This window comes from Sus scrofa, chromosome 1 (genome assembly GCF_054392235.1).
Source record: "Sus scrofa isolate SSC_HxYL_T2T_F1_AM1 chromosome 1, Sscrofa_HxYL_maternal_Yorkshire_Landrace_v2.0, whole genome shotgun sequence".
In the NCBI taxonomy this organism is placed as follows: Eukaryota; Metazoa; Chordata; class Mammalia; order Artiodactyla; family Suidae; genus Sus; species Sus scrofa.
In genome coordinates this window covers 257,891,284-259,044,716 of record NC_139383.1, presented here as the reverse complement: position 1 = coordinate 259,044,716, position 1,153,433 = coordinate 257,891,284, and the positions used below count along the sequence as shown (strand labels likewise).

The following is a 1,153,433-nucleotide window of genomic DNA, read 5'->3' as shown; positions in this document are numbered from 1 at the left end:
TGGTTGGGAATTGCATCCCCTCCTATAAGCTAGATTATATGTCCTTGATTTGGGGCTGCCAGTTCATCGGCGTGTGCTCAGGCTGCCCCAGGCTGCTTTTCTCTCCAAAGGGGCAGTGGGTAGAAAGGAGGACCTGTACATCCCCCCAAGTAAGGTCATAGGACAGTGTCAGCTAGGTGAATTCCTCTCTGAAATGACTAGGGTTCTCAGGAAAAATGTCCAAATTTCTCTTTGCAAGTAGCCAGGTCAGCCATAGGAAAAGGGACATGGACTCTTGTTGCTCCTTGGTCACCAGACAGCACTTCCCTTTAGGAACAGAGTTTGGGATCAGGGAGCTGGTAGGTAGCCCCACTCAGTGTAGTACTGGCAGGACTCACCACAGGTAACAGAGGATTCAGGACAGGGCTGGAGGGATGAGGTGGTGGGATTTTTCAGCAGCCCAGATGGGGCACTGGGGGCAGACAATCCCTAAGACTGCTCCCTCTTAGAATTGAGCATGGTAGGAGTTCATAGTTGTGGCTCAAGGAGGTGGACTCATAACAGGTTTTCTAAAACATTGGGTTCCTGTGGGGGAAGAAGGCACTTTAAAGGGGTGTGAGCCAAGCACCCCCAGCAAGACTGTTTTAGATCTGAATCTTGGAATATGGTCAAGAACATTTGGATGTTTGGGACTTTCCCCCATTTGACGTCCCTTTTACTTTTAAAATAGGTCCAGAGGTAAGATGGTACTGTAATTCAATAACCCATTTTCTGGCCAGAGTTCTTTTTTTTTTTTTTTTTTTTGGTCTTTTTGCCTTTTCTAAGGCCGCTCCCGTGGCATATAGAGATTCCCAGGCCAGGGGTCTAATCGGAGCCGTAGCCACTGGCCTACACCAGAGCCACAGTAACGCAGGATCCGAGCCGCGTCTGTGACCTACACCACAGCTCACGGCAACTCGGGATCCTCAACCCGCTGAACAAGGCCAGGGATTGAACCCGAAGCCTCATGGTTCCTAGTCAGATTCATTAACCACTGCGCCACGACGGGAACTCCTCTGGCCAGAGTTCTTGGTCGCCTAATTTGTATTGGAGCCAAGAAGTATTGCAAAAGAAAATTAATTTCTTTTTTCTTAAGCCATCCTGCCTAAATTTATCCCAGTTAGCTAATAAGCATCCTAATGGGGCATCCTTCAGGGTGCTTGTAGCCACCCCTATTTTTGATTAGGATGATGAATTGGGTCTGATGGATCCTGACCAAATGGTAAGGATAGAAAAGCGCCTGCCCTGGTACTGTCCCAGTGTCCCTGATATCCCAAAACATAAGAAGGGGGTTCACAGGTAAAGACTTCAGTGGATGGAGGCCCTCAAGGGGATGTTGCAAAATTAAATACTGATGGCCATTAAAGAGATAATATAATTGGCCTGATCCTTGATGACCCCTGACTCCAGTGTAGGGAATTCAGTAGAAGAGGTGTTTAATTAAGCAGGGAGGCCTGGGCTTGTTCATCTTGCAAAGGTAACATTGAGATCCATGTGCGCACCTGATGTCTGCCTGTTTGCTGAGCTGAGGAGACCCCCCCAGGTTCGTTAAGAAGAGGAGTAAAAGCCAGCAGGAGAAAGCGACTTGAGTCCCAAGGCCTAAATCCTTCAGCTAGGGAGGGAAGCAACTGAGGCCCTGAGTCAGCTAAGCAAATAATTTATATTATCCTGCAAAAGAAGAAAAGCATCGACAGAGCCTAAGGGTAGGGCTGGAGCAGCACAGGGTGATGTGATGATAGCAATGCAAGGAAAAAGTTCTCTTTCGGATGCGACCCAGATGATGTTTATCATAACAACGTTGGATCATACATCCTATGGGCTGAAAATCAGCTGAGAACTCAGGGTAATCGTAGGTCTTGACCTAAAGAGGGATACCTCTCTACAGCGCTGAGACAGAGGCAACACAACCTGTTGGCAGAGTTGGCAAGGGGGCTTGAGGACTAGAAGACAGTCTGGGAGGTTAGGAGGACTTGGGAGAAGGAGGAGGAGGGGAAAATCCAGGGTGACAGATTTTGTGAATTTGAAGTGGGCTAGGAAATATAACCCCACAAACCCTGCAAGGGACGTGCCCACTTGTGACTTCCAAACAAGGGTGCAATGAGGCCATGGGCCCCGAGACGTACTCAGGGAAGACTGGGCCACCAACCTCCTAGAGGACTACTGCCTTGCCCCCCTATTTGCCATTCGGGGTCCCGGAATTGGACTGAGACTAGGAACGAGTAGGGAGGCGGAATCGGGGCTTGAGGAACCACGGAGGGGAAATGCACCCAATCAAGCTGCCAAATATTTGCCAGAGTCTTAATTTGGAAGTTCAGGTGGTTGTCTCACGGATCTTCTTGGGTCCAAAGAGATAGAGTGATATAATCAGAAAGTAGGAAAGACGGAGAGAGAGCCAGTGGAGAAAAGCCTCAGGCGTGGTGGGCTCCTTCACTGCCAGAGGGCTAGTTTTTGCCAGGTCCTGCGGGTGGCATCAGCCACCACCTAAGGGGCTACTTGGATGTTCACAGCTTGGGACAAGTCCCAGCCACCCTCCGTGGAAGAGGGGAGCCACAGCCCAACAGGTGGATGCAGATGATGCCCTTTGATGATGTCCCTTCATGGTCGCCACAGAAGATGTTGTAGGAGAGGGAAATGTCACGTCCTGGGACCCACAGGAGTCCTTAGGACAGACTGCCAAGCAAAGGTCCTTGGCTTTGCATGGGAAAGAATTCAAGAGTAAGCCAAAGGAAGGCGAAAGCGAGTATATTTGGAGAGATACACACTCCATAGGCAGAATGCAGACCAATCTCAGAAAGTGACAGTGGCTCCGTGGCATGGTGTTGCTGGTTTTGATGGGCTGAGTAATTTCATACACTAACTCATGGGAGGGCTATTCTTGCTATTTCAGGGAAGGGTGGGATTTCCCAGGAATTGGGTCACTGCCTACTTTTTACCTTGGTCCTGTCATGGCATAAGGGGTGGGAGTGGGGAGGATTTTTAGTGTTACAATGAAGGTATTAGGAACTAAACATCAATGACCAGTTCTCGAAGCTCCTTTGGTTCCAGCTGGTTCCAGCTGGTTTTCATTGCTTCCTAACAGCTGCACCCCTTCTGTTTAGTGGTTGTGTCCTGGCCCTTGCCTTCCTGTCTCGTGACTAGGCACTTTTACTCCCGATTACACAGGTGGGGAAATTGAGGCATAGCGAGGTGTAAGGCCACACAGTAAGTCAAAGAGTCAGGATTTGAACCAAGGCAGCCTGGCTACAGAGACTCTGCTCTCAGCCAGCTGTGCTATATTTATCCACCATCTTCAGTCACAAAATTCTGTGAATTTTCATTTCACAGGATGAAAATTTAGGCATGTTAATCAAATTCCAAGTTCTATGCCTAATGCCCTGCCCCGTGATGCCTTGAACATTTTGGCACCTGAGTGAGTCTCTTCCTTGACCTGAATCTGAAGACCTGGACCCACACAATTTAGATAAGGTTTCCCTCTTTTCTCTCTTTGCCCTTTGATGATCCCACTCCCCTTCTGGCATCCATGACCATTCCTTAAGCAGCGTCTGCTCTCCCAAAAGGCCCAGCAGCCTTCAGGCTGATGCCCTACTGGGAACAGAGGACACAGAGGCAGGGCTTCCCAGCTGGACAGGCCCCTGGGAGCCAGAGGCTGGGGAGTCTCGGATGCGCCCAGGCCTGCAGCTGCAGTCTTCCAGACAGCCCCCTGGAGTAGGTTCTTTCAGCTTCAGAGAAAGGTCAGCATTTCAATCTCATGTTTTCACACATCTTAAATGGATTTCAGAGGCAGTGGCGCTGCCCCTGCTCAGCTCTTTAAACAATGTGGTGAAGCCACTGTAGCTTGCTAGAGGCTGCATTCCTCCTGCATTGTGATGTGGTTTTTGGAAGTCATGCATGCAGTTAGGGAAACCAAACTAAGCCGCTTCATTAATTGGGAGCAAACTCAAGAGAGAAACTGTGAATAGAAACAAGGCAAGTTTGCTTTCCACCCCGAATTCAAAAAGCCAGATCATTAAGTAGGCGGGGAAAGGAAGTGCCCCCTTCTGATTCCAAAAGCTGACTCTTTCCATTTCCTTTCTTTACTAGGCGGTGGTGGTGGTGGCAGTGGTTTGTGTGTGTGTCTTGGGGGCAGGGGGTGGGGCCTTATAAGGGACGTCCTAGTAAACGATCTATGACCCTCAGATCCTCTGAGCAAGCTTTTCCTGGCATATGAAGAACACAATAACTGTTTTCAGTTCTGTCCAGCTTCTCTGCACTCAGGCAGGTCTCTCCTCTCAGGCCTTAAGAGCAGCACCGCATCTTAACCTGTCTGCTGACGCGCCCCCACCTCTCCCTTTGGATTCCACCTCCCAGACTAGGTTTATTGGTGTGAACTCAGTGACCCCTGCACCTCCCTGCAAATGCCTATAGAGCACATTCCCTTTCTTCTTACTTCCCCTCTCAGGGGAAAAAGAGCACCCCTTCTTTGCAAAGCCAATTGCTTTCCTGTGCTCTGGATCCCAGGAGAGTAGCTTGTCAGTTGCCCTGCAGCTGCCACAACGCCTTCCCTCCAGTGTGACAAAGGTGTCCAGATCTCTCAAGTTCCAAAAAAAGTCTTCCCTCAGACCTGCCTCTTGAGCTCCCATCCCCACCCTTGCCTGCCTGCTTCCGCCAGTATGCATCTGACATAGTCATCTACCCCATTTGCCACGCACGCATCCCCACCACCACCGCCACCACCACCGCCGCCAAATCTGGCTTCTGCTCCCCCACTCCATGGCTGGCCACCACTGATGTCTAATCTTCAGACCCAGTGGACCTCCCCATCCGTTTGCTATTCACCTGTGGACGAGCGAGGAGGACGGCCAGAGGGAGCTCTTGAGGGGGACATGCTGGTGTCAGTTCTCTGACGTTTTCTCAGAGAGCCTAGAGTTTTAGACAAAGACGTTTTTCATCTAAGCTGCATATTTTTACTTAGATATTTAAAAAAGCAATCTCAAGCTCTGAAAGAAAATGGAACATTGATGCCAAATCAGATGAGAACTAACACTTGGTATCAACAGGAATATATTTGAATTTAAAAAGGCTAGCTGCATCTGACAGCAATGTGTCTCAGAGACTTAAGACTGAGTCGGAGTGGGGTGGTGGGGAAGAGAAGCAAAGACTTTTCAATAAATGTTTATTAAGAGGGGTGATAAGCAGGGTGACCATCTAGATCCTGTGACTTGTAGGAAGTCAGGGAAGGCATCGTGTCAGAAGTTACATTTAGGCTGAGTCTTAAAGGGACAGGTAATTCCCAGTCAAGAAAAGGAGTTCAATACTGAAGGCAGAGGGGATTGCAGGTACAGGGCAGAGTGTTTGGGGCCGGGGTGTGTGTCGGGGGGCACTGCTATTTCCAGGAAATGATGAATACAATACTTTGAAGCATCTTATGGTCTCTGTGATAGTGCTTTCCCTTATCATGCCCTTGGCCCTGAAATGTGTATAGTTGCAAGGAAAGAGCACATCCTCTAGTAAATTTTGTTATGTTTAGGGCCCAAAACTCAGCAAATGTATATAAGTAGCCAGTTGCTCATACGCCTCCCTAAATCAAAAGCGTGCTTTTAGGCACAGAGAAAACACATTCACAGTCAAGACTCTCTCTTCCCAGAGATGCCAGCATCAACAGAGGTGGGGGCAGAGCCTTCAGAACAGGAGGCTAACAGTTGAGCAAGCCCAGCATCCCACGTCACGTCTCTGTCCTGTTCGGGAGCTCTCGGAACACAAGTGCCATGTCTGCTTTTGTTAGTTACCTAGTGGTTGGCAACAAATGTTTGCTCAAAAATATTGGTTAAGTGCATGGCGGAATGGGACCAGAATCCAGCGTTTTCCAAATAGAGGGTTCCTACCTCCCCTTCTGTTTGTAAAGCGACACTTCTGTGCATTCCTGATTGTGGTAGAGGCTGCCAGCTCATGAGTCCTTCCTGAGCACACTGGTGTACAAGACCATACACTTTCCAGCACCCTTGTGGGTGGGTAGGGTTGTATAACCAGGTCTCACCCATGAAGCAAGACTGAAAGTGCTGTGTGCTACTTCCTGGAGGAGACATTTGGGTGGGTAGACCATGTCTAAGCTCTCAGCAGTGACCCCAGGGTTCACGTGTTGGCATGGCAGCAACATCCAGTGAGAAACTTGGATTCCTGAGCCACTAGATAAAAGGGCATCCACAGTGACCATCACTGGGAGTTTGTATAAGGATGAAACCTCTATTGTGCCTCCAGTATTGCCTTGTTAAAGTCTGTATCATGACTAGTTTATCGGTATATTCCACCTTCTCTACATAAAACCAAGGGGGAGTATGGATTAGATATGAACTCAATAAACACATTGTTCATGAAATATTTGATGGAGGCCATAAGAGAGGAATAGCTGTTTCACAATGGAGAAGTCCATTATGTCACTTTCTCTTTTATATATATATTATTACATAACTTTTTAAAAAGAATGTGTACATATACACATTCTATCATGATTTATCATAGGCACTTACTTTCCTTTAGGAAAACATACAGAAGAAACTTCTTAACGTGCAGTTCTAGAAAAGGTTGAATGTCTCTTGAGCATTCGATGATAAAGTTACTATGAATGTGATTTTTGATTAAGCCTTTTTGCCATGCCTCCCAGGAAGCTCAGAGCCAAATATGCAGCTTATGTATGGTCTCATGGCATGCATTTTTGCCAGTTCTCTAATACAATTTTGCTATTCAGTCATTTTCCACTTTGGGTCTTGATTTATCTTTGTTTTCTCTAGTTGTGTTTTATACACTTTTATAAGCCTCTTAAAATCTTTCTTTTATAAAGAAGATTAAAAAAGACAAAGAAGAGTGAGAACCAAGTTTTTAGAGTGGGCTCTGGATGTGAGCCCTTCTTCTCTAAACACTGGTGAAGGCAGACAGTATAAATCAGCTCTTGAGTTTAAAAATCAGCAGTGTTGATATTTCTCTTCTAGGTTTCATGACTATTAATTTTTTCTTTGATTTATAACAAGGTAGCTCAAAGAATACATGATGATAATTACTGATGCAGGATGCACAGTAAGATAGTTTGTAGCAGTGGTTGTGCCTTGTGACTTGCAGTTACTGTAAGTTAACTGTGCTCATGAATTTAGGGTCCCCAGACGATGTTTATTCACTGGCATTTCCTCCGTCTGAAGCTTCATACACTACTTTGATTCCCATTTTTGACAGAAAACATTCCCTCCATGAAATTCCCCCAGTTGGTGATAAATATCTGATGCAGAAATATTAACATTTTCAAATCCCAGCTCATACCTCACCTTAATGTTACCTTTGCTTTCCATTACGGTGCAGATTCAATGGCTTGAAATCGCTCTCCTGTGCATGCATTGAAAGACAAGGGTATGTATTTTCTATAGTTCATATCCGTAGTCATATCTATAAATGATTTACAACAGATGCACAGAGACACATGTGAAAAAATTCTTTATTAATTTCTCACATTTCATTACAAAATGTATGTTGCAAACAACTTGAATAACCTACTTGTGTGTTTTTTTTGTTGTTTTTTTAAACCCTTGGCTTCAAGAACTCAGGATCTCCCTATCTTTTATCAAGTACTGGGAAACACTGATTATTGGAGTCAATAGGTTATCATTTGCTATTTATTTTCTTCTCTCAAGCTCTGAAAAAAAAATGTCCTCTGTATAAATTAAACAAACAAAAAAAGATGTTGTAAATTCTATGTCATTACAGTCAACAGAATTATAATAATGCATCCAAAATGTGCGGCCACAAAATATCAGGTATATGTTTGAAAAAAGAAAAAAAAATGACATTCTAGCCTTGTTAAAAGGATAATGGTCCCATATTTTTATTAACAGGTTAGCAAAACAAAATCCAATGGATTACAATATTTACATGTTATTTGAAAAATAAAGTAGTGATAAAAGCATGTCACAATTATTTTCTTTTTTTTTTCTTTTTTCTTTCTTTCCTTTTTTTTTTTTTTTTTTCTTCCTTTTTTGGTAACCATTACAAACACCCAATCCAGGTATGGAACTGTTTAGTACATTTGAAATGAGGCCAATCAAAAACAAATATGGACACAAAATGAATCTTTGTCTAGATAGTTCACACTTTCCCCATTTTCTGGTTTCCACATGATGGCCCCCATCCCTAAAAAAAAAAAATTTAAATTAAAACAAACGCCCAACAAATAAAAATTCTAAACAGCAAGAAAATAAAAGAAGAACATGCTTTTCAAGTAAGCACTTATTCCACAAATGCAATATCTTTCCATGGATTTTATTTGAAGCTGTGTGGGACACTGTCATCTCAGCAATTCCCCTTCCCTTTCGCCCCCCCCCCCGCCCCCAACCCTTCCAAGTTAAAAGAAAAACAAAAAAACATGAAAACCAAAGGACACACACACACACACACACACACACACACGCACGCGCGCACTCACTGCCCAGCACACATGCACACAGGCTTCTAAAACCTAGGCTTCAAGGAAAGTTCTACTTTTTGGAACGAAACCCTTTGTTCACAATCAGAACGTATTATAAATGTAGACTTAGATTTAGTCTAAGCTGCTCCCTCCTGAAAAAGCTAATATGGGGAAACAGAGCAGCTGGCAGCTAGATTTAAAAAAAAAAAAAAAAAAAAAAAAAGTAGTTCTCCAGGCTCCTTGTAGGATATAAGTATTTCTCGAACACTCTCACCAAAGGGATGGGATTTGAGCACATCCCCTTGTCCTGCAAAATAAATGAGAACCCTCCCCTCCCCCACCTCTGGAAAAAAAAAAAAAAAAAACCCACAAGGCAAACAAAAACAACACAGATTTTAAAAATCACACACAAAAGCCCAGCCCATCCTAACAGAAATTATTCATGTGAGACAGAGAATGTGTACATTTGACAGCAACAAAAGGGTGAAGAGGACTTCCTCGTCTGGCCCACAAGCTGCATAGCTGTGCCGAAAAGTTTGGTTCTTTAGTTAAATTAAAAAAAAAAAAAAAAAAGGTTAACGTCTTTGCTATTTCCGTGTTTAAAATAAAAACGTTCCTATTCACAAAAAACAAAATCTCCCTTGCCCCCAAATCAAAACAACAATAACAACACACACACAAAAATGTATATGAAAAACTGAATTGTGCTGTGTTTGTAACACTCAAATTGATAGAAAATAAACATGTGGCAAACAAAACTCCACAGTCACCTTAAAATTAGTTCACATGAAAACTATCAAATTCTAAATTATAGTTGAACACTAATAAACAGCTTACCTGGAATAAAGGATGACAATTCACAAACATTTATCTAATAATTAAAGTCTGTTTCTTTTTTTTGTTTTGTTTTTTACTAAAATAATTAAAAAAATCACAGTATTTTAAGAAATAAAACCCACGTGGGGATTTTAAGCACAATTTGTGTTCCTTTCTTTAAAACTCTTTTTTTTTTTTTTTTTTTTTCTCCATTCACCATCTTGCCCAGCAGTTCTCTCTACATTTAACCACAATGACGACAGGTAGTACTGACAAATGCAGAGAATTCCCTTGGTTAAGTTTGAGGTACTAGGAAACAGGTGACTGTTTTATGCAAAGCAGTTTTTTTCATTTTCTGTTTTTGTTTTTTTTTTGTTTTTTTGTTTTTTTCTGTTTGTTTTTTCCCAAAGCGGCTGCAGTTAGGTCTTGAAAAAGCTTAAGGTATTAAAACTAGAAAAACGCACCGAAAGTTGTGCGTCAAAAAGTTGTTCCCCTAAGAGAAGTCTTCTACTGTCACGGAGCTTGTTTCCACACACTGTCCAAGACCACCGTAGCGCACACGTGTGCAGGGGAGGTGCTTCCGTCTTCCACAACACAACGAAACTTCCAAGATGCAGATCCGGAAGGAAAGATGTAGTGATGGAAAAGGAGCCACATGTTCCAACCATTTAAATAACTTTAATTTACATACTCACTCACACAGGTACCAGTGCTTTGAAAATAGATTGTTCAGTCCTAAAAAGCAGCTTTGTTCTGTCTTCTCTTTTCTGTCCCCACCTTCACAGCCCAAGCTGGCCCTCCCACTTTTTTTTCAATCACGGTTCAAGTAAGGGGTGATGAAGAATTTCACCAAACACTTATTCTTTTTTGGCCTCTGCGTTCTCCAGGAGAGATCTGTCAGCAGCTACGACACAGATGGCTACTGTTTCGTTCTTTAAGGAAAAGTCTATCCCGATTGCTTCATCAGCTTCCTTTTCCTCTATAGAGGGCATCTTAATACTGTCCTCCATGCTATCTTTCAGGTGGATTTCTTCTCTGCTCACCTGCTTGGTGTCATTCAACGCCCTAGAAAAACAGTGATGGCAGAGACAGATGAGTATAGATACATACATATTTTTAAATTAAACAAAAACACTCCTATCCTTATTTTCCTGATCCTAAAGAGGCCTTGGGGGTCTCCCTTGAACAAATGTCACAGACCTATGACTAAATTGTGAGAGATTTATGCTTGCTACCTGTAAATGCTTAGGTCATATGTTTCTGGTATCTTATTAAAGAGCTGAACCTATAAAAATATGCATTAGCAATACTGTATTTGGACTACACCACGCTTCCTTTCCAGATTGACATCATTATTTTACATTCCTTCTTCTACTGGGAACAGGATAAGTCCTAAATGGTAACGGCAGGGATGATCTCATGCTCAAATTCATCAGAGGAACCTAGAAGCTTGGAGATGTGCTATATTTATTAGGACTAAAAGAGCAACTTGGGATTGAATGGCAGGTCCAAAAGTAAATCACAGAAACAAACAAAAAGCAAAAAACTGACAGTGGGACCCATGTTTGGGGAGGCTTATTTATAGCCTCTGAAGTTCAGATGCTTCTTGTCTCTGGGCATGTTCTGCTGAAAGAACCACCTCCTAGGCTGTCCCAGTGTCTGCGGGGCTCTAAATGCCTTGTCTAGGGGACAATTTTATATTCAAGGATTTTATAAGAGTTTGACAGGTATGCTCCCACCTACCTGGGAGGCAGGCAGAAGCGGGCTCTGTCCCCGAGGCAGAGCATTGAAGGCACCGAGAGGTGCGTGGGAAGGTTCAAGGCCACTCGGGGAATGAATCATCACAGAGGCAGGAACAGAAGCCAGATCTTTGGACTCCGGTCCACGCTCTATCAGAGAATGTCATGCTAATGAAAGCTGATGGGGCCCGGGCTGGAGAAAGCGCTAAACTTCTACACGAGGGCTTGATCGGGATCTGTCATTCGTAAAGATGATCTTTTCCTCCTTTGCCTTGTGTCTGGGTGGACCGTTTTACAAAACCAGCGGAAAGAGAGAAACCCAGTTCGTTACAACTGCCTCTCCTCCCATGCCCGGAAACGGGACACAGAGTGGGGGTCTACAGATTGTTGGGGAAACTGCCACCTTGCACGCTGGGCAAAGGCCTTCGAGGGACTTACATGCCGTGTCTCAGCACGTGCCTTTCCCACTCAGAGCCCTGGGAAAACGCCCGACCACAAAATTCACATGGAAAACGCTTCTCAGTGTTGATGGCCGCCCCATGGTCAGAAAATCTCATCAGATCTGCGAGGAGAGAGCAGAAGCGTTACCTGTGTGCTGGGGGAGTGGGCAGAAGCGGAGTCAGTATTCATTAGGAAAATCTCCCCTACCCACCCTCGAAAAGCCATTTGGTGACAGCAGTTTCCAGATTCCTTATTCTTTCTTCTACTGGCTTTTCACCAAAGAGTATTTTTTAAAACTCCCTTAAGAACTGTTCCTGGCTCCCGGACCCCAGGTGGCCCCATTTCTCCTCACCTCTCAGCTGCTTCCATCACAAATAATCTGGGTCTGTCTTGCCTGAAGAACCCCTTCTGTTCCTTCCAACAGCATCTGAGCATTTTTTTTTTTCCTATCAAACCTCTCCCTTCTGTGATGCTCTGTATCAGTGCCTCACAGTTTAGCACCTATTCATTTTCTATTTGACACAAGTTTATCTCTGCTCACTAAAGAGAACACAGGCTACCGCAAGCACCGGACCAGGTTGCGTGTAGGAAGACCTCAGGGTTGCGACATGTTCCAGGTAAGGCTGAGGGCTCACGACGTGGGGTCGCCTGCCATGGATGGCATAATCAACGCCTCCCGGGGTGGCTGTGGGCACGGAAGGAGATCTGCCAGCAGCGAACCTAGCAGGAGTGAATCCCGGACACGGGGAGGGGGGAGGCCGGAATGTGAAAGCATGTCCTCAGCCGGCAAGGGGTCCTGGCCGGCTGCCCGGCATCCACGCCTCAGTTGGTGTATTCATGACTGCGGGGCTATGCAGGCGTTTCTGGACAGGTCTGTTGTCAACATCAAATATTGACTGTCGTTTTCTGTCCTTCACGGCCCTGGGCCCATGTGAGGGTGTCTGATAAATGAGGATTGGCTGGCTAATTGTTTACAGGCCACTCCTCCTGGCAGACACACAGACAGCGCTTCTATGGCCTTTGTGTTATCCTGAGTCCCAAGCCCATATGTCTTTCATTATCCCACAGAGGGCCAGACCTTCACGTGGCTAATAAACGGCAGGACCTAGACGGTTCTGCAGCCACGCTGCAAAGTGAGGGCTCTGCATGGGGAAACGTTGATCATCTCTGCGTATCTGATCGCTTCACTCCTGTACCCACGAGACGGGACAGGGAGACGTCTCCGGGTTGAAAGACTCCATCTAACACAAATCCTCAGGCTGACGCTCATGGGCTAGGTGTCTCTGTGCTGCCTTCAGCACAAAACGCGACGTGAATGGGGCCAGTTTGAACAAAAGATGAAACATTTTCTCACAAATTAAGAAGATCACCACACAAGCCATTAAAAATAATTGCACAGACTATCTTCCTTGATTCTTTTCATTGGAAATGAGACAGCACCATCTGCTCTGCGCATTAATTCCTTAGCAGGGATTATCTTGGGCAAGAAATCAACAGAATGCCTTCCTGACTCCTCCCAACTGCATAATGAGAGGGGGTGGGGAGGATTCGTCTGGGGTTAATTTTGATTTCTTCATGCCTGGTTTCTTCTCTTGCAAATTCCCTCTGAGCTGCCTTCTGAGGCAGGACCTGCCCTGTGGCCACAGTAGGCCCTCTCCCCAGTTCTCGTGTTGGGCAAGGATGGTGGGTAGCTCCAAGGACGCAAGGCCCCCGAATCGAGTGCCTGACGAGTGTCTGCAATGCCAACGAGAGCCCAGCTCCTGGCACGCTCCCTTGCTTACCCTTAGGAAACATGAAACCAGCCATCTATTCTTTCCAAGAGCTCCTGCTGTTTCACCCTCAAAGGAGGAGGCCAATCATTACCTGTCACACATCAAATGGCTCTCCATTAGCTCCAAGAGCTGTGCTAAAGCCACCTCCCGCTCTCTACTCCTGGAAGACAGAACGGCTGGCAAAAACACCCTGAGGCTATTGTGTGCCGTTCCTTCTTGTTGGCAAGAATACACCTCGATGGTGGAAAATGGATTCAAAGGCGATGAGACAAAGGAGGCTGTTCTTTCAAGGATCGGTGAGGGAGGACAAGAAGGTTCAGGCTTGTAATTGCATTAACATGACTAGAAGTTACTCATGTAAATCCCCCACCCTCTGAGAGAGGGATACAGGCTCCTTCACCCCAGGACTTTTTTTCTCCAGGTGGTTAAGGCTCATGAATGGGGATGCTACCTACACTTGCCAGGGAGAAGCAAGCAGACACCATGAGGTTCTCTCCAGGCAAACTGAGCTGGTCTGAGGCCACAGTGCAGTGCGAGGGGGTGGCCAAGCCAGGCAAGCAGGGAAAAGAGCCTGGCGCCCCCCACCTCTGACTGCCGGCTTTCTTCTAATTGTCTATGCTTTTATTTTGGAGGTGTCATGGGGAGGGGAGGACTAAAAGGTATTCTTGCTCCTGCAATGCTTATAACTTGTAAAATCATGTCTGCCCGGCTCTAGAGGTTAAATGGTCATGGTAGCGTGTTGAATAATTTCTTTCCCGCCGAGGGACGGTAGGGCACAGAGTACCAGGACGAAAAGGAGTCTGTGCACCCTCTGTCAAAAGCATCCCCTTCCAGAGAACTCTGGTAACAGGGCACGAATGTTCAAGAACTCATCACTAAGAGCATATCTGTGAAATGCTTTAAAAAAAAAAAAAAAGAAAGAAAATAAAAAAAACATGCTTCTCAGACCACAGCCATTTTCCTTGTAAGAAATGGATTTCTGTTGCCCCTCTTATATAAAATAAAAGCTGTCACTTTACAAGGGCAACCAGTTTTGATGGTGTGGATGTTTTATTTATCCATCCACCACAGATGCACCTTGACTGCCGGTCCCTGCTCTCCTCTTGGCCAGGGGTTCAGGGGCCAAACTGGACCTCCACTTGGCAAAAAACAAACAAACAAACAAACAAAAAAAACCCAATCCTGGGCCTGGCACGTGATGATGCTGAATAATTGCAATTAATACCATTCTTCTCATCACTGGGATGATAGCTATCCTATTTATCTCTCATGGCTATTCATGTGCTTTTGATACATCTGCAATAACTAAGATATCCCAACATATATTCTTTTTTGCTTTTTTAGAGCCACACCTGCAGCATATGCAAGTTCCCAGGCTAGGTAGGGGTAAAATTGGAGCTGCAGCACAGCCACAGCAATTCAGGATTTGAGCCATGTCTGCGACCTATATGACAGCTCACAGCAACGCCGGATCCTTAACCCACTGAGTGAGGCCAGGGATCAAACCCGCATCCTCATGGCTCCTAGTCAGGTTGGTTAACCGATGAGCTATGAAGGGAACTCCCCTAGTCTATATTCTTATGCGCAGAGGCTTAGATTTCCCACAATATTCTATGTTGAATGATGGAGCAAACCAACTCTAGATCATGTAAATGTATGTCCACAGCCAAATAGACTTTGAAAAACTTCACTCTGAATCTAATTATAAACTCACAGGAAGTTGGAAAAATAGAGCACAGAGCCTTTCCCAGTGTCCCCCTGATAAACACACCGTCAAATCAAAAGCCCTGGGTCTCTCTCTCTCTCTCCTGACAAAGCAAAAGTGGCAGCTTAAGGGTTAAGAGGAGGCCAGGCAGAGGGACACAAGGAGAGGGCTCAGGGCTCAAGCCCTTTGCAGCCTCCCCCACAACCCCAGCAGCGCACACCCCGGGAGCAGCAGCTTGAAATACGGGTTCGATTGGAAGCGCATTTACACTCAATAGCTTTCACAGCATCATCCATCTTGCTGTCTGTCTGTCCTTATTCTGAAGATTCCCCAGATACCAGTTATCCTGATTCAAAACAAATGATCACCATGTATCTTTTAACAAACGCAGAGCATATATAGTTAAAGAGAAAAACGTCGGTTTCCCTTGGAGTTTCTAGGGCTGGCGACAGCTTACTGAGACATGGCTCCTGACGTGTTGCTTAAGTCGCTCTGTTCTGCTACTTAACTAAGAAGGATCATTCCTTCTGTTCCTCCTCCAACAACCTTCTGCCTCCCTTCTGTCTCACCACGGACACGCTGGATGCCATCTGGGGCTCAGAGGGCAGGGAGGAGACTAACCTCTGTCATCAGCCTTGCTGCTCATTTCTTCTTCCTTGTCCTCATCATCACTGCTGGAGCTCTCCATCTTCTCCTTCATCTGTTCCAGCTGATCCAAGTTAACCCGTCCGACCAGCTCGAAGTTCCGGCTTACCTGAAAAAGACCCAAACCGACCGTGGAGTCATGAACCACAACCGAATGGGGTTCTCGCTGAGGGGGAAGAGCTTTCTGACATCATTTTCCCACGGACCAGGGCCAAGAACACCAGTGCCTAAGAGGTCCTGTTCTTCACGTGGACTCTCCCAGAGCTGCATCTGCCTTCTGCTCCCACGTTCATTTTTCACCTGTCAACAGGGGACCTTCCTTACCCAATTCAGTCAGAAAATTTGGCCAAGATTTTCAACAGTTAGCAGAAAATCAGAAGTATCATGAAGCACAGGTGTCCAATAAATATTTTTTGAGTTGAAATCAAGGGGGTCAACTACCCAAATCTGAAATACTTGTTGGAAGTAAAGAGGCTCTGAACGTAGCCTGAAAGTTAGCAGTGAGAGTCACAACCCTTTCCACCTCAAGCCTATCACCCTGGAGGACTGTGGGCTATCCCAGCTTCTTCTTTCTTTCATTCTTTTTTTTAGCCACATCTATGGCATGCAGAAGTTCCTGGGCCAGGGACTGAACCCACACCACAGCAGTGACCCCAGCCGCTACAGCAATGATGCCAGATCCTTAACCTGCTGTGCCATAGCGGGAACGCCAGGCCCAGGCATTGACAAAACCTAACTCTAGTTGAAGTGTAAGACAACAGTAGTGTTACTCTTTAGTGTTACAACTGTTTTTGAAGCTGGCCACAGACTATTCATCTCAGCTGGGGTTATCTGAGAAAAATCTGGATCACTGATCCCTAAAATCCTTTTGAAGTGTGAACTATGGCTGATTTTTGTTGATAGAAAATAAAGTTAGAGAAGTTCCCACCCATGGGGAAGTGGGTTAAGACGCTAACTGCAGTGGCTCGGGTGGTTATGGAGGTGCAGGTTTGATCCCTGGCCCAGCGCAGTGGGTTAAAGGATATGGCATTGCTGCAGCTATGGTGGAGGTCACAGCTGTGGCTCAAATTCAACCCTTGGCCCCGGGAACTTCCATATGTTCCCATAAAAAAAAAAATGTGGTTAGGATAATATGGGAATCCAAGCTTTCTTCAAAATACCATCCAAGATAAATGAAAATGCACCCTGAGAAAAGTCTGTAAAGGGTGTTCTGTTTGGGGTTCTCACATCAATAGTAGCACAAAATGTAACTTCTTCATTCATCGGTTTTCAGAACTGCTTCAGGTGCATCATCAGGAATTATGAGGAATGACTAGCCAACAAACTGACTCAAACCAATACAGTGATAGCTGCCATGCCTCCCCGTTGGGGGCCAAGGGAGGGGCCCACAGGGATGAAAGAGATCCAGCTCTGGCCTCCAGAGGCTCACAGTTGAGTGGAGGAGGGAAGACAGACTTCGCTAATTAGATTCCAAGGCAGACTTCCATAGCTGCTACAGCAGAGGAAGCCTATAACGAGGGCACAGGAAAGGATGGGGAGAATTTACAAGACACTTCCAAAATCTTCCCTGGGACCAGACTGGAACAAAGATTCGCCGAGCACCACCAATTCCATATGCCTGGCAGATGGCAACACCATCATCAACTGTGACAAATGGGAGAAAGAGACTCAGTAGCAGGGCCAACAGACCGTCCTGTGAAAAAGAATACGGTCCTGACGACATCCTGGTGGGTGTAGGTGGCCCTGAAAAGGAGGAAGAAAACGCAGAACAAAAGCTCCTTTAAAACAAGAGAAACAATCCATTGATCTGACTATACGAATGAAATTCGTAAGACCAGTTGATTTTGAAAACAACTCAGCACGAGGGTGGAAAAGACATCTTTGTCAGTCTCGGCACAAACCTGCAGGGAAGGAGTTCCTGTCATGGCTCAGAGGTAACAAACCTAACTAGTATCCATGAGGACGAAGGTTCGATCCTTGGTTCCACTCAGGGGATTAAGGATCTGGCCTTGCTGTGAGTGGTAGTGTAGGCTGGCAGCTGCAGCTCCGATTCAACCCTTTGTCTGGGAACTTCCATAGGCCACAGGTGTGGCCCTAAAAAGACAAAAATTAATTAATTAATAAACAAACAAACCCTCAGGGAAGGCAAATTCGTGATTTGCTCCTTGAAAAAATTTTCAAAAGGGAACAGACTTAGGTGAGGAGGAGGAAGTCAAGTTGGAATTTTTCTTTTTCCTCCCATGAGTTCACAGTAACAGCCTCCAAAGGACTTTTGCTTCAAGTACTTTCCTTTATCTCCATGCCTATAGACCTAGAGAGATTTTTATTCATTTATTTTTATGCCATAGGAGTAAGGAGGGGGGCATGCAGTCAGGCAGATGGAGGTCAAGTTCTGGGTTTACCATAAACCACGAGACTCTGGGCAAATTACTGAACATAAATGTTCAAAAGGGGGTTAGCCCAGTACCTGAAACACAATAGTTCACCAAACTGTAGTTTCTTTCCCCTTTCTGGCAATGTGGCCTTTTCCAATTTTGGCTCTTGGAAACGTGTATATGAGGCATCATAAATGCATATTTATGAAGTTATGTTTCTCCACAAAGCCTACATTTTAATCAAATAGCATTTATGACAAATATTTAAATAAAACTTTTCTGGGTTGCCCATTTTATTATTATTATTATTATTATTTTTAGGAAAAGGAGGCAACATTTCAACTGGTCTAATTTTGAAATATTCAAAGAAACAATATTTTGAAATGACTGGTACTTAAAAGGCAGCCTTTTTGGATTACTTTCTGCCCCCACCTTCCGTCAGGGCAACTGTAGGTATGTACAAGGGGCAGGGTGGGCTGGGCATTGCCAGGGAGCAAAAAGAATGAAACCAAGAAAGGCCAAAAGAAAATCCTTAAACGTCTTCTTTAATCCAGCAGTTTTCATTCATTCCCTTCATACATTCCTTCATTCATTCAGGATTCTTGGAGGGCCTGCTGTGTGCCAGGCCCTGTGCTTACCAAGGAACTCACGGTGACAGAAGGAGATCTGTCACCAAACCAAATGTTATTTTTTCTTTCCTCCTTCCTCTTTCTTTTCCTTTTACTGAAAAACTGTTAGCATTTTGGATTCTGCACAATTTTAAGAGCACATGACATTTTCACAGTATAACGTTCACCCGGGGCTCACCGAGGATTTATTTGTCCTAAAGATTTCTAAAATCTTTGTTTAAAAATAAAAATGAAAATTTCTGCTATGTAATTAGAAGATTTTAAAATAAAAACTCTTTATAGGGTTGCAGTTCTTACTATACTTTAAATCCCCAAATCAGCAACCCCTGGATTAAGCCTCATATAAAAGGAAGACTCCTTGCTGCATTTTTGAGCCACCATCTCTTCCCTAGATTCTTGCAAAGCCCCCTCCCTCTCTCCTTGCTGGTTTCCCAGTGTCCATTCTCACCACCTCTTGTATCTATGCTCTAGTACGGTCTCAGCAATTTAAATATAAAATTAAATCTGCTTATGTCAGTCTCTGCTTGCCCATAGGATGAAATCCCAATTTCTTTCTTTCTTTCTTCTTTTTAGGGCTGCACCCGAGGCATATGGAAGTTTCCAGGCTAGGACGAATTTGAGCTACGGCTGCCAGCCTATGCCACAGCCACAGCAATACGGGATCCCAGCCACATCTGTGAACCACAGCATAGCTCATGGCAACGCCAGATCCCTGACCCACTGAGCGAGGCCAAGGATTGAACCTGCATCCTCATGGTTACTAGTTGGATTTGTTTCCGCTGTGTCACAACAGGAACGCCCTCTTTATTATTACTGTTTTTCTTTCCATACGCATGGCATATGGAAGTTCCCAGGCAAGAGAATGGATCGGAGCTGCAGCTGCTGGCCTCTGCCACAGCCACGCAGCATCTGATCTACCATCTGCGACCTACGCCACAGCTCATGGCAATAGCAGGTCCTTAACCCACTGAACAAGGCCAGGGATCAAACCCACATCCTCATAGATACTAGTTGGGCTCTTAACCTGCTGAGCCACAATGGGAACTCCTGGAGTCCCTATTTCTGATGGGTTTCCACGTCCAACTGTCATCCTGTCAGGATCCACCCCCTCCCTTAGACTGACTCCTCTTTGTTCCCATCACTCTGAACTTGAGGTTCCTGGAACAGGCCAAGGTCTTGACTTTGTGCCTCTCTCTGCACATGCTATGTCCTCTGTCTGAAATTCTCTCAAGCTGCTGCCCTCCTGCGGTACCTCCTTAGCTTCCAGCCTTGCTTAACATCACTGCATCCGTGGCACCAACCACCCCTCAGCAACTCCTTGGTTAAATGTCCTTGCTCTAGGCTTCCGCAGCAGCCTCCCCTCCCCTTTTTATAACTCAGTGACTGCACAGCACAGGAACTATAGTCAATATCTTGTAATAACCTACAAGAGAAAAGACTCTGAAAAAGAAGAGATGTATGATAGGTATCACCGAATCACTCTGCTGTACTCCTGAAAGTAACACAACATTATAAATCAACTATATTTCAATTTACAAAAAAATGCAGTAATGAACTGTTTCTGCCCGGCCTTCACTGCAAACCCACAAACTCCATGAGGACAGACGCCCTGCAGCTTCATTCACAACCAGATCTGCACTGGCCAGCGCAGGATCTAGATGAGAGCAGGCACGGTTCTCACCTCCTGGCTGCTAGGTATTTGCATTTTCAGTTATTTTTCTTTCTTGTAAATATTTAGGAAAATCGAAAAAAAAAAAAACAAAAAACAAAAAAAAACCTCATTTAAAATCCAGGCACCTGGCGTTCCTGCTGTGGCGCAGTGGGTTAAGAATCCAACTGCAGTGGCTTGGGTCACTGCAGAGGTGCAGGTTCGATCCCTAGCCTGGTACAATGGGTTAAAGGATCTGGTGTTGCCACAGCTACAGCTCGGATTCAATCCCTGGCCCAGGGGTTCCATGGGTGCAGCCATGTAAATACATACATACATACATACGTAAAGTCCAACCACCTATATACGTAATACCTGTGAACAAGTTGTACTTCCGTATTCTTGTTCTCCATTCACAGATGATTTACAGGGCTGCTTTTGTATGCCTGGTATGGTATAAATATAATCTCTGTATACATCTATTTTAATACTTCGTCAAGTGCACATATTATAGTTTACTTGACTCTTCTCATGTGCGTTTACCTTTGGTTATCCAGATTTTCACTATTCAAAATGTAGTCATAAGCCTTACTGTACATAAACCTTTCTTTCATGTTTAGTTTTAATTTTACAGGCTAAATTCTCAGATGTGAAATTACAAGGTCAAAGTAAAAAGTTACACAGACTTTGGATTAAAAGTTCCAACATATTTCTGAGTTGGTACTGAAATGACATACCAGTACTGATCATTACTTTCTGGACCTAGAATCTAGCAGGTATCTGACTAATTTCTTCATGGGACATAGGACACATGGAGGGACGATCACTTTTTTCTTTGGAGATAAGATGCAGTTTATCACCCTGTTTCCCCAAAGGCCCACGACAGAGGGAGAAAGAGGAAGGCTGAGTCTGAGTTCTAGGACCTGGCTCCTCGGAGCCTTTCGAAAGCAACAGAAGCTCTCCTTGGCTAGGGGTCCAACTGGAGCTACAACTGCTGGCCTATGCCACAGCCACAGCCACATCAGATCCAAGCTGAGTCTGCAACCTACACCACAGCTCATGGCAAGGCCATATCCTTAACACACTGTGCGAGGCCAGGGATCGAACCGGCAAACTCATGATTCCTAGTCGGTTTTGTTTCCACTGTGCCACAATAGGAACTCCACGCTATTCTTGTTTTTAAAGGGTAGGTTTTTCAAATACATAATCATTCAGACTGTAAAACACTACGCAGACCTTTATACCCCATGAAGGTTACTTGTAAAAGCCCACAAGTCCCCTGTGGAGGCCACTAACTGAGAGTCGTGGTCAAGTCTGCTGTCCAGTAGGAATGTGAGATGAAGCGCCAACAACCAGCAAATCTTTACCCCTTAACACTGAAGTGAGGACATGGCAAACCCTTCCACACGCAAGCTTAACATTCAAGCTTTACCACTATGTTTGTCTTTTTGTTTGTTGCTTTGTAACGATTCAGCAAAATGGTTTCGATCTGTCCCTAGCATAGGAAAGAATTTCCCTACTCGAGTCTTATTCTAAGGGGAGAAGTGTTATGTGATTTACAAATATGACCAAGCTGCCCTCTTCTAGGGGCAGCAAGCCCAGTCTTACAGGAAAGACTGATTATTGCTTGTTAAGGAAAGAATGAAATTGATAACTTGCTTGTTAAGAAAAGAATGAAATTGGACACCCTCGTCTTCAGATTACTTAGCAAGACATTGCTGGGGCCGGGGGTGCGGTGGGGCGGTGGGGGGGGGCTGTGATGAAGAAAAATCCACTTAATGTTTCCAGAGTCCCCCTCCTACGGACTTAACACATGTACCTTCAAAAAGAGACACCCGTCAGGATGTTCACATCACCTAATAGTGCATGTTCCTGTTAAAAAGAAAGGCCAAGTGAACTTCTTATTTCTAGAAGTGACAGCAGAGAACACGGAAAAACTGCCTCTTACATCAGAAATGCCCATCTCAGTCACAAAATGAGAATGTGAAGTGCTGCAAAGATTTTAAAGGACTTAGGGCCCAGGCTGGCAAACCTTCCCTGTGAAGGGCCAGGTATGTGAGTGTTTGAGGCTCTCTGGACCATAGAGTTTGTCACAGCTACTCAGTTATTGCGAAAACTGCTGCAGACAATACAGAAATGGGTGAGAGTCACTGTGTTCCAAAACCACTGTATTTATGGACACTGAAATGTGAATTTCATATCATTTCACGTCATGAAATATTTCTCTTTTTTTTTTTTTTTTTTTCAGGGCTGCACCCACAGCATATGGAGGTTCCCAGGCTAGGGGTTGAATTGGAGCTGTAGCTGCTGGCCTATGCCACAGCCAGAGCAACGCCAGATCCTTAACCCACTGAGCAAGGCCAGGTATCGAACCCGCATCCTCATGGATACTAGTTGGGTTCATTAACCACTGAACCTCGACAGGAACTCTGAAATATTACTCTTCAGACTTTTTTTTTCAACCATTTAAAAATGTCAAAACCATTTTTAGCTAACGGGCCATATAAAACTAGGCAATGGGGAGTTCCTGCTGTGGCTCAGTGGTAATGAACTCAACTAGGATCCATGAAGATGCCGCTTCAATCCCTGGCCTCGCTCAGTGGGTTAAGGAACCGGCGTTGCTGTGAGCTGCGGTGTAGGCCAGCAGCTACATCTCCAATTTGACCCCTATCCTGGGAACTTGCATAAGCCTTGGATGTGGCCCTAAAAATAAATAAATTAATTAAATAATAAAAAAAATAAAACTAGGTAATGGGCCAGAGTCGGTCCACAAGCCAATGTTTGCCAACCCCTGACTCACGATATTACGTGGTTTGCCCAGCAAATCTCTTTGCCTGTTTCTGAAAAGCTGGAATGGAACTGAGGGAAAGGAATTAGTGGGAGACTACAAAGGATTTTAATCTCTATGGTTTCTTCTAGTAAGATGGTTAAAGACACAAGTGAAAGTCTTGAATTCTCAAATAAGAGCGTTTCAATCAGAACTCTTGTAAAAGTGTCTAGAAAAGCTATTCATATATTCAGTGTATTAAGGTTTTATGGAAGATGAGCTGTGACACCATACTTGCTATGCACTAGGCACCCTCCTATTTTATAGATACCTTTATCCAGCACTTATGCTGGGTTGTGATTCTTTGTTTAAGCTTCTCTCTCGCTTGCTCGCTTATAAACTTTTCCAGGGTAGTAACCATTTCTTACTTAGCTTAACAGACTCAGTGCAGAATGTAAGATCCATTGCCTAGTTGACACACAATACATGCTACTTGAATTTGCCAGTAACATAAAAACCCATGGGAGATCATGAAGTATAAAGAACTTCATTACACGGCATGCCATGGTAAAAATTTGCTTACTAGGAAGAGAATAAAATTGGACGTTTTCCTAAAAGATTTTGTTTCAATGTTTGCCATGTATCCCTTATGACCATTCTGCAAGATATGTGTTCTCTTCCATATTTGTAGATGAGGAAAACAGAGCACAAAACAAAAAAAGTGATAAAGCCAGGATTAGAACTCACATCTTCAGATGACAGAGCTCTGGCTTTTCCCACTAGAATGCAAATCATCTGTTGAAATGCAAAACTGCTTACAAAACATGTTAAAATTATCCACAGAATACTGGCTGAACACAAGAAGGAAGAACGTTTTGTGACAATAATGTTCGTTCAAAATTGGATGGAGGAGTTCCCTTTGTGGCTCAGCAGTAACAAATCCCAGTTAGTATCTATGAGGATGTGGGTTCAATCCCTGGCCTCGCTCAGTGGGTTAAGGATCCAGTATTTCTGTGAGCTGCAGGATAGGTTGCACATGCAGCTTGGATCCTGCATTGCTGCGGCTGTGGTGTAGGCTGGCAGCTGTAGCTCCCAATTAGACCCCTAGCCTGGGAACTTCTATATGCTTCGAGTGAGGCCCTAAGATGCAAAAAAGAAAACTGGGATAAAGCAGTAGAATTTTTTCTTCAAAATCACACCCTTTCTAGGGAAAGCGAGCATAAAGGATGGTTAGGGACTAGAAGGGTGTGGGGCACAGAAGTCAAGGAGAGTTATCTGTTTTCTTTCGCAATCACTGAGTTAGAGCGGAAATCATGCTTCTGCCAGGCCTGACTTAGCAAAGCCCAGACAAAATCAATCATTCTGAGAACCTCACCATCTCTCCAGTCACAAGTACGCAAGAAAGCCAAGTGAAAGGCCTCATTAAAGTCAAAGAACTTTGTTATCAGCCAGCTGAGCGGTTGCCAATCTCCTGAACTCAAAACCCAGAGGCGAAGATTCTGATGCTGCCACCGCCGCATTTTGCCTATTTGAACAAAGACGAGACTTAAAAATATCCTATTCAAAAAACTGATTTCATGTATTGACTTATTTAGCTAATGAAGCCTTTAGCGTAGGCAGGGCACTGTGGCTGGATCTGGGAAGAAAAGAGAGGTAAACAATGAGGTTTCCGTTCTGAGAACATTGCATTCAACAGCGAGTCAGAACCTTCTTAAGCGTCGGGTGCAAGCTGAGGCAACACGAAACGTGTGTCTTAATAGAAGAAGCAGGAAAGATCTGTGGACGCTTGGAAGCAGGGGCCATTCATTTTGGCTAGAGACTTCGGTGGATGGTTTAGAAGGTTATAGGCAAAGAATGTCTTCAAATGTCTACTTAGGAAATACTATCTAAGATTCTGCCAGGCACATTCCCTCTGAAAAATGACCACACCTCTTGTTCTGAGTTCTTTATCTTCCAAAACACATGAAAGAAGCAGGTCGATGGCTGACAAACCAAGAAGCTGCTAACATGAGGGAAAGCAGAGATGAAATGACAATCTTGTGGAAAAACCTTCAGCTTGCAGGAATCCACAGAGTTGATAAAGCCAGCGCTGCTAGGACTTCGTTCAGAAATTAAACTTGGTCCAAAAAAACATGGCCAAAGGTACACTTTATGCTTTGGAGTTAAGGAAGGTTCTTCTTTTGTTTTATTTCTTTTCATTTCCTTTGCTGGAAACAAATATTCTATGACTTTTTGTTTTTTGGTTTTTTTTTTTTTTTTGCTCACTGCAGATTTCCCAAGTCCAGAAAGTGGAAAAATTTTATTGGATTAAGTAAAATGTTTGGCGATCCCTTCTGAGCTGACTGTTCTTGCTGCTTCCCTTAAACTGACAAAAAGTAAGAGATACGAGTTCCTTAGAGTTCAGCCCCCTGAGGCTCCATTTGTATAAAAAATTAAAAACATTCCAAAGTAAATTCAATTAGCAAATGTGCATTGCCTGAATAGACTATCCCTCTAAATTTAATATAGCGAACATGACAATTTTACGAGCAAACTGAGTTAGAGATAATATATTTTTATGTTCCTTAAACTAGCAAAGAGACTTTAGAACCATAAAGAACACTAACAAGGTATTGCATATACTTAAACTTTCTTCAAAGAAAAATATATGTGTGTGTTTTTCAAATGTGAGAGGTGTTAAGGACTGGTTTTTGCCATGACTTCAAGGTTCCTAGAAATGTTAAGTCTTCATCTTACACCAGCATTGCTAATAAATGGCACTACTGACATGACTTCATTGTGTGTGTGAGTGTGTGTGTGAAAGAGAGAAAAAGGGAGGGATTGAAGAAAAAGGGAGGGATTGAAAGAGTCTGCTTCTAGAAGAACTAGTAAGATTGGGAAAAAAAAAAAATAGGGAGTTGAAGGATGAAAAAGTGAAATAGTCTGTACTGTTTACTTTAGATTCCAAGAGGTTACAAGTGATTCCTTGTTCACTGGTGCAAAGATAAAGGTCTAGAAAGGCAAGATTCTCTGTCACCTAAAAAATGAAGGTGCTGATTGTCACTTCTTTTCTACTTCACCGTGGCTTCTGAGGGTAAACACAGGAGTGTAAATCCAAGGCACTTGAGAATTTAGCTTTTAAATGGAATGGTTTACTTGATTTCAAGGATCTGTCCTGCTGAACCCATATTCTGGCCAGTCCATGAAGGATACATCTGACATCTTTGGAGACATTCCTGAGGTTTACAAGCTTTACAGGTAGAATGTAGGAGTTCAGTTTTGAATGTCCAGTTCTGTTTAATGAAATCCTTTGACCAAAAACACATCCTACAGTGTCTTTCAGTTTCTTGCATAGATTCTCTCCACCACACAAAATCACCTAGAGCCATTTGTGGAAGGAAGTAATGAGCAATGCACTCAACACATCGTTTTATAAGAAATAAGTAACCTTAGTTTAGAACCAACTGCTAAGTCTATTGCTCATTTTATTTTTGGCGGTTTACACATTCATCTGGATCTCGAGCATCTTTATAGATCTATTTGTTCCCGGGGTCAGCTTCATAAGAAAAGAGTGCAGAAAATGAGCATTTATTGAGGACCTACCGTGAGTTAGGTCCTGGGGAACTTGCATCTTTTAGGTACTGAGGTTTAATTTACTTACCATAAAATTAATCTTTTTTAAAAACGAGTATTTCAATGAGTTTTAGTAAATGGGTGCATTTCTAACAATCCTCGCCATGATCTCCTATTCCTCTAACGAGTACCTTCATGCCCTCTGCCATCAGTGGGTGCTCTCAAGTTCCAGCCCCAAGCAACTTCTGATCTGCTTTGTCTTCTTAGTTCTCCCTTTCCTAGCAATTTCATATAAATGAAATTGTACAACATGTCATCTTTGGTATCTGGCTTCTGTCCATTTCACATGTCGTTTTGGAGATTTAACCATATTGTTACATATACCAGTAGCTGATTTCTTGTATTGATAAGTAGTATCCCATTGTAAGGCTACGTCATATTTTGTTTATCCAACCACTCTGTGTGCAAATGAACATGCTGGATCAGATGGTAAGTGCATGTATAACTTTTAAACACATCACCAGAAATGCTCCCAAGTAGATGTGCATTGTACATTCCAATTAGCCCTGGACGAGAGTTCCAGTTTCTCCACAATCTTGCCAACACTTTGTTGCTATCGGTCTTCTTAATTTTAGCATTTCTAGTAGATGGGTAGGGATATCTTACTGTTGTTTTAATTTATACTTCCTTAAGGATGAGCCCCATTAAGCATCTTTTCATGTCATCATTTGCCGTTTGCAATCCTCATGGGAAAGAGGCTATCCAGATCTTTGTCTCACTTTTAATTGAACTGTTTACCTTCTTACAACTGAGTTGTAAAAGTTCTTTAAATATTTCAGTTAAGTCCTTTGTTATTCTGCAAATAATTGCTTCCACTCTGTTGCCTGCCTTTTCATTTTATGAATGGTGTCTTCTTAAGAGCAAAAAATTTAATTTTGATGACATCGAAATTCCTTTTTCTTTTAATGTTCACAGCTTTTGTATCATAACTAAGGTTTTTTCCCTAACCCGAGGGAACTCTTCTACTGTTTTTCTAGTTTATAGTTTTAGCCCATACACTGAGGTTTATAACCCATTTTAATTTGTGTGTTGGGGGTGACGTAAGGGTCAGTGATCACTCTCTTCCATATGGAAATCCAATTGGAACAGCACTATTTGTTGAAAAACTATCTTTTCCTTAGTATCTTGGCACCTCTGATGAACATCAAACTGACCACAAATATTAGGGTTTGTTTTCTGGACTTTTTCTTTCTTTTTTTTTTTTTTTGGTCTTTTTGCTATTTCTTGGGCTGCTCCCGCGGCATATGGAGGTTCCCAGGCTAGGGGTCGAATTGGAGATGCAGCCGCAGGCCTATGCCAGGGCCACAGCAACGTGGGATCCGAGCCATATCTGCGACCCACAACCACTGCTCACGGCAATGCCTGATCCTTAACCCACTGAGTAAGGCCAGGGATCGAACCTGCAATCTCATGGATGCCAGTTAGGTTTGTTAACTGCTGAGCTCATGACGGGAACTCCGCAATTTTTTTCTTTTTTCATACCGTTAAAGTCATTATAGGTCCTCTGCATTTCCATACACATTTCAGTGTCGATTTTTCAATTTCTACCAAAGAAAAAAGCATACTGAGATTTCGATAGATTGATTACATTGAGTCTGTCACTCTGGGAATATGGTATATACTACACTAACTTAGTTCTTTTATTTTTCTCAACAATATTGTAGTTTTCAGCATACAGCTTTCACAGTTATGAATTATTAGCATTTTATCTGTTTTGCTTTTATTATAAATGAGCTGATCTTCGTAAAATTTCACTTTTGGATTGCCCATTACTAGTATATAAAAATAAAATTGATGTTTGTATATTGATCTTATATCCTGCAACTCTGCTAAACTCACTAATATTCTAGTAGTTCTTTAAACAGATTAAGATTTTCTACCTACCAAGAGCACATCCTTTATGAACAAAAAGTTTTATTTCTTCCTTTCTAATTCTTATGGCTTTAATTTTTTGTTCTTGCCTTATGGTTCTTGACTGTTGTATTTTAACCATTAACAAACCTCTCTGTAATACACTGCATATTGCTTCTCCCATATCCTTTTCATGAACACTGAAATTAGACTTGCATATCCTTCACCCCAACAAATGACTTTTTTTTTCTTTTATATATATATATATATATACATATATTTTTTTTTTTTTTTCTGGCCCCTTCTCTGGTTATTCTCTCCCCTTAGCCTCCACAAGATCAACTCCCCCAGGCTATTTGGGAACAGTGAATTTCTTTTTCTTTTTCTTTTGGCTTTTTAGGGCCACACGCACGGCACATGGAAGTTCCCAGGCCAAGAGTCAAATTGGAGCTTGCAGTCGCCCGCCTACACCACAGCCACAGCCACGCCGGACCCCCAACCCACTGAGCTATGCCAAGGATCGAACCCACATCCTAATGGATCCCAGTCAGGTTCGTTAATGGCTAAGTCACAAAGGGAACTCCACCCCAACAAATGATTATTTTTAATTCGTGCAAAATGTCACTGCCTGTCAGTTTCAACAGTACTGCTATCTTTGTTTATAAAGTAGTATTTGAATAATTATTTCAAAAATTCAAACTGCATTTTATATGCATCGTTTAGAAGAGAAGGAACTTTTAATAAGTCTCATAAACTTAACAACAGTTGAGACAAAGATGAAAGTCATTAGGCATGCTGAGAGTGGGGGTTCTTAGCCTTAGTTAGGTGTTCACTGGACTTAATAAGCTGTTCAATCACGAAGAGTAAAATTAAAGAACCTAACAAGGCATTGTGAAAGTATAACATATCAAAGACTGTGCCTAAAATACAAACTATAGTCGGTGATTTTATACGACATTGTAATGATTTTAAAGTGTTTGTATAGAGTATATTTTAGTGATTTTATATTTACAGTATATGTGGTATATAGATATTATATATAGTGTATACACAGTATAGCATGTGTAGTACATTACAGTATATTTTCCATGTTTAGGAACTTAGCTGTCTTTCTGATAGGCTGTTGTTAGACTTGAACACAGTTCAATTCACAAAGAGACTTAGACATGGGCCTCAAAGTATGGGAAATACCAGGACTTCATTTAATCTTACCAAACTTCTGTGAAAGGTTCTCCAATTCCCACTCAGAAATCAGAAACAGATACAGAAAGTTAAGTAACTTGCTGAAACTGTAGAGTAAATGGTGGAGACAAAATTCAAACCCAGTTCTTTTTGGCTCCCAAAGTTCTAAACAGGGCCGGGGGGTGGGGTGGGGGCCAGGGGGTGGTGTCTAAGTTTCCTGAGTAACCCATTTGCCTGATGCACATTCCAAAGCCACAGGGGTCCACGCCTGCTCGGAAAGCCTCTGCTTTCACATCTGGTATGGTTTCTAGACTTCTCTGGGGCTCCCCAGTGACTCACGGCTACTGTGCAACCACTGTGGAAGGATTTATCTTCCTGGTTTGCTGTCCCAAAATACCAGCCTGATGGCTTCAACACTATAATAAAAAGACCCGAGGTGGTTACGTAAACAAGACACATGTGCCTAAATGTAGAAAACTGAGCTCGAAATGGATGAGCACTTTTCCTTTCACTTTGGGGGCAGAAATGCCCAGGAAGTTTGAATTAAAAAAAAAAAGAGCATGAAAGTTCTTAAGTGAGATAATTAGGGCTTTTCTTTCTGCTTTCATTTTTGGACAGATCCGTTAGAAAATGAATGCACTCCGAAGCAGAAAAGTTAGCATAAAACCACTAAACTGTAGATGGGTGATAAAGCACAGCCTTCTCTCTCAACACCCCGCAGAAAAATTCTAACCCTTGGGTGCAGATGATTCACCCAGCAATCTTTGTAACTTGGCTTTGCACAGCCAGAAAAGCAGAGCTGTATTTCCACTGACAGGACACAGAAAAAGCAAAGAGGAAACAGTATCACAAGTGCTTCTCCTTGTGCCTTAAGTAAACACTCACTACATGTTTTGGATTTGTTGGTTAATTAGAAAACATTTCAACAGGCTCATGAACCGAATACAAATCATAACCACACACACCCTCCCCTACCCCCAACTCCCTGCACTCTGGACAACAGCCAAACCAGCAACTGTCTCAATTCCTGATATGCCAAGTAAGTCCTAAGAGAAGTGAGGAAGCCATCCTCTCAGATTTACCCTCTGCTCAGCAGGCTTCCGGAAGAGAATTCTTTTCATAAATAAGGATTCTATGTTGTGTACTAATCTGTTCCCTCCCCATATAAAACACTTATTTTACAGTCCTTACAATGTTCAGGTGTCTCACAGCAATGCCTTGGAAAACTTTGGTAGTCAGCAACAACTCACATGACCGAAGGCCACAGTGGCAGAGCCATCAGATAGAATAGGGACCAGCAACTGCGGGTCCACAGCCTGTCGCCTAATTTTATAAATAAAGTTTTATTGGAACACAGCCATGCTCATGCATTTGTCTTGTCTAGGGCTGCTCTCTTGCTGTAAGGGCAGAGTTGAGCAGTTGCCTCTGAGACCATCTAAGCCAGGAAAACCTAAAGTATTTACTATCTGGTGTTTTTTCTTTTCTTTTCTTTCTTTCTTTCTTTCTTTTTTTTTGGGCTGCCCTTGTGGCATATGGAAGTTCCCAAGCTAGGGACTGAATTGGAGCTGCAGCTGCCAGCCTACACTACAGCCACAGCAGGATCCTTAATCCACTGACCAAGGCCAGGGACAGAACCTGCATCCTCATGGATACTAGATGGGTTCTTAACCCCTGAGCCACAACGAGAACTCCCAATTATCTGGTCCTTTACCGAAAAAGTTTATCTACCCTTGAGATAGATAATATAAGATTATGGAAAAATACTCCAGTTGGGATAAGTTAAAAAAAAAAGGGGGGGAAGGCATGCTATTTCATGTAAGGTATAATCACAGTGAAAAAAGGAAAGTGGGCATGGAAGAGACCAAAAACATTAAGCAGTTAGATTTGGGGGGTAGCATTATGGGTGGTGTCCTTTCCCTCATCTAGGTCTCCAATGGTCTGAAATGACCTTACAGATCTTTTGTAACGGAGTAAACGCGACCTCACTGTAAGCATTATCATAGCTCTCGTCTCCGTCTTGCGTACAGTGGAGGTGGCTAAATTGAGTCCAGCCCCTCCCCCAGGGGTGGGGGCAGAGGGCGGCAGCAAGGCCGGGCACGCACCTTATGCTCGTCCCGAAGGTGGCTGTCCAGTTCCTCTGTGTGCTTGGTCTCGTAGTAGCAGAGCTGGCACTTGTAAGGTTTCAGTTCATTGTGCTTTTCTATGTGTTGCTGGAGGCTCTCGTCACTGGAGCAGGTGAAGGTACACTTATCACAGCGGAAAACTACTCCCTGCAAGTATTTTGACAGTTTGGATCGGCACACTTCAATGGGGACAACGCGCTCTTCTGTGGAAACAAATTGAATATAAAGATGGGAGTGTTTACTGAGGGAAAGCAGACGGCCCGTTCTTGGGAGTATAGAGGAGAAACTCGCCCGTCCAGGGTTGTTACTCCTCATGCCTCTGGGTCTGTGAACTGCACGCATACAACGTCCCCCCCTCCGCAACTCCTCAGATCCAGAGTCTGCTGGGACCCATGGGTGTTGTTAAGGCCAAAAGCTCAATACCCAGAATGACCCCATGAAGAGACGGCAGGCTGAATGGTGGTGGCCAGTTCCTGAATGGAGGTGATCAAAGGAAGAGAGAAGAATGGCATTTCTACTAACGTGAAATGATTATCAACAGCAACCATCGGCACGTCCTACTTCCTCAGCAAGTGGCCTTCACAGATGTCACAGAGGAAGGAAACTGACACTCACTGAGCGCTTACGTGCCACCACTGTGTACCTCCCTAGCTACTCCGTCAGGCTGGAGTTATTCCCGTTTTTACAAATTGGTAAAGGAACTGCGCTTTTAATAACTCTCCAAAGGTCCCAAACTCAGTCACTGCCCAGGCGGAGATCCATACACCAGTCTATCGAACTGCAAATGTGTTATTTCCTATCATTTCCAATTCCATTCCTGGTTCCCCTTCCGAGATGTTCTCAAGGAGGCTGTTTTCCTTTCCTTGAAACCAAGGGGATCTCTAAGATCAAATCTGTAAACAAAGAAACCTGGACACTTTCATTCACTGAAAACTCCGACCAACTCGGAGGAGCTCTTGCAGATGAAACGGCTGCAGGCAACATTCTGGGGGGAGGAGGGGGTGGCGTGGGAGATGCGGAGGATTTGAGCCTTTTCAGACAATCTGTAATCTGATTGTCACAAGGGAGAAAATAAAAGACAGAGAGGATTTGGGTGCTTTTCCCGTTAACATACCAAATGCTGGAGGGCTGGAAGTGCGTGTGCTTGTTTATTTTGTACGCCCTCACCCTTGTGTTTAACTGCTCAAATTAAATTTCACACCAGTCTGCCCAGAGTATCGGCACCCGCGCCAGATATCCATAACTGGGATAAAATTAAAATCTGTGCTATTTATGCAAGGATCAAATATAGCGTGTGTTTTCATGCTGTGTCTGGATTTCAGAAGACTCAAAGTTTACAAATGGACGCACACAACATATACTTATATTATTTAGAAACAGCAATGTGTTATTAAGTCAGGAAAGCGTGATGGATCCTCAGAGTCACTGGGTAGACACATTTCCAGAGCATCCGAACGGTGCGCGCTGAAGCCGCTCACTCGGGGAGCGCTCCCTTTGTTGTTGGCCTGCCTCTGGCCCCTGGGGAATGTTCCCACCCAACGGCTCAAGCCCTGGTCTCAACCAGCAGGTTCTCACTGCAGGGCAGTCCCTGCCTTGCGAGTCCCTGAATGCAGTGATTAATTGGCCAGCAGAAAGCTGGGCAGAGGAAGCGTGGAAGGTGGTGTCTGTACCATACTCCCCAGAGCTCTAATGCATATGTTATTTTCCCTATACAAAGAGTCAGTTGCTTATTTAGAAATATAAATATTTTTAAACCAAAGTGGAGCAGACAGCTAAGGAACACATGATTATAATGGAATCCACACATTTTCTTAGAATAGCAAATGTTTTAACAGTCTTCTAACCATTCAGTTCCATGGTTTGGTGTAAATGGAGGAAAAAAAATGCTTTGGCGGAAACTAATGAGCCTTAAGAAAGCCCGGGCTACGTGGCTCTACTCCTCTAAGCCCGGTTTCTCAGTAGTAGCACTACTGATGTTTTGGCAACAGAGAGTTCTTGGCTGGGGGTGGGGCTTTTGTGAGCATTGTGGGTGTTATCAGCATCCCTGGCCCCCCCCCCACCAATGCCAGCAGCACCCCCTCCTCCCCAGGTGGGATAATCAAAAATGCCGCCTGACAGCTGCACCCTGAGGGGGCAAGATGGACCCCGGCTGGAACCCTGCCCCAAGCCAAGTGCCAGGCATTCAAACCTACTGCTCCTGGTCAGATGCACGTGGACATCAGCCACGAGCAAGCTGGCGCCCATGGCAAGAGATGGGGGTGCAGGCTGAACCGAGGGGACCTGCCCCAACACACTACACCTCAGGAGTTCATGGGGAGTGTTGACCTGAACTTTTCTGGCACCTTCCTTGAGACCTGCCACCCACCCCACCCCCCTGCTCTGGCTCCCTCAGTTGGTTCCTAATTTATATGTTGTAGTTCCTACTGCTTCCACTTTCATTCTTTGGCGCTGGCCTGTCCCGTCTGCCCCAGTTCTGTCGACCTCGGTGGAGATGGAGAACAGCTGGCCATCATTTTCCGTATAAAATGCCTCCCACACCTGGACGACAGGCATTCGGTCGTCCTCCACGCATTCCCTTCTCCCCCGGAAATAATCGGTTCTTTCAAACTTGGTTTTTTATTAATAAGTCTCCCTTTCAATTCCTCTACCACTCTGGTTAGTTTTCTTTGCCATTTCCATTTTCAGTATGTGTGTCGAAGTGCATTTTGCACAAAGTCTAGGAGCGCTCAGAATAATGCCTTAGAGTTGGAAGAATAACAGTTACTGTGATTGGCTGCTCCCACTTAGGAAGCACACACTACGTTTCAAATAGGGTTATGTGGCCCACTCTCTCGGCAAATCTTCATTCTCACAATGCCCTGCAGAGTCAGTTTGATCATCTTCAGTGGAAACGGAAGGAATCTGCTAAACTGGTTCCTCAAAGTCGCTCCCTAGTTCAGTACAAAGTTGTGACCTCCGAGGCTGGGTCCCCTGACCTTGGCAAGCACCCTCCTCCATCACTCCTGAAAAGAACAATCAGGGTACATCCAATCTGTATGCTGTGCACTTATAAACCTTTTACCCCTAATAGTTCAAAATTGCAAAAGCTATCAGTGTCTAAGGCAACCATTTCTATCTGAATTTCCTTCCAGGATCTTCTAGATTTTATAAAAGGTCATTTCTCTGCTGACTTATTCTGCAGTATAAGACTTCCCATGTCCAAACTAAGAATTACCAACATCCCAATTCTCTTTGTTACATGGATGTTAATTTTAGAAGAAAAGTTACCTATTTTTCCTTTCTACAAACCTGGCTAACTAACATGACCAAGATAAAAAACAAGACAGACTGAAAGGCGGGCAAGGGAGCGACAGCGTTTTCTGAATGAGGTTATTCACGGCTCAGGCAAGGAAAGGACATAAAGTGAGAGATTGGAACATTTCCAGGTATAGCCTGAGCCCTGTCTTGGCTCCAGAAGCTCAGCGCTCAGGGCTTTTGCTTTGGGGGCAGCAACAACTGTGGGTCTTTCTTGATTTCACACCTCTCAAAATTACCCTGAGTAAGAAATCAAGGCCTGAATCACACTCATGGTGACTCAGCTTCCAGGACTGGCTGGAAAAATATTATGACTTAACCAGTTCGACTCTAAGATAGATGGTGTCTCTCACCTCCTCAGACTCAAGAATGATTGGCCCTGCAGCTGGAGAGAAAGCACAAGAGGCTGGAAGCCACACTGAAACACATGGGGGCTACGGCTCACCAAGAGCCCATAAGTGTGTGCCGTCCAACACCCGTGGTGCTTGGAGGAGAAATCTGCAGAATCGCAACTACCAAGTGTGGGGAAGTCACTTCTGTTCAAAACAGTGAAAAAAACCACATCACTGTGGAGCCCAGAATCACCAAGTAAAAATCCTTCCTGAAAGGCAGACCACAATACACACAGCTTTCCTCCGCACAACGTGCCAGGCCTAAATGCAGCAGGGTGAGATCCGGAGGTCATTCCCTCTGACAAACTCTGAATGCAGATTACCAAGAGAGAAGCCCGAGACCCTCTTTGGGCCAAACCAAAGGCCCACCAAACAAGCAACACAGCAGTAGAAAGCCACCATCCCAAAATATCATGTAAACAAAAACACATAAACATAAGCACAACAGCTCCTATGTGAAGTTACGACCTTGTGATGTTAGCCAGGCTACCACCCTCAAGCTAGAGAGAGCTGGGAATTGCACCTCTGATCCTTTTTTTTTTTTTTTTTTAAAGGCCACAGGTGCAGCACATGGAGGTTCCTGGCCACAGGAGGTTCCCAGGCTAGGGGTCAAATCAGAGCTGCACCTGCCGACCTATGCCATAGCCACAGCCACAGCCATGTGGGATCTGAGCCATGTCAGTGACCTATACCAGAGCTCACAGCAATGCCAGATCCTTAACCCACTGAGCAAGACCAGGAATCGAATCTGCATCCTCATGGACACTAGTTGGGCTCATTTCCACTGAGCCGCAATGGGAACTCTTGCACCTCTAATTCTAATAGGCACGTGTGTGAGTGGGGATGAAGGGAACATGTAATTTCACTGAATAAACTGAAAGACTGTCAATCTCAATGTAGAGTTTTTTTTTTTCCCTCTCAGGGAAAATGATACTGATCAGACAAATTAGGGCAGATTAGTTCCGTTCCAAAAAGATACCACCTGCAGGGTTCAGTTATATTCAGCATTTGTGTACATACTGAGGTTACAGGCTGGGAACCAGAAACTTGAAGTTAATATGCCAACTGGAGACCGGTCTCCATCATTACATAGCTCCGTAATTATAATGTAAATATTTGGCAAAACTGTGTTTCATGCCTATAATTCAATCTGTACCCAATTTTTCAGGTTTGAGTAGGCATCCAAGGTACATCTAGGCAAAGCTAGGCACGAGACATTGTGCTGCCAAAGCTGATAAACTCAACGCAGAGGTACTTCTGAAACCATTTACTTGCTCGCCCACCATCTCCCCTCCTTCTAAAGTTCAAGCTCCTTCAGTGCACGAACCTCGCCTGATTCTTCTTGGCTGTATCCCTTGAGCTAGCACACAGGGGGTGTTCAATATTTATAGCACGAATGAAAACCCACCAAACGTCCTACCACCACCTTTGCTCCTTGAAACAGAAGTCTCAGGGTTTACCTTTCTCCCTGGTTAAACTGGTCCAATCATGGCCATCCTCACCTAATGTTGATCTGACCTCCATTCATTCTTCCTCACAGAGATGGGTCTATAATCCTTGGCTTCAATTGTAGCTGAATTAGAACTCACCGGGCGTCCCACCAGTATCCCGGCTTCCCCTCTGTCTACTGGGTATCGTTCTGCTTTGAGGCTGGTACTCAAGTCCTCCTTCGTTTGGCTGGAGCAGACTTTTCCAAGCCTTGCCTCCTATTCCCTTCAGAACAGTAAAGACATCTTGCTTCCACTCACCTGAGTGGCTTGTGAAATTTTTCCTTCCCTTCTGTAGTGGGTCAAATGGTCATCCCCATAAATTTATGTCCACCTGACATCCTCAGAATGTGACCTCCTCGGTTTTTCAGACATGAGGTCTTTGCAAGTTAGTGGAGATGAAGTCATACCAGATTAGGCTGGGCCCTAAACCTGATGTTCTTCTACGAAGAGAGGGCACACAGGCACACACCCAGAAGAAGGCCACGTGCAGGCGGAGGCAGAGATGGGAGGATGCAGCTACAAGGCAAAGGATGCCAAGGAAAGTTGGGGGCCACCAGAAGCCGGCGAGAGCCAAGGAAGGATGCTCTCCTCGTGCTCACAGAGGGAGTGGAGCCCCAAACACCTGGATGTCAGACCTCTAACCTCCCAAACAGTAAGAAAATGTATCTATGCTGTTTTAAAGTCCCCCAGAAAACAAACACTTCCCACTTTAAATCTCTGTCTGCAGAAACACTACCAGGGCTCAATTTGAAAGCCACCCCCCTGCACCCCCCAACAGGAATCTGTCTGACACCAGGACTTTCCTGGATTCTAGTCACTCAGGATTGGATAAACACTTAAGCACATGCTGCACCTTGAGGAGGGTGGACTGGGTCTCACACATGCCATCTTAACCCAAAGGAGCCAGCGTGGCATGCCCGGAACGAGCAAATGATGAACGCCTACGGAATGCCTGGACAAACAATATGCTCTCCTTTTGCCACAGCCAACATGATCCCATGGTCATTTGCCATTCAGATGTTCCCGGAGTGAAATGGATTCTCTTTCCCTTCTACTCTACCTAACATTTTTGTCTGGACAAAAAGCTAAGGAAACTCTATTCCTGCAAACAGTAGTGCAGTCTCAGGGCCAGTTCAGAAGTTGTTTTTCTTGCCTTTCATTCCAAGTCTTGTAATTAACGAAGGTCTCAGAAAGCTCTCTTACTGCAGGCCCTAGAGACCAAAGATGTTTATTCATCCACAGGGTAAGGAGAGCACAGGTGCAGAAAGAGCCACATCTTGTTACTTTGAGCACAGTCCCAACCTGAAATTGCCAGGCAGACACCCAACCCTGTTTCTTGACTTGTCAAGACCAGCTTCCCACTGAGCTGCCATTTTTAAGTCGAGACAGACACCAAAGCCAGGCCAGGATGCGGATGGCAGACATGGCTGTTTTGAAGCGCCCTGCCACCTGTAGCACCGTGGCCTTCTTCTCTGACCTCTGGCCTCATGATCGCTCCATCCTCCTACCCTGATGCTGTGGCTACTAGAATGCTCAACAGAGTGCCACTAAGCACCTTCCCAGGAGTGCAACGTGATGGCTGGAGGGTGAAGGCATGGAGGGGGGGGTCAGACAAGCCTGGGTCCAGGTTCCAGCTGGGTCACTTATTAGTCATTCCACCTGAGGTAAGATGTTCCATCTTTCTGATCCTGTTTCCTCCCTTGTTATCAGGGATAAGGGTAATACCCACCACACCGGGTTTTGTGAAAATTTCATAAAATGACTTACTGGAAAGCACTTAGTACAACGGCTTCCTCATAAGCACTGAGTAACAGTAACCACTGCTGCCGAATCAATGTCATCATCACTGCTATCAGCCCTCAGGTGCTCGTGTTCAATCTGGACTGCACACTTTCTGAGCCTGATGAGGATAATATCTATACACTCCCATGCTTCTTTTAAAATAAATTATCTCTAGGAGTTCCCATAGTGGCTCAGCAGTTAATAAATCTGACTAGCATTCATGAGGACACAGGTTCGAGCCCTGGCCTTGCTCAGTGGGTTAAGGATCCAGTGTTGCCACGAGCTGTGGTGTAGGCTGGCAGCTACAGCTCCGATTCGACCCCTAGCCTGGGAACCTCCATATGCTGCAGGTACCCTAAAAAGCAAAAATAAAATTAAAATAAAATAAAATACATTATCTCTATAAAGAAAGAGACGAGACAGTAAGGAACCAGTGACAAACCCTCTGATGGATGGGTGATGGGGTCAGAGGACAGGGGTGGACCCAGAGCTTCCCTGCTGACAGGTTGGGTGACTTTGGTTAAACTACATCAGCTCTCGTGGGCCCGTGGGACTCAGCACTGTATTTACATGGGGACAGTACACACTGTATCATACACTACAGCTCCTGCAGGAGAACCCACTGGAGAAACTCCTTCAGCAACTCCGATTCCTGAACAAAGACTCAAAAGTCTAACACGCATTCTAAGTCCAATTGATTTTGGTTTTGTTTTTCTCTCTCCCATAGCAGGCAGGGGTCCCCAGCCCACTTCTGACAAATGCACAGCACCTCATGGTGGACCCCGAGCATCCAAACTCTAGGGGAGCTTTGTCACACTTTCAGGTGAACGTTGAGCTGCTTTCTCCTTACTCTGCATGTGCTCCAGTCTCCTCACCTGTTTTTAATCGCATGGTTCTGCATACCTATCCTTTAAGATACCTTTCAGAAATGACCACAAGTAAGTACACTGAATCAAAGAAAAGCTCGTCTTCTCCAGCTTTAAGCTGCGCAGACGTAAAACAGGACTATAGGTCACGGTGTTGTCCCTCCCAGTGTGGCCAGAGGAAGTGACCAGTGTGTGAGAAGCTCTAGGGCACGCTCCAGGCATTAGCGCTGCTCTCTCCGCCTCCCCCTTTCTCAAATTCTCAGCTCGGAGAAGGAAAATCACGGAGCTCATGAGGTATCAAGGCTTGGACCCCAGCAGGCAGCAACATGGAGGAGAGAGGAAGTCCGCTGAGAAGTGAGATCTCCTGGCTTCTGTCTGCTGTGCGGCAGTGCTGGTGTGGCCTCACCCCAAGCAGTGAGGAACTTGGAGCCACCAATACACATGTGGGCGGGGAACTAGAAGCCAGGTGACTGAGGCGGCACCAGGAGGGGCCACTCAGCCAAGAATCCCTGCCTAAACACTCCTCCACTGCTTCCCCCAGCTGCCAGCGGCGTCCTAGCCGGTGGGCATCTCTGGAGCCTGCCAGGAGGGGGGCTGGATGTAGCACATGGGGCTGACAGGTCACAAAATGCGCTGGCCCAAGGCAGTGGCTCTAGGGAAGTGGCTGGGCAACTCGGAAAATGCTCCCCAAACATCTGGCATTTTAGAGTGACATCTCAGCAGGAAAGCTGAAGACACTTGGTACTTTTGAGATGCATGTGGCAAATACTGAAAAGCTTTCCCAGGTTAGAAGCAAAGGAAGGAAGCAGGCAGGAAGAGAAAGAAGAGAAGGGAGGGAAGAAGGAAAAGATGGAAAGGTCAGTGGGTGGAAATAGCAAGAGAGACTGGCAATGGGTACTCTGGTCATCTTTTTCCATCCACCTTTGGCTTCCATCTCTTCTGGACAGTGTAGTGTTTAAAAAACATACTGTGCCTTCCAATGCAGAGGAGGCCTGCTGTTTAACAGTGTTTTAATTGGCCAGCAGTAAACGCAACTCAAAGAAAAAACAAAGAGGACCTACAAGAAGCATCCTAGTGGATGAAAGGAGCCAACATGTAGGGAACACCCAGATGCATCCATCTGAAACACTCTGGACACTTAACACGGCATCTCAGAGGCAGAACTGCCACCTCTGGTTGGGATGCAAGAGAGGTTAAACACAGAAGACTTTAAAACCAGAATTCAAAGCCACAGCCTATGGCTTTTCTAATAGATATCAGGCCACGGTTAGGTTTAAGAATTTTCTCTCTTGGAGTTCCCGTCGTGGTGCAGTGGTTAAAGAATCCGACTAGGAACCATGAGGTTGTGGGTTCGATCATTGCCCTTGCTCAGTGGGTTAACGATCTGGCGTTGCCGTGAACTGTGGTGTAGGTTGCAGATGTGGCTCAGATCCCACGTTGCTGTGGCTCTGGCATAGGCCAGTGGCTACAGCTCTGATTAGACCCCTAGCCTGGGAACCTCCATATGCGGAGGGAGCAGCCCAAGAAATGGCAAAAAAGACCAAAAAAAAAAAAAAAAAAAAAGGAATTTTCTCTCTTCATCCATTTCAAAGGAGATTCCACATTCTGCTTAGGAGATCATCATTGTGGTTTTCCTGCAAAGAACTGCCTACAATGATGGAGCTCCCCTCACCTTTTAGGAGTCTTCACCCACCCACTGTTTCTCATTCACTCCTTTCTTAGCAAGGCCATGAGAGCAGAGGATTCAGAATCGAAAAGTCCCTGGCGCTGGACAGCCCCGCAGAAGTGTTCTCTGCAGAGTCCATCGCCTTTGCCTCCCTCCGGGTGGAGAAAATCCTCCCCGTGGGAGGATGCTGTGACCCTGTGGGCTCACCAGGGTGATCACTGTGGTTTCTTGCCAGGAGATGAAGTGAGGAACAAGGGACTAGGGCAAAAGTGCCGCTGCCACCTTGCGACTTGGCTTCCCTCTAATGCTACCCGAGCCACCCTTCCGTCCCCACCCCTGCCCCCGAGAAAAGCAAGCCCGGAAGATTACCTCGGTGCAGCACGATGTGGTCAATCATGTTGCGTTTGTATTTGGTGTGATAGAGGCAGAGAGGACAGCGAAGATCTTTGGGGCCCTCCTCGGGGACCGCTGAATGCCCGGCTTCCACGTGCATAGTAAAAGCAGATCTGGAAGAGAGGTGGGGGAAGCCCATGAGTGTGACAAAGGATCATTTCCCCGCAACAACCCTGACCTGCAACCCTGCTACAGAGACACCCCGCCAGAGGGGCCAAAACCTTGGTCGTTTGTCATATTTGCTGACCACAAGCTCCCTGGTCACTCATGCGACAACTAAGCACTGTCATGCAGGTGTCACGTCCTTTTTTCGTTTTTTGGTCTTTTCTTTTTAGGTGCACAGCTGCAGAATATGGAAGTTCCTGGACTAGCGGTCAAATCAGGGCTTCAGCTGAGGCCTGCACCACAGCCACAACACCACCAGATCCAAGCCACATCGGCAACCTACAATGCAGCTTGCAGCAATGCTGGCTCCTTAACCCACTGAGCGAGGACAGGGATTGAACCCTAATCCTCATGGACACTATGTCAGGTTCTCAACCCACTGAGCCACAACGGGAACACCAGGTAACTTCCTTTTGGGAATGTTGCTATGTGGCTGGGCTCAGGGCCGAGTTTAAAGAGAAAGAAATAGATTCCCTACTTAATGGTTGCAAATTCCAGGTTGCCTCTTTAAAATGTAAAACAGAATCCCACGAGAATATATGTCTCCTCCAGCTCAGAAGGAGAGGGACTGTTTTAAAGCTGGGATTGTGTGTCAGCTGCCTCTGCAACTCTTCACAGGTAAGAAGGAAGGCTAGGTTGGTTAGGAAGTCAGGATGGTTGATGACCAAGTAAAAGAAACTCAGAGCTGGTGCAGCAGCTCGAAGGCAGAGGATCCATGGCCTCCCCTCCTCCATCCTTTTCAAAACTTCAACATTTACAAAGCCTTAAATGTCTCATAAAAATGGATGAAACCAAGAGTTTAATGGGCAAGGTCCCCTTCTTATTAACCCAAGTGCTCCTCTCTGAGGAAACATGTACACCTGTCAGTGGGCCCTTGTTATCTGGGTCCTTTTAGCCTTCTCTCAGTTCTAAGGTCACATACATATTTATCTCAAAAACAACTGAAACACATTAATAGTCAGAGATGTAGCACACTTCCCATCAAATCCCAGCAACGAAGATGTTGGTGGAAAAGAGACTTATTTTTCTATCAGTTCATGTTTTTCTTTGGGCGTGAAGCCTACTCCAGCCTCTCTGGGTGGAGTGTGTGCTGAAATACTGGAGTGACCTAGGGCTGACAGCAACAGGAGCAGATAATAATAGCTTTATATCCGTAATATAGCACCAAAATCTTACAGCATTACTATAGCTTTCTATTATTAGTGCTTCTTTTGGGCCAAACACTATGCTGAGCACTTTATGGTTTCATTTATGGCTCATTTACTCCGCACAAGAGCCCTATGAGGTAAATACTATTATTACTTATATTTTACAAGTGAGGAACCAGAGACACAGAGAGGCTGAGTAACTTGTCCCAAGTCACACAGCCAGTAAGTGGCAAAGTTGGGATTCAAAACTAGGCTGTCAGGCTCTACATTCCGTACTTGGAACCACGCATCTAAATGGTCTCTCATAGGATGAGAGGAAATCACAGGAGTTTAGATTAAATGATAGGAAACACTCCATTCTTTGAGTTCACTGAGTCTGTCATATGCAGGAGCAAAAGTGACTTGGATTATCTTTTTCGAGTTTAGTCTTCCCAGTGTGGAGTCTTGGTTCTCCGGGCAGCTTTCAAGTATATGATCTTAAGAAATAAGAATTCTCTACTAGGGTGCAGGGGCATCACTATTGCTTTATATCCGTAATATAGCGCCAAAATGGTGCAGGCCTCAGCTGAAGCCCTGAGCCCTGATGTTGTCTTGACTTTGATTTCGCTTTCAAGAAGGTATTTTTTTTCTCAAAGACAAATAAAATAAAAGGCAGGGACAGGGCAGGGGTAACTTCTAAAAGAAAAACGGTCATGACCTCAAGCAATGGGGTCAGAGAAATCCTCTGTGTAATCTCACGCTCCTTGGGTACCCATTTGCTCTAATATAGCTCTTCATTCCTTAACCAAACCTTCCAACCCCCCCCACCCCCGTCAAAGGGGTCTTCTGGAACTAACCTACTTTTGTGAAGGCTGGACCCAACCGCTGCCTTATCCCATGGGCTGGGCCCTCCCCTGAGCTCCAGTTGGATAAGGTATGGAAAGAGTGTGGTGAGGGGCGGAGCAGGCGCAGCCACTTTGTTTTTCGAGGCTGCTCTTTACGCCACTTACTTAAAGCCTGTGTAAAAGGAGCAGTCTTTGCACTTGAAGAGTTTCTTCCCTCCATGCTTGTCCCTGTAATGGCGCCTGATGCTCTGGATGTAGCCAGAGGAGAATTCACAGAATTCGCAGTGAAGAACAGCTTCCGTTTTCTGCTCAGCGCCCCCTGAAGCCCCAGAAAGAGGCACAGGGCTAACACGGCTGTTGTTTCTTGCCAGAGCCGCGGACTGATAGTGGTTCAACTGCTGCTGAACATCTGGAGGCTCGGAGTAGGATGAGTCTGTGGACAGATGGGGGGAAAATGACACCAGACACAGAGAACACAGTGGAGGTTTGAGGCTTGAAAACCCCGGCATTAGCTTTGAGTACTTTTTGAAAGGGGTTGACTATGATCCCGGCTTTCATCTTCATTTACATTCTACAACACATCTCTGGGGAAAGGCAGGTAGGGAGGAAGTGCCACTTCTTTTCATCTGACTTTGAGGGTTCACGGTATGTATAAATAAAATTCTGAGGTTAAAGGTTTCAAAGTGAAGGAAGAAAGTAAACTGTTTTTTAAAGGAAATTGCAGTGTGGCAACAGGCTGCCACAGAATACCCGTCCTTGTAGGTGAGATAAATAAACCCGCATAATGTACACAGGCATCTACACGAGAAAGGAAAGTAGAAGATGCAATATCTCCTTCTTGGCAGCCCAGAATTATTCAAGCCAACCGGGTGGGGGGCTGGAGGGGGGGGGTCTTGAACAGAAATGCTCAAGCACATGGTGCTCACAAATATAAAAATGTTTTATGCCTTCACTGTCAAGTGATTTAAATTTTAAAATATAAAAATCCAATCGTGTTCTCCAGGAATGGATGTTTAAAGCTTAGTCAGCATTAAGATGGAGATTTATTCATAAATCCCATTAAAATGAAATTCCAAACAAGTTTCCCTGAAAGGTATTTGAAAGTTGGCAATTTGGAGGCAAACGTCGGAAGTGACAGGCACAAATCTTAAAGCTGCAAAGCTCCAATGGCGAGTGATGGGGAAATCTGATGCAGATGGGTGGTGGGAAAAAATTCAGTTTCTTCTTTTAAGTAATACATATTTTTCAAGTTAAAAAAAAAAGGGGGGAGAGAGAGAAAGGAAAAGAAAGGTCTTGAACCTTTTCCCAACATGTTGCTCTGCGTGCTGGGGTCAGGCATCCCCTGACATGGTCCTGTGTAACCTGCTGGAGAATGACACAAATGAAATCTGTGAATCCCACACAGATGAATTTCAGCGTAACTTTCCTTGGAAAGAAAACAAAGGACTCTTTTCTGAAAGCTTTCAAAAAGCAGAGGGGGGAATGGGACTGAAACTGTACCAGCCTCCTCCTAGTTTGATGGACACTTAATTTTCCAAAGCGCGATCCCCCCAGGCAGGACATGGAGGAGCGCTGTAAAACCCGTATTTGATGAAACTAGTACCATCCATCCCATCAGCCTCTTTGAAAAGAAAAACAAAAACAGAGCAGCTTCCCTTAGTGTGGGGCCACCTCTTGTCTTCAAAATACTCAAATACGTTCCCTTCTTGTTTTCCTCCTCCCCCTCCTCAATTCGTATTCCTCAGGATTGAGGAAAAACCCCTTTGGAAATTGTAAACAAACCCGCCACACAAGCATACACAAATAAAACAAAAGGAAACTTGAACAATATCTCTAAGCCTCCATGGGTTCATTACCAGGTGTAAACTGAAGACAAAGGAAGAAAGAAATGACACAACTGCATTCATTTCGCCTGATTCTTTTTATCTCCTTTTTCTTTATTCCTCGACCCTAGCGGATGAACCCACCCAGGATCACAATAATGCAATTGTCAACTTCTCATTCTTTCCTTCAATGGCAGGTTTGTTTACCATTTCATGGATTGTTCGAGATGTTTTCTGTTTAAGCTCTCAAGACTGGTTTTTGCTTGAAACACAGGCACACTGAAACACAAAGCACACTCTGCCCGCCCCTTGTTCACAGCGACTTGAGCTGCTGGGTAAGCACTGCCCCACCAGGCGCCCGACCAGCCCGGTCCTCTCAGCAGTGTTGGTCCTGGTTTGCTCTGAGCTCTGCAGACTAGAAATTCCGAGACCAGCAAGGCCAAAGTCAGGTCTGACTGCCCATGAGCTGTCCGCTATCCATTAGTCTACCCAAAGACTGAAACAAAGGAATAGTCCATTTCTCAATAAGCAGCCACAACTGCCTGCAGAACTCAGCACCCGCCTGAGTGAGGTGCACAGTTTAGCATGATGCTGCTGTCACCTCAGTCTCAAGATACACGATACCTCAATCCCTTTACAACAAAATCACAAAGTGGCTCCTACTCAGATGATAAACCAGGTCAATCGGTCTTCCCCTACCTTCCACCCCAACCCAGCCCATGGCTACATCTCAGGTAAACTCCCCCAGGGAAGAGAGTCTTTGACCCCATACATTCTTCTTGTTTCTAGAGTCAATGGCATATTATTCCCTCCATCTCAAGAAATGTCTTCTCAATTTTTTGTCTTTTTGAGGCTGCACCTGAGGCATATGGAAGTTCCCAGGGTAGGGGTTGAATCAGAGCTGCAGCTGCCAGCCCATGCCACAGCCACAGCAACTTGACCTACATGGCAGCTTGCGGCAATGCTGGATCCTTAACCCACTGAGCGAACCCATATCCTCAAGGATACTAGTCGGGTTTGTTACCACTGAGACACAACGGGAACTCTGAATTCTCAATTTTAACACCGGTACTGGTATGTGATCAGAAACTTGAAGGAATAAAAATGCAAGTCATGGAGAAAACATTCCAAGGAAGGAACACTCACCACCCATCTCCCATGGCAGTGGGAAAAAAAGAACAGCTGTATGTGGAGTTCCCATTGTGACTCAGTGGGTTAGGAACCTGACTAGTATCCATGAGGACACAGGTTCAATTCCTGGCCTCGCTCAGTGGGTTAAGGATCAGCGTTGCCATGAGCTTCGGTGTAGGTGGTAGATGTGGCTCTGATCCTCCATTGCTGTGGCTGTGGTGTAGGCCAGCAGCCACAGCTCTGATTCAACCCCTAGCCCCTATGCACATCTCCATATGCTGCAGATGTAGCCCTAAAAAGCACCCCCCCAAACAAAAACAAAAACAAAACCCCGAAAAACAGCTATATGTATCCATGTCATAAAATCCTTTCTTCCCGGTTAAAACCAGATGGACAGGTTTACTGATAAAAATAAGCAAATCTTACCACTTAGGATACATTTGTCATAATGCCCAGGATCCAACTTTCGGGGTCCTCTTAGAGCTTTATTTTCCTCTCTGGTGCCAAGACCCATTCTTCCTCACTCATGCTTGGAGTTTGTGAATAATGTACAATTTTAGCACTTCAGGCACTAAAGTGACAAAGACGCAAGTGAGTATGATTCTACCGATCCTAAAAAAGCCCACTTGCTGAGCTACATAAAATTCCAGTTTGTTCACGAGGCACAGCCAGAAGAGCAAAAGAGGGTGATTTTGTGCCCAGGTTAGAAAGACAAACAGATTGTTAGCAGTGAAGGGCATGTCACATAAGTTAAAAATCATCATTAAGATGATTTTCTTTCATTCTGAGCTCAAGAAAAGGAAAGGAAAAACACTCTGTGCTTGGAAAGTCTGACTTGTGGTCATGGGAACACAGCTAAATCACAGGAACGTGAATCCAGAGGGAAACTCTAGACCCAAGTACAGGCCACCCAAGTTCCATCTTTCCCACCTGTATGTATCCACAATGGCCTCCACAGCAAAGAGGGCGGTGGGCCATCCATTCCTCAGCCATCCCCAAGACAGGAAGTCTCAGAAGAGTGCCATTCCCTGACTTGTCACTTTACTGATGTGCAAAGTTTTGGAAATTAAATTATGATTTATGGGAGTTCCCGCTGTGGCCCCACAGGTTAAGAACCTGACTAGTATCCATGAGGATGTGGGTTTGATCCCTGGCCTCATCAGTGGGTTAAGGATCTGGTGCTGCCGTGAGCTGTGGTGTAGGTCACAGACACAACTTGGAACTGGCGTGGCTATGGCATAGGCCGGCAGCTGCAGCTCCAATTCGACCCCTAGCCTGGGACCTTTGATATGCCCTGAGGGTGCACCCCCCCCCCCAGCAGAAAAAAAAAGAAAAGAAAAAATAAATTATGATTTATGACTGCGGCTATAAACTTAATTGAGTTCCATGGAGCTATCCATTTTGTAAATCATCTATAATAGGAAAGTGATTTTGTAAAACAGGATCACCCTAGGACTTTAGCATAGATGGCGACAGCATGCAGAGGTGTGGGTTTGGAAGTCACTAAACTGGCAGCAGTGAATTCCCATGGACTATGGTGTATGGCTGAGGTTCTCCTCCTGACTTTACCCATCAAGTGGCTGAGGCTAGGAAAGGTTGGTCACACAGAGAGGCAGAGGCAGGGTTTGAACAAAGATCTGTCTGACTCTAAAATCAGAGTCCTGTCTATTAGGGGTCTCTACTCAATAGGCTGACCTCTGGGTTCCTGTGATGCGAGTCAGAAGCACAAGAAAGAACATCTGAGTGTTCCACCAGCAACAAACACGTGGCAGGGAGGAGAGAGAGAGAAGGTGGCGGGAAGGCTGAGCTAGTTGAGAAAGTAACATCAGAATGGATAGAAATGAGAACAGAGAGAAAATACCACTCAACTGAATATGAAAGGAAACACTAAAATGAGCATTTCAGAGTACATGGGAAAAAAATATTCAACAAAGATTCCGAGGAAAGAAAAAATAGCCAAAATTTCAAAATGTTGTATAAAAACAAAAGAGGGGGCGGGGACCACCCAGGAGACATGTCTATAAGCATGCAGCACAGGTAAGCACTGCAAATACCCAGACCTGGAATTGTGCCTGCCCAAATGGCATGCTGTGCTTAGAGATGTGATATCTTGCCCTCAAATGACAATGTTCTAACATTCCTCAGGGGGGATTTGGCTGGGAAAAGGAAGGCACAGGAATACAAAAGGGAGATGGCTGCTTTTTGGTGGCTCCTGGACTGCTCAGGATTTCAAACCGGAGATAAGGGCTGAATTCCCAGAGAAGACCTCCTCGCCTTCTAAGTCAGGCATGTTCCTGGAGAAACGGGACATTTCTGGCTCTCATTCCAGCTCCCCAGAACACCAGCCAAACCCAGGTAAGCATCTGTTCAAAGAACTGTTTTTTCTTTTTTCTCCAGAAATCAACCAGCACAGAAACAATCACAGGAAATCTGATTTTACAGCAAATGACAAATAAGTGAATTCTAGGAAAATGGTAATCATGACAGAATCAAGCCCTCTTAAATACTACAATTCTGTACTTAGTCTACACCCTCTCAGTGCCAGGCTGCAGGGCAGGCTCCAGGGACTCAAAGGCAAAGAAGGAGTAAGGGGTGCCTTCTAGGAGCCCAGACTGAGACAGCAGAGGAGCCCACTGTTAGGAGAATACAGGCCCGCTCCATATCTAACAAACTCACTCCACTGAGTAAAGGAATAGAAGAGGCAAAGAGAATGAATGAACTGTGCCAGGAGGGTTTAACTATGCCCAGACTGAGGAAGATACAAGGAAGAGTAAGAATCAACTGGGCAGTAAAATGTGGGAGCCACAGAGGACAGCCTCCTTAAGCACTGAGTGATCCAAAAAGGAAGCTGTGCCGGTGGATCAATGCTCACTTCTCTGCAGCTCCGCAGAGAGGGTGTGAGTGAAGGTGAAAAAGTAGCTGAAGCACATTGGTGCCAGCAACCACCTTTAATTCTATTTGAGCTAGATTTTTGTGCAGACTTGGGAGAAAGGCTCTTTGGTCAGGATGAATCAAGTACCAGGAGAAAAGAAAAGACAAAAGGATTTGATTTGATTTGATTTTTTGCTTTTTAGGGTTGCACCTGAGGCATATGGAAGTTCCCAGGATAGGGGTCAAATCCGAGCTGTAGCTGCTGGCCTACACCATGGTCACAGCAATGCGGGATCCAAGCTGTGTTTGCCACCTGCACCACAGCTCACGGCAATATCATATGATGTAGCTTATACGTGGAATCTAAAATATGACACACATGAACTTATCTATGGAGCAGAAACAGACTTACAGATGTAGAAAACAGACTTGTGGTTGCCAAGAGGGGAGGGAAGGAGAGGAGGGGAGGGGAGGGATGGATGGGGAGTTTGGGATTAACAGATGCAAACTATTATATACAGGATGGATAAACAATAAGGCCCTACTGTATAGCACAGGGCACTATATTTGACATGCTGTGATAAACCATAATGGAAAAGATTATGAAATAAGAATATATATAAACTGAATCACATTGCTGTATAACAGAAATCACCAACATTGTCTGTTTATTTGTTTTATTTTTAGGACCACACTTTCGGCACATGGAAGTTCCCAGGCTAGGGGTCTTGAATTGGAGCTGTGGCTGCTGCCCTATGCCATAGACACAGCAATGCGGGATCCGAGCCACATCTTCGACCTATGCCACAGCTCATGGCAACTCCAGACCCTTAACTCACTGAGCTAGGCCAGGGATCGAACCCTCATCGGTCCGGTTAGTTAACTGCTGAGCCATGAAGGGAACTCCCAGAAATCACCAACATTGTAAATCAACTATATTTCAATAAAATAAGTTTTTAAAAAACTGACTGTGATGCACTGGCCCCCAAAAAAGGCTTAATGGAAGCACCTCTCTCTAAAGACCTGGTAGAGAAGAAGACAAAGCCAGCAGCACTTGGTGACGGATGGAAGCTAGCGCGAGAGGGATGGAGGAAGGATGTTAAGAGCTTGAGTTCCATGAATAAACAAAACTAGTACCAGCTAGCGTGTTCACGAATAAGATCACACCAAACATGAAGATACCTCAATGTTCAATTCACCACACCTTCACCTTAAGTCATAAGCAGAAGTTAAACAACTACTTTCTTATCACAACGAAAAAAAGGGACTCAATTCCTACCAGGAAAAGTAATGAAGATCAGAGGATGCATCTGAGCAGAAAAATATGTTCATCAGAGGGTGAGGAGATCACACAGGGCAGATTTAAAATCTTCAAGTCCTAAAATTGCATGGAGTGTTCAAAATGATGCATGGATTGTGATTTTCTTCAGAAAAACAGATGACTTAGCAACTGAAAGTTGGTGGTCTAAGAAACCAGAAATAGATAATACCTGTAGATAATTTAACAACAAATATTGTAAAGTCTCAAAGTATGGGGCTTGGGGTGGGACCCAAATATGCTGGAAATGTGGCCCACTATTTCTAGAAAAATTGAGAAAGGCACACCAACAATGACAAGAGAGCAGCTAAAGACATACTTCAGGCAAACAGGCAGGGAGCTTTTGAAAGCATCTATCATACAATGGCTAATAAACATAGGCAAGGGACAAAAAGAGTCCCAGTATTTCTATGTAGGTGACAGTGACCAAGGTATCTATGGTGACAAGACAGAGAATCCTCCTGCTTATCAGTGAGCTTGGACATGATCTGAGTGAGTCTTCATCTAAAGCTGGAAAACTATTTCTGACGGACTCTAAGTCAACATGCTGCAAACGGCCACCACCTCTGCACCCAATTTCCTTGTGTATCCTCAATGTGAGTGAATGGCTCGCCACTCTGTTCAAGCTCAGACCTGAAGCTTTCTCCTTCAGATGGTCCGACGTTTCCTGTGGCTGCACTTTTCACCAGGTACCACATCTCAGAGATGCATGTCATGACTCACCTCTCATCGTCTTCCTCTCCAGGCCCCTGCCTTCCTTTCCTGCTGTTCATTCAGGTCCTCAAATCCTTCACAGGCAACTCTCACAGCCTCCTAGCTGGTCCTCCTTCCTCCAAGATCTGTTCCACTTGGGCCAGCATACATGTTCTAGACATAACATCTAATGCTTCCAGGACTATGAAAGGATTATGCCCAGGGTTTGAGGATAAAGTCTATTCCTTGGCTCCTCTAAGCCTCAGCCTGCGTTTGCAGCCTCACTTTTAGCTAATTCCCAATTCCTTGCACAGTCAATGTTTCATCATTGGGAGTTGTCAATCAAGAGCTACCTGGTGCTCCTCCTTTTCGCCTGGCAAATCCCTACCCATCCTTCAAAACCCAGCTGCAATGTCACCTACTCAGTGAGGACTTCCCCCACTGACCCAGACAGAACCCTGCTCTCCTCTGTGTTTTGACAACACACATATACATGAGATTCTCACCCGGATCTCATTCTACCCTCACACCTTATAAGTTCTCTTCCACCAGCAAAATTGGCCAGATCCAGGCCTCTGACCTTAAAGCATCCCACAGCAACAGGATCTGGGCTGGTGGTATGAGGCATGCTCCAGCTGAGTTAATGCTGACAAAAATCAATTTTATTTGCTCCCAAACTTCTTTGTACCTGTTATATTTGTATTTGTTCCTGAGCTTATTCAATTTAACTAATAGTATCTCAAATGATGAGAGATGGGTATAAAAAAACACCATTTCTATGAAAGCTATGTTAAATGCTTTGAAAAGATTTGATAAAGTCAAGTTGCTAAAAAAAAAAAAAAAAAATTACTGTCAAATTACGTTTTGGCAAGACCAACTACGAAAGACTGAGGAGAACATAAAAATCTAGGACTCTGCTCTAAGACTGTTCCACAAATGTCTAAATTATCATTCCACTAAAAAGAAATTGAAATTCAGAGTAGCATGCAAAGCAATATAGGGGGCTATGGTTTATACAAGAGAAAAAATGGGTAATTCCAATCAAAGCACCCAGACGCAAATACATAAGCTTGACCCTACAGCACATTACTGGTGAATAAATGCACTTTTAAGTGAAAATAAAATGCATAAGGCATTTGAAATTTTCAAATATCCAGGATAATGTGGAGAAAAAGAATTTATATATATATATATATATGTATGACTGGGTCACTTTGCTGTACAGTAGAAATTGACAGAACATGGTAAATCAACTATAATGGAAAAAATAAAAATCATAAATCATTATTTTAAAAAGAAAATGCAAAGATTTGTATTTTAATGTTAATAGAAGCCTTATTTATAACAGCCTCACATGAGAAAAACCAAAATGTCCATCAACAAATGAACTGCTAAATGAATTAAACAGAATACAATTAAATACTACTCAGAAAAAAAAAGAACCTATTGCTGTAAGCACAACAGACAACTCATAATTATTTTTCTTAGTGAAAGGTACTAGACCCCTCCTGCCTAAAAAAAAAAAACCCACCTAACATAACATATAATTTCCATAAAATGAAGACTAGGAACTTTTGGGGGTGATGGATATGTTTTTTACTTTGACTGTGGTGATGGTTCCATGGGTGTATACATATGGCAAAACTCCGTAAACTATATACTTTAAATAGATGTAGTTTAGAGTAGTTAATTGTGCTTTAATAAAATTGTAAAAAGAAAGAAAAAGAAGAAATTTTCAAATATCACTGAGAAACTAGGTCTTGATTATATCATATGAGTTTCTGGAGTTCCCCTGTGGCCTAGCAGTTTAGGATCCAGTTCTCACTGCTGTGGCTCGGGTCACTGCTGTGTCTTGGGTTCAATCTCTGGCCAAGGAACTTCCAATTCTGCGGGTGCAGTCAAAATACAAATAGTTTGTACAGTATCTATGTTTGACCCTATTTTATACTAATTCAAAAAATATTTATTGAGGGAGTTCCCATTGTGACTCAGCAGTAATGGGTTTGTTGTTGACGGTTGGATGTGGAAACCCCAGTCAGAAATTGGGATTTCAGGAGTTCCCATTGTGGCTCAGTGGGTTAAGAACCCAACTAGTATCCATGAGGACGCAGATTCGCTCTCCGGCCTTGCTCAGTAGGTTGGGGATCCTGCATTGCTATGAGCTGAGGTGTAGGTTGCAGACAAGGCTCAGACATCACGTTGCTGTGGCTGTGGTGTAGGCCAGCAGCTGTAGCTCTGATTCAACTCCTAGCCTGGAATTTCCATATGTCACAGGTGTAGCCCTAAAAAGACAAAAATATTGAGAGGTTTCTATGTGCTAGGCACTTCCAAGCACTAGGGATACATCAGTGAAAAAAACCAGCAAGGATCCTTACATTTTCGATTGACTGGAATAGTATCATGTGTGTTTTTATAGCCAGAGACTCATGGTCCTTTCGTGAAGAAAAATACTTTTAAGGAAAAGTCTGCTGACTTGAATTGGGGGACAACTTTCTTAAATTCAATCCTGTAATCGTTGTCTGTCTGTCTACCTAGCGTTTTGGGTTACAAAGACTACCAAGCTGCAAAAACTATATGTAGCACAGAGTTATATATAAAGAGGATTCACACATTCAAGAGATTTACTTATGTTAAAAGGTTTCTCAGGTTCTGATTTCCTTTGACATTCAACTTAACGCTCTTTCTCAAGATTGCCTGTTGTTCACTTCATGTTATTAATAGGCAGCAAAATTTGGCATCTAGAACATCATCAACTACAGATCACAAATGCAACTGCCCAAGTATTTCCTTTGAAGACTCTCAGAAAGGCTCTCTAGATAGAACACCAGGCCATTCCAAAGGGAAGCGGTATTAGAAATTTAGCTTTGGAACACAAGTCTTTTCAACTCCTCCTGGACAGTGTCTAAAGGGGAACATAAATCTCTAGAGGCAGCCACGTTGTTTTATTTCCTTCTTTTGATTATGCCTTGAAAATCTCCAGGCCAAGGACTCCGGCCCCTCCTTGTCTTCTCTCATCTGTAGAGTTCTCTGGCCTGGATGCACACGATTATGATACAATGGCCAGGGGGACAATGGATGCTGGATGACTATATATAGGAATTCAGAGCTCCGTTGTCATGGAGGCCAGCGGAAAAACAAACGCCTAATCCTGAAAATAAGGTTGAGGCCAAACTTGAAGGAAACACACACTGAAAACTTCCTGTCATTCTGATGAGCGAAAACAAAACCTTGAAATATGATCAGGGAAAACAAAACAAAACAAAACAAAAAGTTAAGTCTTCAACATGACAAAAACACAGCAAAAAAAAAAAAAAAAAGAGGGGGCCCACCTTCTCTCTTTGAGACTTGGTGTCCCATCCTCCTCAAGTTCACTGGAAGTGTCTCGAAAGGCCTTATTTGGCATGAAGTTTCCTATTCTCATTCGCTCTGTATTTTGGGGGGAATCCAGGCAAGTTTGAGGACTCATGGACTTGCAATTCACTAGGTCCCATAACGGGGACAAGCCCATTTGTTTCTCTGTTTTCTTCCAATGGCATCACCATCTACCCAGTCAATAAACTCGGAACGAATCCTTGGTTCATTTCTCTGTTTTGTTCTATATGTTTAATTAACAAAAAAGCCCTATTTGTTCAACCTCCTGAAAAGCCAGACTCAGTGATCCAGTGTTGTTTGTTTGTTTTATGTGTTTTGTTTTTTTTTTTTTTTTGGTTTTTAGGGCCGCACCCACGGCATATGGAAGTTCCCAAGCTAGGAGTCAAATCGGAGCTGTAGCTGCTGCCAGATCTGAGCCACACCACAACTCACAGCAATACCCGATACTGAACCTACTAAGCGAGGCCAGGGATCAAACCTGTGCCCTCATGAATCCTAGTTGGGTTCCTTAACCGCTGCGCCATGAAGGGAACTCCAGTGATCTAGTGTTTTCTCAGGCCCCTGTGGTTGCTTGCTTGGGTGAACACCCATTGCACAATGTTCCTAACTGGCTTTCTATCTGCAAGTTTCTCCTCCCCCTAAGATCTTTTTCTTTTCTAAAAGCAAATTTGGTCAAGGTACTCACTCGTACTTTCAAGAAAAACGTCCAAACTCTGAACACTGCCCTGGGCACCTTCATCTTCCCAGACCTACCCCATCCCCCACCCCCACTGTTTCTACTCAGTGCTTCTTCCCAGCCCCCTGGAAGGTTCCCAAGAGTCGCTCTGTGTGCTTCTTTTCACTGCTTCTTTTGCACATTCTCGCAATATCCTTCTTCTATTTCTCAGCCTGGCAAAGTCGTATCATCTTTCGAAACTGAACTCTGTTCAAATGTACCATCACTATGACGATCTTCCTGCATCTTTCTAGATACAGTTATTCAATTCGTCCTTTAAGGCTCTCCTGCCAGTACTCATGCTTCATTGCAAGGAGAATATCCATCCATCTACCCATCCATAACTTTTTAATTTTTCATTTATTTATTTTTTTTGGCCGCTCCCACAGCACGTGGAAGTTCCTGGGCCAGGGACTGAATGTGCAGCATAGCAGTGACAATGCCGGATCCTTAAAGAACTCTTCCATAACTTTTTTAAAATTCACTATCTCCCAGAACTTAGTTCAGGGCCTGGCCCAAAAGAGGTGCTCAATCGATATACTACTGAGATCCAAAAAGAGTTCAAACTGAAAAAGTGCTCTGGAAAATCCAGATTTAAAAAGGAAAATCCAATTAACTTAATGTCACTCTCTCTTTGAACACTGAGGTTAACAGAGCATCCCATTGAAACACTGACCCATTTTTCTGGAAACAAGCCTGGGTCTTTTCTAATTGCCTGGAGAATGGCTTCTAGAACATTTGAGAATCTGAATGGCAGGAAATTCATAATCCCTGGCCATCCCAAGAAGCCACAGGCATAATTTCTGGTTTTCACCCTACATCAGCAATAGGTCTAAACACTGAAACAGATGATTTCAGGATGTCCAGGAGCCACTTGGAGGATTCTGTGTGCAACTCTCCTTTTTTGCACCCACTGGTAGGCATGGAGGTTTCTGAAGTGCACAGGTGTAACGGGGACCATCGATCTAACTGCACCACGACTTTGCTATAGTCAGCTCTAAAGCCATGGAAATGGAGGACTCTGCAATCCAGGAGAAGGTATTTAATGGATTACCTGATGTAAACTATGTAAACTGTTTCACCAATGGACTCCCTCTCCTCCCAGATACGTACCGCAAGGCTATTCATTTTGCAGGAGGACTTGTGGCGACTCAGAAAAGCAGAGATGGCTTTATGTCACCCAGCCAGGCAATGGAGGAAGAGGAATAACCTGGGGCTTCGGCATGACCCAGTTTCAAAAACATGTTCTTTTTCTGCCACAGCCGTTCGCAGACATCGTAGGTATTCCTTCTGTACTAAATGATATTTGTAACTCCAAGTGTGTGTTCTTGAACACCCTCCTTGAAACCGGCTGGAAACTTGCAGGGAAACAAATGAATGTGTGGTGAAGGAGGCTTTTTCTCATGTTTTTTGGGAGGAAACGCTGGGTGGCATCTGCCATTGTTAATTGAGACGCGCTCACAATACCAAATGCATAATTCACCTGCGACTCTTTTGAATTGTGTGATGAGGAAGTAATGCTTCCTGCTGTTCGTTTAGATTGTATAGATGTCTTTACCACGCTGAAAATCCAATGAACAACGACGAGGACAAAAGCCTCTTTATATCAGGGACTTGGCCTCAACCACTGAGAGCTTGCTCACAACTTCAGATGGCATTTAGTGCTCACGGGGCCGTGGGCAAGGCCACCAAGCTTCCTCCTCCAGGCCCTGACTGGAGGGAAGATACCTACAGGCTTCAAGGAGGCGGTCACAATATACAGCTTGTTAAGGACAGCGCAGGGAGTTAAGGAACGAGAGCAGAGATTTCTCAAAAGCTTAGCAAATCAAGAGGAAAGAACACATCGGAGGATAAGCATATATATTTAGATACATGTGGAGCTCGAAGTGATGAGATGGAAATCAGGTGAGAAGACCGATGGCAGATCAAGAACAGGAACAAGCAGCCAGACTTCAAAGTGCACGGGTTTTCGAAAATTGCCCCCCTCCCCCAGCAGCGGGAGTCTCTGAACCAACACACCCAGTGGGCTTCGTACCCCCCTTTTCTTTTTCTCTTCTTTTCACCTATTCCCATGAAGTAGAAGAAAATCCTGGCTCCAGGTTAAGCTATATATTTTTAATCACCATCAAGCAGTAGGTCCTTCTCTTAGGATAGAACCTCTTCCCCCCACTCCACAGGAATTCTGCTAGGGGTGCTGGGCTCAGGTGTAGGGCATAAGCTTCCAAGAAGCAAAGGGATCAAGCAATGAGGTCCGTGTCCATCGTGGCTTAGCGGCTTTAGGTCTAGACGCTGTGTCAGGTGCTTTTTCACAAAGTCCCTCACTGATCTTCACCATGACCTTGTGAAAGGGGACCTCTTACTTCCCATTCTACAGACAGGGAAAGCAAGGGAGCACCCAGAAAACAGGTCATGTCTCAGATACCCAGAGCATGCACGAGAGCCTCCCCATAACCCTGTGACTCTCAATGAATCAGACCTCTGGTTCCTCACCCGTGAAATGGAGGTGGTGAGTCCCCAGCAACCCCACCGGGTGCAGGGGAGGACAGAAGAGAGCTTGTGTGACACACAGTGCCTGGCATGGGGGAAGGGTTCTAAGGGTCTCAGTTCCAGGCCAAGTCAAGTCTACATCGTGTAATTCTGTACTTTTGGTGTTTAGGGACTATTTTCTATAGATGAAAGGATTTGATCTCCTTAACTGACTGAGGGATGGAGGGGAATGGGCACCCCTTACATAGCTCTAAATGGATGTAACTGACATTCATCCCAGCTCCAGGCACGTGGTAGGTGTTTGGCAGCTACTTGGTGGCTGATGATGGGCAGAGTCAACCGCACTGCCCCTTCTGGCAACAACCCGCAGGCTTGTTCTGGAGGTGAGGATGACTGCCATGGGAGGGGACGGATCGTGGGGCTTGGACTCAGCTCAAAGCAGGGCTTGACCCGAATAATACACCCATGCACCTCTATTCTGTTAGATAACAAGACACACAAATCAACTTGCTACGAAAAGGCATGTCAGAGCAAATTTCATTCCCAAACTTTAGAGGCTTTTCTGGCAACCATTCTGGGGTCTAAATTTTTTTTTTTTTTTTTTTTTTTTTTCTACACCACCTCCAGCTTTGAGCAAGGCCCTGGGGTATCCAGACGGTCATTCCCATCACCAATGACGCTCTCCCGAGCTCCCTTACCCACCACCACCGCCCCATCCTCTGTGCCCTTTTACTTTGCTGTCTTTGTCTCTCTCTTTTTTTAGGGCTGTACCTACAACATATGGAGGTTCCAGGCCAGGAGTCAAATTGAAGCTGCAGCTGTCAGCCTTTACCACAGCTCACTGCAATGCCGGATCCTTAACCCACTGGGCAAGGCTAGGGATCAAACCTGCGTCTGAGTGGATACTAGTCAGATTCACTTCCGTTGAGCCACGACGGGAACTCCCGTTGTTGTCTTTCTCTTGATAGCACTTCTTACCTCCCAATCTACAGTATGTATGGATTGATTGGTTGGTTCTCCCTACTTTCTATCAGAGGGTTTGTCTCAAACTTTCTTAACTTGCATAGATTTTATTTCATAACCAGTGAGGGCATCTAAGCTTTCTTGGAAATGTCTGGCTCAGCTGAGCGTGGACAATCTGCCCAAGACCGAATATGAGAAATACTGAGGTTCTGCGTCAAGAGGCAGGCCTGCCAGCATATCTCTATGCGTCACAGCCTTTTGAGGGTTGCACCATGAACATCAACACTTCAGACTAGATTCATTCACTTAAACAGCTCGTTTGAGTGCCCATGTGGGCAAGGCAATCTGCCACGCTCTGGGGACTCAAAAATCAAATGACAGCCTCTACCTTCAAAATGCTGGTGGTCTGGGGGGGAGATGGAAAGTCAGTCACAACAGAGTATGATCCCCTCTGATACTAAAGAGCACTTAAAGATGCTCAGGAACAGAGAGAAGGTCCCTCCGCCAGACAGAAAGAGTCAGGAAGGCTTCCAGAGAAGGGCGGGATGCAAGTTTTCAAGGATGAGCAGGTATTAGTCAAGTGAATGGGGTAATGAGGAGGTCGGGTGAAAATGAGTGGCAAAGGACATTCCAGGACGGAGTATGAGAGCAGGACTCTGCAGACGGGGCATTCAGCCCAGCCAGCTGCAACACAGGATGCAGGCAGGACAAATGGGTAGAGCGTGACCCCAGAGAGAAAAGGGGTCCCAAATATCAGCTTTGCATGCTGAACTTGGAATCTATTCTGAAGGCAAAGCAGGGTTTTAGGCTGGATCCAGACGAGATAGAGGCTTCACATTTTTACCTTTTCTGTGTCTATAAATTGTACCCAGAGCCCTGACCAGCGATGTTTCCAATGCAGAAGGCATAAATGCAGTCCCACTGCGACGGAAAACCAACCAGCAGCACATCCTGTATTGACAACGGAGTATCAGCAGCAGCCTGTGGCTCCACGCTTTGTGTGGTTAGGTAGAAAACGCCGACGTAGGAGCTCTCCCCCCTCCGGTTTTTACTAGCAGGTTGGAACTGTTCGTTTGAAACTCAGTTCCTACTGTTTCTACTGAACACATTACACTTACATCTGGAATAGATTATGGCCCTACCTATGGGAAGGAAAAAATGGAATCCCAGTAGGCTACCTTTTCTGCGCCCTACCAACCCTTCACGTGCAAGAAAACAACAGGGAAGCACAGGAGACCACGTGCTATGTCCACACACTGGCAGACACCAAGAATGTGCAGGCGTCAGCCAAGATCCTGTGGTCTGTTTCCCAAATACAGCATTTCAGCAACATCCAAAACACTTCTCTAGCTGTATTTGTCTCAATTTTAACACTCATGTGTCAACTTAAGGACACTTATTCCATAATTCTTGGACTCATGTAGACACAACTCCATGATCAGAATGCTACTTTGTAAAGCGATTCAGTATTCTTCTAGATTCATTAGCTTTTTATAAATGGTTTGTTCAGTCATAATAAATATTATATCTACTCTGTTAGATATTTGATACCAAGACCATCAGGGCTCATATTTCAAGAGCTCCCTGGTTATGAGGGGAGTTACTAAAACACACACTCAAATGAATGCTCAAAGACCAGAGCCAGAGCCCTGGGCCTTTCCACCTGTGTGAGCAGAGAGGCCAGAAAATAATGGGGCTCTGAAGTCCAAAAAAAAAAAATTCCAATCTTGATTTACTACTTTAAAGTGTTGTCACAGCTAGTTATAGGACACAACAACTTGCATTTTACATCTATGGGACATCAACTCTAGAAAGCAGACTGTAATATGCCAGTTGTTTAGAACAGAAAGATGAGCAGGACAAAGACGCAGTTTCTAACGAGCTCCCTTTCTGGTACTAACAGGAAAGTGGCAGAACGGACCACGTGTCCCCAGGGGAGGTTGGCCCTGCACCGTGGGGTTTCAGAGGAGGGAGAAGTGACTCACACCAGGCATCCCGGGAAACACCATGGTAGTGGAGGAATGTGCACCTGGCTTTGAAGGACAAGTAGGGTCTGGACACGTGGAAGCAGAGGAAAGGGGAAGCAGCTAGGAGACAGGCATGGGGAATGCTGGGAATTTTGTCTGCGCCCATCGGCACACAGATGTTCCCAGGCCAGGGATCAAACCTGCGCCACGGCAGTGACAATGCCAAATCCTTAACCACCAGGGAACCAGAGAACTCCTGGAATTTTTTTTTTAATGGGCCAGGTAGTGCTGTTAAGAGTTTCTTGAACGGCAGAAGCATATGACTCTTCTCCTGGCATAGTGTAGAATGAAGGGAGGGGTCTGTCTGCAGGTGGGGTGGGTGTGGCCATGGCTGAGATAAGAGATGGGAGGGAGGGAAGGAGGGATGTGAAAGGGAGTAAGCAGAGGGCAGCAACAGGACTGAGTGGGCAACTGATGGGACATGGGTCCAAGGAGACCTGGAGATGCAGTGGACTCTAGCTGGGAACCAAGAGCCCTGGCAGGGGGGCAGGTTGGGGAGGAGGTCAGGGAGGTCCACTTTAGAACCTCTGAAGTGGAGGCTGTGGGAGACCTCCAGATGGAGAAGGTGAGGAGCAGATGGAAAAGACAGTCTAGGACTGAACCTGAGAGGTCAGATGCCGGGGGCAGCATCGGAAAAGCGAGAGTTGACGCCATATGTTTGCGAAGGGGGAGAAGACTGAGGACCAGACTGGGGTCACTGTGATGGCAGCGGGAGGAAAAAGCAGTGACAAGAGGCTCAAGGGAAGGTGTCATCAGAGAGGCCAGTGGAGAGCCCAAGACATACAGCATGACCCAAACCACAGAAGGGAGAATTTCCCCGGGAGGAAGGTCAGCAGTTTTAAATGCCATGGACAAAAAAAGAAGGATGAGGCAGGAGCAGAGGCCACAGGCTTGTTTGTCTGGAGTCGCTGTCCACCCTTGTAAAAGCCACATTGCAAAGGAGTCCAGAGCAGGCGGAGGAGGGGAGGCAGCAGTGGCAGGTGTAAACAAGGGGGTAATGAGTCTTTCCCTGAGAGCCTGTCTCTGGAGTCAGCTGGTAAGAGGTCACTTCCTGAGCAGCTTCACTAAAATGCTGAAGACAGAAGACAGATTCTAGCGGTTTGGGAAAGGAATGAGTGGGGAGGAAGAACACGTTGGGAGTATCCGAGGCTAAGACAGAAAGTGCGGGAGTCAAACTGCAGAAAGGCTTATCCAAGAATGGTTTTCATATTCAAAACACAGAGCACTTTCCTGGGGCTCAGATTCTCCGAGGAAAAAAATAACACATCTGAGAACTGAGATTTAGAGAGACACTGTGACACAGCAGACAGAGCCCTGGAGTCAGGCTGACTCCACCCAAACCCCCCGACTCTGCCAGGTAGTAACTGTGACCTTTCTTAAGCCTGTTTTCCTACTTGTGAAACCAGCAGGAAGCTGATTATAGAAGTTCCTGTTTCATGGAATTGCTGTGTGGATCAAATGAAATGAGACAATGTTCATAAAAGACTTAATACACATGCAACAAATGATTGTTATCATTCATTAAAATGTATATTGGTTAATTACAATAATTATTTTCATGTCCAACTTTGGGACTTGTCAATGCATTACAGCTACCAACAGGACCTCAAGTGCTAAGGAGTTTCTTGTATGGCTGGTTTCAATTAAGCCCCAAAGTTCAAATAAATTTAAATCAACAGGAGTCCAGATTCAACACCACTTTCCAAACACTGAATTATTTTTGGCTCCCAAGAAACAGTCAAGAGATTTCATTCAGTTTCCAAGGGAAGATGTGAAAGTTTTTTCCTTTTCTATTAAAAAAAAAAAAAATCCTCATCAATCTCTGGTTCATGACAAATCATCATAAATTGATGAGGAATTCGCTTCTACTATACTATTTATTTTGTTTTTTTGGCCTCGCCCACAGCATATGGAAGTTTCCAAGCCAGGGACTGAACCTGCACCACAACAGTGACGACTCCAGATCCTTAACCCACTAGGCCACCAGGGAACTCCAGTACTACTTTAAAAATGTCTAAGATTTTCTAGTAATTTAGAATATGAAAGCATTTTCATATCTCACCTCATTTGTACCACAAAATAACTGCATAAAGTAGCCATCATCATTATTTTACGAACAAGACATCAAGTCTCAGAAAAGGTCAGTGATTTATCTCAGCATACCTGCGGGTGATACAGGGCGGTCAGGCTCTCTGCCTGAGACTGCACAGGGTGAGAGGTCCCCGGCCTACAAGGCGGGTGGTACTTCCTGGATTTGGACCTCACATGCAGGGATCCAACTTTCCAGTGCAAACTATTAGGGAGAGATGATCTATACAGAGACCTGGTTTCAAACCATCTGTCCCTCACTTTCAGGAGCTCCATTTGAGTCAAAATGGGTCCTCCTTGGCATCTGCTCAGTCAAAACGACAACACCCAGTGATACACAGAAGACATGACCCACACCAGTACTGCAGCACAATTGCAAAGTTGCTGGGTTCCACGGAACCCTCAGATATGTTCCCCGAGTGGGAGTGCCTGATGGGTGCCGCGGCCACCAGATGCCTGGAGCAGGACCTCTAGTGGCCCATCTGTGGCTGCCAGTCACCTCTTACCCCTCCCAGAGACAGGAGGCCCACAGGCCTGAGAAGAGCTGCCCACCCTCCGCCCTGGTCCACAAGGGGAGGCTGGGGCTGTGGGCGGGGCTGGTCTCAGCACTGCCTAACTTTACGCGGCTTCACGTCACCGACTCAAGTACAGTCATCTCCTTTTATCGGGATTATGATGATTAGTATAAAAATCCACCAATTTACTCAGTATATTTATTATGAAAGCTGCTTTCTCACACATTGTTTTTGCTTTCTCTCCATGTATAAAAGGGTAAATAAATGAAATCTTAAACCAAGACTTACAAAGAACCACCATCACTCCATCCTGTGGTTCTCAAAACTCTTTTCTGCTCTGGTAACTCACAAGGGGTGGACATATAGGTCCCCAACATTTTTCCCCAGGGATACTATGGAAATGGCCTAGAAAATGAGAAGAGGGAGAAATATAGTGAAAAGTACATAAAACCTTCTTGTTGAATTACAGGGATAGAGGCACATAATAATGAAGCCACTGAAAAACAAGAAAGAGAACAAAATAAATCTATCTTGCATTTTAACATTGAACTTAATCATTTTTAGAAAGTTATCTTTTTCAGAGGTAACATAATCAAGGTGCAAAAGTGTACTGTAGATGTATTTGCGGAAATGGTTTTATTGTTAAAAATACATGGAATGTACTGATTTTAACGTGTTAGCTGGGAAGTTTACTAATACTTTACTGCCTGCCTTTAATGGAATTATTCCCATTGTTCCTTCTAACAGACATGTCAGTGGCACTATCCTTGCGTGCACGCAAGGTAGATGTGGATTTCTTCATCTTCTCTGTATTCCTAATTAAAAACGTACCCATGGGGAAAATTGTAAAATACTATAAAAATCGGAGTCATAGGAAAACCACCTCTCCCAAGTACAACCTAATAATTTGTGATACCCCAGCTGTGAACTCTCTTGCTGCTCATTCCATTTGTTCACTGTTAGCTTTGGGGCAGGCAAGGTAAACACTGCAGCTATTTGCAACTTCTGCCACCTTGGCTGTGACTCCACGCCTGTCTCTTTCACTCAAGAAAGTAAACCGATGTCACAGAGGGATAAATCTGAATCAGCTCCAATTTACTTTTAAAAGGAAATTGGATTTGTGGTTAACAAAGAGAACCTTGAAAACAGACTGGGGAAGCTTGAGATTAGAGCCAGAAAGACTGGCAAAAATCAGAGGAAGTGGAGCTCTCGTTGTGGTGTAACGGGATCAGCGGTGTCTTGGGAGTGCTGGGACGTGGGTTCAATCCCCAGCCCGGCGCAGTCGGTTAAGGATCTGGTGTTGCCGCACCTTAGGTCATGACTCTGACTCGGATCTGATCCCTGGTTCAGGAACTCCACATGCTGTGAGATGGCCAAAATCAACAACAACAGAGGGAGCAGAGGGTGAGGGTTATTCAGGGATGGGGTCTGACAAGTTGAAAACCACAGAAGGACAATGGAGGGAGAGACACAAGGATGCTGGGAAAATCCCTTCTGAAATGGCTAAACGTAGAGTCTGGGTTGAGTAGACAAGGGTCGTTGGGTGGTGGTCAGAGAGAATTGAAGAGTTTGGGATGCTGAAGGCAGAGTGGTTATGGTGAGTCCAGCCTCAAAAGAAGGGTGGTGGAACACAGTCAGCGAAGAGGCAAATATCTCCAGCTGAAGAGACCAAATATTTGTTGCGTCATTATCACCGGGTCCAGTACGGCAAAATTCCAGAGCACGATGGTCATGACTGGCGTGAAAAGGCAGGCTGTGAGCCTGGCACTGAGTTCACTGAGGAAGGTGAAAGAACATTCCAGAAGATATGGAGACGGAAGTAAGCTGAGAGCAGGCATTCGAAATGTGATGGAAGCAAAAAATACTGTTCAACAGGTGGCAGAAAGTAAGGCCTGCACTCACTCCTCTTCTTGGCTGCTTGAAGGAAAGGGATGAGTCACTTTAGGTGCAGAGTTGACAGGGTAAGCGGCGTTGCCGTTGCAGGGAAGGCCAACATTAGGTAAGTGGAGGAGGGAGGGGTGACCTGAGACAACGTACGCTCTTATGGTTCACGCGCAGCCCCGTTCTGCTGGCCTTTCCCAGCTATCTTTTGCAGTCACTCAAATTCCCAGGCTTTTTGACACATAAACTATTGTTTTGTCCCTTCTCCTTGTGCGTGGTTGATTTTGCTGCCCTCCTTCATATCAAGAAGTCATTACTGAATGGCCTGCCAAGGGCTAAGACTCTGGAACAGTCCTTGACCTCAGAGAGCACACAGTTTAGTTGGGGAGACAGATCTGATAACTGACAATTACAAGAATATTTGGCAAGTCTAGTAATGGAAGTGAATACAAAGGTCAGAAGCTACCCAAGTTTTATATTTATCCCCCAGCAAAATCTCACTTTCAGCTCATTACTCTGAACAGTCTAGACAGTCTGTAATCTGGATTCTGTCATTTAACTTATGGAGCATTTGCCAATATTTCAAATGTATTAAGACTGAAGCAAGAGAAAAAGAGACTTAAGTCATTTTTTAGAAGACGAGAGAGCCTGAACGTGAAATAAACGAGGGAATTTTTGATTGGCAAAACCTCAAAGGCCTTATACAAACCTGAGACCCCCCCATCTTAAATACATATATCACATACACACAAAAATACTGAGGCCTTTACATCCTTAATATTTATGATTTAAAGGGGAATCCTCTTTGGTGCTTTGTTTCACTATTTCAAAATGGTGAGAGAAGATTTTAAGTGAAGATGAAAAGATGCAAGAAAGTAGTTTGTATATTATGGTTCCAATTTTGAAAAAAAATTAAAATAAAACAGAACCCTTTTTGTATATGCAAGGAACAAAGAGCTAGATGATTCTACAGCAGACTGTTATTAGGGTTATTTGGGGTACAGACAGGCTAGCATGATGGGTGACCCTCATAATTTATGGCACGTGTTGCCATTAAGCTGTTCTATAATCATAATTAGGCATGATTTTTGTAATCAGAAGGGAGATCTATGGAGACATCTTAAAAGGGGAGAACTACCTCCCATAATTAATTTTTTTTTTCAATTTTATGGTGGCATCCGTGGCATATGGAAGCTCCCGGCCAGGGACTGAATCCGAGCCAAAGCTATGACCCATGCTGGACCCTTTAACCCACCATGTTAGGCTGGGGATCGAACCCTTGCCTCCAAAGTGGCCCAAGCCGCTGCAGTTGAACTCCTAACCCACTGTGCCACAGCAGGAACTCCTCCCCTGACTACTCTGAATGCACATTCATTGCTGAAGACCCACAGGGATCAGCATCGCACACTCCTATTTCCGAAGTCCCCTCCCACTTCCAAAAGGGATGGGGACCTTGCTGCTGGTCTTCTTTGTTTAGCCTGTTTCTTAACAATATAAAGACCTCTTCCTGGTATTAATTACCCCTACATTTTGGTCCTGCCTCTCCCCACCCTGCCAACTGCCCTCCCACTAACTTCCCTACACACCCTCCACTCTAGCTGACTGGTCTCCTTGCTGTCTCATCATTACGTCTTCTGTACACCTGTTCACTTCTCATACTCGTCCCACCTGGGGCACTTCTACCAGTCTATAAAAATCCTGCTCATCCTCAAGGCCCCGCCTGAACCCCACCTTTTCAAAGAAGCCTCCCAGGACTCATCAATTCCATCTCTTCTCCTTGGCTACAGCCAACAAAATCCAAATGCGTAATTTCTCATTCCTCATATAGTGCTCTTTTAACTGAACACTGTGTCTCTATTAACTTAGGCTCTAAATATCAACCAATGATAAAATTTGACTTTAGTGTCCTTTGGAAGATTCCAGAGCACCCAAACATGTAAGAAGAGGTTGTGTCTCCACCACTGTGTCTCATTTATGCATGTGTGTTTCTGCTGAGAACCAATCTTTGATGAAATTGGCATAAACCCAAGGCATAAGCTTTGGGTTCAGACGAAGTCCACCACATATGTGTGTTTTGTGACTTTTGGACTCATCATTTCAATCCTCAGGTCTCCATTTCCTTCTCTATAAAATGAGACTAATAATTTGTTCCTTTGATTCATTAGACATATTAAATCCGATGGTAAATTTAAGGCAATCAGCAGAATTAAATAAAAATCACAATTAATTTGATCACTTTGGAGTTAAAGAGACAGGCAGAATCCTAATAATAAACCAGAATGGATGGCTTTCAAACTGGTCATGGGGGAAGAAAAACACTAGCAGTGCTAAAAATCAAGGACTATAGTAAAGATTTAAGGCCCTGGGTTGCTCCATGTGGCTCTCATGGCAGCATTGGTAGAGGGCTCACAGCTCATGAACATCAAAGAGGACATCAGGAAGCGGCTCGCATGAGGCTCGTGAGAATATTTTCATCCCCGAGGAAGCCGAAGATCCCAGCCCTGGAATGACTCTCCGAGAGCGGGTACAGGTAAATAAAACCTTAGCTGGACCCTGCACTCTAAGCCACACACCTCCTTTGGGTTGCTCTCGATGACTCTGACATTACAAAGCAGAGGAGCCCAAGGGCAGGCTCATGTCCCTTCCTGGGCATAAACAGCAAGGAGCTGACTCCAGTAAAAAGCAAGCAGATCTTCCTTACCTGAACCTCTCATATCACCTTGGCAGTTCTTTCCCTCGTCATTTCTGTTTAAGCACCACTGCTAGGATTTTCCAAAAGGGTATTATTTAGGATTATGAATGAATGAAGAAACTATGTACATTATTTGGACGGTCTGGGCCATACCATCAAAATGCATCATTTATGTATTCATTTTGGCTGTGCCCACAGTACATGGAAGTTACTGGACTGGGCATGGAACCTGTGCTGAGGCAGCAACCTGAGCCACAGCAGTGAAAACGCTGGATCCTTAACCTGCTACACCATCAGAAAAATCCTATCATTTATTTTTTAAAATAAATGTTTACTTGTTTCAAAAAGGTTATATTTGGCACCTTCTTCTCATGTTGGCACTTAAAAAATTCTTTTTCAGGTACCCATCTTGCCCAGGACATCTCCTCTGCTCCAGCAAAGCTATCCCAAGACCTCCACCTCCAAGTTATGGCTCACACACACCAGTCTACCCAAACCTAATATGCTTCCTTCTGCTCGTGGAAAATCCTCTAGTGTAGAATAGTAATTGGAAAAGAGGGAAGGATCTATAAATCCTAAGAAGTCTCAAGAGAGTTTGAAGGGTTTTTTTTTTTTTCTTTCTTTTCTCTTTTCCTTTTTTACGGACACACCCACAGCATATGCGAGTTCTCAAGCTGTGGGTCCAGTTGGAACCGCTACTGCTGGCCTCTGCCGCAGCCACAGCAATGCCAGATCCAAGCCACATCTGCAATCTACCCCACAGCTTGTGGCAATGCGGGATCCTAAACCCCCTGAGCAAGACCAGGGATGCAACTCCGCATCTTCGTGGATACTAGTCGGATTCATAACCTGCTGAGCCACGACAGGAATTCCTTGAGGGGTTCTTATGTTCCATATAGCTGCACTAAAATATCCAGCTCCACTTTCAGGGGGAAAAATTTTTCAAGGTGGGCAATGATAAGGCAAAAAAAAATTCTTTCTTTCAAAATAGAACTAAGGTGAATCATTTTGGATGATTTGACTAACCACTCAATATATTTTCTGCCAAAGAATAAAGTAAATTTCTTCTTCCTTTCTGATATGTCCCAGCACTGAGGTTCTGGAGGACTTAAGGTAATCTCCATCCAAGAGATGCAAGAGTCAACTGTGGAATTATGAAGAAAATTCTGGTGTTGCTAGGAACTAGCTCTGAATGAGTTTGAGAGTATATGCTTGTATTTCTGATGAACAAATGTTTTTCTTGGCATGGGAAGAGGGAGATGGGCGAGTTGACTGAGTTCCCAGGACACAGAAAGCTTACACTTGAAATGTTTTTCAATCCTTGGCACATGAAACTGTGGCTAATTCAAAGAAGTCACAGAAATCTAAGACAGGTGGGTTTCTTGGGAAGGGTCTATCACAAGATATTCAGCTTCGGGGTGGTGATAATTTTGGAGGCTTCCTATTCGCTGAAGAGGGCAAAGGTCTAATAACGTAATCATGGGTGACTTCTGCATGTGTAATAGAGGATGCAGAATCATCTATACCATTTTGCACCACTAAAGTTACAGGCTTCTTAAGTCTTTATAGCAGAAATGCCACTCTTCATAATAAGCATTTAAATAAACTCCAGAAGACCATGTTTTAATGTAGAAATTCTGAAGTCAAAAAGGGAAGGCTGGTATTCTCTGGCCAGATAATCTGGAGACCAGCAGAACCTATTAAAAATTATGGCCAAGCCATTAAAATGATGCTTTCTATCTCATGTGCTATAAACGATGTAAATCTTTGTACTTCATGATTATTCACTCAAGAGTCTCCGTTTCATTATTGCCATTTTTTTAAAGAAACCACCTTGTCTTTCTTTCACCCCAAGAGAAATCTGATTGCAATTGGAACCTGTGTGAAAGGTCTGATGCCCTAGCAACTAATTGGATCCTCTTAAAGGTTGAATTTTATGTCTGACCTATTTAGAAATCTGAAAAGCTTCTCTTCAAAAAGCAGGCATCTCAGATCTTAATTTTTAAGTGTCAAGGATTGCTGCAGTCAAGGTTAAATGCATTGATAGTTTGGCACTAGACTCAATACAAATTCTCAGAGAAGATTTTCTTTTAAGCTTAAATGTAATTCATGCACTAGTATTTTAAAGGCTCTATTTAATACATTTCATATATGGAACAAAGAATATATTTAGGTCAAGTTTTATTTTAAGTGACATCTAGGAAGTTGCTAAATATACTTATACATATTAAGTATACAGGTGTATAAAGATATTATTAAAGACAGGATTAATTTAATGGATATTGCTATGATTTTTTCCACAAGCTGTGGGTCAATGACATGCTGCCTATGGGTCAAATCCAACCTTCTCTGCTTTTGCATATAAAGTCTTATTGCAAACACAGCCCTGTCCATTTGTTTACATGTTGTCTATGGCCACTTTCACATTACAATGGAACTGTTGAGTGGGTTGTAAGCTGAAAATATTTTCTATCTGGCCCTTTACAGTAAAAGTTCTTGCCAATCCTTGATCTGTATACTAGTCTCCTCTAAACTATATCTTATGTTAAAAGCCTGGTGGGTGTATTTTCAGGGAGAATAAATTTTTTTTTTTTACTAATCTTTGAGTTCTGCTGGTCAATTCACTCTATAGGGCCTCTGAATTAGATTTAACAACAAACACTGTATATTTTTTGACAAAGACACAGAGAACAAGCTAGTCCATTCCAGGGTCAAGGATGATGTGCGCTTGCTCCAAGAGGGGCTCTGCTACAAGGTGACCACTCTGTAACGCCCTTCTCCCCAGCACCCCCACACTTCCTGTCTCCTCCATCTCAACCTTCAGTTTCTCACTTCTACAGAAGATCTTGTTATCCAGGAACAATGACAAAGGGGAAAACACTCTTTGCCAAGGAAGGTGCTTTCCTCTTGCAGAATGATATGTCAGGAGTTCCTGTTGTGGCGCAGAGGAAACAAATTCAGCTAGGATCCATGAAGTCGTGGGTTCGATCCCTGACCTCACTTAGTGGGTTAAGGATCCGGCGTTGCTGTGAGCTGCAGTGTAGGTTGCAGATGCGGCTTGGATCCTGCGTGGCTGTGGCTGTGGTTGGCAGCTACAGCTCTGATTAGACCCCTAGCCTGGGAATCTGCATATGCCACGGGTGCAGTCCTAAAAAGCAAAAAAAAAAGGAAATGATGTGTCAGAAAGTTTTTGCTAGAGCAATCCTGAAGGTTTCATCTTTGAAAGTTTGTCTTTTGAACTTGCTTCTCAAAGGGAAATGAAACCAACTTACCCCCAAACCACTTGGTTGTATGGAGTTAGTCAGGCCTGTTAGGAGACTCAGGACAATTAACTGAATTCATACCTCCAAGAAATCACTGGTTAGTTAAAAGAAGCTGGTATGGGATAAGAAATGAGATAGATATATATATATCACAGGGAACTACATCTAGTCACGTGTGATGGAACATGATGGAGAATAATGACTAGGTCACTTAGCTGTACAGTAGAAATAGAACACTATAAATCAACTATAATGCAAAAAATAAAAAAAATATATACATATATATGTAGGTATATATATAAAGAATTCTGTATGTAATAAGTATCTACCTGATGACTTTCACTGGAAGATTAGGGGAAAGAACCAAGAGCATAGCCACCAATACCAAGGAGCATGAAGATGATCATCAATAGAGGAGGAATCACCGTAGCGATGGAGCCGTAAATGTCAATCTTTAGAAGAAATTAAATCAGAGACCCTTAGAAAGAAGCAGACCAAGAGGAAATCCTCGCCAGTTCCCAGCAGAACATCTTCATATGGATGAAGGTGGAAATGAAGAAGTTAGATGCCGGGGTTGGAAACATTAAGTATCCGTGGGCGAGGCCACTCGGGATGGAGAAGGTGTGACTAAGTGGTAAGCTCTGAATGCAATGCACAGCACCTGGATTTTGCTACAACAATAAGAAGTGTCCAAGGTTCTTTGATGAGAGATGTCTTGATAAAAATAGTGCGTATCAAATATTATTCTAGAGTTTAGAACTGAAAAGCCAACTGCAAATAGAAAGACCTTTGCTTAAGAAAAAAAACAAAACACACACACAACAACAAAAACCACAAAGCCTTCTTCACCCTTTTTCTACCAATTCATATTAGCAAAAACTTCTCTGTTGGATGGATTATGTTGAGATCTACTGTGTAAAGGGAAGGATTTCACAACCAAATGTTCTTGGTGTTTTCCCTAGATTGCCATCAGGGCATAGACTGAAAAACTCTCTTATTCTCATACACCTTACTTATTTTTCACCTGGTCTTAGTATCTCACTTTTGTTTTAATTGCACCACAATAGCAATTTCCTAAAGCAGGCAACTCTGTACAGTATACCTGGCTAGAAGAAGAAATAAAATCATCTCTTCTTTGGGAAAATTCAAGGGAAGAAAAAGAAGGAATGTCACCACTGACCTGACTTCTTACAAAGGATGTCGATGAATTTTAAATTACACATCCGCTGCTCATGCACTGTAGAGCTTCTCAGATCTAAACAAAACTCATAATTATGTGACACTGTTCTAGTTTCTTTCTTGCTTTACAGATGTGCATGTATGTGTGTTTTTCTGTGCTGAAAGCAGAGACTTGGAACAAGCCTGATAAAACCCAGTCCTCTATTTTATACGGCAGAAGGAACCCAGTAAACACAAACACAGCAGAGCACTTCCATGTGCTGACAACCTTATGATTCCCCTTAATGCATTGTTTAGAACAGCAATTGCACACCATTTCCCATTATCTTATACACAGAATCAGTGCTGCTTTTCTTTCCAACCACTGATCCTGAAGAACATATCAAGGATTCACATGCTGGTAAAACATGTCAAGAGACTGACAGCCTAGGGTCCAAGAGCTCTGTTTGTGTCCAGAACAGGTGCGCGGCCAGGCAGCGGGGGTGAAATGGCTCCTCCGCCTCCCCACATCCACCTTCCCAGCTTCCCTCCTTGGTAGCACTCCCCTCTGGGTAGGGGGGAGGGAGAGCAGCTTGGGAAGAATCCTCTAATTCAGAAGACTAGCTTGCTCTCAAGACTGCAAGCATCTGACCACTGCAAACAGCAGTGAGCATGTCAGGTCATTTTATCCACCTTCCTCACTAGGCACTGAGAAAACCAAGGACGCGCTGGTGATTTTCCTGCTTTTATGGGTCTCTACTCCCCCCAGGCCTGCAACATATTTTTATTTCTTGTGTTCAGAGCCTCCTGGCATCCACAGTGTGGGAAAGCTTTACTGAGAGCCAACAGCCCCACAGCTTCTCCCTCTTAAAATGTGCAACTGGATTTCACATGCGTGTTTCAAACACCATTCAAGGCATGATTTACAGGCTACTGTCTAGCCCCACAGCTGTTTTTCCATCCCCCAGATGTAGCTGTTTCTAGGAATCCACCACTCGGCTCCCTAGCCAACAGCCTTTCCCATTTTCAACCTCTTCTGTCATTCTTGGGCCTCCAAAACTCTGCAACACCTACACCGGAAGGATTCAAGGAAGCATCTATTGAATGGATAAACGATTAATTTTTCTTTCTGCAGAATTATTCATTCATGAGAACAGCCCATTTGATGCCTTCTGTTTATCCCACCTTAAACCTTTCGGGTTTACCCTACCCCAATTAAACAAATCACTGCTGATCCATTGATCCAGGTTATTTATATACATTAAAAACAGCAAGGTTCTGTGGAGGCCTCATGAAAGCATCACTGCCTCCCGCCTCCCCTCCACCGCCTCCCCCCACGCCCCCACCCCCAGGGCTTTCACAGGCAGTATGTTCTTGCTTCAGAAGGAGAAAGAAAAACACTTTTATATTTTGCAAATTATCTTGCCAGGGCCGAATAAAAACTATCCGTGTTATGTGAAGAGTTAGTTACATCAGCATGTTTCGGCAAACACTCTCCCCTCTAGGTCTGGCTTCCAAGAATTCTGAAATCACCCCCAGAAAGGTTCAGGCTTAGGATTGTGCTTAGTTCAATAGCATGCTAATAATATCTTCTAAACTTCTGGTTTTTAGCAGCTCAATGGCCAAAATGGCACTGCATTCATTCATGATCCTTCTGTACACAGCACAGTTCGTTGCAAAGGGTATGGACTCGGAAAGTAGACTGAGCTCAACTCTTCTTGAGCTCATGCAGAAGGCGGCGAGCCATGCAGTGAGTGGCCTGTGGGATTCTCGTGTCCTAAGACCGAGACCCACCTTTCCAGGGCGGAGGACAAAGGGAAAAGAAGGTACAACATTTAGAGAAATGTCCCAGGAAAAACCTTTGTTGGGAATGGTGTTGGGACGGATCAGTTTCACCAAAATGGCCCCACAGGTGTATAGCTTCCATTTCAGATGAAAGCAAATTCACTGATGATCATGTGACTCAAGACCTTACAATTTACATGAAAATTCCATTTTGCCCTTTGTTGCAATAGACCAATCTCTTCCAACAGACAGAATCTCAATGTGCAAAAGGGACATTTTCTGTAGCCTTTCACCTGTGCCCGCCCTTGGCTTTGAGACCTGGAAAACAACAAACACAGGCTAAACTGCCACACAACAGTTGAGGAGGCCGTGTACTTACTGCATGACAAGCCACCGTCCTAACAACAAGCCCTCTTTGTTGAACAGAAGCCCTTGAAGACAGGAATCCGAGTGAGGAGCTACTGTGTTCACTAGTGTTTACTGATTTGCAAAGGAAAGGCCACCAAGTTCTACAGCTCCACAAAGGCAGCTTTGAGTCCAGGACTTACCTTTCCTTTTCCTCCCATTTGTCTTCGTGAATAAAGATGACTCATTGCCTCGTTTGCTAACTGGATAACCTGACCACACTGACATGCTGGGCTGTCAGATCTTCAGGTTCCCTGAAGTCAATCTCTTCAAACCTTGACCTTAAAAGTAATCCAATTCCTACTTGTTATAAATGGTCCCAAAGGCCAAAATTACAATCAAAGGATGTAAATTGCTGAATAAAAGGACCACTTATTAAGCACCTACTCTGTGTCAGGTGTTGTATTAGGCATGTGACATGTGTGCCTTTTCTCATTCTCTCTCAAGTCCATCATGGGATAGGTACCATTATTCAGTTTTACATGTGAGTAGAGGAAGCTAAGATGGCCCAGGAAAACACAACTGGCATTGAGAGAAGCAAGATTCGGAGCCAAGTCTTTGTTCCAAAGAGTCCACGAACTCTCTTCCAGCCCTCCATGCTCTTCCAAGGACACAACAGTAGACCTCCAGAAGAATTCAAGCTCGTGGTCAATAAACTGATTACCAGAGATGCTGCCAAAGAGATTCAAGGACGAGAGGGCCACAGAAGAGAGAAGCTCTCGGTCCTCTACATCCACTGATTCCCTCCTCGCCTAAGCACGTGCTTCTGCAGTCACCTGAGGTGAGCTGAGTAATCAACACCCTTCTCTTCCTTGGTCTGATCAAGACAACAAACCAGCCTTTGCTCGCCTGCCATCTCTCACTCTCATGCTCCCTCTCCTACAGTTTTGGTCACAAAGCCAGTGAGGAGACCCCCTCCGGGGCTTCTCAGTTTAGTCTGAAGCTCCAAAGTGGGCAGTGACACCCTCCTTGCTAATGAGGCTCCTACAACACTCTTCAGCTCTCTCAGAAATCACTACATTACTCTCTCTCTCTCTCTTTTTTTTTTTTTTTTTTTTTTTTGCTTTTCAGGGCCCCACCCTCGGCACAAGGAGGTTCCCAGACTAGGAGTCGAATGGGAGCTGTAGCTGCCAGCCTATACCACAGACACAACGATGTGGGATCTAAGCCTCGTCTGCAGCCTACACCACAGCTCACAGTAATGCCAGATTCTTTTCTTTTTTTTTTTTTGTCTTTTTGCCATTTCTGGGGCTGCTCCTGCGGCATATGGAGGTTCCCAGGCTAGGGGTCGAATTGGAGCTGTAGCCACTGGCCTATGCCAGAGCCACAGCAATGCAGGATCCGAGCCACGTCTGCAACCTACACCACAGCTCACGGCAACACAGGATCCTTAACCCATTGAGCAAGGCCAGGGATCGAACCCGCCACCTCATGGTTCCTAGTCAGATTCGTTAACCACTGCGCCACGACGGGAACTCCAGTAATGCCAGATTCTTAATCCACTGAGTGAGGCCAGGGATCGAACCCGAATCCTCATGGATACTAGGCAGATTCATTTCCACTATACCACAACAGGAACTCTTACCCCTAAATATTCCCATGAGCCAATCCGACCCACGGTCCCATCCACTCACCCTCTCATTCCTAGTCAGAATTCTGGGTCATTAAACGACCCAACTGACAAACCTCATAGCACACATACACTTCACAGCACATTCACATGTTTGTTAGAACAAGACAGGGTATCAGTAAGTACATAAGCAAACAGAGACATAAATTTGCCTGGTACCTTCATCCACTTTCTTGCTCACAACCACAGCGGGAGCAGCCCAATGAACCCACCCCACACAACAGGCTCCTTCCAAGAGCAGTGCATTTTGCCACGGCCCCAAAGAGACGCTCACCAACTTCACTGCACCCTCCAACTCCAACTTCTATACAGCTGCAACCCTTTCACGTTTCTTCCTTCACTTGAACCATCATGTTGGCATTTAGATTTTCCTCCAGAAAGAAGGACTGGCCAGCCACTCCAGCCCACCTCCACCCCAAGTGGCCGATTTGGCTTGGAAGCCCGATTTTACCATTGGAGTCTTCCACTTCTTCAGACGGGGTGGCTTTTTGGGAGGAGTGGTGGGCGTGTGAGGAGAGTAGACTGACAATCCGTGGCCTGGGGAGGGTCAGGGCTTTTCCGTGGACCTTGAGGGAGTGTTCCTTCAGCTGGCTGATCGTCATGGTGGAAAAGGAGCACCAGGAACACTTGTAGGCATGCTCACCTGGAGGAGGGTGGTGGGGGCAGCAGAGGAGAAGGAGGGGAGAGGGGACAAGGCGGTGGGGGGGGGGCAGACACGACAACAGGATTAGTGCACAGCACACAGCGTGTCTCAAGCTGCATGATCTGAGGTAGACCAGCCCCTCCCCCACACCGCCCCCCAACCCCCTGCAACCTCCGGGCTCCTTGGGGACTGGAACTCTTACATGAGCTCCAGAGTCAAGCAACCCTTTTCATCTCATGCTCTGCGTACAGGGATGGGCCTACAGTGGATTCCAATGTAGCTTCCTTGGAAAGACTTCCCATCTCGCCCCCTCCCTCTGGATACTCGAAATGACCGTGTCAGTTTTCATTTCAGCCTTTACATCACCCATAGACAATATTGTGCTTCTTTATAAGTCCAAGGGTCTAGAAGTGGCTTTCTGAGCACAGTGCAAACAACTGTGCTACCCTCCTGCGTCCTGGCCGAGTCCACGCCGTCTTGATCCCATACATCCTATATATGGGGTTTGGGGGACCAGTTCAAAACCTCAACATAAAACTCCTTTTCCCTACCTGATCAACAGTGCAGAAACAGGCAAAACTAAGTCCTTTCTTTAACTGAGAGAGGTGTGTGTGTCTGTGTCTGTGTGTATCTGCAATATATATATATATATATTTTTTTTTTTTGGTCTTTTAGGGCCACACCTGAGGCATATATTCAGGTTCCCAGGCTAGGGGTCGAATTGGAGCTGCAGTGGCTGGCCTATGCCACAACCACAGCAATGCCAGATACTTAAACCCACTGGTGAGGCCAGGGATCGAACCTGCATTCTCATGGATACCAGTCAGATTTGTTTCAGCTGAGCCACGGCAGGAAATCTGAATATTTTTCAATAAAAAGGAAACCTAAGTAGAAATTAGTGTTTTTCCTTTAATTATTTTTATACCACTAAAATACAGCACAGATTGCCACAACCAAATTAAATGACAGTGTGATTTACCTTTGTCTTAAGTCAGCTTTTCAATGAATTGCACTGGAAGCAGCAAGGGAGTAAAATGGCTGTGCTTACATTGTTGGCCAGACACACTGGTATGATCAACTCAGAAAGCAAACTTGCTTTTATTTTTTTATAACAATAAGCTTAGAATGCTCATACCTGCATTCCACTTCTGAGAGTTTATATTAAAGAAATATCCTTTAATACTTAGAAATCTCTATTTAGAAATAGACATTATTTATGCCTGAAAAGGGTATAAAACAACCTAAATTTCCAACCACCGGGAAATAATTAAACATGGGCATATTTTCTTGATGAATTACCATTCATTAAAATAAATTCCTGAAGAGTTTGTAATAACATAGAAAAATAAAATACTGACACTCGGAAAAATAAATCAAAAGGCATAAGATATCTTCAATTAAATTACAATCACAACTGTGAAAAATAATTACAGAGGAAATGGTTGAAAGGAAATATTACCAAATATTAACAATAGTGGTCCTTAGATAATAAGATTATGGGTGGCCAACTTATTTTTTTTCATTTTCAAATTTTCTTTAATGAACATGTATGTTTTTTAAATTTTAAAATACTTAAAAATTTTTTTTTTAATTTTTTTGGCTGTACCCACAGCATGTTGAAGTTTCCAGGCCAGGGACTGAACCTGAGCCACTGTAGTGACAACACCTAATCCTTAACCACTAGGCCACCAGGGAACTCCTTAAAATTTATTTTTAGGACTTCGGTTAAGAATCCAACTGCAGCAGTTCAGGTCACTGTAGAGGCGCAGGTTTGATCCCCAGCCTGGCAGAGTGGGTTAAAACGATCCAGTGTTGCTACAGTTGCAACACAGGTCAAAGCTGTGGCTCAGATTCAATCCCTATGCCACGGGTGCAGCCATAAGATAAATTTTTTTTTTTAAGTTTTTTTAAATTTATTTTTAAGGTGAAATTTAAAAACCAGAGGAGAGGAAAGGGAAGGAAGGAAAGGAAGAAGAGGACAAGAGAGGATCGTTAATAATGAAAGTTTAACTACGGGCAGCACAGGTGCTCCCCAGCTGAACACTTACTAACGCAAAGCAAGAATGAGCAGGGAAACCTCCAACCTTGTCTTTACCCTGCTGAGACGGCTTCTTCCATGCCACCCTGAAAAATCACTATGTGGTTTGTTTCACCTGCTGTGAGCCCAACATCCAAAGTTCTGCCTTCAGACTACTTTTTACCACTGATCCCTCCCCTCCCACCACCCAGAGCGTACATTTCCAAGAAAGCCTTGAAGAGACCCACAGAAAACCTTGAATGATGCAACATGCTATAGCCCAGGGCAGAGGAGAAGCTCCAAGTCAGGGGACCCAGACAAGAACATCAGTCAGTCAACTCCGCACCCTTCAAACCATCACCTAGTAGCTACAGGACAATGCCGGCAACAATGGCGTTTATAAAATATTAAACATATATGTCATATTGTATAGCACATGACTGCTCTCCTTATTCCATCACTCAATTTTTCGGTGCACACCTGGCTGGATGAACCTTGGTGGGTGGTTTTAAGTGGCACAACATGAGAAAGAATTCAAATCCAGCTATCTGGTTTGTACACACACTAGGTTTTATCCTTTAAAATAAAGCACTCCATCCAGAACAGACGAGGCAAGAGTCTTTCGGACAATATTTAGCTTCCTCCAAGCCAAGCCACTCTCTGCAGCTAGGACCAGGTCATGGACACTAACTCTCCAAGAAGAGCCGAGAACTGGACTGTGCTGCTCCCTCTCTCCGGATGCTTCCTTCTGAGCACAGAAGGCCAGTCCGCTTGGTCAGCTCAAAGCCCTGGAGTCAGCATGCAGCCTGGAGCACTTTTTAAAAGTCCCTCCCACAGGCCAAATCACTTACCCAACTCCCACTGGTAAAGTGTTTTTGACAAGGCTGAGATCTATGGGAAAAAACTCACCAGGATGGTGTCCCAGCTGAATAACTTACAATACACACAAGTCAGAAAAGAGTGGTTAGAACCCCCGAAGCCTCTTACTCCACGGACTTCAGTAAAATGTCCTGGGAGATAGAAACACACTAACAGATAGAGAAAAGCTCATCTGCCGTCCCCACCCCCAACCCCCAGTGGGCGGAAGGCATCCAGGAGGCTTCAGTAGTTCTACTGCATTGAGCCAGTTCAACAGGACCCAGCACTCAAAGCAAAGAGACCTGGTTGTTTTTCCGCAGGGTATAAGAAGGCAACAAAAGCACAGACTTGGGTTCTGGGCAGTTTTTATAACCACACAAGAGAAGCTAATGAGACAGAATTCTAGTTGACTGGGGAAAAAAATTTTTTTAAGGGTTTAAGGGCCATAGCTGTGGCATACGGAAGGTTCTGGCCTGGGGATTGAATCAGAGCTGCAGCTGCCAGCCTATGCCACAGCCTCCGCAACACAGAATCCAAGCCACAGCTATGACCTATGCCAAAGCTTGGGGCAACGCAGGATCCTTAACCCACAGAGCAAGGCCAGGGATCGAACCCACATCCTCATGAATACTAGTTGGGTTCTAACGCTAGTAAACCACAACGACAACTCCACTGACTAAAAAATTTAGAACTAGAATTCTAAATACTAGCTGAGGAAACTCAGGGAGGAGATTGGATCTCTAGAAGAATCTCTGATAGTATCACCAGGTATTCTGAAGCTTTCATTCCCCCAATTTCCCTTTGCCATCAACACCTCTGAGCAGGCCACACGCTACTGTGGAGTTGGGCTTCTGAGAAAACTATGGATATCATGGGAGGAGACCCCCAGACCCCTCCCACTGACTTTCTATTTTATTTTATTTTATTTTTGTCTTTTTGCTATTTCTTGGGCCGCTCCGGCGGCATATGGAGGTTCCCAGGCTAGGGGTCTTATCGGAGCTGTGGCCGCCAGCCTACACCAGAGCCACAGCAACGCAGGATCCGAGCCGCATCTGCGACCTACACCACAGGTCACGGCAACGCCGGATCGTTAACCCACTGAGCAAGGGCAGGGACCGAACCCGCAACCTCATGGTTCCTAGTCGGATTCGTTAACCACTGCGCCACGATGGGAACTCCCCCACTGACTTTCTAGCTTCACAATTCTCTCCTCTCTTGATGGAGTTCTGATTAGCTACATGTGGGCATCCTCCACCATATGCAAAAAAGAGGGGAGCAGAAAAGAGAGAGGCAGCATCCCATTAGTGACAAGGATGGAGGTTTTGGTCCTGGAGTCAAATTCTTAGTGAATGGGCTCTGTGGCCTTGAGCAGGACACTGAATTTTGAGTCTCTGTAGCTTCATCTGACACATAGGGTGGCAACAACATCTACCCTTTAGGATAGAGGATGAAATGAGGTGAAAACATGCTTATTAGTGCAAAGCCCGGTAGGTAAGAGATGTGCATGAGACCAGCACCATTAGATAGAATAATAAAGCAATGGAGACCAGCTCAGCTCCTGGACACTCATGACCCAAGGTCACTTCTTTTTTTTTTTTTTTTTTCCCTTTTAGGGCCACACCTGCAGCATGTGAAAGTTCCCAGGCTTGGGGTCACATTGGAGGTTCAGCTGCAGGTCTAAACCACAGCCACGGCAACACTAGATCCAAGCTGCATCTGCGACCTATGTCACAGGTAGCGGAAATGTGGGATCCTTAACCCACTGTGCAAGGCCAGGGATCAAACCCACATCCTCACGGAGACTATGTCGGGTTCTCCACATCCTGAGCCACAAAGGGAACTCCTGAGGTCACTTCTTATGGCTGGAGTGGTGGTAATGAAAATGCCTCTGAGCGTATCTGATGGGAAATCTCACACCTCTTGAGTATTCTGTCCCTTTGAATGTCACCAAGATTATAATTTTATTTAGGTTGGAAACTAGCTGTAGTAGATATAACAATTCTTGCTTTTCCATGGCAAGAAAGGCTAGGTAATTTAGAAACTTCTCTAAAAAAAACAAAACCTGTGAGTAGCACAAATCTGTCAGTAGGTACATGTTAGCTATATGAATCAACTACAACATGGGTAGCCTGGGGACCTAGTATTATTTTGCTTTTCAGCCGTTCTTTGATTTTTCATTATTAGATAAAAATAAAACTGCATACACAACCATCTCAAGAAAAGCTTATTCTCACATGTATGGAGCAAGAGACCTTTAAACTTTCACTCAGTAAAAACCATGGGATTTCAAACCCACAGAACATGTACACTGAGACCACCAACTCACCAGCATGAGCTTTGAGGATGTGAGTCTTCAGCCGGCTGTTGTAGGAGGACTTGAAGGAGCAGAGTTTGCATCGGAATGGTTTATGGTGTCCATGGTGGGTTTGCATGTGGCGATCCAAACTTGATGTAGAAGGAAGAAAAAAGGAAAGGACAAGATTAAAAATTGCATCCAACATCTTCTCAGGGCTGTTTTCTAGAAATCCCATTTCTAAACTGTTTCAAAGTCATTTTGTTACTTTCCAACAATGGTGCTTAAAAAGAACTGGGGAAGCTAAAGGAAGGAATAGATCAAAATTTCTTTTGTCAAAACTACTGTGAGGTACCACCTCACGCCAGTCAGAATGGCCATCATTAATAAGTCCACAAATAACAAATACTGGAGGGGGTGTGGAGAAAAGGGAACCCTGCCGCACTATTGTTGGGAATGTAGGCTGGTACAACCACTATGGAGAATGGTATGGAGGTACCTTAGAAAGCTATACAAAGAACTACCATATGACCCAGCAATCCCACTCTTGGGCATACATCCAGACAAAACTTTCCTTGAAAAAGACACATGCACCCACATGTTCACTGCAGCACTATTTCACAATAGCCAAGACATGGAAACAACCCAAATGTCCCTTGACAGATGATTGGATTAGGAAGATGTATAGTATACATACACAATGGAATACTACTCAGCCATTAAAAAAGAACAACATAATGCCATTTGCAGCAACATGGATGGAACTAGAGACTCTCTTACTAAGTGAAGTAACTCAGAAAGAGAAAGACAAAATACCAAATGACATCATTTATATCTAGAATCTAATATACGACACAAATGAACCTTTCCACAGAAAAGAAAATCATAGACATGGAGAACAGACTTGTGGTTGCCAAGGGGGCGGCAGAGGGAATGGGATGGACTGGGAATCTGGGGTTAATAGATGCAAACTATATCTAGTCACTTATGATGGAGCATGATAATGTGAGAAAAAGAGTGTATATATGTATGTGTGACTGGGTCATCTTGCTGTACAGTAAAAAATTGACAGAACACTATAAACTGGCTATAATGGAAAAAAGAATCATTATTAAAATAAAAATATTGATAAATTAAAAAAAAATCCTTTTGGATTGAGAGACACGGCAGTCATAACAGGTCCTGACAGATGACGCCTCTAAATTATTATCCCTTCTCTAGAGCACTGAGATGTGGCAGACGGCATCCCAAAAGAAAAGGTAAAATACAAGCAAATTTAAGTTTACTGTAAAGGCAGTGTGGAATGCCTATCAAATAGTCCTTGAAGGTATTTCCCTAAAAAGGTGACAATTAAAGAAATTTTGTATGTACAAACAGGTGATTTAAATTTTTTATTTTTCTTTTTTGGCCACCTAGTGGCATATGGAATTCCCAGGCCTGGGATCAGATCCAGATCCTTTAACCCACTGTGCTGGGCTGGGGATCGAACTTACATTCTAGGGCTGCAGAGGACCAATCCCATTGCACCACAGCAGGAACTCCTTCTTAAATCTTAATTCCACCACAAACACTTGAGCAGGGTAGGGAGATTTCAAAGCGGCTAAAGTATGTGGCACAAGCCATCTCTCTCCAAAGTTGTTGTAAATATGGAGGCCATGTGCAGGTGTGTTTAAAGGAAGTCATGTGATCCCAAGGCTGGCCATGCCTTCTGATAAACACAACTACATCTGCTGTCTATCAGTCTTCCAGAAGCAACTTATAAAAAAATTATAATTATCATGGACTCCCACTATTTTCGTAATAATTATGACTCAAAAAAATAATAAATCTACCAAACAAGGTGTGGGAAGACCTTCTAATTTGTATTAGTGCCCCAGAGAACTAGATTCCATTCTCAATGACTCATACGGGAACGGTACTGCTTACCATTTAAACATATAATGTTCTCCGGAGCACCACAGCAGCACTTTCCACTGCCTGGGACACCTCTCTCTGGAGGTCCCACTGTCTTCAACTCAACCAGCCCAAAACAACCACACAATTTTTTTTTTTTTAATCCAAAACAAATTCTCTTCCTCATTTCCCTGTTTCTAGAAATGGCACGACCAAGCTGTCAGTCAACCTGACTGGAGATCTCCTTGCCATTTGTACTGTACTTTGTCCCTCAGCCCCTCTAGTAAGTCCAATCTTTCCAGGTCAGGAAGATCTTCCTTCTCTCAACTGCTCCCAAAGTTCCAGTCTAACTTCCTGGATCAGCTACCCCACTGCCTAATTGGTTTTCCCCATCTTTTTTCCAACTCAAGAGTCAGATTGCCTGCCATCAAATGCCACCGATTACTCACAAGCCATGTGGCCTTGGGCAAGCTATATACCGCCTCTATACTGAAAGGCCTCCCTTCCTTTATCTGTAAAATGGAGATAATATGGGACCATACCTCATTAGGCTCTTTGGAGAATAAAAGGAGATAATGCTGGAAGGTATTTAGTGCAGTGGCTGACACATGGTGAGGCTCCATACATGCTAGTGATTAGGATGCTCCCCCCGCCAAGTCTTCCTTTTGCTAGTAATGTCAATTACAAAGCACTGACTTCTGCATTCAAAGACCCCAAATACGGCCTCTACTCAAATATTCAGACTTTACCTTCCACCATTCCTTCACATATCACTTATCCCTTACATATCAAGATCACGATTTACATACCACAATCCCTTTACATATCACTTAAAGATCAGCAACCAAACCACCAGCTGGGCTCCCCTAAGCCTCCCATTCTTCCTCAGGCCCCTATTCCCTCATCTTTCACTCTGCATAGTATGTTCTTCCCAAACTAGTCAAGTGCCATCTTCCTACTTTAAGATCTGACGCAAATGCTCCCTATTCCATCAAACTTCCCTGATTCTTCCAAAGTGGATGTACCTCTTCCCTACTTTGCAGCTTCCTAGTGTTTGGATTTATTTTTTTAAAAGACACGGATGGGCCTTATTTTGCCAAGCCATTGGTATGCTTGCCTGACGTACAACCCAATGAGACCCTCAGTTCCCTGAGATCGCTAACCATGTCTTCCTCATCTTTACATTCCCACAAAGCCTCCAGCACGGTGCCTGTCAGGGTGCATATTCGTTTATTCACAACGATTTAACTGAGGTTCTGTGTGTCAGCAAATGTGAGAGTTGCTGTCCAACAAATACTTATAGGACTGATGAAAATTACATGAGTTTTAGGCCAGGGCATGAATCTGATGACAAAGATTAGAAATTAGGCTCTAGATAATCATAAAAGAGTTTGCAACCCACCCTAACCTCTGTAGAAGCATCGCCTCTTCCTGCCTTTCAACAACCACTAACTAGCACTTTTATCTTTTTAAAGAAGCAAACAGCCATCATTTATTTTCAATTACGATAAAAATAAACAGCATGTCAGTCTCACAATCAGTCACCTTCATCCAAGACTGTAGACCACACTACTGAATATTTCTCTGTCATATAGTTGTGACAGACAGGCAACAAAAGGTAGTTTTTTCTCAGGCCACCTCTCTTCCTTTCACCCCAAAAAGCCTCACACGAAAATCCAAATTTGTAACTCCAAAGCTGTGCCAGCTAGTGGGAAGCTCTCTCTCCTCAAATAACCACCCCCACCCCACCCCACGCCTTGTCCTTCAAGCGTCTCTCTGGCATTGATAAACTTCTTAATCATTCCAGGTCTTTTTAAAAATATCAAGCAATAGGAGTTCCCGTTGTGGCTCAGTGGTTAACGAATCCGACTAGGAACCATGAGGTTGCGGGTTTGATCCCTGGCCTTGCTCCGTGGGTTAAGGATCCGGCATTGCCATGAGCTGTGGTGTAGGTCACAGACACGGCTAGGATCCTGAGTTGCTATGGCTGTGGTGTAGACCCGCAGCTACAGTTCCGATTAGATCCCTAGCCTGGGAACCTCCATATGCCGCAGGAGCGGCCCTAGAAAAGGCAAAAAGACCAAAAAAAAAAAAAAAAAAAAAAAAAAAAATCAAGCAACAATTCTTTGATTACATGGCTTAATAGTCCTAATTTCACTTTCTTAGCCACTCAAGTTCCCAAATGGAACTTTACTTCCTCAGATGATGGTTAGGTTCTAGATGAATGTTTGACAGATGCACCAGTAAACTCATTTCCACTCTGGTCATAGCAATGCTTCTAAAATTGTCATTTAAAAAAATGCCTATTTGGCATTGCTGTGGCTGTGGCGTAGGCTGGGAACCTCCATATGCCACCAGTACAGCCCTAAAAAGACAAAGAAAAAAAAAAGCCTATTTGGGGTTAGTAGATAGAAACGATTACACACAGAATAGATAGGAGTTCCCATTGTGGTGCAGTGGAAACAAATCCGAGTAGTATCCAGGAGGCTGCGGGTTCCATCCTTGGCTTTGCTCAGTGGGTCGGGGATCTGCCAAAGCTGTGAGCTGTGTTACAGGTCCCAGACAAGGCTCAGAGCCCATGTTTCTGTGGCTATGGTGTAGGCCATCGGCCGCAACTCCAATTTGACCCCAGCCTGGGAACTTCCAATATGCCTCAATATGCCCTAAAAAAAATGGAAGAAAAAAAAAGGATAGCACAGGGAACTATATCTAGTCTCTTGGGATAGACCATAATGGAAAATAATATAAGAAAGGGAACATGTATGTGTGTATACATATATATACATACACGCACACACACTGGATCACTCTGCTATACAACTGAAATTGGCACCACATTGTAACTCAATTATAATAAATATTTTCTTAAATAAAATTGAATTGTATACACATGTGTGTATACATATATATACATACACACACACTGGATCACTCTGCTATACAACTGAAATTGGCACCACATTGTAAATCAATTATAATAAATATTTTCTTAAATAAAATTGAATTGTATACACATGTGTGTATACATATATATACATACACACACACACACACACACACACTGGATCACTCTGCTATACAACTGAAATTGGCACCACATTGTAAATCAATTATAATAAATATTTTCTTAAATAAAATTGAAGTAAAAAAAATTTTTAATGCCTGAATTTGCCAAACTGATGTCAAGCGAACAATCTGTTCCTGGACCCATTTGACAGATGTGGTAACTGTGGCTCAAGGTTACTTAGCCAACTAAACAGCAGGCATGAACCTCTGACTCCTCCCAGTAATCCTGCTCTAGCTTAGCTGCCTCCCAGGCTGCCACCCACTCCCAGGTACCACTTGCGGCCACTTGATGAGCACTTACTTGTGCCTGAAGGCAGAAACAAAGGAGCAATACTGGCAGCTGTACTTGTCCTCGCGGGTAAACATGGCCAGGGCCAGATGGCTCCTCTCATGAGAACGCAGCCCCTGCATGGACATCAGGACTCTGTCACATTGACTACAATGGTATCCCCCCGGCCGGGTTTCATCCTCCAACATTCCATCAAGCAAGCAGTGTTCACCATCCACCCGGTCCACCAGGGCGCCACTGGCATCTTTGGCTGCTTCCAATCCATCCAGGAACAAGTGGGAAGGGTCTTCCGCCTCCTGCTAAGAGAACCACACACACACACATGCCCCACCAACAAAATAAATATCCATCATCATTTCCCCAGCTCTCCTCCTCTCCCTTCATTCTCCCAAACTCATCAGCATTTCCTGTTAAAGCTTCCTCCCCTGCCTCTCTGGCTCCCCCTAGAGGGGGGGCAAACCCGAGTGCCATCCTTCGTTCTTTCATGCACTGATGGTGATGGGAGCACAACGTATCCGGCCATAGGCTGCTACTGTCTGGGAAACGTGACGGAGGGGCTCTCCCACGCTGGAGACAGTTCACTCACTTATTTCCCTTCTTTAAAAGAAATTGCAGTTCTACCTAAACTGACATAAAGCAGGTTAGGGTTATGGCTCAGAGACCTAAAGAGGAAGGAAGAGGAAAAAGCAGAACAGCTTGGGCACTTAGGAACCGTGGAACATCTTCAGGAAATGAGGAGCCTGAAAGATCCAGCTCTTTGCCACCATGCTCATCCCCACCCTAAGCCGGTAAAGCCATTCCTTGATTGGAGATTGGCATGCAGTTAATTCAAAAAATTAAGGAGCAGCCTGATTTTAAGTCGCTCATGTTTCGAGGTTGTTCCTTGGATTACTGATCTGTCTCCCTTGAGTGATTCCAGGACACAAGCCTGGAACACACCATGGGGGCGTGCAAGCTGACCACTGCTGCCCAGGTGCCGCTCACTGCTCTGCCGCTGGCTGGAAGGCTTCAGTCTTCGATGAGAAGAGCAGAAGCTTTCCCTCCATGCCACATTGGCAAGACAGGCCAGAAGATCAAGAAGAGCAGATGACAAAAATACATTCCCGTATCCAGAGAGAGCAAGCAAGAGCCCTGAAATAACTTCTCTGCTCAAAACCGCTGATTAGCAATATTCTGGAAGGCAGGGATGGTGGCTTGGTTTTTGAAACTGTGGCTGATCTTAGGATTATGATGTTCAAAACAGGTGGCCTACTACAGGTCGAGGGAAGAGGCAAGACGTTCGTCGGCAACAGGGGGAGAGGGGATGGAGGAGACAAAAGGGATCTCGGGGCCAAGTGTGACTTGGAGACTTTTGGTTTTAGATTTCCTGTTTCTTACACTCCTCCGGGGACCTGGGATAAGAAGTGAAAGAGATTCTGCCGGGCTGTCTGCACCCATCAGCCAGAAGAAAACGACAAGAAGTCAGGCAGCGGGGGGAGCAGAAGAGGATGGAAACAGAACCCTCTGGACTCCTCTCAAGAGCTCAGGCCACTCGGAAGGGCAAACACCCAGCGGCACTAAATTCAGCACAGAAAGGCGACCCAAAGCCTCCTGGACCCAGAGGCCCCGATCTTCTGTTTCCACCAAACTAGCCACGTGGAAGGGGAACCAGATCGAAACGCAACCGGGTCGAGACACGGAAGGCGAGGAGGATCCAACCTGTAAAGAAATCAAAACAAGCCAGAGCGATCCCAGCACAACTCAGGAATGCCCACGTTCCGGGATGCCCTTTCCCAGGTGGCTCTGAGCAATGGCGTGAACCAGCAATTCCAACGGCTCCCACACAAGAATCCTCATCCAGACCTTCCCAGTTCTCACCTTCACGGCGGCTGACACGGCTGGGACGCTGCCGTACTGGACGTGCTTGCGCAGGTGGTTGCAGATGGCACGGAGCGTCGGATGCACTTCCACACAGAATTTACATTTGTAGCCCACCACCTTCCTCTCCTTGATCTTTGGCACCTCTTCTAAGTGACCAAAAGGCTGGTAAAATACAGTGGTAGCCGTCAGTACTCCGAGCCCTCCCTCAATTGCCGGCATTTATTCTTGCAGCTTACTAGCAGGTTTTACGTTAAAGCGGATTAGCAGGTTAAAAACCAAGGGAGATATATGCGAGCACTTTTACATAACGAATTCGTCGGAGTCGAGGCGCGCTGCCGACTACGCAAAGTCTCCAGAACCCACATAGGTTACGACTTGTGAGGAGAGAAGATCTCGGTGCAGAAGCCTCATCGTCACTGCCACCCAGTTATCTGGTTTTCAAACCAATGTTTCAACTACGCAGGTGAAACGTTGCTTAGCTACGCCATTAGCGAACTTCTTGACCAAAAAAAAGGAGGAAAAAAAAAATCTACTCCTGGAGATGTTAGGTTCGTGGAGCGGACACTGCAAACCAAGGCACGGCTGAGAAGCACTAACGGCCCACAACTGCCGTGGGAAAGAGAGCGAGCGTTGTCTGTGTAACTAGGCCTCGGATAAGGCTACTTGGCAGAAAAGAAATACAGAAAAACCACCCGACCCTCCCCTGGGGAGCCTTGGGAGGGGTGGGAGGGAGGGGGACGGGCTGTGGAGCAGGGTGAGCATAGAATGGGGGATAATCAAGCTCGAAATGTTTAATTGACTTATTGAGCTCTCTGGCAAGCTAAGTCACTAGGAAGCCCGTAGCGGTTTGGCTGGCAGCAGAAGAAGTGCATGTGGGCACCAGTGATGAGAGGCCTCCTGGGGGAAGGGAAATCAAAACATATCCTTACCCTCTCTTGTTTGAAATCTGCAAAAGCACCATCTGCATATTTCTGCTTGCTCAAAAGCTGTTTCCTCCTCTCCTGACGTTTGGCACGCTTCTGGAATTCCTCATTGTGAATGTTCAAGTGCGAGGTCAGCTCCGCTGTGCTTTGCAGTTTGCTATCGCAGTGCTTGCACTGGTAGGCGGAGCTCTGCGGGCGGGGGCCGCCGCCCAGGATGACGAAGTCCCTCTTGAGGTCCCGACTGTGGTGGTCAGTGTAATGCATGCACAGCAGCTCGGCCGTGCTGAAGGACAGCTTGAAGCACTTGATGCAGCGGAACGGGAGCCACTCGATTTCCTGCCCTTCGCTCCCTTCCACCTCGGCTTTCTCGAAGCCGCCTCTCTCCTCCTCTTCCATCAGCACCGGCTTCTCGTGCTCGTCGGCATAGACGGCGGTGAAGTAGCCGCCCAGCTTGCTGGCGTGCTGCTTCTTGGGGAACACGCCCGGGTGGCGCTTCATGTAATGGGACACGATGCCTTTCTTGCTGAAGGACTGGAAGGAGCACAGGGAGCACTTCTTCTTCTCCACGGCCCGCCGGAGCTCCTCACTGAGCTGCGGCGAGTCGTCCTTGGGTGGCGACGGGATGATCACCTTGTTGGGCTTGTCGCTGATGGTCCTGGAGGCCGCCAGGCAGTGGGTGTAGTAGGCGTCGATGTCATGGCGCTTCTGGTAGTGGGCAGCCAGCCCTTTGCGGATGGGGTTGGTGTAGGCACACAGGGCACACTTGAAGAGGTTGTTCTTGCCCTCGGGCTGGGCGCGCACGTTGTTGTGTTTGATGCGGTAGTGCCGGGCTATGCCTTTCCGCGTGGAGCAGAAGTACTTGCAGAGCTGGCACCGGAACACAGTGTGGGAGACCAGGTGCGAGGTAGCGAAGTGAGACGTGGACACGGGCTCTTCTCCCACCTCGTCCTCGGTCACAGAGACTTGGGAGGGGCTCACTTCAGTGGTTATCTCGGGCTCGAGGGACACTGGCAGCTTCGGGGGCGACTGGGAAAAGACATCAAACTCGGGCTGGTTGTGATACTTCTCATAGTGGATCTTGAGCTTCTCCAAAGTGCCGTGCGTGTAGGGACACAGTTTGCAGCGGTAGGCTCCGTACCCTTGCTTGAAGATCCGGCTGGTCTCCTCCACATCGTTCTGGGTCATGTCGGCCGACTGCTCCACGTCGTGCACAAAGTCCTCGGCGGTCACCTTGATGGACGGGTGTCGCTTCTGGTAGTGGGTCAGGACGCCGTGGATGCGGGTGTTGATGTAAGGGCAGTGCCTGCATTTGTAGACGGCGCCGGGGTTGATGTCGATGTCCTGGGCAAAGTCGGCAGCCTTCACTTTCATGCCTGGGTGCTTCTTTCCGTAATGGGTCAGAAGGCCGTGCAGGTTGTTATACTCAGACTGGCACACCGTGCACTGGTACGGGGTGGAGGAGATGGCGGGGTTGGCGGACGCCAGCTGGATGCTCTTCTCTGGAGAAAGTCTTGCGTCCTCTGGGCACTCGGCTTCCTGTTCCATGAGGGGGGCCGACATACTGTTTTCACAATTCATAGGGCCCACCAGCTCTTCGGAGGGCAGGATGGGGTTCTCGACAGCATCTTTCTCCTTAATGATATCCAGCAGCACTGACTGGTCCCCGTTCATGGCCCAGGGGTGGAATGCCTGGTAGTGATTGGTGATGTCCCAGATGGAGACGGCTTCAAAAACACAGTCTCTGCACCTGTACGTTTTGGCTTCAGCAGGCATCGTGAGGGAGGGAGGGGACGGGTCTGGCCCAGCCCAGAGCTTGGTAGCCATATATGTGTAGTCGACGTAATGCTCAGGATGCCTCCTTTGGTAATGGAGGAGCAAACCACTGGGCTCCGTGTGGGAATAGATGCACCACTCGCAGTGGTAGCCAGCTTCTATCAAGCCATCAAGAAATGCCCACCGCATGATGGACGTAACTGTGGCCTTCAGGGCAGGGTGATCCTTCTTGATGTGCTTCCTCAGTGCATAGAAGTAGGGGGAGGTGTACGAGCACTGCCTGCACTTGAGCGCTCGCAGTTTTGTCTTGTCTCGCTCCATGCTCGAGGAGGGCACCAGCATGCAACTGGTGGGCTTCTTCTGGTTCCGGTCACAGAGGCTTCGGATGGTGGCTGTGTGCTGCCGGATCACATCCGCGTTGGCCTTGAAGTCTCGGTGCTTCTTCTGATAATGAATGAGGACACCCTTGACCGTCCGGTTCCCGTAATCACAGTGCTGGCAAAAGAACATCTCATTCTCTACGGGAAGGCCATCTCGCTCGGCGCTGCTTCGGTTGAGCTGTTGCATGGGGGCAGGTGGCCGGGGGGAGCCTTGGGGCCCCTCGGCCCCTCTCATCATTGCAGCTGTGGGAGGAGCCTGTCTGATATATTTGGCAGTAACCTTTATCTCTGGGTGTCTTTTCTGGTAGTGGACAAGGACTCCCACAACTGACCGATTGCTGTAGGAACAGTGTTTGCAGTAGTAAAGCTCAGTACTGAGGTCTGGTGGCGGGGGTTGTGGGGGGGGTGGGGAACCCATGGTGGACATTTTGGGAGACATTGGAGCACCCACCTCAAATGATAACTGAGAAAGGGCAGAGCCCCTGTCCACAGACACCATTCGCATGGTTTTCTGGATCCTAAAGTAGGAAGCCTTTTCTTCTGGGTGTTTCTTCTGATAATGAACCAACACAGAGTGCATGTTAGGGCTCGCGAAAGAGCACACGTCACAATCATACACGACAACCGTGTTGACCGAGGGGTCCTTCTGGTTTTCACATTCTGGAGGAAAGGTCTTGGAAGGAGTGTTTTTCGCGAAGGGAGCTGGCATGCCGCCACCGCGGGCCACAGGCGTGGACGTGGCCATGTTCTTGGGAGCTGAGTTCAGGATCTCCCTCAGCGTCTGGGATTCCGTGTTCAGCCCCTCCTGCTGCTCCACCACGTAGCTCGAAAAGATCATGGCGTTGTTAATCTTAACGGTGGGATGCATTCTTTGGTAATGCGGCATCAGGCTTCGGACGTTCGGGCTCGTGTAGGAGCAAAATCGACATCGGTAGATCAGGTCCGAGTGGTCAAAGTTGAGTACATTCATGGCTTCCGGGTGATGCTCGCCATAATGCTGCTGCAGGTCTTCAAAGTTGGTGTAATCGATGTAGCATTCCAGGCACCTGTACACGGCACTGTGATCATTGGGGTCCAAGATGTACCTGAAGCTGAATTTAATGTACGGGTGCATGCGTTGGTAGTGGGTGCTGACGCTCCGGGCAGATTTGTTGTTAAAGTCACAGTGTTTGCAATAATAAAGCCTTCCCGAGTCACTAAAGTCCGTACTTTCATTATTGTGCTCAGTTCCGTAGATCGGCGTCTGGGTGTTGAGCAGAGCGGTATTAGAAACCTGGTGGTCTTTCATGTTCGTGGAGGAGCCGTAATAATCCTCTTCGTCTTCAGAGAGGGTGAGCTCTATCTCGGCCCCGTTGGTGGCGTTGTAATCGTGGGTGACAGTTCTGAAGGTGGGCTCCTTCTGGGGCTCAGGGGCATCTCTCGCCCAGATCTGTTGGGCTGCGAAGGACGTGGGCACCTCCAGGACGGGCTCCGTCGGCTCTTCTTCCCTGTCCAACTCCACCTCTATCTCTACTTCGTTGTCTTCCTCTTCCTCCTCGTCATCCTCCACGTTGATCACCGCGTCTTCCTGCTGCTTGGTTTGGTTAATTTTGCTCTGCAGGTTGCTTGCTATTTCGTCGATCCTGGTCCTCTTCTTCACGGGCGAGAGGTCGAGAGGAAAGTCATTAGTGAGTTTCCGAGAGGCCTTGGCTACAAAGTTGTTCTTGGAGGACAACCCAAGAATTGAGGTCTGACTTTTCTTCACAGTGTTGCTGGAAGAGGGGTGGCTGTCTGTCTCGCTCTCCAACGGCAGGCTTGCGGGCTGCCCCTCGAATTTTGGCAAGTTGTCACAGAACGAGTGTTTGTGCTGCTGATGAACCCTCAGCCCTTTCAGAGTCGTGGTGGAGTAACTACACATGGTGCACTTGTAGGGGTGCAGAGGTGGGACTTGAGTGGGGGGAGGTGGCGGTGGCGGCTGGGGCTGGGGCGGCACCTGATGGGGTGGCTGTAGCTGCGGGGGCTGCGGCTGTGAAGGAGGTGGTGGCGGTGGGGGTGGCGGGGGTGGCGGTGGCTGTTGCTGCTGCAAGGGATCCAGCAGGACCCCTGACTTTCTCCCATTGATGCTCGAGCTTTCGTAAGACACGACACCTTCATTCAGTGAGGAAGAAATGCTTTCGCTCTGGGAATTCACAGCATCCCAATCTGACGTTGTACCCGTGTGACACTGTTTGTGAGCCCCAAGTTTTAACGAGCTCTTGCAAGTAAACGGACATTCGTCACATTTGTAGACAGCTGTCTTTCCAGATAAGTGGATGTTTTCTATGTGACGGGAGATGCTACGTCGATGCATGGTGAGGAAAGGACAAAAGGGGCACTGGAACCTATTCATGAATCTTCTAAATGGAATCCCCTTCGTCTCCAATAATTTGTTGCCATCTGAGCCCATCAGCTGCTCTGCAGACATGCCTGCTGTCTGGTGATCCATAGCATTTAAACCATTCTCACTGTCTATTTCATTTAACTCTTCATCGGAACTAGAGTCATTTAGCATGCTATTGGTTTCCAGGTCGGCCGAAGAATTGGTCATGTCAGCCATTCCATAACGGGATCTCTCTGCCAAGTTAACGAGGCCAGAGTTGTGAGGTGACTTCGGCTTCATCTGAGGGTAAGACATGGGTGAAAACTTGGAAGCGGAAGAAGAATTGGGTCTCATGATGGAGTTGCCCATGGAGCCCCTGAAGTTGGAGACGTTAGTGTTGGGAATCTCCCGGCTGGCCACATTCATGGACAGATAGGTGGAGTTGGAAGTGGGGCTGGGGGCGCTCTTGTTCTGCACATCGGGCAGATTAGTCCCTTCTTGCTGCTGCCTGAGACTGGAAAGGATCTTGACCATGCTACGGTGTTTCTTCATCATGTGGTCACACCAGCGTTCCCGGCGGGGGGTCTGATAGCTGCACCACTCACAGCAGAAGTTGCCTCGAGACTTGGTCAGGGGCTTGACCATGGATTCCAAGATGCTGCGCTCCACAACCTCCGCTGGCAGTTCCTTGCAGGGGTCCTGCAGAGACACAGGCGGCACCACCGGGTCTGGCATCGGACTTGGGGCAGGGGGGGGAGCAGTGGTCTCCTTCAAATTGTTTTTGTGATACATCTTCTGATGCTTAATTATTCTTGCCCTCCTTGGTGACTTGTATGTGCAAAACTGGCAAGAGAAGACCTTTCCAAATCCCTCGTGCATCATGATGTTATAATTTAAGGATCCTGGAAGAGGGGGTCCCACCGAACTCCCTTCGGCTTGAGCTCCATGGACCTTCCTAGTGTGTTCAATGAGGAGGTTTTTTGACCTGAAGTAGCGTACGCAGAACTTGCATTGAAAAAACTTGTTTGTTGGTTTGGGATTAGGGGCGATATGCTGACCGTAATATCCTGGACTATGGCCATAATAACTTCCGGTCCCCAATGCAGTTGCATTTTGACCTAAAGAGAAAGCAAAAAGGTAAGTGGGAAAAGAAAAGTGAAGCAAAAGAGAATCAAGAAACACAATCATGCAAATGCCTTTTTCTTTTCATTCTTCATTAATAAACATCACCTTCAAAAGGCCGAACATCTCAAGATGAGGCCCAGAAGAGTATTAACGAAATGTTAACGAACACGTACGGGTGGTTTCTCACCAACGGAGACACAGGGCTGGGCTTCGGCTGCAATATTCCCCTCTCATCTCTATTCAGGTGCCACGGAGCTATGAAAATGCAAGTTTCACCACCTGCAATATGCATTCTAGAACTTACCAAGATACAACCCTCTTCTCCAAATTGAAAGGAAGCTAAGGGACAGAAGGAAGCTGAAAGGACAGTAACCCAAGCTACTCAAGAACAGAACCACGCTGCCCAGACCACAAAGATGGCTCACCAAGAGCAAGAAACTCTGTAGGAGTCGTGCATGTCAAGAACCACAGCTACAGGCTCAACAGAGATAAGGGCAGTGAAATGCATCAGATATGATGAGCCTAGGCCAGATTTACCTGATAAGTCCTCTGCGATTGCAAATTCATCCTTTATGGACGAAAACTCCACCTCTGTCTGGTTACTGGCATTCATGGACCCAGATCGTGGCTCGTTCACATTGTCTTCAGCAACGTCCGTCGGCTGCAGAAATGCCGTGTGGACATCCTGGATGTGGGCCTTGAGATCTTCATAAGACGGGGCTCTGAAGTCACAGCCATCGCACTGAAGCACCTCCATGATCTGGGTCTACTCTCTCACATTAGGAACCTGCAGCAGGAGGCAGAAGGAGACATCATAAGGACCGTGCTCCTTGCCTACCCTGAGTTGATGGGGCTACGAGTCCATTAACGGGAAAAATTCCAGTATCAGCAGATCGCCCTCTCTCACTGAACTTTGCCAGACGGAACACTGGCCAAAGAAAGGAAGTCAGACATAATAGGTCTGGTGTCCTTGACTTCCTAACTTCAAAGAAGGGGGGGAAAACAGATAAACTTTTTCTAGCTAGAGATATCTTCAAATGCCGTTTGTCAAGGAAACCTTAATACTTCGGAAATTGTAGTGGCTTCTGAATTTCTTGACTGCATTCACATTTCCTGGTAGGTTAATACTGACTTTGATTCTGGCTGAGACCCATTTTCTGTTTGAACCAGAACCTTCCCAGAAGTCAAGAGGATGCCTTTACAGAAGAAAGGACCTACTTCAATCTTCATTTTAATATTACTATTCTACCTTTGATGTTTGATCACCAAATGGTGAGATGTATTGAATCTCAGAGTGGCAGGAGAAAAAGCTTCTATTGTACCTTTTTTTCTTCTATTATCTTAACTGATAGTGGGATACACCTCCTTTCTCCCTTCCCCAAACAGTTTAGTTTTTTGGTTTTTTTTTTTCCATGAGCTAAATGGTTATTTGCTTTTTACTACCTCCCAATTATAACCTAACAGCTTCTCCAATCTAATTAGGTCGTAAAATATTTCTCATGAGATTCTCAAACAACCAACTTTAGATGACAATCCAGTTTCTGGTTCCAAGTTGTGCTTTTTGGTACCTTGATTTACACGAAGGCAACAGGAACGCACGGAGGGGAAGAATGGCTTTTAAGGCGGGACTTGCTTTTTTCCCACTTCTTCCCTTTGCAAACGTGACGTGCACACTTGGCCATAAAAAGCAGTGAACGTGATTTAGGATAAAGCAAAACTTGCCCAGCTACCTTTGTGCTGTTGTTTACTGTGTGATTGAAAGATACAGATAGCTTCACATGAACTCAAGGGGAGAGGCCCCCCATGAAGAAGTTAAAAATGTATTAGAAGGCATAGCCCTTCCTATGTTAATCTATATCCTGAGTTGAGATACCCAGTGATTATCTTAATGAGTGAGTTACTTCACTGAGCTCATGGCAAATTCTGTGGAGTCACTGTAATCTAGAACCAGGCGTCCAAGAACGAAAGCCGTAAGCCAGATCTTTCTATACGTAGATGGGGGAGGAACCTTCTCTATGTTTATGGTACAAGGTCAATGATTTCTGCAGGAGGAAGAAAGTCTAGAAACATCCATGTCTCGAAAGGAGCTATGGCAGGGGGATCTTCCCTGAAGGAATGCTCCTGCCGAGAGCCTGCTAAAATAACTCCTGGCAAGGCCAGCTCTGGACAGCCCAAGCTTGCAGAGTGAGACGCAGCTATCTGCACCTCCTCTTCTTTCACCCAGCAATTCCTCCTTTGTCAATAAACATTGAACTGTGCACCAGAGTCCTTTCAGCTCACTAAAGCCTCCATCTTCCCAGCCCCACCAGCTTTTCTGTCTCAGCACCAACCCAAATTGTGTGGAAGAGGTTGCTATCAGCTCTGGATCAAATTACAGCAGTCACGGAGGCCCCACCCCACTTCTCCTTTCGCACAGCCCATTAGACCTGAAAACAAATTTTTCCATCGTGCAGACGACTCCTGCATTTAGAACACTTCACAGCAAAAAAGCAGATCATCCCGTGTGCGCTCCCCATCCCCCCACGCTCCGTCCTTTCATCTCTGCCAAACAAGCCACAGCTCTGCTGAACGTGTTTATCACACTTTCAAGAGATAGGAGCTCCTGCGTCACTGAAGCTCTAAGACTCTCGGAGCTGCCCTCGTCCTCTGAGCGTTGGGAGCGGCCATTTTAGCTCAGAGCTTCCCCTCCGAGCGCGACATGGCTTCTCTGGGATGCTGCTGGGCTGACAGCATCCCAGGGGGGACAGGGCACAGGAGCAGCCAGGCCCCTCCTCGGCACTTCTGCTCCCAACAAAGGAGGAACTGTCTGCCTTCCTCTCCGAAAAAGCAGCACCTTTCTCCTCCTCACATGTCATTCACCAAGACCTCCGAAGGTTCTTTTATCCCATGATTGATAGGCTGGTCCGTTCGCCCCAGCACAGCCCTGGGGACGGCAGGACACTCCTGGACCAGACCCTGTCCTACAGCAGCAGCCTTTGGGGGTGGGCTGGAGGGGGGGAACCTCCAGAATGCCTTGGCTTTCTTGGGAGTCGTCCTTCCGCACACAGAAGACATACCATCCGACTCTGCTTGCCAGATTCCAAAGTCTAATGACCTTTGTTAATCACCAGCCAGTCTGTCTGCATCAGCAGACCCTGCCAACAGGCACACCCTTCAACACAAAGGCTGTAGCTATTCCTTTTAAAAGAGGTTCTCTGAAAGCTCCATTGTGTAGCCGAGAGGAAAACAAAATCTCTTCCCTTCAAAACTTCAAGCCTTTAGAAATAATGCAACAAAAGGCTCTCTGCGATGTGTCTTTTGGAAAGTTTGAGCCTAGTTTGCACAACATCAACAACAAAAAAATGACGGTTCTGCCCAAGGAAAGCAGGGCACCTTCAGCATGAAGTCACCCACCCAGAGATGAAATTCATCTCTCTGCCCAGTTCTCTATTATCTTGGTGGTATCTTCCGAAGCTGTTATCAAGGATTCAGACTTCACTGGATGCAAACACCAACCAACAGTCTCCTTGTCCTGCTACAAAGGAGATTAAAGGGTTATGAGATCTGGGGCGGTGGGGAGGGGGGAAAAGCCACTGATTTGGAAAAAGAAGAGATGATGAAAGTGATTTCCTAATGGGTTCTAGCTTTAATGTTGTTGCAGACTCTACCTCAAAAATAGCTCAGAGCCTTAGAAGAGGTTAATCTCCAGGCTGCTGAGAGAACCAGCGTCACATACCGCTGAATGGCCTTCAGTTTGATGTCTGCAACCGAGTTCTGAAATGAGGACGTAGCCTCCACTGAAAGCCATTTTGTCTTTGTGCACACACTTCTCCTGGAGACGCTGACAAGAAGGAGAAAGCAGAAATCGCCAGCATGGCCCAAACAAGCAAAGACACAGACACTGGATGTGTTTATGAGAACAAGGATATGTACACGGGCAAGACGAGAGAAGACACTGAACAGGGGAGGAGAGAGACAAAGAACACTGGACCTGAGGATGACCCGTCCATCAACCCCAGGATGTTTGTTTACCCGGCAGATGGTAATCCTCCGAGAAACCAACAACAAAGATGGGAATGAGGATGAGAAATACGCTTGTGCATATTTTACTGTTTCATCAACCGAGAAAGAACAGCAACCCTAAAAGGCTAAACCAGACACTGATGTGCTACCCCATTATGACTTCAAGTTAAAAGCCATCATCTCATATCTACTTTCTTTAGTTAAAAATACTACTGTGATAATGAGATTAGCAATATTTTTCCCCCACTGACCAAAAGCAGAAGAGGAAGCATCTGAACTAACCAGAAAGAAATGCTGTTTCCAAAGGTCATGAGATCGATCTGCAAATCAAACAAGCACCCCCATCACCTACGCCCCATGCAGTATCTCCAGGCCCCTCAAGGTCAAACAGGCATGGATGACGGGACCCTCAACGCCCCCCAGGATGATAGGATGCCAGTGCAGGTGGATGAATATGGATGTGATCTCAAAGAACCCAGCACCTGGTGTGACTAGTTAGACCATTCCAGCTTTTCACTGCTCTTCAGTGGGACTGATTGCCACTTCTGGGTTGCTTCGATTTACATTTAGAATTGAGAGTCTGGGGTTTTGAAGAGGTGGGATTTTGAAGAGAAACCCCAAACCCAACTTTCTATATTGGAGAAAGTCTGGAAGACTTATTTAAAGAAAATCCAGGGATCTTGCTAAGGATTTGGAATAGTCACAGGAGAATGGGGAAAGGGGAATCATGGCACCAGGGTGCTCCTTCTCAAAATTATCTTATTTATTTATTTTTGTCTTTTTAGGGCTACACCCATGGCACATGGAGGTTCCCGGGCTTGGGGCCTCATCGGAGCCACAGCTGCCAGCCTACGCCACAGCCACAGCCACACAGGATCTGAGCCACATCTGTGACCTACTCTACAGCTCACGGCAACACCAGATCCTTAACCCAATGAGCGAGGCCAGGGATGGAAGCCCCAACCTCATGGTTCCTTGTCAAATTTGTTTCTGCTGTGCCACAACGGGAATTCTCTCAATCTTAAGAACACCAGTTTTGCACTTATCTACAAAACGGAAACAGACTCACATACACAGTATACAAAACTTACCAAGGGGGCAGGGTGTGGGAGGGATGAATTAGGAATTTGGGATTAGCAGGTGTATACTGTTATATATAAAATAGATAAACGACAAGGACCTGCTGCATAGCACGGGGAACTATGTTCAATATTTTGTAATAAACCATAATGGAAAAGATGAAAAAGGAAATATGTATCTCCAAATTACACATGTGCTGTACACTTGAAACTAACATGACATTGTTAATCAATGACCACTTAAAAAACCCACCACCAGTTTTAATTTATACCACCTGCCCGCCCACTATGTTCAGAATTTTGGGGCCCCATTATGTATGTCCTGTTTTTCTCCTGTGAAGGTGAAAGCGGACGATCCAAGGTTCCACCGAGTGTTCTTCCCCTTCACCGCCCGGACCCGACTGGAAAAGGGAGGCACCCTGGGTGTTTGAGGGCACTCCTACCATCCCACCACCACCACCCCAGTCACCACCCCCATCAGCACGGCGAGCGCCATTCTCCAAGCTTGCGTGCCCAGGAGCATAAACAGGGTCTTCAAGTCAAAAATCCCAACTGTCCCCAAGAAGTGTCCAAATGAAACCGTGCAGGCCTTGCCTGGACCTAAGCTGTTCTCCGAAGGAAGGATTGCAGAAATAAAGCTGAGAAGCACCCCAGTCACAGGGATTCAGAAGAAATTAATTATAAGCATCAAAGCCTTTGAGAACTAGAACCAGGAATACCATAAGGTGCTTTTCCTCTGTCCACTCCAGAAACCTAGTTTCAGTTGTAAGGCAGTGAACTCCCCAGTTCTCCTGAATCACAATTCTAATAAAAGGTTTTAGGGAGCACTTGTTGTCTATGCTTTTCTTCCTCTCCTTGCCTATGCGTGGAAAAACCAATTATCCAAGGACAGGTAGTGGAATGCGTAAACTTCGGGAGAGTATGGCCAGAAAGACAGAAAAGGAGGAACTTGAAGACCATCCTACAAATGTATTTACAGATTGGAAACCGTTGCTAGGGTGAGGTCAAAGAGTTGTAGGCTGTGTTGGGAGGTTAACGTCTCTAATGGCAAGCCCGGCACTAGCCCTGTGGCCTACAGCATCACTACGCGGCGTGGTCTCTAAGGGCAAGCCCCAGGAATATAACTGGGAGGAAGGAGGAATTTTTAAGCTCAGGATGAAAAAGGAAGAGAAAAAAAAAATCACAAATCCATTTGTGAGTGCAGGTTGCTGCTACTCTTAGCAACAACTATTTACCATTTACTCCTGCCAGTGGTCGACATGGGGGGTTCTAATTTTTTTTTTTTTTTCTTTTTTAGGGTCGCACCTGCGGCATATGGAAGTTCCTAGGCTAGGGGTCTAATCGGAGCTACAGCTGCCGGCCTACACCACAGCCACACCAACGCCAGATCCCAGCCATGTCTGCGACCTACACCACAGCTCACGGCAACGCCGGATCGTCAACCCACTGAGCAAGGGCAGGGACCGAACCCGCAACCTCATGGTTCCTAGTCGGATTCGTTTCCTCGGCTCCACGACGGGAACTCCCAAGTTCTAATAATTTAAAAATCATTTAAAAACCATCTTTCCAAACAGGACTGAATCAAGAAATTTAAAAAATCTTCCTTCCAGAAGACAGTACTTATGGAATCAAACTTACAAATGCAAATATAGACTATATACACACACATACATTCACACACACATACACACACACACACACACGGGTGCATGCACGCACACCTATGCACACACACATCTCATAGGGTGTTTGTCCTCTGCACTTACATATATACATACATATACATATGTATATATGAAATAATTAATTTTCCTGATTTAATTTGAACTCAGACGTGGGCATGTGCCCTCCAAATTTAACAGGAGGGTCAGAACCCTTCCGAATAGGTGCAAATGACATAAATACTCTTCCCACATTATAGTGATTAAAAAAAATAATAAGCCAGCAAAATAAACCAACAAAGAACTTCCAACGAGCTACCTCCATCGATCCCACAACATTTGGTGCAACTATAGATCCTGGCTCACCATGTGGTGTCTTCAAATGTCCTATCCAATGTTTACGCTATTTGCTACATGATCTAAGCAGTTCTGTGTTCTCTTGGCAATTCACCACACTAATGAAAGGTTTAACATATCAGGGAGGATAAATAATTAAGGAATTCAGAAGGGAGACACAGCTGTTCTTCAAAACCAAATTTTTAGAAGAGAAAGGATTAATTTGCAATCACATATGCAACCCCCAAGATGAAACTGAATTTAAATAGGGGTAGAGACATACCACTAGACCCTGAGTCCTGCCAATGCCCACGTGTGGCCTCTGTTCCATGTGGTCGGCCTGGTCCATCCCTGGGACCTGGGATGTAAACATAGGTTCTGAAAGTAGGCAACCTGCAGATTCATAACCTCGTCACCTTCCAGCCAAGGATGCTAGTCTTCAGATTCTCTCACTGTAGCTTTGTTCTCTTGAATCAAGTTTGAGTTTTCCAGAGCATGCTGGACTAGTATTTCCTAACAGATACCTTGTGGATCGTTATTAAAATCAGATAATCTAATCCAAATGACCCCCCCCCAAAAAAATCAAATAGGGAAATAAGAAGTCATTCTGGCTGAGTGACGTGTTACGAAAGCAGGTAGTCAGTGTCTAGTTCAGAAAGAGATAGTCCATACCTTCTGGAGAATTCATGCATTCCTTTGCCATGATGTAAGGCTAGTTGAGGCCAGCAAGCCAATAGGCAGCCTGCCAGCTCTCCTCCTGTCCTTAGAAAAGGAAGCGTGTGATTTGAACAGGGAGATAAAAGAGAAGAGAAGGCCCTAGAAAAGAAAGGGAGGAAGCGGGATGGTATCTGAAGAGCTTGAGACTTCATTGTCTGTGGAGGGGAACCTGCAGTTCACCAGATAAGTCTGATTCTGAGAAGCGTCCTGACAACGTTCTCCTTGAGGAACAAAACAAAACAAAACAAAGACGCCTCCTCACCCCGAAATTCTCAAAATGCAACCATGACAAAGGAGATCCCAGCGCATCGGGTTCTTTCCAAATGACGGAAAACCATTCTCAGGGTTGAACGAATTCTCTGAAATGTCATGGGTCCGTCAGGAAGTTCCGTGGAAACTTGGAGGCCGGTCTTGCCTGAGCCTGGAGAACAAGAGAGAACCGATTTGCCTCCTCTAAGGCCAAACCTCACCCAAACGGCAGAGACAGAAAACCGAGATGTTCCTTTACAGACTCTTGAGCACGCTGGCTGGGTTTCCACAGACACTTTTCACATGACCAGAACGCTCATTATGAAAATTGTAAAATTAAAGGGAAGTTGCAGATACGCTGCTGGGTCTTCATTACAGAACTCATTGAGACGCAGAGTAAGCAGAAGCTGCAGAAAAGTCATCTTCCACCTCGTGAAAGACCAAACTGTGCAGAGTAGCTCCTCTGTGGGGTTGAAGGCTTTCCTAACGGCAGGCCTTGGGCATGTCTTCATGGCCCCAACATGGCACAGAAGGTCTGGTCAACGCCACCAAGTCTAAATTCTACCATTTGTGATAACCCATATGTAGGGATTTGTATAACTGAACCAATTTGCTGTCCAACAGAAATGAATACAACACTGGAAATCAACTCTACTTCAATAAAATTTAAAAAACAAAAAAGAAAAGTGAGAACAAGGGTCAGCCTCATCCACTACTGGACCATATAAAAGCGAATACAATCAAATACATAGGAATAAAATGGAATAAAAATTCAAACAAAAGGAGTTCCCTGGTGGCCCGGTGGTTAAGGATCTGCCATTGTCACTGGCATAGGTTCCAACCCTGGCCTGGGAACTTTCACATACCATGGGCGCAGCCAAAAATTTAAAAATATATATATATATATAATAAAATTTTTGCCAAAGTTTATTTAAAAAAAATTTTTTTTAAATGCTACAGTTTCAATGAATGAATCCAGAAACCATGTGAATCACTTACCTGGCTCTCTTACCTTCAGAGGAAACAAACAAAACAAAACAAGGAGGTATGGTTGTTGAGCATATAAGCAAGTTCTGCCAGAAGAACCTTTTTTATTCAGGAAAAGCCCACAAAAATCCCCATCGAATCCCGCTGAGACTTGTCCATTGCCTTATGCTCATGGTTTGCTCAGAAAAGTCAGACAAGTCACTTCCTTTCGATGCGAACCGTCCTGAGTCTGCCTACACCTGTGGCCCCCCAAGGCCCCAAGCCACGCAATGCAATGACCTTTCCCGTCTAATTTCTTATATTTGATGAAACCCATTACACATGCCTGTCTCTCTCTCTCCACACCATGGTTCCTGATCTGACCACCCCATCAGGATGAAAGCCCTAAGAAGACTGCTTTCTGGAAAGGTCAACAAGGGCTTGGCTTGTGTGAGTCATGAACACTTTCAAGTTCTCCAACCCAAGTAGATTACGATTTTTTTCCTTCTCTTGGTCTTCCACTACAGCAGAAGCCATGAGAAGGCTGTCCTTACCCTTTATTAAACTAACCACTGGCCCATTCAGATCCATTAGTTTCCCACCCTTGTTCCAAGAAAATAGGAAAAACACCCTATGTATTTATGTATGGAACTAACAGATACCCAAGAATTGGGATTTTTTTTTTTTTAATGATAGCTAAGGAATTTCTTTTCTCTTGCAATCTTCCATCTACTTTCAGCAAGTAAGTTAACTCCTAAATTAAACAAACAAACAAATAAAAATTGCTGCACCTCAAGAACGTCTAAGCAGAAAATTAAGACATTTGTCTGCCAACAAAACAGGAGAATTTCCCACCATGTGAAAACACTTCAGTGGCTCAGGTACATGGACACACACACACATCTCACATTCCATACATCCTTAATGATAAGTCTCACTCTGCCCAACAGACTTAGGTTTTTCAGCTTATTCACTACTGGGCTGCTCCAACGACAAGGATCCAGAAATGCCTCTCTAGCAAGTAAAAGAATTTGTTCCCGGCAGATGCAATGACTCTGCCTACTCCCTTCACCTTGAGAAAGCCTTTCGAAGCCTTGACTTGGATTGTTTTGCTAAATGGAGAGATCAGGTTATGACATTTGACCTTTTTGTACAAAGGGAGTGTTTTACAAAATTTTCTTCTCTCTTTTTTTTAATTTTTACAGCTGCACCTGCAGCATATGGAAGTCCCCGGGCTAGAGGTTGAACTGGAGCCACAGCTGCTGACCTACAAGTTACAGCAACACCAGATCCAAGCTTCATCTGCTACCTACACTGCAGCTTGTAGCAATGCCAGATCCTTAACCCACTGAGGGAGGCCAGGAATCAAACCTGCATCCACAGAGAGGCAATATCGGGTCCTTAACCCAGTAAGCCACAACAGGAACTCCACTTCTCATATTCTGAAAGGATTTTTTTTCCAACTTCATTCATCCCTCACTTTTCATTATTATTCAGAAACAAATAAAGGCCCAGTTTTGTATGGCTGACTCCACCACATGCAATTCCAGGCTCAAAGCTTCTATCCTCCAAGAGCTTCCTCACAACTCCATCTAATGTTAGCATTAGCCTACTCTCCCCACTCCCTGCAATCGAGCCCCTGTCCACAAACTCTGACCATACTTACTCTCTACCATGTTACACTGCCTTCTAAGTTCCTTCATTGTTGGTATGATGCCTGTTTGTGTATGGTCTGTGTGTCGCTGCTAGAACATAAGCACTCTGAGAGCTGGTCCTCGCCTGTCTATTTACATTGGAATTTTCAGCACCAGGGACAATTCACGCAATGGGTACTCAAGCAAATGTGAGGAATGAATGAACAAATGAATAAGTGACGGGATTCCAAGCAAACAGTAGGATTGGTCATGAGAGTTAGATTCCTCTACCAACACTATGTTTCCACAGAACACTGGTCCCAATCAGGAGAGGTATCTTGTCCCCACGGACCCCAGCCCAGGGATATCTGGAGACATGTTTTTGGTCTCATGACTGGAGGTGGGGGGGTTCTATTGGCATCTAATAGGTAGAGGCCAAAGATGCTGCTAAACATCCTCCACAATGATGAATGACAGCTCCAGACAGCTCCACAATGATGAATGACTTGGTCTAAAATGACAATAGTTTGGAGGTTGGAAACCCTGTCACGAGTGGTATCTAGGTATTTTTAGACTCTGCATAAAAGCCACCTGCCTTTATAAGCATTTCATGTGGTCCTGGCTAGGGAATCTCTGGACAAGATGACCAGCAAGTTCTCTTCCAGCTCAAAGATTCTATGATGCAAAACCATCTTAGAGGCCTTCCTGTCATATAATACCATGAGTTTTTAGTTTGATTTTTTTCTGATTTGGGTATTTCATCAGAAACATTTCAAGAAAAATCCAAGATTAAGGCATGAACTGATCCATCTTTCTTTAGTGATAAGCCCCTTGCACTGATGATGATCCTGTGGGCTTTGTGGGTAAAAGGTCAATGTCATTAAAAATGGTCAAGTCTCGGAGTTCCCATCATGGCTCAGCATCCATGAGGTCGCAGGTTTGATCCCTGGCCTCGCTCGGTGGGTTAAGGATCTGGCGTTGCCGTGAGCTGTGGTGTAGGTCACAGACATGGCTCAGATCTGGCCTTGCTGTGCCTGTGGTGTAGGCTGGCAGCTGTAGCTTCGATTGGACCACTAGCCTGGGGACCTCCATATGCCTTTATAATAAGAATGAGTGCATGCATGCCTGCTTTCCAGGAGAAAATTAACCAGTGGTACCAACTCAAGCTAAACCTCTAGGAGCCAGGCTTATCTAGAATCAGCAATTCCAGATAAGCATCTGTGACCCGAAAAACAAAACAAAACTTAGTGCTCTAGGACACTGCCCCCTCTCTCCATCCAATGAAGCTTCACGAAGATACATCAAAGTGACTGGCTGACTACTAGGATACCAGGAATTCTGAGGAAGTGGCCAACGCCCTTTTCCTCATCACCCTCACCATCCAGGGAGAAGGTATTCTCTGCATCACTCCACCCACATACTCCTGACACCGCTAAGCAGCCCTGAACTGATGTGAAACTTGGAATCATCACCTGGGGCTACACTTGAGACTCTGATCGCTTTCCTGCCGCAAAAAAACACTTTCCAATTCTTGTTTGCCAAGATTCTGAGAAGCCTGAGGAACAGTTCTCCCCTATAGCTCAAAACCACATAAACCTTTTCAACAGACGGAAAGTGTAAGGAAATTAGGTAGGAGCAGTGCTTCTCTTTCCCTGGCTTCCCTCAAAAATACTGAAACAATAAATTATGTGTGCCTTCCCTAAATCAAATGGAAGAAGTCAGTCCTAAAAGTCAATAATCAGTAGACTCATACTGTCCACAGAGAAAAGATCTGGAAGGCCATGTAATCCAATGTGGCTCAGTATCTTCATTTCCCAGACAGCGAAACTGAAGGTCTCAGGAAAAATAACCTGCCTAAGGCTTCTGGAACACTCTCTGAAGCGGGGGGGGGGGGGGGGGTAGTCTGTGGAATTCCATCATTTGAGAAAGGAAATCAGCAGTAAAAACACTCTATAAATGTTATTCAGTTCATTAAGAGCTATTCACACTTCGGGTCCATGCCCCATACATTCTCACTAACAAGAGTTTTTCTTCACGGAGGAGGCAGATTCCAGAATAACCTCCAGTGTCTCCTCTGCTCTGAATTCTACACTCAGGAGATTAACTGAAAAGGTGGAAAACCCATCGTTTGCAGTTTGACTGTTCAAAGATCTTCTGAGGCATGCAGACTGTGTGCCCCCGCTTTGGAAACACGTTCGGAAGACTGAAAGTTGCCGACAAAGGTATACACAGAAGAACAAGAGCTATAACACTGAATTATCTTTCTTCAGAATCCAACCTCATGGAATCAGAACAGGGTTAGGCAGTAGCTTTATGCTCCCCCAAATCTACCCCATGAGAAACATCGTCTGGTTTCTTATGGAAAATGTGCTCTGCCAAAGTCGCCGAAGAGGCTGGCTTGAATGAGCCTTAGGAGTATCTGGAAATATCAGGGCCAGTTCATTTAAAATGGAAGGGGACGAGCGGTCGGCCCTGCAAACACCTGGCAAGGAAGCCGTCTCCTTGTGGCACAGCTAGTCTGTGGCTCCGACCAACATTTCCAGAATACTGTTGACAACAGATTTCACTTCAAATTACATACCGTGCTCTGAAAGCAACTTAGAACATTTCCCAATACACTTATTTATATATGTTTATTTAGCCCTTATTTCTTTATATCCCTAGTAGATTTCTATACCCATTCGTTAGGTATGAAAAGCTAAATGTATCCAAACAGCCTGTGATCACCGTTAACTTTTTCAATATTCCCCAGGAGGGTCTCTTAGTAATGAAAATGTCTCAGAAGTCAGGAAGATGCTGAGATCTCCTATGTCTGTCCCTGTTTTCCTACCTGTAGAACACCTTGACCTACATTTCGAAGACCCAGGTAATTCCCATCCTTTAAGAAAATGAGTCTTGAAGAGGGGTCCCTAGACCCGCAGCATCAGTAGCACCTGAGAATTCACTGGGAAAACAATCAACCACGTTCCACTGCAGACATAGTGAATCAGAACCCCTGAGGAGAGGGCCCAGCAATCTATATTCTAACATCAGCGTGACCCTGATGCCCACTCCAGTTCTAAGATCAAGTTCGAATCTCCTTTCCAGGCCCTGAGACCACCAGCTAGAATGCTGAGTTCTCTTCTCCATCGCAATAGGAACCCTACTTATAAGCACTTGTTGATTGAATGAATACGATAATAGCTATGCAGCCGTCAAAGAGCCTAAGAGAGGACTAATGTTTGCAAATATCTCAGTTCTTATTTAGCAATTAATGGGAAAACATGAAGTTGCAGAATCCGGCATGAGAAGCTAGTAAGAGCACACTCATAAAAGAGTTAGCATCTGTGAAAGAGAAAATATTGTGGCCGATACAATGCTGGTACTGATATTCATCTCCTTTCATCATTTCGGAACCGTTGGTGACATGGTGCCGTTGATATTTCTACTGTAGGATGTGGCAATCCACAAGGGAAAGAATTGGAATATTTCATCCAGAAAATACTAAAAGAGTTGGAAAATTCTCAGGACCTGGACTCTTCCATGGCAGGATGCTTTTCTGATTAACGAAATCTTATTAGAAAACACCACCCAACTTGCAGTGGTTATTTTATGATCACACTAAAGCTGCAATGCAGAGTCGAATCCACTGTAAGAATCAACATCTGAAAACACAGATGTGTTTGGAAATCCCTCAAAAAGCAGAATATGTGTTTTAAGCTAACCAAGGGACTTGCAGGGGGAAAAAAATGATGGCTAATTGTCTCAAAACTGCAAACAAAGACTTGGCTAAAGGAAAAGAAAGAGAAAAACATAAACAAAGACAAGAAAAACTGGCCACACCAAACCAGCAGATCCATGGGTCCCTCAAATCAAAAGCAGACCTAAAACACAAAATCACAGAATTCAGAAATAAAACGCATTAACTGTGTCCCATGTAGGCACCAAACAGGACCATTATAAATTGCTGAAGGCTACAGAAGAAAGACAAACCATCAAGCCCCAAACAAAAAAGACAAACTATCAAGTTCTGAGACCAGAATTAAGCAGCATTTGAGATTTAAAGATATGACCCTTGTTACTTGGGGGCCAAGAGAAAGTTCTGAGAGAAACCAAGAGCAAATTGTGTCATTGAATATAAGTTAGGGGAAAAAAAATGAACTGAGGACCCAAAAAAGTGACAGAAAGAAACATGGCATGGGAAAGACCAATAAACAATCTATTTTGAAAGAAGGGGGGCACAGAAGAGTATTATATACAACAATTAACAGAGATACTATAAAAGAGATCAAAGATGAGCTGATAAGACATCAGACTGAGATAAAAGAGAAGCTGGCAGTTGAAGAAAGAAACTGACAACAAAAATAGTATCACTGCAAAACCAATAAATATATTAAAGTAATAAGAGGTAAAATCCCCAAACCAAAAACAAAGTTGATGATGTGGAGATCAGTCTTCAAAAACACTGCATAAAATGCAGAGGAAAAGGACAAGTAGATGAAAGCCAAGTGGAGAAGATGACAGACAAGAAGGTTTGAAAACAAGATCCGACATACAGATAAAAGGTATTCTAGAAGTCGACAGCAAACAAAACAGGCAAAACAAAATACGCTCAAATCCGTGATGGAAAATAACCTCCTTGCAATAAAGGAATATATGATGCTCCAGGAAAAAGTAACATAGAATCATCAAAATTGAGACATCTCAGTGAAGTTATAGAATTTCTAAGATAAACACTGAATTCTATCGAATCAAGGTATTAACAAATTAGTCAGTTGCAAGGGGAAAAATCAGATGGCCTCAGACTTCCTCCCAGTAACATTCAAAGCAGTTAAAGGATGTCTACAGAGGCTTCAGAGCAAGATCATTTCCCAACTGAATTTGCAACCATGTATAAAAGGTAATAAAAATACACTTTCTAGGCAGCATAGTCAGGGAACGCAGTACTTACTGACTGACTCTTCTTCAGAATCCATTCAGTGATGTAGTATTATCCAACTAAGAGAAAGTTCAAAATCGTGAGACTGGAGACTTTAGAGGTAAACTGGGAATGTGAACACTAAATCCACTTGCATTTAGATAGACAATTGATCAATTTATGATAATTGCAAAACAAAATTACAATCGCTTGCAATGAGGTCCTACTGTATAACAGAGGGAAATATACTCGATCTCTTGTGATAAAGATAATATTAGAAAAAGAATGTATACAGATAAGTGTGCCTGGGTCGTTCTGCGTACAAGACACAACACTGTAAATCAACTATACGTTTATAAAAAATTTAAAAAATAAAAACCAATCCCTTAAAGGGAATAATTATAATAATAGATTATTCCATATAATAATAACAATAAGGTCATACAGAATTGGGAAAAATCCTCAGGCACAATAACAAAAAGAAAGTGAAGAGGCATTAGAGGATAAATGTAAATGGGGGAATCGTCTCAACTCTCATAGAAGGACATAGATAAATACTCAGTATTTCTTCTTTCTGAAGTTACTAAGTAGAGGCACATTAATTAAAATTAAAAATAATTAGTAATAAAAAATTAGGACCTAGTTTTTAATTTTTTTGATCAAAGAAAATAGATCATGTAGTAAAAGGCAGAAGACAAAAGAAAATACACAGAAATATCCAAGTATCTGCAAAAAAATTAATTAGGGGAGTTCCCGTCGTGGTGCAGTGGTTAACGAATCTGACTAGGAACCATGAGGTTGCGGGTTCGGTCCCTGCCCTTGCTCAGTGGGTTGACGATCCGGCGTTGCGGTGAGCTGTGGTGTAGGTTGCAGACGCGGCTCGGATCCCGCGTTGCTGTGGCTCTGGCGTAGGCTGGTGGCTACAGCTCCGATTGGACCCCTAGCCTGGGAACCTCCATATGCCACGGAGCGGCCCAAAGAAATAGCAAAAAGACAAAAAAAAAAAAAAAATTAATTAGAATCAAGTATCTATGTTAAATCAATAAATGTGAATTGGGAGTTCCTTTGTAGCACAGTGGGTTAAGAATCCAGCATTGTGGAGTTCCCATCATGGCTCAGTGGTTAAAGAATCCAACTAGGAACCATGAGGTTGCAGGTTTGATCCCTGGCCTTGCTCAGTGAGTTAAGGATCCAGCATTGCCATGAGCTGTGGTATGGGTCGAAGTTGTGGCTGGGATCCCGAGTTGCTGTGGCTCTGGCGTAGGCCGGCGGCTACAGCTCCAATTGGACCCCTAGCCTGGGAACCTCCATATGCCACGGGAGTGGCCCAAGAAATCAAAATAAATAAATAAATAAATAATCCAGCATTGTCACTGTTACAGCTCTGGTTACTACTGTGACACAGGTTCAGTCCCTGGCCTGGGAACTGCCACAGGCTGTGAGTAGGCTTCCCTGGCCCCCAGCCAAAAAAAAAGAAAGTGAATTAGACAACTACTATGGAAAATATTCAGAAACAAACTTTAAAGTGGGATCTACAAAAGATACACATGCAGCAAAATGACACAAAAACTTGAAAGTAGTAATATGGTAAAGGTGTATCAAGAAAAGTAGAGATCTTGAGAAATACTATTAATGGTTAAATTCAAGATTTAAAAAAAGATGGTAACTTATCCATAAGTTTTCCTAAAAGCAGAAACAGAAATATCCACAAACGTAAAGGAAAATAAAATTATAATGTTAAAAGTTTAAAGATAAATACTTAACAATGTAAAAAAGTACAGTCCACAATGACGATTGATTATGAATATTTATGTCCCCACAACAGCACTAAATAGAGAAGGAAAAAAAAATGGAGGCTTACAAGAGTCTATAATGCTGGAATTAAGAGACAATACATTACAAATAGAAAAAAATAGCCTATTATCTCAACCTACACTGCAGCAAAACTATGAGGGAAAAGCAAACAAAAATTCCCAATGCTTGAAAGTTTTTTTTTGTTTTTTTTTGTTTTTTTTTTTTGTCTTTTTGCTATTCCTTGGGCCGCTCCCACGGCATATGGAGGTTCCCAGGCTAGGGGTCGAATTGGAGCTGTAGCCATCGGCCTATGCCAGAGCCACAGCAACTCGGGATCCGAGCCGCGTCTGCAACCTACACCACAGCTCACGGCAATGCCGGATCACGAACCCACCGAGCAAGTGCAGGGATCGAACCGGCAACCTCATGGTTCCTAGTCGGACTCGTTAACCACTGCGCCACGAGGGGAACTCCAAAAGTTTTTTTTAATCAATCTTCTCAGCAAGTTCTAGGATAACCAAAACAAAAAACTCAACCACAGCAGGTGAGGTTTTAAATGTTATATATATATATAATGTTGAATTTGGTAAAAGCTATATACTTGGGAGGAAATTTCATAGCTCTTTGAAAAATATGTCAAGAAATAATCATACAAAATATATTAAACATCTAACTCAAGTAAGAAGAAAAAGGAAGAAAAGTGGAAGAAAGGATCCAGTTAAGATAAAGATTGAAAATCAGGCATCAAAAAACTAAAAAACAATAAATCTCACCAAGTAACCACTTTTTAAAATATAATTCTATATAAAATTAAATAAAAATCACTATCCAGTCTAATAAGAAAAAAGAGGATGGAAAGGCAAAACACATATAAAAAAAAGTAAGAATAAAACAGAAACACCCACAAATGTAAAAGAAAATATAGTTTAAAAATTACTATGTACAACTCATAGTAACACTTGTAAACACAAATGTCAAAGACTACTGTCTAGAAACACATATATTAACAAAATTAATCTGAGAAAAGAACTAATCCAAGTAGAGACGGGCCTTCAAAAATTCAGTATATCAGATGCTTCCTAAATTGGTGCAAAGTCTTTTTTTTTTTTTTTTTTTTTTTTTGTTATTTCTTTGGGCCGCTCCTGCGGCATATGGAGGTTCCCAGGCTAGGGGTCCAATCGGAGCTGTAGCCACCGGCCTACGCCAGAGCCACAGCAACACGGGATCCGAGCCGCGTCTGCAACCTACACAGCTCACCGCAACGCCGGATCGTCAACCCACTGAGCAAGGGCAGGGACCGAACCCGCAACCTCATGGTTCCTAGTCGGATTCATTAACCACTGCGCCACGACGGGAACTCCGGTGCAAAGTCTTAAGGATGAGAGTTTCACCACATATTTCTAAATACATTGTAGTATAACATAGATAGCAAAGCTTACCCCAAAACAATAAATAATACTATAAGAATAATAAAAGCAGTCCAATGCCAATGCACTAATAAATACTGAGGCAAAAATTCACCATAAAATCCAAGTGCACCTTAAAGGAATATCACTCCATGATTAAGTGGGGTTCACTTCCGGAAGGCAGTATTTGCATATAAGAAAAAAAATCTATATTCTACTATATTAGGAAGTCAAAGGAGAAAAAAATAATTTGATCAACACAGAGAGGCTGGAACAGCATTTGGTGAAATTCCAGATCCATTTCCAATAAAAATGTTTTAATGATACATATAAAAACTCAGCAGCATGTTTGATGATAGCACATTACAAAAATTCAACTCAAAAACCAGACAAGGATCATCACTATTACTTGGCATTGTGGAAATCCTAGCCAATGCATTTGTACAAGAAAATAAAGAAATAGCAACTGGAGAGTTCCTGTCATGGCTCAGCAGAAACGAATCTGAATAGCATCCATGAGGACGCAGGTTCGATCCCTGGGTTAAGGATCTGGCGCTGCCGTGAGCTGTTGGTGTAGGTCACAGACATGGCTCGGATCCTGCATTGCTGTGGCTGTGGCTAGGCCAGCAGCTATAGCTCCAATTCGACCCCTAGCCTAGGAACCTCCATATGCCATGGGTGAAGCCCTTAAGAAAAAAAGAAAGAAAGAACAATTGCAAAGGAGATCAAGTCTCTAAAATTAACAAGGTAATTCACCTGGGTGTGGTCCCTTGTGAACAAAACCTAAATTACTTCAAGATTTAAAACAACAGAGAAATGGTGGGGGATGATATGAGAAAAAGAATATGTATATATTTTATATACATATGACCAGGTCACTTTGCTCTAAGCAGAAATTGGCACAACACTGTAAATCAACTCTAATAAAAACTTTTTTAAATAAAAATAAAACCACCATCATATGCAAAGCACCACAGTGATCTGGCAAGATAGTGTTAGTTATAAACAGTTTGTACCTCAGTTTACTAAGTATGTTCACTCATCCGCCAACCCTGGCATTCCATTTTCTACCAACTTAAGACTCCTTAATGACTCTTTAAATCAAATCAGATGATCCCTATCCAGTTATTTTATGAACTCCAACCTTAAGGTCACGAAGATAATTTTTAATTGATTTACATCTGCATATAATCAATTCTCAAACAACAAGTTATTCCACCCCTGTACTGAAAAGTTTTTTTAGTTCTGTGAAAAGAAAAGCTATTTCCTCCTTAAAGGAATTTAAGCAAGTGGAAGGAAAGTTGTGCAAATGACCTGAAATCAAATGAAGAAGCCTGACCCAAGGTATATTTATGTATAACTGAATCACTTTGCCGTACAGCAGAAATTAACACAAAATTGTAAATCAACTCTACTTCCGAAAAATAAATTAAAAGAAAAACAAGCCCAGCCCATAGCCATCTGGAAAAAACTCAGCCTTGGATCTGTCTCAATCTGTGTTCTCTCCCTTCTCTTAGACTGGTATCCCTGCAAATTCCAGGTCTCCAATCTACTCAACAGTCTGATGCTTACCTGCCTCCTATGCTTCAGTGTGTCTGACTGAGAAGAGAAGAGGTTTCCATCTCCTGTCGGCCTTTCCCTTCCTCATCCCCATAGGTACCCATCCTGTCCTTCTCTTGCCACGATCAAAGGCGTGCTCCACTTCCTTTTATCTAAGATGTGGATTCCTGACCAATCCTCTCCTGACTTCTCTGGTAGCCCACGCATTTTCAATTTCTCGCTGATTCCTAGCTAAGTCATTCCCCTTTTAAACTCTCCCATCAGGGAGGAACCCCCGCCCTTAGAGACACACACACACTCACTCACTCACTCCCTCCATGTCCCTCTGTCCTTCTCTCTGTCCCATCTTCTTCCCTGGGAAAACAATCCAGGTACCAACAACTAGGGTTGAATCCCAACCCTGTGCCTTATGAGCTGTATGAACTCTTGACAAACAGTAAATTCTCCAAGCCTCTATTTCCTCATCCATATAAAGAAGTCCGCATTCCACAGGGTTGTTGTGTGGACTCATCTAAAAAAAAATGATAATAAAGCATTCGGCATAGTATCTGGTGTATAGGAAGACGTAACTATAATTGTCCTCATTACCATTAATCCCCCTTTTTCACAGACAAGGGGCATGTCATCCACACCTGGCATTTGTAACTACTACAAATGTTTGTTGAGTCTGCTACAACAAACCATGGTCAAGAAGAACCGTCTTAGGGCCAATGAAAGAACACTTTTAACTCCTTAGTTAACCCAGCCATCACTTCTGCACCATTTTCCACATAGCCCATTTCCTCTTTTTTTTTGTTGTTGTTTGTTTTTTGTGGTCTTTTTGGGGCCACACCTGAAGCATATGGAAGTTCCCAGGCTAGAATCAGAGGTCGAATCAGAGCTGCAGCTGCTGGCCTACATCACAGCCACGCCAGATCTGAGCCATGTCTATGACCTATACCACAGCTCAGGGCAACGCCAGATCCTTAACCCACTAAGTGAGGCCAGGGATCAAACCCACATCCTCATGGATACTATTTGGGGTTCTTAATTCTCCGAGCCACAACAGGAACTCCCATTTCCTCTTTAAATAACTCTCTTCCCTGGATATCTATGACTCTCTCCACTAGACCCCCTCCCCCAGAACCACCAATCTGCATTCAACCTTCAATCTAACTTAAGCTAAGGTTTCTCAACCTCAGCACCATGGATGTCTAGGGCCAAATAACTTTTGTGGTGGGAGGCTGCCCTGGGCACTGTAGGATACTTGGCAGCACTGCTGCCCTGTACCCAATAGTTTCCAATAGCATCTCCCTCCCTCACCCCATTACCTACCCAGTGGTGACAACCAAAGTGTTTCCACTGGTCTCACTGGAGACATTGGGGGAACAACAACAACAATCAACCCCAGTTAAAAACCACTTTCTCCAGAAAAGCCTGCCTGGGACTCCAGGGCTCAGTTGAAACCTGCTAGATGTTCCTGAATCCTGGAAGCATTTTTCACACAGCACTGTCTCCCACCTGCCTGTCTGGTGAGGACCTTGCAGAGTGAGTTCCTTGACAGGAGGCACTGAGTTTGACTCAATCTCAGCCCAGGCCAATGTCTGAAGCCTACATACTCTTCTTCCTCCACCAAAAACAAATGTATTAGAAGACATACTTTAACACAGTTTTTCAAGGTTAAAAGAAAACAATGAAACACCTCCATGCATACTAAGTATAAACTTTGATGGTAACACCCATCCCTTATGAGAAATGTACAAACTACATTTGTACATCAGCTACCATGCACCAACACTGTGCATTCACTGAGCACTGGGGTTGCTACTCAAGTGGGGGAAAGTGTGTCTCAGTAGCTGGAAAATAAGGAATCAGGCTGAACTGATGGGCTGAGTGTGTGTGTGTGTGTGGTGGGGATGGTGGGGCGGATGTTGGTGGGGAAGCCTAGGATCAGAATTAGAGTAAGGCTTCAGCCTCAGTCCCACATGGCCATGAGTTACGCTGGAGGCCATCCTAAGGAGATCAGCAGGACCTTTCAGCTGGCCTATTTCCCCCTGTATTCTCGAGCATAAGCCATCTCCTTCCGCATCTCAATGCTGTCCTTGTCTTAAGACTTCCTGGATGATTTGGAATTTCAGAACTGAATGATATGCTTCTACCTTCAGCCTCCTTTTCCCATCTCCTTGTGCACATTACCATGCTCCTTATACGGTGCCTGCCGCTGGCAATGAAATTTCAGACAAAGGAGAGTGTCCCTACAAAATACCATTTTCATAAAGCTTTGCTGTCTTCCAGAAGGCTGGTGTATTGTGGGGAGGAGAAATGTCAGGATTGAAAAGAATGAACTGGTCTCCAAACAGTTTATTTCTATGGGATTACTTAAGTCTTTGAAGACCCACCTATTAAAGAGGAATGAGGTCCCCGATGGCCAAGTTCAGCACAGCATAGGCCAAGCTCTCTAGCATCTAAAGCTGAGAACCCCAGGTATCCAGCTCCTTCGGCGGCATTACAAAACCTGTGCTTCTCCTCAGGGAATTCTTGGGAGAAGGCATAGATGAGTGAGAAAAAAAAAGTAAGCTGCACAAAAGAATGCATAGTCTGTTACTAGTTAAATAATAATGGTAATAATAAAATGTAGGAAAACAATCAGAAGACATATTCCTCAAACCCTTCTCGAGGAAGTTTGCTCTTAGGGTAGGGTTTAAAAAGGACTTTCACTTTCCCTGAATTCCAACTCCTATCACGTTTGTGTATTTTTTATTAGTATGTTGGTTTGACGAGCTGGAAATTATTTTTAAACATTTGAGTGTTTTCAGAGAAATAAGTAAACAAGCTAAACAGTTTCCCTTAAAAAAAAAAAAAAAAAAAAACAGAAACGCAGGTCCAACAAGTCAGCCCACATTTTAGGGAACGTGTGGGTGTGAGATCATGCCAGTGTTTAAAGACTTAATATGTGTCCACATAATAATGTGGGCATGTTAACAAAAGCGGTCCAGCCAAGACTGACCACAGAACACTAACTGCCTATTAGCAAATGGACCAAATGTCAATGCTTTGCTAGCTCTCTCCATGAACTTCAGAGAGGAGCAGGTGCATCCCATATGAGTTTGAAAGCAAGCTTCAGCTGGAATACATATTTGAATGCAAACTTGAATCAACCAGTTGACCCCATGGACTGACCTTTCCACCTGACATTCAGCAGTGTTCCAGGAAGCCCAAGGAGGACAAAGACTGTCCTCCAGGCACTGCACACTTTAGCATATACCTCAAAACAGATACATCTTAAATGTCCCTCCTGGAAATATTAGAAGCAACATAATCCACTACCCCCTGGAGATTCGTGGCACACCACGCATGACCACCTCATCCCAATCTGAGATAAGGTGGGGAATCTGAGACTCAATGAGGTAAAGTCTGGCTTAGAAGTATCCTGTCATTGCCAAGGCCATTACATCACACATTTAGATGGATGAAGAGGGAGTTGTTGACCTGGAGCTCTCTGCCCTCATTTAAAAGAAAAAGCATTTTCAATCATGTCCCAAACACATATTTATTGATCATCTACCATGCACCAACACCATGTATTTATTGAACACTTGAGTCCCTACTAGGGACCAAGACCTGACCAAAAAAAAAAAAAAAAGAAAGAAAGAAAAAGAAATATGGGGGAACAAATGCAAGGATCAGGCATGCTCTTTCTCATGGAAATTAAAACAGAGTTGAGACAAGACTAATAGCAAAAAAAAAAAAAAAAAAATTAGAGAATGAAGAACTCTAAGCACTTTGTAATGACGCATGGATTGTTACGGTACAGTTTCCAAGCACATAGCTGATGAGAACAGCTGGGAAAGGAAAGGACATGGCAAGTCTGCGGGTTTGATGGTGAAAGTTCCTGAAAGCTAGGCAGCCAGCTGGGTCGGCAGCATGAGCTTAGGTTTGAGCAAGAAAGATGACAGGATCTCACCCTAGTAGTTAGGATCTAGCTTTATCATCTACCACCTGACCTCAGACAAGATAGAGAACTGCTTCCTCACCTGTATAATGGGACTAAAAATATCCCCATCTCTTAGGGATGAAATAAGATAACATCTATGAAGTCTCAAATATCAGGTCCCTCCCTCCCTTCACTGCGAGAGCAACAGGGAACTCTTATCATCCTTAATCAGGGGAATGTGACCTAATGCAAGCTGTGTCCTCTCAAGATTATTTTGGCAGCACTAGGAAGGACTTCTGGGGGAGGAAGGGAGGGTGGTGAGATACAAGCTGCTCAGGCAGCTGCTGAGATGGTCCAGGGATGAGACAAAGTAGGTCTGGACCACAAAGATGTCCTGGAGGTGAGGAGAACGTGGTCAAACCTACACAGTATTTAGAAAGGAGAAATGAGGAGTTCCCGTCGTGGCGCAGTGGTTAACGAATCTGACTAGGAACCATGAGGTTGCAGGTTCAATCTCTGCCCTTGCTCAGTGGGTTAACGATCCAGCGTTGCTGTGAGCTGTGGTGTAGTTTGCAGACGCGGCTCGGATCCCGCGTTGCTGTGGCTCTGGCATAGGCCGATGGCTACAGCTCCAATTCGACCCCTAGCCTGGGAACCTCCATATGCCACGGGAGCGGCTCAAGAAAAGGCAAAAAGACCAAAAAAAAAAAAAAAAAGAAAGAAAGAAAGGAGAAATGACAAAAGTTGACGTGTTGTGACTCACATTACCAGGTCACTACCTTCTGACCCATTTAGACCGACTAATGAGAAGTGGTCCAAACTCACTTTTTTTTTTCTTTAAACATCTGTGAAGAACAGTTAGTTCTTCAATGACAGACAAAAAAAATTATACTTTTAACTACATTTTTAAAAAAGAATAGTGCCAATGAAGGCGTAGAATATCCCCCATGAACTTTAAGAAGCAATGGTCTTTAGGGTGGAATTCCTTAATGGGATGGTAGTCAAAGATAATCCATCAGCCTATGATAACAGCATTCTTTATATAGTTTCTATTGAATGAGATAGCAAGGAAATTACCTAGCCCAGCACCGCCAGAAAGAAATCTAAGGCAAGTCAGGTATGCAGGAATTTTTAATTTTCTAGCAGCCAGAAACAAGTGTAATTAATTTCCATGTTTATTTAGCCTAATATATCCCAAAGTATTACTTCAACAGATACCAAATACAAAGACATATTCACGAGATAGTTCACACTTTCCTTCTATAAGCCTCAAACTTCAGTCTATTTGAGATTTACAGCAACATCTTCATCCGGACCTGGCACATTTCAAATGCACAAAATGGCTCAGGGCTGCTGTTCTGGGCAGTGTAAACTTAGACAACCTTCGAGGATCCCTCTGAACAAAGTACTTGTTCAATGGAGTTTTCACTGGAACTCACCTTGAGGTGGTGTCCTACTGCAGCCGAACATCTGGAGTGGGAGAGTTTTCAATGCTCATCTAATCACATCAGTTCCCTGGCTTACAGCCCTGCAACAGCTTTACATTTTCCTTAGGACTAACCAGTTAGGGATCTCTTGTTCAAGGAGAGTCCATTGCATTAAGTTTTATGGATTTCTGAAACAATATCTTGATATCTTCTATAATAATTGAGATACAAAGGTCTTCCTTAAAGCAAAATCTCTCTCCCTACACTGTCAAGCTGGCTTTCTAATGCAGCAACCCCAGAGCAGATCCAGCTGAAGAACACCTTTGGCCAACAGGGGCTATTTTGAACATGGCACTTGGCCTACCTAGCAGAACCCAGCACCGTAGTTAAAAGCATGGGCTCAGAGCCCACTTGCCAGAGTTGGTATCCACTTACTATTTGGTCTTGGTAAACTGCATAACCTCTCTATGCCTCCATTTCCTCACCTGTAAAAAGTGGTTAAAAAACCAAACTGGTAGTACTATTTCATAAGATTACAGTAAGGATTAAATGAGGTAATATACAAAGATCCTTCGGGCACGTAGTCTGTGGCCAATAATTCTTAGCTACTGTTTTCATGGACTTCTCTGTCCTCCAGAAATGCCAGTATCATGTTTCTGGACCATCCCAGAGAGGTGTGTAGGCAGCATTGCACAATGGAAAGCCAGCTCCCTGACAGGCATTCACATCCCTGTATGAACACCTAACACAGATGTGACCACATGCCAGTTACTTAACCTGTCTGAGCCTCCACTGTCTCATCTGCTAATTAGGAACAACAATGAAATGGGATCCACGGAACAATAATGGTGAAGATGACATGAGAGAATAGGTCATCTGGCCCTTAGAGAATACAGTGCCTGGTTTCCCTGGAGTACCATTTGTATTTCCTCTTCCCCTCTCCCATCAGCACACATTAGCTGGGGGGTAAGCTGGAGTCCGTGCCTTCTAAGTGAAGCAGAGGCAAAGGGAAACTAGCATGACAGGACTGTTGACTATTTTAGGAGACATCTGTTTTCTTACCAAATCTTAACCACGTCTTTAATCATCACTAAAATCCATTCTCCATAAGCCATAGCAAGCCATCTGGGCCAGTGGCTCTGAGAGGGATTATTCCATGAAGAACATAGTGGTTTCCTTCCACAATGATACATCCTCACAAGGTTAGAGGACATTGCCCGAATATCCTCAACTTCCTTTAAAAGCCTACAATGCATTTGTCATTCATGGGTGAGTCATCCATGGTGTCCTGGAAAGGGCTGGTCAGAAGACAAGGTTTGGGACTTTGTCCTGGCTTTCAACCAGCTGGGACTTTGGGGAAGTCACCTGATCTCTGTGGGTCAGAGAGAGCATTTCTGCTCCAGGGAGTTGTGATAGAGAACAAATTTACATAATGTATACTGAAAGCCCTTGGTCTAAAAAAGTTTTGCAAATCAGTGAAAGGCAGAGATTTATCTCAACTTGACTTGCACGCTTTTGTGCCTTGGTAGTGTATTTTGGAAGTCTGCTCTGAGATAAGCGGACTCTGGCTTTAGGTTAGCTTTGTCATCTCATCTCCTACCTTTTTCTCCAGTTCCAGAGTTAGGAACAGGAGATCGAGACCTCTGACTTTGAGAGCAGGAATAGGATGAGGCAAAATGGCAAGAAGCCTGGGGCCAGGGTGACTCATGACTGTGGAATTCATGAACGGGTGGAATGCTCTCTGCATTTCTCTTCCATGTCAAGTCCCTGGGTGAGCAAGGCACAGATGACACATGGAGGAAACAGGCATACTGCTTTGCAGACCAAATTTTTATGTGTGCATAATACATACACTCACATAAACATACACACACGTACATGTGGGTGGTGTGTGTGCTCACACCTGCGCACCTGCAGCCAGATAGGAAGGCCAAATCGAAGCAAATTATTCCTCTATTAAGTTATGTAAAACCAGAAGCCTATGTTGAAGAAAAGGGGTGTTTTAGAAAGTACAGCACTTCTTCAGTTGTCTTTTTCTTCACTGCCTCAGAGTCTGGCAAATTAAACCCCATAAATCCTTTGATATGATTAAAATTTTTGAGAAAAAAAAGGTGAGGTGAAAAGGAAGAGAACTCCTTTGACAAGCCATTAAAATTCTCAAACACTGTGAGCCTTTTACAGGGTGGGACGTGGGGATGTGCGGGTCGGGTGAGAAGCTTAATAATGCCAGAATGTTTTTTTAATAAAAAAAGTACAAAGATGGTCTAAACGCTACAGCAAATAAAGCCTGTATGACACACTCACGTATCAAGCTAACAAATCTTTTGTCCAAATCACTTTTGCTAAATAGACGCCAGGATTCTTCTAGAACAACAGAAAAGGACCTCCAAGGGGACATTCCAAATACCTTGTGTGTAGATTTTCTCACACAGCTGTAGTTATTACAACTCTATTAAACCAGCTGCTAATAATTTTCCAACGGTCCATTCGTTCTACCAATGACCTTGGGCCACCACCAATTTCAGACCTCATCTTCATGTCTTAATCAACAGCCTCAAGTGGAATCCCCTCCTCTCTCAACAGAGAAACACATTTTGAAGAAAGATTGTTGATCGCATAGCTTCCTCGTCATCAGGGAATTTGTATAATGTGGAATTTAACCTACAAACCCCAATCTTCCTGAAAGGAAAATGATGCCTCTGAGATTTCCTTCTCTACAGCAAGGTGAAAACTTAACTTTTTTTTTTTTTTTTAATCTCCATTTTTTCCTTGTTTAACAGAACAGAATGCATGGGTGAGTCTGTCAGGGCTCTGGAAAACTCTCCTGAAGTGCTTGATCAACAATGGGAACTCATCCAGGGCAAAAAAAAAAAAAAAGCCATGAAAATACATCCTAAGCCACTTCAGATTTGTGTACGAAAACATCACCTTCCCTATAATCAAGGGCGTGGCGAGGAAAAGAACTTACACAAGGGATTTCATTTTCAGATGTGATATATTAATGAGACTGAAGATGATTCTCAGAGAAATCAACACCATGAAAACAAGAGTGCCAAGACGGAAAGGAATGTCCTTTTCTTAGGCTTGGAACCGAAAATATTTTTCTCTCTCGTGACCATCTTAACTTCAAAAGCAGAAGCAAGGAATGTCAATCCGTATGGAGCTCCGCTGGCTGCTTACTCTGTTTCCATTCTTTCCACAGAGAAGGGGAAAGGCAGCCCATTGTGTGACTCCGCCAAGAGAGATGAGAAGAAAAAAAAAAAAATCACTTGTTTTTCAACTTTCTGAGGACACAGATAACTCGAGGAGAATGAAAACACAAAGATGAATAAAGATGATTGGGGAAATAAATGTTAAGATTTTAAAAATCAAGAAAGTTGGGAGAATGCAAGAAACGTCAGAATTTCCAGTAACAAAGAGCATGGGCTTCAGCATTTGTGCGCTAAGAAAATGCCTTTTTTTTTTTCTTCTTCTTCTTCTTTTTTTTTTTTTTTTTTCTGGCTTCTTTTTGTTACTTCTTCAGTACTTTTATTCCAGGAAGAACTTTTGTTCATTACTGTAAATATCTCAATCTCCCACTTCCTAGAAATCCATCATCTCCATTTCCAGCTGGTGTATTCTCTGTTCCACCTTTTGGCTTTTTACTCATTCTCATCAAAGTAGCTTAAAAAAATCTTGATGTCCGGTCCTAGCCACATTCTTTGTCCAAAAATAAAAAAATAAGTAAAAGCCTGACTTATCCATTTACTCAATCAGAAAGGTACAGAGGGTACTGGGAATGCCATTTAGTCTTGAGGAATAAAGCTGAGAAAGTGGCTTGGGGCATCTCTTTGTTCACTCTTGCTGGCAAGTTTCCAGGCAAAAGTATTCGGTAATCTCATGATAATTGGACAACACAGCCCATTATGCACACTCCCTCCGATGCAATATTGTTTCAAGTCAAAGCATGATGCAAGTGACATGAGCTTTGGTGGAGGAGACAAAGGCAGGGAGTGACCTCTGGAATTCCACAGCTAAGCACATGCCCTCTGACCTGGACCCACTGGGCCAACCTGAGACATTCACTCACACGATGAAGGTAAGCCGGAGCGTGTCCACGTGAGAGGGGACAAGCCTCAACTCTTTATCATCACAAATGGCGCTGAGCCTAACTGCATAATAAAACCCATGTATAAACTGTGGTTATGGACACAGAAGGAGAACTGCAGAAGGTAGGATAGTTGAGAGAGCCGTTTCACGTATTGTGCAGTATGCTAACTTTTTATATACCCAAAAGGGGACGGAGAAGTAGATGAAAGAATTTTCCTAAAGATGTTTGGGATACTTCCAAACCCGGAGACTAGAGGACTGAGTCTTCCTGGAAGAGGTACTTCAGGCGTTGCTGTTTGATGACTGGAATTTCTAGGGTATGTATGTGTGAATGACGGCCGAACACAGGCTGACAGCAGATGTGAAGAGCGAGGCCACCCATAGTCTAGTCAAAGCCAGTAAAGTCTTAAATATGGTTTTTACTGCCTAAAGAGCTACATGCTATCACCAGATTTTCATCAACTTTTAGCAGAATGTCAATCCAGGAGGGGTGTGTGTGTGTGTGTGTGTGTGTGTGTGTGTGTGTGTGTAGCCACTGCATACAAAGCAGAGTCAGAATCCTGTAGGCATAGAAGGAATGTGGTCAATGTGGAATCCAGTCTCAAGCATAAAGCATTCAAGGAAATGCTGGTCTGAATATACACCAATTGCCACTGGTGGCCTCTTAATCTGTGCAGCTGGGTCCCCTGAGGTGTCCGAAAGAATGGATGACAAGAAAGACAGCCAACAGCTTTATTTGGGGGAGCTGATCTTCAGCAAGTAGGAGAGAGCACGGAAGCCAAAGAAAATGCATGACTGTGCACCATGTGAGGTGTGGCCATGCGTCACACCTGCCAACCACTGGAGATAAAAACACAAGATTATGAGCTTCTGGAAGACAGGATCTGGTCTTTCTGTAAATCTCCAATGTTTAGCACAAATGTTTAGCACAAACAATGTCTGAACGAACCACTGAATGAATAAGAGTGAAAGACCAGTAGGTCTGGTGTCCAGCCTTCAAAATCAGGGAACCAGGCGGTCTCTTCAACTAAGAAGTGTCTGAACGGGAAAGGTTGTGCAAACACCCAGGGCAGCCACAAATCAAAGAGCCGGGCAGGGGGTGCTGCACAGCCTAACAAAGAGTCTGCCAGCCCTGTGCCCTTTTAACCAGACTCCCCTGTCCATGTCCCACATCTCATCACTGGCATGACTTTCAAATCCAAAAGAAGGCAGCAGGGACATCAACAACCTGAGCCTGTTAACGATCACATCAGGGGTGCAAAGAGACAGGCAAGTTTTAAGAGATAAATGGAGAGGCAGCAATTTCTGAGGGTTCCCTTTTAAAAGGGGTGCGGAGGAAGGGTGTGTACGTGGGGAGTGGAAGTACTGACTTTCACCTAGGTGTCCCATTAGGCCAATATTTTGCAAAGCCAGGTGTGTGCAATTTGCTTATTAAAGTTCTCACCCTGGGGCAACTGACAAGACTCATCAGTCCTGGAAGACATGTGCTATGACCCCAAGGCAAGTTAAAGCACATCCGGAATATTTTAAGCTAGAAAGAGAATCTTTTTGTTAAAGTGAAATGGAATCATTTTGCTGAAACAACGGACTGGGAGGGAAAGAAAGTAAGAGTGGTGTGTTCCTGGTTTTATGCAGAAAGTATACTATTATCTTCCAAAACAAAGGATCAAGGTTAGATACGGGTTCCAAAAGGAGCAAAGGAAATGTTGGGGTTTTTTGTTTGCTTGTTTGTTTTAGGCTGCATCCAAGGCATGCAGAGGTTCCCAGGCCAGGGATTGAACTTGCACCACAGCAGAGACCTGAACTTGACAGTGACAACACCAGATCCTTAACCTGCTGCACCACAAGGGAACTCCAAAGGAAATGGTTTTTTATTGAAGATCCTAAAAGAGGTGGTATTTTAAAAGGAAGTGTGCCAGCAAAAGGCAAAAGCACCAAGGTGGGCTACTGTGCCTACTTGCTAAGAGATTCAACACCTTTTTTGGGGGGGCCACAGTTGTGGCATATGCAAGTTCCTGGGGTAGGGGTCTAACTGGAGCTGCAGCTGCAGGCCTACACCACAGCCATAGCAATGCCGGATCCAAGCTGCATCTGCAATTTATGTCACAGCTCATGGCAACACTGGATTCTTAACCCACTGAGTGAGGCTAGGGATCCAACCAGCATCCTCATGGATATCAGTCGAGTTTTCAACCCACAAAGCCACAAGAGGAATTCCCAGAAATTCAACACTCTTTTGAATATCAAGATCTCTTAGAAATCTAAGTAAATCAACTGTAATTAAAAAACATGTTTTTAAAGCTCTCTTAGAGATCTAGATGACCCTCCCTCCTCATTGGCTAACCAGGTGGGACAGACGCGGAACGGCCAGTGGAAACAGACTGGCATTGCTTAAGAGGAGCTATTGGCGGACGAAGATGCAAAAATACAGGAGAGCCTCAATTCTGTTCCCCAGACCGGCCAAGAGGGGCCAATGGATGAACCTGCATGGGAAATCACAGAGCCTTTGCTATGCTGTTAGCAACAGCATTCATCTCAAATTACACGTTAACAGATTGCTCTGCCTGAGAAACAGAGCTCCCCATCGAAACACTGACCCCATTCTGGCAAAGTAGTATCACACACGCTTTGTTCATAGGATAACCATGACAGAGTTCTGGTGGTGGGTGCCCCCCCAGCCTACAGATTAACAAACTTGCACTTACAGAACACCATTCCCTGCCTACCTAGTGCTAGGCTTGACAATCACAAATTCACAGTGCCCTTTAAACTGCCAGGGACATGCAGACCCAGCACTGGTCCTTACAACAGTTTTTCTTTAGAAGCAGAAAGGGTTCTAAAATTATATTGAAAACCTTGTGAGGGTCACATCACAAGAAACTTTACTTACCCAGTTTTTCCTCCTAATTTTACTATGTAAACTACATAAGGATAACTCCTTAAAGTCCTCTTTTATCAAAGTTTCATCATTCTAACTATACGCCATCTATAGAATCTACTACATGATAAGGCAATCATGGCCCCTGTGGATTCTGTGACAAACAGTTCATTTTTTTCTCATTAAAATAAAGAAGAGAGAGAAGGTACAGAATTTTTAAAAAAGCACACTATGGATTGGCTTTGTTCCTCAAAACCTAGAGGGTTTTTGTGCTACTTAACAACTTAGTTACCTTGGGCAAGTCCTTGATCTCAGATTCACTCTCTCTGGCCCTAAATGGCATTAAGGAGTTCCTGTTGTGGCGCAACGGAAATGAACCCGACTAGTATCCAAGAGGACAAGGGTTCCATCCCTGGCCTTACTCAGTGGGTGGGGGATCTGGCATTGCTGTGAGCTGCAGTGTAGGTCGAAGATGCGTCTGGGATCCCACGTTGCTGTGGCTGTAGCTCTGATGAGACCCCTAGTCTGGGGACTTCCCATATGCTGCGGGTGCGGCTCTAAAAAGCAAAAAAATAAATAAATAAAATTCGTTTAAATAAATGACCTCAGAGTTCCCATCATGGCTCAGTGGTTAACGAATCCAACTAGGAACCATGAGATTTCGGGTCTGATCCCTGGCCTCGCTCAGTGGGTTAAGGATCCAGCGTTGCCATGAGCTGTGGTATAAGTCACAGACAAGGCTCGGATCTCGAGTTGCTGTGGCTCTAGCATAGGCCAGCAGCTACAGCTCTGGTTCAACCCCAAGCCCAGGAACCTCCATATGCTGCGGGTACAGCTCTAGAAAAGACCAAAAAAATAAAATAAGATAAAATAAAATAAATGACCTCCAAGTTTCCTTTTAGTTTAAAAATTACATGTAACAAATACCTTGGAGCAATGACGGTCAAGATACCATGGACCTCCCTTGGCTGTCTTCTACAACTTAGCTGTATGACCCTGGGCAAGTTTACAACCTCTCTGAACCATCTACAGAGAGAAGGGATTTAATATAGATGTTCTGAGAGGTGCCTTTGAGCAGGTCAGCAATGAAAGACAAACTGTGGATAACACATAAGAACAGGTAAGACGCTGAGTGACCCTCACCACTATCAGGGTTAGACTATATGAAAGCAGAAAGAGAGCTCTTCATTTTAGTTGATAAAAACCACAGTGAAAACCCTATCACATGGATGGACCTAGAAGCTATCACACTAAGTGAAGTTAGACAGTGAAAAACAAATATCATATAATATCACTTAGATGTGGAATCCAAAAACAAGGATACAAATGAACTTATTTGCAGAACAGAGACTCACAGGCTTGAAATGACTTATGGTTACCAAAGGGGGCAGTTGGGGGCTGGGGAATGGACTGGAGGTTTAGGATTGGCATATACACACCAGGGTATATGGAATGATTGGCCAAGGGGGGACCTGCTATAGAGCACAGGAAACTCTATCTAATATTCTGTGATAATCTATGTGGGAGAAGAATTTGAAAGAGAATGAATATGTGTATATGTATGAGTGGGTCACTTTGTTGTACAGAAGAAATGATCACATCCTTATAAATTAACTCCATCCACTTGCATTAAAAAAAATTTTTTTTTTTTTTGTCTTTTTGATATTTCTTGGGCCGCTCCTGTGGCATATGGAGGTTCCCAGGCTAGGGGTCAAATAGGAGCTGCAGCCACCAGCCTACGCCAGAGCCACAGCAACGCAGAATCCGAGCTGCATCTGCAACCTATACCACAGCTCACGGCAACGCCGGATCGTCAATCCACTGAGCAAGGGCAGGGACCGAACCGGAAACCTCATGGTTCCTAGTCGGATTCGTCAACCACTGCGCCACGACGGGAACTCCTTTTTTTTAATTTTTAAAAAACCCTATCATTGCTTCAAAGTGCTACTTAACAACCTTGTCACCTTGGATAAGTCTCTTGATTAAGCCTCTCCATGAGCAAGTGTCTTTCTGATTGAATGGCCTCTCCTTTGGTTTATAACATCTGGAAATAGGAAGTTTTCATGAACACCAAGTGAGAAGGCGCTCAGGAGAGAGGAAGTCTGTGGTCTTAAAACACATAATTGTAAGGGACAGCAGCTATGGGAAGTGCCAGCCCTAGGACCTCCCACCTCCCACGGCCTTTTCCTTCTCCATCTGATCTCCTTGCTGTCTTCCAATAAGCTTAGACAAGACAGAGACCCCTCAAAGCAGGGCTCCAGGCAGTCTCCACCAATCAATCAAAATTGGCACAAGAACTAGAAGCTATTTGCCAGCGCCGTGGTGGCGGAATAAGCACAGGGGGCCAAGACAGGAAACTGAAATTCCATTTCGGGCTTCCTTAACTAACTTCATACATTGTGGACTTGGGACAAATCACTGGAGCCTTTTAGAGATGCAAAACCAAGGGCTTGAACAGGCTGATTTCAAATCTCTAGCCTGAGATTTTGTTTCTCTGAGTCTAACCAGTGACGTGATATTCACGGAGGATGACAGGAAGTCCTTTCCTCTTGGACCCTATCTCCTTCTGTTTTTTGGAGTTGACACCTGCTGTGTACCCATGGGTCAAGATTTAGAATGTGCTCACAAACTATGTCTGGAGCCTACAGGCGGCACCCTGGCATTTTATTTATAAAACTGAGATCCAGTATCATTGCCAACATGCAGTGGCTTGAATCCTAAGAGCTGGATACCCTTGAGTCATTATCAACTTTCGAAACAGGCAGGCATTCCCTCAGCTGAACAGAAAGACATTTCAAGCTTTAAAATAATTCCAGGTTTACATAAACACACTGGCGTCATGAAGAGACAAAGATTCAAGAGTGGTCTGGTGAGATAACAACCTCAGCCACCTTCTGGCCACCCTACCCCCTTCATCTTTTGTACAAAATCAGTGATGTTCCACAGGTCAAGACGGGGCTACCTCCTCTCCTGCTATGGCCATATGGCCAACACACCAACTCCTTGGCTAGGAGTGACCTCTTGATTATTATTTAGTAAAAGCCAAACGGTTCAGGTCTGTTATTTTCCTTCCAAACAGGCATCACACATTTGTTAGGAGACCTCAAACACACTTTACCTTCTCCTGGGGCAAAAGAAAAGCCTCCGTCTATCTAGATGAGGAGACACTCAAAGAGCAGAGCAGCATGAGAACGCATGACTTTCTCTGGCATCTTCCCCTTCTCTTCAGGTGCTTTAGGTGAGGGGAGGGGGGAGGGGATGGAGGTAAGACCTGGAAACGCTTAGGAATCAGATGGGCACCAAGCGGTCTTCACCATCCGTCCCATCTGCAGGAGAGCCAATTCAAGTTGTCCTGGTTCTGACGTCTGGATGGTGGCATGAGCTCAGCACCATAGACCTAAAGGATGACCTCATGCGGATTTCTGCTGGGGCAGCTGGAACAGGACGGGATCACTTGCCACAGTGATCTGAGTCACTGCTCAACTACATCTCAGGGTTAACAAGATCACATGTTCAGCTGCTACTTAAAGCCTTGGAGGCACTTCAACCTCTTAACTTGGGTAAGCATTAGAAGCCTGGTAGGTAGTGTCCAACTCCTCAAAATAACTTTGAAGAGACGATCTTCCATTCTTGGAGCTTCTAAGCAGGCCAAGGACATGACCATGAGTTCTGAGGCCACGACCACTGTTTTCGGTTACTAACAAATGACTGTCATGAAGAGAAATGTCCTCAACTTTCTTCTTTCTAACACAATTGTTTCTTCTCTGCTGCTTCTAAAACAACATCCTTCCCACTCCCTGTGAGACCTTTAAAGTTGGGAGGAAGAATGGAGAAAGAACATCAAACATCCTTAACAATATTTGTTCTGTAGTCTCTCTTTTATGTGTGGAGGGTTTTTTGTGGCAGGAGTGGTGATGGTTATTTGGGGGACAAACAACATAGAAAGAAAAGGGTAATTTCACTGCTTTTTCTCAGGGAGCCAGAGCATCCAATTGGTCAAATTTTGCAACAGGGTCATTTTCCTTTCTGTTGAGATTAATGCAGAAAACATCCTAAGAAGGTTACGTTGACCACACACATCGCTTTGAAGCAGAATCTTCTTCTCTCCAAGCTTCACCTTATCTCTCGGGGGCAATGTTTATTTAGCTGATTCATTCATTCATTCATCTCCTAACCACACATGGAAGATCTATTACTTATCAGGCACATTATTAGACCCCAGATCAGGGTGATTCTGTAGTCAAGGTCGTTCTGATTCACAAATGGGTCAGTGAGCTGTGGCCCAATATCAGAGGCAACAGCTTCAAACCAGGACAGGCAGGCAGCCATATGGAGCAAGTCCTTGGTCAACAAGTGCATCTCTTTATTGTTAACAGAAAAAAAAAACAAAAAACAAAAAACCCAGACACTAAATGGGTGGATCAGGAGGAATCTCTTAGTATAAGGCAATCAACATAACATCACCTCCCTTTGTGTCTGCCAAAGGTACTCATATAAAAAAACTGCATGTAATTCGATTGATGAAGGCCAGATATTCTGCTACCATGGCCTCAGAGTGGGAGGGAGGGGGCGGGGGAGTGGGGGATGGTAATGGTGATGGAGCGCAGTCAGGAGCCTGCCACTGGGATGACATTTCCCAAACCTAAATCACTTGGTATACTGTACCCTTAAGGTGCCCTGGAGGGACTGGATTCCTAGGGAAGAAAAGATGCAAGTCTATTCCATAGCTTAGATTATTAGCAGCTACAAATATCAAGTTCTGACAGCATCTCTTTCCTCTTCCTACTTTCTGCATGTGAGACATGAAAGCACCAGTGGGTGCTTCCTTCTCCCTTGCCAGCCTAATGATCCTGAATTTCCAAGGCCAGAGGTTCCTAAATCCAGTTTCCAAGAACATACATTCCAGGGTCCCAACCCAGACCTACTAAATCTCTCTCCTGTGAAAAATCTATTTTTAATAGCCTCCTTTTTGTTTCCAGTTCTCACAATGATTCTGAAGATCAGCCTGATTTAGGAAGCACTGCCCCACAGCACAATTATGGTGACTACAATAAAACTTTTTCTAAGGAAATGTCCACCCTATCCCACCTGAGTCCCCACACATGTGGTTCTTCAAACATTTTCTTTCTGAGCAATGAAGAGGAGAGCTTCTTCCACTGCCACTCAAATATCCAGCAATCAGCACACGAGACCCACAGATTCTTCACATTCTGAAGCTGTTAAAACAAACACGAATGTGTCTGGTGCAAAGCAGCCCCCATGATTGTGCAGGCTCCCTTATTCATCTCTGTGAACAAGCCAAGGTTGCTGATTCCAGGTAAAAGGATAAATAAGTCAAAGGAGTCTCAGACTTAGACTGTGGATTCCATCCAAATTTCAGACAAAAAGATCCACTAATCCCTTGTTGGCAACACGAAAATAATAAGACCAAAATAATAATACAAAACAAAATCATGTGTCGTCAGCCACATCAAATCGCATCTTTCCTTGAAGTAATAACTTTACTCAGGGCACTTCGACATCAAACCTAGCCAGGCATGCACAAGAAAAAAAACTAACAATGCAGATGCAAGGCTTCTATACGACATTCTTTGGGGAAAACGCAACTCCCAAGAAGAGGCTGGGATGCAATGTGAGGATTAAAATCAGATTAGTAAACAGGACCATGAAGAGAAAAGTCTTTTCATTCGCTGTCCGCACAGCCTTCTGCCCTCAACTTGGCCAACGTTAGCAGGGGCTCTGCTTCAGAAAGGCTCTGACTTTCCTGCCATTATCCTAGTCTTGCTTTAACACATACTTTATATTAGAATGCGTTCCAGGAAGCATATGGCAATAGAACTAGGTCAACCATTAACCAAATAACAGGAAACTGCTCTGCAGCGCACACCCTTCAAAAGCTTGCTTAATGAGCTGGCTCTTCAGAATATGTCCTTCACTGAGGTTGGAACTAACAGGATCCATGGGTTTCGTTAACACTGCAAGGTCACCTCATACCTAGAAGGCTTCTGCACACGCTAGACTTTCGACGGTCTAAATCACTTCACTGAAATGTTCAAGAACCAAAGTCAAAGGTGAGGAAACATGTTTTCGGAACCTGCTTGTCCACCTTCAAAGTACACGACTACTGTCCTGGTTCCATTGCTTCATTTTTCCAATTTTGTAAAACTGATAAGAAACATTACACACTCATTTTTTCCTCCTTTAACTTTTTTCCCTCTATATTCCTTGAGCTTCCACACCACCAGTTTACCCCATGAAATACATGCCATGATCCATTTAGACTTGCTAAGCCAAATAAAGTCTTGGGGAAAGACATGTCTCCTTTTTTCATTTAAAACTAATGAGTTTCCTCTGGAACCACCAGCCTTGACTGGCTGTGCATTCCTGAGTTTGCATGCTTCCTCTCCAATGGTTTAGGTTCAAGTCTATGAAATCTAACTTTATAATGGCCTGAAGAGTCATTCAGAGTCCTACTAGTAAACAGTTGTGCTCAAATCAGTATCCCTCAGAAACTACCAAAAATCACATTCTCCTTCTTGGCTACTTTAACCTAGATTCACTCTAGACATTGTTACATACATTTTCTTTCTCTTTCTTTTTATGGCCATACCCGAAGCATATGGGAAGTTCCCAGGCTAGGGGTCGAATTAGAGCTGCAGCTGCCAGCCACACCACAGCCATAGTGACGCAGGATCCAAGCCACACCTGCAAGACGACCTATTTGACAGCTCAAGGCAATGCCAGATCCTTAATTCACTAAGCGAGGCCACTGCATCCTCATGGATATGAGTCGGGTTCTTAACCCACTGAGCCACAATGGGAACTCCCTCAAACATATTTAATCTAGTTTATAGAGTGAGGCAGTTTCCCCTTGATTAAGAATTTATATTACTTGTTAGTGGGATTTTTTTTGCTTTGTTTTGTTTGTCTTTTTGTCTTTTCTAGGGCCACACCCACAGCATATGGAGGTTCCCAGGCCAGGGGTCCAATCAGAGCTGTAGCCGCTGGCCTATGCCACAGCCACACAGCCATGCCAGATCGGAGCCGCGTCTGTGACCTACACCACAGCTCACGGCAACACTGGATCCCTAACCTACTGAGCAAGGTCAGGGATCAAACCGGCAACCCCATGGTTCCTAGTCGGACTCGTTAAACACTGAGCCACAAAGGGAACTCCCACTTCTTAGTTTTAAATTAAAATGTCAGTGCCCTATCTCTACTCACTAAAGTTGAGTGATGGATGTCTAGGGAGGTGTGCTGTAGCCATCACTGCTTAAAGAAACTTAGAGACAGTGGTTGCAGAAATCTAGTTGTGTTTGGGGAACAGATATTTAGGAGGAATGACCTTTTAAAAAGTGCTAGAATTGGGAGTTCCCGTCGTGGCTCAGTGGTTAACGAATCCGACTAGGAACCATGAGGTTGCAGGTTCAATCCCTGGCCTTGCTCAGTGGGTTAAGGATCCTGCGTTGCCGTGAGCTGTGGTGTAGGTCGCAGACTCGGCTTGGATCCCGCGTTGCTGTGGCTCTGGTGTAGGCTGGTGGCTACAGCTCCAATTCAACCCCTAACCTAGGAACCTCATATGCCGTGGGAGCGGCCCAAGAAATGGCAAAAAAAAAAAAAAAAAAAAAAGACATAAATAAATAAATAAATAGTGCTAGAACTGGTTAACTAATCCAACCTACACTGACTATGTACATCTACCCTAGTCACTAAGCAAGGCACTGACCGATAGAAATGAGCAAGGGAAACCCCACACCTGCCTTTCTGTTGCTTCTGGTCCACTTCCATTCAGTAACTGACCAAGAGACAAACCAGTGATTGGCCTTCAAAGTTGACTGGGCTAAATGTTAACCAAGTGAGGTCTTTCTCCCTGAGGGCAGTCAACAAGGCTTCCTTGAGCACCAACAGAAGGAATGGCCCCCTGGACTAGAGGTCCAGGAAAAGAGGCTTGTTAAGAACCCTCCATGTTGTAGAGTCTTCTGGATTCTGGTTACCCAACTATCTCTCCTCAGGGCTCGGCTTGGGAAATGCTAGGTTTCTCTTTTCCGGCAGTTAGTTGTATAACCATAGTCAAAACAAAAACACCAGAACCTCATCTAAGGAATTTAATAAATAATCTATTACAGAATGTTCAAGATAGTGCAAACAGAGGTTAAGGTACTTTTCTTCCCCTTCGCCAGATTTTGGAATCGTGTTTCATACAGGAGCACATTGGCTCTTAAAAGTCATCCTCTAACAAAAGATGCTGCTCAGCCTCCAAAGCCAAGAAGTTAGATGTTTATCTATCCCACCAGGACAAGCTTCAAGGAGCCCCCTTAGAGGGACTTCACATGGACCCAAGTGTACTCTGACCCCTAATCACATAGTCACTGTTTAACAGTGCCCTGCCCAATATAAGTATTTTATAAAAACTTAAGGACAGAAGAAAAGGGAATTAGTATTTTTGATGTGCCCACAATAGATTATGCTCTGCACCAGAGATTTACATTTGTGATCTTATTGATTCCCCTCAAGAAGCTTACGAAGTGGATTTTTTTTTTTTTTTTTTTTCCAGATCAGGAAGTTGAGGATCAGAGATTAAGTCGCTGAAGGTCACACGACTACGCAATGGCTCTGAGGTCTATGTTCTTTCCACGACATACCATGGCCCTCACTGCCAAGGTCTTCAGAGGCCTCCCAACACTGAGAGCAAAGGGTTCCCTCCTGTGTGCTCTCTGCAATAAAGCAGGTGTTCCTTCCCAGTAGGAGAGCATGCTGCTTCCAACACAATCTCCAGGACCCTTGAGAGATGGTCCGGTGTTTCTCAGAATGCCCAAACACTGATGATGGAACGAGGTCAGGCCAGTTCCTGAGATATGAAGCAAGATGAACTCAGCGGGTCCTCCTGCCAATTGCCCTCGTCCTTACTCATCTGCTGGAGCCTGCCAAGGCCTGCCTGGAATGACGCAGGCAAGGGTCACCATGGGTGATCCTATATCCCTCCAGATTGCTCCAAAATAAAAGCTTGGTGCTGAATCAGGTTGGCTCCTTGAAAACCCACCAGTCCTCTTTCATAGGAATCAAGCTTCCTAAACAAACTCTTATCTTCTATCTACCTCAGCATTAGGCCCAGGAATACAGAGGAAAGCAGACGTCTAAAGGTAAAAGGTCTAGGAATCTGTGGACCTAATCCATTTTGGAAGTCCGAGTCCTAATACTGCCTGCTGGATGCTCCTTTTTTTTTTGGCGAGGGAGCTGCAGCATGTGGATGTTCCCACGCCAGGGACTGAACCCACGCCACACAAGTAACCAGAGCCACAGCAGTGACAACAGCAGGTCCTTAACCCACAAGGCCACCAGGGAACTCCTGGGGACTCCCTTTTAATTCACAAAGGAGCCACAAGGTAGAATTTTCCCTTAGGCTGAAGTTCTGAGTACAAACACATTTAAATAGAAAAAAACAGATGAATATCATAGTTATGAAAGGTCCAACTTAGGCCATTAATAAAAATTACCCCAACAACCACTCTTTCTACTCTACCAGCTCCACAAAACTGTGCCCAGAAAGGTAGGATTGCTGAAATTTAGAGCTACTTAACATAAACAAACATAAAACCCTCACTTGGGTTAGGAGGTGTGGCTAATTTTAGGTGACTGCTTCGGTAGGTATCTGATGAGACTTGGAGCCCGAGGCTCTCGCTGGTTTAATGCAACCCTTGCGCCTACATCTAACCAACTCCACCTCAAAATTTTCTCCACCAGGGAAAACAAGCGGTAAGGTAGCTGAAAGAAGGAATTCATTCCTTCGCTGTGAGGTCTTCCCAGACAAACTGTCCAGTCTGCTCCAGCCCCCAGGCTGCCCAGGCACTGCACCAGGGTCTGAAGCCCAGGGAGCCAGCGCATTTAGAAAGGCCTGAGGGGTAGGGTAGGCCTCACCCTCCTTCCACTCATCTGCATCTAAGAGCTTTCAGAGAGGCTGCGAGGAGTTCCCATCATGGCTCAGCAGTAACGAAGTCAACTAGTACTCATGAGGATGCGGGTTCGATCCCAGGCCTCATTCAGTAGGTGAAGGATCCAGCGTTGCAGTGAGGTGAGGTGTAGGTCGCAGACAAGGCTCAGATCCCACATTGCTGTGGCTGTGGTGTAGGCTGGCAGCTGTAGCTCTGATTCGACCCCTAGCCTGGGAACTTCCCTATGTTGCAGGGGCAGTCCTAAAAAGCAAAAAATAAAAAATTGAAAAGAGAGAGAGAGACTGTGAAATCCTTCTGAGCAGGCAGCAGAAACTGAGAGGGCTCTTGGTGGTCAAGTGCAACTCTGCTAGTCCCATTCCTGGGAGCAGGAGACTGGAATCCTCTATGCTTTGAATGCATACAGAACAGAGTCCCAAATACTAGAGGCAAGTCCAATATCATGTTTGGCTGATATAAGAATCCACTTTTCCAAGAGTCAGTGACTTGCTCTCGCCCTCTCTCTCCCTTTAACACAGCTGTGAAGTCCACTGAGTGTTCAGCCAAGTGTACTTGTGAATTTTGTGCCCTCTCAGGCCCCTGAGAGGCCCCGGTTCCAGCCTGGTGGCTTGATGTACTTGCTCATCAGCCTTCAGGTTTAACAAGGGAAAACAATCTAGCCCTCAAATTGTAGGAGCTTTCTCTCCAGGAGAACTAGACAATCCTGATGGCTCTCTCCAGTTACATAGCAATTATGTAATTGCCGAGCTTCTGCAGAATCACTGGAACCATTCTGCAGCCTTCTCCCAACTACAGCTGCAGCACAATGTGCCGAGATGATTGCAGCCTTTGAACGGATGGCCAGTCTCAGAGCTGAGCACAAAGGGACGTACAATGGGATTCCATCTCCAAGCGCAAAGATGCTCCTGCCTAACAAAACTCTGGCTCCTCCTCCCAGGCGGTGCCACTAACTCCTGCCTCTGCCCGCCCTACATGTGTGTGGAATGTGGTTCACTAGGTTTATGCTGACAGGTTCCAAAAGAGGCAGGAAATCAGCTGAAGTTTTGCCATGGACCATGCACAAGGTAATCATTTAACACATCATGGGAAAGCTCCAGAAGAGGACAAGATGCAAAGGGGGTGTGGGGGCGGGATGCATCTTTAGGCTTCCTGCACTGGCATGAAATGAGTGCTTCCCTTCCTTCTGCCAGCTCCAATCCTTCATGTTGACATTACACATCCTGTACTGTAGATCCACCCCCACGCTGCCGCTTGCCCAGCTGAATTATCTCCTGCGTCACAGCGGTGGTAACAGAACTGCTGGCTCTGCAGACTTGAAAGCACCATTTCCATGCTTAATGCATGCAGCCACTGGACATATTACCAGGACATCGGGGCTGGTCTGTGGCCCTCTCAGCAGCCATGCAATACTCGACCTAACCCTTCTGCTAACCAGATGGTTGGTTGGCCTCTTGGGACCAAACCATTCAACTTTACTTTATTAAATTCGATCAAAATGTGGGGACAGTTTACAGCAGTGTGTCTGGTTCATCTCCAACAGGGTTGCTAAGATGAAAATGACCTAAAAATAACTGGAAACTCTACTTCACACCAACAGAGAACAAGATATTTCGGTGTAAATATTTAAATGATCTGCCAGATTATGCACCCCAGTAGCCTTAACTACACAGTTAGCAAATTATATTGTAAACATATACACACAAAGACGCAGAAATACATGCATCTAAATAGGAATCCAGGTCTCACTGCCTCGGGCCAGGGTTCGCCACCCTCTGGTTCATTGGAGTGTGATTAAGGACCGCCATCTCCATCATAATCACTCCCAATTACCAAGACAAAGAACCTAACACAACTGGTAGAGAGATTCCCACCTCCACTGGGTTCGACCACCTAGGCACACTGCAGGCGTGCCAAGTACTCAAAGGGCCCTCAATAAATGTTTGATGAATGAATAAAGATGAATGAGCACATATTTCTTAAATATAACAGCATCTATAAAACATTTTACGAGAGAGTGAAGACACTCAATTCTTTCCAACTCTATCATCATCCCACAACTACAAACTAGGAAGGCAAAGCCAGGCGGCAGAAAAAAATGGCAAGGAGCAAGCCATCTGCACCACAGGCACTAGATGGCCACTAATCGATCATTGCAAATGAACTGCAGAGGTGGCCGTTCACTGAGTACCTGGCAGCGTGCTGGGTGTTTTACATACATTATGTCTCTAAGCCTTCGCCAAAGAGGGAATTCCATTTTGAAGATAAACTGGAGGCCAGGAGCAAATGAGGAACTTGACCCAAGTGAAGCCAATCACTTTCCTACTACTACTAGGCTGCCACAAATAAGTAAGGATCTTACAGCTTGGAAAGAACTGAACACGTGGCAAAGTGGCACCCCCAAATCTACCTTTCCCTCCCTAGGGCTTGGGGAAAATGGAAAGAGCTTTCCACTCCCAGAGCTTTTCTGGCATCCCAGGAAGTCCTAGTTTCAGTCCCTCCTGTTTCTCTCGACCTTTCTTACTTGACTGAGGGCATTCCACATTCTTTTAACCACACCATAGCCAGGGCTTCACTTCCACTCCTTTCATTTTGGGGTCCACCTTCTGAGACCAAAAATCTCTCACTTGAGATCATCCTAGAGATCTGAACACTGGTAAATAAATAAAATATATGGTCTCTTTTTTCTCTCCTCCTCCAATATCTCTGGCCACAATTTTAAAGTAGCAACATGAAGGTTTCTTTTCAATAATTAAAAAAAAAAAAAAATTCTGGGAGTTCTCTTGTGGCACAGGGGGTTAGGGATCAGGCATTGTCACTGCAGCGGCTTAGGTCACTGCTGTGGTTCAGGTTTGATCCCTGGCCTGGTAAGTTCTATAGGCCACAGACACAGCCCCCCCCCCCAAAAAAAAAGAATTTCCACCAACACCCTTGCCTTTCCGGAAACCTTCAAAATGTAAAAATAACTAAGTCTTCATGACTAATCTGCTTTGAAAGGTGAAAAAAAATCACTATACTTTGTTACCTAAGAACTAGTGACTCGTTTTTTATTGCTGCCACCAAGGAGCCACCAAAGAAGGTTCTACTGACATGGAGCAGTCCAGGTTAGGTAAGTCCTGGTAAGCCCTACCAACACCCTTCCACATTTTGAAATATCATCTATCCTGAAGGCACTCTAAAATTAGCCTCCCTACCCCTGAGATCTCCAAGCATCTGATATTACAGTACATTAGTAAGACCAAGTGGACATGGACTACTAAAATAAACGTTTGCACAGAGAAGACCATGCAATTCAAAGCAAGGCCAGAGGACAGCCCTCAAACTGGCTCAGAGAGAGCTATCTGAGCAAAGCCAGAAAGGGGCATAGCTCCTATTTTCACTGAGTGAATACAGTGCTCTTAGACACATCATTTTTGCCAGAACGATGCCAGACAAGAGGCATGGTAATAACACCATTTTTCCAAAAAGCTCTTGAAGTTCACCTTGATTCAGAATCATTCCCACAACACCCCAGGGAATATCTATCTCTGCAAAGTGGAGGGTCAGTGCACTTTCCCAAGGAGACCTGGGATCATCTTCAGGTGGTTTATAAATCCCAACTACGGAGAGCTTCAGGACCACAGCCAGCCAGACCGGAGGCTCACAACCCAGAAAAGTAAATGGATACAAGCAACAAGGACTTCCCATCACTTAAGTCAGACATGGCATAACATGAATCTTAACATTGAGTCTAAGACAGAGGACAAAACAGTTCATAGCCAGTCTAGACCTCCCCACCTCATTTTCTCTATTCCCAAGGAAGAAGGGCCCTTATACACGTTTCGGTCCTTACGTCAGTTCTCCAGATTCATATTATTATCCCCATTTTATTGGGTAGGCAATCATGGGAACAGAGAAGTTAAGTGACTTATTCAAGATCACACAGCTGGGCAAGAACAAAGGTGCAATTTAACTTTTGCTTGTGCAAGACCCAAAGAGTATGCTCCACCAACTACACACCACTTTCTTAAGGAAAACCCCAGCACAGAGAACTACATGTTCACACAGAAATTCTGAGAAATTTGCACTCCTGATCCGTCAGCAAAAAAATAAGCCTTCTCCCAGCAAGAAGATATATCTATCAATCAACCAATCGATAGATCAATCTATTGATTGATTGGTCCATCTACCTAAAATATATTCACAATATATTTTATATTCACATACTTATACATATGTATACATAAATACATACACACACACACCCATATATCGGTAGACATGGTAGCCTCGTTCCTTGCTGTTCTCAAACCGTTCAGCTGCAATGAAGTTCAGCCATGGTTTGCAGATTTTAATTGCATTACTTTCCCATATAACTAACTGCACGTCAGAAAGGGAAGGCTGCCAAGTGACAATCTGGCCCAGTGATTCACAGTGTCACACTGACATACCCACTTCTGATACAGGTTGTTGTTTATATTTCCTAGAAATCAATGACTTCGTTTAAGAGATAACAGTAAAGAATGTCCCTGGCAATGACATTTTCTTTTTCTACTAAAATACACTGAAGGCAAATGCCATGAATTTGGGAAGACATGGAGGGTGGTCACATAAAGTTAAAAGCCCTCATTCTGTACCCCTCAGACCTTGATGATCACATTGACAAGGCATTATCTTGAACACAGATGACTCTCTTATTCATTTTAAGACCATGCCTTATAAAGTAAAAGATCTATTCAAATGAATCCCATTAAATCTACTGAACAGGTGTCATGAGCTGAGAAAAAAAATCTAGCCAAAAATTTTAGATGTTTAGGCTTCAAGATTCCTATTTGCTGATTTATTAATTTTTTCAGCCATATTTGAGTCTGAAAATCTTAAAACTTTATATTTTTTTAGACACCAATACCAGCTATATAACATGTGCATGGTCAGAGACAAGATGATGTTGCGCCTGACCTTTCTATTAAAATGGGGAAAAAGATGATGGGAAGGTGGCAAGAAAGGATAAAGGACCAGGAGGAATGTACCAGGAACATCAGAAATTCACCCTTCAGAAGCTGCTTCAAATAAGATTGCTAACACTTACCTGTGCTGGGGTCAATTTTGATAATTGTAGTTGACGTCTAGAAACGGGGTTATGAATATAATTATCATGAAGCAGCAACTGGGCAATCACAACCTAATTAAGTCCACTGACTAGGTTATCTTGTTTTTCACCTAATAATCACATAACATTTAACACTTGCTAATTTCAGGACCTATGGGTGATGTTCATTCATTATTAACAAACTACAACCACTGGTCAGAGAAAGACTGGGCGAGGGATTCACACACTTGAGTCAATCTGGGGGTTGGGATGAATTTCAGAAATAGCTACCATGTGCTCTTCAATCCCACTTAACTGCTCAGCACCCCAAAACTACTAATGACAGGCAAAGCCATGCTCCCCTGAGCAGGGAAAGAATGATGAGAACTTCCACACAAGTGGAAGGATTCAAGTCAACTTTCTGAAACACGTGCTATTTTATGTAATCTATACAATAAGCTTTTTTTTTTTTTTTTTTAAAGGGCTGCACCTGTAGCATATGGAAGTTCCCAGGATAGGGGTCGAATCAGAGCTACAGCTGCCAGCCTACACCACAGCCACAGCAATGTGGGATCCGAGCCTAGTCTGCAACCTACACCATAGTTCATGGCAACGCTGGATCCGTAACCCACTGAACAAGACCAGGGATCAAATCTGTGCCCTCATGGACACTAGTCGGATTCATTACTGCTGAGCCACAGTGGGAATTCCATACAGTAAGCTTTTTCACAGAACCATAAATCTGTCTTGGAGGAAGTGATTTTCTTTTTCTTTTGGGTAAGACAGAGGATTCCCGCTCCAGTCCTAAATACATCAACTTTATACATTTACCTCCTCAGACATGCTCTAAGGCTCCCTCACCTGCCCAGCTCCCATGCTAAGTGTATTCTCAAATTTAATGTCCTGGTCCCTAGTGGACGTCACTGTACGCACCCACCAAGAGAAAATGACCCAAATCACCTTCACTCTCTGCAGCTCCTGAGGATGAGCTGAGGAGTAAGATTAAAGAAACATGTTAAGGACTGGTCTTTGGGACAGCCTGGTCTGAAGGAGCATCTTAGATGGTTAGGCACTATAGCCAAAAGAGTCCCTGCAGCTCTTACGTTAGAAATTCTAGGAGTTCCCGTTGTGGTGCAACGGAAACAAATCTAAGAACCATGAGGTTTGCAGGTTCGATCCCTGGCCTTGCTCAGTGGGTTAAAGATCTGGTGTTGCTGTGAGCTGTGGTGTAGGTTGCAGACCCGGCTTGGATCCTGTTGTTGTGGCTGTGACATAGGCCAGCAGCTGTAGCTCTGATTTGACCCCAGCCTAGGAAATTCCATATGCCATGAATGTGGCCCTAAAAAGCAAAAAAAAAAAAAAAAAAAAAAAAGAACCTGCAGAACCTTATGCTTTGGTATAGTTCAATTTTACTCTCTTCAACTATATGGGTATTTTCTGAGCCTTTTTCCCATAAATGACTTTACCTCAGAAAACAATGGTTCTGATAAGTTTGGTAGACTTGGAGGATAGGTAAAAAATGGGTGACCTGGTGACCTTCTCTAAAACACTTTACCAGAGTTCCCTGGTGGTTCAGCAGGTTAAAGATCAGGCATTGCCACTGCTGCAGCTCTTGTTACTGCTGTGGTATGGATTCGATCCTTGGCCCGGGAACTTCCATATGCCATGGCAAAGCCAAAAAATAAATGAAAAAAAATTTAAAATGAAGTTCTCGGAGTTCCCATGGTGGCACAGTGGTAACAAACCCAACTAGTATTCATGAGGATGTGGGTTCAATCCCAGGTCTCGCTCAGTGGGTTGGGGATCCTGCACTGCCCTGAGTGAGCTGTGGTGTAGGTCGCAGGCACAGCTCACATTCCGCTTTGCTGTGGTGTAGGCCAGTGGCTACAACTCCTATTCGAACCCTAGCCTGGGAACTTCCGTACGAAGTGAGTGAGGCCCTAAGAAAAAAACAAAAAGAAGTTCTCCTGTGGCGCAGCAGGTTAAGGATCCAGCATTGTCACTGCAGATGTTTGGGTCGCTGCTGTGGCTCGGGTTCAGTCCCTGGCCTGGGAACTTCTACATGTCACAGGCGTGGCCAAATAAATAAATAAATAAATAAAATTTTATAACACTTTATAAATGGGACACAGGCTTATCCTTCTACCCAGGTTTGAGATATGAGTCTGCCTAGGGACAGATGGTGACCAGAACAGATCCACAGGCAAGTTAAGATTTTAGAAAACCATCAAGTTGCATGAAGATTAAAACATCTACTCGGCAATTAATGCCCAACCGCCTGTCTTACAGAAAAGCTACTGTCCTGGGTATCTTAGGGATATTTGGACCTGCTCCATTTCCCTTAGTACAGCTTGTTACTCTACTAAGGGCATCTGTGGTCATCCCTGAACAACAGCTTCCTTACTGTACTGCAATGTTTCAGGGAGAGGCAAACAAGACCAAAACATTCATCACGTCTCCATGATCTAAACAGAGCACGCCATGATCACTAGGGGTGTGGGGGGCACTTGCACCCAGGCTGGGGAGAGTATCTGCACCATTTTCCACAAAGGACCATTAGACAGTGGAACCAACTTTCAAATGTCATATGGCTTTTGAAAACATTTCTCGTGCTTGTGGTAACCAGAGCCAATATAGGCAGCTGAGACTTACAAAAGGGACCCTAAGAAGTAAAAAGACACCTTCTCTACCTAAAAAGAAATCATACAGCATCATCTTTCTGCTTGTTAACACATAGGTGCTCTTTTAAATATCCACATGTATGAGTACTTTACACTACTAAGCTCAATACAGTACAATTTTTAAATATTTATTCTCTAAATTTCCCTCTACATGGTCTCTTGGGCTTTTTTTTTTTTTTTTTCCCACCATCTCCTCTGTAACTCAGAATAGAGAGAGGGCACTCTGGTTAAACACACTCTGTCAAGCTATCACAGTAAGTTATATCTCTCATATCAACTAATATATTACAATTAATTCTCCATTAAGCTCAGATTTCCTTCCAGAACACCAGGATATACTCCTGGCATAAGCAACTGGAAGAGATAAACCATCAGGAACATAAGCTATTAGCATACTAAGTAATAACCGAGGCCAGTTCCCAGCAGCTGAGAGCCAGGGGGTGGTCCTCCTGTGTGTGCAAACTGGCTCCTCCATTTATTTTATTTTTATTTTTTGCCCAAGTCCACGGCATGCAGAAGTTCCCAGGCCAGGCATCGAACCCACACTCCCGAGCCACAGCAGTGACAATGCTGAATCCTTAACCCACCTAGTCACAAGGGAACTCCCTGGATTCCCCCATTTCATAGCTCCATAAATTTAGGTATATTACCTCCCCAAACCTCAATTTTTTCTTTTTTTCTGTGAACAGTCCTGGTTCATATTAAATGCTAAGCAAATGTTACCTAGTATTAATATTACCTATGAGTCACTCCAAGAGGGGAAACAGCATTTTGTTAAAAGGCTTCTGTGGTATTCCCACTCTTTAGAGGAGCTGGCAGAATTTTCTGATGAAGCAATCATATTTAATCTCCTTACGGAAGGTTTTCTTACCCAACATCAGAAAGGACAATACTCAGTTGACAGCAGAAAAGGGGGAGTTCTTGCAGCTGAACATTCAAATGAAAATGGTCTCTTCCATACAGATCCCCTCCCCAGTTATCATCATGAAATACTCATTAGCAGTCTTCAGAGAAGACCACCGAAAAAAGAAACCACTGAAGAGAAAAATTCCTGGGTGATAAGTACTTGTTATTGAAATCTTTAATCTTTAATCTCTAGCTGGTATCTACTTTTTTGACCATCTTCAGTTTATAACCCAGTGTTCAAATGTTATCCCACATGTAAGACCCCCAGATCAGGTCCAATCTGGGTTGAGTGACTGATGCTCAATTGCTGACTAACTGATCACAACACAGAGGGATGATGTCATTAGGGATTAGAATGGCTAAACATTCTGGACCACAGTGGCCTTAATTAGGATTTTAAAATGCCAGGATTGGATGGCCAGACCAGCCTGTGAAGCCTGGCTGCAGAAAATGGCTTAACCCCAAACTGGAAACAGGTAGATACCATGTTCCATGCCTTTCATCTCTGAAATAAGCACATCTTTGTTCCTCACGTCTTCTAACACCCCCAGCACAAGCAGACAAGTAAGTTCTATGGATAACCTTAGAGAGGACTATCACATGTTCTGCCCATTAATAATGCAGCTATTTTCTGCTGTGCTCTATTCTCTACTTCGTTCATTTTCCAGGAAAATCTCCACCTAGGCCTAACCAGTTCCTTCAAGTTTCCATCTGCCCTTGATCAGCAATGCCTTATCTGTAAACACATAAACTGTGACTTCATGAGCTGTCTTCCAAGCTCAATTCACTTTTTACAATAAGAACCGACCAAAGAATGTGGGTCTGAGCACCCGGTCTTCCTATTTCACATGCACTAGGTACCAAATTACAAGGTCTTTTTCCACTTGCTTTATTGTTTTGTTACAAGCAAGGCCTTTCTTCCTGTAGGCTCTTCCCAGTGGACAGACCTCTTCTATGTTGACCTGTCAGTCACTGCCCTGCCTTCTCTTCTCCTTCTTTTCCTTCTCTCATCCCAGCAGTCTCTCCTTCCCAGCAAATTTCCACCACGTAATTATGGCAATGCTTTAGCCTACTTCTCTGTTAGCTTAACAACCCTATTTTCTACTTGTGCTGATGCTACTGTTTGCTTTTCTGACGGGCTAATCCGTGTATCCTTTCAAGGCCTAACTTCCCCTACCATGAGAGCAGCTGGAGCTCTGATTCACAGGTGCCTTCCAAAGCTTTTCGTTAGCAATAGAAATGAGATGGCTTAGAAACCCATTTCTTCATCTGCAGGTGAGTACTGGAACCTTTGTGCAGCAAGCATCTTTCAAGTATCCCACATTGTGCCACTGCACAATTATTTTCTGACTAATACGGACAATGTTATAGGCACATTTGTCATGTTAAAAGAGAGAATGTTCCTTCACAGGTGATCACCTCCCCCCCCACGGCATTTCCCAAGAAATGGGCTCAAGAGAAAAGCACTCAGCTGACATGAGCAAAACTGAAGGATAATGACTTTGCCTTCTTCAATCTGAACAAGGAAGAGAAGAATTCCAAAATTTGAAGGCCTCAGCTCGTGTTCTGGTTCAACTGGCCAGACGAGGGCTTAGGGAGCAAGTCTGGCCTTCCCCAGCTGGGCTCTGTGGCAGCTAAGCCTCTCCACAAATCCTGGGCTTAATTACTTCTGACACAGTTGTCTCGCCTGGGCCTTCAGCTCCTTTTGTGCTCAAACCAATCTGAATCCAAAGGTAAGTCTTTGCCTACTCATCTTGGGCAATGCTTAATTTCCTACTAGGTGATCCTGAATTTTCATCAGGACCCACTGGTTCCTAGTGGAATTTTCCCCCTCTTTCCTTGAGTGGTCTTTGTTAAAAGTCCATTCAAAAGCCCGGCAAGAACTTTCTGCATTAAGCAGTTTCATCTTCAAGTATTTATTTTTTTGAACAAATAAGTACCTCCCCACCTTCCTTCACCCTCCAGAGCAGGCTCTGCTCTCTGAATGAAGTTAGGGGTAAGCGGTGGACCAACTCAGCAGAAGTGTTTTATTAATATCCAGAAGCAACATGCAGTGAACTAAACAAGCAAACACATGAAAGCAAGGAAATCAATACCAAAATACCCATGACCTGGCACAAAAAGAAACCTTCCCTCCAAGAATAACTCAAGGAAAAAAAATGTCTCCAGCTAGGAATTAGGCAAGAATGCTTTGAAGACATCAAGTAATCTGCTTACCAGAATTAAAAGACAATGCATCTGCAGGTGAACCATCCTGGTAAACTCTCACCCCTCACTACTCTGCCTCTGGTCCTTCCAAGCCCCCAAAAATCCAATCCTGTGTTGGAGCCAGACATCTCAAGACTAAAAATCCTATGTAGGCATCAACTGGTCAAGACAGAATCCCTCAGAAAGTAGACACATTTTATAATAGCATTTCCAAGCAGAAGAGGTAAATCCAAAGTGCTTCCAATGGACTTTCTATTTCTCAGTGTGGGCAGTTCTCTAGATACAAAGTTCAAGGGGACAAAAGATTCAAAAGGGCTTCCTAATAAACCACAAATGCAGCCTAAATTCATAAAAATCCATTTTCCCTTACTTGGAAACTTCTTCTCCTGGATTTTATAAATCCCAGAGACAGTTCCATTTAGGATTATCTTTTCTCCAGTGGCCCCCTCACCCCACCCCACACTTTTTTTTTTTTTTTTTTCTTTCTCCCTTCAGTACTGGCATGCAAACCATGCTGTTTTAACTTCTTTCCTGTTCTCCCAGTTCTTCTGGAACATTTTATTTTCGACAGTCAACTCATCTGGAGGAGTGCCACACTGAGGTCCAACTGTTTATAGCGTTAACTGTGTTTCTGCCAGAAGTCCACATCCAGCCCTACCTTCTCCAGACTGTCTCCTGGATTAAGAATTTATGCTTTTGTTTGGAAGAAGCTTAGAAAATGTGGAAACTTCCAAACATCACTCTTCTTCTTTACAAAGTTACTTTCACTTGCCCAAGACGAATCAGCAATGGGAAGCCACTGTCACCTTTCTTCAAGTACTGCCCCAGCCCCTCCCCCACCCCCCACAGTTAAAAATGTTGCTTGTGCTGTTCAAAAATCATTCTGAAGCTGACTTCATGTATACTGGCACCTGGGAAATAGCTAGCCATTGGCTCTGCAAGACACAATTGGGCCTTAAGAGGATACATAGAGGGCACACTCTCAAGATGAGCCAGTAACACTGGGAAATCACCAGTCATCATTTTAGACTGGATTTCACTCTTTTGGCCATTCATCAGTATTACAAAATGGTCTCTCTGAAAGAAACCAGTTTAAATCTGTACCAAGTTGCAAAATAGATCCTCAGAGTTCAATTGTGGGCAAGTTGCAATAGACCCAGACAAACTTCCAAGGAAGGGCATTTGAAAAGGACTCTCCAGCCCTGAAGGACAGAACTACAGAGAAAGAGGAGGACAATGTGAAGACGAGCACAGCTACAAACCCAAGAGTTAAAACTTGCCCCCAAGTCCCACCAACAAAACTGACTTCTGGGGGGGGGGGGTCACATCTATCAACAACCATGCTCAGCCCCGGGCTGCCCCACATGCCACTCCCAACAATAAAAGTCAATACTCCTGCCCTACTAGCATATTATTTCAGTTTCTCTGACAGCCTTGCACTCTGGAGAGGCAAGCTGATGTTTCACTAACAGCTACAATCATGGGCAGTACGGTGGTGGAAAGGCCACTGGGTTGGGAGTCAGCCGACCTGAGTTCGAGGCCTGGCTTTGTTACAAATGAACTTTCTGACCAAGTCACTTCACCTCCTCTCTGTGCCAGTTTCCTCCTCAGTTCAATGCAGTGGAGAGCAGAGGGGAGATGTGAAGGAGATGATCTCTCTAAGGCACAGAACTAGCTTTTTGAGTTCTGACAGGTGACTATGAAACACTGAATGTCATCATTTAAGATGTTACCAAGCAGTCAACTTTTAAATGATTTTTTTAATGTTAATTTCTACTTGGGAAATAATATTTTTGTCCATCATCCCAAAATCTCAGCTTAATCCTGATGTTCCCCAGAGTTCCTTATATTACAATAAATGCCTCTTTTCCTCTTCTTATTTTTTTAAGCAACCTTCCCCAAACTAAGACTTGTGCTATTAAAAGAGCTTAGAACTTCCCATTTCCTTGCTAGGGCTAAAATTAAACTGTCCATTCCTTAGGGCCCAACATAACATCTGCCAGATGTCTTGGCATATCGCACAAGAATAGGAATTTTCTTCTAGCATTATCTACTTTCCTATTTTCTCATAATCAATTAATAGGTCACCAACACCTGACTAATGTTCCTTTCAAAGCCACCACCTTCCTAAGTATGGGAACTTCATGAGATATTTGCTTTCACACTCTTTCTCTCTCTCTCTCTCTCTCTCTCACACACACACACACACACACTCACACACACACACTCGTGGACACGGTGGTTTTTTGTTTTTTTGTTTTTTCGGTTCATTTGATTTTAGTGGACACTGGAGATAATTTCCCCCACTTCTTCTGAATTTCCTTAGTTTCCATATATCAATCATCTAATCATACACCCATGTCAGACCCTTTGCAATCTGAGTTCATTATTTATATATTTCCTAATTTGTGACTGTGGCATTGTGAAATAGCCTCTCTGTTCCCCAGCCCTCAACTTGAAACATTCAATACAGCTTTGTCAATGTTCTGTCCCATGAGGCAGTGAACTATAAGTCTGATAAAGGCACATACCACAAAGAAGATAAGTAAGGTTACCTTAACCAAGAAAGCTCAACACCAGGAAAGTATCCAAGGTAGACTAGACCCTATTAAACTCCCTGACACAGAGAACAGATCTCTTTCCCAAGACACCTTTACCATTCTTTCAGGAAAACTGACCACAAGTACTCTAAAGTCCATTAGTAAAGTTGGATTTCTTTTTCCCCTACAGTCTTCTGGAATATTCAAGAGAAAAATATATGTGTATATATTTTTATATGCATATAAATTTATATATATATATATAATTTTTTCATCTAAAAGTTGTCTCCAACTCCAAAGAGTAAGGGAAAAAATAATTCTTCAGGGACTGTGATCAGTGAATTAGAGGGACATAAGTCTGAAAACTATTATGGAATACAAAGATTCAACAAGAAATCTTTTTATGGGAGTGTGCATCACAGCTCACATATACTTCTCCGGAATGATTTCTCTTTGTGACGTATTAGAGAAAATTATGTAAAAATTGGCCTAACGAGCCTTAGTGACTTGACGTCTCAAAAACAAAAAGGATCTCTAAGCCTTGGCATCAAATGAGAAGTTTTCATTAGACACTTTCTACTTCTCTCAGAGTGGTTTATCCAAAATACTTGCCCTATTTCAAAAGTTTATATCTAGAAAAATGCAAGAAACCATGTCTTAAATATAGTGGTACTTCTCAGCATTGAAGAGCATCAGATATGGATGTGTCTCTTAGGTAACCAGTTAGAACATATTCTCAAACTCCAAAATGCCTCTCAGATACCTAGTTTCTTTCCTCCAGAAAAGCTTAGCTCTAAGGCTGTTTATCTATAAAGACACCAAAACATTTGGTTGCAAGTAAAAAATGTGAGGCAAACTGCTGGACTGGCAATCAGATTGTCAGATTTTTTTCCTCCATCATCAAAATAAGTAATTAACCAGTTGTTCTGCTATCAGCAACAACAAAAATATCATGGAAGTTTGCTTCAAGATCAACGTATAATGTATTTATGTTTACAAAAACATATATGGTTGATTAGACGCAAAATTATCTGGTAATTACTTTCCCAAATAACTCTTTTTATCTCACTGCATTTGAAGAACTTCCTAGTTTGAACATGTAGCATATATATATATATATATATATATATATATATATATATATATACACACACACATTAGCAAATTTAAATATAACACTGTCATTCTACTTAGGAGCAAAAGTAATGGTATCAAAAAATAACATTCAAAAAATGAATAATGAAAGGTATGATTCCAAGTAAGGTTTTTTTAAAGTGCTGTTGGAGAGCCCTAGGTTTTTAATAAAGAAGCAGAGCTCTGAAGAGAAGTATTTTTAAATAAGCATACACATCAACTGAAAATCTTGAAAACCATACATCTTCGTCTGCAAAAACAGGGTTTTACTTCATTGACCATGGACAATTATCAGCTAAAGAACCATGTATTTCTCCTCTCCTTTCACACCCCTCAGAAGAACAATAACCCTCAATTAATGACACAACAGTTTGGTTTGAAAAATGTGATGTTGTCATATACAGCACTGTGCATTTACTGAATGACACTGCTCCCAGTTACTCTACAGAATATAATTACATTTGGAATCTAAAGCCACCTCAATATGCACAAAAATACTGTAGACATAAAGAACTTTACACACACTCAAATCAGACACATAATGAGAAAGCAAAGCAAGAAAAAAGCTGGTGTAAGTCGCTCACCAATGTGTTCCTTATTTCTGTTGAAGCTGGTACCTTTCTATATCTCTCCTTAGATGAAAACAAGGTCCAATTAGCCTCCTTACAATATATTAATTGGTTCTGAATCTCCTCCAAGTTTTCATTCCACTGTGGAGCCTTCCTCATCTATCTTCAAGAGTCCATCTAAAATTCTTCCAACATCTTCCCTCATCCTCAAGATGGCTACCTCACCTAATGGAAAAGCATCATCTCCATGGTTGGCTTTTATAAATTCCTCAAGCATTTCAGAATTTAGTTCTTTACTTGGATCAATTACATACATTCTCTAAAACTAATCTGTGCAGAACTCCAGTCAGTGTGTGGGGGACTGGGGTAGGTTTAGGTCCTTTCTTCAAATCATCCTCACAAAATGTCTTCCTCTGAGACTCATAAATTCCTCCCAATTAGAAAGGTGAAGCTACCTGGACAGAAGGTTTTCTCAACTGACATAATATTTTAAAATTTTGTTTCCATAGTGATATTGTTAAGAAGACATCTGATATTTCTGAAGACTTACAGTACTGGAGAACACAGAAAAACAGCAGAATGTAAGGGAAGAGGGAAAACAAAGGAACTAAAAGAAGGCCTAATACACAAATGGAGCATCCTGAAGAGAAATGTAGACCCTGAAGAAACTGGTGTCAGCCAGACTTAAGAGTTCCTCTGAGATCTTGCAGGATTTGTTGTTGTGGCTGTGGTTTTTCAGAAATCAACCCAAACCAGACAATGAAGTCTTGCTATGCATCAAAACATGATGATAACCAAGCCCCAGAACTCCAAAATCTCAGCTCAGGGCCACCACCATCTTCACAATGAGGAAATTCACATTTCCTGGTGACTTTCAGGAGACCTGGAGCAGCTTAAAGTTGTTTGAAGACCTTACTGGATAAATGTTTAAGGTTTTGCCTTGCCTTTCCTGAAGGAGGTCAAAACCCTTCAGGTCCACTCAAAAGGAGAGAGAAAAATTCCAAAAGTTTACTTTAAAATGGAAACAAATGTCTCCATAACTTGCCAGAGCACTCCTTGGGTGGGAGCAAAATCTGAGCAGCCCTTCCAAGCCCCTCACCTCCTTGCATAATGAGCAGAGAGTGAAGAACCACCACAAGATTCACCCCCTGGAAAGGGAGAAGGAGTAGGCAGGCAAGCCTCCTCCTCCAGCCATCACCAACAGAGCTTCAAAATGGAGACATCCATAATTTTATAAACACTTCTCAGCTTTGTCTCCTGGAAACCCGCTCTCCTCCATTTTCTGGTGGAGTTACAACATGACAGGGCTTACCTGACTCAGTTCCCAGCTCTCAAACTAGTCACTTTCTCCAAAAACCTGCAAGCCACCTCCAGAAACAAAACCAAAGCAAACCAAACAGCCAACACAGACACTCAGACACAGCCCCCGGGAGCCCTGGGAGAAAGCCCCAACTGGTTGGTCTTTTCCCATCCTAGACGCGTGCTTAAAAATGAAACTTTTTTTTTTTTTTTTTTTAGTAGGGGAGGGATATAAAAGGAACTCCAGGCAGCCTCCCTCCCTCTCTGTAGGTTAGAAGCTACAATGAAAAGAAAATGAGGGTTCCTCCAGGAATGGTGAAAAGCCTGGAGAATGAACGTGAGAAGAAGCTTTGTGTTTTGGAGTCTGGACTGGAACCAAAGCAGACAGCTTGCAAATGGAGGACAGGGAGATAAAGAAAGGGAAAGAGAGGGGCTGCTCCAATGGGGGGCGGCTGCGGCTTCCCCTCGTGCCTGGAAGGAGGGCAGACCCCTGGGAACTGCACAGGAGTCAGGCGACCCCCAGGCCCCCGCCTGGGGTCTTTTCTCCTTCCTCAGAGAAGAGCCAAGCGTGTGTAATGGCTTCTCCTCTTCAGAAACCGTTGTCCTCCTCCACCAGACGCTTCTGAACCCCCAGCCTGGAGACAGCTCCTCAGCTGCTCTTGAACCTGCGGCCCCCCCCTCCCCCGGCCGGCGCCCCCCGCTCCTCGCCTCTCAGCTCACCAGCAGCACCGGCAGCCGCCGCCGCCGCCACCCCCCGACACATCCCGACCCCGCATCCCAACTTCGGGGAGAGAGAGAGAGAGAGAGAGCCAAATACCTGAGGAAGAGGGGGATGCCAATCCGCACGGCTTTGCCATCGGGCTGGGGACAGGCAGAGAGAGGGGGAAAGGAAGGAGAGGGACAGAGAAAGAAAGAGGTCAACCCACTCAGGTCGGGGCGGCTGGGAGCGCTCCCTCCTCTGCCCCTCGCTCGCTCCCTCTGGCTCTCGGCTCAGGTCTCCTCGCCTCCCGCCCTCCGCCCCCCTCTGTCCCTACTCCTGTCCCCACACTCGGAGCATCCGTCCTAAGCCTCCAGCTCTCTTCTCACTCATCTTTCATTTTCTCTTCTCTCCACAGAACTACACGAAATTAATTAAGCCACAGCGCTCCGCTCCCCCCAGCAGAAGGAGCAGCCAGCAGGAAAAGCACAGCCACCTCCACTGCCACCACCACCACCTTCTCCTCCTCTTCCTCCTCCTCTTCCTCCCTCGCTTCTCCTCCTCCTCCTCTTCCTCCTCCCCTTCCAGCTCTCTCTCCCTCCTCCCCCCCCCCCCCCGCCTTCTCTCCTGCTTCTTCTCCTTGCTTCTTCCAACAGCCAGTCCATGCAGGGGACTTCCTCTCCTCCCCGCTCCACCAACCCTCCTTGACCGAATGAATGAGCGCGTTTGTGCCTCCACCACCCCGCGCTCTCCTCCCCGGAGCTCTCGGACCACCCCGAGGTGCTTGTTAATTGCAGTAACTTACAGAAGAAGCGTCCCGGCGCCGGGAGGTGTTTCGGGTTCTCCAGCCCCACCGCCTCCTTATCCTCTTTCTCTTTCTCCTCTTCCTGCTCGGGTTATTGTTGTGGAAGTTGTTTGGGAGTCTCATGTGCTTCTGCCGGGTCTCAGCAATGGAGGATCGCCATCTTCCCTGCCTTCCTCGGCTCCTCAGACTCGCTGCAGCTGCAGATGACCTGAGATATCCGTCTCTCTCTCCCTCTCCCTCTCTCTCCCTCCCTCCCTCTCCCTCTCACTCTCTCTCCCTCTCTCTCTCCTCTTCTCTCTCCTCTCCCTTTCCCTCGCGCTCTCTCTCTCTCCTCTCTCCCTCCCTCTGTGTCTCTCTCTGAATAATGAGCAACCAGAGGGAGAGAGAAAGCAAGACAGAAAGAGAGAAGGCAGACAATCTTCTCCTGCCACACAAAACGCCGGAGCACCAGGGGGTGCGCGAAGCCTTTCTAATAACAACAACAACGTGCAGGAGAGAGGAAGAAAAAAGAAAGAAAGAAAGAAATGAGGAAAGGGCTGGAGGGGAGAAGGGGAAGAATTATCCAAGAGCTGGAGAAGAGCAGAAGGAGAAGGTGGAGGAGATGCTGAGGCTGCTGTCCCCCCTCCCCCCCCGCTGAACCCCAGAAGGAGGCAAGGTGGTTGCAAAGTTAAGGCTGGGACATTGTCTTTGTCACTCAGAGCAACACAGAGCCAGACCAGTGAGATGCAAGAGGAGGCGGTGGCGGCGGCGGAGGAGGAGGAGGTGGTGGTGGTGGTGGTGGTGGTGGTGGTGGTGGTGATGGTGGTGGTGAAGGAGGAGGAGGAAGAGGAGGAGAAGGAGGCAAAGGAGGAGGAGAAGGGGAAGAGGCAGATGAGATGAATAAAGACCTGCGGAGAAGGCGGTGCGAGGAGCGCGGCGGCCGGGCTGAGGCGTGCGCGCTCGCGTCCCGGAGGCGCCCGGCTGCCCCGGCCGGCAGAGGAAGCCCCCTGTGAGGACCCTGCCCGGCCGCTCATAGCGCTTCCACCATCAGCCCTGCCCGAGGCGCAGAGCCCCGGCCCCAGAGAGTCCCTCACGCGCATCCATCTAGAGGCCAATCTTGCAAAGAACATACATGGGGAACTAGAGGTTGCAAGTCTAAACCCAGATCAACCACGTGGGGCTTTTTAATCCCTTTCCAGCTTGCGGTGTGAGTATCTCTAGTGAAAAGCTCAAATTGTCCATTTCTGGCACGTATTTTGAAGTCTTCTCCTCCGAAATAAAGGCTCATTGTACATTTCATTTCTTTTCTGATATGTAAAGGGGGTAGGGGAGGGAAAGAACCCATCATTCGAACCTCGGAACCACCACTTTCTTTTCCTAACTTGTTAAGTGTTTTGACGGCGCACCAAAAGGGAAAAAAAAAATTTTTAAAGCCTACTTAAATAACTTTACACCCTCCAGCCCCGCGTTGTTTGCACTTTCTGGCTGATCATCTAAAGGTTCGGAAAGTAACAATCAAAGTTCCTAATGATAAGGTGTCATGGTACTGAAGACAAGAGAGCCAAGATGAAGCTTTCACACCTTGAATTTTTATTTAGTGTAATTTCCCTCAAATCGTTCTGAACTACTTATTTTGCAAAGGAGTGGGTTTTACCCTCCTCTCTCACCAGGTCTAATGTCTCCTAAGGCTTTAATCTGATATGGGGGGGTTGCCTACAGTATAAAAAAAAATCAATACAGCAAGTCGGAAGCAATTGAAGTTCAAGGGCATGGGCTGGTTGTACCATTTCTATTTCTCGCATCCTCCAGTTGAACATCAACAGCCTCGGAGAGAGAAACACGCAGCGCGCGGAGCAGAGACCTTAATTAAAGTTTCTTTTGTCCGCGTCCGAATTGGGGGATGTTGCTGGATTCCTTTGCATTGGGGAGCGCGCATCCGGTGGAGAAAGCGCGGTGTGGAGATTCTGGGCAAGATTGTCCCCTAATGCTCACCACCTCCCCCGACCCCCAACCACAGTTCAGGAAGATACCTCCAAAAACCCACACAATAAAGGGGAGGAGGAGACGCACGAGGAGTTGGTTCCCACCAGATAGCGGGGTTTTATAAACAGATCTGAATTCTCATTTTCCAAGCGTTTCCTAATCGTTTATTCCAGGGTAGAATCTCTCACCCAGAGGCACGATTTCACCCTCTTCCAGTCAACACTTCCTGCCCTTTTCTCCTCCCACTCACATTGAAAAGCTTGGGAGCCCTAAAAGGGTGTTGATGGCGGGGGTGATAAATAAATAAATAAATGACACTCTACGCGTGCGGTGGAGAAGAAAGGAGGGGGAGGGAGAGGAGAGGCGAGGAGTGCGAAGAGAAAAAGTAAGGAGAGGAGACCAAGGAGGAGAAAGCTCATAGGCAAAAGGGAAACGGGAGTCAAAGAACGGAGAGCAGAAGAAAGGAGAGAGGAAGACGGTGAGGTTGTTCAGGACTGAAATGACCCTGGCTTTGTACAGACTTGGGAGGACTCCGGCTTCCAGGTGCCTGGAGGGACCTGGGGAAGCCCTTCTGCCCCGAGCTCCTCCCCCGGGACCCCAGGGGTGTCTGAGCACCGGTCGCGGCTCCCCCATAAATTCCTCGTGGCAACCAGAAGAAGCGCGCTCGGTCTCCGCCGTCCCTTCAGTGCCCCAGCTGATAATTTACCTCTTTGTCTTTAATAAATAGCTGACTTTTTCTGTCAAGCTCTGCACCGGGAAAATAACAATCGTATTTCAGGTTGAAAGCTCCTATTACTGCTGGGTTTGGGAGGTTGTGATAAAAATCTTCATCGACGTGAAGGTGCCTTCAGGGTTGGCTCGGGTCGGAAGTCCTAAGATGGGGGCCGCCCTTCCCCGGGGGCGGGGGCGGGGGGCAGGGACACAGGGAACCCGGCGGTGCAGAGGGAGGAGGAAGAGACGAGGTCAGAGGAAACTCAAGGCTCCTGGGGCACCAAAGGGCTTCCCGCAGTCGGGGAATGAGCCCTGGGGAGGAGCCTTTCGCGAGAACGTGAGCGCGCCCCAACACGCCTCAGACCTCATAAACCCACTTGGCAAAGACCGGGCGAGCGGCTGGCTGACCGACTGCGGTGAACTCGAGAAATTAACCTGCGCAGCAATTAAACGGGCTGCCGCCCTTTCAGACTCACCTCGAGCGACCGAGATGGAGAGCTCCCGAACCGGCCGCGGGGGGACCTGGCTCCTCCCTCCCGTCCCAGGAGAAGAGGACAAAAAGGGGAGATGGACTTGGAGATGGCCCCGCCCTTCAAACGCTCCAATCCTTGGAAACTAAACCTCCTCTCCAAGCCTCCACGTCTAGAAGGGACAAAGGCAGCGAGGAGATCCGGAGACCGATGGGGAGATAGATGGCTTTCGGGCTTCTCAAGTGGGTGTTTGGGGCAGAAGGTATAATGGCTAAGTTTCCATTCCAAACACAGGATCGTCTGCAGAAGACCATCTTATGATTTAGAAGCAGAGCGACTTCCCAAAGCCGTGAAGCAAAACTACTGCAAAACTCCCGCATAGCCCTGCCTTTTGAGTGGGGGGAAAGCTAAGATTTCCATTAATGATGCCAGACACAAATTTTTCGATTTTTTTGGAGTCACAAGTGCTTTAACTGCCCCTCTAAAATAATTGAAAGTAATTAAACATGGTAGGGGAGTGGACTTTTTGTTTGCTTGTTTTTATGGGGGATAAGTTTTCTTTCAAATGATAGGAAAGCATTTTGATAAATAAAAGCTGGGTCCGTCAAGGAAAGGTTTTAGGGAAAACCTTGACAAACTTGGCCCATAAGTAACTGTAATTATGCTTTGCCATTAGCGGACCATTAAGATAAGCAGGAGAAAGTTCACACCTCCTGCTAGTTAATTCCCTAAGAATATGCGAAAGATAATACAAGCCTAGTTGATGGGTTATCTTCTCCACCAGGAGGGTTAATTTCTAAATTTTTTAATTAAAATGGAAAAGCTTAGGTTTTGTACACAGGCAACAATGTGAGGGAAGTCTCATAGGGACAGGTTGACTCCCGTGAAATGTGCCTTTTGTTACTATACCCTATGCCATTATCCCCTGGAGTCATATGGGATTTCAAGACTTTATTAATGTTCCAGGAAATATGAATATGTGGGAAGTCTAGACTTTCTTCTCCCTTATCATGGTGACTGGCATACAGACTCCTCATAAAAGGAAATTATGGCTCATCAAAAGAGTGACTTTATGAGCATTAATAGAATAATAAATCTTGCAATTTTAGTTCAAGAAACAGTGGAGTCCTACAATCAGAGTGACCCATGCAAATATGATCCTCTTACTTGCCCAACTCTAGCAGGATAGGGATAGTCTATAAATCATTTTGGTTTTTAAAGGTTGGGATATAGCGCAGGGAACTACAGTCAATATCCTATGATACCATAATGGAAAAGAATATTTTTTAAAAAGAATATGTGTGTATACGTATATAACTGAATCACTGCTGTGTAGCAGAAATTAACGCAATATTCTAAATCAACTATACTTCAATAAAAAATTAATAAATTTTTTAAAAGATTAGAAAAGGAAAGCACCCAAACCTCTCAAAGAAAAGTGTTTATGGGAGAAAAGAGGACTTCTATCCCCTGCAGGAAGGAATTATGAAAAGACAGAAGAGTTGGTCCAGAGGCTACATTAAAAAGATAGAATTTCAACTGAAACAAGCGTGAATAGATGTTTTAATGTCATTGTTAGGTTATAGCATATAAAAAAGGAAAAGTCCTACTTCCTGAAAACTATGTTAAAAATATTCTAGTTTATAACCCCACTTTCTAAATTCCAGCTGGAAAACTGTTCAAGCTGATGATTTTAGCAAAACAAAGAGTAGATGAAAAGAGTGTATGGCTTTTTCAGAAGTCTTAATTATCCCATCTTCAAACAATTGACTGCATTGTGACACACTTCTTGAACTTGGTGGTATTTTCCTTCCTATGTAAAACACCTTTTCCAAGAAATTCAATATAGTCTTTTTACTATTTGAGTTTGTTATTGTCAACAGGTTATTTACTTTGGATTTTACAAATCTTTTAACTCTTGTTGGAAATTAATCTTTATAAAGTTCTTTTAAAGACCTCAAATTGGATAATTTTAGACTCTCCAGATATCAAAAATGTGAAGTCACTAACATACCTTCTTTCTGATCCCTTACAGAAAAATCAACATATTCTCATAAACCCAAATCTAAACATATGTAACTGGTTGACTAGTGTCCATATCTAGGGAGATGTGACTAAACGAAGACAAACATGGATAATTCATGATTCTGAAAAGCTCTCAAAGGAAAAGAAATTGCAATAACTTATGTTAAACTTCCCCTGTGTGAATCTTTGCATATATATACCTTTGGATATCAAGGAAGAGGTTTCAAGAGCAATTGTTCTAAAATTAAAAAAAAAAAACAAAACTCTTTTTCCCATAAGTAAAAGCTAACTTGACAGTTCTATCAAACTAGTTACTGTAATATAGAACATTCGTGTGGAATATCAGTCAGCTATTGAATATTTGTTTAGCATCTAATACATGGCATACTCAGAGCTGAAACCTAGTGGGGATACAAAGATGAAAAGGGAAGATGAGTCAAAGTCTAAACTCATGATCTACTTGAGGAACCACTAGCTTTAAAATCCCATTAGTTTTGTTGTTGTTGTTGTTGTTGTTGTTGTTATGGCTGCACCCGCAGGTAAGAGAAGTTTCCTGGCCAGGGATAGAACCCAAGCCACAGCAACAATCCAAGCTGCTGCAGTGATAGCGTTGGATCCTTAATTTACTGCACCACAAGATAACTTTCAGGAATCACTTTTATGATTTAAAAAATAGGAAAAATATTGTGTGGTCTAGTGGTGGCTAGTATACCTCCAAATTAGGCCTTTTCATTATATATTCTCAGAGGAATTAAAAATTAGCCCAAGTCTTTTCGTACAACTATATATTTAAAGTCTTAAAATGTTCACATTTTTTATACTTTAATTCCTTCTATTAGAATCAACCCTGAGGAAACAGTCAAAAACATGGAAAAGATTTATACAAGAAAATGATACAAGCAGAGTAAATAATTGAAAATAACTTGTGGAGTTCCCGCTGTGGCACCGTGAATTAATGATCTAGCTTGTCTCTATGGCATTTTAGTTCAATCCCTGGCTCAGGCCAGTGGGTTAAGGATCCGTTGTTGCCTAAGCTCTGGCATAGGTAGCAAATGCAGTTCAAGTTTGATCCCTGGCCTGGGAACTTCCATATGCCATGGGTGTGGCCAAAAATGGGAAAAACAAAAGACAAAACAAATCTTGCGATTAAAAGAAGAGGATGGTTATATCAATATATCCCCATTATGGGATATTAGGCAGCTTAAAATTATGTATGATTTTGTAATTAAATAGAGAAATGGCCTCATGCTAGGTAAAAGATCTAGATATAAAATTATGATCACTAATTATTTTTTCATAATGCATACATTCAGAAATCACTGTGAAAAGAAATATACCAATATAGCAATAGTAAGTTAATTTTGCATTATAAAAATTTTAGAAAATGTAGAACTTATAAATGTTCTATATGTTATATAAATGTCATATATGCACATGTGAGTGTATATATATACACACACACACACACACACACACATATATATACACCCATACACATATACTGTGGAGTTGACTGCTTTTTTTGAACTGAATTGTCAATTATCTGTTTAATTATTTCAAACATTTTAAAGTTAAATGATAAAACCCACTTTTGATGTGTCTGGTAATTATAAATGTCTCGAATATCTTAATATTGCTAATAAAACAATTTTCCACAAAGACAATTTGTTTTTTACAAGGACAGTAGGAAGATTTGAGTATTTTAGTACATTTTATATACAACAAGTTATTTAGAACCAATGAGACCGAATGATTTTTTTTTTTCTTTTGTCTTATTAGGGCGGCACCTGCAGCATATGGAGGTTCCCAGGCTAGGGGTCTAATCAGAGCTACAGCTGCCTGCTTACACCACAGCCACAGCAACGCAGGATCCTCAACCCACTGAGCGAGGCCAGGGATCAAACCCGTAACCTCATGGTTCCTAGTCAGATGCGTTTCCGCTGCACCACAACGGGAACTCCCAAAATTTCTCTTCTAAAGACTGACAAAACCAAATGTTTGTCTAATTTGTACAAAAAAATTTTTTTAACTGTACAGTTTTACTAATCACTATTTAAAACACATACACATTTGATTTCCAAAATAGTCTTTACAGAGAGTTCACTGCTCCTAGAACAGATTTGGGGTAATAACTGCCAGCTCCAAGGTGATTTGACCCTGCATCCACCAACCACCAACCCTTGACTGACCCCTTGTAGATTTCATGTTAGTTGCCCTTTTCAGGTAGCCTGGAGCTCCACATACTCTAGATTGGGATTTCCCAGCAAGCTGCTCAAAACAGTGTTTCACAAAGTTACTCATTGGAAACATGTTTTTTTAAGTGTCCAGAATACAAAACAAGTGTATTTTTTAATATCTTTCTGATGTATTTCAAGGGGCAGATTTTAAACCAGTATTTATTGACTTAATGTTTATAACAAAAACAAATCCAGATCTAACAACTAACATCTATTTACTAGTTTCCAGCTCCTGCTCTAGGAGTGATGACCTTGGGCTCCATACATCAGTTTCCACATGGGTAAAAGAAGTATAATTAAGTATTTATAGCAGTTCCTGCTGTGGTGCAGTGGGTTAAGAATCTGCTGTGGAATTGCAGGTTCAATCCCCCACCTGGTGCAGTGGGTTAAAAGGATCTGACTTTGTTCACAGCTGCAGCTCAGATTCAATCTCTGGTCCAGGAACTTCCATATGCTTTGGGTGAGGCTATAAAAAAAAAGATTATAGGATTTTTATGAGGATTTTTTAAATGCATATAAAGAATGTGGAAATCTGTAACTGCAAGCTAATATGATCTTTGTACTTAAAACTTTAGTGTGAATAGGCATAGATAAAAAAGGACTCTAAATTTGGAGTCAAGAGTCAGGTACCTAGTCCAGAAAAATCAAAACCATAGTATGTACACATGACAGAAGAAATTCATTGCTTGAAGTTCCCATCGTGGCGCAGCAGAAACGAATCTGACTAGGAACCATGAGGTTGTGGATTTGATCTCTGGCCTCGCTCAGTGGGTTAAGGATCCAGCGTTGCTGTGAGCTGTGGTGTAGGTCACAGATGTGGCTCAGATCCGGTGTTGCTGTGGTTGTGGCATAGGCCAGCAGCTGTACCTCCGATTAGACACCTATCCTGGGAACTTCTACATGCTGCAGGTTCGGCCCTAAAAGACAAAAACAGGAAAAAAAAAAAAAAAGAAATTCATTGCTATATAACCAAAGCTTCGAAATCAACAATGATAATTTAAAATAAAACACCTAAGTACGATTATCTGTATATAAGTTCTCCTATTACCATTATTTCTCTTTGTTAGTTCACTTTATTATTTGCTAAAACTCAGACACCAGACATGTGGCAGCAGGACCAAAGCTGTTGTTTTTGGGTTTTGGTTTTTGTTTTTTTAGTGGAAGATAAAATCTTAAAATAAAGAAAATTTGATTTATTAATATATCAAATCCAAGAAACGGTTGTATATGCTTAGAAAAGTCCATGTAATGCAGGGGTTGTTATAATAAGTGCAAATAAGTAAACTATAGGAAATGTGGAACATGTTTTTTTGTTTTTTTCCTTTTTGGCCGCCCTGCACCCTATGGAGTTCCCAGGCCAGGGATCAGATCCAAGCAGCAGTTAGACCTAAGCCGCAGCTGCAGCAGTGCCGGATTCTTAACCCACAGTCCCATAGTGCCAGCTGGGGATGGAACCTGCGACCCAGCACTCCCAAAACCCACAGATACCACTGCACTATAGCTCGAACTTTTCTTCATTTTTCTGTGAACTGTATAGACGCTACCATCTACCATTGGTCATTGGTCTTGCTTCTGGATCAGCAGTCTTCTTTTGGAGCACAATTTGAAAACCACTGATCTACTGCAGGTGAGAAAATAGTCTCAAGGAAAAGTGATTTGCCCAGAATTACAGACCAAGTTATTAAAGAGCTGGACCTACTCGGTTTCTCTTTAGGGCAATTTCCACTACATCCAATTTGCCTTTCCTAGCAAAAGAGATTTCCTTGAGCTGGTATTGAACCAAAAACTCAGTTATTTTCTTTTCTCCCTCCCTCCTCCTCCTCTCCCTCCCTTTCTAAGATTTCCCAGAAATAAGAAACTGTACTTTATATGGCCAACGATAATTAGCAGCTTAGTCGATCAATAAAAATTTTTATGCTTTCTCTAAATTATTTTGATGACTTTCAGTTCATCTTTTTCTCTAACCTCAGTGGATAAGCAGAACAGCTAATTGTATTCTTCATATATCAATGTCTTCTGTACCATGGGAATGATTAGGGTTTTCCTCTACCTTTTTCTTCTCATTTTTCACTCTAAAGGAGTATTTATAGGCTTAGGATCAGGAAAAAAAAAGATGGAGGTGACATAAGGTTTTTCACCTGGATAATTATAATTCTGCTTTGATTTCACATACAGATATAAATGGAGAAACACTAGTCTGCCTATCAGGGATCGTGTGAAAGAAGAAAAGTTGATTGTTCTGGCCCTTTTGTGTTCACTCTATATCATGCAGCATTCACTAAGGAATTATTCCTATTATCTGCTCTCATTTGACTTACAACAGAGCCCTGAATTTGAAATTAGTAGGAACTTCTTAAATGTCATGGATGTGGAATTATAGTATTGGTTATCAAAGTAATTCTGTGAATACTAGAACTGAATGATAAAGCATATAATGTGGAAGAAGAAAAACAATAGTCATTATTCCTATGGCTTCATCTGACTGCAGCCAGGATGGAGTAGATGCTCATGTCCCATCCACTGAGGTGACTGCAAAATCTAAGACATGTCCGGTGAACTGTCACCTGAACAGCAACTCAGGAACGTTAACCCTCCTCAGGCAAAGGCATATGGCATTTGTCAAAGAAGATGCACAGATCTGGTCTGGAGGCTGAGGAAAGCCCTAATGCACTGGACCAGGAATCTCTGACATCTGTAAATAGTCTCACAAATCATCTCCCTCATACATTTTAAAAATCTCTTCTTCAGGAATTCCTGCTGTGGTTCAATGATAATGAACCCAACTAGTATCCATGAGGATGTGGGTTCCATCCCTGGCCCCACTCAGTGGGTTAAGGATCATCTGCCATGAGCTGTGGTGTAAGGTCGCAGATGTGGCTCGGATCTGACCTTGCTGTAGCTGTGGTATAGGCTGGCACAGATGTGACTGGACCCCTAGTCTAGGAAATTCCATGTGCCAAAGATGCAACCCTAAAAAGACCAAAAACAACAACAAAACCCCCCCCCAAAAACAAACACTCTTCTTCACAACAATTTATGACAAGTTTATTTCTTCTATTTTATATTTGAAGAAACCAAGACTCAAAGCAGTTCAGTGACTTTGCCCAAGATCATTCAATGAGCACTGGTAATTGAACTCAGGATTTCTTTTTTCTTTTTTTTGTCTTTTTGCCTTTTCTAGGGCTGCTCCTTCGGCATTTGGAGGTTCCCAGACTAGGGGTCTAATGGGAGCTGTAGCCACTGGCCTACGCCAAAGCCACAGCAACTTGGGATCCAAGCCGGGTCTGCGACCTACAGTCATGTCAATGCCGGATCTTTAACCCACTGAGCAAGGCCAGGGATCAAATCCACGTCCTCATGGATACTAGTTTGCTTCATTACCACTGAGACATAACGGGAACTTCTTTGCTTACTTTTTTTGATTCTGTGTGTCCTTACTTTGACTTTTGATGTCACTTTATAGATTAAGAATATCAGGAAGTTCCTGTGGTGGCTCAGTGGTTAACGAATCTGACTAGGAACCATGAGGTTTCGGGTTCGATCCCTGGCCTTGCTCAGTGGGTCAAGGATCGGCATTGCCGTGAGCTGTGGTGTAGGTCGCAGATGTGGCTCGGATCCCGAGTTGCTGTGGCTCTGGCATAGGCCAGCAGCTATAGCTCTGATTACACCCTGTGGGAAGCGGCCCTAGAAAAGGCAAAAAGACAAAAAAAAAAAGAATATTAACCTCTTCTATTATATAATAAAATATTTTTCTAAGCTTTTCATTTCCTTTTACTTTCATAATAATGCTTTTGTTAAGTGAGTTAAATCTTTTTTGTTTTAATTTATTGATTACTTTCTCTATGCTTTCAATCATAGGTATACTATAAGAAAACTTTCAACCCCCTTAATAGGACAGCTATTCATTTACATGTTTAGTTGTGTTTTTTCACTAATTCCAAGATTTTTATTTTCACATTTAACTCTACAATCTATGTAGAATTTATTTATTTATTTATTTTTTGTCTTTTGTCTTTTGTCTTTTTGTTGTTGTTGCTATTTCTTGGGCCGCTTCCGCGGCATATGCAGGTTCCCAGGCTAGGGGTTGAATCGGAGCTGTAGCCACCGGCCTACGCCAGAGCCACAGCAACGCGGGATCCGAGCCGTGTCTGCAACCTACACCACAGCTCACGGCAACGCCGGATCGTTAACCCACTGAGCAAGGGCAGGGACCGAACCCGCAACCTCATGGTTCCTAGTCGGATATCATTAACCACTGCGCCACGACGGGAACTCCTAGAATTTATTTTTTAATCTGTGATATAAGGTCAGGATCAAAACCCACATCACAGCAGTGACAACAGCAAATCCTTAACCACTAGACCACCAGAGTTAAGGATCCAGCATTGCCAGAAGTGCTGTGGCATTGCTGTGGCTGTGGCATAGGCCAGCGGCTGCAGCTCCAATTCATCCCCTAACCTGGGAACCTCCATATGCTATGGGTGCAGCCCTAAAAAGACAATAAATAAATAAGCAAAATATGTGAAGTAATATCTGTTATTTTGACAAAAAGATTGCAAAATTATAATGGTAATTGTGGATTTTTGACATGCCTCAACAAAAATGACAAATTAAGCAGACCCCAAGTATGAGAGGATATAGAGGAAGTGAATAACATACTCATTAAACATATATCTGTGACCAAAATAAAATAAAAATAAAAGTTCTAAAAACTCAATAAATATTGAAAATAGGGAGTTCCTGTTGTGGAGCCGGGGAACCGAATCCGACTAGTGTTCATGAGCATGCAGGTTCAATCCCTGGCCTCAATCAGTCGGTTAAGAATCCTGCATTGCTGCTAGCTCTGGTGTAGGTCGCAGATGTGGGTGGGCTCCTGCATTGCTCTGGTTGTGGTTTAGGCCAGCAATTACAGCTCTGATTCAACCTGCAGCCTGGGAACTTCCATGTGCCGTGAGTGCGGCCCTAAAAAGAAAAGAAAAAAAAAAAAAAATTGAAAGCAGAATACAGATCCAAGTGCAATAAAACTATAATTTAACTGCCAAAGGACAGAAACATACACATACAGAAACTATATACTAAAAAACTTTCATAGTAACCTTTGGTTAAAAAGAAAACCAAACTGAAATTACAGACTATTAATATAAACAATAGTGAGAATACTAGATATCAAAACTGATGTGATGTGACCCAGTTACAGTCAAATAAAAATTAATATTCTCCAACATGTTAGAAGAAAAATATTTAAAATACACAAACATCTTCAATTTAAGGAGCTAAAAAAATTTTAAGTAGAAAGCACTGAGTGTTAAAATAGAATTCTATGAAAATTTACACATAAATTTTATCAGTTAAACTATCAACCAAAAAATCAGGTAAGTCCCGTGAAAAAGAAAACACTAATATATACCATTAAGATAAGGAAAGAGACATAACTACAGTCACAGAGGAGATTTTAAAGTTATAAGAAAATTATAGCAATACAGTTAAAATTCTTAGGTGAAAAGAATAATTTTCCAAAAATCTGTGTAATAATGAAGGTTGACTGAAGAGGGAGAAGAAAAGAAAAATGAACCAAAATCAAATATCACAGGAAAAGAGAAAATATAGCTAAATCCCCAAATTCCACACCAGAATACTAGGTAAAGTCTAGGGCACCTTATAGAAACTGATAATTCATGTTTGTGAAATATATGTATGTATTTATGTATTTACCTTTACACACTTCTTATAAAGTATTAGATATTCACAGAAAAATTCTAAAATTAAAAAATTTAAAATACCGAATATTTTTAACATATAAGTCCTATGCTATTTAAAGATTTTATTTTATTAATTAATTATTTATTTGTCTTTTTATCTTTTCCAGAGACCCACCTGCAGCATATGGAAGTTCCCAGGCTAGGGGTCTAATCAGAGCTGTAGTCGCCAGCCTATGCCACAGTCACAGCAACTCAGGATCTGAGCCATGTCTGCGACCTATACCACAGCTTACGGCGATGCTGGATCCTTAACTCACTAAGTGAGGCCAGGGATCGAACCTGCAACCTCATGGTTCCTAGTCGTATTGGTTAACCACTGAGCCATGACGGGAACTCCTATTTAAAGATTTTATAGTCATCACTTGTGTCTCATGTTACCCTGTCATCCCACAATCCAACAAAGAAAACGAAATACATCAAAATTTATAAGCATATGACTTGTAAATACAGATGCAAAACTCTTGTATAAAATATCTTATATAAAAATCCAACAGTGTATGAAGGAAATGATTCACCATGGGTAAATAAGTTTATCCCAGAAAACCAAGGATGCTCAAAAACCAGGATATCTATCGATATAGCTCATTACATTGACTCAGTACAGTAGAATTACCATGTGATCATCCAGATAGATGCCAAACAGGTAGTTGATAGAATTTAATACCTATCTCTGATTTAAAAAAAAAAACAAAATAAGAAGAGCCCATGAGATGCAGTGGTTGAGGATCTGGTCTTGTTGCAGGTGTGGCACAGTTCCGAACTACAACATGGGTTCCATCCCTGGCCTGGGAATTTCCACACACCACGGATGCAGCCAGAAAATAAATAAAACAAAATTGAATTTTTAGTAATCCATGACCAGAAGGATATTTTTAAAAATTAATATCAGCACATCTATCAGAAAATTGTAGCAAAATCCTACTACTGATATATGAGAACCATTCCCAGTAAGGCCAGGAATTGAAAAGGAAAATACCTGTTATTTACTTATAAGTTCGATATTTCACTAAGGTCTCAGCCTTTGAAATAATTTAAGAAATAATGAGAATAAATATTAGAAAGAGTGTGACCCAACTGTTGTCATTTGCAAATGCAAATTAGAAACTCTCAAATACACCTCTTAAAAATTAGTAGAGTTCTCTTTCGGTGCAACCGCTTAAGGATCCCATATTGTCACTACAGTGGCTGGAATCACTGCTGTGGTACAGGTTCGATCCGTGGCTAGGGAAGTTCCATAAGCTACAGGCGCAGCAAAAAAAAAATATATATGTGTGTGTGTATATATATATATATAAATATAAAATATACACACACAAGGAAAACATTAATACTTTTCCCATATTCCAGTAATAGCTAAATGGATTTGGATGCATTCAGCTTCAGTTAGAGGATGCAGAATTAATTCAGGTTTAAACCTTGTTTACTGAAAAGGGAATATGGAAAAAGGAAGTTCACTGTACATTCAGTGTCTCAATAACGTCTGCAAGGACCTAGGCACTTTTCATCTTTCTGCCCCCATCTCAAGTTGTTGCTTTTTTGTCTTTATATTGATGGCCTCGTGGCCACATTATAAATATTCCATTCAGGCATCATGCCTTCTCATCAACGATGAAAGTGGGAAGAGAGAAGGAGGGCAGGAGCAAAAGGGCATTACTTATATCAAGGAATAAAAATGACCATAATTTCTCTTATCACACATTGTGTAATATTAGGTGATATGGCCAGCCATGGTGGCAATGGTGCCAGGGAATGTGAGTGTGTTGCAAAAGTTATGATCAGGAGTTCCCACTGTGGTGCAATGGGATTGGGGATGTCTCTGGAATACTGGTAGGCAGGTTCGATCCCCTGCCCAGTGCAGTGGGTTAACAATCCTGCATTGCTACAGCTGTAGCATAGATTCAACTGCGGCTCAGATCTGATCCCTGGCTTGGGAATCCCATATGCCACTGGATAGTGAAAAAAGGGAAAAAAAAGTCACAATCATTTGGATTGCCATGACTGGCTTAGACCAAAGATGGTTGATCCCTCCTCTAGGAATTAGCATGTTGCCATCCCCTCCACCCCCAAATAAGAATTCTCTTAGCAAGGGAGAAGTGATCAGAGAGCTACTTGGTAAATGACTCACAGTGTATGTCACTATACCAAATGGAAAATATAATGAGGCTAGATCTCAATCACTCAGATGAAAAGTTTAAAAGAGATATCGATTACATACCCAGAATAAGTAATGTATTTAGACATTTCACTGAAATGCTTTGTAAGATGTGAAGAAAATAGAGATTTGTTTTTTTTTTTTTTCCTTCTGCATTTTAGGGCAGTACCCGCATCATATGGAAGTTCCCAGGCTAGAGGTCTAATCGGAGCTGCAGCTGTCGGTCACAGCCACAGCCACAGCAACACAGGATCCAAGCCACATCTGTGACCTACACCACAGCTCACGGCAACTCCAGATCCTTAACCCACTGAGCAAGGCCAGGGATCGAACCCACAACCTCATGATTTCCATGGCACCATGATGGGAACTCCCTAGATTTGTTCTTAAATGGAAAGCCTCAATATAGTAAAAGATGATTATATAATAATCTACAAATTCATAGTAGTCCAAATCAAAATGGCCTTTTCTTTTTCAACTGAATAACTGATTCTAAAGTTTATCTCTAAGAGGAAATTATTATTAAAAAAATAAGATTGGTATGAAGCCTAACTTTTCATCACATATCATAACTATTAGAGACATACAGTGACAAAAGCAGCATGGCATTTGCACAGGATTAAAATAAAATAGCAGAATATAGGTTGGAACACAAGAACACCAAGTCCAAAACACCTATGCACACATGAGGATAGGGATATAATAAATTCAGTATTTCAAGTCGGTTGGAAATAATTGATTATTTTAGATTTAATTTTGGAAAAATGTCTCCACTTGGGAAGAATAATTATATTCCTTTCTCACACCATGTACAAAAATAAATTCCAGATGGATTAAAATTATAAGAACAGAAAAACAAAATTGTAACATACTGGAGTCAAGGGGGAATATTTTTATAATCTTGGGTGTGAAAAGATTGTCTAAAATGACATAGATTGACCAGATAATCTACATAGTAAATTCTATAGGTGAAGAAAGTTAAAAGACAAATGACAGGAGTTCCCATTGTGACACAGTGGAAACAAATCTGACTAGGAACCATGAGGTTGTGGATTCGATCCCTGGCCTCGCTCAGTGAGTTAAGGATCCTGTGTTACCATGAGCTGTGGTGTAAGTGCAGACTCAGCTCAGATCCTGCATTGCTGTGGCTGTGGCATAGGCCAGCAGCTGCAGCTCCAATTCGCCCCCTAGCCTGAGAACCTCCATGTGCCACAGGTGCGGCCCTAAAAACCAAAATAAAAACCAAAACCAAAACAAATGACAAACATGGAGAAGATATTTACTACATATATAACAAAGGATACATATTATTCGCAAAGATTTCCAACAATTCAATAAGAAAAAGACAATCTTCATTTTTTAAAGAAACATAGGATATCATCAAGCTATTCACATAAGGCTACAAAAAGGGCAAAATTCATATTAAAAAGATATCTTACCTCTAATTATGAAAGTGAAAATCATAATAATGTTAAAATATGATAAAAGGATTTTAAAATTATATAGTAAAATAATATGAAAGTGAATAAAATCATTGATCAGACTGTCAAATAGGTCTTGAAAATTAATACTATTCAGTATTGATGTGGATATACAAATACTGAGTTTGTGAAAGCACAAATCTGTACAGTGGTTTGGTGGACAGTAGGGTGATAGCTATCAAAATTTAAAATATTCAGGAGTTCTCTGGTAGCTTAGTGGTTAAGGATCTGGCATTGTCATTGTTATGTCTCGGGTTTAATCCTTGGCCTGCAAAATTCCACATGCCTCAGGCACATCCAAAAAAGAAAAAAACAAACAAAAAACCAAAACAAAAAAATTTAAAGTATTTATAGCGTTCTGACCTCAAATCCAAGAATCCAAGAAATATTTGCATATGTGAACAGTTATTTATTGTAGTTTTTTTTTTTTTTTTTTTTTTTTGTCTTTTTGCTATTTCTTTGGGCCGCTCCCGCGGCATATGGAGGTTCCCAGGCTAGGGGTCGAATAGGAGCTGTAGCTGCCAGCCTATGCCAGAGCCATAGCAACGCAGGACCCGAGCCGCGTCTGCAACCTACACCACAGCTCACGGCAATGCCGGATCCTTAACCCACTGAGCAAGGGCAGAGATTGAACCTGCAACCTCATAGTTCCTAGTTGGATTCATTAACCACTGCGCCACGACAGGAACTCCATAGTATTGTTTCTAATTGAAGAGAATCTGAAGCTACTTAAATGCTCCAAAATAATAGAATTATTTCATGAATTATAGTATGTAAATTTACACTATTAAAAATTTGTATGATTTCATTACAATTAAGATAGATCTATTTGCAATGACATGGCAAAAATTTCAAGATATATCATTAATGAAAAATAGTCATATTTGTTTTTTAAAGCTACATTTTCATACTACATTATACATTAAATTTATCTCGTAAATGTTACATTTATACTTTACAACCTATAAGCATGCAGATGCATAGAGCTGTATCTAACAGGATATTTTCAAAGATGATTTTTTTATAGACTGGAGGATATTAAGGCAGGGGATGGGGGAGAGAAATATCTATAGGGGGATTTAATATTTTAGTTTGTGTATTTCTGACTATTCGACAGTTTCAAAATAAACACGTATCATGTTTTGAAATTAAAAATATTTTTGAAGGGACAGCTTAGTATTTCAATTAAACAGACTGAGGTTCAAATCATGTGTTTATTACCTAAGAGCTGTGTAACTTGAATATTTTTAAGTTCTCAGAGACTCCATTTCTTTATCTACCAATTAAGTAAAATAACACTTAACTTGATAGCAGCATGAACAGTCAAACGGCATTATGTATGAAAAACACCTGGCTCATAGCCGGTGCTGAACAAGCGAGGGTTGGTTTCTTGAATGGCTGACGTTAGAGATAAGTAAATATAATCTTTATCATTTCCTTTTTTAAGTTAGGTTACAGGAAGCATAGTTTGATCAAGTAGATACAATCAAGCATTTGTACTTGAAATTTTCATTGAAAGATGGCAGAGATGGTCTACGTTTCGAGATAAATTAAATATTTGCTTGAGCACTTATTCATTTACACAATGAATATAGTGTTATTGACCACACAGCAGCCAACGCGTGAGGCACTTGGTGTGAAAGTGAACAAGAGACAGTCCTTTCTATGGAAGAGCTTAAAGTTTGTTAAATTTAATGCTTTCAGTTTAGTGAGACAAGTGCAATTCCAGAGACATTTGTAAAACACTAAGGATATAAAAAAGAAGAGTCCTGAGAAATCACAGAATCAGAACATCGTCAAAGTGAACAAGGCCAAGAGATCATTTATTCAACTTCCCATCCAATGCAAGAATCCCTTGCACCACATTCTCGGAAGACTGTAAAATACTTTCTGCCAGCATAATAATTATGATTCGTTAAATGTTTCCTACGGTTCCAGTCACTATCCTAACTCTCCACAAACATTCTCTCAACTTACACAACACAACAAAACTGAAAGCTAGTTACCATCATGCAAAATTTACTGGCAGAAACCAAGACCCTGAAAGATTAATTTGTCTGAGGTCACAGGGCTGAAATTTGAATCCAGGTCAGCCTCATCCCAGAGCCCATGTTCTTTTTTTTTTTTTTTTTCAGCTGCCCCCGTAGCACATGGGCATTCCTGGCCAGGGATTGAGTCTGAGCTTCAGCTGCAGCAAACCAGATCCCTAACCCACTGTGCCACCTGGGGAAATCCCCAGAGACCATATTCTTAAACTGAACCACTACACCGTGCTGTCTTCACAGCTGGGAACTTTCCAATGATAATAAACTCAATATATTGAAAGGTTGTTGTCGTAAGTCTTATAGAGCTCTTCCCTGTGTAGAGCTGGAACAGCCTTCTTAGAGCATCGGTTCCATTCCTCAGTGAGCATCAGATAACACCTCCAGTGTATTGGACTTACCAGGAATTCACAAATGTTTAAGATATGGTTTCCACTCTGAGTTTATAATCTTGCTTTTTCTCTTTGGAGGAGCACAGAATGTCACCTGTTCTTCTACCAGAGAGCCCCTCAAAGTCTGAAAACAATCCATCCTCAACCCCTTCCAAAAAACACTCCAACTCTGAATTTTTTGTTATTGTTCCATATTAATTTTCAACTGTTGCTTATTTCCAGAGCCTCTCTATCTCAATTTTCTTTCTCCAGATGTGTACGTGATATTGTCCTTAAAAGACAGAGTTTTGAACCAAAACAATGGGTTTTGGTTTTTTGGGGGTTTTTTGGTTTGTTTTTTGCTTTTTAGTGCCGTACCCTCAGCATATGGAAGTTGACCTGCAGCTGCCAGCCTACGCTACAGCCACAGCAATGCAGGATCTGAACTGTGTCTGCAACCTACGCTACAGCTCACAGCAATGCCAGATCCCCAACCCACTGAGTGAGGCCAGGGATCGAACCTGCGTCTTCATGGATATTAGTCAGATTTGTTTCTGCTGTGTCACAAAGGGAACTCATGAAGTCAATGTTATGGGAGTACAGAGGAGGACTTTTATATAAATATCATCTTCAATTAATATTTGCACTTTTGGGAGTTCCCATCACGGCTCATTGATGAACCCCACTGGCATCCATTAGGACGCAGGTTCATTCCTGGCCTCACTCAGTGGGTTAAAGATCCAGCGTTGCTGTGAGCTGTGGTGTAGGTCGTAGACGTGGCTTGGATCTGATGTTACTGTGGCTGTGGCGTAGGCAGGCAGCTGCAGCTCTGATCCGACCCCTAGCCTGGGAAACTCCACGTGCCGAGGGTGCAGCCCTGAAAAGACAAAAAGACAAAAAAAAAAATTGCACTTTTGATTGCAATCATGTTATTTACTTACTTACATTAAGTCAAATTAATACTATTCAGTACCTCTTTACTTTTTTCTTTTTTAAAAAACCAGCATTAGTCTATCCATGTCTTAGTTTTCTCCTTCATTTGTGATACAGAATTTTTTTTTTTTTTTTTTTTTGGTCTTTTTGCCTTTTCTAGGGCCGCATTCATGGCATATGGAGGTTCCCAGGCTAGGGGTCTAATTGGAGCTGTAGCTGCCGGCCTACGCCATAGCCACAGCAACTCGGGATACGAGCCACATCTGCAACCTACACTACAGCTCATCGCATTGCCGGATCCTTAACCCACTGAGCAAGGCCAGGGATTGAACCCGCAACCTCATGGTTCCTAGTGGGATTCATTAACCACCGAGCCACAATGGGAACTCCGTGATACAGAATTTTTAATCCTTTTTTTTTCTTTTTCTTGTTCAGCTGCACTCATGGCATATGGAAGTTCCCAGGCCAGGAATTAAGTCCAAACTGCAGCTGTGACCTATGTCACAGCTGTGGCAAAGCTGGATCCTTAACCTGATATTCCAGGCTGGGGATTGAACCTGTGCCTCCACAGAAGCAATGCCAGATCCTTAGCCTGTTGTACCAGAGTGGGAACTCCCAGAATTTTAAATTCTTAAATTTAAACTTTCTTACTATCCCTGTTAAGAACAATCTTTTTTTTTTTTTTTTTTTTTTCCCACTGTACAGCAAGGGGGTCAGGTTATCCTTACATGTATACATTGCAATTACAGTTTTTTCCCCCACCCTTTCTTCTGTTGCAACATGAGTATCTAGACATAGTTCTCAATGCTATTCAGCAGGATCTCCTTGTAAATCTATTCTAGGTTGTGTCTGATAAGCCCAAGCTCCCGATCCCTCCCACTCCCTCCCCCTCCCATCAGGCAACCACAAGTCTCTTCTCCAAGTCCATGATTTTCTTTTCTGAGGAGATAGAACAATCTTTTTAATTGGTTTATCATTTCAGACTTTTTCTCCGTCTTGATCTTGTTTTCCAACTTATTCGATACCTCTCCCAGCTTTACAGAATTCTTGATCCTCAAAGCCCAAAGTTTTTTTTTGTAATTTCTTTGAAAGATCAAGGCAAAGGAGGGAGTTTTGAACTGTGTTTCTAATGACCTCTTCCAAGTGGGAATAGATTCATTAATCAATCCTCCTTTGTTATTATTGTTCAATCAGGGATGAGGTCACCTAGCTACCTAAATTAGTATCTGACCTACTATAGTACAAGAAACAGATCATTATGTATGCTCAGATAGCATACAGACAAGCAGGATCTAGGCTCCTACCTGTGTTTAGGGAAGGTCAAAATAGGTAAGACAAATGATTAGTGACTTGGTGTTCAGCAGATAAAGGCAAAACAAGTTTGTCCGTTTTTATTTCCTAAACACTTAAGAAACGCATTACTTCTGCAGATTCATTGGCAGCCTCTAGTGGAAACAACACAAATCCTGATTGGCTGAGAGTAGTTCTAGAAAAGCCAAAGTAATGTTTATGTAGACATTTTTTCATTGTCTGACCTCCTCCAGGACAACCCAGGGAACCTAAAGAAAGTAATGTACTGCTTTTGTTTCATTCCGGTTCCTTATTCTTTTTTCTGGTATGCAAAAGTTCATGGTCCAGGGATTGACCCAAGCCACAGCAGAGACAATACCAAATCCTTAACCACTAGGCCACCAGGGAACTCCTCAATTCCTAGCTGATATCACTGCTTTCCACCATGGTTTTTATTTGTTTGGAATAGCTGAGCTCCTAAGTAAGAACCTGAACTTAAGATGGTCTGTATTACCAAATACAGGCATATTTTTGTGAATAAGCTCTCTGTAGAAATTTAAGAAATCTCATTAAGGATTTCCTATTTTGGCTCAGCGGTAGCAAACTTGACTAGTATCCTTGGAGAGACAGGTTCAATCCCTGGCCTCTCTCAGTGGATTAAAGATCTGGCTGTGATGTAGGTCACAGTTGTGGCTTGGATCCCAAGTTGCTGTGGCTGTGGTGTTGGCCGGCAGCTGCAGCTCTGACTTGAACCCTAGCCTGGGAAACTGCTGGTGTGGCTAAAAAGAAAAAAAAAGAAAAAAAAAAGAAAAAAAAATGTGAGCAGAATGTTATGCCTTCTTATATTCATCAAACCATATTTTACTACTCAAATGACATGATAGATATTGCTTAAAAGGTAGTCTCTCATCCAGTGTATATTTTCCCCTAATCTACCAAGTGCTTAAAAAACCACTTGATCATTTGCCCAGGACTTAGTTCATAGTCTAAGAAGAAGAAAGTCCAGACAATATGCTACCAGGTGAACCGACGCAACCACAATCATATTTGCATTGTCCTCAATAACAGGGGCCCCTAGTCACTCAGCCCACCTTGGGGCTTTACCTACATCTGTGATGGACATTTCCTGGGCACTCAGGCAGCTTCCCACTTCAACTTCCTATGCTTCTCTATTTCCCTCTAGGGACTCTTGCTAGCACCACAGGACATGCACAGGGCAACCTGAGAAGTGCAATTCTCAACCAGTGAGTCTATGAATAACTACCCCAGCTTGACCCTCCTGACAATGCTGAAGAATATCCTGCCTGCTTCCGCAGAGGGTCTCCATTCAACTGAGCCACCTGCCCATAGCAGTAACATGCTCATCAATACATCTTCTATTATCTTCTCTCAAATCCTTGTCTCTGGGCTACTGTTGGGGAAACACAACCTCCTTCACGATCTCCATTGAAATTTCAGTGAACTTGATTATAAATGAGTCCCACTTGGTGTGAGAAAGCCAGTCCCACTGGTAGTTTAGGCAAGATAACAATGTAGTAGAGGGAAGGCGATGTTATGGAAAAGGCATGGAAGTTAGAAGGAAATCTGACCATGATCTCTAGTCACATAGCAGTCCGCAGCCATCTCAATCTTTATGTTAGCAATTGTTTGTCCTTGAACATGCTCGTCAATTGGCCACCGAGACTGCCGTCCTGATTCTCCTCTAATCTTACAAGCCGAACTCTCTTAGTCTCCTTTGCTGGACCCTCCTCATTTTCCTATCTCTCTTTGTTGGCGAGACCTCAGCTCAGACCCCAGACTCTCTTGCTTGGACATTTAAACCCACTCCCAATGTGATTCCATCCAGTTGTGTATTTTAAGTACCATAAATACATGGTGACTCCAAGATTTACATCTTTGCCTCAACCCCTCATCTGCATTCCAGAACGCTCAGGTTCAAGTGCATGTTGGACCTGTTTGCATGGACGTCTGATAGGTCTCAAACGTAACGCTTCCAGAACCGAATCTTGATTTCCACTTCCCCCAGTCCTCTCTGACAGTAAATGACAGTTCCATTTCCTCTCTAAATCCTAGCGTCACATTTAACTCATTACTGTCTCACACTCAATATTGAACCCATCATCATATCCTAGCCTTCTGTTTCAAAAATATATCCTTCTATATCATCTATCCACTCCTTACCTCCTCTATTGCCAGTCTGGGCCAAGGCACTATCTTCTCTGGACTAGATGATTTCAACAGCTTTCTGACCAATCTCTCTGCTTCTACCCTTGACCTTTTCAAGTTTCTTTTGAGCGGCCCTTTTAAAACAGTCAGATCTCGTGATATGGTATCCCAGCTCATATGGAATGAAATCCAAAGAATACTGGGGAAGTTCCCATTGTGGCTAAGCGGTAACAAACCTGACTAGTAAGCCTTGAGGACTGGGGTTCGATCCCCGGTCTCGCTCAATGGGTTAAGTAAGGATCCGGTGTCGCTGTGAGCTATGGTATAGTTCACACACACGACTTGGATCTGACGTTGCTTTGGCTGTGGTTGTGGCTGTGATGAAGATTGCAGCTACAGCTCCCCTTCAACCCGCAGCCTGGGAAATTCCATATGCATGGGTGTGGTCTAAAAAGACAAATAATAATAATAATAATAAAGTATATTGGGTTATCTTGGACTCTAGAGTCTGATAGTATCTTATCTCCACTTATGCTTTGGGCTATAATTCCTCCTACCCTCTTTCTTGGTCAGGCTGCTTCAGCCACACTGGCCTCTTTTCTTTTACTTGATTCTTGGCACTTGCTCTTCCCTTCCCAGGGACTTCTCCGCAATCATGTATCCTCAGGGACACACTCTCTTCACCAAGATCTTTACTCAGATGCCACTTCGTAGAGGTGCTTTCCCTCACCTCTCTATCCCATCCATTTTACACACAAACACATACCTGCACATGCCAGCACACACATATACACACAGCCCATCTCTGTTAGCACCATCTGACCGATTGCATCTTCCTTCCTTCCTTCCGTCTTTTTAGGGTCTCACCTGTGGCATATGGAAGTTCCCAAGTTAGGGGTCAAATGGGAGCTGTAGCTGCCAGCCTACCCCACAGCCACAGCAACGCCAGATCCAAGCCTCATCTGCAACCTATACCACAGCTCATGGCAACACCGGATCCTTAACCACTGAGCAAGGCCAGGGATCGAACCTGCAACCTCATGGTTCTTAGTTGGATTCCTTTCCACTGTGCCACAATGGGAACTGCTCCCCTTTTCTTTATTTGGACATTATCCTTCTCCTTCAAGTAGAACATAAGTTCTTTGAGATCAGGGATTTTGCATTGTTCCCTGCTGTATCTCCAGCACCACCATAGTTTCTCGGCACAAAACTTGCACCTAAAACATATACATGTGTGCTTATTACATGTGAATGATGTAATAAGCCAGCTATAAATCAGGGAAGATTAGGCTACCAAATCTCTCATTTCCCTCTTACTCAAATACTACGTAATCTTAGTTGATGGTTAAAGTAAAAAAATGTGCTGTAACTTGTTTAATCAGGTAAAAGACTTATTTTTCACTCTCGTTTTTTCTCTCCCAAAATTTCCTGTTACATTTCTCAGTTCATTGGGGAATATCTATTAGAATGTGTATGTTAAATTGATTTTATTAGTTTATGTACATACTTAAAAGCACTGTAGGCCAACACAGTGGGTTTTTTCCCCTTTCTACCTTGACTACATTTTCTGTAAGCATTCCAGTTTTCTTGCTGTGGCAGCAACAGGATCAGCAGCATCTCTGCAGTGCCAGGATGCAGATTTGATCCCCTGTCCTGCAGAGTGGATTAAAGGACCTGGCGTTGCCACAGCTGTGGCACAGGTTGCAACTGTGGCTCTGATCTCTGGCCTGGGACCTCCTTATGCTGCCCCGCCCCCCAAAAAGAGTCAGAATTCCCCTTCCAACCCTAAACTGGCCCTTTGTCCTAAACATGTCCATTCACCAATAGGCTCCTTTTAGAGAATCAAGAGAAAAAGAGGAAAGGACAATTATAGCAATTTTGCATCTGTCCAATTAGCCCAAGAAATGGAGTCTCATTTTTTCTTCTCTGCATAAACTGATATGTGCTCATTGCCTTATATTTTCTCCACCTATCTTAACTGATTGTTGTTCCATTTCTAGCCTAATAAATTATTTAGAAAATTAAAAAATATCTAAGGATTATAGGCATACAGTTGTCTTTGAATTCTCTACTTAAAGCTGAAATTCAGGTTTTTTTTCATCATTACCAAAGCAATGAAGTCTGAAACCTGCCAGGATTAAGACTGGATTTCAGATTTCTACAAACCTTTGTCAATCTTGACTACAATCTTGAGTATAGACTTGGGATGAACTGCTAAACTTTATGTTTTAGGCCCTTCCTTTCCTTACCAGGATTGTGACTCTTCTGTAAATTGTTCTCGTCCCTTTTTTGACAGTCCAGAAATGTTTTACAATTATTTGCCAAGCCGGGCTGAGGTGTTTTTGATCCTTATATTTTCTAAATAGCCCACTCTTATTTACACATTTAAAATGCAGAAAGTAACACAAATTAAATACATGTTAAAGATGAAGAAACTATGAATTATGATAACAAATTGGCCAGCTCTTTTGGGAAAATGGTGGTTCCCTCCTTTTTTTTTTTTTTTGAGGCTCTCGAGTTATTCCCATTCCTGGTGTCATTTTAGTGTAAAAATTCACCTGTGGGGACTTCTTGATAGGTTTCAATGGTTTTTCTGTATGGATTATCAATAGGGCGGAAGTGGAAAGCATTTGAGGAAAGAATAATAACAATGACAAAAAGGAAGATTAGATTCATTCATTGATTTGTAAATATCTATTAAGTGCTTGTTCTGTGCCAGGTAATGTGTGAGACAATGGGAATACAATGGTAAGCAAATTCGGGACCGCATTACGGTCCCTCTGGAGCTTACATTCTAGGGGGTAGAGGTGGAGAGGCTGGAGGAGGAGAAGGGAAAATGACTGCATGTGAAAACTGTTAAATTCCAGCTGTGATACAGGTTAAGGAGACCAGGACCACTGCAGGTGTTCAGGTTGGGTCTCACCTCAAAGCACCAGGCCGAGGGGTGAATGAATGATGCCGGAACATCAGCCGGAGCTCCCTCCCCTAGGTCCTGCCTGCGTTTGGAAGAGGGACACACTTCTCTAATTCCCACAAAAGTGGGTCAGCAGGGGCCCTGAAGGAAAGGTCAGGAGAGTCTCAAATATTTGGAGGGATCAAGGAAGGTTTCTCTGAGGAAAAAAACAACAATGGAGTGAGATCTGAAAAAAGACTTTAAAGAAAAGAATTATGAGGAATAGAGATGAGAGTGGGTGGGGAGCGCAGTGAGAAGCCCATTCGCTTCCCCCTGGGAGAAGCATCTGCAGAAAGCCTGTGCATCGTGCCCTGGAGAAGCTGAAGGAAGGATGCTGGACTGGAGTGAGAGATGGAGAAAGTTGGAGAGGGGGCCAACCATGTAAACTTGAACATGTAGATTGTATTCAGGACTGAGTAAGGAGGAGGGAGGGATAAATTAGGAGTTTCGGATTAGCATATAGACACTACTATATATAAAATAACCAATAAGGACCTACTGTGTAGCACAGGGAACTCTACCGAGTGTTCTTTAATAACCTATATGGGGAAAGAATCTGAGAAAGAATGACTGTACGTGTGTGTGCAACCGAATCACTTTGCTGTACACCTGACACTAACACAACATTGTAAAGCAACTACATTCTAATAAAATTAAAACAAAAATGTAAATGATGGAGTAGGAGTGGTGAGTGTCTGGTGCTGCAGTGTGGAGGGCAAGGGAGATGGAGGCAAATTAAAAGGTTATTGAAGTGATGGGCAGGAATGGTGGTAAGCGCAGTCTGGGGTCATGGCAATAGCTTTAAAAACTTTTTTTTTTTTCTTTTTAGGGCTGCGCCTGCGGCATATGGAAGTTCTCAGGCTAAGGTTTTAATCAGAGCTGCAACTGCCAGCCTACGCCGCTGCTAAGGTTTTAATCAGAGCTGCAACTGCCAGCCTACGCTGCAGCCACAGCCACAGCCACACGGGATCTGAGTGGCATCTGCAACCTACACCACAGCTTGGGGCCGCAATGCTGGATCCTTAACCCACTGAGCAAGGCCAGGGATCAAACCCTGCATCCTCATGGATACTAGTTGGGTTCTTAACCTGCTGAGCCACAGCAGGAACTCCTATAAAAACGCTTAATAAAACATGTTAAAAGGGTGACGAACCTACTCTTGATTGGAAACCTTGTAGAAGGGAAGACGGCATATAGTGTGAAGAACAGAATTCAGAACCCTTAAGACCCAGCACATGGTTTCCGGCCTTAAAAACGGAGCAACACTCTTATAATTTGTTTTGTTTCTGATAATGAAGGTTCTCAGTCGTAAGGTCAGACCACACAAGATGGTGTTCTCTTGCTCTCTGTACATGCCCTGCCTGATCCGTGCCTGCTTCACCTCCACCCTGTGTACATACCTGACTTTCCTAAGGACTTGCCCCAGGCCCCAGCCAGTGATTGTTCTTATCAAAAGGGGCTGTGAGGGGCGTGCCCCTCGCTGGTTTCCCTGGTAACCAATGAGCCAACCTGACTTCAATTCCCCCAGAACTGGCCACCTTCCCTTCTCCTCAGGGAGCGAATGCTGTGCCCTTGTTCTGCCCACTGTCTGCTGCACAAGATTGGGTGCTGCTGCAGAGCCTTGCTTCAGACATGTAAGCTCCCCTTATCCACTAAACCACTGATGTCTCTGATGCTGACCCCAGACCCTTTCTTTGGTCTTAAAGCTGGACAAATGCAGGCCTTGGAGGCCTGTGGGGTGCAAGACACCATTAGTTAAGGGGAATCCATATTAACTTTTGACTCTACGTTGGTCTCAGATGTGCCCCGAACTTAGTTCCCTAAAATTGTTGCCATCAGATTTATTATTTGACCTTTACCTTGTTTGCATAAACGTGAAATGTTGTATGAGTTAGTGCAACACAGCTGCTTTATTTTTTTTTATTTTTATTTTTTATTTTTTTTTTGTCTTTTTGCTATTTCTTGGGCTGCTCCCGCGGCATATGGAGGTTCCCAGGCTAGGGGTCCAATCGGAGCTGTAGCCACCGGCCTACACCAGAGCCACAGCAACGCGGGATCCGAGCCGCGTCTACAACCTACACTACGGCTCACGGCAACACCGGATCGTTAACCCACTGAGCAAGGGCAGGGACCGAACCCGAAACCTCATGGTTTCTAGTCGGATGCGTTAACCACTGCGCCACGACGGGAACTCCTGCTTTATTTTTTTATTTATTTTTTGTTTGTTTTTTTTTTTCTAGGGCCGAACCTGCAGCATATGGAGGTTTCCAGACTAGGGGTTCAATCAGAGCTGTAGCTGCTGGCTTACACCACAGCCACAGCATCACAGGATCCAAGCCGTGTCTGTGACCTACACCACAGCTCACAGCAATGCCGGATCCTCAACCCACTGAGCAAGGTCAGGGATCCAACCTGGGTCCTCATGGATGCTAGTCAGATTTGTTTTTGCTGAGCCACGATGGGAACTACACAACATAGCTACTTTAATGGAAAATTAATAATCTGATTTACTTTAGCAATCTAATATTGTTGAATAATTAGGCGTCTCAAAACTCTGGCTGTTTTATTAGGATAAAGTACTGGAGAGAAGATTTCTAGGTTGTAGAGAATACATATTACTAAGGCTTTTGATATACATGGCTAACTTCTCCGGAAAAATGCTGATATTTTGTGGTCTCACTAGCAGTGTAGGAATGTTTGTTTCTCTATACTTTCACACACATTGGATCTTTTTATTAAGAAATTAATTAATTGACCCTTAGCCTGGGAACTTTCATATGCTGAGGGTGCAACCTTAAAAGAAGCGTAAGAGAAGATTGGCAAAGCTTAGTATTTTTTAGATAACATAGAGTCTTCTTTTTTTAAAAATCGTTTTTCCATTACAATACGTAAATTTTATTTTTAAAAATTTTTAATCATTATTTTTTTGCTCTTTAGGGTAGAAACTGTGGCATGAGGAAGTTCCCAGGCTAGAGGTTGAGTTGGAGCCGCAGCTGCCAGCCTATGCTACAGTCACAGCAATGTGGTATCTGAGCCATGTATGTGACCTACACCACAGCTCACAGCAGTGACATATCTTTAACCCACTGAACAAGGCCAGGGATGGAACCCGCGACCTCATGGATACTAGTCAGGTTTGTTACCACTGAGCCACAATAGGAACTCCACAATATATAAATTTTAAAAAATTAGTATCAATTTGTTTTACTATGTGAAATTTTCATACTGATATTCAAGGATACTTTACATAGTAAAGCTCTTTTAACCTTTTTAATAGGTTTTAAAACATCATTTATGCATGTATAACCGGATGGCTCATGTTTAACTTAATGAGGAAACTTTTTGTTTTAAAATTTTAGAAAATAGGAGTTTCCATTGTGGCTCAGTGGGTTACAAACCCAACTAAGATCCATGAGGATGCAGATTCAATCACTAGTCTCTCTCAGTGAATTAATATCCGGCATTGCCCCCAGCTGCAGTGTAGGTCACAGATGTGGCTCTGATCTGGCATTGCTGTGGCTGTGGCATAGGCCAGCAGCTGCAGCCGTGATTCGACCCCTAGCCTGGGAACTGCCATATGCCATGGGAAGTGTCCCTAGAAAAGGCAAAAAGACAAAACAAACAAACAAAAAAACCCAAAGTATTTTCTAATGGATTAAGTAAGATCCATGGTGGGGGGCGGGGGGGGGTGTAAAAGCCATAAGAATATGGATGAATTCATATAAAAAAAAAAGCGGTTAAGAACTGTATGAATAATTATCCTAAATGCCTGAGTGATAACGGTTAAATGCAAATGCCCCCCCTTCCCTATGTACAGAGTTGAGAACACAGAAATTAAACACTAAAAGAGGAGGGGTTTAGCTTGAAGAATGAAGACTTACCTACTTGCAAAGATTATTAAGAATGCCCTAGTTTTGTATTCTTTTTTTTATATATCTGTTGAAATAATGTAATTTTGTCTCTCAGATTGTTTTGATGTGATTTTATAATAGCTCTAATGAATTTTATATGTTGAATACACTACTTTTGTTTTTTAAGTAAGAAAAGGGAATGTTTTAAGTAAAAGCAACTTAGAATGTTGAGTGACATGAAGCTCTCAAAATCCAAAAGTTTCAAGTGACACGGAACAGTGAATGATCACCCTTGGGTCGGGGGAGAATGCTGTGATTCAGGGAGGAAAGCTTCAAGGTGGGGGTTGGGGAGGATAGTGACTGGAAAATTCATTCGGTTCCTTTAAAAGATCAGCTCAACTCTGGCTCAAGATTCACATTTCCCACTTGTGTCTTGTCTTCAAAAATAAAAAAGAGGAAACCACCAGTGAAAACATGTGGTATTATAAATCATCTGAGCTGTTGTTAGAAAAATGAGTAAGGGTTCTAACCAGTTTGAAAAAGTCCTGACTAGCCCTTTTCACTCACCTTGAGAAGCACCATAAAAGTAAGAAAACAAAAGGCATTCTTTTTCTTTCCATGCACCAGTCATCAGCAGCATTCTCTTTGGGCTCCTGGCATCTGGGTCCAGTTGCTGGGTTACAGGCAAATATAATCAAAACAAACACTAAAAGGTACTCTTTTGGCTCTTAATGTGTTGGAAAGATCTCGTCTGCCTTCCATCCTCTAGGCTAGCCATTTCTCCATGCAAGTGACTTTCCTATTTGCTGCTGTCTTTTCCCTTTCTTCCAGCCGGACAGCTCCTGAGGATAAACTTCTTGCGGATCTGAAGCCCTTAGTTAGGAGGCCATTAGACCTTTAGACCTTTTTTCCAACTTCCTGTTGCACAGCGCCAGGAATTCCAGTCCCTGACACCCTTCCTAGTCTTCTGGGAGCTGGTAGGCTGAAGAACCTCCTCCATGGTCACGTTAACCCTTTGCTCCCACTCTTTCCAGTTACCAAGGATAGATTTTCAAGGAAACCAATGGTATTTTCCACTCAGGACGGCAGTGCCAGATCCAGTGATGGACTTCCTGCTTCTTAGCACTTGTGATGTGTTATACTATATTTGAACTTGGACAGGAAAGCTACAAGCATGTTTAGAGGTTTGGGAAAGAAAATCTATGGCAAAAGTCAACCCGTTAGCTGGTTTGTCCAGAGTATTTTGTTAATACTTTCAGTGGGGTGCCAAGCACTTGAATAGCATCAGGACATTCCAGCCTGCTCTGCAGAGGTTAAAGGCACTAGGATGGCTTGTCCTGGAGAAGAGTGAGAGGAAGCTGTTATAAATCTTCCGGTATTTAAAGAAATATTCAGAAGGTGGCAGCCAATTGTACTTCATCACTGCTAAGGCTAGAGTGTGAGAAGATAGACTTGAAACAGACATTCCATTTATTTAATTTCAGTGTACAGCAAGTTTTATTTACACCCTCAGAGAGGGCCGTCCTGGGTAGGGACTGGTCCTATTTATTTTTAGGGAAAAATTTCCCAACATATAAATTGATAAACACCTTAATGGATTCCCTAGAAATATGGCCACATTTTCTTTCTGAAAACCTAGACCAAAAAATTTTACCTTTTATCTGCCTGAAGTGGTTTGGTTTTAAAGTGTGATTATGAGTCTATATGTATTTATCTGAAGACAAGAGCTGGGCTGACTTCTGTTATAGGGAGCTTCTAACCATGTCTGATCTTTGAAAAGCAAATATTCACTATATTTCTGGAAAGGTCAAAAATAAGTGCTTTAAAATTTTTATTTTTTTCATTTTTTTTAGAAGTAAATGTTCTTCTCCTAGTGTTTTGCTCAATCTGAGCCAAAGAAGGTGACTTTTTCAGGCTTACCCCAAATTTAAGTGTTAGAACCAAACATGTTTTGCAAGTATAGATTGTGTTTTATTAAAAGATTGAAAGATCCAGAAAGAATTTTACCCTAGTGACCTAAAAAATTACTACATCTTCTCAAAGCTGACATAGAGTTTTTTTTTTTTTTTTTTTTTCCATTCTTTTTCATCATGTTGGTGACTAGTCTTTGAGCTTCTGATAAGTTAGACTTTGGACTCAAGGTTTTATGTACATTTTTATCTCTTTTAATCCTTACCATTTTGTAAGGTGGATATTGTTATTTTTCTTTACCAGGTGATGAAACTGAGGCTCAGATAAATTCTGCTACAACATTTCTAACTCCAGTCATCAGACTCGTAGGTAGTAGAACCAGAATTAAATTCCAAAGTTCTTTCTCCACAGCACTGGTCTATCAGGGTAACTCTGACTCAGCTGTTTTTCTTCTAAAAGATTAAACTAATTGTTAATAAAAACATCATTCATACATACTAACCTTCCTGAAATTGCTAAAACATAGATCACTCACGTCAGTTAACGTGCTTCAAAAATGGTTGAAAACTTTTTCTGCCTAAAAAAATACAAAAGGGTGTTCAGAGCAAACAACAGCAACAAAAACACATTCTAATTCCCCTACTATTCTTTTTCTTTTTCTTTTTTTCGTTTTGCTGCTTAGGGCTGCAGCATATGGAAGTTGCCAGGCTGGGGGGTCGAGTCAGAGCTACAGCTACTGGCCTACATCACAGCCACAGCAATGCAGGATCTGAGCTATATTTGCAAACTACACCACAGCTCACGGCAACGCCGGATCCTTAACCCACTGAGCAAGGCCAGGGATCAAACCCGCATCCTCATGGGTACTAGCTGTGTTTGCTACCACTGAGCCACGACGGAAACTCCTCTTTTTCTGAAATGATTTTTTGAGTGACTGTAAAGCTGTAAGACTGATTTCATTGGGGCTGTATTTCAGAACATCACTAGCATCAAATTATGGACATGTTTTTTAATGGCCTAGATTTTATGTTCAGCAATTTTATTCTATCTTACAACCTGAGTAAGGTGTGTCTATTACTCCCGACTTCTGGAATATTCCAAATTCCTTTGAGAGATGACTCTTCCACTTGGGCCTCTTCAGCTGGCACTTTCCACTCTTTTCTCATTTCAAATTTACAGACTCACTGTTTAATAAGAGGGGCTGCGGGGCAGAGGAGGCAGTGGTAAAAAGTGCCAAAACTAAATATGATTTCAGGCAAGCCTCTGAAAATCTTTGTGCCTAGGCGTTTCACCTACCACCTGCAAGTTTTATTTTATTTAATTAATTTATTTATTTATATTTTTTGTCTTTTTGCCATTTTCTTGGGCCGCTCCTGCGGCATATGGAGGTTCCCAGGCTAGGGGTCCATTCGGAGCTGTAGCCACCGGCCTACACCAGAGACACAGCAACACAGGACCTGAGCTGTGTCTGCAACATACACCATAGCTCATGGCCATGCCGGATCCTCAACCCACTGAGCAAGGGCAGGGACCGAACCTGCAACCTCATGATTCCTAGTCGGATTCGTTAACCACTGAGCCATGACAGGAACTCCCTGCAAGTTTTAGATTTATGTAATAATAATAATAATAATAATAATAATAATAATAATAATAATAATAATATAATATATCTAATATAGATCATATATGTATTAGATATAACCGCTGTAATTCCCAGCTGTTTGGACCTTTGTTATAAGAAAGTAAATGAACAGGTAGCAAGAAATCCCTGTTAAGGGTCTAAGTATTGCTGTTTGCATTTCACATGTGAAGTGGGAGATAGCTTACCCTAAATCCAGAAATGTGTCATAATGAATTAATTTATTATCTTCTTCCTTCCATTAAAAATAGGAGCCCTTCAAGGGAGGAGAATACCTTTGTCCTGTTGAATTTTCTCTGACATGAACTTCTATCAAAACCCAACTCATTACTTTCTCTCTAAGATCTGCTCTTTCTTTTTTTCTTTTAGGGCTGCACCCACGGCATACGGAAGTTCCCAGGCTAGGGGTCTAACCAGAGCTACAACTGCCAGCCTACGCCACAGCCATAGCAACGCCAGATCCAAGCCTCGTCTGAGACCTACACCACAGCTCACGGCAATGCTGGATCCTTAACTCACTGAGTGAGGCCAGGGATTGAACCCAAAATCTCATGGTTCTTAGTCGGATTCATTTCTGTCGAGCCACAATGGGAACTCCTCTAAGATCTGCTCTTTCCTCTTCCCATATTTCTATCCTCATTAATGTCAGAATACACTCAGTTTCAATCCTAATCTTCCAAATTGAAAATCCTGGCGCTCTTCTCTGCCAAATCTACTCCCCACCAAACCACTGCCCACTTGCTCTTTCTCTCTCTGTCTCTTTCTGTCACTCCTCCCCTCCCCAGTCCAATGGTGTTTCAAATCCAGCTGATTCTATCCCAGAGATGTTTACCGGAAATACCTTCCACTCGTCATCCCACAGCCTCTGTTCCTGGGTAAGGCCTGAGTCATCTCTTACTAGGACATTTGAATCCTCTGTCAGGATGGTTGAAAACACAAGATCCATCCACAGTCACTGCCAATGAATTAAGTGTCCAAAGAAAGGTTATACCAACAGCAGCCTGCTGGTTTACTATATTTTTCTGTTGGCTGGGGCTTTTGTTCCAAATTCCTCTGCTAGGAATGAGGTTGGATGACATGCCAGCTGGCAGGGTTTCTTGTGTCTGGGTTGCATGCTCATCTGCTCAGGCTCCTTTCTTCTGGCCTAACCTTGGTCTTCTGTGGGTGGAGTAAATTGGCCGAAGGTGAGGACAAGGCCCACGCCTTCTTATCTCACTGGCTTTATGGGAAGTGCTTTATAGACAGAGAGGAGTTCCAAGGAAGCTGGGGAGGCCAAAAGAGCAAGATGTCCCCCTAGATATTTCTCAACCTGGGGTCAAAAGCTGTGTCCTCTTTGCTCCGTCTCCAGATATCTCCAGCTCCTTGTATTATGGCCCAGGGATGGGTTCTTGGTCTTAAGCCATTATTGGAGCTTGGTGTACTACCCAGGAGTGAGGCTTGGGAGAGGAGAGTGAGACTCCCAGGCTAGTGTTGTCACTTTATAAGTCATGAAATCTTTTTTGTGGGTTGCGACCAGTATCTAAAAAAATAAAGTGTAGCATTATGGAGTGAGAAAGGAAGAGGCCCCAACAGAATAGAAAGTAGTAGATTTCACAAGATAAGGATATGACTTTTTCATCAAACTTTTGTTTTGGTCATATTCAAGGATAAGTGTGTGTGTGTGTGTGTGTGTGTGAGTATGAGTGTGAGTGTGCCGGGTCACAGTATGGAATTCTTACTGTGTGATCCATGGTCTAAAAATTTGGGAAGCCACTGCTATATTAAAATAGATAGATAATTATCTCTGCTTCTGGTTTTCCACCTTTAATCCATCCTCCATCCCCTAATTTGCCTTATTTAAATAGCTTTCTTACAGGAGTTCCTGCTGTGGCTCAGCAGATTAAGAACCTGACATAGTGACCACGAGGATGTGGGTTTAACCCTTGGCCTTGCTCAGTGGGTTCAGAATCCGACATCACCACAAGCTGCACTGTAGCTCACAGATGCTGCTCGGATCCAATGTTGCTGTGGCTGTGTTTGACCCCCGGCCTGAGAACTTTGATATGCTGCAGGTGTGGGTTTAAAAAGAAAAAAAGTTTAATAAAATATTAAAATGCAAATAGCCTTCCTACAAACCAGTGTAATCACACAATCACTCTATTTAAGGAACTTCACCACCTACTAGACTAATTCATAATGAGCATGGCAGTCAAGCCTCCAGTAATCCAATTCCAACTACTTTTTGAGTCTCACTTACTGTATACGCCTTCTTATTTGTCTACTCTATCTTTTCCAAAAGTACCTTTCACATTTGTCTTTTTGTCTTCACTCACATTATTCTTTGCTCTAAAATGTCTTTTTTTACTTCTCTGCTTGTCTAAATACAACTCATTAAAAAATTGTTTTTAAGAGTTCCCTTGTGGTGCAGCAGATTAATAATCCAGAGTTGTTACTGCTGTGGCTTGAATCACTGCTGTGGCTCAGATTCAATCTCTGGCCTGGGAACTTCCACATGCCATAGAGTGGCCAAAAAAAAAAAAAAAAAGATTGTTTCGGAGTTCCCATTGTGGTGCAGTGGAAAGGAATCTGACAAGTATCCATGAGGATTCGGGTTTGATCCCTGCCCTGGCTCAGTGGGTCTGGGATCTGGCATTGCCGTGAGCTGTGGTATAGGTCACACACAGAGGAGGCTTGGATCCCAAGTTGCTGTGGCTGTGGTGTAGGCCAGCAGCTGTAGCAGAATTGACCTGTAGCCTGGGACCTTCCATATTCTGCTAGTGTGGCCTGAAAAGCAAAAAAAAAAAATCGGTTCGAAATAACTATTTTTCTGATTAAAAATTTGGATTATTACAGAAGTTAGTATGAAATCAAATTACATAATTCTGTAATCCTGAAATAGAATTATATATTTATATATCTTCTAGTCTTAAAAGCACATACATACATTTTACATGTATGTACATACATATTTAGAATCCTGTGGTTTTTTTTTTTTTTTTTGTCTTTTTAGGGCTGCACCTATGGCACATGGAGGTTCCCAGCCTAGGGGTTGAATTGGAGCTGTAGCCGCTGGCCTACATCACAGCCACAGCAATGCCAGATCCGAGCCACATCTGTGACCTACACCACAGCTCATGGAAACGCTGGATCCTTAACCCAGTGAGCAAGGCCAGGGATCAAACATGCGTTCTCATGGATACTAGTCAGATTCGTTTCCACTGAGCCATGAGGGGGGTACTCCTAGAATCCTTTTTTACTTAACATGTATGGGAAAATTTCCAATGTCATTAAATATTCTTCTGAAATATACTTAGTGGATGCTTCATATTTTATTATATAGCTACTATTGAACATTTAAGTGGTTTCTAATATTTTTATGAATAATGCCTTGATGTAGGTCTTTATGTGTCTCTGATTTTTCCCCCCTTTGAATAGAATATTAGATTTGGATATACTGGGTAAAATTGTATTTATACTTTTAAGGATCTTGATACACATTGCTTGAGTTCTCATAAAAACTATACACACACTACCCCTATTTGTGCCATTACTGGATATTATCATTTATGAAATGTGTGCCAATCTTATAGATAAAAAATAATTTTGCATAACTTTCATGTGATATATATATACATTATATATATATATATATGTATGTATATAAATCTAATGGTCTTTTTAGGCCTGCACCTGCTGCATATGGAGTTTCCCAAGCTAGAGTTCTGATTGGAGTTGTAGCCTCTGGCCTACGCCACAGCCACAGCAAAGCCATTTCCGAGCTGCCTCTGTGAGCTACACCGCAGCTCACAGCAACGCCAGATCCTTAACCCGCTGAGTGAGGCCAGGAATCGAAACTGCATCCTCATGGATGCTGGTCAGATTCATTTCTGCTGAGCTATGACTGGAATTCCTCATGTGTATTTTTGAGGACTGGTGAAGTCAATCTTTCTTTTTTTTTTTTTTTAAATATTTATTGGTCATTTACATTGCATTTTTGAGGAAATTGCTTGTCTCTGGCCTCTGTCCATTTTTTTTTTTCTCTTAGGGAGGTTATTTTTTTGTGCGTTTCTTCCTTATTATAAATCCTGCTTATTCTTCAGATCTCAATTTAAAACACACTTTCTCGGAGTTCCCGTCATGGCTCAGTGGTTAACGAATCCGACTAGGAACCATGAGGTTGTGGGTTCGATCCCTGGCCTTGCTCAGTGAGTTAAGGATCTGGCGTTGCCAGTGAGCTGGCATGTAGGTTGCAGACGTGGTTCGGATCCCACGTTGCTGTGGCTCTGGCGTAGGCAGGGGGCTACAGCTCCAATTCCACTCCTAGCCTGGGAACCTCCAAATGCCTCGGGAGTGGCCCTAGAAATCGAAAAGAGACCAAAAAAAAAAAAAAAAAAAAAAGCCCAACAAACAAACAAACAAAAAAACCTGCACTTTCTCCATGGAACTTTCCTCTCCTTTCTTAGTTTGTTTTCCCATAGCACATTATAGGTACCTCTGTTGAGTGATCAGTTTGCTCTGCCATGTTGGCTGCTGTCGTCCTTAACTTAGTTACAAAATATATGGGGATAGAAACCTTTTCTTACTTCTTTCTGTATCTCTCTCCAGTAAAAGGCGCAGATCAGATGTTCAGTATACTGTTGATGTTCTCTGCCAAGCTAGAGAGCAGAGCTGCCTCTTTTCAATGTGAAATTTGATAGGTTATTTTTTCAGGATGCTTTTAGAATATTCTTTTCACATATATTTGGGAAGATTCAATGAGTACAGATGCCTTCTTAGGGTGCTGGGGAGACGGAGAGAGCAGGGCCCTTTCTGAAGTTCTATTTAAAATGATTTCACCAGCATTAGAGCTTTTGCACTCTGGGTGGTGTGACTTTCCTGTTTCCTTCCTTCCTTCCTTCCTTCCTTCCTTCCTTTGCTTTTTGGGAAGTTCCCAAGCTAGGGGTCTAATCAGAGGTGCAGCTGCCAGCCTATGCCACAGACACGCAGGATCTGAGTCTCCTCTGTGACCAACCCACAGCTCACAGCAATGCTGGATCCTTAGTCCACTGAGCGAGGCCAGGGATTGAACCTGCATCCTCATGGATACTAGTTGGATTCGTTACTGCTGAGGTACAATGGGAACTCTCTGAAGTTCTTCTTCCCCCCACCCCCTTCCCTTGATATCATGCTTTTCTGCCTTAATGTTCTCACAGGCCACTTGCGATCATTTAAATTACTTTTGTAAATTGGTCAGAGGTTAGAGTCATAGTATGTAATTGCTGAATTGAATCCCAGGGCTCGCCTTGTCCCACCCCTTAGACCCTCTGCCAGCTTGTCCTCCAGAGACTCTTCCCCTACCTGAGATGACATTGACCTTCAAGCATAGTAAAGCTGGGGCTCAGTGTAAAGGGGCAGTTCTCTCTTCCCACACTTCATCCCGAGGGACCACCCCTCTGAGCATCTTTCCTAAAGCAGAGGATGCATTTGATCCATCAATAAACCAGGGCCAGTGGCAGGGGCCACTCCAGAGTTTCCCAGGCTAAGTGTCCTGTCTGCCTCCTTTCCAGAAGGGACATAACTGCTGCACACCGGTGTCTTCTTCTGCTTCTGGTTGTTCCAATTTGCATCCCCCCTCACGCCCCCCCCCCCCTTTTCTATTTTGAGGCTGTACTTGCAGCATATGGAAGTTCCTGGGCTGGGAATCGAATCACAGTTGCAGCCACAACAGCGCTGGATCCTTAACCCAATGAGTGAAGCCAAGGATCAAACCTACAACCTCATGGATACTACACCAGGTTCTTCACCCACTGAGCCACAATGGGAACTCCGTTTGCATCCTTTTAACATGTTCTCTGAAGGAATCTGATCTTTACTGAGCCTCTCACATGTCTCACTGTACTAGGAACTTTGCAAACATCCTATCATGATTTCCTCCAATTGTCCCCATTTTGCATTTGAAGAGTTGAGGCTTAGAGTTCCCTCTGGCTCAGTGGGTTAAGGATCCAGTGTTGTCACTGCAATGGCTCGGGTTCACTCCTTGGCCCAGGAACTTCCACATGCTGGGGGTGGGGGGAAAAAGAGTTGAGGTTTGCATGGTCAAACTGGGAAGTTCATGCAGCTGGTAAAGTAGTGGGGTGAGGAGGACTTGAGTGCAGGCTGGCCTCACCCAGTGCTTTCACTATGTGGGGTTTCACCCCAAAGAAGAGTGCTTTGGATTACTGAAACCATATGTGCATCGCTGGGAGACTCTCCCCCATTGGGTAATGCCAACACTGAATTTAGGAGGTGGGAGGGAGAAGGCTTTTTTTAAAGATACATTTGTTTTGAACGTTAATTATAGGTGTTTGGAATAAAGTCTGAATTAGTGTTTATAGAAGGATGGTATGAAAAATGAGAAACATAGAAGGTGATCAAAACGACTTATCAAATGAAAGAGAATTATATGCTTATTTTAATCAAGAGTGTGTTTAATTTAATGAGAAAGTAAGACTTAGGACCCACAAGACCAGGAGACATTCTGAAGAGTAGTTGTAACCACAGACCTTAGGGTGACTCAGAACGGGATTTAGATCCTATATTTGCCACGCATATGGCTTGTTTCTTTTGAGTACCTACGTTTACTCAAGTCTGTAAAGATAAGTAATAATAATACCTATCACTCAGGCATTTAATGAGATAATAGAGTCATTCATCCATCTATTCACTCCTTCAACAAAAGTACTTTTTGAATATTTGAATGACAGTGGAAGTTTAGCCATCAACAAAACATATGCGTGGTTCCTGCCCTAAGAGAACTGACTGTCTAGATGGTTTTTTTTTTTTTTTTTTGTCTTTTTTTGCTATTTCTTTGGGCCGCTCCTGCGGCATATGGAGGTTCCCAGGCTAGGAGTGGAATTGGAGCTGTAGCCCCCTGCCAGGGCCACAGCAACGCGGGATCCGAGCTGGGTCTGCAACCTACACCACAGCTCATGGCAACGCTGGATCATTAACCCACTGAGCAAGGGCAGGGACCGAACCCGCAACCTCATGGTTCCTAGTCGGATTCGTTAACCACTGCGCCACGATGGGAACTCCAACTGTCTAGCTGTTAAATGTAGAGTATTTGTCATGGTGTCAAGCACATGCTAAGCACTAATAAATGGTAGATGTTACTATTACTATATTATTATTATTCTGAGCGTGCATTTCAACAACAACTTCCTATGATTTTGACATATCTTACATTTGATAATAGGTGCGAGACCTAGTTAACATTTTCTTGCATTGGCATTTCTAATTAAAGGATAGTGTTGTAAGGTAACAAGCAATTATTGCTAACAAAGAAAGTACTGTATAATCAGAGCCTTGCTTCAAGAATGAAGGATTTCTTCTCTGTTCCTTACTTGACTGTTACTCTGTCTTCAGCCACATGAAACACTCAGAACAGTGTCTGGCACAATGAATAACTACTAGTTGAAAAAAGAATGTACGAATGAATGAGGGCTGTACAAACTCTAAACACAGCATCTGGCTGGTACCTACAGAAGAAGATGCTATCTGGTTATTAATTGTACAAGAAGAGTCTCCACATAATAGGGCCCTAGGATTTTTTGTAAGCTCAAAGCATCTTGGGGGAAAATCTAAGGTTGGAGACTCTAAGCAAGAAATTTGTTTTCTGGAGCTCTTGTGCTTCAGTGGAAACAAATCTGACTAGCATCCAAGAGGACGCAGGTTTGATCCCTGGTCTTGCTCACTTGGTTGAGGATCTGGCGTTGCCATGACCTATGGTGGAGTTGCAGACGTGGCTCAGATCCTTTGTGGCTGTGGCTGTGGTGTAGGCTGGCAGCTACAGCTCCAATGTGACCCCTAGCCTGGGAACCTCCATATGCTATGGGTGTGGCCCTAAAAAAAAAAAAGAAATTTATTCTTTTTATTGAAATATAGTCCATTTAAAATGTGTTAATTTCTGCTGTACAGCAAAGTGATTCATATATATGTGTATATAGATATATGTGTGTGTATATATATATATATATATTTATTTATTCATTATTATTATTTTTTGTCTTTTCTAGGACCTCACCCGCGGCATATGGAGGTTCCCAGGCTAGGAGTCTAATCGGAGCTGTAGCCGCCAGCCTGCACCACAGCCACAGCAATGCCAGATCCGAGCCTCGTCTCTGACCTACACCACAGCTCACGGCAACACTGGATCCTTAACCCACTGAGCAAGGCCAGGGATCAAACCCGCAACCTCATGGTTCCTAGTCAGATTCGTTAACCACTGCGCCACAACGGAAACTCTGATATATGTTCTTTCTAAAAATATTCTTTCCCATTATGGTTTATCATAGGATATTGAATATACTTCCTTGTGCTATACTATAGGACCTTTTGTTTTATCCATTCTGTATGTAATAGCTTACATCTGCTAACCCCAAACTCCCATTCTATTCTTCCTCTAACCCTCTCTCCCTTGGCAACTGCAAATCTGTTCTTTATGTCCATGAATTTATTTCTGTTTCATAGGTTCATTTATGTTATATTTTAGATTCCACATATAAGTGATATCATATGGTGCCTGTCTTTCTGACTTAACTACGCTGGGTATGATAATCTCTAGGTCCATACGTTTTGCTGCAAGTGACATTATTTCACTCCTTTTTATGGCTGAGTAGTATTCCATTTTTATTTATGTACCATGTTTTCTTTACCATTCATCTGTCAATGGACATTTAGGGTGTTTCCATGTCTTGGCTACTGTGAATAGTGCTGCTATAAACATAGGGGTGCATATATCTTTTTGAATTGATTTTGTTTGGATATATGTGCAGGAGTAGGCTGCTGGATCATATGGTAGTTCTAGTTTCAGTTTTTGAGGACCCTCCATACTATTTTCCATAGTGGCTGCACCAACTTACATTCGCATTAACAGTGTAGGAGGATTCCCTTTTCTCCACATCCTCTCCAGCATTTGTTATTTGTAGACTTTTTTTTTTTGTTGTTGTTGTTGTTGTTGTTGTTGTTGTTGCTATTTCTTGGGCCGCTCCCGTGGCATATGGAGGTTCCCAGGCTAGGGGTTGAATCGGAGCTGTAGCCACCGGCCTACGCCAGAGCCACAGCAACGCCAGATCCGAGCCGCGTCTGCAACCTACACCACAGCTCACGGCAACGCCGGATCGTTAACCCACTGAGCAAGGGCAGGGACTGAACCCGCAACCTCATGGTTCCTAGTCAGATTCGTTAACCACTGCGCCACGACGGGAACTCCCTGTAGACTTTTTAATGATGGCCATTCTAACTGATATGAGATGGGACCTCATTGCAGTTTTGATTTGCATTTCTCTAATAATTAGTGTTGATGAGCATCTTCTCATGCGCCTGTTGGCCATCTGTATTTCTTCTTTGGAGAAATTTCTGTTCAGGCCTGCCCATTTTTCAACTGAGTTGTTTATTTTTTTGTTGTTGTTGAGTTGTATGAGCTGTTTGTATATTTTGGAAATTAAGCCTTTGTTGGTCACATCATTTTCAAAGAAAGTTACTTTTAATGTCCCTGGACTATAATGGGAGAAGGAAAATTGGAAAGGCTGAAAATGTAAAAATCATCTTCTACACTGAAGGATTCTCATCTGAGGGAGTTAAATGTTGACCCAGTTTTTAGGTATTTTTCCATGCACCCATATATTCTACAGCGAGTGTCTTTATTTTTTAATTTTTTGTCTTTTTGCCATTTCTTTGGGCCGCTCCTGTGGCATATGGAGGTTCCCAGGCTAGGGGTCGAATCGGAGCTGTAGCTGCCAGCCTATGCCAGAGCCACAGCAATGCGGGATCCGAGCCGTGTCTGCGACCTACACCACAGCTCACGGCAACCCCAGATCCTTAACCCACTGAGCGAGGGCAGGGTTCGAACCCACAACCTCATGGTTCCTAGTCAGATTCGTTAACCACTGCGCCACAACGGGAACTCCTCGCGAGTGTCTTTAAATGTAATAGTTTGAGTTAGTATTTTATAATGTTACCACATTTTGAGATTCATATCAAATTTAATGTCTTATTCAATGGAAATAACTTTTACATGCACTTAGAGTATATCCTTGAAAGTGTTTATTAATGGAAAGAATATGTGACATAGAACTTTGAAAGGGTTTCTTCCATATCAAATTCACATCCATAAAGATAAATTTGTTTCTTTGGGTCAGATTCCATTTCAACACATATCTGTTTGCAAAAGATAAGAAAGCTCCAGGTAATAATCTATTCGTTTGATATCATAAGATCTTTTCATTTAATATTATATTTACTCTATTCATTAATATCATAAAAAGTAGTATGAAAAATACTTTTATTGAATTTAAGATCATGGAATTTGACCCATATGTTATTTAACTGTGATTTAATGGGCATAATTTCTAGACCATCTGGAAAAATCTTCTGTTCCTAATAACCTTTGCAAGAGCATTAGTGGTTATTTAGTTTCAATATTTTTACACTGTAATTCAAACTCATTACCACCATAAGAAAATTAATGAGCAGATTTCTACCTTTAAAAGACATAATCTTAATAATTTTAATAGGTAGGACAAGTGATGTTGATAATCAAATCTGAAGGAAGTTACAGCTTTCCCTCCCCATCAGGCCACTTTTCCCCAACATACACTATCATTTTTGATAAACATTGCAAATTACAAGTATAATATTCCTTTATTGAAATATTCAGGGGATTAATATTTGACCCATAAATTCCACACTACATCGACTATGGTTTTTTTCCCTTCTCAAAGAAATATGCTTTCATTCTCTACATTGAATATAAAACAGAGAACCAGTGCATCAGGGATGAACGTTACCATTCAAAATCTATCCATGCACAAATGCTCATGTATCTGGAGCTATAATTGTATGCGTGTGTGCATGACGCTTGCACACAGTGTGTAAAAACACTGTTATGGTGGGTGATCATTAAGAAAGCAGGAATCCGTCAGCACGAGTTTAAACCAGACATTGTGTGGGTAGGTAATATAGAAGCGTCTTTCTGCAGACCTCCTAAGTTGGCTGTAGCGTCCCAATTCTGAGCTAAAACCTTCATTGCTATTCCAGTCATAGAATTCAAAGATGGAAAACACCTATTAGGTTACTTGGTTTATCCCCCTCGGGCCAGCAGGGAAGATTACTCTGATCGCATATTTTATTCCTTCCTCTCCTCCTTCAGCATTTGGTCCACTCTCTCTCCAAAATGTCTGTGCTGACAGACATTCAGCTTGTTTCCTTGGGTGAGTATATTCTCCTGGATTTCCTTACATTTCTTCAACACTTAGAACACATTTTCTGCTTTGCAAATCTGGTTGTGTACTTATCACCAGATCCAGGCAAATGCTTTTTCCCTCTTCACAGCATCAGTCATCTGCTCATGGATCATAGCCTCCAAAGCCATGTGGGGGTAATAATAACAATAGCTGTGATGCATTTTTTGTGTATGCTTCTATGCATATATGTATGTATGTACCTCATCGGCTACCAATTTCTTTCTCAGATTGCTCATCAACAGAGGCTGAGGAAAAGACAAGCAGATCATCTGAGTTATGTAAAACTGTGCATGCTGAATGAGCCACAAAATAGGATTGCTCCAAATCTCATTATTGGAGCAAATAGGGTGTGCAGAGAGACCTTGATTCAGTTCAACTGAAGATAGCTGGACCTTGAGAGCATGTCTAAGTTGCTGGTACTTCTCAAGCCCAGGATTCCAATTGGATACACCAAAAGGAATGGGATGGAATTTAAGATTCATTAGGAATTTCTCTAAGCACTTCATGTATTTAAGTGCTTAAACCTTTTAACAGCTTTTTTTTTTTTTTGGAATAGCTTCTAAATAACTCTCATTTGTCTGAGGAACCTGAGCTACAGGTTTACTTGCCCCCCATCCTAAGACTGGTCAAGGATGGATGGAGCTGGGTAGGAATTCAGTAGTCTCCTTCCAGAGTCCGTATCCAGAACCACTACACTAATTCGAGTGAGGGAGAGAAATGAGCGAACGTGTCCTTTAAAGTCAGATGGACTCTGTTTGGAGTATTGCTTCTATCACAAGTTTTGTGAATTTTGCAACTTGGTTGTCCTTATCAGTTCCTTTGTCCTTTGCCTGGATAGTAGGATTAATAGCTTTTTCCTCTTAGGATTTTATGAGATTAAATAAAAAAAATGCCCTGGATACCGATTTCTGGCCTATGAATGACATCACACAAAGATGCGTTTCCTTCTTTTGAAGTTCTCACTAATGTCTTGGAGGAAGGCTGGCCATCTTACCTTTTCAGCCTCTCATCTGTCATTCTCTAAGAGGGAGTTCTTTTCTCAGTGATTGGTCTTTGTTCTCCACGTAAAAGCAGAGGTTTCTGCTCAAGAGTGTCAGATTTCATGGTATGAAGGAATGTCCTTGTGGAATCACGTTGAGACACCGTCTGACCAGTGCTTCCTTTTCTTTTCTTTAATTTTCTTTTCTTTTCTTTTTTTTTGCCTTTTTAGGGCTGTATCACAGCATATGGAGGTTGCCAGGCTAGGGGTCGAATTGGAGCTGCAGCTGCTGGCCTATACCACAGCCACAGCAACGTGGGATCTGAGCCGCATCTTCAACTTACACCACAGCTCATGGCAACGCTGGGTCATTAACCCACCAAGCAAGGCAAGGGATTGAACCTATGTCCTCATCGATGCTGGTCAGATTTGTTTCTGCTGAGCCACTGTGGGAACTCCAGTGCTTCCATTTCATACTCCATGTTTAGTTGGTAGACATTGTATGGAGACAGCCCCTGACTTAAAAATAAATTATTCTCAAAAGGTTTGTGAGGATTTGGAAGTCGAAGCATATTATGAAAAATTATGTTACATCGTTTAGAAGATAGGTAATTAGGCTAATTCACACAATCTTTTTTTAACCCAGAAGTTGTCTAAGTTATAATAATAGCTGATAGCAAAGACAGTAAATAATTTGCTTGCCCTAGCTAAATTCTCCTCCTGGCTTAACTTTCTCCACTTAAGCCCTGGAAGAGCCAGAATTGAGAGCTCCAAGTTCTACTGACCTCAGATAAGTAGGGGAGTTCAAAAACTTAGGAATCTATCTGCTGGCTAGTGTTCAGTCAGATGCTCTCCTTAAGTTTTGAAATGAGTCCCCAAAGCTGTGGCCTAATTGTGTTGGACACTGAAATGGTATACTCACGACGAGTGAGAGACAGAATCCAGGCTATGGTTATTATGGATGGAGCAAGAATGACCATGGGAGTGTGGAAAGAGGAGAGTGAAGTAGATGCACACCAGAGAAAGAAACCGTACGGCCCAGAGAATGAGGTGGAATGAGGTGCCTGATGACGTTCTAGATAGTGTGATGTCTGACTGTTATGTTCTAAAGTTTGATCCTATCCCATGGTATCCTCTGGGTTATTTCAATAAATCCTTCTCTACTTTGACTCACTTGAATGGGTTTCTGTTGTAAGTCTCAAAATGATTCCTGACACAGCTGAAGTACTTAGAACAGAGCCCTTCTGAACTCTACCTTTTGCCTGTCTGGATGGTTGTTTGGGTATGGCTGGGTTCTGATATCTGGATCTGCTGCTATTAAGGGAGGGCACTGGGTTGGGAGAGGAGAACAAATGGGAGCCCTGGCCTGACAATAGTCTACTTTTGTTAACTCTCAATCCAGAAGACATTACTGTCATTGCCTTAGGGTCTTCCCTGCCATACACAATCCACTGCTCTCCTGGTTCACATTGTTCCTATCTTGAATGCCCTTTTGTTCCTGTCTACTTATACAATGTTTATTTCACCTTCATTGCAACTCAAGATGGGTCACGCAGAGTTACAGAGTTTTATGGCAGGATGAGGTACAAAGCCATCTAGTTCAAAGCCTCAACCAGGTTGCCCAAGGTCACTCAACTAGAAAGTAGAGCTGCCAGGACTTGAACTTAGGTTGACTTCAGTATGTTTTCCGCTAGATGGCTCTGCCTATAGCCCACAGCGTCATATCTTCCTTTAGTAGATCAGGGTGGTCACTTCACCATGTAGTATTTATATATTCCCTGGACTTACATATCTGGCTCTTGTCCTATTCATGTTTATTTTATTTTTATTTTTTGGCTGTGCCTGTGGCATGCAGAATTTCCTGCACCACAGCAGTAACCTGAGCTACAGCAGTGACAAGGCCAGATCCTTAACTCACTGAGCCACCAGGGAACTCCCTGTTCATGTTTATCTTAACAGGCTACAAGCTTGTTGAGAGCAGAAAGAGGAAACTTTCTTTTAGTTTGTCACTCTTTCTAGCACCTTGCACAAAGCTTCACTTGTATATGATCAATGCATTTCTGCGTATTCCTTAAGTGATGGAAAACATGGAGAGCTGATACCTGAGAGTCAAAGCTGAAGTCTACAAGAGATGAAGGACCTTCCCAACACAGGCAAATCCTATGAAAATAGTTTGACTTTATAACCACTGGTGGGAGCGAATTTTAGCTGTGAAGTACAAGGATTTACGTTTTAACTCATTATGAATGGAAGCCAGATCCTAAGGCTAGAAGCTTTATTAACCACATAAATGATGTCTAATGTTGCCACAGGCATGGAGGTGGGGAATATGTAGCAGTCCTTTCCATCTAGGCACCTGGTTGGGGCCATGGTATTTCCAGATGAGGTGGCCAAGTTGATTCAAGGATTAACTTGTTTATTTCAAGTGGTGATTATGTACTTTTCAATACATCATCTGGGATGATCCTCTTCTAAGGTTTTATCCTTCATAGGAAGCATGGACGAGAAGGCAAGTTAGCCTTTTCTCTTTTCAGATCCTAAGAGTGTCCTCCTGGTCCCTGACTTCCCTGCTGACCACTATCTTAGTGCTGACAACCATCTTCGTGATTCTAGAGCTCATCATTCACACTTAATCTTTTTTTTTTTTTGGCCATGCACATGGCATCCTGAAATTCCTGGGCCGGAGATTGAACCTATGCCACAGCAGTGATAATGCCTCATCCTTAACCTGGTAGGCCACCAGGGAACTCCCAACATTTGTATCTTAACATATGCTGATCATATGCTTTTGGCAATGTAGACATAATATTCAGATTAGGTAATGGAGACCAAGTGGTAGCAATGCCTTTTGGGTCTTAGATTTTTTTTTTTTTTTTTTTTTTGTCCTTTTGCTATTTCTTTGGGCCGCTCCAGCGACATATGGAGGTTCCCAGGCTAGGGGTCGAATCAGAGCTGTAGCCACCAGCCTCCGCCAGAGCCACAGCAACTCGGGATCCGAGCCGCGTCTGCAACCTACACCACAGCTCACTGCAACGCCGGATCGTCAACCCACTGAGCAAGGGCAGGGACCGAACCCGCAACCTCATGGTTCCTAGTCGGATTCGTTAACCACTGCGCCACAACGGGAACTCCAAGGGTCTTAGATTTTTGAATTAGGTCTATCCTTGCTGGACCACAAAGCTGTGACTTCCTATGAAAATATACCTCAGGAGTTCCCTTGTGGTGCAGCAGGTTAAGAATCTGGCATTGTCACTGTAGCATCTTTGTGCGAGTTACTGCTATGGTGCAGGTTCAATCCCTGGCCCAGGAAATTCCATATGCTTTGGGAGTGGCCAAAAAATAACATGTCAAAGTGACATCTGGTTCAGTTGGGATTTCTGGGTTTGAGAAGTATCAACCACTTAGATATGCTCTCAAAATTCAGATATCTTTAGTTGAATTGGGTCAACATCTCCTTGCTACATTCTGTTCACTCCAATATTGAGATTTAGAGAAATCCTAGAAATCCTGTTTTGTGGTTTGTTTAGCCTGAAGAGGCTTACATAATTCAGATAATCTGCTTGTCTTCTCTTTCATCTCTATGGATGAGCACTCTGAGAAGAAATTGGTGGCCCATGAAGTATATATACACATACATTCACACATAGAAACAAAAGATGAGGAGTGCCCTGGTAGTCTCGTGGTTATGACTTGATGCTTTCATGCCTGTGGCCCAAGTTCAATTCCTGGGAACAGAGATCCCACATCAAGCTAGTGCATGCCATGACTAAATAAAAAAAAAAAAAGAAGATGCATTAAAATATTAACAGGTGATTGGATTAAAGAGTGCTTTTCTTCCTCAAATTTTATAAAAGAGTATAAATTACTTTAGAATCAAGAAAGCAGCTCTCTTCTCTTCTCCGCCATCCTATGTGCTGTTGAATTAGTTCCTCACCATGTCTTCTCACAAGACTTTCAGAATGAAGTGATTCCTGGCCAAGAAGCAAAAGCAGAATCGTCCCATCCCCCAATGGATTCGAACGAAAACTGGTAGGGAAATCAGGTACAACTAGAAGAGAAGACATTGGAGAAGAACCAAGCTGGGTCTATAAGGAGCCTCTGCACATGAGGTGGCACATGTAATTATGCTGTGTGATGGTCACTTACTCGCATCTTACTGTATCACACTGAAAATAGCACAGCCACAGTTGGATATATCAGGAAATGGCTCCCCTTTTTGTTGGTGTTTCTACATTGGGCTTTGCCTCAGTAATAAATATGTGAAGCCCTATAAATAAATAAATAAATAAGTAAATAAATAAATAAATAAATAAAGCAATACTCAAATATAAAATGGCCAATTTTGAAATCTCACTCTTTCCACCTTAGCTATACTCACAATGTTTTCTTTTTCTTTCTTTCTTTCTCTCTCTTTCTCTCTTTCTTCCTTCCTTCCTTTCTTTTTTCTTTCTTTCTCTTTCTTTTTTTTTTAATTAGGAGAGCACAATTTTGGAGAACTTAAACAGAAAGAAAAAAAATGTACTATCTTTGCAGTTTCTTTTTCTTTTTTTTTTTTTTTTTTTTTTTTTTTTGTCTTTTTGCTATTTATTTGGGCCGCTCCCGCAGCATATGGAGGTTCCCAGGCTAGGGGTTGAATTGGAGCTGTAGCCCCCGGCCTACACCAGAGCCACAGCAACGCGGGATCCGAGCCGCGTCTGCAACCTACACCACAGCTCACGGCAACGCCGGATCGTTAACCCACTGAGCAAGGGCAGGGACCGAACCTGCAACCTCATGGTTCCTAGTCGGATTCGTTAACCACTGCACCACGACGGGAACTCCTGCAAGTTTCTTGATTTATTCAGTAATTTTCCTGTGCTCATTGGCATCAATGTAAATATGCATGTTAATTTCCCCATCACCATTCATTTACTGGAGATGCTCAAGGGAAGATGCTCTTGGTTTTGCTCAAAGGGAGATGGAGAGAGCATTTTAATTAAAGTTTAAGCTTGGGAGTTCCCTCGTGGTCTTGTGGTTGGGACTCAGACCTTTCACCTCTGTGGCCTGGGTTCAATCCCTGGTCAGGGAACTGAGATCCCATATCAAGCCAGTGCACACAGCTGCAGGAAAAAAATTTTCAACTGAGTATTTGCTGTGTGACAATCTGCAAGACATCCAACCTTTCTGAAATATATTGTGTAAATGATAATATGTCACTGTAAACGCCAACTTAGTTAATTTATGCAAAATATAAAGTGTGGGGTGTATTATATATCTAGAGATAATTATTATTTCTATCTTTAAGTTCATAGATATCCTTACAAGGTTCTCTTTATGGTTGGGCATGGATTGACATTCTCTTCTGGTACAAGTAGTGCTCAGCCTCACTGGTCTACCCTTTCTTCCATGACTACAACAGGAAAGATCGGGCCACCAATGACTTTGCTCAGCTTTTTCCCTCTACCTGGTGTCCTTTACCTCCACATTCCTCCCCACTGGCCTTTTCCAGGTAGGCATAACTCTACACATCTTTCAAGGTCCAGCTCAAAATTTCACATCTCTGTGAAGCCTTTCCTGGTAACCCATTAGGAAGAATGAATTGTTCCCATTCTCTACATTGACCTCTCTTTCTAGAATTCCCTTTGACTATGTTGAAATTAGTTTACAAACCTGTCTCTTTAAACAGATCAGTGATTTTTTGACTGTAGTGTCAAGGTTGACAGATACATCATGAATCTTCCCCTGATACACTACGAACATTGGGTCCAAGTGTGAGACGTATTTTTGTTACACCTGAGTACATAACTTTATTGCAGTGACTTCTGTCAGAAGATATGATGAGCTGAGCAAATTGTGCAATGTGGTATAAAGCAGGGTATAATTTGCTACGGGGAAAGGTAAGAATTGTCAACGGAAGGCTAGGAACGAATAGAGATCAGAAATTTATGTGATGAGAGCCTGCAGTTCTACCCCAACTGTGCTTTTTGATGGATGAGGGAAAATTAAACCCTTCAAGCACAAACCCACATTTCTAGTATTTAAAAGCGTATCACAAATTTGAAAGGAACTGGGTACAACTGTACTCAATATTGAGTTCCTTGAGGGTGTGCATCTGTATTTGAATGGAAAAAAGGAGTAATACATAAGAAACAGGACTGGTAGATCTAAAAAGTAATTAGTCAAGTAAATGATTGTTGAGTATGTCACTTTTTTTAATGTGAAATAGATTTTTGGTAAAGTGATTGTCAGTGACCGAAAATTTTTGGATACTTAAGAACACGAGTCCACTTTGTTTTGTGGTTAAGATCTTGAGCTTTGAGATCAGATGAATAAATCCCAACTTTGCTACTTAATGTCTACGGGGTTTGCTTGCCTAAGGTCTCCAAATCTTAGTTTTCTTTTCTAAATGAGGCTGATAGACTATATCAGTTGAGATAATTTTGGCTATGACTAAGAGACATTCTGACAGTAAGATAATTGGCTATTTCACATTGCAAGAAGTTCAAAAGCACAGTGGATTCCAGGGTTGTGAGATTCAATGACGTGATAATGGTTTTTAAATCTTTCAGCATTATCATCTTCAGGGTTCGCTACTTTCTGAAGGGAAATAGAGACAATATTCCAATGTTTCTGACTGAGGAGCGAGGAAAATTTTATCAGAAGACCAATCCTTGCTATCAGTTAGCAGCTTTTTCCCAAAGTAATGACTGGTAGCAAGGATGGGATTATTGTGATAGGCACAAGACCAGTCATTTCAGGATAAATGAATGCTGGTGAGTCAATTGCAGTCACTACAAAATTGCCTTTTTGCTTACCTGCCAGTGATTTTTAGGTATTGTAATCTGGAGACTCTTTTGGTCTGAGGACTATGGATTTTGTTGTGTATGTATTCTTGAGGAAGGCAGGAAGCAATTCTTAGGACCAAGAGTCAGGCCTTGGATTATGTGCTTTCTTGTAGAATTTAGCTGAAGGAAACTTGGGTTACCTTGTCTCTCTCAATCACCAGCTGGGTAACCTTGTGCAGTCCACCCTCTCTTGCGAACCTCACTTGTCTCTTCTGCATAATAACAATGATCTGGTGATCAAGGAGATAGGGTTTAGAAAGTTTTCCTAAACAGTTGAGCTCTATGAAGATACCAGTTAATTTTCTTCAACTTGGTAGCTTTTTTTGTGTGTAACATACTAACATGATAGTTAGATGGGCATAGCCTACTTAAGAGGAAGGTTTAAAAAAAAAAACAATGCAAATGACTTGATCTGGGAGCAGCTTCCTATGTTTAAAGAAAAAAGTGAGCATGTTTCTTCTTGTTCTGCAGGAAATTCCACACCCTTGATATTTTTAGTAACCTTGAGGACTCCACTGGGAGACTGTCCCAGTGTTCAGAAAATGTCTCTAATTCAACAGGAACAAGGTGGGTTGGTTTGTTTCATCTGTGTTTGGAACTACCACCTCTGTGGAGAGTTTCTCATTTCACCAAAGAGTACCAAAGTCATCCGTTTTTCTGGATTAATGGACAAAGTACTACAAACATGTACACATTTGGTAAATCCATGAAATTCATTCAAGGGTGAGTGTCATTTTCAAAGTGTTCTTTTCTGGAGTTTAATACTGAACTGGTTGGAGCGGTCCTTCAAGAAATGAGAACTATCATTTCTTGAGAAGTAGCATCAAATTAAGTGACTTGGAGGGATAGTCCTTGGCCTGATCTAAACTGAAACAGACATTACACATGGATTTATTTAGGAGCCTGAAAGTTGAACATGGAAGGAGTTCTTAGCTCCACATTCTTCCAGATTGTAGAAACTGGTTGATATTTCCTGACAAGGCCTCTTGCCAATCTAACCTCTCCTAGCTAAGCTATTTTAACTCTGGTCTTAGGCTGATAGATCTCCTAGCAACACATCTTCTCCTAAATAAAAACAGATCACCCAGATGGTCGTGTTCACTCTTTCCTTCTATTGACCAACTTTGTTACCCATTCACATCGCTTTCTCAACATTTGTCATTATTTTTCTTTTTTATTCTCTTCTTTCCACCTTATGGTTTTGATGTTTTCTCTTCATCCTTCTAAGATGATGATCCAGGTTAGCAGGGTCCAATGTGGGAGCAATCAGCCACATGTGCCTATTTTAGTTTAATTAGAATTAAAGATTTAAAAATTAAAAAATTCAGGAGTTCCCGTCGTGGTGCAGTGGTTAACGAATCCGACTAGCAACCATGAGGTTGCGGGTTCGGTCCCTGCCCTTGCTCGGTGGGTTGACGATCCGGCATTGCCGTGAGCTGGGGTGTAGGTGGCAGACGCGGCTCGGATCCGGCGTTGCTGTGGCTCTCGCGTAGCCAGGCGGCTACAGCTCTGATTCGACCCCTAGCCTGGGAACCTCCATATGCTGCGGGAGCGGCCCAAGAAATGGCAAAAAGACAAAAAAAAAAAAAAAAAAAAAATTTAAAAATTCAGTTTCTCCTTAGTAGCATTGGCCACATTCATGTGCTTAATAAACCATGTGTGGCTAGTGTTCACCCTATTGATTGGACAGTACCTGTATAGAAGATACTCATCATCACAGAAAATCCTACAAATAATACGAGGAATTCAATATTTCTCCTTCCTTATATGCTTCCCCCCCGCCCCCCCCGCTTTCAGCTAATTTCTACCAGTTTTTCTCCTTACGCCTATCAAAAAGTCAAATATGCTCATTTGAAACAAAAGAAATGTCTTGATAACTTGTTCACATACCTGGCATGCATATTCTTTTTCTTGGGCATAGCCATTTTATAGTTTCTATAATCTTTTCAGCAGATTAAACGGAAGGTCAGACAGTTGCTGTCCAAGATTTTTATTTACAAAAATGGCATTTCATGTAAGCTATTGAAAACATGTAATTCCTCATTCTTTGAGGTAGTCATCAACACAATTCAATGGTGATTACTGAGTGGACACTTTGTTATCAAAAAAGGACAATAGCTTCCTTCGCACATGTTAGGCTGGCTTTTTTCACAAAAACAAAATGCAGCAAATGTTAGGGTGAGAATGTGGAGAAATGTACACTGTTGATGGGAATGTAGGTTGGTGCAGCTCCTGTAGAAAACAGTATGGAAGTTCCTCAAAAACTAAAAATAGATCTACCATTGCTTCTCAGTCTTTTGGCTAAGATCAAGTGTAAAAATAGATCTACCATATGATCTAGCAATCCCACTTCTGAGTATATATCCGAAAGAAGTGAGATCAGGATCTTGAAGAGGTATCTGTACTTCCATATCCACTGTAGCACTATTCACAATAGCCAAGACATGGAAGCAACCTAAATGTCTATTGATGGATGCATATATAAAGAAAATGTGAGATTTTATGTATATATACATACACATAGTGGAATATTTTTCAGCCTTAAAGAATAGGGAAATCCTGTCACTTGCAATAGTGTGGAGAAATTTGTAGGATATTTTGCTAAGTGAAAAAGTCAGACACAGAAGGACAAACACTGTGCGATACCACTTAACACAAAAACCCTAAAAGTAGTCAAAGTCATAGGAGCAGAGAGTGAAATATGGTTGCCAGGGACTGGGAAAAGGGGGAAACTAGGAGGTGTTAGTCAAAGGGTACATTTGATTATATAAGATGAGTAAGTCCTAGATCCCTACTGTGCAGCATTGCATTAACAATACTGTATCGTGCACTTAAACTTTTGCAAAAAGGGGGGGGGGTCTTATGTTAAGTGTTCTTACCACAAAATAATAATAAACATAATAATTACAAACATAGTAATGGTAAACAGAAACATCATCATCAATAAGAGAATAGGAGGGAATTTGGGAGTGATGGATAGGTTATAACATAGATTGTGGTGATATTGTCACCAAACCAATCTTATCTCCAAATTCATCAAATTGTATACACTAATTATCTACAGCTTCTTGTATGTAAAAAAATTTTTTTTAAAGAGGCCAATCTCAGGAGTTCCCTTTGTGGCTTAGTGGTTAATGAACTCAACTAGGCTCCATGAGGATATGGGTTGGATCCCTGACCTCGCTCAGTTTGTTAAGGATCCAGCCGTGAGCTGTGGTATAGGTGAAGATGCAGCTCGGATCCCGTGTTGCTGTGGATGTGGTGTAGGCTGGCAGCTGTAGGTCCAATTTGACCCCCAGCCTGGGAATTACTGTATGCTGCTAATGAGGCCCTAGAAAAAAAAAAAAAAAAAAAAAAAAAAAAGGCCAATCTCAGCAGAGAGTTATCTATACAACATGGCTCAGATCTTTCAAATTTTATTCTCTAACTTCTTGCCTTTCAGCTCCTACCATCTCTGATCTTGACTTATTCCTCAGATTGATTTTTAGCCTTTGCTTTTTGGCAACCCTTTGATTAGGGTTGTCTTCTTTTTCACTCGAATCTGATCCCAATCTCACCCTGATCTCTGTTTTTGTTCCTATGCTAACCTTGCTAAGACTGATGACTCGTCTGCATTGTCGTCAATGGGTAATTACTCCCGGCACCCAGATTTTGCTTTGTCCTTCAGAACTTGAGGCATCCTTGGAATCTGTGGACCCATTGCCTAGTCCTCCATGAACAAGCATGAGTTTTGACTTCTTTGATTTGCCTTGCACTCAGCTTGGAGAGATTGAATAGAAGAGTAAGAATTGTTTGCCTTCAAGGAGTTTACGTACTGGCTGGGGATACGAGTCCATTAATAAATAAGACCTGATTAGCAAAGAGCTCGATGAATGGTGTAGACACAAGAATGATTAGAATTCAGAGAAACGTTTAGATTATTTCATTGAAGAAGTAGAACCTGTCTGTCTGAGGAAGGTTGGGCAAGATGTGGGTTGGGCAAGATGTGGGTTGGCCAAGAGAGGGCATCACAGCTGGTGGACCAGGGCAGAGGACATTAGCCAAGACTCACTTAGGACTTGATTTGCTTCTGCATTATTTGCTTTCCTTCTTCATTTTCTGTTGATAGTTACGTTCACATCTGGGCCCTGAGTGTCACCATCCTTCATTCTGACACTTTCTTATATGTGGTTTTGCTTGACTGCCTGTGGTAGTGACTTCCCAGGGAGCTTAAAATTCATTTACATTTTATGTTTATTTGTTGGCCATATATTAAGACATTTTAGAGATTTCACTGGGGATAATGGTCACTCATTCTAAGAGATGAGATTAAGTCTGTGGCAAACTGTGCCCACATCTGCAAAGAGGAGAGAAAGGAAAATTTCTTCTTGGTTTCTTTTCTGGGGGTTTCTGAGATCTTAATTATTTGAAGCCCTTCCATTGGGCTCATATTTTTCTTGTATCATTTTGGGGAAGAGACAGGTATCAAGGGTTTATAGACCTTATTTTTCAGATGGGTAATCTAAATTTCCACAATAGGAAATGATGAACTCAGGACATGAGCTCCTCTAGGGGTTGGGGCTGTTCTCTTTGTTTCCCCAGTGCCTATGGTTGTTGCTGGAACATAGCAAGTTCTCAGTAAATGTTTTCTGGGTAAATATTTAATGAATGTCTCAGAAAAAAAACCCCAACAATAATGGGGGGTGTAATCAATCTTTCACAATGACTTCGAGTTCTTCTACTTACTCGAAGGTATCTGATGTTTAAAATTACATCCTTGGATTTCGCGTCAGGGCGCAGCAGAAACAAATCCCACTAGGAACCATGAGATTTTGGGTTCGATCCCTGACCTTGCTCAGTGGGTTAAGGATCCGGCGTTGCTGTGAGCTGTGGTGTAGATTGAAAACACAGCTTGAATCTGGTGTTTCTGTGGCTATGGTGTAGGTTGGCAGCTGCAGCTCAGATTCCACCCTTTAGCCTGGGAATTTCCATATGCCAACGGCGCAGCCCTCAAAAGACCAAAAAAAAAAAAAAGTCCTCTCTGAAGTTTTGCATGACATCCTCTTCTGACTGTTATGCACTTATTCATTATGATTTCATAGCACTTTTATCCTTTTTTTAAATAAAATTTTATTATAGTTGATTTACAGTTTCTACTGTACCAAAGTGATCCAGTCATACGTAGTTCCCTGTGCTATGCAGCAGGACATCATTGCTTATTCTAAATGTAAATGCTTATTCTAAATGTAACAATTTGTATTTATTAACCCCAAACTCCTAGTTCATTCCCCACCCTTCCCCACCACCTTGGAAACCACAAGTCTGCTCTCCATGTCTCAGTCTGTTTCTGTTCTGTAGATAGTTTCATCTGTGCCATACTTTATTTTATTATTTTATTTTATTTTTTGCTTTTTTTAGGGCTGTACCTGTGGCATATGCAGGTTCCCAATAGGGGTCAAATTGGGGCTGTAGCTACTGGCCTATGCCACAGCAATGTGGGATCTGAGCTGCGTCTGCGACCTACAAGTCTGTTGACCTCACGGCAATGCCAGATCTTTAACCCACTGAGCGAGGCCAGGGATCGAACCTGTGTTCTCATGGATGCTAGTCAGATTCATTAACCGCTGAGCCAAGATGGGAACTCCTGTGCCATGTTTTAGATTCCATACATAAGTGATATCATATTGTATTTGTTTTTCTCTTTCTGACTTACTTCACTTAGTATGAGAAACTCTAGTTGCATCCATGTGGCTGCAAATGGCATTATTTTGTTCTTTTTTAATGGCTTTTTTATATCACATCTTCTTAATCCATTCATCTGTTGATGGACACTTAGGTTGTTTCCATGTCTTGGCTATTGTGAATAGTGCTGTGATGAACATAGCACATGTGCATGTATCTTTTTGAATGAAAGTTTTGTCCAGATATATGCTCAGGAGTGGGATTGCTGGATCATACAGTAATTCTATATTTAGTTTTCTGAGTAGCACTTTTATCCTTGAAATCACCAAACACATTATACTGTGTGACCTCATCCCCTGTCCCTTCCCCTAGTTGTTGCACTTTTTCAGGAAATTGTTTCTTGTTGGTTTGTTATAAGTCTAGCACTTAGCCCATTACCTGGTACATAGTGGGTACGAAATGATTGCTTTGAGAATAAATGACCCCATGGTCACAAGTCATGGTGGATGCAGTTGGTGCTCTACACAGATGCCTTCGGATACCATCCCCTAGCTCTTGTAGGTTTTGCTCCCAACCGTTCATCCCATCAATCTTCTTGAGAGGACTATCCTTGGGCCACTGGACACTCTGTGCCCAGACCTTCCAGGAGCCAAAAGTACTTGGTAGTTTACATTCCTCAAGTGGCATCCTGGAGCTACTGGTTTGTTGGATCAAGAGTATGACATTCCAGTTCCTTTGCCTCAAAGTGGAAAAAACTCTGCAGCATTATTTATCCTCTGGAGCAGATTCAGATTGAGGCAGGAACTGCATCTGAGCTCACACCATGCTTGGCTTCTTTCCCTGTCCTGCCCTGAGTTGCCTGCCCTTACCAGTTTCTCCTGAGAATACTTCTTCACTAAGTCTGCCCTGTGAGAATCCTCATCTCAAGTTTTGCTTTGGGGAAACCCAAAATAAGACGTCTGTTGATTCTGAATGGTGGGATTATCCTTGCAAGTTTCTTTGTAATTTACACTTAAATAATAAAACTCTTTCAAATGTTCAGGTAACTTTAAGAAATATTAGATAAAGATCTCCTGGAGTAATTCCCACTACCAGTTTTATGGTGTACAGTGTCTTTTATGGGGAAACATATCCATGGAGAAACTGATTGCTAGAGAGGACTGGCTTTCTTCCTCACACAAAAGTGTATGTTTCTCAAGAAGGAAAAAAAAAAAAAAAAACCCCAAAAAACCAGGAAGCCAGCATTGATGTTAAATCAGATCACTCATGTATTGGAGCTGAAGAGATGAGACCCTAATGTATGAGTCACAGAGAAAACACAGCTGGAATGAAGCAAGGCATTCCAGCATACTCAGGAATGTCACTAATTCATTTCTGAATACTAGGGGAAATGTAGTCAACTGTGTAACACATACCTCTCTCTTTGCTATTTCCCATTTCACTTCTTCATGTCTCCTTTTCTACAGCTCTCCAGATCTCTTTCTCTCCCTGTCTCCAAAGCGCTGGTCAGATTTCCTTCCATCTTCTGGTGAGTCTCTGCAGTAGGACCCTAGGTGCCAATGGAAAGAACAATGGCTGAAAACTGGCTTTCTTACTGATGGTGTGTCTATTTCCAAGACAAGTAGATCAGTGGCATTTTCAAGGGATCATAAATAGACCATTAATGAAATTGGAAGCCATCACTCCAGTAGCCAGATTAGTGGCAAGAATTGACACTATTCATAGAGGAGGGGAAAACACTGAAATAAAATTTCCTAGGTCCAAATATCTCCCGCATTGCACAGGCATTGGGTGAATGACACTTAAAGACACATATGCATCAATATCTTTTAAGCGCAAGCTGTCTCTTCTTAAACCCTTGGGCTGATGACAGCTTGACATAAAGAAGGCAAAGCTCCACATTGGCTATTTAACCAAGGAAAGATGGTTTCCAGTTTTCTCCAGCGTTCTTTTGTTAATACTCTGTAAACACGGATGTCCCTATCAGGTAGAGTTCTTTTTCTTTATTTGAAATCACCATTAAATTACTCTCGTAAAATATGATAGCACAGCCAGAAACCTCACTGAACATAAACTTTATAAGCCCGCCTTCTCCCTCGAGCTTTCTCCTGCCTCACTGCCCATCCTCCGGCTTGAGTGTGTCATCAGCCCCACTCTCCTTCGAGCATCGTCAGGAAAATGGCAGTTCTCACGGAGAGGCAGCAGAGCCATCCAGAGCCACGGAGCTATGGAAACATTGACAGACATGACAGACGTTTCCAAGGCTGTGCGAAGCATTAATTTTAATGTATGCTGTGTGTCCTTACTTAGTAAATATTTATTTGACTGTGAAAGATAGGAGTGATAATCACTGCTTTCCTTCAAATACAGTTCCTGTAGGAGTTCCAGCCCCTGCCCCCACCTTTTTCCTGAGGGAGCTCTGGACTCAATGGTGGAGTTTTGAAACAGAACATGGGGGAGGAAAAGATGCACGAGACAAGATCTCCATTCTGGAGTCAGACATGAACCGTCTTCCATGTTTTCTCTGAAGTGTTTCCTCTGGTCGCTTGGAAGGAGCCTAACCATGTTGGTTTAGCATCCAAGAAGAATCTTTTAGGAGGTCTGGATTGCCAAGGAGATCTTATCTGAAGACATGTAAACTACCTGACACTTTCTTGCACTCCACTTTTCCCACCTGAATCTTCTATGCTAGATGTTTGAGTTCACCTCTGTAGTCATCAGCTGTCAAATCTACATGGAGGTCTTCCTGGAGTCCATCTCTTCAAATGGACAGCAGACCATTTAAGTTAAATGGATGGAGAAGATGGGAAGCAGTAGATTGGGTTATAACAATCATTACTGAACACCTGCAAAGGCATGTTTGTTTTCACATGTACTAGCTCACTTAATTCCAACAATTCCCTCCCATGCAGGCATTTCACAGAGAAGATAACTAAGACATGAAGAGGACACAGTACTTTTCCAAATGTCACCTGATGGCAGAGATGGAATTTAGACTTGAGACTTCGCACCCAAGCTCTGCTGCTCTGTCAACTGTACTGCAACAGAGAGCATTGCCTACATAAAAGCATTTGGTAAACCTTACATCTTTATGAAAATGTTACTTACTGCCATTGTGGATGGTTCAGAAAATGTGCTTGTTAGTTTTGTCTGACTGGTCAGCCATCCAGGGCTTTTCTAATGAGGCAATGAACCCAACAGGGGTGAGGGGATGAGCTGCCAAGCCTTTCACATCAACTTTGTGTGCACTAATTAAACATCATGCCTGGATAAATGGCCCAGGATGACAAAGTCCACAGCTTCTCACAGATGGTTCCAGAAAGTCGCATGGTTGGCTGGAGAGAATTTGGTCATGAATAAGACGCAACCTCATACCTCCTCCACTGGCTCTGTGTGAACAGGTACATTAATCTTTCTTTGTATCAGTAGCAAGCTGTGGGGTGAATGGCAAGTGGGCCCCAGAAGTCAACTTCCCATTGGTGAGAATCTGCTAAATATGTGCTGATTTCATTGTAATGCATAAGGAGAGTGACATCTACCAGTCTATGAGATCGAGCTCTAAAATACTAATTCATTATAAGGGTTTTTTTTTTTTTTTTTCCTTTGAACCTGTACTGTTTATCTTGGCAACCTCCCTTAAATGTCCTTTGACCTTTTATAAGCTGGCTTATTTGCCAAGTTTGCTCTCTTCATTTCTTTGTGTTCAGTGGAACTTTGGAATTTTCCTTCAACAAAATTTCATACTGGTGAGGGAACTGTAGTTTGTCTAATTCCCTAGGGAATAGAAACAGGTTTCCAACTTATGCAAGATATTGGTCATGTATACTACATTATAATAAATATTAAGACAACGGTGGAGTCTTGGGGCAGGTAGTTGTCTACACAAAACTTTACTGAATCTGGGGTGTGTTCTATCTTTTCTGTCTCAAGTTCTGCAAGTATAGAAAAATAAAAAAAATTTTTTTCTGCTTCAGTAATGGTGTAACCGACTGATTACAGATGGTTTTGTGTGAGAGATACATTTTCTTTCTTTCTTTTTTTTTTTTTTTTGTCTTTTTGCTATTTCTTGGGCCGCTCCCACGGCATATGGAGGTTCCCAGGCTAGGGGTCCAATCGGAGCTGTAGCCACCGGCCCAGGTCAGAGCCACAGCAACTCGGGACCCGAGCCTCATCTGCAACCTACACCACAGCTCACGGCAATGCCGGATCCTTAACCCACTGAGAAAGGGCAGGGACCGAACCTGCAACCTCATGGTTCCTAGTCGGATTCGTTAACCACTGCGCCACGACGGGAACTCCAAGAGAGATACATTTTCTTGCAGAGTACCTGAAAAATCAGTCGGAGGACAAATTACTTAAAAGTCTTGAATTTCCAGTCACCCGAATGGGAATGTATATGCTGACGGTTAATATGAAGATGCTTCATCTATACCGTCCATCTAATGTTACCCAAGATCTGTGACTTCAATAGTTCCGTCCCACTAAGTCCTTGGAGCAAATACTCAGCACTGGGTGTAAGCAGCCCGTAATCTTATGTAGATCCCAGACTCTTAGCCAGATCCAGTCTTGATATTTGGGGTAAGTCGTTATTTACTTGACACCATGTTGGGTGTTTTCATATTTATTATCCTGTCAATGCTTAAAAAAACTCTGAAGGTAGAACAATTTCCAGTGTTTTACCAGTAGAGACACCTCCTACAAAATTTAAATTGATTTGTTCAGGATAGGAGCTGAGATGTGAACCCAAGGTTTCTAAACTTTAATTCTATGTTCTTTCATTGGTGTCTTGGTATAACTGGTTCCTCTTCTTAACAATATACGGTCTGTTGAGCAATAAGGAAACCACCAAACCATTCTGGTTAATTTTGTCTATCAGTCAGCTTGCGGGCATCCTTGGTAGTCTGCACCCTATTTTTTGCCCAACATTTCGCTTGAGGGTGAAGAGGCATGATGATTCTCTAATTATGCGCCTGCCTGTGAATTCTTTAAACTCAGCCAAAGCTAATGGTGAACTATTAAAAAAATCTGAGTGTTTGGTCATTCATGTGCTTCAAATAACTGGCCTTAGGGCTGATGGCTAAGGTGGAACTAGGATCACTGAGGGCTCTTAGGGACATCTTCTACAATCAGATTTTCTTTTCCTAGAAGAGTCATGCAAAGTCATATGGATGTGGGACACAATAAACCATTTTGACGTAGCTGTAGAGAAGAGCCTCCCCTCAAAATCCCAAGAGGAAGACAAACTTAGGGGGGTTAGTGGGCCTTTGAATTTTGACCTCTGTAATAAAAAGATGGGCTCTTTGGTCAATGAGTATGCAGCTAATGTCCGAAGATGAGTTTATTTTTGCCTTGTTAAAAAAAATAATAGGTCATTTGTTTCCCCACAACTTTGTGGCTGAGCAAAGTAGGAGTGAGTTATTTGTAGTAAGAAGCCCCGGTTTCTCACCATCATCAAGAGGGAACAAAGCCTCAAAAGTCCAAGGTGCATGTTTCTTTTGATTAACTCAATGCCATTGAACACTTCTTCTGCTTTAGAAAGTGAGGAGACCTCACCATGGTTGCATTTTTGTGGACTAAAAATGTGGTGAAAGTTGAATGGCTCTAGGATGACTTGAAGACCTTGTTTTTGGAGACCATGTGACATAGATTATTCTCACTTCATTTCAGGAGAGTGAATGCCAGGGAAAGTAACACAATAGACTAAAAAGATAGCATGTTGAACTCCTCTTCCTGGAATCATTCCCAGAGCTTTCACTGCTTACTATTCTCTGATGACTCCCAAATTTATATCTTTAGCTCAGGGCTTTGCAATGAACTCCAGACCCAATTGTCAACTGCCTGTTTCAACAGTTCCACTAGCATGTCTTGAATACACATATTACTTCTCTGACCAACACAATCACTGTGCCTCTGTTTTCTTGTTTTTCTTAATTCTAGCTAGAGGCATTCTAAGCTCTTTTCTCTTATTCTCTACGTTGGATCAATTATTATGTTATGTTAATGCTCCCTTAGAAATGTCCCTCAAATTTAATGCTACTTCATTTACCACTCATTCCCACTACCCTGGATTTTTCTTGCCAGGATTATTGCAAACACTTCCCAATGATAGCCCTGCCTCATCTCTCCTCTCTCCAATCTCTTATATGCTCTGCTGCCAGAGATTTCATCCTAAAAAAAATTGCCATAAGTTTGCTTCCTTGCTTAAAGATCTCCATTGTCTCCTCCTTGGCAGCAGGATAAAGTTCAAGCTTGTTCATATGGTTTACAAGGTCTTTCACAATCTGGACTCAACTTATCTTTCCAATCTCATCACTTGCCACTCCCCTCAATCACACATGCTACACAATCACCAAACTGAACTGTCTCTTTCCCTTAATACACTTATGCTTCCTTCATTGTGTTTGTTACATAAGCTTTTACCTTGGCTTAGAACCCCCTCTACTTTTTCCCAGAGAGGCCCTGGTTGTCTTTAAAAACAGTGCAGTCACGGAGTTCCCATCGTGGCTCAGCGGTTAACGAATCTGACTAGGAACTATGAAGTTGTGGGTTCAATCCCTGGCCTCGCTCAGTGGGTTAAGGATCCAGCGTTGCTGTGAGCTGTGGTGTAGGTCACAGATGTGGCTCGGATCTGCTGTTGCTGTGGCTGTGGCGTAGGCCCGGCGGCTACAAGTCCAATTGATCCCCTAGCCTGAGAATTTCCATATGCCGTGGGAGTGGCCCTAGAAAAGGCAAAAAGACAAACAAAACAAAACAAAACAAAAAAAACCCAAAAACACAAGGAATGGTGCAGTCACTGATAACAGGCGTATTCATTGGCCTGATTACAGGCGTATTCATTTATTCTGATTTAGGCGTTATGTTAAGGACTTTGCATGTATCATCTCAATTAATTAAAAAAAATTCCCAAGACAGGAGTTCTATTCATATTTTAAAGAGGAGGTAATGAGTTTTAGAGAGCTTGGATAATTGCCAAATTTATGCAGCATATCTGGGCTGATGGGCTCCAGAGCCCATACTCTAATCTCTCAGCATAGTCCTTGAAAAACTAAGTGATTGAATGGATGAAAAGATGAACAAACAGTACGAGAACGATTGTGAGGTTTGTTTTTGGAGAAAACATGGCATCCATTATGTAGTCTTCACCTTTAGAATAGGAGCTACAGCCCCTCTTTTGCACTGAGAATTGTAAGCTTATCATCAACGAGCCTCTTCTCTGAAGCTTCTGTGATGACCACAACCCTTTCCAGGAAAGTTCAAAGCCTCCCATTGTACTCCTACAAATTTATACTTTTCATCAGAATTGATAAATGATAAGTCCTGATAACAATTGATCAATGGGTCAGTGATCAATATTGGCTCAAATGTCTGCTTCTCTCACCAGATGACGAGCTTTTAGAGAATCAAGAAAATATCTTATTCCTAGATTAACTGTTGTAGTATCCAATATGAATACGATATTCATATGATGTGTTTCTGGAATGAATGGGTGAATGAAGGAATGAATCAATATTCCAATATTCCCAGAAGGCTTAAAACCCTTGATTTAGTCTAGGAGTAGATATGACATAACTATACTGATGCATAGATATTTCTGCTTATATCTTCACTTGGTGAGATTATACCTCAGAGTGACTGTGAATTGGAAGCTCTGATACTGGTATTCCTACGTCTCTCCCCATTGCCATGTGCTTCTTCCAGTGGGAGCATCTTGCCATGCTGATTCTAGGTCAAGAGTTTAAGACAGTTTATATTTTGTAATATAATCTGGCCTCTAAACACATGGTGCTCAACTGAAATATTGGTCATCCATTCCAATTCTAGAAGAACTGGTATTTTTGGTTTTTATAATTGTTGAAGTGTTACATGATGTAAAACTTTACGGATAATTTGAGGAATTTTTCAGAGTGGTATTTGATTTTTCATTCTATACGGAATTTTTACCTAAAGCTAAGAATGGAAACTAACCTTCAAACAAGATATAATTGTACTCTACTCCTATCGAGTGGTGGATAGAGTATTAACAGAACAACTTAAGATGTTGACGTTCCAACATGAGTTCTAGATTTCTCCTTCTGATTTATTTATTTATTTAAGATTTTAAATTTTTTTTTTTTTTGACACTTCTTGGGCCGCTCCCGCGGCATATGGGGGGTTCCCAGGCTAGGGGTCGAATCGGAGCTGTAGCCACGGGCCTACGCCAGAGCCACAGCAACGCGGGATCCAAGCCGCGTCTGCAACTTACACCACAGCTCACGGCAACGCCGGATCCTTAACCCACTGAGCAAGGGCAGGGATCGAACCTGCAATCTCATGGTTCCTAGTCGGATTCGTTAACCACTGCGCCACGACGGGAACTCCCTTTTTTTTTTTTTTTTAATTTTTAAAAAAAATTAAGAAAATTTTTTTATTATAGCTGATTTACTATTTTTTATTTAAGATTTTAATTTTTTTCTATTATAGTTGATTCACAATATTATGTCAATTTCTGCCATACAGCAAAGTCACCCCAAAAGAATATATATACATTCTTTTTCTCATGTTATCCTCCATCATGTTCCATCACAAGTGACTAGATATCATTCCTTGTGCTACACAGCAAGATCTCACTGCTTATCCACCCCAAATGCAATAGTTTGCATCTACTAACCCCAAACTCCTGGTCCATTCCCCTCCCTTTCCCTCCCGCTTGGCAACCACAGATCTGTTCTCCATGTCCGTGAGTTTCTTTTCTGTAGAGAGGTTCATTTGTGCCAGATATGTGATATCATATGGTATTTGTCCCTCTGATTTATAATTTGTCAAAATGATGTGTGTATGGCAACCTAAGTCTCTTCATGAGTTTCTCATCCCTTGTTTATGGAATTGGTACTGTATCTCTGCCATGTAGACTGTTGCTAGCTGCCTAGGCCAACTAAAACTATGGAGCCAAACACTAGCAACCAAGTAGGGGAGACAGTGGACATGTGTGTAGGGTAAGGGGGGGGATAGCAAAGCCTATACTAGGAAGAAGAGTGAAAATGGGGGTGATAGCTGGAGCTGTGGTCAGGACTTGAGTCAATATTAGGAGAGCAAAAGAGATTGTAGCTTTCACAAATGAAATTCTTAATCTGGGGTTTGGCGATAGCATGAGAGATGTGAACGCTGACAGGAACATATCAGCATATAAAGCATATGAACTTTGGTGAAGGCCCAGCTCATTCCGAGTGGTTTCCTTGAGAAATGGTTGTATAATTTTAATATAAGATGAGTCACCTGGAGACTTGCTCCTGCCAGGTGACATATAAAATAGCCCAATGGGTATAACTCACTGCCATCACCCCCACTCCAAAACACTACAGATTTAACTCCAAATACTGGAAAATGGGATTTCCTTTGTGGCACTGTGGGTTAAGGATCTGGTGTTGTCACTGCAGCATCTTGGGTTGCTGCTAATACATGGGTTCAATCTCTGGCCCAGGAACTTCCATATGTCACAGGTACAGCCAAAAAACAGAAACAAACAAACAAACACCCCCCCCCCAAAAAATCAAAACCAAAAAAGACTGGAAAATGAAAAATGATGTGGATTTTTACTATCTTTTCTTGAAAAACTATGGGTTTACACTTTATAGAATTCAGCAAAATATATTAAAATTTTCTTCATTCATCCATCTGTTGAAAGCTATGAAAAAAATTCCCTTTTCATTTCCAATTCAATCTCTGATTCTCAACCTTTCTTCCTCACCCTGTGTTCCTTGGCCCTCCATCTTCCTTTTCCTGGTCAAGACGATGCTCATCTTTTTCTTTTCTGTGAATAGTCTTCCATTTCCTTAGCCCAGAGCAGGATTCTGGTGAATAAATTTCCCTATCTCCTTGCATACATCTGCATCAGCCCTCCTTTTTGAAGACTCTGTGAAGCTCTAACTTCATCTCTTTTAAGGTATATTTCTTCAAAGGGATCCTGACATTGGAAAATTTTATGGGAAAAGAATTTCCAAAGGGAAGGTTGGAACCTGAAATGACCTTTCCCAAATGTTGGACACTTCATAGAAGATCAGCTGTTGACCAGCTTGGATGAGGCTAGGCTTTGCGAAGTTCCCACCACCGGCAAGAACATCCAGAACCACATTGTCCAAAGGGACTGTATATGGGTATTGCTTAAGAGTCTCTGGTGGCAGCTGCATTCTTCAAAGTGCCCAGCAACCGGGCAATAATGAAGGGCAAGGCTGGTTTGAGGATATTGATTATCTGTTGAAAAGTCTTCAGTTTTTTGTTTTTTTGTTTGGAGCCAGAGATGATTTTGAACATGAGAATTAACTGGTGCAATGAATAAAATTCAGAATGAATGACAGGCTCATAAGTTTCAGGGAGAATACTTTGAGAAATTGAAATTGGGATATTGAAATGATAGTAATGATATTACAAATGGGAAATCCATACATTTAGAAAATACTGTGACGATATTTCCCAGGAGTCTTAATTCTGATCATAAGTTCCATTTCTGAGTATCTTTCAAATGACATAAGCCTAAAAATTGAAAAATAAAAACTTTATGCATAAAGGTGCCCATTTCAATGTTCTTTCTAATAGAGATCAATTGGGAAAAACTAAAAGTTCTGTTCTAGGGAGGAAAATATTATGCAAATCTTGATAACCATGTTATAGTCAAGCAGCCCTTAACCTGGTATTGATTATGCCCATGTTACGATGTTTGATAGAAGATATAAAGTTAATGTATCTAGTATAATGACATGTTTATAAAAATATATTAAACTGAATATAATGCATATATGTATTAAAAAGCAAAAAACCCCCACAAACCCTGAACTGATAGTTGTGGCTGACTTGGGAGGCTAGAATTATAAAATTTCTCCATCTTTCTCCTTTTTACATTTAATATTTCTTTCTATAAAGACCATATACTTCTTTACTGCGGCTGCTGCTACTGATAATAGCAAAGGTTGGTAAAAAATATTTAAATACAATTCCAGTGAACAGTGGTCTTGGGAATTAAAGCTTATTGCTATAAACCAAATTTGCTTTTTCTCCCTCTCTCACTCTCTTTTTTTCTTTCATTTCACTTCTCTTGTAATGACACCTCACAACGCAATTTCCAGCATTGTCAGCTGTGAGATTGTTGTAATCTCAAGGAATGCATGCTGGTCTTAACAACCATGGCAACAGACTTTGAAAAAAGTTAAATGGAATGTGTCTGATTAAGGATCTACCACCACTCAGTTCAAGCTGAAGCTTACTCTTATGGTTGGTGATTGGGGTTCTTGGCTAATTCTAGCTCAGGTGTGCTGGGCCATTGGAAGAGGATTGCCACTTCCTCCATGCATGATATTTAGCTGCTATTTTCTTGAACCTCCGTTTCCCTAACTTTGAAACAAGGATGGAAATACCTTCATCAGAGAACTCTTGGCCTAAGCTAAGGAGGCAATTACTATACAGAAAGGCACCATGCAAACACTGGGGAAGCAGTTCAGTATTAGGGAACTGAGCATAGCTTGGTGGGGAGCACACCTGAGTTCTCCTGGTTCTGCCAGTTGCTGTGTGTTAGGCCTTTAGAGTTAACTCAACAGCCTTGACCCTTACTTGTTCTATTTATAGAATGGGGATAATGGCACTTATGCTGCGAAGTTATTGTGAGGGTTGGAAATAATATTTGTTAGAAAAATGCCTGATAGGAAGCCTTTAGAATAAGTAACCACTATTTTTAAGTATTTATCAAAAGCAACTTGACCTATATTCCCTGAATATGTTACAATCCTTGGCATTCACTGTATTTGAATAATCAAGAACTCTTGATGACAGGTTATGGGCACTGCTAACCATGTTCCTGGATTCCAGTCTAATGGATTCTGAAGAGCATGCCTGGCTAACATTATCCTTTCTTTTGGAGAACTTGCACTTCACATTGCTAAATTTGTAAGTGGAGTTTTAGTTCTTATTTTTTCTTTTTCAGCTGCACCCATGGCATATGGAAGTTTCTGGGCCAGGGACTGAATCTGAGCCTCAGCTGCAACGCCAGATCCTTAACCTACTGTGCCGGGCCGGAGATCAAACCGGCACTTCCAAAGGACAAGCCAGATCATTAACCCACTGTGCCGCAGTAGGAACTCTGTAAATGGAGTTTTAATATGACTCTCTGCAGCTTGGTTGCCATATCTGAAATTAACTATGGAGATTCTGGGTCCAGTACTTTTCTTGATCTGGTAAGCCAATTATTTAAAGGTTTTTGTCTATGTTTTGTAGAAAGTGCTTCCTATGGAAGTTATGCCCTTGATTTCTGAGATACTTAATCTTGCAGCCTTGTTGATATTGTAGATATTTTCCCTGGACCATTAAAAACCACCTCTGTTTCAATTCAGTGAGAACTTAAACGATTTGGTTCATTGTGGTCTTTTCAACAATAGCCTTGAAATATACTTTTTTTTTTTTTTTTTTTTTTTGGTCTTTTGTCTTTTTAGGGCCACACCCATGGCATATGTAGGTTCCCAGGCTAGGGGTCTAATCAAAGCTGCAGCTGCTGGCCTGCACCACAGCCACAGTAATGCCATATCTGAGCTGCGTCTTTGATCTACACCAAAGCTCATGGCAATGCTGGATCCTCAACCCACTGAGCAAGGCCAGGAATCGAACCTGCAATCTCATGGTTCCTAGTCAGATAATTTCCACTGTGCCATGATGGGAACTCCGAAATATATACATTAATGAACAAAATTTAAAAATTTGTATGGAAACACGAAAGACCCTGAATAGCCCAAGCAATCCTGAGAAAGAAAAATAGAGCTGGAGGAATCAGGCTCCCTGGCTTCAGAATATGCTACAAAGCTACACTCATTAAAATAGGATGGCACTGGTACACACAAAATATATTTATTTATTTTTAAACATATTTTTAATTTTTGTTTTTTTAAGTTTTAATATAATTCTTTTTATTTTGTTAATTAAAAAAAATTTTATTTCTTTATATTTTTTCTACTGCACAGCATGGTGACCCAGTTACACATACAGGTACACATTCTTTTTCTCATATTACAACAAAAACAAATATAGATCAATGGAACAAAATTGAAAGTTCAGAAATAAACCCATGTCAAATAATGTACTAAAAAGGAGGCAAGAATATATAATGGAGAAAAGAGAGTCTCTTCAATTAATTAGTGTTGGGGAGTTCCTGTCATGGCTCAGCAGTAGCAAACTCAACTAGTATCGATGAAGATGTGGGTTCAATCCCTGGCCTTGCTCAGTGGGTTAAGAATCTGGTGTTGCCATGAGTTGTGGTGTAGCTCACAGATGTGTCTTGGATCCCATGTTGTTGTTGCTGTGGCATAGGCCAGCAACTAGAGCTGATTTGACCCCTAGCCTGGGAAATTCCATATGCTATGGGGTGTGGCCCTAAAAAGCAGAAAAAAAAAAAATTAGAGCACCCTCTAACAGTACACACAAAAATAAACTCCAAATGGCTTAAAGACCTAAACATAAGACCAGATACTCTAAACTCTTAGAGGAAAACCTAGGTAGAACATGCTCTGACAGATTATATCCTTTCAGATCCACCTCCTAATGAAAATTAAAAAAAAAATAAACAAATGGGACCTAATTAAACTTAAAAGCTTTTGCACAGCAAAGGAAACCACAAACAAAATGAAAAAGACAACCCATAGAATGGGAAAAAGTATTTGCAAATGAAGTGACTCACAAGGGATTAATCACCAAAATATGCAAATAACTCACTCATACAGCTTGATATCAAAAAAACCCAAACAGCCCAATCAAAAAATGGGCAGAAGATCTAAATAGATATTTCTCCAAAGAAGGCAGACAGATGCCCAAAGAACACACGAAAAGATGCTCAACGTTGCTAATTATTAGAGAAATGCAAATCAAAACTACTGTGAGGTACCACCTTACACCAGCCAGAATGACTATCATCAAAAAGTCTGCAAACACTGGGAAACAGTATGGAGATTCCTCAGAAACCTAAATTTAGAACTACCATATGACCTAGCAAACCCACTCCTGGTATCTGGACAAAACTACAATTTAGAAAGATATATGAACCTGTATGTTCATAGCAGCACTATTCACAGTAGCCTAGATATGGAAACAACCTAAATGTCCATTCATAGAGGAATGGATTAAGAATATATATAATGGGATACTACTCAGCCACAAAAGAAAGAAAAAAAGAAAAAAAAAAGAAAAAAAAAAGAAAAAAAAAAAAGAAAAAAAAGAAAGAAAGAAATAATGACATTTGCAGCAACATGGGTGGAACTAGAGATTATCATACTAAGTGAAGTTGGTGAAAGACATATCATTCATATGTGGAATCTAAAAAAATAATTAAAATGAATTTATTTGCAGAACAGAAACAGATTAAGAGTTTGAAAGCAAACTCATGGTTATAAAAGGATGTAGAATGGGGGAGGGGTGGCCTGGGAGTTTGGGATTGGCATATGCCCACTGTGGTATATGGAATGACTAGCCAACAGGGACCTGTTGTATAGCATGGGGACTCTACCCAATAGTCTGATGGTTTACATGGAAAAAGAATCTGAAAAAAATGGATCTGTGTATATGTATAACCGAATCAAATTGTTGTGCAGCAGAAACTGTCACAACATTATAAATCAACTATATTTTAATAAAATTAAAAAAAATCCCCCCCAATCCAAAATCTGCAGTTTTGAGGCAGAGGAGATACCTCTGTGATGCAAGCAGCTATGCCCTCACAGAGTGTTGACCAGACTTGTAATATGTCACTTTCAGAACAATGACTAAGGATTAGCCGAGAAGGCCTGCTATAATAATTTGGTCATTTAATTTCATATCCTTGTAAAGGAGAATTTGTGAGAATTCTTACCATCTGGTTGATGGAGGATTGAATGAAAGCATCCTAGCACAAGAGTTCTGTGAAGAAGCAAGATCCATAAGAACCCTTCAGTATCATCCAGACTAACCATTTAAGCATGGAATGTACTCAGTTTCAGGGTGATGTCAGGATTAATTTGCTTATTGAGAGAATCTTAAGATGGAATTGTAATACATCTTGTTCAATTTTCTCCATTTTAATAAGGACTCATCTTATTAGAAGTGGCAGGATTTGAAGCCATAGGAAAGAGCTCTGACCATGATTCCAAGCCTGAAATATATTACATTTGAGAACTACATAACTACATAATTGCACCACTGTCTGTAACATATGTACAAAGAAACCCCCAAACAGCAACAATAGTAGAAATTTTTCCTCTAGGGCTTTTCCCCCTTATCTAACATGCGCCAGAACAGTCAATGAGTTCTGGATGCTTTGTTGGCTTCAGAACAGGGATTTTCATCCAACTAGAAGCAAATGTTCTATTTTGAAACGTGGATGAAAAGTTATTGGTATGAAAGCATATGTGAAGGAAAGATGACATCAACCTCTTGGTCAGACAAAGTAGGGCTTCTTAAATGTTTTTCAGGTGGCAGAGAACATGACAGTCATGGAGATCATTTCAGAACACTAGGAATAATGTTTCTTTTCTTTCCATCATACACTTCAGGAACAACTCCGTGACATCATCATAATGGATGACATTTATTGATAAATTAATTAGTGCCTGGTAATGCCTGACACATACTAAGTTCTCAATAAATGTTAGCTATTATTGGTATTAATATTTTGTTGTCATAAATGTTCCTGAGGGTAGAGCTGCTCCAAATGGTTGTTATGTATATGTATATTTATTTGTGTGTGTGTATATATATACACAGACTGATTGACTTCTCACATAAACCCTGTGAAATCATGTTACAAACATCCCAAGTTCACTGATGAGAAAACAGAGGTACCAAGAGGTTAAATACCCTTTCCCAGGGGAAGAATGCACAGTTCATAACTGTCAAAGAGAGGTGAACCCAGGCAGAGTGGCTCCAAAGCCTGGAGTTCCTACCTCCACCAGTACTTTTTCATAAAAGAACAAGCAAATCGACAAAGAAATACAGTGCAGACTATTGCTCATTTCCCCCAGTAACATTGACTTGAAACTCGGGGTACCCATCATGACTCAGACTAACATCCATGAGTACACAGGTTCAATCCCTGGCCTCTCTCAGTGGGTTAAGATCTGGTGTTGCTGTGAGCTGTGGTGTAGGTTGCAGATGGGGCTCGGATCTGGCATTGCTGTGGCATATTAATATTTTATTGTCATAAATGTTCCTGATTGTAGAGCTGCTCCAAATGGTTATTAGGTAGCCTAGGAACTTCCATATCCCTAAACAACCAAACAAAAAAACCCCATTTACTTGAAACATGTTATTTTTTGTTGTTAATGAGCGGAAACGAGCAAAAGGATTAAAAAATGTGGAGAAGAAAAACTCAAAATTGAATAAATGTTATCCATTAATAATTTTCCTCAACAACTGAAAAAAGACCAGATTTTAGGTGCGGAATCCATCAGTTCCACTCATGATAAACAATTGTTTTGTGGGATCACCACTTGAGGAGTACTGGAGGGTGGGGATGAAAGAGAATCTGGGGCCTGAGGTAAGAACACTGGGTCTGATTCAGTGTTTTTGGATCTGATCCAGTTCTTTTGCCTTGCTCTGTGGTTCTAGACATGGGGCACTAGAAAGAGGTTAGAGAATCAGATGAAATGTCCCTAGCACACACCAAGCTGTCCCAAACCAGCTTGCCTCAACTTAAATCCATCACTTATGCTCTATCCATTGCCTGATTGAAGCTTCCCAGCTTGCGTATCTTTCAAACTCTGCATACCCCTTCATCCTTTCTCAAATTCCAACTTCTCATGGGACCTTGCTGGACCGCATCTGCTCCTCACTGAATTCATGCTGCCTTCACAAAAGTTGTCATGCTGGTAACAACCTGGGAGGTTTTCAAGGTGTTTTACGTGTAATTACTGGGGGTCTTCAACTCGAAGGTAAACATCCTGAGGTCAGGGGCTGGGTCTTTTTCATCTCTTCTTTTGTCTGGCACAGATTTCAAGACATATCTGAGGCTGGATGGTATTGAGTGAGGGAGTTGAATAGGCATTGCCTTAGAGCTATTCTACACTGGTGTCTAACAGGTGTTATTCATAACACCAAGGAAGATAGAAAAGAAACATTTTTAAAGTTTGTATAACAGAAAAAGTGCTTTTAAAAAAATAACCACAGTGGACTGCTGGAGAGGGGAGATTCTGTCAAACAGAGAATCTTGCTGAATTTGTCCATGCAAGTTGGGACATGGGAGCTAGAACAGACTTGTTCTGAATGGCAGAGGGAGGAATCTGGATTTCCAGGGAAAATCCGGCAAGAAAGTAGGAGGAGTGAGAGGAAACAGGAATCAGGAGCAGGTGGGAATTTAGGTGTCCTTGGGGGACATAGGTCACAAAAGGAACTCTCCTAGAGGTGAGGTGGCCTGAGAGGACTTTCAAAGACTAGAAATGTCTACTAGGAGACACTCAGTTGTCTGATCTAAGTATGCTGTCAGATCCTTTTACCCAGGTTCCAGGGTGTGTGTGTGTGTGTGTGTGTGCGTGCGTGCGCATGCATGCACACGTGTGCACATGTGCAGTGAGGTTTTTTTTTGTTGGTTGCTTTTTTTTTTTTTTTTTTTTTTCCAAATTGGCGAAGGAGCTCAGTTTCACCTCAGGTTTCACATTTTGTAAATGTAGAATAAGGAATCAGGATTCCAGGAAAGGAGACAGAGGCCTGGGCTCAGAAACCCTCTGGGAATTTGCAAAATCTTGGAGAAAGATTTTACTTTTTACAAAGCATTGAGAGAGGATTCAAGCTAAGTGTCTAGATCGTGAGGGCCGAGCCTCAGGTGACAGCTGAGTTGTGTTTGGCAAGACTACATCTTGCCCTAGAAATAAAGGAAGTGATGAAATATAGTGAAAGGGAGGCCAAACTTGGGACAGGAGGATTGGGTTTGTATTTTGACTCTGAGACTTACTGTTTGGAGCCTCAGTTTCAGCATTTACAAAATATACCTACCTATCCAGCGGGTATGAAAAAAGATAAAGATTTTATTTTAAGATAAAATATGGAGCACATACTAGCATATGGTGTCTGCTAGATGCATAAATAGTTGGTCCTGCTTTAAAACAGAGTTGATTCAACTTTCAAATCTGTGAAACTCATGCATTTGTAAGGCTAGATTATACCTAGTAACAAACAATCCCCAATTTTCATTGGTTTTAAACAACAAGTTTTATTTCTTACTTCTCTATGCACATCCCAAAGCGGCTAGATATTTGCTTCTGGAAGTCCAGGCCGATGAAGTAGCTATTATCATTGGCAATCACAAGAGAAAGGAAAAATGCTTTGGAAAATCTACAATAACCTCTTGAAGGAAATGTCACATTCCCCTGTGCCTGGAAAGCAGAAAGTGGCAATTATGTGGCAAATAGCACTAAGGCTGACAAAACAGTATGTTTATGGTTTACTGTTTCCCTGATCTTTTCATGAAGGCTGAGCAGGGGTTTGCTGTGCAGCAACTTTCTGGTTGAGTGGTAGAAAGTTTCTTTAGGAGTTCCCGTCGTGGCGCAGTGGTTAACGAATCTGACTAGGAACCATGAGGTTGCGGGTTCGATCCCTGCCCTTGCTCAGTGGGTTAAGGATCTGGCGTTGCCGTGAGCTGTGGTGTAGGTTGCAGACGCGGCTTGGATCTTGCGTTGCTGTGGCTCTGGCATAGGCCGGCGGCTACAGCTCCGATTAGACCCCTAGCCTGGGAACCTCCATATGCCGCGGAAGCGGCCCAAAGAAATAGCAAAAAAAAGAAAGTTTCTTTAGAGTACTGTACCCTCTCAGGATCAATTACCCTCTGGTTAACAGCAGAGGATTGCTTTCAATCTATCATAATGCTTTTGAAGCGATAGATTTTAGGCATCATTTAATTGAGTCAAAGATTCTGACAGGTGCAAGTGCAGGATTTCCTGATGCAAGTTCTGATGTGCTCAGTTTCATGGCATTTGAGGCTAATTCTTCTGTTTCAATAGCAGGTAAAAATACTTTATATTTTAAGTCAAATTTGAATAAAGCTATAGGTAAAATCAAATCATCAAAATGTTGAGTAAGAGAGTTCGCATTGTGGCTCAGCTGTAATGAACTCAACTAGTATCCACGAGGATGTGGGTTTGATCCCTGGCCTCTCTCACTGGGTTAAGGATCTGGCATTGTGGAGTTCCCGTTGTGGCTCAGTGGTTAATGAACCCGACTAGAATCCGTGAGGATGAGGGTTTGATCCCTGGCCTCATTCAGTGGGTTAAGGATCTGGCATTGCCATGAGCTGTGGTGTAGGTGGCAGACATGGCTCAGATCCTGTGTTGCTGTGGCTGTGGTGTAGGCTGGCACCCTGTGGTGTAGGCTGGTAGCTGTAGCTCCAATTCTACCCCTAGCCTGGGAACTTCCATATGCTGTGAGTGCAGCCCTAAAAAGAAAAAAAAAAAAGTTGAGTAGGAAGCATCTCAGTACACTCATATCTCATTATGATATGTTTATAGTCTAAAAAATATAATCTGTGTATATGTTTTCCTGCATGTACACTCTGAGGATAGAAGCTTTGGTAGAGGTAGATTTTATTTATGGTTCTCTCGTTGTGCCATTAAAATACGAGACTGAGTGAGCTGTGGTAAATGTCACAGATGTGGCTTGGATCTGGCGTGGCTGTGGCTATGGCTGGCAGCTGCAGCTGTGATTCAAGCCCTAGCCTGGGAACTTCCATATACCTCAGCTGCTGCCCTAAAAAGAAAAAGAAAAAAAAAATTTGAGACTGTGGTAACTATGAGAGTTTGGGTTTCTGAAATAATCCTAGAAATGGAGACGCATTTCTGGCAAATCTGTGGCCAGATCATCATAAGCCATGCTGATTTTTTCCCCCCGTTTTCTCCAAGTACTGTATACTTTTATGCATATCGAGGCATAGATCAGCCTTAATTTCTTTACCTAGAATATCCTTGCCCTTTAATTACTTAGTTCAAATTTAATTTCTTCTATGAAGAGGTCTCTAGGGTTTCGAGTTGTGGCTCAGTGGTTAATGAACCCAATTAGCATCCATGAGGCCGAAGGTTCGATCCCTGGCCTCACTCAGTGGCTTAAGGATCTGGCGTTGCCGTGAGCTGTGGTATAGGTTGCAGACGTGGCTCCCATCCTGTGTTGCTCTGGCTGTGGTGGAAGCCAGCAGCTACAGCTCCCATTCGACCCTAGCCTGGGAGCCTCCATGTCCTGTGGGTGCAGCCCTGAAAAGACCAAAAAAAAAAGTCTCTATTTTTCTCTGAGGGATGAAACTGCTCCCTCCTCTGTAATTCAAAGGACTTTGATGGTGATTCTTTCCTAGCATTTAGCACATTGCATTGTAATAGTCTGTCTCTCCCCCCTGGTCTTTTCTGTATCACTAGCACCAAGCATAATTCCTGTTACCTAGTGGATGTTACACCAATAAATAAAAGACACAAAGCTAGGGCTTGAAACTGCATCTTCTAATCATGACTGCAAATCATGTTTGATTTTTTTTCATACTGCTCGTGACTGGCTTAGCTGTAGAGATGTTTTCTTTAAGATAAAGGTTAAAATCCACATAGTAATAGAGGTTCCTTACTAGAATGTGTGTGCTTTGAGGACAAGGATCTTTTCTGATTTATTCATTCTTATGTTTCCGGTGTCTAGAATAGTATCTGATCTTTAATAGGGAGGCAGCAATCATTGTTGAATGAGTAAGTGAAATACATTTTAGTCATTATGATTGCTGGGCAGTTTTTATTTTTATTTTTAAATTTTTGTCTTTTTAGGGCCGAACCTTCAGCATATGGAAGTTCCTAAGCCAGGGATGGAATAAGAGCTGAAGCTGCTGGCCTACGCCACAGCCACAGCCACACCTGATCTGAGCCATGTCTGTGACCTACACCATAGCTCATGGCAACACCAGATCCTTAAACCACTGAGCAAGGCCAGAGATTGAACCCGCAATCTCATGGTTCCTAGTTGGATTTGCTTCCACTGTGCCACAACGGGAACTCCTAGTTCAATTCTTAACTCACTGAACCACAATGGGAACTCCCAACTGGGCAGTTTTTAAATTATTGTTTTCCCTTTACATACCAGGCAGAGGGAGGAGGATGCTGGGCAAAAACACTTGAAATGTTAGTGGGAAAGAGGAAAGGTCGGGAGAATTGGTCACCCAGCATGGGCAGATCTGTTTGCTGGACTAATAAGGAACTCTATGATCCCTGAGGCTTCCCTGGTATTTCTCTGTGTTGAAAGGAAGAGGGTGACTTTGAACCCCAGGCTCTCCTCTTCGCCACTGGACACATCAAACTCTTGGGGATTCCAATGTCTGGGTTATAAGGGTTCTTCTTCTTTTTTTAATTTTCTAAGGTTTTAATGAAATCTCAGTAAACAGAACGTACAAAGATAAATTGATACTTCGCTTATCTATACATACTCAGCCGACAGTGCAAATGTAAATTTCTGAAATCCCATTTAGTCCATAAACTTCTTACCAAAGAAACTGAAATAATTTTGCCTACTAAATGCCTGCATGCCTCATGTACAATGCTCTTAAAATTTACCTGTGATACTGAGGTTTTCATGATGCAAGTGTTTGGTCTCTGTTTGGTTTTCTCAGGTTTCTTCTTTATCAGAATCATATAGGTGAAACTATCATCTCTCTTACTAAACCGCAGACCTAGAACCTCCAAGTTTGGCAACAGAGGGTGAAGCTCGGGTGGGGAGAGCTGGATGCTTTGACCCCAGCCTGGCTAAGATTTCCCTTCCCCTGTAGATTTCTCTGCCACCACCCAGCCTGTTGGCCAGTGTGTCCATACACATTCATTCACTACAGTCGCAGATAAAGGTGTGTTTCTCCCACTGGACGTCCTGGGTTCAGGCTTTTCAGTATGACACATCTGCTTCCATTCTCTAAGCCACAGTTTTCTCATGTGTAAAATGGGAAAACTAGTAGTGTTCAGCACTGAATTGTGTTCCTACTTAAATCCCTGTGTTGATGTCCGAATCCTAACTGTATTTGGAGATAAGGCCTTTAGGGATGTAATTAAGGTTAAATAAGATTGTAATTATGGGGCCTTAATTTCATAGGCTTGGTGTCCTTATAAGAAGAAGAGACACTAAAGCTCTCTCTCTTTCCCTCCCTCCATCCCTCCCTTCTCCTCCCTCTGCACAGAGGAAAGGCCACACAAGGCCACATGAGAAGGCAAGCATCTATAAAGCAGGCAGAAACCCATCACCAGATATGGAACTTGCCCAAACCTCGACCATGGACCTCTCATCTCCAGAAGTGTGGACAAACAAATGCCTGATGTTGAAGCCATCCAGCCCCTGGTATTTTGTTATGGGAGCCTGAGCAGACTAGTACAAATAGTGTCTCATAAAGCTCTTGTGGGGAACAGGTTGGGGCTTAGTAAATGAGACTTACATTTGTTGTAGCAGTGATTCAACCAGCTGAGAAGTGGATGCTTCACAAAGAAGGCTTTACTAGAGGCTCAGGGACAACCAAAGGAACACAGTCACATGCAAGTGGGTACTTAGGCCATGCGATGTTGTTTGCTCATTGAGAACTGGGGGCCTTGGAAGGGATGTGTCTCTTATTTGTGTGCTCCAGGTGTGCTCACCAACGTGTCTTAATTCCAGGATACCCAGAACAGAGAGAGTGAGACAGGCCGAGAGAAGTGTCCTCCCTGGTTTAAAGGTCCAGTTTTCTGTTTCTGTTTGTTTTTTATAGGGATAATTGGCTGGCAGGGATGTGGTAGGTGTGTCATTTGCTTGATGAGAAACTCTTCCCCCACTTTTAAGACCTCGTCCTATGGCTCTTACCAAAGTCATTAAAATAAGCCCATGAATCAAGAAGAAATAAATAGCATAGAAGTGGGGCAGGAATGTTCTTTGTTACTTCCTTTTTAAGCTACACAAATAAAAGACGGCTTTTTCGTGTTTATAAATAGCTTTATGGAGGAGTTCCCTGGTAGCCTAGAAGTTGAGGATCTGGCATTATCCTGTCTGTGGCTCAGGTCACTGCTGTGGTGTGCATTTGATCCCTGGCCTGGGCTTTGGGAGTGGCCAAAAAAAAAAAAAAAAACTTCATTGAGATATAATCAACATATTATACAATTTACCCATCCAAAATATACCATTCAATGGTTTTTAGTGTATTTATAGATACAGACAGCTATCACCAAACTCTTTCATTTGTTCCATTCATTTTTATTGAAATATAATTGACATACAGCACTGTAGAAATTTAAGGTGTAGAGCATAGTGATTTGACTTACATCCATCATGAAACGATTATCACAATAGATTTAGTGGTGAACATTTATCATCTGATAATGACATAAAATTAAAGAAAGAGGAAGTTCCCATTGTGGCTCAGCGGTAAGGAACCCGACTAGTATCCATGGGAATATGGGTTCGAACCCTGTCCTTGTTCAGTGGGTTAAGGATCTGGCGTTGCCATGAGCTATGGTGTAGGTTGCACACGCGGCTCAGATCCCATGTGGCTGTGGTGTAGGCTGCCAGCTGTAGCTCCTATTTGACCCCTAGCCTGGGAACTTCCATATGCCATAGGTATACCCGAAAATAAAAGAAAGGAGGGAAAGAAGAAAGGGCAAAAATATATTCATTTTTAATGATTATCATTAAAGTTAATGCATTTATGATTATCGTTACATAGAACCATGTATAGGACATCAAAACATCCATTGGGGGAAGTTTAACTCTTTTTTTATTTTATTTTATTTTTTTTTAAGGCTACACCTGAGGCATATGGAGGTTCCCAGGCTAGGGTCACATTGGAGCTGCAGCCGCCAGCCTACACCACAGCCACAGCCATGCTGGGAGCCGAGCTGCATCTATGACTTACATCCCAGCTCATGCCAACGCCAGATCCTTAACCCACTGATTCAGGCCAGGGCTTAAACCTTGTAGGTGCTTGTGGGGTTTGTTACCACTGAGCCACGATGGAGAGTCCAGTTCATCGGGATAGTTCTTTTTCCAGTCTAAGCGAAAGATCTTCCAGCTGCTCTTGTATTCCTCTGCTGTTGGCTCTTGTTCCTGCGACAAGCATAGCTCCCACAAGAACAAATACATCCCTGTGGGGACAAGCGATAGTTTGTCAAAAGCTGCTTGAACTGTATACAATCATTTCCTCAGAGGAAGCATGCTCTGCCCTTCCGGCAGACGCCATGGTCCACACCTGCCAGAAATTCAGGAATCCTTTAGAGAACCAGTTTGTCTCAGATCTTACCGAGAATTCTTTTGTGTTTTGAAGATTCTGTCTTCAGTTTGATAGTTTCTCTATTTTTGCAGCTGGAACTACCCCAGCCCTAGTGTCAGTACCTAGTTCCAGAGGAGAACCTTGTAAAAAAACAGCAGAAAGACTGCAGAAACAGCTCAGCTGAAAAATACCCCCAAATATGTCATTGCACAAAACAGGATAGAGTTCAGGAAACAGTTTCCTCTCTTTTTCTTCTGACTGCCCTGAGGCATATGGAGTTCTTGGGCCAGAGATCAGATCTGAGCTGCAGTAGTGGCCTACAACAGATCCTTTAACCCACTGAGCTGGCCAGGGATCCAACCTGCATCCTTGGTACTGCAGAGATGCAGCCGATCCTATTGCGCTGCAGTGGGAACTCCCAATTTCACTTGTTAAACCTGGAATTCTCAAGCGTGTTCATTTTATTTATTTTTTCATTATTATTAAAATATAGTTGATTTACAATGTTTTGTCAAGTTCTGTTGTACAACAAAGTGATCTAATCACACACATTTCCCTGTGCTGTACAGTAGAATCCCATAGTCCATCCATTCCAAATATAACAGTTTGCATCCCCCAAACCCCCAAAATGCCTATCCATCCCACTGCCTTCCCTTCCCCCTAAACCCCAAGTTTGCTCTTCTTGTCCATGCTCTGTTTCTGTTTTTTGTTTGTTATTTTTATTTATTTTTTTGTCTTTTTAGGGCTGCACCCACGGCATATGGAAGTTCCCAGCCAGAGGTCTAATCAGCTGTAGCTGCTGGGCTACACCACAGACACAGCAACGTCAGATCCAAGATGAGTCTGCAACCTACACCACAGCTTTCGGCAATGTTGGATCATTAATCCACTGAGTGAGGCCAGGGATCAAACCCGCATCCTCATGGAGGCTAGTCAGATTCATTCCCGCTTAGCCACGGTGGGAACTCCTGTTTGTTATTTTTAGATAGAATCATCTGTTCCATATTTTAGATTCCAGAAATAAGTGATATCATAAAGCATGTTCATTTTAGAGGCTGGTGAATGAAGCCACGCCCAAGTGGGTTTCCAAGACAGGGCCCGAGTGCTTGTATTACACGTGCCTAACCAGGCAGTTTTTGTGGGCTGCTCTTCCAGAAGAAAACACTGAAGTTGGCGTTCAAACTATCACTTCTTACAGGACAAATGCAATTGCTTGGTCTTTGGTCCTTCCAGTACCTGTCATTCTCTCCAGGACTTTGCCGTCTTAGTGTCCATTCTCAGCCAGGCCTACCTTTAACGTTCCTGGGGCTTTCTCTCATTTCAGCAGGGCTATTGAGATGTCATCAAGCTGATGGGTGTGGAATGGGCTGGAAAAAAATAGAGGCCACCTGAGCTTTCTGCAGCTCTTTTTCCTTTTATTCCACATTTTGCATTTTGCTCTAAAAAGCAGCAATAGGAGTTCCCATCGTGGCTCAGTGGTTAACAAACCCAGCTACCATCCATGAGGACGCTGGTTCAATCTCTGGCCTCACTCGGTGGGTTAAGGATCTGGTGTTGCCATGAGCTGTGGTGTAGGTCACAGACACGGCTTGGATCCTGCGTTGCTGTGGCTGTGGTGTGAGCAGAGAGCTGCAGCTCCGATTGGATCTCTGGCCTGGGAACCTCCATATGCCATGGGTACAGCACTAAAAAGACCAAAAAAAAAAAAAGCAGTAGACTTTAACTCTCAATAAAAGAGGCTTTAACTACACATTGAGATTCAGTTAATATTTCCTGAATTCCAGCTGTATGCTAGGTGTTCTCATGCATTGTTTCTTAGGGACTCTCTAAGAACAACAAAACTTAAGAGGAGGACTAATATTTATTAAAAAAAATTTTTTTATGGCCCTACCCACAGCAGATGGAAATTCTTGGGCCAGGGGTTAAATCTGACCTGCATGCAACCTATGTATGGATTGCTGGATCCTTTTAACCCATTGTCAGGCTGGGGATCAAACCCACACTTCTGTAGCAACCGGAAACACTGCAGCTGGATTCTTAACCCACTGTACCACAGTGAGAACACCAATTTCTTTATTTTCAAAAATTTATTTATTTTATTGAGGTATAGATGATTTACAATGTTGTGTTAATTTCTTCTGTACAGTATTATGACTCAGTTATACATATGCATATATATATATATATTTCTTTTTCATATTCTTTTTCCATTATTATCTTATTATTGAAAGTAGTTCCCCATGCTATACAGTAGGGCCTCATTGTTATCCATTCTATATGTACTAGTTTGCATTTTCTAATCCCAAACTTCTACTCTATCTCTCCCCCACCCCCCTGGGCAACCACAAGTCTTTTTTCTATGTCTCTGAGTCAGTTTCTATTTCATAGATAAGTTCATTTGCGTCATATTTTAGATACTGCGTGTAAGTGATATCATATGGTATTTGTCTTTCTCTTTCTGACTAACTTCATTTAGTGTGAGAATCTCTAGTTCCATCCATGTTTCTGCAAATGGCATTATTTCATTCTTTTTTATGGCTTAGTTGTATTTCATTGTTTACATGTACCACATCTTTATCTATTCACCTGTCAATGAACATTCGTTTCCATATATTGGCTATTATGAATAGTGCTTCTATGAACATTGGGGTGTATGTATCTTTTTGAATTAGAAATTTTGGAGGTAGAGCTAACATTATTATCTTCTTTTAACAACTGACAAAATACATTAGGTAATTTCTATAGCTACCAAGTATCAGCAACTTTCTGAGTCAACCCCAAGGGTTCCAACCATGTCAGGGTCAATGCCATCCTGTTTCTTAGAACATTAAGATTTCATTTGGTCTTATTTGCACTACAAACAGATCAGAGCTGAAGGTGGTAAATACACAGTCAATAAATGGGAAATGAGAAAATGAAATTAATGCAACAATGAATAAATGAATGAAAAACTTTTGGAGAGCTCAGTACTTGCTCCAGTAGTTTTGCAGCTCAACTCCTCAATGCCGGGTAGTTTTGGATTTCATTTCATTGTCATTTTCAAAGGCACTTGGTCAAGGTCGCTTTTTCCCACCACTACTCTTGGCCACTCAAGGGAGTCAGCAGTCACATTTCCCTATTGCCTACCCTTTCGAGGACTAAATGCATCCTGGAAGTTTTCTGAAACCCTGGGGCACAGGGCTAATCTTATTTCCAGTTGCCTTAACACTCACCCAGGGGAATTACTGCTCTTCTCATTTTTCCTTTGGAGGCAGATTGGACGGAATGGGATGAAGGACACTAGACACAGAATGGGTGGAACATATGGGTGGTAATTTTTTCCAATGTTGCTACCACAGGCTGGGCAGTATGGGAGAAAAAAAAAATCAACTTTCTGAGGCTTATTTAAGTACTTACACAATGGGAGTATAACACCTATGTGATAGAATGATTGTGAGCTTTAAGTTAGTAAAAATGGTGTCAAAAGCATGACACAGTCCAGTACCATACAGCAAAATTTGGGTCCCGTTGTATAGCTTTGTGTAGAAGGACTGCATGGTGGAAGGTGGTATCTTGTTTTGAAGATTTGAAGAGAGACATTTATGGCAGTATTACCAAGAGTCAAAAATAAATTGTGTTGACATTGTCACTTGTCTCCTGTCTAGAGCTTTGTGGGGGAGATGTCTAAAGGTCTTTTTTTGGGTGAAAAGTTTTGTTATTGTGGTAGTGGTGGTTTTTTTCATTTTATGACACAGCCATGAGACGACGCATTACCCATTTTCACGTGGGAAGCAATAGATCGGGACGTCAGTAAACCTTTAATGCCAGTCCCCTGGCTGTCTTGCACCTCCCTGACTGTGCAGACCACTCCTGTGACTGATTCCTCTGTTTGCAACATTCTTTGCAGGTCTCTGGTCAGGCATCACTGAGGCTTCCCTGGCCACCTTGTGCCTTTCCTCTCCTGACACTCCCTCACTCCTCTGCTGTGTTAGAGATTTACTTCCTTGCGTTGTCTCCCTTCATCCATGAAAGCAGGGATTTTGTTCTGTCACTGCTGTAACACTCAGAACCCTGTCTGGAACATTGTTGAGACTCAAGACACAAGCATGAAAGGAGTTAGTGAATATTCTTATTGCTTAGTATCATAGTACCATGATAATGGGAGTTTTCTGGAGGAAGGTTGGACTATTTCTAGTCCTTTTTTTAAAATTTATTTTTTTTTATGGCTGCACCTGTGGCATACAGAAGTTCCCAGCCAGGGATCAAATCCAAGCTGCAGCTGCTACTGCAGCTGTGGCAATGCCAGATCCTTTTAACCTACTTGGCCAGATTGTGGATTGAACCCATGCCTCCAAAGCAACCTGAGCTGCTGCTATTGGATTCTTAACCCAGTGCACCACAGTGGGAACTCCTATTTGTACTCGTTTTAAGCTCACCTTGAACTTGGTCATTTCTGGTTTACATAATCAACTCTGCCCCCTGGGAAGACCTTGGCCTGGTCCCATTTCTCCATGGCCTCCCTCCCCCACCCCCACCATCCTTCTCTAGTTGGAGTCAGCTTTACAACCCAGTGAACTACTTGATGACTTAGTGCTCCTTGCTGTAAACAGAGGGCAGAGGTGCCCTGGGAAAGAGGAAGTGCGAAGTTTTAGGCAGCAATTCATTCTTTTTTAACTTAACACACATTTATGAAGTGCCCAGGGTGTCTGTTAGAATCAGACAGACACATTTAAGAGAGGCATCCAGAGACACATTCAGAGAAGACACATTCAAGAGAGATAATGGGTTGAGTTAGTGGATAGTCTCAACCCAGGATGGGTGATCCACTCTCGGGGGTGAGTTCAAGGGTCTCAGGGAGTAGAGGAAAAGTCCCCATCTCACATGTGTCCCAGTCTGTTTCTTAGAACGTGGCTGATCATCCAGCCTGTGGTTATAGAGGTTCAGCATCCATGTAGCTGAAATAGACAGATGACACCAAAGATGCTGGATCCAGATAACTGCAATGGATTTTTCATTAGACATGTTGGAGGTGTACCACAGGGTGGCTTCCAATGGTTTCCAGGGGTTATTCAAGGTTTCTTCATGTCTTGAAGAAGCAACAAAAGTCATTTTCTTTTTTCTCATGGCTGCATGGCCCTTTGAAACCCACATTCCGGCATGTGATCAGACTTGCCTTTTGTATGTTATTTTCAGCATTGTGTTGGGGGACGGTGCTGCCTTGCTGAACCTGGTGATCGTCTTCACACAGCCTGTACCAGGACACGTGCTGTGTCCAGAGAGACCAAGTCATGCGAGTGTCCTCAGAAGGCCAAGGAGTGAAATAGTCATCCTGATTCTAGTGCCAAAGCCTAAAAATAATCCAAGCCCAGAGCCCAGCACATCAACGAGGTCTCCTCAGCTGCCAGACTCTTACCTTCATTCTCTTGCCAGTGCTTTCCATGTGCTTCCTTCACTGGAGCTTGTGGGGTTATACTTCATGGAGGCAAGATCTGATGCTAGGTTTCTCAGGGGAAATTACTGGACAACTCCCCCACCTTCACATAAGGACAGTGCACATTCTTGGAAAACTTTATGTTATTTTTTAAGATTTGTATTTTTTCCATTATAGTTGATTTACAATGTTCTGTCAATTTCTGCTGTTCAGCAAAGTGACCAGCCATACACACACACATATATATACATATACACATACATATATATTCATTCTTTTTCTCACATTATCCTCCATTATGTTTCATCACAAGTGACTCGATAGAGTTTCCTGTGCTACACAGCAGGATCTCATTGCTTATCCACCCCAGATGCAATAGTCTGCATCCACTAACCCCAAACTCCTGGTCCATCCCAGTCCATCCCCCTCCCCCCTGGCAATCACAAGTCTGTTCTCCTTCTTGGAAAACTTTAACTTTGGGAGTTAATAAACAGGTTTTGATGTCACGCCTGAGAGGAAACTTGGGTTTAGATTGTTCCTCATCACATTTCGGAGGCTGTTGGGGACTGAGAGATTGGAGGGGACCGCCGGGAGCTTCCTGCACCGTGTCGGGTCTTACATATGGTTCTAACTATAACCATGTTCTCCAGGGCCTAGGAGAGAGAATGCTCCAGGAACGCATCTTATGTCCGGGTTGGAAATTGGCTGTGGCTATCTTGGCTTGAGGACACACTCAATGCTTTGAAAGTTTTCCTCCCAAACCTCTCTGCTTCTCTTCCCTGTTCTTTCTGGCATTCTCTTCCAGCACAGGATTCGGAGCTGGGTATGAATTCATTTGAAGGGCGTATCTTGCTGCTTCATCTCTGCCAGTGACATCATGCTGTTATGCGTTGCCTACCTATTACCAAGTTTATGAACAACCCCCAACATGGTGACCCTCTGCCCTTCAAGGCCTCACTCAGCCTTGCCCAGTGCAGGTCCAGAAGTTCATGGCTCAGCCTGACTCCGTCGCAGAGCCAGCCCTGTGCAGGCTTGATCCTTTGTCAGGAGTGTTTCTCCACCAGGAGGTGGGTCTGATGAGTGCGTCTTGCTGCCATCGTCATCATCTCTGTTTTCAGGGGGCCTAGGCCTGGCCTGTGTATTAGCTCGGAACCCTACCTATCTTGGTTTCCTGACTCTGCTTTATTTCCTCACACCGGATTTGGGGCTCTGAGTCCAACCCACTGACTGGAACTTGTGTCGACCTAGAAAGCTAATGTGAGCCATGCATTCAAGCCACAGGCGTAATTTAACATTTTCTTTCTCTTTTTTCTTTCGTTATTGCTTTTGGCCATGCCTGAGGCAAGCAGAAGTTCCTGGGCCAGGGATTGAACCTGTGCCACAGAAGTGACTTGAGCCACAGCAGTGACATTGCTGGATTCTACACCTGCTGAGCCACCAGGGAACTCCATTTTAACATTTTTTTATAGCCACATTGAAAAAGGTAAAAACAAACAGGTGAAATTAACCTTAATGACATATTTTATTTAACCCAGTATAACCAAGGTTTTATCATGTCAATATACAGGAAATATAAGAGTATTAATGAGCTATTTTACTATTTTTTTCATACTAAGCCTTTCAAAGCCACTGTGGATTTTACACTTAGGGCACATCTCAATGGACTAGCCACACCTCATATGCTCAATAGCCATGAGTAGCTGTGGTTACCATATTGGACAATTCACGCCCTGACCCCTAACTGGTGAATTGCTGCAGCCTGGAAGGAGAAACTGGAGAGGGGGACCTGCCATTCTCTGTGAGGGCATTTCTGATGGGAGATCCCTGTCCATCAGCCCAGTCCCCACCTTCCCTGGAAGACTGAAATCTGCCTGTCAGGGAATAAATTATAGTTTACCCTGGGCCAGGCCATGTGCTAAGAAATTTGCAAGCATTATCTCATTCCATTCTCAGAGCAACCTGGAGGTTCTTTTTCTTAACTCTGGTGCATGAGAGGTTATGTAAGTTGCTGAGGATCAGATAGTTGCTAAGTGGCAGTGCCAGGACTCAAAAGCAGTTCTAACTCTGGAGTTTGAGAGCTTCCCTCCTTTGCTGTGTCCCCTTTCCCTCTTTCTCCCTTGGACATTGGGACTCGGGTGGCTGCCCCCTCTCTCAGAACCTGTCCTGCCACCCAGGGAACCCTGCTCCCTCCATGACCGGTCCTGCTTTCTCACCTGGCCAGGCTGACTCAGCTGGGACATCCCAGCACACTCTGAAGCTACGTCTGCCAGCTTGTGGGGGTAACAAGCCGCTCTGGCATGGGGTCCCAGGAAAGACAGATCTATAAGGGCTATCCATGTGACACATTTCTCTCTCCTCTATTCGGAAAAGCTGGGGAGCCCTGAGTTCCTGGCAGGGTTTCTTGTAGCTAATGAATACAGGAACATGGAATTAGAAAACACCCCCCAAGCCGGCTGCCTGGCTAATGGAGACATATTGCACGTCTCGGGAGCTTGTCTCAGGTCTCTGGGGACAAGGAGCCTCTTGTGTTAAACAGCTGCTTTAGCACATTGTCTGCCCTGGGAGCGGGTGCTGTGGAGAGCTCTTAGGAGGATTCCTTGGGGACTGGAGGAATGTTTGCTATGAGATGGATTTTTCTTGGTGCAAACACTCCCAAACCGGTCTGGTTTTCTCCTGGGAGGAAGGAGGGATTGGACCGAGTGCAATGAGGATGCAGAGAGCGATGAGTGGGCTCATGGACCTTCGTGACCTCTGTGGGTATTCAACGTGACGGGACCTTCTGCTGTATCCTAGTGGCATTCCCTCCACACCACGGATGTAAAATACTCTCTCTGTTCTGAGCTCGCTCACTCAGCCCTGGGCAAGCAGAAGAGTCCTAGGAAAGTACTGAGCCCCTGAATCCAGGAAACAGGGGCATGGAAACCTCAGGCATGACCTTTGGGGTCAGACCGACAGGAAGCTGTGTGTTCTGAGTCGTGGTTTTTCCACCACTAAAATCGGAATTCCACATCAGGGGGATGGCTGGGTGTGTGGAAATGACTAGCACATTCCTGTTTCTTAGCTAACTGTCATTCCTCTCAGTAAGGTCACAGGTGACAAGCCGTGACAGTGTAGAGACAGGATGGATTCATTCTGATAGAGAGAAGTCAGAGGCTTTCATGGAGGGGTAGTTTGGGGGCTTGAGTTTGACAAATGAGTTAGAGCAGAAAGAGTTAGGGGTTACTGGTGGGCATTTGGGGAGAAATGGTTAAGTTGTCCCCATACAAGGGAACTCTGGGTTTGCTTGAGTCTTCCTGACCTCTGATCTTCTCTTGAGTCTGAATTAGGTCTCAGTGTGTGTGCTCCCATTAACCCTCTGTACTTTCCTGCCTGGCACTTGTTGAGTTTTACTGGGCATGGGAGTACCGCATTGAATAATATCTTTTCAAAATTCATGTCCCCTTGGCTCCTCAGACTAGGACTTTATTTTGAAATAGGGTTTTGCAGATGTGATTAAGGTCCATCTTGAATTAGGGTGGGCCCTAAATCCAAGGACTGCTGTCCTTATAAGAAAGCTGGATGAAAACACAGAGAGAAGATGATGTGAAGACACACAGGAAAGAAGGCCAGGTGAGGACAGAGGCAGAGACTGAAGTGATACAGCTACAAGGAATGATAAGGATTACAGGCAGCTGCTGAAAGCCAGGAAAAAGCAAGGAAGGATTCTTTCTTTAGAGCCTTAAGACAGAGCAAGCCCCTGCCAACACCTTGATTTTGGATGTCTAGCCCCAAGAACTATGAGAGAATACATTTCTGTTGTTTTAAGGCATCCAGTTTGTGATAATTTGTTGTGGCAACTCTAGGAAATTAATAACACAGTGTAAATATGTAATTCTTTCTCTATTAGACTGTGAGCTTCCTTATATGGTTGTGATTTCAGTGCCCAGTGCAGTTCCTAGCCCAGAGTAGATAGTCAATTTCTGCTGGTTGAGTCAATGAATGAAGATGACTTGGCTATTTAGACCATGGCCACTTTTGTGTAGCAGGATTTCCATTCCTCTACCCCTGGCATATCTGCAGCACTCTGTGTATCTATTTTGTGACATTTTAATAGAGTGATTTATCTCTAGGTTGCATTTCTCTTTCTCCAGTCGTAATTTCTTGAGGGTATGTTTGGATCCTGCCATATGGCCTAACATAGCATCCAGCACTGGGTTGGCAGAGGTCCTATACAACCTAGACCTTCATAACCTCATAGAGAAGATCATGAATGGATAAGCTTCAGTTCTTACCTTCAAAGTAAGGAAATAATAGTCCACTGCCAGGATTCTTGTAAGTATTAAATGAGGGAAGCAGCACAAGTGCATGTTGGTGCCGGTTAAGCGGTGGATGCTATTATGACAGCTTGAGTCAAATCTCTGTTTTTCCCCCTAAGATCCAGACATGGCTGGGTTTGTTAGGAAGTTGGATGGGATGGGCTCACCTGTGTTCTTTTTGTGTGCGGAGGAGCCTCTGTTCTATGCTCAGTGTTTCCTGTAAATTATCCATCTTTGCCTCCAGTTTATTTCCAATGTCTTGCATCATCTTCAGCATCAACAGTCTAAAGTCTTTTTCCTGGAGGCTGAGAATCTCCTGATCACTTAGCTGATTTTCTGGGGTTTTTTCTTTCTCCCTCATCTGAGTTATAGTTCTCTGTCTTTTTGTTTTTATAGGTTTTTGGTGTGGTGACCTTTTTTACAGATGGTAGAGTTGTAGCCTCTTACTTTTGGTGGCTGCCCTCCTTGTGGCTGAAGTTGGTACAGGGGGGTGGGGGAGGGTCGGGGGGTGGGGTTGGGCTTGCTGTAGGCTTCCTGTTGGGAGGGACTGGTGCCTTCCACTGGTAGGTGGAGCTGATTCCTCTCCCTCTGGTGGGTGGGGCTTTGTCTCTGGGTGAGATTAGGGGCGGTTGTGTGCCTGGGGGGTCTTTAGGCAGCCTGTTTACTGATGGGCGGGGCTGTGATCCCACCTGGATTGTTGTCTGGCTTGGGGCTTCTAAGACCTGATGGGTGGGGCAGATTTTCCCAAAATGGCCACCTCCAGAAAAAGGCAGCTGATGAATATTCCCAAGAGCTTTGCTTCCATTGTTCTTCCCTCACAACAAGCCACATTCCCCCCCTGTTTTCCCAGGAGGTCCTCTAAGAACTGCAGTCAGGTTTGACCCAGATTCCTATGGAGACTTTGCTTTGCCCCGGGACCCAGTGACATGAAAATCTGTGTGCACCTTTTAAGAATGGGGTCTCCGTTTCCCCGAGTCCTGTGGAGCTCCTGTGCCAGATATGCCAGGGGCTCTTTCTCCCCATGCCAGATCCCCACGTGTGGGAGTTTGATGTAGGGCTCAGAACTCTCACTTCTGTGAGTCTCTGTGGGGCTTCCCACCCGGGAGGTATGGGGTTGCTTATATCATGTAATCGCCCCTCCTACCTTGTGATGTGGCCTCCTCTTTGTCTTCTGGAGTAGGATATCTTTTTTAAGGTTTCCAGTCCATTTGGTTGAAGATTGCTCAGTATTTGGTTGTAAATTTTGTCATTTTTAGGAGAGAAGTTGAGCTCCAGTCCTTCTATTCTGCTATCAGAGGAGCCTCTGTTCTAAATGTAGACATGGTTATTCCCTTACCAAAGCCCTGGATTTTACAGGAAGGAATGTGTTCACCCTCTTTCACCCATGGTGTCTGCCATTCAGAATTCTTCCCTGGCCCAGCCCTCTGTAGATTCCTATTTGAAATCCAGAGAATGGGGGAGCTGCAAATAAGCATAAATACATCACTACATTGCTGAAATACTTCTAGCTTTTTTTTTTTTTTTTTTTCTCCTTTTTTGACTATCCCAAGTCCTATGGAGTTCCCTAGCCAGGTATCAGATCCAAGCCATAGTTGCCACCTATGTTATAGTTTGTGGCAATGCTGGATTCTTTGCCCACTGTGTTGGGCCAGGGATTGAACCTGTGTCCTGGTGCTGCAGAGATACTGCCGATCCCATTGCACCACAGTGGGAACTCCATTATACTTCCAGGTTTAATGGAATTTATAAGACTTTTCCTTCACTTTGCCGAAAGATAGGTTGACTTAAGCACATTAAAGACTTAAGAGAACAGGAGTTCCCATTGGAGTTCAACTGGTTAGAAATCCAACATGGTCTCTGTGAGGACATAGGTTCAATCCCTGCCCTTGCCTGGTGGGTTGAGGATCTGGCCTTGCCATGAGGTACTGTATAGGTTGGCAGATGCAGCTCCGATTTGACCCCTAGTTTGGGAACTTATGTATACCACGGGCGTGGCCCTAAAAAAGACAGGAAAAAAAGACAGAGTTATGGGAACAAAGTGCTGCTTTGGTAACTACAGAACTATAGCACATTAACTGCCTTTTCGGTGGGGTCATGGGAGGTGTTTCAGTGGTGCCCCTAGTAAGTGTTGGGATGCCTCTACATGGTTATGAAAGTGATGGACATCAGGAAGCTGTTCTGTACCAGGAAGGGAAGACACGGTGTGTAGGGAGAGCACACAGAAGGAGGAAGTGAGCAAGTGTGAGACAACCCTTAGGGGCCTCCTGGGAATCAGTACGAAAGGATCAAGAGGATGTCCTCCAAGTGTTAGAAGACCGAGCAGAGTCAGATATACTGAAATACTGTTTTAATGAGAATCCATTCCTATCCCCCAGGCTGGTTTGTGCTGGAAACTCACAGGCTATTGATAATAGTAGCCAGATAATCCCTTTGAGCCTGAATTTGCAGACATGAGTGGCATGAAGGAAAGTGTACCTATGAGGCGGAAGTTTTGAGTGGATGGTTCACTGGGTATTGTCATCAATGGGTCCATGTGTACCAGGTCTGGACTCCATAAGAGGGGTCTGTTTTTACCTTTCATGCATAGAACGCAGCAGGGTCTTCATGCGTTAAAGACTGAAGCACTCTTGGCACATCAGAGGATGACACTTGCGGTGTCATCCCTTGGTGTCAGCACCCTGGAATGCAGTTGTTGACTCAAAGGACAGCAGGAGAGTACTGGAGGGACCTGGTACCCAGGGACAGCTCCAGAGTTTTCTTCTTTTGCAAGAAGAGCAACAGCCCTGGTGCTGTGGCCCAGTGACATGTCACAGCATTTGGACCACTCTTCTTGAGACACAAATGGAGGTGGCTAGAGGAAGAGGCATTTTGCACATCTCTCATCTAGAGCCAACATTTATCAGATAAGATGGCTTTTTTTTATCATGGATAATTGCTACTAAGAGAAAGAATAGCTGCCAATCAATCCTTCCAAAACCAATGTCACTTTTTTTGGATAGATAAATCAATTTAAAACTTCTATAGTAGATAAACCTATTTATTTATTTTTAAATTAAAAAAATTTTTTTTTGGCTGCACACGTAGCATGTGGAAGTTCCTGGGCCAAGGATCAAACCTACACCACAGCAGCTACCCAAGCTACTGTGCCACTAGAGAACTCCCAGCTAATCCTATTTAAAAGGTGACCTAAATCATTAAATTGTGTACATTTTGCACTTAGTTTCTCTTCTGAGTGCACCAGGAAATTATTTCAAAAGTCTTTCTAGATTTCATCTATACATATATGTATATGCATATATGTATTCATGGCTAATGTGGACATTATACCTACTTCGAATTTTTTCTTATACTTAGATCTCATTATTTTATTTTTTTTGGCCACATCACTGCGTGTGGAAAATCCCAGGCCAGGGATAAAACCCGTGCCACAGCAGTGACATAAGGCTTTACAATGATTAACACTGGGTCCTTAACCTGCTGTGCCACAAGGGAACTCCTTAAGTCTCATTATTTGACTTCCCTCCTCTTGCCCCTGTTATTTAATTAATAATTTTTATTTAAAAATTTTTAAAATTCATTTTATTGCTGTATAGTTGACTTATAATATTATGTTAGTTTCAGGTATACAGTGGAGTGAATCAGTTATGCATACACATATATCCATTCTATTTTCCTATATAGATTATTACAGAATATGGAGTAGATTTCCCTGGGCTATATAGTAGATCTTTGTTAGTTGTCTGTTTTATGCATAGCAGTGTGTATGTGTTAATACTACTCTCTTCATTTTCCCTTTCCTTCCATGATTTCCCCTTTGGTAACCCTAAGTTTTTTTTTGAAATCTGTGAGTTTGTTTCTGTTTTACAAGTAAGTTCTTTTGTATCATTTTTATCATATATTTATCTTTGACTTACTTCACTTAGTGTGATCATCTCTAGGTCCATCCACGTTGCTGCAAATGGCATTATTTTGTTCTTTTTTATGGCTGAGTAATTTTCCATTGTATATGTACTTGTTAACTTATTTTTATGCAAATTGTTTTTGATGTGAAATTGATCTACACTGAGAAAAGAGAGTCTACTTATTGCTGACCTATTTAAGGATATTCTTGAGGCTATTGCTTATTACATTATGTAGTTTCTTCTTCTTCTTCCTTTTTTTTTTTTTTTTTTTTTTGTCTTTTTGCCATTTCTTGGGCCGCTCCCATGGCATATGGAGGTTCCCAGGCTAGGGGTCGAATCGGAGTTGTAGCTGCCAGCCTACGCCAGAGCCACAGCAAAGTGGGATCCGAGCCACGTCTGCAACCTACACCACAGCTCACGGCAACACCAGATCGTTAACCCAATGAGCAAGGGCAGGGACCGAACCCGCAACCTCATGGTTCCTAGTCGGATTCGTTAACCACTGCGCCACGACGGGAACTCCATATGTAGTTTCTTTTTTATGAAGATTAGTCAGTGAAAATTCTCCTTGGTAATAATAGATGAAGTTCCATATTTATTTATTTATGGATATATCTGATTTGATCTATTTTGTGGACAAAATGAATCTTCTAATTTGTTAATTTAGGAAGCTCAGAGCCAAATTTTGGTTCTATTTCTCTTGTGATATGTAGGAGTTACTGGCTTGCATTCGACAAACCAGCTTTACCCTTGAGCCTACTATCCTTATTTCTTCTATGTGCTTCTCAAATGATTTTTTTTTTTTTTTTAGGGCCACATCTGCTGCATATGGGAATTCCCAGGCTAGAGGTCTAATTGGAGCTGCAGTTGCCGGCCTAAGCCACAGCCACAGCCACGCCAGATCCAAGCTGCAAGTGCGACTTACATCACAGCTTGAGGCAACACTGGATCCCCAACCCACTGAGATCAAACCCTTATCCTCAATGGACACTATGTTGGGTTCTTAACCTGCTGAGCCACAGTGGGAACTGCTCAGATGATTTATTTTTAGTTTAATTTATCTGACAATGCTATATTCATTTTTATGAGTTTCCTTGAGTACCTTTTTGGAGTCAGGCTGAACTATAAATACAAACCCTTACAGTATTGTTCTTTGACTTTTGGATGGAGGAAAAGGTAAGGATTTAGAGTCAGTAGATTTGTCACAACTCACCTCATTTCTTTGAGTCTCACTTTCCTCATCTATAAAATATGGTGAACATATTTAGATTCTATCACAGTGGACTCTTGTGAAAACCAAAGGAGAAAGTGGATGCAAAAGGCCTTTGTAATGTTATTTGTAATAGGAAAGATATGAGACCGCTTTTCTTTTCCAGTTAAAATTGTATGTGATATACATGGTTTGAACATATCGTAATAATTAAAGCTTATATAAAATATAATAATTCCTTGCTCCCATCTTTTTCTATCTGTTCTACATTTCAGAGGGAGCTACTTTAAACCATTTAACTGTTTCTTTGGGTATTTATCTTCAAATATCTAAATAATATACTTATAAATTTCTTGATATTATGTATTAGATTCCTATTATGTTACTTCATAAAGTATCTCCTTTATGAACCCATTTCTCCCCTTTCTAATTCTTTAGCTTCCCAATGTTATTATATGGCATTTTTGGGAGTTCCTGTCATGGCTCAGCAGAGATGAATCTAACTAGCATCCATGAGGACGCAGGTTCAATCCCTGGCCTCGCTCCATGGGTTAAGGATCCAGCGTTGCTCTGGCTGTGGTGTAGTCCTGTGGCTACAGCTCCAATTCAACCCCAGCCTGGGAACCTCCATATGCCACAGGTACAGCCCTAAAAAAACAAAAAAAATTTTTTTGACTTAACTTACAGATAGAACAATAACTGTCACAAATACGTAAATAGTTTACTCCCTAGCTAAATAGCATCTTTAGGATTCTTTATCATAGGATTTTTGTTTTTCTTGTGTTTAATAATTACCTCAACTTTCCCATTTATTGAATTATCATACTATTTTTTTCTAAACACAATAACAGATATGGTAAACCCCCATTAGTAACGTTTCCAAATACAAAATGCATAAGGTAAAATTTATCGATTTTATATCTTTTTCCTGAGAAGTTCTTTCCTATAGTTCTCAATATACCTTAACTAAAGTGGATAGGTTTTTCTCTAGGCTTGGCACCCATCATAAAATTCTATTTGTGACTCTCCTTTATTCCTAAATCTTTCAACTTCCATTTTCTCAACTCAGTCCTTCTTCTGCTGACATACATCTTTTAGCAGCTTCTGAGAAAAGTTCTAAGTAAACATTTTTTGAGGTTTGGCATATATAAACACTGCTCTGTTTTTCCTTCTAACCTGAATGATAGCTTAGCTTGATATAAAAGTCTAGGTTAAAAAATGTCTCACAAACTTAAAGGCCATGCTTCAATGACTAAAAATCAATGTTGTTGTTGAGAAGTCTAATACCTTCATATGTGTTTTCCTTGTCTATGATCTGCATTTTGTTTCTGGAAGCTTTGGGGATTTTCTATTTATCTCTGGCATCTTAAAATTTCATGATGCTTTGCATTATGTGAGTATGCTCCTTTTTGTGTGCATACACAAGGGCTCCTTTAATTAAAGATTTGTATCCTTTATTTCTTTGATAACTTCTTCGCCTTTTTCTTGCTTCTATTTTTCTTTAATTTTTATTATTGGGATGTAATTCTTCCTGGTTGATCTTCTTGCTTACTCTGCATCTTTTTGTTCTGCTTTATATAAGATTTTCTCTACTTCAATACATCTGATGAACTTTTACATAGATTAAATTTTAAATATCTGAAATATCTCAATATGTTCTTGTTATAGCACCCATTTCTTGTTTTATGGATGTGACATGGTCTCTTATCACTTTAAAGATGATATGCTTCTTTCCCCAAAGCTTCTTAAACTATCTATGTGGTGTCTGTTTCCTCTAAGTTTCTTTTTAAAAAATGCTTTTTTCCAATTCTTTAAAAAAAATCATGTGATGGCATTTCTTTTTTTTTGTTTGTTTTGTTTTGTTTTGTTTTTGGCTGTATTTGTGGCCAGTGGTAGTTTCTGGGCCAGGGGTTGAACCCAAGCCTCAGTTGTAGCAACACTGGATCCTTAGTCCACCGTGCCACATGGGAACTTCCTATTTTGTTTTGTTTTCAATGGTATTTCTTAAATACCTAATTATGCTCCACACTCTGTTCTTTTTTTTTTTTTTTTTAATCTTATTGGAATACAGTTGACTTACAATGTTGTATTCATTTCAGGTGTACAGCGAAGTGAAAATATACATTTTTTTTCCCACATAGGTTATTACAATCTATTGAGTAGATTTTCCTGTGCTATACAGTAGGTTCTCCTTACTCATTTATTTTATTTCAAAATCATCTTTTATTTTTTTATTTTTTATTTTTTTGTCTTTTTTTGTCATTTCTGGTGCCGCTCCCTCGGCATATGGAGGTTCCCAGGTTAGGGGTCTAATCGGAGCTGTAGCTGCCAGCCTACACCAGAGCCACAGCAAGGCAGGATCCGAGCCGCGTCTGCGACCCACACCACAGCTCACGGCAGCGCCGGATCGTCAACCCACTGAGCAAGGCCAGGGATCGAACCCGCAATCTCATGGTTCCTAGTCGGATTCGTTAACCACTGTGCCACGATGGGAACTCCTGTTTTTTTTTTTTTAAATAAAACTGTTTTAAAGTATAGTTGATTTACAATGTTCTGTCAATTTCTGCTGTGTAGCAAAGTGACCCAGTCATACATATATGTGTTCTTTTTCTCATATTATCTTCCATCATGTTCTATCACAAGTGACTAGATATAGTTCCCTGTGTTATACAGCAGGACCTCATTGCTTATCCATTCTAAATGTAATAGTTTGCCTCTACTAATCCCAAACTCCCAGTCCATCCCACTGTCTTCTCCTCCATGTCTGTGAATTACATCATCCATCTATTTTATACAGAGGTGTGTATGTTATTCCCACCCTCCCAATTCTTCCCTCTCTCCAATAGTTTCACCTGTGGTAACCATAAGATTGTTTTTTAAATCTGTGGGTTTGTTTCTGTTTTATAAATAAGTTCTTTTGTGTAATTTTTTTGTTAGATTCCACATATAAGTGATATCATATGATATTTGTCTTTGACTTACTTGACTCAAAGTAATGATAATCTCAAGGTCATCCATGTTGCTACATATTGTATTATTTCATTTTTTTTGGCTGAATAATATTCCATTGTATATATGTCATATACTCTATTTTTTTTTTTTTTTTTTTTTTTGGTCTCTTTAGGGCTGCACTGGAGCATATGGCAGTTCCCAGGCTAGAGGCTGAATTGGAGTTGTGGCTGGTGGCCTACACCACAGCCACAGCAATGCCAGATCCAAGCACCATGTGCGACCTACATCGCAGCTCAGGGCAATGCCGGATCATTAAACCCCTGAGTGAGGCAGGGAGTGAACACACGTCCTCATGGATACTAGTTGGGTTCATTACTGCTCAGCCACAACAGGAACTCTCTCATACTCTATTCTTATTTGAAACTGTGCCATTATGCTGAAGCTGTGTGTGTGTGTGTGTGTGGGTGCTGATAGAATGTTTATGAACTGGGAGTTTTCATTCTAGGCAGATCAAGGACTGAGATGGTCTCGCCATAGGTGAAATCCTGGTCATTTCTCTAGAACTGTTTAATTTTTCCACAGATCTTCTAAATCTCTCCTTTGAACTTTTTAGATGACTGACCTCTGTGGTAGCTGCAGTTTGTAGGTCAATTTAATTGTAAACGGCCTGTTTCAGTCTTGTCCCCTTCCCTGCTTTCCGCTGGGGCTGGGGCCTCTGAATCTGGGGTCTCTGCAATATACCCCCATGTTACCACCGTGGAGGGTAAGGAGGGGGTAGTTATCTGGCTGCTTAGAGTGAAGAAAGAGTTGGGGGGGCTCCCAATCTTCTCCACACAGACCTTCAGCTAATCCCTCTTTTATTTTTATATTTCATCCCCATCCCTCAAGTTCTAAGCTTCCCTCACTTTCCCTCCAGGGCTCCTGCAGGGAGAACTGCCCACTAACAGCCTCTGATTTTATTCATCCATCTGTAGGCACTGAGTTTGTAACTTAACTCTGCTCAACTAAGTTCTGAAATCTGTTGAATTTTCATCTTCTGAAGACCCTTTTCCACTGTTCTCCTTGTCCTTGGATGTCTTATACGCATTCCTTTTTTACCATTTTAGTGAGGCTATGAGAAAGGGAAAAGTAAAATATGTCTGGCTTATTGAACTGGGAGTCTTATTTGAATTTATAATGAATATGTCACGATTTAAACTTTATTGTGGTATAATTTACATACAATAAAATGTACCCAGTGTAAATGTACAAGGCAATGACTTTGGATGAAAGAATATAGCAGTGTAACCACCACGATCAAGATATACTTTTGTTGAAAGAAGTACTACCATTTGCAAAAATATGAATACAACTTGAGGGCATTGTGCTAAATGAAATAAGTCAGATAAACATAAATATTGTGTGAACTTAGTCATAGGTAGAATCTTAAAAAATCCTCATTCATAGACACAGAGGGTAGATGGGTGGTTTCCAGGGGTGAGACTGTGGGGAGAGTGGGTAAAAATGGTCAAAGGGTACAAACTTCCAGTTATTAGATAAATAAGTACTGGGATGTAACGTGCAGCATGGTGACTGCAGTCAAGAAGCCTGCACAGTATCCTTGAAATTTGCCAAGAGCATAGACGTTAAATGTTCTACCCACACCCATGCAAAGTGATAACTCTATTAGTGATGACTATGTCAACTACACTTGCTGTGGTAATTAATTCACAATATACACACATGTATCACATTGTACACATTAAACACACACAATGTTATATGTCAATTACACCACAATAAAGCTGGAAAAAATATGCTTTCATTACCCTAGAAGATTCCTTCTTGCCCCTGACAGTCAATCCCCCTACTCCCAGCACCACACAACCACAGGTCTGCTTTCTGTCACAATGGATTCTAAATGTTATTATTTTTGTTTAAGAAATGATAAGATGGGTTATGTGGTTTGTGAGATTGTGAAGAATTTAAAAAATTGTCTTTGCATTGAAAAAGCTAGTGCATTTTAGACAAACATGAAGCACAAATATAAATTCTAAAAGTGTGCTGTAAAATGTAATGTACTTGCCAAATATTCCTTTATAAATATGTAAATATATATAATTTATATCTGTAAATACATGCAATGTATGTATTTTATTTTATTATTTTTCTTTTTTCTTTTTACAGCTGTGGCATATGGAAGTTCCCAGGCTAGGGGTCAAATCAGAGCTACAGCTGCTGGCCTGTGCCACAGAAACAGCAATGCGGGATCTGAGCCACGTTTGCAAACTACACCACAGCTCTTGGCAATGCCGGATTCTTAACCCACTGAGTGAGGCCAGGGATCAACCCACATCCTCAGGGAGACTAGCCGGGTTCTTAACCCACTGAGTCTGTCTGTCTGTCTGTCTGTCTGTCTGTCTATCTATCTATCTAACTATCTAACTACATATATATTAAAATCAACCTACCCCTTACTGGAAATTGATGGGAGGAGAGGTATTTTGCTAGAGGAAGGTGATTAGAGACTGGGCCAGGGTGAAGGGGCTGAAAGTGACAAGAGGCCCAGCTGGAATCCCACGTGGAAAATTATTTTAAATTTTTATGACTGCACTCATGGCATCTGGAAGTTCTCAGGCCAGGAATTCAATCTGAGCCTCAGCTGTGACCTACACTGGAGCTGCGGCAATATTGGATGCTTTAATCCACATCTCTGCAGCAACCTGAGCCACTGCAGTTGGATTTTAAAAAATTACAAAAAAATTAAAGTATATTTGATATACAACATCGTACCAATCCCCACTGTACAGCAAAGTGACACAGTCTTACATATATATGCATTCTTTTTCTCACATCATCCCCCATTACTTTCTATCCCAAGAGATTAACACAGTTCCCTGTGCTGTACAGTAGGACTCCATTCCTTAGCCATTCTGTGCAGTTGGATTCTTTTTTTGTAGTGGCATATGGTTGTTCCCAGGCTAGGGGTCGAATCAGAGCTGTAGCTGCTGGCCTTTGTCACAGCAGATCACAGAAATGTTGGATCTGAATTGCGTCTGCACTCTATACCACAGCTCACAGCAATGCAGGATCCTTTAATCCACTGAGCAAGGCCAGGGATTGAACCTTCATCCTCATGGGTACTAATCAGATTCATTTCCACTGAGCCATAATGGGAATTCCCTGTGCAGCTGGATTCCTTAACCCACTGCACCATGGCAGGAACACCCCAAGTAGAAATTTATCACATGTGTTTCTTCTTGGAGGAAGTAGGAACTGGAGAAAAATTATAAGTTCTGTGGGCAGAGTGGCCAGTTCAATGTCCGAGAAACCCTTCATATTTATAGCAGAAAAGAAGGATTGTGCTCTCAAGGAATAATAGTCCACAAAGCAACGTGTTCAGATGGTGCTTCTTCCATCTATGAGCTGCTTGAACCCAGGCAACCTGCTTGTTCAACAGAAGTAGGCAGAAGCAACAATACACAGATCCCAGTGAGGACAGCTTAAAGTAAGAGCTGGTGTTTCTCATGGATGTAAACAGAGTAGGGGGTTGAAATGTCCCTAGGATCAGGAGGGACTTCCAAGTCCTTGACCTTCCGTGTGCCAAAAGGGCAGAAAAGCACACGTCTTGAGGATGAAGGTGATTAATAGCTGGTTGGAATTGCATGATATATAAAAGTTTCTTTTCCTTTTAAATTCTCATAAAAAAACCTTGAACTTTAAAAAAATGATATCAAGGTTTTTTTTTTTAAAGTTTGAATTTTGAGAGCATAAATGTTCTTCATAGTTAACATGTATTCTTAGTGGACAAGGAGGATGGAGAGACTAAGTAGTAAGGGCAGGGGAGAAAATCCTGTCACTTGGAACACTTCAATCCAGTTTAAGAAAAATCAGTAACCATATTCAACTGGTAGAAAATGGAATAACTAAAATTTACCTTACTTGCTTACTTGTGAGGTTCCATCTGAGTTGGCAGTTGGCTTTTTTTTTTTTTTTTTTTTTTTTGGCTGTGTCAGTGGCATGTGGAAGTTCCTGGGGTAGGTGTCAAACCAGCAGTGACCAGAGCCACAGCACTGACAACACTGGATTTTTTTTTTTTTTTTTTTTTTTTGTCTTTTTTTTTTGACTTTTCTAGGGCCGCTCCTGCGGCATATGGAGGTTCCCAGGCTAGGAGTCTAATTGGAGCTGTAGCCACCAGCCTACACCAGAGCCACAGCAATGGAGGATCCGAGCCGCGTCTGCGACCCACACCACAGCTCACGGCAATGCCAGATCCTTAATCCGCTGAGCAAGGCCAGGGATTGAACCTGCAACCTCATGGTTCCTAGTCGAATTCGTTAAACACTGCACCACGATGGATTTTTAACCACTAGGCCATCAGGAAACTCCATTTGGGTTTTGTTTATTTGTTTGAGGTTGAAAGGGAAATATAATTGGGAATTTAGTATTTAAGTTAATTTAAATTATGTTTGTCACAGCTGGGGTTTCTGATAACTCTGGACATTAATATGGAGACACGTTAGTTATAATAGCAAGAGTGTTGCCGAAAGCATGATTTTAAGACATGAGGCAGAAGAATACACATTAATTTAAAAGTATCTGATTGAAATTAATGATCTAGTTTTTGCTATAATCCTATTCTACAAACCTTAGTGGTTTTTTACTCTTTTCTCTTTTCTAATCCTAAGAGAAAAAGACACAGGCTGAGTGGTCAAAGAGCTATGACAGACGACATCCAGAATAGTCTTACTTGCCTTTGAAGGACAGATTCTAGCATGACATCCAAGAAAGAAACTAACATGTGTCAGTGGGATGAAAAAAAGGAGAGAAGAAAAAAAAAGGAGGCCAACCTAGCTTCAGCCCTGAAATTTTAAATATTTTCAGATTGATTTTTGATGTCCCTGTTTTAGAAAGATATTTTCTATAGGGAACTGAAGAATTAAACCACAATTAATTGGGAGTTTAGTGAGTTTCTGATTCATTGAGTTGCGGCATAGTCCCATATCTTTAAGGTGAAACTAAAAACCAAGCCTATGTTTGTTGAGGAAGAAGCTTGGGTTGTTTTCATAGTTGGAGTAAAGGGTTCAGGGAGCTGAGTTAAATGCACACTGGCTCAGGCCTCAGGGCATGGAGGGTTATCATCCCCCTCTCCACAAATTACATGCCCTGGTTGTCAGTTTCTTCTTTTACTTGGAGGGTCTGGGGAAAGCAAGAAGTAAGAGTTCAGGTCATTTTGCTCAAGCTACTTGATGTTTAACTGTGTTTGCAAATGCTCTGTAACTATAAGTCCTATTTTAGTTTAAAGCAAAGATAAGAATAGCACTAGCCTCAGCTTCAGGAAGCTGGGAGTTCTAGTATAGGCTATGTTCACTGTATGATTTTGGGTAGGTCTTCTCATCTTGGTTTCTGATTTTTTTGGTGGCAATATATATATAACATAAAACATGCCATTTTTGGCCCTTTTAATGTGCAGTGGCACTAAGCACATGTTGTGCAACCATCACCATTTTCCATCTCCAAAACTTTTTCATCTGTACCCATTAAACAATAACTTCCCATTTCCTTCTCCCCTCAACCTCTGACAATCTCAATATGCTTTCTGGCTTTAAGAATTTGACTGTACTAAGTACCTCATCCAAGTAGAATCATACACTATTTATCTTCTTGTGTCTGGCTTATTTCACTTAGGATAATGTCTTCAAGATGCATCCATGCTGTAGAGTGTATCAGAATTCCATTCCATCTTAAGGCTGAATAATCTTCCATTGTTGGTACACCACATTTTGTTTACCCATTCATCTGTTGATGGGCATTTGGGTTGTTTCCACCTCTTACCGTTGTGAATTGAATAATGCTGCTATGAACATGTGTGTATACACATCTCTTTGAGTCCCTGCCTTCACTTCTTTTGGGTATATATACAGAAGTGGACTTGCTGGATCACGTGGTAATTCCAGGTTGAGTTTTTGCTTAACTACCATCTTGTTTTCCACAGATATGCACCTGTCTGTGGTCTTTCACCACTGCGTATAATGTAAGCTGTGGGGTTTTCATTTGTGGCCTTTATTAGTGGAGGAATTGCTTTATATGTCTAGTTTCTTGAGTGTTTTTATCTGTAAAAATCGCATGTTGAATGAGGTGACTTGTTCAGCATGATAAATATGGAACTGTATCAGTAGGTGACCTTTGGTACTTAAACTTTTTGAGTCTTGATTTCTCACTTGTAAAATGGAGATAATAGTGTCTACTACACATGGTTATTGGAAAGGTTATATGAAATAATATATGTCAATTTCCTAGAACGCATGCCCATTTAATAAATGTTAATTCACCTGTCCATCCCATTTTGTCATTCAACAAGTGTTCATCTTGCACCTCTCTGGGCAAGTTGCTGGGAATACAGTCTTGACATAGAACTTGCTCTCAAATGTGCTTACATCTCAAGTTTATGGGTCTCTGTGCTCTTTTCCATTTCCAATAATCCTTCCTCATTCAAAGACAAGAAAAAAAAAAAAAAAGATGAAATACATGGAGTTCCCATTGTGGCGCAGTGGAAACAAATCCGACTAGGAACCATGAGGTTGTGGATTTGATGCCTGGCTTCACTCAGTGGGTTAAGGATCTGGTGTTGCCGTGAGCTGTGGTGTGGGTCACAGACATGGCTCGGATCTGGCATCACTGTGGCTCTGGAGTAGGCTGGCAGCTACGGCTCTGATTTGACCCCTAGCCTGGGAACTTCTATATGCCTCAGGTATAGCCCTAAGAGGACGAAAGACAAAACAAACAAACAAAACAAAAAAAAACCCACATTCATTAACTTAATAAATACTTTGTATGTCTACTATAGACTAGACACAGAGCACAAAGTTAGCTGGTAATGGTTAGTGGTGACACTCTCCTCTTTCCCCAACACACACACACACACACACACACACACACACACACAACACACACATGGTCTTTTACCTTCATGAGTTTACAACCTAGTGGAGGAGATGGAGAATAAATAAAAGGATAGTTATGTAATTTTGAATTTCACAATGTTGTGCAACCATTACCATTTTCCATCTCCACAACATGACAGTAGCTTGGTCCAAAATGTTAAGAGCTATGGAAAAAATAGAATGTTAGGAGAGAGGAGAGACATGAAAATAGAAAACTTGACTGGAAGGTCAGAGAAAACCTTGTGAGGAGGTGATAGAAAACTGAAGCCAGAGAAGCCAGAAAGAACCTGGTATGGGAGGAGTCGGGGAAAGAGAACTCAATTAGAGAAAATAGTAGGTCCAAGGTCCAAGGTGGTGGAGAATGTAGTTTGTAAGAGGTACTGAGAGAGGGCCAGTGTGCACAGAGCATGCTAAGTTATGGGCAGGTGGTTCAAAATGGTACTGGTGGAAGGCAGAAGCCAATGGAAGAAGTTTGGATTTCACTTGAAGCTCAATGGGGAGACAGAGAAGGTTCTCCAGTAGGGTATATGACATGATCTGATTTATATTTCAGGAGCTATATGCTTTTGCTCATTATTGGATGGAGAATGTATTAGAGAAGTCAAGTTGAAGCAAGGAGTTAAGTCAGGTAGAACTTGTATTAGTTCAGGGGAGACACAACAGTAGCTTGATCCAAGATGTGGGGATAGGGTTTCTGGTTCTGGTTTGACCAACTAAAGTGATGGTGGCCCATTGAGGGATCTTCTTGTAGATAAATATTTAGGTCAGATGGACTTGTTTATGATAATCGTTACTGCAAAAGCTACCTCACAATACTTTGGATTAGTTGTAGTCCAGTGTTGGATTAGTTCTTAGAAACGTCATAAAACTCCTCCTGCAAATTATTCATACTTCTGAAGATGTTTCTTTTACAACCTAAAGTAAATTCAACCATTCATTATAGGTGCTGAGGATGCTGGAGAGGATAAAAAAGGCCCAAATCCCCGTTCACATGGATTACGTTCTACGGATACGTGGCAAAGATTTGGGTACATATGGGTTTACCTAGGGCAGTGAAAGGACTTCAAATATTCGTTGCACTTCCTGGATTTGAGTGAGTGGTTCCTTTCCCATGTTAGGGAAGTTTTCGGCTATTATCTCTTGGAATATTTTTTCTGTCCCCTTCTCTCTCTCTTCTCCTTTTGGCACCCCATAATACAGTTGTTGGTGCATTTAACATTGTCCCAGAGTTCTCTGAGACTTTCTTCATTTGTTTTCAATCATTTTTCTCTTTTCTGTTCCGCATTCGTAATTTCTTCTAATCTGTCCTCCACCTCACTTATTCATTCTTCTGCCTCTTGTATTCTGCTGTTAGCTGCTTCTAGTGAATTTATTTCAGTTATTGTATTTTGCATCTCTTCTTAAGTTTTATATCTTGTATCTCTTTGGTCAGTGTTTCCTGTAAGTTATCCATCTTTGCCTCCAGTTTATTTCCAATATCTTGCATCATCTTCAGCATCAACCATCTAAAGTCTTTTTCCTGGAGGCTGAGAATCTCCTGATCACTTAGCTGATTTTCTGGGTTTTTTTTTTCTTTCTCCCTCATCTGAGTTATAGTTCTCTGTCTTTTCATTTTTATATGTTTTTGGTGTGGTGACCTTTTTACAGATAATAGAGTTGTAGCCTCTCTTTTGGTGGCTGCCCTCCTTGTGGCTGAAGTTGGTACTGGGGCTTGCTGTATGCTTCTTGATGGGAGGGACTGATGCCTGCCCACTGGTGGGTGGGGCTTTGTCTCTGGATGGGATTAGAGGTGGCTGTGTGTGCCTGGGGGGTCTTTAGGCAGCCTGTTTACTGATGGGCGGGGCTGTGACCCCACCTGGATTGTTGTTTGCCATGGGGCTTCTCAGTGCTGATGGGTGGGGCCAGATTTTCCCAAAATGCCCATCTCCAGAGAAAGGCATGCTGATGAATATTCCTAAGAGTTTTACTTCCAATGACTTTCCCTCACAACAAGCCACATTCACCCCTGTTTTCCCAGGAGGTCCTCCAAGAACTGCAGTCAGGTTTGACCCAGATTCCTATGGAGACTTTGCTTTGCTCTGGGACCCAGTGCATGTGAAAGTCTGTGTGTACCTTTTAAGAATGGGGTCTCCATTTTCCCCAGTTCCGTGGAGCTCCTGTGCACAAGCCCCACTGGCCTTCAGTGCCAGATGCTCCAGGGGCTCTTTCTCCCCGTGCCAGATCCCCACGTGTGGGAGTTTGATGTGGGGCTCAGAACTCTCACTCCTGTAAGTGAGTCTCTGTGAACCAGTTAGTTTCCAGTCTGTGGGGCTTCCCACCCAGGAGGTATGGGGTTGCTTATATCATGTAATCGCCCCTCCTACCTTGTGATGTGGCGTCCTCTTTGTCTTCTGGAGTAGGATATCTTTTTGAAGGTTTCCAGTCCATTTGGTTGAAGATTGCTCAGTATTTGGTTGTGAATTTTGTCATTTTTAGGAGAGAAGTTGAGCTCCGATCCTTCTATTCTGCCATCTTCCAAGACTTCAAATAGTAACACTTCAGTTTTTTTTTTTTTTGCTTTCCTCCCCCCTCTTTTTTTAAAAGTAAATCTTTTTCTTTTGTTTTAAGAAAAAAGGACCATCGGTAATTCCTTGTACTTAGGAACCAGAATAACTTGAGTTCATATTTAAGTGCAGTTGACCTTGGTCAAGTCACTTCATATCTCTGAGCCTCAGTTTTCCTATTTGATTTGTGGGGAAAATAAAGAAAAACCTGACTTGCAGGGATTTGTGAGGATTTAACTCATCTCTAGGGGAGGGCGTCTCAAATTGCAAGGACTCAACAAATAGCAATGATTATTATTGTTGTTATTACTACTGATTGATTTGTTAGTGACATTCTGGGCTAGATCCCCACTGAGAAAGCATAGCCCCGGTCTGAACTTTCAGATCAGTTCACAACGGGGGATTGGGCTGTTATAAAAAAGGGGGTTAATCCAGGCTCGGACATTCCTTATCCTCGTGACCTTGAACAAATCGCTTCACAAATCTCAGCTGCAGTTGGCCCATTTGAAAATTGGGATAGTCATGTCCCACGCATAGTGTTCTTGTAAGGATCAAAGGGAAAAAATGTGCATGACAGAATCTCTCGCACACTGCAGCAGTTATTACCATAGGTAGTGATGAAGCCCAGGGACTCTGCAGCTAGACTTGCCGGGCTTAAAGCCGGACTCTTACATTTACCCACTGGTGAACTTGGGCAAGTTACTTAACCCATGCACTTCAGTTTCCTCATCTGTAAAAAGAAGATTATAGGAGGGCCTACCTTGTCGCATTGTTTGAGGATTAAATGATTAAAGGGCTCAGGCCTGGTATATAGAAGCAACTACATGATGGCCATTATTATGATCATTATAAACACTATCATCATCTTGGCTGCCCTCTCTCAGAAAGTCTATAGACTGCCTTCTAAAACCATTGATAATCTCTCTCCCCATCCTGCCCCCACATTAAATGAATGAGGTCTTAATGAAAAGAGAAAGAGCCTCCCCCCTCACCCCCCACAGCCTGAAATTCCCCTATTGGGAGTGCTTCCCCATTTCCTGCTTGCAGTGACACCACCTGGAGGGGACCCCCACCCAACCCCCGATGGCTCCAGCAGCAGGCCCGCTGGAGATCTGAGCAGATGTTTCTGCTTTTCAGACCCAGGCATTTCCTCTCTTCTAGAAGCACATGCCAGCACAGTCAATATCTGGAAACCCGCTGCTTCACAGTAGGGCTGAGAACTAAACTGGTACTTTACTAGAAAATGGTAATAAAGCAATTTAAATGGCTTTTCATCCTCCTTGCTCTTAACAGCTTTTAGGTTCATACGAGACCAATCAATTAATCCTGCTTCAGAGCTGCAGGAATGGGGTGTTTTCCAGCCCCTGAACAGGAGATGGGCCCCTAAGAGCACTACCCCATGAGGACCACCCCGAGTCTGGCGTCCATCCGGGGCAGTGGTGAGTGGAGATGCCTGGCTGGACAAAATCATATTCCTGAAACCTGGCTAGCTTCCCAGGTGCTCATGAATCGCCTCTGCCCCAAAGGTGAACCATGACTGTGATTCTGCTTTGCATACTCCACTCCTCACCTGCTCATTTCCTTCAATGCCCGTTTTCTGTCTGGGAGGGTTAATCAGGCAGGAGTGATGATTCACCTTGATGGAAACGGATGCACACATATAAAGGAGTTGCCTTTTCTTTCCTGACCAAGAGCAGGGTACTCCGTTTGAAAGCTTCTTCCCTCACCTTGAGGAATTTCTCACTTATCCCAGCATCCCCAGGGCTGTGCCTGGCACACGCTCTCAGAGAATAATGGAGGATGTGAATTAAAACAGAAATGAAGTGGAAACTTTGGAAGAGGGGAGGTTAGGGCAGGATTTTTTCATTTCTCTTCAGGACCAAGTGTTACGTGTTATTCCTTTAGGAATTAATTTTTTTAAAAAATCATAGGACCGAAAGGTAAATGATTAACCTGCAAGTAGAAAGTAACAGATTGAAAATGATCAATGCAAGGAGATGGTCTCAGTGGTTCTCCTGCTGACAAATTGGTGATGAAGTGATGTTTTTCCCTCATCGTGGAATCAGTGTGGGGTGTTTCTCCATCTCAGCACAGATTTTGCCAGAAGTTGTCTCGAGACCTCAAGCACAACTTGTTTAGACATTTTCCAGTTGTATTTTTTTTTCTAGCCTTGTTAAAAATATTGACTTTGACAGCTTTAAAATGATGGCCTCAAAATTGGAATAATTTACATTCTGGAATTAAGATAATTCAGGCATTTCTGCTGGCAACGACAGAGTGTAGGAGCCAGTTATAGAAATCCCAGATTGGAGGGAGACGGAGCCATTAGCATAGATTGGTCTGCTGTGGGTATTCAGAGCAGTCACCTTCCCATGTAAATGGATCTTTATGTCTCTCCCAGGCAGGCCCAGATTCTGAGCTATTTTCGGAGCTCCTCTTGGATCAGGTGATGGAGAGGAGGGTGGGCGAGGGCCGCGGACTCGGGCTACACTCCTGTTCCTGGCTCCTTGGTGTTCTGCAAGAGACACAGAAGGCCTGAGGAAAAATTCTAGCCACTGTCTGGCCACTGTGTGTTTACCCTAGACGTTCTCCCCTTTAAATCCTGGGTCTCAGTCCCAGGGAGTCAACATAGAAGGCATTCAGAACGGCTCAGTGGTCCTGGACCTGGCCCAGAGCTCTCTGCCAGATTCCAAACACACCTGCTAAACAGATTCCTTTCTCCCAGCACTCTGCTGACATTTTCAGCTGGAACCAAAGCTCTCTCTTGGTCCCTAGCATTCCTCTGACTGCTAACTGGATCATCTGTCCACTCCTTTTCTTCAGAGCTGCTTCTTACTTCTGGCTGGAAAGACCTGAATCAAAAGCCAACCTGATTCATACCCCAGGCTCTGGCTCAGAAATGAGCAAGTGGTAATCAGGTTCCTGTAGGAAAAAGGAAAGCAGAATCTTCCCATTTAGAGTTCTTCCTCCTCCTCCTCCTACTTCTCTCCAAATTGCTCTGAGATGTCATCCAAGATGTCATCTGTATTTGATGTATGGAATTTGCCCAAGGATACCTGCCTGGTGACTGGGTCAGATGGACCCCAAGCCTGTGGTTGGGATACATCCCCTGTCACCTCTAGCAAAGATGTAGAAAACTGAGTCATTCTTTTCCATGGAATCCAGCAGGTGTAAGAGACATGAGAGATGACGAGGGCGTATCTCAAATATGTGGCTTATAAGTGGGTTTAAATTCAATCAGTCACAGCATCATTGGCCTTTGGAATTTTATGACTGGAAGGGACATTAAAAGCCATTGAATTCAGCACTTTAACAAGTACCCAATGCCTGAAACCCTTATATATGTGTGTGTGTATCTATCTATCTATCTATCTATCTATCTATCTATCTATCTATCTATCTATCTATCTATATAGATAGATATATAGCAAGTAGTTCTTAACTGGGAAGGATGATTTTTGACCCACAGGGGACATTTGGCAATGTCTAAAAACATTTTTAGTTCTCACACCTTGGGTAGTAGAAGCCAAGGATGCTGCTAAACACCCTCCAATGCTCAGACCAGTCACCCCTCCTTAGCGCGACAAAAAAATTATCTGGCTCAAAGTGTCAGTCACGCCAAGATTGAGAAATCCTGATGGATGGAAAGTCAAGATGATGGAAACACAGTTATCCGAGATAATCTGGACCAAGTTCCTCCTTGTTACAGACAGGAAGAAGAGGCCCAGAATGGCGATGTCACTCACTCTTGACTGCACAGCAACATTTTGGTAGAACTGGATCTACACTCCATTTGATACTGGCACAAAAAATAGCTATATAGTATTAACATGAAAAACTGTTTATAAATGTGATGCATTTATAGAAAAATGCATGAAAAATATTAACAGCTATTATCACCAGGCACAGTCACATATACTCTGCATGTGCAGTTACAACAAATATGAGAGGAAGATACTTTAATAGAAGATTTAATTTCTATTAGAAAAACTACTGAAGAATCTGAGGGACCGAGAAGGAAATAAACTAGCTCCAAATCTTAAAACCAGTAAGTGGCAGAGCTTGGAATTAAGCCCATTTTCTCTAACTCTTAAATCAAAGCCCTTAGAGATGATCTGCTTGGGCCTTGGTTATTCCCATGGCATGAAAAAAAGAGAGAAAGTTTATGTCCTTGAGTGTGAGAACTGATGGATGTTCAGACATCTTTCGTCATATCACAGTCATCTGCATTTGCTGTATCTTTAGAGTCCACTGCTCTAAAGGATGCTGCATTTACTTCTGTTGGTATATAAACTACTCGAAAATTTCTGGAAGATAATTAACCATGATGTATGAAGAGCCACCCTTTGATACAGTGATTTTACTCATTGGAACCAGTCCTAAGAAAACAATCAGAGTGCAAATAGATTTATGCACAAAGATATTATGATAATAATAATGGCTGGGATTTATCGAGCTCATGCCATATGCCAGACTCTGTGTTAAGTGCTTTGCATGCATCATCTTATTCACCCCTTGTAACAACATTGTGAGGTGAATATTGTTCTCATCCTCATTTAAACACGGGAAGCTGAGGCTTAGAGAGCCTTAGTCATTTGGCCAAGGTTATTTGGCTACTATGTGATAAAAAGGATTCAAAGCCAGGCAGCCTGATTCATAGGGTTTCTTCACTTTAATGATGATGACTGACTGATAGCAGTAAATCACAACTTCATTGGGAAAAACTGGAAGGAACGTAAATGTCTGACATTAGTGCTCTTCATTACATGGATTGTGACCTGTTTACCTCTTTTCGTACTTTGGCCTGAAGTAACCTTGACTGTATCTTCCTTGGGTAACAAAGATGCCAGATGTAGATGTGCTTAGTGGCTTTCGCAGATAGTTCTTATTTGAGCATGGTGTTATTTAGAGCTTAACTCCTTTAAAAATGTTTAAATTGAAAAAATTTTATTTTTAAAATTTTAAAATTGAAGTTTAGATGATTTCCATTGCATTAGCATCAGTTTTTTTTTGATAGCCAAAAAATAGATTTATTAAGATAGGACGGTTGTGCGAAATACATGCAGGCAGACAGGGAGGCTTTAGTTCATATCAATTGTTCAGCAAAATGATTCAGTTATGTACATGTTCTTTTTCAGGTTCTTTTCCCTTATAGGTTATTATAGGTTATTGAATATAGTTCCTTGTACTATACAGTAGGTCCTTTTAAAATCTCTTTTATGTACAATAGTTTGTATCTGCTAATCCCAAACTCCTAATTTATCTCTTCTCCATCTCTCCCATATCTTTTGGGAACCATAGGATTGTTTTCTATGTCTGTGAGTCTGTTTCTGTTGTAAATAAGTTCATTTATTCCTTGTTTAGATTCCAAAATAAGTGGTATCCTATGATATTTGCCTCTGTCTGATTTACTTCACTTAGTATGATAATCCCTAGGTCAATCCATGTTGCTGCACATGGCATTATTCACTTTTTAATGGGTGAGTAATGGTCCATCATATATATGTATCACATTTTTTTTCTTTTTAGGGCCGCACCTGCGGCATATGGAGGTTCCCAGGCTAGGGGTCAAATCGAGCTATAGATGCTGGCCTAGACCTCAGCCACAGCAACATAAGATCCAAGCCGCATCTGTGACTTACACCACAGCTCATGGCAATGCCAGAACCTTAACCTACTGAGCGAGGCCAGGGATCGAACCCACAACCTCCTGGTTCCTAGTCAGATTTGTTTCTGCTGTGCCACAACAGGAACTCCTGTATCACATCTTCTTTATTCATTCATCTGTTGATGGACATTTAGGTGCAGAGAAAAGGGAAGCCTCTTACACTGTTGGTGGGAATGCCAATTGGTGCAACCACTATGGAGAACAATATGGAGGTCCTTTAAGAAACTAAAAATAGAGTTACCATATAATCCAGCAATCCCAGTCCTGGGCATACATCTGGAAAAGGTGAAAATCCTGATTAGAAAAGCTACATGCACCCCAATGTTCACAGCAGCACTATTTACACCAGCGTTTAATTCTAGTCATAGGAAGAAAGCAGCAGAAAGGAAATCAGACCGACCTAAGTTTGAATCTGGGTCTGGCACATCCTAGAAGTTCAGCCTCTGATGAACCACCTTTCTTTTACCTAACCTCACATTAAAATAGGGACACAACATCAACCTCGTAGGGTTACTGTGTGGCATCCTTGACTTATAGAAGTGCTGGGTGGGATACAGTAGGTGCTCGCCAAGTTTGTAGGCTGGAAGCAAGCAGAGGTGGAGCCCTCTGCTGGTTGGGGCATTGAGGGGCAGGGCTTGCTGCTGTTGAAGGGACGTGGATTCCCGACTGTGCCTGGGGATGAGGAAGTAATGGAAGGCCACCTGAGAACCCTGCATTCTTGTGGCAAAGCCCTGTGAACAGCTTTAGAACAATGTAAACAGGATAATTGGCTGTGGGAATGGACACAAGCAGGAAGAACAGACTGAGAAATCCACAGACCTGAAACAGAGGGATCTTTCTTCTGTGGCAGCCCCAGCAGGTCTCCTGGGCCCAGGCTGGTTGTGCACTGGAAAGGCAGAAGCTTGGAGAGGCCATATGGTCAGGGGCGCTGCCTCTGACATCTGCTCCAGCCTCGGACCGTCTGCGAGTTCCCAGTTCCTAAGAATGGACCTTGAGATGTTAGTGCAGTGACTAGACTTGCATTGCCTGGTCAGGCCCAGAATAATCTCTGTTTCAGTGGTGACTCAGCTTGGAAAGGCTGACCCTTATCACAAGGGTTTGACTCACAGAGTGTGAGATCAGGAGGGGACCTTGGAGATAAACCATCCCAATGAGTGCTTCCATTTGGGACATAGAGAGGCTCAAAGAGATGATTGGATTTATCCACTGTCTAGCTGGCTCCTAAGTGGCAGGGTTAGAATGCCATCCTAAGCACTGTTGACTCAGGGTTCAGAAGAGTTCTTCTTCTCTGGCACCTTAATATTGCTTACTTGTGGTCTTGGAGGGTCTCCTTATTGAATTATGGGTCTATACTCAGCATTAAAGGAACTCACGGACTTTTTTTTTTCTTTTTTTTTCATCTTTTTTAGGGCCGCACCTGTGGCATATGAAAGTTCCCAGGCTAGGGGCTGAATCATAGCTGCAGCTGCCGGCCTACACCACAGCCGCAGCAACACAGATCTGAGCTGCGTGTGCAACCTGCGCTATAGGTCATGGCAACACTGGATCATTAATCCACTGAGCAAGGCCAGGGATTGAACCTGCATCCTCATGGATACTAGTTGGGTTTGTAACCACTGAGCCACAATGGGAACTCTGGAACTCATGGATTTTATAAACTCAGAACATGTATAGTGATAACAAAAAAGTATATACCTATCCTGTCAACAAGTGTTGGCCATTTTAATCCAAAAATTTCTCCTGACTCTATTTCTAGCTCTCTAGGGCAGACCTCTTTTTCTGGATCTTTATAAGCATCTAATTGGTTGTTCCATTTCATTAATTACTTCCGTCCTTGAACCTTTTATCAACCCTGCCACCAGAATCATTTTTCAAGAACATCTTTCCATGGTTCCATTGCTTACTGGACAAACTCAAACATCTTTAATAATCTGAGCCCAACCTCCCTCATCAGTCTCTTGTCTAACAGTTCTGTCCACCCAGGCCTGATGTACTCCTGTCACATTGGACAATTCAAAGTTGCTGCTTATGCCTCCCTGCTTTTTCTGTATAGTGTTCCCTCTGCCTGGAAGGCCCATCTTCTGGGCTCCAGCTCAGAAAGCTTTTGCTCATCCTTTTAGCCCAGCTCAAACATCATCTTCTTTATGAAGCACTTTGTCATACCTCTCCAGGCAAAACCCATTACTCTCTCTGCTCTGTTTCTGCAGGGCTCTGCACCCACTTGCATTACAGCTCTTGCATGGTATTGAGGGGAGTTAATAATTTGCCGGTCTCTTCAAGGAGGCTTTGAGTGAGCATTTTCACTCTATCTCATCCATTTCCAGGTTCTAGCATAGGGCCTGACACAGAATTGTGTTCAATAGCATTTTCTGATTTAATGAATAAATTATTGAATTCACTTAAATAAAAGTTGTTTATTGCTTATCTGTTGTCTTGTTAGACATACTATTTCGATAGATGGTCACCAAATGAGGGTAAATTTGAGATGATCTGAATTAAATGATAGGCTTTCTAAGACAGAGAAATTTGCTGGGATAGAGAAAATACCAGTGATTTAAAATATAAACCCCAAATAAGGAGGGGGAACTAGTGGGATGAACAAGGAGTTTGGAGTTGGTAGATGCAAACTGTTACATTAAGAATGGATAAGCAATGAGGTCCTACTATACAGCGCAGGGAAATACATCTAATCTCTTGGGGTAGAACATGATGGAAGATAGAATAAATAAAAGAGTATATATATATATATATATATATATATATATATATGACTGGGTCACTAGGCTGTACAGCAGAAATTGACACAACACTGTAAATAAACTGTACTAATAAAAATCATAACGGAAAATGCTTTGAAATGCGGGTGCAGGAGAGAAATGGAGCTGCTTCTTACACGGGCAGCTCAATGCTGCATACATGGGGGAGTGAGACATGTTTATATGGATAATGAAGATGTGATGATTTCCAAATGTGGTACCAGAAAGTCCAACTGGAATGCAATAAAGTGTTTACTCAAGTCTGATGAATGCCAAAGTGTTGGTTATAACATCATGTGCTTTAGGAAGTCACTGTGGGTGATCTGGTCCTCTATCAGGGGCAGCTTCTTAGAGGAGATAAGCCTTTAGAGAAACTCCCCTCCACCACCACCACCAAACATGGACCAACTATTTTAATCCCTCACAGCATTAGATGTAAGCTTTAGACTTACATGTGGTGGATCTGACTGCCTGTGTTTTGAGCTTTTATGTTTGAGATAGTAACTTTTAGGGAGATTTGCAGTTCTTGAGTCAGACTATGTTCAGAGGAGTGAAAGCTAGAAACTTCCAATTAGCATTTTCTTAGACCTGAACTGGGACCCTCAAGTGATTTAATTGATAATGAAGTCTTTTGGGTTCTTATCCTTGTCATCCATGTCTATTCTATATTTGCCCATAAGAGATGGGGAAATGGGTTTAGATGATGTAGATGAGAAATGACTCCAACAAAATTAAAAAAATTACTGTGTTGTTGAAGGTTGACATATTTTTTCTACAAAGATTTGGATTACTCATGATTTTTCTCTGTTCCTTTAATCCTATTTTTTCATTTGCAGGGATAGGCAAAAGCAGGTTGTGTCGAAAGATACTTCCTCATAGTAACAGACACAGGATGCTTTTACATATAATCTTCCTGTATCTTTCCAACAACCTGGGTTGGGGGATTAAAACCCATTTTACAGTTGAGGACTCTGAAGTTCAGAGACTTTAAGTAGTTATCTAAAAGAAGCAAGTGGCAAAGATGAAACTTAAACCTAGATTTTATGACTTCCATTGTAATGCTCTTGAGTTGTCCATAGCTCCTGAATTTCCATGCTGTCTCTATCACCTCTACTTACAAATGTGATTTGGACTAAATTGCTCTCCTCTGATCTTCATTTTGGTACCGCTTTCTCTCTCTCTGGATGTTCCCAACTTCATTCATGAAACAGACTGTGAGGAATTAAATACAACTGGCAAATCTAAATAAGTGCAATGATTCCCTCTATGTGGCTGGACCATAGGGTGGGAAGATGGAGTGCTAAGACTTCAGGACCTACTTTAGAAGGTGCATGTCAGATTCCTCATGATCTCATGGAATTCACATTCCAAGGGCAGTGGAGACCATTGAAGGTTTCAAGAAGATCATTTAAGAAAATGGAGAGATTTATATTTTCTCACACTCTCTCTGGCATGGACTTCGATAAGTGTGTCCTAACCAGTCACCTCGCTACATTTTTTCCCTCTCCAGTTCCGCCTCAATGGGTACTTCTCCCCATTGCCACCACTCCCCATCACCCTCATTTCCTGCTTGCAAACCATCACTAGCTCTGCATTTCTCACAGTCAAAGTACCAACTGTGTTGCCTGACATTGAAGGCTCTTCATCTGTTGCTTCTGCCAATCCTTCTCGCTTTATGTTGCTCCTCCCTCAGCCAGCAGTGGCTCATGCTAACGAAAAGCCCTTGACCATCACATCTGTTTCTTGCCTTTGTGTGCACTGCTGCTGGAGGTCAAACAGTCCTCAGCTATCCACCAAGGAAGGCAATTCTAATCATTATGGAAAGACAGCTCAGCTAGCACTGTCCTGCCTTGCTGTGATTAGGTGCTCTCTCCTCCATGAGACTGGGAACCCCTCAAGAATAGGGACCTCATTCAGTGCCTTGTTCAGCATGGAGGCTTAAACATGCAGCACAGTACTCAGCCCAGTGTGGGCATAGCAGATGTGCAGTGAGCCAGCATGGGGTCTGGAGTCAGATTGTCTGGGTTCTAACTCAAACTTTGCCACTCACTAGCTGTGCAGGTCAGCACAACCTCATCGGGCCTTGGTTTCTTCATTTGTGAGGTGTACTAGCCTTCTAGGATTGATTATATATATGTATATGGATGCATATTGGCATTCATGTAGTGGTATATATGATGTATATCAGTGGCTAGTATGCAGTATATGTGAACAATTGTATAGATGGTATAGTATATAGCATATATTGTCATAATAAAAGGGCTTGACACATAGGAAATCCTCATCAAACAGCAAAGTTAGATGTGGTTGGTCTCTTGATTGCATCCTATCAATTGGAAGCCATAAAATGTTTAATGATTTTCTTCTCCTTTGGGTTTACTGTTAATAATGGAGATACAAGGGGATTTGGGATGGAGCAATCTATGAAGTCAGAGGTTAAGTTTACCATCAATTTCTGCTTTTAGCAGGGCACATATCTGCATTACTCTAATCTACAAACAAAGGAATCCCATCTAAACAGGTGAGTGGAAGCTGAAACAGAACCTTGAATTATGTCATGGGTTCCATTTCCACTGGGTTACTATTAACAAAAGCACGTGGGTTGAACGACTCTAATGACACAGGGGAGTAGCATTGAGACAGAGACAGCTCCGGGTCCCTTAGTGAAGAGGATGAGGGCTGTGTTTGCAAACCCTTTCCCTTGCCCTTTGCTTACCTGCAGATCTAGCTTCAGATGATGTTTGACCCTCCTCCATCAAAGCTTCCTGTCTGTATGCTCAATCCCTCAGGTTCCTGTTTAATTTCTGCAATGGTGTGATAGTTTGTGACTAATGGCTTTTCGGATGACTAGTTCTAGTGAGCATCTCAGTCTTCTCAGGTGAAACTAACCCTTTAGCAAGGCATAGCTGGCTAGTCAGGACCATGAAATATTCACACATTTGGCATCTCAGCTGAAGTTAATTGTTGGGGATGTCTGTGCCCAGCCCTAAGTTTATGTTTCTGATGATGCAGGGATTGGTCCATTGGCATCAATACTCTGTCCTCATAAATGACCACCCCTTTTAGGAATGTTCACTAGGACTAGATCCATTCCACATTTCTGGAGGCCCAGATGGCCAATGGATAACTTATGGATGGGTTCAAGTATGTGTGGGAAAAGGCTTATATGTGATGGTGGTGCTAGTGTGTAGCCCTGGGCAGTAGGGAAAAATAAGAAAGGAAACCTAACACAACCTCCAGGAAAGATGCCTGTACTCCATTTGGCTGACTTCCATTTCAGAAAGAGCTTTAGATAGGAAATCAAGGGAGAGAATGTATTATATTCTGAAACTAATGGTCCAATCTTTAATAAATTGAATGATTGCATTATAAATAATATATAACATATAAAGCCCCAAATGCTTGTTCTCTAAACTTGTTTATTCAGCTGCTAAGATATATATCCTGGGCCACTTTCTCTTTTTCCCATTAAAAAATCTATTTCATTAAAAAAAAATACAACATCCTTCTGACATAAACTCTGATGTAATTTTTCAGAAACGTGAAACTTGAGGAAAATAGAGAACTTCTCTCCAAAGGCCTTGCAGACCAGCTGGTTAATATTTATCTGATAGAACAAAAGGAGACGTAAAGTGACACTGTGTGTATTTGGTGGGAGTGGAGTCAGGAGATGTGGATTCTAGTTCCCTCTCTTTCTTTAACTGACTGTTACCTTGGGTAAGTTACTACTAAACCTTTCTTCCTAGACTTACCCCATCTGAAAACTATTCTATTTTGACTTAGAGGATCATCAAATTGCCTTATTGATCTTTGGTGAAAACATAGTAGTCCCTGAGGGCTAGAAGTTCTTCAGAACTCATCTTTTATAACTTCTTGACCCAAATGAGCTTTGACTGCCCACTGTGCTGCTTAGGGCTTTTTCTGGTGGTTTTCATAAAAGATGGCCAAGGAAAGCAGCAGCATGGATGGACATAGAGATTATCATACTAAGTGAAGTCAGTCAGAAAGATGGATACCATGTGATATCACTTATATGTGGAAACTAAAATATGACACAAATCAACACATCAAGGAAACAAAAACAAATTCACAGATATAGAGAATGGACTAGTAGTTGTCAAGGAGGTAGTGGAGAAAGGAAGCATTGGGAGTTTGGGATTAGCAGAGGCAAACAATTATATATCGGATGGATAAACAACAAGGTTCTACTGTATAGAACAGGGAACTATATTCAACATCCTGTGGTAAACCATAATGGAAAAGAAAGAATATATATATGTATGTATGACTGAATCAGTTTTCTGGAGCGCAGAAATTAACACAACCTTGTACCTCAACTCTCCTTTAATAAAATTAAAAAAAGAAAAAGATCTCCAAGGAGAAAAATTCTACAGCTTGCATTCATAACCCAGTCCACTGTTTAGCAACCCCTCCCATCTACTGGAGCTCTTCCTTTTACACTGAACATTGTAGAATGCTTTAAAGGACACACACACACACACACACACACACCCCTGACTGCAGAGGACTATTCAGATGCAACAGGTGCAATGAGTTATAGATCTTACAAAGAGCACAAAGAAGCACCCAGTCAGCAGGAACAGCGGTTGCCAAGAATTTAATTCATCAGTACAAATCCAAATTTACAAAGAACTAATCCCACATAATGGATAAAGGACAAAAAAGAAGGATTAACGGAGGAAAAGGGAGTTTCTGAAAATTCACATCAAGTCCGCTAAACTCCTCTAATTTGGCCGGCTTCATTTTCCTTCTTTTCCCAGGAGACCTTAATTTCTTTTTCTTAAGAAAAATAAAGTTGACTCTGATGAATAGTTGCAACCCCAGAACATGTATGTGCTTCACCTCTCTGAAGTTGATTTGAATGTGCCTGGGTGGGGAACAATGCTTGGGTTGGGCATGTGGGCAGATGGCAGTTGGAAATAATGAATCTCCTCCTCAGGACTTTCACGGCCCTTGCAAAGTCAGGGGCAAAAGCTGTTTCTTCTCAAAAGAAAAGAAACCTTCTTTCTCTCAGTCATGGGAGGACTATTCTCCTGGTGACAATCCAAGAAAATATTGGCCATCCAACAGTATTCTCTTTAAGACTCACTATCAGCTCTTTACTAGGTAGCAATTCCTACCCAGGTTGGAAATCACTGTCCTGCTGATTTTAGAGTTTATATTTTTCCTCTTTTTTCCCCCTCAAGTAGTTGTAGCTTGGGGAAGACCTAGTTTAAGAAGATTGGAAAGAGAATGACTTCTTGACAAATGCCCCAGACTGGGGGACTTGGGTCTTTCTTTGCTTTCTCAATATTCATTTTTGTTCACTTTGCTGGACTTTTTTATTCCTCACCTCTTCCTAAATGCTCCTCTCCTAGGATATGAGCCCATTTCTCCTTTTTTTTTCTTTTTAGGGCCACACCTGTGGCATTTGGCAGTTCCCAGCCTTGGGGTGCAATTGGAGCCACAGTGGCTGGCCTCAGCCACAGCCACAGCAATGTGGGATCCTAGCCATGTCTGCAACCTACACTGCAGCTCATGGCAATGCTGGATCCTTTACCTACTGAGCAAACCCACGTCCTCAGGGATGCTACTCAGGTTAGTTACTGCTGAGCTACAACGGGAACTTACTCATACCCATGACTATAGTTGAGCCCCAAGTCCTCATATCTCGTTTTTGTTTTTCTTTCAGATTTCTAACTCTGTATATGTAATTGGGTAACTAAACATTGTTTTCTAGATATTTTGTGGCCACATTAAGTGCACCTTGTTCCAAACTTAACACATCATATCTCTCCTTAGACAAAAACTGCTCCCTTGTCCAGTTACTCAGGGAAGGGATTTAGGTCTATATTCACCCCTACTGGAAAATCATTTTGCTTATTTTTCTTCCTTTCCTGGACCCATCACTAAATTTTCCATCTCTTCCATATATCCCGATTTACATGAATTCCTTCTGTCTCTTTTTTCATTTTGCCATGAGATACCTTCATTTATTTTGAACAAAACCCTGAAATTTGCTAAGTGTGCATTCTACTGCACTTGTTAAAATGCCTGTCTTTCCCACAAGAGTGTGGAGTTTCTCCTTGGATTAGACCCCTAGCCCGGGAACCTCCATATGCCATGGGAGAGGCCCTAAAAAGAAAAAAAAAAAACAGTGTGGAGTTTCTCAAGGTCAGGTTTATCTTTGTTTTACCAAGCATCTAGTATAGTATTTAATGTTGGGTCTCAAAATGTGCACAAGGGCAGACTCCAACCCTTGGATGCTTTTGGTTGGGTTTGCACAGTGGTTTTTTTTTGGCTTTGCTTTTTGTAAAGGGAATTATTTGTCAACTTAAAAAAATTTTATACCAAGATCAGTTTTTCAAATTTTCCTTAAATCATCAGACTTGCTAATAATGCTGAATCCCCATTTCTATTTAGTAATAGGGGTGGGGGGCTGAGGAGTGAGTACTAGCTTTAAAAAGAGCATGTATGCCCTCCCCTTTACTTCCCAGTGATCCCCAACACTCAATTACTTCTCCACATAAGTCACCTACCTCACATATTACCCGGGGGTATTTGAGTTTGTTTCCTACTGAAGCCCAGAGTAGATACTCGGAAGATGTTCACTGAATGAACCCTACATTGTTATAGGTAATCCAGAATCTCTGAGAGTCTCAATAATTTCCCACTCTCTCACTCCCTTTAGATTTAAAGTCTCTCCAGCAGGTTTGGGGATTCATCTCAATTCCCTGACAATTACTGCAACTTTTCACAAACTTGAGTGAGAACAGGTCCCTGCCTTCAAAGGCAACTCACCTCTTGCTACACAGTCAGAGAGCTCTCGTTGGAAAGATCCTCCTTGCAGGGAGTACGGCACATGCCAGAGTGCTGGGCAGTGCAGTGCAGATATTTAAGTGTTGGGTGGAGCTAGAGATCACCTTGGAAAGTGGAAATGATCACAAATGTTTCCTTAAAATTAGAGACACTTACAATGGGCTTTGAAGGAAGATTAGGATCTTACCAGAGGGGAAGACAGGGAAGACTGTTCTGAAGGAAGTAAATAGGAGGGACCAACACATCAGTGCCATAAGTTTGGAATGCTTTGCTAACAGCTTGGTGGGCCAGTTGGGCGGATGCGTGGTATATGAACATGACAGAAGACATAAGGAAGTCTATAGGACAAAGGGTTGAAGAAGTCTAAGGAGGGGTTCAACTTCATCAGGCCTTTCTTCCAACTCTTACTGACTGCTCATCTCCATTTCCAACATTTCTCCCAACTCTACTGTCTACTGCTCAGTTTCCAGTTTCAGTGACCTCCCATCCAAAGCAACAATGCAGCTTTCTTGGATCATCCCTCTCCAGGTAGTTCCCTTTTCCCTTATAATGCATCTTGCCCATGAAGACCAGGATGATTTTGCCTAAAATAAAATTCTGATTAGGTATTAGGTAATTCTACTGTCAAAAGTAACTGACTTTTTGTTTGGCTTAATTTTAAACCCCTTTCCCTGAGTTTCAGCAGTGCAAACCCATGCCATCTGCTTAAGCTTATCTTCCTCTAGTCCCCTTAAGTGCCTTGCTGTGGCTAAAAAGACCTCTTGGTTACTAGACACATGTGCACACATGCACTGAAGCTCAGGCATTCCAATCAGAAGACCTGGGTATGAAGCATGCCTTCCTCTCTTACTAGCTGAATGGCCATATGTGAGTTCCTTAACTGAGCTTCTGTTTTCAAATATTTTTTAAAAATGGGTTAGAGTTTCCGTCATGGCTCAGTGGTTAACGAATCCGACTAGGAACCATGAGGTTGCGGGTTTGATCCCTGGCCTTGCTCAGTGGGTTGAAGATCTGGCATCGCCGTGAGCTGTGGTGTAGGTTGCAGACGCGGCTTGGATCCTGTGTTGCTGTGCCTCTGGAGTAAGCCAGTGGCTATGGCTCCGATTCGACCCCTAGCCTGGGAATCTCCATGTGCCGCAGGAGCAGCCCTAGAAAAGGCAAAAAGACCAAAAAAAAAAAAAAAAGGGGGGGGGTTTGCTGCAGTCAGTGCGATGAGATTTTTGAGAAGATGGAGGTCAGTTGGTCTCTATTCCTTGAAGCCCTTTCTGATCTCCCAACACCTGAGCATTCCTCCTCTCAACCTCTGCCTTGTCTAGAATGCCCACACATCTCTTTAACAGACTGTTCCAATTATTCGATAGCAACAACTAACCTTTCTGAATTTTCATGTCAGGCATGATGATAAACGCTTTACGTATATCTTTTCCCATCCAGCACTATGAAGGACGAGGGATGATTATCATCCAGTTTACAACTCTTTGAAGGCAAAGAATACAGCAAATTCTTATTTGTATCCCTTCTGCCAAACCCTTGTTTGGCAGATGATGGATGCTTGCAGGTGGCAGAACTCTAAGGTGGTCCCCAAGAATCCTGCCCCCTGGTGTCCATGCCTATGTAATCTCCTCCCCTTGACTGTGGGCGGGCACTATTAATACGTTGCATGTCTTATATCTTTTAATATGATGGATGTCACTCCTATGATTAGGTCACATTATAGGGTGAAAGTGAAGGGATTTCAGTGGTCTCATGAGTCCCTAGCCTGCGGGGTGGATTTGTGAAACATTTGTCTAGAGTTGATAGTTGCAATAATGGTGGTGGGGCTGAGCTTGACAAAAGAAAGAGTGTAAAGGGAGAAGAGGAATAGAGACAGAGTACTGACCACCACATCTATCCTACTGGAAGGGAGGAAGGATTCTTGAACAAAAAGAAATAGAGGAGGGAGTTCCCTGGTGTTATAGTGATTAGGATTTGGTGCTTTCACCACTGCAGCCTGGATTCAATCCTTGGTCTGGAAACTGAGAGATCCCATATCAAGCTGCTGCACACTGTGCCCACTCCCCACCCCCCCAAAAAAAAAGAAAAGAAAAAGAAAGAAATAGGGGAGCAGACTGGAATAATACATTAACCCAGAAATGAACAAAGTAGTATTTTAAATATTGTAAATTGCTCATCACCTAAGTTAAATTCATATTAATTCATATACATTACATTAATATTAATTTTCTATACTTTTCCTTTACTATCATTCCTGGTCATTAAAGTATTTTCCAAAGAATTTCATATTTTGCAAAGCATTTTTTATTTATGTGATTGTATTACAAGTTAATGAGGGAGTAATTATTTTTATTCTTGCTCTTTCATAAATGTGTAAACCAAGGTATGGGGATATGAAGTAGCTGGCCAAAAACTCAGTCACTTAATTTATGATTAAATCCAGATTCAAACTCGTCTCTGACTCCTAATGCTCTATTTTTCTAATATTCACAAAGATAAGCATAAATGTCTATGTTTTGGCAAAGATAGCTCAACCGCATTCTGAGCTGTGTGTGGGCTGCCTCAGAAACAGGGGTACCAGGAGTGCAGAGAAAGGGGAAGAAGACGAAGGCTCTGATGAAGGGAGTCATGGAGGAAGGCAACAGAATCCTTCAGGTCACAATTACTGGGAATCTTTGTGTTCATAAGAAGAAGCTGAAGCCAGAAATAATAACACTGGTAAAGAGGCAGAGGTATATGCAAAGGAAAGAATGCATTTCTCTGAGTTGCAAAGAGGTGTAAGGTTCCCTTTCCTAAAATGATCAAGTAGGGTTACAGTTGCCTAGAAAAAATACTGCACACAGCAGTGGAAGTGGGGATGAGGAAATGAAGCCACTCATGGCTGGTAAGAGAGAATTAAGGAGAATATTCCAGGTCTGTCCAGATTCTTCAACTTGTAAGTCAACAAACTTCTCTCCTAGAGAAGAGATGCTGTCCTGTCTCTGGTGGCTTCCCTGTCCTATGAAAGGCATGGCAGAGATAACATTTGCTCATTTGTTATTGTCAAAAATTGAGTAAAAGCTTCCATCTCCAAATCAAGTGTGGGTTATCAGCATATTGCCTTTTCTGCTGTTGACAATTCTGTGTTTAACCCAAGAGGCTCTTACTTTTCTTATTAGGGATATGTAATAATAGTAATAGTAGTGATCAAGATGGTAATGATATGGTGGATACTGAAAGCTAAATGCCAGGCATTGGGCTGCAAGGTTTACAGGTTTGATTTTATTTAATCCTCACAATAATCCTGAGAGATTTCAAAATTTGTATCTCCATTTTGCAGATGAGGTTACTGGTGTGGGAGGGTTCAGTGACAGACTACAGGATGCATAGCTATAGAGAGTAGAACAAAGTTTTGGGTAAAGACCTGACTCCACAGCCCTCTGACTCTTACCCACTGAGCTATACAGCCACTAAGCTATCTGACCACTGAGCTTTATGACCCCTGAGCTATGTGCTAAAATAATGCTGCTCCATGTTTGGGGTATTAAAAAACCATATTCCTGACTATCTCTTTTACTTCACACTTTTTTTTTTTTTTTTTTTTTTTTTTTTAGTGGCTGTACCCGCAGCATGTAGAAGTTCCCCTGCTAGGGACTGAATCTGATCCACAGCTGTGAACCACGCTGCAGCTGCAGCAATGCAGATCCTTTAACCCACTGCACCAGGGATGGAACCCAAAACTTCACAGTTGGATTCTTAACCTACTGTGCCACAGCAGTAACTCCCACTTCACATCTTTTTCTTACATCCCTCCCTCCCTCCTTTCCTACCTTCTTTCCTCCTTCTCTCCTTTCTTCCTTCCTTCCTTTTTCCTTCCTCTCCCTCCCTTCTCTCCTTCTTGCCCTCCTTCCCTCACCTCCCTCTTTCTTTCTTTTCCTTCCTTCCTTCTTCTTCTCTTTCTTTTTTTCCTCGTCTTTTTGTCTTTTTGTTGTTGTTGTTGCTATTTCTTGGGCCGCTCCCGCGGCATATGGAGGTTCCCAGGCTAGGGGTTGAATCGGAGCTGTAGCCACCGGCCTACGCCAGAGTCACAGCAACGCGGGATCCGAGCCGCATCTGCAACCTACACCACAGCTCACGGCAACGCCGGATCGTTAACCCACTGAGCAAGGGCAGGGGCTGAACCCACAACCTCATGCTTCCTAGTCGGATTCGTTAACCTAGTCGGATTGTGCCACGACGGGAACTCTTTCTTTCTTTCTTTCTTTCTTTCTTTCTTTCTTTCTTTCTTTCTTTCTTTCTTTCTTTCTTTCTTTCTTTCTTTCTTTCTTCCTTTCCCTCTCTCTCCCTCTCCCCCCATTTCTTTATTTTTTTTCATGAGCTGTGACAGTAACAGTAAGTAAAAAAAAAAAAAAAAACACTATTACGGCTTTGAAAGAACATATGCTGCAGAGTCTGGCATCTTGTCTCTGTGCCTTACTAGCTGTGGGAATTTGATCCATTTAATTGAAATAATGGTTATTGAGCACATACTGTGTGCCAGATGCTGTATTAGGTCCTTGCTTCCATGAAGCTTAGAGAGAAAACAGGCATCAAGTAACTAGACAGGAGTGGGTATTAAAGATACGGCACTCTGGAAACAGCCAGCAAGAAGATCTACTCTAGTCACTTAACGGTTTGACCAGCCTTAGTTTACTTATCTAAAGAATGGAGAGAGTAGTACTGCTACTATTTCATAAAAACCAAGGTATTGCATAAGACGTTATTATGGAAACAGTAAAGATGTAAATGTTAATTATCCTATTGTCTGGAATTGGTCATTGTGAGATTGATAAGGCCCCCTGTGTGTTATTAATCTCCCCATTCCATATTACTTGTCTGTAGGCATCATATGCCCAACTTGTGGTTTTAAGAAATAGATTCTGGAGTTCCCGTCGTGGCGCAGTGGTTAACGAATCCGACTAGGAACCATGAGGTTGAGGGTTCGGTCCCTGCCCTTGCTCAGTGGGTTAACGATCCGGCGTTGCCGTGAGCTGTGGTGTAGGTTGCAGACACGGCTCGGATTCTGCGTTGCTGTGGCTCTGGCGTAAGCCAGTGGCTACAGCTCCGATTGGACCCCTAGCCTGGGAATCTCCATATGCTGCGGGAGCGGCCCAAGAAATAGCAACAACAACAACAAAAAAAGACAAAAAAGACAAAAAAAAAAAAAAAGAAATAGATTCTTAGAAGATATTTATTCAGTGCTACACGTTAGCCAGAATGTGGACATTAGGCAGCTTGAGAACTTTGCAACTAATTTGTACATGAAATACAAGAACACCAGATATGTATTAGCATTTAGTACCTTGGATTCACATAATTGCTGAATGATCGATTGGGTAGGAAACATACAGATTCATACCTGGACATATAGTCAGTTGGATGATTACCAAAAAATGTGGCTATGATCCTGTACTGATACTTTTGATGGGAGATTTTATTTTTTTCTCCCTCTCTTATTTTCTTCCAGTTGTTCTAAGTGTTTGCTTCAAAAAAAAAAAAAAAAAAAAAGAAATCGTTCCATTTACCCAAACACATGTGCATTTCCCATAAACTCTGTAGTCATGATCTTGAAGTGAAATCTCAAAACGGAATTTCTAAAAGGATCAGTTGGAAACTGATGCTTGATGTAGGGAAAGAAAAGCTTTTACTCAATTATCTGCAATAACAGCAGGGGAAATACTGAAAATTACTGACACAGTAAATGGATTTTTGCATAAATGTTTTCTGTTTTCAAGTTTACCTTAGTGGGAAAGACCTTTATTTTGAAGTGGTCCCTCTCGCTCATCTTGTGTTTTTCAAAGAATAAAAGGTCGATTTATTTCTTTTTTATCAGGGAAAATGGACAAATCACCATGGTAGGTTTTTTAGTCTTGGAACATCTGACAGCTCCTGAGATTTGATTTTCCACGGTTAGGCAGACAATGCTTGTGGATCGGACATAAGGTGATGTGATCTTAAATGTAGGGGTTATCTCTGTTTTTTTTTTTTCTTTTTTAAACATAGCTTTATTGAGATATAATTTACATACCACATAGTTCAACTGTTGAAAGTGTATAATTCAATGGCTTTTAGTATATTTAGAATTGTGCAACCATCGTCATGATATAAATTTAGGACATTTTCATCACCTCAAAGAAAAAACTCATATCCATTAGCAGTCACTCTGTTTTCTCCAACCCTGCCAGCCCCTTTCACCCACTGAACTACTTTCTGTCTCTATAGATTTGTCTAGAGTGGACAGTACCTATAAATTGTATCATACAATATACATGGTTTATTGTGATTTGTTTCTTTTACTTAGCATAGTGTTTTTGAGGTTCATCTGTGCTGAAACATATATCAGTACTTTATTCCTTTTCACTGCTGAATAATATTTGCTTGTACAGAGTCACCACATTTTATTTATCCAAAGTCCTTTTTTTTTTTTTTAAAGTATAGTTGATTTACAATGTTGTGTTAGCTTCAGGTGTATAGCAATGGGATTCAGTCACACACATATATATTCTTTTTCAGACTCTTGTCCATTATAAGTTATTATAAGATATTGAATGTAGTTCCCTATGCTGTAGATTATTGCTGGTACTATTTTATATATAGGTCTGCATATCTGTTAATCCAAACTCAGTAATTTATCCCTCTGTCTCTTTCCCTTTGGTAACCATGAGTTTGTGAGTCTGATTCTGTTTCTGTTTCGTAAATAAGCCCATTTGTATCATTTTTTTAGATTCCAAATATAAGTGATATCATATGATAGTTATCTTTGTAGTCTGACTTTTTTTTGGCCATGCCTGCAGCATGTGGAAGTTCCTGAGTCAGGAACTGAACCTGCACCACAGGTATAACCAGAATCACGGCATTGATCCCGGTGGATCCTTAACCTACTGAGCCACAAGGGAACTCCAAGTTATACTTTTTTAAAACTTTTTTTGCACCCTTGGTCTCTCTTGATGATTCCTTGGAAATCCTTCTATCCTTTATTTCTACAATACCACTTATTTATTTATTTATTTTTTTTGCTTTTTTTAGGGCCACACCTGCTGCATATGGAGGTTCCCAGGCTAGGGGTTGAATTGCAGCTGCAGCTACTGGCCTTCAACACAGCTACAGAAGTGCTGGATCCGAGCCACATCTGTGACCTATGCCACAGCTTATGGCAATGCCAGATACTTAACCCACTGAGCGAGGCCAGGGATTGTACCCATATTCTCATGGATACTAGTCAAGTTTGTTACCACTGAGCCACAATGGGCACTCCATCTGCAATACCACCTTTGAGTTTCCTCTTTGTCCTCTGTCCATTCCACCTCAAACTCCTTCCTGGGGTTCTTCCTTGCCAGTCACTTTTCAGTGATTGATTCTCCTCAGACAGTTCTGTCCTTCAGACTCAGCAACAGGGAGCTCTGGTCTGAGCAACATCCTTGAGGAAGTCCCACATATCACAACCCCCGATATATTTATTGAAGGACAGAAAGACACCTCTGCCATTTGTATCCAGTGCTCAGCACAGGCATAATATGTCTCATAACCTTAAACAATTACTCTCATGACTAACATTGTTCAAGCCCCAGGGAAATCCTTTTCTACATCTTCTACCCATGACTTCTTAACAAAAGATTTCTAAGTTCAAGTGCTATGATGATGTGTAGGTTATGCTGCCACCAAAGCCATAGATGGGTACTGCTTTGGAGGACAGGGAGGATTTGAGTGGCAAAAGTGCTTAGTTAAGAGAAAAGACAAATTGATTAATGTGTCCATCTTTCTGCTCAGATGACATGAAGGTAATACGTTCTTATATAATAAAGTATCATTTCTTCAAAGTGCCAAGTGTCCGTTTTCTTGCTTCTCTTGACTTTCCTATTTATAGTTCTTGAAATGTTCATGAATTAATGTGGAATTTATAGTAGTGTCACCTAGAAGCAGGGAAACATTTTGTACTGTTAATTCATTTCGCTCTTAAATTTGTAAACATACAGGTTTAGATGTAATGAGTGTGAGGTAGGATATTGAATTTTTATATTGCTCTATCGATCTAGAAACTACTCTAAGAGATAAGAAGTTAAAGTATCCTGTAATATTTGTCACATGTTCTATATATTATGATGTTTAAGCATATATGTAGAATTAATGATTCATTTCTGAATTGAAGCATTACTTTAATACTTTTTGAACATTACCAGTTGCTAGTGCCTCAGTTTTCTAGTTTGAAAAGAACATGAGTTTTACAAGAATCTTTTCTTTTTCTTTTTTTTTTTTTTTTTTTTTTTTGTCTTTTTGCCTTTTCTAGGGCCGCTCCCACGGCATATGGAGGTTCCCAGGCTGAGGGTCAAATCAGAGCTGTAGCCACCGGCCTACACCACAGCCACAGTAACACCAGATCCGAGCCGCATCTGCCACCTACACCACAGCTCACGGCAACGCCGGATCGTTAAGCCACTGAGCAAGGCCAGGGATCGAACCTGCAACCTCATGGTTCCTAGTCAGATTCGTTAACCACTGAGCCGCAACGAGAACTCTCCACAAGAATCTTTTCTTTTTCTTTTTATGTCTGCACCTGTGGCATATAAAAGTTTCCCGGCTAGGGGCTGAATTGGAGCTGCAGCTGCAGCCTACACCACAGCCACAGCAACACTGGATCTGAGCCATATCTTTGACTTACACCCCAGCTTGCAGCCACACTGGATACTTAACCCACTGAGTGAGGCCAGAGGTCAAACCTGCATCCTCATAGAGACCATGTTGGGTTCTTAACCCACTAGGCCACAACAGGAACTCCTGAGAATCTAGTTTATAATAATGTAATTAGTGATTTTGTCGAAATGAAGATAAGAAAATAACTTTCAGGGACTCAATTGATAATAACTCAAGAAGTGTTTTTTTTACTCCCTCATTTTCACATTGCTGGCCTATCAAAAGAACATGCAGCCCTTTAAAATAATATTTGAACTCAGTTAACATATTAATATTTTTCTAAGATTTAGTCATCTAAAACCATTATTTTATACATTTAAAATTGTATCATTAGAAAGATACAATTTCTAAATATTTTAATGGAATATAGTTGAATTGCAAAGTTGTATTAATTTCAGGTGTACAGCAAAGTAAATCAGTTATACATATACATATATCCATTCCTTTTCAGATTCTTTTCCCATATGGGTTATTACACAGCATTGAGTAAATTTCTCTGTGCCGATTAAAAAATGGTCAGAAGATCTAAACAGATATTTCTCCAAAGAAGACAGACAAATGGCCAGAAAGCACATAAAAGAATGTGCTCAGCATCACTAATTATTAGCGAAATGCTAATCAAAACTACAGTGAGGTATCACCTCACACCAGTCAGAATGGCCATCATCAAAAAGCCTAGAAACTGTAAATGCTGGAGAGGATGTGAAGGAAAGGGAACCCTCCTACACTGTTTGTAGGAATGTAAACTGGTGGAACCACTCTGGACACCATGTCCAAAGTGTGGCTCTTCCTTAGAAATCTAAATATAGAATTACCATATGATCCAGCAATCCCATTCCTGGACATCTATCTGGAGAAAACCATAATTTGCAAAAATACATGCATCCCAATATTCATTCCAGCACTATTCACAATAGCCATGACACAGAAGCAACCTCAGTGTCCATTGACAGAGGAATGGATAAAGAAGGTGTGGTAAATATATACAATGGAATGTTACAAAAATATAATTTCTTCGTGTGTCTTTTTTTAGGGCTTCACCCATGGCATATGGAAGTTCCAAGGCTAGGGGTCAAATCAGAGCTGTAGCCACTGGCCTACACCACAGCCACAGTAACATGGATCCTAGCTGTGTTTGTGACTGATACCACAGCTCATGCCATTGCTGGATCGACGACCCACTGAGCAAGGCCCTAACCCTAACCTGAGTCCTCATGGATGCTAGTTGTGTTCATTACGGCTGAGCCATGCTGGGAACTCCACAAAGATAGATTTTTTTTTTTTTTTTTTTGGTCTTTTTGTCATTTCTTGGGCCGCTCCCACGGCATATGGAAGTTCCCAGGCTAGGGGTCTAATCGGAGCTGAAGCCGCTGGCCTACACCAGGGCCACAGCAACGCTGGATCTGAGCCATGTCTGCAACCTACACCACAGCTCACGGTAACGCCGGATCGTTAACCCACTGAGCAAGGGCAGGGACCGAACCTGCAACCTCATGGTTCCTAGTTGGATTCGTTAACCACTGCGCCACGACGGGAACTCCGATTTCCTCTTTTATCACGTCCATTTTTTCCCTGGGTGTTATCCATTTCCACATCTTAACACCATCTATTTGCTATGGAACCCAATTTTGTTTTTCCCATCCAGATTTTTTTTTTTTTTTGAGCTTCAGACTTGTATACCTTAATGTCTAAATGGCTCCGCCTTGGGCATACTATGTCACTAACTGAATAAACTCTAATCCCACTCCTACTCAAACAGACTTCCCATGAAACCTGGGAATCATCTCTGCCCCTTGTTCTTCTCCTTCACCTCTTCCAATAGCATCTTAAGCTGATCCCACCTACCTGAGTCTCTTGCCCATTCTCTCTTCGTTCTCATGGCCAGGACTTTTGTTAAGTCATTTTCTATTTATTTTTCTACTAGTCTTCCTGATCCTGGGCTTGGCCCTTCCAGCAAATGTCCTGTCAGTTTACTATCTTGCTTAAAAATTTTCAGGGTCACATCAGGATCTTTAGGAAAACATTCAAACTCTTCAATATAGTATAAGGGCACTTCGTGACCTAGCCCTTGCCTCTTGCCTCTGCAGCCACATCTTGAAACAGTTTCCCTCTTGCTCACTGTACTCCAGTCACACTGGCTTTGATTTTCTGAATTGCAACATTCCCCCTTCAGCCTCAGTGCCTTTGTATTTGCTGTTCCCTTTGCTTAGAATGTTCTCTCTAGCAATATTCCTCCCCTTCATCTAGTATTTGGATGACTATATGACAACAGTGCATCTCTATCAAATTGTACATATTTTTCCATCACAATTTTATTCCTAGTGCTTGGCTGGCACAAAGTAGACACTCATTTGTTGAATGAATAAAAGGCTCATTCGTTATTGAATCCCAAAGGCCTAGCAGGATGCATGGAATGGATTAACTGCTCACTAAATGCTGAATAAATGAAATAAGTAAATGGATGCCTTTTATAGAATAGCTAGGTAGTTATTTGAAGGTTGGCTCTTTGGAGCTTGAGGTCACTTGGAGCTCAGGTAATTTGTCCCTAAAGGGCTTAACTAAGTGCTGGCTGTGTTCAGGAACTTAATAAATGGAATAGGTGGACATGGAAAAGATGAGGTTGTTTGCCTCTGCCTGTGTATGGTCCAGAGTGTCTCTCTATTGAGAGATGTCAGGGGGTGGGCCTAGCAAGTGAGAATTCTCTAAGTCTAAGGGAGGAAGGAAGGGGTGTGTGTGATTTGGGCATGCAACTAAGGGGCTATATAGACTCAGTAGTTCAGTGTAGACCATAAAATCTGGTCACCCAGCTGAGGATGAAGGTCAGCAACCCTGCCCACAGTAGGGCTTTGGAACCAGGGATATGAGGGGGAATTTGCCAAAACTGGTATGGGGGTCTCACCTTGGTTATGATGCAGCATGTGCAAAAAAAACTTCAACTATATATAAAATAGATAACTAACAAGGACCTACTGTATAGTACAGGGCACTCTATTCAATATTCTGTAATAACTTATATGTGAAAAGAATCTAATAAAGAACCACTTTGCTGTACACCTGAAACTAACACCATGTTGGAAATCAACTCTACTCCAGTAAAGTTAAAAAAACTGAAAAAAATCTTCATAAGTTTCAGCCATTTCCATAAACCAAATGTATTAAGATTTTGGCCTCAAGTCACAAAGGAAGCTAATTCTAAGTGGCCCACTCAATAGAGAAATATATTCTTCCACATTGTAAGAAATTTAGAGATAAGGAGGCACCAGCGTTGGTTGCTCAGTAGCACAACGCTAGTATCAAGAATTTGGGGTCTTGTTTCTTCCACCTCTGCCATCTCTGTCCTTATCTCAGGCTGAATTGGCATCAGTTTCAAGAAATACACCAGTCGCAGGTCTCACAGCTAGGCCTGACCATGTCCAGAGGGAGAAAGAGACCAGGTTTTCCTACCTTTTTTTTTTTTTCCCCTAAAGGAAACCTTTTGTAAATCCTCTGGAGGATTTTTTCTCTCCCACCTCATTGGTTTGAATTACATCCATGCCATCATCTCAACCAGTTACTGTCAAGGGGGATGGGTTCATGACCCATCCCTGGGGCTGAAACTAAGAGCATGCATAGGCAACCAACAGTGTCTGCTTTCCTCAGGCTGACTCTATCCTGAACTTCTGACTCAAAAGCATTGCCAAAGAAAATATATCCTCTTTCCCCCAAGCTCCCACTCCACAGAAGAAGTACTGTGTTTCAAAAGAATTAATGAATTTCTGCAGGTTGACTCCATTATACATCAGAAGCATAGTCAATGGGCCCATCTCTGTGAGCTGAGTGTTTAAGTTATAGATCCTGGAGAGCGGTCCAGGGGTGCTGGAGATTAATTGCACAATGCATAAGAGTGATTAAGTTTAATCACTGTGTTTTCTTCCCACTCTTACAAAAGAGCAGCATAGGTGGGGTTTGCCAGTCTTATCAATCTGTTCCAACTTCTAGGCCAGTAGTGTTTGCAGTTACATGGCCCTGGAGTCACATTTTCTGTCACCATTAACCAAAGGAGCCACATGGGCCTAATATAACAGAACATTCTAATACAGAAATGAAAGGTCTTATAGCCTTGCAGGTTGCAGAAGAAGGACCCACACTCAGCCTCCTAGCTTTTGCCTGAGAGTGTGCTTTGCTCCTACAAAACTCCAAGCTTGGCTTTGTATCCTGAAGGAATGAAACTGGTCAAACCAGTTTATTTTCAATCCTTTGTTTTCCTTCCACCATTTTTTAGCTTTGAAAACATTTTTAGACCACCATGCAGACAATGTTATGTCAAGAAAAAAAAGAAAATAAATTCAATCAAGCTGAATGTTCCAAAGATACTTAATTCAATTCTAAATATACTTTTGAGCATCTACTATGAGTAAAGCCCAGTACTAGATACTGTGGGGAATTCACAAAGTAGCAAACGTGTCATCAGATAGACATTTTCTGAGAACACACATTTGGCCAAGTACTTGGATAAATTGGGGGGTGTAAGATGAATAAGAGATTTCTCTGTTTTCAAGGTGTACATGTGTTTGGAGTTAGAGGAAACAATATAGTAAAAACAAACCCACTGCTACAGACTGAATTGTTATGGTCCCTTCAATTTCATATGTTGAAACCTAGTCCTCAAGGTTTGCTATTTGGAGGTGGGCCCTTTGGGAAGTGATAAGGTCTTAAGGATGAAGCCCTCATGAACAGGGTTAGTGTCCTGATGAAAGAAGCCTCAGAGAGCTCCCTTTGTCCTTCTAGCAGGTAAGGACGTAAGAAGAAGACAGCTACCTATGAACCAGGAAGAGGGCTTGAACCAGCACCAAATATGCTAGAGCCTTGATCTTGGACTTCTCAGACTCCAGAAAAATACATTTCTGTTGTTTATAAGCTCCCTAGTTCATGGTAATATGTTAGAGCAACCTGATTGAGTGAAGATATTCAGATATCACTGAATTTCATTGTGATGTGTCAGGTTATGAACTGGTTTCTGTGGATCAAAGAGATGACTGCACCAAGGATGCAAAGGAAGTGAGGATAGTCATTTCCCAGGAAGTGATACTTAGGTGAGTATTGAAAGGTGAACGGGGATTTGCCAAATGATCTTGAGCCCCAATTTTCAAAAGTAGAAATAAGACATTTATACCACAATCTAAAAGTCAAGGTGTTGTGTGCAATGTTCTCTAAGAAGGCATTGTGAAATCTTTAAAGATGATGAATTTTTTTGTTCTGGGCTTTGGTGATCTGAGAGGAGTATTCATAATGAGAAATGTGCAAAGATCTTTCCATGCAGGGTGTGCATTGCCAGTGTGACAGAAATAAGACAAAGCATAAAATTTTTTTTTTCAGTTTTCTTACCCTGTCTTCTAATGAGAGAGAATTTTTGCTTGTGAGATTAGCTCTGGGCTTTGACAGAAAAATTCAAAGATACCAAGGCGGCTGCAATGCTATAGCTATGAAGAGCTTAGTCAAACAAGGAGACAAAGGAACCTGGCGTGAGCTGAAGGCAACCCTGAAGTAGGAGCAGAGTGTTGGGGAGGAGAGAGGCTTTGGGTTGACCCAAGGCCTGGGAAAACCAGAGAGAAAAGAATGCGGAAAGCATGTTGTGGGCATGTTCTCCCTTTTGGTGTTTTTGTGAAAGACTGATAGAGATTTAATTCATTGTGCATTTTTGGGTTCCTATTCCCTTGACAAAGCTCTATACCAAGACGGTGCGATATTGCATCTGGGTTTTACATGGAGTTTATGCTAAGGTATAAAGGTGAAAGCATAAGCAGAATTGGGAAGCAAGAGTCACATTGGATGACATAAGGCAAGGCTGTTTGAAGGAGTGTCCTGGGACAGAAGTTAGGTGATTGCAGGCAGTGTAGGGCTTAGAAGTCAAGGTTAAGAAGGTGGTGTGTGCTCCTGAGCAAGGCAGAGCTTCAGGTTTCTCAACAGGGTGACTCCGTATCCTAGACAGGCTGTAGGCCAATTACACTAATAGTAGATCTAATGGGAAAAGGGTAGTGGAGTAAGAGAGAGCAATTAAAGAGTGATTATAAAACCTGGTGCCAAAATAATAAATTTGGAAGATTTTTCATGGAATTGATTTGTCTCTTTGAAACAACCAAGGGTTGGGATTCATCTACATGCAGCCTTAACCGTGGCTAAAAGATGAAAATGTGCTCACCAAACTCATTACTGTCTTTTATTTCTATTATTTGGGAGTGATGGAGGACTTACTGAGTGCTTGGTGTGGATCTGGAGTACAATGCACTAGAGCAAGTTTTTATTGATCCCCCACCAGGTGGCTGGCACAAGGGCCTTGAGCACCCGGCTTACCATATAATTAGAGTTACCAGATCAACACACAAGCCAGCCCTCCCCCCCACCCCATGCACAGGGAGACGGGGGCTGTAATCTAATGAGAGGCAGATGTCAACAGGGAGCAGATGTTTGCAGCTCTTCAGTTATATCAAATTAATCATCTCCTGACTTCAAGGTGCTTCTTGGAGTCCAGGAAATTTCCCTGTAATAAATTGCTCCTGGGATTGATTTTTAAAGAGAATGTCTATGCCACTGTCTTGAATGCTTTAGAACAGTTCTACCCAGAAGCAGAGGAAGTGTTTTTTTTTTTTTTTTTTTTTAATACGGACAAATTTAGGTGGAGGGAAAAAAACCAAATCCAAACTCCCAGACCTATTTTGAAAAAAAAAAAAGACAATGACTTTTTATTAGTAAAACTAGCTGCTGGCACTGCTCAGCCAATCTGCCCACACTTTCATTTATTTAGCAAATAATTTTTATAGACACACTGTGTACTGAAACCACAATAGTGTGTGAAAACAGATGTTGACCTCATGGAGCTTGCAACATCATAGTAAATAATCATGCAAATACAACTAAAATTACAAATGTGGTGAGAGCTATGAAAGAGTTATGTGATTCTTAAAAAGTTAATGTAGGGCTTTGTCTTAAATCTGTGAGAACAGAGAAATCTTTTCTGAGCAAGGGACAAGAGCACAGCTCTTCCTTCCCACCCCTTCCTTTTTCTTTCCTTTCTCCTTCTTCCTCTCTCCATTTCCTCCTTTTCCTCTACCAATCTGCTTTCTTTCTTCCTTTATTCTCTTTCTTTTCCTCCTGTCTACTGCCATCCTTCCCTCCCTGGCTGCTACCTTCCTTGCATCTTTCTCTTTTCTTCTCTTTCTCTTTGTCACCTTTTCTCTCTACTTCTATTCCTTTCCCAAATAGTTCTTGAAAATTGTTAGGGACCCAAGCCCAACTTCACTGGGTCTGGGAGATGGCAGAGGGGTTGGTATACATGCAGAGATGGACAAGAAGTGATCTCTGTTCGAAGTGCTCAGAGACAGTGTGCAACTAGTTGAAAGGTAGAACCACAGGGACAGGTGTTATATTGGTGGTAGGTACAGGGGCTTCTGGGAGCCCACAAGCGGGGCACTAGACTCAGGCTGGGGTGTTGGCAAAGGTGGGTATCAGATCAGAAATGGTTCTTCAATTTGTTGATGTTTGAGATGCTTTGGAGAATGCTAGGGGTTAGATGAAGAGCAGAGTGGAGGACATTACAGGCAGAGGAAAGTTTCCATGTTTAAAAAAACAAGAGAGGAAGCGTGATAGGAGGGTTATATCCTGGGAAAGACAAGGAATTCAGTATGACTGGGGTAGAAAACGTGAGCTGAGAAAATTCAGGGGATGGTATGGTAGGAGACGTGTTGTCAGATCAAGGAGAATGGCGTAGTATTTTGTCCTGTGTACAGTGGGGAGCTGGTGAAGTTTTCAAGAAGAGAATCATATAATACAGTCTATAAAGATCTTTTCAGGCAGTAGTATGGTCCTGCCCACTCTCAGCAAATAGGATATCACACACCCTTACATCTGTCTTTTTCAAAACATTGTTTCAGGCCAGGAGGTCTTGGAAGTGTCAGGCAAGTCCTTGGGCGGCTTCAAACTCAGGGACGAAATGAAATCTCAAACTATTTGACTGACTGTGTTGCAGTAGCTCCTTCCCCATCGTCAAGAGCTTCATTCTGTAAGTCCCCCTAATGGAAATAAGTAAACCCTATTGGAACATCTTAACTGCTGGGACTTTTTCATTATTGTAATGATGATAAGATAAACCATTTCCTCTTGTTTTCAATGGGTGTTGCCTTTCAAGATGAAAACATAACAGAAATAAAATAAAATAAGCCTACAAAGGATGAAATGTCAGAAAACATTCATTATTCTAAACCAGGGTTTTTCAACCTCAGCACTATTGCCATTCAGCTAAGTAATACTTTGTCACATCTTGCATTAAAGGGGATGTTGAGCAGCATCCATGTCTCTGCTCATTGGATGTTGGAGAAGATCTCTTCACAGCATGACAAGCAAATATGTCTCCAGACAACAGAATTGAGAGCCTAGAAAGAAACCTATGCATATATGGACAATTAATTTATGGCAGAGGAGCAAAGAACAGACAGTGGAGTAAGGATAGTCTCTTCAATAAATGGTGTTGGGAAAGCTGGTTAGCCACATGCAAAAAAATGGAATGACCACTATCTCACATATAAAAAAATTAACTCGGAGTTCCTGTTGTGGCACAGTGGTTAACAAATCCGACTAGGAACCATGAGGTTGCGGGTTCGATCCCTGGCCTTGCTCAGTGAGTTAATGATCCGGCGTTGCCGTGAGCTGTGGTGTAGGTCGCAGACGAGGCTCAGATCCTGAGTTGCTGTGGCTCTGGTGTAGGCCAGTGGCTACAGCTCCGATTCGACCCTAGCCTGGGAATTTCCATATGCCGCGAGAGCGGCCCAATAAATGGCAAAAAAGACAAAAGAAAAAAAAATTAACTCAAAATAGATTTAAGACTTGAATGTAAGACCCCAAGCCATACAACTTCTAGAAGGAAACGTAAACAGTAGGCTTTTGTCATTGGTCTTAGCAACATCTTTCTACATATGTCTCCTCAGGCAAGGGAAACAAAAATAATAACAAACAAATGGGATTTTTCAAAGTAGAAAGCTTCTGCACATCAAAATAAACCATCAATAAAACAAAAAGGTAACCTTCTAAGTGGGAGAAGATACCTGCAAATGATATATCCAATAAGGGGTTAATATCCAAAATATATAAAGAGCTTATACAACTCAACAACAACAAAAACTAACAACCATATTAAAAAATGGGCAGAAGAGCAGGATAGATATTTTTCCAAAGAAGATAGACACATAGAAAGATGTTCAACATCACAAATGAGGGAGATGCAAATGAAAACCACAATGAGGTATCACCTCACATCTGTCAGAATGGGTATCATCAAAAAGATAATATGAGAAAATGAATGTGTATATATATATATATATACACATATATATATCTGGGTCACTTTGCTGTACAGCAGAAATTGACACAATATTGTAAATTAACTATACTTAAAAAAAGACAACCAATAACAAGTGTTGGCCAGGATACAGAGAATAATCTCATATGCTGTCATTGAGAATCGAGATTGGTACAGGCACTATGGAAAATACTATGGAGGTTACTCAGAAAAATTAAGAATAGAATTACTGTATGAGCCAGCAATCCCACTTCTGGGTATTTACCCAAAGAATATGAAAACACTAATTCAAAAAGATACATGAACCCCTCTGTTCATTTCGGCATTATTTACAAGAGCCAAGATATAGAAACCACCTAAGGGCCCCTTGATGGATGAACGGATAAAGAAGATATGGTGTCTATAGATACAGTGGAATACAAGTTAGCCATTGAAAGATGAAAACTTGCCATTTGTGATAACATGGATGGAACTTGAAGGTATTACGCTAAGTGAAATAAGTCACATGAAGAAAGACAAATATCATTTGATTTCACTTGTAGGTAGAATATAAAAACTACTAAACAAAAATAAATAAAACAGTTGAAGAAACCAAGCCAAACAAAAACAAACATGTGGATACAGATTACAGGGTAATTATTACCAAAGGGCAGAGGGGAGAGGGAGGGTAAAGAGGACCAAACTGTATGGTGACAGATGGAAACTGCATTTTTGGTAGAGAGCTTACTGTAGGGAGTACAGAATTAGAAAGAGAATGTAGTGAAACACGTGAAACTTAATGATGTTATAAATCAATGCTATTTCAATTTAAAAATATTCCACTGTACACATGTACCACTTTTGCCTTATCCATTCATCCATTGATAGACACTAAAAAAAAAAAGAGTGTCCCTGGACATTGCCAAATGTCCCCTGGGGGGGCAAAACTGCCCCCCTGCTGAGAATCATTCTTCTAAACTGAATGGTTGGAAGTTTTGTAGATGCAAAGAAATTCAGATGAGATTTCGTTAGGGTATGCTCAGTAAATTCTTCCTGTGTTTAGAGTCACATCAGGAGGGACCGGTGGCATCTGATGTTAAATGAATTCCGGCATTGCCTCCAGAAGCACCACATCTCCCCACTCTCAGGCCCCTGCTAATTACTAGACCACCTCTTTCTTTCTTTCATCTCCAAATGCCTCTAATGTGTTATCATGGCACAGATCCTACTTTCTCTCCAATTACATGATCAGATGGACCTTTTTCAATTTGGCTCTCAAAGCTGGTTACTCCTAGGAGACAGCTTTGCTAAAAGCATTTAATGATCCGCGAGGTAGCCAAGCTGTAGAGGTGCCTATCTGCAGGGATGGGCGGAAAGGGGATGCTGTCTGGGGTTCTGCCCACCTTCGGGGGCTGCCACGTCTTCCATTGCCCTGTCCTCCCAGAGTGGGGCCCACTGGCTTTATTTAGGTTTTGCATTTCAGATTCCTGTTTGATAGGATGCCAACAGCAGCATTTCAGACGTTCCCAGGCCATCTATGGGGCTGCTTGCCCCAGCTAGGTTTTGTGTGCCTCTCTGTATAGCCTCACATCTCACAATTATGATGTTGGGGAGTCTCCATGAGGCTGATGACTAGACGTTAAGCCCCTTGAGAACACGGACACTGTCTTTTTCTCTGTTTTCCCGGTGCTTGTATCTGCTCTCACACCGTAAGGATGCTAAGAGGTGCCCTGCTGGGTGCTTAAAATGGATGTCTTTCAGAATACACAGGAGCCTTGGGCTCACACATTTGGCAGTCCCGTGGGGGCGTCTCAGTATTTTGAGCCTACGTTATGGACGTGAATCCATATTTTACCTGGAATTTTCAGCTGGGAGACCGTATGCTATTTTTAACAGTGTCCTTTTTTTTTTTTTTTTTTTTTTTCCCTCCCAACATGGTTCTTTAACAAGGTCGTGTCATTATCAGTTATTTAATATTTCTAAAATTAGAAGCCGTTTCACCGCTGTGGCAGCTCAAGCTTGAGGCCAGACTCTTTGAGCCGTCTCACACTGGGGCTATTGATACAGCCTCGTGGTGAGGCTTCCTGCTCCTTCTTTTTCTAGTGTACAGTGGGTTCGAAATTCAACCAGGCTGGACTTTTTGCTCCCCTTTGGTCAGGTTTTCCCTTATTTAAGGCATTGCAATTGCCATGCTGAGGCCAGGGGCCTGGGATTGGGCTGTCTGGTTGGTAGTCAACATTCTGTACTCAGTGGTCTCATTCAAGTGGCTCAAGATACCTGGCCTAGATCATGAAAATGATTCCTTCCCAAAGCTGTCCCTGCTTCTTTCTAACAAAGCAGCTGTGAGCTCTGGGGATCATCCAGAAGAAGCAAAGTCACAAGCAAATAGGAGAAAAAGAAGGGAAGAAGCAGACTATTGTTGAACAAAAATCTAAGCATCACCTACCGTGTACCAGTCCCTGTGCTAAGGGACAGAAAGACTGTTAGAATGGCTCTGCCCTCACCACGCTGTCCACATGCAAAGGGCAGACTGGAAGTAAAAGCTGGAGAATGATTTATGCCTATCAGAGTGATAGCCCCTTAGCACTTTCTGGAACATAAAGACTTTTGACTATTTTATGTAAATTCTACATTGCCTCGGTGCCATTAGCATCCCCATTAAAAAAATTCTATTGGAGTGTAAGTGACTTACAATGTTGTGTTCATTTCAGGTGTATAGCAAAGTGATATACATATACCGATATCCATTCTTTTTCATATTTTTCCCATATAGGTTATTACAGAAATTTGAATAGATTTCCCTGTGCTATGCAGTAGGTCCTTGTTACTTATCTTTTTTTTTTTTTTTTTATCTTTTTAGGGTCACATCTGTGGCATATGGAGGTTCCCAGGTTAGGGGTTGAATTGGAGCTACAGCTGCTGGCCTATGCCACAGCCACAGCAACATGGGATCCGAGCTGCATCTGAGAAATACACCACAGCCCATGGCAACACAGGATCCTTAACTCACTGAGGGAGACCAGGGAATGAACCTGCATCCTCATGGATACTAGTCAGATTTGTTTCCGCTGACAGGAATGCCTACTTATCTATTTTAAATATAGTAGTGTGTGTATGTTAATCCTAACCTCCTAATTTATTCCTTCTGCCCATATTTTCCCTTTGGTAACCATAAATTTGATTTCAAAATCCATGAGTCTGTTTCTGTTTTGTAAATAAGTTTTTAGTATCCCCATTTTATAGAGGAGAAAACTGAGGTTTAGACAGGTTAAGTAACTTGTCTAAGGTTACTTTACTGATAGGCTGATAGGGGACAAAGCTAGGGCTGGAACCCAGATCTTCTGACTCCAAGGGAAATTTCCATACTTCCGCCTGTGCCCAGCCTACCTCCTCTACCCAAAAAATCCTCAGTGATATCTCACTATTGATCTCCTGATAGAGCCTATAGGTCCTTGTACCATGTCTAAAGATAATATTTACTCCTCTTTCCACATGGCTCCATGCAGGATGAAGGATAATTAATTAGATGTGCTGGGAATCCACAGCCCACCTTCACAGCCTTGAAGTAGAGGCAGTTTTCATTTTTCATTGTGGGGTACCATTCTCAGTACACCTACAACTTGGATGAATTATTTAACCTAAGTTACAGAGGAAAAAAAAGAAACATGTTCACCATCAACTGAGAATCAAATATGAGTTGTGCTTCATGCAATTAGTATCATGCCTAGCACAGTGTAGACACTTAGAAAATATTGGTGTTATTTGGGATGAATAAATAAAAGGCTTTCTGCCAAGATGTCTACTCAAAGTAGAAAACTTTAGTGGCTCCATGGGGCGTACTGATCACATCATGCCAAAAAAACAGTCTCACAGATTTTTGTTTGCCTTAATGGAACTGGCCTGGTGTCGAGTGTGTGTTTGGGACAATTCAAGATTATGTGGGGTTTTAGATTTGGTACATGTACCAATTTATGCACATGGCCTCTAATTACTGTGTGGAATGGTGAGGAAAAATCCAAGGGTCGTAAACCTAGAAGGTTTGTGTGAAAGTCCTAGTTCTGGCTCCTATTTTTTGTGAGACCTTGAGTCAACCATTGAATTTCTCTGAGCCTCTTTCCTCCTCTGTAAAGGGAGTTACATCGACAGAGAGATTGGGTGTCAGTTGGTGAGCATGCCCTGGCAATGACTGTGGAAATGCCTTGGCTACCATCACCTGGGATGCAAGTATGGTTTGCGATTCATGTAATTGGTCACCAGTTTCCTTATCAATGTTGGGTGAATGGAACAAATCAGCTTTCTGATTATGGTGTTAATCATGAATATTAATTCATTGTAAGTGGCTCAGGTCTTTGCTCAGGTATGTCACCCACCAAAACTGGAGGAAGACCTCCCTGAATGCTGTTGGAAGGCCATGAAAAGTGTGGGTTCCACCAACTTGGGGGCCTTGTGGTGATTTTGGGATCATCTCTGGCCAAAAGCATCTGAGTGAAGAGCTCTGAAGTTCTCTCCCACATGCACTGCAATCAGAGAATATGGGGCAGCTGACTTCACTGAAGCCAAACCAGAGCTTCAACCAGTTGCCATTGTGTGCAGAGGTGCAATTCGCCTGTGTGTGCAGATTCTTTTCTACAGTCAACTCCAAACGGGAGATGAAATGGATGCTTTTGACACTTAACAGAACCCTGCTAAGGGGAGCCAGAAAATAAGGAGAAGCTCTCACATTCCCTGGGGTTGTTCTAACACTCTTTTCTCCCAGCAGACTTATGAGTTAAGAACTCAGTCCCAAAGACTCCGAACAGGGCAAGGTTAGAAAGCAGAGACCAGGTTTTACCAAATCCCTCCCCCTCTCCACCCACTTCTCGGTTTTAGGAAAGTGAGCATTGGAATGGAATAACAGCAGAAGCAGACATATTTCAAGCCATAAGCCCTCTCCTTATTTCTATTTAAAAAGTTACCCTCTAGTCTCCTTTGTACTTCGAGTCTTCTTTTCCATAGAAGCTTTGTCTTTGCCACCATTTCAGCAATTTTTATCCCTGCTAGCTCTGCTCCACTTGATCAGAGTAACCTGGATAATGTGTGAGCTATTAAGAGAACATACCGTTTCCTTGGGGAGCCATTTATTCCCATGATCACTGATAATAGCAAGTCCTTTTCTGGGCTCTATGCTAATGACTTCTTCATCCCAACTGGACACATTTTCTCCAATTGTTGGTTATTCTTGAGCTATCGCTCACAGCCCCGTGGAAGCAAGGCGGGGATATGCTTCATGGACCCATTCTGTGCTCTGTTTTGACAGTCGCTGGCAAGGTGGGGAAGGCAATCAAAGTGAATGGGTGTTGGATAGTCAGTCTCATTTGTGATTAGACAAAACACGAAGTGCTTCCTTGTTCCTTCTTCTTGGGAATTCAGAACGGATTTGTAAACCAACAACGAGAAGGTGTCACCAGACTTGATTACTTCCTGATTCAAATCTAAGTTTGAAAAGTGAGATTTGGCACTGGCATGGTGAGAGAGAATTTTTTAAATGTTTAAAGATGTTTTATTGAGGCGTAGTTGATTTGCCACGTTGTGATAATTTTTACTGTACCTACAAGTGATGGTAAATATTTTTTAATTCCTTAACTGTTTAAAATTGAGTTAATATTATCCTTTAGACACTGGTTCATCCTCAGGGAGCCATATTGCTTCTGCCATCCCACTTTAAAATCCCAGAATTTTCTATAACTCTTTCTCATTCTGCATAGATGGTGTCTAATTTTTCCACATGTGTTCTTGTAGTTATTATTTTTGCCTTCTAATTTCTTACCTCCCTAGGTGTGGTCATTATTGTGCTGAGTCAGCCGAAAGGGCCCTGTACTGATGAGCCTGGCCCCAAGCTCTTTTCACTTCAGTCAGTCCTGCATCCAGCTTTGAGATGAGTGTTCTGAAAGCAACATATCATTCATTCCTTGCTCCAGACCATCACTGACTGCTCGTTTCTAGTAAATAAAGGCCAGACTTGTCAGCATGAGATTTAAAGTCATTCATAACCTGCCCCAACCTGCTCAGATCTTTCCAAGACCTCCCCCTCCGCCCTGCTCCCTCTAACGTCAAACCACACTGACTCAATCATTCCCTAAAATAGCCTTGTACTTTTTGTCTCCGCCTCCATGCTCATGCTGTCCCTTCTTCCTAGGATTCCTCTCCCTTACACCCTGCTATGCATTTTTGAATGCCTCTTCTTTAATTCTTTAATAATCAGTGCAGAGTGGTGTATAATTGTCATATGCCAATCTTTTTGTCTACTCACTGGTCAATGAGATCATATTGGACAGAGCTCTGCCTTATATATCTTTCCACTCTCCACAGCAATAGAATACCTTGTACAGAGTACTCTGTCAATAAATATATTTACTGAATGAATGAATGTGTCAATAGAGACAGAGTCAACATATTATTTAGACTTTGGATTACATCATACCCTGGAACATAATTCACGGAAACTTTGGGGAAATAAATCGGTGCTTTCAATGCACAATAGAATTGAGAATTTTAAATCTTTTTCATCTCATCAAGGCCAGAGCTCCCCACTGTTCTCTGGCTTAATCCTCTCTCATTTTCATTTCCTTGGACCACCTACTCCTTCCCTGTCTCATAAATATAGCATGTTATATAGAAAAAACATTTAAAAGCTGTTAGCATTCAAAGATTTGTGGCAATGAAATCTCTTCTCCCCAATGCTGCCAAATTGTCTCGACTATTCAAACTTAGTATGTAAATAAAGACAACTCTTTGTGATGAGATCGTGGGTGAAACCATGCGGTGGGTCACTCTCGCCAAAGCCGTCACTGGAACAAATCAGCAGTCTCCTGGAAACCTTATCCTTTTAGTTGCTTTTAAGTGGACATCCTCATGTTTTAGAAAGCTGGCCTCCTCCTGATGTTTTGGAAGAGTGCAGGGTCCTACAATGTCATTCCACTTATCACTGGGATACTTAGGGACATCTGTACAAGTGTATACTATAGGTAGAGCATGGCTCTTTTCACTTATGGGTTAGTTTCACCCCAAAGTTTCCAAGATCTTTTGAGACAGAAAGTGCAATCCTCTAATTTATTCCTGCTAAAAAAAAGAGACCAAGTCCAAGGGCTCCAAGGTTTGGTTTGGATGAGCACCCAGGAGTTGGGATGATTATCTGAAGCTCTTGCATCTGCAAATTTGCTCTGGATCAAATGAGGACAGGCGTTGTCATGACATTTCCAGTACTTCCCAGTGTCACTCAGGCTGGAAAAATAGCATCTCTTTCACCATAAAATATTAAAATTTGGGGAACTTGAATAACAAACAGGAAAAGTAGGGAGAGAAAAAAGGAAAGTTTGTTTAAGTACTGACATTCTTTCATGGCCTCTAAAGTTGTGATTATGTGATTAATATGGGTCAGTTAGCAGTTATGGGTTCATGTTATGGGTTAATAATGGGCAACTTTACAATAATCTGTAGATCCACAAAATTTGAGAACTAAAGAGGACCTTGGGGACCTGCTAGTCAAACCATCTCTTTGTACAGATTATAAAGCTGAGGTTTTGAGAGAAGAAATGGCTTGCCAAGGACTGAGAGAGTAGAACTGGGATTTATTCCAGAGCCCTGACATTTAGTTAACATGGTTATTCTAAACCATCTCCCGGTCAGTTCTGTTGTAGCCTGTCTAGATGGATTCAGGGGCTGTGATCAGACTGAAACTGAGTTTTACTGTAATTCTCATTTTTTATTTAAACTGATTTGATTTTTGTCAATTCATGTATAGAATGAGGGCTTGGAGAGTGGGATGGACTAAAAAGAATGGGAACTTTCAGGGAGAGGCAGTAGGACAGTCATTGATGACATTCATTTGCTAGGAAGAAACATCACTGGGAGTTCTGAGCTTGGAGAGGAAATGCTTTCCTTCATGGTGGAGGATGGCTACCAAAGTTTGGAGGAGAAAAGCCAATTTAGAAAGTCCAATTGAGGAACGCATATGTCACCAGCCAACCAATCAACACATCAATCAGGAAATAAAGGAAATGGCACAAGGTGCAAAGAAAATTTAGCCAAGCAAGGGCAGGAAAGTTGGGGAGTCTTGAGTCCAAATCAAGAAGAGGGTTGCAGGCAAAAGAGTTGGCGAGGGGGCCCCCAAAAGGCAAGTTGCTTCTGCATGTAAATGTGTGGTGATAGCCATATTTTAAAGCTCTTTCATGTGCTTCATTTTTGGTTTCGAATAATTTCAGAATCTGAAAGAAATTTTATGTGTTTGTAACATTCAGTTTTCTTATTTATTGATGCAGAATATCTTTCAGAGCTTACCAGGCTGAAAATGAGATTTACATATTGGATTATTAGTGATGTTTAAGTTTATTTAGTCAAATCGCAGAGCAAGAGGAGCAAACTTAAAATACCCCCAGATGAATTTTTTTTTGGGGGGGGGCAGCTGTGCCCATGGCATGCAGAAGTTCCCTGGGCCAGGGACAAAAATGGAGCCCTAGCAGTGACAGCGCAGGATCCTTAACCCTTTGAGCCACCAGGGAACATTTTTTTTTTTTTTTCCTTCAGGCAAGTGTTTTGAAGTCTACCCAAGATGAAGACTCTTAACTACACACCTTGTACAAGGAGGGAATCAGGATTATTTTGTTCAGTTGTTTGATTTCAGGTAAATAAGGCATTTTTTCCCCCACAAATATTTTTATTATAAAGCTGAACCCTGATCATCATGATGGGCTCATCGGTAAGATTTCTGGTAGCGAGCACGGGCACCAGGACCTCCAAACTTTTTGGATTCACAGGGACGAGGATCAGCTACCAGCAGGGTCCGGTCATACTGGATGAGGATGTCTTTGACCTCCTTCTTGAAAGCCTCATCCACATATTTCTGGTAATAGGCCGCCAAGGCTTTGGAGATGGACTGGCGGATTGCGTAAATCTGGGCTACGTGACCACCACCCTTCACCCGGACGTGGATGTCCACACCAGCAAATTGTTCTTTGCCCAAAAGCAGAACAGGTTCCAGCAGCTTGTATTGCAGTGTGCGCGGTTCGATCATCTCCAGGGGTCGCCCGTTCACTTTGATGAGGCCATTACCTCGTTTGCAGTGCGCCACGGCTGTGGCCGTCTTTTTGCGTCCGAAGACCTGCATCGACTGTAGAGGGCCCTTGGAAGGCATGGCTGCAGATTAGACAAGAGCTCCTCACCACGCGGCGCTGCAACCGGAGAAAGCTAAAAAAAGGCATTTTTTCTCTCTCTCCCTATGTTTTCTTAAAATTTAGGAGTGATATCAGATATATTAGATGACTGATATCCAAGAAGTCTTCAGTCTAAACACTACGAAGTGAGATGTTAATTTATGCAAAGACGTGAAGTAGTATGTCCTTTGATCAATGATCAAGGTTCTAATATACTGCATGATTTAACTGTACATTAATTAATCCACTTATGACTTGATTAGGAAGTGGAAATAGATTTATGGAAAATTTTACTTATTTTACAAATTTTTACTAGTTATAAACTTAAGAATTTGTTAATTCCTGAAAGAGATAGATTGTAAAACGTAGGAGCCGGAATGGGTCCACTGTGACCTGATTGCTGGTCTAACTTCTTTTTCAAAATAGGTTAACAAGGGAAATGCTATAGACATAATATGTCTGAATTTTAGTTTTTCTCCTCTGTCTGTACTTCACTAAAAACTACAGAGTCCTACAGATGGAAGGAACAATAAACATAATTTCATTCCAAGCCTGTATGAACTTATGAATATGATAGCAACTGAAGCTATAATTACACTAGATAATAGCTAATCCATGGCCATGCTGAGGAAGAACTGATGGATAGAAACCTGGCCCTCCATATGATGCTTTTCTTGGTAGTTTCCAGTTTATCATTGCATAGTAGAAGAAGATTTGTTGACCGGTATTATACATGGCAATTTGGGGGTGGTATCCAACATGATAAGGGGATCAATATCCAAGGTCCCCCAAATCTGAAACTATGGGGAACAGATTGAAAGACAGGTAATAGGGAAAGATGTATTGGGCCAGGGAAAATATCGAAGGTAGGAGGTGGGAAAGAAGTGACTGACATAGCACACAGCCCACTGTGATGGCTAACTTTATGTGTCAACTGGGCAATGAGATGACCACATATTTAGTTAATCATTATTTCTGGGTGTGTCTGTGAAGGAGTTTTGGGTTGAGATTAACATTTGCATCAGTAGACTGAGTAAAGCAAACTGTCCTCCCCAATGAGAGTGAGGCTCATCCAATTCTTTAAAGCCCTGAATAGAATCAAGTGCCCAGTAAGAAAAAGTTTTCTCCCTCTGCTTCCCTGGCATTGAACTGGGACATCAGTTTCCTGTCTTCAGACTTGGATTCAGGCTGGATCTCAAACCAATGAGATCCAGTTTCTCTGGCCTTTAAACCTTTCTCTTGCATTAGAACCATGTCATCAGCTCTCCTGGGTCTGGTTTTCTCAGCCTCCATAGTCAAATGAGCTAATTCCTTAGAGTCAATTTCCCTCTCTCACTGTGTGTATATATTTGTGTATATATGTGTACACATATTATATGTATATATACATACTCTATCTATAGATATATTCCTTCCCTCACCTCAGAGAAGCCTGACTAATACAGATCCCTCCCCATTCTCCCTCCCACCCCTCCCAACAAAAAAAGAGAAGGGGAGGCTGCTAAACTTGGTATAAATCAAGAGAGTCCATGACTAGAACACATCCAGATTAATCTTGGATCTAGAACAAGCAAGGCAATATCTTACTTATTACTCTGTTCTGATCAGATTATTCTTAGGGTATCATATTCAGTCCTCATAATCCCAGTATAGGAGGAAAAAAGTCAAGGAGGAAGAAGTCCAGCAGGAAATAACCAAGGCGAATGATACATCTAAAAGTCATGTCAAGGAGAAATAGTCCAAAGAAGAGAGGATATTCTTTCAGGGAGAAGATTTCAGGGAAGGCTATGACAGCTGTCTTCAAATTCACAGGCTGCTATCAGCAAGAAGAGGATTATACTCCTTCAGTTGGGGACATTTTAAGGAGAAAGAATTCAGCCCCATACAATCACTTTCTAAAGGTGGACTGGACTGAAATGAGAGCATCAGCTTTCTTCATGGAATTCATAGGACACCACGTGCTGGGTAGTTTGCATTCCTGGTAAGAGTAAGATTGGCATCAGTTAGCTTGAAGATGTTTTTCAATGCTTTTTTTAATCTATGGAATTGCTTTTCATAGAGGAAGTGATGGTTAGTCAAGCAAATATTGTGATGTGATGCAATACTTATGCTATTTAATAGAAGACTTTAAAAAAATAATGATTTTAATTTTTTCCATTAGAGCTGATTTATACTGTTCTGTAAATTTTCTTTTGCACAGCAAGGTGGCCCAGTCATACATACATGTATACATTCTTTTTTCTCATATTATCATGCTCCATCACAAGTGACCAGACACAGTTCTCAGTGCCATACAGCAGGATCCCATTGCTCATCCATTCTGAAGGCTATAGTCTGCATATATTAACCCCAAATTCCCAGTCCTTCCTACTCCCTCTCCCTCCCTCTTGGCAGCTACAAGTCTATTCTCCATGTCCATGATTTTCTTTTCTGTGGAAATGTTCATTTGTGCCCTATATTAGATTCCAGATATAAGTGAAATCATATGGTATTTGTCTTTCTCTTTCTGACTTACTTCACTTAGTATGAGAGTCTCTAGTTCCATCCATGTTGCTGCAAATGGCATTGTTTTGTTCTTTTTTATGGCTGAGTAGTATTCCATTGTGTATGTATACCACACCTAGAAGACATTTTTCAAAGGACCTATTCCTTTATAAGCAAACTGTTAATATCCATTTTATTTTATTTTTTCTTTCTTTTTATGTCTTTTTAGGGCATAAGGAAGTTCCCAGGCTAGGGGTCAAATTGGAGCTGTAGCTGCCAGCTTACGCCACAGCTATTGCAATGCCAGATCCGGGCTGTGTCTACAACCTATACCACAGCTCATGGCCACACCAGATCCTTAACCCACTGAGTGAAGCCAGAGATTGAACCTTATGGATACTAATTGGGTTTATTACCACTGAGCCACAAAGGGAATTCCTGTTAACATCCATTTTCTGAAGGAGGTTCCCTATAAAACTTTCTGTGTTAATACTTTTTAGTTAATCAAGTTACTTTGGTGTAAGTACTTAGATATTTTTGAAAGTAACAAAAAGAATTTTTAAAAAATGTGTAACACATATTTTCACTAATCCAAGCAGAGTTTTTCCCTTAATTATCCTGAATGAATCATATTGTTCTGAATATGTGAATGACATGTCCTGAAGAAAAAGTAATAATAAAAACAGCAGCTTACCTTGGTTGAAAGTGCTTATGTTTGCTGGGTAAGGTTTTAAGCATGGATTCACAAATCTGCATGGATTCACACTCAGTCTGCACAGCAACTAAATGACGTAACTACAATTATTTTTCCCACTTCTACAGATGAAGAAACTTAGCCATCGAGAGGTTAAGCAATTTGTCTCAGGTTATATTGTTAATCAGAGTCTACATTCTTACTACCACATTATTTCTGTTTAGTAACTTTTTGATTTGACAGCATTCCATGTAGAAATAGAAGAAAACCTTGGAATCTCTGCATGTGGTCCTGGACACCCTAATCCACAGCAACCTCATAAAAAGTATCTGACCTGCAATGGTAGACAAATGGTTTTGTTGCCTCTGCTCATACTTTCCTTGAGACAAGTATACAGGTCCAACATCTTTGTGATCTAATAATTAGTTAATGTTTCATTCCAAATAATCCAAAGAATAATAATGCTTCTGCATGCTGCAATTTGAAATTTGGGGGGAGGGGCTTTGATTCTACTATTGCAGAGATTAGAATTCACCTGAAATGCATCTGTCATGTGAAACTGGACTTCATTAGATTTGAACTCAGTTCCTAACTCTGCCTCTTACAAAATATATTGATTGGAGCAAATGGCTATACCAGGTGACAGCTTATAGCCTGTGAAATGGATAAACTTTGCAGCATTCTATGAAGAATAAATGAGACATTATGAATAAATGAATAAACTTCTTGTGAAGATGTGACAGTCAAAGTAAGTATTCTAGGAGGGAGACTTTTTAAATTTGATAAATGCTATATGTTCTACTTCAAAACTTTTTTTTTTTTTTGATATTTCTGGTTGAGGGGAAGTTCTTCCTTGAAATCTGAGTTTCTGTTTGAAGATAAAGAAGAATCACATTGAGAATGACTTCAAGTAGTTTCTCAAGTTTAAGTAGCCTCCCGTGTGCCCACAGTGGGGAGTTGCATTCCAGTGCAGTGCGTAACCAGGGATTGTTCATGCTTTGCACAGCATATCTTAAATTTCCCCATTATTGATAGTAATGATATGATTTTGTTTTAGATATGGCCCTGTGAAATACACTTTGCATGAAGTGCCCAGTCTTTCTACAAACATAGTGAGCATTTATTACCTTCTTACCTTAGAGTAATATGACAGTGCTCATGGGACAGGCAAAAGCTCTAGAATACAATAAAAAAGGTTACATTACCAAGAGCTTTGTAAACTTTGACTTTAAATAAGGGCAGAGGAAGGGAAATCCTCCAAGCTAACCACAAGCTCAAGTATTCAGGAAAAGGCCTACAGAAACGAACAGTTTTATGAGTTGTAGGTATATCTTATCCTATAACTTCTTACTTCTTCAGATTGACCACAGATAGACTTGTTTTACTCCTTTGGGTATTTGGGTTCATGATTAATTCTTTGTATTTCTTGACATTTTTATAATAGAAGAGAGTGTTTCAATGGGATGGTCTACTGATATTTCTTTTTCCTTTTCTTAAAAATAAATTTATATTGTCTTGACATCCATATGCGATGCCGAAAATTAGGAAAAAAGCAGAAAAATACAAAGAAAAAGGTGAAAACTATTTGCAACTATTATGCAGAGGTTTTCTCTATTAGCATTTGAAAAGGACTGTGCTTTCCATTTTTTTTCCTTATAAACATATATGATACCCAATAGGGTTATACTCTAGATAAAGTTTTATATACTGCTTTTTTATTATAACTTAATAATATGTTGTGGACATTTTCCTGTGTTGTTATAAAAGGGAGAGTAGGTATAATCACCTTGGAAAAAGATTTGGCAGTTACTTATTAAAAAAAATAATATATATATATTTATCCTATGACTTAGCAATTCCATCCTAAATATAATGTCCAAGAGGAAGTAAAGTATTTGTTCACAAAATTACATGTACAAGAATGTTCACAGCAGCTTTCTTCACAGTAGTAAGAAAAAAATCTAGAAATATCTCAAGTATTCATCTATAGGAGAATGGATAAACTATAAAATAAAAAAGGACAAACTATAAATACATGAGCAATGTGGTTGACTCTCCAACACTTTGTGCTAAGTGAAGGACACCAGACTTAAAAAAAAAAGAGCATACATTGTATCATTTCATTTATATGATGTTCTGGAAACAATATAGGATGGAAAAAACCAGAACAGTGTCTTCTGCAGGGGGTGGGTTGTGAATTAATTGGGAAGGGGATTAAGAGAAAGGGTATGAGGGAACTTACTGGAGTAATGACATTATATATTAATAAGTGTTTGTTACATAGTTATATGCATTTGTCAAAATTCATTAAAGATGCACTAAAGATTTGTGCATGTCATTGTATATAAAGTTTACCTTATTTCTAATGCTTTCTAAAGCCTTTTTCATCTCATTTACTGAGTTTTTCAGTTCTAGAATTTGTTTGGTCCTTTTTTAGAGTTTCAGTATTTTTGGTAAAGTATTCCTTCTGTTCATTACTTTTATTCCTGAGCTCATTGTACTGGCATTTGGAGTTATTTGTAGCTCCTTGAGTTTCTTCATGACAGCTATTTTGAATTCTCCATCCGTTAGTTTTAGCAATATTCCATGACTCTAAGTTTGATTTCTGGAGAACTGTCATTTTCTTTTACAAAAATATTAATTCATAAAGATATGCACCCCTCTGTTCATCATAGCATTATTTTTAAAAGTATTTTCAAACATTAATAAACTTTATTTTTTAGAAATTTTTATATTCTCAGCAAAACTGAGCAGAAAGTACAAATATTTCCATTTACCCACATATGCACAGCCTCCCCCATTATCAACATCCCTCACCAGAGCGGTACGTTTGTCACAGTCCATGAACCTATAGTGACACATCATTATCACCCAAGTCCACAGTTTTACACATTAGCGTTCACTCTTGATATTTTACTTTCTGTGGGTTTGAAACAATCATCACAGCATTATTTACAATAGCCAACATATAGAAAGAATTTAAGTGCTCATCAGTGGATGAATAGATAAAAACGATTTGACATAAATACATATACACACAGTGAAATACTCAGCTATACAAAAAGATGAAATCTTGCTATTTATAACAACATGAATAGATCTTGAGGGTTTTTATGCTAAGTGAAATAAGTCCGAGAAGAAAAATACTGTATGGGTTCACTCATATGTGGTATCTAAAAACAAATAGGAGTTCCCTGGTGGTGCAGTGGGTTAAGGATTCGGCATTGTCACTGATGTTGCTCCTGTTGCAGCTGTGGCACAGTTTTAATCTCTGGCCTCAGAACTTCTGCATGCTGTGGATGGGGCCAAAACAAACAAAAAAGCAAAGTAACTAACAAACAAAATCAGTGAACAAACCATACCAAACCGAAGAAAACATGTGGATACAAGGAATAGAGTAGTGGTTACCAGAAGAGGAGGGGGTGGACGGAGGATGAAATGGGTAAAAGGAGTTCAGTTATATGTTGATGGATGGAAACTAGGCTTTTGGTGGTGAGCACGCTTAGTGTGTACAGAATTGGAAATGTAATGTTGTACACACAAAGCTTATATAATGTTATAAACCAATGTCACTTCAATAAAAAATTAACTAAAAAATGTTTACTTTTTAAAAAAGAGAAACCACATACTGAATTTAAATTTCTCTTTCTTCATCAGTGATACCAAAACATGGAGTACTATTTGTGAAGCATGATGCCTACATATAGCATTGTTCTGTTAGTGACAGGCATCCTTCAAAAGAGAACATTTCTTCAAAATAGTTAGTATACTTAATATATGCATATATTAAGTATATATATACATATATTTCTTCAAAATAGTACACTTAATATATATATATATATATATATATATATATATATATATATATAAAGTTCACGCAATTCACTACTAAGAAAACATTGAAACGTCAATTGAGAAATGGGAAAAAATAAATGAAGTTGAAAGTTTAAGAAGAAATATACATAGCCAATAGCCATGAGATAATATTTAAACTCATTACCAAAAAAATGATGAAATGATCTCTCTTTATTGAGGACTTTCAAGGCTTATATGCATAATCTTAATTAACATAGATGATTAGTAAACTTGTCAAACAAATTCAAAGTTACTGGCATTCCAAAAATGACAATTAAAATAACAACTTCTATCTTTTTCTAACAAAATAGTGGCGTTTTAAAAAGTATAATAATGCTGGATCAAGTGTGATTGAATAATCATGATAAGTCTATTTCCAGTGGAATATAATGTGTTTCTACTTGTTTTGAAGTGTTTTTGCCATATGGATTAAGAATTCAAAAAGAAATAGACTCTTTGGATTAGTAATTCCTTTCTTGGATCCTTTTTAGGAAGCAGTTAAAAATATACCAAAGTGCAGCTATAAAAATGTTCATTCCAGTATTATTGAAAATTTCAGTAAAACTGCAAACAATTTGAATATCTAACATAGGTTGGTAAATTTATTGGAGCACACTCACATATTGGTGTAATGAAGCCATGTTCATTTTCTTCCTTCCTTCCTTCCTTCCTTCCTTCCTTCCTTCCTTCCTTCCTTCCTTCCTTCCTTCCTTCCTTCCTTTCTTTCCTTTTCTTTCTCTCTCTCTCTTTCTTTCCCTCTTTCTCTCTTTCTCTCTCTCTCCTTTTTTCCCCCCCTTTTAGGGGCCACACCCGCAGCATATGGAAGTTCCCAGACTAGGGGTTGATTAGAGCTACAAGCTGCCAGACCTACGCCACAGCCACAGCAATGCAGGATCCGAGCTGCATCTGCAACCTATACCACAGCTCATGGCAACACTGGATCCTTAACCCACGGAACAAGGTCAGGGATCAAACCCGAATCCTCATGGATCCTAGTCAGGTTCATTAACCACTGAGCCACAAAGGGAACTCCCCTGTTCATTTTCTTTATTAGTGCTTCTAATTGTCAGCTGATCAGTGATCAATGTATTTGAGGGGTCCTTTTTTTTTTTTTTTCTGCCCTAGAGAATAAGGAAACAATCAGGGCCAGATTTACATGTCTTGTAAGCTTTTGTGCATTTCTAAGAGATAGAAATACTTACAAGGAGAATGTCCTGTGGTTAGGCAGGCATGTTTTCTTGTATCTCCTTTATCAATCCCTTTCTCCTTCTTTTCCTCTTTATGTCATCCTTTCCCTTATCCCTTCCTCTCCCGTCTTTCTCCTCACCAGGGTCTCTGGGCACTGAATGAATCCTAGGACTTAGGAGAAGGTGCCTGGGCTATGTCTATTTGAAGATAGCATATAGATTATTGTAAATGCCATTAGGACCCCATTCCCTGTGCTCCCACAGCCCCCTGTACACAGTCCTATCATCCTATCTATCACTCCTTATTGTACCTTCTTTCTTATCTGCTTTTTCCACTAATTTTCTTGAGGACAGGCTGTTGCCTTATTCATCTTAGCGACCTTAAATTTACTATATTAAATACATTAATTTCATGTGCTAAATTGAGAAGTTGTATAAAATAGTGGTTTAGTTCTATATTCAGACTGCCTGGGTTTTCATCTTGACCTTGCCATTTCTTAGCTGTCTAACTTTTGATAACACACTTATTTTACAAATGAGGAAACTGTACCTCATTTTCCTTATTTGTAAAATGGGATTCATAGAAGCCACCAAACTCATGGAGTTATTGTGTTAAGTAAGTTACTACATGTTAAGTTCTCAGGACAATGCTTAGAAGATTGAAAATTCTCAGTAAATGTTGGCTGTTACTAATATTCACATATCCACAGCAGATATGTTATTTTTATAGAAAAATTGCTCTGTTGAGATAAACATAGCCTTACTGGTCAGTGAATTCTAATCATCAGATAATTAATAAGCTTGCCTTGGGGACCCAGAAGCACACATTATTTATCTCTTGGAGTTCATTCCAAGTGCTTGCTACAATGTTTGGTAAATAGTAGGTTGTCATTATGTGTTTAATGAGTAGATAAACGTATGGATCACTTGCAGACATAAAAAGGAGAAAAGTTTGTGGCTGCGGTAACAAAAATAGTGCTTTTTTTTGGCTTCTCAATGACTATGAAAGTTCTCTGGTTTGAAATAGGACATATCACATTTTTTAGCAGGAGGCCACGTGGCTTAATGGGAAGAGCCAAGTGATTTAGCTGGAAACAGCTCTGCCACTTAGTAGCTGTGTGACCTCAGATAAGTCACCTAACTGCTTTGGTCCTCAGTGTTCTCTTTGGTAAGATAAGGTTAACAGTCCCCATCTCTTGGAGCTGTTACTTTGTTGTTATTGTCTCATTTTGTTTTTTATTTTATGTGCACAGTCTTTATTTCTTTTTTTTTCTTTTTTTTTTTTTTTTTGTCTCTTTGCCTTTTTTCTAGGGCCGCTCCCTCGGCATATGGAGATTCCCAGGCTGGGGTCTAATCGGAGCCGTAGTCACCGGCCTACACCAGAGCCACAGCAATGCAGGACCCGAGCTGCGTCTGCAACCTACACCACAGCTCACGGCAACGCCAGATCCTCAACCCACTGAGTGAGGACAGGGATCAAACCTGCAACCTCATGGTTCCTAGACGGATTCCTTAACCACTGTGCCACGACGGGAACTTCCACAGTCTTTATTTCTAATAGTTATTAAAATACCATTAGTTCATTCCCTAGGACAAGGGCAATGTTTACTCCCTGCAAAAATTTAAGAATTACGTACAGAACGGAGGACAATGCTTTAGCTGAAGTCTGACCACCAACCCAAGAATTAAATATGAACAGGTGTGTAGAGCACTTTCTATAGTGTATTATAATTATTTTTATTTCAGGCTGTTTTATGTTGATTCACGGGCTCAGGGCTGAGGCTTCTGAAATCCAGTTTTCCGTCTGGTAAACAGTGGAGGTTGGTGGTCGTCAAACTCAGAGGCAACTTGTAACCAAGAACAGGGCGGTCATTCAAATCAGGTCAGTTACTGAATATTGACATAGAAAAAATATTTGTTACACATGGACTTGTTGGAAACAATTCGCTAATTGATGGCAAGCTCATCCAAGAAGCTGCTCCTGAAAGTCTGCCTGGAATCGTCTGTGGTTCGTGTTATGTTAGAGATTGTATTCTGATTATATTTCTTTAATTCAATCAAAAGGGTTGCCTTGGGCTGACCTATAGTAGATTGTGACATCAAATCATTATCTGGAGCTAATACACTGAATACAAATGGGGTTTTGTCTTTTGACTTAAGAAACAATGACATTTTATTGAGAATACAGCAACCAGATTGCTACCTAGAATTTTTTGGCCATTTGGAGTATCCAGCGTTGTGTCCAGGATTCAGATTTGCAGCTTTTGATTTCATTGAACACTTCTGTAAGCACTTACTATGTGCCAGGCACTGTGCAAGGTGCTAGGGACCCAGAGATGAACAAAATACAGTCAGATCCTGGCTTGAAGGAGCTCACTCTCATGGAAGAGACAAACATAAATTTTTAAAATGTTGTTTGATTCATGTTCTAGCAGAGATGTGTGGAAAGTGCTATGAGGGCACTGAAATGCAAGCAATTAATTCATCCTGGGAGCATTATGGAGAGAGTGGGACTTGGGAAAGTTCTTGAAGGACAAGTGGGGGTTCACCATAGAAATAAGAGAGGGGTGGTCATTCCTGAAAGAGGAAAGAGCACTGGGTGAAGTACATGGGGTGGAGACATCCATCATATGAGTGATGGAAGCCCAAAGCATATGGCCGAGTGGTCAGAGGTAGGTCAGGTCCCATTGTTGAACACCTGAACTGGTGACTTTTTGGAAAATAAGACTCTAAAATGACATAGAGAATCAAAGTCAGTCTTACTGCAAAATCTAATAAACACAACTATGGCCTTCCTGTTTTGGCTCGGCAGGTTAAGAATATGACTAGTGTCCATGAGGATGTGGGTTCAATCCTTGCTCAGTGGGTTAAGGATCTGGTGTTGCCACAAGTCGAGGTGTAGGTCACAGATGAGGCTTGGATCTGGCATTGCCGTGGCTGTGGCATAGGCTGGCAGCTGCATCTCTGATTCAACACCTTTCCTGGGAACTTCCATATGCTGCGGGTGCAGCTCTAAAAACAACAACACACCATCAAATAGCCTGAAGTGAAATGTTAAAGTTCTTGTTCTCCTCCCTTTACAGGCTCCAAATTCCATTCCCAGAGAGAACCATGACTGATAGCACTTTTTAATGAACATATCAATAGATTTTCTATGCATCTATAACCTATACCTGTGCATGTACAGGTGCATTCAAAAATACACAAATGGAATCCATGTTTATGTACAATTTGTTGTATTGCCCATGTAAAATTATATTATATATATATATATATATTTTTGTCTTTTTGCCATTTCTTGGGCCACTCCTGCGGCATATGGAGGTTCCCAGGCTAGGGGTCCAATCGGAGCTGTAGCCACTAGCCTACGCCAGAGCCGCAGCAATGTGGGTTCCTAGCCACGTCTGCAACCTACACCACAGCTCATGGCAACGCCGGATCCTTAACCCACTGAGCAAGGCCAAGGATTGACACGCAATCTCAAGGTTTCTAGTCGGATTCGGTAACCACTGCACCATGACAGGAACTCCATAAAATTCTTAAGACACCATTCCACGTCAGTTTATATATTTCTGTCTCATTATTTTGAATGGCTATATTGTATTCCATCATATAGGTGGGCTACAATTTGATTCAGAAGATGTTTAAGGTTCTTCTCAACTTATTACTCAGGAAATATCCGCAGATTTTCTTTTGATTTCAAATAAAGATAGTAGTAGGATAATATTGATAATCATTCAAAATGTACTTTTTGATCTAGAGATTATCATACTGACTGAAGTAAGTCAGACAATATCATATGATATCACTTAGATGTAGAATCTAATTTTAAAAATGATACAAATGAACTTATTTATAAAACAGAGACAGACTCACAGACATAGAAAATAAACTTATTTTGTATTCAAGCAACTTATTTATTTAATCTTTTTAGGGCCACACCTGTGGCATATGGAGGTTCCCAGGCTAGGGGTTGAATTGGAGCTGTAGCCACCAGTCTATGCTACAGCCATAGCAATGTGGGATCCAAGCCACATCTGCGAGCCACACCACAGCTCATGGCAATGCCGGATCCTTAACCCACTGAGTGAGGCCAGTGATCAAACCTGCATCCTCATGGATACTAGTCAGATTAATTTCCAGTGAGTCACAAAGGGGACTCCTCAACCAACTTATTTAGAGAAAAAAAAAAAAAAAACAAAAAACCAAGGGGGAAACATGGTGGGGATGGATAAATTAAGAGTTTGGGATTAACATATACTCACTACTATGTATAAAATAAATAACCAACAAGGACCTACCGAATAGCACAGGGAACTCTACTTAATATTCTGTAAGAACCTCTATGGGAAATGAATCTGAAAAAGAATGGATGTAGGTGTATGTATAACTGAATCACTTTGATCTACACCAGAAACTAATACAACATTGTAAAGCAACTATATACTAATAAAATAAAATAAAAATTAAAAAAAGGGAGCTCCTGCTGTGATGCAATGGGATCAGCAGTATCTCTGCATCACCGGGATGGAGGTTTGATCCCAGCCTGGCATAGTGGATTAAGGATCTGGGTTTCTGCAGCTGTGGGATAGGTCGCAGCTGCGGGATAGATGGCAGCTGCAGCTCAGATCTGATCCCTGGTTTAGGAACTCCATATGCTGTGGGGCAGCCTAAACAAAGAGACCAAAAAAAAAAAAAAATTAAATAAATAAAAGAAACATTTTGGGTTAAAGCAATTCTCCTCTTGGGACAGGGAATTGTCCTTCGTGGTCTCCAAAGGCTACTCATCTCCACAGAAGTACCAGGCTATTTGGTTTGACCAGGAGTTCTCAGCAGTTTTCTGTTATTGGGGCAGTTACAGAGGAGTTGGCACTGGGATGTAGATGTTGAAGCCTCAGCAGAGGATCATCAGGCAGGAAAGCTTAACTGCTCTGAGCAAGATGCTGCAGGGTTGGCTTCAGGTGGGTGGGTGACTCTTGTCTCATTTTAATCTGTCAATCAACAAACAAATTTTGAATATGTTTTTTCATTGTCTTTTTTTAGGGCCATACCCACAGTGTATGGAGGTTCCCAGGCTAGGGGTCAAATTAGAGCTACAGCTGCTGGCCTACACCACAGTTGCAGCAACATGGGATCCAAGCCCCATCAGTGACCTACACCACAGCTCATGGCAACACTGGATCCTTAACCCACTAAGCAAGTCCAGGGATCAAACCTGCATTCTCATGGATACTAGTCAGGTTCATTAACCACTAAGCCATGATGGGAACTCCCAATTTTTGAATATTAATGCCCAATATCAAGCAATGTGATTCCTGCCTTTGAATAACTTATAATTCATCAGGTTAGAGAAACACAGACTTGAAGCAGTTAGTAACATCTACTAAGCTGTATGTAAGTAAGTGGTGTTGAGTTCTGTCCCAGAGAAAAGCACTATAGTGATGGCTAAGGATGATGAGGTGAATGTGGGCTAGGATAATCAGGGCGGTCTCTCGGGGAAGGTGAGATGTGAGCGGATCTGGAGGATGAGTAGGACTCCAATAAACAGGGTGCTGAAGAGGGACTTTCCAGCCAAACCCAGAGTAGAGCCATAACTATGCAGTTGACTGATAGGAATATTCAATCCAGTTGTTTGGTTAAATAAAAGAAAAGGTCTAAATTTTCTGTCTGTATTCTCAGACACCAAAGCATCCTACAATTCTCTTTTTCTCATGAGTCACAAATTCCTCCTGGCAAATAGAGAAGATGATGGGTTCCCATCATGAAAACAAGTGGTGGGACTTTGGTTCTGCTGATGTTTATGCCCCACCCCTCCTGTTTTCAGGCATGTCGTCAGTCTTATAGCGCAGGTTCCTGGAGGACTTTGATGCGCTGCTTCTTCTAAAACCAGAGCGAGATGTTAGGTTTGACTTTCAGCAAATAATTCATATATATAAATTATATATTTTGACCACAATATGAAGATAGTCCAAGGTTTATTAGAGAAAAGAATGTATATATGTATGTGTAACTGGGTCACCATGCTGTACAGTAGAAAAAAAATGTATTGGGGAAATAACAATAAAAAAATTAAAAATAAATGACAATAAAAAAATGGCAAAAAAAAAAGAGCTGTCTAAAATGTATAGGATGGTGTCATGAACACTGGGCCACTGAAAAACCATGGTGTTGGTGTCTTCGGAAAAGCCTTTGAATCTAACTTTATTCCAAGTATTTTTTGAATGTTGGATTCCCAGGGGATACCTCAGTCTTCAGTAGGGTTTCCTTAGATGTGTGTTATAGATATTTCTCTTTTTTACCTGGGTGGTGGGAAACCAAGGGGGGTTTTAAATCTAAGTGAATAAAGCATCTGAAAGAATGAAGCCTGTCCTGGGAGTTAGAAGACCTGTTTTATATCCTGGATCTGCTGTTTAGTTTGCCTTATAGTCTTGGGCAAGTTACTTCATTCACTTGGAGGGACTAATTTTGTGAGAATAAGAAATACTGTTCAATTAGGCAGAATGCTGCATCTTGCTCTAAAATCCTCTCAAAAACAAGGTTGAACTAGCTCTGGTGTGTTTTTTGTTTTCTTGTTTGTTTGTTTTTTTGTCTGACTCCTTTTTTTAAAAAAATTATTGAAGTATAGATAGATGAGTTACAATGTTGTATTAGTTTCAGGCATACAGCAAAATAATTCATATATATCAATCACATATATATGAATACATATCTCCATTCTTTTCTCCTGTATAGTCTATTAAAGAATATTGAGTAGATTTCCCTGTGCTATATAGTAGGCCCTTGTTAGTTATCTATTTTACGAATAGTACTTTGTGTATGTTATATCCATCTTCCCAATTTATCCCTCTGCCAATGATTTCCCTTATCATAACCCAAAGTTTGATTTCAAAATCTGTGAGTTTATTTCTGTTTTATAAATAACTTCTTTTGTATCATTTTGTTTCCATGTATAAGTGATATCATATATTTCTCTTTGTTTAACTTATTTCATTTAGTATGATAAACTCTAGGTCCATCCACGTTGTCTCAAGTGGCATTATTTCATTCTTTTTAATGGCTGAATAATATTCCATGACTGAGTAATATTATGTTCCATTATGGCTGAGTAGTATTTTCTTGTATATTTGTACCACATCTTTATCCATTCTTCTGTTGATGGGCAGTTAGGTTATTTCCATGTCTGGCTATTGTAAATAGTGCTGCAATAAACATTGGCGTGCACATATCTTTTCAAAATTATGTTTTTTTTTTCCAGATATATACCCAGGAGTGGGATTGCTGGATCATATGGCAGTTCCATTTTTAGTTTTTATTTATTTATTTATTTTTTAAATTTTTTTTGTCTTTTGTCTTTTGTTGTTGTGTTGTTGCTATGTCTTGGGCCGCTCCCGCGGCATATGGAGGTTCCCAGGCTAGGGGTCGAATTGGAGCTGTAGCCACCGGCCTATGGCCAGAGCCACAGCAACATGGGATCCGAGCCTCGTCTGCAACCTACACCACAGGTCACGGCAACGCCGGATCGTTAACCCACTGAGCAAGGGCAGGGACCGAACCCGCAACCTCATGGTTCCTAGTCGGATTCGTTAACCACTGCGCCACGATGGGAACTCCCCATTTTTAGTTTTTTAAGGAATATCCATACTGTTCTCCATACTGGTTGTACAAATTTACATTCCCATCAACAGTATAGGAGAGTTCTCTTTTCTCCACACCCTCTCTAGCATTTATTGTTTGTAGATTTCTTGATGATGGCCATTCTGACTGGTGTGAGATGATACCTCGTTGTAGTTTTGACTTTCATTTTCTCTAATAATTAGTGATGTTGAGTATATTTTCATGTGCTTTCTGGCTGTTTGTCTGTCTTATTTGGAGAAACGTCTGTTTAGGTATTTGGCTCATTTTTTGTTTGCCTTGTTTGTTTTTTTTTTGATATAAAGCTGCATGAGATGTTTGTATATTTGGAGATTAATCCTTTGTCAGTTGCTTCATTTGCAAAGGTTTTCTCACATTCTGGGGGTTGTCTTTTTTTTTTTATGGTTTCCTTTGCTGTACAAAAGTTTTTATGTTTAATTTGGTTCTATTTGTTTATTTTTATTTTCATGACTCTAGGAGGTGGATCAAAAATAGCTCAGTTGTTCTTATCATAGGGAATTATGGATGAATGTGAGGGCAGTCCTAATCTCTTCAATTTTATGCAAAATTTGATGTATATGTGTATGTTTCTCGGGAGAGAATTTGCAGCTTTCATTAGATTTCCAAAGAAGCTCATGACTCCCCCAGAGTTAATCACCTCTGGGTGAGAGAAACTCTAAAGGCTTTTTAAGTTTGAAAATGCCGCCACTCTTTGATTTGCTATCTTTGTAGTATGACTTATAGAATAAATATTTTTACATTGAGAAGGACTAGCAAAGTCCTTTTTAAATCACACTTTCTTTACTTTAATCTGAGGCTAATTTCATATTCTAGAGAACATATTTTACTAGAGAATTCTATGGGGACCAAGGCTTATAATTTTTGTTCTATTAAACTTGGAGTTGTTTATGTGTCGTCAGTATTGTTTATTGCATTATTAACACTGGCTACTCTAAATGACTTGGGGAGAAAACATTGCTCTTTTGACCCGAGAATATTCCCCAGGGTTCTCTAAGATCTATCCCTGAATTAAGAGGTTATGTCTTCCAGGGAAAGAATGTGTTCACTATCTTTCTTTACTTCCTCAAAAAACAGTCTTTTCTGAGTTATTCACTCTTAGTTCTTTGGTGTTTACTTTTTTAGATAGTAACTATAAGGCTGTGCATTTGAACATATTTCTGTCTCACACAGAAGGAAAGTGAAGGCATTGCCCAGTGTTACCCAAAGTCTCCAATATAAATATTGTCAATGAGACCCTCAGGGAAAAAACTTTTTGAAAAGATGAATTTGTATTCTTTCTACTAAAAAGTGATATATGCAATTTATTTCCCTTTTTGCTTTATCTGCCAGCTAGTCAATGCGCAAATATAATTTGCAAGAGGTTACTCCCTATAGATATTTGCACACCTCTATCTTTTCCTATATTTACTCTAATATTGCATTTATAATTTTTTGGATTATAAAATAATACATTTTCAATGAAAAAGAATGTACAGAAGAAAATAAGAGTCAAGTACTTGGCTCATTAGGAATAACACTTGGTAACTTTCTGGTTTCCAGGTTTTCTTTTATGCAAGGAAACTCTTCATAATGTTGCAGTTGTATGTGCTGTTATATAAACTTCCTTTTAATTATACTAATGTTTATAATATTAATATACTATGAGCATTTTCTATCCCCATTAATTTTCTCTAAGAGCATGAGTTTTGATCATAGTTTTTTTTTTTTTGTTTTGTTTTGTTTTTGTCTTTTTTTTGCTATTTCTTTGGGCCGCTCCCGCGGCATATGGAGATTCCCAGGCTAGGGGTCGAATCGAGAGCTGTAGCCACTAGCCTACGCCACAGCAACATGGGATCCCAGCCGCATCTGCAACCTACACCACAGCTCACAGCAACGCCGGATCGTTAACCCACTGAGCAAGGGCAGGGACCGAACGCGCAACCTCATGGTTCCTGGTCGGATTTGTTAACCACTGCGCCATGACGGGAACTCCAGAAATGTTTTTATTTACTTAGTATAAATATCTAGAAGTGTAATTACTAAACTTATTTTAAAGCTTTTCATTAATATTAAACATTTTCTTTCCATAAATGTTGCAACAACTTAACACTTGACACCCTCAGTGTTTGAGGGTAGCTGTTCCCTGACACCGTTGTCAACACTGAGCAGCATTTTTCCTTATAAACTTAATTCATCTAATAGAAAAAAAGATACGATTGTTTGAATTTATGATCAAATATGAGTTAATATTTTAGAAAATTTTATTTACTGTTTGGAGGTTTCTTATGTGTGAATTATTTATTGTTGCCCTTTGTCTATTTTTCTACAGAGCCATTGGCTTTTTTCCTTATTGCTTTGTAAAAGTTCTTTATATATGAAGAACCACATCTTTTTTGTCATCTATCTTTATATATTTCTCCTATTTGTGGCTTTCTCATTGCTTTGGGAGGCATATAGAGACACCAGAGCCAGACTCTTTGTGTTCATAGCACAACTCAGAAATTTCTTAATATCTTTGTTCATCTCTTTCTTATCTTAAATTGGGATAATAGTGCTATCTCCCTGGATTTGTCAATATTTGGAACAGTGCCTGGAGCCTAATGTGCCCTCATAAAACTAACTAGTTTTATCAATTACAAGTTTCTTTTCAAAATACAGAAAATTTTACTGTATTTTCAAGTACAGTAAAATATATTGTACTTATTTAATAGTTGTCTTTTATCTTTTTGGGGGGCTGGGGGAAGAGGAGGGTGGGAGAATCAAAAGAAAGTTAAAAAATGCTTGAGTCAATTCCATTATCACTTTGTGACAGCCTTGTAAAGAACAAACAATACTTTTCCAATTCTAGGTTTAATTTCCACCCCAAAGAAATATAGGTGCATATATTGGGAACAGCTGGCATCAAACACAAAGGCTATTACATCTATCAAATGTTTTGTTTGAAATGACAGATGATGTTCCAGTGACTTTTTCCTATGAGGATCTCAGGATGTCCCCTACATAAGGAATTTAAACCTCATCTTTTCCATCCAGGAAATAATCCAAGTGGGGCCCTCTTGCTCAAAGGGGAAGAAAGACAATGACAGGCACAGTGTGAGGTTTATTCATGAAGGAGCTACCAGGTAACCATCAACCCCAGAAGGACACAGAATCATTTGGCTTGAGACTGGAGACCCCACCAGCTGAAAATAAAACACATTATGTTTCCAAATTTGATCTTGAAATGAGAAATGAAGAGCCTTCGATTTGAAAATAATCATATCCACTGTATCTCCATTCTCCAAATGAGGACTCTCTTACAGTTTAGTCAGTGTGCAGTGTTCCTTTTATTTCTCTTCTCAAAGGCTTGACATCACTAAAAATAAATGACTCAATTACACTTGTGCATAAGCAGCTGGAAATCTACCAAAATCTTCCCAATCTCTAAACTGTGCAAACAGAGATACCAGAGGGGGGAAAAGAGAGAAAAAGGAAACAAAAGTGAAGAACCCAAGAGAATTTTAAAAATAAAAAGTCACACAAAAGAAGGTCCCAGGGAAGATTGTAGAGTGTTTATTCCATTTCTTTGTTCACAGTGGCACACTGCAGTCCGTAAAGCTCTGGGTCCAGGAAGCAAACCAGGTGGAAAAAAGGATCAAGGAACTTTATAAATACCTTGCAAATCAATGTGCGGGGCCAGTACGCATTCCAGGGCTCATCATGGGGAAGCGTTGGCAGCCGCCTCTGGTGTGATGCCCCGGCATCTTGGGGGTCTCATCTAGAACTTGAGGACTAATGGGAAAAATGGAAACAGAATCCTGGCGGGTCAGCTAGCCCCAAAATACAACCACAAACCCCCTCAATTTCCCAAGACTGGTCTTTTGTGGTGGTTGTTTGCTCAGAATGCACAATTACAAAAATGAAACGTTCCCAGAGTCCTATACACCCACAACATTCTTTCTTTTATTTACTGTCTTGGGTGGAAGAATATACTTTGTCTCCCGGTGTCCTTTTGCCAGGAAAGAAAAGCAGGTTGGGCCAGCAGAAAACCTGATCTTTCCTTCCTTCCTTCACGTTGCTCAGACGATGTAGGGAAATCGCAGATCTGCTGTGGGGCTCAGGGGCTTCACCCTGTGTCGGACTGTGAGTTATCTGCGTGCTCTACCCGGGGGAGAACCTTGCCGGGAGATGAAAGTAGGTCACCAGGCGGTGAAAGGGGCAGGAGACTTGACCGAGGATAACGAGGCTTGAGAGCTGGGTTAAACCCGGGCGCCAGCGCCGTTGGTGCCGCTTCTACGAAGTAGGTTGGAGAGGAAGAGGCGAGGGTTTCTTCATGACCTCTCTCTCCTTCTCCTGCTTTCCCTGCCCCTGCGCTGCTCTCATTTTAATCGGTAAAGGAAGTGTCTGTGGGAGCCTAGGAATCTGTGAAGGGACCCACAAGGGCAGTGGCAAAGAGCTTTCCTCTTTTTCCACACAAAGACAGGCCAAAGGGGAATGGTTTCAATTGCTTCCAGCAGGATTTCGGTCCAGCAGGAGGAAAACCTCTCTGAATACGATGAACCTCTGGAATGCATTACTCAGGGAGGCAATGGAATCCACTTCAGAGATCTCCGAGGACGCCATGGAATGCTAATCTTACTTTATTGGCTAATATTTTGGTGTAATCAGAGGCGGAGGCAAAGATGGGCTTTTAAACCCTTTTCACTCCTGAGATTTGAATAGATGCTGCCAGTAGAATGAATTGTCTCTTGTCCTGTGACATCTTGAGCATCCTGCTTCATTTAGATCACCTGAGACCCTTTGGGTATCTCCCCACCCACCTCCCTGGTGATTGGGGCCTGAGTATAAAGATCTGGTGGTGTGTGTGTGGTGGGTGGCGGGGTGGGGAGGGTGTATTGGGACCAAAAGAGTCATAATGAAAATAACAGGAGTAAAAGGACCAGCCAGGGAGTTCGAGCCAAAATATTGAGGAAATGCTAAAATTTGAGTGAGGGAAATGACAATAATTAATCAAATATTCCAAGGGGTAGGAACCACACCAGAACTGGAAAGCAGAGCCAAGGCTCCCACGCTGGGTAGACGGAAGATGAAAAGGGAGAATGTTAAGAGCACAGTTCTTACCTAGTGACTCTTGAGACTCGGTTTCACCTCAGGTGTGTCGAAGGAGCTGGGTCGGGAGTGAAGGAATGAATGAAAAATGCCACTAAAAAATTCTTGTTAATGAAAGTTAACATCCAGGAAGTTATAAATGCATCTAAGAATGGCTTCAAAGAGATCCTTATAATAATAATTATATCACTTGCGGTCCCTTTAATTTCTTGGGCAGAAACTAGTGGGTGGAGCCTTGGGTTAAATCTGTTCAGGGTGGTGCTTCCTGGGTAGATGAGGGCCCAGAGTTTGAGAGCTAAGGACTGGCTCTTAACAAAGGTTCCCTCGGTGGAGTCATCTGGCAAGGCCATTGTTGGCGAGTAGGCAACCGGGTGAGTTGGTCAGGCCACTTGGAGGTCCATAGCTTAGTCTTAAGAGATGCTCATATGTGCATCTTCATCGCGAGAATATTTGCTTGTGCCTAGAGTGAGTACCTTTTTCACTTACTATTTTCCTCCACGGCAATTTTGTTCCATAAGGGTGCATAGGGGTGCTCACTTTGATGGAAACTACCTAATGGAGTATGGGCTAGCCAACATATTGCTTCCTAGTTTGTCGGTTTTTTTAAAAAAACACTTTGCTCTTCCTTTATTATTATTTTTAAATTGTTTTAATTGTAGTATAGCTGATTTACAATATTATATTAATTTCAGGTGTACAGCCTAGTGATTCAATATCTAGAGCTGAGACTCCATTTAAATTATCAGATATTGGAGTTCCTGTCGTGGCGCAGTGGTTAACAAATCCGAGTAGGAACCATGAGGTTGCGGGTTCGGTCCCTGCCCTTGCTCAGTGGGTTAACGATCCGGCGTTGCTGTGAGCTGTGGTGTAGGTTGCAGACGCGGCTCGGATCCCGTGTTGCTGTGGCTCTGGCATAGGCCAGTGGCTGCAGCTCCGATTCGACCCCTAGCCTGGGAACCTCCATATGCCGCGGGAGCAGCCCAAAGAAATAGCAAAAAGACAAAAAAAAAAAAAAAAAATCAGATATTGGCTATATTCTCTAGACTGTATATTACATCCTTGTTATCTTTTTGTTTCATTTCATTTTAAAAAATTTTACTGAAGCATAATTGATTTACAATGTTGTGTTCATTTCTGCTGTACAGCAAACTGATTCAGTTATACACACACACATACCCATTCTTGTTTGGATTCTTTTACATCCTTGTTTCTCACTGATTTTATACCTAGTAGTTTATACCATTCTTAATTCCTTTCCTGTACTCTGCCCTTCCCCCATCCTTCTCCTCACTTTCAGTTTGTGAGTTTTGGTGCTAACAAGCAGAAATAATTGGTTAGCCTTCCTTTCCCTGTATTTCATAGACACCTGTACAAAACTGTCTTTGAACCATGAACTTGGCTGTGGAAAGGGAGTTGAAGATGAGTAAGACAGGGTCCTTGCCAACAAAGCAATCCATTCAGGAACACCCATTTGCTTATGTCAGGCTTGTGTGTGGTGGAACCCATGCTGACAGGAGAGGGGGAATCAAGCTGTTGGGGGTGAGCAGTGTGACTCCAGGCATCACATTTTATTTGACTAAGACACCGATTTCATGAGGGGATGTAAGCAGTGGAGGTTAGGGGAAGTCATAACCCTCGGAGAGAATTGGTTAAGGCACCATACTGGTTGCTTCCCTTCCCCACAGGCAGATTTTTAACTGGAATACTTGAAACCCCATCATAATTTAAGGTGAAGAGCAAGGAGAGTACAGCTAGTCTGCACCACAGAAGCCAACATAAGGCACGAGACAGATATTCCACGTGTGGGTTTCTTTCCTTGATGCGTCTCATCAGAATGGCTTGAAGGCAAGAAGCTCTGCAGTTTCTCTGAGCCTCGGGAATGGGTGGAGTGACGTTATGGTTGAACGGCAGAGATGATGTTAATGACCCAGGGCTGTGCGTTGTTGAACTGGTGGTAATTGTCTGAATCCTGCCACTGACATTTCTAGGAAGGAATTTTGGCCCTGAGGATTTTGGCTGCAAAAAGTTGGTAAGATAACCTATCCTCCCCCCTTCCCATGTTCAGCTCCTCTGGGGAAGAGGAAAACCCCAGACACCAGCTTTCTGGTAACATAAGATGCTTCCCATAACCATGTACTATAAATTATAATCAGCACGACCCTTCTCATTCTCTTCCTCTTTGTTTTGCTCCCTGAGCAATATTGTAAGAGTCTACACAATCTCATAAGGGACTTGGCTGGCAATCAGTTGAAGAGGCTGTTCCTTTGGCAGCAGCTCCAAGTGACTAGACTAGACTAATGTATTCCTTTTTGCTTAGTTTCTACAAAATCACATTATGGTTCTAGGCAGGCAGCTGAGGGGCTGCAGGAAGAAACCCAAGTGGAGAGAAAGTTAAGGCACGGAGTGGCAAAGCTACTCGGCCAAGGGGTGTTACTTCACCCGTGTTAAGTCATGGGGCTGGACACATGCAGCAGGCTTGCTGTCCCCTTGGGCTGTGGCCTCTGGGCAGTCAGGGAGGTCCAGGCTCTGTGGATGACTGAGAGGCAGCTGGGGCTGTGCTGAGCCTCTCAGGAGGTAAAATGTTCTGGGCCGACTTTGTTTTCTGTGTAGCAAATCTCCTTTGATTCCACCTTCAGTTTTTTGGAATATGGCTGCATTGGGACTAGGGGACATGCTTTGCACAAACACCCTTGGAAAAAAAAACACCGACCTGTTTGCCCAAGTGAACCAGAAAAACAAGATTATTCATTAAGGCCATTTTTTGCCTATCTTGGAGTCATAAGGAACAAATTTTCTTAATTCTAACACTGGCCATCCATGTGTTGTACGCTTTTTGGCTTCCTAATCTCTTATTTGTAGAAGGATGGGGCGGGGGAGGTAAATGATCTTCAGGTTCCTTTGTTGCTCACTTAGAAAGAGCCTGTGAAATCAAGTCTTATTTTCTGGAAGGTGCATAATGGCACATGCAAATATTTTCCCCACCTCCTGAAAAACAGGTAGATACATAGAGACTTATCAAAACTTAATTGAGGTTTCTCACTATGATCTTAAATTTAGTTTTGTAGAAAAAGAAACAAATTCAGTCCAAATGTATTCTGACACAAAAGAAGTCAAGTAAACTGTGGGGAGATAGGGCAGCCTAGATGAGACCTGCTCTGAAGCTGGGCCACATCCACAGATGCTGCCAAAAAGTTCAGTCCAGCATAAAAGCAAGGCTCACAGCACATGCATGTCTGGCTCTAACAGTCTCTTGAAAGCTTCTTTGCCTGCCCCTGTACTAGATTGTTCATTAAGAGGACAGCTTCCCCTCATGTCCACAGTTTCAGCTCTCAACCACTTACTCTGGATTGTTCATTGATATCATTTTGATGTGGATCCACCCTGCTCCTAACCGGGGTACTTATTCTTTTGTCTCTGTAATCACTTTGCCCTTGGGACTAGATGGTGGGTATTATGGTCCCAGATGAACTTTATTCCATAGATTTTATTTTACTCAGATATTCTGACTTAGGTCTCCTTGGTTGAACTTGGCTTTCGTTTCTCCCAGTGTGAGCTTTGCCACATTGGACATGACACTCATTAGTTTTGGCTGACTTCCTTGAGCAGTTCCTGAACATGGTACTAGATAATAGGTGAAAGAAGTGCAAACAGAATCAAGGATCTAAGAAGATTTTAACAAGTTTCTGGTGGATGAACAGAGAACAACAGAGCAGGTTATACTCCAAAATCAAGTGGGAATCAAGGATATATAGGAAGGACCTGGCTACTGGACCAGATTGAGAGTTTGAATTCTCATTTCCAATGGTTATGATGGTGAGGTTCTAATAGGATCAAGGTTGTAATGGATTCAGGAATGCTACAAGTTTATAATAGTAATAACTTTTAGAAGACCTTAACACATCAGCATTTTTACTTACAGGACCATAATAGTTTTGTTCCAGGTAATGAATTCTAGCCATGGTGAAGTATTCTGCAGACAGTCTACAATCTCTGAAGAAATGCAATCATGACCCCTCGTCTATGGCTTGGTACCTACTGAGGCTTTGCTCCTACCTTGCCTTTCACTGCAAGGCAAGTGACTTGGCAAACCTAACTCACTTGGTCCAAATAAATCATATGAAACAAGGTTTTGGAAGTGGCGATGGTTTCAGACTTTCTGGGCCAGGTCATCTACATGCAGTCAAGGTCTTCTCTTGCAAAATTGCCAATTGAAGGATCATCATTGAGGAAAGTGAGTTCAGCTATAGGTGAGAGTAAGCCAGCATGGTGGCATGGGTTGGGACAGAGGGAAGGAATCTAGTACACGAGTCAGGAAGGAGTTAGGGGCGATGGCACTTGTTGGGGACTCAGTAAATACTTGGGAATGAATACATGGGTAAACAATTCTTTCCAATTTCCCCTCCCCCCAGACTCAGGGTGGAGGATTAAGGCTAATGATTCAAACTGACATACCAGGTTATGATCAAACCATCTGCAGAGGTGACTCAACCTGGAGTCCTAGGAAGAGGGGCTACTTTGGATCTCTAACTGCAGTTTGGGTTGGTGTTGGGTTGTGGGGAGGAAGAGGTGTGAGGAGGCAGAGCTTCATCCTGGCTAGGGCTTTTCAGGGCAATGTTTCTCAGAGCCAGCCTGTTTCTGGCAAAAAACATTACTTTCTAGGCAAGAGTCTATTTGCTGTGTTGCTCTAATACAACTTCTGAAATAGTTGCACTCATTTTGCCAATTTTCCAAACTTGATTTAGGAATGGAATTAATAAAGTAGCAGAGGCATTTTGGATGGTGAAGCACTACTTAAGAAATGGCCACGTGTGCATCATTTTCCACTTGCTTCCTAAATTCCTATGCTTGGAAGAAGCCTTAGCAATCAAATCTCTTCATAGACGAGAAAACTTAGGTCATGAGAAGTAGAGGATTTGCTCATGGTCACATGGTCAGAATCCAAGATCTCAGACTTCTGGAAAGTGCTGTTTTAACCCTGCCCCAGTCTTTCAATTCACAAATAGATAACACTTGTCTTTTGAGATGCTGCTTCTACATCAGGGAGCAATCAGCTTTACTCTAGCACAGATCCTGGCTTTGCCTCCCAGGGCAACTGCAGCCATGTAGAATCATGGTCTTTTTCTTTAGGGCCATTTCAGAAGGTTTGATGAGGTGGGGGGTCTTATTGGATGCTGATATTTCATCTCATAGCAATTGTTTTCTGCTATACTATTATTTATCATAAAAGGCTGATTCATTTGCAAGTGCATTCCACAAATACTTGTGAGCATCTATCAGCACCATTTTTGGGACCAGAGGTTGGTACAGTGGTGAGTAATTCATCCTTGATCCTTGTTCTCATGGAGCCTTCAGCCTAACAAAGGATTTGAAAAGCTATTTTTAAAGTCCCACTTCATTGTTCCTATCCAAAGTCCCCAGTAGGACGATATCCTTGTCCAGTTTCCTGCCGGGACATTCTATGAGATAAAACACACTTCAGAAGAGTGCAAACACACTTTAGAAGAGTGAAACACTTTCCCAGATTTAACCCTTGGTCAAATATTTCTTGGAGAAGTAGCTCTACTAACTCAGAAAATGAAGTGAGAGGAGGCTGAAATGCCTTAAAAGTCAGGAAACTATGGAAACTGCCCAAAGCAGGAAAGTGACTACTTGTTCAAGGCCTCAGATATTGGTCAAGTCAGGAAGAGAATCAGTTTCCTAGGCTCTTATCTTATTACTCTTTTGCGAGAGTGGACTCTTGTGAAAATGTTCTGAAAATTCAAAAACATTCCCCAAACCTGAGTTATTCCTTTACCCCAAAGGGCAAAATCTACTGACAGGACCACTTGCCCCACTGAGTCTATTTATTTCCTGCCATCACCCTAGGACTTGGCAAACTTCTTTGTACAAAGTAGGCCCTCAATACACTTGTTACAAATGAATGAATGACGGTCATGGACATTGATATAAAGCACGACATTGGTCATTCCCAGACATGGATGAAGCACAATTGGGAAATTCACTCATGATGCTTCCAGAAGAGCTTTGTGTAGGATTTTTGAAAATTCTGTTAAATTCTACAGGAAAGGGAAATGACAGATATTTCTATGTAGTTTCTCTCTCCACAGGTGAAATTCAAAAATGGGTTTTTGATGTAGAGTGTCAGGCTGGTCTCCAAGATATTATAAGATCACCTTCAAGCTGACTTTTACTTTCTGAAGAGAAGGTAGGAGTAGTAAGTCTCCTTTTAAACACTGATCAGTCTGGAAGACACAGAAGGACATTTGAAGGGAATGGAGAAATATGGACAAAAGGAGAACTGTATTAATATGTCACTTTTTTAATTTTAATTTTTTTATAAGGCCATGCCCACAGCACATGGAAGTTCCCAGGATATGGGTTGAATCAGGTTGGAGCTATAGCTGCCAGCCTACACCACAGCAACGCCAGATCCTAGCCTCATCTGTGACCTACACCACTGCTCATGGCAAGGCCCGATCCTTAGCCCAGTGAGTGGGGCCAGGGGTCAAACCCATATCCTCACAGATGCTAACTAGTCAGGTTCGTTTCTGCTGAGCCACAACAGGAACTCCTTAAAAAATTTTTTTTTAGTTTAAAAATTTTTTATGGCTGCACCTATGGCATATGGAATTTCCCGAACTAGGGGTCAAATCAGAGCTGCAGCTGAGGCCTACATCACAGCCACAGCAACACCGATCCAAGCCTCAGCCTGTGACAATGCCAGATCCTTAGCCCACTGAGTGAGGCCAGGAATTGAACCTGCATCCTCACAGAGACAACATTGGGTCCTTAACCCACTGAGCCACAATGGAAACTCCAGGATGTCACTATTTACAAAACATTTTCATATCCACTGTCTCCTTTAATACTTAAACAATGTATATGCTATTTTTATCCCCATTTTACAGATGAAGACACTGAGGCATAAGAGTATAAGCTAGGAAATGTCAGAGCCTGCACTCAAAGTGGTCTCCTGATTTTAGAGCTGGAAACTTTTGAGCATCTCACCCTTCTTTGTACACATGGCAGTATCACAGCCACTTGCACATGTACGGGCATTCATCCAGGAATCATGTAGTGGGAGATTTTGTGGTGAATCTGTCTTAAAAACGATGGATGCTATGCATTGGTGCATAGTCCCTATTTTAGTTGACAGCATCACCTTGTGGATGAAAATACATCTGGTGTGTGTATTTATTTGTAAATATATGTATACTCTGCCGATTAGGGGTAATGAGCCAAGCTATTATGCTGTCAATCAGAAGTGTTGAGGGGTTGAAATTTCTTTTCCAGTGTTGATTTTTTTAGTAATAAACTATTAAAGAGAGATCAAAGAATAAATTTTAGCTGATGAACAGAGTGCTAGCTGGTTTGTTTCTGGCCATCAGGGCTAAAACTCACTGCACTTTTGCTTGCTTAATTGATATTTTTTTGATAAGTGGGAATTAGAGTTTATAGTCTTTGTGGCTTTGTGGCAAGCACTCAAAAGGCAAAGTGAAATAATAGCAGCTTAGCAGAATCTTGTTGTTTCAAACAAAAGAATGATAGGACCTTGAGTCCGAAATCTTGAAGTTCTGCCATTTCAACTTTGGGTGATTCTAAAATTCTCTTAGCCTCAACTTCTTTATCTCTAACATAGGGAACATAATGTCAAGCTTGTGAAATGGTCACCAAATGCCTGGTAACCTGGGTCCATATTTTTAAGATCTTAAGAGTCCCTGTATTCAGAGACAATGAATGAAAACTCCAAGACATCCATCCAATATGGGCAGAATCTCCTCCATTCAAGCCAAAACGTAGACACTCTTTAGCACGAATTTTAGCTGGTTTGGGTTCTTTTGCTGCTACAGTTTTTGGTAGAGAAATGGGCTTTGATATTTTTATTATCGACAGTGAAAAATGACAAATACCCTGATTTTTTTCTCCCAAAGATTTCTCAAAAGGAGAACAGAAAACTAACTCCCCAAATTTTTGGCAACAAAGTAAGGGCCATTTACCCCCATAGGGTAGATTATTAATAATTATAATAGATTAAAGAATTGCTAAATTTAATAACTTGACAATGATTCATCCAAATAGTTATTTGATAGCAAATTAAGCAATACATTCCATTACACATGATGCCCTGATTAAAAGTTTCCTTTGGAAGTTTCATTGAAATTTTGCTTTTTTTTTTTTTTTTAATTCCCTTTTTCTTGTGAGAGAAAGCCTTCCTGGGGTATCCATACACAGCCGGAATGGATTGTAAATAATGGTTGCTGGTCATAGCGTCTGAAGGGAGCCATCCTCCTTAGGCTTCCACACCAGCTTCTCCGTGGACTGCCAGCCTCCCTCCCTGCATCCCCCAAGCTCCGCCTGAGCCCAGCCCCCACAGCCGAAGCTCTTCAGGGCAGACTTGCAGTTTGAATTTCCCGGCTTTTTGTCAGTTTCTGTCGGAGCCCCAGCCATCTTCTCCCAGGGCCTGCGGTGGCTTCGTTTGCCCTTCCTCTCCATTTGCTTGATGCTCGCCAGCATCCCATCGGCGCACTTACAGTAGGCAGAGCGCAGATGACAGATGGTTGGGGGCGGGGGGTGCTGGGAATGGGCCTGCGTGGCGTGGGGCCAAGGGATGTGCCTCCCGCCGGAATTTGCAGCCCAGAAGCCTCTCGTCGAAGCCCCGTCCCTTTGGTTTGGTTCTGTGGGCGTGTTTGTGTGTGTCGGTGCCCACGTGGCATGTTTTGTTGTGTTGGTGGCAGTGGCTGTGGCTGTTTTTGTTGTTGTTTGGGCCAGTGACAACAGAGGCCTTGCTGGCTGGCTGCTGCTTTCCACTCTTGGCAGTTTCCAGACTCCCAGACAGGAAATTCTCCTAACGATTGCAGCTGTGAATTGGCCCATTTTTCTGGAAAGAGGATAAAGAAAAGAGTTTTATGGGATCTTTTGCTTCTCTCGCACAAGCAGGGATGCCTTGAATACCAACAGGGACAGGAGGGAGGTGGAGGGATGAGGTGGGGAGGAGGGAGGGAGGTGGAGGGGTGGGGTGAGGGGCGGGAGGTGGGGGGGAGGCCTGAGGGAGGGGGAGGGATGGTTCTATTGGAGCTCCTTGCTGTTCCTTGCAGTCTGATGTCTGGCTGCCCTGAAGGTGACACTGCACTGGGTCCTGATGGAGTTTCAGCAATTTGAGCCCCTTTGGCAGCCAAGAGAGACTCACTTCCTTTCATTCCTTCAACAGACTTTTGACAACTTGCTCTGTGACTGATGGGTTGTGGTGGGGTAAGGATATGCCAGGAGACAAAAGACAAGGTCCACACCTCATGGAACTAACAACTGGGTAGACACAATACAAGTAAGCAAACACATATTATAGCTACACTCTCTTGGCAGTGTCTCCATGCAATCTAATAGGTTACCGTGGTGAAGGATGATGGTGATGATGATAATTCACAGTTGTTAATGAGTAATTCTTATGTGCCAATGCCCTGTTTGAAGGGTGTTTCTCACTTAATCTTCACAGTCACTCTATGAGGTAAATATCATGTAAATGGGCATTTGGGGGTGTTCAGGAAAGGCCTCTCTATGGAGATGAAATCTGAGTTGAGATGTGGAGGATACTTAAAGAGCCAAGGGGAAGGAACAGCAAGTACAAAGGTCCTGAGGTAGGGGAGACCTCAGCTGTGTTCAAGTCACCCTATGGGATAGGGTGCAGTAGTAAGATGGGGACCAGAGTGGGAATTGGGGCAATTGGAGTGTTGTGGGGTAAACCTGGGGAAGTCGTCAGGGCCCTTGTGAGAACCGTGCCCCTAAGGGGTGTGAAGAATGGGAAGCCATTGTTGGATTTAGAGCTGGGAAGAGACAATGAGTGGAATTATATTTTGAAAAGTGTCCTCCATCTGTATTGGGGAGTATGAAATGGATTGGGTCATACAGTGTGGACGTGGGGGTAGAGAAGGCTATCACAGGCAAGCAATGATGGTGACGTGAATTAGGATGTCAGTTGTGGACATGGGGAAGTGGAGGATTAGGTCTCTCTGTTGAAAGTGCTGACCAACTGGATTGAAGAGGCGGAATGGTCAAGTAATCCTGGCTAGCCCCCTGCTTTCTGGCTCTGGCCACTTGATGGTGGTGGATGGAAAGGACTGATGATGGACCAGGGGTTCCCCTTCGGCACCAGAGCAAGAGTTACCCCTTTGTACATTAAAGGTTAGTGCCCAGAGAGGAAATCTGAGGTCCTGGGATGAAGAGGAAATACCCACTGAGGGGAAAAAAGAACCATCACATCCTAGGAGGAAAATAATTGCCTTACCTTTGTAAGATGATATTTTACAGTTGAACATCTATCCCTTGTCTTATCTGCGCTTCACTACAATATTGTGATAGCATTATGATTATTTCAATTTTATAGAGGGAGAAAATGAGACTCATAGGAGTGAACTGTCTTTTCCTGGTCACACAGCTTGTAAAACTTGTTGCATTGAAAGCTAATTTTATACTAAGCACGGTTCTATGCACTTTGCATATGCCGGGTCTTCATAATCATACAACATAGGTATTACTTTTATCCCATTTTGCAGAGGGGATGCTGAGGTGTAGAATGCTTAAATAACTTATTCAAGCTTATATAGCTATCAGTATGTTACCATTTCTATTAGTAACAAAACTGGGCTCCAGATCTGCTCTCTCTCTGTGTTCTTAACCACTATGCTAGACTCGGCATGGTGAAATCAGGACTCTGATGCTCACAACCTCTTTACTATCCTGAAATGCCTCCTCCATGTTACTTCTGGTGATTACTCTCCCTTTCCAATGTATTTGTGTATCTGGGGGCATTTGTGGCTTTGCTTTAGGTAGCTAGATGCCCATTCCTCAAATATTTTCCTCCAAAGATTATACAGCATTTTGATATAACATCTGAAAAGAGACTATAGGAGTTCCTGCTGTGACATAGTGGGCTATTGATCCAGCTTGTCTCTGTGCTGTTGCTGGTTCAATCCCCTGCCTGGTGTGGTGGGTTAAGGATCTGACGTCACTGCAGCTGTGGCATAGTCACAGCTCCGGCTCACAGCTCATTCTCTGGCCTGGGACCTTCCATATGCTGCAGGTGCAGATGAAAAAGAAAAAAAGAGAGAGACTTTAACTCCCTTTTTTGAAGTGATATATGTTTCAATGCAATCAAAGTTAAAAAGAGGCGTTCCCGTCATGGCTCAGTGGTCATGAAGCCTGCTAGTATCCATGAGGACACAGTTTCGATCCCTAACCTCGTTCAGTGGGTTAAGGATCCAGTGTTGCCATGAGCAGTGGTGTAGGTTGCAGACGTGGCTTGGCTCGGATCTGGTGCTGCTGTGGGTGTGGCATAGGTCTGCACTTTCTGCTCTTATTAGACTACTAGACTGGGAACTTCCATATGCCTCTGCTGCAGCCCCAAAAAGACAAAAAAAAAAAAAAAAAAAAAAAGAAAGAAAACAGAAAAAAAGAACCTGTAATAATTTGGTCCATGTTTAATTATCATAAATAATAACTGTTTTTTTTCTGTTCCAAGTTTAAAGTTCATATATACGTCATGGAATGTGACTTCTTAATTTTCTTGAGAGTCTTAGGGCGAAGTAGGAAGGCATGTAAACATTATATCAGTTTCATTTTCCTATCTCTTAAAAGATGATCCACGCACATAACAAAGATGAAAGAATTAGGCCGCAAATAATCCGCACGTATTCCCTGATGAGGTCCTGTGGGTGATCATCTTGGCAGCATCTTGAGTGTACTTCGAGTCACATTTCTTCTTCGAGGGCAGATAGGGGAGCGATTTTTCCAACTTTCTTTTTGCATATGTATCCAATCAAGCTTTCTGACTGTGGGTGTGAGAGTGATGATGAACATGCGTTTTGGCACGGCACAGCCTTCTAGAGAGCAGCTCTGCTCCTGAGCAGGATCGAAACAACCAGAGGCAATATTTTTGATTTTCTTTCTTTCTTTCTTTCTTTCTTTCTTTTTTTTTTTTGCTGTTGTTTGGTGGAGAAACCATGGGCTGGATCCTCATCCTGAAAATGCTGTCTTCGTATCTCATACCCAGATCGTGGTGAACAGCTGCTTCACCAGGTTGGTTGTTCTGAAGATGAAGTGAGATGATTTCTCCGTTCTGGTCACCATCCAATCAGGGAGCAAGGACAAGAGGGGCAAGATTGTTCCCCCCTATTTCGCAAAAGAAGCGCTGCACAGCGTTGGTTTATTTTGAACCCTAAATGTGCTCCTCAGTTAGGTTTGGGAAATACCACATTCTATTGCTGCCGTATATTGGCAGATTAAAAGCTCTGACAAGTCCTACAGTAAAGAAACATGTTTGATTTTGCTGCACATAGTCCTTCCCAAACTATCTTTGGTCATCAGTGCTGATAATCCGTTGCGGGAATCATGCTCCAGCAGATCATTCTTTTTTTATCTTTTATTTTTATTTTTAATTATTACTTTTTTTTTTTTGTGCCATGCCCATGACATGTAGAAGTTCCTGGGCGAGGGATCAAGCCCACGCAACAGCAGGAACCCGAGCTGCTAGAGTGACAACGCCAGAACCTTAACCCACTGCACTGTGAGAGAACTTATCAGCCAGATCATTCTTTAGCTCATTCAAGGTGTGTTGAGACTAAATCCCCCTTAATTAAAGCCCTGTGAGAGAAAAGTAGTGTCTAGAGTGAGGTGTTTCCAGTCGGATGACTTGGACCTTATGGACTAGCTTAGTCTTTTAGAAATTCTGTAATTTGGGGCAATCATACTTAAATTTCTTGAGTTCCTTCATTTTCAAAATAGGAAAACAAGTATTTTCTCAAAAAGTGATTTTGATTTGTTTATTCATTAGCAAATGTGTTCATTTAACAAATATTTATTACATACCTTCCCCGTGCCAAAGCATTGTGCCACAGACAAGGGATTCAGGAGTTAGCCAGATGTATGAGCCAGTCAGGGCCCTCGAGAGAAACAGAACCAATAGGAGATAGATAGATGGAAAGACAGCTATAGAATCAGTCATTTATACATTATAAGGAATTGACTCATGTATTTATGGAGGCCCAGGAGACCCAGTAGTGTAATTCAACCCGAGTCCAAAGCTCTGAGAATCAGAAGGTAAGAGGCAGGAGAAGATCAGTCAATGTCCCAGCTCAGGCAGGAAGGGCCAGATTCTTCCTTCTCCTGCCTTGTTTTATTTCTCTTTGAGCCCTCAGTGAATTGGATGATTCCCATTGTATCAAGGAGGATGAGTTGCTTTACTGAATCCATTGATGCAAATGCTAGTTTCATCTGGAAACACCCTCACTGACACTCTTGGAAATAATATTTAGTCAAATATATGGACACGTCAGGATCTGGCCAAGCTGACACATAAAATTAATCATCACAGCAGCCCCCTTGGAGTTGAATTATTTACTCATGAGGAGTCCCTGATCAACTGTACTTCTGCCATCTTGAGGCATCAGTTTCTTGTTCTATTTTTTTTTTTTTGGCCACACCTGTGGCATGTGGAAATTACTGGGCCCAGAATCAAACCCACACCATAGCTGCAACCCAAGTCACAGCAGTAGCCATGCTGGATCCTTAACCCATGGAGCCACCAGGGAACTCCCTCTTGTCCTATTTTTGATATTACATAATGAGAGAGATTCACGAGCAAGGCTGGTCTGTGCCAGACTTAGCCAGATGTTTTTCAGCACCTCCAAGCAGAAAGGAATGTCACTCACAGCCTGCATGGGTAACATAACATGTGCCAAGGTGAAGACAAGCTATTTGTCAAGGCTTCTCCTGCAAGGGTTTTTAAAATGCTATTCTGGCTTCTACCCTTTGTACTTTTTTTTTTTTTTGAATCCTGTAGTATTCAGTCTTTGTTCTTTCATATGAGAAATTTATTTTAAAAAATTGACACATGAAAAAATTTCCTTTGAAGATAAATGTATTACTAAGAAGAAAGAGGGGGGAAGAAGAAGCTGGTTGGTTCACTTGTGTCCTTTGTCATTATTAGTGGTCCTTGGATGGAGAATTTCCTTGGTCTCCTCACTTTCTGCTTCCCTCCTAGCCTTGAAGGAAGACCTTTTAAAAGGGGCCGTCCTGGGAGATAGCACTAGATGAACCATACAGTCAATATAGGGCCTTGGAAGACAGACAGAGGGCTTATGAACCATTGTGCTTTTGCCTGTGGTTCACTGACTCCTCCTTTCATTTTTAAGAAGTTCGTCCCATAAATTCACCACAACTCATAACTCTGCCCTTCCCAGAACTTCTGACTCCCAGCTCCAGGGCAACCTATAGTACTTGGAGATGGAGTGGGTACAAGAATTAAAAACTGAAACAAAAACAAACCTACTTCATCTGTGTGATTACTCAAATGGAGAGCAAGAGGATCAAGACAGATGGCTATCAGTGGGAATTTGGTGAGAATGGAAAGACTAGCAACTTTTTGGCCTTTTATTGTATGTGGCACCCAAATAGTTTCTCAAACTAAGCATTCTTGTGTGTGTGTGTGTGTGTCTGTCTGTTCTGTGCATTGCAGAATGTTTTGCAATATACCTGACCTCTACCCACTAGATGTCAGGAGCACATTTTTTCCAGACATTGTTACATATCCCCAGGAGTCAAGGACAAAGTCATCCCCGATTGAGAACCACTGCTCTAAAAGCAAGAATTCTTAAAAATTTTGTGGCCATGGATCCCTTTGGCAGTCTGGAGAAGATGATAGACTCTTTGAGATGAATGTTTTTAAATGTATAAAATAAAAACACAGAAAAACAAAGAAAAGCATTTACTTTAAAGTTATCAAAATCTGTAACAAAACCAATTTGTGCTATAGTAATTTATATACTTCTTTATTAACATATTAAATAAGAATGTCTAAAGGACCCAAATAAGTACCTTTCTTTTGAAGCAGTTGGTGAGCTCATATGATATTTAGGAAACCTGCAACAACCATTATGTGATAAGAAAACACCTGTGACTTAAATTGTGACAAAATCCTAAGGCTAGCTTGGTCTGTTCCCTACATTTATATTTAAAGGTAATGTTAAATTTAAGTTAGCGATCGGTGGAAATGAAGACATAACTTTTTTTCATCCATGTCCATAGAGCCCCTGAATTCAGCGGTATTAAATATAGAACTCCCTTTTCTAAAGCATGAAGGAAGGAAACCATATAAGCTCGAGTTATTTTTGTGATATTTAATTAATAATCCCACATTTAAATCAGAGTGCCTGAAGTGAAGAAGCTTCAGCAGCTGAATGATTATGAGCAAACCACAAGTGTAGAGAGAATCTTTAAATCCAGGAAAGCTCACATTTTATAGGCAGAACCTAAGCATTCTATTCTACAAATGCAGAACTCAAAGCCAGCAGAAGGAGGACTAGAAAATAATTGAACTAAAACCAAAAAGGTGTCCTGGTATGGCTTAGGGTTCTAGAAGAGCTACTGGGCTCTGGCGGTGGTGGTGATAGTGGAATGTTGGGAACTGGCTCAGTCAACAGCAACCTGTCCACCTGAACATGTACCTGATCTCAGGGCCTTCTCTATAAAGTGACGGGCTCAGCTTGGGACAAGGTTGGTTAAATCTTGGCTTCTCATTGACATAGTTTAAGGTGCTTCCAATTGCACAAAACACACTTGGGCTAACCAGAATCCACAGAACCAAGTACTTTAAAAGTGAAGGAATTGAAGTAGAGAGAGAGGTGAAATCAAGTTGTTTAGTTGCACAGGTGGTTAATGGAAGAGTCAAGTGAGTTGTTGGAACTGGAACTGAGTTTATTTTTTTCTCCAGTAGCCTTAGCAAATGCCAGGAATATAAAAGGCACCCAGTAAATATTTGTTGAATGAATGAATGGGAAAATGACTGGATCCATAAATCACAAACTTCCATTTTTAGTGGCTGACATAGTCAACCCACTTATTACACTCTTTGAGTAGAGCAATTGTGGAGATGTATATTTATCCATTTTGTTTACTTATTGTGTAATTCTAATATACTCCCTCATAAATACCCCCCCCCCCCGCCCCTGTCGCAACAAGGGTGTCTTATTTTGTGGCTCCCATGGGATAGAGAAGTCCAGTCCAGGCATCTTCTAGAAGGTCCCTTGGAGTCTTAAGCAGGTTCTCTTGAGAGCAGGGTGGCTCCTGCAGATTTATTGCCATGTGATATTCCCACCCTCCTGAAGTCAAGTTTCTGATAAACTGACCGGATCTGTGAGCATGCAATCATGGAAACCACAGCAGAAGAATGGTAAAGGGAACTATGGGGGCCAAGAGTAGCTGGGCCAAGAGGGAAATAAAAATGGGCTCTTTTTTGAAGATTTTATTTTGAAACCTAGATTTTTCTCAGTGCGATGAAGCCCAGATCAGTGATGGAGCAAACTGAGCTTCTTTCTCATTTTGAATAAAACAAATGGGCTTGATTATGGGCACAGAGCTCCACAGTTACTGTAGTGTGTGGGGTATACAGAAATTGTAGACTAAAGGGCTTTAAAGTAGAAGTTGGTGAGTTTTTGCTATGTGATGGTGATTATGGCCCTGCACTATCCTGAACCATAATGATTTCTTCTGCAAAATACGGCTGTTAGACTAACTGCAGGGTTGCAACTCAAAGACCTACTGACAAGATTGTTAAATGGGTGAAGCACAGGACAAAAGGGAATAGTGGGGACTGTGGTCAATTAGAGGGTACAGTCAGCCTTCCATATCCACAGGTTCTGCAACCACAGATTTAACCAACTGCAGATCAAAAGTATTTGAAAAAAAAATCCAGAAATTTCCAGAAAGTGAAACTTGAATCTGCCATATAGCAACAATTTTTTATAGAGCATTTGCATTGTATTTATACCCATTTACCTAGCATTCACATTGTATTAGTTACTAAAAGTAATATAGAAATGATTTAAAATAAGCCTGAGGATGTGCATAGGTTATACGTAAATCCTCACCATTTTATATAGGGCGCTTGAGCATCTATGAATTTTAGTATTCATGGATCAGTCCCCTTGGAATCAATCCCCTGTGGAATGACTGTAAATGTCCTGTTGAATGAGCAACATCAGCTCACTTTTAGTCCATTATTACCCTGGTAGAATATATGTCTAATGGTGCCAGATCTTCCAGACTTTTACGAAAATCTGCAATTTGAGTTTTGACTGTTGACAACTTTTCCACAATGTTAATGACATGTGCAGGCCAGATTTCATCCTAGGACAGCCATGGATGGTCTCTGAAATCTTGCAGTATTAACAAGTTATTGAGTACAAGTAGATGCACTTATCTTTGAAATAATTCTTTACGTTCACTTTCTATAGTGCAGTTTGCAGTTCGTTTGCATGATTTTATCTGGGTCCCATGAAAACTTTACATACTGCTGTTACACTGTTGTACAGAAGGGGAATCTTAAGATCAGGAATGCTGAACGACTTGTCCACAGGTACAGATCAAGAAAGTGGCAGAACCTAGATTCAGTCTGTGGTCTTGGACTCCTTGTCTGCCAACCATACTGCCTTATCCCGTAGCACAAGATCTTAGTAACTCTTATCTCCAGAGGTCAAATAAAGGAAGCATCACCCTTCCAACCATTGACCTGTGCAAGTCTGTCCTTGGTTAAGAAGGGTTAGGAGAAGATCACTCTTTCAGAAGGAACATCTGAAGCTCCATTCTTGTACCAGGTTGAAGGTCGGGAAATATTTCTTACAAAGCTTTGGGTAGTCCTCAGTCACTTCCAAGTAGAAGTAGGAATGGGGGAAGGAGACTTATATCCTGGTTGTGAATCAACTGCTCACCAGCTGTGTGATTTCAGGCAAAAATTCCTTTGTTCCTTCCCCAAACTTTAGTTTCCTCATTTGTAAAGCAGGAACCACGATATGCGAGTGGCAGAGTTGGAGGCCAGATCAGCACCCTACTCCATTCTGTGAAACACCACCAGCTCATCTTTTAGAGATTATGGGCAACTAACATGAATTAACTATACAGGGTGAAGTGTGCTCCTAAGGAGGGATGCATGGAGAGTGATATGTACAGAGGATACAGAGCAAGACATCTGGAAATTTAGTACTTATTAATGCTTTCTATTAATGGTAGTAAGTAAATTTAACAGGCTGACTCAATTTGTGCTATTATCTTTTTTCAAAAAAATTATTTTTTTTTCAGGGATGAAGTATATTTTAACAATTTTATTTATTTATTTATTTATTTAATCTTTTTAGGGCCACACCTGGGGCATATGGAGGTTTCCAGGCTAGGGGTCAAATTGGAGCTGTAGCTGCTGGCCTACGCCACAGCCACAGCAATGCAGGATCCAAGCTGCATCTGTGACGTACACCACAGCTCACAGCAATACCAGATCCTTAACTCACTGAGTGAGCCCAGGTTCATTAACCACTGAGCCATGACAGGAACTCCCAAAAGACTTATTGATGTATAGGTGTTTACAATGTTGTGTTAATTTTTGCTACATGGCAAAGTGATTCAGATATATATATATATATATATATATATATATATATATATATGCATTCTTTTTCATATTCTTTTCCGTTATGTGTTATCACAGGGTATTCAATAGAGTTTCCTGTGCTATACAGTGGGACCTTGTTGTTTATCCATCCTATATATACTAGTTTGCATCTGCTAATCCCAAACTCCCACTATATCCCTCCCCTGTCTGTGCTGTTATCTTAATACTTTTTAGAAAAGATTAAAAGTTGTGGGTATAAAAGGATGTAAAATAGAAAGAAGTCTCCCTTTCATTCTGACCCCAAATCCTACTTGCCAAAAGGTAGCTTTTCACAGATTTTTGTGTGCCTTCTCAGCATTTCTTAGATTTAAAGAAATACATATGAATTTTCAAATTCTTTCTAGACATTTGTGTATACTGTGAAGAAGCCTGCTCATGATCTTTATTTTTTTAATTGGGTTATTAATTTTTTTCTTATTGAATTATAAAAGCTTTTTGTATATTAATGAAACCACATTACCAGTGTGCCATATATGTTGCCCCTTTTTTTTTTGCTGTTTGTCATTCGTCCTAACACTGTTTAGATATGTGTTTTTAATATATATTTTTTTGTTTTTTTTTAAATAGTTATTTCCCCAATACAATTTTTTTCTACTGTACACTATGGTGACCCAGTTACACATACATGTACACATTCTATTTTCTCACATTATCATGCTCCATCATAAGTGACTAGACATAGTTCCCAGTGCTACACAGCAGGATCTCATTGCTAATCCATTCCAAAGGCAGTAATTTGCATCTATTAACCCCAAGCTCCCCATCCACCCCACTCCCTCCCCCTCCCCCTTGGCAACCACAAGTCTATTCTGCAAGTCCATGATTTTCTTTTCTGTGGAAATGTTCATTTGTGCCGTATATTAGATTCCAGATATAAGTGATATCATATGGTATTAAAAATATGGAATGCTTCACAAATTTGCATGTCATCCTTGTGCAGGGGCCATGCTAATCTTCTCTGTATCATTCCAATTTTATTATATGTTTCGCAGAAGCGAACACTAGACGTGTTTTTAAAAGTCTGTTTATCAGTGGTTCAAAAATCAAGATGATTCTTCAATATTACCCTGACTATGTGGCTGATGCTGGTGAATGTTAGGTTTGCAAAACTTCTCTGAGAAGCTTCTGTTTGTTTATTACAAGGAGGTGGTGTAATACTTCTTAAGGACCTGGTTTCTGCCACTGTGAGCCATTCAGGTTACTGGAAAAATTGACTGACCACTGGACATTATTGGCGCATTTCCCATAATTCTCCAAGGAATTGAGGGCATTCAAGAAGGAATATTTCTCATTCCCTCTGTGACCAGTCATTATCCTGACTGACTTCAAGGCTTTGTCTCTGTGTGAAACATTAAAGGAAATCCCAAGCAAGAAAGGTTGCTTAAGTTATTCTGAGTTTATGAAAAATAGGTTCATTAAGGGAGGCAGGAATTTTGGAAGTAAAATCCAGAAGACTTATTGGAGAGCTCAACACCTTCAGGCATCATGATTTGGTCTGCATGCCACACACTGAAGTATGTAGAGCATCCTAGCTGAGAAGAGAGGACTTCTATTAATCAGGCAGAAATATCAACAGAGGAACCTGACTTCAGCCTGAACCAGTGAATACAAAGGTCATACACAATCACCTAGGTAAGACGGGGGCCGTGATTTTATTGTGATCCTGATTTGATAAGACAAGACACCAAAAGAAGCCCCTCACTACAGACCTTGAAGATTAACTTTTGTTTGAAAATCATTTGGTCCCAAGCTGTCAGATACACCATCTGATATTGCATCAGAGATACAGAGAAGGGAAGACCACCTTTATTTCAAGGTTATCTATGCCATGAAGGGTCCTAGGTAATGATCAAAAGACCATGTTTAATTAAGGGGGCAAGGCAGTAGCGTACACACTGATCTAAATGGGGCATTTGTCTCTAGGTGCTTATTATTCCTGGTTGCCTACATTTGTATGCAGTAAGAAATGGAATGCAGTGTGTTGAACAACCATTGACGTTTCTGGCTTAACCAGAGATTAAATTCTACGCTAAGTGTGGTAGAGTGACTGACTGACCTTGTTTGCCCAGGACTGGCCTCCTTTTAGGACTAAACGTCCAGTGTCCTGGGATACCCTTCAGTTCCCAGCAAACGAGGACAATTTGTAATGCTAGGCCTTGGTCTTGTTCAACTGATTCTTTCTCTAGTCCTGTTATTCTACAGAGAAATTTAAAAAAGACAAAATGGGCTTATATTTAAGAGGAAATTTTCTAATACATAAGTAGGCTCACAGCATTTGGAATTAGAAATGCCAGAACAAGAAATTTAAGACAGTGTTCTCAGGGTGATAAAAACATGTTTGGAGGTCATTTCTAGTTCTGTGACTCCCTGCTTTTACAACACTGCTCCTATCATCTTAGGAAGGTTAGATGGGCCACAATGAAAATAATCTTTATTGCCATTTATGGAAAGATTACTGTGTACCAGGCACCGTGGTAAATTCTTTCATTTTAATCTCATGGCAGCCTTAGGAAATAGATATTATAGATATAATAATTTATAGGTTGCAAAGCCTAAAGAGTTTATATGTCATGTCCAAAGTCACGCTGTAGCAAATGGTGACGATGAGATTTGAATTCAGGTCAGTGTGGTTACAAGGCCCCCGCTCACACTCATACTGTGCCCACACTTGTTCCATGCCCATTTGTTCTACCCCATCTTCCATTATCCAGGAATGGTTCTGAGCAATCATTTCTGCTGCCTCCGTGATGTGAGGTTATTAGTACTGCCTATAACATGATCTCTGGAGACCAGAGAAATAGAAACACTGACAACGTGCATTTGCAGAACATAATTTACATTTCAAAACACTTCTGTTTTCTACTGTCATCATCCTAAACAGGCTGGGAAGTAGCTAATGTTGGGCTTATCTCTATTTGTGTGGCTGGGTATGGTTAACAGTTAATGGACCCACAGAAGATTCGTGGTAAAACTGGACTCACAGCTACAATTCATGATCCTCACTCCTTCTGACCTAGTCCATTCTGCAGAGACTAAAGGATTCTGTGACTTTCTTGGTTGATGTCGACGTTCTTCCAGACTGCTGCGGGGGTTGGTCCAACTTTGTTTCCCCCACTTTCTTGTCTCCCCCCACTAGACTGTAAGCTTTGAGAAGGCATGGTCAAGTGTCTGTCTTACTCATTTCTGTATCTCCAGAAACAGACACATCGATTCTCAACAAATACTTGATAAATAAATGAATATCAGGTACAAACCCTTCTCTCAATTCAGATGGTGGTTCCCATTCTCCAATTCCTGTTCCATGTTTGCTGGCCACCATATATTCTTTCATACTGTTTCCTCTGCTTGGAATTCATGTTTTTTTTTTCCCTCTTCATTTCCACATGATCTTCAAAGTATGGCTCAAATACCACTTCTTCCAGGCAGCTCTCCTAGACCTCTCAGCTGCAAGTGTTTTTTCCTTAATACCCTAGCACCCTCATCTTTTGCTGCACTGACCTCTGTCTCTCTTTTATTATTGTGATTTGTAACCTGTAGAAGCACAAGGGAGTAGTGGGGACTGTGGCTTAACTACAAAGTAGCTCTTCCATCTAAAAGTGACACAGCTACTCAGTTTTAGTCAATGATAGCTATGGTATAATGTGGATGCAATCTTCCTAGATTTTCTAGAGTTGTTTTTTTTTTTTTTTTAAGAACCTGAATTTCAGTTTTAAACATTGGTGGCTTTTTTAATAGGTCTTTTTCAAGAAGGCATCTTGCCATACTTTCACATAAGAAGACTCCTTGTTACTTTCACATGCATGATACCAGGAGCTGTTACTTGTAGTCCGAATTGAATTAAAATTACTCTGCCCCCAGAGATGCCCTTGTACCCTAGTGAGAGTCCTCCCTATTCCCCCCAAATAGTTTCTTCTCTCCTCCCTGTGGGCTATGAGAACTTCCGGTTTACATTTTGTAGACTCTAAAGCACTCTGGATGAACTGGTCCTCACTTCATGTTGCACAGCCCTTGTGAGTAAGCCCTTGAATCATGAGTCTGTGGCTTTGTACACCAAGTCTACGGGCATCTGTAAAGAAGCCAGAGTCTCTGCATCCTACATCAGTCCATGCCTCACAAAGACCTTAGCAATGGTCTCTGCAGGGTCTTCTGGTTATAAGAGTGAGACGTGAATTAGATGGTCCAAATGTAATGCCTCCACTTGGAGTCAGAGGAGGAGGGCTTGAAATCCATTAGGAGGGTCTGTAGTTATTATTCTTTTTAAAAATACAGCACCACTGCGTGATTTAAATGTACCCTGCCCATAGCCACCTCTGGGGCCAACTCAGTGGGATCGATTCTGTGTGAGATTTAAAAAAGATGTTTGTTATTGTTTTATTCAACTGAAGAGTTGAAGGAAAATATTAAAAACTATAGATCCAAGACAACATCGGGCCTTTGAGATTTGCCTCTCTGCTGTTGTTATTTCAAAATTCAAACAAAAAAATTCACAAAATTGTTTTCAAGAACGTAGACATCAGGAGAATCCCTGACCAACCAGAGGTCATGGGCATTCAGGCCAAGTGCTGGCTTTCATTGCCATATTGTCTGACCTCAGATTTTGTTTTAGATTTTCCACTATGAATGCTAGATAATATTTAATATAAGACTCAGGGAACCAGGGCAAGATAATAGCATTGACTTGATACTTGCTGGAGAAACTAGAAACATTTAGTAATGTAACTCAGTCCAAATAAAAATAATTCACTAATTCAATGCGATTTGCTAGAGCAATGTTTGGCATAGTAGGTTTTCTTATCCCAAAGAATAGCTATGTGATTTTGATAAAATATGTAGTGCTTTTGGTTTTCATTCCAAAAAATAAAAAGCAAACCAACCAAAACAAAAGAAGCAAAAAAACCCAGAACAACTTCTACTTCCCTATGAAACCCTTAAGATGATGCCCATCTGAGTACATGATGCTTCTCCAAATGTCTGCTTTGCCATTAGTTGGTGAGGGTCACAAATACCTCCTTCATTCCCTCTTCCATGTCCCCTTGCTCACCTTCCATGATTATGGAAGCAGATGGGCAAGATGCAAAGAGTTCACACACATCTCCTATGCTACTTTAAGGTTTTATTTTTATTATTTTTTAAAGTATAGTTGATTCACCATGTTGTGCTAATTTCTACTGTACAGCAAAGTGACTTAGCTATACACATATATACATTATTTTTTACAAATGATTTTTATTTATTATTTTATTTATTTTATTTTATTTTATTTTATTTTATTTTGTCTTTTTGCCATTTCTAAGGCTGCTTCCACGGCATATGGAGGTTCCCAGGCTAGGGGTCGAATCAGAGTTGTAGCCGCCGGCCTACACCAGAGCCACAGCAACGCGGGATCCAAGCCGCGTCTGCAACCTACACCACAGCTCAGGGCAAAGCCCAATCCTTAACCCACTGAGCGAGGCCAGGGATTGAACCCGCAACCTCATGGTTCCCAGTCAGATTTGTTTCCGCTACCACGACGGGAACTCCTCACAGCACATCTCTGAATGGCCTCTCTTCAATGACAGTGACCACAGCTACTACAGAGATGGTACAAAGGGAAACCCTTTCGTCTGGAAATTCTTATGTGGGCTTGTCTGGATGAAACTTGACTAGCAAACTGTTTCAGCATCTTGTCATTCTGTAATTGAAGCAGATGTGGGAGGTGAAGTGTCCAGAAATCTGTGGTCAACCCCTGAAAGGAGGTGTGAGAATGAGTGAAGCTCTGAAACTGATGTTGGCGTTTCAGACTCACCTCCCTTGGGGCTCTAACCAAGCCATTCTAGTTATGTCTTTCCTTTTCCTGGCCCCAGGCTTTGCCCATACATTGATATCTCCTGGAGAGTCCTCTGCACTCCCATTTGCACACATCTTTAAAGTTCTGGCTCAGGGCGCCAGCTTGGAATCTTTTTTTTGTTTTTAATTTAAATACAGTTGATTTACAATATTGTTTTAGTTTCAAGTATACAGAAAAGTGACATAGATATATAGTCTTTTTTCAGATTCTTTTCCCTTATAGGTTATTACAAAATATTGAGTAGTGTTCCCTGTGCTATACAGTAGGTCCTTAATTGGTTATCTATTTTATATACAGTAGTATGTATATGTTAATCCCAAACCCCTAGTTTATCTTTCCCCCACCCATTTCCTCTTTGTTAAAACATGTTTGTTTTCTATGTCTGTGGGTCTATTTCTATCTTGAATGTAAGTTCATTTGTATTATTGTTTTTAGATTCCACATATAAGTGATATCATATGATATTTGTCCTTTTCTGTCTGGCTTACTTCACTTAGTATTATAATCTCCAAGTCCATCTATATTGCTGAAAATGGCATTATTTCATTCTTTTTTATGGCTGAGTAATATTCCATTGTATTTATACCACATCCTTAGCCATCCATCTGTCAATGGACATTTAAGTTGCTTCTACATTTTGGCTTTTGTAAGTAGTGCTGCAGTGAACACTGAAGTTCATGTATCTTTTCAAATTGTGGTTTTCTCTGGATATATGCCCAGGAGTGGGATTGTAGGATCATATGGTAGCTCTCTTTATTTTTTATTTTTTAATTTATTTTTTAAAGTACTCAGTGAATTTTATTACATTTATACTTGTACAATGATCATCACAACCAAATTTTATAACATTTCCATCCCAATCCCCCAGCCCATCCCCCCACCCCCCAATCTGTCTCATTTGGAAACCACAAGTTTTTCAGTGTCTGTGAGTCAGTATCTGTTCTACAAAAAGTTCATTGTGTCTTTTTTTAGATTCCACATATAAATGATAGCATTTGATGTTGGTGTCTAACTGTCTGACTGACTTCTCTTAGCATGTTAATTTCTAGGTCCATCATGTTGCTCTTTTTATTTTTTAAGGAACCTCCAAATTGTTCTCCTTGGTGGTTGTACCAATTTACATTCCCACCAACAATGTAAAAAGGTTCTTTTTTCACCATACCCTCTCCAGCATTTATCATTTACAGAGTTTTTGATGATGGCCTTTCTGACTTGTTAACAGTCTTGGTCCAGGTTGAAGATTTTCTATTGTATTCTTAAATGCCAGAAAGAAGCTTCAAAACTCTCCAGCATCCCTTTTATAAGGACACTAATCCCAAGCAGGCAGGCTTCACCATCATGATCTAATATTTTAAAGGCTCTGCCTACCTGTACCATCACATTATGGGTTAGGATCTCAACATATGAAATTTGGGGAACACAAACATTTGGTTGATTGCAGAAAGGATTTTAGGGTGAGGACCAACAAGACATGCCAGCAGTGGCAGAGGATGAATGTGGATCAGCACGGTCAAGTGGTGGAGCTTTTCTCCAGACCCATGACTCAACAGGCATGTAACTGTGGGAAGGCTGGCCCTCGATGAAGGTCTGGAAAGGAGACCATCTTAATTAGTAATAGTACCCCTTTCATTCTCAAAAGTATCTTGTTGACGGTAATAAGTTATATGTTCACTCTAGACTGGAAGCAGCCCCTTTCACAGAGGTTCGTTTGTTTCCTTTTGTAAAGCATCTCATTTAATTATTGCATATTTTTACTTTCACTTAAGGTAAAATCATATTCCTCATGAATATAGGCATAAAACACTGGACAGTAATATGCTGCATTTATTTTTTTAAAAAACAATCATTATCTTTAATTAATAATGAAGGATATATATATACATGCACATGTATCATATTAATAACAGTACACATGTTGAAAGATGGGGTGGCAGCTGGTGGTCAGGACTGTGTTCTTGAGTGTGCATGAGAACACACACACACATACACACACACACTAAAATGTATAGGTTCAGTGGGAGTGGGCAGAAGGGTGGAAGGAACAGTGTTGAGGCTAAGGTCAATGTCATCTAAAGACTAAGATAATCCACAAGTTCTCAGTGATGCTGTATAGCACATGCTCAGTGTTTGATTTGCATTCTGTTGTATCTTCAGCTAATTGTAATTCTTAAAATTTGGAGAGGAGAGAGCTTGTCTTGCATTTCAAATACTTCTAGGCTTTCTAGAAAGGAGAACTCAGTATTCATAATATCTCATGAACCTATCCTTAGGCAAGTGATATAAAATTTACATTAATAGGTGTGAGTATGAGAATTTATATAGCGACATACACCCCATGCTTCAGTTCCCAACAACTTCACCAGGATATATTTCACATATGAGGGAACAACATTCTCAGAGAGGGCTAACAGCTTGGAAATAGCACACAGCTAGTATGTGGGGGTCCAGGGGTCCATTCTGCTGGCTCTCAGCTTCAGCCCTGTCACTTGCAAAATGGAAAAGGCAAGAATAAGCAAACTCAGGGACACAGAATTCCCTCACTGCTCTCATTGCATCCACTTGTCCCTTCCCCAAACTCTACACCTCAGCCGGTATTATGTGATCTATGCCTGCCTCTCCTCCTGCCCCTTCCCCTGCAACAAATAATATATTCATATGGTGTTTGGTACAAAGACCAAAAGCTTCAATGCAGCTTCATAAGCCCTACTGGTGTGTGACCTGGACAACCCCTTCAACCCCTCTTACCACCCGCCCCTAGTATCTCAGCCCTCCAGCCCTCTGCTCCTTTCAGCTTCCTGGACAGCTCCTGCTGCCACTTGTCTTAGAACTTCTGCCATAAAATTCCCTGTACCCGAAAGTATCTCACCTGATTAACATGTACACCTCCCTCAGATCTCAACCCAAACAGTCCTACTTTGGGGACCTTCTACAAGCCACTTAGACCAGGTCTCAATAGACCATAACTTTGCTTCATTACACTCACCACCATTGCAATTTTATCTTTATTGGTATAATTATTTGATTGATGTCTACCTTTATTAGACTGTGAGCTCCATGAATAAAGAGATTGCTTTATTTTTCATCTCATTTTATCCCCAGCCTTTAGCTCAGTGCCTGACGTGTAGTGAGTGCTCAATAAATAATTGTTGAATAAAACGTCTTTTCTAACAACCCCATATGACTGTTTAAATGTAAGTTAATTAAATAAAATTTAATATGAAGTTCCTCAGTCACACGAGTGACATCCTAGGTAGCCACATATGGCTACTGGACAGTGCAGTTAGATAACTTTTCTGTGATCACAGAAAGCTCTGTGGAACAAAGCTGCCTCAGATGTTCACAGAACCAAGAAATACAATGTATTTGCATCATGTTCATATTCAATAAGGGCATGCTTAGATTTTTCTTAAAATTACATCTCAAGAGATGCTATCCAGTTTGGCCTGAGGACTCCTGGGGAGTCTGTTCTGTGAAAAAAGAAATCTGAACATAAATTGGTAGAGGATTCTAGGTGGGTTTTCACTCATTTTGATTCAATAGATAGTTATTATAAATTGCCCTGGCTACATATAAAGGAACGATCTTTCTGAATTGAAAAAAATTTTTAGTGAGGCAACACTGCTTCATGATGCAGAATACAGGCTGAAATCAGGATGACCTGTGTTCAGATGTTGACTCTGCTGCTTATTTGTGTGTGTGGCCCTGGGCAAGAGGTGTTGAGCTGCTCTGAGCTCCAGTTTCTTCCTGTGACAAATGGAATTTAAAGTAGTACTTACCCAATAGGGATATTGTGAGGATTAAATAAGATAACTCTGAGATGTTTTTATTTGTTTGACTACATCCGTGGCATGTGGAAGTTCCCCAGGCCAGGGGTGGAATCTGAGCTGCAGCTGTGACCTATGCCACAGCTGTGGCAATGCTGGATCCTTAACCCACTATAATGGGCTGGGGATCTATCCTGGGCTGCCACAGAGACATGGCCAGATCGTTAACCTGCTGTGCCACAGTGTGAACCAAACGTAAGTTTTTTTTTTTTTTTTTTTTTTTTTTTTTTTTTTGTCTTTTTGCTATTTCTTGGGCCGCTCCCGCGGCATGTGGAGGTCCCAGGCTAGGGGTTGAATTGGAGCTGTAGCCACTGGCATACGCCAGAGCCACAGCAACACGGGATCCGAGCCGTGTCTGCAACCTACACCACAGCTCACGGCAACGCCAGATCGTTAACCCACTGAGCAAGGGCAGGGACCGAACCTGCCACCTCATGGTTCCTAGTCGGATTCGTTAACCACTGTGCCACCACGGGAACTCCAAGATTTTTATTAGTAGTAATTTTATTATGGTTTTAAAAACTTTTATTCTTGTTTGAGATTGGCATCAGTATGCTGAATTTTGTCTCTCCTTTCTAAATTCTGACAAAAATATACCAACATTTTCTCTCTCAAAATAAATCACATTGCCTGGTTCCTATGTTCCCATTAAGTTCTAGTTGATAGTACGTGAGGATGAACTTGCTCAAGACTCTAAGGTCATTTTTTTTTTTTTTTTGCCACTGAGTTTCTTGTCTCGATTATGCCACCTACAAAGTGTCACAGAGGTATTGTGAGTTTTAAGAAGGGTGAAGGAGGTTTTCTTGGTCCATGGGGATCTAATTGCACACCCATTTCAGGATCTTGAGACAGCTTAGGAGGACACAAGGAGTTATTTTTTTCATGACGACTCCGAGCAAGACAGTGAGCTGTTCTTCCGACTGCAGAACCTTGAGATCAAGCTTCTTATTCAACCTTTGAACTTTTACTGAGAACCTTGTGAGAGGCCCTCTTCTAGGAATTGTAGATTCCAAAATGAGGAAGACACGAGGCTGTTTAAGGAGGTCAAGATCTAGTTAGGGCATAGAGTAATCAAGATGTCTCTCTGGGGGATATTCCACCAGCTCATAGTAGGTGGAGAAGAGGAGGGCAATTTCAGAAGCAAGAGTGCTGTGCACATATACATGGACTGGGGGAGAGAAAGGGGGGGAGAGAGGAAGGAAGGGAAGTAGGGAGGGAGGGAGAGCGGGAGAGGGAGGGAGAAAGAGAGGAAGTAGACAGATGGTGATAAAAGATGGGACTATGTAGGCAGGAAATGGTCAGATCATTGAAGCCTTTTAAAGCCAGATAGAGGAGGTTGGTCTGAGGGCCATGGAGAACCCCTGAAGGACTTTAGAATTTAGTGATACCATCAGACACAATCACTTACTTGCACAGAATCAACTGGAATAGGACAAGAATTAAGGCTGGAGGAACTGATGGGAGGCTAATATGGTGATACAGGTTAACACATGATACTGGCTTGAGCTAGGGTGACAACAGGAAAAGGATATAGTCTTAAGAGATATTAACAGGCAGAACAAATAAATTTTGTTAAACAATTGTGTAAGATAAGTGAGGCAGCTGGAAGAAGCAATCTTTACCTCTGGTTTTCTGGTTTGGGCAAAATGTGTTAATAGCATTCCATTAGGTACAAGTTTAGGAAGAGGATGAGGAAAGAGAACGAGTTAAGCTTTAGATTTGAGGTGCTTGTAAGACAACCCAGTAGAGAGGTCATTCAGCAGATAGCTATATCTGTTCAGAGATCAAAAGAGGGAGATGGGCTGCCATTGGCATAGGCGGTGGCTCAAACCATGGGAATACTGGAATGAATTTATTTGTTGAAGTTGTATTTTTTTTTGAAATGAAATTGTAAACAACTCAATAAATAAATAAAGGAAGGAAGTTATCCAGGGATCAAGCAGAATGAAGAGGGAACTAGCCATGGAATGGTCTCGTTTTCTTTTTCAGGGACCGTATATTTCACCTAGTGAGGACTCACAAATTTGGTTGTGTAAGGCTGAGGATTCACTTTGGGAAGTCACAGGCATTATGTGATTCAAAATCAATAGATTTTTTTAAAGTGCTGTATTTTGTTATCATGTAGTCAAGTTGTAGCAAGTAGAGTCTCAGTGGTTGTATAATTTGATAGCCGAACAACAAAAACTAGAGAGAAGAGAGAAGTTTGGTTTCCCACCTCAGCAATGACATGAACACAAACATGGCCACAAAAAGTGAAAATAATTTTCTCATAAGTGCTGACCTAACCCATGGCTGGGCTCTTTCTTCTCATTCTTGGGGACTCTTAATCATAATACACTCACTGTCTTTTGAGCAGGTCCTGGCGAGATGTTCAAAAGCAGTACACAATTTTGGTGTAAAATGTGATCCATTTCTCAATCTTATATCTGGGGAGTGAGACTTGCCTAGAATGTTACTCATCTCTGCTCACCCTATGTAGTCCTAATTGCCATCATCCTCCCACCTCCCAAATGCCAGGCTGTTGTCAGAAAGGATAGAGGATTTGCAGGAAAATTCTCTCGTCAACCCTGTTCTAACAACACCTTAGAGCTTATTGCATATTCTACCTTTGCTGTAAGCTGAGATCCTCTTCACATGAATAGGATTTAAGTGCATGCCAGGAGTCTAAATTATGCAATGGAGACCATCACTGTGTATCAGAGAGGAGGATTCAGCTTTAAATGATGGAGCCAGAAGTCACACATGGAGTTTCCAATTGTTCTGTCTTTCAGCCTTGAAAAAGCTTGCAGCTTTCATAAGAAGCTCTTTCCAAAAGCAACTATGCTAGCATTATTTTTTTTTTGACTTAACAAAAATGTTCTTCAGTAACTCAAAGGCACATGAAAAGCAAGAGTATAAAAAAAGTAAGGAAGCTTCAGTGGGTGTTCCATGCTTGTTTTCTGATGTCATGAATTTAATGCTTATCCAGGTGTGTGTACAAATCAGAGTAGCCAGTATAGATCAAGCTCTACCTTTTTTGCAGTAGTAGGGGACTCAGAGAAAGGAATGAGTCTATTTATCTCCTATAAATTTAGGCACTGCCTGACAGGTGCTCAGAGTTCTGCTTGAGAGTCTGGGGAATCATCATTGGAGGAATCAGTAATTCAAAAATTGAGCTGATGTCTGGTTCCCAGACTGAGTCTTATCCAAACCATGAGGAATAAAAATTCCATCTTAGCATCGCAGGAAGTAAGGAAGGAATGCTCATTAAAAGAAGAAGGTTAAGATGTACATCTTGGTCTACAAGCAATAACAATGATGAAAATTTTTAAGTGTCTCTGTACGATAGGCCCTGTGCTGGTGCTTTATAACCTATCATGCAGGTGTTATTCTTTCTATTTTATAGATGAGGAAGGTGAGGCACAGAAAGATTCTGTCCATTGCTCAAGGTCACACCTCTAATCAGTGGACAAGAAGGGACTTGAACCCAGGTCCACATGACTCCATAGCCTGTTGTACTAACCTCATATTATACTACGAAAGAGAAGATGTAGAGTAGAGATGACTTCTCTCTGATGTAAGTATTGCTACTTTGTCTTTCTTTTGATTTCCTCTTGGATAGAATAACTTTCCATTCCTTCACTTTCTTTCTGTTTGTTCCTCTAGACCTGAGGTGAGTCTCTTGTAGGCAGTTTATATATGGGCCTTGTTTTTGTATCTATTCAGCCACTCTATGTTGTTTAGTTAGATAATTTAGTCCATTTACATTTAATTTTGGTTCGCTAACTGCTGAGTCATGATAGAACTTCATGCTATTCTTATTGCCATTTGGTTAACTGTTTTGGATTTGTTTTTGTAGGTTTTTTTTTTCCTCCCCTTCTTTTGTTCTCTTGTAATTTGATGACTGTCTTTAGTTTTATATTTAGACTCCTTTTTCTTCTTTGTATGTATATCTATTACAGATTTTTGGTTTGTGTGTATATCTATTATAGGTTTTTGTGTAGCAGTCTAAAATGTGTGACTGTTTTTAAGTTACTGATATCTTAATTTCAAATGCATTGAGAAACCCTGTTTGTCTTTGTGTTCTCTTTCCCTCATAATTACTTTTTTCTCTTTTTTTAAAAATTGAAGTATAATTAATTTACAATGGTGTGTTAGTTTGTGTGTAGCAAAGTGATTCAGTTACACACACAAATATATATATATATATATATATATATATATATATATATATGTAAAGACTATATATCTCTATATTCTTTTGCAGATCCTGAGTATAGTCCCTGTGCTATACAGTAGGTCCTTAACAGTTTACCTATTTTATATATAGTAGTGTGTATATTTTAATCCCAACCTTCTATCCCATTGGTAAGCATAAGTTTATTTTCTGTCTATGAGTCTATTTCTGTTTTGTAAATAAGTTCATTTGTATCATTTTTTTAGATTCCATATATAAGTACTATCATATGATATTTATCTTTTTTTGTCTGAATATATTCACTTAATGATAATCTCTAGGTCCACCTATGTTGCTGCAAATGGCATTATTTCATTCTTTTTATGGCTATGTAATATATGTGTATATGATTGCTGTTTTTGATATCATATTTTGCATCTAATTGTTTTCTGTATCCCTTAACTGCTTATTGTGGTATAGATGATTTTACTACTTTTGTCTTTTCACTTGCCTAATAGCTTTGTGTAAAGGTTGATTTCCTACCTTTACTGTATGTTTGCCTTTACCAGAGAGCTTTTTCATTTTGTAATTTTCTTGTTTATAGTTGTGGTCTTTTCCTTTTTGGCCTAGAGGAGTTCCTTCAACAGTTTTTTGTAAAGCTGGTTTGGTGGTGCTGAACTCTTAGCTTTTGCTTCTCTGCAAAGATTTGATCTTTTAATCAAATCTGAAGGAGAGCCTTGCTGAGTAGAGTAATCTTGGTTCTCTTTCAACACTTTAAATACATCATGCCACTTTAAATACATCAGCACTTGGTTCCCTTTCATGCCAGTCCCTTCTGGCCCGCAGAGTTTCTGCTGAATAGTCATCTGATAGCCATATGGGAGTTCCCTTGTATAATATTTGTTGTTTTTCCTTGCTGCTTTTAATATTCTCCATTTATCTTTAATTTTTGTCATTTTGATTATATGTCTTGGTGTGTTCCTCTTTGTGTTAATCCTGTATGGGACTCTCTGTGCTTTCTCTATTTGGGTGACTGTTTCCTTTCCCACATTAGGGAAGTTTTCAGCCATTATGTCTTCAATATGTTCTTTTCTTTCTCTCCCTCCTTCTGAGACCCTTATGACGTAAATATTAGTGTGCTTAATATTGTCTCAGAGGTCTCTTAAACTGTTCTCATTTCTTTTAATTTTTTTTCTTTCTTCTGTTCAGCAGCATGATTCCCACTACCCTGTCTTCCAGATCGCCGATCTATTTTTTTTGTATCATTTAGTCTACTGTTGGTGTGTTCTAGTGTATTTTTCACTTCAGTTATAATATTCTTCATCTCTGTTTGGTTATTCTTTGTATTTTCTAAGTCTTTATTAAAAAGTTGTAATTTCCTACTCTGTGCATCCATTCTTCTCCTGAGTTTTTTCTTTATGGTCATTACTTTGAGCTCTTTCTTAGGTAGTTTGCCTGTCTCCACATCACTTAGATCTTCTTCTAGGGTTTTATCTTGTTCCTTCATCTGGAACATGTTCTTTTGCTGTCACATTTTGTCTAAATTGCTATTTTTTTTTTTTTAATGTATGTGGTAGGTAAGTTATGTTTCTTGACCTTGGAGAAAGTGCCCTTCTGTTGGACCCATCTTATGTACTTTAGCAGCACAAGACCCTCTTGTCACTCAAGCTGTGTGCTCTAGGGGTTCCTCATAAGAGGGCTGCCTGTGTCCTTTTGTTGTAGCAGTCTGCCTATGTGTGTGGTCTGGTAGGCTTAGTTGGCCCTTAGTCTGGTTGGCTGTCAGACCCTCCCTTGTATGAATGTTGCTGTCTGTTGCTTAGCAGGAACTGGTCGTGAGACAGCTGGCTGCAGAACCCTAGGGGACCCTGGGGCTAGTGCTGGCTCACTGGTAAGCAGAGTCAGGATCCAGAAGAATCTATGGGTGTTGTCTACCCACTGGTGATGAAACCAGGTCCTGTGGTTAGTTCTGGACCACAGTGTAGGCAGAGCTGAGTCCTGGAGTCTGGCTACTGGGCATAGGGATCCTAGAGGTGGTATCAGATTACTGGGGTATCAGGGGTCCTGACACAGTTGGGTATGGAGTCTAAGGTGTCTCAGAACTTGTGTTGGCCTGCTAGTGGGCAGGTCTAGGGGCCAGTTGGTACCAGAGTAGGGTCCGGCCTGTTGTAAGCAGGCTGGATCCACAGGCTATGGGGGTCATAGTTTTCTTGCTTCTACTGTCTGCCTCCTGGCAGGTGAAGCTTATCTGAAGGCTCTTGCAGACTTCCTGGTGGGAGGGGCAAATGTCTCCTGCTGGTGGGTGGAACTGCATCTTGTGGTCTGGGCCCTGACAAGGGGCATGTTTAGAGACGGCTAAAGGCTCAGGAAGCCTTTATTTAGCCTGTCTGCTGATGGCTGGGGCTCTGTCTCCACATGGGTGATTGTTTGGCCTGAGGCATCCTAGCACTGGTGCCTACAGGTTGTTTGGTGGGGCCAGGTCTTGGTGTTAATGAGCTAATGACATTTCTGGTACTGGTTTCCATGGTAGAAAGAGCTTCAAAATACTGCTGCTATCAGTGTCCATATTCTCAGGGTGAATGGCAGTCTGCTCTCCAGAAGATTCTCAAGACCAGGAAGTTGGGTCTGGCCCAGGGTCCTATCAAATTATTGCTTTTGGCCTGGGTCCTGGTGCACATGAGATTTTGTGTGTGCCTTTTAAGAGTGAAGTCTTTGTTTCCCCTAATCCTGTGGAGCTCCAAAAATTAGGCCCTGCTGGCCTTCAAAGCTAAATGCTCTAGAGGCTCATACTCCTGGTGCTGGACCTCCAGGCTGGGGTGCCTGAATGCTCAGGACTCTCATTCCTTTGGGAGAACTGCTGCAATATAGTTATTCCCCAGTTTGTGGATTGCCCACTGAGGGGTATGAGAATTGATTATATTGTGAGTCTGTCCCTCCTATCCTTCTCTTTGTAGGTCCTTCTTTATGTATTTAGTTGGAGAAGATCTTTTCTGATAGGTTCCACTCTTTTTCACTGATAGTTGTTCTGCAGATAGTTGTGGGTTTTAAGGGCTTATGAGAGGAGATGAGCTCAGGGTCCTTATTCTCTACCATCTTGGTTGCTCTTGATTTCACCCTTTTAAAATGGCCTGGGACAGGCTGGGGGGTGGAGGGATGCACTGGGAGTTTGGGATGGAAATGCTATAAAATTGAGTTGTGATGATTGTTATGCAACTATAAATGTAATAATATTCATTGAGTAATTTAAAAAAAAGGGAAAAAAAAGGCCGAGGCTCTAGGGTTTGCGAGAGGGTTTTAGGTGCCATTCTTGAGGTAGTTTGAATGAACTGAGGACATCATCAAATAGACAGGCTGGCAGGGGAACTAACACACCAGAACAACTCTCTAGGCCGACATATGAGTGTAACACACAGAGGGGGGATTATTTCTGCCACCCAGACAGGCATCCCTGTTCTTGTTTTTTAGCTTGGCGAATATGAAGGAGAAAGGGCAGTAGGTAGAACTCTGCCAGCACAGGTGATATTGTCCAATGTAACAGGAGCTGCAGGAACAATAAGGCCAGTTCCAAATTTTGCTTGACTCTGGAGAGAGTCATGGTAGGAGAGACAGAAGTTGAGTCACCACTGTTCTGAGTCATTGCAGGATCCCCAAAATAGGAGGTAATGACTTCAGTGGGGGCTGGGGCACTGGAGATTTTTCTCCAGGAATCTCTCTTCTCTTGCTTAATAAGGCTCTCCAGATTGGCTTTGGTGTTTCTTTAATCTACCAGCCTGTTCCCACCCCATATTCTTGATGCAGCCCTGCCCAGAACTCCACCTGAGCAACTGCTTCTTGGTTTTCACATCTTAGGTTCAAGGTCATCTCTTTAGGGAGACACTGTTTCATCAAATCAGTACTCTTTCCCAATTGTTCATGCCCTAGTCACTCTCAGCTGCATAACCCTGCTTTTTCCTCCCACAGCACTTATATAATCTTTTTCTATTTGTTTGTTGATGTATGCTTATTATCTCTCCCCCTTCCTTGGAATGTAGGCTCCACTGTTTCAGAGACCTCATCTGTTTCATGCAGGGCTGTACTCCAGCACACAGAACCATGCCTCATTTAGTAAATGCTTAACAAATACTTCTTAAATGAACAAATCCAAGGGTAGACTATAGCTGTGTCACCATCATGAATATAACCTTTTTGTGCTACCAAGCCCTCAATGGCTAGAGGAAATCTATGTTTCCAGATGGCTAAGACCTGGATGATCTACTCAGAAACTGATTGAGAGGAAGAAAAGAATAATCAAGTAGGCAGCTTTTGTGGGCCGAGGTCATTGCACATGCAAGATCACATAGCTGCTGCAGGTGAAGAAGTGTAGGTGTAGGGGCTATAGGAAGTAAGTACAGAGAGCAGAGGTGTGTACTCAGGTCTGTGGCTCCAAGGCTTTTTCCATGCAAATAGATGGCTAGAGACTGAGTGGAGTTTTAAGTATTCTCTTATTGACTCTATTTTGCAAATTGGGAACAGAAACATTTGGTAATTGGCATAAAGTCACTTAGTTGAAAAGCAAGAGTTGACATCCACATCCATGATCCTAACCCCTGGAATATAATGGGATCTTCTGGACAAGATGAAGAGTTTTCCAAGGAGGTGACAGCCAATCTAGGACTATTGGGAGGTGAGGGCACTGTGGGAAGGGCCTTCCAAGCCAAGGTTATCTGTCTGAGCTACATCCTGCTGTATTCTTCCTTCCTGCCTCCTGACCTTCTTACTGATCTGCCTACAATCCATATTTGCTCGGAAATGTTGCTGCCTCTGATTTCTGGGTAAATGACACAGTGGAGATTGGTATAAACAGGATTTATGCAGGCCATTGCTTCTCTTTGAACCATTCTATCTTTGCTGTTTCTGGGACAGGTTATGGGGTCCTGGGTGTTTGTTGTCTGAAACATGCATGGGTAGGTGGTCCAGCATGAGGTTCTGCCCTAGAAAGGATGGAGATAGTGTCTACTGACTGGGCATTGGTTATAGACCCCCATTTGCTTTTCATGTGTAACAATTAAATAGCCTCACAGCATCCTGGTTGCCAGCGGGCTCACACCCTGTTGCAGTGTAATCACATCTAATCTCGTTGAGCTCTGCTCAAAATAGCCATAATTGGTGGTTTTATCCAAATCAATAAAGACAGCTTCTACATATTGATTATCATCCAGGGTATAAAATCATCATCAGTTACCTGGAAAAGAGAAGCAGTCTGCCAAGGGAAAAGGTCAGATATTCCATTTTGAACAGGGGAGGGAAGGGGGAGGCGGAACCAGTGAATTTTAAGGTAATAGTATCAAATTACCTGAAAATGCACACAGTGTGTTCTTGTAATTTGCAACAACAGAGAGCCCAGAAATAGGTCAATCATTTAAGTGAGTCTTCGAGTCTTTTCTCTTGGTGATGCACTGAGCTAGTGTGCATTAGTAGTCTTAAAGGGACTAGGGCCAACCAAGACAGAGAGAGAGTCACAGGGCTCCTTCCTTCTTGTGTTTTACAACCCATAGCGGTACAGTTTCAGTCAAAGAGGTGGCTCCACTTGATTTCTTGTATCCAGTTAACAATCAACAGAGATTCTTGGTCACTGTCATCAGTGATTATGGGAAAAGTCACAAGGGGAAAGTGACTGGACTAGTCCATCGGAGAACCTGGAGGCAGAGAGTGGAGATGTTCACTGCCAAGATGAGTTAGAAGGCATTTTCCACAATGGCAAAGGCAGAAGCAGCCTGGCCGATTCTAAAGGGTGCATTTTTAACTGCAGTTTAAAATGAACTGGTTCTGTTATTTATTGCAAGATGAAGATCATTATTCTATTCTTCTTTCTAGCAAATATTACTATAAAAATTGCCTTAAATGATTCAACATCATTCATGTAAAGCACAATACAAAGTAGACAATCCATTTATAATCTTTTTATTGCAACATAATAAAACTGGTCCTGGGCAATTCTTGAGCCCTTTTCCTCTTCTGTTAAATGAAAATGGTAGTGATGACAGTATCTTCCACATAGAGCTTTTCTGAGAAATTCAAATATATAGATAAAATAACAAGAAATAGATGGTGCTCAACAAATAACTAGAGATTTTGCCTTTTAAAAAATGATTTATGTGAATTCTCTTAAAGTTTTTATCTATATAAGTATATCATCTTTATACACCTCTGATTATCACAGAAATACCACTGGTATCACCTTAAATTTTCCCTCTAGTTCTTTCTCAATAAATATGCCATTGCAAGAGCTGCATAAAATTCTGTTCAGTGGATATTTACTTAATTCATTTCCTATTTTAAATGTTATATTTCTATGAGATAATATTTCAATGAGTGTCTCTGGCACACAGGTTATTCTTCCTTTGAGATTATTTTCTTCAGTATAATGTGAAGTGGAGTTTTGGGGTCCAAAGGTATTGTAATACCACAGGCACTGGAAGTAGAAAAGTTTACCCTGGAACAGAAACCGTATACTAATCTTATTAGGTGAATAACGGTCACAGCCAAAGTTAGTTTGTAATGCAACAGTATTAGGTAGAAAATCAGTACAGTCTCCATTTTATAGGTGAAAAAACTGAAAATTTAGAGAGGATATTTAAGAGTTGACACCTAAAACAGTCAAGAAATAGACTAATGGCCTTCACCTACCACCGGTGTTGTTGAGGAAAAGCAGGCTGGTCAACAATATTCTTGCATGTCCTGGGCTAGATGGCTGCACTGTAACAGTGGAGGAGGGACTGAGGTGTGAGAATGGAGGGAACACAGGTGTGTAGCTTGACACAGGACTAGAACCTATAATTGGCTGACTCTTGATGACCATCTACTGTGACATGCCCATTAATGATCCCCGAGTTTTTCACTCTAAAAATGGAGGATTCCAGTGCTCCCATTGGATGTGATGGTTGAATAGATTTCCTGCCAAAGATTTGACTTCCATTTTTGCTTTCATGGAGGCAGAGAACCAGGGCAGATCTTAACCTTCAGCTGCTGGATTTTATTTAGCTTAATTATTGCAATTATAATTTTATATGAGTTCATAGAGGATTTTGGTTTACGAACAATGACTACATTTTTAATATTTTGGAATAGCAAATAATAAACCACAAAATTAGCAGAATGAATGAAGAGAATAAAATGGCATCACTGAAAGCCAGGGGTTTTTGTGATTTTTTTAATTTTTAAGAATTTTAAAAAAAATTTTTATTTTTTTGGCCTTTGATTACATTTATCTTTATAAACTCAAATGTTCTTAGATGGCAGTGTTCAAGACAAACCCAGGAAGCGGATAGTCTTCTAAGCCATGAATATGGTTACCAGCAGCTGCTGCCTTGCTGCTCCCAGGCCCAGGAGGTCCATCCTTTACTCCCTAACACTCCCCTCTCTGTACATTTCTCCTGACTTATGGGATCTGTTGCCATGACTTCAGTTATACTCTCTGTAGATGACTTCAGTGTCCACAGCTCTCGCTCAAATTTCAGACTGGTGTGGGTGGGCACCTACCTGCTTCTCCAATTGGATAGCCCTTGAACACATTCAATTAAATGTTTTCTCTTCCCCCACACCTTATCTGCTGCCCCATCCTACCCCTAACCTCATTCCAAGTGTTTTTCCCCTTTGTCTTTGAAGCATCTATGAATGGCTCTGTCATCTACCCTGTTACCCAGCCAAACCAGGGCTTTATCCTTCTCTCCTTCCTCCTTTTTATGTTCAAGTCATCATAAAATTATTCACTTTGGTCTGCTGAGTATCACTATGATTCTGAAATCCCTCCTTTGAGTCTCTGTGTTATCTTCTCCAGTTCATCCCCTTCCCATCTCTGGCCTGGACCAGACTGATAGCTCCTTCAGTGGCCTCTCTGTTTCCAGCATTGGCTCTCTTCAGTCTAACTTTGCTGCCAAAATTAATATTCTAATAAACAAAGGTGACCATGTGCCTTCTTTGTTTAAACCTTTTCAATGACTTAACATGATGGGCCAGGAAGTCAGTACATAACACACACGTGTGTGTACGAGTGAATGAGTATGAGATAGTGACAGAACTCCTCTTAACTCATGACACCCTTCATGAACAGTCTCTGCCTCCATTTCTAGCCATACTTCCCTTAATCTCTAACCTACTACTTTAAATACTAGTTGTTTCGCAAATATACCATATTGCTTCACTTCTCTGGACAGACCTGGAGAGCTCTTCCTCATTTTCTTTATTTGGGTAATTTTTAGATTTCCTCTAGGACTCAGCTTCTGTGTCATATCCTCTGGCTCACCATTTCTAATTCAGTTTTCCTCAAAACACTTACTTATCCTGCAATGTGCCAGGAATTATGGCACAAACAAAATGGCAAATTAGATCATTTTTGCTCTCAAGGGAGGAGGAAACAGACCTATGAGGAGACAGACATGGAAACACATAAATATCATTCATTCATTGAAAGAAGAACTATGAGGAATCAAGAAAATGGTGAACAGGAAGGAGGAGAAATACAAAATTTACTTGATCTATTCTACCTGTAGAAATTGCAAGGTTGGTGTAAAAAATAATCCAAGCAAATGGACCAACATGCACAAAAACTTGGAAGTATGAAAGGAAGTGGAGGGGTGATGTTAGGGATTGAATTGTGTCCCCCAAAATTCATATGTTGAAGTCCTAAGCCTCAGTACCTCAGGATGTGACCTTATTTGGAAAAGATGTCTTTTTTTTCTTGGCTTTTTTCTTTTTTGTGGCATATGGAGTTCCTGGGCCATGGATCAGATCTGAGCCACAGTATTAAACTATGCTGCAGCTGTGGCAAAGCCGGATCTTTAACCCACTGTGTGGGGCTGGGCATGGAATCTTCATCCTGGTGCTGCAGAGATGCTGTCAATCCCATTTCGTCATATCAGGAACTGCAGAAATAGGGTCTTTGCAGGAATAATCAAGTAAAATTGAGGTCATTAGGGTGGATTTGTATCCATCCATATTGACTGGTATCCTTCTAAGAAGAGGAAATTCAGACACAGACACATAGAGAGGAATAACAGCGTGAAGACACAGGGAGAACATGACCATCTACAAACCAGGGAGAGAGGCCTGGAACAGACTCATCTGTCATGGCCCTCAAAAGTCATCCACACCTTGATCTTGAACTTCTAGTCTCCAGAATTTCTAAGACAATGCATTTCTGTTATTTAGCTACCTGATCTGTGGTACTTTGTTACAGAGGCTTTATTAAACTGATACAGATGGAAGTTTGTTTGAGTTTAAAGATGTTAAGAATAGGCAGAATTGAGAACAAATTATGGAAAGCCTTATGTGATGATACACTGAGGTTTCCTTTGCGGATTAAAGTTTGGTTTGTTTGTTTGTTTGTTTTTGCTTTTCAGGGCCCCACCTGAGGCCTATGGAGGTGCCCAGGCTAGGGGTCAAATTGGAGCTGTAGCTGCTGGCCTGCGCCACAGCCACAGCAGTGCAGGATCCAACCTGCATCTTCGACCTACACCACAGCTCACGCCAACACCAGATCCTTAACCCACTGAGCAAGGCCGGGGACTGAACCTGCATCCTCATGGATGCTAGTCAGATTTGTTAACCCCTGAGCCACAATGGGAACTCCATGTGGATTAAAGTTTGGGAATTCATTTTGTCAGTGATTAACTGCAGCAAAGACAAGCAATTGAAGACTGAATTTGAGAAAGCCCATTCTGATGGATGGACAGAGGAGGGGTCAGGGATCAAGAAGCCTGGGGAATGACTGACTACAAAGCAGCTGTGGCGGTAGTTCAGATCCAAGGGCCTGACAGCTTGGGCCAGTGCAGTGGCTGGGGGTTGCAGAAGATGAAACAGGGTGAAAAAAAAATTTAGGAGGGGACATGGGCAGGACTTGACTGGAAGTGTAAGTAACGCTGCCAAATTGCTTTGTCTTTATGTGGGGCTAACTGAGCTTATGCCTGAAAGTCCAAATAAACAAGTCAAAGAAGAAGTTGTTATTAATATGCTTCCTCCCAAGCATGATGGCACTGTCCAGACACTTAGAAACCATAGTCCTAATACTTCAATATTAAAGAACAATGGGACTTCACTAAAATCGATTATGTAAAAGCCTACGAACAAATGAAACTGTTAGAAGAAGTTACCAAGAGAATAATGAAGAAAACATCATTGATTTCCTTCTGGAGACAGCAAGAATTTTTTTTTTCCTTTTTCCTTTCATCATTCTTTTCCTCTTTCTTCCTTTCAACAATTAATTCCTGAACTCCAGCTTCATGTGAGGAGCTACATTTAATGCTGGAGCACCTAGAAAACAAACAAAACTTTGTAAAAGGAGCTTATGATTTACCAGAGGAGAGATGTATAAGCAAGAATCATAATGTAGTGTAGTAATGGCTGTAGGCATGCCAAGCTGATGGGCAATGCCTGCTCTGATTGAAGGAATTAGGGAAGACTTCCTGCAACTGCTAACTCTTGAGTTAGATCTCAAAAACAGTAGAGAAGGTTTCAATGTTCTAGACTGTGGGAGAGGGTGGTGTCTTCAGGGAAGTGCAAACAGTTGTGACTGCTGAATTATGCCATCTCAGGGCAGGCAGGAATGAGCCAAGTGAAGAGGCTGAAAGAAGAGCCTAGAGGTCTGAGCTTGCAAGCCTAATATTTTGTCTCTGAAATCACCAGTGTAGATTATGACACCAGAAAATTTTTTTTTAAATTGAAGTTAATTCATAATGTTGTGTTAGTTTCTAGAGTGCAGCAAACTGATTCAGTTACACACACATACATATATATTCCTTTTCATATTCTTTTCTATTATAGTTTATTACGAGATATTTAATATAGTTCCCTATGCTATACAATATGACCTTGTTTATCTAGTTTATATATAATAGTTTGTATCTGCTAATCCCAATATGACCTTATTTATCTAGTTTATATATAATAGTTTGTATCTGCTAATCCAAAACTCCTAATTTATTTCCCATTTCCCTTTGGGTAACCCTAAATTTGTTTTCTATGTCTGTCAGTCTATTTCTGTTTTGTAAATAAGTTTATTTGCATCATATTTTAGATTCCACATATAAGTGATATCATATGTTTGTTCTTTACTTCATTTTGCCTGATAGTGTCTAGGTCTATCCATATGTTTGCAAATGGCATTATTTCACTCTTTTTTACAATTGGGTAGTATTCTATTGTTTTTATATACCACATCTTCTTTATCCATTCATCTACTGATAGCCATTTAGGTTGCTTCCATGTCTTGGCTTTTTGCTGCTATGAACATTGGGGTGCATATATCTATTAAAATTCTTTTTCTCTGAATATATGCCTGGGAGTGGGATTGCTGACACCAAAAAGCTTCTGACTCCAGAGAAGAAAGAGGATTTTCCAGACCCTCTTTTCTCAATCATTCAGCCTTCAGAATAATTCCAGTAAGATTCTGGGTAAAGAAATGAATCTAGGAGTTCTCTAGTGATGCAGCAGGTTTAGGATCTGGCATTGTCATTGCTGTGACTTGGGTTGAATTGTGGCACCAACTCAGTCCCTGGCCCAGGAACTTATACATGCCATGGGTGAGGAAAAAAAAAAAAAAGAAAAGAAAAGAAAAATTAAACTCAGAAAGCTTCACCAGAGCAACAGTTTCTAGGCAGAGTTTGAAAAAAATTCTTAGGTCTCACTGTGGAGAACTGAGTAAACTTCTTAGAGGCTCTGCTGTTTTTTTTTTTTTTTTTTTTTTTTTTTGTCTTATTAGGGCTGAACCCATAGCATATGGAAGTTCTCAGGTTAGGGGTCGAATTGGAGCTGTAGCCGCTGGCCTATGCTACAGCCAGAGCAACTCAGGATCCCAGCCATGACTTCGACCTACACCACAGCTCACTGCAACGCTGGATCCTTAACCCACTGAGCAAGGCCAAGGATCGAACCTGGGTCCTTACAATTACTAGTCAGGTTTGTTACCACTGAGCCACGACAGGAACTCCTCTGCTGTTAGGTTTTTTTATAAGGATGGCATTATGCAGTGGAAAGGCTATAGGATTCAGGCATGAGTTATTGCCCAGTGACTCACTGTCCTTGACATGCAGAATAAGTTACTTTGTTTCCCTGAGCCTTCTCTGCTTCCTGAGAAGTCCTTATATTCTAGCCTTCAGTTAACCTTTCCTTGGGAAAGCTGCAGCCACTGCTGGACTCAGGTCCCACAGTAAAATGCACACCTATGATGAGAGAAAAAGAGAAGTTGACTCCAGTCTCTTCAGGGGTGGGTGTCTGAGTCAACAGCCAGAGTTGCAATGAAAGCTCAGAGCACGGCTGCAGTCAGCTTCCCGGGTGAAGTAAAGAATTCAGCAAAATCAAAGTGTTCCCGTCAGTAGCCTTTGGCTCCAACAGGGCCGTTCTAGTCAAAAAGCACAGCCTAGGCATGGAAAATCATGGACTGGAACAATCATAAGGCATTGGTGCAAGGAGGAAACTTGTAGATCATTGAGTCAAATTCCTGCCTTGCACAGAGGGGAAAACCGAGACTGGGCGAGTCTAGCAGGACTCAGCTATTCAAGCATCAAGTACCTCGTTAATCCCCTTTATTAGAAACTTTATTAGGGGAAATCTGGTATTGGAAAAAACCCTATTTCACCTGAACAACTGGTTTGTTCTTTATCCTTATCTTTTACACATGGAAAATATAATTAGAGTTAGTATTGACAGATAAAGTTGAATCCTTGATGAAGCATAAATTTTTTTTTTTTTTTTTTGGTATAAGTGTGTCCCAGATATCATATGGGACAAGTTATACTAAAGTTATTCTTTTTTATGTGGAGGTTCCTGGGCTAGAGATTGAACCCACACCACAGCTGTGACAACACCAAATCCTTAAGTACTAAGCCACCAGGAAACTCCCTGAAGTCATTCATTTTTTTTAACAACCAGAAATTCAAATTGCACTTGGCATCCTATTATTATTATTATTATTATTATTTGGGGGTGATATCTAGCAACCCTAACTATAGAGTGTCCTTCCATCCTCCATCTTTACTCTGACTGCCAGGAAGCTTAAAGGCAAATGTATCATCATTGCCTGCTAACAGGACTTTATGTACACACTTAGCTCAATTTTTCCTTCCCATTTGTTTATATTCCCTTCACCTCCTTTTCTTTATTAAAAATTCTAATTGTTTTATGTATCACAGTAAGCCACATCACAAACTTTGCTTGTATATGATTTTTAAAAAAATAACACAACATTACATTTGGTAATAGTTAAGGGCTAGACTGTGTGCTGAGTCCTGCAGATGTTAATGTGAATAATACTTGCTATTGGAGTTCCCATCATGGTGCAGTGGTTAATGAATCTGACTAGGAACCATGAGGTTGCAGCTTCAATCCCTGGCCTTACTCAGTGGGTTAAGGATCCGGTGTTGCCATGAGCTGTGCTGTAGGTCGCAGACTCGGCTCGAATCCCGAGTTGCTATGGTTCTGGCTTTAGGCTGGTGGCTACAGCTCTGATTAGACCCGTAGCCTGGGAACCTCCATATGCCATGGGAGCGGCCCTAGAAAAGACAAACAAACAAACAAACAAAAAATAGTACTTGCTATTCAGTCTCAAAAACTGTAGTCAAGTGGAGGAGATAGGCACGTAAATAATCACAACGCAAAGAGCTGAATGATGGATGTAGCTCAAGGCCACACAGCTAGTTGGTGGCAGAACCAAGGTGTGTTTCATGATATCATAGTCCATGTAGCTGGCTAGATGACAACTCTTTTCGTACATGTACCTACCTACCTACCTATCTATAGGACAGTGCCATGGACACTAATTGTTTGGCTCTCTCAACACCTATCCTTTTCAAGGAGTAGCATCCTCTTTTGGGGTGAAATTGCTCCCCTTTACTTAAACTTTGTAATATGAATAGAAATTGACAATCAGAGAACTTATTCTCCAAGGTCTTGGATGATTGGATCAGGATGTGGCAAAGGATCCAGGCCAAGCCAGGGTCCTCTCTAGAAATTTCCAAATTGGAGCAAAGAGAAAGGCAGTCCCTCTCTGGCGGCAAATATGAAAATGTAAGTATCAGTCATATTGCCTGCTGTGTGGAGGAAGCCTGGATGAGCACATACAGGAAATATGCAGAGAGCAGAAGAGACAAGAGATGAGAAAGCTCTTGCAACATAAGAGTTTTTAATTTCAGCTATTCTCAAAGCTTAGCAGCAGGTCTGCTTAATCCTCTTCACCTAAAATAATTTGAGTTGTTTTTCTGTCACTTGCAGCCAAAAAGTCTATTTCTCATAGAAGTTGAGTTGAATTACCATTATCATTTCTCCAACGTCCCTAAATTATAAAGGGGTACCAGGATGGCTTCTGGAATGGCTTCTAGAATTCAGTGGCTCCGAGCACAGATTATACACAAAGCTGTTGATTATGCCTCCAGATAGTGAAGGAATGCTCCTGCCCTTCTAAAGACACTGCAAAAACCCATGTTTTCTCAACCAGCTTCTGTGATACTCTCAAAATATTTTCACTTATGATAGAGTTGTATCTACAAAATCAAACACTACTGCAATGGGGTTCTCCTGAAAAGCTAGCTTAAGATCTCCAAGCTAGCTTCATGCTGCTGTTAAAACTCTTTGGATTTTAAAAATGGGGAAATTAAAACCCAGCAAAGCAAAGTGGGTTATTCAAATTCATAGATATTTGGCTTAGTATGTTCTGGAACCTATGTCTCTTGCCATGTATAACATGTGTCTTCCCAATATGCTCGGTCTTTTTTTTTTTTTTTTTTTTGTCTTTTTGCCATTTCTTGGGCTGCTCCTGTGGCATATGGAGGTTCCCAGGCTAGGGGTCAAATCAGAGCCTATACCAGAGCCACAGCAATGGTGGATCCGAGCTGCGTCTGCAACCTACACCACAGCTCACGGCAATGCCGGATCCTTAACCCGCTGAGCAAGGCCAGGGATCAAACCCGCAACCTCATGGTTCCTAGTCGGATTTGTTAACCACTGAACCACGACGGGAACTCCCCAAAATGCTCAGTCTTAATGGCTGGTGTCATTCACTGAGGACCCTCAATGTGGAAAGAAAATATTGATTGCGCTGAACACGAAAAGATCAAAAGCCTTTCAGACTATGATTGTGTATTTAAGTTAAATGATCATTTTGGGGAGTGACCATGGGAAAGTGGTTAAGATATAATATCCATTTTGGTTACATATTGCGATCATTTGTGAAATCTTCCAAAAAGAAAGATCTTGGAGTTCCTTCCACTCCCCCGGGGTCTACTGAGTCAGAATGTTTAAGAAGTGGTCATCAGGTTTTATATACTTAAAAATTTCCAAAGGTAATTTGTGTTGAACTGATCTAAGGACCAGCACTTGCCATTACTAAGGTAGATTTCTTGGTCCATGTTATCAGTTGTTTTATTAACAAAACTTAGGAAAAACTGTCTCTTGTGGGGGATTGATGTAAAATCAACACAACTGTTGGTACAAACAATGTAGACCTATTGTTTAAGCACCGTTATATCTCACTCATTCAACAAATATTTACTACTTCCCTACAAGTTGCTGGGGTCTGTGCTAGGCACTTGGATGCAAAGATGAGTCAGATGGAAGGCTGGGCCTCAAGTTGCCTTGAGGGAGTGATGTCAGAGTACCATGGGGGAAGGAAGTCCCAGGAAAGAAGTTGGAGAAAATTGTGGGGGTCGGGGGGGGTGTGCTTTGTGGCAGAGTATTTGAACTGGGTCATGAACAGCAAGTAGGATTTGGATTCACAGATGGGGGGATGCCCAAGTTAGGCAGGAGAAACAGCATAAACCAAAACTGGCAGCAGGGAAATAATAGCAATAATAATGATAATAGTTATACTAATAAGAGCAGCAGACAATTTTTGAGAGCTTGACATATGTGCCAGTTACAGGGTTATCTAAGTGCTTTACATGGTCATCTCTTTTTTTTTTTCACATTTTAAAAATTATAGTTGGTTTACAATGTTGTGCCAATTTCTTCTGTACAGCAAAGTGACCCAGTCGTACTTGTATATACATTCCTTTCCTTATATTATCTTCCAACATGGTCTATCCCAAGAGATTGGATATAGTTCCCTGTGCTTTAGAGTAGGACCTCATTGCATATCCATTCTAAATGTAATAGTTTGCATCTACTAACCTCAAACTCCCAGTCCATCCTACTCCCTCCCCTCTTCCCTTGGCATCTATACGTCTGTTCTCTATGTCTATGAGTCTGTTTCTGTTTTGTAGTTAGGTTCATTTGTGTCATATTTTAGATTCTAAATATAAATAATACCATATAGTATTTATCCTTTCTTTCTGATTTACCTCACTTAGTATGAGAATATCTAGTTGCCTCCATGTTGCTGAAAATGGCATTATTTGTTCTTTTTTTATGGCTGAGTAGTATTGCATTGTATATATGTACCACATTTTAATCTATTCATCTCTCGATGGACATTTAGGTTATTTCCTACATGGTCATCTCTTAATCCTCACAACAAAGCAGTGAAGTATGTACTTTTGCTATTTCCATTATACAGTTGAGAAAACTGAGTTTGTGATAAATTTGGTACTTACCTAAAGCCATACACAAAGTAAACATTTTAATTTTGTTCAATATTTGTTTGTGGAATGAATGGATATTTTAATTCAATACCTTCATTTCACAGATTAAGAAGTCAAGGCTCGGAGAGGTCAAGGGAGTTGCCCAACATCACCCAGCTAGTTGATGGAAGAGCCAGGAGTAGAGTCATTTTAGTTCACTTTACACTCTGCCATGTGCATGCATGACCTATGCCTGCAGTGTGATACTGAATGAGAGGGATGGGCTAGGATAGCATTTCCTTTAATCATAAATATTTGGAAGAAATGCAATACTCTCAAAAGGTAACTAAATGCAAAGCTGACCCCTAAACAATATCAAGCTTTTATTTATTTATTTATTGCTTTTTAGGGCTGTACCTGTGGCATATGCAAGTTCCCAGGCTAGGGGTCAAATTGGAGCTACAGCTGCTGGCTTACGCCGAAGCCACAGCAACATGGGATCTGAGCTGGGTCTGTGACCCACACTACAGCTCACAGCAATGCTGGATCCCTGACACATTGAGTGAGGCCAGGGATCAAACACACATCCTCATAGATTTTAGTTGGATTTGTTTATGCTGTGTTACAATGGGAACTCCAAGATAAAGCTTTTAAATGCAAAAGAACATATACAAAGGGGAGGAAGTAAAGCATGGTAGAGTAGAACTCATTTTGGACAAAGCTGCTCACCTTTGTGTCCTTGTCTATAAAATGAGGAAATTAGGCAAGAAGATCCCTAAAGTTTCTTCAATCCTGGCTATTCTGTATGACTTTAGGAAGGACTATGAAGATTATGTCTATGTATGTTTTTAGGTTTGATGGCCTGAAATAGAGCCATCAATGGATAATCATGGTCTATAAACTTATATCTGGGGGCTACAAGGCAGCTGTTAGATAAATGCTAGAATGTAGCATTTTTTCCCTTGAGTCCTAATTCTACACTTATTGCCTTGTGTGATGCTGAGAAAAGTCCCCTTGATCCATTTATGGAAACCTCTAGGACCTAGTCAATTTCCTCCTTCCAAAAGAAGGGACTTAGCAAGAGAGAGCATCATTTCTATGATGTCAAAGCTGAAGAAAAGACAGAGTAGCTCTTGGACCAGCGCCACCTGGACATTTCTGCTTGTTGTCTCTTTTACCCTAGACAGCATGCCCCACCTGACCCCGCATCACCTGATGCTCTTTAAGTCAAAACATAGGTTCATGTGTATTCTTTGCATTGTGCTGTGTTTTTTCAAGTGAAATAAATAAAAGGAAAAAAGGGGAGTTGAAGGTTGTTTGTAATTCATTTTAACTTATGCCACTTCATCTAATGCCATCTGTAGCTGCTTAACCTGCTTAGCAGCCTGAAAAGAGCAGGTATCCTGGAAAACATTCTCTATGTGTTGTAGAACAAGACCAACAGAAAAAATTTCCACACAGCAATAATGATTACTCTTTGTTTTTATATAGCATCTATCTCCAGAGAGCCTCAGAGAGACTTTGAGAATATTTTTTCATTTCTCATTTTAAGAAGCCTGTGAGGTCGATTAAAGAGGGTCTGTTGCCAGGTAGAGAGTTAGACAGTGAGGCAGACAACTTGCCTCCTGATTTCCTGAAAAGTTCTCCAGTCAGTAGTTTCATCATGAGAGCCAAGGATTTACATGACCCAGGAACCAAAGGATAGTGCTGATTTATCAAGTCCTTTTGTCTTGAACACGTCTGCAGCTCTCTGGTGAAATGCAGAGGCAAGAAATGTCCTTGATCTCAATTTTTTTTTCTTAAATATCAGAGTCAATATTGAGCATAACCAGGAGTTCCCACTGTGGCACAGTGGAAACGAATTTGACTAGTATCCATGAGGACATGGGTTCAATCCCTGGCCTTGCTCAGTGGGTTAAGGATCCAGTGTTGCTGTGAGCTGTGGTGTAGGTCACAAATGCAGCTTGGATCCTACATTGCTGTGGCTGTGGGTTGGCTGGCAACTGTAGCTCCTATTTGACCCCTAACCTGGGAACTTCTATATGCCACAGGTATGGCCCTAAAAAGCTAAAAAAAAAAAAAAAAAAAAAAAAAAGACATTGAACATAATAAGAGAAGAGATTTATAAATAGAGAAAAGGGGAGTCTAGAAAGAAACCTGAGGTATTAAGTTTGAACTGGAGATAGAGTAAATTCTTGGCTTCATTTTGAATTTATCTATCTATCCATCTATCTATCAAGACATAGATGTATATAAATATATGTATATACTTGTGTGTTAATGCATGTATATATATATATATATGTGCACAGATTTCTTGCCTCTATCTGCTGAAAGGGCCTAGAAGCAATGCCATTCCAATAGCTATGAGCACACTGGGGTCCTATATCTTGCTTTCCAAATAGGATTTTCCACTAAAAGAAGCTGCAGCACTTTAAAAAAAAAAGTTAACTCCAGAGTTGGGGCAAGAAAAGTATAACGTGAGCCCCTCACTTTTGGCAACAGAAAGTAGGACACACTATAAGGACAAGTCAAAAGGAAATCAGAATCAGGGGCTTCTATTGACCAAACCCAGGACAACTTAAGAATTAAAATCAATGATGGTGACAGATTATCTCCTGTTGCAGAAAATAAGAATTATTGGGTCTATATTGAAGAGAGAGAAAAAGAGGGGGAGAGAGAAGAGAAAGCTCTTTCTTATAGTAAAATGCCAACTAACAAATGATAACTGTAGTGGGGGTGAGGAAGATAGAAAGTCCTCATTTGACAACCATCTTGGTAGTCTTGGGCAGGACGACTTAGTGAATGCTAAACAGGGGAGTGGAGGCTTGTCGAAGTACAGGATATTTATTAGTTTTGAATATCTTGCTATAAAATATTTACCAGTCACAGAGATAAATCTGGGACTCTAGAATGGAGAAAACTGACAGAAAGCAATTTGACTGCCTGGGTCAGGGTTTGGCATCACTTGGGGTTGACTTAGAGTGACAGTAGTTACCTCTCTATGAAACACATTATGAGGAACAGAGTATCAAGTCTATGCTAGTTCTGCCCAAAATACATGCTCTGGGTCTGGTCATAAGGAGACATTGAACGGACCTGACTGAGGGATATCCTATGGAATGAAAGGCTTGTCATTCTGTCAAGTTCAAGAAAGACTAGAAAGGATGGAGCAACTCGAAGACATAACAACTAAGTGAAATGCACGATACTGAATTGCGTTCTAGATCACAAAGTAAAAAAGGCATTATTGAGAGAGTAACAAATGAATGGGGCCTGTATATGGTGGTGCCATATTAACATTGATTACCTGAGTTAGATGGGTACTCTGGGTTGTGCTGCAAAGAGTTTGAGTCTATTTGCAGATATATTGATCTCAAGAAATTAAAAAAATAATAATATGTGTGTGTGTGTGTGTTGTATTGGGGGGAGGGGGGAGCAAAAATATAGCCCAAAGTAGACAACTGAGAAATCTGGGTGAAGAAGATGTAAGATCTCTTTGTATTGCTCTTGCAACATTTCTTTTTTTTTCTTTATTATTTCAACTTTATTTTATTTTTTATTGTAGTTGCTGAACAGCATTATATAAGTTACAGGTATACAATGTAGTGATTCACAATGTTAAAGGTTATATTCCATTTATAGTTATTATAAAATATTGGCTATATTCCCTTTGTTGTACAATATATCCTTGTAGCTTATTATATACCTACTAGTTTATATCTCTTTTTTTTGTTTGTCTTTTTATGGCCACACACATGGCATATGGAAGTTCCCAGATGAGGGGTCAAACCAGAGCTACAGCTTCTGGCCTATACCACAGCCACAGCAATGCCAGATCCAAGCCACATCTGTGACCTACACCACAGCTCATAGCAACACCAGATCTCTTAACCCCCTGAGCAAGGCTGGGGATCGAACCTGTGTTCTCATGGATACTAGTCAGATTTGTTTCCACTGGGCCATAATGAGATCTTTGCGACTAGTTTATACCTCTTATTCCCCTAAACCTAAATTGCCCCTCCCAGATTCCCTTTACCCACTGGTAATCATTATTAGTTTGTTCTCTAGATCTGTGTTCTGCTTCTTTTTTTTTTTTTATCATATTCATGCATTTGTTGTATTTTTTAGATTCAATATAGAAGTGATACCATACAGTATTTGTCTTTCTCTGACTTATTTCACTTAGCATAATGGTCTTCATCCATATTCCTGCAAATGGCAAAATTTCGTTTTTTTATGGCTAACTAGTATTTCATTGTATATAGATACCATATCTTCTTTATCCCTTCATTTTTAGTGGACACTTAAGTTGCTTCCATGTCTTGGAAATTTAAAATAATGCTGCTATGTACATTGGGGTGCATGTGGTATCTTTTCAACTTAGTGTTTTTGTTTTTTGGTTTTTTTTTTTTTTTGTATATATTCAGGAGTGGAATTACTGGGTCGTATAGTATTCTAATTTTAGGTTTTTGAGAAACCTCCATATTGCTTTCTATAGTGTGCTCTTGTAACATTTCTCAACACTTAATACTATTAGACAATAGAAGATAGCTTTATGAGTTTAGATAAAAGTATTAATTCATTTGGAAGAATTTCCTATGTCCCTAGACCCTAATCTCAGATACAATAATTAAAGGAATCATTCTCTCCACACCAGGACTTTATTTATTCAACATTTTCATGTACTTAGTACAAGGTACCAAAAAAACCCCATAGTACTAGATGATAAAAAAAAGGTGGAATTAAGCTATGGAGCTCAAAATTAAGAGATTGTATTTCATTGAGATCTGGAGAGATTTCATAGAAATGAAGCTTCAGATGGGTATTTAAAGCAGGATGAAATGTAGTCCAGGAGAACTGGGAAGAAAGCATTCAAACTAGAGGGAGGAGACAGAGAAGTGACATAGAGTTAGGGAAACAGGACTGCTTACGGCAGCACTATTTTGTATTACAAGTGGCAGAAACCATTCAAACATCTCAAGAACAAAAAGAGACCTTATTGTTTCCCATAAATGAAAAGTAGGTAAGTAGCCTAGCTTCAGGTATAGTTTGAACCAGGTGACTAAAATATATCATTTGGACTGGATTCTCCATCTCTTGGCTCTGCTTCTCTCTGTATTGACTTCATACAGAGTTGGATTCTTAACCCAACAGTTTGGGAAAGAATTAAGTATCAGTTATGCTTCATTGGTGTAGCTTCGATCACATGTCTATTTCAGAATCAATCATGATAAAAAGAATCAAATACTCTAATTGCCAAGTCTTGTCATTATTCTTTACTAGGGTTAGGGGTGGGATTAACCCCTACTGAGAGTTGAAGAGGAGTAGTTTTCCAAAGGAAAACTGGAAGTGCTATAACCAGAAAAAGAAGAAATGGACATGGAGCAGTGTAACTCTGCCACTGAGTGTCTGGGGAGCACTGAGTAGTTCAAAATGACTCTAATTTGGGCATCTTAAAGGAGAATAATAATTAAAGTGGGAATCCAACTTGGGATAATTGTTTGGAAGATCTTAAAGACTAGACTGAGACCATGGTTCTTATTTTATGGGCTAGAGTAGGAATTGGCAAACTTATTCTATTAAGAAAAACAGATAGTGGATATTTTCGGCTGTGAAGGTGATGTGGTTTCTACCACAATACTCTTTTCTGCTGTTGTAGTGTGAAAGCAGCCACAGACAAAACAGACAAAAGAGCATGGTTATGTTCCAATAAAACTTTATTTACAAAAATAGGTGGTGGTCTGGATCTGGCCTGTGGGCTGTAGTTTGCAGATACTTGGTTAGAGGAAGCCATTAAGAGCTTTGAGCTGCAAATGATATCATCAGAATTATGCCTTGGGAAGATGCATGGAGGCAATAGACCAAAAGTGGGAATTAAAAATTAGGAGGCTGTTGCAATGGTCCAGGTGTTTGTATCATGGAGAAACCAGCATTGCTTTTAGGAGCCAAGGGTACCTGGGAATTGGGCCTCACAGACTTCAACTGGCACATAGCTGAGTCTGTCTGTCCTTAGGTGACCTAGTTTCTCAATATCTTGCCAGTTCAGCCACTTCTGAAATCCTAGCCACCTCTGAAATCCTGTGTCGGAGTTTGTAAATCATCTTGGGAGCCTGATTATTCCTTTTCTTTGCTCTGCAGTGTTTTTGATTTTGAGCACTAAGTCTGTACTATTTGTATGAGAGGGAAAAATCAATAGAAAGAGAAAGTTTAATAAAAAAATACATTCTCCATTGACTTTAATTAACTTGGCCTTACGTTTACTACTCTGGCAAGTATGGAAAATAGAAAGTAAAAAAAAAAAAAAACCCCAACCTACATCTTACCTTACACACCAAGCTTTTTAAGAATAAAGCCTCAAATTAAAATTCATGTGTATCAGTGATTTATTTGTCTGTAACAAGTTGAAGAAAAAGAATAAGAAAGGGGAGAAAAGCAATTCTCTAGTTGGATCTGACAGAACAGGTTGGCACTTCTAATTCCCATGGTAAATGACTGAGTACCAGAATCAGTTCAATAATTTACTGTTGTCAGAGAACCTTGCATTTTTCTCAGGTGTTCATGGCTTTGCTGTCTTCTTCAGTCTTGTGTCTTAAGACTCACAGTCTTTACAGCCTGTCTGCTTGTCCCTTCAGCATCGATGCTTTCTGCTTTGAGTGGGTTCCTCTCATGAGGCAGTGTGGTTTGGAGGAACAATGTGGGTCCCCGCCTTCTGCCAGGTGCCTGCAGAGAAATCCCATGAATTTGCCAATGGTTCACATAACTGAGACTTTTCCTTTCATTTGCAGTGACACATGGCTATCTGTAGTCGTGTGCATTAGTGTGGTGTATAAGCGCATGAGCATCTGGGGTGCCACTTTAATCCATGATGTCACATGCACATTGGAGTTCCCATTGTGGCACAGCGGAAGCCAACCCGACTAGTATCCAGGAGGATGCAGGTTGAATTCCTGGCCCTGCTCAGTGGGTTAAGGATCTGGTGTTACCATGAGCTGTAGTGTAGGTCGCACATGCGGCTCGGATCTGGTGCTGCTGTGGCTGTGGCATAGACTGGCAGCTACAGCTCTTATTTGACCCCTCGCCTGGGAACTTACATTTGCCCTGGGCGTGGCCCTAAAATGAAAAAAAGTCACATGTACACTCAGTTGTATGATAGGTAGATGAATGAACAGCCATTATCATCAGTATAGCATACCTAGGCATAGCCAGATGAACTGCATCACACACATACTATTTATATTTCTTTATATATAGCACATATTTAGACAATAGAAATACACTTAAGGTTAAAATGTATTTAAGACTAAAATATAAGCATGTCTGTGTGTATACTCCAAATACACGTACGGCGCCACTGTGTAATAGCCACGTGCTTTATGTGGTCTGGTCCCCATCATTTCTCTGACTATAGTCCCTGTAATACTCTCTCCCTCCATCCTTATATTCCAAGATCCACCTTGCTGTTCCATAATGCCAGGGACATTTAACCTTGGGTCTTTGCACTGGTTGTAACTGGAAAACCCTTTCCAGCAGCTATCACAGGGCTGTTTTCTCACTTTCTATTAAGTCTTTGTTCAGACACCAGCTTCTCAATGGAATCTACATAACCATTCTATCGCTCCATTTAAAGCTACAACCCCCTCTCTAGTCATATTTCTTATCTGAGTCCACTGTAGCACTTAACCTTCTAAGACATCATATAACTTATTGTTATATTTACTTTTTTATGGCCACACCTGCAGCATATGGAAGTTCCTGGGGCAGGGTCTGAATCCAAGCTACAGATGCGGCAATGCCGGATCCTTTAACCCGCCATGCCAGGATGGGGGTGGAACCTGCACCTCTGCAGCCACCTGAGCCACTGCAGTTGGATTCTTAACCCACTGCACCACAACAGGAGCTCCTGTTATGTTTACTTTTTAACATCCACTCTCTGCTGACATGTAATTTCTACAAGGGGTAAGGGTATTTGTCTGGTGTGTTCATGGATGTATCCCAAGCATCTAGAACAGAGCCCAACTCATAGAAGAATGAATGAATGGATACATATGAATATATAAATATTCCTTTATCTACACTACATGTTTGCTGGACCATATCCATATATTAAGAGTGGCAACATCCAATGTTATAAACATAAATTGTGGTATAATCTGAGTATGTGTATATGTATATACGTATGTGGAAAGAGTTGGGTCTTAGTGACTCTGTGCACTGCAGCTAGAGGAACTATCATTACAATCCACAGAGAGATAAGTTCTGGGTGATAAGAAGTTTTAGAAAAGAAACTCATTGGATCCTGAAACACAGCTTTTGGACCTGGAACTATGTTGATTTCCAGAACCTAAAGGTTATGAGTTAACTCTGTCTACTGTTAAACTCAATAAGTAACACAGAATTTCAGCTTTGAGAACTTTATTGTAAGGTGAGGTCGAGGAACCAGGAAGAATAGCTTTTACTGCTTTAGATCTGGGCTCAAACATGTCAGTCTCTTTCAAGACTCCCGTCAGGTTCAACCTGGGGAATATAAACCAGATGGGAAGTTTGAATTCAAAAGCCTTGACTTTTGGAGAGCTGAGGAGATATAAAAAGTCACATGTTTCTCTTCTCTGCCTTCCCCCATCACTAGCTAACTTTGTGTGTGTTTGTGTGTGTGTGTGTGTGCATGCACACACACACATGCATGTATAAGCATATGTGTAATGGGGTAGGGAAATGTTTATGAGCTATTTTGATGTTTTCCGCTAATGTATCACAGAAACCAAGCCTGGATCTGAGGGTCCTGCAGACACCCCCTGCGGCTCCTTGAGACTTCTGGAACTACCAGAATTCGAATTACCCTAGCTGGCTTTCTGACTGCCTTGTGACTTCTCTAGAAAAATGGCAAATTTCCAAGTCCTGTTCTCTCTCATATCCCTTGCACTTTAACCTAAAAATATCTTTGAAACATTATGAGACATAACTATGGTGACATAATTTATTGGCTGAACTGAGATACTTTTGAGAGTAAAGTGGACTATATCACTAGTTACATCTCTTCTGCCTGTTCTTCCTCCTCTTCATCTTGCTTTCCTTATTTATTCACATTATTGTTGAATATCTATTTTTTTTTTTGCTAGCTACTGTGTAGGTCCTTAGGTGTACAATGATCTGCAAAAATAACAGTATATGTCCTCATGGAGCTTTCAGGTTTAGTGAAGGAGAAAGATACTGATTCATTCTTTCAACAAACAGTTCTTGAGTGCCTACTGTGTATTTGCTGCTCTTTTAGACAATGGGACATAGCAGTGATCAAAATAAATAAAATTCCCTGCCCTGTCCTTATGAAACTTAGACTTAACTGTGCCATTACAAACTATAATTCCTTCTCTGAAGGAAAGAGATGCAATGCTAGAAAAGCCGAATAACACCCAATTCTAGTCCAAGGTCAGGAATGAATCCTCTGAGGAAATCTTGAGTGTGGATGAGTGAGGGTTAACTAGATGAAGAAGAGTGGAAGGGTCAAGGGGGAACCTTTGTGGCAGAGGAAAGAGCCTGTGCAAAGGTCTTGAGGTAGGAAGAAACATGGCATCTTCAAGGAACCAGGAAGCTGGAGTGTAGGTACCTGGTGGAGGTGGGTGGTGGACAACATGAGGTGAGTCTGGAGGAAGCAAGAACAGATCTCTTCTATGGAAGTTGTTAGGCTGGGGTAAAGCCCTCCTTCCCACCTGGTTGCACAAGGAGGTGGTGTATCCTGAGATAGTTCCTGGGGTGTTGCAGCAGGGCCGAGCCCCGTGAAGCAGCTGCACAACATACTCAGGAAGATGAGCTTGAGTGTAGCCCCACGGATGGAGTCTACTGCTCTGATAAGACACAGAGAACAGTCAGATGTCTTCCTGTGTGGTCGCACACAGGAAAGGAAGTGGCAGCGAGAACTGGTGGGGCAGAGGAAATCTGTGGTCAGGATAAAAAGATGTGGTCTCAGATGAATTGGTAGAGACTATGTCTGGGAGGTACTCTTTATACTCATGCTTTTATTCAGTCATATTTATTGAGCCTCTATAATGAACAAGAAACCCTGTTAGGCAGTGAAGGTTCAACCCTTACTGCGAGAGATGCTATTTCTGCCACCAAGGGAATTTCATTCTACTTGACAGAATAGGTCTAGGCACCATATTTTAAGAGGGACAATGAAAGCTAGAGTCTGGGCCTGACAAAAATATAATCTAGACATCAGAGCCCAAGAACAGAGTTGAAGATTAAAGGTCAACATGGTGATTGCCTTTCTAATCTCCACAGGAAAGGGTGCAGGGTGCACCTTCTGTTTTATTTCAGAAGGTGGGAGTTGATGCGGAGGATAAGAGTTTTGAAGAGGACTCTTCTGGTAAAAAATAAAATATATTGTTTCAGTGGTAAAGGAGTTTTGGGATTCAGTATGGTTTGCATTCTCAGCAAACACTTCAAGACTGATCTAGTGACCATCCAGTATGGATACAGTGGCAAGAGCTGCTCCCAGGGACAGAAGATGAGCTGGGAATTTGCAGTTTACTAAGGGACCCAGAGATACACAAATAATGTAAAGAAGTAAACCTAAGAGAGGTAAGGTGAAATGAGGTAGGGAAGGGAAATGGTTCATTGTGCAACACAGAAGGCTCAGGCTTCCTGGTTGTACCCTGAATCGCTGGTGGTATGTACTTCATTATTCAACATGCCACCTCAGAGTTCTGCCAGGTAAGAGGCCATCCTCTCAGGTTTGGGAACAGAAAAATTGTTGGGTGGGACATTGTGCTACTTTGTTCTAGCCAGGTGGCCAATGGGATGCAAATCTCTTGGATCTGGAAACTTTCAACTATAAAATGTTTTAGGGTGTAAGCCTCTGATTTCTGTCAGACAATATTTAAACAGTAGATTCTGATCTTTAATGAAAGTGTGGTGATAAAATTCATCAGAGATTTTTGTTATCCTTGACTCTGCTCTTCTTAATCCGAAGCCAAACCTTGAAAGAAATATGTTCTGAAGTCACTTTGGGAAGACACATTCCTCCATCCTTAGTAATGGATAATCTGGCAAGGACAGTACTTGCCATTGTTGAAAGTGTTTACTGCTTATGTGCTAATTTTAGATTCTTGGAAGAGTCGATGAGGGTAACAATTATTATAGTTATCTTCATTTTAGGGATGATAAACCTGAAGCTCAAAGAAGCAAGAGTTTTGTTCAGTCATTTACAGAAAGGTCTTGCATCAGTCTGGGTATACTGGATTACATGACTGGGATAGACAACCTCCAAATCTGGGGGACATCAAACAATAACAGCTTAATTCCCTCTCATGCTAAGTGTAGAACGGAGGGCCTGCTCTGCATCATCATGGTCCTCACCCTGGGATGCACACTGACAGGACATCTATAATTGGTGCATTGACCATCACCATGGCAACCAGAAAAGAGAATTCACCAACTTTTAAATCTGCCATTTGGCAGTGACTCACCTGATTTGTGCTCATATTTCATTGGCTGGACTTAGACTAGAGCTAACTTTAAGTAGGCGGAAAATTGAATCCTACCACTTGCCCAGGAGAGAGAACTAGACTATTTGTAAACAGCTCTAGAGACTGCCAACATGCTAGGGGTGCAATTCCAATTCATTTCTTCTGTCCCAACAAATCCATTTCCTTTCCTCTGAGCTCCCTCTCTCTTCATGCTAAAAGTAGAATTAAGACTGAGGTTGACACAAGCAATCCAAGTAGCTGGAAAAATCCTACATTATTTCCTTCTCAGTTTTGTCTCTTGGTGTCTTTTTTTTCCCCTGCACCACAGCCTTTGAATGTTAACATATGTCAGTTTTCTCTTCCTATGTGACAGTGTGGAATGGCTGGGAGACATTAGACTAGGCTTCTCTATAACTATTATAAACCTTGCTATATTTTCTCAAATGAATTATCCAAAGATATACTTGGAACACAAATCCAAAGGAATGATTCTCCCCATAGAGGAAACACATATTTCATTTACCATTAAAACATACTTCTAGCTCCACCACCAGCCTTCTCAATACACACATACATAAAATGCATAAACTCGTAAATACCATAAAATTATGAGGGGGAGATAATGAGGAAGTAATCTCAGAAACATTGTTACTTATGGTTGCCCAATGCCATCTTTGATCTTTTGGACAGTGTGTCTTTAAGAACTCTAGCCTGGGCTACTCTGTGTTGAGTTTTTTCAAAAAACTTTAATTATTGCAGACTAGAAAATTCTAGAGTCCCAATATTTCATAGCAGCATCAGCAGTAAGGGAAACAGTAGCAGCTAAAAGAGAGAAATGAGATATTTGTTGAGAATTCATACAACAAAAAAAGTAAATAATCAGGTAAACAATAATAAGAATAAATCCCAGCAAAACAAAAAATGTAAATGGCATTGATTTTGACTGAAGCTTCTCTTTTTTGAACTCAGGGTATATAACTAGGGAGTTTTTGACAAATATCTTTGTTACTCTTTCGTGTCCTGGATGTTGTAGATGTCTAGATGAAATGGACACTTTGTCAGAATTGTCAAGTCAGGAGATGCTGTGTGTTGCTATACCTTGATTTATGTCCCCTTGTGCTACAATGCCCATTAGATTGACAGGAAGAAGGAGCAAATATAAATGATCAGGATTAGTGCTTGGTGGTCTATATACATTAACTTATTTAATACTATGCTATCCCTATAAGTTAAGTGTTACTATCCAATGAAGGAGGGAGATGAGGATCAAAGAGACTTAAGAGCTTTCTTAGGATTGTATAATTGGTAGAGCAAAAATGCAAACCTAGATTTGGCTGGATCCCAAATGCAAGCTTTTTAAAAAACATGCATCTCTGCCTCTTGCTGACCACAGGGCTTATATCCAAGAGGACTAGCTATTAAAACTGAGCACTTTCACCATGCAAGGTGGCCCAGTCCACTAGATATGGTTGGAATGTAGGTAGTATATGGTAGCATTCTGGATTCAGTTGATCATTTGCCGCAAAGGAAAGTTCTAGAACATATTTCTGTTGTGAATCTATTCAGCACACAACTTGCACAGTCGTATGTGACACTTTTTCCTAGACAAATTGTTTAGAAATGTGGATGGCACTTAGCTTTCAATCAGTGAGTATAGGAAAGAGTTAGCACTGTATCCAGGGCCTAACCAGGCCTGTTGGGCTGAGAGCTGGACTCCATTATCAACAAGCAGTAAAGTGCTAATTAGGAAAGAGTAAAAATTTCTACATGCACATTAGGTAAACACACATACAATAAGGACCCAACATTTTGAAGTTGCTCAATCATTGCTAAAGATGGGCAGAATGTTTAATTACTTGGTATGGCAAACCTGTAGATTGGATAATGACCAAAATAAATGACCTGCTAATTTCCTTGGATATGGTGACATTGAGCTTTGTCTTGAAGGACATACGTGAGAGTTAGCCACGAAAGGTTGGGAAGGACACTTCAGTAAAAGTGATTACTATGAGCAAAAGCATAGAAATAAAAAGAAAGCAAGCACTCATTCCAAGAATATGTAACTCAGTGTGATTAAAGGAAATAGCGTTGAGAAATGTCACTAGAAAAGGAGGCAGGAGCCAGATCATGAAGGACCTTTCCTGCTATGCTAAATAATTCCAACCTTACCCAAGGGCAAGAAGAGGTCCATGAAATTTTTTAAATAGAGAAGTAAAATAATCAGATTTATAGTTTAGGTAGACTGCCTGGACATAGAAGACCATTTGTTGGAAGTGGGGGAAGGAACAAGATTCGGATAGTTCAGTAAACTTGCAGAAATCCAGCTCCCAGATGGAGTAAAGTGAGTGGTTATGGGTAAGAAAAGAACAAAAGAATATTTAAGTAACAATCTCACAGGATTGGTGATTTATAGGATGTAGGATGGGGAGGGAGAACAGGAGTCAAGGATGAATTCTCATTTTTGGACCTATGAGAGGGTGGTACATTCCAGCAAATGAGGAATGAGGGAGGAAGAGCAGACTGGGGGAATAGAAGAAGGGCTGTGCTAAGTTTGGATTGGGTACACACCCCAGTCTGAGACTCCTTGGGGACATCCAGTGAAGACGTGCCACAGGATGTCATGCCTATGAGTTTGTTGCCCAGGAAAGAGGTGTGGGATTTGTATCCCCTGGATAGAGTTGGGACTCATCCAAGCACAAGCCATGGGTGAAGCCACAGGGGTGGTGAGATCATGCGGAAAGAATGATCAAACTGAGAAGATGTCCAAGGACATGACTCCACAGAATACCAGTGTGTGCAGAATGGGCAATGAAGGAGAATTCTGGCAAAAGAGATATAAAGGAATGATCAGAGAAATAGGAGAAAGGCCAGGGAAGGGGAATGTAATGCAATGCATGGGAAGAGAGAGCCAAGGAAGGAGTGTGCAAAATGATTAGATGCTACAGAAAAGACAAGTCATATAAGGACTAAACAATTTTAAGTGAAGTTGATGGCAACTGAAGCTAGCCTATAGAGGATTAAGTATGAGATGCAGACAAGGCGTATAGACTATTCTGGTATTTTCCAGCCTGAGTATAAGATACTTTATTAAATTTAAAATAAGTATGTAAAATTCCCACATGGTAGTATTTATCCCTTTTTTTTTTGGCCAAGAGTTGCCCCTTGCAGCTTCTCTTTCTTCTACCCTGTGTGTTCTGTCTGCCAGGACCCCAGATATTCCCACCTCAGAGGCTACAACTCCTGGACTGCTCTTTGGGGAAAGAGCCCATGTGAAGGGTGAGTGTAAGAAAGGTTGTATCTAGAAAGTTGAATGCTTTCTTTCTCCTCCATGATGGAAGAGAATGGAGAATGCTTCCGCAATAGTAGCAATGAGGTACTTTTGTTGTCATTAAAACCCAAGGTAGATTTACCTGTCATTCTTACAATTCTCATAGCTGTGACGAAAGATATTATCACCTATGTTCTTGCTTCCTTATCTGCCAAGTTCAATGGGAAAATAAGTTTCCAAAATCATAATTTAATGTTAATAACTATGTAAAATACAAAGTTAACTCCTACTTCTATCAAAAACAATTATATTTGTTTGCTTAGAAGTAAAAAAAAAATCAACAATCTTTAATCAATTAAAAATTTACCTTTAAAGATTATTTAGTGATTAAGATTCAGTTACTGATTTTTGATCCTTGGCTAATCCAAAGAAATAAATTGGGAACCAGAAACAATTGCCCTCCCCTCCCCCACCCCATACACCCATTAGTGTTGTTAACTTAGGGAGAGGTTCTCTTCTTGGCCAAAGTGTTAACCTACCAGAATCTAGGCTTCTTTATCTTTAAATGGAGAGAATTATCTTTACCTTAAGGGATTGTTATGAGAATTAGAAAATTAGCACAGTGAGTGACCAGCACATAGGACTTCCTTTGACGGTAACGCTCATGTTGAAATTAATTGCTCACTGTAAAGGGAAAATCCTAACTTTATAATGGAGTGATCAAATTTAGCATCACTAGTCACAGAGCAGCCTGACATGATGTGCTTTCTGAAGGAATAGGGAATACTCATCATCACCATTGAAGTATTCTTGCAGAAAGCCATACTGAATTGGAATCTAATCAAGCTTCTAGTCTTAACTTCTAGGTTAGGGGAAACACAGGTAATTGAAGAAGCAGTTAAATGACACCACAAATAAACCATGAGACAAATTCAGAATGTGGATATTTTAATGACAACTGACATGGTATCTCCAAAAAGTGTGCCATGAAAAAATTTTGTGTAAAAGAGTCAAAAGTGACAAAGTGTAGAAAGCCAACAAAGTGTAGAAGCCCTCATTGATTCTAGTTTGAAAAAAACCCATAAAATTTAACTTGGGATTGATTTGGAAAATTTTGAATATAGACTAGTCATTCGGTGATGATTATTAATTTTCTGGATAAAATAATGGTATTAAGGCTATGTAGGCTAATTTTTTATTTTAGGGGATGCCAGTTGAAGTATTTAGGAATAAAGAGTCATAATGTCTATAAATTACTTTCAGCAAAAAAAATAAATACATATATGTATATAGATAGAGATAAAATATGGTGAGATGATAATAATTATTGAGTCTAGATGGTGAGTATATTAGTGCTCACTGTACAATATTTCCAACTTTTCTGTGTGCTTTTAAATTTGATAATAAATGTTATCACCACAGAAAAGAAACTCAAGGACTTGGAGAACAGACTGGTTGCTGAGGGGGAGCGGGGAAGGGAGTGGGATGAGCTGAGAGTCTGGGGTTAACAGATGCAAACTATTGCAGCTGGAGTGGATAAGCAATGAGATCCTGCTGTATAGCACAGGGAACTATATCTAGTCACTCGTGATGGAACATAATGAAGGATAATATGAGAAAAAGAATGTGTATATGTATGACTGTGTCACTTTGCTGTACAGTAGAAATTGACAGAACACTGTAAATCAACTATAATGGAAAAAATGAAAATATAAAAAAAAATGTTATCAATGGGAAAAAATGGAAAAGAAATCACTAAGATGATGACAGCCAAACTGACTTAATTAAAAGTAGCAAATTTTGGAGTTCCCGTCGTGGCACAGTGGTTAACGAATCCGACTAGGAACCATGAGGTTGCGGGTTCGGTCCCTGCCCTTTCTCAGTGGGTTAACGATCTGGCGTTGCCGTGAGCTGTGGTGTAGGTTGCAGACGCGGCTCGGATCCCGTGTTGCTGTGGCTCTGGCGTATGCCAGTGGCTACAGCTCCAATTCAACCCCTAGCCTGGGAACCTCCATATGCCGCGGGAGCGGCCCAAGAAATAGCAGCAACAACAACAACAGCAACAAAAAACAAAACAAAACAAAACAAAACAAAAAAGTAGCAAATTTGCAACAGAATGTCAGCATATTGTCTATAATATGGAAGGAAAGTTTTTGTATATTTTTATATGAGTATGGAATGCTAAAAATAAAATATAGATAAAATACACAGCTTATTATATACTACAAGCAATTTCATAAATTATTTAAATAAAAATACATTCAGCAAGCTAAGGTTTCTGGTAATAATTTGAATTTCTTGACTTTGCTACTGAGGACTATCCAGGTGATAATAACTCTACTGCTCCCTCTTTTGGAGAGGAATGTAGATCTGTCTTGCTTTTATTCTTTTCTCTTTGTGTTCTGACCATTGTAGCAAGAGAGGGCAATCTTTTTTCATCCATCCCTTCATCCATTTATCATCATTCATTCATTCTAACCACTGAGCTCTAGGGATACAGAGATGGAGAAGCCCACAGCTTAGTGTGAAAAACAAACATTTGCATGAATAACCACAATGCAGCATTATCGGGGTATTAGGAAAGGCTAAAAAAAAAAAAAGTACTTTGGCATACTAAAGAAGGGAATATCCAACTCTGGCAAGGAAAGTTTAAGAAAGACGAATTTGAGGAGTTCCCGTCGTGGCGCAGTGGTTAACGAATCCGACTAGGAACCATGAGGTTGCGGGTTCGGTCCCTGCCCTTGCTCAGTGGGTTAATGATCCGGCGTTGCCGTGAGCTGTGGTGTAGATTGCAGACGCGGCTCGGATCCCGCGTTGCTGTGGCTCTGGCGTAGGCCGGTGGCTACAGCTCCGATTCGACCCCTAGCCTGGGAACCTCCATATGCCGCGGGAGTGGCCCAAGAAATAGCAACAACAACAACAAGAACAACAACAAAAAGACAAAAAGACAAAAGACAAAAAAAAAAAAAAAAAAAAGACGAATTTGAAATGTCAGTTAATGGGAGAAAGCAAGGGACACATGAAATCCACTTTTTTTTAGAATTCCATTTGAATTTATCTATAGACTTTTAGTTTATACATAATTTTTTTTTCTTATACTATTTCACAGAAAGCATAAGACTCAATGGAAATTTCTAGAGATCCTTCTCTGTACAGCTCCCTTCTCTCTAGTACCTTGCCTTGCAAATTCTAGCTGCCATAGCATCCCTGAGTTCTGATCTGTATTTCCCATTGCCTAGGGAGACTGATGCTGGAGACTGATGCTTCTGTTTGGTTCTACTTCTGAGGGCTGAAGTTTAAAAAATACTCCTATGCAGAAATCTAGGATGAATGTGGAGCTCACTGTATGTGTTGCCCTGCTCTCAAGATTAGTGTTCTATTCCCTTTGGAGTGCAACGCCTGAAAACCGTTGCTTCACGGATTTGTCCTATTTTAGGAACAGTAAGATGATACCCATTAATGCATATTGGTTGACCTCCTTGACTGTTTGAAAGGTCATGAGAGTGTATTGTCAAGCCTGCTTTGTAAGATAGAAGATATGTATACAGCTAAAACACATACACACACATATCATATGTATATCACTGAGAATCAATATACAGATGTGATATATACAAAAAACGTGTTATTCTACATTTCGCTCAATGTATTCTTTCACAGAGATGTTTTAAAAGGGCTTTGTTTATTCGTCACTTAACTTAAACCAGTTGGTAAATATAAAAGACCAAACTTCTCAATTTGGGAGAATTTGTCAACGATGCCTCCAGGACCATGTATGAGATAACACCTAAACCCCTATCTAAATCCCCAGTGGCATTATATTCAAGACCTCCTCACAGTGTGGCCTCATTTCCTGCTATTTCATATCCTATCCCAACCCCTAGAGCATTTAAGACCCCTAGAAATCTACTTGTGATTTCCCAAATATATCATACTCTTTCACATCTCCATGTGCCTCCATGGCACACATGCCATTCTCTGCTTGGAATGCCCTTCATTCTCCCCCCCTTTTTTTTATTTAAGAAAACTGTTTCACCTTTTATGCCAAAGCTCTTTGTTCTCCACCAGAAAAAGTAATTATCCTTCCTTACTGCTGCCGCAGCATTGCCTTCTTCCCTCTAATGTCATTAATGTCAGTATTTTGAAATTATATTTTTCTGTATCAGTCTTCCTACATCCCATCTCCACTAGACCATAAAATCAGAATAGGATCATGTCTTATAATTGGCATACATTCCCATCACATTCACAGTATCTGGCCCATAGTAGGTCCCCAATGAGTGTTTGCTGAGTAGATGAATTAATAAATATATACATGGTGAAATGAAAATAGATGTCTTCACTTTCTAATGATAATACTCCTAACTCCTGGACAGTAGGAGCTAAAGACCAAGTCACATGCTCCCCAGGCTGTCCAGCATTCAGTCTTTTGTCCTGGCTGCAGACCTGAATTGTATTATTTCTCAAAAACCATTAAGAAGCCTTCAGAGAAAGCACGAGAAATTACCTCCAGTGCTGGTTTGCAATAATGTCCTTTTGTTCTCAGATAGTCTCCAGTTGACAGCTATCAAGGTTGTTCTAATTTGTGTCAAACGGGCCATCTACAGGGAACATTTTGGAACAGGGAAGGTTCAAGAGACAGAAAAAAATGTAATGAATATAAAGTGTAAATGCCATCGTAAAGTAATAGAGACATATAATAATAGCAAGGGAAATTTGACCTTCTGGCCAGAAACTCTATCGTGAACCAATTGGAGAACTTTAGAAAATTGGATCAGCCTCGATAGTCACAGAGTAAACATGGGAAGTGCAATCCAGTCTTATTAAACATAATGCACACTTAATGCATAATTTTATTGCAACCAATTTCATGCTACTGCTTTAAATGAAGCTGGGTTTACTTCCATTGCACCAGTCCACTACCATTAGCGCCTCTTAAGAGAACAGCAAGGCCAGTAAACTGTTACTGGGCTGATCTCTTCCTCAGCCCATACTTTCTGCTCCATAAATTCACCCTGCTCCCATGGCTTGTACTGAGATCTTGTCTCCATTCAGTACATGGCTTGTGAAACACTACACTATTTTGGCAAGTTGTTTGCATATGGGAATGTTAGAACATTTCCATTTTATGCCAGCATGGAAAGCAGTGAACCTTTGTCATGGTAGAATGTTTGTTGAATCCTAGACCCCAAAGCCCGGGTTCCTATGATCTGTACATTCGGTCCAGGACAAAGGTGTCATCTGCTTTGGGATAAGAAGGGATAGGTGATAATGAACAAGAAAAAGAAAGAACAAAACCCACAATAGGCCCCCTCTCCACATCTTGAGGCTGATTTTTTCCTGTCAGTATTAATTTTGGAAAATAATGTTCTCAAATCATTATGTTTGTCTCTCTTTGGGTTCTGGTCTTCATGGGTATAAATATAATAGGATAAGGTGAGATATTAAGTAAAGATGATAAAATGCAAAGCTTGGCTACTGATTTTGGGGTCCCACTTCTGCTATTACTTGTGTATATGCTCAGGAGATTTCTACACCTATCTCAGCCTCAATTTCTTCATCTCGCAGATGAAGTTCATAGTTATCTTGTGAGCCATAGTTGAGGGCAGCCTGCAAGAGCACTTTGTAAACCTGAAAATGGTTTGCACATACAGTATAATTAAAGAAAAAAATATCAACTGTGCTAAGTGATGAGTAAACTAAATCCTGGAAAAGTCACACATCTTTCTGTAACCTAACAGACATTAGATTTCCAAAGGTATCTAAAAGTGTACTGGATGCCTTTTAATTCTTCCACAGAATTCTGAGTCTCTCCAAAACCTAAATAAAATTTTTGTGTTGAAACAAAATTTCTGAAAATATTTTCCACCTGCTATGGGGTGAGAAAGCAAATAGTACTGCGGTCTATGAACATAGGCAACAGCGGCGGAAAGGCTTCACAGATTTCCGGGGCTCTTAAAATCCTGTACAAAGCTTAGCTTTCCTCTTGAACTTGCCTGCTCTGTGGGAGCCCTGGAAAGCTCTGACACTGGGGTTTGTAGTGGCTTCATAAGAAGGACACTTGAGGAGGCCACAAGGGATCCAGAAAGAAAATTACTGATCTGCATTCTGAATTCTGGATTCATCTGTTTTTCAGAGAACATCTGTAGAGGAAGGCCATGCTTCTGTAAAACCATTAAGACCAGTCAGGGTTTTCTACAGTTTCCAAAACCTATTTAGCATTGTAAGGGGAGTAGTGGTCAGTTATGTATCATGCTTTGGCCACTCAAAAACAATAGTAGCAGAGTTCCTGTAGTGGCTCAGTAGTAACCAACCTGACACATATTCGTGAGGACTTGGTTTCAATCCCTGGCCTCTGCTCAGTTGGTTACAGATCTGGCGTTGCCATGAGCTGTGGTGTAGGTCGCAGATATGGCTTAGACCCTGCATTGCTATAGCTGTGTGTAGGCTGGCAGCTGCAGCTCTGATTCCACCCCTAACCTGGGAACCTCTACATGCTAAAAAAGACAAAAAACGAAGAAAAAAAAACAAACAAAAAACAAAACAGTAGTAGAAGCTACTCTAACATAGGATAGAATTTGGGCTGTGCCTTGGGGAAAATCAAGGCTGGTTTGGGAAAAGGCTGAGGCAGCACAGGCTATAAATTCCCTTTGCCACTGAGAGCAGCTATATTCTTACATTGTTTTGTTTTCACAATTCTTTTTTTTTATATTTAAAAAAAATTATCAGAGTATAGTTGACTTACCAAGTGGTATTAGTTTCAGGTGTTCAGCTGAGTAAGTCAGTTATACATATACATATACCCACTCATTTAAAATTCTTTGTACGTGTATTCTAATTCCAAATGGAATTGGAGGTTCGCTGATTCGTTCACCAACAAACTAGCTGAGACCAGGGTACTGTTGTCAGGCCCTGTGCTAGGCCCCTGGGATACAGTGATGAGTCTTCCCTGAAGGTTTTTTAATCTGTCTATAAAACAATCCAGACCTGAAAATAGCATAATAGAAGATAGGGCACAATTAAGGCCACAAAGAGTTGAAATTCAATGTTAGAGGAGTTCCAACGAGAGAGACATCATCCCAATTGCATAAAGATTTATTTTGTACTGTATCAAAAGTAATTATCACTACCCTATTAATATTATTAATAGTAATATTATTATAATCTTTAAAACTCTTTCCCGATTTAAATCATATTTTTTTAAAAGTTTGGGCAAAAATATTCTGGCTGCAAGAAACCCAGCCAGAAGGTGGCAATTATAGTGGTCTAGGCAAGAGATGCTAACTGGCTTGGACCTGGGTGACTTGTAGGGGGGGCTGAAGACAAGTTGATAAGTTTTTTTAAATGATTTTTATTTTTCTATCGTAGCTGGTTTGCTGTGTTTTGTCAATTTTCTACTGTACAGCAAGGTGACCCAGTCACACATACATATATACATTCTTTTTCTCACATTATCATGCTCCATCGTAAATGACTGGATATAGTTTCCAGTGCTATACAGCAAGATCTGATTGCTTATCCATTCCAAAGGCAGTAGTTTGCATCTATTAACCCCAACTTCATAGTCCATTCCCCCTCCCACTTGGCAACCACAAGTCCATTCTCCAAGTCTATGATTTTCTTTGCTGTGGAAAGGTTCATTTGTGCTGTATATTAGATTCCAGATATAAGTGATATCATATGGTATTTGTCTTTCTCTTTCAGACTTACTAGAGTGAATAAATTTAATATATATTATGGTGGTGCAAACAACAGTTTGCTAATGTATTATCTATCAAAAATATGCATCAACTAATTAATTCTTACAAACCCCAAAGAGGTGTTTTCATGAAACCATGGGCATATCAAATAAATAAATTAATTTATTGTTGTCTTTAACCTCCCCCCCCCAAAAAAAAAGACTGGGCAGCATGCATCAAGGCTAGGGTATGCCAAGTTTTCTATCCAAATGGATAGCATCTTTAGCATGATGTACAAAATGCTCAATTTTAAGTATGTTAGGAGGGAAGTTATATGTGGTGAGTACAGTTTAAGATGACCCCTGCCATCAGGTGATGGGTTGAAATGACCACGTGCTACATGAAATCTGGAGTTTCAATGAATCTAATCTTTATTGAAGAGGTGGCCAGCTTATCCTCTGGTCATTTTTCTGCAGACTTGGAAATCATTGTCCTTCTTTACTATTGTATACTAACTCTACATTTAATATTTGCCACTTCTCTCTCTTCCTCCTCCATCCACTCCTCTTTCTTATTTTTCCTCTCTTTTTCTTTCTCCCTCTTCACATTTTTAAACAGAGGTATAATTCAAATTATCATAAAAGTCATTTAAATTATACAATTGAGTGGTTTTTAGTATATCCATAAAATTGTACAACCACTACCACTATCTAAATCCATCACCCCCAAAAGAAGCCCCCAACTCTCAGCCACAACCTCCTTGCCTCCCCAAATGCCTCTCTCTGCTTCCCCTCCCACCCCAGTCCTAGGCAACCACTGGAAAACTTTGCTTCTGTGGGTTTGCCTATTCAAGGTATTTCATGGAAATATGATTATACAATATGAGGTCTTTTGTGCCTGCCTCCTTTCAATGAGCATAATGTCTTCAATGTTCATCCATGTCATGACACATGTTCTTTGCAGGGCTGAGTAATATTCCATTGTAAGAGTACACCATATTTTTGTTATCCATTCCTCAACTGATGGATATTTGGGCTGTTTCCACATAGGGTTATTATGAATAATGCTGTTATAAATATTTGTGTACATATGGTTTTCAGGTAGACATATGTTTTTAATTTCTCTTTATTATATATAAAGGAGTAGAGTTACTGGTCATATAGTAACTCTGTTTAATATTTTGAGGAATTGTCAAATTGCTTCCCAAAACAGCTACGCTGTTTTTCATTCCCACCAGCAATATATATGGGTTTTAAATTCTCTTCATCCTGGTGAATACTTGTCCTTGTCTGTCATTTAGATTATAGCCATTCTAGTGGGCATGAAGTGGTTTCTCACTGTGGGCTTTATTTGCATTTCCCTCATGGCTAATGATATTGAGTAATCTTTTATGAGCTTCTTGGCCATTTGTATATCTTATTTGGAGAAAAATCCTTGGTCCCATAATTGGGTTAGTTGTGTTTTGATTATTGAGTAGTAAGAATTCTCTATATATTCTCAGTAAAAGATTTTTTGTTAAATATATCATTTGTAAAATATTTCCTTCTATCCTTTGTGTTGTCTTTTCACTTTCTTGATGTCCTTTGAAGCACAACTGTTTTTACTTTCAGTGAAGTCCAGTGCCTTTTTTTTTTTTTTTTTTTTTTTTTTGCTTTAGTCATTGTGCTTTTGGTGGCATAGCTAAAAAAGGCTCTGCCTGCCCAAGGTCACCAAGATTTACTTCTCTGTTATCTCCTAAGAGCTTTATAGTTTTAGCTTCTACATTTGGTTCATTCTGAGTTAATTTTTATATATAGTCTAAGGTAAAGGCCCATCTTCATTTTTCAGCTTCTGGATGTCCAAGTGTCCCAACATCATTTGTTGAAAAGACTACCTTTCCCCAACGAATGATCTTGTACCTTTGTCAAAAATTCACTTTATTTCTTGATCAGTGAAAGACATGCACAGCAGAGACTTGAAAGAAAGCTACCAATGCTATTCTAGACGAGGAAATAAAAGGAGCCTAGGCATCTAGATAAGCATGATAATTGTGTGTTGCTGTACGATTAGAGGGAAAATGACTAAGCTAGAAATCATATGCAAAAGAAATATGGCAGCGTTGTGTGAGTGAGTGAGTCTGATTATTTTTTCCATCCTTCTCTAATCCTAAGTGGGTACTACAAGCTAGAGGTTGGCAACCACCCAAATCTTAGAGATCTGAGAGCAGTGTAGAGAGCTAATGTTTCTGATGAGAAAGAATGCTTGGTGTTTTCTAGGGGGTGTATGTACAAATCTGGGAGCAGGACACATTTCAGAGACACTGAGTATGGATTTAGGAAGGGAGGAATCCTCTCTCTCCTTCAGCATCCATTGTTGGACAAGGCAAGCATTCAGACTTATGGCCTGCTACCCATCAGTAGTTCACAGATCTAATTTGTTTTGTCTTTTCCACCTTTTTACATGGTTATTTGGCATGATGATCGCAACAAACGTATCTTTTGTTTAATTAATTATCTTTCTCTATTCTTGTCTGAAGATTAACTATCAAGGGGGTATGGGCAAGACCCTACTTGTTCTGCAAACAGACATCCCCAGGAATGCCATAAGTAGCCTTCTGGAACTGGGGATGTTGGATGTGTGTGTGTGGCTGACAAGAATGTAAGATATCCACATAGTGCCCCTGAGCTTTGGGAAAGCTGTTTCAAGGAAGACTAGCCATGATTTCTTAACATGCCTCTGGAAGTGGGGAAAATGACAAGAGAAGGTGAAAGTACTCATACAGGCAGGTCTGACAGTAAGTTTTTGGAGCAGCCCTGGTAGGAGGGAGTTCAGGAGTAAAGAGGGCTATTAAAAAGAAAGAAAGGAAAAAGAGCATGTGACAAAAGACAATAGAAAAATCATGGTAGAGAAGATTCAGGGTATATCAAAACTGTTGGAAACTGTGAGGCAGACAAGGAATGAGAAACAAACATGGTCAGAGGGAATCAAAGCCTAGTATAGTTTCCATTATATTCCATATCATGTATCTGCTTTTACCTCTTTACCTCCCACTTATGCATCATCCATCCACCATATGGTTCTGGCCCCTCCACCTTCTCTAAAATTCCTCTATCCAAGATCACCAGGGACCACTTAAATTCTAAATCTTTCAGGTTTCTTTCCATTGTACCGTCTTCTGCTCCTCTTCTCTATAGTATTGAAAACATCAACTAATTCTTTCTTTTTGGCACTTTCTCCTCTCTTGGCCCTCTGCTCTCCTCCTCCTTTCCTGATTTCTCCTTCGTTTCCATCTTCCAGTCTCCTGAATTCTGATTTCAGCATGCCATGAAGTTCACTCCAAGAGTGGATTTATTATGTTTCTCAAAAAGTCCCATCGTCTTCCAGAATGACTGCTGTTATAAATGCCAAGTTAGCCTCTGGCAGTCAGCTTCTCCCTTCTCCCTTCACTAGGTACATTCTCAGTGACATCTCTCTCTCCATCACAGATATGACCATCACTGTCTAATACCTTCAGTGACTCCACATCATTTATAAGTTCTAGCTTGACTGTAAGGCCTAATTTCTGTTTATGGGTCTTGAGACTGAGTTTCTTTGTTCCCAGGGCTCAGGTTCCATTGTGGACTATGGCTTTGGGATTTTTCTTATGAGCGCCCTACTCTGGTCTTGGTTGTCTGTTCATGATTCCACTTCTTGGTTTATGAATAAAACTATGGCCCTTAACTCCATCTTTGCCTATGAAATATTCTCCAATGCCTCATACTACTGTTGAACCATTCTATGATTTGACACAGGTGATCCTGTCAATATCCTATTTATCTTTGCATACACATGCACGCACAAAATAGACCCTTCACTTGACCTGAACACCAGTTATTTATCCAAGTACATGCCTTTGTTTATGTTAAACCTTCATGCACATTTATGGATCATGATGACTTAGCTGTTGTAGGTATGAAAAAGCCTTAGGTGTTTTGGTGAACAAGAAGCTGAATATGGGAAGTTCCAATATGGTGCAGTAGGCTAAGGATCTGGAATGGCCACAGCTGTGGTGGAGGCTGCAACTGTGGTGCTGGTTAGATACTTGGCCCAGGAACTTCCACATGCCATAGGTGCAGCTAAAAAACACAACAAAAACACAAATACAACAAAACAACCCATTTCAGACTCTTGACCTCTAGAACTGAAAGGTAATAAATTTGTTTAAAAAAAGACCATAATGGAAGATAATATGAGAAAAAGAACGTATCTATCTATATATATATATATATATGTATGTATGTGTATATATATATATATATGTGTGTGTGTGTGTGTGTGTGTGTGTGTGTATATATATATATATGACTGAGTCACTATGCTCTATAGCAGAAATTGACTCAACACTGTAAATCAACCATACCTTAATAAATAAATTTGATTAGAAAATTTAAAAAAAGCTGAATATAAATCAATAATGAGATGAATTTGCCAAAAAGAAAAAGTGAGTAGATTCTTGGTTTGAATGGAGGAAGGTAAATCGTGCATTCATTCAACAGTATTATTGATTGTCTCTGCTGGATGTTCCAGATATGATACAGTTCCTGCCTTTTTGAAGCTTAATGTCTATAGAGAAAAGAGAGTTTAAACAATTGTAACCATGGAAATAAGTTTAAAATTATAAATTGTGATAAATTCTATAAGGAAAAAGAACAAAGTGTGGGTATAATGGAAAGTAAAATGGAGAGCTAATTTAGATTAGGAGGTGAGAGTAGCCTGTCTGGGGAGGTGCCTGAGAATTGAAGGGCAGAGTCAGGAGATGTGTGAAAGTAAAAGAATTCCAAGCAGAAGGCACTGCCTGACAAAGGCCACGTTAGGGAGCTAAACATTATCTCTGATTTATGGGCAATCATTGGAGTTATAGTGCATAGCCATCATCTATTTCGTGTGGTTAGACCACCATCCTGTGGAGTATACCCTTTATTCTATTTTGCAAATAACCTCTTTAAAATTATTATAGATAGATTGGAACTTTTAAAAACCAGTATTGTAGAAGAGAAGAGCCCCGGAAAGCTAGGAGGAAACTAGCTGTGATTAACTTGAAGACAAAAACGCCAAAAAGAGGAAATACAGTATTTATTGAGCATTTACTATTTGGTAGTCACTGTGCTAGGAACTGTCACATCCGTTATCCCATCTGACCTTTATCACAACCCCGGAGGTAGGCATTCATTCCACTTTACAGATGGAGAAATTGAGGCTGGGTAAGAGTAGTTTGCACAGTTAATAAGTAAATGGCAGAACCAGCTTTCCAGCCTAATTCTACTTGATGCTGATGCTCTTCTATGACACCATTTTCACAAGATTGTTATTTTAGATCTCCAGAGGGCTGGAAGAGCTGAAAAGACAAGGCCCCCAGGTTCCCATAATGGACTAAAGGCAGCATGTGCACCTGTGGGTAGAAAGGGTTAAGCTGAAGCCGCATCCATGGAAACAGTAGAGTTAGGAGCCTGTCGGGGGAAGAAGTCAGATCTGGCAAATAGACCAGGAGGTCAGGGGTCAGCAGAGGAATGCAGCCAAGAGTCTGGAAGATGCAAAGGAGAGTCAGAGAGTCAGGGGACCAATGCAGTGGGTCTGAAGCTATAGTGGCCATATGTGCGCTCTTCAGATCCCCCCTAAAGAAAGAGCTGGGCACCGAGTGGGGAGGTAAACAGCCTTGGTGCTGATGCCATACTCTTTCTGGGAATTCTTCTCTGGGTGGTTACCAAACACAGTCACGGTACTAGGTCCTGACCACTTCTGCCCAAGGCAAGATTCAGACGGGCACCGCAGTCTGAAGCACTCCATGCCCAATCTTTCTGCTGCCTGGAAGACCTGAACTGACACAGAAGCAGAAAGGACAAGGGAACTGGGAGTCAGGCTGCTGTCTTGGACCATCATAATAATACCCAAGTTTTATACACTGCTTACTATGCCAGATACTGTCCTAGAAGCTTTATGTCTATTTGCACAAATAATTCATTTAATCCCCAAGACATGATGAGTGAGGATTACTGTTATTATCAGTTATATATGGGGATTCTCAGAAAAATACATAACTTCTCTAAGATCTCACAGTTAGTAATTTGAAGAGCCAGAGTTTGTACCCACGCAGTCTGGCATAGAATTAAAGTTTATAATCCTTGAATTCTCCTTGGATAACCCACTTCTAGGCGGTGCTAGATAAACTTGGAAGACACAGAAGGGAGGCCTTGTAAGTTTTCTGCATGATGTGTGGGGGAGCCTTCCTGATCTCTTTCCCCTCTCCTCTTCCCCAATTTGTTCCCTCCACAATGGCCTTCTTTTCCAGATCTCTCTGGGTCCGTTTGTCTGCAGGGCCTTCAAAGAGCCATTTCCTTAGCCTGGGACCCTCTCCCTCCCACTCATCTAAACTCACTGGTCTAACACCTACTCATCCTTTTGGTCTTAGACTTCACCATGGCCTTGGGGAAATCTATCCTGAGCACCAGTCTGTGTTCAGTGCCCTGTTATACTCACTCATGGAATTTGATACGTTTCTTTTAGGACTCTTATTACAACTTCACCGAAGTAACAAATTTGGTGATGACTTGTTGAATGTTCAAGAATACTTTGACCTGATGGCAGCTTGAGTTTCAGCTGCAAAGGAGAGAAGGTTAACAGAGGCTTATGGTACAGACATATTTTAACCCCAAAATAGATGTTTGAAAATTAGGTTGAGATGGCATGGATGGTCCTTGAGTATACCATCACCAGAGGCATATGAAGAGGATAGTTGATGCCTGGTGGGAATTTGGGAGAAGAGAATCTACATGGCGGGTCTGATTACAGAGCCCATTGTAAACCTTTTTCTTTGAGCCCCTGAGTGAACTCTCTGACCCTGTACATGTACAAGTGACCTTCCATCATCCAGAGGATGGGTATTTGATCTTCATAAAATAATGCAGCACAGTGTTGTGAAACATCTAGAGGCAGAAGATGGAGCATTTCCTTTGGTTTTGTTTTTTTTGTTTTTTGTTTTTTGTCCTTTTTAGGGCCACACCTGCAGCATATGGAAGTTCCCAGGCTAGGAGTCAAATCAGAGCTACAGATTTGACTGATCCAAGTCATGTCTGCAACCTAGGCTGCAGCTCACAGAAACACTGGATCCTTAACCCACTGAGCAAGGCCAGGGATTGAACCTGCATCCTCATGGATTCTAGTCAGGTTTTTAACTTGTTGAGCCACAATGGGAACCCCTGGTTTGGTCTTTATTCCTGAACTGCTGCAAGCAAGGCCCTCTTTCCCCATGTCACCTGCCTGTTTCCTTAGCTGAGAAATGAGGAGATAGACAAGATAGTTCCCAGGGTCCTTTAATTCTAAGAATTATAAGCTATATTTCTTAGGATGACTGTCCCACCCTTTCAGAGTCAGACTCTCTTTAATGTTATAGGCCTTTTTTCCTGCCTTATCCATGACCAACACAATGAAAAACTGATCCTTGCCTCATACAGCTTGAATTGTAATGAAACAAGTTATTTTCTATAAGATTTTGAATCTTAAAGCTTTTACATAAGAATTATTTATTTAATTTCTCTCAAGGATTATGTGACACAGTTGATATTATTTCCACTTTACTAATGATGAAACGAAGGTTCCAGGAGGAATGTAATAGGCCCAGGGTCTCAGTGCTGAAATTATTTCTGAGGTTTGAATCAGCTCTGGAGCTCAGCAATGCTGTCATTACTGTATGTCGTCAAGTGGGGTCAAGGAACAATATTTAAGTAGTATTAGTGCACAGTGGGTGGTTACATAGCCTCTGTCACTGGCTTGGTATATGTAATCATAACTGAATATTGAAAAAGAATGATTTCATTCTGTGAATTATTTCAGTGCAAATCTATTCATAAAAGAAGTATTTACTTGTGGAAGTATTTAGCAAGGGAAAAAAGTCCTTATATTCTTGAGATGAATGTACTCAGTAAAGAAAAAAAATCCAAAGCCACATGCTTCAGTCATTTTTTTCTTAGGCTACAAATTCCAGGTATCTCAGCCTTTACATGTAGTAACAAAGCAGTAAAACTAAGTAATGGGGAAGAAAAAGAAATTTGGGGAAAAACTCATTTGGATGTCAAGCTTTCAAAGAGTTGCTGTTTGAAGGTAGATTTTAAAAAAATTCTGAAAAATACTTCATTTTTTTCTCTCTTGGGTGGGTTGGGTGAGGAATATTTTTTTTTCCAGAAAGACAACATGGTTTGGGGATAGAGGCTGGGGCTGAGCAGAGGTGGATCAGGTTTTCATCTCAAATCACCGGTCTCCTGGAGATACTAGATGAGCCAGTGTTACTTGTCTGGGCCTTAGTTTCCCTAACTCTGAACTGTGAGCAGCTTGTCAAATGGTTAGGCTTAATGGCCAACAAAGACATAATTCCATTAATCCCTGTGTGCAAGACTTTAGACATCTTACTTCCTTATTCATTATTTATTTTCTCCCCAATTCCTGTAAGGTAGGTAACAAAGAGAAGTGCATGTCCCTTTGGTAGACCAGGAAACTATTGCCTGAGTGAGATAAATGGATTTGCCCAAAGTTGCAGCGCTAGGATGGTGTGGAGCCTGGACCTGACCTCAGGATGTTTTCCACTCTACCATGAGGTACCGATGTGCACAGGCAAGCCAGCTGAATGAAAGTTCCATGTTTCCCTTCTAACATGCAACTCTGGAGAAGGATGTGTGACGTGACTGAGGCTGGTGAGAGAGGCATTTATGTGGAAGAGGCGTCTGTGCATTAATGCGGTGAGTGAGAAGTCGAACGAACATCTAATTTTAGTATGCAGCTAGTGCAGTGTTCCTGTTAATCGTATTCAGTCAGGATGACTGAGGAGGAGAAAGGAATAAAATAAACATTTCACTTAACCTTTACAATCCGTGTATTTTGATGGTCCCACCAGCTTTAGAATATCATTCCCCCCAGAACTGCCAGCCATTTTCTATGCTCTCCACATACTCAATGGCTGCTTTGCTCTCAGTTCTTTCTCTTCTCCTCTGATTTTACCCTTAAGATGTTTCTTAACATCTTACCCTGCTATCTACCTACTGGCACTGCTCACACCCACTGCCTTCAGTCTAGAGTCCCTGTCTGTTCTCTCTTCTCCTGCTCCACTTGTAGACATGAAGCTGGCTCAAGTGCAGTTGGAACAGAGGTCACTCAGAGGTGACCTATTAGATATTCTGCACAGGAAGATCTCCAGGAAGGGGAGGAGGCTCGAAACCCCATAAAGCACAGAAGCAGGAATCTGACAACATCTTCAATGCACAGGAAACAAAGGAGGAAGAAAAGAAAATGAGCAAGCGGAAGAGTCAAGTAAGAGAATCTTTTTGTCTTGAGATTCTCATTCTGCCTGGGAACAAAACACCACCACCACCAAGAAAACATTATGAAGTGAAGACTATGAAATAGAAATACTTGAATGTGGTAACGGAATGCAAGGATTCAACTGATACTAAGACAAGCGTGCAGTGGATGAAGCTATGGAGTCTAGACATAGAAATTGTCATGGTACAACTCCTCAGTGGGGGAGTAGGAAGTTGTTTTCAGGTAGATCTGAATCAGGTTATATATCCCACCAAAATGTGAGAAGGATGCAACTCTTTATTTCCATACCCAAATGGCCAAACACAAAGCCCCTAGAGTAGATTTGTGCTGTGCTATCCAACATGGTAGCCACTAGCCCAGGCCAGGGCTTGAACCTGAGCCCCAGCTGCAACATAAGATGCTGCAGTGGCAAAGACTGATCCTTAATCCACTATGTGCCACAGAGAACTCCCACTTATGCTCCCGCCCCTTTTTTTTTGATGGTTGTATGGAAGTTCCCAGGCCAGGGACTGAATCCGGACTGCAGCTGTGGCAACACGGAATCCTTTAACCCACTGTGCTGGGCCGGGGATCGAACCCACATCTCTGCAGTAAGATTCTTGACCCATTGAGCCACAATGTAAATGACATGCGCCTTTTAAACACATGCAATTTGACTAGTCCAGACCCAGATGTTCTGTAAGGGTAAAACACACTAGATTTCGGAAACATAGTACGATGGGGGAAAAAAGATATAAATGATCTCATTAATGATTTTTAAAAATTGTTTATATGCTGAAATATGTTTGGCGATTTTAATATATATTTAAAATTAATTTCACCTTTTTAAAAACTCTTTTTAATGTGGAAATTTGAGATTACATATGTGGTTCATGTTTGCATAGGACACTATGTTTCTATAGGACAGCCTCAGATTAGATTTTCAGAGTTGCAATTAGAAGCAAATAGAAAGAGAAATCTTTTTCAGAATGATAATCAATATGCCCAGTCTAGGCAACACTGGAGAGTATTTGAGGCAGAAAATTGTCTTAAGATTTTTGTTGATAAAATCTAGATACTCCAGGTGAACTTTAAACAGCCATGGGTAGAACTAGAGAAAACAGGAAGTGTGTGGTAATGAAAACAACTTCCTGGAGAAGGTAGTGCCTCGAGCCCAGTGGGGTTAGAATCACTCCTGGAGATGAAGTCAGGCCAGATTAGCCAGACACTTACTATTTTTGCCATATTTCCCTAAAGTTGTTTTTGGTTTTAGTGAAGAGGAATTGAAGGTTCTTAGAAGAACCTATTGTTATCTACATGGTATTATATAAGACATTGATGGTATTATATAAGACATTGCATATATTTGCATACAACTGGTTAATAATGGGCTGTGGATAACTCTGCATAGATTGTGTATTTTGTAAGGCCCAATGAATCCTTTTGCAGGCTCTGTTAAGGTCCATTTTAGGAACCACTTTAGGTATTCTGGTGGCTGTCTATCTCAATTTAGAACTACCTCTGACAAAATTCCAGTGACCAGAGAGTCTGAAAAAAAGCAAGCAGTCCTTCTTACAGAATATGACTTCAACCAGGCTCATCTTCACACGAGATGCTTCTAGTCCTGTTATTAACATTCCTATTCATTGAAATCCTAGTTTCTCAAAACCCAGTGTGGAAAACAGTCCCAACTTAGATATGATCTTTGTAAACTAGCATTCTGAAAGACAATGCACACATCAAGCCATCAGTATAACTACGTATGTGTGAGTTACTTCCACAGAGGGAACTTAATGAAGATTTCAACTGTTCCTTCTCTGTCCTAGAGCCACTCTACCCAGTGATGGTAGCTTTGGACCAATCTGGGATCCCTTTGGGTTTCATGTTAAAAACATAACATTGATTTTTAAACCAAGCAAGAAATTTAATACCAGAAACTATTTTTTCCCTTTGTCTTTCATATTCTTTGGCTCTAACTTGCAACATAATAATAGAAGAGGTGGCTATTTTTAAACCTGAGGGATAATAGATGACTGAAAGTCTTTGCATGTCTAACATAAACACAAACCAAAAGGAAGCTGCTATAGCATGAAACCCAAAAAGCCAGATTTTAACCCTTAAGTGGGAGATAACGACATAAGAGACTGAAGTTTCCTGGATTCTCTTTAGTGACACACCAGTCAAGAGATGTTCTCTATTCCTTCTAAGGTTTAGAAATGCTCAAGGGAGAGGCCAGTCTTCATCAATAAACACTTGCCATAAGCACATAGCTGCCTGCCTCAGGATTATGAACAACCCTGCCTTTTGAGTTGACCATTAAGGACTTCTGCATCTTACTGTTTCTCTGTTCTGTTTTTCAATGGTACAGGTACCAATATACAGTTTCTTAATTACTCTCATCAACATAGGTTGCCAAGCTTTACAAACATTTCCATTTGATAGCTTTTCACAGCATCAATGCAATGTTCGGACCTTCACAGTCAAGCTTCTAATGGTATCAGGGACAGTCAATCTTCTCTTCTGTTCCTTAAAAGTTATAAGGTCTTGGGCAGAGGATATAGTCAGTCTGACACTTAGTGTTCCTCATCTGTAAAATGGGGACTATATACAGTTCTCATCTGGGGATTGGGTGAGTCCTGACCTACAACAGCTATGCTCACACATAGGATAATTTCTCTGTGTCTGTAACTGCCCAGCACATAGTAGGGATGCAAATCATGGCTGTGGAATAGTTGCTCCTTAAACTTGGTTCTCAAAGGCTGTTTTAAGAGACACCCTCAATTTTTTTCCCACAGTGATGCGAGGTAATCAACAGCGCTATTCTGTTGTTGTTTGTTATTCCACCAGGAAAAGATGGAAACACTTGGGGTGAGGAAAACAATGCTGCAGAAGGCTTTGGGCTTTAGCAACTCAGTTAACCATCCAAGGGATAATTGCTGAAAAGTTCCCAGTTCTCTGTAGGTATGGTCTAATCTCAGAGCCTCATTTCATGAGATGTTTGCTGCCACCATGACCTGGGTTAAACACAGATGATGTTATGGTATATTGGTCTTGCTCAATTCATTCCCCATCCATTCATCGAAAGATGTATTGTGCTCCTAACAGGTGACAACTACTCTCCTAGTTGTGAACATAGAGATGTGAACAAGATAGGCTCCCTCAGGGAGCATCTACTCTGGAAAGAAGCTGGCATTTTAAAAAAGTCACCAAAAATAAACTTACAGTCAGGATCTATGATAAGAACAACACAGGCAAAGCATATTACCTTGAAACCTCATAATGGCAATCCACCAAGGTGGTACAGGTGACCACCTGTGTTCTGTGGAAATAAGCCTGTGAGGCCCTGGGGATCCAGGAGCAGAGGTGAGGCTGGCTTTTCCTTCTCCACCACCCCCTTCAGGGAGCATGCTGGAGCCGAGGGTGCAAAATAAATAAATGTCCGATTTCCTCATTGTAAAAAGAGGAGGATTCCTTCCTGTTGGAGTCAGGAGGATTAAAGAAGCTATGGAAGAAGATCACTTAGAATAATATGTGACACTCAGGGTTCATTAAAAACACATGGTAGATGGAATTCCCCTGTGGCTCAGAAGGTTATGGATCTGGCATTGTCACTGCAGTGGCTCAGGTTCAGTTCCAGGCCCTGGAATTTCTGTATGCACAGCCAAAAAAAAAAAAAAAAAAAAGACCCTGAATGATAGCTGTTGTCAAAAATCCACAGAAAACAAATAACCATACAATGCTGTCATAGACTTACTTTCAAAAGGTACTAGAGGCTTCCAGAAGAGAAAGGGACTCTAGCAGAGTGTAAAGGAGCCTAGATGGGTTTGGAAGATGAGATAGGAGCGTGAGGTGGGGCCAGAGGTTGATGACATGAGGAAATAGCATGCGCCACGCCTGAAAGAGCATAGCTCCTGGTGGGGGGTGGACTGTAATTGCTTCTTACTTTCGGGATATGAGTGCCCAGGAGGAGGGGCAGGAGATGGGCTGTCTGAGCCCAGAGAGTAATCCCCTTTTCCATGGCTGTCAGGAGCTCCGGGAGGTGATGAGAGAACAGAAGAGCCGGGCCAAACCTCCGAGGCCCGGACCCAGACGCGGTGGACCATTCGGGCCTCCATCATCTGAGAGGTGAAACCCCAATCGTGAGCCAAATTGCCTCTTCAGGCTCCAGCCTCTCCCCACGGTGGACTGTTTGCCTGTCTGGAATGAGATAATTTGTCAGACACCAGCTGCTGATCATTCTTTCCTCATGGGCACATTTATTATTATGTTACAATGCGCATGAAGAACCTTTACCATCACTGCAGTGAAAATGATTAAAATGTTGGTTTTTTTTGTTTTGAGGGTTTTTTTTTTTTTTTTCCCACAAAAATTCTCAAACCTTCCCTCTGTCTGTCAGGGACAGCTTCGGTCATAGACTGTGTCGGGGAAGCGGACTGGAGGAGGAGGGTATCCTTGTCATAATTAACAGAACAGCAAACAGAGAACCCCAGGGTGTGGGGCTGGGGAAGGAGGACCCTTCAGAGCTTTGCGAACAGACCCAGGAGTCTGGCAGGCAGGGAAGCCGGGCTGTGCGTCTCCACAAGAGTGCAGAGGATGGGCTGGCTGGCTGGCTGGCTGGCTGGCTGGCTTCTAGAGCTGCTTCATGTCTAATTATGTTCCAGGAGGCAAGAAAAGGTGTAGGTCTGTCTTTCCAGTTCAGAGGCAGGGAAAAAAAAAAATAACGTGGTGTCTCGCGTCTAAGAAACGAACAGGCTGACCTTTTCAGAGCGTCTGAAAGAAAAAACCAGATGTATTCCTCAAGAGTCACTGTGACTGAAGGCTTGCATTGTGCACTTACATAAAGGGAGAGCTAACCAGAAAACAGCAGCTGATGATCTGAAGCCAGGCTGTGCTATTGTCCGATGCACAAATGTTCTACAAGGACCCAGACCACCATGCGGTTCTCTGTGTACAGACTATGGAGGTTGGAGGGGGGGCTTGCGGGGGTGGGGGAGATGAGGGCTTTTTTCCCTCCTTTTCTTTCTTTCCCCTCCTGAAACCTTTTCCTTCCAATCCCTCTACAGCCGCTCACATTCAACTGCTAGCAATTATTCCCATTGACCCTCCTCGCTCTCCAAATGGGGTATGGGTCTCTGAAGGTTTTTCTCTTTGTACCTGACAATCCCATGTTGCAGGCAGGCCCCAGGGAGGAGGTGAGGTCTCAGCTCCCTGGGGACAGTGACTGGGAATGGAGTGGCTGTGATTTATTTTCCATCAAGCAAGGCAAATGTGGGCCGGGAGGCAGACAGGAGAATCCCCCAGCCTTGTCAAGGGCTGCTTCCCTATTGTCCTCAGGGGAGGCTCGGGTGAATGCTGGTGGTGTTGGAGGGGGAAGGGAGGAGGAGACAGAGGAGGCAGCCCAGGGAGGTGAAGTGAGATCCTGTCTCCATTCCAGCTCAGTTCTTTTAGGTTTGCTCCAACAGCCATCACCATCCTCAGCTTTAGTGGGTATGCTGCAGCTTGCCTACAAATGATAAAGTCCTTGAAGGGTCACGTCTGTCTTATGGTTCATCTTGTCTTTCCCTTTCCTTTAGTATTATGTTGGCTTCAAGCAGGGTCTCAGTGAATGGCTACTAAATGAATTAAGTCTGTGTCCCTAGATCTTTGGATCTGGTTTATTCTTGCCCTTCACAGAATATCTCCTCCCAGCAGCAGCCTTTGTTAACTAACTAATGTAAAGAGGCTTCTGCCCCAGAAACTCTTCATCACTTCATTCTGTTGGAGAATTTTTTTTTTTTTTTGGAGGGGGTGCATATCTATAGACATTTGCAAGACAACAGCTATTGGTCAGTAGGCAGAAAGAAGTTTATCTAATAAGATGTACTCATAGCCCTCTGTCTTTTAAGTGGTCTGACCACACTTTTCATAATCCACTTGGGGCAGACTCAGTGATAGTCCAGAAGCAGGATATCATTACCTCTATAATTGAGAACAGAAATCCTGCTACCAGAGTTTCCATGGTGGCACAGTGGTTAATGAGCCTGACTGGGAACCATGAGGTTGCGGGTTTGATTCCTGGCCTTGCTCAGTGGGTTAAGGATCCAGCATTGCTGTGGGCTGTGGTGTGGGCCTGCAGCTACTGCTCCGATTAGACCCCCAGCCTGGGCACCCACATATGCCAAGGGAGCGGCCCTACAAAAGGAAGACAAAAATGGAGGCTGGAGCACTTTGAGGTTGAGCCTTAGGCACTGTCTCTAAAGTCACAGGTTATACCCTGCTTTATATTTGCCACTGCATTTTGCATTGAAAATTATTCTGACCATACATATGTTTATTTGTTCCTTGTCTCTTTCTTCCACTGGACTCTAAGTTCCATTATAAAAATGGCAGCAACAGCTAATATTTATGGAGTGTTTAATGTGTGCCAGATACTATTTTAAAACTTCCCATGTGTTATCTTACTCAACTTTTCATTTTGTGAAATCGTATTCCCAGTGTCAAAAAGAGAGGTTGGCACATTTAGAATTTAATAAATACCTCTTGAACCAGTGGAAGGAATGAATGCTAAACCCTTCTGAAATTGCACTAGCAACTAAAGAAAAGTCCTAGGAAAAGAAGATGTTATGGACAGATGACCAAGTCAAACATCCTTATGAATCCTTGAAAATATAGGCAAATCTTGCTTTGTGATAAATTTCATGGCCCCTGGGTTTTTCAGGATGCAATTTTATAAAGCATCAAGGAATTAGTTATTAAAAGAATTCTGTTGTGGATTGCTTTGTTAAGCAAAGACTTTGCAGCGAAAGTAAATCATCATCCTTCTCCAAAATGCAGTTGCTGGCAAGAACATCACAAATTATCATTTTTCAAAGTGCTTTGCTGTGTATATACACATACCTTTACACATAGGATTTTGGCATCACCAGAGAGGTCAGTGTATTGGGCCCCTATTCAGGGAGAGTTCCTTTTAATTCTAGGAAGCAAAAACTCCCATTCAACGGATAAGGAAACTAAGGTTTGGGAAGGTGACATAATTTGGCCAAAGAAAGTCCCTTTGACAACTTCTGTGTCTAAAAGTTCTCCTCAGGCATGTTTTCATTTTGAATCTTGACCCAGGATACTTTAAATTTAGAATTAGCTTTGCTTGCTAGGTTGTTTCCTGATCAGAGATGCCTATTTCATACCCAGATTTATTAATTTATTTTAAAAATATTTATTTCAAGCCTTTTATGCACCTGACATTGGTCTGAGAACTGTGAAATCTGAAAGGAAACAAAATTGGAAAAAAAAAAAATTCCTCTTTTCAAAGACTTTTCTGGAACCTCGCTGTCCAAAATGGTAGCCACTAGCCATATGTGGCTGTTGGAATTTGAATTAAATTAATAAATGTTTAAAAAATTAGAAATTCAGTCCAGCATCTTCCAGGCCTTGAAGGCAAATTTCAAGGACTCAAATACTCGCATTTCAAAGTCCTTTAGCTGCTGCATAGAACAGTGGCTTACGTATGGGAGGGTAGAGATATAGAATGCTGCAGAAAGTTCTCTTAGTGCAGCTAACTGAGAGACAATAGAAAGATAACAAACAAACCATATAATGTGTCTGGTGGTGGTGAGAGCTGTGGAGATGATTAAAGCAGGGTCAGAGTGTGAATGGAGATGGGCAGGGAAGTGCTCCTTTATACTGGGAGGGAAGGGAAGATCTCTGAACAAGGGCCTAAACAGAGATGAAGCAGGCCCCTGGGGTGCTGGAGAAGAACATTCCAAGTAGGGGAGTGCTGTAGTACACTGGCCAAGAGGTAGCATGCTTATGTCTTTGAGGAGTAGCAAGGAGGCTTCTCCAGTTGGAATGGATGCATGAGGAGTGAATGGGGATGAAATTAGAAAGGGAGGCTTGAAGTTCATGGTAAACCACCGATCTCTACAAGGGCTGAGTACCAGCGATTTGGAGATTTGTCTTTGCCTTCTCTTTCCTCTATTCCTTTCAAACCCTCTCTCATTCTCTCTCTGATCCAGCCTCTCTGCCCCTGTTCACCCCTGTGCCTTATAACAACTCACGCCTTTGTAAGAATGACAACTAGGGGAATCAGGCTTGCTTGACATTTTTACCTTCTGGTGAAGCGCTCAGGTAATAAACACTAGTTATTAGGGTAATCCACACTAACCCTAAAGTTTACTATTCACAAACCAACATTTTTCTTCCCAGTGCATCTAATACCTTTATTGAGTGGGTACGGTGAATCCAGTGGTTTTTCCAGGAATAAGGGGATTCCCAGAATACCAGACTGTTCATCCTAAAACCAGCAAAGTCCCAGGCCAATTGCAATGAGCCTATTTATGGTGGACCCTGTGACTACAAAGATACAGTGCCTGCCTTCAAAACATCACAGCCTGGGAGAGAAAACAATACAGAGATCTGAGTACTTTGATAGAGGAGAGCACAGATGCTCAGGCAAGTCACACACTTGCAAGGCCTCATTGCGGTGAGGGCAATGATAGAGGGCTTCCTGGCAGAGGAGGACATCTGCTCCACTTCCTGAAGATGACTAAAGATGCTTACCTTGCTGCTCCAACTCTAGTGCCTTCCCTGGGTTCTCTGTGGAGATTTCATTAATGGGTACACTTATGTGCGCACCCATGTGGCTGACTCTTTCTCTGTGCCTTCCCCATCAGAGGACCAGATTGCCCCCTGACCTCAGAGAAGCCACTGGGTCTCAGATGCTCCTTGCTGATTGCTTTGTTTGATTAGGAAGCCATAGAAGGGGAGGGAGTGACTACATATTGGTTCATGGGGTATCAATATTTGGGCAAAAAAGATTGTTGATCACATCTGCAATTCTTTCCTGGCCTCAAGAGAATGAGAGGGCATCTACAAGAATGAATATTCATTGAAATTCCTGGGACAGAGAAGTCGGAAGGAGGAAAGGCTTTTGCGAAACCTGCTACATTTTGCTTGGTGAATGTGCATTTCTCAATTCTTTCTCTGAAGCAGACGTTAAAACCTGCAGCACAGTCATTTAGAATTTCAAAGGTTTCTTCTTCAGGGGGTGGGACACAAAAGATGCCACCGTAATTCACAGAATGCTAGGATGGTGGGGAAGAGCTGCACACCATTAACAAAGTCTGTGCCGGAAACCTTTATGGAGGAAGGCAAGAGCTGTTCTGCCAGGATAAAGAAGATGCCTCATTACATTGCTTTAAAAAAGATTATTATCATTATTGCTTTTTCAAATGCACTCCTGCATCCTACCTGGGTTGGGAGCGCTTAAGAGGGGAAAGCCAATTTTTAAAAGTAGTTCATAGATCACTAAAGAATCACAAAACCCTCAGCATTCAGTACACATCTCTCTCTCTCTCCTTCTCTCCCTTTTTATTTCTTTCTCCCTCTCTCTCTCATTCTTTCCCTCCCTCTCTCTCTTGGAGTTGAGGATGTCAATTTGATTTTAGAAAAAATTAAACACTCACATCAAGAGACCCTTCCTTTCTTCAGACAGACATCTCAGTACTGCTCCGCATGGTTTTAAATGGTGCCAGATCCTAACCAATGGCTTGAAGGACCAAATAAGATGGAGCTTCTCACACATAAAGCTGCTGGTCCTTCACCATGATCTTGCATGGTTTCGCCTGACTTCTCCCTTTCCTTTGTTTTGGAATCACAGGAGGCGAATGCCACAAATCTGAGTTGGAAAACCAGGAGCCCAGGCAGCAGAACAGCCAGCAGACAACATTGTCTCTGAACTGCTATTGTTTCTATTTTAGGAGCACATTGAGTGATTAGCTTGGGTAACAGTAACATCGCATTACCTTGCACAGGCTGGAAATGTCTTTCAATAAGGAGGCAACAACGGAGGCCATGTGATACAATCCCGTAGACAGAGCCAAGTGGAATACATCAAAGAGAGCCTTGATGCAGATGTTTCATGCAGAAGAAAATTAGGTCAGAGACCACTTCAATTTCAGCTTCTGCCAGCCTCGTTTGAGAGCTTCCAGTGAATTCGTAATGAATAGCTTCTAGGGCACTTTTCTCTCATTCAGTCACAGGCTGCCACAGCCAGATGAGCGTTCCATGTGGAATCTTCTCTCATTATTTAAAACTGCTACTTTGTGTTCTGAAATTCCAGAACCCTTCCCATGCACCACCACTCTGGCCAGAGACAAAAAAGACTCAGAAAAGACAGAGGGACATTAATCTGTATCATATTCTGTCTTTCTCCCTCTCCTATCCATCATATACATACATGTTTTTTAATACATCTCAAGCCCCTTTTTCATCTGTCTGTGCAGGTCCATAAACCGTTGCTGAGGAATATTGGAGATGTCAGGCTTTTTTAATCTTACTCAACTTTGAAGAAGCTGAGTGGCCTATAGATGACCAAAATGCTTTGTCGGCTTCTTGCAGGGATCATGCATGTGTGAGTGAGTGTGGCGTGCATGTATAAAAAAAAAAAAAAAAAAAAAAAAAAGCTTTTCTCTGAAAAGAGCAGAGAAGGGCAGTGTGACCTCCATGAAAGTGAATGATGCATCTTTTCCCTGCCCACCCCCAGCCCCATCACACACGTTATTTATTATATTGGAGGGTGAGATTCTGGAGCATCCTGGGATCTTCCTGTTGCAGATGCTTTTTCTGTCCATCCTTTGCAGGGTTCACACTGTCAAATCCTTGCTGATTGGAGTGGGGGTGTGTGGAGGGATGACTTCAATAAATGGCAGGAGAAGAATCATGAGATTCTAAATGCATTTGGAAGATGGGAGCAGAGAGATAGATACAGAGCATCACAGAGGCTCCTCGAAGCTGGTGACGCTCCCATTTCCCATGGGAAAGGAAAGGAGGTGGTGGCGTCAGCTTCCTGTGACACAATTGCTTTGTCTTGGCTACCTCCAAAGTACTGGGGTGTTCATTCAGGGTTTTTCCTCAATTCCAGGGTTTGCGAAGTGGTGGCAGAAAGCCTTGGAAAAGCCCTAAAAAACCTGCTTCTGTTCCAGTCAGGATATGGAGGCACCGTGAAGATGCTGCCTCTCTGGTTCTGCCATTTAAAATGCTTTCTTTGGCTTAAAGAGACTAGTTGTCCCTCGGTGCTTCCTCAACTTGGCCTCCTCCCTGCTAGCACTCTCCTATGATCTCTCTCTTTCAATGTCACACACTCACACTCTCTCTCTCTCACACAGTCATATAGGCTCACATGCATACGTGCTTACAGTCACATTCACTTAAAATTTATGAGAAGGGTAGAGGTGCAGGGGAGGCAGTGACACTGAATTCAAAAGATGACCTGATAGAAAAAGAGAACTAGTTTCAGCTCCACCTCTGTGTGCACTCGTACAAGAGGCCTAACTCCTCGGGGCTCAGTGTCCTCACTTGGAGAAACATGAGTGATCCCTAAATCCCTCACAGCTTTAATGCTGACTCAATAAATAATCTTTCTCATGTGTGATAGGCAATTGGCAGGTCTGGAAATGTCTGGCTGTGGTTGTAGCCCCAGATCTACCTACAAAGATGCTAACAAAGTCCTATGATGCTCATAAGACTGATGTCAAGGCATATATGGGCTTGGTCATGCAGCAGGCATTCCTTCCAGACCTATTGCAATGAGGCAGCTCAACACAGGAGAAATAACATTGACTTTGGAGTCATCTAGACTTGAGTTTGAATTTAGGCTCTGCCACTTCCTGGCTGTGTGACCTCAGGTGAGTGATTTAGGCTCTCTAATCCTGAGTTTCTTCAATAGCAAAATTGAAATGATACTTGCTATGAAAAGTTGTTAAAAGACTAACTAAAATATGTGAAATATATGTGCCTGATACATGGCAGGTACTCAGCAAGTATTAGTGTTATTTTCATTATTTCTATTAAAATTAAAATGGAGACACACATGGATGTATGTAGAAATGGCCTTTAAGGCCGTCAAAAAATTAACACTTTATTTGAATTGATTTTTCTTGCTCCATACGGAGAATCTAAGATAAGTATACACATATGCACAACACATACCGCATGTGTGCATGCATGAATACACACACATGGAATTTAATTTCTAAAGGTGGTGGGAACCAATACTTATTTAAAGTGCTTGTTGGAGATTTTGGCACATAAATGCTCGTTAAGTGCTAATTACATTTATTTTTATTTACAACAGTATCTTTCAGTGTGAACTCCCAAGTTATCATGAACTCCTTACCTATTCTCCTGTCTGAAAAGGCTACTTTTTTTTTTTGGTATTTGAATTAATTTTTATTAATATAGAAATATTCTCAAAAAATTTTTACCTTTTAAAATTTTTTCTCTTTTTTTTTCCTACTGTACAGCATGGTGACCCAGTTTGAAAAGGCTACTTTTTAAGAGACGACTTGGGGCAGAGAAAATCTGCATAAGTAGGAGTCAAAAATCCATCAAAACGATGCTGAAACTCTGGTTTTGTTTTTTTGGTTTTTTGTTTTTGGCTGCACCCATGACATGCAGAAGTCAGAAGTTCCCAGGCATTAAACCCAAATCCACACCATCTCAGTGACCCAAACCATGACGTGATAACTGCTGAGCTGCCAGGGGACCCCACTGAGTTCTTGACTGCAACACTGTAGCACTTCGGGGCTGGGCAGGTAAGAAACTGAAATAAAGCAGTTACATGACTTGGTCAAAGTCATGGAGGAACCCCAGTTCTGACGGAGTCCTCCCCTATGTCCTTCACTATCATAGCTTCAATGGAGGCTATGAACATGAGAATGCTTGGCAGAGACCTGGTGCTCTCCAGCTGCCAATGCCTCCCCATCCCCCCAGCACCTGCCAGCTTTCCTACAGCAGCCATGGCACAGGGCCATCATCACTGTGGTGACTGCAGGGCTGTCTGCCACCCATGGTTCCACTGTCCAATGGGGTGTTGCCTGCCCAGAGTTGGACTTGGTCCCTGTCAGGTTATGGAGCATGGGGGACAGCACAGCCCTGGAAGGAGCTCCGCGGCCTAGCCTGCTAAGCAGACTGGGCCAGCACCAAGACCCAGAGTCAAACAGCAGTCTGCCAGACTCTGGCTCTGTGTGCTGGTATGTGACCATGGGCATTTATAGAAGCTAGAGAGGCCAAACCGGGGGAAGAGAAGCATCCATTTGTGCTGTTCTGCCTTTATTCATTCTCTTACTTGCTTCCTCATTTTCTCATTCATTCATTTAATTATTCTTTATTGAACACTGTGTTTGGAGAAACAGGGCTTCTAAGATTTCATTATTTAGTAAAAGAGACCACATGGATAGATCTGCAGACCAATTGCAATACTACATGGCAAGTGCTATAATAGCAAAATACTGTTGCAGCACAGGAGAGGGAGGCGTTCAATTTTCCTGCTTTACAGGTATTAGATGGAGTAGATATTGTGTGGTTAATCAGGGTTGGATACTGTGTGCTTTGTGAGTGCTCTGTTTTCAAGGGACTCCAATACAAAATTCAAAAGGGAAAAGAGACAACTTGTTCTTTTGCTTGCTAAACATACAAAGAATTTATTGTTCTAAATTTTCACTAATTAACTATTTCCATCAGAATCCAGATAAGAGCAGTGAGGTGAATGCTCACAAACTTGACTTAGGTCTCCTCCTAGTCCCCCGCCCCTTGCAGGATGGGGAGTAGTCTGCCTGTCCATCGCTGGCTGGCAGACCTACCCCTGCGACAAGATGGCTGATCTGTCTAAGCACTTCTGGGCATCTAATGAAAATATTCACATTTAGCAATGTCTTAGCAGATAACTCCCATGAAACTTTTTTGAGTCACAGCACTGAATGTTTCCCCCTTTTTTAGTAACTTGTTCTTTCTTTCTGTGTTTTGTCTTCATTAATCCTGTCAGATTTTACTCGATGTTCTGGCACCAAGAGTTATATTTAATGCTTTATTCTTTCCAGTTCTTTCACTGTATTGACATTACCTCCACAACACTTCTTACCACCACCCATTCATTCATTTTCTACTCATATGTCCATGCTTCCATCCACCTTTGCATTTCCTCTCTTTTTCTTTTTTGGCCATAACCCCATTTCAATCTTCTATCATCTTATGCTTACATGATTATAAGATCCAGTAAATTTATTTTCCTGAAAAGGCTGAGTGAATTTATAGAATGTAGGCTTAGATTTGAATTTGTCTCTGTCTTTTCCTAACTGTAAAACCTTAAGCACATAACTGAAACTAAGTCTGTTAATATTCACATTTCAGGATTGTTCTGAATGTTAATCGAGATAAGGTGCGTGAAGTAGGTGAGACCAGACCTAGCACATGGAGAGGTATTCAGTAAGTAATATTTCATTTCCTCCTCCATACTTCTCCCACGACTTTGTACTTTTTTCTAGCGATTTCTTTATAAATGCCTGCAATTATTATCTAACATCCTGGCATTTGCTGAAGTCATCCTTCTTTCTAAGACTATATCTTCCTCATTTCCTAACTTACTATTGAGATGCATCACTCTTCACTATTTGGGTCTTTGATCACGGGAACTCTTCCTCCTGAATTATCCATATCTTATTTTTACCTTTGTAAGAAATTTATGTGATTTCTTGGATCTACCCATTCCCCAGATCAAGTGCTTCCTTTTCCCATAATATTTCCAGAATCCCCCAAATTTAAACTTTTACTTCCCCTGCATTTTATGACTTTATTTGTAGGGTAGGAAAGAGGGAACTGCATTTGTGAGCACTCCCTATTGAGTGTTGATACCTGTGACACACATTTTTTTTCAACAACCTTGTAAAGTAGTTCTTGTTAATCTTCATTTTTCAGCAGAACTTTTCCAAGGTTGTGTGGTCCTCACTAGCTGAGCACAAATTTGAGCCCAGGTCTATCTGATTCCAAATGGCTTTTCCATTCATCATTATACAGTAATAGTAATAGCTACCTTTTGATTATGAAACATTAAAAAAAACACATGATTTGTTTTGTTAATGAGTAATATCAAAGGATGGGAATAGTATTACATTTATTCTTATATTACCTTACATATTCTGGTGAAACAATTTAAACATACCCGTAAAGGTGTGGTAAATGTTCAATGAAATGACATTCAATGCTCGAATAGAACTTTCTCTAGAGTCCTTATTCTTGGGAGATTTTTCCCCTAGTTTCAAATGGAGTAAGTGTCCATGAATCCTTCAACCATAATATTCTCAGGATATGGTCAATTTCAGCTCTTTTTATTTTTAGTTAGGAAGTCTAAAACAGAGAATTATTATTATTTTTATTTGGTTAAGTTCTTATCACAATAAAAGATACTTCATATATTAAAGAGCCATGGGCTATTTTGTGAAAATCCTTGGGCCAATCCCTGCAGCCAGCAGGCAGCCAGCCCACTTGTTTATCTCTCCGTGGCATTAGTAACCCTGTAAAAGTTAAATTTGTTTTATTTATAGGTTGGAAGAGCCTTCACCCATGAGGAGTACTGAATAAATAGACTTCGCCATCATTCTCCAAAGAGGTTGGGAAGGAACCACTCATGAGGAAAGCCTGGAGGGTACAAATTGTCAGAATGAAGTATGGTCCTTTGTTCAGAATCAGAAGAGTTACCCACTCAAATCATAAAATACCAGATGAAGCTCACTTCACTAAGCAGGGGTGAGCAAATGGAAAGAAGAAAGACATGGTGACACTGAAAATGCCCAAGATGTAATCTCTCCAGGTTAAATGAAGGCCAAGTTCATTTGGGATCCCAGAGGTCATACTTTTGCCAAAGTGTGCTTTGTATTAGCACAGAAAAGAGTTAGAGCTTTTCTTCAAAAATTAAAATGAAATAGAATGAGATTGATAGGGTAATGCAGAATAATCTGCCTGCGTTTATGGCTGGTTATTTATACTTGAGTGTCAGGAGAGCAACTCAAAGTTATTTAATTAGGAGAGTGCAGAAACCAACCCAACATCATTAAATATATTATGAAAGAAATAAACATGAATTAAATAATTGCATTATATCTTAAGTGTGCTATCCTTTGGAGAGGAATGAGGTAGTTATGCTCTTTGATAAAGCCCTGAAGTCTCTGCTGTCCTCATACAAGGAGTAGGCTGCTGACTCACTATGAGCTTTGAGAACTTTTCCAGGAGAAAGAATAGTTTTTTTGTTGCACAGTCCTCATGAACTTGCCTGGTACCCCTGCTGATTAATGGCATTTATTCCCTCAGAGAGCTGCCTGAGGCTGAAGGCAGAGCTCTGACATTGAGACAGAGCTAACCTAACTGGCTCTCATGGGGATTGATCGCATGCCTGACCTTTCACTAGTGTTCTAAGCATTTGAGTTAACTGGGTGTGCCTCCCCTGCAAATAGGTCTCAGCCATTCCATAAAGGGGAAGATGGCATTCTCAGATATTGGGTTTTGGGCACTGTACCTTTAAGACAAGTTAAGGTTTACTTTTAAAGCTGTGGGACCATCTAAAGAGAAGCCCTGTATGGTCATAAACTATTCATGTAAGTTATCATGTTTCTAGTACTACCTACTTTCTAGTTCTCTTGCCTTGTTTCATCACCACCCGTCTCATCTTGACAACTTTGATATCAGACCTACCTTCAATTTTTTTTCTTCCATTCACTCTCTCATCCTGGACATGATGCCTAGTCTTACTGATTTGATATCTGACCTTGACTGGCCCTGACTCCCCTTTCCCTACTTGTATTAGAGGTGGGTGTTGGCATTAGGCATGTTTGTCAGTATCTCTTCTTGATTCCATCCCCTGCCCCCATTTTTGGCTTTGCTCTTTTTGTGAAAACATCTGTCACTCTAAGAGGTTCCACTCTGTGATGCAAAGCTAAAGGCAGGACAGGGACTAAAATGGCTCCAACAGATGAAGTCTGATATATTGTAAGCCTGAGAGAACCATACTCTATCATCTTGGCACCCACGCTGCAAGAGGGGTAGTGCATCTTCATATAGCTCAGAGAACTCTGAACCAAAGAGGTCATTGCACCCATTTCAGACTGTACCTCAACTGTGTCTCTTTCTTGAGAAAAAACAGATGTGCCACTATGCATCGTTCAGGGTGATCCAATAGAATATCAAGTGTTTCAAAGTTAAGCAGACTTGAGATTGGATCTGGCTCTCCTCCTTGCTGTGTCATCCTAGCAAACTGTGTCATCTCAGTTGAGCTTCTTAACTTCTCTAAGCCTCAGTTTTTTCATCTATAAAATGGGGACATTATATCTACTTTATATTGTCATTGCAAGAGATAAAAGAAGTAATGTACATAAAATACAGAATATTGCATATGGTGTTTAATAAGGAGGATTTACTACTTATTATTATTATTACCATTATTGCCATGATAAGGTCCTAATGCTTAAATTCTGGCAAGAATTGGGAAACTTTCAAATATTCAGGCAGCTCATTTCTTGAGCAATGGGCCACAGGTTTCTTCCTGTACTAGGCTGGTTGATCAGTGTTGTAAGCCACCAGTTGGCTTCCTGCCTGAACTTTTAATCTTGTCCCCATCTCAATTTAAAGAGGGTGAGAAAGCAGAGACATCAATCGTTTCCTTGTCAAGGACAACAGCCTCTTCCTTCTTCCTTAGTTCTCTCCTGGGGCCCCATCCACCCTGTGCCAAGGGAGGGGGCTCTCGCTGAATACAAATCGCCACGTGGTGGGGAGGCTTTGTGCCTCCACGGGAGCCTGGAGCACTTTCAGTGTCTGTGTAAGGCTGTGATGAGTCCAATCCAGTCCTCCCACCCCTCCTTGGGTTAAGTGCCCTGCCGCGTTCCCTAGTTTCTCTGTGTAGTGATGTAACCATGAGCATGGCAGTTACCCAAGGTACTGGGACACAGACTTTATTGATTTGTTCTTCTAATGCATTAGGAGGAAACAGGAAACCTCAGGAAGGTCACAAACGACAATTGTGCATTGACTAGCACAGACATTTCCTTCATTCAGGAAAGCACGACTCAAGTGGCCTTGCTGTCAGAAAGGAAAGGAGACCATAGACACGTGACTCAAAAATGAAGATGATAAGCCTGGGCTGTATCCGAAGGAATCAGAAAGGACTGAAGTACCTCATGCTCAAGCTCAGACTTGAGGGAGAGTCTTTGTTCAGTTACTGGCAAGGCCAGATGCTCAATCAATGTAGCTAAACAATAGGATGAAGAAATAAACTAGGCAGGAGTGTTCTCCTTAGGTCTTTGCTCTGTTGGTTCTCTAAGCAGCTCTCTAGCATTCTCCCACCTGATCCTGTGGTGACTTGTCCTTTCCATCTCACCTTCATGATTTTTAAAGCTGAGAGTGCCAGGCAACTTTCCATGCTTTCTCACTGCTCTCCCCAGGCTTCTCCTCCTCATGATCTCCCTTGGAGTCATCCATCATTGAAAACTCACAGCATGTTTGAAGTTGCCCTCACCGTCCCGTACCCTCTTTCCTTCCAGACCTGTGTTCTGAATGTTTGGGGTCTGCCTCCCATATGTCTAGGTCGGCCTTGTCTTCCATGTGGAGTCTAAGAGATGAAATCTTCTTTTGAGGATTCTGGTTATTCCAACTTTATCAACCAATTCTTGTTTTCCAGAGAGAAATTATTCCAAAATATCTGCTCCCCGTGTCAGTCCTCTATCTTCTGAGAAATGAAATCTTCTGCAAAATCAAGCCTTTCCAAATGGTTGGCCTTTAATCATTTCAGGAAATTCTGGATAGGATGCTAAGTTCCCTTCTAACCCCGTAAGTCTATATAATTAAAGCCAAGTCTTTAGTCCAGGACTCAGTAGAATATTTACATTTTTTTCTAGAAACAGTTTCATACTGATTACTAGAAACTGAAAAATTACAGAGTTCCAAGAAGAGATGTGCCTTCAAACTGTACTTTTGTTTAGGCTTTTGTGGGTTCTGTATGGACATTTAGTCTTTAATCCTTGTTTGAGCAGCCAGTTGAAATTTAATCTTGGCAGCGAGAGAAGCAACAGATAAGTGGTATCTCTGACAAATGACATATTGCGAGAGTTGACTCTTGGTCATTGTGGAGACCAGGTAAGGACAGCCCAAGGCTTCTGTGGAGCTCACATTTTCACACAAGCATGATTCCTCTCCCAACTCTGCCAGTCCCTCTCTCCATAATGTAGGCACAAGACATAAATGTTGTGGGCCACAGTAGACACATGTTTCAAAAGGATTGCTAATAAACTAATTTGGAGTTGCTTTGAAGATTAAATGAGACGGTGGATTGTAAATAGCTTAGCACATGGTAAATGCTCAATGAACATGTGTTTTTTTCTCCAAGGCTCCCTAAGATGTCTAGCCATTGGAATGTAGTTTGAGTCCTAGAATAAGAGAGCTAACATTTCTTAACCACTAACGGTGTGCCAGGTAATGTGTTAAGCAATTTGAAAGTAGTATTTTATATATCTAGATACAATTATTGTATTTATTTCTCAGACAAGAAGAGTCAAGCTCAGGGGGATTAAAGAACTTTCCTTACATTATACAGCTAATCACTAATAAGATTCACATCTTGGACTTTCTCACTCCAGAACTCATTCTCTCAATCGCTTTGTTGTAAGGGCATTTTAGAATGAAAAATCAGTGCTATGACTTTAATAAGCTAAAAAAACAAAAAATAAACAAACAAAAAAACCCAGGGTAGAGTCCCTGGGGGAATATGGGTTGGAGGGTAGAGGTGGAAATGCAGTAAAATAATAGATTCCAGTATCGATCTAGTGAGCCAGGCTGAGGAGAAGGAGATTAGTAGGATTTGTAAAGTTGTTATTAGTGTTTGCCAAAGATGTTTGCCATCTCCCACATTCTTCTTGGGAATGCAGCCTTTTGAATATATTTCTGGAAAACAAGAGCACACCAAAAAATCCTTCTTTTCTTCTTTCCCTTCTGAAATTTTAAAATCTTTTCAGCATGGGGCACCACACCAGGTACTGAGGGTACAGAGGTATGGAAAATTAGGTGAGATTTTATATTTGATATGTTTGAATTACAGGTGCAGCACGTTCGATCTGGAAAGGAAAGCCGGGGCAAGATGTGGATGAATGTTGAGTCTACACTGAGGCATCTTGGCTTGGACACCGTCCTTATACACGGAGTTATTTAGAAGGGCAGTGTTGTAAGTGCTGCCATTTCCACAACTCACTTTGGACCAGTGATGATGCTAAAGTTTGTCCCTTAGTGACACCAAGAGGTTCAAGGATGTGTTGAGATGAATACTCTAAATTTGCGGGTGAAAAGTTTTGTCTCATGCACATATGAGTTTGTTTTCTGAGGAGTATGTCTATAGCTTCATTCTCAAGGGGTCAGTGACAGAAAATGATTGAAGTCAAATACCAGTTATTTCCAGAGGAAGAAAAATGTGAGGAAAATATGTGAAGGTTGGTGAAGAATACAGTCAAGAGATGGGATAAGCTGAGATAGTGGCCATGGGGATGGAGCCAGCAGGTACCTGGGATTGACCATCAGTCAGCTAGAAGGTCAGAGAGAAGAAGGATGAAGCTTCAATGTCTCTTGATATTCTAGCCTAAGAGATGGGTTAATTCACCAAGAGGCGAAATATAAGTGAGGCTATAGGCTTGGGCAGAGGCTATAAACTTGTTTGGAGTAATAAATTTAGTATCCGTTATTGTATGGATTACTCTTTGAACTGAGATTGCGGTGGTACTGTTTTTCTCTATGAAGCTTAAAACTTGTAACAGGAAGTATAATTTAACTCATTGCCATACCAGGCAAGTCAGGGGGAACATGCTGCTTTAAGATTTGTCTTTCAAACACAAAAAGGACTGTTTTCAACTTACCGTTCCAAAAGGGGACAGTTTGAGGGGAGGGGCGGATTGGGGCTGTGGGACTGGCATATGCACACGGTGGTATATGGAAGGGTTGGCCAATAGGGACCTGCTGTATAGCACAGGGACCTCTACCCAATATTCTGTGATGTTGTATGTGGAAAAAGAACCTGAAAAAGAATGGATGTGTATAACTGACTCACTTTGTTGTATAGCAAAAATTACCACAACATTGTAAATCAACTATACTTCAATAAAACTTAAAAAAGCATTGTTTTCAATACAGCTTGGATATATACCTAAAATTGAGGGGTCTCATCTCCTATTTCCAGGCCTCCCACCCCTCCACAATCTTAGAGAAAGAGATGGTAATTCATGATGATTTAGGATATGTTAACCCAGTGTCAGATGTTTAGATAAACCGGGCGTAGGAACATTCTAGTTATTGCCTGAATTCCCCCTTTTTATAAAAATATTTGGCATTGTATAGACATAGTTAATGTCATATAAATGCCTTGGCATAATTTCTATGGAAAGAATGAAACCTTAAAACGAAGATTTTTGAGTAAATATCATGTACCAGGAACTATATCTCGTTGTAAACATTAACTATTTAACAACATTTTTGATGGTACCAACCCTGTGAGGTGGAGATTATTATATTTGTTTCACAAATGAGGAAAACGTGACTGAAAAACTAAAACACTTCCCCTAGTTTGTTGAAGTAGGAAGTGGTGGGCACTCTCCTGAACACCACTCCAAACCTTATCTGGCCACATCTGGCCCCAGCGATCCCATCTTTTTTCAGTGTCCCCATCCTTTTTACATCTTCCTGTCACTCTGGACTCAGCTTAGATTCCAGAATCTTGGGCTTGAATCATATTCTTGCAAACCCTCACCTTCCAAGCCCCTCAGTCCTTTCATCATTCTCCACCAGCACAACGGAGCCCTTGAATTCAATCCAGTCGATTCTTGTCCTAGAGTCACTGTTGGCGGGCTGGAGAAAAACATTCAACTATGCTAATTGGTCTTACCTTAAAGCTGTGGCCACAAACCTCTGGTGGACCTGCTCCCTTGTCTGGCATCCTTGCCGCATTTGTTTATTTAATCATTATTTCATTATTCAAATGAAATTGACAACCGTGGTCAAGTCTTCTTATTTCTCAAATTTCCTACCCTGCCCTCTTCTCTTAATTTCTGATGAAGACTTTGCTTCTTCTTTGACTGAATAGTCACAATCTGAAGATGACTGTACCAATTCTCGTGACCAGAATTGTCACTGCATCTTAACTTACAGACTCTGCTTCTTAACTTACAGACTCTGCTTCTTACAGACTCTGCTTCTCTCTTATTTATATATTTACGCATAGGAACCATTCATCTTTCTGTGAAGACCAACACCTCCACTTGTGCCCTGGACCTCATCCCTTGCCTTCTCTAGGACTCCCCCCCCCCCTTTAATTAACTTATAGACTCTGCTTCTCTTTTATTTATATATTTACTCGTAAGAACTGTTCATCTTTCTGTGAAGAACAACACCTCCACTTGTGCCCTGGACCTCACCCCTTGCTTTCTCTAGGACTTTTTTTTTTTTCCTTTAATTACCTTCCCTTTGTCTGTATGACCATTTTTCTCCCTTGCTACTGATCATGGCCATCAGCAGGCAGACATGCTCCACAATCACCCATCTTAAGAAAACAAAACTCGCCCTTGACCACATTCCCTCCCAGCTCTCACCATATTTTCTTTCTCTTTCAAAGCAGAACTCCTGAGAAGAACTGTCCATCCATACTTGCTCTTTCCACTTCCTCACCTCTAATTCTCTTTTTAACCTGTGCTAATCAGGCTTGGTTTCCCAGTGCTTCAACAGCAATTTTGAAAAACCACACTTGTCAGTGTCACCGAAAAAACCCGACATGTTGTCAAACTCAATGATGGATTCTCGGCACTGCTTTTAAGCTCTTAGGAGCGCTGACAAAGTTGTTTATTTCTTCTTTTCTTCAAACACTGTTCTCTTGGATTCTGGGATAGTGTGTTTTGGATTTCCTTTTCCATCACTGGTCACCCCTTCGAAGTATTTTTTGCTGGCTTCTCCGTCCGTGCTTTAATCCCAAGAGCCAGTGTGTTTCTCTGGTATTTTCTCTTCTCCACCTGCATTTACTTCTGGATAATCTCCCAGATTTTAATCTCTTGTACAAACCTCTTCCATAAGATCTGAGACATCAAACTATCCATTGAATATCCAGAGTGTCTGCGATGGATGTTGTACTTAACATGGACAAAATAGAACTCTTGATTCTCTCTCTCCTCCACGAAATACACTGGCCAAGTCTTTATCAAAACCTAGAAATCACTCTTGACTTCTCCTTTCCCCTCATTTCCAACTTCCAAAACATCAGTAAATTTTGTCAGCTTTCCCTTAATCTTATCACTTCCCTCTAATGCCACCTACACTTCTGGTCTAAGCCACTATTTTCTCTTGTTTAGATTGCAAAAGCCTACAAATGGCTCTCATTGCTTCTACTCTTCTCTCTTCCCTCTTGCCAGGCCTGTTCTCTGCCCAACAGCCAGAGTTCTATTTAAAATCAATTGTGTTCTGCCCTCTTAAGACAATTCCAATTGCTCCTCATTTTACTGAGAATAAAATTCAGATTACTGTATAGCTTACCAGGCATTACCTGATCTAGCTACTGCTTACCTTTCTGACCTTATTTTCTACCACTTTTGCCATTGATCAATTGTGCTATATCTACATTGGCTTTCCGGCTTTCCTTTAACACACTAAATTCATTACTGCCCCAGGGCCTTTGCATATCTTTATTCCTGTACTCAGAATACTCTCTGTCCAGATATTTCTGCTATTGAGAAGTAGAGAGCATCTTAGAAGCACAGAACATCACAGTTAGGACAGCCTTAGTGATCTTCAAAATCCATCCCTGCATTTTACAGCTGAGAAAAGTGAAGCCTAAAAAGATTGAAAGTGTCTCCAATCTACACAGTAAGTGACCAAGTTCATTCCACCTCTTGACCAATTCTCTTTCCTTTAAATTGTGTTAGATGACCTAATTACTCTGTGTATGGCATCCTCATTTTCGGGGGATCCAAATCAACTATGATTAGTTTTAAACCACAACACAATTTTTCCTCCAGAGTTATATGCTTCTAAATTCTTTTGACATACTCTTTACTGGGGCATTTGGCTCCAGTGGGTGAACCGGGGCAGAGAAAAGAGGACGGGAATGCAGGGGTGATGATATTTTAATTACATAGAAGTATTTGGCTTTGCTCTGTGAGATCAAAGTGCCTCCCCCAGGTATTAATTCAATTCTCCTGCTATTTTTCTTTTTTCTTTTTTTTTTCTTTTTTTAATTTTCCCACTGTACAGCAAGGGGTCAGGTTATCCTTACATGTATACATTACTTTTTCCCCCCACCCTTTCTTCTGTTGCAACATGAGTATCTAGACAAAGTTCTCAATGCTATTCAGCAGGATCTCCTTGTAAATCTATTCTAAGTTGTGTCTGATAACCCCAAGCTCCCGATCCCTCCCACTCCCTCCCCCTCCCATCAGGCAGCCACAAGTCTCTTCTCCAAGTCCATGATTTTCTTTTCTAAGGAGATGTTCATTTGTGCTAGATATTAGATTCCAGTTATAAGTGATATCATATGGTATTTGTCTTTGTCTTTCTGGCTCATTTCACTCAGTATGAGATTCTCTAGCTCCATCCATGTTGCTGCAAATGGCATTATGTCATTCTTTTTTATGGATGAGTAGTATTCCATTGTGTATATATACCACCTCTTCTGAATCCAATCATCTGTCGATGGACATTTGGGTTGTTTCCATATCCTGGCTATTGTGAATAGTGCTGCAATGAACATGCGGGTGCACGTGTCTCTTTTAAGTAGAGTTTTGTCCGGATAGATGCCCAAGAGTGGGATTGCAGGGTCATATGGAAGTTCTATGTATAGATTTCTAAGGTATCTCCAAACTGTTCTCCATAGTGGCTGTACCAGTTGACATTCCCACCAACAGTGCAGGAGGGTTCCCTTTTCTCCACAGCCCCTTCAGCACTTGTTATTTGTGGATTTATTAATGATGGCCATTCTGACTGGTGTGAGGTGGTATCTCATGGTAGTTTTGATTTGCATTTCTCTTATAATCAGCGATGTTGAGCATTTTTTCATGTGTTTGTTGGTCATCTGTATATCTTCTTTGGAGAACAGTCTATTCAGGTCTTTTGCCCATTTTTCCATTGATTGATTGGCTTTTTTGCTGTTGGGTTGTATAAGTTGTTTATATATTCTAGAGATTAAGCCCTTGTCCGTTGCATCATTTGAAACTATTTTCTCCCATTCTGTAAGTTGTCTTTTTGTTTTCTTTTTGGTTTCCTTTGCTGTGCAAAAGCTTTTCAGTTTGATGAGGTCCCATGGGTTTATTTTTGCTCTACTTTCTATTGCTTTGGGAGACTGACCTGAGAAAATATTCATGATGTTGATGTCAGAGAGTGTTTTGCCTATGTTTTCTTCTAGGAGTTTGATGGTGTCCTGTCGTATATTTAAGTCTTTCAGCCATTTGGAGTTTATTTTTGTGCATGGTGTGAGGGTGTGTTCTAGTTTCATTGCTTTGCATGCAGCTGTCCAGGTTTCCCAGCAATGCTTGCTGAATAGACTTTCTTTTTCCCATTTTATGTTCTTGCCTCCCTTGTCAAAGATTAATTGACCATAGGTGTCAGGGTTTATTTCCGGATTCTCTATTCTGTTCCATTTGTCTGTCTGTCTGTTTTGATACCAGTACCACACTGTTTTGATGACTGTGGCTTTGTAGTATTTCTTGAAGTCTGGGAGAGTTATGCCTCCTGCTTGGTTTTTGTTTCTCAGGATTGCTTTGGCGATTCTGGGTCTTTTGTGGTTCCACATAAATGTTTGGATTGTTTGTTCTAGTTCTGTGAAAAATGTCATGGGTAATTTGATAGGGATTGCACTGAATCTGTAGATTGCTTTGGGTAGTATGGCCATTTTCACAATATTGATTTTCCCAATCCAGGAACATGGAATATCTTTCCATTTCTTTACATCTTCTTTGATTTCTTTGACTAAAATTTTATAGTTCTCGGCATATAGGTCCTTTACCTCCTTGGTCAGGTGTATTCTGAGGTATTTGATTTTGTGAGGTGCAGTTTTAATAGGTATTATATTTTTGTATTCCTTTTCTAATATTTCATTGCTGGTATACAGAAATGCCACTGACTTCTGAATGTTAATCTTATATCCTGCCACTTTGCTGAATTTATTAATCAGTTCAAGGAGTTTTGGGGTTGAGTCCTTAGGGTTTTCTATGTATAGTATCATGTCATCTGCATATAGTGACAATTTGATCTCTTCTCTTCCTATATGGATGCCTTTTATTTCTTTTGTTTGTCTAATTGCTGTGGCTAGGACTTCCCTCCTGCTATTTTTCTGAGGCAACTTATGGAGACCAGTGCACAGACAAGAAAATCAAATGTGTATCTCCTGTGTATATTACATCAGGGTGACTTTTCTAAAATATAACACTGGCTATTTCATTCATCTGCTTAAAATCCTTCTGTGGCCCCCTTTGCCCACAAGATAAATTCCAGTCGCTGTAACCAGCTCCTCAGCCCTTTGAAGCTCATGGGGCCCATTTTCATCATTAACCTTTGCTTCTGTTTTGTCTCCATTGCTGTTGCCCAGCATCTGTTAGCCACACGTATCATCCTCACCATCTTTCACCTCTCCAGGCCCTTGCCCATTCTGTTTCTGCTCTGAGGACCCTTAAATACCTATTCTTTGTAAAAAGAAGCAGGTGTTGCCTCTTCTGAGCATCCTGTGAGGCCTCTCTTAGTGTCCTCTGCTTCTTCAGAATCTTGAGTATCCTATGCTTGACCCCAAGAGAGCATTTATCAGTGTATGGAGGGGTTTTATCTGTGTTTTGTGCCTCTCACCATCCTGCTAGATTGTGAGCTCTTGACAGGCAAGAGCAGAGTCTGTTCTTTTCGGTCTCCATGGAATCTAGTTCAGGACCAAGGCACAGGAGAGTAACTGAGGACGTGTTGGATGAATGAGTGAAGGAGTGAAAGTGACTAGCATGCTGGCCAGGAGTGAGAACAGCCTCCCCATAGAATATTTTAATGGATTCTCAGCTGCCGCCTCCTTGACCACGCCTCTTTCAATCCCACTTATATTTCACAGACTTTACAATAATCTCTCCCCAGGGTTAGAGAGACCAATTACTCTTGCAAAGCTCCTTCTGGCAGGCACTGCCCCTGGCTCTCTAAAGGGGGCTCTTGAGCCATCTCTGAAGTCCCAAATGTGAACACATGCTATGGGAGTTCACATTCATTTGTTTACTGCAGGGCACTCACTGCTAGTGCTCTGCATGATGATTTCTAGGTGGTCTGTGGATGCTTTTTAGTAGATTTGAATTTTTTTTATGTATGATTTAGGAGGAATGACTCTTCCATTTATGATGGAGAACTATACTGTTTCTGTTTAAAAATAAACAGTTTTTGGGTTTAAAAGAGTGAATCGATTTAAAGAGAAATCTTAAATTGATATAACACAGAGATTGCCAAAATAGTGAAATGGTACCTGAATGACTAATGTATTTTATTCATGTAAGCATTCATCCATGTATTCAGACATCAGATGCTAATGGTGTGGTCCACACCAGGCCCTGTCCTGTATAAGGATTAAGCAGTATACAGATGATGAGTAGTTTCAGTCTTGGTCTCTGTGTCCTTTAAATTTTAGACACTCTTGGCCACTTGGCACATTCCTCTTAGGGATGCTGAGAACCATTTGTTAATATCCCCACTGATGGGGACGGGACCAGATTTGGTGGAAATGTAAAAAGAAAAATATAAACACATACACATGTAAATATACATATGCATGTGTACATGTGAGTGGGCTGGAATTGCTATTTTGTTTCTAATCAATAGAAGATATCTGGGGTCCATGCATACCCACATTCAGCCACACGACCACTCAAACGCTAGGACTGGAAAGCCGTACTGCGTGGTAAAATAATTTGCCAAGAGTGGAGCTGTGAAGTGGACAGTGAGCAATGGGAAGAGAATAGACATTGGCATCAGATCAGAATTAAAACTTCACCTCCCTGAGTTTCAGCTTTCTTCTGTAAATTCAGAGGATTGGTCTGGATCGGTGACAGAAAATACATTTCCCTGATTGAGCATATCTTAATGGAGGGCTATGGTGAGAAGGCTTCTGAGGGCAGATCCTGGTTGAGTGGAAATATGTGCTTGAGTGATGAGTGATGGCTAGCATGGATATGAAAGGGGAATTGGATGATGAGTTATGTTGCCATGGGTATGAGAGGGGAGAAGGGAAACAGCTTGCCACACTGGCATGGGGAGTTTTTGAGCTGGATTACATTCAAGAGAACTTCAAGGTCTGACATTCTATGGCTCTGCAAAAGTCAACTCTGTGTTTTTCTTAACAGTAAGTAGTGAGTGAGCATGGTAAAGAGTATGGTGGCGGTGATGCTGAACCACTTCAGTTTATCTCACTAGAACTTGTGGAAGGCAGCCTCCAAGGTGGTGCCCAGCCATCCCCACCTCCTGGCATGTCCTTTCTACCCCTTGAGTGTGGGTTAGACTTGTTTTGCTTCTAACAAATAAATAGAATAGAGGTGATGTGATACTGTTTCTGAGATTAAGTTAGGACAAGACTATGCTTCTTTCTTGGATCATTCATTCTCTCTCCCCCCACCCCTATCTCTCTCAAACCAGCCGTCATATTGTGAGCCATTCATAGGTGAGGTCCATGTGGTAAGGAACTCATGTCTCTGGCAAATAGCCAGGGAGGACATGAATATGCCAACTCCCATGTGAGTGAGCTTGGGAATGGATCTTTCCTGAGATGAGCCTTGTACCTTCAGCACACAGCTTGCTTGCAGCATTTTGGGAGATCCTGAGGCTAGGACCCCTGGATAAGCTGAACCTGGATTCTTGACCCATGGAAATGGTGAGATAATAACTGTGGTTTCAAGCTGCAAAGTTTTGAAGGGAAATATAAAGCAATAGATAACAGCTACAGAACTCTATGTTTCTAGTAATTTATCGATTTTTGCCTCCAGTTTATTTCCCAGATCTTGAATTATTTTCACTATTGTCAGTCTAAAGTCTTTTTCGAGGAGGTTGATAATCTCCAGATCACTTAGCTGTTTCTCTGGCTTTTTTTTTTCTTGCTCCCTTAATGCATAATTCTGTGCCTTTTCATTTTTTATAGATTTTTGGTGTGGTTTCCTTTTTGCAGACAATAGAGTTGTAGCCTTTCTTGCTTTTGATGTCCACCCTCCTTGTGGCAGAAGTTGGCATGGGGGCTTTCTGTAGGCTTCCTGATGGGAGGGACCAGTGCCTGCCCACTGTAGGTAGAGCTGATTTTATCCCTCTGGTGGGTGGGGTTTTGTCTCTGGGTGAGATTAGAGGTGGTTGTGTGCCTGTAGGGGTAGGGGGTGGGGTCTTTAGGCAGCCTGTTTGCTCATGGGTGGGGCTGTGTTCCCACCCGAATTATTGCTGGGCCTGGGCTTCTCAGCCCTGATGGGGGGGGGATTTTTCCAAAATGGCCCCCCCAGAGGAGCTCATGCTGATGATTATTCCTAAGACCTTTGCCTCCAATGTCCTTCCCCCATAATGAGCCACAGTCACCCCCTGTTTTCCCAGGATATCCTCCAAGAACTGCAGTCAGGTCTGACCCAGATTCCTATGGAGTCTCTGCTTTGCCCTGGCCAGTGCACATGAAAGCCTGTGTGTGCCTTTCAAGAATGGAGTCTCTGTTTCCCCCAGTTCCATGGATCTCCTGCACGCAAGCCCCGCTGGCCTTCAATGCCAAATGCTCCGGAGCCTCCTTCTCCCAGTGCCAGATCCCCAGGCTTGGGGACCTGACATAGGGCTCAGAACTCTCAATCCTGTAGGTGAGTCTCTGTGATACGGTTACTTTCCAGTCTGTGGGCTGCCCACACAGCGGGTATAGGTTTGCTTATATCACATAACACCCCTCCTACCATCTTGATGTGACCTCCTCTTTGTCTTCTGGAGTAGGATATCTTTTTTGATAGTTTGAAGTCTATTTGGTTGAAGGTTATTCAGCAGTTGGTAGTAATTTTGTTGCTTTTATGAGAGAAGGTAAGCTCCTGTCCTTCTGCTCTGCCATCTTAATCCCGTCTCTCATGATTGACCTTTTTAAAAATGGGATCTTAGACTGGGTCTTCATTCTCAGGATTTCTGCTGCCCCCTTTCAAAATGTCTTTAACTGTTGCCAGAACTGCTCCACATGTTTGCTCAAAACCCTCCAACCCTCACCTTTAACAGGAGTTAGCACAAATCTTTAAAGGGTCCAGAGATAAGAAAGGAAGCTACAAATAAACCAAAACAAACAAACAATCAAAAAACCCCCACCAGATCACAGCTACAGAAGTTTGGCAATCATGAAAGTTAGCCTTGACACATGGCATGCAGGTCCAAGTTTCACATTGTATATGGTAAGGGTCATTGTGGGCTCAGATGGTGACTTGGCCACAGAAACATTCTCTGTACATACAGGCACTTGGAGACCAGGGTCACACTTTATCCTAGCTTCACACTTGTATTCCAACCTTCTACTGGATATCACCAAAAGGATGTACCACTGGCACCTTCCGCATCTCTGAAATTCTCCTCTACTGTCCCCTATTGTTTTAGAATGATCTGTGAATCCCCCTTGCCCTCACTCACTGTTTATTATCTCTAGAATTCCCCCAACTGCCACTGCTCAAGTCCACTACTTGGATCTCACATTTCATTGGCAAAAACCTTCTAATGACAGGTATTCCTTGTTTTCCAAAAGTTTAATTCTCACCACTTTTATTAAAGACCTACATTAGTACCTGTTTTCGCTAACTGAAAGAAATCTGAAGAGGATTTTTGCTTTAATGATAAAAGGTGAAAATTAAAAATTGGGTTCAGCATTTCTCTTGCAGTGAGTCTTTATAGAGACAGCACACACCTGAACAGTGGGGGTGGCGCTGCCAAGCGCCTTCCCCAGGAATTACACTCAGCATCAAGCCCCCATAACTTTGAACTTGTGTGAGCATCTGTGCTTTATCTGGATTTATTTTGTGCATCCGTTAGCAAGATGTGTCTTAAGGTTATTGTTTCTTTGCTTTATGCTGTTTGCCTTACAAATGGTTTCATAGGAACACCTTATTTTCAGATAATGAGGGAACTTTTATCTTCTTGCTTGTCCTCAGACTTTTTTGTGCCCTTCTAAAACTTTGCCCTTTTATCACTGAATGTTTAATATTTACTCTGAAAAGGAGCATGTGAAAATAAAACCATCCCTTATCTCATCATAAGACCTGACAATTTTTGTATACCCTTCTAGCCTTTGTCCATGTGCAAAAGTGTATTTCACTTGAGAGTAATGATAATTTATATATAATTTTTGTGTTTTATTTTCAACACTTCATTAAATGATAAGTATTTTCCAAATTTGCTACATTATCTTAGACATTATCATTATTATTTTTATTGGTGCATATCATTCTATGGAGGGGATATACCTTAGGATACTTAACTATTTCTCCATTGGACATTTGAGCTGTTTCTAATGTTTGTTGTTATAAGTAACACTGGATTAATCTTCCTGGGTAAAATTGTTTGCTTCTCTTCAATTAATTAAGTCTAGGAAATTTTTAGGAAGAGACTTCCTTGGTCAATGATTCTGAATTTTTTTTTTTTTTTTTTTTGTGCAGGATAAATGTCCGTGATTGCTTTCCAGAAGGTTGGTTCTAGGTGATAAGAGTGTAAAATGACACCTTTTTATTAAAAAAAAATGTTTTTGATAAAGTAACACAGTTTTTAAAACCCCTCATGGCCAGTGACCCTTTTGACAGCATCAGAAAGTTTGAATAGGAATGTAAATAAATAAGAGGGTTTAAGAAAAAGGATTAGAAGTCATTTAAAATTCAAGTTATTGATAGTAGAACTTTTTTCTTTTCTTTCCTATTGCAATAATCAAAAAAATAGCCCTCACTCTGTTTTTTTGACTTCTAGGAGTATAGGGGCCTATTAATTTCCATGCCCATTTTGTGTACTTTTGTCCCATTATAGAACTGTGCCTTTCCCCAAGGGTGAGCCATCTGCTGGGCCTAGAGCCCCCAGCCTTCTCCCAGATCATGCTCAGGGCACCTGGAATGTCAGGGTCCCTGCCAGAAGAACCCTGAGTCCCAAGTTCACTGTCATCAATGACAATACACTTACCACTTTTTTCTACATCTTCCTCCCTCTCCTTTTCTTCCTTCTCCTTGTGTTTCTCTTCCTCCTCTCTCCCTCTCTTTTCTACTTCTTCCTCTTCCTTCTAACAGCAAGCTTTGCACACTAAGGGAACATTTGTACAGAAGTCAAGAGTGAGGCCTATGGAATCAGATTGCATGGGCTCACAGTTCAGTTCTTACATACTCGAGGAGCTGGAACATAAACATGACTGCCTCTCTGTTCCTTGGTTTCCTCATTTGCACAGTGAAGACACTATAAAGACGTCCTCATGGAGTTGCGATGGTGGTTAAATAAGTCAATATACATGGAACAATAAGAATAGTGTTGGCACATAGTGAGTGTTCAACAACTACCAGCCTCTATGGCCAAATTCTTCCAGATGATTTCCTTAGAATATGTTTCCAGAAGTAGAATTACAGAGACACAGGAAAGAGTACCTCTTATTCCTGTTCTTCATGTCATAGCCCCCAAACAGTGGCACCGATTTCCACTGGATGCAGGTGATATTTCCAAGGATGCCACCTGACTGAGGGCTGAAGATGAAGGCATGGAGGATAAGTGATTCGCTGTGGCCATGATGCTGCCTCAGTCTTGCCAGGCTTGCATCTGAGGAAAACGCAGCCAGACTCACCAACCTTATGAAATTGGCTTCACAGGGGTGTCAGGCAACAAGCTGATACTGGAAGGAAGTCAAGGAGAAATATGATTGCCTCAGGATAGGGACTGCTCTTGTCAGGAAAATTCCTAGGAACATGAAGAGAGATGTGCTTAAACAGTTGTGTGAGTCATATCCAGGAATTTGGAGAACAAAAGGGCGAACACGCCATGGCCAAGCGGGGCTCCCGACAGAGGGCTTTGATGGAAGGACCGAGGAGGGCCGGAGAACACAGTGCCGACCAAGTCATTACCACCCTGGCGATTCCTGACCCACATTCACAGGCGCCGGTTTCCCTTTCTTCTTCTTCTCTGAGGGACATGAATAGTTCAGCTCTTTTCAGGAGACAGAGAGGTTCTGGGTATCTGAGGGGCTTGAGAATGACTGACAGAGACATCTGCAAGAAGCTCGGTGCATGCTGACAAGACCCGACTTCCCCAAATAACTTACTCACCAGTTCCTTGTTGCCAGTAATTTAGCAGCAGTTGGGGTGTTTTCACGGCTGCCTTGAAAGTCAGGGCACTGGCGGATGCTATTGTTCCTGACAATGACGGGAAAAAAGGTGAGGGTGTGACAAGGATGGTCATGATCATAATGAAAGGAAAGAGAAAGGGATTTTGACTGAGTGCACCAGCACTGGGTCCTTTCACATGCTTTATTTGAATTTAGTCTCATGTTCCCCCCCGTCCCCCCCCCGCCCCCTACCAGAGCTGGAGGTAATTATTCCCATCACACAGATGTGCCTCACTGGGGTGAAAGACCTTGCCCACCGTCACACAGCTGCTCCATGCCCACCAGGGGGTTAAATTCCTGTCCTCCTGTCAAGTCTTGGGCTCTTACCTCTACATTATATGCAGTAAATGAAAATGCCACACACATGTGCATGTGCGTGCACACCAACACACACAGAAACACAGACACATGCACACACAACTTTGGAAAAAGCCCTATGTAACCATTCGAAAGGGCACTGAATGTTTCGTGATTATTACAACTCCTTCTGCTGACCATCCCGTGCTCTGTGTCTTCTGTCAAAACCATGTCAGTTGAACATGTCATTTCTGCCAGGGTTTTAGAATAGAAACCCGTTCTGAATTTGTGATAACAGTCATGAGAGACAGGGACCAAAGCAGACAGATCACAGTGGATTAGAACCATTGGAACGGCTGGCAGCTTTTGCCCAGAGATCCTAGGGAGTTGGAGCCCCTTGTGGGGTGGCCATTACATTTCTCTGCAGACCAGTTTTCCCAGTTGATTACCTTTTCTGAGCAGCCAGAGAACCCTTTTGGTTTCACCACTGGGAGCAAACCTGAGGCTGCCCAGCTTGTCAGAGTGCCCAGCAAGTTTGTTGACCTGATTAACCTATGATAATTATCTTCTGAAGCTACACGGTGGGCAGAAGGGACTAGACAGACAGCTCTGTTGGCTGGGCTTTCATAGTTCATTTCCACAGGGCTTTCCCCTTTGGGTCTCTGGACATCAGCTAAGTTCATCCCCACATATTTCTTTCCTTCTTCAGCTTGTCCTCTCCCCTGCCCTCTATCATACACATGCCAGGGTCACTACTTTCCTTGTAGAAAAAGATGCAGAGTGGGGAAGGGAAAGAAAGGTGAATTGCTCATCTCCAGGACCAGCTAAGCAGTATAATGCATATTTAATATGAATGCTTTGCAAAGCAGCAGTTATGGCTCCTGAGAATTACAGAGTTTTTCAGGCAAACGAGAGAAGGGAATTTCCCAAAATGCTCTTCACTGTGGAGAACAGAATGTCAGCTATTCTCTGAATCAGCACAGCCTGGAGGAGCAATAGTTAGAACATGGTTTATAGGATTACAAATCCGTTTGGGGTCTTGGTCTTGCACTTTCCTGATCTACTGAATTTGATCTGATTTTTAAAGTTCTCTGAGCCTCAGTTTTCTCATCTTTCAAGTGGGAATAATAATACTTAATCCAAGGGTTGTTTTAAGGCTGAAATGATAATACGCTGATAAGAAGTTTAGCATGGTGTCTGGCACAGAGACACACCCAGTAACTGAAAGCGGTGATGACATTTTGTATTGCTCCCTGCGGTATCAAAGCCAAGGGAAAGATCCAGAAACATACAGTCATACAAGCCTGGGTCCATGAAGCATGGTGGAGTGGGGCGCCCAGGAAGCATGGCGTGAAGGGATTTCCCAAGGGGGCCTCTTAAGAAGGCTTGGTGACGCTTCTTCTGCTATAAAGGAAATGGACTGAGTCTTGCTTTCAGAAGATGGTGTATGACAGGTTGATTTGCTTTAGCCCTAAGAGACTGGGGACAAAAGCTTCTTTTCATAAGCCACGATGCCCCTTGAGCCTCCTGACCTCATTCTTTTCTTGAAGTAAGGCTCAAAGAGCAGCTATCAAAATGATATCCATCCACTTGAAAACCTTGATCTGTCTTAGCAGGTTGCAAGCATGGGAAGGTCACATTATGTTCTAGGCCAGTATTACCAAGGTTTGCTTTTCTGTTCCTTCACAATAATTCCCTATTCTGCTCATGCAAGGGGACCTAGTGCCAAATCCTGCAAATCCCCTGTTACTTACACTTTTAAAAGGGAAACATAGAATGATACTAAATAAGATTTGGAAAAAAAATGAGTCATAATTATTATGGACTTTTAAAATGCTTCCTTCTTTCACCTACAAGTATAACATGTCTTTTATATTTTCTCATAGCCGTCATGGCTGTCATTATAGACCCTTCCATAGTACTCTTGTCCTCTTGTGTTGGACAGTTAGGTTGTTTCACTTTTTTTTTCATTCAGCTCAGTGCTGCAAAGAGCAGTATCCTTGATAGATGCATTTTGTTCTTTTTAATGATTTCTTTGGGATAAATTCCTGCCTAGTTTAGAATGATTCAAAATTCTTTTTATTGAGGTATAGGGCAATATTATGTAAGTTTCAGATGTACAACAGTGATTCACAATTTTTAAAAGTTATAGTGTGTTTATATGTATTATAAAATATGGCTATTTTCCCTATTTGTACAATATATCCTTGTAGCTTGTTTATTTTATACATAGTAGTTCATACCTTCCTTTTTTTTTTTTTTTGCTTTTCAGGGCCACACTCATGGCATATGGAGATTCCCAGGCTAGGGGCCAAATTGGAGCTACAGCTGCTGGCCTACACCAGAGCCACAGCAATGCCAGATCTGAGCTGTTTCTGTGACCTATACCTCACCTCACAGCAACGCTGGATCCTTAATCCACTGAGCGAGACCAGGGATCAAACCTGCAACCTCATGGTTCCTAGTTGGTTTTGTTTCCACTGAGCCATTACAGGAACTCCAGTTTATACCTCTTAATGCCTGTTCCTCTCTTGCCCCTCCCTACCTGCTCTTCTCATTGGTAACCACTAATTTGTTCTCTGTATCTGACTCTATTTATTTTTTGTTATATTCACTACTTTGTTTTATTTTTCAGATTCCAGATCTGAGTGCTATCTATCATCATAATTCTTAGTATGTATTACCAAATTTCTTTCCAAAAGACCTGTACTAATTTTAATATATGTTGTGCAGTAAAGGAAGCTCCATAAAGAAAATGAAAAGACAAAATGCAGCATGGGAGAAAATATTTGCAAATGATACAACTGACAAGGGCTTGATTTACACAGTATACAAACAGCTCATACAACCCAACAACAACAAAAATAAACAACCCACTCAAAAAATAGGCAGAAGACCTAAATAAAAATTTATCCAGAGAAGACATGCAGATGGTCAACAGGTACATGAAAAAATGCTCAATGTCACTAATTGTTAGAGACATGTAAATCAAAACCACAATGAGGTACCACCTCACACGGTCAGAATGCCCATCTTTAATAAGTCTACAAATAACAAATCTTGGAGAGGGTGTGGAGAAAAGGGACCCCTCCTAGACTGTTGTTGGGAAGGTAAGTTGGCGCAACCACTATGGAAAACAGTATGGAGGTTCCTTAAAAAACTAAAAATAGATTTGCCATATGATCTAGCAAGCCCACTCCTGGGCATATATCCAGACAAAATTATATTTCAAAAAGATATACATGCCCATATGTTCATAGCAGCACTATTCACAATAACTAAGACATGGAAACAACCTAAATGTCTGTCAACAGAAGAATGGATAAAGAAGATGTGGTACAAATATACAATGGAATATTACTTAGCCATAAAAATGAACGAAATAATGCCATTTAAGCAATATGTATGTAACTAGAAATTATCATACTAAGTAAAATAAGAAAGAAAAGGACAAATACCATATGATATCACATATATGTGGAATCTATGACACAGATGAATCTATTTATGAAACAGAAATGGACTCACAGACACAGAGAACAGACTTGCGGTTGCCAAGGGGGAGTGGGATGGAGTGGGAGGTTTGGGTTATCAGATGCAAACTATTATAAATAGAATGGATAACAACAATATCCTACTATTTAGCACAGGGGATTACATTTTGTATTCTATGATAAAGCATAATGGAAAAGAATATTGAAAAATAGAGTACATATATGTATGATTGAGTCACTTTGCTGTGCAGCAGAAATTAACACAACATTGTAAATCAACTATACTTCAATTTTTTAAAAAAGAGAGTGTATCAGGTCAACAGAAAGGAACAAGTCACGCCCCTCTGCCATTATCACCACCTTCCCCCACCCCTTCACCTCTCCACATCCTCATAATGCTTGAGTCACAGGGAGCTGCTCATACTTTCATGCCTGGAATTTGCTCAGACTGTTCCCTGCCTTGGAAGCTCTTCTTCATCCTTATCCGTTTGCTTACGTCTTGCTCTTCAGAAGTGAAATTCACTTTTCTATAGCTTCCTTGTTCCAGTCTGGAGGCGAATGTAACCCAGAGGAGGTTTCCTTTGGCCCTGTGTAACCTCCCGCAGCACTTAGCCTGTAGGACAGCCACAGCTCTCATTACATTTTTTACCTCCTCCACTGAACCGTGAACTTGGACTCTGTGTGATACCTCTCAGTATTGCCTTGCTGAGCGTGGGGCCTGGCTCAGGGGGTGCTGGGTGACTGCTGCGCCATGATCAAGTCATTGGAAGATCCACTCTTGAAATTCAATCCCTAAGCTCCACTGCTGGAACTCAGTAGCTTCTCAATACATAAATATGAGGTACTGAGGACATTTCACTATTCCAGTTCCATTTCCACTAGGTTTCCCTTCAGGAAATCACTTTTTTTTTTTTTCCAGTGGTCTTTGTGGGGAAGTCCACCCTCTATTACATGTGGTTTTCTCTCCTGCCTGAGAAACCTGAGCCTTCTTGAAGATCATAGCCGACTTCATCAGCCCCACCCACCAGCAGGCAGGCCAAAGCCTGTCTCCTGTCTAACACAGAGCCCTTTTTTCCTCCTTGTGAGAAAACCAAGCCTCCTGTGCTATCTGAGATGAATAACTTCTGCTAAAATAGAGCCCACTGAGTCTTCCAGCCAAGGAGGCGGCTGGCTGGCAGAGTCGGGGAGGTGAGCACATTTTGAAGCATAAAATTTCCCAGGATTAGAGCATTTCATTAGGAGATTTCTGGATGTGTTTTTCTGTCTAAAGACTCAAATGAAAAGTCCAGAGAATTTACCAACTACAGTGAAACATTCTTTACCACCAGGAGCTCTGTTGCCCATTAATTGTAAACAGTTTGTGCGCTGATCTAACAAATGCTTATTTATTTTTTTTTTTGGTTCACCCTGTTTCATTTTTAATTAAACTCGTTGCATTGATTTGTTTTTTTTAAAATAATAGTGAGGACTCTGACTTTGTAGGTTGAGAAAGAAATTATCATTTGAAGGATTAGAGTGGTTCTTCTTTTGATTTTAATAAAGATTAGAAGAAGAAAAAGAAGCACAAAGGAATGAATGCAGCTCCCCCAATATAATGAGTTAGACGACTCCCCCCTTGATCAAACAAAAGAACAAATGCATTAAACAAAGAGTATAGATTTGACAAACCATCTCTGCTCTCGCAAAGGATTTTCGAGGGGATTTGGAAAGTTGTAGCCTGCCCATGTTCTGTTATTTCTGAGTATATTAAAGCCAGTACTCTGTTAGCTTAGGTATTGTTTTTGTGTGTGCTTTGCTTCCTGGCAATAGAGTCTTTCTTTAAGAAAAGCAATTGGGAGATACCCTAGTCCTGGTTAATCTGTTCCCCTTTTCACACGCAGACCATTGTCGGCATGTGCTTCCCAAGAGGCACAGGCATTATGTCCCGGGCCCCCTCTTCCAAGTCGGCAGCCTACACAAAGGGAACAGCCCATCTTGGGAAGAGCTTGCTGGATTTCCATTTGACACTGGAGCTGTTTTGCTTTGTGCAAATCTCAATGTGCCCTGTGTGGATTCCCAAGGAAAAAGAAGAAGACAAAGTGAGGGACAAGGGTGGTGGCGTTTTGTCAGTTTTCCATCTAGACCCTCTAACCCAAAGAGTTTGGGATATGCCTAATGTCTTCATGGGTGACCCCAGGGCTCCAAGGGTTCAGTCAAAGATTTCTCTCGCTGGAGGGGTAGAGGGTCTGGCTGCATCTCTGAATAGGGACTTCTAGAACTATTCCATTGTCCCTGCATCCTCTGTGACTTTCCACCCAGATGCAGGACAGGCCAGCTTATCTATACTCTGATCAGTCAATTCTGAAAACACACTCCAGGAATTTCAACTGGACCTACAAGATGGTTTGCCCTTTCCATATTAATATTTAATTGCTACCTCTGCAGTGTTTTTTGTTTGTTTGTTTGTTTGTTTCTGGTTATAAATATGGTCTCAGCCAAACACACACACACACACACACACACACACACACACACACACACACGCACTCCTGAATACTCTGGCTCTCTTCTCTCCGTCTCCTTCTCTCTTTTCTCCATCTCAGTTTCTTAAGAGTGCTCTCTGCTTGCTGTCTCTCTACCTCCAGCCACCAGTTACCCCCAAATCCTGATGTGTGAGTCCTGCCTTTCACCGCCATCCATGATCCCATCCTGGCTGAGGTCACTAGCCCCTGCCATGCTATTAAGGTCTTGTTTGTTTCTTTAGTATCTCTACTTCCAGATCAGGAGCACCTTCAGGATTGGGGGTGGAGGATCACACTCACCTCTGTGGTCATAGCATCATGGTGCTCGGAGGGACTGTTTGACTCGGTGAGCTCATTCCAGAACTATCCCGTTGTCATAGCCACTCTTCCTGAGTTCTGGAAAGAAAGGAAATAACATGTCCCAAGCATTTTGCCTTGTAACAGGCATGATGCTGGGCCCAGCCACATATATTTTCTCAGTCATCTTTATTCCAAAAAGGCATTTTTCAGATTAAAAATTTGAGGCTCTTAGAGACTAGATTTGTTAGACATGTTATACTTGTAGGTGAAAGAAGGAAACATTTTAAAAGTCCATAATAATTATGACTCATTTTTTTTCCCAAATCTTATTTAGTATCATTCTATGTTTCCCTTTTAAAAATGTAAGTAACAGGAGATTTGCAGGATTTGGCACTAGGTAACTTGCTCTACATCACACAGCTAGTAACTGGGAGATGGCAAATGTAGGGGGCTGTGTTTTAAAGGCATTTCTATTTGGGCTGGTTTGGATTATGATCCTAATGTTGCAGGCATTGAGAGCTTCATACAAATGCAAGACTTCACCTGAGGTCAGTGTGGGCTCCCCAAAGCTCAGGTAGTGTGGCGAACAATCCCCAAGCTGCCATTTCTGGCTGGAGAGATTGATGCTCTTCTCGGGGAAATTCACGAGTCATAATTGGAGAAGTAACAAAAGCAAATAATATATAATGAGATTTATGTTCTGCTAAGGCAATAACTTGTGCTCAATTTATTAATTTTAATAACACAATCTTCAAAACAATTCTATGTGGAAGCTTCTATTATTAGTCCAATTTTATTGATGAGAACACTGAGACAGAGAGAGGCTAGGTAACTTACTCAAGGTCATATGCTAGCAAGCAGAAGAACGAGGGTTCAAGTCCAGGCAGGCATCATTCCAGAGTCTAGTCATGTATCTCAGAGGTAATTTTCTTCCTTCTAAAAGTCCTGGAGTTTCCACATTTGTGTGGGGGTGAGAATATCTTGAATTCTCACCATGGGTTCTCTAAATAAAACGTCTGGTTTTTTCATTGTTTGACACTCTGCTATCATTTTGACAGCTGATCATCTTGTTTGCTCTTTGGGGAACTTCCTCCACTTCATTCATCCTCCTTTCACAGCAAAAACCCAAAGGGAGTAAAGTTTTCTAAGTCTAATGTAGCATCGCTCCCTAATGGAACCATTTTTTGTGGACATGTCACACTTATCAATTTATGCTATTTGTATTATTCTTCCTACAAGCCACACCTCCTGAATCTTTAAAAATTTTTTTTTTTCAGTGAACTGCTGGCACACTCTCCTATGATTCTTTGAATATTTTGGGCATAATGTCAGGAAGTTCCTTAAATTTATCCTCAACAAATTTCACCTTATAAGATTGATATGAACCATTTCTGAAAGTGCTTTCTTCACATCAGCTACCAATTTGGCACCAAGAGATAATGGAAAGTGTATAGGGTTTAGAATCAGAGAACCTTGAATTCAGAGTCTGGCTTGTCACTTATGAGTTATTGGATCTTGGGTAATTCCCATTAATTACTCTTGCCTCAGTTTTCCCACCTGTAAATTAGAGCAAATAGAGGGCTGGGGAACTCACTGAGAGAAGGGCTTTTAAAACTATATTCCTGTTATCATTATAATCATAAATATTTCTGTTACTAACCTGAGCCCTTGGACTTTTTAATCAATAGGAATTGTTGAGGCCTGATGAGAAATTCAGGCAAGGCTTTATTAAGACTCGTATTCTATCACAAGGGGGCAAGAACAAGAAACAGGTGCGCTTGCTTATCCTCAGGGGAGGGTGGGTTGGTCCCTTATATAGGGTGAAGCTTGGGGCTGATTTAAGCATTGGAAGGGAGGGGTCTTTACGTTCCCTGGGTGGTGCTGTGTGCAGGAGTCATGACCAGCAGCACCCTGGTTTAACTCCTCTCCCCTTTCATCCTGGAGACATTCTGTTGGGTCACCTTTCCACGACTCCCCCATTCCCAATACTTTTTTGTTTTGTCTTCCTAACTCCAGCTGGCAGAAGGGCCAGTTGAGAGAGGAGCTTCGCTGGACAAAGTCCTCCGGGGGCCACTGTGGGAGGTAAGACCATCTCTTTGTTTCTCCATTGTGTCTTTAAGTTTCTGTAGTTGGTACATGGTGAGTCTCAGTCAGTGAATTTAAAAGGATCTATGTTTTATGTGGTTTTTGTCTATCCAACCTCTACTGTGAGTCTCTGCTACAACTGTGGGTACTGGTGAGGACTTAGAGCCTTGAAATGCAAACGTAGCCCACACTGCCTGAGGAGCCAGCCTTGGGTTACCTAGTAGAACTTTAAAGAAGTAGGGGGATGGGGGAGAGGAGCTTGCGTTTCTCTCCTGTTGCCTTTAAATGTAACTGTTCTGCCTGGGTTCTGAGGAACTTATCTGATCATCTACAGTCACTGCAACTGAGGGGTGGAAAAAAGACCTTTTTAAACTCAAGCAGGAAAACTATGAGATCACTGGTTCTGTCTCTCTTTATGTAAAAATTATTTTGGAAATGAGCTCTGTTAAATTGGCTTAAAGGAAATTGAGCGCTTATATAAATTCTCAGAAATATAAAAGAAATTGGCCAGAATTTATTAAATTAATACTTGGTATTAAAGCGAGCTTAAGCTTGTGGGTTTGATTAATATAGACGTGTCTTTAGAGTTATCAGTATTGGGTATCATACTTCTATTATGCCTAGGGTTACTGAAAGTTAGTAAGCGTATACTGTTTCTGTTATAACATCAACAAGGAAAAAGACTTGATATGATGAAACTTTTAAATGGAACTGAGATAAGAGCTTTTAGGTGAATTCTGTAGGAATAATTGTGTTTGAGGAATGTCTATCCAAAGTAGTCTCTATAGACTTCAGTAACTTGAAATTTTAGTGCTGCTAAGTTAAATTAAATGATAGGAATCTATTGAAACATCCAGGACATTTCAAGTAAGATGAACTACTCAAACATTAATTGCTAAACAGGTCTGAGTTTACATATTTTTGTCTTCTGAGAAACTAATGACATTTTGATGTTCATTAGACCAATGCCTTGTACCACATTGAGGAAAGAGGCCACTACCCCACACAAATTTCAGATGGATATTTCAGGAGCAGTTTCTAATCTAGGATTATCCCAATGTTGATTAATAATCTGTGTCAGAGAAACTCGCCACCCCCTCAGCCTCTGCCTGTCACACCTGTGACTTCCAGGATTTTTTTTTTTTTTTTTTCAGTCTTTAAAACTGACTTCCCCATTCACCTGGACCTGAGGCATGGTGTTTGCTATATTAAACTGCTTAAAAGGCACTTGCTTCACATGCCCTGGGAATGCTTCCTCAAGGTATAACTCCACCAGGTATCCAGCTTCTTGTAGAGGTGAAACATGGTACCAATCCAGGTCCTTAGACTCTTTAATCAAAAGAAATTGGAGGACTGATGAGGAAATTGGAGGACCGACGAGAAAATCAGGCAAGGTGTTATTGGGAGCAGCACAAGGGAGTGAGAGCAAGAAACAGGTGCACTTACTGGCTCCCAGAGGTGGGCAGGGTGGTTCCTTAACTGGGGTGAGGGTAGGGGTGGATTGGTGGGTGGATGGAAGGCTTAGGTGGTCTGCCCACCTCGTTGACGGGGATCATGTGTAGTACCCTGTCTTGGCTCCTGGCACCTCAGAAATGAAGGTTGGTTTGTGCCCTTTTTATGTCTTGTTCCTAATTGCCCTAACTTCGCATGGGTGTGGTTATTTTTGATCCCTTTTAGTTTTTTTTGGATCTTGTTCATGGAGGAGACTTTTGTCCAGGTGCAAGGGCAAATACTCAGACTGGAACCTGGGACTCCCCACAGGTCTCATTTCAAGCCTTGCTAGCCATCCAAGAGGCTATCTAAAAGTCAGGAAAACAAATTCTTAGGAGGTACATTTTCTTAGTTTTGACTTTTGTTCATACGCATTACATTTATGTTACTAATGTAACCACTTTCTGCAAGGTCTCCAGCAATTTGCTTTTATTTCTTAGAAATATTTAATAATTATTTACTGAGAAACTAGACATGGAATATGAAATACCTATTCCTAGAAATGCTTCTAGTGAGTTTAGTATTTTTTTTTTTTTTGTCTGCTTTTTGCTTTTTATGGCCACACTCTCGGCATATGAAGTTCCCAGACTAGGGATGGAATTGGAGCTGTAGCTGCCAGCCTATACCAGAGCCACAGCAATGCCAGATCCAAGCAATGTCTGCGACCTATATCTCAGCTCACAGCAATGCCAGATCCCCAACCCACTGAGCGAGGCCAGAGATTGAACCTGCATCCTCATGGATCCTAGTCAAGTTTGTTAACCATTGAGCTACGAAGGGAACTCCAGAGCTTTAGTATTTGCATTAAACTTCAGTAATATATTTGCCTGTACAAAATGTTAATAGGGGATTTTCACCTTCTGGAGATGGAACCTTGGCTGGGGCATGCCAGGCAACAAGTCTGATGATTTTATGGCTTCTGTCTCTGGCTTAGTCAGAGGCAAGAGTGATTTCTACTTTTCTGCCTTTTTCTGGGGGCTCAGCTGCCATCCTGCAGTTGGAAACACGAGAGAATAAGACAACAGAAAAAAGAATTTTCATTCCTGATCCAGATCAGAATTGCCCCTTGATAATACTGATCTCTCTAATCATCTGAACTACCACATTTCGGAGCCTTTGCTATCCTTGATATTCAAAGTCATGGCAATCCTCCAGCATTTTACTGACTTCTCAGACTCTCCTATGACAGGCTTTGATCACTTATATCTACCTGAGCCTTTCGGACTTAGAGGACTTCCCCTTTCCCTGTGCTGACAACAAATGCCTGCCTAACCCTCAGGTCATCCCCAATCCCCTGGTCTACATTCTGAGCTGTAGCTCCAACTCTGCTGTTACCAGCAAGGAGAGAGCTGTGAACTGTATTCTTGAAAGGCTCTGTTAGGTCCTCTAGAAGAGGAAAGTTCCTAATTAAGTACTTTTTCCTATGCTCAGACAGTGAAGCCTACACAGCTGATTTCATTAGATTGGAAGCTAATGGGGCAGGCAATACAGCTCAGTTGTTAGGACAATGAACTTGGGAGTGAGACACACTTGGGTTTGAATCCCAGCTCTTTGAGTTTTGCCATAATGTGGGGTAAGATCTTCCTAGTCTGTTTAATCACCTGTAAAATGGAGAGAATAGTCACTGTCTCACAGGATTATTGTGAGTATTCCAGGAAATAATGTATAATGCGTTTATTACAGTACCTTGTGTGTAATAAGCACTTCATAAGCACTAGTTCCTATTTTTAAATTTTATGTGGCATCTCTTCTGAAAAGCCCAGCCCATTTAACCTCAAGGTTCATGCTCTTTGTACTGTGTCAAGGGGCTTCAATTTATGACCTAAAAATCTATCAGTTTGTTCACACGCTCTCTCATCTCAGTTATAGATTATCTACTGGATTTTTTATTTCAATGACAACATTTTTCATTTCTAAAAGTTCTAGTTCATTGTTTTTTGGTCTTAACTGAGCATTCTATGTTCATCTTCTCTCCTTTCTTAGTGTACAGTAGTAGTTTTTTTATTTATTAAAGTGATTGCCCAAGAGTTTGCTATACATTTATAGTTAATTCTAGTCTACTTTTTTTTTTTTTGGTCTTTTTTAAGGCCACGCCCTGGCATGTGGAAGTTCCCAGGCTAGAGGTCGAATCAGAGCTGTAGCTGCCTGCCTACACCACAGGCACAGCAATGAGGGATTGAAGCCATGTCTGCAACCTATACCACAGCTTATGGCAATGCTGGATCCTTAACCCACTGAGCAAGGCCAGGGATCGAACCCAAGTCCTTATGGATATTAGTCGGTTTCATTAACCACTGAGCCACGATGGGAACTCCTTTTCTGGATTATTAGAGCTACACCTACAGAGTATGGAAATTCCCAGGCTAGGGGTTGAGTTGGAGCTGTAGCTGCTGGCCTAGATCACAGCCAAAACAACACCAGATCTGAGCTATGTCTGGGACCTGCACCACAGCTGTTGGCAACACTGTATCCTTGAAGCCATTGAGCAAGGCCACGGATGGATCCCACATCCTCATGGATACTAATTGGGTTTATAACCTAACCAACCACAGTGAGAACTCCCTAGTCCTTTCTCTTTTAAAGTAGCAATTTTTTTCCAAGTGTCTTATTTTAGGCAGAGCTCCTTTGTATACCTTTTAATCTATTTAATATAGTTGGCCTTATGGGTATCTGTGAAATGGATTTTCTGAGTTCTTAAAGACTTAATTCTACCATTTTTGTTTCTGCTGACACAGTAGATCAATTTCTGGATTTAGTTTTTAGTTAAGGATTGAGGGTTCATGTTGAGAGGGTTCATGTTGAGAGGATCTTTATCTGTGGAAATCATGTTCATTTTTGATGGAAGGTATTTGCTCAGAACCCACATTGCTGTGGCTGTAGTGTGGGCAGGTAACTGCAGCTCCGATTTGACCCCTGACCTGGGAACCTCCATATCCCTCAGGTGCGGGCCTAAAAAGCAAAACAAACAAACAAAACAAAACAAAACACCTTGGAGTTCCCTTGTGGCACAGTGGGTTGAGGATTTAGTGTTGCTGCAGCAGCTTGGGTAGTATTGTGGTGTGGATTCACTCCCTGGCCTGGGAACTTCCACATGCTGTGACTGTGGCCAAAACAACAATACTAACAAAAAACTAAAGCCCCAAGATGACTGAGAGTGCCCATGTTTGCCTCTGGTCACCTCAGGGCAGCTATAATATCACATACACACCTACCACCTTGCTTTTAGGTTTCTTCGGTGTTTCAGACCTCTGAGGATTTCTCTAAGGATCTTAAGCCATGCATCTAAATGGATGTGTGTTGTATTTTATCCAGCATTTACAAACATTTGTGGAAGGAATTTTCCCACAATATCTGTGCGTAATGTTGCAACCATAAGTCTTGGAATGGAATACTTTGTCCCATTGCTCAAGACATCCCATCCTTAATGCTTTCTTTATCATGAACATCTCTACTGCAAGGCTGTGGCTCTTGTAGGAGCTGACTGGCCCTGGGTGGCTCTTTAAAAACTTGAGGGGTCTCTTTCAAGCCTTGATGGGTTAACTATTTTCTGCCCATTAGGCACAATAATCCTTAAAGTGGTCTTTGCCATTTTGACTGAAACTATGAGGTGTTAAGCAATAACCTAGAGGATTTCCATTCCCCTCAACTTGTATGTTCCTGTTCTTGGCAACATTTCTCTCAAGACACTTAAGAAGTATCTACTTCTATGCACATTTCTGAAGAAATTTTTGCCCAATTGAAGTCTCAAGAGCAGAGCAATAACTGCATTTTCTGGGTCTTTATGAACCATGGATGGGAGACCTACTTTTTTTTAAATTATTTTATTTTTTTAAATTTTTTTTTTGCTTCTTAGGGATGCACCTGTGGCATATGGAAGTTCCCAGGTTAGGGGCTGAATTAGAGCTGCAGCTGCTGGCCTACACCACAGCCATTGCAATGTTACATCTGAGCTGAATCTATGTACTACACTGCAGCTCACAGCAACACTGGATCCTTAACGCACTGAGTGGGGCCAGGGATCAAACTCGCATCCTCATGGATACTAGTTGGGTTCATTACTGCTGAGCCACAACAGGAACTCTGGAAGACCTATTTTAATTGCTTTAGACAGTGGCAATTAATTTCCCTTCAAGAAATGTTTGATCATCTCCATCACTCAAGTCCACCAGGTCTCACTTCTCCAAAACCAAAAAACTGGAATTATTAACCAGAGTGGGAACTAAACACACATCAGTTTAAGTACACACAGCTACCTTTCTCCACTGCTTTTTGTACCGACATCAGCTTTAGATCTTCTCAGTAAAAGTCACTAGGTCTGTACAATCCAGACAGCCTCTTTGGCCTGGGAGATGTGTCTGTTTTGTTTCATATCACCTCATTCTGCAGTAAATTGCGACTTCTGGGGCACAGGGGCAGTGCAATTACTGAGCTACTATTTAAAGGGCTTAGGCTTCAAGAGTGAAGGAGCAAAATGAGGGCTGATTGGCAAAAAGCCACAGGACTATTTTAACTAAAGATATATGAGGCAGGGAGGAAAGAACATCAACTTTGGAGATGGTCAGAACTGAATTCCAGTCCCAGTTCCCTAACTCACTAAGGTGTGATATTTGATGAGCTTCTAAACTCCTCCGAGTCTCAAATACATGAGTTAGAATCCATTTGCAAGGCAAAGGGAGCTAATATTTGTGAAGGGCCCAACTTAGGGGCAGCATAGTATGATGCAGTCAACTTAAGAGCCATCCAGATGCAGGTTCAAATTTTGGTTCTGCTCTTCTCTTTTGCCTAAATAGGGACCACAATATCTCCTACACAAAGTTGCCATCAGGATGAAAGTCGGTGAGAAAATCTCTATGAAGCAGTTGGTTCACAATAGGAATTCCTTCCTTTCTCTTGTTAGATAGTCCTTGGCCCTGTCCATATATCTTTTGGTCCCTTGCTCTTGAAGGGACTTGGTGATTTGACTCAGTTCTATCCTTTGAGACCTCTCTGTGCAGGAGGAGGCCATATGTTCACTTTCTTGCTCAAGATGGCTATTTCGTTCTCCTTCCCCTGGTTTTCCAGACAGAGGATTACTAGAGGCTGGGGATGGCTGCAGGCCAGCAGGCCACTTCCTACCTACCACCTGACCCTCCCATGGAGCTTGCCATCTTACAACCTCTGGGGTTGTGACAGCAGGACCCAGGCAAGAGGTCACTGGCTGAGGCCCAACCTTAGATTCCTGAGAGGCCTCTGGAATTTTCTGGAGACAGAAAGGGCTGTGTCAGCAGCCCACAGTCTGGAACAGAGTGTGAATAGGGGTACATGGCAGGATGTTCTTTGAGCTGTCTCCATCTCTGAGGCTTGTGGCTTTAAAACTTTAATTGTTGAGTTCAGAGACACTCTGGTGTAATACAGGGTCAAAGAAGGCCATCGGACCCAGTGCAGGTGATGGCAGTTCCTGCCTGAGGCCTGAGGCCCAGCCTAGAGAAGATGGATGCAGGGCCTGGGGCCTCCTGGGCGGGCGGGAGGGGGCGGGGGAGTGTGTGCCTCCTGGGCTCAGAAGCTGTTCCATTTTCCCATCCCTCCAGCTCTGCCTCTGACTTCTTTAAAGGCTTCAGTGTTTCCTCAAATTAAGAGACCCAGCTGCTCGAAGCCCTTTGTTCAGTGTCTCCGGGATGACCTTTCAGATAATTCGTCCCCACTTGCAGGGGCTGAGCTTTGCTGGTATTTAGACGCAGAGCTTCCTTGGCTAATCGGAATTTATTAGCCTCTTTGTGAGGGGACTATGAGGCTCTTTCTCTCCATGGAGGGCTGTCTTCTGGGTGAGTGATACATAGGCAGGCCTGGCTCCCTCATCCTGGAAGTGGGCAGCCCCGTTTCCAGGTTGTGTCTCCATGGGCCCCAGAAACTGTGTACACATGTGCACACACTCACTATCTGGAAAATAAGGACTTTCAGATACCAGGATTGTTCTGGGTTAAAGGAATCAGATTAAAGATGAAGGAAAATGGAGTCTTCTTGGCTTCATTTTAACAGCTTTGCTATAGTTTAATTATTTTTGCAGATCCTGATTAAGTCTTGTTGATTGCATTTTTATTGTGGTAAAATATGCATAACATAAAATAGACCATTTTAGTCATTTGTACCTGGACAGTTTAGTGGCACTAAGTAGCTTCCCATTGTCATGAAACCATCACCACTGTCCATCTCTAGGACTTTTTTCATCTTCCCAAACTGAAACTCTGTACCCATTAAACATTAACTCCCCATCCCTGACTCCTGCCAACCCTGGAACATCACTAATCCATTTTCTGTCTTGTGAATTTGACTACTCTCAGAATCTTGTATAAGTGGAATCATATAGTATTTGTTGAATGATATTTCATTGTATAGATATGCCTTCCATTGTTTATCAATTCACGTAGTGATGGACATTGGGTTGTTTCCAGCTTTTGGCTATTGTGAATAATGTTGCTAAGGACATTTGTGTACAAATATCTGCTTCTGGTCAACCACTTTCACTTCTTCAGGGTATATACCTAGAAGTGGATTGCTGGATCATATGTTAATTTTATGTTTAATTTTTTGAGTTTTCCATGGCATCTACATCACTACTTTCTGTCTTGTGTATTTTTTATGGTAGCCATCCTAATTAGTGTGTGGTATATGCTCATTGAATTTTGGGGGTGATAAAAATGAGAACAACTGCTCTTCCATTCATTTATTAAATTCCTTCTATGTACTAAGTATTTAACAAATTATGGAGATCTTCAAGACAATCATATGTGGTGTGTTGTTATTTCTGTTTGACAAAAAGGCAAACTAAAAACTCAACAGTTAACACATCTCACTCAGAACAGCTGAAAATGAGCAGTGCTGAGAGTCCAGTTCAGGGGTCGGGGTCCCACATCTGTGTTCTTTCCATGGGACAGCTTGTCTTCTAGCAACGTAGTTGTGCTTAGATGAAAACTTGGGATTTCTCCTGCTGTCATCACACGGCTACTTATAAAATGCTTCAAAATGTAAAGCCGAAGTCTTGAGGCATTGGGACATTGGCAGGTTTCCTGAGGGTAAAAACTCACATCCACACAAAACCACAGAGGTCACTGAACATATAGTTCCCCATGAGACAGTCCAAGTCTGCCTTGAGCTCTTACTAGGTGGGTCATTGTGGTTCTAGATCCTAAGGCCTTTCCTTCAGGGAGCACATCTAGTTGTAGAAACACCTTCTATGATGGTCCAGGGCACTGTGGACCGGGGCGGAGGAAGTAACTACAGTACAATGTGCGGGATATTGTGATTGTGGAATAGAGAAAGGGTCTTAAGAGCACAGATGATGAGAATAACCTACACCACCCTTCAGCATGAGGACCAGGAAGGGATTCATAATGGAATCGTCATGTGAATTGAATTTTAAAGGCTGAGCTACAGCATGATAGTTAGGGAGTGGTGACAACAGAAGGGGAAAAGTGTTTTGTGCAGAGGAACAGCAACTACAAATCCTCAGAGGATGGAGCGAATGTGGTCTGTGTGAAAGTGGTATAAATATTTCAGTACATCTGTAGCATAGGGGCATGCTAAGGAGTGACGGAAATAGGACTGGAAATAGAAATATAGGCTATCTCTTTTCTGTTTTATAAAATGTTGCATCTTATAGTTGATGGAGAGGCATGGAAAATCTGTTGGAAGCATGACAGTGGCTTGGTCAAATTTGGGTTTTAGAAAATCACTTTTATACAATGTATGGTGGATGATTAATGCTAAGGCGAGCTAGAAGGTGAGGTTTGAGCCTAGCAGTAGGAAGTTTAATTATAGCTCATAAAATGATTGCTTGGTATGTGATTGCACTGTACAAAAATATTGCATGTGTTACTCATTCAATTACTTTAATAACTCTATGAAAAAGTTTATTATCCTTTTTTACAGATGGGGAAACTGAGGTTAAATAACTTGTATAAGTTCACATTGCACTAGAGTGTGGCTAACATATTCATCAGACCAAGGAAGGAAGGGCAGCTGAAATTAGGACTGCCATTTAGGAAAAAAAAGCTGATTGATACCCATGGCATTTAGAAGGTGGAAATAGGAGTTCTCATTGTGGCACAGCGGAAATAAATCTGACTAGGAACCATATGGTTACGGGTTCGATCCCTGGCCTGGCTCAGTGGGTTAAGGATCTGGCGTTGCTGTGGCTGTGGTGTAGGCCGGCGGCTACAGCTCCAATTCACCCTCTAGCCTGGGAACTGCCATATGCCGTGGGTGCGGCCCTAAAAAGACAAAAAGCAAAAAGCAAACAAACAAAAAAGAAGGTGGAAATAACAAAAAATGATATTTACTAGGCTTAGGGAAAGAAGGAGAATGAGGGGGCCAGTGAAGAGTTTCTTGTGTATAGTTTAGAGGACTGTATGTTTGACCATGACTTCTACTGAGAGGAGAAGTATAGGAAGGTGGAGGAAAAAGATGGGCTCTGTTCTGGACAGGTTGTAAAGCCTATGGAAATCAAAACATTGATCAAAGATATCTTTTGAAATACAAATTTACATCCATTATCATTAGTGATCAACTGCCCTCGAGATACTTCCCAGTGACGGTTGCACACACATGTAATAGATAAATTGGTATACAGTTATTGGAGGTACATTTCAAATTTTATTTTATTTTTATTTATTTATTTTTACCAATGGCGAATGATCAAATGTTTAGAAATTGGGAGTATGGGGTTAACAGATGGAGACACCATACATAAAATAAATAACAAGCTTTTACTGTATAGCCCAGGGAACTATATTCCATGTCTTATAATGATCTATAATGGAAAAGAATTTAAAAAATAAAGATAAAATACATATATCATTTTACTGGATACCTGAAACTAACACAATATTATAAGTCAACTATAGTTCAATGAATAAAAAAGCCAAAGGAAGTTTGGAAACTACTAATTTTATAATAGATTCATAGAAAATGAGATTAAAAGCATAGTTGCTGACAAGGCATTGCCTAAAATATGCAAACGAAATTTTGTGGTCTTTTTGACCTCTTGGTCCACTTACACATAGTCTGTGTCCTCTTACTTGCTAGTAGATTTATTTGTTACATATATTCAACACTGGTGAACTGGTCCCCATCATGGTCCTCACTCCTAATACGTAATTTCAATCCCTGTTCGCATTTTACTAATCCGAACAATTTAATCTTCTTCTAGAATGAAACCTTCTTCTAGAATTAACACTGCAAGTCTATTCTCTATGAAGTCTCTGGAGAGATTTTGTTGTTGTTACACCTGTGGCATATGGAAGTTCCCAGGCCAGGGATCGGAGGCACGGCTGTAACCTACCCCATGGCTGCAGCACTGCTGGGTCCATAACCCACTATGCTAGGCTGGGGATCAAACCCATGCCACCTCAGAGATAATTCCAGATCCTTAACCCACTGTGCCACAGTGGGAACTCTGAGAGATCTTTAGAAAAATAATGGAATCTACCCATGTCATTTCATTGTCAAAAATCTGTCGATTGTTCCATATTGTCCTTATGGTATGCAAAGGCTTGGTGACCTATGTCTTTTCCTTTTCTCTCACTGTAGGCTACCATCAGATATTCATGGAGATAAAAGCTAGCCTCACCCCTTTCCAGTAGTGTGTTTTTCATGCCCGATATACCAAAACTCTTTCTTGCTTGTTGATCTGAAAATCACTTATTTATCCATCCAAACTTTCCTCCTGTCTCCTCTAAGAACTTCTTGCCAGTCCCGCCAGAGTGGTTGTTATCGCCCCGATGGTTACAATATACCAAATACATACCCATTTAAAACTAATAAAGAACACATTTGATGTATCTGTTTCGTGCCATAGACTGTGAGCTTCTTGAGGGTAAAGACGTGATTTGTGTATCTCTGTAATCTCACAGTCCCTTATAATAGATTAAATACAAGGAAGGCTTCAACAGGTGTTGGTGAGCTAAATGAATGAATGATTATTATAAAATTCTTTAAGGTAATATATATATACCTTATATATGCTATGTATACCTTATATGCTATACCAAGGGCATATAAATAAAATGCCCTTTAAGTGTGCCCAACCCATAATAGGTGTTGTGAAAGTATTTGCTATGGTTGTTTTTCTCCTGCATAATTCCTTTCAATGCTTCTTTCCAGTTGGCTTTGTCATCCAAGCAGATTAAAGAAAGATGTCTTTCACGTTGCTTCACAAAATGTGCTCTAAGCACTTAGGCAACATATTCACAGGTTCATCAAGCCGTCCAAATTTCTACTGATTTTCTTCCTAACTACTTTCTTTTCCTCACCAACATTCTCCAATCCCTCTTCTCTTCTAGTTTTTTCAATGGTGCTTTTATTTTTTTCCCCCCAGTGGTGCTTTTAATCTTCCTTAAATCTCAGGGATTCTTTGCAATAACATTAATCCTTATTGCAAAAGATTGCCACATTCTTTTGGTCTGGATTTATCTCTGAAGATTTTGCTCCAGATGAATAAATGAAACGGAACGCCACACTTCTACAACCAAACATGGAAGTTTGTTTTTCTTTTGGGAGGCTGAACGTTTATTGATGAATCCATAGTGTACTGACGGCAGCTTCTTCAATAATTTCATGGGTTGTATAGCAGTTGGTAATACTACATGCATGTGGGCAGGGAGAACTATGCAAATATCAATAATAATTATGCTTAGTGTATGCAAATTCCACCGGGTATTTTCAGAAATTAATCTTCCAAATTACTTTTGCACAATTCAGGAAAATCGAAATGTGCATTTAAACAATTGTCAAAAAATTTAAAAGCAATCTCCTCATTTGGATCATCTAGTTAGGGTGCTATTACAAACAAAAGGATTGTAGATATTTCAGACACAGCAGCTATACTGTCACAACAGAATTATAGAGATCATGAGAGTTATGCTTTGTTTGTAGACAATTTTCCAGGGATGACATTGTTTAGATTATTTTGTTTGTTTTAGAAATTTATTACTAGTATTCCTCAAAAGTCGTTACTGAAAAGAAGCATAATTGTTTTATTTGTTCGTGCACTCATTTATTCCTCAAGTGTTAATATCTCCATTTATTAACCCATACACCCATCAAGTGCATATTTATTAAGCATGATTGTGTGTCAGGGACTGTGCTAAATTAGACTTGGACCTCCAACCTAATGTGGGCCACAGTTGTACTTTGTTTAGTCATGTTGTGGTCCTTAGATTCCCTCCATGAATTTAATAGCAACTTTGTATGAAAGCTAGATTTGGGGGGGGGGTGATAATTAGTGCATTACATAGGTAAGGCCCTTTTAGTGTCTCCTTTTGCTTTCATGTAGTTTCAAGTAATCAAATTATGACCAGGGATTTCAATGCTGAAGAAGACCCTAGGTGTCTCTGACTTCCTTAAATACTTGAAATAAAGTTCTCAGGGGAAATAGCATTGAATTAGTGGATAAAGGATAGCTACATTCTGCCTATGAGAAGCTGCCATCTCTTAGACATGTGGGACAGGAGCAAGAGGCCAATGAGCTACCCCTGTGATTAGAGCGCTGTAACCACACACCAGGCAGGAGAGAGGGGTCTTCTTTTAGGATGAGCCAGATGCTTTTAGAAGGTGCTCAAGTTGTGCCCTGGGAATTTGTTTTACAAACAAGGTGGTGAAGACAGCTTTGGACAAGGGATGGTCCAAAACTTTTGATCTTGGCTCAATCATCATATGATGGTTAGGTCTTAACAATTAGCCTCATCTGTGAAATGGGGGGTGATGACACCAGTCTTAAAAATTTGGGGGAGGATTTAGCTTATGTTTGCCAAATTGCTCATGAAGTTATAGTGGGAAGGGAATCCTAATAGGAGAGATGGCCTAGAGCAAAGGCACAGAAGCAGGGAGAAGACATTCAAAGACTGGTGATGAAGCCAGTTTGCCTAGAACTTACGGTTGGTTCTTCTATAGAAAATGAGAGGCAGTAGCCACACATTTGCCATTTGCCTGTTTTGTGACCTTGAATTTGTGACTTAACTGTTGGGATTTTTAATTGTCTATCTCTAAAACTGGTGAAGAAAATACGCTGCTCCAAGTGGTGGGAGGTAAGGTGCAAAAATGTTGTCTGGAAGGAAGGCTTTTGTGTTTCTATTCTGACTCATGTTCCATATTCATCAGTGTTTGCCCAGGGATGACTTCCTGATAAAGATACCCACTTTGGCCACATGTCCTATGTCAGCTAAGTTGTTGCTCATAATGAACACACTTCTGAGCTAGAACATGAATTTGAGATAACCTTATTGTTTTTTGTTTGTTTATTTTTTGGCCATCTCTGCAGCATATGCACATTCTTGGACCATGGATGGAATTCCAGCTGGATCCTTAACCCACCGATCTGGGTCAAGGATCAAGCCCACACTGCTGCAGGGATGATGCCAGATCCTTAACCTGCTATGCCACAATGGGAACTCCCATCATTGTTTTTATTACTATATTATAAACCAGTGTAGCATTCTGGTTTTTCGCTTTTGTTTTTTAAGAGCAACACTGAAACTGTTCCTTACAACAAATTGGTAATTTTATTATCCTTGATTCATTTGGTGGAAACAATTTATTCTTTTCCTAATGGTTGAGATCTGGGCTCTCAGATCAGAATCTATTTCTGTGTTTTCCTACATTTTGCCATGCTGGTTAACTCTGTCTTCCAAGACTATATCTGCAGTCCTACAAATGACATACTGATAACAAAAGTCCAAACAGGTAGAATGGTGGAGACTTCTTATAAGAAACACAGAAAGAGAGGAACAGTGTCTTTCACATCTTACAATTATTCATTCAACAATCATCTTGCAGTTGTTCATTCAACAATTACCAAATACCTGTTAGGTGACTGGTGTTGTGTAAGAATCAAAAAGAAAGCTGGAAGAGATCTCATCTGTATTTCAAGGGATGGTGACAGCAGGGGGGAGGGTGGTTAATAACATCAGTAGCCAATATTTTAGTGAAGGATGTTCAGATGCACCAGAAGTGTTGAAGAGGGAATGACTGACTCAGCCTGGGGGAGCTGGGAAGGCCTCACAGAGGAGGTGATGTTAGAATGAACCACGAACACGAGAAAGAAAAGAAATGATGGGCATTCCAGTTAGAGGGAATTATTAATTTCAGAGAAATGTTAGGCCATAGAAAGCTTTAAGGGATTCAGAGGAGAGAAACATAACATTTCATAAAGGGGATCAAAGAGACACTTCAAGGAGGAAGTGGTATTTAAAATGGGCCATGACATTTCAGGAGGCAGGGAAGAGGCTGCCGAGAGCATTTCAGATGGAGGCCCTAGCAGGAACAGTGGCGTGGAGGTGGGAAGGTTCCGGGGGGGGGTGTTGGGGGAGCATGGAGGACTTGCCTATGCTTAGACGATAGGCTTGTGTATTAAGAAGAAAGGTCAGGTGCAGTTGGATGATGCAGAGTGCCCAGTGCTGATGGGGGCTCTGAGCCTGCTTTTTCATCATATGATAGGAGTCACCAAAACTTTTGATTTGGGGAAATGAAAGTCCATTCAGTTTAATTCCACTAGTATTTTCTGAGCCTTTGCGCTGAACCAGGTCCTTTGATATGAACTAAGGACACAACATGAGTAGGGTGTGTTTCCTGACCTCTCAAATCTCCCATTAAACTATATCCATGTATGTCTACACCTACTCTCACACCTGTGTCTTTATCTCCAGCCACGTCTCTGTCTCTACCCATCTCGGTCTGTGTCTGTATCCAGATCTGCAGCTGTGGGGGGAGTAACTCAGCAGTGGTGTGGAGGCTGGTTTGAGGCAGAGGAGGTGAGATGGGAGTGGTGGGCAAGCATCAGACACTCAGGTTAAAAAGCCCTGCGCTGGTCCGAACGGGAAGTGGTGAACAGCATAGCAAGCAGAGCATTGTCTTTGGGGCCCAAGGAACCTGTGTTTGAATACGATGCTATTGCGAACTCTCCTACAGAACTTCTCCAATCAATTTCCCCAGCCTTATTCTCTTCATCTGTAAAAAAGTATCATTACCTTCACCTTTGAGGGTGGATGAGAAGACTAAAGGTGATGTAGTAAGCATGTGGCACTGGCTGGCATCAGCAGTTGGCATCAGGGATCTATAGCAAAGAGGCTGCCATGGCTTTGGCACCCCTCTGCTGCTCAGCGAGAAGTGGATATGTTATCCCAGGAACAGAGACAGGTTTGGTGGCTCTCGGTGGGTACTGATGATGGTGGGCTTTGATTCAGCCTGCCCTTTAACTTCTGTGTTTGCCTTCTCAGGTAAGGAGCACAGATGTTCCTTGCTTGGCTGGCAGAGGCAGCTCAGCTTGGGAGGCCCTTTCATGGGCTGCTCTTCTCATGTCACCAATGAACATACTGACTCGGAGCCTCTGAGAGGCTCTGGCAGTGAATAGGGCTACAGCTGCAACCGGGCCAGGTTGCTCCATCTCCAGCAAACATTTACAGTGGCTCTGTGCCTGTTGCTCCTGCTCTGACACACAGGAAGCTGAAAGCTGGGCCAGCAAGTGGCAGCCAAGAGGATGCTGCCAGCGTGGCAGGCAGGAGCTGCAGAGGCCCTGAGCCGGAGTGGGGATTGCTTCTAGCTGCTGGGAATCACTGCTGCTGTCAGCCTCACAGCTGTGGTTGCAGCTTCTCCCAGGAGCTCAACTGACATCTTGAAGGAGCAGGACTGTCTCCCTAACTTGGCTCTTCCTGGCTGATGTCACGTGGCTTCCAGGGGTGACAGTACTACAGTGAATCAGGGGGGAGCTGAGATATAGTGAGGAAATATGGCAGTGTGGTTCCAAAGGCAGATTCTGCCGGGGGTTCTTGTATGCCCAGGATTGAGACTCATGTCTGTGATCAGAAGCATTGCTTAGCAATTGTGTATTGGTGGAGGTTAAATGGTCAGCTCTCTAAAGGTGGAAGGAAGCGAGGGAGGGAGGAAGAAAGGAGGGAAGGAGAGAGAGGAAGAAAGAAAAGGGAACCCCTTTTCCATGGTATAAAACCTCCCACTGCAGAAAATTTTAAGGTACCAACAGGTTCTCCCTGAATGTGAATTTGAAGAAAGATGCACATCATTATGTAGTTTTCTTCAACATCCATATATAAGAGATACAAACAACCTGAAAAGCAAAGATAAACAGTAAAAGACAGTAAAATAATTGAGTGAGGAAATTTGAGTATTGATTATCTGTGTCCTTATACAATTTATTTCATTATAATTCCTTACAATTTATAATAGCGGCTCAGTTTAACAACTGGCCCACAAAATTCCTGATTTCTTTTTTTTTCTTTTTCCAAATCTTCTCTGTATTACCCTCTCTGGAGAATAAATCTCTCATCTTTTGATTTCATTTGGAAGAAAAATTTGCCTGGCTGATTGGTGTTTTGTAAGGGACCTGGGTTTCTGGCTTGTGTTTCTTTAATTTATTGAAGTGAAATTCATGTAACAGAAAATGAAGCATTTTCAAGCAAACACTTGAGTGGCATTGAGTACATTCACAGTGTTATGCAACCACTGCCTCTACCTCGTTCCAAACCATTGTAGTCACTCTGAAATAAAACCCTTGTATTTGGTTTATAAGGCTGCCATCACCAAGTGTTAGGAGCTGGAGGGCTTAAACAACAGAACGTGACTTTTTCAAAATTCTGGAGGTCAGAGGTCTGGGATGAAGGTGTCAGTAGGATTGGTTTCTGCTGAGTGTTGTGAGGGAAAAGTGTGACCCAGGCCCTTCTCCTTGGCTGATAGATGGTCATTTCTTCCTGTGTCTTCCCTTGTCCCTCCCTCTGTGTGTATCTGTGTCCAAATTTCCTCTTCCCATAAGGACATTAGCTGTATTAGATTAGGACCATCCTAACTACCTTTTGAGTTTTTTTTGTTTTCATTTTGTTTTAGGGCAGCACACATGGCTTATGGAGATTCCCAGGCTAGGGGTCAAATCAGAGCCACAGCCACTGGCCTATGCCATAGCCACAGCAACACCAGATCTGAGCTGTGTCTATGATCTACACCACAGCTCATGGCAACGCCTGATCCTAACTCACTGAGTGAGGCCAGGGATTGAACCTGCATCCTCATGGATGCTAGTCAGATTCGTTTCCACTGAGCCTCAATGGGAAATCCTTAATAACCTCATTTTAACTTGATGGCTTGTCTACAGACACTCTCCAACTGTGGTTAAATTCTGAAATACTGGAACTTAGGACTTGAATATATTCATTTGGGGGATGGGTGCCACAGTCCAGCTCTGCCTGTGAAGCAGTTTCTCTCTGTACACATGTCCCCCCCCCCCCAACCCCTGGCCCTGGCAACCAATAATCTGTGTTCTGTCTCTAAAAATTTAACCTATTCTGGATATTTCATATAAGTGAAGTCATACAATCTATGACCTCTGGTGTCTGGCTTCTTTCACTCAGTTTAATGTTCTCATTTGCATGGGAGTGTGTGGCTTTTAGTACTAGCATTACTCATATGTGTTGTGGTTTTTTAAAAATGAGAACCAGTGGTCTAAAAAGCTACCAAGAACAACTGTTCCAAAGTTAAGGGATTCTCTTGGGGTTCACAAAACTGACCAATGTTTGGCAGATGGTCTTGCCTCCCCTTTGTAAAACTAGAGGCAAGAAGACTGGTCAAGAGATCATTAAAATAGTTGAAACAAAACGGTCTTTTTTTTTTTTTTTTACGTTGAACTATAGTTGATTTACAATGTTTTGTTAACTTCTGCTATACAGCAAAGTTACTCAGTTACACATATATACACACACACATATATATGCACATTCTTTTTCATATTCTTTTATGTTATGAGTTACTAGAATATTTAATATATTTCCCTGTGCTGTACAGTAGGACCTTTTTTTTTTTTTAATCCATTCTGTATATCCTAAGTTGCATCTGCTAATACCAAGTTCCCAGTCCATCTCCCCTCCACTCCCCCACCTTGGCAAGCACAAGTCTGTTCTCTATATCTGTGAGTCTGTTTTTATTTCATAGGTAGGTTCATTTGTGAATATTTCAGTTTGCACACATAAGTGAACTCATTTGTCTTTCTCTTTCTGACTTCACTTGGTATGATAATCTCTAGATCTATCCATGTTTCTGCAAATGGCATTTCATTGTTTTTTTTTTTATGGCTGAGTGGTATTCCCTTGTGTATTTGTACCACATCTTCTTTATCCATTCATCTGTCAATGGACATTTAGGTTATTTCCATGTCTTGGTTATTATGAATAGGGCTGCAGTGAACATAGGTGTACATGAATCTTTTTGAATTAAAGTTTTGCCCGGATATATGTGCAGGAGTGAGATTGCTGGATCATATGGTAGTTCTATTTTTGGTTTTTGAGAAACCTCTATACTGTTTCCTATAGTGGCTGCACCAATTCACATTCTCTCCAACAGTGTAGGAAGGTTTCCTTTCTCTACACTCTCTAGTGCTTATTAGTTGTAGACTTACTAATGATGGTCATTCTGATCAGTGTAAGGTGGTACATCATTGTAGTTTCATTTTGCATTTCCCTAATAATTAGCGATGCTCAGCATCTTTTTATGTGCCTGTTGGCCATCTGTATGTCTTCTTGGGAGAAATGTCTGTTTAGGTCTTCTGTCCATTTTTTGATTGAGTTGTTAGTTTTTTTTGTTGTTGTTCTCTGAATTTATATATTTTCGAAATTAAGCCATTGTCAGTTTGATCATTTGCAAATGTTTTCTCCCATTCTGTAGGTTGTCTTTTTGTTCTGTTTATGGGGTTTCCTTTGCTATACAGAAGCTTGTAAGTTTGGTTAGGTTTTCTTTTCTTTTTTTTGCTTTTATTTCTATTGCCTTGGGAGACTGACCTAAGAAAACATTGGTATGATTTATGTTAGCACGTTTTCCTATGTTCTCTTCTAGGAGTTTGATGGTGTCATGTCTTATGTTTAAGTCTTTAAGAGACAAGACAGTTTTAAGGCATGGACAAAGGGAAGGATAGTGTGAGTGAAGAGCAGGTTTCTCAAACTGATTAAAAATGCAAATCCTGCTGGGTAGCACTGGGAACTATGTCTAGTCACTTATGATGGAGAATGATAATGTGAGAAAAAATTTATACATGTATGTGTAACTGGGTCACCATGCTGTATAGTAGAAAATTGACAGAACTGTGTAAACCTGCTATGATGGAAAAAAAAATCATTTTATATATATATATACAAAAGAAAAATGCAAATCACTCCCCAAAGCTTAGGTAGTAGTACATATTTGAAAGCATATGAAAGTATAAAGACAATTAATGACATTGTGATATTGTGATATCATCACTTGTGATATTATAACTCAGTGATAAATACTTTAAAATATTTTGATATACCTATATTTTTATCAAAGAATAACACATACAAAGAAAAGTATACAAATGATGTTTAATTTTTAAAAGTTAACATACCCATGTATCCACCATCCAGATCATGATATGTAACACAGACTCTAGAAGCCTCTCTCATGCCTCTCTTACCAGTGGAAATAATGACTGTTTTTGCCCTATTATTGAGCTTTCTATAAAGAGAATCACATTATACTCTTTCACTTTTGGCATTTTCCTCTTAAACATTCTGTGAAATTGATCCACATATTTATGTAATACGGGTGTGCTTTCGTTTTCCTGGTATTCTACTGTATGAATATACCACAAATCATTAATTGATCTTAGGACTGGGCATTTGGGATATTTTGGCAATGTCACCATAAACATTCTTGTTCTTTTCTTTTGTGCTCACATGTACACCACATCCTGACTTATTTGTGGACTTAGCCTTCTGGATACAGAAGTTTTTCTCCTTGTGCTGAGTATACATTGAGGAGGGGCATTGCTGATCAGAGTGCATATGTTCAGGGTTAGGAAATCTCTGTCAAAAGAGTTTTCCACAGAAGCTGTGTCACTTTACACTCTTACAGTATGTGAGGGTTCAGATTGCTCCACATCCTTGCTAATACTTGGTAAAGTCAGTTAACTTCACCATGCTGGTTGGTTAGTGGTTTATTTATAATTTATGATGCTGAGTTTTTCACATGCATAATCACCTTTTGGAAATTCTTTTGAAGATGGTCTTTTCAGCAAGTGGTGCTGGGAAAACTGGATAGCTGCATGTAAATCAATGAAACTGGAACACACCCTCATACCATGTGCAAAAATAAACTCAAAATGGCTGAAAGACAAATGTAAGACAAGACACCATCAAACTCCTAGAAGAGAACATAGGCAAAACATTCTGATATCAACCTTACAAATGTTTTCTCAGGTCAGTCTCCCAAAGCACCAGAAATAAAAGCAAAAATAAACCAATGGGACCTAATCAAACTGACAAGATTCTGCACAGCAAAGGAAACCATAAAAAAACAAACTGAAAAGACAGCTTACAGAATGGGAGAAAATAGTTTCAAATGATGCAACTGACAAGAGCTTAATCTCTAAAATATACAAACAAATTATACAACTCAACAGCAAAAAAGCCAACAACCCAATCGAAAAATGGGCAAAAGACTTGAATAGACATTTTCCCCAAGATATACAGATTGCCAACAAGCACATGAAAAAATGCTCAATATCCCCGATTATTAGAGAAATGCAAATCAAAACTACTATGAGGTACCAACTCACACCAGTCAGAATGGCCATCATTAATAAGGCCACAAATAACAAATGCTGGAGAGGGTGTGGAAGAAAGGGAATCCTCCTACACTGTTGACAGGAATGTAAATTGGTACAATCACTATGGGAAAACAGTATGGTGGTACCTTAGAAAACTATACATAGAACTACCATATGACCCAGCAATCCCACACTTGGGCATATATGCAGACAAAACTTCTCTTGAAAAAGACACATGCACCCGTATATTTATTGCAGACGTACTCACAATAGCCAAGACATGGAAACAACCTAAATGTCCACTGACAGATGAATGGATTAGGAGATGCAGTATATATATATACAATGGAATACTACTCAGCCATAAAAAGAACAAAATGCTATTTGCAGCAACATGATAGAACTAGAGACTCTCATACTGAGTGAAATAAGTCAGAAAGAGAAAGACAAATACCATATGATATCACTTATATCTGGAATCTAATAAATGGCACAAAAGAACATTTCCACAGAAAAGGAAATCATGGACATGGAGGAAAGACTTGTTTTTGCCAAGAGGGAAGGGAAGGGAATGGGAGGGACTGGGAATTTGGGGTTAATAAATGCAAACTATAGCCTTTGGAATGGATAAGCAATGGCTGTATAGCCCTGGGAACTATGTCTGGTCACTTATGATAGAGCATGATAATGTGAGAAAAAAGAATATACATGTATGGGTAACTGGGTCACCTCGCTGTGTAGTAGAAAATTGACAGAACACTGTAAATCAGTTATAATGGAAAAAATTATAAAAAAAATTTCTTTTGAGGTGTTCCCAATCATCTTTTGTCTAGGCTGGCTGGCTGGCTGGCTGGCTTTTCTTTTCTTTTCTTTTCTTTTCTTTTCTTTTCTTTTTCTTTTCTTTTTCTTTTCTCTTTCTTTTCTTTTCTTTCTTTCTTTTTTTCTTTCTTTCTTTCTTCCTTTCTTTTTTAATTGGCTCTCTCTTTTTCTTATTACTGGGCAAAAATTCTTTTTTGTTGTTGTTGTTTTTTGTTTGTTTTTGTTTTGCCTCACATGTGGCACGTGGGATATTTTGGAAGTTCCCAGGCTAGGGGGTCAGAACTGTAGCTGCTAGCCTATACCATAGCCACAGCAATACCATATACAAGCCATTTCTGTGACCTACATCATAGCTTGCAGCAAGACCAGATCCTTAACCCACTGAGCAAGGTCAGGAGTTGAACTCGCGTTTTCGTGGGTTCTTTACCACTGAGCCATGACTGTAACTCCTATTTGGCAAAAGTTCTTTATTCTGGATGAGTCTTTTATCATAGGTATAAGACATATGATTTACATATTGAATCTGTTGCTTGTATCTTTTTTTTTTTTTTTTTTTTTTTTTTTTTTGGCTTTTTGCTATTTCTTGGGCCGCTTCCGCGGCAGCATATGGAGGTTCCCAGGCTAGGGGTCGAATCAGAGCTGTAGCCACCGGCCTACACCAGAGCCACAGCAACGTGGGATCCGAGCCGCGTCTGCAACCTACACCACAGCTCACGGCAATGCCGGATCGTTAACCCACTGAGCAAGGGCAGGGGCTGAACTCGCAACCTCATGGTTCCTAGTCGGATTCGTTAACCACTGTGCCACGACGGGAACTCCTGCATGTATCTTTTATATCTACATTGGTTGATTGCAAATCTTTTCTCATTCTGAAACTTATCTTTTCATGAGCAGAAGTTATAAGCTGTACTTTAGTCCAATCTATCAATTTTTTCTTTTATGTGTCCAGTTTCGAAAATCTTTACCTATCCCATGTAGATAATTTACATTGTTGTCTAAAAGTGTTATTGTTTCACTTTTGTTTTAAGCCTATGATCTATTAGAATTAAGCTTTATATATGATACAAGGTACAAGTCAAGTTTCTTTATCCTTAAGACTATCCAATTGATCCACCACTATTAATTGAGCAGACGATACTTTCCTTTGCTATGGCATTATTGTCATAAATCAGGAGATTGTTTATGTGTGGTATTGTTTCTAGACTTTTTAGTCTATTCCATTCGTCTATTTTTCTATCCTTAATACCAGTAGTTCATTGTTATCTTCTAGCTCTTTAAAGAAGTCTTGCTGTCTAATAGAATAAATCCTTCAAAGTTTTCCTTAAAGTTTATTTTTGCTATTCCAAGCTATTTGCATTTCCAGCAAAATTATATTATTTATGATTATTTTATGAACACACTCGGAGCATATGGAAGTTCCCAGGCCAGGGACTGAATCCAAGCCACAGTTGTGACCTATGCCACAGCTGAGGCAATACTGGATCCTTTAATCCACTGTGCCAGGCAGAGGAGTGAACCCATGTCTCTGCAGCAACCTGAGCTGCTACTGTCAGATTCCTAATTCACTGTGCCACAGTGGGAACAAAATTTTATTCATTTTTTGCTTTTTAGGGTGCACCTACAGCATACAGAGTTTCCCAGGCTAGGTGTAGAATCGGAGCTACAGCTGCTGGCCTACACCACAGACACAGCAACACCAGATCTGAGCTGGGTCTGTCTCCTACACCATGGCTCACGGCAATGCTGGATCCTTAACCCACTGAGGCCTGGGATTGAACCTGCAACCTCATGGTTACTAGTTGGATTCATTACCACTGTACCACAATGGGAACGCCATTAATTTTATATTGATTTTATCAATTTCCTCAAGTCTTGCTGGGATTTTGCTAAAAACTAGTTTGTTGCTGTTTCTTCTTTAAAAAATAAGAGCAGCTTTTAAATTTTAGCAAATGTGTCTTCTACGTTATATTGAGATAAGGATATGGTTATTCTCCTGATACTGAACTAGACACATTGGTGTTTGAAAGTTGTACCAACCTTCCATTCCTGAAACAAACACAATTTGATCATGATGTAGAATTCTTATACAAATTTGCTAATGTTTTGTTGATATTTTTGCATATATACTCATAGGAGAAATTGGCCTGTAATTTGACTTATAATGTTATTATCAGATTTTGTGTCAGAATTATCCTGGATTCATAATGATTTGGAAATATTTCCTGTTCTTCTGGTCTCTGAATTTTTAAAAAATAATACTGTGTTTGTGCTTAAACATTTATAAAAATACAGGAGTTCCCGTCATGGCTCAGTGGTTAATGAATCCGACTAGGAACCATGAGGGCAGGTTCGATCCCTGGTCTTGCTCAGTGGGTTAAGGATCCGGTGTTGTCGTGAGCTGTGGTGTAGGTCACAGATGCGGCTCAGATCCCGTGTTGCTGTGGCTCTGGTGTGGGCCAGCGGCTACAGCTCCAGTTAGACCCCTAGCCTGGGAACCTCCGTATGCTGCAGGAGCGGCCCAAGAAATGGCAAAAGAAAAAAAAAATTATGAAAATACACAAAAGAAGTCCTACAGGAAGGACTTTTTTTTTTTTTAACACGTTCATTTCCTTTTTAAACAGACATAAAATGTATTCAATTTAAAAAAATTGTTTCTGAGTCAGTTTTGGTAAGTTGTGTTAGATATTTGTTAGTTTTATCTGATTTTATTAACTAAGTCTTTCATAATAATTTCCTACTATCTTTTAAAGTTCAGAGAGTCTTTAATTATGCCCTTCTAAAATTCCCAATGTTGGTGATAATTCTTATTTTACTAATCTCGGCAGGACTTTGTAAATATTAGTAATTTCCCCCAAATAATCAGCATTTTTGGTTTATCTATTTTCTATTTTGTTTTTGTTCTCTAAAACTGTTCATCTTTCTTTTGGTTTTAGTTTTCTTTCTAAAAAAAATTTTTTTTTGGTCTTTTTAGGGCTGTACCTGCAGCATATGGAAGTTCCCAGGCTAAGGAGTTGAACTGGACCTGTAGCTGTCTGCCTATGCCACAGCCATGGCAATGCCAGATCCAAGCCGTATCTGCAACCTACACCAAAGCTCATGGCAATGCCAGGTTCTTAACTCACTGAGTGAGGCCAGAGATTTTACCCTTGTCCTCATGGATACTAGTTGAGTTGGTTACCGAGGCACAACAGGAACTACTTTCTAAATTGTTGAGACAAATATTTAAATCACTTCTTTTCAGCCTTTTTTACTTTTCTATTACATGAATTTAGTACAATTAATTTCCTTCAAAGAACAGCTTAAGCTGTGCCCCATAAGTTCTGCTTTGTAGTGTTTTAGTGTCATGTAGTTCAAAATAATTTCTAATTTTCATTGATATTTCTCTATTGACTTATGGGTTCTTCTTTTAGCTTCTTGAGCTAAATAGTTTATTTCCCTTCTTTCTCGTACCATAGTAAAAGTTTGAAAAGTAATAATCTCTCTTCTTTCAATCTTGTGACCTTTTATATGTAATACTTTTATTTGGGATATTTAAAAAATGACTTCAAATAATGTTTAAAGCATTTTCTCTTTGTATTAAACTATTTGCAAGAGTATTTTAACTTTTTCAGTTGATTGGGTTTTAATGACATTTCCTTGTTACTGATTTCTGGTTTTATTGCACTCTTAAGATAGAAATGACCTGTAAAATTTCTACAATTTATTAAGTCCTTCTTGTGAAATTACAATTACCATTTGCAGGAGTTCCCACTACGGAACCCAACTAAAATCCATGAGGACACTGGTTCAGTCCCTGGCCTTGCTCAGTGGGTTAAGCATCCAGTGTGGCTGTGAGCTGTGGGATAGGTCACAGATGTGGCTCAGCTGCTGCATTGCTGTGGCTGTGGGGTAAGCCAGCAAGCTACATCTCTGATTTGACCCCTAGCCTGGGAACTTCCACATGCCCCAGGTGCGGCCCTAAAAAAAAAAAAATTTCAAATGTTTCATAAACCTGTGAAAAGGGTTGCATTTTCCAGTTGTAAACTTAGATTTCAAGTATGTGACTGCACGGAAAACTTTAATCCCATAAATTAGATATTCTATGTTCCATTTAAATTTTTCTATTTATTCGTAAATTCTTTTAGTGCTTTATGTTGCTATATTGCTTCTTATTGTTTGATATATTGTAATACTTTATTGTCAAATTCATAAGACTCCTAGTTTGTACATGTTTATCATGGCTTATGTACTTTATCATTATAACTTTTTTTAAAACTTTCTAATGACTTGGGCTTTGATTTCTACTTTAACATTATTTCCCTATTTTTTTTTTCCCCATTGCGTTTGTCTGATATTGGACTGACTTTGCTTTAAATTTTAATCTAACAGAAAACCTTTTCTTTATGCATATCCAGTGATTTTGTTTAGAACTGGTTTTCTTGCCCATGTTGAGGAATTTTCTTTTGCTAAGGGAATTATCCCATTATATTATAATTGTTATATGACATTATTGACAGTTATATTCATAATCGTTTTGTCTTCTGTTACCTTATATTTCTAATAATTTCTTTTCCTATATCATGCTTATATATAGAATATCATTTATTTGATTTTTTTTCCTCTTAATTTAGAAATTTTAGAGCAAAATTCATGACACTTCTGAAATTTTCTATCTGGGATTGGACCAGTCTGGGTTAGGTGTATGTTCATTTTTCTCTGATGTAGGGGTACATATGTGGAAACACTTGAACATTTTTGTTCATTAAAAAAATACTTTTTATGGTTGAACCTATATTGTCTAATTTTCAAAGTCAAAATAAGATAGTATTTCTTAAATTTATACTTTATTAAATAAAAGAATTAGCACACTTTAATTTCTTCTCCCTCTCTCACACCTGTCATTTGTTATTTAGCTGATAAAACCTAGAAATTTGGACCCAGATTATTATTATTACAATTTGGCTATATTTTTTTAACAATCATTGAAATTTTCTATTATTTACTATAAAAATACTTTTAAGGTGAAAAAGGTAGAAAATGCAGATAGGTATCCTCCATCAAATTTCTATTTAAAAATATAAAGATGGGGTAATAGCTGTTACACTGGTGTGAGATAGGAATTAAACTTAAATGCTATCCCCAAGTTATTTGGTTTGTTTATGTAACCTCAATCAATTTGAATCACCATGTTTATTACATATATTTTTGTATGTGCTTTCCTGTGCCTAAATATTCTATTGCATTAAATCATAATAAAGTAAACTAAATGATAGAACTAAAACAATAGTAAACTAAATAATACTACACTGCACTAGACCATGCTAAAGTTTTTTTCTGGATTTTCTGTCTCATTTATTTGAGTTGTCCTTCAATTACTGTTTCAGTATCACTGTGATAAGTATATATATATGTATATCTATATATGTATATATATCCGTGCGCATGTATCTATGTGTGTGCGTGTATATGTACATACATATGCACACAGTTGATTCTAAAGTCACTGCAAACACTGAATTAGCAAATACTGAGTCATTATTCTTAGGGGAAATACAGGATTTGGTTCCTGCAAGCCTCTGGTCACAACACTTGCATAAACTGATCAGTGTGTATAATCAGTGCATTAACTCATTTTCTGTGTATTTCTGAAACAGAATAAAGACACACATACATACTACACACATTATATATATACATTATATGTATAAGTAGATTTTTACATATGTATATATATAAAATGATTAACATTAAACTAAACTTGTGCTTAAGAGCACCAGATAGGGAGTTCCTGTCATGGCTCAGTGGTTAACGAATCTGATTAGGAACCATAAGTTTGTGGGTTTGATCCCTGGCCTTGCTCAGTGGGATAAGGATCTGGTGTTGCTGTGTGCTGTGGTGTAGGTTGCAGACGCAGCTTGGATCACGCATTGCTGTGGCTGTGGTGTAGGCTGGCAGCTACAGCTTCGATTCGACCTCTAGCCTGGGAACCTCCATATGCCATGGGAGCGGCCCAAGAAATGGCAAAAAGACAAAAAACAAAAAAAACAAACAAAAAAAACCCCCAAAAAACCAGATAGTACCTCAACACTATACTTGGGGGGCCATTTTATAATGAAACCACCAACAAAAAGCATACACAAAAAAGTGAAAATGTGGCAGTAAATGCATTGCAAAAAGGGCACTTATTTACAGTACAAGAACTGAAAAAAGAAGGCAGAGCATTGCCTTGTTTAACCTCAGCACTGTGGCTATAATTTTGGGCTTATTAATTTCAGTGAGCAGAGGAATTTGTAAATACACTCTGTAGATAATGAGGGTTGACTGTGTGTGTCTCTGTGTGTGTATGTATATGATATATATATAAAATAATGGTAGTCTGGTCTTCTCTTTCATTAAAAGAATTCTTGTTTATTTTGAGGGTTTATTTTCAGAAATATTCTCTTCTGACTCATTTCAGTTTTTTATTATGCAGTTTTCTTTTTTAATGTTTCTTTGACCATACATGTGCAATTGGACCAATCATCTCACTTTGGTTTGTGTACATTTCTTCCCTAGGGTATGTATTTACTTTGCTCAGCTATTAGGTGTTTTTGGCATGGATGGGTCTTGTAGAGGTGGGGGACAATGGCTTGCCTGTGGTTCCCTTTCTGCCTCTTTGTGATGAGTACTATCCTTCCTTGTATCTATCACTGGTGGGCCAGCTGATGGGCATAATTCCCAGTCTACTTCTCACTTACTAGCAGTTAAAAAAATTTTTTTTCATTGGAGTATAGTTGATTTACCGTGTTGTATTAGTTTTAGGTGTACAGTGAAGCGAATCTGTTATACATAGAACTATATCCATTCTTTTTTTCCACATAGGCTGTTAACAGACTATTGAGTAGATGTCCCTGTGTTATGCAGTAGATTCTTGTTAATTATTTTATAGTAGGGAGTATCCCCATCCTCCTAATTCCTCCTCCCTTCCCCCGTAGTTATTAGCAGTTTTTCACATATTGCAATGGTCCCCAAACTATAGCCTTTAGACCAATGCACACCTGAGATGAAGTAAGCACTGGCCTACAGTAAATGGAGAAAAATGCAATCTATGTATTGAGAATAAATTTATTTAAGGGACAGTTCTTTGAGATTATTTTCCATGTTTTTGAAATTAAACTCCTTTTGTTCTTGATTTTTTTAATGTTTTGACTTGTAAAATAAAGCAAATTGCACTTCATGTGATTCCCAATATTTTGTTTAAAACTTTATTAATGTGTGAAATCCAGAAGTCCACACACAGTACACTCTGTTCTAGCACAGTTGAAGCTTTTCCTTCACCAATCATCTTTTTCCTTGCTAAGACAGAGACATAGATAGATAGGTAGATACCTACATGGAATAGTAATAATAATAATTATTACAACTATATGCCAGGTTCTCCCTAAACACTTGATATATATAAACTCCTTTAATCTTCACAATAACTCTTCTGCGCAGGTAGGTACTATTGTTATCCACATTTTATGCATGGAAGAATTAAGGCATAAATTTTTAATTTATGACCCCCAAGGTCACCCAATTCCCACCAGCATTGTTGAGCTCTTCCTGTTTCCATCCCTGAATTCAGTGCTTTACTTGTAGGGATTGCACTTCCCAGCATGCAGTGCTGCTTTCACGCCTACCCACCCCTCCCTGCTGCCTTGTTCCTGACACATTCCTGGCTTTCCTGGATGGACAGAGATGGGCATGATGGGAGGATGAATGAACACAGAGGACAGAATATAATGTTGCCTGATTCTTAATACAGTACAGAGGAGAGAGAGACCTTTTCCTGTTTGCAGAGATCCTGTCTTTCATTCCAAAAGAGAAGACAAATTATCTTCCTATTTTCAGATTTTTTTTTTTTTTTTTTTTTTTTTGTCAGTAGCAATCTGGTCTGTGCTATGAACTTAAACCTGGATATGTTTTCTTCATTCCATCTCTGTATCTTAAAGTTTTAATATCTTTGTGTTTTGATGCATTATTTCTCAGTTTCAGGTTTTAAGGCTAGTTTGGCACTTTGTTTTTGTTTTTTGTTTAATGTGTACATTGGCAAAGGCTATGTTAGTCAACATTTCAAATTCCAAGCAGGTTCTCCTTAATTCTTTTCTGTTTGCTTTAGTGACATTTTTCCAAAAATAAGCTCTTTTCCTAAAACTTGAGTGATATGTTTTCCTCCTTCTTTTATTCTGCAGCATCTTTTCACTGCTTCCATTTTTGTTCGCTCTGTTCAGTCAAGTAGAAAGAGGACACATTGTACACAAGACTGATGTTTTCTTGTAAACAGGATGGGTGGATCCGTCTTGATTCCCCCCCACCCCCGTTTGCTTTTTCTCTTCATTGCTTGGCTTTTAGAAGCCCTGTCTCAGCTCCCTAACTAGAGGGCTGGCTATTTTTCTAGTTCTCTGCTATGTCTCCCTGAGTGGGTGTGGTGGACACGTTGGCATGTCCCTACCCTTAGGGGACTTGTCTCTGTAGTGGATGCTCCCTCCATACCCAGAACTCAGCATTTGTCTCCCACGCTCCCTCCCTCTCCTGACCACTGCAGGGGCACATGTGCCTGTCCTACCTCCTGCCTTGTGCCATTGTTCTTGCACCATGGCGAAGCCTCACTGTCTGACTGTTCTCTTTGGCAGCACCTCTGCCAGCCCACTTTGGAATGCAGTCAATCTGCAGCTGTAGCTGGGGCAGGGGGTTGGGAGTGGCAGTGTCCTGGTGCAGTGTTGTATTTCTATATCATCGCCTGCCTGTGCTCTTGGTCCTCCTTCCTTCTAATCAAGAGAGATTCTGCCAGGGTTTCCCACCATGCTGGGTAACTTCCCTTGCTCTGGTCCAACTCTCTTCCTTTGAGAAATCTGTCAAAGTTTGGGGAACATGGCCAACAACTTTCCTGAGTTCTCATGCAGAATGGTTGGTATTTTTATACTCCTTTGGTCAAATCAGTGGGATTTGGAGAGGACCTTTCAGAGACCTGTATTCAAGTTACCATCTTCTGTTGATGTCTTTAATGTTTATTGTTTTGAGGGGAATTGTTCTGGGCCCTTTCACTTATATGGTCTCATTTAATCCACTAAATATCCCTTTGAGGTACTTTATCATTATCCCCATTTACAGGGATGGAAACTGAGGTTCAGAAGAACATATCAATTTAAGTTTGTACAGCTAGTTAGAAATGAACCCCGTAGGAAGTAGAACCTAGTTTTTTCTAGTAAAGTGTGCTGCTTTTCTGCCACACTGACACAGCCTTGCCTCTAGCTAATTACCATGCTTGGGAGAGGCATGAAGGAGCACAAGTCCAGTCTGTGATGACACCTGTTCTTCTGGCACATGCTACTTTTTTGCCTTATGACCTTGGACTAGTTATTCAGTTTCTGTTTCAGTACAATGGGAATAACAATATATATCCTTTTGGAATTTGTAGAGAGAGTGTATGTCAGGGCTTTCAAACTCAGAGGCCTTTAGGAACATGGCAGGTGGCATAAATTTGTGTGGTGGCCTCATGTAAGATTATCAGGATTGACAGGGGCTGGGAACCCTGAAGACGGCCTTTTCTTTTGGAGACATAAGATTCTTTTTGTTAAAAGTCACTAGGCATGGAGTTCTTTCTGTGCTGCAATGGGTTAAGAATCTTGGATTGTCGCAGAGGTGCAGGTTTGAGCCTTGGCGGGGGGCGGGGGGGCAGTTAACAAATCCAGAGTTGCTGCACCTTTAGTGTAGGTTGCAGCTGTAGCTCAGATTCAATCTCTGGCCTGGGAGCTTCCATATGCCATGGGTGTGGCCATACAAAAACGTCACTGGGCTGACTGTATGCCCATCAGAAGGGCTAAAACGAAAAAGAAAAAAAAATGTCAAATACATGGTGAAATTGAAATTCTCATAGATATCTCTTGGGAATGTAAATTGTATAAACTCTTGGGCAAACCACTTTAACCTGATATTTCAACTCCTGTGTGCACACACAAACCAAATGAGTACAGATGCCCACCAAAAGTTTTATACATTGAAGAATATTCATAATAGCACCATCGGGCATAGTTCTCATTTAGGGGCTATCATTACCATGACAGTGGATCAATACATTGTGGAATATTAACACAATGGAGTAGTATAGAGTGATTAGAATGAAGAAACTACAACTATAGGCAACAATACAGCTACATCTTAAGACCATAAGATTGAGCAAAAGAAGCTACAGAAGGAAGAATAAACATATGATTCCCAAGGTTGAAAAGCAGGAAAAATGAATCCATGCTATAGGACCCAGGGTAGCAGGGAGTGAGTGGAAGAGGGTTTGAGATGGGCTTCTTGGGTGCTTCTGAACTTCTGGTTCCTAATCTTTTCACTGATGTTCACTTTTTGAAAATCATTGAGCTCCACACTATGGATCTATTATTTGTGTGAAAAATATATTTATTCCTTTTTTTTAAAAAAAAAAAACAGTACTTTTACAATGTTGTATCAATTTCTGCTGTACAGCAAAGTGACCCAGTCATACATATATAATCATTCTTTTTCTCATATTCTATCATGTTCTAGTGCAAGAGCTTGGATATCATTCCCTGTGCTATACAGTAGGACCTTATTGCTTATCCATTCTAAATGTAATAGTTTGCATCTACTGTTGCCAAAATACTGGCTGTCTCTGTATACTGATGCCAAATAGAAACACAGAGATAGAGCTGGAGGAAACAGAAAGCATAGCTTTAACTGTCAGGTAAAGAGGGAACATGGCAGGCTAGTGCTTCAAGGACTGTGCCTCCCTTAGAGGAAACAGTGAAGAGTCTTACAGTGTTGGAGGAGCAGGGTGTGATTAGCTTATGGACATTTTCCTGATTGGTTGATGGTGAGGGGATTGGGAGTCAGAGTCATTGACCTTCTAGTTCCCACTGGTCTGGGGTCTGAGTGCTTGTGGGCAGCATACAGCTGACTTCTTCCACCTGGTAGGGGCGTCAGCATCTGCAAAACAGCTCAAAGAACATAACTCATAATATTATTTATAGTCCTTGAGGAAGAACTAAAGGTCCTTGACTTTGTTGATTGGCTGAACTATTGTTATTCTTTCTTGCTTGACTGTTTTCCTTTTTCTCAGTATTTTTTCTCACTTCTCATTAAATTAACTCTGACTAGTTTTTCTATAGATAAAAATGCAGGTGGAGGGCATGAGTGGGGGTCCACTCTGGGAAGGCCTCACAGGGTCCACAGTGTTACACTACTAACCCTGAACTCCAGTCCATCCCACTCCTTCTCCCTACCCCTTGGCAACCATAAGTCTGTTCTCTACGTGTGTGAGTCCTTTTCTGTTCTGTAGATAGGTTTATTTGTGCCATATCTTAGATTCCACACATCAGTGATATCATGTGGTATTTGTCTTTGTCTTTGACTGACTTCACTTAGTATGAGAATCTCTAGTTGCATCCATGTTGCTGAAAATGGCATTACTTAATTCTTTTTTATGGCCGAGTAGTACTCCATTGTATATATGTACCACATCTTCTTAATCCATTCATCTGTTGATGGACATTTAGATTTGTTTCCATGTCTTGGCTATTATGAATAGTGCTGCTATGAACATTCAGGTGCATTTTTTGAATTGAGTTTGGTCCAGATAAATGCCCAGGAGTGGGATTGCTGGATCATATGGTTAGTTCTATATATTTATTCTTAAAGCTACTTTTACTCTGAAAGAAGCTTTACTAATATGAGCCATTGAATAGTTTTAATCACAAGGTTGACATGACCAGTTTTATGTTTTAGAAAGCTTCAAGGTTAAGGGAGAAAATGTGTTCTGAAGACTGGGAGAGCAGTGAGGAAGGTTGTCATAATCAAGGTGAGAGTAAAGAAGATATTAACCCACACACTGAAAATAGACTGTGTCCTAAACTAGTGATCTGAAAACATGAGTTATTCTCATATTAACTATAGCGTTTTTACTCAGTACTGTTTTCTTTAAATAACTTCCTTTTCAGACAAAGAGACTTGCCTATCATTTTTATGTGCTAGTTATTTTTTCAAATAGACATTAAATAATCGATTGTCTCCACTTTAGATTATAAAGAACTAGCTATTATGGATGAATTCTTCTGTTGAGAATATCTAGAGCCTGGATAAAAATATTTCAAAATTGTGACTAAAGGGCCCAGGATCCTAAAGAGAAGAGGAACACAGAGACATTCTGTGATGATTTTCCCGTGGAGGAACTTAACCAATTCACAGGTGGCATATGTGAGCATGAGAAGCCAATCAGAAATGTTTGCAGATTCTCAGGCTGAAGAGACAGGGGCCTTGGAAATAATGTGTATTTACAGTTGCAACTGCTGGAAGCCAGAGAAAACCAGACATAGATCAGCTGTCTAAATGACTGAAACCAGAATCAAATCAGCTTAATGTCTGATTGCAATAAAGTATATTCCCAGTAGCCTACTGAATATTAGTTTAGACTCTCATAATTCTTTTCCCCTGGATGCTGCAGTTCTGGCTTTCTCCAGAAGCAGAGGTGGGGTAAGAACAATAAAGTGGTTCCTACTGTTTCATAAGCATTTGCTGTGTATCAGATGCTTATTACCTTTACTGTGAAAGAGAGAACATGTAATTTCAATGATCTATTAAGAAAATTGGGTCTGAGTTAAGTAAGTGCCCAAGGTCACAAAAACGAGTACAAGATTAGAATCCGACTGGAATTACTTGTGGCTGCAGAGCCCGTGTGCACTCATTGTACCAGTCACCTTTTGTTTTGACATTCCCAGCTGGCCTTGTGTATACCACAGGCAGTGCTTCTTTATCAACGATGCTAGTAGCACCTGGGTCCCATGGACATGGCATGTGCCCAACAGGCAGGTCCAAGCGCTTCCTCTTTTAGGCAGAAAGGGCCAAAATGTAAGTTCTTGGGGCTGGGTCATAATTCTAAGCCCCCTCCCCACCCCACCCCACCCCACCCACCTCTTGGTCTATGCTCTTAGTGGAGTTTCTTGGTACCTGTGGCTCTACCTCATCTCACTTCATCAGTTGTTTTTTCCACTGATGGGGCTATGTTGCCACCAATCCTTTACATCTGACCTGACCTCTTGGCCTGCTTTTTAGTAGACTGTTAGCTATCCTGAGTCCATCTGTTAATTTTTCTGATATTTACTTCAATGAAATTCCGTGCATCTGGTTCCATCATTCAGAAAACTCTAGGCCAAGGGTAGCAAATGGTTTTCACCTCAGATGTTCTTATCAATCAATTGATAGTGGCTGCCTGGAGCATGATGGCAGAAGGACTTGAGGTGTATTTACATTCAGGGCAGATTGTACCTGGCTTGATGAGTGATGTCAGATGTGAGCAGGGGTTGTGAGGGAGGGAGCAGTCGCTTACACACCACACCTTGGTCTCTATTACTCCATACTCTGGGTACTGTTCACCCTCACCAACTACCTTGATTTCGTTTCTGGGAGAATGAGCTGAGTTTGTGACTTTGAAATTCCCTCTGTGTACCGTTGCCTTGAGGAAGGTGCCCCACCCGTCATATTGGGTCCTTTTAAACTCCTTTAAGCTGATGTTTACAGAGATTGTGCTGCTGGCTAGGAAATATCAGAAGAGAGATCCTAAGAGCAAATTCTCCACTCTTACCGCTGCCCTCCTGTGTCTCCTTTCTAGAGCCAATGACGGTTTATGAACCAAGAATTTATATACTCGAGTTGATAAAAGATTTTTTTTTTCCGAGCTGTGACTATTTTCACATGAGAAGCCTCGCAAGGTTATAAAAATGGAATCACATTTACTTACTCATTTAATGAATCACCTTCTTTATTGGCAAGAATCAGGTTACATGAAATGAGGATGGTCCCCGAACACCATGAACGTATCATCTGCATTAAAAAAAAAAAAAGTGTGAAAGAGGAGAACTGATTACGTCACTCACAGGACAGTGGTTATTGGCATCTTGGAGCAGGGATTTTTTTTTTTTTTTTTTTGCATTTAAGCTCCTCTTTAATGAATTCCCCCTATACCTTTGGTTTAACTTTCTCAGCAACGTCTATTACTCATCTCCTTCCAGTGAGGAGTTTCAGTCAAATTTAACCACTTCTAGTTCCAGAACGTCCAGAAAAGATGCTTTGTGTCTCTGAACTGACTTCTATCTTCGATCCAGGAAAATGTAGCTGTTCATTTACCTATACTACATGCTGTTATAGGTGTCAATCTTTGGGAAGGGGAAGGGGTTTGCGTGGAGAGGGTATTACAAGCCAATTGAAAATGCTGAATCCTTGGAAAGCTGGAACTTGAAGCATAGAGGTCATATTATTTACCCACTCATTTTTATGTCTTTATTTGTCTTTTTAGGGCCATACCTGTGGCATATGTAAGTTCCCAGGCTAGGGGTCAAATCGAAGCTGTAGCTGCCAGCCTACAACATAGTCACAGCAATGCCAGATCTGAGCCTCATCTTTGACCTACACCACAGCTCACCACAATGCTGGATCCCTGACCTACTGAGCGAGGCCAGGGATTGAACGCACTAGTTGGGTTTGTTACTGATGAGCCATGGCAGGAACTCCTACCCACTCACTTTTAAATGAGAGCACAGAGGGACCAGAGAGCTGGGCAGGATGTTAATTATCTCCCGGGGTTATAGACTGAATTATGTTTTCCTACAACTCACATGTTTAGTGACAAATAGGGAAACCTTAGCTCCAGAAACAACCTGAATGTGGCTGTATCTGCACATAAATTCTTTCAAGAAGTAATTAGGTAAAATGTGGTTTTAGATGGATGGATAAAGAAGATGTAGTATATGTATATATGTGTGTATGTATATATATGATATGTGTGTGTATATATATATGTGTGTGTGTATATATATATGTATATGTGTGTGTATATATATATATATATATATATATATATATATATATAATATTACTCAGCCATAAAATTAAGAACCACCAGAGATGTTCCCTGGTGGCTCAGCAGGTGGATGATCCATTGTTGTCACTGCTGTGGCTCAGGATGGATTCCTAGCCCTGGAACTTCTGCATGCCATAGCGTGGCCAAAAAAAAAAAAAAAAAGGAAATAATTCCACTTGGAGCAACATGGATGGACCGAGAGATTATCATATAAGTGAAGTAATTCAGAGAAAGACAAATATCTTATGATATCACTTATATGTGAATTCAAATACAGCGCAAACGTACTTACCTACAAAACACATATAGTGAACAAACTTGGTTACCAAGGCAGAGGGAAAGGAATTGACTGGGAGTTTGGGATTAAAAGATGCAAACCAGTACATATAGAATGGATAAACAAGATCCTTCTATATAGCACAGGGAACTATATTTAATATCCTGAGAGAGACCATGATGGAAAAGAATATAAAAAGTATGTGTATGTGTATCTGAATCACTTTTCTGTACAGTAGAAATTAACACAGCGTGATAAATCAACTGTCTTTTGATAAAATGCATTTTTAAAAACATCTTGAGCGTGGGTCCTAGTCCAACCTGACTGGTGTCCTTATAGGGGAAAGACTGGGTGAGGACACAAGAAGGTGGCTGACTGCAAGCCAAGGAGAGAGGCTTTAGGAAAAACAGAACCTGTTGACAGCTTGACCTTGGGCTCCAGCCTCCATAACTGTGGGAAAATAAATTTCTATTATTTGTCACCTAGTCTGTTGTATTTTGTTATAGCTGCCCTAGCAAATTAATACACCCAGGTAGTAACTGGCAGGAATGGGATTCAAACTCAGGTCCCTGAATCAAAGTCTAGCTGCTTTCCTCTTCTTATTCTGTCCGTAATGATCCCTAATGCTGTTCGTGACAAGATAGACGACACAAATCTGCCTTTTCTTTTAGATTTATGGATTGAAGATTGTTATGTCAGGATTAGGTTGAACTATGAGTAACAGGAGAAGAGAGTGGGAGAAGAAATGGAAAGGAAAACACAAAACTATCATTAACTTGAAAGTGATAAACTCATCTTTTGAAAGTACAGGAATCTACAAACACAACTTTAGAACTGATAAAAAATTCAGCAAATGTATCTGGATAAAAGATCAATTTTAAAGAATCTCTTTCTAATCCACCAGAAATAATCAAATATAAAAATAATATAAAATGGCAATAGGATATCTAGGAAAAATTCATGTTGCTGAATTCCGTTTACTACTATTTTGTTGAAGATTTTTACATCTATATTCATGGTCTGCAGTTTTCTTGTTTGGTATCACTGTTGTCTGGTTTTGGTATCAGGGTAATTTAGCTTCATAAAATGGCCTGGGAAGAATTCCTTCTATTTTATGGAAGAGATTATATAGAACTCATAGCAGTTCTGCTTTAAAACCTTGGTAGAATCCCCCGGTGAAACCAACTGGACTTAAAAGATTTGAGGAGGGGGGGGTGCAGAATTTTTAAATTAAAAATTTTTAATAGAGATATTTAAATTATTTCATACTGAGTGGTGTAGTTTATGTATTCTGAGGAGTTTGTCCATTGTATCTAAGGTGTCAGGTGTATGATGTAGATTGTTCTTGGTAGTCCCTTATTGTTTGGATCTACAGTGATGCACACTATTGGATTTCCTGTATTGAGAACTTGTATCTTCTTTTTTCCTTTGTTAGTCTTGCAAGAGGTTTGTTGATTTTCAGTGAGTTTTTTTTTTAAAAAAAAAAACCCAGCTATTTCACTATTTTCTCTGTTGTTTTTCTGTGTTCGTTTTCATTTGTATGTGCTATTACCTTTATTATTTCTTTCCTTCTGCTTGCTGTGTTTATTTTGCTCTTCTTTTCCTAGGTTATTGAGGTGGGGGCTTAAATAATTGATTTAAGACACTTTCTCTTTTCTTTTTTTTCTTTTCGTCTTTTTGCTATTTCTTTGGCCGCTCTCGTGGCATATGGAGGTTCCCAGGCTAGGGGTCGAATCGGAGCTGTAGCCATCGGCCTACGCCAGAGCCACAGCAACATGGGATCCGAGCCACATCTGCAACCTACACCACAGCTCACAGCAACGCCAGATCCTTAACCCACTGAACAAGGGCAGGGATCGAACCCGCAACCTCATGGTTCCTAGTCGGATTCGTTAACCACTGTGCCACGACGGGAACTCCTCTCTTTTCTATTATAATTGTTTAGTGCTATACATTTTCCTCTCAGAACTTCTTTAGCTGTGTTACAGTTTATGTTAACATAAACTTAAATGTCATTCGGTGTGCTTTTTCATTTTCCTTTAGACTTCCCCTTTGACCCGTGGGTTATTTAAATGCTTAGAGATTTTCCTTTTTAACTTTTTATTGATTTCTTATTTGATTACAATGTGTTCAGAGGACACACTCTGTATTATTTCAATTTTTTAAAATATGTCAGGGTTTGTTTTATGTCCCAGGACGTGGTATATCTTGGTGAATATTCCACGTGTGCTTGAAGAAAATATGTTTGGTGCTGTTGTCAGATGAATGTTCTGTGTATGTCAGTGAGACCATATTGGTTGATTGTGTTGTTCAGTTCTATATCTTTGCTGATTTTCTGTGAGTTGCTGAGACTGGGGTTGAAGTCCCAGACTTTAACTGCAGATTTGTTCATTGGCTCTATCAGTTTTTGCTTCATATATATGAGTGCCAGTTTGTTGTTACACAAATGTTTAGGATTATTTTCTTCTAGTGAACTGATCCTTTTATCATTATGTAAGGACTCTGCTTGTCTTTAGTAATATCTTTGTTATGAACTGTACTCTACCTGATGTTAATATGGCAATTAATATGTTTTTATTTATTTCTATTTTTTGCTTTTTAGGGCTGCACTCATGGCATGTGGAGGTTCCCAGGCTAGGGGTCAAATCGGAGCTACAGCTGCTGGCCTTCACCACAGCTCACGGCAATGCCGGATACTTAACCCGCTGAGCGAGGCCAGGGATTTAACCTGCAACTTCATGTTTCTAGGCAGATTCATTTCTGCTGTGCCACAATAGGAACTCCAATATGTTTTTAAAAGTTAATCTTTGTATGACTTTTTCTATCCTATTTTCAATCTTCTTTAGTCATTGTATTTGAAGTGGATTTCCTTTAGAAACTACATGTTTTGGGAGTTGCCATTGTGGCTCAGCAGAAATGAATCTGACTAGCATCCATGAGGATGCAGGTTCGATCCCTGTCCCCACTCCTGGGGTTAAAGATCTGGTGTTGCCCTTAGCTGTGGTATAAGTCACAGATGTGGCTTGGATCTGGCATGTTGGTGGCTGTGGCATAAGCTGGCAGCTCTAGCTCTGATTCGACCCCTAGCCTGGGAACCTTCATATGCCATGGGTGTGGCCTTAAAAAAGCAGGGGTGGGGGGTGGGGGGGGAGAGGAAACATGTTTGGAACATGTTTTTTTTTTTTTTTAATTTCACTCCACCTATTTCTGCTCTTTAATTTGTGTATTTAGACTATTTTAAACTATTGGTATGTTAGGGCTTAAGTATGGCATTGTACAGTTTGTTTCCTTCTTCTGGTTCCCTTGTTTCTGTGGGTTAAATGTTTTTTTAATGATTGCATCTTGATTTAGCCATAAATTTTTGAATGTATCATTTTGTAAAGTTTTCTGATGTGTAGGTATTAGAATGTACATATATATATTATCAAAAGCTGTTGGTATCATTTTATTACTTTTAAGTTGTAGAAAACTTATTTCCATTCCATTTCTTCATACATTTAGAACATTGATTGTTAGTACTTGAGATGTATTTTTCTACTTTGTGAGTTTGAATTTGAGGCTTTATATACAGGAAAAAACTTCATTTAAGTTTTTTAGTATTATTTCTCTTCCTTTACAGTTTCTCTCGTTGTTTAATGATTTAAAATGCCCCTTTGTAACTTTCTGTCTGTTAAATATTTTCCTAATTTTAGGATTTTCTTGTCAGTATTGATACATAACAACATACACATAAACATACATCATCTTTGGGATTTTTATAAGGATGGTATTAATATTGTAACTTAAGATGGAAGAATTAAAATCTTACAAGTGTTTGTAAACATGTACCCTTGTCTCCTGGATAGATAGATGATAGATACTAATATTAGATCTTGGTAATATTTTGTCATTTTCCTTAGAAAGTCCCTCCAAATTTCTCATGAATATAAGCATTTTATGTTTTATGCTGCAGTTATGTATATCTTTTTATCCATCACTGGGCTGTCAGGCAAAAAAGCTGTTGATTTTGAATAATTACTTGATTCTAACCTCTCCTTTTACTTAAGGTATTTCAGGATATGTTCTTGAGATTTCTAGCTTTATAATTAGATACATCCTTAATAGAAAAGAAATAGTTTAAATATAACTAGTTTGTGAATTTGATGTTTTCAAAGAGAAGCAGCATATAAAAGAAAATCTTAGATTTTAGATTCATGCAGACCTTGATCCAAATTACTTTCCTGCCATGTTCTGTCTTTATGTCATTTAACTTTTCTGAACTTCTCAATGTCTTAGCTGTTAAAAATAGTTTACACCACAGGGTGATTGTAACAATCAAAAAAAGTAATGAATGGAGTTCCCATTGTGGCTTAGCGGTAATGAACTGGACTAGTATCCATGAAGATGCAGGTTCAGTGCCGTGAGCTGTGGTGTGGTCCAGCAGACGTGTCTCAGATCTTGGGTGCTGTGGCTGTGGTGAAGTTTGTCAGCCTCAGCTCTCATTCCACCCATAACCCGGGAACTCCCATATGCTACGGGTATGGCCCTAAAAAGACAAAAAAAAAAAAAAAAAAAAAAAAAAAAAAAGTAATGAATGTAAAGTATCTAATATTGTATTCATAAAGAGTGACTATGCAATAAATCTTTATTATTTCTCTATTATTCAACATTTACCTTCATACCTTTGGCTTGTGCTCTATTACAGAGAAACTTGGAAGTGAAAGGTAGACAGATTGTATTTTTCTGTCTCTTTCCCTGTACCATAGGCTCCGAGAAGGTGGGATTATGCCAGGAATGGCAAATAGTATCACCTGACACAGTCAGCAACTGACTGATAGTAATTTTCTGTTTTGGGATCTATGTTGAGAAGGATGAGTGTTGGATTGATTAGTGATGTCTGACACTACTGTGTATTGGGAAGGTGGTGGGACATATGCTGTATACATCATGGCTCTATACGTTGTCTGTTTAACCTCTAGCAAATGAAAAGCACAGAGACAGTCCTTAATCAATTAATCTCCTACATTTTGGCATGAAGCAAAAAAATGAAAATAAACTCATATGGTCGGTGTTAAAACAAGGCTAACCTTCAAATTTAACAAAGACTATTTTCATGTATGGACTTACTGAAAACTAGTATCTTGAAAAGAATGTGAATTCTGATAACACACAAATTTGTGTTCAAACTTCATCTTCACTGCTTTCTAACTGTGTGGCCATCCAAGATAACTCTCTCAACTTTAGTTTCTTCTCATTAAAAGAGATAGTAATGTTCACATTCTCTTAGATTTTCTTTATTTGAGAATGTCTTGATTTCATCCTCCTTTTCCCTGGAAGATACTTTCTTTGGATATAGGATCCTGGATTAAAAATCTCTCTCTCTCTGTACTTGGAAAATATACCATTCTCTCTGGCTACCATGATTTCTGATCATATATCTGCCTTTATGCAATTTTTTTTTTTTTACTTAAATGTAAGATGCTATGTTTCTCTTGTTGTTTGAAAGTTTGTTTTTTTTTTTTTTTTGACTTTAGTTTTCAGAAATTTAATGATGATAATGAATGTTGGGTTGCATTTCTTTGGCTTTATCTTGTTTGGGAGCTATAGGTTTTTGACAGGCTTTTAAATGTCTTATCTCTCTCTTTAACCCTTCCCCCTTTTGCTAACCTCTACTTTTTAAGCTGCTTGGTTGTCCTGTCTGCTAGTTCAAGGTCAAAGTAAGTCCAAAGGGTTTGTTCTAGTCCCTTCTTGTTCCTTCCATTTCCCTTTTGGTTAGTTTTTGAGATTAATGAGCTACTATTTGAGAAGCCACTGCAGCTATTTTTAGATTTTTGAAGTTGTGTTTAATATTCACCACCCATATATAGACACAGAGACATGCAATAGGCCACATTTTAATCCTAGTGGAATCTCTCTGCTCTTCAATCCACAATGAAAGAGTACTTTCCTTGGTAGGCATGCTCCAGAAAAGAAGACTGGAGGTTCCAGAAGATTGGAGGGTGTGTGTTATAGACCTAGCACAAAGCCAGACATGCAGTGGGCACTCAATTAATATAGCTGTCATATAGTTTCATGTATTCCCAGTGATTTTTATCATGGCCTCTCAGGAAGAATAGACTTATCCTTTTATAATTTTTATATTCTTTTATAACTAATATGACCAAGATGTAATTAAAGTGTATACTTTACGCATTCTAGTACACTGCACATAACACTTTATTCTGAGAACCCATTAAAACTAGTATGCTTCCAAAAAAAAAAAAAAGGAGGGGCTACTTCTTTGCACACAATCCCATTTCTAACACGTTCAAATCATTTTAATCTACCACTAGTGGTGGAGAAGGTCATGAAATATCTTATTCCACAAAGGCAATTTAAACAAGAGAAAAGTCAGATAGTGCATTCCTAATGAGGGAGATTTTGATGTCTATTTTGGGGAGAAGGTCAACTGAAGGTGTGAAGACAGTCTACAAAATTGCCAAAAATGAGAGGCTGCACTGCCTATACTTTAAGGATTATGGCAAAAATCTGACCTGTTCATGATGTTCTTGGAAGACTGGGGCCTCTGGTGCAGCTGATCAAGGGCAATGTTCTTATAAAAGATGCCGTTTTTCTGGAAGTTCTCGTTGTGGCTCAGCTGTAACAAACCCAACTAGTATCCATGAGGATGCGGGTTCAATCCCTGGCCCCGCTTAGTGGGTTAAAGGATCTGGTGTTGTGATGAGCTGTGGTGTAGGTTGCAGATATAGCCAGCAATTGTAACTCCAATTCGACCCCTAGCCAGGGAACTTCCACATGCCACAGGTTCAGCCTTAAAGACCAAAAAAAAAAGGAAAGAAAAAAACCATTTTTTTCCAACATGAAACCACAAAAGCAGCCAGATTCTCTTGAGTTCCAAACTCTACTTGGGAAAACCAGCCAGAGCAACTACCAGTGGTATTAAATGAGTTTACTTTTTAACTAATTTATGATTTTATCCTTTTTAATTAGTTCATTACACATTTTTGAAAACTTTTTCATTGAATTTATATTATTTTTCTTTCCACACTACTTTAAAAGTTTCCATTTGATTTCTGTTTAAACAAAAATTATATAGAAATGTGTGCATATGTATACTTATATGTGGATACCTTTTTTTATTTTGGATGTCTGTCTTTTAGTTGTTAACTTTTATTGTGCAATAGTGAATTTGGCTGACAAAGTTAACTTTTTGGAATTTGTTGATATTTCAATTATGACTTTGTTAATGGAAAATTTAATGACCATAGCACATGGACTTCAAAATGATGCAGAATATATTTTTACAAGGTACAATGTTCTCTAAATATTAAGCCTATTGATGTATTACTACTAAAATTCATCATATCCTTGGGTTTTTGTCTGTCTGATTTAGTTTTCTGAAGGGGTTTTTCAAGTGTTCTTTAGCTATTTTTAAGTTTCCTCTTACAATTCTGCCAATTTTGGCCTCAGTTATTTTGTATATTTTATATTTTAGGTGCATAACAATAGTTATTTTTTCTTGGCTGAATTCATTAGTATGAAGTGAATAACTTAATTTTTTTAGTAATTTTTACCTTCAGTTTTAGTTTCTATGACATTAGTACAACTATGTCTGTTTTATGTTTGTTAGCCACCTCTAAACTATTTCATGCTGCTTTATCTTCAGAGGAAATTTTGTTTTGTCTGCTTCTTGAAAATGACAAGTTCTAGATTGTTCAAATTTAATGTAAGTCTATCTCTTATAGGTGAGTTCAACCTGTTCATATCTACGGTGTTGGTGAAATTTGGATTTGTGTCTGTTTCATAGTTTATGCTTTCAATGCGCCATTTTTTTCTAGTTTCTTCCCTTCTAAGTCTTGCCTTACTTTGTCTTTATCAAGTTTTCTTGTGTTCAAAAAATGTTTTGTTTCAGAGTTCCTGACGTGGCTCAGTGGTAACAACCCTGACTTGTATCCAAGAGGAGGCGGGTTCGATCCCTGGCCTTGCTCAGTGGGGCAAGGATCTGGTATTGCTGTGAGATGTGGTGTAGGTAGCAGTGCTGCTCATATCTGGTGTTGCTGTGGTGTAGGCTGGCAGCTGTAGCTCTTATTCTACCCCTAGCTTGGTAACTTCCACATTCTGTGGGTATGGTCCTAAAAAAAAGACAGAAAAAATTTTTTTTAGTTTGAATTTGCCCATCTGTTTATCTTCTAGTATTTAATATTAGATTTTTCATAGCTTTATTGGTATGTAATTTACACACTGTAAATTTTATTCATTTACTGTGTACAATTCAATGGTTTCTACTGTAGTTGTAAAGTTATGCAACCATCACTCCAGAATCTAATTTTAGTATATTTTTACCATCACAGAAAAAAACCTTATTCCAAATAATAACCGGTCTCTCCTCTCCTCTGGCTCTAGGCAACCACTATTCTACCTTCTTTGCTTGTAGATTTGTCTATTCTGAATATTTCATATAATAAATATTCAGTATAATGTTGAGTAGAAATGGCAAGAATGGCCACCCTTGTCTTCTTCCTGATCTTAGGGGTAAAGTATTGGGTCTCTTACCATTAAGTATGACGTTAGCTGCTGGCTTTTCACAGATCCTCTATCAGATTGAGGAGGTTCTTTCCTGTTCTTAGCTGTTTGAACCTTTTATCATGAAGTGGTGTTAGATTCTTTTCCAAATGATTTTTCTGCATTTTCTGATATTATTACAAGATACGTGTTCTTTATTTTATTACTAGAGCATATCCGATTGATTTGGGGATGTTAAGCCAGTCTTGCATTGTTGGGATAACTCTCACTTGATTAAGTTATATAATTCTTTTTAAATGTTGCAATATTAAGTGTCCTAGTATATGTGTGTGCGCATGTGTGTCTATGCATGCATATATGTTGAGTATTTTTGCATTTATATTCATGAGGGACGTAGATTTTGGATGATGTCTCTAGCTAGTTTTGGTGTTACATATTAAATTTTTAGAATTTCCATAGACAAAATGTATTTTTCTAAAAACTACCATATGAACATCTATATCTGTCCTTTTGAAGACAAGAGTATTAATGTGACTTACCTTTCTGCTCACTTAATCCATGTACCAGTCTAGTCTACAGTCTACATTGAAACAATCAACACATTAACTTTAGCAGGAAGTTTTCTCTTTCCTTTACTCATCATTGCTTCATGCATCTCACCTCTCCCTTTTGTATTAGTTTTTCTCCTTCTGGTAAGACAGCCTCTAAGTGAAATTTTTTTTTCCCTTAAAAATGTGGACCATAAGCTTTTCTGAGGCTATATATCAATGAAAATATCATTTTGCCTTCATTCTAGAGTGATGTTTTGGCTGGTCAAAGAATTCCAGACTTGGAATAGTTTTTAACTAGCACTTTTATTTTATTTTTTTTCTTTTTGGTAGCTAAAGCAATGGCTAATGACAGTTTGACTTCCTTTATAGGTAAATTTCCATCCATTTTTCTACAATTTTTCCCCTGGTTTTCTTTCCCCCTTGATGTTCTGTAATTTGCATGGATGATATTATTTTGGTTCTTGCTGAACACTTTAAATCTGTGGAGTCTTATCTTTAGTTCTGGAGTCTTCCATTTCTTTATTCATTTCTTCTGGAACACCTTTTAAATGAATGTTAGAATTATTAAATCTTTTCCCCATGATTCTTAATCTTTAACTATCCTAGTGTCTTTATACCTTTTTTTTTTGCATTTTCCCCATTTTATTAAGAAATAATTGACATGTAAGATTCTATTAAAGACATACAACATAGTGATTTGATAATATGCATAATATTGCAAAATGATCAGTACAATAAGTTTCTATAACTCACACAGTTACAGAAAATTTTTTTCATGTGATGAAAATTTTTGAGGTCTATTCTCTTAGCAACTTTCAAATATACAATACCCTCATCATGCTGTACATTACATCCCCAGAACTTTATTTCTCTTATAACCAGAAGTAAGCACCTTTGATCACCTTTGCCTATTTCCTTCACCTTTTACTCCTCCCCCCAATCTGATCTCCGTTTCTATGAGTTTGATTTCTTAATAGTCCACATATCAAGGAGATCATGCCATATTTGTCTTCCTCAGTCTGACTTATTTCACTTCCTCATTCCTTTTTGCTGCATTCTAAGAGAATTCCTAGGCTCAGTCTTCCAGCTCAGTAATTCCCTTTTCAATTGTGTCCATTCTACCATTCAAATGATCTGTTGTTTTTTTCCTTTGTGTTCACAGTCTAAATTTCTAGTTTTCATGATCTTTCATTGTTGTTTTATGGATATAAATTCCTTTACTTCTGACTGTATTTTAATTTTCCTTACTCTACAGTCCCGTTTTGCTTATGCTCATCCCTCTGAGTTGCTGGCTCTAGGCTCTGGATTGACTTTGCTGTTTTTCTTTCATGATGCTGGTGTTCCTTGATCATTGTTGGGAGGGGATTGTGCATTCCTCTTTGCAGCTGAGGGTCTCTGTTTGTCTCTGCTCTGTGTGTTCATGCAGCTTGTCTGAGAGGAGGAGCAGGAGGCTTCCTGGATTGAACTTGCCCTTTGCAGTGAGGTGTGGGGAGTGGCAGGACCGGTCACTGAATCACTTTGGGTGGTGATTGTCTTCTGGGTGTGGAAGCTCTCCTTCCTCCTGAGTGCTGTCAGCCGCATGTGGTCCAAATTTTTGGATCCAAATTCCCACAACATGGCTTGCTTCTTCCTGAAGGCACAGACCTCTATATAGTAGGCAGCTGTCTCAGGGGAAGGGAATGGGAGTCAGACTGATGTGCTGGATGCACCAGGTCCGTCACCCCAAGTCTTCTCCTCTTCTCTGTTTCTGCCCCTCTGGGTAAGGAGGATTTTTATTAGAGCTTCCTCGATGTCTTTTGAGTTGCACTTTCCATTTTGACACCAATCCTGCCTACTCTCTGCTGTCAAGGGATTCTTCATTTCTTCTGTGCCCATCGAGGGCGTCACTTCTTGGTTTGGGGCCTCATTTAAAATTTTTTTCTTTTATTTTTTTTTCTGTAGTTTTTAGGGCTTTGTTATGGAAGAGGAGGCAGTAGCAAACTTGAGATTGGTCTTCAAGTAATCAAAATTAATGACATTTTATTAAAACACAGGCTTTTGTGGCCATCACCATCCTCCATGTGCAGTTGAATTCTCTAATTAAAAGAAAGAGAGGGAGAGCGAGCGAGAGAGCAAGAAAGAGAACTTGGAGAGCTGTTTGAGACTCATTTGAGGAAGGGGCATCTCTTAAGTAGCTCAGGGCTGTTTATCCTATTTCCACGTCCTGTAATGACAGGTGCCACCTGCAGCAAAGGAACAAAGAGGGTATTCTTCAGAAGTATGGGATAGAATCAGAAGCTCAGCTATAGACAAACCCCAGCTGGCTTCTTTTCACCCTGTCAATAAAAGGCCCTGTGCTTGCACTGTGGCTCCATTATCCCTACAGCATCAAAGCCAGGACAGGCTCCTCCTATCTCGGATGCTGACTGCAGCTCTTCAGCCGAGCTCTGCTTCCTGGTGCAAACGCAGCTGCACACACTCCACATGTTCTTTGAGTGTCTTCTTATTCTTTCTTCAGACTCACCAAGGGCAGCAAGACATTTCTTCCAAATGAGTTGTTTCCAAGCTGACACAGTGTCTGAATTTCCAGCTAGCCACACTATTATTCTTTTTCTTTCACCTCTATTTTTATTTTTTCTTTTTCTTTTTTAGATAGGCCCAAATAGCCACCAATGAACATTCATTAAGGAGATCTTATGCACAAGTTCCCTTGGATACAGAGGTCAGGAAATCCCTGGTATCCCCAGAGAGTCACCATGGTACTCCTGGAGGAGGGGAACCCACAGATGAAGTGGACATCTGCAGTGTTATCTGGTGAAAACCCTCTCTCTATCTTCTGGTTACAGAAACCCCTCTCTCTCTGGGGAACTGCTCCTCTTTCACTCTATATGACTTTGGAGAGACCAGCAGTCTCAAGTCTCGCTACAGTTAAGTTACCTAGGCTTGCTTAAACATATCCTCCATAGTGGAGACCAGGGGTTAGTCCTGGAGGTGGTCACATGACTCAAAATGGTCAATCTGAGTTCTTCCTGGGGATTAAACAGACAAGGAAGCAGTGAGGAAGAAGCTCGTCCTTCTGCATTCCTTCAGCTGGGATGATGGAAGCCTGAAGCTGCCTCAACACACCTGACAGCAGTGTGGGGACCAGACTAGGGACAGATTGAGGCTGAAGACAGCAAAGCCAGTGAGGAACAAGGTGGGAGGCTTGGGTCCAGGCAAGAGCTGGTAGGGACTAGGATGGTGATGTGGGGACGGAGAGGAGGGGATGGCGGCCTTCCTTGCCATTTCTTTACTCTTGATTCCCCTCAGCCAAGCAGCTGAGACTTCCCCCCTGGTGGCCTTTCTCCCTGGAGGCTCCCATTCTTCTCTGTCTTGTCTGTAAGGCCCAGAATGCCTCTAAATCAGGAGAAAGCAAAAGATGCTTTCTCTTTGCCCCATATAATCCTTGGGAGTTACATCTTTGTCAGCACTTCTGCTTCTAGCTCCCATCGGATCAGTTAATGTTTCTTTTATGAAGCGAGGACACCTGATTTCTGTCAGTGCAGGGCTTAAGACTGCCTCGTCAGCATTGTCTTCCTGGCTAGCCCTATCAAATAGACAGAGGAAGAAAGCAACCAAACCAGTGATCAGATTCCAAGGTGATGAGGCCAGAGCTGCATGCCGTTTGTGAGAGTAGAGCTAGGCAGAACTACAGAGTTCCCGCAGGGTGAGAATGATAGAGTTACAGCCAGTTGAGGCTGCCTGTTCATCTGGTATGGGAAAAGCAGAGGACCAGCTGCTGGTCATTTGGCTATCTAGACAAGCCCTCTTCCTTTGTCTGGTCTCCGTTTCTCATCTGTAAGGGGTCAGTGATCACGGAAGGTCTCCCAGGCTCTGCTAATCCCAACTAAGGGATGTGAAGGGTCTCTTCATTGTTGCAATCTGTGGCAGTCCCAAGAGCCAAAGCAATCCTCATTCAACTTGGAAAACACACGCACGCATGCAGGCACACACACACAAACACATCCATTTATTAAATAAACCATTTTAAATATCCACTAAATCCCTACTCTTGCCAGGACTTGAGCTCAGGGCTATGGATACAGAGAAAAGTAAGGAATGCTTTGATTCTTAAGGAGATTATAATCTAGAGAGAGAGATCCAGAGTATAAATGGATAATTTCCATAAAGGACAAAGTCAGGAGCAAAATGAAGAGGGTTACAAAGACCAGAGTTCTTACCCAAAAATGGTTTTGTTCATCCTTCAAGTATCTGGCATTTTTCCTGGAATACAGTGTAGGTCCTCAAAAAATGAATGAAGTAACATGTTAACTGAGCCTGTAGGATGAGGCAACATTTCCCAGACAGAGAAAGGCAGGGGAAAACATTCCAAACAGAAGAAACTATATGGGTTGAGACCTGTATGCATGAAAGAGATTGGCCATCCTTGGAAATGAACAAGCCCTTTGACATGCCTGGCCTGCAGTGCACTGCAAAGACCTGTTAGGATAGGAGGTTGGAGAAGCAGAAGGAGCATTGTCAACAGTCTTCAGTGCCAGGTTGGGGAACTTGGGCTTGATTCATGGCAATAAGGAACCATTAAAGGTACATGATAACTTTTGAACAGTTCTTCCGGGCTTGATATGGGTGGGTCGGGGCAGGTAGAGAGACTTGTGGGAGGGCTTTCACCAGGCTGGTGCTACTCTTGGCTCATGGCCCACGGGAACAACCAAGGCATCTCTAAACCTAGGGTCTTCTCCACCTTAACAGACTAGGTTGACTTAGCAAAATCATGATGAGGGATACGCAGATGATTTAGGGAACATGTTGACCTGAGCAGTGTCCCTACAGACTGACTATAGCAGGAAATCTGGTCCAGAGGCCAAAGGAAACAAGAAAACACTAACCATTTCTAATGTCCTAACTCACCCTTCCCCAACCTCTCCTAACCTAGAGCTGATTGATTAACAGGAACCACATTATCTCCTTCATTGCCAGGTCAGGTTAATTATAGAAATGCATGTAGCATTTTTGGCTACATACAAAGCAATCAGATCCAACCAAATTCATAGAGGAGCACTGACTTGTTTAATCTCCTCTAGGTGTTTGGTATGTGGGAGGGGGCACGGAAGTGGGGTGAGGACCAGGGAGAATGGAGAATCTGGCTCAGGTCCCTCAGCAAATTAGTACCTGCAGTAGTGGGATCCGAACCTGGGCCTCCTGGCTGCCAGGCAACTGGTTGCACCAGAGTGACACAAGACCTCTGGTTCTATGCACCAAAGGAAGAGTTAAATCAATCATATCTTTGTAAGCACAGGTGGTCAGGCTCTCTGAGAAGATAAGCCAGATTTTCCCTGGAGGCTTAGCCTACCAAGCCATTCACCATTATGCTGACTCATTTCCTTCAAGTAATGTCATTTCCCTGTTTCAAAACCTCACATGCCTACACGGGAAGTTTAAACTGCTTGGAGTGGCATCTGCGGAGGTCTTTCTTCTCTGCATGCTGATTTCCTCTCCAGCCTCATCTTTGACTCAAGCCTAGGTGCACTCTGGGTGGCACACCAGTGGTTCTCAACCCGGGTAGAGTTTTAGAATCACTTGGGGAATTTTGGGGGTTCCCATTGTGGCTCAGTGGTAACAAACCCAACCAGTATCCATGATCAATCCCTGGCCTCACTCAGTGGGTTAAGGATCCAGTGTTGCTGTGAGGTGTGGTATAGGTAGCAGATGTGGCTTGGATCTGGTTGTTGTGCGGCTGTGGCGTAGGCTGGCAGCTATAGCTCTGATTGGACCTATAGCCTGGGAACTTTGATATGCCACAAGCTCATCCCTAAAAAGACAAAAAACCAAAAAATCAAAAAAACAGAAAACCAAAAAACGACTCACCTGGGGAGTTTTTTTTTTTTTTTTAAATATACTGTTTCAGACTGTACATCCAAAAATCTGGGCAGTGGGCCCCAGGTGTCTTTATGGTTTCAGTTGCCCCAGCCTCCCCATGCAACTCTAATGAACAACCAGAGTGGAGAACCACTGTTCACGCAAGACAACTGCTTTCTGTTATTCAAGCCCAGATTGCCCTCTCTGAGACTTCAGCGAGGACTCCTTATTCTGCTTGTCCCCACTTTTCAAACTGGCTTTCCCACCAAACTGCCAACATGGATCTATCCTTGGCCCTGGATCTTTGCACACACTTTGCCACCCCCATTACAACATTTATATTCCTTTGCTTTGGTGTCTTTCATGCACCTTAAGGCTACTGTGGACTTAACAAAGAAGATGCTATTCTATTTATCTGTTTCTTCACTGTCAGAATTATAAGACATGTCAAAACGAGTAAACAACTGTTGTCTGCATAAGAGTTTCTGAATCCCAGAATGAATGACCCCCATATAGAAACCCACCTGCATTCCTAGGGTGTTGAGTCATGTGTCGGAGCTTCCAAGAAAGAACCAGGGTTCCTTGTTCTAGCAACTGGTCTTTCATATCTTCTGTCTCTAAGGAAGGGAAATAATCAAAGATCTTGTACTTAATTGCAACTAAAAATGGAAGAGTTATCTCATTTTTACATGGCCGGGCAACTCTAAAACAAAACTCAAAAAACAGAGAATAGGAAGATGAAATTATTTAGACAGAGACTTTGAAGTGTCTTACCCTTACTAACTGTATAAGAAATTACAGAAAGCGTCCAAGACTTTATGACATAATACATGAAGAGTTCAGGAAATTGCCTGCTATATTAGTCAGGGTTCTCTAGAGAAACAGAAGACAGATAGATAGATAGATAGATAGATAGATAGATAGATGATAAGAAATTAGTTCATGTGATGAGGAGGCTGAGGAGTCCCCACATCTGCATTTGGCCAGCTAGGCATCCAGGAAGGCCAATGGTGTAAGTTCCTACCTGAAAGCAAGCAGTCTTGAGACTCGAAGTACTGATGTTTCATCTGGAGTCCAAAGGTAAAAAAGAATGTTACAGAAAAAGATAAATATCATATGATATCACTTATATGTTAAATCTCAAAAAAGATACAAATGAAGTTATTCATAAAACAGAAATAGACTCAGACATGGAAAACAAATTTATGGTTACCAAAGGAGAAAAGGGGGGAGGGATAAATTAGGAATTGGGAATGAACAGATACATACTACTATATATAAAATAGATAAACAGCAAGGTCCTACTGTATAACAGAGGGAAGTATATTTAATATCTCATAACAACCTATAATGGAAAAGAACCTGAAGAAATATATATGTGTGTGTATATATATATATATATATACACATACATATATATATTGTGTGTAGGTATAACTGAATCACTTTGCTATACATCTGAAACATTGTAAATCAACTATATTAGATTCCTTATATTAGAGTCTAATGTAAGGCACACATGAAACTTTCCACAGAAAAGAAAATCATGGACTTGGAGAACAGACTTGTGGTTGAAAAAGGGGAGGGGAAGTGGGGTGGACTGTGAATCTGGGATTAATAAATGCAAACTATTGCCTTTGGAATGGATAAGCAATGACATCCTGCTGTATAGCACTGGGAACTATATCTAGTCACTTGTTATGGAGACTGATGGAGGATAAAGTGAGAAAAAGAATGTATATATGTATGTGTGACTGGGTCACCTTGCTGTACAGTAGAAACTTGACAGAATACTGTAAACCAGCTATAATGGAAAAAATAAAAATCATTAAAAAAATCAACTATACTTCAATTAAAAAAAAAAAAAGGCAGAAAAAAATGATGTCCCACCTCATGTAGTCAGGCAGGAGGAAGTCCCTCTTTACTCAGGCTTTTATTCTGGTCAGTCTTCAGGTGACTGGATGAAGCCTACCCACATTAGGCGGGCAACCTGCTTTACTCAGTTTGATGACTCAAATATTCATTTGCCTCATTCAGAACATCCTCACAGACACACAGAAGAGTTTGACCAAATGTCTAGGTTCCTTGGGGTCCAGTCCTGTTGACATAAAATGAAGCATCATACCTGCCATATAGTGAATTCCTTTCCTTCCAGAAGATACGGCTTCAGAATTCCCTGATGGTCCATCCTACTGTCCCCTCCTCGATGAGCTCAACCTCTGCTATCTTTCTCGCCATCCCTCCTATTTCCCCTCCTTCTTTCTCTTTCCTGAGACCCCTCTCCTTTTTTCTGTCTCCTTCTCACTTTTTTGCTCTCTCCCAACTGGCTCACTCAGGATTTACCCAGGGCAAAGGAGTGAATTCCTCTGGCACACTTTCTTGCTTGCTCTGTCTTTGGGAACACAAGGGGCACACCCAGTGAGATGAAAGCAAGTTGGGAGATGAGTCTGATACCCACGTGGGCCACAATCTAGACCCGGGGAAGCGCAGGCCTGGTCTCCCTGTGCTGGGGTGAAAGGCACGGAAGGAGAGAAGGGAGGCCTCTGACATAAATACCATGCAGTGTGTTTTTATTACCACATAATCCATGCTTGTGCCACTTGTTCGCATACCACTCATTAATGGAAACCTCATGTTCTCCCCGCTCTGGGCTGCCTTGTGATTAACTCTTGCAGGGCCAGGCATGCACCCAGGCCAAAGGAAATCCTTTCCAGAAGGAAGCTGGGTTATCAGACAGGCAGGCGCTGCCTCACATGTTGAAGGAAGTCACCATGGAGTGCGGTTAATGATAAAGGCAGGAATGTGGCAGGCCGGCACTCGTCTAGACCTGTCTGCAGAGCTGCTGGTGAAATTCCACAGGGCGTTTGGGGGCACTTATCATGGGAGTCAAAGCTGTGTCTGGATGCGTGGAACTGGCTGCTCACACTCTGGGAGCTGTGATTCAGCTGGGAGAAAGGTCTAAGGAGTCTGTATGCAGGAGGCACAAAATTTTTGCATCAGAGGAGGGCCCTGTGTTGCAATACCACATGGGCTCTGAGTGTGTGCAAGGGGTATAGCCTTTCTCTTTTCAAGGAGAATGCTGCTAAGTCCACCTGGGGTGCCAGGAACGCATCCAGTGCAGGGAATATTTGATCATGAAGGCCTTGATGAACCAAAGAGATGTTTCTAGAATGGGCCCAAAAAGGAGAGAAGCCAGTCCTATGCTGAGAAAGTAATGTGTATAGGGTGAGAGGTCTTCCCTCATGCAGAAAAGGAGGTGGGGGGTGGTGAAGTGGTTGAAGGCTGGCCATGGAGTCAAAATGCCTTCTAATCCTAACCCCTTTCATAGCTTGGGACCCAGTGGTATAGCCTTTGTTTTGTTTCCTCATCTGTAAACTGGTGACCATGTTAGGGTCTATTATGACTGCTCTGAAGAGTAAATGCAGAAATGCTTCCATGGTCAGCCCAGTTCCTGGCACTTTAGAGGCTGGGATAAATGGTAACTATTGTTAGCATCAGGGAACAAAGGACAGTTGGGAATGGTTGGAACACCTGTTTGGGGACAAAGGAAAGACCCAAGGTTACTCAGGAACCAGATGGTGGAAAAGCTGGAGGCTGTACTCAGGATTTGGAGCAGATCTGGTAAGTCCTGGGAAATCCCTGAAGGTTTATGCATTCAAACGCTGTCCTCTAGTTGGTTTCCCTCCTTGGAAGATCCATTCCTGCAAGCCTTCTCCCCTTATTTGTCAGAGATGCATACAGTACTGGGTAACTCATGTACTTCACCCCCTGTAGAGAAAAGCCTCAGCACAGAGAGCTCAGGTCCCCCTTGCCACATTATTTTTGTCATCAGCCCTTGTTCTGACACTTAGTTCTGGGGTGTCTGATTCAAAAACCTGCACCTGACTTTTCTTTCTCATCATTGCCAGGGAGTGCCCAAGATTACAAACCAAGGGGAAGGAACTGGGTCTGGCTCTCCCCAGAATTCTAGGCCCCAAAGCAAAGTTCGTAAAACAATGTCTCCTTGTCCAAGTTAGGACAAGTGGCTGGGCATGTGAAAACCTCTGGAAATTGGCCACAAAGTGGCGATTCGACCTGCGTGAGTAACGCTGATGGGATTTGAGAGTCGTTCGCCAGTGGATGCTGCTGGCCTGTTTGTGGGGTTATCAGGGTAATGGATCCTGGCATTCTGCTCACACCATCTTTACAAACGTCGCTTTCACTTTATTGTACATTAACCCCAATCTCTTCACAAGCTCCAAAATAAAACTTCTTTGCAAACAACCAGGGTCCATCTGCTGCACGGTTAAAAATACCCTAGCATGAAAATACTCAAGCAGTAGATAAATCCATGATCTGAGATATTACAGTGGATTCACCTGAAAATTCCTGCCTTGAATTGGAAGAAATCAGCCTTTCTTTCTCCTTGAGGTGGGAGATTGAGTACTGCCACCTCTATTCCTATGATAACAGAAGAACCAAAAAATTCCCAAGGCTGGAGATTCCTGTTGTGGTGCAGATGAAATGAATCCGACTAGTATACATGAGGATGTGTGTTTGATCCCTGGCCTTGCTCCGTGGGTTAAGGATCCAGAATTGCCATGAGCTATGGTGTAGTTCCAGACACGGCTCAGACCTGGCGTGGCTGTGACTGTGGCCAGCAGCTATAGCTCCGATTTGACCCCTAGCCTGGGAGCTTCCATATGCCTTGGGTGTGGCCCTAAAAAGCAAAACAAAAAAAATCCCAAGATTGATCATATTTCAAATACTGCATCCTATTGTCCTTATGAGCCCATATATATGTTACTATGCACCCTTAATGGAACTCAGTGTCTCAGTTGCGGATAGGTTGATTCTCTAGTTGGGACTGAATGAATGAGCCAATGAATGATGAGCAGATAAAGGGTCTATATCCCCACTTAGTGTGCATGAATTTTATTCACTTCTATTTCTATTGCTTGATCAATGACTCTCCGTTGCAGAGAAAGAACATTTTCCCATGTTATTTCTAACAATCTCTAGGTTGGGTTTCACTTCCTCCTCTGAAAGAGCAACCCCCAACAGCGAGTATTTAAATTAATCCACCTCTGCTGCCATACCGCACAGCCCATCTATCACAGCAATTTGTGCAAATGCCACTCTAGTATCCAGCTCTATGTATCATGTATTTTGAGATTGCACAGTTCCTGAGGCCTTTGTAAAGCAAACCTTTCATGAATAAATCAGGAAATACCCTGATGCATGCTTTATGTAGAGGAAGATATTCTATTTAGGTCACGCAGGGAAGTTCTGCCAAGTTTGCTAAAATGAACAAATCCCCTGAGTGCAGTCTACCTCTACACATTCCGAAACACAAGCAAGTCTCTTCCAGGCCCCCGCGGCTGTGCTCTGTAGACATGGAGGACTCTGGGTCTCTAAAGTGCTAGTTTGATCACCTGAGGCTCCAAACACTTTCAAGTCAGGAGCCAGGAAAGGAGTTCTGCTAGTCCACAGCGAGGATTTTGCAAATGGAAAATTTGTCCACTGTGGTGCCTGGGGCAATGGGGCTTCTGCAAGCAAAGGAGGAAGGAACTAGAAAAACTACAGTGAGCCTGTTGCCCTGACTTGTGTTTTTGAATCCACTTAAGAAAGTCCCTGACTTTGTTTGAGTCCAAAGCATTGCAGTTGGCTCTTTTGAGCCTCTCCCAGAACACAGGATGTGGCCTACTGCGCCCTCCCCTTTAGCAATGGAAATTCTCCTGATAAGAATAAGGATTTCCAGATTTCCAGCCAACCTTGAATTAGAGAGGGTTATCTGGGGTAGAAGAATGCAGAACAAAATGTGGAATGATTCCCTTCCTTTTAACAAGGGCTGGCAGGCCCTCCCCCTTTTGCCCAGAAGAAACTAGATGAGATTATAAGACCCAGTTTGAAGAAACAGATGGAGCATTGACTTGGATTCTGGGTGGTTAGAACGTGGAGAAGCTGAGATGTCATTAAGGTGGACAGGGTCCAAGCTAATAGGACCTTGTTTGGATAGGGCCTGATATTTGCTTTCTGGGTTCCTGAATTTGTCTTGGGCAGTTTAGTTAACACAAGTCAGTCACAGACCGACTCCTAACGAAAGTCAAAAGATACTCGAAACAAAAATTTCCAAGTAGTTATGATGTTAACAGCATATCAGCCCATACCCTGATTCTTTGAAAAGTCAAAAGATAATCCAAAGTTTACCTGTGAGCAGAATCTGAACAAAGGGACATTGTTCTTACTGATGTCTCTGATCTGAGAAATTGCATTTTCTGCAGCTCTGCCCCTTTGATTGTGTTGAATATAAAAAAACTCTCTATCCTCCTTCCTCCTTCCTTAGAAGATTTTTTTCAACCAAAGACAGATGATGCCCAACTTTAGAAAGATGGACCATTCTAGGGCACTATTTGAGGATCTCATTTGGTGCCCCCAAATCTCTTTAGTCTCTATTTCTATTTGTTGCCAAGATGAAGATTATATGTATGGTTGGTCACCATCATTTACAGCTTGATTTCCTAATATTTTTTTTTTTTTTTGTCTTTTGTCTTTTGTTGTTGTTGTTGTTGTTATTGTTGCTATTTCTTGGGCCGCTCCGGCGGCATATGGAGGTTCCCAGGCTAGGGGTTGAATCGGGGCTGTAGCCACCGGCCTACGCCAGAGCCACAGCAACGCGGGATCCGAGCCGCGTCTGCGACCTACACCACAGCTCACGGCAACGCCGGATCGTTAACCCACTGAGCAAGGGCAGGGATCGAACCCGCAACCTCATGGTTCCTAGTCAGATTCGTTAACCACTGCGCCACGACGGGAACTCCCCGATTTCCTAATATTTACCTTTTAAAAATGTCACTGATTTCCAAGTACTTAGGGATACTGCTTTCATTCTCTTAAACCACTCACATTATTCTGAAGTTTGCATCCAACCTTGTTCAAATGGGCTGAGTGAACTCAGGCAGGCTTCTTTATAAAATGTTGAATGAAATATATACTTTCCCTAATATAAAAAGAAGGTCCATTTGAGAGATTTTATATGGAAGCACAGTGTGAACTCTAAGTTGCTATACAAATAGGAAATGATTTTGCCAGAGATTTTTCAAGTAACATCTCTGGGTTCTTTTGTTTCCTACCACTTTCTGTAGTGTCTGGCTTACAAGTGGAAATCAGTAGAAGTTTGTTGTTTGATGGTTGCCTTGTAGATGGGAGCCTGAGTGTGGGAACCTATCCTCTAAAGAAGAGGAAATGGGAGAGGGCTTAAAAGAGTATGTAATTTCTTAACTCATAAAAGTCATTTCAGCTCAAAAGATAAAATGTAGAAAATGCATGAAAGTAGCAAGAAGAAAATTAAAGTAATTCATATTTGCAAGCTTGTGAGCATTTTGCTGGGGCTAAAGACTTTCCCTCTCCCTCCAACCTACGAATACACTCATGTGTCCTCAGAGTACAATACTGTCCCTTTAACTGACTATAGCTCAGACCTGGAGATATATTTTCTTAGCAACCAATTAATTCTCCAGCAAATATATTAGTTCATTAATTAATAGAAATCTGAAAGAAGTCATGAGGGCCTGTGAGGCTTCATCCTCTCTTGGTTTTACTCTTTAAGGCAATAAAAGTAATAATAGCTAATATTTATTCAGTGCTTACTATATGCCAGACATTGGTCTAAGCCCTTTGCACACAGTAACTTAGTTTATCTTCATGACTATCCTAAATGGCAGGTACTACGGGTTCATAATCCCTTACAATTCCACAGTCCAAAAAGCACTGAAAACGAAAATTTTGGGCAAGTGGGATACAAACTCCTCTGGTAGCCAAACTTTAGCTGATCTGACATGAAGCTTTCATGGTCTTTACCTAACCCACTTATGAATAGTCAAGTTTCATTGAAAAAACATGAACATGTTTGTTGATAGAGTGGCATTCCAGAACCTTCTGAGGGTTTCAGGAATTGGACAGTATACACATTTTATTGCCATTATAAAATATGAAAAATTCTACACTCCAAGTCATATTCTAATCCAAAGGTTTCAAGTCTATGATTATGAACATGCATTATTATCTTCACATTACAAGCAAAAAAATTTGAATCATAGAGGCATTAAGGAACTTGCCCAAACTAGGTCAGGATTCCAACCCAGATGGACTGGCTTTAGAGTCTGCATTAAAACCCTTCACATTTGTGTAGTTCTCAAAAGCTCTATAGTCCTTTCCAGTGCACTAAATTTGTAAGTTATACTTAACAGATTTTATTCTATTTTGTAGTCAAGACAAGTGTGATTTAGGGAAGCAGCATGACTTGCCCAAGGTCCTCTCACTAATGCAGCAGAATGAGGATTCAAGTGCGAGTTTGCTGGTTCTAATTCTAGTGACCTCATTGCTGCCCTGGGATGACCTGCATAGTCACCAAACTCATGTCATAACTCAGCTTCGCTTTCTCACTTATACCATCGTGGCTGCTCAGGCAGGCTGCACAAAAATCCCTTTACCTCATTCAAGCCACCCAAGACCAGAAAATGTGAGAAAGCTTGGATCTGTCAAAAATAACTGTCTACACATTACTTCGGGTCAGAAACCTGAGCCATTGGCCTGGATCCTCTGGGCTCCTGGAAGCAAGAGTTCACTCTCTTCTTCTGGCTTCTGGTGGTCCATCCCATGCACAGCCTTTGGGCCAGAGTGCTTGTCTCCACACCTGGATGGGCCACTGGAGTGAGGCATTTGCACTGTGACTGATTGCAGTGAGGTCAAGGAGTCCTCAAACACCAGGGATTGCATGATAAGGGATGTGAGTCAAACCCCTTACAGACAAGTTGGGAGGCGGGGGTGGCTTTGCTTCCAGGGCACCCAGGTGTTTCTCATGCCAGGACTTCCTGTCATCCCATAGATCTCCAAAGATCCTTCCATATTAGGCTTCCTCTGGGAAGTGTGGTCACAGCTATAGCATCTCTAATCAGATTCCACCATTCTCGGAGCCTCTCCTGACACTCAGCATATTCCAGCCCATCTTCTCCCTTCTCCTCCATCAGGACTCATACTTACTCCCTATACACACCTGAAGTCACGTAGTATACCCTGTGGGCTCCAAATGCATCCTGTTTGCTCTCATGGGAAACTCTACACTCTACCCACCTGGACCAGCCACTCCATAAATCAAAGAAAGGGTCCTAAAGCTAACAGGCCACCTCTCTAGGACAAGTTAAACATAGTAATGAAAAGGGCACTAGAATATAGGGCCAGCGATCTGAGACCTAGGTCTGGCATTATGGCTTGGACAAGTCATGACCTCTCTGAGCCTCTTTGGGGACATTTACCTGTCCTACAAATTACACATGAATATCATATGGATTCAGAAGAAGGTGCATGTAAAGAAGTCCAGAGACACAATGGCATTGCTGAGAAATACAACAATATGAAAATTAGTGGGGGTCAGGATTTATTTGGCTTTAGAGTAGTCTAATCTTGCAATGCTGCTGACCATAACTGACAAAAGGGCACTGTCTGGGTGTTAAGTCTAGAATGAGGAAGAAAGGGATTGTCCTGACCATTTGTGCTCGACTCAAATAAGCTTGGGGGTGCTGTTCCCAGTTCTGAGCCTCATGTTCTAAGACAGATTGTTCTGATGGAGCCCAGAACCCTGATGGTGAAATACTTTTACAGTCTATTGACATCTAGATAGTAAACCCTAGACTAAGTTCATACCGTTCCTTCTGCTTGGTTTGCTCCATTCAGACAGAACAGAGACAGTGACACCCACAATGAGCTCAGGACACTGTAGTCTGCCTTGTGGCATAAGGTCTTTGCTTCTGTTTTGCTCCTAGCACCTGGTTCCAGTTCTTCTAGGTCCTGTCTCTTAACCTTGGCTTTATCTCTACCCCAGGCCATATTTACCCTGGCAGCCAATGAGGGATATAGTACTGCTGGGTTTGACCTCTGTGCTCTCTTTTTGTGCCATGGCTTCCCCTTGACCTCTGTGCATTCATTCATGTTTGCCTTTTCAAGATAATGAACAGCACATTCCAGCCCTGGGCTGCAGAACTCAACCCAGGACTTGCCCACTTGGCTGAAACTCCCCAGGGCTAGGAGGAAGTGATTGTCTCAAAAGACCTACCCATAAGCTGCCAGGACTCCAGAAGTTAACTTTTTCCTTCCTCCCATCCCAGTCCCCCCAGAAGGTGAAGACATGCATCCCTGGGGACTCTTCTACTCCCTCGTAGTGGGACACTAGAAAGGGACTCGGACAAGCCCACAACTAGTTCTGTTCCTTCTGTGGAATATTTGGGACACCAGCCCCTCTGAGGCTCTAATGGCTGGCTACAAACCCATTGTAGGCAGGATTATGGGGCTGGAGTAAGAGGAGATAAGGATGGTGAGGGACCCCTCAGCAGTTCCTTATAAGTTTCTGTAACTACCATGTTTCTCCCCAAACTAACCATGCTGAAACCTAGTCCTTTGATTTCATTCCTTTTTTATTAAAGAATCTTGAAGGTCAGCACTGCTCCTCTGAATTAACTGCTTCTAATTCCCTTTTGCTCTTGATAGGAGCTCTGGTGCTTGCTGATGGAAAGAATGACCAGCTAAACGAGTGAATGGGTCATTCAAGAGTTGTGCATGGAAATAAGTGGTGTATTCGATTCAGGAACCCAGACCTACTGAAGAGGGTTGACAGAATTATCTTAGATCAATTTCGTGATGTTGGGATGGTCTGTTCCCAAATTTGATAGTGGATGGCCACTAAATCTAGGCAAGATAAAGCTGGAACACATGAGCTATGTTAAGAAATAAAATTCTACCTGTCCTATGGCATTGCCTGAAGTCAGGAGTTCTTGTCCTTGGTTGCACATGGAATCACCTGGCACTTTTAAAAACAATCAGTGGGCCCCACTTCAGAATGAATCTAAAGCTGAGGATGAGCTCCAGTCATCAGCATTTTTATTTTAATCTTTTTCTTTTGACATTTTTATTGTTCTAAATTTTAAGAAAATTACTGGAATATAATTGAGGTGATGTTAATTTGGGTTGTATAGCAAAGTAAATCAGTTACACATATGCATAGATCCATTCATTTTCAGATTCTTTTCCCATATAAGTTGCGACACAGTACATAGTAAATTTCTCTGTGCTGTACAATAGGTCCCTGTTATTTGTCTCTTCTATATACAGCATTGTGTATATATCACTTTCAACCCTGCAATTTATCCCTCCACTCTCAATGTTTTCATTTTGGTAAACATAAGTTTGCTTTTGAAATCTTTGTTTGTTTTGTAAGTTCTAATGTATCATTTATATTAGACTCCACATATTAGTGACCTCATGTGATATTTGTCTTTCTCTGACTTCATTTAGTATGATAATTTCTAGGTCCACCCATGTTGTTGCTGCAAATGGCATTATTTCATGCTTTTTTATGGCTGAATAATACTCTACTGTGTGTGTGTGTGTGTGTGTGTGTGTGTGTGTGTGTATACACACCACATTTTTTTTTTTTTTTTGTCTTTTTGTCTTTTGTTGTTGTTGTTGCTATTTCTTGGGCCGCTCCCACGGCATATGGAGGTTCCCAGGCTAGGGGTTGAATCGGGGCTGTAGCCACCGGCCTACGCCAGAGCCACAGCAACGCGGGATCCGAGCCGCGTCTGCAACCTACACCACAGTTCACGGCAATGCCGGATCGTTAGCCCACTGAGCAAGGGCAGGGACTGAACCCGCAACCTCATGGTTCCTAGTCGGATTCGTTAACCACTGCGCCACGACGGGAACTCCTACACACCACATCTTTATCCATTCCTCTGTTGGTGGACGTTTAGGTTGCTTCCATGTCTTGGCTATTGTTAACAGTGCTGCAGTGAACACTGAGGTGCATTTATCTTTTTGAATTATGCTTTTTTCCCTGATATGAAGGCATTGGTGTTTTTAAACGCTCTGCAGGTGATACTCTTGTGCAGTCACGGTTGAGAACCACTGTCTGAGTGCCAGCTAAGCACTAGACTTATGTCTGAAATCTTATTCACTCATCACCAGCTGTACCTCAATTTCCTTATCTGCAAAAGGGGGTAATTATATATACTTTCAGAATTTTTAAAATAAATTATATATATTGGAGTATAGTTGACTCACAAAGTTGTATTAGTTTCAGGTTTATAGCAAAGTAAATCAGAGATATATATATATATGTGTATATATGTATGTGTATATATTCCTTTTCAAATTCTTTTCCCATACAGGTTATTACACAGTATTGAGTGGATTAACTTGTGCTATATGGTATACACTAGTTACCTGTTTTATGTGTAGTAGTGTATATATGTCAACCCTAAACCCCTAATTTAGCCATTCAAATATTTCCCCTTTAGTAACCATAAATTTGGTTTCAAAATCTGAGTCTATTTCTGATTTATATGTTCTTGTGTATAATTTTATTAGATTCCACATATTAGTAATCTTATGTGATATTTGTCTTTTTCTGACTGACTTCACTTACTATGATAATTTCTAGGTCCATCCATGTTGCTGCACATGGCATTTTTAGATTTTTTAATGGCTAAGCAATATTCCATTGTATATATGTATTGCATCTTTTTTTTTAATCTAGTACTCTTTTGACAGATATTTAGGTTTCTTCCATGTCTTGGCTATTGTAAATAGTGCTGCAGTGAACATTGGTGTGCACCTATCTTTTCAAATTATGATTTTGTCTGGATAGATGCCCAGGAGTGGAATTGCTGTATCATAGGATAGTTCTACATTTTTTTTTTTTTTTTTTTTTTGTCTTTGTTTATTTCTTGGGCCGCTCCCGCGGCAAATGGAGATTCCCAGGCTAGGGGTCAAATCGGAGCTGTAGCCACCAGCCTATGCCAGAGCCACAGCAACGGAGGATCTGAGCTGCGTCTGCAACCTACACCACAGCTCACGGCAACGCCGGATCATTAACCCACTGAGCAAGGGCAGGGACCGAACCCGCAACCTCATGGTTCCTAGTCGGATTCGTTAACCACTGCGCCATGATGGGAACTCCACATTTAGTTTTTTAAAGAACTTCAATCCTGTTCTCCATAATGATGCACCAGCTTACATTCCCACCAAGAGTGTAGGAGGGGTTCCTTTTCCTGTACCCTCTTCAGTATTTATTGTTTATAGACTTTTTGATAATGGCCATTCTGACTGTGTGTGGTGATGCCTCATTGTAGTTTTGATTTGCATTTCTTTAATAATTAGTGATGTTGAGCATCTTTTCATGTGCTACTTGGCCATCTGTCTGTCTTCTTTGGAGAAATGTATGTTTAGATCTTCTAGCCATTTTTTAATTGGGTTGTTTGCTTTTTTGGTTTAAAGCTATATGTGATGTTTTTATATTTTGAAGATTAATCCCTAGTGGGTTGCTTCATGTGCACAGATTTTCTCCCATTCTGTAGGATATCTTTTTGTTGGTGGGTTCCTTTGCTGTTCAAAAGCTTTTACACTTAATTATGACCCATTTGTTTATTTTTGCTTTTATTTTCATTATTTTAGGAGGTGGATCTGAAAAGATATTGTTGTGGTTAACTTCAGAATTTTTAATGAAGATAAAATTATATATGCCTTTGTGATAAGGTAAAGCCTCTGTATGCAAGTGCTTGCTACTATTTCCCTTAGCACTATTTTTTATTTCATATCAATGCCTTAGAATCTTTAAGTATAAAATATATTCTATTTGCTTTAGCTAATCAAGATTCATCTCATACCTCTCATGGGTCAGGAATGTACAAAATTCAATGCAAAGAAGAATCAGACTCAGGTTCTGCGTCAAGGAAGCCGTATGAGCTGGGTTACCTACTGTATGCCAGGTTCTTTACATACCTTATCTCATTAAAGGCTCACAGCTCATCTAATGAAGGGGTTATTCCATGTGAACAGATGAGAAAGCTGAGACTTGGAGAGGTTGTTTTCTCTCTGAGGTCTCAGGACTCCAGTGTGGGAGAGGCTGGCTTGAACTCAGGTCCCACTGCTTCCCTGTCTGTTCTCCTTTTATTCTAGCAACTTTGAACACCTGGTGTGTATGTGTCAGGCATAGCCTCCCTTCTCTTATATGGGTGAGAGGAAGGAATTACTGATAAACTTTTATAGGTAAGAGGAAGGAATGATTTGTGCTGAATGGGGAAAAACTGGGAAAGGATTTCTGAAGGAAATGAAAATTCAATCAGGAGTTGGAAGATGAAAAGATTTCGCTAGGTGGAAAATGGGAGGGTAAGGACATTCCTGATGGAGAAAACCAACAGGAATAGAACAAAAAGGATGAGTTTGCACACAAATGATTTGGGGTGGGTACATGGTGTGCCCTTGGCTATGTTAGCTTTATTCCTCCTTTTTTTGCATGACTCCCTTAAGAGGGACTTCCTTCCTCTGCAGGAGGATTCCTTGAAGAATTGGAAAGTAGTCTCAGGAATATTTTCCTCTTGAACTGTCTTCTTATCAACAGCAGAAATCTCTTATGCATTCTGAGCTTCTGTCCTATTGATGTCTGTGGGAGTTTTTACATGTCAGTCAAATGCCAAATGTGCAACAAGGGGTTGCAGCGCAGACAAGGGCACTGGGTCTCTCTAGTGCATGTCAGACACAGTGTGTGTGTATATGCATGTGCAAACAGGTGTGCGTGTGCATGTGCACACACACACACACACACACACACACACACCCCAGTGAGGAAGGGGACCAAAGAATTCTGTTGGGCCCAGCTCTTGCTTTTCAAACACTATCAAGGAGGCTTGGTTCATTTTTCTTTGCTACCAGACTCCAGGTCCCATCTGCTCCTTGCAAAGCTAGAAGGTCAATGCCAATTTCCCTTTCATCATCCATGTCTGTGGCTGAGCTGTCTGTGGTGGCAGAAATGAATGTTCTCCATAGCTCGCAGCTCCGGGGTGGCCACTTCCATCCTGCCTACAAAATGCGATTGTGCTACATCACAGCCAAGCAAAATACATGCTGTTGTGTCGGTGTCCTTTGCATGGCAAGGGCCACGAAGGGGAGAACCTCATTTGGAGGAAGCTATTCCATCATCCAAGGTCTGCCTGAGCCTGTTGAGAATTGCAGCTTGAAAAAAAAAAAAAGCCTAATATATGTAATATGAACTCTGTGGTTTCCTCTGGCGCTTGGCATAGCTGAGGCTGTCACATTTCTGGTCTCCGGTTCTACAGAAACAAAAGGACCATGTGTGTTAACCATGCAGCCCCAGAGATTAGATCAAAATTCTGATTGGAGAACAAGGTTAATCATGGGTTCATCACATGGTGACCTTTGCAGGCAGGGCTGCAATCTGGTGGGGTTGCTCTTGTGCAAAGACCAGATTCAGAAGGTGCCTGTAGGCGTCTGACTGCCTGGATTCCAAGGGGAGGGGGCTACCAGCTCCAAGCTGATGCTTACAAGGGAAAAGGGGGTGGGGTAGGGAATGTCACAGGAAGTGAGGTTTATAAACTCTGTCTCCAGAGTAAGACCCTGGTCACTCAAATTTAGTAATGGGAAGGAGAAAGGAGCTCCTAGCAAGCTGGCTTATGGGCTTGTTGTTGCTGGAAAGAAGTCTGGTGTCTCCTCTTTGGCTGAAAGCCTCCAGCTCCACTTGGAAGAGCACAAAGAAACACGACCTTATCATGCAGGGTTAAGAGTTAATGACCAGGGAGCAAGGTAGAAAAATACCTCCAAATGTTGGCCTAGTAGAGGTGAAAATGAGCCTTCCTGCTTTGTTTACAGTTATCGGAGGGTCATATGACTTTCTCTACAAACCAAAGCACAGCCCTAGTTTAACCCAGTCCTTTCTGCAGTGTCAGCATTTGTGGTTCAAGAGCCAAGTATGGATCCAGCCTCCTCAGTTTCTTAGTGACATGATTTTGGGCTAGTCATTTTATTGCACTCAACCCATATCTTCCTCTATAAAAGGGGGTAATAAAAGGTACCATATTTTGTGAGACAATGCAGGGAAAAACCTGTTACAGAGTAAACACTCATTATGTATAAACTAGTAATATTTTCCCAACCTCTCAATCAAACACTCTGTATTCCTCCTGCCCCACCTTCCTTTCCTGTGCTTACTTTATTCTTAAACCTCAGAGGACTGCTTAAGATCTCTTGCCACGTTCTGCCCCATTCTTCAATCAACATATACAGGAACACACACACACACAGAAGATGCTGGTCCAAGGCTGCAGGGTTCTACGCCTTCACATATACTATTTCCTCAGCCTGGGAAGCCCTCTCCAATTCCAGAATGCCCTTGATACATGGAAACACCTCTCAGACTTGCTCCCCTTTCCTTGTGGAAGACAGTACCCTCCCCAACACAAGAGAGTTCACCTGTCCTGTTGGGCGCTCTCTCTTCTGGACTGTGACAATGTATGTCTGTTACTACAGGACCTGAACTCTACTTACCTGTGCGTGTGTCTGTGTCTCCCTCTGGATGGTGAGGACCCTGAGGGCAGGGTCTATATCCATCCTGTAGCCCAGGTTCTTTGCATATTGTCTGAAACATTAGGAGTGCTTATGGACTAAAGAGTTATAGATTGAACTGCATTTAGCTTAGTGGAGCAATAGAGAAGAGAATGGTTTGGATGAAAACTTTCATATAGTATTTTCAGCTAACCAAAAGCTTCTTCATTGACTGCTTCATTTAATCCTCACAACAACCCTCTGAGATCAGGAGGGCTTGAGGTATAATTGTCATCTTTAGAGTTGAAGGGACTGAGGTTCCTTGTATAAAAGCTGTGTGTATGGTCATACTGCTAGTAAATTGCACAGGCAGGACTGGAATTAAGGTCTATTTCAAAGGCATTTTCTTTGCCTGAGATTTATTGACCCAGATAACAATCAGGGCATGCTGTTGCCTTTTCCATAGCACTTGGTCCATTCCTCTGGTAGGTCATGCACCATGCAGAACATCTTCATGTTTCTCCTCTAGTAGGTCATCAGTTCTTAGCCTGCAGTGTCCCATGATGCATAGGAAACATGAAGCTCATGTTGATGAGTGAGGATAAGATGGGATGTACACAAGCTAAGCCATAGTTTGTGCATGATTCTCCTGGTACCAGTGAAACTTCCCCTATTTCACTCTGTTTTAAAGATTATAAATGAATACAACCCAAAGTAATATTGTCATAGGGATATATTTAGTTCCTCTTAATTGAAATTAAAAGAAATATGCAAATGATATTTATTTTAACTATTAATAACAAATGACTTGCCATTCACCTTATAATTACTCAATGCAGCATCAAATTGTGGTTGAGAATTGCTGAACTTTCATATATAGTTGCAGAGCCCAGAACCATGTAGATGGCTGGGGACAAGTGCTGAAAAAAAGATGGATAATGGTTTCTGCCCTTGTGGAGGCTGCAGAAAAAACCAAATTAAATATTAATAAATAATGGAGAATATAGAAATAATTATGAATATATTTATACAAAAATATATGTATAAATTTCATAATAATTATAAAGGAAGCACATGGAGCAAGGGTAATGGGACGTGCTTTAGGTTAGTGGTTATGGAAGGCATTTAGAGGAGGTGTTAAAAAAACTAGTGGTCTCCAGGGTGGGCACCATAGCCAAAACTGCTGTGCCGGAGATCTACTCAGATATGGAAAGAAATAATAATCTCTATTCATATTTTTAAAATCTAAAAATAAGTTATATTCTATCTGTATCTACTGTTAATCTCTTTCTCTTTGCCTTGTCCTCTCTCTGTCCCCCCCCCAACCCCACCTCCCTTTGTCAGACAAGCACGTCGCACACTGTAGACTGGATTCCTTGAGAGAAAAAACAGACTTCTACAATGTCCAGGGTCAAACTGTGGCACCTCACTTGCTCTTTCCCTTCCCGTGGATAGTCATGCATTACAGTTCACAAGTGCCTCTTAAGTGGATTTTCAGGTTATATTATTGAGTTTTAAATAAGTGAACACTAGCACAATTGACAATTGACATAAGAAGTTTCCTCCATGTTATAGGTGAAGGGCAACCATTGGCTTGAATGAAGGCAAACTGAAACCATTTGTGCTGTCTTATGTTGGCAGTTTGACATTAAAATTCTGTCAATAAAGTTTTTACAGTTTCCTCCTTGCTCCCCTCAAGAAAAGTTTCCTCCAAAGAAACCATGGGTAGAAAATAATAGTAATAAAGTAAATGTAGGTAGTATTAAGAAAACAGCAATTGATACATCTGTTCCCTGCGCAAAAATCTTTTTTTTTTTTTGCTTTATTATCGAGTTAAGTGTAGTTATAATGAAGAAACAAAGATGACAAAAAACTCTCCCCCAAAATGAAATTATTAAGATGACTTGAAATATAGATTTATATCAGTTATCTTTAAAAATGCACTATCCAGTGGCTGGGAGGTAGGGAAAATTGGGGGATATTGGTTAAAATGTATAAACTTCCAGTTATAAGATTAACAAGTTCTGAGGATCTGTTGTACACAAGGTGATTATAACTAATAGTACTATATTATATATTTAAATATTCATAAAAAGGTAAATGCTCTCACCACAAAAAAGAAATGGTAATTATGTGATGGGATGGAGGTATTAGCTAATGCTATGGTGGCAATCATTTTGTAATATGTAAATGTCTATCAATGTGTTTTACACTTCAAACATACATAATGTTACATAATTACATCTCAAAAAGGCTGGGGGGGGGAAATGTCATATTCATAAAGTGACAATTTTTGACTTAAAATACATTTTATCTTTAATATTTGCCTTAAAGATCTATATTTGTATATATTTCATAAGGTATATAATATAAGTTATATAAAAGTATATATAGTATACTTATATATACTGGTAGTTTTATATAATTTATAAATAAATGCACCTATATTAGGAGTTTTAGTTCAGTGTTTTTCCCCCATGATAGAGAATCAGAAGCATTTGAAGACCATGGATATAAGGGATGAGAGGTAATTAGTCATGTGACAAGTAAAGAAATAAACAATTCAGGCAGTTGGAGTTGTATCTGCCAAAGCCTGTTTGGAGATCTGAGGAAAGGCAAGTACAGCTGGAGTGTAAACAGTGTAGAAGTAAAAGCCATGTGAGAAAGAGGCAAGGTCAAAGTCAAGGAGGACCCTGGAGACCATGGTAAAGGGTTTACATTTTCTTCTAGTGAGATTATCATGACCTGTAAGTGTTTATAGCTGCAGAATGATGAAATACAGTCTAAGTTTTAAGAAAATTGCTTTAGCTGGTTTTGGATGATGGAATTGTGTTGGGTAGGTGTGGAAGTGAAGCAACCAGTTAAAAGGCTTCCTCATAGTTCTAGCAAGAGCCGATGTTGGTATGAACTACTGTGTTCACCATATAGATAAAGAGAGGTAAACAGATTTTAAAAGCATGTTGGACATAAACTCAATCGTCCTTGCTGATGGTATAAAACTGAGAGATTTGTGAGGACAGTGGAAAAATTAAGAACAATTTCCAGGTTTCTTGAGCAGCTTAATGGAAATTGGTGGCACTGTTTAAGATGGGTAGTGGATTGGAAGATAGAATCAAGATATCTCTTTTCGGCATGTTAAATTTGGTATTTCTGTGAGAAAACAGAGGAGATGTTGATCAGGTATTTGGATGGATATGCTGAATAGAGCTCATAGGAGAAATATCATTGGTTGTCCTTAGTGATTATTATCTTTAAGGCAGGATCCAACATCTATAAAGCCTTGGGATTTACCTCATTATAGTGATAGGAGCCTAGTGTTTTTTGCATCTAGAAGTTCAGGAGAAAGGGAGTAAAGGGAAGAGCACTTTATTAGAATTTGTCAGCACAGAAGCCATTGTCCCAGCACACACTAGACCTTCCATGGCTGATGGTCTAGTCATTCTCAATTGAGAAAGACCAGTTAGACAGGTCAAGGTCAATAGTAGAAAATAAAAGGGGCTTAGCTGGCTCTGGAGCCACGTCTGAGAAATACCAAGGCAAAAGTGCATCTCTTTCATGGATGAGATACATTGTGGAAATTCTGGCTGATGACACAGGACCTGAAACAGAACAATGACAGATGGAAATTATCTTTTGTTTCTGCTATAATCTGAGCATTAACTAAAAAAAAATTAAGATCCATTGGAAAGTATAATGAAGCTGCTGAATATAAGATAGATTTTTAAAAATGCTATTGCTTTCTTACATACCAAAAAAAGTCAATTAGAAATATAAATACAAAAAGTACTCAATTCATTATAAGCCAAAACCCCTCAAAGAATAATCTGAATCAGAAATGTTTAGGATAAAAATAATGAAAAACTATAAAACTATACTAAGAAATACAAATGAAGATTTAAATAAATGGGCAGGCAGATTGTGTTCCTCTATGAGAAAGCCAAATATTTTAAGACTATAAATTCTTCCAATTTAGTGCATAGGACTAGCAAGATATAAATCAAAACTGCAATGGAATTTTCTTTTGGAACTTGATTTAACCATTCAAAATTTAATTTGAAGAATATATGTGTGAGCAAAGCAAAGGAAACTATCCACAAAAAGAAAAGACAACCTACTGAATGGGATAAAATATTTGCTAATGATATGACTGATAAGGGATTAATATCCAAAATATATAATTGTTCATACAACTCAACATTAAAAAAAAGATTTAGGAGTTCCCGTCGTGGCGCAGTGGTTAACGAATCCGACTAGGAACCATGAGGTTGCGGGTTCGGTCCCTGCCCTTGCTCAGTGGGTTAATGATCCGGCGTTGCCGTGAGCTGTGGTGTAGGTCGCAGACGCGGCTCGGATCCCACGTTGCTGTGGCTCTGGCGTAGGCTGGTGGCTACAGCTCCGATTCAACCCCTAGCCTGGGAACCTCCATATGCCGTGGGAGCGGCCCAAGAAAGCAACAACAACAACAAAAGACAAAAGACAAAAGCCAAAAAAAAAAAAAGATTTAAAAAATGGGCAGAAGACCTGAATAAATATTTTTCCAAACAGGATTTTTCCTGATGGCCATCACATGAAAGATGTTCAACATCATTAAGCATCAGAGAAATGCAAATCAAAACCACCATGAGATATCACCTCACATCTGTCAGAATGGCTATCATCAAAAAGAATATAAATAACAAACGTTGGTGAGGAAGTGGAAAAAAAACTGTTGGTGGGAATGTGAATTTGTACAGCCACTATGGAAAACAGCACTGATGTTTCTCAAAAAATTAAAAATAGAACTACCATACTGCAAAGCACATCTACTTATTGGTATATATCTAGAAAAAACAAAAACACTCTTTCAAAAATGTACATGCATCCCAATGTTCCTAGCAGAGTTTTTTTTTTTTTTTACCATTGCCAAGGTATGGAAGCAATCTAAGTGTCCATCAACAGATGAATGGATAAAGAAGAAGTGGTATACATATACAATGGAATACTACTCAGCAATAAAAAAGAATGAAATTTTGCCATTTGCAACAACATGGATGGACCTGGAGGTTTATTATGCTAAGAGTAGTAAGTCAGAGAAAGACAAATATTATATCATTAATATGTGGAATCTAAAATATATGACAAACTAGTGAATATAACGAAAAATAGACTCACAAATATAGAGAACTAGCAAGTGGCTAAGGAAGATAAGAGGGTAGGAGTAGAGTCTGGGGTCCAAGGTGAACTCAGAGGGGTTAGGATAAGATAAGTTCCCTTTATACAACAAGAGTAACTACTCTGTATGTACTCAATACTGCCCATCTATCTTGACAAGTACTCAAAGCCAATCCTAGAACTTCCATTTCTTTGTACTACCACTCTCTCTATTATAATGGAATCTCTCATTCTAGCACATTACCATTGTTTTTTGCAATTATTTTTTTAAAATGGCTAGGTCCCACGGTAGTTTGTTCTATTGCTTATTTTCCTACTCTCTAACACACAAAATCTTTTATGTTGAAATTATTTGACCATATTTTTTGGGAACAAGTATCCTGCCATCCTAGTGCCTTTCTGCTGTTGTGGGATCAGGATTTTATTCTGTCAGTATTTTTTATGTACTGACAAATGTGGTGGCAGGTACCAGAGATGCCAGCAGCCATTCCATTGGTAAGAATTATCAAGTATACTAGGAGGAAAATTTCTAGTACTTCTGAATATAGATTATATGTTACTCCAAACACCTGAATACCTTTTTCTCAACCCTCTACCATTTTACAGGGGCCACTTATGAACAGCCACATGTAGTGTCCAACCTGATCCCTCTGGAGCTCAAAAATACTCAATGTTTAGTGTCTCAGACATGTCGTAACTTAGAAGAGACTCTCAAGTTTAATATTGCCCGTATGTTCTAGATTTAAAACAAAAAATTTCCTTGTTTTAGTTCGCAAATTTACTTAATATCAAGAGAGTTTAAAATTTTGAAAGAACAGGAATTTAAAAATTTGTGGCTCAGTGTAATGAGCCCGACGAGGATCCATGAGGACATGGGTTTGATCCCTGGCCTCGATGAGTGGGTTAAGGATCTAGCATTGCTGTGAGCTGTGGTGAAGGTTGCAGATGTGGCTCGGATCTAGTATTGCTATGGCCATGGTGTAGGCTGGCAGCTGCAGTTCTGGTTCAACTAGTCTGGGAATTTCCATAATCTATGGGTGCAGCCCTAAAAAGACCCCCCCCTCCAAAACCCAACAAAAATTTGAAAGAAAAAAAAATATTGTTATATTTCTTCTCAGCTAGAAATTGGATCAGAGTTTTAATACCAAACCTACTCTTCTTGCTTTGACACAAGGATGGAGAAACTGTTGCTGTGTGTTGCAGTTGGTTTCCCAGGCAGTCAATTTTAAGGCCACAATGTCTGGATATTGATTGTTGCTCATTTTCAAAATCATTTGAAAACCCTGACACTGCACTGTCTACCTGTGAACTCAAAATGCTTTGGAATGAAACTCAATTAACTGTGAAAGTAGTTTGTCTCTGCTTTGTGCTATACTTACTGGTGAATCCATAATTCAAAAGCAGACATTTTGAGACTGTTGCCCATTCCTTGGCCCAAATGTTCTATTTTTTTTTAAAAAAACAACAACCACAATTAATTGTTCAAAATTATGCACTAGATATGTATTGAGTCTAGGGGAATTAAGATAAGACTGCAGTAGCCTCCATTTCCACTCTAGTCCCTATAGACTTCTCTCCATACAGAAGCCAAAATGAATCTTTGAGTGAAAAAGTATAATCACATGTCTCCCCTGATCAAACTTTCCAATGGTTTCTCATCAGTTATGGTCAGTATGGCCCTACTTGAACTGGCCTCTCTCTACCTCTCTATAATCACACCTGGTATTCTGATTCTTTCCATTCTTCTCACACTGACTTTCCACCTGCTTTATAAACCCATTGAGCTTCTCCAGTCTAGACATTGGCATTGATGTTTTCTCTATTTGGAAATCTTCCCCCCCACCCCCATATTTCCAAATGGCTTGCCTTCTCATTTCATGCATCTGAGCTCAAAAGTACCCACTCAGGGAATTTACTTGCAATCATTTCAAATTAACAGCACTGGAGGCTTGACTTTGTAGCTCTTATCCTTCTTTACAGTACTAATAACTACCTAAAGTCATGTTACTTATTTGTTTATTGTCCATTTCAACCCCTATATATTGTAAACTTCATCTGAGCATAAATGTGACTTGTTCACAGCTGTATCCCCAGTGCCTCATGCCATAAATGCTCAATATTTTTTGAATAAGTGAATAAATGAGTGTCTGAACAATGTTCTTGGGGGAACTTTCTGGTATGTATAGACACATAAAAATGTGTCATAAAATGTGTCTTATAAAAAATTACAACTCTGTCAGGTGGATAGTATGTGTCTTGAGCATGTAAGGAAACAAACTTGGCAAGGCTAAGTAATTTGCCCAGGGTCATTCAGCTAGCAAAGTTATAAAATGCAGATTTAAACCCATTACTGTTTCAGCCATAGTGAATTCACTACTTTCTTCTGAATAAGAGATTGATCTTTTGAATTAGATCATGAAAAATTTGCTTATCTCACATAATCTTCCTCTTTGTCACACAGTCTTTAGCCATTGCTTATATATATACACATGTTATATCATATACCAGAAGCAATCTTATACACAGAAAACATAAACATCATGTCTAGGGAAACATATCAAAAGTCTCCCCAGTAATAAACTGAAATAGTAAGAAATTGGAAGTACCCTGAAGGCTCTTAATATCAGGGAATTGGTGTAGTCAACTGTGATACATTCATTACAATGGCATGTTATGTATGTAACCCCTGAAGCTTATATTTTAAGATTTCTTCAGTAACATAGAAAAATGTTCCCAATACATAATTTGGTGTTGTGTATTATAAAATTAAATACGAGATTTGTTCTTCTGGCTATGAAGGAGTAGTGTGTGACAGAAAAACCGTCCCATAATGAACAACTATAAAAGCCATATAACACACAAAAAGCAGCTATTTGAAGAAGAACAACCAAAGCATCCAGGACTTGAGAGACCAAGAATCCAGAGAGAAAGGAAAAGAATTGAGGTAAACCATATGAACATTTGTCACTATTTTCCTCCCTTGGACCATTTGCCAATTTGCAATGAGGACACAGCATTTTAAAAGAAACTGTATGGATGTTTGACTGGGTCCATTTGCTGTGCAGCAGAAATTGACAGAACATTGTAAATCAACTATAATAAAAATTTTAAGCGAAAGACAAATACCATATCACTTATATCTGGAATCTAATATATGGCACAAATAAACCTTTCCACAGAAAAGAAACTCATGGACTTGGAGAACAGACTTGTGGTTGCAGAGGGGGAGAGGGAGGGAGTGGGATGGACGTGAATCTGGGGTTAATAGGGGCAAACTATTGCGTTTGGAATAGATAAGCAATGAGGTCCAGCTGTATAGCACTGGGAACTATATCTAGTCACGTGCGATGGAGCATGATGGAGGATAATGTGAGAAAAAGAAAATATATATGTATGTGTGACTGGGTCACTTCACTGTACCATAGAAAATTGACAGAACACTGTAAACTAACTATAATGGAAAAAATAAAAATTTTTTTAAAAAAATTAAAAATAACATGAAAAAAGAAACTGAAGGAGTAAATGCAATGTCAGTATTAATGAGTTGGAGAAATCAAACTGAAATTCAAGCCTACCAATGCAGCCAGCAGTTGATGGGACAAGATTCTGGTGGAAAGAGAAAAGTGAACACTACATTTTGAGTACAATTTCTTCTAGAGATATTTGCCAATGCCAAAGTAGTGTATAGAAGCTTAAAACAGTTTCTAGGGAGCTGGAAAGTTAAGCAGAAAGTTCATTAGTCTCATTGGGCTGGTGAAATAAAAATTAACCTCAAGGAGAATGGCTCTTTGTAGGCCATCAAGAGCATTGGATCATCTTATTTCCTGATTGGACTGGGGTAATCTGACAATAATCAAAACAGAAAAATAATTATGGAGTTCACACTGTGGCACAGCAGGATTGATGGCATCTCTGGAGCACTGGGATGCAGATTTGATCCTGGGCCCAGGAACTCTATATGCTGCAGGGTGGCCAAAAGAAAAAAGCAAAAAAAGAAAAAAAGAAAATAAAAAATAAATGGAAAATAAAATCATCTAATGCCTCCTAAATATTTCAAACAAAATAGCCAAAGTTCAATCCAAAATTTTGAGGTTTGCTGGAAAACAAGACCAAATGACTCAGATAAAAAAAGGCAATAGTAAGAAACCTACAGGTAATCTAGCTATAGATAAGATTTTTTATTTAACTTTTATTTTTTTCCTACTGTACAGCATGGTGACTCAGTTACACATACATGTATACATTCTTTTTTCTCACATTATCATGTTACATCATAAGTGACTAGACATAGTTCCCAGCGCTACACAGCAACATCTCATTGCTAATCCATTCCAAAGGCAACAGTCTTCATCTATTAACCTCAAACTCCCAGTCCATCCTACTCCCTTTCCCTCCCCCTTGGCAACTCCAAATCTGTTCTCCAAGTCCATGAGTTTCTTTTCTGTGGACAGGTTCATTTGTACCATATATTAGATTCCAGATATAAGTGATATCATGTAGTATTTGTCTTCCTCTTTCTGACTTATTTCACTCAATATGAGAGTCTCTAGTTCTATCCACGTTGCTGGAAATGGCACTATTTCGTTCTTTTTTATGGCCAAATAGTATTCCATTGTGTATATATACCATATTTTCCTAATCCAATCATCTGTTGATGGACTTTTGGATTGATTCCATTTCTTGGCTACTGCGAACAGTGCTGCAATGAACATGTGGGTGCATGTGTCTTTTTAAAGGAGAGTTTTGTCTGGATATACGCCCAAGAGTGGGATTGCTGGGTCATATGGTAGTTCTATGTATAGTTTTCTAAGGTACCTCCATACCATTCTCCATAGTGGTTGTACCAGCTTACATTCCCACCAACAGTGCAGGAGGGTTCCCTTTTCTCCACACCCCCTCCAGCACTTGTTATTTGTGGACTTATTAATGACAGCCATTCTGACTGGTGTGAGGTGGTATCTCATGGTAGTTTTGATTTGCCTTTCTCTAATAATCAGTGATGTGGAGCATTTTTTCATGTGCTTGTTGGCAATCTGTATATCTTTCTTGGAGAAATGTCTGGGTCTTTTGCTTATCTTTCAATTGGGTTATTGGCTTTTTTGCTGTTGAGTTATATAAATTGTTTGTATATTCTAGAGATTAAGCCCTTTTTGGTTGCATCATTTGAAACTATTTTCTCCCATTCTGTAAGTTGTCTTTTTGTTTTCTTTTTGATTTCCTTTGCTGTGCAAAATCTTGTCAGTTTGATTAGGTCCCATGGGTTTATTTTTGCTCTTATTTCTGTTGTTTTGGGAGACTGACCTGAGAAAACTTTTGTAAGGTTGATGTCAGAGAACATTTTGTCTATGTTTTCTTCCAGGGTTTTGATGGTGTCTTGTCTTATATTTAAGTCTTTCAGCCATTCTGAGGTTATTTTAGTGCATGGTGTGGTGGTGTGTTCTAGTTTCATTGATTTGCATGCAGCTGTCCAGGTTTCCCAGCAATACTTGCTGAAAATTCTGTCTTTTCCCCATTTTATGTTCTTGCCTCCTTTGTCAAATTTTAATTGACCATAGGTTTCTGGGTTTATATCTGGGTTCTCTATTCTTTTCCATTGGTAACTGTTTTGTTACCAGTACCACACTGTCTTGATGACTGTGGCTTTGTAATATTGCCTGAAGCCTGGGAGAGTTATGCCTCTTGCTTGGTTTTGGTTCCTGAGAATTGCTTTGGCAATTCTGGATCTTTTGTGGTTCCATATAAATTTTTGGATGGTTTGTTCTAGTTCTGTGAAAAATGTCATGGGTAATTTGATAGGGATTGCATTGAATGTGTAGATTGCTTTGGGTAGTATCGCCATTTTTACAATACTAATTTTTCCAATCCAGGAACATGGAATATCTTTCCATTTCTTTACATCTTCTTTGATTTCTTTGATTAAAGTTTTATAGTTCTCGGCATATAGGTCCTTTACCTCCTTGGTCAGGTGTATTCCCAGGTATTTGATTTTTTTGGGGTGCAGTTTTAAAAGGTATTGTGTTTCTGTATTCCTTTTCTAATATTTCATTTTAAGTATACAGAAATGCAACTGATTTCTGAATATTAATCTTATATCCTGCTACTTTGCTGAATTTGTTGATCAGTTCAAATAGTTTTTGCATTGAGTCCTGAGAGTTTTCTATATATAGTATCATGTCATCTGCATACAGTGACAGTTTTATTTCTTCCTATTTGGATGCTTTTTATTTCTTTTGTTTGTCTGATTGTTGTGGCTAGGACTTCTAATACCATGTTGAATAACTGGTGAGAGTGGGCATCCTTGTCTGGTTCCATATTTTAGTGGGAAGGCTTTCAGCTTTTCTCCATTGAGTATTATATTTGCTGTGGGTTTGAAATAAATGGCTTTGATTATGTTAAGGTATGTTCACTCTATTCCCATTTTGTTAAGAGTTTTTATTATGAATGGATGCTGGACTTTGTAAAATGCTTTTTCTGCATCTATTCAGATGATCATGTGGTAGCTATAGATAAGATTTATAGCTGACTTTTCAGGAGAAATGATAGAACTCCTTGCTCAGCGAATTAAGGATCTGGCATTGCTGTAAGCTGTAGCTTAGGTTGCTGGTGCAGTTCGGATCTGGTGTTGCTGTGGCATAGGCCTCAGCTGCAACTCTAATTCAACCCCAAGCCTGGGAACTTTCATATGCCACTGTGACAAGAAAAAAAAAAAAAAAAAAAAGAAAAAAAGAAACGGTGGAAGCCAAAAGGCAATGGAACAAAATTTTTAATGGGCTGAAAAATAATAACTATCAATCTAAAATTCTATGAACAATAACAATGTCCCTCAAAAATTAAGGGGAGGTAAAGATGGTTTTATACAAAAATTTTGGAAGAGTTGGAATTCCTGCTGTGGCACAATGGGATGGATGGCATCTGTGGAGTGCTGGGATGCAGGTTTGATTCCCAGCCTGGCACTGTGGATTAAGGATCCAGTGTTGCTGCAGCAGCAGCATAGGTGCAACTGCAGCTTGGATCTGATTCCTGGCCTAGGAACTCCATATGTCAATTGGCGGCCAATAAAGAAAAAAATTTTGGGAAGAATTCATTGCCAATCTCTATGTACTAAAAGAAATACTAAAAAGAGTTCCCTGGGCAGAAGAAATGTTATTACAGATAGAAGCTGGTAATTCAGAAAAAAATGAAAATAAACATGGGTAAAACATATGACAATAGAACAAGGATCAGAAGGGGATAAATGGAGCTAAATTTCGTATGATCTTTCCATTGTTCAGGATGTTATATAAGTAATTCAGTGATATCTATTGGAATCTGCAGGATAACCAAGAAAAACTAATAAAAGAAAGTATATATGTACAAAAAGAAGGGAAGTGAATTTTGGAATATTGCACAGAAAAAATTTTTAAAAGAAAATAAAAAACTAAGAGGGGCAAATGGAATATATTTAAACTTAATATAGCAATATTATTTAATCTTTAAACTTGAATATAGTTATCTTAAATATTTGTGTACTAAATACTACAATTAAATTATAATTTGTTAAATTCATCAGACTGAATTGTAAATTGATCATACTAGAGAAAATAAAACTATATGCACATTGAGACAAACAAATATAAAGTCACAAAGTTAACATAACTCTACTAACAGCATATACTTTTGAAATGTCATATTTAGAGATAAGGTAGGATATTTCACTAAAAATATTGATTCAATGGGAAATATAGTAATTCTAAATTTATATGCATCCAGTAACATTAAGTCAAAAGATATAAAGTGATAACTAAAATATCTCTTAGTAAATGATAGAAAAAATAGAAAAACAGAAAGAAAAAACTCTAGGTCCACATGGCTTTCCACATGAATTTTTCTAATCCATTAAGGAAAAAAATAATACAAAATGATTAAAACTTTCAGAGAACAGAAAAACACAAACTTATTTTAATGAAGTCAGTATATTCTTTTTTTTTTTTTTTTGATTTTTTGGGCCGCTCCCACGGCATATGGAGGTTCCCAGGCTAGGGGTCGAATCGGAGCTGTAGCCATTGGCCTATGCCAGAGCCACAGCAACGTGGGATCCGAGCCGTGTCTGCTTCCTACACCACAGCTCATGGCAACACCAGATCCCTAACCCACTGAGCAAGGCCAGGGATCAACCCTGCAACCTCATGGCTCCTAGTCGGATTCGTTAACCACTAAGCCATGACGGGAACTCCAAGTCAGTATATTCTTGATACCAAAATCTGACAAGAATATTTCAATAAAATAATTGGCCAGTTTTTTTCGCATAATTGCAAATATCTTGAATATTTATAAATCAAAATCAGTGATACATGAAAAACGTAATACATCACAACAAAACTAAATTCATTTCAGGAATTTATAGCTTGCTTTAACATTAAACAAATCAGTATTTAACCTCGTTCATTGAATAAATAAGGAAAAGTTATTCAAAATTCGCAAAAAAATTAATAAAATTCAATACAATTTCACAGTAAGTAATGGAATTGTATCCATAAATATAAAGAAACCTCACAAATCAATAATAAAAAGAGAGATCAACTTTTTAAATCACTCAATATTTGAAACGGGTTCACCACAAAAGGAAATATCCAAACAGTTAATAATTATAGCAAAAAGTACCCATAATTAGGAGCACAGATTGAATTGTGTCCCTCAGAAAGATATGTTGAAGTCCTCAACCTGGGGACCTGTGACTGGGACCTTATTGGCCAACAAGGAATGTGTGAACTAGAGCTTAATATTCTCAAAGTTAACTCAGTTGAAATGGGCTGGATATTGCATAAGGGCTCTGTCAAGAACCTAAAGTCACTCAGAAGTAACCATAGCTCTTTTTCTTTCACCTGAGAGTCATTTGTTCATCCCACTCTGACTGTTAAAAGGGTCTGCCTCATGCACAGAGCATACTTCTGGGACTTTACCAATACTCTTGGGACAAGATGCCTATCTACTTACTACCAACAGTAACATAAAGAAAAGGCACAGGCTTTGGAGTGAGTCATATCTGCATTTAACATAAGATGTGTCTACTGAGCAGCTATGCAACCCTGGGTTTCCTCCAAGCCCCAATTGACTTTCTATCCATTCAGTTCAGCTTAATTTGATCCATCAAACATTAACTGAGGATCTTGAGTGCATTTTTTTTTTTTAAATTGCACTTAATTTTGAAGACAAAAAGTAGGAAAAAACACAATCTCAATCCTCAACGTGCTATAAAATGGAAATACCACACTCTTCGGAGTTTTTGTTTTGAGAATTAATGTGATGCTATTTCAATGAATATAATGAAATTTGTCCCTAAGATCAATGTCAGCGTTCTCTTTTCCCATCTCTTTTATACTGCCAATCTTCCCTTGGCTGTGTACTTTGAACCAGTTATCTTACCTCATTGCACTTCTATTTTGCTACTTACAAAATGGGGAAAACAATAAAACTTTTACTACATCTATTAGGATGTATAACTTAGGCTGGCAATAGCATAAGTACTTTAGTGGAGTTGTTCCAGTTGTCCATTGCCTAGGGATGAATCACACCTCCCCCTACCCCCACCAAAAAGCCAAAAACCAAAAAGGCATTAGTGGCTTAAAACAAATTTATTTTGCTTACACACCTGTACTTTGGGAAGAGCTTGGTGGAAACAACTTATGTCTGCTCCAGTCAGCATTAGTGAGGGTAATGGGAAAACTGGGTACTGGCTCATATAAAGGTTCATGTACTCCTTTGTCTGGTGGTTCCAGCTAGCTGTTGGTTGGGACCTCAACTGAGAATGGCCTTTCCATGTGTCTGCTTAGTTTCCTCATAGCATGGAACCTGTAATCTATGGGTAAGTATCTTAAGAAGAACTGACAAAAGCTGGACTGCAATTTATGACTTAGACTCAGAAGTTTTACAGTGTTATTGCTGCCACGTTCACAGGCTGACCCAGATTGAGGGGGAGCATAGACCCTGCTTCTTAGCTGAAGTGTGTCAATGTCACAACGTAAGAAGTACATGGGTCATGGGAGTTCCCATCGTGGCACAGTGGAAACGAATCCAACTAGGAACCATGAGGTTGGGGGTTCGATCCTGGCCCCACTCAGTGTGTTAAGAATCTGGCATTGCCGTGAGCTGTGGTATAAGTTGCAGATGCAGCTTGGATCCTGTGTTGCTGTGCCTGCGGCATAGGCCAGCAGCTGTAGCTCCCATTTGACCCCCTAGCCTGGGAACCTCCATATGCTGTGGGTGTGGCCCTGAAAAGCAAAAAAAAAAAAAAAAAAAAAAGAACATGGGTAATGAAATATTTTTGATGTTACTATCCTTAGAACAATCTTCCACAGGTTTTAAACAACAAAAGTTCATGTTTTACCCTCACTTTAAATTGCCTCTGGAAGTCAGCTGGGGAGCCCTGGTTATCTTAGTCACTTGATGATCCAGTCTTACAGAGGGTCCATCTTGATATATGTTACTGTAATTGGTGAGACAGGAAAAAAAAGTGTAGTTTATCTCATAAAGCTTCTACCTCCAAGTGGCACTTATCAATTCATCTCATATTATATTGGCAAGAATGTCACAAGGCTGAGCCTCAACTTCAAAGAGGGTAAGGAAGGGCAATCCTACCACATGCCTGGAAGGAAAAAACTGGATTATTTATGAACAGTCCTAATGACTAACACACCTACTGCATAGGGTTGCTATGAGGATTCAGTGGGATAAAGAACATGAGGTGCTTAGTGTAATCTTAAACCACTGAATTTGATAAATAAATCATAGCTATACAACTTATAAATACGTAGTCATGACATTTTTCTAGCCACTTCCAACACTGGGGATAAGTTCTTGAGGCTCCCACTATCCTTCCCTGTGGACTCTGGAGTTAGGGGCTTAGAATGTAGGATTGTTAACTTTTTCAAGCTTGGGTACCACTTAAAAAACTTTGCTATTTCACTGAAACTGTAAAAATGCACAGTGGAGAGTGATTCTTGGTATGAGGATCTGGAGAAAGTAGGCCATGCACAGCTTTTATAAGAGACCCAGAATTTAAACCTTTATCTTTCAATACTGCCACTGACTTAGCGCTATCACAGGGAGACAGTTGGGTGCCAGGAATTAGCTATTTAAACAAAACAACTTGACAGACTTACAGGAAGCAGACTTAGCCTTGAGAGAGAGAGAGAGAGTGTGAAACTTCAAGCGATGCCCACATGCAAAGAATGATACTCCCGTGAATATATCTCTCCAAAGTTGTCATTTTGCCCTTCTCTTCACAAAGTACTGTTTCTGCATTAGTGACCTCTTTTCCCAATCTGTCCTTTGTCCATCTTTGATGCTTTAGTAACCTTTGGAAAAGGTTTGAGGATAGACAAACATGTCTTCAATAGTCAGCTCCACTGTTAATTACTGTTGTGATATTTGAGCAAATTACCTGAAGGTTTTCTCACATGGCCAAATGAAGATGAAGAGGTCTAATTTATGGTGGTTCTAAAAGATTTTAAAGACAATGTGTATAAATCTTGTGGTTTGATTCCTTTCCCAGAGTGGACACTGAAATATTAACTCCTTTCTATGGCTAGTTTCCCAGGTTAGCCTAGAAGAATTTAAGACATCAAGCTCCTTCCGCTTTTTACTCCTCTCTTCTCTTTTTTCTCATTATGTTTGTTGCTAACATACATCCTGGTTTATGAGTCCCAAGAAGAGGATGGGTTGTCATCTAGGTTTTGTTCATTTCACTTTTTAATGTGAAAGAGTCAACTCTTAGGCTAGCTATTAATGAGTATTCCAAGTTTTAAGCCAACCTACTTGGAGAAGGCAAATTATTCTCTTTATTCTTAAATTTATTCTTGGTTCTAGAATAATTTACATGAAATAAGAATTGTCATCTTTGAAAGAATCAAAGAATTCATCAAACTTTTTAGTTGTGGAAATGCTTTTTTGTTCTTTAGCAAAAATTTCAATCTCTACCTGGGTTATTTATATTACTTAATCTACCTTTTTTATTCTTTAACCAGCTGGGTATTTTCCTCCAAATCCTTCCATTTCACTGATAATCTTGAATTTCATTAGAATAAAATATTCATATGTTTTTTAACCCAAAATATCTACCATGGGGATTTTAATAGCACTGTTCTTATTTCTAAGATTAATTACATTGTTTTTTCTATTTACTGGTTAGATCTTTCAACATCTCCATTTAAATCTTTTTCAAAAGAATTAGGGCTTTGACTTATGTATATGCTTTTTTTTTTCTCATCTTCTTGCTGTATCTTCATCACTCAATTATTTTATTCTTATTTTCAAACCTTAAATTGTCCCTTGTCATTGAGTAGGTTTGGGAGTGTTGACTTAAATGAGGGGGCTTACCCTACATATGCAGAATGTTACAACTGAAATATATACTCATTCTCCAATTACCTGCATTTGTGCTTTCTGATCTTTAGGCTTCTTTGACTTTATTTTATGTCTCCTGTTGTTTTATATTTTCTACTACTTTACTCAACAAACATGAACTGCCTCCTATGTGGCAGGCACTTTGCCAGGCTTTAGGCACAAAAGTAAAGAGAGAAAAAAACATGACTCCAGTTACCCTAGTATGAGGCAGCAGATTAGTGGCGGATATAGAAACAAATAAGAAAATTATAATAATTAACAGATGCAAATAATTGCATTACAAATAGTGATTATGCACTGATAAGTTCTCCAAAAGACAGGAATGCAGTTGAATGAGAGGCTATGACAGAATTGACTTAGTCATGAAGGCCTTAGAAAATTCTTCAATAAATTAATTATTACCTAAAACATGAAGATTAAGTAGGAGTTAGGTCATTAAAAGGAGGGTGATAATCAAGATGGAAACATTCCATCCAGAAGGAATAGCAGATGAAAAGGACAACTGGTAGAAGGAAGTCTTTAAAAATCCTAAAAGCAATCCAGCTGCAAAATGTAAAATAATTATGCTGGAGCTGGGGCTTAGAGAGCTATCAAGATCTTGGTGTGAGATGAGGTTTACAGGAGTTTGATCAGCATTTGCCAACTCCTGTCTCTTTAAATCTCAAAGTCAAAAAATGAAACTAGGCATTCTGATTCTTCCACAACCAAGCAGTTTAGATGAGGAATCAAGTGAGAGCTTTTCTTCCCACTTAACACTTCAGTCTTAAAATATAATTTTGGATTTGGTACACCAGACTGTGTTTATTATTCTTTTGTATATCATATATCTTCCATGTCAAGAATTTTAATTGACACTGGCATTCAGTTCTGAAACAATAATTTCAACAATAATTTCAACAATCACTTTAGGTTAAACTCTAAGACTATGTTTACCTGCTTTCCTATTCATCATTGGCCTCTCTTTGCCACAGATCCCCCATGCTCAAGCTTTTAACCTTGATCTTCTGGTGCTTTAGAATAGGGGTGTGTCTGCCACACTTTCAAGAGTGTGTGGTGGCATATATTTTCTGAACCTGCTCCATCATGGAATGTCTTTGACTTCACATTTGAGCAACGACCTGGCTGGTTATAAAATTCTTGGCCCATAACCAGCTTTCCTCAAAACTCCATTAGATGATTTCATTGTCTTTTGGCATTGAGCATGACAGAGGTGAGATCTCAGGTTAGCCTGATTACAGCTCCTCCAAAAGTAACCTATGTACTTCTGTTTTGTTTTGAGCTTAAATGCTTGTAAAATCATTTTCAGTCTATTCAAATATTTTCAGGAAATTTTGGGGGGTGTGGCTGTTTTTTCATTGGTGTTGACTTGATGTAATCAAGTTATGTGTAGAAATTTACATCTACACATTTTGAGGGGTGCCTTCACGGGATAGATGCCATGAGGGCTTTGGACTTAAGAGCACTGACTGAAGAGGCAGGCTGGCTAGGTCCAAGTGCCAACCTTGTTCTTCACTCAGCCTATGACCGTGAATAAAAAAATGAAAATAAAGCCCCCAATTAAAAACAGCTCTTGCTTTCAGTTTTCTTTGGAAATTGGGGCTGTATATTACCTTCCTCATAGGGTAGTTGTGAGAATAGACTGGCCCCTAAATCCAAAATAGTGTCTCTATAAGGACAAGGGGCCCAGACACAAAGGCAAACAGAGGAAAAGGCCATGTGAAGACAGAGGCAAAAATTGGAGTGATGTGTCTACATGCCGGGGAACACCAAGGATTGCCAACCACCAGAAGACAGGAAGAAGCAAGCAAAGATCCTTGCCTAGAGTCTTCAGAGGGACCCTGGTCCTGCTAGTACCTTGATTTTAAACTTCTAGCTTCCTTAACTATGAGACCATAAATTTCTGTTTTTTCAAGTTTTAAAAAAAGTTAATACAGGTAAAGCATCTAGAAGGACACTTAGCCCATCCTGAGTGTTCTGCAAGGACCTCCTGGGCCACTCTCTTTTTTCTTCCCTCTCTCTTTTTAGCTTCAGAAAGTTTTTTCCTCCTCCTCCTGTGCCTCCCATTCTTGCTTGCTTCCTTCCTTTTTGAAAATGCCTATTTAATTTTTATTAGGTATTTTAAATTGTTGAACTGAAGAGTAGAACAATAAAAATTTTGACTCATTCTGTTGTCACAATTAATAATACCAAAGATGCAGCTTGATATGCTTATATAAATCCACAAGGTATCTGTGAGAATTAAATTAGACAATACATAATTTATAAAACATTTAAAATTTCCAATATTCCAGCACAGGTATGAATGATTTTTTTCTGTCATTAATTATATCTATTATGTGCCCTATGTATTAGGTTTTTAAACTTTATTGAGGTATAATTGATGAATAAAATTGTAATATATTTAAAGTGTCCATTGGGATGATTTGATATATTTATATATTGGAAAATGATTCCCACCAAGTTAATTAACACAGCCATCACTTCGCATGTTTATCTTTTTTTGAGAGAACATTTAATTTCTAATCTCTTAGCTAATTTTAATTTTACAACGCAACATTATCAATTATAATCACCATGTTATACATTAGATTTTCAGGCTTTACTCATCTAAAAACTGAAAGCGTGTATGCTTTTACCAACCTCTCGCTATTTCCCCCTAATAGCCACCATTCCACCCTTTGTTTGTAGGAGTTTGACTTTTCCAGATTCCATGTATATGAGATACCGTGCAGTATTTAACTTTCTCTATCTGGCTTATTTTGTCATAATGCCCTTCAGTGTCAACTATATTGTCAAAAATGGCAGGATTTTTTTTTAAGGCTGAATAATATTCCATGGTGTGTGTGTGCGCCCATGCGTATGTGTGTGTATGTAACCTTTTCTTCATTCATTGGGTGACAGACCCTTAGGTTGTTTCAATATCTTAACTAATGTGAATATTGCTGCAATTAACATGGGAGTACAGATATTTCTTTGAAATTATGTTTTTATTTCTTTAAATATTCAGAAATGAGATTACTATGTAATATGTTCTATTTTAAATTTCTTGAGGAATCTCCATACTGTTTTGACAATGGCTATATCAATCTACACTCCAACCATCAGGGCACAAGAGTTCCCTTTTCTCTACATCCTTACCACCATTTGCTATTTCTTGTCTTTCTGATAATAGGCATCCTAACAGGTATGAGGTAATACCTTATTGTGGTTTTGATTTGCATTTCCTTAGTGATTTGCAATGTTGAACATTTTATCATGTACCTGTTGGTCATATGAATATCTTTTTTTTTTTTTTTTGGAGGAAAAAAACCTACTCAGGTCCTTTGCCCACTTTTTAGTTGTGTTATTTGATTCATGCTACTGAGTTGGTTCAGTTCTTTACATATTTTAGATATTAACTCTATATCAGATATATGGTTTGTAATCATTGCCTCCTATTCCACAGATTGCCTTTTCATGTTGTTAATAACTTCCTTTGTGTGCAGAAGCTTTTTGTTTGAAGTCCCATTTGTTTATTTTTGCTTTTGTTCTTGTTTTTTGGTATCAAATCCAAAAAAAAAAAATATTACTGACATCAATGTCAGGGAGCTGTTTCCCTATGCATTTTCCTAGAAGTTTTGTAGTTTCAAGTCTTATGTTCAAGTCTTTAGTCTATTTTGAAATGATTTTTGTGTATGCTATACAACATATAGGATCCAATTTCATTTTTTTTGTGTTTGCCTAGCCAGTTTTCCCAACAGCACTTATTGAAAAGACTCTCCTTTCCCCATTACCTCTTATTGGCTCCTTTGCCAAAAATTAATTGATCATGTGTGCATAGGCTTATTTCTAGGGTCTCTGTTCTGTTCTATTGATGTGTGTGTCCATTGTATGCCACTAACATAATTGTTTTGATTCCTATAACTTTGTAATATATAGTTTAAAATCACGAAGTGTGATGCGTCCAGTTTGTTCTTCTCTCTAAAGATTGACTTGGCTATTTAAGACCTTGTGTTTTTTTCAATAAAGTTTAGGATTTTTTTTTATTTCTGTGGAAAACATCATCAGAATTTTGATAAGTACTGCATTGAATATGTAGATTGCTTTGGGTAGTATGGACATTTTAACAATATTAATTCTTCCACTCCATGAACATGGAATATCTTTACATTTATTTGTGTCTTCCTCAGTTTCTTCCATCAATTTTAATAGTTTTTAGTGTACTGATTTTCACCTCTTTGTATATAGTTATTGCTAAGTGTTCTTTGATAATCCAGTTGTAACTGAGATTGTTTCTTAATTGGTCTTTCTGACAGTTCATTAGCTGTGTATAGAAGCACAAATTACTTTTGTATGTTGATTTTGTTTTATAACTTTACTGAATTTATTTATTCTAATAGTTTTTTGGTGGAGTCTATAGGGTTTTCAACATGTAATATATCAACTACAAACAGAGAAGATTTTACTTCTTCCCTTCTAATTTGGTTGCCTCTTATTTTCTTTTTTTGCCTAATTGTTCTGGCTAGGACTTCATGAACTATGTCAAATAAAAGTGGTGAAAGTGGGCATCATTGTCTTTTTCCTGGTTTTAGAGGGAAAACTTTCAAATTTTCACCATTGATTATAAGGTTGGCCATTTTATGGCATTTATTGTGCCTAGATTGTTGAGATTTTTTATTGTGAAAAGATAATTTTGTGAAATGCTTTTTCTGCATCTTTTGGAATAATAATATGATTTTGATCCTTTATTTTGTTAATGTACTATGTCACAATTATTGCATATGTTAAACCATCCTTGCATATAAGAATAATCCCACTTGATTATCATGTAGTATAATTTTTAATGCACTGTTGAGTGATTTGCTAATATTTTGTTGAGGAAATTTGCATCTATATTCATCAGGGATATTAGTCTATAATTATCTTGTAGTGTCCTTGTCTTGCTTTGGTATCAGGATAATGCTTGCCTTACAAAATGAGTTTGGAAGTGTTTACTCCTATTTTTTGGAAGATTTTTGAGAAGGATTTGTATTAATTCTTCATTAAATGTTTCATAGAATTCAGTAGTGAAGCCATATAATCCTGGATTTTTTTTTTGTTGTTGTTGAGAGATTTCTGATCACTGATTCAGTCTTCTTATTAATAATTGATCTGTTCAGACTTACCATTTCTTGGGAGTTCCCACTGTGGTTCAGTAGGTTATGAACCCAACTAGTATCCATGAGGATGTGGGTTCAGTCCCTAGACTTGTGCAGTGGGTTAAGGATTAGGCATTGCCATGAACTCTGGTGTAGGTCAAAGACATAGCTTGGATCCTGTGTTGCTGTTGCTGTGGTGTATCTTGGCAGCTAAACCTCTGATTCAACCCCTAGCCTGCAAGCTTCCATATGCTGCAGGTTTGGCCCCAAAAAGCCAACAAAACAAAACAAAACACCCAAAAAACAACAATAAAATCTTTCCATTTCTTAATGATTCTTTTGTGCTGGGTTATATATTCCTAGGAATTTAGCCATTTTTTTTCTAGGTTATCTAATTTATTGGCATAGTTGTTCATAGTAGTTTACCTATTATCCTTAGTTTTTCTGTTTTCAGTTATAAAGTCTCATTTTTCATTTCTGACTATATTTGAGTCTTCTCTTTTTTTTTCTTAGTTGATTTAGATAAAGGTTTGCCAATTTGATCTTTTAAAAATAGATTTTAGTTTCATTAATTTTATGTATTGTCTTTCGAGTCTTTTACTTCCGCTGAGATCTTTGTTAATTTCCTTCTCTCTGCTAACTTTGGGTTTAGCTTGTTCTTTTTTTTTTTCTACGTCCTTAGGTTGTCTGAAATTTTTCTTTTTTTCTTAATGTAGGCACTTATTACTATACACTTTTCTTTCAGAACTTCTTTTGCTACATCTCATAAGTTGTGGGATGCTGTGTTTCCATTTTCATTTGTCTCAAGATGTTTTTTGTTTTCCCTATTGATTTCTTTTTTACTCATTGGCTGTGCAGAAACATGTTGTTTAGTCTTGATGTACTTGTGAATTTTTAGGTTTTCTTTTGTAGTTGATATCTAGTTCCATAACATTGTTTTCAGAAAAAAATGCTTGATATGAATTCAATCTTCTTAAATTTATTAATTTTATTAAATTTATTTGCTTTTTGACCTAATATATGATCTATCCTGGAGAATGTTCCATACGTGTTTGAGAAGAATGTGTATTCTGTTACTGTTGCACAAAATTTTCTGAATGTGTCTGTCAGGTCCTTCTGGTCTAACACATCATTTAAGTCCAATGTTTTCTAATTGATAATCTGTCCATTAATGAAAGTGGATTGAAGTCACCTACTATTTGAAGTCCCCTACTATTATTGCATTGTTGTGTATTTCTCCATTCAGATCTGTTAATATTTGCTTTATATATTTTAATGGTCCAATGTTGTGTGCATAAATATTTACAATTGTTATACTCTCTTGAGGAATTGACCCCTTTATCATGATATAATAATCTTCTTTTTTCTTGCTGCAGTTTTTAAGTCTATTTTATCTGCTATAAACATAGTTACTTCTGCTTTCTTTTGGTCTCTATCTGCATGGAGTATCTTTCTCCGTCCCTTCATTTTCAATCTGTATGCATCCTTAAAGCTTTAGTAGGTCTCCTGTAGGCAGCATATGTTTGGGTCTCTTAAAAAAAATCCATTTAGCTACTTTGGGTCTTTTGATTGAACAATGTAGTTTATTTATTTTTAAAGTAATTATTGATAGGCATAGACTTACTATTGCCATTTCCTTAATTGTTTTCTGACTGTTTTGAAGGGTTTTGTTGTTGTTGTTGTTCTTTTCTTTCTCTTTTCCCTCTTCCTTTATGAGTTCCTGATTTTATGCATTGGTATGCTTTGATTTCTTTTTATCCTTTCATGTATCTACTGTAGGATTTTTTTTTTTTGTGGTTACCATGAGGCTTACATAAAATACATTATAATTATAATGGTCTATTTTAAGCTGATAACTTTGAATGCATACAGAAGCTCTACATTTTTATACTCCCCTCAATATTTTATGTTTTTTGTTGTTAAAATTGATGTCTTTGCATATTGTATGTCCGTTAATGTATTTCAGTGTGGTTCTCTTTGATTCATCTTATTTAGAATTTTTTGGGCGTTCTGAATATGAATGTTTGTTTCTTTCCCAGATTAGAGACATTTTCAGCCATTATTTCTTTTTTAAAAAATTTATTGGAGTATAGTTGACTTATAACTTTGTATTAATTTTATATGTACAACAAAGTGAATCACTTATATATATATATATATATATATCCATTCCTATTCAGATTTTTTCCCTTATAAGTTATTAGAGTATTAAGTATCTATTCTATTCTAGAGTATTAAGTATTATTAAGTATTTTATCTATTATATGTATAGTAGTATGTGTTAATCCCAACCTCCTAATTTATCCCTTCCCCCAATATTTCTCCTTTGGTAATCCTAAATTTGGTTTTCAAATCTTCTCATCTGTTTCTGTTTTGTGAATAAGTTCTTTTGCGTCATTTTTCTTAGATTACAGATATTAGTTAATATTTATCTTTCTCTGCCTGACCTACTTCTCTTAATATGATAATTTCTAGGTCCGTCCTTATTGCTGTAAATAACCACTATTTCTTTGAATAAGCTTTTTTGCTCTTTCTCTCTTTTTCTTCTGGGATGCTTATAATGCACATATTGGCCCATTGAGAATATTCTATAAATCCCTTAAGCTATCTTCATTCCTTTTCATTCTTTTATCTTTCTATGCTCTAATTAGTTGAATTCCACTGCCCTGGCTTTGAATTTGCTCATTCTTTCTTCCACTTGATCTAATCTGCTGTGTTCTCCTTTATTTTACTGTATTCTTCAGTTCTATGATTTCTGTTTGATGCAATTTTTTTTTTTTCTTTTTACTGTCACACCTACAGCATATGGGAGTTCCCAGGCCAGGAGTAAAATCAGAGCTGCAATTGCAGCCTATACCACAGCCAGGGCATCACTAGATCCCAGCCACATCTATGACCTACAAAACAGCTTGTGGTAACACTGGATCCTTAATCCACTGAGCAAAGCTAGGGATCAAACCACATCCCCACAGAGACAACATCAGATCCTTAACTTACTGAGCCACAGTGGGAACTCCCATTTGGTGCTATTTTTATATTTTCTATCTCTGTGCTGTATTCTCCCTTTGTTCAGGAGTTCCCCTCATGGCACAGTGGAAACAAATCTGACTAGGAGCCATGAGTCATGGGTTTGATCCATGGCCTTACTCAGTGGGTTAAGGATCCGGCATTGCCATGAGCTGTGGTGTAGGTCACAGACATGGCTCGGATCCTGCATTGCTGTGACTCTTGTGTAGGCTCTGATTTTACCCCTAGCCTGGGAACCTCCATATGCTGCAGGTGTGGCCCTAAAAAGACAAAAAGACAAAAACAATATTCTTTGTTCTTGTTTCACACCTCTGACCTAGGTGAGCATCTTTGTGACAGTTATTTTGAACTCTTTATTGAGTAAATCACTTTTATCCATTTCATTATGGTCAGTTTTGGGAGATTTATTTTGTTCTTTTGTTTTGAAACATGTCCCCTGTTTTCTCATTTTCCTTAATTCTCTATGTTGGTTTCCACGCACGAGATAAAACAGCCACCTCTCCCAGTTTTGACACATTAGTCTTGTGTGGGAGATTAACCTTATTAATCAGACTGGCCCAGTTCTTGATGTTCTCTCAAACCTTCATTATTGTTCAAGGTGCTGTATTTGTTCTTCATGGATCCCAGTAGTTGAGAATGTGTCAAAACTCATCAGTGTCCAAAACAGGAGGATTGCAGTCAGTCCCTAATTACAGGATGATTAGAAACTGGACCCTCAGGTAGCAACTAGGAAAGTTTGCAGTCAAAACTCTTCTGGGAAGAAACTGGGAGATGGACATTTTTGCTGTCTCCCTCTGTGCTGAGACCAATGGAGGTGGAGAGTACTCTTGAACTTGTTTAAAAATTGCTTCTTTGCTTGCTATGGTCCTGTGGGATTCTGGAATGCAAGCCTCATTGGCTATCATTTGACTTGTGGCCTGTCTTTCAGGTGGCAGTCGTAAGGTTTGGGACACTGGCTATTTGGCCAGCTTCTTTCAAGAAGTAACTGATAACTTTGTTTTATTGTTGGAATGAACCAGAGGGGAAAGGCAGGGAAAGTGCCCACCAGTTCTTTTGGGCTCCAAGAAGGGTCGTATAAAGCACCTAGATGCCTGCTAATTAGAAACCAGAACCTCAAGAAGCAGCTTGTAAAGTATACAGTCAAGACCCTTACAGGGAGAAACTGGGAGAGAGGCAATTTTGCCTACTTCCTTAATACCAAGTACAGGGGGGACAGCCTCCATGAGTGCTTGTGTGCCCAATCACAACTGATTCTTTGCTATAGTTCCTGTGGGATCAGGAGCAAGCCTCACTGGCTTTCAGAACTAGCTGAACATGTCCCTTGTTTGGTAGTCTCAAAAGTTGGTGCACTAAATGTAAGGTTCAAGCCTGTCACTCTTCAAGGAGAAGCTGAGCCCTGGGAGTTCCCTCCCAATTGTATGGCACTGTGCTGGTGGAAGGAATTTATGGTAAGAATGTGTCTCAGGCTTTCCTAACTGATCTTATTACATATTGCCTCAATTGCCTAATGTGTGAAGTCATTCCTCTAGTTTATAGATGTCTCTGAAAGGGAACTTCTCCATGTGTGTCTATATATTTGGTTAACCCATGGCAGGAGGGAAATTCAGGAGACTCCTTTGTCACTATCTTGGTCTAGAGTTGGGAATGTTTTCTTTAACTGAGTGTGTGTTTTTGCTTGTATTGTAGTTGTTCTGATTGCAGGTAATTTGAGCTCTGACCCCCATTCTCATTGTCTCATACATATCTTTTTGTTTTCCTAATATCACCTCCCTGCTCTTCCTCTGAGGATGGAGATGCTTCTCTAGTCCCAACTTCATATCATGATTTGCTTTACTGCAGCTTCAGTTCTGAACCTTACTGCCTCCAAAACTGATGGTTTAAATTTTGTTTACGTTTTACTTTCTTTGAAATTCTACCTTGACTATGACTACTTTTTCTATTAAGATTATCCATTGCATTAATTTTATTTATAAACCTCTCTTCTTTAAAATTTTCTGACCCTCATCAAAAATTATGGAGCATACTGAACAATTTCTAAACCTTTCTTGTCCCTTTTATAGTTAATACTTTCAATGTTTTATTGCATGAATCTTCAGAATTCCACTTTCTTCCTTTCTCCTGCTAAGTTCTTGATAGGACTTCTATTGTTGCTATTGGTATATTTTCTATTTATTCATTTTAAGAAGAGAAGATCCAACTCAGTAAGCATTTACCAAGTGTCATGTATGTGCATTTCCTGTGGCTTCATTCACTCTCCATTTTGTTGGAAGTCAAGCCTCTTCCTAATAATTGAAGCCAGAAGATAAATTAGAGTTGCTAGATTTAGCAAATAAAAATGCAGAATGCCCAGTTAAATTTGAATTTTAGATAATGAAAAAATTTGATATCACCTTCTAAAATATTGGGTGGTATTAGATGGCATACATTTATGACAAAGTAATTTAAAAATTATCTAATATTCATACTTCATTTGGCTTCCTGTTATGTCTGACAAACTTTGACTTGGCTGTCAAGCATTCAAACTCAGCCCTATTTCCTCTGTGCAGCAGATTTTTATCTGGTTCAGATCTACTGAGGGGAGCTCTTTTCCTGTTCTACCTACTGTTTCTCTGCAAACACTGCACTACTCCGGAAACTCTGCTGTTCCTCTTTCCTCCCCAGTCTGCAATGCTGGAGGGGACTCCATATCCTAGGGTATTTATTATGTGTGATTGCCCTTCCTCCTTCCAATTCCTTTTCATCACCTTGGAAAACTTCCTTTTCCCCGAGAGGTCAAGCTTCCAAAAAGGATGGAGTAAAAATAATGTTTTTATTGACTGTTTACTATGTTCTAGGCATTGTGCTTAGTGCTTTGCATGACTTAGCTCTACTAATTTAATGCTCATGGATACTTTTTTTTTTCTTTTTAGGGCCACACTCAGGCTAGGGGTCAAATTGGATCTGTAGCTGCCATCCTATGGCACAGCCACAGCAATGCGAGATCCGAGCCACTTCTGTGACCTACACCAAAGTTTACAGCAATGCTGGATCCTTAACCAACTGAGTGAGGCCAGGGATTGAACCTGCATCCTCATGGATGCTAGTCAGATTTGTTTCCACTGAGCCATAACAGGAACTCCTTCATGGCTACTCTTAAGGAAAGTACTATATGAATTCCATTTTGCTGATGATGAAAACAAGGCTCAGGAAAGTTAATGACTTGACCAACTATGGGGTTCAATGTCATGGTCATTTGTCCCTCAGTACAAGTACAAGCTTTTAATTTCAATCTGATCTCCACAGCTCTGGGCCAGGAGGCAACTGTGCAATAGACACATGTGTCTTCCTGCTTTTGTTCTGCCTTTCTGTGAGGTCACACATAAGGAGCCTATGATTTTTCCTCTCTTAATCCAGACGCAAAAGTTGTTGCACAAGTGAACTGTCTACCAGATTCTATAAATATATTTTCTTGCCATTTTTGTTTTGTGTGTTGTGAGTTTTCATGTTGTATTTTCATGTAGATTTTTATAGCAATTTGAGACAAGCTGGGACAAGACTTATAGCCAATTTCCATATTAATTTGTAGGACAGAATTTCATTTTTGATTCTTCCATTTCCCAGATGTTTTAAAAACTTTTTCAAAAAGCCAGTTTAAAGCCTAAGGGATATGACTATATCAAGTGTCCCTAAAATGTCACTTTTCCCAATTCATTATTCACTTTTTGATAATAATGTTTCCCTTCTTTCTCCCAGTTGAATCTGATGCCATTATTTTCTTTGCTACTTCCTTGACCTTTTGGGAGGTGATGTCCCCCAAATGTTACAAATACATATAGTGCTCTACTTTTTGAAAGTGGAGATTCACAGAATAGATGAGAAATGTTGGAGTCCCCCATGCTCCCAAGTCCTGGGCAAGCTTTGTACAAGAACATCATCAGTTTCCTCCTTTTCACCAGGGGGTATGTACTCTGTAGTTTTATGGCAGTTTCACATCAGTTCCATTCTCTCTTTCTCTTTCATTTTATCCCACTTTAGGTTCTAAATTATCTTACTACTCTCAATGCCCAGTCATACTCTATTACTTCATTTCCTTTTCTATTTTTCCTATGTTTCTAGTTTTTAAAAAATATATTTTTTCTTTAAAAAATTTTTACTTTTTAGTGAAGTATAGTTGATTTATAATGTTTTAGGTATGTAGCAAATTGATTCAGTTATATGTATGTATTCTTTATATATATATATATATTCTTTTTCAGATTCTTTTCCATTGTAGGTTATTACAAGATTTTTTTTGTCTTTTGTATTTTTAGGACTGCACCTGTGGCATATGAATGTTTCCAGGCTAGGGGTCGAATTGGAGTAGCTACAGGCCTACACTACAACCACAGCAACACAGGATCTGAGCCACATCTGCAACCTACACCACAGCTCATGGCAATGCCAGATCCTTAACCAGATTGCCAGATCAAGGCCAGGGATAGAACCCATGTCTTCATGGCTGCCAGTAGGGTTTGCAACCACTGAGCCATGACTGCAACTCTACAGGATATTGAATATAGTTCTCTGTGCTATACAGTAGGTCCTTGTTGTTTGTTTTATATGTGGTGGTGTGTATCTGTTAATCCCAAATTCCAAATTTATCCCTCCTCCTCTTTTCCTTTTGGTAACCATTGGTTTGTTTTCTTTGTGAGTCTATTTCTGTTTTGTAAACAAGTTCATTTGTATCTTTTTAAATTCTTTTTTAGATTCCACATATAAGTGATATCAAATGATACTTGTTTTTCTCTCTCTGGCTTCACTTAGTATGATAATCTCTAGGTCCATCTGTGTTGCTACAAATATCATTATTTCATTTTGTTATAGGGCCGAGTAATATTCCATTGTGTGTGTATGGACTACATACACCACAACTTTATCCATTCATCTGTTAGTGGACATTGCTTTTGCCTCCATGTCTTGTCTGTTGTAAATAGTGTTGCTAAGAATATTGGGATGCATGTATCTTTTCAAGTTAGGATTTTCTCCAGCTAGATGTCCAGAAGTAGGATTGCTAGATCATATGGTACTCTATTTTGAGTTTTTTAAGGAATAGCTATATTATGCTCTGTAGTGGTTGCACCAGTTTACATTCCCACCAACATTTCTCTACAACCTCTCCAGGATTTTAAAAAAGTACAATCAAAAATGAGTAAAGACCTAAATAGTAATTTCTCCAAATAAGACGTAGAGATGGCCAATAGGCACATGAAAAGATGTTCAACATCACTGATTACTACAGCAATGCAAATCCAAACTGCGTAAGGTATCACCTCATACTGGTCAGAATGGCCATCATCAAAAAGTCTACAAAAATATTTTAAATTGTCATTTTTTTAATTATTAAAGTATAGTTGATTAATAATATTTCATCAGCTTCTCTTGTACAACAAAGTGATCCAATCACATCCATTTCCCTGTGCTGTACAGTAGGATCCCATTGCCCATCCATTCCAAATATAACAGTTTGCATCCACCCACCCCCCAAAATACCCATCTATCCCATTCCCTTCCCTTTCCCCCTCGGGAACCCCAAATCTGCTCTTCTTGGCCGTGGTCTGTTTCTGTTTTTGGTTGGTTTGTTTGTTAATTTTAGATAGGATCATCTATTCCAAATTTTAGGTTCCACAAATAAGTGGTATCATATGGTATTTGTCTTTTCCTTTCTGGCTTACTTCACTTACTATGAGAGTCTCTAGATCTATCCATATTGCAAAGAGCATTATTTTGTCTTCTTTATGGCTGAGTAATAGTCCATTGTATATATGGACCACATCTTAATCCATTCATCTGTAAATGGACATTTAGGTTGTTTACATTTCTTGGCTATTGTGAATAGTGCTGCTATGAACATAAGGGTGCATCTATCTTTTTCAATGAAAATTTTGTATAGAAATATGCCCAGCAGTGGAGTTGCTGGATCATACAATAGCTTTATATTTAGTTTCCTGAGGTACCTCCATACTGATTTACAAAGTGTTGTACCAATTTACATTCCCCCCAACAGTGGAGGAGGGTACTTTTCTCCACATCCTCTCCAGTATTTATTTGTTGACTTGTTAATGATGGCCATTCTGACTGATGTAATGATGGCCATTCTGACTCATTGTAGTTTTGATTTTCATTTCTCGAATAATTAGTGATATTGGGTATTTTTTTCATATGCCTTTGACCATCTGTATATCTTCTTTGGAGAAATGTCTATTTAGGTCTTCTGTACATTTTTCAATTGGGTTGTTTTTTTGTTGTTGTTGTTGTTGAGTTGAATGAATTGTTTGTATATTTTGGAGATTAGGCCCTCATCTGTTGCATTGCTAGCAAAGATTTTATCCAATTCTGTGGGTTTTCTTTTCATTTCTTTTTAATGGTTCCCTTTGCTGTGCAAAAACTTTTGAGTTTGATTAGGTCCCATTGGTTTATTTGTGTCTTTATTGTCATTATTCTAGGAGGTTGATTAAACAAGATGTTGTGATTTATGTCAAAGAGCATTCTGCTTATGTTTTCCTCTAGGAATTGTACTGTGCCTGGCCTTATATTTAGGTCTTTAATCCATTTTGAGTTTATTTTTGTATATGGTATTAGATAATGTTCTGCTTTCATTCCTTTACATGTAGCTTTCCAAGCACCATTTATTGAAGAGGCTGTCTTACTTCCACTGTATGATCTGTCTTCCTTTGTCATAGATTAGTTCACCATAGGTACTCGGGTTTCTATCTGGACTTTCTACCCTGTTCCATTGGCCTGTATTTCTGTTTTTGTGCCAGTGCCATATTATTTTGATGACTGTAACTTTGTAGTATTGTCTAAAGTCAGGAAGCTTGATTCTTCCATTTTTGTTTTTCTTTTTCAATATTTCTTTGGCTATTTGGGGGTCTCTTGTGTTTCTATTCAAATTTTAAAATATTCTGTCCTAGTACTGTGAAAAACGTCTTTGGTAATTTTATAGGGATTGCATTGTATCTGTAGGTTGCCTTGGGTAGTATAGTCATTTTGACAATATTGATTCTTCCAATCTAAAACCATGGTATATTTTTCCATCTGTTTGTGTCTTTTTTGATGTCTTTCATCAGCGTTTTATAGTTTTCAGAATATAGCTCTTTTGTCTCTCTAGGTAGGTTTATTCCTAGGTATTTTATTATTTATAATGCAATTATAAATGTGATGATTTCTCTGATTTCTCTTTCTTACCTTTCATTATTAGTATAATGCAATTGATTTCTGTGTATTAATTTTGTAACCTTCAACTTTGCCGAATTCACGGATGAGATCTAAGTTTTCTGTTTCTGTCTTTGGGGTTTTCTAAGTATAGTATCATGTCATCTGCAAAATAAATTGCCTTTTTTCATCCTTGATACCCACTCTGTTAAGATGCACCCTGAAATTTTACATGATAATTTTGCACTTTATTCCTTCTCTTGTTTGATCTTTGTCCTGTGCATTAGCAAGTACACAAGGTAACCATAAGACTTTTTTCTGGACATATTTTTATCTATTCATTCCTCACAACATTTCTATGATACTTCACACCACATTTCTCCTTTTTTTTCATACTTCTTGCCCTCTGTGACATCTGTTTTTGCAGTTTTATCAGGGATTTCCTTTCCTCTCCCTAAAAATCAGCTACTTAGGCCAGGGACTCTCTTGCCAAATACTATCTTTCCAATCTTCATGAAGTTCCTCCAGGCCTATAGGATTCCTCCTTTGACTGACTAGAAAGGTGTTTTTTAGTTTATTTTCTACCCCCTCTCCCCAAAACTTGAAAAACAAAATACTGTATGATTTTCTTGCCTCTCCCAGGTTGAGGTCATTTGTAAAGATCTCGTATTACTTATGGCCTTGATCTCATCCTGAAAATATCTACCAAATGCCTTTTAGATAGGGAACCATTTATATGCCATTCTTCTTGGGGATGAAAGGGGAAATAGCTGTCTTATAGGCTGAAAATGAAGAGGAAACAAATCAAGGTAAACTTAAGAAAAATTACATTAACAACACTGTATTGTACATTTACAATTTATTAAGAGGGTAGATCTCATGTTAAATATTCTTATCACAATACAAAATAAAGAACTAGTAACTGTAAGCTTTAAAAGAAAGGAATGTATGCAATATGGTATGGTGGTTAAGAGCTCTGGCACTGACATTAAAGAATTGAATTTGAGTACATGTTTTGCCTTTTATTAGCTCTGTGGCACTTTACCTTCCTGAGCCTCAACTGCATCCTCTTTTTAGTAGATACAGTGATTGTAAGAATATAATAGAGATATCATGAGACATATGCTAAATAGTACATAAAAAGTGTTTTGTGCATGGCAGAGTTAATATCTGCAATATGTGTTCAATAAATGTTACCTACAATAAAAAAATTAAATTATAAATACAGTATCTACCTCTATACACAACAAAGGTAACTTTTCTGTTTTTGGCCATTTTTATACTTCCCATATTGATATCATATTTACATAATTATAATTAAGCCAGAAAACTTCTTATTGTTTTCTCATATTTCAACAAAGATTTCGTTGTATTTTAAGATGCATGCATCACATGCATTGGGAGTATATGCCATAATTGAATTAAACATCCTCCTATATGTTGAATATTTAAAAGAGGCTTAACTTTTTTTTTCCCCTTTAATCCACTCACTGAAAGTAGCTGTTTTTTCTTTGGATTAATTACTTGGAAAGCATTTTCAAATGTGAAATTACATAGCCATTGATATTTGTTAAAAAATATTCCCATTTAAGTTAACTATACTCCAATAAAATTTTAAAAAATATTCCCATATTATCTTTTGGAAAGTGTTATATAATTTTATCTTGCCATCAACAATATAAGAGTCATCATCTCAATCCTTATCAGTGCCAGTGAAGCATATTGATATTTCTGTAATTTGAAAAAGTGGTATTGTATAAATTTAAGTAGAACTGCTTAATCTGGTTTTTCTCCCAGCCAGAGAGCTGGGAAGGATGCTGATATCAGCCCAGTGCCTGGGCAGACTCTTCAGTGCCCCTCCTTGTGGTAGGTCGGCACTTATAGAGGGCTAGGAAGAGTGTAGCTTGGCTCATTTGTCCCAGAGTGCTGCTATAAACAATATTTGTGTCCCCTCCAAATTTACATGTTGAAACCTAATCCCCAATGTAATGATATTTGGCAATAGGGACTTTGGAGGCAATTAGGGCATGAGGGTGGAGCCCTCCTGAATGGCACGTGTGCCCTTAGAAAAGACGCCCCAAAGAATTCTCTCACTCCTTTCTGCCATGTGAGGAAAGATAGCCATCTGTAAGCCAGGAAGTGGGCCCTCAGCAGACATCAAATCTACCAGAACCTCGACCTTGAAATTTCCAGACTCCAGAACCATGAGAAATAATACACTGTGGTAATTTGTTATAGCAGTCCAAATGGACTAATTAGAGGGCAGTTTGGAAAGATGCACCAAGAACTATAAAAAGAACTTCTATCCTTTGATTGGTAATTTGTTTTTGAGGACTCTAGTTTTTATAATATTAAGAATTTGAAAAACTTAAGTATCCAACAGAAGGAGAATTGTTAAATGAGTTGTGGTACAGGCATTACAATAGAATGCCAGAAAGTCATACGTCGTACTTAGAATATTTTAACAATATGGTAAATGGAGGAGGGGAAAGAATAACATAATATCCTAGGTGAAATTTGATCTGCATTATGAAGAAAAAAATGCAAAGAAAAATTCTGGAAAGCAATGTGCCTAAATAGTAATGATAGGTTGCTTCTGAGTGGTGAGTTTCTGATTTATATTTGTCCTGACTTAACTTTTTCTAAATTATTCAAAATGCCAGTTTATTATATCAACAATCAGAAGTTAAATAAAAAAAGGGAGAGAGAGAGAAAAGACCTTTTGGAATCAAAATACCACTGTGCTCATACAGAATTTGAGGCAGATAACTTCTAGACACATTCTAAACTCAGCACTGCCTCTTCCTTTCTCAACTTCAAATCCATTGTATTAATTATATGCATGACATAGTCTTTTTAGGAAAATAGGTATTGTCTTCCTCATTTGTGGATTCCATCTCCTACTCCATCCAGTGTCTCATACAGTCCCTATTACAAAATTAGTGATTACTCTTCATGCATTGATTGATTCATTCCATCATTTAAGAAACAGCTAGCGCATGGTGTCTCAGGCATTGTGCAACATTCTGGGGAAACAAATTGAAACGAGGTATGATTTTTTTTTTCTTCAAGCTGCTGAAGCAAAATCTAAAGGTGTCTCTAAAAAGTTAGAGTTTCAGGGAAGAGGTGATAACAAAGAGGAATTTCCTGGCTCGGCCTCACCAGTCAAGTTACAAAAATGTCAGCTCCTATCCTCTAACCCCCACTGCTGTCTCTCAAACTCAGCATTGATGATGCATTCACGCCAGACTCACACTTCTTGATGTTGAGGTCTGGGTGCTTCCAGATCCTCTGACACTGCCTTCCCTTCCTATACCCTTCCACATTTTGGGGCTTGGCCTCTCAAATAAGCCAAGACTCCTGTGCCTAAATAGTAATGATAGGTTGCTGCCTATCCCACCAGATGCTGTTGCTCATCTTGGGTCTTTCTTTGTTCTTTTCTATTTCTCCCAAAAGCCCAGGAAACCTGAGACGCTGGAAATAAGTGAAAGTGCTCTCTTCTGCCTCTCGGTTAGAGCCATCATCCTTAATTCTGATGCCTCTACAGAAGTGCAGAATTTCTTCACAAAGTTCTACCCCACCAGCCAGCCTGAGATTGCCCTTCATTTCTTCCATCTTTCCTCTCCTGGAGTGTCTTCCCTCTGCCTGTCTCTTCTCCCCTCAAAACAGGCCCACTGGAGGGGTGCCCACTTCTGGTTCTCTGTGTTCACGTTTTATAGAAGACTATCACTCCCAGGAAAGTCACCTCCAATGTAGGTGATGGAAATGAGGAGGCCCAAGGGTGGAAAAGGACTGCGGCAGAATCAATCCCTGAAAGAGAGAGGTCCTCATGGTAGGTCCTTTCAATTAGCTTACTTCCATCTGTCTGCTCCCTTTGATTTGATAGATAAATCCTCACAAACATTGCTTTTTCACAAATTGACTTTCAGTTACATCAACAGGAAAATTTAAAAATACTGCTTCATCTGTTCCAATTTTGGTTCTTTCCCTCTCCCCTTCCTTTTCTATTTTGTAGACTCGTATGAGTTCTGGATGGGAAAAAGCTTCAAAGGCATCCAGTAAAATACCTCACTAGATCGTTGAAATTCCTTTGCAGCATCTCACCACGTGGTCCTTCAGCTCTGCTTGCACACCTCTCAGGAGTGGAGACCTTGTCCCCTTACTGGCAGCCCATTCCATCTTTATACAGTTCTGTGACTTAAAATGTTCCAATTCCCAGTGAGTAAAAACTATTTCCCTGATTCTTTCTTTCATCCTAAATCAAGCTCTTGACATGAGACCAAACAAATTTAATTTCTTAACCATATGGAAAGCCTTCAAACATTTCCACCTTTATGATTTATGCTAGACTCCTTTCTATTTTGAACTCTTTCTCATTAGAACATTATAGAAAAAAATGAAAATGCACATACTCTTATTGTCCTAACAACATCTATGACATGTACCGTCATGAAGTACATTTATTAATTTAATCTGTTCATGTAACAAACACCTGCCAACTTCTCGTTGTTTCAATCTAGTGCAAATATCTGGGAACATACATATGGATGAGGTTCATTCTTTGCCCTCAAGAAACTCACAGTCCAGTGAAGTGTTTAAGAGAAAGTGTTCCAGTGTCAGGTAGTTTTAATTTTTTTTTTTTTTTTGGTCTTTTTAGGGCCGCACCCATGGCATATGGAGTTTTCCAGGCAAGGGGTTGAATAATAGCTATAGCTTCTGGCCTACACCACAGCCAGAGCAATGCCAGATCCAAGCTGCATCTGCAACCTACACCACAGCTCATGGCAACACCAGATCCTTAACCCACTGAGTGAGGCCAAAGATTGAACCTGTGTCCTCATGAATCCTAGTCAGATTCATTTCCTCTGAGCCACGACAGGAACTCCAGACAGTTTGTAAAATTCCTACTCTGGATATTTGTGTGACCTTGGACAAATCACTAGGTCTTAATATTGTCATGTGTGAAATACAATATTGATAGTGCCTTCTTCATAGGGTTGTGAGAATTATAGGAGAAGGCCCACGTGGAGCTCATTAAGGGGTCAATGAATGGTGGCTGTCACTATTAGGAATGTGGATAAAGTGAGGTCAATTTCAATACAGTGGGTATATTAGGCAAAACCAGAATGTACTACAGGGGCACAGAGGGGGTACCTAACAGAGACCCTGTGAAGGCATAGAAGAGCAGGTGATTTTTAACTGAGCCTGGAGAGAGGGAGGAAGGTAAGTGAAAGTGGAGGGGCTATTCCAAGCAAAGAGATCAGGCCATGCAAATGTAAGAACCTGTGAGATCCCAAGGGGTGTTCAGGGAATTATAAACAATCCAGAAGGGCTGGAATACATATGTATTGTGGCAGTGATTGAGGCCAGGGAGTTTTCCAGGCATCATAAAACAAAACCTTCTGAGTCAGGCTAAGGAGAATGAACTTTGTCCCATAGGCCATGAAGAGCCAATGAAGGATTTCACATGAAAAGATCATACCTGTGTTTTAATATCACCCTGGCAGAGGGTGAACTGAAATAGGCAAGCCTGGAGGAGTCATAAATTCCTCAGAAAGTGGGTTAAGCTCATGCTTAGGGTGCTAATAAAGCAGGGGTGAATGAGCCTGTGTCTGCTACATGATTTACACAGAATTTTGCAAGCAGTGAAATACAGAGAAAAGTTCTTTTAATATCAGCATATGCATAGGCTTTGGGTTTTACAGTTTGGTGTTATTTTGGTTTGATTTACAGATAGCAGCAGAGGGATGATGGTGCCATGAGCACTTAAAAATTGCTTTAGAATAGATGAGGGATAATAAAGGCAGGAATTAAGGCAACAGCATTAGAGATAAAGCAAAAGGGCCTGTTTCATGGAAATACCTGTTATAGTGGAATTCTTTCCCCCAAATGGCAGAGCAAGGACTATGGTTTTTTTCAGCCAAGAGTCTCTCCTGACAGTGACAGAACATGGCAATATAGTTGCTTCCAACCAATTAACCTTTGATTGACATGAATATATTCCAAATGCAACTTTATCATTTTCCTGAAAATAGTGGTTCAAGACAGACTCTAAATAATTATTTACTCACTTTTATTCACCTACTTAGTAAATATTACTAACATTTTCCAGGAACTGAGTCATGTATTAGATCTTGAATACACACAAAAGTAGACAAGAGAGATGTTATTGCCTGATCTTAAGAAGTTTACAGCCCAGCAATGTGGATAGGTACTCAAAACAACAACAACAGCAACATTCATCATTTAAGCACCTTTGGGATAGAAACTTCTTCCTTTTACAGCCAGCTCTTCCTTTTACAGCCACACTCGCCTCCCATCCACCCTTCAACCCATTCTAACCAGTCTGCTCATTTAGAATTGTTTTTGAAAAGGTGATCAACGACTACCTTGTTGCAAATCCACTGGACAGTCTTGAGCCAGAACCATATTTGAAATCTCAGCATCATTCAACACTCTTTCCTCCCTGAAATGTTCTCTTTCCTTAGCCTCTGAAATACTACAATCTCCTCTTTTCCTCCTTTGCTTCTACCTCTCGGTATCCCTTGCTGACTCCTCTTGGGAGTTCTTCAGGTTTTTCTCATCTTCCCCCATCTTTCCATAGGCAAACTTACCCATTCCCAGGGCTTCATGGAGTCTCTCCATATTTCAAGATTCCTAGATAGTCATCCCCAGCCCCAATCTCTTGTACCTGAAGATTCATGTAACCCAACTGAATATGCAACACGTCCACCTTGATGCCCCATGAACATCCCATGATGTATACAAAACTTTATTCTTGGTCTCCTGACCCTTCCCACCCCAAACATGTTCTTCTTCTGGTGTCACTGCACTCATTGAATGGCTGAATCCACTAGCCAACTGCTCAAGGCAGAAACTTAGGTATTAACTGTGACATCTCCTTCTCTCTCTCCACTTCTCTTCATTTCTCCTTGTTCCAACCAAGTCCAGGCCACCATTATCTTTGACCTGGATAACTTGGATAGCTTCCTCATTTATCTCTCCAGAGTTACTACTGTTCCTTTCCTTATGATTGTCTACACAACAACCAGATATTTAACACATACCCACACACACACCCATAATCATGCCACTTCTGATGTAAAACTCATCAGTGATTTTTCTTTTTTTCTTTTTTGTATAAATTTTTAATGGTAATTATTATGTCTCTTTTAATCCGCAAGTCACATCTCTCTTTTTCCCCTTATATTTTTTTATTACTCAGTGAATTTATTACATTTATAGTTGTATAGTGATCATCACAATCCAATGTTATAGGATTTCCGTCCCACAACCCCAGCGCATCCCCCCACCCTCCAAACTGTCTCCTTTGGAAACCATAAGTTTTTCGAAGACTGTGAGTCAATATCTCAAAGAAGTTCATTCTGTCCTTTTTTCAGATTCCACATGTCAGTGAAAGCATTTGATGCTGGTGTCTCATTGTCTGACTGACTTGACTTAGCATGAAAATTTCTAGGTCCATCCATGTTGCTAAAAATTCTGGTATTTCATTCCTTTTAATGGCTGATTAATATTCCATTGTGTATATGTACCACATCTTCTTGATCCACTCCTCTGTCAATGGACATTTAGGTTGTTTCCATGTCTTGGCTATTGTATATAGTGCTGCAATGAACACTGGAGTACATGTGTCTTTGAGAGTCATGGTTTTCTCTGGGCAGATGCCTAGGAGTGAGGTTGCTGGATCAAATGATAGTTCCATTTTTAGTTTTCTGAGGAATCTCTATACTGTTTTCCACAGTGGTGGCAACAATTTACATTCCCACCAACAGTGTAATGGGGTTCCTTTTTCCCTACACCCTCTCCAGCACTTATTGTTTATAGACTTTTTGATGATGGCCATTCTGGCTAGTGTAAGGTGGTACCTCAGAGTGGTTTTGATTTACATTTCTCTAATAATGAGTGATGCTGAACATCTTTTCATGTGTTTTTTGGCCATCCATATGTCTTCATTGGAGAATCGCCTGTTTAAATTTTCTGCCCATTTTTTTTTTTCCCACTGTACAGCAAGGGGGTCAGGTTATCCTTACATGTATACATTACAATTACATTTTTCCCCCACCCTTTCTTCTGTTGCAACATGAGTATCTAGACATAGTTCTCAATGCTATTCAGCAGGATCTCCTTGTAAATCTATTCTAAGTTGTGTCTGATAAGCCCAAGCTCCCGATCTCTCCCACTCCCTCCCCCTCCCATCAGGCAGCCACAAGTCTCTTCTCCAAGTCCATGATTTTCTTTTCTGAGGAGATGTTCATTTGTGCTGGATATTAGATTCCAGGTATAAGTGATATCATATGGTATTTGTCTTTGTCCTTCTGGCTCATTTCACTCAGTATGAGATTCTCTAGTTCCATCCATGTTGCTGCAAATGGCATTATGTCATTCTTTTTTATGGCTGAGTAGTATTCCATTGTGTATACATACCACCTCTTCCAAATCCAATCATCTGTCGATGGACATTTGGGTTGTTTCCATGTCCTGGCTATTGTGAATAGTGCTGCAATGAACATGCGGGTGCACGTGTCTCTTTTAAGTAGAGCTTTGTCCGGATAGATGCCCAAGAGTGGGATTGCGGGGTCATATGGAAGTTCTATGTAAAGATTTCTAAGGTATCTCCAAACTGTTCTCCATAGTGGCTGTACCAGTTGACATTCCCACCAACAGTGCAGGAGGGTTCCCTTTTCTCCACAGCCCCTCCAGCACTTGTTATTTGTGGATTTATTAATGATGGCCATTCTGACTGGTGTGAGGTGATATCTCATGGTAGTTTTGATTTGCATTTCTCTTATAGTCAGCGATGTTGAGCATTTTTTCATGTGTTTGTTGGCCATCTGTATATCTTCTTTGGAGAAATGTCTATTCAGGTCTTTTGCCCATTTTTCCATTGATTGATTGGTTTTTTTGCTGTTGGGTTGTATAAGTTGTTTATATATTCTAGAGATTAAGCCCTTGTCAGTTGCATCATTTGAAATTATTTTCTCCCATTCTGTAAGTTGTCTTTTTGTTTTCTTTTTGGTTTCCTTTGCTGTGCAAAAGCTTTTCAGTTTGATGAGGTCCCATGGGTTTATTTTTGCTCTAATTTCTATTGCTTTGGGAGACTGACCTGAGAAAATATTCATGATGTTGATGTCAGAGAGTGTTTTGCCTATGTTCTCTTCTAGGAGTTTGATGGTGTCCTGTCGTATATTTAAGTCTTTCAGCCATTTTGAGTTTATTTTTGTGCATGGTGTGAGGGTGTGTTCTAGTTTCATTGCTTTGCATGCAGCTGTCCAGGTTTCCCAGCAATGCTTGCTGAGTAGACCGTCTTTTTCCCATTTTATGTTCTTGCCTCCCTTGTCAAAGATTAATTGACCACAGGTGTTAGGGTTTATTTCCGGATTCTCTCTTCTGTTCCATTGGTTGGTCTGTCTGTTTTGGTACCAGTACCACACTGTTTTGATGACTGTGGCTTTGTAGTATTTCTTGAAGTCTGGGAGAGTTATGCCTCCTGCATGGTTTTTGTTTCTCAGGATTGCTTTGGCAATTCTGGGTCTTTTGTTGTTCCATATAAATGTTTGGATTGTTTGTTCTAGTTCTGTGAAAAATGTGATGGGTAATTTGATAGGGATTGCATTGAATCTGTAGATTGCTTTGGGTAGTATGGCCATTTTTACAATATTGATTTTTCCAATCCAGGAACATGGAATATCTTTCCATTTCTTTACATCTTCTTTGATTTCTTTGACTAAAGTTTTATAGTTCTCAGCATATAGGTCCTTTACCTCCTTGGTCAGGTGTATTCCGAGGTATTTGATTTTGTGAGGTACAATTTTAAAAGGTATCGTATTTTTGTATTCCTTTTCGAATGTTTCATTGCTGGTATACAGAAATGCAACTGACTTCTGAATGTTTTTTTTTTTTTGTTGTTGTTGTTGTTGTTGCTATTTCTTGGGCCGCTTCTGCGGCATATGGAGGTTCCCAGGCTAGGGGTTGAATTGGAGCTGTAGCCACCGGCCTACGCCAGAGCCACAGCAACGCAGGATCCGAGCCGCGTCTGCAACCTATACCACAGTTCACGGCAATGCCGGATCGGTAACCCACTGAGCAAGGGCAGGGACCGAACCCGCAACCTCATGGTTCCTAGTCGGATTCGTTAACCACTGCGCCACGACGGGAACTCCTGACTTCTGAATGTTAATCTTATATCCTGCTACTTTGCTGAATTTATTAATCAGTTCAAGGAGTTTTGGGGTTGAGTCCTTAGGGTTTTCTATGTATAGTATCATGTCATCTGTATACAGTGACAGTTTGATCTCTTCTCTTCCTATATGGATGCCTTTTATTTCTTTTGTTTGTCTAATTGCTGTGGCTAGGACTTCCAAAACGATGTTGAAGAGCAGTGGTGAGAGTGGGCATCCCTGTCTTGTTCCAGATTTGAGTGAGAAGGCTTTCAGTTTTTCCCCATTGAGTATTATATTTGCTGTGGGTTTATCATAAATGGCTTTGATTATATTCAGGAATGTTCCCTCTATACCCACTTTGGCGAGGGTCTTGATCATGAATGGATGTTGAACTTTATCAAATGCTTTTTCTGCATCTATTGAGATGATCATATGATTTTTGACTTTTTTTGTTAATGTGGTGTATGACGTTGATTGATTTGCGTATGTTGAACCATCCTTGTGAACCTGGGATGAACCCAACCTGGTCATGGTGTATAATTTTTTTGATATGTTGTTGGATTTGGTTGGCTAAGAGTTTGTTGAGAATTTTTGCATCTCTGCCCATTTTTTGATGGGTTTTTTTTTTTTTTTGGTATGGAGCTGCAGAAGGTGATTATAAGTTTTGGAGATTAAACCCTTGTCAGTCAATTCATTTGCAAAGATTTTCTCCCACTCTGTGGGTTGTCTTTTCGTTTGGTTTAGGGTTTCCTTTGCTGTACAGAAACTTTTAAGTTTAATTAGGTCCCATTTGTTTATTTTTGTTTTTACTGTCATTACTCTAAGAGGTGGATCTGAGGAGATGTTGCTGTCGTTTATGTCAGAGAATGTCTGGCCTATGTTTTCCCCTAAGTGTAGGTCTTTAATCCATTTTGAGTTTATTTTTGTGTATGGTGTTAGGGAGTGTTCTCATTTCATTCTGTCCAGCTTTTCCAGCACCACTTATTGAACAGGCTGTCTTTTCTCCATTGTATATTCTTTCCTCCTTTATCATAGTTGAGTTGGCTATAGGTGCATGGGTTTAATTCGGGGCTTTCTATCCTGTTCCTCTGATCAATATTTCTGTCTTTGTGCCAGTACCATACTGTTTTGATGACTTTTGCTTTGTAGTATAGTCTGAAGCCAGGGATCCTGACTCCTCCAGCTCCATTTTTCTTTTTCAGGATGTCTTTGGCTCTTCTGGGTCTTTTGTGCTTCCAAACAAACTTTAAACTATTTTGTTCGAGTTCTATGAAAAATGTCCTTGGTAATTTGATAGGGATTGCATTGAATCTGTAGATTTCCTTGGATAGTATACTCATTTTGATAATATTGACTCTTCCAATCCAAGAACATGGGATGTCTTTCCATCTATTTGTGTCATCTTTGATTTCTTTCATCAGTGTCTTATAGTTTTCAGAGTACAGGTCTTTTGTCTCTTTAGGTAGGTTTACTCCTAGGAATTTAATTCTTTTGGATGTGACATCAGTGATTTTTCTTTCACTGAGGAGGATATAATCCAAATTCAACATGACCTTCAAGGCTAGCATGATCTGAGACCTGATTAGGCCAACTCTAATCTATTTTGGGGACACTCTCATCTCCATGTTTCAACCATAGAAATCTTTTCAAGTGTTCAAACACTTGTCCTTTGCTCTTGTCCATGTTCTTCCTACTTCTGGGACTACTCCCATCTCTTTGCTAGTTAATGGCTCTCATCCCTATACAAGGTAGCATCTATTTCCTTCTGTATTTATTGTCTTTCCCCTCCCACTAACATGTGAGGTCCATGCAGCATGGACTTAAGACTGTTTACTCACCTCTATGTTCTCAGCACCTGAAAGAGTTGCTGGAACATAGTATTTAGTCAATGAATATTTATTTAAAGATTAATTAACTAATGATCAGACTGCTAATTCTGTTAGTTTCCTTTATTGCATGGCCAGCTCTTATTGTGCCACCTGCTTCTCTTGCAGCATCAGTCACAGCCCTAATTCTACATTTACTCATAATGACAGTAGTGGTTATGATTGAGCAGGATGTTGAAGGATGAATGAGGTGTCAAGTCTCTTGACCATGTCTAGCTCTTAATTATCTTCTAAAAAGAGAAAATAGGAGGATCAGGTTAGATGGTTCTTCTTTTATGTTTACTTGAGCTGTAGAATTCTAAGTCTAGGCAATTCAGGACTGGAGAATCAATGGGTACTTAGTGGCTGTGAGGTGCCAAAGGACAGAGGAATGAGCACTAGGGTGGGAATAAGGGATTCTCACTGCAGTTTTAAAGGTTGGTATTAGCTGTGTGATATTTGCTTTTCTGTGTCATGGTGGCCTCTTCTGTAAAATGAAAGAAAATAATACTTTGCCGAGTTTATCAGCATTCTCCAGAGAAACAGAACCAATAAGATCCCTATATCCTAGTTATTTATATTAGATTTATTACAAGGTATTGGCTCCTTGTGATTATGGAGGCAAAGACACTCACAGTGTGTTGTCTGAAGACTGGAGACCTGGCAAAGGTGGTGATGCAGTTCAGAAGCCTGAGAGCTGGAGAGACAGTGGTGTAGGTTCTAGCTTAAGGCTGAAGGCCTGAGAAGCAGAAGCACAAAACGCAAGAGAAGACCTTTGACTTGGCCTATGCAGCCAGGAAGAGTGAGAAATCAACTTCCCTCCACCACTTTGTTCTTTTCATCCCTTAGTGGATTGGGTGAGACCCATCTCCATTGCCAAAGGTCATCTGCTGGACTCAGGCCAGCAATTCAAATGCTCCACTTTTCCAGAAACAAACTCAAAGACACACCTGGAAATCAGGTTTAACCAGCTCTCTGGAAAGCTGCTGGCTCAGAAAAGTGGACACACAGAATTAATCACCACATCCAGGTTGGAAATAGAATCCTGGAATGTATCTACTTTTTAGGCACATATCCATCCTCTATCCATCCACTATTGCACTACCTGATATTTGTGTAATTAACAGTCACTGTGAGTGGTACCATGCCAGGCATTGTGCTCAGCACAAAAGAGTCTCAGACACGTAAATCAAGTATATGATCCTGATGAGGTTACAGTTTAGAGAAGGACTCATGTAAGCAGGTAGTTTAGAACTCAACAGTCTAGAAAAATGTAGATATACGGGCACCACTCAGATTAGTGCAGTCAGGGAGGGTTTCTGAAGGTGCTAAGAACTGAGCTGAGTCTTAAAAAAGTGGGGATGTTGGAGTTCCTGTAGTGGCTCAGTGGGTTAAGAACCCAGCATAGTGTCCATGAGAACACAGGTTCGATCCCTGGCCTGTCTCAGTGGGTTAAAGATCTGATGTTGCCACAAGCTGCAGCAGAGGTCACAGATGAGGCTCAGATCTGGTATGGGTGTGGTATAGGATGACAGCTATAGCTCCAATTTGACCCCTAGCCTGGGAACTTCCATATGCTGTGGTTGCGGCCTTAAAAAGAAAAAACTCGTGTGTGTGTGTGTGTGTGTGTGTGTGTGTGTGTGTGTGTGAGAGAGAGAGAGAGAGAGAGAGAGAGGCAGTGAGTGAGGGAGAATGGGGAAAGCAACAGGGTGGAGGTGCAACATGAGCAAAAAGATGTGAGCAGGAACTGCAACAGCCTGTTCTGGCTGGATCATTAACTGTGACATGGACAATGAGGAGACAAGCAGGAGGAGTGAGCTCAGGCCCTGTCATGGCATGTCTTGAGTGGCTTGGGCCCTATCCTCTTGATAACTGGGAGACAGAGAACATTTTGAAAGAACAGAAGGGTGATGTGGTTAGATTTATGTCTTGGGAATGCCACTCTGGTAACTGCACGGTATTTGGAATGGATATAATCAAATTGAGGGGTAAAATGGGGACCGATCTCTTGATACTACATGCCTTTGGGCATCATTTCATGATGTGCTTCTGTCCAAATGTACAGTCATATAATCCGAGATTAGGGAATATCTGTCCGACCTTGATTCGAATCTAGAATCTCCTGCACAGTGGTTCCAGTACATACACAAACAAGCTTGCCCATCAATGTGCTGCACACACTCAGCTCCCAGTGCCTGCAGACACTGGCAATTGCCCATAGCTTCATGTCCCCAGGTACCTGGTGTAACACAGCCGCTGCCTGACAGATCTAATCACAGGCAGGGTCTCTTTCACAGTCACCCCAGAGTGAAAACTCAGCATGTTCCCAAGGAAATGACTGAAACATACAAATCAATTGCCCTTTTCCTCTCTTCTTTTTTGACCCCATTTTGAATGTAAGTATGAGGTTTGATAACCGTTCCAGGAGACAAGGCAGAATTCCTATAGCCAGGGACTCATCAAAAGAAAAAAGTCTGCACAAAGATAGGGGGACTCAGCCTTGTGCCAGCCTTGAAGATTGCCATGGTCATTCCTGAGAAGAGCTGGGAACCCAGTCAAACTCTCAATGCCAGTGTCAGAATGGGGGAAATAGCTCACAGTCGCTCCTCACAGCTTTAAACGGTGCTTCAGCATCACTACACTGCTTCTCGCTGGTCCCTGCTTGCCCATGCTCCTAATTACCAGCCTCTGGGCCTCTGTTTATCCTTTTCCCCACCTGGGACACCTACGCCACTGCCACCCAGTTAATTTCAGTATCTCCTTTCAGCCCAGCCCACATGCTTTTTATCTGTGAAGTTTTCCTTGGATGATGGCTTTTAAAATTTCCATGTCACCCCAAATGTATACTTAATATGATACTATGTTTGCCTTCCATTCTCATCATTTAAACCCATGACTCCTTTCTTCTGTGCTGAGAACTCCTTGAAGGCAGGGTCAGCCTCGATCTAGCCTGTGGCATGGCCTAGGGTTTGGCACCTGGAAGGCCCTGGATTAGAGTTTGTTAATTAAATAGGTGAAGTAGAACTGGAACTCACAGATATAGTGACCTAATTTGGGGCCTTCAGGGATAAAATTTAATCATGCAAAGAGTTTGAGGAAGACCTACTTGTTCCAGAAAGAGGCTAGTTAGAGAATATATTGGAGGCTTCCTATTTCCTTGCCAGGAAGCAGAATGTTATTCCAAGAGGGGTGGTCCCAAAGGCCGGTCACCTCGGCCTGCTAGGCCAATATGGCACCTCACAGAGGCCAGGAAAACTTGTTTTTGGAAGTGGGTATATATATTTGGACTCTTAAATCCTGTGTTAACAGCCATGCGATGAAGTTTACCTCAATTCATCTTTATATAAAGCAGGGAGAGATGTTCCACCCATAGGGGGGAATATCAGAAAAAGCGCAGTTGCAAAGTACTTTGCACAATCACCACCGTATTGCCATCTTTTTAACAAATGTTAACTTCCTTCTATATCTTCCTCCTCTGCTCTGCTTAGAATCCAATTCATATTTTATATGCAGATGTTTACTGAAGAAAACATGCCACACTTTGATTTTTCTGGACACCCAAGTGTCTGGAGATGCATCAAGGTTGCCACGTTCATACCTAGAGAACCTATCGTCTGGCCTCCACTAAATGAAGTGGGAATTCTTTGCCATTTCAGTTCCTCTCCAGTAGAACTTCGGAACTGGAGCCTTGAAACACTGAATCAATTGACTTAGGAGTAGGTGAGACATCAAGTTATAGAGAGCCAGGTTGGAAAGTGTTTCCATGATTGACCAAAGCCACTTATGACCTGAAGTGTTAAAGATTATTCATCCCTTGAAGATATTTTCCACTTGCATTCAGATTCTGAGCTCCAGCTCTGATTATTTCTCACCTGGACAACTGACCACATCAGTGGAATCCATGTCTCAATTTTTATCCTGCCTCTTTCCAATCAGCTTCTCTGCAGCAAGAGTGAGTGGCGGTTCTAGAATTAAATCTTGTGAGGCTTCTCCTGGTCTGTACTCCTTTGGTGACTCCCATTTGCCTATGGCATTCTTTCCAAATTTTTACAGAGAAATACAAGGGTTGAAGCAAGTTAATACGCCATGTGGTATGAGATTAGAGATGGAAGGGACCCATCTGAATGGTACAATTATCAGTATCTTTCACTATCTCGGGATGTATTAAGATTCTCTAGAGAGAGAGTTCTTGTGGCTCAGCAGGTTAAGGACCCAACATAGTGTCTGTGAGGATGCAGGATTGATTCCTGGCTCACTCAGTAGGTTAAGGATCCAGTGTTGCCATAAGCTACCACATAGGTCACAGATGCGGCTCAGATCCAGTGTTGCTGTAGATATGGTGTAGACCTCAGCTGCAGCTACATATCGGATATAGGAGTCAAATTGACTCCTAGCCCGGAAGCTTCCAAATGTTGCAAGTGTGGATATAAAAAGAAAAAAAAAAAACTTACCGGACAAGTAAAACATATATACATGGGGGAGGGAGGTGGGAGAGAGAGAGATGGGGGATTGATTGATTATAGGAAAATGGCTAATGGGACTGTGTAGGCCAAGAAGTCCCACAATCTGCCATCTGCATCCGACAGGAAAGCCAGTGATACAGTTCCAGTCCGAGTCCCAGGCCTGAGAACCAGGTGGGGTGAAGGAACAATTCCTCATCCAGGTGCAGGAGAAGACGAATGTCCCAGCTCAGTCAGGCAGAGAGCCAGTTCTTCCTCCCTCCACCTTTTTGTTCTGTTCAGACCCAGCACCCCTTGGATGGGGTCCACTCACACTGGGGAAGACAACTTGCTTTACCCAATCAACTGACCGAGATGCTCATCTCATCCAGCAACACTCTCCCAGATACACCCAAAGTATAACCCAATATCTGGGCACCCATGTCCTGGTCAGGTCGATACATACAATTAACCATCACATAGGGAAATGGTGCTTATATTTTCTTTTCCTTTTCCTTTTTATTCTTTTTTTAGGGGGTGGAGATGAAGTGTCCAGGGATATAGGGCAAAATATACAATAGCTGCATGTGTTGAAGTGCTTTGACAGTCCTGGTTTATAACATTGTCCTGGCATAATAATAAACAAGGCCAACTTTCATTCTCAAATAATAGGACTTGCTTTCATCACGGATTTGGATGAAAAGGTATATGGTCGCTCTAGAGAAGCATGACTAAGAATGTTCTTCATTTTCCTATTTCTGTCACTTTATGATGTGTCAGTGGAGTTTGTTTCTCAAAATCAAAATACTCAAATTAATCCTCCTTGATCAATTCCCAAACATCAAAAAATGGTCATTTTTGTCTGTCATTTGTTCATAGAATGTTTGAAATACCTCCATAGGACCAAAATTTGTGGAACACTCTTGAATCAGGGGGAAAAATGATTAAATCCCTCACTTTATCCAGGTTCCTACTCTTTGTGTTTCTCCCTTTTTGAGTCCTTCCTTAGAAAATCATGCCTCAGTTATTTCTCTGCTTACACAAATATGCATTTTGTAGAGTATGTTTTCAAAGCCACAATTCATTTCATTTTGGCTTTATCTTAAGAGATGAATATTCATACCACTTTCCTTATTAAATAAGAGTTATCGGTTTTCCACCCCATTGAACATACTGAGAAATTCAAAAGAGATGTTTTTGGGTGATGCCTTCTTGGAGAAATATATAAAGGCAATTAATACACTTGAGGGTGCATGGTGGTTTTGATCTGAGCCATATTCCCATCTAAGCACACGAATTAATGTGTCTATGTGCCCAAATATATTATTTTACATGTATACAAACTTATGTTTGAATGTTATTTTGAAAATGTCCATATCATGTCAATCTTTGCAAATAAACATTTTAATCCAAATACTTTTGATCTAAAAACAACACAGGAAAGACAAAGGACCACAAAACTGCCATTGGTGTTTTATGTAGTTAGACATTGAAGAGTCGAATTAACTTTGGTTTTTCAATCAATTCAAGAATATATTTTGAGCACATTAAAAAGAAGTGTGTGATAGTATCATTAAATAGTGGCCCTCCTTTTTCAGCATGGCTGCCTCTTTTTGACCTTAGCTAGATTTGGCCCTATCTTCTTTTTCCCACTGTTACTTGCATTTCACCTTTCAAGATGATTTTTGATATTGAACTCAAAGAAGTGTTAAGCATATTTTGTTTGCTTGCTTTTTTCCATCACTTTGGTCCCATCTAAAATATGCTTTGGGATTCAAAAAGTTCAGATAATTGGCCTACAAAATTTGTAGGAATAAAAAAAATGATGCCAAATACATATGTAGTTTTGCATTTATGGTTCAAAGTCTCTTACACAAGATACATAAAAGTTTAAGCCCCTTGAAGCAAAATATTATATTACACAACAAAAAGGGACATATTTTGAGAAGCATTTAAGCACATATTTTTAAAGCTATCTTCTGAAATAAGCTGTTTGGCCACTAATTGTGGTTGGTTAGGGCTACCATTTTCCTCCTATGAAGTATGTAGTAAGGCAAGGCCACAGCTTTCTTGGTCAGTGATTTCAGGTTATTTCTAGATTTTGCTTCTTTTTGCAAAATCTTTTCAAAATGGTGCTTAAAACTTCAAGTGTTTAATCACCAGTAGTCTCAAATTCAAGATCATTATACTTTAAAATACATGAAAATAATAGGCGGAGTTCCCGTCGTGCTCAGTGGTCAACAAATCCTACTGGGAACCATGATGATGTGGGTTCGATCCCTGGCCTCGCTCAGTGGGTTAAGGATCCATCGTTGCCGTGAGCTGTGGTGTAGGTCACAGATGCAGCTCGGATCCCAAGTTGCTGTGGCTCTGGTGTAGGCCAGTGGCTACAGCTCCGATTAGACCTCTAGCCTGGGAACCTCCATATGCCGCAGGAGTGACCCTAAAAAAGGCAAAAAGACAAAAAATAAATAAATACAATAAAATAAATAATAAAACAATAGGCCCAAGTTACACACACATACACATACAGAACTAAGAAGATTTTTTTTTTATAAAGGCTGTGTAATAAACAAAACATTGGATTTGATGCAACTTGTAGGATCAAGTAGCTCCCTGTTGTTGCTTTTGTATGGTGTGTCCACAAAACAATTTTAGAGTACAAGCTTAAGACATTTTTCTGTACATTTATACTTCCAAAGTAATGGATGATGGCTTGTCATGTCCCCTGACATATCATCATAAACCCCCGGCAATATCTTCACCTCGGTCTGAGAGGTGAGGACACAGTGTAGTATATAAAGTCCCTGTTCCCCTCTTCACATCTCATTGTTCATCCTCTGCTTCCCATTTTGCTTTCTGGCTCCACTTTTGTTCTCATCACTTTACTAGAGGCAGTGGAGTGGACAGGCTAAGAGCATGGTCTGCAGAGCCAGACCTTCTGAGGAGTAATCTGAGGCATGTCATTCTCATGGACTTGGAAACTACTTGACATCTCTGAGCCTTGATTTCTTTAGCTACAAAGTGGGGATAATGATTACATACCTTATGAGTTTACTGTGAGGATAAAATGGGTTAGTAATACTAAGTACTCAGAGCAATGTCTTCTTACAAAGACTGTGTGAGGGTCAGTTAATTCCCCTGGTGATCTAAATGATGTTTCTCCTCCAACCCATTGTCCTTGGCTGTCACCTCCCCTGGGATTCCTGTGTGGCACTGGAAAGACTTCTCACACCCTCCCCACTAGGCCAATGAGACCAGTGTCCCTGTGTTTTTCCCCATCGCTATGAATGATAACTGTCTGTTGATTCCTTTGATATTGCCCTGGTCTCACTCTGCTAGAGAGATAAACAATCTTGTTCACCTTGCCCTTTCGTTGTAACCCAGACACCTGCATGTTCCACAGACTCATGAAATGGTTGTTGAGTTATTGCACTTTAGAAATAGCAAAGGAAGCCACAGAGGAAAATGGGAGTCCTTTTAGATAACACTGGATGAAAGAAGGATTTTCAAGGCTGTCATTTTGAGGGTAGATAATGGTGTAAACTGATAGGTCCTTTAGGAGACTTATTTTCTCTTCCTCAAGGTACAGATCTTGGCCATACTAAACTCACCACATCCATTGAGTGTCTCTTGGAGGATGGCTCACACCTGCCTCTTTCTTTGACTCTAGTGGTCCTTCCTGGGATTGGGTGACACATTGCACCTCCTTGGGACACTGCCAGTTCCCTGAGTTTGATGGCTCCTAATGCTGGAGGGGCCATGGGCTTCTGATTTCTTTGGGCTAGGGAGGTGCTGTTGATATTTTGAATCTCCAAGTTGAAAGAGAGAGGCCTCTGAGAGCCAAATAAATTAAGTAGAGGAATTCCCATCATGGCTCAGCATTAACAAACCTGCCTATTATCCATGAGGATGCAGGTTCGATCCCTGGCCTTGCTCAGTGGGTTAAGGATCCGGCGTTGCTGTGGCTATGGTGTAGGCTGAAGCTACAGCTCCCATTCAACCCCTGGGAACTTCCATATGCTGTGGGTGTGGCCCTAAGAACTCTCTCTCTCTCTCTCTCTCCCTATCTAAAAAAGTAGAGCCCACCTGGGATTACAAACAGCATATGACTGTGAGGGCACCTCCCAAGAACTTGACTTAGGAGGGGGTCAGATTTGAGGTGCTGCTGGGCAAGACTGAGCTCTGCTCTAACCAAAAATATAACATAGCAGCAGGAACCCTACCCACTAAGGCTCTGCTGCTCTTGAAGGAGACCCAGGACTCCTATGGATAGGTATTTCTGAGCAGTTCAGCTTTTGGCTGGAGGGCCTGGGGAAGAGAGAGCTTGGAGTATCCCTGGAGAGGAGACAGGCCCATGTGTTGGGGCCTCTTCCAAAATCTGGAGGTCTGCTCTGCTCACACACAAAGTAGGTTGAAAGGGAACTTCATGCCTGATTGTTTCTTTCTTTTTATTCTTCTCCTCCCCTCCCCTTTTTTTTTTAAATGGCCACACCAGAGGCATATAGAAGTACCTGGGCCAGGGATTGAATCCCACCCACAAGTGCAAACTACACCACGGCTGTGGCAATTTTGGCTCCTTTAACCTGCAACATTGGGTTGGGGAATCGAATCTGTTCCTCTGCAGCAACCTGAGCTTCTGCAGTCTGATTCTTAACCCACTGTATCACAGTGGGAAATCCATATTTCCATTTCTTAAAAATTGAGGGGTGCCTGCTCTTTTACCCAAGACCGACTTATTTCCTAAAAAGGCGGTCAACACTCAGTCAGGGAATTGTACTGAAACCTGAGTACCGGTGGCCATGTTTTATGCTGCTTTTATCAGGAATTTGGTGCCTACAGGCTGCTCTTTCTGCCTGGAGGAACGTGGGGGGAAGGCAGAAATGCTGGTGTGGGGGGGTGATGGGTACTATAGTGTCCTTTTGTTCTTTAGGCTCACTTTCTAGTCTAACCATCACCCTGCATTGCTTTTATTTTATATAACCTGCCCTCAGTCTCTGCATTTGCAAGGGAAGAGGGGCAGGGGGTCCACTGTGAGAGGAGGATGCTTGGAGAGTGGGAACCAGCTAGTGGGCATCCCGTTAGCGCAAAGCCTGACCTTGGGGATACACTATGAAGGAGCTCCCTGTTCTTCCCGGATTTCCTCCCCATTTCCAGATAGATAGAAGAAAGGATGGCTGTCTCAGGAATGGGCTAGCAGCTTTTGCAAGTTTTATGAGATTACATGAAAGCTCTTGCTCTGAGTAGCAGAAGCCTCGAGTTACTTTGCTATTTTGCTTTCAGCATACTCTATATTAGGCATCCTGGGAACCAGATGTTGGAGCTGAATAGAGGGGAAGTTTCCACAAAACAACTGACTACTGTCTCTGGGTAACATAACCCCATCACTGTAAAGAAGACCTCTTGAAAGTTATACTTGATATTTTCACAGGTCAGACTTGATTGGCTACCTGCTTTAATACAGATGTTTCAGACTCAGTGAGTCCATTCACAAAAATAAGAGCCTAGCTCAAAGCTAACACATAATAAGAAGTTAGAAAATAATTGGTAACTGAACTGAATTTGGGCTTTCTTCTCTGTTGGAGCTTTGGGAATTTGAATGCAAAAAGCAAACAAGAATGACTTAAGAGGCTTTGCAATATTCCAAGAGGTATCTGCATGTGTACCTATCTCAGGCCTACACTGGAGAATGCACTGATTGAACTTTTGTATTTTTGATCTGCCTTGGAACTAGACTGAGTCAGGGGACCTCAATTTATGTCCCAACCCTGCTGCGGAACTCCAAATAATTCACTTAACCACTCTGAGACACACAGAGTTATTGTGTGACTCCAACAGGATTATGTATTATGAAATCCTTTGTCAATGGTAAATCACTATAAAAGAAAAACACAAGTACTGTTGTTACTAAAATAATTAATGTACAACAGATGCATGAAGGAAAGTAATTTTCATTAGAAACTAGAGATGGAAAAATATCAAGACCTCATATGTTCTAGCCAAGTTGAATCAAACTAATTTAAATCTACATTGGTAAAATGAGTAAGGAGCATCAGATTGAAATAACTTCTTATAATTTTATTTATTTATTTATTTATTTGGGCCAGACCTGCGGCATATGGAAGTTCCCAGGCTATGGGCGGAATTGGAGCTACAGCTGCTGTCCTATGCCACAGCAATGCAGATCTGAACTGCTTCTGTGAACTACACCATAGCTCACGGCAACACTGGATCCTTAACCTTCTGAGCGAGGCCAGGGATCAAACCCACATCCTCATGGATCCTAGTCAGGTTTGTTAACTGCTGAGCCTTGAAAGGAACTCACTCTTCTTATAATTTTAAAAACAAGCATGCATGTAATGTGACACCATGTGATACTCAAAGTAGCACAGGACTTAAGAATTGCAAGTTAACATGATTGCAGGAAACCTGACCAGATCTCAAGAGAACTGGAAAGCTACCTAAGTTTTCTAGTCTCCATTGCTCTCCCTGGGACCAAATGATCTGGCATCTCCTTTTCTCCCTGCTTATCTACTCCATTCTCCCTTCAGTGGGCAGGCTTTTGCTGCCAGGCTTTTGAGATTTGGTACCCATAACCTTTACTTGCCTGTCTCCATGGCGTGAAATATGGAGTTATCTCTACACTAACACTTCCCAACACCCCCCTGAATGACATCCCTCTTGTAGAGACATTCTGATCTGCTCAGCCCAGGTCAGACGGATATCAGTCCCAGTGATTATGGCTGTGGGTGAGAGGTCACATGATAACCAGGGCTGTACCTTGCAGGCTGTGGACAGAGCAGTAATATTTTTTTTTTATGCTTTTTTTTTTTTAACAGTTTCAGCATCTTTATTTATTTATTTATTTTTGTCTTTTTTGTTGTTGTTGTTGCTATTTCTTGGGCCGCTCCCGCGGCATATGGAGGTTCTCAGGCTAGGGGTTGAATTGGAGCTGTAGCCACCGGCCTACGCCAGAGCCACAGCAACGCGGGATCCGAGCCGCGTCTGCAACCTACACCACAGCTCACGGCAACGCCGGATCGTTAACCCACTGAGCAAGGGCAGGGACCGAACCCGCAACCTCATGGTTCCTAATCGGATTCGTTAACCACTGCGCCACGACGGGAACTCCAGAGCAGTAATATTTAAGAAGAGGATGAGTGGAGCTGGAAGTAAATGGAGGGCTTCTTTTTTTTTTTTTTTTTTGTCTTTTTGCCATTTCTGGGGCCGCTCTCACGGCATATGGAGGTTCCCAGGCTAGGGGTCTAATCGGAGCTGTAGCTGCTGGCTTATGCCAGCAACGCGGGATCCGAGCGTCTGCAACCTACACCACAGCTCATGGCAACACCAGATCCTTAACCCACTGAGCAAGGCCAGGGATCGAACCCACAACCTCATGGTTCCTAGTCGGATTCGCCAACCACTGCACCACGATGGGAACCCCTAAATGGAGGGCTTCTTTACAGCTCCACTGGTGATGCCACTGGCCTTTCCATTCTTGGAAGCTCTGTTGCCTAAATAACAGCTGAGTGCTTCATTATTTTACTTCCCCTTTCCCAGTCAATCTGTAAGGTTCTCAGGACAGGAGTCATGGGTTGTTCTATTCTGTAATCATCAGAACATATAGAACCAGGCTAGACACATTGCAGATAATCAATGAGGCCTTATTGGTCAGTATAAAGTAACTGTCCTCTTTTATATGCATGCAGAACTTTATAGTATACATGTAACAGTCTTATTTATCATTTCATTTGACCCCACTATAATCCTCTTAAATGAGACACAAGCAAGGCACAAAGATAGGAAGTGACAGAGCCTGAATCCAATTTTATTTTATTGATGTATAGTTGATTTACAATGTATTAATTTCTAAATGTACAGCAAGTGATTGTTACATATACACACACTTTAAAATTTTTCCATTATATTTTATTACACTTTATAATATATTATACTTCCCTGTGCTATACAGTAGGACCTTGTTGTTTATCCATTCTATATATAATAGTTTGAGTCTGCTAACCACAGACTCCCACTCCATCTCTCCCCCTTGGCAACCATAAGTATGTTCTCTATGTCTAGGAGTCTGTTTCTGTTTTGTAGATAGGTTCATTTATGTCATGTTTTAGATTCCACATATGAATGATATCATGGTATTTGTCTTTCTCTTTCTGACTTAGTTTGAGAGTCTCTGGTTCCTTCCATGTTGCTGCAAATAGCATTATTTTGTTCTTTGATATGCCGGAGTAATGTTCCATTGTACATATGTACTCCATCTTCTTAATCTACTCATCTGTCGATGGACATTTAGGTTGTGTCCATGTCTCGACTATTGTGAATAGTGCTGCTGTGAACATAGGGGTGGGTGCATGTATCTTTTATATACATATAGATTATGTACATATAGAAAACTATTGCATTAGATGAGATGTCCAGGGATCTATGTGCAGAGTGCAAATAGAAGAGAGCCCAACAGATGCCCAAGAAGCACTGACATTAATGAAGAGCAGGGGAAGAGAATACATAGGAGGAGCAGAAAAGCATCCAAGAGGTTGGAGGAAAATCAGGATGGGTGATGGTTTACAGAAACCATGGGAAGGAGCTTCTCAAAAAAAGGAGTGATCAATAGGGTCAAATGCTTTCAAGAGGACAAGTGAGATAAAAACTGCAGGATGCCCATGGCAATTGTAGCAGGAAGATCCTCAGTGACTCTGACCAGCAGTGTCAGGGTAGCTGAGAGGTCGGGAAGCCAAACATCAATGGGATGGATAGAAAGGGAATGGAGGGTAGGGCAGGAGGAACAGTGCATTCAGTCAACTCCTTTAAAAAGTTTGGCCATAAAAGGGGCTGATTAATATTCCATTGTGTATATATACACATACCTCATCTTTATCTATTCATGTGTTGGTGGACATTTAGGTTGCTTCCATGTCTTGGCTATTGTAAATAGTGCTACTATGAACACTGGGGTGCATGTATCTTTTCAAATTAGTGCTTTATCTGGATATATGCCCAGCAGTGGGATTGCTAGATCATATAGTAGTTCTATTTTTAAGTTTTTGAGTAACATCCATCCTGTTCTCCAAAGTGGTGGTGGCAATTTACATTCTCACCATCAGGGTAGGCAGGTTCCTTTTTCTCCATATCATCTCCAGCATTTGTTATTTACAGATTTTTTGATAATGGCCATTCTGACTGATGTGAGGTGATACCTCATTGTGGTTTTGATGTGCATTTCTCTAATAATTGGCGATGTTGAACATTTTTTCATGTGTCCTTTGGCCCTCTGTGCTTCTTCTTTGGAGAAATATCTGTTAAGGTCTTCTGATTTAGCTTTGTTTTTGAAAGTGCCAACTGCCATTCCTGCCATCTCATTTTGCAGTTTCTACTCCTTCTTTATTTCACTCTCTAACTTCTTTATCCATTCACTCACTCATTCATTCAACAACGGTGAATGAACAGCTGTAGGTCAGGCATGGGAAATGTGCTGGAAGTACCAAGGTAAAAAATGTGCTGTGCATTGGGTAGGCATAGGATGACTGACTGTGGTTGCAGAGGAAAGTCCACTTTCCTTGTCCTGTAATAGGACAGGCCCAGTTACCTTGGCTTCTGGAATCTGCAAATTAACAAAGTGAACCATAGAGCTAAGTCCTGATTAATCTGACTATTAGATATAAACACATTTCATGATCCATGGGCAACAAACTTCCTTTCCCCACTCCTAGAGAACCCAAGTGTCTCTTCATGCATATAGTCCTGTTTGAGTTTCTAGAATAACTCCCAGTGACCCCTCTTTAGAAGGGACTATTAATTATCACTCTGTATCCATATCCCTTCCCTCCATGTAAGGGAATTTAGTGGGGTCCTTGGCTACCCAGCTGAAGGATGCTTTCTGCACTCCCCTTCATGATTAGGTAGGACCACCTGACAGAGTTCAGACCAGTGGAATGTGAAGGAAAGGATGAGGTCATTTCTAGGTTTGTCCTTACAGGGAAGGGGCATGCCCTCCTTTTCCTATTTTCCCTTCTGCTGGCAGGAATGAGGAAAAAGTGGTTGTGGGTCAATTTGGATGCTGCACAGGAGGGAGCCTGGAGCAATACCACAGAAAGAACCTCCTTGTTTAGTTCTTCATTTGTGACCAGGACTTGAGAAACAGCTGAACCACCATGTGGAGTCAGCAGGGGCTGTAGCTGTGGGGAGCTAGAGGATGGCTAGGGGTCTCTGACACAGTTCTGCTTGGGACATTGGTGGTCATGAGTCCATTAAGCTATAAGTGGGGAGTTTCAGTAGAAAGATCTGGGTGCCTTCAGACATACCGTCTTAGTCCTTATCCCTCATACGGAATATGATTTTCATCTTCATTTTATGGATTGTATAAAATGTATAAAATTACCTTGGGGTAAACCGGGGTGACCAAATGTGTAGCTGTTGAGTTGCATGCTGGGGCACGTGTGTCTGCAGAGTGTTCGGCTCTGTTCATCCCTCACACAAGGAGGCTCCTCCTTGCTCCTGTGGGGACTCGAGGCTACCAGGAGCTCAGACACTTTCATCAGCCCTGTGGCTGTGCGGGAGTAAGAACTCCATCTTCCAGTCCAGACCACAGCATCCTGTGGCCATATGTCCATCACGCACTGACACCTTTGAGCCACTCCATGAAGAGTGTTGATAGGCCAAGGGGAGGGGGAGCAAACAGAAATGCCCCCGGGCCAAGAACCCTTTACAATGGAGCCAGGTGCTATAAATTTCTCCAAGCGCATGGCCCTTCTCCACACATGCACATCTGGAATGCCATATAACCCCTTCCCTCTCCAACCCCTGCTGCAATGATGACTTCCTGGAGCATTTTAATGACTTGCCATTATAAATAATATACTCTACCCTTTCTTGTAAAAAAAAAAAAAAAAGCCAGAGGTTTCTGCAAAACCAGCAAATTACTCCAAATCATAATTTCATTGAAAACACTGAAAAAAAAAAAAAAAAACCTTCATAGCCTGAGGTAGGAAAGGTTTGGGAGATTTATGTCTTTCCTTGAACACACAGATTTATAACAGTGGATAATGTACATTCATTTCATCCATATTTATACCTGAATTGATGTGGAGTCTGGTATCCATTACTTTAATCTATGTAACTTGATCATCAGAAATCTGAACCATAATTTTAACACGTATTACAAAGAGTTTCTTTTGGGCTTAAAGGAAAATGACGGCAGAGAAGAAAAGCCATTAAGAGCCAGCTGCAGTCACTTACTGGTGCTCCACTTCCTTCTGTGATAGTGTGGGTCCCCACCCTGCTTCCCATCTCTTACCTTCCTGGATACACATTTGCTCCCATGTTGAGCCCCTGGCACTAACTGTTCCAGGAGTGGAACAGGGAGAGGGAAGCCTGAGCAAGGCGATTCAGTGGAAATTCATGTAAATAAATCTCTGATGTCATGGCCAACCCCAAGCTCTCACAGAGGCAGTCATAATGGACTGGTAGTAGCCTCTAGTCACTTAGGAGAAGTGAAAAAATGCAGCGTCTGATCAAAGCTCCACTCTGACAGACAGTGGAAATTAAACCCAGATACTAGTTCTCTGAGGGCATTGCAGGCACTCAGTATGTTGTTCCTGTCCACCTTCTGAGCACCAAACCTTGGCCTGGTGTAAAGGCCAAATGCCTGACTCTGGATTAAAGGCTAGTTGTGGATTTTTGAGAGATCTGGGCCCCAGGATTACATTGGGTGGAAGACGAGGCAAGCAAGAGCCTGGGACTTCACTGTGGCAGCTGTAGGTCAGAGGACTTTCTCAAGCACCATCCCTGGGATTACCAAATGGCAAAGAAGCACCCTGAAGGCAGACCTCTTTGTTTTGTTCACTAGTGTGATCAGGGTTTACAGGGCACTTGATAAATATGTATGAATGAAAGGCCTTCATTACCTTCTAGAGCTTTAGCAAAGGATGAAACTCAGGGGATTTTATGAAATTAGTTTTAGGAACATGGTTAACAGGGAGTAAAAAGCAATTAAATGTATTATTCTCCATTCTTGTCTCTTCCAAACTCTCTTCCTTTTTTTAAATCTATGTATGTCATAATAATGGTTCATATTTTAGAAAAACTTCAAGATTTCAAAACATGATGTGATTCAATATTCATAGCAATCCTATGACATACTTAGGACTAGTATCATTCCCATGTCACAGATGAGGAAGTTGAGTTTCCATCAGCTGCCTTGTACTATAGGCTGGTAGCAGGAAGCTCTAGGCTGTGAGTATTGCCATCTTTTGATTCCTGGTGCCATGTTCTTTCTTAGACTCTACACCACGATGGTGTGTTCCTGGCAAACGTAAAGGGCAGAGTGAGTAAGGGAGGCATTTTAGGAGTGGCTGGAGGCAGTTGATCTGTCCTCAGTTAGAACCCAGGAAGATATTGCCAACCCACAAATTACTAGAGCTACTCAGTGTATTTCTCCAGAGCCTCTTGACCATGGTTTTAGATTTGCCTGTGCCTCGAGGGAACAAACTCCAACTGCCTAATCCTGAAGTCAGATAGGATAAAGAGTTCGGCTTCATGTTTCACTGGTGCTAATTTTTTTAAAAGGAAAGCTATCTCTTAAAAGGGGATTTAAAAAATAGAGCTTTTGCTTTACTGGTTTTTAGTTTTTTACCATAAAATGTATATATATGTATGCACATATATGCATATGTATGTATATATATGCATATGTATATATACACTTATATGCATATGTACACACATATAATACATAAATTATATGTAATTATAATTTCTTTAAAAATTATAACCAAAATAAATAATTATTGCCTTTTAGGAGAAGATTCCAAATATAACTTGTACTCTAGACAACTGGGCTTGAGAGTGCCCAGGAAACGGGGCAGGGTACTCTCAAGGGGGTAGGGGAAGGATGCTAAGTTTTCACATTCTGCTTTGCAGGCACTGTTAGAGACACACAGTGAAAACTCACGGCAGTCAGCCCTGCACTATCCAGATCATAATTCCTGTTTGCAGAAAAGGACACTGAGGGTCAGAGAAGTTGTGTCTTGGCTGGGGTTCCACATACAGGGAGTGAATGCATTGGGATTTGAGATCAGGCATAAGTAGCTTCACAGCCCGTGCCCCATCCAATTCGTGTCCACTATTAACATGTTTCTACATCTAAGAATGTAAGAAAATTTCTTTAGCTACTACCCTTGGATAGCTTCTTCAAAAAGTTTTCCCCTTTCTCCCCAGCCAGATGTGAGCTTTCCCTCCCCTGTACCCCCAGTTATTACCTCATTGCAAATATATGGAAAACTTTCCCACTGATCGTACTAGATTGGGGCACTATCACTCTAGCTGATACTGCTATCACATCATTGCTGCTAAGGAGATGAACTGACATGAAGAAAGACAAGTGAGGATCCACTGTGGTGCAGTGAGTTAAGGATATGGCATTGCTGCAGCTGTGGTGTAGGTTGCAGCTGTGGTTCAGATTTGATCTCTGGCTTGGGAACTTCCATATGCTGTGAGTATGGCCAAAATTAAATAAGTAAGACCAGTGAAGTTCAAACTGTGAGCCCGAGATCAACATGCACTAGTTCCGTGGCCCAAACTCCAGCCTAAGGTCCCTGGTTTCAAGAACCACACTACTTTCCACTTTACTGTGTTGCATTTTTCTTAATCATTATTCTTTCTATTGAATGTTTAAAGACTGAAGTATAGTTGATTTACAATGTTGTGTTGGTTTTAGGTGTACAGCAAAGTGATTCAGATATATATATTCTTTTTCAGATTTTTTTCCTTTATAGGTTATTACAAAATATTGAGTAGAGTTCCCTGTTCTATCCAGTAGGTCCTTGTTTATTTATTTTATATATAGTAGTGTGTATATATGTTAATCCCAAACTCCTCTCCATTCCCCTTTGGTAAACATAAGTATTTTCTCTATGTCTGTGAGTCTGTTTTTATTTCATAGACAAATTTATTTGTATCATTCTTTTGGATTCCACATATAAGCGATATATGTTTGTCTTTCTCTGCCTGATTTACTTCACTTTGTGTGATACTATAGGTTCATCCATGTTTCTGCTGCAAATGACATTTCATTCTCTCTTTTATGGCTGAGTAATATCTGAGTAATATTCCATTGTGTGTGTATGTGTATCTTATCCATTCATCTGTCAATGGACATCTAGATTTCATCCATGTCTTGGCTATTGTAAAGAATGCTGCAATGAACATTGAGGTGCATGCATCTTTTATGACTACGGCTTTTTTTTCTGGATATATGCCCAGGAGCTGGATTGCTGGATCATATGGTAGCTCTATTCTTAGTTTTTAAAGGAATCTCCATACTGTTTTCCACAGTGGCTGCACCAACTTATATTCCCATCGACAGTGTAGGATGGGTCCCTTTTCTCCACACCCTCTCTAGCATTTATTATTTGTAGACTTCTTAATAATGGCCATCTGACCAGTGTGAGGTAGGTACCTCATTTAGTTTTGATTTGTATTTCTCTAATAATTAGTGATGTTGAACATTTTTACATGTGCCTGTTGCCCATCTGTCTGTCTTCTATGGAGAAATGTCTGTTTAGACCTTGAATCTGTAGATTGCCCTCGGTAGTATAATCACTTAGACAATATTGAGACTTCTAACTCAAGAACACGGTGTATCTTTCCATCTGAGTCATCTTCAGTTTCTTTCATCAGAACTTTCATTATCATTTTCTGAGTACAGACCTTTTGCCTCCTTAGGTAGGTTTATTCCTAGGTATTTTATTCTTTTTGATGTGATGGTAAATGGGATTGTTTCTTTTATTTTTCTTTCTGATCTTTCTTTGCGTATAGGAATGCAAATGATTCCTGTGTATTAATTTTGTATCCTGCAACACTACTGAAGTCATTGATGAGCTCTAATAGTTTTCTGCTAGCATCTTTAGGATTTTCTATATGTAGAATCATGTCATCTACAAATAGTGACAGTTTTACTACTTCTCTTCCAATTTGAATTCCTTTTATTTCTTTTTCTTCTCTGATTGCTGTGGCAAAGACTTCCAAAACTATACTGAATAAAAGTGGAGAGTGCACATCCTTGTCTTGTTGCTGATCTTATAGGATATGCTTTCAGCTTTTCACCATCGAGTATGATGTTAGATGTGGTTTGTCATATATAGCCTTTATTATGTTAAAGTATGATCTCTCTATGCCCACTTTCTGGTGAGGTTTTTTTTTAAATCATAAATGGATATTAATTTTATCAAAAGATTTTTCTGCATCTATTGAGATCATGTAATTTTTACTTTTCCATTTGTTAATGTGTATCACAATGACTGACTTATGGTTATTAAAAATATCCTTGTATCCCTGGGATAAATCTTTTAATGTATTGGTGGGTTCAGTTTTCTAGTATTTCATTGAGGATTTTTGAATCTATATTCATCCATGATATTGGCCTGTAATTTTATTTTTTTGTGATATCATTGTCTGATGGTGGCCTTACAGAATAAATTTGGAAGTGCTCCTTTGCAATTTTTTTGGAATAGTTTCAGAAGCATAAGTGTTAACTCTTCTCTAAATGTTTGATAAATTTGCCTCTGAAGCCATCTGGTCCTGAACTTTTGTTTGTTGGGAATTTTTAAATCACAGATTCAATTCCAGTACTTGTAATCGGTCTGTTCATATTTTCTGTTTTTCTGGTTCAGCTTTGGGAGATTGTACCTTTCTAAGAATTTGTCCATTTCTTCTAGGTTGTCTGTTTTTTTGCCATATGGTTGCTTGTAGTGGTCTCTTATGATCCTTTGTATTTCTATATTGTCATTTGTAACTTTTTTTTTCATTTCTAATTATATTGATTTTGGCTCTCTCTTTTTATCATAATGTCTTACCAAAGGTTTATCAGTTTTACATTTTCAAAGAACCAGCACTTAGTTTCATTGATCTTTTCTGTTGTTTGGGGGATTTTTTTAGGTCTCTATTTTATTTATTTATTTTTACAGTAATTTCTTTCTTTATTTCTTTATTTTCTTTTTAGGGCTGCACCCACGGCATATGGAGGTTCCAAGGCTAGGGGTCGAATCAGAGCTATAGCTGCTGGCCTATGCCACAGCCACAGCAACACAGGATCTAAGCCACATCTGCAACCTACACCACAGCTCACGGCAATGCCAGATCCTTAACCCACTGAGTGAGGCCAGGTATCAAACTCACAACCTCATGATTCCTAGTCAGATTTGTTTCTGTTGCACCATGACGGGAACTCCTTTATGGTAATTTAAAACATCTTTATTGAGATATAATGCACATACCACACAGTTTGCTCATTTAATGTGTACAGTGCAATGGTGTTTAGTATATTGGATGGACTTTACAATATTCAATTTAGTACAAGACATTATTTCATTTATTTATGCTCCGATATTTATGATTTCTTTCCTTCTACTAAATGTGGATTCTGTGTTCTTCCTCTAGTTGCTGTAGATGTAAGAACAGGTTGATTATTTGAGATTTTTCTTGTTTCCTGAAGTAAGCTTGTATTGCTGGGTCCCATGAATTTTGGATTGTCATAATTTTGTTTTCAATCATCTCTAGTTTTTTTCATTTTTTTAAAATTTCCTCTTTGATTTCTTCAGTGTTCCATTTTTTTTCAGTAGCATGTTGTTTAGCTTCCAAACTGTTTTTTATATTTTTTTTCTTGTAGTTGATATCTAATCTCATAATGTTTTGGTTGGAAAAGATGGTTGATATGATTTCAGTTTTCTTAAATTTACTGAGTTTTGGTTTGTGGCCCAAGGTGTGATTGACCCTAGAGAATGTTCCATGTGCACTTGAAAAGAATGTATATTCTGAAGCTTTCAGATGGAATGCTCAATAAATATCAATTAAGTCCATCTCGTTTAATGTGTCTTTTAAGGCCTATATTTCCTTATTGGTTTTCCAGATGATATGTCCATTGAAGTAAGTGGGGTGTTAAAGTCCCCCACTGTTGTTGTGTTACTGTTGATTTCTCCTTTTATGTCTGTTAACATTGCTTTATATATTTAGGAACTTCTCTGTTGGGCGCATGTATATTCACAATTGTTATATCTTCTTTGGGAAGTGATCCCTTTATCATTATGTAGTATTCTTTGTTTCTTATAACTATCTTTATTTTACTTTTATTTATTTACTTATTTTTCATTTTTATTTCCCCAACACAATTTCTTTTTCTACTGTACAGCATGGGGACCCAGTTAGACACACATGTATACATTCTTTTTCTCCCATTGTAATGCTCTGTTGTAAGCATCTAGTCATAGTTCTCAGTGCTACACAGCAGGATCTCATTGTTAATCCATTCAAAAGCAATAGTTTGCATCCGTTAACCTCAAGCTCCCAATCCATACCACTCCCTCCCCACCCTCCCCAGGCAACCACAAGTCTATTCTCCAAGTCCATGATTTTCTTTTCTGTGGAAAGGTTCATTTGTGCTATATATTAGATACCAGATATGAGTGATATCATATGGTATTTGTCTTTATCTTTCTGACTTCACTCAGAATGAGAGTCTCTAGTTCCATCCATGTTGCTGCAAATGGCATTATTTTGTTCTTTTTTATGGCTGAGTAGTATTCCACTGTGTATATATACCACATCTTCCTAATCCAATCATCTGTCAGTGGGCATTTAGGTTGTTTCCATGTCTTGGCTATTGTGAACAGTGCTGCAATGAACATGCGGGTGCATGTGTCTTTTTGTCTGGATATATGACCACGAGTGGGATTGCTGGATCATATATATGGTAGTTCTCTGTAGAGATTTCTAAGGTACCTCCATACTGTTCTCCATAGTGGTTATACAAGCTTACATTCCCATCAACAGTGCAAGAGGGTTCCCTTTTTTCCACAACCCCTCCAGCACTTGTTATTTGTGGACTTTTTTTTTTTTTTTTTTTTTTTTTTTGCCTTTTCTAGGGCTGCTCTCACAGCATATGGAGGTTCCCAGGCTAGGGGTCTAATCAGAGCCATAGCCACCGGCCTACACCAGAGCCACAGCAATGCAGGATCCGAGCCTCGTCTGCAACCTACACCGCAGCTCATGGCAACGCTGGATCCTTGACCCGCTGAGCAAGGTCAGGGATCGAACCCACAACTTCATGGTTCCTAGTCAGATTCGTTAACCACTGCGTCACGACAGAACTCCTGTTTGTGGACTTATTAATGATGGCCCTTCTGACTGGGAGAGGTGATATCTCATGGTAGTTTTGATTTGCCTTTCTCTAAGAATCAGGGATGTTGAGCACTGTTTCATGTGCTTGTTGACCATCTGTACATCTTTGGAAAAATGTCTGTTCAGGTCTTTTGCCCATTTTTCCATTGGGTTGTTGGGTTTTTTTTTCTGTTGAGTTGTATAAATTGTTTGTATATTTTGGAGATTAAGCCCTTGTCAGTTGCATCCCATTTTCTCCCATTCTGTAAGTTGTGTTTTGTTTTCTTTTTGGATTCCTTTGCTGTGTAATACTTGTAGTTTGACTAGGTCCCGCTGGTTTATTTTTGCTCTTATTTCTGTTGTTTTGGAAGGCTGACCTGAGAAAACATTTGTTAGGTTGAAGTCAGAGAATGTTTTGCATATATTCTCTTCTAGGAGTTTGATGGTATCTTATGTTTGTCTTTCAGCGATTTTGAGTTTGTTTTGGTGCATGGTGTGAGGGTGTGTTCTAGTTTCACTGATTTGAATGCAGCTATCCAGGTTTCCCAGCAATTCTTGCTGAATAGACTGTCTTTTTCCCATTTTATGCTCTTGCCTCCTTTGTCAAAGTTTAATTGACCATAGGTTTCTGGGTTTATCTCTGGGTTCTCTATTCTGTTCCATTGGTCTGTCTGTTTGTTTTGGTACCAGTACCACACCGTCTTGCTTACTGTGGCTTTGTAATAGTGCCTGAAGCCTGGGAGAGTTATACCTCTTGCTTGGTTTTTGTTCCTGAGAATTGCTTTGGCAATTCTGGGTCTTTTGTGGTTCCATATAAATTTTTGGATGGTTTGTTCTAGTTCTGTGAAAAATGTCATGGGTAATTTGATAGGGATTGCATTGAATGTGTAGATTGCTTTGGGTAGTATCGCCATATTTACAATATTAATTGTTCCAATCCATGAACATGGAATATCTTTGCATTTATTTACATCTTCTTTAATTTCCTTGATGAATGTTTTATAGTTCTCAGCATAGAGGTCCTTTACCTCCTTGGTCAGGTGTATTCCCAGGTATATGATTTTGTGAGGTGCAATTTTAAAAGGTACTATGTTTTTGTATTCCTTTTCTAATATTTCATTTTCAGTATACAGAAATGCAACTGATTTCTGAATGTTAATCTTATATCCTGCTACCTTGCTGAATTTGTTGATCAGTTCAAGTAGTTTTGCGGTTGAGTCTTTGGGCTTTTCTATGTATAGTACCATGTCATCTGCATACAGTGACAGTTCTATCTCTTCTCTTCCTATTTGGATGCCTTTTATTTCTTTTGTTTGCCTGATTGCTGTGGCTAGGACTTCCAATACCATGTTTTTGTTTTTGTTTGTTTGTTTGTTTTTTTGTCTTTTTGCCATTTCTTGGGCTGCTCCCGTGGCTTATGGAGGTTCCCAGGATAGGGGTTGAATCGGAGCTGTAGCCACTGGCCTACGCCAGAGCACAGCAATGCAGGATCCACGCCTCATCTGCGACCTACACCACAGCTCACAGCAATGCTGGATCCTTATCCCACTGAGTAAGGCCAGGGATCAAACCCACAACCTCATGGTTTCCAGTCGGATTCGTTAACTGCTGAGCCACAATGGGAACTCCCCAATACTATGTTGAATAATAGTGGTGAGAGTGGGCATCCTTGTCTGGTTCCAGATTTTAGTGGGAAGGCTTTCAGCTTTTCTCCATTTTGAATATTATATTTGCTGTGGGTTTGTCATAATGGCTTTAATTATGTTAAGGGATGTTCACTCTATACACATTTTACTAAGAATTTTTATTATGAATGAATGTTTGACTTTGTAAAATTCTCTTTCTGTATCTGTTGAGATGTTCATGTGGTTTTTGACTTTTCTTTTGTTAATGTGGTGTATGAGGTTGACTGATTTCTGTATGTTGAACCATCCTTGTGAATCTGGGATGAATACCACCTGATCATGGTGTACAATCTTTTTGATATGTTGTCTCACCTCCTAAGTGAATTAGAAAAAGAACAACAAAGAAAACCTGAAGTCAGCAGATAGAAGGAAATCATACAGATCAAAGAGGAAATCAATAAAATAGAGATTAAAAAAACAATAGAAAAAAATCAATAAAACGAAGAGCTGGTTCTTTGAAAAGGTAAACAAAATTGACAAACCTCTGGCTAGACTCACCAAGAAGAGGAGAGATGAACCCAAATAAACCAAATAAGAAATGAAAAAGGAGAAATCACAGTATATACTGCAGAAATACAAAAAAAAATACGAGAATACTATGAACAATTATATGCCAACAAATCTGACAATCTAGAAGAAATGGACAACTTTATAGAGCCTTACTGCCTGCCGAAACTGAATCAATAAGAAATAGATGAACTGAACAGACCAATCACTAGAAATGAAATTGAATTTGTCATAAAAATACTCCCTACAAATAAAAGTCCAGGACCAGATGGCTTCACAGGCAAATTCTATCAAACATACAAAGAGGAACTGATGCCCATCCTCCTTAAACTGTTTCAAAAGAATGCAGAAGAAGGAATACTCCCAAAGACATTCTGTGATGCTACCATCACCCTAATTCCAAAATCAGACAAAGATACCACCAAAAAAGAAACCTATCAGCCAATATCTTTGATGAATATTGACACAAAAATTCTCAACAAAATTTTAGCCAACTGTCTTTATTTTAAAGTCTACTTTGTTTGATATGAGTATTGCTACTCTGGCTTTCTTTTTATTTCCATTTGCATGGAATACTTTTTTCCATCCCCTCACTTTTAGTCTATATGTGTTCTTAATCATTTTTATGTAACTCTTGTGGGTTCATGAACAGCAAGGTTTTATTGTGCATTTGTTGTGTGCCCAGAACTAAGCTGGGGAGTCAGCTGACAGAGAACCATGAGCCCCTGCCTTCAAGGAATTAATAATGGGATTAAACGCAGAGCTTGGAGATGTAACTAAATACATCTGCATTATCTGGCATGGGCTGGCCTACTGCACTCTTAAGTGTCCTAAAGCCAACTAGGTTTCCTGGGTCTCCATAGCTCCTGAGGCTTGGCTCAGAGTCTGGTGTTCAGTAAGCCAGAGGTCACCCTCCCCCCAACCCCCACAGCTATGCCTACTTCTGCAACACCTGCTGGGCACATGCAAAATGATGGTCATCTGGCCCAACCAAAGTCCTAGAATCTTCGATGACTCCATGCCTAGCAACTCATTCTCCTCTATTCTCACTCTCACTGAATTCTCACTTTACCCTTCTATTCCATTTGTTGGATTTGGACTTGACCCACAGTACTATAAAGTTTTCATTTATTAAATCATGATTGCCGGCCAGGCATTGTGTTAGATACTTTATACCTTCTCCCTCTAATCCCCACAACAACTATGGGAAGTAGGAGATTTTTTTGGTCCCTATTTTATTAGCATGGATACAGAGGCTGGAGGCAAGATTAAGGAAACGGTCTGAGGTCACAGCAGGCAATCTGAACCTGAGAGCTAATGGGGGAAGTGCAGACAATGTCAATAAGTGTGAGAACTGATTGTTTTAATATTAAGAAAAATATTTTTATAAAATAATCCTTTTTCCAAAATATCATTGAACTAACATATTTTTTTTGTTTGTTTTTAGGGCCACACCTGTAGCATATGGAAGTTTCCAGGATAGAGGTCAAATCAGAGCTGTAGCTGCTGGCCTATGCCACAGCCACAGCAATACCAGATCTGAACTGCTTCTGTGACGTGCACCACAGCTCATGGCGATGACACATCCCCAACCCACTGACCAAAGCCAGGGATGGAACCTGCATCCTCATTGGCATTAGTTAGATTCATTTCCACTGAGCAATAACAGGAACTCCCAATGAGCTAACATAAATTTAAGTATGGTTCCCACATTAGAATTGACTTGGATATGCATGGGCCCAGTACAATATAAAATCAGAAAATAAACACTTTTTTTGATGTTACCAGAGAAGGATTTTAAAAAATATCTTTTAGGCCTCAACTACTTATAATAAAATGCTAGACTCTTTATATGTAAAAATATCGCTTATAAATAACTTCCCATTTTACAGAAGAGCTGTTTGCGTGTACTTATATATACACACATTTATATTTCATAGACACCAATATATATGTGCATATGTGAAATAAATTGTCTGTGCTCAATCTAGAAATAATAGAAATGGGATTGGAACCCAGCTTTCTTGACTCCAAACACTGTTAGGGTTCTATCCACTGAATCATTGCTTCTCCACTTTACTTGTGCATTGAAATCACCAGGGAGTTTATAAGATCCTCATTTTGGGGTCCCATTCCCATAGATTCTGACATGATTGCTCTGGGGCATGTCCCAAGTTTTTTAAAAGCTCCCCAGATGGTGGTAATGCACTCCAAAGTTGAGAACCACAACACAAGCTAGCACCCCATGTATCAGTTTCTTACTGTTGACAAATGAGCACAAACAGTGACTCAAAGCAAGACACATCATTCTGTTAGTTTCTGCAGCCCAGAGTTTCAACATGGGTCACAATGGGCTGACATCAAGGAGTCAGCAGGGCTGTGTTCCTTTCTGGTGGTTCTAGGGAAGAATCAGTGTCTTGCTTGCAGCTTCTAGAAGTTGCCCACATTCCTTGTCTAGTGCCCTTATTCCTTCATCTTCAATGTCAGCAACAGCATGTCAAGTCCTCACATAGCATTATTCTGACATTTCCTGCCTCTCTTTCCCCATCTAAGGATCCTTGTGATGACATTATTCCAGAAAAATCTCCTTCTTTTGAAATCAGATGATTAGCAACCTTACGTCCATTTGCTACCTAATTCTACTTTGCCATGTAAGATAACATAGTTACAGTTTCTGGGCATTAGAAGTTGGATATCTTTAGGGTTGTAATTTTGCCTATTATAATCGAGTAGCAGTTTAAAAAAAATCTGGGTTTCCCTTCTATTGCACCTGCTCACAGTGGGGAAAGCCAGTGAGCGGTGTGTTCTTTTACAGAACAGTCAAGTCAGAGCTGCTGGGTATATGAAAACATCTCCCTCTGTTCCCCTTGCTCTCCTTTCCCACTGCTAAGAAGAGCAGTGAGAGCCTGTCATTCTCTGGGCTTCCCACAGCTGCTGTCACACCACTTGAAAACAGAGCCCAGGTGACCAGCATTCCCAATCCATCCTGGGACGAGGCAATATGTGAGCTGCCATATGCTCCGGTGGGTTCCGGCTGACGCTGAGCAGGTGTATGGCATCCGGGCCAAGCATGTGGAGGGTGGCAGATTCACAGAGGGGAGGTACCATTTTCAATTTACCAGAGAAAGACTAGGAAATAACAGAGCACTGGGTGTATTTGCCTCTCTCCTGCTTCCCAATCATTTCTGATGAAATAGAAGATGGCTCTGGTTTTCATTCTGAAAAATCCAAGGAAACACTTTGTTGCCTGTGCTGATTTAAAAATTATTCTCCCACATTCAGAATCCATCAATTATCAAGATGCAGAAGCCTCCAAATATTTATAATGACAGCACTATCATTATGTTAAGTTATTATGACAAGAAGGGGAGGAGAACAGTTTAACCTCAAAGTGTGTTTTCTGTGCATCAATTGAGGATTCTGATAACAAATTTGCAATATACAGTCAGGTCTCAATAACAATTTTTTACAGAGACCACTGCATTTATATACCTGAGCATCTTTATTCCTAAATACATCTATATATACAAATGCCCTTTTAAATTAAATGTATCATCTCTGATGGTGGGTGAAGGGAAGAGAAGAAAATCCAGAATGAAATGAATGGTACTCCGCAAACAACCCAAGTTGATTTCACTGACATTGGCCCTGAAGAATTCATCTTAATCCATGTGATTACTTCTGCTCCTGTAAAAATGAGTGATTGGGACACATAAAATATGCTATCAACTTTTACCAAAAACTAAGCAGTTTAGATCATTTATTTCCATAAAATGAGACTGCGCATCATATGTCAAGTTGGTACATTTTATGTGTGACTGGCTTTAGAGACTGAGTTGACAATCTAGTTCTAATTATTTGCACTCTCCTTAGTCTGTTACTGCTTGATGATACAGAGTCCCATGTCATCTCCCAGAGGAGGGAAAGAAAGGACAGTATGTGGGCCGATGGGAAGCAGGTGAGAAAGATCCACTGGGCTTTTGAATGCAGATGATGCCCAGTGTGAAGAGGAGCCCAGGCGACTGAAGGACCCTGATTGGAGTGTGTTCCATCTGTTCCTCCTCTGGCCTTTTCATTAATGTTGCTTAAAGCTAAGCAGAGTCCCAGCTGGTGAAAAGGTATCTGTCTGACAGGCCCAAGGCCTGAATTTGTTCTCCCAGGGTAGGGTCAAATGCTTGTAAGAGCCTTGCAATGCCCACCTTCAATTTCATGTCAAAATGCAGTTCAGGACTTCGATGTGGTCAGGGAATAAGCATGACCTCGGTCAATCAGGTGGCCTTGGGTTTGCATCACAGCATTCCCATGTCCTTGCTGTGGGTCCATCAGGACCCTGGTTAAACTATAATGTCTTCATCTGAAATCAAATTGAAATTTAATCACGTCAGTTCCAGGGCTATAGTGAGACATATTTGTGAGACTTCAATGAATATGAAGTTTCCTTCTTCCACATTATCTACATTGTATGTGGATGAAGAAAAGAAATTGCTAAAGAGGCAGCTGCTTTTACACTTCTGATAATTTTTAAAAAATGGAATATACATGCAAAAAACCTCAAGTAGCATTTTCAAATGCACTGGGTCTTTTATCCTAGCCAGTATTTTGTAATAGTTTAAAGAGCACAGATCTGGAGCAAAATTGCCTGTATTCCAATTCAGTGCTGCTACTTACTACCTGTGCATTCTTGGACAAGTAATTGAACCTCTCTCTGCTTCAGTTTCATGATCTGCAATATGGAGGTAAGAGTGATTACTTCATAGGGCTGGTATAAGAATTTGATGAATGAATATTGGTAAAGCACAGACTAGTGCTTGCCACTTAGTGTTTGTTGTTACTATTTTTCAAAAATATGTTAATATTATTATCACTACCTTCCCTTCCCTTGCCTGGCTCTGCATTTAGGCTGCTCATTCATTCCCACTGGGAAAGGATTGTTTCAGAAAGGAAATAAGAGTCTTACTGTGGTCTTTGAATTTCAGATGCCTAGATCTCAGGGAAATAGGAATGACTCAGAGCAGAGTAAAAAATACAAGTAAGGCTTCCTGCTTCTGAGACTAGAATGGTGTTCTGGAGATGGGGAAAAAGAAGAAAATGGAACTATACATGTAGTTGACATTGATGGCTGTCTGGAAGTCATCCTTCCCCCTGACTTCACTGACCCTGTGTGTGGCTAAGGGCCAGGGGTGGAAGGAATGATAAGAACCCCAGAGAAATCTGTGAAATGCAAGAGCAGAGGAGACATGTGCTTCCTTTCAGGGTAGAGTCCCCTGGAGAGCAAGACCCCAAAGGAAGAGTATCTGTGTTGCGTATCCAGGCAGGGTTGGGAGAACCTCACAAAAATTCTCTAGACCACAGCCTGGTTTAGACACAGTGATTCTTTTGCATCTGAGAGGGAGGCCAAATTATTAACTAGAAAAAGCCAGACCTGAGGGAGCCTTGAGAATTGGAATAGGGATGATTTCTGGTGATCTGCATGGACTAAAGACCAAGGATGAGATGTCATGAGGGATGTTTCAATAGATGTCAGCCCGGGCAAATGACACTGAGTTCCTAGTGCCCCCTATTCTCAGACCATACGGATATGGTAACATCTCTGAATATGGATGCACCCTAGGAAAAACCAGGGATAATCCTCGAATTGACTGAAATTAAATTTCTAAATATTTCCACTCTTTGGGTCTTTAAATAGTATCTAAACTGGGTTTCCAAAAATTTTTGGAAAACTTCTTACTCTCACATACTGGAGATTATACACCAAGATTCATACTATATTTATTACATGTAAAAAATGTTGCGGAAGGACGGTTTTAAAGTGATGACTGGATGACCTATTTGTTTATAATTTTAAATTATTTTCTTAAATTATATAGCTCTCTCAACCTTCCACAGGTGGAATTTGGTAATCCCATCTATTGAAACATATTTTAAAACCTTATTGTGCAACAGTCCAAATATATATCTAAAGAGAAATAAAATGACCCCCCAGCCACATATACATTTTCCATCTTCAAAAAAAAAAAAAAAAAAGCAATTCAAAGTCAACCTTGTTCTGTCAACCTCCCACTTAACTCCAACTCCCAAACTCCTATATTATTTTTTTTCTAGTTTCTGTTTTACTGAAGTATAGTTAGTTTAGTTATGTTAGTTTCAGGTATACAGCAAAGAGATCCCATTACATAAATTCTTTTTTTTTAATTACTCAAATGAATTTATCACATCTGTAGTTGTATAATGATCATGACAATATGATTTCACAGGATTTCCATCCCACAGCCCAAGCACATCCCCCCACCCGCCAAACTGTCTCCTCCGGAAACCATAAGTTTTCAATGTCTGTGAGTCAGCATCTATTCTGCAAAGAAGTTCAGTCTCTCCTTTTTTCAGACTCCACATGTAAGTGAAAGCATTTGATGTTGGTGTCTCATTGTCTGACTGACTTCAGTTAGCATGATAGTTTCTAGGTCAATCCATGTTGCTAAAAATGCCATTATTTCATTTCTTTTAATGGCTGAATAATATTCCATTGTATATCTATACCACATCTTCTTGATCCACTCCTCGGTTGGTGGACATTTATGTTGTTTCCATGTTTTGGCTATTGTAAATAGTGCTGCAATGAACACTGGAGTACATGTATCTTTGTGAGCTGTGGTTTTTTCTGGATAGATGCCCAGGAGTAGGATTGCTAGATCAAATGGTGGTTCTATTTTTAGTTTTCTGAGGAATCTCCATACTGCTTTCCACAGTGGTTGCACCAATGTATAATCCCACCAACAGTATACTAGTGTTCCTTTTTCTCCACACCCTCTCCAGCACTTCTTGTTTGTAGACTTTTGGATGATGGCCATTCTGGCTGGTGTCAGGTGGTGTACCTCATAGTGGTTTTGATTTGCATTTCTCTAATAATGAGTGATGTTGAACATCTTTTCATGTGTTTTTTGGCCACCTATATGTCTTCTTTGGAGAAATGTCTGTTTAGATCTTCTGCCCATTTTTTGATGGGGTTGTTTGTTTTTTTGGTATGGAGCTGCAGAAGGTGTTTATAAATTTTGGAGATAAATCACTTGTCAGTGGATTCACTTGCAAAGATTTTCTCCTCACTTGTCAGTGGATTCACCTGCAAAGATTTTCTCCCATTCTGTGGGTTGTCTTTTCATGTTGTTTAGGGTTTCCTTTGCTGTACAGAAACTTCTAAGTTTAATTAGGTCCCATTTGTTTATTTTTGTTTTTATTGTCAATACTCTAAGAGGTGGATCTGAGGAGATGTTGCTGTCGTTTATGTCAGAGAGCGTTTGGCCTATGTTTTCCTCTAAGAGTTTGATAGTGTCTGGTCTTATATCTAGGTCTTTAATCCATTTGGAGTTTATTTTTGTGTATGGTGTTAGGGAGTGTTCTCATTTCATTCATTTCCATGTGGCTGTCCAGTTTTCCCAGCACCACTTATTGAACAAGCTGTCCTTTCTCCATTGTATATTCTTGCCTCCTTTGTCATAGATGAGTTGGCTATAGGTGCATGAGTTGAATTCTGGGCTGTCTATTCTGTTCCACTGATCTCTATTTCTGTCTTTGTGCCAGTACCATACTGTTTTGATGACTTTTTCTTTGTAGTATAGTCTGAAGCCAGGGATCCTGACTCCTCCAGCTCCATTTTTCTTTTTCAGGATGTCTTTGACTATTCTGGGTCTTTTGTACTTCCAAACAAACTTTAAACTATTTTGTTCGAGTTTTGTGAAAAATGTCCTTGGTAATTTGATAGGGATTGCATTGAATCTGTAGATTGCCTTAGGTAGTAGAGTCATTTTGATAATATTAACTTTTCCAATACACGAGCATGGTATATCTTTCCATCTATTTGTGTCATCTTTGATTTCTTTCATCAGTGTCTTATAGTTTTCAGAGTACAGGTCTTTTGTAGCTTTAGGTAGGTTTACTCCTAGGTATTTTATTCTTTTGGATGCAATGATAAATGGGACTGCTTCCCTAATTTCTTTTTCTGCTCTTTCATTGTTAGTGTATAGAAATGCCATCAATTTCTGTGTATTAATTTTGTATCCTGCAACTTTGCAAAATTCGTGGATGAGCTCTAACAGTTTTCTGGTAGAGTCTTTAGGATTCTCTAGGTATAGTATCATGTCATCTGCAAATAGGGATAGTTTTACTTTTTCCTTTCCAATTTGGATTCCTTTTAGTTCTTTTACTTCTCTGATTGCTGTGGCTAGGACTTCCAGAACTATGTTGAAGAGTAGTGGCAAGAGCGGACATCCTTGTCTTGTTCCTGATCTCAGCGGGAATTCTTTCAGCTTTTCACCATTGAGAATGATGTTCACTGTGGGTTTGTCATATATGGCCATTATCATGTTGAGGTAGGTTTCTGTTATGCCCACTTTCTGAAGGGTTTTTATCAGAAATGGGTGTTGGATTTTGTCAAAGGCTTTTTCTGTGTCTATTAAGAGGACCATATGATTTTTATTTTTCAGTTTGTTAATGTGGTGTATCACACTGATGGATTTGCGGATATGAAGAACACTTGCTTCCCTGGGATAAATCCCACTTGATCATTTGATGTATAATCCTTTTAATGTATTGTTGGATGTGGTTTGGCAGTATTTTTTTGAGGATTTTTGCATCGATGTTCATCAGTGAAATTGGCCTGTAGTTTTCTTTTTTTGTGGTGTCTTTGTCTGGTTTTGGTATCAGGGTGATGGTGGCCTCATAGAATGAGTTTGGGAGAATCCCTTCTTCTGCAATTTTTTGAAATAGTTTCCAAAGGCGTGGTGTTAGCTCTTCTCTAAATGTTGGATAGAATTCACCTCTGAAGCCATCTGATCCTGGACTTTTGTTTGTTAGAAATTTTTTAATCGGAGTTTTTATTTCAGTTCTTGTGATTGGTCCATTCATCTTTTCTATTTCATCTTGGTTTAGTCTTGGAAGATTGTACCTTTCTAAGAATTTGTCCATTTATTCTGGGTTTTCCATTTTATTGGCATATAGTTGCATATAGTAGTCTCTTATGATCCTTTGTATTTCTGCGATGTCCGTTGTTACTTTTTCATTTCTAATTTTATTGATTTGAGTCTTCTTTCTTTTTTGCTTTATAAGTCTGGCTAGGGGGTTATCAATTTTGTTGATCTTTTCAAAGAACCAGCTTTTCGTTTCATTGATCTTTTCTATGGTTTTCTTTGTTTCTATTTCATTGATTTCTGCTCTGATCTTTATGATTTCTTTCCTTCTACTAACTTTAGGTCTTGTCTGATTTTCTCTCTTGAGCTTCTTTAGATACAATGTTAGCTTGTTTATTTGAGCTTTTTCTTGTTTCCTGAGGTGGGCTTGTATTGGTATAAACTTTCCTCTTAGAATGGCTTTTGCTGCATCCCATAGGTTTTGGAGTGTCATATCTTCCTTGTCATTTGCTGCTAGGTATTTTTGAATTTCCTCTTTGATTTCTTCAGTGATCCACTGGTCATTTAGTAGCATGTTTTTTAGTCTCCACATGTTTGTGTTTTTTGCAGTTATTTTCTTGTTGTTAATTTCCAGTTGTATAGCATTGTGTTCAGAAAAGATGCTTGATATGATTTCAATTTTCTTAAAGTTACCAAGGTTGGATGTGTAGTGCAGGATGTGCTCAATCTTAGAGAATGTTCCATGTGCACTTGAGAAGAATGTGTATTCGGTTGCTTTTGGATGGAATGTGCTAGAAATATCTATTAAGTCCATCTGGTTTAATGCATCATTCAGGGCCTGTGTTTCCTTATTGATTTTCTGTCTGGTTGATCTGTCCATTGCTGTAGGTGGGGTGTTAATGTCCCCCACTATTATTGTGTTATTGTTGATTTGTCCTTTTAAGGTTGTTAGCAGTTGCCTTATATATTGTGATGAACCTGTGTTGGGTGCGTAGATATTTAAAATTGTAATATCATCTTCTTGGTTGATCCTTTGATCATTTTGTAATGCCCTTCTTTGTCCCTTAAAATAGTCTTCATTCTAAAGTCTATTTTGTCTGATATGAGTATTGCTACTCCAGCTTTCTTTTGATCCCTGTTTGCATGAAATATTTTCTTCTATCCTCACTTTCAATTTGTATGTGTCCCTAGAAGTGAAGTGGGTCTCTTGAAGACAGTATATATATGGGTCTTATTTTTGTATCCATTCAGCCAGTCTATGTCTTTTGGTTGGGGCGTTTAGTCCATTAACATTTAAGGTAATTATTGATACATATGTTCTTATTGCCATTTTATTAATTTCTTTGGATTTGTTTTTGTTGCTCTTTTTTCTTTCCTTCTTCTCTTGTTCTTTTCTGCCTATAGAAGTTCCTTTAGTATTTGTTGTAGGGCTTGTTTAGTGTTGCTGAATTCTCTCAGCTTTTTCTTATCTGTGAAGGCTTTGATTTCTCCTTCAAATCTGAATGAGAGTCTTGCTGGGTAGAGTAATCTTGATTTGAGGTTTTTTCCTTTCATCATGTTAGGTATATTATGCCACTCCCTTCTGGCCTACAGAGCTTCTGCTGAAAAATCTGCCAATAACCTCATTGGGGTTCCCTTGTATGTTATTTGTTTCTTTTCCCTAGCTGCTTTCAAGATTTTCTCTTTGTCTTTAATTTTGGTTAGTTTGATTAATATGTGTCTTGGTGTATTCCTCCTTGGGTTTATTTTATGTGGTATTCGTTGTGCTTCCTGGATTTGAGTGAGTGATTCCTTCCCCATGTTAGGGAAGTTTTCAGCTGTTATCTCTTGGAATATTTTTTCTGTCCCCTTCTCTCTCTCTTCTCTTTCTGGCACCCCTATAATACAGATGTCGGTGCATGTAACATTGTCCCAGAGTTCTCTGGGACTCACTTCATTTGTTTTTAGTCTTTTTTTCTCTTTTCTGTTCCGCATCCATAATTTCCACTAATCTGTCCTCCACCTCCCTTATTCATTCTTCCTCCTCCTGTATTCTGCTGTTGGCTAATTCTAGCAAATTTTTTATTTTAGTTATTGTATTTTGCATCTCTTCTTGTTGTAAGTTTTATATCTTGTGTCTCTTTGCCTTCAGTTTATTTCCAATGTCTTGCATCAACTTCAGCATCAACAGTCTAAAGTCTTTTTCCTGGAGGCTAAGAATCTCCTCCTCACTTAGCTGTTTTTCTGGGGTTTTTCCTTTTTCCCTCATCTGATATAGTTCTCTGTCTTTTCATTTTTATAGGTTTTTGGCGTGGTGACCTTTTTACAGATGATAGATTTGTAGCCTCTCTTACTTCTGATGTCTGCCCCCCTGTGGCTGAAGTTGGTATGGGGCTTTCTGTAGGCTTCCTGATGGGAGGTGCTGATGCCTGCCCACTGGTAGGTGGAGCTGATTCTAATCCCCCTGGTGGGTGAGCCTTAGTCTCTGGATGGGATTAGAGGCAGCTGTGTGCCTGAGGGGTCTTTAGGTAATCTATTAACTGAAGGGTGGGGCTGTGATTCCACCTGGGTTGTTGTTTGCCCTGGGGCTTGTTAGCAGCTGACTGACAGGTGGGGCCAGATTTTCCCAAAATGGCCCCCTCCAGAGAAAGACATGGCTGCTGAATATTCCAGAGAACTTTGCTTTCAATGTCCTTCCCTCACAACAAGCCACCTTCATCCCTGTTTTCCCAGGAGGTCCTCCAGGAAGTGCAGTCACATTTGATCCAGATTCCCATGGAGACTTTGCTTTGCCCTGGAACCCAGTGCATGTGAAAGTCCATGTGTGCCTTTTAAGAATGGGGTCTCTGTTTCCCCCAGTCCTGTGGAGCTCCTGCGCACAAGCCCCACTGGCCTTCAATGTCAGATGTTCCAGGGGCTCTTTCTCCCTGTGCCAGATCCCCACACGTGAGAGTGTGATGTGTGGCTCAGAACTCTCACTCGTGTAGGTGAGTCTCTGTGAACCAGTTAGTTTCCAGTCTGTGGGGCTTCCCACCCAGGAGGTATGGGGTTACTTATATTGCATAATCACCCCTCCTACCTCTTGACATGTCCTCCTCTTTTTCTTCTGGAATAGGATATCTTTTTTAAGGTTTACAGTCCACTTGGGTGAAGAGTGCTCAGTCTTTAGTTGTGAATTTTGTTGTTTTTAGGAGAGAAGTTAAGTTCCAGTCCTTCTATTCTGCCATATTAATCCCTCTCCACACTCTCATACTATTTCTTAATCACTGTTGTGATTTGTCCTGGGATCAAATCAGACCCGAGAATAAAAGAGGAAGACTGAAGATAACACAGTAATACAGATGGTTTTGCCTGGTGAACACCAGTGTCTGGTCAGCCTGGACAGGGGCTGCCACAGTGGAACTGGGTTCATGAGAGTGGCAGTGGTGTGTGCACCCATGCGTTTCCCAAGGGCAGCGGGCCTGGCCGCACAGGATGTGCTGTCTCACACTGCACCAGCCATTCCTACATAAATTCTTTTTCAGATGATTCTTTTACCTTATAGGTAATTATAAGATATTGAATTTATTTCCCTGTAGCAAGTCCTTGTTGTTGATCTGCTTTATGTATAGTAGTGTGTATCTCTTACTACCAACCCCTAAATTATTTTGAACTAAATCTCAACATATTATTTCTTCAGTTCAATAAGTATCCCTAAAAATATTCTTTTAAAGAGCATAACTATATTATCATTAATATACATAAATATTTGTGATAATTCCTTAATTTCATAAAAAATCCAGTGTCAGATATTCCTATCTCATAAATTCGTTTTACAATTTGTTTTTTTGAATCAAGATACAAACAATATCCACACATTACATTTTTGTGGGTTTCTCAGATCTTTTTTTTAAGCTATAGCTTCTCTCCCCTCTTTTGTTTTCCTTAAAATTTATTTGTAAAGAAATTGAGTCAATAGTGATGTTCTATAGTATTTCTAACATTTTAGATTTTGTTGATTGCCAACTCTTAGGCAATATTTAACATGTTCTTCTATTACTGTATTTTCCATGAATAGTTACCTCCAGAAGCTTGATCTGACTTAGGTGGGTGCTTTGGCAAAAAGTATTTCATAGAATGTATTTCATAATTCTAGCAGGAGGCACCTAGTGTCCACTTTTCTCTCTTTGCGTGATGTTAATAGCTATTAATTATAATTACCTAGATCCACTGTTCTTTTTGGAGGTTTCCAAAAGTGTGATCTTCTAATTCTTCCCTACTTTATTTGTTGGCTAGGATACTTTTATAAAAACAAACCTCAGGATGTTTGATTATCTTGAGGTTGTATTAGGAGTAGTAGGTCGAATAATTGATTCTTTCTTTACAAATTTTCAGAAAAATGAGAATTGGTTCTTTAGCATACTTCAAAGTGGCCACTGACTTTTTTCATCTTTTTATAATTGAAGCATAGCTAATTTAAAATATTATATTAGTTTTAGGTGTATAGCATAGATTCAATATTTTATAGATTATACTCCATTTAGAGTTATTATAAAATAATGGTTACATTTCCTTGTGCTGCACAATATATCCTTATTGCTTATCTCTTTTATACCTAGTAGTTTGTACCTCTTAATCCTGTACTCCTATCTTACCCCTTCCCCTTTCTCTCCCTCTCTCTTCTGGTAACCACTAGTTTGTTCCTATGTCTATGAGTATGTTTTGTACTCCTATCTTACCCCTTCCCCTTTCTCTCCCTCTCTCTTCTGGTAACCATTAGTTTGTTCCTATGTCTATGAGTATGTTTTGTTCTATCATTTGCTTTATTTTTTTAGATTCCAGGTATGAGTGATAACATAAGAGTATTTGTCTTTTTCTGTTTAACTTATTTCACTAAACATAACCTCTAGGTCCATCTATGTTGCAAATGGCAGTGCTTCATTCTTTTTTATGGCTAATATTCCTGTGTGTCTGTGGGTGTGGGTGTGTGTGAGAGATAGAGAATGAGTATAAATATATATATCTCACATTTTCTTTATCCATTCATATGTTGATGGATGCTTAGGTTGCACCCATATCTTGGCAATTACAAGCAATGCTGCTCTGAACACTGAAGTTCATGCATGTATCTTTTGGAATTAATGTTTTTATTTTCTTCTGATATATACCCAGGAGTGGAATTTCTGAATCCTATGATAGTTCTATTATTAGTTTTTTGAGGAAACTCCATACTCTTTTTTTCCATAGTGGCTGCACATATCATAGTGGCTTCCACCAACAGTATATGAGGGTTCTCTTTTGTCTACATCTTTACCATCATTTATTATTTGTGGTCTTTTTGATGATGGCCATTCTGACAGGTGTAAAGTGATATCTCATTGTGGTTTTGATTTGCATTTATACTATGACTAGCAATGTTAAGCATCTTTTCATGTGCCTATTGGCCACTTGTATGTCTTTTTTGGAAAAATGTCTATTCAGGCTATGCTCATTTTATTTTTTTCCCTTTGGTAACCACATCCATTGATTTTATTTTTTTTTCATTATTTTTTATTATAGTTGATTTACAACATTCTGTCAATTTCTGCTGTACAGTAAAGTGACCCAGTCATACATATATATACATTATTTTTTTTTCACATTGTCTTCCATAATGTTCCATCACAAGTGATTAGATATAGTTCCCTGTGCTTTACAGCAGGGCTAATGCTCATTTTAAAATCAGGTTGTTTGGTTTTTTTGATAGTGAGTTGTATGAGCAATTTATATATTCTGGCTATTAAACTCATTTGGTCATATCAAAACAGATATTTTCTCTCATCCTGTAGGTTGTCTTTTCACTTCATCCATAGTTTTCTTTGTTTTTAAGTTTAATTAGGTTTTTTAAAAATAAGCTTATGTTGTTTTTCACATTTTTAATGTGTTTTAACCTATAAATTTCAACATTCATTATGAACAAAATATCTCTTCTTGGTCCAAAAGGACTCCCTTCATATTGGTTCTTGAGTCATTTTGGCATGGCCCGATAGCTTCTGAAGCTTCCTTACTTTCTGGTATAATTAGGTGTTTAAAGCTCACCTTGTACATGTTCTGTCATAGACCTAAAATCTGTCATTCCTCCAATCTTCCTCTTCTAGGAGGAAAAAATATTTAGATAACATAATTTTATGCTGGTGGTGCTTCTTGCTACCAAGCTCATAATTTAACTCTTTTTTAGTGTAAAATGCTCTATGTTATAAATATATACTATATTTTCAGTTCCAATAACAATATAAGGGTTTTGTTTAGATTCTTTGATTTTATATTCATAGTTCTTTTTCGGTTATGCTAACAGTCTTAGGTCCTAATGACAGTGATTATGTTAAAGTGATATTGCTTCATTGTATTATATCATATTAACTCTGTGTATAAAATACTTTGTATATTCAGAATAACAATATCAACATTATTACTCACAATTTTAGTACACTGAACAGTTTGAGAATTTTTTTTTTTTTTTTTTTTACAGTTTTGAGATTTTTTTTTCCCTTAGGGTACATCTCACTAGGGAATGTACAGACACACTGCTCTGTTTTAAATCACTTGAAACTGCTCTTCTCTATGAGTTTAGGCCAACAAATTTGTATCAAATTAAAATTTTTTTTCTTTCTATTTTATAGGAACTTAATTTTTTCATTATTTTATTATTTAAGTGTGGGAATAAAGTTTATTCAGAGAAGTCTAGCTTCCATTCCTACCCCTTTTTCCTGTGTTTATTCTTCTATGCTTCACTTTGAAATTTTATATGATTGCTATGAGGATGCATTGATTTAATACATAGAAAGTATACAGTCTATATTTTAAATATTCAGTAAATGGTAGCTATCATTATGGGCAGCATAAATGACTGGTAATTATCTCTGAATTTTCTGAAATTAAATACTCTCCACCATAATCTCTTGAGCAATAACTTTTGGTCTTCACTGAAACTTGGTTTGAATATATATGAATCTAAAACTGATTCTTCAGAAACATTAAGCTTCTCTTCAGTGCAGAAGTGTTAGAATTTTCCTCTGTTGGCATGCAAAAGTGGAAAAAGGTCCAAGATTTGATCTTAGAAAATTTTGGATTCAAATAATCAGATTTGTTACTTACTGGCTGTTTCATGGGATGAATTCTTTAGCCACTTTGAGTCTTAATTTACCATGTATGTAATGTGATGATTATATTCAAAGTTGTTGCAAGAATTAAATGAGCAGTTATATAGAAAGTGACCTAGTGAGTATCTGGGTATCTGGAATATACTGGTGTTCAAGAAAAGTCTTCTTTTTTCCCTTTTTTAAAAAACTTTATACTAAAACCATCCCAGCTGTGTTTGAGAGCAGAGAGATCTTTCTTTGATCAGCATTTAGCAAATGTGTATTCCGTTTCCTGCTTCCAGAGAACCCTTCGTTATACCAATGTTCATTCATTGTCATGCTAGTGTGCATTTCCAGATTCATCTTCCACCCTGCTCACCCTGCTCTTTGCCTCTGAACAGTGACCTATGTGGAATGTATCAAAGGGCTCCCATGTTACCTTTCTTTTGAGTTTGGTCAGTGGGACTCCCAGCAGATCTGTGAATTTACCAAGGAGTTTGTTTCTCTAGCTCCCTTCCTGTATGGGTGCTATTCCTTGACCAGTTCCTCTCTGGAAGTCCTTCACTGCTCTATGTTGGTTTTCTTCCATTCTGTCCACTTCTTTGTTAAAAAAAAAAAAAGTCTTTTATTCAACTTCAATTATCCAGTTTGAGTGGTGCCATCTATTTCCTGCAGGGACCTTGATTGATATAAGTTCCAATCAAGAAAATAATAATGAGTTTGTTAGCATAAGGAGCACCTTTTCCCTTAATTCCTTTGGTTATTCTGAAGTCTAAAATGCAACATAAATTTGAATTATTTAAAAGCAAAAATACCTAGACGTCAGTAAATTATCCCAAACAGCAAGTCACTCAATAAGTTTTGCTTTAACCTCTATGCCCTCAGCTTTTAACCAAGGGTCAGTACAGGAAATGGTCATATGCTATCTCCATTCCTATATCTTCAATAAATATACTGTTGAAGACAGCTTCCATTATCGTGGCCAGTGTCTCTGACATGGTGATATGGAAAGTGGATGAGATTTGAGTTTAGGCTGGAATTTCTGCTCTGTAATTTACTGGTCACAAAATTGTATTTATCTGAGCTTCAATCTACTGTAAAATAAGACCAAAATACTTATAAACTTGTATTAGTGGGGACAAAAAGAAAAAAGCTTTTTACTACAGCGGTCTGTAAATATTCATGCATAATATGAGTACATTAAATTAAAAAAAAAATTTAGCACAGGCAAAGGTTTTCTTTCCTAAAGAGCTGCTATGTTCCCTTTATCCTGTTGAAAAGAAGTCTATGACTCATTGTGATCTTTTTTTTGCATTAACTAATAAGAAATGCACAATTAACTGTAATATTTCATTTTAAACAAATTTTTCTCATATTTTATACCTATATTTAACTTCTCTCTACATAATTTTTATTCCTATTTTTTCAATATAATGATATATGTATGTTATATTTTAATGCACATCAAAATATTTTTTGGAAGAAGATGGGATCCAAAACTAACAAGCCAAAGCAATTTTTAAAAAGAATTTGTTTGTAACTGTACTACCTCTGGAGTGAAGACTCCCATTCATCTTTCTACAACATTCCTCTTTAATTTTGTGCCCACACAGTGTTCCAATATCCTGTGTTCATGGTTCACGGTTTGAAAATCAGCAAAATTGACATCTGCGTACCTATAAAAAGAGTGATATAATATACAGCAATCCATATCCCATAATTTATTGCAAAAGAAGAATAGGAGAAAGAGGAGGAATAGAAGAAACGAAGGCGATGAAAGAAGGTGTATATGAAGGAGGAAATCACCTTCTTCCTAGGAGTTACAATATCCACTTCAAACATTTTTCACTGTTCACTCCCACGTAAGGGTTGAGAAGTATTACTGTCTGCAGAGTATGTTCACCTCTGCTATGGGTTCCTGCCCACCATATGAATATATTCATGAAAATTCTGTTCTTATTCTACAAATAGAGGGGCTCGGTTCAGATTCCCTCTCAGCCAATCACCACTACTTCCAGGAGACCACATCCTTTCTCCAAGCCAAATCAAATCCAGGACGTGTAAGACACCATCCCCTAGTTTTCAATTCAACAGGACAGAAGATAGAACATAAGGTTTATCTGTTTAACTACAGAACTACTCCCTTTTTTTCAGGAAAAAAAAAAAGATTTTGAGTGAAAAACAGGTTTAAATGTGTCAATCATTAAAAAGAAAAATAGAAGTGTCTGAGGCAGTTGTAAGTCCAAGAGGAGATGGTAGATTTTTAAACACACTTCCCAGACCAAACAAAGAACTTATTTGTATATGGCCAAGTATGATTTACCAAGGAAGGGGGCTCACAGTCCTATGTGAAACATCCTTTTGAAAGACACCTGCAGTACTATTATGCAACATAAAGCACCAGGTCATTAAGGGCTCCGTCAATCAAGTGACTGATTCCTCCAGATACGGCTGGTGAATAAAGAAGGCACTTCTCGGTTTCAGACTGAAGGTCACACTTCACCTGCTCCAAGCCCTGGGGTTCTGAGAAAAGAAGTTAACCTAATCTACTTCCATGCTGAAAGAAACATTTGGTTCTTAAAGCCAGACTTTAGGAATTCTTTCATCCAAGCAGAAGCTGATTTTTCAGGAATCTCCGAAAACGCTCTGGATTCCTTTCTTTCCTCATCATAGAATGATTATTGGCTTGAAAAAAAAAAAACATGATAGACAGTACCATGTTTAAAAATAGATAATAAAACCCTTATATTTGTGAGACTACAGCTAAGTAATCAAACCCTAGAATTTTCTTTTAAAAAAATTTTTTATATCTGGAATCTAATACACGGCACAAATGAAAATTTCCACAGAAAAGAAAATCATGGACTTGGCTGAAAGAATCCTACCATCAACACCTGTATACAAATTACCTAGAATAGAATTTTCTATCATTAACTTTTATTAGACTTGCATTCATTACATACCTCTCTATTCATCCCTCTACTATATCCATCCTCCTGTCTACTTTTAAGGCATTTTAAAGCAAATTGTGGACATCTGGCTATTCCACTCTAAATACTTCACCATGCATATCATTGTTAGACATCAATAATTGTTTGATAGTAATTTTGTTTGGATTTAAAATTTACATACAGTAAAATACACCAATCTTTACTTCTGTTGAGTTTTGATAAGGCATACATCTCTTGTAATCCAGGCTTCTATTAAGACATAATCATAACCTCAGACCGTTCTGTCTTTGTTCCTGCCAGTCAATAACTACCCCTACTATTCTGGAGGCAAATTTTGTTCTGATTTTTTTTCCAACAAAAATTAGATTTGCCTGTTGTAAATATTAATAGAACCATGCAGTATATATCCTTTGTATAAGACTTTAACTCAGCATCGTGTTTGGATATTTATCCAAGTTGATGCATGAACAAGCAGGAAGTCTTTCTACTTTTTTGTTGAGTAGTATGCCATTATATGAATATTTCAATTTGATTATCCAACCTCATATTTATTGACACCTGGGATCCCCAGATTGTATTTTTATGTTTCCTTTCATTTATTTGGGATAAATAACTAGGGTTGGAATTGCTGGGTCTTAGCTATAACATATCTTTTGGTGATTGTCTATGGGTGACAGTATTCATTCTTAATATTTTATAGTCTATCTACTATAGAAAATTTGCAACTGTAAAAGTCCATTTAGTCCCTTTGATCCCTAGGCTATAGTTTTTATAAACATTATATCTAAAACATTATACAACCTGCAAAACAATGTTATAAGTTTTGCTTTAAATATTCATATATATATTTCAAGGAAATCAAGAGGAAAAAAGTAAACTTCTATATTTACTCCCATAGTTATCATTCCCAATAATTTTCACTTCTCTTTGAGGAGACAAGTATCATTGTGTATCATTTTCTATCAGCCTAAAGAATTTCCTCTGCACTCTGTGTAGTGAAAATATGAAGTTGATGAATTGTCTTAATTTCATTTTGTCTAAGAATGTGTTTATTTCACTTTTATTTCGAAGACAATTTTTTCTGGATACAGAATTCCATTTCTTCCCAGATTTATTGAAGTATGATTGACAGATACAATTATGCATATTTAAAGTGTATGTGATGTTTGATATTTACATATGTTGTGAAATTATTACCGCAGTCAAGCTGATTAACATATCCGTCAAATGTAACATATTGACATGGTTACCATTTTGTGTATATCTTTGTGTGGTAAGAATGCTTGAGATCTATCTTTTTATAAATTTCAAGCACATATTATTATTAATATTAGTCATGTTATGTATTAGGTCTCCAGAATTTATTCATCTAATAATTGATATTTTGTGTCCTTTGATCAGTTTCTCTCCTTTTCCTCCACCTCTAAGTCTTTGGTAACTATCATTCTTTTGTTACTGTGAGTTTGACTTATTTTTATTCTTAATTAGTAAGATCATGCAACAGCTGTCTTTCTGTGTCTGGCTTACTTTACAGAATATTTTCACTGCCCTAAAAATCATCTGTGCACTACCTTTCCATCCTTTCCCACCAAACCCTGCAGCCACTGATATTTTTACTGCCCCATAGTTTTACCTTTTCTAGAATATAATATAGGTGGAATCATACAGGATGTAGAAAGAGAAATTTCATCTAGTTAGTTTTGAGAATAAACACCTAAGGATACAAGGCTTATAGTATAAAAAGCAATTGATATATCCCTAAAATTATTTCTAGATATTTAATAACTATTATATGCAACCAATATAGGAAAAAATTAATGACAGGCTTGATACGATCCCACAGTATGATCCTTCTGCTATAGTTGCTTCCAAACATCTGAGGAGACTGACCAAGATGGTGGAGTAGAAAGACCCTGAGCTTACCTCCTCTCACTTGGTCATCAAAACAACAACTATCTGCAAAGCAACCATCAATGAAAAGGACTGGAACCTACCAGAAAATATCTACAACTAAAGACATAAAGAAGGAATGAGAAAGACACAGGTAGGGGGGATGGACTTGCAATATAATCCAATCCTATACTCCTGGGTGCGTGACCCACAAACTCTAGAAGAATTATATTGCAGAGATTCTCCCATAGGAGTGAGAGTTCTGAGCCCCAAGGCAAGCTCCTCAGTCTGGGGGTCATGGACCAGGAAGATGAGCCCCTCAGAGCATCTGGCTTTGAAGGCTAGTGGGGCTTAATTTTGAAAGCCCCAGAGAACTGGGAGAAATAGAAATTTCCCTCTTAAAGGATGTACAAAAAATCTCACATGCACTGGGATCAAGGGCAAAAACAGTAATTTTATAGGAACCTGGGCCAGACTAACTGCTGGTCTTGGAGAGTCTCCAGGTGAGACTGGGGGCAGCTGTGAATCACCTTGGGGACATAGACATGGGTGGAAGTCATATTTGGAAGCATTCTTATACATGGACTCTGCTTCTGGAGTGGTGGGATCCTCCCTCTGGCTATTAGCATCTAGACTTAGCCCCACCCAACAGCCTGTAGGGTTAGGGTTAGGTGCTGGGACACCTCAGGCCAAATAACTATCTGGGTGAGAATACAACTCCACCCATTGGCAGACAGGCAGCCTAAAAATTTTCTGAGCCCACAGCTCCCTATAGATCAGCCTCAGGCAGGAGGGGGCAGACCCAGTCTACCCACAGCAGGCCAGACCTACCTTGGGACCAGCTGGGGCCTGGTCCTGCCCACTAGCAGGTCAACACAAGCTTTGGGACAGCCCTGACTCCATACCCAACTGTGTCAGGAACCAGCACCCGCATCAGTAATGTGACACCTGCTCTGGGATCCATGGGCCTTGCAGCCAGACTCCAGGATTTGGCTCTGCTTACTAGTAGCCTGGCACTAAGCCCAAGACCTGGCTTCACTCACTAGTGGGTAGGCAACAGTCCTGTAGTCTTCTGGGCCCTGAATCTACCCACCAGTGAGCCAGCACTAGCCTCTGGGCCCTCTAGGGTTCTGCAGCTAGCAACATCTACACACATCAGGGCATGGAAACCAACCAGGCTAGGGGCCAACCAAGCATACCAGATCACCTACATAGCCCATAACAACAGAGGGACTCACACAGCCCTCTTAGGGGAAACCTCTAGAGCATATAGCTTGGGTGACAAAGAGGAGTGCTCTGCCTAGATGCATGTCTCCTATAGAAAGCCTCTTATCCAGGGTCAAGAAGTGTAACTACCCTACCATATATACATATAAATACAAATAGAAACTTAGATAGAATGAGGCAGCAGAGGAGCATGTTTCAGGGGAAGGAAGAAGATAAGATGCCAGAAAAAAGAACTAAGTGAAGGGGAGATAGGCAATCTAGCCAAGAAAGAGTTCAGAGTAATGATTGTAAAATGATTGAAGAACTCAGAAGAAAGTATGCACAGAGTGAGAAGTTAGAAAATATAACAACAAAAAAGATGAAGACTACAATAACTGAAATGAAAAATATGGTCAAAGGAATCAACAGTAGGCCAGGTGATACAGAGGAACAGATCAGTTAGCTGGAAGACAGAGTTACAGAAATCACTCCTGCTGAATAGGAGAAAAAAAAAAGGAATGAAAAGAAATGAGGACAGTTGAGGAGACCTACAGGACATCAGGCACACTAATGTTTGCATTACAGGGTCACAGAAGGAAAAGAGAGAAAGGGCCTGAGAATATATTTAAGACATAATAACTGAAAACTTCCCTAACTTGGGAAAGGAAATGTCACCCAAGTCCAGGAAGCACAGAATCCCATACAGGGACTCTTAACCCAAAGAGGAACACAACTGGACCCATTATAATTAAAATGACAAAAATCATAAGATAGAGAATATTAAAAGCAGCAAGGGATAAGAAACAAATAATATACAAGAGAACTCCCATAAGGCTAAGTTAAAGTGATGAAAAGGAAAAATCTTACAACCAAGAACACTGTATCCAGCAAGTCTCTCCCGCAGGTTTGATGGAGAGATCAAAAACGTTATAGGCAAGCAAAAGCTAAAAGAGTTCAGCACCACTAAACCAGCTTTATAACAAATGTCAAAGGAACTTCTCTAGGTAAAAAAGAAAAGGACATAGCTAGAGACAAAAAAAAAATTTGCAAGATGGAAAAGCTTACCAGTAAAGGTAGGACACCATCCACATACAAAGCTAGCAGGAAGGTTTGAAGACAAAAGTAGTGAAATCTTCTATATTCACAATAAGCAGTTAAGGGATACACAAAACAATTAAACTTAAAATATGCTCTCAAAAACAGTAATCATGAGGGGAAGAGAGTATAAATGCAGGGTTTTTCTTGAAATACATTTGAAATTAAGATATTAGCAATTTAAAACATATTATGATATAAATAAATTTTAAATTTATATAGAGAGACAGCTATACAAAGCCTATAATATATACATACACAAACCAAAAATCTATGAGACATACACAAAAGGAACCCAAACATAACACTAAAGATAGTCATCAAATCACAAGAGAAAAGAACAAAGGAAGGGGAACAAAAGAAGGTGGAGGAGACCTACAAAAACAAATCTAAAATAATTTACAAAATGGCAATAAGAATGCATATCAAAAATTTACCTTAAATGTAAACAGACTATATGCTCTAACTAAAAGACATAGAGTGGAGTTCCCATCAGTTAACATATCCGACTAGGAACCATGAGCTTGTGGATTCGATCCTTGGCCTCGCTCAGTGGGTTAAGGATCCAGCATTGCCATGAGCTGTGGTGTAGGTCACAGATGCGGCTTGGATCCTGTGTTGCTGTGGCGTAGGCCAGCGGTACAGCTCCGATTAGACCCCTAGTCTGGGAACCTCCATATGCTGCAGGAAGTGGCCCTAGAAAAAAAGGAAAAAAAGATAAAAAAAAATTTTAAATTAAAAAAAATAAAAGACATAGAGTGACTAAATGGATACAAAAATGAGACTTATATTTGTGCTGCCTACAAGAGACTCGCCTCAGCTCTAGAGACACAAACAGACTGAAAATGAGGGGATGGAAAAAATCAAAAGAAAACCAGAGTGGCAAAACTTATGCCAGACAAAAATAAAGACTCTTATAAGAAACCAAGATACTACATAATGATCAAGTGCTCTGTCCAAAAAGAAGATATAACAAATGTAGATATATACACACCCAATATAGAAGCACCTCAACATATAAGGCAAATGCTAACAGCAAAAAAAAAAAAGTAGACATCAACAGTAATACAATAATAGAAGGGGATTTTAACACCCCACTTACATCAATGCACAGATCATCCAAATAGAAAATCAATAAGGAAACACAGGCCTTAAATGACACTTTAGATCAGATGGATATAATTGACATATATAGAGCATTCCATCTGAAAGCAGCAGAATATACATTGTTTACAAATGCACATGAAACATTCTCCAGGACAGATGACACGCTGAGTCACAGAATAGTGTTGGTAAATTTAAGAAAACTTAAATCTTATCAAGTATCTTTTCTGACCATGAAGCTATGAGACTAGATATCAACTACAAGAAAAAAACTACAAAATGCAAATATGTGGATGCTACACAATAGGTTACTCAACATCCAATGGATTACTGATGCAATTAAAAAAATACCTAGAGACAAATGAAAATATGATGATCCAAAACCTATGGGATCTAACAGAAGCAGTTCTAAGAGGGAAGTATGTAGTAATACAAACACACACACACACCAACCTAAAGCAGCTAGAGAAAGAGGACAAACAGAGAAACCCAAAAGTTAGTAGAAGGAAAGATAAGATCAGAAATAAGTGAAGTAGAGACTTAAAAAGTAATAGAAAAGATCAATGAAACTAAAAACTGGTCTTTGAAAAGATAAAATTTATAAACCTTTAGTAAGATCCATCAAGAAAAAAAGGGAGAGGACTCAACACAATTAGAAATGAAAATGGAGAAGATAAAACTGAAAACACAGAAATAGGAAGAATAATAAGAGACTAGTAACAACAATGATATACCAATAAAATGGACAATGTAAGAAATGAACAAATTCTTAGATACAATTCCCAAGACTGAACCAAGAAGAAATAGAGACTATGAACAGACCAATTTCCAGTACTGAAATTGAATTAGTAATTTTAAAGCTCCCAACAAACAAAAGTCTAGGACCAGAGATGGACAGCTTTACAGGTGAATTATACCAAACATTTGGAAAAGAGCTAACACCTATCCTTCTGAAACTATTCCCAAAAACTGCAGAGGAAAAGATTACTTCTGAACTCATTCCATGAGGCCCCCATCACCCAATACCAAACCAGATGATGATGCCACAAAAATAGAAAATTACAGACCAGTATAAATGAAGAATATAGATGCAAAAATCTTCTACAAAATATAGACAAACTGAATCCAATAATACATTAAAAGGATAATACACCATGATCAAGTGGGATTTATCTCAGGGATGTAGGATTTTTCAGTATCCACAAATCAATTTGGATATATTACATTTACAATAAAAAAATAAAACATGATCATCTCAATAGATTCAGAAAAAGCTTTTGGCAAAATTTGACATCCATTTATGATGAAATCTCTTCATAAATTGGGCATAGAGGAACATAATAAAGGTCATATATGACAAACCCACAGCTAACATCATACTTAATGGTGAAAAATATTTCCTGTAAGATCAAGAACAAAACAAGAATGTGCACTCTCACCACTTTTATTCAGCATAATTTTAGAAGTCCTAGGCATGGCAATAAGGGAGGAAAAAGACATAAAGGGAATCAAAATTGGAAGGTGACATGATACTGTGCATAGTAAAATCTTAAGAGATACTGCCATAAAACTAGCAGAGCTCATTAATGAATTTGGTAAAATTACAGGATACAAAATTAATATACAGAAATATGTTACATTTCTATACATTAACAATGAAAGATCAGGAAAAGAAATTAAGGAAACAATCCCATTTAGCATTCACATCAAAAAGAATAAATACCTAGGAATAAACCTAAGGAGACAAAAACCTGTACTCAGAAAACTGTTAAGACACTGATGAAAAAAATCAAGGATGACACAAATAGATGGAAAGATACACCATGTTCTTGGATTGAACAAGGCAATCTACAGATTCAATACAATCCCTATCAAATTACCAATGGCATTTTCACAGAACTAGAACAAATGATTTTAAAATTTGCATAGAAACATAAAACACCCTGAATAACCAAAACAATCTCGAGAAAGAAGAACAGAGCTGGAGAAATCAGTCTCCTTGACTTCAGAGTATATTAAAAAAGCTATAGTAATCAAAAGAGTATGGTACTGGCACAAAAATACAAACATAGATCAATGGAAAAGGAATAGAGAGCCCAGAAATAAACCCACACACCTATGATCAATTAATCTTTGACAAAGGAGGTAGGACTACACAATGGAGAAAAGGCTTTCTTTTCAGAAAATGGTTCTGGAAAACTGGACAGCTACAATATAAACAATGAAATTAGAACATTTTCTAACATCATACACAAAAATAAATTCCAAATGCATTAAAGACCTAAAGGTATGGCTGGATATTATAAAAACTCTTAGAGGCAAACATAAGTCACAGCAGTATCTTTTTTTTTGGATCTGTCTTCTAGAGTGATGGAAATAAAAACAAAATTAAACAAATGGGACCTAATTAAATGTAAAAGGTTTTACACAACAAAGGAAACCACAAACAGAATGAAAAGATAGCCTACAGAGTGGGAGAAAATGTTTGCATTTTGATTTGACTGACAAAGGATTAATTTCTAACATATGTAAACAGCTCATATAACTCAACATAAAAAACCCCAACATCTTGATTAAAAAATAGGCAGAAGAACTGAATGGATATTTCTGCAAAGAAGATATTCAGATGGCCAAATCACACGTGAAAAGATGCTCAACATTGCAAATCAAAACAACAGTGAGATATCACCTCATACCTGTCAGAATGGCTATCATCAAAAAGAACACAAGTAAAAAATGTTAGCAAGGATATGGAGAAAAGGGAACCTCTGTACACTATTGGTGGGAATGTAAATTGGTGCAGCCACTGTAGAGAACAGTGTAGAGGTTTCTTTAAAAATTAAAAATAGGGAGTTCCCGTCGTGGCGCAGTGGTTAACGAATCCGACTAGGAACCATGAGGTCGCGGGTTCGGTCCCTGCCCTTGCTCAGTGGGTTAACGATCCGGCGTTGCCGTGAGCTGTGGTGTAGGTTGCAGACGCGGCTCGGATCCCGCGTTGCTGTGGCGCTCTGGCGTAGGCTGGTGGCTCCAGCTCCGATTCAACCCCTAGCCTGGGAACCTCCATATGCCGCGGGAGCGGCCCAAGAGATAGCAACAACAACAACAACAAAAAAGACCAAAAAAAAAAAAAAAAAAAAAATAAAAATAGAGCTGTCATATGATCCTGCAATTCCACTCCTGGGTATATATCCAAACAAAACAAAACAAAACAAAAAATCCCCAAAACCACTAATTCTCAAAGGTATACGAACCCTGAGGTTCACAGCAGCACTATTTATAATTGCCAAAATGTGGAAGCAGTCTAAGTGTCCATCAACTGATGAACAGATAAAGAAGATATGATACACACACACACAATGCAATACTACTCAGCCATAAAAAAAATAACAAAAAATTTGCCATTTGTAGCAATATGGATGGACTTGGAGGGCATTATGATATGTCAAATAAAGAAAGGCAAATATTGTTTGATATCACATGTAGCATCTAAAAAACACAACAAACCAGTAAATATAACAACAACAAAAAAAGCAGACTCACAGATATAAAGAATAAACTAGTGGTTACCCGTGGGGAGAGGGAACAGAGGAGGGGCAATATGGGGGGAGCAGTGAGAGGTATAAAACAAAATACAAATACGTATACATTGTACAACATGGGGAATATAGCCAATATTTTATAACAACTATAACTGAGGTATAACCTTTAAAATTTGTGAATCATATTGTATGCCTGCAACTTATATAACATTGTATAGTAACTGTACTTTGATTTAAAAGTCTGTAAATATGAAGTAGAAATTATTACCACATTGTAAATCAACTATACCTCAATAAAACTTTAAAAATGAAAAAATGAAAACCTGAAAGAGTATATATACATATATACATGCGTATATATATAACTGAATAACTTTGCTGTACATCTGAAACTAATGTGAGATTTCAATCAACTATGCTTCAATTAAAAAAATAACAAAATTCTGTAAACAAATTAAAAAACCCCCAAATATCTGAAAACTAGGTTCCAATGGGATAACAATAGCTATATATTATCTGTGATCATTAGTTTTATGTGTTAACTTGGCTAGACTGTAATACTCAATTTTTCAGTTAAAGACTAATCTAGGTGTTGCTTTTGTAAATATGTTTAACATCTAAAATTAGTTGACCTTCATGTAAATCATCTTCAGTAATCTTGGTGGGACTCATTAATTTTCTGAAAGCCTTAAGAGCAAAATTGAAGTTTGGCTTAAGAAAAAGAAATCATACCTGTGGATGGCAGAGTCATCCCCTGCCCAAGATTTTCTAGCCTCCTGGCCTACTCTAAAAATATACTAACACTTAAATAGATGTGTATATAAAGAACACACAGAAGGGAGCCCTTATCTTTGGCTGTAGGTATTGAGAAAAGTTTCCAGGAAAGGTTACACTGGGATTTAAAGGGATTTGAAGGCTGTAGAGATGTTCTTCAGGCAAAAGATGGTAGAAGGGCAAACTGTAACTAGATACTTAACATATGCAAGACAAAAGAGTGTGGAAAAACTCTCTTTGTTCAGGGAAAGGTCACTACACTGTGGCTGACACATTAAATCAAGATGAAAAGTGGCAAGAAATGGGTCTGGAATGAAAGATTAAAACTTGGTAATAAACTACCTTGATGGTCCTGCTAAGGATTTTGAATTTTGTTCCCATAGTTATGAGGAAACCCTAGAAGACTGGCATAGGGCAATGATATGACCAGATCTGTATAAATGGGTGATGGTTTGGCAGGGGCAGAAGAAAAGATAAGGATATCAGTCATGCTGTTTATCACAGTATATGGGGTTTGCGGTTTTTACTTAGATTTGTTCTCACGTTCCCTCTAGGTTCAGTTTCAAGCGCTTTTGAGCAGTTTGGTTTCCCACCACAGCCCAATTTCTCCTTTTTAAAAAAATGCAGGACATTTTTAAAGCTCAGAGCGACCAACACAACTGGATGAGTGCTGTTCGGATTAAGTTTAAATAGTAAACAGAGATCGTTTGAACCATGTAAGTCCCAATGGTAGGTCTAGGCGTGGAAATTCCAGCATTTGGACAGGTCAGGGCATCAGAGATAATGACTGACGTGTGAGAGCGAGTCACACAAAAGGAACCTCTGATCCTAGAGCAGAGGCTGTTCACTGTCTGCCCTCTGCCTTCTGTTATACTCCCAGAGCTACATAGTGAGAACAAAGTTCTGAGAAATGTGTGTGCTGTCAGAATTTCTAAATTGCACTTTGTCTTTCATTGGGAAAAGTGTAGAGTTACCAGGCCTTCTGGGTGGCTCTTACATTATTCATGCTTACATGATGACTCCAAGGCTGTGGAAAATTATACCTGAGAAGAAAGATACAGAGAAGAGTAGATACATACCCTTTTGTATGTGATCAACAGTTAATATGTAGCCCACATGAGAGTCTGAAGTGGGAAGAGAACAATTTGGAAGTGTGACAGCATAGGAAGTCACAGGAAGTGTCCAGATTTCAATTATTGCCAATGAGAGGAATGAAGAAAGTATCAGTTTTTCATTCTAGGTTCCAATATAGAACTATTCTTCAAGTGAAAGCATCAAAACTCCTCAAGGAGAGAGGTAGCCCTGCTTAATGAGTGAAGAACTGACCTTTGAATACATGTACTGTAGCTAACATGCTTGCATAGAAATCAGTTGATCAAGTCTATACCCAAAGTGAGCACTGAATGAGGGCTTACACAAAGATTAATAAGGAGATTGACATTTCATGCCTGAAGGGCAAGGGAGAAGTACAGCAAGGGGCACATGGAAGAAAAAGAAAACAGTTGACTATGCCAGGAGAAGAGAACTGAGTGTCCATAGATAAAGCCTCCTGTGCCTGTGCCAGTGGGAGCTTTCATCTGGCCCATAGCCCAGTCTCTGACCTTGGAGCATTATTCCTGAACCAGTCACTAGAACAGACTGCCAAAATGCCAGCATTGCCAGACCTCAAAGACTACTACTTTATGCCAATGTTCCCTGTAAACCTTTGTAGCCAGTACATTGTATCAGCTTCCCTTCAGCGGTTGCTGTCCAAAACATAGAGCCCCATAGTCATCTCTGCTTACTCATATTTGTATCCCCTTACTGCTCTGATTTTCTCAGTCCTAGTTCCCATTTTATTCCTTCTATTTCAAATGTTCCCAGTAAGACCTCTGGAACCCTTCATGATAAACACATTCTCCCACATTAGACATCATATATTAATCTTTCTACTTCCCCCTTCTCAAAAATAGGGTTTTCTTGTTAGTGCACTCAAATGAAAGCGGTTAATTCTTCCACATTCCACCTTGCTTAGTGTCACAAGGTAGGTTTGACGTTTTATTTGCTTCTCCATGTTACTTCCAGATTTTTGTTCATTCACTTCTTGTAAAAATTCCTATCCCTACAACCTCTGTCCTCACCCTTCACAGTCTTTTGTTGGCCTCATGGTCCTGCCACTCCATTCATTGTGGAGTCTAGCCCCACGTAAATTTCTGTGTCATGAGAGTGGCTTTCATTTTTGTGTTGATGAGCCATCCAGTCATTAGCCCATTCCATGTCACTCCAACCTAGTCATTTACCTTTGTGGAATGCTCCTCCTCTGAAATATTAAGCTTCAGTTTCTCATAATAACTACCTTTGTCAATATCTTATTCTTATCGTAAATGCCCTTCAACCTATTTGGTACCTTGAATCATTCATATCTCCCCATCCATCAGCTCTGTTCTAACCTCTCATCTTTGTATACCCAACCCGGGTCCCATAATGGACCATTGAACTACTCTCTCATTTCTTTTTCTCCCATCTTTCACTTTATCTAATACAAACCTACTTTTGGCTTAGTTTTTTTTTTCCCATTTTTTTTCTTCATGTCTCTTGTTTAATTGTTTAATGCTTCCAGAAAAAGCAGGCAGCCATGTAGACTGATAACTCTACAAACTCATGTTCTCCCAATTGAGCCAAGAGTGTTTCATTAGTCTGCTTATCAGTTCTTGGTCATATCCCCTTTCTGTTTTTCACTGATGCTCTTTAAAACCTTCCACTGATCTCCATCGCCCTACCCAACACCCACCTTCTTTGTTTTCAGCAATGATCTTATGCCTTTCAAGACTTTTAGAAAACTGAGTCTTCTCAATCCCTGTACCTACTGCATCTACTTTCGCACCAACTGCTCCTCTGGGTATAAGAGATCGAGCTGTCCTTCCTCTTGGTCACAGCCAACCACTCATCTGAGTTCTGAGTGCATCCTCCCCCAATCCACTTGTGCTTGACTTTTACAATCATCCCACTTACCTCCTGAATTACTCTTTCATTCCTTCTCTGAGCCAATAAACATTTTCAAGTTTTCCCATCTTAAAAAAGTGATTATCTCTTCAGCTTTATATATCATTTTAATGACTGTCCAATATGTCTCCTCCTCTTCTAAATCCAAACTTCTAAAACCCCTCAAAAAACCCAACTTCTGTTTCCGCACTTTCCACTGACTTCTCAGAACAATTGCCATGATGCCACTAAAACTAGTGAGAGCTAGTTATCAATATCATTGAGATGTTGAATGCCTTGTGTATTTCTCCAGAACATGTAATTCCAGAACATGTATGTATATCTCCTATCCACATATCTTCACCCAAACTAATATCCATGACTGGAGAACACCAGGACTGGAGAACTCAAGCACATCCCACAGGCACCTCAATGTCAGCAGATGCCAAAGGCAATTTAGGGATTCTCTGAGCCAGATCCTCCTTCAGTTTTACCCATCAAAGATGCTGTCAATGCCATTCCTGCAGTCACTGAAGACTAAAACCTACAAGATATTTTGATTAACCAACAGTCAAGACTTGACAATTTTCCATCCTCAGTATTTCCATGATATGCTCTTTTCTACCTCAAAGAGCTCTTCAAGTTTGTGTCTTCATTATCTTCCACCTATAACATGTCAACAACCCATTTCTGGTTGCTTTGTCTTTAGTCTTGCCTGTTGTAGTCCATACTTCAGAGTGACCTGGCTGAAAACGTGGATGAGAGAATGCCATTTCCATGATTAAACACTTCTATAGCTCCCAATTTCCTACAGATATCCTTAATGATCTTGCCCTCGAGTAGAAATCCCTCCCCATTTCCAACTTGGTGCTTTTTCATTCAACAATACCAAATTGCTTATAGCATCCCCTACACAGTGAGATTTCTCTAACTTTAGTTCTTGAATTATACCGAACTCTGCTGAAATGTTCTTCCTTAACAGTTATCTCTTTGCCTGACTAATTCACTTTGAAACTTTACATCCAAATTCTACATTCGCTCAGAGTGTATTTCCAAAATGACTTACTCTTTGTGTTTTCAAATATCCTATATACATCCTGCCAAAATGCCATGGTCAAGACAACAAATGGACTCTATTTCGCAAAATCCAGCAGTCAGTCATTTACCCATTATCATGTTTGTTAAATTCTGCAGTCTTTGGGGAAAATGACTACTTCTTTTCTTTTCTTTTTTTTCTTTTTAGGGCTGTACCCATAGCATATGGAGGTTTCCAGGCTAGCGGTCAAATCAGAGCTGTAGCTGCTGGCCTATGCCACAGCCATAGCAACGTGGGATCTGAGCCGCGTTGGCAACCTACACCACAGCTCATTGCAATGCCAGATCCTTAACCCACTGAGCGAGGGCGAGGCCCGCGATCAAACCTGTATCCTCATGCATGCTAGTCAGATTTGTTTCTGCTGAGCCATGACAGGAATTCCACCACTTGTTTTTTGAAATACCATCTTCTCTAGGCTTTTGTAACATTAGTCTTTTGTTTTTCCTCAGTTTCTTTTGTAAGCTGCTCTTCCACTGCCTCCAGTGGGAATGATGGAACACCTCAGAGCTCAATCATCAGCCCTTTTCTCCTCCATCTCTAAATCTATTTCTGAACAACATGATTCACAATGTTTAGATACCAAATGTATTTAATACGTCTTACATCTATGCTTCCCATGTTGACCTCTCTCCTGAGCTTCAGACCTGGATGTTCAACTTAACAGTTTCCTAAAAGCATTCTTGATTTATAATCTCTTTCCTTTTCCAGTGTTGCCCATCTAAGTTAACGGCTCATCCCCAAACCCTAGGAACCATCTTTGCGCATTCCGCTTCTCTTACTCTTCTATCTTAAATCTGACCATTACACATTATCTCCACTACTACCTGCCACACCTGGTCACCATCTTCTCCTGTCTGCAATGGCCTCCTACCTGTCTCCTTGTTTCCACCTTGCCCCTGCCCCCACCTCCTGCCCATTTTCTGCCCTGCATAAAGTTAAATTAAATCACACATTAGGTTATATCAAACCCTTCCGTAAAACCCTCCAATAGCTTCTAATTATAATTAGAATTAATCATGACCTGTAAAGCTCCAATGATCTGGCCCCTTCCTCCATCCTTGACTTCATTTCACTGTACTAATTTCCCCATTTGCCAAGTCCTAACCACACTTTCTGCTCTCTGTTCCTTTCCCCCCTCTCTTTTCCTATCTTCCTGACTCAACTGTCTTTTAATTTGTATTCCTTCTTTCTGGCATATTTTTCCTTCTGATCCTAACTACTCTTTCTGAAGATCCTGTCCTAACTACTCTTTCTAAAATACCTAAACCTTCTACTCCATTCACCCCCTACTCAATTATCACATTTTTAGTCAAAATTGTACCATTGTATGAAATAATCATATTTCTAATTACATTTGTATGCTTCCTCATTTAATTTTCATAAGATCTATATGAGCAAGGATCTTTTTCTTGCCACAGCTGTATATAAAGTGCCTAGAATATTATGCTTTCCTTTCTGACCCTTCCACAATAGATCCTGAGTTTGTTTGTTCGTTTGTTTTTCTTTTTTTTTGGGCCACACCCATGGCATATGGAAGTTCCCAGGCTAGGGGTTGAATCAGAGCTGCAGCTGCTGGCCTACAACACAGCCACAGCAATGCAGGATCTGAGCCACATCTGTGACCTACACCGTGGCTTATGGTAATGCCAGATCCTTAACTCACTGAGTGAGGCCAGGGATTAAACCCATGTCCTCATGGATACTAGTTGGATACGTTACCCCTGAGCGCAACAAGAACTTCTGATCCTGAGCTTCTTGAAGCCACCCTAGTGACTTTTAGCCCAATGCCCAGCTAAAATGTTAATTTCAGGGTTTCTAAAATATTAAATGAATTAATGAGTGAGTGAATGAATACACCAACATGAACAGACTTATGCTAGCTACACAACTTATGCTAGCTACACTGGCTCCATATTTTCACTTGTTACTTGGAAAGAGAAAATTAGGAATTTACACCAGCACTATGTTATTTATGGTATATTATATATAAGTATGCCACAGTCAACTGTGAATTAGCTATAAAGTTCTCACTCCAGGGGGGATCTAGTCACATTCAACTAATCCCTGTGTTGTCTGTTGTAAAACTCTGAAGAGAATAACTTTGCAGGCAGAGGGACAGATACATCTATCTTTTGGAGGTTTAAGTCTTGCCTTGACTACTCTGGGGTCGAGAGGTGAGGTGGCCAACGACATAAACATCCTCCTCATAGAAGGTGGAGTTAAATCCATGCTTGCCAGAGTGTCGTCTTAGAATTTCACTCAAGTTATCAGTTTGTGAGTCCAATGAACCAGTTACATTTTTTGTATTTGTTTTCCTCTGGTTGATGTTTTTTAGGCTAAAGATAAACCATGAATAACCACTGCAGTGGTTCCACACCCCTCAGAGAGGTTATCCAAGGAGACATAATTTAGAGAAAAAAGAAATAATTTGGCACCTAGGTCCATCTCTTGGATAGGGAAAAACAGTGGAAACATGTGGAAAAGTTGCCAGGAAAACCCCATTTTCCATAATCAACAAGTCGACCAAGAGTTTGGCTAGGGTTTACTAGAGTACTCTAATTTCACAACAAGCATTCCCTTCCTAATTAGTCTGAAGGGGAAGAAAGGGAGTCATTTTCAGAGCCCTTGGCGAGACTTTTATCTGCACCATGCCTACTTATGAACTTGAGTGAAGATTTCATCATTTTGTGGGTTTTGCCCAGCTGGAAGGAGGCAGGGTCTTGTGTGGGGAAAGCCTTGATGTGTGGGTGTGAGCAAGGTCTAATTAGCACCTCCTTGAGTAGTCTTCTCTGTCCCCATTAAAAGTAACTCTATTCTTCCAGTTCCAATTCCAAAAGCCTTGGAGTCATCCTTGGTTTCTCCCTTTTTCACATATTCCTCATCCCATTCATCTACAAATACCTACAGCTATACCTTTCAAATGCATCACAAATCTAACCATTTTTCTCTCTTAGCCACCACTCAAGTATAAGCAACCATCTTTCTTACGTGGGTTATTGCAAAAGGCTTCTACACATTCTCAATGGTCTTAGCAGCCAGAGTGACCTTTTCCAAGCAGAAATAAGATCATGCTTTTCTTAAAACACTACAGTGACTTCTATCCCATTCATAATAATAGCCAGCATCTTTACAGTGGTCTACAAGGCCCTATATGTTCAGGCCTGTATAATCTCTTTGATCTCATCTCCTACTATTCTCTTGCTCATTCACTCCACTCCAGCCACTCTGCCCCCTGTTGTTCTTCAAACACAGCAGCCATACTCCTACCTCAGGGCCTTTGCATGTGCTATTCTGCTTGAAATACTCTTTCCTCAGATGTCAGCCAGACTCACCCTCTCATCTTTATGTCTTTACTCAAAGTTTCTGTCTCCGTGGGACTCTTCCTATTAGATGGAGATAAATGCCCATTATCCTGCCAACTTTCTCCATCCCCTTATCTCCATAGTACTTCTCTTCATTTCACATATATAGTCTATTTATTGTTTATAACTCCCAAGAGAATGTTAATTTCCATAAAGGCATGGGTTCTGTACATTTTGTTTAATTCTGTACCCTCCACACCCAGAATGCCTGAAACAGAGGAGGCACCCAATAACCACTTATTGAATAAATGAATCCTCTGAGGATTGAATGGAATCATGGCAAATGGTAGGTATTCAATGAACATTAATTCCTAGCTTTTCCCTTTCTCATAGTGAGTATACTATCTGTGATAGTGATTGTTTAGAATGGCATATCACTATGGAAACATAAACAAGTTCCCAAAGGAATGTCTTAATTCACAGATGGATGATTTATATGGCATTATTTATAGAATCAAAGGCCACCCCAAATATACCTGGAGATATCCTTTGGTTGAAATAATAAAACATTTGATGAAAATTTATATATAATCCAGCCTGCACGAGTGGTAGCAGTGACAAACTAAAATTTCAACTATCTAGACTTTCCTGAGAATGAGAGGAGAAAACTTACCCACTTACCAGGGTAAGAAGGAAAATGCTTGGGTTCAAATCCCAGCCTACCTCTGATTAGCTGTGTTCCTTGGGCAGGAAATTTTAGATTCTCAGAGTCTCAACTTTTTCCTTTAGAAGAGGGGAGTATGATATTCCTTTTCTTGGGGGTGTTTCAGGATTATAGAGATAACACATGGGAAAAGATGTATCCCAGAGTTTACTGATAGAAAGAAAGCAACAAAAGTTAATTTCCAATAATCAGGAACCATATTCAGTTCCTATTTTCCTTCATCTCTAGACAACGAAAGGTGACCACTACATGATCACCTGGAAGAGGGCTGGCCTGAGTGTATGCATATTATACCCTCTCTCTATAGTAAAAACACCTGCTGTCTATTGAGAGATTACCCTTGACTAGATGCTGATTCTCTCTTTTGATATCTTTAACAAACATAGGCAGTGTATATAGTTACCATTGTCTAGATACAGAAACCAAGGGCCAGAGTGATTAAGTCCAATCAACATCACACACAGATAGTAATTGGCTGAGACTAATCTCCTGATACTGTGCCCTGAGCTGTGTCCACTAAACTACGCAGTGCTCACTGTGGTAGACAGAACCATCCAGAAGCCCCATGTGGCTGCTATGCCTGTGGTCTGGCCTATTTTCCAGAGTAGAAGCACCTCCAAGTAGCAACCCTGAATAATTCCTTCCTGTACTCATAGCACGTAGCACTGGGCATGGCACATGACAAATGCTTGAGAATTGTTTGTTGATTGACTGACTGAACATGACCTGAATTATTCATCAAAAGACAGGGGTTATTCCCTCCTGCACTGTTGGTGGGAATGTAAGCTGGTACAACCACTATGGAGAACAGTATGGAGGTACCTTAGAAATCTATACAGAGAACCATCATATGACACAGCAATCACACTCTTGGGTATATATCCAGACAAAACTTTCCTTAAAAAATACACATGCACCCACATGTTCATTGCAGCACTGTTCACAATAGCCAAGACATGGAAACAACCTAAATGCCCATTGACATATGATTGGATTAGGAAGATGTGGTATATATACACAATGGAATACTAGTCAGCCATAAAAAATGGAATAATGCTATTTGCAGCAACATGGATGTAACTAGAGACTCTCATTCTGAGTGAAGTAAGTCAGAAAGAGAAAGACAGATACCATATGATATCACTCATATCTGGAATCTAATATAAGGCACAAAGGAAACTTTCCATAGAAAAGAAAATCATGGGCTTGGAGAATAGACTTGTGGTTGCCAAGGGGGAGGAAGTAGGGTGGATGGGGATCTTGGGGTTAATAGATGCAAACTATTGCCTTTGGAATGGATTAGCAATGAGATCTTGCTGTGTAGCACTGAAACTATGTCTAGTCACTTATGATGGAGCATGATGTGAGAAAATAGAATGTGTACATGTATGTGTGACTGGGTCACCATGCTGTACAGTAGAAAAAAAGGTTGAATTGGGGAAATAACAATTAAAAAATAAATGAAAGACAGGGGTTATTGAACTTCTATGGGTTCAGGACTAGCCTCTTCATATTGTACCAGCTAATATGGGCACATGGACACCCGGCTAACCTTAAAAGCTTTCCTGACATGGTCTAGAGGTCCACTAACATGAATCTCTGTTCCTTGCCCTCAGCCAACTCAGCAATTACTGCCCAGGGTCAGACCCTCAACCACACAACATTGCATAGATGAACACATCCTTGGTAAATCCTACAGACCATTTAAATGTAAAATAACTTATTTTAGCTCAGGTTCTAGACACATGATTTTTCTATGAGACCAATTATTATGAACAACCAGAATCATAAAATCTAGTTTCCAGATAGCAAATTATAATTTTCAAAGTGCTCTCACATCCGTTGCTTCTAATTTTCACAATAACTGCTCAAGGTAGTTCTGATTTACCCCCTTTCGCATTTGAGTGGACGGGGACTCAGAATAAGTGTCCTGCCAAAGAAAACACAGATGAACACAGTAACTTTGCTTATTCAGAGCCTGCTCTGTGCTACCTACTCTGATGAGCACATCACTTTCATTATCTCTTTTAATCTTCACAATGGCCTTATGATGTAGGTAATACTGTGTTTCATATATTTCACAGGAAAAAAAAATGAAGCATAACTTGCTCAAGGTTGCATAATTGCTAAGAGAAGAGGCCAAGATGAATGCTTAGACCAGAGCCTGCCCTCTTGTCCACTTTGCTATGCTTCCCAGTGTGGTGCAGTCGTAGCCAAATAAAGGAAAGACCCCGACTTTCACGTCCTGACTCTACAAACTTGGAAATTTGTGGATTAATCGCAAGTACTGCACTCCTTGACTTCTGCCCTCTTTGTTGAATCTTTTGAAAATTTCTTGACTACCACCTGGCCGTTAATAACTCTAACTTAGAAAATGTCTAAGCGATTTCTCTTAAAATAAATGGCTAACATCACACTCCTCTAATGCATCTCAGGTCATGATGAAATATTCACTTTCCCAAATGTAGTTTTCATTATGTCAATTTCTAGTTCAAGACAATGAATGGCTCCTTATTCCTTCCTATACAAAATCCACCTTTCCAAGTTATCTTTACTTAACCATCTCAAAGTATCAGCCACCTGTTTCTAACACATACCTTCTTCATCAGCAGGCCTTTCCTTCCCCCAAGATGTCTTTTCTCACAGCTGCTGACTTGCTCCCCTCTTTGTGCTTTGAACCAGTGACTCCCAGGGACCAGTGGCATTAAAAAAACAAAAGTTTGGGCAAACCACAAACTTATTTTTCTAAGTGTGGAACCTGAAGAAACAGTGACTTTATGGTCTCAAGATCATTTCACAAAATAAAGAAAAAATTAAAAACACTAAAGGATAAGTAACAAGATCAAAATAAAGGACTATTAGAAGGAAAGACAGTTACCTGTGTATATAACAGGTGTGTATAAAATGGAAATTAGTATAATGATCAGATATGTATGTTCTATAACACTTCTATACTGAGGTTAAAAATACTATGCTTATGTTCTCTCCATTTTGTAATGGTTTGATGAATATTTCATCAGTGATCAGCACCTGCCAGAACACAAGAATCTGGTCTTCTTTTCCACTGATAATTGGGGTGAAGAGCATATGGAATACATATTATGTTATTTCTTAGTTTATCCATCCTCTCTTTTTAGCTAAATAAGGTTCTTGAGAGCAGAGACTACATCTTGTGCTTCCTCTGCCTCATTAAGTCCTCACAGGACCTAACTAGGCCAGGACCACTCAGAAGAGAGAATGAAATATAGGTGAGTTTGTATATAATCAAGACAACCTGAAATGTTGAAGGCAATGTGTTTGGTGGTGGTGGGGAGCAATGACCTCTGGGTGAAATAAGACCAACCCAATTCACCTTGTATTAGCTTTCTGGAATGCAGCCCTCCAGGCTAACCTTTTAGTGACCTCCAACTTTGCAGAGGCCATTGATCACCTGAAGCCTCCTTCACTTACCTTCCTGGTAAATCATTTCACTCACTGTACCCACCACCCTCGCGGGGAGGTTGTCCTAAAAGAGACACATCAAAGAAAGAAAATGACTTTAACCACAATAATCCACCTGTGTTCCCTGACAGAGCAAGCAGGTAGGTTTTAGAGCAAGCCTTGAGTCTGGTCTCTGAACAGGCAGAAAGGCATTTTGAGAAAGAATAAACTATGGCACAGGGTTCCTGGCAGTGTGCAGGAACCCACAAAATAGTCTCACCCCATTGAACATGTAATGAGGCCATCTTGGAAAAGCTATTGTCTTCAGTTGCAGTTAGAACTTTCCCCTTATCAAAGCCCTTATTTAGGGGTGTCATAGTGCCTGAAAATATCTTGCCCACTCACCCTTTCCATCACTGTTCTTGCACTCTGGTACTGCGTGTCTGGTTAATGGGCCATGTCACATAGAGCTCTCCTCCTCAACTCTTGCCTCCTCCCTCTTGCTGCCTCTCCAGTATCTCCAGTGCCCTCAATGGACATCATTTAACCTCCACCACAACCCAGTGAGATAGGCTTTGTCATGTTCATATTACAGATAAATAAACTGAGCCCCAGAGAAGTAAAGTAACTTTCCCAATGCAACACAGAGACAATGAGGTATGGCTGGAATTCAAATTCTTGTCTGACTCCAAATAGTCTTTTGTCTCTTTTTTGTCCAGTCCACCATATTGTACCAGCTGGCTAGTCATTTTTCAGAGATGTAGAAGATTCCAGTCTGAAAAATAAATGAGCCAATAACCACCCCCCATCCCTCAGCTGACAGCCAGTGTAAAACCAAGAGAGATTAGTGGATCTGCCAGTGAAAAATGCTCCATGAGGATCCACTGTATTTAAAACTGGCTCACACAGGAACTGGTTCAGATGGATTAGGAGGCTCAATTGCAGACAGCAATAAAGCAATTCAGTTCTGGTTTGAGTTAAGCCAGATCTAGGTTAGTCTTTATTCCACCAGCCTCATAGGAGAGTGGTTGTGCCAATTAAAAGAGAGACATGGATTAAAAAGTAAACATCTCAGTGCCTGACCCATGGTGAGAGCTTACTATGTATTTATCCAGATAAACTCCCTCACACAGGTCTGCATATATTCAATTTGCCCTGTTATACCTATTAGATGCCACGTTGACACCCCATTAATTCCCATAAAATCATAGCTATTTGATTGTCTGGAAAGGTAGAAACCAAGACAATCGTGCATCCATGGTCGAGTCGTGACAGGGTCCAGAAAGCCATGTGTGTCTTCTCCTCTAACCCACATCAGGACTGCGTTGTCAAGTAAGAACTGAAGGGGGAATGCCTGCAGTCTCCAGGAGAAATGAGTCGTGACAGGGTCCAGAAAGCCATGTGTGTCTTCTCCTCTAACCCATATCAGGACTGCATTGTCAAGTAAGAACTGAAGGGGGAATGCCTGCAGTCTCCAGGAGAAATGGTCTGTTAGAATTGTCCTCCATAAAGTGTCTGTTTCTCCCACAGAGTGAGTCAGGAGGCTGCCTCTCAACTGAGAAGAAACAGGTCTACCTGGGATTTACAGTTTGGCATTCTCTCATCTTTTAGTCAGAGAGCAAACTGACTCAGGTTTTCCTTCCTACATAAATTGCCTTTGTTTTCTTTCTAGGAGGAGGCCTGGATCTGTCAGGTGACAAGATTTGAAATGTCTGTTTCTTTCCCGTGAAGCCTCATGAAGGACAGCATCGGTCCCAAAGACAAGTTCCATGTGCCAGGAAATAAGCAGGGGACTTGGAAACCTAGTTGGTGAAAATGGTCTCAATGGGATAGTTCAAATAAGCACTCCCCATGCCTCGTCCTAAAACCATTTTCTCCTGTTCCTTCTGTGGAAGAACACCCTCCACTCCCAGGTAGAGTGTTATTTATTCTTTCCTCCAAGTCACCGATAGAAAGGCATCCTGCAACATGAGAAACGACATGGTGCAGAAAGAAGAATTATAGGAGAACTGATGAGAGAAAAGTTGCTACTACTTACAGCTGAGGAAGGATGATTGGGAATGTCATGGATAAAAAGTGTGGGATTTGGTGCTTGAGAACAAATCAACAACTCAGTTTTCCAACCATTACATAACCTTGGGCAAATTGCTTGACCTCTCTGGAGCTTGGTTTTGGAATCCCATCTGTAAAAATGAATAGGATAATACCTATGGAAAAAATTATGTGAGCGCTTATACATAGATGTTTAAAATCAAATGAAAATTTAGCAACTCAAAATACATCAACCTATTTGACTTAAGTAAACTGTTTATGGTGAGGATCTACTACAGTAGCAGAAAATGGTTGTTTTGCCTCAGAAGCTTCTGGTTAAAAAATCATTGGAAGGGAGGAGAAGGCATAATCTAACATGGTATGGAGAGACCAGAAGATAAGTCTCGGCTAGAGTTAGCAATACTGTATTATATATTTGAAAATGTAAAGAAAATAGATTTTGAAAGTTCACATCCTTCCCAAAAATAAAATTTGTAACCGTGTGAGATGACGAGTGGTAGCTAAACTTATTGTGATGATCATTTTGTAATGTATATCAAGTCATAATGTTGTACATCTAAAACTAATACAATGTTACATGTCAACTATATCTCAATAAAATATATTGAGAGGAGGGGAAGAACGTAAAACTCAGTTTCTCCTTTGGATTGGTTTGCTTCTATTTTGATACGGTGGGACAGTTATATGTGATGTATTTTTATATTATAAGAAAGCAATTAAGAGGGTGGGTTACCTTTCACATTTTCTGTGACTGATTTCCTGTGGTACCCTGATTTACACTCTCTCACATTTTAACAATACCAAATGTTTGTTCATTTGTGTTTCCATCCTTCTGGAATAAAAGTATATTATACTGGCATGTTAAAGAGGGACTTCATGATGGGGGTGCTTATGTGTTTATACTCCTAACAGAATAGAACTATAATCATAACTATGAGGATAGAATTATAACAGTAATTTTTAATCCATTTCTAGGGAGCATAGAGAAACACTTCCAAAAACAGGAAATAATAGATGAAAGCAATTAATCCATCAATGCCCAAGTTCTGGTTACATGTTAATATTACCATAGGGTTAAATCCAAATATAAACTCTTCATCCTTATCAAAGAATAGATGTTTTACATGAGATGGGGGCATATGACAGCTTTCCCATGACCCCTGGGAACGGATCTAAGAGAATTACTCCTGCCACCTCTGATGGGGCTTTTTGGTTTTCAAAAGATTTTGCTATACCGTCTTATTTGATCATTGCTACAATTGGGAAAGAAAGGCAATTTAAAGAGATGGAAACCGAGTCACAGGGGTGGGGTTTGCCATTTGCCCACCATCACCCAGACAAGTGGCGGTCCCAGGAGGAGCCTTCGAATTTCACCCCACCCCACCACTCACGCCAGGAAGCACAGAGGAAACAAAATGTCTATGCGTTGCTTTTGTAAGACTGAGGGACTGCTTTGAAGGGTAATTATGTAGCAAACAACTGAAGGGCTTCCTGGATATCATATTTAGGAAAGAAGAGTTGTGTTATGACAGGACTTCCTAAAAAATATGTAGAAACTCTGAAGTACTATATGGATTTATAAATCTACACCATTATCTAGTTAATGCTGGCATGAATCTTATAGATTCATACAACTCTCAGAGACTTTACCCCCCCAATCTTCAAATCATGGAGTTCTAGACTGAAAAAAAAAATGTTTTCAAATTTCAGAAGGGAGGACAGCATTAAATATAAGCTCATACATCATATGGGTTTACAATGGTTTCAAACCAAATCTTTTAATGTTTACGGGAAGTTCCCTCTGTGGCACAGTGGGCTAAAGGATCTGGCATTGCCACAGCTGCGGTGTAGGTCACAGCTGTGGCTTGGATTCAATCCCTGGCTTGAGAATGTCCATATGCCACCAGTGCAATCATGAATTTATAAGCTATTTAAATAAAAATAAAAAATGAAGTTTATGATGTTGTTCGAGTAGGTAGACTTCAATATTTTGTGAACTTAGAAGGGGAAAAAAGAAAGCAAAAGAGTAAAGACATAGGATAAAAAACCCTAAATCTAATGGTAAAATTCAAGTCCAGCATGTTTTACCATTAAATAAGTTGGGTAAATTTGATATAATTCCTAAATGTCATTAAAAGTTGAGTCTGTGGAGAATAAAATTATGAAACTCTCAAAGCATGCATTTGTTCTCCCAAGATGGTGGAAAGGTCCACTTTGAGCCAAGCTCTGGGTGTGGCAATGAAGAGTATGTCACTGCCCAACAGTGGCGCCAAGATGCTCGATACATATTTATAGATAAGTAAATTAAGTATTGAATTCTGCAACCAGAATAGTCCTCACAGATCAGTAGTCAGTTCCCATTTTGCAGAGGAGAAAAATATAAAGCCTAAAATGGATAAATGCTATGCTCAATGTCCCTCACCTCCTAAGTGGTAGAGCTAGGACTAGAATCTGGACACCTGGATTCTCAAGTGAATATCTTTTGCATGTATTATATTTTATTTTTATACTTATGTCCATTCTTAAAGTGTTATAGAATTAGTATGTGCTGCTTTTGTGATCAGAAAATAAAATTTTTAATTAAGGGAAAATATACTACAGGAAGCACATAGAAGGTGAGCATCCTAGGAGTTCCCATTGTGGCTCAATAGTAACAAATCCTTATCAGTACCCATGAGGATACAGATTTGATCTCTGGCCTCACTCAGTGGGTTAAGTATCTAGCATTGCTGTGGAGCTGCAGTATAGGTTGCAGATGCAGCATGGATCTGGTGTTGCTGTGGCCATGGTGTATGCTGGCAGCTGCAGCACCAACTCAACCCCGAGCCTGGGAACTTCCATTTGCCATGGATGTGGCCTTGAAAAAAGAAAGAAAGAAAGGAAGAAGAAAGAAAGAAAGGAATAAAGGAAGAAAGAAAGAAGAAAGAAAGGAAAGAAAGAAAGGAAAAGAAAGAAAGAAAAACAGAAAGAAGAAAGAAAGAGGGCACACTAGATTGTAAAGTGTTCAGGAAGGAGAAGAGTTTGGAAATGGTAGTGGAGATGGCACTTAAGGTGAAGTAACAGTGGGATGGAGTGAGTGGTGGCAACACGGTGGAGAGAAGACAAAAGGACCAGGGTATGTACAAGGTACTGCAGACCTTTGCAGAAGAATGGAATGGGAATATTGAGGATGACTCATTCCCCTTTGTGTCTCACAGCTTTGTCTGGCGTATTGTGGAAGTTAAACACTTGGAAAGGAAGCAAGGGAGGATGGGATACGGGAAAGGAGAAAGAGAAGAGGAAAGGAAATAGTAAAAATATGAGGATAAGGGATGCTAAAACCAGTGTGGAGATTTTGCATTGTCAATTCTTGGAATTTGGACTTAATTCATGAAATTAAAAGAACTCACCAAAGGCTTATGATCAGGGAAGTTTGGGTTATATTTTAGAAAGAGCATTATGGACGCAATGAAAAAAAAAAAAGAAAGATGAGGAGTTCCCTTCATGGTTCACCAGGTTAAGGACCTGATGCTGTCTCCATGAGGATGCAGGTTTGATTCCTGGTCTTGCTCAGTGGGTTATGGATCTGGCGTTGCTGTGGCTGTGGCATAGGCCTACAGCTATAGGTCTGATTTGACACCTAGCCTAGGAACATCCATATGCTGCAGGTGCAGACATTAAAAAAAAAAAAAAAAAAAAAAAAAGAATTGGGAGGTGAAAAGACTATAAATAGAGAGGTTTGAGATTTCCAGAACTTCTCACATAGTTGTTTTTTATCTTTCTAATTTTGATACTCCAGTTAAAGTTTCCAACACCTAACTAGCAACCTGTTTTGAACAGGTTCAGCACTGTCACTGCAACAGCCCAGATCGCTGCTGTGGCATAGGTTTGATCCTGGCCTGGGATGTCTGCATGCCATTGGCATGGCCAAAAAAAAAGGTGTAGTTTTTAAACAAAAATATAGTTTAAATAACACTATCAAATTTGAGATATGAGTAAAAACTTAGAGCCTTTAAAATAAAATTACCCTGAAATATTTTAAAAGCCTTCAGTATGCTATTATCAAAATATTCATATATTTTAAAAAAGAGTTCATGTAATTAAAAAAAAGGGGAGTTCCCATTGTGGCTCAGCAGAAATGAGCCCTGCTAGTAACCATGAGGATGAGAGTTCAATCCCTGGCCTGGCTGAGTGGGTTAAGGATCCAGCATTGCCGTGAGCTGTGGTGTAGGTTGCAGAAGTGGCTCTGATCCCATGTTGCTGTGGCTGTTGTGTAGGTTGGCAGCAGCTTTAACTCTGATTTGACCCCTACCTAGGGAATTTCCATATGATGCAGGTGTGGCCCTAAAAAGCAAAAAAAAAAAAAAAAAAAAAAAAAAAAAAAAGAGGAAGGAAGGAAGAAAGAAAACACACCCGCATAAACAAAAGTCGTCTGCACAGAATTCTAAAAGACATATTTCCTAACCAAACTAATGAACATGAAGATCTTCAGCAGACAAGTTCTCAGTCTAGCCAGTGACCTGCAATTCTTTCCCTCTTTTAGGTTACCTTAGTTCTTATGGAATGAGGTCTTCAGAGAAAGAATCCCTATAAAGCCATCCCTACATCTGACCAATGGAATGTGGAATTACATCATTCCTAGTCTTGGCTTCAGTTAACAAGAGGGAGGATGATGTGCAATAAGAAAAGATAAAACTGCAGGCTCTTGGAGGCTGGGCTGTAAAGCTTTAAATCTGAAGAGAAGAATAAGAAGTGGCCTGAATTGGGGATGATAAATAAGATGGAGTGAAATCTCATGAAATAATGAATTAACAGAAAAGGAAGGAGCAGACAAAAGCAAACCCATGAGAGACAGATCTATAGAAATTGCCAAATCAACCATGTGGACTTTAGAATGAAGGGATCATTTATGTGCTGCTGAAGATTAAGTGAATCTGCAAGAGCCACACAACTTTACTTCTCTGGAAAGAGAATTCAAAGCTGCACACAAATTCAACTAGCACACAGACAAATATCAGGTGACATCACCAGGAGTTCAAAGACGCTCTTTGCCTGGAATCCAGTGCACTGGGGGGGGAATGGCTTAGAAGATTTCAGGAACAAGATATACAAAAGCAACCCTATGAATATAAAAAGGCAGGGAAATGGTGAAGACTTTAGAGGAGGGAAAAACATATCTAGACTAACACGAGTCATGGGAACATAAATCATCCAGTGTAAGTAATGATTTCTTACTTACCAATGACCATCTTGTTGAATTCTTCAATAAGTCAACTCTTCAAAACTATTGGAGAAGTTTGGCACATAGTGTTCCCAGCTTAGAGGAGTAATGTGTCACAGGATATTTCTCACCCACTCTTTTTTCATTCAGTTCATTTTCTCCTCCTATTCACATTAGGACTTATCCATTCTTATCCACTCCTCCACAGAAACAAGGACTCTGTTCCCCTCAGGACCCCACACCCTCTGTCTACCTGCCTGAGCTGGATGCCCAGACCTTTTAGAGGGAGGCGAGTCTCACCCTTACCAAAGTACAAGATACGACAGAAATAGGATGAAGAAAGTAAATACAAACACACAGAGAAAACCCATTTGTGAAGTTAAAGGACTTTGAGTCTTCTTGTCTTGAGGCTGCTGGAAGCATCTCTTGAGAAAACTCATATTAAAAAATCATCTGCCAAGGCAAGCGACTAATAATTTTGGAATCCAATGAATATAAACAGTGAGGCTGGAGTTCAGCCTTCAGAAAGAGAAGAGAGAGGTACATTTTCAATGGCAGAAGCAGGCAAATAACTCAGCAAAACCCCAAAACAACAAGAAACCATGATGGCTCCAATTAGCTGGGAAGGCCACCCATGAGGACCCATCTGGAGAGGAGGAATCAGATGATGTGAATAAAAAGTTCAGTCAAAATGATGCTAAATGGTCAATAAATTTGTATTTGAAAAGGATTTAAAATTAGGATTAAGAAAACCTAGAAGCCTCTGCAGCAATTTCTGCTGTGGTCAAAGGCACTGCTATGTGGTGTGGGGATTACATTCACCCCAAGTTTCTCTCTGAGTCACACCCTCAGGGGGAGACAGGCCACACATTCATCATTACTGTGGCCATTTTCTTGGTGCAGATGGGACCTGACAAAGGGTGCAGGGCATTAAGGATTCCATTCTCAGGCTTCTCCCCTACCCTCTCAGTTCAGTCATCAACAAGATGAGCAGACATGTCACATTTGGGAAATGCACAGAGGTTAAAGAGCCTGTTACCATCTGTCCCCATTGGGGTGAAGCAACACTGAAAGTATTTCCCTAGGCTGGGCAGTGAATTCACTCATCAGAGATAGCTGTTATCTGCTCCCCTGCCTAGGTCAAATTCTCACTCAAGGACCTTTTATTCTGACATCCTTACAGGGAGGACTCTACATCCCAGAGATAGTCATAAATCAGAAGATGAAATCAGGAGTCATGCTAAAGGGGGATAAAGGCATTTTTCCAAAGACATATTTAGACCGATGGACAAAAGGACGACCCAGTCATGCACACCGCCAGGCCTTCAGTGCTAGGCTGAGGACTCATGTCACAACCTAGACAGGAGGCAGGTTGAGGCTTTAGCAACAAGACCCTTTGAACAACCAGCTGATTGCTATTCTCTCCCTCTGAAATTCCCAGCCTACATACTCATCCCTCATGGCCTGATATTACACATCCTTCAGGGCTGCCTCCTACAGGGAGACTTATGAACTTTATGTAGCCAAGGGGTATTTCTCTTTCCTCTCAGTTCCTGTGATCTGGATTCTTCTGCAACCCATGCAGCATCTTCACTAAACCCAGTAGTGCTTAAGAGCTCAGATCCAAAGCCAAACTGCCTGGGTTCATAATCTTACCTATGTGTTACAGTTTCATTGTTTGTACAACAGAATAACAATAGAATCTATGTCACCAAACTATTGTGAGGATGAAGAAACAACTTCTTAAAGTGCCCTTCACATGTAAGAGCTACATAGGTGCTTCCAATTACAAATACTATCACTAGTGGTTTAAATCTGTAATTCTTAACTGCCTCTAACAGACAGTAGCTCCTCAAGGCCAGGATCTGTGCTTGATTTTTGTCCCCTGCACAGGACAGTGCAGTGTTTAGGACATGATGACATGCATGAGTAATGAATATAATATCCATCCTTTTTTTTAGATGTTTGTATTTTAAGGGTAAAGTTCTTAGGTAGCCAGGAGGGGAGACAGACAAGACCAGGGCTGAAGGAACTGGCTATTATCTAGATTGGCCTCTTCCAAAACTGCCAGGGGTTCAAGGAACAGAGTTAAATGGATGGGCCAAATACAGACAAATGTCACCATCAAGGGGCCTTAATTCATTAGAAAGAGAGAGGTGTTGAGAAACTCATTCCTTTAGAAAGAGAAATTCAATGTAAGATAGAACTAAGCTATTTTGGACCTATTCTAAGTCAACACAATATTATGTGTATGTAGGGCCCAGAAGGCTAGTAATATCCAGAGCAATGTGACAGAGAAGATTGAGGTTTTGTGGTCAGAAAGATACATAAGATAAACTGCCCCATATGTGGCTGGTTATATGTCCTTGGGCCAGCAAGTAAGCTTCTCTGTAAAATGGGCATAAGCATACCTAACATTCAGGACTGGTGAAAGGATTAGCAATAAGTAGCCAGTCTAATGTTATACCCATAGCAGATGCTCAGCAATTGGCATTTATTCTGGTTGTTGTTGTACCTGGCAGGTTAGAGAGCAGTCTATGAACATGAGATTCAACTTCAAGTCCTAGAGATGGTGGGCCTGACACAACCTGAGATGAGGCTAGACTGGCTAGTGTTAGACCCAGTAACTAACACTGGCAGGGATGGAGAAGGCAGCAGCAGGGGCTTCACTCGGCTCTTCCATTTTAACATTTTTGCATAGAAACTGACCATACAAATATTCTGTGATCCATTCCCCAAGAATACCTTCATTATTGGACTCGCTCAACCAGAAAACATAATCCTGTGGTGCTTTCTTTGAAGGTAAGTTAAGCTGTGGGCTGGGGCAAGGATAGGACAGAAAAAGGAAAGCCAGTTAAAGAGGAGAGATATCTGGGGGAATGAGAGACCATTGGGTTGAAGTGGTATAATTCCACAACAGCTTGCTGAAAAATGAGAAAAAAAAAAAAAAAGCATTCAAGACACTTTGCCAAACAGCTGCTTTGATTTTTTTTAAAGCATGAACCAACCAAGCTGTCGAGTTGTCAGAATTGTGTAGGCAAAGTCACAGACTATGTTGCTCTAAGAAATAAAGGCTGGCTTGAACAAACACGTTTAATAGGCCAAAGAATGGCATTAAGAATTCTAAAGGGAAGGATGGAGGAAGTACAAATAAGCAGATTTTCTAAAGCTCTTTCTACTTGTATTTTACTGGAGGAACCCCAAGTTCTTTAAGATTTATGAAAAGATGATACAACCACCAACAAAGAGGGACCCCAAAGAGCATGCAGGAGTGACACATATTTTTCTAGCAATCAGATGGCACAGAGTTGGGGCTATTTAGAGGTTCTCAGAGTCTGTGATTTAAAAATATTATTCTTTGACTTTAGGTGTTAGTAGTTGAAGGGCTTGTGGGCTTTTTTTCTCAATCTTCTAAAAAGACAGGGGCCTTGACAGAAATTAGCTGGAGATGAAAGGACAGTTCACTGCTGCCTCCTGGTTTGTTTCTGTTTTCTTCTTCTAAGTTACTTGTAAGCCTTTGCCTGTATGTTAAAATACATCCTCATTTTGAATGGGTTGCTCAGAACCGAAACTGAAAAGGGAGGCCTGGGAGGGAAGTTATACCTTTAGGGGCAGGATGGTCCACAGACAGAAATTGACCAAATTAGAGCTGTCTCCTCATTCAGCTGCCAGGCCCTGAGGCTTTCGCGTGCCCCAGCTTCACATGATGATATATCCCAGGGACAATTTAAAAATATACAAATTTCATTTTTATCAAAGCAATTCATGTTCACATTTAAAAATCAAATACTACTAAGAGGTCTATAGTGAAAAATTGCATTCCCCTGGTCCACCCCATGGTCTGGCCCCAGGCAACAACTTAAAACACTTGAATTGTTTCTTTCGGCATCTATCTCCACATCTCTCACAATATACTCCTAGTGCTCTTCTTCTTGATTTCTCTTTAAAGGATATTATTTCTTAATTTCCTGGTATTTTAGTTGATGATTTAGCTCTTTTATATCACTCCACCTCTCCTTTCTGCCAAATAAAGATACTGTTTTTGCTCTCTATTTGGAGATAGCAAATCACACCAAAATTAGTGACTTAAGGGAATAATGATTTATCATTTTTTTTTGCATTAGTTGGAGAGTTCTGCTGGTTTTACCTGGCTTCACTTGTGTAACTATATTCAGCTGGTGGACTGGCCAGGAGCTGTACTTAGCTGGGCTTTCACTGAGAGCTCCTTACTTGGGCTCACATGCCTCCACATGCCTCACTTGGGCTTCCTCAGAACCTGGTGGTCTCAAGGCAGCATTCCAAGAGAAAGCATTCCAAAAGCTTGGAAATGGAAGCTACATGATCTCATAAAGTCCAGCCTCACAAGGTTTCAGCATTTGCTTCCATCTCAGTGTATTAGCCAAAGTAAGTAACAGGGCAAGCCTACCCTCTTGGGGAGGAGAAATCAATTCCACTTCTTGATGGGGAGAGAGGCAAAGTCTCATTGCAGAATACAAGCAAGATGGGAAATATTTGAAAATAAGTTAACATAGCTATATCTAACTTATCTAACTCTGTTTAATGAATAACTGTATTTAAGTTATTATTTAAATATCATAGATGATCTGGGATTAAGATAGCAGAGGAGTAGGACATGGAGCTCACCTTCTCCCACAAATGCATAAAAAATAAAAACCCCACATCTATGTGTAGAATAGTTCTCAAAGAATATCTATTGAATGCTAGCAGAAGAACTCAGACTGCCAAAAAGGGCAAGAAAACATCTACATAATTGGGTAGAACAAAAGGAAAAAAAGAGATAGAGAAGGAAAAAGGAATCAGGATGAGACTAATATTCCTGAGAGGGAGCTGTGAAAAAGGAAAGGAATCCACAACCTGGGAGGCAACCTAACTGATGGGGAGAGCCACTGGGATGGAGGAGGAGCTACGAAGCCTCAGAGAAGAGCACAGCAGCCAATCTGAGGAAGGCAAAGCAGAGAGAGAACTGCACAGACCATCGGTACTACTGCCTGAAGCACCACAGCCTGAGACACTGGAGCAGGGACTGGGTACTGAGGCTCTGGATTCAGAGATCAGTCCTGGGGAGAGGACTAGTGTTGGCTGTGTGGGAACAGCCTGAGGTGGCTAGGGAGCAGTGCACCTCAGCTGAGGGAGCACAGGAGGAGGTCTGGACAACCCAGAGAAACAAGGTGCCATTGTTGGGAAGTGGGAGACAGGACTCGTGGGAAGGGAGGGAGGTGGTGGAACTTCTTTATCAGTGCACACATGCTGGCTCTTATACAGTAAGGCACATCTTGTGAGGGCAAGTGCAAACCATCACAGCCATCTCCAACTCCAGAGGTGGGTTTGGCCTGATACCACTTAGGGTCCCAAGAACAGGACCTATTCACCCCAGGAATTGATGCAATGGAGGGTTCTGCAACCAAGCACTGCCCATTGCCCCCACACTCCACTATTGCCACTGCCAAGGACCCTGGGAATTGCCCCATCATCCCTGAGGGTCACTGCCATTGCCAAGGGCACTCCAACAGGAGCAGTCTACCACCCCTGCCATGGGTTGGCACCACTGCCCAGGGCCTGGTGACCAGGTGCTGCATTCAGGCACCACCATTGCCCTCAAATCCCTGGAAGCATGTGCAGGCCATGTACCTGCACACCTCCATCAAGAGGATAATGGCCTGGACACAGTGAGGAAAGAGACAGCAGGCATCCAAATCAAAAGCAGCTTCCACGCTCAGAAAATAATAAGCAAGCTACCCCAGGACACTCTTGCATATAAATAGCCCTCCAAGACTAGATAATTGTTTTCCCTGAACTCAAAGAGTAAGAAAAATATAAACAAAATGAAAAAGCACAGGGACCATTTCCAGTTAAAAGAACAGGAGGATTCCCCTGAAGAAGCAAACAAGGAAACAGACTTCTACAGTCTAACAGAAACCAAGTTTAAAAAGGAGGTAATAAAAATACTGAAGGACTTAAGAATGGTTATCAATAGTAATGCAAAATGCAACAACAACAACAAAAAGACAAAAAGACAAAAGACAAAAAAAAAAAAAAAAAAAAAAAAAAAAAAAGGAGTTCCCGTCGTGGTGCAGTGGTTAACAAATCCGACTAGGAACCATGAGGTCGTGGGTTCGGTCCCTGCCCTTGCTCAGTGGGTTAACGATCCGGCGTTGCCGTGAGCTGTGGTGTAGGTTGCAGACTCGGCTCGGATCCCACGTTGCTGTGGCTCTGGCGTAGGCCGGGGCTACAGCTCCGATTCAACCCCTAGCCTGGGAACCTCCATATGCCGCAGAAGCGGCCCAAGAGATAGCAACAACAACAACAACAACAACAAAAAGACAAAAAGACAAAAGACAAAAGACAAAAAAAAAAAAAAAAGTAATGCAGATTACTTTAATAAGGAACTGGAAACTAGGGAAAATCCAAGAAAAACTAGAAAATTCATTTGCTGAGGAGGTCTCACTGTGGTGCAGTAGGCTAAGAATATAACTGGAGGGGCTTTGGTTGCTGTGGAGGCATAGTTTGATCCCTGACTTAGCCTAGTAGATTAACGGATCCAGTATTATCACAGCTGTGGCTTAGGTCAAAGCTGCAGCTCAGATTCAATCCCTTGCCTGGGAACTTTCATATGCTATGGGTGCAGCCATAAAAGAAAGAAAGAAAGAAAGAAAATTCATTTGATGAGGCAAAAGCTGAGCTAAAGGAATTTAAAGGCAGAATGAATAATGTAAAATAATGAATAAGTGACTTGGAAGATAGAATAATGGAAATCACACAATCAGGACAGTAGACAGAAAACCAAATACAAAAAATGAAAGGAAAATAAGAGATTTGTGGAATAATATAAACCACGCCAACCTACACATAATAGGGATCCTGGAAAGAAGAGAAAGAGATATGGAGATTGAAAAAATATTTGAAGAAATTATGGCTGAAAACTTTACAAATCTAAATAAGGAAACAGATATCTAGATATAGGAGGCACAGAGAGTCCCAAACAAGATGAACCCAAACAGACTTACACCAGGACATATTACAATAAAAATGGCAAAAGTGGAGTTCCCGTTGTGGCTCAGTGGTTAACAAATCCAACTAGGAACCATGAGGTTGTGGGTCTGATCCCTGGCCTTACTCAGTGGGTTAGGGATCTGGTGTTGCCATGAGCTGTGGTGTAGGTTGCAGATGCAGATAAGATCCCTGCATTGCTGTGGCTCTGGCATAGGCCAGTGGCTACAGCTCCGACTGGACCCCTAGCCTGGGAACCTCCATATGCTGTGGAAGCAGCCCAAGAAATGGCAAAAAAAAAAAAAAGACAAAAAAATGGCAGAAGTTATAAAGATAAGGACAGGATACTAAAGGCAGCAAGAGAAAAAGAGTTAATTACAAGGGAATTCCCCATAAGTCTATCAGCTGATTTCTCTACAGAAACACTACAGGCCAGAAGATAGTGGCCTGTATATATATAAGATATATTCAAAGTCCTAAAAGGGAAAAATTTGCCAACTAAAATTCTTTACCCAGCAAGATTATCATTTAGAATAGAAAGAGAAATAAATAATTTCTCATACAAGCAAAAATTAAAAGCATACAGCAATAGTAAACCTGTTCTAAAAGAAATATTTAAAGGTTTCCTCTAAATAAGAAAGAAGTAAGAAGATATAGGATGGAGGAAATAACATTTGGAAAGTAATCGTTTAAATAAGCCAGTACACAGATCAAAATGAGAAAAATCTATTTGTGAAAGCAATGATGAACACAAAGAACAGCAAAAGGATGAACATGAAGAAGTAGAAAAGGACTTTAAAATCATAAAATATATGGTGAAGGCGAGTAAGAAAACCTAGATTATTTTTTCTAGGTGTTTGAGCCTCTATGACTATCAGTCTAAAACAAGCAGATACAGGAAGGGGTTAATACTTGAAAAATAGGGCAACCACAAATTGAAAACAAACCATAATTCACAAAAACCAAAAAGAAGAAGATAGAAGCATAAAGTAAAAGGAAATCATCAAACTACAAAAAGAAAAAGAAAGCAGAAATAGAGAATCAACTGGAAAACAAGGTTTAATACATAGTTATCAATAATTATCATAAATGTCAATGAATTGAATGCTCCAATCACAAGACACAGAGTGGCAGACTGGATTAAAAAATAAGAGCCTACAATATGCTGCCATAAGAGACAACCCTTAGGACAAAGGACACATATAGATTGAGAGTGAGGGAATGGGAAAAAATATTTCATATAAATGGAAATGACAAGAAAGTGGGAGTCACAATACTCATATAAGACAAAATAGACTTTAAAACAAAGGCCATAAAGAAAAATAAAGAGGGACACTAATTAATGATAAAAGGATCAATTCAAGAAGAGGATATTACACTCATCAATATATATGTCCCTAATATAGTAGTACCCAAACACATACAATAAATACTAACAGATTTAAAAGGAGAAATTGATGGGAATACAATAATAGTAGGAAACTTTAACACACCACTCACATTAATGGGACTGATCTATACAGAAAATCAAAAAGGCAACAGAGATCCTAAATTACACAATAGAACAGTTAGATTTAATTGAATTTTTCAGGACATTACATTTAAAAAGAAACCCAGAATATATATTCTTTTCAAGTGCATATGGAACAATCACGTACTAAGGCACAAAACTAAACAAAATTGACAAACCTTTGGCCAGGCTCACCAAGAAGAAAAGAGTGAGAACCCAAACAAACAAAATAAGAAATGAAAAAGAAGAAATCTCAACAGATATGGCAAAAATACAAAGAACCATAAGAGGATACTATAAATAATTATATGCCAACAAATTTGATAATTTATAAGAAATGGACAACTTTCTAGAAACATGCAGCCCATCAAAACTGAATAAATTTAATTTAATTATTGAATATGTAATTAAAAAAAAACTCACAGGAGTTTCTGTTATTGCTCAGTGGTAATTAACCCAACTAGCATCCATGAGGATGCTGTTTCAATCCCTGGCCTCACTCAGTGGATTAAGGATCCACCATTGCCATGAGCTGCAGTGTAGGTTGCAGATAGATCTTGGATCCTGCATTGCTGTAGTTGTGGCTTAGGCTGGCAGCTGCAGCTCCAGTTAGACCCCTAGCCTGAGAACTTCCATTTTCTATGGGTACATCCACCCATAACACACACACACACACACACACAAATAAAACTTCCTACAAACGAAAGTCCGGGACCAGATTTCTTCACAGGTGAATTCTACCAAACATACAAAGAAGACCTTATATCCATCCTTCTTAAACTCTTCCAAAATACTGAAGAACATTCCCAAAGACATTCTATGAAGCCACCATCACCATAATACTAAAGATACTACCAAAAATAAAATTATAGGCCAATATCTTTGATGAATGTAGATGCAAAAATTCTCAGCAAAATTTTAGTCAATCAAATTCAACAACACATAAAAAAGATCATGCACCATGACCAAGTAGGATTCATCCCAAGTTAACAAGAATGGCTCAACATATGCATATCAATCAATGGACTATACCACATTAACAAAGGAAAAGTCTAAAACCACATGATCATCTCAAGAGATGCAGAAAAAGCATCTGTCAAAATTCAAATGCTTTCATGAGTCCAAGTTTCAAGAGTTTTTATTCATTCATGATAAAAATTCTTATCAAAGTGGGTATAGAAGGAACATATCTCAACATAATAAAAGCCATTTATGATAAACCCACAGCCAATATAATACTCAATGGAGAAAAGCTGAAAGCCTTCTTGCTAAAATCTGAAACAAGACAAGGATTCCCATTCTCAGCACTTCTATCAATATATTATTAGAAGTCCTAGCCATAGCAATCAGACTCAAAAAAGAAAAATAAAAAGTATCCAAATTGGGAGAGAAGAGGTAAAACTGTCACTGTATGGGAGTTCCCGTCATGGCACAGCAGAAACAAATCCGAGTAGGAACCACATGGTAGTGGGTTTGATCCCTGGCCTCACTCAGTGGGTTAAGGATCCAGCATTGCTATGGTGTAGGTTGCAGGTGTGGCTTGGATCCTGAGTTGTTGTGGCTGTGGCATAGGCCAGCAGCTACAGCTCCAGTTGGACTCCTAGCCTGGGAACTTCCATGTGCTGCAGGTGTGGCCCTGAAAATACCCAAAAAAAAAATTGTTACTGTATGCATCTGATATGATGCTCTATATAGAAAATCCTAAGGACTCCACAAAAAGACTATTCAAATTGATAAACAAATTCAGCAAAGTAGCAAGATTCAAGATTAAAATTCAGAAATTAGTTGCATTTCTATACACTAATAATGAAATATTAGAAAAATACCTTTTAAAATCAAACAACAACAAAAAAGACTAAGAAAAAAAACCTGACCAAGAAGGTGAAAGACTTACATGCTGAGAACTATAAAATATTAATAAAGGAAGTTACAAAGGATTCAAAGAAATTGAAAGATATCCCATGCCCCTGGATTAGAAGAATTAATATTGTTAAAATGGCCATACTACCCAAAGCAATCTACAGATTTAATGTGATTCTTATCAAATTACCCATGACATTTTTCACAGAACTAGAACAAATAATCCAAAAATGTACATGGAACGGCAAAAGACCCTGAATTGCCAAAGCAATCCTCGTGGGGGAGGGAGCAAAAGGTACAACTCTCCCAGACTCCAGACAATATTACAAAGCTACAGTAATCAAAACAGTATAGTATTTGTTCAAAAACAGACATATGGATAAATGGAACAAAATAGAGAACCCAGAGAAAAACCCTACAATCAATTAATCTTTGACAAAGAAGGGAAGAATATAAAATGGGAAAAAAGATAATCTCTTCAAAGCAAGTGGTGCTGGGAAACCTGAACAGGTGCATGTAAATCAATAAAACTAGAACCCACCCTCACACTACACACAAAAATAAACTCAAAATGGCTTAAAGACTTAAGCATAATACATGACATCATAAAATTCCTAGAAGAGAACAAAAGCAAAACATTCTCTGACGTAAACCACACAAATGTTTTCTTAGGTCAGTCTCCCAGGGCAGTAGAAATAAAAATAAATAAATAAACAAATGGGACCTAATCAAATTGACATGATTTTGTGTAGCAAAGAAAACATTAAAAAAAAGACAACCTATGGAATGGGAAAAATAGTTGCAAATGATGCAACTGACAGGGGCTTAATGTCCAAAATATATAAACAACTCATACAAGTCAGCAACAGTAAGAAAAACAACCCTATTGAAAAATGGGCAGAAGACTTAAATAGACATTTCTCCAAAGAAGACAGCAAGATGGCCAGTAGGCATGTGAAAAGATACTCAACATCACTAATTATTAGAGAAATGTAAATCAAAACTACAATGAAGTACTATCTCATACTGTTCATAATGGTTATAATTAATAAGTCCACAAATAACAAATGCTGGAGAGGGTGTGGAGAAAAGATTTAGTGGGAATGTAAATTGGTACAACCAATTTGGAAAACAGTATGGAGGCTCATCAAAAACTAAAAGTAGAACTATATGAATTATAGTTCTGCCTGGATATATGCCCATATGATCCAGCAATCCCACTCCTGGGCATATATCCAGGCAAAACTATAAGTCAAAAAGATACATTCACCCCTATGTTCATAGCAGCACTATTCATAGTAGCCAAGACATGGAAACAACCTAAATGTCCATTGACAGATGAATGGATTATGTGGTTTCCACCCTGGTCTCACTCAGTGGATGAATGGATTAAGATGTGGTACACATATACAATGGAATACTACTCAGTCATAAAAAAGAATAAAATAATGCCATTTGCAACAACATGGTTGCACCTAGAGATTCTCTTACTAAGTCAGTCAGAAGGAATAGGACAAATACCTTAGGGTTATGATATCACTGATATGATATCACTGATATGTGGAATCTAAAACATGTCACACATCAACCTATGTACAAAACAGAAACAGATTCACAGACATAGAGAACAGAATTGTGGTTGCCAAGGGGGTTGGGGAAGGGAGTGGGAGGAACTGGGAGTTTGTAGTTAGTAGATGCAAATTATTACATTTAGAATGGATAAACAATAAGGTCTCAGTCTATAGCACAAGGAACTCTATCCAGTCTCCTGGGATAGACCATGAGGGAAAATAATATAAAAAATAATATATGTATAATATATATATGTATATATATGATTGAGTTACTTTGTTGTACAGCAGAAATTGGCATAACATTGTAAATCAACTATACTTTAATAAAAATAAAAACATTGTGTAAAGAATAGCCAAATATAACAGGTATAGTTTCATTTTATACAACATATTACTCTTCCTAGAGTTAATGATTACTTTGTCTTTATGTTTGCTTTTGATGTGAGTGGTCTTCAATGTACCTATCCCTAGTTTTTTTCCATCAGATCAATTACATATTCACTTGTCAAATGTTAACAGACTGCTAGGAGAGCTTCTTTCTCACAAGTTTCTATTTTCCATTCTCCTCCTGCTATCTGAACTGCCTTCTCTCTAGATCTGCGCATAGCTGTCATTTTATGACTTCGCTTCACCACTTTTACCCTGTGTTGGGTTTCTCTTTCCTGAATGCTTCTTCCTTTAAAAAAAATATCTCCTTTATTTTGCACATCTCCAATAGCTTGTTAATAGAGGTAGGGGAGGAATAAATATTTTATGTCCTTCTTTTCAAAACACCTTTAATCTCCAAAAAAAAAAATATATATATATATATATATATATGGGAACATCAGGCACACAAAACTGAAATTATGACTTTATAACAGCAGGTTTTCATAGTGCTGAAGAAGAGTGGGGATGGTTTCACGAGGTCAATGTAACTGCACAGAGAACTCTAATGAATGCAGAGTTTTAAAGGATATATATAAAATGGGAAAACAATGAAGGTGACCAACTGGTCAGAAAATAATAATTAGATTGACATGATTCTTATAGTAAGTGTGAAGAACCACCAAAAAGACTTAGTTTGACAAGATTTAAGAAGGAATTAGTGGAACTCATGGCATAATTTTTATGTGAAAATACACAATGGTATTTTTTTCTGTCTTTTTTTTTTTTTTTTGGTCTTTTGAGGGCCACACCCACGGCATATGGAGGTTCCCAGGCTAGGGGACCTACACCACAGCTCACGGCAACACCGGATCCTCAACCCACTGAGCGAGGTCAGGGGTCGAACCCGCAACCTCATGGTTCCTAGTTGGATTCATTTCTGCTGTGCCACGATGGGAACTCCCTATAATGGTATATTTCTAAATGAAAAATGAACTTCACTATCCATGTATTGTCTATATGTTAAAAAGAATATTTTCAGCTCTAAAAAAGGGCAGAAAATACATGAATTTGTGGAGACACTATCACTATCCACTGAGAGCTTCTTCTTTCCTTCCAGATACAAATGAAAGGTTATGATTTCCCAGCCCTTGAAGTTTGGCTTGTTCATGTCTATGACATGTTACCAGAAGTGATACGTATCATTTTGAGTTTAAAGTTAGTTAATTGTCAATGCATGACTTTCCAGCATGATCTTCCTATCACTGCTATCATGTAAACCCATTTTGATACCTAAGGGCAACATTAAAATAATTGTCACTGCAGTATAACCTAGCCTAATCCAAATAAAACAAGAAAATTGAAGCCAAACACAGGCGAAGTTATCATAAGAAAATATTAGGATTTTTAAAATGTGTTTCCTGGCCTAGAAAAGTTATATCCTAGGCAATACATATATTCATTAAAATCACAATCTTAAATCCAATAACAATTGGAGTTTAAGACCTGGCTCTGAATCATGATTACTACTTATTACATGGGTGATGGGGGCAAACATTTAGCTCTTTTAGTCTGGGCTTCCTATTTGTAAACTTAAGATATGCATGCCTGTTTCATAGATATTGGGGGAATTAAATTAGATAATATGGGCCAGGTGTGTGTGTGTGTGCAGTGTTTAGGCATGCAACTTTTCAATAAATGGTTATTGCTATTGTGAAGAGAACTTCCCCAATGTAGTCTCAAAAATCTGCTGGAAATCTAAGAATTAGGATAGAAGATACTATCTTGCCTCACCCAAAGGAATGTGCCACAAAAGTATATATATTGTGCTTAATGTCAATCCCAAGTAGTTTTCTGGGTCAGATGACAAAATTGAATATTTGTGAACTCTATGAAGAGGGAGATGAGAAAACAAATGTGTTTGTGAAATATGAGATACATCTTAAGCTTTTCTTTTTGTAAAATAAGATTATCAGAATGGTAGATTTGGGGGAAAATCATAGATATACTATGCCTGGCCACACCAAAATATTTCATAATGTCTCCCTTTAATAATTGCAGATAAAAGTACAGAAATTAAGACATTTTAACAACTAAGTCTAGGGGATTTGTAAATGAAAGAGCTAATACTACTTTGTCAATGGAGACATGACAAAGGGCTTTGTCTTAGCCACACATTATTTATTTATTCATTCATTCATTATTCGTTCATTAATTCAAAAGTGATTTTTTGAACACCTACCACCTAACAGGTGTTGTGCTACAAACTGGGGTTTTAGCAAGGAACAAACAAACTTTCGTTAATTTTTTAAAAATTGAGGACTTATATAAAGGCAGAGAATAGTGAACAAAATCCTCTTGACACAAAATTGGGTCAGAAAGTAAATGTATTGAAAAGAATAATCCAAACTCAAAATGATGTTAACAGATTATAGCAATAGATCAATTCTAGCATTTTGTTGTGCTACTCTCAAGAATTTATTAATCTCTCTAAGCATCAGCTTTCTTGTGCATAAAATGGATACAATGTTATCAGCTGATTAACTCATTTTGAGTTTTTTAGATAATATATGTAAAGAAAAACTCTCCTTAAAAAAGACACATGCATCTGCACATTTATTGCAGCACTTTTCACAATAGCCAAGACATGGAAACAACCCAAATGTCCATTGACAGATGATTGGATTAAGAAGATGTGGTATATATACACAATGGAATACTACTCAGCCATAAAAAGAACAAAATAATGCCATTTGCAGCAATATGTGTGGAACCAGAGACTTTCATACTGAGTGAAGTAAGTCAGAAAGAGAAAGACAAATACCATATGATATCACTATATCTGGAATCTAATATATGGCACAAATGGACCTTTACACAAAGAAAATCATGGAATTGGAGAATAGACTTGTGGTTGCCAAGGGGGAGGGGGAGGGGAGAGAGTGAAATGGATTGGGTGCTTGGGGTTAATAGATGCAAACTATTGCTTTTGGAATGGATTAGCAATGAGATCCTGCTGTGTAGCACTGAGAACTATGTCTAGTCACTTATAGTGGAGCATGATAATGTAAGAAAAAAGAATGTATACATGTATGTGTAAGTGGGTCACCATGCTGTACAGTAGAAAAAAAATTGTATGGGGGAAATAACAATAATAAAAAAAAGAATATAGCATGGCACCTGGAATATACTAGATGCTTAAAATGGAATCACTGTTATTGCTATGGGACTTATCTTTCCATGAAGAGTCATTTGCTCATGCATGCAGGAATTCTCAGAATATACCAGAAGGCCAGGAGAAGTAAAATGAATAGTTCAAGGTCAAATAATGAGAAACTTATAATCAGAACTTAAACACATTTTTCCCACTTCTGATTCAAATTTTAATATTCTACCTGGTAATGACCAATATGTGATATCCAAACCCCTGTTATATAGAATGCAATTATTGAAACAATTTCAAGGTCCAATAATTTGAGCATGCAAGGAGATCTTTTGAAGCACAAAGAAAAATTTTGTTATCTACATAGGAATTTCTGTTTTTGATTAATTTTAAGCTAGTTACAATTATTAATTTTTTTAAATTTGGTGATATTCCTTTCATTGAAAACCATCCTACCCTATCAAGAAAGTCCTTTTCTGTAACTCACACAAGTTAGATGAAGAAGAGAAATTGATATAGCATGAGAAGACTTTCTCCTGGCAATCACCAGGGTGAATAGGCTGGGTGATATGAAATAAAGTAATACTTAGCATTTCACATGATCCTCATGACAGCCCAGTGATGAAAGTAGTTACTGCCCTCATTTCTGTAGTGAGGAAATAGGTTCAGAGAGGTTAAGTGACTTTTCAAGTCACACAACCAGCAAATACTTGAAATGAAACCCAAATCCAGGTCTTCACCATCCCATCTCCCAAGCTCTTTCTCCTTTACCACAGTGCTTTCTAGCATGTTTTTCTGTACATGATGAGCTGCTGAATCCTCAGCATTACTTCAAAACTGTCTGCCCATGAGGTATGTCATACTTGGCTAATTCCCATTCCCCAGACAACAGCTCCTTCTATGGGGCCTTCTCTTTGTTATGTCAATATAAGAGTGGTGCAAAGTTTAGGAAATAGGTTTTGAAGTTATTAAAATCTAACCATATTAAAAGTACTATTTTAATTATCTTTACATGCATTCAAAATTTTAAATAATTGTAATCATACCCTCTATATAAGTTTCTATCATTTATTTACTCATTAAATGTGTGTTTATTAAGTATCTGTTATGTTCCATGAGCCATTCTAGGAGTAAGAACCACAGCAAAGGACCACAAAGCTCCTGATCTCTGAGATAACATGTGCTGGAAGAGACAGATAACAAACAATACAAAAAAAGTAAAATACATTGTACATTAGATAGTAAGTACTAAAGAAGAAGACAAAGGAGGTGGAAGTTTGGGTGAGAGTAAAAGTTGAAATTTTAGGTAGATTCCAGGAAAAAATTTGCTGAAAAGTTAACAATTGAGTAAAGACCTAAAGGAAGTTAGAGAGTGAGCCCTACCTATGGCATGGCAGGTAGATTTCTAAGCTGACCCCATGGCAGCGTTTGTCCCTTGGTTTGATCTCCATGGTTATGTGGCAAGAGGGATTTTGCAGACATTAAACTTCAGGTAGAGGGATTAAGCATGTAGGTCTCACCTAATCACATGAACCTCATTAAAGCAAAGTTTTTTTCTAGTTGGTAGCAAAAAAGAAAGTGAGAAACAATGTAAGGGAGGTTCTCCACTGCTGAGATGGAAGGGGCCACATGAAAGGACCTGGAAGAAACTTCTAGAGATGACAGCAAACCCTGACCTACAGTCAGCAGGAAGATGAAAACCTCAGGCCTACAACTGCAGATACTGAATTCTGTCAGTAATTTAAATGAACCTGGAAGCAGTCTTTCCACAGTGTCCAAGTAAGAGTCTAGCTGGTTATACACCACAAGGAACATAGCCAATATTTTATAATAAATATAAATGGAATATAACCTTAAAAATCATAAATCACTATGTTGTACAACCGAAACTTATATAATATTGGACATCAACTATACCTCAATTAAAAAAAAAACATAAAAAAGAGTCTACCTGGCCTTCACCTTGATTTCAGTGTCTATGGAGCTGACTGAGCCAAGTGTAGAGATGTGAGGACACAGAAGAGTGGGCGTTGTTTCATGCTTATATTCCTAACGAAATGGATATTTTCATTAGCTACAAAATATCCTCATGTGTACCACAATTTACTTAGACTTTCCCCTCTAATTCTGTTGCTTTGGGTCTTTTTATTTAGGTCAATAAGTACCTTCATTCATATAGCGTTTTTCCTTAGTTGGTACACTTATCTTTCCAAAGATTGTTATTTTACAATAATATATGGGCCTCAATTTACCTGGACTCTTGCAAACATTGAACATTATCATTCTTCTTACTTTCCCTATTTTAACAAATAAAAGAATAACAACAAAGTCTTTCCTGTGAATACTTACAGGAATGAAGATTTCTCTTAATTTGTTTCCTCATAGCATTTCTGTTCATTGATTCTTGAAAGAGGTAATGTTGCTTATTGAGTTACTGACAGGTAAGGCAATCAATAGGAAGAGGCTTCAGACTTGACGTGGATCATGACTTGCTCTTCTTTCATACCCTCGTGGCTCCAGTTCTTCAGCTAGGAAATGAAGACAGAGTCTGGCATAGTTTCAAAACAAAATTTATAAAACATTTACAAAACCGCCTCTTTGCATTTCTTCCTATTAACCTACATCTATATATTTTCTTTTAAAATAAAAAAAGTGTTATAGTGCAAATAACTATTGGATTGAGTAGTCCTGAACCACCTTATGCAAGTGGCATAACCCGGAGTAAGTCACTTCACCTCCTTGTGGCTTAGTTTATTCATTTATATAATGAGAAAAGTGGAAGAATTTTTTAGCCAATTCCTGAATGCTATGAGTGTCTATGATCTTACATAATAACTACATAATTTACCAGACACATGCTCTAATAAATCCTATCTTTGCACAGATACAATGAGTCTATATTTAATCCCCAAACTGGTTATTTCTGATCAACTCCCTCAAATAACCCTCTTACAATTTCCTATTTCACTCTTGTTTTCTCTGTCATATCTTCAGATAGTTACATCTTAGCTTTTACTTTTAACATGAAAAATTAAACCCAGGTGTTTTCTTCTCTATAGTAACTATCATTGATCAAAGAATTATAGACATTGAAAATGTATATTTATACCACTGAAAAACATAACCCCAATAAGTAGCACTCTGAGAAATTTAACATAGATCCAAAGAGTGAAAACACAAATAAAAGAGGAACGATAAGGATGATTAAAAATCACAGGTCCAGAAGATATTTCAACTCACAAATGAATAATAAATTCTGCTTTACTCCAGTACAATTATTGAAACAGATGGATGATTTTGAAGGGAAAAGTACATTCCCAAGTTGGTTCTTAAATAATTAGTAACCATAAATAAAATGGAACAGGTGTCAAAGAGATGTCACTCACTAAAGAAAAAAATCTGGCTAATTTGACTGTGAATTCTTTCAAACTTTCAAAGGCAAGAAAATTACCCTGTTTTTAAAAAAATTCTTAAATAAGTGTCTTAAAAACATAAACAGTGGAGTTCCCGTCACGGCTCAGTGGTTAACGAATCCGACTAGGAACCATGAGGTTGCGGGTTGAATCCCTGGCCCTGCTCAGTGGGTTAAGGATCCAGCATTGCTGTGAGCTGTGGTGTAGGTCACAGATGTGGCTTGGACCCCGCATTGCTGTGGCTCTGGCGTAGGCTGACGGCTATGGCTCCAATTCGACCCCTAGCCTGGGAACCTCCATATGCCGTGGGAGTGGCCCAAGAAATGGCAAAAAGACAAAAAAAATAAAAAATAAAAGAGAGAAAAACATAAGCAGCAATGGGAAACTTTCCCATTCACTTTGAGATTAGCATAATTTTAATATTAGCATAATTTTAATATCAAAACTCAAAAAGACCACAGTAAGAGAAACCTATATATCAATCTTTTTATTCCTATAGATAAAAGAATCCTAACTAAAACATTATTAGATTCTGTCAAGCAAGATAAAAATAGAACAATTTTAAATTACCAAGTGGGGCTTGTTCTAGGAATTCAAGACTGGTTTAACATGTTAATTATATTAGCAATTAAATGGGCTGAAATGAATTTCAACATTTTGGTGATTACAAAGCTTTTATTTTTAAAAATTTATTGGAGTGTATTAGTTTCAGGTGTACGTAAAGTGCATCAGTCATACATATAAATATATGCATTATTTCTTCCCATATAGGTTATTACAAACTACTGAGCAGATTTTCCTGTCCTATACAGTAGGTTCTTGTTAGTCATCATTTCATAGTAGGTATATGTTACTCCCATACTCTGAATTTTTCCCTCCTCGCAGTGGTTTCACCTATGGAAATCATAAGATTAGTTTTGAAATCTGTGAGTTTGTGAGTTTCTTTCTGTTTTATAAATAAGTTATTTTGTATCACTTTAAATTAGATTCAATATATGAGTGATATATGAAATTTGTCTTTCTCTGTCTGACTTCAGTCAATATAATCTCTAGGTCCATACATGTTGCTGCAAATGACATAATTCAATATTTTTTATGGCTGAATAATATTCCATTGTATATGCATACCACATCTTCCTTATACAATCCTCTGTTGATGGGCATTTAGGTTGTTTACATGTCTTGGCTATTGTAAGTAGTGCTGCAATGAACACTATGGGGTGTATGTATCTTTTCAAATTATAGTTTTCTCCACATATATACATAGGAGTGGAATTGCTGGATGATAGGGTAGTTCTATATTTAATTTTTTAAAGAACCTCCACAGTGGTTGCACCAATTTGCATTCCCACCAGGAATGTAGGAGGATTGCCTTTTCTCTACACCCTCTCCAGCATTTATTGTTTGTAGTCTTATTAAAGATGGCTATTTTTACTGGTGTGAGGTGATAGCTCATTGCAGTTTTGACTTGCATTTCTCTAACAACTACTGAAGTTGAGCATATTTTCATGTGTTTTTTTGCCATCTGTCTGTCTTCTGTGTAAAAATGTCTATTTAGTTCTCCTGCCCATTTTTTGATTTTTTTTGACATAAAGCTCAATGACATGTTTATATATTTTTGAGATTAATCCCTTGTCAATTACTTCTTTTGCAAAGATTTTATCCCATTCTGTGGGTTGTAGTGTGTGTGTGTGTGTGTGTGTGTGTGTGTGTGTGTGTGGTTTCCTCTGGTATGCAAAGGATGTTAAGTTTAATTAGGTCCCATTGGTTTATTCCTGTTTTTATTTTCATTACTCTAGGAGTGGATCAAATCTTCTGGAATATTGCTAGATATTGCTGTGATTGATGTCAAAGATGATGCCCATGTTTTTCTCTAGGAGTTTTTAGAGTAGCTGATCTTACATTTAGGTCCTTAATCCATTTTGGGTTTATTTTTATGCATGGTGTGAGAGAATATTTTAATTTTATTCTTTTACATGTAGCTGTCAGTTTGTCCAGCACCACTTATTGAAGAGACTGTCTTTCTCCTACTGTATATTTTTGCCAGCTTTGTCATAGATTAATTGACCTTAGGTGCTTGGGCTTATTTTGAGGCTTTCTATCCTGTTCCACTGATCTATATTTTTGTTTTTGTGCTAGTACCATGCTGTTTTGATTATGGTAGCTCTGTAGTAAACCTTTTATAAACAGAATGCAGAAGGAAAATTCCTTAACATGATAGAGTTTTGAAAAATCAGACTCTAGCAGCAAACATCACACCTAATGTTAAATATTAGACATATTTTTTTAAATGTTATAGGTAAGATAAAAGATGAAGCTTATCCTTACTGTTTTTCAATATCAGATTGGAGATCTTAATCAACAGAATAATGAAAATGAATAAGAAAAATAATATTGGAAAGGAAAATGTAACCATCATTTGAGAATGATATAATTATCTATCCAAGGGTGAGCACCATGTACCTTCTTATTTAACATGATGGAAAGAATGTCTAAGACTAGTTTGGAACATAGTAAAAATTGAAATATTTATTGAATGATAAATAAAATATAGAAAAATTAACTATAACTGTTCAAAGACATTAGGATGATAGAATTAAAAAAGGTAAGCAAATTTGAAAATCTATGAGTTTCATGTAGATACATAATAGCTGGAATAAAATTACATCTTATGGAAGAAATGTACAGGAACTCTATAAAGAAAACTATGAAATAAAATGTGAATATTTTCTGAGACACTCAGGTTTCTAGATAAGAAGACTAAAATAAGTAAGGATATGAATTATCTCTCAAATTAATCTAAAATACTATACAGACTATAAAAATTGCAATGAAGTTTTTTCAAAATTGAAAATTGATATGAATTTCATTTCCAAAAGATACCACTGGGAGCCATGAAAAAACACATAATGGAGAAGACCAAAGAGTGGGGACACTTGCCATTGAAGATATCAAAATGTACTACAAAATGAAAATCTTTAAATTGTAATACAGATCCAGAAATGGGCATGTACAGAGAATCTATAAATTGATCCAAAATTATGAGGATGTAAAATATTATACAGATATGAGATTGGTAAGAAAAATTAGCAGATGTTGCTTTATTTTTTTTGTATAATGATTTTTATTTTTCTCCATTATAGCTGGTTTACACTGTTCTGTCAATTTTCTACTGTACAGCATGGTGACCCACTTACACATACATGTACACATTCTATTTTCTCACATTATCACTCTCCATCATAAGTGACTAGACATAATTCCCAGTGCTACACAGCAGGATCTCATTGCTAATCCATTCCAAAGGCAACAGTTTGCATCTATTAACCCCAAGCTCCCCATCCACCCTACTTCCTCCCCCTTGGCAACCACAAGTCTATTCTCCAAGTCCATGACTTTCTTTTCTGTGGAAAGGTTCCGTTGTGCCTTATATTAGATTCCAGATATGAGTGATATCATATGGTATTTGTATTTCTCTTTCTAACTTACTTCACTCAGTATGAGAGTCTCTGGTTCCATCCATATTGCTACAAATGGCATTATTTTGTTATTTTTTATGGCTGAATAGTATTCCATTGTGTATATATAACACATCATCCTAATCCAATCATCTGTTGAAGGAAATTTGGGTTGTTTCCATGTCTTGGCTATTATGAATAGGGCTGCAATGAACATGCGGGTGCATGTGTCTTTTTTAAGGAAAGTTTTGTCTGGATATATACCCAAGAGTGGGATTTCTGGGTCATATGGTAGTTCTATGTATAGTTATCTAAGGTACCTCCATACTGTTCTTCATAATGGTTGTACCAGGCTACAATCCCAACAACAGTGTAGGAGGGTTCTCTTTTCTCCACACCCCCTCCAGCACTTGTTATTTGTGGACTTCTTAATGATGGCCATTCTGACTGGTGTGAGGTGGTATCTCATGGTAGTTTTGATTTGCATTTCTCTAATAATCAGTGATGTTGAGCAATTTTTTCATATGCTTGTTGGCCATCTGTACATCTTCCTTGAAGAAATGTCTGTTCAGGTCTTTTGCCCATTTTTCAATTGGGTTGTTGGTTTTTTTGCTGTTAAGTTGTATAAATTGTTTGCATATTCTAGAGATGAAGCCCTTGTCAGTCGCATCATTTGAAACTATTTTCTCCTATTCTGTAAGTTGTCTTTTTGTTTTCTTTTTGGTGTTTGCTGTGCAAAAGCTTGTCAGTTTGATTATGTCCCATTGGTTTATTTTTGCTTTCATTTCTGTTGTTTTGGGAGACTGACCTGAGAAAATATTTGTAAGGTTGATGTCAGAGAATGTTTTGCCTATGTTCTTTTCTAGGAGTTTGATGGCGTCTTGTCTTATATTTAAGTCTTTAAGCCACGTTGAGTTTATTTTTGTGCATGGTGTGAGGTTATGTTCTAGTTTCATTGATTTGCATGCAGCTGTCCAGGTTTCCCAGCAATACTTGATGAAAAGACTGTCTTCAAAAGAAATTTTATGTTCTTGCCTCCTTTGTCAAAGATTAATTGACCATAGGTGTGTGGGTTTATTTCTGGGTTCTCTATTCTGTCTCATTGGTCTGTATGTCTGTTTTCATACCAGTACCACACTGTCTTGGTGACTGTGGCTTTGTAATATTGCCTGGAGCCTGGGAGAGTTATGCCTCCTGCTTGGTTTTTGTTCTTCAGAATTGCTGTTCCATATAAATTTTTGGATGGTTTGTTCTAGTTCTGTGAAAAATGTGATGGGTAATTTGATAGGGATTGCATTGAATCTATAGATTGCTTTGGGTAGTATGGCCATTTTTACAATATTAATTTTTCAAAACAAGGAGCATAGAATATCTTCCCATTTCTTTACATCTTCTTTAATTTCCTTGATGAATGTTTTATAGCTCTCATCATATAAGTCTTCTAACTCCTTGGTCAGGTGTATTCCCAGGTATTTGATTTTCTGGGGTGCAATTCAAAAAGGTATTATATTTCTGTATTCCTTTTCTAATATTTCATTGTTAGTATACAGAAATGCAACTTATTTCTGAATGTTAATCTTATATCCTGCTACTTTGCTGAATTTGTTGATCAGTTCATGTAGTTTCTGGGTTGAGTCCTTAGGGTTTTCTATTTAAAGTATCATCTCATCTGCATACAGTGACTGTTTTACCTCTTCTCTTCCTATTTCAATGCATTTTATTTCTTTTGTTTGCCTCAGTGTTGTGGCTAGGACTCTAGTACTATATTGAATAACAGTGGTGAGAGTGGGCATCCTTGTCTGGTTCCAGATTTTGGTGGGAAGGCTTTCAGCTTTTCTCCACTGAGTGTTATCTTTGCTGTGGGTTTGTTATAAATGGCTTTTATTATGTTAAGGTATGTTCCCTTATACCCACTTTGGTAAGAGAATTGACAAACCTCTGGCTAGACTCACCAAGAAGAGAAAAGAAAAAACCCAAATAAACAAAATAAGAAAGGAAAAAGGAGAAGTCACAGTGGATACTACAGAAATACAAAAAACCATGAGAGAATACTATGAACAATTGTATGCCAACAAATTTGACAACCTGGAAGAAATGGACAACTTTCTAGAGACTCCTGGCCTGCCAAAACTGAATCAAGTAGAAATAGATGAACTGAACAGACCAATCACTGGAAATGAAATTGAACATGTCATAAAAACACTCCCTACAAATAAAAGTCCAGGACCAGATGGCTTCACAGGCAAATTCTACCAAACATACAAAGAGGAACTTATACCCATCCTCCTTAAACTTTTTCAAAAGGTTGAAGAAGAAGGAACACTCCTAAAGACATTCTGTGACACTTCCATCACCCTAATTCCAAAACCAGACAAAGACACCACCAAAAAAGAAACCTATCAGCCAATATCTTTGATGAACATAGATGCAAAAATTCTCAACAAAATACTAGCCAACCGAATCCAACAACACATAAAAAAGATCATACACCACAACTAGGTGGGATTTATCCCAGTTGTTGCTTCAGTTTCCATTTATTACAAAATAAATTTATATCCATGTCACAATTCAAAATTACAGAGTTAAAAGTTTAAATATTAGGAAAATTATAAAATACATCAAAAACATATTTTGGAATGAATATTTTAGAATGAATACTTTTTTTCTAAACATGATATACTTAAGAAATTTGAGTATATAAAGATTAAAATTTTGCACAGAATAATTGAGAAAATAAAAAAACAATAAAAGAAAGCATGTTCAAATAAATATTATAATATGTATAGAATTATTAAAATGATATGACACAGAATAACATCTCAATGGGAAAAAAGTGGACATAGATTTCCAGTTAAGCATCACAGCTTGAACACATACATTTATCTTGGTTCCCACTAGGAAATCCAGTAAAATGGCTATAAAGAAATGAAAAAATATGGACCTGAAAACAAAAAGAGTATCAGAAGAGACAACACAAATGAGAAATGTCAATAATATTTTTAAAAATCTTAGTATAGAGCTCAAAAAGTTGAGTGAATCTGAAGCTTTTTTGACAGCAAACTGTTTCATAAGCATGTTAACCCCATGCCCCTACACTTATCTTTCAATTAGCATTCCAGTTCCTAATTCCAAAATATAATTTGACAAGTATCACAAGATATAAGTGGAAAGATTCCAAGATGAAAGACAGAACCCAAAAGTAACAGAGGAGAAAAGCTATAACACAAGGGGAAGAAGAATCTTAAAACTATGATATCTTCATAACAATAAAAGACATGGCATTCATGAAAAAAAATCATAAAAAGAGAGTGTGCACCGAATAAGCAAAAAACACTAGAACATGATAATGTGATTGCTAAAATAAAATATCCAGGAGAAATTGGAAGTTCTCAGAATCTAGAAAGTCTAAAAAATTTTCTAGAAAACAGAACAGTAGGCCAAAGAGAAAAAGTGGGAGCTAAAATATTAAAAATAATGGAAAAGAATATGAATAAGAATACATATTATAACTGAATTCCTTTGCTGTACAGAAGAAATTAACAAAGCATTGTCAATCAACTACAGTAAGATTTTTAAAAAATTAAATATGAGAAATTATAGGATTAACTCAAGAGGTCTAACCAACAGGAGTTCCAGAAAGAGTGAGCATATGTGCATATTTAAAAGAGAGACAGAAAACAGAGAGAAATTATCAAAGAAATAATACAAAAATTTTCCTAAAACCAACAGATACAAATTTACTTAGAGGTTTCTCCTACCAGTCAGTCCAAGTAATAGAAAAGAACTTGCCAGTGCATCATGAAATTTCAGTGTCATAAGAAGAGACAAAAGATTCTGAAAATGACCAGAAAGAAAGACAAAAGCACAAGAGAGCAAGAATCAGGAAAATCAGTGGACTTTTTTTAATAACACCTTGGATGCTGCAAAGAGTGGAACAAAAGGCCTTTAAAATTCTGAGGGTAAAAAATACTTTCCAACTTAGAGTTATGTATACAAGTAAATTACCAATCGAGAGTGAGGGTAGAAAAAGACTTTTAGACATATGAGTTTTCAAAAATAAAATGGTTCCACATACGCTTCCTCAACATTATACTGGAATTAATGCCCTATAACAAAACTAGGGAAAAGGATGAAATGAGGTCCAGGAAAACAGAAGCTGAAACACGGCAGAGCTACAAAGGGGATTTCAGAAGAGGTCCTAGGAGGATATTTGTTCAGTGATCCCGAGTATCAACTAGCTGAGAGTGGTGACAATGATGGAGACATTTTTTTTTTTTTTAAAGGAAATTACAGACCACCTAAAGTCTTTAAGCTGCTAAAAGTTTTATCACTCTGGCAGAGATTTTTGGTGATAGGTATTTGTGTATATAGAAAAATAAGTACAAACCCCCAAATGACGTAATTGTTAACTTGAGGCAAAACAAAAAGTTATACCAAATAGAAAACCTAAACTATGTGCTATCCTTACTGAGATGTGAATAATATTTATGTAACAATGATGTAAACAGTGAATATAAATTTAGATCCGAATTATGATATATCTGCATTGACAGGATGGTCAGAGAGAATTAAATACTTCTATAGGGACAGAGTGGGATAGGGGAATGTGGAAGGAGAGCTAATTCTTTCTCTTACCTAGTAGGAAATGGAGAATTAATGTCTGAAGTTGAAAAAATCAAAAAAGGTAGCAAAGAAGCATATAATTTAGAAATGTAGAATTAAATAAATAAAGTATCAAAAGAAATCATTATGAGAGTTGAGCATAGTTACCTTTGAGTAACAGGATAGGGAGGGTAAGAAATATGGGACAGATAAAATGCTGTTTTTTGCTAATAATCCATTTGTCCTAGTGGAACTTTTTTCTTAAAGCATAGTTGAATTACAATGTTGTGTCAGTTTCTGCTGTACAGTATAGTGACCCAGTCATACACATATACACATTCTTTTTCTCATACTATCTTCCATGTTATATCCTAAGAGATTGGATATAGTTCTCTGTGCTGTACAGTGGGACCTCATTGCTTACCTATTTTAAATGTAATAGTTTGCATCTACCAACACCAAACTCCCCATCCAGTCCATCCCATTCCCTTCCTCCTCAGCACCTTTCCTCTTTCTTTCTTTCTCTCTCCTTCCTTCCTTCCTTCCCTCCCTCCCTCCTTCCATCCCTCCCTTCTTTCCTTCCTTCCTTCCTTCCTTCCTTCCTTCCTTCCTTCCTTTTTAAGGCCATACCTGCTGCATATGGAAGTTCCCAGGCTAGGGGTTGAATCAGAGCTGTGGCTCCTGGTCTACACCACAGCCACAGCAACACAGGATCTGGAGCCATGTCTGCGACCTACACCACAGCTCACGGCAACACCGGATCCTTAACCCACTGACCAAGGCCAGGGATTGAACTTGCAATTATCATGGATATTAGTCATGTTCATCACTGCTGAGCCACAACAGGAACTGCCCACCTTGGCACTTTTAAACTGTACATAGGTATTATATTACTAAAAAATAAAAGAAAGGGTCAAAAGATATGAACTGGAAAATGAAAATAAATTTGAAAGATTAATAGTAAGTATCTGAAAGGATGCAAAACTTCAATACAAAATCAAGTATTCAAATTTAAACAAGAACATATTTTTTACCTACTAAATTGGCAACAATATACACACTTTATAATATCAAGAGTTCATAAACAGGCAGAAAAATGAGGACTGTCACAAAGTGCTAGTAGAAGTATATAAATTAGCACACTTCTTCTGAAGAGAAAATGGCCAGTTCACATCAAAATTTAAAACATAACTCTGATCCAGCAAATCTGATTCTTAAAGAAATCATGAGAAAAGTTTTCAAAAATATGTGTAGAAAGACATTTATTAAAGCATTGTTCATAATAGCACAATATCAGAAACAAGCTAAATATTCACTTCACAGAGCATTTTGAAAAATAAGTAGAACATTAATAAAGTAGAAAGCACGTGCAATTAAAATGATGTAGATTCATATTTTTTGTCATGGAAAGATATTGGCATTATACTAAATTATATGAAAAATGTGGAGAATAATCAGGCAACACCTCAATATTAAAGTTTATTACATTTCATTTCGGTTTCTGGAAGTTACCTTCCTCCCTCATTATATGTTCTTTTAAGAGTTTTTTCTAACTATTCTGTTTATTCTACCAGAATAACATCAGAATTATTTTAGTCATGGTCCTGATTTGTAATGTGTGATCCCATTCATTCCATAAGTATCTGTCCATTTACCCAGCAATCTATGCATCCACCCATGCTAACATAGACAGGCGGTACGAACAAATCCACTTACTAATACAAAGAATGTGGGATGATGTCTGAGTAGAGACAGATAGAGATATTTGCTTCTGTTTTCTAACCTCTATATTTTCTCAATTGTTCATTTTACAATTTGGAATCCTCTCAAAATCAAACAATCAAACAAAATTATTTCCACTTAACAAAACAAAACACAACGGGTGTTGTTTGTAATGTTTTTTGTAAGACCAGTGATTCATCTTAGACCACCGTGATTCCACTGACCATTTGGCAGTGAACAAAGGGAGAGGCTAAAGATAGTAGAAGAGATCCAGATAAGTAAGGAATTGAAGCCCCCAAGAATGTGAGCAGGGAAGGAGCTGGGGCCCAGACAGAATGGTTAGTCTTGAACAGGAATAGAGAGCTTCTGCAAGAGACAAAGGTGAGGGTAAGTGCACATGAATTAAGAGTATGGGGTTAGGAGAACTACAGAAGAAGATAAAAATGCTGACGGTCAGCCAAATGAGCAGCATTGAAAATTTCTTTTGTTATGCTTATAGTAGATACACATTTTTAAAATATCTTATTTCTTTAATATAAAAGACATGCTCTGTGTAGAAAATCTGGGAAACATGGGAAAATATAAAAACAAAATTAAAATTACCTGCATGTCCCCTTTATACACTCCCATTTTCTTTCAATATTATATCCTTATGAGATCCTGCTGTGTAGCACAGGGAACTATATCCAGTCACTTGTGATGGAACATGATGGACGATAATGTGAGAAAAACAATGTGTGTGTGTGTGTGTGTGTGTGTGTGTGTGTGTGTGTGTGTATGTATGACTGGGTCACTTTGCTGTACAGCAGAAACTGACAAAACATTATAAATTAACTATAACAGAAAAAATAAAAAGCTTAAAAAATATTATATCCTGAGAATTCTATGTCTTTAATATTCATTTAAAACATAATTTAGGAGTTCCCTTCATGGCTCTGCAGTTAACAAACCTGACTAGGATCCATGAGGATGCAGGTTTGATCCCTTGCCTCACTCAGTGGGTTAAGGATCTGGTATTGCCATGAGCTATGGTGTAGGTCACAGATGCAGCTCGGATCCTACATTTATGCACCTGTGGTGTAGGCTGGCAGCTGTAGCTCTGTTTTGACCCCTAGCCTGGGAATTTCCATATGCCATGGGTGTAGCCATAAAAAAAAAGGAGTAATAATTTAATGTCTATAAATTATTCTATTATATTTGTTTTAACCATCCCTTTATTCTTATATTTTAGATGACATTTTTTATTCTATTATAAATATTTTAGGAATTGCCTTGTATAAAACTCTTTGCACAGCTGATAATTATTCTGAATACATTTTTACAAGTGAAATCATGGGGTCAAAGGGTATAAACTGTTTTAGGCATTGTAATATATCTAGCCTGATTGATTTTCAAGAAATATATCTCTATTTATACTCCAAACACATCAGATGATACCTTTGTTGGCATAGATATTTTAAAAACCTTTGCTAATTAGATAAGTTAAAATTAATTGATCAGCTGGGCCTTTTTAAAAATGCCAGTAGAGACAAACTTGTTTTTGTATTTTTATTGTCATCTTTATTTCCTCTATTCTTTCTTTACATACTGAGCATAATTTGGATTATATTGTAGACATGCTGATGTCATATTGTAGAGAATCTGGATTCTCTTATATTCTTCCAAAGAGTGTTTAGTTCCTTAAGTAGGCAATTAACTTGACCTCAAAATGCAAACTCTGTCTCTTGGGTAGTAACTCAAATCTCAGTTCAGTTAATTAGCTCTATTCTCCTTGTAATCTGTTTTTTATACACATGGTTCAAGGGTCAACTAGATATCTGGATAAAGCTATGCACAGAATGTAGGGCTTCTCTCTCTTGTTCTCTCCTTTCCAATATTAGTCTTACCCCTCAAATTTCTAGCACCCATGGCTGCCCTGAACTCTCTAGAGAAGATTACTTCCAGCTTTTATATCTATGTTTTAGCCAACCTGAATGGTATAGACTGCTTTATGGCTAAAAACAACACACACACACACACACACACACACACACACACACACACACACACTCACACACACACAGAAGAAAATAACTCTTTATCCAAATATGGATCTTTCTTCAAAATGTGCCTGTTTGTTTGCTATTAAGCCTTTAGATTGTTAGATTTTTACATTCCATTTTGAAGTTTATAGTTGTTATCTGCAGAAGAGTTAGTTTGGTATGAGCTTATTTGGATACTAATGGGAAGAAAACCCCTGGAAACTACCAGATAATTAAGTTTCACTCCACAAAGATGTAATTCCCAAGCATAGCTCAAGGAAGCTAAATTTCTCATAATTCCAATCCTTCTCTTTGAACATATTGGGGACCATTTACTTTATAGGAAAGTTGTTCCTGGTAACTAGAGCTGTCTTGTTAGCTTCAAGCATACACAGAAAACTGCACCTGAGCTCATATTGAACAAGATAACAATGGCACTGGCAGACCATAGTGCCCAGAAACCAATTACAGCTGAGGTAAGGAAGGGATTTTCTTCAATTGGATAATGGAGACTATAAACAGAGGCTCTGACCACAGAGAATTTGATGCTGGTCCCATACTTTCTTCTTGAATTTGAACAAGGATCAGTGACTAGGAGAAATGATCTAACATGAGCCCTGGATAGCTTTCGAGTTTTGCATTACCTCATAATTATTGCTCACCTATGACTCCCTGGCACGAAGAACTACAATACTTTGCAGCTATAAGGTATTTGTTAAGGTCCTCTTGTTCCGACTTGTCTTAAAAGGATGTTAGAAATTACCTATTTAAATCCATCTTGTTACTTATCAGAAACCCACCATCCAAGATAGGAAAGATCCACCGACTGTAAAATAGGAAGGGGCAGAGCTTCAAACAGAATGCAGCTGAGCCGACTCTCATTCTTGCAACTATGAGCTACACATTCGGTATTTCAGAGACACTGCTCTATGGCATGTCCTCAACCTTTCTTAAGGTTGGATTCTAAAGTGTTCTGAGAGGAAGAAAACAGTCTGCTCAGTGATGTGATCACAATCTCCTAAATTGAGCAATATGAAAGCATGATCCCCGATTTGATGGCTGGCTCTTCTCCCAAATCAAGTGGGCCAGTAAGGGCATGTGGTTTTTCTCATCATTCTGTTATTCTCTCCAGATCCCTCCTTCCCATTACCACCTCCGTGGCTCTGTTCTCTCCCTTCATGCCTGTTCCTGTTGCAAAAGGACTAATCGAGATATAAATTAAATAGCAAAAAGTGTGCCATAAAAAAGCACAAAATAATGCCATCTGCAGCAACATGGATGGACTTAGAGATTATTATACCAAGTGAAGTAAGGCAAGACAAATATCATATGATGTCATTTATATGTGAAATCTAAAAAATGATACAAAAAAACTTATTTGTAATACAGAAACAAACTCACAGATTTTGAAATCAAATTTCTGGTGGGGAGGATAAATTAGGAGGATGGGATTAATGTATACACACTACTATATATAAAATAGATTGCCAATATAGCACAGGAAACTCTACTCAATATTCTGTAATAACCTACATGGGAAAAGAATCTGAAAAGGAGTGGATATATGTATAGGTAAAACTGAATCACTTTGCTATGCACCTGAAACTAAAACAACATTGTAAGTCAAATGTTCCAATACATTTTTAAAAAAAGGAACTGAAGAAAAAAATCAGCAAAAAGGAACTGGCCGAGCCAAAGTTACAAAAACATGTTCTCATTCATTAGCCTTCTTCACTTAGGCTATAGGAAATGGAACAGAGCCACTCAGTTTGGAGAAGAATCCTGTCCACATTCAGAAATCCCTTCTTAAGACCTAGCTCTCAGCTCAGGAAAATGTGGTGGGACATCAAAGTCCTCAGCATGGAAAAGTCAGAGTAGATATAGTTTCACATTATAGGAGTTGGAGAAAAAAAAAAAAAAAAAAAAAACAACCCTGCCTGTCTTCAATAGTCTGTAAGATCTCTCTTGTCTCCAGGCAGGAGAGATTCCTCAGGTGTTACCCACTTTATCACAGCATTCCTCATCTCTCCTTTTATCTTGTACTCTTCTCCTCTTTCCAAGATCATAAATCAACAAAGACAGGTCTTCATTCTTCTTTCACAGAGACAAGTGGGAGTCTAGACTTCTCCTATTCCATGGCAAAGCGAACAACCTGATAAACTTAACTACCTGTGTCTCAGGTTAAAAACTGGAACTATTTCCAAGCCCAATTGGGCAAACAAAGCCAGGCGTCTCTGCAGCCCAAAGTCTTTTGCACATTCTTCTCCACAGCCACACCAGACAGAAAGCCCATGGGGGAAAACAGGAGCTTGATGCAGGAGACTTCAGATTCCGGAGAGGGGTCACAGTCAAACCCAAGAGTGTGTGACAGCTGAAATCATCCATGATTTACAAATTGCTGAAGGCAGTGACCCCGCCAGAAAGAGCAAAGGCCAAAGGGAAGCCTTGGTGGCATTGCTGGGGCATTAGGTTTCTGTCTAGAGGAGGAGAAGACAGCAGAAAACTGAAGTACATTTGGAACTAATTAGCAGGAATAAGGAAACTTGAGGCTAGGAGATGGGAGGGTGGGAGCAGGGCTGCATTATTCCTTAACATAAAAAGTAGTTGGTCAACTTCACCAAGGGCTCTGCTTCTTCTTATCTTTCTTGTGCTTCACTCCACTTAAACAGAGCTGATTAAAGTATAGCCTCATCTTTCAGCGTCCTACAATATCAAGGATCTTATCTGTGGAATAATACAGCTTTACGAAGGAAAGGAAGCAGCAGATGTGACTGTTTTCCTCCAGGATGGTCTGGATCTGGAAATATGGGAGATGTCAGGGAAAGAACTGAATTTAGAGTCAGAGAGACATAAACTTAAGTTGTCACTCCACTGCTTACAAGCTGTGTGACTCTGAGAAAGTTAGGTATCTCCACTGAGCTTCTGTCTCACCAGCTGTGAAAGTCAGCTAATACCACTTGCTTCATGTGGCTGACATGGGAATAAAATGAGATAAAATATTGAGGCGTCCCCATTGTGCTCAACACACAGCTGAGCTCATTAATTAGAAGTCTCTTTACTTTTTGCCTCAGAAAAGAACATTACAAATACAATAAAAGTCATTTTTATCAATCTGTTATCCCAGAAATCAAGGCATACAGCAGAGCCACAGTACCTGAAACAGTGTGGTGTTGTTTCAAGAATCGGCATAGAGATCAATGCTATAGATTGAAAACACTGTCAAACACTGTCTTATTCATAGGCAGAAATAAATTCAAGTTGAGTTAAAGATCAGATTTGGGAAAATAACGCCAAGATAATAAAGGACAATAATAAGACCCTGGAGTTGGGAAGACTTTCTTAAGATCAGTTACACAGCAAAAATAGAAAGGAAAAAAAAAAAAGAAAAAAAGAAAATTTGAACATGAACAAAGGTAAAAGATAAGACAAAATTTGAGAGAATATAGTCAAAACTGTAAAACATTGAGATACAAAACTGATCAAAGATAAGCATCTTGAGCTTTCAAATAATTTTAATATATCTATAAAAAAAGTTTAAAAGTCAATGAAAATATGACTTAAAGGATACCAGTAGGTAATCATAGAAGATGAAATCAGAATTGCCCTATGAAAAATAGCTCTGCCTGAATTTTTTTTTTAATGGCCACATCCATGGCATATGAAAATTCCCAGTCAGGGTTTGAATCCAAGCTGCAGCTATGACCTACACCAGAGCTGTGGCAATGTCAGATTCTTTAACCCACTGTATCAGGCCAGGAATCGAACCTGCACCTCTGCAGTGACCTGGGCCACTGTATTCTATGCCACAGCAGTAACTTCTCTGCCTCATTATTAATCAGAAATTAAAATAACAATAGGTTACCATTCTGGCAAAGATAATATCAAGTATAGACAAGCAAGGGAAAGGGGCGGAGGGGTGGAGAGTAAAATTAAACATAGCTGCTCATGACTTTGAAGTTTAGTACAATCAATCTGAAGGGCAAGATGGGGGTATCGATTAAATTACTTAAACGTAGGCCCTAGCAAATTCTTTCTATATATCTGTCCTGGAAAAAGACATACACACACACACACACACACACACACAGATCTGATGTAGTATTGTGCAGTAATGTATACAATATCAAAAAAAAATTTAAGTATTTAACCACAGAAGAAAGGATGAATACAATTCTATAAACACAAAGAATTCCTATAAAATGTTCAAAGAAAGTAGATGACACATATTCATGTGAATCACCATAAAACACAGAAACCAATATTTCATATTTCTTCCAACATATAGATATGTATGAAAAATACAAAGAGAAACTCTTTCATCAGACAAATGCATCATACAGTATATTGAGCATTGATGGAAGGACATCAATATGGGGACACGAGTTTTTAGGAGACTATAGTTTAATCTGCAATGGTCTATTTTAAGTTATAACTGGTTTATTTATTGCTCATGTAAATTGAAAAAATAAGCATGTAAAAACACTGAAGAAAAATATTGGTGCAAACATTCCAAAAATGTTGATAGTGATTTATTTTGGGAGGGGTGGGATGAGGGGGAGTATGACTGATTATTGTTTTTTCTTTTAAGAAAAATTTTTATTACTATAGTTGATTTACAATGTTCTGTTAACCTCTGCTGTACAGCAAAGTGACCCAGTTACACATATATGTACATTCTTTCTCTCACACTATTCTCCATCATGTTCTATCACAAGTGACTGGATACAGTTCCCTGTGATACACAGTAGGATTATTATTTTTTTCTTTATATACCCCTATGATTTTTTAAAAAATCTCTAAAGAGAAAAATGATCACCCCTTTTCAATGATATTTATAAAGTCTCACATTATGGAACAAGATATCAAGCTAAATATTTGTTTAAAAAAGTTCTTGCCCAGTTTTGCAAGCACCATCTCATTTAATTCTTATATTAACCCTATGAAATAGAGAATATTATCTTCATTGACAGGTAAGGAAATTGGGTTTCCAGGAAGCTAGGCAATTTGCTCAAGTTCACACAACTACAGAGTTACAGAGCTGATAGTCCAATATATGTCTTTGGATATCAAAGTTAATACTTTTCCCATCATACTAGAGCTATCTCAATGACAATATTATATGCTACTTAAAAAAAAACTATAAATCCACAGTTTTTTTTTGTTTTTTTACAAATTATGAATCTGTTTCACTGCTAGATAAATTTGAAATAAACTGATGAATTAAATGTTTTTAAAGTATATAGATATCTTATGGATATATATGTACATTTAAATGTAGGAGTTAAACCAACCTATATAGGAGAATGATATTATTGGTCCCAAATAAGGCTAGTGTGTAGAAAAGTCATTTGCACAAAAAGAGAAAAATCCTTTGTTCAAATATAATATTCTTATGCAGTGAGATACAGCAGCATGAAGTTCCACAGAATCGATTTTTAGCTAGAAATGTATTAGCAGGATCTCAACTCAAACAAGCCTAAGACAATGAGAATTTATTGTCTTACATATCTAGTTTCAGCCATATCCACGTCCAGGAGTTCAAAAGATGTTATTAGATTTCTTTGTGTCTGTCTCTCTGTCTCCCTCCATTTCCCTCTCTCTCCTTCAATCTCTCCCCAACCCCACTCTCCCTCTCTCCTTTTTTCTCTATGTTGTCTTCATTTTTAAGTATACTTTAGGCAAGTGGTAATATATATAACTTTCAAGTTCTCCAAGTTTCCATGGATATACTTTAGTGCAGCCTTGAGAAGAAAAGAGATCCTCTTTCCTCAGTGAGAGTTCCTAAGGAATAAATCATCCATACTGTAGTAATCTCTGTAGCTAGTGGGATTGGTCAATCCTGGGTCTTTATTAGCATCTCTTTAGCTCCGGGAAAAAAATGGATTCAACCTCACTCACACCAAAGGGATTGAAATGGATTATTACAAAATGGGTAAAGAGAGGTTAACCAAAGGGATGCTGGGCAGACAAAGAATACATGACCCTAATTCAGTTGCAGCTTTGACAGAATTAGGTGTGTGACCATTAAAAAGCCAGTGGGCTAACCTATGAAAGAGGGGAAGCATCCATAACAACTACCTCAGGGGGTTCTCCTGAGGATTAAACAATAGTTGGAGAGAAAATGCGCCTAACATAGCATCTGGCAGATACAAAGTGTCTTATAAAGTTTGTTTCCTTATTGATTAATCAAAGGCAAGATGGTTCTGAACTACCTATATTTATCAACTCATCCCAGAGACTTCGTTTTTCATTTTTTTTTTTTTCAGGGGGTTGGAGGGAGGCACACCCATAGCATGAAGAAGTTCCTAAGCTAGGGATAGAATCTGCACTGTAGCAGCAACCAGAGACACAGCAGTGACAATGCTGGATCCTTAATCTGCTGAGCCAGGGGGGAACTCTCCCCAGAGACTTTATTAGTTACCAAGTCCAAGTGAACAATGAATGTAGCATTCCTATTGAATGTGGGATAGAATTTGGATCGCCTCAGGTTGTCCTTTGTAAGTCTCCTAAAAGCCAGGATACCATGTGACACAGGAGTCATAACAGCCACAATGACAAAAACTGTAATAACTAACATTTATGGCATGCCAACTATGTGCCAAGTAGCCTGCTAAGCACTTTATGTGCATTCTCTACTGTAATCTTTACCATTACTAATGAAGTCAATATTATTATCATTTCCATTTTACAGATGAAGAAACATATGTAGCAAGGCCAAATAATTTGCCCAAGGTCAAGCGGGCAACAACGCTTGCACTCCCACTTGGCTGTGTTTAACTCTAGAGCCAGAGGTCTTAACTATGCATTGTTCTGCCTCATGCTGCCCTGCGTGGCCTCCTAATACCCCAAGGAGAAGACTCAACACGAAATAGCATTTGGCTGCATTCCAATCAGTCAACACATTCATCACGAGACACACAAAGGGAGAAGGTAGGTTGGATTCCCTGTGTTGAGCAAAACAATTCAGGAAAATACAGGCACTGACCTCTAACTAGAGTTGGAGATTTAGCATCTCCATCTTGAAGACTTTTCTAACATCTCAGCTGCCGTATTTAATGGGACCTTTTGTTGATGGGGTCAAAGGGGATCAAAGAGAACTTATCTTTTTAGTTTCTCTTTCTTTCATTTTTTAAAAATTATTTAACCGTAATAGTTCTAAAGTTATTCCTTACTGACACAATTGTGGAGCTGCGTACTGATTCAGAGAAGTGTTGGGACGCTGGGCACAGATGGCTTTAATTATTTGGGCAGCCATTGACAGATGTGATGGTCTAGGTTTCTGCTGCCTTGGACAGGTGTAAGCTATAGGATTTACCCAGAGGGAGTTGTGGAGAGCCAGAATTGGATAGAGCTCTGTGATGGCCCTTTATTTTGTCTTAATCCACCCCTAGGTACATAGTTATCATATTTCTTTGCCTCCAGGCATGGTCAAGTCAGTCAAAACCATCAAACCAAGTTTGTGTGCAGAAAGGAAAAAATCTCAAAGAGAGAAAAATACTCTTAGTAACTGGTCGCAAACTCTGCTCACTGTTTTCATTTGGAAGACTTTCTTCTCATTAATTATGCCTTCCTAATCAAAAGGATATGTGTATGCCCCTCCTTCTGGATCAGAACAAGACTTTTTACTCCTCCAATTATAACCTGCAAAAATAATTTCCAAAAACTGAACGTCAGCCTGTGAAAACCTTCATTATTTTATTCAACAAGAGGATTGAGCAAGCAAGTTAGGGAGAGTAGGAAGCAAAAGCAGACATATTCCCCGCCCTTAGGAGTCAGTATTAGGAGAGAGTTTTCAGACCTTTGAGCTGAAAAGAATAAGAGTCAGCACTTACCATGTCAAGGCACTAGTTTAGGCTCTGAGGTTACAGTGTTGATCAAAATAGTCATGGAACTTCCATTCTAACATGGGACATGGACCAACAACAACCCATTTCTCTCTCTCTTTCTCTCATATATATGTACAAATGTATCCACATATATGTATATCTATGTATATGTATCTTTATATATACATGTTGTGTGTGTGTGTATATATATATGTATGTATTGGGGGGAAGGTATAGTACACTCATTGTTATAATAGATTAGGTCTAAGGAATTATGACTAGTTATGCAGATGAGTTCAACCGAAACTCTGCAGAGGAAAGAAAATACTTTTAAACTGGACTCAATAAGAGAGATCACCAAGTAGCAAAGCAGAAGTTATTCCAGATCCTACTACTTGTTTGAAAAAGCAGAGTTTGACTTAGTATCTAAGCTGAATAGTATCTCCCCAAATTCCTGTGTGAAAGTCTCAATTCCCAGTACCTCAGAATGTAATGGTATTTGGAAATAAGATCTTTAAAAAGAAGTAATTCAGTTAAAATTAGACCATGAGGGTAGGAGCCTAATTCACTGTGTCTGGTGTCCTTCGAAGAGAAAAGGTGCCAGGAAACTTGGCATAGGGTAAAGGCCACATGAGGACTTGGTGAGAAGGTGGCCATCTGCAAGGTAAGGAGGCCTCAGGAGAAAGCAACTAACCCAGCTGGCACCTTGGTCTTGGATTTCCAGCCTTTAGAACTATGAAAAATTAAGTTTCTGTTTAAAATGCCCAGTCCATGGCATTTTGTTATAGCAGCCCTATCAAACTAATACATGTACCTCATGTTCATACTGGAAGGAGAGCAGAATATACCTAGTCCATACAAAGCTTTAAAATATATATATATATATTTAAATATTTAAAATATATATATATATATATTTACTTAATTAATGTCCAAGAGTTAACACAGCTGACTCATATGAACACCGGTCTAATTTAATCCAGCAACACTCTGATGTAGACACTATTATTCCGTTTTATTGATAAAGAAACTAAGGCTTGGCAGGTTTAACTGAGATGCCTAAGGTCATTTGGCTGGTAAGGGAGCATTTGTTGGAGCCCAGTTGGTCTGATGGGACAGCAAATGCTCATTACTGCAGCTCTGGGGGTGGAAGGAGATGGTAGAGAAGGAGAGGAAAGGCCAGCTCTTGAAGGGCCTTGGTTAGAGATGTGAAGCTGAATTATCAGGGAACCAGAAACTTAAGTCAGTACCCAGAAAACCTGTGATGCAATTACCAATATTTACTCAGACTGACTCTCAAGTTCATCACAATCCATGCCCACAACTCATCACCCTGTACCTCACACAGACACAGCCCTCCCAACCACTCATCTCCCCCCTTGTGTAACACACACACACACACACACACACACACACACACACACTTTCACACTCTCCCCAAACTCCTCAGACAATACAACTTTTTAAGAAGTCCTTTGAAGAATGTCTTAAAGGATTTGAATCAATAATCTCCTCGGATCCTAAACTGATGCTTCCCAGTTTGCTTTTTAATGATATCTCCCAACTCGGCAATCACAACTGCTTCTTACTGTTCGCGCCTAGCTGGTTTACTCTATTCTTTCCTTGGCCCATAGCACATTTTTTTTTTTTTTTTTTAAGAAAGAAACAGACATGGAATTAAGTCTTGATGTCCCATGTGCTTCATTATCCTGCCTTGTTGGGAATGTGTTCAACATACAGTGTGAGTTTTCATAAGTAGCAGAAAAGGATCAAAGGAGCCTCCTTTACCAAAGGGTTTTCTTTTCTCTCTCTCTCTCCCCCCGACTTTTTCTTTTTTTTTTTAAACTTATGTTTGGGTGATTCAAATCACACTAGGTAGTTGAGCTGATAAGATATGGGAGGAGAGTGCTCCACCAGTAGCTCTTATTTCAAGAAAAGAAAAACTTTTTAAGTCATAAAATGTTCTTAGGTGTCTTTGATTTTTTTTTTTTTTCAGTTGAATTGCAAACCTGGAATTAGAAGACTTTTCAAAACATATGCTTGATGTTAACCCTGGGTAGTTATATAAATAGAGTGAATTGAATGAAGTTACAGAGCTCAAAGATTATGCTTTGCTATGCTGCTGAGATTTTTTTACATACCAAAACTTTAAAACTTTAAATGGGCTACTTAAAATTATTTTCTTTACTAGATATATATAGACACACACACACATACTTACACACACACACACTTACACACACACTCCTTAATAATAATTTTTTATGTCACTCTTCTGAAAAACTTTGAAGTGCTTGTTCCTAGGGGACATTAAGCCATAATCCTTGGATTGGGAAGATTTGAATAAATTGCCTGTGATGAGATATAATGGGAAATGTAAAAATCATGGGGCAACAAACTTGCTCATTTAATCCTATCTTTGCAATAAAAGGGATCTTATTTTTTTCCTCTTTTGTTTTTAAAAATTTAAATATAACTGACTTAATATTATAATAGTTTTGGGTGTACAACATAATGATTTGATATTTTTATAGGTTACACACCATACAAAGTCATTACAGTAATATTGACTGTATTCCCTGTGTTGTGCATTGTTAGCTCACTGTGACTTATTTTATAATTGGTAGCTCTTTTCCTTAACCTTTTGATGTCCCTAGCCTATCTGAGTTTCCAACGACAGGACTGGAATTCATAAACTCTCAAACTAAGTTGAGAACACACATTCGAAATGATGATTCATTAGACTCTGGTTTATGTAGATGACTCAGAGATACTTTCCTTGGTTAAACTTTTGAAAAATTGCTTCAAAATCCAATTTTGCTGGAGAGGTTGTGGAGAAAACCTTCCTACACTGTTGATGGGAATGTAAATTGGTGCAACCATTATGGAAACCAGTATGGAGGTTCCTCAAAAAACTAAAAATAGTGTTGCCATATGACCCAGCAATCCCACTCCCGGGCATACATCTGCAGAAAACTGTAATTTGAAAAGACACATGCACCTCAATTCTTATTGCAGCATTATCTGCGATAGCAAAGACATGGAAACAACCTAAATGTCCATCAACAGAGGAATGGGTAAAGAAGATGTATTACATATACACAATGGAATATTAGCCATAAAAAATAAAATAATGCCATTTGCATCAATATGGATGGACCTAGACATTATCATACTAAGCGAAGGAAGCCACACAAAGATAAACGTCATATGATATCAATGAGATGTGGAATCTAAAAAAATAAATAAATGAAAGAATTTATTTACAAAACAGAAACATGACTGAGTCACTTTGCTGTATAGTAGAAAATTGACAAAACACTGTAAACCAACTATAATGGAAAAAATAAAAATCATTAATAAATGAATAAATAAATAAATAAATAAAACAGAAACAAACTCAGATTTCAAAATCAAACTTATGGTACTAAAGGGGAAACTGTGGGGGGAGGGATAAATTGGGAGGATGGGATTAACACATATACACTGCCTTATATAAAAAAGGTAACTAAGAGGGACCTACTGGATGGCACAGGGAAGTCTACTCAATGTTCTGTAATAACCTAGATGGGAAAAAAGAATGGATATCTGTACATGTATAACTGATTTGCTTCGCTGTACACCTAAAACTAATACAACACTGTAAATCAACTATATTCTAATAAAAATTTTTAAAAATCCAATTTCTGCTGAATAAATATCTATTTCCTCCTCCCTTTAATTTTTCATCTACTATTGTGTATCCTTTTTACCAGAAATGGTTCTAAATATTGGTAGATTCATGTCTTTGATTTGTACCAACAGATACTTTTTTTCTTTTATGTCATCAGTAAGATGATTAAAATTTCAAATAAGGGAGTTCCCGTCGTGGCGCAGTGGTTAACGAATCCGACTAGGAACCACGAGGTCGCGGGTTCGGTCCCTGCCCTTGCTCAGTGGGTTAATGATCCAGCGTTGCCGTGAGCTGTGGTGTAGGTTGCAGACGCGGCTCGGATCCTGCGTTGCTGTGGCTCTGGCGTAGGCCTGTGGACAGCTCCGATTAGACCCCTAGCCTGGGAACCTCCATGTGCCGTGGGAGCGGCCCAAGAAATAGCAAAAAGACAAAAAAAAAAAAAAAAAAAAAAAATTTCAAATAAAACCTTAGTGAAAAATATTTGGGTACAAAAAAGGTCATATAATCTCCATTCTTAACAGATTTTTGTTGTATTTACATTAGTTATTTTATGCATACTTTAAAAAGTTATAATCAGACTATACCCGCAATTTTTGTATCTCGATTCTATTGCTTAAAGTGATTAAAATCTTTTACATTTAAATCCGAGCAAAATAAATTACTTTCTAAATCTTTATTAAGTATAAGTTATACTCAATGACTCATCAATACGTATACACTCACACAACCATCATCCAAGTCAAGATATTCAACATTTCCTTGACCCTGAAATTACCCTGTGCCCCTTTATAGGCAATCTTTTCTGTTTCCAGACTCAATTAACTACCAGTTTATTTTCTGTAAGTATATATTAACTTTTGCTACTTTTTATTGGTAGGGAGTATTCCATTGAATAATTATTCAACTATTTATTTATTCATTCACCTATTGATAAATATTGGGATTGTTTCCAGTCTATAGCTATCATTAACAAAGCTGCTATGAACATTCTTGTGCAAGTTATTTTGTGGACATATGGTTTCATTTTTCTTGGGTAAACAATTCAGAATGTAATTGCTGAGTGGTGAGATAAGTAAATGTTTAACTTTTTAGGAAACTCACAAATTGTTTTTTATTTTTTTAAACATTTTATTTGTGTTTATTATGATCAGCAGTACTCTTTTTTATGGTTATTTTTCCATTATAGTTGATTTATAGTGTTCTGTCAATTTCTGTTGTACAGCAAAGTGACCCAGTCTCTCTCTCTCTCTCTCTCTCTCACACACACACACACACACACACACACACACACACACACACATTCTTTTTCTCATGTTATCCTCCATCATGTTCCATCACAAGTGACTAGATATATTTCCCTGTGTTATACAGCAGGATTTCATTGCTTATCCACTCCAAATGCAATAGTTTGCATCTATTAACCCACAACTCCCAGTCTATTTCACTCCCTCCCCCTCCCCTAGGCAACTCAAAATCTGTTCTCCAAGTCCATGAGTTTCTTTTCTGTAAAAAGTTTCATTTAGGTGCCATCTATTAGATTCCAGATATGAGTGATGCCGTATGGTATTTGTCTTTCTCTTTCCGACTTACTTCACTTAGTATGAGAGTCTCTAGTTGCATCCATGTTGCTGCAAATGGCATTATTGTGTTCTTTTTTACGGCTGTGTAGTATTCCATTGTTTATATATACTCATCTTTTTACATTCATCTTTCAATGGACATTTAGGTTGTTTCCATATCTTGACTATTGTGAATAGTGCTTCATTGAACATACAGATGCATATATCTTTTTCAATCAAAGTTTTGTCTGGATATATGCCCGAGAGTGGGATTGCTGAGTAGTTCTATATTTAGTTTTCCAAGTGCCTCCATACTGTCTTCCATAGTGGTTGTACCAATTTACATTCCCACCAACAGTGAAAGAGGGTACCCTTTCTCCACACCCTCTCCAGCAACAAATTGTTTTTTAAAGTGTCAGTACTACTTTGCATTCTTTTTAGTAATATAGGATCATTTAGTTACTTCATATTCTAGCCAACATTTGGAATTGTCAGTCCTTTAATTTTAGTCTTCCTGGGGGATATGTAGTGATATACCATTGTGATTTATTTACATTCCTTGGTGACTAGAGAAGTTAAACATACTTTTACTTGTTTTGTGGACATTTTATATATCTTTTGTGTGTGTGATCAAGTATTTTACTTTTGGAAAAACTGGGTTATCTTCTTATTATTGATTTGCAAGAGCTTTTTATGTATCCTAGACACTAGTTCTTTGTCACATATATGCATTGTGAATGTTTTCATTGAATCTATGGCATGCCTTTTCATAATCTTTATAGTTCATTACAAAGAGCAGAACTTTTCCATTCTGATAAAGTCCAGTCTATCATTTTTGTCTTTTACAGTTAGTGCATTTTCTGTCTTAAGATATCTTTGCTTATTCATTGTAAAGATTTTTCTCCTATATTCCTTCTGGAAATTATATAGTTTTCATTCATATCTACAGATTTTAGATAAATTTTCAGTTAATTTTGTTTATGATATAATGAAAAGTTTGATTTCACACATATCAATGTCCAATTGTTTCTGTATGATTTGTTGAAATGATTGTTCTTTTCCCATTAAGCTACTTTGGTATGCTTGTAGATCTATTGTGGACAGTTTATTCTGTTCCATTGAGCTTTATGTCTATTCTTAAGTTAACATCATCCTGTCTTGATTGCTGTAGCTTGTAATCAACTAGTTAGTATAAGCCCTCCAGCTTCTTTTTCCAAATTGCTTTGACTATTCTGTTTTTTGCCTTTCTGTGTAAATTTAAAATCATCTTACCAATGCACTAAAAAAATTTATTGAAGTATAGTTGATTTACAATGTTGTATTATTTTTAGGTGTATAGCAAGTGAATAAAAAATATATATGTGTGTATATGTATATATATATATATACACACATACATATACATATATTCATATACATATTGCATTCTTTTTCAGATTCTTTTTACATATAGGTTATTATAGAATATTTAGTAAATTTTCCTTTGCTATACGGGAGGCCCTTGTTAGTTATCTATTTTATTTTATTTTACTTATTTATTTGCTAATGTTGTCTTTTCAGGGCCGTACTCTCGGCATATGGAGGTTCCCAGGCTAGGAGTCGAATCAGAGCTATTGCCGCCAGCCTACGCCAGAGCCACAGCAACACCAGATCAGAGCCACGTCTGCGACCTACACCACAGCTCACAGCAATGCCGGATCCTTACCCCACTGAGGAGGCCAGGGGTTGAACCCACAACCTCATGGTTCCTAGTAGAATTCATTTCCGCTGCGCCACCACCGGGAACTCCCCAGTTATCTATTTTATATGTACACACTACCAATCTACTTTTTAAAACATCCATGAGGATTCTGATTGGGATTTCATTGAATGTATTGATTGACTTAGAAGAATCTATTGATCCGACTTGGAGAAATTTACATAATTTATATAACAATGCTGCATCTTCTGATACTGAGATAGCATATCTCTCCTTAAGTCTTATTTATCTCAGAAATAGTTAATAGGTCTCAGTATTTAGATCTGGAACATATTTTGTTAATGTTATCCTTAAGTACTTCATGTATAAAATTCCATTTTAATTGCTATATGATATTCCACTGAGCTCAACAATTCTACCACTTGTTTACTGAATAGATATGTTTGTAGTGTTTATTTTAATACAATTAATATGGTTAAAGACATTTGTGCACACATATTTTTGTATTTAGTTTCTTTATGTACATTTCCAGAAGAGAAATTACTGAGTCAAAGGGCCTCAAAATTTTCAGGTTCTTGATACATATTGAGTAACTTTTATCTTGGAAAAGAATTATAGAAGTTTTTCCAGAAATTTCATTTTTTTTTTTGCTCTTTAGCCAAGGAAACAGTCACCCTTATATACTCTATGAGAAAGCTAGAGGAAGAGAGAAAAGAATTTTTAAATTACTATGTAAAGGGGGATGTGCTTGGGCTGTGGGATGGAAACACTGTGAAATCAGATTGTTATGATCACTATACAACTACAGATGTGATCAATTCATTTGAGTAATAAAAAAATGAAAAAAATTACTATGTAAAGATAACTCTTTTTATCACCAAGAGTGAGCAAAAGAAAGAGAAGTTTTAATAAAACTATAGATATTAAAACCTAAAAAAAAAGATAAATAGAACACACATTTTTGGTCAGGAGATATAAATAGACATTTCAAAAACACATACTGATGGCCGAAAAACACATGAAAATATGCTCAACATCACTAATTATCAGAGAAATGCAAATCAAAACTACAATGAGATATCATCTCACACCAGTCAGAATGGTCATCATCAAAAAGTCTACAAACAATAAATGCTGGAGAGGGTGTGGAGAGGAGGGAACCCTCCTAAACTTCTGGTGGAGATGTAGGTTGGTGCAACCACTATGGAGAGCAGTGTGGAGGTTCCTTAAAAAATTAAATATAGAACTACCATGTGATCAAACAATTTCACTCCTGGGCATCTATGCAGAGAAAACCATAATGTGAAAAGATACTCGCACCCCATTGTTCACTACAGCACTATTTACAATAGCCAAGACATAGAAGAAACCTAAATGTCTCTCTATAGAGGATTGGATAAAGAAGATGTGGTATGTATATACAATGGAATACTACTCAGCCATATAAAAAGAATAAAATAATGCCATTTGCAGCAGCATGAGTGGACTTAAAGATTATCATACTAAGTGAAGTAAGTCAGAGAAAGACAAAAATCATATGAGATTACTAATATGTGGAATGTAATAAAATATGATGCAAAAGAACTTATTCAAAAAATAGAAACAGACCCCAAAATTTCAAAACCAAATTTATGGTTACCAAACAGGAAACACTGGGGGGGAAGGATGGACTGGGAGGTTGAGACCAGCATATATAAACTACGATATACAGAATCAATCAGTAACAATGGCCTACTATATAGCTCAGGGAAATTTATTCAATACTCTGTGGTAGTCTAAACTGTATGAAAAAGAATGGATGTATATGTATGGCAGATTCACTTTGCTGTACACCTGAAATTATCACAACATTGTAAATCACCTATACTGATAAAATTTACTTAAAAAAATCCATTTTTTTTCTCTTGCTACATAGTTGAATATAAGAAAGACCAAGCTGGAATTCCCTCATGGCTCAGTGGGTTAAGGATCTGGTCTTGTCACTGCTATGGCTCTGGTTACAGCTATGGTATGGGTTTGATCCCTGGCCCAGGGAACTTCTCCCTGCTGCAGGCACAGCTGAAGGGGGAAAAAAATAAAAACAAACAAACAAACAAAAGAAACAGTACGTCAAAGAAAGACCAAGCCAAGCTATTGCAGGTGATGCCTTTACATATTAAAATGGATGGATTCTTTCTAGTAAATAACTCTTCTGGAACCTCGGTTTCTTCATTTACAAAATAGGATTGTTAGAAGTTCTATCAGTGGTTTTCAAACATTGCTCTGAAAAACTTCAAGGTTTTGGAAGGGGAAGGTTTGTGCTAAGAGTCTGAGCTAACCTGCTTTGAGCCTCCCACCGTCTCTTCAGGCTGAGAAGCTTTATCACTTTTGCATAACATGATTCTTCCTCAAATTTGTTTTAAAAATAGGCATCCACTAATAAAAACAATTTAGAAAACCACTGAACTAGATAGACTCTAAGGTATTTTTCAGTGAAGTATCTTGTTTGAAGCTATGTTATCTTCTGGGAGCTTGTCTACACAAGGAACCCCAGGGAAACTGGATTCCTGCTGCCAAATATATCATAAAACGCCCCTGGGGTAACTTCAGTTCACAGGACACAGTGGTTCTGGGCAGATCCCCAAAGATACTGGAATCAGAAGTCATGTTCAACAGGGACCTGCTGTATAGCACAGGAAACTCTACCCACTATTCCATGATAATCTATAGGGAAAAGAATCTGAAAAAGAATGGATATGTGTATATGCATAACTGAATCACTTGACTGCACATTAGAAATTAACACAACATTGTCAATCAACTATACTTCCATCATTTTGTGTGTGTGTGTGTGTGTGTGTGTGTGTGTGTGTGTGTGTGTGTCTTTTTAGGGCTGCACTCATGGCATATGGAGGTTCCCAGGCCAGGGGTCGAATTGGAGCTGTAGCTGCCAGCCTATGCCACAAGCATAGCAAATGGGATCTGAGCCATGTCTGTGACCTACACCACAGCTCACAGCAATGCCAGACCCTCAACCCATTGACTGAAGCCAGGGATCGAACCTGCGTTCTCATAGATACTAGTCAGATTCATTCCTACTGAGCCATGATGGGTACTCCCATACAATTTTTTTATATGAAAAAAAGTATCAATTCAGATTTCTGGACACCTACTAACATATGCCAGGTGCCCTAACATACTTTATCTTATTGAATTCTTACAAGAAAAGATCCTTGGTTTTATCACCGTTTTGCAAATGCGGATATCAGAGCTCAGGTTAGTAAGCGATGGAGTTGTGACTCGAACTCAGGTCACATGACTCTTGGTATCACCCAGATTTGTAAACAGAGGCTGGTCAGATTCTGGGTTCCCGACTCGAATTGCTAAAATAGCCCAAGGAATAACAACAGGTGAGAAGCTCAGAGAGTCCCATGAAGAACGCAGGACTGGAACATGTTTTCAGAACCTCTTACCTCCAAGAAAACCAAAGCCAAAGCAGACCATCTGAGATCCAGTCCTGCTTTTTACTATCTTTGTGATTTCGGGACCACTCCTTAACTTCTCTGAGACTTGGTTTCCCTGGATATTGTGTAAGAGCAGTGAACCTCATAAGCTAGCTGTAAGAATGAAATGAGATGATAAATATGATACTATCTAGCTTAAAGTCTGCATGGAGAAAGTGTCACACCCACAGTGCCACATCAGTGGACCACAGATACATCATTAGATGTAGCAGTTCTGAATCAGAACTCCAACAGACAGAGGAGAAGAGAAAAGAGTGAGGGCCGAGAAAATGGATTACTATCATTCTAGGCAACCACAGAAAAAGAATAATAGAAGAGGCATTTCTCATAAGGATCCTACGCTGGCTACCTCACAGAAAGTCTCCTTGTCAGGTGTTAAAAGTAGGATTCCACGATATATGAGCAGAGAGAGACTCTTTGATAATTTATAATTATTCAAAATTCACAGGAGTTCCCATTGTGGCTCAGCAGATACAAACCCCGACTAGCATCCATGAGGATGTGGGTTTGATCCCTGGTCTCTCTCAGTGGGTTAAGGATCTGGTGTTGCCATGAGCTATGGTGTAGGTTGCAGACACGGCTCAGATCCCACGTTGCTGTGGCTGTGGCATAGGCCAGCAGCTACAGCTCTGATTCGACCGCTAGCCTGGGAACCTCCATATACCGTGGGTGCAGCCCTAAAAGACAAAAAAATAAACAAACAAAAAAATTTCCCCAACCATCCTTACCCCCTCCTCTCTCTCCTAGTAGTAAGTGAGGAAGATATGTTTTCATTTTAATTTTATAAATGATCAAACTGAGGCTCTGAGAAAACTGAAAAAACTATAGTCAGCCACCCACTTTGGGCTCAAAGCCCCCCTGAGCTATAATCTTCTTGAGGCCAGGATCTATACCTTAGTTTTCTGCTGTACCTTCCCCAAGTGTCTTCAAAAAGGAACTACTGAGTGAAAAGCTTTATTCTAAGACCTGCTTATTCAGCCATTTTTCTCAGAAGCAAATTCTCAGATTAAATTTCAAGGTCACGGATGCCGTGAAAGGCGTCTTCATTTGGTACGTATCCATTTAGGAATAACTTATTTTGAATATCTTGATTCATTGGCATGGCCTACTGCTAATCCATTCTTTCTTTTCTTTCTAATTTTTGAATAATGCATGTCTTTTTTTTTTTTCTTGAAAAGCAGCATAGAAAAAAAAAAAAAACACTGATTGAGGATAAATTTTCCTTGTGATAAAAATCGTGATGTTATTTCATCCTCATGATTGGCTTTAAGTTGCAAGGAAAATAAATTGACCTTGGACATAACATGTTTTAAAGCTGGAATAGGCGAAATTTTTCTGCGGGCGTATTTATCTGAAGTTGAAATGTAACTTGCTGTCTCTGGTATTATCTCTGATTGAAGGCAGGAAGTGTTGTCCTGCCTATTAAAAATACACTTCATTTGAACCCAAAATAAAAATATGTCAAATGTGAAGAGACCCGTATTTGAACCTTGACTCCCCAGATTTACAACGATCCATTATGAATATCACTTGAAACTGCTCTGCGTCTCCAAATAAAATAACTACTTGCCCTCCTTCCCCAGCTCGTAAAAATTAATACAATGCTACAGAGCACTGACTTCCTTAGAAGAAAGGGCTTGCTGGGTAAACGCTGAAACTCCCCTGGATTCTTCGTCCCACCGGTTGTCCTTACTAAAGTCATAAAAATGCGACCGAAAAGACATGTTTGGCTTCCAACAATTTGAGGATTGGATTTTCCAGCCACCTTTGAACCTTTTGATGTTCAAATTCCTCTCTGGCAAGCATTCCAAAGCCTTGCAGGGCTCCTGAAATCTGAGACGTCTTCTCACCAGAGACATGTTGAGCTGAGCTGAAGGCACACAGATGTGGTGCAGCCTGGCTTCCAGAACCGAATAGGGGATGGCGGGTTGGGGGGGAAACGACAGTCAATTATGTAGATGCTGCTCCCTGTCAGCTCTACCCCTCCCAAGCTCTCAAGGCCCCCTCCTATTCCAGGCCACCTTCTTTTTCTTTTAGGGGAGATGTTTTGGCTACTAAAAGGGTTCTGTCCCCTCCAGCACTGTCTAGTGGGGGCTATATCTCCCCAGCCCCACCTGGGGGCTTCCCTGACAGCCTTTCTTTGCCTGTGTCACTCACAGCTGGAGGAGAGTCCAGCCTGGAGATCAATCTCTCACAGTTCACTCATTCTTCTCCAAGGGGCTGTGAGGAGAATGATCAAGGCAGTGCTACGAAGCTAGTTTGCTCAGTGAACCAGAGAGAGAGAGAGAGAGAGAGACTACAAAGAGCCCATTTAAATACCTAAGTCCCCTCAGGGCCCTCCTCCTAAGTCATGGCCTTACTCTTAAAATTTCAACAGATATATCTATGAACAGTGACCTCAGGGAGATGTCTGGCATAGCCAAAAATATCACCTCAGGAGATGACCCCGGCAGCTTCCTGCAAATAAAGCCCTTGCATATATTTCCAAGAGGGTGCCTCTCTTCACTGTAATTGCCTGAGCTGCCAGTTGCTCCATCCGATGGGGAGCAAGCCCTGGGACAGATGAGACTGGGAGATTAGCAGGACATTACTGGGCCACTGACAGGTGCAAGCAGGCAAAAAATTAATTTGCTGAGATGCTGAACCCCTGCTGCAGGCCCCAGGCTTGTTATGATTCCCTCTGCCTAAGAACTCAAAGGTATTTTGGGGGGCAGTGGGGCATTTTACACCAGCCAGGAGGCTTTGTTTGGTTTCTGTGTTGCACCCCGCATTCATGGTGCATTCCAGGAGCTAGCTTGTCACTACGGCAACTGGTCGCTGATCTGACCGGCCTTTCTTCCTCTTTAACAGACTGGAAGTAAGGGTGCAAGTTATCTCCTCTCCATGCCCACAGCCTAGTGGCTCTACCGTGCTGGAAACAAGTTTCAGTAGATATTAAGATTATACATCACACATCCTGTTTATAACCCTTGACACATGTCTGGTAATTAGTTCTGCGTCTATCAGTTTCTTCCTCTTCTTTGAATGTTCTTTCCTCCCTGACATCAGAGATCATTTCAAGCTCAGACTTCATGATATTAGTTATCCTCCTGCTTAAAAAGACTTGATGGCTTTCAATCAGACACAGGGTGGGTTTCTATACGCAGTGAGCCCCAGAGAAAGGCTGTTCCATCATCTCGGGTCCTGTTACGATTAGGACTTGAAGTCAAAGCCAACCCACAATGGACATGTCAAACCAGTGAGAAAAAAAAAACCTTTTCTGTTGTAAACCGCCGAGGCTCTTCATTTAATACTTCATCTGAATGCAGCTGAGTGATATGGGTGAGATTTCACTAAAGCCATCTTGTTTGAGACATAAAATGACACGAGGAAAACTATTAAGGCCCAATTGTGTCTTCAAGAAGAAATGTTTTTAAACAGTACCCTCCTGAGTTCAAGCTTGTTCTGTGCCTTCATAGAACTAGTAATTAGAGTAATTGAGCATGAAAATCTGACTCCTTCATCACCATTCAAAACACTTTAGTTTGAGAACTTCCCTCTAACTGAGAGAAAGAAATAATTTGAAAATCTGAAAAACCATCCATGACCCCAGTGTTTGATGTGGTTTTTAGGACAAGGAAAGAGATCTACATTTTAATTTCTTTCTGTGCACCAAATACAATAGGAGCTGTAGATAGATGATAGATGATAGATAGACAGACAGACAGACAGACAGATAACAGGATCTCTGCTTGAGCCTAAACGTGAATTCAGACATGTCCAGATATGTCTGACAAGTATGGCGCAGGCCAGCCAGTGCCTTTTGGCATCAGGGTCTGAGAGAAGAAACTCTGGGAAGGAGGAGCCCTCCAATAATGGACACCATCACCCCTGAGACTGGTGTGGTGGTTTTGGAGTTATTTCCAAGCACAGCCTACATAGGATTCATCATATCCGTGTCCTATGGAACAAAGAGGTTGAAGGAAACACCTAATGAATTGCCTTCATCAACGTCTGTGAAACATCCAGTCTCAGACAGCCCTGTAAGGGAACCCCTGTAATTGAATATGACACAGAGAGAAGGGCCTTCTCTGCTTTGCCCTAGACTCTCTCACAGGCTCCAGGTGGCCCTTTTTAAGTGTTAGGAGGTGTTTGCTTCTTGCTAGTGGCACAGAGGCCAGCAAATACAGCACCAGGGAGGAGAGACACGTGGGAATGGCCATAAACCCTTGAAAAGTAATTACATGGAGGTGAGGTCATGTGCACACAAAAGCCCCAAAGCTAGAGGACCATCATTACTATTGCTGATGTAACCTCATTAATATCTATCCAGTCAATCAACAATTACGTTTCCAGTACCTACTCTTTGCAAATGACTCTGTTATGTGCTGAGCATAATCCTCCATCTTAGGGGGCTTGTCTCTAGCCCTCTGCAGTCTGAGCTGGAAGAAACTGCTTCTAATCATATTATCTTAATTATCACAGTAACTCCAGGAGGGAGAGTTTGCCATCTTTTTAAAAGAAGGGCTCAGAGAGGTTAAGTAACTTGCCTAAGGTATCAAAGCTTTTAAGCAGCAGAGACAAATAAGGCCAGTCAGATAAAGATGACAGCAACAATTGATCATGAATGCAAGGCAGCATTCCTGCTTATCAAAAACAAAACAAAAAGATAAAGAGACAAACAAAAGAAGTTCAGTTCTATGGACTTTTTTTTTTTTTCCTGTGATTCTTTGGTGGAACACGTCACTAGTCACTAGCTCTCATGCCCCAGGGAAAAAATAGCAGATGTCAGAGGCAGCCCACCTTGCTTTGCCTCTAGCTTGCTCTCTAGTAGCTTCTGCAATTTCTCCCCTTGCCAACGTGAGCCTCTGGAGTAATCCAATCAGTAACTGATATTCAGAAAGTAGGTATAGGCTTAGCTGAAGTGGATTTTGTATGTTAATTAAGTGTTTTATGGAACCTCTGAGATCTCAGATGACACTCGGTAAATATTCCTTACTGAATCCACAGAATCTGTGAGCGGGTTCTGTATAATAAAGCAATTTCAATGCCCTGACAGATGGGCCATAGAAATTGACTGTGTGGCTATGATTCCAACAGATTATATACAATGAGAAATCTGGACAATAAGTGCTTTCTCTGATGGTTGCCTATGTACTGGTCACTTTCTAGAAGTGAAGGACTCAACTGTTTTCAGATTGTATTACAGACAGAAGAGGTTCTGAGATGGTTGCAGTGCTTTTGTCCTGGCATTAAGTAACCTGGCTTCCTGGTTCTTGAATGAACTATTGAACCCACTAAAAGTCATTTGCAAAGCATTTATCAAAAAGATAGAAATGATAAATTCCCCCTTCTTCTCCTGCATTCAGAGCCCTCTTTTCCCCTACAATTTCTCTGTAGAAAGCCTGATCCAGGTTCTGTGGCACCTTCAGCTCTTTCAGATCAGGAATGCAAATTCTTGGAATGAGTTCATGTACATAAACCCACACCATGTATTTGCATGCAGGCACACACAATCCAGGACTCGGCAAAGCTTGTGTTGTTAACATACATTTATTCGGATGGATAAAAGCCCAATAAACAGGAGTTCCCATTGTGGGAACTACATAAAGATCTTTCTAATTTGAACAGAAAAATATTCTAGGCCTTTAATCTGTAAATTCTGCCTACTTTGGACAATCACATTAAAGGATAAAATTTCAAAATTGCCTAAGCCAGTCACAAAAAGATAAATACTGTATGATTCCATTGATATGAGGTACTCAGAGGGGTCAAAAATCACAGGGACTGAAGTAAAATGTTCGTTGCCAGGAGCTTAGGGGAAAGAGGAATGGAAACTATTGGGTTATGGTTTAATGGAAGAAAGTTTCATTTTCACAAGATGAAGATTCCTAGAGATGGATGGTGGTGATGGTTACACAACATTATGGATATATTTATTAAAACTGAACTTTCCACTTAAAAATAGTTGAGATGATAAATTTTATGTTACGTGTATTTTACTATTGCACATTTTTTAAAAACAGCATAGGAGGAAATTAAGAACAAAACAATTTTTTTTAATTTCCTTTTTTGCTGCTCTACCTTTACCAAGAGTCATCATCTTCTGCCTACATTGGCTGGTCTATGCTCAAATGATGAAAGGAATCTGGTGCAGCCCCATAATTAGATAAAGGCAAAATTGCCTATGGAAATGACCGAACCCTTAATTAGCTAATTGCAGGTGCAATTGGCCACTTGCACCATCAGATGAAGGGCAAGTGGTTAATTGAGCCCACAAGTGACCTACTCAATCAGAACTAACAAATGGCTCATCAAATGAGGTCCCGGCCAAAATGTGTCTGCAAACAATAGCGTGTGCAAAAACTGCACAAATCAGAAGCAGCAGTCAGGCCGCTGTTGAAAAATGAAACCCACAAAACATGAGCTAATTAGGGAAATGACCGAAATAAGGAAAATTCAGAATGAGTCATGAGCATGGGGGAAGGGAGGGAGATGTGTGACGAAGCAATTTTGGGAATTAAAGGCCACAGATATTAGAAAGAGCATCTGCTTGGGGTCATGCTTATTTGTTCTTATTTAAAACTTTCAGGACCACTTGGCATTTTCTTCTATGGTACATTCTTATTCACAGAGGGCATCAAGAGACCTCAGCAAAAAGTGGTGTACTTGTAGGGGGCTTGGGAAATGTGACTGGCTGAATGAAGGGAGGCACAATATTTGCCCATAGAGGGCTGAGACACAAGTACAGCCCCTTCAGTAAATGATGGTACTGAGAAGTTCCTGTTGGGTTTCCCCCAATACCAATTGCTTTGGTTTGACGGTGTGACTACCACACACAAGTTAACTATTAGGAGGAAGTACTAATGATTAGGAGGCTGTTGATAAAAAGCAATAATAATAGTTTACATTCTTCAGGTTAGGCCAGGTCTATGCTGAGGTAGAGGCCCCCCAAACTTAGTGGCCCAAAACAACAAAAGATTCTATTTTACTCACACGAAATTCATTCTAGATTGTTCATCCTTCTCACCTGTAAAGAATCTTTCATCCCATGATTCCGCCAGCCTCAACAAAGCCCTCCCTATTTGTCAGGCAAGAGGACAAGACCAGAGAACTAGGCAATGAAATAAGGCTTTTCATTGCCTCAGCTTGGGTGTGTCACATGTCCTTTATGCTCATATTTCATTGACCTGAATCAGTCATGTGGTCCTGGGGAACACAAGCTCCCCTCCACTCAGAAAAGACGAAAGCTGAAATATGACTGTGTGAACCTGTGGCAGTTCTCCTACCACGGACTCCAAAAACAAAGAAGAATAAAAAATAATCTACCCCTTTGGAAATGTAGAATACCTCTTGATATAATGCTACACTAAAGAAGTAATCAGAATTAAATGTACAAATGATTCAGAAATGAATAAAAAGAGAAATGTTCATGATAAAATATATAAGCTAAAGTGGTATTAATAAGGAAATGTAAAGCCAAAAAACTTTTATTTTTTTATCTTTTGAGGGCTGCACCTGTGGCACATGGAGGTTCCCAGGCTAGGGGTCTAATCAGAGCTGTAGCTGCTGACCTATGCCAGAGACATAGCAATGCCAGATCTGAGCTGCGACTATGACCTACACCACAGCTCACGGCAACGCCAGATCATTAACCCATTGAGTGAGGCCGGGGTTGAACCCACAACCTCATGGTTCCTAGTTGGATTTGTTTCCTCTGAGCCACGATGGGAACTCCTTTTTTTTGTTTGTTTGTTGTTTTTTTTTTTTTTTGGCTTTTTAGGGCCTCACCCGAAGTATATGGAAGTTCCCAGGCTAGGGGTCAAATTGGAGCTGTAGCTGACAGCCTATGACACAGCCACAGCAAAGCCAGATCCAAGCCACATTGCTGCAACCTACACTACAGCTCATGGCAACGCTGGATCCTTAACCTACTGAACGAGGCTGGGATCAAACCTGTGTCATCAAGGTTACTAGTCAGATTCATTTCTGCTGAGCCATGATGGGAATTCCCATAAAACTCTTTATAAAAGGAAAGATAGACTGAGAATAAATGACCTAGACTTTCCCTCAAGAATCTTAAAGACAAGACATAACAAGTGTTGGTGAAACTGCAGAACACTTGTGCACCACTGGTAAGAATGTGAATTTGTGCAGCTACAACGGAAAACAATATGGCAATTCCTCAAGAAATTAAAAATAGAACTAGTGATTAGATCCAGTGATCTAGTGAACAGATCCAGTGATTACACTTCTGGGTATTTGCTTGAAGAAAAAAACCACTAATCTGAAAAGCTATATACATCTTCATATTCACTGCAGCACAATTTCGCAATAGCCAAGGTATGGAAACAATCTAAGTGTCCACTGATGAGTGCATAGCTAAAGAATATGTGGTATATATATATATAAAATAAAATATTTCTCAGTCATGAAAAAATGAAATCTTGCCATTTGAAACACCATAGATGGAACTTGAGAGGATTTATGTAAAAGAAACGTCCAATAAAGAAAAAAAAATACCATATGATTTCATTTATATGTGAATTCTAAAATGAAAAAAACCGAGCCTACAAATACGGAGAACAGATGAGTGGTTGCCAGAGGGAGGAGATAGGAGTGAGTAAAATGGGTGAAGGTATTCAAAAGGCACAGGCTTCCAGCTATCAAATAAGCAAGTCGTGAGGATGTGATGTACAGCACAGTGACTACAGTTAATAATCCTGTATTGCATATTCGAAAACTGCTAAGGGGACAGATATTGAAAGTCTTCATCAAAAGAAAAAAATTCTAACTATCTATGGGGACCGATGATGACCAGACTTTTTGTGGGGATCATTTCACAACATAGCAAATGCTGAATCATTATTGTATACATCTGGAACTAATATGTCAATTATACCTCAATTTAAAAAAAAAAAGAATCTTAAAGAAGTAGAAAAATAACACAAAAGAAAAACAATTAGCAATTACTGAAGATTTTTTAAATGATGAAATAAAAATATTTTTAAAGTAGACCATGTTAATAAGAATTTTAAATGTCCTTTTTAAAGATGGATAAAGTAGAAAGATTTGGGGCCAGTAAGATTAAAGGGAATAAAGAATGGAGTCCTATGAACAATATAATAAACAATATAATAAACAAATATAAATGCTGACGAGATACCAAATGTCATAAGAGAACATATTTAATTTCAACCAAAAAGTTGGAAAACACAGAAAACTGATGAAAATCTAGGAAAATAATTATTATCAAACCTAGGAAAATTATTTTTCCTTAAATTTTTTTTCCTTATTTTCCTTCCTTAAAAATTAAATAATTGGTCTAGAATTTAAGCTATATTCTGGAGTATCAGTACCAGGATTCAAATCCCAACTCCACACTACACCCTATTAGCTATGTCACTTTGCCCAAATTATTTGACCTCTCCGTGATTCAGCTTTTTTTTTTTTTTTTTTTCCATACCCACAGCATGGGGAAGTTCTGTAGCCAGGGATTGAACCCATGCCACAGCAGTGATCTGAATCACTACAGTGACAATCCTGCTGCACCATAGATTCAGCTTTTCTTTCTTTTTTTTTTTTTTTTGTCTTTTTGCTATTTCTTGGGCCACTCCCGCGGCATATGGAGGTTCCCAGGCTAGGAGTCGAATCGGAGCTGTAGCCACCGGCCTACGCCAGAGCCACAGCAACGCGGGATCTGAGCCGCGTCTGCAACCTACACCACAGCTCACGGCAATGCCGGATCGTTAACCCACTGAGCAAGGGCAGGGACCGAATCCGCAACCTCATGGTTCCTAGTCGGATTTGTTAACCACTGCACCACGACGGGAACTCCCTCAGCTTCTTAATTTATAGCTACTTACAAGATTATTGTGAGGATCTGGCATGTGTAAAAGGGAAGTGACAGTCTTGGAAAAGTATATGTAAAATATAAAACCAAAGATTAAGATCTAGAACAGAAAAACAGAACTTTCTATGGTAAGGGAAATATGTTGACAATTTGATATGTATTCTGGATATTTCTCTATATATTATATTCAAGTAGGTACATATACTTGAATGTAGTAATATTATGCTAATAATTTTACTGCTTCTTATGTCATTTACTATTCTAAAGGCTTTTCATATACTTATTTAATACTTAAAACAACACTGTGAACTAAACATTATTGTTATCCCCATTTACAGATGAGGAAACTGATGCACAGATGGCTTAGTAAGTTTTCCAAGTACATAGAGCTAGCAAGTGTCAGAGATTATTCAGTTTTAGGGAGTCTGGCTTCAGAGCCTATGCTCTTCAGTTTTATACTAAATTTTCTCATATGTAATTTGATTTTCTTGATTGTTTTTAATGTTCTTGTTAAGTATAAGGTGGATTTTACTGCACATATAGTTCTACAAGTGGTATTTTTCACTAACAGTCTAATTGGCATATGTCTTTGCCAGGACATAGAGCTCTATTTCATTCTTTTTACTGGCTGCATGATATTTCATTGTGTATGTGATCTGTACCATAACTAATTGAACCATTCTGACATTGTACCAGGATTTTGCAAGAGTATCACCCAGAGGCCACTGTTCATAAAGACTACAAAGTGAATGTTATCCTCTTTATAGGTAATGCATTGCCTAAAAGGCCCCACATTTAAGTAGTTTCCACTTTTTTCATTAAAACACATGGTGTTACAATGGACTTTCTTGCCCATGTCTGTGCCATTATTTCCATAAGCCAGATACTTGGAATTGTAGAGGAAAGGGTATAGATGGTTTAAATGATGACAGATACTACCAGAGTGACTCCAAAAAGACCCTATTATTTTTACACCAAAAGTATATGAGAAAATTAATTTTTTTCTATCCATACTAACACATGTATTACCAATATTTATGTTTCTTGTTAATCTGAAGAATGAAAAGTGATACCTGATTTTGTTGCTTCAGCATCTTTTTGACTGACTTTTAGAAATTCTTCTATTTTTTCTTAATATTGTTTCTGCTATTGATTTATAGATGCATACACGGTCCCCATCTGCATTATCCAATATGGTAGACACTAGCCAAGTGGCTACTGAATGTAAAATTTAAGTTCAATATTTAATTCCTCAGTTGCACTAGCCATATTTCAAATGTATGTTCTTTTATAGAAAGGAGACAGTGGAGAAGAGAATAAAGATAAAAAAGAGTAAAGCAATAATTAGAAACTAAAGAGAACATGGAGAAAGTAATATGATTAGAGAGAAAAAACAGCCATAAACATAAAAAGCTAGTACTGAAGGGAAACTTGGAAATGATCTGATCCCATAGTTTTCAAACTTTCATAGTTTGAAAGTTTTCAAACAAAACATGTGTATTTTAATAGCTTGAAGGACTTTACCCCTGAGAAAACAGCTTTCAATGAATGAGTATGAAAAGTAACAGGGAAAGTAGAAGAGCTTCAGTGGACATTTGTTTATTATTTTGTTCACTTCCCAATCTGAGCACTTGTCTTTATCTAGAGAATTTCTCATTAGAAGAAACTTGGTGGGAGCAAGGATTGCCTTCTACAATAGGGAAAATTGTTCCCTTTCCTTTCTGGGGCAGATGGGGGCACAATATGGAACAAGGTTCACTCTGGAAAAATGATCTCTATAATTTTCCAGGTATTTAAGCTTTCTGGTTTTTATATACAGAGAGAAAAAGCCATTAGGTCAACCGAGGTCATTCCTTTACAAACATGACTCATATGCCATCCAAACCACAAGTTATGAAATTGAAATCTAGGAGGAAGTGGCCAGTTTGTCCACTCTACCTGAGGGAAAACTTCTCATTAGGAACCATCTGAGTGTGCTTATTGTTGGGGTGAATCTTCCCTAAAGTCCCAGTCTCTTTCTATGAAACAGATAGAGGAAGACCTACTATTTAAATATGAGAATGGCTTCAAAGGCATGGAGGGAGGGGCATAGGAGAACTGGCCCGAGACACCTTTTCTTTGTCCTATCAGTTGTAGGAGTTTGCCAGCAAGTAGCTGAGAGGAAAGCGCAATAATAAAGACAATTTTAGATATGAATGCTTTCTCTGTTATCAGGTTGGGGAAGGACATACTGTCAGGCAACTGCAGCCCTGAATCAGCTTCAGGTAAGAATAAGCATGACACAACTTCCTGGAGGGACCACTTGACTCAATGATTATTGTTTTAGGATAGTGTGTTTTATCTCAAGCAAAAGAAAATAGGTATATTATGGAAGTACACCAACAAATTACTGTGAACTTCTAAGATTCATTGATTTATTCAACAAATATTTACTGAGCGTTGTAGTAAATGTTGGTGTTCCAATGATGGGCCGAAAGCAAAATGACCCCTATCTCAGGAAATTCAGAACATAGTATGGGAAGCAGATGAGTTAGTCACAGAAGCTGGGCTAGGTACTACGAAGGAAAGCATCCCACAGTTCTTAAAAAGCCAACAAGAGAGGCAAGTGAAAGATAACCTGAAATATGAGGAGAGAAGGTTGCTGAAAGGCAGGGAGTAGTGGTGGCAGGGAGGTGGGTAAAGATGGCCTTGAAATGTATGGGGATTAGGACACATTAAAGAAGAAAGGCCAGTAAGGCTGAAGCTTGTAGGATAAGGGAAAGGGTGGTGGAGCAGGGTGGAGGTATTGATGGGGCCAGACAAGTCATAATCTTGTGAGCACTTAAGGCGTAGAAAACAACAAAGGTGAATACTTGCTTTAGGCTGCTTTGCAATTAATTTTCTGGTCCTTCCAGAGCAACCAGCACCTTCTACCCTGAGACTGAGGATACATGGGTAGAAAATGTAAAGCATCAGCTTATTATATATCTTATAAGGTCTACTATAGTAGCTCTAATTTGCAGATGAGGAAACTGGGCACAGAAAGGGGAAGTGAACAAGGCAGCTTATACTGAAAGAACAGACAGGATCTCAACTTTGGTCTATTGGACCCCATCTTGTGAAGAGTCTTTAGAAGCCAATTTTGTCTCCTCCACAATTTGCCTGTGACTGGTCAGGGTTATATAAATTGATTTTGTGGGCAACAGTTCCCATTTTTATTGCTTTATACAATTGACTATAAAATTGACCTCAATGTGATTTCTTTTAGGCCCACCCTCTTTGTGGAATCTCTAATCTGGAATCAAAGCAGTTTTGAGTGGTTGGCTTAAAAAAATCTCCTTCTGGTGACCCCATCAGTCACAGGTACCTTAAGCTCTCAAATGCAGTCGGCCTTTCTTTGGCTCATCTGAGATGTGCCCCATTGGTCCACACCAGTTACATCTTGCATAGCAAGTTCATCGCTCTATCTTCAGCAGGTAGTCGTCCACCTCACTTCTTTGGAGCTCACAGGGAGCTCAGAATTTGTCACAGTTGAAATTGACTCCCTTCAACTTCTCACTAAAAGAGATTTTGTTCAAATAATCCTTGATACATCCCAGATCTTAGTGAATTAGCACATTCACAAATATCACTCTAATTTCTCCTGGAAAAAGAAATAATGAAAAACTGAAATATTTAAGCTGTGCTTTGATGATTTACTTAATGAGGAGTATTTTCCAGGGGTAGAGTGCCGCCTGAAGTGGAATCGGAAATATCTTTTTCTCAGTGCTCAGTGTATGGGGGACTCGTTTATGTCATGGAACCAGAACACTGTCAAATGTCACATGCCATTCTTTAATGAAGCCAAGGGTTCAGCTTTCTGGCAAGGGACTATCACTTTCTTAGGCGTCTTATTTTCTATTTCCTTTCAGCATCAGCTCTCACAGTTGATGTTCTTCTCTGGTCTAGTTTTTTTTTTTTTAATCACAAAGAAATACAATTTATCACATTATGAGAATTGCTAAATTCTCGTCAAGGAGTGCGAAACCACAAAACTGATTAAAACACAAAAGCTGGACGGTTGGCTAGGTTTGGAGCCAGAGCGGCGTGGTCAAAACGCAAGCTTTGCAAACCCATGTGATTTAAAGTGCTATTGCAGCAAAACGATAAATCACCCCACATCCTGGCGTTGCAAAGTCCCTTGAGAACAGTTGAAATCATGGATACTAAATTCACAAATGCTAATGGTTTACCCTGTTCCTGTAAATTTTCACCTAATTTGTGTTTTGCTCTTTATGTAATAATATCCAAAACTCTAAGTCCTTCGTGTACGCTCAGCCACTTCTGGGTCTCTCTTTGAGCTTCTGCCTCTGACTGTGAACTTGCCACATGACTTTAATCAATTTATCATTAGCCCTGACCTTAAATAGCACCCCCAAAATTCCCACAGCCATTTCTGATTATTCTGTTCATATGTTTCTACCAAAGAGATTTTAGCTGACTAAGGACAATCCTAGATTGTCTAAGGACCTAGTTGACATTACTTTGGGTAAAACAAATGCCCACTAAAGTATGTTTTTAATTGTTTCAAGTGACTCATAATTCAATGAACTATTATATATTCATGAAAGTTATGAATAAATAGTGACATAGAGAAATGATTTTGATGAAACAAGATATAAAATGGCAAGTATAGTGAGATTTCCAAAAAAATCTATAAAACCTGCAAAAAAAAAGTGTACCAAAAATACTAAATTTCAATATACCAACACATTAATAGCAATCATATCTTATTATGTAATTTGAATTTTCCATTTATAGTATCCTGGAACTTCAATTTTTTTTTTTAACCAATCCATAAAAAAGACTATTCAAAGCTCAGTAATACCTATGAAGTACCTTAGTCTTAGAAGAATTGTAGACCAGATCCTTAAAACACAGCTCAAATTCCTCCACAGTTTTCAGAGGCTGAAAATCAGGGCCAGCAACTTGAGGAATTTCATAAAGAACAAGAAACAAATCCCAACTTCAGTTTCCCTGCAAATATGACAGGATTTTAAAATGTGCCTGGAAAACTGCATCTGGGATTTTGCCAATCCCATAACGTTTGGGACGTTTGCTGAACCCAAAACACAGCCGGGCCCACCCATCCATAATTAAAGCCCTCCCCCCAAATGAATTCATTGCTTTGTGGCACCATCTGTCTCATTCCCTTATTTACATAATAGGGAACCCTGCTCCGACTGCAGCAAATGAGAAGCGACAAAAGAATGGCGATTGAAGATGAAATGTATACATGTATACATCAGATTATGTTTAATACGGTCAAATCCTTCCAATTTAACATTTAAAAAAAAAACTCTGAAATCCATCACAGTTTTCACTTGGGCCTCTTTCCAGCTCTCGGAACCCCATTCCTCCTCCTGCTGCATCTGTAGCTCTCACTAATCCGACTTGTTTCACTCAAAGAGTTCATTTGTCACATTTTATTTTATTAAATATTTTATTTTCCTCTTGTGGACCCATTAGAATACCACTTAGAGAAAATGACATAAATCAGTTGTGTTTGGTAGTCACTAAGGATGGCAGAGGAGAAATAGGCAGTTTCATATTAACTTGAAATTTAAAAAGAAAAAAAAAATTGTCCCCAGTGTAGAGCTTCCTTGAAACCTTCTCATTTTCCTCCTCTCTGTCTCCTGGGAAGTTCCTGTCCTAATAATGGTAGCATGAGCAGTGGATCTGTTCAAAGACAGACAAAGGGCTGATTTTTGAATATGCAGCAGTCACTCTAATCCCATGTTTTGTGTCCCTTCCTACCGGCTGGGGCAGGGACAGCCTTCCAGTGCCCAAGGCAGCAACAGGATTCCTATCTGGGCTCTGCCACTAACTCTCGAAGACCTCAGGGCAAATCCAGTTAGGAGAACTTCAAGTTCACAGTCAATGCCCTGCAGCCCCATAAATGCTTGCTTAGAAACTGAGACGATGCTCTTCTCTGTGGACTTAGAGCCCCCTCCCCTTTCCATGCCAGCAGACACAGACACAAGTGGGTGGAGGGTTAGGAGGCCTGGGTTCCTTCAGCCTTGGGGTTCACCTTTCACCAGGACCAAGTACCCTCAGGCCAGAGGGGGAAAAGATGCCAAGGTTTAGAGGTGCTCTGTCTTCTGCACCTAGCTCAGCTATTTTACTGCCAGGGATCATGAGGGAGCACCCTGGCCCAGTACTGACAGCCCAGGAGTGGGAGCAGCCACAACTCATGTTAAAATGTGAGAGGCTAATGCTAAGAACAGTGACTTAATCAGTCCACCGCAGAGAACTCAGGAATCAAGATGACCTGCAGTGAACAGATTTCCCAGTCCCTTTCTATTTCTCTCAATCAGAATTTCCAGGGATTGAGGAATTGGTGTATTTATTACATTCCCAAGCAATTCTGATTCATAGCCCAGGTCTGGGCCCTACTGGTTTCCGTAACTCTTGCTGTGATAAAAGGAAGGTTAGCACATCTTTAGGAGAAATGATTCTTGAGTTCCAATCTCCAGAAGGAATTTGCCACATGTGCGTCTTTATTCAGGGGTCACTGATCAGCAGAATAAGCAAAAACAGCAGCAGTTTTATTCCTCAGATGCAGAATTTTTCATGTGGACACATCTTACACCCACCTGCAATTAACCCAAGGCCAGAACCCTAAGCATTTACCTGGTGAAAGCATTTCAGCTGCGGCTACATTGATGAGGTTCAGACTGGGTTTCTTTTTTGTTTTTTTGTCTTTTTGCTATTTCTTTGGGCTGCTCCCGCAGCATATGGAGGTTCCCAGGCTAGGGGTCAAATCGGAGCTGTAGCTGCCAGCCTACACCAGAGCCACAGCAATGCGGCATCTGAGCCGCGTCTGCAACCTACACCACAGCTCATAGCAATGCCGGATCCTTAACCCACTGAGCAAGGGCAGGGACTGAACCCACAACCTCATGGTTCCTAGTCGGATTCGTTAACCACTGCACCATGATGGGAACTCCCAGGCTGGGTTTCTAATCTATGCCTGGCGATGCACTGAGGCTGACAGCATCCTTACCCAAGAGGCCAAAGTCCCTCCACACATTCTTAGCTGGTAGCTGCAACCTCATTCCAAAGAAATGAGCACAATGATGCTAGAGTTCTTCAACATAGACAACTCAGATTTTCTCAATCGTACATGATGTATGAAAATAAAAATAGCTTTGGAAAACATTACAATATTTAATGATGTATAACACAGTCCAAACACAATCTCTCTTCTTGACTTGCAAATGCAGCTTGAAGGCAAGTCGGCTAGACTTCCTTTCCAACCAGATGCCCTCTTCTGCTAAGGCCCTCTGTCTACGTGGGAGGAGCTGCCACTGCAGTTGCAAACAGTAAAGAAGTGTATAACGAAGAGTGTGTGGCAGTGGGGACACCTGGCTTGGACCTCTGGGTTACCACTTCCTAACCTGAAACATTAACTAAACCTGATGGTCATCTATAAAATGGGACAACAGGAACCCATCTGATAGGGTTGGAGGATCCTTAAGATGAAGGACATGGAAGGTTTAAGTAGTAAAAACAAGGGATCTTTATAAGATATGTTATTTATTCCACTAAGCTGGCAGTTTAGTAGAGGAGATGAGAAATTGGAAAATTAGGTGACATTCAAATCAATGTGAAAGCCCTAAGGGAGAAGAGATTTGTCCTGCCTAAAGAGATCTCATGGCACTTTCTTTGACAAAGAAGATTAGAACTGAGTCTTTAGGGATGAAGGGAGATGGGGGTTGCGAACATAGGAATAAAAAAAATAGACAGTGATTTCAGGAAACAACCATGTAAAGTGACATTATTGGTTCATAAGGGGCATTTGGAGGGACAGAAATTATAGAAGTGGGGATCCTGGGAATTAGGCTTTTGTTGCTCTGTGCTGAAAAAAAAAGGCCGTCCCATGGAACACATTGAAGGACCAGTGGAGGCTTTATTAAGGAGAGTAACATGATCAGATCTGGATGTAGAAAGGTCACTCTGGAAATACTGATTAAGAGGGGCAGGAGCAGACTGAGCCTCGAGGCAAGAAGACCACAGCTGGAGGGGGTGTTGTAGGAAACCCTGGAGGGAAAGGCAGAGGCAGCAGTAATGGAGTGGACACGACTTGTTTGAAAGAGCTAAGAAGGCAAGAAAGGCAGGACTCAGTCACTGATTGGCTGGGACAGATAAAGGAGAATGAGGAATCAAGGCTGTCTCTCAAACTATAAATGCAGGTGAATGAGTAAATGATTTGCATATAGACCAAGAGAGAAAGAAAAGAAGATGAGCAAATTTAAGAGTAAGTAGATGTGGGAGACAGTGAATTTGATTTGAGACATGTTGAGTTTAAAAGTACCTGTGAAAATCCAGAATGAAAAGTCCAGCAACTATAGATGTGTATGTCTAATTTATGGAGGGGAAAACCCAGGGGAAAAGAATCTCATTAAGTGGAAGCTAAGAGTAGTTTCTTGAAGACAGGATGTTCTTAGGAGAAGTGTGCTAATGGCAAATACAGTGGTTATTTTCAGAAATTGAACTGCTTTGAGGATCATGTTTCTTTCTCCATTAACTACACTCTATGTTTCGAGCCACATACCCAACGGTGCTCAAGTGTATTCCAAACAAAACTCAAGGATATTTCACCTATGCCAGGCCCAAGGTGAGATGACTCTGGACAACAGTACAGGTCATGGACACAGTTAAATGAGACAAGGTACATGAAATTGCTTTGCAGTCCCTCAAGAAACAGAAGTGACTTCTCTTTCCTTGTTTCCTTACAGGGGGGTAGCCCGCAGCAGTGCAATTAGAAATTGAGTCATGCCTGGAGCATTGTCCAACATACGGTAGTTATGCAATTAATATTTGGTGAACCAGTGGCTGAATGAAGGCGTATGTGAATTAGACAAAACAAACATTCCAGTGGAGCTGGAGGAGGTTAGGAGTTTTTTTGTTTTTGTTTTTGTTTTCCCCTCCTAGGTAGAAGTGATTCCCAAAGATGTGGCATTCAGATTTTAGTCAATGGTGCCATGTCAATCTGGCCACATCTCAAGGTAACCACTAGGGGATTTGAAATTCAGAAATGAAAATTTTCTTTTTTTCAAGAGGGAGATTCAAATATTCAAAGAAGGGAGGAGTGGGTGAGCCTTCTTTTAAACAGCGGTGAAATGCTATATCAGGTCATAAACCTGTGGTAGAGTTTAGTGACTGTGTTTAAATGGATGATTCTCATTGCCTTATGAGATCCGGAAAAGCCATAAAAATTCATGGCCTACTTGTGGCTGAGCTCTAATAAAGGAATAATCGGTGCTTTAAGCGAGGGGTAATGGGAGGTACAGTGGGAGATTTACTGGAGCAATAAGGGCTGCAGAGAGAGAGTAGGTTTTTCATGCCAATTACACTGACAGACAACAGAGCAAGACTTTCCTGACACACACTAGCAATCCTGTTCTGTTAAGTGACAAGATGGGGTCCTTCATTCTTCCTTCTCTTGCACTTCCAGGAATCAAGCCTTGGAGTTTTACTCAGGGCTCCTGTCCTCACATCAATAAAGCTGCAGTGAGCTTCCCATTATAGAACACTTAATAGGGTAGAAAGACTTGGAGTTTGGATTAGGAAGAACTTGTTTTAATCCCAGCTTTGTCACTTACTGGGTGATTTTATATTGACTGACCCTAATTATTCCTTCCTAATTATGCATTCCTTCACTTCACCTTCCATTGTCAAAACAAGTCATAAGGCCCGGCTTGAAGGCAAGGGGATAGGAATGAGTGCTTCTCCCATGGAGACACACCTCAAGTCCCATCCATGCCTACATTCCTATCCATTGCCATGGGACTGGAGTGTGTCTCCATGAGAGAAGCACTCATTCCTATCCCCTTGCCTTCAAGCCGGGCCTTATGACTTGTTTTGACAATGGAAGGTATGTTGAAGGAATGTGTGCCTCAATCCAGAAGTGCTTTAAGGCTGCCTAGGAGGTTGGCCATTTCTCTTTCCTCTCTTGTCATGAGGATAATATACCCCAAATTAGGACTGTTTTTAGCCTGGGTTCTGGAATAAGGAAGACACACAGAGCAGAGCCAAAGCTGCCCTCACACACTGCACTAGGAATGTCATATGATTAAGAACTAGCACATAGGGACATACTCAATATTCTGTAATAACCTATATGGGAAAAAAGAATGGATATATGTCTATGTATAGCTGATTTACATTGCTTAACACCTAAAACTAATACAATGTTGTAAGTCAACTGTACTCCAATAAAATTTAAATGAATAAATAAATAAGTAAGTAAGTAAAGGCTTGTTGTTCCAAGACACTGAACCATAGGGGGTGTTTGCTAACCCAGTATAATCTAGTGAAAGCTGACTGATATACAGAGTGATTTAGGGGAAAGCCCTTAACCTGACTGAGCCCTAAGTTCCCTAAAATGGTAACGACGCACCCACTTCTATGGGTGTGGAGGTCAAATGAGATTCTAGCATCATTTGTGACACAGAGTTGTTCCATTAGTGGTTATGGTTATTTTAATTTGCTACCCCACGAGAATGAAAAAAAAAAAAAAAAAAAAAAAAACTAAGCTGCTTTTTCATACATGTGCTTCTGGTTAGCTATGTTTCAATAACTTGTTGCTGTGGAGTCCCTGGGCCAATGTGGCAATCAGTGGCAAATTGGACATTTATGACACTCTTCTTCCAGGACCAGGGAGAAAGAGTCTCTCAGATCTTTTCATTACAGCCTTCACAAGCTGTGAAAGAAATAGCAGCAGGTTCACTTTCACCCCATTACACATCCAGTCAATGGAACACTGCCTTTTCCTTACCTGGGGTGACAGTCAGGCAGCTGAAAGTTGGCTCCCATGGCCCTTTGCACATGGCCACACTGCTGTGAAAGCCAGGGGACTGTGCTCACTGCAATCACAGTAATGGCCCCTCACCCAGGCCCTAGCATTTGTGGTTCACAGAGCTTCCACAGTGCTTATTTTGATTTTCACAACAGCTCTATGAGTTTTTCATTCCCCCACTCACTCTTTCAACTGAGTGCCAGCTGTATGGTTTCTGCCTTCATGGAGGTAGGTATTGTATTATTGCCCATCTATGGCTAGTTACTGTATTTATTCAGCAAATATTATTTTACATCTACTGTGTACCGGGCAATGAAAAGTCAATGAAGATACTCAAATGACCAAAGCCTAGTCCCAGCCCTCAAGGACTGGTGCACAGTTGCAAAGAGGATGCAGACATGTAAACTGCCATGTCTGAAAGGTCATAGCAGAAGTGTGACCAGAGAGATTGAACTAAATATATGGGGGCACAAAGGAGAGAACGCACCTGGAGAATCAAGGAACCCAGGCCAACAGGAAGGGGTATATGGGCTGGATTCCGAGATATGAGTAGGAGTTTACTGGGTGGATAAAATGCAACAGAAGAGCATCAGTGGAAACAATGTAGAGATTAGGAAGAATGTTTGTGCTTGGCTAGAGTATAGGGTCATTTGGGGCAATAGAGAGAGATGGAACTGAATAGGTAGGAAGAAGTGGATTGTAAAGAACCTTGGGGTGCAAAGGAGTTTATTCTGTAGGCAATGATGATGCTTCACATGAAGTGCTATAAACAGACTATCATGGTCACATATTTAAAAAGAGATTACTCTGGCAACTATATGGAGAGTCTATTGTAAGTAAGTAAGACTAAAGTAAAGGAAACCAGCTAAGAGGTTAATTCCAAAGCGCAGAGTTCTGAACTAAGGTGTGCTCACTGCAAAGCCTTATGTGTGCCATTTCTGCTGAGGACTTGTACTCACAGGGAGGTGTCACTCCTATTTCATACCATCTTTGCTCTTTCTTTGGGAAAAGCAACACTTAACAAATGATCCACCCATTTAGTTAATTATATTCTTTTATCAGAGGCACAGCCACTTCCTAGATATCTCAGACACTGTCTCCGAATAGTCATCCCAAGAACAGGATCACCAGGGTAATCAGCCAGGGCTTGATTACGAAAAGCAAACTATCATGTGCTCTAGCACCAAAAAAGCAGGGATTTTTTTTTAAGTATGTATAAATACATTTTAAGATCATCACAGGACAATCAGAACTTTGTTGGATTTGGATACACTTATTTTATAATTTACCTTTGTTTTTCACTTCATATAAATCAGGAAGAGAAGAGAGGTAGGGGTGCAGGTGGGACAATAATCTTTTCAGCACATAAATCTTCTAAAAGTCTCAGTCTGGCCCTGATTTTGCCCTCTTTCTCTGGTTGCACAGCATGTTCCCATAGTCATTTCCTTCTTTGGGACTCTTCTACAGGGAGATTTTTTAGACATCAGCAAGCAGGAGAATAGCAATGAATCGGATTCATCATTCACAGCAATGCTGAGGACATACACTCTGACTTCAGTAAGGCTACAGAAGGGGACATGACTAATATCTCTTACTACCTATTTCAGGGTTGAATCCCATGTAAGTTTTTTTGGGCAAGAGAACTGGAACCAGAGTATTTCAAGTTCTGGTTACTCAATAATGGTATAAAATGGGGATCCTCCATAATTTCAATCCTGTAAAGTCTTGGTGATTATTGCAGGGCAGGTATTTTAAGCTATAGATAAACCACCCCAAATGGAGCAATTCCAGCATTCTTCCAAGGGGTCCTGATCAGAGGCCCATCTATTCCAGGGAAAGTCAGCTCTATAGAAAGAGGCTGAGAAGAGTGGGCTGTTTTGTTAACATCGTAAGTCGTTGTTGTTGTTCCCAGAGTGGTTTTCAAACACTTGGACAACCTGGTAGTCTACATTGCACTATAGAATGGAAATTCAAAAGGTCTATTCAGGGTCTCTGGTCCAGAGTAGTTCAAAATTACACTTCAAGATTTCTCTACTAACTGAACCTTTTTTTATGATCTTTATTTTTTTCCACTAGAGTTGATTTACCATGTTCTGTCAACTTCTACTATATAGCAAAGTGACCCAGTCATACATACATTTTCTCACATTATCCTCCATCATGTTCCATCACAAGTGACTAGATACTGTTCTCTGTGCTATACAGCAGGATCTCATTGCTTATGAATCTTTATTCTTAGGTCACAAGCCACAAGCTTTCCAACAGAGTTCTCTGAGATCCTAAAGATCTAAAAACTAAGATAACATATTGAGCATTACTAGGTGCCAGGCATATGCTAAGTGTCTTACATGCATTCTCTGATTTACTCTTCATATCTACGGGACAGAGACTATTGTTATCATCCCGATTTAGCAGATAAGAGAACTGAGACACCTTGATCTTTGGTTACTAGGCCAAAGTCATAGAGCACATAAGTTTTGGAGCCCAGGTTGGAACATAGGAAGCCTACTCTAGGGCATTAGCTCTATTAGCTTTTTGACCATTTGCTAATCTGCATCTTCCTGCCTAGGAGTATGACTCTACCTTTTATTCCAATTTACAAGTATTTGTTAACTTCAATTTGCAGGTGGGAAAATATTGGCGAGAGAGGTTAAGTGACTTGCCTCAGGTCACATCACTAGCAGTGGTAGCGCTGGAACTAGCATACAAATCATTACCTCCTTGAGTTCTTAATTTGACATCCTCATTTTAACCTAAACTAGGCCTAAAATGATTTTATCTACCCCTCCAAAGGAAAGAAAAAGGGGAGGTGGGTGGCATTTTTATATTGAGCTCTTGCTAAACATTAAGTAACCTCCTTACTTACATCCACTTTATATCCAACATTCATTCATTCAAGCAACAACCTGGAAAGGGTAGCATTGCTGCTTCCACTTTCTAGATAAGAAACGAGAGCCTTCAGGATGTCAGGGAAACCTACCTGAGCTCATCCAGATAGCAAGTGACAGAGCTGGATCTGCAGACTACACCTGTGTGAATATGATGCCCAGGCTTCTCTACTGAGAATTTAATAGTGGGCTCACCCCTGGCAGGTGTAGATTTTATTCTGTGCCCACTTTCACCAGGTCCTCAGGGATTAAGGAGTGAAATGGGTCCTGAATCAACACAGGTAATCTTCCATCATTCCCTGACAAGATCCTGGCCACTGTGATTTAAACTGAATTTGTAAGCAGTGTCCTCAAGGCCCTGGGTCAAATGGCTTCTGATGTTCTGGGAAGATTCCTTCCCCTGACTCTTCTTACCCAGGCCAGCAATGAGAAGCCTCACAATTTATTTAAAGTCACCCACCAGAGAAAACATCTAGACCTTGGCTTAAAATTGCTGGGTGAGCCAAGTCCTATTTTAGGTACAATGAATGTGCTATTTCCCAAGTATTTGGGGTTTAATACGGCAACAGAAGCCTCTCAGCAGAAACCTTCTCCCCCCTCTCCAACTTTGAAATATTTGTGTACAGCAGAGAAAATTTTCTGGTTTTGATACCCTTACGCAAATTGTCAACATACTATATCTTTTTTCATAGCTCTTTGATGTACTTGAAGGGGTTTTCTTCCTTGAACAAGAAGCCACAATTCCAAATTTTAAAAACAGAAGCCCCTAAACATTTGAAGTTCAGTTCAGAATTCCTAAGTGGAGACTTGGCAAGAAGTCCTAACTTAAATTAAGAAAAAAGAAAAAAACAACAACAACAACAACAAAAACAAATGCTTCTTCCATCCATGAAGTATCAAATGTAAATTCCCAATAGAAAACAGACTTTTCACATCTATGTCATGCTGGTTTACCATTTCATTCACTGTTTTCCCCCCACAGAACTTAGACTTTTCTACTCATTTCAGAAGCGTGGTGAAGACCATTTGAACATACTGCCTTCATCTCAAATTCAACAAGGCCAAATCTTAACCTCTAATCTTTTCTCCACCTAGTGCCCTCTACTTTCTTCTTCATTTCTGCCAGTGACCCCTATCATATAGGCTCAAAACCTAGCCATTGATTCCCTCAAGAGTAGGAAACTCACCTTAATTATCTTCATATGCTTAGTACCCAGGCGGGGCTGGGTACAGAAGAAGAGGTTCAATAAACACTTGTTTAATAAAATAGATGTAAATGTCATATCTTTTCTTCCTTCTCCTTCACCCACGCATCTTATCTCCTCAAAGCCATTGCCACTTGGGTTTTACAATATGAGTACCCAACAGACAAATATGATGCATCTGATCAGGGTGTATACTCTTGAAGAAAACCAAAGAAACCAAAAGACTAACAAATAAACAAACAAACGAAAAAAAAAAAAAAACCCAAAAGACAAAAGCACATAAAATTAGCCAGAAATAAGAAACCAAGAGGCCAGTAGTTCCAAACAATGATGTGTCTGAGTACAGGTTGGGGCATTCTAAAAGAAGTGGACCCGGTGTAACTGTCAATGAATCTAAGTACAAATCTAATCTGTACATATTACACTCTTCTGCAAGATCAAGTTCAATGCATCATTCTAAAGGATTTTTTTTTTACCAAGGTATGCCCCATATCATTAAAATAAACTTCTTAACGAGTAGAATCCATAAAGCCCCTTTTAAGTCCTTAACATGCTTTACACAAGGAAACTACTTTCTAGAGCTTCCATGTATTCTTGAAACTCACCTGAGTCATGGGTCTAACTAAACATAAGCCATTAGCCCTCCTTTAAACTAAAATGAACTATCAATAACATATGAATAGGCTTTATTCAACTCTATTTCTGATTATGAAGTTCACGATAAAAAAACTCATACCTTTGCTTTCCTTCTTATTTATCCCTCTTCATTCTTTCAACATATGGCATTAATCCTATGGCTACTGCTATAGTTCATACCTCCTGCTCCACTAGATCAGAGGTTCTTTTTTTTTCTTTTTAGAGCCACACCCATGGCATATGGAAGTTCCCAGGCTAGGGGTTGAATCGGAGCTGTAGCTGCCAGCCTACACCACAACCACAGCAACGCCAGACCCGAGTTGCGTCTGCAATCTACACTACAGCTCACAGCAATGCCAACTCCTTAAGCCACTAGCCAGGCCAAGGATCAAACCTGCATCCTAATGAATACTAGTCAGATTCATTATCACTGAGCCACAGCAGGAACTCCTAGATCAGAGGTTCTAGGTATAAAAGGACTATGGCATAAAAGGGAGACTGTGGAAGTAGAGAGAAGGGTCCAGAAGCAAGAAAGCAGCAGTACTTGCAAGCTGGCATGAATCTAAAGAAGTCTCAGACACACTGCTGAAAATAAGCAGATGCTGGAGGAAAGACACACTGGATTTATCATGCACCAGGCACAGTTCTAGGCACTGAGGAAAAAGCAGTTAACAAAAGCTCTCCCCTCCTTCCCTTCCATTCTGATGGGGACAACCAATTCCTAGCAAACAAATAAATACATTTTACAGTAGATGGTCATGAGTGCCATGGAGACAAATGAAAGAGATAAGGGATGAACAGTTCTATAGATTGCCATTTCATACAGGGAGGTCAGAGAAGGCCTCACTGAGCAAAGATCTGATGGCACTAAGAGGGATTTGCTCTTATCTGGGGAAGAGCTTGGAGGCAAGAGAAACAACCAAAGCAAATGACCTAAGCCAGGAGGAGGCTTGGACCTGCTCCAGCAGCAAAGCACGAGGGCGCCATTGTGGCTGGAGCAGGTAGGAAAGATCACATGAAGCCTTATGCTGGTAAGAGGGCTTATCCTTTCCCTCTGAATGAGGGTCCATCAAAAAATACAGTCTCTCTCTGATTCCATTCCACCAGCACAAACTGATCATCCACAATGTTCCAAGTATTCTGATGAGCTCTGGGAACATAACCATTGGTAAGATCCAGCCCCTGGCTAAGAAAGAAGCATATATTTAGACAAATGAATCAAATATAAGGTAGAAAACAGGCAAGCATTTTTAGGAGCAATGGGTAGCCTGTAGAGGAGCTGAGATCCCTTTAGCTTCAGGGAGGAGGCAGTCAGGTTTGCCTCAGGGAGATAATTCCTATATGATGGGATTTGGAAGATGGGTTGAATTTGGATACAGGCAACACTGAGCTACAGAACTTTCTAAGAAAAGAAGTCAAGAGATGGGGAAAAATACGTCTGATATTTTCAGACAATTGTGAGAATTGACCAAAATGGGCAATGTGTGAAGGTGGGAATTGGAAATGGGTTTGGACAAGAAGTTTGAAATTAGATGTTTGAGGTACAAAGATTCAAGACAGAGGATTAGTGAATCCTCTTTAGCTCTGGGGTACGGTATGCCTTCTACATCATTTCCGTGTATGTATGTTTACGTCCACATGTGAAATATTTCATAGGAGAAAAGTATTAAACTGCCCTTTGGCAGTTTGGTTAAATTTTTTAAATTAGATTTGCGTTAGAGGTAATTTATTATAAATCCCTCCCTCACCCCCCAACATTGCACTGATGAAGACTGTGAGTCCTAAAGGTTTAGTAGGCAATGAAAGGTCATGCTATTAATAACTGATGAACTATGAATCGTACTAATGACCTGTTATTTTCCTACTGCATTTCTCTACTCAGCTCTACCAGGCCATTCCAATACTGAATCAAAGCAAGGTGGGGGTGACATACATTTAGAGCTTCAAATCCACATCTTGTTCAGCTAGCTTATTGTAATACACAGATGATAGTAATGACTCATCTGCTATTCCTCCCCCAACTGAGTGCAACTGACCTCCTCAAAACTCCTTCACTCTGTCAATGGTGACTTAGCTGTACAGCTTTAGCAAAGACCTTCTAAATACTCAATTATAGCATCTTCCACCCCTGCTTATTTCTCTGCAGGACTAAAATAAAAAATAAAATAAAATAAAATAAAATGGAATGTCCTCCACCCAGAAACTTTCGCCACTACCACACCATTAAGAAGTTTTGTTTTCTTTTCATTTATTTGCTGAATATTCCTTACAAGATCTTGACTTATTCTTTTTCAATAATTGAGCTTGGCAAACAGCTTAACAAACTTTGGGATTCTTTGAATTTATTTCTAATGAAAAGCAGTGTTGACAAAGAGGCAAGAGGGGATAATTCAACATAGCCACAAATATAAATTTTAGCTCTTTGCTTGTACTTAAAGGAAGACTAGAGAGTTTGGAAAAAGGCTTCTAGAGCTTGTTGTTTCATTTGAATCCTGAAAATAACCAACTAGCTTCAAGACTCAACATAATTGCTTTCAGGAAACTTTCTGTGAACAAACCCACCCCCAAATCCATGCTTCCTTGAAATTCTATACATACCTTTAGGACGGCACTGACCATACTGTGTTATGAATGTCTCTTCCTTTCCACCAGGTTCACAGCATCTATCACAGTGAGGAAGAAAGAAGAAAGGTATCAAAAATGGGAGGAGGGAAGGCAACGTTTGATGCACGAGTTTTCCAAACTAACTCGAAACATGATCTGGCAAAGAATTTCTTGGCTTCTAATTAGTTAAGAGGAATTTGAAGAGAAATGGCTTGGGAGTCAATACTGGGATTCTAGGCATATTGCTGGTTTATGAGGACACCATTAAAGAATTTTCCGAACTGAGACTAAAAATCTATGCTCCTTTATTGTGTACACATTACACCTCAAACCTGGACAAATGAAAATAAACACTTCATGTATCTATGACTATTTTCATAAAAGCTTCTACAGGCACTTCCTGGTGTAGATATCATTGTGTTTTATATATTTGATATACACATAATTTTGTTTAGGTCTTTTAGTGAAGGAACACAGTGATGTAATGTAATGTCTATGGTAGGTGGGCACCCCAGGACCTGATGCCCTAATTGCCAGTGAATGACAACATTCTAGTGTCTGTCCTTCACACATTTCATTTTTCCATTGCCTGTCAAGTGAGATGCATTTTTGCTGTGTTTGTGTTTTTTCTGCACTGCAATGTCCTTTCTCTATAATAACTTCTTGTGATCCTACAGCTACATAGAGTGACATGGTACATGCTTCACTGTTAACAATTTTTTTTTTTTTTTTGTCTTTTTGCCTCTTCCAGGGCCGCTCCCACGGCATATGGAGGTACCCAGGCTAGGGGTCGAATTGGAGCTGTAGCCACTGACCTATGCCAGAGCCACAGCAATGCGGGATCCGAGCCACATCTGCAACCTACACCACAGCTCAGGGCAATGCCAGATTGTTAACCCACTGAGTGAGGCCAGGGATTGAACCCACAATCTCATGGTTCCTAGTCAGATTCATTAACCACTGCACCACAATGGGAACTCCAACAATTTTTATTTATTTAAACACACAAAGAAAATCCTAAGATGCTATGGCCCATCACTCTCAACTGTGTGGCAGTACAAGGAAGCTGATTCATTATCCCAGATCTTTCTCTGTTCACATTGCCTCTCGCCCTATATACTGATGAAACGAGTCCAGCTTCAAGTGACTGTAGATTAAGTACAGGCAGTGATATCCCCCTAGAGTGGTTGAAATATCCTAAATCTCTTCCATGCCATTATGCTATTAGAAAATTGTTTCGAGCATATTTGGTTTTGGCTCGCATCCTTTTTAAAGAACTCAGCCACTGGTCATGTCAAGGAATGTCTGTGCAACTGAGTTTTCAATCTCCAATACAAAGGACACTGGAATTATATCTGTAGGTTTGAGTAACATTTGTTGGTGATGAGTCTCACCCTGCTAAAGGACTTTAACAATTCTTGGCACACAAAAAAAATCACATCAGAAATTTGACTTAGGATATTAATCCTCGCTAGTATTTGAATAGGACATCGAAAGTTTTCTGCAAAAGGAGGTCCACAGAAGGAATGTCCTAGGGCAGAAATGCATATGATGAAGGCAGCATGGACTACACAAGGGAATAACTAGAATTTGAATGATTCAGAACTTCAATCCATGAATATCGTTGAGCAAGCACCCATTGTATGCTGAAACATGTACTCCTATAAAATCATACAGTAGTATACATAAACAAGATATAATTATGAGTTCTTTTAGTGTAACTTTAAAAAAGATATGGGCTATCCAAAGGATGCTTGACCAACTCTTTGAAGAATCAACTTGTGCTGAACAATATCTTGCAGGAAAATTTTGGGTGGGTCCAGAAAAATCAGGAGCCTTTTGCATTGGCTACTTTACCCAAATCACATTTTTCACAAAGTTTTAATTTTCATATGAAGCCACACTTCTATTAGAATAGAGAACTTTTCATTATGTTCACTGTCATCCTTCTGGTTTGTTGGGTTTTTTAATACTTAATTTTGATATAAAGCATGTTCTTTATTATTCTTTCCTAGTCCATGTCATTTGCCACTTTAACAAATCATTTTCACCTATCTCAATAAAAAGACGTTAGCCTGGGCCAGATCAAGGTCCTGAAGGTTCTTCATTTCTCCAGGGATCTCCCTTCTGAGAGCCACTGCAACACTCTTCCAATTACTCATCCACCAGATTGAAAATAATCAAGCTCTGTTTTCAACTTCATTTTAAGGTTTTACAAAGCACCTAGCTCAAATACTCTACTCTTGTGATTACAGGATTGTATAAATGGCCACGATTTGATCCACAAAATGAAACGAAGATGACAGGACATAATTTATTCTTAAAGATTATTGCTAAATCCCAGGGATTGCTGTATTTTTTAATTGCTCAAAAATTTTTTTCACTTAATCTATTTAAAAATCAGAAGCATCTTCAAGTTTTTTAAAGCTTTTGGTGATCAAGACATCAGCTTGGGGGTAATGAACCTGACTAATATCCATGAGGATTCAGGTTCAATCCTTGGCCCTGCTCAATAGGTTAGGGATCTGGCATTGCTGTGAACTGTCATATAGGTTGCAGATGCAGCTTGGATCCTGCATGGCTGTGGCTCTAGCTGTGGTTGGCAGCTATAACTCCAATTCGACCCCTAGCCTGGAAATTTCCATATGCCACACATGCAGCCCTTAAAAAAAAAAAAAAAAAAAAGTTATTGTCTTGGTCACCTAGGACCTCTTGGCTATCCACATCCTGCAAACATGGCATACAGCATCTCAGCAATCACATCCGTGGCTTTGCTCAGCTCAGCATCGGGCAGGCCTGCCATTCTATCTGGGTAGAGCGCTCCCCTCTCTTTTACCAAAAAATACTCCTTTGGCATCATTTTATCTTGATTGGGCTTCCAGGTCCCCCATCCCCCTTAATGTGTCTCCCTGCCTTTTTTGACTGCTGATCCGGGGAGAAGTGGAGAGAGGCATTTTATAATCTATTCAGGGGGCGAATGACATCTTTAAAACAAACAAACAAAAGAATAAATGACACCAAACATCGTGTACCTAAAAAACAAAGGTGCATCAACTAATTGAGCCTAAGAGAACTGATATAATAAGATGATGGAAAGAGTATTTTATTTGCAGGAAATGCCCTCTACTGCTGGTAAGCCTGTCAATATAATAAGAAGGGTGGAGAATATCCCTCTCGAGATGATTTGAGAAATTACGGTGGTGAGCAACCAGGTAGCTGATGCAGTGTGAGAAGGTCTGTCGTCCACGCCTCTTCTTCCTCAGAGAGATCTGCCCTGTTCATCTGTCAGTTTAGCAGAAGCTCTGTCTGTGTCAGCCAGAAGCCCTATGGCAAGTCAATGTGTTCCCCTTGAGACAAGGAAAATTCCACAGGTCAGACTTGCCAGGCAAGTAGACTACACAAAAGCGCCGAGTGCATACAGATGCTGTAGTAAATTAAGATAATGATATTGGCTGTTTATTGTAGATAAAACATAAATCTGTAATAGAAGCATCTAGGAGATTCCAGCGCCCAGTGTATCAACATCAGAAAGAGCAGTTATGATTGTTGTCAAGGAAAAAAAAAAAAAAAATCCAGGGCCTAACATTTGGAGATATAAAGCTTTCATATCCTTCAGTCTTCTTTCCTTTGTGATTTCCACAGGATTTTCATTTCCAGAGATATTATACTACTTGCTTTCAAAGGAATTCAATATTTTCATTCAGAAAAGTAATTTCACAGGAAAGTAACACAGAGTGATGTCCTGGGTATTCATTTTCAGAGCCAATCTTACAAAGTCAATTTGTGCTGCTCGGAGCTAGGGTGACATGAAATGGTGCAGATGCTGTGTGTTTGGGTTTCCAGGGTCCTCTTCTTCCTTCCCATTCCCCTCATGCAGGACACCCCAAGAGCATTTGAAAAGAACTATCTGGCATTAAAACAAAACAGGCTGCTGACACCCTTAATAACCTCACCAGCAGCGTAATCCAGCCCAGCTCTCCATTGCATCTTCATCCCTTCTGCCTTGTAGTAAAAGTCCCATCACCATAACTATCACAGTCATTCTGCTTCTTTTCCTCCTGTTGTTATAGAAATTAGAGGAGAAAGCATCAAGCCTAAGGTGAAAGACCAGGAGATGAGTTACTTGCTCAGGTACTTCTGTGCAGATAAAAGCTAATTCTGATAAAACCAAGGCTGAAATCCTTCCAGCCCACATAAAGTCAAGGTCAGACACCATGAGCCAATAAAGTTGATAGCTGGCTGACTCTTTTTCAGAAGTGAGTCAGAGACTGACAGAGGGACAGAGGTGGCTGGAGGAAGGATGAGAAGGGGAAGGGCAAGGAAAGAAAGAGAGAGCCCCCTGCGGCCAACCCTGCCCCCGCTTAATCGAGGTGAACAGATGGACTGACAGAAGGAGAGACAGAGATGGAGGGGGAAGAAAGTAGTTCCTTTTCCTGTTCCTGTTCCTTGAAATATTTCAGGACCAAAAGCAATAAACAAGAAATCTTCGAATTTTTCATCAGGCATTTGGGGGTGACGGGACCATGAGGGCCAGCTGCCCATGGGAGTTTTTCCTGAGGTTTTTCAAGGCAGCCGCAGGGCCTAACCTTGGGGATGGTGTTTATCCCTGGGGGAGAGATAAGCGAGCAGCCCCGGCCCCACCCCCATTAGAGCAGAGTGGGCATTACCGGTGGAACAAAGGAAGAGTGCCGTACAGCAACAAGCATTTGGTTTTGATTAGGGGATATTCAGGGACTGTGCAAGTTCTATTAAAATAAGCACAAAACCATTTTAAAGGGCCTTTTTCTTTTCTTTCTCTTTTTCCCCCTCAGTTTATATTGTTAATCTTTCTTCCTGGACGGCTCCTCACAAATGCCTTTTGTTTTCTGGTGTGATTCTACGTGCCAGGACTCTAAGAAGGCAGGACGGAGGTCCCGTTCTGGCATGCTTTCAAGTCTCTTCCATAGGAGATGAAGGCTTGTTGCTGTGCCTTCAAGGGTATAAATTTAGAGGCCGCCAAACCGTCCGGAGGTAATTCAAATGCTGGTAAATGTTGGAATCCACCCTGGCCCCCTGCTCATCTGAATACCCTGGCACTTACCCCACTCAGAGGAAACGAAACCAATTTGGGAAAGCGAAGAGAGAATAAACATGCAATTAAAATGGTCATTTCTCCTGGTTTCTTCCTTTAGCTCTTTTTTTAACACTGCATCCCATTCTATAATCTGATGATGAAACGGGCCTGGTTAATTATAACGAGGTACAAAAGATCGTTGTCTTTTCCCCCACAGTGACTACAGGAGCTTTGAATCTTTTTTGGGGGGTGGGGGCGCAGAGGGTAGCGAGGAATGGGGAGAGAGGTGGATGAACGTCAAGTGAAGCCGTCATTTTGGAAGAGCCGCTATTTTTATATTGTTTCAAACCCTCTGCCAGGGTGAACATTACAGAAATGGTACTTTCCTTTCAATTTATCTATCTTCTTCCTTTCTACATAGATAGACAAATAAAAATGAATCTTTCCAGAGGCAGCATGCATGCCACTTCTATATTTTCTTCAGATAGCTTATTTTTATTCAGCTTAAAGCAGAACCTATCATTTTTATTCAAGATTCCATCCAGCCTCTCTCTCTCCAAGCAAATCTTCAAGAAGCCCTGCTGCCCTGCTTTGTTCCAGAGACTCTGCTAAAGGCCAAAAGATGGAGATAGCACACCCGTCTGGTTTGTTTTCACATCCTAAGAGAAGGGGTTGGGAGAGCCCCCTCCAGTGGAAGGAACAAGGTGGCTGGGAATAAGCATTGCTGTCTTCTCTTTGTTTCTGATTAGCTTCTTCTGCTCATCTCAGAAAGACTCTTAATATCCATGGGGAAATAACACCATTCAATGAAGCTCACCCAGCAAACGGGAAAATTCATTGCCAGTGTTTGGAAATACTTACACTTAAAGATTCCATCTCGGTGTCAAAAAAAAAAAGCATCTCACTTCTCTCTGCATCCTTTTTTGTTGTTGTTGTCCCCCCCACCAATTCTAAAGAGTTTGTGAATTTTATATGTATCAACCTGAAAGCATCTGATAGAAAATAACAGCCAACCTGTATATGAAATCGGAATAGATTCCATGTCAGAGCAAAATTAAGATCTTGATGCCTCATCGTTTCCATAATATTATCCTCGTCCTTGGTGAATAAATACCCCAGGAATACCAAACAGCGGTGGAGCAAAAATGAATATTGAAATTTAGAAAATGGCCAGTGTCCAAAATAGTAATATCCACAGGGAAGTGTTTTGACATCTGAGATAACCTCCATTTTCCTTCAGAGCTGAGCGTGCTTGATTTGGTAGGATGGATTTGAACAAACAACATTATCACAATGAATCTCAGACCACTCACCTCTTTTTTTAACCCCTTGCATTTTTACCATTCACATCCCCCCAACTTTAGAATAAGAAGGAGCTTAAAGCACAAAACTTTAAGTCAGATGATTTAGGGCTAGATTCTTTGTTCTGTCACTCTTCAAATGTCTAGCTTTAGGTACCTGAATTAATCTTTCTGAGCTTCAATTGGCATTTATAAAGTGGAGAAACCAACAGACCCATTCTCACAGGGCAGTAGTGAGGATTAAATAATAACATAGATTATAGATGACATAAAAAGCCATGGTAATTATCACAGCTAATATATTTTAAAATGTTCTCAGTCACTGTTTTAAGAGTCTTACACCTACTAGCTTATTAACCATGAGATCGGGTTATTGGGAAGATTAAGTGAGTTAATTCACATAAACGAAGTAATACATTTATGCCTAGCACATGCTTAAGGCACTATAAATGGTGATGACAATGATAATAATGCAAGCCTCAGAACCTTTCAAAAATGGAATTGCTATAAGGCATTTGACACAGATGAGGAAACTAAGACACAGAGATATTAAGGGACTTACCCAATATTACAGATCAGGAAATAGTGAAATGAGTCCAACAGTCTGGCCCCCAAACTTATCATTTTAACCATTGTGCTATATGTAAAAGCTCAGTATAGAATGTCAAATATGACATATATTAATATGTATGTATACATGTACACATAAACACAGTTGATATCCCACATTAAAAAATATTCTGGTTAAGGTTCTACCACCCAGGCCAACCCCCCAAGTAAGGAATGAAAGTTATGACTGGTGCCTGGCCTGATTTATATTCTGAAATCATTGTTTTCTCTTCTCAATACCCTTCCTGCCCATATTTCCCTTTCTGGCTGACAGGGGTTGTTCAGCTGGGCTTTGTGTGCGTTACAAAGCAGCAACAATTACATGAAGGAGTCCAGGAGCATGTTAACCACACAAAAAACCGTTGTCATAAACACTGTGCATCTTAATGCAGTGTTTCTGTCTTTACGTAAGATTAATTAAAGAGCAGATGTTCTGTCGTAGCCGTGTTAGGTATGGTTATCTTTGAGATTCCAGCTCCTCCATTTGCTGGGTTTTAATTTGCATCATTATGCATTTTGAGCCTGGGGCATGAGTAGTCAAGTGGTAAACATTAGCTATCCTGCACTGTATTTCCAAATGCACCTTCACTATTAGGCTGACTAATAGAATTCAATTCTATTTTCAGCCGAATCCTCTCCATTTTCATTTGCTTTTGACACGTTACATGGCAGGAGGAGAGAGCAAGGGAAAATGAGGGAGAGAGAGGCAGCTACAGCACTGAAGGTACACACTCCTCGAGTCAGCAAGACAGCCCCCTTCCGTTGGGTTTTGACCGTGCACACTGAGGAGCCCCCACCACTGCTTCCCTGTTACATGCAGCAGTGACAGCCCTGAAATTTCTCCTCCTGTTCTCACCTCAGAGGTGGACACTCCAGATGCAGCAAGATGTCCTTGCTGTGGTGAGGAACTGAAGACCCTAAAAGTGAATTCTGTTTTTCTAAAAGGCCACTCCTAAAAATTGATGTCAATCAAGTTTTCAGGCCACGATCAAAGTCCAATATGGATTAATTTGTCATTATAACACAGTCCCACTTGCCAGACATTTCAGGCCAGGGTTTGGGAAAGGCAGCAGATATCTGGGTTGACAATTTCATTTAAAGGACAGAAAGCTTTCTGCTTTCTTTTCATTGGTATCTTGATTTAATGAACACACAAACAGACCATGGCCATATGCTCCAAATACCAGCTCGCTGTTCTTCAAGAAGCAGCTTGGGAAAATGCCAAGGCAAGAAGCTTGGAGGAAACTTGAAAAGGCTTCAAGACATATCTTTGTAGCCTGGGATAGCAAATGCACCAGTGATTAATTACGCTGGGGTTGGACGTGAATAGGAATGCCAATAAGGCATTCGTAGCACTGCAATAGTGGGCATGTTCGCCTGATAATAGAATCCTTCCTGTTTTGATTTCCTGAGTTTCCTTTCTATTGGTAACACATTCACACGTGGGTCAGAGGTATAAGATGGCGATGTCATGCTGCTTCTCATTACAGAATCATGAGATCAGGAATGACCACAGTCAAGGAGGAGGTGCCCCTAGGAAATGGGAACTCCAGAATTTGCGCCAGAGAATTCTTTCTCTGAAGAGAAATCCATGACTCCCTCTTCCTGCAGAAACCTCCACTACCTCCCCCAGAGCTACTCAATAACCACGTAGGGGGTGGTTTGACTTTTATGGCAACACCATCTCTAGATTCTCCCCTAAATGACTTTGAAAAATGACTCCCCTCTTTCAGAATCCAGAGTAGGAGTCTGCTAGGTTTGAGAGCAAGAAAGGGTCATCTTCTTTCTCTTGCCTTCTTAGCAGATGAAGCAAGAGTCGGAGAGGAAGAAGAAAGGAGGAGTTTTATCTAGAGCAGAAAGCTTAATGGAAGGTAATAATAGGGAAGAGTGTGTCTTGATGGCAGAATTTCAAGGATTTAGAATCCAGGCAAGCTCATTGGAACATGGTCATTTAAACTCAAGTCTTGGGGCCTGTGTAATCTACTTTCTAAATTTTTTTACTTTATATATATATATGTGTGTGTGTGTGTGTGTGTGTGTATATATATATATATATATATATATATATATATATATATATATTTATACAATATATGTATTGGCCACACCCTCAGCATTTGAAAGTTCCTGGGCCACAGCAGCAACCCCAGCCACTACAGCAACCTGTGCCACTACAGTGACAAAACCTGATCCTTAACCTACTGTGCCACAATAGAACTCAATTTACATTATAATTTTTTTTAAGTTTTAGTGAGATATAAGCAAAGTTGATATACAAGGTTGTGTTAATTTCTTCCGTACAACAAAACAATTCAGTTATACATGTACAGACATCCATTCTCTTTCAAATTCTTTTCCCACATAGATTATCACAGAATATTGGGGACAGTTCTCCGCACTACATAGCAGGTCCCTATTGGCCAATCATTCCATATACCTCAGGGTGCATATGCCAATTCCAAACCCTCAGTCCACCCATCCCTCCCCTTCAACCTGTTCTCTTTGATAACCATACATTTTTCAAAGTCTGTGAGTCTGTTCCTGTTCTGCAAATAACTTCATTTGTATCCTTCTTTTAGATTCCACATATAAGTGATATCATATGATGTGTGTCTACTTCTAAGTAGATTTCCTGTATCCTGTATTTCCTAGTCTAATGATTACCCCGTGTGCACACTGAATGGCTTCCCATCACCTACAAGACATATTCTAGAATCCTTTATTTTTCATTCATAGTCCTTTATGACCTGACCCTGTCCTACAGATCCAGTCTCAGCTTCTGTCTTTTCCCGCTACACTCCATATTCCTCTTATCATACTACTTATAACAGGCTTCCAGGTGCTGGCCCTTTAACCTTTAGGCTTTTGCACTTTTTTTCCCTCTCCCTGAAATTTAGTACTCCACAGTATCTTTTGAGGAAAAATTCTGACTACATCCTTATCTCCTGGGATATTGTACCAAATTTCTCACTAATATTTCTGTATCTTTCCATCAATACCTCAAACCAAACACATTTACGACCTAATTCATCTTTTCTTTCCAGACACCATCTTCACTTTGTCATTCCTGATGGCTCTTAGTGGCACCTACAGAATATAAGGCCACCAACACTCGAAATATTGATTTTGATTTCTCCTCTAATTCCTTGACAGCCAGTTACTGGATCATTCCTGATGAGCCTACTTTCAGAATCATTCTCCTATCCAAAAATATTTATTCCCTACCTAAATTGTTTCCCAGGTTTTTCCTTTCTACTGTCACTTCCCTACCTCAGATACTGGTTTTATCTCACATGGCCTATTGGGAGAATCACCTACTCAATCTCATTTCATTCTAGTCTTTCTTGTTTTCAATCCATTTCACCTTGAACCATAGGAGTAAATTGTGATACTTGAAGTATTCAGTCAGTCATTCATTCATTTGATATATGCATATGTGTCAGACACCAGGAAGTACATTCTTTAAGAAGAGAATTCCCAATCCATTAAAATGTCAATCAGTGATTGGTAGTCACTTTTAAATGAGTGGGTATTAAGTAAATGAGTGAATAAAGCTTAAAGTTTATTTGGAGAGAAGAATTATAAAATTACCAACAGCTAAAAATAATCAAATGCTTCTATGGAATACTTCTGGACAATCTGGAATTGATTGCCAGATGAAAGATGTTAGCATTCTGGACTAATGTAATCAGAGAAACCCTTAGAGAAGGCAAGGGAGGAGAAAAACAACAAAAATTTATTGAGTAATGATTATGCCTCTAGCCCTACACTATGCTGGATGTGTATACATTGTTTTATTTATTCCTTATAACAACCCTATTAGCCCATTTTATAGATGAATCAACAGAGGCTCATGGAATTTAAATAGCTGGCCCAAGGTCATCTAGCCAGAAAGGATTAGAACTGAGGTTTGAAGCAAGAAGTATATCATTCCAAAGCCTACATCTTTCCACTGAACTAAGCTGGAAAGGAAAGAGTGGCAATAAAAACATTTCAGAGAGGCAAAGATAGCTCTCAGTTATTGGTTTGACTTGGTAGATCTCAGTAAAGGAGAGGTCAAAATTTACCCTCAAGTTTTTAAATAGAATGTTCGAGGAGGATACAGGAAGTGCGAAAGGAGTGTGCTTTTAGTCAAAAGGCAATTAGTTCATAGACTTTGTTTAGTGAAAAACTCTTGTCTCTAACTCTGGGTTCTTATATAGTTGATCCTTGCACCCTGCAGATGTGCAAAGTGTAACTTTATTCAGCCTTCCATATCTGCAGTTCCATATCTACAGATTCAATCAACCACTGATGGTATAAGTATTTAATGGAGAAGAATATGCATGTAAGTGTACCCTCCCAGTTCAGACTCCTGTTGTTCAGGGGTTAACTATATATCTCCCCTCAGCTTCTGCAGTGGACTGGAGGATGCCTGGTGTTCAGGACCCCTATAGACACCAAAATCTGAGGATGCTCAAGTCCCTTATATAAAATGGCATAGTATTTGCACATAACTTATGCACAAACTCCTGCCTACTTTAAATAATCTCTAGAGTACTCATAATACCAAATACAATGTAAATGCTATGTAAATAGTTGTAAATACTATGTAAGTAGTTGCTTCCTCACAACAAATTCAGGTTTTGCTTTTTAGAACTTTCTGGAATTTTTTTCCTGAATATTTTCTATCCACAGTCAGTTGAATCCATGGATGTGGAACCCTCTGATATGGCGAGCTGACCATATTTTGTTAAGGTTTTCATGGGTTCTGCAATGCCTGCAGGATATCAGATAAAGGCAATACTAAGCAATGAAAAATAATCATGAACTTAATTTTTAAAGTTTGGATGCCTGGTCAGATTGCAGTCTGATGTGATTTGTTTGGATGGTAAGAATAAGTATCTGGGACAGTGCTCCATCCAGTGTTGGAACTTTGCCTCAGGTACCAGCAACCTGCTCATTCTCCATTCTGCTCAGCACTGGCAGTAACAAGAACCCCATTCCATCATCAGAATGATCTAATAGTCAGAAATTGCTTCTTTTTTTGGAATCAAAACCTGTCGTCTTTTTCATCTACTAGTTCTACCTCTGCTAGTTCTCTGAAACACGATTCCTATATTTTATGACAGCCTGTGTATCTTCTTCAGTTTTTGCTTTTTTTTTTTTTTTTTAGGGTTGCATCCGCAGCATACGGAGGTTCCCAGGGTAGGGGTTTAATCGGAGCTTTAGCTGCCGGCCTATGCCAGATCCGAGCCACATCTGCAACCTATACCACAGCTCATGGCAATGCTGGATCCTTAATCCACTGAGCGAGGCCAGGGATCGAACCCTCAACCTCATGGTTCCTAGTCGGATTCATTTCCACTGCACCATGATGGGAACTCCTCCCTTCAGTCTTTCACAAGCTAGAACCACATAGTAAATTTATTGCATGTTTTTATCTGGCTTATTATATCCACTTTGTAAATGGAGACATTGAGTTTTAATCAAAGAGAGCAATATGCCCACGCTCACAGGCTCAGAAGTAGAGGAGAAAAAATTTGAACTCAGGTCTATGTGATACCCAAAACTTTATTCTTCCTATTACTGCTTTAATTTTCCCACTGGCTATTTATTTACAGATAATCCCTTTACAGATAATCTTACAACTAAATGTTTAAGTAATGCAAAGAAGAACACAAGTAAACTGGACAGTCAAAATACATATAAAAGAATGACAAAAATAGAACATTTAAAAATTTTTATTGAAGAAAAGTTGACATACAATATTATATTAATTTCAGGTGTACAACATAGTGATTCAACCTTTTTATACAGTATAAAATGATCATTGCACTAAGTCTAGTAACCATCTGTTATCATACAAAGTTATTGCAAAATTATTTATATACTCTATGCTATACATTATATCCCTATGACTTATTTATTTTATAACTGAAAGTTTGTACTTCCAGTTATCCCCTTTCACTTATTCCACCTAACTTCCCAAGTACCCCCTCTCTGAAAACCAGCAGTTTGGTCTCTCTACCTGTGAGTCAAAAAACAGAATATTTTTAAAGAAGGAAGATAATTATACCTACTATAAACTGTAAGAGAAGTACTACCTTATGTTCAAGCATTTCACTTGCTTTGAGCTTCCCGGCACTCAAGGCAAAAAGAGAAGTTAAAACTATAGTTTTAAGGTTCTTATCCCAGGATAAAAGGAAACTAAGCAGTTCATGAGAAGAGAGAAATGTTTTCCTGACACTGCATTCTAAAAAAGAATTCTAGGAAGCATTTGCCACATAGCTGTAAGAAGAAATCATCACTTAGAGGTTGAGTAAAACAACAGATGATGCCTTCAAAGTGACTTTACAGAAGATGAAGCAACAGTCTTCACACAGCTATCTCTTGTAGAGATTGTTCATTATAGCAAAGGGAAAAATATGAAATTGGTAGTCAGGGAAGGCAATTCTAAAGTGAGCAAAGCCAGTACAATTAATCAGCATTCATATAAGGGCAGAGCCAAGAAAAACTGAAGAATGGACTCCTTTACTGACCCAGACAGTTAGAGAACTTTTGAGAGGCTAACCCTCTTCTGGCCAGAAACTATGGATAGAAATATCCACACATACATGCTTTGATAATCTCATTTTCAGCTGGGTCTTATGTTTCCATTACCTGGACTTTTAGTATGGATGCCCACATGGTTCCTTACAGCTCCTTCTCTTTATCACATTTTCCAAGCTCACAAGTTCAGCTCTTGGCACTGCATTTCTCAGAATGGATCTCCTCCCCAAAGACCCTTCCGTTTGAGGAGCCCTGGGATCTTCCTTCTTCTGGTTCTGCTTCAGCCAGGGACACAGCCAGCCCAGTAGGCACCTGGTCAGCAAATCCCATAGAGAATTTCTCAAAAAGCAATCAATTCAACTGTGCTCTGGGAGAGAACTCTAGCAATCAATTCCAGACTGAGCTTTCTGGCAGCCCTGAAGGTGCAGTTCCTCTGCGTGGCTGAACGAAGCAAATTCCATCGGCTTTTGATACGAGACATTCCACTGGCACAATTGACTTTCTGTTAGGGTAATTGTGGAATCTGACATACTTTTCCAGTTGAAGCGGCAAGGTAGGCTAGGAAAGTGCTTGCAGATACAATCCAAATTTTCTTTAAAAGAAGATTTCAATCTGCTTAAGAGCTCAGATAAAATCTGTGGTTGACTTCAAAACATGGGAAGCAGTTATTCCCTCAATTGCCTTTGTTTTCCCTTTAGTTGAAAAACATTAACAAAATTCTAAAGTTAAGAATTTACTTAAAGTCCATCCATTGTCCATTCAGCCTTAGCAAACTGACTTCCTTTTACCATGTTCTTTTCTATCTAGCCTTTGCCCATATAAAGACCAAATTTTTAGATTACAATTATTGCCTAGGCAGGCTTTTACAGTCTGGGTTTCTTTTTCCACTCAGATTTATAAACACTTCTCCTGCTACATAGTTACCACATGGTTTTCATAATTATCATTTATGATGGAGCTACCCTTCCATTAAGCAGCTGCATTATGATTTAATTAACCATTTCACTATATGGACACTTAAACTGCCTGAATTATTTGGGTTATTTCCACATGACAAGTTCATTGGAGTTAAATTTTTAAACCAAATCATATAAATACAATTCTTTATATCCTGTCAAACTGATTTTTGCAATGATATTTCCCGTTTACACACTCATTGACAACATATGATAATATCATCTTCATCACAACCATGCTAATGCTAGGGATTTGTATTTTTTTGAATACTAATGTAAAAGGTATAGGGTGCCACACACACATGTCTTTAGTGAAGGGACCTAGAAATATGCAACAAGTGTCCTAATAATAAGTGTAACAGATAATAAGTGCAACATAATAATAAGTGATGTTGCTAATCAAAGAGTCCTTCTCTTTTTTCCTTGCTAAAGAGCCCAGATTTTGTCTTCATTTCCATCTTTCCTCCATGTCACTGAGAAATAAATACTGATTAGTCAAAGACAATCTTGAAAGTCCCACTGCCAGTGAAATTTAGGAAGTGGTCACCCTAGAGCATCTAGGAAGGGTTTATTTGCTTCTAAAAAGGACAGATGAAACAACTGAACACAGCTGGATACTCTATTAATAGCGTAACTACAATCATTATACCATGTAACTTTTTTTTTTTTTTTGGCCTGTAACTGCAGCATGTGGAAGTTCCCCTGCCAGGGATCGAACCTGAGCCACAGTTGCAGCCTGTGCCATAGCTGCGGCAAAGCCAGATCCTTACTCCACTGAGTCACATGGGAACCTATCTATATAACTTTTAATATACTTCTCTGACTATATATCCTTAGTAGCATATGTCTAAAAACCAAAAGACCTACAAAGAAATCTTAAAATTTACTCAGTAGTTTTTTTTAATCGTAGGGATGTGTTATAATTTTATATTATGTATATTTTAATTAATAACTATGCATTTTATATAATCTATTATAGTATACATGCAATCTGTTAGGTTATGTAGAAATAGATATATAATCTATTATTAGAAACCAAGATATATACTTTAAGAAAAAAAAGCAAAAATAAATTAAAATAGGATAGTATAATATTAGATTTGAATTGGAAATATCGATATGAACTTATGTAGATTATATATGTATATATTATATAGATTATATGTGTATATATTTTAATCCTAGCTCTTTCCACTACAAGAAGACAAAAGGAAAAATAAACCACTATCATTAAATACCCCAACAACATGCCTTGGTTTCTAAATGCCAGTCCCCACTTAAGGCAACAATAACATCTTATAGAAATGGCTAATCTATGTCTGAGACAGAAAAGTGCAAGGTTAATCTTACATAATTTATCTTGCCAGAAAGCAAAGGAACACTCAAAGACTAAATGGATTATGTCAAAAGCACAATGGAGCCAACTTGAAGGGGCTCCAACTGACAAAATTTGGGAGAATTTAAGATCAAAAATAGTTATCACTGTAATTGACTATAACATTAAATGTATGACTCCATAGTAATATTTAAGTAAAAAAAAAAAAGGAGGGGTGCTTTTCTTTATAGAAAGAAATACAAACTGATAAATGTAAAAGGAATGATAGAATCAGAACATTGCTATTTTATAACCTGGATACTTCAGTGGACACTGAAATCTTAGCTGAAAAAGAATGTGATGGCCAAGTATCATCCCCCTACTCCCAGATTAATTTCTGAATTCTGGAGAGACTCTATACCTTTGAGATATATAACTGTTACCACCTTAACCAGGCAATCAAATCAATATTACCAAGAGTAGGGCATCTTGATATTGTGCCCGACATGCTGCAATATGCAATACATGCATTACCCATGAAGTTATCTTGCCAGAAATAATCTGAATCTACTGAAGGCTCTATGTCTGATGTCTGGATACAGTTAATTGAGGCAAAAGTTCAATGACACCATAAGGAAACAATTGTATACATTTAGAATGTGGCACTTATTACAAAAACTGAAGTCTTCAAAACATCAGTGTCTTGATTAAAAGATATGGTGACTATTCCAGATTAAGAAAGACTAAAAACTCTTTAAGCAAATGTAATGGGCACAAAATAATTGGATCCTAGATTTAAAAAAAAATAGATATAAAATATATTTGGGGACCAATGGGGAATTTGAATATGCATTAGAGTTGAATGGAATTTTTAAAAATATTCTGATGCTTGTACTATTCTTATGCAGGATATTATCCTTATTCTTAGGGGATGTATGCTGAAGTATTAAGAATGAATTGTTATGATATCTGCAACTTAATTTCAAAGGGTTTAGCCAGAAGGGATACTTTTAATTTTCCTATTTTCTTGAAATTTTTCAAAATAAAAAGTTCATGAAATAAAAGCAAGATGAATGAGTAAAAAAAAATAGGCCTATTTCTTCTACTAGGTGTTATTGCTTAGTTGCCATAATCAGAAGTACTATACTCAGGTGGTAAAAAGAGAACAGCAAACAATGTAGAGGGTCCTCAGAAAAAAAGAGTTACCATATGATCCAGCAATCCTGACCATAGGAGTATATCTGGACAAAACTATAATCCAAAAATATACATGGCCCCCATGTTCATAGTAGCACTATTCACAATAGCCAAGACATGGAAACTAAATGTCCATCAACAGATGAATGGATTAAGATGTGGTACATATACACAATGGAATACTACTCAGCTATTAAAAAGAACAAAATAATGCCATTTGCAGCAACATGGATGGAACTAGAGAGTCTCATACTAAGTGAAGTAAGTCAGAAAGAGAAAGACAAATTCCATATGATATCACTTACATGTTAAATCTAAAATACAGCACAAATGAACCTATCTACCAAACAGACTCACAGACATTGAGAGCAGACTTGTGGTTGCCAAGTAGTATGAACTAGGAGTTTGGTGTTAGTAGATGCAAACTATTACATTTAGAAGAGATAAGCAATGGGATTCTACTGAATAGCACAGGAAATTCTATCCAATCTCCTGGGATAGGCCATGAGGAAAAGAATGTAAAAGAGAGTATGTGTATAACTGTGTCACTCTGATCTACAGCAGAAATTGGCACAACATTGTAAATCAGCTATACTTTAATAAAAAAATAAAGAACCTCACATAAAAAAAGAGAAAAGCAAAAAAGGAAAGAAAAAGGACGGAAGGAAGGATGGAAGGAAGGAAGGGAAGGGAAAGGAAAGAAAGAACAAAGGAAGGAAGAACGTTAGTTTCAGGTATACAGCAAAGTGAATCAAAGTTAGTTTCAGGTATACAGCAAAGTGAATCAGTCATACATATAAATATACCCATTCTTTTTTCCCATATAAGTTATTACAAACTATTGAGTAGAATTTCCTATGCTAAATAGTAGGTTGTCATTAATCATCTATTTTATACAGTAGTATATATGTTAATCCCACCCTCTCCCCACAATGGTTTCACCTGTGGTAACTTTAAGATTGGTTTTGAAATCTGTGAGTTGGTTTCTGTTTTATAAATACGTTCTTTTGTGTCATTTTCATTAGATTCCACATATGAATGACATCATATGATGTTTGCCTTTCTCTGCCTGACTTATTTCACTCAGTGTGATAATCTCTAGGTCCATCCATGTTGCTGCAAATGCCATTACTTCATTCTTTTTAATGGCTAAATAATATTCCACTGTATGTATGTACCACATTTTCTTTATCTATATCTCTGCCTAATTGCTTCTAATTATATGAATTATAACATTTCCTTTCTTTTAAAAGCAGTTGAAGTATTGTAACTTGCAGATAAAATTGTTCTAACTATTGGGATAAGTAGCAGACAATAAAAACTTACCTTGTAGCAGCCACTATAATAAATATAGTTATATGTAGTATACACTTTCAATGTTATACATCCATATGAAGTAAGTATCATTACTATCCTCATTTTCTTCAGATGTGGAGGCCAAACTGTAGACAGATCTTATTGAAGGGCAACAGGCATTAAGTAATCCAGCTAGAACTCAAGCTAAAGCAACCAGTAATACCTTTTCACTGAGTCCAAGACCTTCACACCCAATTGCCTGTTTGCCAAGTCTATTTTAGTCTTGAATGCACTTTTTGAATTTAAATTATTACAGTTAATTCAACTTTCTTGATTTCCACTATAAAACATGCTTATCTCCTCAATTCCTCAAGATTAAATCCTAGAGATATCCATTGATTTATTTGTTTACCTCCCCATACAATATCCAATCCATAAGCAACATTGTTTTCCTTTACTTCAGTAATATACTCAAAATCCATTTTCTTTTTTTCCATCCCAGCTGCTACCATCTGGATTGAAGCTTCCAGTATCTCTTATACAAGTGCAGACCTCATAAGTGATCTCTATTCATTCAATTTTGCTCACTGAATCTTCTCTCTACACAAGAGTGAGAGTGGCCTTTCCCTGCCATGAATGATCTGATCATTTCACTGCCATGGTTAATGCTCCCAAGGACTTACCATTAAACTTTAAGTCCAAATAGTCAAAAAGGTCCTATAGAATATTTTCATGTCTTTCTCTCCAGCCTCATCTGGAACCACTCTCCCCCAGGTTCACTACATTATAGCACACACACCTTCTTTCTGTTCCTCAAATACAACAAGCTCAGCCTTGGTACTTGGTCTTCTCTCTACCTGAAATATTCTGCCCCCAGATATTCACATTGTTGTATCCTTCAGAACATTCAAGTCTTAGCCCAAGAGACAGATACCCAGGCTCTATACAACACACTATATATGCGAAATGCTCACAGTCACTCTTAGTTGCCTTTGTAAAAATTAGTATTTCAAATGATCATGTTCATTCATGTGTTTAGTTGTTTCTTTGTCTTTGCTTTCCCTCTCCCCAACTAGGATCTAAGTTTAAGAGGAACAGGCATTTTATTTGTCTTGTTTACAAATTTAGCCCTTGTTCTTAGAATGACACCTGGCACATCATAAGATATTCAATAAGTGTTTGTTAATGAATGAATTAAATATTGAATGGCTCTTAACAACCAGATTTTCCATCTCTCCATAAAATAATATGTATTCTATTATATTAATCCAGGTTGCTTTTTCTTGAATGCACACCCTCTAGTTTCTTAAAGTCTCCCTTATAAAGCAGTCAGAGAACAACAATGAACAATAATCTTTCTCACAATTTTTTTTTTGCCATATAGTTTGTTCTCTTTTTTTTTCTCCTATTACTTAGAAGATGAACACTCAATTTTAAGCTATACCAGTGGTTATTATTATTATTATTATTATTATTATTATTATTATTGCTTTTTAAGGCCATACCTGTGGCACATGGAGGTTCCCAGTCTAGGGGTCTCATCAGAGCTACAGCTGCACACCTACACCACAGCCACAGCAATGCCAGATCTGAGCTGCGTCTGAGACCTATACCACAGCTCTTGGCAACACTGGATCCTTAACCCACTGAGCAAGGCCAAGGCCAGGGATCAAACCACAACCTCATGGTTCCTAACCAGGTTCATTTCCACTGCACTAGGATGGGAACTCTCCAGTGGTTATTTTCAAATTCATAAAAATGCTTTTACTGATACTGCTTTAATTTTCAGCATTAAGGCTAAAACATGTCACACACACATACACGTACATATATACTCTGAATATGATGAAGAAATCAGCACAATATCAAATCACTTACTTAGCAAATCCTATTTTTGGTAGTATATAGAATTTTTATCCTAGACTACTATCAATATGTTACTATCATTAGTTATTATTTTTACTCTCTGTATTTACCCTTTTGAGATTCAATCAAGATAATTAGAGTTTTCCTTTCTCTCATATGTTTAACTATGGTTTAATATAATTTTGTTTAAATTATTTTAGTTTAAGCTACTAGTTCATTCATTCTGACTTCTCTTTTAATAACTTCTTTATTTTGATTCATCTCAGAGATATGAGGAAAAGATCTCCGAGTAATTTTTCAAGAAAGGTAAATGAGAAAAATATATTCCAAGTCCTTGCCTGTTTGATCATGTCTTTTTACAGCTTTCACATGTGTCATAAATTGGCTCAGCCACAAATTTTTCATCCATAGTTACATAGAGGTTTCTCTATTGTTATAAGACCATAAAGTATTAAGACAGACTGGAATTTATTCCTTTTTGGATGACCTTTTATTTTGCATAAATATTTGTGGCATTATTTTTCCTTTACTTGAAATTTTGAAACATTTCAAGAATGTGCCTACATATTTTTTGCTTTTCATTAACTGCCTGATAACCATTAATTTGTTGTGATCTAGGGCAGACACAAGCAAATATTTTCTATAAGAGGCCAGATAGTAAATATTTTAGGCTTTGAGAGTCATCTAGTCTGTCACAATTATTCCACTCTGCCATCTAGAGCCCTTCTTGACAGCTGCTTTCTGGCTGGGACCGCTACAGGAATGAACAAACTGGGGAGGAATCTATGGCGATGAGGCTTGGAGAGGAAGTATTTGTTATTTCAACCTACAGATGACGCTAAAATCTAGCAACTGAGAGCTAAGCAGGAAGCTGAAGTTATTGAGTGAGGAAAGGGTATCCAAATGTGTTTGAAGAATCAAAGGGCGACTGCACGTTCCAGAGAGAACTCAGAAAACCACAGGTTGTGAGGACAGAAAGCAATAAGACAAATGCACAATCAAGTGGTTCTGGAGGGACAACTGGGACAAAGGGGCTTGGATGACTCTGGATTTTATTCAGTCACCTATAGGGACTGAATAAAAACCATGTTTTCATCTTAAAACATAGGATGGATATTCATCCATGGACCCTGCTCAAAGACCTTCAGTGGCTGCCCATAATTTATGTGATGAGCTCAAGTGACACAACAGGAAATCAAAGGCTTGACCAATCTGATTCCAGCTACCTTTCTCCTAACTCAGGATCTGTATTTCTTTCCTCCATGTACCATATATTCCATTAATTAGCCCATTTTCTTAATGTGTCATACTTGTTTACAACTACATGCTTTTTTATTCTTAAAATGTTCCTTCTTTTCCTCTCTGTCTTGAAAAATAAGTCTATTTACCTTTCAATGTTGAACTTGAATGTTCCCCTTTTTCCCCCCAGTATATTTTTTCCCCAGTATACTCAACTATGTCAAAAAATTTACTCCCAGCATCATTCTGGAATTCCATCACATGGCTTTCATCTGAATACACTCAGCTATGACAATCTTCTAACTAATGGTTCGTCGCTAAGCCATATTATTTCTTTACTTGGAAAATTTAAAACATTAGTATTTCTACAAAGCTAACTTGTTTTGATATTGCATAATTAACCACCTAAATATAGAAAAAGACAATGTGCCCAAATAATATAGCAGTATTATTTATAGTAGCAAAAGAGAAATGCCAGAAACTGGTTAGAGAGTATTGAAATAAATCGCATGGACTATTATTCAACCACTGGAAAAGATGATTTTTGATATATATATATATATGTGTGTGTATATATATATATAATATATATAGAGAGAGAATAATAAAATCTTAAAAATAATTGTTTCCAGCTGATGGGTTATGTTTTCCATTTTTGCATATTTAAAGTTGTCTATAAGAGTATATATTCTTTTTGTAATAGAACAAAGTATTTTTAAATGTCTAGTAGAATAAGGACCACAATCTGTAAAATGAAATTTTCTCTTTTGGCGATTTTCCATTGATCTTCTGGAAGTATTGATTTACCTTAAAAAGCTCCATCACTTGTGTATATGTGGCATGCCTAGAAACTTAGATGTTAACTCTGCTGCTCTCATTTTAGAGAATTAGTCCTGGGTTGATGATCTTGCTGTCCTTGAGTCATGATTCCATGACTTGTGTAAGAAAGGGGAAGAAGAAGCTATTTCAGATCTAAGTGCTGTTCCTATTGCCTTTAGTTCTTATGGCCAGTTTGACTTATTATTATTATTATTATTATTTTTAACTAGGGGAACTTCAATCTGCCCTCAGCAAACTGCTTGGAGATGCAGTGAGCAAATGTACTATATTGGACCCCTCTAATGCAGCACTTCAGATTTTCTTTGCTTCGCTTCTATTTCTAGAATTGCTTTATCAACAAGTTTCAATGAAGGCTCCTACCAGTTTTCTCCAGGTGGAACCTGACAGTGCCTTGCCCCTCTCACTTCTGACCTTGTAGTGTTCTGAGACTCATGTGAACAAAGTTGGCACTGATAAATGTACAAACCAAAAGTGTAGGCAATTCTCAACCAATAGGAAAGGGAATGATGGACAAGTGTTCTACCCTTTCTTCCACTGTATAAATGGTTCTCAATGGATTCAAGAAGACTTATCAGAAAAATCTGCAGCATCAAGAAATTAGTTATTTGTCATGGTGGCCAGAACAATAACACATCCTACTATGGGCTGTCCCTTCTTCCATGTTTCATGTTCTCTGTCACTTCTGCTCTCTGTGGTCACATTAGATTTTGGAGATTTTTATGGTTTTCTATGTACAAAATTTTGTCACTTGCATATAAAGAAGTCAGCTTTATACCTTCCTTTCAGGCTTGCATGTATTTTATTTCTCTCTCTTGTCTTACCGAATTGTCTAGGACCTTCAGTATAATGTCGAATAGAAGTGATGGCAGACACATTTGCCTTGTCCCTGATCCAGTGTTTCACCACTAAACATGATGTTTGCTGTGATGATGTTAGAGTATGGCCCTATTCCCACACTGAAATGAGTACAATTTAATGTAAGTAAATTTTATTTCAATAGTTTTTTTTTTAAAGCTAACCCTCCTAAAGAAATGAAGGTGAAATAAGATAGTTTCAAACAAGCAAAACTAGGAGATTATACTACAAAAAAATAAAACTTGCTCTGAAAGAAATAGTAAAAGAACTTCCTCTGACTGAAGGCAAATGATATAAGATGAAAATTGGATATAGAAAAAGGAATGAAGAGCATTAGACATGCTAAATATGTAACTAAACATAGATATTATACTTTTTTCTTAATTTCCTCAAAAGACAACTGATTATTTAAAATAACAATTATATTATTGTATTGTTGGGTTTATAATATACATAACTAAAATAAATGACAAAAACAGCACAAAAACAGTTGTAAATTGAGTTATTTTAAATGATTCTTATATTTTATGTGAGTGGCACAATATTAACTTAAAGTACACTGTGATAAGTTAAGGATACATACCAAAAACCCTAGAGTTACCACTAAAAACATAATACCAAGAAGTAAGGCTAAAAAAGTATTAGAGGAACTAAAATGGTATATCACAGCAAATATAATTAACAAAAATATGACAGGAAAAGAAAAGGAAAAACCACAAAACAGTAAGCAAATAAAAAACAAATCACAAATGATAGGCCTAAACATAAACATTTCAGTAATTTCATTAACTATAAATGGACAAAATATTTCAATTAAAAGGCAGAGGCTGTCAGACTGGATAAAAAAGCAAGACAGAAGTATATACTCTTTATAAGAAACAAGCTGTCAATACAAAGATTCAGACATGTTTAAAGTTAAAACATGAAAAATAATATTACGTGCAAATACTGAGCATAATAAATCTTGGGTACTCAAATTTTTGTCTCAGGTTCTGCTTCTTAGGGAATCTGACCTAAATTTAACCCCAAGCGAAGATAAAGCATTATGAGTCATTCTAAATATTCTGATCCTGTAATTGTACATAGCATTCATTGGATAATAAGCAACATGTTATAGTCATTTTCCAAGACTACACATGTAGAATCTCCCCATATTCATGTAATTCATGCATGCTTGAGGCACTTTCTAAAAATCATGTGCATCCTTAACTGGCTCTTAACATGATATGATCACGTACAGTTATCAGTTACATATCATGTCTCAGCACATCTGTGTTATTGGAGAGAACTTATACAGACTGCCTTCTACTCCAACCATAATAATTCCCAGACTGGCTTCTATGCCTTCCACCACTTGACTTTGCTGTCTCACAAGGAAGTTTTGAGCAGGTGGGACTGACACATTGCCCATTTAAACTCTCTAGTCATAAACAAATGGGACTTTGGGATACCACCAGAGAAAATCCCAAGTATCTTTGCAATTTTTCATGGGGAAAACTTCTGTTAGCAAATTGTATGTGAAATGTGGACATGTGATATATTCAAATTTTCTTTGCCTAGAGAAATTAGGATTTATGATATACTCTCTCACTTTTTAGTTTAGGAATATTTCAGAGCCATGTCATAAAGCTACCCAGAAGCAAGAAAAATGTGATACTTTATGTTTGCCCACAAATTCAGCATTTTTAATGTTCTCACTCCTTTCTATAAATCCAAATTTTCATGAGTTGTCATTTATTCTTAGTCTGAAGTTCTTTTAGCATTTTTCATTGAACATATCTCTTGGCAACAAATTCCCTTAGTTATTGTCTATCTGAAAATGCCTTTATTTCACTTTCATTTGGTGGGGCTGGTTATTTTTAAGTCAACTTTATTGTAGTATAACTGGGTCCATATGTTAGTCTCTCTAATTAATGCTCTATGAGGGCAGGACCCATGACTCATTGTCAAGGGACAGCAGAGCACAGTGGTCCAAAACCCAAACCCTAAAGCCAAATGACTGAATCTGAATCTCAGCTCCATTATCAACTGTTTGGGCAAGAGTCTTAACCTCTCAGTGTCTTAGTTTCCTCATATACCAAATGAGGAAAGTGTAAATAGAGCCTGCTCTAGAGGATTGCTGCAGAGATTATGTGAACTGCTACATGTAAAAAAAAAAAAAAAAAAAAAAAAAAAAAAAAAAAAAAAACCTTGGAACAATGTCTAATACACAGGAATTGCTATACCAATGTTTTATATTATTGTCATCATTATTATTATTAGTCTCTATATCCCCAGAAACTAATAGAATGTTTGTAACATAGTAAATGCCTAAAATATGTTGAAAAAACAAATTTTTCCTACATTGTTTAAAAAAATACTCACGGAATCAAGGAATCATGACTGACTAAGGAATTCTAAGACTATTACTTTGGTAATTTTTCCTCTGACAGTGACCTAACTGGCTACATTGTCCTTACCACAGAGACTTTTCCCAATCCTATTTCAGGCTTTGGCTTCACTATTCTTTCCCCTTCTCCATTAACCTTCCAATTCCCAATAAGCAGATGTCCTATTTCCCATGAAGTAAGATGTGCTCATTCTCTTCCATAGATCTTGGAGTTTTTGTTTTACCCTCTTTTTAAACACTCACCATACTAATGCCAGACTAAAACTTTTCAGCATATTTCACCATAGACGTGGAGGATAGAAAGAGCTCAGGAGAGACCATTATCAAGCCTGAGATACAGATATCCTAGTGCTAACCTGCTGTGGTTTCACATGTGAGGACAGATATCTGGGCTTCTGCTTTGAAATCTGTATGCGTCCCTGGGTTACTAAACAGCCTACAACACTATAACTGGACATGACCCTGGTCTCCAGTCTGGATTGCAACATTGGCTACCTGACGCTGACTGCCTGTCCCACCACTAGGCACAACCTACCAGCCAAAACCTTGTGTCTAAACTTTACTCTTTGAAACAGACATCTAATAATGAAAGTCACCTGTCCAAAAGGCATCCATGTCTTCCCTCTGAAAGAGGAATGCATCCCAAGGCTCTTTCTGTCTTTCCTAATTCATCGTCTGCCAATGCCTTTTCCATGTATCTTAAATTCCAGCTAATCTGAACTGCTCAGAGTTCCCCCTACAGTTGTTTGAAAAAATGTAAGAAGAATGGAGGGTAGCCTGTTCCTTTGCACATACAGTACCATCTATCTATAATAACTTCACCCTCATAACTAATTCCTACTTAGCCTTTAAAGCCCTCACCAGTCAACCCAGGGACACATACAGATTTCAAAGCAGAAGCCCAAATATCTGTCCTTAAATCAGCAAGGACATGTCCAAAAATTCAGCCAGTGGCTCTGCATCTATTGCAAATGTTCATTAGCCAGCAACTTTGCAAGTAAAAACCCTGTGAGAAGGGGAGGTTTAGCCGTATAGGATTTAGCAGAGCAGGTGCACTCAGGCATGCCCAAAAGAGCAAAGCGAGGATCAGCTTTTCACTCCTGGTTCTCAAGAGCTGCTGTTTCTTGTAGATCAATGGGCTTTCTATGGCTGTGAACTATGTTAAAGTTCTCGATCTGCAAGCCCATGCCTATGTCCAGAATTTATGCATATGCTACCATGCTCAGGATCTAAACAGATTATACTCTCAGACAACATGTCTCCTAGTGACACGCTATTGCCCCAAAAGTGTAAAGGAATCAGGAGAGAGTGATTGCCCACATGCCAACTCTTATCCAGCCCTGACCCATACTTTTGCCTATTAAGGGAAGTTTTGAGTTGCTACAGTTCATCATAAACATTTATAGAATCTTTTTTCCTCAAATGTGCTCAGTTGCTAGGCACTGTGTCTGACAGTTCCTGACTTTTTCAAGTGAGGGGCTCTATAATTTCTCCCTTCCTGGCCTTGGCTTCTGTTAGTATAAATGAGGCAAGGCTTTAAAAAGGCATCAAGGAATGATGGCTTTCTTCTCTTCTCTAACTGCATCCCCGTATCTGGCTTCCATCATGATAATAAATAAGGCTCTTGGTGGCTGAGGACACCTGGTGTAAGATCAGTTAAAATAAAGCCCCATGTTTCTATGGTGCCTGACACTTTAAAGTATAGGGTGGTTATAACTGGTTAATATATTCTTTGTTAGCTTGGTTTTAGATTTTTTCTTAACTTACAGTTGACAGAGAAAATGATAACGAAGGCATCCATAGGATGGCTGGGACTTATATATGAGATGATGCAGGAGCTGGGCACAGGTAAAGGAACTTCTGTTCTATTATTGGGCTGATCTGTTTAAATCACTCAGCTGTAAAATCCCATGCCTTGCCTTTGGCCACTTCATTAGCCAGGTGCTCCTCCTCTCTCCTGTGTTGCCTTTGATAGATAAGTTGGTTCCTTGTGGCTAGGGAGTGTTAGTAACATTGTAACCTGGAGTTTGGGATTACTACATGGAGTCAATGCCAGGCAGGAGTGAATGTTACTCTGAAATCCAATTTTACTCCATTGTCAAGTCTGAGCAGGTGTCCCATATATGGTAGTATCTTCTTATCTGTGAACAGAAGCTCAAAGAAGAAACCTCTTCTGAACCACACCTACTGTATGGGTGCTATGGTGGACATTTAATGTGTATAATTTCCTTTGACCCTCACAACAAACTTGTGAGGTCAATTATATAAGCACTCTAATAGAAAAGGGATGTCTGAGATTCCAGAACAGCAAATAACATGACATGTCCAGAGTCATTCAGCTACTATGTGATGGCTTGGGTTTGAAACTGTGCCAAACCTGTGCTCTCTGTCATGTGTTTTCCAATAATTTAATTCAGGGATATTCAATATATTTGGATATTAGAAACTTTAGGGAGAAGTTGGGTAAAGCCTTTGGATCTTCAGAATATGGAGGACCCAAGTTTTCTGGTTGCTGGATTTCTGGGGGGTGGTACAATTTATGAGACATTTAGTGTAAGGGGCAGGAGTTTGTGAACACTTGAATTTTCATGATAATTCCAGGCATTCACCCAGATCACCTCAACAACATCTGAGAGGTAGACAAAAAGGCATATGAGTGATTAGATCAAAGCAGACCTGACAGCCCGAGAAATAACTAGAGAATAGATACAGCGTAGCCTGATATTTAGCCACCATTTCTTTTGCCTAACTGCAGAAAAGTTTATTACCTCAAAAAACATTTTCGATTCCTCTTTTCCTTTCTTCTTTTCTCTTTTCTTATTTCTTTTTTTTTCTTTCTTGAATTCATCTATCCCTTCTTTCTTAGTTAATTAATTCTTCAGGAAATGTCCTCATAAACATTGCATACAAATGGATGCCTCCTAATTATAGAAATGAATTATGCTCAGTTACTGCCATCTAGGAACCAGCACTCTGATATGGGTAATAAGACATGTACATAAAAATATATAATGCAAGATGAAAAGTATTACTGGCCTTAAGAGAAGTTTGGAAAAATACGTGGTGGGGTGAAATGAAGGGTTAGGTTTCTTTTAACTGGAGGATGAGACTTGAAGGACAGATGCAATGAATGGATAGGATATAGACATATAAAATAAAGGTGAAAGGAACCTACCAAAGGTTCTGTGCTTGGCAGAATAATACCCTCACCCAAGGATGTCCATGTCCTGTTAATGTCCCCAAACCTGACTGAGTTAGGTTACATGGCAAAGGGGAATTAAGATTGAGGAAGGAATTCAGGTTGCTAATCAAGTGACATTAAAATAGGAGTATAATCCTGGGTATGTGGATGGGCCTAATAAGGGTCCTAAAAGGTGGAAGAGAGAGGCAGAAGGAGGGAAACAGAGAAGATATGATGACAGAAGCAAAGGTGGAGAGTTGCTATATTTCTGGCTTTGAAGATGAAGGGATGTGGTCATGAGTCAAGGAATGAGGGTAGCCTCTAAAAGCTTTAAAAGGCAAGGTCTAGATTCCCTCCTAGAGTCTCCAGGAAGGAACATAGCCCTGCCAACACCTTGATTAGCCCAGGGAGATCTGTGTCAGACTTCTGACCTCTGGAACTGAAGAATAATAAATGTGCGTTGCTTTAAGCCACCAAGTTAGTGGTGATTTGTCCCAGCAGCAAATGAAAAGGTAACTGAAGAGAAATCACATAGTGGAAGGGTGGAAATGGCATCTTATTTTTTTATAACACAAAGTCCACAAAAGAGAAAGTAGGAGATGAGGTTTGGGGGTGGGGGTGGGGGCAGGCAAGAGTCTAGCCAAGAAGGGCAATAGGTAGCCACTTAAGTTTTTAAAGAAGAGGGTGACAGAAGCAGATTTGCATCGAAGAGGGATCACTGAGGCAGTTGTATGAAGGAGAAATTAGAGGGAGCAGGTAAGGAAAATCAGGAAGCTTCTGGAATGGTTTAGGCAAGAAGTGATAAGGCCTTGGGGAGAGCAGCAGCATGAGAAGATGTTAGAGGAGTCATTCATTCACTCATTCAAGTTATTTTTGAGTGTCTGCTATGCACCAGGCACTGTTGTAGGTACTGGGGATGTGGCTAAGTCCAGGGTTGACAGTCTAATCCTCCCTTCTGGACTTATAGTCTAATGGGTATAGGGAGTCAATAAAGAAACAGATATATAATGTGTGAAGGGTGATAAGATCTCTGGGAAAAAAAGGAGAATGGGGAAAGAGGCCTAGAGAGTGATGGGTGTGTACAGGGGATTATTTCAATGGGACTTTGGGGAAGCTCTCTCTGAGAAGGTGGTGTTTGAGCACAAAACCAAAAGAAGAGAGGAACCAAGCAAATATCTTGGGGCAGAGCCCTCCTGGCATAAGCAGAAATAGAAGTATATTCACAGTAAAATGTGGAGGCTGGCATTGCTAGAAGGAAATGAACAAAGATGTGAGTGGTGGGAGCTGAGGGCAGAGGCTTGGAGCAGAAGCATTACTTGGACAGCCTCGTATGAAAGTCCAGGCTGCCCAATAGGATGAGGGCATTCTGCTTTTACAGCTATTAGTGCTAGGTAGCTATTGAAGTGGAGAGCTAGGGGTATGAGTATAACAGACACTCTTCTCCTAACTGACAGTCTTCTCAGTTGTCACATTCATCCTGAGCCAATCAGATGTTCCCATCACACCCACCCAAAGGAAGCCCACGCAGAAGAACACAGGAAATATGGGTTGGGATATGCAGCATCCCAAGACCATCCAAATCCAGCTTGACCACAAGTGAGTGCTTTGCAAGAAAAAAATTTCCATCTTTCTTTCCATGCTTTCTTCAGGTGTCAAAAACCAGATTGGAGGTACACCAACAGAGAATAACAATGTACATTTGCCTGGATAGAAATGAACCAAGAATTCTGTTCAATCTGAAAGTAGAAAATATCCCACAGCAAGATGGCACCAGGGGTTGTTTTGGATATGTCCTTAACCTTTCTAGGTCTCAGATTCCAAACTGAAAAAAGGAGGATTATTTAATTTCCAAAAGATCATCTGATCTCTTTAAGGCCTTTTGGTTATAAGACCTGTGGTTCTATCCCTGAAAAAAAAGCCTCAAATATATTCAATAAATAGGCAGACAGGCAAGAGAAGGGAAATCAGAGGACTTCAATCTTTGGGATTTTATGTGGCCTGGTGTTCTGATATTATAGAGCAAGAAAAGCATCTTTTTGAAGGGATAAGAGCATAGACATGTTTTAATTTCAATTCCAACTCTTACTGGTCATGTAGTAAACTAGGGTACAAATACATGAATGTATAATAATAACCATGTGGCTTTGTCCTCATTATTTCACCTCTATGAAGCTCAGATCAACATCTGTAAATTGGGGCTATTCATATCTATGCCATCATGTCACTGTGAGGGCTAGAGAAAATATACATGGGAAATAATGACAAGGTCCTTTATCATTTAAAGATGCCAAAATGGAAGAAAATGCTATTCCTGTTAGTTTATCTCTTCTTCATCTTTCTTCTTCTTCCTTCTTCTTCCTTCTTTTTGTTCTTCTTATTCCTCCTCCTCCTCTTCCTTTTTCTCTTCCTCTTCTTCTTCCTCTTCCTTTCCTTCTCTTTCCCCTTCTTACACCTGTGGCATTTGGAAGTTCCAGAGCAAGGGATTGAACCCACACCACAGCAGCAACAACACCAGATCTTTAACCACTGCACCTTAACCCACTGAAATTGAACGCTGCAATAATCCCATTGAGGAACAGCACATTAAAGCCACTAGCTCGGGGGGCGGGGAGAAGGACAAAGGTAAGTCTAGGTTCTCCACTAAAGCAGCAAAAGGCCTCAGATGCACAATCTCTGCAACAGTTGACCTAAGAATTGAGGGTGCGTGCTTTCTCTCTCTGTAGTCCTTGACTTCTACCCAGACCTCTTATTAGCTCACCAGGAGTTCCCTTAATACTGATTGAGAACCACAGCCCTAAGGAGAACTTAGGGGCTGTTCAGAGTAACACTGATTTAATCTAGAATGTATATATCCCCAGTGATCTCTGGTGAGAGAGGGGCAAAGTGGGCCGGCAGGATCGGCAAGATTGGCCCTTGGCCTTTACCTGCTCTGCTCCCCAAGGCAGGGGTGGAGTTGGAGGCTGGCCCTAAAGCCTGCATTTCTCCAGGACTAGTGTGAGCATTGGTGAGAAATGAAAGAGCAGTGAATAGAATGAATGGAATCAGTAATATCCTTTCCATAGCTGCAACTCCCACCTGGTGACCCCACTCCACGAACTCTGGCAATAGTACCTTCATCCCTCATCACTTCACCTTACAGAATAAAGAAGACGTTTCCTTTGATGGTAAGGTGGGTTGATTTGCTGTTCCCAGTTTGGTTTTGCAGCTTTTCTTTTGCCTACATAAGCTGTTCTCTACATTAATTTCCCTCTGTTTGGAATGCTTAGGGTGTTTCCTTCCTGGTTGGATCCAGCTGATAGAACTACACCACAAACTTGCTGTAACCAGGTCAGGGTTGGATGAGCTCAGAATCATCTCACAGAAGAGCAGCACCTTGGAGGCTGCAACACATCCTAGGTCAATCTGTGGTCAAGTTGGTCCAAAAATTCACTGTTATCTGGGACTCTGAGCTGATTTAAACTCTAGGAAGTAGACTCACAGATTCTAAATGAGTAAGATTTTCAAGGATAAATCATCACGTCCATGTAAAAATTCTGGTGAGGAATGGAACTGTCACATGGACCAGGACAATCTTGTCTATAGGATGCACACAGTCTCTCACACAGAAATCTAATATGGTCAGAGGGAAATCTGGAAGAGCCAGATACAGAAGCACTTACATGTTTTAAGTGTTGAATAGCATCAAGCTCTGAGAGCTCACAGTATCCACAACCACAGGAGAGGTGGCCTTGACAATCTGCCAATTTCATTTACTGGGAAATTCATGTCAATAGGATAGACTCCTCTTACCCTCATGGAACGTACAATAAGTCTCCAAGTTGAGTGGCCATTTCCTGGGGAGTACTCTGACCAGCACTTCCCACACCTATTTCTGTGACTCTTTTACCTATACTTGCATGACCGACCATCCCATGCTCCAATGAATACATTGTTGTCTTGGAGATCTGTCACCTGGAGGAAAAATGTCATTCATCTTTTTTCTTTTCTCTTTTTTTTAGGGCCTCACCTGCAGCATATGGAAGTTCCAGGCTAAGGGTCGAATCAGAGCTGCAGTTGCCGGCCTATGCCACAGCCACAGCAACATTATATCCAAGCTGTGTCTGTGACCTACACTGCAGCTCATAGCAACACTGGATCCTTAACCCACTGAGCAAGGCCAGGGATAAAACCTGCATCCTCATGGATACTAGTCGGGTTTGTAACCCACTGAGCCACAACAGGAATTTCCCAAGCATTCTTTTAGATGGGGCAGATCCCAGAACTGGCCTGTCCAGCCCTCCAGAGGGAGATAGGGTCCTGGGGAAGTTACCAGTGAATCTAAAGAGCTGCCTGTTGGAAAATCAGGCTGCATATGGAATGAAACATCCTTCTTAAGTTTAATACTGAGAAAATGAGGTTGTTCCTCCTCTGGGAACCTAAAGGAACCATTAGGAACTCATGTGGTTTGTGGAGACCACAGGTCAAGGCAACACTCATACACACTCATAGACACAAACACACACACACATGCATGCACACACACTTATAGACACATCCTGAAACAAGAGCAGTGTCATCTCAACAGTAAATAAACCATTCAGTATCTGCTATGGAGCAGCATCAATCATGGCACTCACTGAAGCTGCATCAGAAAACTGGGCCTTCTGGAAGACTGATTATATTTCACACAACTCTCTTCATGAAGACACTTGGAAGCAGCAGAATTTCACCATCCTCTTTTGGGATCTGTACTCTATTACTCTATACTTTAGGTTTCAAAAGACAATTTTATTACTTCCAAGTCCAAATTTTGGGATGGAGGGTAGACCCAGTGGAGTGCTAGTAAATCGATTCTCAAAAAAAAAAAATTTTAATTACAACTTGTGACAATTTCTATCACAGAAATCCTCCTCCCATGGCTGATATTAAGCTACCAAATTTTTACCAAACAAATGGCAAAATTCCTTTACATATAACAGAATTTCCCTCTCATCAGCTGGGACAAATGCAAACATGTGACTGGAATATCTGTCCCTCCAAAATGAACAATCATCCCCCAAAATGAACCACAGTAGGAACTCAGGAAAACCCATCTATGCTTAAAATTCACTTGTAATTCTCTCTTCTACCTAGAGCTGTGGAGAAAATTTCTTACCATCGTATGGATCTCAAGTCTTCTCCCTCACAGATATTATATTTGTTATTTCCCTGGTTATTTATTTATACCTTCTTTTTTTTCAATAAAGGATGTAAGGTAGATTACCCAAATATATTCAATATAAAGGTGGATGAAACTGAATTTAAAATAAGTAGATGAGAAAAGAGGGACAAAGAGAAAATGAAAGTTTTAATAAACATAGAGAAAAAAGTGAAATCAGGACTGAGCTTAGCACACAAAATACACAGTATAAGGTCTTCTACGCCATTCAGAGTGCACACAGAAAAGGTTCAGAAGGAACAAATAGACATTCAGTAGTGAGCCACTTACAGGAGTTCCTGTGTCCAGATTTTAGTGATCTGGCCATCTGTGCAGAGTAATGTGGCAACTGCACCCCAGTGGGTTCGTTTGGACATTAGTGTTACACCCAGGACTTCCATGGAAATGGGTCTAGTTTCCTACTGTCTTCTTGCAGAGGCTCTTGGAAGTCTGACGATCTCCCATTGCCCTGCCGATTTGTCAGATTGCTGTTCTGGAGCAAGCCCCAGTCTCCAGGAACAGGCTGACTAGGAGCACTCTCTGGATGGTGAATTCATCAAGCCCTCTCTAAATCAGACTGGCAGTCTATGAGAGCTGCAGTCCAGCTCTGTACAGACAAAAGCTGTCAAGCAGAATAGTGGCCCATGCTTTCTCCAGGTGCCAATAACCCAGAAGAGCCAGAAAATCAACACTTGGGACATGAGTGAGCAAAGAGGCCAGAAAATAAGAGAATCATTCAAAATGGACATCTATCTATCTGGGCTTCAGTTACATATAGTCATTGAATGCCCAAGATAGGAACTTTGGCAGGCTTTTCATGTGTTGTGATGAAGCTCCAATATTAGTCCCTACCTGGTTCCCCAGGGCCCTTGGGGAGACCCTCAAGTGTCTCCTCTATGCTGGATTCATTCCCTGAGTTGGCTCCATTATTAAGGATGTGTTCCTATTTAGTAATAATAAAAATAAATAAATGCCTGGCATGGGGCTTGGCATTGAGCAATGAATTGAGTGGAAGCCTCACACCTGACTCTGCCAGGCATTCCAAGCATCCCAAAGCTGTCGGGGGGGTCTTTATGGCAAGGTCCTGCTCTTTCTGGGGTTCTGACTGAGTCCAAGCCCACTTTCCCAAGATTATGACCATGGGACCCTTCGGTGATTTTCACCTCCATGCCCCACACCCCTGTGCTCAGTCAGTTCTGGTACATGTCGAGCTTGCCAAACTCTCTGGGCTCTGTGCCTTCCTGTTTGGCTATACTTCCAGAGGCAATCTCTGTAGCCAGGACAGTTTCCTCAATGGTCTTTATCTCTTGCCAAGCCCATCCCCCTTTTATGCCTTCTCTAAGTCTAAATCTGCAGAGAAGACCCCTAGAGTGATGTTTGGGGGAAACTGCATTAATCAGGCATTGGTCCATCAGCCTTTAGGGGCCTAGTTCATGGCAGGGGGACAAATATTCAGATCCCGAGAATTCCATATGCTGAACATCGGTGGGAATTGGCAGAACCTGCTCAGTGTTGCATGCCCAGACCTCAGAGAAGACTTGTCCTCTCTTGTCTCCATTCAGTCACATCCAACCACAAATTTGCTATAAGCAGGTCATCAAAGCTATCCAGGCCTCAGCTTTAAGGCCAAGATTTCCTTTGGAAGATAGCTTTGGTATAGAGAGAAAAACATAGAGCTCAGAATCAGCAGAACTGAGTTCAAAAGACAATTCAATTTCTTAGATGCATGAATTTGAATAAGATAGGGTCTCTGAATTTCAGTCTTTTCATCTATAAAATGGGAACAGTAAAAATACCTAAGTAGATTTTAAGTCAGGTTTAAAAAAGAAAATATATACAAAATTCTTCATAAACTGAAGCACATATGATGCTATATATTATATTTATTTATAACTGACTTCTCAAAGAGTTTAAGATTTCAAAAGGCAAAGTGAGATAAAGGAAGTTCCAGATTCCAGTAATGACAAAGTAGCTTGGCCAGACTAATTCTTCAACAGATAACAATAATAAAATGTATGTAAAATAATTTTAAGAGCATTGGAGGGCACCACGAACTGGAAGAAATTTAATGGGAGATCAATCCTTGTTAGATAAGAAATGCACTAGTGAGATTTGTGAATTATCAGCTTTTTATCTGAGGGCACATCCCAATCCCTTCACCTCAGGATGGAATAAAACTATAGTTCTTCTACCTCAAGGTGTCAGAGAATGGAGATCTGAGCTGGCAAAATTGCAGAAAAGCTAGTGTGTGCATGTGTGTGTGTATGGTTGGGGGATATACCACAAATAAGAGAGATACAGAGATAGTGAGTGAAAAAAATCTGCAAATAGATTCTTCTGAAAGTATTGGTTGACTGCTGAAAAAAGAAGAATACAGAAGCTGTGCTTATCCCAGAGAAGACAAAATTTTGTCAAGTTAATTGAACAAATATAAACACTCCTCAAAAGAAGATAACAAAATCCAGAGACTCTATACCTTCCAAACTGTCTGCATATAATTTCAAAATTACTAGGCATTCAAAGTAATAATAATGTATAGCCTATACTTCACAGATAAGCAGTATGTTCAAGAGCTTCTCAGAAAAATATGTCATAGTGAATTAAGAACAAAGAATATTAGCAAAAAATAGCAACTATTAAGAAAGCAAAATTTAGAGTTGAAACTATAAAACAGAATATTATAAGTGTCAGAAGAAAGAAACAATAAGTTGAAAAATAGATGAATGGAAATGATCCAAACCAAAAAACAGAAAGGAAAATTTTTGAATAAAGATTAACAAAGCTTTAGTGAACTTTGAGACAATATCAAGCAATCTAGTATATTTATAGTTGGAGTTCAAACAGGACGTCAAAGATAAAATGGAGTAGAGAAAAATATAATAATCAAAAATTTCCCAAATTACTTAAGTTCAATTTAGAGTTGCAAGAAATCCAGTAAACATCAAACAGAGTAAATGTAATCAATACCATGTAATATCAAATGTCTGACTCCAAAGGTAAAAAGAAAATCTTAAAAGTACACAAAAGATCATACATTATGCACAGAATCATAATGCCACAAAACTGCTGACTTCTTATCAGAAATCATGAGAGTCACAGGCAATGGAATGATGTCTTTAAAATAATGAAAGACTAAGACTGACAACAAAAAATGCTATACTCAATACAATTACTCTCAAAGCATGAAGGCAAAATAAAGACATTTTCAGATTAAGAAAAAATGAGATGGTTTGTAGTCAGGACATTTACTGCGCAGCATATTTTGAAAGAAGTTCTTCTGGCTGATGGGCAGTAACACCAGATAGAAATTCTGACAGATCAACAAAAAAGAATGAGTAGCACTAAACATAATACATATTGTATAAATATGAAGGAGGGTTTTCCTTTCCTTTTCTTCAAAAATACATGCTGCTTAAACAAAAACAGCTAATATTTTGTTGTAGTGTTTATAGTGTATATAGATTGTAAAATGTGTACATATATACATACATATATGTGTGCATATATATACACATATATAATAACACAAAGGATGATCATGTCAATAGAAACTTATTGTTCCATGTTTCCTATATGTCATGTGAAGCAGTAAAAAGTAATACTATAAAGAGTAAAGGCACCTATGGTAATCACCAGTTAAAAGCTGGATCATCAGTTAGTCATGAAAAGAGGTACACTTAAAAAGCTATTAGTTGGGGTAAAAGTGAATATTAAAAATTGTTTGATTAATTCAAAGCTAGGCAAGAAAGGTGGAATAGAGGAATAAAAAAAAGAACAAGTAGTAACATGATAGATCTAATACAATAATATCAATAATTATAGTAATATAAAGAGACTAAATTCTCAAATAGAAGGCAAAAACTGTTAGATTGTATTAAAAACTCAAGGCCCAACTACATGCTATACACCAAAGACAATTTTTAAATACCAATATAAATAAAGCAAAGCAAATTTTATGACCACACCTAACTCTAAGGTGAGTACAGAAGTACAATCCAACCATTGTGCTGAGATAGTGAACTAAATATCTCTGAACATAAGGTCTCTCTTCTGTCCTGCAAAGAGAAGGGAGGAGCTTGATGTCTTTTGAATATCAGACACCCACTGTCCACTCGATTGGCCAGAGTGCCTAGTGAGCATTATGCCCAGGGTTCCTATGCCAAGCCCAGTGCCCACTGATAAGCAGGCTTGAAATAAGGGTGGCATTTTCAGGAATTAGTAGGGTCCAAAATATATTGGACAAGGCTGTTCTTCTTTAGCTGCCAAAGGCACAGGCAAGTGGCCAGCCCAAACTTTTAGTATCTAGCATCAGTGTTCATTACCCCCCGCCCCAAGCATTTAAGAGAGGGACTTATGCCAGCAAAATCATCTCCTCCATGGCTGGTATCTCACTAATTATTTTAATAGGAAGAAATCACACCAGTTATTTTAACAGGAAGAATTTAATACAAATTAAATTGTGATCCAAGTAAAAGAATTGTTAACTAGATATGTGAAAAGACAAAAAGATGCACTAAGATATCACAGAGATCACAAATGCCGAAGAGCTACTACCCCTAGGACTGGGGAAGCAAAGAGAAAAGATGGAAACTAAACTCTAGAAGTATGGATGAGGGTCCCATGAATGGGTTATGGTCTCTATGCAGCTGGTTATTCAAGAGTTGGAAAAATTGGTTCAGCTGTTGCTGTAGAAACACCCAACTGCCTAGGTAAAGAAGGAAGCCTGAGATGAGCTACCAGAAGTGCGCAGGAAGCTGAGAGGAAGAAACTCCCTTTTTCTTCCTCCTGCCTTGTAGTCTGACTCTGGCTCCCCCTATTGACAGAATATATGATGGAGCAGGAGGGCAAATCAGAAATGAGGTGTAAAGGCTCCAGTCCCAGCATCACAAATCTGAGTGTGGAATAATGTTTGGAGCCAACAGACAATGGTTTCAGGCCTGACCCAGCTGGGCTATGGCCAGTCCAACAGTGATTGCTGGGCTGGGCTCCCCAGACAGGTAATTTGATATGGGCACTGGAGAGAAGGATTCCCTATAACATTTGGGAGCAAATTGAGTCAAAGGGTAACTGGGTCCAAGGGAGTGTGGCAGGAACAAAAAATGGCTGCATATTAGGAAGAAGAGGGTCTATAGAGCTAGTGTCAGAAGAGAAAACTGAAGGAGGCTGGTAAATGTAGGAGCAATATAAGGCATGAAGAGTTTAGACAGTAATGAAACAAGAAGGTACAGAAATTTGCAGGGCCTTGCTGTCTAAACCCCCTGTGGGATGGCTGTATATTAGTGGGAAGATTAAAGACATGGTTTGGATAGGGTGCTGTAAATTGAGACAGGGAGCAATAGCACTTATCCATCTATTTATCAATCAGCCTTATTTTGTGTTTTAGAGGACAAGAGATGTGCAAATCAGTTTGTGTGTGCATGTGCATGTACATGCAAGTACACAGGTACAGGAATGCATGTCCTGGGGGATCGTTCCAGAAGAACACTGTAACATTGATGCATAGGCAATATAATATGTATTTATTATGGCTAGTGAGAGAGAATTGTGTCTTAATGGAGAAGGTGATTGTTATTCATGATTTCCAAGTGGTTAACTAGATCCAGAGGATTTGCATTAAACCAAGTCATTCCCCTTCTATGCTTGCTGGCCATGATCGATGGAAATGTCAAGTCCCATGTGATCTCTGAGCTCGCATTCCCTTTCTTCTAGAATTGGGGCATTTTTCCCCTACCATTTCTGCTCTGAGTCTCATTTCCACAAACAGTGCTGGTGATATGTCTATGGATTTGATCTTCAATTTCTAACTTCTTTTAAAGGGCATTGTCAGCCCATAACACAATTTCTAAAGCAGATATTGTCCTGGTATTCAGGAAAAAAAATAAGGATGAAAGAAAGCATGTGACTCTGAATGTGAAATGCAAGATTTCACAGAATCATGGATTTTTCAAGCTAGAAAGCACTTTAAGGATTACTGAGTCCAGGTTCTTCAAACTCTGTTTTAAACAGAAGAGCACTTTACACTAGCTGTTGGAACTGGCAGTAATTTTTTGAATGAACAAATGAATGAACAAGGCAGAATATGTGATAGAGATTTTTAAAGTAGAAGAAATTACAGGATCATAAATACAGGAGTCACAACATTGTCCAGGGTTTTCTGGAATTATTGAAGCCAAAACATAGGAGAGGGAGAGGGAAAGATGGAAGAGGAACCCATTTCCTACATTTCAAATTAATTCCATGGCTAATGGTTGGAAAAGCAGTGACAAATTTCATGCAAAAGAGATACACAGTCGCATTTGAGTTTCAAATATATAAGACCAGAGGCTGTACCAAAAACCAAAACAAAACAAACAAAACAAAAAAAAAAATGAGGATGTTGGGAGGTTTTCAATAACCAAAATGAAAAATGCTGAAGTCTATACTTGAGTACTGGGATTGGGTAATTGGGAAGAGGAAGAGCAAATTCAAGAGACAAAATAGGAAAAGCCAGTTCTAAGTGGTTGAGCAGAGAGAGGACAGATAGGGACATGGAGAGTCTGGATGACCTTTGGGCTCCAGCTGGTACTGCTGATCTAGTGAAGGTCTTTCCTCAACTGAGAAGCCCAGGAGAAGCAGGAGTAAAATTACTAGGTTTGGTTTTAGACATGCTAAGTTAGGCTCAATGAGGGAACATCGAAGGCAAAACTTAAAACTGAAAAAGCCAAGATAAAATACTGGTCATGTTCTGGATAGGATGGCAAACTAAATAGATTGAATGGAAGACAACATTAAGTATAGGCAGCACCACATATAACCACCTGAATTTCAGATAAATCCAGCATCAGAGCCAGCAGAGATTAACAAGAGGCCAGGCCTAGGAACGAGGGAACATCCCAGTAGGTTAGGACTAATTTCCACCAAATTGCTCTATTGGCTTGGGCCTTCCTCCCACTCATCCCCTTTGTAGGGTCTTAAAGACAGTAGTCCATACCCAGCTTCGGAGAAAGGATATAAGCAAAGCTCAGCTTTATTCCAGTGCTTCTGCATTCTACTTCGAAGTAAGCATATAACCATTAAGCTGGAAAAGGACGTCTCCATCTCAAGGGAGATGGAGCTGTGTGGGTAGTGACTTTGGCGAGCAGTCCAACCTCAGAGAGGGAGTGTGAATTACCGCCCGTACACACAGAGTGGCTCTCCTCGACTGCCTGCCAAGGAAGAGATGGTTCTCAACCAAATCAGTCTGTGGCTGCCAAAAGCTCTTGTGAGGGCCCGGTTTTCCAGCAGGAAACATAACCTGAATTGGAAAACATGAGTGTAAGCTGGAAAACAAACAGCTCAAAATATCTGTGTCCTGAAATGAACCATAAGCCATTCTGTCTCCAGAACTGAATCTACTTAGCAAAAGGAGCACAGGGTCAGAGGAGCCAGCAGAAGGGAGGGAGAGAGGAAGGAAAGACCAACTAGTGGAAGGAAGAAAAGAAAGAAGGAAATTCAGAACAAAAGGAACATTGAGCCTTTGCTAAATGCCAGGATCTGGGCTGGGAGGTCCACATTCATTTTCTTATGAAATCTCTCAATGAGATTATGATGCATGGAGAAGCTGGAGGTCCTAGGGTTAATTAACTCACCCAAGATCACATAATTAGAGTGTGGCAGAGATGGAATTTGAACTCAGATTCAATGACTCCAAAATTATCATGCTTTCACTAGAATTTTTGCCCCAAAAGAGGGAAAAGAGGAAGTATTATTAGAAACTGCCTTGGAGAAGATTTTCTGAGTCCCTATTAGATTAAAAAAAAAAAAAAAAAAAGATTGAGGGTTTGGAAGTAGCTGACATCAGAGAAGTCCTAGTCCCTGAGTTGGACTTATGGAGAGTAGCCCGAATAATTTTTTTTGTCTTTTTTTGTCTTATTAGAGTCACACCCATGGCATATGGAAGTTCCCAGGCTAGGGGTCCAATCAGAGCTACAGCTGCTGGCCTATGCCACAGCCACGACAACCCCTGATCCAAACCGCATCTGTGAGCTGCACCACAGCTCACAGCAATGCCAGATCCTTAACTCACTGAGCAAGGCCAGGGATCGAACCCACAACCTCATGGTTCCTAGTCGTATTTTTTTCTGCTGCACTATGATGGGAACACCCCAAGTAGACCAAATTAACTGAAAACCTATAGAACCACCGTTCTTTCCTAGAAAATCTTCCCTTTTCATCTCCCTTTTTTCCTGTATTTTCTTTGCCCTCCAAGACCCCACTTGAGCCATTTGTAGAGGCACTTTCACATATAGTGGAGTTTCCCTGTATACATGAAACTCTACAGGGTCAAAGGATTTAAGCAATATTTCAAGCCACCTAAAGGACAAATGACTGGATAGAAGTATCAACCCAGGTCTTCCAACTCTTTATTCTGAGAATTTCCACTGTGTAATAACTGTCTCTACAACATGTGCTAACAAGGAGATGCAAGATAAACACTGACCATTAACTTGTCAATTCCAGCTGCCGGAATACTTGAGTGACCACTAATTCATCAGTTATTTCACAGAAAAAGCTGGAAGAATGGGCCAGTGTCAATGAGGAAATTGTTATTAAAGTATGTTAAAACTATTAAATGATATGTGAATGAAAACAATTATTATCATTTTATTAACAGATTCTCTTTGCTTGGTTCCCAAAACTACAGTTATTAGTTCAAGATGACCTTGGAAAATATTGCAAAGATAGGCTGTTCAGTTACTCATTGAAGAAATGATTACCTTTTCTAAAGTCTGTTTTAAATGTTAAGTAAGTTGTCCAAGTCACAAACCTAAAAAATGGTAAAGCAAAAATACCAATTTCAGCAAATGGTCTCCAGCAACTGCAATTGAAACCACTTCACAACAATCCAATGAAGTAGCTGACATCATTAAACATGTCTCCACTGCATAAGTAAGGCAATAAGAAGTTATGTCCTTGTGCAAGTGACCCACAACCAGTAAGCAGTGCAACCAAGATTTGCGTTCAGGTTGTCTGATCCCACAGTTGTCTAATTGTGTAGAATTAACCACAGTTCTACAGGAGCTGTATGACGGAAGATAAAGAGAAGACTGAATAACATAGGTCTAGTTTCTCTTTGTAATTTGTAAATTGTAGAGAATTGAAAGTTGTTACCATCATGACCCATGACAATGATCAACTCTGTTCTTTAAATCCATCTCTCCTATCCATCTCCACTGAAAGCACCTGAAATCAGAGCCATCATGTCTCTTGCTGACAGCCTCTTACGTCCATCTGCCATCTTTTCTACCTGTAACTCATCTCCCTATTGCCATAGGAGGAAGCTTTTAGAAACATGGATCTAATCATGTTACCCACCCCCCACTGAAAACTCTTACTAGCTCCCTACTGTCTTTAGTAAAACATCCACAGATTCTAGCGCCATGTTCCCAGCCTCTCCTCTGCCACATGATACCTCTTGGGAGAAGGGTCTCATCCTATGAGTGCTTCTCCATCACCCCTGACAGATTATGCTGCTGCTGCAATGGACCACTTCCAGTTCTGGGATTATGCCATGCTGTTTCTTGCCTCTGTATCTGTGCTCACAATACTCTCTCTAGCTGGAATACCTCCTCTCCCCTGTGTATGTCTGGGGAACTTCTCAGCCAGGAGACCCTCTCTTTAAGATCCCCCTCCCTCCCCACTACCCTCAGATTTCCAGTCCTTCCTTGGGCTACTTTTGTACTAATCGTATAGTGCTGTCATTTTGCAGAGTGCCTATGTCCCCACAACCAAACAGGCACAGCCTGAAGATAGAGACCCTGTCTTAATCACCTTTGGATCCTCAGAGCGTAAGCATTCAATAAATGCTTGTCAAAATAAATTTCCTGGATTCCTTGTTTCTTCCTTGCTAGTCCCCAATCAAGATAATAAACTGTCCTTTTGGGTTAAAAAAATGAGTTTTTCTTTAGTGCTTTCCTCCCTGCCTCTCTTTCTCTCTCTCCATATCCTTTCCTTTCCTCTATGCACTCTGAAGAGATGAGAAAGTGAGAGGTTAGATGAAAAAGTAAACTCAAAAGCCCTATCCAAACAGCAGTTTGTATTCGTTCCTTTGTGGCTGTAAGAGAGAGAGAGTGAGAAGCTGAAAAAGGGGAGAGGGTGAGGGCATGCAGCTGGCTGTGGGTAGGAGTGGCCCCACCGGGCAGGATCTCACACTGTGTTTAATGGCAAGCCTACTTTGGGGGACTACGGGGATGGGGAGCAATAGATCCACCGCTGCGTGTACCAGTTTCAAATTGCTAGCTATACCCTTAGCTAACACTAGTATTTCATGTTGCAAATCCAGTGTTATCACATGAAATAGTCAGCAAGTATGCTTCTGCCAGAGATGGAATAATTTGTTATCGGCTGGAGTGAGAAACTGACACAGTTAGCTCACAGAGATGCTTTTATTCAGACATGCAGCCTTCCCCAGATTAACCATGTCTGTCCCGGGTCTCCCTGATGACATATGCTCTGAGCAATAGTTCCTTGGCCAGTGCTGTTATGTTTTTGAAGCGGGTTCCCTATCGGCTATGCAAACAGTTTCTGGCTTTCCCAGGTTAGCTATTTCACAAGGATGGGAGAGGAAGTTAATTTGGAGAGGAGTAGAATTCAGAGGCAGTTGCAAAAGACAGGCCTCTGTCTCTGGTCTGGTCTACCTTCAATCCATCTTCCAGTATATTTTGTTAAATCTCTGATCTGACCATGGTCGTGTAAATTCCCTTCAGGATCCCTGTTGCACTCAGGATGGAGTTCAAGTTTCTGAGACTTGCATGTGTGGAATTGGGCCCCTGCTTACTTGTTCACCAGCAACTCTTGTCTCTTTCAGATCCTGTAACACTAAACTATTTGTCAGTTTCTGCACGTATTGTTTTTGTCTCCACACCCTCACTCAAGCAGTTCCTTCTGCCTGGAGTACCCTTTCCTGTACCTCTCACCTCTCACCCACTTTGCTTAGCAAACTTCTACTTATCACTAAGGCTTAGCTAAAGCATCAACTCCTCTAGCTTTCTTCCAACCCTGTGGATTAGTTGATTTCCTTCAGGCTCCTATGGTCCTTTTCTGTTTCTCCCACAGGTGGTACAGTGTTCCAGGAAGCAGTAGAATGAAGTGGTTAAAAAGAGAGGAAGTACCAAGGAGAGTGCTAGGAGTCGTCTGCTCTGGTTGCAGGCAATCAAGGGTGCATTGTATGTACAGTATGTAACAAAGTAAAAATGCACTAAAAGGTTTATGTACTTGCAATTCTACACAATTTCAGTGATACTTCCTAAAAGGGTATTCGATTCCCAGCTCCACCCCTGGCTAATAATTCAGGAGTGAAAACACTTAGCTCCATCCTTTAACACCATTACATCATGTGTGGTCTTGGGCACATTCATTACATTTTTGTTGCTCAGTTTCCTCCTCCATAAAACAGAGACAAGAAAACTAACTGCCTGGTTAGTCTGTGAGATATTACATGAAAGCACCTAGAACAGTAACTGGGATGAAGGACTCCCTCCATAAATGTTGACTCCTATTAACTGATGAGTCTGCATTTCTTCCCATGGCTTAAAGTGACCTCACTAGCTTAAAATTCTTTGAGAATCTACCTTGCTTACTGTTATACACATGCCGCCTAGTATAAGAAGCATTTATTGAAAGTGTAAATGGGTCTTATTCATTTCTGTGTGCCAAGTGCACTGCAGGGGATGTGAATCCGAAGTAGGTGCTCGCTCAACATTTGTTGGATGAATGAACAGTTGAGTTAAAGAATAGCTCATAAGAAGAAACGTGCAAAAGGAGCTGAAGGTGGCCCTAAGGAGATACAGAAATAGGGATAGAAAAGGTGAAGAAAATTTGTGAGTGAAAGCAAGAGATCCAGTTGCCTCTCCTTGAACCAGCCCAGAAAGCTAGGCCTAATGAAATATAAGTCTATGAAAACTGGAGAGTCAGAGCCACCCATCCCATGACTTGTCGAAGCCTAGAAGAGGGAGCATCATGTCACAGGGATGCTACTACTGGGGAAAGAGTGGCAGTAAAAGAGAGCTCGGGAGGAAGATTTTCCCACAGTCTAAGCCCTATGAAAGACCAGAAGCATGGCTGTGAAGAGAGAAGTAGGGATTTGCCAGTTTCTTATTCCAGTCCTTGTGTTAATGTTACATTTTTTTTTCCAGTTTGGTCAATGAAGTTCAGTATAATTCTTTGCATCCAGTTCCTGAAAGATATATGATTCAAATGTGATCAGCATAGAGATTACTCTCAGATTTTCCAGAATGGAACACTTACTAAACCCAATGAGCTAGTCATAAAGCTCTAGATTGGAGCCATTAACAAGAGAGATGAAAGTGGTACACTCAAGACCTTCTCATAACAACCCTTAGAATTTCCCTCCAAGGTTTCAGTTCAAGATGGCAACATTGGAAGATCCTAAATGCACACACCAAATCTCCAGCTATCTGTGGAACACTTTCCTATGAACAAAATAGGAACACTGGCAGAGCAACCCCTTCACATCAGACAAAGGAGAGAGAAACCACAGGGAAGCAGATAGGAAAGGCTGAGACATAATCTTTCCATAAACCCTACTCTTGACACAGCAACTCACAATCAGAAGGGAACTCAAAACAAAGGTTTTGTGTTCCATATCAGACACCCCAACTGTTAAGACCAACCCCTAAAAGACGTCCCCCCTCCAAACACCCGGACTTGAGGACTAATGGGGCTGGTGCCTAGAAGACTCATAGGACTGTGGCGAATTGAGGAATGGCTCTTAAAGTGCCCACACCTGCAAAAACACCTGGCCCTGGGCCCAACACAGAAGCAGCCCTTTGGAAAGCACCCTGACTCTATGTGAAAGGGACAGGTGTTCTCAAGGAATGAAGGACAGGGAATGCCATGTTTCTACTGTCCCTCTGTCTCACTGCAACTCACCAATTATCTCCCAGAAAGAAAGCCTCATGGTAACCGCCAAACAAAACCTATAGTTGATACACAAAAGACAAGGATAAGTTCCCTCCAAAATATCCCTTCCCTAATTCTTAGCTTTAATAAGCATGAGGAATGCACCATGTCTGGGTTCTGGGGAAACTTTTCTAGGTTATAGGTCATCAAAAGGATTCCAAAGGAAGGACCTTAACAGACTGAATTCAGACCAGCAAAATCAGACCCAATGTAAAAAGTTCAGACCCAATGTAAAAAGCTTGTTTGACATATTAGATGGAAAGAAGTCCATCCAAGAGCCACATTTCCAACTGTAATCCCATGTCTCTGCCTAGTGACCCAAATTCTGTCTTCTGGATGCCAGGAGAAACAATTTACTACATGTTCATCATCTCCCACCAGTAAGTAGCAATAGCTTCACATGCTGCCAACCCAGCCAGCTAAGACTTACCTTTTCCAGAAGTAAACATCCCCAGCTCCTTAAACTAGTCCTCACATGACATGGTTTTCTGCCTCTTCTTGTAATTTAAACCAGGAAAGAAATAGCTTCCGAGATGCACTAGACTGGCTTAAGCTCTTCTGACATCATTCAAATGCTCTGTATCTAAAAGCTGAGGAATAATAAAGGATAGTTTCTCTGACCACCCATCCAGTGAAATACTTCCCTCCACAGTACTTTTATTTGAATGCCACCTGCTGATAAGAACTCACTATCTTCCAAAGCATTTGTTCTTAAGAATGGACAGATGAGGCATTGTTTCTTCTGTTGTTATAAAGAGGTTCAAAATAATAGTGGTTTTAATCATCTAGTGATTTATTTTTCTGGGTAGATAGTCCAAGCCTTATATGGCAGCTCTAGAATCACTAGGGATACTGGTTATCTCTATCTTTCATTATGCTACCTTCAAAAATGCTGGTTCCATCTCAGGGTACAAGGTGGCTTTTCCAACTCCTAGTGTCACATGAGATTAAATTCCTATAAGCAAGAAAGAGAAAGGAGGAAGGGAAGAGGTATAGCCCCTCCTTTTGAGGATCAAACCAGACCAGACGTTGTATACATCATTCCTGTTTGATTCCAGTTGAATAGAACTCAGTTACATTAGATGTATGGCTGAAAGGAAGTATTTATTCTAGACCACCATGAGCTTATCCACAAATCAAAGGTCTTACTACAATGAAAAAAAAAAAAAGAATAAATGGATATTGGAGTACAACTGGCAGCTTCAGCCATAGATAGCTCAAAACTCTTCCTCATATTTAGGTAAAATTGCCTCTATGTTGTTTTGGGGCCTGAAAATAATTTAGTCTCTGGAGATAAAATGAACAAAATTACCTCCTCAAAAATTAAATACACAATTATTAGAAAAATGAAAAGAAATTCATGGACTTGGAGAACAGATTTGTAGTTGCCAAAGTGGAGGGGGAGGGAGAGGGATGGACTGGGAATCTGTGGTTAATAGATGCAAACTATTGCATTTGGAATGGATAAGCAATGATATCCTGCTATATAGCACTGGGAACTATATCCAGGCACTTGTGATGGAGCATGATAGAGGATAATGAGAGAAAAAGAACATTGTGTGTGTGTGTGTGTGTGTGTGTGTGTGTGTGTGTGTGTGTCTGTCTGTGACTGGGTCACTTTGCTGAACAGTGTAAAATTGAAAGAACACTGTAAACCAACTATAATGTAAAAAATAAAAATCATTTAAAACAAAACAAACAAAAAACTATAATGAAGTGCCTTTTCACAGAAGTCAGAATGGCCATCATCAAAAAAGTCTACAAACAATAAATGCTAGACAGGTGTGGTGAAAAAGGTGCCCTGCTACACTGTTGGTGGGAATGTAGGTTGGTGCAGCCACTGTGGAAAACAGTATGAAGTTTCCTCAAAAAACTAAAAATAGAGTTGCTTTATGATCTAGCAATCCCACTCCTGGGCATATAGCTAGACAAAAACTGTAATTCAAAAAGATAATGCACCCCAGTGTTGATAGCTGCAATTTTTATAATAACCAAGACATGGAAGCAATGTAAATGTCTATCAACAGAGGAATGAATAAAGAAGATGTGGTACATATATACAATGGAATATTACTCAGCCATAAGAAAGAATGTAATAATGCCATTTGTGGCAACATGGATGGATCTAAAGACTATCATTCAAAGTGAAGTAAGTCAGACAAAAACAAATATCATATGATATCACCCCTATGTGAAGTCTAAAAAATTATACAAATCAACTTATTTAAAAACAGAAAGAGAGTCATATATAGAGAGAACAAACTATGGTCATCAAATGGGAAATGGGCAGTGGAGGGATATATTAGGAGTTTGGGATTAGAAGATGCAAATTACTACATATAAAGTTGATAAACAGCAAGGACCTACTGTATAGCACAGGGAATCATATTTAATATCCTTTAATAAACCATAATGGAAAAGAAAAAATTATATACAACTGTCATGGATTTTCCCCTTCCTAAATCTTACTTTGCTAAGGAAAGTAAGCCCCATTCTTTGTTTCTTCTGTGATATGGTTTCTGCAAACTTTGGCAATTTCACCACATTTTTTTTACCAATGTTTCTCTTATCAGTTTAGAATTATTTTTCTATACCTCTAGACTCATGTTCAGCAATCGCATTCCACAAATATGTATTTATTAGTGATATTTTCCAAAAACTATCTCAGCATTGGCAGTAACTCAAAGAGGATGTGATTTTTAAACTTAAGGAGCTGATAGTCTCGTGCCACACTAGACAACTGATTCATAATGACCTTACAGTCAACACAACCCTCTTGCATATTGTTCACAAGAACAACTATTAAGTTACGGCCTTCAGAACTTAGATAATTGACTTTTTCATTTAATTGAGGGATTTCATGTCCAGTTATGCTGTACCTCACTTTGGTTTTCAGCCTATTATTCTATCAATTGGAATTCTGATTCTTCCCTTGGTTATTATGCCACCACTCCCAATTGTATGGGTTTTTAAATTTATCCTTTGAAAGACATACTTGGATAAATCCCTGATATGACTGATTTGCTGGAACCCAGATATGATTTTAAGAATAATTTCCATTGCTTAGAAGAGAGTAGAAAAAGAAACCCTGATTTGTTTTCCAAACAGCAATTTGTTTCTCTTTGCATTCTTTTTTTCTTCTGTTAAAGATAATATAAAATGATCCTGACAGCATGAATGGCTATGCAGGTAACTTACCAATGCCAACTGAATGCAGTCCAGAAGGTTCCTAAGCCCACTGGCAAGCTGGTGCCAGTGATGCTCCATATTAGTAGCTGGTAATGTTGGCACAATTATAGGAATTATGTGAACTCATCCTGTTTTGTGTGTTTTATCCTCATCAACAGAGGCTTCCCCCATGCTCCACCTCCTTTTCTGAGAAGAAATGCAAATGAATGTAATTTATAGCTTGGGGTATTTTCAAATTCTCAAAAAAAAAAAAAAAGAAAGCATGTTTCATTTTCCCTGTTCTTGGGCCGTAAATGATGAACCAACCAGAAGCTGAACAATTCTTATCATGAGAGCTTCATGTCCACCAGGGGTCTATCTCTCTTCAACAGGAATCTTGAGCTTGCAGAGTGAGAGCCAAATAAAAATCTTGTTCCACTGTCTCCATGTCTTTGTGTTACCACAATCTCTCCCTGCCTGTGTCATCCATAGCCATGATTTCAACAATGGGGGAAATCCTTTATGAGTTTATATTCTCATATGTAAATTGTTGACCCCCACCCTCAAAAAATAAGCAGGAAAATCACCAGCATCTTCTATCATTCCCTTTTGAGGAAAAGCCGTAACTTAGGAGAAGAAATATTAAGTATGTTAACAGTTAGAGGCAGGGGAAATCCACAGGGCTGGGCAAGTGAAGAAATAATCTATTCCCTTGCTATTAAGAGAATGGAAAAGGCATTTGGCAGAGAGCATTTAGGGGAAAGTACATCCTTTCAGTGCAGCCAATAAAAGCACTATACATTTCAGGTGACCTTTGAGTAGTAACAGACATAGAGAGTGAAAAGTTTCTGCAAATAGAAATAAATGCCTCATAGAAAGAAGTGACATCTCAGAGAAGACCGGCTTGGGGCAACCACAACTGAGGACACACAACATCCTTGATAATGACCTGCAGTCAACCACCTGTCTCTTGGGGCTATCCAGAAGAACAAGGACAACTCATTCATGTTGAACACCTACTATGTATCAGGTGCTATGCATTAAAATCATCAATCCATCCCAGAAGATAGCAGTGACAGTTCTCTTTGCAGACCACTTTGTTAGACGCCAAACAACAAAAGCAACTGAGACTGAGTTCCAAGGCAGACAAGTACTAAAAGAACATTGCTTTTTCAGGGCATGTTTGGGCAGGTTGCCTGCCAGTTACATTCATATTACACTGTTGCTTACTTTTTTTAACTCCCTGAAGTATATTCACATACTGTCTGTGAGGAGAACTGAAATTAGCAGATAACATTTATGGATAATACAGAACTACCTCTCTATGACTTGAGGTTTCTAGTAGCAAGAAAAATACAAAACAAAAATGAACCTGGATTAGTGGTCATGAGAAAGTCTGAGACTTCACCGATTATTAAATGAGACTTTTAATGCAAAGCCTTAGCATGTTGCCTGGAGAAGAGTAATTACTCAAGTTATCATAGCTATGGATATTGAGATAACAAATATCATCCAATGTTATTATTGCTGGTGTTACAGTTATTATGGCCATTGCTCTATATAAATTCTGAAGCCATTGCATATAAATAGTTCTAAAATTATCCTTATTTCATAAGGGCTCGTTTCTTAGGGATGAATTGGCGGAAACAGGGGGTGGGAACTTTCCTCTATATACAAAAAGTATATAGAAAAATACCTGGAAAAGTATAGATTAAACCCTTAGAATGACTGCTCAAGAAAGTCAGCACTCTTTTACATACAAGTTCAGATAAGTCAACTAAGATATCATCATTCCTGGACTGGGATCATGTCACATCAAAGAAGGTATATGTGGACTACAGAATGACCTAGGGGTTGGTGGTTTTATCAAGGAAGGAGAAGGAAGATGAGTCTGTGTAGGTAGGTGGAAGAATATTCCAGCTTTAAACTTATTATGTGTCAACCTAGCGAACCTAAAGACAGCTTAGTTGCAAATGGCAGAAGTCATTATACCTGGCTTTAGCAGGAGAATCTGTGTTAGAGGGCAACAGATAGCTCACTGAACTTCCTGTATGGCCAAGGTAATAAGACTGAATGCTACCCAGTCTGGAATTACATTGTCAAGAGAAGTCCAACTACACTACTGAATCTCTATAGAAGATACTCTACTGCTATGGTCACCTGCTGCTCAGCAGCCTTACCAAAAAGGACCAGAAAGTACATCTTCCACCACAGTTGCATCATGGGAACCAAATACTCTGCAATGAGATTTGATTTCATACATGCTCTCCAAATCTGATCTCACACATGCTCTCTAAGTCTCCCACAACTGTAACAATTTAGCCAAATCAAGGTAATCTATCCAATCAAGCTGTTTGGGAATCTCAGAATGTTGATTTTCCTATTGCCTAGGAAAGTATGAGAAAAAGGTATTGGCAGTGGGTGTTGAATAAACTAATCTGTAGCATCTACCACACTGACATCAGATTTGGAAACTAAGTAGTTTTAAGGCTTGTGGTTATTAAATCTGCAAATCCCTTTTCATGTTAAGTGGCCTGGAGCAATTTTAGCACTGTGGAATGGTATCTATTGTTACCATTGACTTGATGGACAGAAATCCAAACAAAAGTATAGAAACTTGTCATTTTGCTAAACTCAGAAAGTCTCAGCTCCAGCTCCACTGATTACTTTCAATATCGAACGTTGCTTATGTACCTTGCCGCTAATGGTACTCTCAGTTTGAAGGCATGAATGTAGACCAGTGTTATCTCAAAATACAGCCTGCACAACACCCTTATCAAAAGGCCAAAAAGCACATGAAAAAATGCTCAATGTCCCTGATTATTAGAGAAATGCAAATCAAAACTACTCTGAGTTACCACCTCATACCAGTCAGAATGGCCATCATTTATAAGTCCACAAATAACAAATGCTGGAGGGGTGTGGAGAAAAGGGAACCCTCCTGCACTGTTGGGGGGAATGTAAATTGGTACGAACACTATGGAAAACAGTATGGAGGTACCTTAGAAATCTATACATAGAACTATAATATGACCCAGCAATCCCACTCTTGGGCATATATCCAGACAATACTTTCCTTGAAAAAGACACATGCACCCATACGTTCACTGCAGCACTATTCACAATAGCAAGACATAGACACAACCCAAATGTCCATCGACAGATGACTATATTAAGAAGATGTGGTACATACACACAATGGAATACTACTCAGCCATAAAAAAGAACAAAATAATGCCATTTGCAGCAACATGGGTGGAACTAGAGAGTCTCATACTAAGTGAAGTAAGTCAGAAAGAGAAAGACAAATACCATATGATATCATTTATATCCGGAATCTAATATATAGCACAAATGAAGCTTTCCACAGAAAAGAAAATAATGGACAGGGAGATTAGACTTGTGGTTGCCAAGGGGGAGGGAGTGGGATGGACTGAGAATTTGGGGTTAGTAGATGAAAACTATTGCCTTTGGAATGGATAAGCAATGAGATCCTGCTGTACAGCACTGGGAGCTATATCTGGTCATTTTTTATTATTTAGCATGATAATGTGAGAAAAAAGAATGTATATATGTATGTGTGACTGGGTCACCTTGTTAAACAGTAGAAAATTGACACAACACTGTAAACCAGTTATAAAGAAAAAATAAAAATCATTAAAAAATATCACTTGGGGTATTTGAAAAAAGGAAGATCCTTGGGCTCTATTCCAAACTCTGAAATAAAATCTCTACATTAGTGGGAGCTATGTAGTTAGAGGACCACTGATTTTTTTTTGTTTGTTTGTTTGTTTTTGTTTTTTTTTTTTTTTTGTCTTTTTACCATTTCTTGGGCCGCTCCCGCGGCATATGGAGGTTCCCAGGCTAGGGGTCGAATCGGAGCTGCAGCTGCCAGCCTACGCCAGAGCCACAGCAACGCAGGATCCAAGCCACGTCTGCAACCTACACCACAGCTCACGGCAACGCCGGATCGTTAACCCACTGAGCAAGGGCAGGGACCGAACCCGCAACCTCATGGTTCCTAGTCGGATTCGTTAACCACTGCGCCACGATGGGAACTCCAGGACCACTGATTTAAATTTTGATGTATGTTCTCATGCTCAGAGAGCCTAGACCCAGAAATCTCCAGAGGTTTACCTATAAGAGCTCAAGTCTCAAAGTTGTAAAGTGGGAAGGAAGTTGGAAACTCCTTCCTGGCTTTGTGAATTTGAGGGCCACAAAAGAGCTGAGGTTGAGACTATACTGAGACTGAATTAAAAATGCAAAATGTTGGAGTTCCCATTGTGACTCAGTGGTTAACGAATCTGACTAGGAATCATGAGGTTGTGAGTTCCATCCCTGGCCCCGCTCAGTGGCTCAGTGGGTTGCTGTGAACTCTGGTGTAGGTCGCAGACTCGGCTCGGATCCCACGTTGCTGTGGTGTGGCATAGGCCGGCGGCTAGACCCCTAGCCTGGGAACCTCCATATGCCATGGGTGTGGCCTTAAAAAGACAAAAGACAAAATAAATAAATAAATAAAAATTTTAAAATGCACAATGTTAAGCTATATTAGCATACTGTCATCTTAGGCATCAAAATATATATAAGTCAAAATTGAATTCATACTAATCCAAATGTTTGTGTGCAGAATCCCTTGCTCAGTTTCAGGAATAAGGTCATGGGCCTGAAAAATTGTTTACAGGTGTCTCCAAGGAGATGACATTAGAACATTTACACATGGCGTACCCTGTATTTATATGCAAGCTAGCCTCTCTGCTATGTGTTCCTTTGGATGTATTTAACTCTACAGAAAAATGTGAAGACCAACTCCTAGCATATGGAAATACTTTCACATGGCAAATTATATGGGAACTAAGGAGAACAAGAAGGATTTGTAAATTCTGCCGGTTTAAATGCACCTTTTCAAATTTTATTAGGATATCTAAGTCTTCCTGTATTCAACTAAAATCAACCAACATTTACTGAAAAATGACTGGCACCAAAAACTTTCTAGGTGCTTTCTCATATGCTATCTCATTTAATTTTAAGAATAATCCTATGAAGTAACTATTTTTAATTTTGTTTCACAGTTTAGAAAACTAAAGTTCTGAAAGACTGGATAATGTGTGACAGAGCAAAGAAGAAGTAAAGCCAGGATTTCTTGAGATCAAATCCCATGCTCTTTCCATTCTACCACTCTCTTTAATAAATGCTAATTAAGTATTATTTAATATTTAACTAATACAAGCAACCCACTACATCTTATAGCAAAATACATTTTTACTAAAAACTAAGGACAGTGACAGCACACAAAGCCTGATAGAGAATAACGTTACCATTGCACAATGGAAAAACAGAAATCCAAGGAGATACAGTAATCCTTTGTAGGTCACAAAGCTCATAGCATTTGAATTCTATTTTTCTGATTCAAAATACGTGTTGTATTTACTGCCTCAGAGTTTGGGAAAGGGGAGTTAACGTTGCTGTGTACCTAGTTTATGACAGTTGGCTGGGCATTGTATATACATGAGTCCTAATCCTCACCACAATCCCAAAAACTAGGAAAGAGACCCATTTCATAGATGACTAAACAATGATTTAAAGGGGCTAAACTTAGTGTTAGAACTGATTTAAACCTATCTCTGTGAGACACTGATATAATGACATACACACAGAGTTTAATTTAAATACTGTGATGAAGAAAGTACAAAGAGCTCTTAACAGAACTTTCTATTTGTGTTCTAATTTAGTATCCTTAAACATGAAAATACAGCAAGAAAATGTAGACAAAAATCTGTCAATGGAATTCCATAGAGTCAAGATGGTTCGTGAAGGAAGAAGAAATTGTTTGGCTCATTCTAAAAGCACTTGCCCATGCCTATGAATGTCTATTGCCAGGATAACTTCAAATAATTACGTCCTTCATGCCATTTACCCAGTGATATTTTTAGAAGCGATTTCCTTGAGAATAGAGGTATGAACAGACATGTAGAGTCAATGAGGGCTGGTGCTTAGCACTCCTTGCAAATGGACAGAAAATCGGGTAAGTAAAACTTGTTTACTGAATGAGAATAGCAGGCTAGCTGTTACCTTCAGACATTCTGAAAAGCACAACCGCTATAAAATACATGAGATTTTTATCTGAGAAGGAACAATAAAGTATTTTCTTTGTTAACCAATAGCTCAGCAGGTTAGAATAATAGCCATGAGAGTTCTATGTATTTTTTTGCAGGTTACAAAATATTTTACACATAAAGCTCATTTGATTTTCAGATTATAAAACATTTTAATCCCATTATATGGCCAATAGTAGGCTTTCAATAAGTACTATTGCAATGGAATAAATTGAACAGAGTGAAGAATTGCAATCCTTTTAAAACACAATGAGAAAATGGGGGCTCAATAAGGATAAGTGACTTACCTAGTGTCAGATATAAGCTGTAATACGTTACTAAGTTCTTTAACTCACCCATAAGTCTTTTAAAAATTATCTGTCTCCATATTGTTATCGAGGAGTAACATTAGACCATATGATAAACATAAAAAATTGGGTACTTTTCCATTAAGATGTCTCTCCATCTTAGTCAGAAAACCTGGATTTGATTAATTTTTGTTTCCAGAATAGAACCCCTGAAGAATTTAAATCCAGATTTTTTGAGCTATCTGTGTGTCTGAATCAGTTGTTTTTGTCAAACATCCATTACCTCATGGCCCAGATTTCCATAATTAAATGAGGTCAGATGAGAACATATGCAAACTGAAAAGCACTGTGTTAATATTAGCTGTTATCAGTGAGATGTAATTCTCTTATAAATATAGAAGACAGGGAAGGACTTCTTTTATCAAAGAAGTGAAAAAATTGTCTGGCCAGCACACCAAAAAAGTGTGTCATTTTACATCTTGGACATACAAATTCAAAGAAAAATATAATTGATAATAATATTGCTATATTAGGCTCCACTGAAAAATGGGTTTAAACTTTGGAGTTTGATGTTTGAAAAGACAGTGAAATGTTGTAGGCATGGAGAACTTCTAGGGATTCAGTCCATTATAAAAATCAAAGATTTACCCAGGCATAATATTCTTAAAACCTGATAATCCATGATATTTACATAATACAAACTCAACCTTCTGAATGTCTTCAATCATTAAAAAGCTGTTAATTAAAAAAAAAGGATTTTAAAGGCTCTTAGAATGAATATATATAGTATATTGTACTCAAATACGTCATTTTTTGAATGCATACTAGGTGACCAGTGACTTAAAAAAAAAAAAAAAACCTATTACTATCCTAATTTTACAGATGAGAAAACTGAGATTTAGACTGCTTAAGGCACTTGTCTAAGAGGAAGAAAATAACAATTAAACAAAGACATACATGAAGCTCAAGTATTCTGGTATTGTGTCCCATATTCACTTTTTAAAAACTTTTCTGTAAGTTTCAAAATAGGGCCAGTGTATGGCAATTGGCCTTTTTTCTTGTATTTTTATCAATGCAATTATTTTTAACATTTGCTTTCATGTAATTTCTTAATCACTCTCTATTTTGCATCTCTATTTAAGGATTAAGCTATAAAAATCAACATTAAAAAAAGATTTCTGGTGTTAAGATGTCATTTTCTTTCAGATATCACTCCAAAAGCATCAAGAAACATGAATAACAGAATTCAAAGTCTTTTTTGGGCAATACTTAGAAACAGCTATAATCCCAAACCATTGTATATGATTAAGAGATTTCAAGATGTGGAATTAATGCAAGAAAAGAAGCCTGCAGGAGCAGATCTGAAACATGACAGGACAGAGCAATTACCAAAACATATGATGCATTACAGGAAGCAAAAAGTGATAATCACATCTTTGGGAAAATAAAAAAAAAAAAAGGAATAAGACATCCAGGCAATGAAGAGTACCAGGAAATAAGAAGGAGACAGACAGATACCCATTTTTTATAAGTAGTTCACTGATGAATCATGATGGATAAAAGTAAAAGGCTGAGAAAAAAATGTACAAAGACTTAATTGTCATAGGCACATGCACACATGTGTGCACATCCCCCCCCCCGACACATGCCCCTTGGTGGGGAGGGGAAGGAAGACTGATAGAAAGAGAATATTCATTTCACTGTGAAATAGGGAGACTCCTATTAGCGTGTAATGTATTTTTGTTCTTTTCCCATAAGCTTCCTACACATGCAATCCGAGAACCCAATAATTCATTTCATTAAAAAGTAAGCATATTCTGAAAGAAACATATATTATTTAAGAAAAAAAAGACAGTATTGACAAACATAGTTTTTCTCACCTTACACAGACACATCACACTCACATACACAAATATATATATATATATATATGGAAGACTCATTAGAAAACGTTAACAGGCAGAAGAAAATCATTACAAAAGTTATTGCGGTGAGCAACTAAAGAACACTAAAAATCAAAGAACCCAAAGTAAATATACAAGATCTTAGGGAATATGTGGTGGAATGAAAGAAAAAAGTAAAATATAAGAGGTCAGGATGAAGAAAAGATGCAGAGGAAAAATTAAAAGCCTCAAAGTAATGAAGAATGCATTATAATCAGGGCACAAAAAAAAAGAATGGAGCCTTATGAAAACACAGTAAAGAGTAAAGGATGCTAAGAAAATGCAAAAGTAAAGTTAAATGGAAACAAACAATTCACTAAAATAGCTTAGAGAAAATTATATTAATAAAAAATAGATGAAGGAGCTCTTTTGCTTATATGATTGATGTTCCTAAAGAGAACAAAACAAAGGAAAAAATCTAGATATACTTCAGGAAAACTTCCAGAAAAAAATAATACTTGATCCAAAGAAAAAAATCATCCATTACATCTGAGAAAATAAATATATTATAAGACAATTAACTAAAAACATATCTCAGTAATATTACCATATTTCAAAGGAAACCCCTGGGTACTCAAATAAAAATATTTCCTATAACAATAAAACATATCAAGCTAATCCTGGGCTTCTCAAGGGCAATTTTCAAGAAAAAACTAGTTACAGAGCATGATAATGAGAGAAAAAAGAACGTACACATGTATGTGTAACTGGGTCACTATGCTGTACAGTAGGAAACAAAGTGTATTGGGGAAATAACAATTTAAAAAAATCCTAAGGAAGATTTTTTAATAATTCAAGTATAAAGACAGAGAAAAATAGTTTTAACTTGCAAAATCAAAGAATATAAATTATACAAAAAGGGAAAACATAAGTACATTAAGAAATGAATTTAACAACTATTAAAAAAAAGTCTGGCAGTGACCCATGAAGTCAGGTAACCAAGCTGTAGTCTAAAATAATTGTGGGAATTATAAGCATAAAGTATAAATGTTATAAACCATTACAATATAGAAATAATATAAAAAGCATATATGTATATATATATAAGCATATAATATGAAAAGCATAAATATAAAGTACTGGAAGAACTAGAAAAGTAAAATGAAGAAATAAGGATAAAGATGAAGAATGCTACTTTGATCATTGCTTACTATATAGTGTCTTTTTAAAACAGAGAATTAATGCAGTTCCTTGGTAGCTAGAGGTTAAGGATTTGAAGTTGTCACTACTGTGGATGGGATTAAGATGGCTGAATAGAAGTACTGGAACTCAACTTCTCTCCTAAAAACAACAAAATTTATAACTAAAGACTCAGCAGTCTTCAACCAAATGGACAGGAAACTTTCAAAAAGATATCCTACTCCAGAAGATAAAGAGGAGGCCACATCAAGAGGTAGGAAGGGCGATTATGCAATATAAGCAACCCCATACCTCCTGGGTGGGAAGCCCACAGACTGGAAACTAACTGGTTCACAGAGACTCACCTACACGAGTGAGAGTTCTGAGCCCCACATCAAACTCCCACATGTGGGGATCTGGCATGGGGAGAAAGAACCCCTGGAACATCTGGCATTGAAGGTCAGTCAGGCTTGTGCGCAAGAGCTCCACAGGACTGGAGGAACAGAGACCCCATTCTTAAAAGGCACACACAGACTTTCACATGCACTGTGTCCCAGGGCAAAGCAAAGTCTCCATAGGAATCTGGGTCAAACCTGACTGCAGTTCTTGGAGGACCTCCTGGGAAAACAGGGGGGAATGTGGCTTGTGGGGGAAAGACATTGGAAGCAAAGTTCTTGGGAATATTCATCAGTGTGCCTTTCTCTGGAGGTGGCCATTTTGGGAAAATCTGACCCCACCCATCAGCACTTAGAAGCCCCAGGCCAAACAATAATCCAGGTGGGATCACAGCCCCAACCCTCAGTAAACAGGCTGCCTAAAGAACCCTCAGGCACACAACCACCCCTAATCTCACCCAGAGACAAAGTCCCACCCACCAGAGGGATAGGAATCAGCTCCACCTACTAGTGGGCAGGCATGAGTCCCTCCCATCAGGAAGCCTACAGCAAATCCCTGTACCAACTTCAGCAACAAGGGGGGCAGACACCAGAAGTAAGAGAGGCTACAACCCTATTATCTGTAAAAAAAAAGTCACCACACCAAAAACCTATAATAATGAAAAGACAGAAAACTATAACTCAGATGAGAGAGAAAGACAAAACCCCAGAAAAAGAGCTAAGTGATCAGGAGATTCTCAGCCTCCAGGAAAAAGACTTTAGACTGTTGATGCCGACGATGATGCAAGACATTGGAAATAAACTGAAGGCAAAGATGGATAATTTACAGAAAACACTGAGCAAAGAGATACAAGATATAAAACTCAAACAAGAAGGAATGCAAAATACAATAACTGAAATAAAAAAATTCATTAGAAGCAGCCATCAGCAGAATACAGGAGGCAGAAGAACAAATAAGGGAGGTGGAGGACAGATTAGTGGAAATCAGAGATGAGGAACAGAAAAGAGAAAGAAGATTGAAAACAAATGAAGAGAGTCTCAGAGAACTCTGGGACAACGTTAAATGCACCAACATCTGTATTATAGGAGTGCCGGAAGGAGAAGAGAGAGAGAAGGGGACAGAAAAAATATTCCAAGAGATAATAGCTGAAAATTTCCCTAACATGGGAAAGGAACCACTCACTCAAATCCAGGAAGCACAATGAGTACTATGTAAAATAAACCCAAGGAGGAATACCCTGAGACACATATTAATCAAACTGACCAAAATTAAAAAGACAAAGACTTTGTCTCTGACAAAGAGAAAGTCTTGAAAGCAGCTAGGGAAAAGAAACAAGTAACATACAAGGGCACCCCAATAAGGTTATTGGCAGATTTTTCAGCAGAAGCTCTGTAGGCCAGAAGGGAGTGGCAGGACATACTTAACATGATGAAAGGAAAAAACCTCTAACCAAGAATTCTCTACCCAGCAAGACTCTCATTAAGATTTGAAGGAGAAATCAAAAGCTTCAGAGATAAGCAAAACCTAAGATAATTCAGCAATTCTAAACCAGCTTTACAACAAATACTAAAGGAACTTCTCTAGGCAGAAAAGAAAAGGAGGCAACCAGAAACAAAAATACCACAAATGACAAGGCTCACCAGTACAGGTACATATACAGTAAAGATACAAAATCACCCATGCACAATTATGCCACCAAAATCAGAAATCATTAGAAGAGGAGGGTACAAATTCAGGACACTGGAGATGAACTTGCAATTAAGAGACCAACGACTTAAAAAAAATCTCATATACATATAGACTCATATCAAAACCTCAGAATACCTGCAAACCAAAAATCTACAATTTGATATACAAACAAATAAGAAAAATCAAGGAAACCGCAATCAGAGAGCAGTCACTCAAATAAGCCAGCGTACAGATTTAATCATGAACATGCTTCAAACAAAATAAAATTAAAAAGAAAAAAATAAAAAAGAGTCATCAAAACCATAAAATGTGGGCAAGGGATGTCAGGAGGTAAATAACCCTTTTTGTTTATATGTATGTCTCCCTTCTTAATTTTAATATAGTAATGAAGTGTTTGAACTTACAGGACCATCAGGCTAAAACACACATTTATGGGAAGGGGTTAGCATACTTAAAAAACAGGGCAATCACAAGCCAAAACCAAATATTGCATTTGCAAAAAATGAAAAAAAAAAACCACTCAAGCAGATAATAACAGGAGACCATCCAACCAAAAAAAAAAAAAAAAATGGAGAACCATAGAATCAACTGGAACACGAGGTTCAAATGGCAATAAATAATCATCTATCAATTATCACCTTAAATGTCAATGGACTGAATGCCCCAATCAAAAGACACAGAGTGGCTGAGTGGATAAAAAGGCAAAAACCTTCAATATGCTGCCTACAAGAAACTCACCTTAGGACCAAAGATACATATAGATTGAAAGTGAAAGGATGGGGAAAAATATTTCACCCCAATAGACATGACAGAAAAGCAGGAGTTGCAACGCTCATATCAGACAAAATAGACTTTAAAACAAAAGACATAAAGAAAGACAAAGAAGGACACTATTTAATGATTAAGGGATCCATCCAAGGAGAGGATGTTACTATCGTCAACATATATGCCCCAAATACAGGAGCACCCAGATACACACAACAAATATTAACAGACATAAAGGGAGATATTGATGAGAACACAATCATAGTAGGAGACCTAAATACCCCCCTCACATCAATGGACAGATCCTCTAGACAGAAAACCAATAAAGCAACAGAGATCCTAAAGGAAACAATAGAAAAGTTAGACTTAATTGATATCTTCAGGACACTACATCCAAAAAAAGCAGAATACACATTCTTCTCAAATGCTCATGGAACATTCTCAAGGATCGACCACATATTGGGGCACAAAGCGAATCTCAATAAATTTAGGAGCGTAGAAATTATCTCAAGTATCTTCTCTGACCACAATGCCATGAAATTAGAAATCAACCATGGGAAAAGCAAAGAGAAAAAACCTACTCCATGGAGACTAAACAACATGCTACTAAAAAACCAATGGGTCAATGAGGAAATCAAGAAGGAAATTAAAAACTACCTTGAAACAAATGATAATGAAGACACAACCTCTCAAAATCTATGGGATGCTGCGAAAGCAGTGCTCAGAGGGAAATTTATAGCAATCCAGGCCTTTCTCCAAAAAGAAGAAAGATCCCAAATTGACAACTTAACCCTCCACCTAAATGAATTAGAAAAAGAAGAATAAAAAAGACTGAAAGTCAGCAGAAGGAAGGAAATTATAAAGATCAAAGAAGAAATCAATAAAATAGAGACTCAAAAAACCATAGAGAAAATTAATAAAACCAAGAGCTGGTTCTTTGAAAAGGTGAACAAAATTGACAAACCCCTGGCCATACTCACTAAAAAGAGGAGAGAAAGAACCCAAATCACCAAAATTATAAATGAAAAAGGAGAAATCACAACGGATACAGCAGAAATACAAAAAACCATAAGAGAATACTATGAAGAACTGTATGGCAACAAGTTTGACAATCTGGAAGAAATGGACAATTTTCTAGAATCTTACAGCCTGCCAAAACTGAATCAAGAAGAAACAGACCAACTGAACAGACCGATCACTAGAAATGAAATTGAAGAGGTCATAAAATCACTTCCTACAAATAAAAGTCCAGGACCAGATGGCTTCACAGGTGAATTTTATCAAACATATAAAGAGGAATTGGTGCCCATCCTCCTTAAACTCTTTCAAAAGGTTGAAGAAGAAGGAATACTCCCAAAGACATTCTATGAGGCCACCATCACCCTCATTCCAAAACCAGACAGAGATACCACCAAAAAAGAAAACTATTGCCCAATATCATTGATGAATATAGATGTAAAAATTCTCAACAAAATCTTAGCCAACCGAATCCAGCAACATACCAAAAAAATTATACACCATGACCAGGTTGGGTTCATCCCAGGTTCACAAGGATGGTTCAACATACGCAAATCAATCAGCATCATACACCACATTAACAGAAGAAAAGTCAAAAATCATATGATCATCTCAATAGATGCAGAAAAAGCATTTGACAAAGTTCAACATCCATTCATGATCAAGACCCTCGCCAAAGTGGGTATAGAGGGAACATTCCTGAATATAATCAAAGCCATTTATGAGAAACCCACAGCAAATATAATCCTCAATGGGGAAAAACTGAAAGCCTTCTCACTCAAATCTGGAACAAGACAGGGATGCCCACTCTCACCACTGCTCTTCAACAGAGTTTTGGAAGTCTTAGCCACAGCAATTAGACAAACAAAAGAAATCAAAGGCATCCATATAGGAAGAGAAGAGATCAAACTGTCACTGTATGCAGATGACATGATACTATACTTAGAAAACCATAAGGACTCAACCCCAAAACTAATTGAACTGATCAGGAAATTCAGCAAAATGGCAGGATATAAGATTAACATTCAGAAGTCAGTTGCATTTCTGTATACCAGCAATGAAACATTGGAAAAGGAATACAAAAATACGATACCTTTTAAAATTGTACCTCACAAAATCAAATACCTTGGAATACACCTGACCAAGGAGGTAAAGGACCTATATGCCGAGAACTATAAAACTTTAATCAAAGAAATCAAAGAAGATGTAAAGAAATGGAAAGATATTTCATGTTCCTGGATTGAAAAATCAATATTGTAAAAATGGCCATCCTACCCAAAGCAATCTACAGATTCAATGCAATCCCTATCAAATTACCCATGACATTGTTCACAGAACTAGAACAAACCATCCAAACATTTATATGGAACAACAAAAGACCCAGAATCGCCAAAGCAATCCTGAGAAACAAAAATCAAGCAGGAGGCATAACTCTCCCAGACTTCAAGAAATACTACAAAGCCACAGTCACCAAAACAGTGTGGTACTGGTACCAAAACAGACAGACAGTAATGGAACAGAATAGAGAATCCGTAAATAAACCCTAACACCTATGGTCCATTAATCTTTGACAAGGGAGGCAAGAACATAAAATGGGAAAAAGACGGTCTACTCAGCAAGCATTGCTGGGAAACCTGGACAGCTGCATGCAAAGCAATGAAACGAGAACACACCCTCACACCATGCACAAAAATAAACTCAACATGGCTGAAAGACTTAAATATACGACAGGACACCATCAAACTCCTAGAAGAAAACATAGGCAAAACACTCTCTGACATCAACCTCATGAATATTTTCTCAGGTCAGTCTCCCAAAGCAGTAGAAATTAGAGCAAAAATAAACCCATGGGACCTCATCAAACTGAAAAGCTTTTGCACAGCAAAGGAAACCAAAAAGAAAACAAAACAACAACTTACAGAATGGGAGAAAATAGTTTCAAATGATGCAACAGACAAGGGCTTAATCTCTAGAATATATAAACAACTTATACAACTCAACAGCAAAAAAACCAATCAATCAATGGAAAAATGGGCAAAAGACCTGAATAGACATTTCTTCAAAGAAGATATACAGATGGCCAACAAACACATGAAAAAATGCTCAACATCGCTGGTTATAAGAGAAATGTAAATGAAAACTACCATGAGATACCACCTCACACCAGTCAGAATGGCCATCATTATTAAATCCACAAATTACAAGTGCTGGAGGGGGTGTGGAGAAATGGGAACCCTCCTGCACTGCTGGTGGGAATGTAAGCTGGTACAGCCACTATGGAGAACAGTTTGGAGATACCTTAGAAATCTATACATAGAACTTCCATATGACCCTGCAATCCCACTCTTGGGCATCTATCCGGACAAAGCTCTACTTAAAAGAGACACATGCACCCGCATGTTCATTGCAGCCCTATTCACAATAGCCAGGACATGGAAACAATCCAAATGTCCATCAACAGATGATTGGATTCGGAAGAGGTGGTATATATACACAATGGAATACTACTCAGCCATAAAAAAGGATGACATAATGCCATTTGCAGCAACATGTATGGAACTAGAGAATCTCATACTGAGTGACATGAGCCAGAAAGACAAAGACAAATACCATATGATATCACTTATAACTGGAATCTAATATCCAGCACAAATGAACATCTCCTCAGAAAAGAAAATCATGGACTTGGAGAAGAGACTTGTGGTTGCCTGATGGGAGGGGGAGGGGAGTGGGAGGGATCGGGAGCTTGGGCTTATCAGACACAACCTAGAATAGATTTACAAGGAGATCCTGCTGAATAGCATTGAGAACTATGTCTGGATACTCATGTTGCAACAGAAGAAAGGGTGGGGGAAAAACTGTAATTGCAATGTATACATGTAAGGATAACCTGACCCCCTTGCTGTACAGTGGGAAAATAAAAAACAATAAAATAAAAAATAAAAAAAAAGAAAAATCAACTGAAATACAACACTAAAGATAGTCATCAAACCAGAAGAGGAGAGAACAAGAGAAGAAGGGAAGAAAAAAGATCAGCAAAAACAAATCCAAAGCAATTAATAAAATGGCAATAAGAACATACATATCAATAATTGCCTTAAATGTAAATGGATTAAATGCCCCAACCAAAAGTCATAGACTGGCTGAATGGATACAAATTAAGACCTATATATACGCTGTCTTCAAGAGACCCAGTTCACTTCCAGGGACACATACAAATTGAAAGTGAGAGGATGGAATAAAATAGTCCATGCAAATGGGAATAAAAAGAAAGCTGGAGTAGCAATGCTCATAGCAGACAAAATAGACTTTAAAATGAAGAATATTTTAAGGGACAAGGAAGGTCACTACATAATGATCAAAGGATCAATCCAAGAAGAAGATAGAATAATTTTAAATATCTACACACCCAACATAGATTCACCACTATATATAAGGCAATTGCTAATAACCTTAAAAGGAGAAATTGACAATAACACAATCATAGTGGGGGAATTTAACACCCTGCTTACAGCAATGGACAGATCCTCCAGACAGAAAATCAATAAGGAAACACAGGCCCTAAATGAAGCATTAGACCAGACAGACTTTATAGATATTTATAGGACATTTCATCCAAAAGCAACAGAATACACATTCTTCTCAAGTGCACATGGAACATTCTCTAAGATCGAGCACATCCTGGGCTACAAATCCAACCTTGGTAACTTTAAGAAAATTGAAATCATATGAAGCATCTTTTCCGACCACAACACTATATAACTGGAAATCAACAACAAGAAAAAAAATGCAAAAAACACAAACATGTAGAAACTAAACAACATAGTACTAAACAACCAATGGATCACTGAGGAAATCAAAGAGGAAATTAAAAAATACATAGAAGCAAATGACAACAAAGATATGACACTCCAAAACTTTTGCGGTGCAGCAAAAGCAGTTCTGAGAGGGAAGTTTATAGCAACACTAGCCTACCTCAGGAAATAAGAAAAAGCTCAAATAAACAAGCTAACTTTACATCTAAAGCAGGTAGAGAGAGAAGAACAGACAAGACCTAACGTTAGAAGAAGGAAAGAAATAAAGATCAGAGCAAAAATAAATGAAATAGAAACAAAGAAAACCATAGAGGAGTTCCCATCGTGGCACAGAGGTTAATGAATCTGACTAGGAACCATGATGTTGCAGGTTCAATCCCTGGCTTTGCTCAGTGGGTTAAGGATCCGGCATGGCTGTGAGCTGTGGTATAGGTTGCAGACACGGCTCAGATCTTGCTTTGCTGTGGCTCTGGCATAGGCTGGCAGCTACAGCTCTAATTAGACCACAAGCCTGGGACCCTCCATATGCCATGGTAAGCAGCCCTAGAAAAAGGCAAAAAGACAAAAAAGAAAGAAAGAAAGAAAGAAAGAAAGAAAGAAAGAAAGAAAGAAAGAAAGAAAGAAAGAAAGAAAGAAAACCATAGAAAAAGACCAATGAAATGAAAAGCTAGTTCTTTGAGAAGATCAACAAAATTGATAAACCCTTAACCAGACTTATCAAGACAAAAAGAGAGAAGACTCAATAAAATTAGAAATGAAAAAGGAGAAGTAACAATGGACATCACAGAGATACAAAGGATCATAAGAGACTACTATATGCAACTATATGCCAATAAAACAGAAAACCTAGAAGAAATGGACAAATTCTTAGAAAGGTACAATCTTCCTAGACTAAACCAAGGTGAAATAGAAAAGATGAATGGACCAATCACAAATTGAAATTGAAATTGTGATTTAAAAACTTCCACAAACAAAAGTCCAGGACCAGATGGCTTCACAGGGAAATTCTATCAAACATTTAGAGAAGAGCTAACACCAATCCTTGTGAAATTATTCCAGAAAATTGCAGAGGAAGGGATACTCCCAAACTCATTCTATGAGGCCACCATCACCCTGATACCAAAACCAGGCAATGATACCATGAAAAAAGAAAATTACAGGTCAATTTCACTGATGAACATCAATGCAAAAATCCTCAACAAAATGCTAACAAACTGAATCCACCAATACATTAAAATGATTGTACATCATGATAGAGTGGGATTTATCCCAGGGATACAAGGGTTCTTCAATATCTGCAAGTCAATCAGTGCAATACACAACATTAGCAGACCGAAGAATAAAAACCATATGATCCTCTCAACGGATGCAGAAAAAGCTTCTGACAAAATCCAACACCCATTTCTGATAAAAACCCTTCAGAAAGTGGGCATGGAGGGAATACACCTCCACATAACAAAGGCCATCTATGACAAACCCATAGCTAACATTCATTCTCAATGGTGAAAAACTGAAAGAATCCCTGCTGAGATCAGGAACAAGACAAGGATGTCCACTCTTGCCACTACTCTTCAACATAGTTTTGGAAGTCTTAGCCAAAGCAATCAGAGAAGTAAGAGAGATAAAAGGAATCCAAATTGGAAAGGAAAAAGGAAAACTATCACTATTTGCAGATGACATGATACTATACCCAGAGAATCCTAAAGACACTACCAGAAAACTGTTAGCACTCATCCATGAATTTGGCAAAGTCACAGGATACAAAATTAATACACAGAAATTGAAGGCATTTCTATACACTAACAATGAAAAATCAGAAAGAGAAATTAGGGAAGTAATCCTGTTTACCACCACATCCAAAAGAATAAAATACCTAGGAGTAAACCTACCTAAAACTACAAAAGACCTGTACTCTGAAAACTATAAGACACTGATGAAAGAAATCAAAGATGACACAAATAGATGGAAAGATATACCATGGTCTAAGATTGGAAGAGTCAATATTAACAAAATGACTATACTACCCAAGGCAATCTACAGATTCAATACAATCCCTATCAAATTACCAAAAACGTTTTTCACAGAACTCAAACAAAATAGTTTAAAGTTTGTTTGGAAGCACAAAAGACCCAGAATAGCCAAAGACACCCTGAAAAAGAAAAACGGAGCTGGAGGAATCAGGCTCCCGGACTTCAGACTATACTACAAAGCAACAATCATCAAAACCATATAATACTGGCACAAAGACAGAAATATAGATCAGGGGAACAGGATAGAAAGCCCAGAATTAATGCCAAGCACCTACAGCAAACTCATCTATGACAAAGGAGGCAAGAATATACAATGGAGAAAAGCCTGTTCAATAAGTGGTGCTGGAAAAACTGAATAGTCACATGGAAAAGAATGAAATGAGAACACTCCCTAACACCATACACAAAAATAAACTCCAAATGGATTAAAGACCTAGATATAAGACCAGACACTATAAATCTCTTAGAGGAAAACAAAGGCCAAACACTCTCCAACATAAATGACAGCAACATCTTCTCAGATTCACCTCCTAGAGTATTGACAATAAAAACAAAAATAAACAAATGGGACCTAATTAAACTTAAAAGTTTCTGCACAGCAAAGGAAACCCTAAACAAAATGAAAAGACAACCCACAGAATGGGAGAAAATCTTTGCAAATGAATCAACTGGCAAGGGATTCATCTCCAAAATTTATAAACACCACCTACTGCTCAATACCAAAAAACAAAACAACCCCATCAAAAAATGCATAGAAGATCTAAACAGACAATTCTCCAAAGACATATGGATGGCCAAAAATCACATGAAAAGATGTTCAACATCACTCATTATTAGAGAAATGCAAATCAAAACCACTGTGAGGTTCTACCTTACACCAGCCAGAATGGCCATCATCAAAAAGTCTACAAACAATAAGTGCTAGAGAGGGTTTGGAGAAAAAGGAACTCTAGTACACTGTTGGTGGGATTATAAATTGGTGCAACCACTTTGGAAAGCAGTATGGAGATTCCTCAGAAAACTAAAAATAGAACTACCATTTGATCTAGCAATCCCACTCCAGGGCATCTATCCAGAGAAAACCATGACTTGCAAAGACACATGTACTCCAATGTTCATTGCAGCACTATTTACAATAGCCAAGACATGGAAACAACCTAAATGTCCATTGACAGAGGAGTGGATCAAGAAGAGGTGGTACATATACACAATGGAATATTACTCAGCCATTAAAAGGAACGAAATACCGGCATTTTTAGCAACATGGAGGGGCCTTGAGAAATTATCATGCTAAGTGAAGTCAGGCAGACAATGAGACACCAACATCAAATGCTATCCCTGACATGCAATCTGAGAAAAGGACACAATGAACTTTTTTGCAGAACAGATACTGATTGTAGACTTTGAAACACTTTTGGTTTCCAAAGGAGACAGTTTGTGGGGTAGGGAGATGCGCTGCTGGTGCAAGATGGAAATCCTATAAAATTGGGTTGTGGTGATCATTGCATAACTATAAAGGTAATAAATTCATTGAGTAATACAAAAAGAAATTAAAAAAAAATGAAGTTGTCACTACTGTGGTTTGGGTCAGATCCCTGGCCCAGGAACTTCTACATGCTGTAGGTACGGCCAAAAAAAAAAAACAGAGAGAGAGAGAGAGAGAAAGAGAATTGAGTATATTATATAAAGTTGTGATGATGAAGGTAACAAATAAGAGAACTTACAATATAAACTTAAATAATTATCAAAAAGAAAATAGGCCATTTTAAAAAAAGATTTTTCAAAAGAAATCAATAAAAAAGAATGTATATAACACTTTATTGCAAAATTAAGACTAAATTATCTATTAAAGCCATTAACATAAATTGGATTAATGTTTTAACCAGAAAAGAAACAAAAACTAAATCATAAAGAAAAGCTATTTACTTCACAAAAAGACATTATATATTAATTATATGCATGAATATATAAACATATGTACTTTCATATATAATGTTACAACTTAGTGGTAGACAAGGCAAATAAAAATGAGCAAACAATCTGAACATATGTTTCTCCAAAGAAGATATACAAATGGCCAGTGAATACTAGAAAGTGACTAACATCATTAACCATTAAGGGAAATACAAGCCAGAACCATGATAAGATCTTACTTCACATGGCTATAATCAAAAGAGACACTAGCAAGAGTTGACAAATATGTGGATATTAGAACTCTCATATGTTGCTTGTGAGAATTTAAAATAGTGCAATCACTTTGGAAAATGGTTCAGTAGTTTTTCAAGATGCTAAATATAGCGGTATCATATGATCAAAGAATTCTACTCCTAGAATATCTACCCAATATAAATATCTACCCAATATAAATATCTACCCTATATAAATAAAAACACATGGTACAAAAAGACTTTTATACTAAAGTTCATAGCAGCATCATTTATAATACCTAAGAAGTAGAAAAAAATCCATAGTCCTGTTAAGTAAAGAATAGGTAAAGAATATATGGTCTATCCATAAGATGAATATTACTTGGCAGTAGAAATGAATGATATACTGATACATGACATGGATGAAACTTGAAAACATGATGTTAAGGAAAGAATCCAGTCACAAAAAAAAACATACATTATGTGACTACATTTACATGAAACATCAAGAATGGGCAAATTTATAGAGACAGAAAATAGATTAGTGGTTGCCTAGCGCTGGGGTGGGGGGCAGGAGGAGGCTGTAGACAAACAGGGAGTGATGTTAATAAGTATGTGGTTTCTCTTTGAAATGCAATGTTCCAAAATTTTGTGATGGTTGCACAATTATCTGAATACACTAAATACTATTTGATTGTATACTTTAAATGGGAAGATTATGTAATGTGTTAGTTATATCTTAATAAAGCCATTAAAAAGATGAATTCTTGCTGTACAGTGTGACAATAAAAAAATTTAATAAAAAAAGATGAATTTTTAGTTAATGCAGTTTATAAAAGGAGGCAGGTTCCATTGCAGGGTGATCCTGCCAATCCCTGCTGCCCTGGGGAAGAGCACCTTGGGTCCTCAGCATCCCAGCTGGCTGCTCCCGCCCCTGGGGGGTGCTGCACTCTGTGGAACAGCTGACCAGCATTGTCAGCCCCTAGAAAAGCCCCATAGCCCAGTAACACCAGAGCAAGCTCTACCCAGCTGCATGAAATCTGCTTCCATTGCAATGCGGACTTCCCAGTCCTGTCTGCCCTCAGAAAGTCCTCCTTTGCTTCAGAGAGACCCTGTCAGCCCCGCCTACCCCCAAGAAAAGCGACGCTGCCTCAAAGAAGACCGACGAACAATGCCAGCCCTCAGGAAACACTCCACAGCAGTGCCAAGGCAAACCCTGTCCAGTCACAGGGAGTACAACTCCACCTAGAAATAGAAAACAACAAGCAAGATGAAGAAGCTGAGAAACCACCCCCAGTTAAACCAACAGATCTCACCTAAAGCAGTCAACAATGAAATAGACCTCTGCAGTCTGACAGACTTGGAGTTTAAAAGGGAAATAGTGAAAATACTGAAGGAATTAAGAGAAGATATGAACAGTAATGCAGATGCCCTCAGAAAGGAACTATAAAATATAAGGAGGAGCCAAGAAAAACTAGAAAATTCATTTGCAGAGACACAAGCTGAGCTAAGGGCAGTAAAAACCAGAATGAATAATGCAGAAGAATGAATTAGTGATGTGGAAGACAGAATAATGGAAATCACCCAAACAGGACAGCAGACAGAAAACCAAATGAAAAAACATGAAAGCAATATGAGACCTATGGGATAATACAGAGCAGGCCAATCTATGCATAATAGGAATTCCAAAAGGAGTAGAAAAAGATAAGGGGATAGAAAATATGTTTGAAGAAATTATCACTGGAAACTTCCCAAATCTAAAGGATACTGATTTCAAGATACAGGAAGCACAGAGGGCCCCAAACAAGCTGAACCCAAATAGACCCACACCAAGACACATTATAATAAAAATGGCAAAAGTTAATGATAAAAAGAGGATCCTAAAGGCAGCAAGAGAAAAGCAAAATGTTTCCTATAAGGGTCCCCCCATAAGGTATCAGTTGATTTCTCTACAGAAACACTACAGGCCAGGAGGGAATGGCAAGAGATATTTAAAGTGCTAAAAGGAAAAAATATGCAACCTAGAATACTCTATCCAGCAAGAATATCATTTAAAACAAAAGGGGAAATAAAATTTTCTTCCAAAAAACAAAAGCTAAAAGAATACAGCAATACAACACCCAGACTAAAAGAAATATTGAAAGGGCTTCTCTAAACCAAAAAGAAAGGATTGAGGAAGCCACGATCAGGGAGCAGTCACTCAGATAAGCCAGCATACAGATTTAATCATGAACATGTTTCAAACAAAATAAAATTAAAAAGAAAAAAAAGAGTCATCAAAATCATAAAATGTGGGCAAGGGATGTGAGGAAATAAATACTCTTTTTAAAATTTTTTTCTTTTTTTTTTTGTCTGTTTCTCTTCTTAATTTTAGTATAGTAATGAAGTGTTTGAACCTACAGGACCATCAGGCTAAAACACATAATTATAGGAAGGGGTTAGCATACTTTAAAAACAGGTCAAATGCAAATCAAAACCAAACATTGCATTTGCAAAAAATGAAAAGAAAAACATCAAGCAGAAAATAATTGGAGACTATCCAACCAAAAAAAGAAAGGAAGAATGGAGAATCATAGAATCAAGTGGAACACAAGGTTTAAAATGGCAATAAATAATCATCTATCAATTATCACCTTAAATGTCAATGAACTGAATGCTCCAATCAAAAGACACAGAGTGGCTGAGTGGATAAAAAAGCAAAAACATTCAATCTGCTGCCTACAAGAAACCCATCTTAGGACAAAGGACACATATAAATTGAAAGCGAAGGGGTGGGAAAAAATATTTCATGCCAATAGACATGACAAAAAAGCAGGAGTTGCAATACTCATATCAGACAAAATAGACTTTAAAACAAAAGACATAAAGAAAGACAAAGAAGGACACTATTTAATGATTAAGGGATCCATCCAAGAAGAGGATATTACTATCGTCAACATATATGCCCCAAATACAGGAGCACCCAGATACCTCCAACAAATATTAACAGATATAAAGGGAGAAATTGATGGGAATACAATCATAGTAGGAGACTTTAAGACCCCATTGACATCCATGGACAGATCCTCTAGACAGAAAACCAATAAAGTAACAGAGATCCTAAAGGAAACAATAGAAAAATTAGACTTAATTGACATCTTCAGGACACTACATCCAAAAAAAATCAGAATACACATTCTTCTCAAGTGCACATGGAACATAATCAAGAATTGACCATATATTTTGACACAAAGCTAACCTCAACAAATTTAAAAGCATAGAAATTTAATTCAAGTATCTTCTCTGACCACAATGGCATGAAACAAGAAATCAACCACAGGAAAAGAAATGAGACTAAACAACATGCTACTAAAAAACCAATGGGTCAATGAGGAAATCAAGAAGGAAATTAAAAAATACCTGGAGACAAATGATAATGAAGATACAACCTCTCAAAATCTATGGGATGCTGCAAAAGCAGTGCTCAGAGGGAAATTCATAGTGATGCTGGCCCTTCTCAAAAAAGAAGAAAGATATCAAATCAACTACTTAACCCAACACCTAAATGAATTAGAAAAAGCACAAAAAACACCTAAATTCAGCAAAAGAAAGGAAAACATAGAGATAAAAGAGGAAATCAATAAAATAGAGATTAAAAAAACAATTGAAGAAATCAGTAAAACTAATAGCTGGTTCTTTGAAACAGTAAACAAAATTGACAAACCCCTAGCTAGACTCACTAAGAAGAGGAGAGAAAAAACCCAAATAAACAAAATAAGAAATGAAAAAGGAGAAATCACAACAGATACTGCATAAATACAAAATACCATAAGAAAATACTATGAACAACTATATGCCAACAAATTTGACAATATGGAAGAAATGGACAGTTTTCTAGAATCTTACAGCCTGACAAAACTGTATCAAGAAGAAACAGACCAACTGAACAGACTGATCACAAAAATGAAATTGAAGATGTCATAAAAACACTCCCTACAAATAAAAGTCAAGGACCAGATGGCTTCACAGGCGAATTCTACCAAACATACAAAGAGGAACTGAATCCCATCCTCCTTAAACTGTTTCAAAAGGTTGAAGAAGAAGGAACATTCCCAAAAACATTCTACAATGCCACCATCACCCTAATCCCCAAACCAGACAAAGATCACCCCCAAAAAAAAATATCAGCCAATATCATTGATGAATATAGACGCGAAAACTCTCAACAAAATTTTAGCCAACTGAATCCAACAACATATCAAAAAGATCACACACTGTGACCAGGTAGGGTTCATCCCAGGTTCAAAAGGATGGTTCAATATATGCAAATCACTCAGCATCATACACCACATTAACAAAAGAAAAGTCAAAAAAATATGATCATCTCAATAGATGCAGAAAAAGCATTTGACAAAGTCCAACATCCATTCATGATCAAGACTCTCGCCAAAGTGGGTATAGAGGGAACATATCTTAACATAATAAAAGCCACTTATAACAAACCCACAGCACATATAACACTCAATGGAGAAAAGCCGAAAGCCTTCCCACAAAAATCTGGAACAAGACAAGGATGTCCACTCTCACCACTGCTATTCAACATAGTACTGGAAGTCCTAGCCACAGCAATTAGACAAACAAAAGAAATAAAAGGCATCCAAATGGGAAGAGAAGAGGTAAAACTGCCACTGTATGCAGATGACATGATACTATATATAGAAAACCCTAAGGACTCAACCCAAAAACTACTTGAACTGATCAGCAAATTCAGCAAGGTAGCAGGATATAAGATTAACATTCAGAAATCAGGCTCATTTCTATATACCAACAATGAAATATTAGAAAAGGAATACAGAAACACAATACCTTTTAAAATTGCACCCCCAAAAATAAAATACCTGGGAATACACCTAACAAAGGAGGTAAAGGACTTATATGTTGAGAACTATAAAACATTCATCAAGGAAATTAAAGAAGACGTAAAGAGATGGAAAGATATTCCATGCTCCTCGATTGGAACAATTAATATTGTAAAAATGGCCGTACTACCCAAAGCAATCTACACATTCAATGCAATCCCTATCAAATTCCCCATGACATTTCTCACAGAACTAGAACATGCCATCCAAAAATTTATATGGAGCCACAAAAGACGCAGAATTGCCAAAGCAATCCTGAGAAACAAAAGCCAAGCAGAGGGCATAACTCTCCCAGGCTTCAGGCAATATTACAAAGCCACAGTCATCAAGACAGTGTGGTACTGGTACAAAAACAGACAGACAGACCAATGGAACAGAATAGAGAACCCAGAAATAAACCCAGACACCTATGGTCCATTAATCTTTGACAAAGGAGGCAAGAACATAAAATGGGAAAAAGACAGTCTACTCAGCAAGCATTGCTGGGAAACCTGGACAGCTGCATGCAAAGCAATGAAACTAGAACACACCCTCACACCATGCACAAAAATAAACTCAACATGGCTGAGAGACTTAAATATTTTAAGACAAGACACCATCAAACTCCTACAAGAGAACATAGGCAAAACACTCTCTGACATCAACCTCATGAATATTTTCTCAGGTCAGTCTCCCAAAGCAACAGAAATAAGAGCAAAAATAAGCCCATGGGACCTAATCAAACTGACAAGCTTTTGCACAGCAAAGGAAACCCAAAAGAAAACAAAACGACAACTTACAGAATGGGAGAAAATAGTTTCAAACGGTGCAATGGACAAGGGCTTCATCTCTAGGATACACAAGCAACTTATACAACCCGCAAAAAAAAAAAAAAAAAGCCAACCACCCAATGGAAAAATGGGCGAAAGACCTGAATAGACTGTTCTCCAAGGAAGATGTACAGATGGCCAACAAACATATGAGAAAATGCTCAACATCGCTGATTATAAGAGAAATGCAAATCAAAACTACCACGAGATACCACCTCACACCAATCAGAATGGCCATCATTAAGAAGTCCACAAACAACAAGTGCCAGAGGGGGTGTGGAGAAAAGGGAACCCTCCTGCACTGCTGGTGGGAATGTAAACTGGTACAGCCACTATGGAGAACAGTTTGGAGATACCTTAGAAATCTATACATAGAACTTCCATATGACCCCGCAATCCCACCCTTGGGCATATATCCAGATAAGAGTTTCCTTGAAAAGGACACATGCACCTCCATGTTCATTGCAGCCCTATTCACAATAGCCAAGACATGGACACAACCCAAATGTCCATCGACAGATGATTGGGTTAGGAAGAAGTGGTATATATACACAATGGAATACTATTCAGCCACAAAAAAGAATGACATAATGCCATTTGCAGCAACACGGATGGAACTAGAGCCTCTCATACTGAGTGAAGTAAGTCAGAAAGAGAAAGACAAATACCATATGATATGACTTATAACTGGAATCTAATATCCAGCACAAATGAACATTTCCACAGAGAAGAAAATCACGGACCTGGAGAATAGACTTGTGTCTGCCTGGGGGGAGGGGGAGGGAGTGGGGTGGATGGGGAGCTTGGGGTTAATAGATGCAAATTACTGCCTTTGGAATGGATTAGCAATGAGATCCTTCTGTGTATCACTGGGAATTATGTCTAGTCACTTATATTGGAGCTTGATAATGTGAGAAAATAGAATGTGTACACATATGTGTAACTGAGTCACCATGCTGTACAATAGGAAAATAATTTGTATTGGGGAAAATAACTATTAAAAAAAATAATGAAAATAAGAAAATTTGCTGCATTAAAGTTATAGGTCAATTTGGGGAGGATTAACATCTAAGCTATATTGAGTCCTCCAATATATCAACATGGTATATCTCTTCATTCTAGTCTTATTTAATATCTCTCAGCAATATTTAGCAGTTTTCAGTTTTAAAATTTATTCCTCTGTATTTTCTTTTTAATTGTGTCATTTTAATATCTATTTTCAAATTTTCCCAGTGCTAATTTAAATTCCTACCAACAAAATGGAAATGTTCATTTGTGCTGGATATTAGATTCCAGTTATAAGTCATATCATATGGTATTTGTCTTTCTCTTTCTGACTTACTTCACTCAGTATGAGAGGCTCTAGTTCCATCCGTGTTGCTGCAAATGGCATTATGTCATTCTTTTTTGTGGCTGAATAGTATTCCATTGTGTATATATACCACTTCTTCCTAACCCAATCATCTGTCGATGGACATTTGGGTTGTGTCCATGTCTTGGCTATTGTGAATAGGGCTGCAATGAACATGGAGGTGCATGTGTCCTTTTCAAGGAAACTCTTATCTGGATATATGCCCAAGGGTGGGATTGCAGGGTCATATGGAAGTTCTATGTATAGATTTCTAAGGTATCTCCAAACTGTTCTCCATAGTGGCTGTACCAGTTTACATTCCCACCAGCAGTGCAGGAGGGTTCCCTTTTCTCCACACCCCCTCTGGCACTTGTTGTTTGTGGACTTCTTAATGATGGCCATTCTGATTGGTGTGAGGTGGTATCTCGTGGTAGTTTTGATTTGCATTTCTCTTATAATCAGCGATGTTGAGCATTTTCTCATATGTTTGTTGGCCATCTGTACATCTTCCTTGGAGAACAGTCTATTCAGGTCTTTCGCCCATTTTTCCATTGGGTGGTTGGCTTTTTTTTTTTTTTTTTGCGGGTTGTATAAGTTGCTTGTGTATCCTAGAGATGAAGCCCTTGTCCATTGCACCGTTTGAAACTATTTTCTCCCATTCTGTAAGTTGTCGTTTTGTTTTCTTTTGGGTTTCCTTTGCTGTGCAAAAGCTTGTCAGTTTGATTAGGTCCCATGGGCTTATTTTTGCTCTTATTTCTGTTGCTTTGGGAGACTGACCTGAGAAAATATTCATGAGGTTGATGTCAGAGAGTGTTTTGCCTATGTTCTCTTGTAGGAGTTTGATGGTGTCTTGTCTTAAAATATTTAAGTCTCTCAGCCATGTTGAGTTTATTTTTGTGCATGGTGTGAGGGTGTGTTCTAGTTTCATTGCTTTGCATGCAGCTGTCCAGGTTTCCCAGCAATGCTTGCTGAGTAGACTGTCTTTTTCCCATTTTATGTTCTTGCCTCCTTTGTCAAAGATTAATGGACCATAGGTGTCTGGGTTTATTTCTGGGTTCTCTATTCTGTTCCATTGGTCTGTCTGTCTGTTTTTGTACCAGTACCACACTGTCTTGATGACTGTGGCTTTGTAATATTGCCTGAAGCCTGGGAGAGTTATGCCCTCTGCTTGGCTTTTGTTTCTCAGGATTGCTTTGGCAATTCTGCGTCTTTTGTGGCTCCATATAAATTTTTGGATGGCATGTTCTAGTTCTGTGAGAAATGTCATGGGGAATTTGATAGGGATTGCATTGAATGTGTAGATTGCTTTGGGTAGTACGGCCATTTTTACAATATTAATTGTTCCAATCGAGGAGCATGGAATATCTTTCCATCTCTTTACGTCTTCTTTAATTTCCTTGATGAATGTTTTATAGTTCTCAACATATAAGTCCTTTACCTCCTTTGTTAGGTGTATTCCCAGGTATTTTATTTTTGGGGGTGCAATTTTAAAAGGTATTGTGTTTCTGTATTCCTTTTCTAATATTTCATTGTTGGTATATAGAAATGAGCCTGATTTCTGAATGTTAATCTTATATCCTGCTACCTTGCTGAATTTGCTGATCAGTTCAAGTAGTTTTTGGGTTGAGTCCTTAGGGTTTTCTATATATAGTATCATGTCATCTGCATACAGTGGCAGTTTTACCTCTTCTCTTCCCATTTGGATGCCTTTTATTTCTTTTGTTTGTCTAATTGCTGTGGCTAGGACTTCCAGTACTATGTTGAATAGCAGTGGTGAGAGTGGACATCCTTGTCTTGTTCCAGATTTTTGTGGGAAGGCTTTCGGCTTTTCTCCATTGAGTGTTATATGTGCTGTGGGTTTGTTATAAGTGGCTTTTATTATGTTAAGATATGTTCCCTCTATACCCACTTTGGCGAGAGTCTTGATCATGAATGGATGTTGGACTTTGTCATTATCATATTTTCTAACTCCAGAATTTATATGGAAAATTAAAGGACATAGACTAGCCAGAATAATCTTCTTTTTTTTTTTCTTTTTATGTTTGCACCTGTGGCATATGGAAGTTCCTGGCCCAGGGGTGGAATTAGAGGTGCAGCTGTGACTTACACCATAGCCACAGAATCACCAAATTCAAAATGTATCTGTGACATACACCACAGCTTTTGGCAATGCTGGATCCTTAACCCATTGACCAAGGCCAGCGATTGAACCTGCATACTCTCAGAGACAATGTTGGGTCCTTAACCCTCTGAACTTCAGTAGGGACTCCAGGACAAAATAATCTTGAAGATAAAGAATAAAGTTGGGCGATTACAATCAAGACACTATAGATTATAATACTATAGTATTGGCATAGTGAGAGTCCATGAGAAATGGAACAGAGTGGAGTGTGTAGATATAAAGCCACTCACAAGTGGACAATCTGTGATTTCAAGAGTGTTTCCAAAGCAGTTCAATGAGGAAAGGAGTGATTCCAACAAATGATACTAGAATAACTTTTTAAAGATATGGGGATAGTCTCTTCAATAAGTGGTGCTAGGAAAAGTGGACAGCTACATGTAAAAAAATGAAATTAGAACATTCTCTAACACCATAGACAAAATAAACTCAAAATGGATCAAGAACCTAAATATAAATCTGGACACTATAAAATTCCTAGAGGAAAACATAGGCAAAACACTATTTGATATAAATTGCAGAAATATCTTTTTTGATCTATCCTCATAGTGTAATGAAAATAAAAACAAAAAATAAATGAATAGGACTTAAAAGATTCTACACAGCAAAGAAAACCATAAATAAACAAAAAGAACTCACAGAATGGGAGAAAATCTTTGCAAATTAAGCAACTGACAAGACATTAATATTGTCAATTATGCGTCTCATACAGCTTTATATCAAAACAATAACCTAACCAAAAGTGGGCAGAGGATAAAAATAGACGTTTCTCCAAAAAAGACAGACAGATGGCCAAAAATCATGGAAAAATATGCTCAACACCACTAATTATTAGAGAAATGAAAATTAAAACTGCAATGAGATATTACCTCACACCAGTAAGAATTACCATCTTTAAAAAAGTCTACAAACAATAAATGCTGCAGAGGGTGTGGAGAAAAGGGAACCTCCCTACACTGTTGGTGAGAATATACATTGGTACAACCACAATAGAGAACAGTATGGAGTTTCTTCAGAAAACTAAATATACAGCTACCATATGAACCAGCAATCTCACTCCTAGGCATCTATCCAGAGAAAACCATAATTCAAAAAGATACATGCACCCCAATATTCATTGTGCCACTATTTACAATAGCCAAGACATGGAAACAACCCAAATGTCTATTGATAGAGGATTGGATAAAGAAGATATGTGGTACATATTTATAAAGGAATATTACTTAGCCATAAAAAAGAACAAAATGATGCCATTTGCAGCAACATATGTGGACCTAGAGATTCTCATATAAAGTGAAGTAATCCAGACAAAAGCAAATATCATCTGATACCACTTACATGAGGAATCTAATAAAAATGCTACAAAGTAACTTAAAAAAACAGAAATACACTCACAGATTTCAAAATTAAATTTAGGATTACCAAAAGGGACACCTTTGTGGAGGAGGGATAAATTTGAAGGATGGGATTAACATACACACAGTACTATATATAAAACAAGAACCTACTGTATGGCTCAGGGAAGTTTACTCAATGTTGGGTAATAACCTACGGGGGAGGGAGGAGGAAGAATGGATGTATATCTATGTGTTACTGATCCACTTTGCTGCAAACATGACTCTAGTACAATATTGTAAATCAACTAACCCAATAAAATTTAAAAGAATAATAAAAAACAAAAAGTAAAAGATATGGGGATTAAAAAATACTTCAAAACCTACCTCACACCATAGGGAAAAATTAATTTGAGATTGATCATAGACCTAAATATATAGCAAAATCATAAGATATATAGAAGAAAACAGGATAATATAGTTACAAACTTGGGGTATGAAAATAATTTTTAGAAAAAAAATACAACAGGCTGCAATTATAAAAGAAAGAAATACTGATAGACTAAACTTCACAAAAATAAAATTATCTGCTCATCAAAAGACTGATAAAAAATAAAAAGGCAAGTCAATGGACAGGGAGAAAATATTCACAAAATATATGAATCTGACAATGAACTTGTTTTTAGAATATATTTTTAAATGCATACAAATCAGTATCAAAATATAAACAGTCCCAATTTTTCTTTTTTTTTCTTTCTTTTTTTTTTTTTTTTGCTCTTTAGGGCCACAACTACAGCATATGTAAGTTCCCTGGTTAAGGGTCAAATCAGCTGCAGCTGCTGGCCAATGCCATGCCACAGCAACATGGAATCCAAGTCATGTCTATGACATATACCGCAGCTCATGGCAACACCGAATCCTTAAACTACTGAGTAAGGCCAAGGAATGAACCCGCATCCTCATGGTTACCTTTTGGGTTCATTACTGCTGAGCCACAACAGAAACTCCTAAACAATCCCAATTTTTTAAATGACAAAAAATACATATATAAATGGCCAAAATCACATAAAAAGGTACTGAAAGCAACTAGCCATCAAGGAAATGCAATTTCAAAGCACAATGAGATGTTATTTCCTACTCACTCAAATAAATAATATTTTTAAATGACAACAACTATTGGTGAAGATGTGGAAAAATTTGAACTCTTATATATTGCTGGTGGGAATGAAGAAAATGTTTTGCAGTTTCTAACAGTTAAACATACAGAAACATACCCTATAACCTCAAAGTTCTATCCTACATATTTGCCCAAGAGAAATGAAAACATACATCCACTAAAAAAAAAATTACATAAGAATATTCTTGGTGACTTTATTCATAATAGGTTCACACTGGAAATGGCTCAAGTGCCCATCAAAAGAAAATGGTAAAAAATTGTGATATATTCATAAAATTGAATACTACCCAGCAATATGGATTGAACCTTAAAAATATTAAGGTGAGCAAGATGTGCATAGTGTATGATTCTTTTTTTTTTTATTGTCTTTCTGTCTTTTTAGGGCCACACACATGGCATATGGAGGTTCTCAGGCTAGGGGTCCAATTGGAGCTATAGCCACCAGCCTAAGCCAGAGCCACAGCAACACGGGATCCAAGGAGCTTCTGCCACCTACAGCTCACAGCAACACCGGATCCTTAATCCACTGAGCAAGGCCAGGGGTGGAACCTGCGTTCTCATGGATGCCAGTCAGGTTCGTTAACCCCTGAGCCACAATGGAACTCCCATATGATTCTATTTATATCAAGTTCAAGAACAGGCAAAACTCACCTATTGTTAGAAATAAGACAGTGGTTATCTATTCAGAAAGAAATCATAATTGACTAGAAAAGGAACTTTGAGGTGAAGGAAATGCTCTGTACCTTGATCAGAGTAATGACTTACCTGGATGTATACAGTTATCAGAAACTACCAAATTGTACACTTAGTATATATATATTTCACTGTATAAAAATTTATCTCAATAAAAAATGAAGGAAAAGTATACACACACACTGAACTTGCAATTCTATTTCTCAGAATTTATAAAGCAGAGTGTTCATTGTAATGCACTGGAAACCTTCTAAATACCTGCCAATATCCACATGGGATTAAAAAAGCAATGCACCACAATCAATAAAGATTGAGCTTTCATATGTAAAGTGTTATGTTTAAAGGACAACTTAAAGCACAGTGCTTAAGAAATGCTACTGTGCATACTTAAAAAAAAAAAAACAAACACAGACCATGTCTAGAAGGATACAAAAGAGATTAGTAAGACTTGCTGTGCCCCAGGAATTGGATGACTGAGGGAGTGGAGTAGGAAAGATATATTCGTTAATATTTATCCTTTATATTTTTGAATTGTATATCACTGTACATATATACTCTTTTTTAAAGTAATTGATTAATTATTTAACTACATTTTTAAAAAAAAACTTGTTACAAGACAAATGCACTTACATAGTTTTTGGAAATAATACTGAATACATGTCAAATTAGAGGTCAAAAGTAAGTGGTCCCATGGATTTTCAGAAAGAAAGGGATGAATTTATACACTGATGAGAAATCAAGGAAGATTAGATTAGAGGATGGGTTTGTAATGGATTTTTGAAGAAAGAGTCATATTTTGACAGAAATAAAACAAAATGAGTCAGCAGCAGTGTCTAAAATCATATGATCATCTCAATAGATGCAGAAAAAGCATTTCACAAAGTTCAACATCCATTCATGATCAAGACCCTCGCCAAAGTGGGTATAGAGGGAACATTCCTGAATATAATCAAAGCCATTTATGATAAACCCACAGCAAATATAATCCTCAATGGGGAAAAACTGAAAGCCTTCTCACTCAAATCTGGAACAAGACAGGGATGCCCACTCTCACCACTGCTCTTCAACAGAGTTTTGGAAGTCTTAGCCACAGCAATTAGACAAACAAAAGAAATCAAAGGCATCCATATAGGAAGAGAAGAGATCAAACTGTCACTGTATGCAGATGACATGATACTATACTTAGAAAACCATAAGGACTCAACCCCAAAACTAATTGAACTGATTAATAAATTCAGCAAAGTGGCAGGATATAAGATTAACATTCAGAAGTCAGTTGCATTTCTGTATACCAGCAATGAAACATTAGAAAAGGAATACAAAAATACGATACCTTTTAAAATTGTACCTCACAAAATCAAATACCTCGGAATACACCTGACCAAAGAGGTAAAGGACCTATATGCCGAGAACTATAAAACCTTAATCAAAGAAATCAAAGAAGATGTAAAGAAATGGAAAGATATTCCATGTTCCTGGATTGGGAAAATCAATATTGTGAAAATGGCCATCCTACCCAAAGCAATCTACAGATTCAATGCAATCCCTATCAAATTACCCATGACATTGTTCACAGAACTAGAACAAACAATCCAAACATTTATATGGAACCACAAAAGACCCAGAATCGCCAAAGCAATCCTGAGAAACAAAAACCAAGCAGGAGGCATCACTCTCCCAGACTTCAAGAAATACTACAAAGCCACAGTCATCAAGACAGTGTGGTACTGGTATCAAAACAGACAGACAGACCAATGGAACAGAATAGAGAATCCGTAAATAAACCCTGACACCTATGGTCCATTAATCTTTGACAAGGGAGGCAAGAACATCAAATGGGAAAAGGAAAGTCTATTCAACAAGCATTGCTGGGAAACCTGGACAGCTGCATGCAAAGCAATGAAACTAGAACACACCCTCACACCATGCACAAAAATAAACTCCAAATGGCTGAAAGACTTAAATATACGACAGGACACCATCAGACTCCTAGAAGAGAACATAGGCAAAACACTCTCTGACATCAACCTCATGAATATTTTCTCAGGTCAGTCTCCCAAAGCAATAGAAATTAGAGCAAAAATAAACCCATGGGACCTCATCAAACTGAAAAGCTTTTGCACAGCAAAGGAAACCAAAAAGAAAACAAAAAGACAACTTACAGAATGGGAGAAAATAGTTTCAAATGATGCAACTGACAAGGGCTTAATCTCTAGAATATACAAGCAACTTATACAACTCAACAGCAAAAAAGCCAATCAATCAATGGAAAAATGGGCAAAAGACCTGCATAGACATTTCTCCAAGGAAGATATACAGATGGCCAGCAAACACATGAAAAAATGCTCAACATCGCTGATTATAAGAGAAATGCAAATCAAAACTACCATGAGATACCACCTCACACCAGTCAGAATGGCCATCATTATTAAATCCACAAATAACAAGTGCTGGAGGGGCTGTGGAGAAAAGGGAACCCTCCTGCACTGCTGGTGGGAATGTCAACTGGTACAGCCACTATGGAGAACAGTTTGGAGATACCTTAGAAATCTATACATAGAACTTCCATATGACCCCGCAATCCCACTCTTGGGCATCTATCCGGACAAAGCTCTACTTAAAAGAGACACATGCACCCGCATGTTCATTGCAGCACTATTCACAATAGCCAGGACGTGGAAACAATCCAAATGTCCATCGACAGATGATTGGATTCGGAAGATTTGGTATATATACACAGTGGAATACTACTCAGCCATAAAAAAGGATGACATAATGCCATTTGCAGCAACATGGATGGAACTAGAGAATCTCATCCTGAGTGACATGAGCCAGAAAGACAAAGACAAATACCATATGATATCACTTATAACTGGAATCTAATATCCAGCACAAATGAACATCTCCTCAGAAAAGAAAATCATGGACTTGGAGAAGAGACTTGTGGTTGCCTGATGGGTGGGGGAGGGAGTGGGAGGGATCGGGAGCTTGGGCTTATCAGACACAACCTAGAATAGATTTATAAGGAGATCCTGCTGAATAGCATTGAGACCTATGTCTAGATACTCATGTCGCAACAGAAGAAAGGGTGGGGGAAAAAAAACTGTAACTGCAATGTATACATGTAAGGATGACCTGACCCCCTTGCTGTACAGTGGGAAAATAATAATAATAAAAAAAAAAACTGAAAAAAAAAAAGCAGCAGTGTCTAAATAGAAGAACATGTGGCAAATACAAGGCCTTGGGCAACGTGGGGCATGATTTGAAACAGGGGCAGTGGAAGATATATTTGAAAAAGTAAATGTGAGGCTCAACCTGACTCCTAAAGGTTCATTCGGCATACTTCATGTGTTTGGTTATAACCATCAGCCTCAATTCTTCTAAACTTACAGCAATGACTTCTTTTCTATGAGAGGAAAAAAAGTCAAAGGGAATGTGAGGGGGGCAGTGAGGAATAGAACAGAAAGAAACAAAGAGGAGTAGAGAAGAACGGCCTTCAAGATGAAGACTCTCAGAAAAGCTAGAACAGAGTTTATTCGAGGGGAAAGTAAAGAAAAATTAAAAGTTGAGAAAAATAAAGATTTTGTTGATTTTGATGTTGATTTTGTTGATGCAGAAGCAGAAAAGAACTACAAGGAGAAGCGCAGTTGCTTCCTTAGGACCGATGGTAGGTAATCAGACACTAGAGGATAAAAGGGCAAAAGACATATTAAATAACTGTTCTCCATCTGCAGTTACAATTGAAGAAAGTGGATAGTCAGATAAACCAAGGATCAGGTTTCCAGGATGAAAAAGGAGGGGCAGATAAAAATCAGAGTGGAAATGAAAAGTCTTTGGAAATTAAGAGGACACCAGGGTTTCACAAAAGCATGAAACCTGTGAAGGGAGGAGAACCCAACACATGGGCAGGACCTGCCAGACAGGCTCTGGAATCATCATTCGTCACAGCTCACTAGGCCTGGCAAAAGCTGCCTTCTTTCAAAACGAATTGTAGGTACAGAGATGAGAACAGAGACCCAGGGGCTACTCATTAGCTCACAGCGCTAAAGTTGCAGGCTTCTTTCTCTATCCCAGGAGAAGGCCTATCTCAGGATCTCTGCCTTAGCTTAAGTTAATATTTGCTCAGACTTAGAAAGGTTGTGGAATAGCTCTATCTAGTCTTTCATATCCCTGTGAGCTCAACCTCTGTGATATGCTAGGAAGATGCCTGAGGGATAAAAAGAAAAAAAAAATCTATCTATCCAGCCATTCATCCAATCATCCATTCATTCTTTGGACAAACATCTATGAGTTACCAAAAATGGGCCTGGTACTCTGCTAAATGCTGATGAAACAAAGATAAATTAGATGAGTTATCATTAAGGCACCCCGCTCTAGTGGGAGAAGAGAAACAAAGAATAGATAAAGCAGACAGAGAATCTAGAAGATGGGGATATCTGCTTTTGATGCACATTGCTTTCAATTTTTCTGTAATTTTGAAAAACTTTGCAATAAAATATTGAAAAAATAAATTACAATACAACATGACAAGTCCTTATTGGTGCTGAACCCAAAGTGAGGAGGCTGATCAATTTTTTATGATTGTTAAGGAGTGCGGCACAAATGGGTCAAGTACGTTTGGTAAGCTTTGGGTTAAGCGTGAACATGTTCTTTACTGCTTCATTTACTGTTATCTCCAAGATGTTCTATGCCACAGGACTCTTTAAAATCAGATATAACATGTAGAATTTTGCAGGCGTATTTGACTATGGGACATTTTTCCTCTGGGCATTTCTCAGCGTTCATGTTCTAAGGAATAGGCAGTGGGAAATCCTAGATTAAAGATTAATTCTCCATAGCTACTGCTGTCCTGCTGTAATGTAATGGGGTTACACAGGTAGTGTCGGGTGTACTGTCCACGGGGATTCTTTTGTCAGCTCATCATCTAAACAGGAATTTATTTTTCTCATGTATAGTTGTTTAAAGCACAAAAGCTAGTATTATTGCACGGTGATCATGCATAGAAACACTGAGTGATGATAGCCTTACATGATATGAAAATCAGAAACACAAAAAGGAACTGGAAAAAAAAACCCATAATGGCTTACTTCAAACAAATGCATAAGAAAAATGTAAGTACTTTGAAAATATTAAGTTGGGGCCATGAAATGACAAAAGGGGCATCTCAGTCCAGAAGGACATACAGAGGAGGAAAAGCAGTCTGAAACAATGGAAGCACCAAAGAAACATTTTTTTGCCTCATAGGATTAGAGTCCTTTCTTAAAGGAGAACTTGAGATGGATATCAGAGCCTGAAAAATACTATCCAGAGTGATCCCTGAGTAGGACTGTGTAGTAAAATATACCTAATTCTCATACAAGAAGACATTTTCAACAAGTTCATTTCTTTTTTTCCTCAAAGTCCTAAATAAAGGAGCCATCCTAGGTACTGTGCAAGGTATACATACATCTACGTTGGTAGGAACCTGCCAGACAGTATCTGCTAAATTATGCTTCTTGGAGTGAATAAACTAAACAGCTGGTTTTAGAGAATGCGCTCTTAACAAGAAAGACTTCTCTCTTACAGTGCTACACCTTACATAATAATAGAAGTATTACAAATACTACACTTTATTATGTTGTTTACATTTTCATAGAAGCATGACAGCATTTTGCATAGTGCATGGAAATTATTTGTGTAGGCATTGGACTCCCTAATCAAACTGTGAGTTCATTGGAGATGGGACGGTATGTTTTTTGTTTTTTGTTTTTTTTTTTTCCATTTTTGTATCCCATGTGCAAATTCCAAAGTTTCTGGTATGCTGTTCTAAAGAGCGTGGATCTTATCCCAAGAGCAACTGGAAGCACTAGAGGCTTTTAAATAAGGTCAGTTTTTAATAGGACTAGATTTGCATTTAGAAAGCCCTTTGGCTGGACAGTAGAAAGTAGATTAGAGGCAAGAAGCCAGGTGGCAGAGAGGCCAGTGAGAAGGCTCCTGCAGTAGTGCAGGTGAGAGACAGAGAGGGCTAAACTAGGGCACTGCCATGGAGGTGGGGACAGTCAGAGAGTTTTAGGAGGTGGAATGGACTGGATTTGGTAACTCATGAGATGCTAAAGATAAAGAAGGGGCAGCCTGAAGTGACAGATGCTTCCAGCTTTGCTGATGCCAGTGACTGAAAGGGAGGACTACTGGAGAGTAAAAACAAAATCATTATGTTCATCACAAGCAGTCCTTTTTTGGAAAGTCCTGTCCTGTGGCAACACTGAGAAATACAATGGTCTTTGACTTACACCAGGCTAGATTCTAGCTCTTTACAAGTCAATTGTTTAGAAATCTGAATGCATTTTCCCCAAAGAAACAACGCTATAGACTCTGACTGAGCCTAAAGGCTATTTACTCCCCGGTGGCCACAGAGTATGGTATCATTTCTGTGGGAAGGACGAATTGTTGAGGACAAAGCCCTAGGCTCATGGGAATAAGGCTTAGGATCCAGACCAGGTTCATCACAGGCTAATTTTCATCATTTGCTTACTTAGTTTCTCTATTAATAAAATGAAAATTCAAAATAATGTTCTGCAAAGGGCCATGGAGACAGCCTATAGGAAAATATTTTGTACACTGTAATATGTCTTTTAAATGTAAAATTTAAAGGTAGCCATTCAGTTTTCTGTTATTTTTAAAGGGTAAATGATTCTGGATATCTAGCTTTGAAACAGATTAGAATTTATTCCTTTGAATAGGACATTTTTTTTCTAAAATACTAACCATTCTGTAGGCATGGGAGGCTTTTCAAAATAGCATCCATGAGGATAAGGGTTCAATCCCTGGCCTCTCTCAGTGGGTTAAGGATCCGGTGTTGCCGCAAGCTGCGGTGCAAGTCACAGATGTGGCTTGGATCCTGCTGTTGCTGTGGCTGTAGCATAGGCCTGCAGTTGCAGCTCCGATGTAACCCCCAGCTTGGGAACTTCCATATGCTGCAGATGTGGCCCTAGAAGGTAAAATAAATAAGCAATTAAGTAAGTAAATAAATAAAGAAAAAGAAAAAAATTATTGACTCTGTTACAGAGCACACTGAACATGAGCCTAGGACTTAATAACTACCCATTGAGTAAATCTGCAGGGTTAATTTTAGGACCTTGCTCTCATGTGACCACTCTACTGATTCTTCCACCTCTTCCAACTACTTGCTCAATATCTTTGTATGTCAAATAAGTATCTCTAACATAACATATTCAGAATGATTCCTGATTCTTACTCATGCCCCAACTGTAAAACCTGCTCCACTCTCAGACTACCCAGTTTCAATAAAGGGCAGCACCAGTTGGCTGTGGGCTCTAGCCAAGATCCTTGGAGTCAGCCTTGACTCCTCTCTTTCATTCACAGTATTGAATCTATCAACCAACACTGACAGTTCTACTTTTAAGGTCATTTCATACTCTAACCACTTCTCATCATCCTATGGATACCTCCCTGGCTGAGCCTTCATCATTTGTCCTAGAGATTATCACAAGAGCTTTCTAACTTTCCTTCCTGTCATCTATTCCCCATAGAGTAGCCAGTATGATCATGTGTGTAATTCATGTCACTCCTTTGCTCAGAACCCTCCAAAGGCTCAGAATAAAATTCAGTTATTTTAATGATCTCTAGGTCTTGGTAATCTAACCCATTTCTTTCGTGCCCCAATCCCCAGCAAGAACATAGCATGAATCTTGCTTTTGCGGTTTCCTTTCCCTTAAATTCCCCATTTGATATTTGCAAGGCTCACACTCCTACTTCATCCCATTCTCTGCTCAAAGTTCATGTCATCAGAGAAACTCCTCTGACTTCCCTCAGTAAAGTAGCACTACCATCCTCCAGCACCATCATTCTCTGTTCTACTACTGGACTTCATTCTTCTCTATAGCATTTTTACAACACTTGCACATCCTATGTATATTTGCACATAATATTTCAAGTGGTACATGTGGTCCACCGATTGCTGCCAGTCTGCAAACTTATCAGTCTGTGAAAAGAAACACAGAAAAAGAAATACTTTGAAACTTGGTTTAGAAACTTGACAGAGGAAGTTTATGTCTGTAAACTCTAATAATAAAAATTTAGAGCTTGTGGTTTTTTATTCTTTTTATTTTTTCAAAATTAGTTTTAATTCTACAAGAGATTTGGAAAAATTAAGGAAAAACAAAAAACAAAACCTGGTTTTTCACAAAGATGATCCCAAAAGTACTGGTTGATTTCATCCCCTAAATGGTCAGCTCCAGGAGAACAGGGTTGTTTTTAGTCAAATATTTACTAAAACACCTACTATGTCTCTAGTCCTGTACTGGCCTCTAGGACTTAAACTTGAATAGGATACACACAATGCCCTCTTGGGACTCACAGTTCAGTTGAGGAGAGAAACATGTAGAAACAGATGGCAGTAGAGTATGAAAAAGTCCAACAGGGCAGACAAGGTACATACCATTCATGACTTACAAGTTTTTGTATTTGCACACCTGGGGAAAAAATAACCAACCATGCAAGTGTGTGATAAGCAAGGAATAAGTGGCCTCAGAAAGCATCCTTGGGGAGTCCTTGGGCTACACGGGTATGTGTCTCCCTCCCAATTCATGCAAGTTATAGTTGTGCTTCTTCCCTTGACATCACCTTGCTTACTGTATAGTTGTTTATCATTTATGTCAATGGTATTTACAATGTGGTCCACGGACCCATGGCTATGTGCTACCAGTCTCAAACGGCAGACCTCCCTTTCATCCTTTCTGCCTCTCACATATACCACATCTATGTTTCCTGTCCAGAGATGAGTCTTCCATCTCCCACCTTGGTCTGGTAGAGGGTAAGAGTTTCTGCTAAGTGGCAGAAGTTGTAAGCAGGAAGTGAGAGAACAATCACTCCTGAGATTCTAAAGCTCAAGAATAGCTGACAAGGCCAAACTGGAGCCATGAAATCTTTCTTTACTTCATGTCCTCTGGTCCAAAGTAAAAAAATCACAATTCCTCCTAGCACTGCCTCTAAAATAGGGTATCTCACTTCGTTAAAATCAAAGTCATCTCAGTCTCTCCACCCAAAGCCTAGAAGTACTTTGAAGGTAGGCGATGTGGTTTTTATATTGGTTCCCATCCCCAAACACACAACACACATTTGGTAAAGTGCCATGCAACCCAAGGGCCCGCAACAATCAGGTATTTTAATACTCATTTAACTTTCATTCCTTTCCCCCAAAAAATGATTGGAGAAAATTAACAATAAAGGAAGATGGGAACAAGGAATTATTGATCAAGGCATGTTGCATTGCTCTTTAATTATTTAATCTTCACAGTGGACCCGGGAGGCAGGGAGGTTAGCCCATTTTACAAATAAAAGGGGCTCAGAGAAGACAGGCGGAGAGACCAAGCTTCAAATCATGTTGTCTTATTCCAGGGCTATAGGCCCTGGAAAAAAATAGGAAGACGGTATGATCATAATAAGGGCTATTAGAGTTCCTACACCTGCACTGTAATTAGCTAAAAAGGTTTTTTGTTTCAAAATTTCTAGTAGTTGAAACATCAAAGAGGAGGAGGAGGAGGAGAAGAAGGAAGAGAAGGTGGAGGAGGAGAAGGAGGAAGAGGTGAGGGGGGTGAGGACAAGGAGGTGAGTGAGCAGGAAGAGGTGAAGGAAGAAGCTAACTTTCCTAACTTACCATATCAGAAATTTACCATATCTCAATTTCTCAAAGGTAAAATTTCTCACATGAGACTTTATGTAAAGGATAATGGAGAAAAAATGTGGTTGTCAACAAATTTATTCATTTATTCAACACTACCAAGTGCCCTATGTGTCTGGCACCAGGCCAGATGCAAAAGTTCTCAGGGATACAATGGTAAACGAGGGTTCCTGGTCTCACAGAGCTTAGAGTTCTAAAACAAACACAGATGGGGCTGTGTCTTTTCTCAATAACAATGCTGCTATTTTCAAATAACAATTCTCAAAATAAAAATATTCAATTCTCTATAATCTCCAGGGAGTAATGATAAGTGGACTTCAGTCAAAGCTCTTGGTAAGTTCCTAAGCAAACACAGCCTGAGGACATAGCATTTTGGAGGAGCTAATTTGACCCAAAGATAAAATATAGAGCAGTGGATAGAAAATGCATCCCTTTATCCTATTTTCCCCAGATACTCCATCTCACAGCTTGGCTTAATTGAGGTCATAGTCCTGATTCAGACCCATAAACAGGGTTTTCTGTGTCACTAACGGAAGAAAGATCCATTTGTTTTAGATGCCAAATTCATGACTAGGAGAACTATTATCAAGCTTTGAAAGTCAAGAATCCAGACCAATTTCATTGAAATGGTTCACAAGTAAATTCATGTTAACTAAGATTCTTCTTTTCTCCTTGGCTGCTTTAGCCCTCTCCAATTGTCCCCCAAATACACAATACACCCTGAGACATATAACAGGACCAAAAAAGATAATACCAGACAAGAAACAGACATGTGATAGGACTGGATATAAAATGGTCATTATTTGCTTCATTTTAGTGGGATTCCTTCCTTCCATGATTCCAGACCTCAGTTTATTAACTGTAATTGCAATCACTCGTTCATTGAATAATAAATGAGTACTAACTGTGTACTAAGCATTATATCAGTACTAGAGGTACCCTTAGGAAGCTCACACTCTAATGATGGAACAGGGCAAATATACATGTATATATATATATATATATATATATATATATATATATACACACACACACACACAGACATACATATACTATGATAAGCACATTTCTACAATATAAATGGAACTAAACTGTTGAGCCCAGAGAACGAATGTAGTGATGATTATTACACAATGTATAATGAAAGTATAATCACAGTAAAAAATGGAAAGTAGAACAGACTTTGCAAAAATCTTACACTTGCAACAAAATAGGGCATTTTTATTTTCTTGTTCCCTTCCTGCCTTTATCTATGTTCAGACAATGTTGATTTCCCCAGGATGCATGTGATTTTGTATTATTTTTATTTGTTAGGCATTAAGAATATCTACATATTGTTCTGTACTTTGCAATTATCATGTAATCGTCTTCTAAATCTATTTATAATTTACATATAAATTTCTCTATTGTTGAACACTTAGATTTTTTTTTTACTGGACAAATTTTGGAAACAATCAACACTTTATAATTATTAATTCACTTTTGCCATATTGCAAAAATGTTTGTATTCATCTACCATGCCACTATTAATTGGTATAAATCATTGCAATCTCAAGCAGTAGTATATTTTCCAAATTATTGTTACTTTAAAAAGAATAAAACTATAAGTTCTTTGCTAAACTAGGGGTTGAACATTTCCCAAAAGCTTTGTCTATTCATCTTTTGTGGATTTTCAGATTCTTTTTTCAAGTTGTTTTTATTTTTTTATAATAAAGACATTATTATGTTTGTTGAAAATATTTTCTCAGGATATTATTACCTTTTTTCTCTTGAACAGATATTTTATCTCAGATGGTCAAATCAGACTATCTTCAACTTTGTGATTTAGCCTAATAGCTCAAAACTTCTAAGATTAGCATCACTCAAGAATGAGATATTCATTTCCATTTTCTGTTATACAGTCTGATTAGTTTTTCATGATTTTTGTTAATCCTTCTATTCTCTAATTCAAATATAATACATTTTCACCTTTTAATTCAGGATTTGTGTTTAATTACATGGTATTATCCCACTATTCCAAGTATTGCATATTTTTTCTATTGTTTTAATATGTAGTGTACTACTCCACTTCGTTCATCATTCTTTGATTTTTAGGACCTTTGCAGCTGAATTCAATAATCACATGATGAAATTGCAAGAATTCCTCAGAGGTTTTGATTAGTAATTATTTAAAACTCTAAATGGGAGTTCCCATTATGGCTCAGCAGGTTACGAACCTGACTAGTAGCCACCAGGACTTGGGTTTGATCCCTGGCCTCACTCAGTGGGTTAAATGCCACATTGCCATGAGCTGTGGTGTAGGTCTCAGACATGGCTCTGATCCCGCTTTGCTGTGGCTGTGGCATAGGCTGGTAGCTACAGCTCTGATTCAACCACTAGTCTGTGAATTTCCATATTACCTCAGGTGGGGCCCTTAAAAATAAATAAATAAATAAATAAATAAATAAATAAATAAAAATAAATGCAAAAATAAAAAATTGCATTTGAGAGAAACAGGAATTATAGAATTTAACATGCTAAATCTAATGACTTTCTCCATTTAAGCTGAGAGTCTATGATCTGGAGTCAAACACTTTGATATTTTTTTCTCTTTTAGCCACACCCATGGTATATGGAAATTTCCAGGCCAGGGATCAAATCCAAGTTGGAGCCACAACTGCAGCAATGCTGGATCCTTAACCCACTGCACTGGGCCAGGGATGGAACCTGCACCTCCACAAAGAGAAGCTGAATCATTAGCCCATGGAGCCACAGCAGGAACTCCTCAAACACCCTGAATTTAATCTCAGGTCTACATTCACAATGTTCGGTCCAGAAAAAGTTAATTAACCTCTTTGTCCCTCAATTTTGACAAGTTTTCCTTACATAAAAAGGAGCATATGGCATGTATTGTAAAATATGTACTTTTCTTTATATGATGTATATATCTCCTCTATTTCTTTAGATGTTTCTTTTGGTATTTAAGGGCTTTCATATTTTGTTCTAGTAGCTACTATAATATAATGCCCTTGTAATCTTTTCCCTTAGGTTTCTCCTATTTCATTTTGTAACTTTAAACATATCCTTTGACTTTCACATTATCTATGAGTCAATTGCTGAACTTTTATTTTTCTGCCTTTTTTCTTTCTTCTCCCTTGTTTTAGTTATGCTACTTCAAAACTGCATAAAATTTATATATTATTCCACATCCTTTTTTGGTTTTAGACCTTGCTTCATAATTTTTGTCTGAAATCCATAATTAGCTATATTGAATGTTCAATGTTATGAATTTTATCCAGTCATGCTTCCTTGAAAGTTCATCCCTAAGTAGATTCCCCAGGAAGTGCACAGATGTACAGTATTCCCTGAATTCTTATATGTGTAAAACTTTTTTCTTAGCCTTGATTTTTTAGTATAAGTTGGCTGGATATAAAATCCTTCACTAACATTTTTTTAAGTCCCTTGAAGATAGCATTCTATTATTTGTCTTTATTTGTATTTTTCTGTTGAGAATTCTGATGCCCTGTATTTTTTTCTTTTTTAAATGACTTTGTCTTTTTGCTGGAAGTGTATATGAGACTTTACAATTTAGTTTAAAGACTTTGACCCAGAATTCCCTCTCCTGGGTCAATTTTTCCAAGTATGTGCTGAACACTTTTAATATGCACATTTAGTTTTTTTTCAAGAAATTTTTCATGGATTATAGTTTCAAATACTAGTTCTGTTTCATTCTCTTGCTTTAATTCTTCAGAAACTTCAATTATATATATTTTGGTCCTTCTTTGCCTATCTTCTAGGTTGATTACTTTTACTTTCAACATTTAACCTTCCCTTACTTTGTTATTTTTCTCCTGGACATTTTCTTTCAATTCCTCAATTCCTATTATTATATTTTCAATTGACTCTATTCTCCTTTAGCACCTTGCATTTTATCTTCATTTCTGAAATGATTGATTTTCTTTCAAATTCTTTTTAACTTTATTCAACACTAATACCCCATTCTCTTGGATGTTCTATACATTTAAATTCTAAGTTTTTGAATTTTTTACTTGAGAAAGTTTTTCGTATTCACTTGATAGAGGATATTCAATTCAGGTTTGGGTAATATGGTATAGTTTTCCTGGGCTTTATGATTGGATTGGGGAAAAATTTTGATTTGTTTTATTCTTAACTAGTAGATGTAATTATCTATTCATTTCTCAATGTATTTTCCTGACCAGCAATAAATAATTTATGTAAGCAGAAGTGATGGGTTTAAATGCTTTATTAGATTTCTAAGTTCAAGAGTAACCTCTTCCCAGACTTCAGGCAATATTACAAAGCCACAGTCATCAAGACAGTGTGGTACTGGTACGAAACAGACAGACAGACCAATGGAACAGAATAGAGAACCCAGAGATAAACCCAGAAACCTATGGTCCATTAATCTTTGACAAAGGAGGCAAGAACATAAAATGGGAAAAAGACAGTCTACTCAGCAAGCATTGCTGGGAAACCTGGACAGCTGCATGCAAAGCAATGAAACTAGAACACACCCTCACACCATGCACAAAAAGAAACTCAACATGGCTGAGAGACTTAAATATTTTAAGACAAGACACCATCAGACTCCTAGAAGAGAACATAGGCAAAACACTCTCTGACATCAACCTCATGAATATTTTCTCAGGTCAGTCTCCCAAAGCAACAGAAATAAGAGCAAAAATAAACCCATGGGACCTAATCAAACTGACAAGCTTTTGCACAGCAAAGGAAACCCAAAAGAAAACAAAACGACAACTTACAGAATGGGAGAAAATAGTTCCAAACGGTGCAATGGACAAGGGCTTCATCTCTAGGATACACAAGCAACTTATACAACCCGCAAAAAAAAAAAAAAAAAAAAGCCAACCACCCAATGGAAAAATGGGCGAAAGACCTGAATAGACTGTTCTCCAAGGAAGATGTACAGATGGCCAACAAACACATGAGAAAATGCTCAACATCACTGATTATAAGAGAAATGCAAATCAAAACAACCATGAGGTACCACCTCACACCAATCAGAATGGCCATCATTAAGAAGTCCACAAACAACAAGTGCCGGAGGGGGTGTGGAGAAAAGGGAACCCTCCTGCACTGCTGGTGGGAATGTAAACTGGTACAGCCACTATGGAGAACAGTTTGGAGATAACTTAGAAATCTATACAAAAAAAAAAAAGAAAGAAAGAAATCTATACATAGAACTTCCATATGACCCCGCAATCCCATCCTTGGGCATATATCCAGATAAGAGTTTCCTTGAAAAAGACACATGCACCCACATGTTCATTGCGGCCCTATTCACAATAGCCAAGACATGGACACAACCCAAATGTCCATCGACAGATGATTGGGTTAGGAAGAAGTGGTATATATACACAATGGAATACTACTCAGCCATAAAAAAAGAATGACATAATGCCATTTGCAGCAACATGGATGGAACTAGAGCCTCTCATACTGAGTGAAATGAGCCAGAAAGAGAAAGACAAATAACATATGATATAACTGGAATCTAATATCCAGCACAAATGAACCTTTCCACAGAAAAAAAAATCATGGACTTGGAAAATAGGCTTGTGGCTGCCTGGTGGGAGAGGGAGGGAGTGGGAGGGATTGGGAGCTTGGGGTTATCAGACACAACTTAGAGTAGATTTACAAGGAGATCCTGCTGAGTAGCATTGAGAATTTTGTCTAGATACTCATGTTGCAACAGAACAAAGGGTGGGGGAAAAAATGTATGCATGTAAGGCTAACTTGATCCCCTTGCTGTACATTGGGAAAATTAAATAAAAAAATAAATGAATAAATAAATAAATAAATAAAAAGAGTAACCTCTTCTATTGCTATCCTGAAGTCAACTCCTTTAATCAGTCCCTTAAAAATGGTTTCTTTTATTTGCATGGATATAAAGAGTTAGAGTGTCTTCTAATTTCATAATTATTCTTTGTTTCTGAAATATGCTTTATTTGCACAGCTTATGTGCTTCTTTCCATTTACCAAGCCTCCAAAAGACATCTCCTCCCTCCAAATAAGCCTTCTCTTCCTCAAACTTCTACTTTTAGCCCACTATACTTTAAATTCTCCGTTTTGATTCTCTAGTATCCTCCAATGCATTTATCTCAGACCATTTTTAGTATTTCTCTGCTAAGGACAGGTATCCTTCTTTAAAAGGGTGATTTAACTTAACCCCACAATGTTAGAATTTCCCTTTCCTAACATTGATTCTTCCTTCTTTTTGATGACGCTTCACATAGCTTTTCTCCATCACAGACTTCAGAGTGTCTGTAGACATTGGAATGTTCATTTCCTTCTGTATTAGTCCTAATGCTGTTGTATCAAATAACCAGAAACTTAGTGGCTTAAAACAACACAACTTTATCATCTTAGAGTTCTTCAGATCAGAAGTCCAATAAGGTTCTCAGCAGACTAAAGTCAAGGTGCTGGCAGGATTCAGTTCTTCCTGGAACCTCTAGGAGAAATACATTTTCTTGTTTATTCCAGATTCTAGAGGTCATCCACATTCCTTGATGGGCGGCCACATTTCTCCACCTTCAAAGCCAACATGGTCTTGCTGAGTCCATCCTCTCATTTCTCTGATTCTTTCCCTTCCTCCTCCTTCTGCCACTTATGGGAATCCTTGTGATCACATTCTGGAAAACCCAGTATAATCTCTTCATTTCAAGGTCATCTGATTAGTAAATTTAATTTTCTCTGCAACTTTAATTTCCCTTTGCCATATAAGTAACATATTCAGTTTCCAGGGAACACGATGTGGACATCTTAGGGGAGGGGTAATTATTCTGCCTACCATGCTCTACTTGACAAAGGAGTTTGTAATATTCCATGCCTTTTAGTGTGCTGTAGGTATGGATTATGGATGATTTTATTTGCCCTTATCGATAGGTATGGTTTGGGGAGGAGATATGCAGAGATTTGGCTTTAGGTAACAACCATTATCCTACTAGAAAGCGGATTTCATCCATTCATCATTTCAAAGGCCAGAATATCATTTTCATATCTTCATCCTTTTGCTTTTAATGTACCTGCTGATCAAAATACCCTTTATTCTTTATAAAACCCTATCTCAGGCGTCATCTCTCCCATACTTCACGGACAATTATTTTTCCTTTGAGGCTTCTTTAAGACTTTGCACTTAATCTATTATTCCATTTGCTATGTTGTTTTAAAACTTATCCCTTTATGTATCCCACTAGACCAGGAGATATTTGAGAGTAAAAGATTATTTCTTATTCACTGTTGTTTACCTACTGCCTAGCATAGCATATGGCATGTGCTCTGCTCGATTATCATTATTACTTATATTAATGACACCAATTTTGTAGCTGCCATTTATTTATACCAAGCACTTGATGCATTATTACTAATGCTCACTCAAATTCAGTGACATAGGTCTTACCATCCTTATTTAACAGAGGAAAATACTGAGACTGAAATTGTATACAAAGTCATAATCAATAAATAGTGCTGTAAACTTTGATCTTAATCCAAATCTGTTTGACTATATGCAAGTCTTAAACTGCTTTCACTTCACCCCAATATGTTCTTGGGGAGACCAGGGAAGAGTAGAGCATTCCTGGAACAGTCAGCAAAAAAAGATTCCAGAACTCTATTGTTTCCTCTTCCTTCATGTTCCAATAAAATCACATGGTCTCCCCAGAGGCCAAGAACCTCTGCTAGGCAGACAAATATGAAATGTCTCAACTAAAGCATAATATAAATAATCTTGGCACTTAACATTTTACTTATAATAAAAGGAAGCAAGGCCTTGATCGTTTTCCCAAGAAGAAAGACAAGATGACCTTTGGGAGTGGTGGAGATTGTGGACATATGCCAGAGGCTCACAGAGGCTTTCAGGAGAAGCAGTCCTCCTAATATACATAGCCAGAATTCTCTCAACATCCACCAAAGTCCTCAGAACAGGCCTAGAGAAGGGATACAATTCTTTGTTTTCTAAAAAGCTGATACAAATCCTAGCCTTGGCTCCAAAAGACCAACATTGAAATACAAAGTTGCATGAGAACTGATTTGCAGGTACAGAACAAAAGGCAGCCACATATTTCACTGTTAAGATGGGAAGATAGACCTAATAGGCAGAGTAACCGGAGAAATGAGTGCCAGGCCCATGCTGGCTAATTGGTTATAGGCTGTACTTGGATGCCCTAGGGATGTGTTTCATAACTGCAGGTGGCACCAAACTGGGAGAAGCCAGAGGAAAGCAAAATCGTGAAAATAAAATGACAACTCCTTCTGTTCTGCTTCTAAAAACTTTTTGATAATTGGTTGTAATTCTTAAGGGAAGTGATAGCTTCATAGCCACAGAAAACAATCTTAAGGCAGGTTTGATGTAAAGAAAGATATAGTTCCTTCATGCTGACCATTGGTCCCTAAGATCTAATGCTGACACCTAATATAACAGAGTGAAGACCCAAGAAGAATGGCATAAGACAGGGAGGAATTAGAATTCATAAGTCCACTGAATACTAAGAGAACTGAGCAGTGCCAAAGAATATTACTCAAGAGGAAGGTTCTCACAGTGCTGGTACCAGAGAAGACTGGGTGAGCCAAATGATCTGAGGGGGACCAGCTCCGAGTTCAACGTCTGCCTCTTTTATTACATGACTTGTTGGTTTTGGGGAAGGAACAAAACCAAGCCAAAATGGTTGAAATAATGTATAAAGGCCCATGGGATGTGAAGGCTCCGACCTGCATGACAGGTCCTGGATTTGAAAGGACCTTTCTCATTAGAACACAATAATGATGTCATATCTCCCACTTAAAACCAACAAAGATAAAACCAAATGAAAACAAAACAGACTAAAACAAGAAAACTCCTCTTGCCTTACTGCTTTTTCTAGTCACTCCACCACCATTCTCCCAAGGATTGACTGTTCTCACTGTCTCTATTTCCCTATCTTAAATTTGCTAATGAAAATATTCCATCAAGCCCTCATCTCCACCACTCCATCCATCTGTCTTATAAAGGCCACCAAAGCCCTCCACCTTGATGAAGACGATAGATGACTTTTAGTTTCAAGCATACTTGACTTCTCAGTAACATTTGGCAGAATTAATTTCCTTCTCCCTCTTGAAATACTTATATCTCTTGTCTTCTGGAAGAGCATACCTCCTGTTTCATTTCATTTTTGTTGATGGCTTGTTTATCAGTTTATTAAAGTGTTTCTTCTCTTTCACTGACTGTTCCTTCTAAGCCTTCTTTGCTGACTCCTTCTCATCCTACTCTCTGAATATTGGGATGCCCAAGGACTCAGTCCTCAGCTCTCATTTCTTCTCCTTTTATATGCATATCCAGAGTATGCTTATCCAGTTTTATAATTAAATATTACCTATTCTGTCATCGTGTCTAAATGTGACTCTCCAGCCTCAACCTCTTCCTTGGTTCCACATGTTGAGTAATAAGCTTCTCAAAATTCTTACATTGATGTTTAACAGCCTTTTCAAAATTAATGTGCTCAAAGAGAACTTTTGATTCACTCCTGCATCCTGTACCTTTCAAGCTGCCGCTTATCTGTTCCTCTTCAGCCTTCCCAACTCGGTATATGAGAACATTGCTGAGATCCTCCAATCTGTATGCCAAGGTGTATTTACCCAACTTTAAAAAAATATCAAAACAGTGACCATTTCTCACACCTCCACCTCCACACCTAGCACCCTGGTTCTAGTCTCCATTTCTCATGTGAACTAATAAGAGGCATTAGGAGACCTCCTTTCTGCTCTTTGCTGACTCCTTTGGCCCATGCCTACGTCTGTGATATCATATCCTCCAATTATTCCCCCTGTCGCAGCCAGAGTGATCATTTTCAAATAAATCAGATCATGATATTCCCTTGACAAAAGCACATCCAAGGGCTTCCCATTTCACTTAGATTATGATATGAAATTTTGGTTTTCTTGATCATAACATTTGCATCATTAACACTTTCTGTTTTTTTTTTTTTAGGGCTGCACCTGCAGCATATGGAAGTTCCCGAGCTAGGGGCCAAATCAGAGCTGCAGCTGTTGGCCAGTGCCACAGCTACAGCCACAGCAATGCCAGATCTGAGCCATATCTGTGACCTAAATCACAACAAAACTGGATCCTTAACCCACAGAGGAGGGCCAGGGATCAAACCGCGTCCTCATAGATACTAGTCAGGTTGGTTACCACTGAGCCACAAGGGGAACTCCTCATCAATGCTTTCATTGCCTTTAAAGTTTTGCTCAAATATCACTTTTTAAATGGTGCTGACCAGCACATTTGAAATTTTAACCCACCATCCCTCTACTTATGATCTATTTTTTCTGACCTTACTCTGACCTATTTTTTGTCACATCACTTATCGCCATCTAAGATGTTATGTAATTTACTTATTACAGTTATTGTTAATGGTCTCTTGCTCGCCACTAAAATGGGAAATTCTATATTTTTGTCTGTCTTATTCACTGATTTGTCCTAAGAGCCTAGATGAGTACCTGACACATGGTGGGCACGCAACAGACATTCACTGGATGGCAATGATGGCTCTATCTTGCCTTGGTAACCGTGCCCCTGCCTAGTTCCCTGGCTCAACTCCTGTCACTTTCCTCTTGTTCTCTGGGTTCCAGTCACCTTTGCCTTCATGTTGTTCTTCAAACATGTCACTGTCATGCCTCCCTCACACCTTTTGTGCTTGTTTCCCCTTTGCCTAGAGCAGGCTTCCACATATCTTCACATAGATTATTGCCTCATTTCCTTCCTGATTCCCACCCCTGGCCTGGTTGAATGTGTGCTCTCTGTTAGGTTGTATCACATCCACCAAATACCCTTTTCCCTCCCGGTGGTATCTCACTCAGTGGGAGGATAACAGAAGTCAGGAATGGTCACTTACTTTGCTTCAACTACTGACATGTGCACAGAAGTGATGTGTGCTTCTTCCAGGAAGGAGCTTCACGAGCCATCCTGTGGTTTGTTACATTTCTTTCCTCTCTGCCACCATGACCGGAAGCTCTCCAGATTGAGGCTGCCCTGTAACCCCAAACTATGGAAGAGAGGTAGAGCTAACCTATGATAGAATGGTGCAGGAGCAAAGAATAAACTGTTGAGATTTAGAGCTTGTTTGTTACCACTGCATAACTAGCCTTTTACCCTCCACAGCGTTTGTCATCACCTGAAAATAAAATATGCTTTTTATTTTATTACTTGTTCAATATCTCCCACTGGAAATTGAGGGTAGGTATTCTGTCTGTATTGCTCACTATACTGCTCTCACCAGAGTAATATCTAGGTACTTACTGAATATTTATAAAATTGTTAATGAAGCTTGGTGCTTTAGGATAACTAGTGCTGGTGGTTTCAACCTATGTGCATAGGTATTCTGGAGCTGCTACATCGCTCTCAAGGGACAGAATATATAGAATGCTGACCCAACAGCTTCCCTCTCTAAGAATCAGCATCTTTCCATCCCTCCCCTCTTGCCCCAGCTTGGTGTTGACGGAAGGGTGTATCTGGAAAAACTCATCCAGGACAAGGGGCAGCCAAGGGAAAATCCCCATCCCACTTTGCTCTATGTGAACAGCAGAATGTGTAGTTCATTTTTAATTAGACAAGCTCTCCTCCTGCTTTAAGAAGAAAGTGGGAGGAGGCTCTTTTTCTTACATATAAGGGCATACAAATACCACAATGGGCAGAGGGCATGGTATCTTCGCTTTGGGTCTTTTTTAAGTTATTTATGCTGGTGAATATTAAACTCTCTGTTTCTCATCTGCAATTAAGGCTAGGAGTAATTCTCAAGGAAGTTGTTTGGATCAAAAAAAAAAAAAAGGAGGAATGAAGGAAAAGAAAAACATCAATTTTTCTTTAATCCCCAATGTTGACCAAAGAGAAAATTGCTTATTTACTCAATGTGATTGTAGAGATTAAAGTCATCTATGCTCAGGAGAGACAGTGAAAGTCATCTGGTTTTCTTCTCCTTGCCCACAAAGCCCTGTCCCTGTTCAGAATGTTCTGCATCCTCCCTGCCCAGGGGCTGTCCATCCTCTGCTCACTCCCAGTGGCAGGGAAGTCATAGTCCCATTCAATCTTCGGACAGCTGGAACTGCTGGAAGTGTCCTCCTTGGATTTAGTTAAAGTCTGTGTTTGATAACTTTGTGTACCATATCCCTTGCTCTAATACCTGGCACCACAGTCGGTCTAATCCCTCCCTATAGGCTAGTTGCTGGGAGGACCAGAGGAGTCAACAGCACTTCCTCAGAGAAAGGCACCTCTAAGCAGATATTTTATAAAATAAGTAGGAATAAGTCACATGAAGAAGGCAAAAGGAAGAGCACAAGCTTCCACCCAGAAGCAAGACAGAGCCTGGTAAATTCCAAGAGCTAGAAGATATTTAATGTTGCAGGAGTACTAGTTCTGGGTGTTCTCTGGCAAGAAAGGGCAAGGAATGAGCCTGAAGAAGTGGGACTATGAAGGCATTTGTAGCTACTCTCAGGAGTTTGGGTTTCATTCTAAGAACATCAAGGAACTTGATCTGTTTCAAGCAGGAGAGTGACTAGATAGACACGTGGAGAATGGATTGGATGAGGTAGGAGGTAAGAAGGAAATAGGGGAGAACTTTTAGGAAGCTATTGCAATAATTAGGGTTCTAGATGAGGGTAGCTTGGTAAAGGAAAACAGCAATGGGAAAGATAGAGGCTGACAGAATTAAAGAATTAGGAGTTAGGACTGACAGAACTTGGTGAATGGTATCCTTTTTCATTCTCTATAAGACTGTTTGATAGTCTAACACAGAAATTTTCTCAGAGTCTCAGTATGTGTTTTATTGCATCAATAGCCCAGCATTCACTTTACTTCTTGCACCATTTCTTCACCTCTGTTGGGAGCCAATTCCCCTGATTACTGTTTGCTCATTCCATTGGCAATGAGCCAGATGGTTCTCCTTGGCAGAGAAAGAAAACATTGGCAGGAAGTAAGAACTCTGCCCTCGGTTCTCTTAAGGTAACATGTCCCTATCAGTGTGTTCACATAACTGACAAAAAGCCAGACTACGGTTTTATAGGTGGGTGACAGTTGTCAAAAATGATAGAGCACAAAAATGCAAAAATATTTGTGTTTTTTTTATGTTTCAAACAATGCTTCAGCATACAGATAAAAGATTATCAGATATTACATAAACTTACAAGTATTTATGCTCCCATCATCTCTATTTTGGGAGATAAAAGAGGTACATGGTTAAGACAGACCTGGATTTGACTCTCAACTCTATTTTCTTAAAAGTAGTGTGACCTTGGAAATCATGTAACTTCTTTAGTTCTCTGTTTTCTCATGAGAAAAGCAAGGTGAATAACACTCACCTGTCATTGGACAGGCAGCTGGAGTCCAGTACCTATAATGGCGTATAATTAATGGCCTATAATTCACAACTCTTTCTTCCAACCCATAAGTTAAACATGATCTGACATTTCTAAAGAAACGTCTACTCACTTTGTCTGAACATTCTCTGTACTCCCATCTCTGTAAAATACCAAAGTAAAGGAACCATTGCATCCTAACCCCAAACTGTGGCAGCATAACTATAAATATGTTCACGTTACAGTTGACAAAGTACTCGATCTTCCTGGAACCCACTACCACTCTTCATTAGAAACAGAGCAAGGATCACCATGTCTACTTAGAAAGCAGGCCAAGAGAGGTTAGGTGACTTATCCAAGGTCACAGAGCTAGAAAAAGACAGAACAAGGATGAGAGTGAAGATCTCATCAATCTTGGTAATGCCTCTTAAATCCTAACTGAACTTCTACTCAGACTCAGCCAACTGCTTGGCCTCATAGAAAGTATACAGTTCAATGGCCTTTATGCCAATAGTGCTTAACCTCTGATTATTCATACAAATCAGAGCAAAGAGGAGAGAAAGGTAAGGGGGCAAGGAATTTCAGAGATCCAAACACCTTAACATGCCAACGCCTTGTTCTAGATAGGAAAACCATCCCTCTCTTGAAGTCACACTAAATTCATTGCAGAGCCAATTCCAAACTGCAAAGGAGAAAAATGACTTAGGAGATGACTTTAAAAAAAAAATCCATAGAATCATCATTACTGTCATTAATTCAATTAATATTTACTGAGCACCTACCATATGCTAGAGCCTATACTAAATTCTGGGATTCAGAGACGGAAAAAGTACAACCCTTACTCTGAACACAATTAGAGTCTCTCTCCCTTTCTCTCTGCCCCCCCCCGCCACATGCATTCATATTTGTAAGAAATATTAAGTGACATGATCAGCACTATACTTTACACATAAGCACTTTATCTTAATTAACCCCACTAGGGCAGGTGCTATTATCTTTATTTTATAGATGGAGAAACTGAGGCTCAGAGAGCTTCAGCATTTTTCCCAAGGTCTAAGCAAATATAGCTAGGATTTGAAAGCAGGCAATCAAACTCTAATATCCATGTTTGAGTCACCTCTCATGGAAGGAGACAAACTCCTAAACGAATAGTTTTCACAGTATTTCCAAAGGATGATGGGCCAGTTCTGCCTAAGAATTGAGGGACTCTTGAACTAAGACGGAGCCCAGAGCACTTGAGAATGGTGTTCTCCCGAGTTACAGATCTAAGAGAAGGTATGAAAGAAATTCATGAACGAAGCTGCTGGAATTCTACGTCCACTACCCAAGCAGTATCACATCCCTTTTCTGAATTTTTCAAAGCACCACTTCTTGACGATTCTGCAGCAGCCCCAGCCAGGGTGATTGCAGATAGAGCACTAAAAAAAGAAAACCAGGAGTGGGAGTTGGTGAGGGAAGGAAGGGGGTTAGGCGGCATGGAGAGATACTTTAGTCTCAATGCTATTGAATTGGTTTTTTATCTTTCAAAGCTGAAACAAGCAATTCAATCCATATAGTCTTTCCCCCATCCAATAAATTGCATTTTTAAAAAATCAACTGGTGCAAGACTTATTGATCTGAATTGACAGTGAACCTCACAAATTCATACAGAAGAGTTTTCTCATTACAGAGTCATTTAAAGGACTTGTTAGTTCAGAACATTCATTGTAAAATTCACCAGCAATATTTTTTTAAAAAGGCCAAAAATGTATAAAATTGAGCCCAGGCTGGTTTTTTTTTTTCTTTTTTTTTAGATCAATGGTATTTTTCCAGCATATTCTTCCAGCCATATTCTCCTCACTTTGGTAGACAAAACCAAGAAGGGTCACCTTGACAATTTTTTTCCAAGAGGCAGAAACAGAAATCTTCCCAGGGGTTTTAGCCAGTCAAAACTTGAATCCAAGTGCTAGAATTGATCAAAAGGTGATTCTACGGAAAATCATGTTTCTGTGTGCAGGTTCTCCAACGGCTTCTCTCCATGTGGAAATGAGGTGGCTTGTCATCGAGGGAGAAATGTTTGTTGGGGTTTTCGGCCTCCATATGGAACAACAACCCTACCATCCACCCATGTGGCTTCCCAAATATAAAGCTTTGTCTTCAACCAAATACACTAAACCTTATAAGACAGTATCAGTCTTATAAGGGCTGTGGTCTGATCTTCTGACAGAAGCCCCTAAGTATTTAGTATTTAGTGTCTGTGCTATATTCATAGCACAATACCATTCCTTTAGGCATTTTACCATAAGATCATGAAACCACCAGCAGCTTTACAATCAAGCAATCACAGGTTTGTCCTGAGTTGCCATTTAATGACATGACCACTGTTTCCATGAAGGGATTCTATCGGGACTATTTTACTTATTACTGTATTTGTCATAGGAAGAGTTAGGCTGCCTGGGTGTTATTATTGGCTGTACCACTTACTAGTTGTGTGTCCTTGACAAATTATATAACTTCTTATGCTTCTACTCCTCCATCTGTAAAGTGGGGATAATAAGAGCATCCACCACATAAGGTGAGAATTAAATTAAGATAAATATGTGTATTCATAGCATCTCCTAGCTCCATATATGCAAGTGATTGGATTTAATTGTACTTATAAAAACTATTGTGCAGGACACTGTATATTAAATCATCTGCTGTCTCCTATGTTGGGTCCTCCATGAAAATTTTTCAAAAGATTTCAACCTAAAGAAAATAGAGTATGAATGTGAGAAAAAGAATGTATATATGTATGTGTGACTGGGTCACCTTGCTGTACAGTAGAAAATGGACAGAACAGTGTAAACCAGCTATGATAGAAAAAATAAAAATCATTAAAAAAGAAAAGAAGAAAATAGAGAACCCACAAAAAATCACAGCATTCTCACATTGAAAAATCTGTATTCTGGCCTAGTTCCCATTTTTCTTTTTTCCCTTTTTTTTGGGGGGGGGTCTTTTTGCCATTTCTTGGGCCACTCCTGTGGCATATGGAGGTTTCCAGGCTAGGGATGGAATCGGAGCTATAGCCGCCGACTTACACCAGAGCCACAGCAATGCAGGATCCAAGCTGTGTCTGTGACCTACACCACAGCTCACAGCAACGCCGAATCCTTAACCCACTGAGCAAGGCCAGGGATAGAACCAGCAACCTCATGGTTCCTAGTCGGATTCGTTAACCACTGAGCCACGACGGGAACTCCCCCATTTTTCTTATGCAGAAAATAACCTCAAATCCAAATGTGATGATAGTTTGTATTTGATTGACCATGTTTAACATAGTCATTTCACTTCCTTAACCTCCTTTGATACTCTGCTCTAGAATATTTCAAATTCATTTTGGAAAGAGTCTACCTGACTGTCCATTTCTTAGGAGCAAGGTGCCTGTCATTCCTATTTGTACCCCTCATATCTAAGCATAGAGCAGAACGTAGCTGTTCATCAGTATCTATTGATTTACCTATTGGAGAGAATTTAAGGAAACAAAAGACAATTGAAAGATAGAGCCTAAATTTTGATTTGCATTAATGTTGTCTGAGGTGCATTGAAAGAAATGTGTGCCTTCCTCAAACCTTCCTGTTGGTTGCAATTAAAAATTCTTTCAGAGAGTTCCTGTCATGGCACAGCAGAAACAAATCCAACTAGTATCCATGAGGATGGGGGTTCAATCCCTGGCCTTGTTCAGTGGGTAAGTGATCCAGCATTGCCGTCAGCTGTGGTGTAGGTCACAGATGCAACTCAGATCCCCCGTTGCTGTGGGTGTGGCGTAGGCCAGCAGCTGTAGCTCCAATTTGACCCCTAGCTTGGAAACTTCCATATGCCAAGAGTGCAGCCCTAAAAAGCAAAAAATTTTTCAATACAGTATATTATCTGTTTAATCCAGTGTAATGAGTTAATTGAAGGATTTGATTTTATTCATCCTCTTTTTCCTACATCTAGCTTTGTGGTTAGACCATCTGTGGTAAAGGCAATGAATGGATGTATAAATGAATACACAACTATGGTCAGAAAAGTCCCCAGAATGAAATAAAACACACACTTCATATCAAGCACATCACAATAATAATGACTCAAATGGCTGCAGTTAGAATGTGTTCAGGCGATTTTTAGTTAATCTAAAAGAAAGATAAAAGAAAAAGGCCAGGGAAAAAGGAGCAGGAAGCCTTCTCCAACCACATTTATTCAGTCAATAAATATTTCTTAAGCACCTTCATTACGCCAAGCTCTGTTCTAAATACAGCATTATAAGAGTGATGAGTCAAGGGATTTGCTCTCACAGAGCTTGCATGCCAGTGGAGACAAAATAAACAAGGAAAGAACAAATAAATAAAACTAGCTCAGATAGCAATTGCTATGGGGGAAATGACACTGGGTAACATGATAGAGAATAACTTGCTCTGTAAAGGTAAGTAACCTTAGATAAGGTGCCTAGGAAAGTCTTCTTCTGGTCTCCATTTGAGCACTTCTATACTATAATCTTTATATCACTGGGTTATGATTATCTATTCCTACATTCATCTCCCAACTGTCCCAACTGAAGTATAACATCGCTTAGCCTCAAGTACAAAACATAGTGTCTGGTATCTATGAAGCTCTTAATAAATTTTTTTTGAGGTATTAAAAATTTTTAAGGAAGCACTATCTCTAACTTTGGAGACATAGAAGAAGGGAAAAAACTTTTTTTTTCCTAGAAAAGGAAGAGGAGTTGAAATCAGGAAAATGCTTCAGAAGGTTCATAAGGAAAGGTGCAGGAAATTAACACACCATTATATATATGTGTGTATATACATATATACACACACACACACGCATATATACACACCTTGTATATATGTGTGTATATATATATATATATATATACACACACACATGCATACACACACACACACACATATATATGTAAACCAGCTAAAATGGAAAAAACATGCCATTTTTGAGCAAAGATGGTGGTTCAAGAGTAGCATGGCAGGGCAGCGACTGGAAGGTTGATCAGGAGACCCTGGTTGTGGCAAGATTGTAAAAAGCCATCGTTGCCATGCTTGGATTTTCTCCCTTAGGCAATGTGGGCACCATCAGAGACTGCACAAAAAAAAGAACCACCCAAAAAGATAAAGAAGGTGGAAAAATCACTCTGGAAGCTGAGAAAGAGCTAGAAGGAAGAGGAAGAGACAAGAGGAAGGGGAATTGAGTCGAAAGCAGCTACAGTGGAATAGATGAGACAAGAAGAGAGGCTGAGCTGGGTGGTAGCAAGTGTGACCAGATATTCATGAAATAGAATCAATAGGTCTTGGGAGAAATTGCATCTGAGCACAGAAGGAATTGGGAGGGCGTTTCGGCAGTTGCCACTTTGGGCAACTCTGTTTTCTCACAGTTTATCCGTATGAGAGATTGAGATACACAAAAGGTCTTCAGAAAACAGATGTGTTGAGCAGGTGGCAATTCTGTCAGCAACTATGGAGTCATTTTCCTTTCAGCCTAGATGAAAGTTTGAACCAAGAGGCATCCCAAACCCTTTTGGGTCAGCAACCAGCATGAACTCTTACCCTCAGTTGGCCAGTTTGACATGGAGCCTTTTTATCTAAGCCTGTCAGCCATTGAACTACACAGGCTAACTCTCATCTTCCCGAGCAGAGTTTGTCTGCACAGCAGTGGCTGGCAACTTAATATTTTGCATAAAAATTCATGAGGTGCAGTATCCATTTCAGCTATGTTATAAAGTAGTAAAAGGAAGAGAGAGGGAGGCAAAGAAAAAGTTCAGCCCTGCACTCAGATAGGGTTCATTTTGAGTGATGATTGCGAGCCATCCTTGGAAATTACAGATGCTACTTGGTTCACTATTATTTTGCAGCATCTCCAGTAATCTTCCATGATCATTTATAACAGCATGTCTGATGACTTTCAAAATGTAACAGGAAAGGGTACTTCTGTGAAGCATGTCTACTCAAAGGAAAAATCAATCTTGGCTGCTAAGGGAGTGAACTTTGTACCACCACGATTAGACAGTTAGAGATTTCAACATATAAAAATAGGAATGGTAGGGGTCCGGTCCTCCAAAGTATATGTGTGTATAATGTGTGTTCCAGTTGCTTGCACAGTTTAAGATTTCTCCTTTCATCCAAACAAAACACAACATGTGTCAGGAATCCAAATTGGCACACTCCAATAGAGAATAAACGTGAACCCCATAATAATAACTACTAATGTTTATATACTGCCTTTACAGTTTGCAAAGTACTTGTCATACACCTGAGCTGCTAATCATCAAAAATACCTCACACTTTCCAACCTCCTTTTCTTCTCTGACAGCCTTTCCTATTACCTGGAATGTTCTTTCACAGCATCTATGCTCTCATCTTTCAAGGGCAAGCTTAAAAATCTCCTCCCTGTAGCATAGTCTCTGGTTATTTTAACCCTTCCAGGTGACTAATATTTTACCATGTGTGAAGCTTTCTAAAAGGTAGTAGAGTGTGGTGGAAAGTTAGCAACATTCAGAATCAGAAGACCTGGGTTCGAGGGCTGGTTTCACAACTCATTAGCTACAGGACATGGGTCCATCATTTAACCTCAAAACCAGGTAAATGATTACCTATATTATACAATTTGTATGTAGGTAAAAAGAGATAGTATATGTAAACCTGCTTTATAATCCTAATTGATGATATAAATGTTAAGTATTAGTATTCTAGTATGCTTATCTTGGAGGGTTGTTTTGATAACCAAGTAATTTATATAAATACCTAGCCTAGTGGCTAGTACAAAAATGCTCTATTAATTAAAATGATGATGATTATTATTAAAGCTTACTTATTAGTACAACAAATATGAGTTAAGTACACATTACATGCAAAACACTGTAATGGATATAGAACCTCATTCATCTTCTAAATTATTACGGAAATATAGAAACATCACTGTTGTGAGTAAACAATATAACATAGTGATTAGGAACACTGTAGAAGCAGATCACCTAAGCTTTAAGCTTAATACTAATTCTTTAGAACTGTGTGGTCTTGGGCAATTTACTTTATCTGTGCCTTCGTTTTCCTATCTATAAAATGAGGAAAATAACAGATCCTTAAATACAGTCTTGTCATAAAGATTAAGCAAATTAATAAATGAAAAGAACCCAAATATGGAACTAGTTCAATAAATATTAGGTATTATTATATTCCTTTGTGTACCTACCTCAGAAATATCTTTTCATGTGAATCAAGAACACAATTTTGTAGTCAAGCATGTACTCAACTGCTTATTCTCTGAATACATCCCACTATTCCTAATTCACCTCCATTCTTGTCCTCTCTCAAAGTTCCCTCCACACGCTAACCTGTCACATTTCTAAGGCAGAAAGCTGGTCATGTTAACCTGCCAGGTATCCACTACCTGGATTCACCTTCCTCTGCAGCTGCTCTTCTGCAACTTCTCTCAGCTGATTCTTCAGACTGTCCTGGTTGCAGAGCCATGGAGATGACTTTGGAGAGATTAGCCCATACTCTGCAATAACATCCAGGAACCACACAGTCCTATTTTAAGTATAAGCAATGGATAATTAATCAATTTTGTGTAAAGATGCAATGAAAATTCAGCTTCCAGGAGTTCCCATCGTGGCTTAGTGGTTAACAAATCCGACTAGGAACCATGAGGTTGCTGGTTCTATCCCTGGCCTCATTCAGTGGGTTAAGGAGCTGGCATTGCCATGAGCTGTGGTGTATGTCACAGACGCAGCTCGGACCCCGCGTTGCTGTGGCTCTGGTGTAGGCTGGGGCTACAGCTCCGATTCGACCCCTAGCCTGGGAACTCCATATGCCATGGGAGTGGCCCTAGAAAAGGCAAAATGACAAAAAAAATAAAAATTAAAAAAAAAAGAAAATTCAGCTTCCATGAAAGTTTTCTAGTTCTTTCCTCCAACCAGATAACTTCCCCCAAATCTTCCCTACACAGAAATTCTAAAGTCATGCTTAATTGCCTGCCTACTCAAAACAAGCCATTTCCTTTCGGATCCATCATTTGCCAAATGATTTCTTTCCCCAGGATTCCACCCCTCACCATCAGCAATGCTCATTTATCATTTCTAGACTTGACCTAATCCTCATTCCCACTAAGAAGCCACTTAGGACTCTCGAAGCAGATTCGGTCATTTTCATACCACTTTCTGCATGGCAGTATGTCCCTACAATAAGCGCTTCCCAAAGCAGGATTTGGCTCAGCATTTTTGGCAACTGGTATGTATGACCAAGCACTTAATAAATACTCAATAAACATTAGTCCCACTATTAGGAGGATCACATTATTCACATATTACACTCTGGATAATAGAATCATGAAAATTACAAAGCATCCATGATGTGAACAACTGTGGACTGCTGGCTGAAGCTAGATTTTTTGGTTTAAGATCTTCACAATGACATTGAAACTCTCCAAAAATCAAGATAGCTATTTTAATAAATGTCAGTAAATTGTTACCACCATTTGAAAAACATCGAGGTTTGTAAAATACTTATCTCTATGATGGGTCCTAGATATATACAGAGATGTTAAATTAAAGTAGCCACATTTTCTGAACCAAAAAAATTTTAAAAGACCCAAAAATAAAAAGAACAATAATTATAAAAATCTACCACTTACTGAGTACTATGATACCATAAGACTATATCTGGAATACTTCCTGTATTATCTCACTTTAATCTTACAAAAAATTCTGTTATCTTAGGTTTTTTACCTCCTTTTAGTACGTGAAGAAACTTGAGTCTTAGAGAAGTTAAATAACTCACCCAAAGTTCTTACCTTAGGAAATGGAAATCAGAATTTGAACCCACAGTCGACCATTGTCAGAACCTGTTATCAGACTTTCTATCTTGAATAGGTATAGTTTCGAGTCTGAAAGAACTCTAAGTCTAGACATCTGAAAAGTACCAAAATATGAGCAAGAAAGATTTGAGGACTCCTGAATCTCCAGCCCCTTATAGGCTTTACTTGTAAGGCTATCTTAATGATAGGTGCTCCAGATCCAAGTCACACACACTCCCCTCCTAACCAAGTCAACCTATATATTTTTTCCAAACAAATCACCTTTGTACACTGTTTCAATTTTGATAGAGTTGGGGAGATAGGCCGAGGTAAAATGGTGGAGGCCCTTGAGTATTTAGCTAAAAAATTATCTTCATATTCCTGGGAGGTCCTATTACATTGAAGGTTTCTGAGCACAAAAGTGATATATATGTACAGCAAGATTGTAGATTATAAAATATTAGAATGTCTAAGAATGTAAAATATCTACCGGTAATGTAAAGATACATAAGAAAGTCAGGAAGACTGGCTCGGAAAAGAACATTGTGTTGTGACAAAAAACTAGAGAAATGGTAACAGAATTGGAATGAATGGAGGAATGTAAAGGTGCAGTGAACGTCTAGATAATGGGGAAGAAAAGTAAAAGTGGAGACAGACTGACGTTGAGGCTGGAGTCAGGATTGTGAATTGTGTTTGAACTATTTTTCCTTCAGTGATGAGAAGATAGCTAATTGCTATGACTGAAAATAATTGGAGTTGTGACACGGGAAGCAGGAAGATAAATGGGCCAGTGGGTACCAGTTGACAAAGGAAGAGTAGCTGAGATTTCTGGGGAAGTGAGGATAGAGGAAGAATTTAAGGATGAAGTTTAAGGACAAAGCCATGCCTCAGAACTTCACTCAGAAGATTCAGCCACCCAGTCAATAAATGTCTGTGCAACACCAACCATAGGTCAGACTATAGGCCAAGCACTGTTCAAGGCTCTGGAGATACAGAGAACAGAGTTCCAGTCCTCCTGAAGCTCCTAGAGTATGAGAAAGAGCAGCCAGAGAGGTAGGAAAAAAAAACAGGATACTGTGATAATCAAGAGTTAATAAGAAGTTTCTAAAGGAATTGGTAGTCAACCACATCAACTTACAGTCTATCCTTTTCACCAGGAACTCAGAAAATAAAACTATGCATGTTCAAGGTATGACATTGCCCAAATGGTCTTCTTTAGGCCCATATTTGGAGGATAAAAACATCCATCAGAAAGGCTGAAAGTGACTGAAAATTAAAAAGCAGGTCTCTGAATCCTCTTTCAGATGGATAATTTTAGGTTCAACCAAGTTTTACCTTTGGCCATTCAAATAAAGTCCCCAAAGTGGGATAAGGGTCCAAGCCAAAGGGGGGAAAAATCAAGAGACTGAAGAAATCCAAAATGTGACCTGTCTTGAACAGTTTTTAAAAAGGAATGTGTATATTGTAAGAGGAATTAACCTATGTGTTTCATTCTTTAAGATTCTACAAAATGGTGGCACATAAAGGCTCTTTGATGTTCTGAGAGCTTTCCAATTCATTTTATGAGACTTGTTAAGCCATATGACTTCCAGAATGGAAGTTGTGTTTTACCCAGAATAAATAAGCTCTCACACATCAAGTCAGAGCTTGGGTCAAAAAAAGACAAGACACAACCCTTCAGTTAACATGTAGAATGTAAAAAGGATTTCCTTCCTTGACTTACTGGTCCATGTATAAGGGGACATGCATCAGCTAAGCACAAAACCAGGCTATAAAGCAAGTCCATCGTGTTTAAGACCAACTGCTATAGGCAGAGACAGGGGGTGGGGAGAGTGGCCAGAGAAAGCACACTTGATAGTGGGACTCATGAAGCAATCACAGAATAAATGATTTTTTTTAATGTGAGGGGAAAAAATTATTTTAGCCAACACTCAGCCCAGAAACTGTTTCATGCACTGAAAGCCAGAGAAAGCTATAAAAATCCAACCATCACAACAGTGCAGAGAAGGCATTTTGTAATAAGAGTTTTACAAAACAAGTTTTCCTGAAAGAATATTCTGCCTCCAGCATTTTCATAGATTTGTGCAATAGCAAATAAAAACAGAAATCATTGGAGAAATAGAAATACAAGAAGAAATCTTTACTATATAGATTGAACTTAAGCAATTTCATTCATAAGGATTAAAAACTGTGAAATCAGTATTGAGAATCTGCCAAGCAGCTTCTGTTTCTCCACTGAAACTGAAAACAGAAACAAATTGATGCAATTGCAAGATTGGCTCAGCCATCTACAGCCTGACTGTGGCAAGAGGCATTAGTGATGTATTATTTTTCATTGTAATTTATATCATTTCCTTTAGAACAATTCCCTTTCTATAGGACACCAGATGTAGTAAACTTATTGGTCATTTCTGAGATTTTGTTTTATAAGAAAGGAATGTTTATTATTTTTAACATACTACTAACATCCATGCAGGGTGGGCTCTGACAAATGAAGGACCCATTAGCTGACAAAACTGGTACCCAAATATTAGAGGGCTAGGAGAGAACCAAAGTGGTTAGTGTAAGATATGAGAATATAATGGTAATGGAATATACAGGAAAGAGAAGAAAGGATCCAGTGAGATGGGGGGTAAGATGGGCTGGAGGAAACCTTTTGATAATAAATATGGAGAGATTTGAGAGAACACATGAATTTTTGAGACTTTATCTGAGTTATCTACTTTGCAAAATTCAATATGGCCCCATGATTCTTTTTCAAGTAGAATGAGTAGAATGTTGTGTCAACATGGATAGGGAACCAAAAAAGCATCAAGCCAGGCAGATGCTAGGGTCTGGGACCATCTGGTTTATATTTGGAAAGAATAATTTCTCCTCCTAGCACTTATTCCTGAACCAGTCCACTGCTCTGACAGGTGGAAAGATGCAAGGAAATGCCAAACATAGACTTCATGAACAGAGAGGGATTTGTCTCTATGGATAATGCTGGGATTCATATCAATGATATTGAAATCCATGCCCATGACCTAACCCAAAAGGTCACCTGTGATATACAATGCTTATTACAGCTCTTGACACATAGTAATGACTCAAAGAATGGTCATTCTAATGAGCAAAGAAAGTAATCAGTCTAATTGAACTAACAAAGGGCAAGAGTTTCCACATAGAATTAGAACCACAGATGCAACCGAATGAGAGAAGGACAATAGAAAGAGCATCCATGAATCTGTTTCTGTTTTGTGAATAGGTCTGTTTGTACCCTATTTTAGATTCCACATATAAGTGATATCATACAGTGTTTTTCTTTCTCTTTCTGACTTACTTCATTTAGTATGAGAATCTCTAGTTGCATCCATGTTGCTGCAAATGGCATTATTTTGCTCTTTTTATAGCTGGATACACTACAATGGATAATATGAGAAAAAGAATGTATGTATATGTATTACTGGGTCACTATACTGTATAGCAGGAATTGACACAACACTGTAAATCAACCATACTCTAATAAAAATAAAATAAAATAATTTTTAAAAAGTTTTGTAAAAAGAGCATCCATTGCATTGCTACCCAAAGTGTAGTGGATGAGCAGCACTGGCATCACCTGGGTGTTTACTCTGGTCCTTCAATCTGAGTTTACATTTTAAAGAGGTGCACAAATGATTGGTAAGTGCATTAAAGTAGGAGAGACATTGATCTAGACCATAACTGGGACAGCCAATACTAAAGGCACTCCTGACTAAGATTCACCACCATCATAGAGAGGTGGAATTGGTAGTTACCTCTAGACAACCCTGTGATGTTGTATATTAATTACCTGTCACTCTAATGAGTGAATTCTGTCTCCCTCTGCACTGCCTTTTGTCTGCATAAATACCCAAAGAGAGACAAATTTTTTTGGATACTGCTATAAGATAAACATATGATAGATAGGTAGATAGGTAGCTAGGTAGATGGATGGATCGATGGTTGGATGGATGGATGGATAGATAGATAGATGACAAATAGAGTTATTTCCCCTTCTGTTGGACTCAATGCACATTTTCAGCAGCAAAATCATCAGCCTAGGAAAAAATAACATATTCCTGGATACTTCTTACATTATCTCTTACAGTAGTGACAACTGTAACAATAATAATAAACAGAGCTAACGTGCATTGTGTGCTCACAGGCACAGTTCTCATGGTTTACACATTTGCATTTGACTCTCTTAAAGGCTTTGTGACATAGATTCTCTCCTCATTGTCATAGTCCTACAACACTGTAATTTGGGTATTTTTATGCCCACATTATAGTTGCAGATATATAAGGAAACAGCAAATAAATCATAAGTTTTTTTTTCATTTTATTATTATTTTGAATAGTTATTTACCCATACAATTTTTTCTACTGTACAGCATGGTGACCCAGTTACACATACATGTACACATTCTATTTTCACATATTATCATGCTCCATCATAAGTGACTAGACATATTTCCCACTACTAAACAGAAGGATCTCACAGCTAATCCATTCCAAAGGCAATAGTTTGTATCTATTAACCCCAAGCTCCCCAACCACCCCACTTCCTCCCCCACACCTTGGCAACCACAAGTCTGTTCTCCAAGTCTGTGATTTTTTTTTCCTGTGGAAAGGTTCATTTGTGCTGGATATTAGATTCCAGATATGTGATATCATATGGTATTTGTCTTTCTCTTTCTGACTTACTTCACTCAGTATGAGAGGCTCTAGTTCCATCCATGTTGTTGCAAATGGCATTATTTCATTCTTTTTTATGGCTAAATAGTATTCCATTGTGTATATATATCACATCTTCCAAACCCAATCATCTGTCGATGGACATTTGGGTTGTGTCCATGTCTTGGCTATTGTGAATAGGGCCGCAATGAACATGCGGGTGCATGTGTCCTTTTCAAGGAAACTCTTATCTGGATATATGCCCAAGAGTGGGATTGCAGGGTCATATGGTAGTTCTATGTATAGATTTCTAAGGTACCTCCATACCATTCTCCATAATGGTTGTACCAGCTTACATGCCCACCAACAGTGCAGGAGGGTTCCTGATTCTCCACACCCCCTCCAGCACTTGTTATTTGTGGACTTCTTAATGATGGCCATTCTGACTGGTGTGAGGTGGAATCTCGTGGTAGTTTTGATTTGCATTTCTCTTATAATCAGCGATGTTGAGCATTTTCTCATGTGTTTGCTGGCCATCTGTATATCTTCCTTGAAAAAATATCTATTCAGGCCTTTTGCCCATTTTTCTATTGGGTGGTTGGCTTTTTTGCTGTTGGGTTGTATAAGTTGCTTGTATATCCTAGAGATGAAGCCCTTGTCCATTGCACCGTTTGAAACTATTTTCTCCCATTCTGTAAGTTGTTGTTTTGTTTTCTTTTGGGTTTCCTTTGCTGTGCAAAAGCTTGTCAGTTTGATTAGGTCCCATGGGTTTATTTTTGCTCTTATTTCTGTTGCTTTGGGAGACTGACCTGAGAAAATATTCATGAGGTTGATGTCAGAGAGTGTTTTGCCTATGTTCTCTTCTAGGAGTTTGATGGTGTCTTGTCTTAAAATATTTAAGTCTCTCAGCCATGTTGAGTTTATTTTTGTGCATGGTGTGAGGGTGTGTTCTAGTTTCACTGATTTGCATGCAGCTGTCCAGGTTTCCCAGCAATGCTTGCTGAGTAGACCGTCTTTTTCCCATTTTATGTTCTTGCCTCCTTTGTCAAAGATTAATGGACCATAGGTGTCTGGGTTTATTTCTGGGTTCTCTATTCTGTTCCATTGGTCTGTCTGTCTGTTTTTGTACCAGTACCACACTGTCTTGATGACTGTGGCTTTGTAATATTGCCTGAAGCCTGGGAGAGTTATGCCTTCTGCTTGGCTTTTGTTTCTCAGGATTGCTTTGGCAATTCTGGGTCTTTTGTGGTTCCATATAAATTTTTGGATGGCATGTTCTAGTTCTGTGAGAAATGTCATGGGGAATTTGATAGGGATTGCATTGAATGTGTAGATTTCTTTGGGTAGTACGGCCATTTTTACAATATTGTTCCAATCAAGGAGCATGGAATATCTTTCCATCTCTTTACATCTTCTTTAATTTCCTTGATGAATGTTTTATAGTTCTCAACATATAAGTCCTTTACCTCCTTGGTTAGGTGTATTCCCAGGTATTTGATTTTTGGGATGCAATTTTAAAAGGTACTGTGTTTTTGTGTTCCTTTTCTAATATTTCATTTTTAGTATACATAAATGCAACTTATTTTTGAATGTTAATCTTATATCTTGCTACTTTGCTTAATTTGTTTATCACTTCAAGTAGTTTAGGGTTGAGACCTTAGGGTTTTCTGTGTATGGTATTATATAATCTGCATACAGTGACAGTTTTACCTATTCTCTTCCTCTTTGGATGTCTTTTATTTCTTTTGTTTGTCTAATTGCTGTGGCTAGGACTTCCAGTACTATGTTGAATAACAGTGGTGAGAGTGGACGTCCTTGTCTTCTTCCATATTTTAGTGAGAAGGCTTTCAGTTTTATTATATTTGCTGTGGGTTTGTTATAAGTGGCTTTTATTATGTTAAGGTATATTCCCTCTACACCCACTTTGGCAAGAGTCTTGATCATGAATGGATGTTGGACTCTGTAAAATGCTTTTTCTGCATCTATTGAGATGATCATGTGGTTTTTTATTTTTCTTTGATTAATGTGGTGTATGATGCTGTTGATTTGCATATGTTGAACCATCCTTGTGTGCCTGGGATGAATCCTACCTGGTCGTGGTGTATGATCTTTTTGATATGTTGTTGGATTCAGATGGCTAAAATTTTGTTGAGAATTTTTGTGTCTATATTCGTCAAAGTTATTGGCTGATAGTTTTCTTTTTTGGTGGATCTTTTTTCTGGCTTGGGAATTAGGGTGATGGTAGCATCATAGAATGTCTTTGGGAGTGTTCCTTCTTCTGCAATTTTTGAAACAGTTTAAGGAGGTTGGGATTCAGTTCCTTTTTCTCTGTTTGGTAGAATTTACCTGTGAAGCCATCTGGTCCTGGGCTTTTATTTGTAGGGAGTGTTTTTATGACATCTTCAATTTCATTTTTGTGATCAGTCTGTTCAGTTGGTCTGTTTCTTCTTGATTCAGTTTTGGCAGGCTGTTAAGCCTCTAGAAAGTTGTCCATTTCCTCCAGGTAGTCATATTTGTTGGCATACAATTCTTCATAGTATTCTCTCATGGTTTTTTGTATTTCTGCAGTATTCACTGTGACTTCTTTTTCATTTCTTATTTTGTTTATTTGGGTTTATTATTCTCCTCTTCTTGGTGAGTCTTGCCAGAGGTTTGTCAATTTTGTTTACTTTTTCAAAGGACCAGCTATTAGTTTTATTGATTTCTTCAATTGTTTTTTTAATCTCTATTTTATTGATTTCCTCTTTGATCTTTATGATTTCCTTTCTTTTGCTGAATTTAGGATTTTTTGTTCTTCTTTTTCTAATTCATTTAGGTGTTGGGTTAAGTTGTTGATTTGAGATTTTTCTTATTTTTTGAGGAAGGCCTGTATTCCTATGAATTTCCCTCTGAGCACTGCTTTTGCAGCATCCCACAGATTTTGAGAGGTTGTGTCTTCATTATCATTTGTCTCGAGGTATTTTAATTTCCTTTTTAATTTCGCATTGACCCATTGGTTTTTTAGTAGCATGTTGTTTAGTCTCCATGTAGTAAGTTTTTCTAATTTCTTTTCCTGTGGTTGATTTCTAGTTTCATGCCATTGTGCTCAGAGAAGATACTTGAAATAATTTCTATATTCTTAAATTTGTTGAGGTTAGCTTTGTGCCCCTGTATGTGATCAATTCTTGAGAATGTTCCATGTGCACTTGAGAAGAATGTGTATCCTGATTTTTTTGGATGTAGTGTCCTGAAAATGTCAGCTAAGTCTAACTTTTCTATTGTGTCCTTAGGATCTCTGTTGCCTTATTGATTTTCTGCCTAGAGGATCTGTCCATTTTTGTGAGTGGGGTGTTACATTATCCTACTATGATTGTATTCACATTGATTTCTCCTTTTATGTCTGTTAATATTTGTTGGAGGTATATGGGTGCTCCTGTATTTGGGGAATATACATTGATGATTATAATATCCTCTTCTTGAATGGATCCTTTAACCATTAAATAGTGTCCTCCTTTGTCTTTCTTTATGGCCTTTGTTTTAGAGTCTATTTTGTCTGATATGAGTATTGCAACTCCTGCTTTCCTGTCTTGTCCATTGGCATGAAATATCTTTTCTCATCCCCTCACTTTCAATCTATATGTGTTCTTTGCTCTAAGGTGAGTTTCTTGTAGGCAGGAGGTTGAAGGTTTTTGCTTTTTTATCCACTCAGCCACTCTGTGTCTTTTGATTGGAGCATTTAGTCCATTGACATTTAAGGCAATTTTATTTTATTTTATTTTTTGGTCTTTTTGCCATTTCTTGAGCCACTCCCATGGCATATGGAGGTTCCCAGGCTAGGGGTCCAATTGGAGCTGTAGCCGGCAGACTACATCAGAGACACAGCAACACAGAATCCAAGCCACATCTTCAACCTACACCACAGGTCACAGCAACGCTGGATCCTTAACCCACTGAGCAAGGCCAGGGATCAAACCCACAACCTCATAGTTCCTAGTCGGATTCATTAACCACTGAGCCACAACAGGAACTCCTAAGGTGATTATTGATAGATACATTTTTGTTGCCATTTTAAAACTTGTTTTCAAGTTGATTCTATGTTTCTCTTTTCTTCTTTTCTTTTTTGGGTTGGATGATTTCCATTTTTTTTTATGCTTGAGTAATTTTCTTTTCAGTTTTTGTAAATGTAATGTTTGGTTTTGATTTGTGGTTGCCCTGATTTTTAAGCATGTTAAGCCCTTCCTATATCTGCTTGCTTTTGCCTGATAGTCATATAGGCTCAGACATATCATTAAAATAAAAAAAAGAATCTATATTTTCTTACTTTCCTTCCGCACATTGTATGATTTTGATGTCTTTTTTTTTTTTTTTTTAACATCTTCGTGTTTAGATTTGTATGCTGGCTTATTTAAGTGATTGCTTTCCAATTGTGGTTTTCTCCATCCTAATTCTTCTTTTTCTCTTTTTTTCTCTCTTTCTTTTTTTTATTTTATTTATTTTATTTTTATTTTTTTTGTCTTTTTGCTATTTCTTTGGGCCACTCCCGCGGCATATGGAGGTTCCCAGGCTAGGGGTCGAATTGGAGCTGTAGCCACTGGCCTACGCCAGAGCCACAGCAACGTGGGATCCGAGCCGTGTCTGCAACCTACACCACAGCTCACGGCAACGCGGGATCCTTAACCCACTGAGCAAGGGCAGGGACTGAACCCGCAACCTCATGGTTCCTAGTCAGATTCGTTAACCACTGCGCCACGACGGGAACTCCTCTTTCTTTTTTTTAATTTATAGAAGCCCTTTCAGTATTTCTTTTAGAATGTGTTTAGTATTGCTGTACATTTTTAGCTTTTGTTTGTTGAGGTTCTTTATTTCCCCTTCTAATTTAAATGATATTCTTGCTGGATAGAGGGTTCTAGGTTGCAAGTTTTTTCCTTTTCAGCACTTTAAATATATCTTTCCACTCCCTTCTGGCCTGTAGTATTTCTGTGGAGAAATCAGGAGATAGTCTTACAATTAATGCTTTACTTTTCCTTGCTGCCTTTAGAATCCTCTCTTTATCTTTAACTTTTGCCATTTTTATTATAATATGTCTTGGTGTGGGCCTGTTTGGGTTCAGCTTGTTTGGGGCCCTCTGTGCTTCCTGTATCTTGATATCAGTATCCTTTAGATTTGGAAAGTTTTTAGCCATAATTTCTTTAAATATATTTTCAATCCCCTTCTTCTTTTCCTTCTGGAATTCCTATTTTGCATAGATTGGCCCACTTTATATTATCCCATATGTCTCCTATATTGCTCTCATGTTTTTTCATTTGGTTTTCTGTCTGCTGTCCTGATCGAGTGATTTCCATTATTTTATCTTCCTCGTCACTAATTCATTCCTCTGCATTATTCATTCTGCTATTTATTGTCTTAAGCTCAGTTTGTTTCTCTGCAAATGAATTTTCTAGTTTTTCTTGACTCCTCCTTATATTTTCTAGTCCCTTTCTAAAGGAATCTGCACTACTGTTCAAATCCTCTCTTAATTCCTTCAGTATTTTCAATACCTCCCTTTTGAACTCAATGTCTGTCAGACTTCAGAGGTTTGTTTCATTGTTGTCTACTTTAGGTGAATTCTCCTGTTCCTTTAACTGGAGTGGTTTTTGTCCTTCTTCATCTTGCTTGTGTTTTTCTTTTTCCATGAGTTTGGGGGAGCCAAACTGTAGTTTTGTAAGGCTACCTCTATGCAAGAATGCCCCTTTGTATTTTTCAGGGGGTTACTATTTATTTTTGGTTTGGGAATTTGAATATTTGCTGTCTCTTTCTTTGGTGTGAGCAGGATGTTGTTCCCAGGATGCTCAGTCTTGTTTTTGGGAAAAAGGAGGCAATGGGTAGGACCAGTAGTCAGTGCCTGGTCGTTGGGCTCTCAATAGCAGCAAGGACCTGCAGGAAGGTGGCACAGGCTACTCCTAGCTGCAGAGCCCTGGGAAGTGGTAATAAGCTCTAGGCAGATCTTCAAGGTGATCAGAGCATTTGGCAGTAGCAGCAGCAGGGTGTGTGAGTTCCCAGGGGAGTGAGAGCAACAACAGCTTGTGTTTGATTGCAATGCCCTCTGAGGTGATTGGAACCACAGGTGGTGCCTGTTCAGGGACCCCTATTGGGAGCAGACTATGACCATCTCTAGAGTCATGTGGTGGTTTGCCCCTGCCACCTGTAGACTATGCATGAATAAACTCATCTCACTTAGCCCACATATGAGGTGTTGTAAAGGGTGCTCCTAGGATCCTGGGAAGTGACAGAGATCAAGCATGTGGGTACTGCCTGGAATGTTTGGCAGTGGCAACAGCAGGGCAGGTATGTTCCCAGGGGTGCAAGAGCACCAATAGGTGGTGTTCAGTCACTATGCCCTCCTCTATGATGCCCTTTAGGTGAATGGTGCTGCAAGTGATTTTTGTTCAGGTATCTCCAATGGCAGTGGGCCACGTCCACCTCTGGAATCAGGGATAACTGCTGTGGTTTGCCCCTGCCACCTGCAGACCATGCAAGAAGCACCCTGTCCCACTTAGCCCATGCAGGAGGTGCTGCACAAGTTGCTCCTAGTTGTAGGGTCTTGGGACGGGACAGTGACCAAGTGTCTGGGAGTCACCCAGAGCGTTTGGCAATGGCAGCTGCAGGATGGTTGTATTCCGAGGGGAGTGAGAGCAACAGCATATGGTGCTTGGTTGCAATGCCCTCTTTTTTTCTTTTTTGGCAACCCCTGCTGTGACTTGGGTCACTGGTGGAGCCCACTCACAGGCCCCCAGTGGTGGCAAGCCATGCCTTCCTCTGGCCTCTGAAAGGACTGCTGCAGTCTGTCCTTGCCACCTCTGGAGCCTGAGTCTCAGCCCCCAGTCCCCACCTGAGCATCTCAGGCTGTGGTGTCTGGGCCAGTGGTTCAGATGGTCTGTGCGGCTTTCACTCTGCTTTGCTGTTCTCAGTCCAGCTGCTGTGTTTTTCTCGGTGACTCTGAGGTCCTGCGGCCCTCACTCTGCTTAGCTGTTCTCAGTCCAGCTGCTACGCTTTTCTCAGCAACTTTGAGGTCCCATCAACTCAGCCAATCTTTTCTCAGTTAGGTGGCTTCCCAGGAGGTGGGTTCCTTTTCTCCTTCATGGCTCCCTCTTGGAAATGCTAGTCCTGTCCTGATTTCTTTTCTCTCTCTCATTTTCTTTTGTTCTACCCAGTTATGTCAAGAGTTTCTTGCCCCTTTTGGAGGTTTAAGTTCTTCCACCAGCATTCAGTTGATGTTCTGTGTGAGTAGTTTTACATGTAGATATGTTTTTTTGATGTGTTGGAGAAGATGTGCATGACCTCTTACTCCTCCACCATCTTGCTCTGCCTGCAGAAGTTCTTAAATTTAAAGCTAGACCTCCCCATCTCCAATACCTGCACTTTTCCCATTATATTGTGTGGCCCCACAGTATCCAAAGTGGATGCAAAGTAACAGTAAGCAAAGCTTTGCATATCATTAATGGATGCTTGAGTAACACTGCCTAAAGCCTCTAGCAATGCCCTGCCCCATCTGCCAATACTCTTAAACAAGACTCATTAGTGCTTGAAGTTTTTTCCATGTCAATTGTGCAAGGTAACAGGAACAGAAGCCACACTGAAGTGAGTTTGCCTCAAGAAGCAGAAAGTATGTTGTGCATACACCTCCCTGCCATGGGCCATGGTTTACCATCAGCCTGTATCACCTCTCACACTACCTCTGGGTGCTCTTAACAGATGTGGGTACCAGTTCCTCATCCACCCTCCCCGGAGAGTGTGCTCAGTTCTCCCTCTGTCTGACTCCAGGGACTATAATTTCTAAGAACAAGTCTTTTAGCATCTTGCTTTGTCCCAAGCCAGTTGCTCAGATCCTGGCAGTGCAGTGGAGCAGCAAAGCTGCCCATGGGAGCCTGGGGGATCAGAGAACAAAAGCCTTGTGAGCTACCTCAGATGGCATAGAGGAGCAGAGTCTGGGAGCCTCATGCTGGATTCCTTAAATCTTCTATTTTCCTATTTCCCTGCCTATGGAATTGGATTGATTTTACCTTAGCTGGAATCAGTGCTAAGTACATCAATCAGAGGAGAGCCTACTAAGTACTAAAGGGGGAGATTCTTTTTCATCCAAGAATATTGTTTTACATTCTTTGTATCAGAGGCACTGATTGCCCAAGATAACCACATCATTCTAAAAGCCAGTCATGCAAGCTACAGCTGAGGCTCCCAACTCAAACAATTCTGCAAGCTGATGCCAAATGCCCCTCTTATACAATCACTAGTGTCAGTAAAAGTTTTATTAAAGAAAAAAATGGGTGTACATTAGTTTCCTAAGGCTGTCGTAACAAAATGCCACAAACTGCGTGGCCTAAGACAACAGGAATTTATTATCTCACTGGTCTGGAGGCTAGAAGTTTGCAAGTGAGGTGTCAGCCAAGGCCATGCTCCTTCAGCAACCTTAGGAGAATCCTTCCTTGCCTCCTCCTGACTTCTGGTGCTTTGCTGTCAATCTTGACATTCCTTGTTTTGCAACTGCAACACCTCAAAATTCTGCCTTCATCCTCACATGATTTTCCTCGTCTGTCTGTGCATTCACATGGCTATCTTCTTATCAGAACATCAGTCATACTGGATTAGGGACCAACCCTACTCTAGAATGTCCTCATCTTAAGTAATTACGTCCATAATCATCCCATTTCCAAATAAGGTCACACTCTGAGTTACAAGAAGTTAGGGTTTCAACATAACTCTTTTGGAGGACACATGCGGATAATCAATACCATACAAAAGAATAATTACACTACACCAAAGCCCCTAGTATCTGCAAAAGCACATTCCCCGACATCAGTCATCATCCTCAGACTATTTTGAGTTCAGGTAGACTCACTGTTCCTCTCCAGCTCAATGATGCAAAGAGTAGGAAAAGTTCAGATTTGGGAGTCAGAACAACCTGCATTCTAATGGCAATTCAACATTTCCCATACCAGAGATTTGGGGAAAGTCAGTTCACTTCTCTCAGCCTCAGTTTCCTGGTCCTTAAAATGAGGACAGCAATTATTTGTAGCAAACACAGTAGGCACTGCAACCAAACTCCCTGAATCTTCCAGCTGCCAGCATCTGCACTTTTTTTTAATCTAAGGAATTCTCTGTGTATAAGCGCACACACTGATCATCCATGGTAGGCCATGTGAGTTAAGATGCTCCACAGCACAGTCCTTGGCCAGTGAGCAACAGGAATGGTGCATAAAACACCCCAGCTCCCTCACACTTGGCTGAGACAACCCCGAGGCACTTGTCCACTCCAGTTTCCAGAGTTGTCCCAGAGAAAGCAGCCCAGTTGCTCACAGTGTTAACTTACTTGACAATCTGCCCTTGGTTGGCTGCTTCTCTTCCCTGCTCAGTTCTTCTTGCCCCTACTTGTTCACCAGTGTCTCCTGGTCACTTCCCAAATTATCAGCTTGCATTGGTACCTGGTCTTAGGTCTGCTCTTAAGAAAACCAAATTATGGCAAAGGAATTTGTCTTGTAGAACTATTTTGAGTGTAAGAAATAATACGGTAGGTAAAGAACTTTGTATGTAGTAGGTACCCAGTAAAAGGTAGCTATTGAAATAAACATATTTCCATTCAAGAGCAATTCTAATATTTGTGACAAGCCATTGCCTGATTCTAAAAGTACATATTTCCTTTCTTCATGCAGAAATGTGATCAAACCTCTTTCCAATAGGGGTTAAAGTCGATTTTCCTTCCAGAAAAGAATAGGAAGAGGAAAGGAAAGAAAGGGGAAAGGAAAGAGAGGAAAGCATAAAGGAAGAGAAGGGAAAAAGGAAAAGAAAAGAGAAATCATTTTCTTTTTTCTTGTTTAAATTGCAACTCAATCACTTGCAGAGAGTATGCCTTTGGACAGGTTTCTGAAGCGAATATGACTACCATGAAAAGTTATAAGTAATAGAGCTGTGAATCCTTGGGAAACATTCATAAAATCTCTAAGCCTCAATTTCTTCATCTGACTTGTTCAAGGTCACATGGGTATTATGGGATGGAGCCAGCGATAGAACCCAGGCTGCCTGCATCTAAAGCCTATACGTGTAACCACTACATTATACTTCTTCCCCCACAGGAAGTGCATTTAATCACCCAGCTGGGACCTGCATTTAAATCAGTCAAACATGAAATTTTTAAGGAATAAGATGCCTTCGCATTGAAGTTAATGTACTTTCTGAGGTTTCTATAGCAACAAAAATCAAAAATCACCTCTGGTGGTATTACTTACAAAAGGAGAGAGCTGTTCCTGCTGACCCTTTATCAAAGAATTTGTTTCTTCAGGACAGGTCTAGCCACACGGAAGAGAATTGTGCAATGGATTCTCAAAGATGTGATTGCTCCACTTGACTGCGAGGGTTGTACGTTCATACAATCTACCAATATTTTTGAACACTTATTATGTGCTAGACCCAAGACGTTAAAATATTATTGTTTCTTTTCTACAGTCCAGCAGAGAAAACAGATGGATGACAAAGGCCATGGCAGCACATGACCTGATTGGTGATGTTCAAGGGCAAAGCACAATATGCACTGTGAAAAAACAAAGGTAAAGTCATAATTGGCTGAAGAATCAAAGAAAACTTCTCAGAGAGGTAAAAATTCAGTAGCTGTCCTCCAGATGGAGGGCAAACCAATCATTATGAAACACTTACTGTTCTCCCTCTTTCTGGATTTCACATTCCACATCTAAGTTTCCTGGGATCACCTCCCAAAACAACTACCCACACACAAGGGCTTGTCTTGAGAGTCCACTTTCAGGGGAGCCCAAACCAGGATGACATCAATCAGGTTGATTTATTTGGTTCCTTGGGGACATAATTTACAGTTAAGTCAAGTTAATGGGCCGGCCCGTCAGCATCCATTAAAACAAGTTCACCTGCCTTATGGGATTCAGGGTGACAATCTGCAGCAGGGTGAGCAGCCTGATACTGGCTCCTTACCACTTCCCTTCCTCTAGGGGCCATACTTGACTTCATTTCAAATTAGTGACCAAGTAGTAGTATGTACAAGAGCAACATTATAGAGCAACCATACTCCCGTAAAATTTTTTAAAAAGCCGTATTAATCACATTGATCTAGTCATCAACTACAATGATAGTACAATGTTAGGTTTTTCAATTTACTTAAGTAGAAATTTTCATTTTTTCCCCATTTAATCTAAAAAAATGGAACCTCGGGGTTTAAAAAAAAAAAGCATATCTCCTACATCCCTGAGTGGGGTGTCCTTCTGTCAGGAACCACAGGATACACGTCTTCACCTTCTCAAAACTGATTTAGACGTTGCTGTGGTCCCTCCATCATGCTACAGAGACATCCATTAGGGACTTTCAATGGTTATGTTGCTAAAAGCATTACTCACCCCACCCCGATGCCCTTCATAGAGGGTTCTACGCCTGTGAATTGCCACTCCAAAATAGCGTTAGGAAAGTCTTGCTTCTTCTGAGTGAGCGAAATATTTTTTCTATTTAGGTCATAAGATCCACGACACCGATTATGTCTTCTTTTTCACTCTTGTCAGCACAAGCTCGGGATCAAATATGGAGTTCACCTACAGGTGAAATCCTTAGAACACCCAACTAGTGTTCTTTCGGTCACCCAACTTCATATTTTACTTCTTTATATTTTTCTGTTTTCCTCATTCTGATTCTTTATTTCTCTTTTATAAGGTTTGATAGCAAGTGACTTATAATAAGTTGCCTCAAATTTTTTATGGAATTCAGTCCAAAAAATGTTTTGAGTATTTATAAATGCCATTACTGTATTCAGAAAAGGGAATAGGACCATAAACAAGACAAGCATGAGCCCCAACACCACAGAGCTTACTTTCACAATGAGGTGGAATATAAATAAATAGATTTACTATGTGGTAAATATTTTGTAGAGCAAAATTTGTCCACAAAATGGACACCTTTTCTTCTATCAGAAAAAAAAATGGTAATTCCCACTGTGGCTCAGCAGGTTAAAAACATGACTAGTATCTATGAGGATGTGGGTTTGATCCCTGGCCTCGTTCAGTGGGTTAAAGATCTGGCATTGCCGCAAGCTGCAGCGTGGGTTGCAGATGTGGCTTAGATCCTGTGTTAGTATGGCCATGATACAGGCCAGAAGTTACAGCTCTGATTTGACCCCAAGCTTGGAACTTCCATATGCCATGGGTGTAGATGGAAGGAAGGAAGGAAGAAAGGAAGGAAGGAAAACAAATTATTTGCTATGTTTTCATTTTTGTCTTTATTATAAGGACACCTAATAGGTGTTTAATATTCAATTCCAATAACTCATCTCAGACTCCTTGTACAATTTTACCTCTAATTTTTTCCAAATTTTTTCTAATATTTTTTCTGGCCTATCCTGTTTTGTAAGGTTTAAGCCTTTAATCCACTATAAATTGTTTCCTGCAAGAGTCAGACTACCTATCTTAATAAACAGTGGCTTCACCCAAAGCTCTGAGGTCTCAGCCCCTATGTTGTATAGTGTTTTCTTTATAAAGCCTATCAATTCAGTTCAGTAACAAGTTATGATAACCTGCAAGCCGAAGGTTTTCAGTGCATGAATGCTGACTTGAGGTGAGAAGTAATGGTGAGCAGAGTAAGATGGAAGTGTCTCTATCCTTCCCTACACCTATAAGGTATCTCTTCAGAGAGAGCAATGGATTCAAGTCTGGAGCCCATAACTTGAGTAGACTCAGGTGGTCAGAGAAAGAACAGCTGAAATGATGAAGCCCCTCAAAACAATGCCTTGGAAGGAGCTAATGGAACAACTGGGGAAATTTAACTCGGAAAAGAGAACATTCAGTGAAGAAACTTAACCTTTTAAGTATCCAACAGGCAATCGATTTATAAAAACATGGCCTCAGTGGACCAATGTGGAAGCTTCAACTATGAACATGGAAGAATGTTCTAAGTGATACAAGTCATGGAACCACAGAAGCTGGTGAATTTCTCTTCCCTGTGACTTGGATGGGCTCCTAAGCTGGCTATTCTTCCCCTCTTGCATCAAGACCCAAGAAACTGCTTTGTTTTATTTTCCTCTTTAAAGATGCTTTGAAAGGTAATGAGTTCCTCGTCACCAAGAGTAATCAAGCAAAAGTTAGACATTTACTTGGTATGGGTGTTGATGACCAAAGTTAAGGCTTTTGCAGGTATCTCTCTAAGCTCTGGGGTCTGAAAGCATGAGTGTCAAGTAGAGGGAAGCAAGCTCCTCCCAAGATTCTCAGTCTCAATCAGAGCAAGACATCTCTGTCTTCTCACACTCTGCAGAAGCCTTCCCAATTTTATAAGTACATTCCTCTCACCCCCTATTCCAACACATTTCTCACACGAGGTGGAACAGATGCTGGGGTAACGCTGGCTAAAAATAAAATCAAGAGGAGGGGGAAAGAAACCCATTTTACAATAAATATCTCAGCAGAAATTTTATCTCCTGAATGGATTCGGCAGCAAAAGAGCAGCTGCTGCCTCTTTTGCGGTTCTTCCTTCTCTCAGTTTTATAACCTGATTAATATGCCGATCAGATTTTTGTAATCAGGAGCAAGGGACATTAACCTCATAAAGCATATAAAATGTATCTTATCTGAATAAAGGAGGATGTATTTCGTGAACTAGTCTCTCTGCTCTTTTTTATTTCTAATTGCATTGAGAATCCAGCCCGTTAAAGAAGACCAAAGATTCCTGCCATCTGCCAGCCCTCCAGGCCCTTAAAGTAGCACCCGCTATGCTCCCCCTTGCTCCAATGGGCCAGACAGCAGCATCACCAGGACCTCCACTGCAATAACCACTGACCACCTCCTCAGCATCCCCACCTGCTGGCACTGTCCCAAAAGACCACAGCCCTGAAACAGAGCTTCATACACTCTGGCTCTCTCTAGCCATTCAAGACAGAGACTGATACATTGGAAAGGCCAGCCCCCAAGTGATCGCACCGATTTCTGAACATTATTGAGCTAGGCCATCATTAAGGGGCCTGTGGGCATTCACATACCAGAAGTAAATAAGCACCACTATATGCAGGGCACTTGGAGAAAGATAAAGATCAATAAGGTCTGGCAGCTCCTCTCTACAAGCTTATCATCTGAAGGGAAAGAAGATATGTTACATATACGACTAAGGAAAAAAATGCAAAATGAAAAGAACGGACACAGAAGAATCACGAATAAAATGAATGGGGGGCTCACCAAGGGTAAATAATACTTCCATATGGTGGGGGAAAAGAAATATAACCTTTAAAAGGGGGAGGGGCATTCTGGAAGAAGGTGGCATTGGTCTCAGAAAATGAGTATGTTTTGGACAAGCAAAGATAGGAGGAAGGTGACGATGAAAAGTGAGAGAGGAAAAGGAAAGATCAAATCAAGAAGAAATCCTGAACCAAGACAAAGGTAGAAAAAGAAAAGCACAGGACATGTTCTGATGGTCAAGTTAAAAATTCAACTAAAGCATAGAGTATAGAGAAAAGAGAGCAAAGGGAGGCTGAAATCAGGGAAGGGAACATAACTTCCAGCATTACTTTCTATGATCCCACAGTAGAATGCTAAACTCCATAGCTTTTACTTCACTCCATTGTATAATCAATGCCACCCATTTCTGGATGTCTTCCAATTCTGTCACACACACACAGAAAAAGTGGGGCGTACCTAAGATCAGTTGTCAGTTCTAGACAGCAGATTCTGAAACATGCTGCCCTATTTAAACCTCTGATACACAGAATTTGTAGTTTCCTTTGAAATTGCCCAATAAATAAGTATATGTGTATATATGCATGAGACAAGCATATCCATGGGTAAAGCGTATTTGGCAAAATGTTGATAATAGTTGAATCTAGGTGATGGACACCTGTGTGTTCATTATTATCTTCTTTTTGCTCTTTGTAAACATGAAAATATTTCAAAAAGAAAGTTTTAAAATGGTTAAAAAATAATTCAGTTCTAGGTTACTGGCCTAAGAATCAGCAAAAGACCTCATTTCCAGCACTGTGTGGCCAGGTTCCCCTCCAACCTGAACTGGTGTGTAAACCACCCTCAAGTCCATGCTGTGCTCAGATCGGGGGTTGCTGGGACCCTTGGTCACATCTCTGTGATGCCCGAGATGCAAGTGCAGAGTTAATAGGCAATGAAATATAATCATGTGTGGGAAGCAAAAAGAGCAGAGCAGTTTGCCATGTGTTCATTTTCACAAGTTGTAGGCACTTTCAATGGCAAAAATATTCATGGGGTTAAGAATCAGCTTGTTTGGTAAACCGCAATTAGCATGAACTGGGTCTCCTCAGCTCTGGAAAAGAGATAAATATAGATGTCGATATTTTCTGTGGGAAGACAGAGCCCTGAGCTTCTATTTTAGAATCTCAGAAGAAATGCCTTGGTGAGGGGCACCCCAGCCAGGAAGGAAGGCCTTGGCTCCAGACCCACTCTGAAGACACAAGGAAATTATGCTCATTTTGGTCAGCCAGCACAAGGGTCCAGGGCCCAGAAGTGTGCCCTGGACAATCCCTCCATGAACTGGTAAAGAAGCAAAGCAGTGAAGTTAAACATGAACTTTGGGAAACAGCCTGGGTTTGATCCTTGCTCTGCAGCTCACCAGGCAAGTGACTCTAGCCAAACACTGCTAAATCTGTTTGTGCCTCACTTTCCTCATTTATAAAATGGAAATGGGACATGCACAAATTAAACAGTAGGGGTGCGTTAACTGTTGTTCTTCCATCTTTCAAAAAGTAAAAGAGAAATCCACATGGATAAACTATTACCTGATGTACAGACCTTACTTGAATTTCACCAATTTTTCACACCTGATCTTTTTCTCTGGTCCAGGATCCCATATTGCATTACGTCATCACGTTTCTCAGACTCCTTCAGTTTGGAACAGTTCCAGCATTACTTTCTATGATCCCACTTTGTCTTTCATAACCTTAACACTTTTTAAGAGAACTGGCCAGTCATTTTGTAGACTGTCTTTCTCAATTTTGGTTTGTCCTATTTTGATGATTAAATCGAGGTTGTGTATTTGGGGCAAGACTATTGTACTGCTGTGCTCTTCTTAGTACATCCTAACAGGAGGTACCATGGTTTAAATATGTCTTATTACAAGATGTTAAATTGCACTACTAGGTTAAGGTGGTACCTATTAAGTTTCTCCATGCGCAAAGCTGCTATTTCCCCCCATGTAACTAATAAGTATCTTATAAGGAAGTACTTTGAGATGATACAAATGCCCTGTTTCTCATCATACTTTTGCCTGTCATGTTTCACTTTGCTCACCACACTTTTAACATCTATCAGTGATTCTTGCATTCCACAGATATCAATGTGGTATTTGCCTCATGAATATCCTCTACATACATCATTCCAATTACATCTATTAATTAGAATTCTACTTTTTGAAAGAGCTGTGCTTAGGGGTTAATTTCCAAAATATACAAATAGCTTATACAACTTAATACTAAAAAAAAAAAAAAAAAAAAAAAAAAAAAAACTGAAAAACGGGCAGAACACCTAAAGAGGCATTTCTCCAAAGACGACACACAGATGTCCAAAAGGCCCATGAAAGATGCTCAACATCACTAATTATTAGAGAAATTCAAATCAAAACATGATAACAACGAGTTATCACCTCACACTGGTCAAAATGGCCATCATCAAAAAGCCTACAGATAATAAATGTTGGAGAGAGGGTGGAGAAAAACGAACACTCCTACACTGCTGGTGGGAATGTAAACTGCTGCAGCCACTATGGAGAACAGTATAGATGTTCCTCAGAAAACTAAAAATAGAGTTGCCGTATGATTCTGCAATCCCCCTCCTGGGCACATATCTGGAGAAAACTATAATTTGAAAAGGTATGTTCACCCCAATGTTCATTGAAGCACTATTCACAACAGCCAAGACATGGAAACAACCTAAATGTCCATCAATATTTAGGAATGGATAAAGAAGATGTGGTATATACATATGCACAGGGATCTATACTCAGTATTCTGTAATAACCTATAATGAGAAATAATCTGAATAATATATATATATATATGTATATAACTGAATCATGGCTGTATACCTGAAACTAACATAATGTTGTAAATTAACTACAATATTTTTTTAATTAAAAGAAAAAGTTGTCTTTTTTTTCTGATTTATTTGTTTAATTTATTTTTGTCTTTTTAAGGCCACACCTGGGGCATATGAATGTTCCCAGGCTAGGGGTTGAATCAGAGCTGTAGCCGCCGGCCTACACCACAGCCACAGCCACACCAGATCTAAGCCATGCCTTGACCTTCACCACAGCTCAAGGCAATGTTGGATCCTTAACCTACTGAGTAAGGCCAGGGATCAAACCTGCATCCTCGTGGATATTAGTCAGATTTGTTTCCACTGAGCCACCGTGGGAACTCCTTAATTATTTATATAAACATGGTTCATGGATATTTATTTTATCCTATGGGTCAAAATGCATTGTTTGGTTTATTTGTGTTTGTTGATATTGTTGTGCAAATAAATCATCCAGGTGCTGGCCATTAGGAGCTAGTTCAAGTGGGTTACTGTTTCTTTTTGATAATATATTACAATTAGCTCCAGGTATTAGCATTAGGAGAGTGAGGAGTATTCAGGAACATTCTGTATCATTTTTTGCAACTTTTCTGAAGTCTAAAACTATTTCAAAATAAAAATGTTTTTAAAAGTTAAAAGGACTTGAAGATAGTTTCTGGAGAACTTGTAGTGTTCTGTTTTTATCCGGGTGCTGATCACATTGTTGTATTTCATTTGTGAAAATTCATCAAGCTATATCATTTGCATATATTTCTGTGTGATTGTTTTGCCTTAGCAAAAAGGTTTTTTTAGAGGCCATAGAGCTTTATAAAATATAGTTTGAGGAAAATTTAGCTGTAAAATACATGGTAACAGAAAAAAACATGCAGGGATTTCTTCATGCTGTTGAGTTCCAAACCATCCTTGAACACCACTGGGGAAACCCTCAGCCAAGAGTAGCCTAGATCAGGGTTTACATCTAGGTCCTATTCAGATCCCTTCTTTGCTTCCTCTGTGTTTTATGTCATCTTATGAGTCATTTGCATTCCCCAAGGTGACCTGTCTTGGACCAGAACTATAATATTATCGGGTCTCAGTCTCTTTATCTGCAATTCCCTCATGTTTCATCTCTAGGCTCTACAGAAAGTCTGCTTTGCATTATATAATTTTCAGAAAACATGCATTGATTGCTATAGTTATTGTTATTATTTGTTGATCATTTCAATTAATTTCTCTTTACATTCCCACCAACAGTGTAGGAGGGTTCCCTTTTCTCCAAAGCCTCTCTAATATTAATTGCTTTTTATAACTATAACTCGCCAATAGTAGTAACTATCCTTTTCAAAGCCTTTTTGACTCACTTTATCCTGTATTATCTAGATAGGATTATTATTTTCTTCCTGTATTATCTGGTTAGGATTATTTCTTGCTTATACACCGGGTCAGTGGCCTTCCTCCATCCTGTAGCTATGCCACCTGAAACACATGGCATCCAATGTTAGCACAGTAGGAGAAAAGAGAGCTAGAGAAGGTACATAGGTTCTTCATGGCTTTGACTTGAAGAGATCAGTATCAGTTCTTCTCACATTTCATTGCCTGAAATTAGTCACGGTCAGAACTATCTTCAAGGGGATGCTGAATGTAGAGGAAGACATGGAACTTCAGCACTAACCTATCATCCTATATGATCTTTAGAGGATTTCTGAGGCTCTGGGAGGTTCAACACCATATCAAGATCATATATTGAGTTGTTATATTCCTAATTATTTTTCTATGTTCTATACTTATTTACATCCCAAATTCTCTTTGACTCAGATTATTTTCTGTTTTACTAATCTCTACAAAACAGAAAACCAAAATGCTGGTCAACACCCACAGATAATGTCATTCTTACCCAAGCTCACACATGCAGTTGTTAGAAATCATTCTGGTGAGCCCAAAGGACGTCATGTTATGGTCTAAATATGGTATTATTCATTTGTGGATAGTAAAGAACTTTCATAACTGAAGACCCCAGTCTGTGTGAAAAATAAAAATAGCCAAAGTTTCAAAGGGAAAGAAGCTTTTTTTTAATGAAAAAAAATGTTAAAACATTTTCCTGGCCCATCAATCACAATGGCATAGGCTTTAATTATTCAAAAGGAAATTTTATTTCTGGAATCAAAGATTTGGATCTTTATTCACAAGGTAAAACTTTTGAGACATCCACTCTGTTGAGTGATCTCTAATATTTTCTCTGACCTTATTAGAATTTAACACTCCATGAGATAAATTGGTGCCCAGGCCTCAGAATAGGAAGGTTTTCTCAATCTATTTTCCAAAAAAGATCATCCTAAACCACAAATCAGATCATGTCATTCCTCTGCTTAAAAACCTCCTTGGCTTCTCTGCTGGACACTTTTGGTTGACTATGCAATCTTCATTCTTTCCTGGTTAACCAAACTCAGATTTTACTCAAGCCTCAGATGGATCTTAACATATCAGATATGTCTAACAAGCACATCCCTCCCAAATTCCAGGATAAGGTTCAAAACAACCCATGTCAATCATGCCCCATTCAGATACTTCCTTTTCTAAACTTACTGATGACAACTCGAGGTGCACATGTGACATAGCTTAGATCAGGGAGATGTAAGGGAAAGCCATCTAGAAAATTTCCAGGAAAATCTGTCTAAACCCATAAGGAGAGGTTTCTGGCACCACTCCTTCCCCTTTCTTCCTACTTGAAAATGGTTTGGCAAGAAGCAATATTTAAAGCTGCATGATCCATATTGTAACACATGGCAGAATCTACTGGCTGATCAGCAAACAAATCTCTTCTTCCTAGGCTCAATGATGCTCTTCATTTGCCATTTTCCTCTCCAGTTATACATAGCTGAGTTCTAGTGAATAGGATATGGGGTAAAGTACAGTACAACACTTCCACGGCTGGCATGTTAAACAGCTCTGCCACATGATCCTCCATATTCTTCCCCCCTCCCAGCTTGATGCAAATCAGAACATTAGTCTTGGAAAATATATTGAAGCTGGTGAAGATGAAAACTATTTGAATAGAAGCCACCTGCTTATCATGAAACCTGTTTTGGGTTTTATAGAAGAGAGATATTAACTTTTGTTGTATTAAGACACTTAAAATTTGGGGAACTTTCTATTATGGCAGCCAATGTTACATTAACTATACAGCGCCATGAGGCAAAAAGCCCAAGAATGAAAAGTCAGCATGGTGGGGATGCGAAAGAAATCAGAGGAAGATCCTGAGCCTTTGAAGACATTGTCAAGATGCTGCATCAAACTGGAATGATCTCTGGACTTAAGGCTCTCTATGAGAAAATTAAATGTCTTTAGAGTTAAACCACTATGAGCTGATTAGCCTGGTTATATGACCTAAAACATTCCTAACTAATAACTACAAGTATTTAAAGATGCTGGTGTTTAAGTTCTTTATAAATCTGACCCATTCTACTCTTTAAGCCTTACCTTCAGCTACTGTCTACACCTCATGAACCCATATTTCACAATTAACTGAACTCTCTTCTTTGATTTATCTATAGACAATCATGCTTCTTTTTGATATTGCAGATGCTCATCCCTCTTCCATGATTGTTCTTCCTCCCTGTAAAAATATTCCTTAAAGACATCAACCCAAATGGCACCTCTTCTGTATTTTCCCCTGACTCCAGCTTGCAAAATTAACTGGTTCTTTCAACTATATTCCACAGAGCCTCATAAGAACCTTTACTATGGTCGCTGCTCATTTACCTGCCGGTTTATTTGCCTGCCTCCCTCGCTTTTGGAAAGCCGAAATCTTCCTAAGGGCAGAGATCATAATTTTCTTTTTACTTCTGCTCATCCAGTACCTAAGCCAGTCCCCATGGAGGACTTGATAAATAAATACTGATGTGAAAAGAATCCTCAAATGCCGAACTGCTAATTTTTTTTTCAGAATTGGTAGGATCTTTTAAGGTTAAATTGTCCACCCCCACCCCCACCCATTTCAGGGATGGGGAAAAAAATAAAAGAAACCCTGAAAGGACTAAGAATTTCATTTTAGAACTACTACGGCACATAAACCTTATGACTTTCATGCCACTAAGAATTTTTTTCATTTCCAAGTTTCTAGGCTGAAGCTATTTTTTAGTTTGACCACTTTATTCAACTCTGGTGACATGACCTTCCCTCAGCTCTAGCTTTACCAGTCATAGAAATAATTTTCCATAAATCCTACTTTGAGCACAAGGAAGAAGACAAAAACGTCAAAAAGGGAAAAAAGAAAGAATATACCCTAGCTTGGATATCAATCACCCCTAGGATGACACTAACAGAGCAAGCCCTGCATTACCAAAGACTTCCTGGCTCGCAATCCAGACCCCCCTACCCCCCCGCAAAACTGGATCTAGAAGCCATCCCTGACCTTCAACAAGAATAGGTGGAGTTTGTTATCCTGTAGGACCCTGCCCAGTCAAACTCCTTTCTTAGAGGCAGCTTAACTCTGCCCTCTAGTATACCAAACACTGTCTGACCTCTTATTTTATGCTGAAAATAATACACAGAAACACAATGATGACACACAATTCAATATATTGTGGCTGGAGAAGCCTGCTATTCCACCCACCCTAGACTGGAGCCCTTGGAGCTCAGCCAAGATGCTCTCATACATCTCTGATTGGTCTGATACCAACTCCCAACATACTGAGTTCATCCAAGATGAGGCAGGAAAAAGGAATGGCAGTAGCCTTCTTGGCAGGCCTTGTGCAGGATCAATATGCATTCAACAAAAATTTTTCCTCTCAACATTGCTAGTCACTAGGGAAATGCAAGTTCAAATCTTGGGACATTCCATAACACCCATCAGGATGGCCACAATCAAAAGAACAGAAAATAAGTGTTGTCAAGGATGTACAGAATGTAAAATGCACAGTCACTATAGAAAACAGTATGGAAGTTCCTCAGAAAATTGAGAATAGAATTACCATATAACCCAGTAATCCCACTTTTGGGCATATATGCAAAAGAATTCAAAACAGGCTATCAGGGAGATATTTGCACACCTATGTTCATCAAAGCCCTATTCACAGTAGCCAAGAGTAGGAAGCAACCCAAATTTCCATCACCAGATGATGGATAAAAAAATGTGATAACACATACAATGAAATATTATGCAGACTTTGAAAAGAAGTAAATCCTATTACATGTTACAACCTCAAGGATAATATGCTCAGCAAAATAAGCCAGTCATGAAAGAACAAGATACTGTATGATCCCATCTATATGAAGTATCTAAGGTAGTCAAAAATCTTAGAATCAGAAAATAAGTTAATTATCAAGGGTTGTTTTCACTATTGCTTCTTCTCCATCTATATTTTTCCTTCTGAAACATCGTATTATTGTATGCTGGGTCTCTTGAATCTCTCCTCAAGTAACTTTCCCTCAAGATTTCCTTATCTTTATATTTCTGTTGAAGTATTTGCAGAAGATATAACTGGAGCCCTGCCTCACATCCACTTGAGCCATCTCGATGTCAGTCGCAGCTACAATGTACAGGTCCACGTGTGCTCAGACTTGCCTTGTGCTGACAGGTGTCCACCTCAACCCCGGCCCACATCTTGAAGTGCATCAGAGTTATAATGTTCTGAGGGGCATCCCGCAATCAGTGGGGAATGGGAGGCAGTATATAAATGCTCCAATCTCCTATTCCTCAGGGGCTCAATTCCATTCAGGATGCTTTTCAGGTCTCAGTGAAATTAAGTCTTGTGGTCCATAGCAGTGATTTCAATAATGCATCCTTATATTGCCTTTTACTTGTTCCCTGTTTCATTCTCCATCCTCTAACTCATGCTTCCAGAAATCATCTCCAAGACACACTGTCTGCACGCAAGTTCTTGTCTTGGCTTCTGATTTGGGGTGACTGAGTAGGGGGAGTGGGAGCCAAACCAATTAAATATTTTAAGAGACTTGTATTTCCTTCTTCAGATCATTTGTGTCTCAATATTAATCATCCTTCCCTTTAACTCAAATATTTAGCTCAAGAATTAAGTTATTAAGTTCCATGGAAGTATTATTTTATTTTGTCCCTTCACTTATTCCCTTTCCCTCTCCCTTCCCCTCCCCTCCCCTCTCTTTCTCATTCAGATGTTCATCCATCTCCTCCAGTAGATCTATTTCACCATTTTTTTGTTCTAATTGTTTAATCTGATTCTCTTCTCTTTTCTGGCTGTTGAGTCCCATCAAGCATAAATGCTATTATATCCTCAATTATAGGAAGCTGAAAGAAGGTAAAATTCAAGATATCTCTTATCCTATGGGTCAGTGGTTTAAGAGTGGGATATTGGCCCCCACTGAGGTTATGGAGGGAACCTTCTCTACTCTCAGTTCTCTTCCAACCTGGGGAGAGGAAAAGTCTCTGTCCACTCTTTCAACTCCCTCTGGCCATTTTGTATGATGGAAAATGAGCATACTCCCAAAGTTGGCATTGTATTTCTTCTAACATCCAAAAATCTCTGAAAACAAGTCTCTTCCCAAACCAACACTCTCCTTTCCTCATCCTTGGTCTCTGATGCTGTCCAGGTGATTTCCCAGCAATTGGGAAAAATCTCATTCAGTTCTCTCTCAAGGAGCTCAGCCTTATCCATACCCAGTTACTGGAGAGGTCTTGGTACTAGCTGACTCAAAAGTAAGTTTATTTGGAACTGGAGTAGAAGGAACTAGAGTTATTTTCAGGTCACCATGTTCCCAGTATCCTCTTCTCTCAGTTATGGATGAAAAGTAAGACTTTAAACTATTTGAGATCATCTAGGAAGTGAATACATTAAAAAAGAGAGCTGAAGACAGAATTCTGGAGCGTGAAAACGTTTAGAGGACAGGGAGAGGTGGAGAAGGTATCAATAATATAATTTAAATAATTTTTAAATAAAATATTTCTAGTAAAATTGTATTTTATTAATAAAAACATATGGGGGTAGCTGTCACATCAAAGCTAAAAAAGAAAGATCACATGCTCATATCAACAGATATAGAAAAACTATTTGGTGAAAAATTTAACATCCACTCATGATTTTTTAAAAAGTTCAATAAAGTAGTAATAAAAAACTTCCTCAACTTTATTTAAAAAAAAAAGTCTACAAAAGCCTATAGATAACACATTTAATGATGAGAAATCCTGAGCTTTCCCACTAAGATCAGTTATAAGGCAAGGAACTCCCCATTGCCATGCCTTTTCAGTAGCATCCTGGGAATTCTTTTTAATGTAATAAGACAAAAAAAAAAAAAAGAAATGAAATCTACACAGATTAGGAAGGAAAGACAAAACTGATGAAATGCACAGATGACATGATCATTTGTATAAAAACCAAAAAAAAAAAAAAATCAAAAAATTCCTGGACCTAATAGTGCAATATATAAGGTAAATACACTAAAGTCAATTGCTTTCTTACATACCAGCAATGAATAAATGGAATTTGAAGTTAAAAATACAGTATCATTTACATTAGCACCCCTCAAAATTAAATACTAATGCATAAAACTAACAAAATATGAAATAGGGTCTATATAAGAATAGCTATAAAACTCTGATGAATGAAATCAAAGAAGAATTAAATGAGTTGTGAGATATCCCATGTTCACAGGTAGGAAGACTTATTATTTCAATTCTTCCCAACTTGATCTATAGATTCAAAGCAATTTCAATCAGAACCCCAGCTAGGATATTGCAGAACCCCAGCTGTGGATATTGAAAAATCGATCCTCACATTTCTAGGGAGAAGCAAAAGATCCAGAATAGCCAACACAACATTGAAGGAGAAGACCATAGCTGGAGGACCAATACCACTTGATATCACAACTTACTATAAATATGTAATAATTAAGACAATGTGGTATTGGTGAAAGAATATGCAAATAGAGCAATGGAATGGCATCCAGAAATAGACGTATATTAATAGTCAACTGATCTTCGACAATGGAGCAAAGACAGTCTTTTTAACAAATGATGCTGAAACAAATGTATATCCATATGCAAAAAAAAAAAAAAAAAGAGAAGAAGGGGGGAGGAAAAGAAGAAAAAGGAGAAGAATCTTGACACAGAACTTAAATCTTTTTAAAAAATTAACTCAAAATGGATCATAGATTTAAATGTAAAATGCAAAACTATAAAACTTCTAGAAGATAACATAGGAGAAAACCTAGATTACCTTGGGTATGGTGTTGGTTTTTTATACGCAACACCAAATGCATGATCCATATCTGAAATAATTGATAAGCCAGACCTAATTAAAATGAAAAATATCTGATCCACAGAAACTAATATCAGGATAATGAGAAGAGAAGCAACCGACTAGAATAAAATGTTTGTAAAAGGTATATCTGATAAAGGATGATTATCCAAAATATACAAAGAACTCTTTAACATTCAATAATAAGAAAACACACACTCCAGTTAGGAAAATGGGGCCAAAGACCTTAACAGTTACCTCACCAAAGAAGATGCAAAATTTAAAAAATAGAAAGATTCTCAACATTATGTCATCAAGAAAATACAAATTAAAACAATGAGATATCACTATACACCTATTAGACTATTAGGATGCTCAAAATATGGAACACTGACAACAACAAATGCTATGTAGGATGTGGAGCAACAGGAACTCTCATTCATGGCTGACAGAAATGCAAAATTGTATAGCCAATTTGGAAGAGAGTTTGATGGTTTCTTACAAATTAAAACATATTCTCTTACCATGTAACTCAGCAATTGTGCTCCTTGTTATTTACTCAAAGGAGTTAGAACCCATGTCTACACAAAGACCTGAACATGGATGTTTATAGTAAGTTTATTCATATTACTAAAACTTGGGAGCAACCAAGATGTCCTTTATTAGCTGCATGGACAAAGAAAATGGAATATTATTCAAAACTAAAAAGAAATAAGCTATCCAGCCATGAAAAGAGGCAAAGGAAACTTAAATGCATATTACAAAACAAAACAAGACAATCTGAAAAGGCCACATATTCTATAACTATCTGAGATTCTGGAAAAGGCAAAACTATGGGGACAGTAAAATATCAGTGGTTTCCCGGAGTTGGGAGTAGAGGAAGGAATGAATATGTAGAGCCCAGGGGATTTTTATGGCAGTGAAAATACTCTGTATCATACTATGAATATATAGCATGATACAGTTGTTCAAACCCATAGACTGTATAAAAGCAGTAGTTAAACTTGAAGTAAACTATAGACTTTGGATGATTACAATGTGCAAGGTCGGTTCATCAGTTGTAACAAAGGCACCACTCCAGTGGAGGAAGTTACACATGTGCAGGGGGAGGGGCATTTCCTCTCAATTTTGCTGTGAACCTAAAATTGCTCTTTAAAAAATTTTTTTAAATGGAGAGGGAGTATTAAGAATTGTGTGAGCAAATAGGCCCTTAGAGGACCCAATTATTACAGTAAGTGACTCTTCAGCCTTAGACAATATAAGACAAGCAAAGAGGAGAAACAATATGGCAACGATCAGTGAAATTAATTCAGCTATCTTCCCTTGGCAGGAAGAAAAATTGCAAATGAATTAGCTCCTGAATTCAGGAAGTGAAGGGCACACTGGCCAAGCAATTCAGAAGACCAGAGCCTGTATCCTCATAGACAAGAGATGAGAGAGGTCTCAATAGGCAATCCAGTCATTTGCAACACTCAATGAATGCCAGCTTGCCTCATTTTACTGCATTTTGCAAATATTGATTTTTTGTTTTATTTATTTATTCATTTTTACAAATTGAAGGTTTGCAGCAACCCTGTGTCAAGTGAGTCTATCCATGTCATTTTTCCAACAGCATCTGCTCACTTCATGTCTCTTTGTGTCACTTTTTGGAAATTCTCAGAATATTTCAAAATTTTCCCTATTATTACATTTGTTTTGGTGACTTGTGATTAGTGATCTTTGATATTAGCACAGGGAAATCTTGACAAAGTTAGGAGGCTGAAGGTAGGAATAAGGATATATCCCCAAGGCTCTCCTGATTATCAGGAAAATGGACAGAGTTCCGGCTTGCAGAGTAGGTAAATAGTGAGTTTGTATGGAATTCTAACTTCTATAGGAAGTCTGCAGACCTAACACTCTCTACATGAGATATATATTTTACATCTATTAATTCAGAGTGTGTTCTCCATATCTCAGAGAATCACAAGAGACATGGCAAGAACAAATACGCTATCCGAAAATATCCACAAAAATATTTACTTGGATTAATTCATAAAAAATGTGAATGACCAGGCATACTTGATTAAAAAAAATATGTACATATATAGAACATTCCAGTTTTGAATCACCTTCACTTCTCTGATTTAACACAATCCTTAAAAGAGTCCTGGGTGAAAGGTAGATATCATTAATATCCCGATTTTATAAGTGAGGAAGTTAAGGCTCCTAGAAGTTGAATGATGCACTCAAGGTTGCACGCTAAATCCAGGGCTGGTGCCACTGCTGCCGAGACAGGCATGGAAGGAAGGGTAATGACTTGTAATTGAAATGTCTACCAGGAGTGCGATGAGCTCGTGTGGGTAACGGCTGCCCCGACTCGGGCTGGGCCGGCATCAGGCCAAGAGCAGCCTGTTTCCCAAGCATTCCTTCACTTGTTCAAGAGATCATGAAAATTAAATTGGGCTATAACCAGGCCTTAATTCCCCACTCTTGATGTGAGGAGCCATATTTGTCTCATTAGCCTAGGTCATAAACTCCAGCAGGAGGGAGACAAGGAGGCAGAGGATAAAAGCGAGGGAGGCGGAGGGAGACAACTGTTGGCAGAGAAAGCACAAGGCAGGTGAGGGGGAGCAGAGGGTGAGCACACCTCCTTAGCTTAGGCACATCCCTTCCCTGGCATAAGCATAATTACATTTTACCATCTTCCTGGAAGGCAAACAGGACAGAGCGAACCAATCCCATTTTACCAGAGAAGGGATGAAGTTCTGAAAAATTGAGAAGCTTATCAAGTGGCAATTGAAGGGCTAGTGAAACCTGTGTTTTTGACTCCTACTCTGTCAACAGCGGGCCATTGCCAAAATCCCCTTGAGCCATGCAAGGCCAGAGGGTAGAGTCCAATATTCTTTTGTACAGATCATGCTGCCTGTCTTGTATCTTTGAAAATACAGAAATATATTTTTTAAAAATGAGGATTTTTATTTCTACACAGTAGTAGGGGTTTGAAGATAGATATTTTATTACCAAATATTTAAAAAGCCAATGGGAAAAAAAAAAACCAATCAAATGTCCCTCTTCTTCAGCTATATTAGAGTATCAATGATCACCTATTGATTAAGCTAGTGGATCAAGAGTAGGAAATTTGTTTAGTTTACAGAGATCTGTGCCATAAGGGTATGCATTAGAGAAACTTGATCAAAATCAAGCATGCAAGTATTGGCTTCAAATTATATCTCTTGGATGCTTGCCTTCCATATAAAAGAAAAATAGCAATTGACTATCTCCAAGATAGTCAAAGAGCCAGAATAGTATACTTTTGGAAAAGCAATGAGGTCCTGTACAATGATATAGGCTGTCAAATCAGGGAAGGTGGGTTCAAATCCAGGCTCTACCACATAGTAAGATGTGGATAATACAAGAGTTAAGAGTGTAAATTTGGAGTTTGAGTAGATCCAGTCCAAATCCTGGCCCTACCACCTTAGGAAAGTATATTGAACCTCTCAAAACTTCAAATGCCACTATCTGTAGAGTGGAAATAACCCTTCTTGACTTGCTGGATTATGCTTAACATATGTGACTATTATTATTAGTGACTATTCTTCAGTAGAAATGCATTTTTTGTTGTCTTTTTGCCATTTCTTGGGCCACTCCCATGGCACATGGAGGTTCCCAGGCTAGGGGTCTAATCAGAGCTGCCGGCCTTCGCCAGATCCACAGCAATGTGGGATCCAATCCACATCTGCAACCTACACCACAGCTCAAGGCAATGCTGGATCCTTAACCCACTGAGCAAGGCCAGGGATCAAACCTGCAACCTCATAGTTCCCAGTTGGATTCATTAACCACTAAGCCATGACAGGAACTCTGGAAATGCATTTTTTGATATCTTTTGCCTAAATGGGACTTAAATAGCCCAGCAATACTATCAAAGGATTTTTTCCAATAAAAATACTGATTAGACATCACCCTTATTTTTTTTATTTTTGATACTGGTACTGATTTGATAAGTGCCTCTACACTAGCCTAACCTAAATAAAAATATATATATTTCTTCTTCAAGTAGGTAGAGTTCACTCTACATAGGATCCTAGTATACTTCTGTTGAATTGTGTTAGAAAACAATATGACTTTGTTTATTGAAAGTTTATCTTTTTAATAATGATTTTAATTTTTTCCCTGAAAGAGGTTTCAAGGATTCAGAAGAAAGATAAAATATTTGATAAATGTCTTTTAACAGAAAGTCTTAAGGATTCAGTTGAAAACTTTAGTTGGAGACAAAGCTTAAGCTTTCCATATTTAAATAGTCCTGCTATATTCTCTGAAGGTAATGCAGCATTTGCTAGGATTTCCTTTGCTTGTTGGCAATGAAGAGATTGGCCCATGTTAATCATACTGAATCTTCAAAGAAAAATCAGTTTGTCAGCACACGGTCAAGTACAATTTTGGAACCTCCTTAAGAACAACAACAACAAATCTTTCAAGAACCAAAGGGTAGGCGACACCCTTCATGACTGGCAGGATTTCCATCTATCTTTCTAAGGACAGAAATTAAATGACATCTAGACAGAGGCAATACAAAGATGCTTAAGCTCCAAAGCCCAAATTCTTTTTTTTTTTTTTTTTTTTGCCTTTTCTAGGGCCACACCCTTGGCATATGGAGTTTCCCAGGCTAGGGGTCTAATTGGAGCTGTAGCTGCCAGCCTACACCACAGCCACAGCAACGTGGGATCTGAGCTGCATCTGTGACCTGCACCACAGCTCACGGCAATGTCAGATCCTTAACCCACTAAGCAAGGCCAGGGATCGAACCTGCAACCTTGTGGTTCCTAGTCGGATTCATTAACCACTGAGCCACGATGGGAACTCCAGCCCCAATTCTTGGGAGAATTACAAAGGGTTAAAAAAAAGCTACTCTACCTCCTGACATCTGTATCATTATATGCAGGGCTCCATCAACTGAACTAGAACTAGATGTTCAGAAGCAAGCCTTGGATTATGTGTTGTTTGGAAACTCAGCTCAAATGGTGCAGCTTCTGCTCCTGGAAGAATTATTTTTGGAGACTAGCATAATAGTTCGAGTCAGAGTGCCTGTATTTGAATCCCATCCCATATATATATACACACACACACGCGTGCATATGTTATATATTCATATATATATATATATAACAAACATATGTATATATGTTATATATACATATATATGTATATATACGCGCACACACACATTTTATATAGGTAGACACATAGAAGTGCAACTTGACCTTCATAAAAACCTATGAAAGTCAATACTTATATTATTCCCATTTTACAAGTGAGGAAACTAAGGCATAGAAAAGTTGAACAACTTGCCCAGGATCACAAAGAAAGTACTGGTGCTAAAATTCAACACAGACAACCTGGCTCCACTCTGCTCTTCTCCCTCTCAAGATCAACCCCTTACCATTCATATGGTTTGGGCAAGGTACTCAGCCTCTCTATGACTCACTTGCTAAGCTGAGATAATCACAGATCACTAAAGTATAACACACTTGTAGGGCTGTACAAAGGATTGACAAAGATAACCTCTGCATTTTTCTCAGCACAGAGCCTGGCACATAGTAAATACTCAACAAAGGCTATGGATTATTCCTAGGACTTCTCCTCGGAGAGGACAGGGAACATCTTTTATTTATTTATCCATGTATGCAGATAAGCAAGTCACTTAACCTCTCTGAGACTTCATTTTGTCATCTGTAAAATGGAATAATATACCCTCAACATCACAAAGGTACTTTGGCACATCAAAGACCCTCAAAATATACTCGATGAATTAGTGAACAGTACCCAACACAGTTCTGCATAAAAATAGGCACCGCAATAAAAACTTCTTGATCATAGCCATCCATAATGTGAAAATGATAACACTGCCTCCTCCTCATCCCTCGGGATCTGTGAGGATAAATGAGATGATCTCCAGGAGAAAGACTGTTAGAAAGGTGCTTTATAAATCTAAGGGGTTGCGATTAATGATCATCATCATCATCATAAATTTGGTATTGGAGAAATCATCACTCATCATGCATGACTCCACCAAGGAAGCCTAGCAAGGCCTCCTTCAGTGACACAGTGGCAGCTGGTGCCTGAGGCTTTGAATATCTGGAAGCATGAGAGGGAAGAGAGTGATGTGACAGAGAGAAATCAAAAAGGCATTCGAGCTGGTCATTTAGAGAGGGTCTTCTCTTCCATGCCCTCCTGTCGCCACGCCCCCCTCTCCCCCCGCCACGTCTCTCACCAAAACCCCTTGGGTAGCAGTGCAAGAGCTTGGGTTCTGGTCCATTTCCCAGGCCCAGGAACTGAAACATAGCCATTCAACCAGAGCCCATCAGGCTCCTGGAGACCCTTCCCTACAGAAAAGCCTCAGAGAACCAGACCAGCTGGATGCAGTGTTTCCTCATGGCAGCCGGATACAAAGTGGTCTATTCTGGGAGATACAGTTTTATTCCATAGCTAAAACACTGGCCCAGATTGCAGAAATGAAGTTAAGACAATACTAATATCACATCACAATGACCAAGAAGTGCCTTGCTTAGACTCATGTGACAACCTCTCAGCCTGTTTCCAGTAAAACAGAAGTATCCTGGAGGGAGCTTGTAAAGATTAAAGGAAATAGTGTCCATGATGTGTCCAGGAATGGACACATGTAAAGCCCTCAGATAATGACAGCAATCATCATTACAGCTATTGTGCTGCTAATATCTTGATTTTGATTATTCAAAGGAAGAATGTACAGCAAAGCCAGGCTAATGTGAGGAGGAGGCTGGGCAACTGATCAGATGAAGGGTCTTCCCCATGTGTTCCAAAATCTGGTTGTGAGTTTCTGAGTGCAGGCAGGTCAATGGTGTCTTTAAAGGAACTGTATCGGCTGGACAAACTTCCGGAGCTCGTGAGACCCTGATACAGAAACCAGACACAAACATATTCAGTTAGAGATTCAGATCTCCATTTCTGGTAACCGTGCTGTGTAAATTAACACCGGAAACCAGCTTAGCTATTGGAATGACTTAGTGAGCATGAGGTCATAGGAAATTGGAAAGTCTAGTGGGATATTTATCCAGGTATTTCAAAGCTAAACAGACCCTCTCCCACAGTAGACTCCACCTGCTAAGTGACCTGAATACTTGACATTCGTGTCAGGTCCATGACATTCAGATACTTCTGTTTTACTGGAAACAGAGGCTCAGGGAGGTTATGAGCCTAAGCCAGGGCAGTGGGGTTCCTGTCCAGATCCTTATGCTCTTGGCCATTACAATGTGATGTTACCCAATATGTCTCCTTCCAGCAAACGGAGCTGAAGTCTACCGTCCTTTCTCCCAAATCCACACCAAACACTTCCCCCATAAAGTAAAAATTTTGAAGTCACCTGAACCTGCTCCACCACCGACAAGCTGTGTGACCTTAGAAACATCACCCAGCTTCTCTGAACCTCATCTTTCTGATCTGTAAAATAGTGACAATAGCCTATTTCCTCACCTGTGGTGAGGCTTAGAAAGAATGTACATAAATACTCAGCACAGTGCTTGTGTGATTAACATTTTGATAGCTACTATTTTAATGCTACTAAGCCAACTCCTTCTTCAATTTCTGTGATTCTGGTCCTAAAGGCAAACCCTAAACACACCAAATCTACAACTGTCCTGGGTCCACTTCCATATCCACTCGATCTCACAAGTATAGAACATCTCAGGGGCTGTCCATGCCTGAAGATGGTTCAATTCACTGATTCTTTGCTGATTTGGGGATACTTTACCTTCAGAGGGTGACCTCATTACATACTTCTGGGGACATCTAACTGTAACTGACTGTACAGGGAAAAGAAGTGGAATTCTGAAAGCCCAGAGGAATGCGAGGGCCTGAATATTCTGCCAACACCAAACAGCTCTGGACTTTATAAATGCAGCCACTTCTACTTTTCTGCCCAGAACATTTTATTCTTCCCTGAGACCAGCCCCACTCTCAAGGGATGATTTCTTCCCCTTGCTATGAATAGTCAGGCAGCCAACATTAACGCAATGTTAGTGGGCTCTGCTACAGTGAGGTCACATTTTATTTTGGGCCATTCTTAATTTACTATAAATTCTTAGGATAAAAGGTCCAAAGAACACTCCCCAGTGTCTTTCAACAGTCACTTTCTCTTTCTTTCCAAATGTGTGCATAAGCCTTTGTCCAGTGGAGACACACATTAACAGCAACCTCTCTATTCCCACTAGGTTGCTTGCAAGTCTTCCTGGGTTTTTAATCTTCACTGAGCTCCAAAACCAACCAGGTTGAGTGATGTGAATAACAGGCTCCTCGTTTCAGTAAGGAAGTGGTTGGATTGGAGTCTTCAAAGATTCAGAAAAAAAAAAAAAAATCCACACTCAAAATAAAAAGAAACAGTTGGAGGGGGAAAAAAAGATAGATCATGATGAAGATTAAGAAAGTAAGATATAAAATATTCCCACCTTATCTAGAGAGGTGAAAGTCTATAGTGTGAGTGGGGAAATGCTGATAAGTTCTTTAATAACTCTGGAGATAAGGAACAGGGACTCAGAATGGGGTGCACATCTGCAGCCATACACGAGGTTGGGGGCTTGGGATTCAGATCACACAGAGAAATGAGTTGTTGATTTAAGTGGTGTGGGAAAATGGAGACGGTATTGCTTAAAGCAGTAACCGTGTTGTTTATTTGGGATACAAGCTAGAGAATATTATTATGACAGAGGAAAGAAGTTATCTCTTGTGAACTGTCTTGAATTATGGGGGGAGAGAGAAAGGCTCACCGCATATGACATTTAGAATTGCGATTTCTAAGCAGAGCGCCAGGTCTGATACATCATTTATTGTCTCTGCCTCCATCCTTCCAAAGCTGCATTAAGGACAGATGCGAACCTCACTTCCCTGGATCTCCATTTTCACGTTGATTTGGAGGACATTTATTTTCCCTTCGCAACAGAATCGTATTTTTGCCCCTCTCAGAAGGTTCAGTTCATCACTAAATATTCAGGTCTAGGAAGCGATTTTCTTTTCCTTTTGTGCATGATTTGTGTCTCTCTAGAGCTGAGCCCCTTGGGTTGAAAGCAAGAATCTATACAAATAAAGGGCACAGGTGAGGAGAGCAAGTGGGCGGATAAGTGGAGGGAAGGTTTCTCCAGTCTTGATGGAAATTTGCACTTGGGTCTTCCCGTTTGAGTTGATTTTATGGGAAAGCAAGAAACAATGCACATCTGATCAGGTATTAGGTCCTGTTGGGTTGGAAGATTCAAAGGGAAGTTTCAATTATCACGCAGCATACTCCTCCTTCCCTCTGAAAAACAGCATGCGTATGTGCAGATTCTGGTGGTCACTCTTTGAAAATGAGGTTTGCACTCCAGCTCCCCACATTTCAGGTAGAAATGAAGTGATTCCAGAGACAGATGATGCTTCAACTCCATAGACTCAGTGAAGTTTTGAACTGGAAGGGATCAATAGACTCATTTTTGGTACCTGGAGAAACTGAGGTCTCAGAAGGTAATTGACTTGGTCAAGATGATCTATTCTCAAAAGTAGCTATATATGTATATTTGTGTGTGTTCGGTAGCACTATAAAATTCTTCTGTTTTCTGCACATAGGCTGAAAATCTTACATTCACAACGGGATCTTTGCCACAACTGGGCACCAGAAGTAGCATGCAGTCCTTTCTTATCATGGTCAACCTCCCCAGGGCTCTGTGAAGGTGCAGAAGCAGGTGCAGCTGCCCTTACAAACCTGACTTGCAGCCCACGTGTAGTCTTGGGGAAAATGGCTTCCCCTCTGTTCTCACTATTCTGCAACCCACACAAAGGCATCCTTCACTTCCTCTCTCCTTCCTACAATTCCTTCAATAAGCTGAGGCTTCTGAAAACAAAAGCTAGCAAAAGCAGTTGTCTTCAAGGCTCTTCTGCTGTCCACCCTACAGCTAAACCTCTGCAGAAGACATGGCGAGACACAATTAATATATGAGCAAATTATTCTGCCATGCTTGCTGTGGGTACGCCTGCCCCTGGGGCTTTGTTTGTGCTGTGCCTTCTACCAGAATCTTCTTCCCCTCCTCCCCAAGCTATTTAAGCTTTGTTATCCCTCTGTCCTCCAGGAAGTCCTCCCTGACCTCTTCAGACTGCCTAAGGCATTCCTTGTCTCTGCCAATGGCTTTATTTATTATTTCCTGTCTCTGGCCTTTGTGACATTTTTCTCCAATCAGATTGTTGAGTTCCCAAGTGGCTCTAGTGTATCCCCCAAATTACCTAACAAGGCAGTCACATGCCTTGAAGTGAGGTTTGGGTTTGAATCCTGAGCAAATTATATTCCCTCTTTGCAACATCATAATAACCTCAGAATGCAGCCTGTAGTATTTTCTCTCAGTAGCTTTATTGGAGCTTTCTTGTTTTTCTTCTGACTATATAGATGATACACTCTCACTGCAAAAAAGAAATTCAAAAACTACACAGTATTTAAAAAAAAAAGATTGTAAAGGTCACACGAATTCCACCTTCTTGATGTAAGCAAGCAGAATTAACATTTTCTTGGCCACCTTTCATATATCTTTTTATGACTCACTGTGTGTGTGTGTGTGTATGATTTTACATTTCATATAAATGGGCTTATTTCCTACATACTGGCTTTTTAAAGTGGAGACTACTGATCATAGGCAAAAGCGTCAAGCAACATTACTTAAATAAAAAAATACTAGTTTAATCTGAGCTTCCGTAATTTTTCCCCATAGAACATAGGGAATAAAGGAAAGTAGGCATTGTCCCCTAGATCATTTTCCTGTGACAAGGCAGGACTTCACTAAAATATTCCACTTAAACTAGCTCAGGAGCCAAAGTAGGCAGCACAAAGGACAAATGAATATTCTAATTGGAAATTCTATATGCAACACTAAGATCAGATTTCTTCAACCTAGAGTGGCTTTTGGATTTGGTTTGTATGCTCAGTTTACCAGCTGGAAGTGCAGAATGGGATGGAGAGAGCCTTACACCTTGAGTCAAATGGTTACTAAAGTTAAGACAAAGCAACCCAGACTGAGGTGTATCTTTCATGGAGATCTACAGAAGAGACCCTGGCCTCTGGAGCCCAGGGAAGAAACAGCTTTCTTATCTTAAATCGTCCTTTTTTCATTTAAGCCTGTTTCCTCTTGTTCTACCCCTAGTGAGAGAGAACATTTATTGTCAGCCCTCTTTTTCCTCTCCCTTACCCTGGCCAGACATACACCTTTCTGCAGGCCTAATAATTTTGATTTCCCTTCCTCTCTGGGCCTTTTAATCACCTCTGTGGCTCTGCTCTGTACACCCCCCACTCCCTACATCCTTTTAAGGGTGTCTAAACTCCCCTTCTTCCTGCCTTCATGTGAGCTGAAAGAGACAAACATTTTACAACACAGATCCCTCCTTCATGAACATGAGAAATGGATGTATCTCATCTATTAGTAATGTCTTTAAAATTTACATTACAAAACTGAAAGAGCCTTCTTCTTTTAAATGTCCTCAGATTAGTTCAGACCTATGAGAAATTTTGTTTTCATGATAAGCAAATGTGCTGATAGAATGGTTCCCACTGGACAGCAACATCCTGCTCTCAAGAAAGTGGCAAGATTGGCCTATTTTTCCTGCCCTGTGCAAAGGGGCCACAGAGCTTGTGAGTCAGACAATCCAGCATCACCCATTTACACTATCAGAAATATGACTTGTAGGGAGTTCCTGGTGGTCTAGTGGTTAGGATGAGGCACCATCAGTGCTGCAGCCTGGATTCAATCCCTGATCTGGGAACTAAGATCCCACATCAAGCTGCTACATGTCACACCCTCTCACCTTCAAAAAAAAAGAAAGAAGGAAAGATGAGTAATAGACCACAAATGTTTCTTTGTCTGTTGACTAACTGGCTAGAATGTGATACCTGCTATAACACAGCCCTCCTGTCCTGCTCACAGACAAGTAGGTTGTGACCAGCTCCTAGCAGGGGTATGTTGGCAACAGATACACTCATCAGCCAAATGGCTGTAACCAGTAGTGGCCTCAAGGAAGAGCATAGATATCCAGGGCTAATACAATGAATTTGTCATTCTATCCTACTTTCTACATGGCATATAACACTTTTTGATAGTATTTATTTCCTTTTTTATTGTCTGTCACTTCTACTAGAGATAAAAGAGGTATTTTGCTTTGCTCATCACTAAAATCAACTCCCTCACCTCCTTCTGGAATCTTCCCCCCTCACCTTCTCAACAAGAAATACACCAAACTGCAATTTCCCCTACCACACTATCCCTAGTATTCCTAATCCCACTTTCCTTGGTTTCCTTTACTGTTTTTTAAAACTGCTTCCTTCTGCTTCTTTCTTCTTTTAACGTATAATCAACTATGATAAATATCATTCATCCTCCCTACCTCTGTGAGAATAAAAGGTCTATGGGGGCTGGAATCCTTATCTGGAACCTAGAAGAACGACTGGGTCATAGCTGGTATTCTATATTTACTGAATAAGTGAAAATAAAGCATTCACTTTATCCTTAGCTCCTGTAAGGGTGCATGGCATATCATAGCTACTCAATAATTGTTAAATCTATTGCTTTCCTATGGAAGCCCCTGAGTTTATGAGTATTTTTACCAAGGTCAAAGCACTTGCCTATCTAAAAGCCTTTCAGTCATCTTCCAATGTTCCCAATTAATAATATCTGATAGGAAATAAATACATGTTTGACAAATTAACTAACCAATTAATAAATTGAATCAGTTGAATTCAGTGCTCCAGGCACAATGACTGACATTCATGTGTCATCCCCTTTTTTCTGACTGTCTGTTATCCCATCATCAATGCTAACTTAAAAACAAACAAACAAACAAACAAACAAACAAAAAATACTAACCTATTCCTTTCATAGTTCGATTCAACAAACATTTCCTGAATACTTACTGTATTAAAATCATCATGCTAGATACTTAGTGGGACAGTCAATAACAACAAACTAACAAGTATTTATTGAGGACTTACTTGGTGCCAGATGCCATACTAATGCTTCGCTTCCATGACCCCATTTAATCCTCATAAAAACAATATGAGAAAAATGTACCCCAATGTTCACTGCAGTGCTATATACAATAGCCAAGACATGGTAGCAATCTAAATGTCCATTGACAGAGGAATGGATAAAGATATGGTACATATACACAGTAGAATATTACTCAGCCATAAAAAGGAATGAAATAATGGCATTTGCAACAACATGGATGGACCTTGAAATTATTATACTAAGTGAAGTTAGTCAGACAGTGAGAGACAAATATCATATGATATAACTTATGTGTGGAATCTTAAAAAAGGCTATAAATGAACTTATTTGCAGAACAGAAACAGACTCAGACTTTGAAGAACTATGGTTACCAAAGGTTATGGGGGGAAGGGCAGACTAGGGGTTTGGGATGGAAATGTTCTAAAATTAGATTGTAATGATGGTTGTAAACTATAAATATAATAAAATTCATTGAATTATTAAAAAATGAGGCAGGGATTGATGTCATGCCAATTTTACAGACAGAGGTAACTGTACAAAGAGGTAAAACTGTACAAAGCCAAGCAGACAATGTGCTCATATTCTTAAACTCAAAGATGAAGAATAATCAGAAGAAATTTGTTTTCTTAAAGAAAGTTGGATATATTGAGGGAGGATTTAAAAAAAATTTTTTTTCAAAAGTTCTGAATCTCTCATCTTTTGGTCTCTATTGACTACCATAGAATATAGCATGTATTGACTAATGAATACATTTTGGCTAACTCATGAATGATACTAAGAAGTAAAGAGTTAAACTACAAGATAAACATGAAGTCTATTTGGAGGAAACTGAGAAAAATACAAGACAACTGAAGTATTTAAATCAGACCTGAATGAATATGTAGGATTCTAAAAGAATTGGAGAAAAATTCTTAACAAAGTGGGTATAGAAGAAACATTTCTCAACACAATAAAAGCTATTTATGACAAACTCACAGCCAATATAGTCCTCAATGGTGAAAAGCTAAAAACCTTCCTGCTAAAATCTGGTACAAGAGAAGGATGCCCACTCTCACTTCTTCTATTTGACATAGTATTGGAATTCCTAGCCACAGCAATCAGACAAGAAAAAGAAATAAAAGGTATCCAAATTGGAAGAGAAGAGTTAAAATTATCATTACATGCAGATGACATGATACTTTACACAGAAAAGCCTAAATACTCCAGACAAAAACTACTAGAACTGATAAATGAATTCAAGAAAGTAGCAATATACAAGATTAACATACAGATATTGGTTGAAATATCAGAAAGGCAATGTTAAAAAAAACTTTTAAAATTGCACACCAAAAATTAAAATACTTAGGAATAAACCTGACCAAGGAGGTGAAAGACTTACATACTGAGAATAATAAAACCATAAAGGAAAGTAAAGATGATTTAAACAAACGGAAAGATAACTCATGCTCTTGGATTGAAAGAAATAATATTGTTGAAATGCTCATACTATTCAAAATAACGCATAGATTTAATTTGATCACTATCAAATTAACCATGATATTATTCACAGAACTAGAACAAATAATTCTAAAATTTATTTGGAACAATAAAAGATCCAGAATTTCCAAAGCAATCCTGAAGAAAAAGAACAAAGCAGAATGAATAACACTCCCAGACTTCAGGCAATATTACAAAGCTACAGCTATAAAAATGGCATGGTATTGGCATAAAAACAGATGTACAGATCAGTGGAATAGAGCAGAGAGCCCAGGAATAAACCCACATAACCCAGTCCATTAATCTTTGATAAAGAAGGCAAGAATATAAAATGGGAAAAAGACAATCTCTTCAGTAAGTGGTATTGGTAAAGTTGGACAGCTGCATATAAATCAATGAAGTTAGAGCATACCCTTCCACTATACACAAAAATAAACTCAAAATGGCCTAAAGATTTAATCATAAGATATGGCTTAATTTCCAAAATATACAAACAGCTCATACAACTCAACAACAATAACAACAACAAGAAACAACCCAATGTAAAAACAGGCAGAAGATCTCAATAGACATTTATCCAAAGATGACATAAAGACAGCTAATAGGCACATGAAAAGATGTTCAACATCACTAATTATTAGGGAAATGCAAATCAAAACTACAGTGAAGTACCACCTCACACCAGTCAGAATGGCCATCATTTCAGTCTACAAGTAATAAGTGCTGGTGAGGGCATGGAGAAGGGAACACTTCTACACTGTAGGTGGGAATGTAAGCTGGTGCAGCCACTATGAAGAAACATATGGAGGTTCCTCATAAAGCTAAAAATAGAGTTGCCACGTGATCCAGCTATCCCACTCAGAGCATATACCCAGACAAAATTAAAACTCAAAAAGATACATGTTCCCCTAAGTTCATAGCAGCACTACTTACAATAGCAAAGCTATGGAAACAACCTAAATGTCTATCTACAGATAAATGGATAAAGAAGACATGGTATATAAATAAAATGTAATACTACTCAGCCATAATGAAATAATGCCATTTTCAGCAACATGGATGCAACTAGAAATTATGATAATAATCAAGAAGACAGAGAAAGACAAATGATAAGGAGAAAGACAAATAACATTATATCACGTACATGTGTAATCTAAAATATGATACCAATGAACCTACCTATGAAACAGAAACAGACTCACAGATAGAGAACAGATTTGTGGTTTCCAAGCAGAGGCGGTCAAGAGAGGAATAGAGTGTGAGGTTGAAGTTAGCAGAGATAAGCTACTTTATACAGACTAAATAAACAATGAGGTCCTGCTGTATCGCTCAGGGAACCATATTCAATATCCTATGATAAGCCATAATGGAAAAGAATATTTTAAAAAGAAATGTGTGTGTGTGTGTGTGTACAACTGAGTCACTTTGCTGTAAGGAATAAATTAACACATTTTAAATCAACTATACTTCAATAAATTAAAAAAATATATCTTTAGAGGACAGTCATCCTTGTGGAGAGTTGTACTAGTCATCTATTGCTACATAACAAACTTAGATTTAAAACACAGGAGATTAGAACAAAATTAAACATTTACTATACTTATAGTTTCTGTGGGTTTGGCATTCAGTCTCAACCCTGATGGGTGATTTAAACCTCTCATGAGGTTGCTATTAGGATGCTGGCTGGGGCTGCAGTCATTTGAGGACTTGACTGGCAAGAAGATTCTCTTTCAAGGTAACTCATTCACACAGCTGGAAAGTTGAGGCTAGTTGATGGTGGAGGTCTCAGTTCCTCCCAACAAGGGCCTCTCCATTAACTGCCTGAGTGTCTTCAACAACATGGTGATTAGCTTTCCAGAGTGAGTGATGCAAGAGAGAGCTAGACAGAAGCTATTTTTTAATGACCTACCCTCAGAAGTCAAAGAGCATCTCTTCTGCCACATGCTATTGTTAGAGGTAAGTTATTAAGTCTGACCCACATTCAAGAGAGGGAGAATTAGGCTCTACCATTTGAAAAGAGTGTCAAGAATCCGCAGATGTATTTTAAAACTACCACAGAGCCACCCCTCGGGAAAGCATAGAATAGGTTCTGGAATGATGTTTTCCAATGTCTCACTTAATGGACTTCTATAACCTGGTGACCTCTCTTATCTTTGTAATTTTCACATCACTCCATCTATTTCTTATACTTTGATCCTTTGGTCTTTGTCATTTTGCAGAGAGAATCTTTCAGCATTTCTTATCCAGTTCATTCATTCTTCCATTTCATTTCAGTATAGTTCTATTCTGCGTGTTTAGCACTGGAGATACAGAAATGAAAAAGACATGACCCTTGCTCTCAAGGAGTTTGCCATCCATTTGATAATCACATAGGTACTCCATATAATAGCCACATACAATATTCCAAAGGCCATAATCGAGTTACATACAAAGAGCATAGTAATATAGAGAAGATATTTTTCTTGTGAGAGGAATCTTGTTACCCTGTTAAGGGGCTTAGACTTCATTTTCTATGCAATAAATGTTTTTAAGAAAGTATGTGCCAAGATTCAGACCTGTATTTTAAAAAGACAATTTTGATGGCATTAGGGAACATGGAGTTGGTGGAAGCTATATGAGCAATGACATGTGGAATGGAGAGGACAAAATATACTTGAGAGACATTTATTAGAATTGACACAACCTCGTGATTAGTTACATATGCAGAAAAAAGATTAGGAATAACTTCTAGATTTCCGGAAGTCATGTGATGATCTCATTAACTGAATAGGAAATACAGGAAGAAGATCCAGGTGTTTTGGGGATGAAAGAATGAAAGAAATTCAGTTTTAACATATTGAGTTTGCCTTGCCTTTAAGTTATATTGTTGAAAGATGTGTCACATAGGTGATAAGAAATATGCAACTCAAATTCCAAGAGAGAAGTACCATCTGGAAATATAAACTTTGGAAATACTGGCATTCAGTATTACTGTACTAGTTAAACTCATAGTATTGAAGGAGATCGTCTCAAGAGCATATAAAGTCAAAAAGGTAGCCAAGAATGGGACCTTGGGGAATAACAATGCATAAAGAGTAGTGAAGAAAGAGAAGACATAAAAAAACAGTGAAAAGGAGAATCCAAAAGAGGAAGGAGACTTTCAAGAGATTTCAGGGTCATGAAACACACAAAAGGAGAGATTTTCAAGGAGAAAAGATCAACAGAGGCAAAAAGAAAAAACAATGCAAATACATTAAATTAGAGGCCGATTGAAAATTATACTTCACATTTGTCAATTAGGAGATTATTAATCACATAAATATTTCAGTAAGGTGCTGTAGGATGCAATCCAGCTGCAGTAACTTGAGGGGTGAAAGAGAGGTGAGGGAGTGAACACAAGGATAGGCTACATTCACCAAAAGTCTTAAAGCAAAGAACAGCAAAGAGATTGAGTGCCATTATTATAAAGTGATGCAGGATCAATCCAATTCCATCCCACCAGGGTTGTGTTTTCAGGATTCTGTTTTATTCTCAATCTATCACAAAAAAAGAATATTCATTCTCCCTTTGGTTTTTGCAGCCGCTTCTACCAGATCATGTTACAAAAGTGAAGCTACTTTAAAGGGTGGAGAAGAAGACCTAGAACAAACATAGGATGTCAATTTCAAGAAAGAATACCAGTAACCCAAGAGAATCTGGGTGTATCAGACGGCTCATCACATTCAATGGAACAAATCTTCTCTCAGTTCTCAAAGGGATTAGCTGGTCAAAAATTTATAACATTTTTCAAGGTAAGTGAAGGTCAACTAATTATTAATGAAGGGAACCAAAAAAGAGAGAAATACGTGTTTCTTTGATTCATGGAAACCTTCCCTTTACTCTAAGGATACAGCATGCACCCATGAATATAAAAATCTTAGATTCCCAATATTTTTCATCAAAGCAATATTTTCATCATTTATCAAGACATACATAAGAAGACTCAGAATCTAAACATAAATTTCCACATTGGTAGACTATAAGGACAAAACCCAGAGATCCAAAAGGTAGAGGAGTGCCATGAATGACTGTAATTAGCTCTCTGGTGGATAAATCTGGGCATCTTAGCAGAGCTTCACCATCAATCTCAGTTATCAGAAAGAACACAGAAACAGAGGCAAACTCTAAAGAATATAAGACCCAATTTAAAGAGGTTTCACCAAGCAAGAGGAAATTTTTTTCTTTCTCTCAGTGAAAATAATATAAAAAATGTATAGGGAGTATACAAAAATAGAAGGGAATACTGCCCATAATCCCAATATTTTAGCTTTGTAATTGTATTTGGGAGCTTTTTAATATAACAATAGAAATAATAATGATTGGTTGCAATCCTTGATTTCGCAAACATTTACAAAGTATTTATTTTGTGCCAGAAACCATTAGACACTGGCAAATAAAACAAACCTCTTCCTGACCTTATGTACCTTATATTCTAAAGGAAAAGCAGACTTGAACAACTATATATCTATTTGGCAACAACAGGGATTTATAATATGAAAAAGAAGCACTGGGTATTAAGAAAGCATTGATAGTCAAACATTCCTAAGTTCTTTCACTTTATAAGGACCTCTGTCCTTTTACCACCCTAAGGATTGGTGGATTATAATCAGGGCATGGCTTTCACAGTGTTTGATTTTGGTCCAAGATAAGGAATACATTTTTTTCCTAGTACATATCTTTGTCTATATAGAGATATAGATGTAGAGGTAGAGATAGAGATAGAGCTGAAACAAAAGTTTTACTAAACAGTTTTTATATTTATCAATTCTGATATACTCTGATATTTTCCGCTATATTCAATTCTACTTTGTTTTTAAAACAGTGACTATACCCTACTAAATATTCATCTTGAAAACAACTTATCTGATATTCTCTCTAGTCAGTGCTGTTTCTACCAAATAGTTTAGAGAAAAATCCCGAATCAGGGATACTGCCTGGTATAGTGTTGGCAAAAAAAGGACAGTCAATGATTTATCTCCTCTCTTCTCTACATTCACCTGGGAGAATGTAACATAGAGCTTGAGTACTGGCCTCTGGCCCAATATACATTAGCAGACAGTGTTAATTATCCAAGGAAAAAAATAAGTAGACAGTTCTGGTGAACAATGACTATTTAAAAAAAAAAAGAAAACAAGCAAACTGAGCATCATATGCCACAGAAAACATAATTATAGGAACATAAATATTTTAAATTAAGTGTAATAAATATTCTCAAAAGAATAAGGGAAGATGTTGATTAAATGTAAAATAAATAAGAATTGATAAGAAAAACCAAATGAAATATTAACTATGAAACAGTTAAAGAATGTAAAGAAATGAAATGTAGAGTGGACATTGTTAATGAATGAATTAGTGAGCTGTAAGATATGGTTAAGAAGCTCTTCCAAAAGGCAGCAAGGATATACAGTGATGTAAAAAAATATGAAACAAAAGCTTAGAACATGTAGATGAGAGTTAGAAATCTCAGAAAGATATAGGAAAAAAATAAGGGAAGGAACATGAGAAGAAATAAAGATGATAAAAACTTTCAGACTGAAAAAATGATGAAAAAGCTAAAAAAGATGAGACATATTTAACTAAAGTCTCAACAGAGTGCCACAAAGAAGATATATAGAAAAAACCTTCACTGGCACATATTATTAATACAAATTTTAGATCAAAGACAAAGAAAAAAATAGATACATTGATATTTTTTTTAATTCCAAAAAGGGGGATGAAGATAACCTGCAAAATACAATCATAACATCACACTTCTCAAGGGCAAGCCCTGGATGCAGTGGTTCATTATTTTCTTATCATAGGAAGAAAAAAATTGGACCAAGTTTTATCCAGCCAAATGATCATTTAAAGGCGAGGGTGCAACAGTTAGCTTCTGGCCGTGATAGAGTAACAGGAACCATAGTTAACCTCTCAACTTAAGCAACTAGGTAACTACAGAAAATATATGAAATAGGAGTTTTAAGGCACTGGACAATAATAAAATAGATACCTCCAGCCAGATTAACCAATGAGAGAGAAAGAAAAATTATAAATATCAAGAATTATGATACATCACTACAAATCCTACAGATGTTAAAGTATAATAAGCAAAATACTGAGAACAGATGTATGCCAACAAATATGACATCTTAGATGAGACAAGCAAATATTTTGCAAGAGGGAGACACAAACTACAAAAGCTCACTATTTAAACAAATGTATTTATTTTGCACTTGTTTTTAACAATATTTTATTGGGTTTAGAAATCTAAATTGACAGCTTTTCCTTTCATTACTATTATATGTTGAATAGTGTCAACAATGTATCCCCAAAAGATATGTTGAAGACCTAACTCTCAGTGCCTGCAAACATTCCTTATTTGGAAATAGGGTCTTCACAAATGTAATTAAGCCATTACAGTGGATCCTAATGCATCATGACTGATGTCTTCATAAGAAGTAGAATATGCCATGTAAAGATGGAGATACACAAGAGGAAAATGCAATGTGATTATGGAGGCAGAAATTGAAGTCCTGTAGCTTCAAGCCAAAGATTACCAAAGATCGTTAACAAAGAATCAGAAGCCAGAAAGAGGCAAGGAAGGATTCTCCCCTATAGGTTTCAGGGAACCCTGGCAACACCTTGATTTTGAACCTTAAGCCTACAATACTGTGCGATGATAAATTTCCATTGTGGTAAGCCACTCCCAATTTGTAGTACTTTGTTACATCTGTCCTAGGAAACTCATTTGAATATATTAAGATGCTGTGCCACTGTCTTTCTCAGCTGCATTCTTTCCAAAGAGAAATCTGCTATCACTCTTATTTTTTCCTTTCTCTGTATATATGGGTCCTTTTTCTCTTGGTGCTTTCTTTCTTTTATTTAATTAATTAATTTATTTATTTATTTATTTTAGGTCCACACAATTTATTTACGTTCCTAGGCTAGTGGTTGAATCAGAGCAGCAGCTACTGGCCACAACCACAGCAACACAGGATCCAAATCATGTCTATGACCTACACCACAGCTCATGGCAACATCGGATCCTTAACCCACTGAACAAGGCCAGGAATCAAACCTGGGTCCTCATAGTTACTAGTCTGATTTGCTTCTGCTGTGCTATGACGGGAAATCCTCTTGCTGCTTTTAAAATGCTATTTTTTATCACTGATTTTGAGCAGTTTGGTTATTAAGTTCATTGGTATAGTTTTCTTCACTCCCTGTGCTTTGAGATTATTGAATTTTTTCTGGATCTGAACTTCTTTCTTAGATCAAGACAAAATCTAGTCTTGCTTTTGTGATTTGTTGGGCAGGCCAGAATCAATGCTTAGTCTAGAGATAATTCTTCTCTACCACTGAGGCAAAAGCCTTCTGTGTAGTTTACCCAATGTCCCATGAATCTTAATAGTTCCCAATCTGCTGATTGGAATAAGCTGACTGGCCCTGTGTGAGTACTGAGCACTGTTACCTCTAATCCTTTCAGTGGTTCCCTACTCAGATTCACATCGTTTCCTCACACTACATGCTTATCAGTTCTTCACTGAACACTCAAAGAAGACCTTCTGAAGATCTCCAGGGTTTTCTCTGTGCAGCTTTTCTCCTCTCTGGTACTCCTACAAACTCTAGCTGTCTTGGTCCTTTCTTTCAGGGAGTCTGCTGGTCTGTGTAAGGACTTTTTCCTGTGCCACAGCATGAAACTCTCTCACTGCTGCAAGCTGAGGAAAACATAGCACTCATTTTGTTTGTTTTCCCTTTCTCACAGATCACTGTTTTTTGGTGCCTCATGCCCCATGTCTTGAAAACTGTTGTTTCATACACTTTCTCCATTTTTATTCATTTTAGGTAGAGAGTAAATACTGTCCCAGGTATTATTTCTTGGATCAAAATGGAAGCTCTGATCTGAATATCAAATCTTCAACATTGCCACATAAATACATAATCTTTTCTATACATTCTTGAATATATGAATGGAGTTACAATAATTGTTTTCACATCCTTACCTACTAATTCTATCATCTGTGTTATTTCTGGATTGTTTCCTATTGATTAATTTTTCTCTTCCTTATGAATAGTATTTTTCTGCTTCTTTCCATACCTGGTAACTTTTTAATCAAATATCAGGCCTTTTGATTTTATCTTGTTGAGTCCCAGGTATTTTTGTATTATTATAAATAATTTTGAGCTTTTCTCTGGGATTCAGTTAAATCTTTGGAAACAGGGTGATATTTTTGAGGTTATATTTTAAGCTTTGATAAACAAAAGCAGTGCAACTTTTAGTTGAAGGCTAATTACACTGCACTACTGAGGCAATGACCCTCTGAGTTCTCTACTTCCTGTTCCATGAATCATGAATTTTTTCCCCACTTGGCTGGTGGAAGCACAAATTATTCCTGCTCTTAGCTGAGTTCTAGAGATTGTTCCCCCTAAGACAGTCATTCTCAACTGGAGCAAATCCTTCCTCACCTCCCAACAGCTCAAGGAATATCTGACGATAACCAAACAGTTTTGGCTTTCACAACTGGGAATAGGTGCTGCTAGTATTTAGTGATTAGAGATCAGAGATGCTGCTAAACATCCTACAATACACAGGACAATACACCCCGACTCCTACATACACACAACAAATTATTTAGATTAAAACTTCGGTACTACCAAGGTTGAAAAATCCTACTCAGATCCTTTCAGATGGTTTTCTCCAAGTTTGGGACAGGAAAATCTTCAAGTAGACAAAACCGAAAGAAACCAAAGAAACCCAGAAAGCATAAAATCTCTCAAAATATGAGGACAAATATACCATAGATAACAAAAAAGAGATATTATATTCTTATAAAACAAAGACTAGAGCAATAAGATCTAACAATCATGAACATATATATACCTAAAAGTATAGTCTCAAACAATATAATGCAACAACTAATGGTAAGGGAAGCAGACAAACTGACGATTGTGATGGAAGATTTGGGAAACTGTAATACATGCCTTCAAAAGCCAATAGATCAAAAAGCCAAAAAGTAATCAAATATATAGAAGATATAAATAATACAATTTAAAAGTTTATATTATTAAATATAGAAATTTTCACATTATAAAAAATATACTTTCTTTTCAAGCACAGGGTCAACATTTAATATAGATTAACCATATTCTGGGCAGCAGGGGGAAAAAAAAGTTCAATAAATTCCATATAATTAATACCATTCAGACCAACAGCAAAAAAAGGGAAATCAAGCCAAATTTTAAAACACAAAATTCCAAATCATCCCAATCACTACTACTTTCAGGAATCCATAGACTGGGGGGGGGGGGGAATAATTTTTAAAAACTGAGAAAAAATAAAAAACAAAATAATTCCTCTTAGAGAAAAAATAGGGAATTTACAATTTCCCTTTTAGAATTGCCACCACAGTTTGTCTCATGGTGAGCTATATATGTTCACCTGTTTTTTGCCTGCACAGTGTTTTTTTGTCCAGAGAACTTCAGTCTATCATGACTAAATGTATTTCTGTTTGAATCAGATGCACTTCCCTTTTCTTTCCTCACATGCTGCATGACAGACTTTGTCCCTCTGAATTTGCCTATTTTAGTAGAAGCTAGAATCTATCACTTGCACGTTGTAAGATCTCTTGTCTGCCCATTATCCTATCAGTGCCTGTTTTCCTCAGTGCAACCATGGAGACTCATGTGAGGTGGACCTGACTCAGGGACCACCTGAGGGTCTACAGAATGGAAACCCACTAATATTAAAACTGCCCAGGACCTAAAACCTATAGTTATACATATGATGATCATGTAATTTGTTAGCCAAACCAAGACACTTCCCAATGAGAAGCCAGGATTGCATAAATAATTCAGGGTGTTTCTAGGAAGCTGAAAACCTTCCTAATCACTCTAGTTTGAGAAATAGTGGCTGGAAATCCTCTTTGGGCAAAATTTCATTGCTCCTTAGAAGTTTTTGTAAACTTGAAAGAAATTTTCTGCCTTTTTCATAATTTTATCATTTAAATAAGAATGGACTAAAACGCAGGTGAGGCTAGGTCTGTTGCAGGTTTTGCCAGAAATTTTTGATTAAAGAAGTTATGATCTCTCTGAGTCTGATTTTCACAGCCTTTAGGTATACTGTTAAGAAACACAATGATGTTATTTATGAGAAAAAAATTTTAAGTTTTTTCATTAATTTGGATCAATAAGTTGTGTCAAGATGATAAAAAGAAAGGATTTGTCTCTTCTCCTAGAGAGGCCCTCAAACCACGACTGAGATGAACTGGTATATTATGGGCTCAAATATGTCTTGTTGTCCCAAAGGAAAGGAGGAAGAAAGGATTGCATCATTAACCAGTATATCCAAGGGTGGCTAGAATGAGAGAGCCACATGCCAAAGCAGTTCCATAGGTTCAGGGAAGACCTTTCATAATCAACTAGTTATGTGAGACCTAAACTCTGACGGTAAAACCTAGGAGACTTCAGGCCTTCTAGGAAATATTCATGCCATATACTAGTCTCAGCCAAGCCCAACCTTTTTCTCTCTGGATCCAGCTAGCAGTGTGACAGTCTTTGGGTCTCTCCGCACCCTCTCAGACTGTCCAGGCTCCCACGCTGAGCTTTGCAACTCATACTCCCATAATCTCTCTTGCACCTGAAGCTGCTGCCTTAGACAAAATATGCCTTTAAAGTGAGCAGCCCATATCCCACTATACAGCTTTTTAGCCACCTCCACTTTAAGTTTATGTGCAAGAACAGAACAGCAAAATGTCCCCATAGGCGCTGTAGGAAATGGAAAAAAAGAAAAAAGAAAACTTTCTTCCATTTATCCAAATCTTATCCTCAAATATGGCTTAGAACATCACAAGAATGCAGCTGAAGATTGGCTACCCTGGGTCTCCACCCAGACTGAAGACTCTGAAGTCCCTCCCTCCAAAGTAGATGGAGATGAGGCAAAAGCTTCATCTTTATGTTCCCAGAGGTGGTCATTTTTCCTACTAACTCTTAAACCAGGAGAAGAAAAAAAAAGATTCATGAATTCATGGATTCATTCATGGATAATTAGCACATGTTTGAAAACTTCCTCAATGACTTATAGTTATAAATACAAAAACCACAAATTTCTTTTGTGAATAGTTCTTTAATAAAATCAAGGGTCAGTTGTTTATTTTTTAAAAGAATTTGGCACAACATTGTAAATCAACTATATTTTAATTTTAAAAAAGTGGAATCTAACAATAATCAGAATCAATTTGCTAGTTTTTTTGTTTTTTTTTTTTTTTTGAAACCTAGGCAATGGTAAGATTTTTCCCTTTATGTTTTTGGTTTGAGGTTTATTTTAAATTGTTTATAGTTATTGTATCCAATGTACATACCAAATGTTCTAAGTATAAAGATTGCCTAGATTGTAAAATAAAGCCTTCATTTTAAAAATCCCATATATCTGAAAACTAAACAATATGGTATTAAGTAGCCCTTAAGTTTAAAGGATATTAGAATAGAAATTAGAAATACTTACAACCAAATGGCAATGAAACATAATATGCCAGTATTTATGTTACATGGCCAAAGAAGCATTTATAAATGTATGGGTTGAGATACTTTATAATCAAAGACAGGATAATTTAAGGAAAAAAGCTAAACTTCTACCTCAAGAAGCTCAGGGGTAAAGTCCCAACAGAACATTTATTCCAAGAAACACAACAGCTGTAAATAATAAAAGATATGACTATAAATCAGCAAAATAGACACGAAAAGAAGGGGGTAAGATGAGTTTATCTAAACTAAATCCGGTTCTTTGAAAAAATTTGATAAGATAATCCTTTAGTGAAATTTAACAAAATAGAGAGAGGAGAATATAAATAATTAAATATAGAATTTAAAAGAATAACTACAGTTACAATAAAAAAAACATTCAAAACCATAAAATAATATTATGAACAACTATCCATTAAGTAATTTTAAAAATAAAAAAATGAATATATTCATGCAAAAATATCATAAAATGCTAAAACTGGTACAAGAAGAAATAGAACAATTGACTAAACCAATAAGCATAAAGAAGTTAAAATAATGAAGAAGTTTAAAAGACCTCTCCACTGGTAAAATCTCTAAGCCCACAAAACTTTATTGTTGATTCCTACCAAATTTTCAAGGATTTCCTGTTTTATACAAACTGTCCTAGAAATTAGGAAAACTGATAAAATTTTAGATCATTTTTTAAACTAGTATAATGATTCTCAAACACAATAAATTTGGTGCCACAATCATAGTTATCATTTAGATAGAGCTGACTATGTGCCAGGTGTTATTTCAAGTGTTTTCTGTATTTTAACTCATCTATTTATAAATACAAGTTATAAATTAAGTATCATACACATTCATCCCATTTTGTAGATGGAGAAAATAAAATCAAAAAGGTTTACTGCTTTCTCAGATCACATTTCTAGTAAGTGGCCACGCTGGAATTGAAATATAGGCAATCTGGTTTCAGAGTATGCTTTCTCATACTTCTCCTAAAGAAATTATATGCCAAATTAATTTCATAGAACCAACAATATTAGCTAAAAACATCTAATAGTATACATAAAACAAAACACATCATGATCAGGTAAGGTATATCCCAAGAATGCAAAAATGGTTCAATATCAAAAAATATTTCAAAGGAATGTAACACATTAATAGCAAGAAAACTAAATGAGAAAAATCCAGCAAAAAATATTAAGTTTATCACCTATTTATGTCAAAAATTCCAAGCAACAGCGATTGAAGGGAAGTTCATTAACACAGAAAGTATTATATCTGAAAATTGACTATAAACATTTCTCTTATTAGAGAAAGTTTTAGTATGTAAACAAGACAAAGATGATTTTTACCATTTACCGTAATACTAGCCAACAGAGAAAGAAAAGAAATAACAGATGTGAGAACTATATGGAAAGAAATAAAATAATCAATACTTAAAAACAGTGAAACAGAAGAAAAAAAGCAATAAAATTATCAAGCTATCAGAATAATTATGAGTTCAATGAGGTTACTAAATACATAAACATATTAAATATAAATAGAATTTTTCTTCCCCAGGAGTTGCTAAACAGAAATATTATCAAGTCTAAGATACCACTCAAAATAACAAGAAAAATTATAATTATATAAGATTAACTTAAGTGTACAAAGGTCTCCAAGGAGGTATTTTTAATTTGTCTTTTATGGGGCATAAAATAAATCTGTACAAATGGAGAGAAATCTCATAATCTTGAATAGTAATTCTCTATATCATAAAATATTAATTTCTCCCAAAATTAACCTAAAATTAAATTCCAAACTGTATTTCAGTTAGGTCTTTAAGGAACTCAATTTATTCTAAATTTTACATGGAGAAAATGTTTATGATTAGCTAAGGTAAGTCTGAAAAAGTTGAGTAGAGTGGAGACTTGCTTTCCAGATATTAGTATCTTTACAAACCGTTGCAATAAAATCAATATGTAACAAGAATAAATCAATGGAGGACAGTAGACAGTTCTGAAATATATCCATGAATTTATGGTAACCTGATATATAGTAAATATAGCACTACAAAACAGTAGAGAAAAGGCTGCTTCTTTATAGATGGCATCAGAAATAACTAGCCTAGCATGAGGAGCAACTAAAACCTAGACCTCTACTTTACACCATATGCAACATTGGTTGCAGATAGATTAAAGAGGTAGATGAGAGAGCTAACAATGAGGTTGGTATAAAATAATGCAGAATATCTATAGCCCAGGGTAAGGAAGAACATCAAAAATAAAACTCTGAAAGCTAATCCATAAGGCAAAAAAAAAAGGTAGATTTTATTACATAAAAATTATGGACATTCATTTCATGGAAAACACCTTTGACAGCATTAACAAATGTATGACAGATAGAAGAAAATATTTTCATTGTCTAAAAAAACAAGAAACTAGTATCTCAAATTCCTAGTGCATACAAAGAATTCCTAAAATTAGTAATGAAAGAACAGAAAATGGGACAAAGATATGAATTAGCAATACACAGGAGAGGAATTTTAACAGGCTAGAAAGTGTATGAAAATATGCTCAGACTCATTTGTATTTACAGAAATGCACAACAAAACAACAACAAGGGATATGAAAAAGGGGAAATCACTACAGATCCCATGGGCATTAAAAGAAAAATAAAAGAATGATGTGAACAAGTCTAGGGCCTATAAATTTGATAACCTGGATGAAATAGACTAATTCCCAAAAAACACAATTTATCAAAACTCACAGAGGAAGATTATGTTATTATATATTTGTCCACATCCACAGGATGTATGATACCAATAGTTAACCTTAAACTAACCTGTAGCCTTGGAATGATTATGACGTGTCTATATAGGCTTATCAGTTGTAACAAATGCACAGTTTTCATGGGGGACATTGATAATGGGGGAGGCGCTTATGTGTGGGGCAGGAAGAATACAGGGGACTTCATATTTCACCTCATTTTTGATGTGAACCGTAAACTATTCTAAAAATATATATATTCTTACGTGTTTTAAAAGTTAATAAAATGAACTAAAAAACTTTCAAAAATTAGAAAGCTGGCTAGTATCAAGGATTAGAATGGATGGAGCAAATACAGGACATCTCCTATAATGGTGTTGGCAATGTTGACAAGTACAATTTTTTTTTTTTTTTTGTCTTTTTAGGGCTGCACCACGACATATGTTGTTTCCCAGGCTAGGGGTCAAATCAGAGCTGTAGCTGCTGGCCTACACCCCAGGTACAGCAACATGGGATCTGAGCCACATCTGCAATCTTCACCATAGCTCACAGCAACTCTAGATCCTTAACACACTGACTAATGCCTGGGATCAAACCTGCATCCTCATGGATACTAGTCCTATTGCTGAACCACAGTAGCAACTCCCAAATACAATCATTCTTGTGTGCAATTTGGCACTACTTCAATTAAAGGTACATATATCCTTTGATCAAGCAATTCCATTCCTGGATTTATATCTCATAAAAAGAATCACCCAGGTCGAAAAGGAACATGTTCAAGGATATTTCATTAGTTATTTAAAAACGTGGTGAGGTGGAAGCAAACTAGCTCTCCATCACCACAAGATGAGCAGAGTGTATTGGATGCATATGATGGAACAAAAGCATTACTTAGAAGCTGCAAACTATATAGACACACAAAAAAATGGATAGATCTACAAACACAGTACAGAGCAAAAATAAAACCTTAGAATGATCATTGTTGATGATATTCCATGAATTAAGGAGTACAATTAGCTCAACACACTGTACCAGAAAGCTGAAAATAAATAGCCAAGTGTTGATTTTAAAATATGTTTTTGATATTTACATATAGTTAATGTATATTTTAATCTATGAAATATCCTTGTTTTATATGTATTTTATATATATATATATATACAGTTGAATATTATGCAGCCAATTAAAAAGTAAGTTCTTTATATTTTGATGCATACCTCTAAAACATATTAAATACAATATGAAAAATATAAAATGGGATATACACGAGTTCCCTGGTGGTCTAGTGGTAAAGACTCAGCACTTTCACTGCTGTGGCCCAGGTTGAATCCCTAGTCTGAGAACTGAGATCCCACATCCAGGGCCAAAAATAAAATAAAATAAAATGGGCTATACAGTATGCTGCCACTTATACATTCATATATTTGTGTATGTATATACTTATAAATATATATGTATATATACTGAGAGAAAGAGAAAATAAAGATGATAAGAAACTGGTATCTGTGGTTGTCTCTAGGGTGGGAAACTGGGCGGCTAAAAGGACAGGGATAGAAAATAGACTTACTTTTTACTCATTGCCCTTTTGTAACTTTTGAATTTTGTACTGTTTGCATATATTTCTTAATGAAAACGAATAACCAGTTATAAAATTTAAGCTAAAATATGTGCATATGCTGAGACAAAATACTGCATTTATTTATCCATATGTCTTTCTTTCCAGACAAAGGGTCAATAACATTCATCTTTGTATCTCCTACAACAGTTCCTGTACCATAAGAAGTACTCAGTAAATGCTGAAAGAAGGAAGGGACAGATAAAAGGAAGACTGAAATAAAAATGTAGTGAGGGAGATGCAGATTAGCTCCCTCTCCATGCTTTTCAGCAATTTTCACACTCTCAAAATTAATTTTTTAATTAAAAAACATAGCTGTGGTAACAGTGTTGAGTATGGACCTGAATGTGAAGGCAGACTAATACTTAAGATACTATTTTGATAGTTCAGGTAGGTGATTCTTGGTATTGCCAAAAAGCCAAAGGCTCTTACCAGGCTCTTTTCTCTGACATTTGCTTGATGCTGCTGCCTCCTCCACATGGTTGAATATGTACCCTAAGGCAGAGTGGAGATAGCGAGCTGACCAAGCTTCATCAAAAGCAACAGTAGAGGCATGATAAGTTGAGTCCTCTCTGTAGCTGCTTCTTGTCTCTTTTTCAGCCAAAGCTTGATGAGCTGTTCTGATTACCTCCCAGGAGTAAGGAAAGGCAAATTGAATACGGCACTGTACCACCAGGCGCCTAACATCCATGAGGTCTACCCCATCTGTCCTTCTAGTGGTCCCCAGCCTGTTCATAATGGATACCAGCCTTTAAATATCCATTTGACCTCCCTCTCCTTCAGGTCTTTTTCTTTCCATTTCTTAACCCTCAGTTCCACCTTCACTTTCTAGCTGCTCTCCAAGGCTTCACCTTTTTGAGTACCTTTTATGTGTTAAATATTGGACTCTGTTGCTGGGCTCCAGTGAATGTTGCTTAAAACACAAAAGGTTAAGCAGAGAGCAACTGTATTGATTAAACATCCATTTTCTTTCCTTTTGTTTTTGTAAGAGCCCTTGATGTTGTCGCTGATTGACAGCCCCACCTGTACACCTCTGGCCCCAGATTCCCCTTGGTAATGTCACTGAGAGCTACAGAGTACCTCACCCACTCTGCACAAGCCACAGACCCTTCATGTACAGATTTCAAAGGGGAAAAAAAAAAGAAATGTAGCTTTTCTCTCTTTCCCTTTCTTTCTCCATTCCTTAGACATATTTTATTTCCACCAGTCCCTGTTGAATGAGGAAAAGTAAAAATGGAGAGAAGGGAAAGTTTTTAGCACTGACCCCTCCCTTTTATTTGAATTTCTTCAGCTAGAAAGCCTTTGAATATGCTTTCAAGAAGGTGACAACCTTGTTAAATTAGCTTTTCCTTCTTGCCTCTCACAGTGTGACTGACCTAAAGAATCCTTCCTGCAAGACTAACAAAATTACACCCATTAACAAGCTCAGCGTGATAGGTATGGTATGTCGGTGGCTTTGCCCTGTTGTTGGTTCATGATAATGACTACATCAGCTTGCTTTGACTCTTCCTTGCTCTTCCCTAAAAGTGTAATATTTTCTAAATAATAGGGCATCACCTTACCATTAGAGAAGAGGAGAAGCCTCCCAAGTATAGAAGCCAAGTGTCCAGTTACTAATATGTGCCCAACAATAAATGAAGTAAAAAAAACCTCCAAAAATTCATCTCCTTCCCCCCAAAACTCTTTTTATACCAAGGAATGAAGGCTTGTTCATAACAATAGGGCCACAGGAATGATCAGAAGAGCTGACAGGACTGACTAGGCTGTCCAATGGTAAAGAGTGTTAACAATTTGAACCTCTCTGTGACCCGTTTCCTGGGTTTCACCCCCGTCCCCATCTCTGTGAGTTCAGTTTAGACATTTTCAGGGAGAGTGTCTAACTTGGATCAGATTCTGCATTAGTCTCACTAGGACTTTAACTAGTTGAGAACTGTGGGGAAAAAAAATTTAGTGCAAAGGTGGAATTCCTCCCTCTCTCTTCCTACACTTATAAAGACCCAGTAGGAACTAACCCAAAAATCCCAAAACATGATGGAGCCAGCTTTTATCAACTTGTATGAGCTGACTTGAGGAAAGTTTGCAATCCAGTTGTTAATCACAGACATCATTAAAATTAAATTATATAAGTTTATGATGACATTATAAACAGAGGTCATTATATAAATTTATGATTATATAAGTTATAAAAAACTCATCACTTCTTAACATTTTCACTAGATTTTACTATTACCTATGTACTTACGGTTATTTACATCTATTGATTCTGTATGGTTGAAATACTACATAAGGGTGCGCCATTGTGCATCTGTTCTAATTCTATGCTCAGTGATATCACATTGGTAGCTGGGAATCAACCATGTTGAGTGTATTTACACCACATTAATTGGCAAAAGCTACAAATCAAGGCCTGATTCATTATTCTGTTGATTGGCTAGACTGGTGCTCAGTGATCTATGACTCAATGGACAAATCTAACCATTAGCTTATTTTTGTATGGTCCATAAGCTAAAAGTATTTTTTATACTTTTCAACAGTTCTAAAAGAAGGATGAGAAGGAGGCAGGAGGAGAGAAGAAAAGTTAAACAGACAGAGACTCCCTTTTCTCTAAAGAGTTAAATAATAAATATATTTTAAGGTCTCCGTTACAACTCCTCAACCCTACCATTGTAGCACAATGGCAGTCATTGGGTATGGCTAGGCCTCAGTAAAATTTTATTTACAAAAGTAAGTGGTAGGTCATATTTGACCACTGTTCACTAACCCCTGTTCTGGGCTTAGGAAAGTATCCTGAAAGAACCAACTAGCTATATGAAATTGACAATAAAGGGTATTGTATATTTTATTATGATTTGTAAATGTGTGCTAAACATCCTTTATATCAGTAAAACACATAACAAAAATAACACACACACATACATTTTTACTGATGAGCTGGTCATTAAATATGTATTAGTATACCCCTGCTCAGAGCCCACTCCTTCACAAAGGAGTAATCCACACTGCTATCTCCCTTCTCAACAAATCTTTGCTGAGTGCTTACCACATGCCAGACACAAGGGATGAAAGAATTAGAAAGAGAAGGCCTGTGTTCTCCAAGACCTTACAATCCAGTGGGAAACCAACAGGTTACAGATCAATGGCATAGGACAGAGAAACAAGTGCAGAAACACAAAGGACACAAGTGCTATGGGGCAGAGAGAATGAAGAAACCAGTGTTCGCTATTCCAGGTGATTCCACAGTGAGAAGCTGACCTCATTTACGCAGCAGCCCCATGAAGTACACGTTATCGTCTCTGTATTATAAATGGGCAAACTGAGATGCAGAAATTTAGCTAATATGCCCCAGGTCATAAAGCTGCTAAAGGCAGAACTAAGATTCCAAGTCAGGGTTGGTTTAACACCAAAATCGTTGTTCTTTCATTCCACTCCCAATTAATCCCTTGTTTATAAAAATAGGGAACTCATATTCATACCTTGATTCTTTGCAAAATGTCTCTCCCTCACAAGTATGTCTGCCATATGAGTTTGTTACTTTCCCCAAACTCAAAAGGCAAATGTTAATTAAAAGTTTTTTAAAAAAACAGGTGTCAGTGTAGCTCTGATATTCTAATGGTAGCAAGTTCAACTGGGACCAAATTAAAAGCACTGGCTTAATTAACATTAACACATTCAGGTATTTTCTCTTTATGGCAAAGTCAACTCCTTGAGAGCAAGAATCAACCATTCTTTCTACAATGCCCAATAAACAGTTGGTCATACAGAAGCTGTGTCAAAACATTTTCATAACTAGGAAGCCCGCAGTAGGATCTGCAGCCTCAAAATTTAGCACACACATGCTTATCATCAATGGGACTTCTGGCAGGGTAGTCTTTCTCTCTAGAGGGACAGAGAAGCCCCAAAAGCTAAACTACCTGAGTTACGATTTATAACTCCAGCAGGAGGCTGTTTGATGCAAAGTTGATACATTTATCAGTTCACAGAGATCTAAAGAAAATCAACATTTTCTTCAATGTATAGAAAAGAAGGTTTCACAATCTCCCTTGGAAATTTATTCTAGAGCAGAGGTTCTTAAATTTTTTTTTTTTTTTGTCTTTTTTTTTTTGTTGTTGTTGTTGCTATTTCTTGGGCCGCTCCCGCGGCATATGGAGGTTCCCAGGCTAGGGGTTGAATCAGAGCTGTAGCCACCGGCCTATGCCAGAGCCACAGCAACGTGGGATCCGAGCCGCGTCTGTGACCTACACCACAGCTCACGGCAACGCCGGATCGTTAACCCACTGAGCAAGGGCAGGGACCGAACCCGCAACCTCATGGTTCCTAGTCGGATTCGTTAACCACTGCGCCACGACGGGAACTCCCAGGTTCTTAAATTTTGAGGTGAAAGAGTCACCTGGGGAGCATGTTAAAAGTATCTTTCCCAGTCCACTCCCAGATGGCCTGATTTAGTAGGTCTCCAACCTGAACTGCACACCCCTGGCTAAGAATCTTCTAGAGTTTCTCAATTCCAATGGTGAATAATTTCTTCTGTTATGCTAACCAGTTGATAGGCTACAGGTCCACACATTCTTTAATCTGCAATTCTAAAATCCAAAAGCTCTGAAATCTAAATATCTTTACACAACTCATCAAGCAACAAAACCTGTTGTGAACTAAACTCATTCTGGGGTAAAACCTGACCTGTACTCACTAAAAACTTTTTAAAATTGTGGTTTATCTAACTTTGTGTAGATATACATATATTTTGTGGCAGAAACACTAATCTAATGATCACCTGGCGACACTCCAGAACTTCTGGGGGGGTCACAAAGTACAAAATGCATGTTGATTTTAATTGCATCAAATCATAAACATTCAGTGTATGGAATATACTTGGTTCCAAGCGTTTCAGATAGAGGACTATGGACGTAAATGAAATCTCTTGTAACTCTGGTTACTCCTCAAGAATGGGAGATATGGGGAGTTTGGGGAAGGAAATTCACTAACATTTATCCTTTGAGCCACCTTAGTTTTGCCAAGGTGCTTAATCTTCAGAGAGCAAGAGGCAGAAATACAACAAATTGCAGTGGACCCAGGCTTCCTGGCCTCCTGTCTTTGGAAGTCCTGGTCATCACCAGGACTACACTCTGAGACCCTGTTACTCTAGTTCAGGTAAGACCAGCTCTTCAAACTTTTTGAGGTTCGGTATATTTATTTCCAAAACACATTAAGCTCGCAGTTATTTTTCAAGTTTCCTTGAGTCTAAGCCCTATTACCCGGTTCCTTTTCCCAAGGCAGACTCATTCAAGAATACCAAGAAAGTGGATAGGTAATAGAGCTGGGTTCCAGGGACCAGGGTCTAATCAAGCCAGCAGCATTCTCAGAAAAACAAAACAAAACAAGATGGGCCTGAGGGTCAAATTGAGAGAAGATGCCTAAATATCAGGTGTTGAGTAAACGAAAATTAAAATGACCTTCAAAGTCCTTATCGCCTTGTCCAATTTTCTGTCCCTTCACATCCTCATCCCAAGGCTCTTAACTTTATTCTGTTCAGTGGAAAACCCTGCTTTTTTTTGCCACCTCTTTTTTGTATGCTGTTCTTTCTGCCTGGAATATTCTCCATACCCATTTCCCATTCATCTTTAGTTTTATTTTTCTTTTTAGGGCCACATCTGAAGCGTATAGAAGTTCCCAAGCTAGGGATCAAATCAGAGCTGCAGCTGCAGGCCTACACCTCAGCCACAGCAATGAAAAATCCAAGCCACATCTGCAACCTACACCATCGCTCATGGCAAGGCCAGATCCTTAACCCACTGAGTGAGGCTAGAGGCCAGGGTATCAAACCCACATCCTCATGGATACTAGTCAGGTTCATAACCCACTGAGCCACAACAGGAACTCCTCATCTTGAGTTTTCTATACCCTGTGTGCCTTGCCCCCAGTTCAGAGTTATCTACCTTCCAAGGCCAGTATCCACTGCATTTTAATTGTCTGTTAATGACTCTTCATTTCCACCAGCCAGTGCTCACCACGAGCCTAGGAACCACGCCTGTCTTCCATTATCATGTTCCCAGGGCTCAACACAAGGCCTCAATTGCATGCCCAACAAATGTGTGCTCAATAAGTGAGTGAGTCAACAGATGAATGGAAAGGAGGCAAGAAACGGGCAGGAGGTAGTGTTCTTTCTGGGAACACTGCTGACATACAGTGTCCTCTCTTGCTGGGTGGTCTTTGATGAGTTGGGGGTTCACTAAAGGTGAAGAGGCAAGAGCTTCCGCAGAGATCCAGATTCCTTCTCTCTTCCTGCCCTCTATCATTCAGAGTCCTCAACAAAATTTCCATCATATATATTTTTGTATTTATTTTCTCTCTCCCCAGATGGTAAGCTCCGTGGGAGTAGAGACTCTATATCTACTGTTCCTCACTTTATGCTCAGCCCCTAGAGTCATGCCTGGAGAAGTTATACAGGGTAAATATTTGTTGAATGCATGATGGATTGATTGTATGAAAGAATAGATCTTTGATATTTAATATCTCAGAGAATCTGTGTTTTGAGATCTCCTACGCTCCCCTAAAGGAGTTGGTGCCCCAAGCAGTCTCATGAGTAAGAAAGAAACTAAACATTGAGACAATAGAATAAAAACAGACAGTTTGAACAATCTGTCCCAAAAGAGCCTATCCATTCATCCCAGACAACTTGTTTTTCTGAGAAATTACTGAACTTCACTAAACTCTAACATACCCCCTCCTGAAATTTTACTATATTCTAGTTGATGCTCTGAAAAAAATATTTCCCCTTCTCTCAGCCCCTACCACTCTTACTCCCATTATATCTTTCATCCCACAGAGTCCCAAGAGAGAGTTCTCCAGAAGAGAAAGCCAGATATCAATGTTTTCATACACTTTTCTCTAATCATGAAAAGCTGCTTGGAAAAGGGTAGGAGAAAAAGGGAAATGGTCTTCTCTGAACGCAATTTAAAAGAAAATTAGATGTCCTTCCACCTGGAAAATCAAAGGGCTTCAAAGAAATGCTTTGCTCCAGCAAGCATTTGTCTTGAGAAACATGCAATTGGTGGACAGAACAGCAACATACTTGAATCATGATCACTATTAAGTCCTTATTAAGAAAATGAGATGAAATAATTTCCCCCTAAAACAAAGATCTTACATAACACATATTTCACTCTCCCAAGTCTATAGATTCCAAATTCTCCTTACTGTTCCCAATTACAAGTAAATATGTGAATAAGCAAAATAAGTTCTTGAAAGGGTTTAGCTTCAAAAGAATAATGGATTCTCCAGATAATTATGATAATACATAAAATTCCAGAAACAAAGTGGGCATGAAAGGAGGTCTTTCAGCATAATTTTGGTAGATATGGGCTCAAATACATCATCCAATGCTTTACAGTTGAGAAGATGGGACCAAGACTTTTCTGAGTACTGCAATTTTTATGGCTATGCTTAAGTCTATGCCATGTATTTTTCCAAATTTTCTTTATCTACAAAATGGGGATTCTAAGATCCACATCACTGATTCTGGAACTAAATAAGACTATGCGGTAAATATAAACAATAAAAGCCATATTAAAATACAGGTTCTGGGCAGTCCTTAGAGTTCATACACTTCATTGAAATTGATGACCTGCAAAACATTACAGGTGGCTAGAGAGCATTCGCCTCCTCACCCATTCTTGAAAAGAAGTATCAAGTGTTATATCCATACAAACCAAGAGCCTACCTTATGATTTTCTCCACCCCTCCAGCCCATCCCCATCAAAAATAAACAATTTTGTACATGTTGATATAAGCTGAAGATTAATCTGTACAAAGGTGTTATCCCGACGTGACGAAATCTTGACCTGAATGATCAAGAACTTATTACCTGGAGATGTTCCAATGGTCATAAATTCAGTCTAAAAAAAGGAAAATACAGAAAAAATAAAGGGAAGAGAAAGATGCCCAAAGAATGAAGTAGAAGAGAAAAGGGAAAGGTGAGTAAAATGAAATCTGGAAAAATTTCATGCTTGTCTACTATTTTCATGAGCACACAGAAAGAGCTTAACCTTTGCAACACTTAGAATGATAATTAATAACAATTCCATATTTTTTCTAGAGTAGATTCTTCAAGGAATATAGGGACAAAAGAATTTTCACACAAATTATGATGCCAGTTATTCAGAGTGATAAGTTTTATAGCTATGTGTGCATGTTTATTAATAAATATCACATGGCCAAAATGACACACTGGGAAAAATTATAAACAATAATTTATTTTAAAGACTCTAAACATATAAACAGAGTTGAATATCCCCACCATCTTCAATTGTGTAACCAAGCAAAGGCACATTTGGCAGTGGAGGGCTTGAATTTAAGTCCCAGCTCTCTCCTTTTCATCTCTGTGACTTTTGGCAGGATGCCCGACTTCTCTGGTCCTGAATTTCTACAGTTGTAAAATGGGATAATGATAACACTTACCTCACGGTAAGCATTGTGAATAGTAAATGAAGCAATCTAATAGTTCCAAAATGCCAGAGTGTGACAAATATTTTACAGTCTGCAGCAAAATGGGAGAGGGATGAGTGGATTTTTGAAAAAGCGATTTATTCTATAACATTGTATCCTATCCTTCATTTGGATATTATATTTTCCTACTTTTTTGATGATAAAATCATCTTTCTATTATTACACTAAAGAGTTGGCAAAAGTCTGATTCTTTTCTCTCTTTATGGTTTTAGTAAATGACTATTGTTTGGGTTTTTGTTTGGTTTAATTATTTTTCTCACTTGGCAAAATAAACAGTAGGCAATTCCATGTTAATTCTGCAAATTGTTTCTGAACTGTTACTGATCTTTGAAATCCAAAAGTCAGAGTGCCACTAAAAATCATATGTGAATGGCAGAGTACCCTGCATGGGCCTAAGCCATGGTTACCAAAAGAATTGGTTATGTCTATTAAAAAAAGAATGAAACAATGCCACTTGCAGCAACATGGGTGGACCTAGAGATTATCATACTAAGTGAAGTAAGTCAGACAGAGAAAGACAAGTATGATATGAGATCACTAATATGTGCAGTATAATAAAAATGATACAAAAGAACTTATTCACGCAAGAGAAACAGACACAAAGATTTCAAAACCAGACTTAAGGTTGCCAAAGGGGAAATACTGCTGGGAGGGATGGATTGGGAGGTTGGAAATTGGTATATACACACTATTCTATACAAAATCAATCAGTAACAAGGACCTACTATATAGCTTAGGGAAATATATTCAATACTCTGTGATAGCCTACATGGGAAAAGAATCTAAAAAAGATGGATATATACTTATGTATGGCTGATCCACTTTGCTATATTCCTGAAACTAACACAACATTGTAAGTCATCTACATTCCAATAAAATTTATTTTAAAAATTTTCAAAAAAAGAATCAGTTACAGAGTTCCTTTTGTGGCTCAGCACTAACGAACCCAACTAGTATCCATGAGGATGCGGGTTCCATTCCTGGCCTCGCTCGGTTAATTAAGGATCAGAATTGCTGTGAGCTGCAGTGTAGGTCACAGACATGGCTTGGATCTGGTGTTGCTGTGGCTGTGGTGCAGGCCTGCAGCTGCAGCTCCAATTGCCAATGGGACCCCTAGCCTGGGAACTTCCATATGCTGCAAGTGCTGCCCTAAAAAGAAAAAAAAATCAAAGTAGGGACTACCAGGAAGCAGCTTATTTGCTTAAGAAAATTCAGAGGAAAAAGCCTATTGAAAGATAAGAACTAGTCCCTCAGGCCTGCAGTTAATGATGAGTGGTAATGAGTGGTTAGAGTTAAAAGATGATTCTAAGGTCAGCATGTTAAATATCATTTGAATTTATCTTTTATAATTCATATCTCAGTAATACCTGTGATAGCTAATTTTATGTGTGAACTTCACTGTACCAAAGGATATGAAAAGACTGGTAGAACATTTCTGGATGTGTCTGTGAGGCTGTCTTCTGAAGAGATTAACATTTATTTTTTTGTTTTGGGGGGTCTATTTTTTCATTTTTTTTAATAGTTATTTCCCCAATACAATTTTTTTTCTACTGTACAGCATGGTGACCCAGTCACACATAAATGTACACATTCTATTTTTACACATTACCATGCTCCAGCATAAGTGACTAGACATAGTTCCCAGCGCAAACAGCAGGATCTCATTGCTAATCCATTCCAAAGGCAATAGTTTGTATCTATTAACCCCAAGCTCCCCATCCACCCCACTCCCTCCCCCTCCTCCTTGGCAACCACAAGTCTATTCTCCAAGTCCATGAGTTTCTTTTCTGTGGAAAGGTTCATTTGTGCCTTATATTAGATTCCAGATATAAGTGATATCATATGGTATTTGTCTTTCTCTTTCTGACTTACCTCACTGAGGATGAGAGTCTCTAGTTCCATCCATGTGGCTGCAAATGGCATTATTTTGTTATTTTTTATGGCTGATAGTATTCCATTGTGTGTATATACCACATCTTCCTAATCCAATCATCTGTTGATGGACATTTAGGTTGTTTCCATGTCTTGGCTATTGTGAATAGGGCTTCTATGAACATGCAGAGGCATGTGTCTTTTTTAAGTTTTGTCTGGATATATGCCCAAGAGTAGGATTGGTAGGTCATATGGTAGTTCTATATACAGATTTCTAAGGTATCTCCAAACTGACCTCCATAGTACGGAGATTAACATTTGAAACCACAGACTGAGCAAAGAAGAAAACTTTTACCAATGCAGGTCTAATCAGGTGAGAGCTCAAATGAACAAAAGGGTAGAGGAAGGGTGAATTTACCCTCTTGGCTGGAATTTGCACCTTCTTCTTCTCCTGCCTTTAGACATCTACACTCCTGGTTCTTGGGCATTTTGACTAGGATTGGATCTGACATCATTGGTTCTCTTGGTTCTCAAGCCTTAGAGTTTGTACTGGATCTACACTGCCTGCTTTCCTGGGCCTCCCAACCCTTGAAAGCACGTGGTAGGACTTCTCAGCCTCCATAGTCACCTGATTCTTATCTCTCCTAACAAATTTCTCTCTTTCTATCCATCTATCTACCCATCTGCCTACCTATCCACTTACTTACCTATCTATCTATCCTATTGGTTCTGTTTCTCTGGAAAACCCTGACTAATATAAGGACTCACCAGGATTTCCAAGACGGTTATAATAAAACTGAAAGTACTGTTTTCACTAACTTTCATAAGCACTGGATTAGGGGCAAGGTAGTACTGCTTTGGGGCTTGAGGAATGGAGCCCCATTTTTGTCAGGGATGTTCTCATCACAGAGGTACCTGACAGCAATGTCACTATGCTTACACTATGTTAGGGGTGAGGAAAAACACTCATGACTTTGGGAGCACAATGAGACCCAGCTGTCAATTTAAGCTCCTTTGATGGCAGGCACCAGTAGCCATGGCAACAAGGAGGCACCTTCATAATGCTTCTTTTCAGGTGGCAGACCTCACCAAAATAAGCCCAACCTGGAAAAAAAAAAAAGGGCCAACACCAAACAGTAGCTATGAGGATGTGTTTGTTAGGACCTATGAAAGAGCACCCAGGGAGTCTCTGAAATACAAGGGACCAAGAGATGGTGGCAGCAAAGAAGTAGTGGATACAGAAGAGAGGGTCAGCACCTGAAAAGTACTATCTATTACTGTTAGGTCCACTGGGGGAAGCCACACTCACTCAAAATATCTCCAGCTATGTGAGTTTGGCTGAGTCCCTGAGCATTTCGGAGCCCTAGTTTCCTCACCTAGAGGATGGGGTAACAACAGATACTAATAATTAGCTCAGAAAATAATTTTATTTTATTTTTTTTTTGTCTTTTTGCCATTTCTTGGGCCGCTCTCACGGCATATGGAGGTTCCCAGGCTAGGGGTCTAATCGGAGCTGTAGCCACTGGCCTACACCATAGCCACAGCAACTCAGGATCCGAGCCGCGTCTGCGACCTACACCACAGCTCACGGCAACGCCGGATCTTTAACCCACTGAGCAAGGGCAGGGATCGAACCCGCAACCTCATGGTTCCTAGTCGGATTCATTAACCACTGCGCCACCACGGGAACTCCAGAAAATAATTTTAAGAGTTAAACAGGATGACATATTTGAAAGTGTTTCTTAAGTGCTAAAGTGCTATGTAAATATTAGTTTTCTTATTTAACAGTGGATTATTCTGTGATATTTAGTGCTGGGATCCCCTCAGGATTTAACCTGTAATACATCCATTCCAGAAATCAGAGCTAAAAGCACATTTTCAAGGAAAAAGGATGAGTAGAGAATGATCTAACTTGATTATGAAGTGGGATGGAGGAGAAAATTCACCCAGTTATACAAAGAGGACCAGTAAGTCATCAACTTATTGCTACACAATATGCTACACATATTGAGATTATATAGATATTATTTATTTCCTCTAGAACTCTGTAAGGAGAGATTACCATTCCTATTTTACAGATAAGGCAAATGTGACTCAGAGATGTTAAATGGCATACCCAAGACCACATAGCAAATAGAAAGCAAGACTAACATTTTTAACCCAGATATTTCTGGATCTAATATCAGATAACCTTTTTTTTCTTTTTCTTTTTCTTTTCTGACTATACAGAGAATCCACAGTCAGAGCAATCGTGACCTAAATAAGATGACAAGTTACTAAGCACATGGCATCAAGCCCTATACCTACCATGCTTTACAAGCCCAACCCAAATCTTTTTCATACTCAGTAGCCAGCTGTGGCTTCCCCTTAAAAGTTCTTCCAGATAAGCTTGTACATGAACACTTTCTAAAAATGTTATCTTCGGTGGCAAATCATTTGATTTGTTTGCATGTATCCTAAAAGCACTAGAGCAAGATCACTCAGATGAACAATAAATTCCCTTCACTATGCGTAAATGTAGCACATGTAGCTCCTTGGGATAAAAAACTTAAATTCAAAGCACATGAGCCTGGTGAGAATGAAGCAGGCAGAGAGTTAGGATGAGAACACTGTACAAGGAAAACCACAGGCATGTGGCTTTCTGCTCTAGAAGGTCATCATGCCAAGGGGAGGCTGTGGGGCGGCATTCCTGGTAGAGGCAGAGTACCATTATTCAGCTCTCTGTGAAATGGGGTATGCAGGGAAGCACATGCAGTAGTAGTAGGAAAGATGCAATTCCCCTTGCCTGCTTTTCAAGTTTCACTATTTGGATCATTTGGGGAGTTGTGTTTTTTGGTTTGTTTTTGTTTTTGTTTTTGTTTTTGTTTTTGTTTTTTGTTTTTTGTTTTTTAGCTTTGAGACGTTCTCCCAGTACTAGACTGATTATAAGATGAGAGTATATCTTGAACTCTACCAACATAGAAAATCTGGCAGGATGAGATGTTTTATTTTTTTAAGTCATGTGCACTTTTGCTAGGGACTGATCTTATCCCTCCCAGTCAAACTTCTCTCTTCAGAAAACCAACTCAGATGCTGCCTTGTAAGAGTTTAAGTCTTTCCTTTACAGGATGAAGGACCTTCAATGTTATCCCCCAATAAAATCCTTAGTGAGCATTGTCAAGATGCCAAGCTCAAAGTTGAAGACAATCTCACTTCTGCAATCTACAGTGCCCTGAACTGATGGGGGTAACTTTCCTCCTATGAGAAAAAACTCTAAGCAGTTTATTAAATTGTGTCTGACTGCTGTGGTCTCCGAGTTCATATTCAAGGACAAATAGTAGCCAAAATGAAGAACCTACAACAACTTGCTTTTACCAAAGCCAAAAGGGCTTAAGAAGCAAACCTAAAACAGGACCTCAATGAACCAAAGCCCACAAAAAAGAGATTTGGGGACCATGGAGGAAAGAGGATGGAAGACAGATAAAAGAATTAGGTATGAGTGACCATGAGCTCTTAGGTAGGTTACCAGTTACATCTCTGAGTCACATCAGTAAAACAGGAATAAAGGTACTTCTCTCCTTGGGTAGATGCATAGTTTTTCAAAGTATCATTGCAAAAGTTCCTGGCTTAGTACCAGGCACAAAGTGATGCTCAATTATTGCTGGCTGCATTCCTTCCTTTTTTATCTGTCTCGCAGGGTTAATGAGAAGATTGGATACAATCATGGGGGATGGATTGAGTCTCCATGTACAGGTGGGATATTACCAGAAGAAAAAATAAACTATAAGAAAAAAGGAATTTAAAGAATAAGAAATTATCCACAATACCCTCCAGGGTCCAGATGTGGGTATTGGTGAGATGTTTGTGACAGATTAGAATCCATGGAGGTCTCCTCAAGAAGAGAAAAAATCCAGACCCATGCTATTATTGGAGAACTCAAGGCGAATTAATGGAAAGAATGCCAAAAATCATACACTATGCCACTCACTCAGTTAACAAATATTTATTAAATACCTAACAGGCACTGTTCTTGAAGCTATGAACAAAGCAGTGGATAAATGACAAGCTTCCTGCCCAAGATGAGTCTATATTTCAGTGGGGAAAGACAGACAAAATATTTAAACGAGCACAATAAATACTAGGACAGAGAAACACAAAGTAGAAAAGAATTGGAAAAGGGGTTTGTGGTTTTTAAATAGGGGGATCAGGGAAGCTCCCACAGAAGATGAGAACACCTGAAATAAACTGAGTCAAAAAGATACTGGGGGAGAGAGAGAGATGCAGGAAGAGTCTGCAAAGACCCTAGGGCGAGAGTGCCCGCCAAGCCCAAGGAATAGTAAGGTACCCAATGTGGCTGGAGTAGAGGAAGCAAAGCAAAGAGAAGAGGAAGAGAGGTCAGGTGGGGGTTGGGGGGCATATCATAGCTGATCTTGTGGGCAATCATTAGGAGGGTGGCTTTCACTTGGTAAGAAGTGAGAAGTCATGGGAGGGTCATGAGCACAGGAAGAGCTTATCAAACTTACACTTTAACAGGATCACACTGGTTGCTGTGTTTAGGAGGATGACAAGGGAAGCAACAAGAAGGTAAGCTGGGAATCCATTGTCATTTCCCACTGATAGGAAAGCTGGAGCATAGGAATGATTTGTGTGCCTAACATCACAACAGTCTATGGAGGAATTCATGAAGAAGACCTGCTTATGGCATAATTCCTTAAATTAATATTGTCATCTAAAACTCCACCATTATTCAAAAAATGGTGGGGAGAAGGGGAGAACACTGCACAAAAGCCCATCATTCAATTACTAGGTTACTGTTAGCTCCTGAACTATCATGTATGTGTTACCTAAAAGTAGGTTATCTATTTAACCTACCAGATCTTTTGAAATAGATACCATATGCTATTTGTCTTTTTCTTTCTGACTTACCTCACTCAGGATGAGAGTCTCTAGTTCCATCCATGTGGCTGCAAATGGCATTATTTTGTTATTTTTTATGGCTGAGTAGTATTCCATTGTGTATATATACCACCTCTTCCGAATCCAATCATCTGTCAGTGGACATTTGGGTTGATTCCATAACTTGGCTATTGTGAATAGAGCTGCAATGAACATGCTGGTGCATGTGTTTTTTTAAGGAAAGTATTGTCTGGATATATGCCCAAGAGTGGGATTGCTGGGTCATATGGTAGTTCTATGTATAGTTTTCTCAGGTTCCTCTATACTGTTCTCCACAGTGGCTGTACCAGCTTACATTTCCACCAACAGTGCAGGAGGGTTCCCTTTTCTCTACAACCCCTCTGGCACTTGTTATTTGTGGACTTATTAATGATGGTCATTCTGACTGGTGTGAGGTGGTATCTCGTGGTAGTTTTGATTTGCATTTCTCTAATAATCAGGGATGTTGAGCATTGTTTCATGTGCTTGTTGGCCATCTGTATATCTTCCTTGGAGTAATATCTATTCAGGTATTTTGCCCATTTTTCCATTGGGTTGTTGGCTTTTTTGCTGTTGAGTTGTATAAGATACCATATGATATCACTCATATCTGGTATATATATATACATAGCACAAATGAACCTTTCCAAAGAAAAGAAAATCATGGACTTGGAGAATAGACTTATGGTTTCCTGGGGGTAGGGGGAGGGAGTAGGAGGGATTGGGGGATTGGGGGATTGGGGTTAAAGGATACAAACTATTGCATTTGGAATGGATTAACAATGAGATCCTGCTGTGTAGCACTAAGAATTATGTCTAGATACTTACAAGGCAGCACGACAATGGGAGAAAAATTATGTATACATGTATGTGTAACTGGGTCCCCATGCTGTACAGTGGGGAAAAAAAGAAATAGATACACCTTTGTCAGCATGGAAATTTACCCTCAAGCACTGTACAGTGTTTTTCATATATCATTTCATATTGTAACTAAAAAGAGAAGAAAAACTAAGCCCCCTCCAACCATGGGTAATCTGATCTGTTTTCCACTAGACTTAGTTCTCAAATGTAAAAACAGAGAATGGAGGAGCCGAATTCATCACTGGTAGAAATAACGCTTGGGCAGCCTGAATAGTGAAACTATTCTGCTGGGCAGGAGGGATACAGGGCAAAAGAAATCCTAGTTGAGAGAAATTACCTCACAGATAGAATGACTTTTTCCAGATAGAATGGTTTTTCCTCTGAACAATCCAAATTCAGATGCATTAAGGAACTAACTTAACAGTTTGAAAGAACTTGGGAGCTGAAGAGGATAGTCACTATTTGAACATTGTTTAAGTAGTAAGTGCCCAAGAAAGGGAAATATTTGATGATGAAGGTTTTCTGCACAGGAAGCCAAGGAATTTCACTACTCAGAAGCATGGCAGCTGCGTTGAGGGCAGTCCGACCTGAAAGTGATGGAAGTGTTGGAGAAAGTAGGAGGGAAAAAAATTCTCATTTCCTCCATGACTAGGAGAGCCATCAGGGAGAGCTGTCTGTTGTGGCTGAAGCTATACCCTGCTAGCAGAGGACGGTGAAGCTAAATAGAGCTGACAGTTGAAGTCTGATATTTTTATCAGGCTGAACTGAATACCTCGAGACCCTGTTCATACCCAGGATTCCTTTATATCTGGTCACAAAGCCATTTTTAGACTACCAGTAACTGACAAAGCAAGTGCAATGGTTTTCTTTCTGTGGGAAAATGATACCAATGAGAAGTAAAGCGTAAGCATCAATGGCCCAAGAGCATTTATGGCTAAATTATAAAATCTTGGATGTAGGTGGAGCTAGACATGATGATAGAAAGTTACCAACAATGGAAGAGGAGAAGTGAAGTATAGAAAAGTAAAAAGATGAGACAGACTTTACAGTTTGGATCTATGGGTTGGAAACCTAGATCTGCCACTCATTAATTTTGTGACCTTAGATAAAACAATAAACTTCTCTGAATCAATTTCTTTAACTGTAGAATGGTGTTAGTAACTTAGGATAGTAATTATGATATAGAAATCACATAGAATATGGCTTGTGCCTTATTAATCTTTGATTCCTTATTTCATCTTAGTACATATATGGGGGGAGATTTGATCATAATAAATTCAAAGATTAAAATTAAAAAATCACTGGGAGTCCCCTTGTCGGTCTAGCAGTTAGGATTTGGTGCTTTCACTGCTGCAGCTATGGTTCGATCCCCAGTCTCGGAACTGAGATCCCTCATCAAGCTACTGGACATCACAGCCAAAACAAAAGGAAACACAAAAAAATTTACAAAATTATAAATGACCGTGTAATTCAGTTAATCATCATAGCTGATTTCATTAGCAATAACTTCACCTTGGTTCTCCTGTTAATTCATCTTTAAATTAACCACAAAATTTCCACAATTCATTCATTAAGTCAATAAACATTTGTTGAATTTGCACTATAGGATATGTGTCATATGAAACATTATGGGATATGGAATGAAAACTGCTTTTGTTTCTGGCTTCTTTATATATATATATATATATATACATCCACAGCCCATAGGTGTATGAACCAATAATCACAACATTGTGTTAATCATTATTGTAGAAGAATGTACTATGAGTATTCAGAAGAAGGAATGAGTAATTCCACCTAGGGAAAAATACTAGCCGACATTTATTGAGCACTTATTATGCACCAAGCAATATTTTAAATACTTTACATGTGCTAACTCATTAAAGCATCACAGAAATACTATGAAATAGTAATTATGAGTATTTCCATTTTGAATACCAGGAAACTGAAGCACTAAAAGGTCAAGTCACTTATCCAAGGTCACAGGTAACAAGAGATGGAGCCAGGATTTGAACCCAAACATTTTCACCCCAGAACCCACACTTCAAATACTACAGGTTACTGAGATATTGCAGGATATTTTATAGAAAAGGCCACTGGAATGATAACTCATAGGATAAGATAAGCAGTGTACAGGCCAGAGAATGAGATCATGAAAACCAATGGAGAGAAAACAGCCTCAGCCAGGATACAGAAGCTCAGTGTTTGTAGTAACTGAGTGGTGGGTAGCCAAACTGGAGAGAGAGGCCAAAAACTGATAGGGGCCAAGGCTGATAATGTTGCCTATTAAACCAGCCTCCCTAATATCCCCTCCAAGCTATTCTATGAGTGTCAGATTCCTTTAAATATATGGCCCTTTGCTGCATCTCCAAAGCCAATTTCTGCCTTCCTCTTTGGTCCCTTTTAGTCCCTCAGCTAGCTTTGTTGGCTCAACAGAACAAATACCCTGTGAGGGAAAATCACAGAACTACCCACTTTGAATAAACCAGCTGCTTCAAAGAACCAACTGTTGTTGTTATTTGGATGATCATGTTTAAAAATGATTCCAGGTATCTAGCCATATGTTTAAGGAGGCTACATTTTTGCCATGGCAGAAGAGGCTATAATATAATTTATTTACTATCTTAATGGGAAATCAGTATCCAGTTTTCCATGCACTTGATGAAGATTGGAAGTGAGAAGCAAGAAAGGGAGATGCTCAGCTTAATCATCTTGGGAAAGCCTAGATTCTAGGAGCTTCCTAGATAGGAAACTCCAAGGCAGGGATCATTAGTTCCTTGCCAATGTGTCTGCAACAGGCAATGTTTGTCTTCCGTAAATCTCTTCCAACAAAGGCTGTGGGAATGCAGGAAAAACAAAAACAGAATTTGATATGAGACAATGTGTTCTGGACTGTTGACTAAATCACATGCCTGGATAGCACCCAACATGGCCCAAGATTTATTCATGTGACATCCAGGTAAGGACACCTATTCTAGGAAATCAGCATGAAAAATATAGACTGCTCACTAAAACAACTTGCTTTCAAAGGAAAATGGAGGATTGAGGGAGCAACTTGAGAAAATTGACCTTGGGAAAAGGGGTTTGTTTCAGAGTAGATAAAACTTGCATTTGTTGCATAAGCTAAGGAAGATGTCAGAGGAGAAAACCTTGAAAATACACGACAGAGTGAGGATAAGAAATTGAGCAACACCATAAAGAAATCATGAAGAGTGGCTCGAAATTAGTAATTGAAGAAGATATACATGAATGGAGTAAGGGGAAAACTTCACCTGATGTTGGGGGGGCGGGCAGGAAGAGAGGAAAAAAAGATATGTGGTAATTCAGAGGGTAAAAGAAAGCAAGCTGAGGATTAGGCTGCCTGATGGCCTTTCTGCTTGGAAAAATGAAAACAAAGTTCACTGGTCTGAATCAGAAACCAGAGATTCATCCTTGTTTCTGTCCCTTCCTTCACTCCCCACATCCACCCATCACCTAGTCCTGTTAATCCTACCTTCAAAGTATATCTACCAGAGAGCCATGACTCTCCTTCTCCAAAGCCATCACTGCATCCAAGTCCCAACTTTCTCTAACCTGGACCCTGCAAGAGCTTTCCAGCTGTTTTACCCATTTCCTTTATTAACTCCCAATCCATTCTCTATACATTTGCCAGAAAGAGATTCCAAAAGTGAAACTGACTCCAGCTCCTGCATGGCTCTCTGAAAACAATAAAAAGCCCTTACTCTGCCAAAACTGTCTTAGATCATCTGGCCCAGCTCTTCTCTCCAACCCAATTAAAGGCCATTCCCTCCATTTCTTGTCTAGTCTTACTGTCACTCTTTCCTTTTTTCAAATAAACCATGTGCCATATTATTCAGACCTTTCTCCATGCTTCCTGCTCTCACTGAAATGTTCTCATCTAGCTCTTTCATTCATTTATGACTGTGTGAAGGGTTCCTTCTCTTTCCTGAAGCCTCAGGCTAAATGCTTTCTTCTTCCAAAGGCCCTCAATGACCAGCTTGTCTAAGAAAATACCCTAACCACTGCCCCAAAGCAGTTATTTGGCAATTAAGGTGGTGGACTAAGGAAACTGCCTGATTTCAAATTTCAGCTCCATCACTTGTGTGACCCTGGCAAGTAACTTAATTGTTCTTCAGTATAAAATGGGAAAAATATGAAGTAGTTATTCAGAGGCTGGTTGAGTTATTAAATGAATTAATAAACATAAGAAATGTATAAGAGTATCTGGTCCTTATAAATGCTGAGTACATATTTATTATCATTACAGCACACTATTCACTCCCCTCTAACACTTTAGTTTGTACTTTTGTATTACATGTTAATTGTGTGTGTTTTACCTACTAATTCATAAGCTCCTGAAGAACAGAGAACTGGTCCAGAGCCTTAGGATTTATATAAATGCCAGCTGCTTAATTAGAACTTTATGAATGGAGGAATGAATGAATGAGTTAATATTATGTGCAATTCAATGTGTAGGGTCTGAGAGACCCCAAATGGTTATTGAGAAGAATGCTGAACTCATTAACACAGTGGCCCAGCAAGGTAAGAATGTCTGAGAAGCCAAGAAGGGTCTGAAAGAGAGACACCAGAGGGCTTCTCAAGACTGAAGACATCACAAGGGCCAGAGGCTCATTGAGATGAGAATGTATCAGGGTGAAAGGGCAGGAAGGTGTGGGAGTAAAGGAAACATCTCTGTTTGGGTGAAGATGAGATCAAAATGTAGCTTCTTCTACCCTAGTGATGATGGTTAGATGACATGTGAGAGTGATCAGAGTTGAGATGCCAAAAACGGGAGAGGACCAATGCACTAGAGGAACCTTCAATATGAAACTGAATTCCCTGTGCATCAGGTAAGGGAGATCAGGAAGTGAAATGCCAAGCCAGGTGCTAAGGTCACTGAAAAGAGTAGAAGAAGATCCCAAAATGAATGACAGCCTTGAAGATAGGAGAGAAAGAGCCCATGTGGTAATCTGAGTTTCTCAAAAAGGAGATTGAGAGTAGAAAAATCATCCAGAGCAACAAGGAACAGTAGGAAAAATTGCCAGCACTACTTCTTGGTCCCATGAGTTTAAAAAAAAAAAAAAAAGAGGGAGCATTCTGAAATAGAGGTGAGGAATGGGATAGCCAGAGGAGTATATTTGTAAAGGGGCAGGCAGAATGTGGAGAGTGTTTGAGTCTTGGACAGACCTGACCAATGTCAAGGCTAAAAATTGCAGTGATGGTGTGATGGTCAGACTCCCTAAGTTTTGTCCTCTGATCTAAAAAGGGTGAGGAACCAGAGGCTGATTTTTAGCATAATCCAGATACTATTTCTGGAGGAATGTGATGCATCTGCCCCTAGGCAGAGAACCACCTTAAGCCTGCTTAATCTCTTTTCCTCAATCTCTGTCCCCATTTTCCTCTGGCCCAGTGGTGACATAAATGTCCTGCTACAAATTGATTGAAGCATCCTTCCTGGAGGCCTCCCCAGCAGGTATCAGGAGCAAAAGGACAGAAATCAAGTCCATACTTAGAAAGGAGAAAGCACCAGAGGCTACTGACAGCATCATAACTCCCTAGGAGAAATAGGCTGGAATTTGTCTAAGCAGATGCTGGTATTTGCCATTTTTCTCATTCTTCCTCATGTGCACTGCTCAACAGTCTCTTCAGATCAGAGCCAAAACTGCAGACTGCATCAGCCAGATCATGGGGACACTTGGGTGAAATAGTAGTGCTCAGCCCTCCCTCATTCTGAGCACTAGGTCAGGTGAATTACTTCAAATACATGCAAGGCCCTTCTGTTTCCATGGTAACTGCTCTAAGAACCGTAACAATGTCAATCAAAGAAACAGTAAAATCATAACTTGAACCCATCTTGCTGACAAAGATATCTTGAGAAGTAGCCACTGCTCAGTATCAGACTTCTGCCTCTCATTTGGGGGAGAATGTTTTGTTTATGTCCAATCAGTTATGAGAATAAAGGGAAATGGTGGTTAGTCATTTTCCTTCTGCTTCGCTGGGTCTACCTCTGTCTGTATTTTGCTGATATGCTTGTAACTCATTTTCCCTGCTTGAAATTACAGATGGAACAATTCGTTTTTCCACCTTCTTTTCCTGCATAGGTGTAAGCACTTGAAGGAAAAATATTGATTTTTTTTCCCCCCATGCACTTAGGAAAAAAAAAAAAAAGAATGGCTTATTCATTTTCATTACATTGTGCCAGTTGTTTTAATTTCTTAGAGCATGTTTTGATGAAGCAATCTCACAATATTTGGAGATGACGTTCTAACCTGGGGATCCTGAAATAAGATCCAATGTCTTTTGCCTGCCCTGAGAAATGGGGCAAACATCTCAGTTGATAGATTCTTGCATGAAGTGAGGTGAGGAGTAATTCTCATTTCCTCCTTTCCCGGTTCATATAAAATCTACACTCTGGATTCTAAAGTGGTCTCCCACAGAAGTAGTAAAATGGCATATTTATAATATCTAGAACCTACATGATAATTCCCACCAAAAGGGTGTCCTGGTACATTGACATTCAAATCTATTGGCCAGTGTATTTGCTTGGTTTTATTTTTTTTTAACATATATTTTAGGACACTCTTGCCCTGCATAGTATTTTTATCTTTCCTTTCTACTCTAAAAAATCACAAAGCAAGAACATTTCTGTGAGTTTATTAGAGCCTTCAGTTTGGATTCCGAATTGTTACAAAACCAATATTTTTTTTACATTTTTCTTCTTAATAACATTCTTTGACCCAGAGAGAACAAAAAAATAAGCTATTTGATGTTTAAAATTGCAGAGATAAACTGACATTGTGTTCTGAAGGTGTCTTTTCATGAGAAAAATGGAATTTTTAAAAAATGTAATCAAGTTATACAGAGCCTCTCACCCTCAGGTCATCAGTTCAGATTTGTCTGAGGTGGAAAGTTGCACAAAGTTTTGGTGGTTGCTGGGCTCTCCATGCCCTCTGAGAAATGAGTTGGAGGTCCCAGAGCAGGCCACTGCTTTGTAGTCACCAACCCATCATTGATAACCAGGGGCTCTTCAGGGTATAACAATCCCATCAGAAGCCCATAGATTCGGCCTTAGTTTCCTCGGTGGGTCCTATGCATCCTTATGTTCACAACTATATGCTCTCAAATGTAAGCTCCATGAGAAACAGAAGTCACTTTTTTTAGTAACTCTGGAAAACCTTTGCTCAGTATCCTGCTTCATGCAGCTCAGTGGTGACAATCCAAGAAGGATGAGGGTGAATAAGGAGGAAGAAAATGGAGAGGAAAACAAAGAGGAGCAGGAGAATGAAAATAAACTAGGTAAGAAGGAAAAGGTAGGGGAGAAACAAAGACGAAAATAGGCAGAAAAAGAAAAAAGGAGAAACAAAATGGGAAAGAAAGGAAGAGGTGGGGGAAAGGAGAAAGAAATAAAGAAGTAGGACATATGAATTTCTATCATGGCAATGAGCTGGAACCTCTCCATCCCAATAGGGGTTTGTTTGTTTGTTTTATATTCATTACTCTCACAACAAGGATCTTTCTTGTATAGGAATTTCACTTTGCCTGGAGTTCCCAACGTGGCTCAGGAGAAACGAATCTGACTAGTATCCGTGAGGATGCAGGTTAAGGATCTGGCATTGCCATGAGTGGTGATATAGGTGGCAGGTACGGCTGTGATCTGGTGTTTATGTGGCCTAAACCAGCAGCTACAGCTCTGATTTGACACATAGCCTGGGAACCTCCATATGCTAAGGGTTAGGCCCTAAAAATACAATTAATTAATTGATTTCACTTTTCCCAAAAGCTAAATTTGGCCCCAAATTCCAGTATTAATCAATTACCTTCCAAAGAAAGGAAGTCACTGGGGAAGATTATTTTACATTCCAATCCCATAGGGAAAGCCTCCTTTCATCTCATATTAGAAGCCCAAGACACAAGTTATAAGAACCCAGAGAAAGACCCATCCAACCCAATGGTGCAGTGCACTACAGCCCAGGAAAGAAGACTCACATCAATACAGAGACAGGGAGAAGACTGGATGCTTGATTTCTGTCACTAAAGGGGACCTCTAAAGACCACACTTCCATCATGGAAGCAGCCATTTAAAGAGTAGTTCTTTAAAAGAAAAATGTAGGTCTTAATTTGTCTGAAACTCTCCCTGTTCTCTCACTTGATATGAATGAATTACTTTGGGGTAAAATAGTTCCTGATTATCTCCCTCAAGCAGTTAAAGAAGAAAAATAGATATATTTTAAGCTATGGGCAATACAAATTAGTTACAAAGACTTAAATGTAAGACAAAGATGCCATCAAACACATAAAAGAGAACATAGGCAAAACATTCTCTGACATCAACCTTACAAATGTTTTCTCAGGTCAGTCTCCCAAGGCAACAGAAATAAAAGCAAAAATAAACCAATGGGACCTCATCAAACTGAAAAGCTTTTGCTCAGCAAAGGAAATCATTAAAAAAAAAAAAAAAAGACAACTTACAGAATGGGAGAAAATAGTTTCAAATGATGCAACTAACAAGGGCTTAATCTCTAAAATATACAAACAATTTACACAACTCAACAGCAAAAAAGCCAACAACCCAATGGAAAAATGGGCAAAAGACCTGAATAGACATTTCTCCAAAGAAGATATACAGATGGCCAACAAGCACATGAAACAATGCTCAACATCCCTGATTATTAGAGAAATGCAAATAAAAACTAAAAGGTACCACCTCACACCAGTCAGAATGGCCGTCATTAATAAGTCCACAAATAACAAATGCTGGGGAGGGTGTGAAGAAAAGGGAACCCTCCTGCACTGTTGGTAGGAATGTAAATTGGTAAAACCACTATGGGAAAAGTTATGGGTACCTTAGAAAATTAGACATAGAACAACCATATGACCCAGCAATCCTACTCTTGGGCATATATCTCGACAAAACTTTCCTTGAAAGACACATGCACCTTTATGTTCATTGCAGCACTATTCATGATAGCCAAGACATGGAAACAACCTCAATGTCCAATAAAAGAAGAATGGATTAGGAAGATGTGGTATACATACACAATGGAATATTACTCAGCCATAGAACAAAATAATGCCATTTGAAGCAACATGGATGGAACTAGAGACTCTCATACTGAGTGAAGTAAGTCAGAAAGAGAAAGACAAATACCATATGATATCACTTATATCTGGGATCTAATATATGGCACAAATGAAAATCATAGACATGGAGAACAGACTTGTGGTTGCCAAGGGGGATGAGGAGGAAAGGGATGGACTGGGAGTTTGAGGTTAATAGATGCAAACTATTGCCTTTGGAGTGGATAAACAATGAGATCCTGCTGTATAGCACAGGGAACTATATCTAGTCACTTATGATAGAGCATGATAATTTGATAAAAAAGACTGTGTGTGTGTGTCTGTGTGTGTGTGTGTGTGTGTGACTGAGTCATCCTGCTGTGTAGTAGAAAACTGAAAGAACCCTGTAAACCAGCGATAATGGAAAAAATAAAAAATCAATAAAATAAAAATTAAAAATATAATTACAAAGAAATGAGACTCTGACACAAATTCATCAAAAGAAATAATAAACAGTATTCTGAAGGTGATAGAAACATGGAGTGAAATATGGCAGAACATGAGATCTGGCCTTTGTAATGTCAAAAATGCTTTCAGGGAGTTCCTGTTGTGGCTCAGTGATAATGAACCCGACTGCTATCCATGAGGATGGGGGTTCAATGCTGGCCTCGCTCATTAGGTTAAGGGTCCAGCATTGCAGTGAGCTGTGGTGCTGGTCACAGACTCAGCTCAGATCTGGCATTGCTGTGGCTATGTCTTAGCCTGGGAACTTCCATAGGTGCGACCCTCAAAAAAAAAAAAAAAAAAAAAAAAAAAGGATAAAAAATATATGCTTTCAGGAAGGAAAATTTCTTCTTTTGTCCTTATCATTGAGGGAGATTTCCACTCCCCTCTCTATAGGACAGGCCTAAGAGGTAAATCTGCAGTATTCTTTTCCAGTTTCTCTTTTAACTATTTGACTTGGTGTAGAATTACATTGGTTGGTGACAGTTTGTCATCCAATGAGCCATAGTTCTACCAGAGTGTGTGTGTGGGTCACTGCATTCAGAAGGCCACCATTGTCTGAGATGTCCCTTCTGCCCTATTTCTTCTTGGACTTGCCTGTGTTTGGATGCACCATGCTCTAATTGCACTTTCAGACTCCAGAGAGGATTAAAGATTCCTGGGCAGAGACTCTGTAGAGAATGGAAGAAGCTAACCACTTCTGAGCTTCTCCACCTACTTGCAATAAGGAAGGCAACTTGCCCAGTCTATCGGCTTCTTGGCTGAGGCTGTGTCTTCTGCCTTTTTTTCTAATTTCCAGGACTCAAATTATTGACATGTCCTCTGAAGAAGGGAAGCTCTTCGTGGGAGGGCTCAACTTCAACACATATGAGCAGGCTCTGGAAGACCACTTCAGCAGTTTCGGACCTATTTTTGAGGTGGTCGTTGTCAAGGACTGGGAGACTCGGCGATCCCAGGGTTTTGGCTTCATTACCTTCACCAATCCAGAGCATGCTTCAAATGCAATGAGAGCCACCAATGGAGAGTCTCTGGATGGTCGCCAGATCCATGTGGACCACGCTGCAAGTCGGCCCGGGGAACAAGAGGGGGTGCATTTGAGGCCCATGGTCACGGCTACTCTAGAGGTAGAGGGCACCAGAGCTATGGAAGTAGCAGATATGACAGTCTACCTGGAGGATATGGCTATGGCTATGGATATGGAAGGTCCAGAGACTATGGCAGCAGCCAGGGTAGTTATGACCGCTATTCAGGAGGAAATTACAGGGACAATTATGACAGCTGAGATGAGGCAAGCGCACCTAATATAGATACACAGAAATAAAACCTCTGATCCAGGACCATCCTCCCAAATGGCTGTTTGTAAAGAAACATCTGTTCTAGTACATTAACCTGTTTTTTTGAAGTGAGCCCCCCAGGTAGCTTGTTAAAGATATTTAAAAAAGCTCCATGTTTAGAAAATTTTTCTTCCCTATTTAAAGACAAATTGAGGCATTCATAGGGCCTGGGTATTTTTCCCCCATTTTTACCAGTTTTCTAGTTTGGGCTTTCAGGATTATTGGTTCTGGTGAAAAAAATGTTTGGCCAGACTGATAGATTTTTTTTTAATAATATGTATCTAGGAACATTTAAAAAACCTATACACAATGTTTAATCATGGTTAGGAAGCAATTTCTGACTGTAACTATAAGAAATCAAGAATAGGATTACTTACAGGTGTTTTTTTTACTCCAGATCTCTGCCTTGATTATATAGAAGTTTCTAAAAATATTTGTGTATGTAATTTTTCTAATACTGGAAGAAAAAAATATTCTGTTGTGTCTCATGTAGTGTTTAGGATGTCCTTGACAGAGTTGATTAAAAAGATAAAACCTGAAAACAAACAAAAAAACAAAAACAAAAAAAAAAAGGAAGGCAACTTAAGTTCTACTGGACATAGGCAACTGCTCTCCATTCTAGTTGGAACACAGGAGACCCTACTCCATTCTCCAATCTTATTACATAATCTTGCATTCGAGAAGCATGGAGGAAGATTTACTTGACATTTCACTGATTCCACTAATAAAACTGACTCTTTGATTGCTTTTTTGTTTCTCTTCCCCTCACCACCACCCCAAGAAGAGAAAAATAGTAAGTGGCATCTCTGTCCTTCAACAATAAAATAATACAAGTTGACACTTATTCAGAACTTATTATATATCAGGGTCTGAATTACATTCTCTACACACATGATTCTAATCCTAATAATTCTGTAAGGTAGGTGTTGCTATCTTTTTTTTTAAGTAACATGCTCAGTCTACATGGCTACAAAGAATCTGAACCAGGATTTTTTTGGCTCTGAAATCATCCATTTCAATAAATAATTAATGTCTTCCAAATATCCCTATTTTCTTCAAAAACTTTATATAGTACTTCTAACCAAACTGAAGACTCAACAGGAATGTTTTCTTGTTTCTCCCTCCTAAAACAACATCACCATGATACAAAAGTACAAAGAGATAAAACATCTAATGACAAGAGAGTGGGAAAGAAGGTGACAAGAACAAAATATTGGAAACTAGAAAGCAGATGGAAAGGTAGTAACTGTTTCATTAGACCCATGAAAGTTGATTCCTAAACTGATCATGAGGATGTCCCAGAAACAAGCCTGTGCAAGTGGAATAATTCAAGGAGGCTTAGGAATTCATAGCTCAGTGTACTTTTGAAAGCTGGTGTACTGATAAGTCTGAAACAGATTTAGTTGCAAGTCTGGATCAGAATCTGTAGCTGGGTGACCTCTCCTCCCTTCCCAGCAGAAGACTAGATGTATGTTCTATAAAGAGGCTGAACCAGAGATTCTGGTCTTGGGGTCATTAAGAAGAGCTAAAGTCTGATTTCATACTGAAAACTGGAGGGTTAGATGGAGGTCTACTTACTAAATGCTAAGAACATCAGTCTCTTATCCAATTAAGCAACAAAATGCTAGAAGCCAAGCATATCTTCTCCAAGAGGGAGACTGGGAGATTCAAATTTGAGGAGACTGATTAGCCCAATAGAAAAGAGCTCAAGATACCCATAATTGCTCTCATCATTGTATAACCCTGCCAGATCATTCTACAATGATACCATTTAATAAGTTCTGTCCCTACTCTCAGAATGTTCATTTCCCTGAGTTTTCAGTGTTTTTCTCTTTGAGCCAACAGCCTCACATCACTGGATACTTGAGGCAAAGCCTCTGATGTGAAAGAAACCAAAACAACAAAAAGTAAAAGGATTTCAGAGGAAAGAAAAATAGTGCAGGACCAGAGAAGAAAATGGCTCCAAAAAACTTGACCTCTTCCCAGAAATAAGAAAGAGTATTAAACAAGTGGGACCTAATTAAAATTAAAAGCTTTTGCACAGCAAAGCAAACCATAAAAGGCAAACAAAAAATAAAACACAAAAAGACAACCCATAGAATGGGAGAAAATCTTTGCAAATGAGGTGGGCAATGAGGGATTAATCTTCAAAATATACAAACATATTATACAGCTTTACATTAAAAAAAACCCAATCTATCTATCCATATATATATATATAGAGAGAGAGAGAGATTTATTCTTTTTCAAATTCTTTTCCCATGTATGTTATTAAGAGTATTTAGTAGATTTACCTGTGCTACACGGTAAGTCCTAGTTAGTTATCCATTTTATATATACACACTACTAATCAACTTTTTAAAATGCCTACTAGAATTCTGATTGGGATTTCGTTGAATCTATGATCAACGAACTTGGAGGAATTTACATAATAATAATGTTGCATCTTCTGAGCTAGTGTATGTCTCATTTGCTTGTCTTACTTATCTCAGAAATTTTTCATAGGTCTCAGAATATAGATCTTGAACATATTTTGTTCATGTTATCCTTAAGTATTTTATATATAAGATTCATTTTAATTGCTTCACTGAGCTCAACCATTCTACTTCTCATTTACTGAATAGATTTTTTACAGTGTTTATTATAATATGATTAATGTGGTGATAAACATTTGTGCACACATTTTTTTTGTATTTAAATTTAGTTTCTTGATCTAAATTTCCAGAGGAGAACTTACTGAGCCAAAGGGCATGAAAAATTTTCAGGTTCTTAATACATATTGTGTAGCTATTTTTTCCTGAAAAAGAATTATAGAAAATTTTCCAGATATTCCATGCTTTTTTTCCCCTTTAGCCAAGGTTAACAGTCACTATTATATAATCTCCAAGAAAGACGAATAGAGAAAATAATAGAACACACCCATTTTTAGTCAGAAGAATCTAAATAGACAATTCTCTAAAGAAGACAGGCAATTGACTAACAAGCACATGGAAAGATGCTCAATGTCACTAATTATTAGAGAAATGCAACTCAAAACTACAGTGAGAAATTACCTCTGCCAGGCAGAATGGTCATCATCAAAAAGTCTACAAACAATAAATGCTGGAGAGGGTGTGAAGAAAAGGGAACCCTGCTACACTTGTAAGAATGTAGGTTGGCACAACCACTTTGGAGAGCAGTGTGAAGATTTCTTTAAAAACTAAATATAGAACTAACACATGATTCAGCAATCCAACTTCTGGGCATCTATTCAGATAAAACCATAATTTGAAAAGATACATGAACCCAGTGTTTGTTGCAGCATTATTTACAGTAGCCAAGACAAGGAAACAATCTAAATGTCCATTGACAGATGAATAGATTAAAAAGATGTTGTATATATACACAGTGGAATACTACTCATCCATAAGAAAGAACAAAATAATGCCATTTGAAGCAACATGGATGGAACTAGAGACTCTCATACTGAGTAAAGTAAGTCAGAAGGAGAGAGACAAATATCATATGATATAACTTATATCTGGAATCTAATATATGGCACAAAGGAATCTTTCCACGGAAAAGAAAATCATGGACTTGCAGAATAGACTTGTGGTTGCCAAGGGGGAGGGGGAGGGAGTGGGATGGACTGGGAATTTGGAGTTAATAGATGCAAACTATTGCTTTTGGAATGGATAAGCAATGATATTCTGCTGTATAGCACTGGGAACTATATCTAATTGTTATGGAACATGATGGAAGATAACATGAGAAAAATAATGTATATATATATGTATAACTGGGTCACTTTGCTGTACAATAAAAACTGACAGAACACTGTAAGTCAACTATAATGGAAAAAAAATTAAAATCTTTTAAAAAGAAGATGCGGTACATATTTTCCAAGGAATGTTACTCAGCCATGAGAAGAACAAAATAATGCCATTTGCAGCAACATGAATGGACCTAGAGATTATTATACTAAGTGAAGTAAGTCAGAGAAAGACAAATATAATATGAGATCACTAATATGTGAAATCTAATTAAAAATAATACAAAAGAACTTATTTGAGATCCTACTATCTAACGCTGGGAACTATGTCTAGTCACTTATGATGGAGCATGATAATGTGAGAAAATAGAATGTATATATGTGTGTGTAACTGGGTCACCATGCTGTACAATAGAAAAAATAATTGTATTGGGGAAACAACTATTAAAAAAATAACAAAAAAAAAAACCTAAAAAACTGTTTTGCTTTAAACAAAAAACAGACTCAAGGATTTCAAAACCAAACTTATGGTTACCAAAGGGGAAATGTTGGGGAGGGATGAATAAATTGGAAGGTTGGGATTGGCATATACACACTACCATATACAAATAGGTAAGTACTAAGGACCTGCTGTATATAGCACAGGGAAATCTACTCAGTACTCTGTTATAGTCTATATGGGAAAAGAATCTGAAAATGAATGGATATATGTATACTGACACAACATTGTAAGTCAACTATACTCCACTAAAAATTGTTAAATGAATAAAGAAAGAAGAAAGACTATTGCAAGGATAAAGCAAGAGTATGCATCTATTAAAAGAATTAATCTGCATAAAATGCAAGTTTTTGAAATTAAAAATAAATGAGTAGACATAAAATCAATAGAAGGGTTGGAAGATAAAGTTGAGAAAAATCTTTCAGAAAGTATAAAATAAAGAAAAAGAGATGGGAATGGGAACGGGGGCGGGGGTGCTGCGGGGAGAAGAAAACTAAAGCCATGCTTTGGAATTTCTAGAAAAAAGAAGAGGCAAACCAGAGGAAAGAAGAAAATTTGAAGTCATTCTTACCTTGTCTTAAAGACTACAGCACAGGACTACAGCCAGATAACTCCACTGTCCTGTTGTGGAGAATCTAAGAAATTCAGACAGCCTTTCTTCATTTTGTCCCATTTCCATCCACTTCAGTCAAAACCGGTAGTGTTTCTGCAGATTTAATTCTATCTCCATTTCTGGCTTCTGCTGAAGTGGCTGATAGAATTTATAGTTCACACCCATCTAATCTCCTTATCAACCGCAACCTTCAGGAAAGAGATTTCTCACTTTTTGCAACATGGATAGGCCGAGAATTTTCTAAATCTTCAAGTTCTGCTTCCTTTCACTTAACTGTTTCTTCTTAATTCATTTTTGTCCTCTCACATTTTATTATAGAATCAAGAGGACCCAAGATCTATTTTCAAAATTTTGCTTAGAAAAAGTGTCTCAATTCATTTCTCACAAATTCCACCATCCAACATACACTAGAACATTTTAAAGCAAGGATGGCCTTCTCTCTAGTTTCCAATAAAATGTTCCTCATTTCCATCTAACACCTCACCAGAATCACCTTTAACATTTGTGTTTCTACCAACATTCTGTTTGTGATTATTTATGCATTCTCAAAAACAAACAAACAAACAAACAAAAACAAAAACAGAGGCTTTCTCTCCAGCACTCCTCTTTTCTGAGTCCTTGTAAGAATCATCTTTAGGGCCCATATTCCCATTCACAGTCTTTTTATAGAAATCTAGACTTTCTAGCACAACTCTTCCAGCCTTTACTAATCACCTGGTTTCAAAGAGGTTTCCACATTTTTAGGTATTTGTTGCAGCAGCACCACACTCCTTTTCTCACAGTTCTGGAGGCTACAAGTCTCAGATCTGACAGCACTGGCTTCTGATAAGACCTCTTTTCCTGGCTGCAGATGATCACCTTCTCACTGTGTCCTCAATGGCAGAGAGAGAGATATCTTCCTCTTCTTCCAAGGTCACTAGTCCTACTGGATTAGGGGTCCACTCTTAGGAGCTCATTTAACCTTAATTACCTCCTAAAGACTCTATCACCAAATATGCTTTGAATGTATTTGGCAGAGATGCAGTTCAGCACATACCAGAGGACAGAAGTCTCCAAGAGGGATGTCTCTGTCTCTGTCTCTCTCTCTCTCTCATACACACACACACACACATGAAAAAAATGTAAAACTTATCAATTATCTGAAGAATTTTCTATGAAGAGAAGAGATATATTCAATTGGCAAAGACTTCAGGGATGAATTAGTAATCTATGCACAGAAAACTAAACAAAAAATTGGGGGATCATTTTTAATTCCAGAAAAGTAAAATAAACTATACCTTCCCCATTCCCCAAAAGGGAAATGAGATGATAATATACTACATGACTCAGTTGTAAATAATGTTTATTTGATCATAACTGTGTAAACACTCTGTGTGTTTTTAGATCTCAAGGGCATATGTTTCAGTCAATCACACTCCTCAATCCCTGGATCACCAGCAGTGGTCTCGGCCCCTTTCTTATTTATTTATGCATTCCCCTTATTTCCATTTCCCCATATGCAACCACCCTGATATGTTTGAAATGTACCATTCCATTTATAGTTCTTTTAAAATATGTATTAAACAGATACTTTCAATTTACACCAGTTGTAGTTTGCTAAATATCTTAGTTTTTTGCTTACCTTTTTCACTCAGCACTGTTTTTTATTTATTTTTATTTATTTATTTATTTATTTAGCTTTTTTAGGGCCACACCTACGGCGTATGGAAGTTCCCACACTAGGGGTCAAATCGGAGCTACAGCTGCCAGCGTATGCCACAGCCACAGCAATACTGGATCCTTAACCCACTGAGTGAGGCCAGGGATCATACTTACATCCTCATGGATACTAGTCAGATTTGCTTCCACTGAGCCATGATGGGAACTATCTCAGCACTGTTTTTTAGATCTATGCATATTGCTGTGTGTACATCTAATTCATTGCTTCCAACTCACAAATATTCTTTAATATGCATCCACCATAGGTACTTATCTGATCCCATCTTGATCATCAATTAGGTTGTCTCCAACTTTCTGCTATCACAAATGATGTAGGGAATTTCTGTAGTAGGGAAATCCTGGAGGGTGACATGTTTGGTTAAGTAGCGGCATTAAGTGACTGAATGCTCTCCAGAACTGCTGCCCTGATCCACACTTTCAACAGTGGCACTTTGCTTTTCTTGTTTTGCCACAGACATGTCAACCCTTAGTATCATCCAGTATTCCAGTGATTGCTGGTTGGTAGCAGTAAAGTAATAATTTGATTTGTTCATTTTTCTAATCACCAGTGGGTTTGAGCATTTCTTTATTGGCTCATCGACCACATGAGATTTTTTTCTTTTTTTGAACTACTGCTTCATATCTTTCCCCACATTTTTACTAACTTCTTATCTTTCTTGATTTGCAGAAATTCCTTTAACAATTTAGAATGTGATCTCTTTCAACTTAGAAAAATAAGCAAACAAGAACACAGGATCATTCATAATTCCGTGAAAACCAAAAGTTGCACAGGAAAGAAAATTTAACCCAACTCATTATATGACCCAAATGTAAATAATATTTTCACAGTTGTAATAATGTTAACACTGGATCTAACAACAATAACAAAACAAACATTACCAGAAAGATGGGAAGAGTAAAAGTGAGTAGAAGGAAGGTGAAAAGATAAAATCTAATCTTTTATGTTAGGAAGACAATAAATTACTCTTATGGATTGAATTGTACCACCACCACCACCAAAAAAAAAAAAAAAAAAAAAAGAGAGAGAGATGTTTAAGTCCTCACCCCCAGTACCTCAGAATGTGACTTTTATGAGTCTTTACAGAGATAATCAAGTGAAAAAGAGATCCATAAGTTGGGTTCTTATCCAAAATGTCTACTGTCCTCATAAAAGGAATTTGGAAACAAAGATAAACATACACAGAAAGAATGTCATATAAAGATGAAAGGAGAGATCAGGATGATGCATGTACAAGTCAAGGAACAGAAAACCAAAGATGTCCAGAAAACCACCATAAGTCCAAAGAGGCATGGGATAGAGTCTCTCTCACAGCCCTCACAAAGAACCAGCCCTGCTGACACCTTGATCTCAGGCTTCCTGCCTTCAAACTGTAGGACGATAAATTTCTGATATTTAAGCCACAAATGTGTGATACTTTTTTATAGCAGCCCTAGAAAGCTAATGCAATAGGTAGGTAGGTAAGTAAATAGATGATAGGTAAATGGTAGATAGATACATACATAGATACATACATAGATACATAGATAAAGAAATGGCACTGTATACATGATTGTAAACATGGAGACAACCATAAATGTAAGTGGTTGCCTCTGGAAAGAAGGAAAAGGGATAGAGGAGAAGGAGGAAACAGGTGACTTCTGTTTCCATTACAAGTAATATAAAACTACTTGCAAGTACACATAGTTTAAAAAGTCAACATTTATAAAAATATATCTTTAAAAAAGCTATCTTGCCATGTTTTAAGCTTATGCAGCATCATGGGGAAAGATCAGTTCTCTATTTTTATTACTTTCACAGCCTCAAATATTTGTTGTTGTTGTTCTAGTAAGAAAAATGCTGGTCTTTAAGTTTCAAAGTACATTTTTATATAGCATCATGGTCTTGTCTATTATTGAACAAGGTTGGGGCTGGAGCCTAAATTCCAGCTGTCATTAATGGGCAAAAGCATTTACATTTCAAGAGTTTGGATGGTGAGCAGCAGAGTTTTATGAAAAAGTATAAACTTTAGAGGGAGACAGTAATGGGTCTGCGTCCAAATGCCCCAGCTCATTGAACTGTATGGCCTGAGAAGAATCAATTCATATCTCAGTACCTCAATTTCTTCATCTGTACAACTGGAAAATAAGATAGTACTTCATGGGAATTCTGTTGGTTTTCATGACAAACACTTAGCACAATGCCAAATTCATGATAAGCACTTGATAAATGATAACATATGGTTCTGATATCCATATTAAGCAGCCTTTCCATTCTCTACAACTCTGTCTTCAGTCATCAGTTTGAAATCCTTCCTCCTACCCTCCATCCTTCAATCTTGAATCACATCATTAGTCAATTTTGCTCAATGGTTACATGATAATGTAGAACAAAACCTATGGTTCAAGTCCTAGGTCTGCAACTTACTTGACCTCTGGCAGGTCAGTTAAATTTTATGAGCCTCATCTGTAAAGTAGGATAAATAATATCTGCTATAAAGATGAAACGAAATAATGAACATGTAACTGTCTGGTACAATGGCAGACAGAGCATAGATGCTTAGTTTATGATGGCAAAGGGTAAGCTGGCAGGCAACCCCATTTTCCAACATATAAAATTAGCTATATAAACACAACACACCACATCATTTAGCTACCTCATAGAAACATTTTGTGAATATTTAAGAGACAGCTCTGGTCTTTAAGAGGATACTTGAGAGTCAGGAGTTGTAGATATAAAGGACATTCATGAATATCCAATGCCTTTGCTTCATAAAATGCCATAGAATTAGATTCACACAGTGCTCCAAGCAAAGCAAACTGTCCAGGTTACTTTCACTGAAGTCATTTCCAATGAAATCCAGAACTGTGCATTATTTGACAATTCTATACAAATACAGGGTAATATGAGCAAGCCGTAATAGTTAAGAAATCCGTAGTGAAGCTTAAAATGAGCAACTTTTTGTCAGTGACAAGTATTGCTCACATTTCAAAAACAATCCAACTTACAAAACTTTAAATCTACAAAATGTCTCCAACTCCCAACAAAGTTTCTCAGACTTCTGAGTGAATGCCATCAAGCAACGAGTAAACTGCCTTGCAGTCAAATCTTCAGCAAAACAGCTATTGCCCCAATGAGGAACACTCACAGTTAGAATAAGATTTCCCCTGCTTTGATGCCCATTATCAAAGTGAGTAGGGGCTGAGTGTAAATCACCCTGTCCCTGGCAGGACAGTCTCATTCCCTCTTGTCTTCATCACTGCTGTGGTGTCCTGTCAAGGAGGAGATGTAGAGCCCTCTAAATAGTTGAGTTCAGCAAGCTTCTAAAATGCTGATGCAGCTCCCTTGGCTAAGGGAACACAATATTTCTGTGACAACCTTCCATAATCCAAGGTAGAGCTCTCTTACATCAGCAGAGGTGATCACGATCCCCTGTCAACCAGGAGAGATCACTCCAAGTTGTCCTTCATAGCTGGGAAGAATGTATTTCCTTTGCATTTATTTTGTATAAAATCCACACCCAGCACAAAGCACTGAAAGGCCATCACTGAAATCTATCTTCTCTTGTGACTCTTCCATGCCTAGGACTCTACTCTACACCTGGACTTGATGGCTAATCATACAGTGTGGAATGCCCTTCAGGCACATGTGAACTTGTTTGGATGTTGTTGATCATCAGACTGAATCCATCCTTATCTTGGGCCATCATAATAGCAACAAAGATAGAGACAGTTCCTTCTGCTTTATAGGACACCTTGACATACTTCATATATCATTTGTTCTTTCCAGTAATTATATTAAGATTGTCATGTTCATAGTACAGATAAGGAAATACATTTTTTAATGTGGTCCTTTTGTCAATGATCCTCCCTGCATGCTGCATCCAGATGAATCAATGATTAAGATGATATGTGAGCAGAGCAGAGCAAAGCCATGTGCCTTCTGTCAGAGCACATCCAGATCTCAGTCACTCTTATATAAGCCACTAAAGTCCAGTGGATGTTCTGATCTTGCCCACATAACACAAGCACACATCTACCTAGGATAAAGAAAGGCAACAACCAGCCACAGAGAGCTGTCATAACTCTTAAAACTAAGGAAATTCACAGGCCTCCTATGTAAAAATAATGTTGCACTTTAATCATGAGAGGAGATGACATTCCTTGAATACTTACAATGTGCCAGGCACTATATTTATTGCTTTCCATATATTATCTCATTTAATTCTCAAAACAATGTGTTATTTCTACTATTATCATTTTGCAGATGAAGAATGTATTCTTGTTCTCTAGAACCAATAGAATATATATAAAAAAAAGATTTATTATGAAAGATTGGCTCACACAATTATGGAGGCTAAGAAGTCTCATGATCTGCCATCTGCAAATTGGAGCCCCAGGAAAGCTGGTGCTGTAGTCTCAGTCCAAACCCAAAGTCCTAAGAGCCAAGCGAGCCAATAGCACATGTCCTGATCATAAGTAAAGGCCCAAGAACCAGGAGAACCAATGTTTAAGGACAGGAGAAGACAGATGTCCCAATTCAACCAACATCAACTTTGCCTATCCTCCATGCTTTTTGTTCTATCCAGACCCACAGGGATTGGATGATGCCTACTGGCATTGGTGAGGAGCATCTTCTTCACTTAGTCTACATATTCAAAAGCTACCCTACATTTTCAAGAGATACCCTCAGAGATATACCCAGGAATGTTTTACCAGCTATCTGGACATCTCTTAGCCCAATCAAGCTGACACACAAAATTAATCATCACACTGAGACAGAGAGATTAAATTGCTTATCCAGGTAGCTGATGCCACAGCCTGGGCTCCAAATCTCTAGACTTTACTGTTCCCATCACCAATCAATCTGCCTTATTTCCTTTCTAAAAATAAAATGTCCACAGATAGCTCTTAAATTTCTCTAATATTCCAGTCTAGAGTTGCTGCATCCTTAGACTTGGAAATCAGGAGTTCTCAGAGTAAAGTGGGAACACCTATCGTTCCATCCATCCCATTTGATAATCACAAAAGAAACCCCATTCATTTCAAAGCGACTGCTTCGTATTTTATTTTTATCAGGTTGGATTTTTGCAGTACAAGATATTTATAAGATATATATGGATTCTAAGAAAACTGTGTTCTCTGGTAACAGGTCTCAAAATTCAACTTCTGCTTATCTTGTGACAACATCTTGAAGCTAGATGTACCCACAGTGTGCTTTCGACTTAAAACTGAACAAAAGAGAGGTGATATGCAGGAAGCAACCAACTTTGATATAACAAATGCAACATTAAAGGTATAAACCAAATTTTTTGATGATCAAAACTAAGGAAAAATATTCATTGTAAATGCAGGGCTATGACTTCATCAAAGCGGTAATATTTGAGCAGGGTTTGAATGGTTGTATAGGAGTCTACCATGAACTTAAGAGGAGGAGAAGGGCATCCCAGGCAGGGTCAAGGAATGACTGCAACACAGAGGCTGCTGGTTATGGAGCTGCTGGTTATGGTTAGATATTAAATGGTGGTGGGGAGACTATTGCAAAGAATCCTGAATGCATGGAGATAATGACAATGAGACTGTGTCATTCCTCATAATCTACACGGCATTTTTGTTTTCACTTTATATCTAAATTAACTTTGTAGAGTTGTTACTATTTTCCACTCTTTGCAGAATGTAAGAGAGGTTAGTCCCAAGTCTTCACAGTTGGAGTTAGAAACTTTAGAGTCTTTGGCCCCTAAATCCCAGACCCTTTCTAATACTTAAAAAATCAGACTTCCCTACAAATAACAAATGTTGGTGAAGATATGGAGGAAAGGGAACACTCATGCACTGTGGTAGGAATGTACATTGGTGCAGCCAATGTACATACTATGGAAAACAGTATGGAGTTTCCTCAAAAAACTGAAAATTGTTATCATATGACCCAGCAATGCTACTCCTGGGTCTATATCCAAAGAAAATGAAAGCACTCATTCACAAAGATACATGCACCCCAACATTCATAAAGAGCATTACTTATAATAGCCAAGATACACAAGCAACCTAAGTGTCCATCAACAGGTGAATGGATAAAGAAGATGTATACACACACATATGCACACACATGCACAAAATGAAATATTACTCAACCATAAAAAACAATGAAATTTTACCATTTGCAACAATGTGGATGGACTTAGAGGGTATTATGCTTAGAGAAATAAGTCAGAGAAAGACAAATACTCTGTTATCACTTATATATATGCGGAATCTAAAAAATAAAACAAACATTCACAGATACAGAAAACTTGTGGTTATCAGTGAGGAGAGGGAACAGAGGAAGGGCAAGATAGGGATAGGAGATAAAGAAACACAAACTACTATGTATAAAATAAATAAGCAGCAGGGAAATGTACAATAATGGATTATGGCCATTATTTTATAATAACTTAAGTGGAGTATAATCTATAAGATTGTTTAATCACAATGTGGTACACCTGAAACTAATACCGTATATTGTAAATCAACTATACTTCAGTTAAAAATCAGACTGCCATGGGGAGATCGGGAAGCACAGGGAAGAACTCAGGGGAGGGTCTCTCTGAAATGTTCCAGTTGAATTGAATTTTATGTCCTTAGTTTTTGATGCTCAGCAGACAGGAAGTGCAAGGTTCGGTAGCCACCCACCATATGCCACTCCTGTTAGCCTTATCTTGAAAGTTCTCTCCATGTCCATGGTGCCCCCCTTAAGAGTAGTAGCAGCTGGGGATGAGGCGATGGAACATGATGGAGATGAGAAAAAAGTCGGAGGTCAATTTCCGGATTTCCTTCCCTCGCTCCTTCATCCTCTTTATTTGCTCATCCAAAGTGTGTTCCGGCAAGGTTTATTTATGTGTTTGTTTACTTATTTATTGCCTTACTCCACAAAGAATTTGAAGCCATTCAAATAAAATACATAGAATGGTACAATCATTTTTAAATCAGAAAGAAGAAAGAAAGAGAGACAGGCAGAGAGACAGAAAAGAAAGAAAGAAAAACAATTAGAATATGAGAGAAGACAAGTCATGGGGTATAAAGAATATGGTTCAGCAGTGACATGATCATTACCAAAGCACTGTTTGAACTATACTTTTTGCTCTAAGCTTCCTGGCAAACAAAGCAAAATTAGAAACCTAATACATGACATAGGGCTTTTTATTCATGAGGAGAAAACACATAAACTCCTCGGTAGAAGCAAGTTTTTTTTTTTTTTTTTTTTTTAGTAATTAACTCAGTACGTTTTTCTTAGGAAGTAACCTACAGGTGACTGGGAAATGACACAAATAATATCAACCATGGGATTTGCATCCTACCTTAAATGCAACGGAGAGTTTCATCCAGCAGCCCAAGAAGACACCAAACTAGACGTGGGCTTCTATGGTCTTGTCTCCTTCAGTCCACATTTCTTCCTGCTCCCATTTCTTCCTCTTGCTCAGAGAGCAGCCAGCCCTGGCCTGCTCTCGCACACGCACACTCTCTCTCTCGCTCTGGGAGTTGCTCCATGCCCCAGAGGGCATTTCACATCGGATGCCTGCTTTTCTCTTACTTGTCGACAACATATTTTTCAAATTAGCACTTGGTAGCTTTGAGGGAAACCCAGACATTGTTAGGAAGAGAGTGAGAGGCCAAATGGGGAAAAAAAAAAACAAAAAAAAGAGAGGTCTGCTTTTTTCTCAGCTTGTTATAAATTTGCAATACAAGCAAAGAAAAATAAACACTCAGATTCTGCAACTGATACAGAAGTTCCTTGGCTTGATGTGGTACTAAAGCTTGGTCTTCCCCCAGATCCTCTGCTATTTACAAGCAGGGAGCTGTTTCTCACTGGGAAGATATATGGCATCGTCTCCTTTCCCAGCATCCTCCCAGTCTTCATCATCTTATTTCTCTGTGGATGGAGAGAGGTGGATGGGCAACAGGTGAACAGATGCTCAGCCCAGGAGGCTTCATCCTGCCCAGGAAGCCACATCGGTTCCTCGTTTAAGAGAAATGTCTGCTTCTGAAGCTGCACTTTTAACTGAATGAAATGCCTCCGTGTTCCTGTCAGAGAAAGGCGAGCTCAAGAGGCTCAGCTGCTCTCCGTCAGCAAATGGGCTGCTCTGCGCTCCTGCCAAGACCTTCCACCTGGCCTCTTTCCTCCTCATGAGGACCATTCCCTTCTTGACTGATGTCTAGAGAAGGGGAAAGGGCAAAAAGGAAGGCTTTCTATGAGGAGAAGCTGGGAATAGATGAAGCAAAGTGATTTCTTCATTTTGATTTGGGAAGTTGCATTTAGGGTCCAAGAGAGAGTGGTGGAGGGATTCTGTACTTGAAGGACCCCAGTTTGAATCCTGACTCAAGCAATTGCCACCAATGTCCTTGGGCAAGTCCTTTTACCTCCTTGAACCCCACTGGCCTCCTTCATAAGATGAGGATAATGCCTTTGTAACAGTAAAAGCTGAGATGATATCTGCAAATGTGCTTTAACTGTTTAGCACTTTGCAAATTCTTGTTGCTATTAGTGTAGAAAAATATTCTATCTCAGAAACCCCAGCAGTTGACAACAGAAGATCTGGTTTGCAGACCCTCCCAGAGCCTCTATTTCTAACATTTACTGGCTGGGTTGTTTAAAACTAATCTCTTATCCTATCTGAGCTTCAGTTTTCTGCGGTAAAAATACTGTGAAAGGAAGTTACTGCAGTGCACAGGGATGTTGTGAGAATCAAGTGAGACTAAACATCAGGAAGTACTTTGACAACTGTAAAATGCTAGACAAATATTAGTTGTTAATATTATTAAGCAACAGCCTAGAGGCCTGTGCTCTGGTGCCAGCTTTGCATGTGTCTTCGCCCTTGGCACTTTCTCAGTTGAATTTATCACATTCTCCTACAAGCTGTCTTTTCCCCTGACAATTATTTAATTCCTTTCTCAGTAACCAAGTTCCCTGAGTGGAGCCCCGGAATCCATGGGGAAAATAAATCTATTTCTGTCTTGGGGAACTTAAACTAGGCAAAGCACAGAATAAATAACCAAGGTAGCCAAAGGAAGATAAAGTGAATGGGAGGGAAGATGGCTTTTGAAGGGGAAGATTTGTTTCTGATGCCCAGTACTGGCTGAGTGATCCTGGGTGAGTCTCTTGGCTTCTGTGAGCTTTAGTTTCTTTTTCTGTAAAATGGGTCTGATGATGATGATAATAATAATTAATAATAATAATGCCAGTCCCAAGCACTTGTAGTTAGGATTAAATGAGATAATGTCTACTGACAATGCTGTATAAATGTTGTCATCATTTTAAAGGAAGTGGTCCATGGCAATAAGGATGGCTACCACTTACTGAATACCCACTAGGTGCCAGGCATGGTAGATAGCACTTTAATATCTTATTGCCACCAATCTCACACTGTGACATGGGCCTTATCTCCATTTCACAGTTGAGAAGACTCAGGAAGGATAGGAAAGTAAGTCGTGGAAAAAGTTCCGGAGCCAGGTTTGTCTGATTCCAAACAAAATCCCCATGTTCTTTCCTCTTCCCACTTGACTTCTTTCTATAAACTGCTGTCAGCAATAGATATAACTTCTCAGGATTCACTTATCAGCATAAATGTGGACTTCTAGGCTGCTTTCTGTTCACAGTAGACTTTTAATACGTATTTTCTTACTTGGCTTCCCACAGAAGCTGACCCTGAGACAAGCATTTGTTTATTTGAGAGTGATCCCAGAAAACAGCAGTACGGGAGTAGAGACATGATAGAGTCGCTGAAGAGTTTATTGCCAAACAAGGAGATTGAGTCCATTGGAAACTCTGGGGATGTGGTGGAAGATACAATTCATATCCCTCTCTTTGAACTGGAATATTTACATACAAACTCCTGTCTGACATTCATGTTTTGGTATTTCTGCCCTACTGTGTAGCAAAGCAGCCCTAGACACGCATATACATACATCACAGGAAAAAAAAAAAAAAAAAAGCAAACCCAAAAACCTCCCAAGCAAGAAATGCACATGCTAGACATCACAATATCACTGAGTAAATAAATGAACCAAGACAATGTTGATGATATGTTGATGGTGAGGTGTAAGAATGGGGTATCAGGGATAGGGAGGTTGGATAAAGAAAAGACAGAAGATAAGGAAAGGTAAAAAAACTTACCCAAGTACTGGCTTGAGGACTTAGCAAATCCTTTTTATTGCGGGGTCTCATGTACATCAAGAGACAAGATTTTTTGTTTGTTTGTTTTTTAGAGCCACACCAATGGCATATGGAGGTTCCCAGGCTAGGGGTTGAATCGGAGCTGTAGCTGCCAGCCTACATCACAGCCACAGCAACACAAGATCTGAGCCACGTCTGTGACCTACACCACTGCTCATGGCAACGCTAGATCCTTAGTCCACTGAGCAAGGCCAGGGATCGAACCCACAACCTCATAGTTCCTAGTTGGATTTGTTTCTGCTGTGCTACAATGGAAACTCCAAGACTAGATTATTGTCCCAGCTTTTTGCTTCCTACCCAATAACGGAATTACAAATCTCCACCCTTTGCCATGGAAGTTGGCATGCCTTCTGCTTTGGGTGGGGTCTACCTCTTCACTCTGACTTGGGGCTTGACTACATGAACTGATTTGGTCAATGGGATGGTAGCAGATATGACATAAGCAAGGACTTGGAATAGGGTTGCTTATTGGGCTTTTCCAGAGTTATGCTCCTGATTACAAAAGAAAAATTAGTTACTCCAACCCAACCCAGCTCAGCCTAAAACAGTTAGCCCCAACCAGTCACAGACACATGAGTGAACCCAGCTCAACCACTTAACCAAGCTCAGCCTAGAACTGAGTGGACCCGCAAACACATGAGCTTGGAAAAAAAGGTGTATAGTGCTGATATTTTTGTGGTCATTGAATGCTCTGAAACCAAAGGTAACTGCTTAAAAAGCTGTACTTCTTCCTTCTATACATTCACTCAAAAAAAAAAAAAATCAGCTCATCAAACATTTTGTAAGTGGCTGCTTTGAGTTACCACCTGAAATTGTTTACTAGTCATCTATCATCATTTGAGTTTCCTGAAGTCAGGAACTTTGTCTTGTTTACTCATATACCCCAAGTGCCTAGCAAAATGTTTGTCATAAAATGGCTGTCTGATCAATATTTTTGACCGAATTTATATCAGCTATTGTACTATATGCTGTATACATTCAAAATGGCATTCTAATTAGACTCAATTTATTGGGGAAGGCAATGCATCCATACAACTGTAATTGAGCCTTTTTATCATTATATTACAGAAGAGCAAATAATTCATTCTAAGTGGAGAAATCATGGAAGACTTTGGTAAAACAATGACATTGGAGTCACAGTTGACTTAGGATGAGTAGAGATTTTCCTGATGGAGGTTAGATGCGAAGACATTCCAAACAGAAGGGACAGCATGAACAAAGGTCTGGTGGTGTAAAAATACCCAGATGCTGAAGCACAGCATGTATGTATAGAGAAACAATGGGTGGGCCCCAGCTACAAAGAACATAAATGACATGCTATAAAAATAGTTCTTGGTCCACTAGGAAATGGGAAACTATGGAAGATTTTTTATTGTAACATTAACACAATTCCTTTCTTCCACAAAACTCTTTAGATAGGAATGCAGAAGGACAATTAGATTGACTACATCTTCTAAAGAAATTTGCTCCCTGTTGCAAATTTCCTCTCTAACTTCCTTAAGTCTTCCTTGTGCCAGTAGAAGACTCCTCCCTTTCTTTCCCTTGACCCCTAAACCCTGAGTTTCATATGTCCTCACACAAATGCCTAGTATATTGGCCCCACCACCAAGTCCCATCTGATGTATAGACAAAAAAAAAAAAAAAGCCTTTAAAACCAATCATAAATAAAACACTGACCATTAGCAGGACTGTGCACACTTGGGAATCTTCCAGCACAGCTAGAAAGTCTTAAAGGTGTATGGGGCAACTCTCACCTGCAAATAGAAATATCCATAAATAGAAGATATAGGATCAGGAATCTCTCCCACAGGGCATCTGTTTCCTGACCTTCAAATTCCTTATGATGTTAGACTGAGGAGATTTGGTACATGCTAAAGAATGTGAAATCCATAAACCATAAATGCAAGTGGCTGGTTAAAGTCATATGTGGTGGAAAAGATCTGTTATATAATCAACATGAGCATCATGATATTTACCAAGCCTTCTTTACCAAGATGGGCAGCATAGTACTACAGGTAGTCACTGACATTCAACTTAGTAATCAAACAAACTCCTTATTTATGGCACATGTCTGCAACCCATTGCATCTTGGGAAGTAAAAAACTATGAGGTAAACACAGACAGCACATACTGGGAATAGTCATTTTTAATACATTCCATTATTTCAGAGATCAGAGAATCATGTAATTGTGTGGAAAATAATCTCGCTTTAGCCTCTATCACTGATAGCTGATAAAAGACCAATATCCACTGGTATTTGGATCAGAATATGTTCACAATAATGTGCCCACAGTTCACGTTGTGAGAAAGGGTTTATCTACACACAAGAAGACAATAAAGTCAAAGCCAATCCATGGACTGTGCCCATGAAAATACATATCTAGAGAGATATTCCCTTATTTACAAAGAACAAAAGACAAATTCTACATGTGAAATAAAATTGCAGCCAGAGGGAAGGAGAGCCTCAGCCTGATACTCAGAGGAGATATGATATACTTATAAAATATTAGGGAAGCAAAAGGGAATTTTATGTTACAATTAATTTTCAGTGGAATTCAAGGTGGCATGATTTGTATAAAATGAAAAAACCATCATCATAATAAAGAAATTTTAAAAACTAAAAGGAAAGGACATATAGAAAAAGTAAAAGGGTTATGTGATGGGGTGCAAAACAATTGGCTAAGATTAGAGCAGGAGCCAGGAAAGATTAAAAAATAATTTAGAAATGATCTCTGTTAGAATTGGCATTGTTAAAAATCAAGACACACTGATGAAAGGAAAACTGAGATCCTTAAGAGCTCAAAGGAGAGAACAGCAAAAATTTCAATTAAGGAAGTAAAAAAGAGAAGAAAATAGTGATTCTATCTAAGAATAATAGATGATTCCAGGAATCTTGAGTAAGAAAAAGTAATCAAAGACATAACTGAAGAAAACTTTCCAGACTTAATAATTTTTTTTGACATTTTGTCCAGCAAAACTAAGAAAAACAATCCTAAACCCAGATACCTGGAATTTTTATTGATTATATAATTAAAGGGGAAAGTCCCAAAAACATCTAGGAGAAAAAAGTAATTATATTTAAAGAAACAAAATTCAAACTGTCCTCATATTTTTACTCTGAAATACTAAAATGTCGGAAGATAATAAAGCAATGTCTATAAAGATCTGAGGGGGAAATATTGTATATGAATATTTTGAACCCAGGGAAATCATTCTTCACTTGAGATTCTTATGCTGTATTGTGTGTAATATGGGAAGTGATTCCTAATTGATCCCTTCCCATCCATTTCTCTACCTACAGCCTATCTTCCATACCCATTGCATCGATCCTGCTTCTTTGCCAAAAACCTTTCAGAGCTGTGTGATTTTTAAAATGTGGCAAAATGTTAATGATGGAATCTAGATGATGAGTAGATTCTAGTTCACTGTCAAATTCTTTCAACCTTAATGTATGTTTGAATTTTTTTATTTTTATAATTTAAAAGAAAAAATATTTCACATCATCTGAACTATCTACTAGATGGAATCTAAACTGGCTACAAAGAGACATGCAAACCTCTTCAGTCTATCACAACCTACTTCTCCAGTAGCATTTTCTATACATTCTTCTCACCTTATTTCCCTCTTCCAGTCACCATGAATTATAGCTGTTACTGAAATGCACTCTATTCTTTCACAGCATTTTTATCTGTACTCTTCCCTTGCCTGGGATTGCCCTTCCCCAGGTTTTCAACCTGTTTATGGCTATTCAACCTCAAAAACCAGAATAAACATTACATCTCCATGAAAAGCAGTTAATTGCTCCTCTACTCCTCCCAGAACTCTTGGTTTATTATCTTCTTAGAGCACATATTCACCTTGTACTGTATTTGTTTGTGTTCCTATCACTGCACTGCAACATGAGTTGGCATCTTGAGAAGGGCGACTGTGTCCTTCATCTCTTGTCTCCAGTATAAGCCAGAATTTTACTGAATATGTGCTCACAAATGACCTATGGTTTTCTTTCAAGGCATGTGGAGATGGTAAGGGCCCAAAAGGAGAATTTTAATTGAGATAGAATTAAATTGGAATTTGTCCTGCAGCAGCTGGGTTTGAGGACAAAGATAAATACTCTGCTATCTCATACAAGTTAGGTTTTACAGTGATATGCAGTGAAAAATGAAAATGCAGGTTCCCTTGTTCAAAAATTATCAGCAATTTCAAGATCAAAAGGGTACAGGGCACTAATACCTTGTTATGGATAGCCTGTCTACTTCCCTATTTACCCAAGGATATCAACCTGATGGAAGCTTCCTCGAGGGCCAGTAGTGGTTATCTGCCTATCTTTGGTATATACCATATACAGTACATTGTATTATATCACTTCAAAAATTTCACAAGATTTATTCATGTTGTGCATTGCCCATACTGGAGAATTAAATGCATGTTATAGGAATATCCACCTCTACATTTTCATTTCTTTGATGAAGAAACTAGTCACTACAAATTCCCTGCAAAGATGGAGTATTACTTGGATTTTAATTTTTTTAAGAGAATGGGAAAATTCCAGGGATTTCTATTTGTAAGCAGCTATATATAAGAGAATGGGCAGTTCATAGGATTAATAACAAAGCTAGAAGAACAATCCCATAAACCAAGGGAACCTGGGTATACCAGATTATAGCCAATGTCTTGCCATGATCACCAACAGTGCTATCATTGGACTCTGGGAACCACTCCCACCATTCAGATAACTTCTAAACTGCCCCTGCTTCTTGGCTACATTCATTCAGATTCAACCCTCTGGAATGGCTTCCTGCACAAAGCCCACTTTCTGGGTCCAAGGAAAGTAATGATATGTCCATTTCGGCTTACATTATGGGATGAGTCATGCCTCCTATGATTACTCACACAAACATATGGAGGGAAGACGTGCCACCTCCCTCACAACAAAAATGCTGCCTGTACATTTCTACACAATAGAAAATAAATTACGTATCCATCCTTTGCATGCTGAAATAACTCACCACTAAAACCATTTGGTTCCAGAGCATTTTATCAATATTTGTGTAAAATATTACCTATTTCTTTCATGATTATTAGTGTGTTGTAAATGCTTGTATTTGGTGTATTTAAAGGTGAGTGAAACAAAGCCATTGCCCTGAAGGAATGGCTTACAACCAATGCTAAAGTGATTATGTGTTTCCTTGTACTCTTGCATCAAGCCAAATGTCTGCCCACAATTGACTCTCAGAAAAAGTGTTGTGAGAGAATAGTTTACAATACGTAAAAAAAAAATTAAGAGGTTCTTTTTAAACTCAAAAAATTTTTTAAAGTTTCACAAATACTGTTGTGTTTGGGGATCCTTCTGCTTTGGTTACTTCATTAAGATTCTGCTGAAGAAATCAAGCCCAGCAACTTAATTCGATAACTAGATGAGGCATAAGGGGTGATCCATGCATAAATAAATAAGACCAGTAAACCTATGAATTATAGCAGGATTGGAGAAACCAAGTGTAGGTATCAATGTTCGCCTCAAAAATGTGTAACTGGAATGTAACAATGAGCCTCAAACAGTGAGAGTTAGTTACTATTTACATAAAAGTCCAATTGCTTTCCAACAATTGCTAAGCATTGTTCATGGGAAACCGAGAAGGAATATAGAAAACCGTAATAGTCAAAACTGAGCTAAACCATCTAATTTCACAAGCATAAGGAGTGACTACTAATGGCATCCACCATTTGTCAGAGCAAACATGTTGAGATTTTGAACCATCAAAAAGCTAAACCATCCAATTCAGCCAATCCTTGAGTTGAAAATTATAAATATTTTGGTAATCGTAAGAATCCCTTTAGAAGTGAGCATATGTTTACAGAAGATATCATTATGGCCCTGTTTTCTTAACCAAGGATTCCTAACCCAGGCACCGGAAAAAGGATGCAAGGCCAGAATTAGGCAGGGAGTGACCTTTTCAGAAACCTCTGGCTAACTGTGGGGTATAGGAGTGTTTTCTTAAGGCTTTCTTTTACTGCTGCTTTTTAAACTTCTTCTTTTCACTAACTGGTCCAGAAAGAAAATTACAAGGTAGAATGAAAAAGAGATGAAAACTCCCAGCAAAATGATGACATGTCAGTCCTTTTAAAAGATTCTTGGAAGACTCTTTATAATGGCTCCTATTGATTTTTAAGCATCCAAAATGTGCAAATCATTGCATTATTTTCCACCACACCAGAAAGTGTTTGCATATTTATTTTTATGAGGTAGGGGCAGATGAATTCCTGGAAAAGAAGCTGGCATCATGCCATCTCTCAGAAGCTGATGTGGGTCGGGATCCAGAATCTGGGCAGGAAGGTGACTACTAAGTATGTTATGTTACATTTGCAAAAGAGTCTTTTTGACATCCATCATCTCACCATAACCCTATAAGGTAAGGAATTGTGATCAAATTTAACAAGTAATAAAATTCCAAAAAAAGTAAGGGACTTCCCAAACATCAGTTTAGTGTAACAAGATTTGGCTTCAACATTGGTCCACCCAAATTGATTGAATATGATCCCCCAGGAAGCAATCACCTTCCCCAATCTCTTCACTCTTTTGAAGCTCCACAAATGACCAAATCTTCTCAGCTCAAAGACCACCATCTAGTAAAAGAAAAAAAATAGCTACAGCTCCCACAGAACACCAAACCAGCTTTGGGGGTTCCCTGGATGTGGATAGGACTTTCTCCTAACCCATAGAACACCTGAAAGGAGATGGGATGTCCATCTTGTGATTACATTGCTTTATGGAAGACTCCACCTTGCTACCCAACTCACTCTAGCTCTCCTGCTGGCCTTGAAGAAGTAAGCTGATGTGTAGTGAACTGCATATGGAAAGAACCACTCAGAAGGTAACTGCAGATGACTTCTAGGACTTCTGAGTATCCGCATCCAATAGCCAGAGAGAAGCCAAGTCACCCAGCTTCTGTAAACCACAAAGAAATGAATGCTGCTAACACTCTGAATGAACTTGGAGGTATATTCTTCTCCAGCCAAGCATCCAGATGAGAGCACACCCTGACAGGTACCTTGATTGCTTTTTCTGAGACTCTGAGCAGAGGACCGACCACTCAGCCATGCCTGGACCTACAGAGACTATGAGATAATAAATGTGTATTGTTTTAAGCCATTAAGTTTAGATAACTAATACAAGCAGAGCTGGGCTTGAGCCCAGATTATCCTATCACAAGCCTTTATTTCTTCAGCTGATCAAGTAAGAAACAAGTTGTATAGCTAGAACAAGCTTGTAAAATGTGAGGTTAAGTGAGGCAGGGACTCGACAACCCCAATGAGATGACTGTTCCTGCACTAAGGCAGCAGCTACATCATTGACCATCTTTCCATGTGCATTAAAAAAAAAAAATGTGAGGAACAGACTATCACTCATCTGCTCTTCCCTCTACCTACTGACACCCTGGCACCACAGAAAGAGCCATAATGCCCTGATTTTTCCACCTATTTGCTTATTTTGACTTATTTAGACAAGTCACATTGTCTCCCTCAGTCCTTCATTTTTCTCCCTCAGTCCTATCTTTTCATCATAACATACTTTGCAGGGACATAGAAGGACTTAGAGCTGCAATACATGCAGGAAACACAGAATAATTAGTAAGTGGAAGCTGTTAGTATCATATCACCAATAGGACTTTCCCCATTTTACAGACGCAAAATTGGAATGACTTGCCAGGAGCCATCCAACTATGATTAATCAGTAAAACCAGGAGAGGAGGCCAGGTTATCTGATTCTAATTCCAGAGGTTTTCCAACTACATTTTACCTCTAATTTTTGGAAAAAAAGCATTCAAAGCACAATTTGTTTAATTTATGCTAATTTGAAAAATAAATATATTCCATTCAGCTCTTTGAGAAAGAGGGTTGCTATGAAATGAAATGAAGCCATTGAGCTGCCTCAAATCCTGTGTGGAATAGATCAGGATGAAGCGCATTTCCAGAGATGTGAATCCTTGGTTTAAATAATTACACCTAAAATCACCACCCCAATCAAGCAGCTCCTTAGCATCAAGTTTCTGGAGTTTGGCAGAGGCAGTGGAGTTTCCTTTGAATTGTTCCAACCTAGTTATAAAACAGGATTAATTGAATCACTATGACCAAGTTCCTCTTGTAACTCTGGGGAAGATGGCTACCATAGATACCCAGCACGTCTCTGACAGAGTATGAAGGCCTTATCCACAGATCACCAAGGGACCACCAATTTTCACTGACTAGCAATAGTCAACCCATTCTAATTTTTTTTTCCTAGGGCCACACCCACAGCATATGGAAGTTCCTGGGCTAGGGGTTGAATTGGAGCTACAGCTACCAGCTTATGCCACAGCCACAGCAACACCAGATCCAAGCTACATCTGTGACCTACACCACAGTTTGTGGCAATGCCAGATCCTTAACCCACTGAGTAAAGCCAGGGATGGGACTCGCATCCTCCTGGACACTAGTCGGGTTCTTAACCCTCTGAGCAACAATGGGAACTCCAACACATTCTAAATTAACAACAACAACAAAGCATGCTGTTCTGAAATTAACCACAGACATATTCACCAAGATGAGACCTGTCTCTTGAATTCAGCACCACACTGTTCTCCCTTTCTAGCCTGTCTGGAGTGCTAAGCAGGTGAGAGGTTCTGATAACTCTATGTTGCCTAATGAAATCGAGCAAAGCATCAGATAGGGATTCAGACTAGACCTATTTTCAAGTTCCATGTGGTCCCCGGGAGCCCAGGATTCAAATGTGTACTTTGCTATTCCAAGATACAAACCATATGAGTCCATGGAGAAAACTGGATTGATAACAAAACGCATAGGTCCTATTCAAGTGTTGCCACTTTGAATCACACAGCTAGAGAAGTTTGCTGAAAGCACTAATGCGCCAGGTTAACTTCAGGTCCACAAGCCCTTCTATTTACCACCTTAAGAAGCAAGGGCAAGAAGAGAAAGGCCACTAGATGAGGGAGAAATAGAGGTGATGTTTAACGACAAGCTAAAAGCATTTTCAAGGTTTAAAGTAACCTAGATATGAGAAACCAGGCCATTAAATAATAAACATTTGATGAAACAGCAACGAACATTAAAGAAAAAATACCCATAAATCTTAACTAGTATAATACCTTAATTAGCAGTAAATTGCATTATTGGAATATATTCCCAGTAGAGAAACCATCAGATCTCCTGGGAAAGCTTACACAGAAGTGGAGATAGTGGAAAAGAAAAGGGGGAAAAAAATATATGGAACAATTATGCTGCATCTGTTGCTTACACATCAGCGGGGGGCACTTTTCCCTAAATCAGTCCAATAGTCAGTGATGTGAGAGATGGGGACTTGTTAGGCAGCCTGCAGACAGCACCTGAAATGGTTTGTCAAACAGTCATGCCTCTGAAAATCAACAAGGAACCAGGAGGTGAGGCTTCTTTTATTGGGGAAAAGGCAAAAGCAATCTAGAGTCGGAGACAGGCTTTCAACAGGCTCATTATGCTCGGCTCTGCCTAAAAATGACAAAGACGCAGAATGCCAGGGTGCGAGGCAAAACTTGAGGCGGCAACAGGAAGGAAATATTTATGGAATATTTCAGAAATATTTAATATTTATTAATACAAATATTCATTGAATGCCTATTAGGTGCATATTATCTTGGTTTCTCCGCCCCAGCGACCCAAGAAGATGGTATGCATTCCACACTTAGTGATGATAAAACTAAGGCTCACACAAGAGAATTTGCTCAAAATTGCAGGGCACTGGACTCAAAGGCACATATGTCCAACTCCATAGCCAAACCTCTTGAACAGAGCAAGACTGCTTTCCAGAAAGTACGAAACCTCAAAGTTAATATCCATTAATGAAAGAGCCTGAGAGAGAGTTTTTAGGAGATCACTAAAGAAAAGAATTGTCAACTGGTGAATTAAGAGCTGATTGTGGATTCAGTTTCTGCTTCTCACAAGTCAGAAAGCCTGGAGGGTCCACAGCTCAACCAGGGTTGAAGGGAGAAGCGTAAGCCTTTGTGGGCAGCATTTCTCTGTGTCTTCCTTTCTTTATGGTAGGAAACTTGCTGATGCACTGATGGGTCCAAATATCCCTGGATAGATCTTCCCTGTGCTTGTAAGTGTCCCTACTTATAAGGACAACCCTGCAGACATCCTTCCAGGCCAAGACCCAGTTTCTCACATGGTGTGAATTGCCCACTGGAAGGATTTTGGACGCGCTCTCTCTCCTTATTGCCCAGAAAAGGCTGAAAGTAAGTAATACTGTTTGAACAAGGTAACTCTCAGAGCCCCTTTGACCTAGGTTTTATAATTCAGCATCCAGTCAGGGAAAGGGCTTTTACTGAACAAGTATTTAATGAGCCCCTATTTTGTGCTGAGTGTTAAGTTTTATTTCACTCATCCATTGGAACTCAGCCTCAGAGAAACCCACAGTATGCATCAGGCCATCTTACCTAACTCCCACGTGAAAAGGAAGCCTATTCTTCAACTCAAGTCAACAGATATTTCCTGAAGTCAAGATACCATGGAAAATATCAAGGAGTACAAGGCATGGCTCCTGTCCTCCAGGAGGCTTAAGAGGCTGTAGCATGTAAATGAAGGACCTTTGAACATTTGTAGAAGAAACCCTATCAGCTCAATTTCTGCCTTCCCCAGCATTTCTACTACCAGTACCCCCATCAATATAATAGCCTGCCTGGGGTTCTAGGACTGCAAAGGGAGGAGTAATGGCTATTCTGGTTCATGGACTCTTCAGAATTCTTATTGGCTTCATCATCCTCTCCAGCTTGACAGCAGCAGGTCATGTCTGGCCTCCTGCCCAGTTATAAGGAGCAGCTGTAGCAAAGGTTTCCAGAAGTTAAAACCCCCTCCCTACCACACTGCATGATGATGACAACATTTTCCCTATACTCCCCAGCACCAGAAAAGTCAGGTGTGATAAGGGGACATTCTTAGGAGAAACAGAAGGAACACTCAGAGTCCTTAGCTCCTAATTCAGAGATATCTGTTCTTAGTGGTACCATCTTCTGATCTTAGCCTCTTTTAAATGGCATCCTTTAAAGACCCCTCAAAAAAGTCCCAGACTCAGTTGGTAAATAGATGTTAAGTATTGAGAATAGTGTTCAGTCCACTTGCAAAAAGTATCAGTCTATGTCATTTTATTATTATTTTCCTTCCCATCAGCATCACTGTTCAACATAGGCTTTAGGAGGGGCTTCTGGTTTGGTGTCTCTCCTGAGCCCAGATCCTTGCCCAATATCTCAGCCCATCTGACTAGGTCCTAGACATGGCAAAGCTCTTGCCAGCTCCCTTTCCCAGTAAGGTTCAACTTGTTCTCTTTATTTTAAGCCCAGCATGGAGTTCTGCTATGAACCACATACAACACACTCTGATATCAAGAATCATTCTTGACTGGACCTAATCAGCTTCTCAACTCTCTCATTTTAGCTTGTGTAGCTCAGATAAACCGCACATGGTATGTAAAGCATGTGTGTGAAGGTAACAGGTCTCAAGGCTCTGACCAAGCTGAGAATATTTTTCAAAAGTCATATATATACAGCCAAAAAGAGTCTGGGTCATATCAAGGGGGAAACTCCAGAGAAGCACCATTAGGTCTCTGCTATAAAGTTACACTGAAGCAATAAACAGGCAAATAACCAAGTATTCAGAAACCAAGAATACTGGGAATAGGTTAGGAAGTGAGGTACAAAATGGCCCAAACTTCCTGAGGACAGAGATTTTGTTTCCTTTATTCCCTTCCATGACCTTGCACTTGGAAAATCCTCTAGTATTCATTGAATGAACAAATGGATGAATCAGCAGGGTGTACAATTCCTCTTTCCTATAGTGCTGACTAATGGCACAGCAAGACTAAGAGAAATGTAGACCTAAAAATGCAAAGAATTCAAAGAATTAGATACCAGTCCTCCAAGGATCAACCCTGAATATTCCTCCAGCACATATCCTGAGCTGCTGGCTTGCTGTTCTGGTCTCCAGGGTTTGGGGTCCCTCCTCTGCTATTCAAGTCCCCATACTTCCCTCCATCAATACACCGGTTACACTACAGTGTATTCTTCCTCTTTGCTACCTTTTCTACTGAACGTATCACACCACCTGGCAAATAATAAGAACTCATGAATGTTAGTGACTCTGCCCTGAAGATTCAACCACAGAAATGAATGGGCAAAAAAGAGATAAAGAGATTATCATACAGTTTCCTGGTTTGAGCCTTGTTTTTCCTGGAAATCCAGGCAATAATGGGGCTTCTGCTTTCACCTAAAGTTGATAGGATAATTGAGAATCAACAGGAAAACATCCAAGAAGGTTTTGACTTTCTATCTCCAGAGTGACCAAGAAGATGAGCAGCCTTAACATTGAATTTAAAAACTTAATAACAATGTTAATAATGGCTGAAAAAAAGAGGAGGTAGGATTGTTAATCAGTGAGGATTTGGGCCTGAACCAGCAAAGCATGTCCACCATCAGAGTTGACATGATCGTCAGCTGCACAGATACCTGTGCATTCAGGAGAAGGGAAAACACCCCTGCTCATCTCTGCACTATTTAGGCCACACCTTGAGTGGCAGCTGCTCTTAGCTCTGGACCCCACACTGTAAGAAGAGAATGGAAAATTCATTTGCGTTCACCTGGAAATATCTATAATATAAGCAGACTCAATTCATGGCACAAGAGGACTTGTCAAAGAAACCATTTGCCCTGGAGATGACTTTAAGTGACATAAGAATGATCAATATCAAAAGGCCTATTCAACTAGAAAATGAGGAGGCTCAGTTCCTCGATGAAAATTACAGTGACTTGTGACTTGGTGGTAGAGTTGGGATTCAAACTCAAGTCTTACCATTCTAAAGCCCAAAACCTTTGTGATTGAAATAGACCCTGATGTCTTAGAAAATTCCCATGGTGTCAAGGCCCCATCAGTACGAGGATGAAGCCACACCACTTCAGCCGGGGGTGCTTGGAAGAAGTCAGCATTGCACACACATTAAGTGGAGAAAGGGAAGTCTGAATGCCTTTAGCAACCTGGACAAACCTTCTCACAGGGTCAGGGAGCTGACACCTACACATCGTGACATACCTTTAGCTATCCTAGTCTGAAACATGCAGTAATCATAGTCACATGAATCAGTCTGATCAGAGTGATGGCTGGAGCCTCTGGATTCATTCAACAAATATTTTTGAGTGCCTACTCAAATCAATTCCACTCCAAGGGCTGGGTACAAAGTGGTTAACAAAAGAGCAATCTGTAGAGTTCCCATTGAGGCTTGGTGGAAACAAATCCGAATAGCATCCATGAGGATGAAGGTCTGATCCCTGGCCTCGCTCAGTGGGTTAAGAATCTGACATTGCCGTGAGATGTGGTGTAGGTCGCAGATGTGGCTTGGATCCAGCATGGCTGTGGCTGCGGCTATGGTGTAGGCTGGTGTAGGCTACACCTCCGATTCAGCCGCTAGCTTGGGAACGTCCATATGCCTAGGGTGCATCCCTAAAAGGCCCCCCCCAGGAAAAAAAAAGACAAAAGAGCAATCTAGTAGACGAGACAAGCATTAATCAATAAACCACAAATATATCGTATATAATTAACAACTGTGATAAATATAATGAAGGCAAGTCACTGGATTTTATGAGAGAAAACAACAAGAGGGTGGGGGTTATTAAACAGCGCAAGCATTGCATGACCCCTAGCGTTGTTCTCTCTGGGAAAGGCTGTTTTAGAAGCAGGCTTGCCCTAAGGCCAAAACCGAAGACTTGCAAGTTCAGGCTTGCTTCCAGAGAACTCTCTAGAGCTTCAGTGAAAAGGTCCATCACAGACGGAATGGAGAAGATGATGAGCATTTCCATAAAGGAGAGGCACTACCTGAGTCTGTGTTACCACCTGGAAATAAAATATTAGAGGCACCCTCTTAGTTCTGCTAAGTCAGCCGAAAGGTAAAAGGAAGTGGGAGGTAGACAGGAAGAGATCAGCACATGAGCAGTAAGTAATCACTAACACAGGACACCACCCCCTCGTCACAGTAGTAGTAGAAATGACAACAGGTGTCTGCACAAACATTTGAACACTGATGTTCATAGAAGCTTCATTCGTAACTTCCCAGCAGGAGTATGGGGTTAGTAGATGCAAACTATTCCATTTAGAATGGATAAGCAATGAAATCCTGCTGTATAGCACAGGGAACCGTATCCAGTCTCTTGGGATAGATTATGATGGAAGATAATATAAGAAAGAGAGTGTATCTGTGTGTGTGTGTGTGTGTGTACACATATATATGAATATGACTGGGTCGCTTTGTGCACAGCAGAAATTTGGCACAATGTTGTAAATCAATTACACTTTTTTTTGTGTGTGTGTGTGTCTTTTGTCTTTTTAGGTCCGCACCCGTGGCATATAGAGGTTCCCAGGCTAGGGGTCCAATCCAAGCTGTAACTGCCAGCCTACGCCACAGCCACAGAAACGCCAGATCTGAGGTCTGTGACCTACACCACAGCTCACGGCAACGTTGGATTCTTAACCCACCAAGTGAGGCCAGGGATCAAACCTGCAACCGGGAGTTCCCGTCGTGGCGCAGCGATTAACGAATCCAACTGAGAACCATGAGGTTGTGGATTCGATCCCTGCCCTTGCTCAGCAAGTTAACGATCCGGCATTGCCGTGAGCTGTGTTGTAGGTCATAGACGCGGCTCAGATCCCGCATTGCTGTGGCTCTGGTGTAGGCCGGTGGCTACAGCTCCAATTCGACCCCTAGCCTGGGAACATCCATATGCCGTGGGAGCAGCCCAAGAAATGGCAAAAAGACACACACACACACACACACAAAAAAAAAACCAAAACCCTGCAACCTCGTGGTTCCTAGTCGGATTCATTTCTGCTGAGCCACAGCAGGAACTCCTACACTTTAATAAAATTAAAAAAATAGTGTCCCAGCTCGGAAACACCCACAATGATCATGAACAAGTGAACAGATAAACAAATTGTGGTATATGTGTGAAACAGAAGAGTTGTTATCAATGAAAAGGAAAACACCACTGATAAACCCAAGGATACTGATGAATCTCACAGACATTATGCCAAGTGAAAGAAACAAGACACAAAAGAAGAACCCACATTGTGTAATTCTACTTATATGAAACACTATCCAGGCAACTAATCAGCAGTGATGTAAGTCAAGTCAGCACCTTCCTGGGAGGGGCATGGGGAGAGGAGAGAGGAGGGAAAGACTAACTAAAAAGAGAGACATTACAAGAACTGTTGGTGGAGATGGAAATGTCCTGTGTCTCTATCGGGTGGGAGTTACACAGATCAGGAACCTGTACACTGGCATGCATAAATTTCATTGCGTGCAAATTACAACACCATGAAGTTGATTTTCTAAAAATTTCCTCGTTCTTTCAGTGCTGTGCAATATTCTTTCAGAAAATGAAATGAATTCCTCAGGGGGAAGGAGGTGGACACAATCACAGTGCTATTTATCTGAAATCACTCTGCCATCCTGGCATGTAATTAATGGGGGAGGAGGATGTGAATGCCAGCCTTCACCAGGATCCCGTCCACTGGCTAAGAACCAGAGGACATCCTCTTCTCCCCTGAAAGGTAGCAGCCGGCCCCCACACCTTTGGTAACCATTTCTTTCAGGAGGCCTGCCAACCTCTCATTCATACAGACCCACGCTGCCTGGCTGACCACCCCAGGTGATCACTGAAACTAGGACCCCTTTGGAGAAACTGCATTCTGAGACCAAGGCCATCTACCTATGAAACCCATTGTTCTAATGACATAGACAACATTGTTAAGGACATAGTTCACTACTTCATCCTGTCCCTAGTACAGAGAAACATGAGAGAAATTCATCTCTGGTCTTAGTCCCAGGATTAACTATGATAAATTGTTTTTCACTTATGAACACTAATGAATACATACTGATATGATTCTGCTTTTTGAATCATCAACTTGGAAGTTTAATACGTGTCGCACCTCTAGCAAGTATGCAAAAATTTAAGGCACACATTTTTTATTATAGTTGATTTACAATGTTAATTTCTGCTGTACAGCAAAGTGACACAGTTATACGTATACACATCCTTTTCCTCACATTATCCTCCATCATGGTCCGTCACAAGTGATTAGATATAGTTCCCTGTGCTATACAGCAGGATCTCATTACTTATCCATTCCAAACACAATAGTTGGCATATACTAACCCCAAACTCCAAGTCCATCCCACTCCCTCCTATTCCCCCTTGGCAACTACAAGTCTGTTCTCCATGCCCATGGGTTTGTTTCTTTTCTGTAGATAGGTTCATCTGTGCCATATATTAGATTCCAGATATAAGTGATATCATATGGTATTTGTCTTTCTCTTTCTGACTAATTTCACTTAGTATGAGAGTCTCTAGTTCCATCCGTGTTGCTGCAAATGCTTTATTTTGTTCTTTTTATGTCTGAGTAGTATTCCATTGTGTATATGTACCACATCTTTTTAATCCATTTATCTGTCATTGGACATTCAGGTTGTTTCCATGACTTGGCTATTGTGAATAGTGCTGCAATGAACATAGGGGTACATGTATCTTTTTCAGTGAAAGTTTTGTCCAGATATATCCCCAGGAGTGAGATTGCTGGACCATAGTTCTATATTTAGTAGTTCTATATTTAGTTTTCTGAGGTACCTCCATACTGTTTTCCATAGTAATTGTATCAATTTACATTTCCACCAACATTGCAGGAGGGTACCCTTTCCTCCACACCTTTTTCCAGCATTTATCTGTAGACGAAACTGATGATGGCCATTCTGACTAGTGAGGTGGTACCTCACTGTAGTTTTGATTTGCATTTCTCTGATAATTAGTGATGAGCATTTTTTCATGTGCCTGTTGGCCAGCTCTATGCCTTCTTTTTTTTTTTTTTTTTTTTCGTCTTTTTGCCTTTTCTAGGGCCACTCCCATGGCATATGGAGGTTCCCGGGCTAGGGGTCTAATCGGAGCTACAGCCACTGGCCTACACCACAGCTCACGGCAACGCCAGATCCTTAACCCACTGAGCAAGGCCAGGGATCAAACCGGCAACCTCATGGTTCCTAGTCGGATTCGTTAACCACTGAGCCACGACGGGAACTCCCAGCTGTATGCCTTCTTTGGAGAAATATCTATTTAGGTCTTCTACCCATTTTTCAATTGGATTGTTTGGGGGTTTTTTGGCTGTTGAGTTGTATGAGTTGTTTGTATATCTTGGAGATTAAGCTCTTGTTGGTTGCATCATTTGAAATTATTTTCTCCCATTCCGTAGGTTGTCTTTTTATTTTTGTACAGTTTCCTTTGCTGTGCAAAGGAGACATTGAGATTTTTTTTTTTTAAGGGCCACAGCCACAGCATATGGAAGTTCCCAGGCTAGGGGTTAAATCGGAGCTACAGCTGCCAGCCCATGCCACAGCCGCAGCAACGCAGGATCCTAGCTTATGTCTGAGATCAACACTACATCACGGCAATGCCAGATCCCTGGCCTACTGAGCAAGGCCAGAGATCAAACCCGCATCCTCATGGATACTAGTCAGATTCATTTCGACTGTGCCATAATGGGAACTCCCAAGGCACACATTTTGCCCATTAAGCTCACTCAGGTTTTGCATTATTTTCCTGTCATTTTCTTTTGGCTTTAATTTCCTCAATTACATTTTAATATAGACTTTATTTTGTAGAGCAGTTTTAGGTTTACAGCAAAATTAAGCAGAAAGTAGAAGATTCCCATATACTCCCTTCCCCCACCCATGCACAATCTCCCTCACTATCAACATGACTCACCAGACTAGTACTTGGTTATATCTATAGACCTATGTTAACACCAACTGACATCAATATCATCAAAATCTTTAGTATACATTGGGGTTCATTCTTAGCGTTGTTTGGGCAAATTTATGATGACATGTATCCACTCTTATAGTATTGTATTATAGTATCATATAGAATAGTTCCAGTGACTTGTGCTATACCTGTGTTCCATCTATTTATCCTTTCCCCCATCCTCAGCCCTTGACAACCACTGATTTTGTTACTGTCCTCATAGTTTTCCTTTTCCAGAATGTCACATGGTTGAAGTCATATAGATGTAGCCTTTCTGATTGGCCTCTTTCACTAAGTAATATGCATTGGTAGCCTTTTCATGCCTTATAGCTCATTTCTTTTTAGAGTGGAATAATATTTCATTGCTTGGGTGTACCACAGTTTATCCATTCACCTACTAAACAATATCTTGGTTGCTTTCAAGTTTTGGAAATTATGAATAAAGCTGCTATAAACATCTGCATGCAGGTTTTTGTGTGGACAGAAGGTTTCAACTCCTTTGGGTAAATAACAAGGAGTGCAATTGCTGGATTGTATGATAAGGGTATACTCAGTTTTGTAAGAAACTTCCAAACTGTATTCTAAAGGGACTATACCATTTTGCATTCCCACCAGCAATAAACAAGAGTTCCTGTTATTCTACATCTTATCCAGCATTTGATATTGTCAGTGGTTTGAATTTTTGCCATTTTAATAGGTGTGCAGTGGTATGACGTTGCTTTAATCTGCATTTCCCTAATGACCTATGATATTGAGTATCTTTTCACGTTTGCCATCTGTTTATCTTCTCGAGTGAGGTGTATATTCAGATCTTTTGCCCATTTTTCATTTAGTTGTTTCAGTTTTAAGAGATCTTTGTATATTTTTGAATAACAATCCTTTAATCACATATGGTTTTTACATATATTTTCTCCCAAACTGTGGCTTGTGTTCTCAGTCTCCATTATTTATAGAAATCTTTTTGTAGTGTATATTTTTAAAAGTCATCCTGATCCTTTTGGGGACAGCTTAGTATATTGATAATTTTATATAGATATTTTATTTGGGGGGGCAGGGAATAATGATTTTATTCAGAAAGCCAGCAGACCAAGGAAATGATAGAATAGTCCCAAAGAACAATCTTATATGTGTATTTTATTTATTTATTTATTGCTTTATTTATTGCTTTTTTAGGTCTGCACCTGCAACATATGGAAGTTCCCAGGCTGGGGGTCAAATTGGAGCTCCAGCTGCCAGCCTATGCCACAGCCACAGCAACACCAGATCCAAGCTGCATCTGTAACCTATACCAGAGCTCATGGCAATGCCTGATCCTTAACATACTGAGCAAGGCCAGTAATCGAACCTGCGCCCTCAGAGATACTAGTCGGGTTCATTACCACCAAGCCACAAAGGGAAATCCTACATGGATTTTAAATATCAATAGAATAGTGAAGGTTTTACCGGGCAGGCCACTTTCTCTTTCTTTGGTTGTCTGTCTTTTGTTACTTTGTTTTGGCTCACTTACTGACTATAAATCTTGGGCAAATCCCTTCCTCTCTCAGGGCCTCAGTTTCTTCTTCTGCAAAATGAAAGAGCTGAATTAGGTAATGCCTGGGATTCCTTAAAGCTCTCACACTAAACACCCTGATGGCACAGGCAGTGGAGGGCAGAACCCCAGCTCATATCACAGCAATCCGAAAAATGGATTTCATATGCCAACAGAAGGCGAGATGCTTGGTGGCTTTCTCTAATCTTCACCAACATCTCTGCAAGGAAATACACGAAAAAAATTGAATATTATTTGATCCACTTCCTGGAGAAGTATCTGGGATGGAAATCTCTCCAGGGCCAAACTGTAAACTGATAAAGTGGTAGAAACTCTAATACTCTGGGTTAAAAAAATGAATGTAGGGGAGATTGGGAGAAAAGGAAGTAAAATACTTTATAAACCTATACTTGTAAATGGTTAGGGGGAAAAAAAGCAAACAAGGAAGAAGAAGCATTTAAAGCCCATGGAATCCTAGCACCTCTGGGTACTCTCACAGCCATCAGCACCACAGCTCAAACTTTTCCCCTGTGATTCGCACTCCTTATCATTATTAGCTACATTTAGTTTGGGAATGTTTGTTTGTTTGCCTGTTTATTTGTTTTACAGATGAAGAAACCGAGGTTTAGAGAGATAAATGACCCACCTAAAACAACGCAAGTGACGGGAGAAAAAAAATGAGGTTCCATGTCTTCCAACTTCAGATCCAGGATTCTTTCTACCCCACATTTTGCCCCCATTGTGCTTAGCTCAATTTCATTGCTTTCCCAGGCATCTCTCTCCCTTCCTATGTTCATTTCCATTCTCTCTCTTCAGTCCCAGCTGCTGGCCAATTTTATAGGGCTTTATGGACACATTTCAGATGACTCTAAGTCAGGAGAGGTGATTAATATCACAGATGTCAGGATGAAGAATTGAAAACAACCCTAAGAGGTTGGAATGCAGAGCAGAAACCAATATGATGAAATTTTGCAGGATTAATATAAAAACCTGAACAAGGTATGCCCCAGTGCAACTGGGCGCTGCTTTTTGTCTCCATATTTCATGCTGGTCCCCCGCCTAGAATGCCATCTACACTAGCCTACCTAACCAGGATCTGCTCTTCATCCTGCAAAATATCTTCTCCTTTAGGAAGCCTTACCTGGAACATTCAGGCAGAAATATCAAATATTCCTTAGCTGTCACGACTATACCTAGAATACACTTTTATTGATGCATTTACCTCAGAGTACTCTGTAATTGTGTGTATATATGTGTGTCTCCTCTCTGGAAGTCAAAAGTCGAAGGAATTGTTGCAAGAATCCTGTGCACAATGTTCTCATTTGCTTACATATCTGCAAACTCCTGGAGAGCAGGATATGGATCCTATTCATGCTGTATCCCCAGCCAGCACCAGACCAAAGTATATGAACCTCCATGCCCGGCAGTACACCGGTGAACCAGATGGACAGAGTTCCCATCCTTGCTGTCTTATATTCTGATACAGGGAAGCAGTAATATACATCAAGGTAAAACAAAAGAATAAGAACATTTCAGATAGCCATAAGTGCTATGAAAAAAATAAACAGGGTTCATAGAAAGGAACCAGCCAAGGGTTACCTTAGTTAGGTCCAAAAAGGGCTTTGAAATATGAGCTGAGGCTTGAGTGATGCACAAGAGCCAGCCATGGGAGGATCTGGGGAAAGACCATGCCTGTCAGAAGAGCAACGGGGTCAAATAAATCACTGAGACATGAAGAAGCAGAGCACATTCAAGGGACAAAATCAAACGGTTTATTAAGTTTAGACCCATACTTCAACCTTCTGGGGGCAGGGGTGGAGGAATAGAGGTGAATAGTGTCAAAAATATTCCTGGAGTGTCTTCCAGATCCCTGGAACTCTGCATACGTGACCTCATAGAATCCACACAAGCAGAAAGTAGATTGTCCCCATTCTACAGACAAGGAAATGAGGCCCAGAGAGGAGGTGTGGCAGAAGCCAGACCCTGCTGGCCCCTGTGTTACCTCTTCCGGTCATATTCCCCCACCCCACCCCGCGTCTGCCTACACCAGCTACTTCCTGACGCGGTAGAAAAGAGAGAAGAGACGACTCAGGCCAATGCCAGGTACAAAGCATTAAATACCCAAGAGATGTGCCGACGAGAGCTGTTGGTATTTCAGGACATGAATGAGCAGAGCCCATTTTTTCCTGCTCCTACCACCCCACCCCCGCCCTACCCCGTCATTGTCACCGCAAATCAGGGGCACCCGGACAAGTCCTCTAAATGCATTTTCTGAGTGTTATGGTGAGGATTCAGTTTGAAAAGAAAACTGGCTGTGCAAGCTGAGCTGCAGATAATTCCCTAAGCTCTCTCCCCCTAATTATGGTGCACGCAGACAGCCAGAGAAACAAAGGCTCAGGCCCTCTGTTGCTTCACCGTCGCCTCATCTGAAGTCTAGGTATTTATTTTAATTCAGGACTTGGTTCCTTTTAAAGGAAAAAAATCAAAGAGTCCCTGAAGAGATTCTCCTGCTAAGATTTCAATCTCCATTTCCTCCGAATGGATGTCAAAGGCGAAAACCCCAGGATCCTTGTGACAGTCCACTTTAGGTTTCTAATTTTGACAAGGAAACCGTAATGTGGTGGTCTAACCCCTGATGAAGAATGCAAGAAAAAAAAATGGAAAATCAAATCGAGGAAGTGATCCCCCCCCCAAAAAAAAGTCTGAGCAAAACGACATTCATAGAAATAAAATCTCCTGAGGTTCTCCGCTAATAGGAGCAGCTGGAGAAGACCACCAAAGACAAGAGAGTGAGAAAGGGCTTCCATCGAGAGAGAAAGCAGAGTGGCTTCTTGGGGACAATAGGGCAGAAATTAGCATTCCAATGAACCAGCACAAAGGGACTCTGGCCAAGCCTGGGAGGAGGCCCCTCTGCTCCTGGACCCTTCTTAAGGTCCATTTGTATCTCTCTGCAGCCTCCCTGCAAAATAGGTTGGCTTCTTACATGTTATCTTCTTGTGTAATTTTTAATAGAAGTGTTTTGGGGGCTTCATTTAGCTAAAAATAAATTGCTCCTCTGCTTGGTACTGGAGCAGAATATGGCCCAGACATCTAAACACACACTTGTTGTCAGAACTTTGCTGTCTCCTCTTCCCTTTCTTTTCATAAAAGTTTGGATTCCACTGAGCGTTCTTCCACTCTTAAGCTCCAAACATTTCAAACAGCACAAAAGATATGACAAGATGAAAGGAAGTGTCCACAAATAGACAGCTAGACAACTAGTTAGCAGCTGTCTGCTTTTCTTCGGGGATTTTTTTTTTTTTTTTCCTGCAGGGGGGAAAAAGTTTATTTTCCATTCTTGAAGGAGGCAGACTACAGACTGTAACTCTCTCTCTCTTTCTCTCTCTTCTCCCTCTCTCCCTCCCTCCCTCTCCCATTGGCCCTCTTCCAAGCCTGTTTAGTGTTAGAAGGAGAAAAACACTTACCATGCCATGTGTAACCCTGACCTTTAGAACTCATTGTCCTTCTGGGGCAACGTGTGGAGAGCTGTAGCGTTTAAGTGGAATTGCTCATTCTCCATCTTTTATAGTCCAGTGTTTGCAATTTAATGAGGTTTTGGTGCTCCATCAAGTAAGGGCATTTCTTTAACAAAAAGAACCTGAAGCCCCGATTTTGATTTAAAGACCTGCCCTGGCTTCGTGGAGCTGCTTTAAATCTATTTCAGACTCAGATCAACTGAGGTTTAATTCGAACTTACTCCTTCTCTCCCCTGACAGGCCTGGCAAGGGCATGATTCTTTACTTCTTGATTTTAATTGCAGCTGCATTGAAAGCATCCACCCTCTTTTCTCCCTCCTCATTGCCTGAGCGCACCTTCAACTCAGGAGATGAAGGTCTGCATCTGAGGATGCAGGTTTGGAGCTCAGGTGAGAATACCTCCTCCCTCTATGCTGGTCCAAACCTCTCTCAGGGCCACACAGGATGCTGTGGGAGGGGAAGAGGGCAAGACAAACTTCTCTGCCTGAGTGCCTTTCGGGCTGGAAGGGCGCACCACTGCTCACTCCACACTTTGAAACACTGGACCCACCAGCATTCCCCTCCTGCCAGGTAACCACCACCATGGGACCCTCTAATTTACCTGGCCAGACCAGCATCATCCCTACCCATACTGCCTATTTCATAATCTGGGCATGAGGATAACATCACATATAAGAGCCATCTGCAAACCAAGGGAGCTATCATCCTTATTTTACTTTTCAAGGGTCTAGCCTCTGGTCAGCTTAGCAAATGCACTGAAATTCTTTAAAAGTCTGTCCCCTAGAAATGTTCTCCCATTCAAATCTTTTTTTTTTTTTTTCTTTTTAGGGCTGCATCTGCAGCATATGAAATTTCCCAGTCTAGGGGTTGAATCAGAGCTGTAGCTGCTGACCTACACCACAGCCACAGCAACGCCAGATCCAAGCTGAGTCTTCCACCTACACCACAGCTCATGGCAACTCCGAATCTTTAACCCCTGAGATGGGCCAGAGATAGAGCCTTACGGATACTAGTTGGATTCATTTCTGCTGAGCCATGGTGCAGGAACTCCCCATTCAAATTTAAACATATATTTACAAGCAAGTGGGATATAAGATACAACTCTGTGTACAAAATAATATTCACAATAATTTGGAGCGTGATAATATTAGTGTGTTTAATAATTTTCAGTGCAATAACATTAGTGTGTTTTTCCTTCATGAATGATTTTCTTCAGTGTTCCACCAAGGATGTCTGTCCCTACACATATGAGTTACCTCATGCTTGGAGGTAAGGGGAACACAGAGGAACCTGAAAACCAAAAGGGCATATTCTTTTTTTTTTTTCTTTCTTTTTGTAGCCAGACCTGTAACATATGGAAGTTCCCAGGAGGCTAGGGGTCCACTCAGATCTGCAGCTGCCAGTCTATGCCACAGCCACAACAACAACAGACCTGAGCCTCATCTGTGACCTGTACCACAGCTTGTGGAAACACCACATCCATAACCCACTGACTGAGGCCAGAGATTGAACCCACGTCTCATGGATACTACCGGGTTCTTTACCCACAACAGGAATATTGAATTCAACACCACTGACTCAGGTGTAAGCCAGAAGGATCTAGAGCATACTCTCTAGTGGGTTCTTCCTGCCACTAGACTGGACTAAAGACTCAGGTTGGGAGAAGAGAAGAGGAGGGACCCCATGACAGAAACAGAGATGGAACAACCCCGGACATCTGCCTGGAGCAGGTGCTATCAATCACCAGCTAAGTGGAAACCTGGCTCCCTCACTGCCATCTGCTGATAGTGACCAATCAATAGCAACTTCCACATCACCCAGGAGTTGCCCAGGAGAGGAGGTGTTCATTTCATCTCTGTCCCAAGAGTTTTCCCAGCTCCTCATCCAACCCACTCCATGTCAGAAACGGTCCAGAGCACTTGAAGGGCCACACACACACACCCCCCCCCCCACACACACATACACACCTGTACTAAGTAGAAAATAGTGTCCTGCAGACACAAGGGTAGTGTAGGGGTTATCCCCACACATGTTTGAGGTGAGACTAGATAGAACCAGTATAAAATTTCCCACCAAGCTAGCACTGGGGCACATGGGACACTCATAAACACACACACAGATATTGACCTCCATGCCTACCCCTTATATTTATACCCCTTGGACTTCATATAGAGCTTCACAAACTACATTAATAAACCAAAGGCAAGTTTTTAGAGAGAAAAAAACTCACCTTCTTCAAAAATACAATAGATTATTTACTCTGAAGAACTGACTTAGAATAATATCAAGGTCTCATCTGAAGTAGTTATTATAATAAAAATTCTGAGTACATCCTCCTTATTTATCAAATGTTTGGCACACTTTATTGAGATCAAGGAGCACTTCTGGAGCCAGAGGATGCCGGGCACAGAAGGGCTAAACACTGACACCCACTGACTTGGTGGGGGAGGGGGTGTTGGATGGTGTTAGACAATGCCCGAGCATCAGTGTTTCTGCCCAACAAGGGATCTGCTTTCTATTTATTCATACTCCAATCCTTCTGGCAAGAGGCAAGCAGGATTAAACCCATTTCACATCTCTGCAGCAAGAGCTGAGCACAATAATGACTGACCAAAGCCTGGACCATAAAGATGAGGTAAAGGCAGAGGGGGCAAAATCCTGCAAGTATATGAACAGCCCAAGTCCTAAGGGAGTAGGGAAAATGAAGTGAGCTGCACAGCCACGCACGTTGGAGAAATCAAACATCACTCTTTCACTTGACCATTAATTCCTAGGCACGCTCATGCTTCAGGAATACTGCACTGTGGGAACAGAAGTCACACCATCAGCAGCTGTTGCCCTCATAGAGGTTAGTATCAAGTACAAACGAAACAGTCAGCAAAGCAATTACAATACTGTGGAATATATGCTGGTGGGCAGGGCAGGCCTCCCTGGAGCGCCCTGTTATGGAAACACCCTGGAGATAGACAGGACATAGTGCAGGGTGGAGAGTGGCAGGTAAGGACACTTACCTTCAGAAGTAACTTCTAAGCTGACGCCTAAAGGATAAGTAAGTGTTTTGCAAGTAAAGGCGATTTGATGAGTGAATCAGGCAATTGGAACACTCAGAGCTTCGACATTAGAGGACCAAGAGGAAGAGCAAATCCGTGGACATATATGGTTATGTCCCACAATTTTGTGGGTTTGATGTTGATGCCTTTGTTGCTGTTGTTCATTACGGCCCACGATGAAGGTTTCACATGAAAATTCAGATTTCTGACTTCTCTTGAAATTCCCTCTAGTAACAGTTGGCTAGAACTGAGCATGATTGCTCCTTTAAACTGGGCCTGATTTGCCCCACTCCTCACCGCTCCTCTTGTGTCCCTAGCACTGAGGTTGGAGTCAGGTGCTGTTCATCACGGAGCTTGTGATGTTGTCTTTCTAACAACAGAATTCAAGAAAAAGCAGGAGTTCCCGTCATGGTGCAGTGGTTAACGAATCCGACTAGGAACCATGAGGTTGCAGGTTCAGTCCCTGCCCTTGCTCAGTGGGTTAACGATCCGGCGTTGCCGTGAGCTGTGGTGTAGGTTGCAGACGCGGCTCGGATCCCGCGTTGCTGTGGCTCTGGCGTAGGCCGGTGGCTGCAGCTCCAATTGGACCCCTAGCTTGGGAACCTCCATATGCCACTCTCCCACGGCCCAAGAAATAGCAAAAAGACAAAAAAAAAAGAAAAAGAAAAATGTTTCTTACATTCCTGTTTCTACCGGAAGTGGACAAGGTAGAATAGGCAAGGACGCCACATTGACCCAGCTCTCTGCCCTCCTTCATATAGCAGCCCAACCCTGGATGCATTTGAGCATTGAGGCCTTGGTCTAGGTCCCCATGAAGGTAGGACCCATGTCTTCTTCATCTCTATGGATTCAGCACCATGCACAGTGCCTAGCTCTCAGCAGAACAGAAGGAAATGTTTCTTGCATGAATCAAAAAAAACATGTACACTTACGGTTTCCAAATGAGATAGGTTGGGGGGTGGGGGAATGTGCTGGGGGTGTGGGATGGGAATGCTATAAAATTTGGTTGTGATGATTGTTGTACAAAAAAAGGGTATATGGGATGAAAATTCAAAAGCTAGTGATGATATAAGTAACAGATAACACAAAGTACATTGACTTTTGATTTCATCGAAGAGACAGAAAAGCACAAAAATTTTGTTAACTTTTCCTTGCTCAGTCAAGATATTTATATAATTTGAATCTTTAACAGTCACGGTAGAAATTAGTGGAGTGGAATTTATAATGGTGTTTTTGTTTTGTTTCATTTCCAGTTTTATTGAGGTATTGTTGACAAAGTTACAGTGAAACATAAAATTGTAAAACAAAAAAATGAAAAAACAAAAACAAAAACCATGCACAATGGCTATAATACAAGAAAGAACACATCTTTTTCAGGGATTTGGGGAATAAAAATTAGGGTGAAAGTAAGGAAGTCAGGAGGAGCCTAAACAGAGGATGGAGAGGGGGCAGAGGCCATCTCAGGAAAGTCTTGGCCAGATTTTCTAGAGTTTAGGCTTTATCCTCGGAGCAACAAGAACTTTGTGAAGGATTTTAAGCGGAGGGGTGGATTTGACCAGATTGGCGGTTAGAACGATCTCTCAGGAGCATTGCAAAAGACGGGGCAGAAGAGAACATATCAGAGTCTGGTCTACAGAGCATCACAAAGGTCAAGGTGATGTGATGAAGGCCTGAAGGACACTGGGGGTGGGACAGGGGTAAAGTTTTCAGGTGACCAGAATCACCAGGATTAAGTAACAGTTTTAGGATAGAGGAGGGAGAGAGTCTGACTTAGGTCTTGAAGGTGGAACCATCCAATACTACAAACAAACATGGTTCCCACAAATCCACTGAATCAGAATGAGCCTGCCTTCCCTGGTCTCTTACTTTTGTTTTTCACTCTCTTGCCTTTCTAGAGGTTTAGCTACTGTTTTGGCAAGGGCTTGCCAGATAAAATACAGAACACTCAGTTAAACTTGAATTTTATATAAACAACTTTTTTTTTTTTTTTTTTTTTTTGCATCTAAGTGTGTCCAGTGAAACATCTGGGCATCCTGGTATTTTTATTTGCTAAATCTGACAGCCTTCATTTCAGCGCATGCCTTCATCCAGGGATCCCCGCTGTGACCCTCCTCAGGGCCCAGAGTGGGAATTTGAGGAGGCGCTATCTCGCTATAGGGCAGGAATCCACAAACACGGTTCTAGAGTGCCCATATCTTGGCAAATAAATAGAGTCATTTTTCTATAACATATTCCTGTGGCCCATCAAGTTTTGGCATAAAGAAACTACCACCTACCTCCACCAGAGTCATTTCTGACCCAGGTATTAGCCATAAGACAGAAATAGTAAACCAAAATCAAAGACGCAAAGGGGGTAGGAAAAGAGAAGAGAAAAGAAAAACATGAGAAGAGGAAGAGGAGCAGAACAAAGGATACCACCCCCTGGAGTTCCCTGGTGGTCCAGAGATTAAGGATCCAGCATTTGTCATTGCTGTGGTGCCAGTCACTGCTGTGATATGTGTTCAGTCCCTGGCCGGGCAACTTCCACATGCCATGGGCATGGCCAAAAAAGAAAAAAAAATTAAAAATAAATACCTCTTTTATCGTGGGTCAGACCCAAGAATCTGAGGTCCTCAGGGGGTCTTATCGTATACACAAAAGGGTGATAGAATTATCAATACTATTTTATTCCTCAATACTTTCCCCTATTTTCAAAAGTGCTACATTATATATGTGCTACTTTTTAATCAGATTAAAAAAAAAATCAGAGAATGTTATTTTAAAAAGTAGACAGCCTATTTGAAATTTTTGCCAGGAATATTTTAGGATTTATCCTCAGACCTCTGATAGCAGTTAGCACCATTCGAGTTTATGAGGCAGATGCATTTGTACCAAAATCGGTGGAAGAGACAAGGCTCTCTGATGACTGTGCCCAAAAGGCCATAAACAGAAGCGCCTGCATTCAGGAGTGCCACTTACTGACAAAGAACCTACAGGTACTAAAATGCCTAAAACCTTAGAAGAACCTTATCTACACGCCATATCTTTGTAGCAGAACCTTTACAATCTGATGCCACCACTGAGCAGTCAAAGTGTGGACCCACAAGGGAAAAAGATAAAATGGTATATATTCTTTGCTACAATGCCAATTTGCATTTTTTTTAACCCTCACATGAATTCCAATGGGTGCAAGCTCTTCTCTCTGGGGAGGAGGGGGAAGAGGTAATCATGACAAATTATCCTTTTTCCAAGTTATCATCATCTTGCTCTGTCTCTGTCAAATTGTTCCTCCAACACAGCAGCCCACAAGCCCAGCTCACCCTCCCCCCTCGCATGCTATTTATACCTTTTGGATCAAACCAGCATTTTTGCATATCTCAGCCATTTCAGGGGCTGAGATGATGAACTGCACGGCTTTTAGTCTTTTCCATCAGAGTTGCTCGTGGTCACGTCCCTGAATATCTTTAAGGGACAATGCGTTCCACAATCACTTCAATCTAAATCTGTCGATAATTATGATAGAGGGGGACAGGCTAAGTTTCACCCAGGAAGGAAGGGTTCATTTTTCAAGTCTACGTGTTGCTTCTACATTATCTGTGAGTGGTAATACAACCTTGACCTGCCACTCTGCAAAGAGGTGGACCTGAGCTGCTGCTGCCTTTTTTTTTTTTTTTTAAATTCCCTACCCCCCACCCCGGATAAAAAAATTCCTATTCTGCCTAAGAAAAGACAATCCTTTTTCTTCTTAAGCCATTTTCTTTCACAGCTGTGTATGAGGTCTTAGAGTTTTTTTTGTTTTTGGGGGTTTTTTTTTTTTTTTCAGTTTCAGTGGGGACTCATGGAAAAGAAATACAATATCCAAGGTGGTGGAAGACTAAAGAGAGGGGTAAAAGAATGGAAGAAAAGCAAAGGGAAGAGTGTTGCAAAGAAGAGAGAGAGGAGATGGATGGGAAGTAGGAAGTTAAAGAGAGGGTGATGCTTTGTCCTGAAACAATCAGCCCAGCAGGACATTGCAGCTGTTTCTTTCCACCTTTTTTTTTTTTTTTTTTTTTTTTTTTTTTTTTTCCTGGATGAAAAGTAAGCAGGGTTGTTGGGGATTTTTAAGCCTCCCCTGGATGGTTGACAAGCTTCCCTTATCACAGTCTCATTTTTCACTGAGATCCCCTCACCCTTTCTTTAGTCAGCATCCTAGGAGTTTACATCTAAAGGATTTAAAATGACTATATGTGGTTATACACAAAACAAATTTGTGATGCTACTAAATCAGGACACTTAAACACGAAAATGATACTTTTGGAAAACTTAAAAGTGAGGAAAGGATAAGGGGTAGGAGAGGAGAAAAAAAATGTTAAGAACTCTAAGTCCACTCTTTCCAACCCACGAGGAGTCCACATTTGGAAAATTCACAGAAACTTATGGTGTTTACTGGAAACTTGTTGGACACTAGTCAATAAATTAGGCTATGTTTCACTCATCTTCCCATTTGGGTTTAGGAAAATCTATAGGAAGGAGCTTCATGCTGGCCAGAGTTTCCCTTAACTCTCAGACAAGGAATGTAGTGAGTAGCCAGCTTGGACCTCCATGACCTCAAAGGAAAAATTAGCTTTTCCACTTAATTCCTCCCCGATGTGGGAGAGCGGAAAGAATACAAGATGTGGAATCAGGGGACCTGGATCAAGTCTTGCCCATTTATGGACATGGATTAAGTCTCAGTTTTCTTGCCCTTAAAATCAGAATAAAAACTAAAAATCCATAAGCATTTAATGGCATATGAATGTAAGAAACACCAGGTAAATTGAAAAGCTCTCAGTGTTTCAGTCATGGTCACCAAGTGTCCTGGCTCAGGGAAGGGATCGGCCCCACATCATCCTCATAGTTTGGCAGTGGCACTTGCTTCCAAAAAATCAGCCTTGGAGATTTCTGTTTACCCTCCGAGTATATTCAAGCTCTTTAAAAGGGCAAAGTGAAAGTTAAAGAGATGATTAAAATCTGTCTCGACCAAAATGCTCACAACAAAAACAAAATTTGAAGTGTTTTTTGCAAGTTTCTTACACTGGGAACATGAGCGTTCAAGAAGCAGAAAGGAAAGCAGGATAGAAACAAATTTATTTGCCCTAATAATAATAATAGCAAACTTATAGACACTTTTCCACATTGGGAAGTAGCTCACTTAACCCTCATTTCAGCCCCATAAGGTCTGAACTATTAAAATCCCACTGTAGGAGTTCCCGTCGTGGCACACAGGAAACGAATCCAAATAGGAAACAAGAGGTTTCACGTTCGATCCCTGGCCTCGCTCAGTGGGTTAAGGATCCGACATTGGCATGAGCTGTGGCGTAGGTCACAGACGTAGCTCAGATCCTGCATTGCTGTGGCTGTGGCTGTGGCTGTGGCAGAAGCTACAACTGCGATTAGACACCTAGACTGGGAACCTCCATATGCTGCAGGTGCATCCCTAAAAAGACAAAAAAAAAGAAAAAAAAATACAGAGTGTCTGGGATATTCAAGGATCCCATAGAAATGTTATATATATATATAAAAAAAAAACTCACTGTACATGCTACTATATATAAAAGAGATAAACAACAGGGAGCTACTGTATAACACAGGGAACTCAGTATCTGTCATAACTTGTAAGAGTAAAGAATCTGTAAAACTGAATCACTTTGCTCTACACCTGAAACCAATACAATATTGTAAATCAACTATTCTTCAAAAAAAATAAAAATAAAATGTGCTACTAAAAAGAATCCCACTGTATAGATGAGGCAATTGAGACAGAAGGCATGTGAGTGACATATACCCAAAGTCTCATAGCTGGTAAATAGCAGTGTGGCTGGATTCTGGTTAATTTGAGCCTGTGAACTAGAATCAATGGCGGTAGAGTGTTGGCAATGCAGGTGACAGACACATCTTTCAGTGGTTCTACTTTGCCTTCAAGATGAGGTTCAAGCCCTTAGGCAATACCTGTGGGCTGCCTTGGATGACCCCCCAGCTTCATATCCATCCTGACTCAGCCTCACACACTCTAGCCTCTCCTACCGCTCTAAATTTCCTCTAGGTGTCATGCCTTGCTCTTCACTCTCTGTATATATATTCCATTTTATATATGTATATTTCCACATTTTCTTTATCCATTCATCTGTTGATAGACATTTAGGTTGCTTCCATGTCTTGGCTATTGCAAACAGTGCTTTTATGAACACAGGGGTGCCGGTATCTTTTCGAATTTGTGTTTTTGTTTTCTTCAGATATATGCCCAGGAATAGAATTGCTGGGTTGTATGTTAGTTCTAGTTTTAGTTTTTTGAGAACCCTCCATACTGTTTTTCACCTTGGCTGCACCAATTTACATTCCCACCGAAAGTGTAGGAAGGCTTCCTTTTGTCCACACCCTCTCCAGTAGTTGTTATTTGTAGACGTTTTGATAATGGGCATTCTGACAAGTGTGAAGTGATGTCTCATTGTGGTTTTTCTTTTCACTCTTTCTTAATCCACATATTTGCTTCCTGCCTCCATTCCCCTTTGCCTACTCAGCTACATCTTACTTATCTGGGAAATCTCAACTCAGATGTCACCTTCACCCCTAAACCCAGTTAGATCCACCTCCTCCCCAGCCTTCCTGCCACTCACAGTGTGCCTAATGTATATCCACTGATAGCAAATAACACCTGGGACCGAGTTCCTTCACTATTTCCACAACTCGACTCTGACTTCTTTGAAGAGAAAAAGCATCCTCCAATGGAATATAATGTCTACAAGGTATTAGATGCCAATAAATATCGTGGACTGAATGAATGACCAGTGTAGGAAAAAATATTCATGCTAATAATAATACTTATACCCCACAGGAGTGTATATCTTCAGCATTTTAAAAACATATTCATAGATTTTCTTGTTTCACTCTGAGAAGATTTTATAAAGTCGAATACTTTGCCACAAAAATGTGTACTTGTAAATTATTTCCCACCCCCCCAAAAAAAAAACTTCCATAAAATTTCTGTCAATTTATACAAACTCCCTGGTTTAAATTCTCCATGTTTTCTCTACTTCTCCTTGCTTCCTCTTATCCATAATAAGCTTCATTTGGGCCACATTTTTACACATTTATGGGTTTCTCTGATGTCCTAGAGAGTTCATATCTTCCACTTAGGGGTCTTTGTTCTTCTTCCCCTTTCTTTCTAATAAAATTCCACAAGCTCTCTCTTTGTGACAAGAGCTAGCCACTCTTTTTTTCTTTTTGCCTCATAATTAGTCCTCTGGCTCTAAAGCCTTTGGCTATGGGGCATGAAGAAGCCAGGAACTTTCTGTCTTTCACCAGCAGTCTGAAATGCATAATATTTCGGTAACTATCTCTTTTGTTCCTATTCTCTTCTTTTCTGCACCCTCTCACAGTTTAGCCTCCTTAGCTGCTTCTATTCACTGATTTTTTCAGACCGTTCTCTGAGGATCAGTGGGAACTCCTGAGAACCTCAGCAGGGGGGCACGGAGGGGGCAGCAGGCGGGGTGCCCCCTCCCCCAACCTCCAAGCAAAAGCCCTGCATCTGGCGCTTATGGGGCTTCGGTTTAGCCACCCCATGAAGAAAGGATTCTGAGTCTGAGGCTTCAGTCAGTATGAAAATCACGGCTCCACCCGCTGGATTTTGTGTTGGAGACTTCTTTTGCTCTTAGGTTTTATAACACAACATAGCTTCTGTTTTGTTTTGGACTCTCAATCTTATTTTCCTCGGCATTTCCACGTACGTAGAGTCCCTAACCTTGGGAGTTAGCCTGGATGCCACTCCTTTTCTCATCCTAAGTCACCAAGAATTCTTGGTTCTACCTCAGGAAAGTTCCTTAAATCTGGCTCCTCTTCAATATTCCCACTGACTTGTTTTGGTTAGGAGCTCATCATCTCTCAAGTAGGGCCTCACACTCTTCCACTGTGGATTATTTCTCCCTTTCTCTCTCTCCCTCTTTCTCCTCCACCCCCACGCTGCCCCCGCTTTCTCTCTCTCTCTCTTTCACTTGACCTTCCTAACACACAAGGTCTGCTGTCCCCTTTATCTCTAGCTCCTCACTCCCATGTACGCTCTTTCTCTTTTTATCCCACAGCAACCCAAATACAGAACTGAACCCTTTTCAGGGTCCTTCCAGTGACAACCAATGAGCAAGGTCACCTTGACTGAATATCTGTGGAGGAAATGGAGAAGGAGACTGACAATTTCATCACCACGCAAACCACATAAGAATTCAGATTAGACTCCTCTCCTCCTGTGTCTCTTCTGGACCAGCCCCACCCCCCCATCGAGGGCCTTCTCTCCCCACACTTTCTCTGAGCAATGCCTAATGTCTCTGGCTTCTCTTCCCTGTTACCACAGATGCATCTATAAACTTCACATTCCTCCTGCATGTATAGACCTTAAGCATGAGGCCCCAGTGTGAGAATTAACAACAGAGGACATTAGTTCAGGATCAGCAGACCTTCCACTTGTTCTGTGACCTAAAATAAGTTACTTTATCTCTCAGAGCCTCATTTTTAAAATTTATTTTATTGAAATACAGTTGATTTACAATGTTGTGTTAGTTTCTGGTATATAGCAAAGTGATTCAGTTTATATATACGTGTATTTTTTTTCATAGTCTTTTCCATTATGGTTTATTACAGGATATTGAATATAGTTCCCTGTGCTATAGTGAAGGTTCTTCTTTTTTATCCCTTCTATATATAATAGTTTGCATCTGCTAATGAAAAAATGCTTACCAGCACTAATTATTAGAGAAATCCAGTCAAAACTCCCACTCCAAACTCTCACTCTGTCCCTCCTCTAACGCTCCCACCTCCTTTGGCAACAAGAAGTCTGTACTCCATGTCTGTGAGTCTGTTTCTTTTTTGGAGATATGTTCATTTGTATCTTATTTTAGATTCCACATACAAGTGATATCTTATAGTATTTGTCTTTCTTTTTCTGATTTACTTTATTTAGTATGATAATCTCTAGCTCCATCCATGTTGCTGCAAATGGCATTATTTCATTCTTTTTTATGGCTGAGTAGTATTCCATTTTATATATATATACCACTTCTTTATCCTTTTATCTGTCAATGGACATTTAGGTTGTTTCCATGTCTTGGCTATTGTAAATATTGCTGCTGTAAACGTAGGGTTGCATATATGTGTTAAAATTAGAGTTTTGTCCAGATCTATGCCCAGGCGGGACTGCATGATCATATATATGGTAACTCTATTTATAGATTTTTGAGGAAATTCCATACTGTTTTCCATAGTGGCTGCACCAATTTACATTCCCACCTACAGTGTAGAAGAGTTCTCTTTTCTCAACATCCTCTCCAGCTTTTGTTATTTGTAGACTTTTTAATGATGGCCATTCTGACTAGTCTAATGTGGTACCTCATTGTAGTTTTGATTGCATTTCTCTAATAATTAGTATCTTTTCATGTGCCTACTAGCCATCCATATATCTTCTTTGGAGAAATGTCCACTTAGGCCTTTTGCCCCTTTTTTGACTTGGGTTTTTTGTTTGTTTGTTTTGTTTTGTTTTTGTTGTTATTGTCAAGGTGTGTGAGCTATTTGTATATTTTGGAAATTAAGCTCTTCTCTGTCACATCATTTGCAAATATTTTCTCCCAGTCTATAAGTTGTCTTTTCATTTTTGTTTATGGTTTTTTTTTTTTTTTTTTTTTTACTGTGCAAAAGCTTATAAGTTTGATTAGGTCTCATTGGTTTATTTTTGCTTTTATTTTGTTGCCTTGGGAGACTAACCTAAGAAAACTTTGGTACAATTTATATCAGAGAATGGTTTTTCTATGTTCTCTTCTAGGACGTTTATGGTGTCATGTATTATATTTAAGGCTGTAAGCCATTTTGAGTTTATTTTTGTGTATGGTATGAAGGAGTGTTCTGACTTAATTGATTTACATGCAGCTGTCCAGCTTTCTCAATACCATTTGCTGGAGGGACTGTCTTTTCTCTATTGTATTTTCTGATACTATATATAGGAAATTCAAAAGACTCCATGCAAAAACTATTAGAACTGATAAATGAATTCTTGTAGCAGGATACAAGATTAACACACAGAAATTGATTGCATTTCTTTACACTAACCATGAAATATCATAAAGGAAAAGTAAACAAAATAATCTCTTTTAACATCACATCAAAAACAAATATATGAGATCACTAATATGCGGAATCTGATAAAAATAATGCAAAAGAACTTAAGAACAGAAACAAACTCAAAGATTTAGAAACCTAACTTACAGTTGCCAAAGGGAAAACAGGAAGGTGGTAAATTAGGAGGTTAGGATTGACATATACACACTACTAAATATAAAATGGATAGGTAACAAGGATCTACTGTATATAGCACAGGGAAATTTACTCAACACTGTGGAATAACCTATATGGGAAAAGAATCTGAAAAGGAATGGATATATGTAAATGTATAGCTGATTTACTTTGCTGTTCACCTGAAACTACACAGCTTTGCAAGTCAACTATACTCCCATAAATTTTTTTTTAATCTCACAAAAAAAACTTGGGAATAACCTGACCATGGAAATGTAAGGCTTATATGCTGAAAACTACAAAATATTAATAAAGGAAACTGAAGACAATTCAATGAAATGTGAGCTATCCCATGCTCTTGGTTTGGAAGAATTAATATTGTTAAGATGGTCATACTATTCAATGCAATCTACAGATTTATGTAACCCCTATCAAATTACTCATGACATTTTTCACAAAACTAGAACAAATAATCCCAAAATCTATATGAAACCATGAAAGACCCAGAATTACCAAAGCAATTCTGAAGAAAAAGAATAAAGCAGGAGGAATAACCCTTCCAGACTTCAGACAATATTACAAAGCTACAGTAACCAAAACAGCAATGCACTGGCACAAAAATAGACCTATGGGTCAATGGAACAACATAGAGAGCCCAGAAATAAACCCACACACCTACTGTCAATTAAGCATGGAGCTTCATTTTTTTTTTACATCTGTGAAATGGGATGATAATGTTCCTTCAACAAACTTTATATAAGGATTAGGGATGATACACATATAAATCATAGAACACATAATAGGCACCTAATAAACAGAACTAAAAAATAATTTAGTGCTCTTGCTGCCCTTGCTACCACATATCTATCAGGTTTTCTCTAAGTAAACAAGTTCCTCATCTGTGATCTTGTCCTGTGACTGTTGAGGTCACTGTGCTGTAGGTTGTCAATTGTTATATGATTGAGCCCTAAAGAAGTCTTCTCTCTCTGGACCTAATATCAAGAAGTAGAAATGAGTGCAACTATTCTCCTGAAAGCTGTGTGATAGAAGGTGTCCCCTCTTTGATGGAGGAGAGAGAGCTGACAAGGCCAGGAGCCCCATGAGGGCCTCATGCTAGTTCTGTATAACTGCAAGATCTAGATTCACAACATTGCCTTCATCTTCCCATTGCCATCTCCAAGCAAGCCTTGAAGAACTCAGTTGGATAAGTGGATAAGTTTTTAACTCATGCAGGCATACCTCATTTTATTATGCTTTACTTTCTTGCACTTGGCAGATAATATGTTTTTTACCAACTGAAGGTTTGTGGTAACCCTGCATACAGCAATTTTATCAGTGCCAATTTTCCAACAGCATTTGCCTACTTTGAGTCTCTGTGTCACACTTTGATAATTCTCACAAAATTTCAAGTTTTTCATTATTATTATATTTTCATGGTAATTTCTGAAGAGTCATCTTTGCTGTAAATATTGGAACTGTTTAAGGGCACCGTGAACTGCACCCATGTGAGATGGTGAATGTAATTGATAAACATGTGTGTTCTGACTTCTCCACTGGCTGGCTATTCCTCCATCTCTCTCCCTCTCCTTGAGCTTCCCTATTCCCTGAAACACAACAATATTGAAAGAGGCCAATTGGTATTTCTACAGTGGCCTCCAAGTATTCAAGTGAAAGGAAGAGTTGCATGTCTCTTACTTTAAATCAAAAGTTAGAAATGATTAAGCTTGGAGTTCCCGTCGTGGCGCAGTGGTTAACGAATCCGACTAGGAACCATAAGGTTGCGGGTTTGGTCCCTGCCCTTGCTCAGTGGGTTAATGATACGGCATTGCCGTGAGCTGTGATGTAGGTTGCAGACACAGCTCGCATTGCTGTGGCTCTGGTGTAGACCGGTGGCTACAGCTCCGATTGGACCCCTAGCCTGGGAACATCCATATACCGTGGGAGCGGCCCAAGAAATGGCAAAAAGACAAAAAAAAAAAAAAAAAAAAAAAAAAAAAGAAATGATTAAGCTAGGGGAGGAAGGCATGTTGAAAGCTGAGGTGGGCCAAAGCTAGATCTCTTGTGCCAAACAGCCAAGCTGTGAATGTAGAGAAAAAAAATCTTGAAGGAATTAAAAGTGCTATATCCTGGTGAGCACACAAATGATAAGAAAGCAAAATAGCCATATTGTGATATGGAGAAAATTTTGGTGGTCTGGATAGAAGGCCATACCAACCAGAACATCTCCTTAAGACAAAACCTAATCCAGGAGTTCCCACTGTGGCTCAGTGGTAACAAACCCAACCAGTATCCATAAGGACACAGATTTGATCCCTGGCCTCACTCAGTAGGTTAAGGATCTGGCATTGCCATGAGCTGTGGTATAGGTCAGAGACACGGCCCAGATCCTGAATTGCTGTGGCTGTGACTGCAGCTGTGGCATGGGCCAGCAGCTGCAGCTGATTCAACCCTTAGTCTGGGAATTTCCATATGTCACAAGTGTGTCCCTAAAAAGAAAAAACAAACCCTAATTCAGGGAAAGGCCCTGACTCCCTTCAATTCTCTGAAGGTTAGTAGAGATGAGGAATCCGTGAGAGAAAATTGTAGCAAGTTATCCAGAAGATCTAGCTAAGATAATGAATACAACAGATTTTCATTGTAGACAAAATAGCTTTCTGTTGGAAGATGATGCTATCTAGAATTTTCATAGCTAGAGAAGAGAAGTCAATAACTGGCTTCAAAGCTTCAAAGGACAGGCTAATTTACTTATTAGGCTTGAAGTTGATGCCAATGCTCATTTATCATTTGGAATATCCTAGGGCCCTAAAGAATTGTGCCAAATCTACTCTGCCTGTGCTCTATTAATAGAAAACAGACTGGATGACAGCACATTTGTTTAAAACATGGTTTTCTGGATATTTGAGACCAACTATTGAGAAACTGCTCAGGGGGAAAAAAAAAAGATTCCTTTCAAAATATTACTGCTCATTGACAGTGCACCTGGTCACTCAAGAGCTCTGATGGACATGTACAGCAAGGTAATGTCATACACTGCATCCTTTCCGTATTTCATGGATCAAGGAGTAATTTTGACATTAAAGTTTTATTATTTAAGAAATACACTTTACAAGGCTATAGTTGCCACAGATAGTGATTCATCTGATGGATATGGGCAGGGTCAATTGAATACCTTCTGGAAAGGATTTACCATTTTGGATTCCATTAAGAACATTGATGATTCATGGGAAGAGGTCAAAAATATCCACATGAAGAGGAATTTGAGAGAAGTTGATTCCAATCCTCATGGATGACTTTGAGAGGGATTCAGTGGAGAAATATGTGGTAGAAAGAGCAAGAGAACTGGAATTAGACATGGAGCCTGAAGATGTGACTGAACTGCCTCAATCTCATGGTAAAACTTGATTGTAAGCATACATATAAGTTGCTTCTTATATGCATGAGCAAAGAAAGTGATTTCTTGAGATGAAAACAGTTCTTGGTGAAGATACCAAGAATATTATAGAAATGACAACAGAGGATTTGGAATATGACATAAACTCAGTCAATAGAACAGGATTGACTTTGAGTTTAAAAGAAGTTCTGTTGCAGGCAAAATGCTATCAAATAGCACTGAATGCTACAGAGAAAGCTTTCATGAAAGGAAGAGTCCATCAATGTGGTGAACTTCATTGTTTTAAGACATTTTTAAGAAAACATTTCTTCTTAAATATATTTTAAGAAATTGCCACAGCCACCCCAACCTTCAGCAACAGCACACTGATCAGTCAGCACCATCCATATTAAAGCAAGACCCTTCACCAACAAAATGATTACAACTCGTTGAAGGCTCAGGTGATGGCTGGCATTTTTTAGCAATAAAGTGTTTTTTAGTTAAGGCATGTACATTGGGTTTTTTGGATATAATACTATCGCACATTCAATAGACTATACTATTGTATAAACATAACTTTTATATGTACTAGGAAATCAAAAAGTTCATGTGACTCAATCCATTGTGATATTCACTTTATCATGATAGTCTAGAACCAACCCCATGGTATCTCTGAAGTGAGCCTGTATAGCTCCCCAAGTGTTAAAGGCAGAAGGTGTTCTTGGGGGAACACAGTCATGAGGGCAACAATACTGTTTGAGAAGCTTCAGCATGAAGGTGAATCTCGGGGGAAAGGCTGAGATTTCTTGATCCATTTGCCCTTCCCTTTCAAGGAATTCTATTTACCATGCCAACTTCGAGGTTTCTGGGTTATATTTTTATTAGGAATGTGACATTTCCATATTTAAGTGCTAATCAAGTCCTGTGGCTTCTGAGGGAATTTAGAGAATTTTTAAAAATTTTTTTTATTTTTTTGCTGTTATCCCTGTCCTGGGAAATCCTGATTTACAGAACCACAAAAGCATCTGGAATAGCTGAACCAAGAGATGAAGGAAGAATCAAGTGCTTAAAACATGGCATTGACAAAACCCTAAACGAAACACTGATTTATGGAGAACACAATAGAACAAAATACAACTGACCCTTGAACTGCATGGGTTTGAACTGTGTGGTCCACTTATACACAAATTGTCATCAATAAATATATTGGAAAATTTTTTGGAGATTTGTGACAATTTGAAAAAGATCAATGAGCTACATGGCCTAAAAATATTGAAAAAATTAAGGAAAATCTAGGTATAACAATGAGTGTATCAAAGATACATAGATACTAGTCTTTCCTTATATAGGTATAAGGTGAGTGATATTTAATATAAAATTAATAATGTGTTAGTTTTCTTACTGTTTTATAACTATGCTTTCAAAAAATTATATTGCCCTACAGTATTCCTTTGTTATGACTGGAGAAACTGTATATCAGCCTATCATCAGAAGTAAGTGGTTTTTTAAAAAAAGTTCAATGTCTTCAGCATTGTATTATGAATATGACTGTCATTATGCATGCCATAAAACTTTATAACGATTCAGTCATTAGTGTACAGGCTAAGCCACCATGAAGGAATAGTCTCAATTGTACCAGGCTACCATGCAATAATCATATTACTGCTTCTTCATTATCAGTGCAGGAATACCTGTAAGCAAATATCAATCTCTTTTTCACATTATTTTCTTCTTTTTTTTCTTCTTATGGCCGCACCTGCAGCATATGAAAGTTCCCAGGCTAGGGGTTGAATTGGAGCTGCAGCTGCCAGCCTACACCACAGTCACAGCAATGTAGGATCCAAGCTGCATCTAGGACTTACACTGCAGCAACCTGTGGCAACACCAGATCCTTAACCCACTGAGCAAAGCCAGAGATCAAACCCACATCCTCATGGATATGAGTCAGGTTCCTAACCCATTGAGCCACAACAGGAACTCCTATTTTTCTCATTTTTGATGCCTACTATTAGTAATATGTATAACATCTATAGTGTTTTGTATCATAAAGACAATGTTGATGTAGATACTGACAGATGATTCATCTTGTAAACAGGAGACATAAACTTATGGTATCAATAAATATGATAACATGCAATATATATGTTAATTGACTATTTATGTATGGGTAAGGCTGTCAGTCAACAGCAGACTATCAGTGGTTAAGTGTAGGGGGAGTGAAAAGTTATATATGGATTGTCAACCATACAGGGTCAGTGCATCTAACAACTGCACTGTTCAAGAGTTAACTGGACTGTTTCACCCTAGGTTTCCTCAGATGTTGTCAAAGATGGAGTCCATGAAGGTGGCACTGCTCTTCAGATTGGTGCCAGGACAGCTTCAGGCTCTGTTCTATTCGGCCGAGTCCTCAGTGTGCTTTAACTAGCATTGCTTCTACCAATCTGGAACCAGTTACCTCTCTATCCCCTTCAGAGACTGTTCCAAACCTCACTACTCATGTCAAGCTCCCTATGTCTTCCCTGTATCCTTCTCCCCTAGATGATCCCACAGAAAGTTATTTCACAGACAAAACAGGTGACCCAGCCTGGATTCCCCTCTCCCCTGACTTCCACACCAACAACCATCCTATTCTACATTATCCTGACTTTCTGCCTCCAGTATCCAAGGAAGAAATATTCCTTCTGCTCTAAGTTTTTTTTATGGCCACATCCATGGCACATGGAAGTTTCCGGGCTAGGGACTGAAATTTAGGCACAGCTGTGAGCTACACTATAGATGTGGCAACACTGGATCTCTTAACCTACTGTGCCAGGCCAGGGATCAAACCCACACCTCTGTAGCAACCCGAGCCACTGCAATTGGATTCTTAACCCATTGCACCACAGCAGAAACTCCTTAAGCACAGTCTTCTTCATTGTCCTTGTCTTATCCTTTCCCAAATTGTCCTTCAACTTTGGATGGTCCAAGTCCTTCTTCTCTACTAAATCCTTCCTCCACCTCTGAGAAATATGAGCAAGTATCTCCTAACCTTAATGTCCTCTCTTATTCCTATATCCCCATCTAGTAGATACTGCCCTCTTTTCCCTCTTTTTCAAAGCCAAGCATCTAGAAGATTGTCCACTTTCAGTGTTTTCATACTCTATCATTCACTTCTCAATTCAACCCCCTAAATGCTCTCACCAAGAATACCTGTGAGCTCCACATCACACAACCCAATGAACACTCTTTAATCTTCATCCTTCCGGCTCCTCACCCTTTGCCCCAGCACTACCACCTGCTCAATTATCTAGAAACTGCCTATTCATCCTTAAAATATGGTTTGAGTCACATCCTCTATTAATCTTTCCAGGTCTTTGTACCAAGAGTGACTCCTCTCCTTCTCTGAGTCCTATGCCTACCTCCATCACACCTCCTCCTCCACCATATTGTATTTAACTCTTTGCCTCTCCCCCTCCTCTCCTGATCTGTAATTTCCTCGAAGGCACAGGCACTACGTTTTCAGTTCCTGGCACGTAGGCCTCCAACAAATGTTCTTGGAATTTAACTGAATTCACTCTAATCTGTTACAAGGGAGCCAGTTGAAGCAAAGTTTATTTGCTTGCTTAAGAAAATCACGTGGACTAATTTAAACTAGAACCAAATCTCTGTTTTTTCCATAGTTATCAAACAAGAAGAAAATTCAAGCATGCAAGCAGGAAAATAATCTCTAAATTGAAACTGAAACGTCACACATTTTGATTCAAGTTCATAGCAGTAACACTCTTGGATATGTCACACACTCTGTGGTTACACCTTAATATTGACGGTGAGACAAGCACCGTCTACATGGGGAGGTGAGCTGGTTCACCTGAAAGAGTCCCAGACTAGAAAGACAGCTGCTTCTATTCTCTGCTCTGCTATTAACTCACTTGACCAACTCCCTTCCTCAAGTCACCCCATCTGAACAATGATGGATTTGATTGAGATGATCTCTAGTGGCACTTCCTGCACTGACTGGCTAAAATTCCATTTTTCCAGAGGCTTAAAAGATTTGCTATTTGGAGTAGAAATGAAGGCCACAGATTTGAAGAGGCTGAGGAACTGTGAAACTAACCTGTAGAAATGGAGATCAGCAAGGATACTGAAGTCCCCAAGAAAGTCAACCATGGATAGGGTTCAAGGAAAGGCTGTGATTCCAATTTTTAAATGATTCATAAAGATGGAAGAACAAGCCAGAGGTCAGCAGATTTCCAGGAGGAATCTGGTAGAAGGTAGTGTAAATGGAGCCACAGAATATAAAGGCAAAAAGCCTGGCAAGAAACTGTGAAGGGTGACAGTCGAACAACAAAGGAGAACAAAGGACTATCCAGAACCCTCTCCACTCTGTGAAACCACCAGGAGATAGAGTCATTTTCACTGGAGACAATTGCAAAGACATACTGTCCAAGGACATCCAATTTTCAGGGAAGGTGAAGAAGTTTTTGATACATTATATATACAACAAATATTCATGAAGTTCCTACTGTAGGCAGATACTATGCTTGGCACTGGAAATGCAGCATGAGATATTTTTTGTAATAGAATAAACGATAGTCACAGTGATGACAAGTGTGGCTTGAGTAAGGCTGAGGCATAACTTCTGTAAAGTAAGGCAGTCAAGACTTATACCTCTAGTGGCAATATTCTATGTGAAGGATAAAGGGGATTTTGTGCCTCAGGTTGATAAGACAAAAAGGGGCAACAGCTGGCTGCAAAGTGCCAAGGAAATTTGCTTATTTTTAGTAATTGTACAAACCTGCCTCCATATCATGACAGCTTAGCTGTCCCAGGAAGACCTTCTCCTAAGGCTTCTCTCACGTTTGAGCAGATGTGGTTCCATGCCCCAGCCCCTATCCCTACCTGCCTCATTTCATCCAGAGACTTCCTTCAGTCCTAGTATTTTTTTCTCTATTCCCAGGGCCAAGACAGGGCCACTGAACATGAGCATCAGGTTTTCATCATTCTTAGCAACATACATTTACTGAAAACTGGTATATCCCAAGCTGCGTGTTTGGGGCAGATGACATGGATGATCAGCTTAGTCCCTGGGCCACAATGGATTTTGATTGAATGTCAAAAGGCTCAAAAACAATGGAATTGGATGCAATCAAATTCTCAGAATCAAATGAGCTCTTAAAAATAGAGTGGTTTTTAGTCAGGTTTTGCTGCAACAACAAAAGTTCCTCCAATTCTTAGTAGTTTACAACAAACATATCGTTCTTGCCCTTGTTACATGAGGGCTGAGGGTTGGTTCTGCTACATTTGCCTGGGCTACAGTGTGTTTTGCTGAGTTCTACTGAGTTACACATGTTTTCTCTTCCTAGTATCCAGGCTCAAGAAGTGATAGTATTTGGGGCATGCTGTTCCTATGGCAGAGAAGAGACACTCCAGATGGAGAGTCAAGCCATACAACTTCTTAGACAAGTTCTATGTAGACATGGTTTATGTTGTATTTTCTCATAACTCCTTGTCCAGTGCAAGATACATGGTCAAGTTCAAAGTCAATGAGACACAAAAGTGTATTCCACCTACATGAAAGTATGGCAGGGGAACAGAGGCAAAAAATAGAAAACAAATCGTGCTAATATATATTACAACCTAGCACAGGTGTTATAGTGGGAATAAAAGGGATTCATTAAGACTCACTGTAACCACTGTCATGAGGATAGTTTTATAAAGGTTACACTGACATTTGAAATATATCCAAATTGTGTTATTAATAAAAATAGCAAATTATAGCATTTATAGTTTAGTTTATAAAACTCTTCTGTTTTATTTATGATGATACTGAGTCTCAGAGAGGTTGAGTAATTTCCCTAAATCTACAATCCAATAAGACAGGGATGCTTAGGTTACATTTTGGTAAACCAGGCTTCCTAGTTTCCCATGGAACCAGTAGGAAAATTTCTAGAACACACATGTAAATACATAGACAAACCGACACATGTGATACATAAAACTGAAACACTCCATGCTACCTAGATCATGAAAATGACTAGCTGTAATGGATAAGCAATGAGATCCTGCTGTATAGCACTGTGAACTGTATCTATGCACTTATGATGGAGCATGATGGAGGATAATGTGAGAAAAAGAATGCATGTATGTATGTGTGACTGGGTCACTTTGCTGTATAGTAGTAAATTAACAGAACACTGTAAACCAACTATAATGGAAAAAATAAAAATCATTTTAAAAAATAAAATGATTAGTTGTCTGCATATAAAATTTTCATTTTTTTTAGAATGAAAAACCTGACCAAAAAAAGCCAGAGAAATGTGGCCCCAATCACACAGCGGTATCTGAAAACTTACTGAGTCCAAATTTACAATCAGGAGGTTGGCTCCCAGGTAAATGGCAAACAAAGTTTCTTTCTCCAAAGTCACAGCAGATAAGTGGACACAGGAAGAATACACACACGCACAAGAGATCCGCCAAACTTTTACGCCCTAATTGTACAAACTCACATATGAAAGGAAGTGCTTGCCTGGAAAGATTTCCTGAGATATGACCCCTGTCATTTATTTCACCAATCCACCACTTTGTAAAATTACAGCATTCATGAGGTTCCTAACTCTGTGAGTCCAAAAACTCATAAGAGGGTGGGAACTTCCCACCTGCCACCTTTCATAGACTAACAGAGGTCTAGGGCTATGAGGTGGCAGATTGGGAGGTGAAGCTAAGAGTAACATTCAAAGGCAAATATTTGCTGACTTTCCATTGACCCACAGGTAGATTTGAGGAGATTAGCACTGGGAAGATTGCATCTGCTCTGTCACTGTAATCAAGAACCTCACTTTTTAAATTTCTTAAACCATTATAGACAAACCCTAACTGGAATCTGAGCTCCTAATCTCAGTCCTCTCCAATCTATCTCTTGAATGATAACCAGAGAGAGTTTAGTGAAATGTCAATCTGACCATGTCACACCTCTTAATATATATTTTTTAAAAACCTCCAATAAAATATGGTTGTCTTCATGACAAAAGCTCACTCCCTCAGTTTGGAATCTAAAGTTCTTCATCCTTTGGTTCCATTCTGTGTCTTACCCTGAATCCCATATTTTGCCATGTCAGGTTCATTTCAGGCCATTCTCCCATGGGTACCCTTGCCTATATTCAAGCCAGGCTCTCTGCTTGAAATGTCTTTGCCTTTGTCCATTAGGTAAATTCTTATCATGCTGCCAAGCTTCAGCTCAAAGGTCACCTGGTCTAGACTACTTGACACGCATCCCAAGAAAATTAGTTGTCGTGTCTGCAATGTGCCCTATGTCCTCAAGGCTGACTTTTTTCCTGCATTGTCCTTCACACGTTACAAATGCCTCTTTTCTTGTCTGTTACCCCAACTAGACTGTCATGGTATCTTACACACCTGTATATTCTCAGTTTTGTGAAGGACAAAGAATACATATGCCACACAGGCTGGTTGAAAAAAAAAGCCCATGGAACATTTTCATGGAACCTCATAAGTACATTGTAAATTGTATTGGGAAATGCATGTGTAATGTATTGGGATCTCTTTCCAACTATGTTAAATACCAGGGGAACAAAACACTGGGGTGGTAAAGTGATCTCATTTATCTGCTCTCAAACATTAGCCTATAGACCACAGCCAATCTCTGATAAAGCTTGTACTAGATCATGATAAAATAAGAATTAAGTGATGTAGTGATTTTCTACAGTTATTCATTTCCTCCCTTTTTTTGGTGTTAAGTTACCTTTATTTTAGTGAGATAAATGAAACAGCAGTAAACAGCAGTTTTGTTTGGATTTTGCTTATTTGTTTATGCCTTTACTTGGCAATCTAAAAATAAGCAAGTCAATATTGGTCTTTGTAACAGTCAGGTTCTCAGCAGGAAACAGAATTCACACCAGATGGTTCAAATAAGGGGACTTTAATGAAGGGACCACTCACAGAGCTGGGAGAGGTGGGAGAATAAACAAGGGTGGAGAGATGCCTGAAAGGGTCAAGAGGAGGAAACAGTGTCACTGGAGCCTGGAGGGAGAAAAGGCCACCCAGCAGCCATAACTTTGAGTGGACATCACTACTCTTGACATGTGGCACTGAAGTGATGTTTCTCTCCAGTCACCCCTCAGTCTCCCGAGGGACTCCCATTGGCCACATCCAACTGGCAGCCAGCCGGCAAAGGTGGTCAAATGGCACAGCCCATGAAGGTCAGCCTCCTGGGCACCAGGAAGGTCAGTGTTGGGCACTGACCCAACTCTGGATTTGGTGAAGGAGAGAAATTAGGAAGAACCTGAAGAGGTACCCTGAATTTAACTGGTCTGTGAAAACCCAGTCTTGGTCATCACTGATCTAGTGGCCTGAGCACCCAAAGAAAAAACAGAACTGTGGATTATAAATTAAGCGCTTCTAAGTTATTAGCTGCATGACCTAAGCAAATTCTTTAACCTCTCCAGGCAACATTGTCCTCATCTGCAAAGTGGGAATGACAAACATTGTCCGACCAACCACCAAGGTGGTTGTGAGAGAAGTTGTCAAAAGAGGCAACACATATGACAGGGCTTATAAACTGCAAAATCCCATATGGCTTAATTTAACCAGCACTTCCATAGTCCTTACTGTGGGCCAGGCTTTGTTCTAAGGACTTAACAAATAATAATCCCAGCCATCCTTCCTGTAGGGGCATATATATCTTTTCCTCACTGGAGCAAAAAATGTTAAAGAATAAATGTTAACCTCATCTTTGCCATCAGTATCATAATAGGAGTCACTTTCATTCATTCTGAAACAAGAATGCTAAGCAAACCATTACACCAAGTTAAGAGGTTTCAGGGTATCTTGATACTTTTATTCAAAATAAGACTGACAGACGAATGAATAAAGAAAATACGGCATGTGTGTGCGTGTGTGTACACTCAATAGAATATTATTCAACCTTTAAAAAGAAGGAAATCTGACATTTGAAACAACATGGATGAGCTTGGAGGACATTATGCTAAGCGAAATAAGCCAGACACATAAAGGCAAATATTGCATGTTGTCACTTACATGAAAAACTTTTTTTTTCTTTTTTGGCCACCCCACAGCATATGGAAATTCCCAGGTAAGGGGTCAGATCCAAGCCTCAGCTGCAGAAACACCAAAGCCTTAACCCACTATGCCAGGCCTGGGATCGAACCTGCGTCCTAGTACTCCAGAGACATTGCCGTTCTCATTGCGCCACAGTTGGAACTCCTGTGGAATTTTTTTTTTTTTTTTTTTTACTTAGCCAAACATAGTAACAGGAGAACAGTGGTTGCCATGGGCTGGAAGGAGGGGCCCATGGAGTGTTATTATTTAATAGTTTCAGAGTTTCAGTTTTACAACATGAGAAAGAGTCTTGGAGCTCAATGGTTGTGGTGATAGCACAACGAAATCATTGTACTCAATACCACTGAACTGGCACTTAAAAGAGGTCACGATAAGTTCTATGTTATGTGTAATTTACCATAACATAAAAATAAAAATAAATTTTAAATGTGAAAATAAACAAAATAAGACTTTGTATACCTTGTTTTCATGTATTTTACTATTTGAGGAAAGTAAGAACCAGTGGCAGCCTGGACATTTAGTCTTGCCATTACTGTTATTATTATTGTATTAGTCAACCAAAATTGAGGCTCTGTGGTGGACTAGGGCTAGACACAGAACATTATCCTGGGAACATAACACCTTTTCATGGCATTCCTTCAGCTTGTTCTTCCAAATACTCCAAGAAGAAGAGTAAAAGTCATGGACACTATGATCGTTTCTATCCACAACAAAATGTGTTCATCACCCAGTCTCTGCTTTGCCAGTTGGCTGACCATGACCACCTGCATATTTGATGTAGGAAGGATGCTACAAAAGTGAGATGTTCCATGCATGTTCTGAACACCCTTCCTGGTGCCCAGAGCCTTCCTAAAACATGACCACAAATCAGCACAGAGAGAATTCCAGTGAGGCTTTTGGAGGCCATGGCTGAAGATCAAAAGTCTTTGAGTTTAGTTATGTATTATCAGGAAAGACTTTCCTCTCATCCTAGAGATGCATAGCTCTTAAGCAACAATGGGGTAGCAGAAAGAAAACAGGCATTGAAGCATGCGAGGCTAGAAGTCAAAACCCAGCTCCCCCACCTACTGGGTGTGAGACTTTGGGGAACTCAATGCATCTGGGCCTCAATAAAGTAGCAAAATAATTTCTTCCTTAAGGGATTGTTGTGGAAATCAATGAGGTGTTATGAATAAAGCACCTGGTCCACTGCCCAGCTCATAGCAGATGCTCACTAAATAAGAACATAGATGAGGAGGAGGAAGAGAGTAGCCTATGAAGTCCCTAGCCTGAAGAGGCAGCGGAGGATGAAGACATGTAAAGTGGATGAATCTAAGACTTGGCTTTCTCATCAGACAGGAATCAATGTTGCTCAATGCTCCTAGGCTGTAGTGGACAGTTACCGCTGGTCTGCCCAGCACACCTCCCTCTTTCTGGAAACAGCAATCCCTTATCTAAAGATCATGGTGCCTCTCCTCTCCAAACATAGACTCTAGTCAAGTTGGCCAGTCCTATTCCCATCCCTGCAGGGCATGCAAGGGACCATGTGATCCAGCCAGAACAATCAGAGTCCTTCTCCAGGGTTTTCCAAAGTGTACCTAAGATAAGAGAGTCTTTTCAGAGTTCCCTTTGTGGCACAGCAGAAACGAATCCGACTAGTAACCATGAGGTTGCGGCTTTGATCCCTGACCTCGCTCAGTGGGTTAAGGATCCGGCATTGCCGTGACCTGTGGTATAGGTCTCAGACAGGGCTCAGGCTCTGCGTTGCTGTGGCTGTGGCATGGGCCAGCAGCTGTAGCTCCGATTAGACCCCTAGCCTGGAAACTTCCATATGCTGCAGGTGTGGCCCTGAAAAAAGCAAAAAAAAAAAAAAAAAAAAAAAGAGAGAGAGAGGTTCTTTCTACCCTAGAGACCAAGCTAAAAAGCTATGGCCTCAGATCTGCCTGCATCAGGGGGTATATTAAGATAATTTAGACTTGCCCTCCAAGAAATATGGTCTTTACAGAAAATATCTGAAAGAGTTTGGTGCCCTAGTTGCCCTAAAAACTCAGTTGTTTGTTTACTTGCCTCTTTCTTCCAGTAGCCCTTAGGCTCCTCAAAACTATGGATCTCATTTTACCTACATTTACCACACACTAAGTGCTCAAGGAATGTTTGCTGAAATAAAATTAAATAAACATCTGGAACAAAGGGAAACTATGACACATGTAATAGCAAACTCATACACTCTTCACAGGCACAGAATGGTTTGATTTAGCGTTTACCACCCTCCCCCATTTAACTGGGTCTAAAATATGTGGAAATCACACTATTTATCCACAAAATAGTTATGCTATGCCCCCTGACACACACACACACACACACACACACACACACACACACACACACACACACACACAGGCAAGAGCTCAATGAGTTGAGAAGTCAATAACAGGGGCACTTTTTATTTTTCCCTCCTCTCCTTTATAAGAGCGTCTCCTGGCTGGGAAGGGAGAAAGAAGATAAACAGCCAACTCTGAAGGCTTTTGAAGCTGGCCTATCAACAAAGGATCTTCTAAATCAATTCCCCAGCAGAAACGGAATGCAGGCGCTTCTCAGAAATGTCTCACAAAGAAGCACAGAGAAAGGCTCTCTGAAGGCGGAAGCAGGAGATGTTTCCATCCTAAAGATGGAAATTGAGGATGGGCAGAAAGCCCCTGCCAGAAAATCTTCCCTGGGGTCAGCAGGGCCTCGTGGCTCCGGGACCACTTCAGCACCAGCCATTCCAAGACGGTCAGAACACTTTCTCTGGGTCACACGGGTAAGTTTTCATTCATTCCAGCCATGAAAGTTCGATTTCCCAGATCCCCTCCCCCAGGCTCCCTACCCTTTTTGCCAGCTCCTGGCCCACCAAGCGGTGACCGCCAGCAGAGGAACAAGGAGCATTGAGAGGCACCAAGTTGAGCATCTGCCAACACCATCTGCAAATTCTGCAGATGGAGGGGACAGAGATAGCCTCAAACCCCACTGAATCTAAAGAGCAGGGATGTCAGAGGGAGACTGATGGCATCAGCTGGACCTCCCTGGGACCTAGGGGACTCTGTGTATCCACTTAGCTTTTCAGAGCCCAAAATATGATCCTGCCCACGTGCCTTAAGTTGATCAAGCTCTTAAAAATTCATGTTCCAACTAATCTCATGAGACTGATGTATAAACAAAATGTTTTTTTTTTTTAATAGACTATTTTTAAGGCAGCTTTAGGTTGGTAGCCAAATTGAGTGGGGAAAAAAAGTGGCATTTTATAATTCATAACTGGGTTCAATAAACATGCTTTGAGCTTCTACAATGGGCCATGTGCTATTTGAAAAGGTATCAAATAAAACGGCAATCTCCTGACACCAAGTTGCTCACAGTGAGCAAAAGGGCAAAATAAACAGATGATTACAAGATAGGGTAATAAGCATTAGGACAAAGGTAGACAGAGAATGTTACAGTAACCCAAAAGATAGACTCCGAGTTCATGCTGAGGGGTCTGGGAGACACAATGCCTTTGTTAGGTTTTGAAGACTGATAAGAGTTTTCCAAGTGAGTGAGGAGTTTTCAGGACATTCCAGTCTGGGAAAATTTCATGTTGTTATGAACTCTCCTTTCCCAAGCCCAAGGCCAAAACAGCCTTAACAAAAAGCCCCTGCAGTTACTTTCTCTGAAAGCAAGAAGTCTTCTATGTCCATCTTTAAATTTCTGCTCTAATTTTTTTAAACTTCTTCCTATTTCTCTTATTTCCACAGTAGATTCAACCTCCTTTCAGCCCTTTCAGGTGGATGGTCCTTTGGATGGTTTCCACACTTTGACTCAGTTTCTGCATCAGATGCTGCCTCTCTCATCACCCCTCTCTGCCCTACCAATGGAACACTGGATGTGATGTGCTATCTTCCAGGGCAGTACTCCTGAATCCGGGGCTCCCTGATGTTCGCCGGCTTGGCCACAGGGAGAATGGACCACCACAGGCAGTGGGAGCAATGTGCAATATCAAAATGACTTCTATCAAGAGTCCTCTGCTCCACCCAGATCCCCCAGTCAGGTATTAGCAGATGCCTAGAGGACACAGGTTCCAAGCCCACAGAATTTAAGATCCTAAAATGTGTCCTCCAGGTCAGAGCCAAAGCCCCATAACATATATTATCTTCCCAAAAAGGGAGGAGATAGGAGAGTGAATTCTCAACACACCTGAGGACACACACTGATCGTAATTCAATTTGAATACTTCTAATGTTTGTTAAGTGAACAGATCTAAGGACTATCCCCCAAGATCTTTTCTTATGAAGACAACCAAGCTCAGCCATTCTGCACTGATGTGTTTAGGTGTTCCTCTCAAAAGGTGACCTTTTTATAAATTTTGAGAACCTCCTATCATTATGTCCTACCCTCCCCCACTTCAACACAATTAAAAGGAGGCATTTCACCAATGATCTTGGTAGCTTCCTCCCATTCCTTCTCATTTTCCCAGAGTTAAGTCCTTTTTCAAAGCCAGCCTTTGCCTCAGCCCATCTTTATGCCCATCTGGAAACACAGCTGGCTTTTTCCATGAAATAGAGTTTCCTTTCCCTATCTGGATCATGTTAAGCCAGGAGAGCAGGAGCCACAGCCTCAGATTTTGTGGGATTAATGCAACATGGCATGAGTCACTGAGCCTCTCCACAAAATTGAGGGAAATAGGAGTTCCAGCTGTGGCACAGTGGGTTAAGACCTGTCATGGCTCAGAGGAAACAAATCTGACTAGCATCCATGAGGATACAGGTTCAATCCCTGGCCTCACTCAGTGGGTTAAGGATCTGGCATTGCTGTGAGCCATAGTGTAGGTCAAAGATGTGGCTCAGATCTCACGTTGCTGTGGCTGTGTCGTAGGCCAGCAACCTCAGCTCCTATTCAACCCCTAGCCTGGGAACATACATATGCCATAACTGTGGCACTTAAAAAAAATAATAAAGACAAAAGGGAAAAAAAATACAACCACAGTAGCTAGGGTTGCTACGGAGGCAAGGGTTCAATCCCTGACCTGGTGCAGTAGGTTAAAGGATCCAGCACTGATTCAATCCCTGGCCCAGGAACTTGCCAGTAATACAGGTGTGGCCATAAAAATAAATAAATAAATACATATTTTTTTAATTGGGGGAAATAATAGAACCAACCTCAGAGGGTCCATGGGAGCATTACATGAAATGATGTGTAGAAAATCCCCAGCACAGCATACAGTAAGTATCCAAAACATATTTGTTATTAATACTGTAATTAATTATCTCTGGATTTTAGTTCTTTCATCATTTAAAAAGTAATAAGGTAGGTACCCTCATTGGATATAGCAAGTAAATGAAATGATGCCTGTAAGGACATAGTATGGTGCCTGGCACACACTAGGCTCTTTAATCAATGAAGGTGATTAATACTCTTGCATTTGAGTAACTGCTTCTTGGCTTGAACTCCAAAAGAAGTGAGTCTATACTTTGAAGTAGAAGATCTGAAACAAATCATCAATCTTTTATTTCATGAAAATTCACTCCACAGAATAGTTAGGAGCAGGAAAATGAGTTAAATCCTCCTTTGTCTTTGATTCAATAGACATTAATGAGCACTTACTATGTGTCAAGTGTAACTTGGTAATGTGGCATATTTCTTTGTGGTAACAATTTGAAATATCAAATGCCCTTTTTCCTCTCTAGATTACTTCTCACCAAGATTATCAAAGGCTAGATCCACTGAAGCCCTTACAGGGTGGGAGAGACATGGCTAAAGAATTAGAAGTGACATCCTAAGATAAAAATTCAGCTGGGAAGGAGAAACTAAAGGGGGTATGTTAGTTTCCTAATGTTGCCAAAACAAATCACCACAAACTGGGTGAGTTAAAACAACAGAATGCAGAAATGTCTATTCAGGCCTTCTGCCCATTTTTCAATTGGGTTGTTTGTTTTTCTGTGTTGAGTTGTGTGAGTTGCTTGTATATTTTGGAAATTATGTCCTTGTAGATTGAATCATTTGCAACTATTTTTGACCATTCTGTAGGTCGTCTTTTTATATATATACATACTTTCCTTTGCTGTGCAAATCTTGTAAGTTTGATCAGGTCCCATTGATTTAGTTTCATTTTTATTTCTATTGCCTTGGGAGACCTAAGAAAACATTTGATGTCAGAGAATGTTTTGCCTATGTTCTCTTCTAGGAGTTTTATGGCATCTTGTCTTATGTTTAAGTCTTTCTTTCTTTTTTTTTTTTTTTTTTTTTCTTTTTTTTTTTTTTTAATCTCTTTAGGGCCAACCGACAGCATATGGAGGTACCCAGGCTAGGGGTCGAATTGGAGCTGTAGCCACTGGCCACAGCCACAGCCATGCTACATTCTAGTCATATCTGCTACCTATACCACAGCTCACTGCAACGTCAGATCCTTAACGTGCTGAGCATGAGGGATTGAACCTGCATCCTCAAGGTTATTAGTCAGATTCACTTCCACTGACTGAGCTACAACAGAAACTCCCATGCTTAAGTCTTTAAGCCATTTTGAGTTTATTTTTGTGCATGGTGTGAGGATGTGTTCTGGTGTCATTGATTTACATGCAGTTGTCCAGTTTTGCCAGCACCACTTGCTAAAGAGACTCTTTTCCCCATTTTATATTCTTGCTTCCTTTTTCAAAGATTAATTGACCAAAGATATCTACATTTATTTCTGGGTTCTCTATTTTGTTCCATTGGTCTGTATGTCTGCTTTCATTTCAGTACCATGCTGTCTTGATTACTGCAGCTTTGTAATATCACCTGAGGTCTGGTAGAGTTATGCTCCCTATCATTAATAAGTCTATAAATGACAAGTGATGGAGAGGGTGTGGAGAAAAGGTATTGGTGGGAATGTAAATTGATACAACCACTATATAAAACAGTATAGAGGTACCTCAAAAAACTAAACATAGAACTACCATATGGTTCAGCAATCCCACTCCTGGGCATCTATCCAAACAAAACTTTCATTTAAAAAGATACATGCACCCCTATGTTCACTGCAGCACTATTCACAATAGCCAAGTCATGGAAACAACCTAAATGTCCATCAACAGATGAATGGATTAAGAAGATGTGGTACATATACACAGTGGAATACTACTCGTCCATAAAAAGAACAAAATAATGCATTTGCAGCAACATGGATGGAACTAGAGACTCTCAAACTAAGTAAGTCAGAAAGAGAAAGACAAATACCATATGATATCACATGTATCTGGAATCTAATATATGGCATAAATGAATCTATCTATAGCAAAGAAACGAACTCATGGACATGGAGAACAGACTTGTGGTTTCCAAGGGGAAGAGGGAAGGACTGTGAGTTTGGGGTTAGTAGATGCAAACTATTGCATTTGGAGCAGATAAGTAATGAGATCCTGCTGTATAACACAGGGAACTATACCCAATCACTTGTTATGTAACATGATGGAAGATAATGTGAGAAAAAGAATGAGTATACACACACACACACACACACATACATATATATATATATATATATATATATATATATATATATACACACACACATAACTGTGTCACTTTGCTGGACAGCAAAAATTGACAGAACATTGTAAATCAGCTATGATTTTAAAAAATTTAAAAACAAACAAAAAACCAATAGAATACAGTCCCTCATAGATCTCAAGAAAAGTCCGAAGTCATGATCCTTCTAAAGGTACTAGGAGAGAAGCCTTCCTTGTCTCTTCAGCTTCTGGGAGCCGGGGGTGCTCCTTGGCTTGTGGCTGCAACACTCCAGTCTCTGCCTCCATCTTCAAGGGGACTTCTTCCTCCTATTGTCCTTCCTTCTTCTCATTAGGATGCCAGTCAATGGATTTAAGTCCCACCCTAATCCAGTATATCATCATCTTAGCTAATTACATATGAAAAGAACTTACTTCCAAGTAAAGTCACATTTACAGGTACCAGGGTAATGCTAGGACTTGGATTATCTTTTGAGGACACAATCCAACCCATTACAGAGGGTTCTTCAGAACTAACACAGTTTGATGACGTGGGGGATCAGACTTTAGTGTTTGGTCCTCTCCCTTTCTCCTCCCCATCTTTACTCACAGAGAAGGTGCTTGACCTGTGCTTTCTGAAACTGGGTGCTGCCAAGAGACTCATGGGTGGCTCTGGTTCATGAGTGAGGACACTTTTTCCCTGGAATTTCTGGGGACTCTCAGAGGTACCCTGTCCGGTGCTGCCATGGGGCTGTGGTGGGGCTCACTTAGTACACAGAGGCATCAGCAGCTTATGCTAGGAGAGCTGTGAGTCTGAGAAGGGGCACACCTCACAGAGGAGGAAGGTCCACTGATGAAGATTGCTGAGAGATGCTACAGCCCACTCCTTGGGTTCTGAGAATGTTGAAGTCAGGGCAAAGAGGAAACTGCTGGAGAACCTGCTAGAAAGTCATGTCTGGATCTGCTCACCCATCCCTCCATTCACCAACCCATTCACCCATGCAGCATAAGGCTCTGGAGATAGGCTTCTGGAGCTGACCCTGGACTGTACAACTTACCGAGGTGTGATTTGAACAAATCACTTAACTCCTTAAGTCTCAATTTCCTCCTTCTGTATAAGGGAATAGTAATAGTGATGACCTCATAGGCTTACTTTGTAGGGAAAAAAAAACACTCTGAGTGTGGTGCCTGGCACAGAGTGACTACCTACAGGTTAGCTGCTACTCTATGCTGCAGACGATGGTGATGATGATGATGGTGATGACAGGCTGTAGGAAACCTGCACAAATGTGGGGGAAAGAGATGCACAGAGCAAACTGCAGAGGGAGTACACCAGGTAAGACAGTCAGAACCAGCTATGAATAACTTGTGCAGGGGTTATTGCTTCTGCTATGGGGCTATTTTAAGATCTATTGGGTTTTCAAAGGGAAGAAGATCTGCTGCCACATCCCTTCCAGTTCCCAGTTCATGCGGGTCAGCTGCACACCTGCAATTACACCTTGAAGGGATTTGGGGAGACCTCATTTTCAGCAGCTTTTTTTAAACCATCCTTCCCCAGGTTCGTTCTCTCAGTCACCTGTCAATGTGTCACTTCCTTTCAACCTTCCCTCTAATGCATCTGCTAAAAAACAATTTCCAAACTCTCCTTGTTACCAGGAGAGATGCTGAGAAAGAGAGGAGAGAGAGCTAGAAAAGCTGTAGATGCTCTTTGATGAGTCAAAGATTCTAGCATTTCCCTTTCTTGATGCTCTGCCTTTGACTGACATTGGGGCCTGTTTATAAATCTTTAACAGGAGCCAGTGATCCTTTCCAAAGCCTCCACCTGCAGACCAGAATCAGCCTTTGAATTGATTACAGTGGAATTGTTTTGGTTGCATCTTCTCAGGAGTTTTAACAAACAACCTTTTCAGGGCTGCCGGTGGGAAGAATGGATGGCATGAGAGGGAGGATATGAGGGAATAATAGCTCCCCAGACCCCCATACCCATTCCTACCTCCCCACTCAGATTATTTCCTTCTTTCTGCTACTTTCTAAAGCCATCAATTCACTCTCATCTCTGTCCTCTGCCTAGGTCAAGCATTGTTTCTCCTCATGTCAGGTGACATTCAAATTGACAACATTAAGGAAGGGCAATGGGAAGGCAGACAGACCTAAAATCCTTAAGAGAGTTTTGACAATTATGTTTTCGAAACTACCAGAACATCAAGACCCTCTGCACACAGAAAAAATGCAAAAGAAAAAAAAAAAAAAAAGCATTTCTCTTGATGACCAATGCACGTTGCTGTATACACACATGATGACCCCTCACATCTCAGCAGAAACCACTGATGACATCAGATACTAAATTGTTAAAGTAACAAAAATTCAAGGTGGCCACAGCCCTGACCAATAGCAAATAACTATCTCCAATAAGATGCATCCTCAGACATCAGGCCTTGAACCTACTGTCCTCTCAGCAGCCCATCCTGATCAGTGAGGTCTCTGCAGCTTGAAGGTGACAGAGTCTACAACCACAAGGGCAGGGTTACCTCCAGTGGTCACCCTACCCCTCCAGTTGGCTGAGCTTTGACCTGGCCTCTTTCCGTGGAGACAAGAAACTACATGAATCTTTCCACTTGGTCACACCCCGGAGACAGAGCTTGCAACACAAACGTGCTCAGAGACATGTCAGCTAGACAAATTAACCAACAGACAGGGTGAGCAGAGGTCAGGGCCACCTGTGTGGGCAACCTGCCATTAGGCAGGCTCCTGACACATCAGAGCAGAGGGACCATGGCCCAAGGGGCAGGACCATGTGCCCGGCCAACCCGGATTTGCCCTGTCAGCCTGCAGCCTGGGCAAAGCCTCTGCTCCCACCAGCTTAAGCAGAGCTGGAGGAATTGTAGGCACCTTCGCCACTGCTGGGAGTAATTGAGCAATAGCCTCCCAGCAGGCTGAATCGCGATGTGTTCCTTGGGAAATTATATACTTTTAACCTCTAAAACAATATAATTTGAAGGTGAATGTATTTTTCCTCAATAGTTACAGGGCCTTTATTTTCTCTAAATATCTGGGGTGGGAGGTTATTTTGCTGCCCCTACATATATATTTAAAGAGATACCTGCAATGAATTCACCTCCAAACGTAAGTTTTGGTAAAGGAATATTTAGGATGCCTCTGAAAGAAACAATTCTGTAAAGGGTTTCATTTTTCAATTAAGCCAGTTTTGCAACCAAAGTATATATATGCCCACTCTGGTCCCCCTACACTATTTTTTTTTTTATGACAACAGATTCCTCCCAGGCACCAAGACTGGAAAGTTATACATGTCATCAACTCACCACCCTCCTTCATTCCTCATCCTCTCATTCAATCATCCCACCACTGAACTGGTCAAGGATCTTGTATTAGTCAGGGATTTCCAGAGAAACAGAATCAATAGGATATGTCATAGATAGATAGATAGATAGATAGATAGATAGATAGATAGATAGATGTAGAGATATATGACATATAATAACAAGATTTATTATGAGGAAATGGTTCATGTGATTAATTTCTCACATTGAGAAATTTTGCAATCTGCCATCTGCAAGATGGAGACCAACCCAGGAAAGCCCAAGGTACAGGTTCCCATCCAAGTCCAAAGGCCTGAGAACCAGGAGTACAGGTGGTCCAAAGACCAAAGACTGATGTTCCAGCTCCTTCAGTCAGGCAGAGACAGAATTCTCCCCTTCTGTCTTTTTGGTTCTATTCAGGCCCTCAGTGGGTTGGATGATGCCACTGGATTCCAGCTGGGCCCACAGATTCAAGCACCTTCACAGACATGCTCAGAAACAATGTTTAAATAGATATTTAGGCATCCCATGGCCCAATTAAATTGACACAAAATTAACCATCACACATTCGATCTGGACTATTTCCAATTGAAACGGCTCTTGTGTCCCTTCCTATTCAGTTCCAATATCCCTACAGTAAACAAGACGCTTCCATCCTCACCCTGGGCTCACTGCGTCTGTTTTAATTAGGCCTCATGGATTCCAGCAGCTCTTCCCTGTTATACATTCCTGCATACAGGAACATCCTCTTTCCACGCCACTCTTGCCAGGTCACCCCTCTGCTTAAAAATCTTTAATGCCTTTTATCTTACCACAGCATTCAGAGCCAACATTCTCAGCATTACTCTCAAGACCATCCTACAAGCAAGCCCCACCTTGCCTGTCTCACTGCATTCTTGATATTCCCCAGCACATACTCACCATTGCAGCCAAACCAATGCCATTCAGGCCCACAAACACACCAAACTCATTTCTAGCTTAGGCCTCCATACCTGAGCTCATCCTAGTCCCATCATTTGGAATTCTCTTTCATCTTCTCACTTTGTGACTTAATTCTAACTATCTTCCAAAGTCCACTTCTCCAGTGAAGACTTTCTGGATGACATCATGTCGTTCTGCTCACTCACAAGTGCACATGGTCTCTGTCCAGCAAGGTATCTCATTATAGACTGTTTGTAACCAGGCCATTGTCTCATGTGCTTTCACAAAGCGTCCCAGTTTTTCAAAACTGCAAGAATTTGGCTGTCACGAGTCATCTGTAATATCTGGGGACATATTATAGAACAGAGAGTAAATAGGAAGCTTTTGTGGACTGGGAAAGAAATTGAAAGATGCTACAGTGTCAACCTCAGCTCAGCAAGAACAGGTCATATCAGACTACTTAATTCCTTTTGTTTGGGAATTTTACATAGGTAAAATGGAATAAATGTCATCCTTTGCATTTCATCAACATATTTAACCAAGTCTCTCTTTACCACCAATTTTAGAGCAATAATCAGCTTGATGAACTTTCTAGATAATCCAATGACCACAACTAAAAGTTGCCAATCATTGCATAGTTGTCAACTAGCAAAGAGAGCTCCAGTGATATGCTTACAGGTCCAGCCCTAGAACATTTTTGTGAATGGCAGGATGATAATAATTATGGCATGCCAAGAAAAATATATAACTTGGAGAAAAAAAATTAAATAATGAAATAAATTACTAAATTTTCTGAATTAGTGGGGAAAAGAGCCAATGCTGGCAATAAGGCATTCAATAGAGATAGACTGAAAGTGTTTTATTCAGGTGTGGTCATCCAACATGACAGGTAGGAAATCCCTCTTACTGAAGGTTTTCTGACAGAAGCTGATTATTCATTCTCAATCTCCTATATAGAATATTTGGTATCCAATACAGAGTTGAACTCTATGATGTCAATAAACTCTCCCAGATTCAAGGTGGTAATATTTTATAAGTCTATGTATGCCTATCTTGCACCCAAAGTAAATGTTAAATCTGTTAGCACGGACATCATAGTGTAATGAAAAGAACATGGAATTTGGAGTTAGACATGGGTTCAAGTAACACTTCTCCCATTTATCAGGTGGATAACTTCTAAATCTGTTTCTTCGTCTCAAACTAGAAATTGTGTAAGATGTAAGAGTTGATTCAGATAATGCTCCATGGAGATGGCCTTGTCCAGTGCCTGGCATATAGTGAGTGCTAAATAAATGTTAATCCTAAATCTTTCTCCATGTCCTCTACAGCTAACAGAATCTTAGGACCACAGAAGGATCTGAGTAAGACATCATTTGGTTCTTTGATTTTTAGGGATAATGTTGAGAGGCTACTTGCTCAAGGCAAAAACGAGAGATGGAAAAGAATAAAGAATATGCCAGGTAGGAGAAAGGCAGGAGGAAAGGCATGGAGGTAAGAATGAGCAGAACACGGCATGTCAAGAATGGGTTTGGAGGCTGGATCTGAGGTTGGAGACAAGGTTAGATGAGTAGAATGAGCCAAATAGTATGAAACTTGAAATATCACTCAGACAAATGATAAGAAATGGATGGCTTGTGATACTAATGTGATAACCCAATCATCACACCCTCCCTCTGGCATATTTTAAGAACATTAAGCAATGACTGGAATCAAGAATTTTTCTTATTGTCTGAGAGCAATGAGATGCCAGAGTTTACAAAAGATGCCTCTTTTAGCATCAACCAAACAATTTCATTCTCATTTCATTTTTTGGTTTTCTTTCAATAGCCAAGGACTTGAACCAGGATGCCCTTCTGTACCCATGCAGCCTCTCTAGCCGGCAGAGGGTTTGAAGGCCTATTTCACCAGTTCTATTCCTTTTCTAACACTAACACATTTAACAGGAATATGAGTGGGTGGAAAACATAATGTTTCCAGTTGAAGTTCACTAGCACACCTCTAGTAGAGTTATTTTAGAGGCTAAAGAATGGATCATTTGGCCATGTGTATTTGAATATAATTTACAGATTACCTGAAAAAACTTTGTGGTTCTTTATCTCTCAGCTGTGAGAAGAGACAGAAATCATGCAGGAGGTAGGCCACCTGAAGAATGGGGAAAAAACGCTCAGTCTTAAAGTGCCTGACATAGCAGTTAATTTTTTGTTCAAGAAAGTAAAGAATAAGATTACAGAGATGCTGGCCTCCCATGAATATGTGATATCAGATTTGCAGAAGGATGGGGGAATGGAAGAATGAGGAAGGGAGGGGGAATCCCTAATTATGCATTACAAACGTAGCCCCTTAGGCACTAATGAGCTATTTCTAAGTGTTAAAAAATATTATGGAGAGTAAAAAAACCTTTGTTTTCATCATCAAGGTTTCAGAAGCACAGTTCTACCACATACCTAAGCAGCATTATAAAAGAGAAACAGTGCATAGGAAAGCTCCTTCTGAGAACAGATTTTCTTTCTTTTTTTAATTCATCACTAAGTGTTTGGTAATCATGCTCTGTTGGGCTAGTAGACCACACTCTTTCACCTACTAAACCCTATCCCACCTACAAGTGCACATACACACTTATAAATACACAAGAGCAATGACACATGGTTGAGTCCTGAAGGGATTTTACCATCAGTTTAGGGATAGAAGATAAACAGACAAAAGCTGTAAGAATGTCTTATGCAGAGTTCCCATTGTAGCTCAGCAGGTTAAGAACCCAACTAGTATCCATGAGGATGCAGGTTCGATCCCTGGCCTCACTCAGTAGTTTAAGGATAGGTATTGCTGCAATCTGTGGCACAGGTTGGAGATATGGCTCGGAGCCAGTGTTGCTGTGGTATAGGCCAGAAGCTGCAGCTCCAATTAGACCCCTAGCCTGGAAACTTCCATATGCCACAGATGTGGCCCTAAAAAGAAAAAAAAAAAAGTCTTATGCATTTTCTTCTCTGGCCATCGCTTGAGATGCTTCTAGAGTTCTAGAAACAGACTCCAGGAAAGCTAGAGAAGACAAAGGAAGGTTCAGAAAGAAACTGCTAAGCCATCTGAGCTTGTGAGATAGATAGCAAAGGAGGACAGGTCTACAGAGAAATGAAGAAACTATGTATTTGGTCAAAGGAAAAAGGTAATTTAAAGAAACACAGATATTTTAAGCACATCAGGCACCCCACCACCCCTATACACACTTTCTCAGAAATTCTATTCCACCTTCCGTTTCTAGCCCAAGCACAACACCTTTGCATCTACTGGAGTCACACTAATATAGTGGCATGCTAGAAAAAAGAAATTTTTTCTTCATTAAACCAATACAAGAAAGTGAAAAATAAACCCAAAATGACTTAAAGACTTAAACATAATACATGACACCATAAAACTTCTAGAAGAGAATATAGGCAAAACATTCCCTGACATAAACCATGTAAATGTTTTATTAGGTCAGTCTCCCAAGGAAATAGAAATAAAAACAAAAATAAACAAATGGGATCTAATCAAATTTACAAGCTTTTGCATGGCCAAGGAAACCATAAAAAAAAAGAAATGAAGAAACAACCTACAGAATGGGAGAAAATAGTTGCTGACAATGCTACCGATATGAGCTTACTCTCCAAAATATACAAACTCACACAACTCAACAAGAAAAAAACAAACAATCCAATCAAAAAATGGGCAAAAAAACTAAATAGATAGTTCTCCAAGGAAGACACACAGATGGTCAGTAGGCACATGAAAAGATGCTCAACATTGCTAATTATTAGAGAAATGCAAATCAAATCTACAATGAGGTACCATCTTACACACGTCAGAATGGCTATCATTAATAAGTCTATAAATAACAAGTGCTAGGGAGGGTGTGGGAAAAAGGGAACTCTCCTACACTGTTGGTACAACCACTATGGAAAGCAGTATAGAGGTTTCTCAAAAATGAAAAATAGAACTACCATATGATCCAGCAATCCCACTCCTGAGTATATATCCAGAAAAACTATAATCCAGAAAGACACATGTCCCCCTATGCTCATAGCAACAATATCCACAATAGCCAAGACATGGAAACAACCTAAATGTCTATCAACAGAGGAATGGATAACAACGATGTGTTACATATAGACAGCAGAATACTATTCCACCAAAAAAAAGGGACAAAATCATGCCATTGGCATCAACATAGATGCCACCAGAGATGACCATACTCTGTGAATTAAGTCTGAAAGAGTAAGACAAATACCATATTAAATCACTTGTATGAATTAAAATATGACACAAATGAACCTATCTGTGAAAAAGAAACAGACCCACAGACATAGAGAACATGTGGTTGCCAAGGGGGAACAGGAAGGTAGTGGGATGGACTGGGAGTTTGGGGTCAGTAGACGCAAACCATTACATTTAGAATGGATAAACAATAAGGTCCTACTGTATAGCACAGGGAACTATATCCAATCTCCTGGAATAAACTGTGACAGAAAATAATATTAAAAAAGAATGTGTATATGTTCTTATACATAAGTGACATATATATATATATATATATATATATGTCACTTTGCTATATAGCAGAAATTGACACAACATTGTAAATCAACTATACTTTAATTAAAAATAATTTAAAAAAAAAAAGAGTTCCCATCGTGGCGCAGCACAAATGAATCCGACTAGGAACCATGAGGTTGTGGGTTCGATCCCTGGCCTCGCTCAGTGGATTAAGGATCAAGCTTTGCCATGAGCAGTGGTGTAGGTAGCAGATGAGGCTCGGATCCGGTGTTGCTGTGGCGTAAGCTGGCAGCTGTAGCTCCCATTGGACCCCTAGGGTGGGAACCTCCATATGTGTGAGCAGGGCCATAAAAAAGCAAAATAATAATAATAATAATAATAAAAGAAAGTGAGCCAGCTCGTCACAAAAATATTGAGGAAATCATGCAAAAGAAACAGCTGCTCATTGCCATGAGCTGTGGTGTAGGTTGCAGACACAGCTCGGATCCTGCGTTGCTGTGGCTCTGGCGTAGGTCAGCAGCTACAGCTCCGATTAGACCCCTATCCTGGGAACCTCCATATGCCACGGGAAGCACCCTAGAAAAGGGGAAAAGACAAAAAAGAAAAGAAAAGAAAAGAAAGAAAGAAGCAGCTGCTAAAGGTAAGATTGACAAAAAATAAAAGTTAGGAAAATCACAGCCCAAACACAGACAATCAAAATAGTCCCTCTTAAAGGCACAACAGAGCCTGAATGAGCAAAGAGTTCATCATCAGGGTAATAAACTGTAGAACTATAATAGGAATCATAGTGTTAATCAGACCTTTTCTCTGTTCTCAGGCTTACAGAGCTTAACAGACAGAGAGCAGAATTTTATGCCCCCAGGATAAAGCATGACAACTTCTCTTTGGAATAATGGGTTCCTTACTGGGAAAGGGAGTCAGGATATGAAATAGGGCTTGAAAGAGTTTGAAAAAAATCACTGCTGACTTCTACATTAGACCAGGTGAAAGGAGGTACCGGAGGTCTTAGCTCCATTTAGGCACAAAATAAGCCAAAGTTCTCTAGCCCCAGAGTAAGGTTCTATTACTCTAGAGACTGTGGGAACATGCACCTTCCTTGCTTTATGGGAAAATCTGTCCACCCATTCACTTTTATAGAAGCCCTAAGTCAGATATCCCAATCAAGAAAGAAGACTATGGAGGACACAGATTTTTAAAACCTGCAGAGAAAACCCCATATAAGGTACCCATATGAAACAAACCACTCCTTCATTTATAATCAGGATCATAAGACATCTGAGAAAACTAATTTTCATTAAAGGATAAACCCAATATGATGCAAAAATAGAAATGATTAAAGGAGGTGAAAATAATTTCAAATGTTCTAATATGTGTCTTTAGGATATTGATTATACATTAAAATAAATTAGTGATTATAATTGGAGGTTTGTACCTCTTTTTAAAAAATCAAAAATTAGTTAATTAAGTGTAATTGCTACTATAAGAGCAATCAGAGTACAAGAAAAAAAATTCCTGGAAATTAAAACCATGATTACCAAAATATTTTAAAAATCAATGTATGGGATAAATAATTACAATGGATAAGGCTGAATACTGGATAGATAAAGAAAATTTTCAGAATGTATGTGTATGTATGAATGGGTCACTTTGCTGTACAGCAGAAATTGGTACAATATTGTAAATCAACTACATTTTTATTTAAAAAGAATGCAGAAAAAAATAAAGAGCAATATTGATTTTGGGAAAAAAAGAAAATTTCCTGTTGATCAGAGCAAAAATGAAAAGAGATAGGAAATATGAGATTATAGAAAATAGAGCCAGGAAGTCAACATATATCTAGTTTTTTGTTTGTTTTTATTTTCATTTTTTTAATTGTTATTTACCCAATACAATTTTTTTTCTACTGTACAGCATGGTGACCCAGTTACACATACATTCTATTTTCTCACACTATCACGCTCCATCATAAGTGACTAGACATAGTTCCCAGTGCTACACAGCAGGATCTCATTGCTAATCCATTCCAAAGGCAATAGTTTGCATCTATTAACTCCAGGCTCCCAATCCACTCCAATCCTTCCCCCTCCCTCTTGGCAACCATAAGTCTATTCTCCAAGTCCATGATTTTCTTTTCTGTGGAAAGGTTTGTTTGTGCCATATGTTAGATTCCAGATATAAGTGATATAATATGGTATTTGTCTTTCTCTTTCTGACTTAACTTCACTCAGTATGAGAGCCTCTAGTTCCATCCACGTTGCTGCAAATGGCATTATTCTGTTCTTTTTTATGGCTGAGTAGTATTCCACCGTGTATATATACCACATCTTCTTAATCCATTCTTCTGTCATTGGACATTTGGGTTGTTTCCATGTCTTGGCTATTGTGAATAGGGCTGCAGTGAACATGCGGGTGCATGTGTCTTTTTTAAGGAAAGTTTTGTCTGGATATATGCCCAAGAGTGGGATTACTGGGTCATATGGTAGTTCTATGTATAGATTTCTAAGGTACCTCCATACTTTTCTCCATAGTAGTTGAAACATATCTCTAATATGAATCCTAGAACAAAAAACGAGACAATAGAGAGAAGAAAATAATCAAAGAAATAACAGGGATGAGAGGGAGAGAGGAAGTCCCAGAGGTTAAAAAAGAGAGAAAGAAAGATAATTCTTTATAACGAAAAGAACTACAAGTTAAAATCAAAGTGAAAAGAAATAGCACACACATCTGAACAAATTTTGGTCAAATTTCAGAACTCTGAGGGCAAAGATAAGAGTCCTAAAAATTATCATAAAGAAGAGGGGTTACCTATAATGTAACAAGATCAGAATGACAACATGCTTCTCAACAGCAGTTCCTTCAAAGTTCTGAGTAAATTGTTTGAAATTAGAACTCTATACCCAGCCAAGCTATCATTCAAAAATGAAATCAAAATAGACATTCTCAGACATAACAAAGATATTTAAATGCATTCCATATGAAAAAAATTTTCAACATGGCACTCCAGTAAAACAGATGTAATACAAGAAGAAATCAAGATAAGAGAAATGCATGAAGAAAAATTATAGCTAAGCATGACCCAGAAGGAAAGAGAGATCCAAAGAAACCAAGAGAGAAATCCCTGGACCCTGTGACTTAGGATCTTTTCTGAGTGACTGAGGATTACATTTCCTTCTCTTTGGACCCAGTCAGCTCACAAGGTTGGGTTCTATCACTCTTTGGTTAATATTTAGAATTTACCTATGCAGAAAGCACAACTAATTACAATAAAGGAGTTCCCAATATGGTGCAGTGGGTTGAGAACCAACTGCAGCAGCTTGGGTTACTGCAGAGGTGCACGTTCCATCCCTGGCCAGGCACAGTTGGTTAAAGGATCCAGCATTGCCACAGCTGAGGCGCAGGTCTCAGCTGTGGCTCAGATTCAATCCCTGGCCTGGGAACTTCATATGCTGTGGGTATGGCCATACAATTTAAAATAAGTAAATAAATACCATTAGATGACAGAACAGAATGTTAGTACTGTGAAATTTAACAACTTAAAAATTAATACAACAAAAATCAGGAGCAGAGTGGAGTTGTAGAAATAAACATTAAGTGGACCATATAGTGGGAATAGTTCATAGATAATGACTCAATATAAGCCAACAAATAGAGAAGGGAAGATCTGCAAAGGCATAAAGTGAACTATTAGAATTACTGTACTTCAGGAGGTAGAAAAGGAAAGTAAGATAGACAATGCTGAAAATGACTAATATCTCAATTTCAATAACAGGATGTCAAAATTCACCCTTAAATATTTTACATAAAAACATGAACTTCTTTTAAAAAAATTAAGTTATTTTAGTTAGAACTTCAATTGTAGCCACACACACACACACCAAAAAACTTCAACTTCAGAGGAATGAAAAGGGGGTATGAGAGGAAATTGGCAAGACAGATACTTTCTTTTCATTTTAGATTCATGCATAGTTTGGGTATTTTTTCTATTTGCCACATGTAGGTTTTACTTTCACTTTAAAATTAATCTTTAAATTTTTAAAGAAAAAAATAACTTATATTCTCCCAATTTATCCAACAATGACTGGTGCTTCCAAAGTGAGCTGGGTCATTGTGAGTACTAGGAATTTGCTATGGCAAGTAAGGCTGAGAACTAGAACATGGGATCAAGGATTTAAAGTTCAGAAATTCTAGACATTAGACACACACCAGGACCAGACTATAAAGGCATGTATGTGTGTTAATTAGCACAGAAAAACCATTAATATACTCAGGTATGTATTCATTCCATGTATGTATTCCATCTGACTCATTTTCCCACTTATAAATCATTCATTCTCTTATTTATTTATTCATTCAGTGAATATTCAGAAATTATAAAGCAGGCTGTCTGCCTTCAAGGAGTTTAAAAATATATTTGGAGGTAAAGCTATAACGAAATACATTACCCCCTAAAAGCAAAGATCATGCTGCAGAGACAGATCGCATGAGTAAAGGCTCATGAATGGGGTAACATGTATTGGGTCTTGAAGGATCAACAAGGTTCAACTCAGAGGAAGGAATTTGTGCTCACTTCATTTTAAATATTTTCACACTTTTGTTTTAAACTTTCATGCCATCATCTGAGGTACTGAGGGGAGGGATAGTGAGTAGGCCTTCTCCAAACCAGAGTTAAGAGTCCACTGATCCAACCTAGAGCAGGCAATTAGTCCACATAAAAAAAAAAAAAAAAAAAAAAAGAAAGAAAGAAAAAGAAAGACTTCCTTCAACCACAAAAAAGTTCCATTAGCCACTGGGATACTAGTTTGAGGTGGGTTGGATCCTCCTGTTGAAAGTGAGGGGAATGAACTGTTCAAAGTAGGATGACCATCCATTCCAGTTTTCCCAATTTTAGCACTGAAAGTCCTGCCCCCAAAGCAACCCTCTCCTCTTAGGCAAATGGGGACAGCTGGTCACCCTCAAGTCAACATTCAGTTTCCAACATGCTCACCAGTTTATTTCAATGGGTTCACACAATAAGTTTTTCTAAAATTCAAGATGTTGGTATCCCCACTTTCCAGATGGCAAAAGTGAGGCACCACGAGGTCCAAAAACTGCTAAAGATCACATACATAAAGGAAAGTGGCAGAGCCAGGATTCAATCCTAGATCTATCTGCTTTGATCTAGAGCCACCTCCCGCAACCCCACTCCATACCCTGTGTTTCTCTGCAAAGAGGGACTCGAAAACAGAGGTAGTGGAGGAAGCATACTGGGAATCCAGCCTCTCTGTGCAGAGTGACTGAAAGGGGAATAGGAAGCCTTGGGTTTGGTGGTGCCCTGCTCCAACCTAGTGAGCCAGAAGCCCAGTTATGAGGAAAAACACAAAGTAATATGTACGTCAAGGTCTCGCAGAACCGTGTTCAAGTTATGATGAAATTTCTATTTAATTAGATAGAGGAAAGTATAGCTATAGATACAGATATAGATATATAGTCACTATGGATTTATAACATAACTTTACAATTCCTTATCAAGGATATGAAAGATTAGTTACATATCCAATACAAAGGAGAAACCTCTGAGGCCCCTTTCAACTCTGGAAGGTGACAACTTTCAGACTCAGAAGAAATGGACCCATTTTCCTAGAAAAATCCTTGCATGTACATGCCCTGCTTGGTTTTAGTTTTGTTTTGTTTTTTGTTTTTTTTTGGGGGGTTGGGGAATTGTTTGGGATTTTTTTATTTGTTTTTTTATGCATAGATTCTATAAGAAAGAGAAAGAAAGAAGAGAGCTGGGAGAAAATGAAGCCAGAGGGAAATATGGGAGTGACAGACATAATGAAAGAGGGAAAGAAAGGAAGGAGAGAAATAAAAAGGAGAGCAAGACCTGCGTGGTGAGAAAGGAGAACAGATAGATGAAGAACGACAGCACGGAAAGTCCTGGAGAGCTCAATTAATTAGTTATTGTCCATTTCCTTGAGAGTCCTCTAACAAATCTGTCCTTGTCAGTGACAGGAAATCTTTTTGAATTCTTTGTGAAAGGATATTAATGGCAGTGGTAAGCTTCAGCACCCCTCCGCGGTGACATGGGGAGGGTGGCAGGAGTTTCCGGAGGTCACACCGGGAGCCAGCCTGGGTGCACGGGCACCCCCTCTGCATTGCACACAAAGAGCACTTCCCCAGCCCACAGACTGCCAACCCTGTCTCCTTGACTGGGACATCAGGAGGCTGACATTTAATACCCCAAGGATAGAGATGTTTGAAAGCCGGTTATTGTAACAAAGGAAGCCATCCAAACTCTGCAAGACCAAATGGATCAGATAAAGCTGACACAGAGATAAATCTGTTTTACATCCATTCTTGCACAAGTTTTGCTAATCTATGTAGTTATAGCTTTCCCACTGAAGGGAAAAAAATAACCCACCACATGTCGGCAAGTCCACATCGCATTCCTATTTTTAATCTCCGAGGTATAACATTCTAGGCAAAGACCATTTTTATGCTGACTTTTGCATGAACCCCATTAATGTAGGATGACACAGGAAGAAAATGAGAAAGGAGGATAAGAGAGAGTGAGGAGGTGGGATGAAAAGAGAGAAGGAGAGAGGATTTCTTCCTGAATGGCTATAGAAATGCAGGGGTTTTTTTTTAAATGAATGAATTCTGCTCCATCATTGACACAGGATCCCTTCTCTCCCAGTCAGTCAGACACCTACTCTTCATTAGCCAGTATTTATGCTGCCAGATTGGACTTTCATATGGGAGCCTGAAGCACGAATGGTACAGATGGCAGGAAATCTCTCATGAGATTGATAACGATGAAGAAAGATGCCACATTAAGTCAGAAGGTGCCACTGTTAACATCCCAGCTCAGAGGAGAATATTTCTAGCTAGTACTCCCCTCCAAGGGCTGATTTTCTTCTGGCTTCAAGTAAAATTCATTCCTCTCCCCAAAAGCTCTCTGCCCCACCAAATCACTGGCAAGTGAGTGATACATTCGCTTTAGTCTCTTTTGTGTGTCAACTGATTTTTGCCTCAGATACTTAACCTTTCCTTTCCAAAGGTGGTTGAGATCCTAGTGATGAAAGGGGACTGCGGGGAGAAGGCAGGGAGGAGAAAGGCATTTTAGTCCATGTTTCCTTCAACAAAGGCCCCACTATAAGAAGTTCCGTGCGGGGAAATCTGAATGGTATTTATTGTTTCCATTCTGGCCCTCATGGCATCTGCTGCCTTTCAGAGACAGACACTGTGTTCAGAAAACCAGGGCCCTGTCTCAAAAACCTCAGAGGAAGGGCAGGCTTCAGGGTGTAGGACTGAGGGTTTAATGGGAAAGTCAACAGTCCTGGAAGATCACAGCCAAGCATTTGCTGCTGGGATGGAAGAGGGCCTTCTAACTCCCCATTGTCAAAGGCAGAAACCAGTATTCCTCTAGACCTTCATCTGCTGGCTTAGCCAGCTGGCTCCTCAATCAACGAAAACATAGGTCCTCATCCATGAATCTTGAGCTTTTGCAGTGAGAGGTTTAAAAAAAAAAAAAAATCCACTTTTCAGCAGAAAAAAAAAATCAATAAATAAAAGGCAACATCCTGTCCTCATTTTTAATCTCCAAGGTCCTGGTCACTGATTTTATATTACCAAAAATGTATTTTTGGCATCAAAGCCAGGAATAGGTTCTCTGTTTTCTCCTGACATCCCAGCCTCCCTGGAGGGCAAGCAACACCAGGCTAGGTAAGGAGATTGGGAGGGGAGGCAGTGGCAGGGAGCCAGGTCCTCTGTGCCACAGTGCAGTCAGATAGGGAAAGCATTTCCCTTGAAAGAGTCACTCAGAAACCCAACCAACAGAGAGAATGGGACGTAATAAGACTTGCAAACTTAGCAAGTTTGGGAAACTTGGCAGTTCTTGCCCAACCTGAGTGATATGTTACCAGAGTCCATCCTAGAAAAGGCAGGCTGGGAAAAAAAGAGAGGCCACAGCAAGGGCCTCAGTGCAGCAATCACACATTCATGTTGGTGTGTATGCATTTAATTAGCTTCCCAGGTTTACAGGAATGGCAGTCAATTTAAGACACTCCAGGCAGCTCCTTCCAGACTCCACCAATCCTCTTAGAAGCTTGGACCTAGAATGCCTACCACCTGGGAAGGGCATTTGGAGAGTCTTAATTGAAGGGAATTCCTATTTTTATGTCTATATGATGTACCATCAGCATTTCCTCCCCTACAAAAATACACAGAGGGGCAACTAGTCCAAATAACTGGTTTAAATCTGTAAATTACAGCACTGCTTCAAGGAACTTTTAAGGTCGTTTTGTGTCTACAGAAAAGTTAGATGGCATCATAAAAATGTTTAGAGCTAATGGAATCTTTATACAGTGGATTCCACTCCACTGATGAGATGTGTTTGAGGCATTACCCTTCTCCCCCTTTCTTCTGACTCTCCTGGAGTCCTAAGACAGAATTACTGCTCTGGAAGCATTCAGGCCATGATGACACAAAACACCCTTCTCCCTACAGGTCTCAGAACCTAGGTCTTCAACTACTCCCCTCCACCAAGAGAAGAAGGGATTGCTAAATATGGTTAATTTTCTGAGTTGGTTGCCTTTCTGCTGTGGAGTCTAATCCTCTTTTACATCTCCTGTGTGTATTTCTTCTTGGAGGTCTGGTCTTTAGTGACCTTCTCATACTGTTTCATTAAATGCCCTCCGCCTCGGTAAATTACAGTACTTTGAAGCCTTGGAGTTTAGCATATAAAAAAGCAAGAGCCTCTGTATACTGCCCTGGGATAAGGTGTGATGAAAATCCCATACAAGCTGAACTGTACTTCCTAATCAAATGGGTGTAACAGATGGCTGCTGGAGCAAACCATCACAATGGAAATATCTGCAGTTCTCATGGTAACGGAATCTGCCAGGTCTGAGGGATTTGCTGTTTTTCAGGACATCTGAGCTGCAATCTCTTTCGAGCTGTCTAGCAGTCTCCGTCTCGCTCTCTCTCACTCTCTCAGCATGATGGAGATAGAGTTGAAAGGTGGAGCCCGATTTTGCATTCCAGCTGTGATTAAAGACACAGGCACACATCCTGAGAGATAATGTGCTGCATATTCATCAGGCTATCTAGAACCTCTTTAGCTACTGGGACACGACAGTCATGCAATTACAATATGCCTTCTTCAGGAGCAAAGGGGGGTGGGGATGAAGAAGATCAGAGAACAACAGAGAGGGAGAATATGAGGAATTAAGATGCATGGGACGTACCTTGTAATAAAGATATGGAGCAATATTCAAACTAGCAGTTGTTTCCACTTCGTGGCAACATGTCAAGATGACTTAACATAGCAGGATAAAACATCTGGCCTGGGGAAAAAAAAAATACATGATGTCGAATTTCCAAATCATAATGTAGACTGCGTGGAAGAAAAACAACAGATAAGCAACTGTGTACCTTCTCAATAAGTGAAAGCATGTGGAAGATTTCCTTACACTGTGCAATCAGAAAGGAGATCCATCTCATAAGGTAGGGGTTCGTATAGAGACATGGAGCTTTCATTATAAATAGAAGGTTAGGGTTTACACCCACAGGACTACATTAGAAACAAGTTTTTTTATTATTATTTTTTCCCTCATGCTATTCATAACCTTCTGATTTTACAGCAGTGCGCTCAGAAAGGGGGAAAATAATCAGTCACAATTCTCTTTTATTAAAGTCTTTTCCTCCAAATCCCTATCGATTTAAAGAAATAAGGAAAAGTATACTGTCTTCTTTGCTATAGTACCTGCTAGCTCACACACACACACACACACACACACACACACACACACACACACACACACACACAGGGTTGATTCACAGCTGCCTAGTCCCTTGGGTATTTGAGCTTGAAGATCAGACAACATATAAGAATTCAGCCATGACTCAAAATGGAAACAAAGAAGACCATTCTTAGCAAAGCCTGCAATGTGAAATGAAAAACTACAGGCTGGAGGCTGGAGCCCCCTAGCCCGCTTCCCCACCCCATTGTCCTTGAGGGCACTACTGTTAAATACATATGACAGCCAAAGAGATGAGAATAGTTTCCAGAAAGCAATGATTGGATCTCCCTTTTCACGAGGTAGAATAGGCAGGACTATGTAAGCCTCTAAGTAGCACTTGAGAACAGGTCCTGGAAGGCAGCATTGTCTCCGTCTCATATGGCGCCTGAAGAACATATTATATTATATAGCCTTTCTCCAAGCCCTCCCTGCTCTGCCTGAGACCCTCTTCCTTTAGAAGCCTGCTAATAACAACTTCTGGATGACAATCTCCATCTTAACAAGCCGGATTAGTTAGTTTCAAGCAATGAACGGAGGCCATTTGTGCAGATGCTAATCAAAAAAGCAAAAGGAAAAAAAATTATAAAAGACCCATGTGCCTCTATCTCTTGTCAGTACAATGTAGATAAAGAGGAGGGTGGCCCAGAGCCACATCTGTGAGCTGACCTCTAAGGGACACAAAGGTCCCTGGGGCAGCGGGGTTAGAAAAGGAGGGAAGAGGGTTTGCATCAGGCCAGCAGCATACAACGGTGGCTCTGAAAGGGCAGTTATCAGGGAACTGTCTGAAGCTTTTTTTTCCTTGGCAGGTGTTCTGTCATTGTGTCCCATGGGGCTTTGCTTTTTCACGGACACTTCCCAGCTCCTAGCACAGAGCCTGGCACCGAGTAGGGGTACAAATTAAATGTTTGTTAGATGGAAGAGAGAGGGATGGAGGAGTGGATGCAGAAGGAAAGATTCCGAAATGTGAAGATGTCAAAAACAAACAAATCTCCCCAGTATATAATTGTCCTCTCTTTCCTCTCCACACCAAGAACTTGAAATTGTATTAAACATCACAGCACATTTGGAGAGATGTTCTCTGCCTCCGGAGCTCAATGGCTAGATTGACTATTAACATTCAATCACACATTTCAAATATTACACACAAAAAGGAAAGCCACTCAGCTGAGGCCTCGGACTTAGAATATCCCAGAAATTGTAAGCCCCTTTAAAAAAAAAAAAAAATCATGTCATTTCATCAGCTTCTCTGACAGGTTGCCTTTTTGTATACCACTACTAGGAGACTGACTCATGAAGGAAGGAATGTTTAGTTTCCTTTAAAATGGTCTGAGAATAACATAATATATACTCTGTTACACATGGGATTTGAGTGTGTTAATCAGTGTGAGAAAAAAAAACAAATTGTGAGGGAGAACACTAGCTCACATTCTCCAGACAGTGCAACACACACACACACACATTCACACAGAGCTTCTACTGGCTTCTTGAATTTTAACTGCCCTTCAGAGTACATGTTGCTGTTTTAGGAATTCTCTAAGCCAAATGTTTGCTGGAATGCTAACATCCTAAGAAGCTCAGGACATCCTGCCGAGATCATTTAGTGAGAAGATGTGAGGTAGAATAGGCAGGACTATGTAAACCTCTAAGTAGCACTTGTGAACAGGTCCTGAGGTAGGTTAGAAAAGGGTAAGTTTGAAAACTGGAATTATTCTTTAAGAGTGAAACATAAAAGTTGCCCCTCTGGGCAACACTCATCTTCTGTACTCATCGGAAAGAATATTTTTGTACAAGACGGTTGTAGTCAAACTCAAAAAGATCCCCATATAACTCCAAAATGTCTTTTCTACCATTTACAGATATTTCAAATCCAAAAATTTAAGCCCTTTAAGTATATTCAGCCCATATCACCTCTCAGTCACAGAGGTTTGTTTGGTTTTTGTTTTCTGGTGGGTTTTCTTGCTTGTTTGTTTACTACCAAAGGATTCCCGTTTTCATATGTCTCTGTCACCAGGAGTGGACGAAGGAGACTGTGTTGCTAATTCCAACGTTAGGATCAAGTTGGTTTCAGGCCTCGCCTACTTCCCTGGAGTGTTCAAAGCCCAGGTAAGACAGACCTGTTTGTTCAGAGGACCAGAGATTGAACCCACACCACAGCAGCCACCCAAGCCACTGCAGTGACAAAACCAGATTCTTAACCCACTGTGCCACAAGAGGACTCCCCAGAGTACCATTCTTACTGCCAACCTTCTCTGAGTCAGTCCTCAAAAACTGAACTAGAATCTTTTGTTGCAGTTGAGTTCCATGAGACTAAATTGGAAACCTACTGTATACAATACCCTGCAAAGCCCTGGGGGCCACAAAAGAAAGTCAGCACCTTCAAGAAGTTCACAGTCAAGCTGGGACAGTTACGACCAGATTACAGTGGTTATGATGTAGAGCCAGACAACGCAGCACCCTGAAAGAAGCATAAGCCAAGTGCCTAAGCAGAGTCAGAGAAGAGTTTATAAAAGGCTTTATGCAAAGTGGAAATTTTGATGAGCCTTGACAGGTTATATGTATGATTTCAACAGACTGGGGTATGGACAAGGATATTCAATACAGGAAATGACATAAGCATCGATGTAGAAAAATGTTTGAACACACTGAAGGGACTTGATTGTCTGAGGAGAAAGAGGGAAATTCAGGTGGGGGTCATATTAGAGGAGGTGGTCTGCAGTCCCAGGAGCATTTGGGAGCAGCTGAACATTTTTGAACAAAGGAGCATCATAATTGAAAATGGCAGCTTCACTAGGCTCAGGATACACCTTGCTTTGTGAAAATCCAAGGATGTTCCAGGCAAGTAGAACTCTCAAGGGTCCGTTACAAACAGGAAATCCAGGGAATTGCATGAAGCACCCTAATTTTTATAAAGCATACTTTCAGAAAGTATGAACGTTTAAGAGTCAAAACAGCAAGTTGTAAAGGCTGTCGCATTCTGTATGCCTTTGGAAATAAACCTTTCTATTTCAATCTTGGCATCATGACAAGACCGAGGAGGAACTAGAGAGATAATTAATAAGGGCATGAGGGGAAAGTGCAATTAAAAATGGCAAAGACTACCCCATAAATAAGTGCTTCATACTGAGAAAGATTATTACAGAGTTCTCCAGCTTCAAACCTGAAACCAAATCACTCTGAATATATAATTTGAACATTATTATGGGGGGAAAGGCATCGTGGTTCTGAGCTTCTGAATTATAGGAGAAATAAGATTTTATTCTGACCTCATCTTTCTGTCCGTTTAAGTCAACAAAGGAATCACACCTTAGTCCCAGTTGGTGTAACTCTCCATAACCTCAACCTTTAATGCTGTCCTTTAGTTTCTTAACAAGAAGAGGAAGTGGGATTGAGAATGCCTCAAGAAGTCTTTTCCAGCGAGATTAAAAAAAAAAAAAAAAAAAAAAAGTTTTGTGGGAAATGAGGAAGGAAACTCCCTTTATCTGAATAAGGGCCTTTGTCAGAAATAAAAACTAGCTGAAGAAAATCTGAAAGCTCAAGCCCCACCAGGCTTGGAGATGATTGAACCTCCGGCCCAGTTTATAGAGGTTGCTTAAAGATATTTCCTATCTAAAAAAGCAGTCTACGTGTTTGTCACTCCTAGGAGAACTTTTGGCTTCTGCTTTTTTGGATGGCATGGTTCAAAACTGAATCATTTCCTGCAATTTAATTTCATAGCTGAATGCAAAGTACAACAAGATAAGGTCACAAAGACACAGATCTATCTCCAGAAAGTGATCACACTCCTCAGGCTGCTGAAAGTAGAGATTTAATTGGACACAGTAGGTTTAGCTATTGTTGCAGCATGGAAATGTATTATTTTAAAAATGACCAGTGACCACAGCCAGCTCAAAAGGCATAGCAGTCAGAAAAAAAAAATTTTTTTTACTTCCAATTATTGCTTGAGATGGAAACAACTGCTTATGCCAATTTTAGACAATTGTGAGTAGCACCATTATTTCATAATCATCATCATCATCATTGTCCTGCCTTGATTTGTCTAGTGGTCTTAAAAAATGGGACAATGATCAGAGAGGAAAACTATTGTCCATGTTCTTTTTACCTTTGGTTAAGGAGGTCCACTGAAGTGAAAATGGGATGAACAGCTCTTGACTTGCTATTTCTGTTCAAAATATTAGAGTCACCTTTCATTTAATCAGGGGTTGGCAAGTTACACCCACAGTCCAAACCTAGATCACCAGCTGTATTTGTAAGAGGAGCTTTACTGGAACCCAGCCATGCTCATTTATTGACTTATTATCTATGGTTGCTTTTGCACTATAATGACAGAGTTCAATAGTTAATGACAGAGACTGTGTGGACTGCAAAACATAAAATATTTATTGGTCAGCCCCTTACCTTGCCAAACCCTGCTTTAAAGCACCATCACCCTTTCAGTTGCAGAGGGCATGGTTGTTGTCATTTGATAACACCTTTCTGATACACAAAGATGGAGGCAATTACAGTGACCAGACATCTCAGACCAGTGTCGCCTCTTCATGGGGGATTCAGACTTGGCACTGCCTTCATCATGGGACACTTGGGGGTAAGAATGCCACTTTATGTGTTGAGAGGAAGGGCCAGTGCTCCTGGTTTTCATCAAGAATGAGAAGCACTGGGCTTGACCCACAGATGGGCGATTCATCAGGAAGTGATGGTGAGGGTTGTTAAACTTGGAATTGCTTATTAAGCTACTGTGTGTTAATACATTTATAACTGTACATATTCTCATCCATCTGGAGTGGAAATATGTAAATGGAGAAACATAAAATTTGAGAACATTAACCTGATTGGACTCTTGAAAATTGCAGTAGCGGGATAATATAATGGAAATAATTTAGAGTTTAAATAATAATTTAGAGCTTAAATTTAGACTTGAGGTCAAATCCAGACCCTCACTAGCTATCTATCTTTGGGCAAATTTCTTACCCTTTTTGAGCTTCCATTTCTTCATCTTCAAAATGAAAATGCTGATAGCACTTTCAGTGTTGTTATAAGGACAGAATGAGATAATTCCAGAATAATGTCTGGCATAGCACAGTAAATGCTCAAGAAAAGGCAAAGGTAATGACTATTACACTATTTGGCTTCAACTAGGCAGGAGAGTTCCTTCCTAAGAAAGGCTGATTCAAATGTCCTTAGTAAACAGGACTAATGCTCTCCAAATGATGTAATTCTACATTCAACTTGCTTTTAATATTATGCTTAAAAATATTATGTCTTGTATTTTCACATTGCTTCTCCTCCCAAAGCTTCTTCAAATGAACTCAACATCTCTGTGTGTAAAGTATGGCACAGGAGTCAGCTATTTTGCCCATTTTACAGATGAAGAAAGTAAAGTTACACTCATAGTTCTATAATTAAGGAGTTAGGCTGAGACCTTGTCTCTCCTCCTCTTGGTCCATAGCACTTAGTACTACCCTGAACTTTATGTGATGGTCTTTTAAAAGTCAACTCTAACATCCTGGGAGAGTTCCGGGTCCCACTGAGAAAGCTACAGTGGAAGGAATAAGAGCAAGGGAGGAAGACACTGGGGAAGAAAGCAAGACACTAAGAAAGCAAGAATCCAAGAGAAGGATGATGCTTCAGAATGCAGACAAATGCAGTGTGTCTTTAAAAAGGACCATGTCTATACCTCTATATTGCTTACTATCTGAAGCTAAGCCAGAGGGATGTACATAGTGAGATCTTTGTCTCATTTCAGGAAGGATACAGGATAAAGATTCTGTGCCAGTAATCTTCCTTGGATTAATGGTTTCTCTTTTATCTGCTGTATTTCTGCTCAGATGTCTTTTCTCTGAATGAGTCAGAGGAATGCAAATGCTGGGCGCAGTCCGCCTGAAATATTTAAATCCAGTTTTGCAATGTTTTGCAGGTTTGGAAGGAAAAATTACACACACACACACACACACACACACACACACACACACACACAATGAAGGAATGGCAGATGAGAATTACAGATATATCAGCCAGCAATACAAAAATGTGGTATTTCAATTTGACAACAAACTCATTTTTCTTTTTCCATTTCTTTGTTTCTCCAGATCAACATTTCAATGCTTGATGTGAGTGGAAGGAATCTGCAACATTCTTTTGTGAGGCTCAGAATCTCATCAAGAATGTATCTGACTACATGGAAAACTGATTTTCTTTTGGCTCCTAAATGACAAGACTTCATTATGTCACAAGCACATCCCTGGGGAAAGTGTTCTCTACACACTGATAGAGAGAAGGTGGGACAGGTTGGATGGCTGGCCATGATTTGTGTGCATTTTCTTGATCCTTCCTTTTATTGATACACTCTGAACTGTTTATTCTCACATTCTGTCATAGACTTGCAGGCAGTGTCTCACTATTGTGACTAAGAGGGCTTCCTCTAAAAGGAAATCCGAATGGCATTAATATTCAAATCCTCTGGCTGGGTCTGCAGTGGCCTGATGGAGCTTGCACAGAGCTTCTGTGCTGCCAGGGAACAAATCTTGGGAAATACAGCTGAGCAAATTGGGATTTAGCGTCCATCCCCATGTGCAGTACTTAACATGAAACTCTTATAATGAAAAGTCTCCTCCAAAGGCTTTTATTGCTGCCAGAAAGAGTTCCTACCATGTGAACCCAAGGACAGAGGGAGGCTTTCTTATTTTCCTTTCCACCTCATGTGAAAGAATAATCTCATGCCTTCAGGACAAAGGCTTCTTTAAACAACAAAGTGAAATGCTTTCAACGTCCATGAACATCTCCCAACATCAATGAGATTGCTATTCACAGATGAAAAAGGCGGGGGAGATGTTGGGCATGAACAATCGGTCAATACGGCGTTACCCTCGAAAACCAGAAAGCCAGAATTTGAAATGTGAAACATCTCCCACTCCTGGTAAATTAGGATTGATGAGTTCCCAGGGATGTTCAACTTCCTTTGACTTTACTTAAATGATTTATAACCCTTCTCCACGCCATGGTTTCTGAATTTTCTCCAAGCGTGTACCTGAACTGAGGCTGGGAAAGGTTTGGCACAAGAGCACAAAATCATACTTCTTTTTCTCAAAACGTTGTCATAAATTGGTGTGTGGAATTCCACGCAGCGATCACCAGGCATCTAGAATGTGTGGGTGCTGTGTTAGGTCCTGGGGCACGGAGATCAGTAAAACCCAGTCCTTGCCCTCAGAGAGCTCTCAGAGAAAGAAAAAAAAAATTAAGTCACTTGAGTTGACACTTAAAGATTTTAACCAAGGGAGAGAAGGACAAAAGCAAAAGAGACCTAAAGTGAGGTCACAATCTCTAGACAAGCAAATAAATATACGTTCAAATATGGCTACCTCTAGGAATACAAAAATATGTTGACTTGGCCAAGTCAGATTTGTTGGGTTTCTATTATCCATGCTCCCTATTGATCAAGATTGATTGATGTCACCCAAGGGTCCACTTTAGAAGTTTACATGTTCTGAGAAAGGTCAGACTTCAATCTCTCTGAAGGAGATTTTAGTGGCCCAAGCCTCTGCCCAGCAGTCAACTCTCCACCTCATTCTCTTTCCAAAAAACCACTGGAAGAATCAAATTCTCTGAGGTCTCTGGCAGCAGCGGGCATGATACAGGTCCTCTTTGGACCCCATTCAGTCCTTCAGCAGACTGTCAATTGTAGGGTCTAAATGAGAAATGAGAAGCAAGGCAAAGATCTTTCTCAAAGAGGTTCAGTGAAGTCTCTGCCTAGCATGGAGCTACATTCTGCCTGGTACAAAAACGCAAACCACACTTTGAAACAACTAGCCATTTATATCCCCTTGGAAGGACTCCAATGCTTCTGTCACCCTATGTGTGTTCTCCAGAACTGAAAGACGATCAAGGTATACATTAGATATTTCTAATATCTATATATACATACATGAATATATATGTATTAAATATATGCATACATGAATATATTCAATACATATTAGAATAGAATATACATGAATATACTTAATACATATTAGAATGTATATGAATATACTTAATACATTAAAATAGAGTAATATTTGATATATATTATAGATATAAGAATACATTTGATATAAATTAGAATTGTTTTTATATATTCATATATATGTATATTAAAATCCCAATTCCAGTGGCTACAACTTATCCACTGAGTCCGCTTAGGAAACCAAGTGTCTTTCACCAAAATGCTTTTGCTCTTAACACCAGAATTCAAACCATCATCTCCGCTACAGAGAGAGATTTTGCATCCATAGACACATCTCAGCCCACAAAATTAACCTTCTATGGCTTAGGGTGTGTGTTGTTGAGAAGGGTTTTTCCAGTGCTCATTTAAATGAGATGGAAACTAATTTACTCTCATAAATGATATCAAGACTCTGGATGGCACAGTATGAAAAATGACCAAGTCCACTCATGCATCAGACAGGCTAATTCTGGCAAAGTTGGTGCTGACAGCATTAAAAAACAATGATGGAAGAGTCTGGCCTTGTTGTTGTCATTTTAATTGTCACTGTGAGTGACGAAAAATGCATTCCCAGCTCCAGCATACTTACCTCTCTCAGCTTTGTAATACCTTACCTGGGGCCTGTGTCACTTGAAAGTGTGATAAAAAATAAATAAATAAAAAGGAAAAGAAGTGTATATGTGAACACATGAGAGCTAGAGGGAATGGGAAGAAAGAAACAGAGACAAGTGAGCAATGGAATCAGAGAAAGACAAAGAGAGAAAGACAGAGGGAGAAAATGATAAACAAGGATTATTTCGGATGGCTCTTTCTGAATATCAAACACAGAGTGCTGTTAGTAATTTCATGGAAAAGGCTAGTTTTTGCAAATCAAAAACCTGCAATGTTTCCAAGATCCACTCTTGAGTTTTCAGGCAAGACAGCCCAGAATTTCTTGTTAAAAGCTTAAGGGCTCAATTTATGCTAAGCATTCAAGGAAATGTCTCATCCAAACAGGATATCGTTTTTCATATTAAAGAAGCAAACCGATCTCAGAGCATAAATGTTATTATTCACAGTCGCAAAGGAAAATGGCATTTACTTTCTCTTTCTTCATAGGGAGGGAAGAAGGAGGCTTTCCCTTCTTTGGGGCCAGAAGAGGGCTCAGAAATCCTGTTTCTACTCCTGAAAGAAACATTTATTTCTCCCAACCCCAGGAGGTGAGTCCCAGACTTCCTCCATGGCACTGACTGCTTTGATGGGTCAGTGTACAGTATGTGCCTGTTGCTTTTCAATGTATGTTTGGGGGAAAGAATCAAAGCTAATTTCCGTGTGTGAAAAGCTAGCAGATCCCATTAGTGATTGTGGCATCACTTCAAAATGATAAGGCTGCTGGATGCAGGTTCTCTGAACTGAACATCCAAATGGGAATTTATGATGTAGAACTTCAGTTTTATCACCTATAGGCTTCAACACACAAAGGAAAAACTACATTTTTTTTCCCTAGCAGAAATGTTAACATTAACCCAGTAAACCACCCGTGCATGGTTTTCTCACCTCTACCCCATCCCTGCATCATGTTTTCTTCTTCAAACAGGTTGGGGTGGAGAAGGGAGTCATCGGGATCATCATTTCCAGTTTCCACTTGATGGATCGAAAGAATGCACCTTCCATGAACCCACATGGCCTCTTCTTCAGACAACCACAGCCAAAATCCCAGAAGCAATTCAAATGGGACTACACCACAACCCAATTCTCTAAATTATCCTTATAACATCTCTATCTGGTAGAATTCTTCACTATTTTGGTTCCAAAACCCACGAAGTCATTTCTCATCCTTATGAAGAACTAGCCCAAGTAGAGCTTTGAAAAAAATTTGGGAAAGGAATATTTTTTAAAAAGAATGTATATATATATATGTAAGTCACTTTGCTATACAACAGAAATTCACACATTGTAAATCAACTATTCTTCAATTAAATACATTTTTTTAAAAAAGATTTAGTCAGTGATACTTAATGGTTGTCATTACATTCAAGATGCACCTGATCCATAAATGTACCTAACTAGACGATTCATATGTCCGAAGAAAAAGGCAGGCACTGCTGAATTCTATTAGGATGGAGCACACTTTATTAGAAAGTTTATTATGAAACAGTATTTGGTATTTCCACCTATAAAACTGGGTGGTCTCCATGTAATGATATGTGATTTTTTTTTTCCAAGACTAGATTTACATTACTCAAAATATGAAGAATTCCTATCTGGGCCCATCAGTTTCATATAAAAAAAAAAAAAAAAACAGGATTCATGCCAGTTTAATATGATCTCAGGCAGAGTAGTAATACCCTTCCCTGTTCCAGATCCAGGAAAAGAAAAACAGAGTCACTGAGAGTGATACTGGAACCCCTCCTTATTTGATTTGGTCAAGGATTCCTCTGCAGCTATTGTTTGCTGTGTGTTCCAGCACGAGTTGCTATGGTCAGTGGAAGATATAAAGACACAGAGTGAAGCAAAAGATAACTGATATCTACTCAGTGCCTACCATGCCAGGTACAGCTGATTATCTCTTTCAATCCTCAGAGTTGCCCTATGAGGTAAACATCCCAATACCCACTTTACAAATGATGAAACAGAATCACTAAGACTTGTCCACAATCTTAGATCTGGAAGACTGTGGAGGTGAAAATAAACTCAGACCCCTCCTATCTGATTCCAAAGCCTAAACCAGAAGACTCTAAAGCAATGGTTTTCAAACAGTGTCCCAGTATTTCAGGGGTTCCTCAAATATTTGATTGGGATTTTTAAATATAGACTATGTTCTTAAAACAATGATTTAAAAAAAAAAAAAAAACAAGAAGTACATTCAAGTGCTATATACTCAATGATAACATTTTGGAAACTACCATGAATTAACTGGTTTAATTGCTGGCTGAGTTTATGATAAAACATATCTATATAACATTTAAAGTACATGCTATGACTAAAATAATGTTTTATCAATTTCATATGTTGAATTTGCATAGAATTTGAATAGACTAAAAAAAAAAGACGTTTGAAAATCACTGCTCTAAGGCTGGCATTCGCAAGTAGGGAGGGGACAATATAACTCCCAAGGGGGTAAAATTTGGTTCTTGAGTCACCAAAATCTTAGCTACTACACTAGTTTCCCCTTCTGCCTTCCCAAAGGTCATGGTACACAAACAAGTAAGTATCCAGTATTTTTGCAGTATTGAAATTTCATGGGGGGAAGGGGTTTAGAAAAAAAAGTTCTTTAAGAAGGAGATAATGAAAACAAGGTTGAGAAACACGGCTCTAGGGTATTAAGAATTTCAGAGAATTTGAAACAGAAAAGAGGGCTAGCGTGGTCCTTATTCAGCTTGAGCAGCCTACATCACTTGAATTGTAACTCTGTGGGGAGCTCGCCTTGGAGACTAAGCCTGGCTTGTTTGCAACCTGAGGATTTTCTCTCCATAAAAGGCTTTTATGAGCTCCAATCCCTTTGCTTCTGAGAAGAGATTTAGCAACCTGAGCCAGCCCCCTCATTTTGCAGAAGGAAAAACTGAGGTCCAGAGAAGCCAAAAGGTTTGCTCAAGGACACAGGCTGTTGCGGCAGTCCAAACTCAAACCCAGAACAGCACCCTACACAGGGTGGGCGCTCAAAAAGTGTTCTGTGACATGAATGAGTGAAGAAGAAATGACTTTAACAAAGAGATTTCATTGGAAAGACCAGGTACAAGAATTGTTTAAACCAGCTGTGTGCAGACTGCCTATTCCACATCACCTGTGGAAAGAGCAAAAGAAACTCGCCACCTAAATTTGCCTGATAGTTGAAGAGCTTTAGGAGAAATGTTCTATACCTCCCAGCACCAGCTGAAGAGGAAGAGTGTCAAGAGCCAATGCAAGTGAGTTCTTCCCTTAGCTGACCCAACCACCCATCTTTCCTTCATTTGTTTGTTTCCCTTCTTTAAAGCTCTTACAATACTCCTAGCGTAGTACCATCTGCTGAAGCGGGATGAGCAGGTAGCTTTAAAATGATGATAGTTCTGGGAAATGATAATCACTAGGTCATGGAAAGCGGCACTGCAGTGTATAAATAAGATAAGTGAAAGTGCTGAGGATGGCATGTTTGCTTTAATAAAATGTGCTTTCCCTTTGTGTGGAGAATGCCTTTCTCGAACGCCTGGGGAGAGAAGCTGAACTGTAGACCAGAAACACGCAGACGGTTCCAGAATCTGGCCATGAGGGTGGGATGAGGGGGGAGAGGGATGAAATATGACTTACTGAGACACAAAAGGAAAGGACTTGGAACCAGAGCCTTTGTGTTGAATTGCTGAAGCGATGGAATGAGATCAGAACTTCCAGGTTCATTCCAAAGCTCCCTTTGGTAGAGGCAATACGTTGCAGTGAAAAGAGAGAGGGCTTGGGTTACAGCACAGCTCTCCTCTAACTATGTGACCTGGGGAAACTCAATCTCTTTGAATCCTGATTTTCTCATCTATGAAAAGGGGATAGTATCTCACATGGTTATCGTGAGGATTAAATTAGAGATTGTAGGCAAAGCGCCAGCCATACTACCTGATATACCTTTGGCATTTAATAAATAAATAGTAGTAATGATGCTGAGGATGTGATGCCCAAGATGATGATAGCGGGGTGGTGGGTGTGGTAATGATGGTGATGATCCACAGGCATTTTCTAGAAAGTATCTACATTTACACACTGAGTCCCAAAGATCACAAGCAGCTTAGAAGCTACCAGGCCCTGTGAGATATGCCATTAGAAAGTACAATTCATAGAGCAAGAATTCCCTTTGCAAAGTATTTCAGTGAGCAAGAACTGAAGTCTTGAAAACATGAGCAGCTTCAGAACTTATCCAGATAAATCGTCTGACTTGGGCTTTCTGCAAATGCAAAGTATTTTCACTGATATTCTCTCATCTTATCCCCACAGCAGCAATGTGAGGTTCCCAGAGCAAGTACAACATACCCATTTAACAGATAAGAAAACCCAAGGCCTCAGGAGGTTTTAGTCATTTAGTCCTAGCCCAGTGTTGCACAGAGAGGTGATACCAATACCAAAAGCCTGGTTGTCTGCTTCCTATCCCAGTGGTACACTGAGTCTACTCCTTGAAAATTTCTACCTGGAAATGAGTGTGGACCTCATGCAGGTTAGGTGCAGTTGCCCCATCTCTGCATTTTATTGTGCAGTCATCTATCCTCCACCTGACTCCTTCCCCCTGAGTCAGCATGGCATTCCCCTAGATCATCTCCTTACCTCTGTGCCCTCCACTCCTGACCCAAAGTAGGAAATCCAGGAGAGACTCATAAAAGAATCCTTCCCCTTGGAAACCAAGAAAATGAGGTGTCTATCAAACCAGATACATAAATGGCATCATCTGACCATTGCATGATTGCTAGGGGAGCAAGGCTGAGAAGGCTGTGGAAAGCTCTGCTGTCCCCCAGTGGACAGAACAGAGCTGACTTCGATCTGCAAGGCTATCATCCCCTGCTGGGGATACTCTCTTTCTCTACCCTCAGATCCAACTCTGATCATATAAATGATGGATCCTCCTCCTCAGCAGTCCTATGACCAAGAGAGGGCAGCATCCTTTCTTCAGTTGGGGAAACATAAGTCACAAATAGAGTGTCATATGCAGAAACACACAAAGTTTTAGTTGAAAAGCTATGTCTTAAACAGATTTCCTTATTCCAGTCCCATCTTCTTTGAACTATACCAGATTGTTGCCTGCATCAATTAGATTTGGTGGCAAACAACAGAAATTCCAATTCAAATCTTGAATTTTTTCTTCTCTCTCTCTCTTTTGGTTTTGCTCTTTGTTTGTTTAAATAACTAAGTAGTCCAGGGGTAAGTAAGCCTGGTTTCAGATCTCAGGTTAAGGTCTGACTTCTCTTCCTCCACATGGTGGCGCTCTAGCAACTACAAGTTCTCTGCTTGTGGAGGCTGTTTGGTTCCTCACATCCTCTGGGTACCATCCTCCAAGAGAACTGTCTCTGCAGTTCCATATGGGTGGTGAGCTTCACTCTGATTGGATTGTCTAAGTCATGTGTCCATCACTGGACCAATCATAATAGGCAGAAGGAAGGGATACTTAATTATTTCAGGTTTATCAGAGCCTGCCACTGGAGTCAGGGGTAAGATCAGTCCCATGCAGTCTATGTAAACGATTATGGTGGAGAGAGGTACTTTGTCAAAGGAAATTCAAAGTGCTATTATCAGGAAGGAGGAGCAATGAAATCTGGGCAGGAATCCCAAAATGACATCCAATCCTTTATTCTACAAACATTCTTTGAATTCCTATTGTGTGCCAATTGCAGGCAAGAGGTAAATTTTAAGAAAGGAGAGAGCAATGGCTACCTAAGCAGATCTCAGTCTTAGCATATACAGACCCAATCTTCAATCGCACTTTAGCCTCTAAGTCACCCAAATTGCTCCTCTGACCAGAGAGAGTGTAAGCCGGGCTGGTGAAAGGCACAGCAGAGTGGTGAGTTTAAATTGTTTTTGATTTGCAAGGCATCTAGAATCCTAGAATCATGTCATACAGTAGAAAGGGCAGTTACAGTGTAGCAGTTACAAGCACAGGTTCTGGAGTCAAACTGTTTGAGTTTGAATCCTGAGTCAGTCACTCCCTAGCTGTATGAACTTGCAAGTTATTTGACCTATCTGGGCCTTAGGTTCTTTACTAGTAAAATGGGAATAATTATAGTCACCTGAGGTCAAATCACAGTCATCAGCTAACTTTTTTTACAAAGGGCCAAAAAGTAAATATTTTAGGCATTATGGCCCATGTGGTCCTATGGCACCTATCTACCCTGCTATTATAATGTGAAAACAGCAATGGATAGCATATGAACAAATGGGCATGACTGTGCCAATAAAACCTTATTTACAAAAACAGGTAGCACATAGATTCATCTGACATGAAGAGCTCAATAAGAGCTCAAAAATTTTATAGCAAATAACATCTAACTGTTTATTATTCTCTTTTACACACCATCCCTCTCTCTCAATAGACTCTATCCACCCTTCCTTGACTATGCTGATGGTAGATTTATTATTTCACGTATATACACATTAATCGTTTATTTATTGACTTAGCGACATAGAAGATCAGGAAGACTCTCCACTAATTGGATGACTCTTCAGATGTTTAAATTGTCTTGTCCCTATGCCTTAAAGAGGAAACACTCAGCAAAAACCTTGGCATGTTGTACACAATCCAGTGCTGGGGTGATTCATAGCAAGTAAAGAATAATAACTTATTATTTGTTATAAATAAGCTGTCAACCTCATTAATGAATGCTCACTTGCAGACATTTACTCCCATCAAAACGATTTCCTTCTGTTGCAAGCTACCCCTCAAGTTTTCTCCTCTACAACCACACTCCAGGTCCAGAAATCTCTACTCAGATTTCATGGTGCTCAGTCATGCTGAGGTGTCTCAAGAGACACAAAAACAACACTGGAGTTAAAAGTTACTTCTTCCTGCTGGGTTAATAATTAGGTAAAACCAGTTTGAAGCAAAGAGAAATCAGTGTGTCGAGTTCAGGATGAATTAGTAAGGAAGGAGGCAAAGTGAGGAATTGCAGAGTTGGTATATAACTGCCGAGAACTTCACCCTCTGCTGGGTGGGAAAGGAGAGATGACAAGGAAACCCATTCAGGAGCCTTAACTTAGGATCAGCAAGGAATCCCCACACTCAGACTCAGAGCCCTACCTGTGAAAAGACTTTTTCGCTAATCCAAATGAATAACTCTGTTGTTTATTGGTGAGACAGAGACGATGACTTAAAACTTGACAAATTACCAAACATCTCCCCCTTTGCACTTCTGCTGGCAGCCTAACTCACTTTATCTTGTACCGAGGCATCTGCTCTGTAATTCAGCATCTTCCCCCAAATCTGTATGACAAAAGAGAAACTCTATATCTCATTTGTACATTTTGTTAGGATGGCTGCAACTCCCAATCAATGTGCACCAATCAATACGTACGTTATCCAGAATGCCAAGTGACAACCCCAGGAAAAACAAGAAGAAGAAGAAAAGCTGACAAGTTCTCTGCTTATTAGCACAAAAACACATGGCCAGGCTTTATGTCTTTTGGTAGAAAGGTACACAGGTGAGCCCATATATGGCCCATGATTTTGTTACCTGGGAAGGAATCAGGGAAGATGGGAATATTCCACATTTTTGGGCAAAACTGTGTCAACCTCAGTCAGAATAAAAGAATCTCCCATCCATCATACTGCCTTATACAGCCAAAGACATCTATCCAAAGGCACTTAGTGTAGTTAGTCTGAAATATACCAAGGCCAAACTTAAGTTTGTAAAAGCAAAATGCCACAGACTCGTTTGGTCATGCCGCTGGTGCCACCTACAGCCTGTTGACCTGGAAGATGCACATTCAGTTAGCCATACCACCTGAAGCGCTTCTCTGCACTTTTTCTACAAGGATAACCCCTGGCGTCATTCAAATACATAAATACATACAGCCACTCCCATGCACCTGTTTCCCAGGACTAGGGTTTTAGTGGAAGAAGCTAAGAAATCACAAAAGTCCTGGTAACCTAGAGAGAACTGCATGGGTTTTAAAGTAAAATAGGGTCAAGTTTGATTTTCAATGCTGCCCTTACTAACTGTAGGACTCTGGGCAATGTACCACTCTGTCTTCTCACCCATAAAATATTAATAATGATATCTACCCCCAGTATTGCTGTAAGAATTAGAGCAATGCATGTTAAATGTTTAATATATATTAAGGATTCAATAGATAAGTTATTTTCCCAGAAATACAAGTTATGTGGGTCTGAAGTATAATTCTTCCAGCCATGCTATCTGCTCCTCCCTATGTTGACATATCTTTTGGTCATCTCAGGAATCATAGGAGGGCCAGGATCCAAAAGACATAGAGGAAGAAGAATGAAAAGAACAGATAAAAGGAGAAGAAAGGGAGGACCAACAGCAACAATTGATACTTATGCTTACAAGATACCAGAAATTGTTCTAAGCTGTTGATATTTATTAAGTCATTTCATATTCACAGCAACTCTACAGGGTGGTACCACAATTATCCCCACTATGCAGATAAGAAAAATATGGCACAAAGCAAGGAGCATGGGATTTGCTCAAGGCTACAGCTAATGCGAACCAGAGCCAGGATGCAAACCCAGATAAAACTGCTCCAGACTGTGCACAAGTGATTACAGCTTTAGGACCCAAAGAAGCAACTTGAACCTACTCAATTAAAGACTTCAGAGAGCTTTAAGCCATAGGCACTCTTCTTTTTCCCAGAGGCACTAGGATGTAATTTTTTAAAACAGGTAACCTAGTAGCTTAAAAATACTCTCTGACATGAAGAATTCAGAAAGGGCAGTGATGGTACATCTACTAGTTCAAAAATGTGCCCAGGTAAGATTGTGCCTCCTGCAATATATGTCTCTTCAGACCAACCAATTCAAAAGCACTGGGGAAACTAGGAAGCTTAGCATCACATTGGTTCTTGCTTTTCCTTCCGTGTACTATTTTTGGTCTTTAGCATCAATTAGACACATGGTTGAGTATTCTTACTGCTTGAGTTGTACTTTTTAATATTGAAGGATATGTATGGGAGTGACAGGTAAATGTATCTTCATTGTCAGATCCTTGAGGGTGGAAATATAGACAGATATCCTGGACAAAACCAAAAGGGAGACTTGGTTCAGATGTCAGGTTCTCCAGGTTCCCTCCAAGAGAGGATTTGTTGTTGATGTTACAGGGGTAGGAAATTAAAAGGAAGCATGTTTCCACATGTTCAGCAATCTCCCAGTCTAAAAAGCCCCACGGTCTATGATTTTCTTTTCTGTGGAAACATTCATTTGTGCTGTATATTAGATTCCAGTTATAAGTGATATCATATGGTATTTGTCTTTCTCTTTCTGACTTATTTCACTTAGTATGAGAGTCTCTAGTTCCATCCATGTTGCTGCAAATGGCATTATATCATTCTTTTTTATGGCTGAGTAGTATTCCATTGTGTATATATACCACATCTTCCTAATCCAATCATCTGTTGATGGAGTAGCATTGAAAACTATGTCTAGATACTTACATCACAACACAATGGGAGGAAAAAGTATGTATACATGTGTGTGTAACTTCGTCCTCATGCTGTACAGTGGGAAAAAAAATAAAATTAAATAAATAAATAAATACATAAAAAGCCCCACAGAATTTAAATGCACTCAAAAGTTCACAAGCTAAAACCAAAATGTCCTGATTCTATGGTGCAAATAATATAGATCCAGAAAGCTTAAAGAGGTTGAGAATGGGAAACTCCAGAGGTGGCACAAAAGAAAGGTCCTGCAGCTGGGGACAGCCAAGGGAACCTTGCAGGAGCTGACCATTAAGGTCCAATTCTTCTCCCCAAGGAGTAAGAACAGAATGAATGGGCAAGTGTTGGTTACAGTGTGGGAAAAGCTAGGACACAGGCCTTCCTACTACAGTACCAGTGGGAATTACTCAGGAGGGGGGTTTGGAGGAGGGGAGGCGATTCTGTTAGATGACAGAAGGACCAGAATCACCCTGGTTATTCTCTTAAATGCCCATGCTCCTGAACTCTCTTTGGTCTTCAGAAAGTTCAAAATGGACTCTCAGGATATCAGTGAGTCAAAGCTTGAGACTTGGGATTCTTGTGTATCTCCAAATTCATCTCAGAACTTCAATACTGTCCCAGCTTAAAGGTTTTGGTAATGTCACTGAGGCATCTCTACAACTTCAATGTGACCAAAAGCTATGAAAGCCACAGTAAGCAAATCAACCAACTAGCGTTTAGATTCCAGGCAATTCAAAGCCAGTTGCTAAAGGCAGCCTAAGAAGGGAGGCTTATTTATGTGGATTAAGTGCTAACCACTTTCTTCCTATTTCTTTCTTCCTTTCTTCCTTTCTTTCTTTTTCTTTCTTTCTCTTCCCCTTCCCTCTCTTCCCCTCCCTCCCTCATTCTCCCTCTCTCTCTCCACTTGCTTTGGGGGTATCATCTTGTCAGCAGCACCTTAGAGAGGCCCATGTGGCAAAGAATGGAAGCCTCCTGCCAAATGCTTCCAGTCATCAGTGAGTGAGCTTAGAAGTAGATTTTCCAGCCACAGTCAAGTCTTTAGCACTGCAGCCTTGTCTGACAGCTTGATAGAAACCCCATGAGGGACTCTGAGCCAGAACCATCCATCTAAGTAGTTCCCAAATTCCTGATCCTCAGAATCCATGTGTGATAATGTTTCTGGTTTTAAGTTACTAGGTGGTCAGGTAATAGTTATGCAACTATAGATAACTAGTGCAAATACTTGCTTAAGTCCTATAGCTGAAATACAGTGGTGGGTCTCTTTCCCAAACCCATGCCCTTAGCATTGTCCCATTCTGCCAAGTGTATAGCAGTCCTGTGCTCCCTAACTATGGCTTCTGTTATAGTTTTAAAAGAAAGATAAATCCAGTCAAGCTAGCTCAAGTAAAGTGGAGATTAATGAAGGAAGCACTAAGCAAATCATAGACCTCCAAGGATAGGAAACAAAGAAGGATAGAGTGTCTGACAACTTTTAATAAGAAAGAGTGAGGTTGAGCAACTTATCATGCCATGAATAATATCTATAAATGCTAGAAGGAAAAAAATAAACCCTTGAGAGCTCCAGGAACCCAAAAATGGCAGGCATATTTTGGAAGGCAGTCAAAAATTGTAGCAAGAAAACAACCCAGAGTGAATTCCAATTTTTTACCAGGTATGCCCTGAAGGCAGCTAGAATTGTGGCCAAGGTGGCACGTCTGAAATTAAAAAAAAAAAAAAAAAAAAAAAAAAAAAAAAAAGTTACTATTCTGGCTGGAAGAACCAGGTAAAAAAAGTCCAGGAAAACCAGACAACCATAGAGTGAGGGGAGAAGAAAGCCAGGAAAGAACACTAAATTTGAACTTAAATTCAGCCTGTCTCTGCCTGACCCCTGAACCATGTATTAGTGGGTGAAATGGAAATCAGGTAGCAGCTAAGGCTTAAAGAACTGATCTCAGGTCTGAAATTCCACCCACCATAAGCTTTACAGTTTTCTGCTTAAGTCAAACCAAGTTTGTTGCCTGCTAAAATAAAATATCAGCATTCTTTAGAGCAATATAACAAAATCCAGAGTTTCTACAATATAACACAGTGTTCAGGACCAGGGGAGTTCCCGTTGTGGCTCAGTTGTTAACGAATCCAACTAGGAACCATGAGGTTGTGGGTTCGATTCCTGGCCTCACTCAGTAGGTTAAGGGCCAGCATTGCCGTGAGCTGTAGTGTAGGTCGCAGACGTGGCTCAGATTCAGTGTTGCTGGGCCTCTGGTGTAGGTCAATGGCTACAGCTCTGATTAGACCCCATGCCTGGGAACATCCATATGCCGCAGGTGTGGCCCTAGAAAAGACAAAAAAAAATATGTATATATTCACCAAATAATTTGGTCTACAGGAAATAACATAAATAATAGATGCCAACCTTAAGATCGTCCCTGTTTGGGTTTATGGAAAAAGTATTTTAAAGTAGCTATTATAGGTATATTCAGTAAGGTTAAGGAAAATACATGCTTAATGAATAACAGAGACTTCAGCAAAGAAATGGAAGAATAAAAATGAAACAGCAGTTCCCATTGCGGCTCAGGGGTTAAGAACCTGACATAGTGCCTGTTATGACATGTCTTCAATTCCAGGCCTCACTCAGTGGGTTAAGGATCCAGCCTTGCCACAAGCTTAGACATAGGTGCAAATGCAGCTTGGATCCCACATTGCCATGGCTATGGCATAGGGCTCTCACCTGCAGCTCCAATTCGACCCCTAGCCCTGGAAATTCCATATGTCACAGGTGCATCCCTATAAAGAAAAGAGAAGCAAACAAAAATTTCTAAAATGTAAATTTTAGAACTAAAAAATAGAACATCTGAAATTTAAAATTCAATTGATGGGCCTAATGGCAAAACAAAGATGAAAGGAAGAATTTGAATTTGAAATTGGATCAATAGAAAATCACCCAATTTTAAAAAGAGATGAAAAAATTGAAAAAATTAACAGAACCTCAGGGACTTGTGAAATAACTTCAAAATGCCTCACTCAGAGAGAGAATGGGGGCACAAAAAATTTTTTTGAAGGAGGAAAGTACCAGAAACAATATTAAATTTTTGAAAAGTGTAAATTCATGTATTCAATAAGCTCAAAAAAGTCAAACAAGATTAATATGAAGAAACTCATGCCCCAATATATTATAATCAAAATATTGACCTGCACAGACAAATAGAAAAGTTAGAAAGCAATCAGAAAAAAACATTACAGTGTATATAGAGAACAAGAGATAAATTATCATAGGTTTTTCACCAGAAACCATGGAGGCTAGGAGACAATAGACATCTTTTAAGTGTTAAACAAAATTCAAATTCACACAGAATTTCAAATTCAGCAAATATTCTTAAAGAGTAAAAGTGAAACAAAGACAGTTTATAGATAATGAAAAACTAGGAAATTTGTCACCACCAGATTTGTACTAAAAGTACAACAGAACAAAATTAAAATTAAAAAATCTTAAAAAGTACTTTTTTTTGTCTTTTTGTCTTTTTATAGGGCCGCACCTGTGGCATATGAAGGTTCCCAGGCTAGGGGTCTGATCGGAGCTGCGGCTGCTGGCCTATGCCAGAGCCACGGCAACGCCAGATCTGAGCCATGTCTTGGACCTACACCACAGCTCACAGCAATCCTGGATCCTTAACCTACTGAGCAAGGCCAAGGATTAAACCCACAACCTCATGGTTCCTGGTCGGATTCGTTAACCACTGAGCCATGATGGGAACTCCCAAAAGTACTCTGCATTGCATACAAAATATCAAAAGGAATATTAGACTTTGAGGAATGACTGAAGAGTATAATATAATAAATATATGAATAAATATAAAATACTTTTAATTTCAATTTCTGTAGAATACATACAACTGTTCACAGCAAAAAAAAAAAAGTATTGTCTTGTGAGATTTGTGGGCAGGTATAATACATATAATAATTATGTATGTATTTATATGTAGGTATAATACATATAATAACTTAAAGTATGGTAAGATGGAGAGTATATGGACCTACACATTACAATATTTCTTCTTTTATTATTTAATATTATATAGACTGTGAAAAGTTAATGGATAGAGCAAATTTAAAATGAACAGGAAGATAACTTTAAACCAATAAGTATACTAAAATGGAAATTAAAATATTTAAAAAATTTTAAAAAGTCAGGATAAGGGGGTGAGGGGTGAGAGAGGTTAAAACGCACACACATAAACACAAAGAATAAAATGGTAGGCCATTTTCTAAACCCAATCATCATCAATAAATATGTTAAATATTAATTGGTTAAACACTCCATTTAAAAAGCACAAATCATCAAAATGAGCTAAAAACTCAAGACTCAATGAAATACTATCTATTAAAGACACATCTTAAATATAAATAAAAGTTTAAAAATAAATGGACCTAAAAAGACACACCATATAAAGAGCAAGCACAGTAAGGATGAAATGGTTGTAATAATATCAGATAAAATAGATCTCAAAATATTGAAGACCATTTCCTAATAATAAAAGGGTCAATTCATCAGAAAGTACAGCCACCATAAATGGGCATGTGTCTAATAACAGAACCTTAAAATACATGAGTAAAAAATTGACAGCCCTCTTTTCAGCAAATAAGGGAAAAGCTAGACAAAAGCCAGTAAATACATAGAATAGAATAACTGGACATATTATTCATTTCTACCTAGTTTGTATTTATAGAACTTTATATCCAAAACTGCATAATACATATTATTCTCAAGTGCACATGGTAAATTCACTAAGATAAACCATATGTTAGACTATAATGCAGGTTTCAGTGATTTCAAAGAATTAAAGTCATACAATGTATGAACTTCTAGTACTAAAAGATTAAATTAGAAATCAGTAACAATGACATAGCTAGGATAATCACAAACATTTGGAAACTTGATGACAGTCTTCTCAATAATCTAAGGGTCAGAAGAAATCACAGAAGAATTAGAAACTATTTTAAACTGAAGGATAATGAAAGTATAAGATATAAATATTTGTGAGATACAGTTGAAATAGTGCTTAGAGGAAAAAATACAGTTTTTAGTGCTTATATCAAACAAGAAAAGCGAAGACCAGCAATTAATGATCTTGAGAATCTAGAAAAAGGAGAGCAAAGTAAACCCAAAGCAGATAGAAAAAAGAAAATAAAATTAAGAGCAAAAAACAATAAAATAGAAAGCAAACAATAAGTAGAATAATAGAGCCAAGAGCTTGTTGAATCAGCAGCATCTTGGGAGCCACTGGGGCACAGGTTCGATCCCCAGCCTGACACAGTAGGTTGAAGATCCAGCGTTGCTAAAGCTACAGTTGAGATCACAACTGCAGCTCAGATATGATCTTTGGCCCAGGAACTCTATATGCCACAGGGTGGCCAAAAAAGAAAAAAAAAAGTTAACAACTTAAATGAGATAAATATATTCTTGAAAGCTAGCAAAGTATAATCAAGGAGAAACAGATTACATGATAGCTGTTAAAGAAATGCAATTCCTTGTTAAAAATTCTTCCTATAAAGAAAAACTCTAGACCCAGATGTCTCTAGCGGTGAATTCTGCCAAACTTAAAGAAGAAAAAAATACGAATTCCATAAAAGCTGCTCCAGAAAATAGGAGATAAGTGACATTATCCTGATGCTAAAACATAATGAAATATCACAATGAAAGAAAACTACAAGTCCATACCTTCCATGAACATAGATTTTAAAAATCTTGACAAATTTTAAGTGAATCAAACCCAGCAATATATCAAAAAAATAATACATCATGACCAAGTGAGGTTTATGCCAGTAATGCAAAGTTACTTTAACATTTAAAGAGAAACCAATGCAATTTACCATATTAACAGAACAAAAGAGGAAAAAACCAAATGCAGAAAAAAAAAATCACTTGATAAAATTCCACACCCATTCATGATAAAAATTCTCAAAGAAAAACTATGAATTGAAGGAAACCTCTTCCACGTGGTAATGGACACCTAGGGAAAAACTTACAGCTATCATACTTATTGATGAAATAATGAATGCTTTCCCCTTAAGATCAGGAAGAAGGCAAGGATATCTGCTCTAACACTAGTGATGCTAGCAGTTGCAATAAATTATGAAAAATTTAAAGTTGTAAAGCTCAGAGAAAAAAAAGAAGGAAAACTATCTCTATTTGCAGATGACATGGTTATTTATGGAGAAAATCCCCAGGAAGACACAAAACAACTACTAGAACTAATGAGTGAACATAGCAAGATCTCAGAATATAAATTTAAATTTCTAAAAATCAGATTATAATCAAAATTAATTGAATTTTTACATACTAACAGCAAATAACAGTAACACAATTTTTAAACTTAATTTCTAATAGCACCAAAAAAATGAAAATATCCTTAGGAATACATTTAATGAAATCTATTAAGATTCCTATACTGAAAAGTATAGAATACTATTAAGATAAATTAAACATATAAATAAATGAGATATATGATATTCATGGATTAGAATACAGTTATATAATTATAACTAATAATTATATAATTATAATTAAGATGTCTCTCTCCAAATTTATCTGTTTTCAACATAATGCCGATAAAAATTCCAACAGAACTTTTTAATAGAAAAGTATAAGTATGTCAGGTCTTTCTGCATTATTTCTCTCAATTCTTGCCCCCACACAACAAAGATTTGGAGATGCAGGAAGTCTGGCATTTTACAAGTTTATTAAAGGGAAAGTACATTTTCAGAGAGAGAGAGAGCTCACATACAAAGTTAAAAGAGGGCCCGACTCACTCTACAATCATTTTTATGTCTCATGCTATGGATCTTATTTGCATGGGGAACAGGTTACACAGAAGCAGGGTGAGAAATGACTGACAGACATTTCTTCTCTATAGTAAGGAATGAGCAGCCCAGGCTGTTCAAGGCGGGGAAAGGGGCATTAAAATGAGACATGGGAGTTCCCGTCGTGGCGAAGTGGTTAACGAATCCGACTAGGAACCATGAGGTTGCGGGTTCGGTCCCTGCCCTTGCTCAGTGGGTTAACGATCCGGCGTTGCCATGAGCTGTGGTGTAGGTTGCAGACACGGCTCGGATCCTGCGTTGCTGTGGCTCTGGTGTAGGCCGGTGGCTACAGCTCCGATTCGACCCCTAGCCTGGGAACCTCCATATGCTGTGGGAGCAGCCCAAGAAATAGCAACAACAACAACAACAACAACAACAAAAAAAAGACAAAAGATAAAATGAGACATGGCCAGAGGCTTTTGGGTTTAATCTCCTTGAAGGGGACTTAAAGCCTATAACAAGTTGATTATAAAATAATTGAAATATATATGATGAAAATGACAAAGAACAAAGTTGGCATACTTACCCTGACTTCAAGACTTACTCTAAAGACAGACATATAGATCAGTTCGTACAGAATAGGGAATCAAGAACAAGGCTCTTAGAGTTCCCATTATGGCTCAGCAGAAACAAATCTGACTAGTATCCATGAGGATGCAGGTTTGATCCCTAGCCTCACTCAGTGGGTAAAGGATCCAGAGTTGCCATGAGCTGTGGTATAGGTCGCAAATGCAGCTTGGATCCGGTGTTGTTGTGGCTGTGGCACAGGCCAGCAGCTGTAGCTCCAATTTGATCCCTAGCCTGGGAACTTCCATATGCCAAGGGTGCAGCCCTGAAAAGACAAAAAAAAAAGCTCTTATACATATGGTCAATTAGCTTTCAACAAAGATGCTGAGGTAACTAAATGAATAAAGAAAATCTTTTCAACTAGATATGCCTATGTGGGGAAATGAACATTGAGCCTTACCTTACACATAAAAAAAATATATATAAGAATTGTCCATATACTTAAATGTGATGCAAACAAATGAAAAACAAAGACGAAAATCTCTGCAACCCTGGGGTAAGAAACAGTTTCTTCAAATACAGAAACCATACTAACTATTAAAAGAAATTTGTACATTGGATCTCATCAAAATTTAAAATATTTGCTCACTAATGGCTTTAAGAATATGAAAAGATAAGCCACATGATGAGATAAAATATTCACAATCTGACAAAGGACTAGTATTTGAAATGCATCAAGAACTATAACAATGCAATAAGAAAAAGGAAATGACAAAATTAAATTGTAGACAAAAGACTTAAATAGACACTTCACAAAAGAATATAAACAATTACACATATAGGGGGAAATGCTCAAATCCCAAGTAATCAGGGAAATCCAAATTAAAAACACTAAGTACCAACCAGCTTCTGGAGGCAGTAATGACGAGATGAAAGGGGTGGGAGCAGTGCTCAGTTAACATGGCAGTGAGGGCCCCCTGAGTGATTCTGTAGTCTGATTTTGACAAGATTCTGGCCATGTCATCTCTAGGGCCAGTTCCCAGTGCACACCCCCCATCTGAGCAATTCCATAAACTACGCAATATCTTTTCAATAAATTCCTGTCTATTTAAATCATCAAAATCACATTCTTCTATATAACTAAGCACACTGACTGACTCAAACAACTGCTTTCTGAAAATTATTTCTATAGAAGATTTAAAAAAGGCAGAAAGCATCCATCTTGGTTTTCAATTAGACTCAAGAAATTAAGGACACCAATCAAGCAAATTAAAGTCAAAAATCTCAGGTGTCAGATGCAATTTAAAAAAAAAAACAGGTGAATGAAATCCAGGCAGGGACATAAAAATAAGTTGGCTGAGATGAGAAGGAAACTAAAAATGAAGTAACAGAACTAAAATTTCCATTAGAAGCAGAAAATACAATGGTACACACTGTAGAAAATCAAATTCATGGCTTAAAAACAAATTTGAAAAGTCTTTCAGGAAATACAAAGGAAAGAAGAGAAGAGAAAATATAAAATAAAAATATATGAAGCACTTTTTTCAATCATCATTTTGCCTTATTAATTCCTTCCTAGCCCTTATTGCAATCTACGATGACTTGTCTCTTCATCCTCTGTCTCTGCCCACCAGTCAACTCCTTGAGGGCACTGTCTGTGTTTTCACAGTTGTGTTCTTAGCACCGAACACAATGCCTGGCCTGCAGGTGTACTCAGTGAATGTTTATTCAATAAGTAAATTAACAGATTTATTTTTTCTCATTATTTATTTATCAACAAAACACTTACAGCACTAAATGTCTGGCATAGTTCTAAGTGCTATACAAATAACACCATATAATTCTAAGACCAACTTCCTGGAGTCTATTTTTATCACCAGTTTATAGATTGAGAAATGAAAATACAGATTCATGAAATAACTAACCCAAGGTCATCCAGCTGGTAAATAATACAATCAGGGCTTAAGGCAAGGCATTCTGATTCCAGTCTACATAATCTTCAGCACTGTACTTTCAACCCAATATAATTAATACATATGATCCTTTTCAGCAACTTTATCTGTGACCTCTGGTTGTTTTCAGAAAACTGGAGAGACCATAAATGACTCATGTTATTTGGTACAGACTAATAATTTTAGCTACTTTTAAAAATGTATTTCAAGCTCATAGCAGGAGCAGCCAGGAACCCAGGCTTCTGCTGGGGAAGGCTTGGTGCTCCATGTCAGGGCCTGGGAGAGGGACTGTCTTACAGCAAGATACACAGAATTGGGGGATCCCAGGTCCCAGACGGTGGGGGAAAAGTCTGGATAAGAATTCCCTTATGAAGTTTGCTCACTACTTTTTTTCCTGCCTTACAACTCCAATCACTTCCACATTGCAATTAGAATTGCTTTCTAAAACCCAAATCTGGAGATGGGATTAAGATGGTGGAATAAAAGGACTGGAGTGCAACTTCTCTCCTGAAAACAACAAAATTCACAACTAAAGGCTGAGCAATCTTCACCCAAATGGACCAGAAATTTTCAAAAAGATACCCTACTCCAGAAGATAAAGAGGAGGCCACATCAAGAGGTAAGAGGGGCAATTATTCAATATAAGCAATCCCATACCTCCTGGGCGGGAAGCCCCACAGACTGGAAACTAATTGGTTCACAGAGACTCACCTACAGGAGTGAGAGTTCTGAACCCCACATCAAACTCCAACATGTGGGGACCTGGCACTGGGAGAAAGAGCCCCTGGAGCATCTGGCATTGAAGGCCAATGGGGCTTGTGCACAGGAGGTCCGCAGGACTGGAGAAAACACAGACCCCATTCTTAAAAGGTGCACACGCACTTTCACGGGCACAGGGTCCCAGGGCAGAGCGAGGTCTCCATAGGAATCTGGGTCAAACCTGACTACAGTTCTTAGAGGACGTCCTGGGAAAACAGGGGGGAATGTGGCTTGTTGTGAGGAAAGGACATTGAAAACAAAGCTCTTGGGAATATTCCACAGCTGCCTTTCTCTGGAGGTGGCAATTTTGGGAAACTCTGGCCCCACGCATCAGTCAGTGCTGAGAAGCCCCAGAGCAAACAACAATCCAGGTGGGATCACAGTCCCACCCCTCAGTAAACAGGCTACCTAAAGACCCCTCAGGCACACGGCCACCTCTAATCCCATCAAGAGACTAAGCCCCACCCACCAGAGGGATTAGAATCAGCTCCAACTACCAGTGGGCAAGCATGAGTCCCTCCCATCAGGAAGCCTACAGCAAACCCCTGTACCAACTTCAGCAATAAGGGGGGCAGACACCAGAAGTAAGAGAGGCTACAACCCTATTATCTTAAAAAAAAGTCACCACACCAAAAACCTACAAAATTTATAAGACAGAGAACTATAACTCAGATGAGGGAGAAAGGAAAAACCCCAGAAAATCAGCTGAGCAATGAGATACTCAGCCTCCAGGAAAAAGATGTTAGATTGTTGATGCTGAAGATGATGCAAGACTTTGGAAATATACTGGAGACAAAGATGGATAACGTACAGGAAACACTGAGAAAAGAGATACAAGATATAAAACTTAAACAGGAAGAGATACAAAATACAATAACTGAAATAAAAAATTCACTAGAAGCAGCTAACAGCAGAATATAGGAGGCAGAAAAACAAGTAAGTGAAGTGGAGGACAGATGAGTGGAAACTATGGATGCAGAACAGAAAAAAGAAAAAAGATTGAAAATAAATGAAGACAGTCTCAGAGAACTCTGGGACAATGTTAAACACACCAACATCCATATTATACGGGTGCCAGAGGAGAAGAGAGAGAGAAGGGGACAGAAAAAATATTCCAAGACATAATAGCCGAAAACTTCCCTAACATGGGAAAGGAACCACTCACTCAAATCCAGGAAGCACAACGAGTACCACATAAAATAAACCCAAGGAGGAATACACCAAGACACATATTAATCAAACTGACCAAAATTAAAGACAAAGAGAAAATCTTGAAAGCAGCTAGGGAAAAGAAACAAATCACACAAGGGAACCCCAATAAAGTTATTAGCATATTTTTCAGCAGAAACTCTGTGGCTAGAAGGGAGTGGTATGATATACTTAATGTGAGGAAAGGAAAAAACCTCCAATCAAGATTACTTTACCCAGGAAGGCTCTCATTCACATTTGAAGGAGAAATCAAAACATTCACACATAAGCAAAAGCTGAGAGAATTCATCAACACTAAACCAGCCTTACAACAAATACTAAAGGAACTTCTCTAGGCAGAAAAGACAAGACGGCAACAGGGAACAAAAATAACACAAATGACAAGGCTCACCAGTAAAGGTATATATACAGTAAAGATACAAAATCATCCATGCACAATTATACTACCAAATTCAGAAAGCATGAGAAGAGGTGGGTACAAATGGAGGACACTGGAGATGAACTTGCAATTAAGAGAACAACAACTTAAAACAATCTCATATACATATAGACTCTTATATCAAAACTTCAGAATACCTGCAAACCAAAAATCTACAACTGATACACAAACAAAGAAAAATCAACTCAAATACAACACTAAAGATAGCTATCAAACCAGAAGAGGAGAGAACAAGAGAAGAAGGGAAGAAAAAAGCAGCAAAAACAAACCCAAAGCAATTAATAAAATGGCAATAAAAACATACATATCAATAATTGCCTTAAATGTTAATGGGCTAAACACCCCAGCCAAAAGACATAGACTGGCTGAATGGATACAAAAACAAGATCCATATATATGCTATCTTCAAGAGACCCATTTCACTTCTATGGACACACACAAATTGAAAGTGAGAGGATGGAAGAAAATAGTCCATGCCAACGGGAATCAAAAGAAAGACAGAGTAGCAATACTCATAACAGACAAAATAGACTTTAAAATGAAGACTATTCTAAGGGACAAGAAAGGTCACTACATAATGACCAAAGGAACAATCCAAGAAGAAGATAGAACAATTTTAAACATCTACGCACCCAACATAGGTTCACTGCAATAGATAAGGCAACTGCTAACAACCTTAGAAGGACAAATCAACAATAACACAATCATAGTGGGGGACTTTAACACCTCACTTACAGCAATGGACAGATCATCCAGACAGAAAATCAATAAGGAAACACAGGCCCTGAATGAAGCATTAGACCAGATGGACTTCATAGAAATTTATAGGACATTCCATCCAAAAGCAACAGAATACACATTCTTCTCAAGTGCACATGGAACATTCTCTAAGATTGAGCACATCCTGCACTACAAATCCAACCTTGGTAACTTTCAGAAAATTGAAATCATATGAAGCATCTTCTCCAGCCACAACGCTGTATGATTGGAAATCAACAACAAGAAAAAAAACTGCAAAAAACACAAACACGTGGAAACTAAACAACATGCTACCAAACAAACAACCAATGGATCACTGAAGAAATCAAGAGGAAATTAAAAACTACCTAGAGGCAAATGACAACAAAGATACGACACTGCAAAACCTATGAGATGCAGCAAAAGCTGTTCTAAGAGGAAAGTTTATACCAATACAAACCCACCTCAGGAAACAAGAAAAACCTCTACTAAACAAGCTAACTTTACATCTAAAGCAGCTCGAGAGAGAAGATCACACAAGACCTAAAGTTAGTAGAAGGAAAGAAATCATAAAGATCAGAGCTGAAATCAATGAAATAGAAACAAAGAAAACCACTGAAAAGATCTATGAAACAGAAAGCTGGTTCTTGGAAAAGATCAACAAAATTGATAAACCCTTAGCCAGACTTATCAAGAAAAAAAAGAGAGAAGACAAATCAATAAAATTAGAAATGAAAAAAGAGAAGTAACAATGGACATCACAGAAATACAAACGATCATAAGAGACTACCATAGGCAACTACATGCCAATAAAATGGAAAACCTAGAAGAAATGGACAAATTCTTAGAAAAGTACAATCTTCCAAGACTAAACCAAGATGAAATAGAAAAGATGAAAGGACCAATCACAAGCACTGAAATTGAAACTGTGATTAAAAAACTTCCAACAAACAAAAGTCCAGGACCAGATGGCTTCACAGGTGAATTCTATCAAACATTTAGAGAAGAGCTCCTTCTGAAACTATTTCCAAAAATGGCAGAGGAAGGGATATTTCCAAACTCATTCTATGAGGCCACCATCACCCTGATACCAAAACAAGACAAAGATACCCTAAAAAAGAAAACTATAGGCCAATTTCACTGATGAACATCGATGCAAAAATCCTCAACAAAATACTAGCAAACCACATCCAACAATACATTAAAAGGATTGTACATCATGATCAAGTGGGATTTATCCCAGGGATGCAAGGGTTCTTCAATATCTGCAAATCCATCAGTGTGATACACCACATTAATAAACTGAAGAATAAACACCATATGATCCTCTCAATAGATGCAGAAAAAGTCTTTGACAAAATCCAACACCCATTCCCGATAAAAACCCTTCAGAAAGTGGGCATAGAGGGAACCTACCTCAACATGATAAAGGCAATATATGACAAACCCACAGCGAACATCATTCTCAATGGTGAAAAGCTGAAAGAATTCCCGCTGAGATCAGGAACAAGACAAGGATATCTGCTTTTGCCACTACTCTTCAACATAGTTCTGGAAGTCCTAGCCACGGCAATCAGAGAAGTAAAAGAAATAAAAGTTATCCAAATTGGAAAGGAAGAAGTAAAACTATCACTATTTCAGATGACATGATACTACACCTAGAGAATCCTAAAGACTCTACCAGAAAACTGTTAGAGCTCATCCATGAATTTGGCAAAGGCACAGGATACAAAGTTAGTATACAGAAATCGATGGCATTTCTATACACTAACAATGAAAAATCAGAAAGAGAAATTAGGGAAGCAATTCCGTTTACCATTGCATCCAAAAGAATAAAATACCTAGGAGTAAACCTACCTAAAGAGACAAAAGACCTGTACTCTGAAAACTATAAGATACTGATGAAAGAAATCAAAGATGACACAAACAGATGGAAAGACATACCATGCTCGTGGATTGGAAGAGTCAATATTACCAAAATGACTATACTACCCAAGGCAATCTATAGATTCAATGCAATCCCTCTCAAATTACCAAGGACATTTTTCACAGAACTCAAACAAAATAGTTTAAAGTGTGTTTGGAAGCACAAAAGACCCAAAATAGCCAAAGATATCCTGAAAAAGAAAAATGGAGCTGGAGGAATCAGGCTCCCAGACTTCAGACTACACTACAAAGCAACAATCATCAAAACCATATGATACTGGCACAAAGACAGAAATAGAGATCAGTGGAACAGGAGAGAAAGCCCAGAATTAAACCCACACACCTACAGCAAACTCATCTATGACAAAAGAGGCAATAATATACAATGGAGAAAGGACAGTTTGTTCAAGAAGTGGTGCTGGTAAAACTGGACAGCCACATGGAAATGAATGACATTAGAACACTCCCTAACACCAGACACAAAAATAAACTCCAAATGGATTCAAGACCTAGATATAAGACTAGATACTATCAAACTTTTAGAGGAAAACAACAGCCAAACACTCTCCAACATAAATGACAGCAACACCTTCTCAGATCCACCTCTTAGAGTAATGACAATAAAAACAAAAATAAACAAATGGGACCTAATTAAACTTAAAAGTTTCTGCCTAGCAAAGGAAATTCTAAACAAAACGAAAAGACAACCCACAGAATGGGAGAAAATCTTTGCAAGTGAATCAACTGACAAGGGATTAACCTCTAAAATTTATAAACAATTTCTGCAGCTCCATACCAAAAAAACAAAAAACCACATCAAAAAATAGGCAGAAGATCTAAACAGACAGTTCTCCAAAGAAGACATACGGATGGCCGAAAAAACACATGAAAAGACATTCAACATCACTCATCGTTAGAGAAATGCAAATCAAAACCACTATGAGGTTCCACCTTTCACCAGCCAGAATGGCCATCATCCAAAAGTCTAAAAACAATAAGTGCTAGAGAGGGTGTGGAAAAAAGGAACCCTATTACACTGTTGGTGGGATTGTAAATTGGTGCAACCACTGTGAAAAACAGTGTGGAGATTCCTCAGAAAACTAAAAATAGAACCACCATTTGATCCAGCAATCCCACTCCTGGGCATCTATCCAGAGAAAACCATGACTCACAAAGACACATGTACTCCAATGTTCATTGCAGCATTATTTGCAATAGCCAAGACATGGAAACAACCTAAATGTCCATTGACAGAGGAGTGGATCAAGAAGAGGTGGTACATATACACAATGGATAATTACTCAGCCATTAAAAGGAACAAAATACCAGCATTTTTAGCAACATGGATGGACATAGAAATTATCATACTAAGTGAAGTCAGCCACACAGTGAGACACCAACATCAAATGCTTTCACTGACATGTGGAATCTGAAAAAAGGACAGGCTGAACTTCTTTGCGGAACAGATGCTGATTCACAGACATTGAAAAATTTATGGTCTCCAGAGGAGATAGTTTGTGGGGTGGGGGTATGTGCTTGGGTTATGGGATGGAAATCCTGTGAAGTTGGATTGTTGTGATCATTATACAACTACAGATGTGATAAATTCATTTGAGTAATAAAAAAAGGAAAAAAAATTTAAAAATAAAAATGTATTAATACTTACATTTTCATTATTTCATTTGCTATATTTGTGGGGGGGGTCTGTGTGAGCATGGCTTTGTTTACTTGGTAGATTTTAGTAAACTTATTTTATTTATTTATTTATTTATTTATTTTTGTCTTTTTAGGGCCACACCTGCAGCATAAGGAACTTCCCAGTCTAGGGGTTAAATCAGAGCTACAGCCGCTGGCCTACACCACAACCACAGCAATGCCCGATCCGAGCCACCTCTTTGACCTACACCACAGCTCATGGCAGCTCAGGATCCCTAACCCACTGATCCAGGCCAGGGATCAAACCTGCGTCCTCGTGGATACTGGTCAGATTTGTTTTCACTGAACCATGGCGGGAACTCTCTAATGAACTTTTATTTTAGAACAGCTTTGGATTTAGAGAAAAATTGTGAAGATATGCCACACACTACTAATGTGGAAAATCTGATACAACTGGCTTAATACTGATACATTATTATTAAATAAATTTCAGACTTTAGTCCCATTTCCTTAGTTTTATCTAACAGCCCTTTCCTATTCTAGGATCCCATCCAGGACACCTCCTTACATTTAGTCATCAGGCCACCTTAAGTTCCCTTTGGCAATGAGAGTTCCTTGGGCTTTCCTTGTTTTTGATGACTTTGACAGTATTGAGAAGTACTGGTCAGGTGTTTTGCAATATGTCTTTCTACTGGGATTTGCTTGATGAATGATTATACTGGTTTTATGGGTTTCAACTAACAAATGTGTTTTTAATGATTACACTCAAGATTGACAAAGGTGCAGTAAGAGAAGCATTCTCATATATTGTGAGAGTAAAAATTGCTACACCTTTCCTAGAAAAAAAATGTTAATAACATGATGATCTTTAATACAACCATGTGATTTCAGGTCTAAGATTCCTAAAACACTATTAGAGATAAGGTTAAGGACTGAGCCATCTTTCTGATCTCCATGTAAGAGGAATTAGATGAATAAATCTAAGACACATAACCAGGGGAAAAAAATCTTGGGAAGAAATTCTTCAAAAGTATTTTCCTATGATGAACACATATTACTTTTATGATCAAAGTAGATAATATGACTTTTTTTAAAAAAGAAAATCACATACATGTGTTTTAGCTCTGATGACCCTCTGTAGGCCAGGGTGACTTTTTTTAAAAAAGAAAATCACATACATGTGTTTTAGCTCTGATGACCCTCTGTAGGCCAGTGGTGCTAAGGTCACTTGCTGCCATCTCCCACATTCCAACTATGGCAACCCTCTGCCACAGGTAGTTCAGGGATCTGGACTTAATCTCTCTCCAGGACATGCAGGCCAGGGGTCTTTCTACCAGAGTTTCTATTTAATAGTTGACATAAGACTGTCTTCTTTCTCCATCTGTGACCAGGCTCATGGAAACCTTGTATTGTCATATCTCTGGTTCTTCCTTCATCCTCAGCTGGATCAAGCCCAAGGTCCTCATGCTGACAATTCTGACAATTTTGAAGCTAAGAATATCATTTGCCTTAGGTTAGGGATATATCTTTTTACTAGAACCTATTACATGCCCAATTTTCTCAGAAAGGTGACAGCAAAAGGGTGAACATCATCTGGTTTGAAATGAATTAAGAAGCAATGCCCCTATCTATCATCCATCTATCTATCTATCTATCTATCTATCTATCTATCTATCTATCTATCTATCATCTATCTATCCCACCTAGCATAATTTTGCCTTTAATGCAAAACTGGAAAAAATAATCCCTGGGATTGTTGGCATTTGATACCACATTGTACACAGAAAAACATGTATGTTTATAGTAGGAAGGATGGCTTCTTTGCCTGATTTGCTTAGCTAGCCAAGCTTCTGCTTTCTTAGTGTCCACAATTCTCCCGATATTTGGTCAACCAGTGCTGCCCCAATCTCAGATTCCACTACTTTCCTTAGGGTTGTTTATGTCTGTCTGTTGAGTTGTCTGAAGACCACATCATATCTAATTCATCTTGTTTTCACCTTTTGCTCCTGTGTTCACTGCGTTGAATTAAATTTTTAAAAATAAATTGTCCCATACAATCAGACTAATTTTTTCACCATTGCCCTGAACATGCCTCACTCACGTCCACCCCTGCCCCTGTCTTCACACCATTTCCCAGGCCCAGCCTAGCTCTTTGACCTTCACTTCACATTCACATCTTTGCCAGCTCTTCAGGTTCGAGATAATTCTGTGTCCTTCCATGAATTTTCCCCTCCTAATTTTGCTAGTCCCTTCTTCGATTTACTAAGGTTCTATTCATATATGGTTACACACTATCATACAGTGTCCCCTATTAATATCAAGTCTGAGTCTCAGTCAGCATCAATTAGTTGAAAGTCCTCAAATTTTATAAAAGAGACCTAGAGCTGCAAACCAATGTTGCTGTTACCATCTAAGTCAAGGGATTTATGCTCTTTGAGCCTCTGTTTACCATCTGAAAAATGGGGAGGATAGCTCAAAGGAACTGTGCAAAGATGAAAAGAAATAATACATATTTTTAAAAGCCAAAATAAAAATGACCTTTTGTTATTGTTACCATTATTTGATCCTTTCTCCCCCAAAGGGTTCATGGTTTCCTGATACTATGACACACCTCTGCATCTTCCCAGGCATTTCACCCAATATTTCCCACACAGCACACTGACTTGGAAGTCAGAAGACGTGCCTTATTTACTATATGACCTTGAACATCTCACTTGACCTTTCTGTGTTTCCCTGCCTGATAAATAAGAATCGTAGTACCATAATCTCCTCTACTTATGTTACACCATTGTTAGAAACAACAGATAGATGATGAGGTATAGGACTTTGTAATTTATAAAGCACCTTCAACCTGTAAAATGTGACTGTTAGCCTTCATTATCATCAAATATATACAATATATATGTAATGACTTGGATTACTTTTAGCCTCTTTGCAAATTTTGCTTAGTACAGTTTACCACCCCCTAAGTCTTCCCATGAGAAGAAAAAAAAAAAAAGAAAAAGCAGCTCTCTCCCTGAGCTACACTCACACCAACTCTGACCTATCATATCCAACATTAGATGTTAGCTTTTACTCTCTTATGGGTGCCATGGTTCATACTTCTCTGTGCCTTGGCTACTAGGAGCCCAGATCCAGACATGAACACCTCTAGCAACTATACAGAGCATCTAGGCATGCATTCCTACACTAACTGTGCTCCTGGCTTCTTCTCTTTCCACAATTTTAATTTTCCTTGTACTTTCCATTTTCTCTTTTACCTTGTTACACAAAAGCCACCCCCAAGTTCCTTTTGAGGTGAAAAAGAACAAAATTCTGCAATCAAAGCTCCATTGAGTCACTAAAGACAATGCCCTGTTTTCTTCTTGCAGGTCAGCTATGATTCCATGGCAACAGTGAAAATCTCTGTGGTCATTTAACAGCTCAATGCCAACAGGAATGGCTGTGAAGACTATTCACAAAAATTAACACAACAGTTTTCTTCCCTGTGTGAATGCAACTTTGTAATGTGACTTTGCAGCAATTCACATCAAAAGGTGGAAGCTACTTCCCTACTCCTTGAATCTGGGTGGATTTTCTGACTTGTTTGAGTGAATAAAATGCAATAGAAGTAAAGTTATGACAGTTTCAAAATTTGAGAGAAATTGCGAAGCTCCCCATCTCTCTTGGAATCCCATCCAGCCATCAAGTGAATGAGCTCAGTTATCAATTGGATAAGGAAAGACAACTGCTCTCATCCCTCACCCCCCAAAAACAGAGCCATCTAGTGAGCAGGAAGTTAATGCAAGACTAAAGCCATCCAATATCAGAAGAACCACTCAGCTGAGCCTAGCCCGAGCTGCTAATCCACAGAATCATAATCTCAACACGTGTTTGATGTTTTAAATCACAATATTTTAGGAAAGTTTGTAAGCAGTAAAAGCCAACTAAAACAGTGGCTGAGAATATTCACAAAGCTGGAAAGTAATAATTCATCCAAAGGAAAATAATCATGTGAGGGTTGTGAATACTATAAAGACATGGAACATAATCAGAATCTTTTTAGGACGATTAGCAAATTTGAGATTGGAGGACTAGAGGTTTATTAACACATTCTTTTTTTTTTTTTTTTTTTGAGCAAGTTACTTAACCCATCTGACCTTTAATGTCCTAACCTTTAAAATGGGTTTAGGGGAGTTCCCATTGTGGCTCAGTGGTTAATGAATCCAACTAGGAACCATGAGGTTGCAGGTTCGATCCCTGGCCTTGCCCAGTGGGTTAAGGATCCGACATAGCTGTGAGCTGTGGTGTAGATCACAGACATGGCTCAGATCCTGCGTTGCTGTGGCTCTGGTGTACATAGGCCGGCAGCTACAACTCTGATTAGACCCCTGGCCTGGGAACCTCCATATTCCACGGGTGCAGCCCTAGAAAAGGCAAAAAGACGAAAAAAAATGGGTTTAGTAAAACCTACCTCATAGCGTTGGTCAGTATGTAAATCACAAAGCACAGTACTGATACATATGACCTTGATAAACAGCAGCTAGTTGGACAAATGTTTGACTTTGCTGTTCAAACATATATTTTTCTGCTAGAGTCCTACTAACAGCTTATTATTGAGAATTCTTGAATTTACTACTATTCTAATGAGTCCCTGTTTTTGAGAGTACCTAGAAGTCAGGGATCTTGTCTCTTTTACTCTACGTAAGCCACAGAACTAAAAAAGCAAAGAATGAAAAAAATAATAGAATATACCTTAGTAAAACTCTAATCTTAAAACTATTAATTTTCAAAACCATAAAGAACAAAGCTCCTCATATTGCAAATGATGAAAATGAGGTTCAGTGAATATGTGGAAACTCTAGGCATGAACCCAGGCCGTCTTCTCTAAGTCACCTTCTCTTGCCACAATTCAGAACATTACCGTCTTCACCACAGGAACCCTTAGAAATATTTGACCATGGCGATAGCAATATATATATATGCATACATGTACACACAGACATACCTCCTAGAGGAAACCTTCCGAAGTCATTTGTCATTTCTCATCCATTCTTTTGGCCAGAAATCCAGATTAGCTTTTGTCACTGCCATATCATCAGGCCAGCTTCACTCAAGACCCACTTATTGTCTGCAAATGTTGCTATAATTAAATCCAAGTGGCCGCTGTGAGTTATCATCACGTACCCTCTCCAGCCATTAGTCAGATTTCTAGGGCTGCAGTGCTTTCTAAAAGAGGTCACTCACTCTTCTCTTTCCCCCTGGCTAACCCAGGAGGTTTTCGTTTCCTTTTCTTGGGCAAGGAACTTTTAAGCCAAACTCATTTTCGGGCAATGGGCCAAGCTTCCCATTTATCCCAGTGACCTTACAGCAGCCAGAAGGTCTCTCACCAGCATTGCTGCTGGGGGGTGTGGAGTGTTGGGGAGGGGATGAGGGGGAGTGAAGGGGAGAGCTCTGATAGCAGAGGACTAGGGGCTGTTTCTAATAGAGAGCAGAACTGCCCTCATCATCACCATAATCCATGGACATCAGAATCAGAAACCCCTCATGTTTATGCAGCACAATATTGTACTTCAGCTCTCTGAACACTTCCAACAATCCTTCCAACTAGAGTAAAGAAAACTGTAGAATCTTCAAGCTGGATGGAATCATCAGAATCTCCTGGTCCTTACAAGTGAAGAATATGAGACCCCATCAGGGAACGTCACCAGCCCACAGCCATTTAGTGGGTGAATAACACAACACATCCAGACTCAGGTCTCGTTCCCATCCAAATCTCAGTTCAGGAAGCATCTCACTCTTTGTTCCCAGGATCCCAGGAGACTAATAAGCAACCGTAAGGGAATGTATCTTGAGGCTGTTCCTCTAAGAAACCGCATCACCACCATTTCTAATCAACATGACTCACCTGGAGTTGACCTTCCTTCCCAGTTCCAAGGAAAAGCACATGGCCCAGTAATTTAGAACACACACACCCTCCTCCTGGCCATAATGATTCATTCAGGGATAATTATGACCTGAATAAGGCTAAGGAGAATCACCCCCAGGATTTTTGCTAGAGATTTTAGAAAAGAATTTACTCTGCATTCTCTGGCATTATAAATTGTAAGGACTATAAAAACCTTGAGCTGCTAGAGGTCACTTTGCCACTAGTTAAAGGGGAAAAAAAAAAAAAAAAAAAACTTCCTTAGAGTACATCCAACACAGAAACATTATATGAGCACCTGGATTCAACTATGTCTGAAGACCTAGACTTTTATTTACATGTGTCAATAAATTTTATCTTTTTTTAGCAATAGTTTGAGTTGTGTCGTCATTTTTATCCAAGTGAATCCTAATACACCAACTTTTCTCAATTACTTTCAATTGTGAATGAAACTTTAAGCCTCTTTCAGTGCAACACAGCTTGTAATATGATGATTGACAATAGGAGCACCCCTTCCCTATCCACTTACACACCTATACCCAGTGGACTCTCTAAATGGAGTTGCTCTCTGAGTCACCCACAGTACTAATGACATTAATCAATGATTACCAGGCACTACTTTTAGCATTATCTCTGACTATACTGCCATTAAATTCTTCAAAATTCCCATCAGGAAAAAAATATACATAAATTAAACAGGTGGGCTTTGAGAACTCTGATTTACCTAGTATAAAATGGCCCCAGTGTGAGCAAATAGACATTCAGTCCACCGTCTCACTGCCTTGGAACACACCCACCTCCCAGCCAAAGGGTAGTATTAATGATATGCTTTCAGACAGGACAGCCATTTCAAACAAAGCCTGCTAAAAAGTCATGACAGCATTTTTAACTCACTATAAAGAGGTGTTCTGAAGAAAGCAAATTGCTATTCGTAAAACCACCTCAGCAGTCACATCATCTTGGCTGTTTCCAAAAGACCTATCTTCTAGGTGATGGAAAAGATTCTCACAGAAAGTTAATAAAGGTGCTTTAAGAGTCACCAGATGTTTACCATATACTGTGGTGTGGAAAGTGAAGTTGCAACCAAACAAAATAATAATTATGACTGCAGTAATAATAATTAGAATTGCTGGTACAGAAACAGAATCATGTATTAAAAAAAACAAAGCATCCAGTGCCAGCATTCCACTTTTTAAAGAAAGCCTTACTAATAGTTATGATTTGTGGATACTAAGAAGGCAGAAGCTTGGCTGGCAAAGCAAATCAGGCAAAGAAGCCATTCTTCCTACTATAAATATACATGTTTTTCTGTGTATAGTATGGTATCAAATGCCAACAAACCCAAAGAATATCTTTCCAGTTTTGCATTAAAAGCAAAATTATGGGAGTTCCCATTATGGCGCAGCAGAAACAAACCCAACTAGGAACCATGAGGTTGCAGGTTCAATCCCTGGCTCAGTGGGTTAAGGATCTGGCATTGCCTTGAGCTGTGGTGTAGGTCACAGATGCGGCCCGGGTCCTGTGTTGCTGTGGCTGTGGTGTTGGCCAGCAGCTGTAACTCCAATTGGACCCTTAGCCTGGGAGCCTACATATGCTGCAAGTGTGGCCCTAAAAAGCAAAACAAATAAATGGCAAAATTATGCTAGATGGGATAGATAGATAGGGAGGGAGGGAGGGATATTGCTTCTTAATTCATTTCAAACCAGATGATGCTCACCCTTTTGCCATCACCTTTCTGAGAAAATTGGGCATGTGATGGGTTCCAGTAAAAAGATATATCCCTAACTTAAGGCAAATGGTATCCTTAGCTTCAAAATGCTTCACATGCAAACAAGCAGAAGAATTTTAATATCAGGACACAGATGCATGTTGGAGGAAAATGAAGGGATGAACAAGAGAGGACACAAAAAATTCAGGAATCTGGGTAGAAAACCCACGCCTATGTTTTAGGCTAACTCTCCTCTGTTCAACCTCATTATTTAAATGCATATTGATTGAATGCATACTGTGTCTCAATACAGGAGAAATAGCTTTTAATAAATAAATAAACCTTAATTATTATTATTCCAGTCATTTATTGCTGCAAAACAAGCTACTTCAAAATGTAATGGCGTAAAGCATCAGCCATTGTATTACATGTCACAATACTGAGGATCAGAAATTCAAGCAGGGTTCAGCTGGTGTCAAAGGAGGTCACGTGACAGTATTCAACAGGCAGATATGGTGTTATTTGGAGGGTCCAAAGCAGCTCATTAATATGTCATAAACTTTGGCAGAAGGTCTGGGAAACTGGGCTCAGGAGGACGGTTGACCAAATTGCCTCTATGGGGACTCTCTGGCCTGACCTTGTCAGGGTAATCAGGCATCTTGCCTAGTGATTTGGGGGTTCCCAGAAAGTGCTCCAAGAGACAGGAAGTAGAAGCCACCAGTTTATTAAGGCTGAGCCTAGAAACTCTCACATCATGATGTCTGCCATGTTCTACTGGCCTCACTGTCATAGAGCATACCCAGATTCAACAGAAGGACACACAGATCCCACCTCTTCCTGATGGAAGAAGTAAGAAAGAATCTGCAGCTGTAGTTAATCTACCACAAATTTATAATTCACAATTGTGCAAAATACTGCGAAGGATGAGAACAGGGTGCCATGAGGGAGACCAAGGAGAGAAATCTAATTTAGAATGGGCGAGCATGCAGCTCTGGGCTCTCTGTAGCTCTGAAGGATATATAATAGACAGGTAGGTAGGTAGATAGACAGACAGGTACTACTTCCTACTGCTTCTTTAAAGTAACAAATACAACAGATAAACCCCATCTTCAACACTATCTTTCCCAAGGAAAAAAAAAACTGTCTTTATTTGTGGAAAAACAAATTCAATAAAGTATGTTGTGTTTTGCTAACTTCCTGGAAGACAGGCACATGCTTCAAAACTACTGAATTTCTTCTATTCTCTGAGGAGTAAAATAAATTATATCCCTGAGAATTTATTTAATGATATGGAACAGCAAATTCCACTCTGAAATCAAATACAACATCTGTAATAGTACAACAAAATAATAAGCAATCAAGTAGAAAACTTTGTTACTCAATATGAATATTTGGAAAGAACAATTTGTCATCTTAACACAGAGAACATTAGATGCTTCAAAATTGCCATAATTCGCATTCACTTTCTATAATGAAAGTAAATATTTTAACTCAAAATTTCCAGGTATGTGTGTATCATAAAAATTATATAGCTGGTATAGGTGAATGTGCACCTATATATAAATATCTCACTATAAGTGTAATAAAATCCATCCCTCTACTCAGCTCTCATTCACACAGTGAGTATCTACTTTGTGCCAGATCCTTTTATTAAACCACCTTTTTTTTAATTGAAGTATAACTGATTTATAGTGTTTCAGGTATATAGCAAAGGGATTTATATATATACATATATATATATGATTATATTTTTATATATTATATATATATTCTTTTTCAGATTCTTTTCCATTTTAGGTTTCACAAAACATTGAATATAGTTAGTTCCCTGTGTTATACCTATTTTATATATAGTAGTTTAACTACTTTGCTTATTTTACATATAGTAGTGTGTATAGGTTAATCCCAACTCCTAATTTTTCCCTCTCCCTTCTTTTGCCTTTGGTAGTCCTAAATTTGTTTTTGCTATGTATCTATTTTCATTTTGTAAATAAGTTCATTTGTATCATTTTTTTAGACTCCACATATAAGTGGTCCTATGTGATATTTTTCTCTTATTTACTTCACTTAGTATAATAATCTCTAGGTCTATCCATGTTGCTGCAAATGGCATTATTTCATTATTTTTTAAGACTAATATTTCATTGTATGTATGTATACTGTGATATATAGCATAGTATATATATATATATAGTAGATAGATATATATATATCACAGTGTACCATTTTAATATAAAAATTCTGCCAATAATAGAATTCCTTACACAATTGAGTGTCCTCTTCTTGTCTTTCCTACACTTTCACCGCCCTTTTTCAAGACGGTCTCCCAACCAGGACTATCAGGACAACCTCCCTCCAATCTGTTTTCTCCAGTAAAATCTCAAATGACCCCCTTCGAGGGATCTTTCTAGAATTGCCACCACAGGATAACATCTACACTCCAAAGCCAAACAAGGAGGGCCTTCACAGTCAGGTTTAATGACTCTCCCCAGCCTCTTTTCCTACTATCCCAGTCACTCTGCCTGTCCCACGCTTCTGTGGTTTTGCCCACACCACCCTCCCCTATTTTGCCAGCTTATTCCTCAAGCCTCATCTCAAACGTCGCCTCCTCTAAGGAACGTCCTCACCTCTGTTCCCACAGGCTCCTGTTCTCAGCTCTGTCACAACCTGAATCACAGCGTATTAAGTTATCCACTAACCTGTCTGTCCCCAACCTCCACCCCTCAGCCTGATCTCTGCAAGAGCAGGAACTATATCTTCTTCACTTTTTTATCATCAATGACCAGCAGGGTCTGGCCCAATGTCACCATTCCATAAACACTGTTGAGTATCTTCTCTTTCAGGCCCCAGATAACCTTCTAGAAGGTTTATTTGCTGACTTGGGAAAAATTTAAGCTTTCCTAAAACAGTCAAAAGCCATGATGCCAATAGGGATACAGAGAAAACTATATATTTCTTAAGGTTCACATTAATGCTTTTATTTTTCCCCCCATGAAGCAGAGGATTCTTCTTTACAGTTATTTATTTGTATCCCTGTGGAATCTGATGCCATTTGCCTGATTTTATTTTTCAAGTTATAAAGCTTGGTCGCAGGGACTTCGTTTGCCACATACTTGATCCATCACAGTGACCTTTCAAATAGTCCCTGAAAAGGGTTCCTTCTGTGGAGTTCAGGGTTCCCTGTGACACCAGAAACTGACCAACAACACAAGAGAGGATTAGAGATGGCAAAGTGAGTACAACAGAATGTTGCCACTTCCTAACACTGGGGATTCAAGCAAGTCCCTCAATCTCTCTCTATGCCTCAGTGTCCCCATCTGGAAAATGGGAACAGCATGAAAATAATAACCCTCTCATAGCATCTGGTGAGGCAATGAACACAGAGCATTTAGTTCAGCAAAGAGCACCCACCTCGCTCCCTTCCTTCATTCCCAGATAAACACTGCAGAAGAAAGCAGATGGTTCCGAAAAGCAGGAGGCACAGGACAGGCAGCCAATCCAGTGCAGATCCAGCCCACGTGGAGGAACTGACGTTTCCTGACCTCTAACCACCTTTACAGCCTGGGATTTCTGGTGAGGAACTCTTGTTCTTAAGGTGATGAGGCTGAGATGCCACAGACACTATACACTATAAAGTTCTAGCTTCTCTGTGCTTGTTCAGGCAGGCCAAGGTTTTGCAAAAGGCATATGGGTTTCTCCCCATCAGTGGCTGCCAGCAATAAATCCCATCTGCCTCTCTTGGGAAATGCTTCCTGGAAGGATCACTTTTCCCCAGACATCATCACCTGACACACTCCATTACCACCACCCAAGAGTCTCCAAACAGAGGGGAAACACCGGGTCCACCTAAATAAATTGCAGGCTGCATCTCAACATAATGACTTAGTTAAAACCAAGTTGCTTCTATTACAGTCACTTCATGGGGACAGCAAGAGTGAAACTGGAAACAATCTGGGATCAGGTCTCCGAGGGGATTTGAAGATCATCTGGAGAGGAATAATGACTTGCTTCAGGTCATATAGCAAGTAAATGGCTGTGATGGGAGTAGAGACCAGGATTCTAAAGTCAACTCCAACAGTTTTACCCAATAAGATACTGAAAAGATGATGGATTGTTAAATAGACTTTGTGACTTGGGTTAGGGAGGGGTTTTAAGAGCAGAAAGACCACTTGAGTATGGATTAATTTTTGCATCAAAGGTTTGTTAAGTACCTACCATGGCTCAGGAACTTACTAACAGCACAGAATGTGATAGATAAGGGTTCCTGGTCATACGTGACTTGATTTGAGCTGGGTAAAGAGCAGGGAAAGATAATAAGTAAGAAAATACACCAACTATATAATTACAGTTAGTGGCAAGCACCATGAAGAATGCAAGCTAGGCACTGTGATGCCAAATAACATGGTGGAGGGAGCTTCTTGAAGAGAGTGGTGATTGAAGGTCTCCCAGAGAAACCAGTTTTTGTACCAAGACCTGAAGGGCAACACTCCAGCCGTATAATGAGCCAAGAGAAGACCATCCTATGGAGTGAAAAAGAGCCAGAAGCAGGAAAGAGCTTGCTTTTTTCTAGCAATGGTCAAATGTCTGTGGGGAGTGGAGCTTGCAGAGCAAAGCAGAGCATGTAGGAGATGAGATAAGATAGGAAGGCTGGGGTCAGATTCCACCAGGTCTTATAAGCCAAGGTAAGAAATGCCAATTTCATTCTAGGTATAGTAGGTAATCAGCAGAGTTCCAAACAGAGGAGAAACATTTTATCTTAATTTCTTAGAAGATGGTTCTGAGCACTCTGAATGATGACAGGTGAGCAAGCATGGAAGCAGGGAGCACACCTAGAAACCATGGAAAGGGTCAGAGATGATGATGGCCAGGGCTCTAACAATGATTCCAGTGACATCAGAAAGAAATACATGGGTTTGTGATCAGTTTAAGAGTACACCTGAGAGGATTTGTCAATGGATTAGATTTAATTGGATGGAAGAACCAGATATTTCAGTTAGGTGTGTCACATAAGAAACTGGCTGGCCATTTTGGAATTTAGAGAAATTCTAAAGACCCTGGAATGATTCTGATGAGCAACATACTGTGATTTAGTCCAGGTAATCTGCAGTCTGAGCAAGGTAGTAGACCTCTCTAGGCTGTGGGTTTTTTATATGTAAAAAAATGGAATAATAATACCTACATTACCCAGTGATCAAAGGGATTTAATGAGTACAGTGCCTGGCACATCTTGACCCTCGAGAAATGTTAGTTTCCCTCTTCCTAAAAATAACAAATCTCATTTGGGATCAGATACAGTCCTCTGAAGACTTTTTTTTTTCACTTAGTCCACTTTAAAGCACCAAGCTTTTTAATATTCTAAATAAATATTATCTAATACAAATTAATTGGGTGCATCATTATTTTATCATTAGGAAAAACCATAAAGCCTTTTGGAAGATCTATTTTCCTTTCATTTCTTTGGAGTGGCTTCCAACCTTCAAAGTTAATCTGTTTGGTTGTGTTGTGATTTAGTCTAGAAAAAGTCTTAAAATTCTTATAGTTATTACCTCATAAGTATGTCAATTTGATTAAATGAACTAAGGGACAACTGTGGATTTCTCAACTACTCGTTGAGATAAATTTTCATTTTGGTCCCCCAAAGGATATTTGCAAAGCTGCTCAGTCAACAGATAGAAAAATCATTCCCGATTTATGGATTCCTGGACAAGTGGAACCCAAGACAGTGGGAGTGACAACTTACATCCACTTAGCCCACTGGGAAATTCAGCATCAGCATCATTTTCACACCAAACTGGAAGGGCAAGAAGCAGCTCTGGGCCTTCAGCTGAGACTCTAAGACAATGGGGAAGAATCCTGTTTCTCATCCTGTTACAAATGCTTTCCATGTTCATTCCCAGAGATTAACTTTTTTGGGGGGGGGGTGCACACGCAGAATGCAGAAGTTCTGAGAACAGGGATGGCACTCTGGCCACAGCAGTGACCCAAGCCACAGCAGTGACAATGCCAGATCCCTAACCCACTAAGCCACCAGGGAACAAACTCCTGAGACACAGCAGTTAACTATTTAAAGCAGACTAATTCCTTTTACGCTATTGCCTAAGATTTTCCCCCAATATATATAAATATGTATGCAGAACATGCATCAACTTCCATATAAAGTCTCTGCCCTGTGCTTTTGCTGGCTTGTTTGCTAGAAGAGTCACATTTATACAAAAAGAGAGGATAATCACTGTAATTTATGGCCTAACACATTCATTGGAGAATCACACTTATACCTTAGGGAAAAAAATTATTTTTCCCTCAAGACAAGTGATTTGGAGGCTATCACAAGGGTTTGTTTCAGCTTTCCTTGGATATCAATTTCTTATTCAATTTTCCTAAATAAAAGCAGAGAATACATATATGACTTCTTGGGAAGGATACAGTACAATATAGGGGGTCTACCCAGAAAATCACATCTACATATTTGCTATTATACTGGGCATTTCTATGAGAAAGAGGAACAGAACTCAACAGCTGAAAACCAAAGAACTTGCTATTCTTAGAGAAGGTGGCAATATAATATGTTTCTGAGGCTAAATATCTCCTCTCACAGTGGCTGTCATTTAAATTCCTGCCTAGCAAAGGGATTTTTATGGAAGGTTAATGCCTCCTATAACATTTATCCAGGATGGTGGAGCTTTTCGCATAATTTTCTGGGCTTTATTCCTGCAGTGTTATAGAACCTTATCTTCCCCCTAATAGCTTGCCAGTAAAGAGCCAGTGCATATAAAGGCAGTCGTTATTTCTCAGTTCAAGCCCTGATTTAATGAAACTCCAAATCTCTGGTAAAAGGAGGCTTGAGGCTAAGCCATGAAGAAAGGCAGGCAAGCTGTTATGGTCTTGCCTGGGACTGGGCTGTCAAAGGTTATCCAGGACAAGCAGTTCCAGCCAGTGGAGGCCACCTGAGGCTGCAGGAAGAGCAGAAGTCAGGCCAGTGGACTAAATCAAGGGCAGCCAGCAATCACTGCTTTTTTTTTAGATGGGGTCTTCAACTGGAAGCCTTTTCAAATACTCCCCATTTGCACTGGAACTTCTTTGCCTTTCCAAGATTTTCCTAATTCCTTTTCACTACTCTGAGATTTGCTAGAGACCCGGGCACTTCATTAAGACATTTCCTTCCCAGTTACCTATCTCCCTTCCTTCCTTCACAACATTTATAACGACCGTGGCAGACTGTATTGTCCACAAGTGGCCACAGCAATACGTGCTGGCCCATTTGCCTTGCTGGAATCTTGTCACCTCCCATCAAAAGGCATGAGACCTCACATGTCATGGAGCAGAGGTAAGACAACTCCACTCTGCCCTGTCCAAATTCCTGACTCATGAAACTGTGAGTATATGAAGGGCTGTTTTATGCTATGTGGGGGTAGCGTGTTTCACAGCAATACTGACTGGAATACTGATGCACTAAAACCATACCTTTTGTAAGAAGTCACAAACGTTTGCTGCAATGACCCCCTCACTCTCTAGCAAGTCTCCAGGTACATGCCAGCTGGTTCCCTGAGCCAATCCTTAGCCACCTAGCATTCAAGGGCAACTGTAAGGCAGTGAAAAAGGTAACACCGTTGAAGACCCCAGACCTGGGTTCCTTCTTGTTGCCTTAGCTGTGTAACCTTACTTAACATCTCTAAGTTTCACTGTTTTATCTATAAAACAGGGATAATGATGTCAATCTCAGAAACAAAGCATTTGAAACTCTTCCACACAGTAGGACCTCAATAACCCTATTGTTACTAACAGAATTTTCCCCAGAAAGCCTCTACATTTTAGCTGGGCCACCGCCTGAGGCTCAGATGCTGCTGGCCATTGCTAGGTGATATCCATTACCCATCACGGCCTTGTGCATTTGGTTACAGATTCCCACACATTCTTTGCATCCACAAATAGACACCAGAGAGACCAACAAGGGCTTAATTTCCAAAATATACAAACAGCTTGTACAACTCAATATCAAAATAACAAACAACCCAATTGAAAAATGGGCGGAAGACCTAAATAGACATTTCTCCAAAGAAGACATATGGCTGGCCAGCCAGAACCTAAGGATGCTCTGCATCACTAATTACTAGAGATATGCAAATCAAAACTACAATGAGATACCACCTTAGACTAATCAGAATGGCCATCACCAAAATGTCTACAAATAAAAAATGCTGGAGAGGGTGTAGAGAAATGAGGGCCCTCCTGCACTGTTGGTGGGAATGAAAATTGGTGCATCTGCTACAGAAAACAGTATGGAAGCTCCTCAAAACACTAAAAATAGAGTTATCATATATATGATTCAACAATCCCACTCCTGGGCATACAACTGGACAAAACTCTAATTTGATACATGTACCTCTATGTTCATTACAGCTCTATTCACAATAGCCAAGACATGGAAAAAATCTAAATGTCCATCAACGGATGAATGGATTAATATGATGTGTTACATATAAGCAATGGAATAATATCCAGCCATAAAAAAGAATGAAATAATGGCCATTTGCAGCGACACTGATGCAACTAGAGATTATCATACTAAGTGAAGTCAGTCAGAAAGAGAAAGACAAATACCACATGATATCACTTACATGCGGAATCTAGATTATGACACAACTCAACATATCTATGAAACAAAAACAAACACAGATATAGAGTACAGACTTGTGGTTGTCAAGTGGGAGAGAGTTGAGGAGGGAATGATTGGGATTTGGGATTAACAGAGGCAAACTAGTATATAAAGTATGGATAAACAAGGTTCTACCATATGGCACAGGGAAATATATTCAATATCCTGTGATAAACTATAATGGAAAATAATATGAAAAAGAATATAACATATATATACACATGTATGGTATATGTGTATACATTAAAATAACATTTACAATGTTGTTTTAATTTCTGATATACAGCAAAGTGACTCAGTTTTATATATGTATATATATACATATATACATTATTTTTCATATTCATTATATATATAGTCACTTTGCTACACAGCAAAAATAAACATAAAATTGTAAATCAACTATACTTCAATAAAAATTTTTTAAATAATAATAAAACACACACACAAAAAAAATCCACATAGGAGCAGAAGAATATCAAGGGAAGAGCAAAAATAAGACTCTGATTCTCGGAGTTCCCGTGGTGGCGCAGTGGTTAACGAATCCGACTAGGAACCATGAGGTTGCGGGTTCGATCCCTGCCCTTGCTCAGTGGGTTGAAGATCTGGCGTTGCCGTGAGCTGTGGTGTAGGTTGCAGACACGGCTCGGATCCCGCGTTGCTGTGGCTCTGGCGTAGGCTGGTGGCTACGGCACCGATTGGACCCCTAGCCTGGGAACCTCCATGTGCCGCAAGAGCGGCCCAAGAAATGGCAAAAAGACAAAAAAAAAAAAAAAAAGACTCTGATTCTCTTGCCCCCTTCTTATTGATGTTAAATGATTAAAAACATCTTTCTCTGATAGTTTAGGGTGGCAGCAAGAAAGAAAATATGAGAGAATCCTGAAAGAGAATTCATTGTAAGAGAAACAAAGTCTGAATCGGTAACTCAGATACAATACTAAAAAGACTAATTCTAGGTACAACATGTATATTCAGCACCCACAGACTCATCCATGCTGGAGCCAGAAGTAGGCTTTTAGGAAAAATAGTTGCATGCGGGTATCAAGACCTATACCCCTGGAGAGTTGTCCCAATGGAGCCCAGATAGTTTGTTCTAGAATGGTGCTGTCCCACAGAGTAGCCACTGGCTACTACTGAACACTTAAAAGGTGGCTAGTCCAACAGCAGATGTGCTGTAAGCATAAAATATACACCAGGTTTCAGAGACTTTGTGTTAAAAAAAAATCATGTAAATTATTTCACTAATAATTTTATGTTTTATACATTGAAATAATAGATTATGTTAACATATATTATTGAAATTAATTTCATCTGTTTTTATATTTTAATTTGGCTGCTAGAAAATGTAAAATGATATATGTGGCTCACATTATATATCTCTCGTACAATGTCACACTAAAACTTCTCTAAGAAAGCATCAAAACACCAGGGTGGATTGAGCAAATCTGTCAGTACATGCTTGCAATGGATAAAAGCAAGTCCTGGGATTGCGGGGCTGAGGGAGCACTTCACCAGATCCTCCTGGGGAGAAGCACCTCCGTGGGGCCCAGCTCTTGTCAGTAGCAGCCCTCCTCCACCAGCCACGTGCTAGAGGCACCAGGATACACAGATGGCGCAGCCTGGAGACCCATGGTTGGAACTTTACCTGGAGGAATGTACCCTGGTCTCTGCTCTCCCTTTCCAGTCAGGAGATAGAAATTAAGCATCAAGGGGAGCTATGATTCATGAACCTAAGGATTCTCAAGAATGTCGGGGAAAGGGACATCTCAGTAAAAGCAAGAATTCCAGCTGGTAGACTAAGCCGGGTTCCAAACCATCATAACGTGGGTGTAAAAAAGTCACAGAGCTTTCTATATAATCAGAAATTATCAAAGCCTCCTCATTTTGGTTACCTTCATATTTCTCTTATGCTTACATATTCATCTCACAAAGCAATAATAGTAAGATTTCCTATTGAATAGTTCTGCTAGACATTTGGTATATATAGTGAGTCATCACCAAATTCCTAGAACATAGGCATTATTATCCATGTCTTACAGTTAACAAAATTAACACTTAGAGATGTTAAGTCTTGCTCAAATTCTAGTAAATGGCAGAATATGAATTCCAACTCAGACCTGTCTCATTCCAAATCTCACAGTTTTTAGTTTTAGGAACCAAAGAATTCTAACCAACAAAAGAAATGGATTATAATTTCTTTGCATTAAAAATGTGAATGTATATTCCTTTTCAAAAGTTGTGTGATACTAAACAATGCCATAGACAGAAAGCTGTGAATAGGTTTCCACTTGAAATGTTGAAGTCTTGACCCTAGTTTCCTCTTCTATTGCAATGATAACTGCATTCCAGGACAATGGGAAAGCAAATGCTTTACTTGGTTCTGAACTTACCCAGTCTCATTTCCTCACTAGATTCTATGAGCCTTGGATATAAGGTCTTATCAAGCTAAAATAGTCTTTTAGTTATTCAAAAGTCATATAGCAGACATAGTTTTGTCTTACATAGTCTATGTTATTATGAAGGCAGCAGAGATCACTTTAAAGCTGGGCATGAGATAATCAGATTTGCATTTCGGAAGGATCCCTGTGGGGTACTCTCGCACACACTGGTGGGAGTGTAAATTGATACAATCCTTTTGGAAAGCAATTTGGCAAAGTGTATTAAGAGCTCTAAAATGTTTGACACAGTAATATCACTTCTGTGACTACTCTGAGGAAATAATCCTAAAACCAGAAAAAAGCTTTAGGCACAAAGCATCCATTGTAGCATTATTCATAATGGCAGAAAAATGGCAATGACCTCGCCACCCAACATTAGGGGAATGGTCATGCAAGGTTCAGCACAACCACTGGGTGGCACATTACTCATTGTCTAAATTATATTCATGACAAGCTCCCAGTAACATCAAAAATGATGATTTACTAGGGTTGATATCAGCAACACATTTGTGGTAGATTATAAAAATAGCCATAAATTCCTCTGCTGTCTGTATCCATGCCCTTACAACATGATGCTCAGATTCCTTGTCAAGAGATGGAAACTATTTCTCCACCCTTTAAGTGTGATTTGACCCTGTGGCTTGATTTGGCCAATAGAAATAATAGTGAGCTGCAACCAGATGCTTAAAAAGCACTTATGCACTGGCACTTGCCTCTTGCTGCAGTTGGAAGCCTTCCATCACCATGCAAAGAAGCTCAGGGACAACCTGCTGAATGACGAAAAATACACAGACCCAATCCCTCTTATGTCAGCCAGCCAATCTCATGGCCCCATGTGTCAGCCAGCCAACCTCAGAAGCAGAGCCATCTAGCTAAGTGGTAGCAAAACACAGATCCATGACCAAGGCCAGCCAAGACTAGCAAAAGAACCGCACAGCTGAGCCCAGCCCAAATTACTCCTCCAGAGAATTATGAACAAAATCAATGGTGGGTTTTTTATAAGCTACTAAATTTTGAGGCCATCTGTTAAACATCAGAAGTCCACTGATAGAATGTTGATAATTTTTGAAGCTGGATGTTGGTTACATGGGGTGGGTGGGTAGATTCATTATAATTTTGTCTCTGTTTTGTTTATGTTTTCCCATAATAAAATGAATTTAATACATATATGCTTTGGGCTGAAGGAAAAATAAATGCTAAGTAAAGCATTTAAATGTAAAAATACACACATATAGTTGAATCACAATAATAAAAATTTTCCATAGAAAAAATGTACCATTGGTTGCCTCTAGATCTTGATATCATTAATTTTTTTTAAATTTTTTATTACTCAAATGAATTTATTACATCTGTAGTTGTATAATGATCATAACAATCTGATTTCACAGGATTTCCATCCCACAGCCCAGGCACATCCCCCCACCCCCAGTCTCCTCCAGAGACCATAAGTTCTTCAATGTCTGAGAGTCAGCATCTGTTCCACAAAGAAGTTCAGTCTGTCCTTTTTTCAGATTCCACATGTCAATTCATTAATTTTTTTAAACTTGCATGTATTTTCCAAAGTATCTATAATAAGCCTGGTTTACTTTATTCTGAAAATAAATACTTATAATTTTATTCATTCTATTTCACTTTTACCCAATAATTTTTTTCCATGTAACATGCAAAGAACTGATTGGAGAGATAAGAAACTAAAGCCAGAGATACAACAGCAGAGAAAATTAAAATAGCCTAGGGGAAAATTGATAAGGGTCCAAAAATGAAGCAACAACAATAGAGAAAGAAAGGGGATAAATGGGGGTAAGATATTGAAAGGGATATTGAATGCTCATAATGTTGGACATTCCTTGCACTGGAAGGACTTTTAACCTGGGATCATGGATGGGCTTCAGGGTGACCCATAAACACAGCCTAAAAATACACTCAAATTTAGGTTTAAGTGTGTATATGCATCTCTCAAGTAGAAAATCCACAGATTTCATCAAATTCTCAAATAGATTCTCAAATCCCAAAAGGAGACTACCCATTAAGCCTTGTCTCTCTGTAGAGAGGCAATAATTTAGTTTTGTCTTTCAACCCCATTCAAATCTGGCCAGCCTTTAAGTCAGCTGAATAAGACATTGCGATGATCAGAACATAGTCTAGGACTTTGGTCCCTAGAGTGTGACCTAAGTGCAAGATGGCCCAGATGATATCAACACTTTTGAGCCACAACTCATCATATGCACTTTGCTAGTGTCCCTTAGAAGGTGGTTCTGCTGGGTTCCAGTCTAGAGAAAGCCAAATCATTATAGACATCACTTCAGAGTATTAGAACCATGGGTCTAACTGGGAACTCTGACCTCCTAGAGACACATACAAGTTTTTCTAAATCTTCAGCTCAGTCAGAACCCAGCACAGCCTGGTCCTTGCCCTGCCTCCGGCCTCCACTCTCTTCCTTTTCCTTGTTCTGCTTCATCCTGGTCTATTCTAAGTTCCCAGAAATCTGTACTTCTTCCCACCATAGGAGCTTTGCATGTCGTTCCCCAGATCTATTCCACTTTCCTTCGACTAATGAACGTATGCTTCAGATCTTAACCCTAATCATCACTTCCTAGGCCCAGGATATCCTCCTGATAGAGGCTCTCAGAGCACTTAGCACAGCCTAAATATTTAAAGTTATATTTACATTGAAGTTATATTTCTTTGGTGATTATCGTATTAATATCTACCTCCCCCATCAATGATAATTAAAAGTCAACATCATTTAAATGTATGCTATGGGCCAGGCACTACAGGAATCCCTTGATGTATATTCATGTATTTTACTAGGCCAATAATCCATGAAGAGGCCAATATTCACAGAAGAGAAGCAACTGGACAAAGATTCTCTAGCAAGTAAGAGGCGGTATTGGGATACAATCTGAGGCAGTCTACAGCTGGAACTGCTCCATGTCTGTTTTTACTCACTCTATCCCCATGCCCAGCAAGAGGTCTAGTGCTTAATAGGGGCTCCATTAGCATTGACTAAATTGACTTGTCTTGCCCAGACTTAAGCTGCTTTAACCCTTGAAACCCCGACTTGGGGACAACCTTATAAATCACCTTCACTAACCCCAAGAGAGGAGGGATAGAAGCCCCAGAGAGGAAATGTGGTTTCCTCAAGGTCACACAGACCCAGGACCAGAAGCTGGATCTCCCAACACAGCCCAGGGCTCTTCCCACTTCAATAAATGAAAACTTAAAAATATTAAGTATAAAATACTTAATAAATATTTTCAACCTGATAAAGAGATATTACACTCCCTCCCCCTCTCCTATCTTTGCTGTGGAATCAGATGGAAAGAAAGATGGATGGGTAAGAAAAGAAAACTACGTCTTCAGAACTATGTATTTGGAGAAAAGCACAAGGATTATAGAAAATTGCTATTCATGTAAATTGCTCCTTAAAAAAATGATTTTCTTTTTTTTCAGTTTACTAGTGTCGAGCATTTTTTAACTCAAAATAACCTTGATTTAGCAAGTCTGTGTCTTAAACTTACAATTATTTCAATATGGTCGTCTGTCATCAATTTCTTTTGTTAGTGCTATGTCAGCCTAGCTTTCGCTGATCCTGGTTTATGCAGAGTTGCACCATAAAGGGGAGTCCTATGGGCCTGCAGTGACACAGCCTGGCCATCAGAAAGACACTTATCATGGCTAGGGAAGCACTTTGAAGGTCTCTTTAGTAAGAATAGGGGGGGTCTGGAGGTCTGGGATTGGTGAAAGGATACTGGGCTTTGAATTGTTTCTAGAGCCTCATCTCTATTCTTGATAGACAAGCACAGCTGTTTTTTTGTTTGTTTTTTTTTTTTTGAGGGGGTGTTTGTTTTCTGTTTTGGCTTGTTTTTTTTTTGCTTTTTTTTTTTTAGGGCCACACTCGCAGTATATGGAAGTTCCCAGGCTAGGGGTCAAGTAGGAGTTGACCTGCTGGCCACAGCCACAGCCACAGCCACACTGGATTCTGAGCTGTATTTGTGACCTATACCACCGCTCACAGCAACTCCAGATCCTTAACTTACTAAGCGAGGCCAGGGGTCAAATCCACATCCTCATGGACATAGTCAGATTCATTTCCACTGAGCCATAGCAGGAACTCCTGAGTACAGTTGTTTTTAATTCTTTAAATAATTGAGTTGCAACCTGAATGCTATAAAGCCGCTGACTGAGCCATCCAACTACTGCACCCTCAACTTGCTTTTATATCAAGGAGAAGATCGTCAACTGAGATGGCAATCAAAAGATTCCCGTGTTCTAGATTTAGAGCTGTGTTTCTTTGGAATATTTTAGTAAATCTTTCCACAATTGTTTCAGAATGTTTTTCTTTCCCTCTGGGTACATAGCTTCATTTTAGCTTAGGGGAAAAGGCCTTAAAAAAATTTTTTTTTCCTATCAGGCTCTGAATATCATCTTCCAATTTGGCCAACCTCTGACCTAGAGATACTTTAAAAAGTCCTTTCAAATATCTTATCAGGTTTCAGCTTAGACAAACAGTAAATATTTCTGCCAGTTTTGAATAACCCCTTAGACACGAGAAGGGTTGCCTAGGAGTGTGCAAAAGATCTTACCCTCCTAAGATCAGAGCCACTCTCAAAGACAACCAGAAGAAGGAGATGTTCCCCTGAAAGCTGACTAAAATCAGTAGGATTCTGGGGTGAAACCCTCATTTCTGTCCAGCCATATGTTGGGGGCCCCCAACTTGAGGGTTTCCAACCATGTTCTCAGGACACAACATGAGACAAACAAGAAGCTACACCCATCCCGAGGGGAAGAAGAATCAATAGGCAGTGTTTTTTCCTGCCAATCAGAATTCAGAATAGAAGAGACAACGTGAAATTTGACCTTCCTGTCTTAACTAGGCCACACAGATAGAAACCAAGGATTGCTGACAGGTAAGAATTCTCACCCTTTGCTGGCTTCTGCCAGTTTCCCCAGGATGCCATCTACAGGCTCCAGTGCAAGTGGCGTGTCCCAGCAGATCTTATCCTGGTCACCAGAAACTGCAAAGAAGAACAAATAATTTTCCCTTTACCCTTTATAGTGAGTGCCTGGCTGAGACCCCTTTTTCTTTAAGGCACCTCCTAAAAGAGATAAGCTTATCTAGGTTAAACTTCTCCACTGAGGCCACAGAATTCAGGGTGAACTTTGGTAAGGTTAACCTACTTGCTCAGCCTAAAAACAAAACTGTATTTGAATCTACTATGTTCTGTCAATTTCTGCTTCATTGCATCTGGATTTGAGTAAGAGAAATCTTTCTCTAGTCCCAGGTAATGGGTACACAGTTTCAAAAAAAAAAAAAAAAAACCTATATTTGCCTGAGGCCTTACACTGCCCCCTCCCCTACCAGTCCAGCTTAAGTCCAAACCAGTCTGACTCCGGACCTGGACTACTCGGGACAGGTTCTGGACCCAGTCTGGAAAAAGACACACTCAAAGTCTGAAAGCTGTTGATCTGGGACCCACCACTGCCAGAGGCCATGAGAAAGCAGCCAGCTCAGGGGCTACAACAAGTCAACAGGTACCCAAACCTGGGTGCTCCTTGATCCTGGGGGCCCTAAGGGTCTCTTTCAGTTCCTTCTTCTGACACCAGAACTGTTAAAAGATAAACTGCAGCCTATTACAATTTTTCACAGTTTGAGTAGAAATTGATTCCAATCAGGCAGCACCCAACCCCACCAATAAGAGCTGAGGAGAGGGTTTTATAGAGAAAGATGGAAAGTATTGATTGGCTGTAGCTTAAGTTGTTGGCCTTTTTGATTGGTTGTCCTCAGCAGATTTGATTGTAGCCTTGAGGCATTTATAGGCTTAGATTTTAGTTTGCTGATGTAGCCAGCTCAGGCTAATGTTCTCCTTGTTTAATTAATTTAACGCTGTTAAGAAGACGTACTGACCTCTACTTTACAGATGAGGATACTAAAGTCCAAAGACGAGAGGGATTTGCCCAAGGTCACACAGCAAGCGGCAGATTGTGGGATTCTGAGTCAGAACTCCCTGACGTGAGAAACACGAGGCCAGAGTGGCAACAACATGAACGCCTTTCACAGGCTGGGAGGCTAACGCAGAGGGTCACGGGGACATGGCAGCAAGCTTCGGAGAATCCAGGTCAGAGGCTGGGTCAGATCCAAGAGCAGCTGCCTCCCCAGGGCCTGGGAGGACCACAGAGCCCTCCCTACAAGAAGGCTGCGCCCTTTTCTTTGACATGGACTTCCCCGCCAGCAATGACATTGAAGCTCAACCCTGGCTTAATTTTAATGCTCTGGATTTTTAAAAAAGCCTTCTCCCTGAAAAATGCTGTGGAAAAAGTTCACCATGTGCTTTTTGGAAAGATTCCCTCCACACCCAGAATAGAGGCCTTCTGTGGTTCCATGTCACCAACAAAGCCCACTGTTGCCTAATAACAGAAAGCAACAATTATAAGGTCTCTTCAACATGTTTGATAGGGAAATGACACATGTTTTGAGAAGAGCACTGGTCAGCAGGAACTGGTCCAGAGGAACTGGCCAAACAGAGACAAAGGGCAGTGTTTGGCATGGACTAGGAAAAAAAAGGAAAACTGGGAGGCAGGTTGAGGGTTAGGAAGGCTGCCTCAAATGTTGAAAGGCTAAGCATTCACAAGACTGGCAAGGTGTACTCCAGGTGTCTCCAAGGGCCAGAAGCTAGCAACCAGGGCTGCCATTGATGGGACAGCCTGGGCAAGGGGGTACAGGGGTTAAGAACACATGCTCTTAATTCCTTTCTCAGGAATTAAGCCTCAGCTTCCATCTGTAAAGTTGGTGGTGCAGTTAGTACTCATAAAGTTGTTGTGAGCATTAAATAAGATGATGACTCTTGAGGGCTTATCACAAACCTGACACACAGTAAGTCTTCCGTACAATGTCACTGCTGTCCTCACTGTTAGAGGAAGTGAGTTCTTTGTCTTAAGAGGTATTCAAGCAGCAACTGATGATCAGTGAGCTGCAAAGCTGTGTTGGGAAAGAGACTCAAGCAGTAGACAAAGGGTAGGATTAGGTGACCTGACCTTAAGTTCCCTTCCATTCTTGGCTTTCAAAGTCTTTGTTTCATTGAAACTGAGGTTAATGTGAAGTCCTCTGTTAGACTACTCTTGCAGGCTCCAGCTTTGGGGTTTTGTTTTTCCACCTTTGTGCTTGCAAATCCTTGCATGGTGCAGAATCTGGAGAGCCTCTGAGGGCACAACCCAGGAAGGAAATCTTCTTTTGCTTGGAGGCTGCATTCCTAGAATTCCCAAGATTCCAGTCCCTTTTCCTCCTCACATTGTAAACATTAGGTTCTTTTAGGGAGGACAAAAAGGTCACTTTCCAAACCACAGGGGCTCCCAGACTCTGATCTGAATAATTCCACTCCTCCTCCTCCTCCGTGAGAGCTCCAGTTGGGCTGATCTCAAGCCCCTTTGGCAGCGACAGTGCTGGTTTAGGCTAACAAGAGGTCATTGTCTGAGTTGGAGAATGGCATCCTCACACGTTGGTGAGCAGAACCAGGTATGAGAACACCAAACAAATCCAAGGGACTCACTGCAGCTGAACCAGTGCCAGCCTCCCCCCAGTTCCCTTCTTAGCAAGACCCAGCCCTAGAGGAGGAGGAGGCATTTATTGGGGATTGCTACAAATTCAGCTTTACTGCCACTGCCTTTATAACCATAATATAAAGTAACTCCCACAACACACTGAAGATAAGCTCTTTAAAGAAAATATAAAAGCATTAGCTTGGCAATTCACCCAAACCTCATCATGCACCATAGACATTTTTGAAGTTTAACAAAGAAAAGCACATCATTAAAGAATACTGCTCTATCACCATTCTTATGCAAATCCTTCCAGATAGTTGGGTGGAAAATTCCATCTAACACGCAGCAAGAAATAAATGTTGCAGGGTGGAAATTTCAGCTATACTGAGTGCATCTATCACTTGTATAATCCAAACTACTGTATGTGCACTGACTACAGAATTAGTATTGATCCATTCACCATGTAAACATCAAGTACTTTCTATTATTACTTGAAATAGCATGCTATCACAATTTCTATTTCCTCCTTCTATCTTAAATAGAAGTATTGCACATTAGCCCTTTCCTTCATGTACTTTTTTGCACAGCTATCTAACTACAGTGTGTGGTGTGGTGCTGAGTTTCCTGCAGACATCTGCAGTATTAGCTTTAAAGCACTTTATTTTCAAGTCATCTCTGATGGAAGACAATACAACTTTCATTTACCCAGAAACCTGTTACCAGAGCTTCTCGTAGAACCAGGCATATTCTCCTGCTCTCTCTCTTGCTCACTCTTGCTCGAGAGCACTCTCTCTCTCTCACACACACACACACACACTCACCATCCTCATCCTTTGTCTAATACTCATCCCCATGCTGAGACCACCATCATCAGGATATTCCTCCAGCACCACCCCACCCCCGAGAGGAAAGACCCCACCAGATCTCTATCTGAGGTCATGAAAAATACATTTGCCAAGACTGAGAATGGTATCTAATTTCAGGATAACTTGCTATGGAAGCCCAAGATTCGACTCTGGAATGCATTGTTCAGATGTCTGGATGCATGAAGAAAAATGACTTGGGAGAATCAGTTCTGAGTTTTGAAAGCATCTGAAATCATCACAAGGGTGCCCCTTCTCTTCCCTTTCTCACATTTCCCAGCACAAAAGCACAAGGAAATCTGGACTGGGTTCCAGACCCTGGAGAGTCAATTTTAGCTCAGATAGCTTGGAGCTACCTACAGCATAATTCATGTTCTCTGGTGCCCATGGCATTCCTTGGGCTCCACATGAATGCAGACCCAGGGCACAGAGCTTCTCATTACCCATGCCCAACCCTAACGACGCACATTGTGTGTGACTTAATTAGATTTTCAGTGTCTCCCAAGCCCAGCAGCCACTCCAGTCAGAACACATACAATCTCATTTCTCTCAGTGGGAAGCTATGCACTGCAACCTTATCCTGCCACAGAGCACCCCTCACGGACAGACATGATACCCCTTGAGCACTAGGCAAGCTGCATGACCCAATTGTTCTCTTTAACCAGCACGTGGAACCTGCAAATCTTCACTGGAAAAAAAAAAAAAAAAAAAAAAGCTAGGGCTTTGTTTCATAGAGAACAAATATCCAGAACCAGCTGAACACTATTTAGCCACCATCCGCGTGTCCAAACTTGTTTCGACCCATTGAAAAAATAATAATAATTAGCTAATGAATTGAAATGCTTCTTAATCAATGGCAGCTTTGTTGTCAAACTAGACTGAGGCAAACTCAAGCAGACGAAATTCTGAAATTGGAGCTTGTGTTCAATCAACACTCAAAGAGAGTGAGGACATTATAAAGGAACCATCCACCTAATTCTGCCTCCAATAAATTTCCAACTTTATTTTTTGACACCAACCATTCAGTCTCTTGAATGCTCAATTGTGTTCTTGACAAGAAGGTTCTATTTGCTGCCTACCTATCAAGCGCCCCTTCCAGAAGTAGAACTAGATTTAAGATATGTACATCTGCACTCTTTCATGTATAATCATCTGGATAATCATTTGAAGCGAACTGAAAAATCAAAAATAATGGATCAGATTGCTCCAACAATAATCGTCTTAATGTTTTGGAAAAATAAAATTAATCAATTAATTAACTGATTAAAATAAAATCAGTATCATAGCAATCCTTCTTGATTGCCTCTTCATTCCTTCCTCCTTAATGATGCCCTCCATGATTTGGACCAGGTAACCACCACTCAAGAGAAGGTGACCCTCTCCCCAGCTCAAGTTCAGTCAATAACTTACAGGTGACCAGGTAGTAACTGATTGAACTAATCCCATCCTCTTGTCAGTGATCGGGCCAAGACTTATGCTTCAGTTCTGATGAAATGGCATGAAAGAATCAGGCTGGGGCCTCCGGGAGAAGGTTTCCTCCCTCTTGAAGTGAGATTGGATGGCAAGCCTGCCAGAAGCAAAAACACTGTACAATGTTGGATCTGCACATGACCCTTGAACCCAAGCAGCTGTATTGTGCAAAATGCAAGAACCTTGATGCTGACTTAACCAACCCTGAAGTAGCCCTAGCTTGGACTTCTTAGTTTAAAAAAGATAATTATTTTCTGCATGGCTGGAGTTCCTGACACTACAGTCAAAAGTATCATAGCTGCTCCATATCTGTCCTTATAAATTGATTTGTTGAGAAATGACCTTCCACTCACTTCCTCTCTTCCTGTGCCCTTACCCTAGATGAACTTCCTGGTTGAAATAGGAACATCCATCTACTGAGCAGACATGGACTGGTGTTACTCTAAAAATAAGAGATGCTAGTGAATCTTAACCACTGAGCACCTTCACCAAGAAAGGATAATTCCACGACGGCCTGTTAACCAAAATCTGCCCTTTAGCACCCATGAGCACACAGCTGGCACACCACTCCAGGGCTTCAAGCCTCACATTAAGAGGAGAGGGAGTGATTGTAATATAAAAAGCATTACACTCTTTGAAGCCCCTGGACTTTCATGGTTTTTAAGAAATAAAAAACTGCCTGTACGGTAACAGCTTCCAAGATGGCTTAAACCACCACTTTCTTCAGAGGGAAGCACTCCAGGTTGAAGAGGGGTGGGGGCCTCTACTCCACTCACGCAGTCCACACCCCTCTGACAGCCCCTGAGTCCTTCCCACCAAATCTCTAAGGCTCCCTGGAGAGGTTTTAGAATGATGATCTAAACCAAGGACAAGGGGCCACGCCATGTTTTGGATAACAGAACTTTTTAAGTGAGACAGGGATGTAAGTCCTAAAAATTTAAACAAAAACAAAAATGCTCTTGTTTGCAGGAAAACATGCAAATCAATGATGAAGTTCCCCAACAACACAGGAGAAAAGGCAACAGCAAGACCAGTGAAAGATTCCTCCTCACCTCCAGATCAGGAGTCAACTGTGGTCCCCAGAATGGGATCCCCTGAGAATCTTGGCTGAAAAGAAAAAGAAAAGGGAAAAACTACCTAAATACAGCTTGAGACAGCTAAAGGAAGGCATCAGAGAAACATGGTCAACACAGGAACTGTTGCATTCTCCATCATCAAAAAGGTGGGGTTATACCATAAAAAATATAAAAGATGAAAGACAGCTTGGGAGAAAATATTTATAACACCTATAACAGACAAAGCTTGAATATACATACTATATGGAATTTACAAATCAGTTTAAGTTTTTTAAAAAGACAACTCAATATAAAAAAGTGAAGAAATATATATATAATAGATAACCAACAAGGACCTACTGTATGGTACAAAGAACTATACACAATATTTTGTAATAACCTATAAGGAAAAAGAATCTAAAAAAAAGAATATTTATTTTTTTAATTGAATCACTTTGTTGTACATTGAAACTAACACAACACTGTAAATCAAGTATAATTTTTTTTTTTAATTTTTAAATGAGGAAAGACTATGGACAGACAATTCATAACAGAAATACAGGTGATTAACACATACATGAAAAAATTCTCAGCTTCACTCCTAATTAGAGGAGTGCAAAATAAAACGATGAAACACCACTCTCAGAACTAGACGATTGCAAAAATATTAAAGACATAATATCCGGGGTTGCAAATAAAGTAGAGAAATGGGCATTCTCACAATCTGATGGAAGTGTGAATTGGAACACAGTTTTGGAGGACAATTTGGCAATGTCTATCAACTTAAAATGCAATTCTATTTCAGGAATTTTCCCTATAGATATATTTTCACATGGCTGCAAAGATATAGCTACAGAGATATTCACTACAACATTGCTTGTAATTGCATACATAACAGGAACCAACGTAAATGTCCGTCAATAAGGACCAGATTAAATACATTCTGGTATAGCCATAAAATAGAATAGTGGGCAAACATTGAAAACAGTGATGTAGATATAGGTGCTATTACAGAAATATCTGAAAGGTAAAAAAAAAAATGAATAAAGAAAAGCATGTCTTCCAAAAAACATTTTAAAATACAAGATTATATATATCTTTATATATAGACAGATAGCTATTAAAAAGATATATCCTCTTTTTAAAATACCTACCACAATGCCAGGAATATAGTAAATACCCAATAAATATTGGAAGTATAAATGACTTGTAAATATTTGCTAGAAAAATGAATTACTGATGAATAAATCAATGGTAAATGAATGTACATGTAAATATGAAAAATTTGTTTGAAAAGATATGCAAGGTTAACTCAGTGTAAGGGGAGGGAGCATTATATTTTATCTAATATCTTATAAATTCTTTTTAAAGCTTTACATGTATATATGCTATTTTCGCAATAACAGAAATAGAAAAGTTAGGGGTCTACCTCTGTTTCTTTTAAAAAACATTAATTACTTAAAAAATATTGAAATATAAAGGTAAGATAAAAAGAGAATACTTAAAACATACATAACAAAGTTAACTCCACAAAACATAAAGAGCTCTTACCCATTAATAAGATGGAGATAAAGAGCCAGAAAAAAAAATAGTCAAACAATATGTGGCCAACAGTGGTAATCATGTACCCATTGTCTATTCCTCTTTTTTACAAACAGAACTGTATTAAGGGGTGGGGCCAGCACTGTTTATTACCCCCTAAAAAAGAATAAATGACCAAAAACCATGTGAAAAGATATTCTACTTCGCACAATCAGGGAAATACAAGTTAAAAACAAAACAAAATGTTTGAATTTTGCTCATTACATAGGACGAAAAGAAGGAAAAGATTTCTATCATCCAGTGTTGTTGACAAGAACTGGGAGGAAGGCATTCTCCATCAAAGTCAGTGGGAGTACAAATTGGTACAGTAATTTGGGCAGCAATTTGATACATCTATCAAAGTTTAAAATATATCACCCTGGACCTAGAAATTCCACTTCTAATAATGTGTTCCACAGAATGCCTTTCACAGTTACCCAAAGACAGATGTACAAGAATGTTCGCTAGAGCCTTGCTCATTAGCAACAATCTGGAAACAATTTTATTTATCCATCAGTGGAGCTGTGAACAAGAACATGAGTCAAGATCTGTGCCCTGATGGAGCCTGCATTCAGCGGGGGCAGAAGAGACAGATGAAAAACAAGGAAACAAGAAAGCACAAGGCCTTCCAATAATGTAAGTACTATAATAGCAATAAAATAAGGTGATGAGATAGAGCATGTTTGGGGGTGCCTAGGGGGCAGAGCAGAAGTGAGACTCTTGTACCTGGGGCCAAAGGGAAGGCATCCCTGTAGGGTGACCCTGAGCTAAGATTAGAATGATGATTTTAAAAAAAAACTAGCCCAGCAAAGGCAAGGCCCAAAGTCATGACAAGAGGGAAATGAAGGATAATGAATAAGGTGAAAGGGAAACAATGAGATTGGAAAGGAGGACCACAGCCCAATATCATTTAGTCCTTGAACCTCAGCCTTCAGATGAGGAAAAAGACAAGGATATCCTCTCTTACCACTTTTATTCAACATAGTTTTGAAAGTCTTTGCCGCAACAATCAAGGAAGAAAAAGAAATCCAAATTGGAAAAGAAGAAGTAAAACTGTCACTGTTTGCAGATGACATGACACTATACATAGAAAATCCTAAAGATGCTATCAGAAAACTACCAGAGCTCATCAATGAAGTCAGTAAAGTTGCGAGATACAAAATTAATACACAGAAATGTCTTGCATTTCTTTACACTAATAATAAGAGACCATAAAGAGAAATTAAGGAAACAATCCCATTTACCATTGCAACAAAAAGAATAAAATATCTAGGAATAAACCTACCTAAGGAGGCATTAGACCTACCTAAGGAGGCATTAGTACAATGAAAACTATAAGATGCTAATGAAAGAAATTGAAGATGACACAGATGGAAAGATACACCATGTTTTTTGATTGGAAGAAACAATATTGTCAAATGACTATACTACTCAAGATAATCTACAGATTCAATGCAATCCCTATAAAATTACCAATGTCATTTTTCACATAACTGGAACAAGAAAAAAAATTAATTTATATGAAAATATAAAAGACCCCAAATATCCAAAGCAATCCTGTGAAAGAAATATAGAGCTGGAGATATCAGGCTCCTTGACTTCAGACTTTACTACAAAGCTATAGTCATCAAAACAGTATAGTACAAGGAGTCCCTTGGTGGCCAAGCAGTTAAGGATTTGGCATTGTCACTGCTATGGTGCAGGTTCAATCCCTGCCCTGGGAACTGCTGCATGCCATGAGTGTGGCCAAAAAAAAAAAAAAAAAAATAAGAAACAAAAATTAAAAAAAAAAAAAGTATTGTACTATTGTACTGGCACAAAAATAGAAATAGATATCAGTGAAACAGGAAATAAAGAAATAAACCCATTTACCTATGGTCAACTAATCTACAACAAAGAAGACAAGAATATACATAGAGAAAAGAGAGTCTCTTCAATAAGTGGTTCTGGGAAAATTGGACATCTACATGTAAAAGAATTAAATTAGAATATTCTCTAACACCATACACGAAAATAAACTCAAAATGGTTTAAAGCTCTAAATATAAGAATGGACACTATAAAACTCTTAGAAGAAAATACAGACAGAATACTCTCTGACATAAACTGCAGCAATATCTTTTCAGATTCACCTCTTAAAGTAATGAAAACAAAAACAAGATTGACAAATGAGACCTAATTAAAAGTTTTTGTACAGCAAAAGGAAACAATAAACAAAACAAAAAGACAACCGAGAGAATGGGAGAAAATATTTGCAAATGAAACAACTGACAAAGGATTAATCTCCAAAATATGCAAACAACTTGGACAGCTCAATTTCAAAAAAACAAATGATCCAATCAAAAAAAAAAAAAAAAAAAAAAAGGGCAGATGATCTAAGTAGACATTTCTACAAAGAAGACACATATTTGGCCAAAAAACATGAAAAGATGCTCAACATCACTAATTACTAGAGAAATACAAATCAAAACTGTGATGAGGTATCACCTTACACCAATCAGAATGGCCATCACCATAAAACCTACAATAGGAGCTCCTGTCATGGCTCAGTGGTTAACAAACTCAACTAGTATCCATCTAGTATCCATGAGGATATGGGTTCAATCCCTGGCCTCACTCAATGGGCTAAGGATCCAGCGTTGCTGTGAACTGTGGTGTAGGTTGCAGACACAGCTCAGATCCCATGTTGCTGTGGTTGTGGTATAGGCTGGCAGCTACAGCTCTGATTCAACCCCTAGCCTGCAAGTGCAGCCCTAAAAAGACAAAAGACCAAAAAAAAAAAAAAAAAGCCTTCGATAAATGCTGGAGAGGGTATGGAGAAAAGGGAAACACCTACACTGTTGGTGGGAACATAAATTGAAAACAGAATGCAGGTTCCTAATGAAACTAAAAGTAGAGTTGCCATACGATCCAGCAATCCCACTCCTAGGCATCTATTCAGAAAAAACTTATAATTTGAAAAGATATATGCACCCCAATGTTCACTATAGCACTGTTTACAATAGCCAAGACATAGAAGCAATCTAAATGTCCATTGACAGAGGAATGGATAAAGAAGATATGGTACGTAGATACAATGGAGTATTACTCAGCCATAAAAAAGAACTAAATAATGCCACTTGCAGCAACATGGATGTACCTAGAGATAATCATACTAAGTGAAGTCAGGCAAAGAAAGACAAACATCATATGATATCACTTATATGTGGAATCTAAAAAAGATACAAACGAACTATTTGCAGAACAGAAACAGACTCATAGACTTTGAAAACAAACTTATGGTTACCAAAAGGGACAGGTGAGGGGAGGCACGGACTGGGAGTTTAGGATCGGCATACAACGGTCATGCAGAATGACTGGCCAACAGCCATATAGCACAGGGCACTCTACCCAATATTCTGTGATCTACATGGGAAAAGAATCTGAAAAAGAATGGATGTGTACATGTATAACTGAATCACTTTGTTGTACAGCAGAAATTATCGCAACATTGTAAATCAACTATACTTCAAGAAAACGAAAAAAATAAAAAGCAGAAATAAATTAAATACAGATTTAACCAGGTTTACCAGTTTTAAAAGATCACTCTGGCTGCTGGGTGAAGAATGAATTGTAGGAAGTAACAATGGGTGTGAAGAGCAGTTAGGTGTATTGGTGGCTTGGATCAGGTGGTTGGCAGTGGAGAGTGTGACAAGTGTCCTGATAGGGGCATGTTTTGGAGGTAGCACCTGCAGGATTTGCTGGTGGATTAGACTTTAGGTCCTACAGAGAAGAAGGAATTAAGGATTGTCTCCCAGCCTCCGGGTCTGAGCAGCTGGGTGGGATGGTGGTGTTATTTGCCAAGAAGAGAAAGCCTGGGGGAGAGAGAAGTTTAGTGGAGAAAGTCCATTTGGCCTTGTTAAGCTTGCCTGTCTTATGAGACAGGCAAGCAGAGATAAAGTTGGAAATTAACATATATATTTGCAATTGTACAGAGAAAAATCTGGGAGGTTATCCACCTAACTGATAAAAGGATTCTCTCCAGGAAGTGGAATTGGAGGTGGGGGAGAGAGATGAAGAGGAAAGAAGCTACTTCTCCATTTGACTTTATATACATTAATAAGGTTTGAAATTGTTACAATGAATATGTATTACCTTTGAAATTTAAATAAATGAATATAAATAAAAGACTGGGGGATTTTCAAATTTTTCTGCAGAGCTTTTTTCTTCAAACAAAATCTTATCTAGGATGTTCTTCCCACTGTCATCATTCAGGCCTCTGCTCAAATATCACCTCCTCAAAGAGGCCATTCTTAACCATGGGATCTCAAGTAGCTCCACCCATCCTTTACACAAGTTGCTACATGGTATTTCTATCACTTATAACCCAAAATTGACTTGTCCTTTTATTTGTTTATTTGTCTTTGCTACTAGAATATAATGGTCAGGAGGTCAGAGATGTATGCCTTGTTCTCCAAATGTCTCTAGAATCTAAAACAATGAATCGCATACAGTAGGTACTCAATAAATGTCTTCAAGATAAAAAGTTGAGCAGCTTCAATTGAACCGAAGCCAGGGCTCCAGAATCTTGTCACCATCTCCCTCTCCACTCCCTTCCCACCACCACTGTCTGCCCTCAGGTGCATCTAGGGGAACCCCAGGGCCTTGCAGGAAACTGTAAAATTCACAGGGTCGCCTGAGGGCACAGCTCTTTAAAGTTCAGGCAGTCTGCAAGGGTCTGACCAGGGCCCTCCTTCTCAGGAAGCCCACCTCTCTCGGGCTCTAGCCAACATGACCAGAGAAGTCTGGTCCAGAGTCAGCTTTAAGTTCTACCTGTCCCTTTCCACATCACCTCCACCATCCCAACTGCCCCTACCCAGAAAGTGCCACTCCCCTTCCACCACTCCTGCTCCCAGAGTCACCACAAGTGCCAGCACCGGCTCAGCCCTGCACTAGGCACAGTGGGTCCAGAGCCAAGCAGACCAGGACCCTGGCAAGCATCTCTCAGCAAGAGCCCAGGAAGGAACCAGGAGTGAGGCAAGTAGCAGAAACCTTACAACGAGGTTTCAGAAACCCTGAAAGTGGGAGCTAAGGCTAACGCCAGGAGAGGCCAGAGCAGTGAGGAAGTCCCTGTGGTCCTCACCGCAGGGATTCAGGAAGGAGAGGGGCTGGAGGAGTGTTGCTGGCCTTTTTCCCCAGAACCCAGCACGCAGTGCTCAGGGGCCCCCTGCTGGCAGCTGGGGGCATGTGTGACTGGGGGCAGGGCTGCTCAGACCCAGGGCTCCAACAGGCACATAGGCACAGAGGCATCCCAGGCCATGTCACACGCACCCCACAACAACACATAGCCCATACACCCAAGCAAGTATGTGCACACACAGAGAGTCATGCATGCGTAACATGCATGTGCAGACTTGAGCCCCAGCATGCAAGCACAGGGATGGAACGTGATTTTGCCTGTGCTCCTCAGCTCATACCTGCGTATTTTTGCAAGCGCACAGGTACATGCACGCAAGGGCACTTGCACATGAGCGTGGCCCCTGCCTCGGCCCCTCCCTGCCCTGTGGCCCCTTTTGCAACTCCCTTCCTCCCAGCCATCACTTAGGGGAAGACAGGTGTGGTTCCTGCACCTCTGCTCTCCAGCTCTTAGGAGGCAGGCAGTGTTCATGCCATGGGTTAAGTACCCCAGGGCCCCCACAGGACATCAGCCCCACTTCATCACACCATTACCTGCCTGCACACGGCCTCTCCTCATGTGTGGCCTGTTTGTCTGGACAGCAAGTACAGGGTGGCAGAGGTATGTGTGCCTCAGTGGCATGAGGACAAAGACTAGAGGGCCCTGATTGACACCAATATCCACATGGAGGGTGGATGTCTCATCACGAGATAGGCGACAGCAGCCCAGGGGTAGGGTCTAGAAAGGTGGAGCTGATGTTCTAGAAGTCTCTAAGAAGCTGAGGCTGGAGACAGACATCCCCGAGGCCAGGGGTTGGGGGTCAGGGGGGAGTTCAGGGGCTGACAGTGCCTCAGAAACCCAGGTTTGAGAAGGAGGAAGGAAACGAATATTCACTGAGTACTTGCCCTGCGCATTGTTCCCACACTGTGTCGTTCCATCGTCACTACTCTGGGAAGTGAGGTGTGTCACTAGACTTCACAAGCCCCCATAACAAGCCATCACCAAGGCCCATTCTTTTCCACTGATGCACCAACAAGTCCAGGGTTCCCTTTGCTCTTGCCTAGGCCAGCAGCACAGCCTCCCAACAGGGCCCCTTCCCCACTCTTGTCCCATCCAACCGGCCTTCACAACTCAGACTGACCGGTTTTAATGACACAAAGTTAAATTATCTTGGAGTTCCCGTTGTGGCACAGTGGTTAAGGAATCTGACTCGGAACCATGAGGTTGAAGGTTCGATCCCTGGCTTTGCTCAGTGGGTTAAGGATCCGGCATTGCCGTGAGCTGTGGTGTAGGTTGCAGATGCGGCTCAGATCCTTGTGTTGCTGTGGCTCTGGCATTGGCCGGTGGCTGCAGCTCCAATTAGACCCCTAGCTAGGGAACTTCCATATGCCACGGGAGCGGCCCTAGAAAAGGCAAAAGACAAAAAAAAAATATATATATATATTCTCTTAATGGCATCAGTGCTTTCTTCTTCTAAGGACCCAAATCGTAATCTCTCTTCTGCACCCTCACCTACCTGTCCAGTCTGTGATCACCACTGGCCCCCGATTTCCTCCACTCGCCTTGGTTGCTGTCCGTTTCTCCAGTGCCCTGTGCGTCCTCCCATCTCAGGGACTTCACACATCCTCTTCCCACTCCTCCCCTCTTCCCATCCCCTTGCTGATAAACCTCCTCCTTCAAACAGCAATTCCTCCAGGATGCTGTCCTTGCCCCCTGACGCTCCCTCCCTGTTAAACATGCGTAACTCCCTGCAGTGTCCTCTTGCAACTCACAGCAGTGCATGTAAGTCCCGCCCTGTGCAGTTATGTGGTTTCCCTCCCTCTGCTCCATCCCCTAGGTTCCCAGCTCTGTGATGATAGAGACCTTGTCTCTTGCTCACTCTTTTTTTGTTATTATTATCATTATTTTGTTTTATTGAAGTATAATTAATTAACAAGTTCATGATAATTTCTGCTCTACAACAAAGTGACCCAATCATACATATACACATATCCATTCTCTCTCAGATTCTTTTCCCATGTAGGTTACCACAGAATACTGGGTAGAGTTCTCTGTGCTATACAGCAAGTCTCTATTGGCCAATCATTCTACCTACTTCACTGGGCATATGCCAGTCCCAAGTCCCCAGTCCATCCCTTCCATGCCCCACCTGTCCCCTTTGGTATTCTTAAGTTTTCTTGCTCACTCTTTGATGCCCAAGTTCCCACAAATTGTGTGTGCTGGAGATGCTGACATTCAAACCAGGTCCCTCTGCCTCCAAACAATGTCTCCTAATTAACAAGTCTGTCTGTGTCCCATAGAGAAGAGAGCTGGCAGGGCAAAGCCAGGAAGGAGGACTAGTCCCTTCTGGATCCTGGCACCAAACCTTCTAGTTTAGTCCCTGCTTTGAATGACGCAGTCCAGCCATCCTTCTACTAGCTCCCGCACTCAGAAGGCAAGACTGGACACTTATTTCTACTTGGGCAGGCCTGTACTCTTACCTTTCTTGAGCAGAATAATAGCTGCCTGACTGGCAAAAGGCAGTGCTTACCTGAAGTCTCTGGTTGGTGGATAAATGAAAATAAACCCAGTAATTAAAGAAAGAAAAAGACCAGCAGATACATCATCTTGGAAAGGCAAGGAGAAACCTTCTAATCATGAAACCAAGGGCATATGTAATAAAGAAAACATTAAGTGGAATATTATTCAGCCATAAAAAAGAATAACATAATGCCATGTGCAGTAACATGGATGGACTTAGAGATTATCATACTAAGTGAAATAAGTCATATAGAGAAATAAAAATATCATATGATATCATATGATGTCACTTAAATGTGGAATCTTAAAAACTGATACAAACGAACTTATTTACAGAGCAGAAATAGACACACGGACATAGAAAACAAACCTGCAGTTACCAAAGGGGAAAGGGGGGAGGGGTAAATTAGGAGTTTGGGATTAATATATACACACTACTGTATATAAAATAGATAACCAACAAGGACCTACTGTATAGCACAGGGAACTACACTCGATATTTTGTAACAACCTATAAGGGAAAAGAATCTGAAAAAGAATACATATTAAAAAACTGAATCACTTTGCTATATACCTGAAACTAACATAACATTATAAATTAACTATACTTCAGTAAAATACAATTTTTAAAAAACAAAGCAAACAAACAGAAAAAAAAGAAAACTTTGGCCAACTAAAAATGTCAAACCACTGTGCATCTTTTCAGATTTTTACCATCCGAAGGACAAGACAAGCTTTGGGACCCCTGAGGGCTTGTGGTTGGAGAACTCTCAAACAGACAAGCCTGCTTCATAGGGATTCACACAATTCATGGGGACCCTTATTTAAAAATTAAGAATTTCAAGACAGAGATACCAGAGAATGAAGCCAACCTCAGGGCCTTTCTAACTGGACAACAACAAAGATCACACACCCATGAAGCTAGCCCTGCTCCTTCAGGCTGGAAAGTTGGGTGGACCAGAACTGCCCACATACAATTTGATTTTTTTTTTTTTTTTGTCTTTTGTCTTTTGTCTTTTGTCTTTTGTCTTTTGTCTTTTGTCTTTTGTTGTTGTTGTTGTTGTTGCTATTTCTTGGGCCGCTCCCCCGGCATATGGAGGTTCCCAGGCTAGGGGTTGAATCGGAGCTGTAGCCACCGGCCTACGCCAGAGGCACAGCAACGCATGATCCGAGCCGCGTCTGCGACCTACACCGCAGCTCACGGCAACGCCGGATCGTTAACCCACTGAGCAAGGGCAGGGACCGAACCCGCAACCTCATGGTTCCTAGTCGGATTCGTTAACCACTGCGCCACGACGGGAACTCCCAATTTGATTTTTGAAACACTCATTCACTAAACACCTCACCTGAGCCTACTTCTTGCCCTCACAAAGCTCAGAGAGCCCAACAGCAGAAGAGCAATCAGTGCATCTCAGAAAAGATAACTCGGTGTATCTACTCCCCTGGAGGCAGGCGAGGCTGATGGGCTCCGGGCCAGACCCAGAATCTCAGGGGCATACAGTGAGTTGTCAAGGTGCATGTGACCTGGGGATGGTCTCACACACAGCGTCCTGTGGATTGCTTTACTCTCTCTGCCAAAGCCTGGGTGCATTTTGGAGGAGGGAGTTGAAGAAAATCTGAAGAGAACAAGCCCTGCTACCGCAAGGAGGTGAGGGTCTTTACAGAGACAGATGTCCCCCCACGAGGTCCTCTGCTGTCCCATGCCAGCAAACCACATTCCTTTAACAGGACTTGCAAATGATGCAAAACTGCCTCCCTTAATATCACCCAGGACAACTCCACCCTCTGTGCCAACTGGGGTGGGAAGTTTGAGGGCTTTCTTTCCTGCAGTCCTGAGCTGCAGTGTTTTTGCCAAAGAAGAGCCAGGGACAAGATCAAAGCAACTTTCAATTCCCCCATATAACAAAAATAATAGTCACCCTTTGTTGGTGAACCACTACGCAAACCAAGCACTGTGTTGGGCGCTTTTCCACTGACCTTGCACAGGAGTTCCCTAAGGTATGTCTTATCCCTGTCTGGAAACTCTAGGAAGCTTGATGGTTCAGGCTTGGGTTTTAATTTAACATTCATAGCACTCACATGTACCAGGCACTGCTCTAAAATTTTTTACAAATAATAACTCATTAAACCTACATAGCCACCCTAGAAAGTAGGTACTATGACTATCACTCCCATGTTACTTACGGGGAAACTGAGACCAGAGGGAGAAGTTACTTGCTCAATGTCACGTGGATAGTAATTGGCAGAACAAGGATTCAAACCCAAACAGACTGGTTACAGATCTGTGCCCTTAACTGTTATGTTGTGTGGCTTCTCCAGACTCAAAAAGCAGATAGAATAGAGTGCAAGCTTTACTCAAAGCCTGGACTGTTCATCTGTATGCCGTCGGGGCTTTAATTTCACAGGTCTTTGCAAATGTCGAGGTGGAACATCATTCTTTCCAGGGAGCAATTGACATGGACTAAGACTCTGGGCTTTGGATTAAGATAGAATAGGATTCAAATCCTAGATCTGCCATTTGTGAAGCTGGGAAGCTTGGACAACCAACTTCAGTTCCCTGTGCCTCAGTTTCTTCAACTGTAAAATGGGTATAATAATAGCACTTACTTTTAGAGCTGTGGTGAAAATGAAATGAGCTGATGCAAAGAAAATTCTTTGTGCAGGGCCAGGCCCAGAGTAAACACTGAATACAGGTTCCTAGTTACTCTTTTTCATAAATCAACTTCATGTCATCCACATAGATTGAGAGGGGAGAGGGGCATAGCAGGAAGAATATGGAATTTGGAGACAGGAAATCCTGAATTAACTGTTGCCACATGGTTTGTTCACTGTGTAGCCTTAAGCAAGTCACTTCCTCCTCTAATGCCCCTTCCTCCTCTGTAAATGGAGATTATAACAAGAGCTACCTCTCCTAGCATTTGTTTTTTGTTTGTTTGATTTGATTTTTTTTAATTGTATTGGAATATAGTTGACTTACAATGTTGGTGTTAGTTTCAGGTAGACAGCAAAGTGTATACATATGTGTGTGTGTGTATATATATATATATACATATATATATTCTTTTTTGGATTCTTTTCCCTTATAGGTTATTACAGAATATTTAGTAGAGTCCCCTGTGCTACACAGTAGGTCCTTGTTAGTTATCTGTTTTATATATAGTAGTATGTATATGCTAATTTATCCCTCCCCCCAATATCCTAGCATTTGTCAAGACCTCCTAGGCTCACATGTGTCAAAAAGGTGTGGTTATCTATCAAGAAACATAAATATGCTGATCATCACTTGTGTTATAAAATAGCCCATCAACAGTGGATTAAATGGTGACTCTGCAAAAACAAATATTCCAATTCTATCCCCCAGAACCTGTTTATTGGAAAAAAGGTCTTTGGAGACGTAATTAAATTACAGTCTCAGATAACCTTATCTTGGATTATCTGGGTGGGCCCTAATCCAATGACAAATTGCAGGAGAAGAATCCCAGAGAAGGAGAGATCTGAGTTATGCTGCCACAAGCCAAGGGACCACGGAGCCCCCAGAAGCAGGAAGCAGCAAGGAGGATTCCCCACTAGAAATTTCAGAAGTAGTGTGTCCCTGCCAACAATAAATTTCCATTACTTTAAACTACCAATTTTACGGTAATTTGCTAGGTAGCCCTAGGAAACAAACACATTATCCCTGGCTGGGTGGGGGTCGAGGAGGAAAACCCATGAGGAAACTGCATTAGGCTGTTTGAGCTGCTGTAACAAAATATCACAGACTAAGTGGCCTAAACAATAGACATTTATTTCTCACAGTTCTGGAGGCTCAAAGTCCATGATCCAGGTGCCAGCAAGATGGCTTTCTGGTGGGGAGGCTCCTCCTGGCCTGCAGACATCCGCCTTGCTGCAGTGTCCTTGCCTGGCCTCTCCTCTGTGTCCCATACAGAGAAAATCCTGGTGTCTCCTCCTCTTCTCATAAGGACGTCAGTCCATCAGATGAGAGCCTACCTTGCAGACCTCATTTAGCCTTACGTGAAAGAGTATCTGAATCCCTTCACACCATTTGAGAGGGTATGTTTATAAATAAATATCTGGGTGGATTTGGGTTTGAAATAGCAAAGGTGGTTTTGGGTTGTTTTGGTTTGGTTTTTTTTTTTTTTTTTTTGGCTACACTCATGGAGTGTGGAAGTTCCCAGGCCAGTGATCAAGCCAGCGGTTGCAACCTGCACCATAGATGCGGCAATGCCGAATCCTTAACTCACTGTCCCACATGGGAACATCCTGGAGTCATTTTATCAAAGAATTACTAAAAAGTATTTTATTCCCAAGCAGATGGGAATACACACCAATTTCAAGTGGCAGAACTGTGAACGAGATTTGGGATATAGCAAAAGCATCCAAGGTAACCACTCAAACGTGAAGAGTTTCAGCATGTTAAAATAAGTCCTCTGGCACCTTTTAAAATCTAAGAAAATCAGTCTTAATGTTTCTCTAACACTTTAGGTTTTGGTGAAAAGAAACAATGCAAACTTTTAAAATCATCCTGGCTTTGAAAACAGATAACTGATCACCATTTATTCCTGCAACATGCTTGCCCTTGAAGGCTGACAATTTATTTGTTTTAAAACTATGTATAGACAGCTCCTACTACGTGCCAGGCGCAAGGTTGAATCTTGGGGATTTAACCATAAACAAAAATGGACAGTGCCCAACCAGCATGTGGGCCCATAGTTGGCACTGGGGGTCAGGCCAAGGGGCCTAGAGCTGGGAAACAGGGAGGCACCCTGCACAGGGACACAGGTCAGGTATAAGGCATCCATTAATGTTTACAGCAATTCAGAAAGTGGGCATCCTATACACGAATGGAGCAGCAAGGGGCAGGGTCACATCTCAGACAACAGTAGGGGGTCACAGTGACCACACTGGGAGCCCCTTCCCCCCACTAACAAGGAGGTCGGTGCAATGCTGAGCCCACCCAACTGCCAGGAGGATGCTCCCTCCCTGCTTCAGCTGGGATGGGTGTGGGACCAGGAGGAGAGAGCGCCCACAGAGGGATATCAGTACATCCCATGAGTCTGGGGTGGATTCAAACCCACTGAGGGAAAACTGGGTGGTCAGGGACTCCCTCAAGCACTGGGATTTTAAGGCCCGTAAACCAAACACACACCAAAGGGTCCAAGCATACAGTGAATTTGAGATGCACACCCCCAACTTCCTGGACCTGCCATTCTCTCATTCATTAGCCTTTTAACAAACTTATGGTTACCAAAGAGGAGGGGGGAGAGGGCTAAATGAGGAGATTGGAATTAAAATATACACTCTACTATGTATAAAATAGATAACCAACAAGAACCTACTGTATAGCACAAGGAACTATACTGAATATCTTATAATAGCTTATAATGGAAGAGAATATAAAATATATATATCCATGGATACACATATCTATGTATATATGTATAACTGAATCATTTTATTGTATACCTGAAATTAACACAATATTGTTCATCAACTGTTTCAATAAAAATTAAACTAAAATAAATTAAATGACCCTTATCTCCCATTAGTATCTTTCCACAGTTTACCACCCCTAAAGCCAAACCCCCTTCCCTTTGTCTACTCCCTTATTAAAAATTTATATAAAACCCCACATATAAACAACTCCTTGGATCTTCACTTCTTTTCTATGAAGACCTCCATATGCATAAAAATCAACACATTAGCATCAAATAAAATTGAAATGCCTTTCAAAAAAAAAGGAAGCTTAAAAAAAATTCCAACTCCATGGATGTAAGCCCAGGAATCTATATTTTTTAAAAGCTATCAAGTGATTCCAGTCAGGAGCAAGGAAAAGAAACCTATCATTCTAAAGAAGGGAAACTAAAGCTCACAGAGGGACATAACTATCTCAAAATCACACAGTCATCTTCAAACCAGCTCCCCTTCGGACAAGCCCACTTCAGTGTTGATGATGCCAAGTCAAGAAACTGACATGAGGCTGTAGGTTATAATGCAGAGGATAAAGGACAGGAAAAGACAATCCATACAAGAAGACATGCTATCAGTCAACAATTTTGATCCTAGTATCTATTTTTTAAAATGAAATCAAAAGAACGTAAAGTCATTTACGGCCATCAAATTTAAAGCCAACAATACCCAATTTTAGTGAAGCTATACTGAAATTGGCTCATTTGCACATTGCTTGTAACAATTTAAATTGATATAATACTTTGCAAACCAACACAGTACAATCAATTAAAAGCACCAGGCCAGGTTCTTTACTAAGTGCCTGCATTTTGCCGGGCACTATGTCAAGGGTTGGAAATACAGGTGTGGATAAAGCTTGCTCACTGCCTTCAAAGGACTCACTGCTTATTGGCTGAGACAGAGAAGTGAACACCCGTTTCAACACTACCAGGTAATTTAGTGTTACTTACTAACAATTAGTTAGTGTTAGCAAGTGGTAAGCACCAGGGGTCGTGAAACCTTCCAAGGAGGTCCTCTCAAGATTGAGAAAAAGGATTCCTAAAAAGTTTCACAATTGAACTGAATCAGGAAGAATGAGCAAGAGTTAAGAGTTAACCAGGTGAAGAAGGCTGTGCACAGCATTCCAGGCAGAGGGAACAGCCTGAGCCAAGGCTTAGAAGCTTGCAGGAGATGCTCTGAGGGAGGTGGGTCCACACCACAGAGCCTCCAGTGTTCTGCTAAGTCTAGGCTTCATCCTACAAGGATATAGAGGTGTACGGAAGGGTTTAAGCAACAGAATCACATGCACATATGTGAGCTTTGGAAAGGTCTCTCAGGCTGCGGAGTGGAAAAGGGCAGCAGAGGGACTAGAGTAGACAGGGAGGCTGGTGAGGGGGACGTGGCCACATTCTAAGCAGGGAAGAGACAATGGACATCCCCACAGAGTAGCGATGGGGCAGGAGAGGAAGAGGTAGATGAGAGAGAAGGAAGGCAGAGAGCCTCGATGCATATTCTAATCACCCAATCACCAGAATTCAGTAATTCTTTGTGGAGGTTTATGGGGGAGAGAGAAGAGTTTAAAACAATCTCAGAGGAAGAGCTAGAAATTGACCTCACCAAGGCCAGTGATGACCTGAGTGCAGCTCAGATCCCAGGCGGTGGCTCAGAAAAGGGAGGACAGCCCAACTGCATCAGCACCCAGGCAGTGGCTGGCTGTGGTGAGAAGGGTGGAGCCCAGGCAGTAGGGACCAGGAGGTGTCACTGATTGGATTGTTTAGGAAGCTGTCTCTGAAACAGAGATTAACATATGGAAAGTTTATAGGGTGTATTCTTGGGATTGCTGCTTCTGGAAGGGAAGGAAAAGAAGGAAGCAGAACTGGACAGAGGGAGAAGTTGGGCTGTGATGGAGCCTTGACAGAGGCCTCAGCTCTGAGGCTGGGATGGCCCTTTACAGTTTCTGGAGTTGCAGGGAGCCAGCAAGGCCTTTACATCCCTGTACCAGTCGTAGAGGTAGCCCAGTGAAGGGGCTATGGCTTTGATGGGGCGGCTGTCTTCAGCCAAGGCAGATAACACTCCTGGCAGCTAGGGACCAGGAGCTGCATTTCTGGAGGGGATTGAGCTACCATCGCTGCATCCACCAAAGCAGCATTAGTGATGGGTGCTGGCGCTGACCACAGGGGCCAGGGTCCTCGTAAGGAGACTGGAAACCAGAGCAAAAGCCCAAATGTAAGATGGAGCCACTCTGTGGCAGTTTTGTGGCACAAGGGAGCAGAGCCCTCTGTAAGCTCTGTGGGAACCAGTCTGAAGGCAGCAAGGCTCTGACTTTTTGCAACCCCCTGGAGAGTTCAACGCCCCACAGCCCACCACCCTCAGACCTGGGAGACAGCCAGGCTGCCTGGCAGCTGCTGCAGCCTGAGCATGTGGGAGGAGCTAGCCCTCAGTTGCACTGGATCCACAATCATCAAAACCCTGAGAAAGTCTGCTGGACCAACAGGAGGAAATTGCTGAGTCAAACACCACACTTCCACTCAAAGACCCTTCCTGGAGCCATTAAAATAATTCCCGCAACTTTTAAATTATAGGAAAAACAGTGCATTCGGCAGAGAAAAGCACATGAAATATCCACCTTATCGGTGTAACAATAAAAACGAGCTCTGCATATGAACAGACGTTGGCAGCAAACCCTGCAAATGAAACCATTGATTTTTATGATTGAGGGAGCAGGGATGGTTTTTAATTCATATTATCATAGTTTGTAATAAAAAAACTTTTTTCCAGCCTTGATCTTCTCCCACCAGAGGAAGTCACAGCCAGAGGCACGGCCGGCAGACCCTATATCCCATGTCACACTTACAGTGACAGCTGTGTGCAGCCCACACTCCAGGCAGACCTCCAAGCCTGCCAGGAGTCAGCTCACCGGCAACCATCAGCTGTGTCTCTGGGCAAAACAGGTTCAAAAGTTAGCCGCTGAGGAAAATATTTTTAGGAGGGAAGAAAAGAGGTCTCCCACACCCAACCACTAGTCAGTGAGATGTTAAAGGAGGCAGAGTTTAGATCAATATTTAAGGAAAGTGTTTGTAATAACTACTGATGATGTTTCCAGAGCAGTGAGCTCACTAGCTTCCAGCAGATGCTGTAGAAGCGTTTAGAGGGTCAAAGACTGGCGTGATTTGTTTAATTAGAAGATTTTATAGATGGTGATTAAAATAATTCAAAGTTTAACTCAGGGAAGGTTGGGTAGGGAACAGCTGGGTCAGATCTTCTTGGGTGCCTGGAGGGACAGTGGTCCAGGAGAGCCCACCAAGAAGTGGGCGGCACGCTCTCTCCATCAACGCCCTCTTTCGGTGACCTGCTCATCCGCATTTGGGCTGTAAAACAGCCCAGACCTTTCAAGCACAAGCTCCATGCTCGAAAGGGTCTCTGCAAGTATGGCAAAAAAAAAAAAGTTCCACAGTTAACCAAGTGGGCCTTATTTCAGTCAGTTTTTCCCTAAAAGTACATTTTATTTTTACACTGAATTTAACACCATGACCAATGGCATTTGAATGCAGGCTTGCAACAAATTTTCATTACAAATTGTCAAGTAGCCCTAAACTTCACTTAGCACATCAGGTGGGCTCTGATTTTGCCCATAATTCCTAAAGAAAAGACTTTGTACCTTTCCTGGAGCCATTCAGCAAGCATTTAGCACACTCAGGTTGTGCCAGGAACTGTGTTAGGTGCTGGAAACACAGAAATGAACGAAGCCAGGAGCAACACCTGAGGGGGGAGGAGCAGTGCGTAAAGTAAAATTATGTATCAAATGTGAGAAGAGCCGAGAAGGAAGCACAAAGCGTAATCCATGGGATTCCGTGATCCTTCAGAGAGAGGTGATATCTCACCTGGAAAAGGAAAGTTAGTACAATTGCTCCAGATGGAGAAAGTGGCACCGGAGGTAACAGGAGCTGATGTTGTTAGGGAAAGATGAAAAAGGCGAGCTTCCTAATGTGACAGTAGGTTAAAGTGCAAAGAGAAGTCACCTGGAGAGGTAAGGAGAGTTCTGATGGTAAAAGGCTGTGCGCCCAGCCTAAGAGTTTCAGCTTTATCCTAAGAGTCACAGAGAGCCACGGAGGTTTTCAAACAAGGATCCAGTGGAATTTGTGTGGTTTTTTTCTTAATCTTTCTGGCACACTGAGAGGATGGACCAGCGGCAAGAGGGACACATGACAGGAAATTATAACCACCTGTGATAATTTTATCTATCTCATTTAATCCTGATATCACCACACTGATTACCTGTCACGCACCTGACAGATAACCCACTGGGATACAGATCCTGATTCTGGACTGGAAAGATTCCCTGGTGTTGTTGAAAGAGTACAAGGTTGGGAAACAGAAGCCCAGGATTAGAATTATGGCTCCTTTACTGACCAGAATTGTAACCCTGAAAAGCCACTTCACATCACTGATTCCTAGCTCGCTTGGCTATAAAGAAGGAACACCTGCCTCTCAAGGATGCTGTGAAGATCCTGAGACATGGATGTGAAAGCTCTTGGGAAATCACAGAGCTCTGTGAAAAAAATGCTAATGCTATTGTCCTCTTGCTACACTGGGATGAGGTTATCGATTCCCTTGGTAAGAACTTGCAATGGGATCCGCCCAGATTTGGATTCCATTACTACATCGCATTAAGAGAGTCTTAACAGTGTGTCTTTTGACAAAACTGTGCTACATGAACGTGCCTGTCTTTCTGTATGTACCTGTGTCCCCAAGCAATTGAGGTTGCATCAAACCACACTCTACCACTAGAGGGAGCTCATCCTTTAGCATCAAAGAAGTCATTTTAGCTTGAACTCTCAGAGGCCATCTGTTATCACTTATAACTGGAATCTAATATCCAGCACAAATGAATATCTCCTCAGAAAAGAAAATCATGGACTTTGAGAAAAGACTTGTGGCTGCCTGATGGGAGGGGGAGGGAGTGGGAGGGATCGGGAGCTTGGGCTTATCAGACACAACTTAGACTAGATTTACAAGGAGATCCTGCTGAATAGCATTGAGAACTTTGTCTAGATACTCATGTTGCAACAGAACAAAGGGTGGGGGAAAAATGTAATTGTAATGTATACATGTAAGGATAACCTGACCCCCTTGCTGTACAGTGGGAAAATAAAAAAATTAAAAAAAAAAAAAAGAAGAGACGGAAAGCCAGAGAGGACTGGTTGGCTTGGTGGTGGTGGTAGTGGGGGTGGGTGGGTGCTTGTGTGTGTGTTAGGGTATTCTAATCATTATTCATCGTTAGTCCAAGAGTGAAATCTCTGCAGTTAGACAGACTAGAGCTCAACCCCAGTGCCACCATTTCCTAATGTAGGGACTTGGACAAGTGACTTAATTTTTCGGAGCCCAAGTTTCTTCATCATGCCTACCTGACAAAAATGACTATAGGAGATATCAGACATGGTGTCCAGAAGGTATCTAGCACAGACTAGGACCTCCATAAATGTTAGAATCCTTTCCTTTTCTCATTTTGTTACAAAAAACAATAATTGAGAAATATATTTAAGTGAAACTGAAAGGCAAACAGGAGAAAACAGAGTGAAGAGAGTCAGGAAGGAATGGAGAATGTGCTGGGTGTTGGACATGGACGTCCCTCATTCTCACAGCTGCTGAGTGAAGGCATCCATCGATGTGGATACTGTTTTATAAGCCCCATGGCTAGACCAGGCGGCCATGAACAGATGGGCAGCTAGGAGTAACTGCAGAATGAAATGGGCATATGGAGCACAAACCATGGCTCCCTTTCCTTCTGTTGGAGCCATTCTCTTCAATTCTGGAGTCATTACCCTGAGGTGGGAGGGGAAAAGTGCTATTTAATCGATCTCATGTCACCCTCTCTTATGTTTCCAAAATCACCATATCAATTCTGCCTTGTATTTCCACAGAGCCTCTTCTCTCAGTATTCCAGCAAGCAGCTCTGAAAAAGGCTACCCTGAAACCTTGCCAACACACTGGTGGGAAAAAAAAAAAAAAAAAAAAAAAAGATTGAAGTCAAATAACCAGGTTCCCTGGACCAAATTCCAAATATCAGATGAGGTGATTTTTCCTGTCTAAATTAACTCTTTCTTTTTTTTTTCTTTACTATGCCTACAGAATAAAATGGATCTTTTGGTTCCTCGTAGACAGAAGGAAGAGGAAATCCACATTCATTAATCACTCGTTGTGTGCCAGGCTCTGAGTACCCTAACATAATACTCTTATCCTCCAGTGATACTCACAACCCTATAAGGAAAAGATGTGGCATCTGAGGTTCAGAGAGATTGAGTAACTTGCCTGAGGTCACACAGCTAAGTGTGTGGGAGAGCCAGATCTGGACCTCTTAGGTGCTAGACACTGAAGTCTGAGTTTTTCCAACAAGTACACACCAAGTACAGTAAACATCTCTCTGAAAACTTCCACCTTAACATGTCTCTGTGTGTTGTGCCCCTTTTAAAATCTCAGCCATCTCAATTCTAAGTCTTTCTTGAGTTTTCCTTGTTATAAAATTGTTCTCACTTAATCTTTCATCAAAGGATCTTACCCTCTTTTGTCACTGTAACCGTGCCCCACCAAAGAATAGCCTGTTTCACAAGCAAAGAAACTGAGGCTAGCAGTGACTTAACTGTCTAAGGCCATTCAGTTGGCATGCCTGGAACTCTAGAAAGACAACTTTCTCTCATGTAGAAATTGCCTCTAGACTGAGCTAGAAGAGAACCAGTGTCCCAGCCCCTGAACACAGAACCCAGGAGTCTAGCTTGAAACTGGAGCATCATCCTCAACACTTTCCTGAACTCTCATCTTGCTCATTAAGTGTGTCTGGAATTAGTCACCTCATCTCTGTCTCCGCCACCAATGCCCCAGGTCAGGCCCCCACTGGCTCTCAGCTAGATCCCTACACAAGTCAGCCATCCACTGACCTGACCTCTAGTCTTCCCTGATCAATCCAACTCCTCGCTGTCAACAGGGGGGTCTTTTTGAAAAACTAACTTCCTCAGGTCACAGGTATGATGCGAACAATGACCCCTCATCATCTCCAAAGAAAGCCTGAATTCCTTAACCTGAAAAACAGCCTCCTTTGTATGCTGACCCAAGCTGCCTCCAACCTCGCCAGTTCCACCCAAGACCACTGCCCCCTCCCACTCAATTGCTTAATGAAGCAGTATAGTATTGTGTCTATAGCTAATGCTGATCCATTCTCCACCTCTTCCTTTTAGAAATGGAACTCTTGAGTTTTAATTGAGCACAGGGTCTCCCTCATAGCTAGGTGTGGCCATGTGACTAGGGTATGACCAATGGGATGTAAGGGAAACTGGTATGTGCTACTTCTGGGTTATGCCATTAAAGGGAAGCTTCTTGCTCTTCGCTATCTATTGTTCTCAGAGGTGAGAGAATGTAAGTATTGGTAATAAACCAGCTTTGACCATGCAAATGAAGACAATACCCTGGGGGTTGATATAGCATCAAGATAAAAGGAACTTGGGTGCCTGAGGTTCTGCAGAGAACACCACCATTCTGCATGGTTTGGGCTTCCCTGGAGATAAGGATTCTACTGCACTTATTTCAGAGGTGATTCCAGGAAACATCAGTAGGGAGAGAGGAAGTGAAACACAGAAAGAAAAGAAAGCAATGAAGTGTTCCTTACCAACTCATTACCAGCTGGAGCTCAATCACGTGGGAAATGCAGGGAGAGTGAAGAATGTGACTCACAGTTATCTGCCCCAAGGAATGAGGGAACTGGGTTATTTATATACCCCTGCCGAAATTGATCGAGGGATGCTAGAAGAAGGGAGCACTCATTCCTTGGCGCCTTGAGTCTGCCTCACTCCAGAGAGTGTTCCAGGGGCAGGGGGAGCTTCAGGCAGGTGCAGGTGCTGGAAGAGAGATGATCTGAGCAGACAGAAATGGTAAGGATTGCAGGCACATGGCCATCCCACTGTACAGATGTGTCTGCTACCCTCACCCCACTTCTCCATCCCTTTGTCCTGGCTTGAACTTTCATGAAAGAGAAATGAAATAAACCTATTTTCTTAAGTCACCATTATTTAGTCTCTGTTTATACATACATCTCTGTTAACCAACAGCCTACTTGATACAATAGCATGAGACCATATGCATTCAGAGCCCATCTCTGCCACTTACTAGACATAAGGGACTGAATTTTTTGGCCCTGAGTTTATCCTTCTGGGAAATGGGTCTACTTATAAAAATTCTTCATGGGGCCAGATTTTAAGGGTATGTGATGACACATGCAAAGCAACCACAATACTGCCTGGCCCAGAGTGAGCCAGAAGCTTTTCATTTCTCATGCCCAGGAGCCATTTTCAAAAGCTACCTTTGAATTTGCCTTGCCAGGCTACATAGTCTCCAAGACTAAGGGCAGAACAGGATGGGCCATCCAGAGCAGCACCAAAGAATGTCTTAGCAGAGGCTCAATCTGCTGACCCAGAGTCTAAAAGAAATTGGGACCAAAAGCCAGAGCCAAAGACGAAAGCCAGGAAATGACAGCCAACCTAAGAAGAAAATGACAGGAAATGAGACCAGGCCACAGGGCAGCCAGAAGAGGAGAGAGGAGGTAGCAGCCCTTCTGGAATTGACAGCGGAGTTTCCCTAGTCTGCTGAGCCTCCCTGCCCAAGCATCCAGACTGGCAGCAGGGAGCTAGGGCCCCATGAGGGTTTGTGAATGAGTGGGCAGGTGACCTTGGCTGTAGCCTGGCTGGTTCCTAGCTCTGCTCAGTTAGCAGTTTCCTCACCAAGCAGCCTGGACATCTGCATTCGGCTAGCCTCCATCCCCTTCTCTGTCCCCTTCCGCATTCCCCCAGCACCCATGAGAGCAGAGACCTGCCCCCCCACCAAGGCCTGGAAGCAGCAACTCCTGCCTTGCAAAGACCAGTCAATGGGACCAGGAATCATTAACAACTGCAGGGTTGCCCAAGGTAAATGTCCGTTGCCGCCTAATGGAGGGGAGAGCAATGACTGTGAGCAAGTGCTCTGTCATTAAGATTAGTTGAAATTGAACCTAGGGGGTTATTGTTTTAACTGTTACTCTCCACGGGTGCTATCACACACGCAGACCTGGTCGTTAATATTCATTATTCAGTCCACTTCTATGGCACACTTGCCTGAGCCAGGCTCTGCATTAGCCCAGGGTCTCAGAGACCAGGAGACAGGCTCCATGACTTTGATTAAATCATGTCCAACTGGGGAGCAGCCAAGCAACCAAGTGTGTGATCAGCCAGTGATTTTTAAACATTGACTGATATTAATTACCTGGGTCTGTAAATCTGCAGCTTCCTGGGCCCCACTCCCAGGGACTTCATACAGGACGTGAGTTTTTTTTTTGGTTTTTTTTCAATAGCCTTGATTCTTGAGGACAGTTTTAAATTTACAGCAACATTGGGAAGACAGTACGGAGAGCTCCCATACACCTTCTCACCCAGTTTCAGTCCTGACCATCCTACATTCCCATGATACAGGTATGAAATTTATGAACCAGTATTGACACATTTTTATTTACCAAAGACCATCATTTATTCAGATTAAGTATTTTAACATTTTTTATTAAGATATCCTTAGTAGACACTGGGTGAAAACTGGATTCTGTCCCAGCATTCCATCAGGACATCACACGCCGTGTCTCCTTAGGCTCCTCTCGGCAGTGACCATCTCCCAGGTTTTCCTTGTTTTTGATGACCTTGACAGTCATGAGGAGTGCAGGCGGCCCCTCTACCGGAATGTACCTGATGCTTTCCCCATGATTAGACCAGGGCCATAGATTTGCGAGAGAGAGGGCACAGAGGTTAAAATGTCCTTCTCATCATGCGGTCTCCAGGGTGCATGTGATCAAGGTGGACTTATCACTGCTGATCCTGACTTCCATCATCTGATGGAGGTACTGCTTGTCCATTTTCTCCACCGTAAAGCTGCTCTTTTTTTCTTTTTTCAATCACTCCCCTACTTTGCTCTTTGGCAGGACCACACTATGCTTGGCCCACGTTTAAAAAATGGGGCGTGGGCTTCCCCCTCCCCTAGGGCAGAGTATTTACATACATTACGTGGAACATGTATCCACAGGATCTTTGTCTCATCTCCCATTGATTGACTGACTCATTATTTTTATGTCAGTGTGGACTGGTGGCTCGCTCTTTTACCCTTTAGGTCACAACCCAATACCACTGTATTTGGTGACTCTAATTGTTCCAGCTTTGGCCCTGGAAGCTCTTTTGGTTGACATCTGTGTCCCTCTGACACCCTGTTATCAATTAAGGGGTTTTGTTTGTTTTTGAGCACTTCCTTACTTTCTAGCTCTGCGAGCTGCTTCAGGCTCATCTTACATATTTCTTGTTCTGGTCCTAGAATCAGCCATTTCTCTGAGGAACCTCATCTCCTTTTATTGGAAAATGGTTTTAGAAATGAAGACCTGGGTGCAAGGTGCAGAGCCTGCATTTTATTTAACTTCTCATTTGAAAATAATTTCAAACTATAGAAAAGTTCAATATAGCACAGAGAACTCCCATTCTTTATCCAGATGGCTTTCTTGTTAGCCTTTTGTGCCATTTATTATGTCATGTGCTCTCTTTTCCTCTGTATATAATTCTTCTAAACCATTGGAACATCACAGCTCTCTGCCTCTAAAGTGTGTATACTTCAGTGTGTATTTGCTAAAGAAAAAATAAGAATGTTCTCTTACATAACCACAAAGAGTTACTGATGCCTATAAATTTAATATAGGCTTAATTATTTTTTTCTAGCCTAATATCCATTTTTCAGTATTATCAATGGACCCAATGATTTCCTTTTTATGGATCTTTTTCCTCCAGTGTAGAATCCAGTCTAAGATTAGGTATTGCATGTAGTTCTCATGTTCCTTTAGTCTCCTTTGGTCTGGAACACTTCCTCAGCCTTGCTTTGTCTACTATGACCTTGACAGTTCTGAAGAACATCATCCCTTTTCTAGTGGAAAGATCCTCATTTGAGATTTGCCTGGTTTCCCAGAGTCGACCAAACTGTGAAGTCTGAGGGCACAGTCCCAGTGTTCACCCTCACATCTGATACCAACTGCAAATTCAAAGAGTTCCCTGACCTGTCCTCAAGTTCTGTAACTCACCAGAAGGACTTATAGAGCTCACCAAAGGCTATCACGCTCAAAATTTATTACAAGGAAAGAATACATATTGAAATCAGCCAAAGGAATAGATATACAGGGCAGAGTCTGAAAGGATTCCAAACATGAGTTTTCTGTTGTCCAGGAAGTTCGCACATGTTACCCACATGGAGTTGATATGTGACGGTCACAGTGTTGGTCAAGGGAAACTTAATTCATTCAGCAGGAGCTCCATCACATAGGCATGGCTGATGGACTGACTGCCCATGCAGTTGAACTCACTGTCCAGGTCAACTGATAACACATGACCCAGAACCCCTACCCTACACACAGAGTTGGTCTTACTGGTGGGGCCAGCCCCCAACCTAAATAAAGACACTGCTACCCAGTATGAAGTAGGTGACTTCCCAGAAGCTGAGGGCAGAGGCCAGACCTCTTTGGGCCTTGCCCTGAGGTCTTCTCATGAACAGATCCAGGTTATGCCTTCCCAGCTGTGATTCCACACAAGCCAGGTTGCATCCTTCTCTATCTCATATGTATCATATGTAAAGCCATGCACAGTTTTCTGCCTCTTGTTGGTGATGCTAGTGACAAACACCCAGCCAAGGTATTGTCCTCTTCCACTGGATGGAAATTATATACTCCTTTGCTTCTAACCAACCATTTATTAAAAAGGGAGAAACAATTTAAGATCAAGCAAATATCTCACCTCTAATCAAATTTCTCCTGTGGTGCTGAACTTGCAGATCCCAGAAAGGGCAAAAATGGAAAAAGGAATTACAGTGAGCTTTCACAGTGAGAAGGACAGACTGCTACAGTCTGGCACAGTCTTCAGGACTTGTACAGGCCTTCCAACCAAGTGCCTCTTGAAGGGAAAGATGCTCGGCTTCAATTCCTGGCCTGGGAACTTCCATATGCCACGGATATGGCCATAAAATAAAAGTTTTTAAAAAAGGGGAAAAAAGCTATTAGAGTGGTAGAATGTAGGAAGTTCAGAAGCTTCAAACAGGATATTTGATCTGGGTCTTACAGGATGCGTAAGAGGTTTCCCAGACCTAAAAGGGATAGTGTGTTCTAGATAGAAGGCATAGCAGGAGCAATAACAGTGTGGGGACAAGATGAGCTTTTACAATAGAAAGTGTTTTATAAAGTATAAGGGGCTCCACTCACACTAGTTGTAGTTCATACTCACCAAGAAAGCATGTGGAAGAGGTAGCAGAGTTACCAAAACAAAAGGTAAAGAGAGTTTGAGCAATGAAACTAGAACACACCCTCACACCATGCACAAAAATAAACTCAACATGGCTGAAAGACTTAAATATATGACAAGATACCATCAAACTCCTAGAAGAAAACATAGGCAAAACACTCTCTGACATCAACATCATGAATATTTTCTCAGGTCAGTCTCCCAAAGCAATAGAAATTAGAGCAAAAATAAACCCATGGGACCTCATCAAACTGAAAAGCTTTTGCACAGCAAAGGAAACCAAAAAGAAAACAAAAAGACAACTTACAGAATGGGAGAAAATAGTTTCAAATGATGCAACTGACAAGGGCTTAATCTCTAGAATATATAAACAACTTATACAACCCAACAGCAAAAAAAGCCAATCAATCAATGGAAAAATGGGCAAAAGACCTGAATAGACATTTCTCCAAGGAAGATATACAGATGGCCAGCAAACACATGAAAAAATGCTCAACATCGCTGATTATAAGAGAAATGCAAATCAAAACTACCATGAGATACCACCTCACACCAGTCAGAATGGCCATCATTAATAAATCCACAAATAACAAGTGCTGAAGGGGCTGTGGAGAAAAGGGAACCCTCCTGCACTGTTGGTGGGAATGTAAGCTGGTACAGCCACTATGGAGAACAGTTTGGAGATACCTTAGAAAGCTATACATAGAACTTCCATATGACCCTGCAATCCCACTCTTGGGCATCTATCCGGACAAAACTCTACTTAAAAGAGACATATGCACCCGCATGTTCATTGCAGCACTATTCACAATAGCCAGGACATGGAAACAACCCAAATGTCCATCGACAGATGATGGGGTTAGGAAGATGTGGTATATATACACAATGGAATACTACTCAGCCATAAAAAAAGAATGACATAATGCCATTTGCAGCAACATGGATGGAACTAGAGAAGCTCATCCTGAGTGAAATGAGCCAGAAGGACAAAGACAAATACCATATGATATCACTTATAACTGGAATCTAATATCCAGCACAAATGAACATCTCCACAGAAAAGAAAATCATGGACTTGAAGATGAGACTTGTGGCTGCCTGATGGGAGGGGGAGGGAGTGGGAGGGATCGGGAGCTTGGGCTTATCAGACACAACTTAGAATAGATTTACAAGGAGATCCTACTGAGTAGCATTGAGAACTTTGTCTAGATACTCATTTTGCAACAGAAGAAAGGGTGGGGAAAAAATGTAATTGTAATGTGTACATGTAAGGATAACTTGATCCCCTTCCTGTACAGTGGGAAAATAAAATTTAAAAAAAAAAAAAGGTAAAGAGAGTTGAAGAATCTGGGAGGTAGCTTTATCAGGAAAGATAAGCTTCACAAAAGATGAAAGTAACAAATATTGGCATTGGTAATACAGATGCAGCCTTCATCTGACATGTCCTTTTGGTGCTCTAGAAGCACCGGATGAAGTTGTAAAAACTGTATAGGCTTGATCTAAATCACTTTGTTTCTGGTTCTGCTGCCATTGCTTCTGTTGCCACTTAGAAGAAGTACAAGAAAACTCAGGGGAAATCATAATAGGAGATTAAGCATCATACTAGCCTGATTAGAAGTGTATTAGCCTAAGTCCTCCAGAGACGTAGAAACAAAAGACAAGAGAAAGAGATGATAGATAGATAGATGATAGATAGACAATTGATAGAGTGACTGATAGATAACATGGAGTTGACGCATGTGATTATGGAGGCTGAGAAGCCCCATAACCTGCCACCTGCAAGCTAGTGACTAACCCACTCCAATCCAAAGGTCTTAGAATCAAACCCTGATGGTACAAGCCCAGACTGTGGGCAAAACATTGATGTCCCAGCTCAAGTATTCAGGCAGAGAGAGAGAACGTCCCCCTGCTTCCACCTCTTTGTTCTGTTCAGGACGTGAATGGATTGTCTGACACCCACCCTAACTGGAGAGGACAATCTGCTTGCTGCATCCACTGATTCAAATGCTCATCACACCTAGAAACACTCTCAGAGAAACACTCAGAAATTAATGTCTGTTCTAGGCACTCCCTGGTCTAGTTTAGTTAACACATAAGATTCATCATCACAAGATGCCGGTTCCCAAAGAAACATATAAACAAGTCAAGCCATCCTTCAGATCCGAAGTTGACAGTCCTGGGTTCAGGAAAACCAGAGAACCCAGAAACACCCACCCCAGGAACCTATCTCTCCAGACTGGGAAAAGTTGGCAGGTGGTTTTCTTTCTGGAAGCAACAGAGTAGGGAGGTTAAAAATATAAGCAGATCTGGTCCCATCTCTGCTCTACCATTCATTACATGTATGTCCTTAGGAAAGCCCGGCCCTCCCTCAGCCTGCTTCATCTGTAAACTGAAAGTGTTAATAATAATAATACAATCTTCCTCGAAAAGCTGTGGTGAGACTTCAAAGATAATGCATGTAAAACACACAATAAATGTTAGTTATTATGTATACATTTAAATATTATCCCTTAGAACCCCATTACAGTTAGGAAAGGATTGGTAGAAAGCTTGAGAAGAAATATATCATGACAGGGTTACACTGCAGACTTTCAAATTGTGACCAGAAGGAGAGAGGAAGAAAGAATTCAACTTTATTAAGCACTAACCATGTGACAGATACTCTTGAAACCCATAGTCTCATTCATCACAACCCACTCTGAAGAGTGAATTAGGCACTTTTGTCTTCATTTTTCAGAAACCAAATTTCAGAAAAGTTTAGTAAGTTGTTCAAGGTCACAAAACTCCTAAATGGTATTTTTTTTCTGACTGTAGAAACATGTTCTCTTTCCAATACAGCAAACATGTACCTGCATGTTACCAATATTCTTGCTCTTATTCCCAATACTAAGGTTAATCATTAATCTCGCAGAAAATCATCTCCAAAGTCAATTCTCTAGGCTCAATTCATTTCAGAGGTAAGCATGAATCTTGTTAATGAGATTTCCAAGAAACTCTCAGCTCTTACTGGCAACATAACTTGGAGGTGAATTTCCTAAACTCTCAGTGCCTTTATTTGCTCACCTGCAAAATGGTGATCATAATACTTTGCAAAATTGCTATGTAGATTAAATGAGATTATATATGGGAAAGCAACCTGCACAGTCCCTGGTTTTTAATCTGAGTCTTCAAATCAGTCCTACTGAAATAGTTTGAAAATCTCTGTCAGAAACCATTGAAGTTATAACCTACTTCTAATAGCCATGGTTATTTTGTCACTGCAAGGAAATATTTCCTTGAACAAATTCTTTCGGGGAATTAAAAAAGCAAGGGAGTTCATCTTTACTTTTCAAGGTTAAGAACAAACAGAAAAAGGAGTTCCCACTGTGGCTCAGTGGGTTAAGGACCCAATGCTGTCTCTGTGAGGATGCAGGTACAATCCCTGGCCTCCCTCAACTCAGTGGGTTAAGGACCCAGCATTGCCACCAGCCGCAATGTAGGTTGCGGATGCAGCTCGGATCCAGTGTTGCTGTGGCTGTGATGTAGGCCGCAGCTGCAGCTCCTATTCAACTCCTAGCCCAGGAATTTCCATATGCCACAGGTGTGGCTATAAAAAGGAAAAAAAAAGGAATTAAACAGAAAGACAGTAGAAACTGAATTAATTTCATAAACCAATATTATACATTTCTTATTTTTACCTACCAGGGGATGTGTTTCACTTTTGCTGTGTGTGAATACATGAGGGGATTTGAAAAAAAAAAAAAAAAAAACACACACTGGAATTGCTTAAATAATATATATGTTGAGTTTCCTAGGTTTTAACATTGACTATTATTTGGGATTAAGGTAGGAATCCTAATACAGGTATCAAAACTATCTCCCAGATGTACAAGATCAGTGATTTCCAATGTTGCCTGATGCTAAGAATCGCTTGGGGAGAGGATTCATTTCCTCTAGGGTGGGAGCAAGAAATCCATGCTTTCATGAGCACTCCAGGTTACTCTTAAAACCAGGCAAATTAGGAAAATGCTATTCAAACCCAGCTTGCAAATTTCAAGATGTTCACCTCCCCATGAGCCCACTAATTTTGGCCTCAAGTATTTTTGGCAATGCAACTACCAAATCATTAAACAATTCCCTAATGTGACTAACAATTAACTTTTAATAAAGAAAGTACTGCTATAATTAATTTCAGAAAAGAAAGAACAAAATGAAAACGGTCTGTCTCTCTGAGCAGTGAAGAAAGTCTTCTGAGTGCACTGGAGGGGAGAAGCCTACTTCCAGTACAGAAGAGAAAGTGATCCAGTGCGTGTCTCTGATCAGGTGATTCAGTCAGGTTCCACCTGCCATCCAGGTAGGCATTGTGCACGTTAGAAACTCCTGTCAGAACCAGAGAGAAGGTATCGCAAGAATAGGGCCGAAGGAGATGATTGAAGGGGAAGAAATTATGAACAACGGAACTGAACAAAGTTAATGAACATTCCCAAGATGTCACAGGATTTACAGAGCCTTTTATACAAACAGCTTCTCATTTAACCTTTAGAACAACTCTGTGGGGTAAATTGTCCTCGTGCTACAGTCAAGGAAATCAAGGCTCAAGCTAATTATCAAATTGTCCCTGGACACCCAGCTTTTCAGAGTCTAGGTTCCTGGCTCTTTCAACACTTGGAGCTGCTCTCACAGACAATATTGGACGGGAGGGAAGGGGTTCCTGAAAGGAATGCACTGAAGAGGGCAATTGTTATGAATCAAGTGGAATAAAACATAAGTAGAAGAAAAGGATGAGGGACTCTTTATTAGAAATCAAGAGAGTGGGCATTAGAGAATTTAGAAGGGGAAAGTGACCAATGACAGCGCATCAACCTCATAAATCTTGAAAGCTGTGCCAGGGCGAAAGCCTGTCAGGGCAAACCCAACATTGAAAGGTCCTTAGCAAGAAGGAGAATATTCCCATTTGTCCTTCCCAGGGGCCAGCCCCAAGAACAAAGGGAGCAAAGCAGACTTGCAGGGTTGCTGAAGGATCATTGCACCAATGCGGTCCCCTGGGCCTGAAGACCATAAATCAGCCCTGTGCAGGGCTGTGGGGCTGGAAGGTGGATGTGAGGTTGGAGGTCCACTCTGTGGTCTCTGTGCCAGCCCCCTGGCCCCTGTCCTGATCCAGACCTCCTCATCCCTGCCCTGGTCTCAAGTGGTCCCCCTGCCTCCAGCCTCTCGTGGGAAGTACCATTTCAAATTGCCACCTGAAGACCCAACCTGATGCCTCTAGGAAAAGATACCCAATAAAACACACGATGGCTGAGATAAAGTTGAGTGTCGCAGTTAACAGTTAACTACGCCAGCGCTAATGTTAGCCAGACTGCCTGGGGTCAGAGCCCAGGTCCCCTCCCACCAGCTGTGAATCCTTAAGAGTTTATTCACCTCTCTGAGCTTCCCCTGTAACAAGTGGGTAGTGGTGATACTAGTGTACCTCCCTCACAGCCTGTGGGGATGCCCGTCGCACAATGCCTGGCAAGTGGTGTGTGATCAGGAAACGGCGGCTGTCATTCCTGCCGTCAAAAACAGCTGTCATTCCTGCCGTCAAAAACAGCAACCCGGTTTGCCCAACACATCCTTTGCCAGGAATGGTCCTAGTATAGGATGTACTCCTCCTGGCTATCATAAAATGATTTGGGTCTCCATCTATGAGTTGTTCATCAGTCAGCAGTTTTTAAGGGCCTACTAGGAGCCAGAAATGGTGGTCAGTGCTGGGGAATCTCTATTTTTAATTTGTATTTTTCTATAATAATTGTCTATATTTAAAGTGTACAATATGATGTCTTGATATACACATCCATGGTGAAATGATTACTGCGGTCAAGCTAATTGATGTATCTGTCACCTCCCAGTTACCTTTTCTAATGTAGTGAGACTGCTTAAGATCTACACTCAGGAGTTCCCATCGTGGCGCAGTGGTTAACGAATCTGACTAGGAACCATGAGGTTGCGGGTTCGATCTCTGCCCTTGCTCAGTGGGTTAACGATCCGGTGTTGCCGTGAGCTGTGGTGTAGGTTGCAGACACAGCTCGGATCCCGCATTGCTGTGGCTCTGGAGTAGGCCGGTGGCTACAGCTCCAATTCGATCCCTAGCCTGGGAACCTCCATATGCCATGGGAGCGGCCCAAGAAATGGCAAAAAGAAAAAAAAAAAAAAAAAAAAAAAAAAAAGATCTACACTCAAATTTCAAGTACATAATACAGTGTTATTAACCACGGTCACCACACTGTATCTTAGATCCGTATCTTCTTCATCTTGCAAAATGGAAACTTCATACCCTTTGACCCACATCTCCTCCCCACCCTTCCCCCCCACTCTGGGGAACCATCATTCTACTCTCTGTTCTACAAATGTGACGTTTTTGGATTCTACATGTGAGGTCATGTGGCATTTTTTTTCCCACTGTGTATTTCACTTAGCATAATGTCTTCTAGGTTCATCACTCTGGGTAGTATGAACATCTTAACAATATTAATTCTTCCAATTCGTGGCACTGATTTTGTACATCTAGGAGACAAATGGTAAATAAATGAGAAGGAGTTGCTGTTTTCTCTGAGCGTATGTTCTAACAAAGTGGTTTGAACCCTCCTCCCCAAGGCTTTAGACACTGGTCTATTCTGACTCTTCTCTTGTATAGAGGACTTATAGCCGTGGAAGCTGTTGACCAGGAATCAGAGTGAGCTGGTCTGGACAATGAGAAAAGACTAAGGCAGTGGCCTAGAGAGAAGCCATCCTAAAGAGCACCTCTATGCAATGTGCTCTTGAGAAATCTTTGCAGCCCTATAGCAAGTTCCTCTCTGAGCATAAGAAAGAGCCAATCAATTTGTGTTTACATGCATCCAACCAGAAAAAAGTCTACATGTGGATTTAGGGGTTGTCACTGGCAGCAACCAAGCTATATACATTACATCAATGAACATTCTGATAGCCCTGTAGCTGTCCCCTCTTTTAATCCTCAGAATGGTAATATCAAGTAGAGGCTTTCAGGTGCATTTTACAGATGACAAAACTGAGGCTCACAGAGGTGGTAAGACTGCCCAGATAATAAGTGGCAAGGCGACAATTTGAACTCAAGTAAATATGAATCCAAACCTGTTTTGTTTTTATTTTTTTTTAAATGGGCAAACCTGGGGCATATAGAAGTTCCCAGGCCAAAGACTAAATCCAAGCCGCAACTTCACCCTATGCCACAGCTGTGGCAACACTGGATCATTTAACCAATTGCACCAGGACAGGGATTAAGCCCATGCCTCCACTGAGAACCAAGCCACTGAGGTCAGATTCTTAATCCATTGCACCACAGCAGGAACTCCCAAATCTCTTCTTCTAACTTTATACCATTTTATCCAAAGAACAGAGTTTCAATAGCTCTGCTTTAGGGGCCAAAGTGTTCGTGACTCCTCAGCAATCTCAACCTAGAGCATTTTCGCTTGCGTCCATGCCATGCACTATCTCTAGCTCTGGAGCCCATAAAGAGGAATTGACATTGATCATTGTAAAGTCTCCAATCCACAGGGATGTGTTAACCAGGATATCAACCCTAAAACCTTAGTGGTGTAATTTCTCACTGCTCTCACAGTTCCAAGCAGGTCTGGTAGGTTCTTGTTCATGCAGGGATCAGGAATCTGGATCCTTGCATCATGGATTCCACCACATCCGAGTCCTTCACCTCCAGGTGCTCAGAGAGGAGAAAGAGAGCCAAGAATATTGCAGAGAAATTGTAATGGCCAGTCCCGGATATAGCAAACATCATTGCCACCCATAGGAATCCTAAGAGGAGCATACACAGTAATAACCATGCAGCCAGGTCCTGCTAGAGAAACAACTGGAAAAGCAGAAGGTGTTGTTTCCTAAGCAGTGAGTAGAGTGTGATGGAAGATGGAAGAGTGTGATGGCTGCTCAGGAAGAGAAAAGGTGGCAGTCTGTCTTCATTGGTCAGTCCTGCGTTCCAGAGCAGTGAGTTCTCTCCCCACAAGGGAGAGGGAGGGCTGGACAAGCTTGGCTTCCAGCAGAAGCCTGCCTCGCCCAAAGGATTTGCTTCCCATCAGACTCCTTCCCCAGAGGCAGGTGCCCAGTAACTGCTGAGGTGGACATTTGCGTGGCCTTCCTTGTCTTCCTGCTTTCAGCACATTTCCTCCCACAGGTGTAGCTGCAGCAGATCAGGCTGTTAATCTTCAGGCTGAGAGTGACAGGGATAAGGGCAGTCTCAGTGCAAAGGTTCCTGGCTCTGATTCACAACCAGGACTAATGACAATAACTGTAATGCCCAGCACTGAAAAAATAAGGCTTTGGTACTCACCTCCAATAAATTATTGACTGCCTCTCTTTTCCCACTTCAACTTCCATTTCTCCCTCTTATCTCCTCTACTGGGTTCTCCGCACCTGAGGATTACATAACACCACAGAGCAGGATTTCCCAAACTTGACTGCTGATGTGAATCATCTGGAACGCTTGCTAAAAATAAGATTCCTGGACCTCTCCCTTAGAAATTCTAGTTCTGGGAAGAGGCCTAGCAATCTGTATCTCTAAGACATGTTCCAGGTAATTCTTACCTTCAGGAAACATTGGAAAACACTGATTGAATGCATAAGGCTATGATAATTTCTAGAAGTTTCTCAACTAGAAAACACAATTCTATGTAGTTTTCTTTTTTCTTTTTTGTTTTTAGGGCCACACCTCTGGCATAGGGACGCTGCAGGACTAGGGGTCAAATCAGAGCTGGCTGCCTATGCCACAGCCACAGCAACAGCTAGATCTAAACCGCATCTGTGACCTACATAGCTTGTGGCAATGCTGGATCCTTAACTCACTGAGCAAGACCAGGGATAAAACCCTCATCCTCACAGACACTAAGTCAGGTTCTTAACATGCTGAGCCACAACAGGAACTCCACTAGGTATTTTTTAGCACCACTTCTTTAGAGTTTTGTTAAACAGCTGATAGTTGTGCATTACTTAGCAGTGATTTCATTCGACTTTACCATCACTAGGGGAGCTAACCAGAAACCAGACCCAGAGAAGGTAAGTGACCTGCTTAAAGTTTTTCATGAGAAAATGATAAAGGTGCCATCAAACCCAGGCTTTCTGACTCCAAAGTCAGCCTCTCCGTTTTCCTGCATTCCTTCATTCAGTGAATCTTCATCAAATGTCTTTTATCTGCCAAGGCTGTTCTGATCAACACCACCGCAAGGGTGGGAAGGCAGGCCACACTCTGACTACAGAAACCTGAAAATTTTTTGCTGACATCCCATCTACCTGGAGCGGGAGTAGGGAGCGGGGGGGTGGGGGAAGGGGAGGGCAAGGTAAAGATACGGCCGGGGAGGTTGGCTGAGGTGCTGGCCAGATGCAAGGCACGTCCTTCACCACAGGATACTGTAACGCTGGGGCTGGTCAGGAGAGGGGCCAGGGCCTGAACTCCAGCTACACAGGGTGGCTTGGAAATTATTAAAGGTCAAAGAAGTTAAGCAACCAATTCAAAGAGGTCAGCCAAAGTATTGGTGACCCTTGACCCCTTGACCAAACTCTTGGCCTCTGTCCAGTTGACTCTGCTGCCGGGCGTAAGGGCTTCTGTTTCCAACGACGTCCCTTCACTGCAGCTGCTGCTGCTCCCTCCTCCTGAAAGGCTCCTTCCCTGGTCATGGAATTTCCTAATTCTTCTTCACACCCCAGGCTCAATTCTTGCTTCTCCAGGGAGCCCTTGTCTGCACTTTCCTGGAATCACTGGCATTGAACCCTAATATTAATGTTCTTTGTCACTTAGATTACGTGTCCCATGAGGGGGTGTGGGAAGCCAGAACCCAGCAACCACTGAAGCGGTGGCACACATGTCCTGTCCTTGAAGGCTAGGATGGGGCCCTTTTAGCCCCTCACCCCAACCCCGGGCGGCCGGAGCACACCCTGTCTTTATCTCCTTTCCAGCTCTCTTGCTTTGATTTGCATTCTCTTTATCTCTCCTTCGTTCTCACATGCTTTCTCTTTTTCTCTCTCTAGTTCTTTTTCTTCTTTCCCTGCCCCCTCCCCTCCCTTCCCTTCCTGACAAAATCTCTTCTAGTGGGGTTTCTCTTAAGCACACTAACTCTCAACACACACTCTCTCCATTGCTCTCCTCCTCCCTCCACAGGCTCTGAGTCATCACAGGTTGAGGCTCAGGCAGGAGGTCAAGCCAGTCCCACTGATGTCCCATTTCCTGGTGGCACACACATTGTCAGTCACCATGACCAGCTTTTGTCCAGAGCCTGTTTCCTCTTTATGGCGTGTTTATGGCCCACAGCAGACAGCAGGCGTCACTTGAATCCACCTAACAACCTAGCATTGATTCCTGCTCTCTACTGGTTTCCCTCCAGATCCGACGGCTGAAAATGTGCTGGAAGGGACTCATGGCAGCTACAGGAAATTCCCTGGGGAGTTGGGGGGGTGGTCTCAGTTCATGAATCCCAACTGTTCAAGTCCACGTTCCTCCAAGGCTGGCCTATGCCTGCCTAGCATATTTTTCTCAATAAAACAGCCCACAGTGTGTCGTGTCTCTGTTAAATGGGAATATCACTCATGTCCCAGAATTTTCTTTGAAGCCTGAAGCTAACAGGTGGCCAGAAATGGGTCCTAGAGCCCTTCCTTTATCACCACCTTCAGCCTAGACAAGCTTAGGGCAGGCAGAGGTGGTGATTTTTGAGAGAGTTGCTCATCTGGCAGGAAGCATGTGACACCCCCCTCCCCTCCCATGAAGGAAGGAAGTGGGATGTGCTCACCCCACCTCAACCCACAGGGAGCCCCCTTTTGGCAGACTAGAGGGAGAGGCATGGCGGGTGGAGGTTTCCCATGAATTAAGTGGACTCCCCCAGGAGTAGACTAGGGTTCTCTGGAAAGGACCCCGACCCAGGAGGACTGTCACAGGCTGAAGAGAGGCCAGCAGGAAGAGTCTGGGGGTTCTCCCTCTGGGCAAGAGCTGAGGGAGGATGTTAGCCAGCCAGAGGTAGCATCGGCCATGCCAGAGACCCTGGGTGGGCCAGGGCCATGGCTTCAAGGACTCACAGACTCTCTCCCTGAGCATTTGGGCATCTGCCACCCTGAGAACATCAAGACCCAAATATGCCAGGAACTGTCCAATAAGAATTAATACTTCCCTCTTATTCCTCCTCCTCAGAAGCAGGAGGCTAAGGGGGAAGAGAAAGCAAGAGCTGGGAGGCAGCGTCCAGGAACTGACCACACTTCTCTTCTCCAAGGTTGGACACTGAACCTGAGCCTACTCTGAGCTGGAGATTGGAAGACAAACAGACTTAGGAAAGAGAGTGAATTTTTAACTTAAATCAAGCTGAACTTCGGAATACTCTAAAAATGAGTCTGCTCTGATACCTGAAATTGCCAGAAGAGCTAATATCTCTGTTTGAGATATTATCCACAAAGAGAAACGGGATTCCTAATAGAGCTGGTTTAAAGAGTACTGGCTGCAGAAAAAAATTATTTTTGGATTTTACTCTACCATATTCAGCCCATTCAACAGATAGGTAAGTTATACTTGCAGTTCAGTTGGGCTCACATGTAAGGCATGCTAGAACCTTGTAGGAGATGGGTGTTAAATACGGACTCTGAGCAGGGAGGAGCAGTTGGAAGGTGGGGCCAAAGACAAGGGGTCTGGGGAAGCTAATGGGCTCAGGACCAGGCTCCCCAAGTCTGCTCCTCCACATGCCTGTGCTCGGGAAGATAATTCAGCAATGGGAGTCAAGGCTCAGAGGTCAAATACTCAGGAGGCAAGAGCTGGCAGAGCTGGCATTGGAAGGTCCCAGGCAATTGGTGGTGAGGAGCAATATTCCATCACCTGGAGGGGAGGGGAGGGCCAATGGGAGTTAAGCATGGTACTCAGGTTCTAACCAGATTCACTGAGCTTGAGACGGGGAGATGAAGAATTAGAAGGGGCAGCCAGTAGAGTGGGAGGCAGAGAACTAAGGCAGAAACGAGTCCCATGAATGGAGGCTACTTATGTGTGGACTCGGTTCCATGAGTTTTCTTCCCAGAAGTTCCCCCCTACAGCCCCCCTCTCTGCTTCCTGCTCAGCCCCTGACTGGGATAAAAATCTCTTCTTTGTTTTCATAGCATTTTGTGCTTCCCTCTCATTTGGACTTTATCATACTACTGTGTAATTGTCCCCTTACTTTTCTGTCTCTTTCACAGGGCTTGGGGTAGAATCTGTCTGAGAGCAGGGATCCAGCAAATGTTTCATGAATGTATGAGTGAATGATTGAATGAAAGAATGAAGAGCTACATAGGTACCTTGAACTAGCTCCTGGTGGTGGCTAGGTTCAAAATTTGCTTAGCACCAAACAGACCATAGTATGTAGGTCAGGGTGAGGGTCAGGGTCAAGTCAAGAAGAAACCAAGAGTGGTAGCTCGCTGCTGCAGCCTGGATCTGAGTTAGAGGCTAAATTCCTTTTAAGGACCATGGTGAGCTCAGGATGTGGAGAATCCCTGCAATATGTCAGGGATCCCAACGAGCAATTGTTGAGGAAGGCAGAGGTCAGGAAAACAAGATGGAAGCTAGCATTGTGGTCTTTCCAGAGTGTTTCACAGCTGATCCCCAAAGCGTGTATGCCAGAGTGTTTCACAGCTGATCCCCAAAGCGTGTATGCCATGGGGCCACAGCAATGAGAGCACATCTTCTGTATTAAGTAACACAAGGACAACCATTCATCAGTGATGCCCAGCACTGTGGCACTACATCTTGTAGGTAGGGAAATCACATCCAAGGGGCAACGATCCAGCTCTGCTGAATCTAGTTCCCACTGAATTACAGCTACAGAAGAATAATGTCATTTGGGAACATATGCTAAGAACACCTTCCCAGCAAAATTCTTCAAATTAAAAGGCAGTGTTTAAATCAGAGTTAGCACATCAATATCAATGAGATGCAATTGGTTCCAACTACTAGAGGAACAGATCACAACCCATCTCACCAGACATACCCACATTACCACTGAAAGTAAAGCTGGACAGACAAGGGGAGAATGGTCAGACATCACACCCAACATAATTTCAGATCTCTGAGCCCCATGCCAAGATTCTGCCAAACCTTATGGCATCCAAGAGATGGGAGTTAGATAGAAAAAGCATATGGCTAGGGTGGGAGGGGGCTGGGGATAAACTGCATAAGAAACAGACTTGCTTTTCCAGAGGAGGTCTGCTTCAGCATCAGACTGTTGAGACAAAAATATGTTGAGGAAAAAAAAGCTGTCCTTAGTATTTCCTTTTAACACCAGGAATTGTGTCCTGGAGGGGTGGGCTGCAGGCAACCTGCCTTGCACACACATACCAAGTACAGACAAGTGGATGGATACACACAGGGAATGTAATCCCCAGAAATCTAGACCTTCTTGGGTGCTGTCAGAGGCATCTGGCAGAAGTAACTTGATTACTTGATTCAAGACCCACACTACATGTTTTGCAAGTATAATTTTTTTTTTATTATTTCTTAGGGGGTTAAAAAAAGTACACACATAAAATTAAGGTTTGGCATATTTTTAGTGTTTTTGCCAACTGTTACATGGGGGAGGGGTGTTAGTTCTTTAAATTATGTATAACAAAAAACAAGTGGTCATAAGTAATTTGAAAAGAAAAAAGCAAAAGAAAGCTATCACAGAAAGCCAAAAGGCTATTACTACTGAGTGAGGAAAAGGCACCCTCGGAATGTCAGAAGTGGATGAATATGGAGCTCAGAGAGAACTGGGTCAAGCTAGCACATCCAAGCAACAGCCTGTCCTTCCGTATTTAACATGAGAGTAGGCCATAAATCTAACAATAGACAGACACTGTGCCCAAGGGCATTCCTTGGTTCAATAAGATACGTGACACGGAGCGAGTCATCCTCTCTCAAAATTAATTAAGAGTTTTGGAGGACCTACAATATATCTACTACTATGCTTTCACAATCATGCACTTTTTAAAATCTTCATGACGACCCTGAGGACACAGGAATTGTTATTCCCAGCCTCCACGTGAGGATACAGAAAGAAAGAAAAGCTTGATAACATTCCCAGTGTCACACAGGGCCCTCACACATCAGGGTTGGTCAGGGGAGCGGAGTGGCTTGAGTCGGGGAGAGCAGTGCCATGCCAGGAAACAAGCTGAAGAAAGAAAGGAACCAGGGCAGAACATGAAACATGTAGCAGGGACATGGATTCTGGCCTTGCCTTCACCTCATCCCTCCAAGCTTCTGACCCTCGGAAGAGCCGAATCAGGTTTCAAACATAGGTAGATGATGATAAAGACATGAGGTTGGAGATGACGGTAATGATCCAGGATAAGGATGATGAGGATGAGGGTGATGGCGATGTGATAAGTGGAACAATACCATCTATTGAGCCCCTTCTGTGTGCTTGGCATTGTTAGGTATTTTAAATCCTTTATCTTCATCTTATTCTCACCATAACCTTGTAGATAGAAATTATCGTTGTCCTCCATGTTACAGATGAAGAGACTGAGGCTCTGAGGGAAAGGACTTTCCCAAGGTGACACAGCTAGTACATGGTACAGCCAAAACTCACAATCGGTTCTGGAGACTCCAAAGGGCATGCTCTTAACCAGCACACTTACTTGATGGCCTTCCCATAGCAAATTATCCACAAGTCCAATATGCAACTACTGTCCCACCCTGAGCCTGAGAAGGAATATAACCAAAGGAATTCCTAAGTTCTGTGCAGATGTGAAATGCTATGACCATGACTTTGTCATTATCATTACAAATACATTCAAAGTATGTTTGCCTTTCAAAGAGAATTTTGGTCATTTTTACTGATGGACAGAAGTTTTTCATTTTAGGGGCCCAAACTTGGAACTCTTTCTTTTATGCATAATTTTTTTGTGACTTCAATGCTTGGTAAAGTAGTGTGCTGCAGGGGAAAAAAAATGATATCAACTCTGTTTTACTTTAGTCTCTTTTCTTACTGTACATTCCTAAAACTCTTGAATCCATCTGGAATTAATTTTAAGTATGGTAGTAATCAAATTTTAGATCCACAAGCCTGGCTCACACTATTTCTGACAAAAGATTTCTTATTGCCTCTTCCTGCAATTACTATCACAGGATAAGGCATTCTTCTCTCAAAGCCGAAGTTTTCCAAATACCTTTCCAATTATTTGAATTCCTACCAATACATCTATGAGTCTCAACCTTCCTAAATTATGTAGAGGTAATTCAGTATTAAACTTTTCAGCAAATAAAACTTGACCAGAAAGGGGACTGGCTAAGACAGTGACTTACAAAAGATATTTGATGTCCCCTCTTCCAAATTTCCATGAAAATGGCAAACAAATTTTGATTAACATTCCATCAGCAGTTTGTAGACTGACCCCCCCCACCTTCCCATGAATACTGGCATTTGCCAGGGCACATACAACATTCAGCAAACAGCTAATTAGTGTTAATTCTGGAGGACACTCAGAATACTGAATATTAGCAATGGGATGCCCCAAATGGAGAAAGAATATAATCACCACAAAATAAAATTAATAATGCTCTAGATCAGAGGAAGAAAGGGACATCTTTAAACAAAATAAAGAACAAAACAAAAACTCTTTTTATGAAAGATATTTATTTCAAGTAGCAGGAGAAATTTTGGAGCATTTATGTCTTTCAGCAAGATTCAAGAATATATTGCATCCATGAAACTAAAGCAAAGAGTTAAGAAGTAGTAACTGACACCAAGAAAGACCAGAGAGTGATAAAAACAAAACTGTGGAAGTAAAGTTTGTAGTGGAAGCAAATAGATACTGAAGAAAATCAGATAACTGAAGTGGAAGAAGAGAGTAGAAAAATAAACATCTTTTTTAAACACAGAGGATATATTGAGGAGATTCAGACTATGTATGTATAACCTAATGTCTGCCATATTCTAATGTTTATCACAGGCTTATTGAGATATAATTCACATACCATGTAATTCACTAACTGACATCTACAACTCAGTGGTTTTAGTACATGTACAGAGATGTGCAACTATTATCATAATCAATTTTTTTTAGGGGGGAGCCACACCTGCGCATATGGAAGTTCCCAGGCTAGGGGTCAAATCGGAGCCACAGCTGCTGGCGTACATCACAACCACAGCAACGAAGGATCTGGGCCGCATCTGTGACCTATACCACAGTTCACGGCAATGCCAGATCCCCAACCCACTGAGCAGGACCAGGGACTGAACCTGCATTCTCATGGATACTAGTCAGTTTTGTAATGTGCAGAGCCACAAAGGGAACTCCTCATAATCAATTTTAGAATATTTTTATCACCCCAAAATGAAACTCCACACCTTTATAAACCCCTAAACTCCTCATCCACCACCAACCACTAATGTATAGGGAATCAATAATATACTTTCTTGTCTCTATGGATTTGCCTATTTGGACATTTTATTTAAATGGAATCATACAGTACGTGGTCATTTGCAACCGGCTCCTTTCAATAGCATATTTTGAGATAAATTCCATTCACTACTTCATTCCTTTTCATGGGTTGTTTTCATCTTTTAGCTATTATGAACAATGCTGCAGTGAACATTCATGTACAAGTCTGGGGTTTTAGTCTGATTTTGGCAGACATGGTAACTCTATATTTAAATTTTGAGGAATTAACAGACTATTTTCCAAGGCAACTGCACCACTTTACATTCCTACCTGCTGTACATGAGTGTTCTAATTTCTTCACATGCTCGCCAACATTTGTTATTATCTGTCTTTTTAATTATAGCCACCCCAGTGGGTATAGAGTGGTATTTCATTGTGGTTTTGATTTACATTTCTCTAATCAACTAATGATGTTGAGCATCTTTTCCTATGCTTTTTGGCCACTGGTATATCTTTTGTTTTGTTTTGTTTTGTTTTGTGTGTGTGTGTGTCTGTCTGTCTGTCTTTTTATGGGCCACACCCACAGCATGTGGAAGTTAGCAGGCTAGGGGTCGAATTGGAGCTATAGCTGCCGGCCTACACCACAGCCTATAGCAATGTGGGATCTGAGCCTCCTCTGTGACCTACACCACAGCTCACAGCAACACCAGATCCTCATGGATACTAGTCAGATTTGTTACTGCTGAGCCACAATGGGAAGCTTTGGAGAAATAGCTATTTAGATCCTTTGTGCATTTTAATTGTCTCTTTATTATTGAATTATAAGAATTCCTTAAATATTCTAGATGTAAATCCTTTATCAAATATATGATATGCAAATTTTTCTTCACTATGTGGACTATCTTTTCACTTTATTGATGGAGTCCTTTGAAAACTTTTGAAGCACAAAAGTTTTTAACTTTGATGAAGTTCAATTCACTGTTTTTTCTTTTGATGTTTTTGCTTCTCTTCCCATGTTTAAGAAACCACTGCCAGATCTGAGATTGTGAAGATTTTATGCTTATGTTTTCCTTAAGAATCTTATAGTAAGTAATACCTCTTACTTTTAGGTCATTAATCCATTTTGAGCTAATTTTCTTATTTTGAGTGCAATAGGGGTTCAGGTTCATTATTTCACATTTGGCTATCAAATTATCCCAGCACCACTTCGGATCATTTGAATCATTGTTTTCTTTAATAGTCAAGAGAACTCAAAACCTCAACCCATATAGCTGCAGGAAGTTCAGTGCCATCAACACTATTTTTAGGACTCCTACATGGAAAAATGTGTCTGCTACACCATCTCTCTTCCTGAACTCTTGCTCCTGGCTCCTGGGTTTTTCCTTCTGCCTTTTTTTTTTTTTTTTTTTTTGCTTTTTAGGGTCACACCTGTGTCATATGGCATTTCCCGGGCTAGGGGTCTAATCGGAGCTACAGCTGCTGGCCTATGCAAAAGGGGCAGCAAAGCCAGATCTGAGCCACATCTGAACCTACACACAGCTCACAGCAATGTCGGATCCTTAACCCACTGAACGAGACCAGGGATTGAACCCACAACCTCATGGTTCCTAGTCATATTCATTTCCTCTGCACCACAATGGGAACTCTGCTTCTGGGTTTTTTTCTATCATATATGAAGTATGGCTCAGAATGTAGCTGTCCATTGCAGATGAAGTCCAAGGAATGCCTTTCATTTTACTTTCCTCCTGAGAAATGGGATCCCAAGCAGGTCTTTCCCACAAGTATGCCCTGGCTGGAGCCATGTCACATACACAACCTTGTCACTCGAGCCATAACTGATGGCACCACAGAGCAGTTGCAAAGGTATGAAGGCTGGGAACTTTTAATATGGTTTGATACAGACACGACTTAAGAGATATAAAGTGAAAGCAAACTAACCCCATCAAATCCTCTATTTTGCAGAGTACATGCTCCCACTTATGTTGTGAGATTAATGGGAACTCTTAATCACTCTAATTGACCACACCAAGCATGATTTTGACTTAGACAGATACTCTCAAATGCTAAATTTTCAAGTAAATGGATGTAATATTTTGTATTTTTTAAAAATCTCACTGTGACACTATGTATCTGGTGTCTTCTCATAATAAAGTCATAAGGTACCTTTATGGAATAAACCCTATTTGTTTCTTTTGCGTCATTTTCCACTCACTGTCTTTTTTAAGATTTCAGATTCTTAAGAATGGTCTACAGATTTCCTTTTAATCCATCTCTGTTGAGAATATCTAGATTATGCTACTTTTTGCTTGGCTTTAAACTCATTAGAGTCCATATTCTAGAACAGTACAAATTATGTGGAAATTTTCCAATTCCTGTCAACTGGCGAAGAATTATTCATAATTACCTCTAGCCTAGAGTGTGTTTTCTTTTCTTTTTTTCCTAGATTTAATAATTTTATTTTTTTCTCCTTGATTATCATGCCATGCAGGCTTTCTCTTTCTTAGAATTAATTTTGATCATTTCCCCCCGCCCAGGAAGTCATCCATTTCTACTACTCAGTTCCAGGTATCCCTATTATTGACTTTTAATTTCTTAATATTCAGCATATCTGTTATTATATTACTGTTCTGAACTATACTTTTATTTACATATTTCCTCCACTTCTGTTGTGATTAAAATGTCCAGAAGTTTGCTTTTTTTAAAAGAATCAGTTCTGATGATTATATAAAATTCCACTGTTTTCTACTTTTAATTGTATTTCTTTATAATTGCCCTATTTATGTTTTCCTTAAAATTAGTTTTTTATTCTTTTTCTAACTCAGTGTAAAAAAATTAATATTTCTTCCAAAAATTTTAATTACATATTTTTGCTACCTCAATCTTTATAAATGGATTATTTGTAAAGGTCTATAAATGTACATTAATTTGTAGTTAAATCTAATATTCCACACATCCTTGAGAGGATATGTTTTTTATTTGCATAGTATTCATATAATAATTTAATTAAAATATTTAGATAATTTCATCTTTTTAAAATTGCATCTAAGATTAACAATGTGTTGAAATTTGTTATTTTATCTTCTTATCTTTTTTTTTTTTTGCTAATTTTTTTTTTTTTTGCCTTTTTTTTTTTAATGGAAATTCCCAGGCGAGGGATCAAACCAGATCTACAGCTGCCTGCCTACACCACAGCCACAGCCACAGCAACTCAGGATCCAAGCCGCGTCTGCAACCAACACCACAGCTCTCACGGCAGTGCCAGATCCTTAACCCACTGAGCGAGGCCAGGGATCGAACCCACCCTCATGGATACTAGTTGGGGTCATTTCTGCTGTGCCACAACAGGAACTCTCTTGCTATGCTTATTCTGATGCTTCTTTAGCACATGTATTTTTCATTACTATTGAATCTCCGCTTCAATCAGTGTTTCTCAATGACTGGCAGCATCAGCCTCACCTGGGAATTTGTTAGAAATGCAAATCCTCATGCCCCAAACTAGACTTTAATGAACCAGAAACTGTTGGTGGAGCCCAGGGATCTGTTTATTAACAGACCCTCCAGATAACTCTGATGCTCCTTGCAGTTAGAGAACCATGATGTAGCTCTTCTAATGGTACAGAATGGCTCTAAATGACCCATTTGATCATTGTACAGCTATATATGTAATAAATTCATTGAGTAATAAAAAAAAATAAGGATCACTATAACCACTCTGCTTTCTTTTTGGTTTCTGTTTTCCTAACACACTTTTGCCTTTTATTTTATTGTCAAACACAGCAAACCACTGAATTTTATTTTGCGATGAAATTGCAAAAATTCCGCTTTTTCAAACAGGAAATGTTAAGCCATTCACATTTATTCTCATACTTGCTATATTTCTCTAATGCCACCTTACGCTTTCTGGGGTTTTTGTTTGTTTGTTTCTTTGATATTTCCTTTCTGTTCTAGTTTTCTATAATAGGTTAAACATTTTACTCTTCTATAAATATTGGAAATTCTAGCAGTAAATTTCATGCAGAAATTTCAAAAGCATTCTCATATATATATTTATCAAATACAAAGATAATTTTATTGTAATCTATTACAAACATGAAAATTAGCAGTTACATTTTCCCTTGTCCTCTATGCTTTCCTTTCTGCTTTCTTTTATTTTGAATAAGATAGTATTATTTTCTCTTTTAAATATATATAATATGTATAATTTCTTTATATATAGTCCCTTGCCTTCTGTGCAACTACATTATCACTGTGACTTAACATATTCAATGCTCACTGTAATGTAATTCATGTCTCAATGACCTGGAATACTTTGTTGCTAATTTGTTCAGCAATATTATGTGGGTGGTATATTTCTCCAGATACCAAATAGCCAACCATATCTGACAGTGTCTACCTACTCCTTCATATGAAAGCCATAACCTTCTCCGGTAATTTCTACATACATTACTGCATTGTTTTCTGACATTCAAGCATTCTAACGTATTTTTTTGCTTATGTGTCAAAACTGCATTTTTTTCCTTTTTCTCAGGATGCTTGCAGGATTACTTTTTTTTCTGTGACATCTAATTTTTTTTTTTTTTTTTTTTTTTTTTTTTTTGTCTTTTTGCTATTTCTTTGGGCCGCTCCCGCGGCATATGGAGGTTCCCAGGCTAGGGGTCGAATCGAAGCTGTAGCCACTGGCCTACGCCAGAGCCACAGCAATGCAGGATCCGAGCCGTGTCTGCAACCTACACCACAGCTCACGGCAACGCCGGATCGTTAACCCACTGAGCAAGGGCAGGGACCGAACCCGCAACCTTATGGTTCCTAGTCGGATTCGTTAACCACTGCGCCACGACGGGAACTCCTGACATCTAATTTCTAAAGTCTTTTTAATCCAGAAATTCTTTTAGTCATAGTTTCCTTTATTTCCTCTACTCCATTTGTTCTGAATCTTTTTTCTAGAATGCCTATGCATCTTGAAGTTAATTTCTGCTTTCTGTTGCTTATAGCTGTCATCATCTTTGAGACTGCTTTAATATTTTTGCCCTTTTCCTCTACATTCTAAGAATATCAAACATTTGTCTTCCACCACACCTAATTGCCTTTTTAAAAAGTATACTGTCTCCACTTTCTTGTTTCCTATACGGGTTTTATTCTAGCTCCTATATTTTCTTTGCATCCTTTTATGCATCCTTTTATTTTCTTACCCTTTTACTTCCCCATAAAAGCCTGGTCAGTTAAGCAGGAGCAAGTACTTTGTGTATCTTGTTAGGAATTGATACATACATATTTTAATGTATTTTAAGTTTCTTGTTAGAAATATGTTTCAGAGGAAAGTGTATTTGCTTAGTCACAGTACATTACCATGCTTCTCTTGTGTTCAGAATTTTTCTGTAAACCTCGTATTGATTTTTCTCTGTTCTCATCTTTGTGAAGGCGATATACACTTGTCCAGGATTGAAGCATTACCAAGAGAGAACTGCTTCAGACTGGTCAGAGTTTGGAGGATGAGTAGTTAAAAAAAGGGTGCTCTCCCAATTCCTTCATATTCCCAGGTTCAAATCCAAAGGAAAAAAGAGTTGTAACAGGTTAAAAAGGCAGAGATTAAATGACCTAGAGAGGTTGGGGCCATGGGTGGGCGTCTCTTAGTATCTGAAGAAATCAAAGATAGGGAAATATCTCATGCTGTGTCTTCACTGGATGCATTCCTGGTCCCACTACATTTCAGGACCAGGGGGAAACTAAGGCTCAGGAAAGTTGAACAGTCTCCCCAACTGTGACATGGTCTACACTTGATTCCAGGTACCTGACCTCTAAACTCAACTTGCCTTCTTTCCCCTGAATTATCCTGGTTTTCTCTGGGGTCAGTTAATTCATTCTCATTTTTTACTGCTTTTCTGCATGAGTCTAGTGATCAGAGATTCTCCACTTCCATTGCTAAAGAAGGCCAATGTGGATTAATGGAGAGATGTGTGCAAGTTTGCTCAGCCATTCCCAGTATCCCCGCCCCCACTGCCCTCCACCAAGTGAGAGCAGTGAATGTGGGCTCTCAGTCTGTAGCTGGAGTGTCTTCACTTGAAAGCACCTCTTGAGGGTGAGAATGGGGAAGAGGCAGACTCTTTAGGGTGAGAATGGGGAAGAGGCATCCACAGGGCCTGCTGGCCCAAATGTCTATATAAAGAAGAGAGTATTTCAGTTACAATAGTCCCTTTTGTGCAGGCTGGCCTCTTGTATACAGATTTGTTGATTTCTTTAGAAAACATTCCTCTCTCTTAAGTCTTCAATGGAAAGGGCACCCACCCTTCAGGGGGATTTGAGGAGGAAGGGAAAAAAGAAGGAACTTTGAAAAGTTAAACAAGGCAGCCATCCTACAGTTTATTCATCATCTCCATATTGTTGACTCTGGGAGGCAGGGAGGCTCCCCCTTCCCATGAAACCTGCCTCTCCTCTGCTCCTCTGCCTTCTCCAGGGCAAGACTGAGCCCCAGCCCTCTCCACTCTGGCTTGCCTAGATGTTTAAACTCAGTCCACCTTCTATATTTAAAAATACTTCAAAACATTTGATGTTATAATGTGCCACACCACTTTCTCACTTTCTAATGAATTGATTTATTCCATTACTTTTTTACATTGAACTAACTTCTTCATGTTGATACTTGTAAGGGTGAAAGAGGTTGCATGCTTGTGTTCAGTGCTCCATCTTGAACTGGATGAAAGGTAGGTAGAAATTTTCCAACAATGAAAATAGAGATGGAATGTTACCTAAGGCAATCCATAGATTCAATGCAATCCCTATCAAATTACCAATGACATTCTTTACAGAACAAGAAGAAAATATTTTAAAATTTGTGTGGAAATACAAAAGACCCTGAATAGCCAAAGCAATATTGAAAAGAAAAAAACAGAACTGAAGGAATCAGGCTCCTTGACTTAAGACACTACTACAAAGCTATAATCATCAAAACAGTATGGCACTTGCACAAAAACAGAAATATAGATCAATAGAACAGGATAGAAAGCCCAGAAATAAACCCAAGCACCTAGGGTCAACTAATATATGATGAAGGAGGCAAAAACATACGGTGGAGGAAAGATAGTCTCTTCAATAAATGGTGCTGGTAAAACTGGAAAACCACTTGTAAGAGAATGAAATTAGAACATTTTCTAACACCATACACACAAAAAATTCAAAATGTATCAAACACCTAAATGTAAGGCCAGATACTATAAAACTCCTAAAGGAAAACATAGGCAGAACACTCTTTGACATAAATCACAGCAACATCTTGTTTGACCCACCTCCTAGAATAATGAAAATAAAGACACAAGTAAACCAATGGGACCTAATTAAATTCAAAAACTACAACATAGCAAAGGAAACCATTAAAAAAATGAAAACACAACCAGAGAAGGGGAGAAAATCTTTGCAAATGATTCAACTGACAAAGGTTTAATCTCCAAAATATACAAACAACTCATACAACTCAAAGAAAAAAAAAAAAAAAAGAAAAGAAAAAGAAAAAACCCAGGAGTTCCCATCATGGCAGGGCAGAAACAAATCAGACTAGGAACCATGAGGTTTTGGGTTCAAACCCTGGCCTCACTCAGTAGGTTAAGGATCCAGCATTGCTGTGAGCTGTGGTGTAGGTCGCAGACGTAGCTCGGATCCCATGTTGCTGTGTCTCTGGTGGCTACAGCTCCAATTGAACCCCCAGCCTGGGAACCTCCATGTGCCATGAGTGCGGCCCTAGAAAAGACAAAAAGACCCCCCCCAAAAAAAGAAGAAAAAAACAACTGAAAATGGGTGGAAGACCTAAACATTTTCTAAAGAAGACATACAGATGGCCAGCAGGCAAGTGAAAAAAATGCTCAACATCACTAATTATTAGAGAAATGCAAATCAAAAGTACAATGAGATACCACCTCATACCAGTTAGAGTGGCCATCATTAACAAATCAACAAACAACAAATGCTGGAGAGGATGTGGAAAAAAGGGAACTCTCATTCACTGTTGGTGGGAATGTAAATTGGTACAAACCACTATGGAAAACAGTATGGAAATACTTCAGAAAACTAAATATAGAACTACCATAAGATCCAGCAATCCCACTCCTGAGCATAACCAGAAAAATCTTTCACTTAAAAAGATATGTGCACCCATATGTTCATCATAGCACTATTCACAATAGTCAAGATGTGGAAACAACCTAAATGTCCATTTACAGATGAATGGATTAAGAAATGTGGTACATATATACAATGGAATACTACTTGGCCATAAAAAAGGACAAAATAATGTCATTTGTAGCAACATGGATGGAACTAGAGACTCTCATACTGAGTGAAGTAAGTCAGAAAAAGAAAGACAGACACCATATGATATCACTTACATGTGGAGTCTAAAATATGGCACAAATGATCTATGCACAAAACAGAAACAAATCATGGACATGGAGGACAGACCCGTATTTGCCAGGCAGGAGGAGGAGGGAGTGGGATGGTCTGGGAGTTTAGGGTTAGTAGATGTAAACTATTGCATTTGGAGTGGATAAGCAATGAGATCCTGCTGTATATAGCACAGGGAACTATATCCAACCTCTTGTGATGAAACACGATGGAAGATAATGTGAGAAAAAGAACATATATATGTGTATAACTGGGTCACTTTGCTGTACAGCAGAAATTGACAGAACATTGTAAATCAACTCTAAAAATTAAAAATTAAAAAAATAAATAAAGTGAAAAAATAGAGGTGGATAGCAATGAAGAATAATAAGAGTGTTCTTTTAAGGCACTTTCCAAAGTGCCTTAAAATAATATATTTATATTCTAAAATTTAAAAATGTATGTTCATGTGTCACATTTCTACATAGTCTATATAAAGTCTATGTTTATGTTTTATAAATTCCGTTTTATAATTTACATTTATATATTATATCTTTATATTTTATATATTTATAATTTATATTTTACATAAAATACTTTAAATTCTGTATTTTTAAAACACCACATAATTTTTTCATAATGATAAAAGAATGTCTTAAGACTGTGTTGGGAGGGAGTTCCCGTCGTGGCTCAGTGGTTAACGAACCTGACTAGCATCCATGGGAACGCACGTTCAATCCCTGGCCTCGTTCAGTTGGTTAAGGATCTGGCGTTGCTGTGAGCTGTGGTATTGGTCGCAGACATGGCTTGGATCTGGAGTTGCTGTGGCTGTGGCGTAGGCCAGCGGCTACAGCTCCAATTAGACCCCTGGCCTGGGAACCTCCATATGCCATGGGTACAGCCCTAAAAAGACAAAAGACAAAAAAATTTTTTAAATTTAAAAATAAAAAAAGAGTGTGTTGGTAAAATATACTTATCAGAACTCTGTCCCAAAAATTCTGTAAGTATGTATTAGAACAGATGTTAACTAGACTTATTGTAATGATCATCTTACAATATATACAAAAATTGGATCATTATGTTGTACACTCGAAACTAATAAATGTAAGCCAATTAAACCTCTCAATAAAAATATTTTAAATAGTAATAATAAAAAAACTGTCCCATAAAGCTCTGAAGCTCAGCAGCGGTGGCTCAAAGATGAAAGAGGAAGATGAGAGAAAAGACTCCCAGTGTACCTGCCCTACTTCAGAAAGGGTACCACTCTTTCTGCTACTTTCATCTATTTCATTTATTTGAGGTTTTATATAAGATTTAATCTGAAAAATTATCACTATTGCCTAAAAAACTGTTTGAAACACATTGTGTTAGAAGCCTTATATTTGGTTTATTCAGGGATGCTGTGATTTATAAGTAAGCTTTTTAAAATTTAATCACTAAAGAGTTAGCTGCTTTTAACAATTTATTTCATGCCTCCTTGATTGCATCACGGGTTTCTCCTGCCACCTGGTGGCAACATATGTCTATTGCAGGGGCAATTTCTAAATTTAGGTATCTACAGAGGTTGCAAATACAACTCAGAGAGCAATAAAGATTCATAGGTGTGTGTGTGTGTGTGTCTTTTTAGGGCTGCACCTGTAGCATATGGAAGTTCCCAGGCTAGGGGTCCAATCGGAGCTGCATCTGCCTGCCTACACCACAGCCACAGCAACACCAGATCTGAGCTGTGTCTGTGACCTACACCACAGCTCACCACAACGCCGGATCCTTAACCCACTGAGCGGGGCCAGGGATCAAACCCACGTCCTCATGGATACCAGTTGGATTTGTTAATCACTGAGCCATGACGGGAACTCCTGCAGGTGGCTTTTTTAACATCTGATGACAAGTTACAAGACAATTTCACATCCGTTATCTCATTTTCTCCTCCCACCAGCTTTGGCACATGGGTAATTTGTATTCTCTTCCATTTTCAGCAGAGGAAAAAGTAGCTCAAAAGCTAAGGAACATACTTTAGGTGACAGCCAGAAAATTATGGGACTGGGATTCAGCCCCAAACTTGTAACAGTTATAGGAGCGGTGGAGCTTTGTAACAATCTAAAAGGTCTTGAATCTAGAAAGCTGGAGGTACAAAATTGATAGCCATCAGAATAGAAGTAATATTTGAAGTTCTAGGTCAATCAAAACTTGGAACCCTGGAAAAATGACACGATGGGATTCCCATAAACAAACCAAGATGGCATGGCTTTGTGATGGCAGAGAAAAGCAAGATAAGGAAGCTCATGCTGTTGGCAGTCTGAAGTCACAATCTGGAGAATGGAAATCTTTGTCTATTGTGTGAAAATACAGAGTATGGAGGAGGAGGAAAAAGAAAAAGAGAGAAGGGGGAGGAGGAAACATAATAGTTCTATCCAACACAATCCAGATCAAACCTAAAATCCAGGCCCCTATTTATTATGAGAAACACAGATGTGACCAAAAATAATAAAATGTGACTATTCACAGCCTCTTTCCCTCCTTAGCCCTCTCTCCCAAAGGATTATTTCTTGCTCAATTATCCAGTCAGTCCCTAGACATTTTTATGAATAGTGAGGCAATCAACAAGAGGAAGAGGATACCAGGATTTAGAACAGAAAGGGAAATAAGTAAAGACAAGAGAAACAGATGTATGTGGACATGAAGAGAGAATGTGTAGGCTAGGGTAAGAATGTTCAGAGCTTGCAGTGGGAAAGAAATGAGGCTTTGGTATAGTTGTGTTGTACAGGAGGATGGTCGAGAGAAGAGAACTGGGCACACCCTCAGATGGGACATCAGGTGGGGGCGGGCGGGGGGGAAGCAGTCACACAAGCAAGAGAGAGCAAGTCATGAATCTGGGCAGATAACCAGAGAGGCAGAAAGGGCCACAAAAAGGGTCACACCTCCTGAGAAAGAGCCCAAGGCCAGGGTGACTCTGAGGCAAAGTCTATGCATCCATGATTTGCTTATCAAGACAGGAACCAGTTCCTCAGCATGCAAAGGTCCTGACCAGTAGATGCCAGAGACAAAGGGGCCATGTTCCACTGAAGAAAGGAGAGAAAGCAGAGACTGAAGAAAACCTTCAGATGCAATAAGGGAGAACTATGTCCTGGCTAAGAGCCCAGCTCTGCCACTTGCTCACTGGTGAACTTGGGAAATCCCTCCCCTCTCTAAGCTGCCACACATCCTCTGGATAATGAGAGGATGTGGCTGGGTGATGTCTGGGGGCTCTTCTGGCTCCGACCCTCAGCCTCAGTACCCCACTTGGCTACAGGTACGTGCGCTGTCTCCTTCCGCCAGAACATCTGCAACAGACAGAAAAGTCCTGTTTGACAGCTGTGGCTGTTGCCATGAGGAATCCCCCTGCTGACCCCAACCTAGCCTGCAGCTTTCTCATCACCAGGCCCTTCACTACTGCCGCCCACCTGCCTCTAGGACAGAACCACCAGCCACACACACTTCCTCATATACCAGGCTCCAACGTTGTCTTCCTCAGCATGTCCCTCGTCCTGGGCCTCTGGCCGTGCTCAGGCCTTTGTCCACCCAAAACAGGAATGTCACCCACCAAACATTGCTTTATGCTTCCGAGTATGTTCTATGACTGGAAGGAGCTGGTCCCCCACCACCACCCCTTTTCAATACTATCTTCTCTGGTTCCTTAGTCTCCTAAAACTCTCAAGCTGGATAATTAATTTTTTTTTTTTATGGCTGCACCTACAGCACAGGGAAGTTCCCAGGAATCAGAACCACAGCTGCTGGCCTACCTCACAGCCACCGCAACATAGGATCCAAACAGTATCTGTGACCTACACCAAAGTTTGCAGCAACACCGGATCCTTAACCCATTGAGCGAGGCCAAGGATTGAACCCACATTCTCATGCATACTAGGTTCTTTTTTTTTTTTTTTTTGCTATTTCTTGGGCCGCTCCCATGGCATATGGAGGTTCCCAGGCTAGGGATCAAATCGGAGCTGTAGCCTCCGGCCTACGCCAGAGCCACAGCAACGTGGGATCTGAGCTGTGTCTGCAACCTACACCACAGCTCATGGCAACACCAGATCCCTAACCCACTGAGCAAGGGCAGGGACTGAACCTGCAACCTCATGGTTCCTAGTCAGATTCGTTAACCACTGCGCCTCGACGGGAACTTCCACTAGTCAGGTTCTTAACCTGTTGAGCCACATAAAGATCTCCTGGATAATTAATTATTTGTCTTCCATTTCGAATTGTAATCTCTGTGAGGACTCAAGACATATTAAGCCATTTATTAAATGATTTGTTAATAAATAGATACACAAAGCTAAGAAATGCACACACTTCTCACTATATTCATTGCCACCATCTGTATCACCTGGATTTTTGTCGTAATTCTTAACTGTTCTCCTTACATCTGCTTCCCCTTCCATCTTTCCTCCTTTAAAACTTAAAACAATATTCATCTCCTCTGCTCAGAGCTCTCCAGAGGAAGAGTGAAAGGCTTTAAAATGGTTTAAAAACTCCTGCAGGATCAGGGCCTCTGATCTCACGCTCCACACTCCACTCCAGACACACGGGCCTCCTGGATGTCCCGCAAACAAGGCCTACTTCTAACTCTCCTGGGACTTTGCCCCAGATACCTGCCTGGCTTATCCCCTCCCAGCCTTCTACTCTTTGTTCCCATGACATTTTCTCATGGAGGATTTCCCTGACCACCTCTTGTTTGTTGTTTTCTAGGGCAGCACAGGCAGCATATGGAAGTTCCCAGGCCAGGGGTCGAATGGGAGCTGCAGCTGCCAGCCTACGCCACAGCCACAGCAACGCTGGATCCTCAACCCACTGAGTGAGGCCAGGGATCGAACCTGCATCCTCATGGATACTCATCAGTTTGCTTCTGCTGTGCCACATTGGGTACTCCCTGACCACTATATTTAACATTTTCAGCATGGAATTCCCTGCCCCACCCCCCCAGCTTTACAGCAGATGACATAATGCACATATTTTAGTTATTTTCTGTCTACTCCAATAATTTCCACGAGGAGGGGTTTGGGATCTGTTTTGCTCATTGCTGTATCCCCAGGAGTGTGTATTCAATATTTGTTGAATGAAATCCTGGGTTTCCAAGTAGTTCTGTTCAGCATTGGGGTCTCATTCAAGTAAACTAATCCAGCAGCCAAAAATAATTTGAACCTTTTATTTTGCGGTCTTAAAAAACACTAAAGAGGACTGCAATCAGAACCCAAGCAAAATGTCTTAAAATTTTCCTTTCCACCCTTCATTCTTAAATTCCAACAACCACTTCCTCTAAAACCTTCACTTCCACATCTCTACCAAACCTTCCCCAAGGGCCCTGTCCATGTAGATTCTTTATCTTCCTTCCTCATGGGTCAGCTCCCCCTATATTCTCACCAGAACTCACTGCCAGAACTTCCGCTTCCACCAACTCAAACCACACTAGGATGGCTCTCTGTGGAGGGAAGTGGGCCAAGTCCTCTAAGAAGTAACGTTCTCTCATGCTCAGTGCTTTTCCCAGGGTACTTGTAATAAAAACTTTTTTTGTCCATTTGTTAAAATGCAACTTCAGAGAGCAAACAGGACAGGGACCCCCACATTGTCCCAAGGAGTCACTCTATGGTTGTTAGTTGAGGCACTTGTAATGTTTACTTACATAAGACCAGTTGGGTAGAAGACAGAGATTTCCCAACCCTCTAAACTTTAGTTTGAGAATCCTGACCATTCTGGAGAGTCTGGAGGCTGAGGGACTGGAGCTACAGGTCAGTCTAGAAGAGAAACTGAGTCCATCTCTGATAGCCTCACCCCTGCACCAAGGGGGTTAGCTCTTTGTTAGAAAAGGCTGGATAGCTAGAGAAGCATTTTCCAGGGAATAGCCAGGCTACAAAGCTTTTGGCTCCAGGAGCCCCAGTTGTCTCTGCTGGAGGCCAAGACTCTGGAGTTAGGAGAATAGGCACTTACCTGGAGAAAAGCCCAAGGGTGACAGGACCTCAGAGCTCCTGTCCTTGAATCAGAGAATAAGGACCAGAATTACCACCTGAGCCATCACCAGAAGGGAGATGGAAAAGATACATCCAAAGGTGAGACAGGCACCCAGAAATTCCTCAGGAGCAAGTCATGTGCAGGAAAGGAGATTAGGGGAGCAAAGATGGAATCATGATGAGTTCACCTGTCCCAATCAGGCCTGAGGGTCCTGACTCTCAGCACATAAGGCACCTACAGCAAAGCTGCTGATAAAATCCCTTCCTTGGCTGAAATGGGCTCAAGATCTGGAGAAGAATGAAGTCTGCAAGTGGGGCCATCAGAGAATACAGAGTGGTCAGAAAATCCATTCATTTATCCAACAAATATTGATCGAATGCTTTTTATGGCCAGGTACTCTTAGGACTGACTTCCTAGTCAAGTGACAATCTCTATTTGGGACACATCACAGCCACAGAACATCCCTAGTCACCCACCACTCTCCTCTGGCTCCCCTATTCACACTCAGTCCACACCTGTGGTTAATTCTTACAACAAACTTCAGGGAGTATAGTCAGCTTGCCCTAGATATATATTTTAACCCCAGAAAAAGTTTAACAACCAAACCAAAATCATAGTGCCTTGAAAAATAAAAGAATGTCCATGGATGATTTTATTACTGTTATTTCCTAGAACTCTAGGCAGCCTACTTAGGATTCCAGGATTCCACAGAGCACAATTTAAAACCCTTTGTCCTCAGTCAAGCTGACCTTCCAAAAAAACAGGTGGGCACACTCTCTATCCCCCAAGCAGCTGTAGCAGTGAGATATATCAAAGTCGAGTGAGCCAGGCTTCATTACCAGAGCTCCCAGGCCCAAACTGGGCCTCCCAGAGGGTCTATGTGGACTTGTAAATAGATGCAGTAAGAGAGTAAATAATGAATTTGTGCAATTGGAGGGAAAAGCGCTAAAGCAGTTCTGGCGATGTGGAGACAGCCATTTAGAAAGGAGTGCCTGTGCACGCATCTCACCCGGCAGATATAATGGCTTCATATACATTCATGAGCTTTGGTCTCCCAACTCTTCCCTTTTTCAATCACAGTCATAAAAGACAAAGGAAAAGTAAGAGGGGAGAGAAAGATAGATAAACTTGAAGGGTCCGAATTGCAAACACAACCTACAGTTTGTAAATTGCTTGGAGACCTTTGGAGGGAGAATCAAGGAAATGAAAAGTAGAACATACAGGAATATTGCTGTTTAGGGGGAAATCTCTGCTCTGGGCATAAAATCTTATCTGGAGAATGGTTGAGAGGCACGATACTGACTAAACGTGAGATTGCCTTGAATAAAGCACATGCCTCGTTTTTCACTCTGTATTCTTCTGCCTGTCTCCTGTGGCCACCTCCAAGGTCATTTACTTGTGGAAGTACCAAGGCTCTATGGATTTAGTTATATTAAAAAATAAGGGCCCCGGAGTCCTGGTTGCACTTGTTTGCCTCTGCTACCCCCATCCTTCCCAAGTAGATCTTTTTGTTTTAAGTTAGATATAGTTGATTTACAATATTACATCAGTTTCAGGAGTAAAAAGCACATCTTTTGAGAGGCCGACCTGCCACAAAGTTGTTGGGGGGGGGGTTGTCCTCAGAGCTCAGACAATGGAGTCAAACTTCCTGAGTTTAAATCCCAGCTCAGCCTTTTTTTGGTGTAACCTGCACCTTCTTCGTAAAGGATATAAGGTCACCTGCAAAGAGGCTTTTCAATTTTGTGCATCTGTATGTGTGCTGCCTGGTGATTTGAGTAGGGGAATTTATTGTTTCTGGAAATAAACATACACACGCGCACACACACAAACACAGACACACACACTCAGTGAGGAAATCAGCTTTCAGTAATTTGAGGTCAAGTTATTGTTACGTGCTGGAGTTTTGTGTTCTCAAAGGCAAGTGCATGTTCTAACTTCAGCTGGAAGGAATGCAGCAGTATGGCCGAAAAGAATGAGCAAGAGATCACAGGCCAGCTTCCCTTTCCACACCAGGCTGTGTGTTTAGACCAAAGGCAGCAGAAAGCCAAGCAGCCAGCTCAGCGGGGTCACAGGGCTCTGCTAACCCTTCCCTGTGAGTGAGACTGACCCTAGGCCCCGGCAAGCTGTTAGAGGGCTCCAGGCTGCCAGAGGAGCAGCTCTTCAGAAGGGATGTGAGAGGAAGGTCGGACCCATTTGTGTTTAGCTTTGGCCTTGCTGCAGTGCTGAGAATCCTTGGCCCAGGGCCAGCTTGGATAATTGCATTTCACCTGCTCAAACTCTCCCATGGCTTCCCCTGAGAGGTGTATTCCTCTTCCACGGCTGCCGTGATCCAGAGCATAAATACTCTCTCAAAGGCAGTATTCTATGCCTGGGCAGCTGAGGTTTTGTTCCTTAAGAGAAAAATCCCTTGTAGCAACACACTTACTCTCGCTCCTTCATTCCTTCGGCAAACATGTATTAAGCAACTACTTACTAAGTGCTAATCATGGTGCTGAGTGCTGGAGTGCAAAGACGAATAGGACAATAAATTCCTTGGCCCGGAAGAAGCTTGCAGTCTAGTAGGAAAACCATCAATATGAGAGGTAAATGCCTTTTAAAATGGAGTGTAGCTGCAAAACTGAAAAGAAGTTTTCCAGGGTCAGTACAGTGGAAACTGAGGTGTTAAATAGAACCTCAATAAGCAGATACTGAAGAAGAATGTGCAGTGCAGGGGACAAATGCATATGCAGAGCAAGGGGGCATGAAAGAGCTTGAAACCCACAGAATAGAAGGCAGTGTGGCAGGCCCATGTGGTACCAAAGGGGTGGGAAGAGGGGGAGGTTAGAAACGTAGTCTCTGGTCAGGTTGTGAAGAGCCTGAAGTATCTCAGTAAGGATTTGTCTGCAGCAGTTGAAGATTTTGAAGCAGTGGAACAACTGGTCCATCCACGTTTTAGTAAAGTCACTCTGTGGCAGTGATGAGAGGAGAGTAGGGAAACTAAAGAGCAAAGATCAGAAACAGTCAAAATGAGGAACCATCTTCCTGAAACCAATGAGAAGCAGTGGGAGCTTGGACGAAGGCAAAGGCAATGGGAGAGGTGAGAAGACAGAGCATTCAGGAAGGGAAATCAGCAGGGTCTAAGTGCCTGGTTGGAGGGAAAGGAAGAGTAAAATAATCTAGAAGAGTGGACAGCTGGATGGATGGCAGGACTACTAACCAAGATGCTGCTGGAGGAAGCAGGACAGGGGGCATGAGGGGCTCAGGTGGGGATCACAGAAGGCAGCTGTAGATGTAGGTATGGGCTCATTAATTCTCAGCAAGGACTGCTGGTTACATTTTATCAACAAATTTATCTCTGGAGGCTCTGTGCCAAGGTCCATAAACCTAAGCTTAAATATCCCCTAGAAGGTTAAAACACAAATTTCTTACCCATGGCCAATAGGCACAGGAAAAAATGTTCAACATCTCTATTAGAGAAATGCAAATCAAAACTACACCCAGGTACCACTTCACACCAGTCAGAATGGTCATCATTTAAAAATCTACAAATAATAAATGCTGGAGATGGTGTAGAGAAAAGGGAACCTTCCTACACTGTTGGTGGGAATGTAAATTGGTGAAGCCACTACGGTTTTTGAAGCTTCCTCAAAACACTAAGGATAGAGTTACCATATGATCCAGCAATCCTACTCTTGGGCATATATCTAGACAAAACTAAAATTCAAAATTATCCACACACCTCTACGTTCATTGCAGCATTATTCACAATAGCCAAGACATGGAAACAACCTAAATGTTCATCAGCAGGTGAATGGATTAAGATTCGGTCCATAAATAAAATGGAATACTACTCAGCCATAAAAAGAACAAAATAATGCCATTTGTAGCAATGTGGATGCAACTAAAGATTATCATATTAAGTGAAGTAAGTCAGAAAGATAAATACCATATGATATCACTTCCTATGCGAAATCTAAAATATGACACAAATAAACCTATCTGCAAAACAGAAACAGACTCACAGACACGGAGAACAGATTTATGGTTGCCAAAGGGGAGGGGCTTGGGGAGGGGTGGAGTGGGGGGTTGGGGCTAGCAGATGTAAGCTGTTATACACAGAGAGAAACAAGGTCCTACTGTATAGCACAGAGAACTATATTCAATGTCCTATAATAAACCATAATGGAAAAGAGTATTTTTAAAGACTGTGTGTGTGTGTGTGTGTGTGTGTGTGTGTGTGTGTATACGTATATGAATCATATATATGTGTGTATATATATTCATATATATAAATCATATTCATATATATATGAATCACTTTGCTGTACAGCAGAAACTAACATTGTAAATCAACTATACTTCAATTAAAAAAAAAACCCACAGATTTCCAGGCCCATCCCAGAGTTTCAACTTTAGTAGATCTGGGGTCCCCAGCCCCCAAATTTGTATTTCTAGTGAATTTCTATGATGTTGATGTGACTAACCTGGAGCTCACGCACGAAAACGTCTTTTCTAGGCTTTTGTTTGGACTGTTTACCTCACTTGACATGAGATATTCTCTGGATGGGTAACTAAAAGGACTGATACAGGTGGAGATGATCAAAAATATTCCCTTTTATCAGCAGAATTTCAAATATTCGGTTTTAACCATTAAGAACAAGAGTTTGGATTTGGTGGCTGATTAATCTCCCTTTTTTTTTTTCTTATTCAAATGACAGGTTTTTTAAAAACCTTAGCCTAAGAGTTCCCGTCATGGCTCAGTGAAAACAAATCTGGCTAGCATCCATGAGTACACAGGTTCAATCCCTGGCCTCACTCAGTAGGTTAAAGACCCAGCATTGCCTTGAGCTGTGGTGTAAGTCGCAACTGTAGGTCTGATCACGTGATGCTGTGACTGTGGTGCAGGCCAGTAGCCGTTGCTCTGATTCAACCCCTAGCCTGGGAACCTCCATACACCACAGATGCAGCCCTAAAAAGACAAAACAAACAAACAAACAAACGAAAAAACCCTTAGCATATAATAACAGGTAACATATTTTTGAAGGCCAACTATATGCCAGGCATCATCCAAAGCATTTTCCATACACTGTCTCATTTAGTTAGTCCTATCAATAACCCTATGGAAGTGAGTGCCATTTTAATTCCCATTTCTTAGGTGAGGATACTTAAGACACTTAGACACTAAAGTAGTTAAAATTAGCCTAAGGTCAAGTTGACATTAAATGGTAGATTTACTAGAGTCTATGCTCAAATACTACAGTGTACTGCATCCTTTACCATACCATATTGTGTTCTATGAAATAGGCTAGTTATTTCATAGAACAGGATGAGAATTTTCCACATTTTATTATGTCATTAACCTACAGCGATTTCCTGAATCTGTTTTCAAAAACCTGCCAGCACATAACTGGCAACCACAATGGAATGTAATAATCATCTTTCAGCTCCTTAATAACCCTCGTGCATTGAACAATCAAGAGAACGGAAGGGTCAAGTGGAAGGCAACGCCCTGTAGTGCTATGAATGTGTTTGAGGATTTTCTGCAATGACGCCTGGGGGATACATGGGCCTTCTCAGCATATTAGAGTGTAAGAGCCTCTCACAACATCTGTTCCAACAACATCTCTAGACAGTACATGCAGTATCATCCTTAAAAGGCAATGTTCAGAAAGCCCTAAGCAATTGTTAAGATTTTTTGGCCACCTCCAAAGAGGAAAGCAAACAAAGCAAGCAATTCATGTTCCAACTCTCTATATAAATTCTATTGGTTATTTAGACTCTAGTAGTTATTTAGCCCCTAGGTTACATGCTTAAACTGTGAGACAGAATGTGTCCTATGAGACCACAGTGCATTAGAAATCTGTGACCTGTGTCTCAAGGTTATTTTAATGTAAATTCCTAAAAGCTGGGTAATGTGAGTACAGCTGCTGGAGGAAGCCACAAGTACCAGGACACCTCTCTTCTGAGGATATTAAGCTCTTTGAAGGCATATGTGAGTGCCCTTCAAGAAAAGACAGTGCTAAAGAAAATTTCAGATGGAGGACTATCTCCAAACTATCCCAGAACCAATCTTGACCCAAACAGTCCAAGGCCGGCCAACAGGGGGTACTTGGAATTAAGTTTTTCTGTCACCAGCAAAGACTCTCCGAGGCAAGCCCGCACATGTAAGCCTTCTCCCAAATCTCTGACCATATTACTGGACTTCAACATCACCATGAGAACCTGGGCTTGAATTGCACCGTACTTGATTCCTGGAAGCCCCTTTTCTCAGGGCCTGGACACTAGCATCCATAACAGTCCCACCTCCAAAACCATCTCCACACCTGCAGCTGCCCCATGTCTTACTTAAAACTGGGCAGAAGGGTGCAAATAAAATGCTGCCTCCTGTCTGAATTCCAACACAATATTGGCTTGAATTCCGGCTGCCCTACACCAGACTCCACATTACTGTCCCTTGCACAGATGCTGTGTCCAACCTTGCTAGTACTCATCAAATTCATTTCCTCTTCTTGGGCTCATAGCCCAGTCTCTCTTACAGTTAGATATGACCATAAGATTCAGTTTTACCAAAGACAAGTGAAAAGTGGATACTGGGTTTAGCCCATAGAAACCTTGTATGTGCCTCTTTCCCCTTCCAGGGCAAACTAAAAAGCTATTTATTAAAAATGGCCGGGGGCGGGGGGAGTGGGATGAACTGGGAGTTTGGGGTTAGTAGATGCAAACTATTACATTTATAATAGATAAGAAATGAGGTCCTGCTGTATAGCACTGGGAACTATGTCTTGTCTCTTGGGACAGACCATGATGGAAGGTAATATAAGGAAGGGAATGTGTGTGTATATAGATGTGTGTGTGTGTATACATATATATATATATATATAACTGGGCCATTATGTTCTACAGTAGAAATTGGGACAACATTGTAAATTAGCTATGCTTTAAAAAAATTTTTTTTAATTTAATGGTGATATCATGCTCACTTTGGCAACACACATACAGAAATTGGACCAATACAGATATTAGCATGGCCCCTGCACGAAGAAGACACAAAAATTCATGAAGCACTCCATTTTTAATAACATATAATGGAATATAATTTGAAAAAATATATAACTGTATCAGTCAGTTTGCTGTATACCTGAAACTAATACAATACTGTAAATCAACTATACTTCAATTTTTAAAACTGGCAAAGCCTATCAGCCTGGTCCCCTGTATGCCTAAACATAGCATTAGTTCCCCACCAACTAAAAATGTCTAAAACTGTTCATGAAAGTGAAAATAAACTTGAATGTATTTGAGCCATTATGCATTCTGGAGACTTTGGTCACTGCAGTTGGCCTATCCAACGAATACAAATGAATCAAGCCCCAATCCAAAAATACCCTTTAGAGAATCATCCACGAGGATCTTCCTCACTGATGAGTTAAGCTCCCTGGCCCTGTACTCAGTGTCAGCTTGCTGGTTTCTCCTACCATGTATGGTTGAGATCCCAGCTTCTTATTTGCCAATCCCATCTAAATAAGCATAGCACTCTATGGGCTCAGGGGTGAAAAAGGCTAGATTTGTGGCAAGGAGATGTGGGAGTATAGACATGCACAACCCTAAGCCTGTTTCTCTCAGTCTGCTCATACAGGGTGGCTTGACTGTCATCCTTCAGTTACAAAATTTAAGCAACTTCAGTGTCACTCTGTGAAGAGATGAAGGGATCCACAAGAATGCCAATCAATATATTACTGACTTCCCTTATTTTTGTAGGGTAGTTTTTTTAATTGGTTCTTGTGGTAGGATATGTAAAAATTGCCTTCTTTAGGGTAATTAGGAACTTCTGAAACAAGATGTAACATCTGTTAACCCAATTTAAAAATATTGTTGGGGTATTCTGGGTTCCTATCTGATATGTGCTCTTCTTGCAATGCTTAAGAGAGGCTAATCAACAGAAGGCAGAGATAAGACACAAGAGAGAAGCACAAGGACCATGGTAAGACCAGTGAATAATCATGAGCATGTGCCAATTGTTGCACTTTATTTGCTGTAAAAGGAGTTCCTTGATCAGAAGAAATGCTATATGGAACAATATGATGGTATATAAGGCATTCTGTATGCACAAGGATGATAGTTTGGTAGAAGTATTGCACTCAGAGAAATCAAATCCATGTCCAAAGTGTCTGTTCCAATAAGAGCAAAGTGCTGCCCCTTCCACAATGGAAGCAGTCCAGTATAATCAAACTGGTGCCATATTGGGAGCTCAATATTGCTCTCTTCTGCTCATGGATTGGGCACTCAGTAGCAACCATAGCCAAGTTGGCCTTAATGAGAAGTCCATGTTCCATGTTGTTGAGCTCATACATAACGTATGAATTTAGGATCAGTCTTTCCAGTTTGGAAAAAAAGACTATTGGAATTTTTATGGGGATTGCATTGAAGCTATACATTTCTTTAGGACATACTGCCATCTTAAGTCTTCTAAAGCATGAACGTGGGATATCATTCCATTTAGTTGGGTCTCCTTTAATTTCTTTCAGCAGTGTTCTGTATCTTCTTGAATTTGATGAGACTTGTTTTGTGGCCTAACATGTGATCTATGATGGAGAATGCTCCATATGCTCTGGAGAAGAATGTATATTCTGCTGCTGCTAGATGGAATATTTTGTATATGTCTGTTAGGCCCATTTGGTCTATAATGTTGTCCAATTCCACTGTTTTCTCATTGATTTTCTATCTGGGTTAAACATTGTTGAAAGTAGAGGATTGAAGTTCCACCATTGTATTTCTCTCCCTTCAGATCTGTTATTTTTTCATATATTTAGATGCTCTGATGTTAGGTGCATATATATTTACAACTGTTATATCCTCTTGATGAAATTACACCTTTATCATTAATGACCTTGTCTTTCATAACTGTTTTTGAGTTAAAGTCTATTTTATCCAATGTAGGAATAGGTACCCCTGCTCTCTTGGTTTCCACTTACATGAAATATCTTTTTCCATCTCTTCATTTTCAGCCTATGTGTATCCTTAAAGCTTAGGTGAGTCTCTTGTAGGCAGCATATAGTTGAGTCTTGTTTTTTTTTTAACCCATTTAGCCACTCTATGACTTTCTAGTGGATAATTTAATCCATTTACAAGTAGCATATTTTTTTGATAGATGAGGACTTACTAATGATATCTTATTGTTTCCTGGGTCTTTTGTAGTTCCCTTATTTCTTTCCTTTTATCTTGCTGCCTTCATGAACTGATGATTTTCAATTTTGATATGCTTTGATTCTCTTCTCTTTATCTTTTGTGTACCTATAGGTTTCTGCTTTGCAGTTACCAGGAGGTTTACATAAAATAGTTTAGAGATATAGCAGTCCATTTTACACTGATAATGACTTATCTTCAATCACATACAAAAACTCTACCTTTTTAGTCCTCCCTTTTATGTTTTTGTTATCACAGTTTACCTCTTTTTATAGATGTATTCATAAATTATTGCAGGTATAATTATTTTTAATACTTTTGCTCTTCAACATTTATACTAGAGCTAAGTGGTTAACACACACTATAAATAGTATTAGAGTATTCTGATTTTGACCCAATACTTACCTTTCCATGTATATTTTCATGTTACTAATTCACATCTTTTTATGTTTTAAAGTTATTAATTAGCATCTTTTCATTTCAGCTTAAATAACTTCCTTCAGCATTTCTTACAAGTCTGGTGGTGATTGACTCTCACCAGCTTTTGTTTGGGAAAGTGTTTATATCTCCTTGATTTTTTTTTTTTTTTTTTTTTTGCTTTTTCAGGGCTCCACTTGCATCATGTGGAAGTTCCCAGGCTAGAGGTCTAATCAGAGCTGTAGTTGCCAGCTTATACAACAGCCACAGCAAGGCCAGATCCTAGCCACATCTGCCACCTACATCACAGCTCACGGTGACATCAGATTCTTAACCCACTGAGCAAGGCCAGGAATTGAACCCACACCCTCATGGATACTAATTGGGTTATTTCCACTGTGCCACAATGGGAACTCCTGTATCTCCTTGATTTTTGAAAGACCACTTTGCCAGTTGGATATTACTGGTTGGGAGGGTTGTTTATATCAATTGTATATATTTTCTTTCAGTGGTATATATTTCACTTTGAATACATAACTCTCTCCTGGCCTATAAAGTTTCTGCTGAAAAATCTGCTGATAGACTTATGGGAGTTCTTTTCTAAGTTATAACCTCTCTTGCTGCTTTTAAGATTCTTTTTGTCTTTAATTTTTGACAGTGTCTTGGAGAATATCACTTTAAGTTGAAATTGTTTGCTGACCTATGAGCTTCATGAAATAGAAATTCATAACTTCAAATCTCTACCCAGATTTAGGACATTCACAACCATTATTTCTTTCTTCCCTGTTCTACACCTCTCTTCTCCTTCTGGGACTCCAATCAATAATTCACAGATTGGTCCTTTTTATGATTAATTTTGGCCAATTTCAGCTCTTGGCACAGTAGCAGCTACTCATTTTCATTCCCTCATCCACAGCCCTCTGGCAGGCAACTATGCATATCTTCTAGAAACAACCTGTACAAAACTTGCAGGAGCCAGGATGGGGGGTGGGGAGCCCCTGCCCTCTGATTATCAGGGATCCATGCTTTGACTACTGACTGATCACAGAGGTGTAGAAAAGGGGTAGAACCATTTTTGTTCTACCACCTCCCATTGTCAGAAGCCTCTCTCCCTCTGGCTAAAGTGACTTCTAGTGGATATTAAGAGTCAGTGCCCCTTTTTCCCTCTTCATTTTTCTCTATTTCCCCTTTTACAAACCAGACATTAAATACAATTTTCCTACAGAGGTAACTGCAACTATGGAGGAAATGAGAAGGTGACTGTGTACCTATGGAGGAAATGAAAAAGCAACTGTGCACCTACGGAGGAAATGAGAAAGCAACTGTGCACGCCCAGGAAAGACATGAGAATACATGAGAAAACCTTATGTTTATACCACAGGCTAATCCTTAACACAAAAATAACCTGCAACAAATTAAAGACAAAGAAAAATAATAAATAAAAACAATTTTTTATAAACTAGCAAACCCCTGGGGAGGGGGAGAACCATGTCTGTGTTTACATTAGACTCAAATGCCCAGCTGTCAACAAAATACACAAAAGAAATAGAAAATTATGACCTGTTCAAAGGAAACAAACAAACAGAAACTATCCCTGAAAAAGACCTGGGAGGCAGACCTCCTAGAAAGACTTTTCATATGACTCATTTTTTTGTGATATTCACTTTACTGTAGCACTCCAGAATTGAACCCACAATATTTCTGAGGTATGCCTGTACTTTAAATGTAAATGTATTAAACTTTCCAATCAAAAGACAGAGATTGGTAGAATGAATTTATGAAATCATCCAGCCATATGTTATCTATAATTGACTCATTTTAGATCCAAAAGTTCAAACAGACTGAAAGTGAAAGGATGGGAAAAGATACATAATGCAAATAATAACCAAAAGAAAGTATAACAAAATAACTTTACATTTATAAGAGACAAAGAGACAAAGTATACATTAATACTAGGTTCAATATAGCATGAAGATACAACAATAATGAATACCTGCACACCTAATAACAGGCCATCAAAATATAAGAAGAAAAGCTGACAAAATTAAGGGGATAAATAGACAGTTCTACAGTAATAGTTGGAGATTTCAAAAGAAAATAAGGAAATCAAAGACTTAAACAGCACAATAGCCAACTAGGTTTAAAAGACATATACAGAATACTCTACACAACAACATACACATTCTTCTTAAGTGCACACGGCACACTTTCCAGGATAGACAACATCCTAAATCACAAATAACATCTCAGTAGTTAAAAAGATAGATATTATACAATGTATCTTCTCCAATCACAATAGGATGAAGTTAAAAATAAGTAACAGAATTAATTTGGAAAATTCACAAGTTTGTGGAAATTAAACAACACAATTGTTGGAACCCTTATGGATCATTGTTGGGAATGTAAAATGGCATGGCAAATCCTTAAAAATCTTTGAATAGAATTACCACATGACCTAGAAATTCCACTTCTGGGTATATACCCAGAAGAACTGACAGCAGGATCTGAAAGATATATTTGTAATTCCATGTTCATAGGCAGCACTGTTCACAGTAACTAAAATATGGAAGAAATCCAAATAAGCATTGACAGATGAATAGATAAGCCAACTGTGGGGTATATACATACAGTGGAATATACTCAGCCTTAGAAAGACAGGAAATTCTGACCTATGCTTCAACATAGATGAACCTTGAGGACATAATGCTAAGTAAAATAGGCCAGTCACCAAAAAAAAAAAACAAATAGTGTATGGTCCACTTATATAATGTACTTAGAGTAGTCAAAATCAGAGACAGAAAATAGGTAGAATGATGGCTGCCAGGGGCTAGAAAAGAGAGGGATAGGGAGTTAGTTTTCATTTTACAAGTTTTATAAGTTGTGAAGATAGATGGTGGTGATAATTGTACATTAGTGATGTATGTACTACTGCTGACCTGCACAATTAAAAATGACTTAAGATGGTAAATATTATATTTTGTGACTTTACCACAATTTTAAAAATGAGGGAATTCCAATTTCTGATTCCACATATAATGAGTTTTGAAGTCACCATTCTGTCCTAACAATACATAAAAAGCTGAACAGACTGAAAAATCAAAAACTCTTCTTGGACCCACGAGAAGAGAAGACATAGGGTAAACTGCTGTTCCCAAGACTGCAAAGACAGGCAAATAGAGGGATATGCAGTATACAGGAGCAGAGACTCACAAGTGGAAAATATTGATTAAGCCAGTGCCAGGTAGGAAATACTGAACTGTAATTGATGAATTGCTGAAGGCTGAGTGTAGACAACACTGAGAGTTAAAAACTGCAGCAGGACTAGTCATAAGTGGGCTGCCCACAATACTGTGAGATTTACCTGCAGAACCTCGACCAGATTCCCATAGTAAATACTGGAGAAAAATTCTCCGACTTCCAGCAGAAGGTGGGGGAAAAGGACCATTTTGAAATAAGAGCACTCTTTCCTTAATAAAGTCCACCCTAAGGGGAAATCTAGTTAACCAGAGTCTAACTTTATAGGGTATTATTAGAACCTAAGTGATCTGGGGAAGGGAAATACCCATTTTCAGCCCTCTCTAGCTATCCAATCAAACCAATAAAACACTTGTGAAGTTCACAGTCCTGAGACACAGGCTCACTAAAAGACTGCGACTTAGTCATAAAGCTACAAAAAGCTTCCCTTCCCCCTCACACCTCACCACCACATTACTGAAAGCCACTCTGCAGCAGTGCCCTTTACTCCACACATCATGACTGGCTATTAAGAAAAAATTAGAAGGCATACCAAAAGTCGAAAAACATATTTTGAAGAAACACAGCAAGCATAAAAACCACACATGGAAGGGGTATTGGCATTTTTTAGGATGAGAATTTAAAATAATTTTGATTAATATGCTAAGGACTATAAAGGATAAATTTGGCAGAATGCAAGAACTGATGGGCAAGCAATGTAAGCATTGCTTCAGTATTGATTAGCGATAAAAATCCTAAGAAAGAACTCATATCTATATAAGGAAGAACACTCAAGAAGGAATTAAGTGAAACTGACCAAAATTAGACAAAGAGAAAATCTTGAAAGCAGCTAGGGAAAAGAAACAAATCACACAAGGGAACCCCAATAAAGTTATTAGCATATTTTTCAGCAGAAACTCTGTGGCTAGAAGGAAGTGGTATGATATACTTAATGTGATGAAAGGAAAAAACCTCCAATCAAGATTACTTTACCCAGGAAGGCTCTCATTCACATTTGAAGGAGAAATCAAAACCTTCACACATAAGCAAAAGCTGAGAGAATTCAGCAACACTAAACCAGCCTTACAACAAATACTAAAGGAACTTCTCTAGGCAGAAAAGACAGCAACAGGTAACAAAAATACCACAAATGACAAGGCTCAGCAGTAAAGGTAAATATACAGTAAAGATACAAAATCATCCATGCACAATTATACTACCAAATTCAGAAAGCATGAGAAGAAGTGGGTACAAATGGAGGACACTGGAGATGAACTTGCAATTAAGAGAACAACAACTTAAAACAATCTCATATACATATAGAATCGTATATCAAAACTTCAGAATACCTGCAAACCAAAAATCTAAAACTGATACACAAAGAAAAATCAACTCAAATACAACACTAAAGATAGTCATCAATCCAGAAGAGGAGAGAACAGAGAAGAAGGACAGAAAACAGAGCAACAAAAACAAATCCAAAGCAATTAATAAAATGGCAATAAGAACATACATATCAATAATTGCCTTAAATGTTAATGGGCTAAACACCCCAGCCAAAAGACATAGACTGGCTGAATGGATACAAAAACAAGATCCATATACATGCTTTCTTCAAGAGACCCACTTCACTTCTATGGACACACACAAATTCAAAGTGAGAGGATGGAAGAAAATATTCCATGCCAACGGGAATCAAAAGAAAGACAGAGTAGCAATACTCATAACAGACAAAATAGACTTTAAAATGAAGACTATTTTAAGGGACAAGGAAGGTCACTACATAATGACCAAAGGATCAATCCAAGAAGAAGCTAGAACAATTGTAAATATCTACGCACCCAACATAGGTTCACTGCAATAGATAAGGCAACTGCTAACAACCTTAAAAGGACAAATCAACAATAACACAATCATAGTGGGGGACTTTAACATCCCACTTACAGCAATGGACAGATCAGCCAGACAGAAAATCAATAAGGAAACACAGGCCCTGAATGGAGCATTAGACCAGATGGACTTCATACATATTTATAGGACATCCCATCCAAAAGCAACAGAATACACATTCTTCTCAAGTGCACATGGAACATTCTCTAAGATTGAGCACATCCTGCACTACAAATCCAACCTTGGTAACTTTCAGAAAATTGAGATCATACCAAACATCTTTTCCGGCCACAACGCGAAAGGATTGGAAATCAACAGCAAGAAAAAAACTGCAAAAAAACGCAAACACGTGGAAACTAAACAACATGCTACCAAACAAAAAACCAATGGATCACTGAAGAAATCAAAGAGGAAATTAAAAACTACCTAGAGGCAAATGACAACAAAGATACGACACTCCAAAACCTATGGGATGCAGCAAAAGCCGTTCTAAGAGGAAAGTTTATACCAATACAAGCCCACCTCAGGAAACAAGAAAAAGCTCTACTAAACAAGCTAACTTTACATCTAAAGCAGCTCGAGAGAGAAGATCAGACAAGACCTAAAGTTAGTAGAAGGAAAGAAATCATAAAGATCAGAGCTGAAATCAATGAAATAGAAACAAAGAAAACCACTGAAAAGATCTATGAAACAGAAAGCTGGTTCTTGGAAAAGATCAACAAAATTGATAAACCCTTAGCCAGACTTATCAAGAAAAAAAGAGAGAAGACTCAAATCAATAAAATTAGAAATGAAAAAGGAGAAGTAACAATGGACATCACAGAAATACAAAGGATCATAAGAGACTACCGTAGGCAACTACATGCCAATAAAATGGAAAACCTAGAAGAAATGGACAAATTCTTAGAAAAGTACAATCTTCCAAGACTAAACCAAGATGAAATAGAAAAGATGAAAGGACCAATCACAAGTACTGAAATTGAAACTGTGATTAAAAAACTTCCAACAAACAAAAGTCCAGGACCAGATGGCTTCACAGGTGAATTCTATCCAACATTTAGAGAAGGGCTAATACCTATCCTTCTGAAACTATTTCCAAAAATGGCAGAGGAAGGGATACTTCCAAACTCATTCTATGAGACCATCATCACCCTGATACCAAAACCAGACAAAGACACCACAAAAAAAGAAAAAACTGCAGGCCGATCTCACTGATGAACATCGATGCAAAAATCCTCAACAAAATACTAGCAAACCGCATCCAACAATACATTAAAAGGATTGTACATCATGATCAAGTGGGATTTATCCCAGGGATGCAAGGGTTCTTCAATATCCGCAAATCCATCAGTGTGATACACCACCTTAACAAACTGAAGAATAAAAACCATATGATACTCTCAATAGATGCAGAAAAAGCCTTTGACAAAATCCAACACCCATTTCTGATAAAAACCCTTCAGAAAGTGGGCATAATGGGAACCTACCTCAACATGATAAAGGCCATATATGACAAACCCACAGCAAACATCATTCTCAATGGTGAAAAGCTGAAAGAATTCCCACTGAGATCAGGAACAAGACAAGGATGTCCGTTCTCACCACTACTCTTCAACATAGTTTTGGAAGTCCTACCCACAGTAATCAGAGAAGTAAAAGAAATAAAGGAATCCAAATTGGAAAGGAAGAAGTAAAACTATCGCTATTTGCAGATGACATGATACTATACCTAGAGAATCCTAAAGACTCTACTAGAAAACTGTTAAGAGCTCATCCACGAATTTGGCAGTCACAGGATACAAAATCAACATACAGAAATCGACAGCGTTTCTATATACTAACAATGAAGAAGCAGAAAAGGAAATTAGGGAAGCAATCCTGTTTCCCATTGCATCCAAAAGAATAAAATACCTAGGAGTAAACCTACCTAAAGAGACAAAAGACCTATACTCTGAAAACTACAAGCCACTGATGAAAGAAAACAAAGATGACACAAACAGATAGAAAGACATACGATGCTCGTGGATTGGAAGAGTCAATATTATCAAAATGACTCTACTACCTAAGGCAATCTACAGATTCAATGCAATCCCTATCAAATTACCAAGGACATTTTTCACAGAACTCAAAATATTCTAAAGTGTGTTAGGAAGCACAAAAGACCCAGAATAGCCAAAGACATCCTGAAAAAGAAAAATGGAGCTGGAGGAATCTGGCTCCTGGACTTCGGACTATACTACAAAGCAACAGTCATCAAAACCATATGGTACTGGCACAAAGACAGAAATAGAGATCAGTGGAACAGGATAGAAAGCCCAGAATTCAACCCAAGCACCTACAGCAAACTCATCTATGACAAAGGAGGCAAGAATATACAACGGAGAAAGGACAGCTTGTTCAATAAGTGGTGTTGGGAAAACTGGACAGCCACATGGAAAAGAATGAAATGAGAACACTCCCTGACACCAGACACAAAAATAAACTCCAAGTGTATTAAAGACCTAGATATAAGACCAGACACTATCAAACTCTTAGAGGAAAACAAAGGCCAAACACTCTCCGACATAAACCACAGCAACACCTCTCAGATCCACCTCTTAGAGTAATGACAGTAAAAACAAAAACAAACAAATGGGACCTCATCAAACTTCAAAGTTCCTGCCCAAAAACAAAAAGATAACCCACAGAATGGGAGAAAATCTTTGCAAGTGAATCCACTGACAAGGGATTGATCTCGAAAATTTATAAACAATTTCTGCAGCTCCATGCCAAAAAAAAAAAACCAAACAACCCCATCAAAAAATGGACAGAAGATCTAAACAGACAGTTCTCCAAAGAAGACATATGGATGGCCAAAAAACACACGAAAAGATGTTCAACATCACTCATTATTAGAGAAACGCAAATCAAAACCATTATGTGGTACCACCTTACACCAGCCAGAATGGCCCTCATCCAAAAGTCTACAAACGGTAAGTGCTGGAGAGGGTGTGGAGAAAAAGGAACCCTAGTACACTGCTGGTGAGATTGAAAATTGGTGCAACCACTGTGGAAAGCAGTGTGGAGATTCCTCAGAAAACTAAAAATAAAACTACCATTTGACCCAGCAATCCCACTCCTGGGCATCTATCCAGAGAAAACCAGGACTCACAAAAACACATGTACTCCAATGTTCATTGCAGCACTCTTCAATAGCCAAGACATGGAAACAACCTAAATGTCCATCGACAGAGGTGTGGATCAAGAAGATGTGGTACATATACACAATGGATAATTACTCAGCCATTAAAAGGAACGAAATACCAGCATTTTTAGCAACATGGATGGACCTAGAAATTACCATGCTAGGTGAGGTCAGCCACACAGTGAGACACCAACATCAAATGCTTTCACTGACATGTGGAATCTGAAAAAAGGACAGACTGACTTCTTTGCAGAACAGATGCTGACTCACAGACCTTGAAAAACTTATGGTCTCTGGAGGAGACAGTTTGGGGGTTGGGGGGACGTGGTTGGGTTGTGGGATGGAAATCCTGTGAAACTGGATTGTTGTGATCATTATACAATTACAGATGTGATAAATTCATAAGTAATAAAAAAAGAAGGAATTGAGTGAAAGTAAAATTTAAATCCAAATAATTAATCTAAACCCTAACTTAAAAAAATTCAATTAATATTCCGGCAAGTTATTTTTGTAGAAATTTATAATCCCAAAACTTAAATGGAAGCAAACAGGGCCAAGAATAGACAAGTAAACTGAAAAACTATCAAAGTAGGAGGGTTTACTCTACTGGATATTAAGATTTAGGGAGCTTCTATAGTTGAAACAATGCATATATAGCACATATATAATATAGCATAAGGACTGATAAATAGATAAATATAACAAATAGGGTCCAAAGCATTTTAATCCATGTGCGGATCTTAGATTTATGACAAAGTGGCACTCTCCAATAAATGATGGTGGATCAACTTGATATCAATATAGAAAAAGAAGAATAAATGAACTCCTTGCTCATATCATACAAAAATAATAAACTGCAGATGAAATATAAATCACAGAGTAAAAGATAAAGTAATACAGTTTCCAGGAGGTAGTAAAGGAGAATATCTTCATGATCTTGGGATAGGGAAAGATTTCTTAAGATAAAAAAGGCATTAATTGATCATAAAAGAAACATTATTAAATTGGACTACATTAAAACTAATAATTTCTGTTCATGTTACTGAATTATTAAGACAGTGAAAACGCAAGCTATTGGAATGGAAGAACATATCTGCAATACAAGAAACCACCAAAGAGCTCACAACCAAAGGATACACACACACGTGGGCAGGTGCACATGACCCTATACACAAACAAAAGGACAGACAACCCAACAGAAAAAAAATAGGCAAAAAACTGGAATAGATACTTTGCAAAAGAAGATATCTAAATGGCCAATAAACTTACTTGAAAAGTGTTCAACTTCGCTAGCCATCAGTAAAAAACAACTTTTAAAACACAAGATACCACTATATCCTCAACAGAACTGTCCAATTTAAAAGATAGAGAATATCTCATATTGGTAAGGAAGTGGAGGAAGGAGAACTCTCATACACTGCTGGTGGGAGTGCAAATTAGGCCAATCGTTTTGGAAAATTTTTTTGGAAATTTTTTTTTGGAACACAAAAGTGGAATGTGTTCATACCCCATGGCCCAATCACTTTAATTCCTAAGATTATACAGAATAAAAATATGTGCACCTGGGTACCATACATGCAAAAGAATATTTTCAGGTCCAAAACTAAAAACAACCTAATTTTCTATCAACACAATGGGCTGGATACACAAATTGAGTACATGTAGTCGAATAATGCAATATTAGCAATGAAAATGAGTGCATTACAAGCTTTACAAAGTACCTTGGATGAATCTCCAAACATAGTATGTACACACTCGGTCAGACACCAGGATAAACACAGTCTATTCCAAAAATATAAAATTCAAAAGCAGTCAAAACAAACACCTGGTATTAGAAGTCAGGATACTGGTTATCTTTTAAGGAGAAAGGAAGAGTAGTAATTACAAAAAGGAAAAATCCTAACAATTTTTCATTTCTTGAGCTGGGTCGTAATTACATGACAATTTTCTTTGTGATCATTTAATATGACAAATATGATTTGTGCACTCTTCTGTTATACATCAACTAAAAATTTTAAATGCAAATCTGACATTACTGCTTCTAATGGGGATTACTTGCCTTGTTAATTTCCTCTCATCCTTGCCTGAAATGAACTTCTGTCTCCTTAAGGTTGTGGGGTACCTTCTGAGAGGAGTGTCCAAAGTTTAAAAATGTGTTTCCAATTCTCTTCTACAGTCAGCTGCATTTTGATATAATCAAGGATTAAAAGTCACCTTGAAGCAAATCTTCCTTTTTCTGCAAAGAATCTCGTTAAGTGGGTTCCTATCCTAACAGTATTTAGCAAGGCTTTAAGTATGATTTCTTGTGGAGGGAAGTAGGAATAAGGGTTCTAGGTCTGTGTTCTGGAAGGCAGTGTTCAATGAATCAAAGAGAGTCAATTGCTAAATATCTGTACAGTGGCATCTGTTAAATGTTAAATGTCACCTCAGTGGCATACGAACTAGGAGGACCATCCTTTAAACAACTGCTGTGAAACAACTTTACCTTGGCAGCAGTCTTGCTGGCAACTAGAACAGATTTAGGCTCTCACCTTATTTCAGACCCGAGATTTGGGGTAAGTGTGCTAGCAGAGAAGCACTTGTTCCCTCTGGAGCCTTTTTTGAGGAGTCTCATCTTCCTAGGAAATACTCAACCTTATTCCTGCTGCACACACCTTTTGCCCCCATGCTTCTCGGCTGCTTTGCCCCAATCATCTATTAACTCAGATCACTGCCACCTCTGAGGGTGACCATCAACTGGACTTGTGCCATTCCCACTGCTCTGGGCTGGCCTAGAATCCCATGGATTTAGTTCAGAGAGGGATTGAAAATTACTTTAAAGATTCTGGAGAGTTTGGCTTCTTTACTAAGAGCAACATCAATAACATTGCTCAAGATAAGGAGGCAGGACCAAAACCGAAGCCTTTGAACACACAACTTTTGAGGGAGAGAAAAGGGCTTACAGAAAAAAATAATGACTGTGTTCAAATGGACTTAATTACCACAAAATTCATTATAATACACTCTCAATCTAAGGGAAGTATAATGTGAGCATTTGAGAACTTGAATTCAACCGAGAACATGAAAGATCAGGCACAGAAGGTGAATGTGATAATTGGCACAGTAGTGCAGTGATAGAAATGATAGAATTTTTAAGTGCATGAGTCAGAATGCCTTAAAGAGTGACTTAGCTCCTCCATAATGATATAATTACATCATCACAGCATCATAAGAATAAAACATGGTAAAAAAAAATTAACTAGACTCTGTGAAATAATGTTTTAAAAACATTTTCACATATATTATCTTATTTTTAAAATAGTCCTTTAAGGTAAATAATCATGGCAAAGATTGCGATTTGTCCTCTAACATAACTTACTCTCTTCCTCAATAATCTAACCCCCAAAATATCAGCTGCTCAAATAAAAACTGTTACTATCGGAGTTCCCGTCGTGGCGCAGTGGTTAACGAATCCGACTAGGAACCATGAGGTTGCGGGTTCGGTCCCTGCCCTTGCTCAGTGGGTTAACGATCCAGCGTTGCCGTGAGCTGTGGTGTAGGTTGCAGACGCGGCTCGGATCCCGCGTTGCTGTGGCTCTGGCGTAGGCCGGTGGCTACAGCTCCGATTCAACCCCTAGCCTGGGAATCTCCATATGCCGCGGGAGCGGCCCAAGAAATAGCAACAACAACAACAACAACAACGAAAAAAGACAAAAGACAAAAAAAAAAAAAAAAAAAACTGTTACTATCTCATCGATTTTTGTTATTCAAATTTTATTACAAAATGCATGCACTTTTCCTTAGGTTTGGGTCTTGAATAATTCTCACCAGCTATTTAACATTTTTAAGCTGAAACATTACTATTAGTCCTTTGAATTTTTTCCCATCACTTGCACAGGCTTTCATAACACCTAATGGCCCTTGCAAATTTAATCAAGATGTTATGTACTTCCTCTCACAACTCATTAAGATGTCAATATAACAATGCTGCTGATCAGCCTCTGTAGCCTATTCCTTTCACATCGTATTATTCTCAAGAAAAGGTTTCAGTCTACAATCTCCTTTTACTGATATTTAACTAAATTAAATTTTTAAGTCAAACTTTCAATGATTACACAAAATATTTATAAAATACAAATACCCATTATCAACTTCTCTTTACTAATACTACAATTCTACAATGGTAAAAACACACCTATATGAAGTGACAGGAGTCCCCCACTTTCTCTCTCCTACACGGAACCATAATCCTACCACATGAATTGACTATTTTTTTAATCCGAATTAAATCTTCTTTTTTAAAGGTAGGAAATAAAGAGTTTTCATCTTCAATTAAGTATGCCACATTACTTTGTACTGTCATGGATTATTGGACAGTTAGCTTTGTTAATTAAGCTGTACTGATTTTCATACCGGTCCACATTTTGACACTACAAATATGCACTTCCCAATCAATCTCATACCTAGATTGAGCTTAGAGGATTTTTTATTTTATTTAAAAAATATTTTCTATTGTCATATTCTTATTTACCATCTCTTCTAAATATGAGGGTTTGATAAACCACAAACAAGCCTACATAAGAAACTAGACAAACTAGAGAAGTCTTAAATTCCTGTAATACATAAGCTTTAGCACAAGCACAAAGTGACTACACACCTAAGATGTATAATAATTTTTGAGAAGAACCAAAAATTAGGCTAAATGACCTGCTGAGCAACAGAACTATTACACAATAGCATAAAATGTTTCTCTTTTAAGTGTTTCTCAGAATAAAAGCTAGGTGCTCCTTAATTTGGGGTTCTTCAGATGGGCAAATATCTTTATAACTTGAAGGTAAGCAAAAGTTTCTTAAGACACAGAAAATAATAACTATAAAGTAAAAAAATCTGGGAAATTAGACCTCTTCAAAATTAAAAACATGTGCTCATTAAAAGACATCATTATAAAAATGAAGAGGTAAGCCACAGACCAGAAAGGAAATACGTGCAAATTTTAACGAAGGATGGATATCCAAAATGAAGAACTCCTAGAACTTAATAAAAAAAAAAAAAATCCAATAGAATATGGGCAAAAAGTCTGAAGAGACACTTTACAGAGGGAGATATATAAATGGGCAATAAGGACACAAAAAAGTGCTCTACATTAATCATCAGGGAAATGCAAATTAAAACCATAAACCCCACAAAACCATTCCAAATAGACAAAATTAAATGTTTGGTAAGGATGTAGAGTAACTGGAACTGCACACACTATTGTGAAGTAGAAAATGGTACAACCACTTAGGAAAAAAGGTCGAGTGATTTTTATTTTTTTCATAAATCTAAACATAATTCTAC

At 40.3% G+C, this 1,153,433-nt stretch overlaps 1 protein-coding gene, 3 long non-coding RNA genes, 2 other non-coding genes and 3 pseudogenes across 66 annotated transcripts; 5 read left to right on the top strand and 4 right to left on the bottom strand.

Annotated features, from left to right (window-relative positions):
• Positions 1-9,583: 9,583 nt before the first annotated feature.
• Positions 9,584-159,704, bottom strand: ZNF462 (zinc finger protein 462). 50 transcript variants are annotated; one of them, XR_014825040.1, is made up of 15 exons: positions 156,500-156,687; positions 155,815-155,858; positions 96,578-96,827; positions 90,431-96,033; positions 89,499-89,663; positions 87,853-87,940; positions 87,654-87,757; positions 82,427-82,545; positions 77,034-77,225; positions 43,931-44,198; positions 41,605-41,741; positions 31,725-31,948; positions 15,535-15,667; positions 11,434-11,557; positions 9,584-10,321 (listed from the first exon to the last, which is right to left on the bottom strand). XR_014825040.1 is itself a non-coding variant. In XM_021067157.2 (15 exons), the coding sequence occupies exons 4-15, from the start codon at positions 96,795-96,797 to the stop codon at positions 10,114-10,116; spliced, it is 7,680 nt and encodes a 2,559-aa protein (XP_020922816.2). In that variant the 5' UTR covers positions 96,798-96,827; positions 104,098-104,256; positions 155,815-155,858; positions 156,500-156,687; the 3' UTR covers positions 9,584-10,113. The 50 variants fall into 50 exon arrangements, 35 of the variants coding, with proteins under 35 accessions (XP_020922816.2, XP_084847827.1, XP_084847862.1 ...); XR_014824995.1 differs by adding an exon at positions 11,000-11,145 and having other exon boundaries at positions 87,654-87,937; XR_014825055.1 differs by having other exon boundaries at positions 87,853-87,937.
• On the top strand, positions 31,097-36,326 carry LOC146407129 (uncharacterized). The gene is made up of 2 exons (XR_014825696.1): positions 31,097-32,746; positions 33,835-36,326. It is a non-coding gene; the product is annotated as an uncharacterized LOC146407129 (long non-coding RNA).
• A 46,905-nt stretch (positions 159,705-206,609) lies between the features above and the next one.
• LOC100523882 (large ribosomal subunit protein eL39 pseudogene) lies at positions 206,610-206,765 on the top strand (annotated as a pseudogene).
• Positions 206,766-308,537: 101,772 nt separating this feature from the next.
• Positions 308,538-309,033, bottom strand: LOC100154893 (small ribosomal subunit protein uS9 pseudogene; annotated as a pseudogene). Its single transcript, XR_014825619.1, has one exon. The product of XR_014825619.1 is annotated as a small ribosomal subunit protein uS9 pseudogene (transcript).
• Positions 309,034-349,356: 40,323 nt separating this feature from the next.
• Positions 349,357-349,461, bottom strand: LOC146407128 (U6 spliceosomal RNA). The gene has a single exon (XR_014832746.1). It is a non-coding gene; the product is annotated as a U6 spliceosomal RNA (small nuclear RNA).
• A 71,147-nt stretch (positions 349,462-420,608) lies between these two features.
• Positions 420,609-431,467, top strand: LOC146407127 (uncharacterized). The gene is made up of 4 exons (XR_014825692.1): positions 420,609-423,072; positions 424,667-424,741; positions 425,857-426,058; positions 430,392-431,467. It is a non-coding gene; the product is annotated as an uncharacterized LOC146407127 (long non-coding RNA).
• Positions 431,468-577,778: 146,311 nt separating this feature from the next.
• LOC110256021 (uncharacterized) lies at positions 577,779-1,072,566 on the bottom strand. Of its 11 annotated transcripts, XR_014825674.1 has the most exons (10): positions 1,072,512-1,072,566; positions 1,071,400-1,071,556; positions 1,066,512-1,066,605; positions 1,008,242-1,008,340; positions 955,110-955,202; positions 935,802-935,878; positions 714,554-714,618; positions 655,446-655,624; positions 632,402-632,546; positions 630,394-630,448 (listed from the first exon to the last, which is right to left on the bottom strand). It is a non-coding gene; the product is annotated as an uncharacterized LOC110256021 (long non-coding RNA). The 11 variants fall into 11 exon arrangements; XR_014825659.1 differs by lacking the exons at positions 630,394-630,448; positions 632,402-632,546; positions 955,110-955,202; ... (1 more) ...; positions 1,071,400-1,071,556; positions 1,072,512-1,072,566 and adding exons at positions 577,779-579,587; positions 582,125-582,287; positions 1,047,871-1,048,020; XR_014825665.1 differs by lacking the exons at positions 630,394-630,448; positions 632,402-632,546; positions 1,066,512-1,066,605; positions 1,071,400-1,071,556; positions 1,072,512-1,072,566 and adding exons at positions 586,213-590,136; positions 1,047,871-1,047,995.
• LOC100155741 (RNA-binding protein 3 pseudogene) lies at positions 916,781-917,440 on the top strand (annotated as a pseudogene).
• Positions 1,072,567-1,137,181: 64,615 nt separating the features above from the next.
• Positions 1,137,182-1,137,285, top strand: LOC146407126 (U6 spliceosomal RNA). The gene has a single exon (XR_014832584.1). It is a non-coding gene; the product is annotated as a U6 spliceosomal RNA (small nuclear RNA).
• The last annotated feature ends 16,148 nt before the right edge of the window (positions 1,137,286-1,153,433 follow it).

Coding starts and splice junctions, on each gene's coding strand:
- ZNF462 (XM_013993738.3), bottom strand. CDS start 96,797: ATGGAGGTGCTTCAGTGCGATGGCTGTGACTTCAGAGCCCCGTCTTAT. Junction 82,546..87,653: donor GTTTCTGCCTTCAGGCACAA/GTAAGTGCTCAT, acceptor TTCTACATCAAG/TTTGGATCGCCACATGCAAA. Junction 77,226..82,426: donor CATCCTCAAAGCTCATGCTG/GTGAGTTGGTGG, acceptor ACCCTCCTCCAG/GTGAGCATGCCTACAAGTGT.